This window comes from Ambystoma mexicanum, chromosome 5q (genome assembly GCF_040938575.1).
Source record: "Ambystoma mexicanum isolate Mex_15411 chromosome 5q, UKY_AmexF1_1, whole genome shotgun sequence".
In the NCBI taxonomy this organism is placed as follows: Eukaryota; Metazoa; Chordata; class Amphibia; order Caudata; family Ambystomatidae; genus Ambystoma; species Ambystoma mexicanum.
Window position 1 is genome coordinate 994808402 of NC_090933.1, and position 1153433 is coordinate 995961834.

At 45.9% G+C, this 1153433-nt stretch overlaps 2 protein-coding genes and 1 long non-coding RNA gene across 11 annotated transcripts; 1 reads left to right on the forward strand and 2 right to left on the reverse strand.

Moving 5' to 3' along the window:
• Nucleotides 1-122193: 122193 nt before the first annotated feature.
• On the reverse strand, nucleotides 122194-586802 carry SYBU (syntabulin). Of its 4 annotated transcripts, none has more exons than XM_069621517.1 (7): nucleotides 586536-586802; nucleotides 585290-585491; nucleotides 404263-404460; nucleotides 235083-235188; nucleotides 174615-174818; nucleotides 173836-173985; nucleotides 122194-124151 (listed from the first exon to the last, which is right to left on the reverse strand). In XM_069621517.1, the coding sequence occupies exons 1-7, from the start codon at nucleotides 586557-586559 to the stop codon at nucleotides 123014-123016; spliced, it is 2022 nt and encodes a 673-aa protein (XP_069477618.1). In that variant the 5' UTR covers nucleotides 586560-586802; the 3' UTR covers nucleotides 122194-123013. The 4 variants fall into 4 exon arrangements, with proteins under 4 accessions (XP_069477618.1, XP_069477617.1, XP_069477619.1 ...); XM_069621516.1 differs by having other exon boundaries at nucleotides 235065-235188; nucleotides 586536-586800; XM_069621518.1 differs by lacking the exon at nucleotides 586536-586802 and adding an exon at nucleotides 586450-586533 and having other exon boundaries at nucleotides 235065-235188.
• On the forward strand, nucleotides 495176-667744 carry LOC138497834 (uncharacterized). 2 transcript variants are annotated; one of them, XR_011278652.1, is made up of 4 exons: nucleotides 495176-495461; nucleotides 577626-577742; nucleotides 622642-622697; nucleotides 667227-667744. It is a non-coding gene; the product is annotated as an uncharacterized lncRNA (long non-coding RNA). The 2 variants fall into 2 exon arrangements; XR_011278653.1 differs by lacking the exon at nucleotides 622642-622697.
• Nucleotides 667745-669804: 2060 nt separating this feature from the next.
• LOC138497835 (zinc finger protein 862-like) lies at nucleotides 669805-746192 on the reverse strand. 5 transcript variants are annotated; one of them, XM_069621520.1, is made up of 4 exons: nucleotides 745897-746142; nucleotides 736262-737377; nucleotides 728881-729015; nucleotides 669805-672058 (listed from the first exon to the last, which is right to left on the reverse strand). In XM_069621520.1, exon 4 carries the CDS (start codon nucleotides 671998-672000, stop codon nucleotides 669895-669897), a length of 2106 nt encoding a protein of 701 aa, XP_069477621.1. In that variant the 5' UTR covers nucleotides 672001-672058; nucleotides 728881-729015; nucleotides 736262-737377; nucleotides 745897-746142; the 3' UTR covers nucleotides 669805-669894. The 5 variants fall into 5 exon arrangements, with proteins under 5 accessions (XP_069477621.1, XP_069477623.1, XP_069477622.1 ...); XM_069621522.1 differs by lacking the exon at nucleotides 728881-729015 and adding an exon at nucleotides 689039-689105 and having other exon boundaries at nucleotides 745897-746109; XM_069621521.1 differs by lacking the exon at nucleotides 728881-729015 and having other exon boundaries at nucleotides 745897-746112.
• Between the last annotated feature and the right edge of the window lie 407241 nt (nucleotides 746193-1153433).

A 1153433-nucleotide genomic window follows, 5' to 3' on the forward strand; every position in this document is an offset into this window, starting at 1 on the left:
GCCTTACTGGTTTAGCCAGTGTTTTATGCTTGTTGTAACATTGTGGGAAATGTATGCATGTGGGAGCATGGGTATGCTGTAGATTATGTTGCATTGTTTCTAACTTTACCATATGTTCCCGAACCCATCCACTAACCCTTTCTAATCCTCTATCCGGTTACCCTCAACACCCGTACCCATCCAACCAGTGTTTCCCTAACCTTCTTTCCCTGCTGGGGTTGCGGAGGCCTGTGTAAGCCTAGACGTACAGGCACCAAGACCGCAGTGGGGGCGGGTGGTTGGTTCGTGCCACTCCTGCGCCCGGAGGCTTGAAGCCTGACGGAAGAACAAGCCCATGTATATCAGGCACCTGAGTGGCACAACCTAGCCTAGTCATGGAGGATCTCACTAAGGTCCTACAAGAAGAAGACTTACAGGCTGAGCTCGCTGCCACTAGGCAGGACTACGCCAGCTTGGATACTCAGGTGCACAGCCTAACTGCGCAGACCGCCCCGCTGCCCGGTGGAATGTCTTCCACTCCAGTTCCAGTGCAGGTGACACCAGAATCCCTGGTTCCCCTAGCCCCACCTGAAAGGTACACAGGGGATTCCCAGAAGTATCAGACATTCCTTACCCAATGCCGCTTTCACTTCCTCACCAAATTCACAGCCTTTCGGTCCATTCAAACTAGGACTGCCATCGTAATTTGATATTTGACTGGGGATGCTGCGGTATGGGCCAACCCCCTAGTGCAAAGGGATGACAGAATATTGTATGATTGGGATGATTCTCTGGAGGAATTTGGGAAAATGTTTAATCGCAGCGCTGCAGCTATGTGCAAAGATATGGAACTGCTAACCTTGCGACAGGGTAGCAAGGAATTGATAACATTCGTCACCCAGTTCAACCGTTTGGTGGCCGAGGCTGTTTGGCCCCGGGAGAAGAGAATGTCCCTCTTCTACCAAGGCCTGTGGGACAATTTGAAAGGTCTAATCACGCAGGTAGATCCACAGCCTCGTGACTGTCCCACCATGATCGATCTGGCTCTGCGCCTAGACCACCGGCAGGCTGTGCTACATGGCGATAAGAAGCGTGGAGACTCACGCCCAATCGCTAGACTTGATCAATCTTGGACCATGGGGAAACCTGAGGAGGCAGGCGGGGATGAGCCTGAAAGTTGTAGCAGCCCTATGCTAATTACACACCACACATCACTTTGTCCGGACAATTGGGTTTTATGGGTCAAGAGGTTTAGGTTACTATTCTATTGGATTCCGGAGCCAAGGGAGACTTCATGGACATTGCGTATGCTGTCAATATAGGAGTCCATTTGTGTCCTAAAGAGCCACCGGAAGCCGTGCGGGCAGTAGATGGCACTAAGTTGTGTTCCGGGCCCAAAACTCAATGTACCCAGGTTTTGATACTGCGCTGCCTGGAGGACCACCTTGAGGAGGTTCGGTTTTACCTCATAGCAGCACTGCAGTTCAGCGTTATCTTGGGGCTTCCCTGGTTTCGAAGACGTGACCCTCAGGTGCTCTGGTCCAGGGGCATAGTCACTCTATATTCACCACACCGCCTAAAGCATTGTGATAATCCAAAACATTCTTTACATGCAGTCAAAATGTCTTCACCTGAGCTACAGTCTTGCTGGTGGAAACACCAGACCTTAGTGACTTACCACCGGACTACCAGGAGTTCTGAGACGTGTTTAGCAAGCTATATTTATTTTTATTGTTTTCACATACATAAGTATCAAATATTAAGCAATAACTCGATCCCAACTTCCTCCTCTCCTGCTCTTCCCTCCCACTGGAAGATCTCAGTCCTCGGTTCTTATTCGGATAACTCCCATGCTGTAAATAAGTCCAAAGTTTTTATTTTATGCGGGCACCATTGTTCCATATAGTCAGATTGGAGGTATTCCAACACCGCACCCCATTCCTTCCTGAAGGACCCACTTGTGCCCTGCAGGTTATGAGTTAGTCTTTCCATTGTCACTGACGTCCACACTTTCTACATCCAACCGAGCACCAGTGGTGGGTCCGTTGTTTCCAATTCTGGGCGATTGCTAACCTGGTCGCTATCACTAGGCCCATAAAGGTTCTCCATTTCAGTTTCGAGAATTTCTTTGCGATCGGGTCCTTTAACCTGCATAGCCATACCCTCTCCTCCAGCTGGCCAACATGTGGAAACATCCCCTGCATCTGTTTCTTCACTTCATCCCAGAATCCCTCAACCCCTTGGCATTCCCACCATATATGACTCCAATTGCCCTCCCGCGAGCAGCCTCTCCAGCACAGTTTGGATGTGTGTGGGTACATTGTGTTTAGTCTCTCTGGAGTATAATGCCATTGGGTCACAATTTTTACCCACATTTCCCTCATTTGGACCGACCGTGTCAATTTGGGAATGTTTTTTCAGAGCTCCTCCCACTGTGTCTTACTGATGGTTTCCCCCAGTGTGTTTTCCCATTGCACCATGTAACTCCACCTGAGGTCCTCTTTCTGCACATTGATAAACCTATACAGTGATGAGACTAGTTTCGTGGATCCTGAGTTAGTCAGTGTGAATTTTTCTAATGGAGTAAGCTCCCTTATGGCCGCGTGTTTGATGGTCGGAGTCGCTAGCCAGTGCCTAAGCTGTTCATATTTGTATCTGTCCGCCTCGTTAAGATCCAAGTGTAATTTACAGGCCTCAAACGGGCAGATGTCCTGGTCCTGTATCATCTCCCCTATTTCTGTGCACCCTGCTATCTCCCATTTATTGAACGCCCCCTTCTCCATCCCTGGCGGGAATTCTGGGTTTCTGAACATGGGTGTGAACGGGGCATACTCTTCTGTTAAGATGCCCTTCTGCACTAACTCGTCCCATTCTTCAGGTGGAGCCATTCGAAGATTAGGATATCTGAATTGTTTCTTTTTCCACAAAGTCTCGGCCAGATTTTTTGTTGGTCCTCCCCAATCCATTCCTTTAATACCCAGAGTTGCGCCGCTTCATAGTACTTGTAAAAAAGGGAGAAAGACATTCCCCCCGCTTGTATTGACCTGTTAGCACTGCTCTGGCTACCCTTGGGGGTTTCTTTTTCCATACGAAAGTTGAAATTACTTTTGTCAGTGCTCTGAAGAATGACTTGGGGACCCTAATCGGGATTTCCTGAAAATAGTAGACCAGCCTAGGTAGAATGGTCATCTTTAACGATGTAATGCGGCCCCACCATGATATCGCTAGGGGATTCCAATGCTCTAAATCCCGACTAAATTTCGCCAACAGTTCCGGGTAGTTTTCCCCAAATAGGAGATCCACCCTGTCCGTAAGGGTTATGCCTAAATATTTTATCCCCTTATCTGCTATCTTTAAATTTAGGGAGGACGCTTTATGTTTTATTTCCGCTCTGTCCCCTGCCAAGATTAGAATTTCCGATTTATATCTGTTAATTTACAGACAGGAAATGACCCCGAAGATATCTAATTCTTGTATTGCTTCGGGGAGAGTGCTTGCTGGGTCCGTAAGGGCAACCAGCATATCATCCACGTAAGCTACCACCTTATGCTGCCTTCCCGCCATTTCTATCCCTGTGAGGATGGATGAGTTTCTGAGTCTGATCAGGAGTGGTTCCAGGAAAATAGCATATAGAAGGGGGGACAGTGGGCATCCTTGTTTTGTGCCTCTTGTTATCTCCACCCTGCCCGGGACTTCCCCGTTTATGGCTATTCTAACGGATGGTGTATTATAGTTGGCCCTGATCATCTTTACATACTGATCCCCGAAACCCATAAATGTTATCGTGAGGAATGACAGTGACCATTCCACCCAGTCAAACACCTTTTCGGCGTCTAGTGAGAATAGTATTGCCAGGGTTTGTGTGATGCAGATCTTCTCTACCAAATGTACTATTCGTCTCAAGTTATCATGGGTTTGCCAGCGGGAATAAAGCCTAGGAAGGAGCAGTGAAAGTCTAGCTGCTAGGATTTTCGTATAGAGCTTGGAATCAAGGTTAAATTGGGCAAATGGCCAGTAGGACACTGGCTGCGACGGGTCTTTTCCTGCTTTATGAAAAATCAATACATTGGCTTCATTCATAGATGGAGTCACATTGCCCACCTCTTTGAACGAGTTGAATAGCTTAGTTAAGAATGGGGTTAAAGCGTCTGCGTATTTCTTTAAAACAAGGCCGTAAACCCATCCGGGCCTAGAGCTTTGTTTAACGGGAGTCCGGCTATCGCTTTCTTCACCTCCTCTTCCCTAATTTCCCCATTCAAGGATGCTCTATCTTCTTTCGTAATTTGTGGAATGTTGTCATGGTCATCGGGCCAAGAACACATACAGGGCCCAGATGGACACAGCCCTGGCGCCTTTTGCGCCAGACTCATAAATAACAGACAACAAGAAACCTCAATTGGGGACAAAATGCTTTTATTATAAGCATAGCACCTCATTCCGGGTGCAAGGTGCATTTAACATGGGCACTTTCATCACTTAAAGGAACCCCACGTGTACTCTTGGGTGGGGCTACCATTTACTGGGTTGCCTTGCACGTGCTGACTCACGAGGAGTGGCAGGGTGTGGCAGGCAAGCCATGCCTAGTGGGTGTGCCCACGCTCACAACTATATAAACTGCTCCAATCCACGAGGCAGATGCTTTGCGTTATTCTGCACATCCATGCAGCGTAACGCTCACTGCCGACTGGGATTTGAACTTACCTTGGAAATCCTGCTTCCTGCCTCCATACTTACCATCTGGGGAATCTGCTCTCGCCTGTGCACCTCTTCTTCACATCTTCCGGTGTGCCGAACTCTTCATCCTGGCACCGCAGCTCACCTTCAAATCTTCCAGAGCCCCAAACTCTTCATCCTGGCACCGCAGCTCACCTTCAAATCTTCCGGATCGACGAACTCTTCATCCTGGCACTGCAGCTCACCTTCAAATCTTTCGGAGCGCCGAACTCTGCATCATAACACTGCAGTTCACCTTCAAGACTTCAGGGACGTTGAAATCTTCTTTTTGGCACCGCAGCACTACACGCTTCGTCCGCAACTGCAATACCTGCAAGAAAAAGCAAAAAGCAAGGTTAGACATTAAAAAGACCTTGGGGGTCATTACGAGTTGGGCGGTAAGGGTTAATGGTCACCGGTAATGATGCTGGTGCTTGTAAACCCTTACTGCCCTATTCCGAGGTCCTTTAGCGGGTCCCAGCAGGAACGGCTGGTCTGGCCAGCCGTTCTGTGCGGGTCCCTTTAAGGGACCTTGGAGCTAATAACGGGCCCGCAATTTGCAGGCCGTTTATTAGCGCCTTCCCCATTCCCATTGAGCCCTATGGGGGCTCAAATGGGAATGGGGAATGGTTAACTGAATGGGGACTTATCAGGTCAGCCTAGGTTAGAATGTCCCGGTAAGTCCCCATTCAGCCAGACCGGACCCGGGTTTGGAGGCAGCCATGGCGCTAATAGCGCCATGGCTGCCTCCAAACTCGTAATGACCCCCCTTGAGTTTAAGGTCACGCTCCCAACTCATCTCGTGGTTTTCCTTAAACCAACACTCACCTGTTGTCGGACATTTCGGTTTCATCTATCTTCCTCCCGGCCGCGTTCCGCACCTTCACAGCTGCTGTTGAGCCGCAATTCCATCTATTGGGAAGAAAACCGAAGAGAACACGTCATTAAGGAAATAACAAAATTGAGAGTAATAATACAAGACAGTAGGAGGGAAGGGGAAAACAGAAAGAGGAAAAGACAAGAGACATTGAGAAACACTTACTACCCATCAAGAGAAGAATAGTCGCAGCTGGACTGGACTATTACTCACCAGGGATCAGTGAAGGAACTAGATCCCATCAACAAGCGCCCTGGCCAGAAGTAGCAAGACGGAGAGCTCACCATCAATAATTACCAGGTGAGCCTTATGGGCGGGTACGTGCCCACAGAAATCGCACCTTGGGTAGAAAAATACCATAGTCACTGAGCAGCGCACTCACATTTTCTAATATCCGCGCAAGACCAGAGTCACCAACTGTCGCAGTCCACAGCCTATCCGCAGGGGAGAGATCCAACGGGGGTGATCACATTCCTGGGAGGGCTGCAACCGTGCCCCAACGCCTCTGCAGAGACCAGGTGAGCGTAACAAATGTTTAGGGCTTGTAAGTATGTTTCTTGGCCTGTGCTATTTGGGTTGCCTGTTGTGTTCAGCGATTTTTAGTAGTTTCTGAAGTCCTCCCCCATGTCGCATGTGCGGGTTTGTATCTCTCCCTGTGAATTTCGTAAATTCTTAAGCGATGGCACTAGTTGTTTGGCCCGTAATTGTCTACCTAGATATTTATCGGCCCTGTTGGCCTTCGTATAGTGCCAGTGTCTGAGGTGAATGAGGCTCTTCTCTGCTTTTTTTGTACGGAGCACATCTAATTGTCCCTGCACGTGTCTCAGTGCCTTCTTCAGGCTAGATTTTGGGTTCCGCGTGAGCTCCCCTTGTATGTCTGTTATCTTCTTCTCCAATTCTTTTTCCCATAAATCACTCTGTTTATCTTTAGACGCCTTTAAGGCTCTCATATGGGCCAGCATAACGGCTTTGAAGGCCTCCCAAACTGTTTCCAACGTGACATCGCCTGTGTCGTTATGTGCAAAATAGTCTTCTATCTTTTCCCTAATTGTTTCCTAAGATGGGATAATGGATTATTTCTTGTGGAAGCCTCCATCTCCACAGCCCTCAATCTCTCCCTGGAGTTGTAATTTCCATCCGTAGGGGGACGTGATCTGATAGCGAGGTTGGGCCAATTTCCATCCCTTGGACCTTCCCCATTAGCCCCACTGAGACCCAAAATCCTGGACATTTACCCCCTTTGCTGCCCTTTGAGATTATCTATTTATTTATTTATTAATTTATTTATTTATTTATTTATTTGTATTTTTAAAGTGCACAATCAGCCCGAGGGCATCGTGGCGTTGTTACATAAAAACATTGGTCTGGTTACAGAAGAAGGCAAAAATGGTTGCAAGGCAATTGTTTTTCAAAAGCGTATTTGGTTACATGGCTTTAAGTACATACATCATAGTAGAACAATATAAGTTCATGAGGGAGAGGGCAGAGATAGGCTATGCGAATAGTGTGGTTTTGAGGGATTTGCGAAAGGAGTACAGAGAGGCTTCAGCTCTGAGAGAGTTGGGGAGTTGAGAGTTGCGTCACACAACGCCAGTTGGCCCATCTTTTGGCGGATGTTTTGTGTAGGCACCCCTTGCCCCTGGTGCCCTCCAGTGCTCCTATCTATTAATGCATGCCCGGCCAGATTCAGGGCCCCTCCCAATATAATTTCCCCTTTTGCAAATTCCTCCAATTTCCCCAGGGTCTCCCGCAGAAAGCTGTCCTGCCCCCTATTGGGTGCATAAATGGAGGCTAATGTGAGTTGTCACCCATCTATTATAGCATTGGCAAACACGTATCCTGATCGATACAGGGACGAAGACCTCTTTCATCAAGGAAGGTTAGTTCCTCTGGTCAGGCAAAACAATGGACACACAGGGATTCTCTGGGGACTAGCCTGTCGGTTCCTTACACTGAAGATCTATGTATTAAGGTAGGTAGACAAAATGTATCTGCTCCTTTGTTGTATTGCACAGATACTGCAGTGAACCTCTTGGGCAGAGATCTCCTCAGTCGACTCCACATGTCATTTGCTTTCATGGAGGAAGGAATATTATGCTCGATTCCAGGTTTGTATCCAGTAAGGGAAGTGCCTTGTTTGCATGCATACTGTAGTGACAGCACAATAAGGGGATGGTGTAACTGTACATTCGACTTTGTTTGCTTATGGAGTAATGGGAATCAGAGACCAGATACAGCGCACACTGATTGAGTTTTTGTTTCAGCCTGCTGTGCTGCCAGAGCTCACACCGGGCATAATTGTTCCAATTCTCCTAGAAGCAATAGTCATCAAGAAGAACAGGGTGGATCACTCAGGTACCGACTAAGGGATGTGTCCGACGAGCAATTGTTCCAAGACACTGAAAACACAGGAGAGATTATTTTTGCGATTGGGGATGCCTTGCCAGATAGCAATAGATTAAAGGGAAATACCACAGACCATGCTCATCGTTAGAAATATATCGCCATATTGGAAGGAAGATTTGGAGAAAGTGCGAGACCATTTATGGACCAGTAATCCTCATGGTGTGGGTCTGTTTAAGAGTGTTGGAGCAGTGCAGATAAAATTGAAACCATGAGTTAAGCAGTACCCCATGTCTAGAGTGGCAGACAAAAGGATTTATGAGACTATTATGGTGCTGTTGAAGCAAGGCATACTACAACCTTGTGTGTCCCCTATGTAACACAGCCATCTACGCTGTGAAGAAAAAAGTTGGTGGATGGTCCAGGATTTGTGCCCCCTCAATATTGTTGAGGCAGAATTCCCAGTGGTACAGAGTCCTGCTACCATTCACTGTAATATCCCTGCTGGGTCGACCCACTTCACAGCGATTGATTTAAAGACGGCATTTTTCTCAGTCCCCTCACCCCCTGATTCTCAGTACCTCACTCCATCTACATATTGTCAGAGATTCAAGAACATGAGTTTGCACCAGGGGTACTGTGAATCGTGGTTCAAATGGATTTGCGGAATTACATGTGTCCAGTACAGTAATTCAGTAAGTGGGCGACTTATTTGTTTGTAGCACTTCAAAAGAGATGTGTTGAGGAGATTCAATAACGGTCCTCACCCTGCTTGCAGAGAAGGGGGTACAAAGGGGACAAAGAAAAATTGCAATACTGCCAGAGAGAGGTAGTATATTTGGGGCAAGTAACATTGCACGCAGGAAGGAAGATAATGCCAGAGAGAGTCACTGCAGTTCAGAATACGCCTCAGTCAGTCACAGTGACGCAAATGCAGCTGTATTTTTAGCACTCTGTAATTATTGTAGATCATGGATTTTTGACTACTCTAGGATCTGATAGAATGGGCTGAGGAAATGGTGACTCAAGGCAGCGATCAGCAATACTGTGGTCTTGGCAACCCTGAATTACAAGAAACAATTGTTTCTGTTTTCTCACTCATACAGGCAGGTGATGGCAGTGGTCCCAGCCCAGCAAACATCACTATGCCATAAACCTTTACCATACTATAGTGGACTCTTAGACCCAGTGATGCAGGGACAGTTCCCTTGTGAGCAAGCTTTAGCGGCAGCAGCAGCTTTTGCAATTCAAAAGTCTTCAACCATTATTATGGGTTGCACAGTGACATTGTACGTGGAGCATGCAGTCTTTGTGATCTTGGAAAGATCCAAGATGACTTTGATGACCCAAAGAATTTCAGGGTATAAGTCTATTCTATCGAATGCATCCATACATCTTGTCTGGTATTCACCTAGTCAATCCTGCGACATTTGTGGCCGAACCAGTGAAACCGGATGATATTGTCCACGATTGTGCAATGTATGAGGGAGAAGAGGAGGATGCCTTGGAGGGAGGTAGGTACCTTATGTTGACCGGTCCTAGGCAATCAATCAGGACATTGGTGAGAGGCATACAGACGCAGCTGTTGTGGGCATTGTGGATGGGAAATATCAGGTCATACTGAAGAAATGGTTGCCTTTGCATTACTCTGATGAAGCAGCGGAACTATGGCACTTATAGAGGTGCTAGGGGAAGGCAGTCACTATTTATTTTGACCCTGCGTATGTAACCTCCACTGAGCATTCAGGCTTGTCAAGGTGGCAGAGAAGAGAGTAGAGGAGATCTGAGAGGCCATCTTGTCCAGCATGCTGTGTCATTGTCCAGATTAATCAAAGCACTAACACAATCCACATAGTTAGGGATTGTTAAGTGCACTGTGCATACTAATTGTACTAACTCAATAGCACTTGGAAATGAGGCCACAGACAGGATGGCGAAAAGCCACATATTTGCCGTTCCCAGATCCCCAGAAAATGGAAACCGTGTCCCAGCAGGTACAGTTGCCAGCTCCATACACTGCAGTCCCTTGTCGCCTCAGAAGGAACAGGAGCTTTGGGCAAAGAGGATATGCCCTCTCACCCACAGACAGGAGCTTATGGGGAAGGTAGTAATGTCTGTAGAATTTCTTTTTGTGGCTCTAGAGCAACTACATTACCTGTTGCACACTTCTCAGCCACAAATTGCAGCAGAGCGCCAGTAGGAATGGTTCATACCAAACCTCCAGGAACAGGTAAGTAGATGTGTAGAGAACTGCATAGTTTGTAGGGAATTCAATCCTGGAAACAACATGAGATCAGTAAGGGGAGTTTTGCTGAGGCCCTATGGGCCATTTCGGCAACTCCATATTGATTTTGTCGACATGGTTGTTAAATGTAATAGTTATCGTTACCGCATAGTTGTTGTTTGCCCATTTTCCTGATGGCTTGAGGTTGGTCCCTGCATGCACCCTGATGCGAAGTCTGCAGCAAAGTTTTTGGTGAAGGAGGTATTGCCATGGTGGGCAATTTGTGAGGACCTGAAGTCTGACAATGCAACCCACTTCTTTAATGCCTTGTTGTCAGAAATATCTTCGCTCTTGGGGGATCAAGCAGAGGTTGTGTAAGTGTACCACCCACAGGCCAATGGAGTCGTAGAGCGGCTCAATGGGTTTCTTAAGGTTTGGTTAGCCAAAATGTGTAGTGATTTACTTAAGAACTGGATGTATTGTTTGCCACTTGTTTTATTTGTAAAATCAGCCTTGGAAAGATCACCACCTTAGCGCTCATGAGAATGTGACTGAGCGTACGTTACACAAACTGCTCTCACCTGCACACACAGCATCAGATGCATATAAATCATCAGAGGTCCGGGGTGAGGAGGTTAAGGAGTACCTTAGGCCCTTAACCAAAAGTGTCAGAATTATAGCTTTACAGGTTGTGTCTTCTCACCACAGCCTACAGGAGAAAGTGGCAAAGAATCCGATTATCTGCACCAGCAACAAATATTCCATGGGGACCAAGTTTTCATCCACTCTTTTGTGCAACGCTAGGATGAGTGGTGTTTCCATGAGCCGCACTGCTTGATTTTCACAACTCTGACTGTGAAGGTGGAGGGCAGCAAGAGCTGAGTCCACATCAGCGACGTACAAAGGGATACAGGACCCCTCCACCGGCACAGGAGCAGGCTCAAAGTTTAGTATGCCCTAAGGATTCACAGTTCATTCCAGTGGAAAGGGGAGAGGGCAAATGAAAACCAGTAATTGTTATTTTCCAAAAATAAGAAAAAGCTTTGGATTTACAATGTATATTAGAATGATTTTATGACTGGCATGACGCGCTCTACCCGCTGATTATGCGCAAATCTTAATTGCTAATTAGATGACTTTCAAAGTTCAAATGCAGCTGGTATACACATTTTTTCAATGTCTTTATTGGAAAAGAATGTCAGCCGACACGTGTTTCGACATACATTGTTTTCAAGGCTGGCAAAATCATCCGATTGTAAACAGAATTAACAACGATATCAGTTATGTTCCATAAGAAACAATTAATGAAAGTAAATTGGACAAATAGTTGTTGGTTTTTGCAATAAAATAATTATGAATAATTAAACAAAATGATTAAATACCCCATAGTTAGTTTCAATCGTATATGTAGCATTGGGGGTTGGAGGAAGAATAAAACAAGAAAAACCACATAGCCTAGTAAGCTGCTGTAACTTGATTGTCAGTGATTAGAACACAATTAGATTAGTGTGCAGTGAAGACGCAAAGTGATAGTCCTGTGAGTGTGGCTCATGGCAACCCCATTATTGGATGGGAACCACCAAAGAGTGAAGTGTGATTAGGCAATGAATGTACATATACATTTTACCAAATTGTTCTAATCTGGAAGTTGTGCAGAGGTCAGGGATTTCCTTCCAATTATCTATAACACATGCGTATGAAATAGTGCCACATGGCGGTTACCTGGGTGTATATAACATAAATGTTATTAGCTCACCAATTGTCCAGTTTTCATAGGGATTTATTTGATGATATATGTTCGCCACACTAGATTCACAGGCAGTGATAGCTCCACTTTAATGAAGATTCTGTAAACAAGTAGTAATGCTGATCTTTTATATAGAGTCTAAAACTGTTTATGCCTATGCATGTTAAGGTTCGGTGGATAATCGCCAAACACTCAACATTGTTCTTCATAGGCATCCCTAACTGGTGCAAGGAAGTAAGATTCTTGTAGTAAATCTTGCAGTAATCCAGAAACGTAATTGGATTCATAAAGTGAAAACCTGCTGGCCAAATACATATAGAACCCCAAGTAAGTTTGTGCAAAATGATGTCCACTTGCCCTAAGGTTGTCCCATGTAATAACTCTTACCCGATGGTTTAGAAGCATTATAGGGCTTGATGCCTGTGCGTGCGTGTTTAGGCTCCGAATAAATTTGGAGCACTGTTATGAATCATTGGGGCGGTGCATGTGATGCGCGGCATACTATACTGTGACGTGCGTCACATGCAGCGCGCGCATGTCAGGAGAACACTCGTGTCTCTGCATGTGCTGAAAACCCTGCGATGTTGTTGATCAACATCTAAAAGTGAAAGTAAACTGTGTTTACGGCCATAAGAAACTGTATCCTGCCAACAATTTGTATACTCCAAGGTTGTTTACGTGATTAAGTCCATGCATGACTTGCCCATAATATGTGGGTCATCATGCTGACAAAAATTATGTGTATGATTTGGGCATTCAAAAATATACATTATGTATGAAAGGTACATTTGGACATGTACCTCCTATGTGAATCAAAGCCTGTAACTTGCGCAATTTGAAAATTACATGAGAAAATAAACAATAGAGTTGAGATGGTAATAGTGTGTTCGAATATAGTATGATAAAATATTAGAATGGGTGAGTACATTGTATTTATTCTGCGCCTTTTAACTTGTAGGTGCTTATGGGTGTACCTACGCCCTGACTTTGGTGACGCAGTCTTGACCCAATTTAAAGATACAGTGGACATAGCACACACCCCGTGGTCCCTAACCCATATAACTTTACACAGTCCAGAATGATTGTACCTATGTCTTTATCGTTTCTCTTGCCATCATGTTCAGAGATGGCAAACAGTATGGATGTGTATGGTCTAAACATATCTAGCATTGTACATTTTGATGACATACAATTGAGGTCACAAAGGAATATTGATGGTGATTTCCTGTGCAATGGGGACAATGTAAATGTACACCTGATAGATGCACATGGTTTTGCCACAGATAATGTATGGTATAGCCATATAAGGACAGTGGGGAGAGAGAGATCTGTGCGCGGCCCTTGTCTGCCTCTCTGCTTCCTGATCCCGGACTTATCCCCTCCTCCCTTCCCGCCCCCCTGCCAGGATTGGCCCAGTGGTCCTCTAAACGCACGCTTCCAGGACAGCCCTCTGCGGCTAAGGGCCCCAAGATAAAGGGCAGCTCCTACAGTAGCGGCTCCAGACAGTGTCTGCAGGTGTCAGCAGGGGAGGCGAGGGCCAGCTGTCAACCAGCAGCAACTACCAAGGTTGTCAGGGCATGAGTGCATGTGGTTTGGGTGGGGGGTGGACTCAAGGGGCATATGTAGGGGCCACCAAACTAAAGAAACAAAAGAAGCACACAAAGCAATGAGAAAGGAAAACATTTAAGCCTTATAAAAGGCTTCTCTGCCCTCATTGCAGGAAACAGACACTCCAGACTACATATCCCAGCAGCCTTGGGGCCGGGAATTACATTATACTGGCCACATTGGGAGTGGCACGTTCGCCCGCATGCGCAAAGACAAGAGCATGGGGCTTGTGCTCAGGAATCCGACCTGAGCAATAAATAACACAACAAGATAATGCTGCAAAGCAAGAAACAAAGCACTCAGCACCTTTCCTACTGTGCTGAATTGGTGTAGTGCCTTTCAGTAATTGGGAATTTTTCTTGTATCAAATCCCACCCTTAATTACAACCATATTCATGCATGGTGAAATATATAGAAAAACAAGATGACCACATGTACCACAACATTTCCAGTGTATAATGTATACTGTTTTAATGCTGTAAAAAGTTGCAAACAAAGATTACCATGTGTTGAATAACAGAATTAAAAAAACACAACAATTATACATCGAATCGTAAACATGGAGAGGGGAGATGAAACAATTATTTACATCATTCATCAAACATATGGTTACACATAACCAAGGTTAAAGAATAAACGAAACGGATGCTGATAATTGCAAGTGTGAACAAACGAAAAACCCAGTGCTCAGAATAAGGGGAAAGAACAAGAGAGGAAAAGCTCCTCTGATTTAAAAAAAGGGAAAGGAAAGGATAAATGAAACAGTTTCATAGTGACAGTTTCATGTATTCTAATTTGAGCAACAATCTAAACAAATCAAATAGAGGTTGGAAATCCCTCAAATATATCTAGTATTAGGATACAATTTATTTCCAAATGAGTCTAAAGGTTTTTTTAGAATTTTTTTTCTGAGATCTTCTCATAAGACTCATATAAGGGAAACCCCCACTGGGTAAAGAAACAAAAGAAGCACACAAAGCAATGACAAAGGAAAACATTTAAGCCTTATAAAAGGCTTCTCTGCCCTCATTGCAGGAAACAGACACTCCAGACTACATATCCCAGCAGCCTTGGGGCCGGGAATTACATTATACAGGCCACATTGGGAGTGGCACGTTTGCCCGCATGCGTGAAGACAAGAGCATGGGGCTTGTGCTCAGGAATCCGACCTGAGCAGTCACATCCAGAAGAGCTCAGGTCACAGGGATGATCGCGAGGGGCCACGCCCCAAGGAATCTACATTCCGGCCCCGCGCATACCACAGATAAGTAACCCTGGCACTGAGGGGGAAGAGGAGCATTCGGGGAACATGTGCAGGGGCATAAACCGTGTTGAAAAGTCCCCCCGTCTACAAGAAAGTTAAGTGCAGCATGCAACCTTTTGCTTGTAGCAAATCCCTCCCTGCATGAATCACGCATCGGCAATTCACATTAGACAGTCACCGGACAACTCACACACTGCGCCGCATGCATAATTAGCCACATGCGGCCCAGATGCATTTATAGCCACGTGCGGCTAGCCTTTTAAAAACCGCATGTTTATAGCCACGTGTTGCTAATCTTTTGAAAATTGCACGTTCATAGTCACGTGCGGCTAGCCTTTAATAGGTGCATGTTTACAGCCACCTGCGGCCAGCAAACAAATCTGCATTTTGAAAGTCATGTGCGGCTAACTGTAGAACGCTGTATGTTTACTGTTACAGGCAGCCAGGAAAATGCCTACGCTTGCATGCAAAAAAGGCCACAGGAAACTCCCGCATTGCATTAATGTCCATCCCAGGCAGTTACCCAGTCATAGCTGCATGAACTCATATGAGCCACGCACGGCATTACCGTGCAAAAACTAATGTAAGCTCTCTTTGCAGCATTGAACTGCTCCTGTTTACCGGACCTGAGAGTGCGCAGGCAGGAGGCCAGCGCTCACAACCAGTGCTAAGTGCCTTACTGGTTTAGCCAGTGTTTTATGCTTGTTGTAACATTGTGGGAAATGTATGCATGTGGGAGCATGGGTATGCTGTAGATTATGTTGCATTGTTTCTAACTTTACCATATGTTCCCGAACCCATCCACTAACCCTTTCTAATCCTCTATCCGGTTACCCTCAACACCCGTACCCATCCAACCAGTGTTTCCCTAACCTTCTTTCCCTGCTGGGGTTGCGGAGGCCTGTGTAAGCCTAGACGTACAGGCACCAAGACCGCAGTGGGGGCGGGTGGTTGGTTCGTGCCACTCCTGCGCCCGGAGGCTTGAAGCCTGACGGAAGAACAAGCCCATGTATATCAGGCACCTGAGTGGCACAACCTAGCCTAGTCATGGAGGATCTCACTAAGGTCCTACAAGAAGAAGACTTACAGGCTGAGCTCGCTGCCACTAGGCAGGACTACGCCGGCTTGGATACTCAGGTTCACAGCCTAACTGCGCAGACCGCCCCGCTGCCCGGTGGAATGTCTTCCACTCCAGTTCCAGTGCAGGTGACACCAGAATCCCTGGTTCCCCTAGCCCCACCTGAAAGGTACACAGGGGATTCCCAGATGTATCAGACATTCCTTACCCAATGCCGCTTTCACTTCCTCACCAAATTCACAGCCTTTCGGTCCATTCAAACTAGGACTGCCATCGTAATTTGATATTTGACTGGGGATGCTGCGGTATGGGCCAACCCCCTAGTGCAAAGGGATGACAGAATATTGTATGATTGGGATGATTCTCTGGAGGAATTTGGGAAAATGTTTAATCGCAGCGCTGCAGCTATGTGCAAAGATATGGAACTGCTAACCTTGCGACAGGGTAGCAAGGAATTGATAACATTCGTCACCCAGTTCAACCGTTTGGTGGCCGAGGCTGTTTGGCCCCGGGAGAAGAGAATGTCCCTCTTCTACCAAGGCCTGTGGGACAATTTGAAAGGTCTAATCACGCAGGTAGATCCACAGCCTCGTGACTGTCCCACCATGATCGATCTGGCTCTGCGCCTAGACCACCGGCAGGCTGTGCTACATGGCGATAAGAAGCGTGGAGACTCACGCCCAATCGCTAGACTTGATCAATCTTGGACCATGGGGAAACCTGAGGAGGCAGGCGGGGATGAGCCTGAAAGTTGTAGCAGCCCTATGCTAATTACACACCACACATCACTTTGTCCGGACAATTGGGTTTTATGGGTCAAGAGGTTTAGGTTACTATTCTATTGGATTCCGGAGCCACGGGAGACTTCATGGACATTGCGTATGCTGTCAATATAGGAGTCCATTTGTGTCCTGAAGAGCCACCGGAAGCCGTGCGGGCAGTAGATGGCACTAAGTTGTGTTCCGGGCCCAAAACTCAATGTACCCAGCTTTTGATACTGCGCTGCCTGGAGGACCACCTTAAGGAGGTTCGGTTTTACCTCATAGCAGCACTGCAGTTCAGCGTTATCTTGGGGCTTCCCTGGTTTCGAAGACGTGACCCTCAGGTGCTCTGGTCCAGGGGCATAGTCACTCTATATTCACCACACCGCCTAAAGCATTGTGATAATCCAAAACATTCTTTACATGCAGTCAAAATGTCTTCACCTGAGCTACAGTCTTGCTGGTGGAAACACCAGACCTTAGTGACTTACCACCGGACTACCAGGAGTTCTGAGACGTGTTTAGCAAGCTATATTTATTTTTATTGTTTTCACATACATAAGTATCAAATATTAAGCAATAACTCGATCCCAACTTCCTCCTCTCCTGCTCTTCCCTCCCACTGGAAGATCTCAGTCCTCGGTTCTTATTCGGATAACTCCCATGCTGTAAATAAGTCCAGAGTTTTTATTTTATGCGGGCACCATTGTTCCATATAGTCAGATTGGAGGTATTCCAACACCGCACCCCATTCCTTCCTGAAGGACCCACTTGTGCCCTGCAGGTTATGAGTTAGTCTTTCCATTGTCACTGACGTCCACACTTTCTACATCCAACCGAGCACCAGTGGTGGGTCCGTTGTTTCCAATTCTGGGCGATTGCTAACCTGGTCGCTATCACTAGGCCCATAAAGGTTCTCCATTTCAGTTTCGAGAATTTCTTTGCGATCGGGTCCTTTAACCTGCATAGCCATACCCTCTCCTCCAGCTGGCCAACATGTGGAAACATCCCCTGCATCTGTTTCTTCACTTCATCCCAGAATCCCTCAACCCCTTGGCATTCCCACCATATATGACTCCAATTGCCCTCCCGCGAGCAGCCTCTCCAGCACAGTTTGGATGTGTGTGGGTACATTGTGTTTAGTCTCTCTGGAGTATAATGCCATTGGGTCACAATTTTTACCCACATTTCCCTCATTTGGACCGACCATGTCAATTTGGGAATGTTTTTTCAGAGCTCCTCCCACTGTGTCTTACTGATGGTTTCCCCCAGTGTGTTTTCCCATTGCACCATGTAACTCCACCTGAGGTCCTCTTTCTGCACATTGATAAACCTATACAGTGATGAGACTAGTTTCGTGGATCGTGAGTTAGTCAGTGTGAATTTTTCTAATGGAGTAAGCTCCCTTATGGCCGCGTGTTTGATGGTCGGAGTCGCTAGCCAGTGCCTAAGCTGTTCATATTTGTATCTGTCCGCCTCGTTAAGATCCAAGTGTAATTTACAGGCCTCAAACGGGCAGATGTCCTGGTCCTGTATCATCTCCCCTATTTCTGTGCACCCTGCTATCTCCCATTTATTGAACGCCCCCTTCTCCATCCCTGGCGGGAATTCTGGGTTTCTGAACATGGGTGTGAACGGGGCATACTCTTCTGTTAAGATGCCCTTCTGCACTAACTCGTCCCATTCTTCAGGTGGAGCCATTCGAAGATTAGGATATCTGAATTGTTTCTTTTTCCACAAAGTCTCGGCCAGATTTTTTGTTGGTCCTCCCCAATCCATTCCTTTAATACCCAGAGTTGCGCCGCTTCATAGTACTTGTAAAAAAGGGAGAAAGACATTCCCCCCGCTTGTATTGACCTGTTAGCACTGCTCTGGCTACCCTTGGGGGTTTCTTTTTCCATACGAAAGTTGAAATTACTTTTGTCAGTGCTCTGAAGAATGACTTGGGGACCCTAATCGGGATATCCTGAAAATAGTAGACCAGCCTAGGTAGAATGGTCATCTTTATCGATGTAATGCGGCCCCACCATGATATCGCTAGGGGATTCCAATGCTCTAAATCCCGACTAAATTTCGCCAACAGTTCCGGGTAGTTTTCCCCAAATAGGAGATCCACCCTGTCCGTAAGGGTTATGCCTAAATATTTTATCCCCTTATCTGCTATCTTTAAATTTAGGGAGGACGCTTTATGTTTTATTTCCGCTCTGTCCCCTGCCAAGATTAGAATTTCCGATTTATATCTGTTAATTTACAGACAGGAAATGACCCCGAAGATATCTAATTCTTGTATTGCTTCGGGGAGAGTGCTTGCTGGGTCCGTAAGGGCAACCAGCATATCATCCACGTAAGCTACCACCTTATGCTGCCTTCCCGCCATTTCTATCCCTGTGAGGATGGATGAGTTTCTGAGTCTGATCAGGAGTGGTTCCAGGAAAATAGCATATAGAAGGGGGGACAGTGGGCATCCTTGTTTTGTGCCTCTTGTTATCTCCACCCTGCCCGGGACTTCCCCGTTTATGGCTATTCTAACGGATGGTGTATTATAGTTGGCCCTGATCATCTTTACATACTGATCCCCGAAACCCATAAATGTTATCGTGAGGAATGACAGTGACCATTCCACCCAGTCAAACACCTTTTCGGCGTCTAGTGAGAATAGTATTGCCAGGGTTTGTGTGATGCAGATCTTCTCTACCAAATGTACTATTCGTCTCAAGTTATCATGGGTTTGCCAGCGGGAATAAAGCCTAGGAAGGAGCAGTGAAAGTCTAGCTGCTAGGATTTTCGTATAGAGCTTGGAATCAAGGTTAATTTGGGTAAATGGGCGGTAGGACACTGGCTGCGACGGGTCTTTTCCTGCTTTATGAAAAATCAATACATTGGCTTCATTCATAGATGGAGTCACATTGCCCACCTCTTTCAACGAGTTGAATAGCTTAGTTAAGAATGGGGTTAAAGCGTCTGCGTATTTCTTTAAAACAAGGCCGTAAACCCATCCGGGCCTAGAGCTTTGTTTAACGGGAGTCCGGCTATCGCTTTCTTCACCTCCTCTTCCCTAATTTCCCCATTCAAGGATGCTCTATCTTCTTTCGTAATTTGTGGAATGTTGTCATGGTCATCGGGCCAAGAACACATACAGGGCCCAGATGGACACAGCCCTGGCGCCTTTTGCGCCAGACTCATAAATAACAGACAACAAGAAACCTCGATTGGGGACAAAATGCTTTTATTATAAGCATAGCACCTCATTCCGGGTGCAAGGTGCATTTAACATGGGCACTTTCATCACTTAAAGGAACCCCACGTGTACTCTTGGGTGGGGCTACCATTTACTGGGTTGCCTTGCACGTGCTGACTCACGAGGAGTGGCAGGGTGTGGCAGGCAAGCCATGCCTAGTGGGTGTGCCCACGCTCACAACTATATAAACTGCTCCAATCCACGAGGCAGATGCTTCGCGTTATTCTGCACATCCATGCAGCGTAACGCTCACTGCCGACTGGGATTTGAACTTACCTTGGAAATCCTGCTTCCTGCCTCCATACTTACCATCTGGGGAATCTGCTCTCGCCTGTGCACCTCTTCTTCACATCTTCCGGTGTGCCGAACTCTTCATCCTGGCACCGCAGCTCACCTTCAAATCTTCCAGAGCCCCAAACTCTTCATCCTGGCACCGCAGCTCACCTTCAAATCTTCCGGATCGACAAACTCTTCATCCTGGCACTGCAGCTCACCTTCAAATCTTTCGGAGTGCCGAACTCTGCATCATAACACTGCAGTTCACCTTCAAGACTTCAGGGACGTTGAAATCTTCTTTTTGGCACCGCAGCACTACACGCTTCGTCCGCAACTGCAATACCTGCAAGAAAAAGCAAAAAGCAAGGTTAGACATTAAAAAGATCTTGGGGGTCATTACGAGTTGGGCGGTAAGGGTTAATGGTCACCGGTAATGATGCTGGTGCTTGTAAACCCTTACTGCCCTATTCCGAGGTCCTTTAGCGGGTCCCAGCAGGAACGGCTGGTCTGACCAGCCGTTCTGTGCGGGTCCCTTTAAGGGACCTTGGAGCTAATAACGGGCCCGCAATTTGCGGGCCGTTTATTAGCGCCTTCCCCATTCCCATTGAGCCCTATGGGGGCTCAAATGGGAATGGGGAATGGTTAACTGAATGGGGACTTATCAGGTCAGCATAGGTTAGAATGTCCCGGTAAGTCCCCATTCAGCCAGACCGGACCCGGGTTTGGAGGCAGCCATGGCGCTAATAGCGCCATGGCTGCCTCCAAACTCGTAATGACCCCCCTTGAGTTTAAGGTCACGCTCCCAACTCATCTCGTGGTTTTCCTTAAACCAACACTCACCTGTTGTCGGACATTTCGGTTTCATCTATCTTCCTCCCGGCCGCGTTCCGCACCTTCACAGCTGCTGTTGAGCCGCAATTCCATCTATTGGGAAGAAAACCGAAGAGAACACGTCATTAAGGAAATAACAAAATTGAGAGTAATAATACAAGACAGTAGGAGGGAAGGGGAAAACAGAAAGAGGAAAAGACAAGAGACATTGAGAAACACTTACTACCCATCAAGAGAAGAATAGTCGCAGCTGGACTGGACTATTACTCACCAGGGATCAGTGAAGGAACTAGATCCCATCAACAAGCGCCCTGGCCAGAAGTAGCAGGACGGAGAGCTCACCATCAATAATTACCAGGTGAGCCTTATGGGCCGGTACGTGCCCACAGAAATCGCACCTTGGGTAGAAAAATACCATAGTCACTGAGCAGCGCACTCACATTTTCTAATATCCGCGCAAGACCAGAGTCACCAACTGTCGCAGTCCACAGCCTATCCGCAGGGGAGAGATCCAACGGGGGTGATCACATTCCTGGGAGGGCTGCAACCGTGCCCCAACGCCTCTGCAGAGACCAGGTGAGCGTAACAAATGTTTAGGGCTTGTAAGTATGTTTCTTGGCCTGTGCTATTTGGGTTGCCTGTTGTGTTCAGCGATTTTTAGTAGTTTCTGAAGTCCTCCCCCATGTCGCATGTGCGGGTTTGTATCTCTCCCTGTGAATTTCGTAAATTCTTAAGCGATGGCACTAGTTGTTTGGCCCGTAATTGTCTACCTAGATATTTATCGGCCCTGTTGGCCTTCGTATAGTGCCAGTGTCTGAGGTGAATGAGGCTCTTCTCTGCTTTTTTTGTACGGAGCACATCTAATTGTCCCTGCACGTGTCTCAGTGCCTTCTTCAGGCTAGATTTTGGGTTCCGCGTGAGCTCCCCTTGTATGTCTGTTATCTTCTTCTCCAATTCTTTTTCCCATAAATCACTCTGTTTATCTTTAGACGCCTTTAAGGCTCTCATATGGGCCAGCATAACGGCTTTGAAGGCCTCCCAAACTGTTTCCAACGTGACATCGCCTGTGTCGTTATGTGCAAAATAGTCTTCTATCTTTTCCCTAATTGTTTCCTAAAATGGGATAATGGATTATTTCTTGTGGAAGCCTCCATCTCCACAGCCCTCAATCTCTCCCTGGAGTTGTAATTTCCATCCGTAGGGGGACGTGATCTGATAGCGAGGTTGGGCCAATTTCCATCCCTTGGACCTTCCCCATTAGCCCCACTGAGACCCAAAATCCTGGACATTTACCCCCTTTGCTGCCCTTTGAGATTATCTATTTATTTATTTATTAATTTATTTATTTATTTATTTATTTGTATTTTTAAAGTGCACAATCAGCCCGAGGGCATCGTGGCGTTGTTACATAAAAACATTGGTCTGGTTACAGAAGAAGGCAAAAATGGTTGCAAGGCAATTGTTTTTCAAAAGCGTATTTGGTTACATGGCTTTAAGTACATACATCATAGTAGAACAATATAAGTTCATGAGGGAGAGGGCAGAGATAGGCTATGCGAATAGTGTGGTTTTGAGGGATTTGCGAAAGGAGTACAGAGAGGCTTCAGCTCTGAGAGAGTTGGGGAGTTGAGAGTTGCGTCACACAACGCCAGTTGGCCCATCTTTTGGCGGATGTTTTGTGTAGGCACCCCTTGCCCCTGGTGCCCTCCAGTGCTCCTATCTATTAATGCATGCCTGGCCAGATTCAGGGCCCCTCCCAATATAATTTCCCCTTTTGCAAATTCCTCCAATTTCCCCAGGGTCTCCCGCAGAAAGCTGTCCTGCCCCCTATTGGGTGCATAAATGGAGGCTAATGTGAGTTGTCACCCATCTATTATAGCATTGGCAAACACGTATCCTGATCGATACAGGGACGAAGACCTCTTTCATCAAGGAAGGTTAGTTCCTCTGGTCAGGCAAAACAATGGACACACAGGGATTCTCTGGGGACTAGCCTGTCGGTTCCTTACACTGAAGATCTATGTATTAAGGTAGGTAGACAAAATGTATCTGCTCCTTTGTTGTATTGCACAGATACTGCAGTGAACCTCTTGGGCAGAGATCTCCTCAGTCGACTCCACATGTCATTTGCTTTCATGGAGGAAGGTATATTATGCTTGATTCCAGGTTTGTATCCAGTAAGGGAAGTGCCTTGTTTGCATGCATACTGTAGTGACAGCACGATAAGGGGATGGTGTAACTGTACATTCGACTTTGTTTGCTTATGGAGTAATGGGAATCAGAGACCAGATACAGCGCACACTGATTGAGTTTTTGTTTCAGCCTGCTGTGCTGCCAGAGCTCACACCGGGCATAATTGTTCCAATTCTCCTAGAAGCAATAGTCATCAAGAAGAACAGGGTGGATCACTCAGGTACCGACTAAGGGATGTGTCCGACGAGCAATTGTTCCAAGACACTGAAAACACAGGAGAGATTATTTTTGCGATTGGGGATGCCTTGCCAGATAGCAATAGATTAAAGGGAAATACCACAGACCATGCTCATCGTTAGAAATATATCGCCATATTGGAAGGACGATTTGGAGAAAGTGCAAGACCATTTATGGACCAGTAAACCTCATGATGTGGGTCTGTTTAAGAGTGTTGGAGCAGTGCAGATAAAATTGAAACCATGAGTTAAGCAGTACCCCATGTCTAGAGTGGCAGACAAAAGGATTTATGAGACTATTATGGTGCTGTTGAAGCAAGGCATAATACAACCTTGTGTGTCCCCTATGTAACACAGCCATCTACGCTGTGAAGAAAAAAGTTGGTGGATGGTCCAGGATTTGTGCCCCCTCAATATTGTTGAGGCAGAATTCCCAGTGGTACAGAGTCCTGCTATCATTCACTGTAATATCCCTGCTGGGTCGACCCACTTCACAGCGATTGATTTAAAGACGGCATTTTTCTCAGTCCCCTCACCCCCTGATTCTCAGTACCTCACTCCATCTACATATTGTCAGAGATTCAAGAACATGAGTTTGCACCAGGGGTACTGTGAATCGTGGTTCAAATGGATTTGCGGAATTACATGTGTCCAGTACAGTAATTCAGTAAGTGGGCGACTTATTTGTTTGTAGCACTTCAAAAGAGATGTGTTGAGGAGATTCAATAACGGTCCTCACCCTGCTTGCAGAGAAGGGGGTACAAAGGGGACAAAGAAAAATTGCAATACTGCCAGAGTGAGGTAGTATATTTGGGGCAAGTAACATTGCACGCAGGAAGGAAGATAATGCCAGAGAGAGTCACTGCAGTTCAGAATACGCCTCAGTCAGTCACAGTGACGCAAATGCAGCTGTATTTTTAGCACTCTGTAATTATTGTAGATCATGGATTTTTGACTACTCTAGGATCTGATAGAATGGTCTGAGGAAATGGTGACTCAAGGCAGCGATCAGCAATACTGTGGTCTTGGCAACCCTGAATTACAAGAAACAATTGTTTCTGTTTTCTCACTCATACAGGCAGGTGATGGCAGTGGTCCCAGCCCAGCAAACATCACTATGCCATAAACCTTTACCACACTATAGTGGACTCTTAGACCCAGTGATGCAGGGACAGTTCCCTTGTGAGCAAGCTTTAGCGGCAGCAGCAGATTTTGCAATTCAAAAGTCTTCAACCATTATTATGGGTTGCACAGTGACATTGTACGTGGAGCATGCAGTCTTTGTGATCTTGGAAAGATCCAAGATGACTTTGATGACCCAAAGAATTTCAGGGTATAAGTTTATTCTATCGAATGCATCCATACATCTTGTCTGGTATTCACCTAGTCAATCCTGCGACATTTGTGGCCGAACCAGTGAAACCGGATGATATTGTCCACGATTGTGCAATGTATGAGGGAGAAGAGGAGGATGCCTTGGAGGGAGGTAGGTACCTTATGTTGACCAGTCCTAGGCAATCAATCAGGACATTGGTGAGAGGCATACAGACGCAGCTGTTGTGGGCATTGTGGATGGGAAATATCAGGTCATACTGAAGAAATGGTTGCCTTTGCATTACTCTGATGAAGCAGCGGAACTATGGCACTTATAGAGGTGCTAGGGGAAGGCAGTCACTATTTATTTTGACCCTGCGTATGTAACCTCCACTGTGCATTCAGGCTTGTCAAGGTGGCAGAGAAGAGAGTAGAGGAGATCTGAGAGGCCATCTTGTCCAGCATGCTGTGTCATTGTCCAGATTAATCAAAGCACTCACACTATCCACATAGTTAGGGATTGTTAAGTGCACTGTGCATACTAATTGTACTAACTCAATAGCACTTGGAAATGAGGCCACAGACAGGATGGCGAAAAGCCACATATTTGCCGTTCCCAGATCCCCAGAAAATGGAAACCGTGTCCCAGCAGGTACAGTTGCCAGCTCCATACACTGCAGTCCCTTGTCGCCTCAGAAGGAACAGGAGCTTTGGGCAAAGAGGATATGCCCTCTCACCCACAGACAGGAGCTTATGGGGAAGGTAGTAATGTCTGTAGAATTGCTTTTTGTGGCTCTAGAGCAACTACATTACCTGTTGCACACTTCTCAGCCACAAATTGCAGCAGAGCGCCAGTAGGAATGGTTCATACCAAACCTCCAGGAACAGGTAAGTAGATGTGTAGAGAACTGCATAGTTTGTAGGGAATGCAATCCTGGAAACAACATGAGATCAGTAAGGGGAGTTTTGCTGAGGCCCTATGGGCCATTTCGGCAACTCCATATTGATTTTGTCGACATGGTTGTTAAATGTAATAGTTATCGTTACCGCATAGTTGTTGTTTGCCCATTTTCCTGATGGCTTGAGGTTGGTCCCTGCATGCACCCTGATGCGAAGTCTGCAGCAAAGTTTTTGGTGAAGGAGGTATTGCCATGGTGGGCAATTTGTGAGGACCTGAAGTCTGACAATGCAACCCACTTCTTTAATGCCTTGTTGTCAGAAATATCTTCGCTCTTGGGGGATCAAGCAGAGGTTGTGTAAGTGTACCACCCACAGGCCAATGGAGTCGTAGAGCGGCTTAATGGATTTCTTAAGGTTTGGTTAGCCAAAATGTGTAGTGATTTACTTAAGAACTGGATGTATTGTTTGCCACTTGTTTTATTTGTAAAATCAGCCTTGGAAAGATCACCACCTTAGCGCTCATGAGAATGTGACTGAGCGTACGTTACACAAACTGCTCTCACCTGCACACACAGCATCAGATGCATATGAACCATCAGAGGTCCGGGATGAGGAGGTTAAGGAGTACCTTAGGCCCTTAACCAAAAGTGTCAGAATTATAGCTTTACAGGTTGTGTCTTCTCACCACAGCCTACAGGAGAAAGTGGCAAAGAATCCGATTATCTGCACCAGCAACAAATATTCCATGGGGACCAAGTTTTCATCCACTCTTTTGTGCAACGCTAGGATGAGTGGTGTTTCCATGAGCCGCACTGCTTGATTTTCACAACTCTGACTGTGAAGGTGGAGGGCAGCAAGAGCTGAGTCCACATCAGCGATGTACAAAGGGATACAGGACCCCTCCACCGGCACAGGAGCAGGCTCAAAGTTTAGTATGCCCTAAGGATTCACAGTTCATTCCAGTGGAAAGGGGGGAGGGCAAATGAAAACCAGTAATTGTTATTTTCCAAAAATAAGAAAAAGGTTTGGATTTACAATGTATATTAGAATGATTTTATGACTGGCATGACGCGCTCTACCCGCTGATTATGCGCAAATCTTAATTGCTAATTAGATGACTTTCAAAGTTCAAATGCAGCTGGTATACACATTTTTTCAATGTCTTTATTGGAAAAGAATGTCAGCCGACACGTGTTTCGACATACATTGTTTTCAAGGCTGGCAAAATCATCCGATTGTAAACAGAATTAACAACGATATCAGTTATCTTCCATAAGAAACAATTAATGAAAGTAAATTGGACAAATAGTTGTTGGTTTTTGCAATAAAATAATTATGAATAATTAAACAAAATGATTAAATACCCCATAGTTAGTTTCAATCGTATATGTAGCATTGGGGGTTGGAGGAAAAACAAAACAAGAAAAACCACATAGCCTAGTAAGCTGCTGTAACTTGATTGTCAGTGATTAGAACACAATTAGATTAGTGTGCAGTGAAGACGCAAAGTGATAGTCCTGTGAGTGTGGCTCATGGCAACCCCATTATTGGATGGGAACCACCAAAGAGTGAAGTGTGATTAGGCAATGAATGTACATATACATTTTACCAAATTGTTCTAATCTGGAAGTTGTGCAGAGGTCAGGGATTTCCTTCCAATTATCTATAACACATGCGTATGAAATAGTGCCACATGGCGGTTACCTGGGTGTATATAACATAAATGTTATTAGCTCACCAATTGTCCAGTTTTCATAGGGATTTATTTGATGATATATGTTCGCCACACTAGATTCACAGGCAGTGATAGCTCCACTTTAATGAAGATTCTGTAAACAAGTAGTAATGCTGATCTTTTATATAGAGTCTAAAACTGTTTATGCCTATGCATGTTAAGGTTCGGTGGATAATCGCCAAACACTCAACATTGTTCTTCATAGGCATCCCTAACTGGTGCAAGGAAGTAAGATTCTTGTAGTAAATCTTGCAGTAATCCAGAAACGTAATTGGATTCATAAAGTGAAAACCTGCTGGCCAAATACATATAGAACCCCAAGTAAGTTTGTGCAAAATGATGTCCACTTGCCCTAAGGTTGTCCCATGTAATAACTCTTACCCGATGGTTTAGAAGCATTATAGGGCTTGATGCCTGTGCGTGCGTGTTTAGGCTCCGAATAAATTTGGAGCACTGTTATGAATCATTGGGGCGGTGCATGTGATGCGCGGCATACTATACTGTGACGTGCGTCACATGCAGCGCGCGCATGTCAGGAGAACACTCGTGTCTCTGCATGTGCTGAAAACCCTGCGATGTTGTTGATCAACATCTAAAAGTGAAAGTAAACTGTGTTTACGGCCATAAGAAACTGTATCCTGCCAACAATTTGTATACTCCAAGGTTGTTTACGTGATTAAGTCCATGCATGACTTGCCCATAATATGTGGGTCATCATGCTGACAAAAATTATGTGTATGATTTGGGCATTCAAAAATATACATTATGTATGAAAGGTACATTTGGACATGTACCTCCTATGTGAATCAAAGCCTGTAACTTGCGCAATTTGAAAATTACATGAGAAAATAAACAATAGAGTTGAGATGGTAATAGTGTGTTCGAATATAGTATGATAAAATATTAGAATGGGTGAGTACATTGTATTTATTCTACGCCTTTTAACTTGTAGGTGCTTATGGGTGTACCTACGCCCTGACTTTGGTGACGCAGTCTTGACCCAATTTAAAGATACAGTGGACATAGCACACACCCCGTGGTCCCTAACCCATATAACTTTACACAGTCCAGAATGATTGTACCTATGTCTTTCTCGTTTCTCTTGCCATCATGTTCAGAGATGGCAAACAGTATGGATGTGTATGGTCTAAACATATCTAGCATTGTACATTTTGATGACATACAATTGAGGTCACAAAGGAATATTGATGGTGATTTCCTGTGCAATGGGGACAATGTAAATGTACACCTGATAGATGCACATGGTTTTGCCACAGATAATGTATGGTATAGCCATATAAGGACAGTGGGGAGAGAGAGATCTGTGCGCGGCCCTTGTCTGCCTCTCTGCTTCCTGATCCCGGACTTATCCCCTCCTCCCTTTCCGCCCCCCTGCCAGGATTGGCTCAGTGGTCCTCTAAACGCACGCTTCCAGGACAGCCCTCTGCGGCTAAGGGCCCCAAGATAAAGGGCAGCTCCTACAGTAGCGGCTCCAGACAGTGTCTGCAGGTGTCAGCAGGGGAGGCGAGGGCCAGCTGTCAACCAGCAGCAACTACCAAGGTTGTCAGGGCATGAGTGCATGTGGTTTGGGTGGGGGGTGGACTCAAGGGGCATATGTAGGGGCCACCAAACTAAAGAAACAAAAGAAGCACACAAAGCAATGAGAAAGGAAAACATTTAAGCCTTATAAAAGGCTTCTCTGCCCTCATTGCAGGAAACAGACACTCCAGACTACATATCCCAGCAGCCTTGGGGCCGGGAATTACATTATACTGGCCACATTGGGAGTGGCACGTTCGCCCGCATGCGCAAAGACAAGAGCATGGGGCTTGTGCTCAGGAATCCGACCTGAGCAATAAATAACACAACAAGATAATGCTGCAAAGCAAGAAACAAAGCACTCAGCACCTTTCCTACTGTGCTGAATTGGTGTAGTGCCTTTCAGTAATTGGGAATTTTTCTTGTATCAAATCCCACCCCTAATTACAACCATATTCATGCATGGTGAAATATATAGAAAAACAAGATGACCACATGTACCACAACATTTCCAGTGTATAATGTATACTGTTTTAATGCTGTAAAAAGTTGCAAACAAAGATTACCATGTGTTGAATAACAGAATTAAAAAAACACAACAATTATACATCGAATCGTAAACATGGAGAGGGGAGATGAAACAATTATTTACATCATTCATCAAACATATGGTTACACATAACCAAGGTTAAAGAATAAACGAAACGGATGCTGATAATTGCAAGTGTGAACAAACGAAAAACCCAGTGCTCAGAATAAGGGGAAAGAACAAGAGAGGAAAAGCTCCTCTGATTTAAAAAAAGGGAAAGGAAAGGATAAATGAAACAGTTTCATAGTGACAGTTTCATGTATTCTAATTTGAGCAACAATCTAAACAAATCAAATAGAGGTTGGAAATCCCTCAAATATATCTAGTATTAGGATACAATTTATTTCCAAATGAGTCTAAAGGTTTTTTTAGAATTTTTTTTCTGAGATCTTCTCATAAGACTCATATAAGGGAAACCCCCACTGGGTAAAGAAACAAAAGAAGCACACAAAGCAATGACAAAGGAAAACATTTAAGCCTTATAAAAGGCTTCTCTGCCCTCATTGCAGGAAACAGACACTCCAGACTACATATCCCAGCAGCCTTGGGGCCGAGAATTACATTATACAGACCACATTGGGAGTGGCACGTTTGCCCGCATGCGTGAAGACAAGAGCATGGGGCTTGTGCTCAGGAATCCGACCTGAGCAGTCACATCCAGAAGAGCTCAGGTCACAGGGATGATCGCGAGGGGCCACGCCCCAAGGAATCTACATTCCGGCCCCTCGCATACCACAGATAAGTAACCCTGGCACTGAGCGGGAAGAGGAGCATTCGGGGAACATGTGCAGGGGGCATAAACCGTGTTGAAAAGTCCCCCTGTCTACAAGAAAGCTAAGTGCAGCATGCAACCTTTTGCTTGTAGCAAATCCCTCCCTGCATGAATCACGCATCGGCAATTCACATTAGACAGTCACCGGACAACTCAAACACTGCGCCGCATGCATAATTAGCCACATGCGGCCCAGATGCATTTATAGCCACGTGCGGCTAGCCTTTTAAAAACCGCATGTTTATAGCCACGTGTTGCTAATCTTTTGAAAACTGCACGTTCATAGTTACGTGCGGCTAGCCTTTAATAGGTGCATGTTTACAGCCACCTGCGGCCAGCAAACAAATCTGCATTTTGAAAGTCATGTGCGGCTAACTGTAGAACGCTGTATGTTTACTGTTACAGGCAGCCAGGAAAATGCCTACGCTTGCATGCAAAAAAGGCCACAGGAAACTCCCGCATTGCATTAATGTCCATCCCAGGCAGTTACCCAGTCATAGCTGCATGAACTCATATGAGCCACGCACGGCATTACCGTGCAAAAACTAATGTAAGCTCTCTTTGCAGCATTGAACTGCTCCTGTTTACCGGACCTGAGAGTGCGCAGGCAGGAGGCCAGCGCTCACAACCAGAGCTAAGTGCCTTACTGGTTTAGCCAGTGTTTTATGCTTGTTGTAACATTGTGGGAAATGTATGCATGTGGGAGCATGGGTATGCTGTAGATTATGTTGCATTGTTTCTAACTTTACCATATGTTCCCGAACCCATCCACTAACTCTTTCTAATCCTCTATCCGGTTACCCTCAACACCCGTACCCATCCAACCAGTGTTTCCCTAACCTTCTTTCCCTGCTGGGGTTGCGGAGGCCTGTGTAAGCCTAGACGTACAGGCACCAAGACCGCAGTGGGGGCGGGTGGTTGGTTCGTGCCACTCCTGCGCCCGGAGGCTTGAAGCCTGACGGAAGCACAAGCCCATGTATATCAGGCACCTGAGTGGCACAACCTAGCCTAGTCATGGAGGATCTTACTAAGGTCCTACAAGAAGAAGACTTACAGGCTGAGCTCGCTGCCACTAGGCAGGACTACGCCGGCTTGGATACTCAGGTGCACAGCCTAACTGCGCAGACCGCCCCGCTGCCCGGTGGAATGTCTTCCACTCCAGTTCCAGTGCAGGTGACACCAGAATCCCTGGTTCCCCTAGCCCCACCTGAAAGGTACACAGGGGATTCCCAGAAGTATCAGACATTCCTTACCCAATGCCGCTTTCACTTCCTCACCAAATTCACAGCCTTTCGGTCCATTCAAACTAGGACTGCCATCGTAATTTGATATTTGACTGGGGATGCTGCGGTATGGGCCAACCCCCTAGTGCAAAGGGATGACAGAATATTGTATGATTGGGATGATTCTCTGGAGGAATTTGGGAAAATGTTTAATCGCAGCGCTGCAGCTATGTGCAAAGATATGGAACTGCTAACCTTGCGACAGGGTAGCAAGGAATTGATAACATTCGTCACCCAGTTCAACCGTTTGGTGGCCGAGGCTGATTGGCCCCGGGAGAAGAGAATGTCCCTCTTCTACCAAGGCCTGTGGGACAATTTGAAAGGTCTAATCACGCAGGTAGATCCACAGCCTCGTGACTGTCCCACCATGATCGATCTGGCTCTGCGCCTAGACCACCGGCAGGCTGTGCTACATGGCGATAAGAAGCGTGGAGACTCACGCCCAATCGCTAGACTTGATCAATCTTGGACCATGGGGAAACCTGAGGAGGCAGGCGGGGATGAGCCTGAAAGTTGTAGCAGCCCTATGCTAATTACACACCACACATCACTTTGTCCGGACAATTGGGTTTTATGGGTCAAGAGGTTTAGGTTACTATTCTATTGGATTCCGGAGCCACGGGAGACTTCATGGACATTGCGTATGCTGTCAATATAGGAGTCCATTTGTGTCCTAAAGAGCCACCGGAAGCCGTGCGGGCAGTAGATGGCACTAAATTGTGTTCCGGGCCCAAAACTCAATGTACCCAGGTTTTGATACTGCGCTGCCTGGAGGACCACCTTGAGGAGGTTCGGTTTTACCTCATAGCAGCACTGCAGTTCAGCGTTATCTTGGGGCTTCCCTGGTTTCGAAGACGTGACCCTCAGGTGCTCTGGTCCAGGGGCATAGTCACTCTATATTCACCACACCGCCTAAAGCATTGTGATAATCCAAAACATTCTTTACATGCAGTCAAAATGTCTTCACCTGAGCTACAGTCTTGCTGGTGGAAACACCAGACCTTAGTGACTTACCACCGGACTACCAGGAGTTCTGAGACGTGTTTAGCAAGCTATATTTATTTGTATTGTTTTCACATACATAAGTATCAAATATTAAGCAATAACTCGATCCCAACTTCCTCCTCTCCTGCTCTTCCCTCCCACTGGAAGATCTCAGTCCTCGGTTCTTATTCGGATAACTCTCATGCTGTAAATAAGTCCAAAGTTTTTATTTTATGCGGGCACCATTGTTCCATATAGTCAGATTGGAGGTATTCCAACACCGCACCCCATTCCTTCCTGAAGGACCCACTTGTGCCCTGCAGGTTATGAGTTAGTCTTTCCATTGTCACTGACGTCCACACTTTCTACATCCAACCGAGCACCAGTGGTGGGTCCGTTGTTTCCAATTCTGGGCGATTGCTAACCTGGTCGCTATCACTAGGCCCATAAAGGTTCCCCATTTCAGTTTCGAGAATTTCTTTGCGATCGGGTCCTTTAACCTGCATAGCCATACCCTCTCCTCCAGCTGGCCAACATGTGGAAACATCCCCTGCATCTGTTTCTTCACTTCATCCCAGAATCCCTCAACCCCTTGGCATTCCCACCATATATGACTCCAATTGCCCTCCCGCGAGCAGCCTCTCCAGCACATTTTGGATGTGTGTGGGTACATTGTGTTTAGTCTCTCTGGAGTATAATGCCATTGGGTCACAATTTTTACCCACATTTCCCTCATTTGGACCGACCGTGTCAATTTGGGAATGTTTTTTCAGAGCTCCTCCCACTGTGTCTTACTGATGGTTTCCCCCAGTGTGTTTTCCCATTGCACCATGTAACTCCACCTGAGGTCCTCTTTCTGCACATTGATAAACCTATACAGTGATGAGACTAGTTTCGTGGATCCTGAGTTAGTCAGTGTGAATTTTTCTAATGGAGTAAGCTCCCTTATGGCCGCGTGTTTGATGGTCGGAGTCGCTAGCCAGTGCCTAAGCTGTTCATATTTGTATCTGTCCGCCTCGTTAAGATCCAAGTGTAATTTACAGGCCTCAAACGGGCAGATGTCCTGGTCCTGTATCATCTCCCCTATTTCTGTGCACCCTGCTATCTCCCATTTATTGAACGCCCCCTTCTCCATCCCTGGCGGGAATTCTGGGTTTCTGAACATGGGTGTGAACGGGGCATACTCTTCTGTTAAGATGCCCTTCTGCACTAACTCGTCCCAGGCTTCAGGTGGAGCCATTCGAAGATTATGATATCTGAATTGTTTCTTTTTCCACAACGTCTCGGCCAGATTTGTTGTTGGTCCTCCCTAATCCATTCCTTTAATACCCGGAGTTGCGCCGCTTCATAGTACTTGTAAAAAAGGGAGAAAGACATTCCCCCCGCTTGTATTGACCTGTTAGCACTGCTCTGGCTACCCTTGGGGGTTTCTTTTTCCATACGAAGGTTGAAATTACTTTTGTCAGTGCTCTGAAGAATGACTTGGGGACCCTAATCGGGATATCCTGAAAATAGTAGACCAGCCTAGGTAGAATGGTCATCTTTATCGATGTAATGCGGCCCCACCATGATATCGCTAGGGGATTCCAATGCTCTAAATCCCGATTAAATTTCGCCAACAGTTCCGGGTAGTTTTCCCCAAATAGGAGATCCACCCTGTCCGTAAGGGTTATGCCTAAATATTTTATCCCCTTATCTGCTATCTTTAAATTTAGGGAGGACGCTTTATGTTTTATTTCCGCTCTGTCCCCTGCCAAGATTAGAATTTCCGATTTATATCTGTTAATTTACAGACAGGAAATGACCCCGAAGATATCTAATTCTTGTATTGCTTCGGGGAGAGTGCTTGCTGGGTCCGTAAGGGCAACCAGCATATCATCCACGTAAGCTACCACCTTATGCTGCCTTCCCGCCATTTCTATCCCTGTGAGGATGGATGAGTTTCTGAGTCTGATCAGGAGTGGTTCCAGGAAAATAGCATATAGAAGGGGGGACAGTGGGCATCCTTGTTTTGTGCCTCTTGTTATCTCCACCCTGCCCGAGACTTCCCCGTTTATGGCTATTCTAACGGATGGTGTATTATAGTTGGCCCTGATCATCTTTACATACTGATCCCCGAAACCCATAAATGTTATCGTGAGGAATGACAGTGACCATTCCACCCAGTCAAACACCTTTTCGGCGTCTAGTGAGAATAGTATTGCCAGGGTTTGTGTGATGCAGATCTTCTCTACCAAATGTACTATTCGTCTCAAGTTATCATGGGTTTGCCAGCGGGAATAAAGCCTAGGAAGGAGCAGTGAAAGTCTAGCTGCTAGGATTTTCGTATAGAGCTTGGAATCAAGGTTAATTTGGGTAAATGGGCGGTAGGACACTGGCTGCGACGGGTCTTTTCCTGCTTTATGAAAAATCAATACATTGGCTTCATTCATAGATGGAGTCACATTGCCCACCTCTTTGAACGAGTTGAATAGCTTAGTTAAGAATGGGGTTAAAGCGTCTGCGTATTTCTTTAAAACAAGGCCGTAAACCCATCCGGGCCTAGAGCTTTGTTTAACGGGAGTCCGGCTATCGCTTTCTTCACCTCCTCTTCCCTAATTTCCCCATTCAAGGATGCTCTATCTTCTTTCGTAATTTGTGGAATGTTGTCATGGTCATCGGGCCAAGAACAGATACAGGGCCCAGATGGACACAGCCCTGGCGCCTTTTGCGCCAGACTCATAAATAACAAACAACAAGAAACCTTAATTGGGGACAAAATGCTTTTATTATAAGCATAGCACCTCATTCCGGGTGCAAGGTGCATTTAACATGGGCACTTTCATCACTTAAAGGAACCCCACGTGTACTCTTGGGTGGCGCTACCATTTACTGGGTTGCCTTGCACGTGCTGACTCACGAGGAGTGGCAGGGTGTGGCAGGCAAGCCATGCCTAGTGGGTGTGCCCACGCTCACAACTATATAAACTGCTCCAATCCACGAGGCAGATGCTTCGCGTTATTCTGCACATCCATGCAGCGTAACGCTCACTGCCGACTGGGATTTGAACTTACCTTGGAAATCCTGCTTCCTGCCTCCATACTTACCATCTGGGGAATCTGCTCTCGCCTGTGCACCTCTTCTTCACATCTTCCGGTGTGCCGAACTCTTCATCCTGGCACCGCAGCTCACCTTCAAATCTTCCAGAGCCCCGAACTCTTCATCCTAGCACCGCAGCTCACCTTCAAATCTTCCGGATCGACGAACTCTTCATCCTGGCACTGCAGCTCACCTTCAAATCTTTCGGAGCACCGAACTCTGCATCATAACACTGCAGTTCACCTTCAAGACTTCAGGGACGTTGAAATCTTCTTTTTGGCACCGCAGCACTACACGCTTCGTCCGCAACTGCAATACCTGCAAGAAAAAGCAAAAAGCAAGGTTAGACATTAAAAAGACCTTGGGGGTCATTACGAGTTGGGCGGTAAGGGTTAATGGTCACCGGTAATGATGCTGGTGCTTGTAAACCCTTACTGCCCTATTCCGAGGTCCCTTAGCGGGTCCCAGCACGAACGGCTGGTCTGACCAGCCGTTCTGTGCGGGTCCCTTTAAGGGACCTTGGAGCTAATAACGGGCCCGCAATTTGCGGGCCGTTTATTAGCGCCTTCCCCATTCCCATTGAGCCCTATGGGGGCTCAAATGGGAATGGGGAATGGTTAACTGAATGGGGACTTATCAGGTCAGCATAGGTTAGAATGTCCCGGTAAGTCCCCATTCAGCCAGACCGGACCCGGGTTTGGAGGCAGCCATGGCGCTAATAGCGCCATGGCTGCCTCCAAACTCGTAATGACCCCCCCTTGAGTTTAAGGTCACGCTCCCAACTCATCTCGTGGTTTTCCTTAAACCAACACTCACCTGTTGTCGGACATTTCGGTTTCATCTATCTTCCTCCCGGCCGCGTTCCGCACCTTCACAGCTGCTGTTGAGCCGCAATTCCATCTATTGGGAAGAAAACCGAAGAGAACACGTCATTAAGGAAATAACAAAATTGAGAGTAATAATACAAGACAGTAGGAGGGAAGGGGAAAACAGAAAGAGGAAAAGACAAGAGACATTGAGAAACACTTACTACCCATCAAGAGAAGAATAGTCGCAGCTGGACTGGACTATTACTCACCAGGGATCAGTGAAGGAACTAGATCCCATCAACAAGCGCCCTGGCCAGAAGTAGCAGGACGGAGAGCTCACCATCAATAATTACCAGGTGAGCCTTATGGGCCGGTACGTGCCCACAGAAATCGCACCTTGGGTAGAAAAATACCATAGTCACTGAGCAGCGCACTCACATTTTCTAATATCCGCGCAAGACCAGAGTCACCAACTGTCGCAGTCCACAGCCTATCCGCAGGGGAGAGATCCAACGGGGGTGATCACATTCCTGGGAGGGCTGAAACCGTGCCCCAACGCCTCTGCAGAGACCAGGTGAGCGTAACAAATGTTTAGGGCTTGTAAGTATGTTTCTTGGCCTGTGCTATTTGGGTTGCCTGTTGTGTTCAGCGATTTTTAGTAGTTTCTGAAGTCCTCCCCCATGTCGCATGTGCGGGTTTGTATCTCTCCCTGTGAATTTCGTAAATTCTTAAGCGATGGCACTAGTTGTTTGGCCCGTAATTGTCTACCTAGATATTTATCGGCCCTGTTGGCCTTCGTATAGTGCCAGTGTCTGAGGTGAATGAGGCTCTTCTCTGCTTTTTTTGTACGGAGCACATCTAATTGTCCCTGCACGTGTCTCAGTGCCTTCTTCAGGCTAGATTTTGGGTTCCGCGTGAGCTCCCCTTGTATGTCTGTTATCTTCTTCTCCAATTCTTTTTCCCATAAATCACTCTGTTTATCTTTAGACGCCTTTAAGGCTCTCATATGGGCCAGCATAACGGCTTTGAAGGCCTCCCAAACTGTTTCCAACGTGACATCGCCCGTGTCGTTATGTGCAAAATAGTCTTCTATCTTTTCCCTAATTGTTTCCTAAGATGGGATAATGGATTATTTCTTGTGGAAGCCTCCATCTCCACAGCCCTCAATCTCTCCCTGGAGTTGTAATTTCCATCCGTAGGGGGACGTGATCTGATAGCGAGGTTGGGCCAATTTTCATCCCTTGGACCTTCCCCATTAGCCCCACTGAGACCCAAAATCCTGGACATTTACCCCCTTTGCTGCCCTTTGATATTATCTATTTATTTATTTATTAATTTATTTATTTATTTGTATTTTTAAAGTGCACAATCAGCCCGAGGGCATCGTGGCGTTGTTACATAAAAACATTGGTCTGGTTACAGAAGAAGGCAAAAATGGTTGCAAGGCAATTGTTTTTCAAAAGCGTATTTGGTTACATGGCTTTAAGTACATACATCATAGTAGAACAATATAAGTTCATGAGGGAGAGGGCAGAGATAGGCTATGCGAATAGTGTGGTTTTCAGGGATTTGCGAAAGGAGTACAGAGAGGCTTCAGCTCTGAGAGAGTTGGGGAGTTGAGAGTTGCGTCACACAACGCCAGTTGGCCCATCTTTTGGCGGATGTTTTGTGTAGGCACCCCTTGCCCCATGTGCCCTCCAGTGCTCCTATCTATTAATGCATGCCCGGCCAGATTCAGGGCCCCTCCCAATATAATTTCCCTTTTGCAAATTCCTCCAATTTCCCCAGGGTCTCCCGCAGAAAGCTGTCCTGCCCCCTATTGGGTGCATAAATGGAGGCTAATGTGAGTTGTCACCCATCTATTATAGCATTGGCAAACACATAGCGCCCCAGCTTATCGACTAGTGTGTTTTGTAGCTGTGTGTTGCGGCCATCCTGGAACGCTATCAATACTCCTACTTTTTTGTCCTGGGCATTAGACTGCACTACTAGTCTGTAGCCTCTTAGATGGAGTTTTGTTTTGTCCTGGGATCTGATGTGCATTTCTTGCAGCAGTAAAATGTCCCCTCTTTCCCTTTTTAGTAGGTCCTCTACCTTTTTCCTTTTTACCGGGCGTTTAGGCCTCTCACATTAAACGTGAGAATTTTCAGCTTCCCTATGTCCTCTTAGCCCACGGTGTATGTTGTAGGTCCCCTATATCCTATTCCGTCATTGCTTCCAGATCCCCTCCCCTTCCCACACCCCCCTCCGCCCGAATTATAAACTCCCCCAACAAACCAAAAGCAATCCCGAGGAGGGCCAAGGGACCGAAGGTTGCTAGGGCGCTTAGCCTGTTGCTCCTGACCCTCTGCTTACTCGGGTGAAATCTCACGGGGAGTCCTAAACCCCACATTTACCTCTGCCTTTGCTGGATTCCGGCAATGGGGCCCCTCACTGGGCCGCGATTCCAGAATGCCCATTGGTTTCTCATTTTCTCGCCAATCTTACTCTTTCTTCCACCTCACTGAGTTCTTAGTGGCTTTTTCCTGGGACTGTCTCATTGCAGTCATCGCATCCCACGTCCTAGTTGTTTCTTCTTATGCTACACAATTTTCCATCCCAATGGCTTCCTGTGTCCCTCCTACCTTGTCCGTTGGTTCCCTTCATCTCTATCCTCTTCTTGGATGTTCATCACCTGTAGACCTTCCTCACACGATGTTACCCTCCGCTGCTTACCCTCCCAAGAGAAAAGAAGACCAAACCGGCATGTCCATTAGTACCTTATTTTCCTTGTCACCAGTTTGTTAACCACTGGTGCCATCTCCCTTCTTTTCTGTAGTGTCACCAGAGATAGATCTTGAAAGAGTTGGACATCCACGCCATTCATCCTGATGTGGTCCATCCCTCTAGCCTTCCTTAGTATCTGCTCTTTCTGGGGGTGCGATGATAGGGGGACTAGCACATCTCTGGGGCAGTCCCCTGGCTCAACTGTCCTCCTTGAGCCCAACCAATGCACCCTGTCGATCTTGATATCCTTGATCCCTTCCGCTGCCTAGATGTCCCTGAAGACTTCTTTAACTGCTGTCTTGAAGTCTTTATCTTCTACCGACTCTACTATGTTCTTTATTCTTATGTTGGACCTGCGGGAGCGGTTTTCAAGGTCCTCGCATTGCAGCTCTAAGTTATGTGTTATTCTCACCAGGTGTTCTTGCGTTTCACTGATTTGCTGTGCTTTCTCTTCCATGTTTTGGACGATTCTCTCCAACGTGTCCATTCGCTCTTCTAGTTTAGATATGTCTGGTCGCAGTTCCTGGACCGCTTGCCTCATATCTTCTCTCAATGATGCAAACTGGTCTTGCACTGTGGTCATAAATGTATCCTGGATTTCCCTAAACCATGCTTGCATGTCATCTTTCGAGGCCGGTGAAGATTGATGAGGGGTCGGGTTCTGCGCCGCTGGTGCTTCCTCCTGTGCTTTCCCCTCTTATGTTGGTGGAGCTTTTAGCTGACCACAATTGGATCAGGCTCGAGTCCTGTTTGGAGGGTTGAGTTTGTGCCTGGGGTGGCCCTCCTTTCCCTTTTGCCTTCGACATGACTGCGCCTAAGGAGGTCCTAAGATCTCTATGGATGGGCACCCGTTCTTCTGCAAGTTTCCGATCCTTGTATTGCAGTCTCCCTTCCGTTCTCTCCCGTGGGGGGTGGGGTGTCTGCTTGTGAAGCGTTACACCTTGTGCCTGTCCTCCCATTTCTGCTCTGCTCCGGCTAGGTGCCAGAGGGCTAGTGGGAGTTAGCCAGGCCTGTGTCCTATGTCTTCAATTGGGGGAAGTTCCCTTGCTCCTCTGCTTGGATGTGTCACTGCTTTCCTTTTGATCTCAGTCCGTCTGTCTTGTGCTACTTTGGTGATTGAGGCTCTCTTCTCTTGTGGGGTCTATGCTGCTGTCTCCTCTGCCACCCTTTCTTATCCAATTGCTGCAGCTGGGAAGCTGGTGTGTGGGAAGGGATATTATCCCCGTTCTTCCGCTGCCTTCAAGTGCCTCTGAATCTGCCGGGCACCGTGCTCCACCTATTCGCCCCACTCTCCGCTGATGCCTTGTCTCGTGGAGGGCCTCTTCTATGGCCCAATCCTTTTAGTTCTTCTGTCTCCCCACTGGTGGAGAGGTCAGATAGCCGTTGGGGCCCCTCCAGAATGCCCTCTTAATCTGCCTTTTCTCCTGATGGATTACTGGGTGGGGGCCCCCAGTTGCAACATTGCGGGCCCTTGCCTATGGCTGGCATGTAGTCCCCAATGTTCCAGTAACGGTGGAGGTGGATGGATGAGGGGGTTGATGATACTCCACCTCCCCAACGGGATAAGTGGTTTATGTTCTCCCCAGACCTTCCCCCTCCTCTCACCTTGCTGCGGGCTTCTCTGTGTCCGCCATCGGGAGCTCTCTCTCCCTTCGTGAGGCCCATCTGGGTCATGTCGTGGCACCGCAATTGGTACCCATCTCTGTCAGGCTCCGGCCTCGGGTCCTGGGTGCCTGCCTCTTGGGAGGTACACCGTTAGCTCTGCCACCGTGGTCTTAGAGCAGCGGGGAATCTGTGTCTTCCTCCAAGGTGCTATTAAAGTTCCTCCTTCCGTTGTGCTCGGGACGGTAGCTGGCGTGGGGGGGGCCCTTCTAACCCCTGTGAAGGGACTATTCTCCCTGCAGCGTGGGCACTGTCTTGCCTCCTGATCCCCCTTCGGGCTGCTTTCTTTGCGGCGATCCCACGTAGTGTGCTGCGGGTGTGCCTTCTCCGGGGAGAGCCTGCGATGAGGACCGTGCCCCTACTGGCTGGGGGTGTCCCTCCCGAGTGGAGGGCTTCCGTACTCCCTGCTCCTATGGCGTCTTCTCTCCTCTTCCCTCCCTGGGGGTGGGGGCACGATTGCTCACCTCCCCGCTTGTGGCTCCAGACCTCGCCACCCCAGTGGGTGTCCGAAGTTGTTTCGGCGGGGGCACCAGTTGCTCCCTGGATCTATGGTACCTCCGGTCCCGCTCGATGCCTCCGGCCGCTGGACGCCCCTTGACTGGAATGCACGCCAAGCGTATCCCTGCATTGGTCCAGTGTTGGCGATCCGAAGGGGGGAGTGTGCTTGCCTCTTAACTCCACGTACCCACCAGGACTCGTAGGGGAGTGCGTGCCGTGCCGGTACCAAGAGTAGGGGGGAAAATGGTCTTCAAAATTCCCAATGTTTATTTTCAAGTGCTTTATTTTCGTGGCCCGGCTGGAGAGACTCCTAAGCATGTCTCTTCGCCACGGCCACCATCTTGGAATCTGATGATATTATAATATATTCACGGACCATGCAAAATCATGTGAAACATGCAAAAGCAGTGCTCCAGCAACTCAGGGAACACAATCTATTCACGAAATTGGAGAAATGCAAATTTCACTGTACTACAGTAGAATTCCTAGGGTATTTTTTGACTCTGTCCGGGGTGCAGATGGACCAGAGAAAGGTGCACGGTGTCTTGGCTTAGCCAGAACCCACTTCAGATAAGGATGTGCAATCCTTTTTAGGATTCGCTAACTTTTATCAGCGTTTTATCAAGAATTTCTCTGAATTGGTAACCCTGAACACTGCCTTACTCGGGAAAGGGCGAGCGTTCATATGGGACGATTCTGCTGAGAGTGGATTCCAGCAAGTCAAGTTGGTGTTTATTTCTGCACCAGCACTCAGACCTGGCTCGGCACTTCATGGTTGAAACAGATGCATCCAGCTATGTGCTGGGGGTGGTTCTCTCTCAGTGCAATCCGAAGACCGGCTTATTACACCCCCGTGGCCTATCATTCTCACAAATTGCTTCAAGCAGAAGCTAATTGCACCATAGCTGACCGAGAGCTACTAGCGGTTAAATCCGCATTTGATGAATAGAGACACTATCTCCTACGACCGATTACTCTAACTTACAGTTCATCAAAACAACGAAGACACTTAGCCCCTGACAGTTGCCGTGGACGCTGTTCTTTGCAGATTACAATATCCTTATAACCTATCGCTCCGGGACAGGCAATAGAAAGGCAGACATCTTGTCTCAATACCCAGAACCAGAAGTAAAAGGGGTGAGTGAAGCACGTCTTATCATCCCAGCAGCTCAAATTATAGGAGTAGTGGGAAGGCCCAATGTCTTTGAAGATGTACAACAGGCTATGTCAACTCAAGAATTACAAGACTGGTGTACCAAGGGCTCCCAGCACACTCTGGTGGACGGCCTCCCATATTATGCCAATGCTCTGTATTTGTCCAGGGCTGAATTAAGAAAAGAGGTCATGCAGTGGTGCCTTGATTCTTCACTAGCTGGACATCCAGGTATCGCTAAAACTCAAAAGAATGTAGCTTGACATTTTTGGTGTCCTACCTTACTCCAGGATGTTCGAGTGTAAGTGTCTGATTGTGAAACTTGTGGCAGGCAAAAAGCCAGTCATCAGAAACCTGATGGGCTACTTCGACCACTGCCACTCCGCCGGCTCCATAGCACACAGTCACAATGTAATTGTATATCTACCACCCATCCAGAAGTACACCTCAATTCTAGTTATTGTGGATTCTCTCAACAAAATGAGCAACTTCGTTCCTTGTATGGGAGTCCCCACAGCGGGAGAAGTAGCTGAGTTATTTCTACTTAATGTGGTACGGCTACATGGCCTACCAACCTGTGTAATTATCGATGGAGGCCTGCAATTTACGTCTCGGTGTTGGCGAGCGTTCTGCAGACTGATTAGCATGGAAGTCAGTCTGTCTTCTGGATATCACCCAGAGACGGATGAACAAACCGAAAAGGTAAACCAGGGACTTGAACAGCATCTGTGGTGTTACGCCTGCAACGCAGAGACATCGTGGGTCCAGTACGTTTGGTTGGCAGAGATAGCATACAATAACACTGTGAAGCATACTCCCTTTTTTGGTGTATACGGATTCCATCCACAAGTTTTGCCCATGGCAACAGCCATCCCTCAAACAGACATACCCACATTAGTAGGGCAAAATGCTCACACACAACAAATCTTGGCAGACATTCAGGCCAACTTAAATTTCGCTAAAAAAACATACAAACAACATGCTGATAAAAGACGGCGAAACAGTCCCATATACAAGCCAACCACGTTACCTATGCCCATTTACCATAACTGATGTGATCAACCCAGTAGCAGTGCGATTAGCGCTCCCTAGCCAAATGAAAATTCATACCACATTCCATGTGTCTTTATTGAAACCAGCCCGAGCCTTTATCCGCACTGCCAAACCCCACCTATATTAGTGCAAGGGTGCCCTGAATATGAAGTACAGGCCATCTTGAACTCCCAACAACGCAAAGATGGACAGGTTTATTATCTCATTGACTGGGTTGGATACGGCCGGAAGATCGGACTTGGGAGCAGCGCACAACGTCTATGCCATTTGATAAGTCAAAGCTTTCCATAACAACCATCCCGAAAAGCCCAAACCCTTCTGTGCGAGGGGGGGGGGGCAGTACTGTCAGAACTCAGAGCATGGGTGCATGTGGTCTGGGTGTGGGCTCAACGGGCACATGTAGGGCCCCAGCTTAAGGAAACACACAAGACAAAGACAAAGGAAAACATTTAAGCCTTACAAAAGGCTTCTCTGCCCTCATTGCAGGAAAAAGACACTCCGGACTACATATGCCAGCAGCCTTGGGGCCGGGAGGTACATTTTGCAGGCCACGTTGGGAGTGGCATGTTCGTGCGCATGCGCAAAGACAAGAGCACTGGGCTTGTGATCAGGAATCCGACCTGAGCAGTCGCATCAAGAAGAGCTCCTGTCACTGGGATCATCGCAAGGGGCCACGCCCCCAAGGAATCTCTATTCCGGCCCCTCGCTTACCACAAATAAGCAACACTTGCACTGAGGTGGGAGAGGAGCATCTGGGCAACATGTGCAGGGGGCATAGCCTGAGTAGAAAAGTCCCCCTGTCTCCGAGTAAGCTAAGTGCAGCATGCAACCTGTTGTTTGTAGCAAACCCCTACCTGCATGAATCGTGCATCGGCAATTCGCATTAGACAGTCACCGGACAAATCAAATACTGCGCTGCATGCATTTATAGCCATGTGTGGCCTGGATGCATTGATAGCCACAGGCAGCCAGTAAACCACTCCGTATGTTAAATCCATGTGCGGCTAGCCTTTTAAAAACTGCATGTTTATAGCCACGTGCGGCTAGCCTTTAATAGCTGCATGTTTGCAGCCACATGCGGCCAGCAAACAAATCTGCATGTTGAAAACCACGTGCGGCTAACTTTAGATCGCTGCATGTTTATAGTTACGGGCGGCCAGGAAAACGCCTATGCTTGCATGCAAAAAGGCCACAGGCAACTCCCACATTGCATGAACGCCCATCTCAGGCAGTTAACCAGTCATAGCTACATGAACTCATGTGATCCCTGCACAGCATTACTGTGCAAACACTAATGTAAGCTCTCTTTGCAGCATTGAACTGCTCCTGTTTACCTGAGAGTGCCCAGGCAGGAGGCCAGCACTCACAACCAGAGCTAATTGCCTTACTGGTTTAGCGTTGTGGGGAATGTGTGCATGTGGGAGCATGGATATGCTGTAGATTACGTTGCATTATTTCTAACTTTAACCTATGTTCCCCAAAACCCTCTTCCTAATCCTCTTTCTGGTTACCTTCAACACCCATACCCATCCAACCAGTGCTTCCCTAACCTTCTTTCCCTGCTGGGGTTGCGGAGGCCTGTGTAAGCCTACACTTGCAGGTGCCAAGACCGCAGTGGGGGTGGTTTGTTCGTGCCACTCCTGTGCCTGGAAGCTTGGAGCCTGACAAAGGTAAGTGTGGCATGGGTGGGGAGTAGAGCAATCACTGTACTCCAGAAAGCTCTGCCACTCTCCCTTATCTCAGAACATAGCTGGCCAGGCTTCTAATACTAATCAACTTCACAAAGGGTGAGGATTGTTGAATTATTAACCAAGCTACATCTGGATAGTACTGTGAACATTAGCCTGCGTCACACTCTTGGGGAACTGTTAATTTTACCTTGAGCCACATCTAGATAGTGCCACATTGGGATGGAACTGTGATTATTAAGATAGAACGGTGAAGGTTAACCTGCATCGCTCTCTTAGGGAATTGTCATTATTAGCAACCTCCTACTATACAGTACTCTCAAATCTAGGTGTAGCCTCCATCTTTGTCTATATTTGAAACATATTGTATTGTTAGGCATGGGCCTCTCTCGCACTTTACAGGACTCTCAAATCTAGGTGTAGGGTCCATTTATGATATGGCATTTATAACGTGCCTATACACAAGTGTTTCAAGGCACGACGAGGCAAGGAGGGGGAACAGAGACAACGATCTTACTAGGCCAGGTGAAATTGAGATTGCGCAAGTGCAGGGGAGGGAGACAGGGGGAAAGTGCAGAGGGAAAGGGGGAGGGGCAGTGCAGTACATAGGATAAACAGTAAAAAATAAAACAAAAATAAATAACAATAAATAAAACGGTAAAGAAAAGTGCAGCCAGCTGGAGGCAAGTGCAAGGGTAAGAGCAGAAATCAGGTGTCAAGTGCTGGTAGGGGGCTGTAGGGATACAGAAACAGCCCCCAAGTGCAAGGGGGTTGCCAGAATGGCAGTGTGGCTGTGCAACCGCGGGGGGGACCTGGGCCCGAGATCAGAGGGTAGCCAGGTAACCAGTGCAGTCTCAGTTTCAGCTAGGAGACCATCAGAAGAGAGGAGGAGAGAAAGCAGAAGCAAAGAGGATGGTCTTGAGGTGCTTCCAGAACCGGAGATGGTTCTCCTAAAGTTTCAGAGAGGCAGGGAGGCTGTTCCAGAGGGAGGCCCCAGCCAAAGAAAGAGATCTACAACCAACTTGTTGCTTGGAGAATCGACTGACCCTGAGGGAGTTGGAGGCGGAGGAGCAAAGAGCTCGAGAAGGGAGATATTTGGGAAGAGAGAGTTGATGGTATGGAGGCCCCAAACTCCAGAAGGCCTTGTGGACAATGCAGAGGGTTTTGAACTTAATCCTCACCGCCACTAAGAGCCAGTGCAGAAATTTCAGTTCTGGAGAGAGAAGATCCCTGGGCTTGAGGCCAAGGACAAGTCTCACAGTCCTGTTTTGGATGAGTTGCAAAGGGCGGAGAGTTAAGGCAGGCAAATTTAGAAAGAGGCTGCTGCAGAAATCCAGCCTAGAGAGAACCAGAGCTCTGGAGACAGTGAGTTTCTGGGGGAAGGAGAGGAGAGGAAGAATACCTCTGAGGAGGTGCAGCTGGTAGTGTGACTTCTTAGAGATGTCAGAGATGGGAGGAGAGAAGGAGAGTGTGGAGTCGAAGATGACCCTGAGGTTTTTAGCCTCATAGGTGGGAGCGGGAAGAGGGCCAAGGGAGGCCAGTCAGAGAGTGACAGGAAATGAAGGAGGAGATGTGCCGATGAGGAGGATCTCGGTCTTACTGGCATTAAGGCAGAGATCCTTGGCGACACACCACCCCTGGATAGCAGATAGACAGAGATGAGAGAAGGAGAAGAGGTGGCAGAAGGGAGCCTGAAAATGAGTTGAGTGTCATCCGCTTAGCACTGAAAGTTAGGGCAGAGAGCGGCAATGCGGTGTTCGAGAATATCTATTATATTTGAAATGTATTGGGAAGCCTAGGCCTCTCTCCCACTGTACAAGACTCTCAAATCTAGGCATTGAACCAAATTGAAAATGTTGGCTAGGAGACATATAACCCACTAACCAACAGCTCAAATTTCTGCATCCTTAACGCACACAAAAACCCACTCAACCACCTCTCGCACAGCAAACCGCACGCTCTTCAACACACCGCAACTGTCACATTCACCTGGGTCTCTGCGGGAGCGATGAAGCCATCCGGACCCCTTCCCTACTTGCCCTGGGTTAGTAGAGAGAGAGGTGAGATGCTTAGTCTACCTGGATTTGGACCCCGAACCCTCTTTCTCCCTCCACCACTTGTGTGTACTGTGGTGGTGAAGTGTAGGAGTATGGCTCACCTGTAGGATTGATTAGGTGAACTCTCCATCCTGAACTAGGCAGGAGCGCTGTGTCTCTGGGACCCCCGGATCGGTACTTCGTTAGACCCTGGGTAAGTCTCTGTTCTGCCACTCACTGTGTTCCTTCACCCAGTGATGATATAGCAGATAAGTTTGGATTCCAGTTGCTTCACTGGTGCTGTTTGCAGGTAAGTTCTGATTTCCAGTTGCTTCACTGAATCTGGTACATTTGCAGGTAAGTTCTGATTTCAGTTGCTTCACTGGATCTGGTGCCTTTGCAGGTAAGTTCTGATTCCAGTTGATTCACTGTATCTGGTGCATTGGCAGTTAAGTTCTGGTTATTCTGCGTATTCGCTGCAAATTCTTACAATGTGGCGAGTCCTGCGCGTGGAAGGTAATTGCGGATACTAATTCTAATCCTGTTCTTTCTCTACAGGTTGTTTTCAGAAAAGTCAGATGAAAGAAGACGTGCGTGAGAACTCTGAATGTTTCTTGAGTTTTCTTTTTCTCTTAGACGCTGAGTTCAGGAACGTGCGCGCAGGAAACCAAGGTAGTTGCAGGTCGAGGATTGTGGTGAGCGTGTTGCTCGAAGCCACAGATACTACACGAAGCACGAGTCTGGCTATGGGTGTGGCTTATATAGCCAACCACGCCGAGAGGCTAGAACGTGCTACTGTATTCACAGGAAGTCTGCCAGAGGCCATCTTGGGTGTATAGGAAGTGTGGCTGAACCAATCAGATTCCCCCAAGGGGGCTGGGGCCTACTGTGATCTGTACCTAATTATGAGAGGGCGGAAAAGGAGTGTTGAATGCCTGCAAGGTGTGTTTAGTCTGCTAGGCTCTAACCCATCTTGCCCCTGCCTGCTCTCCAGTATATGTGACAGCACACAATGACTGACATTGATCCGATACTCACACCCAAGCTCAGCGAAGCTGCCAACAGGACACCACTTCTCTCACTATCCTATTCCCTCTTCACCGTACTAAACCACGCGCCTTCTCGTTTGCAGATCTGCCTGAGCGCCTGGGGACCAATTCCTTTGGTGACGGTGCGAGGTAGAGATACCTTTAACATTAACATGATGGCAAAACCGGATCCACGTTTAGGTCACTTAATGGTGGGTGACCTGCCATATGACTAGCAGCTCCACTAACATTTACGCCATAGAATTTGTATCCTGTTCCGGGTCTGTTTGATTGTGAACAAACTCCGTAATTTCGGGAAACACAAGTCCTGATCATTAGAGTAAACTGGAATCAAATGGAGCATATGCCTACTTGTTGACCTTGTCTCTGTGGGTGTGTGTTTCACTAATTTGGGCCTGAGATACCATTATAAACAAGGCTGGTCCGAACAATCAGAATGCTTTGGCCGTGTTGATCCGTAACCTTTCAAACAGTCAGTAACAAATTGTGGTATTGGTGCTCTTTCACTAATCTACTCTGTGGCACTCACGCTGATACTCGATACAATAATCTTCTGGCATGGGCTGTGCACTGACAACACTCATCAGTATCATTTTTGACTATGTCATGCATTTATTATCTAAGAAGTGGGTTACTGGATGATGACTTGAGGGTCCCCGAACTCGATGATTCGGTCCCGATTGGCGATTCCCTGAGGAGTCAGTTTAAACCACTAGTGAAATCCCATAAAGTGCTTCACCCAGTCCAAGTACACTTAGTCAATGAAAGTGGCTTCCTTCAAATTCTGGTCTAAATGGACAGGTCATTTTGGTGCAGGAAAAGGGACTGGAATATACACCTTAACGGCGACCTCCATGAAGAAATCCATCACAGATTTCTTGCCTAGAAGAAAATGTTGTAGCTTGGGAGAGGCAGACTTGCTCGAAATGGGTGATCTAATGTGCACCCTGGCTAATAGTTGCCTAATGAGATACAGACAGCTATGCTATCTCGCCTAAACCAACTTTGGAGGAGATGAATAATTCTATCAGCGTCCAAGCTTCCCCTTTATGGGTCTGCCCCTGAGTCCCATATTAGTACAGATACTGCCCCCCGATGCGGAAGGTCGGGTAGCCTTAAAAGCCCTAGTGCAACTGTACTGGGTGAGGCCCCTCCTGAGGTCCTCAAAGAAGTGACGCCACCCTAACAGCTTAAATTGATTTCTTAAACTCCCTAGTAAATGTGTTTGACAAGGAGACATGCAGTCACACACTGGGTCATTGCTGGGTTTAACTAAAGAAGTCAGTGAGTGTGAAAGCTCTATAGATGGTCTGAGAACAGCTGTGAATTCCTCCTTGAGTGACATCAAGACTGAAGTAAAAATTGACATTAAACAGCAGTCCTTGGTGGGTGTAGTGGATTTGCAGGGTAAATGGATGACTATGCAAGCTTCAGTTGATTCTCTGAGAGATAATGTAAAACCATTTACCAAGGATGTTCAAAAGCTGATCCAAGGGGGAGTAATCAAGGAAAGTGGCGCTCTGGTCAGTGGGTCTCAAGACTTGAATGATACGTCATTATCAGAATCCATGATGGAAGAGTTCATTTGATTAGCCCATTGCATGTGACAACCAAACAGAACAAGTTGAGGGGATTTCCTCACCAGCTAAAATATCGACTAGCGCGAACAGTGAATTGGGGCACAAGCCATGCAAGATCAATGACAGAACTCGAAGTAAAAAAAGAAAAAAACATGGAAGGTGAAGAGAGGGTAGACATTTTATAAACTAGTCAGGAGCAGAAAACAAAGAATCAGAAAGCCCCAAAGAAGAGGAAGGCCACCACTGCCCAGTTTGCACGCGCAATCACAATACCAACGGTTAATGGAAATATGAACTCTCTAAAGCCATCACGGAACACAGAGAACACTAATCACCAAATACATTCCGACAAAGATCTTGTTTCTATACTTTTTTGCCCCAAGATCGGAAATCCAGATTAACACTTAAGAGCCATGTCCTTTGTGACAAGTCCTGCACTCATGCAAACTAGTTTGGGGGTTAAAAAAGAGACTGTCCTAAAAGCGTTAACGGTTGCACCGATATTCCTATGAGGTAAGTCCCCTTTCCAGCACGCTGTAGCTTCCATCCAGGTTGGATCCAGTAATGGATGGAGTGTCCCATGGAACCGCAGCAGGCTCGCGTGATACTGTGTCAGGCCCTATCTTTGAAAAGGCTGGTGAGGATTGCTGTTTAAGTATTTGTATTCCAAATGAGGAACCAATAAATGTAAGACAGGATCACCAGCCAAGAAATCGGATTGAGATCTGTACACAAATGGAAGCAAGGGGAAGACCAGTTATCATAGATGCCAAAAGTCTAAGACTCGTACATTCTCAGAGTAACACAGCAAACAGCACAATGGTGGAAGTTGGGAGTAAAGCTGAAATTGGCCTGGAAGACTCCTCACAGGCAATTCGCCCTTTTGCAATTTCTAAGCTGTGGATGAAAATACAGAAGGAGGGAAATAAAATCTAAGCCATTGAAAAGGACTGGTATCTTAGCAATTTTTCGTGAGCTGGATGATCTTTTACTCTTCTCCTCACAGGACATTGAATATGTGTGGTTTCCCAACCATAGAAATACACACATTGTGGAAATTGGTTTAAATACTAGGCTGGGGGCCAAAGTAATTCTTGCAGCTAAGCAAGCTCAGCAGAAACAAGGCCTTGAGATATCGAGTGAACTTCTGTATGATCAACGCACGATGCCGAGCGGACAACAGGAACTTTATTCGGGATCCAAAGTGTCCTGTAGTGCATTGTGCCCTGCATCCATTAAATGGATTGCGGCGGCAAAACTACAGCCTTTTTGCCTAATACATTTGCGTAAACAGCAATTTTTGCTGCTATTTTAACACATGGAACCCAGTAAATAGAGTCAGTGGGGACTTCCAGATGTGCTCCTAGCAATAATAGTGGAACTTCATGAACATTCCTATTTACAGGTGAGGCTGGACCTTCTGGGAAACTAGTCCGCATCAATCCCCACTGAGAGGAGAGTGAGGCAAGGTTGCATAGTTGCCCCTTGCCACATTAACTTGTATCTAGCTGACCTGGCTGACTGTCTGGATGAGTGTGGTTTGGCAAGCCCAAAGATTGGACCAGAGAGGTTAAACTGGGTAGCCTACACTGATGACATTGTGTTGCTGGACTACACCCCCATAGGACTCCAGCCTCTGCTGGGTGCTTTGGGGGAGTATGCAAGGACCAATTATCTAAAGATAAATCCCCTAAAGTCGAAAATGGTGATATTCAAACTACCATTCAAGAACGTTCCCCCCTGACAGCTGGAGGTTATTAGGCCAGGTAATACCAGTAGACAATGAGGTTTTGTACTTGGGGTTCAACTTGAGGTCCTTTCCATTGCAGGGACACGTGAGGACTATCATGGAAGGCAAAATAACTCAATTGGACTGCCAAATTAAGAAAATAAAGCACGTTTTCGGCAAGTTTTCCGTGATACCCCTGATAAAATTCTACACTGGTAAGGTAATTCCTTCCCTCATTTGTGGCCTAGATATTAATGCAGCAGTAAAAATATTTACAGGGCTAGGAGGGAGGGTAAAATGTGGAAATCCGTCCTTACTCTCCCTCAGAGCCTGCCCATAGCTTGACTAAGTTATGAATTGTGTCTCCAATCTCTTTGCTCGTACGTACAGTGGCGAGTACTCTCCTTGTATAGGTTGATTCTAGTACCTCGGTCATATTAATTTTATGAAGATCTGAAAGACTTGTTACAGGAGATTTCAAACCAGTTTCTGTGTGGGCGCAGATCATACCCTCTTGGAATACTACAGGATTGTGACTGTGTGGAAAATGACTTGATAAGTAACCCAGTGCACGTCAAAACATCTTTGAAAAGAATGGACTGAATACGAACAATTAGCAAGATGCACAGTACTATATTATTTCAATCATTGTCATCACATGATAAACCAAAGAGCTTTCTATTGCGTATTTGAGGTATTTCCCCAGCTCAAAGTGTAGAGCTGATTTCTTAGGTTCGCCTCAACCTTTAACCAACAAGAGAAATCCTTTTCATTAGGCATAAGGATTTATATGCTGACAAATTATGTACACTCTGCGGGAGATCAGGTACCCAGATTCTGAAACATCATGTTGGACTGCCATGGCACTTGGGATCTGAGGGTGATGACATTTTCCAGATTTGTGGTTAAACATTGGTGCCTCGGAACCCAGTCCTTCTGGGAAAGAATGAGTTTGGGTCATAAAACCTTGCTGACATGTGAAGTTGTTAATGTTTTTAGAGTTACATTTGACTTAAAATTTCAGTTTTTTGTCCTTATTTCTCTACTTGTAATAACGTATTATGTATATTAAGTGAATTTTATGTTTCGTATTTTGTGAAAAGTTGGACTGTCGGCTGTACCACAATAATAAAAAAAAAGAAAGATGGGTTCACGTTGCGTGCGCCATATAGGTGAGTCAGCGAGTGGTGAAGTTGGTATGATGTTGCAATTTTATATGTATGTAGCGTAGTTAATGAGAACGGGATATGTGTTACTTTAGTGTTACCTTGTGCTTAACTTGTGCTTAACTTGATACATTTAAATTTGCACACACGCAGCAAGATAAATATCAAAATCGCTGATGAAATATAAATACAATATGGGTATGGTGTGCCACGAAGCACCTAGAAGCTAGGCAATGAGTTGCTTCATAATGCGCATGTGAGAAAGGAGATTTGTCATGAAGGAACCACTTTATAGAGGACGCAGTAGTTTTAAAACATGTATGTACCGACATGCATGCATGGGGGTCTCAAAGGGTAATTGAGAACAGTTTGAGGAATGTACAAATCTGTATGCCATGTGCATTTCATTTTTTTCAGGGTTGGAGGCCGAGGGAAGGCAATGAGTAGCCGCAACATTATCAGATTGTTAGTTACAGCCAGCCTGGGTGTTTATGACTTGGCAGTATTGCGTAAGGAGATGCAATCTTTTTAAGTGCATGGGAGCTTGTTATTTGTTGTCCAAAGGAATCTGGACATCTGTTCGCGGCTGAGAAATAAACCTGGGGTGAAGACGCACCTAGGGACAGAGTTGACTGATATTTTAGTTGTTTCAATTATTTTCTCAGGTTTTATCCAGAGGTCATGCATGTTGAATTTGTAGTCGTTTCGATTATTGTGAAACAAGGATTTGTAGTCGTTTCGATTATTACTGCAAACCATTTACTGTATCGAAGGCCTGGGACAGATCGATGCCAAGTCTGGGTCATTGAGATAGTTATCACCAGTTAACAGGAAACATATTTATTTTCCCCCTCCCCATATTGTTTGAAGTGTCCTTGCAAACCATGTGCAATCACGTCTGGGGCTAGAAGGTCCCAGGCCAGCTAGAACTTGACAATTAGGTTTATGTTTAAATGTGTGATGATGTCACGACCTACCACAGGAAAGGGGTTGTGCTACAAACATTAGCTGATGATGGTAGATAAATGAATGGACCGATGAGAATGTGAGAATTAGAGAAATCTGGATTTCTTTTGTATAGGTTTGACCAATCATATGTGGGGGGATGATTTGTAATAAAATATGTGCGAGTGTTAACCATTGCAAAATGTATATAATGTGGAGTGTTTGTGTGGTTCAAGGAGACTTGGGTTAGTTTGACTCTACAGCTTCATCTAGCTCCTCCCAGCTGATTTTCACAACCATGCACTCGCTTCTTAAGTGGAGGGCCTGCTTTGGGTTAAGGTGTTTAGAGGCCTATCATTACACTAGCTAGGGATGGAAAAGGGCTAGGGCCTATGATGAGTGAATCTGAGAGCGGAAAGGTTTAAGAGGTGCGTCTGATATAAGTTATGGCCCAAGAGGTGGAACCGTCTGATAAAGAGGGAGCATACTTTGGTCTCATCTAGATGCTAAAGTTCTTTTGTTTTTATTAAATAATTGTTTTCTGCCCTGCTTCAAGGCTAGAAAGATATCTCCTTAATGACCAATTATGAATGCAACATGGTTGCAGGTCTGAGTGAAGCTCTACTCAAAGCAAACTGGTTAGCTAGTAGACCGCTTCCCAACTAGCAGTATTGAACCCTAAGTAGGATAAACATTTGGGAACGTTGGGACTGGTGCTGCTCTTAACATAGCCATGGTTCATTGGGATCAACTCTGGTTGGGCCTCTACAACCAGTCTTCTCTAAAATAGGCTTGTTCATCAGCTGTGGGCATGAATGACTGGTGACAGATGTATTTTATTTTAGGAAGTCAATCTGTCTGATATTTCAATCAGCAGCCACTGAGACCCACACAAGGGAAGTCGCCACATCACTATATATATTATCAAAATAATAATTGCTCTTGTTGCCTTTTTCTGTTTATTTGAAGAAAATCCTTTAGATTTTGACAGCAATTCCATGACAATGCATTTCCTCCATAGGAGGGGCTGTTTGCTGCTCTCACCCCTTTACCTGGCTGGAATGCCATGTCCATCTGGTGTTTCACACTGTAAGTGTGTGCTTGCTTCTTGTGGTGGGATTTTCATCAGGAGATGACAAAGTTGATGAGAGCATGCTTTCTGCTGTACTATTTCAGGCACATATTTAGAAGTAGCCCATCTGTTTGTTCAAGCATGACATGTGCCTCCTGCTGAAAGATCGTGAACTCCATTGGCCGTTTTCTTAAGAGACAGTGGAGCTAGTTGAACAGGAAATAACTTAGAGAAGCATGCTTTTAAATGCATGTGTTGTTTCCCTAATGCTTAGTAGATTGTGTTGTGCGCTTTACAGCTGCTTTACTTTGTGCATATATCATTACTTTGTTTTGCTTATTGCTTCCTTTCTTTTATCAAATTACAAACAGCTAAGATTCAAATCCACAAGCAAATTCTGTGGTCTGTATTTCCATTACTCCTGTTCTCTTAGATGTGTAATATTGGACCATTCCCCTCTCTATGTGTGTCGTTGTATCTTTTATCTATTAAACCGCCTTTACATCTACAAAGGAAGCCAGGAAGGAAGTATTGTGGGACTGACCCCCGCCCACCAACTATGCCTCCACGCTGCAGGAGCAGCACTTCTACTAGAAACATCCCGGTAAGCCCTGAAGGGCTTTATCATTGCAATCTGTGCTGAAAACAGAGTCTGTTAACGCGCGCTGCACACCATCTATATTTAAAGGAAAGTGCTTCATTGCTTCATTGTTCCAATCATTGGAAACGCATGTGTAGGGCAATGTTAAATGATGCATTTTCACCAAAGTTGTAGTCAGTGGGCTATCTGACTCCATTCCGAAAAATTGTTCAAAGATGGCGGCCTCCCCTCATGCAGAGAGGTTGTTGCAAGGCCCTGCAAGCTGACTATTTGATTGGGCAGCATCACGCCTAAAGCACCAATCGTGAGCGCAGCCGGCCCCTCTCAGGAAGGCCCCTCTGCAAGGCTCCTGTCTGAGCCTGTCTGGGGTTTGAGGGCTCGGGGGCCCCCTCATTTGTGCACCCATGCAGCACCAAATGGAACAGGCACCAGACATGCAGCCTATTCCCCCACGAACTTGGGCTTCTAGAACTTTGTGCACCCGAAGAATACTTGGGAGTCATGGCTGGACATTGTTATCACTTTTCTTTTTCTTTTGTTTCCCCACTAACCTAAACAACTGTTGAAGCAAGGCATGCATATTCTACCTCAGTGCCTTACTCAATCCTTCCTCTCACTGCAGTCTGAATCTTTGTGTATTTATTTTAACATCTCTGCATCCTTTTTGCATTGCATTCATTGTCTTCTGTGCAAATTCAAATCCTGGTGTGTTTTTTAACATTCCTCCACCCTTTTTGCATTGCATTCTGTGTCTCCTGTGCACATTCAAATCCTAGTGTGTTTTTATAATATCTCTGCACCCACCTGCGGCACTTACATACTCCCAATACACCCGTTTTCTTGCTTCTCTTATCTACTAGGCCGCCTGCTGAGTTTGTGCTCATACTGTCCTGTGCAGCCCCTCCTATTTCTTCCTCCTATCCTCTGCTGTCCCTATGGCACTCACCATCTCCCCTAGCTTTTCTAATTGCTATACTATAACCTATCCTCCTCTCTCACGAGGTCTGGAAGAAAAAAGCTTAAAGAAGACATCCTGACCAGTAACTCTGGCCTACCTATCGCATACACCTATGTCAGCGCAACTGCCAGACAGATCTTCACTGATATCCTCTTTTCTGTCCCCTCTCCAGATCTAAGGACGCCTCATCTCATCTCTACTTTCTCTCCTCTCACATCCTCACCCATTAATGGTGGCACCAGATTGGAAGTACTCTTGGCGGGCTTTGCATCAGCAAGTTGTATCATTAATGTCTATCACACTGGCACTATCTTGGTTCAGGGTCCTCAACCCAATCTCCTCCTCTATGACCAGTACCTGCCGTGCCTCATCAACTTCCTTCCCACACCAGCTACTCCTCCTTCCACTCTCTCTATCCCCCGCATCCTATTGGTGTACCATACCCCTGTACCCCTCCTTTGGAAAACCTTTAAAGGTGGTGACCTCTTGTATCTAGCCACACTTAATGCTTGTTCGACCATCAAACACTCTGCAGACATCTGCCTCCTCCTTGAAGACCTTGATTTCAATATCTTTGCTCTTACTGAGTTGTGGTTCAATGCCAGCTCAGTCACTGCTTTTGACTCCCTACTCCCTGTTGGCTTAAAGATCATCACCAAGCCTCGCCCTAAACGTACTGGCAGTGGGGTTGATCTGATCTTCCCTGAGTGGGTCCCTTCTTCCCTCATACCCACCCAGACTTATTCTTTCTTCGAGAGCCAGGTCTGCAAGCTGGTCATCTCTGCCACCTCTTCTCTGACCATTGCCACTATCTACAGGCCTCCTGGCCCAAACACCCCGTTGCTCCTTGAATTTGCTAATTTCTCCTCCTCTCTCCTCACAACCACCTCTAAACCTCTTCTTCCGGGTGACTTCAACATCCACCTTGTCTCCTCAATCACGGCATCCACTCTCTTCCATGATATTTGCACCTTGCGCTCCCTCTCCATTCTCCCTTCTAGTCCTACCCATTCAGCTGGACACACTCTTGATGCCTTCATGCACACAGATCTTTCGCTCCCCCCCACTTATCACCCCACTCTCCTGGTCAGACCATTCTCTCCTCTTACCTGGGTCCTCTTGTGCCTCTGACCACCCTCCCGCCCTGCCAACCTTGTTCATGAACATCCAACCGATGAAACGAGGGTCAGCTGCTGCCTTCGCATCTACCTTCACCCATCCCTATCTCTCCTTACTACAGACTACCTCTGACTCTGCTGTCAGCAGCCTTGATCTTGCCATCACTAACACCCTTGACATTCTTGCCCCAGTCATGAGGATGTGGCTGAAACATGCCCCCAAGCGTAACACCTGGTACGACTCCAAAGTTGCAGCCCTGAAACGCAAGTGCAGAGCTGTGGAACTGAAGTGGCAGACCTCAGGCTCACCCTCTGGCAAACTGGCCCATCGCCTGCTCCAAAGGCAATACTGAATCTCCATTTGCTCCAAGAAAAGGACCCACATCCCGGCTCAAGCCTCTGGTACATCCAACAGCACGGTTGAACTCTTTAAAATCTGAAAAGAACTAGCCGACCCTTCCGCAGTCTCCTCCTCACCTCTTTCCTCCCAAACCCTCTTCAACCCACTGGCCACACACTTCACTGCAAAAACTCAGAACGTCCAGAGCACCCTTGCGTACCTCTCCTCCTCGAATTTCCCCACCCCCTGCCTCCTATGGCATCCCATCCCCCCTCAGCCTTTCTCTCCTCCTTCTCTCCTATCATACTTGATGAGGTCACCAGAGTTGTCCGCTCCATGAAGGTCTCCTCCAAACAGGTCTCCCCCTGTTCCTCCAGAACCATTAAGGACAATATTGGTTTTCTTGCCCGTGCACTTGCTGATTTCTGAAACCACTCTTGCTACTGGATCTTTCCCCTCCTCCCTCAAACACTCCCTTGTGCGCCCCCTGCTAAAAAAAACCTCTGCAGGCATGCCTTGTCCAGCCAACTACCACCCCATATCTATCACTCCCTTCCTTGGGGAAACTCTTGGAGAAGCTGGTCTTCCCCCCAACTGACCCAGCACACTGAACTTGTTTGTTGCCTACGCGATCATCAATCTGGATTCCGAGCATCCAGAGGCACAGAAACTGCTCTTCTAAACCCCCATGAAGAACTTCTTGCCTCTCTTGACTCCAACACTTCAGCCATTCTCATTCTACTTGATCTCTCCTCTGCAATGGATATGTCAACAACTATATCCTCATAAAATAGCTCCACAATATCCCCAAGTATCTCGGAGCGGACACTTGACTGGCTGACCTCCTTCCTCAATGACCGATTGACCATCCGTCCCAGGTTATTCTGTTCTCTTCCTCTTGCCCCACCTCTATCTCCACCTGCAGCGTCCCCCATGGCTCCAACCTTTTTACCTGGCTCTTTAACGCCTATCTTGCCCCGCTTGCACACCTCATTTCCACCTTCTCCCCCAACTTCCGGTGTTATGCAGATGACATACAACTGTTCTTCAAGCTTCCCTCTAATCCTCTCCTTACTTCCTCCAACATTCCAGAGTGCATATCTGCCATTCAGTCCTGGTGTACATCCAATGATCGCTGCCTCAATTCCAGCAGGACTGAGATCCTGCCTATTTGGACTCCTGCTCCCTCTTTCTTCCCCTCACTCTGGCCATCTTCTATGGGCTCTCCCCCTCAGACTTCATCTGAAGGCAGAAAACCTTAGAGTCATCTTTGACTCCTCTCTTTCCTTCCTCCCTCACATTCAGGACCATGCCAAAAAGGCCCACTTTCTACTCTACCCCCTCAAAGGGATTCTTCCTTTCCTCACTTTACCCCAGAAGCTCAATGCCTCTAGAGCTCTGGTTCTCTCTAGGCTAGACCACTGCAATAGCCTTTTCCTTAATCTACCTTCTTCTTCTCTACGACCCCTCCAGCTAATCCAGAATAGGGCTGCAAGCCCTATTCTTGGCCACAAGCCCAGGGACTGCATCTTTTCAGCCCTAAAATCTCTCCACTGGCTCTCGGTTTCTGCAAGGATCAAATTCAAATCCCTCTGCATCATCCACAAGGCTGTCTGGGGCCAGGGACCATGCTATTCACGCTATCTATAAATGGTTCTCACTAAATACTCTCCATACAGATCTTTACATTCCTCCAGCACCAACTCTCTGTATCAAGTGCTTCACCAAACAGTGAGCTGGTGGGTGATCTCTTTCCTCGGCAGGCTCCCTCCTATGGAGCAGCCTCCCCCTTCCTCTTCATCTTGAGCCAGATCTCCTCAAATTCCTGAAGCTCCTCAAGACCTTCCTTTTCACCTCCTCTTTCCCTTCCTCCCTCCTCTGCTAAACCCCACAGTTGCTGTGATTGTGGCTAGGGCCCTTATGTGTCCTCCTGGGTCCTGGCCTCCCACACCCAATCTACTTCAGCCTCCGCCCACTCCCAGCACTTGCCTTGGCACCCACTGGCCTGTGCCACCACAGGCACTTTATTGGCAGCTGACATTCTTGCCAAGTCACTTAATAGCTGCTTACTCCTCAGAACTTCCCTCTTTGGTAAACCTAGCACTTACCCCCCACTTCCCCATCTCGTCTCTCTCACTGCACTTGAACATTCTGAATGCTCACAAGGTCTAGTAGACTTGCCTCTGTCTTTCATTGTTATATTTGCTTTTCTTTACCATGTTCCCTCCAGTTACCCTGTGGGTGCTTTGAAACACAATTTACTTGATGTATAAGTGCCTTACAAATGCACAATAGATAAAATATTGAGGTGTGCTACATAATCATTAACGCTGATAGATTAAATGGTGGAACGAGCGATTCCCAGCCCCCTCCTGGGATGACGCTTTGTCTCTGAGCAGCGCGGAGCACTGCAGCATGTAGGTTTCTGTTGGCCTGTAATTAGAAATCCTGCTGTACCCTTTCCCTGCTGGACAGAAATAGTTTGAAGCCTGAAGCTTCAAGCAGACAGAAGATTGTCTATGAATAGGTCAGCCTCAACATTTTTCTGTGCATGCTTTGAATGTTATGCATTGCGTGAGTTTAACTGTGGTTTTTGTTCATATTTCCGTGAGTCTGCCTGAGTATTAGAGCGCTGCAGTATTATCTGCCACAAGTTTGATTGGTGGGGCTTGGGGGCACAAGCATCATATTTATAGCAATAATTCTGCCCTATTTGATGGGTGTGCCATCACCAACGTGATTATACAGTTGGTTTGCTGGCTTATATTTCAAATGCAGTTTCATGTGTCACGAAGCAGTGAGGGGGATAGCTTAGTGTTTACGAAAGATGTATTCTAACGAAAGAGAAGAACTTGAGCAAGTGTACATTCACTGTAGAATTGCTAGGGTTTGGGATACAAAGGACATTGGGAATACCTTAAAGGTCCCTGCACTCAATCCCTAGAGGAATAACGTGCGCAAAGGGTTTTTCTGAAGTCTTGTCACAAGGAAGTTCCTTGCGATTATTTTTTTATTTTTTTAAAATTATTTATTTACAAGTATATACAAAAAACAACATCATAGTACAGAGGAATAATAAGAAAAAGAAAAAAACAGATCAAACAACGTCATTGAACATATTCCAAATCTTTTCATATGAAGACAATTTACATTTCAATTTGTAGATCAATTTTTCTGTTCTAGACAGACCATGCATTTCTCGACCCATTCCTCAAATGACGGAGGGATCCGACCTTTCCATCCTCGAAGGATCAACCTTTTCGCAACAATGGTTGCTCTAAAAAGCAATTTCCTGAGGGGAGAGCTGACATCAGCCAGCTCAGAAACATTCCCTAGGATCATTGTCTTAAAGTCCAGGACACACCCTTCACCCAAAATTCTGACCCACACATCACAAATGTCAATCCAGAAATCCCTGACCCGCACGCAGCTCCATAGCATGTGTTCCAATGATCCAACTTCCTGAGTACAACCCCAACAATCAGCATTGTCAGTCATGCCCCTTTTATGTAATGTTTCCGGACACACGGTTCAGGATCTTAATTTGTCTAGACCTTTCGCCCAGATTCAGCGAGCATAAGGAGACATTTCCGCATATATTCTGCCAGGCCTCAAGATCAATATCAGACCCAATTCTCTCACTCCACACTTCCCGTAAATTGCCATTGCTCCGAAAATACGACACAAAAAGTTTGTATAACCTACTGGCTAAACCACCTCCCTGTCCATTAGAATCAATCAGAAAAATAGTTATGTCAAAAGAGTCAGACCAGTCCACCTCACAGACAGACCTCTTGAGTCGTCTATGAGCCCAGTCCGACAAATCCTCAAAACTCCATCTCTCTCTCAGCTCAGCAGCAGTCAGCCACCGAACATCATTCCCCAAATCAGAAACCTTTTTAACATTCATTAGGAACCATTCGGGCCAAAAAACCGTCCTGGAGTTATCTCTAATCCTAGGATTCAGCCGGATAGAGGCATTCATACACTTAAATGCGTCCCTACCCAGCAATGACAAGACCTCAATCCAAGAGTAGCGCAAAAAGGACGTTGTTAATAAACTACCTCCCGGAATCTTTGTGTTAGTGGTCAACAGTGCTTCCGGGCCCAGTGGCCCATATGCATTTGACTCCGCTACAGCCCATCTGTCCAGTTTACCATCCAAAAAAGGAACAAAAGAATGAGCAGAAAATGCTAAATGGTAGGCCTTAAAATTCAGAACTCCTAGACCACCCAAATAAATCGGACGCTGCAATTTCCACAGACTAAGTCTGGGCGGTTTTCTGTCCCATAAAAAATCCTGAACAAGGCGGTCTAGATCTTTCCAATAACTACACTTTATTCTCAGAGGAAGCATGCTAGTTATAAAGTTAATCCTGGGAGCCAAATTCATTTTCAGGGCATTGACTTTACTCCCTAGTGAAAGATTAAGTAAGGACCACCTTTCCAAAACCAATTTGCAATCTCGTACAACCACACTCATGTTTTCATCAACCATTCGGGAGACCGGAAATGTCAACCATACCCCCAAGTAGCGTAAGCGCCTATCACACAAAGTAAACCCCAGCCCCTCAACCAGAGACTTATCACATCTGTTGGACAGAGGCAATACTTCTGACTTCATGCGGTTAACCTTGTATCCTGAACAATCATGAAAATTCGACAAAATCCTCATCAGACATGGCAGGGACATATCCAAATTCTGCAACACCAACAAGAGGTCATCAGCATAAAGACACGCCTTTTGCACCACACGCCAACATTCAATGCCTTGTAAATTCAGTTAATTCTTTATGTAGATAGCAAGGGGTTCAATCGCTAAAATGAATAACAGAGGAGAAAAAGGACAACCCTGTCTCGTGCCCCACTTCAAACAAAAAGGTTCCGACACCACTCCATTAGTCTTAATGTCAGCCGTTGGGCTGGCATATAAAAGAGCAACCCAGGAAATAAAATCCTCCCCCAGATTAATCTTCCTTAGCACCGAGTATAAATAATCCCAACTGACTTTGTCAAAAGCTTTTTCCGCATCTAAGGACAGGACAGTTGCATCACTGACCAATCTGTCTGCCATTTCCATGGTTAACAACAATTTCCTGATATTACTGTACGTACGCTGATTCTTCATGAAACAAGATTGTTCCTCCCCAATCAAAACCGGCATGAACTGTGCTAAGCGTATAGCAAGAACCTTGGCCAAGATCTTATTATCTGTATTGATAAGGCTGATTGGACGATAACTAGCTGGCTGATTGCAATCCTTATCCTTTTTTAAAAAGACCGAAATCGACGCATGGTTAGTACTCTTAGGTAACGACCCCACCAGTTTGCTCGAGACAAACATATCTCTCATGAGTTCCAAAGCCGAGTTCGGGAGGACCCTGTAAAATTCACATGGGAGGCCATCCGGTCCCAGTGATTTACCCACATTCAGCCCTGAAATTGCGCCTTTAATCTCATCAATTGTTATCATGTCACCAAGAAGATCACGCTCAGTATCCTGAATCCTAGGCAAATTCAAATTACCAAAAAAGTTCTCACCCCTACCTGTAATACCAGCCTCGTCGCCATACAGATTCTCATAAAAGTCGCAAAAGATTGAGTTAATTTTAAAGGGATCAAATGTAATTCTACCCTCCTTGTCAAATCACAGAAGCAATTGCCGACTCTGAGAATCTTTTTCGCAACCGGTATGCCAGCCATCCGTCACAACGCTCCCCTTTCTCAAAATATGTACACCCAGAATAGAACAAACTATGCTCGGACCTCAGTGACAAAAAATCTTCCATTTCTTTTTTGAGTTTTTTCAATGCAGCCAGTTTCACTGAGTCTGTTGGATCGAGTATCAGATCCTGAGAAATGTCACCAATACGTAAATCAAGCTCACGCCTCTTACCCTCTTCTCTATTCCGTTTACCACTAGACAGCCCTAAACACACACCACGCATACAGCATTTAAAGGCCACTGATCTCTACTGAGCGATTCTCCCTAACAAAATAATCAGCTTCAGAAACAATCCGGTCCAAAATATCATCATCCAACAGAATAGAGGTATTCATTTTCCATGAGAAGCTTCTTTTACACTGAAATTTAAGTCTCAATTGCATCACAACAGGGGCATGATTACTCAATACAATATTACCAATATCGGTAGAGACCACACTATCTGACACATTCCCACCAGTGAAAAACATATCCAGTCTCAAAAACACCACATGTGCACTGGAATAAAAACTGTATTGCCTTTTGTCTGGATTCTCCAGACGCCATATGTCTTTCAAATTATGTTCCTCCAAGAGTGATCTAAGTGCCTGATGATGATAATCGCAACGTAGCACACGGCAGTTCTGACTTTTATCCATTTTCGGATCAACCACTGTATTAAAGTCACATCCAAGCAGAACATTAGTATTATTCAACTCTAAAAGAGTCTGTGCCACCATTCTGAAAAAGGATCCATCATCCACCGTAGGAGCATACACATTGCAGAGAGTTAACAATTCCCCTTGAATCTCAATCAATAACGCAATCATTCGACCTTCTTTATCTGCAATCTTGCGTAAAACTTTCATAGGCAATTTCTTCCGAAACAAAATGACCACCCCTCCTCGATCTGGATGAAAAGGAAGAGCCAACAGCAACACTAACCCACTCCCTTTCTAACCTAGAAATGTCATCCTCCAATATGTGAGTCTCCTGTAAGAAACAGATGTCTGCATGCATGTCTTGCAACATTTGAAACACTTTCTTTTTCTTGAGCAGGTTATTGATCCCATTCACATTCCAGGAAATAATACGTAGGTCATCAGAAGTCCCACCTGAGCGGGAACTCATCACCACACTCTGAATATCAAAGACATCAAAAGTAAAAAGAACACAAAAAAAACAAAAATAATAAGCAAAAAATAAAAAGAACAAACAAGACAGTGAAGTCTATTCAGCCCAAAAAGAAATTCGAACAACATTGAGAACCATCCCCAGGACCCCTCCCAATGTTACAATAAAAAACCATCTATATATTCATCAGAAAAACCCTTCCAAGAAAAGATAACAATACTAGCAAATAAAAAAGAAAAACCCAAAACCCCTAGTAAACCCCCAAAACCCCCACCATCATGAAATCTTAAAAGATAAATTATAGAATAGATACCCCTAAACATCACCACTTTAAAAATAGTTTAACCCCACCTCCATACTCCACAATTTCCAGAAACAGAAGGTATATAACCAATTCTGCACCCACCCACAACATTGAATGAACAGTGTAAAATACAAGAAGGCATAGAAGGCAACTCCAAATGCATATATATACTATGAAGAAGCACGGTAGTCATAGAATTCACTGGTATCCACACAGTGTCATGGAGCATCAATTAACAGTGACAATATAAGGAACCACGGCCCACCAGGATACCCCGCCACTGTAGTGTAAAACATTGAAACATCTGAGGCGGGCTGAGTTCACGTCAATGGAACCATTTCAATAAATTAACGGCGTATAAGAAAGAAAGATAACCGGCAAGGAAGATTGGACATCCACACATAACACGTGCAGGATAACTCAAAACCTTTCCATTTTTTAAAACCATAATGAACATGTTGAACAACACATTGCATTTTAATCCTTACGCAGTGTGTGACAGGCGCATAAAAACCATAAATGTATCGTATATCTACAGGAGGACACAATGTTTCCATCACTAAAAGATGAACGAGTTCCCCTTTCACCACCTCAAGTAATGAAGAAGTTATTAAGATAGATTGAGACAAGTAAAACAAGCACTGAAAAAACTGAAGCTGCCACGGCCACATTGTTAATTCATACATTACATGAGGAGAGGTTTCAAATAATGCTTTACACCACTACTTCTTATGCAGGCTGTGGACTTGTGTGTGAAACAGTCTTAAGAATCATTAACCTACTAGCTGCTTGAGAAACTTGATTGCAAAACTGGGCAAATACATGTACTGGATCTTGCTAATATTTCCCAATGCATCTAAACGAAGAAGGCAGTGTTTTCTGGTAGTTCAACTTAGCCATAGTTATGATTGCATGTTCGAATTCAGTAGTAATTGGCAAGAAGTATGTTTCATGGCTCTCTTTGTGAACTAGTTTCCTTGGAGGTTGTAAGGCAGGCTGCTACAAGGAAACGTTTGACAGTGCAATCTGTTCAGCGGAAGAGAGACTGCCGGGTTTACACTGGCATCCCTCACATGTTTTCAATTTTTCGACCCATACCATCCTTCATAGTCACACTCGAGGCTAGTGCTCTTGGCTGGATTAGCAGTGAAGGTGTGTCAGCAGCGGCGCAAAAAGGAAGAACCGCATCTTGGACAGTTCCTCCCCGATGCACCGCTGCTGCCTATGATTCCTAAAGTCATTCGGACCCTACCATTTGAGTGGACACAATACTGCTGCAGTCTTAGCCTCGAAGCGTGATATCCCAGCTGTAGTGGCTGTATCCGTGCTTGTCCCCCATTGCTCAAATCAGATAGGGGGAGGGGCGGTGTTGGAGGGGGATTTACTTGGTGTAGGTTGTAGTTCATTCCCTCCCTTCGGTCTCAGCTCCCCCCTCCTCTCCTTGTCCACAACTGACTCCACGCAGCACTCCCGGGCGCCGACTAAACATACCTCAAAGTCCGTCCGGCGGTCCACATAAACTCAGTAGTCCTGCGGATGACAATCTAATACCTGCACACTGAAGTCGCCGCATGTGTTGTTACGAAGCATCTCCACAGTTCGATTCCCGTCTGCATCGCAATCAGCATTTTCCGGATTCGAAGACCGCTGATACTGTGATGACGCATTCACGCACACGTCTCATGCGTCAGATTGCAAGGTCCTTTCCTCACGCCGTACTCGACCGGAGAATATACCGTGAACACGCAATTCCATCGAATAACATGACGGGGGGGGTTCCAAGCAATTTCAAAAAACGCGAACTGCCATAATCCAGCGGTGCCATTTTAAGAAGTGAATATTTAATAATTTAATAATAAAAAAAAACGGTGTAAAAAAACAAAAAAGAAACACAGTCATGGTGGGGCGGGGGGGCACTAATAATGTCACTCATTGCTCATAGGTGGTGCTGGAAGGCCCCCCTTGTATGTTTCTAGCCAATCCAAGGCTAGTGCAGGATCAGATGTGTTTCTGTCCCCATCAGGAAACACAATAGTAAGGACATTATTCCTGCTAAGAAAGGCTTTTAAAGTGAGCTGACTAGCCAGTTCTTTAGCACTCCGGAAAGATCTTCTTCTATGTAGGATCTCTTTAGGATAGTCAGGGTAGATATAGACAGATCTACCTTTAAATAGGGCATTCCCAACCTGTCTGGCAGCTCTCATCAAATGCTCCTTAGATCTTATATGTAAAAAGGTAACCAAAACATGCCGAGCTCTGTTCCCTTGATGTTTACCAATCCGAAAAATATTATCAATGTCCTCAATCCTGATTACAGAGCACGGGACACTATCTTTAAGAACTTGTAAAACCAGGGAAGGCAGGTCCTCCTCATCTCCATCTGACTCCTCCACACCAACCAGTCTGATGTTTCTTGCCCTGATTCTCATCTCCAAATCCAAGCGTTGTTCCCTTTCAGTCTTCAAGTCAGATTGTAGGTTCTTGTAAGCCCGGAAGCTACCAGCAATCTCAGAGCTCATAGTTGAAGAGGATTTTTCCAGTTCTGTGACTCTGCCATCCAGCTGACCGGTTTTCAGATTGAGTTCAGCCATTGTCAGTTTAATATCACTGACATCCTGGGCCACCTGAAGAATGGTTTTGTAGACATCTCCAAGGCTAGGGGTTTCTTACATCTCAGGAACCTGCTTAGATTTCTTTGAGGCTGGGTTTTCTGCTTCCACAATCTTCTTCTTGGAACTCATATAATTTCAATATAAATAGCTTCAGGGAGAGGTCCAGAGCAGTTGAGTTAAGCTGCTACTCCACTGCCAGCCATTCTAGAATCCAGTTCCTTGCGATTAAGTAAAGGAAAACAAATCTGTTTTTTCTGGTAACAGTCTTTTGATCAGGTTCTCTCCTTCTGATGAAATTGATCATGTAATTAAAGTTTCCTGTATGTAAACAACCCGACAAATTGAACATTTCTTTATTCAAACAATGAAAGGGTTTGTTCAAAGTCTCTAATTTTCTTTCTACATTATCACCCCGCGTCTGAGTCTTATGATGGCAAAGTGGCTTGTTGTCAGCTATTTCCTCAGCAAGTGGTCAGGCTTTTAGATTCAAGTTCTGATTATTATGGGGATCCACACTGGAACAGATGCTGGGTTGGAGAGTTTGGGGACTTCTGTGTGGTTCCGGTTTAACTCAATTGTCCAAGGGTCCTATGTAAGTAGGCCTTCTGCTTCTCAGTGAACATTCTCATGGCTGCTCTGACTTAAGGTCATCTTCTCTAACCTAGCTTCAAGGAACAGGATCTTCCCGGCTCCTCAAACTCTTCCTCCGTGTTTTTCCCTGACCTTGTTCTGTCTCCTGACACCTGTAGGTAGGTTTGAGGTACGGGTGTCTCTTTCTGCCGCTCCTCCAAACTCTGTTGCTACCACTTCCTAAACCACTCACTCCCAACTCGTGTACCATTGCTCTTCCTTACACCACCACCTCAGGTATTTCTCCCTCCTGCTCCTTGCCACCTTTGTTTACCACCTCCAGAGTACTCTCCTCCACATGCCTCTCTTTTCTCCAAACATTCTGAAAAACACTTTCTCCAACGGTCCTAAGTGAAAAGACTAAAAGACCGATTTAGAAACACTGCTCTGCGCTCGCACAGTGCGGTCTTTTGAAATCAAACTGTCACACCCCTGCCACACACAAGTGCGCACAGGGGCTGACATGCTCTGCTGGACCCGGAAGCAGAAGGCGAGGAGAACGGGTAAGTGTGTGGGTGCGCGTGTGTGTGTGTGTGTGTTTGTGTTGGGGTGGGGGTTGGTTGGGGGTATTGCTGAAATTTCACAGGAGAGGATGGGGCAGGGAGGAACAATGGGGATTTTGGGGGGTGAAACACCCCGAATATTGTTTTTTTTGTTTATTTAAAAAAACATTTTAAAAGTCTCAAGAGAAAAAGACCTTTACAATGCTGATTTTATGACCAAAAGAAAATCGGCCATTGTAAATCGGTCTTTTTCTCGAGACCTTTAAAAAGAGTTCTTTTCACATAGAACCTCTCCAACACATGTGCACTTTTGAGGCCTTATAGATTTTCTTTTCTTTGGGCCAGGCTCTCTACATCGGTTTACCCCCGAGGGCTATTTGTTTTACTGGTGCAGCATTGTCCTGATTTCAAACATGTTTTATTGCAGGTATCTCTTTTGAAGAGTTTGGGGATCCCCTGAAATGTGACTTCAAAAAGAGGGTCTGCCATGGTGGATTCCTTAAGCATATTTGGGATCACCCAGGCTCCACTCTGGTCCTACGAGCTCAGCGATGCTCTGCAAGGGGCTTCTATGTTGAACAGGTTTTGTGTTTTGGGTACACATCCCTGCTACACAGGGGGAAATTTGTGTAGAACAGATAATATTTCCAACTCTGGGGCCTGTATTGAAGGGCCCTTAGAAAGAGTGTCCTTGCTACCGCTTACCCGCAAACACTGTGTATTACTTAAAGGGCCAGATGTGTTGGTGTGATATTTGTGGCGGGGACCGGCCGTGGGTGTTGGAGTGTCAATGAATCAAAATAGGATCTGCCGAAAATGCGATGGTGTCTTCTGACACCAGAACCACCAGCCATTACTCTGGGCTGGCTGTATCAAAACCTAAGGGGAGGAGGTCTAGAGTAATGACAATGGGCCCATCAACCCAACTCAAGTCAAACTGTCAGAATGTAATGGAGGGACTGCAATGGATGGAAAAATAGTTCCTTGCTTCAAGAGCTGAAAATAGATCCAGAGGAGGAAGGCTAATTTGATATTGAATTTCCCCAAAGCAACACCGAGGGAACCTCCCACAGCATTATCCAGAGGGGACCACCAGCAGAAAACAGAAACACAAAGATCTCCCCATCTCTGTTCAGCAAAGGCAATATAACCATAAGAGGGCATGAACTAATGCTCGTCAAAGGGTAGTACCTGCAGGTGGCCTGAACCTATGGAAAATTAGTCTAGGAGAGTGGGTATTAATAACGTTGGGTTTCAGCAGCAGTATTCTCTCTGTGCATTTGTATTGCTTGAATCAGACAAGTGGTGCCAAAGGTGGGATCTGGAGAATGCCAGGCAACCCCTGACTGAAGCTCTAGCTGATGGTCAACACAATTACAAAATGCTGTACATTTACAGACAGAACAATCCCAAGCTGCCCCTCGGGCCTTCCAATGGGCGTTTACAGCTCCAGGGGACTAGAAAAGCTGTGGCAAAAGAAAAAACTGTAAGCTCTGTAAAAACTCATGGAAGTGGTCTCTTCCACCAAGACCCATCCAAATATTCTGGCATCCTTTCTCTAGAGATACGGCCCAGTAGAAGATCCTAAATCACCAACCCAACACCGTATATCGATAGAAAGAAAGAAATCCTGAAAATACTTCAGTTTGTTGATGGAACTTATTGACAGAAGTTCAGAGAGACATACATAGCCACAGGGGAAACATCCTTCCGACTCCAATATCTGATTACGTATCTCACTTATAGCTACAAACCCCTACCATGGCTGATCAAGCAGTGGTGGCCAAAAATAATCTTGGAAAAATTCCTTTGAATCCTGGGGCGGGTACCAATATAGGCTTTGTTTAAATGAAGTTGTCAACATCATGTTGCCATACCAAAAGGACAGAGTTGTCAGAATCCTACCTGTGGGAGTCTGGTCTAGGATGTCCCTGTGAACTTCAGTTTGGGCACCGATGAATGATCAGTCTGGTTGAAGACTGTGGAAGGACACAGAAGGAGGAGACCTCTCACAACAGAGGAGACAAGAAGGTATCCAAACACTGGACAAAAAGTGGTGGTCTGGTCTGTCCTCTATGGCAACCTCGATGTGTGTAGGAAATGGGGACACAGCATGTTTGTGCTCTTAATAAAGAAGCCCAAACCAATGAAAATCACAGCCTTCAGCGCCTCTTAACGGTGTAACTACTGTGAAGGGAGGATATAGATACACAGGGTAAATCCATTACTCTTCCTTAGGAGATGGTGGGGTCATCCGATATGGGTACAATGTGTACCTGGCAATGTTAAGCAATGCCCCACACTCCAGGTTACCATGCAACTTAAAACTGAAACAATTGTCATCAGAGCAGCCCTAGCTTAACCTCTACTCATTGGCTCTGGTGTGCTTTATTTTGAAGGCCAAGTGCATATGGTTGAGTAAGAGTGGTGTAGGGAATTCTCCTACACCCAAGAAAGGATCAAGGCTCCCTAATGATCTTTCCTTAAATCATGCCGAGAGCACAGCAAAGCAGGAAAATCATGGCTTGTGAACGAATGCTTGGTGGTACAAATTGATTGAAGCCCTAACCCTGGGAGACAGATTCTGAACCAGGAACAAATTAACCCAAGGTTAAGGTATGTCTGAGAGAAGTCCTGGTGCTTTGAAACAATCCTCTTGTATAAGGCTCACAACAAATGCTCAATAAATGTTTTTTTTAAAACTAATTCCTTAGGACCAATGGCCTGTATTAACAAGTTTTCTCAACCACACTTGGACAGGATATCTAGCAGTTTGTGGTGCGTCTACCTGATCGGCAGGTGATACCACCTTGAGGTCTGACAGGAAGTGGCAGAAAAATTCAACAGCCTATATTAGAATGCTTCTTATGGCCGGGGGTCTATGCTGATGTGTCAACTAAAAAACAAAAGCGCAGTTCTTAGGGCACTCTTACAATGTAGATCAGTGATCAAAGAACCTTTTTATCAGATTTGGAATGGATATGTTCGGCCACTGAAACCTTCCAGCCTGTGTATGTTATTTATAACGCACTTAATACCCAGAGGTTTCTAAGCAAGGTTTCTAAGCGCAGACCCGGGGATGAACCTGTGTTGCTCTGTGCCATCTTGCTGCCAAGGAGAGCAAGTTGCCCCCGAGCTATCCTCCCGAGCGATATATACTAGTCATTGTTGATTAGGCAACAAAATGATCTAAAGCTATCCCAATAAGTGTAATGTCTGTTTGCCAGGGATAGTTTACCAAGGGAGATTGTCACAGCTCTAGGGACTAACTCCATGCCTGAAGTAATGGAACAAGTGTTTCAAACCCAATTGATGAAGCAGATATGGCCATTAGTTTACCACCCCCCAGAGAAGGACAAAGTGCTACTTCTGATCCGTATGGCTTTACAAAGTAATCCTTGATCTTCAACAAGTTTCACACCATTCAAACTGCCCTTTGTCAAAAACAAATGGGTCCTCCTGGATATTCTTCAGGGAAGAATGTGAGCAAGAACCTCAAGGTGAAACATCGATGGTATAGGTTTGAAGCATCTGAGTGCATTTTAGCTCAATCCCGGAAAAGCCAAACAAAACCTACAATTAGCCTAGAAGGTGCAAGAACCCTACTTTACATAAGGGCATGAAGGTGAGAACATTTGAGCGAGCCATGGGACAGAACAGCAGCACTTTTGCCTTCCATGAAGAATACGATTCCTGCTAAAAGTTTGGCACAGAGGGAACCTCACTGGATTTATTTATTGGATGCCATAACTCTGTTAGGGATGAATGAGGAGTTCTATCTAGGACCTGAACTATGAAGGCCTTTAGTCACCTTATCTAGGAGAGACATACCCATTGATAGAGTCCCTTGCACTATTGCTGCCCTTGAGGGTGGCGTATCCGCAAGAAGGTGAACTTTTGGAATGATGTATGTATATAGATATTGATGCACTGATGGTCTCACTTGACCCCATTGTCCATGATAATACCATCTTTTTCAGAACATTGTGAACTCTCAGGAGGTAGTACTTTCAGAAACTGCAATCACAATTGAGTTGTGTGCAGCAGTAACTCTGAGAATGATTTACTCGAGCCTACATCAAGACCTGTATAACTATGTTGCATTGTTGTATGTGCTAACTTCATTTGCCTCTATAGGCAGTGTTATTCTTTCTAAACATGGATTAAAATATCCCAACTTTACTTGTCTCTTAACTGGATTCATTATATCTTTTCTCTATTCAATAGTGTGTATAAAACACTAGAGTACATATCTCTATCTTAAAATGCATCATCGCATGCTCATAGTCTATGAGCTTATTAGCCTGGTGGATGACACTGTCCATTTTTGAGTATAATGGTCACTTCCCTTTAGATTGTGAACTCTCTTTAGACAGTTTATGAACCATTGACAGGAAAGTGCATAGCGTTAGTTTCTGCCCATTCAGATGACGCGATAACAGTATAGTACTTAGTGATATACTCCTTAGCAGGCGCCACAGACCGGGTACTCCCTGGAGCTACTTATTGTTAATAGGTTAGTGTTCTTCACGATTCAGAAGTGATTAGCCATGTTAAGCACTATGGCTATCCTTACTTTTCTCTTGGCCATTCAGAACACAGGTGCTTTGACCGTCTTTCGGTCTGATCAGATCTTATATTGTTTATGTTGATTATTTTTAGCATATTTGCCACAATTTCTTTTTTAGCTAACATAGCTCGTTTTTAACGTCATTTAGATATATATTACAGAGCAGGGCCTACTCCGCCCCTCAGGAGCGAGCCTTCTCGCACGCAAGCCTCCTGTTTGTTCACATTATGCCGACATTCGCATCATTACGCGATGACATCATCACGTCAATACAGGACGCCTTTACTTGTAGTGCCCATTTTGTGGCTACTTTGTAGCACTGCTAAACAAGCTGGGAATGATTTTGGAGCTTTTCCTATATCATACGATGCGTGTTATTTGGTAATGCCATGCTGTAAATCAGGGACTGGTTCCCGCCAGTACTTTATAGTCTCCCATGGCATTTCCCCCAATTGGTATCATTCTCCTGCCTAGAAGTGGACGCTTCCTGTTGTAACTAGCAGAGTGCCTCTCCAATCATAACCCCTTTTCCCGAATTGTATAATCAGAAGAGCGCATAGAGGCGAGTGTCCCCATCATAAAGCTAGAGGAAAGCAAATCTTGTTTTTAGGCTTCTCTTTTATGAACATTATGATATGATATGGCATTTGTAACGCGCCTACACACAAGTGTTTCAAGGAGGATCAGATTATCTAGATTCTGCTCCCATCTTATTTATTCTTAGGCACAAAGGGTACCACATCAAAAGCATCCAGCATTTTGGCCTTTTTGGGCATTTCAGATCGTCTCCAAGTGGGGCGAGTTGTTATGCTTACTTAGAATTAACCTTATAGGTCATACATTCTGATCTGGTTTCAAATGTTTTGTTTTTGTGGGACTTCGGTCTCTTAGTTGATGATTTGTTTTGTAGGACAGAATCAAATTTGTGAAATCAGGGAAGAGATTGCATTATTAGTAGTCCCTGAATGACCACCACAGCTTTAGACATATGTCTAATCTGGGACATAGAAGGTATTGCATTTCAACCTTTTACTTTCTGATGTGTATTTAATACTTAGGATATGTTTCACTACTTGGAGAAATGTACACTTTTGTAGATCTGTATTTTTGATTATTTTTTAGAAACTATTGAAAACATTAACCCTGACGAAGAGAAACATTCCAATTTGTGAAATTATTTTGTCATTAAGAATTTCTAGATAAATCTATGAATATAATAGTAAGACGATTTTAAAAATGTGATTAATTAGGATTATGATTAAAATGTTTAGCTGTATTTCATACAATTTGTGATAGTGTGCAGGGGACGTGAGTTCCTCATCTTTTGGGAACTTTTTTCTTTTTTATAATAGTGCCCCAGAGATTATGATCCAGTTAACATTAATTTGGGATTGCTTATAAAATCTAATCCAATTCTTATTTATTGTCGTCTTCTTTTATGTTCCTAATGACTGCCCAATGTTTTCTCTTTACTGCTATGTTGGTGTCAACATTTGTGTTATAAACCTTCGTGACAGGATGTGTTCTTTTCTTTAAACCCCTTGTGTAAGACATTGCCATCTCAATACCATACACAATAGATCCGATTCCCTCCCTCGGATCATCTAGGTACTTTAAGTATCTGGAAAACAGGGAGGGAGATTGTGCACTCCCTTTGGAAGCACTGTCCATGTGTATTGTAGTCCATAATATGAAAAGGTGAATACTGGCAGTCTGGATGGATTGGTATGGAGCAGGCAGAACAGAGGCCCAGAGAAGAGAAATAGGTTGATACAGGCAGTCTGCAGGAATCTGTAGGGTCAGGATTAGGGACTGTTGGGGTGGGGGGCAATACTACAGAATTCACAGCACACAAGTCTTGTATGAATCAATATATTCTTCCCCCGCACTCAAGCTTTTTATAGGCAGAATGGGAATAGGATATGGGCTTACAGTCAGGGCTCTAACCCTGTTGTATCAGCAAGTGAACAACAATTTTTCCTTCTGGGCATAATCAGTATCGAGGTAAGCAGGGGTTAGGGAGGGCTTTTGGGAGAGGTTTGTAAGGATTTACAGTCTCATGGGCTGTATGCAACAGACTTCATTGTCATGTTGGGACCTCAGGCCCTCTAGGACTTGGAAAAGAGGTGATGGCTGGAAGATTTAGAATGTATCTTAAACCTCTGGCAATACTCTGAATAACCCTCCAGACCATTGTTCTTCAGCCTGCCAAGCCATTACAAAAAGTGGAAAGACCATATGCAAATCAGGCTTGGTCCCCTCCCCGAAAGGGGCAGTCACACCCCTTCTGCAAAAAACCACAAGCAAACAAATCTGTAAGACCCTTGCTAATGTTCGCATTCGATGAGACAGAAGAGGAAAATTGTCACACTTGAAGTGTTGCAAATTAGTTTTCACAGGAGACACAGTGGATAGTCTAGCTTGGTTTACATGTCTCCTGTCAATTTAATAGTGTTCGATCCAAGGGCTTAAAAGAAACTAATTTCTCAGGGGGGATTAGACACAGGTAATCAGAAATGGGCATTGTCAAAGGGTACAAAGCTAACCACTTTAACAGAATAAGAGCGAGCAGCAGTGGGTAGGTCTTAAGCCTGGAGGCCAGCTTTGCTTGCCGTCATGTCTACAAGACATGGAATGGTTTGCCCATCTATCAAACAGTGTACAAATGAACCAACTTGATCCACAAGAATTAAATGGAATCATGACTAGTTTACGCTCACCCAGTCTGCCCGACTACAATTCAGAAAATGGTGCGAAGGGCAAAGTGTTCAATGTTGAAAGAAAAACCAAAAGCATTTGGATTGTGGAACTTTGCTGCATTATAGAACGGGCCAAGACAATTTGCTTGGGTTGGTTAGGACATTTAAGTTTCCAGTAGCACTCCTATTAAAAGCAATTGCATGCAGTACTGCTGTTAATTATGAAACCTGAACTGAGATTTATAGTAGCTCCCCCTTGTCACCCCTACCACCCTCAAAGCCTCACCCTGAGCCTCAGCCCTACCCTGGAAGCTCTAACTGTAAATACATAAATCTTCACTTCTGTAACTAAACTACTATTAGCTACTGTTACTAATTCTGCTAGCGGTTTTTGCCTGCCAGTGGACACAGGTAACCTTGAATGATTTCTTCATTTTCGGTTACAACTCTTGCAGCTGCTATCACTTCTTGCAAATTTCTTGTTAGTTTAGTGTCAGGATGCTGCGCAAAAGTCATTGTCAACCCTTCTCGAAAATCAGCAGGTGTTGACCTCTCTTTTCTGTTGGCAATTATCAGTTTTAGCAGTCTGTTCTTTTGGGGGAAACCTCTAATCATTGCGATAATGTTTTCTTGCAGTGTTTAATTGGTTACCTATGCCCACGTCTGGTGCTGGCCAATAACTTCAGTTAAATGTTAACACACCTAGGTTGGCAAGATTAATTTCATAAGCTTGTTTGTTCTTGGCCAGGATGGATTATAACATTACGAGTTTGTATCTCCTCTATGAAGCACTGTGATTACTCGTGATGGAAAATCTCTAGCCACATTTACGAATACTTTTCCAATCTACATCGGGCATCGACAGTTACCAAATTCGTGGAATTGTCATTTTCCGGGTAGTTGCCTTGCAGGACGCAGAGCTTAGAGATGTGGTGGCCTAGGACCTTTCCTTTGTTTTCTACGTCTAGTTGTGGAGGGGGAAGTAGTGTTCCGGTGGCTGCTATGCCTTCCCCCTCCACATGTGGAATATGTCAGAGAATGCAAGGTCGGTATCTGTACTTGTAATTATGGACATCAAAAATGGGGTAACCAATTTTGCAAAATCGAAGCCAATTTTCCTGTTCTCTGCTGTAGAAGCGGATCAGACTGTTGGGGGCAAAGTGGCTTACTGGGCAGTTGAGTGGAGCAAAATAAGTCGAGGTATCTTCAACTATTTTCTCCCCCTTTGTTTCTTTGACTGATTGGGGACAAAGGAAAACAGGCAAAGAAGGGGGGTGGCCAACTGTTCTCTATGCCTTGATGCTTTGCATCAAAGTTTTTAATTTACATTGATAATTGTATAATCATTTGGGATACAGCCTGGCTTTTGGAGACTTCCTCAAAGCGGTCATACTCCCCTTCATCTGGATTAGTCTTTCCTACCTTAGTTTTGTATGCACTTTATAAATGCCCATTTATTTTTTTCCTATATTAAAATTGTGCCTTCAAGCAGGCATTATGTATGATGATATCCCTGTAATTGAATACCATTTAATAAAATAGTTGAAAATGTTATTGTGTGCACATACGAAAAGGCTACTGGCTCTTTTGGTAGAATTGGTACAATTTTGGACTGTTCTGACCCATTTCCACTCACATAGTTGCAAGCCTTGGTTGATCTATTCGGCCAGATGACGGAACAGTGTTTACTTCAAAATTATAACTCTGCCAGTTGCAGCCCGAGGTAGGAAATTCCCTCATCCAACCACTGGGTCAGGATACATTTCGAAAGACTATTGCTGAAATTGTGCATTATATGCACCTTTTTTATGTAAACTATTGGCTCAGTGCAAGCCCAAAACGAAGACACCAACCTTACTGTAAAGCCCCTCTCCAATATCCCTAGTAGAGGGGTCTGGTGCCAGTTTGCCCAATATCACAGACATTATCATCACTAGGACTTTGATAGCAATACAGGCGATGCATAAAACCCATATGTGAGCAACTGAATCCTGTAGAAACTATTTGGAAAACATGGTTTAATGTAAAAACTCATCAATGAGATGAAGGCTAACGAAAGTGAGGGTGGGAACCCAAAGATTTCTCCGGCCAGCAACAATCAAACTGCTCTGGCATTTTAACTAGGAAACACCATAAATCCAGCTACACAACTATGAAAATTCAATCACTGCATTACACTAATGAGCTTCCTTCATAGCAATTAAGGAGATGTACAAAACCTCATACGTCAGCAGCTGGATCCACGAGAATTCTATCAGATGTTCTGCACATTAGCCAAATGGTAAGAATGGTATGTGAACATGTATTTCTGGAGGAGAAGCCTTCAGTGATAGTGTAGCCATATAATTTCTTTCCCGGCATGTCAAACTTACCATGTGACATTAAACTAGCAACATTAGCAGTCAAATAAAGCAATCATTACTTTGAAGTGGTTTGCAATGTGGCATACATTGTTCTATCAAAACATCAATTCTGTGAAACATCTCCAAAGAAGCAATACATATTTCAGATTAATTAATGCAAAATGCAACCATTCTGCTGCCCACCAATAAGGTGTTAAGCCAGAAATCACACAGCTCTTGCTGGAATTCAACTTCTGCTGTCTTCCATACAACCTCACACTTACTAAATCTTAATGAAGGCATGAACAAGCCAATGACCGGTTCTGTTACTTGTGACAATGTAGAGGGGCTCAGGAGGACATGGCCAAAATCTGAGTGTGAATTTATCAGAATGGCATCATCCCCTCAATGGTTTGTGGCTACTCTAGTTTTGAGAAACCATTCGACCAAACCTATACATTGGCCTTTCGAAAGCAGAGTAGGTAAGGTCATCGTTATTAAAAATGCCTGTGTTCCACAGTGTTTTTTTTAATGTATTCTTTATTGAAATCATAAGCAACAACCACATCGACTTTCAAGCAGGTATAGAGGAAATCTAGAAAGGATTCAGAAAATCCACAATCCCAAAAATAGTGATCTACATCCCCAAATTGAACTTCGAGTAGTCAACACAACTTAACATTTCCCATTATATTCCTACCCTCCACCCACTGCATCATCTTCATAGTAACCAGGTCTATGGGGGATATCTGAGGAGGTGTTCCACAGTTTTAATTTTCCCCAAATTCATTGGGCGTTTCCATTTTTTTACCAGCCTCTGATAAACTATACCTAGGTTAAAGACAATGGCCATCTTTTGAAAGAAATGTGAAAAACATCTTCATTTTCAACTGCTTTTTTTTGGTAGAACAGATGTTCTCACATATGGCTACGTAGAAGGCATACGTTGTCATTCCAGCTTGTGAGCTGCAACTATAAATCGAGCCCATCAAGGTTCTTCACGAATGAATCATTGAGAAATTAGCACAAGGTGTAGGTGCCTTGATTATCCAAATTATTTCTAATGTTGCCTATTCTGATTGCCAACCACCATACAATTCCCCTCGGTTAGTCAAATTTTGTTCTGATAAACTTAGCAAATCTTTAAAAATATGAATCATTTTTGCACTTTACTTTGAACTAGACAAGGCAATTGAAAGTGACACATGCATGGCACTGTTGAATACCAGTGCAAGCAGCTAGATATAAAATAAACTGTTTCATTATAGGAGGAAGGACGTTCAGGAGTAAAAAGTAGAAGCGATTGTTGTGCCTTGCGCTTCCTTAGTACTAGTAAGGGTTCCATTGAACATGGTAGCACCCACTGGTGAAAAGAACTGCTTCAATGCCTCTGTTTAGAAGTATTTAATTTGACAAAAATTGCAGCATAACAAATATTGGGGTTCTACGTTGTCCCAGAAAGTGTACAAATTAAAAAATGTGCATTGCTGTTATATCTCAACTTAAGTCCTGCAAGTCCAAAAAACAAGAAAAGGCAAGTCCACATATCAAAGATTAGGAGATGCTATAGTGCAAGTTATGAGCTAGTAATGAATGCTTATACCATAATGCAGGCTGTTCTTGTTGAATATCTTTAAGAGAAATATTTTCAGCACAGAAGGTTTATGAAATGAAGCTTTTCTCCACAACCCACGAAAATAGAATATTTCATTGTATGCCATGCTCAATATATTAAACATGCCAAACAATGATTTAACATATCCAGAGGCATGCCTCTGCTTATTGTGGGGTGAAATATAGCCCCTGAATGCCAGAAATAAAGAGGCCAAAGTCATTTGTAAATGCTGATTGAAGTATAAGGCAAGCACAGAAATGGTGACGTCGGACATGAGGCCTACTGAATCAAAAACAGGCCTAAATCTCAAAGGAAAGAAAGTGGACTTAAATCTCAAAAGTGCAAAGATGCGCACAGTGCACTTCAGCAAGGAAAAGAGACATATGGCTGACAATGCTGTTTTTCTAAATCCATTGAAGCTGCACGTTTACTTAAAGAAACAGATGGCAGAGTGTGCAATATCTTTATGCAACATGAGTGATCCCGAAATCGTAATTGAAACCAAGCTTCATGCATTTACAAGAAATAAAAGAATATCCTTTTTTGTTTTTCCTCATCCAAATGACAGTATGCAGAGAGAGGTGCTCACAAGACTTTCACAGTTTGAACATGGTTCTCTCATTTAACTTCCCTATACATATGGACAACCCAGAAGTGATAGTCATGTATTTTGCAACTGATATTAAAGAAGTAAACTACACCTGGATATAAGGCCCAGGTGCATCATAAGGTTTCATGTAAAATGCATTGCGTTCGAGTTTAAAAGACATTGCTTGCAGAATTTTTACATGCAGCCAGTAATTTCTGCTAAAGATGAAACTTAACCTCCAAGACCTTTCCCTCTGCTATCCTGGGAGAGAGGTCTGGTTGTCAACCATCAATCAAGGCCATTACTTCAAAATATAGAAAGAAATAACTGCTTAGATTTAACCCAGGGTGAATACTGATAAGGCCATGCCTCTTCTTTCAGCAGAAGTGACCCTGAGGTCACAATTCCCATAAAATGTGCATTAGAGTTTCAATTAGGGCCATCACAGGCCTTCAAGGGGAAGCGAAAAACCTGAGCCAGCCTCTGATTGGTCACATGCTTAAAGGTAAATGCAACTTAAGATAAAGGAAAAAAATGGCAGTTTAGTTAATAGAAAAATACATAGCATTGCATAAAAGGGGTAGCATATATGCCACAACGGTCATTCCAGACCTTTTTTAAAGGTGACAATAACCCACTTTGAACCATGATAAAACAATTTTTGTGTGATAAACATAACTAAAGTTATCAATGAAAAATTGATGTCGGCCTTCGTTTGATTCCAAGAGATTTGAAAGTTGGTGTGAGGGTGAAGGAAATAATTTTTCACTGATACCTCTCCTGAGTAAATGAAGAAAAAACATATCTCTGCATAGGAAGGGCATGCCGACATCAGAGTAGCATCATCTGATTCACCCTAAAATGTTGTTGCTAAAAATATATTCATACATGTAAAGATTTGAAAAATTAGGGTACTTGCCAGGTTGATAGGTTTTTAGAGTTTGGAACATGCCAAGCCCACATGTCAGTTTGGGATGACAAAGCTTTCTCCTCACACAGCTGTCCTAACTCACACCCCTTATCTCCTTATCCTTTTAGCACACAGGTGGGAGGTGGGTAAAGAAAACCAACCAATCCCTTCCGAACGAATCATGACAAGTTTGTGATGTCATTTGCCCTATAAGTAGACCAGTTTGCACTAGAACTGAGCTTTTTCACTTATTCCAGGAGGCAACCTTTCAAGTTGTAATGCAATGTACTTCAAACTTCTGTAACTAAGTGTAACTACAAGTTACAGCGCTGTGATGCCTAGGGGCTGTTTTGTGTGCTATACAAATGTAAAATAAATAAATAACCTGCTGCTGAACTCTTGTGTGAAACATCCAAGCAGAGGCCCCAAATCTTGCATTGGAGACAGAAACCAGGAAAAATAGAAGCTGACTGGGACCCCTTCGAGTATTCAGAGTAGACTATCCTTGACTGACACCTTGGTGTCCCAGAGGTGCCCTGCTGTGCCCTGATGCTCATTACAAGGCCTCTCCTGTAATTAAAACTATCCCCAAAGCCATAAGATTGTGTAGGCCCTGCATTTTCAAACAGGGTTTTAGTTAATTCCCCATACCAAAATATCCTGTTGGTGTAGATCCTTAGCATATTTAAAGTAAAAAAATTAATTCCTCTATAGTTTTTTGTTGGCATTCAAAACTAACATGCTCTTCCCAGTGTGTTTTGAGCTGGTATAGACAAAGATCTGCCAACATAATGAATCTCAAAACCCTGTTTCCACGTGATTGTGCAAAACAAAAGTCCCCCATTGATCCCCTTAATTTTTAAATCAGAAGTGCGAAGCCTGGTATTTCCTTTGCATGTGTGGTAAAAAAACAAAATTTCCCCTTTGTTCCCATTGTGCTCCGACCAAAACCACAAAGCCCTGCCTGTTCTTTTTATGTGTGTCAAAACAAATGTTCCCATTGCTTTTCTTTCCCTCATATTGCATCTGTGACCAGAATCCCAAAACAAGTGATCAGAATCCCAAAACAATTTCTCCATTGTATTCCCACTCTCTGCCACCGGCCTTCAATTCAGAGGGGCCAAGCCTGATTTGATGTTTGGAGGGTTGGGGGTTGCTGGGAGAAAAATATATTATAACCAAATCAGCAATCACTGTCTTGAATTGTTGGTGGGTGATTTTAAAATAGAAGCTGCATAAAATTGTGATTGCATATCTCAATGTTATCTGTTTTTTTTAAATATGTCCTTTTTATTATTTTACAAACATAGAAACAACCACAAACAGCTTCCCTGCATTCACTCCCCTAAAATGTTGTCCTATCCAAGGACAGCAGTGAAACAACAGTTTATTCACGTAAATTAAAGTTATAATGCTTCGCACATTCCCATATAGTAGATTTCCCAGGTATTCCGTTTTAGATCAGTTACCCTCCTCCCATCTGCCCCAGATTTTTGAAGCTTTGGCTGGGCAGCCCTGTGCGGCATAGATTCAGTGTGCCAATGCCACGCACGCGTCCATGTCCGCCTCCCACTGGGCCAGGGCTGGACTCTCAGGTAAGCCCCATCTCTGTGCTATGTTGCGTTTTATTAGGGCAGACGCTGTAAATAGAAACAGTCTTTCCCAGCGGGTGGCAGAGTCCTCAGCCGGGATACCCAGTAACATCAACTTGGGGTCCAATGGTACTGTTTTCCAAAGAACCTCAGACAGTCGTTTACAGCATTTCCCGCCAGAAGGACTGAATCTGTGGACATTCCCATAAAATGTGTATAAAGGTGCCCTCTTCTCCCCAAACGCCCCCTCCCCCCTCCCGGCATCGCAAAAGTTCAGGTATGGGGCATGGTTCCATCTGTGCAATGCAATCCTAGGGTAGTACACTCTATGCAAGATCTTTAGCTGTATTAGGCAAAGCCTAGAACTGATCGCTATTTTCTGTGGGTGCATTAGGGCCAGCAGCCAGTCCTCCGGGTCATTACTACCCATGTCCGTTTCCCACTTATGTTTTAGATTAGCTAATTCCCGAGTGGCAAAGGCAATTATTGCAGCATATAGTGTAGTTGTGACTTTGGTGGATATAAGCTCCACCCAGACATTGCGCTCTAGAGGAGTACTCTGGGGCATGTCTGTGAATTAGGGCAAGTACCTGTGCAGTGCATGGTTAATTTGCATATAGTGGTAATGCTCTGTGTCTGGGAGCCTAAATTTGCCCTACAGTGTCTCAAATGGGACAATCTTTCCCTCAATCAGAATATCCCCTACCATTGTAATTTGAGCTTCAGCCCACTTCGGCCATGGCGGCAATTTGCCCATTTCAGGAAGATGCACATTATTCCACAAGGGCTGCATCTGGGTTACCCTCCCCTCCCACCCGATGTATCTATGTACTTCTCTTCCATATCAGAACCATGTGTGCTGGCATCATCTGTTGGAGCTGGGGGGGAGGGAGGGACTGGTGAAGCCACGTCCGTGGTGTCATGTTTTGTTGTCCCAGTATTTCGGCTCTAATGTGCGGTAGTTCCTGGTCCCCCATGAAATAAGTCATTTATCAATGCCATTTGACTAGCCCAGTAGTAAGTCTGAAGCCGTGGGAGCCCTATTCCAACTTGAAAGCGATGCAGGGGTGTCCCCTTCCCCACAGCAGCCTTCTTAAGGAACCATCTATTTGCTGAAATTCTGCATCTGAAAACAGGAGCGGGGCATTTTGCAAAATGTACAAGAATCGTGGGAGCACCAGCACTTTAAAGAGCGCTGCCCTGCCTAGTAGTGTCATGGGAAGAAGGATCCAATGTCAGACATAATTCACGGACAGGTTAACAATCAGATGTAGGCTATTAGGAACATAGTTTTATTTTTTTTTAAACAATTTTTATTGATTTTAACAAACAAACCCAACAACCAAAAAAACCAAACAGTGAATATCAGTCTTCCCATTCAAGTGTCATATACTGTATCATGTTATATCCACCTCTGTCCTGTTACCCTCCCCCCATCTCAAGCTTACTCCCCTTCACCACCTTTGGCCGTCTCATCCTGGGGTTCCTCCCTCCCCTCACCCTCCGAAGAATCCTCATCATAGAGGTTGTTCAGGGTCGCCTCAGACAAAGTAGCTACCAAGTGCCTCCAGGCCTGCAATGTGTCAGCTTCTTCTTCTCCCCCTCTATTGGCTGCTTCACTCCACACCACTGTTTCTGCGTCCACTCATTTCTGATGAAGGTTGTGCCACCACATCCACCCACAGTCTATTAGTTGCTTTCCAGCCCATGGCAATTCTACGCTTGGCCAGTATATAGGCCAAGTCCTTAAGTTTGCTTACATGCGCCAGTTTACGTGGCCTAGAACCCCCCCCCCCCCACCATGCATGCCCACAGAGATTCTACCTCCAGTTTAATCCCTTTCTCAAACAAGAGATGGGCCACCTCTCTGCAGAATTTCATTATTTCAGGGCACGCCCAGAACAAATGTATTAAGCCTGCATCCACCTCCCCACATTTGGGACATTCTTGTATTCTAGCATTCTTGAACCTCTGGGGGGTCAAATACGCCCTATGAGTAATATATAATTGGATTGGTTGCAACCTCGCATTCCTTGACACTTTTTTATGGTATCTCTGGACCCTCCTCCATAACCCGTCACTCATAGATTCTCCAGCTTCCTCTTCCGAGTCCTGTCTCAACTGGAGCAACTCCTTCCCCACGCTTGACATCAGTAGTTCATACATTCGGGAAACTTCATGGCCAACGTCTGATATATCATGGAATGTTTCTATGGCCGTGTCAGGCAGACCCTCCAGCACTATTTCTGACCTTGTATCTTTTATCTTCCGCTCCAGCCTAGTGTAAATGATGTTGTCCTCGGTGTAGAGCAGTATCTGCCATCAGTGTGTCGAACCCCACCGCCTTCCCCCCTTCTTGCCAGATGTCTCCCAATGTAGCTATTCCAATCGGTTCCCAAAGCTTTCGGATTATCTTCCTCAATTGCTAGTCTACTCCTTTCAATGCCACTAACAGCATTTGTGGGGAACATAGGGTCGGGTTCCCCATAACCCGACAAGCTCTTTGCCAAATGTTCCATCCCAAGTATAGCATTATTGTCCCCATATCTTGCTGCAGCTTCGGCACCCATATACATTCTTTTAGAAAGAACGGGATACACTCAGCCTTCAACAATCTGGACTCTGATGTTGAGTCTTCCGATAACCATCTAACTACATATTGTAGCTGGCTGGCCAGATAGTAAATCTTGAAGTTGGGCAATTTAATGCCCTTGTGGTCATATGTGTTTTGCAGCTTCCATAATGCTAACCTGTTTCTAGTATTGTGCCATACGAACCCTTTACATATACATTCAAGCCTGACAAAGAATCGCTTCAGTATCATGTATGGCATGTTCACAAAGAAATGCAACAACCTAGCCAGCACCACCATCTTCAGTAGTGCCACTCTCCCCATCATGGTCAAGGGGAGCGTGGCCCAGAACCTCAAACTGTTTTCAATATTTGCCATTGCCTTCTCAGTGTTCTGTTTGTATTCAGCCTCGTCCGTATTGTATACTTGAATCCCCAGGTACCTAAAGGTCCTTGTCTCCCATTGTATTTGTAGCATTGGCAGTTCCTCCCGTGGTATCCCTCTATATCTGCATATATACAAGAATTCTTGGGATTCACTGTTATGCCTGACAGCACCGCATATCTCCCCATCACTTTATACTGCAGGTTCTCTTCAGGGTATCTGAGATACAGCAGCACATCATCAGCATACATTGATATCAGGTGTTGCACTCCCTTCTTGCTGATCCCCACCTCTACATATAGCTGCCTCACGTATATCGCCAGGGGTTCTAATGCTAAAATAAACATCATCAGGGACCACAGGCATCCTTGTCTGGTACCCCTACCAAGCTGCCATCGATCTGAGATAGTCGCTCATGTCCTAACACGGGCGTACTGTCTAGCAGCTGTGCCCATCTCAAGTACGTGGGCCCAACCCCATACTCCTTTAAGGCTGCCATCAACCGAGTCAAAGGCCTTCACTGCATCCAATGAGATTATAGCAACCTCCTGTGGGTGATCTTCCGTTTATTTGATGACATGATGCAGCCTTCTAAGATTATCCGATATACGCCTGCGCGGTACGTACCCGGTCTGGTCGGGATGTATACGTTTATTGATAACCGGTCTCAGTCTATTCGCCAGCACTGCCGTGAGTACCTTTTTATCTTGATTAAGCATGGATAGCGGTCGGTATGACCCGAAGTCCATGCTTGGTTTGTTAGGCTTAAGAAGGGGGATAATAATCGCTTTCCTAGGGACTCTGGCAGTATCCCCCATCGAGAGCTTCATTTAGCATTGCCAATAGTGGGGGGACCACCTCCACCCTGTATGTTTTGTAGAACTCGCTAGGGAGTCCATCCACCCCTGGAGCCTTACTAGTAGGTAAGAGCTGAAATCACTACTTCTAGTTCCTGCGCTGTAATTGGAACTTCTAGGGCCCCTCTCTCTCACTCCGCAGACCCCAACCTGGGAAGGCCAATATCTGCCAATGTTTCAGCCACCTCCTCCCCTTCACCAACCTCAACATCCCTAAACAGTTGCTGGTAAAATTCTAAAAAGCCTCCGCTGACCTCCTCTTGGGTATCTAGTATTTGTTCATTAATTCCCCATACTGTTCTAATTGTCTGCCTGGGTGTCGCACTTTTGTATAGCCATGCTATTAGCCTTCCCGGCTTGTCTTCCCCCGCGTGTTGTCTTTCCACATATTTTTTATATCTCAAGTTACATAATCTCACCCAATGCTCCCCACAATCCTGTTGCAACTGTCTCATCATTTCAGCCTCCTCAGGGGAATGCTCGCCCTTTCGCATAATTGCCTCTATTTTCTTCTCTGCTTCTTACTGCTCATGTGTTATTCCCCCTTGCAGACCTTCAGACTTGGATATTGCTGCTCCCCTCACCACAACCTTAAATGCCTCCCATACTATGCCAGCCGAGTCTACACTTTCCATCTTATATTTGAAATATTCCACTATTTCCTTTCTTATATCCTCCCTAAATATTGTATCTTTCAAAGCTACAGCCCTAAGTTTCCATGTAGGGATCCGTGCCCTAGGTGGCATGTATTGCCATGTTATAACCAGAGGCGAGTGGTCAAAGAGGACTCTCGCTTTGTATTCTGACCGCACCATTTCCCCCGTCAACTGTGGTGCAGCAAAAATGTAGTCTAGCCTCATTTACAGGTTATGCGGGGTGGAATACTGGAAGTAGTGCCTGTCCTGTGGGTGGTGCATCCTCTACACGTCTACCAGATTGAAATCTCTCAATAGGGTCTTAAGAGCTTTAGCTGCCGGGGTAGACTTGCCCATCTTCTTATCTGATCTATCTACCTTGGGGTCCAGTGTACAATTAAAGTCTCCTCCCCATATACCTGCCCCCCAAGCATGGACTGATTTTATTGTATAAAGTCCTAAAGTAGCCCGTAACATCTTGATTCGGGGTATACGTGTGGATTATGCTCAGCTCCCTATTTTCCACTAATCCTCTTAGCAGTATCTTCCTCCCATCTGGCTCTATGGTAGACTAACAGTTAAAATGCAGTGCAATCCACGTAATAACCCCTCTGGCGTACGTCGAATATGTCGCTCCTATGGTGGTCCCCCTCCACTTCCTCCCCACCAATTCCTGTTTCTCTTTTGTTAGGCGAGTCTTCTGCAGCAAGGCAATGCAATGTCAATTCTCTGTCTCTTCAAGTACATCATGATCGTATTCCTTTTTAAATAACTATTGAGCCCCCGAACATTCCATGTCACTATCTTGAGGTCCCCCATTCTATCCATATCCTGTTCTGCTTTTCACACCTTTCGCCCTCCGCAGTGATGTATAGGTGTAAGCTTGCTCTCTAACTTATAGCACCCCTCCAAACTCCCCAACTCCCATCCCCCCAACACCCTTCCTTACCCCTCCCATCAACTTCTCCTCCTCCCCTCCCTCTCCCCTCCCATTCCCAACTGCCCAGCTCCATCCCTGGATCTCAGGCTATCCTGCATCTAGCCCCCACGGCCTTGTCAGCACCGGGACTCCACAGGGGGATACCCTACGATTGGTAACCCTACTAAACCAAGTACTAAGGGGGGGGGGGGGGGGGTAAGGATGTATTTCCTTATTTCTACTGCATTAAGTTAAATTGCTTAAAAGCCACACTATGCCCACATTGTAGATTACTATATATGTGTGCCCAGATGCCTATTACTAAGGGCGAACTGTCTTCAATGTCTGCATCTATATACAATCATTCTGAGTCCCCTTGGATCCGGCAATCAGTTTATGGTACAATATACACAATACTGCGTCACTTATCCTGCTCTCTCCGAGGTCGACTCTCCATACCATCCTCGCAGCCTTCTCAGGCGTCTCAAAGAAAAGTGACTTATTCTTGTGAAAGACTTAGTTTTGCCAGGTATAGCAACATATACTTAAAGCCAGATTCTCACAGCCGTCTCTTTATCGCCACATACTGTAGACATTGTCTCTGTACCCACATGGTATAGTACGGGTACGCCGTGGCCAACGCTCTAGTCATCGTCCCGCCCTTGCGGAAGTGTTCCAGGATTTTCTCCCTATCTTTATAGTTCAGGATCTTGACGATGATCGCTCTGGGAAGGGCTCCCGGTTGGGCTTTCCTTGCTTGGGCCCTGTGCACCCTTTCCACCGTGAACCCTTGAGAAAGCGCTCCGCGCCTATCTCCTGTATCAGCATGTTTTCTACATAGTTCGCCGGGTTCATACCCTCTTCTCCTTCTGGCAGCCCCACCACCCGTATGTTATTGCGTCGCGCCCTTCCTTCTGCCTCCTCAGCACAGCTTTCCAGGTTGCATACCTGTTGCTGCAATATGTGAACCTCTGTAGCGTTGGTCTTGCAGGTGACAATGTTGGTTTTTACTTGACTCTCCAACCCATTTATGCACTCTGCCAGCGAACGTACGTCCTGACGCAAGAGGTTGACGTCTATACTGACCGCGTCAATTTTGACTTCCAATGAGGTCCTCAATTCCGCCATGGCCACATTGAGCTTTGCTTCCCACGAGGATTTCAGGTCTGCTATGGCTGCCAGGATCTGTTGGTCACCTCGCAGAGGGGTGGCTATTTGGTGTGGGATCCCCTCAGCATTCACAGGTGTGTCCGGTGACTGACGACTTAGCGAAAATATCCATCTTGGGTTGCTTCCCTTTGACTTTGCGGATCTTGGACGCCATCACTGCGCATATCCTGGATGTTTTTCGCACCCCCAACAGCCTCGTATTTGCAGTAATCCCTGGCAATATGCACCTTCTACATAGCTTGCGTTTCCGGTCTGCGTACAGTTTTATCGGTCTCTCAGCTCAGGTCCTAGAACCGGTTTGTTGTCGGCTCTGCTCTTGCCGAACCACCATGTTTGGCCTAAGTCAATCTCACTCAGGGTCAGCGCAGCGTCGCCTCCTCTCACCACAGTTCACTTCTGTGTCATTTGTGTCTGCCACTTCTGCCGTTTCCTGGAACCTTCACTCAACATGTCCTAGATCACTGGGCTCAGTATTGGCAGACAGGTTAGGAATAATACTCTGTGGCCGAGCCTGTACCCTTGCTTGCACCTTCCACCCTGTAACATGTCAATGGTATGAGGGTCTTCTGCCAAGGGTTGTATCACATCAGTAAAGCCTATTCCGGTATAGGAGCTGAGGTTGCAGTGTAATCTTAATTATTTAAGTGTCCCCAATTGCACTCTGCTACGTAGGTCTACTTGTTCTTTATAGACACACCAGGTTGGTTCCTCCACAAGCCAGGCACATTATATAAGGCTGGTAAGTGCCTTGTATTGTCTGGTAGCTTAAGCGTTAACTATAGCTGCATATTGGCACGGGAAGCAGGCTCACTGCCAGGCGTGTTTGAGGTCTGTCAGCAATCAGTTTTACAGTACTTCACACAAGGTCCTGCGTGCAACCCTCTACAGGGTGATGCTGCCACACACCGGCCACCCTTTCAATTTGCCACTGATTCCATGTGGCTCCTCTGCACTGCGGGCTCCCGTCAGCTTCTACTTCATGAAAGGGGTACTGTCCCTACGTTCAGGGCTCAACTGGTATTCGTTTCCGCGTGTGCAGCCATAGCATGCGGCAGCCTTCGTGTGTCAGCAACAAAGTATCTTTTACTCTTGCGGCTTTCCGTCAGCCTGTAGCCGCTTTCAGTATGTTCTACCACTCATGCGTACTGTATTACTTTGTGTCCCAGGTCTTCACCTCGTTATGTGCGATGCTCGCCGGCGCTCGCGCATAGCTTCCACGCCCCGACCTAAGAGGGCACCGGATGTGTATGCGCACACTCCCGGGCTCAGCGATCAGTTGCAGGGTCCTCCGGTCTGCCTCCCAGCGTGCGCTTTTCATTTCCTGCAGTGGCTGCTCCTTGTCCGCCCCACACCAAGCTCCAGCTGCGCTGCGGCCCAAGTAGTTCTTTCATCACCATTCCTGTCGTAGTCACAAGATATTATTGTCTCAGTCTCACTCACGGCGTGACCTTGGGCAGTAGTTTTTGCTCATCGGCGTCCTCAGCATGCAATCCCTTTGACTGGATCTGACATTTTGGGTTAATACTTCTTGATCTGCCGCAACCTTAAGAGCTTCATTCTGTGCAAACCGTTATCACAGATCATTCTCCATGCACATCCTCTAAGCAGACCATCTTCATACGTAGTTCCTCCTTTTTTTTCTGCCGATGTCCAGGTCGTCACCTCTCCCCGGAGCACCATTTTGTAGGATCACAGTGGGGTTATCGACTGTGGGGGAGCTGATTTCAAAGTATTCGGTGGTCTTCTCATGGATATGCTCAACAAATTTGGGAAATCCCAGATAGTAGAAGTTAAGTCTCCATGATCTGGGGGGGATTGGCCTGTTTGTATTTAACTGTATCAAAAAAGGTGCGTGGTCCGAGATACCTCCGGGTAGCAATGTCGCACTGGACACCCTATGTGCCTCCAGAGCCGGAAGAAAAAAAATAATCTAATCTAGATAACGAGGCGTGGGCCCCCCAGAGTGGAACGAGTAACACTAGTCATGTGGGTGAAGCTGCTACCATATGTCACAGAGACCCATGGCTGGCACAAACCTTGCCAGCCTAGTGGGGGTATTGGGGTTTCGTCCTCAGACGTTGGTACGATTGGTTGCAGTGTCCATTACATCATTAAAGTCCCCCCCAAGGATCCATAATTATGGCTTATTTTTGCATGTATTGTCATTATATCTTCTATGAGTTGCAGGAGAATCAGAACCCCCTGGGAGCCCATAGTGAATCCAGCATGTAGCGCCGTCCGGTAATTTGTTTTATGAAACAGAGTACAGTTTGTGCCTGCTAAGTGCGTGTCCGTAAGGAGGGTAATGTCCGTGGAATATCTATTTAGGAACTGAGAGACCAGGCGCTGCTTGATCCCAGACCCTTGTCATTCCACGTCAGAAGCTTGAGGGCTTTAATATCCGTCCTAGCCTCCAGGAGGCTATACATGGATGCCATGAGTGTTAATGGATTTCCAGCTCAGTGTGGGAAGTGCATTCTCTATATCTGGTCTTGGCTGGGTAAGTGAATGCTTGGGATTCTATGATCAAACCCACAACTAACAACATTAAATGCGAACAACCCTGCCCCCCACCCCATACTCCGGCCCAACCCAAAGCATCTTTCGCCCGAGCAATGCTTGCCAATTAATCTGTTGTATGGCAGCAGTGTCCAAGAACACAGTGTGCCACCACGCCCACACACAATGGTCTTGGGCGATGTCCGGCAGTCGGTTCTAATACTGTTACCAGCCAGGCAATTCTGAAAGAAGAAGACTGGGAGAGAAGAAGAGAAAGAAAGAAGTGGGGGGGGGGGGGAGAACCGCCAACTACCGCGGCTCCAGCCACCACTATGGCGATTCCGTGGCAAGTTCAAATTTGAGGTTCAAAGAGCATCACAAGGTGTCTTGATGTGTGCCTTCTTGGTTCTCCACGATTCTACTATGTCGTCTTCATCCCGGCCACTGCTCTCCAGGGTCCTCTTCTCTCTGTTCAGGGTCAATTTGCTCCAACCTTCCAGGGTGCCTCTCAGGAGGGGCACGGTCAGGCCGAGATTGGGGCTTCCCTCTCTGACCTCTTGGCACTATTGTCCAGTCACCCTCAATGTGGCCTTTCCACCCAGCACGAGGCCTCCTGTGGGTCAGTGAAGTGCACTGTGGCACCCTTGTGGAAGTTTTTAAGTTAGCCCGGGAATAGCAGACCATATTTCAAATTCATGGAGGATCGTTGCCTTTTCTACTGTTCAAATAACTGTCTGGCACGTTGCATCTCACGTGTATAGTCAGGAAAGAAAGCGATCCGGGAGCCATTATAGGTGATTGTTCCCTTTGTGCGGGCCATCTGGAGAAGCACATCCCTGTCCCAGTAGTTCAGTAATTATGCTGTTCTTAGGCCTAGGTAGTGGAGGGGGCCCAGAGGGGGAAGCACCTGGCTGGCCAAGCAGGGCCTCAGTATCCTACAGAGTAGGGTCTGGATTTGGGGATGCCTGTATGGGTATGGAACATATGCTGCCATGTTTCTCTGAGGAACTCAACGACTCTGCCAATGAAGTTATAGCGAGTGCCTCCGGGCCCTGATCACAAGGGCTGGGCCAGTATTCAAGCAGCTGTGTTGTCTCTGGTGTAGTGATGTGGGACTAATTCCTGGTTACGCCTGCTTATGTTTGAGCAGGTTGCCTTTGACCTGGAGGCCCACCTGCCCATGGAATCAATCCGGTGTGTGTGGCGCAGTATGTAAAGACTGGAGGGGGTATCTGTACTACTGATAGCTATATGGCAGAGTCAAGGCACAGAGCAACTCAGCCAAGATTCTTTATTGTTGGTAGCAATGGATAAGCAATCAGGGCTTAGCTCTCAGGAGGTGATGCGGGCTGGTTCTTGAGCACCCACAAAGGAATGTCCACACACTTGGTTAGTGAAAACACAGTCTTTATATAAAGAAGGTTCAAGGCTATATACACTCAATCACAATAACATACTTTGTACTCTGACAGTACTATAATGGCATACAGGTCTATGTGGTACCACTATCGATTCCTCTGAAATCCGACCCCAGCTAACAGCCCCAAATAGCATAAGAATCAGATTGTAAAATGAATCCATGATAGACACAGAAAGAAAGCATGTAAAATCAAGCAATGGCAGAACAGTCTCCAGTCTACCTAGAGACAGTTCTGTTCGAGGATCCCCCCAAATGGGCAACCTGCAAATAAGGCGTATTGACAGACCCAGTTCAATAATGCTTAATATAGTCTGAATTCCTTCTAAAGGTTCTATGACCCCAAAGTACCTGGTTTCGTAGAGTTCTTCCGTGAGTCGTCGACTGGCCCTTCTTGAGTGCACTCCCTTTAAGCAGGAGCCACGGGTCGATAGTCGGTGAAGAAAAAGGGCAAATACTGTTGTTGCGGCAGCAGCTTTGGTTCTTGAGGTGCTTGTTACCCATCGGTCGAAAACATTTTGCAAGCTGAGGCATGCGGTTCACCTCAACGACGAGTGTTCATTGCCGCAGAGAGGTAATGAAGAACTTTGGCCCAGCAAGGGCATCGGGTCGTCAGCGTCTGTGGTCTTCAGATGGCGGCAAACTCACCGGCGAATTCTCCTCAGTCGTAAGCAGCCTTGACTTTCTCCGGCAGGACAAAAGCAGTCGACTGATGAGCAAGGCAGTCCTTGGATCAAATGTCTTAGACAAAGGAGCACTGCGGCTCCAGTAGACAACAGTGGTCGTCGACAGTGATTGACTTCAATGTCCGCTCCCTTCGCTACGTGATTCCGCAGCAGTCCCAGTCTCCGGTCGGCAGCCTTTGAGGGTCTCACATCCAGGGAGTCTTGGCAAAGATCAGCTGGTGCACGATGGTCTCTCGTAGCTCGGGAAGAGGTCTCCTAGACAAGTCCTCTCTTGGATCAGTTCCTTGAAGGCACAGCAGCTTTCAGATTGGTGAAGGACAGCAGCATCAATTCTTCAAGGTTAAGCATCAAGCATCAAATTCAGCTTCTGAACGATTTCCATCAGTGAGAGGCCCCCAGTTATACTGTTGATCTCCTATTCACTCTGCTCGGTCACACTCAGGCAACCAATTATTCAGAAGGGCATTCAGGCCATTCTTCTCCATCCAGACACTCGCAACACAGAATGTGGATTCGGGCAAGCATTCAGCACTCCACACTGCATTCATACCAGTTTCAGGCAGGGCTGTCTCAGTCATTGTGTCAAACACCAGACACTAGACACCCATGACATGTAATGCGTATTCGTCACACAGTCCATTCACCCAGGTCCCACCCCACGGGCGTACCCACAACATACAGTCATTGGGAAGGCTCCAGCCGGTCTGGCCTGGACTTCCCCACACTACCTTATATGGAACTTCCACCCACCAGCCAGTCCGGGGGAAGGGAAAGAGTCAGGGCTTCCCCGGACTTCAGGAATACAAGGTAACAGGCAATAGAAAGCAAGAGGCCATAGAGGCCATCTTGTTTCCTATCAGGAATCAACTGATTCCAATGGCAGGGCCTGGGAATCCCAAAATGGAGGACACTCGGAGCACCTGTCAAATTCAGCATGGAGCTGCCACCAGCCCATACCCTGCTCTGTGGGCCACAAACATGTACCCAAAAACATGCACTAGGAGTACAGGGTTGTACTCCCACCCATGGGTGCCATAAGGGTATCCCAATGGTCTGTTCAACAAACCAAAAAGAGGAAGAGCCGCACTGCCAGGAGTCCCCACATGAACTCCTGCGCGGAAAACATGACAGAACATACATGATGAAGCAATAAAGGACAAGGATACGGAGGCTCTGTCCCTCTGATGCATTTCCAGCATCACACAGTAGTATCCTGGAATCTGGTTTGCCAAATTGGTACTACCACCAGTAGTGCTGGCGTAGTATTGTTGGCACCCTTGTGTATCAGTAGTAGGTTTCTGGGTAAGTGTTCCTCCCGGGACCAGGACTTCATGTGATCTCTCAGTTCTGCAGGGTTATCACCGGTTATTGTCCCCTAGATCCCAATGAAGGTACTGTTATGATGCGGGAACAGTAAGGGTGTATCTCAGTGTTACTCAGTGGTGCGCAATGGTCCCAAACGTGGGCTATCCACCCAATTTTCCACCGTACCTATTGTTTTTGGTGGGGCGATTTAACACCGACCCAGTCCGTATTATGTAAGTATTCAGCTGCAAGGCAGCATCATGGGGCCCAACCACTATTGCCATGTTCAAACGATAAGGCCACTTCTATTATTGCAGAACTTTGTCTCTCTGCTCACCTGTGGTCTGCAGCTGGGGTCAAGGTGGGACGATCCCATTGGCAGGATCAGGGCCACAGAGGGAGAGCCTCTGGCACGTTCGCAGTGGAAGAGCTCCTCAAAGTTCCCTTCACTTCACTGCAGCTTCATACCATCCAGCAGTACCGCAGATTCATGGTTTACATGCCGACTCCAATCTGCACCTCCTTTCGCCCTCCAGCCATGACTCTCCACAGAGCCCCCACTCAGGGCCCCAGAGTCAGTGGGGGACGCCAAGGGAAGTCACCACCCACAATGCAGTGAGTGCGTCCACTTCCCGGTATCGTCCTCCACCTGGTGCCTGATCCCTCCAGGAGTGCTGCTGTCCTCCTTCACTGCTCTGTTCAGATCGCCACCCTCTTCAGCGGTCACCTGGCTTCACCCGCAGGCACACAGGTACCCAGACATTGCATGACCAGAGTGGGTCCAATCCCCACAGCCAGAAACACTGAGGAAGCCATGTGCAGGTCTCCACCAACCGCAATCGGCCTGCAGTCCGACAAGATCCAACCACAGTCTCCGCATTGGTCAGCGTTCCACCCAACTCCTCCGAAGCCCAGGCATACAATGGCACCCATCTTAAGGAGAGCTCCACACCAAGGCGGCACTCTTCGTTTTCTCTGCAGCTAGTAGGAGAACACAGCTTTCATTTCACCCAGTCGTTTTGCAAACATTCCCCTTCCGATTGCTGTGCGTTTTACACATTTTTTTAACCACCGGATCAGGATATTAAACAGGATAATTTTGCCAGTTACTGAAGCTCAATAGACTCACATCCTTGCAGTTCGCATGCTAGCCACGCCCCCTGTTATCTCTGTGTTGGTGCCTTTACGGAAGTCATTTTTGTACTTGTGTTGCCACAGCACTGGTTGCTGAGGTTAGTCTGTCAAATATGGTTTAAATAAATTAATAAATCTATATTCTTACTACACACCAGCCTGGTTCCTAGTCCATTGTGGCACCGGGTATTGGTTGGGTGCAAGACAGGTTGGAGGCCTTACCAAACAGGACCCGAATCAAAATCAGTGACTGCATTCTTTCAGGGGGAGGTGGGGGGGTGGGAATACTCCCTGAGTTGTGTGTGGCCGCGTAATCAACCCCAACATTATGGATTGTTTTTATATTACATTGGTGATCGGCAAAACTAAAAAGCTAATTTAGCAAGCTGGAACCAGAACAAAAGGCTACCCCCACGGGACGGATTATCTAACATTTGCACCAGTTTTCATATCCCAACAAATGCTAGATAATACTGATCAATCAAAATTTGTTAGTGTCACCCTAGATCCTTTGCACCAAGGAAAAAGTGAAACATACGTTTATGTAAGTTTGCTATGTAACATAAAAAGACCTATTAGATGGCAAACAGGCCTGCTTAATTTTTGCCCCAAGAAAAACCAGTTTAGATACTCCAGATTAAGGTAAACAATTTGCTCCAATCCCATTACAAAATCCGGCTTTTTTCATTAGTCCATTGGTAATGGCCACCATTATCCTTTGCTGGTTGAAGTATAGCAGTCATTGTGCAAAAAAAGATACAAAAGGAGGGCCCCGAGATTGCTCAAAGGAAAACCATGTGCTAGGTGTGGCCTCATTAGTTTGGGCTATTGCATGCTCCACCCATAAGCCAAAACTACTGCATAAGAGTACAGAGCAATTCCTGCCCTTCCCAAAATACCTCCTAATGGCACCGCTCATGGTTTACTCAAGCCTTACCATAATACTTTGCACCCAAAGTGCCAGCCAATGTTTTTTTCAAAGATGAGTTAATTACCAAATCAGAGCTGTGAGCCTGCTACTGGTGTAATAAAAAAGTCTTAACCAGGTCTGCCTTCAGCCACTATTTATAAGCACTATGCGTATCCTTTACTTGGGTCTTGTTAAAAACAGTTTTGGCCTGTGCATACGTATTAGGCATTTGTGAGGCACTACTATTAGATGCCAAGGTTCTCACACTATTTTGCACCTGCAACCATCGATGGCCATGCTACACAAAAGCCCAAACTGTATTGCCAATGCTGGCTTCTTTATATTGCTGAGAAAAACGGTCCAATTCTATGACATTAATAAAGGTCACAATTGCTTGCAAAGTAAGAAGAGCTAAGGAACCAGTGAAACTGAGGTCAGCATTTACAGTTGGGCGCATGGTGGTAAAGTGGCGCTCCATTTAGCACCTTATTTTGGAATATGCTGCACCATGGAAACCTGTCTGAGAGTCCTAGCAACGTGCACTTGTACTAGTTATGCAGCCGATTTTGACAGGCAATTGCTGTAGAATTGTGGGGAGATTTGACACATGGTGGACCGCCAATAAAGTGTCGCACTGCTAAACTGGCAGTCTGTTTGCGGGGGCTGCAATGGCGTTGTGGAGTAGGATTATGGGTGGACTAGGCATGGGATCCCCCCCCCCTTCCTTTGAACGGATGGGAGAAATATGCAATGTCAATGTACAGTTGTACATTTAGAGAACATTCCTGTAATGTGAACATAAAGACACTGCTAAATGTGCGTTTCATGTTTAACGATTAAAATAATGAAAACCATTTATTCTAGGTCCGTATATGTTCACTTTAAAGAAACCCCCCCCCCCGCCCCGCAAATGAAATTCAACTACAGTTCACTGAAACTAGCTCCGCAGTGCCCAAAATGAGAAAGACTTGCCCCTTTTCTGATGGAACAGGGAGGTTCTGTCCATGCAAGTGATAATGCATCTCCGTGAACAATCATTTCCGGGGAATCCTTCGCAGACATTTTGTGAATCCGTGCCAAAGATATTATGGAGCATGACGTACAGCCGTATGGTTATGGGGAATTTGAAATTTAGATGTTGGGTACATTTCAGGCTTCCATAGAATACAAGGGCAGGACGTGTGCCAATGTATTTGTGGTGAAGAAGAACTAGTTACTCTTACCTTGTAACGTTCTTTCGATGGGATGTTCCTCCGACGTATTCCTTATCTTAGATAGAAATCCTTCAGCTTTGCTGGCCTCGGAAAATTTTTTCGCCAGAGGGCGCTGCGCGTCGATGATCGCCGAGTCGATGACCCTCGACGGCCTCCGTGCCGACGTCGACGTCATCCTGCCTATAAAGGCCGCGCGCAGCGTCCGTTGCTCAGTTCCGTTTTGTAGTCCCCAGTAATGTTTTTGGATTAGACTAATCACCTTGAAGGAGCATAGGCTGCAAACCCACAGGAAGTCATACTGCGGGGATGGATGGGAGGGTCGATAAGGAATACGTCGGAGGAACATCCCATCGAAAGAACGTTACAAGGTAAGAGTAACTAGTTCTTCGAAGGGATTGTGTCCTCCGACGTATTCCTTATCTTAGATAGACTCCCATAGCAGTGGTATTGTGACTGGAGGCGGGAGTAATAAAAGTTATGTTACCCTTCCAGAATGGACAGAGTGTAACACAGCCTTGCCGAATCTAGTTTCTTGACTAGAGGAGGAATCCAGGCTATAGAATTTGGTAAATGTATGTGCGGACGACCATGTGGCAGCCGCACATATATCTCGAATTGGCACCCCTCTTTGAAGGGCTGAGGATGTTGCGATACCCCTGGTAGAATGAGCCCTTAGATTTTGAGGAGGCTCCTTTCCTGCCAATTTGTAGCACTCCAGAATGGCTAAAATAATCCATCTGGAGATGGTTTGTTTTGTTATTGGAAGGCCCAACTTATGTCCTGCATAACCTACAAAGAGTTGGTCTGCTTGTCTGATCTTAGCCAATCTGCTGATATAGAAGCTCAAGGCTCGCTTAGGGTCCAGCCTGTGCAGTCTCTCTTCCTCCTTCCCCGGATGAGGAGGAGGGTAGAAAGAAGGTAATATAATCTTCTGAGTGATGTGAAACTCCGAGACTACCTTCGGGAGGAAGTTAGGCTTCACCTGAAGAACAACTTTGTCCTTGTAAAAGATTGTATGTGGAGGTTTACACGATAAGGCTTGCAACTCGCTAACCCTTCTAGCAGATGTCAATGCTATTAGCAAAACAGTTTTGAGGGTGAGAAGCTTCAATGAACAAGAGTGTAGTGGTTCAAAAGGGGCACCCTTTAGGAAGTTTAAAATTAGGTTTAAATCCCATAAGGGAACTTGAAAAGGTTTCGGGGGATAAACATTAGTTAATCCTTTTAGGTATTGTATTACCAATGGAATTTTGAAGTATGAAGGCTCCTCTGCAGTGCGCTTAAAGATTGATAGTGCTGCGAGATAGCCCTTAATTGTGCCAACCTGTAGGCCTGAATTAGCCAGGTAAAGTAAGAATGACAACACCATAGGTGTACCACAAGAAAAGGGTTCAATATTCTTTTCTCTGCACCAGCTGCAAAATTTGTTCCAACGGCAGCGGTATAGAGTTTTAGTTGCCGGCCTTCTGGCCGAAAGCAACACCTCCATAACATCATCCGGAAGGTCCCAATCCTTGTACCTCAACCTTTCAGACACCAAGCGTGAAGGTTGAGGGTCTTGATGGCTGGATGGAGAACCTGACCTTCCTTCTGCGAGAGAAGATCCTCTCTGTATGGCAGTCGAATTGGAGGGCAGATGGACATGTCTAGAAGGTCCGGGTACCACGTTCTCCTGGCCCAATCCGGGGCAATTAGGATCATGGTCTTCCGAAACCTTCTCAACCTCCTGATCATTTGAGGAATGACAGGGACCGGAGGGAACGCGTACAGAAGTGGGAACTCCCAGTCCACTACGAACGCATCTCCTAGAGCTCCTCTCGGGGGAAATTCCCTTGAGCAAAATCTGTCGCACTTCCTGTTGATACTGGTGGCGAACAGATCCACTTGAGGGGTTCCCCAAAGGGCGAAGATCTCTTGAAGGACTTCCTGAGCTATCTCCCACTCGTGAGAGACTGTGCTCTGCCTGCTCAGAGCGTCCGCTGTCAAGTTCTTCTCTCCGGCTAGGTGAATTGCCGATAGAGAGATTCCTTCCTGAATTGCCCAAAACCAGAGCTGCATCGCCTCTCTGCACAGTGGTAGTGAGCCTACGCCTCCTCTTTTGTTGAGGTAGTGCATGGCCACTGTATTGTCCGTCATTATTAAGACGTTTCTTCCCCGTACAGACGGCAGAAAAGCCTTCAGCGCTAGTCTGATGGCTCTCAGCTCCAACAGGTTGATATGTAGTCTGGACTCCGATGGAGACCAACGACCGCTGATGGTCAAGTCGTTGGCGTGAGCTCCCCACCCCGTGAGTGAGGCATCCGTGACTACTGTTATCTCCGGCCATGGTTGCCAAAACATTTCTCCTTTCAGGATGTTCTCCCGACAGGCCCACCACTGAAGGTCTCGGGCTACTTTGACCGGGATCCGAAGGAGATCTGTCATCCTTCCTGAGAACTGTGACCACTGAGTTCTCAGTGCCCACTGGAGGGATCTCATTCTCAGGCGAGCCTCCGGCACGAGGAATATGCAGGATGCCATGAGGCCTAGCAACCTCAGAAAGTCGTAGGCTGGGAGATATTGGGCATTCTGAAATCTGATGACCATCTGCAGAATATCTCGAGCCCTCACCTCTGGTGGCAAGGCTTTTCCCAGGGAAGTGTCCAGGACTGCTCCAATGAATTGGAGTCTCTGTGATGGTATCATCTGTGACTTCTTTAAATTGAGGGAGAAGCCCAGCTTGTGAAGGAAGTGGCAAACATAATCTAGTTGTCTCTGAGCCTGTTCCGAAGATACAGCTCTGATCAACCAATCGTCTAGGTAAGGGTAGACATGAATCCCTTCCCTCCTTAGACTTGCAGCCACAACCGACATTAGCTTGGTAAAGACCCTCGGGGCGGAGGTTAGCCCAAATGGCAGAACTCGAAATTGATAATGAGAGCTGCCAATTGCGAACCTCAGGTATCTCCTGTGCCTGGGATGGATCGGCACATGGAAATAAGCGTCCTGGAGGTCTAGAGATACCAACCAGTCCTGAAGCTGGAGGGCCTGAAGGATCTGAGAGAGAGTCACCATCTTGAACTTGTCCTTTCGGAGGAATTTGTTCAATTCCCGTAAGTCTAAGATGGGTCTCAGTCCTCCGTCCTTCTTCGGTATTATGAAGTAGGGGGAGTACCAACCCTTGTTCCTTTCCGCTACAGGTACCAGTTCTATGGCACCTTTCTCTAGCAGGTCTAAAACCTCCTGCAAGAGGAGCGGATCTGGAAGCTTCAAAGGGTTGTTCCCCGGTGGATGACTCTGAGGGATATGTAGGAAGGGCAGGCAGTAACCTTGGGCCACTGTCTCCAGAGCCCAAGCATCTGACGTAATAGCCTGCCATTCCGTCAGATGGTGAGTTAACCTGCCCCCTACTGGTGTTCTGTGAGGGGAGACCTCAGAGTGGTTTTGAAGCGGCTGATGCAGTTGCCGAAGGTAAAGTGGCTCCTGCTCCTGCGGGTGCGGCTTTCTTTCCCCTACCCCGTCCACCACGGGTAAATCTTCCTTGGCCTCTTTGAGCCGGTCGTCCCCTGCCCCTTCCATATGAGGAATAGTAACGAAAGGACCGTCCTCTCCACGATGATCCCGAAGGACGAAAGGTATTCTGACGGATAGCAGCTCCCAATGACTTGGCTGCTGCCTTGGACGTTTGCAGTTTCTCCAAACTGTCATCCGCCTTCTTTCCAAAGAGGGTAGAACCGTCAAAGGGCATATTCAAAAGCCTGGTCTGCACGTCAGAGGCAAAACCAGACTTCCTCAACCACGCATGCCTGCGGATTGTGGTACTTGCCGCCATGGCCCTGCTGATACTGTCAGCAGAATCTAGGCCAGTTTGTAGGGTCTCGCACATCGCATCTTTACCATCCCTGATGATGTTTAAAAATGCGTCCCTTTCCTCTCCTTCTTGGAGGCAGTCAGCCGCTGATGAAGCGCACTCCCAAAGGGTGTGGCTGAACCTAGCGAGCGTACAGGTCGCGTTAATAGACTTTAACGCCATGCTACAGGCAGAAAAAACCTTCTTAGCCATGGCATCATACTTTTTGTCATCCCTATCCTGCGGAGCAGTGGGGTATGCAGATGTGCTGCCTGATGAGGTTGCAGCCTGTACAACCAAGCTCTCAGGAGTAGGGTGTTTTGACAAATATTCAGGGTCAGAACTAGCCACCCTGTATTTTGTTGACAGTTTTTTATTTACTGCCGGGATAATTTCTGGCGTTTCCCAGTTTGTCAAAATCCTTCTCTGTAGAGCAGAGTGAAATGGAACCACAGGATCCTCCTGTGGGCCCTTGTCCAGTATGTCAGTGAGGTCATCCTGCTGAAAGGCAGGAGAAGGTGCAGACCAACCCATAAATTCTATGATTCTAGACATCAGAGCTCTATATGGAGTCTCCGCATGTTCTCCTGGGTCTGGTTTGATAAATTCTGCTTCAGGAGAAGTGTCCAAGCCACTAGCTTCCTGAAGTGCATCCTGAAGATTTTTTAATCTTCCTTCCTCAGAGGCGAAAGTCTCTGGCTCTGGTGATGTGGTCCTCTGTAAATCAATATCTTGGTCTGAATCCTCCCTTTCCTCAAAAATCGAGGTTAAAGGGGGATACATTGGTTTTTGGAATGGTATAAACCCCATTTCCAATGCAGAAGGAGCCATCATCACAGGCCTTGAAAACGTCGATGTCGTCGACACCGACGTGAAAGTACTCGAAGGCGCCGTGAAAAGCGTCGAGAAATGTGTACTAGGCCTCGAAGAACTCGAAAGGATCGGAGTCTTGCTCGAGAACGACGTCGACGTTCTCGGCGTCGAGTCGGAGGTCTTTTGTCTAACCGTTGGCTGTGGAGTAGCCGTGGTTCTTTCCTTCACCGGCGTCGATATCGGCGTCGACGTCGGCGTCGACTCGATCGACTGATGCGCCGATGAATCCTTCGACAACGGCGTCGATGGCGCCGACCTCTGTTTCGAAGGAGTTTTCGACGATGGCGTCGATGATGCTTTATCTCCCGATGGCTCGAGGCGCTTTCGGGTTGACTTTTCCGCCGGGTACTGCGACTCGCGGCGTTTAGATTTTTTGGGTTTTTTACCCGGGGTATCACCCTCAGCTGTCTTCGAGGGGGACGAGGCCGCTTTCTCGAAGACGCTTAGCATCTTTTTCCTGAATTCCTCCCACTCAGCTTGCGAGCTGCGTTTTGTGGGGCAATGAACTCTCTCAGGAGAACTCGACGAAGATGACGAAGGGGATCTCCTACGTCTCTTCTTCGAGTGTCTCGATGTCGACGAGTGGTGGGAGCCACTTCGTGATCTAGATCGAGAGTGTTTTTTATGGTGAGGAGACGAACGTCTCGACTCTACCGAAGAAGTTTTCGAGGAAGTTAAAGTTGACCTACCTCTCTCGAGCTTCCCCCTACGCTCCTTCAAGGCTTTCGCCGTCATGGAAAGGCATTCCTCACACTCCGAACTCTGGTGCGTGATTCCCAGACACCACAAACAGACCCTGTGAGGGTCCGTCAACGACATTTTCTTCCCGCAGTCTCGGCACTTTTTGAAACCGGACCGAGGGGTCGTCGGGTCGGAGGAGGATGCCATCGATATCGAGGTAAATAGTAGTTATTATATACGTTATCTTGACGAGAACTGAGCAACGGTGTTCCGAGGCACAACGAAGCGCGGAAAAACGGAACTGAGCAACGGACGCTGCGCGCGGCCTTTATAGGCAGGATGACGTCGACGTCGGCACGGAGGCCGTCGAGGGTCATCGACTCGGCGATCATCGACGCGCAGCGCCCTCTGGCGAAAAAATTTTCCGAGGCCAGCAAAGCTGAAGGATTTCTATCTAAGATAAGGAATACGTCGGAGGACACAATCCCTTCGAAATGGTTGTATTTGCTGCTGGAAAACTGACTCTGTGCCTTGCTGCTTGGAGTACTGTGACTTTAAACAAATCTATATTAGGCAGCAAGTGGCACGGATTGCCGGCGCCGAAAGTCTGGTCACACGCCAATCAACCGACTGTCGCAGAGTGGATGACTTAAGATGGAGCTTGACCTGCCTTTCAAAACGAGGCGGGACACTGAAAGTCTACATGGCACCTTGGAACAAACCCAGACCCTCTGGAGTGCGTCCACACTTCAGATTCGCCACCACTCCGAGGTAGGTGCATAGTGTGATTAGGGGGCAGTGGTCCAAATGATTCCTCCTGTGTACCTGACCATTTGCCGATGCTGTCACAGATATCTTCCCCGAATGACAGCACTTTGCAGACGAGGGAGGGACGGGCCTCTTCCGAGGCGCTGCTTGGCTTGTCATCACTCTCGGTCACTCTCGGTGCCGGGTCGGCACCATCGCGGGACTGTATCGGCCAAGGGGGGAGGAAGGCCGGGGGGGGGTTCCAGCAAGTGAGTACAAGTAGATGTCACCAGCGTTCACTGCCCCACTGAATTTCCCGGCCCCAAACTCTGCCTCAACCTCTTAGGCCACAAGCCAGTCGCCACCCTCAAGCCAACACGCTACCTCATCTGAAAGTGGGAAGGTGCTGGCATCTTTAGACACACTGGGTTACTATATAGAGTTGACGCCAGAAAGCGGGCAGGCATGCCCCCGCCATGGGGTGGAGCAGGCGGGGCAGTCGACCACCTGAATGAGCCGCCCTGCCGGTAAAATGAAATTGCGACCACCTGTTGGGGGTTACTGGCATCCCCCCAGCGCTGTCCGCAAGCCCCGGATCCCCAAGGACACAGCCTTACACGTCCTTGCGGTTCAGGCTTCCCGGTCGTTGTGCACGGCCGGGAAACGGCCAGTTTATTTATGCTGCATGCGGCATCGTGCAACGTCGCTCGCCGCATGCGCGCCCAGTCATCGGGCAGCGCCACACTCCTCCTTTTTCGGGAGGACAAACAACAAACATTGAAAAACTATACACTGCAAACCAAAACACTATATGTCTATAACAATTCACATGTCCCGTTCTGAAAACCCCTTTAACATCCACCCTGGTCCCCTTACTTAACCGTTCCCATTGACAGGATTATCAGACACCTGTCCCAGAACGTAGTCGCTGAGGTGAGCAGGTTTCCCTCGTCCAGTCCTCTGGTGGTACCTCCTACTCACCTCCGGCCCGGGTGTTCGGTCCATAGGCATTCCCCTGGCCGGGGACTCGGGCAGACATGGTGATTCTCCTTCATGCTCAGGGACGATCTCCAAGTCCAGATCAGGGGGTGGATCAGTCCTGGGATCCCGCAACTTCTTAAAGAAGCTCACGTTGCGAGTTACCTCAGACCGGCCATCCGATGCAGTCACCATGGAGCCCTTGACCGCAACAACGTCCAGCGGCTCCGGCTCGTACGGTAGGGAGAGCTTCCCATGGGGATGTCTATTTCGAATGAGGACCTCATCACCCGGCTCCAGCCTCCGAAGGTTCTCCTGTTCAATCCTTATTCGCCGGTCCGCCTCGACCTGTTGATTGTCAATCACCCCCGGTTCTTTCTCTCCAACCTCAGGTAACAGCCCCCGAGGAAACCGCTTGAACAACGCGTCTGCCAGGGCCACTCCAGTGGATGCATGCGGCGTGGTACGGTACACCCTCAAAAACTGATAGAGGGCTCTTTGGAGGGACTGTCCTTGGCCCTGGGCGATCCAAAATGTCTTATTTAAGGTTCTCATCATCCGTTCTGCTTCACCATTTGCCCTCGGCCAGAGAGGCGAGATCTTCCTGTGCACCACCCCATAACTCTCCATCAGTTCCGAGAACCGTTCACTCTGGAATGGCGCCCCGTTGTCTGAGCACACCGTATGTGGGAAACCATGGGCCGCAAACACCTTTTCCAAGGCCACCACGACATGCTCAAACACCACTGACTCTACGAACTCCACCTCGGGGTATCTCGAGTATTCGTCAACCAGCACAAGAAAGTGGGTGCCCATTGTGGTGGAGCCAAAGTCTGCATGAACGACTTCCCACGGATGTGTCCCTCGAGGCATCGCCTCTATGACAGGTTCACGCTGCAGGGGTGACGCGGCCTGACACCAAACACAGGCTGCCACGAAATCGTCCACCTTCCGCTCCAGTTCCGGGAACCACACTTCAGCCTTAAGCGTGCTTTGGTCTTGGCAGCGCCCTGGTGACCACAGTGTGCAAGGGCAATCACGTCCCCCACCTTTGACTGGGGCACCACAATTCGATCTCCCCGGAGTAGAAGGCCGGATGTTGAGAACGATAGCTCCTCCCGGAACTTCCATAGCTGCTCCAGTCTAGTTCTGGCCTTCTGGGTGCGCCCCGCTAGGGCCTCCAGCACCGACTTCCAGAATCCCTGCTGCATGGATTCCCTTAGTATCCTGAAACACTCGTCATCTGCTGCAGCTGTCTCAAGTTCCTTTAAGGGCATGACATTCGGGGTGGGCGCCTCCACCACCACCCGGACATGCTCTTCGGCCTCCTACACACAGGTGTCATAGTCTTCCACCCCAGGTGCCCCCGGGTGTCTAGAGAGATAGTCTGCCGCATTGTTCGCCCCCGGCCGATACACCAGGGTAACTCCATATTCCAAGAGGGCAAGCATCCATCTCTCAATTCATGCTGGGGGCTTGGAGGATGAACCCGCCAGGATGGGAATCAAGGGTTTGTGGTCCGTCACCGGGTGTCCAAGAATGTATTGCCGGAAGTGCCTGCAGCCCCAGAGTACGGCCAGCGCCTCGCACTCAATCTGCGAGTATCATTGCTCTGCCTCCGATAGCACCTTGCTGGCGTAGGCCACCGGGCAGACACCCCCCATCATGGTCGATCTGCGTCAGCACAGCGCCCAATCCCAACGGACTGGCGTCAACAATGATCTCCGATGGTAACACAGGATCAAAGATGGCCATGGTGTCCTCTGCTGCCAGGGCGCCCCTGATGGCGTCAAAGGCGCTTGTTCAAGCGGGCCCTAGTTCCAGATGGTGTCTTTTCTTGTCAGCACCCTGAGCGGTTCCGACCTGGAGGCAAGATTCTGGATGAATCGTCCACAGTAAGTAACCATGCCCAGAAAACTCTGCACATCCGATACGGATTCTGGAGGCTGCGCCTTTCTGATGTCCTGGACCATCTTAGGATCAGGTGACACACCCACCTCCTTAAACACAAAGCCAAAGAATTCTATTGATGGTCGCAGAAATTCACATTTCTCCTTGTGGAGGGTGAGGCCCAGGAACTGCAGTCTCTCAAACGTCTTTGCCAGGCATCTCAGGTGGTCTACCTCCGTTCTGGCAAACACCAGGATGTCATTGCTGATATTCAGGACGGCCTCCAGGTCTGCTGGGGCACCCCTGATGATGTTTTGAAACACCTCTGCTACCGAGGACACCCTGAAACTCAGTCTCTTTTAACAGTACAGACCTCGGTGGGTGGTAAAGGTAGTAATATACCTCGACTCAGGGTGGAGGACGACCTGGTGATAACCTGCTCGGAGGTCCAGCTTCGAGAAGAAGCGAACGCCTTGTACCTCGGCAATGATGTAGTCTATCGTCGGGGTGAGGTGTCTTTCTCTTTTGATTGCTTTGTTCGGCAACCTCATGTCCACACCGATCCGGACGGCATCAGATTGTTTGGGTTTTCGTGCCACCACAATTGGGGCTACCCAGGGAGTCGGACCTTCCACCTTCTCTATGATGTCGAGATCGACCAAGTTGTCCAGCTCCTTGTCGACATGTTCGCGAAGGTGAAACGGTACCCTGCGATGTTTCAGGGCAATGGGCTGCACGGATTCGTCAATGTGCAACCTCACCGGATCACCAGCCATCTGTCCAACCCCTTTGAATAGCGCAGCATATTTCTCCAGCAAATCATTCATGTCTTCTAGATAGACGGAGTACACAAAGCTGACAATGCCAAGGGCCTCCGCCGCTGCACAGCTCAGCAAGGTATTGTTGCTCACTGGTGTCACATAGAACCGTGCAGTGATTTGGGATCCATCATGCTCCACCTTCGCCACGAAGACGCCGTCTAATGGGATAGGGTCTATGCCACCAAATGCGAAGACCGGGCCTTGGGTGCGACCAATTTGGGAGGCCGGTTCATAGCGTCATAGTGTCCACGGGCCATCACATTGACAGACGCCCACGTGTCTACCAGGACCGGGACTGGAGAATGGTTTACCTCCACCACACATCTTGGATGTCTCCTATTCTTTCCTTTCAGGACCTCCACACTTGAGACAAAGAAAATGTTTTCTTCCTCTTCTTCATCAGCCCCCTCTGCCTGGAGATCCTCTTCGCCTTAGTCCACTTGAGCGACGTTGGGCGGTCGACCCTGGTGAATGAAGATGGGCCGGGCGGGGCCTCACGGCACCAGCACAGGCACGCCGCCTTGCACACTCTTGAGAAATGGTCTGGTAGCCCACACCACCCACAAGTCTTTCCGGCCGCAGGGCATTCTGTTGGGTGGGGCAGGTCGTAGCCACACTTCTGGCAAGACTCACCTGCCCTCCCATCTCTGTCTCGGGGGCCACCGCCAGGTCTTCTGGTGCCCCTGCCACCGCGCCACATCACACACACCTCCTCGGTTTTGATGGAGCGCGACCCAGTCTCAATTCTCGCTGCCCTCACCTCGGACACCTCATGGCACCTCCCTAGTTCAAGGATGCGTGGGAGTGTGATTCCGGGCTCCCTTAGCACTTGTCGCCTGAGCTTTCCTGAAGAGCACGCCTGTACGAGCATGGTCCTGATCATATCTTCTGCATCACCCCATGCGCAAGCCAACGACAGGAGCCTCAGGCGTCCATAGAAAGTGTCCAGAGTCTCGTCCTCATTCTGTTTGGCAGACAGCATCACGAAGCGCTCATAGTCCGCGTTGGCTAGAGGCAGAAAGTGAGCTTGAAGGGTGGCCTTCGCCTGACTGTAGGACCCATCCCCCGGCAGAAGAGATTCAAACATTTCCTCTACTGAGGGCCCTGCTGAATATAACATGGTTGCCAGTCTGGAGTCATCAGCCACTTGAGCGGCTCGAAAGTACATGTCCAGGCGGTCGACCCACCTCTTCCATTTGGGCCCCAAGCTGGAAGGTGGGCACGAAACATCAAACTCCGGGATTGGCTGCAGGGCCACCTGTGCACAAGGCTGAGCCATAGCTGGAGGAATCTGTTGCACAACGGGTACCACCGCCGGCTGCACAGGAGATAGCCGACCTGGAGGGCCTGCCTGCCCAACTAGAGGCTGCTGCACCTGCTGTACTGCTACTGCCGCTGGTGCACCATCTTGATCCTTAGTTTCACTCATGAGCTCGAGCGCACAGGCACCCCCAGTGTGGAAGATGGGGGCCGCAACTCAGACTCAAAACAGCTCCAGGGAGGAAAACAGTCACTGCAACACACCTCTGTGATGATGAAGAAGATGAAAAACAGTATGGCCACTAGCAGTCACACTGAAAAAGTCACTGTAACACCTCTGTGATGATGAAGAGGATGAAGATGGTTCCAGCCTGATGAAGAAATATTAAAGTCACTGCAGCACACCTCTGTGAGGATGAAGAAGGCTCCAGCCCTCAACTGTTCCAAAAATTGATACAAGAAAGAATAATGGGCTATGCAGGCCCAGCCATGTTAGGCCTCCTCCTTGCTTGCACTCGACGTAGGAGACCCAAGAACATTTTTAAAAATCACAAATTGGGCACCTGCGTATGCAGGTATAGCTCCCTGCTGACAGAAGTTCCAAAAATTAGGTCTGGATTCACTTCAGAGCTCAAACCGGTTCCACGGCCTGATAGACAAAATGGCCACCAGCGCGTGGGTGACGCACTACCCGCGGCTTGAAACAGTCTTAATCCGACCTTGTTTCGGTGAAAAAAAAAATGTATCTCAATAATCACCGCCGGGCCCAGGCATCGTCTCCCCCACTCGTCGCCACTGTTGGGGGTAACCAGCACCCCCCCCCAGCGCTGTCCGCAAGCCCCAGATCCCCAAGGACACAGCCTCACACGCCCTTGCGGTTCGGGCTTCCCGCTCGCTCAGCGCGGCCGGGAAATGCCCCGTTTATTTATGCTGCACGCGACAGCGTGCAACGTCACGCTGCCGCATGTGCGCCCCGTCATTGGGCAGGGCCACACCACCCACAAGAGTCTGACTTCTGCATTCCCCAAGCCGCTGTGATCTTAGAGACACACTTGGGGGCCCCCATGGATAGCTGACCAGAGGCTAGTTTTCCAGGGACATAGATCACTATCGACGACACCTCTGATACTGTGTTGCCCTCAGGAGATCAGTTTGTTTGCAGATCCGCTGGTACTACAAATGGGGGACAAAGTCTTGAAACGTCCTGCCAACAACATGAAGACACTCTCAGCCTAAACAGAGCCGGAAAGGCACCCACCCTCCAAGGCTTGGTCTCGATAAATGGGTTACCATAGGCTCCAAACCTTCACCAGCGGATCCAGGCCTCCTTTCAAGGCTACCAGTATCTATAGGAGAGGACTCTAAGGAATTAACTGATGGTGAACTGTTGGAAGGAGTCATGGTATTCGAGGCACGGGTGGGATGCGGGGTACTGAAAACACAACCATGCCCCTATGGCCTCCAAATGCCTGTCAAAGCCCCAGAACAGAAGGGACCTCGCACTGAATCAGCCAACTTGACATCGGAGGCACCCTCAGCAAAAGCGCCCCAGGACTCTACCAGCCCCGGCAATGAAGGGATCTTTAGAGATTAGTTAAAACATCCTTGCCACCAATATCTTCAATTGACCGTAAGTGAATCTGGTGACCTGCGCCAGGCCATTGACTTGCTGACCAAATAAGTTTGACATTCTTACTGTGGCTTCCAATTGGTATAACCACGTCGAACCTGGCGGGAGGGCCTTAAGTTCCAGCCAAGTAACCCTCTACTGGAAGCTTCCATGGCAAACAGATCTCAACTGCCAATCCAAGATGTAGAGCACCAAAATAGGAACTGACAGGACTCTCAACGGATTCAACCTACAACCACAGATACCCCGCATGGTGCCCAACAATATGGTTCACAGAGACCTGGTCTAAAGGACAAGCTGGCGCACCAACACTCGAGGAAGGACCTGTTCAGCGAGATATCAGCAATAACAATAGCACTTGCACCCTTCACGAAGTTGTACGAGGCCCTCAAGGACACTCTAAAGGATCAGACTACCGTACTGGCGATGCTCTACACCAAAGAATTCTATGTCGAGGCTTTTATTGTGGCCTCTGGTAAAACGAGAATTCTACCAGAACTTGCTGCTATGCCCCCCTCAACTCCGACTGAGGGACTCGAAAGGGAGATTATAGTTTCACTCACTGCGCTTGCTTGTACTCAAGCACCCAGGCCAGTATACTTCCACTGCCACATGTCGACGGCTGCCAACATGGTGTGGCAGGGAGTGCCACGTCCAACAAGCCTGACCAGGCGCTTTGCCTCCAACCGAGTCTCCTGGCGCAAGAGCAAGGGTGTCCATCAGACGAGGTATTACTGGGGAATGACCGGCCGGCTCCCCATTTTGGGAGCCATCCCACGACCAAACAGATGTCCAAAAGGCAGTGGTCAAGGGAAAATACCCATTAAAAGCCTTTGCTGTATTCGGGAAACTTAAATCTGCACCAGGACGACAGCCAGGAACTTGAAAACATCTAAGATGGTCCACGCCAAAGACTCCAAAAACTCCAGAGGTTTTCTGAAGAAAGTCACCCTTCCTTCCCCTTTAGTGAATCACGTCTACCTACAAATCTGCAGGCTGACCCAAGTAACCCCTGTGCAGACCCTCCACTGGAGAGGGATAGAGACAGCCATTTTACTTGACCTTAATACACACTCCATTGTGGACGAAACCTTGAACTCTGAGAACTGGAAGCCCTAGCGCTTGATTGATTATTTGTATATTGCCTATACACAATGTGTTTCAAAGCACTTCAAGGCAAGGGAGAGAGCAGGGGAAAATGCAATGACATTCTTACAAGGCCTTGAGACATTAAGTATGTGAAATTACTATTGTACTAGGTCAGAAGACATTTTGGATAGAGTAAGAGCTATGACAAAGAAAAGAGGGGGCGGTAGGAGATGAGACAAACAAGTAACGTACTAGGCCGGACTACATTTCTGGTAGAGCCGGAGAATTGAAAAGAGGTGCGGGCGGGGGGAGGAGGAGAGGAACAAAATAAGAGACTATCGTACTAGGCCTAACAACATTTCAGGTAGTGCTGGAGGGGGATGAACAAACAAGGAGGGAGGGGGAAGAAAACAAACAAGCTACTGTCGTACTAGGCCAGATGACATTTCTTAAGACCGGCCAGTTTCTTTCAACAACTACCCCTAAAAACTCATCAGGGTTTGGTCACCTGTGCACTTACAACCGGCCTCCAACCAATATATCAGCCAACAGCCCTTCTCAGCCCTTAGCTCGACTATATCACTATAAACCAGCCAAAGGAGCCCCATGTCTCAGATTGGAGAGGGTGATTGACCAAGGAGACAAATGTATATTAAACCGATATAATGTCCTAAACGTCTGCCACACTATTCCCTCTCTTCATCAAATCCTATCCGACGATTTTACAATAGTGGAGTTCCCTCAAGAAGACAAGATGGACTTGGGGTCTCTCCATATGTGCTCAAGCTTGGTTAAAAATCTGCTGATGGCCTCTGCAACCTCTTTGAATTCTGTAAGGTTGTATCCTAGTGATAGAGTCCAACCTCCAAACTGACTGGAGTTCAGCTAGATGAGGCAGAGGACGCAACCACTCGCCGTGAATAAGTCAGTTGAACATGGAAACAGAGAGGAGCATTCTTCTTATTCCAAGATCAACCTGCCAAGACTTGAGCACAAAGGCCTGCAGTTGCGGACAAGTAAACCGAACTTGACTTTCACTATAATCAGGCAGTGGAATTCAATCCCTGCCAAAACGACCAAATGAATAACCCCCAAACCCTCAGTTACTGGAAGAGAGTTCATGGTCCTGGATGTCCGATTCCCCGGGCTTAGCCAGTTGCATAGCCAAAAAAAAGACACCGCCGGACAGGCCCCCTTCTCTCGCTTATCACTTGGAACACATATAGCTTCTCACATCTAATGAAGCTCGGGGAGACTCCATGGACAGAGGCAGATTCCATATGCCTACAAGAAATGTGGCCGACTACTAAACCACCCTTGGACGGCTTCGAGAGCTTCTTAAATCTGGCAACTGCAACTGGTTTAGGCCCCCCCCACTTCCCGACTGCGAGCCTGCTGACATCGATTGGTGCGGGTTCAGATTTTGAAGCAACCAAATCTATCAACCATGTCCCCTACGTCCAGTATACTATTCTAAAAAAAATAACTTCAGCAAAGGCTCGGCAAGGAGGGTACAACCACCTTTATCTAATAAATGTCTACCAGAATCTGACAAAGACCAGGACAAAGCAGATGCTTGATACCATCAGTACAATCATAGATGAAGCAGATCTACTGGAAAACGCCTCAATTATTGTGTGTGGGGACTTAAATTCCCTGTGTGGGACTGACCAAAGCACATCTTGTAACAGTCATAGTACAGGGGCTCCGAAATCCATCCAGAGAGGCAGAGAATGGTCACTGAATGAAATCTTGAGATCTTCACATCTTAAATAGCAGCTTTGAAAGAAAAAAAAAACTGTGCCACCCAACGTGGAAGAGAGGCACGCAATGTTCAGTAATAGACTGTTTTTGTATCACAAAACCTCATTGAGCCCTTACCAGCTTTTGAAGTGATACTATCTGTGGTGAGTGACCACATTTTGCTGAACATGTGCTGGCGGAATGAGAAGGGGGAGACCTACCTACTGCATGCAAATGCAAGTTAAACCAACAAACAGATTGAGGCTGAACATGTCAAAACTGGACGTGGAAAAACTGAACCAGTCTCAGAAGAAAAACAGTGGGTTTAAAGTCTCCTCGGAAGGTGATCCAACAGTGGACTATGTGCCACTACTGGTTGCTTACCAGGTCCCGAAGGACAACATTTTGGGGCGGAAACTTGATCACCATGACAGGGAGGTGGCTGAAAAAAAGGAAAAAAAAAGTAAAGCAGTGACCATAGCAAAACGAGTACAAGCAACCGCAGCGAGTGAAACTATCATCTCCCTAAAGAAATCCTATAAAAACTGGATAAGAGGTCGAAGGAAGGAGATGCTTCCGAGAGATGCTCAGATTACCTGGTTAGCCTTAAAGGGAAGGAAAAAAAAAAAAGTAGACGCCACCTAGTCTATAATAAACTCAACAGGACCAAGTACGAATTCCAGCATGATAAACGGAGTTGCAGAAGGCTCCTGGGTCACCTTCGCGTCACTTTTTCAGAAACCCATAGATGGCAAGAGGCCAGCTACACCTGGCCAGCTTGGCCCCTGGACTATGAGGTCGTCGACTTGATTGACCTAATAACTCAAAATCCTCTCGAGCGCAGGGGCCCCAATGGTCTTTCAGATGTAATGCTTAAAACTAACTTAGAACAATGGGCGCAGATTCTGCATCAAATCTACAAAGGGGTACTACTCTCACAAACTATACTGAACTTTTGGCGGGAGGCAACCATAGTTCCATACTACAAGAGTGGTGATCAAGGCAACCCTAATAACTACCACCCAATTGCATTACTTGACATGCTGGGGGGAAACTTTATGCTACGCTTCTTCTCTGCAGGCTGTCTAATGGTCAATGGAGAACGTCAGACAAGATCCTTTTCCAAGCTGGGTTTCCTAAAGGCTTAGGGATGTCAACCCCAATTTTTCTTCTATCCTTACTAACGTGTAGAGCTCAAGAAAGAAGTCCTACATCAGTTTTGTCGATCTATTGCGAGTTCAACGGAATTAACAGGGGCAGACTATGGAATAAACTTCTGTCATGGAGCTGTCCAGTGGACTTAGTGTGTAGAGATTTGATCTGATTAACCAACTCGTCGTGCAGAATTCGGCTGAATGCCATTGTGAGAAGATTTCAACCGACTGAGGAGTAAAACAGGGGGTGCTCCTTGGCACCAGCGTTATTCAACTTGTATATCTCAGACCTGGGTCTTTCCATGGCTAATATCAGGTGCTTTCCACCAAAAATTGGAGGAGCAGAGAATGCAGACGACTTGGCTTTGATGGATTCAATGCCAATTGGCCTACAGAGACATTAAACAACCTGATTGAATACACTAAGCTGAATGGCCTACAAATAATGTAGGGAAAACCAAAATCCTTGTGATGAAAAAAAAATGTGGGAAAGTCCAACACATTTGGCACCTAGTGAGTCAGAAAATTGAAATCATAGACACCATTAAATACCTAGGAATCCCAACCTGTAAAAACCTGATGACTGCTAAAACATTTCATATTTTGAAACAAAAAATGTGTGACCTGGCAAACCAAGCTAAAATCCTGATGCAGAGATTCTGTGGCTTTTCCTGAATGCCTCCGTTTGAATTCTATAAAGCTAAAGTAGTGCCTACGGTGACCTACAGGGCGGACACTCTGTTAACCATTCCAGTGACTGTGTGGCCTTTACTAGAAGGGTGCTTCTGGAAAAAAGTGCTGGGTCTGCCAAAGTCAATCCCAATACAGACCGTCAGAAGAGTGATGGGCCCGATCTCACTGAAGGGATGCGTAGAGTGGAAAATGTTGAATCAGTTTGGAAAGTTCTCTGCCCCCAACTCCTGCAGATCTTTAGGCTAATAAAAACCAAAATAATGTAGAAAAACGGCAAAGTGGGCACTCTGTGGGACGAATCCCAAAGATTTCTACTAGAAGATCTGGGTTCCTCAGTGGAAGAACTTTTAGCCAACCCAGCAAAAGTTAAGAAAAAAAAACTATCGGGAAGAGACTGGATTATGACCTGCGAAACAGCCAACAAACTTACTTTTTAGCCAGCTAGCTCAGGAAGTTACCACCATACTGCCACACTCCGGAATGTATCAAAATCTTCCCTGATCGTTACTTCAGAGCTCAGCTGAGAGGATCAGATTCAACTTGTATCAGAATAGGGAAATCATTTCGGCAAGACCGGATCATAGCTCGGAATCCTCTCAGTGTAGGTTCTGTAATGAACCAGATGTCCCGGAAACACTTCAACAACTCTGCACTCTATGTCCTTGTCTAACAGACCTTCATTTTGCAAAGGAATCTGATCCCTCCCGATCAGCTGAAGAGTGGTGGGGCCGGCTCCTGAGCGGGGATACAATTAACTTGTCAATTGCCATGGTCAAATATCTAAAACTATCCTGGCTCGAATCCTGAGTAGCCCAGACAAAAAGTGAATGTGTGACATTATGGGGGAGCGGGATTCAGGAATTGATATAATGACATTTGCATTAAAAACAGTTTTAAGCAACAATATAAAAGAAATGGTTGGCCCTCCTTATGTGAAATGAGCAGGCCAGTCTGGGTATCCGTATTCAGGCTAACCTAAAGGAGCCAGTGATGATTGTGAAAATGCAGGACAAGTGGGCTATGGAATTTCCAGAGGTTTTGGGAAGGCTAAGGGACTTTGAACACTTCAAAGTTGAGCATGATGCCACCCCTGTGGTTCACAAGGTGTGACCAGTGCCTCATCATTTGCGGTATCATTGAAAGAGTGGAAGTAACCAAGCAGTTATCCCCTGTGGTTTTGGTTGCAAAGAGCAATGGGAATTTGAGGTTATGTATGGACCTCAGATGTAAATAGCAACATCCGTGGTGAATCGTCGGGTGTTGGCAATGCTGGGAAGCGCCAAACTTTGTGATAGATCTCTGAGCGGCCTATCACCAAGTGCCTTTGGCACGGGCTGTCATGAAATTAGCCTTTATCATCCCCAAAAGGGTCTTTCAAGTATTGCAGGATGCAATTTGGTTTAGCTTCAGCGGCTGTGGTATTCCAACGGGTCACAGAAGTTTCTTGGGAACATGAAAAACAAGGTCTTTTTTCCAGGACGATGTGTTGATTCATGCGTGTTCTAGTGAGGTGCATGATTGGATTTTGAGGGACTTGCTGAGTAGGCTGAGAGGCTGTCCTCGCAGTCAATGCAGCAAGTGCAGAATTGATGTGGAGAGTAATACCTAGGTCATTGTATTTAGTCTGCGGGGGTTGTCCCAAAGCAGTTTAGTAGAGGCCATCAGTCTTGCTCTAGAACCCAAGAATGAGGACCAGTAACAGGCCTGCCTAGGGTTGGACGAGTACTACCACAGATTTGTATGGAAATTTGCTGTGATTTCAACACCCCTCAGGTCTTTACTAAAGAAGGGAGTGAAATATATGTGGTCTGAAGAGTGCAAGTTAGCTTTTGCGAGTATCAATGAGTGCATTGTGAATGCTCCTCTAGGTAACACTTGTGTTAAGAGCAAGACCTGCCTGATGGTGGATGCAAGCATTTTTGGTTTGGCGGCATCACTGAAACAGAGTGATGGGGCAAGTAGGAATGGGTGGTGGCATTCGCATCCAGACCCCATAGGGGCATGGAAAGGAATTATTCGGTAGCAGAGAGGCCTCTGCTGTATTCTGGGTGGTTCTGCATTTAGTTGTTTCTTCGGGGTCAACGTCTTGTGGTCAGGGCACCGGGATCATTTGGGGGTGAATGGTACCAAAAGGAGATTGCATCAGAGTTACTAGTGGCCTATGATAGACAGTTGTGCTGATAGCAAGGTAAGCGATTGTTTCGAGTGACTAGTGCAAAGTGGTCCAAGAAATGCCCCTTATTCAGGCTCATCCCTGGCAAAATGTGGCAGTAGATGCAATGGGCACAATTCAAGGTTTGGGGGATAATTTCAAGTATTTGTTTGTGATGGTTGAGTATCATTCAAAGTGGAGTGCATGGCTGTGAGGGAAGCTACTCCTGATGATTAAGTTCCGTGAGCGTGTTTTTTCGTGAAGGATTTCCAATGTTGCTGGTGACTTACAATGGGGTTCAGTTTTGTTCCGAAGTGATGAATAGATTTTTGGTGGAGTATTCCACCACATGTGTGCACGGCTTTGTATCAGCCTAGGACCCACAGCCTGGTGGAACGAGTGAAAATATTTTTGAAAGGGGGCATTCAGTTGGCGTTGAGGTCTGGGTTGCCGTGGCAGAACGTGATGAGGCAAATGGTGTGGGGTTGTTGCACCACTCCCCAGTCAGTCTCCTTTTGTGTCTTTGAAGGGTCCTGAACCTGGCATAAAGTTGTGTCTCGGATGGATGGGCTCATCGGTTTTGGTGTTGGTCGGCATGATGAAAATGTAAAGGTGGTGGGGCAAGGTCAGGAGCAATAGAGGGTTTGACGATTGCCATAGGGTTAACAATTGTGGTTGGTGCTTTGGTATTAAGGCAGCATCGTAGATTGGGTATGTTCGAATGAATTTCTAAACTCTGCTCTGGTCAATAGAAGTTTAGGAGGCCACCCTTGTTAGTGAAACAGGGAATACTTCTAATTCACTGTAGCTTGGAGAGAAGTCAAGGCTAAGTCACTAGAGGAGTGGGGTGTGTCATGATGCCTACCCCCGGGCATACGGATCAAGCCCATCAGCCCTTGGAGCAGGCATCCAGACATTTACAAAAACCCCAGCAGCCCCAGCTAGCGGCTGTCTGGGTTCAGTCCTGGCGCCATAGGCGCCAGGCTCATAGACATTACTTACCTCGTGCAGACCATGCTGCAAATAAATCCAAGCCAAAGTGAGGCCAGGATGGGGCTATTTTACTACAGGGACTATTTTTTACTCGGGTGTGGTCCTGGGGATCTTCTTTCCTGGGACTACTTTGGAGGCTATTTAAACCACGCCTGAACAGCAGCACATGCTTCGTGTTATTCTGCATCCAGCAGCGTGACTCTCACCGTGCCTGCAGCCAGCATCCAGTCTTCTGCCACGCCCGCGTGCCTGCAGCCAGCATCCCGCCACGCCCGCCTCGAATCCGGAGCTCCTAGAATAAAGAGGAAGAAAAGGACAAGGTTAGAAAACAAACTTATTTCAAATTCCTCACCTGATTCCAGATCCATTTCATCTCCCGACCTGGAAAGTACATTAGTCCTGCACACGTCGCTTCGCCAGCTCCAGCACGGCGCCATACTCACCAGTTCTCACAGCATCTTTCGATCCGGCACTGTCTCCATCATTTCTTCGCCGTACTCCGGCACCTAAGGTCACAAGAATAACAAGGGGAGCCAAGGAAATCAACAAATACCTCTTACCACCATAGACTAACCCGATTTACCACCGGCGGTATTATTCTCCATATGCCGCATCTTTAAAGAGGAAGCAAAACAACACGTTAATGCATGCAATAGTTATCGGACAGTGTTGGGTAACGCAGACTCTTACCTGAACGCCAGCAGCAGCTACGAGACCTTCTTCTCACGAACTCAGTTGCAACTTAAGGAAGGAAGGGGACAAGAGTGAACATCGGCACATTGAACTCTTTGAACTTGATACTTACCAATCCCGTCTGGGACTTCAGAGTCAATACTTACCGGAACTCTCCCAACGCCTTCAAACCAGTGAAGTAACTGGTATCTACGCGCCCCTGCAAGACACGAAGGATGGAGAGCTCATCTTTTACAAACATAAGGTGAGATTACTAAGGGGAAATCGGATACGATTAGTGGGGGAGAGCGAGAACAGTTGGGAGGCCATCACTAAAACCCACAGGTGGCTAATCCCCGTCTCCTCTTGCAGGAAAATACTTCTTCGGGTCCAGCTGACAAGACTAGGCGGGCCAGTCCAGACAGTCATCTCTGCACTATGCGTCACGTTGACGGAGACCGCAGCTGTCCGGGTCCGATCGACACCCCTGTGGGGTCCAGGTGAGCGTAACAGGGCGATCTGAGGTCCAAGGGTGCCAACCTTCTTCTGCGTTTTTCCGGATAGTCCTTGTGTCTGCTCAACACTTCTGAATACTTGGCTCAGTCGGAGGTTGATTTGGACCGGTTGCTGATCTGCGGGTCTGCATTCAGGACCCCTACGCTTATCCACAAGTCTGGCGAGTGCACGCACCCAACCAGCCAATGAGATCTGCCCCACTCATGCATGCCAACAGTGGTCCAATCAGGACCACCTCGGCTCTCATGCGCTCGTACACACCAGCCATCCTGGCACCAGTATTGTGAATTGGGTATCCACACACGTGACCTGTAGTAGCCCACGAAAGAAGTAGCTTTCGCAGGCAAGTGCATGGCCAAATAAGACATTCTTGGGTCACAATGACTAGGGGGGGAAGGACAACAGATAAAATGGCCAAAGGAGTAGACAAAAGACCTTGTGGCACGACCATGGCAGACACTAGCCACAGTCATGAGCCAAACGTGGTAAGCAGACATGGCTCAGTAAAAAGTTATAAAATTACATGAAAAAGCTTCTGCTGCCACCAGTCTACTCCTAGGCACATTGTCCAGTCACCAAAAAATCCTTCGAGGACTAGGTCCAGAAAACACAAGGAACCCATTGCACGGTACAGCAATGTATCTGCGCAATAATAAGTGGCAATAAGGTCGAAAAATTTAGAGAAACAAGGATGTGTCAGTTTTCCCGTAATGAGCGAAAACCCAGTGGAGTGCAGCTGAAGGCTGCGCTCCACTGGAAAAAAAATCAGATCAGGATTCTGCAACAAAAGCGAAGTTTTGTGGGGGTCCTTAAAATAGTCTTAATAGAAATGTTCCCCAACAGGGTCTTAGTGTGGAAAGTATATTTCTCGGTCCTAAAAGGATCACAGCGGTGAGAAATGGAGTAGTGTTAGTGGAATGTGGCAAATAGTGGTCAATAGGTAGATTAGCACCCTATATGGATGGTGGTGTTGTGGGTGGCGATAATTTGTCAGTGGACAGGAGGGATGCTGGTGTGAGTAGCGCTGGTTTGGAGATGGAAGGTGCTTGTAGCGTCCAAGTGAGAGAGTTAAGAGGGTGCCTGCTCGTTTCAAGGACTTTGTGCGAGGACTTCCTGGTGGGTTCTGGCCAAGGGTATTAATAGTGTCTCTGTTTTTCATTTTGTTTGTTTCTTGTTTTTATTTTGTTCTTGTCATAAGGGGGACTATGTTGGGTAACATGTTCTCCTAGTGTTCTTATTCTAGAAACATTTACTTTGAGTAAGTTAGTTAGTGTGCTGGTGTTGCTCGCAGCAGTTTTCTGCACTCCGCAGGACCAATAAACCTTTTTACTTGCCTTACCTGTTGGGTCATCTTTTGACACCCCACTGCGCCAAACTCTGAGAGTCCAAGTCGCTAAAGCAGCTTAACCTTTATTTACACAACCCTGAATTCTCTGCTGTCTACATTTACGAATAGAATGCCATACCAAAGTATTTCTCAGACCACTGGTGTACAATTCTACCATTAACATTAGAGTTGGACAGATTCACACCTGAAAAATATCGCAGGAGCATGCAATCATTCTCCTTTATGCCTGCCATTCAACTACTATTCAGTACAGAAGTTTCATTTGCAAAACCAGCATGTTCATATCCAACAGATATGATCACTAGGCTGGGAATAATGAACTAGTAGAGTACCACAGTTCAGTGTGCCAACAGGCACCACGTATTCATTGCTGAAAAGTATTGGTGTCAGGATTTTAAAGTTTTTTTAAGAAAGAAAAAAAAAAAAGGCCAACTCAAGTTACATTTTTTTTTATTATTCTCATTTAATAAAGCTTTATAATCCACTTAGGGCAAAAATTTGTAGCCAAGATAAATCAAATTATCCACATGCTTTAACAAAGTTTATACACTTCAATAAAACTATTTAATAAGGAAATAAATAAAATATAGAATACTCTTACAAAATACAATGTGACACTATTGATGGAATGGACAACTCACTGTTAATTGACCTCCCCCCAACGTCCCTCATCAAATAAATTACTGTTCATCAAAAACATTGACTCCTTAAAACGTTACTGTATGCACACATTTATTACAGTCCACATTTAAAACATTTCAGAGCTAAACCTAATCAAAAATATTACACGGATACACACAACGCAATGTTGGTTATGATCGCCTCACCTTGAGAAAGTGAAGACAAATAATTGCACATTGAAAGACACAGAAGCAAGCAATCTTATGTTGTATGTTCAGTGCATATTGCAATCCGCTCTCAAGAGATTTGGACATTGAAAAATAAGTCCAATAGTGTACTTCAATATGCACATTCAGACTACCATGCTTTCAAACATATTTTGTTGTAGTGTCATTTTACTTTTTTAAATCATGATTATTGATCATATAATATAACAATATTTGTTCATATAGTAATATTTTATCATAGATTTAGAGTGCAGTGTGCTGGTTGTCGGCAAAATATCCTGTAGTGCAAATTAAATATTTTGGTGCAAACAATACAAAATTAGCTTACATTAGCTTTAAGTGCTTTTAGTCTGCATCAGGAAAAAAAATGAAATTTGGGGAAGAAAGAAAAAACCAGAGCGTCTTCTAATGGAGATTAGGGCTAATATTACCAAGATTGAAAGGTGTGCGGCGGAGGGAATGCAAGCCCATTAGGCAGCAACCACGTAACAAAGTGCCCATATTATAGAGCGGATCAATTGCCCCCCTCTGCGTACTGAAAGCCCACATTATCGTAGGTATAATGGGCACAGCTATCGCCAAAATATCCACCAAAAGGCTATCGCTCCAGTATTTTTGCACTATGACTCCCTCTGGCAAACTTGTGTAACTCTCGGATTGTTGTTCGGGAGAGACTTCAAAGTCAAGTTCCTTCATAGCACGATTGCCATTTGCCTTTGAAAATATCTTACCACACGGGGAATCGGCAGGAGATAAAAGGATTGCAGAATTTGGATCATTTGGCGTTAAATCTAGCATTAAGGTAGGAGCAGATTCAGCGACACATTCCACATGAAGGCCGCCGGCCACCCACAGAGCAGATGGTGAAATGACAGGATTGCTGTAATGAGATTTGAAGATTGTAAGAACAAGCTTTTCCACATCAAGGCTGTATGGTACCACATCAGTTTGAATAGCTTGTTCCATCAACAGGGTGCTCTCTACCAATGCACAGGTTTTCTGATCAGTGGGAATCTTTGCAAATGAATTGTGCACTGGTCTGGTGTGCACAGCACTGGAATGAAGTAAAGCAGAGCTATCCTGCTCACTTGTGGCAGCCATCAAAACGTCATCAAGTAATGTTTTGTTCGCCATGTCGTCGTTGAGCAGAAGTCCGCTATCAGCCATTTCTTCTATTGCCTGGTCCTCTTCTTCAACCATTTTCCCGTACATTGTGCTTTCCGTGACTGACTTTCCTGGTGATTCACACAAAAATTCTAGACTTTGTTCATCGCCCGCTGAACCATTCTGGGCCATCTCCATGTTGTGCAACAGGGACTCCAACTTCTTGTTCTGAATGTTAATGTCTATGAAATACTTTTGAATGCCCTTATCTTTCTCTTCCAAGCTGTTCTTCATGGTTTCAATGAATTGCTTGAGTTGTTTGATCTCCTTCCTTGCCTCCTTCAAGGCAAGCTGTGCTTCGACACGATGACATTCTTCCTCTATCCAGTCTTCCCTCATGCGAGCCAATTGGGACTTCAGATCTTCAATTTCATTTTCCCTGTGTCAAAACAATGGAAACACTGTAAATACGTAGTTTACCCAAGTGCTGTTACAAATCAAAGAACACGAGATCTGAATCATTAACATTTACCATTGTACATTGTTGCTGTAATGATTTTTATAACATGTTAATACCCAGTTTTAAAAATAAATGCAATACACTTTATACAACAAACAGGTTTGAGGAATATTAAGACTGCGTGGGAATTGTATCAATCATATCATAACAGTAATTTGCGTCATTCTGTATTCTCCAATAATATTAAGCCATTATGTAATATAATATTAAGTCATAATGTTAAGATATCATTTTGTCTGTAGAGCCCAAGTCTAAATTAAATTTGTCTAGATCAAATGTCTGTTGGTGCATGGATGCCCAGTAAGTTACAAAAAAACAGGGCTATTCATAGTCTAGTGCCTGTTCCACTAGTCTCTATGACCAATCCTATAGTCGACGTTGCTAATGTTTAGCAAGTGAAAAATAGGGGCCAGATGTCTGTAGTGCCGGTCCTAGCTTGAGAAGTTTCGGCAGGGAACATCAATTTCTACTGCCTTCTTCTGGACCGGATGCCCCTACGATAGAAGAGGTGCACTCTGAATTATTTATGGTGCATTTGTTCAACATGTGTGCTTGTGCACTGCCAAGTTAATTAGAAAGAAACAGAGGGAAAGTAAGAAAAAATGCATTGAAAAACAGGCTCCATACTGGCCTGTTGTCCACTGACCTCCAATCAACACCCTGATGATGGGTGTTGGACTAGTCTTTACGCTTGCTCCCAAGAGGATGACGCTGGCTGAGGGATCAGAGTGAAAATCGTGCTGATCGGTAGCACAGACGTCCAGACACTTGCACATGGTAAGCGGCAAGGCCCCTTTTTCTCTAGCAGGGCCACATGATATGATTCCCGCCCTAACCCTTAAACGCTTCCCGGCTAACATTCACCTCTTCATTCTGCCACAGCTACAAGCAATGACGCGCCCTTTTTGAATTTCTACAGCATACAAACCAACTCGCACAGAGCGGCCAGACCCGTTTGAAGCCCCACAAGCTTATCACCACCTCCAAGTTAGGTACTGACCTCCTTAACTTGCCATGCAGATCCCCAATATTTAACCGGAGGGTGGACACCTCATTCACTGGCCCCCTTCACTTTTGTCCCCCTTTTCCCAGGACGCGACCCTGGGATCCCTTAAACACGATTGTCACGCTGATCTCCCAGCCAGCATCGCCATCTCGGGAGCAAGCGTAAAGACACAGGGTGTTCATTAGAGGTCAGTGGAATACAGGCCAGTATGGACCCTGGTTTTAAATTATTGTATTCTTACTTTCCTTCAGGTATTTCTAATTATTTTGTCAGTGCACAAGCACACATGTTGAACAAATTCACCATAAATAATTCAGAGTGCACCTCTTCTATCGTAGGGGCACACAATCAAGTCCAGAAGGCAGTAGAAATGGATGTTCCCAGCCGAAATGATTCAAGCTAGGAACAGCACTCCAGACATCTGGCCTCGCTTTTTCACTTGCTGCTAAACATTAGTGACGTTGACTATAGGATTGGTCAGAGACTAATGGAAGAGACTACAAATAGCCCTGTTTTTTTTAATTTATTTTTTTAAACTTACTGGGCACAGCACCCCTGTACTAACACACTGACATTTGGTCTAGATATTAAATTTAGACTCTGGCTTTACAGACACACAGTTGATTCTGGCATCTACATCGGCTTCCTAATGCTTTTTGATTATATGTATGCTAATGATTGTTTTGATTGACCTTTGTACTTGTTATTGCACACTATTTACTACATCCTGTTTCATGTATATGATTTGTACTATGTTCAAAGAAAGGAATTGGGAAACATTTTTTAACAGATTTGAGGAGTGACTAATGGAGCTCCGCAACTTTTTATGAAGATTCTTATTGTAGCCCACATTTCATGAAAATGACCCTTTGGGTTTATTCTAGATTCTAATGGTAACAAGTCCTTTAGTTTATCCAAACTTATTTTTGTTGTTCCTTTTATTGACCTCCCGACACAATGAAGAAAGGAGATTGGATAATCACATGGAATAATGTCCTGGTCGACTTTCCGATAAGATAATATTGCAGTATTATTTCATCTGCTGCAGATTTAGTCTACCCTCCATTCCGGTTTCATATCGTGACAAATTTAAATTAACGGACAGTTCTCTGGGCTCTTTCCTTAGCAATATTTACTACCCAATTATGAACAATGAGGCCTCTCTTGAGCATGTAATATATATTTATATGACTCATGTGCACAAAACTATGTATCCAATTGTACCACTAAATTACTGCCAATAAATGATATACCCCTAAACTCAATATCCTAAAAGAATGGTAATTGATAAAGAATGCCAATCAATCTCATTTCACAGAGCTTAAACATGTTAGGCGCATAAAGCTACAATCCTGGTGGCGAAGAAGTTTTTATGCTCAGCACATTGAAGTATCCCCTCTTCTGCAAAGGAACATTTTAGAATTTGAACTAGCATAAAAACTGCTTGCACAATTCCCACCAAGTCCTAGCCTCCTACATGGTGCAATACAGTCATTTTCCTTTGACAGGAATAAACAGGATCAGAGGCACGTGTCCATTCATCTCTAGTCACTCTGCCCTTAACTGTTAATGAGCCCATGATTATGCAAAGAACTCCCTCTGCTCACTTCAATAGGGTGACAGGATTAGAGTTGTTAGAATTAAACTGCTCTGTAATTGACACAGATCACATTCTTGGCTATTCAGCATGCTCTAGTGATCCTTGTCTCTAAAGCCAACAAGGTCTATGCTGAACTCGAAAGTGAATTGAAAGTAGCTTTTTAGAAATGGTCTAGTACAGGCGGCCCTTAAAGGAATAGTGCGCACAAAAATGTTATTGATCCGAGCTTTCGGGCATGTGGTTTTATCCAAACTGATCGATCGTAAAAACATTTCCTATGCACCTTACCTTAGTTTTCCTCACTTTTACACATGCGAAATCAACGAGCAGGGCGCGTCTATCTGGTGCTGATCTTGTCCGTTGCTGCATCACCCTAAATTTGACTGCCCTCGCGGCACTAAATCATATCACCCACCCCTGAAGCTTACATCACTAGATGCGTACAACATATTTCACAACGCGAACGCACGTCTTGTGTCAATCTTCTCTGTGCCTCAGCTAATGACATGTCTCCATGGAAATGGCAGAACGTTTCTTTCTTCAATAAGTATAAACAGACTGATTCTCATCAGACAGTTGCTTTTTCAATCGTTTCAGTTTTTTTTTTTTGTATAGCCTGCGACTCATTTCTGCTCTTTCAGCTATCTTCGTTGCTCGGAGCCCATGCGAACAGATACTTGTACTAGCATTACTATCGATTTTAATATTGTCGTATAATGGCAACAATACAGCCGTACCAGTACGAGCCAGAGTATTCCGAGGCAGAATTAGTTGATAGAGATAGATGTGGAAACGATGGGGCATCGGACAACATTTGGGAAGACTAATCACTGGATCCTGAGCCAGAGCCTAGTTGCATATAAGACATTTACACCTGGTGTCCCTGCAATCGGTGCAAGGTCATGCCAACCGAGGAGAACTGTTGCTGCAGAGAAAACTCTGGATGCTTATCAGAAGACGAGACACCGCTGCTATGCATTACCGAGCTGCATGACCTCATGGCAGCCTGCCTCACAATGTCCGTGTTGAGGATTATGATGGTGTTTATGCACGAACTTCGCGCAACAGTTTGCCCTTGCAATCCAAGTAACGAGTAAGTGTACTCTAGATTTGATGTCACTTTGACCACCGAGACCACCAACGTTTCTTGTTTGTCTCATATATTTTCGTAATTTGACTCTGTCCCTGCCAAATTAATGTAGTCTGGCAATTCAAAACATCTCACGCTTTGGGGAAATCATAGTGGTCTTTCAATTTCAACTAAGAGCCAATATTTCTCTGTGCCCCAAACGTTATGGATTGCATGGGTGTTCACTTTTGTAATGGGTCTACACTTTAAAGCCCAAGTTGATTGATCCATGAAGTAACATTTGTATGGGCAACTATGCCAGAGGATAAAGGATGCATATTCAACTAAGGTTTGTACACTTATCAGGTTCATTTAAGTATGTAGGTTTCTCTTCCACAGGTGGTACAGGCTGGTGGCCTATTTGTTTATTTGATGGCTTCATTGGAGGCTTGGATACTGCGTTCGACAAGTAATACCCGCTTGTGTCGTTGGAGCCATTCGTGCAAAATTCCCCAATGATAGTGGACCGAACAGGGGATTTTCACACACAGTGCTGCAGCCCAAAGTATTCAATGTGTACTACATTTGTGCCATCAACATCAGCAACAAAATAAAAAAGACAAATTATCTTTTATGAATAGTGGTTTCATTTTTTCAGTGAATCAAGGACACGCTCACTTATCTATGAGGGACATGCAACAATGGTTTGTGCACTTTCACGCTCACCTCCACTGCAACAATCCATCCCCCTCCATTATAAACTGGCAAGGTGCCAAACCCAGTGTGCGTCTCCCTTCAGCAGTGTTCCGGGCATCGTCTGTATGTCTCTTCCCCATCCATCCCCCCCACCATCAACAGCAGTTCGCACCTGTGGATGGGGGCTGGCAGGGATGGGAACGGCCAAGGTGTCAAACACCATGTACACTTCAAAGGTTTCTTCCGCACAGGGGCAATTGTTCACATGGCCTACCCAGACCCACTGTCTCCAGGCTTCCCTGAAGCAGACTGAGCCAGAAACATGTCACATTCACAACCACTTTTTCAATCCTTTATAAACCCCTTGATATTTATCCGGCGAACATCTCAGAGCACTGGAAGTCAACTCTTGATTGTGCTACCTGTTCTCCTACTACTAACTCCCCGTTTGCTGAATTTAATTGTTCGTTAGTCAAGGTAAAGGCAGGTCACCTATTAACTTCACTACATTCATCTCTTTCCGATCTCAAAATGTCTATATTTCACCCGAATGTACCCAGTAGTGCAATAGTCGTTCATCTCAATGACTTTACCAATGTCCAATGTTTCAAGTGTTCTGATCTCAATATATAGAAAATGTCAACATTCTCAATTGTAATAGAATCGCATCTTTCTCGGACCAGGTCTATAAGCAGGTTTCCTTTTGATGCATGAAAGTACATTACGATGTGCGTCATATCAATCAATTCTGTATGTATGTCAATTCTGTATGTAGTATTAGACTCCGCTACACAGGTTTTGCTACTTTGACCAAAACAAACATTGCATAGAAAAATGTGATCTAATTCCATCCACCTCATGCTTTCAGTAAAAAAATAAAATAATTTTTATTGTATATACTTTAATACAGATATTACCAATTTTTCAAGAATGCCTGCTTGTATGGTTTTGGGTTTCCGTTCTAGGAGCCATGTCAAGTCAGGTTACAATGCTGCATACATTCACGAAGGATATAGATTTAATAAGAAAATGGGTTTGACATTGTGGTTTAAATGGGTTTGACATTGTGGTTTTGCGGTGGGCGAGATTGAAAGTAGAGCCCAGGCTGTCTGAGAGACTTGAGGGACAATCTATTCCACATCGGCAGCCTGCACTTTACCCAGGATATGTACGACCAATCGAACACAAAAAAGGGTCAAACCAGAATGTTTAGTAAATTGCTTCCAAATGCAACTCCAACTCTATTGATGCATACTGCCACTGGCGCATCCCAGATGATTAATTTGCTGTAGGCGGTGGAGTACTGAACAGGTAACTCCATGAACGGATTGGTGCTTTCGGTGTACGTGTGCTACTAAAGTTTGCATATTCATCAGATTGTGTTACATTTTACTACACATCTGTCCCTGGTTTATGCACACTCAAATGATGTAATTATGACCGTGGGAAATAATGCCATAGTGCCCTTCACAAGAAGCAGAAGGTTTTTGCAATCGGTTGCTTGACATGTCCATTTCTTTAGGAAAGCATACGGAAGCACAGACCCTCGCAAGTGACGAAACCACCGATACGTCCAGTATACCAATGGTGAGGCCTACAGACTCGCAGAAGTTTATATTCGACAGCTGTATTTTCCAACATATCTAATGCAAATCAAATGTTCCCTTTTAATACTTCATGACAATGCGCTGAAAATGAAGGAGCAAGATTGTGCATCCATTTCTTTTCACGAGTCAACAACTTCAAGTGCCTATCAGGTAATTTTATTTCACTTTTCAATTAGGAGAATGTATTATGCTTGGAATTTCAAATATGAAATAGTTTATGTATCCAGTCCGTTGTTTACGCTAGGTGTCATTTTCGGGTTTCTCTTTATATGTACCGTTGTCTGCAGGCCATAGTCTCGTTTCAGTTTTGCTGTTTTCATCAGTACTAAAACAGGAATTGTGTTACAGGGGGATGCTGGTACTTCGACTGCAATTACATCGTCCTTTGCAGCTGGTCCAGAGTATGAGGTATGCGTACTTGCAGTTCCCTTGAATGAAATAAAGTAAATCCTACATAGGATACTATTAGACAGTGACATTCATATAAACGTGCAGTGTTTCAAACTTTTCTGATTTCAGTTGTAACGTTACACTTCCTCCCTAATGCAGAATCATATACATTGCAAAATGTTTGAGGGCACCATTACAATCAGTATGTTTTGCACAGTGATCTCTGATCAAGTACACTTCCCATTAATCAGGTGAAATTCGAAATGTATATATATATATTTTTTTAATAGTTTAGTTTTACAACAAGTGTGACAGTGTCACATGTTTAAATTCACAGTAGCGGTCACAAAAATATGGGTATATAGACAAAGTATAGCAATAGGAAGACCTTACCATTACTTACTAGTAAGACCTTCACTTGTTTTTCTCCCTTCCCGCTATGTGCAACCTCCGCCCACCCCCCCCACCCCCAATCACTGTTCCCTCCCCCACTCATCCAAAATGGCATAAGAATGACGTTCGAATTTTAGGAAGACTTTTACAGTACAACAATAGTGTTGCATTCTGCATGACCAGAATTGTTTGCGGTAATGATATGATATTTTATTTCTATCGCGCTCGTACACAAGTGTTTCAGAGCGTGACAAGGCAAGGGAGGGTAACAGGGGAGAACAAAACCGCGATCTTACTAGGCCCAGAGACATTGAGAACGTGCAAGTGCATGGGAGAGGGGGAGGGGAAAAGTGCATGTAAGGGGGAGAAGTGGAAAGTGCAAAGCAGAGGAGAAACTGAGAAATAACAATAAATAAAGGCAACAAACAGTTTCAGTGCAGCCAGCAATATGAAAGTGCTAGGTTTAAGGCAGCAGACAGGGTAGTGCAGGAAGAAAAAAGGGGGGGGGCTGTATGGGTACAGATGCAGACCCCAGTACAAGGGGCGGCCCAGAGGCAGTGCAGCAGGGTGAGCAGGTACTTGGCCCCGTAGGACAGAGGGTGACCAGGTGCACGGTGTAAAGAGAACAGATCAGCAGGGTCGAAGGGGAGCAAAGGCAGAAGAAAAGAGGAAGGTCTTGAGGTGCTTCCGGAACCAGAGATGGTTCTCCTCAAGTTTTAGAGTGGCAGGGAGGCTGTTCCAGAGGGAGGCCCCAGACGAAGACAGATCTACCCCCAGCTCGTTTCTTTGAAAAACGACTGACCCTGAGGGAGTTAGAGGAGCAGAGAGCTCGAGAGGGGAGGTATTTGCGGAGGGATAGCTGAAGGTACTTTGGACCCAGGCCCCAGAAAGCCTTGTGTACAATGCAGAGGATTATGAATTTAATCCTTGCATCCACTGGAAGCCAATGGAGAGATTTCAAGGCTGAAGATATACGATCCCACGGCTTGAAGCCAAGGACAAGTCTCGCAGTCCTGTTCTGGATTATGTGCAGAGGGCGGAGAGTAGAGGCAGGTAGATTTAGAAAGAGGCTGTTACAATAGTCCAAGCTTGGGAGAACCAGAGCTTGGGATACCATGAGCTTCTGGGGGAAGGAGGGAAAAAGCAGAGTACCTCTGAGGAGGTGCAGTCGGAAATTTGACTTTTTAGAGACCTCCGTGATGTGGGCAGAGAAGGAAAGGGTGGAGACAAAGATGACCGAGGTTCTTAGCCTCGCAGGTGGGGGTAGGAGGAGAGCCAAGGGAGGACGGCCAGAGAGTGAGGTGAAAGGATGGTCAAGGTGTGCCGATGAGGAGGATCTCCGTCTTGCTGGCGTTCAGACAAAGATCATTGGCGGCACACCAATCTTGAATGGCAGTTAGGCAATCAGAGATGAGAGAGGGAGAGGAGGTGGCAGAGGGCAGCCTGAAAATGAGTTGAGTGTCGTCAGCGTAGCACTAGAAATCTGAGCAGAAAGTGGCAATGCAGTGGACGAGAGTTGCCAGGTATTGGTTGAAACGCCAGGTCGAGAGGTTAGACCCCTGGGTGTGCTTGGTTTTACAGAAAGTTAAGACATTAGGCTGTAAAGAGTAGCATTAGTCAGTTAGTCTGAGGGAGTCCCAATATTTGGAGTAAAATTCCTTAAAGGGTAGCCAAACTAAATCTATGTGTGTGCGAGATTCCAGTAACGCTGCCGTTAGGCTTTACATTCATAAATTGAGTGAGCTTTAGCTAGCCATTCTCTTTTCGAGGGAAGGGCAGTACTTTTCCATTTAATTGTTAGGCACACACTCGCAGCAAGAAGCAAGTTTCGGGGCATGTGCGTGAGCATTGTGTATGCATCCTCTCCATCCGAGTGAATCTCGAACAGCACCAGCAACGGAGTGAGTGCTCTAGTAATCCCCCCATCTATGGCATGGATCCACCCCATGACTTCCTGCCAGTATGCTTGGACCTTTTCCTGCATTCCCACCACTGGTGCCAGTAATCGCATATCTCCCTGCAATCTCTCCAGCAGTGGGTGGAGGACCCTGGGAACATTTTAGATAGTCTTGGGTGGGGGGGGGGGGTGGGTGGGTATAATGCCATCTCGTCAGCAAGCGTGTGTTGTGCATTTTATATTGCACAGATATCGATGAGCTCCATACACCCCTATGTATGGCTCTCCACACATCTGGTTGGTCAACAAGCTCCAAATCTGTGTCCCATTTAGTTTCAGATGTGGGGCATGTAAGGCGACCCCTGGTGATCAGCACTTTGTATAGGAGGCTTTTGGGCCTTTAGTGGTTCAGGGTATACTGAGGATCTGCTCGAATGGTGAGAGGGCGTTGGGAGTGGCCCCAGCGTGCGTCTCTGAGGACGCTTCGCAGTTGGAGGTATATCGAGGGGGAAATCTCGACACCTTGCATAGCCTCTTCTAATTGGCCCTTGGAAATGTAGGATGCCATTTTCCACATTTGCCCAACTCTCACTAGTCCTGCTTCGTACCACGCTTAAAGCGAAGGACCTCGATCAACTGATTGCGTATGAGAGGAGACCAGATACAACTGAGTGGGGACGGCCACGTTGTGACCCCTTTCATGGTGCGGGAGGGACCTCTGTGAGGAAGGGATCAGGGACAATTAGTGGGATAGATTGGAAAAGAAATAGAAATCTGGCCAGGATGTTTTTTTATGGAGGTGAATCCCGTTCACCAGGAAAGAGGCAGTTTTGACCATCTGTTGAGATGGTCTTTAATATTGTTCCACAGAAGGATGTAATTTGCATCAAAGAGGTGTGTAAGGGGGACTGTGATTTCCACTCCCAAGTATTTTATGGCGTGGGTTTGCAATCGGAAGCCCCATCTTGCTTCCAAATTTGGTTCGGGGGGCGGGATTTCAGTGTCTGGTTTCAAGGGAACCGCCATTGTCTTTTGTAGATTGATCTGAAATCCTGATAGTGCTTTGTACTTTTTCAATTCTTCGAAGAGGGCAGGGACGGATTCTAGCGGTTGAGATGTATACCAGGATTTCATCTGCAAACATAGCTAGCTTGTATTCCTCGTTTCCCCCGTGTCATCCCATGACTCAAGGGGTTAGATTGGATAGCCGGGGCAATGGATTCGATCACTGGGGTGTATAATAAGGGGGAAGAGTGGACAGTCCTGCCTCGTCCCTCGAGTCAGAGCGAAGGAACTCGAGGCGGTGCCGTTAATTGAAACCTTAGCAATGGCACTGTGGTACAATTCTTTGGCTCCCTGGGTACACTGTTCTCCCTAGCCTGACCACTTCAGCACTGCTTGCAAGAAAGGCCATTTGACGCAGTCAAAGCTTTCTCAGTGTTGGGTGATGGCAAAATGGGACAGTCTTCGGCCTCCTTAGGGATGGCTATGAGGTCCAGGGTCTTTCGGATATTATCAGCTCCCTGCCTACCTTTCACATATCCGACTTGATCAGTGTGAACTTGTTGGAGAAGGACTTGGGCTAGGTGCGCAGCAAGGATACTGGAGTAGATCTTTGCATCCACATTGAGGAGTGAGATCGGGCGGTATGATGAACATTCTAAGGCGTCCTTGCCATCTTTGGTTATCACCATTATCATCGATTCAGTAAATGATTGAGGGGCCTGTCCTGTTAGAATTGAAAAGTTTAGTAAGGAAAGGGGTGAGGGTGTTACCATTTGATTTATAAAAGTCTGGCGTGTAGCCATCTTGCCCCGGTGCCGAGCCTGCTTTCAGGTTGGAAATGGCTCTCTAGACCTCCATGATGGTAATTGGGCTATTTGACATATCGAAATGTTCTTGTGTTATAGGAGGGCGTGGGCGAATTGCTAGGTAGTCTTCAATTTCAGGGGGCGTGCTTTCTTCTGCAGCTGAGTACAACGTAGTGTAAAATCTTGAGAAGTGGTTTGCAATTTCATGGGGGTCGGTGAGCGCTACGCCATGTCGATCATTGATTTTGTATACTGCCCTGTCCGCTCTCCGTTTGCGTAGACGGCTGGCGAGCAGTGTGTGGGATTTTTCGCCTTTTTCAAAGAATTGTTTTGGTTGATATCAAGTGCTTTGCATTCCAAATGTCCTTTAACTCTTCCCTGAGCCCTTTGATCCGATCCATGATGGTGTCTGTTTTGCGCAGGTCCCGTTCCCGTCGGGAGATATCGCACTTAAGTTCTCTTCTCCCTCCCTTCTCAGCCCAATTCTCTTTTTAAAAGCCCCTTTGGCTATTAAATAAAAACCCTTATCATGGCTTTCCCTGCCTCCCAAACCGTGTTTAGAGAAATCCCACCCACGTCATTTGCCTCGAAGTAGTCTTTAATGGAGTCTTAGAGAGTTTCTTTGAACAATGGGTCCCTACAGAGGAAATAGTTGCAGATCCATCTTCATTCTACTGCATGGGGGAGGCTCCTAGATCTAGTGTGCATAGCTCATGGTCAGACCAGGAAACAATTTCTATAGAAGCACCGAGCACAGCATTTTCGCATTCAGCTCCCACTAATAGGTAGTCTATACGAGAATGTGTGTTGGGGGGGGGGCGGGGGGGGAGAAAGTGAAAGCCTTCTCCCCTGGGTGATGTTCTCTTAATTGATTGAGGAATCGGTCCCCCTGCAGGCTACTGGGCGGGAGGGCATTTTGTCGTACCGAGTTCCAATCCCAGTTGGGTTCTGCCACGATGTTAAAATCTCCCTCGCAGACGTGTACCCTCTCGCCATCCTCCCAAAAGTCCAATAGTGACGCAAAATAGCAGGATTGGTCTTGGTTAGGGGCATAGGCAGAGCAAAGCATGACCTTAGTTTTCCCTTCAGAGCGACACATCTACCTTGGGTGTCCATTTCTACCAGCTCTATTTGGAGGCCTAAAGATTTCCTACATAGAATTCCATCACCCCCTCTTTTTTGGGACCCAGAAGCCCACACTGTCACAGATTTCTCTGCTGATGATCCTGCGTTTCCCCTCCGTGGGTATATTTAGTTTCCTGTACAACCCGTACGTCTAATTTGGAGATCTTAAAATGACGGGCTATCATTGATCGTTTTGTGGCGAATTGAGACCCTTTATGCTGAGGGACCCGAAGACTATACTGTTATGCTGGTGTGTGTGCAGTGTGGAACCATAGTGCCTTGTGTCATTTGTGGGTGACTCATGGGTATTTGTGTAGCGAGTTGTTTTATGAGTAATATGAATACTTTTTGTCGCAATGGTGTGAGGTTGTAGGTATGGATCTCCCATATTCCCGGATGAGTGATTCCCTTTCCCTCCCTCCCAGTGGGAACTTCCGGGGGTTGGCATTTCTGGAAGAACGAGACGCCCTAAAAAATAAAATACAAAAAAGAAAAAACAGGCCTCTCTGGTGGGGCCCCTCTCCAGTCATAAAATCATAAATTTAAACACGTTTAACAGAACTGTACGGCGAGAACAGCTTGCAGTGATAGTCAAGTCTAACATTTCTTATTTTTCCTGTTTCATGTCCCATCGTCCTTGACAGAGCATTATAGTGGGCTATCCCTGGGATTTTTTTTATGCCCCTGAGCAGGGCGGGAACTTGTGTGCTGGAAGAATTATGTAGCTCCTTTCGATACGTCTCAGTGAATGTACAGGCAGCTGAAAGGAAGCCAAGAGATAATCAAGAAAAAGTTTTAAAAAAGGTACCACCCGTTTCAGGGTCTGTTGAGGTGCTTGTATTTCCATTTTGCTGGCGCCTGGCCTCTTAGGGACTTGGGCGTAGTTTCTTTTAAGGGGCCTGTGGGCATTTGCCTCAAGGCCTATTGTTGATGCTTGAAGATGAACTAAGGCTCTTTTGGCTTCTTCTATTGAGGCGAGTCTGTAGTCCTTGCCTCCATACTCTAGGACAAGGAAAAAGGGTGGCCTCATCGTTATTGGGTTCCTCGTTCTTGGAGCCAGGCGGTAAGGGGGGGTGGGGGGGGGAAGAGGGGGTGACACCCTCCTCTTTTGGTTAGAGTCCCCACAGAGAGATCCTGGTAAAACTTACACTGGAGCCTTCAAATTCTATTGGTTCCGTTTCCCTTGCCTTTTGCAAGATTTCCTGTCGCTGCGTGCAATAGTGGAATTTTATGCCTCCAGCTCTGTGAACCCTATCAAATTCCAGCTTTTGGGGGGGGAGGGGGAGCTTGTGTTGTCAAATAAGAATAATATCAGGGCTTTGACTTTACTTTCTAGGTCAGATTGAGTTTCCCCCTGCTTCTTGGTGAGGCCTATGATGTGAGTGTTCGTCCTCCGCTCCTGGTTTTCTAGGTCATCCAGCTTGGTCCTGGAACCGTGCCTCATACTGCATTGCGGTTATGTCCCCCGACTGCTGGTTGCTTTCTACTGCTTTCATCCGATCTTCTACTTCAGCCATTCTTGTCTGCAGATCCGAGACTGTCTCCGCGAGGCTGGATTTGATTGACTGGATCTCGCCGAGCAAGTCTCGTAGGTCTGATTTGGTGGCGCTGTCGAGGTCGGTGCCAGGGATCTCTGGAGGAGCTTTGAACCTTGTCCAGATCCATGTTGGTGTGAGCACGACTGAATGATCTCAGTTTAGCTTTTCCAGAGGATGCAGAGAACTTACTACAACTGAGGGGGTGAATTCTTTGTTGTAGGAGGCCACGTCTCAGAGGGAGGTGAGTGTTTCTCAGGGCTACATTTTATGAGGTGGATTCATGCAGCTCTGTCGAAGCTGCCAGCACTCCAAAGGGGTGTTACCCAGTGTCGCTGCTACTTCGAGAGCGTATGGGGTTAATTCTCTTTATTTATGTTACCCCACGGTTGATTTTGTCTGGAGCGCCTCTCCTTGGAGCCTTGGGTAGCGTGTGTGCTCTTGTGTGCTGCAGAATTTGCAGAGGAGAATACGACTGGCAAGGTGCACTTGAAACCGCCTTATCAGTACGTGTGGGGTATGTTCTTGTTCCCCAATGTAAAGCTGTCCAGGTAGTGATGCCTAGTGGGTTGTTGCCCACGTTTTTCTTTCCTCTACTTTGTGCTGGGAGTTGCCCACCAATCCCTCCCCCCTCTCCTCCCCTTCTAATTTGTTGTTTTGTTAGGTCCTTGGGGTTCTTCTAATCTCAATCCATTACTCCTCGCAGTGAAAAGGGGGTCAGGTGGAGGCTGTCCCTGCGGATGCATTTATGTCCATTCAGATATGCTCTGCTAGGCATCAGTGTGGGGACCGGGGGCCTGTAGCAAAGACTGCATTGGGATGTGCACTCCCCAGTAGGAGGTGGCAAATTCTCCTGAGGCGGTGTAAAGGGGCACAATCTCGACCCCCCAAGTCCTACCTCCAAGTTTGAGAATGAAAAAGCAGAAGTCAGTGATCTCTAGGGTTGCTGCCTCATTAGTTTCAGGTGCCAGGTTAGAGATAGTTTGTTTCGCTTTGGGCCGTGCTTGAGGTGACAGAGCACGTTTCCTTGCAGTTGCTAGGTTGCCTACAGTCCAGGTGGCCTCCTATCAGCTCAAATATATATCTTTAGGGAGCGCCTGTGGAACGGAGCAGGGATTAGTTTCTGAGTGCACTCCGGGATGTATGGTAGACAGATTCCAGAGCGCTTGGGCACTGTAGGGGCAGATTCGCCTTAGTTGCGGTGTGGAGAGCATGCTCACCACGAATGCCGGGCTGCAATGCCGAAGCACCTGGTGTTGGCTGTCAATTGCAGTCCACAGATTGCGGAGCAGCCGCCAAGTGATTGTTTAAAGATGACATCAGGCACCAGCCGCGGCTCTACACAATCGTATGAGCGAGGCCTTGTATTATACAACGAATGCCCCGGAGGACCGGGGCGTCTGCCTCGCGGGCCCAACAGCCCTAGTGGAGATCTGGTTGGGTAGGTGGAGGGGGGGAAATGGGGGGGGGGGGGAGGGGATCTGCGCACACCGCTTCTATGTATATGTCCCTCCCACTTCTTACCGGTTGCGCTTCTGCTCCCTCATTGTGGGGGTGCTCTATGAAAGGGCGGACCGGGGTGCCCGCTTTCTTAGAGTATCCTGCTGGCGCGGGCGGACTACATCCTCGCCAGCAGTGGGTTCACGCGCTGTCTGCCATCTTGGCGCCCCAGACGTTAGGAGCGGGCGCTTAAATTCTTTGGAATCGTTCTCCTGGAGACGGTCTGTGGTTTTTAGTGAGTCTTCTCCACCGGATGCCCGATAGGTTTATGGACAGGAACTTCTGTTTAATATGTTATGAATTTTCGTTTTTCAAGGTTATCTCACCATGTTTTCATGCCTGGAGAGGAAGATGCCGGATTAGGCTTCCATCGCGTCTGCGCCCCCTGGTGGCCTCATACAAAATGTATATTTTGACTAAATGACGTACATTGTTTGCGAGGGTATGTGTGTAAGCAATGTGTGCAATGAAAGATTTTAATTTCCAATACAATTTACTTTTTTAAAATTAATATTCTGTTCAAGGAATGTGCACAAGATGTGGAATTAGAAGAGGATGCACATGGATCAGAGGTGGTGGATCAGCTTGCTGGGGAGTTCATTACAGAGAAGCCCACGGTTTCACAGAAAATCAAAACAAGGGTAACTACATAATTTTGTTTTATAGAAGTGTTTTGGGCTGGTGTTTTCTCCATTACATGTTTTTGTATTTAAAGTACTATCTACTGTATGTATGCCATAAATTGAACATTTTTACAACCCATCTCCTAGAGGCCCAGAAGAAAAAGAAGTATAAAGACAGACAACAAATTAAACCAAAGATGTTGCTTGCCAAACAGATTTCACCATGGATCAACTACTATTTGATGTGCAGCGTGGTCCAGTCAATAAGAAGAACGTTGATGATTATGCCCAATGGCCTGAAACTGAATGCAATGTGACCGGGGAAGCCAGCAAAGTGTTCTCACATTGTAACAATGGTCCAAGAAGTCAACAAGATGAAACCGAATATAATAAAGACGCTTTGGAATTCCTCGCTGACCACTTGACACAATCTACACCCGCAAAAAAGGTCCACTCAATAAACATTCAAGGTTGATTGTTTCTCCAATTTGTGTGCAAATAACACAAGCTGAACTAACAGACTGAAGCTTCAACGCTATTGACCAAGGAACTTGCCAACGATCGCCTATGTTTGTCTAGTTTGCCCGATTTGTCCACCACAGTTGTGTCACAAACCACAATCATGCAGTATGATTGGCTAATAAAGGAGCCTAAATACATTGCATTTGACAGCTGCCTGGTAGAGATTATACTGATGCTGAAATCTGTCCATCCAGTGAGGCGGAAAATATGCAGGGAGCCATTGGTGAATGTGACTTGTGTATTACAAGGCGCTAACCTGAAAATCCAAGCCACCTGTGTCCACCTCCAGGATTCCTTTCCATGGTCTGCTCAACCAATGCTGGGCAAAGTGCCAGGTGGAAATCTACTGTTGTTTTCAGCAGCATTACTTTTCAGTGGCTCGACTTTTAGTAAATTGTCCAGTGGGATTTCAGTTCCTTGCTAAACGCAGTACTACAAATATCAAAGAGAATTTTTATTCCCCGCTATTAGTCAAGCCTGGAAAATTGAACAAATGGCAATTGTGAAAGCACATTCTCTGGCAAACAGTTCAGGCTAGCTGGCGACGGACAGTGCGACAGCCCCGGATTTTCAGCAAAGTACTGCACATACCACTTAAGACATGGAAACTAAAAAAATAGTGAGTTCGGAAATCGTGCAGGTGTCCCAATGAAATTCCTATGTGGCCATGGAGAAACATGGTTCCATAAAATCCATCGAACATCTTCAATAGAGAGGAATGCAAATAGACCTCATAGCCACTGACAGACAGGTCTAAATAGCAATGCCATGCGAGAGCAGTTTCCAAACATTTGTCATCAATTTGATGTATGACACGTTGCCAAAGCAGTCAAAAAAATACAGCTGCTGGTAAAAAGAAGGGTTCGGAAAATATTTTACAGTGGTCTCAGGCTTTCAGCAACCATCTTTGGTGGAGCTCCAAAACTTGTGATGGGTCTGCGGAAATTCTACTTGAAAAATGGCGCTCATTGATGCACCACTGTTCCAACGTTCACTCACAGACAGAAAACCAACATTTTCACCAATGTGCACATGGACCTTTATCGGAGGAGAAGGAACGCAAGAATAAGTGGTTGGTTCCATCTTCACCTCCACACAAAGCTCTTGAGAAGATCGACTTTGATAAAACTCTTTCAAGAGACCTAAAGGCACTCACGGAATTTGGAGGTGTTCCACAATATGTGCCTAAAGTACAGACCCAAAAGGTTGCATTGGCATAGATGGTATGCAAGCTAGGACATTAGCAGCCGTATTCATGCATAACAAGAAACTTCAGAGAGAACAAATCAAGAACTGCAGGAAACTTTGGGGTGCTTCGTTACACAATGGCCTTTGCAAAACAAAGCAATGAATGGGCGGTCAAGCCAATATACCAGGAAATGGAATTCAATTTTGTGAAAGATCTCACTTTGACATTCAAAAATTGTTGTGAAATGGAAATCTGCGGGTGTTCTCGGAGCGCTGTTTGTGAAATAAAACAACATTATAAATTGCAGAGTATTGATGTTTCCTTTAAAAATAGTGTTTTTTATTCTGATTTGGGATGCACTGTGCTGTGAGAGGATACGATTGTTGAATTTCCGGCTTCTAAGCCAACTGTCGTTAAGACTTAGGTGAGGAGTGGGCGCGTTTGGCTATGCTGCCCACTAACGTCATGAAAGTAGGGGGAGAATATTGATAGGAATAGTGATGTCAGCTTCAGGGGCGGCTGAATGATTTAGTGCCTCAGGGGCACTCTAACTTAAGTCTATCGATCAACGGATAAGATCACCACATCGTGCCAGACTCCTTGATTTTGCATGTGTAAAAGTGCAGAAAAAGGTTTGATGCATAGGAATTCTTTTTACAATCGATCAATGTATACTTATGACTTGCCCGAACGATCGGGACAATAACATTTTTGAGCGCACTATTCCTTTAAACAAGCTTGGGCGACACCCCTACTCAGGACTGAGCAGGCCATCATCCCATCAATACTACACATTTTCTCTAAGATTTTGGATCGAGTGGCTACTGTTCAAATAAAATCCCATCTTCAAAGGCACCATCTTTTAGGGCACAGTCAGTTTGGCTTTTGACCTGGTAGAGGGACTGAACTGGTGTTCGATATAAAAAGGTACTCTTCTTAAGCATCAATTAAGCCTAAAAGTGATTTGAGCCCGGAGGTATCTGATACCATTAACTATTCCCAGTTACTCATTTGCATTAGACATTAGCCACAGTGTCAGAGCATGCTGCCTCCTGGCCTGCATCACTTCCTAGCCATAGAACATTGCAGATCAAATGCAAGAATGTCTTGCAAATGAAAGTTGTATGTGGGTTATTCAAGACTCCTGTTTATGCACACATTTTGAACATCGGCATGAATCTGTTAACCACCTATTCGAGCTTTGACAATTCCCGGATCATCTTTCATTTTGATCACTACAAGGCTAATATTACGTATATTCAAACCATCTTAAGCGCATGGAACAACGGATGACTGACAACTAGTTAGGTATGAATAAAGAGTACTGGAAATCTGACATTGCTTCCATTCATTTGATTGGTAAAGTCAGGGATGTCTGCCATCACTCCTAGAAACCCTCAAGTGAACCAGGTCCACAGTGCTAATAATTACCAACTGATGCTGCTTATGTGATGCCATAAATCTAGGTCAAAACCAGAGGCAAGCATTATTGTTAAACACTTTAATGCAGACTCTTGAGCAGCTTTCAATTATTAAAATGCCCCCCCTCCTTTCTTCAAAACACAAAAGTGAAAGCAACAAAACCTTCAACGTAAGGGACTACAAATTCCCATAAGTCCACCGTGTTAAAGTAGTTTTGTCCTTCAAGAAAACGAAACAATCTTTCCCAGAAATGTACTTATTTTCTTTATTTATTATGTCATGTCCTGCCTGGATCTCTTTCTTTGCTGCTCTTCAAGCAGATAAGTGAAATTTCATCATGCTCTAATGTTTTGTACATTGTTCATGCCGGAGAGTCAGGCACGGCCTCATACTGTGTCCTGATATACAAGTTCCGGCACCCGCATTGCAGCGTTTGTTATAAGTGAGATTGGTAGGAGTATATAGATTTACACGCGTTTGCGTTGAAGATGGCGATCTGATTTACAACATTCGCAAGTGCGTGGTCACGGAGCAGAGTACAGCGAACATCATGGAGCGCCAACCCACCCCATTAGTGAACACGCTTGCATTTGGTGACTGATGTGTGCCCCTGGTTTCACTTTTGAATATCTCACGCTGAGACGGAGGACGTGAGCATGTCAAGCGCATTGTTAGAATAAAGAAATAACTTGCCGGCTCCAAAGCACAGACTGCAGTTGCACGGGGCACAGTAGAGCACAAGCCAGCCATCGGTTGGAAAGCTCTTACATCCTAGCAGCCTGCTGTGTTCAGGCCCTGGCACCATAAAGAGATTACCGTTAAGAGATTGTAAGGCACTTTCCATGCAGCAAGAAAGCACTTCCCCAGAGTGGAGTGATGAAGTTACCTCAGATGGATAGAGATTCATCATTAAGTTTCAAAAAGGTACTAGAGGATTCCCTAGCTATTGCTGTGACCAAAGGGCCTTTTACAGGTGCTAGACATGCCGATTAAAGCTAAAAGCACAGGGGTTCCAAAGATGATAGCATGCAGGCTTGGAAAAGGGACCTTGGCTAAACACCCCAAAGTGATAAGACCCAGAAGAACCCCGCCGCTCTTCTAGTTCCCATTGGCGATATGAGGGGGGGGGGGGCAATAAGAAGCCCAGTGAGGCTGCTGATCGCTTAAGAGCGCTTGTTTGGGGGAAAATCTGCAGTGGCAGACCTCCTACTCTGCCTACTCCAAGGGAGAAAAACAAAAAGGGATACAAAAGAGTGTACAACAACTGAGGAGGATGTGGATGATCATGAGGATAATGCTGTCGGCTAGAATTATAATGAATTATAATGATGTAGAATATAATGAATTATAATGATGTAGACTGCTAGAGCAACGATCTTGCAGAGCATGGGCAGTTGCCGAGGACAGCCGAAGATAAACTGGATGAGAACAATGGCATTGCAGGTTATATTCGACACCCCAAGTGTACGGACTGGTTGCGATTGCCTAAAGTAGCACAATGCATGGCTCAGCATGTTAGAAAGCCGCGGAAGGAAAAGAGCTTTAGGATGAGAGCAGAATGTCCATGACCAGAGCTCTCTGAGCAATGAGCAGTTGTCAGTCCACACCTAACTTGCTAGATTCGGTCCACCCCACCTGTACAGATGTGCCCCTCTGTAGCCTAACCCCTCCCCACCCCCACTGTAGAGATTTTCTGTTACCTCTGAAAAGTGCTCTGTTTTATACCTCAGTAAAGCGCTCCGTTGCTTCTCGAAGCTAGGCCCTTGCTCAAATACCATAATAATTATAAGGTTATGGCTACACCAGAGTTGGATTCTAAAATGGTTACTTTTGTGACCAAAAGACATCAGGAAAGGCAGTGATCCAGCTGGGAAAGGATGCCAAGACAAGTTACTTGACCTGGCAGGTCCATTAGCGCAAATCATGAGCGGGCGGTCCAAAGGCAACAGGGAGCCCGTGGACCGCCTAACTTCAGCTAGTTGGGCACAGAGGGCAGTGTGCCTTCTCTGTAACGCAAACTGTACTTGCCTCAGAAAAAGGGGCAGCTTTTTGCTCAAAATTGATAACAAGTGGGGCGATCTCGCCACTTATGAAGCGGGAGAGACAGCACAGGGCATGCTAAACCTTTGCTAAAGAGATGACAAAGTTTGTGGTGACACTGCTTTAGAAAGGGCACAATTGTCGATACGGAAGGTCTTCCCGGGAGAGTTTTTGCAAGGACCAATAGAGGTCGCTTGGCCAGTTGATTCATTTCTACCAGAAGGCCTCAAGGACCCAGAGCGCAGTACTGTGAGTCTAGACAACAGGATGCTTTCTTCCCCAGTAGAGGAAGAAGCCAGAGGACAGGTGCCAGAGCAGTTACAGACAGCAGAGTGCAGCAGGAGGAGAGTGTACTGCACAAACAATACCCCAGGGTAAGGGGGAGGATGGGGCCAATTATGGACAAAGGGCGGAAGTTATCAGGCGACTCTTGGGTCTTGCAAACAGTGTCAGGCTGGAGGATGGAGTTCAACAACCGTCCCAGACAGGTCTTGGTCCCCACGCCACTCTACATGGCAAGAAAGGAGAAAGTGCTTTTGTAGTCGGCATTATGGAGTCTAGTGGACAAGGGAACAATAGAGAGGAGTTCTCAGGATCTTACTGAATTATACAGCAATATAGTCCTGGTAAATTGAAAAGTCGGGCCGGTAATCTAAAATAGCTCAATAGCCAGTTAGTTTACAGGTATTTCAAGATGGATGGAATGCATACCCTCAGGGATAGTCAGGAAAGCAGACTCGTTGGTGAGATTAGATTTAAAAAGGAAGCTGATTTGACTATCTCGGTGGCGCTGGAATCCCAGTGGTTCCTAAGATTCAGTTGGGAAGTGCAGAGCTGGCAGTTCAAGTGCTTCCCCTTCAGTCTAGCCTCTGCACCTTAAGTCATGAAGCCAGTAGCAGCAGTGATATGCTAGAGGAATCAGGGTAATAGTATACTTGGACGACATTCTGATATTAGCTCAGGACAGGATTGCGCTGCTGGAGCAAGTGCCTTACTGATGTCCCTAAGTTGCCTGATTAAATTGAGAGAAGACAGTCCGGGTTCCGAGTGAATGGATGAATTTCTGGGGTTGGTGATAGACACCAAGGCGGCTACATTGGAACTACCAGCCCAGAAGATGAGCGATCAAGAAATAATTGAGGGGGATTCTCCAGAGGATGCATACCTCACTTCAGAGTCTAGCCAGAGTAGTGAGACTACTAGTTTAGTCAATCCAAGCCATCATACTGTGCCCATTGCACTACAGAGCGTTGCAGAGATGAAAGATCAGGCACCTGCAGGGCGGAGTGCATTATCACCAGTTATTGCCATTGGAGGAGGATGGAAAGACAGAATTGAGCTGATGGTTACAGAATATGGAAGCGTGGAACGGCAGAGCCATCTTCAGAGAGGTTCCAGAGCTGGTCATGTAAATTGGACGCTGGCAGATTCGGTTGGGGTGCAAGGTGTGGACAGCTAGAAACAGGAGGCAAGTGGTCCAAAGACAAACTAAAAGTGCTCAAGATGGATAACACCTCAGCAGTTCGGAACACATTCGAAAAAAGTTAGTGGAGCTATCGAAGGACTTCTGGGATTAATGTCTGGAGAGGAAAAGCCGCAGAGTACCTCCCCGGAAACCAGGACGCAGTGGTGAACTAACTCCGGTTACCTGGAAGGCACCAGTGATTGGAAGTTAGACAGCACAATGTTTACACAATTGCAGGGAGTCTGGGGGCCTCTGGACATGGATCTTTTCACCTCCAGGTTGAATGCTTAGATGTCCAGATACTTCAGTTGGAGGCTGGATCTGGGTGTGCTGAGCACAGACGCATTGCTGCGCAGCTGGACAGGAGCAGTTCATTACGCCTTCCTTTCATTCATTAAGTTAGCCCAGACATTCGCAAAAGTCTGCAGGTAGAAACCAGAGATAACAACAGTGGTGCCGCTGTGGCAGTCTAAGGCTTAGCTTCCAGGTCTGATGGAATCATCTAACAACACTTTAGGGACTATAAGTATCAAGGAGGGAGGAGTAAACCAGATATTAAGATATCTAACGTAAGAAAAACAAACCCCCTGCCTCTTAAGGTCAGGTAGAGTACAGTAAAGCAGATCACTAGACTTATAGGGGATGGGTCACATGTGTACACACTTAACATCAGTTATTTGTGTGTATGGAGAATTCAACGAAGACACACTAAAGTTAATCAAAAACTATAGCAATTTTAATATTAATAAAAAACAGTTATAATAAAACATCATAAAAAGCATTAAACATCTCATAAAGTGACAATGTGCAAATACAACCTTACAATGGTAGAAAGCCGCCAAGGGGTCTACCTATACGAGGTGTAAAGTGTAAAAAATGTAGAGAGCAAAGGTAAATAGAAACACACCTATTTAACAACACACTCGAGGTACAAATACTTGGATGCAACAATGGTGTCAAATTAGAGCAAAGGTCTAATAACCAGATTAAAAAACCACCTGATGGAATCATCTTCAGATTTTCCGAGGATGATTGCATTCCAGCAAGACCAGTTGCTGAACCCGGGAGGTCAGGAACATCCCTAGTACTAGCTGCCAGTCTGCAACTGTTGGAGTGTAGAGTTTCGGGCAAAGATGTAATTTGCAGGGGCTTTCGGGAGTCGCTGCCAAGTGTATCAGGGACACCTCGGCTCCCTCCATGCTTAGGAGTCAATTTCTGCACATTTAGTGCAGGTCCTGAACTTCTTGGCAATTTGTCTTAGGATGGCTGGGGGTTCTGGACCATAGGCGTGTATAGATCAGCCATTTCGGCGGGCCATGAGAAAGTGGACATATTTTAGCGATCAGAGATCATCCGGCCGTAGTCAAGGTGCTGCGTGGAGTAAAGTTACAGAGCATCCTTCAACAGCATATTTGGTCCTTTGGTCCTTTGGCACACTGAAGAAGCCTTTCCTTTATTTAAGCAATGGGCGAGCAATAAGCGGTTGTCGGTCCACCGGTTATCTAGTAAATTAGCGATGCTGTTTTGCCCAGGGTCATGTAGGAGAGTGTCCGATGTCAAAACCTTCAAGATTAAGAGGAATGTGTTATACCCCGGGTGGCGTTTAACATTGCAAAAAGAACTAAGGGCAGGTTGTTGGTTATTTCATACCTGTATTTTCCCAGCAAACCTAAATCATGTGAGGCGCAGTGCATCAAGGATTAGGAGAAAGCCACAGAGCATAAGGGTGCATCAGTTATTGATTGTTCAAAAGGAATCCATTCCACGTGGTATCATATGCCACCATAGCTAGGTGGGTTAGAGAAATTATGCAACTAGCAGGCATTGATGGGGTCATCCGGTGAGGGGTGCCAGGACTTCCAAAGCGTTTGATAGGGACTTCTTGGCAAGATGTTTTGAAGTCAGCAGCTGTTTCTTCAGGGGCCACTTTTAAAGACTTTTATTTTGAGTCTGTTTCTTCCATAGCTATGGTAGTGTTGAGTAGCTTTGAACAAGCATAATGCTCACCTCTGGTCTGGACATAGAATGTAGATTACCCATGCAGGGAGTCTTGCTTCTATTAAAGACACAGAGACAAGCATTATCCCACCCAAGAACGCATGGGGTAGCAAAAATATTTTGGCAATGTACTTCTGTTGCAGTTGTGGTAATATGATGCTTCATATCCTGTCCCTTACTGTTTGTAGGTTTCTTGTTCACAGGAGACTAGCACAAGAATAATTAAAAGGTAGACAGAGCTGGTGTGTGTTTCTCAAAGTCAGCAGAGTTGAAGTTGCTGTTCTGCGGTTTGCACGAAGGGTTGAGCCATCGTTCGTAGCAAGGACTTCGTGGGACCATGAGTTGTGTGTTGGATTGCCCTAGTTTTTAGGTCACCAATGAAAGAGGATGAGACCCAGGTAGGACAGGACATAAGTGAAATGCTGGGCCAGGATTTATATTTCTTGAAGGACAAAACTACTTGAACACAGTCGATTGATAGGGATTCATAGACCCTTATGTTAAAGGTTGGGTTACTTTCACATTTGTGTTTTGAAAAAATATATATACACAAAGAGCTGCTGAAGAGTAAGCATTTTAAGTTTAAGCATAATGCTTGCGTCCGGGTCTTTAATAGAATCAAGACCAACTGTTCTGTAGGCCTGGGTAATCTTGAGTCTTGGAGAGTTAATGCCCCAACATAGCAAGGGTTATTATTGCTTCAAAAATATAATATTGTAACCCTTTGTACCCTGGTGTGTCAGATTTCATTCTTCATTAGCTTCAGATAACACAAAACATGGCAGCCAGGATCGTTATGAAAACTTCTAGACTAGCCCACATTTCTCAAGTATTGGTTCCATTAGGCACAAGTGAAGGGCGGGATCACATTTAAGTTGCTCACCAGGGATCAAAGGCTCCAAGCATCCTTAGTTTCAAATGGCACAAGATCAGCCAATCACTAACCAAGCTCAGTCGGTTTAGACTACCAAGGCCATTTAGAAGATGTAGTGGGGTTATGGCTGCTAAAATTTGGAACAGCCTTCCTGATGAATTAGTTTACATATATATTTCAGTGTTAAAAAAAAAAACAGCAAAAAAAAAAAGCACAAACCGTTACGACATTTTGATTTCCGCCCGTTCTCCATTTGATGGTTTGTTGCTAGAGTGCTTAGATACCCTTTAGGTTGGATGCCTCTCTGTCACACATCAAACCTATGTGGCAGCAACTGGTTTCTGAATTTACAGTGGTGACACTTCCACGTCACGCGTTTAATTCTTCCTTAAGAATTCCAGTGTCATCGTGATAGCACATCATGATGCAATTTCACAAATGACAGTTGTTTAACTGAAGTAAAATATGCATATATTGTTGCTAGAGTGGGTAAAGTTTCAAGGTGCATGGGTCAGATTATGTCCTAATCAGCAATACATTTTCTGTTAATTTTACATCCAGGTCTAGCCAGTGCCCAACTCGAATACAAAATAACATTTAAAATTATGCAAAACATGTAATCGTAGGTTTCTCTTAATTGACGAGCATACAAAAGTAGCCCTCACTCCGTAAAAATATGGTAACGCACTAAATGGCAGGGACTGAACAGGCCATGCAATGGCGGCAAATAGTGCTAGCCTCGATACAGTCAGTTTCGTTACAGGCGGCAAAGGAGTCGGAGGCCGAAGGGACATACGGGCCAGCGTCAGACATGGGCTAGACAGTCTAATAAGACGCAAATTGGCGCCAAACCTACCAGTACAGATTAAGTGAATGTTACAGGTCGGTTCGGCCTATGAAAGCCTAGAAACTCGCACCACACTTCCAATCAAGTCTGAAGGGGCCCCAGAAAAAAGAAAAAAAGAATCACCTTGTGTCCGACAGATCAACATAGGTCTTTGCCGAACACACCACAGTGGAAGCCCATGGCAACGAAACATATGCATTAGGAACGTGCTTGAAAGACAGCACCGGTTCATGACACAAAAAGGACGGACAAAAATCCCATGCTAAAAAGTGAAATCTACATATCACCTACACATTTGGATTTGGGCTCCAATACTTACATGGGCATCAGTTCAACACACAAATGCTATACAAAAACTTGAGGAAACTTTCAGAAAAGTGAATGCTCAAATGAGAGAAGTCAGCTAAAAACAAGAGAAGGGCTGAGGAAAAAAAGATCCTCTGTACCCTCTAAGATCCAGCACCATTTGTTAGTCCAGTAACTAAACTAGATGACTAGGACAATTAGTTCACCAAGTTAGAGTAACATTAGCAAGGCTAAGCAGAAGGCAGGTGGGATAATTATATTATGGACACAGACCATAAAGAGATTCCAATTTGTTAATCTCCAAAAAACAACCAAACCAAGTGCATGGTCAATTGAAGAGCTGCAACAAGGTTTAACAGACAGAATAAAAGAAAGATTTGGACTGAACACTCAATGTGACTAATTCGATTTTACATGGAACAAAAGCATGCCATGCAACACAGGACCACCTTTTGATTGAAGGCCACACAATGGTGGACTATAAGATTACAACTTTGCCTGAAGATTATGTGCCACTGCATTCCGCATTAGAGGCTCCTTTTCATAAATCACATTCAGGCCATGGATCAAAAGATGGCTGCCACTGCAGCATATTTCATATTCATCACAAACACCACAGTAGTCTTATAATGTTTAAAACTGTGCAAAAGGGGTCAAGACAACCATTTGTTGCCAGAGGAATCAAGGGGACATGCCAGTCCATTGTATGCAGATCAATGCCATCCAATACCACCATTAAAAGTAGTTTGGTCAACCAGTCAGTGACTTAGGCTAATAATTATCCCCCTAGTTGGGAAAACATGTTCAGCAAATGACACTCTATAGGAGTCCAAAAGAGGAAATTCGCTTGCAAGGTCTGTGGGAGGCATTGCCATAATATTATCCAAAAATCTGATCAAGAACTGACTAAACGCTCCCCATTCCTCAGTGTCCTGTTCTGACTCACAAGAAGATTAACACTGGCAAATATGCATCCACACTTCAAGTGAAAACAAGAGCACATGTCTAACACAATCGGACATTACCTTCAGTATACCAAATAAGTACTAGAAACTGCTTTAATAGGAAAATGCTAATTACCCAGGAATTTGGTTATTGACCGCTCACAACCAGCATTCCACATTGATCCTCCTGCAACTAACTTTACCAGCAACTAAACTACCTGAAACCCCATTCCCCTTAACACTAGCCACCTCCACTCATGCCCTCCTATTGGTCCCAGTGTTGATGTTCATTGGATTGATTTCTGCTTCACCCATCCTCTTCCCCTTGCCATTTTCTACCGTCCCACAGATCATGAACCGGTCATCTCCTACCTACCGCTCCCCTCCCCAATGGAGGCACAATGTGGCATTTACTAGGCAAGCCTTGGCACTGTACGCCAACTACAAAATGTGATCATGCTTTTGGGCATTGGGTTTCAGATACCTCAAGCATTATAATCAACAAAGCAACCAGTGTTCATCCTTGGCTGGAGGTTTACACAAAAACTCAGGCCTGTAGGTGCTAGTGAAGAATTGCTTTCGTCCATTAGTCCCAAACTCTAGCATAACCTATGTTTGTACATTATATGAGGGGAAATAGCTATCTTAAATTCCACAACGTTTTAAACACTGCCCTGTTCCTGCAAGCATTCTGAAACCAGATTCTTCAAGCTTCATGACATGACACAGCTTTGAGAGAAACAAACCAAGAATTGGAGAACTGCAAAACAGTTTGCTCTGAATGCAATTCTTAAACCTGCCCTCCCACCCCACAATGCTCTTTTCATCACTTCACGTCTCTGTCCAGATCATCCATCAGTGGAGACATAAAGCACTCTAGGAAACATTTCGCTTCCCGCCCCTCAACTTTTGTATGTTGTCGACCTGTCTCCCTGAAACTCATCTAAAGCTCAGAGTAGAGATTATCATACTTAAGGTGGTACAAAAATCAAATTGAATATATATTATATACCTGAACTTTAACGTGCATTTTTGATATTTCATGAAGTTCTACATCACCTCACAATCCTATAGAGCTGTATATGTTAAGGTGGAAAAATTGCTATATCCGTGCCCATACAAAAAAATATTAAATGTTCAAAACTTCAGTCAATAGAAAGTCAGCAATCGTTCAGAACGATCGTAATTAGTCAAAATCTCAACAAGTTATCATACCAATGAGTTGCATATAAATATATTAAAAAGGAATTAATAGTAACACCAGGACACATTTGCTGAACAAAATTAAATTCAACTTTAGCAAGGGGGCCGTCTAATAACGTATGCCACAATTTCGGTAGAGTTTAATGTAAATCATTTAGGAAAGCTCCTAGACAATTCCTCATTTAATTATTCTGGCAACTGTTCAACGTGTACCGTAACTTGCACCAAAAGCAAAGTCTGACCTCAGTGTGCCGATCACATACATTAACATTCCCTCTACTAAACTATACCAATAGCTATGGTTGAAAAATCAGAAAGTGGGTTTTGGATTGCACAATGTCACTTATCCTCAAGCTTGCCAGCCTTGCACTTGAATGACCAGCTCAGTAACTGATCATTTCAATACTAGAAAGTAAAAGAGCACACATCTAACCAGTCAATACATCACATGAATGGTGGAGCAGAATGTCAGAAAATTAGGGGCTGCACTGATACAATTAAATCACTTTCTATTCTGATGGGTAAAAAGTGACTCATTATGCACGTAGGAGGCCTAAGATTCATCATGAGTAAGGACACATGCAGATGTTAACTCCTCCAGAAGGAAAAAACCGAAGACAGATCTTTTCTGTCTACACCCCAAGACTCTGGTACTTCCTTCCAGTCAACATCAGACCTGCACAATACATTCTACAGTTCAGGAAGGGGCTCAAGACCTTCCTCTGCAAGTGACCTCATCTCCCACAGTTTCCTCCACTGGTAGCTTGTAGCACCCTTGCTGGCAAGTTGCCCACCTTTACTCTCCACTGAGGTTAGCTCCCCACTTCCCAATTTCTCTGCTCCCCTGACGTTCTCCCCCCTATGATTGCAAAGCGATCCGTTGCAACTCAAAGCTAGGTCCACGCTCAATAAATAACCTAATATTATTAATAATAATGGGCTCCTAATGGAATATCCCTCTAAACTCCCCACAAAACGGAACAAAATGGATAGGCAGAAAATGGATTTCAAAATCAGATTAAACTCCCCGTTAGGGTTACTGTAAGGCTGTCAATAAAGGATGTGTGTGGCTTCCAATACCAAGATTTTATTCCAGTCCTGAATTGCTGGCACCTTTTGAGAGCTAGCTCTTAGAGGACCTTCAGAAAAATAGGTATTTCTGCACATTTACAGAGTTTGTGGAGAAGTAACCCTCCTAATAGAAGTTAAATGTGTGTCTAGAGAATAGAGAAGAGTAACATTCAAACAAAGTTTACACCTAAATATGTAGTTGGACAAAGGTTCCACGGAGAGAGAACAGCTTACATTTTGGATGTTGCTCCTGCATTGGACATGACCAGATATGTAAATGCCTTGCCTGGTCTACATGTGGAAAATTAACTGAACAGGTTCATTCCAAGGAGCTCAGATGACAGCTGGAAAGAACTGGACTACAAGTTCATATAGTCTGCAATTTCCAGAATTTCCTGATCAGTCTCCAGGTGCATGCTGAAGAGTGATCAGGGACTCGCCACGTTGTAATGAAAGACTGGAACACAGTAGTCACTCGGGTTCCTGTGCCATTCACTAAACGCATGCAGTGAACATGGTACAACCTCTGCTGTGTAGCTTCGGGGAAAACTATGTAAATCCTTCACAGGTAGTTTGAAAGTGGGTGCCCATATTAACTTGACATTGTTAGAGAGTGTGTAGATAAAAAGGAAGTCTGGCTTTTCCTCTCTGGATGTGAAAAAGTAGAATCATAGAGACTTGACCTTCCTGATCAAAAATATGCGACAAACCAGACAGTCATAGTCTCAGGTGAAGCAGAGTTTCATAATGGATCCCCTCTTATCTTTGGCTCAATGGAAATTAAAACTATTAAAACTTAAGCCTCCCCACCCCAGTTTTCATCTCCTATACACCGACAATGCCTTTACGACATGGAGCCCAATTTTACTACCCACATTTATTGTATGAGAAAAATGAATCTGTTGTAAATTTAAGGTGGTACCCATTTTTCAAGAAATGTGGGAGAAATGGTAAAAACTTGGAAGCGCATCTACAGTATTAGACATCTTGGGGCTGAAGATATTGGGAGAAGACCAAAGGGAAATCCAACTGTTACCTTATGCTCAAGTGGGCAGAGCTGTGGCTCACTAAAGGATATGGGGATACAGAGTTGATTGTTGGCAATCCAATCCGAAATTCATCGCAAAATGAAGACCACATTTGCCATGGAGAGTCAGGGTTTCCCCTTCAATGCAGGAAAGAAGATTGCTATGGGTTGTAGCGCTCCGTTTAATGTCTGCCCACGGAATTAGAAAATAATCACAACCGATAACCTAAGATAGGAAATCTGAATTTTAGTGTGACCTCCAGATGTGGAGGTAAGATAAACCACTGCTCTTCAAGCATTTGGAAATGGGTACATGGAATTCAGATCATCATGAGGGGCCAAACATTCACATTTCATGTCCATTGGTAAGCACACAGGTTGACAGACATGCATGGTTCAAGGCAAAAATGTTAGTTAGAATTAGTAATGTCTGCATCTTTGACGGTATTTTAGTCCATAATTCTAGTGGTCCATAGAGTAAATCCGAGGCAACAAAAACCTGCTATATGTTTTACAATTAGTTTTTAATTTAGATCGTGGGCCACTCCAGGAGTGCTGGTACAGATTAAAGAAAATCAATGCACTCATGACTGCCCCTGCCTTACAGCGTACAGAAGTACCACAAGCACATACAATACGCATTGAGATTGCTGATAACAGATTTTGGTGTACGCATGTTGGTCCAGGAATTACAATTGTTCTACATTCATGCAAGGGGTAAACATTGTTTTCTATTAAGCACTTACAAATAAGTTGGCCCTTTAATGCAAGTTTAAGAACCCATTGGACCGTCCAAATGTAAATACTAAAAGGCACTCCCAGGAAACACCTCCATTAATAAAGAATTATAGAATAGAACGAAATGAACAATTCTAGAAGTAATGATCTTGTTCATAATATATGCTCAAGACCAGAGTACGACCTGGTGTAGAAAGTGAAGGCTAGACTACTATTTTAACCAAAATTAACAATGACGTTTTCTTGCATCGTTTGCAGATGGGAAGGACAAGCTAACTCGAGTGAACATAATGTGTTCTTTTTTTTAATTTGCTCATTTGTAAATCAACACACAGGAGAAATTATGCAAATTTATTACATAAAGCTTCTCAAATCGTGCAAACCCAGAGTCCCCTTTTCCCATTCCATGCGTTCCCTGGCGAGCATAGTTCTCGGGCCTCAGTCGGACTGGTCTGGTGGCGGTAGTTGTCGTCCATGGCGTGAAGGGCTCTTGCAATCAGGCGCGGTTTGTGGGTCAGGGCCAGGAAGTTCAGGTCATAGTCCAGTACTGGCGCCCAGATGTCTCGAAATCGGTGAAGCAGTCCCGCTTTGGCCGCCGTGACCCTCTCGGCTATCAAAATATCCCAGAGTTTAACCAGGCAAAGGGCCATCAAGGGTCCGTCAGCAGACTTCCAGGTGCTGGCCACCGAAATCTTTGCCGCCAACAAGAACTGGGACACCAGGGCAGCTCTTCTCCCCGACCGCGGGTATGAACCTGGCAGTGGAATCCCTAGGAGGACCTGTTCGGGCGTGAGCGGAATGGTCACCTGGGTGACATCCTTTATGGTAGCTAAGCAAAGGGTCCAGAACTCCTTCACTTGGGGGCAGGTCCACCACATATGGAAGTAGGATCCTGGAAGTCTGCAAAGTCGCCAACAGTGGGGTCCAGTGCCGGTTGGAAGTGGTGAAGGCGTAGAGGGGGATAGTACCAGCACAGGAGTAGCTTATGGGCACACTCCCGGTTGGTAATGCAGCGGGATGTCGTCCGCGTTCTTGTCCATATGTCCACCCACGTGTGGTCCTCAATGGTGTGTCTGAGGTCCGTTTCCCATTGAGACATGTAGGAAGGCCTAAACTGGAGGGGGTCCTCCTGCAGCAATCTATTACCAGGTTACTCACCGTAGTGACCACCTAACTCCTAGTCCATAGTCCCCTTTCCTCCATACTTTTGGACATGTTTCCATCCTGTGGGACGGGACCGGAGCACTTTGTAAAAAGCATCCAATTTTTTTCCAAAAATGTTTCTCTTTGCTCTTTCCTGTGCGGGGCCCCGCACGCGGCCGTAACGCCGCACACCTTGGCACCGCCCCGTGCATCGCCCATCAGTCCTTTTCTATCGCAGGGTCAAAGACCCATTAGCAATAACAGAGGAACCTTATTAGAGGGGACGGCACGCGGGCGTATGGAGGAAAGGGGACTATGGACTAGGAGTAAGGTGGTCACTACGGTGAGTAACCTGGTAATACTCCTACGTCCCGTCCCCTTTCCTTCATACTTATGGCAGATTCCCAGGAACTATGGGTGGATGGAAATACCCCTTACTCAAACAGGTTCTTCAGCACTGCCTGGCCGAACTGAGCATCAGCTCTAGAGCTCATAACGAGGCAGTAATGCTTACAGAAAGCAGATGGGGAGGCCCAAGTTACCGCTTTAGCGATGGACTCCCAGAGAACATACTTCTGAAAAGCAACCGCGGCTGCCTTGCCTCGCACCTGGTGTGCATGGCTACCTTTAGGAGGTTTCAGCTTTTGGACGGTGAAAGATTCCGTGATACAGGCGGTAATTCATCTGGAAATAGATGCCTTAGATGCCGGCCTGCCCTGAGGCTTACCGAAGCTCACAAACAGTTGGGAAGAGCTCTGAAGCTCAGAAGTCCTGTCCAGGTAGAACCTAAGAGCTCTTCGGGCATCCAGGCAGTATAGAACCCTTTCCGCCTCCGAGGCAGGGTTCGGAAAAATACCGGAAGGGAAATCAACTGATATAATTCGGTCACTACCTGGTAGGAAAGCTGGGTTTGTCCGAAGGACTACCTTGTCCAAGACCAAGAAAGGGTGCTCCACCGACAATGCCTGGAGCTCAGTCACTCTCCTCGCTGACGTAACGGCTACCAGAAAGGACACTTTCCAGGACACGTACTTGAGGTCAACCGTAGCCATTGGCTCAAAGGGTTTATGGCACAGCGCCGTCAGGGCTACATTTAGGTCCCAAGGCGGGTGCGGACTACGAACCGGAGGGTAGAGGAGTGTCAAGCCTGCAAAATGCTTCTTAACCACTGGGTTACTCAGAGAATAAGAGCATTGGTCTATAGCAAGATGAGCAGAAAACGCTGAAAGGTAAGTTCTGCATGACAGAATGTAAACACCCGACTCTGCTAGGGAGGACACGAGGGACAGCACCTTGTCAATCGTAGCCACCCTTGGATCCAACTGCTTTTCCAAACACCAACGACAGAACCTGAGCCATTTACTCCTGTATTGGAATCTGGTCGAGGGTTCCCTAGCTGCCTGGATAATACACATGTTATCTGTAGACAAGTTAAAACGCTCCAAGACTTGAACTCGGGCACCATGCCGCCAAGCTGAGCGATTGTGAGTCGGGGTGCCACATCTGCTGTTCCCCTTGATGAAGAAGATCCGGGGTTACTGGTAACCTGATCAGCAGAAACACCGACAGGTGTTGAAGTTCTGAGAATCAAAAACTGGACGGCCACCACGGGGCCATGAGCATAAGGGGACAGTTCACAGAGTTCTTCAGCTTCCCAATTGCTCGATGAAACTAGAGGCAGAGGCAGGAAGGCGTAAGCTCTCATGTTGTGCCATGGAATCTCGAGAGCATCCCCCCGAGAGGAGGCTCTCAGCCCCCCCTCTGGAGGCATACCGAGGAAGCTTCTTGTTTACCACCGTAGTGAAGAGGTCCACCTCCGGTGTACCCCAATGCAAGAAAATCCATGAGAGGATCTCCGCCTTCAACTCCCACTCGTAGCTGACCACTGTCCGCCGGCTGAGGGCATCCGCTGTGACATTCAGCTGGCCCGGGATGTGCACCGCAAGCAGCCAGACCCCATGAAGCATGGCCCACTCCTATATCTGGATGGACAAATCAACCAAAAGTGCCCACCCCGCAGGCAACAGAAAATTGTGCGGAAGGGTTATCCAAGCATTCCGGTCATAAACTGACCGATAAGGATGCGCACAAGGCCGAGAAACCAGCCCTACACCTGAGGCCGATGGCGCAGCTGTAGGGGTAGCGTTCAAAATGGCCGCCACGGTCATGGCGGGAAAGGGCGCCATTTTGTCATCACCTGAGGGGAACTGCGGCCCGTGAGGAAGTGAGGCAGGGGTCCCCGTCGATGGATCAGGGTTCTTAACTTTAGCCTTAACATAAGGAACCTCGGCAGAGCCAGTACTATGAGGCCTGGAATGTTTCTGTGACATACCAACCGCCAAATTAGCCTTCTCAGGAAGGACCTCGGTGCTGCCGGTAAAAGAATTTCTTCCCTTCTTTGCCCCCTCAACAGATCTGGTGTCGCCGCAAGAGCAGAACGGTGAGAAACAACCTTCACCGATAAGGCCTTGCAAGACCCTCAGAAATGTTGGTAGCTTTAGCCTCTGTACGAGGGACCTCGGACCCAGGTCCGGTAACAGCCTTACTCACGCGGGCCTCGAACATCCATTCGGTAGCACCAAGCCCCACCAAGGCCTTGGGGCACACCCCGGCATAAGAGCCAGTCGTCCAAATACAGATACTCATGGATACCCTGGAGACGAAGTTAGGCCGCAATCACCAACATCCTCTTCGTGAAGACACGCGGCGCTGAGCTGTCTCCTTTGTGGGTTCCAAATCAGGATATGCATGTACGCGTCCTGAAGATCCACAACGCTGAGCCAATCGCCCATCTGCAAGGAGGAGCGCATCTGGCTGGACGTGATCTTGAATTTCTCTTGGGGTAGGAAAAGATTGAACTGGGAAAGGTATTGGATGGTGCGCAGGCCAGCCCGGTTGGGTTTGGGCACTGTAAACAGCCGGGAGTAGAAGTCCTCCCCTCGCTCCCCAAGGGGAACGGTTCCACAGCTCTGAGATGCAGAAGTTTCTGAACCTCGGCCTTGAGGGAGGGTGAGCCCGACAGCAGAAAAGGCGGGTTCAGGGGTGGGGTAGGGGGTAAAGGTAAGCGGAAACCCGCTCGAGCGACTGACGAGACCAATCTGTCTTCTGTGATGGCCTGCCACGCCTCCCAATGAGACGCAATGCGTCCTCCCACCGGGGTCTCGTGCGAGCGCGGAAAACCCTCATTTGGCAGGCTTATCGGTGGCGCTGCCACCTGAACCTAATGAGGAGGCTGAGGAGCGGGAGAAAACCCGCATACGCTGTTGTCTACGGCGGTTATACCCCGCAGGAGTATCCACTCTGCAGGATTTGCGGTCGAGGAAGCCCCTAAAACCAGAGGAAGGTCGACCTTGCGACAACAGCCTTTGAGACTTGAAGGGAGCTTTAACCAGAACAGACAATGATTTAGCCGTCTGAGTGCCATCTTTGGTTTTGGTGAGCTCTACATCAGTAGAAGAGTGAAACAGCTCCTTACCATCAAATGGAAGGTCCAGAACCTTGTCTTGCACCTCCTTCGAAAACTTAGTGGCATGCAGCCACGCTTGCCACAAAGTATCAACCCCAAGCATTAGACCCCGAGCCGAGGTGTCTACGTGATGAGCCGCAGCCTCCAGGAGATCCTGGGCCAAGACCCTGGCATTGGAAAGGCCTCCTCTGAAATCCTCCAACTTCTCGACCGGAATGTGCTCCTCAAACTCCGACAGCCCTCTCCAAATCTGCATGTTAGCTCCCGCCAAAATCAATTCTGCATTGGCCTGCCTGAGCTGCAAGGCCGAATTGGCAAAGATTTTCCTCCCTAGGGAGTCCAGGAGCTTGTCCTCCTTTCCCAAGACCTGAGTAGCCGTCGCAGAGGAGGATGCTGCAGGCCTGGATTGCAACGTAGCCGCAGCCACCACTCTGGAGGAGGGAGGCGGACAAGACGACAAGGCCACTTCTTCCGAAGAATGCAGCCTGTACCTCGCGTCAATCTTTTTATTGACAAAAAGTCCTGAGTGTGGCTTTTCCCAAACTCTTCAGACCACGGCCAGAACCACCTTCTAATGGAAAAGGCTGGTACGCTACAAAAGGAGACAGGGTGAACGCCCCAGAAAGCACACCCTCCTGTGGAGCAGGTGCCTTGGGAACCGGAACATCTAAGAAATTCATCATGTCCAGTACCCGGTCATGAAAAGCTCTAACAGAGCGGGGAAGGTCCTCGTTGTCCTGGGGACAACGGTGGCAAAGGCGGAAGAGCAGGGGCAGGCACCACGGGCAAAGGAGGCACCAGCGGAATCACCAGAGGAACGGGTGGACCCAGGGGCACTGGTGGACAAATTTCCTTAAAAAGCCCTTTGAAATACTCCCTCATGGGGTCGGTGCGCATAAGCACTTGAAATTTACCGAAAAAAGCGTCCTCAGGAGATTGCTTCGGAACCTGAGGAGGCCTCTCATGAGGTGGACAAACCCAGGGACGTAACGGAGAGGGTGCCACGCCGGGCCCTCCGCCGACGTATCCACATAAATCAAAGGGGCAGCCCCTGCAGGCAATGAAACATTGTGCAGAAGAGGCACCCGGGCGTTCCAATCATACACGGGCCGGTAAAGATACGCACAAGTGACATTCGGTTCACCCGAAGGACTGAAGCCTACACCAGGGTCCGATGGTGCAGTTGTAGCGGTAGTAACTAAAATGGCCGCCGTGGTCGTGGCGGGAACGGCCGCCATTTTGTCTTCATCTGAGGGGAACTGCGGCACGTGAGGAGGTGAGGCAGGGGTCCCCGTCGATGGATCAGGGGTCTTAATTTTAGCCTTAACATAAGGAACCTCGGCAGAGCCGGTACTGTGAGGCCTGGAATGTTTCTGCGACATACCAACCGCCAACTGAGCCTTCGAAGGAAGGACCTCGGCACTGCCGGTAAAAGAACCACCTTGCTTCTTTGCCCCCTCAACAGATCTGGTATCACCACAAGAGCGGGAACGGTGAGAAACCGCTTTCACCGACAGGGCCCTGCCCGGACCCTCAGAACTGTTGGTAGCCTTAGCCTCTGTACGAGGGACCTCGGGCCTAGGCCCGGTAATAGCCTTATCGGCACGGGCCTCGAACATCCGTTCGGTAAACACAAGCCCAGCCAAGGCCTCGGGGCGCACCCCGGTCTTGTTTTTGAGGGAAGCCGAAAGAGGCCTCAGAGCAAGCTCCGGTACCCTGTGACTCAGCAGAACTGGGTCTACACACAGCCCCCACAGGAGGGGCCTCGGAAGTTACGCCGGTGTACACAGGCCCCTTACGGAGACCCTTGGAGAAAACTCTGGTAGAATTATTAGGCCCGACAGGCACCTCAGGGCAAACCCCGGTGACAGTGATCAACGCCCCTCCCGGCTCAAGAGGAACCCGGAAAGGTATCCCCCGGCCGGGGTGCTCTGAAAAGTAAAGAACTTACCGGGCGTTTCTTCTTCTCGTTGATGAAAGCCTGAAAAGGAGATGGGAGAGTGCGTTGGAACACCTCCTCCCACCGTTCCAACCGACGTTTAAGAGCCCGGACCGAAAGGGAGTCACAGTAAAAACAGGAGTCCCAACGGTGTTCCGGACCCAAACACAAGAGGATGGGGATCCGCCCTTGTGAAGCGACGACACGAAGAACAGTCTGGAAAGTCTAATTTAAAAGACAGACAGACTAGAAGACGAACGCTAGCGAGAGCCAGAGAGGAAAACAGGGAAGAAAATCTTCGAGGATGAAAGTGCGTCCGGCCCCGATCGAGCGGAGAAAAGGACTCATGGGCGATGCGCAGGCCGGAGCCAAGGTGGGCAGGGTTACGGCCGCGTGCAAGCCCCCATGCTTGGAGGTGGGCTAGTTGCACCGCCATTTGGTATTTACGGAGGTCGGGTACCCCTAGGCCTCCCCGTCTCATGCTGGCCATCATTGTTCTCCGTGGGATGCGCGCTTTCTTTCCCCTCCAGATGAAGTCCACCATCTTTCTTTGGAGCCACTGTAGGGGGGGGGGAGCGGAATGCTGATCGGGAGGGCGGCACAGGCAGAGGAAGCGAGGAAGTAATTTCATTTTGCATGCCGTAAAGCAGCCTAGGAGGGAGATCTTTGTGATTGCAAGCGGGTCAGATCCTTTTTTAGTTCCTCGAAGAGTGACGGGAAGTTATGATAGACTTTCGTTGGATGTGCAGGGATCTGAACCCCTAGGTAGGGGATCGATTTGATGCTCCACTAGAAAGGACCTCTCTCCTCCAAGGACTCTCGTTCAGCTGAGGTCAAACCCACTCCCAGAGCCGCTGACTTTTGGAAGTTAATCACGAATCCCGAGACCACCCCAAAGTTATGGATTTCAGTTAAGGCCTCCCTCATGGAACCCTCAATGTTTGTAATGGTGAGCAGAACATCATCCGCATAGAGGGCCACTTTATGTTGCGCAGAGCCAGTACTCAGGCCACTGATTCAGGGATTTCTCCGGACTCGTTGAGCCAACAGCTCCATGGCCAAAGCAAAGAGCATGGGGGACAGAGGACATCCCTGTCTCGTTCCGCACATGAGGGAGATAGAATCCGATAAGCGGCCGTGGATTCTCAGCCTAGTCCTAGGGGCCTGGTAGTTCGCAAAGATCCTTTCCAGGAAGGTCGGGCCAAAGCTAAAGGCCTCTAGAGTGAGGCGCAGATAAAACCAGTCTACCTTGTCGAACGCTTTGGTTTCGTCCAGCGCTAGTAAAGCTAGTTGTTGGGAGTCCCGAGTGGCGATCTCAATTAGGTTCAGAGCTCTGCGGATGTTGTCTTTCGTCGACCTGTGGTGAATGAAGCCCGTTTGATCTGGGTCTATGATGTTCGGGCGGATGGGTGCTAGACGATTGGCCAGGATCTTGGAGTATATATCGGCATCCAGATTCAGCAAGGCAATGGGTCTATACGAGCTGATGTTGTGGGGATCCTTCCCAGGCTTGGGGATAAGGACTGAGATAGATTCCTGCATTGTTGGGGTGACCGTTCCAGTGGCCACTAATGAGTTGTAGAGGCGGGGCAGGGGGGCCACTGATTGGGGCCGAAAGATTTTGTAGAAGCGGGAGGAGAACCCATTCGGGCCCGGGGCTCTAGATTTTAGGCTCTTAATGGCTGCCTCTACCTCCTTGGTCGTAATCAGTGCTTCAAGGTCTTCCCTGGCTGCCGAGGACAGGTGCGGGAGGGACGCCTCTCGAATGTATGAACGTTGCTTGGTCGGATCCTTCGGGGCCGCCGTCATTTCCAGGTGGTGGGCGGTTGCCAAGCGTACTTTCTCGTGGTCCGCGTAATGGATCACCCCCTGCGGATCACGGAGGCCCAGGATGGCATTCCTACTCTTCACCTTTGCCAGTTTGTTCACCAAGAGTTTGTTGGCCTTGTTGTTGTGGGCGTAGTATCATTGCTTGGTTCTGGTTAGCAGATTCGCCGTAGCCTCATCGTAGTGAGCTTCCAGCTTTTTCCTAGCCATTTGTAGGATCCTGTAAGATTTGGGGGCCCAGCCCTTCCTTTTGTGAGTAGCCTCAGCTTCACGGACCTCAGCCTCCAGGACTGCTCGAGTCACCTGCTTTCTTTTATGGAATGCGGCACCTTGGGCGATCAACTCTGCTCTAAGGACCGCTTTCATAGCATCCCAGGTGTTGGCCGGGGAAGTGTCCTTGTCCCGGTTTTCAGCGAAAAAATTCTTGATGGAGTTGGCGATTGAGTCTCTCACAGCCATGTCCCCCAGAATAGGGTCATATAAGCACCACCGGTGGCGTGGAGGGGGATCCGGGTCATGGGCCTGCAAGGTCAATGTAACTGGGGCATGATCCGAGAGGATCCGGGGGCCAATTACCACATCATCAGTGAAAGTCGGGATCTGTGGGGAGGTCAAGATCAGGTAAATTCTGGAGAAAGTATGGTGCACGTATGAGTAGAAGGTGAAGTCCCCTTCATCCAGGGACAGTACCCTCCAAGAGTCTACAATGTTCAGCGTGCGATATAGATGGAGCAGGCCAGTGGCCAACTTCAGGTCTCTGGGGGCTGGGACCTGTCCTTGAGGGGGTCCGGGGCCCCGTTAAAGTCTCCTCCCATGACGACATGCCCCTCAATGAAAGGAAGGAGGGTGTCCTCTAGGTCCTGGTAGAAGCCCTCCTGGTATTGAGGCCCCCAACATTCAAGGTGGTGAAGTTTCAGATGCGAAGATTGGTCCGGAAGATCCACTTGCTGGGGGTGGGGTGGGAGGTGTTGTGGGGGGCTAGGTCAGCCTAGACGTGAGAGCGTAGTCGTTTCGGGGTCTCCTGTGGTTGAGGGTTTTTTAACTGGTCTAACTGGCCTCCAACGGGAGGAATTCACATTCACAAATAAAAAATTGCGGTCGGGGGGGGGGGGGTCGATTTAGAACTATCGACATGGCCCCTGAGTGCCAAGGCTGTCATCTGACAGCGCCAACATGGTTGAAGGTGTCTCCAAGGGTAGAGAGATGGCATCCGCCTTGGAGGGGGTTATGGATCGCATGGGGGCCGCAGCTAGATGTAAAGGCTTCAGGCGTTTCCAGTACCATGTGTCTGGTGCAGGCATTATAGTGCTTCATTTAGGTTTGCGGTTCCTCTGGACCATGGGGTTCATTTCGGCTTTGGGGAGGTTGTGTCTAAAGCCGGGCTTGTCCGACTCAGAGCGGAGGGGAGGGGTCTGAAGACACAGGGGAGTCCGGACGAAGAAGTGCCGCTGCATCGTCCAGGTGGCTGATGGTGCATGGGGTGCCCTTATACGAGAATTGTAGAGCCTTGGGGGGAAAAGCCATCGATAACGGATCTGCTGATCCCGGAGAAAAAGCGATAACGGCCGGAGCATCCTGCGCTTCTGAAGAGTCAGCAGGGAGAGGTCTTGGAAAATCTGTATCGGGATTCCCTGGAATGAGAGTTCGTCCTTTGAGCGGCTAATAGCTGCTTTGGCCTCCTTCGTGGTGTAGAAGTCGACCCTAGTGATCATATCAGGTGGGGGGGATCCGTGTCGATACCCCGGCGAGGGCACAGTCTGTGGGTCCGATCCAGCAGGAGTAGGGTCTCCTCCAAGTCTGGCATGAGAGACTGAAAGAAGGTGCTGACATATTCTGTGAGCTCTCGATCGGAGATTGAAGCGGGCACCCCGCGGAGGCGCAGGTTGTTGCGGCGAGAGCGGTTTTCCAAGTCCTCCTGCTTATGTTCAAGGATTTCGGTTCTCGCCACCAGCGACTGGACGGCGCGTTGCATTTCTGTTAGCGAGGTGGAGTGGTCCGTAGTTAAGTCCTCGACCTCCCCGACCCTCTGTTCTATGCCGGCAACTCTTTGTTCCATCTGTTCCAGTTTGGCGGCGAGTTCCGTCATGCAGGCTCTAAATTCCGATTTAATATTGCTCATGAAGGCTTGGAGGTCCTCTTTGGTCGCAAGTGTCCCCCCGCCGTCGGCCGGCTTCTGGGGAGTAAGTTTGGGGGGGAGGGGTCGGCTTTCTTACCCTTCTCCGAGGCTTGCAGCATGGTAGAGATGTCAGTCTATTTTGAGAGCTTTAGTGCTTTGGTCATGGCTCCAAGGCGAGGGGACGTCACCCAAGGGCGAGTCTCGTGTCTACGTTCCACGGAAAGCAAAAGGCGGCGGCCAAATAGATTTATGGGATGGGTAGGGCCCGGGAGTCCCAGGCAGTTGAGTGGACAGGTTGAGCTTTCAGAGTCTCACGAAGTGGCACAGTTCCTTGTGGTTGGGCTGTCCAGTAAGATGGGCGGCCGCCCAGGAAGATGGCAAAGAGACGTGGGCAGGGGCACCCCAGGAAGTCAAAGGGGGTGGCACGCTCCGTATGGGGTCAGGGCTAGTGGGCTCGAGGGTCCTCTGACCCGGTGGGGTCTGGGAGGAATAGTAGGCTCCCAGGGAGGGGGGTGTTGCAGTGGGCCCCAGAGCGACCCCGAGAGAGGTTGGGAGCAGGTATGCTGAGGTGCCGCCAATCTCACCTGGGCGATGTGCGTGGCCCCCACACAAGCCGGGGTCACGCTGTAGCTGGAGGGCCTCCGATGGTAGCCGAGGGAGGCAGGGTGTCACCCCCGGGAGCAGCAGGCAGAAGGCGGGCAGGGGCACCCCAGGAATCAGGGCACCGATGTAGGGTGGGGGAGAAGCCCCCGCAAGGGTCCCGCAGAATTAACAGGGGCACCAGCGGGGCCGCCGCTGGAGGCGGGCGGTGGGTAAGCCTCCAGCTCCGAGATCAGCCAAGGCCCACGGGCCCGCAGCCGCTGGTGGTGTAGCAACTGGCAGGAATTCGCCAGAGCTCCAGCAGCTCTAGGATCAGGCCCGGGGGGGGGGGGGCGTCCCGCTACAGGATGTTGGGTGGTGCAGGCCTCATACGTGGGCCCCCGCCATCAGATGCGGCTCAGGGCTGAGGAGTCGCGGCTGCCATTTTAGGCCATAGTACGGGTGTGGGCGTCCAAGCTCCCCGTTGCGTTGGCGAGAGCGTTATGCACTCAAAATGCTGTCATCTGTAGCCCAGGACCTCAGCAGCTGAGGGCTCGCCATCTTGTAACACGAACCCAGGCAAAATTAGGGCTTAGCCGCGAATCCATGCGGAGGCCATCAAAGGAGCTGCCTCATCGCTGGCGCTCCAGCCCACGCCACCTTGTTCTTTTTAAAGGATGAGGCATTTGTGTAGGTCTGGTGTCCAACAACTACATCCACACCCTCCGGCTCCCCATCCTACTGAGATTCAGTGATCTGCTCCTTACCGTTTCCCCCCCTGGTTGCTTGCAGATCCCTTATCAATTTCTCGTCTTCCCCGGGCGTTCGCGCACCGCTGCCTTTTTTTTTGCTTCGCTATGTCTTTACCCCTACAATTGTAAAGTGCTCCGTTGCTTCTGAAAGCTATGCCTGCCCTTAAATACAATGTTTTGCCTCACCTATGTTAAATGAGAGGAGGAAAACCTGCTTCCTAATCTTCTAGGTCGAGGAAATGTGGTGAATGGCGTGGCAAAATGATTTTGACTCTGCAGGAATACAGAGACAGGTAGTGGTTTCTAAACTCCTACTCAGCCCCACACAAAACTAAACTGTCATCACAATCAAAGTTGGGCCACGCACACCATTCAAGAGACAAATGAGGTATATCATTAAGGTAGCATGGGCATACAGCAAACAATACTTATTAAGAAGGGTGTGAATGGACAGAGGGACCAAATAAATAAATAATTTTTTTTAAAAAAAAACACAGTACTTTGGTATCACAATAAAAGCAATGTTTAATCAAGGTTGGACTTCAACAAAAAGAAAAGGCATAAAAAAATCTATGAACCCACCCTAATATTGAAAGCAATCAATCATGCAGACGTTTGGTTGAAAGGGCAACTCTGGGCATGAAGACAGGTATGCATGCAACAGTCTTCATAGCAACGTAAAAGTATAGGTCTTCTAAAAAGGTATGGAGTGGGGTCCTATTTGTCCGCAGGTCCAGTAGAACAAGGTCAGGGGGGGGGGTAGAAACACTGTAAATACATTAATAGCTTTCTGTGATGAACATCGCTGAGCCAGGCTTCTGAGAGCTTATCAGTTTGTCAAAATATGGTCGAGCAAGTGCAACTGAATACATACAGCAATGCAGTACAATTAAGTGGCAAGGGAACTTGGCTCCATAGTTGGGACAAGCAGGTGATGTTCGGGTTGGCCAAGCTCACACGTGCTTGAAGCAGTTTGAAATTGTTGGGAGCGCCACAGACACCTTCCTTTGCTCTTGGGAGTCCGGTAGGATCCTAAGCAGGGTCTCCGAGGATATGGCAAGTCTCTTTAGCCTTTACCAGACAGGAAGGTTATCGGAGCACTTGCAGGACTGTCACTTCCAGGGTACAAAGTATTGGGTGCCGGAGTGATCAGTGGGCAGGCCTTTTCCAGCAGCACCTCCTTGGTGCACTCAGACCCTATCCAAGGCCCTCAGAGGAGGAGGAAAGTCCTTATACCTTTCTCAGCCAGGAAGGTCCCCAGAGAGCACTTTCAGGGCCGCCACTTTCCAGTAGGCAGGGCCCTGCGTACCAGCATCTTGCCAGAAGGCTCGACTTGTCCAGAATCAAGTTACTTCAGGTTTTGCTCTGAGTTGAGAGGAGGGTCCTTCTCTCACCTTGGAAAGATTAAATCACCCCTCACCCCAATGGCTGAAGAGGTTAGAAGGCCAAACACCAATGAATAAAGTTAGCAAAGTGCCTCTTCTTCCGAAGTTGGGAGCGGGCACATTAAGTGTGGCCTTAACATTTTCAAGATTGTGGAACCCGTCTGCTGGTAACAGAACATCTTCTAAGCTGCACTATACTCTTCTCTCACCACCTAATCAAAAAGGACTTCATAATTATCTTCTGGATGAGCATTTTCCATCGTGCCAGCATGGCCTCCTTGCCCTTTGGGGTCATAGCTCTCGGGAAAGTGTCAAGCCTTCCGTGTAGAAAACATTCCCTTCTAGGTTTCGATCCCAACAGTGTGTTGTGTGTAACACCTACCCCCAAACAATGATGCACAAAAACTGACAGTTGTTGGAGTAACTACTAACAAGTTGAACAATGAAATTACATCAGATGAGGCTTTAGCAATTCTAACCATCTCTTCAGAACCTACTATAACAAACTAGATCAAGTTTTAGATTTTAGCAATGAATCTGCCACCAGCCCTTGGGATGTACAGTTAGACATGAATTCACTTACCCTCAAAATGGTATTTGGTTTTTAGTCCAAAAAAGCCCAAAGTGAAATGGCTCGAGACAACAGGACTTAAATCACTTGGCGACTTTACATGTTAAATGGCAACTGTCAGGGAAACCACATGGACAGAGTAAGCATTCAAATAAACTGTATATCCTTTGAGCACAAACACCCTGTTGGTGTAGAGCAAATTGCATAGTTCATAGACCAGGAGCAGATTATTTAAGTTCATAGATCTGGGCGGTGTGCAGCAGTGCATTTGGTGGATACGTTGGAGCCAGGAACTCTTCCATTCTGTTCCACTTTACTCATGACAGCTCTGACTGGCAGTGCCAGCAAAAGAGGGTAAAAGGGCAGTTGCTGCGCAAAGCGCAGTAAGTGTGTTTGGTGTTCAGTCGGTTTGGAGGTGTAGTTCCTGGAGCCTTCACATTCTCAAAAGGTAGATGACTGGCAGGGTGAGCAATTCAGCCTCACTCACTGTACACCAATACAATATATACAGTCTCCACATCCCTTATCTATATAGCATGGCTGGATAGCAATGCCATTCTCCTTGCGTTCCCAAATGGCTTGCCATAGAATGCACCTCAAGAGGCAGGTACATTGACAAAAATGGAAGTAATGGTAAAACAACTTGAGTAATGGGTCTAATGAAGGTGAATTTGAATAAAACTGAATTGGAACATGGGATAGTAAGGATAATAAGCGACTTCTCCCATTCTTTGCGGAAATTGTGGCAGGAAAAGTGAATGAGGAAGGAATACCACCGTCACCATCCTTTCTAAGAAGCTTGCTCAATACCATTGCTAACATGCGTTTAGACCAACCAGAGGTGTCTGCTCAGCACTTCTCAGAGGCATCATGCCAATGGATCACATTGATTTGGAGGATTTTATTAACTAACCCCATAAAGACCTGTTGGGTCCCATTGTTTCCCCATGAACTAGCCAAGCAGGTCCGGCTGTCTTTGGGTTCGGAGAGAAGCGAGTCCCCGGTTTAGGACAAAGGAAAGAATGTCTGTTCAGAACTCTGGTGGATCTAGGGGAATCTTCCCCTAACCCATAAAAAATAAAGTACAATCAGAATGTCTAGGCTCTTTGCAGCTTGGTCCCCAGTTGGACATGCCACCATTAACACAGGCGAGACAGTGGGCCCAAGGCACAGATCAGTGCCTTCAAAGTATACCAGTTGCTTTATCTCTCGTTTACGGTCTTCAATGGACAGAGGCCATTAATTGGTACAGTTTGAAATTAGAGAGGTTAGACCTACCCTAAAAGAATTGGTGACAAAAATGTCTATTTTGTAAGGTTTTATTTTGGCAGCTAATTTACTACCTTTGCCACTTACTTGTGCTCATTTGGCAGAGTGTCTGCATAAAGATTTTGGGAAGTGGCCACCCTCAAACACAATTGGATGTGGGGGGCAGTTAGAGTTATTCCTTTGAGTGGTGGAACGACCTCACCCAAGGGAACCCAAACAGAAGAATCGCCCACAAAAATCTTTGAAAGCTACCTTCATGGCCACTCAGGTGGCTGAAAGGGATTTTGATCAAAAACATAGTGAGGCCCCCTAATAAGCCTCTAGTTTATCTAGAGGATAAGGGGTTGAAGGGTGAAAAGACTGCTCTGGCCCAGCAGACTAGTAGTGTACCATTAGGCATTAGAGTTACCTAGGAAAAAAGCCACAGTAATGCAGAAAAAAACAAAAGAATCAGACAAATCCAATAAAATTCCACTAAGGGTTCACATTGTTTTTTGTGGAAACTCAGATCGCAGTTGTCTGTTAAAAAAAAAAAGAAAAAAAAAAAACTAAGAAAAGAAAATGCATTTCGTGGAGGAAGGGAGCGTTGAAGGAAGTGACGCTACTGTATCTGCTGCTCCACTTGTTGAGGTTAAAAATTGAGGAAATAATATTGAGTAATGCTATGAAGTCAAAAGGGGCCCAAAGGCCAAAACAAACAGAGGATATGTGATAAGAGAGCTCAATAAATGTGTAATCCCAGAGAGGCACCCTTGCCAAATGTACAAGAAATCGTGTCCACGATTGGTCCAGCTAAATTCTCCTCCACGTTAGACCTAACCTCGGCCTATCACCATCAAATTAAATCGTGAATCAAGAACCCCAACTGCGTTCATTACCCCCGAGGGGTTATTTCCATACAGGAGGATGCCATTTGGCCTCGTTTCTGCAGCCTCTGTTTTTCAAAAGATTATGCATAGACTGTTTGATGGAGAAGATGGCATCATATGTTTTCAGGATGATATACTTGTACACTCGGACAACTTAAAAACTTAATGATGAAAGCCTAGAACATGTCTTCAGAAAACTAAATGCTGCAGGGATGACTGAGCAGAGAAAATAATAAAATCAATAGGCCGGAAATAGAATACCTGGGGCACATTTCAGCTGAGGGAATATGCCACAGAAAACAAATTAGCTGATGCCATACAGAAGATGCCCAGGCCGATATCCTGAGATAAAGTTTGCACTTTTATAGGCATGGCCGAATACAATTCAAAATGTATTTAAAATGTTGCCAAACAGTGTTCCTGCGTGAACTCATCAAGTGGAGAAGTACTTTCAAATGGACCAAAGAGTGTGAAGATGAATTTAATCATGTCAGCCTTGGCAAAGGCTCCGGCTTTAAAGAAATTCAGAAGTGATTGCAAGACATCACAAACACCAGCAACATGGGTTTGGGCGCTGTTATCACACAGGAAGATAATGGCAAAGAGCTTCTTATAGCATTTGCTATCAGGTTGTTAAAGAGTTCAGAGAAATCATTCGCCACCATTGAAAAAGAGGCATTGGCCATAAAGGGGACGGCTGACAGATTTAGGAACTTGATTTGGGGCACAGACTTTGAATTCCGAACTGATCACAAACCTTTAGTTGAGATATTCATGTCCAAGTGCTTGGACAAGGCGTCGGGTCGCATCAGGAGATGGGTAACTCAATTGCAGGAATTCAACTATTTAGTTAAGTACGTACCTGGTGCAAAGAACATAACTGCAGACTGTCTATCCAGACTTACAAATTTGGTGGAAACAGATGAAGGGGAAAATAATGCAGATTTAGTTTTCAACATAAATGCTGCACCTTTTCCACAAGAAGACTGGGAAGAAGCAATGAGAAGACGATTCCCTCAACAAACGTCATCAAGCATTACAAGACAGTCTTCGTAGAAAAGTTACTTTCAAGAATTAGATCTTCTGCCTTATTAGAACGTTGACGATTTGAGCATCCATGGTGAATTGTTTATGCGTGGAGACTAGATTATTCCACCTTTGAACATATGGCAGAGGATCATAGATTTACGTCACAAGGGCCATCAAGGGATTGTCAAAACAAAGAATAAGAAGGGACTATTGGTGGCCTGGATGTGATCTCCAAATTGAAAGAATGGTTAGGGATTGTATCCTTTGTTGTAATGGTGATAAAGTATGTGTTGGTTCAAAGTATCCTATAGTCATGACAGATGTTCCTGAGAAACCATGTGACAAACTGGGTTTGGATGTGTTGGGCCCAGTATGGAGTGACGGTAAACAATCTTTTTGTTTGGTTGTGATTGATTTGTTGACCAGGTGGGTAGAAGTGTAAACCATGTATTACTGCAAAGTCGGTCATTGATTTTTTTTTTAGATAAGGTCAGTGACCGTGAAGGTTTTCCTAGAGTTATTGTTACAGATAATGGAATTCAATTTCGCTCAGCAGAGATGAGGGATTACTACAAAAGAAATTCCATTGAGCATAAATATAGTGCCATTTATCACCCCAAACTAATGGCGTCCTCAACGTTTCAACAAGATCCTCATGGAAGCCATTTGTTGGCAGTGGTCCAATAACTGGAAAAAGCTGTGAACGATGCAATTGTAGCCCATCGTTTTACCCCACACGGCACAACAGGTATTTCCCCCTTTGAATTCAGCCAAGAGCAGAAATGCAACACAAAATTAGTACTATCCTGGTTGGGGGAGAAATACTGATATAGGAAAGAAACTAGAAGGTGTTGTGGAACGCATTAAAAGTAACCAGTTTAATAACAACGTGGCACATGACAAGTCTGGTGTGAGGAGATCTGGGAACATTTTGCCTGCTGTAGGTGACACCGTGAGAACCAAGTTACCACCTGCTCTCAGGAATGGACTATGCAGCTGGTCCAGGCCAATTGTGTCTGAAGTATTCAAGCATGCTGTGAGAGTGGATGACGGCCGTGTGTGGAATATGGCGAGAGTGAAAGTGGGTGTGGTGAAAAGTGATGGAGATGTAAAGGCCAGCTCAGATGCAAGTGGTTGGGTTGTTGATATCAAAGAGAAGGGGAGACGAATGAGGTTTGGTGCTGGTGAGGAAATGAAACAGAAGTACGGTATTTCCTTGCCTAGTAACAAAGCAGACTATCCTCACCAGTCAAGATGTGGGAGAACCAACTGTAGACCTCGACGATTGGCTAAATGTGTGGTAGTAAGGAAAACAGTTGTAGAGCTTCCTATTGTTCGTGAAGAAGGGAGGATGTGTAGCATTGGTCTTGCCTGGCCACGTGCAATGCTAAACGGTGTGACGAGCCGGGTCCGGAATACTGTGACGGGAGGAGGACGGTTGGTGGAGAAGCGAGGGAGAGCTGCCGTTGCCAGCAGGGCTAAAACCATGAACTGGATATATCCCTTTATAAGTATCGGTATTAGTGTTTCAGCACATCTTCCATTGTTTCATCCAGTCATTGTAGATTACAAAACTAAAAGGGAAAAGGGATGTTGTCAACGAGCTCTTTACCTTAGGTATATGAATGGTTTACCTCAATTTTAGCAAGCCCAATAGGATAGGTTTGAAGGGTCCAAAGGTTAATTAGAAATGAGTCCTAGAAATATCATGGAAAGAAAAAACCTGTCTAGACATAACCAGCCATAGAACAGTGACTCACCTTTCATGAAGCCTGCTCTCAGATTCTTTTAGTTTGGTCTTCAGATGCCTTATGGTCACCTCCTTCTGCTGGAGTGGTGTCAAATACTGCTCTGGGTTTGGTGGTTTAATACCATGGTTATCGCCACAAGAGTTGTACCTGGTGGTACGCCTGCAATCACAAAACAGTATTAGCCGGTCTATAGAAAAAAAAAATAATAATTAAAAAAAAAAACATATCGATATAGATCTTGAACTTAACAAAAAATATGCAGACCATGATTAGTTACGGTGAATACACACCAGCGATTTGAAAAACAAATTCACAGTAATGTCACAACCACAAAATACGGAAAATAATTTACAAGCTTGATGAATTGGGGTTTGTGTTCATGGAATACTAAAAAAGAAAAAGAAAATAAACAAAAGGAAAACCCACATGTAGAACCTAAAAAAATACTTAATGGATAACTATATAGTACCATAATGCCATGTGAAGGCTATTGGCCTATATGGACTATGATTTCTACGACAGAAAGATCTGTTGGGCTGGGAGCTGCAAAGGAGAGCATAATTATACAACAGAACAAGAGCTTGGGAGGTAGACCCCCCCCCACCCCAGTTGGGGTATGTCACATGCAACAGTTCTATCCTAGCATGTGCGCATGTGTAGGCACATGACAAAGGCCTGAGCGTGCCAAGTTAGACTACAGATCAAGGCATGGCTTAAATCATTTGTTCCTGCGACTGCACAAGTAATGGGAAGGTGGTAAACTATTTGTGAAGCCAAAATGTAGTCACCTTAAAGTTGGACTGGTCTCGCTCCCTTTGTAGGACCCAGAGTTGCTGCTGCTGGCAGAAGAAGCTCCATAGCTTTCACTATTGTTAACAGGGCTGATTGGGTTCCTGCCTAACATCATCAGATCCTTCTCACGTGAAGCAGGTGGACTGGTCCCAGTCTTGAGCGATGAACAGCAGGCTGTGCCCCTTCCATGAGAGCTGCGGCTAGAAAGGAAATCAACAAAATCAGGTTTACGATATACTAGTCTGCAGAGGCAGCTCAACAAACCCATGAAGCACCATGGTTAGGGTCACTGTATGAGTGCATATACCCCACAACCTAGCATCTTGGGTAGGAGGGGCTAACTGAATGGTGAACACATACGTAGGGCTTTTTCTGGGTTGGGGAAAGGATTGAAAACAAAAGTCAGTATTCTGGGCACAAGCGATATAAAGATTGGTTCATTTCCATAGTAGGCAGTGGTACCCCAACAGGTTTATGTTTTCTATTGTATGTGCCAAGATGCACAAGTCTGCACTACAAAAAAGGAGCATTTGTTAAATATTTAAACAGCACAGAGAAGGCACAAGCAACCGTAGTAAATACTATTAAGTTCCTTAAACCTGAGCATTTACAGAGAGTGGGCACAGACAGACAGACAGACAGACAGACACACACACACACAGGCATGGTCAATAGGACTGCCTACGAACATGATGTGCAAGTAATTGTGCCCTAAGGCGGAGGAGAGGCTTTCCAAAAAACAACATTTTACCATTCTTGACCCCAAGCCAGATATACTGGCTTTGGGGTTTCAACATTCAATTGTATCCATATGTGAAAAAGAGGTAAATTCCTATCACCCAAATCCTTCCCAGCGCAACAGAATTGCCAATAGTTTGGGACCTCTGTCAAAGCCCAGCCCCCTATAGAGCTGTATTACTACCTCTCCAAATCAAAAGAACTACACAAAAATGCACACCACCCAAACCACAACACTAGAGTGCCAGGAGCATACAAAACCAGTGTCTGCCAAATTCATTAAACATCTAAGAAGTAGGCCAGACCATGACGAATACTATAGGCTCCACTACTGTGGACACATTCTTAAAACAGTAGTTGAAGGTCACATTTGGGTTTTTGGGCATTTTGGCCTTTCAGAAGGAGGGCAGAGACCATCCATGGTCAATGGGCAAATGAAACCGTGTCCCAGAGCATTGGCACCAAAAGGTATGCCAGTTATACCTCAGCGTGGCAGAGAAATCGAGACCTTTCTAGCTAGAGAAACATGGTGAATTTCTTCACCAGAGGCTTAGTGAGTAGACAACAGGAACACTTTTCTAAACAATCCTAATTGAAAGACTACAGGTATTTCACAGAGCGATTAGAATGGTGGAGACTGTTGAACTGAGAATAATGGAGGGGTGGGGGAAGAGAAGCTTTTAGGGGGTAGTACATTCCAGCAATGCATAGCCAAGCATGTGCCGCTACTTGCAAGCTCACCCCCGCCCCCCCAGACATTCTGTAATGACTAAAGAGTTCTCCCACAAGACAATTCTGTAAAGTGCATTGTCTACCCCCTTTTCTGAAGATATCGGATGAAAGTGTCATTGCATTTATAAGCAGTTTGATAGGGTAATCTGCAAACGACTGCAATAGTTCAGGGTTTGCAACTAGACTTGGGGACATTATTTTTACACAGCATTTAAGTCCTAAAGTATGATGAAACAGTACAAAGCCAAACAAACCATTATTTGTGACACAGGAGAATCAGTGTTCAAGATATACAATGCGCCCCATCTACAAAGACAAAAGTCCATCGTTCAGTTTATGGGATGATGAACTATACATACTTTGCCATGAGATCTACTGCCCATCATAGTTTGTGCCAGTTAATAGCTCATTACGTCCATGTCCCTCTTACTCTTACCTGTGATAAAAGGGGGGGGGGGAGGCTTTTTACATATCTCCCCATCCCTACCATCTCAACTCCCTGGGAGAGCTGCCTTTCACCTAGAATGCAAAAGTTTAGAAATGTTCAGCCTTAAGGCAGCGACTCGGGTAGGGAGTGTGCTGCTTCACCCTACAACACCCTCTCTCTGTTGGGGTTAGAAGGCCAATACAGTAATTGTCCAATGTCTCGCTGGCAGTCAAGGTATGGTGGGAGGTGAGCTCCAAGGGCTCCTGCTGGGTAAGGAGCTATGATGAGCATGTGGAAGAAATTGACAATTGGCCCGGTGTGCCAGCCCAAATGGCTTAAAGCATCACCAGTTCCAGATTCTAGCATGCACGAGGCTCCTGCTGGGCATGAAGCATCAGTGGCAGAGGAATAGTTAACAGGCTGGTAGAGTATGCATGGCAATCTGGCGAATTTGGTGAGGCCCAGGGCGGGGAGCTGCCTTGCCTGGGCATAGCAGTATTGAGTAAGGGGCAAGCTGACCAATTCATAGTCCTGTAGACATGTAGGTGGAGCCCAAAGGGGCAGCCACCTTGGATCTGCATTAGGAGTCATAGGACATCAATGCGCAGTGTCGGGAGGAATACAAGTTGAGCCGAGAATGCAGGAACAAAGTTTCCTTGCTGGCGTCAAGTGATGGTAAGCTAAAGTGGAAGGGGGTGGGGTGAGTGGGAAAAAAGCAGGCAAAGAGGAGGCATATTGAAGTAGACACCACCTCCCAAGCTCCACTTCTCCAGGGATGGGGAAGGCAGCACAAGAAGAGAAAAGCGGCTAAAGATATATTTTAAAAAAGAATGATGCCGATCTTCTGGAAAGCTCTGCGAGAGGAAGAGATCTAAAAAGGGACAGGTACTCTTCAATGCCTTCTTACTCATAATCTTTCAAAGGACACAGATCCAGGAAAGGAGGATCCATAAAGGAAAATTTGGACAAAGAGGCTGTGGCCAGAGTACGCCTACATGTTTCTGAATACATGGGGTTTCAGAATCAAGAACCAGAGATCGCTGGCGATGGGGGAGGTAATATGGGGGTGGGGGGAGGAGGGGCGCAGAGGCAGGAAAATCATCCTCCATCGCAATTCAAACACACCCTAAAGATGGGGCTTCCTTTTCAAGATGTCTGAGAGGGGGTTTTGAGGCAATATCCACAAAGGGTAACCCAGATTTAAGTAATTGTACTTGTTGGGGGCGCAAGGGCAGGGTCTTCCCCAGTCATTTAACATGCTCTTCTACCAAGACAGGTTGGGATGCATTGAATGGCTCCAGAGGTGGCAGTACTGAATCATGTGGACTGTATGCAGACTCGTATTTGGCACTTCAAGCAGCTACATATGCCTCTCATACACACAGACAATGCTGTCAAACAATTTACTGAAGGGGTTTCCTTGAAGACAGCCATAGCTGATCCATTACCACCGATGCTAGCAGGCTAGGGAAAACTGGTAGAATATCTTATACATGGCGAGCGGAGGCAATCAGGAGGTAGCACACACTTTGAAGGGAGATGGCAGGGCACTATGGTACCAGGTATCTGGGGAAGGCACTAGTGATCCAGACAGACAATATACCTCTGCCATAGGGAAGAAATTGATGGCAGAAAAAGTCAATCCACAGCGCTTGTATCTAGACAATTGAACAGAAGGCACCAAGGTTGCAGGTGTCTGGGGAGTGTGGATATACTGCCAGTATAGTTCCACTGAAGTAAATGCTGATTAAACACGAACAGGTCTCAGTCACACTGCGCCAAGAGAAAATGCGAATAAGGGCTTGAAGTCCAAAGGATTTATTTGAAAAGTACAGCCTGACACGTGTTTCGAGCTAAATCCAGCTCTTCATCTGAGGCTTGCTAGGAGGATGGGCCAGGTAATTAAATTATGTAGGCAGTGCCAGGAAAACGCATAAAGTGGCAATGAATTAAATCCTTTCATTGCTACTTTACACGTACGGCCGTCTAGCTTTTCCGCATTAGCGAAGCATTGAGAGGTTATCCTGGCACTGCCTACATAATTAGCAGTGTCCCAAGCAATCAGTGAGAGTAGCACACAGTTACATGGGAGAGGACAGTTTTGCAAAAGGTCCAACAAAAGGAGGATCAGCTACCACCCCCCTAGGGTAGCAAGGAGGACCTACAGAAGTATCGATCTGTATACTACCATCCTGGGGGAGGAATGTGGAGTGGCGCAAACCAGCCCCCCGGCGCCCCCTTCAACTTGCAGTAAACACAAAAAAGAAAAGAAAAAAAAAGCCTTGGTGGGCTTCTTGCAATTCCCCCCCCCCGTCCCCCTCTTCACCAGTTGTGACAGGCCATAAAACAGAAGAAGCCCTTCATCCCTCTGGCCGGCCTCTTGGCCCTCTTCCTGCTCCTACCTGCAAGGCAAAAAACCTTGGGGTCATCTTCGACTCCACACTCTCCTTCTCTCCTCACATATCCGACGTCTCCAAGAAATCACACTACCAGCTGCACCTCCTCAGAGGTATCCTTCCTTTCCTCTCCTTCCCCCCCCGAAGCTCACTGTCTCCAGAGCCCTGGTTCTCTCGAAGCTGGACTAGTGTAATAGCCTCTATCTAAATCTGCCTGCCTCTACTCTCCGCCCTCTAAATCTCATCCAGAACAGGACTGCGAGACTTGTCCTTGGCCTCAAGCCCAGGGACCTTATCTCTCCAGGACTGAAATCGCTACACTGGCTGCCAGGGGCCGCGAGGATTAAGTTCAAAACCCTCTGCATTGTCCACATGGCCTTCTGGGGCGTGTGGCCAAAATACCTTCAACTCTCGCTTCCTAAATATCTTCCTTTGAGCTCTTCACTCATCCGCCTCCAACTCCCTCAGGGTCAGCCACTTCTCCAAGCAACGAGTTGGGGGTAGATCTCTCTCCGCAGCAGGGACCTCCCTCTAGAACAGCCTTCCTGCCTCCCTGAAACTTGAGGAGAACCATCTCCAGTTCCGGAAGCACCTCAAAACCTTCCTCTTTGCTTCTGCTTTCTCTCCCCCCTCTCCCCTGCTAATTACTGAAACTGCACTGAATCTGCAACTGGGCTACTCACCGTTCTCGGTCCTTGGCCCAGCCACTCTCCCCTGCACTGCCTCTCTGGCAACCCCTGCACTGTGGGACTGTCTCTGTATCCCTACAGCCCCCCTTCCCAGCACTTGTCTGCACTTACCTTCCACTTGCCACTAGTGGGCCCTTATTATCTATCTTGTATTCTACCAACCCTGTACTGCACTTTCCCCTCTCCCTTTCCCCCTTGCACTTTTCCCTTTCCCTCTACCCTTGCACGATCTGAATGACACCTGGCCTAGTAGGATCGTTGTCTGTCTCCCCTTTGTTCCCCCCTCCCTGCCTCGTCGCGCCTTGAAACACTTGTGTATAGGCACGTTACAAATGCCATATCATATCGTAAGGAGAGACCACGTATATCGTCCCCTTATTTGCATTACTGCAGCTAAAACAGCCTGAAAAAACGCATTCAGAACAAAAAGCAGTGACTGTCACCAGCCTCCTCGGAGTATGCCCTTAGCAAAAAAAAGAAAAACGGAGACACAGATCCTCAAGATGCATTGTGCTACAAAGAGGCAAATATAAAAGTCATAAAAGGGACAAAGCAAAAATAAATTAAAATAATAAAGAATGCCAATACCCAAGGCAGCCTGTACCCTTAAATATAGGGAGGTGAGGGCGCGCACACGCACACACGATTGTCCCGCAACGGAAATCACTGCATACAAAAATAAAGTCTGCATGGGAAATGTACGAACTACAAAATTGTTCGTACATTTCCCCATGCGCTGTGTCCCTGCAACAATGGTTCCATTTCACTTCCGTGATCGGGAACCGGCGCTGCAGGGTCCTTTTCTTTTTGTAAATGTTGGTCGGTGAGCTGCGGGGGGACACCCCTGCAGCCTGTTTTCATGTCGGGCAGCTGCGAGGGTGTCCCCCTCAACCGCTGCTCACTGTACTGTGTAGTATGGTGAGCGGGGTGTTGCGGGAGACACCCCATGCAGTCTTTTTTTTACCTACCTAAAATGCATACCAAAAGGTACGAACTTTTGGTGTTCGAACCTTTGGTGGTATGCATTTTCAGACTTTTGTAAGGGTCGGATCTTTCATACAACTCCTTGAATGGATTCATAAAAATAAATCCATGCATACACATTACATAAAACGCCTAAACTTTCCTTACCTGCATGCACCCTCCACACATACCTACACCATCATGGAGAGGACACCATTGCCCTCCACTCTTCTCTGCAACATAAGCATGCAACATAAGCATGACGACAGGAGAACATTCCTCTCAATCAGCATATCTCGGCTGATAGAATAGTGAGGTGGTGGGGCCAGTCTTCCACAGCCGTGCTACTTGCACTTATGTGCTACATTTATTGAAAAGCCAAAAGGGCTCAGCAAAAATAAATAAAAGCAGTAGATGGACCCTAGCTCAGAGGGAGGCTGTACAGTCCCCTGTGCAAATAAAAGCACAATGGGGGGCATAGGCATACCTTCAACCCACTCAGGGATGTGGGGGGGCAGCCTGCCACTCAGGTGATGGGGCGGCAGCGCCCCGCCCATAGTGGAGGGCCCCCACTGCCATTTACTCTGGTTATACATTCATACGAGAGGAAAAACCTTGAACAATAGTAACACTAAATACTTCGCATCAAAATCTAGATTCTAGGATATTGTGATTTAGACCGAATGTATACATGCAATAAATAACATTCTTGGAAATATTGTTTTCATCTTTGCTGGGTCTAAGTATTTCTTTTAGGCAATTGAAAGACAAGTTAAAACTAGCATTTTGTTTTTACTGCAATGATTGCAGTGCAGGGTCCCCAGTATAGGGGTATATTCTAGCATTTTGTGCCCTGTGTGCTAGGTTGTCTAGAACCTGCCCTGTAGACTACCTCCCAGAGGCCTGCACTTCTTTCATTGGATTTTGACACTACACCTAAACATATAGCTGGTTACAGGATTCTATAGAACATTTTCAGGAAGTTCTTGAATTTACCATAACGCAGAAGCCTGGGTAAATTTATAATCTGCAGGTTTCCTGGGAATATCCCTACCTTTAAATCCCAACTTTAGGGACACTCTGGTTGGTTATTTTTGGGTGGGTTGGGAGGGGGAACTCGGCAAGGTGGGGTAGTTTAATTGCTTTATTTATACCACGCGCCGAGCCCTGAGGTAACTGGGCGCCGGAGACTTAGAGCAGGTTACAACAGAATATGGACATACAAGATAATAACAGTAACTGCAGTTGACCGGGTTACATGGTGGTCGAGAGGCAGACATAGGATAAGAGTACAGCGATTAATGTGTCAGACAATGGTAGTCAAGAGTGTTAGGCAGAATTGCATGCAGTACCCTCTGGGACCAGCACATACAATTAGGACTACAGGTGTAAGCAAAATCAACCTTTGGTACAAGTCTGTATTATACAGTTTTTGGTAGCAAGCTGAGCAGCCAGGCTTATCTCAAGAAGGAATGTGAGCAGTAAATGAGGTTATACAGCTGTCTTACAGTCACAGTGGTTCAAGTACACACTTTCAAGTTTTCTTGGTAAAACACTAATTTATTACACAGTCATTTAGAAAACATTCACTAGAAGGACCTTTCCAAAAAGAAACTGCGAAAAAAGAAGACCAGGACCTGTTTTAACAAAGGGGCTTAAGGCGCCATCTTGAACAACATGGCTCCCACGGTTTTTAGCTACCAGTGTTCGTGGTGGGGAAAAATAATGGTAGTTTGTTGTAAAACCCATGCCACCAGTCATTTCGATAGGAAAGTAAATGGTAGCATTTGACTGCTACATGAGTTTCTAGAGACAGGGGATACTAGGTAACCCCTCCAGCACTCTGTAGGAAGATAGTATGTGCTAGGTCTAGGAATTTAAAAAGACTAGTAAAGTCAATTTAACTTTACATTCTCTGGGAAACAATAGTTTATCCCAGAAAAGGTATTTAAACCTTTTGGAAGTCTAAAAAGACATCCCTGTGTCACTGCACGGAGGGTGCTGTGTAACACATGAAGAGGATGCCTGTGGAGTTATCTAAAACTCCATAATCAAAGAACAAAAGAGTAAAACACATCAAAATACATGAAAGAGTGGGGGGGGGGGGGAGAAGGCGCACTCTTTCCAGGTAAAAAAACCGAGTCTTCAAAATCCAGCAAAGTTGCTGGGGTCTAAGGTGAAGGGAATTAGCACATTTATCAGAATTCTCCCTAACACCCCCCCCAGACTAAGGGACAGGAGGACTAAATCCACCCCTGGATGAATCTCCTTACTCCAGTCGGTCAAACATTCTGGAGAGACCATCAGCATTTTGGTGACCTGTGTTCAATGGTAAAAATCAAACCCTGTAGGCTGATTGACCATCTTAACAATTTAGGATGTTCCCCCTTCATCTGCATTAACCATCTTAAGGGTTGGAGGTCAGTCTGAATCACAAAAGTAGATCCATACAAGTCAGGACTCCAGGACTATTCATCTGGGTGGGCCAGGTTTGTGATAAGGGGCGCCCAAATTCTATTGGGTCTGGGAGCACCCAAAGTGGTTGCGTTGATCCTTGTTCTGTGTAACATGTGCCTATGGATCTAAATCTCCACAATCAAAAAACACAAGAGTAAAACACACATCAAAATACATGAACGAGTGGGAAAAAAGGCACACTCTTTCTAGATAAAAAAATCAAGTCCTGAAAATCCAGCAAAGTTGCTGGGGGTCTCTAAGGTGAAGGGAGTTAGCACATTTATGAGAATTCTCCCTAACAAAAAGGATTAAAAAATTAGGGCTCCTGGTTGGGAGCCTATTCTACCCAGGAGGGTTAGTAGGGAACAATAGTTAAAATTGAATAGGTTCAAGAAAAATAGGTGCTGTCGGAATAGTTTTTTTTTCACCCTCTGCATAAAGAAACAATAAATATTTTCAAACTCTGTCATAGCTCTCAACTCTCACGCTTTTGGCGGGTGTCACCCGCCTTGTAAACAGCTGACTCACCCGCCAAGCCTCCAGCACGCCCATTCATTTCAATGGGCGTCTCACCCGCCAAAACTAAAATCGGGTGTGTTCACCCGCCTTCGCGACCCAAATGGTTGAGAGCTATGCTCTGTTGTAGAATCAATCTTATTCTTTATCTAAATTTGTACAGTTCAATATAAAATGGACGCTCCAGAGTTGACATCAAAAAGAGGGGGAGGTCATTGACCTGAAGTACAGAAAATATTTACATCACACGGAGCCAAACGTTTTTCGGTAAAACAACCATTTTGTGTGTGCAAGACAAATTCAAATTTCATTTGTCATGAAGTTCACATGAAAATAGCAAACATATGGACAGTTGGACATTTACAACATCACTTAAGCATTTCAACAAAACCAAGTCATTTTCTTTGTGTTTTATATTGAACTTTACAACTTTAGATAAAGAATAAGATTGATTCTACAACAGAGTTTGAAAATATGTATTCTTTCTTTATGCAGAGGGTGACAAAAAAAACAGGAGTATTCTGACAGTACCTATTTTTCTTGAACCTATTCAATTGTAATTATTGTTCCCTCCCTAACAAAGAGGACATTAAGCTCTGTGCATCTTTGAACGTTATCCCAAGTAGTACAGCACATTAAAATCTGTAGTGAGATTGCATTAGCTCAATGTACCTACTTCAAAAATCTTTGTCTAACCTTGCCAGTCCCAGATTTAAAACTGGTTAAGAAGAACACGACCCTTGATGCTTCTGGAGTTGGGAATTGTAAAATTATATGTCAGGCCAGCATAGTGAGTCAGGGCAGGCCTGCCCAAGTATGATTTGCATCATTCAAGAGGTCAACAGCGAGTATTATTGAGGTTTATATTATTACACCATGTGGAATTTATAACCAAAGGGATCTCCGATAAGCTTTTAGGACTGGGGAAGGGTCAGTAATGCTCTAGGGGTGCAAGAAGTTTCATCCTGCAGAGTTAGCTTCCATGAGGACTTCTGACGTTATTTAATAGTGAGAGTCCAAGGCTGCAGGTCATGGACTTCAGAAAAGCTGGTAGGGCTGAGGTGAATCGGTCAAATATGAAGGATTCAGGATGTAGACGCGGCCCCCTTAAAGCAATACTACTACCAGTGAGGTAGGATTGCAAGGTTATGAGCTCTGGGCCTGGGAAAATGGAAATACATGATCAGATGCGCCAATGCATCTCATCAATTGATCCCCTAAAATAAGGGCCATATTCACTCATATCTTGGCATGTGCGCAGAGATGTGCAAATTCAGATTTCCTTTTATATACCCCTTGAACACGGGGGGGGGGGTCCTGCACATTTTAATGTACACTAAAACGTTCAGAAAAGAAATAGATTACCCATGGCCCTACGGAACAGGCTTACATGCTATTTTTCCTCACTCTACCCTGCAGGGCAGAAAAACCAGATGTGTGCCTCATGTTCACGCATAGACCATTAGTTTTGTTTTGGCTTTAGGGGCTTAGACCGAGTTACAGGCCACCTGAAAGGGTAAGGAAAGCATTTCTGGTGTGTTATTAGAAATATTATATGAAGACGTGTTTAACATGTTTCTAGTGTAGGTAGCAAACCTATCATTGCTTGAGGCAACCGCGCTTAGAGGTGCCTTGATGCACTCCAGAAGCTGGAATAAGCTGGTGTAATTTAGACATCTGGTGGTAAGCAGCATCTATAGAATGAGGATGCTTTCTGATGATAGGACACAACAGAGGCCACAACGGAGATGTTTCTTAGCTAGCATGCATCCAATCATTTAAAACAAATAACTCGCAGAGGGGAGTTGCTTTGCAGACTCAGCATGCAACATACATAAAGTTCTGTTTAGTGTGCAACAAGATATATTACAGTACACCCTATATTAATCTTGAGAATGGCTTTGTGTAGTGTGCCAGTGCAATGGGCCTGATTCAATCTTTGTAGCAGCTGAATTACACCATGTATGGAGATCTTTTGCCCTAGGGCTGGGTAGGACTTGATAACCACCTAGATACCATACACAGTTTGTTTGGGCATCCACTTGAGGATTGTTTTGGCATACGCTTAGAGGATGTTTTCACAGCGACCTACAGAGGATTGTTGAGATCTTCTCAGAGCTTGCTTTTGGATATACTTGGGAATAAGGAGGGTCGAGGGGCCCTTATCAGAAGAAACCCCATAGGGATTAGGGAAGAAGGGGGTGGGGGGTTTACAGTGGAGACTGAGGGGTCAGACATGGGAAACGGGACACATAAGTGAAGTCTCACAAGTCATATCTCACCAAGGCTAAAGGAAAGTGACCCAATGTCCAAAAAGATCTGTCCCTCACAACAATACATATAACCAAATCATATAGGAACTATATAACCGTACATTCATAATCTAAAGAAAACAGGAATCATTGTGACCAGGGTTGCATCCCCTTCCCCTTTGGATCAATTCAGGAGGTTTCAAAATCAAAGTTTAATTGCAGGAAAGTTCTTTTCACTAGCTAAGTTCCAATCCAAGTAGAATACACAGTTTTTCCCATCTAGTATGTCCTTCACTTGGCAAAGTGAGTATTTCAGTTTCAGAAAGGTTTCTGTTAAGACAATTTGTTAAGTTCTGCTTGACGAACCAAAAAAAATGCTCTGGTTATTTATCAAGTTGAAAAGTCAATGTAATATTTTCTGAAAAGATCAATTACTTTCGATCACATTGCATTTCTTCTTCATGAGCAACACCTTAATCAGGATGGTTCATTCTGAAAGTTATACTTTAGTCAGGCAGTTATACAACAGTTAACGAAAACAGCAGAGGAATTGGAACTTTTTCCACCACAACCTTCTACCTAATAGTACTTCAAATTCTGCCAGGACTAACCACTATTTGTATCTTTCGTGGTGTACTCGCTTGCCAGGATAAAGCTCCTATTACTCATACTCGGTGGTGAGGTTTGTTCCCAAACAGCTTCTGGGATAAGTCTTTTGAATTGTAACACAATTGGCTTACAACTTCTTTCATAAACGTGCTGTACAAGATGACAAGGATTTTTGATTTTTACATTGATTTGTTTGCCATAGACCAATTAGGTTACAGTTCTCTCACCCTTGATCCTTTCTACAAGGGGAGGGGGGCTTTCCTCCTGCCGTATTGGATTTCTTTCTATGCAACCCATTGGTTGCTGTGAATGTAGTTTACAACTCTTTCACACGGTATCTGGGACGGTTACATTCAAAATGCCTTGATGTCACTTTCATCTTTCTTTGGCAATGCATGTTATACTGTCCTCTTTCGGGATGTCCCTCTTTTGGAAAATGGTATTCCTTTGTTTATTGTCCCCTTTTGGCTTTGGCAATGAGAGTTACAATATCCTCCTGTGGGTCAACTCCAATAGGCCAACTCACCAGTATGTCCTGGCATCTCCTTTGGACTCTCTGCTTCTTCACACATCAGTGTCTCGCCGATGTTTGAAAGCACAAGTAGCTTTCCTCTGCTCGTGCTGGGCGTCTGTGGCGCACCCGCTGCTCCTCATGCGCTCCAGTGAAAGCTTCATACTGGCCAGTGATGCAGGACACAAGCGAGGAGCTCTCCTTTGGGACTGCCAGCCTACAAACCACCTCCCACTGCGCGTTCTCTGCATCTGCCTGGATGTCCGACCGCCGTCATTCTTCCTGTACCACGTCCCACTAATGACAATGCGGCGGCTCCAGCCTCTTGCTTCCTTCTCATGGCCCGCACCTGAAGGGCCTTTAATATGTAAAGGTCATGCTCAGGTGTGGGTCATTACTGCCACCAGACCGCACGCTACAGTCTGTTAACTCTGGACCACTCTTCCATGTCTCAGGACTAAGCCACAATGTTCTTAGTTTTAAAAGAAAAAAGAAAAAAAATCTTTACAATATGCCATCAGGACTGTAGGATAATTAGGGAAATTATTCAGAGGCCTCTCCCATTCCTCCGGAACACAGTTCTCTGGCATATGATCCTCCCACATGATACCACATTCAGGGTCAGGTAGCGGCTGCCTTTCCCTGGCCACATGGGAGGGAGTCTACGTCAGGGTTTCTCAGATCACCTCAGATTCACCACAAGACCCTTGTAAATATACCTTAGACCAGGGCTGATGCAGAGATATGGATTGCAAGGTTTGATTAACAAGTGCTTATACTGAAATGGTTTATGCACAGAAGATGTTAAAAGCATTTGATTTGTGCTATTAATTCATCGTGGCTCGTTGAATGCGCTTTGGGTTTCTGCACCATATGTGCATGTGCTTGGATGCTTTGAACTGTCTTAGAAGCAACCATAAGTTCCACGATTCGCAGTCAGTATATGTCGGTTAAAGAACAAAGTGTTGTAGAGGAGGTCCCAAATAAAGCCTGCACTCCACTCACCCATTTTGAAGTACCAGGAATGTTCATACCGAGATATGCGACGTATGAGGAACAAATAAACCAGTAGAGAGCAGCAGTAGGGCTCTGCCCAGTACCTATCAGAAGAGTAACACCTACTGAAGTCCCAATACCCAGAAAACCAAGGACAGTAAGGTATCCATTAAGAAACCCCTACCAGAAAATTAGACGAAATGAAGATTGCCTCAGTACTGTCCTGGAAGAACCCAAAAAGGCCTAAATGGAAGACGAATGGTGACGTCACAAGGACCCGGATAGACTTACAGATAGAAGAAATGACGACCCGAGAATGAGACAGAGATGAAACGCCATGAGTAAGGATATCGTGAACCTAAGATAAAAGATGATGTCAAAATGTAAGAGAATGAAGCTGTAAACAGAATGAAGATATTCAACCAGCTAACACCTGTAAATATGCTTGGAACCGCAAGAAAGCTAAGAAAACAGTGCGGCTTGCTATACCAAGTAGAAGAATAGTGTGGCAAGCGCCATTATACACAATCTACCTCCAAATGAAGCACAGTATTATAAGTGCGATTCCACTTTGCACGAAAAGCAGAATCAACTCAGGTTACTAGAGGCCAAACAAGACAAGATTGATATTCTAGCAAAACGAGAAGAGACGGCTGAATCTAAACTTGGCAGATGCAACTCGTGCCAGGAGAGCCAAGGTCATACCAAAGAAGGAACAAAGAGTAGCTACACATAATTGGAATTTAAGAACAGAATATCCTGTCTCTGAAAGGCCAAGAAAAGGAGGCGCAGGCAGGTGGCAAGCTAAATAAGAATCAAATACACAAATTGAGAGAAACCAGACAAATTCACGGTGTGGGGAGCACGTGACCAGCCGAGCGAGAAGCAGCATGGGTTCACACCTATGCTTGGCAGCCTCCCAAGCAGAGATATCAGAACTTTTCCAGACAGAAGATGCAGTTTCGAGGCCAACCACAGTGAGATAATTGACATAGTTGCTGAAGTGATGATTGATTGTAACCTTAATTGGAGGAAGGCCGGGTAACTGAGGGGCACCCCGCACCTGGCTGACCATTCTGCGTGCTGCTAAGCAAAGTGGAAAATTATGCATGGGGTAGGTGCCAACCCAATCACGATGGACCAAATAATCTAGGGTCCTATAGCTAATAGAACCAATAGGATGATGTACTTAATGGACGTCTGCAGTAGTCATTTTGAAGGAAGGTCTTAGATGCCCACCTGACTGTTTTACCCAATCCCCTCACTCCGTTATCATATACAGATATAGCACCTATATTAAAGTTACCTTTTCCTAACCAATAGAATTGCATGTTACTTTTGAGTGTTACATGTCAATTATGATGAGTTTTGAGTATAAATGTTGCAACTTGTATGAAGTTTGTTGGAGTTGAAGTGAGAAGGACGATCGCATCACTGACGATTTCCATGACTCCCTGTTTTTTGTACTTGTCTTTAAACGGACTCCCTTTGCCAAACCATTGAGTTGTCCTTATCGATTGGTGTTGGAGTAATAAATCTGCACCCCCATCCATCAAGGTGCAGCTATCTCGTTTTAAAGTACTTCGGGGCAAACCTCGGCTCTATGGGCTGGCCGGGGGTCTCTGGAGTACACTTGGTAGCAGAGATGAACAAGTTACTTTCTTACCTGGTAACGTTCTTTCGATGGGATGGTCCGACGACGTATTCCATATCTATGATATGTAATCACCACAGCTGTGCTGCTTAAGAAACTTTTTTCTGCGTCCTGCGTCGATGACGTTGATGCGCCATCGTCGAGGACCTCGTCCGACGTCATCCGATGTGATAAGTAAGACGCACGACGCCCGTAGCCTCAGTTGTAGTTTTTTCCCCCAGAACGTGTCAACTGCCAGTCAGACACAAAGCCTTGTGGAACGTAAGCTGCAATCGCAAAAGAAATTCTGCAGCTTGGAAGGCAGGGAGGGAGCGATATGGAATACGTCGTCAGACCATCCCATCGAAAGAATGTTACCAGGTAAGAAAGTAACTTGTTCTTCAAGGGGATTGGGTCCTCCGACATATTCCATATCTATGACAGACTCCCAAAGCAGTACCAGAGCAAGGAGGAGGGAAAGAATTTATAATCAAAATTTAGAATTGCCAATCAAATAGCAGAGCAAAGGACCGCCTTGCCAAAGGCCAGATCCTGTCCTCGGATGGAATCGAGGGAATAGTGACGTACAAATGTATGTACTGAAGCCCAGGTGGCTGCATCACAGATGTTGCGAATAGGAACACCCCTCTGCAGGGCAGTAGATGCAGCCATACCCCTGGTGGAATGGGCCCGCAAGCCAGCCGGTGGGTCCTTACCCGCCAAGCGGTAGCACTCCGATATGGCCAAAATAATCCAGCGAGACAACGTCTGTTTCGTCACAGCTTGTCCCAAACGCTTTCCAGCGTAACCAATAAAGAGTTGATTGTCCACTCTGACCCGGTACATGCGTGAAACATAAAAGCTTAAAGCTCTCCTAGGATCAAGCCTATGGAGCCTCTCCTCTTCCTTACCAGGATGTGGAGGAGGATAGAATGCCGGAAGAACAACCTTCTGGCCCAAATGGAATTCCGAAACCACCTTCGGAAGAAAAGAAGGACGAACTCTAAGGACAACCCTGTCCTTGTGAAATACAGTGAAGGGTGGCTTAACTGAAAGTGCCTGTAACTCGCTCACTCTGCGAGCGGAAGTAACTGCAACTAAAACACAGTTTTCAGAGTTAACAGCCTCAAAGGGCAAGAATGTAAAGGCTCAAACGGAGCACCCATAAGAAACTTAAGAACAAGGTTTAAATCCCAACCGGGCACCAGGAAAGGTGACGGAGGAACACATTAGTGAGCCCTTTCAGAAACTGTGAAATTAAAAGGGATTTTAAAGTAGGAACACTCTTCAGACGAGCGCTTAAAGATGGACAGCGCTGCCAGGTAACCTTTAATGGTACACACTTGCAAGCCCCTGTGGGCCAAAGAAAGTAAAAAGGACAGAACCATGGGGATGTCACATGCAAAAGGATCCACATTGCGAACTCTGCACCAGTCGCAGAACTTACGCCAACGGTACAGAGACTTTGTTGCAGGCCGTCGGGCCGAGAGCAACACCTCCATCACGTCTTCAGGAAGGCCCCAATCCTTATACCTCAACCTTTCAGAAGCCAAGAGTGAAGGTTGAGGGATCTGACCTCTGGATGGAGAACCCGACCCCCCTCCCGTGAGAGCAGATCGTCTCGGTTAGGGAAGACGACGTGGAGGGCAGACGGACAAGTCGAGAATGTCCGGGTACCACGTCCTCCGAGCCCACGCCGGAGCAATGAGGATCATCCGGGAACCGAACTTCCGTAACTTCCGCAGCACTTGCGGGATGATGGGGACTGGAGGAAATGCGTACAGCAGTGGGAATGATCACTCCACCACGAACGCTCCTAAGACTCCTTTCGGAGGAAATTCCCACAAGCAGAACCTCTCGCACTTCCGGTTGACACTGGAGGCGAAGAGACCCACTTGAGGGGTCCCCCAAAGGGCGAAGATCTCCAGGAGAATCTACTGAGCCAACTCCCACTCGTGAGAGATCGTGCTCTGCCTGCACGAGCGTCCGCCGTCACGTTTTCGTCTCCGGCCAGATGAACTGCCGAGATCGAAACTTCCTGCTGGATGGCCCAGAACTCGAGCTGCATCGCCTCCCTGCACAGAGGAAGTGACCCTGCCCCCCCCCCCCTTTTTTTGTTGAGGTAGTGCATGGCCACTGTGTTGTCCGTCAGGATCAGGACATTCTTTCCTCGCACAGTCGGCAGAAAAGCCTTCAGGGCTAGCCTGACGGCCCTCAGCTCCAACAGATTGATATGGAGTCTGGACTCCGACGGAGACCAACGACCGCGGACTGTCAGCTCGTTGGCATGAGCTCCCCATCCCGTGAGGGATGCATCCGTCACGATCGTCGCCTCCGGCCAGGGAAGCCAAAACGGAGCCCCCTTCATGAAGTTGCCTTCGATGGCCCACCACAGGAGGTCCTGGGCGACCGAGGGCGGCACCTGAACCGGGTCCGACATCCTGCCGGAGGACTGCGACCATTGCATCTTGAGTGCCCACTGCAAAGATCTCATCCACAGGCGAGCCTCTGGCACCAGAAGAACGCAGGATGCCATGAGGCCGAGCAACCTCAAGAACTCGAACGCTGGGAGCGTCTGGGCATGCTGAAACTTGTGCACCATCTGCTGAATGTGAAGAGCCCTCACCTGGGGAGGAAAACACTGCCCCGGGGAAGTGTCGAGCACTGCTCCGATGTACTGGAGCCGCTGTGTTGGCGTCAAATGGGACATCTTTAAATTGAGGGAGAAGCCCAGTCTGTGAAGGGAGTGGCAGGTGACGGACAGATGATCCAGGACTTGCTGATCAACCAATCGTCCAGGTAGGGGTAGACGTGGATCCTCCCTTGCCTGAGATGCGCTGCCACCACCACCATGAGCTTGGTGAAAACCCTCGGGCGGAGGTCAATCCGAACTGCAGGACCCGAAACTGAAAGTGCGAGTTGCCAACTGCAAACCTCAGGTACTTCTTGTGCTTGGGATGGATCGGCATATGGAAGTAAGCATCCTTGAGGTCGAGAGACACCAACCAGTCCTGAAGCTGAAGGGCCTGGAGGACTTGAGAGAGTAACCATCTTGAACTTGTCCTTCCTGAGGAGTTTGTTCAAACCGCGCAAGTCCATGATGGGTCTCAATCCCCCGTCTTTCTTTGAAATCAAAAAATAAGGGGAATACCATCCCTTCTTCCTCTCCGCTACAGGCACCAGTTCTATGGCGCCTTTCTCCAGCAGGGCTTGAATTTCCTGCGCAAGGCGCGGATCCGGACTCTTCAAAGAGAGGTTCCCTGGTGGATTGTCGTGAGGCCTCTGCCGAAAGGGAAGACAGTAGCCGTGGGTTATTATCTCCAGAACCCACACATCTGAAGTAATGGCACGCCACTCTACAAGATGCTGCGCCAGCCTTCCCCCAACCAGCGAACCATGGGACATGGCCTCATGACTGAGTGGTAGCGGCTGCGGCGTTACCTGAGGGCAAAGAGGTAACTGCCTGAGCGGCCTTGGCACCACGGGTACCCTGTCGTCCACCTCTGGTACCCCTGCGTTGGCCTCTTTGACTGCCAGCCCCTCTCGCTTTACTGAAGGACGAGTAATAGCGAAAGGAACCACCCCTCCATTGCTGTCCCCTAGGACGAAAAAGCGGAGGTTGGCGAACTGCAGCGCCCAACGACTTTGCTGCAGCTTTGGAGGTCTGCAACCTCTCAAGGCTCTCGTCAGCCTTGCTGCCAAAAAGGTGTTCACCGTCAAAGGGCATGTTGAGGAGCCGGGACTGCACATCAGGAGCAAACCCAGACTTCCGCAACCACGCAAACCTGCGTATCACGGTGCTCGCCGCCATGGACCTGCTGACGCATTCAGCCATGTCCAAACCCGACTGAACGGACTCACATGGCATCCTTACTATCCTGGACCATAGCAAGGAAACCATCCCGTTCGTCCCCTTCGGGAATATGTTCAGTCGCTAATGCAACAGTTCCACAGAGTGTGTGTGAAACGAGACAAGGCACCTGAAGCGCCATACCACCTGAAGAAAACACTTTCTTCGCCCAGCCATCAAAACGTTTGTCGTCCCTATCAGGAGGGATGATAGGGTACGACGCCTGCTTTGCCGGGGCCGTGGCCACCTGCACCACCAAACTCTCCGGAGTGGGGTGCCTGGTCAAGTAGCAGGGGTCGCTACTGGCTGGACGGTATTTTCGCGACAAGGACCTGCCCACCGCCGGGAGACTCTCCGGAGCAGTCCAAGCCGCCGCCACCCTTCTCTGTAGAGCCATATGAAACGGCAGTACCGGGTCAGTTGGGGGACCAACATCAAGGATGTCCGTGAGATCATCCTGCACAAACTCCCCTGGGGGAGCAGACCATCCCAAGTACTCGGAAACCCTAGCCATAAGGCGCCGGTACGAGGAATCGGCATGAGAGCCAGGCTCAGGCCTACAAAACTACCTCCGGAGAGGTGTCCACCTCCAAAATATATTCCAGGTGCTGAAAAGAAGGCACCCGAGCGTGCTTGCTCTTAACCAGAGCCTTCCTAGAGGGTTCCCCCGTGCCACGGTGTACCTCCGACACCCCGGCCTCGAAAGGCGTCGAGTGAATCGGCGCCGAGAGAACAGGCATCGGCGCCTAGAGGATCAGCGTCGAGTAAATCAGCGTCGTCAGATGCAGCGCCGCCAGCATCAACGGTGCTGACAGTCCTCGAAGCCGGAGCTCCGAGCGTGTCCTTCGACGACCTGAGCATCGACGACTTCCTCGGAGCCGGAGCCTCGAGAAAGCCTGTCGACGCCCTCGACGCCTCAGGCGTCAATGTCTTCCTCGAAGACATCACAGGTGCACACGGTCTCGAACGCGTGGAGGACCGGGACCTGGAACGGGTACGTCGAGAACGAGTCCCCTTGTCCGAACGGGACCTCTCCCGTGACTCGTGCCGACCACTCTTGCGAGCGGTGTCTCTCGACCTCTCACGGCCGACCCCACTCGGGGGCGCGGACGGCTTAGTACCCTGCGACTCGAGAATCGCCAGCATTTTCTTCCCGAAGGAAGCCCATTCCTCCGGCGTCGCACGGCTGGTGGGGTAAGCGACATGCCGGGCAGAGTCCTCAGAAGAGGACCTGGAAGACGACCGCTGTCGGCGCTTCCGAGAATACCTCGAAGAAGTGAGACACCTACCGCGCCACCGCCCCATCCGAAACGAAAGTTGAAGAAAGAAAGACTAGGGATTATACCCCTCAGAGAACTTAAAGCAGCCACGGGTATAGCAACCCTCAACACGAGTCACCTACGCAAAGTAGGGACGAAAATCAAGGGAAGGATAATATTACCTCCACAGTCCCACAGCACAAGGGGAGACACAATGACGAAAGAAGGGATCAAGCACAGTCAAGTGCATCTCTCGGCAATGAGAGAAGGAAAAAGATGGAAAGGAAGTAAAGACAGAACTGATGAAATAGCATTCGCAAAAAAACAAATGGATGGGAGGGTACATTTTACTGAAACTTGATGGCAAAGGCATTGATGACGCGAAACAAAAGGAGAAGTTAGATGATGCACAGAGAAAAGGGAAAGAGAAGGAGTTAAGAGACGAAAGAATAAGAAAGAAAGAAAGACAAAGGCAAGAACAGCTATATCGCGAAGAGCAAGAAAGACGGCTCGATCGCAAACCAAGAGTAGCCAATGATCAAGACAGACAGGAGCAGCAAAGGCCAGAGGAAGACCAAAGGATACGTGAGAAAAGAACATGATGAAGAGATGAGGAAATTCGAAGGGCAGATGAATGTAGAAATGAAAAGAAATAGGAAGAGTCATAGAAGAGGCCAGGAAACGCAAAGAATTCGATGAAGATGTAGAACGTAAGCAGAGACAGAGCATGTGATCTTGCATATCTGGGGAGAGAGGTTAAAAAACTTGATCCAGTAGTAGATTGGGAAGACATCGAAGAATTCTTTCCTTGCGTACGATTCAGTACCAGGCACGTCTAGGGCAAATATGGAAGATGACTTCGATACCAGAAGCATCAGAGAAACGATCGATAGAATATATGATGAAATGGGGCTAGAACAAACACCCCAAGGGGAGGGGGAAGAAAAGCACCTGGAGAGCACTCAGCTGTACGACACTGAGGATGTCTCCCAAAGTAGTGGGAAATAGAGACCTATGCTTGGATAGACTAGAAATAAGCAGGAGTAAAGAAGACGCGAGAAGTTGCATGAGTTGGGCACAGACAATGTCTGACTCAGAAAGGGAGGAGCGTGAGGAAAACAAGAAAGAGAGACAGAGCAAAAGACTCCCGCCCCCCCCTTCCAAAAGAAAAAGGAATAAGATGGTCAGACCCTAGCGAGTCTGCACCGAGGGCATCAGAGTCAGCCACGCAGTCTGGCCGACATGAAGTATCTCACGGTCAGAGGGGGGGGGGGGGGGTGTCTTCACCGCCCTATGTAGACAGGCTCAGGCCATTGCCAGGCAGACTGCGATGTGGGAATATTACCCCTGCAATAGATAGGAGAACAATGAAAGAAGAGAGAGAGGGCTATGCATCCCAATTTCCGTTACTCGAGAAGGGGGGCGGGGGAGAGTAAGACCACAATATATTCCATGGCCACACATGGATCGAGGAAACTTGAAAAATAAACTTCCAATGCGAACATCGGGAGCCAGAAAGTGAGTTCGACAAAATGACAGGAGGAAATACATTAGCTATAGGGGACATTAAGGGTCTCCTAATTGGTATACTTGGTGAGAGAGCAGACGATGTGTGGACACAAGCAGGCTACCCTGGTGTAACTACAATTAATACTGCACATGACGGAGCCTCGTTTAACTGTAGAGCCGCAGTATGGAAAGCGCTACAAGTGCTGTATCCAGACACTTCTGATATGGGAGCTATAATGACACGAAAAATGAAGGAGTCTGAGGATCCGATAATTTATATTACAGAATTTTCAAGATGCATGGGTACTCGAGACTCATGAATCTTGGACAAAATCTATACCTGTGTTCTACTATATATTGTGCCAAGGGCTGCCAGAGCCGGTACAGAAACAGCTCAATAAATTAGTAGGAATTGCGGCTAAACCTTGGACAGAAATACAGCTGACCATCGCACACTATTGCAGACTACTGCAAGAAAAGAATCGCAAAAAGGACCCTGCTCCAAAGGGTGAGGAAGCGAAATTGGTGCAGAGGAAAAGAAATACTCTCTTGAGGGAGCCATGATAACTAGCGCAGCTGAATCTAGCATGCAGCAGGCGACTAATCCACAACAGAATAATCAGGGCAATACAGGGTTTTACCCACGGGGAAGAGGATTTATGGGAAGAGGATGGCAGAGTAATCAGGGAGGCTTTCAGAATAACCAAGGAGGTTTCCAGAATATGCAAAATGGCAATCAAGATATGTCAAATGGGCAACTGATCTGACCACCACCAGTCTATTGGTTGTGTGGAATGATAGGGCACTTAGCATGCATATGCTAAAACCAAGGCATGATGCAGAATGGCCAAGGGACAGGAGCAGGCATAGCAAATCCACCTGCAGTTTTACAGCAGGGTGCTGCACAAAATCACACAGTGCAACAAGCGCCAGGAGCACAACAAAGTGTACAGCCTCAGAATATGGGGAATTTTCCACAAGGACAATCCCAACAGGCAACGATGCAACTGTCACAGACAATGAGCACAGGGCAGACCACGAATCCTGGAATGGGAAGTAACAATGGGAATGGGGGAAATCGACCAGCACACAGTGGGCCAAAATTTTATATGGATTAGGACAGCTCACTGGGAAACCTGATGTGTTCTGTGTTCTATCCTATCAGTGACACCAGACCCTCACAGGGAACCTAGGGTGGATGTCGTTATAGGGGATAAAGAATATTCCTTGCCAGTTGACACGGGGGCAACACGCTCGTGCATACGTGAAGGCAAGTTTTCCTTGTCCTGCGAGGCCATAGATACTCAGTTTTACAGGAGCTACAAGTCGTGTTCCCTTCACAAATGCACTTCCAGTCTCTATAGGAGAATGTGAAATTAATTGTGAAATTAATGTTCCTTTACTATATTCACGTCAGACACCAGTAAACATTTTGGGTACAGATTTAATGATGAAGTTAAACATGACAATCTCGTTCACGGAGGAGGGCATAGTATGTTCAACTCCAGGAATGCACTATTCAAATGTATGCGAGATAATCAGAGCATACGGGGGGGGGGACACAGCCATGAGGGCTATACCATTAGAGCCAGAAATATTTGCATATGGTATGCATGTGTTCATGGCAGGACTGCCAGGCCTTGCAGACAAAATCAAGAGAACCCCCGATGAGTTCCTATTTGGACCAAGAATACCAATGCACAATGAGAAGGGACAAGTATTTCCCTTGATGATACACACAGCTGCAGTACGAGAGAGAGTGGCCTTGGTTGACGGTTATGACAACGAAGGCCGACAGTGGTGCGCAGTAATCGCCATTGAAGAAGGATATCGATTGACTGACGTCACCGATGACTATCTGTTTGAAGAGCAAACAGATATGGGGGAGACAATGGTGGAAGTGAGTCTCGCCTTTTAGGTGAGAATGATCAAAAGGGAAGTGCCTTAAAGGATGATGTTGGCACAAAACCGTCCTGAATATTTTGATGGCGACATGGTATGGACCACATGCCCCTATGACGTAGGCCTCTTGAAGGGGGTGGGAGAAGTAAAAATTAAACTGAAACCAGGAGCAATTCTCCCAAGGGCACAACAATATCCCCATGTCCAGAGAGGCAGATGAAGGGATTTTTAAGACAATTTCGGCTATGATGGAACAGGGCATCTTAGTGACATCAGAGTCGTCATGCAATACTTCGGTTTATCCGATCAAGAAATCAAAAGGGGGGGGATCTTTGAGGCTAATCCAGGATTTACGCCCAATAAATGATATTGCTGAGGCAGAGTTCCATTTTTCCCTTTAGTCCCTAAACCGGCTACAATTCTATGTAATATACCTGTTGAGGCAAAATATTTCACGGTGGTTGACTTGAAAAATGCATTTTTCTCAATCCCGTTGCACCGGGACTCACAAGATCTGACATCATTCACGTTCACGTTCACACAAATGCGTCGGAAAAGCACGAGGCTGCCCCAGGGGTACTGCGAGTCTCCTATTTTCAACAGAGTCCTGCAGATGGACCTAAGCAATGTTGCATTAGAAAGTGTTGTCTTACAGTATGTGGAGGACATCTTAATTTGTAGTACAACCGAAGAGCAATGCAGGCACGATTCTGTTCAGCTATGGACCATACTGGCTGTGAAACGATACAAGGTTGACAAGGAGAACTAATAATATTGTCAACAGGAAGTGCTGTACATAGGCCAGCTGATCTCACATGAGGGAAAAAAACCAGAAAGGGCTGAAGCCATACTGAACACGGTTAAGCCACACACGATAAAACAGATGCAGAGTTTTTTAGGCCTACGCAACTATGTCCGGGAATGGGTCTTGGACTATAGCTCTTACACCAAGCCTTTACTTCAGGCCCTAAAGAAGGCCCAAGTAATGAAATAAAAGATTGAATGGTCTGAGACCATGGAGAAAGGATTTGCTGAACTCAAAAAAGCCATTTGCACAGCACCAGTTCTAGGGATTCCTAATTATGCTGAGGAATTTTACCTGTTTCCACACACGAATGGCAGCGTCATGACGGCAGTGCTCACTCTGAGAACCACATTGGGGTACAAGCCCCTGGCATACTATAGCGGATATTTTGACCTAGTAATGAGGCGCCATTTCCTGTGCGAACAAAGTTTAGCTGCCGTAGCGTTCACCATAGAGAAGGCTACAACCATTGTGATGGGATGCTCCATGACGTACGTCGAGCACTCACTATTTGCCATTCTAGAGAAACCAAAGGGCACATTGACATCTCAGAGAGCTTCTGCTTATGAAGTGATCATATTAAATCCATCGATTAAGGTAGTCCAATGCAAGATAGTAAATCCAGCTACATTTATAGCAGAGCCAGTCACTGAAGGAGAGCCAATACATGTCTGTGCAAACTATGAAGAATTCTATGAGGAAATTCCCAGAGTAAAGGAAAATGCCTTGGCAGAAGGAGAAATCGTCTTTATTGACGGGTCTTCTAGAATGGATCAAAGTGACGGACAAAAATATACAGGCATTGCTGTGATGAAGCACACAGCAAATGGAGAATTTAGAGTACTCAGTGTGCGAATACCATCGCGTTATTCAGCACAAGCTGCAGAATTATTGGCGCTGATGATCGCCATTGAGAATCACGCAGACCTGGAAGTCACGTGTACAGTGACTCGGCCTATGTGACGTCAACAGTGCACGCAGGCCTAGCACGCTGGAAAAGGAGGGGGGCTACCTCCGAGCAGACGGCACGCCAGTGCAGCACGCAGCCTTACTGGACAGACTTAAGGCACTACAGCTCCCAGTGGGCATAGCGGTCATGAAATGCGCCGCCCACACGAAAGGGACAGATTTGATCTCACACGGAAACCAAGCAGCAGACACAGAAGCCAGGCGTATGGCATCCCAAAGTGAGACGATCATGGAAGTGGAAGTTATCCACACCAATGAGCCAATGATGGTTGCACGGATTGCACCTGAAAGTTACAGTAATTTGGGACAAACACAGCTAATGGAACTCCAAGGGGAGGCACCACAGGAGGAAAGGAATCTGTGGAAACGTCGAGGGTGTTCTTTAAACCCCTCTGAGACAGTTTGTGGGGACAAGACAGCACTGGTAAACCATTAATGCCTGTAGCCCTATTGAAAATAGCGCTGGAGCAGTTACATTATCCGGCACATATGACAAAAGAGAATCTAGCAGCAACACTTGCAGAAGACTGGTTCATACCGAATTTGACCGAGCACGTTGCATTTTTTTATAGTAAACTGCAAGTTTGCTAACAATTCACAGCTGGGCACACATTTAAAGTAATGAGAGGAGTCATCCCCAGGCCAAATGGGCCTTTTCAGCACTTGCATATCGATTACATCGACATGATTCAAGTAAGTAACGGGTACAGATACATAATTGTAGTGGTGTCCATTCTCTAGATGGATTGAGGCAGGTCCCTGTACACACCCAGACTCTTCCTGTGAAACCACATTTTTAGTGAGAGAAGTGTTCCCCAGGTGGGGGTGTGCGAAGTCATGAGATCAGATAATGTGTCATGATCTCTGCTTCCAAAAGGTCAGGGTTTTCCCAACTCCCTTGGAAGCAGATCCATAACCCAGGTTCCGAGTGCCAACCAGTCCCAATTAGGACCTTTTGGACCCAGTCCTGGCGCCAGTGGCACCAGGCTCATAAATATGCCCAGTCCCAGCGCTGGAAGCGCCGGGCTCATAATGCTTGGGTGGACTTACCTTCAGCAGACCATGCTGCTTACTTGCCTGCCAGTTGAGCCTCTGATCCTCTTCTGTTTGGAACTACTTTTCCTGTTGGGTGGGGCTGGAGCCACTCCCTAGATTCAGAACACTGGAACTCTTCTGGAAGGCAGGAACTCTTTTCTTACTTAGGCGTGGCTGTGGAAGGAGACACCCAAGCACTACAGGAGGCTATTTAAACCACACCCGGTGGATGAATCTTGCTTTGCGTTATTCTGCAAACTCTGCAGCAGAACGCTCATCGTGTCTTCTGCATCCGGTCCTGGGCCTAAGGAAAAAGGCTTACCATCCTGAATCCAGTCTTCAGCAACACCTATAAAGACAAGAAAGAACAGGTTAGCATTCCGGCATCTGAAAGGCAAAGGCTTACCTACTCTTCGTACGCTCCGGAGGCCTTCGCGCTGCATCCCGCATCTGAAAGACAAAACAAGATGCGTTTAAAGACATTGGGGAACTTTAATACTCACGTGCCCTTACTCCTTTCCACATCTAATCCAGTGGGTATTCCGGCACCCTGCAGCCGCTCCGAACTCGTACCTGCAAAATAAAAAGACAGTTAGAGCGCATAGTGAAGCAGGCAACAAGCGCTTACTTATGTGCTTCCAGGCGCTTCTATTCATCACACGGGCTCCATCTTCAACTCACTTCAGCCCGTCATCCGCCATCGCCGGAACCCTGCAAAACAAGAGACATCATTAATAAAGACTTTAAAGACATTTGAATGACTCGAAACTTACCGTTCGTGCAGTAAACGACGGACAGCAGTCCTCTGAAGTCAAGAGGCCTGCGCTACCTATCCAGTGAAGAAACTGGTTACAGCACCCTGCCCCGAGGCAGATGGAGAGCTCGGCATTCACTTACCTAAGGTGAGAGCGTTAACCTTTGGGGGTCTACAGGAGAGGAGAAGAGGAAAGAGATAGGGACACCCCTATAACCCCAGTTCATTAGCCCCATATTTTCTATCTGCAGACATCTTACTCTACACGTCAGGCATACAGTGCACAGAGGTCCAGCCCAAAGAGCCAACCGGGTGCTACACATCACCTTTGAAGATACGGTAGTCGCCCAGTCAAGACCGGCGCCTCTGCGAGAATCAGGTGAGCGTTACAGAACGCAAAGCCTACCGCAAAACTCTCGCCCAGGCGCTATGGAAACCTCGGATACTGACCCCCTAGCCCGGTTACTTGGGGAACTAAGGGCAGAAGTGCATGCAGCTCGTCAGGAAACGAATGCTCTAAGAAGGGAACTAATTATTTCCAAGGAGAGAACAGACAATCTTGCTAGACAAGTGCTACAGTCACAAGCCGGACAGACCCCGTTACCCGCATCAGGGGCAAATCTTCCTTCAACATCCTCTATGAATCCAGTGCAGATCAACCTACCTGGGAATGTACCTCTGGCTCCGCCCGAACGATTTTCTGGTGACCCAAAGAGGTTTGCAGTATTTATCAATCAGTGCCGGTTGCACTTCTTATGCCGGCCAGCAGCCTTTCCAACTGATCAAGCAAAAGTAGCTTTTGTACTTTCGTACCTTAGTGGCAATGCGGCAGACTGGTCGATCCCTCTAGTTAATCAAGATGATCCGGTTCTCCATGATTTTCAAGCCTTTCAGCTTAGTATGGAAAAACTGTTCGCAAGACATTCACAGGGGCAGGCCTTGGACAATGAGCTTCTTTCGTTGCGACAGGGTAATCAAGACCTTTTGGCTTATATTGCATCTTTCAATAGACTAATAGTGGAAACTCAATGGCCTGAGGACAAAAGGATTACGCTGTTTTATAGAGGTCTACGTGGAGAGCTCAAAGACGTTTTAGCCCAAGTAGTGAATCCCCCACAAGACTGTTCGGATTATATAGACTTGGTCGTTCAAATAGATCACAGGCTGCAGAACAGGAAGGCCGATCGTTCCAAGTTTGATGCTCGAGTATTTTCCAAACCGCCAACTCCTTCCAAAGGAGTAGACTCCGGGGAACCCATGCAAATAGGGGGTCTGAAAGGTCCTCTAACACAAAGGGAGCGGGAAAGGAGGAAACAGTTGCAATTATGCCTATATTGCGGAAACTCAGGGCACTTTCTTCGAGACTGTCCGGTGAAACCTGCCAAGAAGGCAGTAGGAGCTGCAGTTACCAAAGTTACAAACTCTGAGCAGGGAAACGACCTCGCCCGACAAGAATAGAGGTCCTCTTGCCGAGCGTGAAAACCAGTTCCGTGACCTCGCATTTCGTGATACCCATGGTCCTCATTAGCCCTGATAATCCGGATCGATTACATGCAATTGAAGCTTACGTCGACAGCGGTGCCATCGGCAATTATGTGGATCATGAAATGGTTTTGAGGATGAATCTAACTCTTTGTCCCAAGGCTGTAAAGGACGTCATTACTACGGTGGATGGTACGGAGATAGCCTCCGGGCCAGTAACGCATACCACTCAAGAGGTGACGCTAGTAAGTCAAGATGGACACCATGAGAAGATTGTGTTCGATGTGATGAAGGCCCCTCAGTTTCAGATTATTCTAGGAATACCTTGGTTAGAGAAACACAATCCTCTGATCGATTGGCGAGCAAGAACGGTCCAGTTTCCAGAATGTGTCTCTACTTGTCACCCTCCACCTGGTGTTGCACTGGCCGCAATTTCTTCAGAGACTCCCCAGTTACCTCCCGAATACCTAGAATACCAAGATGTTTTCCGGAAGGATCAGGCTAACTCTCTACCTCCTCATAGGTCTTATGACTGCCAGATAGACCCGATACCTGGATCTACTCCTCCTTGTAGTAGAATTTATGCCCTCACCGAGCCTGAGAACCTTCACCTTCGACAATACCTGGATCAATACCTGGCAAATGGGTTTATTCGTCCTTCCAAGTCCCCTGCTTCTTCAGCTTTGTTCTTCGTTCCAAAAAAGGAAGGAGACCTTAGAACTTGTATCGATTATCGCTCCCTGAACCAGATCACCGTTAAGAATAGATATCCGTTACCTTTGATCCCTGAACTCCTGGACCAAGTCAGAAAAGCATGCATATATACAAAGCTGGATCTTAGAGGAGCTTACCACTTGGTACGAGTAAAAGAGGGCGATGAATGGAAGACGGCCTTCCGCACCAAGTATGGGCTATTTGAATATCAGGTCATGCCCTTCGGACTTTGCAATGCCCCGGCCGCCTTTCAATATTTTATGAACGATGTCCTCAGAGAGCTCATAGATGTATGTGTTGTTGTTTACATTGACGACATCCTCGTTTATTCTTCATCGGAATCTGAACATCGGAAACACGTGAAAATGGTCCTCGAAAGATTGCGTCAACACAAACTTTTCGCTAAGTTGGAAAAATGTGTTTTCAACGTAACTGAAGTTGAATTCTTGGGATTCATATTATCACCTGGCGGAGTGCGTATGGATTCAAAGAAGGTCGATGCAGTTCTCAAATGGCCATCACCATCCTCCGTAAAAGGTGTGCAAAGCATGTTAGGCTTCGCTAACTTTTACCGCAGGTTTATCCCCGAATTCTCTCGAATAGTCCAGCCCATCACTGCCTTGTTAAAGAAAAACAAACGTTTTGAATGGTCTACCGAGGCGGAACAAGCTTTCCAGGATTTGAAGACTAAATTTATCTCTGCACCAATCTTAAAACACCCTCGCCCCGAACTCCCCTACATCGTGGAAACTGATGCTTCAAGCCTTGCCATGGGGGCAGTTCTATCACAAAAGGACTCGGTAACCAATCAGTTGCATCCCGTGGCATTTTGGTCCCGCAAATTCTCGCCTCCTGAAATCAATTACACGATTACGGACAAGGAACTTCTGGCTATCAAGTCTGCCTTTAAGGCTTGGCGGCATTATCTGCTGGGGGCCCGACACACCGTTACTGTGATTACGGATCACCGAAACCTGCAATATTTGAAGACCGCAAAAGCCCAATCCTCTAGACAACTCCGTTGGGCATTATTCTTTGCCGAGTTTGACTTCATAATTACCTATCGACCTGGTACAAAGAACGGTAAAGCCGATGCCCTTTCTCGGATGGGAGTGGAACAACACTTGGTCAACCCTAAACCTGTACCAATCATTCCCGAACAAAGAATTCTGGGTGTAATCGCCACAGAATCCATAGAGGAAGTTAAGGATAAAGCCAGGCAACTTGTAACTCCAGCAGACATACAGAATTGGCATCTGCAGGGAAAGGACTTTGCAGTAAAGGACAACTTATTGTATTTCCAAGAACGATTATACCTACCCAGCACAGATTTACAGAAAAAAGTCATCTCTTGTTATCACGACTCTTTAATGGAAGGTCATCCCGGTATAGCCAAGACCTCAGAAAAGATCAAGCGCTACTTCTGGTGGCCGTCTTGGAAAAAAGATATCAGAGACTTTATAATGTCCTGTGGAGTATGCGCCCAAAACAAGAGTCAAAAGGAAAGACCAGCAGGCCTCTTACGCCCTATTGACATCCCACCTCGCCCTTGGCATACGCTTTCTATGGACTTCATCACCGATCTACCTCCATGCTCCGGATACAATACGATTCTAGTAATCGTGGACTTATTCTCCAAGATGGCGCATTTCATTCCGCTCAAAGGCTTGCCAACAGCAGCAACTCTGGCCCGAGAATTTCTCGAAAACATCGTCCGACTGCACGGTTTTCCTTCGGTTCTAATTTCGGATCGAGGTAGTCAATTTATTTCTCATTTTTGGCGAAGTTGCTGTCGGTCGGCTCAAATTGATGTGAGACTATCGACCAGTCACCACCCGCAGACCGACGGACAAACCGAGAGGACCAATCAAACTCTGGAACAGTATTTACGCTGCATGCTGCAACAAACTGAAAAAACTTGGAAAGATATCCTTTGGATAGCCGAGTATGCCTACAATAACTCTGTCCATTCGGGAACTGGGAAAACCCCGTTTTTTCTTTTGTACGGCAGTCACCCTCGAACCTCGGAGTTGGATCCCCTCCAAGATCTTGAAACACCAGCAGTAGACTACCTGCATTCTACAATCACCCAAGCCTTTAAGGAAGCTGTTTCTCACCTTCAAAGGGCTAAAGAACAATACAAGAAAGGAGCAGATCAACATCGGAAGGAAGCCCCTCACTATCAAGTAGGGGATCAAGTCTGGTTATCCACCAAATATCTATCTCTAAAAGGGCCACGCACATTCAACCCAAGATACCTTGGTCCCTATTCCATCACTACCATAGTAAACCCAGTAGCGGTCAAGTTGGACTTGCCCCCGCACATGAAGATACATCCGGTCTTCCAAGTCTCTCTATTAAAACCCGTGCAACCTCAAACCCGACTAACCAAATCTCCAAAACCTATCCTAGTGGATGGAGAACTCGAGTTTGAAGTCAAAAGCATTCTGGACTCCAAGATCTCCAAATCTAAACTATTCTACCTAATTGACTGGAAAGGCTACGGCCCCCAAGAGAGATCCTGGGAACCTGCTGAATATGTCCACGCTCCTCGCCTAATCAAAAGATTTCACCGAACATTTCCTGACAAGCCAAAACCCCCGGAGAAGCCCGGTTTGGGAGGGGCCTTGAGGGGGGGTACTGTCATGATCTCTGCTTCCAAAAGGTCAGGGTTTTCCCAACTCCCTTGGAAGCAGATCCATAACCCAGGTTCCGAGTGCCAACCAGTCCCAATTAGGACCTTTTGGACCCAGTCCTGGCGCCAGTGGCACCAGGCTCATAAATATGCCCAGTCCCAGCGCTGGAAGCGCCGGGCTCATAATGCTTGGGTGGACTTACCTTCAGCAGACCATGCTGCTTACTTGCCTGCCAGTTGAGCCTCTGATCCTCTTCTGTTTGGAACTACTTTTCCTGTTGGGTGGGGCTGGAGCCACTCCCTAGATTCAGAACACTGGAACTCTTCTGGAAGGCAGGAACTCTTTTCTTACTTAGGCGTGGCTGTGGAAGGAGACACCTAAGCACTACAGGAGGCTATTTAAACCACACCCGGTGGATGAATCTTGCTTTGCGTTATTCTGCAACCTCTGCAGCAGAACGCTCATCGTGTCTTCTGCATCCGGTCCTGGGCCTAAGGAAAAAGGCTTACCATCCTGAATCCAGTCTTCAGCAACACCTATAAAGACAAGAAAGAACAGGTTAGCATTCCGGCATCTGAAAGGCAAAGGCTTACCATCCTGAATCCAGTCTTCAGCAACACCTATAAAGACAAGAAAGAACAGGTTAGCATTCCGGCATCTGAAAGGCAAAGGCTTACCTACTCTTCGTACGCTCCGGAGGCCTTCGGCGCTGCATCCCGCATCTGAAAGACAAAACAAGGTGCGTTTAAAGACATTGGGGAACTTTAATACTCACGTGCCCTTACTCCTTTCCACATCTAATCCAGTGGGTATTCCGGCACCCTGCAGCCGCTCCGAACTCGTACCTGCAAAATAAAAAGACAGTTAGAGCGCATAGTGAAGCAGGCAACAAGCGCTTACTTACGTGCTTTCAGGCGCTTCTATTCATCACACGGACTCCATCTTCAACTCACTTCAGCCCGTCATCCGCCATCGCCGGAACCCTGCAAAACAAGAGACATCATTACTAAAGACTTTAAAGACATTAGAATTACTCGAAACTTACCGTTCGTGCAGTAAACGACGGACAGCAGTCCTCTGAAGTCAAGAGGCCTGCGCTACCTATCCAGTGAAGAAACTGGTTACAGCACCCTGCCCCGAGGCAGATGGAGAGCTCGGCATTCACTTACCTAAGGTGAGAGCGTTAACCTTTGGGGGTCTACAGGAGAGGAGAAGAGGAAAGAGATAGGGACACCCCTATAACCCCAGTTCATTAACCTCATATTTTCTATCTGCAGACATCTTACTCTACACGTCAGGCATACAGTGCACAGAGGTCCAGCCCAAAGAGCCAACCGGGTGCTACACATCACCTTTGAAGATACGGTAGTCGCCCAGTCAAGACCGGCGCCTCTGCGAGAATCAGGTGAGCGTTACATAATGGCCCTCACTTTGTTAATGCAATATTCGAACAGATTAGCTTGCTGCTTGGTATAAAGCACAAGTTCTCGTCGGCGTATCATCCGCAAGGTAACGAAATCTGTGAGAAGCTCAACGGCTTATTAAATGGAAAGGATAGCAAAGTTGAAGCTTACTCTAAAGAAGGGATGGTTGCACTGCCTTCCTTTGGCACTGTATGCACTTGGAACCAACCTGGTTCTGACCATCTTACGCCACACGAGATAGCCACAGGAAGAAGAATGCGCACTCCCCTGACATCCCGAGATCGAGCTAGATGTGATGCCCAGTCAACAGGAGAAATTTTAGGGTCTGAAAAGCAAAACTACCTGAACTGCATGACATCTTGCCTTACTGTAATTTCATACCAGCTGCAGCAACGACGAAGGGGGGGCAGGGCAGCACGGAACACAGAAGGAGATACTACAGGCACAGCTCAAGTACTTCGTGTACCATCCGTTTTCCCTGGAGATACCATCCTTGTAAGGAATCATACAAGGAAAAAGTGGATGAGCCAAGATTTAACAGTCCCTTCACAGTGGAGGACTGCACTCCATCCGCAGTGAAACTACAAGGCAGGAGAGCTTGGATTTTTCTGGGCAATATCAAACCATACATCGGAGAAGGCCCCCTGCCTGCACCCCAATGAGAGGAGTCAACGAATGACAGGGAAGAACCGCAGCACGTGCAGACGAGATCCATGACAAGGAAGCAGGACCAGCCAAACAAAGAAAGAATTTTTGCAAGGTGTAGCTTAAATTGGACCCTTCCACTAAGCAGAAAAGGGGATAAGGACATAAAAACTGACACTCTGTGCATCCTAGTTGCAGGGTGAAGAAAATTGCACGTATAAGCCACAACATAGTCTGTTGACTTTGAACTAAGGCACACTTAATCCTGGATGAGAAAATATGCCAAATTTTGACCGAGGAAACTTACATTGGAAACAAATACAGTACCCAGACTCATTCCACACCGAGACACTATTCGGAATCACTTATGGTGTCCCACAGTAGTGACATCACAAATGACGTAATAACTTATTTTAATCTAGTGCTAAGATCATACCCCTCATTGGTGGGAAGTATCACCAATGCCACTGACTTTCTCCAAGATCCTGAAAACGAAAAGACAATAAAGAGATTGCTTACTGTTATTGCCGAACAATATCTCTTACTTCTTGAGTACAGTGAGAAAGAACCAAATGTCTCAAACACAGACGGAAATAAATGAGCTTATCAACACATTGTTCTTTCGTATAATCGAAGACTGTTCAACTCTTGTCGGAAGAACAACAGACACTCGTTTCTTTAAGATCCAGCAAATACTGAACACCTAAGCCATCTCCTAAATAAAATTGTAATTCTAGTTGCACTCCATGCGAACGGACAGTGCAGACATCGTTTACATTGAAGAGAGTATACAACCCTGAACTTCAGCATGACAGGACGGATGTCCATGTCACTAGAAGACAGCAGGTTGGCTCACAATGTCCTTTTTCGTCTAGTCACTGACTTTACAGAGATAGTGGGAAGACTGATCGATGTTGACGTCCTCACATTCATCAGAGATCCAGCTAATGTCACACAGATGGGCATGATCTTGCATGGAATAGTCACAAATAGAGCTCTCACACCATCAACGGAACTGAGGAGATTCTAAAAAGCTTTGAGCCGAGGGACAGATTGAGGAAGCAGCATCAATTGCATTTGATAGTATTCTGTCCTTACCCTTCATATTGACCAGCATACAATATGTCCTCAGGACTGAAGCAAATCCGAGGAGTGGACTCGGAGCTCATTTACTTTGAACATGCACAGTAAAAAGACTTGCTGGAAGTGTTAGCGGATTTGATTTTTCCCATAGTCTGGCAAAGGAACTATATCCTGAGATAAGAGACAACTCATCACCCACAAGAGGGGGAGGGGACACTTGTGGAGCACCTGACACTCTTAAACACAGAACACGAAAGACGATATTGGTTAAGGGAATACAATAAAATTGACATTTGGGGGTCCAGAGCATCAATCTGGTCCTCCCACAGGAGGTGAGACGACCAAGTTTCTCTGGAAGTAAATGCGGACGCCTGACATACAGGGGCATAATGTATCAGTGTATCATATTCATCATTGTTTTACTGTCATTAACGATCAGAACTGCATTTTTTTTATTGGTGCACAAAGCATTCCGATTCCAGTGCACCCACCCAATGATGTACGTATGACACCCACAAAAGCACCCAGACCTTACATAGTCACTCCAGTCCCTAGAAGATCTGATGGTCGAGTGAATGAACTTCAAATGGATGTGATTAGCAATGATACACACACTTGTGTTAACAAACAAAGAAAAGCTGGAGACAGGGTCGGCAAGGAGTGAATGAAGATAGATTTTTGACAACCACATGCAGGCAAACACTGAATGCACATGCAACAGGCCTAGTGTCAATGAATGCAGAACCATAATCCACCACATTAAAGAAGAAAAGACTGTACACTATAAGAAACTCCACAACAAACATTGTGGAAAGACAAGAAGAATTGGAGAAGAAACCAACAGAAATGATAATGATACACTCCTGAGACAACAATGATGGAGACAAAGACACTCAAAGAAGATCTCACAAGCACAAATAGTAGACGCAGTATGGCATTCAGTAGCCAGAGAAAGGAAAGGAATAGAGGAGCTGAAGAATAAACACCCAAAGACAGCAGTAACAAACATATATGTTTCAACACAAGGGACAAGTACAAGTTCTACAACACAACCATACACCGGACCAGCGTCAGGGTGGTTGGAATGGGCATTTGTAACCAGCAGGAGAAGGATGTATGAAGAGAGAAAGAGCTGCCAAACGTTTGTCCACTCAAATGGCGCAGATGTGGAGGCCTGCGCCATGGACCGGGATACCCGAGAATCCTCCAGCAAGAAAGAGCAATACAGATGCATTCAGAGATGTAGTGATAAACTTCACGAAAACATTCAGAATCAAGAGTCGCACGCACGGAGATAACAAATTAAACGACTACCTAGATAGCACAGCACATCTGGGAAACAACATTTGGTACCAGCACATGAAGAAAGTTGGAAGACTAAGGTCAGAAGGGGAATGCTTTGTTTGTGCAATCCTACCATACAGCATGGGGAAATCCAAGATCTTTGTAGCTGTAGAAATGGATATCCAGACAGTACACTGTCTGTCACACGTAGCCATGTGTAAAACTAGAGGCCACTTCATGGGAAGTGACGCTTCCCTAATATGGGCAACTGAAACAGCCTATCCCGATGAAGATGATTATGTTCAAGACATTAAGACAAAAAACAGAGCTCATACTAGGAATCATGTGATCAGGTGCGAGAAACCTGGAGTTAAAGGAGCAGAAATAAGATGGGAAGTGAATCCGAAATTAAACGTCCAAGGGAAAATTCCAGAAGAGGCTCAAAGTTGGAAAAACAGGCCACATGCAGATTTGGGGAACAGCGCTTTCGCCAGACGGATGGGAGAAAGGAGTAGTAATCTGTAGAGCCTGGATGGTCCTTGGAGCCTGCAAAGAAGCAATTGAAAATTCACAAAGGCTGTGCAAGCCATTGTGGCCAAGACTTGCAAAACTACTGACATGGGTCGAAGACAGGAGGACCCTTGCAGATAGTACCACTGGAGAGCTCAAAATTGTGCTTCATGAATAACGGCACAAGTAAGATGGGAGAGAATCAGGACTGTGGAGGAATCTTTGATGCCCCAGGAATGGTGCACGGAACTGCAGCAATTATGGACCATTATTGGGCATGTGGAGCCAAAGCATACAGACTGCCAAAGAACTGGGGAGGTATTTGTACCATAGTGAATGTCCACGTCCCAGCATTGGTGATCCTGAAAAGTGACCTGAATATTGATAGTTTCCCGAAAGCAGATGCTCACCTGAGGATGAAAAGATCTGTGGAACTGATAACCCGAATGAAGAGAGAGAATTACTTCTCTGCTAAATCAGAAGCAGCATTTCATGCAATCCCATATGAACACAGGCTGTTTAGCCTCACCTCAGTGTTCACAACGATTTTCGCGCTGAGAATCCAAGTTGGAATAAATACTAAATAGTTGCATATAACCAGATGGGAGTTACTGCAGACCATCAACACGACCATAAAAGGATTCAATGCTAAAGGAAGAGTAACGAGCCATCCGACTGATGACTCTCCAGAACAGATATGTCCTTGACATGATCACAGCTATGGATGGAGGAGTTTGTGCAAAAATAGGAGAATCATGTTGCACATTTATACCTTCTCACGATGAGGAGAATGGAACTTTAACTGAAGCCATAGGTATGCTAACCAACCTGCAGAACCAGATGATCCATGAAACGGACGAAGTTGATGACAGCTGGTTTGGATCACTGTTTTCATGTGTCCCGCAGTGGATGGCAGTGCATTTAAGTTCTTGGGAGCCCTGTTGGTGGTGATATTTCTAGGATTTTGTGTTATCAAGATAATAATCTCTCAGTGCCAGAAGACTGCAAAGAAAGCCATAGGGATGAAGATCATGATTGATGTCAAGCCAGGATGGAAGCCCAAAGACCTCACTGATGAAGAAATAAGAGACTTTGTAAAGGCCAGCATTCACGCACCAGAAGGAACTATGTTTATTTATCCCAGAAAGCACAGAAATTATGTGGGAAGATGGGTTCACTGCAGCCCAAATGGACAATGTCAACTAATGACATGGAATAAAGACGAACATGTAAGAACAGCAGGAAGCTTGAAAGGAGTAATACAAATATTGACCCCAAAAAGACTTCAAACCATCATGTATAGATGCAGAAGAGGAAGAAGGAATGAACCCAGGCGATGGAGTGAAGATAAATACAGAAGAATCAATTAAGAAATCAAAAGACGGAGGTGAAATTGGTCGATGAATCGCCCAAATTGGGGGAGTGGGGGACGGTAGAGGAGGTCCCAAATAAAGCCTTCACTCCAGTTGCCCATTCTGAAGTACCAGGAACATTCACACCGAGATAGGACTTGTAAGGAGCAAATAAACCAGCAGAGAGCTGCATTAGGGCTCTGCCCAGCACCAATCAGAAGAGCAACCTATTGAAGTCCAATACCCAGAAAACCATGGACAGTAAGGTATTCATTAAGAAAACCCTACCAGGGGGTGTGGCCTGGAGCGCCAGCAATGTGGCAGCTCCATTGATGGCCTCTGCACGGGTCCGCGGCCATTAACATAATTTCTCCGGTTCCTGCCAAGCCACTCACCCGCACGACCTGAGATGTGCTGCGGAAGCCACCCCTGCATCGCCGTCTGCACTCTGGGACCTTAACGGGCCCGGGCTAGCCGAAATGCGGCGAGGGCGGCTCTCCGGCGCCGGCATGATGATCCCCCAAGATGGCGACCGCTCCTGTGTTCCCCTCCCCCCACGGCTCATTGGCTGCATTTAGCCCGCCAGGGCCTGGCTTCAGAGACCGGACCCCCTCCAGCTTCAACCGGAGGTACGCCGATGCGGGCGCTGCCTAGCTGAGTGGCCCCTCCTTTCAACTCTGGCTGGCCCAGGACTTTTGGCCCGGGGGTCCTCCGCGCGTACGAGCCTGCCTGCGGGGTCTGTGCCGCCGGCTCCATCTTCCGGCCCTCACCCGCTGCCTCCCTCCAGCGGTGCGGCTTGGCGTTTGCTTCTCGGTGGCCCAGAGGAGCTGCACCCCTTCTTCTGCAGCCTAAGCTACGCCACCGACTCCCTGCGGCGCCCCTGCCCACCTGCCCACCCCCGTTTCTACAGCCGAAGGGAGCGGTCCTACAAGCCCTGCAGCTCGGCCTAATGCACGGACAGAGACCTGCGGACCTGCAACCACCCGGCCTCTGGGAGCGGCGCCACCAAGGTATTTGACCACTATTGAGGGGATTTGACCATTGACTATTTGCACAGCCTCCTGGGGCGCCCCGGCCCACTCCACCTCACTAGCCCTTGCTATCCCCGGACCCTCTGACCGGCGCCTGGAGTCCCGGTGCGCAGTTGCCGAGACCCCTGAAGCGGTCCTTCACCTTGGAGCCATGACTAAAGCTTTAAAAACCACTAAATCTGGTGACATCTCCACCATGCTGCTGGCCCCGGAGAGGGGGAAGAAGATCGACCCCCCCAAACTCACCCCCCAGAAATCCACCAAAGATAAAGGGTCGCTCACAACTAAAGAAGACCTCCAGGCTTTCATGACCGACATTAAGTCGGAATTCAGGTCCTGCATGGCCGAACTAATGACCGAACTGGAGCAAACAGAACAAGTCAGCAACATCGAACATAGGTTGGGGGAGTCCGAGGAGCTGGCTACGGATCACTGTAATGCATTGACGGAGGTCCAGCGTTCCATCCAGGCACTAATGAACAGAATAGTTTAAACAGGAGGATTTGGAGAATCGCTCCCGGCGCAATAACCTCCGCATTTGCGGGGTCCCCTCCGCAATCACCGATAAGGAGCTTCCCGGATACATAAGCCTCTTTTTTCAATCCCTGCTGCCGGACCTAGATGAGACTCAGCTCCTGCATGACCGCACTGCTTCGGCCGAGGATCGGATATGGATCCCCCTCCGGACGTCATTACAAGAGTACACTTCTACACTACCACGGAGGCCACCTCAGCAATAGGCCGCTCAAAGGATGAACTCTCCTTCCAGGGCTCCCCATTACAGATTTTCCAGGATCTCTCCCCCCCCCTTAACTCTTCAGAAGCGCAGGCTGCTGCGCCCTCTCTCGCTCTTCCTGTGAGACCAACAGATCCGCTATCGCTGGTTGTTCCCCACGGCACTACAGTTTTCGTATAAGGGCACTCCCCGCACCATAAGTCACCTGGACGACGCAGCATCCATCCTCTGCCCGGACTCCCCTGGGACTACAGAACCACACTCTTCGAACCAGACAAGTTCTGGACAGGTTGCTGCCTCGCCCAAGCCAAGGCAGACCCCGTGGTCAAGGGTACAGAGAAACCGTAAACCTAGATAACAGGCTGGTAGCTCCGAAGCACACATATCGCAGGAACCACCAGGATTCCCGCAAGCTCGCCGCGGACCCAATGCGGTCCATACCCTCCTCCAGGGTGGATGTCATCTTTTTTACCCCTGGAGAGACTCAACTATGTTGGAGATGTCACTTGGTGACATCCGCAGTGGCCGGGGGGGAGCCACAGATTGATCAAAATCGACCCCCCCGGTCACAGTTTGGCCCTCCCGTTGGAGGCCGCCGTTGGAAGTTCTTATCTCCCGTTGGAGACCATTTCTAAAAAACCCTCAGCCACAGAAGACCCCAATGCAGCATATTCCTCACAGCTATGGCCAACCTAATCCTTTCCCATTCCCCCCCCCACAAAAATTGGACTTGGAGCACCAGCCCCCACACCTAAAATTAAAGTTCACCAGCTTAAACGTCAGAGGCTTGAATTCCCCCCCGAAGAGGAAATCCATCCTCCAAAGACTGCACAATGAGGGGACCTCAATTGCTTTTTTACAAGAAACGCACCTTCTCCCAGCAGACTTCTTTCGCTTAGGAAGTAGACTCTATCCTCTCCAATTCCTAGCCTCCAACGGAACCAAGAAGGGAGGCACCGCTATTCTTTTAGCTAAGGACTTACGGCCCCAGATCCTGGACTTGCTGAGTTGCCCCGAGGGCCGCTTTATGGCGGTTAAGTGCCCTGTCCTCGGCCAACTTTACACCCTAGTCTCGGCCTACACCCCGAATGAGCACCAGGTGGGATTCTATCAGGACTTGGAGGACTCCCTTCTTCCATTTATTGAAGTGCAAGTGGTGGTTGGCGGTGACATCAATGGGGTCCCGGACCCCCTCAGGGATAGATCTCACCACCCAACGGCCAGGGACCTGAACTTGGCAACAGCCCTGCTCTGCTCATTCCGCGCCCTGAACATCGTTGACTCCTGGAGAGTGCTAACTCCGGAGGAGAACGACTACCTTCTATTCATGCGTCCACCGTACCTTCTCCAGAATAGACTTATTACTGGTCTCCCCTCAGATCCTGACCTTTACGGACAATGTCACAATTGGCTCCCAGATCCTCTCAGACCACGCTCCGGTCTCGCTGACCCTGCGGGCACACAACCCGGATCCCCCTCCCCGCCGCCAATGGGCCTTGTACGACCTTATCTTGGGGAACATGGCGACGAGAGACACGATCGCCAGACCATCAGAAACTTCTTTGCGGAAAACCCCGACGAGGACACCTCCCCGGCTAATACCTGGGACGCCATGAAGGCGGTGCTTAGAGGAGAGCTGATCGCCCAAGGAGCCGCGTACCACAAACAGATGAGGGCAACTCGTGCCACTTTGGAAGCTGAGGTTCATAAGGCCGAAGCCACCCATAAACGTAAGGGCTGGACCCCGAAGTCCTATAGGGTCCTACAAATGGCAAGGAAAAGACTCGAGGCGCACTACGCCGATGCTACAGCTAACCTGCTGACCAGAACCAAACAGTGGTACTACGCTCATAACAAAGCTAATACACTACTGGTCAGCAAGCTGGCCAAGGAAAAGAGCAGAAACTTCATCCTGGGTCTCCGCGATGCACAAGGGAAGATCCATCACACGGAGGGCGAAAAACTACAGCTGGAGGTCGCCCACCAATCAGAAATAATGACGGCTGTCCCGCGGGACCCAGATGAGCAGCACTCTACATTCAGGAGTCGTCGCTACTGCTTTTGAAACCAGAGGCAAGAGAGGAACTAGAGACACCCATTACCAATGAGGAAGTGGAGGAGGCCATTAAGAGTCTAAAGCCGAGCGCCCCTGGCCCGGATGGGTTCTCCACATGCTTTTATAAACTCTTCTGCCCTCAACTGGTGGCTCCTCTGACCCGCCTATTCAACTCGTTTGTGGCCACTGGCACAGTCACCCCATCAATGCAGGAGTCCATCATGATGTTGGTTCTCAAGCCTGGAAAGGACCCCCAAGAAAATAGCTTGTACAGACCCATCTCCCTGTTGAACTTGGACACCAACATCTACTCGAAGGTCCTGGCCAACCGCCTTGCTCCTGTTCTCCCAAGCATAATAGACCCAGATCAGACGGGGTTGATCTTCCACAGATCAACGAAGGACAACATTCGCAGGGCACTAGACTTGATTGAAATCGCCAGTAAGGACTCCCAGCAGCTAGCCTTGATCGCGCTAGACGCCACTAAGGCCTTCGATAAGGTGGACTGGCCCTATCCGTCTCTCGCCCTAGTGGCCTTCGGCTTTGGACCTACCTTTATGAGGATGGCTCTGGCGAACTACCAGGCCCCGAGGACCCGACTAAGTCAATGGCCGCCTGTCGGACCCGATCCCGCTCACATGTGGAACACGACAGGGGTGTCCGCTATCCCCCTGCTTTTCCCTTTGGCCATGGAGCCGCTGGCCCAGCGAGTTCGCCGGGATCCCCCGATCTCTGGCCTGAGGATTGGCACGATCCACCACAAAATTGCTCTCTATGCGGACGATGTACTGCTGACCATCACAAACATCAGAAATTCCATGAGGGTGGCCCTGGCTGAATTCCGGGCCTTTGGGAGAGTCTCAGGTTTCGCTATCAATTTCCACAAATCGATTGCACTCGGAGTGGGTCTGCCCTCAGACAAAAGGGAAACCCTGGAGAGCCACAGCCCGTTCCAATGGTGCACCCAAGTGATCCCATACCTAGGGGTCTGGATTCCCACCGACCCAACAAAGGTCTACCAGGTCAACTTCTCCCCCCCCCACTTTTCGCAGAATTGGAAAAGGACCTAGGCCGCTGGCAAACCCAAGAGATCTCACTGCTGGGGCGCATAACGACGAGCAAAATGAATCTCCTTCCTCGCTTTCTCTATATGTGCGCTGCCCTCCCAACCGCAATTCCCCTCCCCCTTTGCAACGACTTCAAAGGAAAATCAGTGACTTCATCTGGAAGGGCAAGAAACCACGAATCCCTCAGAGAACGTTGATGGCCAGCACGAGATTGGGGGGACTCCGAGTGCCGGACCTTCGAAAATACTATATCGCAGCACAACTGGCCCACTTCCAAGCATGGGACCTCGCCTCCGGATGCCCGAAATGGGTAGAGATTGAACAATCCCGCCTCCCGCTCCGCTTCCTCCCGTTCATTCCTACCGCGCTGCGCCGCACCTGGCCAGATGTGCTGACCGCCACGAAGCAATTGATAAAGGCATGGGAGTGGGCCCGCAAACGGGGAGACATCCCAGGAGGCTTCAGCGCATCCTCCCCGATTTTCCTCAACCCCGCCTTCGCCCCAGGGGCCCGCCCACGGAATTTTAGGAACTGGGTAGCGGGAGGCCTCAAAACTCTGGGGCAACTCTTTGAAGGGGGTGCCCCCCTCACCTTCGAATGCTGTAAATCAACCTTCCAGCTAACGAAGGCAGACAGATTTACCTATGCGCAACTGAGGCACTGGTGCTCCCACCCCCAGACCCAGGCAGCCGCAACAAGGCCCCTGGAGCTCACAATGAAGGACCTGCCAGCCCGGGGAAAGATCTCAGCCCTCTACAAACTATTGCTGGAAGACCCACCTCCGTGTCAGGCCCTCCTATATGGGCCACTGGGAAGCGGACCTGGGCCATGCGATTGAGGACCACACATGGGTGGATGTCTGGACCAGAACACGTACGGCATCCCGCTGCATCACCAACTGGGAATGCGCCCACAAACTCCTGTTGCATTGGTATTACCCTCCCCTACGCCTCCACCACTTTCAGAGCGCCTTGGACCCCCACTGCTGGCGCCTCTGCGGCAACCCAGGCTCCTACTTCCACATGTGGTGGTCTTGCCCTAGAGTGAAGGAATTTTGGACCCAGTGTCTGGCCACCATTCGGGACATCACCCAAGTCGTAATCCCCTTGATGCCCGAGCAAGTCCTCCTGGGAATCCCACTCCTGGGCGTATACCCGAGAACGGGGAGGAGGGCAGCGCTGATATCCCAACTTCTATTGGCCACCAAATTCACGGTGGCCCGCACCTGGAAGTCCGCGGACGGACCACTGATGACCCTATGGTGGCTTAAATTATGGGACATACTGATAGCAGAAAAGGTCACGGCATCCAAAGCGGGTCTGCTCTACCGATTTACCGACAACTTGGGCCCTGGTCCTTGACTATGACCAGAACTACCCGGCTCTGACCTTCAAACCACGCTTGATCGCGAGAGCCCTCCACACGGTAGGGGAGGATTCGCTGCCTGCCCAGGCCGAATGAGACAAGTATCACTGCCTTCCGGGATTTGGGGTGTGGGGGACGGGACACTATGGTCTGATATGCCCTGTGAGATGTAAGCATCGTTAATGCTCTGTTATCCTGTGTGTTGAACTATAAATAAAGAAGTTAAAAAAAAGAAAACCCTACCAGAAAATGAGACGAAATGAAGATTGCCTCAGTATGGTCCTGGACGAAACCAAAAAGGCCCTAATGGAAGACGAATGGTGACGTCACAAGGACCCGGATAGACTCACAGATAGAAGAAAAGACGACCCAAGAAGGACAGAGAGAGAACTGAGAACTAGAGCGGCCAGCGCTGGTTATCTTGTTTTGCGCATCAATTTACCAGTAGATAGTGCTACTTTTGTGGTGCAGCCTACTAATTAGTGCTACCGTGTGTCAGCACAAAGGGAATAGACTGTGTGAAGAAAGACTTAGGCAATTTTGCCTGCGTTGTGGGCCGCACACCCTTATATCCCGTTGGGATTTTTAATAATTCAATGTCTCAATAATCCAATTCAGCGAATGTTTGATTCTTAAATTCTGTGATTTATTCTAAAGATTCAAAAGAACAATGTGTGGTTGCTTTTTTGATAAGCAAACATCATAAACTGGCCAATGCATTTCGGACTTTACAGACCCAAGAAGGACACAGACGAAACACCATGAGTAAGGATATCATGAATCTAAGATAAAAGATTATGTCCAAATGTAAGAATGAAGCTGTAAACAGAATGAAGATATTCAACCAGCTAACACCTGTAAATATGCTTGGAACCGCAAGAAAGCTAAGAAAACATTGCGGCTTGCTATGCCAAGTAGAAGAATAGTGTAGCAAGTGCCATTATACATAATCTACCTCAAAACGAAGCACAGTATTATAAGCGCGATTCCACTTTGCACGAAAAGCAGAATCAACTCAGGTTACTAGAGGCCAAACAAGACCAGATTCATACTCGAGCAAAACAAGAAGAGACGGCTGAATCGGAACTCGGCAGATGCAACTCATGCCAGGAGTGCCAAGGTCATACCCAAGAAGGAACGAACAGTAGATACACATAATTGGAACTTAATAACAGAATATCCTGTCTCTGAAAGGCCAAGATAAGGAGGCGTAGGCAGGTGGCAAGCTAAATAAGAATCAAATGCACAAATTGAGAGAAACCAGACAAATTCATGGTGTGGGAAGCACGTGACCAGCCGAGCGAGAAGTACAGGTTCACACCTACGCTTGGCAGCCTCCCAAGCAGAGATATCAGAACTTTTCCAGACAGAAGATGCATTTTCGAGGCAAACCACAGTGAGATAATTGACACATAGTTGCTGAAGCGATGATGGATTGTAACCTTAATTGGAGGAAGGCCGGGTAACTGAGGGACACCCCGCACCTGGCTGACCATTCTGCGTGCTGCTAAGCAAAGTGGAAAATTATGCACGGGGTTGGTGCCAACCCAATCACGATGGACCAAATAATCTAGGGTCCTATAGCTAATAGAACCAATTGGACGTCATACTTTTAGTGACGTCTGCAGTAGTCATTTTGAAGGAATGGCTTAGATGCCCACCTGACAGTGTTTTACCCAATCCCCCTACTCTGTTACCATATACAGATATAGCACCTATTTTAAAGTTACCTTTTCCTAACCAATAGAATTGCATGTTAACTTTTGAGTGTTACACGTCAATTATGATGAGTTTTGAGCATAAATGTTGCTCATTGTATGAAGTTCGTTTGAGTTGAAGCGAGAAGGACGATCGCATCACTGCTGATTTCCATGACTAGCCGTTTTTTGTACTCGTCATTAAACGGACTCCCTTTGCCAAACCATTGAGTTGTCCTTATCGATTGGTGTTGGAGTAAAATCTGCACCCCCATCCATCTCCAGGGTGCAGCTATCTCGTCTTAAAGTACTTCGGGGCAAACCCTTGGCTCTATAGGCCGGCCGGGGGTCTCCGGAGTACAGTGTAGTTTTGAACAATTCGTAATAAAACTTGGGTATATTGTAATGTACGTTTTCTGCTCCTCCCTTATGCAGAGGTGTAGCCAGGATTGTCTAACAAGCGGGGCCTGAAGCTAATGTAGTTGGACCCACCACAGTGACATTAACATCTATAAATATGCACATAACACTGCTGAGTGGGCATTTACAGATTTCGGGTGGGCCTCGCAAGCTCAGGCACGTGCCCGTCTACGTCTCTGATTCTATGTGCATTAGGAACGCGTGGACCAATAAAACCTCTGCATCGTGAGTGTATGGCATGATCCTAGGGGTTGTAAATTATGAAATGCAATGTTAGAGAGCACCTTGGTGTCCGCCTATTCATTTTTTTTATAGTGAAAGCAGAGCCATCTCAGGATACACATACAATCATGGCTCTGCTCCATTGGCTCAATAGATAAAAACTTATACGAACGCACCATCGAGTATTCTAACCCCTGCTGGGGGCTGACCACTCAGCCACTCCTTGGATGGCAGAATTATCTACTGGCTGGGAGGTTGAAAGTCAAATCACGGCAAGTCGCAGGGAAAATGACAAGGAAATTTCTGATTTCTGGAATCCTCCAGCACATTAAATTTTTTTTTTTTTTTTTTTTTTTAAAGTATGGTCTGTCAGAGGCATCAACCAGTGCAGTACTAGCTCTCCGAGATGGAAATGTGTTTTGATTACAGGTTGCCAGGATACAAAGCCTTGCCAGAATCCACGTGGGTGCATGACGTGCCAAAGAAATATGCAGGGGGATTGCCAGGGCATCATCTGTGTTGCAGCACAGTGGAGTCGAGGGTGCTGCCAATGCGATCAGGGTGCTGAACAAAAGAGGTTTCGTTGTGCCAGATGTATGCACTTAAACAGAGCACACAGGTGGCAGCAGTAGGCCAATCACATGCAATACATGCGGCTGTCACTGGTGGGCCACCAAGGACTATTCAGTACCGAATACATCAACATTGTCGTACTCTGTTAGAAAGATGGGTGCACATCAATTTATTGTAGCTTCCCAAAATACATAAAGACAACCCCATCTAAAAAAAAAAATCCTGAAGTCCAGATATTTCAGAAATGTGCACCGACAAAACACACTGTAAACTGTATAACCTATGTGCATAACTGTATATTCCAACGTCTGATATGCCTGTAACTGTAAATAATGTAATTAATGCTTCCGCATATGTACCCAAGAAATGTGCCCAGTTGCCCAAGGGCTTGGCGCACTATATACATAAAAAGAGAATACACTGCTATATAGCTTTAGTCTAGAGAACTGTATTTGTGATTAGGGGAGAAAAAAAACGTACTTCGAAGCATATCCGTGTGTACATGTCATGTTTGGCCATTGTTATTGCACAAACAACAATGGCTCGAAAAAGCATAATTCATAAAGTCATATCATTATGTAAAGAAATGACTTAATGGGAATTCACAATTCACAGGCATTCAAATATATGCTGGAGCAGGGTAGCTTTGCTTTCCCAGAATGAAGATTCCCTTGAATACGCAAACCCCTATCCAGGCCGTCTTGTCGGATCTGTTGCTACCCTTCGAACCACTGGTTTAGATGGCATAGGGGCTGCTGGGGGGCTAGGGGACAGAAAAGAGGAAACGGCCTTTAAGAAAGTTCACCAGCTATTTGATAAAGCCGTGTGAACACAGAGGCCGGGGAGTGAGCAGCAGGTGCCGTATTACAGTAGAGGGCCAGTCTCCTGAGTCAGCAGTCGCACGTGCATCACATGATGCAGCTCCTCGGACCTGGTCGCCGGGCCCCACAAATAGGCGAAGGCCCTGCCACAGGGGGCCAACCCTTTGCAGGAGTCAGTGCGTGAATGGGCCCACAAAGTCTATGAAGATTAGAGTTGTAGGAATAAGGGCATCCGGACAGTGTAGATGTAAACTGCACCGTGTAAGATACGGTTCATGATGCTTTACAGAGGTCTTGCTACTAGGTCAAACCTTTACTATGTAAAACCTTTTTTGGAGCTCAAAAAGGATGAATTCTGCAAGAATGATTTGCCATGCAGGCTCCTTCACAATATACCTTGCCTAAAATGTGAAGTTGGGTGACTTCTACACAGATTCGCCTGCCATAGGCAGGGATGATCGCTCAGGGGCAACGCGTTTGTCTTGGAAGCAAGACAACTCATAGGTTCCAATCCCGGTCTCGCACTTAGAAACTGGTCTCTGGTTTTAAGCGTTATAAAAAGAACAATTATGTTATTGGGCCTGTAACTGATAAGACATCCATATAGTAGTTGGCACGTGTAAACTTTCTGCTGTGCGTGGTTTAATTTAATGACAAACCAGCTGTTAAGCAAAGTGGCCATCTTTCACAAATAAAAAGCAGCCAGCAAGAGAAATGTGCTCCTGGAAAACTGGATAGCAGCTTCCATGACCTTTCCGTTAAACATGTGTATTGGCATTAGGACATTACTGAAGCAGCTTTGACCCTTATTAGCACACAGCTATGATTATGGGGGATGCATAATATTGATCCAGAGGACTGCAATTCCCAAATCCGTGTCCAAGTACAATGCTGTTTGTTTAAATGAAACTCCTCGTTAAAACTCCATTGGCTTTAATGAGAAGTGGGTGGCTAGTGCTCAAACAAAGCAACACACCCCGAAAGGGTTTCACACGAATAGAATCAAAAGTATATGGTCACATGAGATTTGAAACCAAAGGTTTTTCCAACTTGAATGTTTAATTGGAGTCGATGGGTAAGGGTTCTCAACCCACTCAACCCACACCACAACACCCGCTCATAGACCTTGCCACAAGCCAGTTGAACCCCCTCCCCTCCCCCCCCAGCTTTCAACAGTTGTGCTGAACAGACTAACGAAGCCTGGACAATAGAGGAGGTGGGGTGAATTATTGAAATGTTAGTGTTCAAGTGTTCAAGTGTTCAAAAATAGTTGTCCATACCTTTCGCCATTACCGTTTCCGGCCTCCTGAAGAGCAAAGGCAAAAAACAGGAATTTGGGGAGAGTGGGGGACCACTCTACCATTTTTTTTTAAACTTATTTATTTGGCTTGGCAACACAAGAACAGGTGAGTAGCATACAAGGCAAGTACAATCAGAGCAGTGCAAGTAATATAGACATATAGAGTAAACTCAGGGGGAGCAGTTCAGGAGGCAGAAGGGGAATGGTAGGGGGAACGGGCTGGAGATGCAGTGCCTGAAGCAGTGTCAGTGGGAGACATGTATGACCTAAACTTTGACCAAACATCTCTGGGTCTTGAGTGAGCCGGCTGTTGTACGGCCCAGGATTCTTCAGTATCTGTGGCCCATGTGACCGCCCTGAGCCATTGTGCGTGGGTAAGTGTGGTAGGCCGAAGCCAGCAGAGTAATATAGAGCGTACTGCGAGTAGCATGCATAGGCTCGCTAGTTTTTTGGAGTCTCGGCAGAGTTCAGGAAGTCATGGAAGAGACATCTCATTGGGGACGAAGTGATCGGGTGTTCGAGAATAGCTGACCTGGTGGAACATACTGCACTCCAGAATTGGGTGAGGCGGGGGCAGGACCAGATCATGTGGATATAACCAGCGTTATCGCAGCCGCACCGAGGGCAGCCAGGGGAGAGGTCACTGGAGATATGGTGCAGTCTGTTCAGGGTGTAGTGGTATCTATGAAGCACCTTGAATTGGATCAGCTTAAAGCGGGAGTTGAAAGATACCCCATGAATGCGAGCACACATATGGGCCCACCGTTCGTGGGTCATTTCCAGCCGGAGGTCGTCCTCCCAAGCATGTCTTAATTTGGAGGATGCCGGGGCAGATCTGGACTGTACCAGGGTGTAGAGTCTGGAAACCTTGCCCCTCATGGGAGTGGGAGAGGTTAGCTCCGTAACTAAGCTCGTCTTGTGGTATTGCCGGGAAGCTGGGGTATTTGTGTTTGAGGGTTTTCCGGAGGGATGAGTACTGGAGCCATACGGATGGTCTCCTCCTCAGGGATAATGGGAGGTCCGGCCACTCTATGAAGTTGCCCTGTTCAAAGACATCACTGAGCAGTTCAAAACCAGCCTCAGTCCATCAGCGGACAATAAGGAGAGGTACGTGTGGGACCTCCGGGAGGAAGTTCCAAAGTGGTATGTTGCCATGAAAGGGATGGCCCATTCCTAGTAGTTTCCAGGTGTTTGATAGGGCCAAAAGACGTGCAGGCCACCGGGTCGAGTGACTCCAATACCATCAGTGTGGGTGTGACTATAAGGGAACGAATATCATGATCTCCGACCGACAGCCTTTCGAGTCTGACGTGGGGGTGGGTGGTCCGATGCGTTGAACCAATACGATGTGCATTGGAGTTGCGCCACTAGCCAGTACTTGAGGAAATCAGGAGCGCCGAAGTCGCCAACCTCCATTGGGGTGGCCAAAGAAAAAGGTTAAGAGTACGAGTCAACGCCTGGAAGAACCCGCTGCCCGGTCACTGGGGGATGTTGGTGAACATGTACAGAAGCTGGGGCACTACTACCATCTTCAGCAACCCTATCCTGCCCGCAAGTGAAATCTGGAGTTTGCTCCAGCCCAGTGACTTTGTTGTAAGGCTTGTGAGGTATTTTTGGTAGTTCTCAAAAATCTGTTCAAAGCGACGAGACAGTACTATGCCTAGGTAAGTGAAATTTGACTGGGCCCATGTAAATCCTATGGTGTCAGGGGGGCGTGTGCAGGCAGTGAGCGGGAATAGGGTGGATTTAGAGCAGTTCACTTTGAGACCGGAAATACTTCCAAAAAAGGATATCTTCCAGTATCGGAGCCAAATTGGTGTCGGGTGAACGGATGAAAAGAAGGGCATCATCGGCATATAGGGACACTATATCCGCCACCCTGCATCAAGAGCAACTGTCACCCAGCACTTCAATTAGAAGTGAAGTGCTGCAAAAAAGGGAGCACATTTGGGATAAGACTGGGAATCCACCAGTCCCTCAAGCAATATAAATGCAGTGGATGAGAACCTCTGATGGTTACCTGCAGGAGCTTCACGACTCAAACACTTATTCCTTAGGAGGGAAGTCTTGAGGTGAGAAAGACCCTTCCCTCAATGTCTCCGGGAACAAAGGGGGTTGGGTGACATGTGTTGATAGAACTAGGTGCTGCCGTGCAGCTGATGACCAGGACACTAAATACCCAGGGGGAGACTTCTCTGCCTGGGGTGTCTCAGACAACAGCCTGTTGGAGAAGAAGCATGATAAAAACACCAGTGGTATTGGAAAAGAACACCAATCATCTCAGAAGTGCTACTCATCACAGCAGCTGCACAACCTAAAAAGAACGTCAAGCCAGTCACTGAACCACCAAACTGCATCTCTACACAATGTACCACTGACCACGACATCAAGCCTACTTTGCCATTTGGAGTAGACAGATTAGAGCCAGCAAAGCCAATTCACTTCAAATATTGCCACGGGTGTCCCATTGAGCCACATCATAGAATGAAGCAAGTGAACCAAACTGCATCCTCATACCATGCTGCCTGCTCAAAGACACTGCCATAAACTGGTGCAATTAAGTTCAAGGATGTCAAGTGTTGACCTATAGATGCACCAAAAAGCACAATACGGTCAAGCAAGATGAAGGTAGAGAACTGGTGGACTATGTGCCAGTCCCAGGCATTCTAGGTACCCAAAACGCCCGGTTTTACCTTGCATACTAGGTACTACCGATGAAAACCACTACTTTAACCCAGAGATTCTTAAAACATTTTTGTACATTTTTCTTAAAATAATTGCCTATTTGAGTATATCCATCATGGAGTACAATTCGCAGTTAACCAGTCGAGGTTGATTAGCTACCCAACCTACATTACTCGGTTCCCTTTGCAGGGTTGGGTGGCTAGTGTTTTAGCATCGACACTTATTTTGATATTCCTTTTAATTTCGCATTTACGGTACGCTTCTGAGACCTTTCTGCTGCAGTCCTACCTCAGTCCTTGTAGTCTGCCCACATTACCAAAGGCAAAGCAGAAATACAATCTCATCTGTTCACCTTTGAGATTTAGACCTCCAAGACAACTTGTACCATAAGTTTGGTCATAGTGAACAGAAGCATTTGCTGCCCCTTACAATTCGAGACAGATTATTTTGTCACATGGCGGTATGTGAATATATTTTCAGCTGTATTTGGTATAGGATAGCAGCACCTTGGCATGCAAGGCTGTACTTTACCTATGGGTAGAATATGACAAATGAGAGGGGTGGGCGGACACGACTGCTAAGGTGGCACAGCTTGCACTCCATCTCACTTCAGGTCACAAATGTGAGCATCACCATGCACACCTGAAAGCAGGAGCCCGCAGCATTGGGCAATCTCATTTGTGGAGTCCTTCTCATTTTACAGACCTGGACATGTAAAGTTTCATCACCGACACCGATGTACTAGGCACCAGGTTCATGGATTAGGGTAGATTCCTATTGGCTTCCACTACGGAGCATATGAACGAACCATGAGACACGGAACAAGGGATAAAATAGCAACAAGGGCGCTGCAGAGCTCTATTTATTAATTTTTAAGTAGACTGCCCCACAGATTCTTCTTGTGGCCCGTTGATGGCCGTCGGTAGGGTTTAAAGAGATACAAATATTAACTTCTATGCTTACCTTCTATACTTACCAAGAAATCAGAATTCTACCTCCAATTTCTGAGTGCATGGCAAGTTTTAGCGTGCGATGCATGGGTGCTGCAAGCAGTAGCGGGGCTTCGACTTCAGTTTGTGGGAGATCCCCGACCAGAGCGCAGAACCTCTCCCCATTCAGATGTCATGCGAAGAGGCGGCGCTGTTACACAGCAAACTGCTCAAATTATTAGACAAGAACGCACTAGAGCAGGATGGACAAGAGAGACCATATTTCCTCAGAAACATGTTCCTAGTGCATGGGGTTGGGGGGACAAGATTCGGCCGGAAATAAACTTGAAGAGCATGAACAAGTGGCTCGTATACAATCACTTCAAGATGGAGGGTATCCATCTGCTACGAGACCTCCTAGGTACAGGGGACTGGTTAGCACGCCTAGATCTCAAAGACGCTTACCTTACAATTCTGAAACTCCTTTGCTATTGGAGGCATCTACGCTTTCGGTGGAACAGAGACGTGGCATTTCACATTTGTTCTGTTCGGCCTGGCATTGGCACCTTGGGCATTTACCAAGCTGATGAGACCCGTGGCAGCTGCCATAAGAGAGGGATACGCATTATTTACCTGGACGGCATCCTCGTTCTGGGTCCAGACAGATTGACTCTCAAAGACGTACAGTAGATCTTCGCGCTCTTGTACTCGCTCGGATTCTTGGTGAACTTGGACAAGTCCCAGTTGGTACCTGTCCAATGTCTAGAATTCCTAGAGTTCAAGATAGATACGAACAAAGCAACTCTCGAGCTCCCACAACACAAGGTGAGAGCAATGAAGGAACTCAGACTACTGATAGCGAAGAGAATGATATCAAGCGATATTTCTGAGTCTGCTCCACTATCAAGCTCTACAACTGCTCAAGATCAAACACCTGCAGGGAGGGCTAGGTTATCAGCTAGTGACCCTAGATCACAACGCCCGTACAGAACTACACTGGTGGCTCCAGAATATGAAAGCTTGGAATGGCTGAGCGATTTTCGGAGACTCCCCGACCTCATCATAGAGTCAGGCACGAGCAGGTCCGGCTGGGGAGCCCGGTGCGAACATATAGAGACAGGAGGAAAATGGTCAGAACAGGAACTGCATTTACACAAACTGTCTCGAGCTATTAGCAGGTTCTTTCGCGGTCCGCGCTTTTACAAAAAAGAGTCAAGTGTTGCGTGCTGCTCAAGATGGACAAAATCTCAGCGGTACGTTATATAAACATGCTAGGAGGGACGAGATCCAAAATGCTGGCGGAGTTAGCGAAAGATTTCTGGCATTATTGCCTCCAGAACCAGATCTCAGTCACAGTGGAGTATCTGCCAAGGACTCTCAATGAAGTGGCAGACAGGAACTCACGTCATCTTGTAGATTCCAGTGATTGGAAACTACACCCGCAAGTGTTCAAGAGGTTGCAGGACTTATGGAGCCCCTTAGACAGATTTGTTTGCATCCAGACTAAACACAGAAGTACTTCAGTTGGCAGATCGACCCGGGTGCAGCTGGCACGGATGCCTTCCTGCAAACATGGAGCAGAGTGCTCCACTATGCCTTCCCGCCGTTTATCATGATCACGAGAGCGTTAGCGAAAGTTCGCAGGGAGAGGGCGAACTAGTGATGGTGCTGCCCATATGGCAGTCACAGCCCTGGTTTCCAGTAGCGATGGACCTCTACAGATTTTCCGAGGACAGTTCCCCACCGGCCGGATCTTCTACTCTGGCTGACCAGACAGACACACACACACCCTCTAATAACGAAAGGCACACTGCAATTTATTGCCTGCAGGGTTTCATGAGACGATGGGAATTGCCAGGTATTTCGCAACTCGCTGCAAACTGCATAAGGGATTCCTGGGCGCCTTCCACCATTAAGAGCTATAAAGCTGCATGGAAGGGTTGGGCTCAGTGGTGCTCAAAGCACAGTTTGGATCCCATTTCAGCCCCTGTAGTACACGTTCTCAACTTCCTAGCTGGAAAATGCCAGGAAGGTAACGCCTTTAGGACTATAGTATAGGGGTGTACAGATTAGCGATCTCGGCAGGTCACGACAAAGTAGAAGGTAGCGCGATAGGTGAACACCCCGCTATCCTGCGGTTGCTGAGGGGCATCAAGCTGAAAAGACTACCAGAACCAAAATATGCAGTGTTGTGGGATGTCAAAGAGGTCTTCAGACTTTTCATGAGATGGCCGGCGAAAGAGAGCCTTTCTCGCTCGCAGTTATCAGGCAAGCTAGCTATGTTATGTCTTACAGCTTGCCGAATGGCTATCCAATGTTAAAGCACCGGAAAATCTATCCAGAAGGGGTGGCCTTTACCATTGCTGAAAAGGACAAAGACCGATTCCTGAGTTATTTCGTACCCTTATTTTGAGGAAAATAAGAAGCTATGCTTGGCGCAATGCATCTAAGACTACGAGAACGCTACAGCGCAGTTGAGACCGTGAGGGGTCACCCAGTTGCTAATAGCGTGTAGAAAGCCTCATCATGCAGTAGCAGCAGCGACGATCACTAGATGGGTGCGAGAAGTTATGCAATGGGCAGGGATATACCTGGCCAGTTTTGACGCGCATTCAGCTAGAGGCGCAATGGCTTCTAGAGCCTTCTCAGCAGGGGTATCACTTCAGGATAGAATTAAATCAGCAGATTGGTCCTCTGAGTGGACCTTTAAGACATTGTGTTTCAAACCTGTATCTGACATAACGAATAGAGTGGTGGCGAGCTTTGAACAAGCAAAATGCGAGCCTCCCATCTGGTCATAGAATAAAGATTGCCCACGCTGACAGCTCAGGAAGTCTTAATTCTATTAAAGACAAGGAGGCGAGCATAATATTCCACCCACAGAATGGACACATTTTGAACTGCTGCAAGATGTATTGGATGTTCAATTTTGTCTTCATGCCCACCCTCATGTATTGTTCTCCATTCCTCGTAGGAAACTACCAGAAAGCAGCGTGATCGCAATCGACAGTAAAGATGCGAAGGGACACGTTAAAATCGTACAAACAGTTGAAGCAGCCGCAGTTTCGGCAACACAGTTTACAGTTCCATGTTCGGTTGTTGTTCGCCAGCCAGAAGACGGTTCGAGTTGACAGCGAAAGTTAGAGAAGAAAAAAGAAAGAGGAAAGGACCTGGGACTTGTGGTTCTTATGGGTTAGCCTGTACTCTGATAGGCGCAGGGGGGAGAGGTCATGACTACCGGACCCCTGAGGATCATGGGGGCAGTAGTTTGAAGTTGGACTATACGTTTTAGAATTTTAAAACCTCACAGTTTTGAGCTTTCTCAAGAGATGGGGAGAAAAAGCGCAAAGTTATAGATTTTAAAGTTATAAGTTGAAAAGCTGTATGGCAGTAATAAAAGAAAGTATAGCATAATGCTCACCTCCTTTTCTTTAATAGAATGGAGACTTCCTGAGCGGTCAGCGTGGGCAATCTTTATTGTATACACAATAAGTTTCTTTATTGGGAGAAATGTTGGATGCTCTGTACAGACAATACTGCTTCTATATACCTCAAATAGTTCCAGTATTGATGTAAGGTGTGAAGTATGGGAGCACACGGTGCAATAAGTAAATTTGAAGCCAAAGTACTGCGAATACCCTTTTGCATGACGAAAACACTATCCGTCGAATTTATTAGATCAGAGATGGATCTTAAAGCAATTGACAGTTTATTGAAAAGGTAGTTTTGTGCTGGGAAAGTGTTGCTTCTTGACAATGAAACCATAATGGTCAGTTATGTACAGGCTTTTATTTGTCTGGATGGACTGGACCGTATTGGGAACACTGGGCAGGATTTTGAAATTACACCAGACATGGCTTCAAGGGTATAAAAGAAGCCATGTGAGCGCCTGTAAATCCTTGTTTAAACGCAAATTAATATCATAGCCTAGAGAATGACATAATACACAAACGTAGAAAAATAGTGAATAGTGAAATAGTGAATCCTACATTGAATATCAAATGTCACTGGTATGGACACCAAAATATGTGTTGGCATACCCCCAATAGTGGTATTGTGAGACAGAGCCCCTGATTCATGGAACTATTTGCGTGTACAACGCAGATTTGCGGGCCATTCTTTCAGAAAATCCCCATACATCAAACAGGGATTTTCAGGTAAATTGGCACGCAAATCTGCGTTTTATGCGCAGATAAAACCATGAACCAGGCTGAATATCATTTGTTGAAATTTAACATCAGCCAAGTATTAGCAATAAAGGGTGCGAAAATTGGAATTGCAAGACCAAATCGTATGTGCAGACTATGTGGAAACCATGTTATTGAGTCACTAGAACACATTGTGGTCCACTAACAAAGCATAGACAAGATTAGGAACAAATATGTCAAATCGTATCACAATGCTATGGACAGTGTTGACAAGACTACCTTGTGGCGCATGTACACGGAGGGCAACGATACCAATTGTTTATATCAAATGGTGATTATGTATTGGAAATGCAATGAAATTTTAAGTGAGTTATCACAAGACATATTTTAGGGTTACACATTTACGTTTCATCAGATTTTTACCTAGCTTTTAATCTGGAAAATACTTGATGAAATTGTTGCTTTATGTGATCAAGTTTGTGTTTTTAAGAATGTATATGTACAATTTATGTGATGCAATTGTTACAAAGCCAGTTTGGCTGCGAGTACATTCAATAAAAAAAATTGAAAGAAAATTGTATTGTTCAGCGAAATCATTCACCCGTTTTAATTGCTTGTAATAGTTCTCATTCCTACTTTCTCTCTAAGCAGAATTGCTTCTGTTTGAATTTCATGACAAGCTTGGATTGCCAACAGCGGTGCCCTTCCCTTGTATTGTGAGGAATCCCCTGCGATTTAGAATACATTGAAGTAGAAGGAAACATATATAACTCTTTGTGCATATCTTGCCCAGGAAGGTCTTGTTAAATTGCTCAGATAAAATATTTCGCTACATATGCAGAATAGTTATTCGGTTTGCATTTTAGCAAGATGCACCGTTGTATAGTGCTTGGGATGGATGTAGAAGCCTGGTGATACAAGAGCAAATGCTGGGTGCGACAGAGAGAAAGTTGCTGTTTGAGTGAAACAATGTGTGCAGCTAAGGATCTAGCCCCCAGTCTGGGTGTTGGGAGCCAGTGGTCATCTCTCCAACATCTTAATGTAACGGACTGAAGCTGAATAGATCAACCGTGCTGGAACCTACCTGTGGGCCCGAGGACCCTGCTTTACTTTCAGCACAATTATTTTTATTTTGCATGGAAATCGGATTTATTTAAAAAAAAAAAAGGAGCCCACGATGTAGTGCCTTGGATGCCCCATGCATCAAAGGCACATGGGCTAGAAAATCTCTCGGTTGCCCCCACCCACAATTGCCAGGCTGATGAAATGGAGGGAGAGGCAATGTCAGAAGCAAATCAGTAAAGGTAGTAGGATAGTCTGGTCCCCTGGTCTTGGTGGGTGTAGGAGGAGGGAGGAGGGTGAAGCTTTTCTAGGCCCTTACCTCTACTTGGATCCTTTTTACTCCAGGCTGGTTTCATCCCTCAAGTCCAAGGCTCTCTCCCATTCCAAGTTCATATTTTAGCTTGTACCCTCTGATCTCAGTCACCTCCTGATCTAGTCAGGCATCTGTAGTAGTAGTATAGTTTGTTAAAAATGCTGTGTGTTGACACATACTGCAGACTTGACCAGTCATGCTCGGTTTGAAAGACCAACCAATTGGAAACATTGGGAGATTTTAGCACACCCATTGCACTAAGGTCTCTGGATTTCCCAGATTGGCTTTGGAACAGCAGGTACAGTAGGTGGCAAAAAGTTCTTTCTTGCCTGGTTGTCAAGCACTGGTGCTGCAAATGTGACCCTTACTGGTATTGTGGGCTTCCCCTTGAAATCCTTACCAGACTACGAGTTTTGTTCAGCACTAGCTAATTATTGATCCATGTAGTCATACCTGCACACTGTATCCTCCAATTTTGAAACTGATGTTAAACTGCTGAACTCCGATGTGCACTGCAAAATTCTGTTTGATACTGATGTGTACTGTCCAACTGACTATTCCTGCAACCCAGTCCCCGCAAACCTCCCTCCACGTCCTACTCGATACTGAAGGCTCAACCGCGAGTCACACTGCCCCACTGATTATTTTGTCAAATTCTGAAATCTACTATTAACCAGAACATATACTGCCAATACAACGCTTATGGCTATTGTCTACCACAAGTCTTTCTTTCAGTGTACGAACTGCGCTAGTGAAGAAAGGATTTTCTTAAATAAAATAACTGGACTAAGCTGGCATTACTGGGGCATTTGAGGCTGCATCTGCAATAGTTGAAGAACCTGCACATTAACATGTGGTGATACATGGCAAAGGAGTCTTCATGTGACATAAGCCTCCAGTAATGATACATTGACAGATGCACGTGGCATACGATGGCAGCATCCGGGCAGGCATAACTACACCCGGCATGTGGAGAAATAACTAGCATAGATAGTAGTACTCCCATATTATGGTAGCACCTGTGAATTTGAGCCTGTTTTCAGCATGTGATTATACCTCACGGAGTCGCGCATGAGGCGATTACTGGCTTACGATGGCAGTGACAGTCCATGCAGGTGTGTACCAGCCTAATCAGTGCAGCTGTTCTACATGAATTTCTGCTGGGTGCAGCCTTGGCATATCAACTCACCTGTGGAACATCTGTGCAGCTGCTAACTAAAATAGTCTTCTGTCCTTTTGCCATTTTATTAATGGCATATACTTTCGTTTTTGCTTCTGCGAGGTCACTACCTAGGTGGTCATTGGCACATCTGATCACTTCTGCATTGGCATTTTGGTGAATTGGCTGCTCTCTTCTCACCGTGACACTTCAGTGGCGATTTAGCTAGGTTCTCGGATACATCACGAGTTAGAGACAATAGCAACGAGCATTCTACGGCGACATTTACATGATCTTCCATGACGGCTAAGAGGGCCAATTATAAATATGCAACGAGGAATGATATACAGCCGCGAGCTTGTGTTAGTTGGGTCATGCGAAGGGCAGCCACACGATATGTTAGCCGCAACTAGAGGGATATCAATTATTTATTGCTCACGAAAATAAAAATCATGCGGGTGAATGTCAAAGTAATTCAGACCAGCATGGGTTCCCCAAAACATTCCGAGGTGGCCCTGCAAATTCGCAAGCAGGCTTTTTGCAAAGCATTACTATTTTTTTGCAGCCAGAGCAAAGCAAGGGTTCCATGCATCCAAAAAGGCAATAGACACCTGACACCAACTTGAAGTACATTTTTCCTATGTGAACGCATGCACTTCTCAAATGCAACCATTCGTCCCTCGCACTTTAGAGCAGCAGCACCGCAATCCGTTTCATGCCCATTGCTTACATGCGTGAAAATGAGGACCTTTTGCTTCCAGCGGCAGCGGTGGCAGCAGGAGTGGCAGACATGTGGACTTCTGGGGCGGAGATGCTCCCGGTACTGCTGGAGGAGCTGAAATCTGCGTCACTGCCTGAAAAGGAGGGAAAACAAACAGCTCAGTTTTTGCTTAGCAACGTTTAGAAGGTGTGACAATATTTACACACGCTCGTTAATAGTAAGAAGCAACCACTGAGCGAGACGCCAGTACGGCCCCTTCCACACATCTGCTTACCTCTGGCTCCAGCAAAACAATGAAACAGAGGGAAGCAAATAGTATTGAATCAGATTATACACCTTACAAATAAACAAATTAAGCCTCTCGCTGCCTAGTGCTGCTGCATAGAATACTTTGCGTGGAAACCTGGTCCTTGTAGAGGTCATTAGTCTGGCAGAGAGAACACCATCACTCTGCTAGAGCTCTTGCAGCCACGAGCTCTTGCAGCCACGAGCTCTTGCAGCCACCTCAGCAATGCAGTTGTGAATCGGATGCTCCGCAATGCAAACGTGCATGCGATTAGTCGGCTGCATTTCTGCTCAGCACCCCCATTGCTCTGAAACACATGGACCAAATGCTGCACTCGAAGCCTCAGGAGGATTCGGTGAGGTCCAAAGGAATTCTGTATGCTCCAGCATATACTACCAATGTAGCGTATGGTCTACAGATAAATCTGGAACAGTGGCATTGGCAAGCTAATGTAATCATTTGTAATCGCATTTAGTTTGGCGCGTTGCCTTTTCTTGCAAAGAGATTTATGGTTTAATTATCATGCCCTATCGAACTTTACCTTAAAATCCTCCCCTTTGTGCAACCTTTATTACATGAGTAAATTGAGATTATGCACCCCATGGAAGCCATCCCACTTTGTACCCATTTATGCAAAACTATCGCCCAAAATTCACCAAACTATCTCCCAATTGCGTTTCTTGATGCCTCTAGTAAGATAGTCACACCCCTCGTTTTAAGGGACCTAGATTTTTGTAATCAAGAAAATAAGAGTGTTAATCGATTTCAATCAGCCTTTAGGAAAGGATTAGGTACCTCCTTCAATTGAGGAGGACTGGCTATATATATATATATATATATATATATATATATATATATATATATATACACAAAAATGTAAAAAAACACGCAACCACCTTTTTTCCTTGCATTTATTGACTTAACAAATGGGTTAATAGCAATTTACTTTTAATTAGGCTTTGAAAGATGGGACCGTCCAGCTTCCTTCGTGGATATTTTACGATATATCCACACGGACACAACTATCCAAGTGAGATTAAACAAAGGTCTGCGACAACGTCAATTAAGACATTTAAGTAGCACCGACAATGATCAATCTAGCACCATCCAGGTTTAATCTTTATTTTGGATGCTGGAAAATCCTTCGCTGGAGTTCGATCGTTTCATCCTCGCCTAGGCGAGTCCTTCGTCCGCGATCTATCCTATGCTGATGATTTGATTGACCAGTCTACGATAGGTCTTCAATGCTCTCTAAATGCTCTTCATTCACATGAACAATGAAAAACGTTGAGATGAACTCTGCAAAATCAAATATTTTAATTATGTTCAAGTGTAGGAAAATAAAAAATCATGCTGGCTATTTAAATAAAGTGAAACTCCAGGAGGTCACTTTACTTAACCCCATAATTAAAAAAAAAAAAAAAAAACAAGGTACGTCTATAAACCATGTTTTTACTAATTTATGAGGAAAGGCGATTACCATGGGAGACCAGGCGAAAAATATTGCTCTAGTTTGGCCAGTTCTGTCTGCTGCCAATATTAAGATTTTATAAAGCGAAGGTTGTTCCTCCGATTACTTACAGGGCTGTACTTATTGATCCCCCTCTGAATTTTCTTTGTTATAAATAAGGTCCTTTTTGGGGCACCACCGTAAAATAATGGAATTCCAGCTTCTGTGATGAATTTTGAGCTGCGTTTACCATCGATAGAAGGATCTACGAATTGGAAAATGTATGTCTTATTAATAAGATTCACAATCCTCCAAAATATTCATTTTATGGTAGTTTTACCTGTACTGAAAAAACCTGCCATTATCCTGAGTTTTCTTCTTGGGTTATTATTCACGGGACTGTTAAAAGTCTTAATTCTTCTTTTGACATGAGTGCCAGTCCTATTCAAGTTAAAGTAAACTGCAGCAATGGATCGGTGCAACTCAGAATAAGATTATAAACGTTGTAAATCTATTCGTATAATCGAAAAACCATTACATTTTTCCCCCTTACAAAATTCCCCTGGTCAGAGGGACGACACCAAGTTTTAAAAACCTTTTTTATGGTCATGAGTTTCAACCTCCAAGTAGAGCATACAATATTCAAAAACATTTTAACATTATACAATGCCTCTTTATTCCCAACAAGAAAATCTACTGCATCCCCCCCCCCAAAAGCTGGTCTAGCATCACAATTTGGTTCAGAGAAAGAACATGCTAACGGATATTGTCCCCTTCGTTAGATAAAGACTGAATCATACCATGCAGTTTTCCTCTCATGAGGAAAGGCCATACTACCCTCACCGTCTATGTCTGGTAGCTCCTGCTTTGAGCCTCAGCATGCACCTCAAATTATCTAATAGACCAAAAAGGATGTGCGTCAAGCCTAGGTGGGAACATGGTATTTATAAATTCAGGGTGGAAAAAAAACGTTTCATCACCAGCCCCCATTTGCAGGATAAGCTTTCTGGTCCATCTGCCAAATCAACCGTTGGTTATATCGGGGCCCCAGTATCCCCACTGGACCCCTCCAGCCTAGATAACATTACACTACCATGCCTCTCAGAACAAAGGGTGCAACTAGACTCCGATCTCTCCGAGACGGAGATCGGTGAGCCTATGGCGCAATTGCAATCTGGGAAAATGCCGGGTCCTAATGGTGAAGCCTGGAAAAAAATTGGCCAGGAAAAAAAAAATGGCATTCCCCCCCCCTCCATAAAATGTTTCTCCATGCCCGAGAACAAGGCACCCTTCCACCAGACCCATGTAAGGCTACAATCGTAGTTATTCCCAAATCGGGCAAACCTCCTGACCGATGCACTTCCTATAGGCCCATATTGTTAGTTAATAAATAGTGAGGCCAAGGTCCTTGCCAAACTCCTGGCTAATCGACTACAATCGGTCATTTACACCCTGGTCCACCCGGAACAATGATGCCACATAAGACAACTTGAATGAATCTGCGACACCTCCATCACTCACTAGTACTAGCTCCTATCATAGAAACGCCACTTGCTTTATTGGCAATTGATTTTGAAAAGGCGTTTGATTCGGTCCGGTGGGGCAGCCTTTGGGAAATTATGCGACGCATTGAGTTTGGGGACACTTTTCTGGGCTGGATACAAATAATCTACACAAACACCCAGGCGGAAGTCAAAGTGAATGGGGGGCCCTCTCGGCAGAGGTACCCGGCAGGGATGCCCTCTCTTCCCCCTACTCTTCGCCCTCACGATTGAGCCACTGGCTTTGTGGCTTTGCCAGAGCGCAGCCCGGACGGGATTCAGATGGCCTGAGGGGTACGAGGACAGGATGTCTCTATATGCTGACGATCTCCTGATATATTTGGGAGACCCAGTCCGGACTTGCCCCATTGTGACACAGATGCTCATTTGCTTTGGGGAGTTCAGTGGACTAAGAATTAATTGGGGAAATCCATCCTTTTTCCAGTAAAGGGTAGAGTACAGGCTACCCCCCCCACCCCAAAGATTGCCCGTACAAAATGTGGAACAGCGCGGCTTCAGATACTTGGGGATTTGGATATCCGGGGACCTGACTAGTTATGCAACACAATTTACAGCCTATCATTGATCGATTTGTCAGCGATGTTCACCACTGGAAACTTCTTCCCCTAACACTTATGGGCAGAGCTGCACTCTTTAAGATGATGACCATCCCACGGTTCCTATATGTCTTGCAGAGTGCCCCCCCTCCAGATCCCAGACTCCGGATTTGACCGGGTCGAGGCCCTCCTTAGGGAACTCCTATGGGCTTGGAAATAATCCTGCATCACATTAACTATGCTGCAGAGATCGATTTGGGAGGGTGGAATAGGCGTGCCCCGCCTCCAAACTTACTATTGGGCCTCACAGCTGGCGACGGTCAATGACTTGCTCCACGGTGACCGGGAACTGCCCCACATAAGGGCCGAAATTGCTGCTATTCATAAGACCCGTTTCATCTGCTATACCAGCCTCTTCCGAGACCCCTACTGCCGACAATCGCAGCACATGGAGACAGGCACACACTTTTGTGGGATGGAAAAACAAAATAACCGCTGCACAACCCCTGTGGCACAATAGCAATCTGACCGAGACTGGGAAACTCGAACCTTGGCCTAGATGGATAAGGGCTGGAATAACTAAAGTTGGGAACATCCTCGTGGATGGGAAATTGGCCTCGTTTGATGCTCTGCAAATGAAATTCCGAATCCTGACTACTGAGCGGTACCACTATATGCAACTAGCTTACGCCCCGAGAACTCACGTACCAGCAGATACTACTGTCCCCGACTACACACCTATAGAATGTAACATGCTTCCAGCATACATCCCCATTAGATGCACCTCAATTCTATACAATGCTATGTCCTCCTTTGCCACTACTGACCTGAATAGTCTAAAAGCTAAATGGGAAATAGATGTGGGATTGATAGACCCAGAGGACTGGGTTCAGGTGCCAATGCATCCTCGGGCGATTGCCATCTCTTCTAGGCTCCGTTTGAAACAGTTAAAAATCTTGCATCAAATATAATACCCAAGGACGAGCTTATACGGTTGGAAACGGGATTCAAACCCGAACTGTCTCCGGTGTAGCGAGGAAGAGGGAACTTTCATACATATCCTGTGGGGATGCCACCTGATCCAAAACTTCTCGAATGCATGTTGCAATGTACTTGCTAAGGTTTTGGCCCACACTAAACCTTTGGATCCTAGGGTGCTACTCCTACGCGTACTCACGGCAGCGGGGCTGATGAAATGTAACATTGCACAAAAATGGGGAGCCCCAGACCCCCCCCAACACTGGATTAGTGGGCAACAGATATGGACACATGCCATGGTAGAGCGCAGGGTTTACAATGCAAGGGGCTGCCCTGCTAAAGCTTCTAAAATATGGGGGAAGTGGGAAGGGAGACTTAGTGGCTCCTGGTGTATGATGTGAGACTCTGAACAATATACGGATGTGTTTACGTGAAGAGCTCCTTGTTATTGATGCCAAATCCAATGTTTGATGGACATGTTTGTCCTTATTTTGCTTTTGTTGCTCAAAGCAATAAAAATGTTTTATCAAACAAAATAAAAAAATCAACCGTTGGTTTTTCCAACAACAGTACGGACCACAACTTGGCCCACCACAGTCCTTGTGATCCCTCTATCTTAGCCATCAAAAGAAGCAGCGATATCGCCCCTCACTCTTTTAGTGAACATGGTGTACATCTGCTATATTTGTATGCCCAATTGCACTGGCCCCAAGTCCAAAAAGATTGTGCGCCCCAGCACCTTTGCCAGGTGCATCAAAACTTACTCCCAATGATCTTGGGACAGCTCCACAAGAAATCCAATGCGGCTCCTCCTCCCCCACATTCCCACCAACACTTTCCCTGTACACCTGGGTTCATCTTTCTAATCTGTGTTGGGGTTAAGGTTAAGCCGCCTCTTTCAATTGTACGCCAGAGGATTTTTTTTACCCTCATCCATATGCCTTCTCATTCTTTCCCTATGATCGGTCTGCCAATATCCCTTTACCAAGCCTTGACGTAGGTCCATCATTTGTCCCCTTTGTGGTCAAGTAGGATGAAATATGGTGGAGATCAGTCCTTTAGTGGTGGGGTCACCTATGGCAAATCTTTTGAAGGATGTGAACTGTCTCAATTTCTTTGTTTTGCGCCCAGTGCCTGACCAGATAGTATTGGGATTGGTGGTCTTGCTCCCCCAAATAATATTCATGCTTACACTGCAAAAAGGACTACTCCATTCTTACATAGGTGATGCACCAGCCCGTTATCCCTCCAGCCCCAGTGTGAAATCAGGATTGTTATGCATTGGCATGTGGGGGAATGGAAAGGTAGTACGCCCCCTACTCACCACTAATCGGCCCAATAATAGCATTGTCCCGATTACAGGATTTGGTGTACAACAAGGGCAGCCTCACCTGCTTGCACAACCAGAGGGCTCTCCATAGAGGCATTCCCCCTAACGCCATATCCATAGCCAACACTGCTTTGATGATTCCACTTGGCACCATTCTCTCAACATTCACAGTTGGCCTGTATCATAATAAATTTGAACGTCTGGCTGCTGCAGACGCCACCGCTGTTGGACCCAGCCACCAGAGTTGCTCTAGAGAGCATACTTTTCTTCCCTCTCCATATATATGTTGTGACCCGTCTCTGTAGCCTTTTGATTTGTCTCAGGACACTAATTGGGAGCTCATATTTGTGGCTATAGACTTTTTGGGGTTGGAAAATGCCTTGCTATCCCATAAGAAGTATCTGCCTACCTCAACCAAAACGAAGGGTCTGTCAGATGTCCAAAGCAAAATGTTCTGTGCCCGAAATACTCTTCTGGCCCTCACATTCTGAAATTAACTAGGTTTTAAAGGATAATGATTTTGGCCTCAAAAGTGCACAAATGTTCAAGTTCAAAAGGAAAGACGTAAATCCAACACAAAAAGGACCCTATGGCTAAAGTTCACAATTCCAGGGGACGGCTCACTTGCCCAGGTTTGCTCAAGATACTTTAAACTCTTAAGGGTGCGAGTCTCCCCTGGAATTCTGTTAACAAAAAAAACAACTTGTATATAAAACAACTTGCCAGTTAGTCCGAACTTCGTGGGACACACCCGGCTAGGTTTCTACTCCACTGTTATTGGAACTCTTTACTCAGTCTTGGCTTTTCCTGGTGCATTCTTCTACCAGGGCTCCCTCATGTGCTTTACTTGACAATTGCAAACATATATCCTGTATTAATTCTTTTATTCCCCCTTAAGGTTTCACATTCCCTTGTATCTACGTGATTTTACTGAACCAAAAAGTTCAAAAGTCTGTTTCTTTGCTTTTCAATTTTCCACAAATAAATAGGTATGTGGGGTGAGACCCCCCACAAACCCTCCACCATTTGGAAACAAAGAAGCCAAAAGGGCCATAACCTGGACGAGGAACTTTATACCTTTCTAGGCACCTGAGCAATAAGACTATTTGTATTTGGAGTTGGCAATGAATGCATTATACATACAGTTTAGATTTAATTACTATCACCGTTCTTCTATTTGCATAATTCTCTGTAAATGTTTTAATATAATCTCTAGCAACACTAGTATATTTTACACAGGTGTTTTTTTTAGTAATTTATAATGAAATTGATTGACAATATATAGAGGTTTATATAACGTTGACAGAGGTAAAGTTTTCACATTAGCTTTTAAGAACAGAGAAACTAACAATTCAATATTTTACTGACATAAGAGAAATTGAATGCATTCTAGACTCTCTCCATTTTAGCTGATGGTCAGACCTAATTAAAGCAAGCTCAGAGTTCCCATGAGGAGGTGCTTTGGGAGAGTAGGGGCAGCAAGTGGGTGGGAATGGCCATAGGGATTAGCATGACCACGGGCAGTCAATTGGGGACAAATAACCAGACCCCCCCCTGCCCCCCGCACATACAAGCTTTGTGTCCCTCCTCATACACCATTTCTCCCATTCTGTACTCTAATGCAATAGATGGCAAACCAAACTAAAAACAGTAATGATGATATGGAGGTGCTCAGGTTTCTTTCAGTGAGCCAATCTATCATTTTTCTCGCTGCTTTTCCCGATTGCTGTTGTGGGTGCGAAAGCAAGTGAGCACAACTTGCACGAGCCTCAGAGCCAAGCAGAACGAGGGCCCCACTTTGAAAGGCAGCAGGCTCAGGACTAAGCAGATTCCTGCCTGCCTTGGATTGGACGCTTCTCCTGTGGGGGTGGCACACTGCAGCAACTGACGTGGCTGCTCTGCCCTCTCTGTCCATGGTGTAGCAGGTCACCACAGTTTATCTGCCCCCCCGCCTCACTCTCAGTACTTTTCTGCCTAAAGCCTGCATGCCACAGAAGGAGAGCCCGCCAGGAGTTCGAGGAGCTCTTCAAGTCTCTCCTCCTCTAGGCTTGAGGCAAGGGAGATGAATGGTCGTCAAATTGGGGGAAAGGTATGTACATTCATTATCCATGCAGGGCCATCACAAGTGGTGTGCCGGCCTGCCAGAAGGGCAAAATGCCCCGAACCTTGCAGGTGTGCAAGTTCCTCATGTGTTGCAGGTATTCTTTGCATAGCATTTTTGGCATCTGTGGCCAAGTCCCAGTGACGATTAATTGGTATGTGGAACCTAGTGTCCACATTCAGAGCTTAGCATGCAGACCCTTAGATTTAAATCCTTGGTTCAGTACCTGATCAGCACAGTGTTATTCTGGACCACGTTCTGCATCAACCAGAGTCTAGTGCAATTATGTGGAATGTGATGTGAAGCTGTAGCCACCAATTGCTGTGCTGCCATGTGCCAACATCGTCCCATCACCTCTAGAATTCTCCAATTGGCCTCAACAGCCCCAAGGCCAGATTGTTATACGTGCAGTAGCACATGTTTGAGGGGTCCCTACTGCCAACCATTTCCAATATCAGCTTTTATCAAGTAGGATATGGGAGACAGGCAGTAGTTCACCAGTTCACCTTTGAGCAGGTTATTACAAATCAATGTAATGCAGGATTTTAAATTGAGGAAAGTTCAGAGCCATTTAGCTCCTGATTTAGCCTAGAAGAGCCTGGTAAGCTTGACACCACAGCTCTGAGGAGCTACTTTAGGTAGGGCTCAGCGATATAGCGTTTGAGACAGATTTTCAAAATAGATATAGGATGAGACAATATCATTAACAAAGATATTAAGAGGAACCCTGTATTAGCACTTCTTTTGATCAATGTCTCAAAGGAGTTTGACATCTCACATGTAATTGGAGGTTTACAACTGAGCATTTAACCCACCTCGAGATATACGTAGCGCCATTCAGCCAGAAATATTGAGATATGACTTGGTCCATATCGCCCAGCCTAACTTAAGACTTCCCCTGGCCAACTGATGCTGAACCAACACACCAGTAACGCGTACCTTGGACTCTGCTGGAGGGCTTGGACTCCTCGCATCTTGTTGCCCCAAACCCCTGCAGCGCTAAGTGAACACTTGGGGTGGAAGAAGCGGGAGTGTTGTGCAGGTGCAGGATGCAGCAACCCAAAGATAGCTGGTGTTGTGCAGGACTGGGGCTTCTTCCTAAAAACCATAACACGTGTGTCATGTGCCTGTGTAACGTTACAACTACAGCCCCACCTGTGGAAGGCTGGACTCAACTGTTGATTGTCACAGGGATGCTGGTTCCCAATCTTCACTCGTGCCAGTTGCTTCACGGACTCTGCCCTTGCTTCTCTGACTCTGCCCAGACCGGCTGTGGTTTTGTATGGGTTGGCAATGTCCACTTTCCCATTAGTCTCTTGGTTTCATCTGGTTGTCCCTGCGCCGTTGTAAAGGACCAGAGGGGGGGGGGGGTCTATACTTCTGCTCTCTATAAGGTAGAGGAGAGGCACAGAGGACCCCAGCCAAGATTCTCTATTACGGTAGCAATGGACAAGCAATCAAGGCCTAGCTTCTCAGGAGGTGATGCAGGCTGGTTCTTAAGTGTAGTCCCCAAGCCCCCACAAAGGACTGTCCACACACTATTACTGAAAACAGTCTTTATATAATTAATATTCAAAGGTATGTACACTATCACAATAACTCACTTTGTACTCAGAAATCAACAATGGCAAATATATACAGTTCTAAAGTGGTACCACCAATATTATCAGATCTCATTAAAGTGCATCAACTATACTGTTAAAATGTCACACAGATCAATAAAAAGGAAACCAGCAATAGAGATAGGAAGGAAAGCAAGATGGATGACAATTGGCAGAATACTGGCCCCTACCCCTACGCACAGTTCTGTGTGGAGATTCCCCCCCCCCCCCCCACTTGGGCAACATGTAAAATAAAGATATAGCACAAGCCCAGTCCATATATTGATCAATAGTCTTATTTCCTCCTATAATGTTTTTACCCCCCAATGTACCTGGTGGAGCAGAGTTCTTCCAAGAAGCGTCGATGGATCCTTCTTGAGTCACCCCCTTTCAAGCAGGAGTCACGGATCGTCGAGAGGCGTTGAAGAAGGTGAACTTGGCGTCAATCCAGGCGGTGCTCATCGGCGACGTCCTGCGAGGATGAGGTGTGCGGGGCACCTCGGCGTTTGATCGTTCTGGATCGCAAAGAGTTTCAGAAGAACTGTGGCACAGCAAGGGCGTCAAGTCGACGTCTTTGTGGCCTTCAGGTGGCGGGAAACCCACCGGCGGATTCTCCTCGGCGGCCTTGACTCTCTCTGGCAGGATGAATCTGTCGTTGGTGCGGACAAGGGAGTCCTTTGATTCAAATGTTCTTAGGCAAAGGAGCGGGCGGCTCCGGTCGTCGGTGGCACGGCGTCAAGCAGGCCCCTCTTCTGGGGCAAGCACGGCTTCAACAGGCCTCCAGTGGTTACACAAACCTGCGAACCCTGGTCGACGGCAATGGACTTCGACGAAGTCCGGGTGCTTCACTTCGATCTCCTCGGCGGTCCCGTCTCCGGTCGGCAGCCTTTCGAGGGTCTGACTTCCACGGAGCTTCGGCCAAGGTCGGCGGTGCTCGATGGTCCCTCGGAGCACGGGAAGCAGGCGCCTTACCCGGTTCTCTCTCGGATCAGTCTTAGACGAATTCGGCAGCTTTCAGATCAGGTTGAAGCAAATACAACAGCAAGTCTTCCAGCTGGCCGTCAAGGATCAGCAGTTCCAGTTACTCTTCAAGTGTAGACACAGCTTTTGAACAATTTCCAGTGGTGAGAGGTCCCCAGATATACTATCCTGTCCCTCATCCACACTGCTGGGTCACACTCAGCAGCCAATCATACAGCAGGGCATTCACGCAGTCAGTCAATCAGGCACACAGTGCATTCAGGCCATCCTCCTCCCCCTCAGACATTCACAACAAGGAATGTGGATTGGGACAAGTACCTAGCCATTTAACACTACACACTGCATTCAGGCCAGTTCGGGCAGGGCTGTCTCAGTCTTTGTCTCTCATACCAGAAACCAGACAGTCACAACAAGAAGTGCATATTGGTCACAAACTCCATTCACCCAGGTCACACCCACAGGGTGTACCCACAACATAGTCACTGGGAAGGCCCCAGCCAGTCTGGACTGGACTTCACAACACCACCATATATGGAACTTCACCCAACAGCCAGTCAGGGGTAAGGGACAGAGTCAGGGCTTCCCAGGACTTTGGGAAAACAAGGTAACCGGCAATAGAAAGCAAGAGGCCACAGGGGCCATCTTGTTTTCCATCAGGAATCAACTGATTCCAATGGCAGGGCCTGGGTATCCCAAAATGGAGATACTCAGAGCACCTGTCAAATTCAGCATGGAGCTGCCACCAGCCCATACCCTGCTCTGTGGGCCACCCACAGGTGCCCAAAAACATACACTAGGGGCACAGGGTTGTACCCCCACATATGGGTGCCATACAGGTCTCATGGTCTCATGGGATCCCATGGGTCTGTACACCAAACCAAAAACAGGAAGAGCTGCACTGCCAGGAGTCCCACATGGACTCCTGGGCAGAAAACAATACAGAACACAAGTGAAAAAGGACTATAGGATAAGGACAGTGAGGCCCTGTCCCTCCAATGCATTTCTAGCATCACAGCCGTTCCTTCAGTGCCTTTAACTTGAAGCTGCACCTTTGTGCATGTGCCATCTGCTGCTTCATTGACTCTGCACAGCACTTTCGCTGTGTGCTGCCTTTTTTGCTGTTAGCCTGGGTCCACAGCTACTTTTGCTGTGCGCTGTCTTTTGACCTGTGTCCACAGCTGCTTTTGTGCCTCTAACCTGTGTCCACAGCTGACTTGGTGCGCATGGTTTCCTAGTTTGTATTCACTGTCTTTTCCCGCTCTTGTAGGTGCCGGGCTGGAGCCGAATTTCCAGGAGCTGGAGGGAGTCGGAGCTACTGAGGAGCAGAGGCAGCACCTGAATGGAAAGGACCCGGGTGCTGCAGGGACAGATGCCGTGATGCCTGGAGCTGGAGGGAGCCGCACAACAGCGAGTATTCTGTCTTTGTAGTTATTACTTGCCGAGAGTCTTTGTAGATTTGCTTTGACACTGCGTTCTTCTCTGCGGTCTTCTCGTCCAGGCAGAGTTGCTGCAGCTGCAGGATGATTCCGGGCACCTGAAGGTAAACCTCACGCTGCAAGATGCAGAATAATGCAAAGCGAGGAGAAAAGGCAATCAGTGTGGTTTAAATACTCACCCACTCATGCGCACTAGACTGCAGAGCTGCAAGAAAGTCAATGGCCTTGTAGCCCATCCTGGTGGTGAATCCAGAAGGGCAAACAGGGTGGCCATCTTGGAGGAACTGCCCATACAATGTTCAAGACCAAACCTACGGCCATGATGAGTGCCAGGTGCGCAATAAGGCGGTCCAGCCTTCCCTCTTCCTAGCCCCTGGTGCAGTGTGTGTCAGATGGAGGTGACGTGGTAACCCCCTGGTGATCAGTGGGGAACCCCCCAGTGACCCTAACAAAAACTATATGCATGTAACTGTTTATTTGGCACATGCTATGAACAGACATCTAAAGCTTGAGGGTCATAAATAAGGGACAAAATGATAAGTTTGCGAAACGCTATGCAATAGCTCCTGGTTCTCCAGTGTTAGCTACTGGCCACTGGTTCATGCTGGATATCCAGGAGCTGGTTTTAGCTCCTGCTTATCCAAATTCAATTTTGGTCCCTTTAATATAAAAGAGTACAAAAATATATACACAAAGTTAAGGAAAAGAAAATGGGGCGCAGAGCTCTGTAACCTTTAAGACAGTTTCTGAAGCCCATCAGGGCCGACTCAGCCCTTCATCCTTACAGAGGTGGATAAAACGAGTACCGTAAAGGAGTACCGTTTAGGTGGTAAGCATTGAAGGACAGCAATTGTGAAAGCAACTGAGTATAGTTTTCGCACAGCATGCTGTACGAGCTAAATCATGTAATTGTCTTCCAATTGTTTGTATAGCGCCTTGCACTGCACATCTCAGTCAGATACGTGATCACTTTTAAGCCACGGCACATGTGATAACATTTATTGGCCATGGAAACCTCCCTGCAGCCTGTGTCTTCAAGAGAAAAAGTAGATGACAGGCCACATCTCCAGATGTTATAGTAATGCAAAATAAATGTTGGCGAGTGAAGGGTTTCGCTGAGCATATTTTCTCTGGCAATTCTGTGTATGTTAAACTGTTGTAGGAGGCGCTGTACAAATTAGAATAAAACAGACATAGGTTGCAAGCTCGCCTTAGTTACTGCCGCTCAATGTTTTCAATCATTTTGAAAATAATAAAATACAAAAAAATAAAAAAACGGAGATTCTTACTTCTCTGCAAATGCCAGCCAGATTCTTTGGTGCAGGGCTGGCATCCACACCCTATCCATTCGCACCTTGTAAACCACAATCAGCGCCTAGACAGTCTACTGGTAAGGGGGAACCTGGAACGGAGCTCCCTGGCCAAGATGTGGTCGTACACCCCACCACTGTATCACCCAACAGAACTCCTCGTTGAGAGGAGATCTTGTTTGCAAAGTTCCGACACCTGCATCCACCTTGCATTCAGGAACTCCTGGAGGGGTCTCATGTGAAGTCTGCACAGGCGAACTAGGCTGATGCAGGAGGACATGATGCCCAGAACCGTCGCCATCGACGAAAAGCATTATAACTTACCCTGTATGGCTCTCATGGTCTCCAAAGGCAACGCCAAACCCGTCACTGCGTTGAGCCGGGCACCTACAAACAGCACATCCTGAGATGGAGTCAAGCAAGACTGGATAGTTTATGGAGTAGCCCAACTGTCAGCAGATGTACGGTCTTTGATGTGTTTTCCTGCCACGGTGCCTGAGGGGAGGGAACCCATCAGCCAGTCGTCCAGGTAGGTGTATACGTGGATGCAGATGTGCCGCCACTGGGTACAGATACTTCGTAAACACCCTTGGGGCCGATTTCATGCCGATAGGCAGAATGCGGACCTTGAACTATGAACCGTAGGAACTTGCAGTTTGTAAATGGAGATGTGAAAGTAGGCTATCTCAAGATCAAACGATGTCAGAAAATCCCCTTGCTGGCCGAGCACATGTGGCAACGTGACCATCCAGAGGTTTTGGAACTTCAAGTACTTGTTGAGACAATGACGATCTAGGATCGGCCTCCAGCCCCGGTTTCTTTTGAACCAGATATCTAGGAGTACACTCGAGTCCCAGAGACACTGTTAGTTGAAAATGTATGAAGTAGGCCCAAGGCCGGGCCAGCTCGAAACTTAGATGATCAATTGGTGAAGATCTTCGCCCGTAGCTGATCCCGCTGCCGGCCTCTGTCCGCTGAAGGTATTTAAGCAAAAAGCAGTCAATTTTGGATAAAAATATCAAAAACACGAGAATAGCGCGGAGAGCAACTTGAGGCCTCCCAACATTGAATCGTGCAGTACTTGCAATGGTATTTTGATATTAGATTATCCCATGAACAGATCTGGTGTCCTCTAGAATACAAATTCCAACTGTACTTTCACATTCTTTTTCTTTATAGAATATGGCAGCATGCATGCAGAAGCACCTTCAATGTATTATTTTGTCTTTATTAAAGCCCACAAACCTAGCATGTTTTCCTCTTGGAAGATTGACTGGTTAATGTAGATTTTACATTGTCTGGAACATTAATTACTTGGTATTTCAGAAGTAGAATTACAACCTGATCTCATCTAGCAGCATTGCATTCAATCAATCAATCGTGAAGATTACTTTTCTTTCCTCCCCATGAAATACAGGGCCTCAAAATATACTACTTGACCAGGATCACGAGGTTGTACTGCAGTAAATCGCAGTGCCTCCCCAAGAACAAGAGAGCCTACAATATACTCCTTGCCAAAGGACACATTTTGTTAATCTTACAGTACAGAGTTTTCCTTTCCCCTACATGCAGCACTAGAGCTAAATATGGACACCTTCCCCAGGATCCCAAGGCTGCACTCGCCATGTCTCGAAGTACTGATTGGTTTCCCTTATTCCTCACAAATACATGATCTGTCAACTGTAGCAAGCAGAGTCTTGTGATCATGAACACCTGAACCTCTCTTGCACCATCTGTATGCAATGATTGTTATGTGAAGCTTTTAAATTCAATACCAAAAGACATTCTTTTGTAAAAATCAGAAGTAGAGTTCTCATGTCCAATAACACTAGGACTACAATTTATTGCAGGTTTTACTAATCACATTTCAATGCATCTTAACACCTCATACTGTGTCAAACAGATCAACCTTTAAATTAATTAAAAAATGTGCTTTATTTATACCCTATGTAGGTAAGTGATTGCTGACCACTGAAGCCCAGTAAATTGTACTATTTTTTAATGCAAATATCAGAGCTTTACTTTCAGATTTTGTTCCTCTCCCATGTTTGAAAAACTAAGTGCAGAGAATGAATAATTGTCAAACTGTTTCAATTTCCAACTTTATTTTTGCTCTACAAAGTTTAGAGTTGGAACAACATGAATGAATCGTCAATCTCGAGGGCCTTCAAGGTCCATAATAGAATTCAGGGAATAATTCTCGATTAGAATTCAGGGAATAATTCTCGATAACGTTAACACTGCTCTGTGCCTCCATCTTGCATGAGCACATAAATGAGCTTAACCAAAACAATGAAGGCATAAAGCAATTTGCCTTCCGTTTACACATCTGTTTACTGCTCCACCATTATACAGTGACCCCCAAAGTGTGCATATGACTGGCACAAGTCCCCACCTAGTTTTTCAGAGACACTAAAAAAAGGTTTTTAAAAGTCTGGGGGGAGAGGGGGAGGGAGAAAGAAGGAAAGAAACCCTATTAGGAGTCCAGCATATGGGGATCCGGGGGAGGGGGAAGACTGTAGTATGGAGTGTGGTGGAAGGGTGTTGGGGAGAGTTCATTTCTGTGCCGAGCCAATTTGCTTTAACTTTAGCGATTCACCAGCTCTGTTTCTGGACTCAGGGCTTTTTCATTTTTACTCCCGAGTGAGTGGAACCCTTTTTTCCCCACTCACTCATGCATTTTCCTGACTATGATTTTTTATGTTCCTAACTGTTTTATGCAGTCTGGTAAACTCCATAGGTATCGGCTTTTGCATTGTGAGACACACCAACTTTTGTGCAGTGCCAATGAGAAGTCCCTCGGACGTCTCTTAATCTTTAACTACCTTTTCTTGGGTGAACTACTGTTCCCAAGAATAGTAAGATGACCTTGGTCTTACTTGCCTTAACTGTATGGGTCCAACACACAACACCTTATGTGGAGTGCTGGGAGGGTTACATAGTAATTCCTTTAACCCATTTCTCATGTCAAATTTTGTTACACTAACTCACTTGAATGGCTGGTGGAAGTGGTGTCTTTTTTTTTACTACCTAGTGACATGTATCTGCAGGCTGATATCTCGGTTGCAGTGCTGCACCCAAGAGTGACAATTTTCTCAAAACGGCCCCAGTCTTCTTTATTCACCATTTCTTGTTAGTTAAGTTTTTTCTGGGATTTTTCTATATTTGCATCATGTTGGAGTCCTTTGTGTGTTTTGCCTTTGGCAAGCTTCAGCACTGAAGCCCGCCCAGGCTCCAGTGTGTCTGGAAAGGCAGGAAGTGAGGGAGGGTCCCGAAACGTCCCTGTCCTTTGCCTCTAGGTGCATCTGAGTGAAGGTAATCCACATCCAGAGTCCCCCTCAGAGTCCAGGACTGAGGGATCAAGGAAATCCTAACTGGAGCTATTCGTTCCCTGTTGGCGCTGAGAAAAAGGTGCCAAAACCACAAAGAGCCAATGAATTGATCCATTGCTGCAGAGTCCCTCTCTGAAGTGCTGCCACAGGAGCCCACCAGACGTCCTTTTCGTCACAATGACCCAGGATCAGGAACACTGGTCTACTGCCTTGCATCGTGAAGGCAACCCGCTGGAACAACTTCATTTCAAAAAGGTACTGTGGGGTTTGGGGTGCTTTATCCTTTCTCCGACGCCAGCAGCATGGTGGAGATGTCTGCGGATTTAGAAGGTTTCAGAGCTTTGGCCACGGTTCTAAGGTGGGGGGCGACACCTGGTGAATTTTGCCCAAAGTCAGCGTGTTGGCTGGCAGGTTGGTTCACTGGCAGTCCCGAGATATCCGCCAAGAACTGGCATGTCTAGGAATGGTGGCAGCAGGGGGAGGCGGTAGAGTGGGCCAGGGCACCCCAGGAAATGAGTGGGCAGGGTAGACTTCTTTGCCGCCGTGGGGTAGTGGTAATCCATAGATAGGGGGGCGTGCAGGGCTCCTAAGCGTAAGATGGCTGTTGGCACTCGACAAACAGCTTGCTGCCGGAATCCGGAGTAAATATGAAGGGTTTAGGACTCTCCAAGCTGATGAGGATGGGAGGTGGGCAGGAGCACCCCAGGAAGCCTAGGGAGGCATCAGTGCTGACTCAGGCAGGTAACAGCGGGGGATCCCAGTGTCCCGGGGCTGGTGAGGCTTAGGCAAGAGGGAGTGGTGGGGGGGGGCAGTTCTTGTGGTCTTTGGGGAGACCGTCTCACGCCCACCGAGACAAGGGCCTCCAACGGGATGCAGATGGCGGGCAGGGCTGCAGTCACAGAAGCGTCCCTGTGTTAGATCGCGTGGAGGGAGGTAGGCTTCCGGGAGGCACCTGTATGGGCTCAGCAGGGCTCCGCAGAGCAGATGGTGCTTCGGCTGCAGCTGTCAGAGCATTCCGCTCTCAGTGGATGTTTACAGGTGCCCCTGGCTGTGGATGGTTATGCTCCCGGCCACCATCCATTAGACCCTCCTCTTGGGCGCGGGAGTAGCCCCAAATGCTGCCGCCAGCGGGAGAGGCACAGGGGTCCCTGTCGGCGGGCCGCGCTGGAGTGTAGGCAGCAGAAAGAGAGGCTTGGGTCCTGATCCCGCAAGGGGGGAGGGGCCGGGAGGAAGCTGCTGGTGGTGGTCCCCCTGGTCCGGGGCTCGAGTCAAGAAGGGCCGGAGCGCCCCGGTGCAAATAGCAGGTCATTCTCGGGGAGGGATCCAGGGTATATTGGCTGGCTGGGGGTGCTGATGAGGGGGCTCCACCTCAGGGGGATCTGCTCTTCAAGAGCCCAGTCCGTTCAGGCAGCTCCCACCTCTACTTCCAGTTCCGGTTGGAGAGCAGGTGTTAACAAGCTCCGCCAGCACGCCAATAGGGGTTCCCGCTCTCTGGGGCTGGTCCATTGACGGCGAGAGCTGCCGGCAGGCTGCGGGACCTGGGCCGTGGCCGCCATTTTGGATCAGCGTGCGGGACACCGATGGCGGGTTCCAACGCCGCGTTATCAGGGATCCTGGTCACGTTATTTGTTTAAGTTGCTGCAGTCCATGCTCCACATCTTCCGCTGCCTGGACCCATCTATGACGACCAATCGGACATAACGGGAATTGGCGATATTTCGATGTTGCTGTGGACCCGTGCGGAGGTCATTAAAGGAGCTGCCTCATCGCTGGTGTCCAGGCCACGCTCCGCAGCTGGTCCAGCTAATTACTGCTTTTTAAAGAATGCTTTAGATATCTTTGTGTATAAATCATTTCTTATATAACTTTGTATTCAAGTGTTTAATTATTTACAGATTTCATTGTAAGCCTCTACAGCTCACATTACCCCCTTATGATAAGCCTGGCTGCTCAGTCACACTACAAACTTGTGTAGTATGGGCCTGTATTAAAAGGTGGTTTACCTAATACCAAGAGATAAGTCTTGTGTAGTCCCACACCAGTTGGACTGCGCTAATTCTTACCCAACAAAAAGGGGCCACGAACATGTAAAAAAGTTACTATAGAAATAGAGTTAAGTTACGAAAAGAGATTGATACTACAAATATTGAAATACACCCTTTTAAAATAAAGGTTTCCTAAAAATGTACTATGAAATGTTTTTACACAGTACAGACCATTTTTATTTTTTTTATTTATTGGTTTACATAAACCTTTAAATATTTTTCGTTCACAGCATATCTCAGTTTAGTAACATTTTATAAGAAAGTTCATTTTTCTCATGCGTCAAATTTCTCAAACCGCATTTTGAGAGAGTTCCTTGTCGATTGTCTCTAAGAGAAATGTTTTAACGCATTTTGTTGGATTCATTAAAACATTCGTGCCACCAGTCCTCAGCAGTTAACGATTGTCTGCCTTCCATAACAGGTCCCAAAACTTTGGCTCTGTGTTGTGAAGCCATTGCAAAACAAGATTAGGTGTTTGATGTTCTCCTCATGATTATCACAAAGTCTACATTTAGGGCTCATTTTTGCATACTTTGGCCTTCTCACGATTACTTCTTAAAGTCATTTAAGCTGAACTTCATCAATAGGTTTCTCTTTTGTTTGTTTAGTCAAAGTTTACAGATAATTGTACAAGGTATTATATGCTTTGCCTTCTGGCGGTACATTTTTCATGAGCTAATGACTGAGTCTCTGAGTTTTTGTCGGCCCAGTCCATTACCACAATTTTTTTTTAATTAGCTTCTGGATTACTGATCAGCGTTTCATTATCGGTGCTTAGATCTTTAAGCATCTTTTGACAGCGTACTGTCCAAACAGACCATTTCTGGTTGTTTGCAGAGGAATGCAGCCACGCCGTGAAGATGGCCTGAATGTTGCGAAAAATCAGTTTGTGTTTTGCAAGGTTGTGCAGAGATTCAATTGCAATGCAACCAGTGCTTTAATTAGTATTAGGAAAAAAACTCAGTGGTTGGTCACAAACGATTTGGATGCATGATCTGAGAAGACATACGAACGGGCGAAGCAGAAGCAACTAAAGAACTCTTTAAAAGAGCTGTGGCCGATAACTACAGTAGTGACCCATGATATCTGCAGGTTTTTGCTTCAGTACAAAATGAATATGCCGTTAAAAATAAATAAATGTAGAGAACTGATTAATTCTTCTTAAAGGACACCAGGAGGAGGTTCGGCATTACAGCCTGAGGCCCATAGTTACAGGCCAGAGTGTGGCAAAGGCCTTAACGAACGCCCTGCGGCATTACGATTATTGTTATTCGTACCCCTTCCCTTTGGACCAGGGTAGTTTGTTCTTTGCAAAACACTTGTTCGCAGGAAGAAATTGTCCTCTGTGGAAGGGAAAACAGTCCCTTCTCCGTTTCCATGGTGGCCATTCAAAAATAGGGAAAAGGATAAAACAGAAAATGGCCCCCATGGAAAGGAAGAAGGGACTACTTATAGTCCCTTCTTCCTTTCCATGACAGCCTGTCGCAGATCGGGAGCGGATGCGCTGGGGACAGTAGTGTACCCAGCGCATCCGCTCCCGAAATGGACAGAAAAGGTAAGTCGGGGTGGGGGAGGGAAATCTGGAGGAGGGGTGGAGGGGTTGTGTAGAGGGGACCACTTACCTCTTTCCCCGGCAGGGGAAGATGGCAGCCTCCAGCCAGGAGGCGGCTCTGGGGCGGGGGGGATGGGATTACCGCCTGGTAAGTCACCTGTTCTGAGCTTGCTTACTGGAGGAGAGGCATTCTTGTTGCCAATTTATTTATTTTGTTAGATTTGTAAAGCGCACTAACAGCCCAGGGGCATGAAGGCGCTGTTGCAAGAAAAGTCTTGGTTACAAGGAAGAAGGCTTTGCTCAGGGTTACAAGGAGCATAAAGCCTAACGGTGATGCAAAGCAAGTACATAGGTGGTTGTGTTACAGATATCATACATTAGCAGAGAAGGTTACAAAGCGTGGGGAGAAGTAGCACACAGCACAGGTGGAGCAGCAAGGCCATTCGGGCTCCCGTTTACAGTTTGGTAGCTTTCCGGAAGGCTGTGTGCGAGTCAATGCTTCTGAGGCGTGGTGGTAGGGCATTCCAGTGGGTCGTGGCAGTGACAGTGAAGCTAGATCCTCCTGCGCAAGTTCTCACTGTCTTTGGAATGGTGATTTGTTGATGAATGCGGTTGTGGTGGGTCCGTCTGTGGTAGGTTTGGCAATTCTGGCAGGTACAGGGGGGGAGAGTGTCATGGATACATTTGTGCATGAGGGAGAGAATTTGGAAAATTATGCATTCCTTGTTGGGGAGCCAGTAGACTCGTTTCTTGGTTGCTGATGAGGCCCACCTGCACCCACCACCTTAAATCCCTATTCTGAGCCCCTCATTTTTCCCTGAATCAAAGACAGAGCAGCGCTTATTCCATTCTTACACTTGGACGACTGCACATGTGACTGCTGTGCGGGATAGACATTAGCCTTTTTGTGAACTAACATGTGCGATCAGATGCGCTATGACGGTTTGGCTCTTCGGTGCGATGCTGAAATTGCCTATAGGATCAATGTTAGTTACTAAGCCGTAATGAGGTCTTTAGACAAATAGTCGAAGGTGGTTCTGCTTCATTGCAGGGTCACTCATCACTCCACGACAATGAGGTGTCGAGTAAGGGCCGTGCACTTAATTTTGGTGAAAGGTTTATTTGCAAGTCAGACAATCAGTATGCAGCATGTGACTGCATGGGATGGCTTTCACTGTTGTCGGTTGTTCTTTGCTTTTCCAGCAGGAAGATTCTCAGATGTGATTTTTAAGCTTTGACAGTGAACCAATCCCCACTAAAAATGCAGCATGTATTGAAGGTGCGTCAGTAATAGACTGGCATATATATTCTTCTAAAAAAGGCTGGTGACCCAGGATCTGAAAAGTTAGGTTCTCAGTACAACCTCAGAACATGAAAATCAGTGGCGAGCATGCTTGCAAAAAGCTTTAAGCAGCTCACCAGGGTCTTCATTTACTTTCATTGGCTCATGACACAAAAGCCATTCTAAACAGTTTAACATAAGCCGGCAATAATGCTGGGATTTGTGCAGCTTGTACAAGGCTGAAAGGGGGGGATCCGATTAAACAGCTATGAAGAAGGAAACAAAACACAAGAGCATGAATAAACAATAACTGGTCTGTTTTTAACCTAGTAGTCACTCCAGGACTTTTCCAAATGGCAAAAGTCGCATACACACCCTATACAGCTTCCACCTGCAGCTGGGCATGCACTAACGCAGTCAATCCGGCGCGTGTGTTCTGAAATACTTGCTTTTTGGAGGGCCTATAGATTTGGCTCTGCTTGTCCAATTTTCAGCAAGCTTCCCACAATTGGCTGGGAGCAGACAACATTGTTTTTGGCCATTAAAAAGGGGGAAGGGCCCTCTTTAATAATCTGTAGCCCTTTTGGTTTTTATTAAATTGACCAAATAGGGCTTCCGAGTTTATAGAAGAGACACCCATACTCTGGAGAAAACTTTAAAAAATCACCATGTTCTAGAGTCAATCCAAGAATACGCAGAGGAGATGCACTTTTTAAAGAACCAATGATAATATACAGAAGCATTGTTTCTCACCTAGGTTAAGCTATTGTTCCATCTTCTCCTCGATCTTCGGTTCCTTTGACTCCATCTCATTCTTTGACTTCTCTACCGTTATGTTCTGTATACAATACTGCACTTCTCCTGGCCAGTGGCCATCCTTCGGCGACTACTTGGGATCCTATACAATCTTCTCTTATACCCAATATCTATCCTCCTTTTTCCGTCTCATCTTACTTCTCCATGTCTCTTTCCTCTTCCTAAAACATTCAAACATGCATCCATTCTTCCCATCTACAAAAAGCCTTCACTTGATCCTTCTCTCCCCCACCCCCCTTCTAATTTCAGGCCTATTACTTTACTTCCTCATTTTACTAAGCTCCTTGAGCCATCAGTGTACTTTCAAGTTTGCTTTTTATTTCTGCCAACTCCATTCTTCTTCGTTTTCAATCTGTCTTGTCCTTACCATTCTACGGTGACTGCACTGCTTTCGGTTTGCGACTCTTTACTCATGGCACGATACTCTAAGCACTTCATTAATTATGTTAGACCCGTCTGCCGCTTTTGACATGGTTGATCATTCTTTGCTTTGGTCTTCACTTTCCTCCATTAGGCGTTCTGCTGCGATTGTTCTTTGGTTTCATTCCAATCTTGCAAATTTTTTCATTGGCTGCTGAATATTACATTTTTCCTCTTCAGCAGGCCGTGCCTCAGACTCAGTTCTGGGTCCCTTCCTTTGGTTTTCTTTATACTGCCCCTCTTGCTTCCATCATCTCCTCATATGGGTTGTTCCACCATATTTTATTTCTTGCTTTTACTAATCACCCCCCCTATTCCTGTGGATTCCATTTATTTTCCTCCTTCTCTGCTTTCCATTTCTTCCTCTGCGCGTAATCTGGGTCTTGATTTAGACTATTCTTTTCCCATATCTTTAATGTCACGTTCTTGTCGGGTCCACCTGAACAATATTTTACTTGTAATGCTGCTAAACTACTAATTTCCTTCCCAATCTGTTCTTCCCTTTAGTCTCTGTTTCTTGTCTTGCTCTTCTTAAATCCATCTTCAATTCTTCATTAATCTTCGCTGTTCTTTTTCGTCTCGCAATAAGATTTCTTTAGCATGGTCTTCCTTGGGTTGGCTTTCGTTTCATTCCCGTCTTCAATGTAATTTTTTTTGTTTGATTTTTAAATCTTTGTATGGACTCCCTCCTCTTGTGTGTTATTATTCTTGGTCTCAATCTTTTGCTTTTAACTGTTCCTCACCCACATTATGCTCAATCTCGTTTTTTGTCCATTTTCTCCTTTGCATTGAAACACGCTTCCACTTTCTATTCGCTCCATTTCTTCACTTTTTCGTGCTGCTCTTAAAACTCCTAATTTAATCCTTTGGCAATTGTCATGGTCTTCATCCTTTAACTGATGTGTGGAATTGTACAGCGCTTTGGCATATAGCGCTTAATAAATACAAATACAATACAGCATCTGCTGGATAGACCTATACATGGAGACTTCAGCTTTGGCATTTCCAGATTCCGGACTACATTGAAATCCCAAACTTGAGAACCCTAGGGTTTCTGAAATGGTGCCAACCTGCATCTGCAAATCCCTGCCGGATATTGAAGATGAACATTATAATTAAGTAGAGGGGAGCAGGAAGGGCCATGCACAGTTTGACACAAAGTTATGTTTTGACAGCAATCCATGCAAGAACATTTTAAATAGGTGCACGTTGTGTTGCTTTGAGATTTATACATAATCCAGTCTCAGATTTGTGGACAAATGAGACATAATTAGTCATTTTAGGTCAGAGTTGGTGGATAGCTCGATGCTTGTATGCAAGCCACCAACCTAGAGCAAGTATGAATATTGTAAGTTCAAATGCCAGCAGGCCAGGGTCTCGCCTTCATTCTTCAAATCTTGTACAACGACGTCTGTAAGAACCGGATACCATTTGTTGCCCAAATTGTGACTTGCAGCCAGCAACACTTTCATATCAAGGCATAAATTAGTTTTCAAAAATTGATTAGCAGATTTTGCTCATTACATTTTGATTAGCAAATGAACTAATTTGATAAGCAGTTTTGTAGTAATATTGACTGTCACCAGAATTAGTTGTACCCCAATTAGCAAGAATGCAGAAACACCCAGGCCCAGAATGAGTTGTACCCCAAGATATAATTAGCAAGAATGCAGAAACACCCAGCCCAGCAATCGAGGACAGCGGACAGCGTTGGGGCCTTTTGCCTTTACAAAAGGCAGAGCGTCTGGGGCCAGGGGGTCCAGCAACTGCCCCCATGTGTCCAGTCCGCAAAGCACAGCAAGAAAAGTCAGTTTTCATTCTGGGGCTTTTAATATACGCTTTTCAGAGCTCACATTAAAGCTATGGCCAGTGTAAAGCTTCCTACTGGCTCTGGCTGCCTGCCTCGTGATAAATTCGACAGCTAACCCCCATGCACCGCTGCAGGCAGCTCGGACTGGTCTATATAGGTCAATAGGCCCATGGCTTAACCAAAAACGCAAAATGCTTGTGTGGGCCCATTTATTGGGTCAAAGTGAGCCACCTTTTTGTCCAATGTGTGTCAGTTTGACCAGTTAATGGAGTCCAGTAACTCAAACTGGCCCTAATGGTTAATAGTTTTGACCAGTGTTGCTAAAATGTACAGTTTGCCTCACCTCCCCTTGGGTTATTCAAACAACTTCACAGAAGGAATACATACACGTTGGTGCCCGAGACAATTGTATGCCCTAGTCCGACCCAGCCCCACTGTTTCCACCATCAGCAGTGCTGGGGCTGGGGCTAGGGGGGCGCACACATCTTCACCCGGGACGGATGCTGCTTTACTGTGGGTGCTGGGTGTTAGAGTGGCTGAACGGGCGGGAGAAATATTGCCAGCCACTTTCCCAGCACCGCCGTAATAACGCCGCCTGCTGCTCATAGAAGGCCTCTTCTTAGGCTAAGGTAAACATACCTCAACATTCATATCTTTCCCACTCAATTCCAAACAACTGCACATTTAATTAACAAATGCAGTCGTTGGTGTCACAGGGTAGGGCAGACATGAACAGAACGTTCACATATATGCTTGATAGGATAGGTTATTTCTAATGCACTTAAAGGAGAGTTCCGGGACTTTTTTTTTATTGTCCCTACGGGTCGGCCATGTGTTTGTAAGCATAAATCGGTAGATCGTAGGAAACTTTCCTATGGACCTTACCCGACTTTTCGCCCATTACCGCACTCGAAATCAGCCTCCATTTTGTGATAATCCTATCATTCCGCCGCATCGACCTGGCTCACCTGCCTTTGCGGCACTAAATCAAATCCCCCGCCCCTGAAACAGACTTTATCAAAACATTCATATTCCCCGCCTCTATCCGTGACGTGACTGAGCTGCGTAGGCAAACGCGCCCAGGCGTCTTCTACGCGACTCCACACAGACCCCGGAAATCAACACAGATCAGCTCACAATACAGCGCGCCACAATTCGGAATATGAAACTGTACTTTGAAATCAAACCGCAAGATTGTAAATGTGGTAAAGTACATTTATTTGACATCAAATGTTTAGAGAATATTCAGCGATTTACATTTTTATTTGCTCACGTTCCAAAAAGTTCGTATTGAGGAACGCGATGGTCCTTTGCTGTACACAGGGTCTTAGAGCATCTCACAATACAGCGCCACAATTCGGAATGTGAAACCGTGGTTTAAAAGCAAACGGCAAGATTGTACATTTGGCAAAGTACGTTTATTGGACATCAAATGTTTAGAGAATATTCAGCGATTTGCATTTTTCTTTGCTCTCGATCCAAATTAGTTCGTCTTGAGGGAAGCGATGTTCGTGTGCAGTACACAGGGTGTTGGTTTACGATAAAAATAAGCTCTTCGGTCGCACTGATAATCGCATGGCTGTTCCAACAACGAGGCACTAGGCCACCACAACGGTAGGTATGTTGCATCTAACCGTTAGTACCGCGTAAGGGCATACTTGTACTTGGCGATCGTCCCATAAAATGGTCAGGGTGGTAACGTTGTTCACGCGGAGAAGCAACTGGCGGCTGTAGAAGCCGTCCGCCGGTGTCTGGTACTCGTGACACAGACAGTAGTGAATGATGTACCTAAAAACATAAAAAATGAAATTAGTCTCACCATCAGATCCTTATTAAAATTATTCATTTCATAGCGAGGACAGCGCTACTGGGTGTACACAAGTGTTTAAAGGCGTGGCGAGGCATGGAGGGGGGGGGAGTGGAGTACAAGGTAAGTAGCATAAAATAATAAATAAATAGGGCCAGCTGGTGGCAAGTGCAAGGTAAGTGCAGAACAAGTGCTGGGAAGGGGGGGCTGTAGGATACTGAGACAGTCCCCCAGTGCAGGGGTTGACAGGGAGGCAGTGCAGGTGGAGAGTGGAAGGGCCCAGGACCGAGGTCGTAGACAGTGGACCAGTTGTAGCAGGGGAGAGGGAGAGAGAAAGCAGAAGCAAAGAGGAAGGTTTTGAGGTGCTTCAGTAAAAGCAGATGTTTCTCCTCAAGATAGTGCGCGGTAGAAAACAATATGCCACATAGAACGAACAAGTACAACTGAACCCGTCTTTAAAGCCACTGTATAGTAATGAAATTGCGGTATAAACTCATCAAAAGTTACTTACATTATATTTGCATTTTCCATTGTGTCTCTGTGTAGGGCAGACCCGAAACACCACTCCTTCTTTGCCGACGTTACTTCTTCTAATGAACGTGGCTCATCGTTTCGTTTCTGAACTTTTATTCATTATCTTTTCTTAGTCTTTCAGGATGGTCCCGGCCTGTCAAGGTCAAATCACAATAGAACCTTATATTCGGTCGTGGGCCGTTCCGCCACCCGAGCAAAACATCAAAGCAGCTGACCTTCACTTTGAGCGAGCACACATTTCTAGTTAGCTGCAGTTAGTTTTAGGGACATCTTGTCTGCGTGCCTTTTTTTTTTATTGTCCCTATGGGTCGGCCATGTGTTTGCAATACGGAAACATTCTATAATTTTTGTAAAAATGATTTATATTACTGTTTGGTTTAATTGCAATGGGCCTGCAACATGAGGAGACTCGAGAGAACAGACAATCAAATTACAATCATTTAAACCGTGATGTGTATTTCTCAATGAGCTCTGCTTTAGGTGGACATGGAACAGAGGCAATGTTGGGTGGCAATGCAGTTGTCCCCTGCATAGGTTCGTTCACCACTCCATGTATGTGCCTATCGAGGACATCTACGATAAGTCTCTCAATAAACTCATATTGCATATCCTCAAACACTGGTTTGATCACCCATTGTTTACTTCTTTTAGTGAAGGCCTTATTGTAGCGAAGCGTCCCTAAAGTTCCGGTCGTCCTACTTTGTTGACGGCCAACATTATGGTTATGTGCCAAGACCGCTAGAAGAGTCCGATTTATCATGCCTTCCATGCCAAAATGCAATCTTTTGGGCCTGTACTTTAGGCACATATTGTGGAACACCTCCAAATCTCCTGTGTGGCAGAATTCCGTGAGTCCCCTCAAATCTCTTGTTATAGTTTTATCAAATACAATCTTTTCAATGGCCTTGTGAGTGGGTGATGAAGGAATCAACCACTTCTTCTTCCGTGCCTCCTCTGTGGACAAATGGCCATGTTCACATTTGTGGAAATGCTCATTTGTCGACCATCGATGTACGTTGCTACAGTGCAACATTACTGACCGCCATTTTTCCAGTAGAATTTCCAACGACCCTTCACATGTTTTTGAGCTCCACCAAAGATGGTTGCTGATTGACTTGGACCACTGTGAAATACCTTGCAATTCTTTTTTTTTACCTGCAGCCGACAATTTTTTATTGATTGATTTTGCAAGATGCCAAACGTCAAATTGGTGATTTATATTTTTGTACTGTTCTCTCATTGTCTTGGCAATTGAAACGTGTCTGTCCGTGGCTATCAGGTCGATCACCATTCCCCGCGATTGTAGTTCTTGCAATGATGCTACAAAGCCAACTTTCTCCATGGCCACTGAGGATGTACTTTGTGACACCTGCACGACCACCGAACTCACAATTTTCTTACTTTCCATGTCCTGAAAGTGGTAGGTGCAGTACTTGGCTGAAAATCCTGGGCTGTCGCACTGTCCATCACCGGCTAGCCTGAACCGTTTGCCCGCGAATGTACTATCAATAGACATTTTTTCCATTCTCCAAGCTTCGCTAATGGCTGGAAATAGATAATCGGTTTGGTATTTGTAGAACTGAGTTTTCGCAATGAAATGGATTCCCACAAACTGAAAGAAAGACTCTAATTTTTTAAAACTTGAACCACTAAAAAGTGCAGCCGCTGCACAAAGTAGATTGCCTGCTGGCAGTTGTCCCAGCATAGGTTGTGCAGACCATGTGAAAGGATGATATTTTGTACAGGTGGCATGTATTTTAAGGTTAGTGCCTCGAATTGCACGAGTCACATTAATCAATGGCTCCCCACATACTTCCCCACCTACCAAATGCCCACATTTAATCCGAATAATAATATCAATCAAACAACTATCGAATACAATGAATTTGGCCTCTTTCCTTATACTGTCACTCTGCATCCCAGCTGGTTCGGCCTGTAACGTTGAGGACATGTCACTCGCATGAAAGGTACAATCTCTGATATCGTCTTCCGCTATGCTGCGTGATATTGATGGTGTTTCATTGTCGTCCACGTCATTCTCTTCCATTGCAACATCTGTTCCTTGTCCGGAGATGGGAGAAAAAAACAATGTCTTCAACTTTCGCGCGCTCTTATTTTTTGCGGGTGTGGATTCTGTGAATTGATCTCCGACTGCATCCAAACTACCAGGAGGACATTCACTATCAATGGCTGGTGGTGGTATAGCTCCGTTGTCAATCACTTCATATTCTTCCCATTGGCACGATGCATCTCCAGTCTCAAGTCCCTGCCAAAAGGTTTGACAAGCAACATCTCTCGTTCGCTTCACTGTCTGTGTAGATCTAGTTCTTACACCCACTCGCAACTAGAGGACAGATTAGAAAAGGGATGTTCAGTTTAAACACAACTTACAGTATTGAACTATTGACAGTGAAAGACAACATAATATAGTGAACAGGACACTAACCTTCTTTTGCTTTCTTTTCTTTGAAACTTTCTTGCCTCGAACTTCAACATCTGGACGCTGTTGCTCCGACTCGTGTGTGCATGTCTCCACTTCCTCTCGCGCTGCAACGACTATATTTTCATGATAAGCACATCCATCACTCACTGAGGCTCCATCGACTCCCTGAAACATAGAACTTTCATTAGTATGTATAATAATATTGAAAACACAAAATGTACTTGGGGACCAATACCCATACGTACATCTCAATAGCAAAACACGAATGAACGCATTGTGTAGAACATTCAAACGACAATAGTTCACGCATTGTTGATCTAGTTAGATTGAACTGTCAAGATCCATACCTCGGGCTCCGCATAGACTTCCATTGATGATATTATTGAAGATGACGCTTCAGCAACTCCCTGAAACACAGTAATTGCATTAGTATGCTTTTCTATTTTGTTAAAAAGAACATAAACTTTGAGCAGGCGTCAACGGCTCATCTAAATAGACCTGCACAAATGATCAGTTGTCTAAAATAAATAATGGATATGTAAATATGATTCGATTTGCTCGATCGTTGGAAGTGTCACCACCCAGAGATCTGCATCAACTACTAGGGGTGATGTTCTTGTAGAAGAAGCTCCGTCATCTCCCTGAAACATAGTACTTGCGTTAATAAAGAAGGAAGTATAGCGGATGTAATCACGTCATATGATTTCGCTTGATCGAACTGTCAGTATCCATACCTCGAAATGCATAAGAACATCAAGGGACGATGTAACTGCGGTGCACACTTCTGCAAGCTGTTGCGCCGACCCGTAACTGCATGCTCCCCCTTCTACTTGGACTAATGCTCCATCGACTCCCTGAAACATAGGACTTTCATTAGTAATGAACACAATATTGAAAAAAGAAGACAAATAGGAGGGCGACGACAGAAGGACATATCAATGGCTAAAAACGAAAGAAACATTGTGTGTAACAATCACGCTACAAGAATGCAAGATCTGATGATCTCCATCGATGGAACTGTCCGGAAACGTACCTCGAGCATCTGAGTGACATCTACGGTTGTCGTCAATGCGTTGGACTCCTCAGCATCTCCCTGAAAGACAGTACTTGCATTATTTTGGATAACAATAATTATAACTGAAAACAAAGACTAGAGGACGAGTACAAGGGTGTACCATTAGGTAAAATAATTACACGATCAATTAAAACTATTGATTTACATGCCTAAAACAAGTCAGTGTCAGAATAGCTAAGTAAGATTACCCGATAGGCGCTTGAAGTGGCTGATGACTGCAATAACGACACGGATGGAGAATCTTCCGCCTTCATATTGAGTGGATACATAAATGGGGAAATTATTGTTAGCTAATGCTACACACTACCGCAAGGCCGAGAGATAAATACGTAAACTTGACTCACCAGTGGAGGGATGTGGACGAATAGAGTGGGAATAGCGGTTGAGAGCAATTTTCGCCTCGCTCGCGGTGTTTTCTTCTTTATTAGCAATGATGTGGAGTACATGTCTGGGCTAAAGTGCCTGCTGCAGATGCGGTATCGATCACCCCTCTTGTCCGCAAAGACTTCTAGGACTCTAGTTTCTAGCTCAGAGGCTGGATATCCGCAATATCGGACCCATTCTCTTATCTGATCTATTGTCTTAGGGAAAACATGCATTATAGTACCTTCAGATTTGTTATGGGTCTTCGAAGGGCAACCGCCAATGGAACAGGCAGGCATTATGGAAAGTTCTGAAAAGTAAAGATCAACAATTCTATATGAATACCAATGTGTTAAAAAATTAAATGACACATAAAAGGTTCAATGCAAGGTCCGTTTTGGTTCTTGGAACTATACACGTTATTCACATGCGGATAAGTATTTCAATAACTTTCAAAAAATAGAAAAAGTAATTTGACTAAACTCAGAACATGTGACTAGTTCCTTGCATGTACTGTCGTGAACGAAAAGAAAACATGGATGCAATTTGATGACTACTAGCAAATAGATATAAATTAAAAAATTGGACGCAAAATGATTATGGTACATGGACTTACCTTGACGAACAAACAGTTAGATGCAGGGATCAGAGTAGTTTCTTGTCGTAGAACAGGGAGCAGTTCACAGGTTGCAAACTGACGAGTTTGCTCAAAGTGGTCACGGAAGTTCACAGAGACGAAGAGCAGATAACCAGCACCTTCACGGGTTGACTAGCAAAGCGCAAAGAAGTTCTCATTAGAAATATGAAGTGGGTTATAAAGAATTCGAACCAGGGGTGTGTTTGTGAATGAATGACGTGTATATGTCGTGGCATTATGTGGATTGCAGGGGGCCGTCCAGCGTGAGGGGGATGCTTGGCAGGAGACACGGGGTCTGGAGGTAGACATGGGAACAACAAACCCATGCTCTATAGACCACTTTGAAGTGTACATGGTCTTTGGCACCTCTTGGCCTTTATCGCTCCCTGACAGCTCCACTTGCCAGCAGCGCAAGTACCCCGGTGCGAACTGCCTTTGATAGGGCGGGGGGTGGATCGGGGCGGTGGTCGTGCAGACAAGACACAGGAAGACTCGTGAATGGAGACACACTTATGTGGATTGCAGGGGGCCGTCCAGCGTGAGGGGGATGCTTGGCAGGAGACACGGGGTCTGGAGGTAGACATGGGAACAACAAACCCATGCTCTATAGACCACTTTGAAGTGTACATGGTCTTTGGCACCTCTTGGCCTTTATCGCTCCCTGACAGCTCCACTTGCCAGCAGCGCAAGTACCCCGGTGCGAACTGCCTTTGATAGGGCGGGGGGTGGATCGGGGCGGTGGTCGTGCAGACAAGACACAGGAAGACTCGTGAATGGAGACACACTTATGTGGATTGCAGGGGGCCGTCCAGCGTGAGGGGGATGCTTGGCAGGAGACACGGGGTCTGGAGGTAGACATGGGAACAACAAACCCATGCTCTATAGACCACTTTGAAGTGTACATGGTCTTTGGCACCTCTTGGCCTTTATCGCTCCCTGACAGCTCCACTTGCCAGCAGCGCAAGTACCCCGGTGCGAACTGCCTTTGATAGGGCGGGGGGTGGATCGGGGCGGTGGTCGTGCAGACAAGACCCGTTTGCCGCAGGGCCTCACCAAGGAGAGGCCATCTAACTGAATGTAAGAGGATGGCTGCAGGATCTACTACATGGAAGGCAGGGGGGTGAGTTTATAAATACCTCACCCTCCCAGGAGAATATATGGCGGTCATCTCTGTACCCGGTGCCCAAAAAGAGGATTTATTATGATCAACCATATTTATTATTTACCTATAACCATGTTTTGTATCAATAAAATCCAACAGCTTTTTATTGCCAACGCTTGATGCCAACCCACAAAATAATATATGTATGACTGCTGCATATATGGGTTCAACGGTTATGTGGATTGAAGGTGTGCGGCCAGCGTGAGGGAGGATGCTGGCCGGAGACATGTGGTGTGACAAGACAAGGCACTGGAAGGCTATTCAACGGAGACACACTAGATTCATTTAAAAAATCAAAACAACCATTGTTAAAATATATGTTGGGCTTTATTTTAGATTTTAATTAAACATAAATAATAAACATTACACATTGTAAAGTTGAGGTTGCAGCACATCGAGGGAAAATCCGCGGTATTGTCCACTGTCACTGGGGAAATGTTGTCTAATGGCAAGTACCGCACAGGCAGGTATTACTCTCCGAACGCGGTGTCCGAGCCTCCCGTGAAGCCACCAAGTGAAGCAACGATAGGCCACCAGCCTGTACCACCTGTGAAAAAGAAAGATGCAAACTGTATTAAAATGACAAAACTTTCTTATCAATGTCGATTCAGGTAACACATGTCATTTTCCTTAGAAAAAAATTATATCTAGAAAATGCACTATATGGAACCAATTTACATGCGTTCGAATGATATGTAAATGTAATTTTATATGTGGGAGACGACCATGAAATAGTGGTGGCATCACTGACATCACAAACAGAGTATACTTACTCGTTACTCGGATTACGCGGACGAACAGTGCCACGAAGTTCGTGCATAAGCACCATCATCATCCTCAACACTGTCCGTGAGAGGCAGGCTTCCCTGAACTCTGGCAGCTCGGTGATGCATTGCGGACTTTGCTCGCCTTCCTGCTGACTTTGCTCGCTTTCCGAAATGTAGGCCAAGCACCCGGAATTTTCACGGCAGCAGCAGTTCTCCTCCTCAGTTGGCATTAGCTCGCACCGATTGCACGTGCACCAGGTGGAGACGCCGTCCATGCGACATGGTCCAGGCTCTTCATCCGTTGACTGGTCCTCCCAACTGCCGTCCGAATCCCCATCGTTTTCGCGTGCTTGCCTTTCCAGTAGTTCTTCCTCGGTGTACTCGGGCTCGTACATATACGGCATTATTGTGGCCATTGTGCGGTAAAGATAGTAAAATAATTTATAGCGGTGGTACTGGTATCTGTTCACACGGGCTACAAGCGGCGAAGGTAGCTGACCAGAGCACAGAAACGAGTCACAGAATACTCAAAGTAACACAGAGAGAGGAATGGAATCGAAAATCTGCTGCTGTGTGTTGTGAAACGGTCTGTTTATACTTATTGAGGAGAGAGGCGTCCTGCCATTTCCATGGCAACACGTCAATAGCTGAGGCGCAGCGATTGTTGACACGAGACGTGCTTGAAATGGGCAGTACGCGTCTGCTGATGTCAGGCTCAGGGGCGGGGGATTTGATTTAGTGCCGCAAAGGCAGGTGAGCCAGGTCGATGCGGCGGAATGATAGGATTATCACAAAATGGAGGCTGATTTCGAGTGCGATAATGGGCGAAAAGTCGGGTAAGGTCCATAGGAAAGTTTCCTACGATCTACCGATTTATGCTTACAAACACATGGCCGACCCGTAGGGACAATAAAAAAAAAGTCCCGGAACTCTCCTTTAATACCCAGAGGTTTCTAAGCGCAGACCCAAGGATCGAACCTGTGGTGCTGCGTGTCATCCATCTCTGGCCTAGGGGTGCGTGGCAGTAAATGGCCCGATAGGCAGCAGGAATATTTCCTTAGTGTTAGGGGGCCAGATGGAAGGATAATCCGGGAGGTCCACGTGTAGCAAAAAGTAGCATCACTATTTGGGGTGAAATCCAATACTGGCCAGAATTAGTACAAAGGAGGAGAGCAAAGGTTCATGTGAAAATGTCCAAAAGTGTACCTCAGCTCAGAATCAACATCTTCATCACATGTATATTGGCGGCTGAGGCAGGTTGCACTTTGCACAATTGTAGATCGGCAGTGCAAGCTTCCAAAGAATAGTGCCATGAGGGCCAAAATATAAAAGCACTCTATAAACACAGAATCTATCCACAACACTTAACCCATTGTTTCAGGGGACAAGAACATAGTGGCTGAATATAAACAGACAGAAAGGTAAACTTGGAATTGTACTTCAGAGGTGATAGCAAATAGATTAAGGAATATAAGCAGTGGCAAAGCCAACAGTTTGCTGTAGTATTAACTAGTCATTGATTGTAGCAAAATGGTGCAGGACCAGGAGATCTAATAGCAGCGCCTGGCAAATGCCCATTACTTTCAAGCCCAAATATTGTTGCTTTGGCATTTAACAGGACTTCAGGGAAGATCACATGCATAGTGCTTATAAATCGAGTGGTGGAAGGCAGGCCTAGTTAAAGCCACCAATTGGCTCAGATAATCAAAAGCAGCAGTCAATTACAGCGGGTGCTGGGTGTTAGAGAGTGGCTGCTCTCCAACACCCAGCACCCGCCCTAATAACGCAGCCTGCTGCTCATAGAAGGACTCTTCTACAGGGAGCAGGCTGCGTTTTTACTGCGGGTGTTGGGAGTTAGCAAGTGGCTGAGAAGATTTCTCCCGCCCGAAAGGGCGAGAGAAATATTATCGTCAGACACTACACCCAGCACCCAAACACATTTAAAATCTAAAGGGCCCGGCTCCCCCACCAAAACCTCCTCTAGCACTCGGTGACTCCCTCAGCCTCCTCACCTCCAGTTGAAGGCAGAGTGAGAGAAAAGGGGGCGGGGGGATTTGAGATCCTCCCCTCACGTCGTGATGACGCTGCATCCGGGCTGGGCTCATTACATTGATACAATGATTGAGACCAGCCCGAGTGCTTCTGTCTCGCCTGAAGCGCATGCTGTGCACAGTGTGCACAGAGGCAGAACTTTAAAGACACATTCTTTTTTTTTGCTGTGGAAATCATATTGCAGTTGGTGCGACATTATTGTTAAAATATACAGCAAAAGATTATTATAGCGCAAATTACGATGCGATACCGCTTATTTTATGCCTTGCATATTGCCAATGTCATTTGTAAAGTATAGTTGCATGTGTTGATTAACAATCAATATCACTCATATCTGAATGGAGGGACAGCCATTTCAGAACACTCAGGACTACCACAGGTTTTGGCCAAGGACAGAGTCTCATTGCATACCATGGCAAGTGTGATAAAGTGTTAAGTATCAAGACTATTCCTCATTTGTGCTATTAGATGCTTAAAGCAAAGCACAATTCAAAGTATTCCTTTTATCAGAAAAATTAACTAAATAGTAACTTCTAAAGGACCATGCAGGTTTACAAATGACATTTCTCCACCATCCATACGGACGTCAAACATAATAGGACTACCATCTAAAAGGAAATGGGTCAGGTTGGCAAGTATGCCATTATACTATTCTAGACATGACAAAGGCTGCGCCAGAATACCTCAAAGAAGCTACAAGGAATACAGAATGCAGAATCAAGACCACTCCTTAGACTTACTTGAAGAGAACGCATCACACCAGCGCTAAAACACTGCACTGGCTACCAGTCAAAAAACGAATCTTCAAAACTCTCTGCATAACAGAGCGATTCCCGGCTGAGGAGAGGAATTCATACAAGAGACCATCTACAAACTAACAAACACTAAGATCCAGCAACAACATTCACATTGAACCAAACTAATTAGCAGTGAAATTCTCTCCCGAAGGAAATACGAACAGAAAAACAAAATCACCTAAAAATTCATGGTAAAAAACATGGCTCTTTAATGCATCAACCTGAAGAAAACATTGGAGCAACAAATGTTGCCACCACAATGCAAGAGTACCCCTACGAGATGCCAACACCCAAAGCAAATCTTCCCCAATTTATGCTCTGCTTCGTTCCTTGCATTAGTTGGCAGTGGGAGACAGTCGATTTTAAGATTCTACAAATGCCTAAATAATCAGGCTCCCTCATACTTGGTGGAGTAAGTGATTAGATACCAACCATCTTGGGAACTGCGATCGGTGGACAAACTTCCACTGGCGACCACCATCCTTTTGTGTCTCGAGGAGACAGAAGGTTTGCAGTGTATGACCCCAGGTTGTTGAAAAGCCTTTGCTGGAAACATAGGAAAAAAAAGAAAGCCCTAAAAAATATCTTTTTAAATACACTTAAGATGAAAGTAAGGGGGCAGACCTACTCATTATCAAAGTTTAGCAAATGCATGCTCTTTTGCCATTATCACTCTGTGCCTAGATCTGGTTAAGTTTGTTCAGTTTGCGCTATACAAATAACTCAATCCAATCCAAAATCCACCCTCAACCCAACTGGAATAAGACTAAGCCAAAGGGCTAACCCATCGTAAAAACAATACAGACAACCCTGACTAACCCAACCAAAACTCTTACCACCCAACTAAAAAGTAACAGGTCACAGATCTTTGACAGAAACACTCAAACTATATGCACTCGACCCAGCTCTCCACAACACCCAATATGAACATGAAACACCCACAAAACATCACACAATTGCCAATCAACCAACACCATACTAGCACAGTGTGACCGTTTTTTTCAAACTGAAGCTACCAACAGCACATCTAAGCTCTCTTGCGCTTTCCCCTCTCAATCCTACCAACCCATCATCCTAACCCCCTTCCATTTCATATCCACCAGATTACCTGGAGACCATGAAAAAATGGCAGCAGTCACAATAACACAATATGCTTCCATGGCGCTAGCATCACTCATTGCCCCATTGCAGTCTTTGGTTTCAATGCGAGTCAGGACTTCAAAATCTAGAAAGCACGTTTCAGAAATGAAAAACCAATGATCTAATAACACATCGATATTGGTGCCTTCTGTAGTTGAAGGGTAAGCTATTAATTTTAATAGTGAATCATAGGGGGAAATATGTATTTTTATCCCCTCCTGGATTGATAGTAGTCGGAGAGCTGCCATCAGCAGACCCTAAGAAAACCATAAGGTTAACCTTGCTGAGGCCCCAGTGGATCCAGGTGGGATGAGGGAGGTCAGGCTGCAAAGGTTGGCCATTGGCACTAGATATGGGTGTCAATTTGGCAGCGCTCAGGGAAAAGCAAAATTATTGGTCTCCGCATGTGTTTACAAATGCTGGCCATTGAAAGCCCACATGAATGGTGTGTACTCGGGGGTGAGAATCACTTCTGCTCATGGCGCCCTCACCTTCATTGCTATGGAGCTTACCTTTTGCCCAGTAACGGATGGCTCTTGGACATCGGCTGTATCAAAAAGCTGTATCGGGTGTTAGTGAGAGTACTGGGGGCCAGAGAAGGGAGCAGTATGACAGTGAGAGAGATCACCCCTTCAAGCAAGAGTGGCACTTCCGGGGGAGCCTACTGCATCGAGGAAGGCCCGAACAGCAGAGTGGGACTTAGCAATTAGTGAGGGTTTGGGGGGGAAGGCGACAAGAAAAACCAGACCACGGGTCATGCCGAGGTTACCAGCACCTACGCTCAGCGAGGGGATCCACCCTCCCCTTTGACTGAAAAGCCCAAGAGAATATTGAAGTGAGGGCTAGGCGCATACCCAGAATTTTAAAAGTGCAGTGCCTGAGTTTACCCTTCATTTGCACTGGGCAAGATTCAATCAGCTGGGACCTTTTTTCCAGTAAATCTATGGAACATGATTTGGAGGATCTGAAATAATGTGATACTACAGAAAATACTGGAGAAAACTACATGTCATTGATGACCGTGGCGGCCCGACTCTGCTCAGGTGGTTTGAACATTCATTGCGTGGGTATTTTCCCAAAAAGGATCCCAGACGGTGCAGCCTCCTAGCTAGCGGCAATAGTATACCTCACCCAGTGGTGGAAATGGAAAGAAAATGTGGTGGGGGATCCCACAAGTGCAGGGGTGGGGGAGCAGTTGGGGGGGGCAGAGGGGGCGTGGTCTAGAGGGGGCGGGGTTGGTAGTGGCCATCCGGTCAGATAAATACTTCAAAAAACAAAAAAGCACGCCCACAAAGGCAACATTGCCTTATACCGCCGGCCAGGGCTTTAAGTGTGACAGGGAATTTAAGATTTGAGGCGGGGCCCTGTCGGGCCCTCTAATCTCCTCTGCCAGCCCTGGCCACTACACGAAAAGTATATTTTTTCAGAAGCCTGAAGCTCTCGCTCGAGTGCGAATGCTTCAGGCTCCAGAAAAAATGCCTTTCAACCAGAATGGTGGCGTCGCACCTGCGAGGCATCCCTTTAATCAAGTGATGCAAGTGGGCCGGCGCCACCATCATGGAGAAAACGTGAGGCCGCTGGAAGCAGAGGCATTGCTTTCCAAATACTGAAGCTCCCGCGGATTCGCGGGAGTTTCAGTCTTAAGGAACAGGGCCTCTGCTTCCAGGGGCCTCACCTTTTCAGCCTTAATGGTGCCGCTGCTGCCCCTCCCCAGCCAGCGAGGGGCAGCACCACCATTAAGGCTGAATAGGTGAGGCCCTGTCCCCTGCCAGGCAAGCCTATAGAAAATAAATGCAGAGATCAACACCCTCTCCAAGGCTGCCTGGCAGGAGTGCCAGTGGCCCATTGAGCCGGGGCTCCTCGGGGGAGCGTGGCCTAACGGGCCAGCAGGACCCCATGCAGTTAGGCCAGGCCCCCTTGATGAGCCCTGGCTCATTTTTGTTGTGCCAAAAAAACTAAAAAACCACGCCCACGAGGGCAGCATTGCCTTTTACGCTGCTCTGGCACTGGTGTGTAAAGCTCAATGCTCTACATGTACAACGGACTCCTTTCAGTTGGTACATGTAGTGAGCATTGTGAATTACACATAGTGCCAAAGCCGCGGTAAAGGGCAATGCTGCCGTCGCGGACGCTTTTTTTTTCTTTTTTTCCAGCGTGGTTCATGGGCTTGGGTAGCTGACTCTGGTCGGATCCCGAGATCTGGCAACACATCTGGTGCCGGATCTCGGATTCGCCGAGAGCCGGCCCAATGACCAGCACTGACCTCACCATACCGCAAGGGGGCAATAACCCTACCGAATCATACCAGGTAAAGATTGCAATGAAAGCAGTAGGCTAGCTGAAAGGCCCTTGGGTGGAAAATGGACACCCGATTGACAGAAACTGAAGAGGATGATGGACCCCCTCCCTGAGTTGTGCAGCTCCATACATGCGAGTGGTTTGAACAGGGCAACATGTGCACTGCCCTTTTTCAGTGTTCTCCGGATCGGGAAATTGTTCCACAGAAAGAAATCCGATGGCTCACTCTACACCAAGACATTCCAGTGGGTGACAGCGCACTGGCCCAGATTCCTGCATAGAGGACAACCACATTGCCACTATTGCATGGTTAGGGAATACCTAACCTGTACATTGAATAGTGGTCGGTCTCTGCTGGTTCAGGGCGATGGTACCATCCCAGGTCACTTTCAGTTTTGGGATTTTTTTTTTTTTTTAAACTCGATTTGTTTTCAGCACTACTTTTGCAATAGTAAACATACCAAACAATAACAGAAGGAAAGCCAATGCACCGTTTAAGTAAGCTTGCCCCCTCCGGCACAATCCCCACGGTTATATGTTCCCAATTGCAGATACAGTTTGTCTATTCCCAGTTCAAACCGTAGTTTGTCCAGCATTGGTGGTGCGTGTCGCCCCCCAGCCCCCAGTTTGGTTGCGTCGCCACACCAGTGAGCCACCCAGTCTTTAGCAGTTACAGAGGTTGATCGAGTGTCCAATGTGCAGCATTGAGCCAGAGTAATGAGATAATGCCCATATGGCCCCCAGATATCTCTAGGCCTGGCCTGGGGGGTGGAGGGGGTGTCAACCTGCCATACTCTGTTTCCATTTAATTACAGTATAAAATATCATCCCGCCACTGCTCCACTTTCAGTGCCTGGAGTCCATCCCCCTCCTCCCCCTTGCCCCCCCACACCATAGCTACTCTCCTCTTGGCCATGAGCAGGAGCAGCCCAGCCAATGTCCTCACTGCCCCGGGATCTGCTTGGTATAGCTCAGTAGAGTGGACACTGGCATCTGCTCCACCCTTTCCCCAACAATCTCACTTAGTGTCTCAAAAACCTGTTCCCAGAATCGCAGGATTGATGGGCAACCCCACACTTCAGGCAAGGCAAGAAAATCTGCTGGTGGGAACATCAAATCAGCCCATCTGTGGTATCAGGGATGAATCTGTGTAATATAACTGGGGTGTAGTAAAATTGATGCAAATACCCGAAATGCATCAATGCAGGGCCGGTCTTACAACAGATTACACCCCAGGCGGGAAGCATCGTTGGCGCCCCCCCTCTCCCGACCTGTGATCTCATGCATGTGCCATGAGCTGAGCAGCGGGAGTGGGGACTGCGAGTTAACAAAATTGTCAATGCTGGCATCTGCTGAATTTCATGAACCTCAGAAAATAGCAATAAGAGGGTCAAACCCGAACAGGCCTGGTTATGTTAGTCTGCTTTTGCTCTTCATTTTTAGTAACAATGACCAGTTTGCTGCTGTGACTCAGGTCAGAGAATCGACAATTTCAGCTCTACACTAATGCCATTCGTATGACCTCAAACATTTCGCCACTCTTAAAAGGTGATGAACTGGTCTTGAACAGTGTTACTCAAACCTCCAAGAACAAGCACCAGCAACATGCCCACCGATAGCTGTACAAGCCCGTCTATCTCAGCATCAACTGTAAGATCACAATGAAAAATGATGTCTACCATCCCAACATAAAAACAAAAACAATCAAATTCTTATAGGGTGCAAGGCAACCTTTTCTTGGTACTCGTTAAATTTACTTTTTGCAAATTACTAGTCGCGTGCTGCTTGAATAACAGCGGCCCTTGCACATTGTGCAGTGTATAGACAAATTTTATTTCAAGGGACTTGGAGTACTGTGGGTACCAGGGGAAGCATCTCCAGTGTACACCAAGCATAGTGCGCTTTTTCCCTCCACCCCTGACCCCCAGCCTTGCAGCCCTGCGCTTTTTCACATTCTCCATTTTGATAAAGAACATTGTCCCGAGCTTGGGAGAGAAATGGACTATGCAGAAGGAGCTGCCTCCCCAGGGTGTGTTTAGCTGCTGGTGTATCAAATGCAGAAATGGGTGGCATCAAGAGCCCCACACTCTGAAACATCTTTTGTGCACTGGTTGGTCACACGACAAAGTGTGAGCAGGTGATTCCCCAACACTTGAAACATTCTTTAGAGACCTGGCTCTGATTAATGTGGCGTTAGCTAGTCATGGCCATTTCCCAGCGTTTGTGTTAAAGGAGATCGGAAGCTGTACCGTGCAGGGTATTTTAAAGGCCATGAAGTGATGCTACAGCATGTCAAAGTGAAGCATGCATCCTGCAAGTCTGGGTATTTGCATTACAAGGAAGATGGGCCATCCGTCCATGGAGACGGTTTCTACTGTAGTTGCTGAGTCGCTTTCCCAAGCCAGCTGTTGTGCAGACTTCGCTCAGCTTTTGGTCTAGCGCCTGCATCCATCCTTCACACCATCATTCACAAGGTGCGTTCGTGTAGGTGTTTGTTTATCTCGTTAGACTAGCGTGATTGCTATTCCAAACAAATGAAGCACAACGACAAAGAAGAGTATAAGACAAGTCTGAGCGAACAGTGAAATGTATTAAACTCTTGCACTAAAATAAAGTTAGCAGTGCATGCCCAGGAAAGAGGGAATGACGAACAATATGCTCAGGAGCGGGAACTAGGGGGGCATAGTAACCCCCAAACAGGCCCAAGCGTGGTACCGGCCCCCAGGGCCTCGCCCTCGAAGTGATTTTGGCCCAGCCAACGGACTGACCAATCCAACCCCGCTGGAACGTGCAATTGTCTAAGATCTGCTGACGGTGACACTCTGCCCAGGTCTTCCGAGAACCGGCCTTTTGATCTCCTGAGGAGAGTCCACCACCAGTGCTCGCTTCCTTTTTCATGACTAATTGAACCTTGACAAAAGTGTCTAGCTTTGTGGCCTCCAGAGGCTGTTCTTGGATGGCCCAGTCATCTCTGCAATACCATTTTAAAATCAATAAAATGCCTATGCAGCAATAGGCCTTACCTGCGAGGACGGGGGCAGGAGGAAAGAAGTGTGCTTGCCTCAGCAGGATGGAGTTACTGCCGGGTTTCCTGAAACAAGGCCAATCAGCGAGGGCAGGATGCAGCAACTGTTTGTATTTGCTGATTCTGCTGCTGCTTGGCAGTGTGTGCTTGTGATGGAACAACTTCAGGATTTAGTGACCCACTCGCTCCTCTTTTCTGTACTGGCCGGGCCGACAAGACCAGCCAGCCCCAATCGATCCACACTTCAGTGTCAGTGCACGCCCATAGCCTGGAGGAGGGCACACCCCACGTGCGCACATGGGCCTGGCTGGCGCCAGCAGGGGCTGGGAGAAGGTAATAAAGCACCAAATGTTGCTAATTTATTTGCCAATTGTCCTGCCCTGCCTGAGGGCCGAGGCCAGGCCCGTTTCTTGGCCCGGACGAGGCAGGCAACTGCCCGCGGCGCAAAAGCCCCGTGGGATGCAGTTGCCCCTGTCTCTGGAGCCTCTGGAGGGGATGGAATTCCCCAGTTTGTGGGGTGGCGCATTGACGTGTGGAAAGTTCTGCAGGTCAGGTGCTGGCGCTGCCCCTTCCGACTGTAATGTCACGTAGTACAAAAGTACTGTGCTGGTGCAGCGCCACCTAGAGGCTGACTGATGGCAGGCAGCCGCCTGGGCTGCCTGATGCAAAGACTGGCCCTGAAGCAATGTAAACCTACTATTGAGTGCCACTTTCCACGTCTCACTACAGCAGTAAGCCATGTGTCTTCCGATACTGCACATCCCAGTGCCTGTTCCCATTTCTTCCGGGACCAGTCTCCGCACCCCGCTCTAGCATCCAGAATCGGACTGTACAGGGCAGACACCACTTTGCCAGTATCAACCCGTCTGAGCAATTTGTCCATTATAGGGGCCACTTCCGGTTCTTTGGGAAAGGTGGGGACAATCTTTTTTTAAGAGAGTCTCTCAATCAGGAACAAGTCAAGAGACGTGAGGTCCCCCTTACTCCTCATCTCTACGGACAAAAACTGCCCTTCGGGGAAAAGATGGATATATTTAGGCACTCACAAAGCCTAGTTTATTAGTCTTTTGCAATCCCGGAATGTTATGACCTAAGGTTCGAAAAGTAAATGACCTCTGCCTTAGGCTGAATCTGAGCTCATGATCTACAAGTCGATTCCACCATATGTCCACCTTGGAAATCCTATCTGGGGCTGTTAGCATGACCACCCTCAGAAGGCATAGAGCCACAAGAGCCCTCTCCACTTTCACATGCCTTCGGTCTACCTGGTCTCTGAACCAGTATAGGAGAAACCTTGCTTGGGCGGCCTCATAATAGGACTTCAAAATCAGGTAGTGCTAGACCTCCCCCATCTAGTGGTGCCACCAACTTCTCCCAGGATACATGCACCTGCTTACCTGTCCAGATAAACCTCAAGGTTTCTGGCTTAACTCTCTGAAGTACGATTTTGGTAGCGAGAGGCACATTAAGAAACACAGAAACTAAGGCAGTAGCACCAGTTTAACTAGCGAGATCCTCCCATAGAGGGTAAGGGGTAGCTCCATCCACCTGTCCACTGTCGACCTAGCCTGTTCCAACACCTGCCAATAGTTACGTTTATATGACTCCTTCAAGGATCACACAATCTTTATCCTCAAATACCACTGGAAGCCACACCCATCAAGCTGACTTGTGCCACTTTGTGGTATTAATTCTCAACCCAGAGTAGTCCCCAAAGGCCAGCACGTCCACCATGATTGGGCCCAGGTTTTCTCACGGGTCTGTGACCAAGAACCATATCATCCGCAAAGAGGGAAATTACTACTTCATGCATATATTGTTGCATCCTCCTATGGAGATGCAGCTCAGCTTGGCAAAGGGTTCAATCACTAACGCGAATAACAACGGTGGGGGGGGGGGGGGGAGACACCCCTGCAGTGGGCCTCTTTCCAATGGTAAAGTGGTTGTCAGTTGGTCATTCACTCTAACCTTTGCAAGAGGCAGGGTGCAGAGCAGCGAGACCAAGGAGGCAACCCCCATCTCCATCCTAAGCAGCACTGGGAAAAGAAAAGGCCATTCCACTGAATCAAATGCTTTGGTGGCATTCAACAGCGCCGCCACTATTCATCCTGTCGAACAGCAGACATTAGACCAAACACTCTACGTAGTCCAAAGAAGGTGGAGTGCCCCAGTATGAATCCCGACCGAACCGTCTTCACGCATCTGTGCATCAAGGGTGCCAACCTGGACACCAGTATTTTAGCCAGAATCTTATTGTGCAAATTAATAAGGGAGATAGGGCGGTATGAGGAGCAATCATCTGCGGTCTTACCAGGTTTTAACAATACCACAACTACCACTTCCCTCATTGATTCTGGCATCTGGCCCATCTCTCAAGCTTTAGCGGTATACCGCCTATAGGTGTGGCGCTAGCTTTACCGCAAAGTGTTTGTAGAATTCAGCCGTGTAGCCATCCGGCCCGGGGCTTTTCCTGACCGTAATTAAATTGCCCAAAGAGCTTCCTCAACAGTGATGGGACAAGCCAGCCATTCCCTTTCTTCGTCTGTGCACCAATACAGCGCCACCTGGTCTAGGAACCATGTATCTCATGGTGCAAAACACAGGTGTGTGAGGAGTATAGTTGAGTGTAGAATGTACAGAATTCCCAAACTATATTTTCATCCCCATACTTTATTTCCCCCTGTTCATTCCTCATTGATAGGACTTGGCCCCTTTGAGTATCAGACCTGTCACCGGCCAGCACCGGAGCTTGTGGAGAAGTTCCTCCATTGAGGGTTCCACTACGTTCACACTGAACGTTCAGTCCCGGGCTAGTCTTTCTGCTTGCCAGCTCAAAAGCAAGCCCCCCTCCCCGCGTTGCAACCTTGCTATTTTGTTTCTTTCCAAGGTTCGCACAACCCTAGTATTTGCTCTTCCTTTCCATCCTGCCTGCCTTTCTATCCTGCCTGCCTTTCTCCTTGTATCTCTGCGCCCTCTCTCTTGAGCTATTGGCTACCCAGGCTTTTGTTTTTTCAGCTGGTTCACGACTCCTCCGTGTTTGCTTTTGCCTCTTGCTTCGCCCGCGGCTCTTTGCTGTGTCTGCTTTCCCGCTGCGGCTCCTCTCTCCGTGCTTTTACAGCCAGAGTCTTTCGCTTGCCCTCACGCTGGGATAAGCATTACTCCCAGGCTACTATTGCCCATAGGGGGCTCCACCATGCTATCCACTGCAGAAGCCTTCCTCAGAGGCAGAGCTACAGCTCTCACTCACGGCACAACAGCTTCACTTGTTGCTTTCCCTCCACGCGGCTCGTCCGCGTCCCACGCTGCCTTGCATCCTGAAGCAGTTTGATCAACTATCCTTTTGTCTCTCTGGCACCTGTTCTATACTGCCGCTATCCTTACTCCAGATTTATCTTTATCTACGTATGTCCGAGAAGGTTCCATAAGAATTCATGCCTGATCTCTTTACTTCCCTCCTCTTTAGAAGTCTGGACTCAGACAACACGTCACCGGACCCAAGGACACCATCTTCTATGAAGGGGTTTTTATGCCTCCGGCTTTTTCCGCGATTCTGGAAGGTGGGCCTCTTGTCTGTTCCCCCAGCGGACATAGTGGATTCCCCTCTGGGTCGGGCGTATCTCTTCAAGGAAAGGAAGACTTCAAAGAAAAAGGGATTCAAACTCCTCGGACGAAGAGGTACTATCCACTGAGGAAGATTCAGGTGATGAGGGGGTGGGTGGTACTAGTAGGACCTTGCGGCTTTCGCTAGTAACCAACCAGGTCATTGGCCCTCCTCATACCGCCACTTTCACCAGGAGAAACTTCACCTCTCTCTGTGCTAGATCTTGAAACAGGTCCAGCTGCTCCTTAACCTCTGCCTGCCTAGCTGGCGTTGTCCCGGACAGGTCTACTTGAAATGGTCTAATCCAGATCTCGCTAGTTGCCAATTCTTTTCGGATTTGTTTCAGTATCCCAGATTCCTTTGAGATGCATTCCACTCTGATAACACATTTAAAACTCTCCCACAGCTTTGCATAACATTTCACTGTGCAAGTGTCCACATACTGTTGAAAGAAATTATCGCACTCATTGATCCCTCCCGAAACGCACCATCTGTCAAGCCTCCACTTTTAACCACGCATGGCCGTCTCCCTCCCATTTGTCCAGGCACCACCAAGGCCATCACCACTGGTGCATGATCCGATAATGAGCACGCCAGCATCATGACCTCAGACACCCAGCACACTATTGCACCAGAGACCAAAAACAAATCCAAACGGGAGGCTATGCCATGGACTAAAGAAAGAAACGTATACCCTGCCTCCTCTGGGTGCCTGATTCTCCAAACATCATTTACCTCCCAAGCCCATCACATATCCCGCAGTTTACATGTTAATTTCAGTAATGGTCTACAGACCAACCCAGTTCTGTCGCGATCATGCTCCATTACTGCATTAAAGTCTCTGGCCCAGTGGATTGCCCTCGGTGAGGACCCCTCTAGTTGACATGCTATACACCCGAAAGTCCCCACTGAGTCTTTATTGGGACGATAATCAGGGTAATTGCCCAGCCATGTACAGTCCCATATACCAGCAGGTCCCGCCCTACCTGATCCTTAACCACTGAGTACTACTGAGTACAGTCAAAAACAAACTGTATTTCGCAACAGGATACACACCCCTCTGGAGTAAGAGAAGGAGGAAAATTAACGATGACAACCCAACCTTGTCCGAACTCTGTTTCTCCCGCCGGGGCAAAGTGGGTCTCCTAGAGAACAGCTATGCTATGGCGACGCTGCATATACAATACCTTGCGACACGAAGACGGACAGCTCAAACCCCTGACATTTCATGTCATACTTTTAAGCACCTTCGCAACAGTTTCCCCAACAGAACCAGTGCTCTCCTGCATTATAGTCGACAGTGCAATACCCCATTAACCAACAGTAAACCACCCAGGAATGATTTAGAGCAGCCCCCTGAGACCACTGCAAACTTCCAACTTCTATCCCATTCCCATCCATCTTACCCCCCCTCTAGTAACGCCAACACGTCTCGGGAGGGTAGCACAAGGGCAACGTGCTCGCCTTGGAAGCAATACACGGAGCACTGTAGTTTGATCCCAGGGTCTGCGCTTAGAAACTCTGGGTATTAAGCGTGTAATAGATAACCTATTGTATATCATATCATGCCAGTTACTCCCACCAACATACGCATGAGGGCTCAACAGAACCCAGTCACCCAGTTAAAACATTTATAGCCCCCTCTGCCATTTCCATGAAGGGTCATTTCTGTAATCCTTGACCATAAATAACCCATGCTCCTTTATCTATGGGTCGCACCCCCCTCACTCATCGTTTCCTCTGCGTCGCGGCACTCTGGGTAGTGATTCCAGCAACATACTAGCATCCTCCACCGTTTGAAAGAACAGCGTCCATCCGTCATGTTCCACCCAGAGCCTGGTGGGAAATAACATGGCATATTTCATGCCTCTCTCCCGGAATCTCTTCTTAACATAGATAAAAGTCCTCCTGGATGTTTGCACTTCTTTCAAGAAGTCAGGGAAAAAACAGACAGATGCACCTTGATATGATACATTTTCTCTAGCCTTCCGTTTCTCTGGCCTTCTGCAGGGCTAAATATCCATCACATTAGTTTAACATTCGAGCAATTATCGGCCTGGCAGGCGCCCCCGTTATTGGCTTTTGTCCAATGGGGACCCAGTGCACCCTTGCCACAATGAATACCACTGAGAAGTGTTCACCTCAGGATCTCCCACAAAAGATCCTGCACCATCGCCTCCATATTACGCTGGTCATCTGCCTCTGGCACCATTATAATCCTTGGATTGTGTTGACGGGATCGGGATTCAAGGTCATCCCGTTTGTCCGCCAGTTCTTTAAGCGCTCTCCTGACCAGGACCAGTTCCCTTGTAGCAGAGTTGGATTCATCCTCAATTGTTGAATCTCAGCACTTGACTTCATCTTAGCGTTCTCCGTGCTTATGCTGTGACTGTATGCTTGCCTGCACTTCACCGAGCATATAGTACTCCACTAGGATCCAAAATGGAGGAGTGAGGGGCCAACCGGGGAGTCCCCCACCAACGGTGTTTGTTTGGCCAGAGTCGAGGCTTTGCATTGCAGTTTTGATTGCCGTTTCCCGGCCTTCTGCCCCTTCGACATGGCTTGGCCCCTTGTGTACTCCCTGCTCGCACTGTGCGACATCTGTTCACGCAGGAGGTACCACTTTGAGCGAGGATACCATCCACACAAACTCCTCGGCTGTGTCAATGGTTCCGCACCAGCTGTCCTTTCACAGACTGAGAGGTGCCAGGCATAGCCCTGTAGTTTATTGCTCCGTATGTTTGCTTCCCCGGTCCAGGGCCCTACTACATCATAGGGTTACATCCACCCCTTCGGCTATTGCTTTGTAATCTGTGGGTCTAGACACTCCCACACTCACTCCTTCTGAGATTCCAGCATTCCTCAACCTCTAGGTGTCATTAAAAGTCAATATCCAGATAGGATCATGTTTGCACCCAGATAGGATCGTGTTTGCACCCCACTGTTACAGATCTCAGCATGGCTCCTCCCACCTATCGACTCATCAATGGGGTCTCGCCCCTGGGATGAGCTAGGCATCTGGAAGTTTGCACCCCCAGCATGGGCCTCACCTCCTAACAGAGCTTCTTCTTGCAATGGAGATCTCCCTGTAAGACCGGCCCACCTCGTCACAATGCTTCACAGCACCCAGAGTTCTGCTCCTTGCCTGCCAGTTTTTCTGCATCTCCTGTTGCTCAACAGAGCAGGATTGCAACACCAGTAAAGGCACGGCCCCTGCAGGTCTACTTCTCTTATGCAACTGATCAGAGTCAGGCTCCTGTACAGGCAGCGGGGATCAAGAGCACCTTTTGTGTCCCTCAGATATAGCCACACTACAGATCATCCATGGCCACTGCAGCACAGACGGTCCCACGTTGTAATCTGGGCACCCGGGATCACTTTTCAACCCCCCGCTCCCACCCCCGGTGACAGCTCCTCCGGTAGTCCACAACGATGTCCGGCTGGCCTCAATTCACGGGGCCAGTGGCAGGGGTGACGCGCCGCCCTGTATATCCACCTTTATGCGTACGGCCGGCAATGTCCTGGCGGCAGACAGAGCATCAAATCAGAGGCAGCCCACCCCTCTGCGCACTCAGCCCTTTTCCCGGGCGGCACAGTCTGTACTCGGTGGCTACCCCATCCCTCACTCCAGTAGTGTGCCGCCCCCCCCCCCACCCCACCGCCCAACTCATAATGCCAGGATCAGCTGCACCACTCCTCAACTCTGCACCGTGTTGGTGTATTTGGTACAAAGGGGGTCTGCTCTGACGTCTGGAATTCTGGGGTCTACTTATTGATTGTAGTAGGCCTAGATTTATTCTATCATGTCACATACATGCAAAGACACTCTAGATGTAATAGTACTCCTGAAATTTGAGAAATGCAGACAAAAATAGATGTAGAGGCTACAGCTTTAATTTTGCTGTTAATGCATTTCATAGTCATGCATTTATAATCTTTTTATAATTTTGTGTGTGTAAAAGGTACGGTACATTTAAGGGTAGTTTGTTCATAATATTCACAAATCCTTAATGTAACTGAGTTAGCAACTGAGTTGAATATATACAAATCTAAAACAAAGTAGTGCTTCGAGATCAATGTGTAACCACCACCTATAGTGATAAGTGATAGTACAGGTATTCAATACAGAACAACCAAACTGAAAACAATAAATTGTATAACAATTGGTTGTATGTAGCCAGGCTAAAGGGTGACCTAACACGTGGTCAAATCAGTTGCAGCCCACCCCTCTGCGCACTCAGGCCTCTCCCTGGGCGGCACAGTCTGTACTCCAGTGGCTACCCCATCCCTCACTCCAGTAGTGTGCCCCTCCCCCAACTCATAGTGCCAGGATCAGCTGCACCACTCCTCAACTCTGCACCATGTTGATGTATTGCCACTGCCTCTGTTGGATAGACTGCACTCAGGGACTAAGGTTTCTCAGAACGCCTCTCTTGTGCACATACCCAGAGCACTGGCTGTACTTGCAGCAGCTCTGTTTTAGTCAGGGTTGCTCGTGAGCTCACAGGCCTGCAGCCAATTTTAACTGGGCTCTCTAGCGCCCTCATTTTCAGGCATTCTTAAGGAGAATAGGATGGGCAGCCGGCTTTGATGAAGGGTGGTTTGGAACCAAGGGCGATTTGGAACCATTCCTTTAGAACAGGGGTGTCGATTCTGCTGCTCCGAGACCCCTGCACAACGAGGAAACAAAACTTCTTGAGAAAGACCGATTACTTCAGGTGATATTGATATTTTATTTGTAACGCTCTCATACACGTGTTTCAGAGCGCGACCGGGCAAGGGAGGGGGACATGGGAGAACAACAACAACCTTACTAGGCCCAGTGACATTAAGAACGCACAAGTGCTACGCACAGGAAAGAAAAACAACAAATGGTAGTGCAGCCAGCAAGTGGCAAGTGCTAGGTTTAAGGCACAGACCCGGGATGTCTGCGCGCAGAGAAAGGTGGGGGACTGTAGGGTTGCAGATATAGACCCAAAGTGCAAGGGTTGCCAGGAGGCTGTGCAGGGGCGTGACAGGGTGGAAAGTATCTGGGCCTGAACTTGAGGGTAATCAGGTGCACAATGCCTAAGCAGAACAGATCAACAGGGGAGAGGAGGAGAGAAGGCAGAAGCAAAGAGGAAGGTCTTGGAGATGGTCCTCAAGTTTCATAGTGGCAGGGAGGCTGTTCCATAGGGAGGAACCAGCCGAAGACAGATATATCCCCAGCACGTTTGTTTGAGAAACGACTGACCCTGGGGGAGTTGGAGGCAGAGGAGCAGTGGAGCGAAGAGCTCGAGAGGGAAGTTATTTGCAGAGGGAGAGTTAAAGGTAGTTTGGACCGAGAAAGCCTTGTGGACAATGCAAAGGGTCCTGAATGTAATCCTTGCAGCCACTGTGAGCCAATGAAGGGTTTTCAGGGCTGGAGAGATACGATCCCAGGGCAAGTCTCACAGTCCTGTTCTGGATGAGTTGCAAAGGGCATAAAGTAGAAGCAGGTAGATTTAGAAAGAGGCCTAGAGAGAACCAGGGCTCGAGATACAGTGAGCTTCTGGAGGAAGGAGAGAATACCGCTGAGGAGGTGCAGTTGGAAATTAGACTTTTTAGAGACAGATGTGGGCAGAAAAGGAAAGTGTGGAGTCGAAGATGACCCTGAGGTTCTTAGCCTCGCAAGTGGGGGTAGGAGGAGGGCCAAGGGAGGCAGGCTAGAGTGTGACCGAAAGGAGGGTGAAGGTGTGCCGATGAGGAGGATTTGGTCTTACTAGCATTAAGGCAGAGTTTGTTGACGGCACACCACTCCTGAATAGCAGACAGGCAGTCAGAGATGAGAAAAGAAGAAGAGGTGGCCGAGGGAAGCTTGAAAATGAGTTGAGTGTCATCTGCATAGCACTGAAAATTGGAGCAGAGAGGCAATGCGATGGGCAAGAGTTGCCAGGTATTGGTTGAAAAGCCAGTAAGAGTGGTTAGACCCCTGGCGAACACAGCAAGTAGAGAGGGGGAAAGAGGAAATGAAATACCCAAGTTGTACCGGGAAGGGTCGATCAAAGATGAAGTCAACCAGACCAGAGGCTGATCAGTAATACCCAGGTTGTCAAAGATGGTTGAGCAGGATGGTATGGTTGACCATGTCGAAGGCAGAAGAGAGATCAAGTAGGACGAGGACAGAAAGGAAGAGTCAAGGTTGGAGAGTAGGTCTTCATGGATGTTCAGGAGAGCAGTTTCCGTGCTTCTGGTAGCTCCAAGGCCAGATTGGTGGTCATGGAGACAACCAACAGAATCAGAGCGGAGGCTAGGCTGCGAGATGGCCAGCTTTGCCAAGAGTTTGCCCAGAAAAGGTGTGATGGACATTGGGCAATGGCTTGCCGAGCAAGATGGGTCCGCTGTGGGTTTCTTGAGAAGAGGGTGCACAAGAGTGCTTCAGAGGGGAGGGGAAGGCTCCAGAGGCAAAGGAGAGGTTGCAGAAATCGGCCAGGGCGGGAGCAAGGGTGTCAATGTGGTCCTTAATGGTTTTGAAGGAACAGGGAAGAACCTGTTTCGATGGGACTTTTATAGATCAGACTTGTCGAGAAACCTTGTTGGGGGAGAGGGGAGAAAAGAGAAAAGGAAGAGGAGGGGGTTGGGGAGGTGGCTGCTGGAGGGCCAGAGTTCGCAGATGGAGAAGGGAGAAGACGAGAGGGTGGACAGGATGTCCTGGATTTTAGAGATGAAGTGAGAGGCAAGGGCCGTGCAAAGGGTCCGAGAGGCGACAGGAGTGGTATAGACTGCAGCAGGGTTGGCCACCCATGCCCACCTATTTCCTAACCTGCACACTGCCAACCTCCTCTGACTTAAGTATTTTTTGCAGTGTTCATCTATACCATGATTTTAAATGTCACTTTTTCTTGGAGGAACTACAATGGGAAGAGAATGATTGCTTTGGATCATCGGCTACGTGAGGTGGGCAGGACAGAGTGGAGGTCTGCGAGGAGAGGGAACATGAAACCTGTTTCAACCCCAAGATGGAGGGGCTTTGGGAATTTGGTATGGACTGGGACAGGCAAGAAGGAAAGGCTGCACCCCTGGTTGTCACAGCAAGCCTGGTATAATGGCATTTCATCTAGTTGGGAATTACATCAAGACCATGAGCGGGGGCAGGGGGATCTTTCTGGGATCATTCAGAAGAATTGCTGCTAACCTGGCCAACACAGAGGTGCTATGGTCTGAGCTGGCGCCCAGACTCAAGTGGCCTGGGGCCACATTGCACCGGGCTCTGGAGAAGTCAGAAGAAAAAACAAAATAAAGGCTATGGAAGTTTTGCAAAGAATGAGAAGGGATCAATACAATTATGAGGAAGATGGGGTGCATTTATCTGACATAGAAATTTATTTTAGTTTTGGAACTATTTTTGGAGCTCTGGTACAGATGGTTTGTGGGTCGAGTAGGAATGGCTTTGGCCAGAAGGTGGGAATACACTAGGGGCATAAACCATGTAGTAGCCACACAAGCAAATAGAGGAGGTACTTTTACATACAATAACAAAGTAAGAGGTGAAAGGGGAGGTGAATGCCCCTCCAACCAATTCACTAAACATAACACTCCTATCCACCCACAGACGTGCAGGTCTACTGAAGCAAATGGCAGAGGAGATGTAGCCAGGTCGACTACTTTGAGGATAAGGCAGAGCTGAATATCAGTGATGGAGAAAAGCACCCATTGTATAGCTTTTGGTCTTTCCATTCAAAATCTAATGTTGACATTTAAAGATTTATCTGAGGCCTTAGACCAGTATATTTATACTCTGGCAATCGATGAAACTCGTACACTTTGCAATTCAACCACTTGTCTGCAAGTACACAATTACATAACTGACCTACCTGTTATGGAATCCCTGGGTCAAGACAATACCTCTAGCAAGCTAAGGGAAACGTAGAAAAACGTCTTAAGAGCAAAGCCTCAAATAAAAAGCAAGACTTGGCAGGAGGTTAGAAGGGGGTGAATACCTTCGGACAGGTTTCTTGCTACAGAGCAGTGGTAACCACAGTAAGTAAACATTCATTTATATTGCACATACCATCACCCTGGTGTTCATCAGGGGCTATAGTTTGTCAGAATATATGCCTAGTGGGGCCCATGGCTGTGATGTCCCTAATGGGGTATTAGGTGAATGGCAAGGGTTGGAGTAAGCAGGACGGGGAAAGTGGGAGTAGAGGCAGGTACATTAGGTAAGACTAGGAGAAGGGAGGATGGGTGATAGTTAAGTATGGGCTTGTGTAGCCTCAGGTTTGTGATGAGGAAAGGCAGTGTGATGATACACATCACTAGTATTTTTCTAACATTCTTTGTCAGTCAGTACTTGTAGGGGTGAAGTCTACATTACGGGCTCAAAACGTGTTTGAGCATTCTAAATTAGGGCATTGAGATGGTGACCTGGAGGGAGAGTACCTGGCAAGCTTCTGTGTACAGAAACTGTAGTCATTGAATAACAAAGGGGCTGCTTTTCCATAATGTGTGATGGGGTAGTGACCCGGATAAGAATTGTCAGTGTGCCATGCAAGGCTGGGGCGTTATCCTTCCCCAGGCTTGCATGGCCCACTGACATGCTAGTGGGAGCACTATGCCCTCAAAATGCCTAAGGGGTGATTCTGCACCTCGGTGTGCATTAGGAGGGCCTGGGGGCGGCCAGTCCATGCCGCTCACCTTTGCTCTCCAGAACCAGCAAGCAGAGAGGTAGTTGCCAGTCCTCCCTTGCCTGGGGGGGAAACTACAATTTTCTGGCCAATGGTGCAGTGGCCCAAGCCCACAATGCAGCATTCCCGGCTTCCCGAACAACTATCTTAAAACACCAACCTGCCCCCACCCCACACCCCCGTACTCCTTGAGATTACTTTCCTTTTATGCAACATCTTTCAGTTAGGCACCCAGGGAACCTCCCCCACATACCCAACCTGATTTCACCAGGGTGATATCATTTGGTGAAATGGGGAACCTGGGATTTGAGCCCAGGTTTCTGGTGCCCCAGTTGGCTAGCAGGCAACAGCTCCATTTATAGAACTGAGTCAGGGACTCTGTCTTCAATCTAACAATCAAAAACACGCTGGCACAACGAAGATCTATACCTGGCTTCCTGCATCCCACCACACAACGCAAAAGCTCCGCCACACACCAGGTTTACTGGCCCACCAGAACACACCTCACTTGGCATACTGCCTCCTGATCAGTATGCATTATATATATGGTTATTATTTAGGAAAACAAGGTACCATGATGAAAAGGGATTTGCTTGCGAGTAACATAATGTGTCAATTTTGATAGGCAGAGAATAAAGCCCCAGCTACCTGGTTCCACAGTTTTAAACTTGAACAAAAGAGGAGACTTCATCCTCTCCGGCTCCATCTTAAATAATAAAACCAACAAAAAACACTTTTTGCAAAGTTATTATTCAAAGGGCAAAACTAGCACACTTAAATAAATATGGTTTTCAAAGCACCAAGTCACAAGACAAAGCAACCTGACAAAATATAAGAAGTCTTAAATGAAACAAACGTTTATTAAGCAAGTATGCATCATTGTCAGAAAAAAATAAAAGCCTGCCCCACAATCTGGTACAGTGGCGTGCAGGTTCAGGAACAGGCCTTCAATCTACTGACCTACCTCTCTAGATGTGTACCTCCATCTCACTTATCTCATTTTCCTTGACCATCACCATCTGTGCCCTTCCTTTGCACAGCATCCTTAATGCCCCTTCATCATTTTCCACACAATTTAACTTTCAGACTTAATTTGCCATTTTGCACCATCCCTTAACCCAATCCCCTCCTCTCTCACCCCCTTTACATGGCCACATTGCTCAGTCACCGATTCCTGGTCATGCACCACCTTCCAGTGCCCTGGCACACATGTAGACAATAGACCACCTTGATTTGCTAATTGGCCTCTGCCAGACATCACAAGAACCTGCGATTGGGGTCTTGCTGGTAAACGTGGTTATGGGGTATGCCCATGCAGACCAAATGATGCAGGGGGGATGTGGCTTTTATTGTTCTCCCAAGAAGTCGGCTGCATATATCAGTTCATGAAACCAGAGGGAAGGGCGAGGAGAGTCTTTCCGGGATCTGATGATGGAGAAGGGAATTCGATTGACCAATCATTTGTTTTCAAGAAAGGTGGAGGGTGCTGGTGTGTGGGGGTTTATGCAACTATGGTGGAGTAGGTTTGCAATTGGTTAATATGGGTAAGAATGCATCCGTTAGGTAGAACTATATGCCATACCCTTTGGGAACACCACACACAATTAAGACTACAAGTGACAGTACAAATTCACCTTTGGTGCAAGCCTGTACTACACAGTAAAAGTGGTAGCGATGGCTGAGCAGCCAGACTTCTCTCAAGAGTAAAGTGAGCAGTATCAATAGTTACACAAAGGACAGCAATTACTATGATTCAAACAAACACTGACTCAAGGTTTCTGAGTAAAAGAATATACATTTATTTACACATTAGTTATATAACATTTCACTAAAGTAAAGCAGTTGAAAATCACCCTTAAAACACTACACCACACCCAATAGATTCTGGACAAGTTAGGCTCAAAATGAAGTGTGAGCAAAATGGCACTCCAGTAATTTAAAAGGCAGGGAAAGACAAGTTACACTAAAATTGATAACACCAACAGGTAAATAAGCAGGGCAATCTAGATAGAGGAACTACAGTGATGGAATCAAATCAAAAAGGCTTAGGGCCAAAGTAAATAGGACAAAAGTCTTTTGCTCAAGATCACACGGTTCAGGGTAGTTTGCGGTTAAGTCTTTGCCAAGAGTTCCGGACGAAGTTGGTCAGCAGAAAAGTTAGTTTAGTTTAAAGAGTAGAGAAGGACAAGCCCTCGGATTGGCAAAAGGTTTCACACACCTTCACCGCGGATGGACGAAACGAACAACCAGATTTGCACAGTAACTTTAAATGGAGAAGAAGCAGTAGCTGAGGCGGACGTTCCTGGCAGTTACTGCAGCCTCACGGTTCCTGAAGCGACTGTCAAACTGACATGAAATAGGAAGACTGGAGAGTCCTGCACTGCCCAGGAAGAAACTAGCCGCAGAGCAAAGCAACAAATAAAGGTGTGTTCCTTAAAACCCAAGCAAGGTCCGACCTTCCTGGCAATCCGGTTCACTGTAGCTCTGTAGAGCAAATTTGACCAGAGGAGGGAGTCCTGGCTTTCAGTTTGGGCAAACTGGTTGGTCCCACCAGTTCAGGGGAAGAGGATTCCTGGTAGATCTTCTCTGTCGTTGGAGTTTGAAGATTCAGACCTGCAGCAGGGCTTCACCAGGCGGTTCAGTCATGGTTGGGGTCTTCCGTCAGTCCTCGTCGGTTCTTTCGTTCCAGTGGTGACTCTGCCTTTCCAGAGCCAGAGACCTGCTTTTTATGCAGTGTTCCCCCCCCCCATTCTCACAGCAGGGTAGCGGTCCCGCCGCCACTGCCAATCAGATCAGAGTGCAAAATGGGTCTCAAAGGAGACCCTGTGCAGGGAGTCCTAAACCCTCCCTCACATCCTGTTCCGCCCCCCCTCCCCCCCCAACATACAGGCGCCTAAGGAGGGCTTCTGTAGAAGCCCGCGAAAAGACGGTGAAGAAAGGAACCAAACCTGGTTTGGCACGCTGAGTAAAACACGAGAAAGACATTTTCAAAAATAAATGGCGAATAAACCTAGCCGGAACCATATAAAAACCTATATGGTCTAGCGGGTTTAAGTGCGAGGCTACCAAGATAGCCAAAACATACCTTAGTTATTTAACCTCTTAAGTGCCAAGGATGAGATATCTCATCCTTGAAATTGCATACATAGTGCCAAGGACGAGATAGCTCGTCCTTTGTGGCACCTTGTTTTGTTCACACAAAACTGTAATCCAAACCCTGGGCTATGTGAGGGGGAAGTCCCCCTCACTGCCAGGGGGCTGGATTACCTTCAATTTCACATCAGCATGCGTAATGCACGTCGGCGTGAAAAAGTAATTTTCACCGCAGCAGCCATTTCGGGCTGCTGTGGTGAAAATAGAAGGCGAGTGTTCACCTTTCTCCCCCTCGATCTCCAGCTGTATTTCAAGCCGAAGATGGAGAGAGGTGTCGTTGGAAAGGGGAGATTCTCCCCTTTCCAACGACACCCTGTGTGACAGCATTGCTGGACGCGGAGAGGGTGCAGCACCCAAAGCATGGAGGCACATATGTGCTGAACCCTGGGGGCAGATGGCTGATCATCTGCCCCCAGGGAAGGGGGCAAAATAAAAATAAAAAAATACTAAATCAACTGGGATGGGGGGCCCTAGACTCCAGGGATTTTTTTGTCCCCCCCCTGAAAGGGTGGTGGCCCTCCTCCTCCCACACCAAGTGAAAAGGGGGGCACCCCTTGTAGCCCTCCCTGGGGACATATTTATGCCCCCAGGCAGGTGTACATGAGGTGCCCCCCCCATCCAATTGGAGGGGGGTGGGGAGGGCCACCAGGAATAAGGGGGCAAAATGAAAGGAAAAAAAAAACAAAGGGAGTTTTGGGTGGGAGTGGGGGGGCCACTAGCCACCAGGGATTTATTTTACGGATAGGGGGTAGCCCTCTCCCCCAGGGCAAATGGGGGCACCCCTTGTAACCCTCCCTGGGGGCAGATATCTGCTCCTAGGAAAGGGCATCTGACACCAGGGAGGACTGCATGAGATGCCCCCTGCATTTGGTGTGAGGAGTTAGAGGGTCAACCCCCATTACATTAGAAAATTACCTGGCGGTTTAGGGTGCCCCTCAGCCCGCCCTAAAGTGTAGTGTACCATTTTCCATTTTTTTCTTTGTTTACAAAACTTGGCGCAGAGGGGCACATTGGTGTGCCAATCTGGCCCCAGGGTGCCCAAAACTTACTGCCCCATCCACCGGGCGGCCTGTCCCCCCACCCCTAAACGTTTGTAGGAGATCCAGGGAGACCTGCATGAGGTGCCCCCACCACCCATTTGGGGTGAGGGTGGAGCGGGCCATCAAAAATTGTGGGACAGGCCCCCAGTGGGTGGGGAAAATGGTACACTGCACTTCAGGGCGGGCTGAGGGGTACCCTAAACCGCCAGGTAATTTTCTAATGTAATGGGGGGTGACCCTCTAACCCCTCACACATACTTTTCAATGGGCACGCGAATGTATGCACATGGTTGCTTAATCTGCGAGTGATGAATGCATGAGCGCATGAATGGGGAATGTACGAGTAATGGGTTACTGATCGTTATTCATCATTACTTGGATGAAGCAAGCATGATAAGTGTCATTGCATTGTTGCTGCCAGTTTTGACATGGTTTCGTATTGTGGAATGGCAAAGCCCACAGGAGTATGTTCTAACATGGGGTCAGTGGCATATACTGGCAGAGGCAGCTTTTCCTATTAGTACCATTATAGACCTTATCAGCAAAGAAAACCCGAGTATGTTCTTATATGGTTATATTGGTGCAGCCAGCATGTATGGGAAACCAGCATAATTTCGTTTTTATACTGGCATACGTCATGGGCATAGGCATCATCTAAATGGCAAATGGTCCTGTGCACTGTTGGTGACTTGCACCTATTGATTTTTTGTTTTAATGAGCTACCCTACAAAACCCATTCCAAACGGTCCGAGTTTGTACCCATTTGTTCACAAAGTGTGGCATAACCATTTTAACCCATTATTTAATATGTTGTCTTGCCCTGCCCCCAAACCCCCTTCGATTGGTTCATGCTCCCTCACTGCGCTCGATCGCAGTTGTATATTTGTGACAAATGTAGGCCCCACCAATTTAACAAAAATACATCAATCACCAGCAGCCCCCGCCGAGTCAAAACACCTAACTACATACGCATCGGCTACAAGTTGTCAAACGCCTTTGATCCCCCAAGAATATGTGCTGAATTTGGCTCACTGTCCCCGAACCGGTCTGATGGGACTCCATCACATGTTGGTTTCGGCCCTTCCCATTTTAAGTACCAGTTTAACCTAACAACTCCTTCCACACAGTCTTCTTAAATTAAAGGTAAGGTAAGCAAGTGGGGGCGAGGGGGTGAATGCAAAACAAATCTATTTAACAATATAGAAACCACATAAGGCACCGTGATTCAACAGAGTAAACGAAAAGAAGGAGTACCAATGTCCGAAGAGTTCCCGGGTGGTCTCGCTCCGGTAGGCGGTGCCCCGTCTAGGCCTCAGACGTCCTTTACAACCAAGCACTAGCTGCAACGTTATAAACGCTTGCAATTCTCGCTATGCACTGAAACTGCTGGAATCACTCTTCACCCCTGACCCCACACGGGATTGAGGTGAGTGAATAGCTCCGGCCACCAAAACACCAAGTGTGCAGTCTCGTGCTTCCCTCCACCTGCATTCTGGGAGTTGCAGTCCTGCTGAACGTCAATGGAACGAACTGCACATTAACAAGCAAATGACAACATTCTGCAGAAGGAAATCCCAGGAAGGACAGCATTGGATGATGACGGGACAGTCATCTGGCCAACCCCACTTTAGATCAGGCGCCTGACTGAACCCTCTATAGTTCAAGTCTCTCATTTACTTTATTTCTAATCGCTCCCTCAGATTTGCCAACACATTGAATTGCATTTTACAAAACACAAGGAGAGCAGGAAAGGGCAACAGTGGATTACAAGCATTAAAAGACATTTTCAAAAGATGAAGGCGTGAGCTGCGCGGGGAAGCGCAGAACTCATTATCACATCCGTTTGAAAATAAAAATAGACACGGTTTCCAGGACAATATGGCAGGCGTTTCCAACAGCGCGACTCCTTTCCACAGCGTGTTAGTGTTCCACGTCAAGCAGCGCTGGCAATGAAAATGTCGCCGCGCAGCTGAGAGCGTGCATTAGAATAAACTGTTTACACTTACGTGTTTCGTAGAGAACCACACACAGGGTCAGCACCGAGGCGGGCCCGGTGCCACCGAGGCCAGGGGCAGCAGCTGGCAGCCCGGTGAGGCCTTCTCCGAAGATCCAGACGCTCTGAAGGTAGCCGGATCTACAGCCCCCGGGGGCCGAGGGTACCACGCAGGTTTTTGTAATGACCGGGGCTGGAGCTATCCAGAGGGCGCATTTAATGGAAAAGTTGAAGAGAGCAGCCCGTACTTTTTGGAACACTAACTTTAATTTTAATATGTCCAATATTTCTTTAAATAGTTCTACTACCGATTTCCGCATTGAGCAGCAATTCGCCTTCGCGGCAAAATATCTTAAAATGACCCTCTATTTATTAGCATTGTCAGACACTATATATGCCACGCGACGGAGAGCAGCAGCACCCGACTGCTTGCAGAGGGGGGAGCTGTGCCGGGTGCTGGCCCAAATAAAAGAAAACGACGCTGACGGCGAACAAACATCAGCAGGTTTTAAGAATGAGGCTGCAGGACCCTCCCTCTGCTTAAAGGAATGCCCCGATGCATTCTGGCGAGAGAAGCCTTGATGAATACCCACGAGACAACCTTGAAAATCTACTACTACTTTGTAAGTCATATCTGAACTAACTACAATATCCCTTTTTTGGGCGAGGAGAGTGAATTGCCTCTCAGGTGTTTTCTGTTCGGCTATACATCTCACTGGACCGCCCATGACCACTCGTTATCTTGAATTGCCCTGATTTTTTTTTTCTTTTGTAAGCCTCACTTTGTTGGTCTGGATGCAGAATGGTAAAGCAAAACTACACGTCCCAGAGTCCAAAGTGATGTTTTCTAAAAATCCAGGACTGGGTGACAGTGACACTCTCCCACATCCGTCTTGTTAGGGTACTGATCTGACCCAAAGTGGGGCAGTTTACTTTCTCTGCAGTTGGTAGTTTTGAACAATGTTATTGACCAAAGGTGCATTAAACAATACGCTCGGGCCAACATATGTTTAAAAAAAATGCCTCCTAAGGTAGTACTCACACTGTCACAAAAAGTAACATATTGCCATTTCTGATTGGCGGACACTTTCTTATTGGTGCCTGGGACTATTTTAGGTCCTCTATTCCGACCCTGCACCCACCCTCCTTCCGCCATGAGACCCATCCATTTTGTCACCTGTGCTGGAGGCGGTATGGTGCTGCCCCTTGCTTTTCAAAAGAACGCGATTTTTGATGCTGCGCGTGTTCGATTATTTAACCCAATCGCTATTCGCATAGTTCCCTTGTTCTCAGGAAAAAATTCCGGACAAGGCGCTGAGGTGAGTGTCTCTATATTCAAAGTGGTTTCGTGTCACCGAGATGCTCCCAGTCTGGCCCTAACTTTTTAATCAGGAGTGCTTTGCATTGCAGGACTTGTGGGCCTACCGGAAGAGAAAAAGTAAAAGTCTCCACGTGCAAAATACGGATGGCCCTAAAGTTCCAAAGAGTTGAACAGTGTTTGTTAGGATGTTTTAAAAGATTGAATATAATCAGAGATCTCAAGTTTCCTGTGGCTTTGCGGGAGAAGGCCACCCAGTCTCTTTTTTTCCCCCCTTTGGATTCTGAGAATTTTAGTATTTCTTCCCAATTGACATTGAAGAAAACTACAAGTATTACATTTCTAAGCAAACAATACTGGGTGGCCTTTTCATGCACGACCAATTAAAACACGAGAGCTCTGGATATGCTTGTCAAAAAGAAACATTATCATTTTGTCATATTCTAACAAAGTACAATCTAAAACTGCTTTTTCTTCCTTATAGTTGAACTTAGTTAACTTTATTTCCATGTATTACATCTGAGTGATAAACATGCCGAGCCGAGCGCTGGTTGCTTGTAGCTGCAGAGTCTCTGATAGAGCATGTTAGTCGAGAACCACTAGCGAGAGAAGGCTGCTCTAAACAGGTGGCTTGTATGCTCCCGGGTGATAGTCAAATAGCTTCCTAATTCTGTAGGGAGGCTGACTGAGTGTTCCACAGGAGTGCCCTTTTGACTGCAAAACACCCTTCCCTAAATCACTGGAGACTGGATTTAGGGATCACAAATCTGACTTCCTTAGCTAAGCCTATAGATCTAGAGGGCGAGCATCATTGTACTCTATCCCTGGCACATCTAGAGCCAAGACTGCAAATCAATGTAGACTGGATTTAGGGATCACAAATCTGACTTCCTTAGCTAAACCTATAGATCTAGAGGGCGAGCATCATTGTGCTCTATCCCTGGCACATCTAGAGCCAAGACTGCAAATCACTGAATTTAGGGATCAAAAATCCGACTTCCTTAGCTAAACCTATAGATCTAGAGGGCAAGCATCACTGTACTCTATCCCTGGCACATCTAGAGCCAATACTGCAAATCACTGAATTTAGGGATCACAAATCTCACTTCCTTAGCTAAACCTATAGATCTAGAGGGAGAGCAGCATTATGCTCTATCCCTGGCACATCTAGAGCCAAGACTGCAAATCACTGGTGACTGGATTTAGGGATCACAAATCTGACGTCCTTAGCTAAACATATAGCTCTAGAGGGTGAGCATCACTGTATTCTATCCCTGGTACATCTAGAGCCAAGACTGCAAATCACTGGATTTAGGGATCACAAATCTGACTTCCTTAGCTAAACCTATAGATCTAGCGGGCGAGCATCACTGTATTCTATCCCTGGCACATCTAGAACCAAGACTGCAAATCACAGGAGACTGGATTTAGGGATCACAAATCTGACGTCCTTAGCTAAACATATAGCTCTAGAGGGTGAGCATCACTGTATTCTATCCCTGGTACATCTAGAGCCAAGACTGCAAATCACTGGATTTAGGGATCACAAATCTGACTTCCTTAGCTAAACCTATAGATCTAGCGGGCGAGCATCACTGTATTCTATCCCTGGCACATCTAGAGCCAAGACTGCAAATCACAGGAGACTGGATTTAGGGATCACAAATGTAACTTCCTTAGCTAAACCTAAAGATCTAGAGGGCGAGCATCACTGCGTAAAGCCTTGCTCAACAAACAGAGTAGTTGGATCTCTAGTCTAAATAACAACGGTAGCCAGACGAGTTCCTTTGTTGCTGTTGCAAACACAGAGATGAGTGCTCACAAGGTTTGTGGTGGCATATGATTCCTGCCATCCTATTTTGATTTTGCTGCATTTTGGTTAATCGTTTTGTCAAAGGTTGCAATGACATAGTCGAGGTGAGATAAAATAACTCCAGTGACCAGAGGGGTTTAATGGCGCTATGTTCATAAACAGGTGAATATGGTAAGAGCGTTCTTTAATCCATTGATTCACATGCATTTCTCTAGATGGTTTATCTTCCCTCAGTATTCAGACATTTAACATTCGGGTCTATTAGAGGCCGCTGACGAAGGGAGACGAGCCATGAGCCAGGGGAAGTGAAAAGTGGTTATGGGCGAGTTACTTGAATTCACAAGACGCAAGCAACCTCAATTTTTGAGACATTTCAGGCCAACCAATCTGTTTGCACCCAACAATGGATATTTATTCATGAAGCAGTCATGTACCTCAATTAGATGGACTATCACTAACGCAGTTGGGTGGTGTATTGAATAGGGCTCAAGGTGCTTTGGTATGCATAGTAATGTTAGTCTTTTTTTCTTTTTTTCTTCCTTTAAAAAAAAAGAGTGTTCGTTTATTACCAACTTTTCACTCTTTTTAAAATACATTTCAAAATACTTCACGACACGATATTCCTAAAAATTAATTCCAAATCTTGCTCCTCAGCAATACACTTTTATTTCAAAATCTTTTCAATATACAATGTAGTTACTCCGAAAATTAAAGATATCCCTTGTTCTAAAATACACTTTTGCCAGAACTCATTGTATCTTTCGTTTTAACATCATGCAGAAACTTACTTAAAAATCTCCAACGTATATTAATTAACCTGTTGGTCACAGGAGATCAACGAGTTCAAGCAGCCTCTAATTCCGCTTTCTTTTCACAAATACATAAATATCTTTTGTCTACCGCAGGACCTAGCCTTGCTTCAATTGCATTTAAACAAGGAATTAAGTTTAATTTAATAAACATGGAAATGCTTCTTAATTTCCACTCTGGAAAGATTATTAAATAGGGCTGGGGACATAACCCATTTGATCCGACAAACAGTAGATTTCTAATCTTGAAAGGTGATCAAAACTCTCCCGCCAATCCAAATCCATAGCTACTTTCTTCATATTCTTAATCATGACAGTAATACCTTCATTTTCCATGAACCACCAAGAAATCCTCTTAAAAAAGTAAGTTATTAATTTTGTTGAATTCATTAACCACTCTACATGAACCACTTTTCATAATTAACCCCATAAGGGCTAAAATGGGACTTTCTGATCCATAATAAACTTTCAAGTATAAGGGTCCCTTCTGAAGAGCCAACATTGTTTGTAATGAATGTAGCCCCAGTTCTAGCCTCAGGGTTTGGACAGGAACACATTGAGGGAGTCCCAAAACTGTTCTCCATACCTTTTTTTAAATTTATTTTATTTTTTATTTATTTATAGAGCACCGGAACCTGCAGGCATCAGGGTGCACAAAAACACAAAGGACTAAGAAAGACGCAACTACAAAAAAGCAAGACACCCTATTCCTTTAATCTAAGGCATCTAATAGATCAACCTGGGAGAGGGGGGTATAGTGAAAGAACCATTTATGAAAAAATAAATGTTTTCAAGAGTTTTCGGAAGCACAAATAGTGCTTTTCCAGACGCAGCTCTGTAGGAAGTGTGGTGTTCCAAACCTGTGCTGCAAGAACAGGAAAATAATGCTTGTATCCTCTTGATTTGTTTTAATTTTGTGACATCCACCTGTCCGTTTGCATTAAAACAAAGGCACCTAGGAGGGACATACAGTTGGCTTTTTTCTTTAAGGCAGATTGGGGCCTCCCCATAGATACACCTGTGAGCCAGGGAAGAAGCCTTCAATCTGATTCTGGCTGGCACGGGTAACCAGTGCAGCTTCTTCCGAGCACAAGTGATATGTTCCCTCTTTGGAATGTCACGGATAATTCTAACTGCCTCGTTCTGAAGGACTTGCAGCCTCCCTAGGCAGCTCTTATTGGCTCCAATTAAGAGAGCATTACAATAGTCAATACGTGGCATAACTGCCCTGACCCAGGTCTCTCCAGTCTTAGGTGGCAGGAACGGTTGCACTTGTCTTAATACCCTCAGATGGTATTGGGCATTGCGAACTACCCCATCAACCTGTGCCTCATATCCAACAGAACTCTCTAAGTGAGCCCCACGCTTCTTAACCTTCTCCATGATTTTGATAGGATACCCTTCAATATTCAGACAGTTGTATTCCGGACCAAGCTTAGTTCTGGCCTATGAGGAGCTGAAAATCATCAATTTGGTCTTAGTGCTGTTTAAATGCATTGAATTGCTCGACATCAGTGTTCACCAAGCTGTAGATGTCATCTAACCTTGCTGAGCCCGTGCTATACCTTCTGTTCAACTCCCATTAATAGTTGGGTGTTGTCTGCGTAATTAGAGAAGTGAATTCCCATGTTGGTTAAAAGATCACAAACAGGTTTAATATATAAATTTAACAATGTCGGAGATAAGCAGGCTCCCTGCGGTACACCACATCAAATTGGCTCGGCATCTGAGCTAGTGTCACCCCAGAACACTTGGGCAAGCCTATTGCTCAAGAAGGATCTAATCTGGCCAATAGCCTCTAGTGAACATTTTCCGATGGTACCCAACACATCCAGCAGGCGATTATGATCCAGCAGGTTGAAGGAGGCAGATAAATCCAAATGTATCAGCATCCCTGACCCACTTTTCTCTAAGATGTCTAGCATATGAGACTGGAGGTCCAGCAAGGCGCTCTCCGTCCCATGATTTGTTCTAAAGCCAGATTGTTTAGGATGAAAAAGGCCCAAGCTTTCCAGATGTAGTTGGAGCTGAAAGGACCTTGCCTTCTATCTTATTTAACCAAACATTATGGTCCACCAAGCTGGCTTCAAGGTCATATACAATTGTGGGGACGACACTTTGTTTGTATGCAAGGATAATAGCTTTCAGACTATATCCGGTAGATGTATTGAGAAAGAAAAGGCTTTCGCTGCCACTTTCTCACCCCCTTCCCCCTTCGGCTGACTCACACCCTGACACAGCCCTTTCCATGCACCACTCTGCTATATCTGATACTCTCGATGTTCTTGCCCCTGTCATGAGGATCCGCTTGAAGCCCAAAGCCAAGTGCAATTCCTGGTACGACTCAGACCTCGTCACCCTCAAACTCAAGTGCAGGGTGGCTGACCGGAAATTACGTGCTTCTGGTACAACCTCTGACAAACTGCCTTCTGCTCCAAAGGCAATACTGGCTCTCTGTCCGCACCAAGAAGAGAGCTCACATCCAAGCCTGCATCTCTGCAGTATCTAACAACTCAGCTGAACTCTTTAAAATCTGCAAGGAACTGGCCAATCCAGCTGCAGTCTCTACCTCTCCTGTCCCTTCCCAGGCCCTCTGCATGACTCTGGCTTCTCATTTCATCTCCAAAACTCAGGACATCCTGTCCTCTATCTCTTCCTCTCCCCCTCTCCCTCTACTTCTACTTCCTGCTCTTCCTCTGGCCCTTCCTTGGCCACCTATCCTCCCTCCTTCTCTGCCTTTCCCATGTTCTCCCCAGATGAGGTTTCTAGATAAGTCTGATCTATGAAAGTCTCATTAAAACAGGTTTATCCCTGTTCCTCCAAAACCATCAAGGACCACATTGACTCCCTGGCTCCTGCTCCGGCCGACTTCTGCAACCACTCCTTCGCCACTGGAGTCTGCCCATCCCCCCTGAAGCACTTCCTTGTGCCTCCTCTTCTTAGGAAACCCTCTGCCGACCCGTCTTGCCCGGCTAACTATCGCCCAATCTCCATCACTCCCTTCCTGGGGAAATTCATGGAAAAGCTGGCCATCTCCCAGGTTAATCTTCATACTGAACCTGTTGGTTGTCTTCATGACCATCAGTCTGGCTTCAGAGCTGCCAGAAGCACGGGAAACTGCTCTCCTGAACATCTGTGAAGACCAGCTCTCAACCCTTGATTCCAACATCCCCTGTGTCTTCATCTTACTTGATCTCTCTTCTGCCTTTGACACAGTCAACCATGCCATCCTGCTCAACCGTCTCCTGCTCAACCTGGGTATCACCGGTCAGGCCCTGGTGTGGCTGACTTCTTTTCTCTCTGATCGACCCTCCCAGGTCCAACTTGGGTCCTTCCTCTCCTCTATTTCTATCTCTACCTGTGGTGTCCCCCAGGGGTCTAACCTCTCTCCCTGGCTGTTCAACCAATACCTGGCACTTCTTGCCCACCGCATTGCTGCTCTCTTCCCTAACTTTCAGTGCTATGTGGATGACACTCCGCTCATTTTCAGGCTACCTTCGGCCACCTCTTCTGCGTCTCTCATCTCTGACTGACTGTCTGCTATCCAATGTGCCGCCAATGATCTCTGCCTTAATTCCAGTAAGACTGGGATTCTCCCCATCAGCACACCCGCTCCCTCCTTTCCTGTCACTCTCTGGCGGCCTCTCTTGGCCCTCTTCCTGCTCCCACCTGCGAGGCTAAAAACCTCAGGGTCATCTTCAACTCCACACTCTCCTTCTCTCCTCACATCTCTGACGTCTCTAAGAAGTCACACTACCAGCTGCACCTCCTCAGAGGTATTCTTCCTTTCCTCTCCTTCCCCCAGAAGCTCACAGTCTCTAGAGTTCTGGTTCTCTCTAGGTTGGACTATTGCAACAACCTCTTTCTAAATCTGCCTGCTCCTACTCTCCGCCCTCTGCAACTCATCCAGAACAGGACTGCTAGACTTGTCCTTGGCCTCAAGCCCAGGGATCGTATCTCTCCAGGACTGAAATCTCTGCACTGGCTGCGAGGATTAAGTTCAAAACCCTCTGCATTGTCCACAAGGCCTTCTGAGGCCTGGGGTCTGGGGCCTCAATACCTTCCACTCTCTCTTCCTAAATATCTTCCTTCTCGAGCTCTTCGCTCATCCGCCTCCAACTCCCTCCGGGTCAGTCGCTTCTCCAGGCAACAAGTTTGTGGTAGATCTTTCTTCAGCCGGTTCCTCCCTCTGGAACAGCCCCCTGCCTCCCTGAAACTTGAGGAGAACCATCTCTGGTTCCCGGAAGCACCTCAAAACCTTCCTCTTTGCTTCTGCTTTCTCTCCTCCTCCCCCTTGCTGAATTCCTGGCTGAAACTACTGGTTACCTGGCCACCCTCTGATCTTGAGGCCATGTCCCCTCCCCCAACAGTTCCACACCTGCACTGCCTCCCTGGCAACCCCGCACTTGGGGACTGTTTTCTGTATCTCTACAGTCCCCCACCAGCACTTGACACCTGATGTCTACACTTACCTTGGCACTTGCCACATGCTGGCCCTACTTCTCTTATTGTTTTTTTTTATTCTATTACCTCATGTACTGCACTGTCCCCACCCCTCTCCCACTCTGCACTTTTCCTCTTCCCCCTTCCCCTGCACTTGCGCGATCTGAATGACACTTGGCCTAGTAGGATCGGTGTCTCTGTCTTCCCTCTGTCCCCCCCTCCCTTGCTGCGTCGTACCTTGAAACACTTGTGTATAGGCGTGTTATAAATGCCATATCATATCACTAGAAATCGTTCCATGGCATTGACAGACTTCCTGTGCAGCCAAGTGGACTCCTTGATGTCATCATTCTTTGAGAGGCCCCAGGTATTCCTTCAATGTTATAGTATTAATTTGTACATTACCTATGCCCCATACAGTTTTCTAGTCGTCATTTTAACAAAGCACATTATCTTTATTTTTTGGGTATTTATTTTCAAGTTATTGGAAGTAGCATATTTATGCAGAGCTATCGGATTACGTGCCATTCCATAGCAGTATGCTCAAACATGACGACATCGCCTGTATAAGCCATCCATTGTGTGTTCCTGTCCCAGTATAGGGGGGCAGCTATTAACACCACTTAAATCTCAGGGAAGATCAGAGACGTTTACCTTAAAAGGCATGGGAGCTAAAACACATCCCTGCTTCAATCCCACCATGGTAGGGATCTCTCTAGACAAAGTTCCCTCACTGTCCAGTATAATCTAAATAGATGTCTGCTTACATAATCCCATTATCATATATAACCCTCCCGTGGTAATCTTCTATGTGATCAGTTTTTCCCATGATAACATCTTATGCATAGTATCAAATCCCATCAATGTATAATACTTAAAAAAAAAAAAAAAAAAAAAAAAAGGAAATAAAAAAAGGAAATAAAAGAAAAGTAAAATGCTTTTTATTGGCATTTCAAATAAACAATACCAGACAGGAATCACAATCATTCCATCACCAAAACAATAACAAAACATAAAGAAGCATATACAAGAAATAGCTTGCCTATACCTTTTTATTTCAAAATATCTTTCTAGCAACATCTGTCAAAGCCAACATCTGTCAAAGCCAAAAACCTATAATTGCTACGTTTACACTGGTCACGTTTTCTAAACACATGGTTTAAAATAGATTTCTTCCAGGATTTAGGGAGCTTGCCTGTTCTGCAAATTTTGCTAAACAGACAGTAGAGCTACCTGGCCCACAATTCATTATTTTTAATACAGCGTTGGCTAATCCATCAGGGTCGGGTGCCGAGAATTCTTGATTCAGGATATGTACACTTCCAATATGTCTACCAAAATCTCACATAACCAAATATTGAGACACTACCTAAAACCACATCTTTACCCTTTATTCCATTTAAGGTACAATCAATATTATTGACACAGAGTGTTTCACTTACTGGGTTAATTTGTTTGTCCTTCCCATTGTCTATATATAAAGTGATCTACCCCCCACTCTCTGCCTGGAGATGCGCCTGACCCTCAGAGTCGGCGTTGGATGAGCAGAGGGCTCGAGAAAGAAAATGCTTAGGAAGAGAGCGTTGGATGTCGTGTGATCCCCGGCCCCAGAAAGCCATGTGGACAAAGCAGAGGGTCTTGAACTTGATCCTTGCAGCCACCGGGAGCCAGTGGAGAGATTTCAGGGCTGAAGAAATACAATCCCTGGGCTTGAGGCCAAGGACAAGTCTTGCAGTCCTGTTCTGGATTAGTAGCCAGTGTGATGGGGGCTGTGGGCTTTTGGGCATAAAGGATGGGCTGTGTATTGAGCACAGTGCTGGTGCTTTTCTATATGACAAGGATGGATAGTTTTTTAGGTCTTGTCTGATATCTTCATCCATTAGCAGAAGTGGCCAGGAAATTCCAAAAACAAGTCTTTTTTGGAATTTAAAACTGTCAGAGTTGTGTATGTTTTTTTTAGGTCGCAGGCCATTCCTTCAGCTTCCTCCAGGAGGGCTGTCTTGTATCCTCTATTCTGAAATCGTTGTTTCAACAGTTGGCATTCTTTTCCGAATGCTTCCTCATTCTTGCAGTTCCTTCTGGCCCTTATGTACTCCCAGAGTTCCTGTGACAACTTGAAGCATGGTGTACCGAGTTGACTTCTGTCAGTGTTGTGTAAGTTTCTGTGATAAGGTTTTTGTTGGAGACCTGTATGGTGAGGTCCAAGAATTCAATCTCTGTTGCGCTGGCTTTACTTGTGAGTTCTATGCCAAACTGGTTAGTGCTCCGGAAGCTCACAAATGATTACAGTTGCTCATGGGTTGCTTGCCATATTAGGATAATGTCATCGATGTATTAATGCCAGTGTTCAATATATGTTCTGAATTTAATGCCATTGTTCAATAAATGTTCTGAATTAGCCGTTTACCAGCGCATGTGTTGATTCGTAGTAGTGCATGAAGCTGTTGACCAGGGCCGGGGCATAGATGGCTCCCATGGCTACTTCTTTTGTCTGTGGTAATACTCCCCATCAAATAGGAAAACATTGTACGCTAGTGAGAACTCAAGTAGCTTTTTGGTCATTTCAAGACGGCAGAAATTTGAGGCTGACTTATTCGAAAAGAGGAAATCCATACTGTCTAGGGCTATTTGATGGTCAATAGACATGTAGAGTGCTTTGATGTCTAGAGTTGGGAATAAGTAATCTCATTCCCTAGTAATCTCCTTTATGATTTACAGCATGTGCATCATTTCTCTCAGGTATTAGGGTATGCTTGACACTTCTTTTATTACGCTATTAATGTATTTGGACAGAGGTTCCGTAATCCCACCTATCCCGCTCATGATTGGCCTTCCTTCTGGTTCATCATTGAATGTCTTGCGTACTTTGGGGAAAAAGTACAATGTTGGCATTATTGGGTGGCTCACTCCCAGGTATTGATTTTCATTGTCTGTGAGCAATCCTTACTTGAAAAAATGTGTTTATAGTTGTGTATTCCCTCAGTATGGTCTTGGTTATGTCGGAACTTAGTTATATATAACACCCGGGTATATTCAGGTGATTGCTTGCCATCCTGATGTAGTCAATTTAAGTCATTAACACAATGTCTCAGGAGGATGTCTTAGGGGCAACATGCTCGCCTCGGAAGCAAGACGACACATAGAAACACAGGTTCGATCCCCAGGTCCACGCTTATAAACCTCTAGGTATTAAGCGTGTTATAAATAACCTATCATATCATATATCAATGTTGCCCCCCTTGTCGGCCTCTTTTATGATAGTTCAGGATCCTTCTGAAGGTTGTGTAGAGCTTGGAGTTCTGGCTGCTTAAGGTTATTCCTGGTCATGTGTTCTTTTTTGATCCTGTCATCTAGTCTGTAGAGATCATTGGTTTGGTAGCAAATAATTTGTTTTTAGCTTACATCTACATTTAAATAGATCTATTTGTAGATCCGCACAATTGTTTGAGCTGGTCGGGGCAAAAAAAAGCCCTTTGTTGAGTACGGTGGTTTTCATATTTGTCAGTTCTCTTTTTGAGAGGGTAAGTACTAGATTGAGGGGTTCACCTGTACCTGTTGATTCTGGGAGTGAGATATGGTCATCCTTCTTTCTTCTCTTTATGAGTTGTTGCTGTTGGCCTGCTCTCCTTCTCCTCTTCTCTCTCTCACATAGCCGTTGACTACTTCCACTGCTTCTGCAGCTCCAACTGCATCGCCTGTGAGACAGTACTTCTTCTCTCTTATTCAGATGTTGATTTCCGAAGGTCTAGTGTAGTCTAGAGTGCTGGCTGTAGTTCTTTTGTTCCTTTCCGTCCTCGTTGTGGAGCCTCCTCGTCTGATTTCTCTACGGGCATATATGGTTTCATTTTATAACAATATATTGATCTATGGGGCACAGGAAGAGGTAGAAATGGGATTGTCTTGTCCTGACCAACCCTACATCACTCTCCCCCTCAGAAAACGGGGCGATAATCTTCTGATTCATCACAGCAGGCAGTTTTTCACTCAAGCTGCAGTCCAGAAATGTTTGCTTATATCCTCTTCTCTATTGGGTTGAGCATCTATTCCCGTAACCCGATTGTCATAATTCCCTGCTTTTATTCTGGGTTTTTTGACGCCTTCTTTTTCATATTTGTCTTCAGAGTAGGCCGTGATTCTAAGAGAAAATGTTCATCCGTTCCTACTATTTTGAGAATCTCCACATTAGAGACCCTCAGTGACTTCTGATTTTTGCTTCTTTTTGAATTCCTAGACAGTGGTTTGTTCTTCCAATTCCTCTTTCCCTTCGTTTCTTTATTATTATTTACTACTCTCTTTGATCATGCAGATCTAATTGGATATCGTCACATAATTTTACCAGGGCTTTCACCATTGGGACCAATTGGCAAATGGAACTGAGGATTTTATGGCTACCCAAATTTGAGATGATAGTAGATGAGTGTATGTGTGTTAAGTGTCTGCTATCATCATGTGCGGGCATGATGGGGACGCACTTGAGGAATATCAAGTGTGGCATCCATACGGGATTCAAATCTGTCATTAATATCCCACTGCAAGCACTAGCGGAGTTCCAATAATATCTACAATCTCCTGTGGGGGGGTGGTGGGAGCTGAATCGCTGTAACAGACTTTGATACAGATGTGGAGCATTTAGGGGTGTAATAAACTGTGACTTTGATTTTAATTGACTCTGATATGGATTTACATTTTGGCTATTTAGCCATGTCATTGGGGCGGGGGGCAGATTAGTAAATTGTGTACTTATCTGATCAATCCCCTTATTTTCCATCGCCATTGGGTCCACTTTTATGATAATGAAGTACCTTGACATAAGAAAGATGGAGCAGTTCTGAGGCTGTATTACAGGATTGGCAGGATTGGCTGAAGGGCATAAAGTCCCCACAGATACAACTTACACAAGTATATAGTGGTTGGAGGCTGAGTTATGAAATCGAGCTGCACATGAAAAGGAAATTATTAGGTCTCTGAAGAGACAAGAATTTACAGATCAACTGATCCACTCCTGTTCCTGCTGTCCTAATGTAACTGTGCAGCCCCAAACTCTGCACGCACTCTGCGTGGGTGCTACACTCAATGTAGTTTTATATGAAATGCTGAGCTTCTTTGTGTATAGGCTCTGCCCCCAGCAATGAACATAAACAGCAGACCAAGGTGGTTAATCAAGATTCCTCACCCTCCTCTCGCTGTGAAACTGTGCAGCCCCACACTCAGCAGGCAGGTTAGTCCTTTTGTGAAGTGTGTGCCATTTGATTCAAGTTCCCAGGACAGCTTTCTCTGGAGAGGCTGTCTCGGTGGATAAGGTGTTACCTGACCTCACAAACGATCAGAGAGGCAACCCCCATGGCTACGGCCTTTCAGGCTGCAGCAAAGATAGCCTGGCGGGGGAATACAGATTACCCTTCAAGAGCTGAGCTGGGCTCACATAGCTGACACATTTGGAATATCAACTTGATGTAGTTTGGATAATTATGAGGGATACTAGCCACCATACCTTGAAATCAGGATGGCTTATAGTTACAGTTTAACGTGCCATCAGGATAGCAACTTTAATAATTATGTTGTTTTTCTAACATAGGTTCAGATCTTAAATGCAGCCCTTGTGCTGCAGGTACTTAACTCTCACTGCAGCTGTCAAGAGGGCCCATGTGACCCTCCTGCACCTGCTCTGTGCCACTGGAGAGCAGGGCCACGCCACAGATCAGGGTAGTGAACCAGCAGGGCACATGCTTACACTATAATTTTGATATGGAGGTTATGAAAGGGGGATCTGATTAGAGATGACCCTTTCTGAACTGGAATTACCCACATCATTTTATTAATTAATACAAATCAGAAAGCCAGGGCTTCTACACTCTTGCCAGATGGCAATTCCTCACAGATGATGACTTTTGAGTTGATCCTGAGAACTGATCACATTCTGATAAATAATGATAATAATTTATTTGTTTTTAGTTCAAATAATGAACTTTCATTTATCAACAATTTAGTTACTTTTTGCCTATTTCTGGCCCTAAGGCAAATGGTTGAGGCTCTCCTTGTAATCTATCCCCAAAAAGAGGTGTTTAGATAGATCATTTGTGTCCGGAATGTATTTGATTCAACTCGGCTTTGCGGCAAGTAATAACAGAAATGTGAATTATGTTATAATTACCTACCTCAATGGTAATCACGTATTTGTCATTGAAAGGATGAGAGGCAACTAGGATTTACACCTGTGGCCTTCAGGCTGCACATAGACAGATCTCTGGAGACGACTCATCAATCCACTGAACAATCTTACATGACCAGTGATCTTCAAGCCTTTAGATGTCTCTTTATTGATCTTAAAGCATACCGCTCCTCCCTTAAGCAGTGCCAATTCTTTGATGACGGATGATAATGGCCTAAAGTAATTTAACACCACAAAATATTCTTAATATATAGTACGATGGAAATGTGGTGGATTTTAGCACTTGCTATCCCCTCTGTGTGGCTTGTCTCTGATGTTTAAGGTATGTGGCTCCATGGCCAATGAAAACATCAGGGTGGATAAAGGACACCCACAAAGAGTTCCTCTCTAATGTTAAAATGGCTCAGATAACGATATTGTCCTTTCTGGCGTACAGTCCTTCAAATTGAAAGAAATGCAGTTCAGTTTTGCAATGCCAAATTTAACCGTCAGAGGTACTTGATGAAGGAGGTTCCAATCTATCTGATAAAACACCTTTTGATTACCAAATTAGAGGATCACAAAGGGGGTGCCCTTTCACTATCTCTGTAGCATTCAACACTGTTCTAAAATTGTCCTTCATCTGCTTGTATTGGATACATCCTACTGGGGTTGGGTCAATCAAATGGGGAAGCAAGGAAATTATTCTCCGTCAGTACCTTTGCAAAAATCTCTATGAAACAATGGTCGAAAGGAGGTACACGCCTTCAGAACCTTGCTTGATTTAACTATGAGCGTCAACATGGAAGCCATCGTGGTTTGAGCCCTTCTGTTTGAAAAAGTTGTTGTGCAAGGTATCTAGAGGTTAAATGCACTCAGAAGGAGTGGCATTGTAAAATGTAGGGCCAAAGCCAACGCCCCCATTGCTTGGATAGCAAGAAACAATTGTCTGCATATTTATCTCTTGTGCTGTGATTTTTGCCCTCTTATTTCTCGCTTTGATCAGGAGATAGTCTTGGAAGTTGTACGCATGCTGTAGATGTTCATCAAACGGCTCTTAAGACTATGTGATAAAACTGAATTATCATTGATAATGTAGGAAAATGGGACCAAACCAGTTTTTAGGGCACACGGTAAAGGCCACGGTAGCCAAGAAGGCCTGGGAAAGAGCACCAGGCCCATGAATGTATTATCATAGTCTCTTGAGCAGGTTCAGTAGCATTAGATTTCTTGAAGCTTTTCTCTATAGGCAAAAGGGAAGAGTCTTGATCATCCCAATAAGACTCTGAATGAGGCGTCTTACCCAACGGTCCGTGTTTAGAGTGAAGCAGGAGCATGCTGTCCATGAGGCAGGCACGCGTGTGAGAATGTGGTGTCTTGAAGCTGATTTGTGATATCAGGCTCAAAGGTGTCTCAAATGTAAGTGATGAAATGCTGTGCATCAGCAATGTCAGGGGTAAAGCCCTTTCACTTTAAAAGGTATTGGAGGTCCAGTACGACAGTTACACAAGAGCTGAGGCCCTTTCTTATCAGCCCAGAGCAGCACACAAAACCTACTGAAACACTGTCTCCATAAGGATATTTGGCTGTTGTGGTCAAAGCGTCCTTAAATGAAGTCGCACTTCAAAGTTCTTTCAGCTGGGCTCTCTCTGGTCTTACTGACTATCGCAGGATAGGTTCTTTTTCCATTCTTGCATGACTGGATTCACCTCTATAGAAGGTGACTGAGCTGTCGACATCTCCAACATGAATCATCAAAGGGCTGGGTGACCACTACACTTATAGGGAAATTCTGGTAGGGAATTTACGTCCTCTGTTAGGATCCAAAAGAAACAACTTCTTATGTAAGTGAGCAGCCTCTTCTACTGCAGGACCCAGAAACATCCGTTCCCAGTAACTCATGCGGGTTAAAACAAATATTCAGGAAATTTGACCCAACATGTCAAAAATGATTCTTCCTGTGTCACTGCCCATTTCAAGCATCAGGAAGGACAAAGGGTCAGTCGGCCGGTAAATATCTGCATCGTTCAAGGTCATCTTCCTATAGAGAAGGCTCTTCCACTTGCAGGCCTACCTTCTGCTTACTAGCAGTCTCCAATGAAGATGCTTGTGGCTGACCCCTGCCCTTAGAAATCAGCCCGACATTTGGGTCAGTTGTTATTTTCTAACTTGAGGCTTCAAGAGTTTCCTGGGTCGTACTGAGCTATAAACTATCAGCCTGTGAAGAGGGAAATGCATTCTAGTAGAGTCTCTGATCAGCCAATGGGTGATAGGTAAAATATGGGTAACCTTTGTCACAGATAGGGTGATGATTCACAAGGTGGCCTCACTTCTCCCCAGGGGGGGAGCCCTTTTCCATAAGGCTAGGGAGGTGCAGCTGCTACCCAATTGTTCCCCTAGGTTGTTTAATGCACAGCTCCACCTCAATGATGAGGCCCAACAAGGCTGAAACACGTGTATGGGGTTGCTATTGGTACTCTTGTTCAGAAGGGAATTGCCATAGCGTTTCTGTGCTGGACTGCCCATATGGGCGGGACAAAGACTGATATGCATATGGATATTTCCCATCTGTGAAAGGTACAGTGAGCTTAAGTGTGGCTGCAGACTCTCGAGTGGGTACCTTCCCAAAGAACATGTCAATGGGTCGTGTTCTTTCTCGCAGAGGGGCGCCTATGGACTATTTTTTTTTTTTCTTTTTTCTTTAAGTTTATTAAAATTTTGGAAATAGAAAAAGGAACAGTACAAAAGAGTTCTGAAGATACATCATGATGGCATGCAAATAGTTAGTACATATTCTCTAACAGTTAAAACTTAAAATATTCCCCAAGAAAAAGAAAAAAAGAAGGTCCTCTTACAGTCTTGCATGCATATGTGTTGGAATGGTCTCAATTGGGGTATAATGAGATTCCTTTAGCAGAAACCGTGAGCTTGGTAGCGGTTACATGATTCTCCCAGGGTCGCAGTATAGTTCTTGTGCAATGGGCAGTTTGATGTCCGCCTGCCTAAGAAGCGGGCAAGGTGTCTCGCGTTTCCTTTTTCTCAGTTCAACAATTAGCCCCAGGCAAGTGTTTTCTTACAAAATCCACCCATAATGTATCACATTGCGTAGAATTTACATATAGAGACAAAGTTATTTTCTCCATGACACATATATTAGAGGCTACATTTACCCATTCGCTTTTACTTGGGACATTTTGTGACTCCTACTTCATCACCAAAATGGTGCGCTGCCAACAGGAAATGCGCTGCCAGGTCCTTGATTCTATTCCATTCATCCTCGCATCTTTCAAACCCAAATAGAATGAGATAAGGGTCTGCAGTTCTCTGAATGCCATTGAGGTCTTTGATCCACCTGAGGACCTCATCCCAGTAGACCCTGATCCGGGGACAACTCCACCACATGTACCAGTAATCAGCAACTTCACCACATTTACGCCAACACAGCAGGCTCATTGACTGAAACATATTGGAGAGTTTGTGCGGGTCGTATTGCCAGCTCTGCAATAATTTGATCGCATGGAGTTTATATTGACTGGATGTAGAGACTTGGGAGGCGGCCCTGCACATTCTCCCTCACATGCCCGGGTCAATGTGATCACCAAAATCCTTCTCCCATCTACTCCTCAAAGGCTCAGTGGATCACTTCCCTGCCCCGACCAATTCCCTATACATGGCAGATATCAGACCCTTCATTTCCGTCCTAGAGTTCAAGAGCATTTCAAAGGGGGGGGGGGTGAGATCTCTGTTTATCTTATCCTTCCATTTGGTCCTTGTCAGGATGCCCTTAATCTGCAGGAACTAAAAGACAAGCAGGGGGGCCCAGATCTCGTGCCTCTTCTAATTCTGATATTGTGATGAAAGAGCCATTTTTCCATAATTGGCCCGCCCTTTCCAGCCTTGCTTCAAACCAAGATTGGAATCTCTCCACGTTGGGGAAGTGTTCTCTAATGCCCGGGGACTTTAGGTGACTCGGGGGATGGCCACAAGGTGACTTTCTGCATGTCACTGCTCTCCTTCCATATTTCCCAGATAGTCCCTAATATCGGGTGGTCCCTCAGTCTGTTTAAGAGTTTATTTCTTGGTACCCATAACCATTCGGAGACAGTTTCCGGGGCCAAGTAATAATTGTCAATAGCAATCCATTGGGGTTCCTTATGATTTTGTAGGTGGGGAATCAGGATTCGTAATTGGGCGGCATCATAGTATTTCCTCAAGTCTGGGAGGCCTACTCCACCCTTGTTCTTAGGTAACGTCGGGGTGTCATAGGCAACCCTGGCTTTCTTTCCTTGCCAGAGAAACCGCACAATAGCCTTTTAGATCTCAATAAAAAAGAGTTTCAGCATTTTAATAGGGAGTATTTGAAAGGGATAGAGAAAATGGGGGAGGCAAACCATTTTAATCGCATTGAGCCTTGTCAACCAGGATATTGTCAATTTGTCCCATTTGGTGAGGTCTGCATGGAACCTTAGCAGGAGGGAGGGGAAGTTGGCTCCATATAGATCCTTTATGTAACACGTGACCTGTATACCCAAGTATTTCAATTTAACATGTTCTACTGTAAGACCCAGCAGGGCAAATCTGTCTACATCGGCCTGTGCGGGTTCATGCAGGGAAAACAAGATGGATTTTGCCTTATTTATTTTAAAGCCAGAGAGTTCTCTATATTCGCCAATTAGTTGGACTGCCCTGCATACAGAAGTTGTGGGGTTTGAAATGTGGAGAAGTATGTTGTCAGCATATCGAGCCACCTTATACTCTGTAACTCAAAGTTGTAGTTATTCTACCTGGGAGTCCTCCCTTCATTTCTGGGCCAGGGGTTATAGTGAGAGGGCAAAGAGTATAGCTGAAAGGGGGCATCCCTGTCTTGTACCCCTGCCTAGTTCGAACCAGCAGGAATATTCTCCATTCACAAAGACACAGGCCTTGGGGGATGTGTACACTGCTTGGATCCCTCTCCTAAATTGCGGATCTACCCCGATCTTGTGAAGGACTGCCATTAAGAAGCCCCATTCAACCCTGTCAAAGGCCTTTTCTGCGTCGAACGGGATCGCCGGCCATTTTCTCGGATTCATTGATTAGATGTAGGGTCTTCCTCATTGTATCAGCTCCCTGTGTGCCAATATAAAACCTACTTGATCGGCATGTATTAGGTGAGGCATGAATGTCTCCAACCTGGCGGCTAGGACCCTGGTGTACATTTTTCCATCTACATTCAATAAGAATATGGGGCGATATGAACCACACTGTTTGGGATCCCTTCCGTCTTTGGGAATTACAGAGACGAGGGCTTGAACAAAGGAGTCCGGTGCTCTACCAGTATCGATGATCTCATTAAAGAGTTCAACCATAAAAGGGAGAAGGAAGGCAAGAAAGGATTTATCTGGATTTATCTGGCAGTATAGCCATCCTCTCCTGGGGCATTTTGGATTTCTTGTTCCGTTATCGGGCCCTGTAAGAAGAGTGAATCATCGCAAGAGAGTTTTGGCATATTGACAGAAGACGTGTATCCTTCAGTGCCCGGCTGGTCGGGGTCCACCTCTGATCTGTACAGAGTCTCATAGAAGGTGGCAAAAGCTTCTGGGATTTCAGCCTTTGTTGCGGTTTGGGGGCTCCCCTCCTCCTCCTCCTCTGTTTCTAAAACTTTCTGTTCTGCCCATTGTTTTCTTAGTGTAGCGGCTAACATTGCATCTGCTTTGTCCCCCTTCTTGTAAAACATCTGTCTCAGAAGTCGCAGCTTACGGACTGTCTGCTCATGTTCCAGGAGACAGAGTTCCTCTCTTTTTTTTTTCGCCTCGAAGATCTTGTTTGCACGCCCACTTTCGTCCCTCCTTACTTCCTCATCTAGGAGGCAAATCTCTTTTCTGATTTTATTTTTCGACTAACGTCCTCTCTCTCTTCTTGCTCAAACCCTCTTTTATAAGGATACCTCGCCATGTTGCCTTCCCTGCTTCCCACACTGTCAACTTGGAAACCTCCCTGGTATTATTGATCTTAAAATACTCACTAATTTAAGTTTCCATCTCCAGAGAGCTTCGTTACACCGTCATCGACCCCCCTTTCGTAGGTAAATTATCCCATTGAATGTCAGACCAGGTGACTGGAACGATATCTGAACACATTGCAGTGTTATATATTTCTGCAAATATATATATATAGTCTATTCTGGTAAATGTATTGTGGGGGGCAGAATAGAAGGCGTAGCCCGCTCGTCAGGATGAAAACCCTGCCATGCGTCCTGTAAACCATAAATATTCATCATATCTGCAATATCAGTGCGGCCACCCTCATCTGGTTCTCTCGCATCAGGATTAACTGCCTTCCTGCCCAAACTGGGGTCAGCCCATAAATTAAATTTGCCTCCAAGGAGCACGTGACCCATGGCTTCAAGCATAATTTTGGGGATTGTTTTGGCGAGAAACCGGGATTGAACTGAATTGGGGGAATATACAGTAGCAAATGTAACGTTTACCTTTCCAATAGAACCAGCTATGAGCAGAGAACATCCCTCTACATATGCCCATACCTTAACAGCCATGAAATCTAGTCCTTTCCGAGTATCCCTACTCCCCCCTTTCTCAGTGGTCCAGATCCCCAAAACTCTCTCCCTGTTGGTATCCTCAGGATTCCCCGTTCTTCCCCTTTGGCGTATTTTGTCTCCTGCAAGAGAAGGACGTCTAGTTTTGCCCTGCAGAATTATCGACATACCAAGGATCTTTTGGTTGGAGAGTTGAGACCCTTGACGTTTAGCGTACCTACCTTAAGGGGGTCTCTTACCTGTGGGTCAAAATGTACTGCCATTTATAATTGCATTTGTAGAACGACCCTTCAACTGGAATCAGAAACCCAGCAGACCAGTTGGAAGCAAAGGCTCAGTGTCGGACCACCAGTGGAGATCGTTACCTCAAGGCCCCCTTCGAATAATAATCGCAATGACATTTGAGCCCCCATTGCATGTACCCCATCCCCCCTCCCATATTCAAATCAAAACCGTAACAACTTGGTAGATCGTAAACTCACTTCTCACAAAGTGTCGGAGTCAATCAGATATTGGGTGTAGTGTCAGTCGGATTCAGTTATCTCCCTCAGGCGTGCTTCATGTTCATCCTCTGACAAACTGGCCTCCCGCCTGCTGCAAAGGCAAAACCGGCTCTCTGTTCTAACCAAGAAGAGAGTGAATATCCATGCCTGCATCTCTGCGGCATCTAACAACTCGGCTGAACTCTTTAAAACCTGCAAGGAACTGGCCAAACCTGCCACAGTCTCTACCTCTCCTGTCCCCTCCCAGGCCCTCTGTACGGCATTGGCGTCTCACTTCATCTCTAAAACACAGGACATCCGGTCTTCTCTCTCCTCCTATCCCCTCCCGCCCCCCGCTCCCTGCTCTTCCTCTAGCCATTCTGCAGCCACATCTCCTCCCTCCTTCTCTGCCTTTCCCCTGTTCTCCGCAGACGTGGTTTATAGACAAGTCCGATCTATGAAAGTCTCGTCTAAACAGGTTCACCCCTGTTCCTCAAACTATCAAGGACCACATCGACTCCCTGGCTCCTGCCCTGGCTGATTTCTGCAATCACTCCTTCGCCACTGGAGTCTTCCCATCCCCCCTGAAGCACTCCCTTGTGCACCCTCTTCTTAAGAAACCCTCTGCTGACCCCTCCTGCCCAGCTAACTATCGCCCAATCTCCATCACTCCCTTCCTGGGCAAGCTCCTGGAGAAACTGGCATTCTCCCATCTTAATCTCCACACCGAATCTGTTGGTTGTCTTCATGACCATCACTCTGGCTTCAGAGTTGGCAGAAGCACAGAAACTGCTCTCCTGAACATCTGTGAAGACCTGCTCTCCAACTTTGACTCTTGCGTCCTCATCCTGCTTGATCTCTCTTCTGCCTTTGACACTGTCAACCATGCCATCCTGCTCAACGTCTCTGTGATAACCTGGGTATCACAGGTCAGGCTCTGGCGTGGCTGACTTCTTTCCTCTGTGACCGACCCTCTCGTTTTAGAGTGACGAGGTCTGAGTCGTACCAGGAATTGCACTTGGCTTTGGGATTCATGCAGATTCTCATGATAGGGGCAAGGATATCAAGAGTATCAGATATAGCATAGTGGAGTGTGGAGAGGGCTGTGTCAGGATGAGAGTCAGCCAAAGGGGGAGGGGGGGCGCGAGAACGTGGCGGCGAAGGCCTCAACTGACACGCACTTCATGGGTCGGATGACCGAGAAGGTGGGTGGCAGTGATGGAAGTGGCTTGGCCTGAGGTGTAGGGAGGGTGAGGTGGGAGGAGAGGAGAAAGTGATCACTCCAGGAGAGAGGAGTGGTGAGAGGGACAGAAAGGGGAAAGGCTGAGGAGATCAGAACATCATAACATCAATTGCCCACCTCTTGTGCCACCTATGGGGTAGGGGAGCTGGCTATTCCTTTGCAAGTTACTGGTCCGTCTCTGTGGTCTGGTCCCACTGACCTCCGTGTGGTCAACCTCTATGTTAGGGTGGTGGAAGGTGTACCTGGCCATGGGAGGGTATGACTTCACTGTCTCCTCAAGGGGGGGGGGGTTCTCAACTGGTATATTGTTACTGCTCCTGGGGAGTAGGGGGGGGGGTAAATGAACCCTCCAGCGCCAATAATCTACAATGGGCATGATAGGTCTTTAATGGTTGACTTTGCTAATCCCTAACTCGGATGCTTTCAGTATGATTACAGGAATCTAAGAGAGTCCTCATGGGCACTAACGTGTTGCTATGCCTGCATGGAGTAGATTCCTCTCATCACATTACACCACATCAGTCTGAATTGTTGCCTACTGCATGCCCCCACTTTTCTCCTCCGCTGTCCCACTCTGCTCTTATTTAATGTTGTTCATGTATGGGTTTCACAATGTGGTCTGGAACGTGTTAGATTGTGTGTTGTTTTGCAGCAGATATGGGGAACCGTTGATCGCCTCTCGGATGGTTCGCCTGTACTGGGGCTGGGAATTGCGTTTGCTTCTGGCTCGTGGTCAAAAGCGAGTAGAAAGTTACAGGAAGGCCGTGTGCAGCGGGGCACGGGGTCCGCTAGTGTTGCTTGTCCCTTCGCTCAATTCACCTTGGTCGGCCCATGTTCCCCAATGATCCGGCCGCGTAGTAGAGATGGAGTGCGTGCACTACGCCACCCGCAGTATTAGCCTGTCATGGATTGCAAGTATTTTCATCCGGGTGGGTAAAATGCATTTGCCCCGTCGGTCTCTATAGATGTTTGGAATACTCTTCCCTGGGTTCGATAAGGCACTCCTCAGTCAGAGCAACTCAAGAGTTGCAGCATATTGAACCGCTCAGGGGACGCTCGCAGGCCTACCCAAGGATCGCTGGTGGTCTGGAAAGTCAGATGGGACGTCCCCAGCGCCTCCCTGGGCTGGCGCCTCTCCAATGATATCCTTTTGATGGCGGCACTCATGGTTGGGGGCGATGCCAGAGCTCAGCGGTTCCGCAGTCTCTGGTTGTCCATCTCCAGATTCGGCTTCGTCCGCGGCCGCACCTCATTAGATCAGCTCCATCGCCGACTCATTTGTTGGAGGCCGGATGGAGTCGGGGGAGGGAGGTCCTTCTCTATGGCGTATTTCTCCACGAATCTTCATCAGATTTCAATTAGATTTTCGGTCATCCGGGGGTGCACTTTCCCCCACTGTATAATCGAGTTTTCAGGGGTGGCGGGAGGCCGCAAGAGGGGGCTCAAATCACTTGTGGGGCCTCAGCTTACGGAGCTCACGCAGGAGAGGAGCTCATCCATGCGCCCCCTGGTGGCATTTCGGTGCTGGACTGCCCATTTGGGCGGGACAAAGACTGATATGCAAATGGATATTTCCCATCTGTGAAAGGTACAGTGAGCTAAAGTGTGGCTGCAGACTCTCGAGTGGGTTCCTTCCCAAAGAACAGGTCAATGGGCTGGGTTCATTCTCGCAGAGGGGCGCCTATGGGCTCTTTTTTTACTTTGTGAGTAGGGTTGCTAATCCAGGATTTGTGCATCCAAGGAGAACTCCCTTGTCTCTTTGGTAGCCGCAAGGCCACAGAACCTCATAGTGAAGAGTTGTGCATCCGAGGAGCACTTCCTCGTTTCATTGGTAGCCCCAAGCTTCCTTGTCGCAGTGGTAGGGATACGTCGACTGACAACTAGGGATGGGTCTGGGACTCCAACGCCAGAGAAGCAGACTTCCGAGGAAATCTTCATCATCCACTGAAACCCAGATTTGGGACTTTGCAAATATTGTGAGAGAATTGCAAAATAAAGACCAAGTTAATAGATACAGAAAAGAACTTTCAAACACCGGGAGTAGGGACTATTTCCCCTGGAAAAGAAATTGAAGTCTATGAATACTCAGACACCAGGTGAAGGAAGTCATTTCCCATGGCTTTGTTGCGAACTATACTAGAAGGTACGGATCAACACCAGAAGAAAGGAGTCTTTCCTCTGGTCCTGAGAGTTGAGTTGAACAAAGGTTTCATTTGAAACACCAGCCAGCGGAAGGGAATAATCCCCACTGGCATCGTTTTACAAAAGAACACTTTTGGACATCATCCGAATACCAGGAGAAGGGAGTCATTCCCCTGTAGAAGGAACTTTCTGTTGAGTCATTCTTTAGTTGTAGTTTGAGGGATAGAAGTAGGTTGCACAGAACAGTGGAGTTTGATTTTGACGGACATTCTAACATATCCTTTTGTTTTAGTTTGAGGCAGAGAAACCCTCTTTGAAGATAAGGATAGAGAGGGTTTCTTTTTACTATAAATAAAAGTTTATAGAAAAAATCATGCCACCCTTGCGTCACCTTCCTTCTTCAACACCCTCACAGTATCCTATCACTTGTCAAGTGACACAACTGAAGGAGAGACCATAGTTGTCTGCTATAAGTGTCAGCACTGTATCTACACACATGATTGTACTAAGATTAATGCAGTTTACCAACGGTCTCACACACAATACTAGAGGCTGCTGCAGCCAGCCAGTAACACTCAGTGTCATTTTCTGTTCCAGCGTGCGTGCCAGCTTGCAGATGTCCAACTCTCTATTGGCCCGTGCACCACCTTGTGGTCAAAGTCACTCAATAAAGCATGTGCAGTAGTTGGATCTCCCCCAAGGGCAGTCGCACCACTGTCCATAATGATGTTCCTGACCTAGTCCCACACCCAAGCCGCTGCCACAACCATTGAGGACCCCGGATCTGTTATTGCATTACCTCCATCATGCGCTCCTGGGGCTGACACGCTCACTCTGCGCAAAACATCCCAGGCAGCACTGATGATTTCATCCAGTTTGTGCCACTCTACTCATGAGGCCAGTCTCCACTCCACCTTTTGCCTGGGTCACCAGGGTTGCCGGCGAGGGACTTCACTTCTGCTGGGCTGCCTGAAGTTCTCTTGGAGAGAGAAAGCATCTGATGGCAGGATCTGCCAGCCTAGGGAGCTTTTGTTGGGAGGCTGATGAATACGTCATCCATAGCCTATGCCCCTGCCCGCACCAATACTGCAAAGGTGAGAGATGTTACTCACGGAGACGACCGTTCCACCCTTATCCCCCACTGGTGTAGCAGGGTTTGGAGACAATGTGAGCTGAAGATGGTAAAAGCATTCAAACTAACATTGTAACAGTAAAAGCGCATGCATTAGACACGAAGCAAAAATGCACTCCACATGAAGTACAATAGGTAAAATATGCATTTAGACATTAAGAAAACTAACATAGCATCCACAGATGTGAAGAACACTAATTGGGGAAATGCATAAGATGAATGCAACATGAATGACATCCTAATATCGCTTGGTAAACAGAAGCGAGTGTAATTGTGCAGTCATCTTCTTAAAAATGGAAGCCACTGCATGTATTTGAATGAGCACAGACCTCAAGAGACAGAATCCACAGAAATAGCTATCAGTGCAGAGCTTAGACAGTGGCTGGCAACTAGTGCCAAGGTTAGAGTGAAATAAGGGAGGATCAGAACGAGGGAACAAGATGTTGATTCTCAAGACGCAAGCAGTATACTCTGAGATTAATTCAGGTTTTTTAAGAGCACAAGCAGCCTTTGTTAGTCAGGTGCAGTACAACAGTAAGCCAAAAGACTCCATGAAGACTAAATCAAGACTCTCCCTGGTGGCAACAGAAAACACAACACGCAATTAATATTAGCTAAAACCTCAATAAGTAGGCGGTTAATCTATTCCAAACACTGTCCCATCACACGTGATCTAGACATGGAAAACACTGGCCATTCATTAGATTCGAACACAGCTATGGCACCTGCGATACTCCCTAAAATCACACAAAGACACAAATCGCTGCACAAGGCCAAGTACAAAGGGATTGCCCAGTCTCCTGGGCTGAGAAGGGGGTATGGTAACATTTATTAGGGAGTTGAGCAGTCCATGGACCTCTCTCACCCCACTTGAAGTCTGGCTCATATCTTGACGACCTGATAAGTGTCCAAGTTTGGTTAATAAGTAGGCCATCCTATAAAAATCTTTGGTATAAAATCCACACCGCCCATGAAATAGTATGCCAACCAAATACTTGTTGTATAGATGATGTATTGTAACCCTTATAGGGGTGGTTACAGGTGGAGCCATCAGATACTTGCAACCCGATGAAATGTGTAACCCCCATGGAATCTATATGTAGCTAAACCCACTAACCTACCCACAGTCCCCATACGTTTTGTGAACTGATATCATATTGTGATGTCATTTATGACATGTTTTTAATACTTAAGCAATTGTTTTTGATTAACATGTTGAGATCGACGAGATGTCAATGCTGTCCCGGCTTTGTCTTGATGTGAATAAAGCTGGGTTTTGCCGTGCAGTTTGTCTACTCCATCATTTTAGTCTGGTTTTGACCGATTCCAATTCCTCTAGGTCTATTTGGGATTTTGAGGCCACCTTAACATCCTTATGTGAAAAAGTGAGGAAGGCGAGGCGCGCACTCCAGTTCCCAGTCAAAATATACCTGTTGCAAAAAGAAACTGGGTTAAAACCCAAGAATATCCAAGGATTAACAGGGTTGAACCCCTCAGCCGTTGGGATTCAACCCTGTTAATATATGGACATTCTTGGGATTTAACCCAGTTCTTTTTGTATCAGGTAATATATTGACTGGGAACTGGTGTGTACGCCTCGCTTTCCTTACTTTTTCATAAAACTTTGCGCAGTTCCAGCCTCCAGAGGCAGCAGCCCCCGGGTTAATATGCTCTACTTTGGAGAGCCATAATAATGGTTTTCCCCCCTCCCCCTACTATGGGAAAGATGTGTGTTCCTGGAGGCCTTACTTACTTTTTCATACACCTTAACATCCTGACTGCAAAGCTCCTCAGTAAGGTGAAACCCCTGCCTGCTCTCTCCAACTGACCTTTCACCACGGTCGTACTGGCTCTGTCCATTTTGTCAGACCGAGCACCCACGGGTGGCCTGCTCACTGGCCATAAAGTGAACATTCCAGTCTGGTTTTAATAGATAAGGTACATGGAACAAATGATATAATTATAAAAAATATAATTAGATCTCAGTAATACAAGTCAAATAATACTGCCTTATAAATCCATGACCTGCCCCATTGGCCCTCCTGCCTTCTTAACCAGCCAATCTGCAAGCTGGTAGGCGTCGCTGGCCTCCAGCAACAAGGCCTGCAATAAGGCCTTCTACCTGTCCCAGCCTGCCCACGCCTTCCCAGCCGTCAGCCGGTTACTCTGCTCGCCGGACCAAAACAGAAGGTACTTTCCAACCACTACCTATCAGCGAGTGCGCTGACCAGCACAGGGTGGCGAACTGTCCTGCCCCTTGCAAACATACCTACTCAAAAACATACTGCGTGATGCTCCTTGCCTATCTGTACACATTGCCCTATAATGTTGTGTTCTTAAGTGCCTTTCCCTTAAACGCGCATGGTTCCAAATGTATGTATTAAACACGACATGAAGAGAGATCTGCTTCCCTAGCGCCGCCTACATTAGACTGTAGTTGGACAGTAGCGTTCAATACGACCCGCCCATAGTATAAGTATGCTCCCTGCAATCCAGACTAGATCATAATACCATTCTGATGTTAGCCTACTGAAATTTGAATCTAGATGTCCGCACTCCCAGGTCCAGCATGTTAGAATTTTCTTTCTGCATTTTTATAACACAAAATGTACTGAATGTTAGCATACTGTATTCTCCTGTCACCAGTGTTTTAGGCCCTTTGAGCCAAAATCGAATTTAGATGTCCGCACTCCCAGGTCCAGCATGTTAGAATTTTCTTTCTGCATTTTTATAACACAAAATGTACTGAATGTTAGCACACTGTATTCTACAGTCACTAGTGCTTCAGGCCCCTGCGCCAAAATTGAACCTAGATTCCAGCAATTAGCACCTCCCAGATATAGCATAGAAACTTACCTGCTTTCCAATCTAAAATACCTAGGCGCTAGCACATAGTATGTTCCTGGCTTAGACAGAAATTGTCCCCTGCCTGCCTCACTAAAGTCGTTCAGATTCTTATACTTACTACTGTTATATTTAGTATGATGGCCCTTACTATCAAAACCAGCCCTCCTAAGGATAGAAACCTGAGACTCGGGTCTAGACTGCCTAGCATCTACGAACCTGTAAGAAACCATCCCAACAATGCGAACAGACGCACCAATAACCAGCTAAAGAACTATCCTCGAATAGTCAAGCAGCCCACCCATACCTGCGCTGAAACCCCTACTAAGACTCACTTAACTCAAGATACCTTATCACTAAACTCTTCTAACAGCCAAATTTAACAGTTCTTTAACGCTAACAGGATCCCTCATCAACGCTAGATCAGTGGTAGCCCGTGCTTCAGAAATTGCTGACATCCTAAATAATGATAACTTGGACCTACTGGCCATAACTGAGACTTGGCTCCACGAGGCTGTGGGACCAACTCTAATGCTAGCAGTGCCCGATAGCTACCAAATCCTCAGAGCTGACCGGCCTAATGCCAGAGGCGGTGGACTAGCCATCATCTTCAAATCAACCCACCCCATTAGATTTGCTACGCCAGCTTCCTACTCATCCTGTGAAATACTTGCAGCTAAAATGTCCCTTTCCAATAACCGCACGCTATCAATCCACTTGATATACAGACCCCCTAGGCCATTAGGCACATTTGAAGACGATCTAACTAGCCTCATAGCCAATAACACCAAAGACCATTCCCAAACTCTACTGTTGGGAGATTTTAATTTCGGCTTCAATGATACTGACAACAAACATGCAGAGTCAGTTGCAGCCTTGCTAAACGACCACGGTCTTGATCAGAAAGTCCTCTCCCGTACCCACATCAAAGGAAGGACCCTTGACTGGGTATCTGAACTGAACTGTAACATCAGCATTACCGTTATTGCTCCACAAACATGGACTGATCATTACTTACTAACCTTCTCCGCCACACTAGATCTCCTTAGCCCTAAGACTAACTACATGGTACCCTCTCTCCTGACCAGAAGCAAGAAGGATACAACTGCTGAAAACCTTATCCCTCTTCTCCTTCCAGCTATTTCTGGATCGGAAAGTATCAATCCCGACTCCTTAGTAAATACTTTCAATGATGCTATGATTAAAGCACTAGACGCAATTGCCCCAGCCAAACTGCGCTAAGCTAAACAGGAAGCCCATTTAAATGCCTGGTTTACCCCCCACTTCAAATATCTAAGATTACAAAAAAGAAAGCTCCAATCTACTTGGCGCCACTCACCTTCTGAAAACAGCACAAACAACCTAACTGAATTTGCCAAATTCTACAAAAAAGAAATAATCAAAACCAAGAAGAAAACCTTCAATGACAGGATTGCGAAAGCTAACTCTAATACTAAAGAGCTATTCGCCATCCTCCGTGAATTGGAATCCCCAATTCAACCGATAGACAACGCCCCTAAAAACAAAGTATGGTGCACTAACATACAAAATGCCCTATCAAACAAAATCTCCTCTCTTCAATGCAAAATTGCAAAAAAAAGGCCACACTGTCACCCTCGAACCAACAAACACCTCAACCTCAGGAGAATAGGACAACCACACCCTTTAGATTAAAGACCATCTCCATAATTGACACAGAAAAAATAATACTCTCCCTCAAACCTTCAAATTGCAAGAGTGACTGCTGCCCAGCACAAATAATAAAGGACACAGCTAGGGACCTAGCTCCCTTTATCTCCAAGTTGATAAACTCCTCCTTTAAATCCAATACGGTACCCACCAACCTCAAAGAATCCTGGGTCCTCCCATCACTTAAAAAGCAAACCTTGGACCCCACCATCCCTACCAGCTATAGACCTATCACCACTGTGCCATTTGTACTTAAAATCCTAGACAGAGCTGCCTACATACAAATCCAGGACTACTTGGAAGCCAACCACCTGCTTGGCTCACAGCAATTTGGCTTCCGCCCACTCCATGGCACGGAAACAGCTTTGCTAGACCTTAGGACACAAATTGAGGAACTAAAGGATAATGGAAAAACAGCCTTGCTCCTCCTACTGGGTGGTCGGCAGCTTTCGACTTGGTGGGCCATGTGGTCTTATGCAACCACCTCAGATCTGCCGCCAACTTCACCGGAGATGCTATAGCCTGGGTCCAATCCTTCTTATGGAAACGCACTATGCGAGTCTTCTCCACATCCGACTCTGCTGACCCTATCAAAATAACCTGTGGTGTCCCACAGGGATCTTGTGTCTCCCCCACCATGTACAACATCTTCACCAAGCCTTTGTTTGACAAGTTGGACAGACTGGGTGTCACCTACACGAACTATGCAGATGACACCCAGATCCTCATACCCCTTTCGGGTGACTTTGAGGCAGACTCAGCCTTGGTGAACAAAATCTACACCCTCATTCAGGCATGAATGGCCTCTGCCTGAATGACGATAAAACTGAGATACTAATCTTAGGCTCTGAACCTAACATCCAAAAATTAAGCCCAAACTACACATCCTTCAGCATTGTTAACAATCCTATCAAGGTGATGTCTGTGGTTAAAACCCTTGGATTCTATCTGGACTCCTCCCTCACTCTCAAGAAGCAAGTCAACTCCCTTGCCTCCTCTACCACCTACACCTGCAAACTCATCCGCGCATCTAGACCGTACCTCTCCAGTGCTAGTTGTATCACCCTAGCCAATGCTCTTATCATGTCTAGATTAGACTATTGCAATGCCCTGTATTCAGGGGCCAATAAATACATCACAGACAAAATATTCAAAGACTGCAGAACAATGCCTTGAGAGCAGCATTAGACATCCCTCACAGAGAACACATCACCAAATTCAGAAAAGAGGTTAACTGTCTGAAGATAACGGACAGAATCCTCCTCAAAACAGCTTCCCTCACATCTAAATGTCTGAACAACCTAGCTCCCCCGTATCTAGTGGAAAAAATCACTAGGAAAACATCCACCCACCCCACGAGAACTGCCAACACCTTTTAAATTAGAGATTCCCAGGTTCAAATGCTCGACTGCGGGAGGAACTCGTTTTCCTGTTAAAGCAGCACAATGCTGGAACAAGCTACCACTCGACCTCAGAACTGAACAACCTTACCCTAAATTCAGACATAGGATACTTAAATGGCTGCACGCAAATGACACATAACCTGACTTACACCAAGCCCACCACACTTGGCCCATACGGAAACTTCTGTATCCATGAACTACTCTGTACTCTAGGTAACTGAGCATCATCACCTTCTAGGCTTTATATGTTACATATGATTTATTAGATTGACTTATAAACTTGATTATATATTTGTTGATATAGATAGACATGCTAGAGTATCTTGGACATCCCAAGATATGACCTGTACTTGTACGTATATTTTTTTTGACTTTGTGTTTTATATACTCATGCCAAAAACTGTAATGAAGCTTAAGATTTCTTGTGTATAATGTTGCGCCCGGCTACCTAAGGGTTTGGTGCATATTACCAAATAAATAAACAAACCAACAAACAAACATCAACATCAGTAAATCAAAGGCAACAATCATAGAAATCTGTGCCACAAAACACATATATATCACATTCTTATGTAAGAAACTGCATACAATTGACTCTGTGTATGTATGCTCATTTGCTGGAACAATGCCTGGTAACTCATGCAAGGGGCAACTAGCAGAAGGGTTTAGCAACCATCCCATATACATTTCCATAATGCAACAGGAGTAGAGGGAAGTAACCCCTACCTTTTGATGGCTACATTTGAGCCAGGGGTTAGTAACCCCTACCTTTTGATGGCTACATTTGAGCCAGGGGTTACCAGTGAATTCCGCAATTTAGGAATCAAAAGTGGAAAAAGTGAAAGTGGGGAAAATAGAACAAGGATGACAGTGAGAAGAAAGGAGAAACTGAGAAGCAGAGAGATGAGATCTAACAGGAAGATTGAGAACAATATGATGACTGAGATAACCAGAAGCCAGTACATGAAGACATTTTTTTTTTTTTAAACTATTTTTTATTGATGGTCAAAACAGATTCAATTTATTGCACATTACATAACGCAGTACATATATTACTTATATCATTAAATACATGTTACATCAATTATATTTCAATCACACAGTAGTTTCCTCATCTGAGGCCATGTCGCATAGGTACATCCTGAATGGGGCCCATATGTCCTTTGGGCGGTTGCTTGGTGTCAGTCAGCGTATATTGTTCCTCGCATTCATTTACGTAAGTCAAATCACAGAGAAAGTGTTCAATCCTGAGTGGGAATGGGTTTGTCCAACTTTTCAGTATACATCTTTTGGCTACTGCACAGGAGACATTGAACAATCTCCTGGTCATTTCAGCCTGTTTGCCTATGTCTCTGAATAGGTATTTTTGCAGAGACAGGGTCACTGGGATCTGTGTGATCTCTTCCAATATTTCCACTACATCTTTCCAAAATGTGGTAATTAGGGGGCATTCCCAATACATATGATATGACCCTGCCTGGGCTGCCTTACATTTAGGCCATTCCCCCGAGTGACCCGTTGGGAATTTAGTCATCTTGGCTGGGGTGTAATGGAGCTTATTTAGGATCTTGAACTGAACCAGTTGAAGGCCTGCGTTCAGTGACACCGACTTTGTAAGCATGCAATATTTGGTCAATTTTTCCTCTGGGATGCTTGTATTTAGGTCTTCTTCCCATTTAGTTTTGGTATTATTTATTGTGGGGATATGTGTTTGTACTAATGAATATAGTTTGAGACTCCCAGTCCCGTACCTGACGTGGCTGCCTGCATGCATGGATGTGAGGGGGGTTCATCTGGAAAAAGTGGCCAACGCGCTTTAAATGCTGATTTCATCCTGTGATACTCAAGTGTTTTAAGTGGTCCCCATCCTATCGCCCCACCAAATTCCTCCTTGGTCACAAATTTCCCTTTTGGGAACATATCACGCATTCCAACTTCCCTGTTCGGGTCCCAGTGTCTTTGTATTGTTTTATCCAGCCTGGGCGGTATTCCGGGGTATTGCCACAGTGGGACATCTGGGTCATATTGGGTTCTATTTTCAGTTTTTTTTACAATGTTATCCATGCACGTACCGTTGTCCCCACTGGGTCATAGGGACAGGAATCTTTGTATTGAAGATTAAACATAATGGAACAGAGGTCTATAGGAGATGTGGCAAACATCTCAAGCCATATATGGGGTGAGCGGTCTTCTAGGTCATACCAGTGTTTTAAAAATTGCGCTTGAGCCACCAAATAGTATAATTCGAAATCTGGTGCTGCAAGTCCTCCCATACTATAAGGTTCGGTGAGCTTTTCCCATTTCATTCTAGGGGTCTTCCCGTCCCACACAAATGTCACTGCCATTGCTATTATTTTTTTCAAAGAAGGTTCTCCCCAGCCATATTGGTATGTTTACAAACAAGTAGAGCAATTTGGGGAGAACCACCATTTTAAGGATAGCGACTCGGCCATTCAAGGATATAGCCAATTTAGCTCATGTCTGAAACTTTACATTGAGTGTTTGTATAATTTGTTCATAGTTATCCATATACAGTGTCTGCCTGTCTCGGGATATCATTATACCTAGTACCGTATGTGTCCGGCTGCCCATTTTAGGTTCTCTGTTATCATCGGACTTATTTTTGTGTGGCATCAGTGGGAATATTTCCGATTTTTCACTATTTATTTTGTATCCTGAGTAGTCGGCAAATATATATATATATATATATATAATATATATATATAATCTTGCCATTAGTGGTGCTAGGTTGGTGTCAGGATCCCGGACATACAATAGAGTATCATCCGCATATAGTGAGATCGACTGAGGCGGGCCTGACATTCGGATTCCCTTATCTGCATGTTTTAGTCTGACCATTATGGCCATAGGTTCGATGGTTAGTGCAAATAATATTGGTGAGAATGGGCAGCCCTGTCTGGTATCCCTACCCAGCGTGAATAGATCAGAGATCGTATTGTTCGTGACAACTCTAGCCCCCGTTTTTGTATACAGTAATTTAACATATTTGATTAAATTGGGGCCCATTCCAAATCTTCCGAGCACCTCGAGGAGATATACCCAGGACACCGAGTCGAATGCCTTCTCGGCGTCAAGGGATATCGCCACAGCCTGCGCTTCTAGATTTATCTGCGCCATTATTGCGAACAGCCTACATAGGTTCAAAGCTCTGGATCTTGTGGGGATGAATCCATTCTGATCGGGATGAATCAGGGTCAGCATATGAGTGACAGTGGCCTATACGATGACATGTCCTGCGGAGGGCGGCATGGTTTTGGCAATACTGTTATTATCGCTTCGCGCATCGACTCCGGGAGTACACCAAATTCTAGTGCCTCTTCCCACATTTTCAACATAATTGGGACCAGTTCTTTTCCAAATTCTTTATATAATTCCACCCCCGATCCAGTGGACCCCGGGGCCTTTTATAGCTTCTGTGTTTTCTTCCTCAATATTCGGGCTTTCTAGGGCCATTTTAGTTTCTAAATGGGAGTGTCGGGAATTCCAGGTCATCTAAGTATGTTTATATATCTGGTATTGTTTTCTTGTCGTTGTTTGAATATCGTTTTGATAGAACTTCAAGAACTCATGGTTTATGGATTGACCCCCCGTTACAACCACAACCTCCCTGTCTTGAATGCTTGTGATTGGAGTATGTTGGCGAACAGCTCTTATGAGGTTGGCCAGGACCCTTCCTGCCTTGCTCCCTTCCCCATATCTGCACGCTCTGGTTGGAGCTGCCATGTATTGTACTTCCCTCGTGGCCAGCCTGTCAAAATCTTTGAGGAGTTGTTTTATCTCTCCTAGGGTCGGTCCTGTACAGCAGGTTTCACTATAGGCATTTTCCAAATTTCGGAGTTGTGTGTCTGTTTCGGCTAGCTCACGTCTTACTGACCTCAGTAGTCACGTAGTTTTGGAAATCAGTGCCCCCCTCACCCAGGCCTTGAACGTTTCCCAGATTGTTGAGTATCTATCCACTGTTCCTATGTTATTATTAAAGAATTCTTCCATTTCTATATGTAGTGATTCGGTCACATTAGGATCTCTAAGTATGTTTGCGGGCATTCTCCATTTCTTTTGTGGTTTTGGGGCATTCCTAAATATTAGCTTAAGGGATATCGGGGAGTGATCCGACAGCGTCCGAGGATGTATCTCGCAGTCCTCGAGTCCACTCAGAACATCCTCAGACAGCAGCCAATAATCGATCCGCGATTCCGAGTCTTGTACACTCGAGTAATATGTATATTCTCTTGTGCATGTCAATTGTTGTATGATCTGTTCTAGCGCAATGGATGCCTTGGTTCGTGCCCTTCTGACTTTAGAGGATCTGTCTAAGTCTAGGACCAGGTTGAAGTCCCCACCCCATATTATGCTAGAGGTGTCCAGTGTTGCCAGTAGTTCCAATATGCTGAGCTAAAAGTCTGGGTCATCTACGTTTGGACCGTAAGTGTTAACTAGTACAACTGAACTTTCTGCCATCTGCCCCATACCACTACATATCTACCCTGGGGGTCAATTTTCTGTCCTTTGGTCTGGAATCCCAGCGATGGATGTAGGAGTGTTATGACTCCTCAGGCTTGAGCAGAGTATTCTGTGTGGTATCTCTGCGTACCCCAGGAGGCAAGTATGTTTGTTTTGTTAGGCCACTGTGTATGTGTTTCTTGTAGCAGAACTACCTGTGGGGAGTGTCTGTTCACATACGCTCCAAGCTTTCTGGTCTTTGAGGGATTGTTCAGGCCTCTAACATTCCATGACAGGAGTTTAATCTTCAACCCGTTACCCCTGTTCGCATTGTTCATCATTATATCTATTCACCGTTGTGCTCTGATAAAAGTACTGGTTGGTATGCATAGCGCAATTGTCTGTTAAACCATAATTGAAAAAACTTTAGCAACTTTTTAACTGTTCGACAAACAGTCCTCCCTTTCCCCATCATTCCCGCCCGCCACCCTCATCATCTGCCCTAACTTGATGATTGCACCTTACAAACCTTTGGAGATCTCCTGGGGTTGCCATGTTAACGCCACATGGCCGTCAGCCCAGGCTCAGATCCCGGCTTCCATGTTCACATGCGGTGCACCCAGCGTATGTCTGTTTTATTCAATTCCATCGTTGTGGAGAGTATTTGCGCCGTTCCTTCAGATATCTGGATCGTGTCAGTCTTCCACAGGGGGGGGGCCTGCCATTTTGATCCGGACCATGGCCTTCCGGGGCTAGGGGTATATGAGTTTCCACATGCTGAATTCTCATTTTAGCTGGGAATATCAATGCATATTGAATCTGCCGCGCACTTAGCAGCCTCTTCAGTGGTTCGTAGGATCGTCGGTTGGCATGGACTCCTGCTGCAAAGTCCGGGTATATATATGTATGCGGTTCTTCTCGTAATACAGCGTACCTGGTTCCCGAGCCTACCTGAGTATCGCATCTCTGTCTCTGTAATTGAGGAGGCGTGCTATGATCGTCCGGGGTGGTGCTCCGGGTTTCGGCATTGGGGCAAGTGTGCAGTGTGCTCTTTCCACGAGAAAATGTTCGGAGAAAGCCTTGGGTCCGAAAAGCATCTTCAGGAGGGATTCAACTAGTTGTTCCATTGCTCCTTTACCAAATTTTTCAGAAACCCCGACAATCCTTAGGTTGTTTCTCCTAGAACGCGATTCGAGGTCCTCACATTTAGTTTGTATCTTGATGAAATCGTTTTTCAGTTGTATTATATCCCGGTTGTGGTTAGCAATAGTATCATCGTTGCTGCTAATTCTGCCTTCCGCTTCTATGATTCTGGAGCTTTCTTTGTCTACTCTTGACTTTAGTGATCCGATGGTTGATAGTATATCATCTAATTTCACGTTTATCGCAAGGAATCTGTTTTGGACTATGGTGGTTAGTTTGTCAACTCGGTCATTGCTGTCCGCCTCATTCCGGCTGTTAGAAGTGTTCGGCGTACCTGGTGCCGGGTCTGCAGTTTGGCTGTTAGTAAATGAGTCCATTGGACCTTTCTTTCATGCTAATGCCCCTTTCGACATTTTCTTGGGTGTTCGTGATCTTTTTGTGTGATCCCTTTCAATTTACGGATCTGGAATCTTCAGTGGATTTGGCCTGTTTTCACACCAGTCTTGTTTGTAAAGTTTGGTAGCTTATCCGGAGTTTCTAGTCTTTAAATCCTCCTCTCATGGCTGATTTGGGATTTTTCAGAGAGCCGCCTTTAGTTGTATATGGGTTTCGTGCTACAGACGGGATCGAAGCGTGCAACTTTGAGTGCGTTTTGTGTCCGCAGCGGGGCTGCTTCTTCGTGGCCAGCGATTGTGGTATTCCCTATTGCTGTCTCAGCTTATCCCTTTTGTTTCCTCCACTTATGTAGGGTCAAACTCTAAGGTTTGCACGTGTGGGTTTGGCAGTCTTCTGTGTTGTTGTGTTAAACAGATATTCTCTGTATTTCAGTGTGTTGCTATGAGGTGTTTGGGTTCTTCCTCCTCCTGCCGTGACACTTTCTTTACTGTATTTTTGTCAATATGTTACACTTTCCAAGTTGGTGCGAGCTTCTTATGTTTGTGGGTTTTTGTGTTTCGTTTTCCCACTTAGTGTGGCGTTTGTTTGCGCTGTTTTCGGATTCACGTGTTCCGCCACCAGTGGGGCTGCGTTCTCCTACGTATTGTGCTGTGTGATTGCACCGATCCTAGTATACATCAAAATTCAAGTAACAATACCTTAGCTTATTTTGATGTTTATTTGTGCTGCGTTTGGGCTACTCTTGCCCCGTGCAGTCGTCATGATGCCTGCCCCCGGATATCAGGATCAAGTCCATCTGCCCAGGAAACAGGCATCCAAGCACCCACTGGGATTCCCACCATCCCAGTTAGGAGCTATATGGGTGCGGTCCTGGCGGCGTAGGCGCCAGGCTCATATTGTCCAACTTACCTCATGCAGACCATGCTGCAAGGAACTTAAGCATAGGCCATCGTGAGGCCTGGAAGGGATTACTTTTCTTTAGGGACTATTTTTTGCTTGGGTGTGGTTTTGGGCCTTCTTACCTGGGACTACTTTGAAGGCTATTTAAACCACGCCCAATGAACAGCACACGCTTTGCATTATTCTGCCTTCTGCAGCGTAACGCTCACCGTGCCTGCAAGCCGAGCATCCTGTCTTCAGTCACTCCCGCCTCGACTCCGGACCAGATCCTAGAAAGAAGGGAAAGAAGAAGGAAAAGTTAGAACAAGGACATTACCTTTTGATCATCAGCAGTTCTCAGAGCTGCCGCACCATCGAATAGAGAAAGAGACTTTAAATTCAAACGCGTCGCTTCGCCAGCTGCAGCGCTGCGCCAGTCTTCACAGCATCTCCGCGACCTGGCGCAGCCTCCATCGCCTCGTCGCCGAAATCCTGGCATCTGAAAAGACAAAACAAATAACAAGGTGAGCCAATAGCCAACAAGGACAATCTTCTTTCACCGCAAGATACTTACTTAAGTTCATCGTCCGAGGCATTCTTCTTCTGCACACCATTTCTTCTTACGCCGCACCTGTAGGGAGACAGAAGGTAGTCAGTTAAATACTTTTGGACCATTATTTTTCGCCGGACAGTTTGGGAAATACAGACTCATACCTAAGCGCTTCTGCTTCCAATGAGGTGATCATCCCTCGGCTCAAGCTGCAAGAAAAAAGGGAGAAAAAAGGGGCAAGAGTGAATAACAGACACTTTGAACTCTAAAGAACTATATGCTACTTACCTAAGAGTTATCAGTTGTCTGGAACTCGCCCAACTCCTTCAGACCAGTGAAGTAACTGGTTTTCTACACGCCCCTGCCCCCCACACAGGATGGAGAGCTCTTCTTTTCAAACAATAAGGTCAGACCAGTGAAAGGGAATACAGGAGGTGTTCAGTGGGAAAACAATTGAGTGCGTGCATCCTCTTGCCCACGGGTGGCGAATTCCCTTTTTCCTACCTTTAGGAGATTATTCTTACGGGTCAAGCAGACGAAACTAGGAGGGCCAGTCCAGTCATCCATCACTGCACTACGAGTCACGCTGGTGGAGTCTGTGGCAGTCCAGTTCCGTTCGACGCCCCTGTGGGGTCCAGGTGAGCGTAACAGTCGTGTAGGTTCCCCAGAGGCAGGACCTTTGTTTTTCAACTGTCTTTTCCCTTCGCCTTCATTGCTTTGCCCAGGGGATATAGGACTGGAGTCAGCACCAGCTTCTGCTATTTATTTATGGATGGGTTGTGCTCTCACGCGTAATACAGTAATTGTACATTCAGCTTCTAATGTTCACTTGCTCGGGTATTTGGAACCTCTCTGAAGAATCTAGGCTTCAGGCGCTGCCGCCGTTCGTTGCCTATTGCACGGTGGATCCCCTCCGGGTCGTTAGTGGGCTTCAGCCCCAAGCTCCCAATCCATTATTTCTCCCACCCTCACTGGTGTGCGGGCCTTCATTCGGTCGCTGTGTTTGTCCGGCTTTAGGATTGCCGCCCGCACCCACCGCGGATGACCCGGCAAGGGGGCGCTCAGGAGTCCCTGTGTTCTCCGCTGCTCCACCAGGCTTCAGGTGGAGACGGGCAGCCAGCCCAATGTCATGAGCGGGCCCAGAGCTCCTACCTCGCTGCGACTTCTTCCCGGTTCCTGCTACAGGTCGCCACACGTCAGGATCAGGTAACGCTGTCTCCGGCCCTGCTTCAGCCACCTCTGTGGTGGGCTCAGCATGGGCAGCGCAGGTGCTGTCCGACTATGTATCGGGCGTTTTCATTACTGTGCCTCTCTCCTCGATAGCTTCAGCCTTCCACTTTGCCCGCCGTAGGTGAAATGCGGTGTGCGATCACACCGAACTAGTCTTCTTTGCCTCCAAGGAGTTGTGACTGGGCCTCAGCGACTTGTCACGCTAGGCCTCCAGCTCTCTATGATCAGCCGGCTAGAATGTCAGCGGCTCACTCCTGGTCTCACCCGGTACTGGGATGTGGCTCACGCCTCCTCCCCCTACCGCTTGAAGTTCTCCTCGCCGTAGTTTCTTTCCGCCTTAGCATTTTCGCCCAGGATTTCTTCTGCTTATTGTAAGGGTTGCGCTTTCTGCTCCTTTTAATTCCGCGGGGTGCTCCGAATCAGGATATTTTAACCACGGATGCTAGTCGGGATGGAGCTCTGTACTTAGGCGGCCATTTTCATTGCGCGCAACAGCGCCCCCCCTGTACATGAAGACATTTAAAAGTAATCCAGAAAAAGGGAACCACACCTGCTATGAACAGAAAGCCAGTGAATCTGAGCAAAATAAGGAGACACTGAAGATGAAAGGTTTAAACAAAAAAAGGATACGAACAGCAGCATACACAACATAATGAACAGGAAGTAAAGCATAACGCAGTAGACCAATATAGAGCGAGCAACAATAATTGGGTCTAGAGAGAACCAAAGTTTGCAATAATAATGGAGTCACAGAAAAAGTAAAACATTGCGAATCTTGGGAATATGCATTTGAATGCAACAACGACAAGCCCAAATAAGTATTGAGGTATCGTCTTTGCAGGAAAACTTGTAGAGAAAAAAAAAAACTCCTATATTACGAGCAGTAACAGTGGAAAAGAAATAATTTCAGGAGGAAACACTGAAGAAGAATATAGAAAGAAAAGCATTTCTTTTTCAGATGCTTCATCCCCTCCCAGGTGTAACAGAAGATTGGAATCGGAAGGCCACTGTAGGGATGCTAACAAAAAATGTACTTTACGCTAGAAAGACGATGAAAACCAGGACCCCTAACGAGAATAAGAACCCCCCCCTCCCCCTCACCAACCCCACTTCACAGTATAATCCCTTCCTATCCACGGTTTTATCAGCCACAGCAGATTGGACACCCTCTTTTGTTTGCGGATGCATTCGTTTATTCTAGTAGACTTTCGCCCAATCCCAACTATAGGTTTGTCAGTAAAGGTGTTTGACTATATTTCTGTGCCTCGCGTAATCCGTTGATCTATTACTCAAACAGAGAAGAAAAAACACTTGTAATGTGCATTGTATAAATTAAGATATCCGGGTTTCAGTAAGTACCTGCTTTTTTTTGTTTGTTGGAGGCCACTGTGTCCATCACAGTGTAATAGCTACTTTTCGGTGACCGAGGAGGGCATCTTGAAGTGATAACTTTATCTTTCAGTTCCATTCCCAGTTGCAAGTAATCGGGGTGGGGGGGGTGGGTGGGGGGGGGTGTGTGGTGTGTGTGTGTGTGTGTCACCCCCCCACCCCCCACGATTTACAGAAAAACCAGCGGGAGAGGGTGGGGGTCGGACGGGGATGACCTTCCGAGAGAAGGGGACAGGGGATAGTTTCTGATATTGCTGCATTTTAAAGGCCACATCAAATGGGCAAATGAAATCATTCTTTTTGTGTTTTTCACTTTAAAATGTGGAAATATCACATAGAACCGACAAACCATAGTTAGAAAACATGTCATAATCAGACTTACCGTAAACTGGGACCTTTACCACATGGAATTCACCCCTATGATCTGGCAATCTGTGTCAAATGAGCTTTGTGGTTATTGGGGGGCACAATACAAAATATAAAAATGTTCTCCTCTCTGGCATCCCATGGACACCCACCACTTTTTCTATCTTTGAAAGAGCTGGTGTGTAGACACTGTACCCGCTTACTGATTGTAATGGCTACCTCACCGGTTGTTGTCTTTGCATAGAGAATATCTATCTGAAAGGGGAACTATTTCGAAGGGACTCTCGAAGCATCTTGCCAATGGGAGATGCACCTCCTGGAGCATGGCCTCATCATCACCTTCATGCCATTAACTGCCCGGCACAGACTTTTCATTCAATTGGTGCACCTGTGCCCAGAAAATCTGCTTCTTTAGGTGAAAATCCGCATTCTTAGCTGGGTCTTCTTGCAGCTTCCTGAAACTATGGCTCAGACCACAAGCAAGGGGCAGTACAACACTATATATCCTTGCTTGTGTGATTGCAAATCTTCTGTGTATGAACCACAGAGCCTTGTTGTAACCTCTACACCATTCCATCAGGGGTTCATGATAGGTGCCCTGCAATTCTGAGCATCAGGCCAACATTGTTCCGGCCATCATCTTTTTTTGCCACCTTGATGAGTGCAGACCCTGTGAGCAAAGCTCCTGTTCAGGCTCCCTGCATGGCCATACCTGTCCTGCAATAATGATCTTCATTTGTGGCTGTTCGCTTTGTTTGATCTGTGTAACACATTTCTAAATTCAGGAATATCTTGATGCCAATTCTAATACTTATTTGAATATATTTGATACCAGGGGGCATTAGTAATTCATTAAGGCAGGATAAGGATGACATGAAGCTTTCTACATTTAATATATAAAAACAAGGTGCAAGCGGAAAAGCACAACAACCAGCAAAGCACCTTCTTTAACTTCAGTAAATGAAAGCTAGACTGAGTTACAGTCTTATCTGAGGCAATATAGTATACGAGTTTACTTTAATTACCAGGTTTCTGGCTACTACCGAGGTTTGAGAACAGGGGTCAATAAATGTCGTCAATAAACCCCAAACCACTGGATGAGAGGACTCTGAAGGCTGCAAGAACCGCAAGTACGGCACGTCAAGAGGTAGCCCGAACACACTCGTGCATGGAAGAGGAGGCATGCCCATAGAAAAATAAATGGGCATTGTATGGATTTCAGTCGACATCTTCAGGACAGGAAAACTCCAAGAAGAAGCAAAAGGCTTGAAGGTCCTATCTTGCAGGCAGACTCTACCCCAGAAATTAAATGGTAGACCCCTGCAAGTTGACTTCGTTCTGGGCTGTGCACAAACTGAAACGCATGCTCTAGCTGCAATGGTGGCCCTGCACGCCTAATAAGAATTCCACTCCACGAAGAAATTAGAAGCCAGCTCAAGGCCTGGGAAAAGGGAGGAAGACTTAGCAGGGTACATCACCAGCATTGCATCCTGTACGGGGCCAACATGGTCTGACACCCGCGCCAAACTTCCCAACCTCGGCCAAGCAGTGGCCACAATCTCAAAGCCTCCTGGGTGGGGGTTTGATTACTGCATGCTGGCAGCCTTTTGGGCATCTATTTCTTCCCACAAGAAGAAGAAGCTCATGGTGTCTGACTCGTGTAAAGCTTTTAACAGCCCCCCCCCCCGCAAAGCAGGGGTCTACAGATGTCTCCCCTATCAGGCCTCGGATCCCACCCAAGTAACCAAGAAACCCTACTACCATACAGACCCGCTCCTGCAGACAAGTTATCGGAGTAGGAAAAAGGAAGAGTGAAGTGAACTGGCCGGGCACTGTGTACAGCCAGACACAGGCCATCAAGCCGAACGGAGAGCATGTACAGTGCAGAACAGACACCCCAACCCCCACATGTAATTGCGTGCAAATACATGCTGCATTATATTTATCTGCAATGCTCTTCCTTACATTCATCTTGGTAAGTTGGGCCCCAATGAGTAATGCCTGCTATACATGACATGTCAGGACATGTTTGTCTAGATATGACTGAGTAACAGGAAACTGCAGCTATAAATGCGTGTCTGAAATGCTGGATTTGCAAAAGGTCGTTTAGGGAGACTATTTTCTAAAGCTTTATCTTCCCACAAGGATGCTACTGGAAGTGCAGTCTGCCCACGGAGTGCCATTTCATACTGGAGTATCCATGGAGACAGAGACTTTAATAACTTCTCGTATTCTCAGGTCAAGTAAGCACATTAGACAGCGCCATGGCAACAGATGCGCAAGCAAGATGGAGCCTATCAGGAGACTGTGCAGCAGCTGCCCCCGAGGGCTGGCAGCCTGCTCTAGGAAAACGCTGATTGGCCTCATGAATAGGCATTCTCCAAGCGAACACTAAATAAAAAAAAAAAAAAGCAAAAGCACAGAGTGTGCCAGGTACATCTCATGCTCTGAAAATCAAGCGACCTGTAAACATTTTCTTTTTCTTTTTTCATCAATAGATGTGCGTAACATGCCAAGGGTGGTCATCGCCCAAGGATGCAGCCATTTCATGGTGCCCATGGGCCGCATTTGAAAGTTTTGCAGGACCCTCATGATTTATGTAATCTGCACGAAACAATCGTGAGAAATCCCATCCACGCTAAAGTGCAGTACAAATATAATATATTCCCGCGCTCAATGACGATCTCGATGGCGGCCCTTTATCGCAGGGTTTCATCTCTAGGAATTAATTCAAGGACCGCAACTAAATCGTCAGAGAGCCTTCTCAAAGTCTTGCCTTCAGTAATTCCAAACAAAGCCTTAGAAGAAGAAATCAGCGGGCTCTCAAATCTGTTGTCGAATCACTGACCCGTTTTGCCACATTTAGGGCTTATTGTTGTGATGTACTTTGAGGGAATAAAAACTGGAAAAATATCTACCACCTGACGGTCCATCCCGTTCTCTAATGGGAGAGAGAACAAAAACAGTGTCTGTAATAAGGCAGGAGAGTGGGTCCATAGTCCCCTTCTATACTCTGTCACAGAATGTTCACAGCTGTCCCCTGTGCCATGGTTGTCTGAGAGTTTCCTGTCTGCCCGAATCACAATAATGTTGTAGTATGACCGGTCCATCACGTGTACTCTAAGCCTTTAGGAAACTAACCTGCAAGGGGGTGAATTGGAGGGATGTAGACAACACAGCCCATACTATGTTGTCTGATGATGGTGGCCTGGGGCCCTGCCTCTCGGCGATCCGTCCATTTGAAGTTGAATAACTTTTTTTATTGTTTGGTCCTGAGAAGGTCTCAGAACAAATTAATTCATAGCTACATTCACTTGCGTTTGACCGCATCTGTTAAGTCACTTGGCTTCTTGCTGGACAGCAAGTTGTACCTTGAGTTGTAGCAAGAAGCCCAAGTGTCACAATATCAGTTGTCTGTGTTCCGTAGGATAACATCTTTTTTTCCCCACAACTAACTTACAGATAATAGTTCAGTATTTGGTCCTTTCTCAGATAGGTGGAGGCAAGTCTTTGTTAGTAGGCGTAACTAAGACCTCATTGGATCTCCGAAAGGGGCCTTCACTCAGCTGCCACATTGAGCACAGGTGCTAGAAAAGGTGAGCGTGTGTATCTTGCACTGTCTTCCCCTTGAAGCTTGTGTTTTGGTTAAATTAGGTTACATGGCCTATAGAGCTATTTGTTTAGGTCATCATCATTAATTGTCATAAAAATGTGTCTTCTTTGGGGTAATACACATTCTCGAAGTAAAACAAACTTTTGCTCTTGAGATTCCTAGGCTCTACAGACAAAAAGACTCTAAAAAAGTCTTCCTGTGATTAACTCCTTTTCTGTTGACCTTTATATAAGTTTTCTCTACCCCAAATAGTTGGTGATCTTATAATACTAGGAAAAGGGATTGTTGTGTTTTTATGTGATGGAGTAAGGATATTTCCGAGTATTGACCGTTCATGTTTCTTTGAGAACTGGTGCATTGTGCCATCTCTGTCTTTTTCTGATTTTTTGATGTTTACGTTTTGAAGATATTTAAACCTTTCCAGAAATCCAGATGACCAGGCACATCAGAAGAGACCATTTCCTTTAGAACCTCTGAATGACTTCACCAGTTCAAAATGAGGGCATCCTGGATCCTAGCATTTCAGGTGTCTTCAACAGAATAAAGGTAAAAACTCCAAGATTCCTGAACTACCAGAGATCCTTGCAGGCGACTTGGCAAATGTGAAAGCTACATTGGAGAGGTGACCGTGTGTTATGCTAAATATAGCCAGAAACTGCATGCAATTTCAGGCTTGTATTCAAAAGCTAAAGAACAATTAAAAAGATAGCAAGATTTAAAAATAATTTCTCCTAGCTCCAATGCTCTTAGGGGACCTGTAAGAAAAGCTAGTTCAAACTGATAAAAAGTAACATAACCCTTCCAAGGGATTAGGGTTTTAAGTCAGTGAATGAGAATGTTACCAAAAGACTTAACATATTTCAAAGTCCTCCATGTAAGACATTTTCTCTAGATTAATGTGCGACAGGCGAGGACAGCAGAACAATGAGACCTGGACATTTGATGGGCTGAAATATTGGTTTGCGGCCTTGCAACTCAAAAGGACCAAAAGCACCATTTGGTTTTTACTTTTCTCTCAAAAGAGCTAAAAACTTAAAGAATGGATTGTTAAAGATGTGGGCACAACAATCAAACACAAAGCTGATCTCCATGTAGTATCCTGTTTAAAACGGTTGCAGCTGTCCCATGTATTTGATGATGCCTTAGAGAGGCTCAGCTTCACCTCACTGATGAGGCCCGACTAGGCCGAAACACATGTCTGGGGATGCTGATGATGATGATGATGATGACTCTTGTTCAGAACAGAATTGCCTAGCATTTCAGTGCTTGTCTGCCCTTGTGGGTGGGACCAGACTGATTATTTCTCCTCTGTGAAGGGTGTAGTGAGCTAAAACGTGGTTCCAGACCCTCCCGAGTGGAACAAATTCCATAGAACAGGTTATTTAACACATGTCGTTCTCAGTAGAGGGGCTCCCACTCTCTTGCTTAAACTGCACACACATACCTCTACTACAGCACCAACACTCCAAAAATAACACCATTCCAATAACGTCTGAAAGCAAGCCGAACGGACAGTGACTGATTTTCCAAGCTAAAACTACCAACAGCACGGTAAAAGTTCTTGCGCTCACCCTCTCCACCCACCTCAACAATCCCTCCCAACCCTGCTTCCTTTTCAGATCTGCCTAAACACCGGAAGATCATGGAAATAGCAGCGGCAAGTGATATAAATCTAACATCTGGGGCAGGTGGAACAACCAATCAGATGACTTGGATAATTGGCTGAATCCCACGATACAAGCCTGCGTTCCAAGCAACACAACGGCTGCTTATCCCACCGCGCCATCTTCCTCCCACTCTCCCTTCCCTTCATGTTAAATTTCCCATCCCTCCCACCGAAACCTACCCTTTTTCTTCAGCGGCGACACCTGCCACTGCCGCTCCTGCTCAGTCTCCCTCCTGGCCACCATGGAAATGAAAGGGGGGCTTTGTATGGAGCCCCGCCTTCCTGAACAACGGCGGCCATCTTAAGAATGTATTTTCTTTCAATGAACGGGATGGTGCGAGGCGTCCCGTTCATTGAAAGAAAATGCATTGGATTTAGCAACCCAGGTTACAGAATTGGCTACCCTAGGTGCCAATAGCAATAATCACCCATTCCACAGGCTGTAATGGGTGGTAACGGCACTGGGGATCCTCGCTGAAGGCCCGGGCCGGTACCACCCATTCTAGCGCTTGGATGATTATTGCTAAAAAGAACATAACCTGGGCAGTTACTATGCAACAGTGGTAGGCCCTCACTCCTTTCATTAACGAAATCTAACCCTCGCACCTTTCAGGGTTCTTGGACAGACCAAAGTGTGTAAGCAGTATGTTCCACCGTATGACAGATTTTTTACCGTTCATCAGCATCCACGCTATTTGTTTTTACTTCTAGAGCTACTCTCCATTTAATCATGTTGCACAAAATCATTTTAACCACTCTAATCAAAGCTGTAACAAGGTTGATTATTGTTCTTGAGCAGGCAAGTTCTATTAGTTATCTCTTGGTAGGCGTACACTCCCCATTTACCCCTACAATGCTGACATGTCTAGTAGCAACCAATTGCTTTTAGATCAGAATACCTGCTGGCTCATGAAAAGAATGATGTAATACCCTCATTTTCGCTATACATCCTGTAGCATGTCTTTTAATCTTATTTCTGCTCCATTTACTGGTATCTACATCAAAAGTAAGAGCACAAAAGGTGCCATGCAAACTAGTTCTAAAAAAGGTCAAATAAACTCCTGCAGTGTATATGCCTTCTAGACAAGACCACAGTCATTCTCTATGGGTAAGGTTATTTGTAAGTTTCAGATCGAGGAGCTGACCAGGACTCCCTGTAGGACTAACCCAACCCTCACCACCTAAAATGGGGTATTTGGGAAAAGTCTCAGAAGCCATTGCCTGAAAGTATCTTCTGCTCTGTCCAGTATCGCTCATCATTCCATATAGTATCAAACATGCAGTACTGCACACAACAGGGCTGCTAGGTGTATAGAGCCCAAGCCTCTTGTTTATTTAAGAATGTTTGGTATTGACCATCATTGTGCCAGTTCTCTCAATGTTTACTTCAGCATACATCCCAAGAAAAAAAGAAAATGCCCACATATGTATTCTTCTATTAGCATGGTGTCATTATAGGCCACTGTGCTTTTCACAATCACCATGATGTTGCATCATGCATTACATGATGTCTATGTGGCATGTCTGATGTAAGCCACATGTGGGATGGCACATGGAATGTGAGCCTGAGTGTGGATTGGAAGGTTCCGAGGGTGGCTGTGGCAGCTGTGGCTGTAAGGTGGATGATGGCTCCTGCCTCTATCTGACTGTGATAAGGTGAACCATGAATACATCAAACTGATATGGACATCTTGATGACTGCTGTGAAAACTATTAGGATATCCATTCATCAATTGTGACACTGGTGATGAGGAAATACATGCACCTGCTGAGACAGCTGCTGCCCCTTTCGAAAGGAACATCTCTACCATTTGAGTAGCTCAGCCTGGTACGTATATCAGAGATCTGACTGAATAAACTACGCATGTTTAACCCACCCTTTCATTAAGCCAGATCAAATGTATATGGTTTAATGTTTGGGTTTGGTGCATAGGCTGGAAATTGCACCACCTGTGGCCAAGCATGATAACAGAAAATAGAGAAGGGACAGGATATGTGTTTTGCATAGCAGCTGGCAATGCTCATAGAATGCATTGGCTGAAGTACAATTTGTTAATTTCAAAGTTTTCTTCTAAATCAACCAATGTGGGGTTCGAATACTAGATGTGCGCCAGCCAAGAGATAGGAATAAAGAAGGGCCCCCATCTTCAGCATGCTGACTCGGCCTCCACAGATGTTCACTACTGCATCATGCCAACAATATGGCACCAGCATTTACAGCCTCCTGGCCAGGATCCTCACAGGTGTTTAATCAAACGTGAGGAGAGCTATTCATGGATATTTACTCAAACCTGAGGACCGCGAAACAACCCCTCCCCGACCGGCTACTCCCTGATGGCTGGGCAAAACAATGTCTTGTCCTTGGGCAAGCAGCCTCTGTCTGACTTTCTGTTTGACCACTCACAACGATGTCTAGGGTGACAGGGTAGTCAGTCGGATATACAGGCTCCTGCATTGTCTGCAACTTAATCAGTAAGAAATCTCCAACCTGTTCTGCTGCCCCACCTACATTAGCCATGGTGGAGCCCATCAGCAACATATACAAAACAGATGATCAAGGCCTTCATGTCATACATACTGCACGTCTTACTGTATCCTGTAACTACTAGTTATTTATTCAAAAAATATATTTTTTATTCATGTAAAATAAGTGATATATACACATATTCACAGACAACATTTAGACAATTCCACATATTTTATGTGACAACATTCTGTAAATTATTCCACTTTTCAGACACAAAAACTTTTTGTTAGCACCCTAAAACCCAAAAAGGTTCAGCATATGTATCCACAATATGAGCAACCCTCTGACCTATTCAGGGACCAATCCAATATATTAGGCTTCCTTTTTGTTTTGTCATGCCCTTTGTTTGCAGTGTCGTGGTTACTTCTTAGAAAAATGGACAGTGTTCCGGCCATATCTGGTCTTAAGTCTAAATTGTTACTCCTATCAATTGTAGCCAATTTTTAAATATCAGCAAATATATTTCTGTGTCTATCGGATAGTAACCAGCCCACTTCAGAGTTTCCTAAGTAGCCAACTCCTTCACTATAGCGTTTTCCCAATTTTGCCTATTTCTGTGCATTACAGACAATCTACTCTGGGCGGCAGCCTCTGTATTCACCAAAAATGTTCAGAACAGAGCCAGGATGCTCTTGTATGGGGTGGACTGATTCCTTCCACATCTGTTAGATCCCGACGGGACCAAAGCACATGTCCTTCAGAGCTTCCCATACAACTGTCCATCATCATACCATATACATTAAAATTCATTTAAATGGATGGGCAGGCTGGTTCCTTCACTGTTTCATGCTCCTAAAAAACAAAATGACCTCCTGTGCTGCCCTTCCTTAACCTAACCAAGGAAATCTTTGCTTGCTCCCCCTAAAAAAGCATTAATTCTGCACCTGAACAAGACCTCCCGCCAACCCTCCTTTGCGCCCACATTCCAATGCTTCTGCCAACCCAGCATCCTTTGATTTGTAGGAAGGATGCTAGGAAAGGAGTTCCGTAGAAAGGTTGAGGGATCACAAGCTCAACAAGCATTCTAGTGTTTCCTGGCACACACCTGGGAAATGTAAGCATCCCATACTGAGACATTGACAGCTGCTGTGGCGATTGGCGAGCAAGAGCTGAACCTTGAGCAGGAAACCAAAGAGCCGGAGATGGCGTGGAGATGCAGAGTGGCTAAGAGGCAGAGAAAGAAGCCGCAGAACCACCGCAGGAATGCCAGGAAATGGTGAGGGGACTCCTGGACCTTCACAGATGGAAAAAAAGCAGCGCACTGCCTACCGAAGCCGGGATGAAGACAGATGTGTCCAGCAGAAACCAGAGAGAAACGGCGAACGAAGAGAAGGCGGGCATGGTGAGAAAGCAGGCTGGAGTCCTTTGTTTGCAGACCATGAGAGAGTGGCTCAATGCCAGCAAAGACCGGTGAGTCCACCAAGAAGCAGAGGGGACCCTGGGGCATATCGGCAAGCACGCTGTGTGCAAATATATGAAAAGCAATTTGCAGAAAGACAGTTTGGACATATTGACAAGGGGGAATTTAAAGTGCAACTAAACCTTCTCCTAACGTGTAGATGTGTGAAGTGCAAACATTTGAAGAACAGTGAAAGGATAACCTATCACAGGGATATGCTATCCAAACCTACATAAGGACTTGTGGGGGCGGGCAACTGCTCCAAGTGTGTGTATCAGAAGTCCTGGCAGGATAGTATACCAGGCAATTGGAAAGGATTGTGTTAAACAAGAACAAAGAAACCAATATTGTAAAACCGAACATTGCTGTCCGCAGTGTAGTAGTTGGCCTAGTGAGGCCCAAAGACCTATTGTGGAAACATTTTCAAGCAGCAAGGCAGAATCCAGGGGAAGGGGGACTACCCTCTGGTACAAAGAACCTTTTTATTGGAATCATTTATTCTTCATGAACACTTTTCCAACCTTTCAAGGTTAAATACATTTCCCTTTTCACGTTTCAGTATAGTTTATAATGTGAGGATCAGAAAAGAATGTTTTGTAATTTGCTCTAGCCACAATTATAGCGGTTTTAGACAAAAGATGCTTTATAACAAAGTGAGAAGATCAGATTTAGCTTTGGTAGATTCGCCATTAAACAATCCTTTGCTTGGGCATTCCCTTTGGTTTTAACCAACCTCTGAAACTTTTCTGACATACCGAAATCGTATTTTGATGTGTCGATATTCTTCTGAATAGCAACAAGACCCACCATACCCCATCGTAGGGTTATTTTAGCGGTTGGTTGACAAGCCAGTGACAGGAAAGGGTGATCAATATTATTCTCATTAATACCCCAAGTAAAATATAAAACAAAGGGATGATGATCACTAAGAAAAGATTCATCAAGCATGAGAGAAGCATAGGCAACATGGAATCAAAAGATATCTGCCAACCTCCTCCACTTCCTTCATGTATCCCCGACTCGCATCACCTGTCTCAACTTCACAAAATACGTTGCTTCTGTCGTCATCCCCCACCTCCTCCTAATTTTCATCCCTGCTCCTCTTGGCATCACTATGCTCCTTCACTGTTCTACAGGGGTGGTCGTCTCATTGTAAAATGCCCATGGCTCGTGTTGTTGGGCTGGAGGGCTACACAAAGAAGTTCAGGCAACTGCTGAGCGAGATGCTGCTTTCTGACAGCACATGAGCAATGTGTCATTTACAATAACAGGACAGCTGTTCCCTCTCTGTTGTGGAGCATTGCCACACTTGGCAGCTGGCCTGGTGGTGTCACAACCTCATAGGCCTGCTGTTGAACAGAGCACAGGCAATGAGGAGGGACATGTAGCCTTTTCTTTGACTCCCGGGATCTGAAGATAACTGTGGTAGTCGGAGTAAATGCTACATGTGCCTGCTGTGACATCACTTCAGTGGAATGTGACTTTTGCATTCTACTGATCATTGTAGAGATATTGCATTTAGAAACAAACATGTTTGCTAGAAGAAACCTATTTACAAAATGGCTTCCTCTGAAAGATATAAACATCGGTAGTTTTCAGTGCTTGTCTCACTTGAGAAAGATGTCTGTCATCTAAATCATTGAGTATGGGGGTTGAATGCTCATTACTGACTAAATCAGTATTTTGGGAATGCGTATTCCTGTGCATCTAACCATGCCTATCTGAAATATTGGATACTTATCTAGATAAAAAGCATAAATGAAATTGCTACATCAGGTACGCATCACTGCATTAAGGAAGCCCATCAACAACTTCCTTGTTTGTTTCACTATTATTAGTGTTTCTCAGTCAGCCCGCCACTGTCATTGCTGCCTTTTCCTATTGCACCAAATTCATAGGACAAATGGTAAGGGCAAGCCATCCCATAGTCTGGTTCAGTGCTTGGAGTGGGGGAGACTCAATGCAGTGGGAGGATGGTAGCAGGCAGTCCAGGTCAGTCTGTAGTGTTCTTATCATTCTGCAGCATCCAGGGTATTCTGACCAATGAATCATTGTGATCTTTACAGATGGCAGTGAGATAGCTTGGAAAATAATGTATGATAACTGTCCATTTCCTGAAAAAATTAGGTTATCTTAACTCCCACGTCTCCTTTACTACAACTAGACAATGCAGTGCAAAGGCTACATAAGGCGACCTCTATGGAAAGGTGCAATTTAGGGCAGAGGTCTACAACCTTTTGGCCCTCCGGTCGTTTTGGGCTACAATTCCATCAGACCGAGCCAGCAAAGTCAATGGTGAGGGATTATAGGAGTTGACTCCAAAACATTTGGTGAGCCGCAGTTTGCAAACCCCTGATTTAAGGCCTACAATGGATCCAATCCTGAACCTACCATTAGTTTTACATAAGTATATTCAAGGATATAATAACTCAATCTACTTAAAATGTATGGATCTGCCCACAGTGTTTGATTGCGTAAACCACAACAAACTCTGGATTACATTACAGGGTCTTGCCAAGCCCAACACGTTACTCCAAATACTGATTGAAATGCACCAGAAATTAACAGCGAGAGGTGTTTTGATTAACGTGCAGTGTAAGATAAAGCTGTGTTTTAGGCAAAATGACGAGCGTTGTCCCAAAGATGAGAGGCCAGAAAATCTGCGTTCTTGCATACACAGACAACAGTCTTGAATCAATAAGGATTATTCAGACTATAAGAGTATGAGGGACCAAAAGGAAAATATAAATAAATCAAAAGTCCTGTGTATTAGTAATTCAAGAGCACCCGCTAAGGTGAATATCAGTTGTTGGAAGAATAATTGACTGGGTTGGTTCCTTTTTAAAAAAAATCTTGGCATTGCTTTATCGCAAGATCTCAAATGGCACCAGCACACTGAAAAACAAGCCGTCGAAGTGGCTCAGCTCAATGGCTCTTAAGCTAAGATATGGAGAAAAATAGGAGTTCTTCCTTAAGAGCATATGCCCACATATACGAGCTAAATCCTTACCATTGGTTTTGTATGTTGCAGGCGTCTGGGGCCATTATAGCCCAGAAGTAATCCAACTCCAGAAGAACCAATTCCTTTGGGTGATAATGGGAGTAAAACATGGCTTCCTGGGATACCTCTTACATGAGGAATGTGGCCTAAGACTGCAGGAGGATCACTCAAGAATTCCTTTTATCAGCGAGCGAGCGATGAAGACGTGACTCATCGGCGCTCCCGCGGCCGCCTGAAAAATCCTGTAATATCCTGCGTTACGTAAAGGTGAAATCGCTAAAAAACAGTAAATCCGGGCAGCGGAACATTATAGCAGTACCTAGCCGTGAAAAGGGCCGAATCCACGCCGGAAAATGCAAGATATCGGCGTTGGAAACTGTAAGAACGCATTGTGCGGCCCCAACCAAGATGGCCGCCTCCGAGTCGCAATGAACTAAAACAAAGGCAAGCGTGGGCAGCTGCGAATCCCAACCGTCGGAGCAGATGCGGTACTAAATACCCTCGGAGAAGCCGGGCGACATACAAACCACAGACCCCGCACATCGGTGGACTATATCCTATTGCTGTTGCCGTGTGCCGTGGGTGTGAGGGCGGGCGGACTGTGCGATTCTGCCCCCCCCCTGCACACGCGATGGCTGAATCGACCCGCATAACAACGCTACTCCAGGGCAGCGGCACCTCAGAGCAACATTCGGCTCTAGGGCGAGCGGAGCCCGAGCGGAGAGACACGAGATATCTGCTCCGGGACACCGCGGAAAGCACGGCCCGGCCTAGTCAAGAGGACCAAACCAGAACGGCGGGAACAGGCGTGAGGGGCCTGTGACCCCCCTCGATCACCGGAGCACCAGCGGCCCCGACATCCCACGCCGCCTGGCAACCCAGTGAGGCAATCTACCACACTCCTGCTGCATCAAGCTACTAAGGAGGCAAAGATAAACCTCACCAAAAACGAGGTAATACCCCGAACAACTCATTGGTGAACAGAACCATACTGTACCTCAGGGAGACCACTACCGCTTAAGACTCTTGAGACTACAACACTGTAAACGAGCTACAAGGTCACGGTAGAGGCCAGAGATAAGGCGCGAAAAAACGGCTCCTTCAGACAGGCAATAAACGACCACGCAAAACGACACCATGGGCAAGGATAGGAACAAGAAAACCTCGACCCAATGCACCATGGACCAATACGCCACAAGCACAACTACGGCACTAAGCACTGAGGACTCGAGAGTAACCCCCTCCCCGCCAAAGGAACCAGAGGAACCACTCTCACTAAAGGATGTGATGGCCGCCATCGCAAACTTGCGCGCCTCGGTGGAGCAGAAGATGGACACCATCTCCACCGAAGTCTCCTTCCTCCGCCACGACCTCCAGAAACTCTCATCCCGGACCGGGGAAACGGAACAACGAATCCCCGGAGTGGAGGATGACCTGAGCGGAGTGCACCAACAACTCGCGCAAACGTTGAACCGACTGAAAACCCTGGAGGCCCGAGTCGATGAGGGAGAGGGAAAGTCCCGCCGCAACAACATTCGCCTCCTGGGACTGCCGGAACGTGCCGAGGGACCCAGCGTGGAACTATTCTTGGAGGAATTGCTTGCGGATCTCTTTGCACCAAAGACCTTCTCAAAATTTTTCTCAGTGGAGCGTACACACCGCATGCCCACGGGACGCCCGACCCCCGGGGTTCCCCTTCGAGAACAATCATCGCGAAGTTGCTTAATTACCGCGACAGAGACGCCATCCTACAAATGGCCCGTACCAAAGGGTCAATGACATATAACGGAGCCAGAATTGCCTTTTTTTCCATATTACACCCATGAGGTCCAACGGGCCAGGCAATCCTTTGAACACCTAAAAAGGAAACTACGCTCCATGAATGTGAAATATGGACTGCTGTTCCCAGCCCAACTGGAAATCCTGCATGAGGGCAAAACTGTCCACTTTACTGACCCGCAGGAGGCCTGGAGATGGGCAGAAACTCACATTGGAGTTGACTGGACTGAATCAAAATCGCAGAAGTAGATCAAGACCCCGACCACGGGGAGAACGACCTGCACAACAACCCAGACCGGAGGTCCCAATCGAACCAGACGGAGACCCCAATAACTAACGAGCACTTAAGAGAAAATGGGTGCAGCGGCTGGACATGGGAACGGGCTGATTCACTGCGTACTTAATGCCCGGCCACTTCTTCCGGCAACAACCTGCAAGGAACACTCCTCCGGCGGGCTACCCTCGTCCCCCTGCAACGGATCACACGAATCGCAAGCAGTCACCAGTAACACACCATGCCACCGGCGGCCGCCACGCCCCCGACTTGGGACTTGAGACACCAGACCCACACAGAGATAGTAAGTCGGAGGGGTAGTGTGAACAACTCATGTTAAGTTAACCTGGCGACATAGTTTTCAAGCGCCAGTAGAGTTCGGGCGACAGATACTTCATGCTGGGGAGGGGGGGGAAGGGAAGTTGTATTATGTTTATCGTTTTCCGGAAAATCACACCATGCAAACGTCCATAGCGAATTCACCAAACACACAGTGCTCACCACCCACGCTCCCACCAAATGCGAACTCAATGTTCCTCCGATCATACATACCACGCACCCGCAGGGCACAACACTATAAACCCCTAGACAGCAATGGCCACACAACACCATAGCGACCCCGATAGCCAAAATACACAAGCCTCATCGATGCCTAGTGAACGCCACAGGTCTCTTAAGCTCCTCACTTGGAATGTGAATGGTATGGGCACAAGTATAAAATGCAGACTGAGACGCTCCCCTGATGTAGCTCTTCTAACTGAGACCCACTTAGCGGGCTCAAACTGCCAGTTCTTCCGCAGATTCAACTATCGAGTGGCGTACCACGCAAGGTATACAATGGGCTCCTGGGGGGTCCTGATCCTCCTACATAAGCGACTCCCTTTTGAACTATCTGCTGTGGTGCAGGACCCCAGTGGACGTTTTGTGATGATTCGAGGTACACTCTGGGGGGAGACAATGGCTATTCTAGCGATATATTCCCCACCTGGGTTGGGGGAGGCTCTCCTGAGGGAGGTGACGGCCCTGAATGGCGCAACAACAGGCGGAGGTGTGGATCCTGGGAGGGGATTTTAATGATGTTATGTGTAACACACTCGACTGGACCCATATCCGCAACCGAAACCCGTGCCGGCCCACGGGTCTAGCGACCTTTGCATCGGCGCTTGGTCTGAGCGATGTGTGGAGAGAACTACACCCCACGGACCAGGGATTCTCCTTCCACTCGGGAGCACACGCATCTCTATCCAGGTTAGACTACTTTTTCCTCCCAACCCCCGAAGCATATAGGGTAAAGGTGGCAGAGCTTCTCCCCCGTGGCATATCAGATCACTCTCCCTTGGAGGTGACGCTCCGTACGGAACGTCCCCTACCGCCCAAAACATGGAGACTAAACAGCTACTACCTGGGCCTCCCTGAATTCGTGGAACATATCACTGTAAAGTCAGACGAATTCTTCAAAATTAACACGGTTCGGTGGAGGACCCAGTGACACTTTGGGAAGCACACAAGGCGGTGCTTAGAGGGCAAAAGGCTTCTTTTGTTGCCTGGATAGGCAACAAAAGAAGAGAACATCATAGAAAAGTAACTGAGGCGGAGACTGAGGGAGAAAAATGGGAAACCAGTTACATCGCCGACGCTACCCCAGAAACACACCGCTCCCTGTTAAAGGCCAGAGCCACCCTGCATAACACAGCGCTGGATAACGCTAGACAGGCACACAGGGAGCCAAAAAACAGAATTTATGAACAGGGAGATCAAGCGGGTAAATTATTGGTGTGGCTAGAGCGACAGGAGGAAGGGCACAGACATGTTGGATTAATCACGGACAGCCCAAATGGACCTGCCCAAACAGATCCAGAAATAGCGGAGGCATTTGCCAACTTTTATGCCTCGCTCTACACCGCCCCAACGCCCCCACAGACTCATCTCTTCTGGAGATCATGCTCCCACAGTTGTCGGAACCCCAAAGAGCACACCTAGATAGGGAAATAGACGAAGCTGAGATCGCAGAGGCCATGACCCAGCTACAATCGGGGAATACACCAGGCCCAAATGGCTTCCCGGCCGAGACCTGGAAGAAGTTAGGCACCAACAAGATAGCGGCCCCCCTCCGCGATCTGTTCCTAGCCACCAAGACGCAGGGCGCCCTTCCTCCGGACTTACGAACCACCAATATCGTGGTCATTCCCAAACAAGGAAAACCTCCCGACCAGTGTAAGTCGTATAGACCGATATCGCTCATTAACAGCAAAACTAGAATCCTGGCCAAGGTATTGGCCAACAGGCTCCAAACGGTCATATCGGCACTGGTCCATCAAGATCAATGCTGCTTCATGCCGCAAAGATCGACCAGAATGAACCTACGTCGTTTACTACTGGAAAGGGCCCCCTACCCTTAATACACCACTTGCACTACTTGCAATTGATTTTGAGAAAGCGTTCGACTCGGTGGTATGGGCAAGTCCATGGACAATAATGCGGCGTATGGGCATAGGCGAAACTTTTCTCAGCTGGGTTCAACTTCTATACAAGGCCCCCTTGGCCGCAGTCCGGGTAAACGGTTGGACCTCTAGAACCTTCCCATTGGGCCGGGGCACTCGGCAGGGATGCCCACTGTCCCCCCTTCTCTTCGCCCTAGCAATCGAACCACTAGCCCGATGGCTCCGACAGGTAACTACATGGTCCGGATTCCAATGGCCAAACGGACGGGAGGATAAACTCTCCCTTTATGCAGACGACCTATTTTTGTACTTGAGTAACCCGGACCATGCATGCCCCATCATAGCCCAAATGCTGATGACCTACGGGGATTTCAGTGGCCTCAGGGTAAACTGGTGGAAATCAGTCCTCTTCCCAGTTAAAGGCGACGATCTAGCAATTCCCCGGGACACCCCATGTCGAGTGGAGAGGGAAGGTTTTCGCAACCTGGGCATATGGGTCACTGGGACACTATCAAACTATGTGCTACATAACCTACATCCGCTGGTCGACCGCTTCGCTGGTGATGTACAGCACTGGATGCTCCTGCCACTAACACTCATGGGGAGAGCAGCACTCTTTAAGATGGCACTTCCACGTTTCCTCTACGTCCTGCAGAACGCCCCGTTGGCCATACCGAACTCTGAGTTCACCCGGGTAGAGGGCCTCTTAAGGAAACTGATATGGAAGGGGGGGGCAGCCTCGAATAGCGCTAGCCACACTGCAGCGCTCTATTTGGGAGGCCCACATCTCAGATCCTACTACTGGGCCAGTCAATTAAATGTAGTCAATGACCTCCTCCATGGGGATCCAGAACTCCCACACATCAGAGCGGAATTACCTATTACCCAAGACACCCCACCAATCCGAATAATATACCAAAGCCTATCCAGACCCCCCGCACAAACAACTTCTTCCCATATCACGATTGTCTGGAGGCAGGCCCATAGGCACATAGGCTGGGGGAACAGGATCACCATGGCACAACCACTATGGGGTAATCATATGCTGGCAGAGTTTAAAAAGCTGACCACATGGACCCGGTGGGTGAGGGCCGGGATAACAGTGGGAGATGTTATCGCGGATGGCGCCATCCTCCCGTTTGAAACGCTCCAACAGAAATTTGGAATCCCGGCAGCGGAACAATATCATTATACACAACTAACACATGCTCTCAGGGGCTACAGGGAAGAACTTGCCGACGCACCAGATTATACACCCTTGGAACGTAACCTGCTAACACAACATATCCCCACCAAGGTAACGACTATACTGTATAAAGCCATCAATGCATTTGCTACTCCGGAGCTGATCAGCCTCAAAACTAGATGGGAGCGGGATGTTGGGGATATTGACCCTGAGGACTGGATTCAGGTCCTCATGCCCCCTCGCGAAATCGCAATAGACTCCAGAATAAGACTGGTACAGCTCAAGATACTACACAGGGTATACTACCCCCGTGTGGCCCTTTTCGGTTGGGGAAGGGCAGCAGAACCCAACTGCCTTAGATGCCGGGGGAGGAGGGCACTTTTTTTCATCTCCTCTGGGAATGCCCTAAAATCAGGGACTTCTGGACACAATGCTCACAATTACTTACAAGAATTCTGGGCTGTACAATAACACTACAACCCGCAATAATGCTACTGGGCGCTCCGGATGAAAGCACCTCGAACAAATGGGAGGGTATTTTTCTCTCCATGGCAATGGGCCTGATAAAGCGGGACATAGGACAGAAATGGGGGACCCGGAATGCCCAACAGTCGACCAATGGGTCAATGAAATGGACATCTGTGCGACGAAAGAACACATATACACGGCACAGGGGTGCCCCGCAAAAGCTACAAAAATCTGGGGAAAGTGGGAAGAACGTGAAACCTGAGAACTATTGGTGGGCAGTGGCGGGAGCACTGGGGTCCTATTTGGAACATTACAGGCGATACACTACTGGAAGTGATGCATGGAGTGACAAACAGGAACAGACCAAGGATGGGGGGGAGGGGGGAGGGGGGAAACTGTTGATATGTTGTATGAATGTGTTTAAATCACCAATAAAATATGTTTATTAAAAAAAAAAGAATTCCTTTTATCGAGATTGTTTTTTAGATTCCTTTTGTTCTCCATGTTTCAGAGTTTGCATACATAAAGTCCACTCTGGCTTAACAAGCTATTTGACATGGTTCGAGAGCCCAAGGAAAAGAGCTATTCTGATGCATCTCAGGTCAAATTTGTTATTCAGAAAAGGCAGCTGTTCCTTCTCTGCGAATAGGTAAATGCCTCCCTACAAGGTCAGAGCCTTGGGAAACCCTACATTTTCTACTGTCTTGTCCCATCTACTATAACCTCAGAAATACCTTTTACCTATGCTGAAAAGATGGGGCGTTAGACAGGCGTACATAGTCTTTCTCCAAGTTGTAGCTGTGCTGGATTTGTTCTCTGCACTTTGTATCTACTGCTGCATTGAAAATAGTTTAACACTCAGAAACCATTTGTTACGACTGAGCTCGTCTTAACATTAATTTCTTTTCTTTTAAACATGTTGTATTTGAACGTTCGGTCATAGATTCTGATTTTGGTTGGATCTCCCAGGCATTTTAATGTACGAGATGGACGATTTGATCTGTGCTATTGCATTGAATCCGTTTCTTTCATGAAATTGGGTTATTTTCGAAATAAAGATGTAGTCATTCATTCAAGGTCTACAATGCTTTTTTGTTGCACAGAAAGCTGCGCCATCTGCAAATTCTATATACGGTCACATTCTACAACTTTCACAATCCCGGACATCCCAGACCACCTATTGTATTAAAGACAACGGAGCCCTCATGTGATAGTGTGCGCATTCTATTGCTGGGATTGTGTTGATTCATCCGAGCCTGTGGCTGCAGACTAAGCCCGGCAAACACTGGGGCATTGTAATGGGGATGCTTGCATTGCATTGATAGCAAGAACCTAATGTTTGAAGACATTATTTAATGTCCTATTCTATAGTCGGAGGGCATGGAACACACACATTTGTTTTCAATTAGTCATTGTGTAGTCATGTGACATGTGCTTTAGGGTATGACTTGTATGTTATCATCATAAGATTGACCAATCAAGCCGCCGCTGGCACAGGTTGTGATTAATCCAATCAGCACTGGGTGACCCAGCAATGTCAGCTAATATTACCGAATGAGAAGGAGAGCCATTTGGTCATGACAACCAGCAGACAGAAATGGGGAGTTAGCCTTTGAAAGGTATCATCTCTGCAAGAACCAGGGGGGATTTCTTACATTTTTGTTAAAATAATCCTAACAGCCTGCACTGTCCACTTGGCTAGCCTGCTTCCCCAGCTGCTTTATATCGGTAATGAAGTTTGCAATAGCATCAGGCTTTGGTGCCTCAATGGTTACTAATTTACAAGGTTGGGGGAAGATTGGGACTGTAGTGTACATCTGTGCCATTTTGGGAGGAATGGCATCTTCTGGAGTGTTAAGAAGGACAAATATTCATGTAGTTTTAATGTGCATCAAAATTCAGGAATAAAGTCCTAAAAGAGGATCCTGTCCTGGGGGTAAAATGCACAGTGTACCAATGTGCTGGCAACTGAGAAACCGGTGGACTTACATTGTTCAATGCCTCTGCTCCTTCAGACAAACTAATTGCAAAGATTTCTTTAAAACTAGTTAACTTCCTGAGCCTGCCCAGCACCAGTTCGAACAACCAAGTCATTTTCAAGGCTGTTTTCCTCCAAGGCATACATTGCCTGGAGGAGACCTTAGCATTTAGGTGCAAACAGGTCCCCTGCGCAGAATGTTCATCATTTGCAATGTTCATTGCAAACAGGACCTGTACAATTATGTCGGCAGCACCTTTAAGCCTCCCTCTTGCAAACTGAGTAGAGTAAAGGCAACTTAACATTTTTGCATGGCAGGCAGTGTTTACAAAGGATTTCTTTGGAATCCTTTGTGCTGGTGTAAAAAGAGGATGGATCCATTGGTTTTAGGCCAACCTGCAAATGTCATGCTTGAGTAAACCAAGATGTTTTTGGATGGGAAGGGTAAAAGGAGCTGTTCAGACTGGCATAACACCTTTACGCCGGTCTTTATCAAATTTATTTATCCTCCGGGGACTTGGAAAATGGCCCCTTTGTGTGTTTGTTTCAATACATCAAGCAACAGAGCATCAATCGCAGAGTTAACCTATGCTTTACAAAATGTACATATTCTTAATTTACACACACACACACACACACTCTCACTCTCACACTCACTCTCTCACACTCTCTCTCACTCTCATAAATTGTGAAATCGAGGTTGACAAACACATAGGGCCTCGTTACAAGTTTGGCGGCGCAGGAAAAAAAGTGGCGGTAATTATATTACCGCCACTTTTCCTGCACCCAATAAGCACTGCTCACTGCTGTGCCGTTGACGATAACTCGTGCCAAAAGCATTATTCAAATTGTCCACCCCGTGGACAGCATTTATATTAGAAGCTCTTTAATCCGTGAACTCTGGCTGGGCGAGAGGCTCAAAACATGCATGTGACTTTCAAGTGGGCAGCATCAGCCTTTATAACGTTTGTCAAGAAAGAGATCTGGCGAATTGTAGAAGGTGCTATCGGGTGTCATAATGTATTTATACATGTTACAATGAGCTGTTTTAAGCCAATCTACAACACAGTGTGACTGTACGTTATTGATGTAACAGACGTAGGAATGTTTTATAGAGCTTACACTCAAGTAAGTTTTCCTCGCATTGAGCTGCATCACTTGAGGTGACATGCCCACCATGTCACTAGCCTGGAACGCAAAGGGGCGCATTACGAGTTTGGCGGGGGCGGTAAAACAATTATGGCAATTCTATCAGTGCCACTTTTGTTTAGCAGTCACCGCCAAATTCCGATTTTGATATTGAAGTAGAGGATTTACTTCCAGGTAAATCCTCCAGTTTAAGTCAAACAATCAACAGATATACTGAACAGAATCACAGCTTGTGCCAAAGCTGCCAAAAAAAAAACATGGTGTCCTGTGGACTCCAATGGGGATTTACACTGTGACACCACCACTCGTAATCCTTTGTTAAGCCCACAGGGCCGTGCATTGGTAACCGTAATTGATTTTGGTGGTAAATCAGATTTACTGTCGATTTACTGCAAAACTCGAATGGCTATTTATATCACACATAATGCTGGATTCCTCCAGCTTGCAATCAGCAGGCCGAGGCCCGAACCTTTGTTGCACAGCATCAGCGTGTTCACAAGACCAGCATATTGCCCCTGAGCTATCCTCTGGGTCTCATTTAACCCATATCATGTATTCATTTTTGTTAATGCAATTGACTTAACTCACCTCAGAGTTTTTTTTTTGAAGTAATAGCCCCTACATGAATTATTCTTTGTCTAGTCAACACAACGTTATCAAGAACAATAAAACAATGCTATCCTAATTTACAATACAATTATTTGGACAGAGGCATTGTTAAATATATCTAGAGAAATAGCAGGCAGCTTAATTGACGCTTAGACATATTTAAAAAAAAGGTAGCAGGCGTCCCTCTCTTGAAAGAACACGGCATGATAACCACTGAACAGGTTATCATGCCGTGTTCTTTCGAGAGAGGGGCACCTGCTAATTTTTTTGTATTTTTGTAAGGAACTTTGGGTTGGTCACCCTACTTTACCTGCGGGCAACCAGACGTGGACTCACTGCTCACTGTGCTCAGAGAGGCACAGCTCCACCTCACTGATGAGGCTCAACAACGCTGAAACACATGTATGGGGTTGCTGTTGGTACTCTTGTTCAGAAGGGAATTGCCATAGCATTTCGGTGCTGGACTGCTCATATGGGCGGGACAAAGACTGATATGTATGGATATTTCCCATCTGTGAAAGGTACAGTGAGCAAAAAGCAGATGGCTGCCAACTCTCAAAGTGGTTAAGAACCACTGAACAGGTTATCGTGCCGTGTTCTTTCGTGAGAGGAGAGCCTGCTACCTTTTTTTTGTATTGGACATGTATAATGTGGCGAGACAGTTCTTTAAAACCAGATATTGAATTTTGTTAGATCGTATGTGATCTGATTGGACTTTACAACTAAGCATTGCCTCAGACATGCCCATATTGTGACAGTTCACAATTAGTTTCTTTGTAATTACAAGCTCTAACTAGTTTGCAAAGGTAGCGGGCGCCCCTCTCTCGACAGAACAAGGCCTGATAACCTGTTCAATGGTTATTAACCACTTGAGAGTTTGCAGCCACTGCTTTTACTCACTGTGCCTTTCACAGATGGGACATATCCATTTGCATATCAGTCTTTGTCCTGCCCTGGGGCAGTCCAGCACTGAAATGCAATGGCAATTCCAACCTGAACGAGAGTACCACCAGCAACCCCATACACGTGTTTCACCCTTGTTGGGGATCATCAGTGAGGTGAAGCTGATGCCTCTCTAAGCACAGTGAGAGGGAGACCACGCCTGGTTGCCCCCAGGAGACATAGGGTTACCAATCCCAGGTTCCTTGAAATTTAGTTTGCAAAGGTAGCGGGCGCCCCTCTCTCGACAGAACAAGGCCTGATAACCTGTTCAGTGGTTATTAACCACTTGAGAGTTCGCAGCCACTGCTTTTACTCACTGTGCCTTTCACAGATGGGAAATATCCATTTGCATATCAGTCTTTGTCCTGCCCTGGGGCAATCCAGCACCGAAATGCAATGGCAATTCCAACCTGAACGAGAGTACCACCAGCAACCCCATACACGTGTTTCACTCTTGTTGGGGATCATCAGTGAGGTGAAGCTGATGCCTCTCTAAGCACAGTGAGAGGGAGACCACGCCTGGTTGCCCCCAGGAGACATAGGGTTACCAATCCCAGGTTCCTTGAAATTTAGTTTGCAAAGGTAGCGGGCGCCCCTCTCTCGACAGAACAAGGCCTGATAACCTGTTCAGTGGTTATTAACCACTTGAGAGTTCGCAGCCACTGCTTTTACTCACTGTGCCTTTCACAGATGGGAAATATCCATTTGCATATCAGTCTTTGTCCTGCCCTGGGGCAGTCCAGCACCGAAATGCAATGGCAATTCCAACCTGAACGAGAGTACCACCAGAAACCCCGTACACGTGTTTCACCCTTGTTGGGGATCATCAGTGAGGTGAAGCTGATGCCTCTCTAAGCACAGTGAGAGGGAGACCACGTCTGGTTGCCCCCAGGAGACCTAGGGTTACCAATCCCAGGTTCCTTGAAATTTAGTTTGCAAAGGTAGCGGGCGCCCCTCTCACTGTGCTTAGAGAGGCATCAGCTTCACCTCACTGATGATCCCCAACAAGGGTGAAACACGTGTATGGGGTTGCTGGTGGTACTCTCGTTCAGGTTGGAATTGCCATTGCATTTCGGTGCTGGACTGCCCCTGGGCAGGACAAAGACTGATATGCAAATGGATATTTCCCATCTGTGAAAGGCACAGTGAGTAAAAGCAGTGGCTGCGAACTCTCAAGTGGTTAATAACCACTGAACAGGTTATCGGGCCTTGTTCTGTCGAGAGAGGGGCGCCCGCTACCTTTGCAAAACAAGCTCTAACTAGCTCATACATCCACTGAGCGTGCGTAGGGGGGAACTTAGCCATCCATTTCAAAGCAATACACTTACAGACTAGCAGCAAGCTTGGGACGATCATTTTGCAATTATTCTGCCAGATATTGGGAGGTGTCCGAGAAGCATATTATTGGGTTTTTCAATGACTGCATCTGTGTGACAATAGTTGTCTATGACCAATAGCAACAAATTAGCAATAGGGTGACAAGACCATGCTAAAGGTATGAAATGTGCATCCTGATGTCTGTATTGTGGTATGTTTGGTGTTGAAACCTATTTTGTAGAGCTCTATGTTTGTGGTTCTGTGAGATACCTTTGGTTTGCAAATAGATTTTGGACCACTGTTTGTCATTCTATATTAATCCCCAATGTCAATTCACAATGTTTCTTAGCATTCTCATGGGGCGACCTGTGGGAATTTCATGTGCAGACAGTCTGTGTTTACGCTGGGGATTATTGTGCATGGCAAACGGAGCCTGGGGCAAGGCTTGGGGCCATTTCAAACCCGTTTCTTTAGACAGTCTCAACCTAAGATCCCCATTGCAGCTTCTACATGTGCACTGGACTTGTGGTGTTAATGAAACTGTTAAGCTATTCCTAAAGCTTTGAACACTTCTTTAATTACCTGACCCGTAAAATGGGTACCATGGTTGCTGTCTATGCTGTGGGGCACTCCAAATTGGGATATGAATTCAGCCAACAACCACTGCAACAGCGACTGACCCCCTACATGGGTAGGCCTCTAACAACCCAGAAAATGCATCCACCATAACTAAAAAATAAACACAATTCATGGAGGTGGGGAGCTGTATGAAGTCTATGTGCAAGTTCAAGAAGGCGTGAGCAGCCTGCCTTGTGGATACAGTTCTCCCAACATTGTGTACCAAACACCTAAAACAGTTCTCACAATAACCTTGAGCCACAGAGGCTAAACCCAGAGCAATCCAATTTCGATTCAGTAGGGTAATGATAGCATTTTTAGTCGAATGGGCTAAGCCGTGAGCTTCACAGCCTAGGTAGCAGAGGAGGTATCTTGGGTACTACCAGGCGGCCATCTGGGGAATTCCACAGGGAATCCACTCCCAACTTACAGTACGTTGGGTCCAGGTCACCTTTTCAGCTTAAGGGGCTTGGTCTTGGAGGATTGCCAGACTGAATAGGGAGGCGATTGGTCACTGTTGGACTGAAACACAAATAAGAATATCATTAGAAGTCCGGGGCATGTTTAAGGCTTCTGAACGAGCTGCACCATCTGCTAGTGTATTTCCATGGGCTGTGAATGACTGAGAGGGATCATGTCCTTTACGTTTAACAATAGCTACAGCTGGAGGATGCAACAATGTATTCAATAAGGCCGACCCATATTTTCCATTCAATATTGGGGTGCCCGTGGATGCTAAATACCCACGCAGCTTCCAAAGGACACTGAAGTCGTATACAACCCCATGAGCATACCTGCAGTGGGCATAGATCGTGACCATTCTATCTCGGCCAAGGCACACGTGAGGGCCACAAGATCAGTGACCTGGGCAAATTTGGCCATGGGTAATCAATCTGCTTCTAAGACAGCATGGGGGTACATATAGAATAACCAGAGACCAATGCCCCAGTTTCTGGGACATGGATGCACAAGCTATCAGATCAGGGTTCAACAGGGGCGCATCAGATAAGTCAGCACAGGGTGACATATGCGTCTCTTCAACAAACTAACAGTCATATGGTTCCCGGTCCTGCAGGGTTTGCAGCAAAGAGGCATGGTTCAGGACTGAACATCAGTTCAATGTTACATTAGCAGCAGAAATGTGCAACTTTTCATATGGAGTGAGACAGGCACATGCTGTGTCTTCCCTTTAGGCAGTAATGACAATTCGGCACAGCAGAACTGCAATCGTGACAGGATGACCTTGTACCAGTGAGTCTGTCTTTTATATCAACAATGCAGCAGTGGCGACGGCTCGCAGACAAGCTGGGAGTCCCGTGGCTATTTGATCTATGGCTACACTGTGGCAGGATACGGGCCGGTGCTTGTCACTGTGTAACTGAGTCAACACAATTTGAGCAAATCCATAGCAATCGTCACAGTACATCACAAAGGGATTACTACAATCGGGCAGGGCTAAAGCCACACCCCTTACAAATGCTTGGTTAATGGTGACAAAGGTATCTTCTGCTTCCGAAGGCCAAGGCTGGGGCTTGACTCGTGTGTGAGGTTTTGAATGGGCTTAGCTATGGCTACATAACCCAGGACCTACCGTCTGCAGTAACTGACCATCCCCAGGAACCCTCATCTGCTTCCTGGTCTGCGGCTTGGGGATTTTTTGGATCGTTGTAATCCATTCTTGGGATCAAAGGCTTTCCCCAGCTGAAATCTCCTGTCCCAGGTTTTCGCACATTGGGCAGACACAATTGTAAAGTGTCTTTAGATGCCTTGTTACCCTTTTCAGCAAGCCCTGTCAACAGGATGAGATAATCTTCCTCACACTTCCAGGGATGGGGATGCTAGGAGCAGATCGTCTACATACTGCACCAGCGTGAACCTTCCTGGGAACTGAACTGAGTCAAGATCTCTCTCTAAAACTTGGGAGAATAAGCTAGGGCTCTCTATGTATCCCATTGAAAGACAAGTGAACGTATAATGTGTGGATTTATGGGAAAATGCGAACAGATGCTGGCTATTGGGAATTATAGGTATGGAGAAAAATGTAACGGGTAACGAGAAAAGCCAGTAGCATAGCTGCATTAGCTGCACACAGTTCCTGGATGAAACGATAAACCTCTTTACCTGGCTTCTTTGTGGGCAAAATCATAGTATTGCAAGGACTACGAGTTGGTACAATAATACCTTGTTGGAAAGGGGATTATATTACAGGAAGAAAAACATATTTAGCCGGTAGAGAAATGGGATACTGAGGTACACATGGCAGGGTCTTGGCAGGGCTTCGAGCCATTTTAACTAGTTCGGCATTGACCATGTAACTAGCGTAATTTGCATGGGTTGACCATAACTTGGTCGGGACTCAGTCCAACGGTCTCTGTCACGAACAGGGCATGTCGGCCTGGTTTCCAGGGATCGAATGGGTAATTCCCTGTATTAATGCAAGCACCTCATGCTCTCTGTGAGCGTGTATGTCAAGGTGTACACCATCAGGGGGACAGTAAATGGTGCAATTTGGCTTACACAATACACCTAATCAAACAAATTCACAGGAGAACAGGGACTCAGCAAGAATGCATATTGGTCACAAATTGGACCTACCGTGAACGTAAGCAGGGCAGACACAGAATGGGGTATTGGCGTTCCCCCCCCATACCTTCAGACTGGCCAATTTCATCAGAATGAATCTTTCAAGAAAACTCAGAGGCTTTTATTGTGGAGCGTGATTCTCCTGTGTCAACCAAACATGAACACCTTTGACCAGAAATAACACCGTCAACGTACAGGGCAGTAGAATCAATTGGTATGAGTGGTGCAGTTCGGAGAACCCTTGGCAATCCTAACCATTGGTCTGGAGTGGTGCCGGTGGAGGCTGGGCACTAGTCATTCACCTTGCTGCTGTTGGCTGCCCACCTTGACCGGCATGCTGATGCCGATATAGACAATCAGCTTTCCAGGATGCAAACTCTTTACAGTAACTACACCGATCACTGTACATGTTCATGTAATACCTCTCAGCAATTTGCCCTGGTTCATGATTGGGGTGCTCCTCTCTCTCTCTCTTCCCCATCCTCGCCCTCGCCCTCTGGGCATAGGGCGGAACCCGCCCCTTCACTTGAAAGGTTATAACTCTACATCTGCAGTGCCATGAGCTAGGCTTCAGTAGTTTCCTTCTGTCATTCGACCTTCTCCTGGAAGTGCTGTGCAGCCAGTAAAACCTCTGACGAACCCTTTTCTTCCCACACTATTAGCACTGCCTTAATTCCCTCTGATACCTTTTAGGTTGCAAACCCATGACTGAGTCACCACAGCTTGGGGCTCTCTAATGGCTGCATAAACAATCCCAGAGTAGTGTTCAAAACATTGTTTCAAATGCTTGAGATATTCCACAGGAATTTCACCCTTGCCTTGCGTGCAGGCATTAATTTTGGACCAATCAGTCTTTTGGGGGCAAATTTCAAGACTAGTTTGTACCTGCGTATCAGTAAAGGCTTTCAAGTCTCTGCTTGTGGCAGGTTCTTCAGCTGGCCCATTGGAGCACACTTTCAGCAGAGTAAACGTATCTGTGGCCGCACTGCTTGCAACAATTGATAGCTCTTCTTCAAACTTAACAGGATCTTCTTGTATCTTTGGGACTCTCTGAACAATATTGAACAAATCAGTAACGCCCTAGGAGGCTTCTACAGTTGCTAAAGTATTGCCTCCTCCAGGGAGCTGTCTAAGCGGGAATGCACCAGTAATGGTGTTGGGTGTCATTTCTGGGAACCCTACAAAGGTGGCTGAGGAATACAACAAATGTTTGGAGAGCTGGGCTCGTATCTCTGGGGTGAACGGGCTGACAATATTGGGGTGGACTGATGATAGGTTGGCGATTGGGTAAAGTCTGGGCCAGCCCGTAGATGGTCGGGTGCAAAATATAAAATTGCAGGGTATAAAGTGTCCAGAATATTTTCAGGAGTTTCCTTTGGTACAGGCTCCCTGTGGATTACGGGATATAAACATTTGTACCCGGCTTTGTGGGCCGGTACCTGCAGGTTGGAGTGCTCAGTTTTCAAGCATTTAAATTTCTCCTGGAACTTTTCTTGGGTATTTTTCAGTGCCCGGATCTTGGACTCTCTTAGTAGCTTCGGTATACCAGTGTAGATATGTCCAACTGCCATTGGTGTACATGTGCACCTTTCTTTTCTAATGCTTTTTGTAGGTTTGTAATCCTATCTAAGTCAAATGAGCCTTCCTGGGGGAAGGGTTTAGGTTACTCGCTCTATGTATATTTGTGCCATTTACACGGGTACTCGCATGCTTTGGGCAAGTAGTGAGTAGACTTGAAGTATGCTGGACTTCCTTTTGGAGGAAATGGCACTTGTTTAGACTGACCTGAACCCATTCTCATACCGGTAAAACAAGGTATGACTTATTTCGGACCCAGGTCTGTTGTTAACTCTGTCTGCATCGGGACGCTATCGTGCCCTGTGGCTGGCTCATAGATGACCGCTCTGCCACGTCTATCCGGAGGACCAGGTATCACCACCTGACCTCCATTACTCGGCCTCTACAGAAATGTCAGTGACGCCTGCTGGTGTTATTCAGATGACTTCTGGTTCACAACCTATATCCCCTGTAACGCTACCCACAATGCAGAGCAGACGTTCAGCATGTTTCACAGATTTCTGTAGGTGAGGGTCAAAGACAAAACTCAGAATCGGTAGAAACAAAGCCTGTTACAGCTTCCATACTAGATTAGAGGAGTGTATGAAATATAAAGTAGGGTTGTAACTCAGTTGTTCATTCAGGGTTTCAAGTATCAAGGTGCAGGTTTAGACAGGAAAACCACTGGGCTCTCATCCAAAATATTTTCTTGACTCATACAGAACACATCCATCCTGGTCCCTGATCCATACTACACCATTCAGAAGGCCGCAGCAGTCTCATGTCCTCTTAAATCAGTAGGAAGCATGGATGCACTGCTTTTACTTTTTATTCTAAGCTGCAGTGGCCAACCGCTTTTACTTTTTCTTTTTCATATAAACAGATCTGTAGGCAGGGTACCTTCCCTCCTATATCCTTGGATATTCACAAGATTTGAGAAAGCTTTATCCAGAGACAAAGATTTACCCCAACCTGTTTCAAAGCAAAACTATACAAAACATAACAATGCACTTTGGCAATTACCTGTGTTCACCAACCCACGATTTTCAGTCAGCTCTTCTTCCACATCTGCTCTATCCACCTTCCCCGAGTCTCTGGATGCTCCGGTCAGCTCTCCCCTCTGATGAAATAGTCTCTCCCGGGCCCACAGTGATCACCAGGAGCTGCGCCAGGCGACCCTTGGGCTTGGCCACAGGGCTGCGCAAAACCGACGTCACAAGCACCAAACTTGTTGTGGGAAAAATTACCACTGCTGTGGATTGGTGAACAATGTACTAGTAGAAAGCAAGCAACAGGACAACAACAAGCCAACAACCGTATGAGACTGTCACAAGTGAGAACCTCCCTCCCCGCCTCCATGCACCGCTCTCTTATACCCAAAGTAACACATGCATTTTAATGGAAGGGGAGGTCCAGAAAGGGCAAGGAATCCTACTGAAACAATGTTACAAGCAGGAAACCAAGCCAGTTCAACAGTTTGGTTAAATAATCGTAGTCCCCTCTCAGCATGGTAATGTTTATTCCAAATCGTATGGGGCAGAGAGGACAGCCCTGGCATGTGTCCCTAATTAGTAGAATATTTTTAGAGGTGACCCTATTGGTGCATACTGAGCTGGAGGTGCGGTATAGATTAAGGTTACCAACTAAATAAAATATGAGCCTATCCCCATGTGAGAGAGGTTAAGGTTTCACTCCAGGGAGTCCAATTCCTTCTCGCCATCTAAATAGGCAGCTACGGCTTGTATTTTGGGATCAACTAATGATGTAAAAGTTCCTAAAGATTATAGGCTGTGGTATGGTCCAAACCGGATTGATCAATTATAATCATGTCTGGAAGAAGAGGGATGATTCTACAGGACTAAATCTTAGCCAAGATCTTGTTGTCGATGTTCAGCATTGAAAGTGGCCTGTAGGATGGGCAGTCCCTAGAATTCTTGTTGGGCTTAAGTAGAACTATAACACAGACTTCACCAGACGGCAGAGCGCCCTGTTTCAACCTCATACTTTGGGAGCTAATACATCAGCAAATTGTTTATAGAATGTAATGACAGGGCCATCTGGACCAAGAGCTTTGCCCACTTGCAAGCCCATTATAGGCTCTGTAAGCAGTGAGTGGGATAATGAGTGGTGCATGTTGCTCATCACTCAGCCAGACCAATGCTTGATGTAGAGGAGTATGAAGCTCGGCTTCCAATTGATCAGATTTGGATGAGTAAAGAGAAGAGTGGTATTTAAGGAAAATTGCATTCATATCAGAAGGATCAATTTATTTGTAAGTTTGTTTATTGGCATTTAATATCACAGAGGTACAGTCAGGTATTCCTCTAAGTAGCTAGTACCTAGCATGATTTAACCTACTATTCTTGCCACTCACCAATTATTCAACATATACCAGGTTCTATCAACAAAACAACTTGTTCTCCATGCATGCAGATTAGGTAATAGCCAAAGCGATGGTGTGGTCAGTGTTTGGGCATGAGGGACATCCAGGGATCAGTTACATTATCTAGGTCAGGGCCCATATTCACCTTTATCACTGGGAGCTGAGGGCATCCAGTGGCAGAAGAAGAGTCACAAATTCAACAAGATAGTACGGCAAAACAAGCAGCGGGTGAGCGTTCATGGAGGCTTATCGTCCGAGGGGTGAAACATGTCCCAAATTAAAGTCTTCCAGGATTCATATGCTGCCCCTGGATTTGCATCCAGGCTCTGCACTGACCTGAACCACACCCTGGTCTCCAGTTCAGCCCAGGTCTCAAAATCATTGTACCATCAGGAATACTGTGGCCACCCCACCCCCAGCGGATTTCCAAGCCATAGAAACACAGCGTTTAGCCGGGATACATGTCATGTCCATGAACTTGATAACCTGTTTGGGCTTACTGTTCCTTGGGTAAGCCCCCAGCAGGCACACCACAGGACTCCAAGTGTACCTCTTGACCCAAGCCCCTCTGCATGTGTGCTCAATTAGAGCCCAGAAGCCCTCTGTTCTCGTACAGCTCCAAAACATATGAATCAAATCTGCATCCTCCCTGCCACACCAGGAGCATTTCGATTGTTTGCTACTATTAAACTTAGCCACTCTGTTGGGTGTCATGAAGGTGCGGTACAGTACATTCAGTTGTATCAGTTTGAAAAGAGGGTTCCTAGATACTTGTTTGGGGTAACTGAGTACACAGTCCCACTCCCTTTCTCTGATGTCTTCCCCCAGGTCTGCTTCCCATTGCAATTTCAACCTGGGGCCCTGAGTGTTGGGGCCACTAATCAGACCAGCATACAACCTGGACACCAGACGCCAGCCATGCCCCAAAGAGTTCATTAAAGCCAGCAACGGGGTCACTTCCAGTTCTGCCAGCCACCCAGGCTATTTCTGTTTGGCCACCCCTGTTAATCGCAAATACCAAAAGAATTGCCCACTGGGCAACCCAGTTTGATCAAATATGGCATCCAGTTTTTTGTATCTGCACCCTCGAACATGTTACGCCAGGTGGAGAAACCCCAACCCTCCCACCTACGGGCCACCGTTAACTCGTCCATATTTCTACATGCATCCACCACTATTGGGACATCAGGTGAGTAGAGAGAGTCCAACTTCAATAATTTCAAAGTCTGAAGCCACAACGTCCTGCCCAAATTGACCAATAAAGGTGTGGAGTCTAAGCAGCCCTGCGGTAGCCACAACAACTCTCTAAGATATGCCAGGATCACCAGTTTTTGAAGTAGTGGAGACTTGGATGCGATCTCATCCGATAGCCATTTTGCAGTGAAACCGAGTTGTGCCTCTAAGTAGTATTGCTCTAAATCTGGAGGCTGCCCAGCCCCCTTCCTTATATGGTAGGTACAGTGTTGTGAGGGCAATCCGATGACATGCAACACCCCATGAAAATCACCTAATCAGTGATTCCAGCGAGCAAAAGAAGGCGAAATACAAAAATTGAGGTAGAACTATCATTTTCATGACCGCTACCCTGCCCATCAGTGACAGTGGAAGCTTGGACCAGAATGCCATTAACTTATTCAGACCTTTCACCACCCCCAACTGTATTCCTGGTGTGCAGATCCGCCGTCTTGTGCATAATATGTACCCCCAAATACTTGAAGAAGCGCAGACGCCACAAGCGTCCCAGTTCCGGCAGTGCATTGCCCTCAACCCCTCTGAGCCCTGCCAGCGGGGAATACGCAGAACTTCTCCCTACTGAAGAAGATCCCCAAAAATTTTGCAAAATTATCCAACACCTCCATGATTAACGGCGGATTAGCTTCTGGTTCCTCTACATACAGGAGCACGTCATCGGCATACAATGATACCAAATGTACGATGCCCCCAACTTGAATGCCCGCTTCTAGAAATTCTTGCCGCAGATAAACCGCTACAGGCTTCAGTGCCAATACATATGGCATGGGTGACAGTGGGCACCCCTGACATGTTTCCCTTTGTATATCCCATGTAATCGAATTTAGATAGCCTTTCCCACGCTTCCAGGCAGCAATACCTAGTTTCAGCCAACCCCGCTTCGTTCAAGTGCTGTCCCGGATGCCGGGCCTCCTTGTTGCGATTTTCATCCTCTAGCTTTTCCAGTTCCACCCTCACCGTCATGCGTATACCTCCCGCATCAGCTATAACATCACCCCTCACCACCACCTTCAGGGTCTCCCATACCGTGCCCCACTCCTTAACGCTACCCACATTCCACTCCAAGAAATCCAGGATTTATAGGTGAAACACTCGTGTATAGGCGCGTTATAAATGCCATATCATATCTTATCATATCGTATCTTATCACCTATGTCAGCCATCTGTCTCCGTCCGACAAAGACATAGGGCCTCATTACACGGTAGGCGGTAAGGGTTTACCGGTACCGGTATTTTACCGGTACCGGTAAACCCTTACCGCCTTACTACGAGGTCCCTTTGCGGGTTGGAGAATTTTTGCAGGCGTTAAAAACCAACCCGCAAAGGAACCAGGGAGCTAATTACGGTACCGCAATTTGCGGTGCCATAATTAGCACCTTCCCCATTATGCCCTATGGGGCAAAAATGGGAATGGGGAAGGGCAATAGGGGGAAGGGGGAATTACCGCCCCACCAACCTTGGAATAGGGCAGTAATTCCCCTTTCCACCAAGGCAGTGCCGGGATTTTACCGGCATGGACCAAGGTGCTTATAGCACCTTGGTCCATCGCCGTCCGTGTAATGCGGCCCATAGTCAATTCTGGTGGACAGGGCATGTGGTGAAGAGTAAAAAGAATAGCCCCTCTCACTAGGATGCAATTCCCTCCAGGTGTCCATTAAGTCTTAGTTTACTAGGGCCCCATCAAGGGCTGCCGAGACTGGGGATGGACCCCCCGTCGGGGGAGAGGATCTATCCAGTAGCGGGTCCATGGTGAAATTAAAGTCCCCCCCCCCCACACAGGAAAAAGAATCCCTGATGTTGTGTAATGCGTGTGTAGAGTGCGCGAAAGTGAGACGGGATACCATGGTTTGGAAAATAAGAATTAACTATACACACCTCCATGTGGTCTATGTAACCTCACAGGACAAGGTACCTCCCTTATACATCCGCCTCTACCTCCAGTGGCTGGAATGAGACAGAGTCGTCTATCCAAGTGAGCACCCCTCTAGCGTACCTAGAGTATGTCGCTCTGTATCCCCCAGCCCATCCAGGTCCGCAGCTGTCAGGTGGGCCTCCTGCAGCAGGGCGATAGCTATCTTTTTATGTTTTAAAAAGGATTTGACCCTATTCCTTCGTAGATACGTGCATACCCCCCCCGCACATTCCAGGTTAGTACTTTAATTGACTCCATATTGCAGCCATCTACAGTTCAGACAGCCCCCGGGCCGCCATCCCACCTGAGTCCCTAATCCAGACCCCAAGACCTGCACCCTCCTTCGACTCCAGGGCCCCCAGCCCGCACCCGACCAGAAACACCATGCATGCGATGTGTGTGCCAAAATCTGTGGAGAACATAAAACCATTAACCAAACAAACCAAACAGTGTACATTCGTCCAGCAGCTGCTTGATGTGCACCATGCTTGGGCGTACTCTTACCGCTAAGGCCCATCCAGACCGTTGTTTAATGAGCAATGGGTGCCAGCACCAGGCCAACACCAACCAATTTGCAGGCCACTGTAGTGCCCAGCAGTGGGTGCTCAAACATGGCTCCTGTCCCTTGCAGTAACAGCGTGTTCCTGCAGAGTTGGGTCCTGCACACTTCTTCTAGGACCACCAGGGGCAGTCAGTCAGGCACCCCACGTGCACCACTCCGTCACCAAGAGCATCCCCTCTCAGATGGCACTTCCTGTGTCAGGTGTTGGTTTCCTCCCTGTCTGCCAAATTATGTTCCAGCCACATGTTGGCTGCCGCCGGGGTCTCCAGGAAGTGCGCCCTGCCCTTGTGGATAATAGTGAGCCTAGTACATGATCATGTACTTGATGCCTAGTTGTCTGAGTCTCTCTCTAACCGGAACGAAATTAATTCCTGGACCACTGGAGTGTAGTCCGGATAGATGGCTATCTTTGAGTTGTCTCGCTGGATCACACCTCCTTCCCTGGAGAACTTCAGGATCACCTCCCTTTCTTGAATGTTCAGGATTTTTGTAATAATTGGCCTAGGGTGAGAACCTGGCAGGGGCCTTTTTTGCAACGAGCCGTGTGCCCGCTCTACCGCAAATCCCTGAGACAGATTCCCAGGTCCCACTTCATGTTGGATTAAGTTTTTGACATACTGAGTGGGGTTTGAGCCCTCCAGGCCCTCTGAAAGCCCAAGCAGCGTGACATTGTTCCAGAGCACTCTCCCTTCCGCTTCCCCGGCACGCACATCTAGGGCATTGTTTCTTCTTTCCAATGCCCGGACTTGGCTCTCCAGGTCCTCTGTAGAATCCTGCGTTTCCTTTAGTTCCATCTCAGCAGATGTGACTCTCTGAGCTAGATTGCGGATGTCCTGGCGAAGCAGATGGACATCCACCTTAACCTCATCTTGTGTGCACTGGAATTCCTGATTCTTCCTGCAGTTGTGTGGTACTGTTTGCCCGGTCCTGAGTCCTCAACGCATTGTGAATGGAGTCCATTATTGTGGCTTTATTTTTGCCCGTAGTGGGGGACATGTTTCGTGCGACGGTACTACCGGCTGTAGCCTGGGTCCTGACGTCTAGTCCAGTCCCCGGCCCACCAACAGCAGCCAAAGCACCCCACCTGCCTCCAGTGTCGCTGTGAGCCTTCTGCACTCCTGTGTCTCGGCAGCGTTCTTCGTCTCCCACTTACCACCCACAGTCAGTTTGTCGGCAACCAAACAGGTGTCTCCCAGTGCACTTGCCTCTTCTTGCGTTAACTGCGGTTGTATTCTCAATAAACTCCAAGGTGTTTGCCCATCACAAGGTACTGAGTCCCACTCTTCCGCCGCCTCCAAGCCAGCCCAGGAAGCCAGTCGACCCCTCAGGCTGTGTGTAACCAATATCTGCATCAGAACGCACCTCAAACGTAGTGGAGCAACTGCAGATGGGGGAGCCCCCATTGATGTCTGGGTCACGTGCTGGCAGCAGGCATTGATGATCAAAGGCCCTGTGGTCACAGTACTAGCAGCTCAGAATGCAGAGCAACCACCTCCAACATGCAGTGTTCAAGTACCCCAGGAGTCCAATCGGCTCCCAGGATGGACCGCAGTGCCCTTCATTATGCTCCAGCCAAATACTCCTCCAGTCATTGCCAGCTCTGGGTGCCAGTGCCTCAGTCAACAGCCCTCTCAGTGTCCCACTAATATTATGTGTCCATTCGTGCCCTCCACAGCCTCAGGCCATTAACAGGGCCCCTGTCTTAATGGGTCACAGCAGGGGCCATAGGTTAACAATCGCCAGCCCCTGTCTCCAGGGGCCTGCCCAGATGTTGTACTTGCACTCAGGTATCGGGAGCATATCAGGCACCCAGCCGGTGTAGCAGCAGCGCAGTGGAACAATTTACTGCTGGTCCCCGGCTCGCCAATCCCAGGATATTGTAACTCACCAAGTATGAGAGGTGGGCCCGCACCTGTGTCTGCACCGGCCACCTCTCCAACAGTAGGCATGTAATATCACAGCCTCCTTCCCACTCCTGCGCAGTCTGGTCAGTGCTGCAGCAAGGACGCTTGGGTGATCTCTCCGTACTTCGGGAACTGCTGGGTTGTGCCGAGCAGCACGCGGCGCTGGCGTCTGGGCCACTTCTACAATACCTAGGTGCCTGCAGCCACGTCCTCCCTTCTTTCCCGCTGCAAGTTGGCCGCATCAGGCAATGGGCAACCAGATGGGTTCCCCCCCCCCCCAGCTAGCTCCCCGCAGTACCACTCCATTCACCACAAGCACCAGTCCTCCAGCCGGCAGGCTGGTGAGCGCTCCGATGGGGGCTCTGTGTGTGTGTTGGTGTCCAGCACACATTTTCCTGGGCTCAGCAATCGGTATTACAGGCAGCTCCAGCCGCAGACAAGACCCTGTGAAGTTAATAGTGGCACACTCCGAGTGCAACCGCACCTCTTTCCCCCCTCCTCCTAGAGCCCAGCCGCTCTGGCCGCCATGTTCCACTGCGTAGGGTTGGATGCCCTGTTCCTCTTTGTAGGGCAATTCAGGTACCACATGCAGGCTGGAGCACTTGTTGTGCATAAAGCTGTTCAATGACAGTAGAAACAGCAAGATTGTGAAAGGATTATGACAGGAGCTCCATTAACTCGCTGCCTCACCACATGGGCCACCGAAGGATCAAAACTCACTGCCAGGTGATGGTATAGAATCTATCTCCATAGAGCACATTTTCTGTCTAACTGTCCACCCCAACAGTCTGCCAGGTATATCGGATCAGCTTATCGCCTAGCCATTGTTTTTCAGGCACACGTTCTAGCTTATCTGCTGCTAGCTGGTGGATTTTAGCCTGATGTGTCTACAGATGCTCTATTATAGCCGCAAACTCTTAGATGTGCGTTCTATTTCAAGCTGCTTTAGTGTGATCTCCCAATCATTCAATTCCATGTGCATCAATTTTAGAATACCTTATTCTTTAGAGAAACAGATTCCACAGATAAAAAGTTTAAAAGTTTCCCAGATCATTTTGGGATTGGTCATGGAGGGTGTGTTCATCTGAAAAAAAGTAATATTCTCTTCCCTAATCTCAGCTTTAAACACAAAGTCAAGCAGTATGGTTTGAATCTCCAGGTATTGGTCTAGAGGTGACATTGGGAAGGTTTTATGTTGATTGTGACAGGTGAGTGGTCTAATAAGGACCTAGTAAGTATCTCGCACCCAAAGGTTCCTCGATTTATACCTGGGGTGCCAAGCCATATATCTAGCCTGGCGTGAGAGTCATGTATACAGGAGTAGCATGTGAATTTGTGGTTCGAGACATGCAATTGCCACCATAGGTCTGTTAACTTAAATGACATTGCGTCTAGGTTAGAGCAGGCAGTGTGTGATCTATGCCTTTTATGGAGGATCTGTAAAGGTTGTCATGTAGTGTAATGATAAAATCCCCTCCGATAAGAATTTGATGAATATGGAATGGTAGAAGGCTGAGTGATCTAGTTTAGGGGCATAGACATTAACAAAAACTGCTTTGATACTATATATGCTTCCTAACACCATAACAAATCTACCAACCATGTCCAACACAGCACTTACACATTTGAAGAAAATGATTTTATGAAATCGGTGTAAGGAAGCCCATAGCGTATGTAAATTAGCCAGAAAAACATCTATTTTCAGCCCAGGATTTAGCTATATCTTTATGTGCTGAGTGTGTGAGGTTCTAGGACATTGAAATATACATTCAAACTGAGGACATTCCAGGTAATGCAGCTTATAAACCCATGTGCCTTAGTCATACTATTTAGAAGCACATATTGGTCCTGACCTTTACACACCAGAGGTTGAGTGTCCCACCTTAACAAAATTCGATTCACATTGTGGTTGCTGTCCAACATAATGTCTAGTTTTTACTTGCAGCTGTGGCTGGTTATATCATTTCCCCCTCGCGAATCCCCACAATCTCTGGTAACCCAAATTTAGCCATTGAAGGTTCTTTTTAACATGAATTTATTGATCTACAACATGACATTTTCAGTAATTTGGTGATAGCTTTGGAGCCACTCTGAAGTAATTTAGGCCATTCACTGTTCATTTCGAACTAAGAGATAGCAAATTGGATAATCTTGGTGAGTACAGCACTGAGCAGGGTTGTGGATCCTATGGTCGTGCGAATCAACGATGAGGGATGGATGCAAACAAAGGGGGGTCTGGGAATCTCTCTACCAGCACGAACACAGCCCAATGACCTGTTCTTGGGTGAATAACCCCTGGGAGAGACTCTACCAAGTCTTAAGCTCACTGTCCTTTTGCATACATTAACTTTGGGTCTAACCCTAAGTTACCAGGGCAATCCAGACGTGGACCCCTTGCTCACTGTTCTCAGAGAGGCGCAGCTTCACCTCACTGATGATGCCCAACAAGGCTGAAACACGTGTATGGGGTTGCTGTGGTACTCTTGTTCAGAGGAGAATTGCCTAGCATTTCGGTGCTGGACTGCCCCTGGGCAGGACAAAGACTGATATGCGGGGAAATTTATTCTCTGTGAAAAGAACAGTGAGCTAAAGACTTGGTTGAGACTCTCCCAGGGGCCATCCACCCAAGAACAAGTCAATGGGCTGTGTTTGTGCTGGTAGAGAGTTTCCCAGACCCCCCTTCTTTTGCATACATTAACAATGAGGGATGGATGATTGAATATTGGTATTGGATCTGTTGGTCGTGCAGAGGTTTGTGGACATCATTGAAGAGTTGTCTTGAAGCTTGCACCGCTCGACTGTAGTCCGGGATGACTTGGATGACTGATGAATGTTACTGCAGATGACTCTTATCTCTAGCCACTTTGATGATCTCTCTGTGATTGGAAAACCTGGCGATGATGGGACACAGCTCTAGGTCTCGTTCTGGAAGTGGCCAGAGCACTTTATCAGTACACTCCATCTGAAAGTGCGCTGAGAACACCTGATTCCCAAGTATTTCTGACAATACCTTCTCCAATTATAGTTCCAGGGGGACAGTCGGAGTAGGTACCGGGAGGCCAAGTATGTAGACATTGCTGTATCTGGAGCGATTTTCGAGGTTATCATTTTTGGACTGTAGTTTACTGAGTTCAGTCTTGATTGCAGTGACAGATGAATCCAGATGCTGCAGTGTGTCCTCCATTTTTATTATTTTTTATTCAGTTTCATTTACTGTTAAGCACAGCGTTTTGATTATTATTATGGGCTTTAGGGGTTGTGTGGGTGTCTCCTGCACACATTAAATGCTAAGCAGGGGACAAAAGAACAGAATCCGAAAAGCTCAAACTTCAAAATGCGAGCAAGTCAGCTTTGCAATTTTGAAACTCAAGCTTTTTGGAATTCGGTATTTTAACATGGATCAGCCAGTTCGCTTTCCTTTGTTCAGCGCCAAGAGGTCTTTTTTTGGTGAAGCTATCCATTTTGGTTTTCTCTTCGGATGACCCTGTTTTCCTTGTCATCTTGAATGTAGAGGTGAACTACAGTGAACCACCACAAGGAAAAATGGGGGACTGTTGAGACTATGCTTGAGCTAGCCCCCTTTCAAAAAGAGAGAAGGCCACAATCACGTTTACAGCAATGACATTGCTGTTAGTGTGTGGCCAATGCAAGTAAGTGACACAGAATGTAAGTGAGTTGCCTTCGAATATTGCACTGGCTGATGAAAAGCAGAAAGTGGATGTCAAAAGTCTGAAGTTAAATAAGCGCTCCGTAATGGCCCTACTAGGCTTGACAGTGTTTTGGACCTTTAAAGTGCTATGAAAAGAGGCCCAGTGCGGGCTGCAATTCTCAATGCAGCTATGGTAAAGTAGAGGCTCCAATCCAGAGCCGAAGGGAGGTTTACATCAGTATCCGTCCTTCTCTGTCAGCAGCTTGGCATTTGCAGTCGCCGGCCTCCGCGCCCACGACGGGCAGCTAAAGGTGATAATGTGGCAGAGCACAGTGCTAGGAGGGGGCCCCCACTGTGATCAGTCTTTCCCTGCCAGCAGTCTGGCACATACAGCTGGAGACTGTGTGCCGGGGACAATGCGGTTGGTGGCCAGGGTGCAGCAGAGCTCTGGTCACTCCTCAGCCACCATACTGCCCGCTGTGATCTGCTCACTTGGCCCGGTTCACTCTCTAACTTGCATTCTCAGGTGATGCTGCGGCATCAAGAAAGCTGCACTCCTTATCTTTCATGGATTACGCTGTTGGGCTGACTCCCCATTACAGCTTTCAGATGTATGGATACTCCACTGTTCCTACTTGCTATCTTGCAGAGCATGGCTATTGTCTTTGGCTGCACAACAGCTCCCAATATCTTGTTCAAGTTCTTGGTGGTGTCAGTAGGTCATGTCTTATATGTTAGGGGACATCTAAAGAAGGGAAATGGAGCCACAGAAATTGGAGCAGAAATGAACCCCCGATCCATCTGTTCCAGCTATTTCCTCACTTGGTGTGGCATCATCACAAAGTGTCTGGCTTTATGATGCCTATCCCCTAATATTTAGTCTCCTTTAGCCATCATGTGCTTTTACATTCTCACACTTGGCCTTTTGGATATTTACTTCCTGTTCCTTGTCAGAGAGATGCCAGTTGTCTGATGCGTAATGTGATTTGAACCATCTTGTTGCCAATCTAGTTCTCCAAAATGAAAGCCAACTTTTTCCTTACCGATCACTCACCAATTTCATGCCCTGCATATATGAGAATGAGACTAGATGCTTGTGGCAAGCTATCTGCCATGGAGTAATAGGTTACCAGGCCTTTCTACTACCCGCCCACACTTTCAATGTGCCATTTAATTACATAAATGTTTAGTCTTTTTGCTGCCAGAAAAAGCTCACCGTATTCTAGGGAAAGTAATGGCCCAAGTGGCAGCCCCATCACATACTCCACATTTCGTTCAATTTCTCCCTTCTACACAGGCATGTCAGTTTCAAGCAAGGACAGAGAATAATATTCTAGAGCATCATGCGTGTAGCATTTGATGTGGATGCACACATAGGATATTTTCATTGCGCCCTGCTGAATGTCCTCCCAGCATGAAGGAGGTAATCTAGGACACAGGAATTCTGATTCTTTGTTTCAGGGAACTGGTGGGGGATATGAGTTATTACAGAAAGTCATACACAAATGTATTTAAAAAGAAGAAAGTGACATGTGTCCAAAGTGCCCCAGAAAATAAACGTAGAGAATTTAAGTATTTTCAATTTTATATTTAAGTATGACTTATTATGGCCACATACGTACAAGTCATCCTATATAATATCGTATATGATATCATTCTCTAACAATGTCTCTGCATTGGGTCTGGGCATTGTGGCGAACCAGAAGGAGTCAGACTCAAGGAGGACATATCAAGTTTATTTATTATCCTAAAAAGGAACATGCCTAACTATCCCTACTCCTAAAAGGATGTTCCCTGCCTACAAAACTAAGTTAAGGGTGCTTGTCTATTGTCAAAAAAAGGAGTCCTCAGTCCAAAAACCTAACCGCTATCTGGCTCTACCACTTATATCAATATAAACTAAACAAGAGCACTATGCTTCTGGCTCAGGCTTTGTCCATCCTAGTTTTCCGTTAATATCTCTTGGGATATCATTTTCAGTTTCAGATAAAATTTTCCATATCAGTTCACCAAAGAAGACTCTTAAACTCCCCCTAAAATTTCCTTAGGAAAAGTTGCAACTCTTGATATAAATCCAAAGTCTCACACCCTTTTAATGGAGATATGTTTCCTACATCCCTTTTCTACCAGTTGGGTTTTTCCCCTCTTGGCTTGTGTTTTGCTAGTTTGAACCCTCCAGTTTGGCTTCCACTCGTATTATGTACAATGTTACTTGTTTCAATAGGGTTCTCCTGACCACTCTGATTCTCTAGCTAGGGTGATCTCTTTGGCCATGGCCAATGTTCAAGACTCTGATTTCTAGGACTCCCGTAACCAGTTATTGCTTCCTGCTCTCTTCCTTTCACTCGCCTCCTTCTGCCCTGGGCAACCCTGGTACCTCCGTTGCAGTCGGGTCTGCTCCAGCGGGATAGCGTCTCCATGTGATGATTTTTGTTCGGTCTCCTATCCAGCTTCTCCGGTATATCGGCATGTTCATTCTCGACTCTGTGCATCTCGGCAGTCTCCTTCCTCTTATTCAGTGCAGAGGTTTGTTTCTCTATGTAACCCCAGTTCAGCGTCATTCTGTGGGCCCCAGACCCACCATGGTTGCAGCGTGGGCACACCACCAGGAGGGATGGTACTTCATCCCCGTCTGGGTCGTGGCTTGCTCGCCACTATTGGTGCCGGCCTTTCTTGTTCTTGCTCTTCCGCTATGCTACCACTGGCTCTGCAGTGCAGCGCGGTTCTGTCTCTCTGGGGTGTTCTCACGTCAGAGACTCACCTCTGCGTTAGGATTCTGTCTCCTCCATTCAAGGTTCCTTGTCTCTTTATTTCCACCACTGCCTTTCAAGGGAGCGTGTGGTTCCTCTTTGAGGAATCCAGCATTACCTGAAGCCAAAGAGGTTGAAGCAATGTCACTATGTGTTGGATTCAAAATAGAAGTAGGATTAGTCTTTTCTATCCCCATATATGCAGACAGGGTATTCTTGATAGTAGTTCCTTATAGGAAGGGGAGTACTTCTCCCCTAGAGGGGAGAACCTTCCAGTAAAGTCCCACTTCCCCAGACACCGAGGGTGGGCCTTGCTTAGCTGGCTCGCATCCATAGCCTCAAAGGGGTTGCCTACTCCGAGAAAAAGGGACAAATACACCCAGATCCGTCACAGCATGCACACAAACCAAACACACAATCAGCCCCTACTCTAATTAAATTCAGAGAGGCTTCTATGCCCTCAAACACGAATGGCGAGAATAGATGTCCCAGACATATCCTCACATCCTAAACCTGATGCTGTCTGAGGATGCATGGTTCATGTTTAAAAACACTTTAATGCTAGGGTGAGTGTTATGAAAAATGAAAGGGCCATCCAGTGTGCATTATATATTTAGTGTTTCAAGGATGCAACCCTCTGATCACAGATATATTTGCCATATATGGAGATCTTGCATCATTCCTACGTTCCGAAAATGGTCTTTGATTGTATGTAAAGCTGGCCACATGATAGTTGGTTGTGCTTCATTTGTTGCAGTATACACAAACACTAATAATTTAAAAAAAGAAAAGAACAAATGCAATTGTAGACCCTGCAACCTTGACCTCTGCTCCTTTCAGTGGTCTGTGAGAACCTCAGCCCTCTCACAGCACCAATATGCTACTCCTTAAACTTCCCTTGTAGAGAAAATGCAGCATTTCTGTGGCATTAACACTTCTGCAGGATGCACGCAATGACAATGTATGTCTCCAAATACCAGGCCAGTCCACGACATCTAGATACCTGTGCTGTTATGCTACTGTCAGCAAAGGGAGAGAGAGAAAGAGAGAAAGAGAGATAGAGAGCAATGATGACAGTGTACATCTAGTGAGACATTATTCTGCGAAACCTATGATCCAGTAACGGTGAACAGGAAGTCTTAACCACAAGTAATGCTGCTGTATCAGAAGAAGATATTTTCTTTGTATTCCAGTGAAACAAACAACAAACAAGAAACCAGATAACGCCTTTAAAGCAAATCTTGTTTTTCTCTGTCTCACTGTTTTCTTTAGGGAAGGGCATGCTTCATACTAGTGTGTGTGATGGCTGTTTGAATTTGTAGATTGCTTTGCTGATAACATTAAACATGTGTATTTCCTCCTTATGCAAACATTGCCATTGCTGTTTCGTATTTCTTTGTTATTTGTTTGATCTTTGCCTGGGACAGTACTACCGCACTGACGTAGGTTGTATAAGCAGTGGAGCGCTGTACATAAAACAATTTACAAAATGAAAAGTATGTCAGCGGCATAGATAGAGTGTGACCTGAGACGCAAGACCCAACCTTGCTTCCCGCAGAACACGCACACAAACCACTGCCTTAGGCCCTGATCTATACAATGCAGCCCCACCTTGTGCAACAAAATAACTGCTGCTTTGCAGGAAAACGGGGATGAGTGAAGGTTTATAAAATCCTACCCAGGCAGACACCGCTACTAAATCGGCAGTAATCGCAATCATAAAGGTGAAACAGCCACAGCAATAATTATACCTCCTTCAACTCTTAATGTAGCATGGGCCCAGGGAAGGCTTTACTCATCGGAATGGTGTCAGAGAGCATGTAAGCATCCATGCAAAAATAGTACAGTAGAAGTACAGTAAATGCCAACATGAACGACATGCTCAATCACGATCCTAAACAAAGAAGACTTTAAACTAAAAGGTCTCAAATTATTAAAAACACAAGAAACCCACCCCTTTAAGGAAATACACAAATGATGTAGACTTTTGAAGAAAGGGGGCAATCTGAATAGTGACTATTAGAGATCTACAGTTTAATAGTCTTTGTAGCAAGGTGAATTTCTAGACTTCTTTAAAGGCATAAGAGTGGGGCTTTTTAAATGTAACTGGGGCCCATTGAGCATGGCCAGGGGGATAAAACCACAGTAGATATCTAATCGTCTTCTTTGAGGAGCTCGACAGCTGGTTCAAGTCAGTTGAGTTGGATTGATTCAGCAGTCTAGTGGCAACGGCTCAAGGCTTGAGAAATTTAGGACAATCAGCAGTTCTGGTTCCCACACAGCTCGAAGGTTTGATAGTGTAACGCTCACCTGGTATCCACCGGGACGTCACTCAGCCTGTTCTGACCTCTTACGACCTTGAGCCCTTCCCTGGAGTCTACTCGACTGGAGACTGGGCCTGAAACACAGGAATGGTAGAGTTTAACTCCCTATTGTCTCTGTGTGCTTGAACCCCTTCTTCCCCGGGGTCCAACCCTTCCCTTTGATCCACAGCTCACCTTGTTTTCTTGGAAAGTGTGCTCTCCGTCCTGCTTTCAGCGCAGGGGCGCCTTGATTGATGCAGGCTTGTTGCTGCCTGGTTACTTCACTGGCAAGAGTCTGACAGGTAAGTATAATGAGTCTTTTGAACAGTTCTCTTACTTCGTTCCTTTCCTTCCTTAGATGATGGCCGGCATCCGGGGATGGCGACGTGCTGCTGAGATGAGTAGCGCTGAAGGTGAGTGAGAGCGCGATGCGCGATGCCCGATGCGACCCTTTCGTATTTGTATTGAGCTGAGTTCTTTTTCTGTGTCTTTTAGGTGCCGCGACATTTTCAGCGTGGATGCCGGTTATGAAGAAGAAGTGCGGTGAGTAAGCGCGATATGCGGCGCCTTTTAGATGTTTCCATGCTAACCTGGAGTGTCTTTTCCCTCTTGCAGATGGATGAGAAGTTCCGGAGACAGAGTTCCCCCAGAGTGGCTGGGATTCAGGTAAGCGTTTGAAGCTCGTACAGTCTTTAAAAATAAGCAAAGATTTGCTGAATGCTTAATAATGCCTTTTTTCTGTTCTTTTCCCTTTTCCTTAGGAAGCGGCGTGCTGGGATGGGAATGACACCGCCGAAGATGCCCGCAGAACAGAAGAAGCGATGAATGATGGGCAGAAGCGCTGCAAGGTAAGGCTATTCCTAACGGTGTTCTTGTTCCTGCAGGAGCTGAGCGCAGAAGAAAGATGCAGGCCTACTGGAGACCGATCCGAACACGGTGAGTGTCACGCTGCAGGTGCAGAAAACACAAAGTATGTTTCTCAGCCTGGCCGTGTCTTAAATAGTCTCTGGGTATCCCAGGTGTCTCTGGGCTGAACCACACCCAAAAGACTAGACTGCACATGCAGTTCTGGGAACCAAAATATGTGGGGCCATCCATCTTGTCCCCATCAATGCACTACAAGTCCAATCCCCAATGTTATCCTATGGGAGTGAGTGAGTCTGGTGCCACAAGCGCCAAGTCTGACTCCAAGCGGGTCTTTGGAGGGATGGAGAGGCCCTTGAGGGCCATGTAGGTGATCGTGGCCTGGCTCCAGCCTGACATCTTGGAGGGCTGGGGACATGAGGGGCAGGAATCATGACAGATAGGGTCTCGAGGTGTAGTTACTTCAGAGGAAAGCTGGCTCAAGTGATCATGACAGTACTGTGCACTTCGACAAGTGGCAACAAGCAGCATGTACCAGGTGACAATGTGCAGTTGAGTTGGCTTGAAGCAGAGAGTGTCAAAGGGAGCCTCATAAAATTTTTTTTAAAAAAAGTTATAATTGGGTCTTTGTTGGGACTCAAAGGGGTTTGAAGACAGATGAACTGGCTAAAAACTGCTCCAAGTTACAGCTAGAGCCAGTCAAAGTTGTATTGATCTTTGGGGTGCTGTGAGACCCTCCACTGGCAAGCAGCAGTGTCAAATCAGCAGGCAGGCTTTCCAGGAGAAGGGCACTTCAAGTGTTACCCTCAAGTGGGTTGGGAGAGGGTCTGCACCCTCTTTGGAAATCCTTATTTTCACCCCAAAGTCTTAAACCAATCAAGGTTTTGGAGACAAAGCTCTACAAGATGGTTCTTCCAAGATGAGCCCATTAAGGACACGGGGACTCTTTCCCCCCCCCCCATTTATAATTAGTTTGGCACAACGTATTGGTCCATTCCAAGTCTTCTCTAAGGGGCCACTCCTTTCTGCGGTAACCAGGGCTTTTGCTGTCTGGTGTCAGGTCCCAGAGTGCCTTGTCTGCAGAACGTTAGGATAAGGAACTGGGGCCAAGGCATTTTTACGATGGAGCGGCCCTTTTTCCAGTACACATATTGTTGTAAAGCAGACTCTGGCATGACTCAGGTATGTCTTTGTAGTTGCTTTATTAAGTTACTATCTTTCCTATAGCAAGTCCATATGATGTTACATGGATTACCCACCGATCCCCACCACCCAGCTCCAAGCTCTCCAACCGACTCCTTCGCTGGAACCTTGGGATGGTTCAAGGAATGCACATTCTAGTATGACCTCACACTCACTTTGACATCACTCACATCAATATTTAGCAGCTCAAACACACAAGACAGATACAACACAGATCCCTTCCTGTGCTAAAATATAACTCCCCTTGTCCTACTTACCTGAGATCAAAAAGACTATATAAATAAAATATCCCCCTGTTGTGACTTTCCCATTGTGTTCTAGAGGTTCCTTTGAAATACCCAGCTCCCATCCTACCCCCGCGGTGGTATATCCTGTGCTCCTGGGAGGTGTTGAGCCTTCCAAGCAGAGAAAAAGGGGCATCCAGGTCTGGGCGCAACATCTTTTGTGGGTGAAACTCCCAGCCACATACAGCAAAACACACATGCCTCAGACAGCTGGTGGAGTAACAGGAAACCAGTTGATAATAAACTGACATCATATAGGTCTCGACAGTCATAATTGTATTTCCTCATATGCCACAATATTAAACTAGACATAGTTTGATATTTACATTTAACTAAAGTTCTGCCACGGGACCATGGAAAGAGACCAGTTTAATTATATATAATAGTGTGGCTGTTGCCGCACTAGAGTTAAGTTGAGTGGTGAGTTCAATATTGAGTTCCGTAGGATACCTGAAAAATTAATTGAAAACTCGCATGACTGATTTTAGCAAACAAAATTATACTTGTACCCTGTCCTCTCCCTTTCCCCCCACACACAGAAAATAAAAAGGTTATTAAGAAAGTTAAACGCTTTTTCAGCCTAGTCCCCAGTCAGTTTCCCCATAGATAAAAAGTCCAATTTGTGTTCAAGCGCACAGCCAAAACCACTGGACGGAATTGGAAATGGTACGAAACAACTTGGGCACAAAGCGTTGACTTGATTTGCGGGAGGGGAATGGGGTTATTGTGGCAAGTAGTTTTAAAAATATTTGAAGGAGAAGGGAGTGCCCCCTTCTCCCAAAATTGTAGCCATCTCCCATGGTGCATTGCAACAGAGAGGCTGGCAGGATTTTCAGAAGTGAAAAAGCAGCCATTTTTTCCCAAAATTCTATTGCTAATAACCTTTGACTTGCTGGATGGATTTGTATACATTTTCAAAACAAAGTTTGACAAGACCCCTCCGAAACAGCACATTTTGGGAACAATATGTTAGAAAATGAAAAAGTTATGAATAAAACAGAAAAACGCTGTTTACAGCCTACTTGAATTCATTTTTCCTATTGAGAAAAAGTGGCTAGTTTTTAGAATATTCAAGAGAGAACAGGGTTCCCCCCTGCACCTTAAAACCTTTATATCGGTATTGGTGCTTTGCACCAGAGAGGCTAATAACTTTTGACTTACTGGTTGAATTTGGATGACATTTTCTAAAGCGAGGGATTGTCAAGGGCTCCCCAAACTGGAAATATTGGGAACAATTTGTGAAAAAAGGCAAGTTACTAAGAATTTGTATAGTGGTCACAGCCAAACGCTGTGGCTACTTAGTAACTCCAAAAGAAACATATTAGGGGAACATGTCCAGTGGATACAGCCGAAGGCCGTGGCTAGTGGCCCCATACTCTTTTAAAATATTAGTTTATTTTATTTATTTACATTTATAAAGCGGCCAAATTGGCCTCTAGGCATCGTGGCGCTGTTACATTGGGCTTACTTAGTTGCAGGAGGAGTACAGAATAATGACCGTGAAGACAAACACTTGTGGTTAAAAACTAACGAGACAGTTACAAATACATAGTGTGGTTGCCCCCCTGTTCCTTTGTTACAGTGGAACCAGATAGTGATGGCTTATGCAGTGGGTAGGATTTCAATGCAAGGGGAGACAAATGTGAAAAAAGACATTAGATTTACAGTGACAGTAGATATTGTGCATTGCATGGCATAACGTGTCCGTGGTCACAGGGGAACCACGTCAGCTGCACAGGCAGTTCTTTGATGTATGCCAACTACAGTTCATTTGGAGTGGCGGGGGGGTCTAATGCTTGCATTAGTTGAAGAGTTTGGTCTATAGAGCTTTTTACAAGGAGAGGAAACCCGGTATACTACTGTCTAATCACAATTAGCAGTGTATACTTTGTCTATATCCGGGAGGATAGTGATATGCGTATAGGGAGACAAAGTTGTGAAGCAGGTACTAGAAGTGTGTGGTGTAAACACTCTCAGTAAAACATTAGGAGGGACAAAAAAAGGTTAAAAAAGCCAATATCAAATTTTAATAATCAACAGTCCGTCAAGATTAAAACATCAATTAAATAAATAGATCAGAAATATAGACATTGTCAAGTCCCATGTAGAAAGCAGCAATAGGAAATACATAACAGGCTCTGAAGGCCAGATGAAAGTGGTGTTATATCAAAAATACGACCACTAAGGGTACTTTTCAACCTAAATAGCAAGGTACCCATCCAAGTATGGATAAATGTGTCATAAATTATAATCTCTGTTTAAAGTTCAGAGATACGTCTCGACATGTTTCTGTTCCTAGAGAGCAAGGTGTGGAACATTCATCAGGAGGGAGTACATTACAGTATATCCTATTTGACAATTGAGATGAAAAACAATAATGCCACTACATTATCATAGCACCTTATAGTGTGCCTGTGGGTGCTCACTACTAACATTAGTAGGTATAGGGTGGTCAAAATCACGGCCACGAATCATTTGGCGCAGCACGCGCTTGCTGTGAGGTCATCAGGGGTACCTATAGAGAGCTTTACAGCAGACGGTGTATGAGGCTTCATTTCTGAGTGATGTAGGCAGGGCATTCCAATTTTTAGGTGCTAGATGTTGGAAGCTGGAGCCTCATGCTTTAGCTCTTTTGAAGATGGGGACGTGGATCTGGTTGGAGTGGTGAGCTCGAATGGGTCTAGATGTTGTGATCAGTATTATTTTTTCTGATAGGAGGGGGGGTGCGAGCGTGGCACTTGTGTGTGATGGCCATGGTTTTGAATAGAATGCCTTCTCTGACTGGCAGCCAGAACACCTCTCTTCTGGCCTGTGAGAGATGTTCTCTTTTTGGGATGCAAAGCACAGCTCTGAGAGCATTGTTTTGAGTACCTTGTAGCCTGTTGAGGTTTTTTTAGAAGGTTCCCAGGAAGAGGGCATTGCAATAGTCCAGTTTGGTCCCAATGGTCGCCCTTGCTATTGCGAGGCAGTTTGATGTTGACCGGTAGGGTTTGACCGCGTTGATGATTTTAGTAGTGAGTGCTGTAGAGGACTCAATGGCACTGACTTGGCGCGTCATGGACAATGAGTCAATGAAGACCTCTAGCGTTTTAACTGCTGGTGAAACAGTGATAGGAGTATTATCAATGTTAAAATATACAGTGGGCACGACCAAAGACCCTGACTAGTGGGCCCAAAAGACATGTATCGTGGCCAAGGCCAAAGGCTGTGGCCACATAATTGGTGTAAAACATATTGGGGGGAACATATACAGTGGACACAGCCAAAGGGTATGGCTAGTGGCTCATGGAAAAACGATAAGAATACAACACCTTTGAAATTCACTCAAGAAACTTTAGCTAAGTGCAGTTAGGTTGACCAGATTTAACACAACAAACCCCTTGAAATTTAGCAGATGTGGGAAGTCATGACAAGCTTAACTCACTCCGTGACGGCGGTGTCTGTGAACGGTATCTGTGGCCGCAGACATTTTAAAAGTGATTTTGCAGCCAATCTAGGGCGTTTCAAGCAGAAACTTTACCCCTTTACAGCTCCCAGACTCGTTCTACATTGATATGGCAACTTTTTACAACTTTTCAAGGCGTTTTTGCGACTCGATAGTCCAAGGACAGTATGGCTTTCCACGGATGATTCCTCTAAAGGGACCCACCCATTACCTTTCCTCAATCTCAATCTGGCCATCCAGGAGACAACACCTGCTTTGGAAACCTATTAGGGAAATCTGCAATCTTGCTGAAAATGGCATCTGCTATGGTCATCCCTCCTTCGCAGCCACCACCACCACCACCACTACCTCAACAACCTGGAGGACCTGGAGAGGGGAACATGCACAGTGATATATGTAGGATGATCAAGAAGAAGAAGAGGATGAAGTGGAGGAAGTCCCTGTCACCAGTACTCGGAGTGAGTCCTGGGTGTGACCATTTTTCACGACCATTGGAAATGTCCCAAAGGCTTGTGCAAGCAAGGTTCGATGCACTGAGTGTGCAAAGTGTTATTCAGTCGCGGGAAACCTGGCTTGTATTCGTACGGGACTACTTCCATGAGGCGCCACACCAAATCAGCCCACCGGAGTGCTCTGGGGAAGGTGATACCTTTCTCAGATAAGAGCAGGTTGACTTCTTCCACCCCATCATCTTCATCTGCTCCTCTCACCACAATGAATACGTCTTTTGGGGGCAGAGGATCCCAGTGGTGGCTTCACAGACCATACAGAATGCTGTTGACCCTTACCTTTCGAGGGCCACAGTGCTATGCATGTACTGTGAAGCACTGATCTGTACGGGGGATCTGTTTTGGAGTGCTTTTGAGGCTGCGGTCAAGGAGCATGAGAAACACTGCTACCTACCTGATTAAGGCTTGTGCAACATATTCCTCTCTCCACCTGCTCCTTTGTCCCTGTGGTTGGTGACCATTCCATTCCCTCACCTATCTTGCCTCTCCTGAGAAAAAATGGCAAGGAAAATACAAAATTAAACAAATACAAAAAAAGGTTCCTTTTATGAGCCACCTTTAGAAGTGCGAAAAAAAAAGTTGCTGGCCCCTGTGTACCCTGCAAAGGCCGCGGACAGCTTGGTAGTCTGCGGACAACCAAAGATTTTGGGTGTGAGACAACTGGAATCATTGTAATTGTTTTGCGTTCAAAAAGGGTGGTAATTGTTTTGTGTTCAAAAGGGTGGCTCTTAAAAGAAGTGTTTTTGTTTTTTTCTATATTTTTTTGGTTTTACAAACGACTAAGAAAACATTTCACTGAATTTAATAATTTCTTCTCACTTTCACAAAAACTGCTTCAAAGAATTTTGAATGTTTTCCACAAAAATGTGATTACCCACATCAGTTAGATGGACTCCATCTTGCCGAAAAATGGTGCTCCTATCAAATATGTTCTCATTGTGAAATGATGTCATGCCAACATCGTGAACAAAAAAACACACAGCTTTATTGACGTTGCACCTCGCTTTTTCCTTTTCCATTTGCGGACCCAAATAGCTGCAAAAGGCATCCACATCTGTCCCTGCACAATGAGTGAACAAATTATTTTGGAATTGGGGAACATTTCCTTCAATTTTCCCAGTGTCTCCTTCATTGCAAACTGCAAACAAATTCCACCCACCACAATGAATGATAATAATGTCTGGATGCTTCAATTGAACCATATTTGCACTACATGGGAGCAAATACACCCACTTCATGCCAGGCACTCCATACCAGAACACTTCCAATTCAGGGAATCCAAGAGTTTTGGCTATTCCACAATGCTCAGCATGCACCTTCACCGAGTGGACCAAAGAATCCCCCAAAATCCAAACACTCTGCCTGCTGAAAGACATTGCCATGGCCATTTTCAATCCTCTCAACTCCTACTAACAAAACACTTGCTACCTTCTCTCCCTGTACACGACACCCAGGAAATCTGATTGGCTGATTCCTCCCGATGTGCGCAGCCTCCGAGTCCTCTTTCCATGCCAGGCAACCTCAAAAGACCCAGATGTGGCACGTGCCATCCGCAGACTACTGCGGTGTCTGTGGACACATAGTCCATTTGAAGGGGGTGGGGCGGTTCACACTTAATTTAAGCAATTTTTATTGTACACTGGTGGCTCTGAAAAGAGCCTTTATTTGTTTTTTTTTCAGTTTTGCTTTTTGCTTTTCTGATTTTTATTTCCTAAATCTAGTTACCAATGTTTCATATGCACTGTCCATCTTTTTCGCATAAACATTCTCAGTGCAGATTCCCATAATCAGTAAAATTCACTACATCACACAGAAAATTATTTGCACACCATTCAAAATAGCATATACACCTTTATTTCCAAGATGCCCATTCACAGCGCTGAATGCGCACTACTGTATTGTCCGCAAACAGCTACGGCACTTGCCTGGCCTTTTTTGACCTACAAAAACAGCCTCCTATCATCTTTTTTCCCCTCCCCTCACCCTTTCCAAGCCCCTCTTTCTACCACCAAATGGCCCAAATGTGTTTTCCAGACTTTTTCTCCACTACACTGTCCGTGGTCACCTGCGCCCATCCAATGTGGCAGGCGATTCCAAAAATATGACACACTTCATGCTTTTCACCATCCAATCAGCATCCGATGCGGACCGAACCCCGATATCACAAATTCGTTTTTACCTACTTTTTCGTCATTTAAAAAAAACTACTGGATGGATTTACACCAAATTTACAAAATCATGCTTTCGGGATCAAGCCGCCGCCCCTGCCGCTAAACTGGTGAAAATCCGTCCAAAGGTTTCCATTGCATATATGGCAAAAAACCACACATTTTGGGGTTGCCCCCCCTATAACTTGCCCCCCTTAACAAAACCTCACCAAACTTTGCAGAATCAATCTGACGGGGCATATACATTGTATGCAAAGTTTCATGAGGATTCATCCAGGGGGCGCAAAGTTATAAGTCGCCCAAAAAGATATATATATATATATCTATATATAAGTTTGAATCCTGGGTTTGCACTGTTAAAGGTAGCCCATGGCTTTTGGAATTAATGGGATTCAAGCAGACAGTCTTAGAAATGCACATGTTACTTGTAATTACTATGTGGCCAAATCACATTGCAGCTGCTGGTGTGTCGGTAGACCGCCTCCAGCAAAAGTACACGTGTGTGCACTGTACTTTTTTGGCATGAAATATTTGAAAGGGAGGCCTGTTGAGCATAGCTCTGAAGAGAGGGTCCCAGGAATGCCCCTCCTCTCCACCATGAACCTGAAAGGCCGAAGAGCCAGGAACGCTCGAAGTCACCCATCATATTTCTGATGAACACCAAGTGCACCCCAGCCTGACGTATGCAGGAAGGTATCCACTCAGACAGCCATTCCAATCCTATCCAGAGAACCTGATGGAGGTTGCTGACCCGACCACAATAATGGACTGCCTCGATTAAGTACTGAGAAGCCACTGTGCTGACGTCACTAGTGAGATCACGACATAGCAGCGTTAATCATGAAGAATACTCACAGCCCTGCACAGCTTTACACAAACACACACTCACATACATGAAGAACATGCTTACACAGTCGTTTAGATAGAGGACGGAAATACATACTATCAAAGCTTTTATTATTTTTCTCATTAGCCAAATGCAGTAACACAGAAACGCAAGGCAACAAGAGATTCTGAGCAAGCTTGCAGATGCTTAAAGCAATTAACCATATCAATTGCAGAAGTTCATATGGAGCCTGGTAGGACCACGTATGACTAATCTATAGGAAATGTAGCACAGCACGAGCATGTAGAAATCATATTACAAGTCTAAGGCAAATTACAGAAAGCCTCAAGCCACAGAATGCCAGACAGAAGGATCAGGCTCAGGCTGCACGACACGCAGATCGAGCTCACAGCCAAGGTCAGAGATAAACAGTCACATTACAAAATCCAGATGGAAAAAAGGACCAGCTTCATGAAAATTGAATAAATCCTCATAAACGCAGACCCAAGAGCTCAGTTTTGTGGTCCGCAACCATGTGATGCAGCCGAACTAGACAATGGGCATTCACCTGTTGTGGGAAGACCAGCCGTTCTCAGCAACCCACTCGAGCGGTGAAACAAGTGTTGCAATGTGGAAACGCACTCTCATAGGCAAAGGTGGTCTATTACCAGATACAAGTCAGACCCATAGTAATTTCACATCACCTGAAAGAGGTGCACAGAGGGCTGAGAACCAAACTGGGTCCCAGGCCTGGGGAGACCTGCTCCAGCCAATCAAGAGATAGAAATTCAGCGGTGGATGGCAAGGGGCAAGAGCCAACTGTAAGCCTGCTACTCTGCAGCAATGTAATAGATAGTTTCTTGGGGACAGGGCAGGTCTACCACCTGACATGCGAGGGCCAGTAGAAAAAAACTCTATAGGGGAGAGCTATATGGGTTGCCACTCAACACCCAATCAGTAGTGGGGATAGGTTTTTGGGGAAGGGCCCAGGTGATGACATACAGCATCAAAACTGGGGAGCATGCCTTGTGAAGTTGAGATGTAGTGGAGAATCCTGATTGTCTTGTATGATCCCTATTGTTTATTTTATAATAAACCACAGTTCTAACTTGCCTTTGGCTGAGTCCTCTGTTTATTCTGGGGAAAGGGTTGTTGGGGCCCTTGGGAGTCGGATGGACCACCAGACGACCTCTGGCGTACCTGGTAACCATCCCAACAGCTCACATTCTCAGAGATAAAAACAGCAACATTTGACATAGAAAAAATAAAAAAGCACAGCATTGCAGACCATTGCAGGTGGCAATCTTTCACAATTTGTTGTGATTTCCTGGCTAGCTCATTGGCGGTTTGAGAGATGATGAGAAAAGGTAGGGAGGAGGAAGAAATGTCATCAGTGGGAGGGGTACAATCACCAGACGAGGATGGAAGTGCAAAAGTCTCTGGAGTGAAATTTCCTGCAGATGAGCAACTAGGAGAGATGAGCATTAATCCAACTATAGAGTGTTTTGAGCTTTTCTCCACTTCACTTCCAATGAAGCTGACTGCATCACTCGACCTAGGGAAGTGTGTTCCTCACCTACATTTTCATACAGGGACATTGCTACAATAATGCAATTACAAACAGCTCCCTCCCATTCCCTCATAAAGCGGTGGCCTTCATAACATAGAATCTGGCCGCAATGTACATAAGATGAGGCACCAAAATGGTGTTTTGATCGAGTGCGCGTCAATCCTTGTGCTGGCATTGTTTTCAAACAATCCCTCAATCGTCACACCTGTACCGACATTGCCACAGCAAATGATGCTGTTATTTATTGCCACAGCTCCATGTACAGCGCTCTTGATGCCACTGCTCTAGATGGTCCTTGAAGAGGTGAGATTTCCTGAACTGAAGGATGGATGGACCAAGAGCGAGTTGGAGGGGGAAGTTGTTCCACAGCAAGAAGGCATACTCTGAGAATACATGCCTTCATATCTTTTCTTTCTCTTTCAATGTGTATGTTCCACTCTGGCAAAGAGTTGGTTCCTAGTTTTCTAGGTTCCTTGTGAATTTATTTCTCAGTGGCAAACGGTGCTAGAAACAGGATGTGATCTGATCGATGGAAAGGAGGGTAACCGATACAAGTAAATGGGGGGGAAAGGAACAGCCTGATTTAATTGTTTAGAAAGAACAAATGTGAGGGGAAAACCTAAAAATGTACAAATACATCAAATATAAACAAAAAACATACCTATGAAAAGACCTGAAATGTGCATGGCCATGATTAGAACTATGTCTCAATGCTTTTTTTAATATGCTAAAACAATTTACCAAGAAATGGGCGACTTAGTACAGGAAGTCTGACAAAATCCTGTATTTCATATCGGACACAGCGTGTAATCCCCCTTTATACTAAAAAGAACCTATCGAACTGGGTTGGGCCTCATTATGAGTTTGCTGGTAATTGTGTGGTAAATCTGAATTGCCACCAGAATGGGTTACTGTTACTGCCACTCAGAATCGTATGGGAAAGCCACAGGACTGAGTGGTGGGATGGCAGTTTTAGTCCCCGTTTTTGGAGTCTATGGGAATTTTGGCAGATTTACCACAAGCGGTAATTCCGCTGTGGTAAATCCACAGATTTATTTTGGGAGTTAGGAGGCATTAGAATGGGGGATTTACCCACCACTTCAAGGTTAACTCGTAGTGCCACTTTATGTGACAGCCCAGGCCTGTCTAGCCCTGAACAAAACACAATGGAGTGGCTGGAAGTTCCCCAGGGGAAAAGCGGGGTAGGCCCTTTGGGAGATACAATTTACTGGGGTAGAGCCCTTTCAAATGGACTGCAACTAGGGGAGAACCTCAGTTTGTGGGAGGGCACCCCCACATTTACACAAGAACTAAGAGGATCAGGAGAAGAAGTTTGTGGTTACTTTTTTTTTTTTAAAACGCAAACTAAAAATGATAATATCAAACGTTTCTGTTGCAGAGTTACAGAGCGATCTTTGCTGGATATTAAAGGACTCTGTGACTGAAGGCACCAGAGATGTATCCCCCAGTAATGGAGGTTGGGGGGGACGTACAACCGGCCCTCTCGCCATGATAACATTTGGACCCCTACTAACTGCTGAGTGACTGGTTCTGTCCTCCTTGGCAGCGAAGGGCAGCAACAAGTAGTGCCGGAGGAGGAGCATGACCCAGAATGACTTTGCTTTGCAGATAATTAGGGGCCAGTAAGTAATGTCTGAGATTGGAATGGTTCGTCCTGAAGTAATTTATTATCTAACATCGGCCTGTTTAACAAAGGAATTAGGCAGCGCTGGGATTACATGTAAAATAATTCATTGAATTAAAAAAAAAAAACATATGCCCTTTATTTACTCAATAACTGGTTTGGTCTAAAATATTTGGTATGTATGAGTCACCTGTACACAGTGAATCAGGTATGGGATAGCCCAGCAAAGTACCAGGGCTAAAACAATTCTATGACATCATGAGAGTGACCTCACATCTGCCATCTATGTCTCTCTGAGATCATGTTCTCAAGAACAGCAAGGAACATCGAGAGGCAGTGCTGCGCAGCCCGTCTGTGTCCTGAAGACCCTGGCAGTCTCTGACTCTCCGTAAACAGGGTTAGGCCAACCACGCAATAATTCGATGACCGCATTCTAAATGGCAGCCTGCCAAAGGCAGCATGGAGAAGACTGAGGGATACACCCAGGGCTGGTATCTGGTGGTTTCAGTAGGCAAGGCTTACCCAAGCGTGCCATTATCCTGCACAGGACCGAAAAGCAGCAGCTCAAACACGTTTTTAAGAACGTGCCAGCAGTGAGCTCAAAATACAACTGACACACTCTGCATCTTTTCTCAGACACTGCTTTGTGCCCGGGGACAAAAGAACAATTTTAATGATTCCAGCAGCTCCTAACAAGTGGCTACTTCCAAGTATTGTAGATGCAGATGCAGTCCCAGGAGGCATGGACAGTATTGTCAATTACACTGTACAAAAATAGACGAGTTCTATGAAAAAAAAAAAAAAAGAGGTGCTTTTAATTTGTTTGGAGACGCTTTGGATCGTTCAGCCTTATGATATTTACTTCTACTAGCGGCTGGTGATTTTTTTTTATTGAAAGGGAGTAGATCTATTCCAGAAATATGCCAGAGCAACCGAGCCTAGCGTAGGAGCTCAAACTAATCAAGCGGGTGATCGGGGTGGTCCTACTCTGCTAAACTGTTTTGAATAATGGTTTAAAAATGGTGCATTTTGCAGCATACATGAAGTAAAAAATTGGGTAAACACAGGAGCATTTCCCAAAACATTTTCATGATGCCTTTGCCCACATTATATGCAAGGATAAAAGCATTTTCATACTGGCTGTGTGTTACGTGGGTACACACCAGGCAGGCCACAGGGGAACTGTACAGGTCCCGTTTATTAAGAGAGATGAAAGCATACGAAACCAGGCCACGGAAGCAGCCACCAACTACCTCTGGTGGAATCTCTGCAGTTGTAATTATCCATTCCACATCTGAACCTTATGATGCAAACACCTGACAACAGTAACCATAATAACAAAGCTGGCAACAATGAACAGCATAACAATAATAAACATCATGGTAATTGATAACCTTATAATGGTACACAGTGATCAAAAGTATACAAGCATCCACCCTAACACTGTGTCCATACGTTTACAGGCTGGGTGCACCAATATATGCAAGTAGTCCTATATAAGAACATACTCGTGCTTGCTTTTGCGCATAATTCCAGTAATGGTACTATAGGAACACCTGTCCATGCTGGTCGTGCTAATATTTGGCAGTATCCCCATGCAATAAGATACTCCATTTGGCTTTGCCATTAAAAATGGCATACCACAATATCTCAATTTGTTAAATTGGAAACTTAATTTTCTTCCGTCCCTCGCACTTCACTGAATATATCTACTTCAGGAACTACATTTCCCGTCTTCACGGCCCGTTCGCAGCTCGTGCCATTGCAGCCAGAACTTATCATCTGTCAGTGTTGCAGGCCTCAAAAGGGTCAAATCAGTGCTGCAAAGCCTTTTCGGGCCTGTTCATGGCAGTTCAACGGTCAACGAGAACCTCTGATTGTCGCATACACCCTAGTTACCTTGTGAGTCTTTTATACACCAATGGGATCTCATTCTCTATGTCTCTTGCTACTTATTTGTAATGACATATCTATGACTATGTATAGGAAAACAGAGCTATTACCCTTAAATAACGGGCATGGTTTCTATAATCTTCTCGCACTGAACAAAATCAGGCCACATGGAATTGAAAAATCCAATGACACCCCCATGTCCTCTACTGTTAGGATATTAGAAAACCAGTCCACTTTTCTCCGGTTGTATACGAATTGTCGAATTACAATTGACCGAATTGTGAAGGTCAATTGTAACATATATGCGGGGGGAAACCCCCCGCTACTACCCACCCAACCAAAACCCCCCCAAAACCCTATATATATATATATATATATATATATATATATATATGGTCAATTGTGAAAAGGTCAATTGTGACTCATTAAAATCGGTCAATTGTTCGTTCGATCAATTGTAAACGAGCAATTTGGTGTATACCTTTTCTTCAATCTGCCTTGGTCAATGCCAGATTAGCCATAAAAGCTTTGGCCGATTTCATCAAACTGCACAACCCTGATCTGATTTTCGTCATGAAAACTTGGTTTTCACCTTCTTGTTCCCCCTGATTTACAGATCAAATGGATTAATTAGGAGTCTTAAAGAGGGGTGAAGTTGCAATTATTTTTAAATCCTTGTTGACTCTAACCAATTTTCAATCCTTAACCTGGGATGAGGCTTCTCAGATATATGCTTGCAATTTACATTCATCACTCTCCTGTCCTTTTCATTTAGTCCTCTGCTTTCGACCCATAGGGCCTGCTAGTCTGTTTTTAGAGAATCTGGACCTATTTCCTTCCTCAAATCTATTTTCATTTATTTTTTATTTATTGGACAGTTATAAGGCACCATATATACAACATAAGGGTGTTTCCAGGCACTGCATGAAAAAAAGGGGGTGAGAGGGCACAGGGGAGATAAACAACAATAACAATCCTACTAGGCCTTATGACATTCGGGTCATACAAGTGCAGTAACGGGAAGTGCAGAGGTCGAAGGGAGTGATGGAGGGGGGCGGAACATAGGTGATGGTCAGGGGAGGGGCATAAAAATGCAGCGGCGAGAGGATGAAGGAAGAAAGGGCCAAGGGGCTAGGCAAGTACTGAGGGAGCCCAAGGGGGTAAGTGCCAGGGTATACTGGGGGTAGACCACTGTCTAAGTGCGCAGACAGGGGTGGACCAGACTCAGAAGGGATGCCCAACCAATCAGGCTAGTCAGGGAAGGGGGCCCGGAAGAGCAGTGCTGCTTTGGGGGATACTGGTATAGACTGGTCAAGGAGGGCCTGGTGCCCTGTAAGACTCATAAGGGACCGGCAGATGGGGCATTAGCAAGGGAGGGCGAGAGGGACAGAAGTAGAGAAGAGCAGTGTCTTGAGAAGCTTCCGGAACGTAAGGAGGTCCGGCTCAAGTCTGAGAGGGGCAGGGAGGCCATTCCAGAGGGAGCACCTGCCAATGAATAAGATTTACCCCCAATCTCTGTTTGGAAAAATATCTGATCTGCATAGAGTTGGAGCTAGAGGACAGGAGGGCTCTAGCAGGGAGGTTTTTAGGGAGAGATAGTTGGATGTAGCAGAGTCCCAGGCCTTGCATGTAAATACCTTACTGATTGTAATCCTTGGAGATTTTAAAAACTGGTATGATATTTATGATAATCTAGGTACAATTAAACCTAACGAAATACTGATGTCAAATTATTTATCTTCCCTCTCCCATAGTCAGGCCATTGGCTTGACTTAAAACCATACCTGCTGCATGGTCTGATCATTATGCTAGGATTTCTAGGATTTCCAGTATCTAGAAAGATCCCTTTGAATCTCAAAAAGCCACTCACTCTGTTGGTATTTTCTCACGCAGTCAAAAGAATCTTAACAAAATCCCAGGTATGGAACTATCTTCAGCACTGCTACCTTGTGGCTCAAATGTGACATGCAAAGATTATTTCCAATCTAATATGACCAATCTATGCAACGTCTGCAATACCATTGCCATCATCAAATTTAGAAATCCACAAAATCAATAAATGGTACTCCGCCTCCTTTGGGGTTCTAAAGCAAGACTACTGTAAGAAAGAGAAAATATGGTGTAAAACCAAGAACCCATCCCACCACCTGCATTTAGAAAAAGCCATCCTTTCTGTCAAATCTCGTTTCTTAAACACAGCACTCAACAGACCCAATGGGCTTTTAGATGTCATAAAATGTCTATCAAATTCCTCATGTATATCATCTACCCTTTCCCCATCTCTTAAATTATCAAATGAATTCAATGAGTGCTTCCTGAACAAAGTTACTATGTTTTGATCAAATATTGACACACAAATGTCCACCTATTCCACCTGGTACTGATCCCAAAATATTTTATCATATGCACACATTTTATTTTTACTCCAGTCACCTCTGAGGAAATATTTACTCTACTTATTGACAAATCATAATTATGACTACATTCCTGCATGTTTGGCAAAACACCATGCTTCCGATTTAAGAAAATTAATCTCTTGCTTCATAAATTCCTCTTTTGCCCAAGGTAGGGTCCCAAAGGATCTAAAAAGATAGTGTTTGACCCCTCTGTTAAAGAAATCTTTACTGGATCATAACACCTTTCAGAATTAACGCCCGATTGCAGCCCATGCAAGGCCTGCAGAAATTCTCCAAAATGTCACTACCTCCCATCTATAAAGGTTTCTAGAAGATCATCATCTTCTTGACCGGTTGCAATAAGGTTTCAAGCCCAGTCATGGAACTGAGACAGCACTTCTTGCTGTCTAGGATGACATCCTAAAATCAGCTGATGAGGGCGACCTCAGTATACTGGGTATGCTTGATATCTGTAGCATTTGACACAGCCAATTTCAACAGCCTCAAATCTAGATTGACTGAAGTCGCCCTAGTATTGGATGATTCTCTAAACGGGTACTCATCTTTCCTGTCTAAAGGGACTCAACGGGTTAAAATGGGAGTATACTACGCCAGCTCTCTCCGTCTGTTGTGGTATTTCACAAGGTTCTTCCCTATCGCTACATTCAACCACTTCTGATCATCTCCAAATTTGGCATATTTATCACTTTTATGCCGACAACAGACAGATTTACATTAGAGTTAACATCTTCTCAGGCTCAATCAAACAGCTATGTGACTGTGCACAAGAAATAAAATGTTGGATGTTGTCAAATAGCTTGCAACTAAACCCCACCAAAACAGGTTATTCTATTTGGCCCTGAACATCTCCTGTCTGACCCATGTCGCCTCCCACCCTGTCCTGCTCTAGTTGATCTCCCGCCCTCTTACACTGAAAAAAATCTTGTCTATATTTGACAGGCTAATCTTAACTGCAATCAGCAGGTCAGTGAGACAGTAATGTCTGTCTACTACTGGCTCAGACTTCTTTGACCCATTCTTCCTCTCATATAAGAAAAGGACCAACCAGTAGTTACTGGATCACTAGTAAATGCTAAACTTGATTACTGTGATGCTATTCTCACAGGAATCCCAGCAAACCAAATATATCACCTGAAAGTTGCCCAAAATGCGTCCATCAGACTTCATTTTCATCTGCCACAATCCGCACCGGTCTCATATTACCGTAGATCACTTCACTGGTGGCCAGTGCAGCAGAGGATTCTTTTCAAGATACATTGTCTACTTTTCAAGTGCCTCAATGGGCTGGCACCCATTTATATTGTTACCAAGCTCACCCCTTATCATCTAGCATGATTCCTACGTTATTCAGCTAAAAGTCTACTAGAAATACGTACATCGCACTTTGTACACATAGGTGATAGGTGCTTTTGCTGTGCTTGGTCCTCATCCCAGGAACACACCCTAGTCATGTAATAACTCACCATGCTGGCTTTCTCATAGATGCCCATTAAAAATGCCATGTCACAGTAAGAAATAGCTAAATCGCTGCACCAACATGCCAGTCTAGCCATGTGATAACATAAATTATGCTTGCTTTATCATAGATGCCCATTAAAAATGCCATATCACAGTAAGAAATAGCTAGAATGGCTGCACTGAAATGCACCAAAGTAATAACAATGGTCATGAATGCTTTTGTAAAAGATGGCCAGTAAAAAATGTATTGCCATAGTAAGAAATGGCTAGACTATCTGCCCCAAAATGGCAGTCTAGCCATGTAATAACACTTATGCTTGCTTTATCAAAGATTCCCAGGAAGAAAATGTAAAGTCACAGTAAGAAATAGCTAGACTGGCTGCTCTAAAAAGCCAGTCTAGCCACGTATAATACCTATCAATCTTACTGTATCGAAGATGCCCAGTAAAAAAATGATGCTGTGACATAATTTCTTATTTGGAATATGTCATTTTGCTGTTGTAGCACCACCCCAAATCCCCCCCAAAATCAGTGGCCCGATAGACACAAACACACAAGTACACACCACACACATCCATGAAACGTTCGCTCACTCATTCACACAGCATTTCCTCACGCATCCACACCCCATGCACTAGCATACACTTCATACATAAAACAGATTCTTCTTACCTGCAGCCTTGGTCTGGACTCCGCTCCTCACTGTGTGCCAGCATACCTGGAAACACAGCAGCCCTCCAGCCCCCGTACCAGACAAACAAGAACCAGCAATCAAGAGCGCCTCCTGGATCATGTACATGCGCACAGGAACCCCAATCGCTTACAAGTCACCACCCCAGACTGTCTGAATTTGCAGGGGAAGTGAAGGAGCACCTCCTATGCACTTTCAGAGGTGCATTTCCCCAGCTTGCATTCCCAATAGGCCATGCAAGTCTGCGGAAGCAAAATGCCCCTGGCCTTGAATTGCCCATTGGACATGCACGCTGGGGAACACAAACTGTCAAAGGTAAAGGTTTGAGCCAGTTCCTCCATAATGGGTGAGGGTACTGGTGGGTTGCTGCCCCCAAACGAGCCATCACTGTATATTCAGGCATAAAGCAAAAACCGAGGAAATAATGAACACTTTGGGAAAATCGACATTGAAATGTGAAAAGCCAGGAAGATGGTTTGTGGTAGTTCCTTTTCTATAATCAAAGCGCATGGTCAATAACTCTAACTGGCTGGGTTAGTCCCATACTGTTGTTTGTGTTTGGCCAAAACGAAGTATCCAGATTACTTGCACCACTTCCATACTTTACAATATCAAGAACATGTCAACATTGTGGGTACCTGGCTTTGCAAGGCATGCCTTCTGCTCCTTCTTGTGTCGTACAGACTGTGCGTTTCCATCACCAGAAGCTGCGGGGCACAACTTTGTCCTGGCGTATTCTTCTTCACTCACCGTGTGAAACCCAAGTGGACTGTTCCCGGCATCAGAAGGTGTCTTAACTGGGGACACCGACTGACTACTGGGGCAGCCGGTGTCATCTGAAACAAGACGGTGGCCCAGATGGTTATTCTGCTGAGTGTAAACAATTGACAAGTTTATTATATATTACCAAGGAGTAACATCAGATGGGACACGTCATGCACAGTCTACCCCAGCAGCTAAATGCACATTGAGTGAAAGGGGCATGCCTACCCAGTCACCCATACACAAGAATAAAAGAATACAACACAATCAAGATGGCAGGCACACAAATGGAGCTTTCCTGAGGAATAGATCCTGTAATGAGGTTTAGGCATAGGTCAGTGACAGCGTTGAGTGCAAGGAGTAGTTGACACAAGTGAGAAGGTACGCTATTGCATGACAACTATTTAACAGATGAGAACGCAAAAGGGTGCTCTGTGTTAATCTGGAAAATGTAGTTTGGGTAAGAACTAAAAATGTAATTATTCACCATGATCGCAGCTTACCCTCCTTTTTCAAATGCAAACAGAGCCAGTGTTACCAGCTAAACGAATGGGAGGTGCGAGGGAAAAGAATCTCCTATGAATGCATTGTCCATATTTTGAATGGCCTGCTGCCTGGATATGATACACATATGCCTCAGTTAGGCAAGAAGTACCACAATCTACTTACAAGGAGAACATGCAATCAGGCAGTCCTAAAATCATTGGGTGCAAGTATGTGTTTAAGTTTTGGAAGCACAATGTCTGCCATTCTGGCATCCCCCTGGTGCATGGTTCTTCAAGAGAAGTAGGTCGGAGAGGATGTAGAACAAAGGGCACGTATATACTTTACAGTGGTCAATGTATATTTCTGCAGAGTCATGTAATCGTCTAAAGCTCACAGAGAATTTTACTGACATGGATTTGGTGATCTCTAGCCTGAGGAATGGAGAACATTGAGTTTGTGAAACGTTGGAACTCTTCTGTTGTAAACATCTGCAGATTTGGATCAAGTAGATTTCACTTTATCCACTAATTAATGTATTTGTTGCAGCTGGAAGGGTATGAAATAGCAACTGCTTGTTCATTCAAATTTCCACTTAAAGCTGGATGTTGTTGGGCCCAATTCCTGTTGCTGTAACAAGTGCCCTTTGCCTTATGACTTTACACTCAGAGGACCTTAGCAGGAAACGAAGGGGGCAGGAAAATGAAGTGACCCTCAACAGAAATCTTGATAGTGGGACTCTTCTCTAAACCTACCTTCCTTCTCAGACTACTCTTCCTCCAGACCCTTTACATGCATACTAGCATCAAATGAACCTCAGTAATCAGCAACCTGGTTTGAGGCACGGCTCCCATTAGACCTGCTGGGGCAAGTTCCAGTGTCCTGAAAGGAGGGTGTTGCCCTTCCCGCTTGAGTATCAAATGGGGAGCATTCTGGATAATGATCCACATGGCTGCAGTAGAGACAGTCGGGCCAGACACCAATTCACATCAGAGCATTCTGGATAATGATCCACATGGCTGCAGTATAGACAGTCGGGCCAGACACCAATTCACATCAGAGCATTCTGGATAGTGATCCACATGGCTGCAGTAGAGACAGTCGGGCCAGACACCAATTCACATCAGAGCATTCTGGATAGTGATCCACATGGCTGCAGTAGAGACAGTCGGGCCATCAGTCTTGTCACAGTGAACACTGCTCACAGATCTGGCACTAATGTGATATCAAATTGCTGTGGCTCAATAAATGTGCGATTCTAGCAGTCACTGTGCCAAGCAGGCATGGCTTATATTTACAGATTTACCGGTCGCAAATCTCTCCGGATTACACAACCATCCGAATTTGGATCAGAGGAGCAGAAAGTAGAAATATCACTTCTGTAGACCAGAGACTTTTGTGCCCCAGAGATGTCGGATATGTGCAGATGACATTTAAACTTGCTCTGTGCCATAGCAGAGCTGGAACTTCAGATGCCAGGAGACTGGTTACTGCAAGGCACATGTGCACACTATAACTTGGCACAGAGCATTACAAAAAGGTGGTTTGATTTGAAGACATCCCTTTAAGATGGCAGGCAGAATTATCTGCATTAATTAATTATAGTAAAAATCCAAAAAGCTTGGCCTATTCTACCCTCAACAGATGTCATTCTGTCACAGATCCGTATACGTTCTCTGCTGGTCTGTCCTTCTGTCTAGCTAACTTGATCTCCATCTGTCACTAACACACGTGTTAGTACTGTAACCCAGCGTGCTGCCCAGTGGTGTAATATGGCCCTTTTGTATGCAGGGGATGAGTAGTACCGTTGGCTGTTCATGGGATTATGCTGCTAAAATGCATGCATTCTACTCCTGCATGCCTGCTGCTAGCACTTGGTGGGGAAGTGGGTTTGTAATTTGGCATTGTCACTGTACAGTTAACTATTTGTATGGGGTATGCGTGGAGGTGGTGGTGCACGAGCCACACTCTTGTGGCAACAGAGTGCTTCACAGAAAGTCTGAAAACTAAGATTCTTGAGCCAACATACTTAAAATTACAATAAAAGCAGCAAGCCCAAATGAAATTCAGAAGCGTAAGGAGGTAAGCTATCGTTATTAGGTATATCATCCAGATAGTACAACGGATTTTGGGCCACACTTATCATGGCAAAGAGGAACATATATTCCCATAAATCTACCTTGGATGGTATTAACCTTGAAGAGCATATCCCTGATTTTATAGGTTTAGCTCATAGGGGATTGCTGGGTACATTTCAATATACTGCCATAATGCTATGGAAATGTCTATTTAATATATAGCATATAGCAATCCAAATATGTCACCATACTTGAATAATTAGCTTAAAAAATATTTCTGGCTATAGGAAAGGGCACTATTATGTGCTGAGGTCAGCAGCAAGGCAGGTGCAGAGAAAGCAACTCTCCCATCAGGCCGAGGCATATTTGGGGAAAAAAGCAGTTTAGAAGGTTGAAAGTATAGCTATTGCATGGCCTTACTGCAAGAATTGTGGAGGCAACCTCGATATCGAATCCCAAAAGGCTTTGAATAAGCACAGGGGAGTGATGGTTGATTGTGAGTAAAGATAGAGCTGGAGAGTAAGCAGGCTTTATGTACCAAAAGGAGAATACCAGACTCTTACCTCCCATACAGTAAGTGGATACATATGTTTGTATGGTATTCAAAAGCACAGTATTGAAACTGGGTCACAATACACAATCTTGATTATTGAGTGGGAACAAATATTGAACTAAAATGTAAAACACAAAGTAAAAAGGAACAAACAAAAGAGAATAACAAATCAAGATTACCATGTAGGTAAAATTATTTACAGATGAGGAAGAATACTCAATGGATGTAAAAATAAAACATTATGATTGAGAGAAGGTAAGTTTTACTTAACCAAGCTGAGCTTTACCAGGAGCAAATTGCTCACCGTGATACGAGGACCATTTGAGGTTTTGCATTGCAGGTCAGCAGGGTTGTCACACAGGAAATATACTTGGCCTGTGCAAAGTGAGAACATTCTAGGATTGTGCATGTTGGCATTTGCCTGGGTTTACAAAACTGAGTATTTTGGGATTGTGCAGGTTAGAAATATGCTGCCATTTTGCGAACCGGGAATACACTGGCAATGTGTAGCAGTGAAACAGGAGTACTGTGTACTAAAATTGTGTAATTATAAACTGGGAGTATAACAGAATGGGAAAATGCATAGATTGCACATGTTGGAATATATTGCCTTAGTGCATACTGGGAAAATACTGGGTCTACCAAACTGGGAGTATTCTGGGATTTACAAAGTGTGCAAATTCCTGCACTGTCAAACTGGTTGTATACTGGTACGTACAAAGTAGACACTAGGTTTTGGACTCCAGTTGCCCTTCACTCTGTTTATTTTATACTCTTATTTAAGAATTGGTTGCTAGCAGCATGGTCACAGGTGAGTAGAGGTGCTGCCCACACCTCTTTGGGGAGAGAAGTTGTCTAAACTCGGTTACCTTGCGCTATTACATAAATTGATATCTCTCCACATTTCTTTGACTTTGGTGTGGTTTTAATTTTTTTAAATTTTTTTATCAAGGCTAATACGTGGTATTATCAATCCAAACTTAGCCTTGATAAGGACCCTGAGGGGTTGAAACACATGTCAGCTGACTACTTGTAAACACTAATTAAAACAACACCAAAGTCAAAACTTGTTGTGGAGATATCGATCAATGTATGTAACAGCGCAAGATAACTTCTGCTTGTATACTGGGTTGGTCCTGTGTTGAGTTTATCAATATTTATAAAAATCAATATTTGTTTCTGGGTTTGTGGCTTGGCAAAGCGTTGGCATATGGGAGGCGAATGGACCTTAGAGGCAAAGATGAAGGCAGGTAGAAGTTTCCATATTGTTGCGACATCAGGTGAAATTACTTTTTCAGAGGATTGTTGCGAGATGCTGCCATTGGTTACAGAACTGATAGAGAAAGTAAATCCAAACATATTGGCTAATTACAAAAATCTGAGTGGTTGTGTGAACGAGCCATCATTGCTGCTAAAAATGATTCCATCAATGATATTAATAATCAGATTCAGGATATGCTTGCGGGCACAGTTACTGAGTACAACTCAACCAAAACAGGGGTGAATGCCGACAAAGCCGTAAACTATCCAACAGAATTCCTCCACTCACTCGAATGCCACCACATAACCTTCTACTGAAAATTGGATCACCCATCATGCTGCTTCAACCCACCTGGGCTGTGTAATGGCACAATGCTATGCGATAAAAAATTGCCGCCCAATTTGATTGAAGCGACAGTGTTCACCAGGAATGGAAACAAAAAAAAATGTTGTTTATAAACAAGCCTTACAATGAACATGTACTTTAGTGATATTGAATTTTAGGTCCATAGTTCTTGGCACCGTCGGCATCATGTCACCCATCATGCTGCTCGGGAATTTCCATGTTGTTCTCACGTACAGTTATACGTTTCAGAATGAGTTTTTAAGAAGAGCAATACATTATGTTGTGTAGTCTTTATAAGAAAACATTTTTAAAATAATAAATGTTTAAAAAATGTAGTGAATTTTTCTTTTCACCTCTCTTATGGAGCGTTTCCAAATAGCGTAAAGTTACCTTAAGGTATTTCTAACAAATAATACCTATGAGAAAATAAAATCCCGGGCAACGGAGGGTATATCGGCCAGTTTAATATAAATGTAAAACACGTTCACTAAAAAAGGTGCATCATACATGGGTTTTCATCCTTAGAATGTTCAGCTCACAAAACGAAATTTCTCAACCAAATGTTCAATGCAACCCATATTCCTTTGTGCAGCCATGTTACACAAATGATCCTTAAAGTGAAATAATTCCCAGATACTGCATACTATATAGTATGCTGATTGAATTAAATTTGTTGGTAAGTCCTATATTATCAACTTCTGATTAAGTAAAATTACACAATAGCCTTGCTTTCTATTTGCATATCATGTGGAAATGGTGAAATGAAGCTGGTATCTGCCCTGTGTTTTTCAAATCTGTTGCCCAAGACAAGCAGCGTAGAGGTCAGCTTTCTGGTATCAAAAGAGCCATCATTAATCCATAAACAATACATTTGCTGAGATAACCAGTTACAGCTGTGGGCATTCATATCATATGGTACATCTCATGAATACAAGAAATGGGGGCCCATATTGTTAAAAAAAGCACCCATTTTGTGCAAGCTTCACTGTTTCAGGGATGCCGGATCAAAAAGCATGAGTTTGCTTCATAGTGAAACAATGCTTGAAAAGGACAATATTTTCCTGCTGCTCTCACCATTTGGACATAAGGCAGAGAAAAACCTCATTCATTTGTGTGTGTCTGCTTCATGGACTGGGATCTCAGAGGCCTTAGCTCAGCATTTAAGTAATGATTAACTTGGATAGAGATTCACAGGTTTGGAAAATACAAAGTTAATTATTAATTTAAAGGGCACCAAAATGAAATCATATCATAAGGTTCCATGATTTAAAAATTGATAACAGATTTGAATTCAAGCCTTTGCATCACAAACTTATAATGATAATATATTAATATGTGCAAATTATTGATTTATTGATAAATGTACATATTTCAATAACAATATTACCAGTTATTGCAACATGAAGGATGTCCATGGAGTTTGATTTATCTAGAGATTTCGAATATATATATATATATATATATATATATATATATATTTCAATAATGGTACAGGTCCATAACAGAAATTATGAGAGACAATACATTTCAGTCCAATTTGATCATAACTATAGATGGGAGGAGAGACACGCCACCTCTTGTCACATAAAAAAAACGAATTGGACCAAGCAAAATAAAGGGGAAGATAATTGGGAATGTCAGTATCTGAGGACCCTTAGGCCCATTCCTGTGATAAAATGCTGCATCAAATGATGAATCACGGGTGGAGTTTATCAAGTATGTATGGGCAAACACACAGGAAATAGAGGAGGTTCTTGCAAAATCTGCAGATGAAGCAAGCTTGCAAAACAGGAGAAGTGCATAATGGGGTTTCACCTTGATGTAGCTGATGGAAATTCAACTTAGGAATGCCTTTTCCACAGGGAGCCTGATGCAGAAGACCATGCCAAGACAAAACCAGATTGCCTGAGATGGAATTTGAAAGCAGGGGTGTGATGAGCCAGAGGAAGCTGAGGTACCTCAGAGTCAATTGAATAGTGAAATAGCATCAAATCCATGTTTCGAGGAAGAGTGAGCTGCAGGACTGATGTCATAAAGGGTCTTGGAGGGAGGGCCTTCCTTATTGACAGACAAGCAAATGCTCCAATGAGAGTAAGGGTGAGGGGGGGGAGAAAAGGTGCTTTGCTTTAATGCTGGATTTTGCTTTTGATGTTGTGTTTTGATTTGATAGGGAATGGAGAAGGCGGAGGAAGAACGGGCCCCTGCGGAAGAAGAGCCAGTTTATGAATGGGCCTATTAAAACAATCCTGTTTAGAGTTAAGACGAGGTACGCTCCGGTTGAGCGCCTTGTGAAGAGTATTGTATATAGTTTAAGAGGTGCAGAGAAGTGAGGCCGTGAAAGTCAGCGCGGAGAAACCAGGAAGTTGTCAAGTACCCAATGACAGTTAAGTTGAACAGCTGGTAACATGATCGAAGGCAGGGGCAGCACAACGACCGGAGGCCAGAAGCAGCTCTGGCCTAAGCTTTGATACAGAGACTGCCATCGCTGACGGAGTTGACAGGACTGCTGTGAGGAAGTGAGACACGGCAGCCATTTCGCCTCTGCCCTTCTGGGGAAGAGCCTACCATCGTGGAGACGAACAAAGTGCTCAGATCAGCTGGAGGGAGCGGCTGTGGAGCGCCACGCTGATCTGAGCCCCCACCTTTGTGGGGGTGGAGCTTACCTAGGAACGAGGAGCCGAGCCTCCGAGAGGATCACTGGAGCCGCGGCGAGCTCCATATGCAAGGGGCAGAAAGCCTGAGAGGACGCAGAGGTCCGGAGAGGAATGCCGCTTAGCTGAGAGCCAGTCAAGGAACCCGATAGCGATCCAAGGAGATGAGAGGCTTCCGTACTGCGTGCTAGAGGGGATGGACTCAAAGAGTCAAAGCTTCCAATAGAAAAGCAGAAAGTGGGACTTATAGGGCTCAGCAAAAGGAACACTGAGTATGAAATCCTTATAAACTGCATTGGTGCAAGGAGAGGCAAATAAATGAACTGTCATGTGAATTAGGATGTGAAGTCCTCGAATGAATCGTTGATTGTCAAACCTCGTTCAGGCAACAGGATAGACTATAAGAAAACAAATCATCTGTTCTGAGCGAAGCACGAAAAGGGCCAAGGATTTGTCCCTCCAAGACATAGAGACTCTCCCCTATGAACTACATACCGGGTGGTCAAAATATCAAGTCAAAGGAAACCTGTTAGGTGAACTTACGGCCCAGAAGTTGCCAAAACGAATACTGCTGTTATGAAAGTAAAAGGAGTTAATTCATAAACAGAGTTCAAATAAAACGTATAGTGTCTAGCCTATCTCTATCTGCTCTATTACAAGGGGTAGACTGGGAGCAGAGATAACTTGGTGGAACTGCCTGGAACTATTGATGTTACTAATTGTCCTATGCCTTTAAAAGGCAAACCAATAGGGAGTATAACAACCCGCTTTATTTAGGTATGTGCTTCAAGAATGAGTTAAAATCCCTGATAGCAATTTAAAGTCTTTTAGAGGAATCCTTTACAAATTAAGCCACTGAATGTGGACTGTGCTTAAGGGAAGCATTGTGGCCATGTATTTAAAAAAGAATACCCTAGAATTATCAAGACAAGTATTGCAAATGAGAAAAGCTATTGAGGTCGATGACATTGATTATGATAAATACATTCTATCTTGCTCCCCTGTATGAATGTGAGGCAGTGAATGCATTAGCTATTAGCTGTTCATTTAAAAGGTGGACAATGGCCAGCTTATATCTGGCTCCTGCAGGTTTGAGTTAGCAGAATAGTACCCTTTGAACATTTGGGTATATTTTCCAATGGACTTGTGTGTGCGACTTTAACTAAACACATGTGCTACTTTCAATCTATACATGTGTGCAATTGTCAATCTATATATACATGACCAGTTGTCATTGTGCCTGTGTGTAGTTTTTAGTCTCCATGTATCTCTTCTCTGGAAATGTAACCTTCTCCGGTCATAATTTATGGTTTTACAGCTTCCTTTAGCTGTCACATTACCCCTAAGTTTGGATGTGCATTTTAAGACAAAGGGACTGCAAGGTTTTAACACGTTGCATAATTCTCTATGAATACATTTAAATATCTGGGTTAATTTAGGTTTTCACCAATACATTAATATGACTAGATTCACTCCGGTTGCATAAATTGTGGATGGCATTACATTAGACGATAGCGGGTCGACTACGCTATAGCTTATGTGCGTTTGTGTTGGGGTGAGTTGATGATTCTATTTAACAGTACATCATTTTACAAAAATGCATTCTGAATTCAAATTCAGAAAATGCTATCCATTTTAAACTCCACCTCTCAATACAAAAAATGCCTTGGGTTTAAGGAAATACCATCTCACTTTGTGTTCAATGTAAATGGGAAAAGACAGAGCATTATATTTAACACCAGACCTCTGTTCGTGCTATTGAATTGTATTCGCCTAGATTTACAGCCCATCTATTATTTTTTTATATGGACAATTTGGAGTTCTATTTAGTGGTTTGTCTTACTTTATAAAAGTGAAACCTTCTTTTTGGAGAATCATCAGGAACTCCCTTAGTATAGAATGAATGCCTCAGCAAGGGCAGCTGGTTGTCCGGAACCCAATTTCTAATATGTGCAATGACATCTCTCGCCAGCCTGCCTTTCTGCAAACCAGTCTCCAAGGTACTTGTCTTTCTTCAGCTATCTAGTTGTTTCGAAGATCCTTCCACCTTAATTTCCCCATATTCCATAATCTACCTGGGCAAATATATATTGTTCAACATCCCCAGAACTTCTACAAGTCATATGACTCTGAAAGGAGGGGTGACCCACTCTAAATGGAAAATGTCAATTTCATTTTTGGGGGTCTTACCTTGGATGTGAAGATGCAAGATTAATAAAACTAATATTAACAAAGTCTGTAGGTTGGTGAGCACGATCACAAATGCCCCTATGTGAATTTGTGTACATGGCTTGGTAGATATAATGTCTAGCTACAAAATGCAATTTGTTTCATGTCGATCTGAGGTTGCAGCACAGAATTGTAATTTTTTAAAGATTAAATTCATGATTTACGAATTGCACACATGTTGTTTCTGTTTGTTTTTCAAGGGTGGAGTAGCTGACTTTGGCCACGAGAGGTTACACTTGACACATCCAATGCATGCTCGTATTCCATGATATCAATGTGGCCAGGCAGAATTTCCTTGCTGTGCACAAAATCAATAACCTCTCTCATGACCTGGGCTTAATGGTTATTTATATAGGGGGCCTGGAGTTTGATGGATTATGACCAGTTCCTTTGACGTTCAAGACTCGAACCCTATCTGGCAGTGCCTTTATGGGGCTGACTCCTTCAAAACCATCTTGAGCATAATAGATCAACGTTTCTGTGTGGGCTCATTAGCATGAATATTACATTCCTGAACTGGATTTTCTAGTAGGAGGTGAATTTTCCAACAATTTCAAATTGCCCTTAACACTAATCGGAATATGCCCAAGTCTGTTTCCCCTTAAGTTTTAAATGCCCAATGTGATTCAAAGTGAAAAACGTGATTCAAAGTGAACAGTATGTAAGGCAGAATAAAATCGAATTTTAAATGATGGCTCCTGTATGACTTTACATCTCACATTATTTTGGGCAAAATGAAACCTCTGTAAATACAGTCATTGAAAATAAATACAGTTCAATTACACAAATGAAATTTCTAGTCTCCATTCCTGGTACGTGGGACCTTAGCATCATTACACATGGTTTCCCTCCAAAGTTCTCAGCCTTGTCTTTCCTTGCGCAAAGGTTCCATTTTGGCTCTCGACATGTCCTTCTAAACTGTCAAACAGTAGCCAAATGAACATTTGTAATTGAGTGTTTTAACTTTAGTGTCGAAATCAGGCCTTTGTATTGTCACCTGAAAGTTTCTCTTTAGATAATCACATTTTCCAGCACAACAATGACAATAGGACCCTACAAATGGTAACATTATGTAGCATTGTTGAACAAAATGTTCATAGGCTTGCGCATATTATTTTCAATGTACCCACACAAGCACCATTTTCTTCATGGCAGCGAGTTAAATGAACATAGTTGACCAATATTGTCCAGGAGAGAAGGCCTACTAACAACAACATACTTGTACAATGCTGCTGTTGCTCTTTTGGAGAGACTTCTTGTCTTCAATTTCTTTTAGGCCATTATCCTTTGTTCCAAAATTCTTCACACATTTGAAAAGAATACAAACTCTTGGTAAATGTGCATATTTGTTTCCTCTGTGAGGGTATGCTACGCCAGTAGAAAATGGGTTAATACGTTTGTATCATTAGCAGAAAAACTGCTTCTAGAAAACCACAAACCAGCAATAATGTATTTGTGTGTGTGGCTTAAGGAGCCTTTCACTAACACTTTGAACTGGCTTCTTTTCTACCACATGATCTTTTGGCAAAGTATCTTTATGGGGCTAATTTCGTAAAAAATAGTAATTGCACGTAGGAGACAAAAATAGGCAAAATAGCTTACACCGTTTCATTTTATGCTCCTGTTTGTAACAAATGTAAATGCCACCTGCAAATTATTCTTTGCTCATGGCATTTACAAATGTATTCCTATGGAATATGCCAGCTTTTAAGAAACTCTTGTGCAAGTGTTAAAGCATATGCTCTTTGAAGTCAGAGAAATAAAGCACAGCCGAAATGCTAATTCCATCTTCTACTCCTTCTTCACTTCCAAATGGTACTGAGATGCAGAGGTTAAAATTAGGGAACATGTGGCAAAAACCTTAACTTTAAGGGTCTAGCTAGACGAGCCTTTAGACTCTTTGGATGGAGAAGGGTACATACATTTTCTATCATTATCCACCGGCTCTGGGAGGCACTTGGATCCCTCTGTCACCCTCTTAGTGATTTTAAAAATTTGGCTGGGGACTTTATCACACTTGTGTACAGGCGCATTATAAATGACTTACCAGATCATATATCATATTACAGTACATTCATGGAGTGTTGATGAGAAAATGAGGCAGAGTTAAGTACCCTTCCATTGTTGAATCATGCTTCCAGGAGAGTGGCACCCACTAAAGACATTTACCTCTTTCCCCAGTGTCATTGAGAAAGGACAGCCAGGATTCTTCCTGGCGAGGTACAACAAACTGATAACCAATTATGACATCTGAAATTATGTAGCAGTATAATGAGATTTTTACATACTGGATTGTTAAATCCCAAATTTATTCCAGTTGTGGAACCTGGAGTTAAAACTGGGAGGTGACTGAAATAATGGGATGTGTGATGAATCGAGGGAATTTGTCTCTTCTCCCCCAGTGAGGCTAAGGAGATGAGCCCACTCCTCAAAACCCTCCTTAGCGGTCGAGGCAAGTGGGACCTCACCGGGAAAAAGTCCCGTTTCTAAGAGGAACTCCCTAAAGCTGTGCGCACTCTGGCCTACATGGATGCTCTAAAATACCAGAGACTTTTAAACAACAAGACTGGATGAAGAAAACTTCCATTAGGATGAGAACGTTCAATAGCGAGTGCTCAACAAGGAACAAGGAGAGAGAGGAACGCATATGCAGGCAAGGGACAGCCCCAAGCTGCGTAACACCTGGAGGAGGCGGGAAAAAGGTGTGCGCTGTGAAGCGAGTTTCAAGCTTGCATTGTACTGAAGAGGAGGACACCAGAGTTATGGCGAAGTCAAACGGACAAGAGTCCTGAAGGAGGTGACGGGAGCCGGCCTAAGAACTATCGCTGATAAAAACGTAAGCACAAAGCAACAAGGAGTTTGGTCACTCAGCAGAATACTGAGATGCCGCAAGTAGAAGAGAAAACCCAAGGAAGGAAATGCTGGCAAAAACAAGCCGACGGAAATACGGAGCACAAGGGAAGCTCCGGGAGAAACCAGAATCCCAAAGACATTCTCCTTCACAGTTGGAGGTAATGGGGTGAACTGGAAAAACGGGAGGTCCAGAGGGAATCATTATACCGTGCAAGAAACTCATCCCAGTACAAGGCACGAGGAAGAGTTGAACGTGAAACTGAAGAACTTAAAGTGTTGTGACACAAGAGAAAGAAGTATTGAAAATCTGGAGAGTGAAAGAAGAGAACAGTGCATAACAATGCCCTGGAATAAAGGGGAAGTACCCCGGTATTCTATACAAGAAGAGAATAATATAAGAGAAAGAGAATATGAGCCAGAGCCCAGAGGATCTGTCCTAGTGAACATTATACAAATTCAAATGGAGCAGAACATGGTTGACCAATATTGTCCAGGTGAGAAGGCCTACCGGAGAAATAATATTCTTCAAGAATGCTTTGAATCTAGTAACGAGGAATACAGATTTTATAAAAGATCCACTAAGGCTATATACAAGGAGGAGAGAAAAGCAAATAGCCCAGTTGAAGAGTTACAGAGATTGATGCTAGAAATTCCAAGAGACTATTTGGAGATTATATTTTAAGGAAAACTGGTCCGAGAAGTACCCTCAGGAGAAAGGAGCCATTCTCCTGACCTAAATTAGTTATCGAAGTGGTAGGGTCAGCGAGGTTAGTTTGGACAGCGGACCTATTCCTTTGGACATTCGGGAATGACTGATGAGCACCTTAGTAACATAGTTGGGGACCACCCATAGTGATAGGGACAGTTAGGCCTTATGATTTTACCTTTAATAAAACCATGTGAAATTTGTCTTGAGATTGTCAGCGTCCATCTTCTGATTCTCCACTGATTGTATAACTCCAATTACATTAGGGTTTGCAAACTCGGCATGTATGCAGATTGGAAACCTGGACATTTGCTGGGAATGTCAAACTGAACGAAGACTAGGGTTGTAAAAATGTGGGTAATACTCAGACTGGCAACAAAGAATATGCTTGGCTTGTGCAATCTGTGAGTACGCTGTTAATGTGCATTCTGGTAGTACATTCTATGACAAGACAGGAGGCTCACATTATGCTTTACTTTCTTTATTTGCTGCCATACCAGCACTTTAAAACTTAACTTTAATACTGTACATTTATGTTCTTACAAAACCAGTTATGGAAAACGAAATGGACCAGTTTAAACGTTTGTTTCACATCTGCATGTGATCACTGTAATCACCCTGGAACTACTAGTCCCATGATACTCATAGTTTCTGGTAGTCCAATCCTCCCATCTCTGCACCTATCAGAGGGCAGCCTCCTGTATAAGAACCCTTGTGCCCAGGTCCTTTCCTCTTTCTTTGTGTCTGGCCCTCTTTGTTTTTGCTGCCATAAAATAAGTGACATTTTTCTCTATCTTTGCTTATAGAAGGATTGTTAGTCACGTATATATTTCTATAATTTATGTAATATGTGTATATCAGTATGGCATTACATCGTAGCGTGCATGGAATTAGTTTTATTTTCCTCAAAAGAAATTACCTGAACGTGTAGCGCGAGCGTTGCGCAGCGTATTACATTCAGTAAGTGCGCGTTATACTTCTTTCAAGTTCGAGTGTTGTGAAGAGCGAGCGAGGGCCGGAGCCACGAGCATTTCCGCTCGCTTCAGGCTGCCGAGCCCCGCGCTCTGTAATAATCGGCGCCGGCGAACTCGGCGGCCGTTAGGACCTGTGAGAGCGGGAACCCCCTCAGGTTTTTCCCAGCTTCCCCAGGGATTCTAGCTTCCGCTCACATTGCGCTTGCAGTCGCGTACGAGGGAAGTAGTCAACCAGAGCTCCAGATTTATTTCGGAAAAATATATATATATATATCTTTTGATTACGTTATAAAACACAAGAAGCGGTTTACAGGCACACACTACATTACTCCTCAGAAACGTGTGTAGAGCCTGAAGAGCCTTCATCTGCTGTCTTCCACGCAGTTGGCCCTGCCAACACCTCGATTATGGCTCAGTTTGTCACCCCCACCAACACCCCTTACACTTCTCCGGAGTGGAGTCAAGAAGAGTGGGAAGAGGATCATTCCCAGCAAGAATCAGACTTGACACAGAGTTTTAAGAAGGTACTCGGAGACTCCTTGCAGCAGGCGGTCTCTCAAGGGGTGCAGCCCATTACGAAGAGATTGGAGACTCTGGAAATGATAATGGCTGAACAACAGAAACAGATCACAGCCAGGAAAAGACGGGCTAGTAGCCTTGATGAAGGAATGTCAGCAGGACACCCCCAAAAAGGGGTTGAGAAGAAGGGGTGTAAAGTAGTCCGGAAGAGCAAGCACTCTTTGCCCCCCCCGGCATCACTGAAAGGGTTTACACTGTTCCCCAATTGACAGGCGACCCTGTCGCCAGGCTTAAAGAAGCCTTCCTGGCAAAGAACAGAGACGGCCAGGATAGACCCCCTACCCCAGGGGTGTACAATTTAGGGGATGATGATGAGGGCTATTCGCCCGATGATGAAGGGGGTGAGGAAGAAGAAGATATCAGTAAAGGTGTGGAAGACCCCCAAATCATAGAAGATACGGCAGACATGTTCGACCCCCGAAGCCATCCGACACCCTAAGTCCTCAGAATGGTTACCTTCCCCTAGAGTGGCACTTTACATGGCTCAGCATATCAGAAAACCTCTGGAAAGAGAGGTAATCGAGAATGAGATCTGAGTTTCCTAGACCAGAGCTTCCGAATAAACTAACAGAAACCCCTGACTAAGACCCTAAGACGTCTCTAGCTGTGACCAAAATAGCTAGAGACGTCAGGAAAGGCGTGGACCGAGCCTGGAAAGGATGTCAGGATAAGCTCCTGGACATTTCGGGTCCATTAGCAAAAATGATGGACCTCGCTGAGAAGTCAAAAGATACAGGCACGCCAATAGACACAACCGTCCTGGGAAACTGGACGCAAAAAGCAGTATGCCTATTGGGCAACGCCAATTGTGCCTTATCTTTGGAAAGAAGAAGAGGAATCTTATTGAAGATTGACAACAATTTGAGCGACCTGGCCACGTATGAAGCGGGTGAAGGCACCAAAGATCTGTTTTTCGGCGAGACGTTCGCCAAAGAAATGGCGCAGTTCGTAGGAACTTATTGAGCTTTAGAGAAGGCCCAGACTTCAAGCAGAAAAATCTTTCCAGGGTGGATTTTTGCCGGGACCGGACGACATAGGGGTCGCTCGTCCGGTCGCTATAACTCCCATCGAAGGCCCTACAATCAGCGCGCCCAGTACTGGGACTCCAGACAACAAGACTCCTTCTTCCCTGCTAGATCGAGGTTCCCTAGAGGCCGCAGGGGAAGAGGATCTTACAGACAACCAGGGGTAGCAGCCAGTGAGTACAGCATGTCGGAGTGTAGGAGGAAGAACCCTCCACTATCTGCGCGAATGGCAAGCATTATCAAGCGATGCATGGGTGCTACAGGCAGTAACAGGCCTACAGATAGAGTTTATAGGTGCGCCAGTGCAGAGAACAGAACCCCGCCCCATAGTTATGGCGCAAGAGGAAGCAGCGCGCCTGCACAGCGAGCTCAGAAAACCAGAAAGCAAAAATGCGATAGAGCGCGAACTCCACAGAGATCCCGGTTTCCTCAGCAACATGTTCCTAGTTCACAGAGGGGACAAAATAAGACCAGTAATCAATCTGAAAGATTTGAATGAATGGGTGTTATACAACCATTTCAAGATGGAGGGGATTCATCTTCTCCGAGACCTTCTGCGCTCTGGAGACTGGCTAGCTCGTCTAGATCTCAAAGACGCATACCTAACGATTCTGATAGCAACTTCTTATCGGAAATATTTGCGCTTTCTATGGAAGGGAGAAGTATGGCGATTCACGTGTCTCCCGTTCGGTCTGTCCTCTGCTCCTTGGGCCTTCACCAAGCTCATGAAACCGGTGGCAGCAGCCATCAGAGAGAGAGGCATACGTATTATCATCTATCTAGATGACATTCTCGTCGCTCGTCATTCTGATCAGAGAAAGCTACTCTAGCAAAGAACGTTCAATGGGTACTCTCTCTCCTCACCTCGCTAGGATTACTAGTGAACCTAGACAAATCCCAACTACGTCCGGTCCAGTGGATAGACTTTCTAGGCTTCACAATAGACTCAGTGAAAGCCTCCCTCGAGCTCCCGGGGCACAAAGTGAGAGCGATCAAGAAAGAACTCAGAGCAGTTCTAGCGAAAGGGACTATTTCCCTTCGCAAACTAGCCAGAGTAGTAGGTCTTCTAGCAGCCTCCATTCAGGCGATATTTCCGGGTCCTCTTCATTATCGAGCCCTGCAAAGGCTCAAAATAAAACATCTCCAAGGAGGTCTGCGATATCATCAATTAGTGACTTTGGACCGCGAAGCCCTCACAGAGCTCAACTGTTGGCTAGAAAATATGGAGGCCTGGAACGGGCGCGCCATTTTTGGCGACGCCCCAGAACTACTAATAGAATTAGATGCAAGCAGGTCAGGCTGAGGAGCCAGATGCGAACATGTGCAGACAGGAGGGAAGTGGTCAAAGGAAGAGTTACAACTCCATATAAATTGTCTCGAGTTATTAGCGGGCTCTTTTGCAGTGCGCGCTTTTACGAAAGACAAGGTGAAATGTTGCATACTGCTCAAGATGGACAACATCGCTGCAGTGCGATACATAAACAAATTGGGAGGCACAAAATCCAAAATGCTAGCCGAGCTAGCGAAGAACTTCTGGCATTACTGTCTTCAAAACAGAATCTCCGTATCAGCGGAATACTTACCAGGCAAGCAGAACGAAGTAGCAGACTGGAATTCACGTTATCTTGTGGACTCCAGCGATTGGAAACTACACCCCAAGTCTTCCAGCAATTGCAGAATCTATGGGGGCCCATACACATAGATCTTGCGTCCAGACTGAACGCCCAGACATCAAGGTACTTCAGCTGGAGGATAGACCCGGATGCAGCGGGCACAGATGCCTTCCTGCAACCCTGGACAGGGGCAGTACATTATGCCTTCCCGCCATTCATTATGATCACGAGAGCTCTAGTGAAAGTTCGCAGAGACCAAGCAGAAATTGTGATGGTGCTCCCCCTATGGAAGGCACAACCTTGGTTTCCAGTAGCGATGGAACTTTCTACGGATTTTCCGAGGATAGTGCCTCAGCTGCTGGACCTTCTTATCGACCCATCCGGCCATCCTCACCCGCTAGTGATCATGGGCTCGCTACATTTGATAGCATGCAGGGTTTCAGGAAAAGATGGGACCTGCCAGGAATTTCACAACTCGCTGCAGATTGTATCAGAGACTCCTGGGCGCCTTCCACCCTTCGGAGCTATAGTGTGGCATGGAATGGGTGGTCCAGGTGGTGTTCAGAGTACGAGTTGGATCCCATTTCAGCCCCTTTAGTAGAAGTCCTCAACTTCCTAGCTTTCAAATTTCAAGAAGGCGGCGCCTTCAGAACGGTGGGAGTGTATAGGTCAGCCATTTCAGCAGGCCACGATGAGATTGACGGTACCGCGGTAGGTGAGCACCCAGCAGTTGTACGTCTACTCAGGGGGATGAAGCTCAAAAGACCACCTATGCCCAAGTACAAAGTGTTGTGGGATGTTAGAGACGTTTTTCGCCTCTTTCTTACATGGCCCGATAACGAGAACTTGTCCCGATCTCAGTTATCGGGAAAGCTAGCCATGATGCTTTGTCTTACAGACTGTAGGCGAGTTTCTGATGCTGGAAATCGATAGGAAAATATTCTATCCGGGCAGCATATCTTTTACCATTAGTAAAAGGACTAAGACAGATTCGAGAGTGATTGACTACCCGTACTTCACTAGTAATAAAAAGCTTTGCGTAGCGCAATGTATCAAAGATTATGAGAAAGCAACAGCGCATATTAGGCCACAGGGAGTGACCCAGCTACTCATTGCGCGCAGGAAGCCCTATCATGCAGTAGCATCAGCGACCATTGCTAGATGGGTGAGCGAGATAATGCATTGGGCAGGGATTGACTTGTCTCTTTTTGGCGCGCATTCAGCCAGGGGGGCGATGGCTTGAAAAGCTTTTACTACAGGGGTGTCGCTGCAAGAAATTATGAAATCAGCAGATTGGTCCTCTGAGTCGACCTTCAAGACATTCTATTTTAAGCCTGTATCGGAAATGCCTAATAGGGTGGTGAACAGTGTCGAACAAGCATAATGCGAGCCTCCTGTCTTGTCATAGAATAAAGATTGCCCACGCTATCAGCTCAGGAAGTCTTCATTCTATTAAAGACAAGGAGGCGAGCATTATATCCCACCCAGAATAGTAACATATCAGTTGCATTGGCATGTGGTTAACTTTGTATCACCGTCGCTCATTCCCACCCTCATAATGACTCTCCATTCCTTTTAGGAGATGACCAGAAAACTACAGGATGAATAAACACGCGAAATTGAGTAAAGTTTCTTTCAAGTTGGTCGCGTTTGACCTTAAAGCCTTCAGTTCCGAGGATTGTTAACAGTTCATCCCGAGAGGATCGCTCCGTTGGTGAAGAGACTATTGAGTTTGAGGGCTAGACACAAAGAAAGAGGAAAGGACCTGGGCACAAGGGTTCTTATACAGGAGGCTGCCCTCTAATAGGTGCAGAGCTGGGAGGATTGGACTACCAGAGACTATGAGTATCATGGGACTAGTAGTTCCCGGGTGATTACAGTGATCACATGCAGATGTGAAACAAACGTTTAAACTGGTCCATTTCGTTTTCCATAACTGTGGTTTTGTAAGAACATAAATGTACAGTATTAAAGTTAAGTTTTAAAGTGCTGGTGTGGCAGCAAATAAAGAAAGTAAAGCATAATGCTTGCCTCCTTGTCTTTAATAGAATGGAGACTTCCTGAGCTGATAGTGTGGGCAATCTTTATTATACAAGGTTTGTCAACATAGGAATAAAACCTGTGATTATATTGGGACTGGTATATACTGGGGTTGTTAAAACTGGGAGTGGACCAAGATTTCAAGAATGGTGATATACTTGATGTGACAAATTGGAAGAGTTCTCTGATTGTTTAAAATGGGTCCCATTTAAGAACTTGGTTGAAGGACAATAGAATTGCAAATGTTTATGGTGGTCTTTCTCCTTGTAGGACATTGTCTTCAAAAGATCGCATATTTGCTTTGCGTTGTATCTCTTATGCGCCTGACATAGAAGAACTAGATACTTTAAAAAAAACACCCAATATTTGTTAGTGTTTCATTCTCTTGATTCTTTATGCTTTTGTTTGAATAGTCATTTTACTGTATTTTATAAACATTGTTGTACTTTAGTTTGTATGCTCTGATAGTTTTTGTCGATATAAAGCTAATAAATGAATATTTACAATGGAAATATACTAGGATGTGAAATCGAGAGCAGCGCCAAGATGGCCACTCTGATGTGAGCTCCTGCTTGGCCCGCCATAAAACGGGCAAAAACCCTGTCCTACCATTGACTACGCATCCCAGAATCTGTGTGGAGTGTGGCTGATGTTTGTGGCGATTGATTCATTGTGTGACTCTGGCATAGCCCGATGGGCTGATCTCGCTACACCCTGCTGGAGTGCCCTGGTGAGCCAGGGCTCGGCTGTTATCCTTGGCCGGCATGGTGAGCGCCATGTAGCCCCTGGGCTGATGGGGAGAGGTACGGTGCATCCTGAGGTCCACAGGCGACTGACTCAAAGCAGGAGAATATCGGGACGGGAGGAGAGTTAGGGGCTGGCTGGAGCTCTGGCGGGCACCCCAGCTGGGTGGGACTTGTGTAGCAGTCTCTGGGGTTCCTGCCGGTGATGCTGTGGACCCCCCCAGCCGGTTGCACACCACTGTTCCTGTGTGGCCGCCTGCCAGGTTTGTGCGGGCTGGTGGGAGACGTGCGAGGCATCCTCGAGTCTTGCTGATGAGCCGATGGGGTTGCACTGGCCCGTCTTGATCTCCTTTTTCGGCAGAGTGCAGCACCCTGCTTCGGGATCTGGATTACTGGCCCCTGAGCATCGGAGGAGCTGCCCGGCGGCAGCGGGCTGCATCTCCGCTAAGTGGTGCTGAGGGGCCCTTGGAGTTGTCAACACAGCAAGGATTTGATGCGGAGTGCTTTATTTTCAACCTGGGCACCAAAGCACAGTTTGGACTCTACAATATAGGACCCAGCTGCAGTCGGGGGGCGGGGAGGCTTTCTAGTGTACAGATTTGTGCCTGGTGGTTGGGTGGCATCTGATCATCATTGGGTGCCGGGCGCAGCAGTGCCTCCTGTTGTTGGGGGAACCAAGCCCTAGTGAGAAATAATACCCTCTTGAGGGGGGGGGGCAACGTGAGAAAGCAGGACGCTGTTGGAGCAGTGTCCCTCAGCAATAAATCATATATCCTCAACATCAGTTGACCTGGATCTGGTGAGATTAGTGTGGTGGTGAAACGATTGAACCTGTGATAAGGCTCCAGTCCCCTGAAACCCCTGTGGGCAGCGACCCGTAGGATGTCACGTTGGGGGAAACATGATAAAACCCAGTCAAAGCACTTTTTTGCAAGCAAAGAATGTGACGTGGAATGCCACAGTGGAGACCAAGGCGATTGAGGCAGGGGCTGGTCTCTTTACGGATACGTTGATGGAGGTTAAATGTATCCTGACCCAACTGCAGATTGGCATCTGCTCACTGGATGATAAAATGGGCACGCTGACCTGTAAGGTCGATCACATGCAGATCCGCCTCAATAGGCACGGAGACCGGCTGGATGAAGCCGAACAGCGCATCTCCGCGGTAGAACATGTATCCACCTCTACATCGAGAGGTTGTCCAGCTTAGGAGGGTGGTCAAGGAGTTGCAAGAGAAGCAGGACCTCTTGAAGTCCAGGTCCTGTTGTAATAATTGAAGGCTGGTCGGTGTTCTGGAGTCGGCTGACGGTGGACCCATGGAGCAGATGGTGGAGGGCCCATTATGGGCGGTTCTTGGAGAGCTTGGTTTTTCTGCCGACTTTTGTAATCGAGAGGGCCCCCCGGGGAGGGGCACTCTCAAATGCCAGGAGTGCCACTCATACCCATAATCAACATGACTATAAGGACAGGGACCACACCTTGCAGAGATCATCAGAGCTGGGCTCCGTCAAGTATCGTGCAGTTCAGGTCCGTCTTTTTCCTGACTTCTCCAACAAAGTGCAGGCTTCTAGAAAGAGTTTTATTGATGTGAAAAAGCAGCTCAAATCCAAGGGCTTCAAATATGCAATGTTGTTCCAGGTGCGCCTATGTGTCGAATACGATGGGAAAGCCCTGTTTTTCCACTCCCCTGAGGAGGCTAGTGACTTTCTGGATACTGCAGACAATGGAGCCGGGCTGTCAAGAAACAGAAATGGCCAAAACAGGAAATCGCCGAAGGGCCCAGACTGAAACGACGGCATTACAACAGCACTCCTTAAATTGTACTTTTTCCCATAGAATAATGTGGGGGGTGTGGGCCATCAATTTATTTCCCTTGTTGGAAATGGCGGGTGGGGGTGGCTAAGCCTCAAGAGGCTCCCATGCTTTGGCCGCTGTTTTTTTTCTTTTTGGATGGGGGGTGGGGTTCAACTGGCAGGTTGGGATTGTCGGTGGGGGTGGGGCAGGTGGGTGGTGTCAAATTGGCTTTGTCGGTGGAGGTTGAGGGGTTTGGGGTGTTCTTGTTTGCACGGTGGGTGGGGTGTTGGCCCGGTGGTTGGTTGTTTCAGTGTTGGTACGTATGGCGGTGGGTGTGTTGTGGAACCACAGACAATACACGTTCCTCAGTCTGTTCTTCATCTCAAAGTGGCCAAGAGGAGAGGGGTTTACAAGGGGAATTATATTGGGCTCCAAAGGTGGTGGATAACGTTGAGATTTCACTATATTGAGCTTGGGTGTTATAAAACAACTAGGGTAATGGCGGATAAGGGGGATTCCCAATTCATGAGTGTTAGTTGCTGGATTACATCCTTTGTATCCTTTGCATCCTTAATGAAAGATTATAAGTCTTGAACTAATGGCTGTAGATAGGAGTCTATATATTCCAATATTGGTGCAACATTGGCACCTGCTAAACATGGATCCAGATCTCAAACCCTTTCTGGAGGATCATCCCAAAATCACCTATCGAAAGGTGAAAACTTGAAACTAATTCTAAGCCCTTCTCGTTTTGTACACCACAATGTATCAAAAGGACTAACGCAATTATGGAACACTACCAGACTGCCAATATTCTGAAAATGGCTTAACAACAATAAAAATGCCCAATGGCAAAGACTACAAACTAAAAAACGTCATCAACTATAAATCAAAATAAGTAGTCTGTGTTGAAATGTCAATGTTCGAAACTATATGTCGGAAGTGCCATACAGACTCTCAAAACAAGAATGGCAGAACATATCAGAACCATTAAAAATAAAGACTTAAGATATCCTGTAGGACAACATTTCTTAACAGAACACACAGAAACATATTTGGACAAAATCAAATTCTATGGAGTGGAAAAAATAAAGACACCTCCTAGAGGAGGTAACACCGAAAAGATACTGAGACAGAGAGAAGCGTATTGGATTTGTTCGCTAGATTGCTGCCATTACGGGACTCAAGTCTGATACAGAACTGGGACATTTCCTATAAAAAATCAAAGGCCAAAAGATATCACTTAATAACCATCAGATGCGGGACATGGCTGGATCTAATCAGGTGGTATAGTAAATTGCACTTCGATTCACTTCAACACAGGGACATCCAAGATTGACTTTCTTATGTTGTCACAGATTAGTTCTTATATACTGGAAAATGAATTATCTGTATACATTTTTGGCATTTGTGCTATGTATTCCATTAAAAAAAAATGTTTTGCATGGGAACATTCAGATCATCTTAATAGATTGATATAATTTTATTTTTCTCCAACATTTAACGATCCAATACATTGCTATTTTATAAGCGGTTTCAATACAAATATTGATTAGTACTGACATATAGAAGGATGCCTTGGGCAGACAGTACATTACAACACATTAAACCAATCCAAAATGGTGACTCACGTATAGTCACGTCACACACACGCAAAAACGTGCTGACGTCATGCCACTTTATTTTAATGCTGCCATTTTGAAAAGTTATAGTTATCCACACAGGATAAACATCGCCGCCGAAAGGAACAGTAACATCTAATTCAGGTAAGCATTTAGACCTTAGTGATCAGTTTGAATATTTAAATAGAGCTAAACTAAAACACAGTATCGGAGCTAAAGTGTCAATGTACAATCCAGCTAATGGGTGCAATGTATTTAAACTCTAGAATTGAATTGTGGACCGAGAGGGGGAACCCTATGAGATAACACAGTGACAACATCACATGTTCTACACGAACACAATACAATCTCATGCAAAAAAGTAAGTGGATGAATAGCACAAATTTATTTGCATTAGCATATTGGTCAAATCGACACAGATTGAAAGTGTGTTTGACAAATGTATTTTGGCCATTAAGAACTCTACAAAAAAGTCAATGTACAAAGTAGATGGATCTAAGGATCAATGAATCGTGTATTGGTGTAGTAACATTCTTGGTAATGTCCGTAATCGCTGCAATTGGCATTGGTAAATTTTGAGATATGATTTAGAATGTGAAAATTAAGACCAGTAGAAGAGATATCTACGAATCAAGAGAGAGACTGCCTCTTACTTTCTCTCTTTTTTTTCTTTTTCTCTTTTCCTTTTTTATTTCCTATTTCATTACAAAGTACTATATACTTGCAAAAAGTGTTATTGAAAAATTCAACCCTCCTGAGGAATCGCATAAATTGTGGGGAAACATGTGTCGAGGCAATGATATTGCAAAGCAATTATGAAAACATTATTTTGAAAAAAATGTTCATCAAAGAAATTAAAGTTTACAACCATTTAGGAGCGCTAGAATTTAGTGACTGGACCTCTTTCTTATGCTACAATTATTTTATGCATTCAGCATTCCAAATGCAACCGGCCACTCCTATTGCAGCCCCAATACATCATTTACCGAAATTTGAAACAAAAATACCTCTCACTAATAGCCATTTCCCATCCGTTGTTTAAGACTGCATATATTATTTATTTAGTCTCCAGGCGGGCATGGTTTATTGGGCGAGAGATTTTAATGCTGTTGTGAGAGATTCACTAGATAGGTCGGAGCTGGCAGCAGGGGGTGACTAGGTCCACCCAGACATTACACCACATCTGTGCAAATTTGGTCTGGTAGATCTATGGAGGGAGTGTCACGGCCTGGAGCGGGGGGTACACATTCACGTCCTCTGTGCATGGGACGTGTCCAGGCTGGATTTCGTATTCATATCTGCGGGCAACTCTGGCTGGGTTCAGGGATGTAGAATTCTAGCACATACCTTGTTGGATCATGCCCCGGTTGTAGTGGACCTTTTAATCCCAGGGAAGTGGCAGGGGGGCAGGAGTTGGCATTTTAAGAACAAGAGTTTCAGAGACCCAGTATTAAGGGAAGAAATACGAGAAGGGATACGCCGTTACTTTCAGGATTATGAGGGCTCTGTAACGTCCGATACCAGCTTTGAAATGTGTCATCAGGGGGCTATGTATTGCTAAGGAGGCGGGCATTCTCAAGACCATTAGAGCAGAGCTGGAGGCCCATGAGGCGAGGCTGCGAGAGCTGGAATTAGGGGAGGGGTTCCTTTTGGACACTGGAATGCAGGTTAGTTTCTGTGAAGTATTGGGCCTGTTTAGGAAAGCAGCGGATCGGGATGTTAGGTTCCTGCATACGGGAGGAGATTGAGGAATACCTGTAATGTGTGGGCCTGTACTGGGTGGCTCAGCAAGAAAGAGAGTGGCTGGGCAGGCAATTAATGGAGCGAGAGGTGAAGGCAGCTATCAGGGTGCTTCCTGCTGGGAAGGCTGCTGGCCCTGATGGGCTCTTCCATGATTTCTATAAAGCTTACACAGATCTCTTGGTTCCCCACTTGCTGCGCATGTATCAGCAGGCTATACAGGATGGCATTGCCCGGGTCACTGAGGGTTACCTTACTTCTAAAACCAGATAAGAACACCGAAAGTTGCTCCTCATCCTGCCCAATTTCCTTGATGAACTTGGACAATAAGATTTTTTTGCCAGGGTGTTGGCTAATAGGCTCTCCCCTATTATGCCAAAATGCATACTGCCTGATCACACTGGATTAATTCCGAGTAGGTCCATGTCATATGGGCTTTGCAGAATCCTCAGTCTTTTGTCGAACCTTGATCAGCATACTCCGGTGGTGCAGCCTTACTTGATGCCGAGAAGGCATTTGACTCCATTGAATGGTCATTTCTTTTCACTGTTTAAGGCACATGGAGATGGGAGCGGATTTTGTGGGAGTGGTTGCCTTCTTATATGAGCGCCCTGCAGTGAAGCTTTCGGGTAAATGGTAGACATTCTGGCCCTGTTGTAATGGAGAGGTGCATGCAGCAGGGACGTCCGTTGTCTCCTCTGCTGTTTGCAATCGCGATCGAGTCCTTGGCCAAAATCAAAATGGTCTGCTCTAAGCATATAGAAGGGGGGTGCATCTATTCACTCAAAAATTGGTCATCTCATTATATACTGATGATTTGATTGTTTTTATTATGGACCCCAAGGTAAATCTGGCACCAGTCATGAGGGACGTTCTGGCTTTTGGTCGTTTCTCTGGGCTGCAGGTCAATTCTTTGAAATATGTGCTGTTTCTATTGATCAGTGGGACGTAGCGGTTCCAGGAAGAATTAGATTTCCAGTGGCATGTGTAAACCACTCGATATCTGGGGGTGAAGGTGGCCAGATCACTGGAAATACTCTTTCAAATAAACGATGGGGAGAAACTGGAGCACACAGAGGCATTAGTTAAGAGGTGGATGAACCTGCTGCTGTCTCTATTGTAAGGAACTCATGGTGTCAACAGTAAAGACAGACACAAGTGCTCACAGTTCAAGGGTGTGTATTGAACTTTATAATGGGTGCAATAAATGCCTAATCTAAACCTAAATCTAAGATGGGAGCAAGCTACAACCATCAAATAATAAGGCAGCCTAGTGGCGTCTTGTCAAATAAAAAAGGGCCTATATTAAAAACAAATCTATTGTCAATCCTTACCACTAAGTTACAAAAAGAGTGTGGAATAATATTCACCAGAAAAGAAAGAAGTGTTCACAAAATGATGGTTTGACTGGGTCTCCTTTCCCCACGTTTGAAGTACGGTACATTGCGGGACTCTCGAGCACAGCACACTCCTGGGCCCCGACGGCACAAGGTTCACAGTTCAGTTCAATGATATCAAAACCCCTTCAGAGGCTAAGGGCCTCATCATAAGTCCGGCGGTAACCGAGCCGGAAAAACTGGCTGGTTACCGCCGGACTCGTATTACCATTCCTCCTCTGTGATTCCCGGGCATTACGACCCCGGTGACCCGGGTATTCCGGTGGCGGAATTCTGTAAGTCCCCATTCCCATGGAGTCACATAGGACTCCATGGGAATGGGCAAGTGGAAACACCAGCACCATGTTGTAATGGTGCCAGTGTTTTCATGTCCACCCGCAGGCGGGTGGTGTTAAACCCGCCAGGTCAGAACTGGCGGCAGTGACACCTCCCGCCTGCAGAACCCGAGATCAGCCGGTCCGGAAAGAACGCTGGTGGCAGATTTACCACCAGTGTTCTTTCCGGACCGGCTGACTTGTAATGAGGCCCTAAATCTCTTTCTGGCAAAAGTCTCTTGCCTTAGAAGGTTCACTGATTCAAAATAACAAACAACCAAAAGCTCTCTCAGTGATCTTGCACCTTGAGTGAATGCTCTTCGCCTCTAGGATCTCACTCCGCCGGACTCAGATCCTCTTTGCCAATTGGACCTCCCTCCGCCAGGTTCACTACGGCCTCTCAGATATTGCTCGTAATCTTTAGGAGCTTTAATTTCTGTTTAGACAAACAACAAGGTGGGCAATCCTCTACTGGGTTCACTCGTGTTGACACACTGTTCTCGGGTGTATTATGCTTAACCCCTTTTCGTAAAACGGCAAACAAACAAACAAAAGTTCTTTGGCCGATTGCTCTATGCCACTGGAAACTCCCTCTGCCGGGCTAGGACTCTCCTTGCAGAAAACAGGCCTCCCTACCTCAGGTTAACTGCGGCCTTTCTTCAACACAGTTCATGTATTCCTAATACAGTTCATGTATTGCTCAGTTTCATCAGAAAGCAGAGTTTCTTTCTCCTAGCTTTCTTGCGGCATCCCTCTCTCGGGTTCACATTTGCCAATTATCACAGTGCAAATTATCACAGTTCACAATTGTAGTGGAAAGCGGGGTTCCCTTCCCCTAGCTTTCCTCTGTCTGGCAACAGGGATTTGACGTGACCCTTGTAGGACCACTCCGCCTCATGCCACCCTTTCTCAGGGCCTTCTGGTTCTTGTAGTTTCAAAAACAGGTCCCGGTCAGAGTGCCCACGTAGCAGCAGACTCCTCTGTGCACCTGGACCTCAACTGGGTTTTCTTTAAAGTTCAAACATACACACAAGTTCTTCTTCTTGTAAATTCCTTCCGTTAAAAAATGTTGCTACTCGCAACCTTGGGCTCAACACAGTTCAGTTTCTATCAGTTTCCTCCGTATAACCGGCTGTGCTGGACCCATTGGCTTCTTTGATCTCTGGAGTCAAGGATAGTACCACGGTAGCCAGCTTGCCTCTCCACCTGCGTTATCAATGCAGGAGGCCCCCGTGTACCATGGATATTTTATACTCTGCACGCCAGCTGTAACTCCCGGTCTTATGATTCCCCTTTTTGGGGGCTCCGTGGGTCTGAGTTGAAAAGGGCAAGGGCAATTCCCCCTTCATCATCCTTCCAGGTCTCACTGCTTTTCATCTCCCTTTGTACTGCCGGTTTGGTGTAGCTGTCTCCTCGTGCGTTCGGCCTTGCTCGAAGTGTGCTTTCGTGCTCCGCCCTTTATCCTTGTGGGGAAGATAAAGGGCCGTCAGGTGTGCGTGGTTATTTTTAATTGCCTGACTCTGCCTGACCCGAGGATTGGTACATGTCAGGTAAACAGCTTTGGTGTAGTCTGTTGTCTTTTACTGTGTAAGAAAGTGTTTGTGTGGGAAAAGGGGGCATGGAGTAAAGCTTCTAAATACCCTACAGGGTAGGATAGGGAAAAAGTGTTACAGGGAAGGGGATACCATGTCTCAACCCTTAGTAACCCCTCGCCCAGTTGATCCTCCCCCATTGGTCCACCCTCAGGAACTGGATCCAATAGCGATGGCTGTGTCCTGGCCACCTAAATGACAGATCTCCGTGCACCAGCGGGTGAGACAACTTCGGGTTTCTCACACTATATGGGTGCATATCGATAATCAAAATGGTGATGCTACCCACATTTCTCTATGTATTCCTCTCGATTCCTGCTAAATTCTTTAAAACTCTGAAATCCGTGATAACAAACTTAATTTTGCAGTGGAAGCAGGCACGTGTGCATTGGGGGATGCTGGTGGACCCTTTAGAGAGGGATTGTTTGGACCTTCCCGACTTTGAAGCTTATTGGATGGCGGCGCAGGTGTCATTTCTGCATACTGGTATGACTTTGCCATTAATTAACTTTATTCGGAAACTAAATCTCCCTCAAAGTGCAATTTTGTACATTACAAAACATTAAAACATGATTTACATTAATATCTGCACTGTTCTCGGTATCTTAAAATCATTGTGTTTAAAATATGCATACAAAAATAAAACCAATATCAGCTTATATAAAACCCGACCTTGGTACACGCATCTCCCCCAACCTACTGCTCTACCAATATAGTGCTCATTCTGGACCCTACCATTCTCTTCTTGAATGCAGATCTTATGAATTTTGAGACTGTTAGCACTTGTTCAGGATGTGTGCAACATTTCAGGGCTGGGATAGCTGATGGGGTTGGGATTTGGACTAAGTGGCACGAAACCGGAGCAAGCCAATGACCCCTTGCCCGGGAATGGGCCTTGTGAAAAAAGAAAAGATGCGCCTCATCCTCACACCCCTTACCACAAAGAGGGCATGCGGACGAAGGACAAGACCCACTCTTCCACTTAACAGACTCATGGGCCAATCGGAGTGTGCCTAATCGGAATTTAGCAAACCAGGTTTTTCATTTTGTTACCCTCGGGAGGTCCAGATATGCCTCCGACCCCCAGACGTCCTTAAGCCTTAGGCAATTATCAACCATCATACTCCATGCCCATTCTCTAAAATTATTCTTGACCACCACCTTACAGGCACTACCCAACCTTGTGGGGTCACTCCATAGATCCCCCAATCCAATGTTGTAAAGCATGGTGCTTACATGCCTGAACCAAGAAAGTTTCCTACCACCTATCGAGAGAACCTCCTCCAAACCTTCCCTAAACAAAACCAAGGCTTTATTGTTCCAAATACGCAGCCAATAAAACACTGGCTGCATCATAGTAGCATATTGAATCTCTATAAGGCCAAATTCGCATGCCACTGGTGTGCACGGCGCATTGGGGGTAAACCCAGCAATGATTTTGAAAATATATTTTCAGCTATCTAAATGACAGTGCAATCATTTGCGCCCCATAAATCGGCACCATAAGTTATCCCTGTGATTGTCTGAACCTGGTAAATTTTAAGAGGTACCCAAAGAGCCTCACCTTCCAATCTTGTCAACAGGTACCTAATGAGGCCACACTGACGCAAATGCGAAAGTGAGCACCTTGCTATCTGGTCCTGCCATTTCAGTTTATTCGAAAAGATCAACCCCAAATATGTGTACGAGTCCACTGACTCCAAAACCTGGCCATTTAGGTTGAAATGTGCCCATACGCGGGCCTTTTTTCCAGAGCCAGCGCACTACATGGTTTTAGTTTTGAAAAAAATAATTCTAAGGCCCTTTGCAGAGCAGAACTTATTGAAAACATCCAACTGGTTTTGCAGGCCAACTGGAGTCTTTGATAACAAAACTGCGTCATCCACAAACAGCAGTAGACTCCATTTTCTGTTACCCATTATTGGGGCATCCCTTGCAGCTTCTAAGAATCCAGGGACTAGACTGTTGAAGTATAATTTAAAAAAAGCAGAGGCGCTGCAACGCATCCCTGCCTAAACCCTACATCAATAGATACTGGATCAGTTAACTCGCCAGACACCCAACGTATCAGTGCCGTATTCCTAGAGTGTAATGACTTAATAGCATTACCCAGGGATGAAGGGATGCGTAGTCCCTCTAGAACAGACCGCAGAGAATCCCTCGGAACTGTGTCAAAAGCCGACTGTAGAGCCACAAATGCCAGATACAAACATTGTGAATTAAGAAGCATGTATTTCTGTCATAAGAGGTCCAGCCTCAAAGCCTGGTCAACCGTGGAAATACCTGCTCTAAATCCTGCGTGCACATTGGAATGGATTCCTTCTCTAGCAATCCAGTCCCCCAGGCGGTGTAAATGTACCCTGGATTAAAGTTTTGCCAGTGAGTCAGTCAAAGAGTTTGGCCTGTAATTGCTCGGGGAGTCCCGGTCGCCTTTCTTGTATAGCGGTATAATAATTGCCTTCCTCCAACTGCCCGGTGGATGATTACTGGAAAAAATGTCATTAAAAAATGTTGTTAAGAAGGGTACCCAAAGCATAGGTTTGCTTTTAAAAAGATCAATAGGAATACAATCTGGGCCGGGGGCCTTTCCCTTTTTCGCTTCAGGCAGAGCCTGTGTGACTTCAAGGGATGTAAACACATCAACCCTGCCTTCATTGGGGGGGAAATGAGGCTACCAGTGCATGCCCAGTCATCTCCCTTCTGACCTGCTCAGACCCCCCACAGCATATAGGTCAGTAAAATGATCATGCCAAGCCTCCAGGGTGATGTTGCTTATCACACCTAGCTGGTTAGGTTTAAGATTTTGTCATCACCAAGTGCCAAAACTCTTTAAGAGTCATTTGACCCGGAAGCTCTACCAAGGGCCAACCAGGTATGTTTACCCTGTTCCCTCTTCTTTTCAATAAGCATGCATTTATAATCATGCCTAAGTTTTTGGATCGTTTCTGGGGGAATAACTACCCCAGACTTCAGTGTGTTGAGCAAGACAGTCTTGGCCTCTCGACAATCACGGTCATACCAACCCACGGATTTACAGTTAGCCAGGGATTGAGGACGTCTTTCCTTGGTGACAAATGGGGTAAGTCTTTCTGTCAATCTATAGAAATCAGCCGTTGATAGAGGAGAATATGTCTCCACATAAGCCTCCAACACTGGTAGCAAGGCCTTGTAGATTCTACCCTGGAATGCAACTGTTGGTACTTGGGGCCATCGACGATACATTTGGGCCTGCCAAGTAGTGCTGGTTTGTGTATTGACAGGCCACTTTGGCCACCAGAGTTGGAAGGGACCAAAAAGGACATTACCAGAGGATCGTGGTTGCTCTCAACTCTCTCCAGGACCATAAAAGAAGCCAGTCCATCCCACAGGCAAGAGCAAAAATATAATCAATACGACTCCCCTTGTTCTGCGTGCGAAAGGTTATGTGTGCCGGAGAGTCTTCCAGGAACCTCCCATTACAAGCCCTCTAACCATGTGCATATAACATTGACCGAACCCTGGCCGCCATGGGGCAACAACACGTGTTCAAAGGGATCGACGGCCACAGACCACCCCATAATTCATCTTCCGTGGCAAGGTTCCACGTAGGCTGGCTCGGTTCCTCCAACTGGCAGTTAAAGTCACCTAGCACATACGACTGGCAGTTGGGGGAAGCAGCAGTGGATAAGGAGAGTTTGTTCAAAGCTAACTCCATGTGATTAATGGCACTCCGATTCTGCCTCAGATATACATTTAGGAAAACAATAGACAAGCCATTCCTAAATTGCACACCACACAAAGTAAATCTGATGAGCCCACATCTAGGGCTTTACATGTTGCCTTGATGCTTGCATTGATCCAAATCAATAAGCCTCCCTTAGGGTGCCCCCTCAAGGATCTAACTGCTGGTAAAAAAGCCCAGTAGTTGGGCATATGCACCTTTTGAAAGTGACCATGTCTCCTGAAAGCATATCACCATGTAATCATTAATCAGGGCTAGCCAGTCGGGATCTAGTACTTTTCCGGCAAGCCCATTGATGTTCCATGATATGACTGTGATTTCATCAGCTCCTCTCTGGACCCTTAAGGTGTCCACAGAGGGTCTTTGCGGGGCCTGCACCTCCTCTGGTACTGGGCCCGCAGTAAGACTTCCAAGTAATGCCCGTCCAGGCTCAAAACCAGTTACTAAGCCCCCCATAGGATCCCACAAATAAGCAGTGCCAACATCAAACCCCAAGTGGAGGGATCACCTCCATGCATCGATATACGGTATCCAGAGCGCTCCCCGGGAAATGGCTACAGTGGAGGCATTTAAAGCAAACCAGTGTTTCACGCGAACAGTCCAAAAGGAGCCCACTGGCCATCAGGTTCTGCACCTGTGCCCCAGCAGCTTGGACTTCAGGGGCCGATAGATCTGGCCGAACCCCCCCCCTGCCCTAGGACGACTCAAGCCAGGCATCATGCAAATGACAATTTTTGAAGATGGCATCAACGCAAACCATAATCCCTTTCGCAGCCAATGCTGCTTTACAATTCCAAAGACTGGTCCTCACATATGGGTTAATAAAGCCAAATCTGACACTGCAGCCACCACAGACCATGCAATCTGACAGGATACGACAGGTCGTAAAAATGCTACTTGTCATATCTTTAACCCTCAGTGAAATTTCTGACAGTGCTTTAACAAGGGTACATTTATAGCCATTTTTGCTCCCATGTGTTCTCCCTCTAAAAGTACATATTAAGTTCATAGACCGCCACCTCACCAAAGGATCATCGGTACCAACACTGGCTAAGGAAGGGCCATCCGCCACGCCTGCAGTGGCGTTGGTCACTGCAGGAGGTGCCACAAGAACCCCCACATGCGTTTGCGTCCCTTGCTGGTCTTTGCGCCCTGCCAAGCGTGCTTCCGCAGGGGGATGAGTTGTGGGCATAGTGTAGCCAGAGGCCGGCGCTACGAGGACACATTCCAAGGGCACCATATGAGACGGGTTAGTGGGTGGGACAATGGGGGCACATTAGGTCGAGGGGGACATGCTGCCACCGGTGCTATAAAATGGTTTGGGCCCCATTCTACGGATGTTTGTGTAGCACCATCCACCCTGCGACCCAGACACCACTCCAGCTGACTTCATAGGCCCTGCCGCGGGGGTTGTCAAGTGGGTATTAAGCAATTTGACTAGACACTCCAAACATTTGTCCATGCATCCAGCCTCAGCCCTCATTGGTTCACTCAACCCTCAGACGGCTACTGCCAAGTCCAAAAGTCTCTTATCCAGACACGCCAATACGGATGAAGAGGGGGAGAATGTCATGAATGAGTCTGGTGTGACTTGATACTTGACATAGCGCATGTACAAATAGAGAGGGCGCTTGTCGTCCCCTCGCTCCTGAGGGCACCCTTACCTCTCTGCAGCCGGTCTCTAAGCCACACAAGACGATTGAGCGTACATGTCACGCCTGTGAACAAGATAGGAGTCGATAGCAATGGGCTGCTTTATTCACCTCTTCCCCCAATTAGGCATGTCCCGGATATTCCGCTCACAGGGTGACGGTCTTTATCCAGTTTATGGATAGGCTGGGCCTTACTTGCTGGTGGGACATTTTCCCTAATGGGCAGTTTCTCATGCTGGAGGACTTCAAGGCCAAGGGGATAGTGCCAGTACTGGATATTTTTGTGTATTTTAGAATGCGGGTTGGACTAAAGGCCAGGTTCATAGACTTTCCCCGGGAACTGAAAGTAGCACCGATCCTGCATGGGGTAATTGGCTCAGAGTCTAGGTCCAGGATTGCCTCTAGGCTGTATGCTGCTATAACTAAAGTGGGCACGGACTGGGAGGGGGATTCTCTGGCTAAGTGGGAGGATGCTTTTGGTGCCCTTTTGTCGGATGACACTAGGAAATACTGCTGCCTGCAAACCCGCAAGGTAGCAATCCACAGCAATTTTAAGTTGATCCAGCTAAAGTTTTTGCATCAGTTTCATTTGACCACAAAGGCATCCATAGATTTTTCCGAGAGGCTTCAGGATCTTGTCAAAGGTGCAGTGCACCTTCGACTGCTTTTCTACACCCGGCTTGCGGCTGCCCGCGGATCCAGGCTTTCTGGGAGCAAGTGTTCGATCTGCTTGAGGGCGTTGCCGGGGAGTGGGTGGAGCAAACTCTGATGGTGGTGCTGTTGGGATTCACGCTCAATACACTTGAACATGTCAGGAAATTGTTAGGTCTTTTACTGTTGCTGGCTAAAAGGAGAGTGGCCACAGTGTGGGGTGGGTGCTGCTCTCCCCCAATTGAACAGTGAAAATCTGACATTTTATACTGCTACGAAACTGAAAAAGGTTATCGATCTTATGTACACCCGAAATCCGGGCCAAAGGATATTTGGAGCCAGTATGTGGCTTACCTACTGTCGCTTAGTAGTGTTATGTCTGAAGTAGCGGCTAGTCACTCCTCCTGCTGAGTCCGAAACTGTAAACCTTACTTTATTTCTATTCATATTCTTTCTTCCTTTCCTGTTGCTCTTTCTCCTAGGCTGTAATGATTATGGTAGGGTTTGGGGGCTGTGTTATCGTCTGGGTTTGAAATTCTATTGTTTGATTGTTTTTGCTTTAAATATTAATAAAGTTTTTAAAAAAATGTGAATGCACTTGGATTGATTAATTTACGTAACATACTATTGTTGAACTACACTAGTACTGGCACCCCTCAGAATTTCGTGGGATGGTGCAAACTGCAGTTGTATTGAAAATGTCAAATTGGCATTTTACTGGGATTGCTCAAACTGAGAATACATTGTTGACAAACCATGAGTTTACTGTGTTTGACAAACTAGGAGGTTAGGGGTTTATCAAACGGAAATATTACTGGAATTGTAAAACTATGCGTATTTTGGCGTTGCCTAAACTGGGAATACACTGGGATAATCAAGCTTGCAATACACTGATATTGTGCAACGAGGAGAGAGTGGTTTAGGATTTTGCAAACTGGAAATACATTGGGTTTGTGACAGGAATGTACCGATGAGTGGAGCATAAAGTATTTGTTTAAGTGGAAGTACACTTTGAATAGACTGGCAGGGTAATTCATAGAATTTCGCTGAAAAGTGTCGCAAGCGGCTGGCGCAGAGTGTCCGCGTGCGATTGACTGCGCCAGGCACGTGCGCTAAAACCGATTTCCGCGCACAGCGTATTCATGGATTTCATGCTCCCAAACCAGCCGTGGCGCAGAGTATCGCAGCGACCCTGCAGCAGCGCCAGTAACGCCCCCAAGAACGCCCTCGCGCAAGGAAAAGCCATCAAAATCGCTAAATCATCGCAAAGGGCTGCGCTAACCCTGGACCAGTTTACAGGGCTGCCAAACAAGGAACGCAAAGCGGGTAACGTGCATATCAGGGGTACGCGTGAAGTCATACACGCGATTAGCCAGGGTACGTGTATTACAGGGGTAAGCGGGAAGTTCAACACGCGATTGGCCAGGGTACGTGTATTACAGGGGTACGCGGGAAGTTTAACACGCGATTGGCCAGGGTACGTGTATTACAGGGGTACGCGGGAAGTTATACACGCGATTAGCCAGGGTACGTGTATTACAGGGGTACGCGGGAAGTTTAACACGCGATTGGCCAGGGTACGTGTATTACAGGGGTACGCGGGAAGTTTAACACGCGATTGGCCAGGGTACGTGTATTACAGGGGTACGCGGGAAGTTTAACACGCGATTAGCCAGGGTAAGTGTATTACAGGGGTACGCGGGAAGTTCAACACGCGATTGGCCAGGGTACGTGTATTACAGGGGTACGCGTGAAGTTATACACGCGATTAGCCAGGGTACGTGTATTACAGGGGTACGCGGGAAGTTCAACACGCGATTGGCCAGGGTACGTGTATTACAGGGGTGCGTGGGAATCATCACACGCGATTAGGCTGGGTGGGTCCTCACAGGTGTTCCCTGTACACCCTCCACGGCCCCTGCAGGCAGCCTACAAAACAGGGGACTACCCTGCACACCTGCTCATGTCCCCCTGCACCCCCACCCCCCAGCAGTGCAGGGGCAGCCTCCACCAGGCCCCCACTCATGTCTCCCACCACCCCCACCCTCCCGCCACCAGGGGCAGCCTCCACCAGGCCCCCACCCATGTCTCCCACCACCCCCACCCCCCCGCCACCAGGGGCACTCTCCACCAAGCCCCCACCCATGTCTCCCACCACCCCCACCAGTGCAGGGGCACCCTCCACCAGGCCCCCACCCATGTCTCCCAACACCCCCACCCACCAGCACTGTGGGGCACGTGGCCAGCAGGCAGTCAGGCAGCAGCAGATGGCAGGTGGGAGCGTGCTCAGGGCTCTGGGGGGCAGTAATTTGGCCTCCTGGCCAGGAGCGTGGTCTCTCGTGTGTGAACGCGTGGACAGCCTGATAGGGAGTGAAATCCCACACGTCAGCAAAGGCCCTTAGCGCGTAAACCCGTCAACAGCATATGCGCGCCTATAGTCACCTGCACGTGCAGGAAATTGTTGCGTGACACGTCCCAGTGTCAAAGCGTGTGATTGGTGAAAATGGATGTACACGTAGAAGTGACAAAGCGTGTGATTGGTGAAAATGGATCTACACGCAGAAGTGACAAAGCGTGTGAATGGTGAAAATGGATCTACACGCAGAAGTGACAAAGCGTGTGATTGGTGAAAATGGATCTACACGCAGGAGTGACAAAGCGTGTGATTGGTGAATGTACACGCCGCGTAAGTGACGCTGTACGTGTGGGCCTGTATATAAGGTACATGTAGAACACCATTTCCTTGTACGTGCTTTTCGTGGAGAGCGAGTGGGTGAATTCTGTACTTCTTGTCGTTTCACACGCGATTTACTTCACGGCGTTTCCAGTTCGTATTCCCTGTTACCTCTGACAGCTTTTTCTCTTTTTTCTCTTTTACTGGTTTACCTGGGCCTGTTCCCTCAAACAGTGTCCCCTTCTACTGTTGTCCTGTCTTCTCAGACAGCGTACACATCTTCTTTTGGCGGGGGTTTAGCCAGCCAAACGCGCTCATTCTTCACGCTCTTTTACCTGGCAGACGGTGAGTCACGCACGTATCCAACTTCTGTGCTTGCCCCGTGTGTAGCCTACCCCTTCAGAGGTCATTCTAGGCTGCGTGTGACACGCATACGTTCATTCTTGTGTTACTGGGTGCCACAGCGTAGTGCAGGTTTTTCTTTCTGCACACGTGGTCTAGGAGGGGTTGCGTGCACGTCATCTCCCTTTTTTGGGCCTCCTGTGCGTTGCGTGACCCGTCATCTTTCCCCAGGGGTTACAATCAGCCGTGCTAGAGCACTAGGGTACAATTACCATCTGGTACCCAACCCCTTTGACCCCCAATTGCCCAGGACAATTGTCTACAGCCACTCCCATACGCACATTAATATCAGTGCCATGGCTGGGAGGCGAGGATTCCGTAAGGGTGGCAAAGGTGGAAGAGCCACAAGTGGTGGCCGTGGTGGATCCGGTAGGGGACGTGGTCGAAACTTGCAGGGTGAGCCTGTCCCCCCATGTGTGGAGGACCAGTCAAGGGCACCCATCATCCCCCCCCCTCCCCCCCTCCCGTTGAGGCTGAAGTGGCTGACACCATCCATGCTCAGCCCTTGTTGGACCAGCCCATTGTGGCACCAGACCTGGCTGACTCCATGGCTGACTTCCAGGTCAGCAGGGCTACGACACGTGCGCTGGTGCACGTTGATGCCATCATGCCACGTGGATCTGGGGCAGCAAGGTCATCTGCTGCACCAAGGAGGCAGGGCGGAGTGGCTGCAGGGGCAGCTGCGGCTCCATCCACCCCAGCCCTCACACACCCAGCCAGGACAGTGTCGGTCCTAGTCCATGCTGCTGACATTCCCCCTGACACCATCACACTAGAGCCAATGCCTGCACCAACTCCCATGCTGAGTGTGCAATCCCACACTCCTGATACAGAGTCCACCAGGGCTCCTGCCCCTAGTGTCCAGAGCGGCGCAGGACACTCAGGATCACCACCACCTTCCAAGCGGAAGAGGAAGAGTGCTCGTCCGGCACAGGCTGATGCCCCAGACACGGCTACACAGTCCGGCCCGTCCAGGAAGCCCAGCTTCACGGATGACGAACTGAATGCACTTGTCGAGTATGTGTCCGGACATGACAACGAGATGGTCATTGTTGCAGGATCCAAGACCACACCTGCACAACGCCAGGCACACTGGCAGACCGTTGCGGACATCGTAAGTGCCCTTGGAATTGTGAGGCGCACAGCCAATGATTGCTATAAGCGCTGGAATGACCTAAAGCGCAGGGCAAAGAGTAAGCTGGCCTCAAGTCATGCCGCAACTCTAGTGACTGGAGGTGGGTCTCCAGTAGTAGACATGGAACTCACTCCACATGAGTCAGTCGCTGGGACCTACGTCACGGATGAACAGATCCAAGGCGTGGGAGATCTGGCTGATTACGAGGCATTGTCCGGTGAGTGCACATGCATGTGTGTGTCATCCATGTGCATGGTGTGTGTGTGAGGGCTTCTGTTTGGGTGCCAGGTGAGAGTGTGTGCGCCTCAGTCGTATGGGTTAGCCATGTGCTTCATGCAATACTTCCTGCGCAGCTGCATTTGGCCATAGCAGTATCCCTTCTGCCAACAGTAGACATCTAGCACAACTGCACGCCAGTTGCCCTTGAAGTGTCACCTTGACACAACATATTTGCTTATTTTTCACTGTTCATTCAGTCAGTTTGTTTGCATTCCACCACTTTCACTAGGCATGTCGCTGTCCACTAGTCACATGTCTGACATGGGTATGGTAAAGTGGAGTGACTTTGTTACCTGGATATCATTTGTACACACATGTCCCTGTGCAATTTGACCATTTCAGACTGGCAGCTCCAGGTGAAAAATCTGACCTGTTAGAATCAGAAAAGCCATTACATGCGGGAACTGGACTGAATGAATAGGTGCTGCCCTCCTCTCCATCTTCACTCAATAGCAATGGTACATGCCATCTGTGTGATGGCATGTGTGTTTCACCTGCCAATCACAGGCCAATGTGTGATGCCACTGCCAGGCAGCATGCAGAAAATGTGTTCATCTTCCATCTTGGTGTCATCAGTGTGTGCCATTTGCCTGCACTTCATACGCAGTGAGGGTGCATGCATGGGAGGGTTTTAGTCATGTGGGACATGTGTCAATCAAGTACTGGTTCTCTTGCTTCTCAGCCCTCAATGTGTGCCATGGTGCTAATGCCTGTTTCCATTACTTTGTTTTCATGTCTTTGCAGGGGAAGACGCACCTGATACTGCTGGGGTTGTGGAGATGGTGCAGACCCAGGAGGTGTCCCAGGGCCGACCAACCACCAGTGAGGGACGTGGTGTGGTGGTGGGGGAGAACCCACAAGTGCTGCAGGTCGTGCTCTCAAGGGGTGTCTCTGGCTGCACCTCCCCCGAGCTGTACTCAGGTGTTGATTCGGATGAGACCTACGTGCCGTCGCTGGTGAGTGTTCCAGGGAGGGATTCTGTTCTGTCTCACCCACCTGCACCAGGGTCAGTACCCTCCATGGGGATGTCAGTGTTGGCAGCTACGCCTTCGGTGGTTACGGATGCAGGGTCACACTCCGCGACATCTGATCCTGTTCCTGGGCCAGCAGATCAGAGGGGGAATGCAGTCCTGCAGCCTCAGGCAGTGCCGGCACAGCAAGGCGCAGTTCGCCTTGCCCCAGACAGGTGTGGTGCCCGCCGACGTGGTGGCCGTACGCCACCCGGCAATACCGCATGGGAGCAATCCATTTACGGTATGGCTACCCAACAGGCTGCATCATCCGAGATGATGGCTCAGGCCATGGATAGGGTGGCCACTTCCATTGTCCCCCCAGAAAGGCTGATGGAGCGACTAGAGCAGGCAACCGACTCCATCTGCCAGTCACACAGGGAGGACATGTTGGGGTCCAACAGGGACAGGCGGGCGGCACTGGCGACTCTGCAGGAGGCCATCTCCATTGAGTCCCAGGGCCACAGGGAAGCCCTGAGGCAGGAGCTCCTACACCTCAGGACGACTCTTGTTGAGCTTGAGGCTTCAACACACCAAAGGACAGAACAGCAGCTGGAGCGTCTCACCCGTACGCTCTCAGCTGAGATGCAGGCAACGAGGGCGGAGGTCCGGGCATCCCGTGAGTTGTTGCATGGGGACCTCCGCACACTCATCCTCCAGAACCAGACCTACCACACCCGCATGCTTGCAGCCATGGAGGAGCAGACTAGGGCCTTGCGTGGGCTGCCTCCCATAGTGCAACCACCTCCGGATGCAGCTGCACAGGGTGATAATAGCGACAGCAGTGATACTCCCACAATAGGGTAGCCGTGTGGGCCATGAGCCCATGGAGGTGTTTTATCTTCCCAGGATCCACGCAGGTGGGTTCTGGTGTGCATCCTGTCCTCGGACCTCCTGGGTGGCCTCCCCAACCCCCCCGGGCCCATCAATGGCCATTTTTGATTGTTTCTTTTTTATATTTTTATTTTGATTTCTTTTATTCCCAATTTTTTTGGGACGATCTGTTGGCTCCGATCTGTTGGCTCCGATCTGTTGGCTCCGATCTGTTGGCTCTGATCTGTTGGCTCCGATCTGTTGGCTCCGATGTGTTGGCTTCCGTGGTTCCTGTGGGCATACGCTGCATTGTGGCTGGGCACATGCAGGCTTGTAATGTATTTGGTTCAGATGCTTGGGTTTGAGTCACACACACCCCTCCTGCTTCCCGTTTCCATGGGCTTGCAAAGGGTGTGCCCAAGTGACAGTGAATTACACAGTGACGTTGGACTCCCATGAGCTGTGTGGCCAGTCTGTAGTCAATACTGTGTATACATTCATAGTGCATATTGCTGTTGTGTTGTACACTGCATGTTGCATTGATGTGTAACTCTTCTTCTGTGTCTACCTCCCAATTTGCAGGTCCCTTCCTCAAGTCCACACAAGGACCTCTAGTCTGGCGATGGGGACCATGTTGGCAGCAGTGCACCTACAACTCTACATGGCGCCAACACTGCACAGTTGGTAGTGGTGGGAGTGCAGGCATTTCCAGGTGGTGAGACTACTAATATGTAACATTTTTGATGTCATGTTAATGGTACTACGTGCTCAAGTATGTTGTTGGTCCGGCATTGCTGTGAGCATTTCAGGTGTTGCAGGTTTCTAATAGTGCCACTGTACATAGTGAGAGTGATGTCATGTTGTGGGGATTACTTTGTTTACCTGCAATTAGCATGACATGGCACGGTGTGTCGTGTGGCAGTGCTGGGGTTGGGTTGGCTGACATGGCACTGTCCTCTTGTTGCATTTTGCAAGTGGGTATTCATTTTAGCTGCTTCAATGTGTAACTTCACAAAACTGCATTGGTGGTGTCTGTGTGGGTAGGGATGCACACATTGTGACACTTCCAGGTGAACAATCTCAGGCTGATATGGTATTCACGGTTCATTCTCCAGACATTCAGGATCAGTGTCAGGTTGAGTCATCATTGATTGTCAGATGGAATGTGCCAGGGCAGTGTGCACTCCACAGGGGTGTGATTTCTATGTGAAGTAATTAGCCACTAGCTGTGTACGGGCTGCCTCCCCCCATGCCCTTTCCCCTCCCATGCGCAGCGGCTGTGCATGTGGTTGGGGATGTGGGGCCACCACCATGTCCACGGCCAGGCCCCGGCGTGTTGCAACGTTGTGCAGGACACATGCTGCCACTATGATCCTGCACACTACTGGGGGAGCGTATAACAGCTGCCCGCCAGAACGGTCAAGGGAGCGAAAGCGTGACTTCAGCACTCCGAATGTGCGCTCCACTATGCCCCTGGTTGTAATGTGGGCTGTGTTAAATCTTACCTGGGGTGGCGTGGTGGGGTTCCGAATTGGCGTCATCATGTGGGGGCTGAGAGGGTAGGCACTGTCCCCTGTGGAGGTGGGGATTGGTATCATTGGTGAGGTTGTGACCTTGCTCAGTATCCAACATGCATGCATGTGCAGTGGCATACATACTCACCAAGCAGCCATGTATCGCCATGCCGCCCAGCTTCTAGGTCCCGGCTTAGGGTGGACATTCGGTAAATGAAGCTGTCGTGGGTGGAGCCGGGATAGTTTGCATATACTGAGGTGATGATTCCCTTGGCATTACATGCTACCTGCACGTTGATGGAATGCCAGTGCTTGCGGTTCCTATAGATGTGCTCAGATGCCCTGGGGGGACGTAGAGCCACATGGGTGCAGTCGATGGCACCTAGCACTTTGGGGAATCGTGCCACTGCGTAAAAATCCAGGGCGGCAGCATGCCTTTCTGCAGGTGTTCTGGGCAGGTATATGTGCCTGCGGACTGATGGGCGTGCAGTCATGATGTTCAAGACCTGGTGTAGGCAGCGTGACTGGGTGGCCTGTGACACCCCACCCACTATGGCACTTGTCCGCTGAAATGATCCAGTGGCTAAGAAGTGCAGTACATTGAGGACCTTCTCCAGGGGGCTGAGTGCTTGGGAGCACAGGGTGGGTGATGTGAGGTCATCCTCCCACTCACTCACCAGGTCCAGTATGATGTGTGGTGGAAACCTGTACCTCCCATACACCTGGTCATCAGGCATCCCGAAAAGGCTGGTTCTGGGTGTGAATATTCTGGCCCTGACTATCCTCCTCCTCCTCCTTTGGTAGCCCACTGCCACTGCTGCTAGGAACGGTATGTTCATCCTGGCGTCTGAGCTTGTTATTGTTAAAGTCCGCAATTTATGCTTAGCGCGTGTTCTAGGCGAGCGTGTGACCCGCGCACCCCTGGAATCCAGTTCCCAGTCCAATAGCGTGTGGAAATTCACACGCACCACGGGATACAGCGTGTGACCCGCGCACCCCTGGAATCCAGTTCCCAGTCCAATAGCGTGTGGAAATTCACACGCACCACGGGATACAGCGTGTGACCCGCGCACCCCTGGAATCCAGTTCCCAGTCCAATAGCGTGTGGAAATTCACACGCACCACGGGATACAGCGTGTGACCCGCGCACCCCTGGAATCCAGTTCCCAGTCCAATAGCGTGCGAAAATTCACACGCACCACGTGATACAGGTTCGCTGACGTACTTGCGTGTGTAAGTGGCCGCGCACCCATTAAATACACGTACATAGGCCAATCGCGTGTACGCGCACTTTTGTCCAATTACACGCGATGACACTCTGACGTGCAGTATCTCCACGTGTGCCCCGTCATCACGTGCTGAGTGGGGAACACCCGTGCGGGTCACGTCACAGACGCGCCTACGCGCTGAGGGACTCTGGTCCAATAGAATCGCGTATGCGTGCTGACGCGCTTACGCGCTAAGGGCCTTTCCTCGGATTTCACGCTGACGTGCAGGATTTTCACGTGCCAAATCACTCCGTATCAAGCTGGCCACGCGAAAACACACGGAAGCCCACGCTCCTGCCCAGAAGGCCGAGTTACTGCCCCCCAGTGCCCCGAGCAGCCTCCCACGTGCCATCTGCTGCTGCCTGCCTGCCTGCTGCCACCGTGCCCTGCCATTTGGTGCCTGCACATCAGCCATCTGCAGGGGTCCAGTTGCTGTGTCCACCCCTGCTGGAACTGAAGACTCCCGACTGGTATTACATCGCTCCACAGCCCAGCCCCAGGACCCAGTTGCCCACCCACACCTGCCTCTGGGGTTGCCATGTCGGGCACTTCCACATCTGGCACCAGTGGCAACCCCAGGCCAGAGGGGCAGAGGGGCACCAGCTTCACTGTCACCGAAGTTGGTGTCCTGGTGGAGCATGTCCTGGGGCAGTATGATGCCCTCTTTGGATCGTCCCGCGCCAGCAAGGAAGGACGGCAGAGGATCTGGGCCGACTGTGTGGTTGCCATCAACGCGGAGGGGGTGGCAACCCGCGACGTCCTGAAGATCAAGAAGCGCTGGGAGGACTTGAGGTCCAGGACCCTTGTGAAGGCCCGGCGCCTCGTGGAGGGGGGCCGGGGCCGCATGAGTTCCATCCAGATGAGGGTCCTGGAACGCGTACGCCCAGCGCTCCACGCCCAGATCCTTGAGAGGGAGGCCCGTCTGGAGTTGAGCGGTAAGTGTCCATGCATTACTGTGTGAGACAGGGCATGTTGCGGTGTGCTGGTTCTATGATACTTGCCTGTATGTGTGCCATAGGCCATGTATGCATGTATGTGTGCAGGGACAACATGGTAATGCATGTGCGACCAGTGATGTGTGATGCACATGGTTGTTGCATGTGTTGAAATGCCGCATGGGGAGCCCTATTCAGATTTTGAACATGAGAGCATGCCAGTCTCTGTACCTGGACATGGGTGGGGGTGAGGGATGGGTGCTGATGCCAGGTACATATATGGTAGCCATGTCTGTGTGCCTGACCTGCGTGTCTGTGACTTGTGCATGCCATGGATGCATGACACATGTGTGTGACAATGCACAGATTCAGTAAAGCAGCCAAATTACCCTTGTAACCGCTGTGTTTGGTGTGTTTGGGGCCAGATGGATGTGACTGAGGTGAAGTGTGTGCATGTGATGGGCATGAGGCATGATGCATGTGAGTTACATATCATTGAATGTTTCAAGAGTCCATTGGACATGCATGGAAATGTCCATGGCATGCACCATGCCTGTTACTGTGTGTGTTTTGCCTGGACTGACCCATGTGTTGTGGAGGGACATGCTGGAAGTGTACTTTGACAGTGGTGCTCATCTGCTATTGCTTCCTGTCTAGGGGACCATTGTACAGTGCCCTGATGCTTGTGTTCTTTGTCTCCCTCTACGCAGCGGCTAGTGAAGAAGAGGGCGGAGACGGCGCTGTGGAGCAAGGCGGCGGGGATGCCCCCACGGCTGCAGCGGAAGGGGTGGGTGAGCCCCCACAGGGGCCTGCTACGGTGGGAGACGGTGAGGAGCCATCCAGGTTGGTGGTTTGCACAGAGGAGGAGGAGGCCGCCACTGGGGCACACATGGGGCCTGGTGGGGGCATCCCTGCTGGTGCAAGTGGTGCAGTCCAGGGCCAGGGGCAGGAGGCAGCACAGGTCACCGTGGAGGGGCCTGTGCATGTCGCTGTCCCTGACCCTGTGAGTGCACCACCATGCACCAGCAGGGATGCCCCGTCCTAGGCCTGTCCGCAGGTAGAGGGGATGTCCATGTCACCTGACTCCCCTCCACCTGCGGACGTGGGAACCCCTGGCCGTGCGGAGAAGGTCCTGATTGGGGTCGCGATGCGCACGGCTGTGATTCGTGATGCCGTGCGTGCTTCCCGGGAGGAGCACGCACGTCATCACGAAGTGCACCGTGCCGACATGGCCCAATTGGGATCGGCAATGTTCGGGGGTTTCCTGCATGTGTTGGCCAATGTGGCGGCCCTCTCCTCCTCTGTGCAGGCTATCCACCAGTCGTTCTCCTTGCCGTCTTCCAGCCCAGATGCCACCAGGGCCCCCTGTGGACCTGCCCCGACCAATGCAGCCAGCTCGGTGGGGATCCCATCCCTGCCACAGTCGGGAGTCAGAGATCCAGCAGGGGTGGACACCAGACCAACTGGACCCCAGCAGATGGAGGATGTGACGGCATCATCGGGCAGGGCACGTGCACGACGGCGTCGGTGGTTTCCATCAGCCTGGATGCCGTCGTGCTGGCACAGGCAGTTGCGTCGGAGGCAGCAGCAGGCTCAACGTGGGAGGCATCATGGCTCGGGGCCATCAACATCAGGGGTGCAGGCATCGGCCGGAGGGCAGGAGAACCCTGGAATGGGAGTGGCTTCTGTGTGGGAGAGGTTGTGCCAGCGGATAGGTGCGGAGCGGCAGCGGGCAGAGGAGGAACGGCTCACGATGGTCAGGGCGGAGGACTCCATGCGGAGGGCGCTGAGGCGGGCTGAGTGCCTCGAGGGTCTTCGCAGGGAGTTTGAGCTGGACACTGCGTTATCCCTGCGGGACCTCGGGGCCAGGGAACATGCCCGCCTCCAAGCCATTGACCAGGAGTTCGATGATGCCCTGGCCCATGACAACAACCAGTGAGCCGTCCGAATAGCCCGCTGCCTTTGTATATAGTTGTATAGTTAGGGTTAGGTTTCCTTTGTTTTTTTGATTTTTTTTTGGTTGCGATTGGACAATGCACCACTTTTTTGTATATAGTTCACTTTTTAGTTAGTAGTCAGTTAGGTTTAATTTGGTAGGGCTCATGGACCCAGGATGATCTTCTTAATTGGCTTATTTTAATTTTTCAGAATTTTTTCTTGGACATTCATCTTGTTTTGTTTGATTTGCTTTGTGTTTTTTCTTATTTGCTGTTCAATACATATTATTTTTTTAATCTTCAATGTGTCGTATCATCTCATTGCTTTCAGGCATGTCATGTTGGGTGTTTTGTCATTCACTTGCAGCCATTGTGTGTGACAGACATGTGTTAAATTGCATTATTTACATTGGGGGTGTAACATGTAATTGCCTTTGATATGTGGGTGGGTGTGATAGTTGGTTGGGCCTTTTGGCAGGGGAGGATGGGCATTACGGACATGATTGGGGAATGTTGGGACCCAGGTGCAGGGGGGCATGGATTGGACATGGGTGGGGGCCTGCTGGCAGGTCCCACACAGTGCTGGGGGGTGGGGGTGGTGGGAGACATGAGTGGGGGCCTGGTGGAGGGTGCCCCTGGTGGCTGGGGGGTGGGGGTGGTGGTAGACATGAGTGGGGGCCTGGTGGAGGGTGCCCCTGGTGGCTGGGGGGTGGGGGTGGTGGTAGACATGAGTGGGGGCCTGGTGGAGGGTGACCCTGCACTGCTGGGGGGTGGGGGTGGTGGGTGACATGAGTGGGGGCCTGGTGGAGGGTGACCCTGCACTGCTGGGGTGTGGGGGTGGTGGGTGACATGAGTGGGGGCCTGGTGGAGGGTGACCCTGCACTGCTGGGGTGTGGGGGTGGTGGGTGACATGAGTGGGGGCCTGGTGGAGGGTGACCCTGCACTGCTGGGGTGTGGGGGTGGTGGGTGACATGAGTGGGGGCCTGGTGGAGGGTGACCCTGGTGGCTGTGGGGTGGGGGTGGTGGGAGACATGAGTGGGGGCCTGGTGGAGGGTGACCCTGGTGGAGGGTGACCCTGGTGGCTGGGGGGTGGGGGTGGTGGGAGACATGAGTTGGACATGGGTGGGGGCCTGCTGGCAGGTGCCCCACAGTGCTGGGGGGTGGGGGTGGTGGGGGACATGAGTTGGACATGGGTGGGGGCCTGCTGGCAGGTGCCCCACAGTGCTGGGGGGTGGGGGTGGTGGGGGACATGAGTTGGACATGGGTGGGGGCCTGCTGGCAGGTGCCCCACAGTGCTGGGGGGTGGGGGTGGTGGGGGACATGAGTTGGACATGGGTGGGGGCCTGCTGGCAGGTGCCCCACAGTGCTGGGGGGTGGGGGGGGTGGGGGACATGAGTTGGACATGGGTGGGGGCCTGCTGGCAGGTGCCCCACAGTGCTGGGGGGTGGGGGGAGTGGGGGACATGAGTTGGACATGGGTGGGGGCCTGCTGGCAGGTGCCCCACAGTGCTGGGGTGTGGGGGTGGTGGGTGACATGAGTGGGGGCCTGGTGGAGGGTGACCCTGGTGGCTGGGGGGTGGGGGTGGTGGGAGACATGAGTTGGACATGGGTGGGGGCCTGCTGGCAGGTGCCCCACAGTGCTGGGGGGTGGGGGGGGTGGGGGACATGAGTTGGACATGGGTGGGGGCCTGCTGGCAGGTGCCCCACAGTGCTGGGGGGTGGGGGTGCAAGGGGACATGAGTTGGTGTTCATTAGTTCAAGGAGACATGTGCCTTTGCTGGGGGGCATGCCCATGGTGGGTGGGCTGCCTGCGGGACATGACCAGGGATGCAGGGTAGTCCCCTGTGGTGTGGGCTGCCTGCAGGGGCCGTGGAGGGTGTACAGGGTACACCTGGGAGGACCCACACTGTCAAATCACATGTGGAACTTCCCGCGCACCCCTGAAATACACGCGCCCAGGCTGTTCGCGTGTGGAACTTCCCGCGCACCCCTGAAATACACGCGCCCAGGCTGTTCGCGTGTGGAACTTCCCGCGCACCCCTGAAATACACGCGCCCAGGCTATTCGCGTGTGGAACTTCCCGCGCACCCCTGAAATACACGCGCCCAGGCTATTCGCGTGTGGAACTTCCCGCGCACCCCTGAAATACACGCGCCCAGGCTATTCGCGTGTGGAACTTCCCGCGCACCCCTGAAATACACGCGCCCAGGCTATTCGCGTGTGGAACTTCCCGCGCACCCCTGAAATACACGCGCCCAGGCTATTCGCGTGTGGAACTTCCCGCGCACCCCTGAAATACACGCGCCCAGGCTATTCGCGTGTGGAACTTCCCGCGCACCCCTGAAATACACGCGCCCAGGCTATTCGCGTGTGGAACTTCCCGCGCACCCCTGAAATACACGCGCCCAGGCTATTCGCGTGTGGAACTTCCCGCGCACCCCTGGAATACACGCGCCCAGGCTATTCGCGTGTGGAACTTCCCGCGCACCCCTGAAATACACGCGCCCAGGCTATTCGCGTGTGGAACTTCCCGCGCACCCCTGGAATACACGCGCCCAGGCTATTCGCGTGTGGAACTTCCCGCGCACCCCTGGAATACACGCGCCCAGGCTATTCGCGTGTGGAACTTCCCGCGCACCCCTGAAATACACGTAGCCCGCTCCCCCAGACCCGATCGCGTGTGAGACTTCACGCGAACCCCTGTGATGCACGTACCCTGCTGAAATCGCGTGTTAGACTTCCCGCGCACCCCGGTATACACGCACACGTATTTTTTGTCAGCGGGTGTCCGTGTTTGTGGGTACCCCTTTGCACGTCTTTTTTCCTGGAGGGCCACAGTATGGGACATTCATCATGGCAGTATATAGGTGCGATTTGTTGGCGCACCTTTTGGCGCACATTTCTTACAGCCGCAGAGACGCTACCGCCTGCTTTCTTGTGGCGGTCGTGTTTGTGCCTGTGCGCTGGTTTGAGCGTGCGCTTTTTTCCCCTATTCTATTCCATGAATACGTGTTGTAGGCGAGCGTGTGGGCGTTCCGCGCACTTGTGCCCTGTACTTCCCCCGTGACGCCCACGTTTTGGCAAGTTGTTCCCCATTCCGAGTGTTACGCCCGTGTTCCGCCTACTTTTGTTGCGTGCGCCGCGCTATGTGCGATTTTCGCTGTGGCCGGTGCGATTTTCGCAGTGACCTGGCGCACGCTGTTAGATGGCCTGTGCGCCAACGTGCGCCGCGCACTTTTTATCGCACATCCGCTGGTTTTCTCGCGCACGGCCTTCCATGAATCGACGTGCGCTGCTTTTCGTGCGATTTTCGCAATTGCACTACGATTTTCGCTATTCCACTGCGAATCGCACGTTTTTGCCCACTTGCGCCGCGCTAATTATTCCATGAATCGGCCTCTGGGTGTGTGCATAGTGGTAATACTGTTGAGGTTTAACTTGATTACACTAAGGCTGGAAAAGTAAGAGTATACTACATTTGTCAAACTAAGAATATGCTTCGGTTGGACAAACTAGAAAGACATACTCAAAATTGGCATAGCAAGAAAATATTGGAATTATGCAAAACGTGAATATTAAACTAGAAAGTATGAAACGGAGTATATTGGGATTTTCAAAATTATTGGACAGTGTTATTGTGCAAACTCAAAATGTATTGGGATTATACTATGGAAAATGGGATTATTTTGTGCGTGTCAAACTGGAAGTATACTGGGCTAGTCAAACTGGGAGCATATTGTGATTGAGAAATTGGGAGTACACTGCGTTAGCCATACTGGGATAGTAGTAGTAAAATGTGTTTATTTGAGACACTGTCCATAAAACAAGCCTAATACAACACAGCAGAATGCATAATCGTACATATACAATACATCAATATAAAACGTAGTAAACAAAGCCATTAATACAGTGAAGCGAAAAGGAATATGGCAAATACTATCGGCTCATTTTACATGACAATTGCACAATGACGAGGTGAGATCATTGCCCTAGTCCTACAAGTAACGCATACGTTCCAAAAATAATTTTACATTGGAAAACATACATCTGCCCCATTCATTGGGTGCAAAGAATATGGTGCCTGATAGTGGCAATTTGATTATGTTTGCCGTTGACATAGAGCCTGTCATTGGTTCTCAGATATCGAACCTATGATGACTTCCTCTGCCTGAGCCTGCTGGTGAATGGTGGGATTGGCCTGGGGGGGGGCATGGGGGGCAGATGTTGGAAGAATCTTGGTGTTGCTGGGCCCATGGAGAGCATGATGAGAATCCACCTAGCTACTATACTGCCACAAATGAGCAGATTATCATATTGTCAATTTAGAATCTACGGTCTGTTTGAGGGAATGAAGAGGGGTGGTCTGGCGGAGCCGACAACACCTGGATACTTGGCTCCCCTCATATGGGTGTAGAAATAAAATTTAAAAGTACAAGGGGAAAGAATGGGACCTGAACAAGGATGTGAAACTAGAGTAGTCAACAAGTCACCTCACATGGCCTACACACTCATGCACAGAAGACCGATTAGGCTAGGAAAGATCAACCTGAGTGTAGGACGAGTGTGTAGCAAGCTCAGAGAGCACCACTCATGGGGAGAGACTTACCAACTGCAAGTTCTACATCAGAACTTTATTATCAGGGGAGGAGACCATCAGGCATTCCCCATCAAAGCAGCATAGGAAAACACACTGGGGTTACCTTAGACCAGGGAGATGTTAGAAGGTGAAGTCCCTATAAAAAAAGGTCCTGCAGCAGAAGTCTGTGGGAGTCAGGCGAAGAAGCTCCGCTGGGAGAAGGCAGTGGATAGTGCAAAAGGCAATGGAGCAGGACACAGCTGGAGATACCCAGAATGTTGGAATAAGGAGGGGATGGTAGCCTGAGGAGAGTAAGAAAGGATTGGTGGAGAAGTATACCCAGAAGGCTGCTGAAAGGTAGAACAGGGATGCTGAGGAGAGGAAGTCCCAGGATAATAGGAAAGTAGAAGACCCAGCAGGCTGGAGAGAGGAAATCTCAGGAGGCTATGTGAAGGTGGACCTATAAGGCTGAGGTAAAGAGGAGATAGGAGGGTGGAGGGTAAACCCACGAGTCTGGGGAGGGGAAGGCTAAGGAGGCTGGGTAGCAAATGACCCAGGGGGCTATGGAGAGGAAGACACAGGTGGATGGGGAGAGAAAGATCCAAGAGGCTGGGGAGAAAAAGACCCATGGAACTGGGTGGAGGGAAACCAAAGTGGTAGGGGAGACGTGAATCCACAAAGCTGGAGAGAGAGACTCAGGAGGTGGAGTAGTGAAAGTGGGACCTAATGTAGAGGTGCCTTAGGCAGAGGAAGGGGTAAGAGCAATGTTAGGCAGTATCACCTGCAGTACCCTTTGGGAACACTACAGGCAATTAAGACTATGGGCCTCATTACACGTTGTGCGCTAAGGGATTAACGTTACCGGTAAGGGAATACCGGTATCGTTAAATACCCATGCCAATTACGACCCGGATAACTGCTATTAGCGGCACCGCTAAGTACGGTGCTACTAATAGCAGCTAGTCCACGGGTGCGCGTCCCTTCATCCCGTAAATAGCGGCATAGCGCTAATAGCACACCATCACAAGCCATGCGGACATGTTAATAGCGGCATGGTAAAGCCCCAAAAACCCCTTACCGGCAAGGCGCTAATACCGGCATCGCAAACCACCCGTTAAGAGAACTGAGCAGTGTTCCCACCTGCCACAGGTAGACACAATCGGCACAGGTGGAGGCAATGGAGACTGTGGCAGCAAAAAAGGAGCACACCACACCCCTTCACACACCCCTTCCCACACCAAGATGGTTCCAATACTAGCAACATTACATGGGCTGGAGGGCATGATTGCAGTTAAGCACCAACAACAGGCAGCACAGAGGAGACGCAGGAGGAGGAGGAGGAGGGCGAGACAGCCGCAGCAAGCACCACCAGGGCACCTAGTAATACCACAGAGGCAGCCACCAATCCCCAGGATCGGAGCCAGTCCATTTAACCTAACCCCTGAGCAGATACACACCCTGTACCGTCTGGACCGGGATACCATCACCAGCATCGTGGACATGATACATGACGACATTGTGAGTCTCAGAGACATCGGAACGGCCATCCCCCCTCTACTGAAGGTGGTGACTGCTCCACTTCCTGGTCACAGGCACCTACCAGCATACAGTAGGGCAGATGCATGGCATCTCACAACCAGTATTCTCACGCACGCTGAACCAGGTTCTCGATGCCCTCCTGAAGCACGCATGTGAACACATATCCCTACCATGGACTGCCCAGGAGATCTCAAACACCAAAGTTGGCTTCTATTCACTGGCAGGCATCCCAAGTTGCATCAGGGCCCTCGACTGTACCCATGTGGAATTGGTGGTCCCACATCACAATAAAGTAGTCTACCGAAACAGAAAGCAATTCAATGTCCAAATGGTATGTGACGCAAACAAGATAATTACACATTGTTGCGCCCGATATCCTGGATCAACCCATGATTCAGTGGTCCTGCGGAACTCAACCATACCACGCTACATGGAGCGACAAGCCGGACAACGTTCGTGGCTACTTGGTGAGTAGCAGGGCAAGCACATGGCAGTGTGATTGTGGGGGGGAGAGATACATCAAACTCCAACTGGGTGTGATTGGGGGGGGGAGAGATACATACTCCAACTGGGTGTGATTGGGGGGGGAGAGATACATACTCCAACTAGGTGTGATTGGGGGGGAGAGATACATCAAACTCCAACTGGGTGTGATTGGGGGGGGGGGGAGATACATACTCCAACTGGGTGTGATTGTGGGGGGGGATACATACTCCAACTGGTTGTGATTGGGGAGAGATACATACGCCAACTGGTTGTGATTGGGGGGGGGGGAGATACATACTCCAACTGGGTGTGATTGGGGGGGAGAGATACATACTCCAACTGGGTCTTGACTCTCGTCCGTAGGAGAAATGGAGAAACAGATGTACGCCAATGTCCATCAGGGAAGGCCACAATGTACTTTAGAAAAACCCACATGTACTTTGAAGCTGCACAACATTGAGAACAATCCAGGTTGCCAAATATGACACATACATCCACATCGCACATCATGCCAGATCACATATTACACAAATCAGCAACATGGTGTCAAGATAGTAATACAGAATTAGCGCAGCACAACATCAATACAGCAATGAGGCCTTGAATGCATGCAAAGGGATCACCCCTAGCCACAGCACTGAACCACACACTTATAGCACCACTGAAGTGATGCTTCACAGCATGGCAACATCGGTGTCAGAATGGCAGTGTGGTACCAAATTTGCCTGGCCCAGGGACACCTAAGACCTGGCCTCACCCAGGACATGTCAATGACTGTCGGAGGCAAGCATGGGGCATGCCCACTTGCAGGGACAAGCTCACCTTTGCACATTGCAGTCACACCGATCGTCTGCATGCATGATGGGAATCGTAGATGTCAATCACAATGCAAAGTCGATTAGTGTGATATGTACAGGCCGCACTTGAGGTCAACAGTAACCGGTCCCCATTCTTCCACCCATACAGGTGATGCTGGCTATCCCCTGAAGAGGTGGCTCCTTACCCGTGTACAGAACCCACAGAACAGGCACGAAGAGGACTACAATCGTGCACATACCCGTACCCGCGTCGTGATTGAGCAGGCCTTTTGAAGACACGGTTCCGGTGCATAAGCAGGTCAGGTGGGGCTCTCCTGTACGGCCATGAGAAGGTGGCCAAGATCACCATGGCATGTGTCATGTTGCACAATATGTGTATCAGACGGAATGTGCCACTGCCCCCTGACGTTGAAATGCAACCACCTGATGAGGATGATGATGGTGATGAGGACGGAAGGGACGGGGATGCTGGACATGCAAGAAGCGATGCCCAGGAGGGACGCGATGTGCGACAGCATCTGATCAACCAAATATTCTGAGACACATGGTTTAACTCTGTAGGATGGATATGGGTATTAGTGCACTGGTGTCTGTGGTGAAGCGCACAATGGACCCTGTCCCCAATAAAATACACATACACAATGACGAAGTCCAAGCCTGTGTTTTAACTAGTCACCAGTGTATTGAGGTATAATGAGATGAAAAAGTGCCCAACTATCCCACCCCCCTTTTCCCCACCCCACCCCCCACAACACTCCCAAAACACCCTTTTCCCCCTCCCCCACAACACTCCCAAACACCCTTTTCCCCCTCCCCCCTCCCCACACAACACTCCCAATACACCCTTTTCCCCCTCCCCCCACACAACACTCCCAAAACACCCTTCCTCCCCTCCCCACACAACACTCCCAATATACCCTTTCCCCCCACCCCCACACAACAGTCCCAAAATGCCATTTTCCCCCTCCCCCCACAACAACCCCATGTGTGGCTTGCACAATGTTGGTGTCCTGCTGCACACGTGCCAGCTAGACCCTGCTGTCCCTAATTCCCATTGCCACCACCACCATTAGGAGGTTGGGAGGGTGTGCGCCTCGTGGTGCGCATGGAGCGGCGGCGGGGGCTTATCTGCCTTGAACTTGCAGATGATGAGGTGACTGATTGTCCCTGTGGCGGTGGTGGGAACTGGCGGTCCATCGCGTCCGCTATGCGCGTGAGGACCTGCCTCAGTTGGCCAATCTCCTCGCACAGCCTGTTGGTACAGGCTTCCATCGCCAGCCTCGAGTGCCTAGCAGTCTCTGTGACCTCCCCCCTGAGATGGGCAGCCTCTTCGACATGCTGCCCAACCAGCACTGTAATGTCCTCCTGGCGCTGCCTGATGGTGGCCAGGTCATGGCCATTGTGGCCAGCTCGTGGTGTGGCTGCTGCACCTTCCTCTATGTCCCGGCCATCAGGTAAGGCCACCGGTGGGCTCCAGCACCCTCCCATGTTCTCCTTGGCAGACTGGCCATGGATACTGGATCCTGGTGTTGGCCGTGGAGTAGCTTCTGGGCTTCCTGGGGGCTGGGGGTGTGCATTTGCATGGTGAACTCACTGGGGTCCTCCACATCTGACAGCGGCGCTGTGGCTGCTGCCTCACCAGTTGAACTTGTGGCAGCGGAGGGTGGGCCCTCCGTGTGTGTAACCTGTGTTGGGGGGGTTCACATCAGTGGGTGTGGCAATTAATGCTGGCGTAGATTGCGGTATTGGTGCAGTGGCGCTCTTGCGATGTTTGCCCCTCTGCAGGTGCTCACTCTTCCCTGTGCCCCTTGATGTGGTGGGGGTGTGCCTTGTCTCCTCGGCCATGGGTTTTTTCTTGGCAGGGGGAACCTGAGTCGCCGTGGCAGGTTCTTCGCTGTCGATATGTGAGCCTGTGGGGGACAAAGAGGGGGATGGCATTGGTGATGGTTCAATGTGCATCAACCAGATTAATTTCATCATGCTGTTCTGTGCATTGGGACTTCATTAGTGGGCATTCAGGTCATGGGGCTGTTGAGTGTGTCATCCATGCATGGGTCTGTGTGGCACTTGTTTGTGGTGATGCGTGCATGTGTGTGTGTTGGGGTGTGACACTCACATGGACTGAGTTGTGTGCATGTATGTTTGTGGCCGCATCCATGAGGTGAATCTGGGTTCACATTTGGGGGGTGCCTCACCATTCACAGTGCATTGTTTCATGTGTACACTCACCTCCATCTGATGTTGTGGCTACAACATGCTCCCAACTCCCTCGATGGATTTAACGCCAATCGTGCTGGCGCAGGTCTCCTCCCACTCCTTGAGTTTAATTGGTGAATCAGCGCCACATCCTGTGGCCATGGCCAGCTTGCGGTTCACAGACAGTATGCTGCGGACCCGGAGGCGGAGATCGTCCCACCGCTTCCTGCATTCCCTAACGGTGCGGGTGGTGGTGCCCACCGCACTGACTTTCAGGGCGACCTCTGCCCAGATGGCCTTTTTCTGGATCAGGGTCTCCCGGTGCATGTCATTGGCAAATACGACATCAGAGTTTGCTGCAAGGGTCTCTGTCAGCATTATCAATTCCTCATTCGTAAATGTCTCTTTACGCTGCCGGTCTGTGTTTTTTTTTATGGCTTTTGGCATGGTGAGGGTTCCTTGAGGCTTCGGGATGGCACTGGTGTGGAAACGGGTCCTGGGGGCAGAGGATGGCAATGGATTGTGTTTTTAAAAATGGCCCCCGTGCTCTTTCCCGTTCCTGTGTGATGACGCTATTTCCGGTTCCGCTATTTAACGGTGACTGCTAATAGCGGTGACCGCTATTTGCGTGGTGCAGGAGGTCGGAAGTGCTATCAGCGCTTTCGTCGGTGCCGCTAAGGTTTTTTTTGGGGTCTTTAGCGACATGACGGTCGGGTCATTACCGGCATGGCGCTATGCTCGTGTCCGCATACTCGCAATGGTACGCAATTAGCGGCCTCTTGCCAAGGCGGACACGTTAATAGCGCCATGCCGGTAAATGCCATTTTTTACCGCGTACCGTGTAATGAGGCCCTATGTGTAAGCACAATTTCACCTTTGGTACAAGCCCGTACTACACAGTAAAGTGGTAGTGATGGCTGAGCAGCCAGACTTATCTCAAGAGTTTAAGTGAGCAGTAGAACAAGTTACACAAAGGACCAACTAATACAGTGATTCAAACAAACACTTACTCAAGGTTTCTTGCTAAAAGAATATACATTTATTTACTCAGTCAGTTTGAAAACATTACACTAGCAAGAGTAGCTCAATATCACACACTAATAAACCACAAATACACAACCGGCAAGTAAATGAACAAGTTTAGCTCTCCTGAAGTGGGAGCAAAATGGCACTTCATATACTTTTAAAAGGGGTAAAAAGATAAGGTTATGAGAATCAACAGCACAAATGCATTCATAGGCAAGACAAAGGGTTTCAGTAACTACAACCAACAATTCATCTCATAGGCCTGAGCCAAAGTCAATGGTTCAGAGTCTTTGTATTGGATAGCACAGTTCTAGTGGTAACGGTAAAGTTTTTTCCACAGAGTTTAGAAGAATTTGGATAGGCGAAAAGTTTCATGAATGTTTAGGGAAGGACAAGCCTTCGAAGTTGAGGAAAGCTTCATGCGTTTTCTGGATGGCCGAAAAGATTTCCGGACCGCTTGTGCATAGTACCTTGTTAATGAAGAAAGCTGTAGCTAAGGCAGTTGTTCCTGGCAGTTGGAGCAGATCTCGCTGTCCCTGAGCTTCAGTCGTGGGGACAAGAAGAAGGAGGATGTCGGGAGGTTCATGCACTGCCCAGGTATCAGGCCAAAATCTTAGCAAGATGTCGGTTTAAGGTGTGACTGCCATAAAGTCCACAAGCTGGTTTCCTTCCGTCTGGCTATCCGGTTTTCAACAGCACTCTGATGAAAATTCGACCAGATGGGGACGGTGTCCAGGTGGCTTACGAGTTGGTGGTTCCCACCAAACTCAAGGGAAGAAGTTAACCTTGAAGGGCTTCTCTGTCGATTGGAGTTTCAGGCAATTTGGACCTGCAGCAGGGCTTCATCGGTTGTCCAGGAGTTGCAGCAGTCCTCTTCCTTCAGCTCGTCTTTCGTTCCAGTTGTCGACTCTGCTTTCCAAGTCCCAGAGACCTGCTTTTAAACAGTTTTCCCCCATTCATTCCAGCCTGGCTATCACTCACACAGCAAGGTGGCTGTCCTTGCCGGACAGTCAGCCGGCCAATCACACGAGAGTGCATTTAGGTCTCCTAGGAGACTAAGCACAGGGAGTTTCGGGCACCTCCCTCACATCCTATCCACCCCAGACACTCAGGAGCCAGAGGAGGGCTTAAGCACTGAAGCTTGCCAAAGGCCAACAAACAAAGGGACCAAACCTGGTTTGGCGTACCGAGACAAACACAAGAAGGACTTTTCCTAAAAGAAATGGCGAACAAAGATGACTGGAGTCTGTTTTTACAGATAGGTCTTAGGCGCCATATTGAAAAACATGGCTGACCCGATTTTTAGCTACTGTTGTTAGCGGACTGGAAAAATCACAGTAGTTGATCTAAATCACTGCCACCAGCCATTTCAAGTAGAAAAAGGTAACATTTGACTGTTACATGAGTGTTTTGACTCAGGGGAAGCTAGGCAACCCCTCCAGCACTCTATAGGAAGATAGTGTGTGCTGGTTCAGTAACTTAAAAAAGACTAGTAAAGCCAATTTAACTTTACATGATCTGGGAGACAGTAGTCAGTCCCAGAGAAGCCATTTAAACCTTGGGGAGTCAGAAAGACACCCCTGTGCCACTGCACTGAAGGTGCTGTGTGACACACAGAAAAAGATGATGCCTATGGAGTTTTTTAAAACTCCATAACCAAAGAACACAAAAGTAAAGCATACACAAAATACATGGAAGAGTGGCAAAAAAGCTCACACTCTTCCCAGGTAAAAAAAATCAAATCCTAGAAATCCTGCAAAGTTGCTGGGGGTCCCAAAAGGTAAGGGAAATTAGCACATTTCTGAGAATTCTCCCTAACAAGGAATTAAGCAGGAGGTGGTGAGAGGAGTGAATGCAGTGGCGAGAGAGACTATGGAGAAGGGGATGACCGGAGTACAGGAGAAGGTCTGAGAGAAGACAGATTATATAACGGCTAAGGAGGCAGTGATAAGAGTGTAGGACTAGGAAGCAGAAAAGCATGAACTGAGATACGTAAGAGAGGCAGATTTGAGTAAGAGGCATTAAAGAAGGAAGGGGAGCAGAGGAGGTTAAGAGGGCTAGGGGAAATAAACATCTGCCGAGATGAAGAGTAAGGGAATCACATACTCCATGTTTATTGTGTGCATAAAAATGTCAGATAGAGGAATGAACACATGGCTGAACTGTGAGGATATATGACCGAGAACGGCTTAAGAGAAGGTGAGCGACATTAGGGAAGTGCCGCTAAGTAGAAGCTTGATACAAGCCTGTGAGAAGCAGTTACAGTTGGTGTTGGTGAGTCAGAGCAACGACCCTGAGGGAGGGAGGCTGTGAGAGCCCCAGAAGGAACCCTATAGACTGTCTAGGATATCCTCCTGTCTTCTTATGGTTCCAGGAATATGTTTAATGCCAGCTCCAGCGTTACGCCCGCCACAGAACAACCATCATGCAGATGTATGACTTGCAAGGAGGTGGCTTCCTCACCGTCTTTTAGCTGCACAATAAGATCATTGTGGAAGCTTTGAATCTTATTTTATTCATTTTTATTTGTATTTGGTTACATAACCTTTTATAAAATCAACGTATCAAACAAGACAAGCAAATAAAACAATAAACAATCAATCACGCTTTGAAGCCTAGAGACTAGGGGCCCCATCAGGGGTTGGGAGGAGCAGTAAAAATGTGGCACTAACGCTATTACTGCTGCATTACCTCTCCGCTCAATCCCGAGTTTGGGCGGAAAGTAGACGATTTACCGCCAGCTTTGAGCTGGAGGTAAATCTTGCCACTTTCCGCCCATTTGCAGTGTTATTACTGCAGAGCTATTTGTGCCAGCGGTAATAGCGTGGATACTGCCCCATAGAGTCCTATGGACTCTCTAAGAAAATGGGGAGTAACAGCATTGCTACAACTCTGGATATGGGGCTAATAGCGTCAGACCCAGTTGCGGTAACGCTATTTGCATTGGCGGTATCCCGGCGGAGTTACTGCCGGGATACCGCCAAACTTCTGATGAGGCCCCAGGACTTAACTTTAACATTGACCCTGATGGGGAGGCACCCTGAAAAGCTGTGAAAGTAAGTGTGAGCGACATTTTGAAGTTCTTCTTGTTTTGCTTGGATTCTTCTGCACCTTTTCACTGCACCTGTTTTGTTGCGATACACTGCTAGGAGAGACCAAGACCCAGGCTTTAAAATTACTGAAGAAATGTTCCTTACAAAACTTTTAATCCTCTCCAAGAGACACTAACTTTGAGTTCACCCCAAGATCTGACCACAGACTGGTGAACATCTATCTTGACGCAGATTACATTATTTAATGCACATTCCCATCCTCTGGGAATTGTTTTGGTTTGCCCTTGTAAAAACATCAATAAAGAGATGTTGGGAATAACATTTTCTGTGTGGCCATAGTTTGATCTGACTTGGCTTTGTGATATACCCTAACATGTGTAATACAGGGAAGTGATTGGTATTTGCTCAAGCCATTGCCCCAGGGCATATTTAATGAATGTTATAATACACCCATATGAGGTACAGGGTTTGGCTGCAAAGACATTGCATGGTGACACAAGCAGCATCTATGTTAGGCAACAAAAGTAGACCTTTACTTTAATTTTAGAAATGCAATATTCGTGTTACTTCACAAACCTGAGCATAGGTATATGCCTACAGCCTTATTAGGCTCAGCAATCAATGTAAAATGCAACGGAGACCTCCTTTTTATGGTACCATGAAAGGTCAAATAGAAAGGATGCTGAATGGAGTGATACATAGTAACCTCCACCTCAAAGCAACCTGATAATATTCACATCGGCAAACATAAAATTGCATTCTGTGCCCCCAACTTAGTTCCTTAACCACAATAAAAAATAACTCATGAGGGACCATAATGCCACCTTGTGTGTGGGGATCCAGACAATGGGCCTCATTACAAGGTTTGCCATAATGTTGCCGCCAACCCTGTAACACCGTTTCCGTCCTCTGACATCCTGGTGCTACCGTGATATCATAGGTGGCGGCAGAATGGTTATTTCCCATTCCCATGGTGTCCCAAATTACTCCATGGGAATGGGAAACCTGAAGCACCGGCACCGTGAGAAACAGTGCCGTTGCTTCAGGGAAAAGCTTGCTAGTAGGGGCCTGAACTCGGGCAGGTGAGGTATGATGGGAGTTCTGTGACCCCACTGGCAAACTTACAATTTGGCGGTCCAGAAAGGGTGCCGGTATGTTGCTACTGGCACTGTCATTTCCAGACCACCAAACTTGTAATGAGGCCCAATGTTTTATTGCTATTCAATGGAGTGAAGAGAATGGTGATAGCTCTTTGTATCAGTGGTGTAAGCAGTGACACATTGTTGTCCCCAATAGCTAGATGACTGGGAGATATATTGCTGAGGGTGTGAGGAGAGAGAGGTAGAGATCACTAAAGGCAGTGGACAGTGCTGAGTAGAAGTAAATGAAGAGGATTTCAATGATGTGATCAAGTGGAGGAAAGAAAGCTTGGAGTGAGATTTTGTCTTTCTTAGATGAAGTAGAGGACAAGGAGTTTGTCTTGAATTTCAGTTTTGGTGATGAATGACAGATAGGAGAATAAGTGGGGCGAGATGGTGATGTGAATGACAGATTGGTTGGGGGGAAGTCCATAGTGATAGGAAAGGAAACCAAAACTAGGGTCGAAAATCAGCTTGTGAGTTGCCTCAGGTGTGCGTTAGAAGACTATGTAGATTGACTAGTGACTTGTCAGATCGAGTGGAGTCAAGTTGGATCTGAAAGTTCTTAGTCATATTGGAGAGGTTAATGTCCCCCCATCATGATGACAGGGCATCAGAAGGGAGTGTAGAAAGTAAGACGCCATGGTCAGTGAAGCAGAGGTTGAGGGTGTCTGGTTGGTGTTAAAGGATAATAGTACTAAGGGTGAGAGTGAAGATTTTGACAGAGATATGCTCAAAAGAGGATGGAGTGAAATCAAAAGGAGAAAATCGGGCCATAAGGTGTCCTTGCTAATCATGAGACTGCCATCACCACCCTTTTTGGAGAGATGAAGGGGTCAAGTGTATGCTGAGTAAGATGCCCCTGCCATCGTTTATATGGGAGAAATAAATCACAGGGAACTAGGGTGGAACAGCCACTGCCTGGTATGATCCTCGATCGGTGGAAGGAGCAGAATTCCCTAGGCTCTACTCTTACCCGTAGATGCAGTAGCCACTTACTGATGGCATAAAAGTTGAGGCAGAAAGAGAACTACAAGACCTAACTACAACTAGGGTCTTGCAGCATTGTGGGTCAGAAGCCAGCACTGCTCAACCTGAAACCAGTATGAGAGCTGCAGATTAAGCAGCCAAGCAATAGTGGCTATTTTACCTTCAGAGCAGTGGCAAATCAAATTCGCCCACATATGTGCTTCTCATGAAGGCGGAGCCAGCGAACAGCATTTGAAGAAAACCAAGATGGCGCCCAAGGCTAAAAGCCTTTATAAAGCCTCACCCAGACATAGTAAAATAATACCTGCAGGCTACAGTGCCCCTTACCCAATAAGCCAATTGGAACCAGGATAGGAGGCTGGGGAAAGAACCAATCAGAAGTCCTCACAAAGGAAATCCCACATCCTCCGGGTGTAAAAGTAGCTGCAGGTAGTCATTTGAGTCGCTGGTAAGATAGCTCAAATTGCGATCTGTGCATGATCTGCAGGTCGCAAGTTTGAATCTTGGCAAGGCCAACTCAGCCTTTCATCCTTCCAAGGTCAATAAATGTGTATCAACTTTGGTTGGGTGATAATTGTATGTAAATATGTTTTATGTACAGCGCTTTGGTGAAAGCACTTTATAAATAACAAATCATTGTCATTTGGGTTCTTGGACCTGGAGTAGGTAGACATACCTACCGCTGCTCCATGCCTTGAAGGGAGACTGCTGGTTGACTCAAGGAAGCCTTGGAGGACTGTTTACTAGGAAAAGATTGACAATCCTGGAACTGCAAATCTGGGAGAGGAGGAACACTACACCTGGGAGAAGGTAGTAATGCTGTTGAATTTTGTGACGACACCGGCATCTAAGGGCTAGGAGAGAAAGCCCTAGAGGATGTGCCTGCTCAGATTCTGAGTGAGAACTGGAAGCAAACAGAACCACAGTGGCCTGGAGAGAGAGACACCAGGGAGGTCCTGTTGGAGGAATCTGTGGCAGCAATAACTGGTGGTTTGGAGACCAGGTGAAAACCTACAACTTAGGATAGAGAGACCTGGTGAGAGAGAGTGAGGAGAAAGCTAGAACAGAACCAAACACCTTAGGAAGAGCCTGTGAGTAGTACCAGGGGAGGAAGGCTGAAGGCTTGTTCTGTTTTGAGTTTATTTTAGAACAGGGCTGGATAATATAGTGAAAGTTGTGGCTCTTTCTGTTGGTTGGAACTTTGCACTTTATGTTGTGTAGTCTAGGGGGTGCCTCAGAGTTAGCAGGACTGCTTAGCATTAGTTTTTGGAACATTATGGATGCCATCTCATGGGAACCTTTGCTTTGGATAGCTTAGGAGGGCCCAGGTGGGACAAGGACCGATTAAGAGAGGCTTGGAATTTGTTTGAGTTAAACACCACATTCAAGGTTGGGAACTCCCGACTCCCTCACTTTGTGTTATCCCATCCCTGACACATTTTCTATAGCCATGTCATTTCCCCTAGGGGTCATAAGTATTTGACCAAATCTGTCCTGAGACTAACTTCAAATAAAAGCTTGGTTGCATACTATCTTTGCTTTCTCTCACTTGTATCATTGCTCTGCTTCCCTATGTAAGGAACTCATGGTGGCAACAGTAAAGACAGACACAAGTGATCACAGTTCAAGGGTGTTTATTAAACTGTACTTGGCGTCTTGTCAAATAAAAGGGCTTATACTAAAACAAAACTATTGCCAATCCTTACCGCTAAGTTACAAAAACAGTGTGGGGTAGTGTTCATAAGAAAATAGAAGTGTTCACAAATGATAAGTCAGGATGTTTTGGCCAGGGTCTCCCTTCCCCACGGTTTTAGCACAGGGCAAGGCGGGACTCTTGAGCACAGCACACTCCTGGGCTTTTCCAGCACGAGGCTACAGTTCCTTTCAGCGATATCAGGACCTTTGGTGGTCAAGTATCTTTTCTACAAAGTCTCTTGCCTCTGAGGGCCTTATGTATCAAAATAAAACATCAAAAGTTCCTTCTGGTATTCTTTTACGTAGAGTGATTGCTCTTCATCCTTGGGTCCCCCTCTTCCGGGCTCAGACAACTCTCGAATGTTAGCCTCCCTCCATCGGGTTCACTACGGCCTTTCACTCACAATATTTTAACAAGTCTCAATGTCTTTTTAAACAAGCTTCCACTGCGGACATCCCTCAGCCGGGTTTACTCTTGTCACCACAATGTTCAAGAGGTTATCGTGCTTCACCCCTCTTTGCATGCATCCCTCAGCTGAGTTCATATTTGCGAGTTACACAGTTCACTTTGCTTTATCCTAATGCAGGATTCACTTTCCTTAGCTTTCCTCTCGGTTACGGCTCGAAGACTTTTGATCGCTCGACCCTTGTACGACCACTTTGACCTCTTTAGTCTGCTTTCCTAGGGCCTCCTGGTATCTGTAGTTTTAACAAAAAAAAAGGGGACCAAACCAGAGTCTTTCAAATGAGTGCCCACATGACGCCGGACCGCTCTGCAGCTGGTCTCTCCCTTCTTTTTTTTTTTTTTTCATAACAGCATTTTATTTGATTTTACATATAGGCAGCACATAGATCATAAAGCAATCACAGAACAGCAATCATTAAATATGACTTATCAAAAGTGCCTCTCGGGAGGGCCGGAGTGCAGGGAGCACAGATGTTAGAATGGCCACTGTTGACCATGGTCTGTCCTGTCCTTTTTTGCCAAGTGGACTGTGGGGCGATGGATAGCTATAGTGTGAGGCAGTGGTTCAATAAAGCGGGCTGCTTTGGAGCCATCTTGTTAACGGAGGCCTCCTGGTGAGGGCTGGGAATTTGGCGGCGTAGTCCATAAATGGGTCCCATATGTTTAGGGCTCTATTCAAAGAGCCTGTCTGGATCACAGTGATTCTTTCGGCCACTACTGTATCCCAGCATTTCGCCCACCAAAGTGCCACTGAGGGGCCCTCTTTATTTTTCCACACCCGGGCCATTGCTATTTTAGCTGCTAGGAGTAGATGCGTACATAGCCTGGGGATTTGGCCTGATATTGGGAATGCTCTGTCGCCTGTGCTGCCTAAGAGGATGATTCCAGGGTCCCATGGGATGGTGAGGCCCGAAATTTCCTTGATGTGTTGGAGTATCTCTTTCCAATATCCTTCCGCTTTCGGGCATGACCACACCATGTATTGCAGTGAGCTGGTAGTCGGGGTCCCTCGCCAACATGTTCCGGGACTGGTTGGATTGGCCTTGTTGATTTGGGCAGGGGTTATATAGTACCTGTAGCAGAGTTTATAGCCCCCTTCTCTGTTTGTAATGCATTGTGAGCTTTTGTGTAGCTTGGCCCATATTTTCCCTCATTCTTCGACTTCAATTTCTCTTCCCATGTCCTTTTCCCATTCGATCATGTATCTTTCCTTTTTCGAGGGGTCTGCCCTGTCTAGGAGTCGATAAAGGGTCGAGATCCTTTCTTTGTTTGTAGGGGGTTGTTAATGATAGTTCCAAGGCTGTTCATTCTCTGGAGCATTTCTCCCTGGTTACTCTATGGGACATCCAGTGTCGGATTTGGGCGTAGTGGAATCTCTCCCCTTCATCCACTCCGAATTTTGCTTTGCATCTTTCAAATGAGATAGGTGCTCCTGCTTCCAGGAAATCACTGGTCTTATGTAAGCCACCTGCCATCCAGGGTCGGAAGCCTTGTGCTGATAGACCTGGGGAGAAATCAAGGTTATTCCAGATGAGAGTTAGGGGGCCTAACGAGCCGTGGATGTGTCATTTCCAAGCTGCTTCCTTCCAGAAGTGGACTGTCGATATTGTTGGCAGCAGCGGTCCGCTGTTTGCTTGTGGTTTTACGGGTGGAAGGTGTGGGAGGGATTATGGTGCCACCGGACACCAAGATTCTTCGAGATGTGTCCACTTCGGTTTGTCTGTCTCTTGGGCCCATGTGAAGGCATGAGAAAGTTGTGCAGCTAGGGTGTATCTAGCTAGATCCGGTATTCCCAGACCTCCTTGTGGAATTCCTCTCGTCATTATTCGTTTGGTTATACAAGGTTCCCCCCCCCCCTCTATACGAATGCTTGGATTTGCTTTTGCAGGGCTGCCAGGGCTGGACCCGGGATGTTGATTGGGAGTGCAGTGCAATGGTATAGCCATCTGGGGATCAGGTTCATTTTGATGGCTGTGACTCTGCTAAACCATGATATTTCCTGTGGCTTCCACCTTTTGAGATCTTTTTGAAGATCTTTGATCAGTTGCGGGAAGTTGTAGGAATATAGGCGCAATGGGTCATTGGGCATGTAAACCCCGAGATAGTCGATTGGGACAGTTGACCATGGGATTGGCATTAGGGGGCTGAGAGTGTCTTTTTCCTGTCTAGAGAGATTCACTGGTAGTGCTACGGATTTGAATAGGTTTTCCCTAAACCCTGATAGAGTCCCGAATTCTGAAATTTCCTCCCATATAGCACCCAGGGACGATGTCAGGTTTGTTGCCGTTATTAGAACATCGTCAGCGTATAGCACAATTTTATATTCATGGCCTCCACGGACAACCCACTTATGTTAGTATTTTTCCTGATTCTGGCTGCAAAGGGCTCCATAGAGAGAGCAAAGATTAGGGGAGAGAGTGGGCAACCCTGTCTAGTACCCCTGGATATGTGGATTTTGCTGGACCTTGTGCCGTTGACCCGCAGCTGTGTGGTGGGGGAGTGATAGTTGGCCATTACCCATGTGATAAAGTTAGGCCCAAAGCCCATGTGCGTCAAGACTGCCCGGACGTACCCCCAGTCCACCAGGTCAAAGGCCTTATGTGCGCCTAAGGATATGGCGGCCATTCCTACTTTTAATTTGTGGGCACTTTCGATATTGTCGATCGTCCTTCTAATATTGTCATGGGTACTTCGCCCAGGGATGAATCCCGTTTGGTCTTGATCAATTAGGGTTGGTAGGGCTGGTGCCAGTCTTTTGGTCAGTACTTTGGCAAAAATCTTTCCGTCGATATTTGGGAGTGAGATAGGCCGGTAAGAGGCAGCTAGTTCGGGGTCTTTTCCAGGTTTGTGTAGCAGGATTGTGATGGATTCAGCCATTGAGTCGGTGTTGACTTTGAGGTCAGGAAAGAGTTAAATAGGGCCGACATCTGAGGTGCTAGGATTCTGGCGTATTTTTTGTAGAAATTTGCGGATATGCCGTCAGGGCCCAGAGTGGCTGATTTGAGAGATTTGATGGCATCTATGATTTCTTCAGTAGAGATGGGTAGTTCTAGGGAGCCCAACATGGTTGTATCCCGGGAGGGTATGGGGCTTAGATATTCTGCTAGATTGTCTAGTGCCGTGGGTTCTCCGGACATGATTGATTTGTGGTGCTTCAATAGTTCTTCAATTTTTTTTTTTGTATCAGAGTAGAGCATTTGTCCATCTTCCCTTCTTAGTTCCAGAATGTTATTTTGGGTGCAGAGTTTTTTCAGTTTTTGCACTAGGACCTTGTTTGCTTTGTTCCCTTTGCTGCAATAGAATTGCTTTGTAAATGCTAAGGCTTTCGCTGTGCGGTCGGCGCAATGCATTTCCAGCGCTTGTGTTCGCTTTCCTCAGGGCTCTCTCTGTTTTTCTGGAGTTGTGTGATTTCAGTTCGTTCTCTAATTGCCTTACTTTGTCCTCCAGCTTAGCAGCCATGATGTTCGAGACTCTTCTCTGTTCTGCCCCGGCAATAATCAGTGTGCCCCTGACGACAGCTTTCAAGGCATCCCAGATGATGTTGATGGGAGAATGCTCCGTCGTGTTTTCTTTGAAATAATTGGAGATAGTTTCTTCAGTTTCCGTACGGATGCATTCATCTAATAGCTCCCTTCTTTTAAAAGTTCTGTAACACACGATGTCTTTGTTCTTCAATTCACATCATGTTGCCATTTGCAATCTTCACTCAACACAGTTCGGTTTATTATCGGTTCTCCCTCCGACTCACTGCCTGTGATGAACCGCTTGCCATTTTTTGTCTCTGGAGTCAAGGACGGTACCACGGCAGCAAGCGTATCTACCTACCTTGGTTTTCGGTGTAGGAGGGCTCCATGCACCATTGACATCTGTTACGCCACACGCTAGCTGTTGTTCCCAGCCTTATGATTCCTTTCACAGAGGCTTTGCGGGTCTGGGTCGAAAAGGCCAAGGGCAATTCCTTCCTTGTCATCCTTTCGGTTCTCACCGCCTTTCTCCTCCTTTTGAACTGCCGTCCTGGAATAGCCGTCTCTTCATGCGGTTTGCCTTGTTCAAAATGTGCTCTTGTGCTCCACCTTTTATCCCTGTGGGGAAGGTAAAGGGCCATAAGGTGTGTGTGTAGTTATTGTCAATTGCCTGACCCTTGTGTTGGGACATGTCAGGTAAGTGGTCCGTTATCTTTTATGGTGTAAGAAAGTGTTTATGTCAGAAAAGGGTGGGGGCAGTGTTTTGGAATATCCTATGTGATAAGATGGGGAAAAGGTGTTGAAAGAAGGGGGATACCGCGTCTCGCCCATCGGTGTCCCACTCCCCGAGGACCCCCCATCCAGGTGATCCTCTCTCACTGGTCCACACCCAGGAACTGGATCCAATAGCGATGGCCGTGTCCTGGCCACCTGGATGACAGATCCCCGGGGACTAGCGGGTGAGACACCTTCAGGTTTCCCACACCTATAAGAGTCAGAAATCAAGTGATTGAGAAAGTTGCTGGGGTGGCTGCATCATGGAGGGATGTGATGACAGGGAGGAGGGGCAATGGAGTGAAGAGAGGGGTGGAGACCACCTGAGCGAGAGAGCGAAAGAACGTTAACAGTAGCAGTAAGATTAGTAGCAACATGGTAGACAGGGGGCGATGCAGAGGGTGGTTAGGGATGGATGCAATGTAGGGAAGTATGCAATGCAGTACAGAGCCATAGATGACAGAAAATGCAGTTTGAAATTTACAGGACCATCAGCGACCAAAAGGTAGTTTAATATTCTGGGGACATATGCAAACAAAAAGGCAGTTTATAATTCACAGGATCAGAGGCAACTAAAAATGCACATTACAGGGCGCAGTGAGAAAAGCATTGGTCGTATTGAAAAACAGCAAATGCACAAGTGCAGGATGTAAGACTCATGTGGTGCAGTGAGGAAAATGGAGGGGGATAAGGGGCGGTCCAAGCCCATGCCAGACACTTTCTGGACCTAACAAACCTGGCCCTTGGCCTGGAAGTCCTTTGTCTGGAATGCCAGCTTGAGAGACGCCTCTGAGTGGGGCTTTAATGGGACACATGTGACAGACTGGGCCAATTGTGAGCTTGCCTGTAGTTGAGATAGTCACCTGCAGGGGACAAAGCCAGGAGAAGCCTTGCAGTGGGCCTGAAAGATGGAGCATGCAGAAAATATGGTTCTAGGTCTACGTTGAATCAAATGAGGGCTGCTGGAGTGGCCTGCTGGCATCTGGAGCAGAATGAGAAAGCTCTCAGGTGAGGCTCAGAAACTTTCTTGAATCCTAGCTCAGGAGGGGTAAAGTAACATGACCACCGTACCAATTGTGAGCTTGTGTATGGTTAAGATGGTCGCACATAGAGGACAAAGCCAGGAGAATCTGTGCAGTGGACCTGCAAGATGGTTTAACCAGAAGGGGTGGTTTTGGGCCTAATAAGTAGCAAGGGCCTCTGGCGAGGACTGCTGCCATCCTGGGCAGAGTGATTGCATCTTCTCCTCATGAGTGCAATTTATTAATCTTCCTCATTCTCTTCATCTCTCCTCTTCCGCTCATAGTCTAGGAGTTATTTTTGATTTCTCACTCTTTCATTTCTCTCATCCCTCGTATATGTTCCTATTGCTTTAAACTCTAGAACATCCACAATGTTTATCTTTTTTCCCTCTTTTTCTGCCATTGAGATTCTTGCTCTTCAGCTGGTCTTTTCTTGTCTTCAATATTGCACGTATCTTTTGCTCTTCCAGCCTATTTGCTCTCTTCACTGCATAATATTTTTGACTTTGCCATTCATTCCTGTATCTCTTCTTCTCTAGTTAATCTCAATTTGCTATCCATAGGTATCTCCCATTTAGCTCTCTGTGCATTCTCAATAAATGTTTTCATAGCCTTGCCCCTACTCATCTCTCTTGTCTTTTTCTGTGTACTCTCTCCATATCATTTTCAGTCATCATCTCTCTTTTCATTGGCTGCCCCACAAACTCCTATTACCCAAACCTGTTAACACTCATACTCCCTTCTTAGCTTCAAACTATGTAATGTACTCCTTATCTTTTTACACACTGCCTATACAGTTTCTGAACTTCTCATAAACCCCATCTTCTCCTTATTTTAGTTATGGTAAAGTGCTTCTGGGTAAGTGCTATTTAAATAAAAAAACAGCCTCTGTGGTATCACACATCCTTACCTACTTTCCACTCCTACCCGTGCAACCCTCCAATTTCCCAGTCTATTTCCCCTTAGCTTCCGACATTCTCGCTAGTGCTCCTACTCTTCCCTTCTGTGATGGACTAATAGTGTTGCACACTCACTACATTCCTCACTGGCAATGCCACTCTCCCATGCTCACTTTCTCTCCTTCAAGGTCCTAGGAAAAGCACACTTTCCATACCCAAGCCTAACCTCCCTGAAGGTCTTTCACCTTGCAATCAGTTGTTGTGGTTTTCTGCCTCTCACCTACGATTATCTTTACTTTGTCTCTTACGCTGGTATCCTGTCAATGGTGATCTTGAACTTAATCCTCCCTGCGCTTCCAGGTAGTTCTGATGCCTCCTCCTGAGAGAGCATGTCTCTAGGTGTGCTACTTTACTAATTAATGCTGTTTCATAATCTGGGGACCCTGGTAGAGGTTTTCCTCCCGTTGAGCTCTTCTGTCACTTTAAATAGTGCTGGGTCCCCTGCAAAACCCTCACCCAGCCTTTTCCCACTTTAGTGTAAAACCTGCCATGCACCGCTTCTCAAAATAGCGCTAATCCATGGATAATTGTCTAACAAAGAATTTTTTGGCACGTACAATTCGCAGAAACGTGGTAAAATAGGTTCCATGTGATAATATCCCTGCAAAAATGTCGCCATACAAGAATGGCGCCTTTTTTTTGCAGCGTTATTACCCTATGGAACCTGCGGGGGACACCACTGCAACCTCCATATTTTTTAAAAGGGAGCAGGGGACACCCCCACAACCCCTGCTCCCATTTACCCCATATATTATCCCCATAAATAATGTTGCCTATGCCATTTCCCGGCGACCATATGTATGGGACATTATTTATAGTGATAATATTACCTGATACCGTAAAATCATTTTGGTTGCATTCCCACAATCCTGATTCTGTGATACAGGAGCCTCTCTGTGTAGGTGGAAAACGTTGAATATGCACAAACACTCATTTAACTACTAGAAGGCTACATCTACTAACGAATACTAGATCAGGCACAAGTAGGCTTCAGACCCATGAGAGGAATAGAAACTGCATTAATGTCTATGTGGTATGATCTAAAGGCCAACACAGACTCCATTGTCAATTCAGCACTAATACTACTCGATCTGTCAACAGCCTTCGACACAGTTAACCACGAAAGACTCAACAAAAGACTGGAAGGTACTTGAATCAGCGAAACGGCTCTCCTCTGGCTAAAATCCTTCTTGACAGAAAGACTGGAAACAACCTGGATAGCACCATTCAAGTCAGCACCTCGCAAAACAACATGATTTGTGGAGTCTGTGGCGACAAGGAATGAAGGAGATGGACAAAGTGGTGCAAAGGTGATCATTATGACTTTAATTAAAGAAAAAGTAAACCTATCTTTCCTACCTCTAAGGAGGGGTTCCCTACCTAAACTAAAGAAACTCGGGTGTTTCTCAGGAAGTCAGTCTGAGTCAAAACTAAAATGCTCCGTCCCAGTCACAAAGATCCTATACTATCCCTGTCACTACAACTAAATACCATAAAGTCCAACTACTGTTCGTAGTTCAGGAGACTCCCTTCTCCTGGATGCAAAGCGTCCAAACGCCTTTCAGGTTCTTCAAAACAAATGTTCCACAAACAATCCATGATCCCACAGAAAAATAAATGCTCACACAAAGTTCTCGTGGGGCTAGGAGAAGGACTCCCTTCTCCTAGCTGGTTCCCCAAATGTTTTCACCTTTCTTAATAAGGCTTGTAACTCCCTTAGCGAGGTTCCAACCACATTAAGTTAAGCTGCACTTGAAGTCCTTCTCGACTTTCCAGCACCACCCTATTGGGGAACAGGCCTAGGACTTATACCACAAAATGGTTTACTTGTTTCTCTACTTCTTTACCACTTATACTAAGGCTTTCTTGTTGTGTCTTGAAGAAGGCAAGGTTCAAGCATAAGCTGTACAGACGGGGCTCTTGGCAGGACCCAGTGTTGATGAATTATCACTGTGTATTAGACTGATGACAGAAGATGATTGGGGTTTGGCTCACTGGTCCCACCTTAGACTATTCTGGGGTCTGTACAGTGATTCTTTCCTTTGGCTGGGGCTTCCCCAGCTATTCAGTATTTGGAAAGAAAAGGAGCGCATAAACTATCCCCCAGCCTCCAACCTTTTTAGGCCCCTCTTTTGTACTTTGCGTGTTAATAAGATAACCCCTGTTTATGGCGTTTCAGGGAGTTGGAGGTCTCGGGTTCCTGCACAACGTATCTTCTCAATCGCTGAGGTAGGTGCTCTCTGTTTATACAGTGCACTGTTCTCCCTTGTCTTACTTTTCATGTAATGTCTAAAGAGTTTCTTAAATAGTTCATCCGGTCCTGCCTGGACTTTTGTTAACTCCTGTTACCTATATTGGGGTTGGGATACTTCACCGGGTCAGTAGGATTTTGGATCATGCTGCCAGCCTTCTCTGTGTGGGGCACCAATTATTGGGGCCTCACGGTGCTCGTTTCTCTGATATCGATAGTGGCTTCGCCCGTCCTTCTCATATAGGCTTGGGAGCCACCAGTATTCCACAGTTTCCACCAGCTCAATTTCACTTCTCTGTAGCACACCTGCAGTATCAGTCTTGATATGATATGATAGGTTTTTCATAATGCGCTTAATACCCAGAGGTTTCTAAGCGCAGACCCGGGGATCGAACCTGTCGTGCTCTGTGACGTCTTGCTTCCAAGGCGAGCACATTGCCCCTGAGCTATCCTCCCGAGACAGGTGTAGGTGTCGGACCCAATGGTCCACTCACTACAGGTCATGCCACCGCCGTGCACTCTATCTTTCGGTTAGGCCTTCCACTGGCCCACTGTGGAGGTGCTTTCCGCTCATCAGGGGAATTCGTCTTGCCGGGGAAAAAGACCAGTCATTCTGACAGGATCCTCCCACTTGCCACCCAGCACCGCTACCTGCGCGCATTCAGACACTCTATTTATGGCATACTTGCAGAGTTAAAACCTACAAACTGCTTCTGCATTCATTTACTTGTTTTACGGCTGCAGTTTTGCACCAATATAATTTCATGTTCGAGTCTGGGTTTTGGGTTAAACCAGCAGATGCATTCTGGTACATGTATGCTGCCCAAAAGGCAGATGGCTGGAGGAGGCATGCTAAGTACATTTGTTTGCAGCAAACTACTAAAAGAGCTGGAGAGGCCCTGATTGCATTCACTTGTTCCAAGCCACTGCAGGCTAGGCTGCTGAGAGCTAAATAAACTTTAATTACAATTCACTGCTGCAGGCTATTGAAGAAGGGGGTGTGATTAATTGAACACAGCTGCCTGAGACTGCAATCCGCTCCATATTGTTGGGCTTTAGGCTGGAAGGGCCTTTATATGCTCACTTTGAACAGAAACAGTTGTTCAGTCAGTTGCTTCCACTGGGAGTTTGTGCTTTTGAACCTTTTCTGAATATCCTGATTTGGCTTTTGAATCCTGCTTCTTGTTCCTGCTTTGTTGCACCTTTTGAGACAGCTTTTGCAGTGTGCCTGTTTTTTTTTTTTTAAAAAAAAACCTTTTTTGTCATGTTTATTTTTGAAACAGTTGCACAGTGAAAACAGCCAAGAAAAACAAAACATACATCATCACATGACATGACTTACTCTAGTGATCAAATAATTTAAACAGCAACATTCCCAGTACCCCCAAATGTTCCCCCACCATCCACGCTTCACAGGCCAAGTGTCCCCTCGGCCGTTCTAGATAGGGTTCTGGGGTTCTAGCTCCATGGCCTCGTGCAGGGCCAAGCAGGCAATCCGGGGCTTGTAAGTTTGTGCTTGGAAATGTCTGTCATACTCCATAAGGGGGGGTGGGTCCAAATATCAATGAACCGATGTTGGAAGCCCGCTCTGGTCGTGGTGACCTTTTCGGCCGCCAGGATGTTCCATAGTTTGACCCACTCAGGATCATGGAGGGGCCCTCAGTGGACTTCCACGTCCAAGCCGTTGTAATTCTTGCCGCTAGTAGCATTTGCGTAAGAAGTTTGGCAATCTTCCTGACCTAGGATAGGACCTTGGCGCCGGTACCCCCACTAAGATGACTTCAGGTTCATTGGGGAGGGTCACTCTGGTGATTTCCTTAATGGTGGCAACACATTGGTTCCAGAAAGTTTGCCTTGTGGGGCAGGTCCAGCACATATGGAAGATTGACCCAGGTTGTCCACACTAATGCCAACACAGGGGGCTGATGGCTCGGTTGAATTGATGAAGGCGTATCGGAGAGTAATACCATCGAAGGAGCAATTTGTAAGTGCATTCACGGTTGGTTATACAAAAGGAAGATGAATGGGTTCTAGTCCATATGTCCACCCAGATCTGGTCGTCCAATGAGCGACCCAGGTTGGTTTCCCACTGTAGCATGTATGGGAGTCTGGAGGAAAGAGGGTCATCATGTAAGAGTTTGTAAAGCTTGGAGATCCCACCTTTCGTTGGTAGCTCCTGCAGGGTAAGTTCAAGTGGGCTGGGGTTTTGTGTGGCTTCTTGTTGGATCGAGGCGTGAGAGCACTAGTGTCGAAGCTGTGCATAGGTGAAAGAAAGTTTACATTCCTCAAAGGTGCGATGGCAGTCTGCCTGATTTTGAACCATTTCCTTGATTTCCAGCTGTTGTCTTGTGAACCCTTGTCCCGTTTTGATGTTAAAAACATTCAGTCCTTTGACTCTATCTTTTCTGCCTTTCTGACTTTCTGTAAACACCCTGTTTTCTGTAAGCATTTCTGCTTTACAGACCTGCCCTGTTTGTGCCTAACCTTTCTCTCTTTCTCTCTGCAATCCCAGTGTCTTGAAGTTTTTATGTTTGTTCTTTGCCTGCAATATCACCAGACTTTGTTCCATAGTTTTAGTGCCTGGTCTTAAGTACTCTGAGTTTCCTGAACCCCTCATACTCGCTGTGGTGGCAGTGACCTATCTTGTCTGAAACCTTTGTCTTGTGTATTCTGATATTCCAGTCTCTGCTTTGTACTTTGTTTCACTATCCTGTCCTGTAACTGGTTACTTCTTTCAGCACTGCTTTTTGCCTGTATTACATCTTGGTCCACTGTTGCGCCTCTGCTCTGCATCCATTTACAGTGTGACCCCTGGGTTGGTCTCCATTCAGGTCCTATAAGGGAAAGACTTCCTTTGCGTAGTCTGGTGGTCTCCAGTTTTACCCTTAGACTGAGTTCAACAGTTTCTTTGGCACGCCGAACTCATGATGCTGCTACTGTATGACCGTTGTTAAGATTAATCTGCTGGTACTGATCCCAAGGGCTTTCCCTAATCCATGGAGACCCCTCATCATATTCCAGTAACCCTTTATTCTGATCAATTCCTGTTGCCCAATATATTTGCTTGTCTTTGCATTCTCTGTCTCTTTACTTGCAGCCAGCTCCCGCTCCTACCCTTGCGGTTACTGTGAATGCCTGTCTCAACTCAGATCAGCTTGGTATCTACCCTGTTTATGTTATATGCTAGCATTTCCTCAGGAATCTACCCTTTGATAACTGATCATTTATAACGCGCTTAATACAGAGTGGTTTCTAAGTGTGGGATTGTGATTCGGGGTACTCTCGGGATTAGGGATACCCTAATCTACAGTGCATACTGTGAGATATAGCTTTTGCTGTGTGCTCTCCGGCCAGACTCCTGACACATTCTTAGTTGAGGTCGGCCACCAAGTATAGTTCTTATAATGTTTTAGAGTTCAGCTTTCGTACAGAGCTCCTGCTCCAGTATCTACTTCTACTTCTCCTCTCAACACTGGAGCAGCCTACTGGGCGTCCTCATGCATTCTCCTGAACCACACCCTCCACGCCCCTCTTTCTTGAGCTGTTCTGTACTTCCTTCTGCAATATGTTGGGCCTCTGTCGCTAAGCCCTTCTTGCTCTTTCTCACTCTCTCGACCTCCATTCTGATCTACAAATCGGTCTCTCAATTTTCCATTCCCTCTAGTACTCTCATCGGTACCCGTCCTGGTACTATAGCTGGTACTCACATGCCTTGGTTTGCTTCTGACACCATGATATTGGGGGTCATCACGGGTTGGGCGGAGTGACAGAAATGCGTCGGTAACACTATTACCGCTGCATTACCGCTGTGCCCAATCTCGAGTTTCGCTTATAGCGCCAGACCGAATTGCAGTAACACTATCCCAGTGGATTTACCGCCAGGATACCACCATGGTCCTGCTAGAGCCCATACTAGGTGTCTGCCGTGACATACTATCCATTTAATTGAATATAGCTTTGCTGGTATTTTTCCTGGTCGTTTGTAGCATCCTCGAGAGTTTCTTCATCTCATTACATAAACCGTCAGGGTGGTTCGAGGTTTCACAGTAATACACTGTTTTAGTCATAAGGTTAGACCCATAAGGGTTTGATCCTATCGTCCGACTACCGGGTTGGGGCTTAAAGGGGTTGTGCCTCCCAATAGTGAACTTATCCCCAGGAGAGGAGTCTCTATCTAGAAGGTCCTCCCGCATGTTACCACCCCTACGGTGACTATTTGTAAGCAGCTTCACCTCCATAGCCTCATGGAGAGGGCTTCTCCCCTGGGGAGAAGTAATGCCATCTGGAGGATCATCACAAGTCCCACAAGGCTCATCGCTATCACCACTACTTTTCAACATCGACATGACTCCCCTGATCAATCTCATCAAAAAACATGGCCTCGCCTCCTACAACTACGCAGATGACACTTAAATCATCTACAAAATCAACTCCAGTAAAGAACAAAACCCAACACTCACCAACTGCTTCATCGAATTAAACCACCAGTGGATGAGCACCAACAGCCTTAAACTCAACCCGGACAAAACAGAAATCATTATTGCACCCAAATGCCTGTTGAGTAACCACCACATCCCATGGCCCACCGAGCTAAGAAACCCACTAGAATCATCCAAAGTGGTCACGGCAAAAGCATCTAGCTCGGAATGCCATAATACCAAACCAGAAAACTACAACGAATACGGAATGCAGCAGCAAGACTACTCCACAGACTAACTAAGAGAGAACACATTACACTAGCGCTGAGAACTGTAAGGATATTTGGCATGTTACAGCACAGAGTACAGCACTACTGCACAAGTAGCACATTTTTTTTTTTTAGCATCACCACAAGGGTGCGGTGCATTGCTATATGGGTTACCAGATTAACAAGGAAAGACAGGCTATTCAGTCAAAAACGATTTTAACATATAAGATGCAAATCTATTTTTACAGTTAAAAGCACACGTGCTCATTTAAAAATGCACACTATTTTTCACCTGAAATGCCTATGGTGCGAGAGACACATTTGAAAATTAACAGCTAACCTATTAACCATTAACCTGACTAATAAAACCTTATTTAACATAACCCACTAATGAAATGTGTTCTCCACTGCAGAATTAGGCATACTCTGAAAACCATTTAAATGTGTGTGCAGATTTTTTTTCTTCTCTTCTTTGTCTGCTTCTCCGTGTTTTTGTGCACAGTAACTGCAGGAAGAAGGAAGTCAGATTTGCAACAATTGCAAATGTATAAGCGAAGCTATTGTTGAGAGTAGGAGGATGAGAGATGATGGATTTCATTGGGACACGTCATACAGAGGGCTGAGATGAAAGTTTTAGTGGGCAGTATCGGGGAAAAAGACAGGCAGACATTTTTCTGCACTACTGGGGAGAAGACCTGGCTGTGGGACTCCTGACTGAATGCAGATCCCTGCGTCCTGCTACAGTCAAGATTTGGCAGTCGAGATTGGGGAGAGCTGAAAGAAGGACCTTTCCACTGGCTGAGGCATTCCTATCTGCAAAAGCTGAGAATTCCAGGCAATGACCCCGGTTTGAGAAGGCAAGCGTTCCTTTTTGCTGGAGTCAATCCAAGGGAGCCACATTCACAAAGAGAACAGCCAAAGAGAACAACTAAAAAGATAAGGTAATGAGAAGTGTGGGAGCTGAGTGTGTACGGTAATATGCAGTCAGTGTAGGATTCCTGTGCATGCCTTAATCAAATGCTAATGTTGCAATTTGAGTTCTGTTCTCCGCCACTCTCTTTGCAGTGTGTCATAGACAATGCTTTTACTGTACCATTTTATTTATTTCTGTAAAGAATGAGATCGTGTTTAAATGCAACTTTTATAATACAGAAAAATATTTGAAAACAGACGGGTGGTGTATTTAATATTTACCATTACAATGCCGATGATGTGGGGAGATTTTTAAACAGTGCAATGGTCATTTTAAGACAGATGTGTGCATGTCAGAATCAGTATGAACAGTTGTGAGTGACCGTAGCATAGCTTGTTGGAGGTACATGAGCCAACGGGAAGAGAGACTCTCTGAACATAGCTCCCTACCGTATATAAGGTAGTGGAAATTACCACAAGACTACCATATATAGCTCTCTGTCGTAAATAAGTCAGTGAGTTCGCCCATGGTGGCACACCATCACTATTACTGAAAAATGTGGTCTTCCTAAAATGTAGGTCTGAGGTCTCTCTAGTGATCACACGAAAAATCTAAGCAAAGATAAGGGATTTTGGACATTGGGGCCACAAATAAAACAAGGGAATTATGCTCACCAAAATACCACCAACCGCGCCTACCAACCACGTATACCAAATATGCAGGTCTGGGTGCTGAAATAATGCATGTCCATTGTATTATTGTTGCACATGGCCAAATCTGAATACAAAGAGTGATTATTGCTAAGTTATTTTTCGGCGGTAATAAAATACCGTCAGGCCCCAAATCTCCACAAAATACCCTACATATTTATGGTGCGTTGCAGGCCGGGAAAGTGATCATAGAGTACCTACTGGGCGTGGCAAGTGTGTCTCACACTGCCATTTGCACATTAAAGGGAACCCATTTTATAATAGCAGTGTGCCACTAAAAACGAATTTCAGAATGTCACAAAGGGAAACCACATTCTCAGATCTAGTGCAATATTTAGAGGCAAAGTTATTTGCACATGGGAATTGGTCTTCGAATAGCACGTTAGAATGGAGTAACCGCATTCAGGGTGAGGTGCAGAAAGAAAAACTAGACAATATTTTTGCAGAATGCAGCATAATTCAGGTCTGCCTTACAAGATTATTGAATGCAGCCGATAAAAGTGCAGAGAAAGACTGTTTAATACGGCTATGCGGCAAAATATGGTTTATTTTAAACAAATCCCTGCGAATGCAAGCGAATGATACTCAGCTAATTAACAGGTTAAAGACTGAATTAGAGGGGCAAGTAAACATCAGGAAATGTTGAGAGCAGAATTGGATGTATGCCAAAAAGACATGCAATTAAAATACAGAGACTTTGATACTCAGTTATCCAAAAGCAAGAAACAATTTGAAGATAGTGAGCAAGAATTGGCACACTTAAAAGCCTTAGTGGATCACATTAGGCAGGATAAAGATGAGGTTGTTTCAGAAATGCAGATTTTACAAAAAGAACATTGCGAAAAAGAAGGTGATCTCCAGAGTGCAGAACAAGAAATGATTAAAATGATTCAAGAAAGAGACAAGAGAAATAAAGAGTTCAATGAATGCCAAATGCAAATGTGCGATATGCAGGAGGTGATTAATAAAATGAGTGATGAAAATAATTATTTGCAAGATGAAGCCAACAGACTCCTTAAAAAGTGTAAGGACTTAGAACAGCAAATGTGCATTCCCAGGTCCCAGGAGAGGCGGCAGGGTACCACATTCAATGGAGTGGAGGTGAATTCTAGCTATGCCCAAAGAGCTAGTGCCCCAGTGACTGGGCCGGTGACTGAACTTGGTTGCAGCGCCCTTGGGGGATTTGATACTCCCATTGGGGGCAGCCACCAATCTCATACACCTGAAAACAGGATTGAGTCACACAATAGTGCAATTCCATGCATTGCAACAAGTAGCCCCATAAAAATAATGAAATCCATTAAAGCCCTGATCAAACCATTTAAAAAGGGAGGTGAATGCTGCATTGAGGATCACTTAGAAGCGGTACATGACATTTTTAAAGCACTTCAGATACCTAGGGAACAGTACAGACAATATTTTCATTTAACTTTAGATGCCCCGACGGCCAGCATCATAAGGGGATTAAATGAACAGCAGAATATGACATGGCTGGAGTTTGAAAAAGAAATTAGGCGTCATTTTTCTCCTTTTCAGTCATTGCAGGAGGCAAAGAAAGTCGCGTACACAATTACTGCTGGACCTAATACATCCCCTCGCCAATTTTTACAAGACTTAAAAAGAGCATTCTCTCGCTTTGATGTATCTTTTGACTCAAATTCCAATGAGTTTAAAACCGCATACTTCTATGGGCTACAGAAGACATCATATCCCAATTGGTCCGTGAATTTGACCGTGACAAGTCCCTTGAATGGATTGTACATCAAAGCACAAAGCTATATGAGGTACTCTATTGTCAGGGTAGAGAAAGTGATAAAATGAAAGATACCAGGCCTAAATCTAAAGAACCCTCAGCCACAGTAATGGAAATCAGGTCAGCCAAAATGTCCCTTGAGTCTGCTCAAAGCCAAGGTAAAAATAATGTGACACCTGAACAAAGGGGTAATCAACAAAGATCGCCATTTCCTGTACCAATGTTCCAAACACATGATCCTAGTAATAGAGAGAGCTACATCAGCCCTAGATATTTAGGGGATAGACCCCGGGTAGGATATCGGCCTGATATGGCAGGTATGAACAATAACCAGAGACAAAATCAAGATCAAAGAAATGATGGTCCCTACCAGTCATTGGGGACACAGAGCAGATTTGATCCCAGCACCATGATATATGGTAATCAGGATAGGCCCCGATATGTGGATCGATTTACTGATAATGGAAATCAACATAGGGGCCAGTACCCACAATCTGAGAGACAGGACATGAGGCAAAACGTGAACTACAATCCACGCCAGTACAATGATTCCCCACCAGGGGACTATAATCAAAGGATGGGTGCAACCCGCTCCCCTCCACAAATGAATCAAGAGTTCAGAAACCATCCCAACCGACGTCAATCACCTGAGAGGTATCAGAATAGATCCAATCAGGGGGAAAACAACCAATATCGACCTAGGCCACAGAAAGAGGATCCTAGAGAGATGGAAAGGTTCCAGTGCCTTGAGGCCCAAGTGAAAATGTTAGCTGAGCAAATAGGAAAGCTCTATACAGCGCAAAAACAACCTTCCAAAGAGGGGGCTGATGGCCATAGCAATGACCGGGGGGCTTCCGAAAAGTGACTAAGTACTCATGATAACTGCAGTGCCAAAATGACAGATTGCTCTGATATAATTTTGCATAACAACTCTGAGATGACTAATGGATTAAAAATGAAAGTACCAGTAAATGAAATTGTGATAGAAAGTGCAAATACTTCTAAAAAAGAGGTACGGTTTAACTTAGAGCTAAATAAAACAGTAAAGATTTGCACAAATGAAAAAGAAACATTAGGAATTCCAAAAGAACAAAGGAACAGATTTAAGAAAAATGACTTATGCATGGGGAATACCAGTGAACAGGGAGTAAGTGGGGATGCCATAGCTCCTTCCCTGGGCAAGCAAAACAATGACCAAACACAGACAGAAAAAGGAAATACTCACAAGGAGGGTACAAGTCAATCACCTGAAGAATTCTTTGAGCCACATATTTTTGAAGAGGCTGAAAGGGCTGGTATTACACTAAATGATCACAAATGCACAGAATTAAAAAATGACAAATTGCTGAATGATGTTGTTACACATGTTCAGTTGGAAGGTTGTAATGTGGTCTCTGATGTTACCCAGATGGATGGGCGAACAGTGGCCACACTCCAAAAAACCTCTGAACATGGAGAAATGAATAAAATATCTCGCACAGAAATGGGTAAAAAGGAGGGAAAAATGTCTTTTCATTTACCAATGTGCTTAGCCAAAAGTGAAAAAGATCTGAGAAAGGTGAGCCCTGAAATCAGTAAGAATTCACATTTCTTATGTGTATTAGAGGAAGTTGAGGACAGATATTATGCACCCATCACTGTAGAAGAAAAATGCCACACCTTCGCTATGATTGACACTGGCGCACAGGCCACAATTATGTCCAAGGAGCTGGTAAAGAGTATCAATGAAGGGAGGCCTCCACAGAGTCAGATCACAGTGAAGGCAAATCAAGGCCCAGTGCATAACTTTAATGGGGAGGAGGTGCCCATCATAGGTGTAACTGAGGTTGACATAAAAATAGGAAAGCACAGAATGAAACAAGAGGTATTGATCACATCTATTTGTGAAATTCCATTTCTGATGGGGACAGATTGCCTGAAAAGATTGTCTCCTCTCATAGATGGGGTGAATGGAGTGCTGTGGTCCTTAACCAAAAAACCATTGAGGCCTAAGAAACTAAAATCACAAAACAGCAATATAAATGAATGTCACACCGTTGCCAAAACAAATGATGCTGTGGAGGTATATCTCCAGAATAGCTGCATACCTAGTGTCACTGTTATATTAATGTGTCAAGACAAAATGCAGAGCGACAATGAAAAACTACCTGTACAAATATACTTGGACCCAAGGAAAGATTGGCAGACTGCCATAGATGAGCACACATTACGTTTCTATTTAAAAGAGAAAACATGCAAACAGAATATTGCTCCTAAAACAGATTCAGAAAAACACATTACCACTCTGGCAGAAATACACATGGAAGATGAGCAACCATGGGTTCATGTTGGTATAAATGATTATCTTAAAACAATAAAAGCCACTTTAGCACTTGAACATGAAAGGAGTTTCATTAATGAGAAATTGTTGCAAAAAATTATGGAGAGGGAAGAAATCCCGAAATTTAGGATTAAAAACCAATATGTTTCTGGGTTGGACAGTCCAGACTTTGAAAACCGAATTGCAGGCAGATGCATGCTTAAAATTAGCATTGGGCAGAAAACAATTTACCATAATGTATGGATAGTGAGTGGAGCACAAAATGAATTTTACATGGGCAATGACATCATGCACAGAATGTGTATGGTTTTAGATTTACTTAATCAAAAAATATGGTCACGCCTAGGTGGTCCGGCACCTGAATTTGAAGACAAAAGAAGGGCTTATCATTGTGCACAACTGGTTCCTTATGCAGTCGAATTACAAATGAGGAAAAATACTATTATTCCTGCATTTACAAAACAGTTTGCAATAACACTGAAATGCAAAAATGGACAGCAGATGAAAGGCTCTGATGCATTTGTATGCCTGAATGAATCCATAAAACAGCAAGGCCTGGATTATGAATACATTCCATTGGTAGACATTGGTGAGGGATCTGTAAAAATCATGGTAAATAATAAAGGTTGTCAGGATATTCATTTAGAGGAAAACTCCCCATTAGGAATGGCCATACAAAAATCACATTATACGGCAGATTTAAATAACATGGTGATTGGGAATATTCCTGAAAAATATGTAGATGCCAAGGGCGAGTTGCCAGAACACCTGGACTCTCAGCCCAAAGGAATATTTAAAATTCATTCTGTGTATCCTTATGATTCAAATGAGACAGTGTGCTGCCATCAAGAGGATTGCATAATATTTAATTTAAATGAAAATGAAACAGGAAATCAGCCCATTGAAGTGGAAGCTGATATGCCAAAATATTTAAAAGTGGCAGCTCTACAAAAAGACACAGCCACACAGTTAGAGGAAAGCGCTGAGATTCCTTTACCAGAAGAGTTTCCAGAATTTTCCAAAATGGTAGAAGAGCAGATCTCCTTAGCGGATGCATGTGACAGCGATAAGGATAGAGACGACCTGAGGGAAATATTTATGGAGTTTAAGGATGTATTTGCAAAAGATGCTTATGATTGTGGTTTAACTGATTTACATGTGGCCACACTACCAGAAGGTTGTAGCAGAAATCCAGTGTTTGTACGCCAGTATAGACTACCGCTGGCATGTTTAGAATCATTGGCAGAGATTATTAAAAATTTGGAATCACGGGGAATAATCAGGCCCATTCATAGCACATCCAATACGCCTATTTTAGGTGTGTTAAAGCCAAATGGTCAATGGCGGCTGTGTGCAGACTTAAGAGAGTTAAATAAAAGAGTACCAGTATCTAGATGGCCACTACCATTCATTGATCAGGGCCTAGCTCAGATACATGGTTCAAATGTATTTACCACGTTAGATCTCACATCTGGATATTGGTGTGTGCCATTGGCAGAGGAGATACAACACTTATTTTCCTTTACATTTGACAGGACTCAATATGCCTGGCTTAGAGCTCCGTTCGGGTACATCAATAGTGGGAGTGAATTTGGCATATTTTTGAGAAAGGCCATGCCGGATGCAGCGGAAAGAGGAACAATAGTTTATGTGGATGATGTCCTGATAAAAAATGAAAGCCTGAAAAGCCATTTTGATGAAATAAGACATGTGCTTGGCCAATTGCAGAAAGCAGGCGCCAAAGTATCTTTGCAAAAAGCACAATGGTGCAAGAAAAAAGTGAACTTTCTAGGGCATGAAGTGACTGAACGTAGGCTAAATCCACAAAGGAAGAAAATAGAGGCCATACAAAGATTAAAAGATCCTAAAGATGTGAAAGGAGTAAAAAGTTTATTAGGGATGACAGGCTATAACAGAAAGTTCATTGAGAATTATGCAGAAATCACTCAACCATTGACTAAACTGCTTAAACTAAATACTCCCTGGAGATGGGAAAGAGAGCAGTCTGATGCAGTGGCTAGATTGAAGGAATGTCTTGTAAAGGCACCATGTTTAGCATACCCCATAAAGGACAGGGATTTCTTTATAGAAATAGGTTTTTCTGAACATTGTATGTCAGCAGTATTATCACAAAAACACGATTTGAATCACAAAACCATTGCATATGCAAGTAAGGCATTTTCCCAAGTTGAAATGAGATTTAATGAATGTGAAAAGGCCCTATTAACCACTGTGTGGGCGCTACAACATTTCCACCCCATTGTTCAGGGAGAAAAGGTGATTATTGAAACAAACCATCAACCTTTGCAATTTTTAGAGAGTAAAAGAATTAGATCAGGCAATCTAGCGCAATCCAGAATCACTTCATGGACGCTGGCATTACAAGGTTTTCCCGTAGAAGTGAGATGTGGACAAAATAAAAAGAGCCCAATTGCTCAAGGGTTAGCTGACTTACATGATTGTGCAGCTGAACAAATACCAAATGAAATGGAAGTGGAAACTAGTTTGCAGGAATTTGAACAATCATCACACAAAGCTTTTGATGAAAAAACATGCAAGGATTTACCAACTGTATATGTGGATGGTTGTGCTTTTCACATTGAAAATGACAGTAATAAACAGTTAGTGGCAGGAATAGGAAATGTCTGGTTGAAATGTGAAGGCGTTCCCAGTATAGGGATGAGGATTGGAGATAGGAGCAGTCAGGTGGCAGAATTGGCAGCCATCTATAAAGCAATTGCTACTGCAGTTGATAAAAAGTTCAGTGAAATTGTCCTGGTGACTGATTCTGACTATGCACGGAATAGCTTTGTGGAGTATTTGCCTGGTTGGAAAGCAAGAGGCATGGTTACATACAACAAAAAGCCACTTAAACATGGAAAAATGATACAAGCCATAGACAAATTGGTGTCAGAAAATAATTTAACAATATACTGGAGAAAAATTCGTGGGCATTTAAAAACACCAGGAGAGGATAAGGAGGGAAATGATAAGGCAGACCATCTGGCTAAGATTGGGGCTGTGATGGGAGAATTGCTACCTATTGATTATTTAATGGGTGAAATACAAATTGATGCAGTCACACGTTCTAAAGCACCAAAGGAGGTAGATCAACCGGTGGTGCAGTGGAGCCATGACACGCCAGACCAAGATTTGATTGAGGCACAAAAGAATGATCACATTTTGGGAATCTATTATAATCATTTGATAGATCCTGAACAAAATCCTTTAACAGAAAATGATTGTATGGGAAAAGAAGAGTTGAGGGTGTTATTAAAGAACAAAACACGAATCAGATTACAGGATGGACTCATGATTAGAGAGTCCATAACAGGACAAATACAGTGGGTAGTACCCCTTTCATTCAGAGGACTGATGCTACACCATGCACATGATGCCATAACTGCGGGCCATAGAGGTTCACAAAAAACATTAGAAATATTAAAAGATTATGCTTACTGCCCACATATGTCCCAAGATGTGGAATTATATACTAGAGGATGTCTAGTATGCGCCCAATTTAAACCTGCTTCACCAATGCATAGAGCACCATTGATGAAAAGAGGCCTAACTCTCCCATGGTCAGATTTGCAAATAGACTATGTAGGTCCTTTAAAAAGGTCGAGCAGGGGACACCGTTATATTTTGAGTGTGGTATGTTTGATGTCGAAGTGGATTGAGTGCATTCCTGCACCAGATTGTAGTGCGCAAACAGCAGCCACATTGCTGGTGAACCATGTGTTCTCAAGGTTTGGGTTGCCACAAAGAATTGAGTCAGACAGAGGAAGTCATTTCACAAGTGCTCTAATGAGTAAGGTATGGCAAATACTAGGTGTGAAAAGGAAACTACATATCGCATATCGGGCGGCGTCTTCAGGTACAGTTGAAAGAAGCAATAGGTCTGATGTGGATATTTTAAAGAAATTTGTGGCAGAAGCAGGTTCCAGCTGGGATTTGCGTTTACCATTGGTTTTGATGGCAATCAGGTCGACTCCTGCCAAAGCAACAGGTGTTAGCCCCCATGAGGTCTTAACAGGTAGGAAAATGGTGTTACCACAACACCTACTATACAGAACACATGAGCAAACCCTTGTGAGTGCATCCACAGTTCATGAATATATTGATGAACTGAGGAGACATTTGCAACATGCATTTGCTTTTGTGCAGAGAAATCTGGAAAGAGCTGCTGACAGTGCAAAGTCATATTATGATAAAAAGACATCAGTAAAGGAATACAGTGTAGGGGATCAGGTGTACAAGTTTCATTTTGGAAAAAGTAAACAGAAACATTCTAAATTTCTAGCAGCCTGGCAGGGGCCATTTCGAATTATAGATAAGGTCTCTCCTGTAGTGTATAAAATTTTGAAAAATGAAGGTGAAACAGCAATAAAGCAGTTTGTCCATGTAAATCAAATCAAACCATGCCATCCCAGACATGAGATCAGGCAGCTTGAGCATGTAGAGACAGATAAAGTCCCTTAAAAAAAAAAGGAGAAAATAAGTGGATGTAGTCAGGAGGCAGTGACAAAGAAGTTAAAAAAAAAAAAAGTTGATTGTTATGATGGCACATAAACACTGTAATATATGTAAAAATATATGATATAAATAAATAAATAAATAAATAAATAAATAAATAAATAAATAAATAAATAAATGCACATATAATGGAAGCTCATGGTTGGTGTGCAGAGAGAAAGTGTGTTAAATATTGAATATCTGTTTGTTTTCTTTTAACTTGTGTTTAATTTCAGAAAAAAAAAATGAAATATTTTTACCAAGCATGTTTTATTTTTGGCAAAAGGATGAAGTTAGTATTACGCTATGTACTTAATTTGTTTATTTTCTATTTTGATTTAGACAATTAACATTATTTGGTCGGAGGTTCCGGGATCAGAGCCCACAGGAGAGACGATGGAGTCCTGGAACCCACGAGGACGGATTCCGGGAAAGCCCCAAAGAGGGGTGAAGACCAATGCTGCAAAGCGATCAGCATTGAAGATGATACCGATGATCTGGTTGATGATGATGATATTTGGAGGGATCTTCAAGAATTCAGAAGCACAGGTTGTCATTGAACCTGGACCAGCATCTGGTATCGCGGTGGAAGAGGCACCAGGATTCATCATGAGTGATAGAAGGATGATTTTCCAAAATATATACAAACCGTTAAATCCTGAGATTTTGATTGAAAAACACTTGAACAATACCGGAATAAAGATTGAACAGACTAAAGAGTGGCTGGAAATAAGAAAAGAGGACGCTAAGCAGTCAATAAGAGATATATTAATGCAATTGGAAAAAACATTTGTGAATTCAGCAGACATTAAGAAGAAGAGAGGAAAGAGAGGTGCGGTGATGCTCGCGATATCAATGGTAATGTCTATAATTGGAGCAATAATAGGTACCACAATATCAACAGCCAATTCTATTTCGGTAGGAACACTGAGTACTAAAGCACAACAACTGAGTATTGACCTAGAAATAATACAAAAAACATTAGATGGAATTAGAGGGGGACTGGATGAACAAGTGAGATTCATAAATGAAACTGCAATCATTCTAAATGAACAAGCGGATGTGATGCAACGGGCGACTAAAATAATACTTAAGCATGACAGAACTTTAAATGAAATATTGAACATATTGAGTCCTGTTGATAGACTATTAACGAATTATATGAGAGAAGTTCAAACTGCAGTTTCACAATTGATTCAAGGACATATTCCCTTGTATTTTGTTTCGCAGGATATCATTCGTCAAATGATAGAAAGATTGACCAGGAGGGAAATTGACCTTATACAGGTAAAAATTGCATTCGAAATGGGGAATGCAATGCTGTTATATGTGGACTTGGAAAGACTAGAGATCGGATTTTTGCTATGCATCCCATTTGTAGCCCCTGAACTTATTTATCAAACGAAGTGGGTACACAACGTGGGATTTTGGCAAGAGGACAAATTCATTAAGATTAAGACTCCAGAAGTGGTGGCATTTCAGTCATGGGAACCTGAAGTTTATTTAATACCAAACCTGGAAACATGTGTAACATTTAAAGAACAAAATTATATGTGTCCAGGTAAACCGTTTGTTCCTGATGCCACAGATGCTATTTGTGGGTTGAAATCTGACCCAAGTATATCAGAGGGATGTGAAGTGATTATTAGTAATATGGGGAGTGAAGAAATGGCACAGGCTAAAATGGTCAGAGGTAAATGGTTGGTCAGCACCTGTTTAAAGAACATGACGGTAGTACATTTAAACCATGGAACATACGTGGTTAAACAGGTAAAATATAATGTTTTTTATTTACAGGTTCCAAAGGATGCAATTGTGTCAATTGGGGGATTAACATTGTTTCATGTAACAAATGATGTTTGGGAAAGCCAAGTGGAAAATATAGATTTTTTTCAAAGGGATACTTTTCCAATAGATCCAGATGTGGAATATTTATTGAATCACAAAGAAAGACATGTTATGAAAATGAATTTGCGAAAAAACAATATTACAATTAGTAATCTGGGCATAATAGAAGTGGAAAGATTTAATTGGGGAACCGGGGGGGAACGCTCAATAGTGGGTTTGGCTATCCTGGTGCTAATCATGGGTGGATGGTTGATTGTGCTATCAGTAAAAATGAAAATGTTACTGATTTTACTGACTACGTCAGGAAGAGAAAGATATCCCAATACACATGCATTTTAAAAGAAAAAGAAAGAACAAGTTGTTTTTAGGAATTGGCATGGATTATAGCCAAGTTTTAAAAACAAAAGGAGGGTATATGTAAGGATATTTGGCATGTTACAGCACAGAGTACAGCACTACTGCACAAGTAGCACATTTTTTTTTTTAGCATCACCACAAGGGTGCGGTGCATTGCTATATGGGTTACCAGATTAACAAGGAAAGACAGGCTATTCAGTCAAAAACGATTTTAACATATAAGATGCAAATCTATTTTTACAGTTAAAAGCACACGTGCTCATTTAAAAATGCACACTATTTTTCACCTGAAATGCCTATGGTGCGAGAGACACATTTGAAAATTAACAGCTAACCTATTAACCATTAACCTGACTAATAAAACCTTATTTAACATAACCCACTAATGAAATGTGTTCTCCTCTGCAGAATTAGGCATACTCTGAAAACCATTTAAATGTGTGTGCAGATTTTTTTTCTTCTCTTCTTTGTCTGCTTCTCCGTGTTTTTGTGCACAGTAACTGCAGGAAGAAGGAAGTCAGATTTGCAACAATTGCAAATGTATAAGCGAAGCTATTGTTGAGAGTAGGAGGATGAGAGATGATGGATTTCATTGGGACACGTCATACAGAGGGCTGAGATGAAAGTTTTAGTGGGCAGTATCGGGGAAAAAGACAGGCAGACATTTTTCTGCACTACTGGGGAGAAGACCTGGCTGTGGGACTCCTGACTGAATGCAGATCCCTGCGTCCTGCTACAGTCAAGATTTGGCAGTCGAGATTGGGGAGAGCTGAAAGAAGGACCTTTCCACTGGCTGAGGCATTCCTATCTGCAAAAGCTGAGAATTCCAGGCAATGACCCCGGTTTGAGAAGGCAAGCGTTCCTTTTTGCTGGAGTCAATCCAAGGGAGCCACATTCACAAAGAGAACAGCCAAAGAGAACAACTAAAAAGATAAGGTAATGAGAAGTGTGGGAGCTGAGTGTGTACGGTAATATGCAGTCAGTGTAGGATTCCTGTGCATGCCTTAATCAAATGCTAATGTTGCAATTTGAGTTCTGTTCTCCGCCACTCTCTTTGCAGTCATAGACAATGCTTTTACTGTACCATTTTATTTATTTCTGTAAAGAATGAGATCGTGTTTAAATGCAACTTTTATAATACAGAAAAATATTTGAAAACAGACGGGTGGTGTATTTAATATTTACCATTACAATGCCGATGATGTGGGGAGATTTTTAAACAGTGCAATGGTCATTTTAAGACAGATGTGTGCATGTCAAAATCAGTATGAACAGTTGTGAGTGACCGTAGCATAGCTTGTTGGAGGTACATGAGCCAACGGGAAGAGAGACTCTCTGAACATAGCTCCCTACCGTATATAAGGTAGTGGAAATTACCACAAGACTACCATATATAGCTCTCTGTCGTAAATAAGTCAGTGAGTTCGCCCATGGTGGCACACCATCACTATTACTGAAAAATGTGGTCTTCCTAAAATATAGGTCTGAGGTCTCTCTAGTGATCACACGAAAAATCTAAGCAAAGATAAGGGATTTTGGACATTGGAGCCACAAATAAAACAAGGGAATTATGCTCACCAAAATACCACCAACCGCGCCTACCAACCACGTATACCAAATATGCAGGTCTGGGTGCTGAAATAATGCATGTCCATTGTATTATTGTTGCACATAGCCAAATCTGAATACAAAGAGTGATTATTGCTAAGTTATTTTTCGGCGGTAATAAAATACCGTCAGGCCCCAAATCTCCACAAAATACCCTACAGAACACTACATTGGTTACCAGTCAAAAAATGTATCCGCTTCAAAACACTCTGCATAAAACATAGAGCAATCCACGGTCAAGGAGTGGAATTCAAACTGAAAATCTCCATTTACAAACCAACACAAACACTAAGGTCCAGCAACTACATGTGCCTCGAACCAAAAACAATCTGCAAAACGCACATTCGGGGATCATCATTCTCCTGCATAGCGGCAAGACTTTGGAACTCGCTCCAAAAGGAAATACGAACAACAGATAATACGTAAAATTCAGGAAACTGTTAAAAACACGGCTCCTTTACTTCCCAAGCTAAAGAGGGAACTCCTGTGAAAGAAAAAACACCAACACAACGCAATATGAAACTGCGAAACCGGATCACCCAAAGAAACAAAAACTCGACCCCAAACTCTGTAGAATAAGATCAACTCAATGGATCAACCCAAAGCACAGAAAAAGACCCAGATGACCCCCGACTAACCCTAATTACAACTCTCTAATACTCTGCATATGCACCACCCAACATTGAAGAAACAAGACACATGAAAAACGAAAACACTGCAAACTCCAAACACCCTACCAACTCTCCACAACACCCAAGACGCACATAAAACACCTGAATACAACCACCCACCAAATACCACACAAATGTCGGTGAACTAAAAACATAACAGCACACAGTGACTGGTTTTTCCAAACTGAAGGCACCAACAGCACATCAACGCTCTCTTGTGCTTTTCCCTTTCAATCCCACTTACTAACCCATCTCGGCTCCCTTCCTTTCCAGATTCGCCTGGGAGCCTGAAGACCATGAAAATGGCAGCAGTGCACATTATAAATCAAAATAACATAACATACCATTATGTAAACTAGGGCATACATGTTAAACGCCAATCAGGTTCAACAATAGAGTGGCAATCAATGCATTTTGGTAAAGCAGATTAATGGGAAGCCAGATGCATTGTCCCGAGGAATAGCTAGAACAAACATTCAGTACTAAGGGTTGAGACTGCATGTTTACATATTTTGGGTGTAGGTCTAACTAATGCCTAGCTGAATGAGAGGTTTCTCTGCACAATGTTTTGTATAGAATTCCTGTTGATCTGAGACTCCAACTGGTCAGTCATTGTGAAACGAGCATTGGCAAAGCCAACGGCTTGGGTTTTTATGTAGACACAGGCACCCCTTCTGCTATACAAACACATGCATGCAAAACAGGAAGTACTACAAGCCACAATACCTTCTGCCCTCAGATTAAGTATATACACATGAATTACACTAGCTGCCTAACCACGAAATATATACAGCAAAACAATGTTAATTGCAGTGTTTTTATTAAATTAACTTCCACGCAGCCTGCGCTTTGCGTTAACACACTGCATGAGCAACTATCAAGAAGAGGTTTGGGCGTGGAGAGGCAGGAGTGGATGGGAATGGCCATAGGGATTAGCATGGCCATGGGCAGGCAATGGGTGGGCTCATAACCAAACAATACCTATAGACTGTGTATCCCTCCTCATATGTCATTCCACTATATCCCTTGTCATATGCCTGTCCTCCCCATGTGTACTCGAATCTGTACTTGAATGCACTAGTTTGGGCTTTATAGGTGTCAGAGCGACACCTAGTAGCCCAAACTCAAAAATGACAAGCACAAGTTTGCCACTTTTTCATAATTTGATCAAACAAAAAAGTGACACAGGGAAGTGATAATTGTAAGGACCTGTATTAATTCTGTATTTATTAATTCCTAATTCCTGTATTCATTCTTTAAAATGATTAGCCTTATTTTTGCCAATTTAAACCATTGAATCATCAGTTCTGACCCAGTTGTTGTCAATTCTTGCCAACAATGTTTTGTGCCTATCATTTAAATTCATCCTGACATGACGTTACTTCACAAAAAACATATTACAAATGACATCAATGTACCTGAAAATTAGTTATTTCTTTTGTTCACAGGGTGATGCTTCTGCACACTTGCTAATATTTAACAAACCACAGTAAAGTATTTACTAAACGCTAACCATGGCAGATATGCTTAGAGCTGATATGCTTCCTACAGTGGTCTTTAAAGAGTATGGACTGTATTGTTTAGATGGATTGATTGGCAGTTAATGGAGATACATCATTTAACTTAAATGTCATATAAGAGCCCCATTTTACAGATTTTTAAATTATACAATTATTTTTTGTCAAATTCTCTGGAATTGCTTGTTCATTCAAAAATATGAAAATCAAAGAATTCACTTTTGAAGGTGCTACCATAAGTGGACATTAGGAAAGCAAACATGATCCCTTTTTCATCCAGTAATCCTAGTATGTTTTGGGGACCGTGATAGTGTTCTCTCTATTCAGAGCCTCACATAGACTTTTTGTTATTCTTTTAAGATTCTTTATTTTGATAGATCTACTAACATGTGAAAAGTTCAATTCGTGTAGACTCGAAACGGTAGACAACACAAACAAGTATTTTCTCTCTATAGAGTAAGTGCATATATGCAATTTACAGAGAATACACTATTAAGTCCCTAATATAAATGACATATCAAAAAGTAAAAAGGGAAATGTGTTTTGAATAACTGAGCCACTCATACAGTTTTTCTATTCCAATTTAAAGATTGAGATGATAATCTAGAAAGGTGATTGTAATTCTCAAAGAAACTGATATTTTCTACAAGAATTGGTATTTAAAATTATGAGTTACAACAGAACAGACTGCACAGGTGTGATGGATTGCCATCTGGCAAGGGTGTAGATACCCACGCTTTTTTGTTTTTTTATTAACCTTAAAAGAAAGGTTGGGTCATTATCTCCATGCAAAAAAGCATAATGTACATATGTACCCGCAGCACCAGTCTCCTGACAGAGTTGCAGCACCTACTCTCCAGTGGTACAGATCAGGTTTAAAGGTCATTTGTGAACTTTTGACAGTTGCTGGAGTGCAAGTTCCTGGAGACACAGGCTGCATTAACTTCAGCACCTCTGATTCAGAATATCATAAGAATTATAATAAATTAAAATATCACCTGTTGGCAGGGTAATCTTGAAATATAAGCCATCCCTAGGGGATGGTATGGTGGCTGGTAGTTGACATAAGTATTAAAGCCACATCAAATTGTGATCATACCAGTGTCAGCCCTGTGAGTACAGACCAGCTATGTGGATTCCGGTCAGCCTTACTGTCTGCATTCCAGTGAATGAGACAAATAGCAGATTTACTGCCTCTGTTGATTATCTGAGAAGATACGTAACTCCTCCCTGACAGGCTCATAGCGCTGACCAGTAGATCTTCTGAGAGCCTGGCAATTCCATATCAAAGGTCTGCCTCACACTGGAAAGTGGCACACCAGAGAGATTTTGAAGCTGCAGGCTGAGAGAGGGGCAGAGTTAGGGCAGGCAGAGAGCACAAGAGGACTTTAGGAAGGGTTGCTCCATCTGGCTTTTCTGTGGGCTTGCTTTCCTTCCTACCCCCTCTTCTTCCTGGGGCACAATGCACTCTGGTTATGACATCAGGAGGCAAGGGTCACTTGGCCTAAAAACAAGTTGAACCCCCTTAAAACGGGCTAGTTTTCATCCAATCCCATGTGACCTTTTTACCTTTTGACAGAGGGGTAGCCCACTCCTACTTTGATTCACTTTTGAACCTTCAAGGACATCAAGAAGAATTTATCTGGACCCTGTTGGGAGAGGCAGTACTTTCCAAAGCTTTTGCAAGAGGTGAAGATAGGAGTTCCAAAGATGAGGAAAACTCTGCTCCCTACTCTTCCCTAGATCGCGTTGGGAATGATTTTGCTGAGGACCAAGGCCTGACACTCTGCTAACAAATCTCCATAGAATGGGCTAATAGAGACTGAACATGGCTCTCCTTGTCCTGGAGTCCCCTCAAAAGGGTCTTGCCACAACCAGAGAAGCCAAAGCAGCCAGGTCTCCTGCTTTCATCATTTGAAATACTTAGAATCGTATTTTAATCGTGTTCGATATTTTCTAACCACCTGGACCCACGGTGCTTCCTTTGGCATTCACCTTTGAATTTCAAAGCGCTGCTTGCCTCTTTCAAAGCCGTTCGGTGGTGTATCACCCAAGCAGAGCTCGTCACCTTTTAGGCTCGAGCACCAGCACACAGTGAAGATCGCTTCGAACCACCATGTATTCCAATCAAATGGCGAACCATCAAGAAATCCCATTGAACCTTGACTCGAATTGCTGTAGCATTGCGTCATCATTGACAAGAACCAGCGTTGCTCATCATTTCGAATGACACTTGAATCTTGAACTGCTCGTAGTAATCTATCGATTTGCATCACTCGTCGCCGTCTACAAACCTCATGGAGTCTCACTTAAACCCGACCTGATGCTGATTTTCCCTGAGATCAACTTGACTCGCAGCTCTCTAAGACAAGTCGACCCTCAAGCATCACATCTCAAAACCTAATTGAACTGCCTAAAGACTGGAATAAGGTACCTTTAAACAGTCTTGTCCCATAGTGACCGGTGAATGCCCTTATTGCACCTTTTTCTTCAAGAAAATATTCTTTGGTGACATTTTTGTAATTCTTGCCTTTTTCCTTTCCCTGCTAAGTTATCTAGAGAACTTACACATCCCTGTTCTGCATTTTTCTGTCTTCTTATACAGTGGTGGGCTTGTAAAGTGTTCTTAATAGGTAGTTGTATGATTGACTGATTGTCGTAAGAGCTTGGTTGGACATGCTTTTATTTTGGAATGGTTGTACTATTGTTGTTTGGGTTGCTACTGTCTCACAAATAACCAACCCCCTTCCAATAGTATAGTCCTGCCATTGCCCATGTTACCAGAAAAGTCAAGGGAGGTATATCTCTTGGCTGTGCCTGTTTTACCTTTATGCTTGGCATCACCTTTGGTTTGTAGAAGTGTCAAGAATGATTAGGCGGTTTAGCCACTACTCAAGGTGTGTTCTTGCAGGGCAGTAGTCAATTTGTCACAAAAGGCTTGACTAACAGTACTCCGTTCCTAATATTGAATTTGGTCATCATGAAACAGAGTTAGGCTAAAAAGATTGAAAGGAATATTTAGTTTGGTATTGTTTGTATGAAACCTAGGCGTATTCTCACATAATCCTCTATTCAAGTGGCTAGGGGAGGGATCCCAACCCTAGGGGTGGATAAGTGGGGGAGGATCACTTAGGTAGGGGAATCCAGGGTTGTGATCATGGGAATACCCCAGGTGAGACGCAGTATCCCAACAGGACAATGGGCGAGGAGGAAGAAGTCCCTGAAGCCTTCATGGGATATGCAGGTCCCATTGTCCCTGATCCAAGAGAGGTGGGAATACTGTATCAGAAGAAAAGAAGACTGGGAGATGGGTAAGAGGAAACAACAATATGACTTTAAACCCAACACCTATTTATCTCCTTAAATTTCAGACCCAAGGCGGCGGGCATCAGGATCAGTGCCTTTATGACAGGATGTCAGGGGTAGGTAGTGATCTACCCAAGAGGGGAGTAACCCCATTGTATAAAAACAGGTCTAGGGCATCCCCTTCTTTTCCCTGTCAATCACTTAATAATATTTCAATATTTGGAAATGATTTTCAATTCCAAACCATTTCCTGCTCCCCATTTTCAACTGGTAAGAAGAAAAGGCAATCGAGAGTAGTGAGGATTGCCTTGAGAAATAGAGAGAAGGCTGCCACCTGCTACCATTAGGCTGTCCCTTTAATAGAGTCAGACAGGGTCAGGCATTTAACACTGACCGCCCACACCTCACTCCACTTGACCCTCTTTTCAGGACTGAAGGCAAATCCTGTTAATTGGAGTATTGGAGGTCAGGCAAACTCAGCCCTGACCACACACCTACAGCCCATGGATACAACACACAGGTGTATAAAAGGAGACTGCTGAGAGAGAAGGTAGAGCAGCAGTTGGGAGAGCAGAAGCAGCAGTTGGGAGAGCAGAAGGGAGGCTGTGTCACTGAGTCCAGCAGGGGGTCCCATCTCAGTGCCATGCCTGGTTTTAACAGAAAAGCAGAGCGAGCCGTGTATGCTGTCCGGACCCGAGAAGTCAAGGAGCAGAGTGTAGCAGGAGCTTAAGCCTGGAGGAGAGTGGCGGCCGAGATGCTGGCCCGGTGTTGGAGAGGGGCTGCAGCGTGGGTACAGAGCCATGCTTCCAAGGAGCCGGAGTGAGGCAGCCTGCATCCTGCTGGTTCGGTGAAGTGCTTGTTTCCTTGTGCCGGTCCCAAGGATGTCTGAGGGGCAGGTGGTGAGACCCCACATTTCCAGAGGGAGACCGGCCATCAACGCGACACTGCCCCGCGAGTTTCATGAAAGACCGAGAGAGAAACTCAAGAGCATGCGTTTGACTGGAGTGGAGCGGGATAAATGCACATTTTCCAAATCGACACGGAACGGAAAGCGAGAAAGAAAGCATAAGAAGTACAGAAAGTGTAACAGTACTAAGGAAAGAGAAAGAAATGCGCTCGTGGCACGGAAGGAAAGAAACGCAGAAGAAAAGTATTTGAAGTGTGCAAGAGGCATGGAAAGGACAGGTGCAAGGGTGCACAAAAGTAAAGTAGTGAATCTGCTAAAGGCACAGTGAAGCGAAAGTGAACCCAAAGGAAGGTGCGAGGGGCACGGTAAGGCAAGGGAAGAAAAAGACAAACGGTGCAAGTGTGCACAGCAAAGCAGAAGATAACAGAGGGGTGCAGGAAGCACCTAAAAGAGGAAAGGATGGAAGACAAGCAAGGAAAGAAAATACAGCTAGGGGCCACAGATCAGAGTGGTTTCACTTAGGGGGGGCAAATAACCTAGCGTTTTCGAAAGTCTCTGATGTTACCACATGCAAAGGTAGCGTGTGAAAGGAACTGTAAATATGAAAAAGGCACATCTTGACAAGTTGAATTTTGTGTTTGAAACTGAACTTGTGTTTGAAACTAAGGCCTAAGCTTGGGGAAGGGAACCCTGAGAGGCATAAGAGGAGCTGTGTTGTTAAACTGTACTTGTGCCTGGAACTGAAGGGGCCTGAGCTTGGGAAAGGGAACCCCAAGAGTCCTAACAAAGGTGGACCCTTATTTGGTGAAGCAAGGAGGCATATGCTTGGGGAAGGGAACCCTGAGAAGCCTGAGAGAAACCGTGTTATATTTTTGTTTTGTCTGAAACTTGGAAGGATTGAAACTTGGGAAGGCAATCCCCAGGAACTACAGATATTGGGAGCTGTTTGAACAGAGTGCAGGAACTTTGTGGAGAAGAGCTAACGAACAACCTCTTTTTGATTGTGCTGAACTTCGATGATACTGATCAAGCCACACCCGGTGAGAAGACCACCTGAAACCAGACTTGGTATATATTTCTTTCTGAATCACTAATTTTCTTTAAAGAGACTTCCTATCACATTTAATCGGAGAAGGAGGGCAAGCATAGGTTTAGACACAGACGGATTTTCAGTTTGGACTTTCAGACATCGACGGCTCTTTAGAAACATCAGTTGAGGGAACCATCCCTTTAGAATTAGGGCCAGTTAGGTAGTACAACAACTGCAGCATTTTAGTAAATAAAGGTTTGGAAACTTTAATACTTGAGTCTGTGTTTCTTGATACTATGCATGTCTCACATTTATGAATTTAATTATGTTTTTTTCCCAAATGATCTCCCTCCTTTTTATGGTTAGATAATGCAAAGAGTAGGAAAACATTTTAAAATATCTTGCTTCTTGATTAACCTATTAGGTCCTGAAAACACACCCATAGGCACAAAACATGTGTTGGCAAAAATGGACAACTGGGTCCGAATTGATAAGACTCAATGGCTAAAACGGTCAAGATTATGTCTATAAACTGTTAAGAATTGATAAAGGGCTTTACAATTACTATTTTAACAGGCCACTTGTTTGATAATATTTTGGATGTAGTTTTGATCTAATCCTTCCCCTTATCTTTGTGTTTGCACTTCGGGAGAATATTGTTTAGACACAGCACAGCCATGTCACATGCACTCGCAATCTATTTTTTACGTTAATCAACCAAAATGTATGCGTCAATTGAAATGTATTGATGAACATGGGATATGATATGATTGGTGTTTAATGTGAATCATTTATATACAGTGACAAAAGATTAGAGTTTTTGCATATTAGGGTGACGGACAATCAGACTGCTGCAAACAATCGGATAGTCCCTCGTCGGGTCCTTACCGGCCCGACAAAGCACTGTTTGCAGCCGTGTCCCTCTGGGTTTCTTTCGTGACTGACTGCCATGGAAAGAGAGAAGGGACTATGTCTAGTCCCTTCTCCCCATTCCCTGGCAGCATCTTTTCTTTTTTTACTCACAATTCAATGGCATCTATGGGAAGGTGAGAAGGTACTATGTGTAGTCCCTTCTTGCTTTTGCATGGCTGCCATGGAAATGGGACTATGTATAGTCCCTTCGCCCTGTTCCACGGAAGCCATCTTTTTTTTCAGTTGTGAAACGCAGATGTTTCGCAACTAAAATAAAGACACTATTAGTACCCCGGACTTCGCTCGGACCTGTAACTATGGGACCCGGGGAATTACCTGACACAGTAATGCCCCACACACCCCCAGCTCAGGGATTATTGCTTAATTCAATTACGTCTGCATACACCTTCTAAGATTGCACATATAACAGTCAGGTGCGTGGAAATAAGAAAGATCATTTTCACACCTTACTGCTCATTGCACACCACAGAGTCTTTGTTTATGTCTTACAGTAGATGCTGTGAGGAGTCAAGAATGATATACGGCCACAGAGGACTCATGTTTTGGTTATAAACGTTTATTTAAAATAATAAAGGGGTTGGAAAATGTCTCACTTTCCCTAATCTAGGAGATGTTTCCCTACCTCAACCAAAACTAATGGGTCTGTTCTTTGCTAAGATGTCCAAAGCTAAAATATGTCCTGTGTCCTAAATCCTATTCTGACCCTCACACTTCAAAACTAACTCTAAGGTGCAAAGGATATTGTCTTTGATTCTCGGAAAGCGCACAAATATTTGAATCCAACACAAAGGGATAAAACCAACCAAAAAGTTCCAAGTGGGCAATGTTCACCGCTCCATGGAATGGCTCCCTTGCCCAGATTCCTTTTATAAAAATGAAAAGTTCCAATAAAGAATAACCAAGTTCCTTGTAACCCTTCACTTGGTGTGTTCACAGATCCCAGGGAAATGGCTCCCTTCCACAGATTTGTCCTCACATTCAAGACGGTTCAAAATCCTAAAGGCATGTTTCTTGGGATTCTCCTTCCATCTCTTTCACTGACAATGTGGGTGGAGGTCCCAGACTCCCAGATCACCTGGTATACTTCACTGCCAGGCTCTTTTCCACATTTACAAACATCCACAATCTCTAGTGCATGGATCTTCCTTGAGATTCTAGTTTCACACACACTTGACTTTGCCTTCTATACTCTCCTGCCAGGTCTTGGATTTAATCTCTTTACCTTTTTAGCACACACTTGGCTTTGCCTGGTTTTTCTCTCCTACCAGGACTTCTATGCAGTCTTTCAAGTACTTGTCTTGTCATTCTTTACATACATTAGGTTTTGCCTGGTATACTCTGCCACCAGGACTTCTATGCAGTCTTTCAAATACTTGGATTGTACTTTCTTTGCATACACATGGTTTTGCCTGGTGTAATCTCCTGCCAGGACTTTCATGCAGCTTATTTTTACACACTTGACTTGCGGTTTCATTCACAAGCTTTTAAACCGCAGTTTTCTTATGGTTCACTTTCAAATTACAGTTCACGTTCTAAAGGGGTATGGGTCTTCCCTTAAGTCATCTTATTCTTATGGTTCACTTTTAAATTGCCATCACATTCTCTTATGGTTCACTTTTAAATTGCAATTCATGTTCTCAAGGGGCATGGGTCTTCCCTTAAGACACTTCATTCACATATTACAATTGGGTGTGGCTGCTAGATGCTCTTCCGGTTCCCACTTCACATAGGTATGAATGCCAGACTTACCCAGCAGACTCACACTGACTTGGTACACTCTTCTATTCGGGTTTTCTCCCACACTCTCCCAGGTCTCTTGTACCCTTCCCTCTGGCCACTTACCTTGCATTTTGGTCTGCGTCTCTTGGGCAGTGGTGCTTCTCGAGGATTTCCTGGTTGTTTGCTGGACTCAGCTTTTGTTGGCAGTGTTGCGCCGCTTTCACTGCATTTGCCTGGATTACTCAGGGGACGGCCCCTCTCCGTGTCCGCACTCTCGTCTTCGGTTGAGAGATCACTCTCCTGAGACAACCCACACCAGGGATTGCCTGAGATTCGGGTTGGCAGCGGATTCCTGCAGTCCTTCTGCTTCGACCATCGTCTTGCTGCCTTGCACCTTCATGTAGGGTGTCCCTCACCACGGCTCTCCACCTGACTGCTTCATGTCTCCATCCCCTCCTGACTGAAATCCGTTATGACAGATGTCAGCACAGGCTGTGGTACAACTCAGCCTCTGCAGCTCTCTCTCTCTCGTCTGCCAGCTGTAGCAGATCTAAACTTGCCAGGATGATTGAACTTCCAAAGACTAGACCGCTGTTTTGGTTTACCGGCTTTGGTCATCTGCATTGCTCTGTTCCTCTTTCTCGTTTGTTATTGTCACGCTGTACATTGTATGATGTTGAGGAAGCTGACGTTGGACCCCACTGTGAGTAATCATTACTGCTCCTTGCCTCTTCCTCGTCTCAGTTGTTGGCATACCATTCCTTGTGTGATGTTGGGGAATACTTGAAGTAGGTTTGGCCAGTGGTTGAGGGGGAGTGTTACAAAATGCCATCAGGGCATGTGGAATGGAGGGAACATCTTTAAAAGAGAATGGGGGTGGCGTGTGTGACTTCCTGCAACAATGTCATGTTATTTCCTTAAGTATCGCCTCACCCATGTGGTTGTTCCTCATATAGCCGCTGCAAGGATCAGGATCAGGTAACGGCTGCTGTCTCCTGGCCACATTTATTTATTTTTTGGATATTTCTAATGTGCCTATACAGCCAAATGGTGTTTCAAGGAACATCAAGACAAGGGAAGGTGACGTACAGGGAGAAAAAAAACAACAATAACGTTCCTACTATGTCTTGAAGCATTCGGAGTGTGCCATAACAAAAATGCAGGGGAAGGGAGGGCAGGAGGGGAGATGAACGAAGGGGGGGGGAACAGGGAAGAAGACAAACAATAGCGTTCCTACTAGGTCGTGAGACAATTTTGAGCGTGCAAGTGCAGTAACAGAAAGGAGGGGAGCGGGAGGAGGGGAAGAGTAGGATGGGATAAAAAGGGAAGCCACGCTCTGATGGCATCATCAGATTCATCACAATGCCCACAAGTCTGGGGTAATTGTGTCATACAGCCCATTTTGTCTTTGGAATATTCTATACCACAGTAAAAGATATTCCATAGAATAACTCAATAGGTTTTTTTGTCAAGTGTTCTCCTATTTTCTAGTAAAATAAGCAAACACTGTGGCCCACTGATAACATATTATATGGAATAATAATGGTCACACGTTTTTACACAATGGCCAGAATGTGTGATATGTACAGTGATGACCTTTTTCTGGCACAGTGGCTGGGCATACAACATTGCAGTTTAAGATATTCCGACATTTATACATTGTTACAAGTGTCACTGGATAACAATAGCGCAGATCCCAGAAACGAAAATGTTGTGACAAGCCTGCAGAATGCTTTACTATTGCAATAGGCCAAATGTAGAGACCCCAAATATGTATTACTAAGGGAGGAAAAAACACACAAACAGATTCTGCGGTGCCAACAAATATATAGTTGTTAATGTCAGTACTAAATATGTGTTAACCAAATGCACACCTACAACAGGTGTTCTTCGGCACTCAGACTGACCATGGAGGGAATAGGGTGTATAAGCTTTACGAATGCATGTCCATTTCTACTCATTTTAAGGACAAACAGATAAACAACTCATCTGAAAGGTTCAGCATTCGACTTATTTTAATGTGGCAATCCGGAATTGCAGCTGCGTTCCTTATGCAATCATATTTGCAATGTTCCCGTGAGAACAGCCTAGCCTTTTCTCTGCTAGTGATTATTTTCTTTACAGGAACCTCAGGAATCATGATGGAATAATGACTTCAATAGCCAACTGAGTTGGGAAACTTGCATTCCGAGAAGCGTGATTGTTCGTGTGCTGCCAGAAGTGGAGTGCCTCATGTAATATTTAGCCTTTATTGATCTATAAAAAGTACCCTTGACAATGGCGACCTGCATATTTTATAAAGCAGTACATTAGTGGTGGGCCAATGGTAAAATGTGATTTTACATACATCGCTGGGTCATTAGAATCTTTTTCTATGGGTGGTAAGTAAACGAATCTTGCCAAAGATACAAAGCAGTCTATTGAGAGTTAACAGCTCAGTGACATAAAATTCACCATCTGCCGAGAACTGTAAGCAAATAACAGCTGACAGCTTAAAATCCTCCCTGAGTCGGCTCAGCCTTTCACGCTGCTGGTGCTGATAGTTTTTATCGTGTGACTTGAGCCAACATTTATTATTTAGGCAGTCCTGAACTGCAAGCTTCTGCTATAAGAAGAATGTTATTGTTGTTATTACCATTATCATTAATAAAACAATTTCAACAAGAGGGCCTGCGAGGATAGCTCAGGGGCAATGCGCTCGCCTTGGACGCAAGACGACGCAGAGCAACACAGGTGAGGATAGCTCTGGGGCAACGCACTAGCCTTGGAAGCAAGACGACGCAGAGCAACACAGGCGTGGATAGCCCAGGGGCAACATGCTCACCTTGGAAGCAAGACAACCCTGAACAACACAGGCGAGGATAGCCCAGGGTCAACGCGCTCGCCTTGGAAGCAAGACGGCGCAGAGCAACACAGGCGAGGATAGCTCAGGGGCAACGCGCTCTCCTTGGAAGCAAGACGACCCAGAACAACACAGGCGAGGACGCAACACAGGGGCAACGCGCTCGCCTTGGAAGCAAGATGACGCAGAGCAACACATGTTCGATCCCCACTTAGAAACCCCTGGGTATTAGGTGCATTATAAATAACCAATTATAAAGGGTTAGGTGGAATTTTATGGGGTTATTATTTGCTAGTGGTGAAAACGTACCCATATGGTAAGAGTTTGTTTTAATCACACAGAGGTGAAGAGAACCGGAGGCGTTATTGGGGCTTACCTAGAGGGGAAAACAACCCTACAGGCCACTAACCATTACTAGTTGGACACATCACATTTTCAATAATATCACATTTGTGTATAGCACAACATGTTGGATTCCTTCTGCTTCTAAGAACTGCAATTCAGGTTTTATCTTTACATTTTATTTCAGATTACATTTTTTACTTCACAAATGCAGAAAAAAACAGAAAGCACAATGCTCAAAACAACATAAGGTGAGCCAATTAATAGAAATTGAAGGTACATAATGTTTAAAACATCTAGAACATATCCCCAATAGTTGAGGCTGTCGATCAAGCTTCAGAAAGCCATACTTTCAGGATAACAGAATAAAATTCATGTGTATCATTTACTATATTGATACTCTAGGAAACCACAGCATATGCAGAGGTTCGTGTATCAAGCAGAATACATTGCATGCTGTAAATGTCTGTTCCCTTGTTAAGCATACATGTCCAGGTTGGACCCCAGATCTCTTCAATCTTGTCCAATTCACCCCTAATCCTATAGATGACCTTTTCAATGGTCGACAGTGTTAACAGTTCGCCAATACAAAAGCACCTTGATGATTTCCAGGTTCCCAGGGCCATTTTCTTCGCCAGCATGCATCCACGGAATAGCCAGACTCTGTTTGAATAGTTCAAATCTTCTATTGGATGGCCATTCCAGAGAACAAACAGGGAAACCTTCATGGGTATAGTAAGTTGCAGTACCAGACTCTGTCTCTCCAACATACCCTTCCAGAACGCCTTAGTTTTGCAGCAGAACCAAATTAAATGGCTCAGGGTTCCTTTCTTATGCTTCACTTCCAACACTTTTCACCATTCATCTGTTACGTGTCTTGAATACATTTGTTCCGGTGTCCAGTATGCCCTGTAGAGTAGCTTAATCTGTGAAGCACTTGGGCCCCAATCCATGGATGACAAGCAAATGGTATTGCAACTTCTCTTCTAACAACTGGGCTCCAGGTTTTCCTCCAGCTCGCTGCCCCATATAGGCAGAAGTTCTGTTTCACCTTCACCTGCAAAGGCTAATATCCTATACAACGACGTAGCTGGATGGGCTGCACTTGCGCATTCTTCCAGTTGTGTCCAGGCTGTATACTGAAGAAATATTGAGTATGTGTGATTGACCTCAGCAATGACCCCTCTCAATTGTCTATATCCGTATAGGTGCAGTCCTGCAAGCCATACCTCATGCACAGTTGGGCAGAAGGGATCCATCTGCCCTCTTCAAACAAATCTTTTACATAGCTGATACCTCCTAAGTACCAGGACGGCCAGAATACAGTTTTCCCATGCATCGCAAAGACGGGATTCAGCCTTATTGATGCATTTGGAGATACAAATAGGTCATAGTCTAATAATCGTGAAATCCAATGCCAACAGTCACACAAAAATTCTGTAAGAGCCTTCTTCATTTGTAAAATATTGGAGGTCGTGGTTTATAATGCCTTGGGCTCCAGCTGTGGCATTGGCTCGTTGCAATATTCACCCACATGTCAGTCTCAGGCTTTGTCATCCTGCATAGATTTCTCACAGAGAAAGCCAGATGGTAATTTGAAAAGTTTGGCAAGTTCATGCCACACAATAATTTTTACATCAGAGCTTTTATTTCTTTGAAAATAAAGAGGGCTGGGAGCGTATCTCAGGGGCAAGGTGTTTGTCTTGGCAGCAAGGCAAAGTAGAGCAACACCGGTTTGAATCCAGGTCCCATGTTTAGAGACTGGTCTCTGGTAATAAGTGCATTATAAAAGATTAATTAAAAGGTTTTTTGGGGGGAGCATAGAAAGGTGATAGTTGATCTTGGGTGCCACATTCATCTTGAGGTAATTAACTTCCCCCCCAATGAGAGTTTCAAAAAGGATCACCTATCCATGTATGATTTGATTTTGGGTAATAATACAGAGAAGTATAGCTGCACTAATTCACTTGCCTCCGGGCTGATCCAGATTTCCAAATACTTCATTTTGGTAGGGCACCATGTGATGTACAAATGATCAAACATGGGCTTCATACAGGAAGCAGAGACAGGTAGGATCTCTGACTTGCTCCAGTTAACCTTATATCCTGAGATCTTTGAGAAGGCGTTGATTACCTCCATCAGGGAGCCAATGCTTGTTTCAGGATCTTCCACGACCACCAGAAGATCATCTGCATTAGCCAGATCTTGTCCAGTTGTCCTCTGAGTCCGACTCCATGAATGCCTTCATTCACCCTCAGTGAAATGGTGAGTAGTTCCATAGCGATCATAAATAACACGGCAGAGACTGGACATCCGTGTCTGTTCTCACGCTGTAGTTGGATCTGGTCCAACTTTAGACCGTTTCTGACACTAGCAGTAGGATCTGCATATAGCAGCTTAACTCAATGTATGAAATTGGATCCAAACCCCCCCCCCACCCCCATCATCCTCAGGGTTTCAAAGAGATATCTCCACTCAATTCTATCAAACGCTTTTTCGGCATCAAGGAAGAGAGCAGCCAATGGATTTGTAGGTATAGTACCTCGTCCAGTTTTCTCATATTGTCTACAACAAATCGTCCTGGGACAAAGCCAACTTGATTTTCATGGATCAGCAAAGTTATCTCTTTTTCCAGTCTCTTTGCCAATATTTTGCCATTATCTTGCAATCTGTATTAATCAGACTTATAAGTCTGTAATCACACAACGTGAAGGAGTGTTGTCTTTTTTTCAGTAAAACCGTGATTAATGCATGCCTCATAGTGCTGGGCAAGGTCCCATTGTCAGAATATTCAGTATTCACATCCTGAAGAAATGCAATGGGGCTATCAGGGAAGATGTAGTAGAATTCAGAGGGCAGCCCATCTATGCCTGGTGTTTTTTTTCTTCAGAGTGGAGATGGCCAAGAGGATATCTGCCGAGTTGTCTTTAATCGCCATAATGATCAGTTCACTCTCTGCCATCTTCAAACTATGGGCCAGAAGTCGTCCTGCTCTTTCTTCTTGTTCAAAATAATGTATCCTACACCTGAACATTGCATACTCCACTTTGTCAGTTATTCAACTCATATTTTTCCTTCCTAAATTGTGCTTGAATCACCAGATCCTGTGTGTTTGCATGACACCGCTCGAGATGTTTTGCTTCTTTTGATAATATTTTCATTTATTTTTATTTGTCTCTTCTGTAGTGGGCAGTCTTGCACATTAGTACCCCCTCATATAGCACTTTAGTGTTTACCAGGCAGTGGAAATCAAGATGTCATCAGTACTGTGTTCAATAAAATCTTACATTTCTCTCACAATCTCTTCTTTCGTACCATCATTTTGCAGAATGGATACATTCATTCTCCACACGAAGGATTTGAACAATGGGTGTCGTAATGACAGACAGATTCTGATTGGCGCATGATCTGTTGTAGTACCTATCTCTGAAACAAAGCAGCTTGATGTCAAGAAAACAACTATCCTCGAGCAAACATTGTGACATGCTGAGTGAAAGCTGTAATAATAATGATATATTTCTTATATAGCACTACACACCCATATGTCTCAGAGAGCTCATATAACAGAAGACATTATTATCCCACAGAGTGGTACTCTTCCTGAAGGATGATCTAAATGCCATATATCCGCCAAGTTATTATCCCACAGAACTGTGAATACTAGCATGTCCACACTTAGATAGAACTGGGAACATTAGCCTGTGTCGCATCTAGATGGAATTGTGAATGTTAGCATGTCCACACTTAGATAGAACTGTGAATACTAGCATGTCCACACTTAGATAGAATTGTGAACATTAGCCTGCGTCGTATCTAGATGGAATTGTGAATGTTAGCATGTCATTGGCAGATGCACTGGCCACTAGAGTCTAAATGGAGGATAAGGGGAGCTATCAGAGAGCATGTTAGAGGCGGGGACTAGAGGAGAATGGAACCTGTATGCCAGTCAGACCCAGATCAGGACACAGCCGCAACAGGGGAGACTGCGCAAGCCGAGCGCTTCAATTCAGGATAGAGACGCAAACTAACCAACCCTACTAACAATTTCCCTTTCTGCATACAACTCTCAAACTCCAAACCAAACACAACCAAAACCTACAGCACAACAAACCGCACAAACTTCACTACATTGCAACAAAAAAACAAAAACACACATAGCCTTGCACAACAGTACACGACATCTACCGGCCGCAAACACCCCAGGCCCAGCCAACGGACCCACCGGGCTGAGGCCGCCAACAGCACATCACTGCTCTCTTGCACTTTTCCTGCTTCCTCCCACTAACTCAACCTCCCCTCCTCTTTCAGAGCCGCCAAAGCGCCAAGGGACCACTACGGTGGTGATAGTGTGCGGTACAAATGTCCTTTAACATTAACATTAACAGTGGTACTCTTCCTGAGGGATGGTCTAAACGCCATATATCCGCCAAGTGGAATTCCTCAGACTGTCTAATGACTTTTCGATGCATTCGAGATTTGTGCTAGAGCAATCCAACATAGGGACATTACCCAAGTTAAAGTCCCTACCCTGGATGATGGAATCCACATTGCAGTTTTGTATATGCTGTGCAAGTTCGTGAAAGAATAGGGGATCATCAGAGTTGGGGGCATATGCACAGCACAGAAGCACTTCAGTATCCTGAACCTTGATCCTGAAAGATCGCATGCTGCTGCGTAAATCTTTGGAAGTAGAGATAACCTTAAAAGGTAGATTGTTCTAGAACTCTATAGATACACCTCTTGCTCATGTACTAAAAGTGGAAAAGTATGCTCGGCCCACGCAACTTCGTTTGAGTTTACTGGTTTGCTCATCAGAGAGGTGAAGTAGAGAAATATCACATGGATTCGATCTCAAACAGGACAGCATTTTCAGACACTTGATAGGTTTCTTACCATTTACATTCAAGGATACTAACTTGAGGTACTTAACAGATGTGCGAGAAATAGGAAGCGCCAAACACGCATGGTACATCCACCCCCATTTAAAAGTCAGCTTCTTAAGTGTCTAAACATAGATGCATGGCAATTCTTCATCCACATCTGACTATCTAACATCTGTCTGAAAACGTCTACATGACTAGCCTCCTAAATGCCATCCATGCGTCTCGCTCAGAAGCACTTGGCCAGGAAACTGGACGACCCTTCCCATCATATTTCCACATTGCCATTATAGCAGTAGAATGTGTCTCAAACATAGGGGTAGGCTACTACCCATCTTCAGTAAGTGAAGCACAACAATGCATTTATTAGCAAGCTATTGGAAAAAAAAACAGGCATTGTGTTATAAAACATTTAGCAGAAAGAGAACCAAAAAACAGCAATTAAGACAAAAGAGGTCACTCTTACTGCATATACTTTGTGGCAGCTGTAAGATTCAACCGAAGCACCTGTTCTCAAACAATGGCAATTCTGTAGACAGCTGGCAGATAAGATGATAACAATTGAATCAGTGGCCTCGGTCAGCACTTGCATTCGCATTTATATATGAAGTGAGTACAGTTCCCATGTCAGCCATCTCAGAAGACCGAATACAAGCAGGAAGAACAAGGATAGAACATGATTCCTACAGTAATCATCATGGGTCACTCACACCCAAACAACTCTAAGTACATACCAAAGACAAAGATGATGCCTCTGAACTTCAGACGCTCCACACAACTAAACGAGTAATAAAAAGGTAGCAGGATGTAGTTACGATTCAACCGGCTTCAAAGGACATGCTAAAAAATCACAAAGAAAAGAAAAGGACAAACTGGAGGCAACACCAAAAAAGTCAAATCGCGAGACAGAAATAAGGTTCATAATGCCACGGAGCTTGTGATGTAAGTGAAAACATGGCACACCCACTGTCAAACCGAAAGGTTAGTCATAAGGCATAAATACATAACAACCATAATTCATATCAACCCACTTTAGCTCAGATTCTGCCCCACAACTACCACCGGTGCTGATGCTAGTTGGCAGGTGAAACGTGCAGTAGTGATAGAGGAACGCTTTAACGACGGCAGCAAAGTTACCAGACCTCAGATGGACCCCAACAATATGGCCAGACGGAACGGAACGGAAACCTCATAAGGCACATGTCCGTTAAGTACAAAAAGCCATATCCACAAACATACGCTGTAGTCAGGACATGGCTTCAGGCAATCCGGTTCCCATGTCATGGCTATCATCAAAATCTTCGGGTGTGCAAGGATGATCCCCATGGCACGTACGTGATGATGCAAGAACTGCTGCGTAGGACCCTGAGCCACAATGAATGACAGTGTATGCGGGGGTGGGGGACATGAACAATCATGTGGAACGGAGGACCGTTGTACAAAAATGGTTGAACCTCTGACATTGTATGCGCTGTAAGTGCAGAAAATAAAATTACCACATGGGAAAAAAGGAAAGTACACCAGAGAAATTAAAAAGTTATTAAGTTATTAAATAAGAATAGTAAACAAACAAATAAGGTTAACCTCCCCATCACTGCATGGTCACAAGCGTGCTTTCATTGAGCCAAACACATGCCTGCTGGTGATCCTGAGTCATCTTCATGACATCAAGCAGAAACAATTTCAGAGTTGCAGGTTTCAGAAGGGACACTTTAACTCCACGCTCCCTTGCGTTTGGCTTTCCCAAAAGCTTTTCTCTTGGCAGCCACATCCTTAGCAAGGCCCGGATAAAACTGAATAGGGTCACCTCGCCAAGACAAAGACCCTAAGCATCTAGCCCTTTGAAAAATTGTTTCTTCTACAGAAATTTGACACATAAGACAATAATTTGCCTAGGCTTCCCAGTATCCATCCTGCCCACCCTAAAGGCTGTGTTGATATAACCTTCAAATAAGGTGCAGCGCTCCAAGCAACTTAACAAAACTTGAAATGTCAAATCATTCAGGTTAATCTGGAGGTCCTTAGCCTCAGGAACTCCAAGGAGGTGGAGGTTGTTTTTTTCTGCATTTTATCTCTAAGTGGGCACTCTTCATCTGTAATGTGCTAATTTCATACCACTGATTATTATAAGCCCTGTTGCTTCCAGATACTTCACCTTCCAGGCTAACTGATCTTAACTCCAATTCAGTCACTTGCTTTTACAGTGACGAGTACTTCCATGATAGATCAGAAAGTGTAGTCTTCATTTCCCCTACATCACTTGCGACCTGTTACAAAAGGGCATCGATGTCTACTGAACTCTGAGCCTCTTTACCTGCTTCCAAAGGGTCAGGAACTTTCTTGGGCTTCTTATAGGAAGGGCTGTCTGCCATGTCCGGCCCCTGTTTTGCAGGATCTCCATCCTCGCCAATTTCCCTTGCCTACTGCACAACACCTGCTCCGCCCGCCCACATCCTATAAATCTTTTACTTGACCTTTGGAATGCAGAATACCTTTGCAAATGGGTCTACCTACATCAATGACCACTCTGATTCTTATCTTGCCTACCTTTCACTTCTTGCTATTGCAGCTCTCCACTGTGACTATTTTCTCGCTGACCATTTGAGAAGGGCTCTGAAGTAGTGAGCCTTATCAACAAGCCCCTCACCACTGCTCTCAGCCCTCAATGTCCTCTGGAATTCAGACCCTTAAAACAAACTTTGCACAGTGACCAATACAAAATGTCTTTGGGCTCCTCTCTTCTACACTGTTCTCTGTTAAATCATCCTACTTCACACAACTACGCTCCCCCATAAGCAGTCACCCTACAAACTTTCATCTACCATTCAAGCTTTGCTCACACACCCAAGTCAATATCCAATGCCCCCTCCCTCTCTGCTAATGACCTTTCTCACTAGATTTCCTCTAAAAGCTGTATAATTCATGACACTCTCCCATCCCTCCTCTGTCTCATTACCCCACCTCTTTCTGGCCACCACATCTCACATAACTAAGACTACTCTTGACTACTTCGCCCCTACCTCTCATACTGATCACCCATCCTTCACAACACCAACCCATTGTATGCTCCAATCGACCTATATGCTTCTCAAACTTCCCAGTCACCTGCCATCATCTCTCTGAAATCTTTGCCCGTGCTCTCACCCCTGACACCTTCAAATCTCCAATTGGCCTACACCTTTTGAATAAACATAGAAACCCTCTGCTGATCCAAAATCCAAGTAAACTATCACCTGGTGTCCCTCCAGCCTCATTATTCAAGGTCCTTGAGCAGGTGGTCTTCAACCGGATCACTATGAGGCCTTGAAGATCCACTGCAACCTGGCTTATGTAGTAAATACTCCACCGAGACTGCTCATGCTCCAGATATGCTCCAACTTTCTGTCTGATGTTCACCATTTCAAACTCTTCCTTACTCCACTTTTTGGACCCCTCTGTTGCTTTTGACACTGTTAACCACTGTTACTCCTCCTTCCTCCTCAAACTCCATGCCCTTGGGTTTTGCAAATCTGCTCTAGCATAGATTACCTTCTAAATGGAAGGTCAATCCTTTAACATCAGCTGGAACTTGAAAACCTCTGTCCCGGGCCCTCTCCCTGTCAGTGTCCCCCCAGGATCAGTCCTTGGACATTTGCTGTTCATCCTCTATACCTGTAGCTTATAAAGTCTTATGCCATCCTTTGGCTTTCACTACCACCTCTTTATGCTGACAACACTCAAATAATGTTCTCCTTTCCATCCTTCACCCCGCTATCTTGAAATAGATTTTCAGGTGTCTTACTGAATTCTGACATTGAATGGCTTTCTGCTGCCTCATATCCTCTTCCAAGGCCAGTCCTCCATTTCCCTCTCCTATCTCTTTCCTACCTGTCCGTCTTGCTCTCTCGCCTAATACTTGCAACCTTCGCATCCTCTTTGATGGCGACCTCCAATTGCAACAATTCACACTGCCACCACCTGTGAAGCTTTATTAGCCTTCTCAACATTCAAAAAAATTGTAAATTTCTTACCCATGACTCTCTGAAAACTGTAATTATCATCAAATGGTCCTTGCTGTGTTTGGTTCTTCAAAATTCTAGAAAATAGTTAGCCTCGTAGTGGTTGCGTGTATCCACAAGGATATCACGCTGGGTAACACCATAAACAGGAAAATCCTACACATCGGGTTATTTCAAATTGAGCCAAGGATGTTTTGTTGATATTCAATTTGCTAACATAAAAGTGCTCAATAAAGAAAATATAAAAAGAAAGGGAGAAGCCTTTAACTGCTAAACTCTATTAACAGGTAGTTTATTCCTTCATTAATGAAGGGTTAGAACACAAACAAGTATTGTGGGATAAAAGTAATACAATTCAAACAAAAAGAGTCACAAGGAAATGAACAATAAAACTTAAAGAAAGTCAATAAATTATGACTTGTAATAATGCATACATATCAATGTAAATAAACATACAAATATTATAAATAGGTGACAAAAATATTTTTTGTAAAAAATGTGTACAAATTCGGCATGGGAGAGGTAAGCCCAAAAGATTCTTCAGAAATGTATTTTCTATAACTGACAGATGTGAGCTTTTAATCCAACCACACAGTTTAGCATCGTAGAGGGTTGCCTGTCACGCATGGGCATTCTAAGCCTCTACGGGCATGCTCATGGCCCCAGCCCCAAGTTCTCTAGCAAATGTGGCTATGGCACCACTGTACCTTGCAAGGGTCAGCCCAGCTTTCTCCGACTGTTTCTTCCAGGTGCAGTCCTGCTTTATTCATAGGCCCAGGTAGTCATATGTTTGAACCTGTTTGATTGGTACTTCCCCCAAGTCAAGGCTAATTCTATGATGATTTTTAACCCTGTTACCTCTAAGGACCATAGCCCTGGTCTTCTGGGTGTTGTCAGGACATTTTCCCGACAATAGTTTGAAAAAATGTCCAACTGCTGCCACTGTCCCACAGGGGTCAATGACCCTAGGACTGTGTCGGTCACAAACATCCGGACCGGGATTCTGGCTGACCCAACGATGGGGCATCCGTGAAGGCTTTAAGTAGGTCAATTATTACTCCATTTATGAACAAGCAGATGAGTAGGGGCTAGGACGCAGCCCTGATACAACCCCATCTCAATGTTTACCCTTTTGGACATTGTTCCATCAATACCACAACAGATCCTGGCACCATTACCTCCATGTAGCAAGCCAATGGCATTCAGTAGCTCTTTCAGTATACCTAGTTCCATCGAAATCATCCATAGCCTCACCCTCAGTACTGTATCAAATGCTGTCTTTAAATCTTTAAAGAGTTCTTATATTGCCTCTTCGGGGCAGGGGCCACTAATTCGCCTATTCCCCATACTCTATCTTCGTCATCTGTCATATCAGCCATAACCTCTATTGGCTCATACTGTAAATAGAAATTTCCCACTGCTAACATTTCTGAGGATTCACCATATTTGGACAACTACTTATCTATGCAAAGTTCCAAGCATGCAAAAAGGTTGGTCCCTCCCGATAGTGCCTCGCAGTTATAATGGTTCATTAGTAAAATATTTGTGCCATCAAGGCCTCTTAGATGGAGCTCCAGGAAGTCCTGTGGGCCAGTTTCAATGATCTGAATATCCTTATAAATAGATGTTCTTTTCCAAAGGGGGAGTCCCCCAATTGACCTGCCCCCCTCCCCTGTGTTACAGAGATCGAAAAGGATGTATAGCGCTGGATGCCGGGGGATACCAATGCCCAGGATTCTTGGAATCCAATGATATCAAGCTTATGAACAAAGGACACCGAGGATTCATCTTCCAGATGGCGATTGAGGCCTGCTACGTTCCAGGATAATACCCGCAACTCCATTCTCGGTGTCATCACCCCCTCCTGTATATACAAAGGTGCTATTTTCCATGTTTGAAGGGGGTGCTGCAACCAAGGTGGGGTGCACGTCCCATCAATCGATCTCACCCAAGCGTTCTCACCCAAGATTGAACTATCCGTACCTTCAGTAACACTATTCTTCAGGGCCTGGGTTCCTTCCATTACAGCAGTAGGTACAGGAGAATGGCTCTGCTGTTATAGTGGGGCAGGCAGGGCCGTAAGGGAGCCGAAAGGCGATGCTTGTTTGGCCTAATAAACTGTTCCACCTGAAATACGAAAGTAAATGGATAACCTAATGGGCATTATTAGTTTGGTGGTATCCCATCGGTAAATCCGGTGAGATACCACCAAAAGGACCTATCGTTGCCGGCTCCTGACCGCCCAGAATTACTGGCAGATTATAGGTGCCGGCAACAGTAGGTTAGGTGATTACCGGCACTGCTACCGGTGCCGGTAATACTGGCTGTTTTTTGCCCATGGAGTGCCTAATTTACCTCCAGCTCTTGGCAGGAAGTAAATCAGGCCACCCCACCAGCAAACTTGTACTCTGCGGATCCAGAAACGTGCCAGTAAATGGAATTACCGGTATACTAATTCCAGACCGCCAGGGTCATAATGAGGTCCTTAGCCTTCTTAAATAAATATTTTTTCAGTGAAAAAATCTTTAGCTATGAGTTAAGGTGAAATCATGTCTCACAACAAAACCCATCCATAAAATTCGGCGGGTGTTGGAAGTGACGACAGGTGCAGGGTGGTGCACTATTCAGGACCTGGCGATTCGTGACCCTGTCATGCATTTTTATTTTTAATGGAGGCAGCAGTATGAACCACTGTTCTCCTGCTTGCTTTTCTAGCCCTTGCTAGATTTTGAAGAACCCTTGAAGAGTTTGTCACAGTGAAGTCCGCTCCCAGCACTCATCGGTGATAGAAGGGGACAGGCCGGCCCATCATTTCTGCTGCTGTCCAGCCCCCTAAAATGTGCCTGTCACCTTTGAGGATGAGTGACCTGCGCATTTCCAGAAGCAGCGTTCATTTAAATACGCTCTGTGCTTTTTTTTATTTGCGCTGGTTTTTGCAAATCTGCCCCTTTTATATTTTAAGCTTTGTTGCAGGCCAACAATTATACAACATCTGTGAACACGTTTGTAAAAACCACAGCAGGGAGTGATTGCCAGTTCTATTCCTCCAGTTTTCATTCAAATCACCATCCAGAGTGAGTACATTTAATTTGGTTCTGTGTTTTTAGACTTTTGGCCCAAAAAACGACAGTCGCATTTTACAAAAAAAGGTAAGAGTACATTTGTGCGAAACATTTCTATTCGTCCAATTGAAAAAAAAATGTGTATGCAACTTTTGAAAAATCTGCCCATGATTTACGCATTGGCAGATAGGATTTCCAAAGGATTATAATGGAATCCCTCTGATTTAAGCAGGTACTAAATACAGGCAGCGGTTTGGAAACACCAAAACTGTACACGCCTCACTTGCTTAATGACCGGTGGATCGCCAGCAGTCACACTGACTTCCATGGATGACAGAAAGGCAACAGGAGCCTCCACCAGAGACGGGTAAGGATCTCTATGAATGCTCACACGGGAAAAGGGGCTGGGCTAACAGAGGTTCTTAAGGAATTTGGACATTGGGACCACAATCCCGGGGAAAAGAAAGTAACAGAATGCCCGAGAGGTAAGGTGGGGTCAAGGACCAATGGAGGGAGGGAGAAGTGGCCACGAAGGAATGCTGGGTACAAAGGACTTGCATGGTCAGAGGAAGATGAAGGCTGTTAGAGTGAGGTTGGATGGAAAGGTGGCAGAGTGAGAGACAAGGCGGAGAATAGAAGTAGGAGTGATGTGCTAAGGACGTGTTGGAGATTGTGGAATACAGTGCAGTTGAGGTATTGTGTGGGAAAGAGAGTGGTACCAAGCGTGACAGTGTGAAGTGACTGTGGTGAGTGTTAAACTGGGAGAGAGAGAGCAAAAGAAGGGGAAGGTAAGAGAGTCAGCATAGAGTTGGAGTAGAAAGAGAGACTGGTCCAAGGAGAGAGATTGAAAGAAAGTTAGTGGAAATGAGGGTGTAAGAGAGAGAAGGGTGCAGAGGATGGAAAGGTTTTTGTATTTAAGTGTTATATGGTTACAATCAAATTATATACAAAATTATTAACATTTCATCATAAAACATAACATGAACAGTAATACAAATTCAATAATACATTCCATAGTGTTCTGTATCGACAGTAATAAAAAATGCCTTCCCCTTTGTACTCTCTGTTCTCTCCTCCTCTCCCTTTTCCTATCTCCACATTGGGCCTCAATATAAGTTTGGTGGTAGCCTTGCCGCCGAACGTGCACATTTTACCGGCACCCGGGAATGGACAATTACCGGGTCATTACAGCCCTGCCGGACCCGGTATTTGCCCATTCCTGGGCGCCGGTAAAAAAATGCTCCCCATTCCCATTGAGCCCTATAGGACTCAATGGGAATGGGGAGGCCGGATGCACCGGCACCATTCAGAATGGTGCCGGTGCATCCAACATGCTCTGTTTGCGGGTGCCGGTCGCAGGCGAAAAGGCACCTGTGAGCAGAACTCATAGTTTGCCAGTCCGATAACTACGGTACCAGCAAGCTTACTGGTACCGTAGTTACCGGATCGGCAAACTTGTAATGAGGCCCATTGTGTATAGGAACTATATAAATAAATAAAGCTTAAACACATTTGTTCCATTCAAGCAGTAGGACCAAAATAATTCCAAGTTTAAAGTATGAGGATTATGCACAAATGTTTAGAAATCTCGAAACCTGTCTTCAGTTAAAGAATTCAATAGGTGGGGGTAGTACATGGGCATCGCCTTAGTTTTACCCCCAAGCAATCCAGAAGTAACCAATGCCAGCGAATTGATAATAAAAATAATAAAATCCTGGAAAAGATTTAAAAGATTTGTGAAGGTCTTGAGGCCATATGTGACATACTTCACCAAGCAACTCATTTCAAATGTTTCCCAGCTTGCTTGTATCCATACCCATATTGTCATCATCGCTTGTCCTTGTTGCAATAGGGCTGGAATATTTATTCAAAGAACTAGTTAGGGCATTATTGTTTTTTGAATCTTTTGTGTTAGTAAATTGGCATGCTCTGGTACACTGATGACACACACACCTGCTCATCACCACAATAGGGAACAATAAGAGTCCATAGAAACCTAAGGTTTTGACAATTAGTGGCACAACTGATTTACTTTTCTAAAGCAACCAGCTCAAAAACAGAGTCCAGAATGCTTGGTGCAGCCAACCTACCCAATAGACAATGCAGCCATTCATCCTTGTGCAGTGTGACAAATCCCAGGGTATTGTCACTGCTCCCATTGGGGAAACCCTTACCATGAGACCAGAGAGGTGAGGCCGCTACCCGATAGTCTCCCTCGGGGTGGTACTCAGCGTGTGGATCTCCTGGGGAGAGAGCCCTCTATGGGACCAGTGACAACTATCTTGGGAAAACATGGTATGCACCCCCCTTCATCGCTGTTCCCCTAATTCCTCTCACCCTATTCCATCCTCTACAGTTCTCAACAAGTCTATATATTTCTTTAACGTAGGAGACAACATCTACACAGAACATACTGGAATGAGGAAGAGTGAAAACTACCCAGATGGAGTGCCTTTATCTATTGACACGAAGAAGATCGGGCAAGGATGATAAAAGCCCACTGCGGAGACAACATACGTGGTGGAATCAATGAGAGTCAAACTTAAAGATATAAAGGGATGAAGGAGTGTGTCCAGAGGCAGATCCTGGAGGCTCGAATCGGAGAACGAGAGAGACAGAGAGAGAGAGAGAGAGAGAGAGAGAGAGAGAAAGAGAACGAGAGGCGCTACAGTCATGCCTGGCAGGATAGTAAACCAGACCTCATACTACACTTGTGAACTTTGCTTTTTGGTGATTGTTTTCTGAAATAACACTTAACTCTTCTGGTGAAAGGAAGAAGATCCACAGTCCAGTCTGGCAGGATAGTGAACCAGATTTGATATGTGGGGTTTTTATGAAATTATAACTTGTCTGAAACAAGAAATCAAATCAAGTCTGGCAGGATAGAGTGATGAATCCTACAGCCTCCTCACTAAAACCCTGCCCAAAGTCTCCTCCTAGGTGGCCCGGGAAAAGCAGATGCTTCCTGATCCTGACCATGGCGGCAGTGTTGTGTAGGAGGATCACCTGGGAGGGTCACCTGGGAGGATAAAGGGCCCAGGGGAATGAGGGGACTCCATAGGGTGAGACACTGTTTTTATCTTCCTCTATGGAGGATATATCCTCAATGCCAAAGTGTGTAATGGCTTGTTGTAATAACCATCCTTTTGTTCCACAAACTAAACATATACATATGGGGGAGAACAATCACAAACCCCTAGGCATCGGGAGAAATAGAATTTCCTCCAAAATCCTGAAGATTTATAAAGCTATAAACCTCCCTAACTCTCAAAGGTACAGTGAAAGGCAATCTGTGAATAATAACTGTTTAACTTCTAAAGAACTGCGTTCCTCTTTTCAAAGAAGTCTGTTAACTGATCTTTATAATGTTACTTTAAAGTTTATTATGTAGTACAGAAATGAGTTTAAAAGCGAAAATCATACCACAATACTAACATTGCCTCTAGGGACTTCAAGTCCCATAATTACCTAGGCACTGGGACAAAGAAGAGTGCTAAGAAGGTACAATGCTGCAGGAGTGGTCAGATTGTTAATTCAGATGACCCACACCTGAGGGAGATTGAGAGTCTTAAAAGGCCCCCTCAGGTGCAGGTAATGAGCAAGAGGTAGAGTAGCAGCAAGAAGCAGTGTGAGCAGGAAGTTGTTGGTTAGTGTAGGCAGCCGAGGCAGAAGTTGGAGTGGGTTAGGCAGAAGACAGCTACCTGTCCTGAGAGGGTCTGTGTCTCCAGTAGCTTACAGTGCAGAGATTGCACAGGGGGAAGTGTATACGAGGCAAGCTTGCCCTTTTGGGACCTGTTCTGAAGAGGCTGTCCAGCTGGAAGTGAGGTCATTGGAAGCTTTCCTTCCCAGGTGGCTGTCTGTGGTGGCTGGCATACACCGGAGGGCCTTGGGAGCAGGAGAAGCTCCACCTGCAGCTGGTGTGGGCAACGGTGGACCAGGAGAAGCAGTTTGCACCTGCAGGCCGTGAGGAGCCACAGAAGCAGACGTCCTGCAAACACTGGGGGGATCGGAAGCGCACAACTTACCCAGTGATTTCACAAGCTGGTGGTGACCCCGGAGCGATCCACACCCGCTCGTGTTTTCATGGCAGGTGTTCACCTGTTGGTTGTATTAACCCACTTATGCTCTGCCCTGCGGCATCACTGTGTGCTGATGGTGCCAGAATTAACAAAATGGCTGCAAAACCCCTATGTGCGCCAAAACCTATGGAAATTGCGCCTTACAACATGAAAAGATGGCTGCCAAATCTACCATGCATGTTGTCAGTGGTGGAACGGAGACCACACTGCTGAAACATGTCACTGGGCTTCACAACATGAAAAGCAGTGTTTTGCTGAAAGGAATCCGGAATCTTGTTTTCAAATCTTTTTCTTGGTTGCTGAAAATAAAGAATGCCGGTTCAAAACACCATAAAACATCCAATATTCTTGCTGGGTGTTAATAGTCACTTCATTCAAGAAATAATTATGAACATACAATGTGATGAAAAGCGGAATTTGTCATCAAAACATTCACAGCAAATGTGCCTGCCTGTGAAATCTGTCAAAATCTGGGTGCAGTACCAGTGGCCGCCTGTATGACAGCTGTCAGTAGATTGCATCATAAGGATTTAAACTTGTACCATTGAAATCTAATGTCTGAAAACTAAGTGACCTGTTATTGAGAGTAACCTAGGTTGTATCTATTTAAATCCCATGGTTTAGAAGCTGGAATAAGTGTTCTAGCTGCTTGTTTGAAAATTGCAAGCTTGTTTTAAACCAACAAAAAAAATTTAACAAAATGATATTGAATTTAAGCTGCCTCAAAGCCACCCAACCAGTATGATGGCTTCCCCCATGAAGGCCAGGAAATCACACCTCTGTGAGGATTAGATCAGGGGAGGAGATCTTGGTCTGCAGGGGAAGAGGACAATGGACTTCCTCTGGCTGAAAGGATATGCAGAGTGTGAAGGGTCATAAACGGCCTCTCCCAGAAGGAAGGGGGCAGAGATTGCTTCTATGCTGCCAGAAGGAGGCGGGGACAAACCACCATTTGCTCTTTAACAAAGGCAAAAGTACATATTTAAAAAGACTGATATATTACTGTGTAAAATTGTGAAAAATATGTCAACAACAGATTTGTTAATGTGATTTCTGGATGTACGGGTTAAGAGATGACAGAACTCTGTGAGATGTTCTGGGAAGTAATAGCGGAATATATCGTTTTACACCAAATGTATTTATGTCAAAAGCATGAAACTTCATACTCTTATGCCCATATGCAATGCGCACAATTGTACACATTTTTGGATAAACTAGATATTGTGTTCCGGCCCAAAAGGGCAGAATTCTGTCAAAAGCAGACACAAGATCCGACAGCGACGAGGTTTGGAAGAGTATCTGCCACACAAAATATGTGATTTATAGATGTTATTGTTATAAAGAATGCACACATGTAAATATGTATTATACCAAAAGTAGATTTTATGTTCAAAGGGACAAGGAGAGGATTATCTGGCTCATAAACCCACATCATCATGGCGACACCCTGGTTTCTCCTCCAATCAAGGGAGAGAAGAGATTCCAGCCAATTGCCTGCTATGGGGCGCTCTTAGGATAAACCAGCACACACCCCCTTTATCACATGCATAAAAAGAGACAGCTTAGGACTTCGAAAGATACACAGATTCACCCACTATCCTGAGCCTGGCGAAGCACCCAGAAGCAGAACCATCCATATTCCCAGACACCAGAAACTTGGCAAGCAGAAAGGCCATTCCATTAGTTTAACCATTTTCAACTAGGCCTTGAATTTCAAGAACCAGAAAGAATTCCCCAAAACTAACGGGGAACAAAAGAAACAGCCGGGCTGTGCTGTAACTGCTTTCCTGCTAAAAGAATCCTTACCAGAACCAAATGATCCCATCCTGATGTGCTGTGACCAGAGAACAATTACAGACCCGATCCAGTCCTGTGCCGAGGTGTGACTAGATCCATTGCAGATCCTGTCCAATCCGGTGTGCCCAGCAGTCTGTCCCAGGACCAGAATCACTGACCAGAATCCCTGACCAGAATCCCTGAGGTTCCGTTTGAAACCCAGATAATGAGTATCTATAGAAAGGACTGTGTCACTAGCATATGTACTGTCCATGGTAATCCCTGTCTTAAACCCATCCTCTTTTATATTCAGAACCGGTAGTGTTAGGAGTATTGTTGAATTGTCAGAGCTTTTCTTGCGCTTAGTTTCTCTCAATTGTTTTCTAAAATCATAAATCATTGGTGTTGTGAATAACTAAATTGAATCCCAGAAAGAAATTGATTATCCACCACATGAAGGGTCCTTGGTCAGGATTGATGGAGATTCATGTGGGCATTCTCTTTTTCTATAGTTATAATCTAGTATAAAGAAATTAATTTGTCTTTTAAAAGCGTTTCCCTGTTTTCCCTTTCTTGCACCTGTTTCAGAAAAACGACCTCCACTAAAACGTCCATAACTTTCTCATGCTAGAAACGAAATTTCAACTTCTGCTTGTAGCTCACATCCACAGCTTTCCATAGAACCAAAAACCGCATCTCAAATCAATAGTTTTCCCGCAATCGCTATTACCACTCACAGAAAAGTTTGCTGCAAATTTTGTTTTAGGAAATTTCTATAACGTGTAAAACAGCTTTTGATTGCACCCTCAGTTTTAAGTATTCATATTGCTTATTAGTGTCAAATCATTGCTAGTGTTTTTCTGTAACTATCTAAATCGGCTCCCATTAGAATTTAAACAATTTTAGCAATTTAATCTATATTTAGTGTTTTTTCCATTCGCAGATAACTTTAAAAACCATTTTGACAGTTTGCCAATCAATTCTGTTTCTCTCTTGTGTTTGCTGGGTGGGGGGGAATTGGGATTGACATTTTGGTTGAATTCTGCATTACTGAATACCTGCTCTCTCTCCTCCTATCCCTTTACATTGCTTGTTGGGGGTTGAGGAGTGTGCAGGGGGAAATAGTAACCGTACTGCTATTTGATCTGAACACACACAAAAGTATTCTTTCTGTGCTGAATTGTTTTGCTTACTCCTTGTGATTAAAGAGATTGCTTAGTGTTACATCACCCCAATGGTGATTATTGTATACCCATTAAAACATAGTGCGATTATGTTGTGAATACATAAATAAATATTTTAACTTTGCAAACCAGCCTCATTCCTAGTTCAGTGTGACCGGAGGGGTTCCAAGAGAGGGGCGTGATATAAGTGGTACATCGTTCAGAATAAAATAACTTTTAGACACAAAATAAATAAGGGTTTCAGTTGTGCATTACACGCTAGGCATTGACTTAGGTGAAGTGCCGGATTGAAATCACTTACACACCGAATAAACAGCACTCGCGTATGAGTGAAAGTGATTTTAGAAATCATTCGGTATGTCGAAATATTAAAAAGCAGCACTCGTTTGTGGGTGAAAGTGGTCCTAGAAGTAATTTTGAATGCTGAACTATTACAAAACAGAGAACGCCGCATTTTACAAAACCAAATGTCTAACTTTGAGCGTGTTGGTTTGTGGAGTATCATGCAACCCAATGGGCAATATCAATAAGAACTAATGCACACAACCATTGCCCAAGCCAAGAGAGACAAAATTAAAGCAGTTCAAATCCAACATATATTGTCGAAGGTAAAAGGGGGCTACTGAAAGGTCCATAAGTTGTGAAACTTGTTGGCCATACTTGGCACAGCATGTAGCAAATGTTTATATAAATTCACATTGCCAAAGCTAAGGGAGAAGCCAAATAAGACCCTATCCTTGTCAGTATTTGGTTACTGGTGCAGTGGGGAAACGAGAGTGGCAACAAGGCTGCCCTTCTGGAAAAGGTTATTCAGAAGGAGAGGAGCATTATTTGTAGAGGAGTATTAAAGAACATCAGTGTTAATCTTGTTTTCCCTGAAGAGTTGTTAAAAGGTTGAAGTTGCAAAATGATTAATACTGTAAAGCTGTTGCGAACCTCTTGTGAAGTTGATCTTAACCACAGAAGCACCTGTTGTTGTGAAAAGCTGTTCGGGCGGGTGAGTATACCCGGATGGCACACCTTTGGAGGAGTATGCCTGGCATGGGAGTAAACCAGGTATGAACTGTGGTAGTAGGCTATGCATGGGAGTAAAGGAGGTAGAAGTTGTCAAAGTGCTATAATGTGGTGCTGACAGAGGAACTCTATGGTGTTTATTGTGCTGAATAAAGAACTTTGTTAAAGCTGATGTAAAGGAGCTGTAATTCTTCATACCTCCTCAATCGTGGCAAATCATCCTGACCAAGGCAATCACTATTGTTATTTGCCAACTGAGAAAAGGTTCTTTATTTTGAAGAGGATCATTTTTACTCTTGTCCAAGGGGGAGAAAAGAACTATCTACTTTTCTTTGTTGAATCATTGAAGTGTTAAGACTTTCTGTTGACAAGTTGAAATTGCAAAGAACTGTGCTGGAACCTTGTGTTGACAAGCTGAAGTTACAAAGAACTATGCTAAAACTTTGTTGCAAACCAGGATTTCCTTATTTCTTTTTGGAACCGTGGAGCCTAATTCTGCATTAACATGGGGAAGGGGCATTCGCCCAGGTTATAAGGATAGACTGTTATGTTACAAACTCAATTGTCATACTACTTTTGCTCTATTTGAACTGCCATGCATTGGCTTATTTATTGTATGTATAAGTGTGAGGAACGGGTATCATTTGTTAGAGTGTTTCCTTTCATTTATTGTAGGCAGGGAAATCCTTGTCAGGGTATGGATAGAGAGTCGTTTATCCAACCTTCTAATTTAATAAAATGAGATTTGTTAAAAAACCTTCATGAAGTTGTCCGCCTCACATGTCTGACCCCTCATAATAGTGAACCAGCCTTAATCAGACATTTGTGAAGTAAGGAAGAACAGGGGAAGGGACCCCTCCCTTTTATTCTCCGATACTTGGAAACTGTATTTTCACACGAAGAATTGAACATTTGAGTTGCAGTCCAGAACAAGTGAAGCTTCCGTCTGGATGAAAAAGACCTCTATTTTCCTTAGTTAATATAGAGTGTAAGGGACGGAAATAGATTTTGACACAGGACGGTGGACATTTTGTTATCAGACATCCTGACAAAGTCCTTAGTCTCTTTGTTGAGGCAGGGGAAGCCTTCTTAACAAAAGGGCCAGATAGGTTTTCCTTTTCTTTTACTTTTAATAAAAGTCTTTGCCAACAAATGTGTCAGACTCGTACTTTTTCCCTCCCTTATAGCAGTTAATCATTCCATGAGCCCAAGTGAAAATACTAGCAGTCAGTGGTCGAAGTGTACGAAAAGAAGTAGTGGAACTATATTCCCTGCTGGCCTGCACCCACTCCCCACATACCCCATCACCACGCCCCCTCTCACACACAATACAAACCACCAAACACTTGCACCTGCTGTTTAAGGGAGCGTCCAGTGCAGTGTACTGAAAGTGCAAGTTTCAACTTCTTCCTACACTTTTATTTTAAAACGAAACCATTCCGGAACGGTTTCTTTTTAAAATAAAAGTATAGGAGCTATAAAACGTGATTTTAAAAAAGTAGAGGAACACCGCTCCCGCTCACTTCGACCACTGCTAGCAGTCACCTTTGACCATAAAATAATGCTTGGTGTCCTGAATAGTTCATTAATATGTGCCTACCACCGCTATGACAATGATATGATATGGCATTTGTAACGTGCTTATACACAAGTGTTTCAAGGTGCGACGAGGCAGGGAGGGGGAACAAAGGGAAGACAGACAACGATCCTACTAGGTCGGGTGTCATTCAGATCGCGCAAGTGCATGGGTAGATGGGAAGGGAAAAGTGAAGGGGAAAGGGAGAGGGGAAAGTGCAGTACAGGGGTAGTAGAATAACACAAAAAATAATAAGGGCCAGCTAGTGGCAAGTGCAAGGTAAGTGCAGACAAGTGCTGGGAAGGGGGTCTGTGGGGATACAGAGACAGTCCTGCAGTGCGGGGGTTGCCAGGGAGGCAGTGCAAGGGGAGAGTGGCTGGGCCAAGGACCGAGATTGGTGAGAGTGGCCCAGTTGCTGATTCAGTGCAATTTCAGTCTGGAATTTAGCAGGGGAGAGGGGGAGAGAAAGCAGAAGCAAAGAGGAAGATTTTGAGGTGCTTCTGGAACCAGAGATGGTTCTCCTCAAGTTTCAGGGAGGCAGAAAGGCTGTTCCAGAGGGAGGCCCCTGCCGCGGAGAGAGATCTACCCCCAACTCGTTGCTTGGAGAAGCGGCTGACCCTGAGGAAGTTGGAGGCGGATGAGCGAAGAGCTCGAGAAGGAAGATATTTAGGAAGAGAGAGTTGAAGGTATTTTGGCCCCAGGCCCCAGAAGGCCTTGTGTACAATGCAGAGGGGACTCCTCAAGTTTCAGGGAGGCAATCAGGTTGATGTGCCCTGGTCTTCCTCCCTCAGATGATTACCTGGTGCAAGTAGGAACAATCATCTCCACAATGCCAACGCCATCTATGGTGGCATAACCAACCATCAAAACGTCTGCCTCTAAATGATTCAAAATGCTGAAATTAGATTGGTAACGGGAAGAATGCTAAGGATCGCCACCTCCTCATCTTCAGGACACTTCACTCATGCTGATGTCCAGTCAGTGCTGCAGTGACCTTGGAATTCATCTTGTCTCACTCTGACCCACAGATCTATGCTTTGAGAGGTCCTCCAGTGTCTATGCAAGTACTACAATTCCTCATGTAATGCATTTAAATCCAAATCCACAACCCTGGTGTGATGCAGTTCAGCCAGGCCCAGCGTCAGGCCATTTCAACCCTGGGTTCCTATGGTCTGCCTTAATTTGTGATATGTGTTCTGCGTTATGTGGAGGGCCAGAAGGAAAAAGACTTGTTACTTCAATTTGTGACTATGGTTATTTAAATAAAAGGTAAACATGTCTAACTTTCTCTAAACAATGGGTTTCCCTACCTAACAAAACGAACTAGGGTGCTTGTCAGTCATCTGTGAGTCAAAAATAAGTCTGTCTACCATCCAGAAACTAAGCTAATTTGGCCTTACCACTGAACAAAACCAACTAAAGCACAGGAGAATGACTCCAGTCTCTGATGTGCTGTTCTTTCAGCAACTTTCTTCAATGCAGTATTCATAAATAGTTCTTGTTAATGTCTCAGATCAGGTTTTACAATTCATTCAATGGGACCTTCCCTTTTTTCCTTCTCTTGCTTGTCTTGACCTCGTGATATGTTTTAGATTTGATCTCTTTCTGTTACTTGTGGTTTCTCTGTTCTCGGTTTCTCACATAACATATAAACTATTTTGTCTTTCAATGTCCAAGCTTTTTCTTGATTGGTATCAAATATATTTTTCTCCTTAGAATGTCCATTCTCTTTAGACTGTGTCAGCACTTTTTGTAACTTGCACTCTTCTTCCACTCTTGTTCATTACTGGGATGAGTAAGGACTCCCAATAAGGGTTTGTGTTCTTTTTATCACTTTGTATCTAACTGGGATGAGTATGAGTTTGCCAGTGATAATGGTCTCTCTTCGTGTCCCTCTGCTAGAGAGGCTCACCTCTCTAGCCTCACAGGGAAGGGCTCCTGTGGGGAGCAGTGACTGAATCCTGCAGTTCATCACAATTCATATACCCACTGCATTGATTTATCAAAGAATAACTCCCCAGATTCCACGCTCATCCGAGGCTTTTGTGCACATATTCAGAAAGAATCCACACTTTCTGCAGTTTGGTGATCTATTAGGCCTATAATCCAGTACGGAAAATGTAAATAAATGTTGTGAAATATGAGGTGCAAAACAGATAATTTTAAAACAACTCTTCTCCTTCCTTGTAACATATGGACTGTCTGATCTGATAAGTGCACAGTTTATACAAAACTGTGCCAATTGAAACTGTTGGTGCTCCAGAAAATGTGTATAATATTTTATTATTAGTGTGATTTAAGGTAAACTTTTCACACAATTTTTAAAGTAAATATGCACAATACATATATTGAATGCAATGCAATAATAGTTAACATTCATACAAACATATCAATATAAAATATTACTTGATAAGTTTTTTAAAAACAAAAATGAATTTTCATACTTTTTCTCAATTTCCAACCATAATTTCATCACTGCTACCAAAACGGACAATTGATACTATCAAGGCAAGGCATCCAAAAAGTGACAGATTTCATAGAATCCAAAGTATGTACAAAAGAATAAAAATATTTGCAATGTAAATCCACCAGTCTGTCACAAGAAAATAAGAGATGTCTAGCTGATTCAAATAATTCCCTGTTCCTGCAGAGGCGGCAAGAACGTTGGTCTTCAGGGATATTGTATCTAGGATCTAATACCGCAACACAGGGCAACAACTTGAAAAACAGTAGGAGATCTTTTTTACTTTTCACCATCAATTCTTTCTTTAGAACTTCAAAACATACAGTATTCCCTAGTCCAGTACTTTTATATAGCAGTGTTCTTTCTTTTAGACCTGACAAAGATTGGATATGAGGGCATTCAATAGAATTCTTGATGTCTGTTACAAATTTACTCAGCGTAAACTCACTCTGCAGGATAATTTTTAGGTTAAATAGTATACTTAAAAATATGACCATTGCCCCAATGAAGATTATGCCCAATTCTAACCTAAAAGAAAGGGTAATCACACTATTGGCAAGGTCCACAATTTACATCCAGAAAGTGCCCTTCAATCAGTCAAAGTCTTGCAATTTACTCCGAGAATGCACTTCAATACCATATAATAATCCAGGTAGCAGACTTTGCTTGTAAATTAGGAGAAGCCCTCCATAACTAAAGCCTCCATGTTTATATACATATGCCTTAATTTTACCTGATTTTTCCAAAAACGAGGTACTTCTAAACTCTATGTGCTGTCAAACCTGGACCTCATTACAAGTTTGGCGGTGCAGGAAAAAAGTGGTGATAATTCTGGAATCGTCACTTTTCCCACGCCACCAAACTACAAGTTTGCCAGTGGGTGTTGACTGATTACCTCCAGCCAAGAGCTGGAAGCAAAGCACGCCCCCACCAACAAAAAACAGCTGGTATTACTGGTGCCGGTAATACTGCCAATCCCCATGGAAGGGGGAATTTACCAACCATTGCCAGCACCTGTAATATCCCGGAATATCAGGCACCGGTAACAGTAGGTCCGTTTGGTGGTATCCCAACAAATTTACCGGCAGGGTACCACCAAACCTGTAATGACCCTGCATATATTGAATGTGCCATTTCACTGTCCTATAGTGATTAAGTTAGTTAAACATCATGATTTTATTTTGGTTTTCATTTATTTGAATGTACTTTTCCCTTGAATTGTTCATGAGTGCATTCATAACCTGCTTCATGCAGACTGATGTGTGGTCCAACAGGACAACATCGTCGGCATACCCCCATCCAGGGGACATGTCGATTGGTGACTTTGGGTGGGAAAGCACATGCCTGGCCAAGAGAATCTGGTATATTTGAAATGTAAAAGTTAAAAGGCAGGGGTGCAAGAACACACTCCTGCTTTAGACCAACATTAGTAGAAACAGATTTAGAGAGTCTACCAAGGCTGTCCATATGAATGTGTCCAAAGTCTACCTCTGTCAGCTCTGTCAAATGCCATACTAAAGTCGATATATGTAACATTCAGAGGGGCACTATTACCTGTTCATCATTTTTTTAAGTATAGAGATGTTATGAACTGTAGAACAGTTCTTACGAAATCCCATTAGCAACATATGAAAGCAGATTTTGATTCGATGCCCAGTTGGACTAGTCCTCGTGTATCATTGATGCTAGTAACTTGCCTGGACCATCTAACATTGCTGGTAGCCTATAATTTAGCAGTTCCAGTCTATTCCCCTATATAAACATACGTTTGCCAGGATACAGGGACCCTGCCTTTATTCAATACTTTGCTGAATATGCTGTGCTAAATGGACAGCCATACCTCAATGTTTGCTTTTAAATTGGTATTTCAGAGACTATCTGGTCCAGGGGCACAGGAACCTTTCAAATTCTTGATGCGCCTGGCAATTGAAATCTCATCAATGTCTAATGCGAGTTGCTTAACATTCCAAAAATTCAGTGAAGAGTAATGCACAAGAAGTATTCAAAGTATGAATGCCGGTCAGGTAGCACAGTGAGTATAGCACTTGCTTTGACATCTTTGCAGAGCCTGCTGAAGCAGGTTCGAATCCCAGCAGGGCCAAAATCAGCCTTTCATCCTTCCAAGGTCGATAAATGAGCACTACACAAGGTGGGTAATAATAAGCAGCGCTCAGATACCTGAGGGTTTTTTGCGCTATATAAATGCTTATTATTATTAAATGGGCCCGGCACATCTTCAGCGGGCCTTGGGACCCAGACTATAGAGCACGCAATTCCAATTGAGATCTGCAAGGGGACAAAACACTTCCGGTCCTTCAGCTATAAGAAAAAAACAACCTCTTGGCCTCTACTTTTTACTCCATTATCGGGCGGGCATCTTGAGGCGACTCAGTTAACCCAACTGCCAATGTGAGCACCTGCATTAGATTAATTTAATCACATTATGATTATCCAGAATAGCTTTTGCAGGGATTTTACAAGCTACCCAATCTTTTAAGGAAGCTATGCAGGTGACAGTAAATATATGCGCCCAGCAGTGACAGTAAAAGAAAGTTTACTGATGGCTCAGGGAGTTAAGCACATCCTTCTTAAAACTTTGTGTACTCTGAGTGTTTCTTCCTTCCAAGGTCAAAGAATCGCACCGCATTATATTGGGTGATTGGGACCCTTGATATTTATAGTGCGGGGTCTATACAGGGCACACAATTGCTCAGGCACCAGTCAAAAAGTGTCCCATAGTCGCAAATGGCAAATCATTCCTTTTGTGAAAGACTGTTGCAGTAGTACCCAAAGGAGAGATTTCTCGCAAAACGTGTTGCAGATTATGCATGGTAAAGAACATGTGTTCAACACCACTGGTCAGATCTACTAACTGCACAGTGAAGTAAGTGATCTGACTGGCGCCCAAAAACTGGCCCAGATGAGCATGTTTTTCAGGCATTATGCTGGCCAGTCCGAGTGTCGAGACTGAGGAAACAAGGGCACATAAAAAGTAGTTATCATTAGTGATATTGTCTGGCGCAAAGATTGTAAGTGGTTGTGCCGTTGCATTAAATGAATCTAGTACTCGCCGGATGTTTGACCATGGCAGGTAATTATTTTCATGTGTCCTTGTTACATTTCTACGGCATGGCTATTTCTTTTATTTGTATTATATAAGGGTCATGAACGCTAGCGCCTGACAGTGGATACCCCTGTGCGAATGAGGGCTGCTCGCCCTGGAGTTTATTTCTAGTAACACTACCTGTTTTAGAAGCCCTCCCTCCCCAGGCTGACGATTTCGTAAGCACGACTTTTAAAGGCACGCCTTTCTTTTAATGTTTACCTGGGCAGATGTTCAACGTCTTGACTTGCTCTTTAAATGTGGTCCTTGTGCGTTAATAAGCAGGTCCTGTTCTTCCTGGGCTGCGTGCGAGGCAGCCCGCAGCTACTGGAAAAACAGGGCTGTACCATGTCATCTCTGAAAGGGAGGCGGCGGTGAAATTCTGTAACATCATTCCAAGGCACGTCAATCACGAATAGGAATGAATCATGACACACTGAAACTCTTCCCCCCCCCCCCACCCCCCCTCCGGCCTGGGAGCTACAGACAAAAGCCTCTTTAGTAAACAAGCTTAGAAAAACATCGAATACAAAGTAGCTTGATCCATTTGAACTCGGCAACTGCGGGGTTATTAAACTGCTTGGAAATTACTGCAGCAGTCATCTCCCCGGGGATGTCAACCACTGAGAATGCAAGTGTCACTGCACATAATACAATCTGCGTATATTGCCAACAGCTGAGTACATTTAGTTCTGCAGAATTCCGTTTTGGACGCTGTGTGCTGACGGAATGTGAAAGAGAAACCTTCCGTTAACTCTGCTGATGCTCATAATGGGTCCAGAGCTGAAATGGAGGTCTGGCGCTGTGACAAATGGCTGCCCTCAAAACACAACGCAGATAAGCAATGGGGGGCATTAATATGCAAGCCACAAAGCAACCAATCTATATGATAATCTAGCCAATATCACCGACTAGTAAAAAGAACCTGGGAGAGATTCGGTTTGCAGTACATGCTGTACAACTAGTTTGTGTGTGAACTTCCATGTAGTTGTATGTGTGCCTTTCATATATCGTGGATAGGGCAGTGGCACTATTTGCCAAACAGTGCAAAACGGTTAAAAAGTACACAAGCAAATATAGCCCCAAATTATTACTTGGGCCTCAACGACACACACATGTATCATGTTACACATTAAAGCATTTCTTTAAAATTGGAAAAGTACCCACAAATTATGTAATCAGTGATGTCACTCTCTCAAAAAAAAGAAAAAGGCTTATGTATGGCATGAGTGCCTGCTCTCCCAGGGCCCAGGGTGCAAGGGCAAAAAGCAAACATTTGGCTGAGGCTCAAAGAAATCACTGGAGAGGTTCTTTTTACAGCCCGGCATAAAACCCAGTAAACAACAATGAAGTGATTAAAATAAAAAATAGAAATTCTAATGATAAAGTAAGTATTCAAAATAAAAGAATAAAATGAATACATAAATATGGATATATTCAGAGAGACCACTTTACTTATTATGTGGTCTCTCTACGTATAAATATATAGCAATATTCAATATTGTTTTTTTAACTGAAAGCTCAACAAACCGCAAATAAGCGAGACTGTTATAATCCACAGATAACTTGGGAACACTTCTAAGGCTGAATGGGCTTTCAATCAAAAAAACAATACTGGCAACAACTTGAATTAACTTGCTTTAAAATGGTTTGGGGGACCATAACAAACTTCATGGAAATATAAAGCAAATGACTTCCTAATTTTAATGCACCTATTGAGGCTCGTACTTTGAAGTAATGAGTGTGACTGGTAGCCCCAGAAGTTGCGCAAGAACCATCAGAAAAGCAATAAAGTCTTGAAATTGAATGTACATTGTCTTTATTGGAAGTATGCTCCTTTGTGACAGATGTTTCGAACTGTCTTGGCTCTTTATCGAACATGGGCATAAAGTGAACTGCTATCCCAAGCAAAATGTAACACACATATTGGTATCACAAGACATTTCATCATTATAAAAAAATAAAAAATTACCACAAGGTGCATTACGTTACCATGAAGAACAACAAAGGGGAAAAAGAGAGAGAATAGGGAGGGACAAAAAGAAAAACAACAACAAATCACAAAATTAATAAACCGCTGAACACTTGCGAAAGCATGTCCATTCAGAGTGCCCGCTACGTGCTTGCCAGTGGTTGTGTGTTGTTGTGTGAGTGGTGAAGACTCACAACCATTTTATATTCTGAAGACTAGTGGTCTTAGTTAATTATTTAAAATAAAATCAATGTGCATTTACTTTTCCCAAAATTCTATTACTAATAACTTTTAACTCCCTGGAAAGATTTGACTGACAATTTCCCCCAAAAATTTCAGTCTCCGGCCCCTCCAGAGTGGAAAATATGGGGGAAAATGTTAAACGGTTCAAACGTTATCCAGGGAACAAGAACTATCTGTTTTTTTACCTACTGCTGTTCAGTTCAGTTTGTATTAGAAGAAACAGTTTCAGTTTATTGACATTATATCAACAATGTCTTCAGGGAAACAAAAAACAAATACAATTTAAATAAAATATAACTACAATTCATACAATTACATACAACTAATATAATTAAACCAGTAGATAGTCAAATTCATTAAAATGTATCAAATTCATCATGCTGAGGTGTAAAAACAAAATGTTGCTGGCACATATGAAACTCATGTTAAGTCAATTACATTGATACGTAAATTGATTTACGCTAGCACAAAATTCCTATTGGTGGTTTACAAAAAGAACATCTGTCTGAGTTATTCTTGTTCGATATAGTCACCTGTTCTGCGAGTGGTAGAATCCCCATTCTAAGCTTAATTTGTAGAGCTCACAGATACTTTGGCTTCACTTAGTCTAAATACTATTCATAACCTGGTAAATGTTTCCTTTCCCGATACATACTGAGTATCATAGAGTTATTAATTCTGGTCAACCGAATGTCATCTTTAGCATCATATTTCATTTTGATATTATTTTTAGTCAAATTATCCATAATTTTAGGTCTTTTCCAAAATTCTCTATACCCAATCCTATTTTGGAACACCCCATTATTGAAGATCCACCTTCATGCGCCAACAAATCTTTTAAGGCGCCTATATATTTCTCTATATTGGTTGCAGGCCACACTCTAACCTAATATCCGAGAGGTTTGAATTTAATTAAACAGTCAATCCTCTTCATAATGACGTACATACACAGGGGAATATTCTGTGAGCTGCTGGGCAGACCTAGAACATTCTTTAAAACCTGTTTTCTATGGTGGGCAGAACTTTGCAATTCATGCAACCCCAAAACTGTGCTCTGTAGAGTGCTGTATGGCGGACTTGGAGCCTGTGGGTGCTCCATGGAGACCTACATTGCCCTTTTCCCATTTGTTTTGGAACCATTGATTGTCAGACCATTGTTTAGACATAACTCATTACATAGGTTGAACCGGGTCTCCAAACCGACAGGTGTCATTGAAATAAGAACTGCATCATCTGCAAACATTAAAATCGGATATTTCTTTCTTCTCATGTATGGTGCATTGGAAAGCCAAAATCAATGACACTATTGATAAAAATACAGAAGGGTTTTGACATGAGCACGCACCATTTTCGGACTCTCTTTTGTATCTTGAATAAACAAGACATCTCGCCATTTATGAAATAATAATGTATTTGGGGTATTCCCGTATAGTTGGTGCACTTTGGTGTTTATATGTAAATATGCGCACTGAATAGTTTCCAAACATTTGGATAGCTGCACACCCTTGAAAGAAGAGATTAACCCCTAAGTCTCTGCAAGTTATTTGATAATAAATGTACTTTCTAGGGTATGAGCTTCTCCTTAAATTAATCCTCCAAAGAAATGTGCATTCTTAATGCTAACAAAGAGTTTTTATTGTGTTGTCTTTGACTGCTCTCTGCCGACATGCGTTTCGACCACTGGTCGTTTTCAAGACTATTTAATATAGCAGTCAATTTGCAAAGTATAAACATACAAAACCAATATCGTCATAATTTTCCATAAAAATAAGGAGGAAAGAAAAGAAACATATAATCAGCCATCAGTATTATTAGCATTTTAGATCCAAAAATTGGTGATTAGGAAATAGACATGAGAGAATAAGAGAAGAAAGAGAGTAAAAATAATACAAAATATAATAAAATAGAGAACATATATAAAACTTGCATTAGTGCAATTCTGAACGGCAAATGGATTTAACCTCATATAGGAATGGAAATCACCTTTTACTAACTGTGGCGTAAGGGGAACCTTGGTACATTAAGGGATAACCTGTAAGTTTACAGTCTAGCATGATCAATGCATAATCTCTTTTTACATCAATAGATGCTGATAGATATATACTGACAATTTGTGAACAGAATACATTAACCTATACCTAATCAGGCTGGATAACCTATAAACAGCATAAGGGGTCCGAATGTTATGTTACAATCTTATATTTGATGTTACGACACAAAATGAACTTTCTAAAAAGTGACAATCAAACTAGCTATACCAACCCCATATCACAGATTTTGAAAGAATCCTACGGTGAGTAGAAAATTATACTGACCATTGGATATTAATACACCACTGGCAGGTCACATTTAAGGTGGGGTGTACAACAATATTCAAGGTGAGTGATTAACCATTGATTAACCATTGATTATTAAATAGAATCAACTGCATAAGGGAGACACGTACACTAATTGGTTCACCACATAACACAGCCAGCATAACCTAGTCCAAATCGATTTGCACTAAAAGAGAATCACACGGATGTGGGTGAGCAACTATTCTTCAAAACAAAACACAAAATGTGTTGGATCACATAATTATGAGATAAATTATGTAATGTTCAAAGGAACGGCATGCAAACAAATCAAATAAGTTAATGGAGTTAGACACCAATTGCATTAATATGCTTCTATTGAATCACATTTGCCACTCAGAATAGAACTAATGCAAGTTTTACATATTTTCTCTCTTTTATTATATTTTTTAATGATTTTTACTCTCTTCCTTCTCTATTTATCTAATGTCCATTTCCTAATCACTAATGTTCGGAGCTCAAATGCTAATAATACTGATGGCTGATCATATGTTTCTTTTCTTTCCTCCTTATTTCTATGGAAAATTATGATGATATTGGTTTTGTATGTTTATACTTTGTAATTTGACTGCATATTGAATCGCCTTGAAAAAACGACCAGTGGTCGAAACACGTGCCGGCAGAGAGCAGTCAAAGAAAAAAAAAACTTCTTATTAGCATTAAGAATGCAAATTTGTTTGAAGGATTAATTTAAGCGGAAGCGCATAGCCCAGAAAGTACATTTATCATCTCTCCATTTAGCTTCCATCTCACTGCAGCTTTATAATCTGTGTACAATAGCTGCAATGCGGAAAGTAAAACCTGGAGGTAGTTAACAAGTCCTTTTCTCCTCTGTCCATTTTTCTATGTGGCCTTAAACTGCCCTTGCCAAAGCTCTTGCCACCAGTGTCTAATAAAGAAATCGGATGGTAGTTACAAGCATCTTCTCTGTCTTCGTTCCTGTACAATGGGATTATTTCCACCCTTGTCCATGATTTTGGAGAGGAGTTAATGGCCAGAATTGCATTATGCAGTCGAGTAAAGTTTGGAGCCCAGATGTACGGTACTGACTTGATCAGAACAGGCCGGGGAGCTTTAGTTATTTTGTGCCCATTGATTGCTACACTAATCCCTTTAGCAGTAAATACCAAGGGAATAAAGGGAAGCGTTCTCCATATTGTGGGGAATAATTGCCTGTTCACTAAATTATCTTGATTTAGAGTAAAGATCTTTAAAATACTCACACCATTTTGCTTCTGGTATGTTCCGTTGTAGGACTGTTGTATCCTCTGTTAAGCCCTTACTTATCAATTGCCAAAAGTGTCGCTTAACGCAGGGCTATGCTACCTAGAGTAGATACATTTTTAGCACAATGTATCAGCTGTTGCTTTGCTTCTCTACAGTGATAATCAAACCATGCTGTCTTTTTGAGTGTCCTGATCGGAATAATTTTACACGGTGTTTGAATAGAGGCTTAGTTCTATTTACCATGTCAACATATGAATGAATTATAGCCTCGTTAGAAGCATCTAATGTATCTAGATGTATCTAAATTCTCATATGCTTCGTCCATCAATGGAAGTACTTCTAAATGCACAATGGGCAGGTTCTTTGTCACCAGTGTCTCCATTAATCGAGCTTTGCCTTATAAGAAGTTTGGCATTTGCTCCTCATGATCCCTCGTTGGTATATCCTGATTCACACCATTACATATTATTAATGTTAGGGGACAATGGTCTCTCTGACATCTTTGTATTACCTCAAATCTCCCACTTAATTCCCTCATCTGTAGACTAATTCTAGTCTGTAACTTGAACAAGTACTACTAACAAAGGCTATCTTAGGAGGTGGATCTCCAGTTACCCTGCTGTTACAGGCTCTAAGATTAAGCGAGCCAAATAAACTCGCTATTTCAAGAGCATTCTTATTCTGCCTCTTGGGACAAACTGCTATTGAACCAAGTATGTCCCATACCCCATCTTCATCAAACATCCTCATCATTGTATCTAAGGGCTCATATTGTAAATTTAAATCACCTGCGATGATTGCATTATGATCTTTGGGATTTTTACTCTTCCATGCCTCAACACGAGCCTTTATAAGAGTAAAGTTATTCATCCCATTCCCTGGCTGTTGTCTATTATAGAGGGTTATTAAAAGTAATTCCTGTCCACTGATAAACTTGACCTGCCGCTCCTGTACATCCTTATTATCTATTGATATCATTGTGGCGTTAAGACATGACTCAATCCAAACTAGGAGACCCCCAATGGGCTGACCACCTTGTCCTTTATCAGCCAGGGTTTTCTTATGGTGTCGCCCAGGTTTTCCTGCAAACATAATATTTGGTCAGATCTTATAAATGTAATCCAACCTTCATCCTGCAGATGTTTAGCAAGGCCTGTTATTTTCCAAGATAATATCTTCACCTCCAGTGCAGAAGGAATGTCATCCCTTTGGATATAACCCTTATCATCCCGGCACCTAAGGTGCTCGCCATGTCAAACTTCTGCCACAGTATCAGCTCCCTTGGGCTGGATTTCTTAGGGCACAGGGCAATCCTCCTTAGTAGCACTGTGGGGGAGAGGGGGGTTGTTGTGTCCATGAAAGTCTCTACACTTGCCTTTTCCCCCTTCTCTGTTGCTGCAACCACCTGCTCTTTCAAGGTTTAGTGGTTGTGGTCTAATGACAATATCTATACCTTGAGGTTGGTAGCATCTACATTACATTGACAGTAGACCTTCGACCAAACTTTCCTTTTTCAACTCCATGTGAATGTCATCTTTCACATTATTATTCGGTACAGGGAAGCGCAAACAGGTTACTATGTCTTCCTGAATCAGTGAACAGCACCCCATCCTAGTCAATTGTTGTATTGACCAGAGTGTCACTCGACTCTCTACTTTTTTTATATAGCTTTGCGTGCGACCTCCACAAGGTATACATAGTGCCTCTTGCTCTTATAGCCTGTAGTACTAGGGAGCCTTGTTATGTGTTACAATTGTCAGCCCTGCCCCTTCTATCAGTGCCTATGGGGCAAATAGTCTGGCTGGATTTTCCTGCTTGTGTAGCACTCTCCCCCCCTATGCTACTGCCATTGTAGCTCTTACTCCGTCCATGGGGATTCTTTGCTACAAAGGCATCTATTGCCTTGCTCATATTAGTTGCCATCAAGCGATCCTTATTATTCTGCTGATCCCTGGTGTCTTTATGTAGAGGGCTATATTGCCATAAGAGGTTACGCTTGTGCTCTGCAGTGATGCTGTGTGCCGATTTATGAATATGAATCTCGTGAAGATGGTTGATATCTTGACATAGTGCAATAATAACAAATTTTAAGCCTTCTACCGTGTGTCCTATTTTGTCACAGGAAGCACAAAATTCTTTAGCGATAGCTCCAACACTACCCTCCCTGTTAGTAATATCAGGACTCCCAATCAATGGTGCTTTACCACCTTCATTATCCTCCTCCCTTGATCTTGACAAAACAACTTCATTTTGGCCCATGATTGTAGGTCAGCTAAAGTGATCCTCCATAACGACAGTAGCCGCCACTTTCGACTAGTCCACTAGTCCAATTCCCCACCCCAGCACAGCTTTGCAACTCAGCACTCCAAGAACTGGGTGATATGGAGACTACTATTGTAACTGTCACCCAAATGCAGCCTCTGGGGAAAGTTAAATCATTTGGCCAGTGTTCCGCTATCCAGGAAAATTCAGGATCCATTGTCAGCCCCGATGCGTCATATCTTCTTTTGGCACGGTTGTGGGCCACGGCTTCATACCGATTATACAGTTAATCGAAGAGTTGCGGATTTATGGGCCATGTCAAGAATGTAACTCTCTTTGACCTCAGCCTTACACACTATATACTCGAGGACTTACCTTGCTTTGCTTGTAGAACTTATTTTCTGGACTGTCCAATTTATCAGTGCCTTTGATGCCAGCGGGTTGTAGTCTTGCAGGCTTCTGGGATCGTGGTAAGACCCAGAGTCTCGTCTGCTCAAAAACCTGAACAGTGCAGAATAGCAGCGCCCTTTGTTAAGGCGGGGTTCGCTGTGGGGGTGGCCCACTGCTGCTTTTATCCTCCTCTTCCTCAACACAGTGGGGGCGGAGCGTCCAAGCCCAGCTCCAGTGTCAGGGCAGTAGGTGGTGGCGGCTGCAAAGCGGTGCAGAACAGCACATCCTTTGTTACTGCAGGCTTTGCCATTCATTTTCCCTTAGAGAAAAAGGTTCTTCAACTGAACTCCTTTTAGTACAAAAAACGCTGGATGGATTTGCACCTAATAAATTGAGCACAAAGCAGGGCAAAAATTCCTTTTTTGGTTTGGTGTAAATTTGTCTAGTTTTTTTTGTTTTTTAAATGACGGAGAAAGAGGAGCTACCATTTCAAAAAGAAGTTTATATATCTCCCATGGTGTGTTTCAGAACTGAGAATTTCGAAAAATAAAAAGCTACAATTTTTTTATATTAGATTCGAACGTTGCATGTGGGAAGCCTAAAATGAAAAGTGCTCCAAACGAGATGTGGATGGGGGAAACGGCCCGTTGTCTTGCTGCAGCAATCCCATATAATTCCTGTGAGATTCCCATGGTGTCGTTGTAAGGTTGTGCTCGTATAAATGCATCATGCAAAACGACGGGTGAAAGGAGACGATGGGAGAAGGCCAGGGAGGATTTTCATTGGAGGGACGTTATTGGGGCACTTAGAAATGCCGAGGGGTGGACATATGGAGAGTGGCAGTGGGGATAGGGAAGACTTTATATTCTCAGGCATTTTCCCCTTACAGCGGCAGTTGGCAAACATTGCATTAGAACAAGGAATGATTGCTGTGATAATCCAATGTGGCATCAAGGGACTGTTGCATGTTTCCATTGGAATCTATTGGGGGAACAAACTATAGTAGAAATTGGGGGGGGGCATAGACATGACCTGTAATCCATGCTTTTTAATTGTATTGTTGGGGCAATGGCCCGTGGGATCTGTTTATTTATTAGTGAGGGGAATATGGGCCAGTGGGTCACAGTCTTTTTGCCCAATTGTTGCAATGCGGACAGTGGATATTGAAGGCCGAAGGCGTTGGCCACTGGTCATGGGCCCTGGAGAAGATCTAGCATAACAGTGGAAACGTTTTAGTTGAGACAGAGTTAAGATGATCACATTCATTCCATCAGAACTCTGGAAACCCCCACCCCTATTGCTCAACCCATGAGTGCATACATGAGAACACAGCAGGGATCAAAATTGAAATCAATAATGACATCTTGGGGGTCTTCGATGGGGGGACTCCAAGTTAATATCGTCAGCACTTCCCACAGCCACCCCATTTCCTTGGTTTTCTTACAATGAACTGGATAATCTTCACTAAAGTTTTTCACTGAAAAAAATATATATATATTTTCAGAGAAAAATCATTACTCCTTTATGTCCTATGGGTAGTGTAAATCTATGCCTTACATCTACAAATTACCTCAACCACAAATTATTTCAGGTGGTCCTTTGCTATGTTTTCCTAGTTGCACACCTATTTCGGATGTCGTGAGTTTTGAGAGCTGTTGGCAGATTGTGTATCCAGGTCGCCATGGAGCCAGATGTGACTGGGTTCCCGTTTTCCACCGCCTGACATCTAAGCTCTGTGGCTGCCATCCAATATGAATGACGAAGGGTGGAAAGATGGAGCGACCCACTGCCAAGCAGCACACCACGCCGCCTATGAAGCAATGCGCCTTTTACGCCCCCTGACAGAAGCGCAGAAATGTTAGTAAACTGCCAGTGTCTCCTGTCATTTATAACATCTGCTGTACTCTGTGATGAAAGCCGAGCTCACGTCACCCTGGAGCTGTAATCCACATACCGCGCATCGAGAAACCCGGATAGGCCTAACTGACTAAGGAAAACATCCTGCCTGTTCTCAGGCATGCCATGGCACAGTGCGAGTTAGCACTGAATCTACGCACGCAAAATGGCGTCAGATTTCCCCTTCCTCGCGCCAAAATAAAGCTCACAAAGCAGAGATTCAAACCAGTGCTCTCTGACCACGTCGTTTTTAGGTGCCGTTATTTGTCAGCCCTCTAAACCCTGTTTTTTTTAAAAATGAATCATAATTCTGTTAAGGTTCTTAAATTAAAACGGCACAGGTCAATGCTGCATTATGGACGTTATGCATCAGAGCGAATGGCTGTATTCTGTTCTCCTGTACTGCAAGTTCCTACTTCTGCTCTTTTCATAATAATGCAGCATGTTTCTTTTATTGTCCCTGGTCCTGGGCATCTGCTACCATACCCAGCACAAGGGTGAGGTCGAGAGGTAGCAAACTGTTGAGAGAATACCAAGTTACTATCATTGTTACATGACGTATAACATAGTTTAAATAGAGCATGCATAACATATTAACTTCATTTTCGCTGGTAGCTGCACAGGGAAGGCTCTTCCCCTGACCCTGAGATCTCTTTTTTTGACCCTATGAAACGAACAGCAGTTTTCACATGTTCTAAAACAGACCCCATATCTCCATTTGCTTTCTCCCATCGTGTGCCATGTGCTTAACTTGAACATATAATACATGCATCTGCTCACAGTCTCACACTTTTTGCAGGCAGTTATTGAATGCATGTCAATGGCCCACCGGACCCTGGCCAAAGAAATCTGAGCAGCTGAGAAGGGGATGCCCTCTTGTCAAATGCTCCATCTCCAGAAAGGTGATTGTCACCATATTCACAAGGGTGGCTTGCATGTTTCTTGTGGGCGATTCACTAGTGCCAATCACGTGGTAGACATCCCCCTTCCTTGAACTTTTGCGAAAAAATAATGTAGTATATAGGGATCGAAAATAGGATGAAATAAGATGGAACTAAACGTAGCCCCGGGGTATAAAGCATTAACCTGTGCCCAGGAAGTACTGCTGGGGAACAAGGAGCTAGTACATACCACTCAGCAAAAGATACAAAACTATAATTTGCCTATTATTTATGACCCCTCATGCTTTTAATGTCGTACAGGTGTGTCCAAATGTTTATTAATAGATTGTCCCAAATGCAAATTTCGCATAGGTGTGTTTGTTTGGCATTAGTTGGCCTTGGCAGCAAAAGGTTGCTCCTGGTAGATGTTGGTATCAAGCTAACCAGGCAACAAGCAGGAGCTAAATAACTCCCTACTCCCCTCAACCCTGAACATATGCTCCAAACTTCCATGTGGATGCTTTGAGGGCCTGTCATCGGGAAATAGAAATGCAAGGCCATCAGCAGCAGTTCATACAGCTACTGTCCTGGTTTAAAAATGAAAATCATAGACTTGCCAGAAATGACCCTTCTTTGCACTGAGCATCCCGGGCTCCTATTGCCAACAGGAACCGGGGATGCGTGGCTTTTCCTTGCCCTGAAAAGCGAATCTCTTTTGTGAATCGAGCTGTGGCTTTTCTGCATGGAAAAGCCCCCTACCACGGGAGGCTTTGTGAAAAAGGAGATCAGAATATGCTCTTTTCAATCCCCTTTGTGAACCGCACGCTAGGGTCAGCGCATCCCTTCACCTGCATTTAAAAAAGCTCTGTGACTAGGGACTTGCTCATGATGACATTTCTGTCATGCAAATGATAGAGAAGACATAGAAACGCTATCTCACCCTGCGGCAGGGATCATCCAGTAAAGGGTTGTTCCGCTAGCTATCGCCTGCCGTGAACAGCATCCGTGTATACTCAACAGGTTTCCAAGCTGACACGCATCAGCATTGCTGCTAATCCCTGGGAGCATTCATATGTTTACATAGACAGGGTCACCTATTGACAAGGAGGATTGAAGCATCACGATATCCGTCCATGCCACATCCCTTTACGCATATATAGTGATATGAAGACTGCCCTGAAGAAAGTGGGTAAATTCATATAAAAAACCACTGAAACCGGTAGACCAAGAACGGACAGAAATGACAGGTTCCTGCTCTCCACACTGCTTGAGCACCTTTTCCTCTGGGTTGCCTTGATTTTGAGAAAGCGTTTCTATGTCTTCTCTATCATTTGCATGACAGAAATCTCATCATGAGCAAGTTGAATGTTCAAAATGGGTTATCGCAAACCTTTTTGTATGAATGAACTGATAACTTAGATTATCTTTTAGATACATCAGTACACATTAGATTGAGTCTAAAGGTCATTAAAAATCGATTTGTTGCCACTAATAGACTAGCCTATTGTGTGTGTTTTTATATTGTTTGTGACGTAACACATTGCACTTCTTATGCAGTGTGTCTGATGTCTTTTCCAGCAGGAGGTTAACCAAGCTCCTTAAACCTATCACCAGATGCATATTAGGATTGTGGTTATTTTCCATTTCTTTTTCTGTCTGCTTTTAGATAAGTGGCACACCAGCGCAACTTAGCTTTAGAGAGTAATCAGGCACTGGTAGTTAGAACTTCACTCTATTCTTCTGTCCCCCCTTTAACTATGCAAGTTGGGGCACCCCCCTACTGTGTTCCATATTGGTTCCCTCACGAGGGCCCCCATTGGAACAGTGTGAATTTTATTGCAATTGTTAATGAAAATTCGGGGCTTTGTTCCTTGATTGTGTGACAATACTATTGCTGGGACGAACCCTGTGCAAAATGTAATCTAGAGGCACCCTATAGTGTTTTTCTTGCTGGAGGGAAGAGCCAAGTGTTGAAGGCCTTCCTGAAGGAGAAGTGGTCCTCTTAGCGGTGGATGCTGAGTGGAAAGGAGTTCCAGAGGGTGGGAGCTTGAGCAGAGAAAGTGGATCCTCCAATTCTGCTGCAATTTAAAGGGGGATCACAAGGAGGAGTGCAGAGCCAGATCTAAAGATTTTGGAATTAAGAAGGAGGAGGTTGGCTGTCATCCAATGGTCAAATTCGGAGGGGCAGGAGGCAAGGTAAGGATGTGAGGAGGCCAGCATTTTGGGAATCTTGAAAATTAGTGTCATCAGCGTAGTTGAAGTATGCTAGGTTATGTGAGTGGTTGAGTGCAGGGAGGGGGCTTAGCTAGAGGTTGAAGAGAGGGGATTGGGAGGCCCTCTGTGGCACTCCTTGGGAGACAGGGCATTGGGGGAGAAGGGTAGGAGAAGCATGATTTGTGAGCGGTTGGCGAGAAAGAGCAAGTTACTTACCAACTGGTACCGTTCTTTCAACTGGATGTTCTTCGAACAAATTCCTCATTTTTGACATGTAATGTCCAGCTTCGGCTGCTTTGGAAATATTTTGGCAGAGGGTGCCATGTGTCGTTGGCGTTAAGTAGATGTCCCTCGAAGGCCTCCCTCAAGGGTGACATCATCAGATGGTATAAGTAGCCCGCACAGTGCCAGTTGGCCTCAGTTCTGTTTTTCCCTCTTCCTCATGTCAAGTGATAGTACAGGCAGGCAGTAGTCAGCCCTGTAAGAACGAAAGCTGTAATAGCATGGGAAATTCTACAGAGCGGTAGAATGGGAGGGCGATGAGGATTAAGTTGGAGGAACATTCAGTCGAAACAATGTTACCAGTTGGTAAGTAACTTGTTCTTCGAATGGATTGTGTCCTCCAAGGTATTCCTCATCTTTGACCGACTCCCAAAACAGTATACCAGACTGCAGGAGGGTGGAGAATTTAGAATTGCCAATTTTCATAGGGCAGAATAAAGTACAGCGCAGAATAAAGTACCGCCTTACCAAAAGCTACATCCTGAGCATGGAGAGTATCCAAGCAATAATGCTTGGTGAACGTGTGCAACGATGACCATGTTGCAGCATCACAAATGTTTTTAATGGGTACTCCCCTTTCCAGGGCTGCGGAAGAGGCCATGCCCCTGGTGGAATGTACCCACAGACCCTCTGGTGGGTCCTTGCCCAACAATCTGTAACATTCTGAAATCTCAAGGATAAACCACCTTGACAAAGTCTGTTTAGAAACAACTTGTCCACATTTTCATCCAGTATATCCTATCAAGAGCTGGTCATCCACTCTCAACTTGGACATCCGAGAAATATAAAAGCTTAACGCTCTTCTAGGGTCCAGTCTGTGGAGCCATTCTTCCTCTTTACTGGGATGCAGCAGAGGATAAAACGCTGGCAGAAAAATATTTTGTTTTAAATGGAAATCCGATACAACTTTAGGCAGGAAGGAGGGTTTAACCCTCAAAGCAAGCCTGTCCTTGTGGAATACGGTAAAGGGTGGCTTGGAAGAGAGTGCCTGCAACTCGCTTACTCTACAGGCAGATGTTAGAGCAACCAACAGTATGGTTTTAAGGGTTAACAATCTCAATGGACATGTGTGCAAGGGTTCAAATGGTGCACACATTAGGAATTTTAGAACCAGGTTAAGGTCCCAAACTGGAACCTGAAAGTAGAAGGTGGGAACACATTTGTGAGCCCTTTCAGAAATTGAATTATCAAAGGTATTTTGAAGTATGAACATTCTTCCGAAGAGTGCTTGAATATGGAGAGCGCTGCCAAATAACCCTTAATGGTCCAAACTTGAAGACCTTTGTGTGCTAATGAAAGCAGAAAGTATAGCACATCCAGAGTAGAACATAGAAAAGGATCAACATTCTTTTCCCTGCACCAGTCTCAAAACGTATTCCAACTGCAACGGTACAGAGATTTTTTTGCTGGCCTTCTTGCCAAAAGCAACACCTCCATTACGTCATCCGGGAGGTCCCAATCCTTGTATCTCAGCCTTAAAGAAACCACGTGTGAAGGTTGAGAGTGTTGACCTTTGGATGGAGAGCCTGACCCTCCCCTTGCTAGAGAAGATCCTCTCTTTGTAGAAGACGTATTGGAGGTCAGATGGCCATGTCCAGAAAGTCTGGGTACCATGTCCTCCTGGCCCAATCCGGGGCACTTTGGATCATTTGGCCTCTGAACCGTCTCAACCTGATTACTTTGAGGAATAACGGGGATCAGGGGAAACGCGTATAGCAGCTGAAAATCCCAATCCACCACAAACGCATCTCCTAGAGCTCCTCCCAGAGGGAATTCCCTTTAACAGTACATTTCGCACTTCCGGTTGATCCCAGTCTCAAACAGATCTACTTGAGGGGTTCCTCAAAGGGTGAAGATCTCCTGAAGGACTTCCTGAGCCAGTTCCCACCCGTCCCACCCGTGGGAGACTGTGCTATGCCTGCTCAGAGCGTCCGCCGCCGTGTTCTCCTCCCCGGCCAAGTGAACTGCCACTAGGGAGATTCCTTCTTGAATTGCCCAGTACCAGAGCTGCATTACCTCTCTGCACAGTGGTAGTGACCCTACACCTCCTCCCTTGTTCAAGTAATGCATGGCCACTGTGTTGTCTGTCATTATCAGGACATTCTTTCCCCATACAGAGGGCAGGAAGGCCTTCAGTGCTAGTCTGATTGCCCTCAGCTCCAAAAGGTTGATGTGTATTTTGGACTCCGATGGAGACCAACAACCTTCTGACTGTCAGATCATTGGCATGGGCCCCCACCCCGTGAGTGAGGCGTCCGTCACTACTGTAATCTCTAGCCATGGTTGCCAAAAAGGTTCTCCCTTCAGAATATTGTCCTCGCAGGCCCACCACAGAAGATCCTGTGAGACCCTGGTTGGAGTCTCAAGTCGGTCCAACATCTTGCCTGAGAACTGGGACCATTGTGCTCTTAGAGCACATTTAAGGGCTCTCAATATCAGGCGAGCTTCTGGCACCAGGAAAATGCAGGATGCCATGAAGCTGAGCAATCTCAAGAAATCGAAGGCCAGAAGATTCTGGTCACTCTGAAATTTGGTAACCATATGAAGAATGTTTTGAGCCCTCACCTTGGGAGGCAAGCACTTTCCCAGGGATATGTCTAATACAGCCTCGATGTACTGGAGCTGCTGGGATGATGTCATCTGTGACTTCTTAACATTGAGGGAGAAGCCAGTCTGTGAAGGGAGTGGCAGGTGACTTTGAGATGATTGAAGGCTTGTTCGGGAGAATGCGCCCTGATCAGCCAATCATCAATGTAGGGGTAGACATGAATCCCCCCTCTCTTGAGATGCGCTGTCACTACCACCATCAGTTTGGTGAAAGCCCTTGGGGCAGAGGCCAGCACGAATGGCAGGACTCAAAAACCAAAAGTGCAAGCCGCCAACGATGAACCTAAGGTATTTCCTGTGCTTGAGATGTATAGGCACATGAAAATAAGCATCCTGAAGGTCCAATGACGCCAACCAATCCTGAGGTGGAGGGCCTGAAGCATCTGAGAAAGAGTGACCATCTTGACTTTGCCCTTTCTGGGGGACTTGTTCAAGTATCTCAAATCCAAGATGGGTCTCATTCCTCTGTCTTTCTTGGGGATCAAAAAATAAGGTGAATACCAACCCTTGTTCCTCTCCGCTACAGGCACTGGTTCTATAGCACCTTTCTCTAGCAGCGTTAATATTTCCTGCACAAGGAGCAGGTCTGAAATCCTCAGAGTATTTCCCTGGTGGATTGGTATGAGGCTGCGTTATGAATGGTAGAACGGAACAGTGGGCTATTGTCTGCAGAGCCCACACATCTGAAGTAATGGCTCACCATTCTTCAAGATGCTGAGACAGACTGCCCCCCACCAGCGACACGTGACGCAAGCTATCAAAGTGGTTTTGAAGCGGTTGCTGTAGCTCCTGATGGCAAGGTAGCTGTAGCTGGAGATGGCTTGGCACCTCTACCTCATCCACCACAAAGGAACTTTCGTTGGCCTCTTCTTTGACTGGCCATTACCCTCGCCTTTCCAAATTAGGAGTAGTAGCCAAAATATCGCCCCCTCCATGGCTGTCCGGCCGGACGAAAAGGCTGAGGTTGCCTAACCGCGGCTCCTAAAGATTTGGCAGCCGCCTTTGAGGTCTGCAACCTCTCAAGGCTCTCGTCATCCTTGCTGCCATAAAGGTAAGACCCGTCAAATGGTATGTTGAGATGACAAGCCTGCACATCCGGTGCAAAACCTGACTTCCAAAGCCACATAAATCTGCGCATTACGGTGCTTGTAGCCATGGACCTGCTGATACTGTCTACAGTGTCCATTCCAGACTCAAAGGACTCGCACATGGCTTCCTTGCCACCCTTAACGATAGCCAGGAAACCGTTCCGTTCATCGCCTTCTGGCATGTGCCCTGCCACCAGGGATATGCACTTCCACAGAGTGTATGTAAACTTTACTAAGGCACATGTAGAGTTGGCTGACTTCAGGGCCAACCTCCAAGATGAAAATACTGTTCGTGCCCATCCATCCACACGCTTGTCATCCCTATCAGGAGAGATGGTAGGGTACGCTGCATTGTTCGATGTATCCTTGGCTGCCTGAAACACCAGACTCTCTGGAATGGGTTGTTTGAACAGGTAGCCGGAGTTGCTACTGGAAGGGCAGTATTTTCTTGTAAGTGATTTGTCCACCGCAGGATTGGTGTCCAGGGTCTCCCAATTTTTAGCCACCCTATTTTGTAGAGCCACGTGGAATGGTAATATCGGTTCTATAGGTGAACCATGGTCCAGAATATCTGTTAGGTCATCCTGAACAAATTGTACCGGAGGCCTAGCCCAGCCTAGGTATTCCACTACCCTGGACATTAGCTGCCGGTATGAAGAGTCAGTGTGCTCTCCAGATTCTGGCCTGCCAAACTCCAACTCATGGGAGGTATCGATGCTACTTGCATTAGGTAGGGTATCGTAAAGATCCTCCATCTTGCTCTCCTCTAATATGAGGCACTCCGGCACATTGGGGGTTCCATATTGAAGCCCAAAAGGGGCATGTTCCCCATCCAACCTTTCCTCCTCCTCAAAGATGGAAGAAAGGGATTTGAAAAAATCATTCTTTGTCAAAGGGGTGACGGTTTTTTCAGGAGCACTCACAGGTATTGAAAGCTTTGATGTAGATTTTGATTTAGCCTTTTTATGAGTTTCCTCATGACCTGGTGGCTGAACTGACACAACAGGTGTCGATGGTTTTGGTGCTGATGTCGACAATAGCGTCAATGGCATTGATGTAGATGGCGCTGAAGGCCTAGACAACGTTGACGAATCAATGGGCCCCTTCAAAGGTTTTGGCTTCAAGGGTTCTGCAGGTTTCAACTGCGTCAATGATCTCGATCGCTCGCCATGTGTCGAGCAACTTTTACTCACTCGAGGCCTCGAGGGCTCTCCATGAGAATCCCTTCGAACACCCGGGCTTGAGGGCGCGCGAGTATCGGCTCGAGACCGCTCTCTGCCGGCTTCAATAGAAGGCGTGGACGGGGGCTTACCCTGCTTCTCAAATATGTTGAGCATTTCTAAGCAGAATGCTTCCCACTCCGCGGGCGTCGATAGTTTGGTGGGGCACTTTATTCTCTCACAGGTTTCACCTGCTGTGGAGGAAGAGGAGAGTGGAGCCTTGAATTCTGCAATGATCCTGTGGAGTTCTCTGCTAGCGTTATGGGAGTTGGCTATTCGGTTTCCATAGAAAGATCTTTTGTTTTTCCTAATTATGGTCATGTAGGCCCTGATCTGTCTGCCATAGGTGGCTCTGTTCTGGGGGCGTTTGGTTGAGCCGCCATGTGCACTCGAGGCAGTTCTTAAGGGTTTTGAGGGATTTGAGGAAGGGTGTGAACCACTTGGGAGTGGGGCCTAGTCTGTGATAAGCAGGTTTGGTCGGGTTGAGGGTGATGAGGACATTAGAGAGCCATCAGTCAAAAGGGTCGTTAGAGGGTGGTCTTCCTTTGGGAGTGAGGTTTGGGAGTGAGGAAAGAAGTGCATTGACCAGGTTGGGGTTTATTAGGACCTTATTCCAAAGAGGTACATGAGAGGATGGGAAGGGGCTGGTGAGATGGGGTGGTATGGGAGTGGTGGTCATGAGAGAGAAGAAGATGGTAGAGTGATGAATCAAAATTAGTGGATGCGGACGCAGAGTGGACATCAAGTTGGTAGAGCTGAATTGAGCATGAAGGCTGTGTCCTGCTAGTGGGGTTTGATATCAGTTGGCACATGTGGAAGGCTTCCATGTTGTCAATGAGTGGATGGGTCATGGGGTTAGAAGGGACATCAAACCAGAGGTCGAAATCTACTAGCATGGTGAGGGAGTGGTGTGCTTTCTGGATGGCTGCTAAATAGTCACTAAGGGAACCTGCAAAGTTTCTATTGTAGCCTGGAGGTCTGTAAAAGAGTAGGAAGCTGTGGGTGCGGAAGGAGTGAATTGGAATGCCACTAACAATAATTCACAGTCAGCATTGCAGGGTTGTCTCTCAGAGTGTAGGACTGTGAGGTGTCATTTATGGAGGATGGCTAACCCCCCAGCTCTGCTGGATCTGTTGTGCACGATCAGGGAGTAGTCGGAGGGGAAAGCCTTGTGTTCTAAGTCATCAGAGAACCAGGTTTCAGTGATGGAAGATATCTGGGCTTTCAGAGGAGATAAAGTCAAAAATGATGTGTTTGTTCTTTGATGAAAGATCTGGCATTGATGAGGATGCAAGAGATCAGATAGGGAGTGAGAGGGTGGGTTGGTTAAGTGGGGAGGACTGGGATTAGCAGGGAGAGAGTAAGTGATGGGGATGCAGACTTGTAGGTGGAATCCCAGAGGCGGGATTGGGTTGGGAAAGGGTAAGTATGGTGGATGAGGAAAGGGTGTCCATGGTAGGAGATGGGGATGCTGAGGGTGGTGTAAGGCTGAGGAAGAAGACTGTTCATGAAGGATACATTCTTAGGGGGGTACGGTAGGGGTGGGGGAACGGAGGTCCATTTGAGGGGTGGAGGAGGGATGGGCTAGGGTAGGTTGTGGATGGAGTGGGAGTTGAGCTGCTGAAGATGAAAGAGAGGGGAGGCGGGGAAGCTGGGAAAGGGGGGAGAGTAGAAGTTCAGCAGGGGTAGGGTGGGGTGAGGTGGGGCAGGATTGGGGTGAGTTTGCAGGGGGAAGGGTGAGTGGACTGGTTTGGGAGTTGGAAGGGAGGAGAAGATGGTATATGAGAGAGGAGCGGGGGGATCTAGGTGGAGAAGAGGTGGGGATTGATGAGATGTTATACTGAGGTGGAGGTGGCTTCTATATTTAGAAAGCTGTGTGGGTGCCAATGTTGTGTGTTTTAGTGTAGGTGGGGCTGTCGATGGCAGTGTGTATGCCAAGGTGGCCTGAGCTGCGCTTAGGGAAGGGAATTTTGAGTGTGGGTGGGGGGGAGTAGGGTGTAAGTGGGAGAGTGGGGGAGAGCTGGGAATGTTAGTGGAGATGGATGTGAGAGATGTGCATGTTGGGGGGCCTGGGTAGTTTGAAGGGGAGAAGCGAGGGGATGCGAGTGAGGGGAGATGGTATGGGGGCAGGGAGGGGCAGTGTCCTGGTTTCTGGAATGCCATAGAGCCCCTCTGACCTTGGTGCTGCTAGACATGGTGGAAAGAAGCTGCCTGTGTTTCTGAAAAAGGATGAGGACACGCCTAGGGGGCTGGAGGTCTCGTCTGTCTACTGAGCATTGGGCGGGGGGCAGGAGAAAAGCAGGTGCAAAAGTTTGGACAGTGGAAACATGGATGGCTTCTGTGATGGGTGTGAGGAGGTGGTGTACATAGATGTGGCTCTGTAGTTGCAGGAGTGTCACTGTGATTCAAGTGCAGTTGTAATACACAGATACCAGCTAGCTTTAAGACAAAATTACCTTTATCGAACAATTATATTTAATTGCTGTACCTAGTACAGAGGGGTCAGTGCATTTTGGTTTGATCTAATATGCAGCTAGATTCAAAAACATGTGTAGCACCTAAAATGCACCAGGATTCAAACATTAGTAGTACCTAAAATGCAGCTCGATTCAAAACATTTGTTGTACCTAAAATGCAGCTAGATTCAAACCCTTATTAGTACCCAAAATGCTCCAAGATTCAAAACATTTGTTGCACCTAGAATGTACCAGCAATCAAAATATTTGTTTTAGCTAAAAGAAAAGTACAGTGGTTATACTAGGGTTGATAGTATAGTTGAGTGCAGTGGGGGCTGAATTCTGGATTGATAGTAATATTCAGCGATAGGATTTGCTGCTTGGTCAAATTTGGTTAGCAGGAGTGCTCGGGGGAAGGAGTCAGAGAAGAAAGGGCTCACAATGAGGGCAGTATAACTAAAGGTATGAATTAGGACAGTTTAGAACAGTCAAAACGTAACTATTACCAAAAAATGTGTAACAATGGCGGTCGTCTCTTACTTTCACGTTGCTGTGGCTTTTTGGGCTGGGCTGGGGCTCTAACAGGGCTAACGGGGGGTGTTAGCTGACCCAGGGAGCTGCCCTTTGCCTTTGGCCCTTAGCCGGCTACCTGGCAAGGCTGCCCTGGGTGAGCCTGTGAAAAGTACCCTTCCGCTCATGTGGCTTACTCACACGGACTAATCTGTGTTCTTTGGGCAGCCAGGGGAGGCGGCACTGGGAAGGAACTGGGCTTGGGAGAGAGAGATTACATTAGCTATGATATGGTGCCTTGAAACAATTGTGTATAGGTGCATTATAAATGCCATATCATATCATATCTGACTAGAATACATGTAACCCTTCCAGAGTTGGGCTTGGCTCAGTGCTGACACATGCTAGTCTAGAAACATGCACTGATCACACTGCCCTACCTGCAATACCCACAGAGAGGCCCTTGATGGGCTCTGCACGTGTATGGACCAGATGATTTTGAGTGGACCATATTACAAAAAGTGTGTCCAAGCTTTAGAGAACCAAAAGTAGAAAAGAATATGTTCTCAAGGTACAACAGTGAGTTTACTGTCTACCTACAGACACATCAAGCTTTAAAGGAAATCTAGAATAGAAATTGCTAGTGGTAGTCACTTTGGAATGAAACTTGATTACTGGAGAGACCATTGTGAAAATGCGCAGCATATCTCTTGCTGAATATCAACACATGGGGTACAAATGGGAAGCAGGCTTGTCCTAAGTCAATTGGTATGCTGGCGATGGATCTGCGTGATTTCTGCGAGATGGAACGTGATTACAGTGTGATGGAAAACCTTGGGGCTGAAAACATCGAACCGCAGAAAAGCGGCAGTATAAAAGAAACGAAGGTCACCCCATATGCTGATTGAAGTTATACTTAAAACAGGCGCAACAGCAATAAAAACAAGGATAATAAACGCTTTTTTTTACCTTGTTTATGAGGGCAGTACTGTACGGCTGAATCAGAAGTGATTCTTTTAACCAGAGAACACGTAGGAAATCCTGTGAGAAAAAGGGGACCAGGAAGTACACATTTTGACAGTTCTTCTCAGAAACCATCTTAAACAGTGTGACTTTGTTGTAAAATGTGCCCGTTCAGGAGTTTACATTTTTTTTAAACAGAATGCGGGGGACATCCTTTGAAACTCCCAAACCCCTTCCCACCTACACCCCTCCAACTCTATTTTTTTGGTTGACCCTCAGCCTTTATATAAGGGTATACTGTTAGTTGCCACCATAGAAACAAAGGTACAGCCTGAAAACAAAAGGAAAACAATTCATAGCAGACCCCCAGACCATTGAGTGAATGCCAGATTAATTCCAATTATTAACCAACAGCTACAGGTAAGAAGAGCAGAACGCGGAGGTAAGCTTGTCCACATGAAACAAACTATTTGTTGTTTAATGTATAACAATGTTTTAGAAGTGCCCAAATACTCAGTAAAAGTACGTTCAAGAAAAAAGATTTAATGTTTTGTACCAATAGCCTGGAGATGAAATACAAGTCAGACATCTTCCCAGGTTACTGTAAATAACCAAGAGGGTGTGCATAGAAGAGAACTGAGCATGGGGCCAGTTATAGAGGGTAGACCTATTGGAGGCCCTCATAAACAACTGAGCGGTGAGAATAACAGCAACTATCGGGTGCTGATGTTCACTATGACAAATGAGCCTAATGCTGTCTCTTTACTCTATGTAGGCAATGGGATACAGATATGCTGGATGGACTCCAAGTGTGTCTTTATGGGTCCCTGTCGCGCGGCAGCTTGACAATTTTTCGATTTGAAGTGTATGTATAAAGAGCATGAAGATGGTGTCTAATAATGCATGTTCATGCTGGGCATGTGGCAATATCGGCTTTGCAGTAACAGGGTGAATTAAGTACTTGGGGAAACCATGTTAGGGTGGCTCAACTACTGCACACCACAGGATTGCTAGAACAGGCCACAAACAAGTAAGTTCTTATACTTGCCAAAGCTCTGCACTGCACATGTAAGAGAGACCTACAAAAGAGGAGTAGGAGGAGGGTTGAGTGCATAGCTTTTCCTATGAGGGTAGGGATTGGTTTACCTTCTCTTCTATTTTCTGTGCAAACCTCCTCACAGCAAAAGTGTCTTCCTCTCTCTGGGGAAAGGACTGGATAAGGAAGAGGGATAACAATGTAATGCCTTAAGTGATTTTAGCAGCTTTGCTAAAGTACATAATGATTTAATAGATTGATTGCCTTTGTGTCTTGGATGCCGCGCTGTACTAGTCGATATATGTAAATCTCAACAGTTTCTTTTAACCTTGTAAATGTGCAGTTAGGGGATCTAGTTGTGAATTAAACCAAGCGTTGTTAATTGCTTGCTTCACAAAATATAAACAAGACACAGTATATATGTCAAAGGAAATGTATAATTATTGTAGTTGGACACAGACACATTTTGTGAATTTTGCCAACATGTTTCACTCTATGCAAGCTTTTTAAGGTAAAGTTTAGCGCATAACAATATTTTATAATTTGTACATAGTGTACATAACATGAAATGTATTTTCTAGTGTATAGAGATATGGCTAGTTGATAATCTGTATTATTTGATGAGTTTGTCCATTCTGACCATAAGCCTCTAAACCTGATTTATTGAAGGACATTTGAGGACTTCCTCAAAAACAACCTTTTGCTGGACCTCTTATTTTCACCTAAGTTTTCATCCTATACCTTGACATCTACTCTTAGCTTGCAGTACCTGGACGAAAAGTAAAGATAATACATTGTTACAAAACAGTGTTACATTTGTTTATTTTTTAAAACATGAAGTAAAACCAATTTTGTGATTTTTGTTGTTTCTTTTTAACTTTTTTTATGTGACGTGGACATTAATGCTAAATTCCATATTTAGCCGCTTTAGTTTGACTCCTTAGTAGAAGTGAGGTCTATTTTTTAACCAGTTTGTATGATATAATACCATAATATCCTCATCACTTTTCAATTTGGCTGTTGTTCAGTTAATAATATAGGGAACGTGTTATCTGGCACTAATTAACATTTTCTGATCTCAGGTAAGGAGTGGGAAGGGAAGTCCTGGTCCTATGACCTTATAGGTGGCCTTTGACACCATTAGTCATGGCAAACTATTTTGCTCTCCAAAGACAGTGCGATAATGGGGATCTAGAATGTGGTGTCCCAGAAGCTTCCCTCTTCTCCTCTGTGCTATGTCATATCTATGTCTGACCAATGTGCAATCTATTGAAAGCACACGGGAGAAGTGTAGCAGATAAATGAACTAATGTACCACTCCTTCACATTTCATTTGTGCCCGCATCCATGAGGCATGATCACTCTGTTTTTTTTAACACTGGTTACTCACAGTGCTTACTCAGTTCTTAAAAAAGCTACTGCGTGTATCCTTTTTGAAATTATGTGTAATATATATAATGTGTGGTAACGTCCTAACTGACTATAGTCTGAAGTAATTTCCTCCTATGTCTTCATGGGCAATGGTGGGTTTGTGTGTGGGCGAATAAGGGGTTGTCAGCTATGTAGTGAGAACTCCCTTGCATCTCCTCCTGCAACTCATCTTTAGCCCTGCCAGATCTCTTGTGTCCTACATTTGGTTACATGGGATTATTGTGACAATTGTGGTGTGGCAGAGATTCATGTACTGTAGACCTAGTCCACATTGTCAAAAGCCACCTCCTCCTTCCCCTACCTATAACCCTTTGCCCAGCTTCAGGATAATTTATTCCAGTTGGGCAGTATCATTTAGCTGCCTACTTCCTCTGTCCAAGATGGGCCTACATGGGTTTTTTGTGGAATGTCTGACAGGGAGTATGGTTATGTGGCCTTGTCTGGATTACTTGGGCAGAAGCCCTATCCTTCTTCCACTCCCCAACTTACTTTGTGCAGGTAAAGAGAATCTGTGAAGAATGTTGTGACAAACCACACTTTTTCTTGAGAGAACAAACACAGAATTATCTTAAAATGGACATTGCATCAACTTACCCCATGCCCCATGCTAACATATCTATGTGGTGGCTTCACCAAACACAAAGTAAAGTAACGAACTAAATCCAAGATGGCCTGGGCTGGTTTATATGCCTGTCGTTTTGAAAGTAGCCAGGGAGCAGAAAAGGATGGGAAAAGGACCTGTGCCCGAAACCCCAAAGACAATAGAATTTGAAAGAAAGGTGAGAGGAGCCCCCTACCAATCAGGCGTCAAGAAGGGGAGTAAAAGAGGAAGGACAGTGAGTCATTATTTGGAACAGGAGGTGGAAGCATTGAGCTTGGTATTAAGCAGTATGGTCTATTATTTTTAAATGATCAGTATCAAAAATATATGAACCTGCTTCTTCCACCTCTTCTCTTGATCATTTTTGACAAGCATTGCCTGTCATTACTTTACATTTGTGCTCTAAAAGCACACATTTAGGGGCACCCTTTCTGCAGGACATGTACCCATCTTTTAGGGAAAGGTGGGTATATAAACCCACAAGCACCTCTCTTTCCAAATGATATGCTTTAACAGGAAACTAATGTTCGCAATTACTAATAGAACCTTTCACTTAGGAGATCATGTCCCCAATGCTTTCCCTTACGAAGGTCCCACACCCACATCTGACTTACTACACGCTGTACTTTAACTGCAGTGTACCAAGCACAAGACTAAAAACATGTTTCAGACCCTTTTACATTTTTTCCACTTTGTACTGTCTCATTGCGTCATGTAAACAAGTACATATACAGGTAAATGTTGTCATGATTCACCAGATCTCGTCACTTCTCCCCAGATGGGAGCCCTTCCCTGTGTTGCTAAGGAGATGAGCCCACTATGCAACATTCCCCTCAGAGGTAGCGTATAGTAATACCTCGCAGGGAGAGAGTCCCCTCTTGGGGATAGGGACTCCTGTTTCATCCAGGAACTCCCTATAACATTTTCCGAGGAGATAACCAGAACAACAACAACAAAAAATCTTTCCTTCAAACCAGTCACTGTTTGTTACTGCAATATTATCAATAACCAACCTTCATCTACCACTCATACTGTGAAGAAGAAGATTAGGGGAACCATGAAGAGTAATCAGTGGTTGGCAGCCAGCCACACTGAGACGAAGGAGATAGAATGAGACATAACAAATACACATTGGAAAGAAACAAAGGACTGTGTGCCTATGCTAGGGAGGGCCCAACGCTTCCTCATTAAAACCAAGAAAGGACCAATGAAAGACGGGGCAGAGAAAGCAGTAAAAGGACACAGAGCAGTCTGTTGTCGGACAGACACTTGGGACCTGGAAAGGAAAGAAGAACCAAGGAGACAGGAGCTCAACTTGGGTGTCAGAAGAAGACCTGTAGGCAGTGGCGTGACCCAGAGAGGGTGGACCGTGTGGTCCTCTAGTGACACCAAGTTGAAGGAGGAAGGAACGGAAGCCCATGCAGCTTGTGTAAGTCAGACAAAAATGACCCTGTAAGAAGAACTGGTGATGCCAGCTCAGTACAAGAGTGGTAACAGGAGCAGTGGGAGATCTGGGTGGAAAAAGGGGCGAGAAGCTAATGAAGAGTACCAAGGGACTCTTATTTTGATCGGGTAACCCCAAATCCTCCAAGTGTGGTGACAATGCCTACTTTTAGGCTAATCAATATACTATAAACAACAAAGGCAATAATTCAACATGTAGAACCTACTAAAACATCCACAAACAAAAAGTACATAAAATAATTTTATTGTGTTACAAAATATATATATATATCCATATATATAACACAATATAATGAAACATCATATACAACAATATAAATATATACCATTAGAAGTGTCCAAACTTCTATCAACACATTAAATTAAAAAAGACAATTCCACTAATAACCTATATCCTGTCTTGACACCAAATCAGAATCAGGGATAAACCTAAACACTGAGTTTTGATTTTCACCCACGTGATAAGATTCACGCCTGCACCCAACATGTTTCTGTCACACTGCACAAGTGATCGACATTCTTCAGTTGCGATAACATGAAACTTGTATCTCCTCCACTCGTTGGTGATGCAAACAGCATGTAACCAGCAGCAACGTGTACATTCAACCCTGTGAATGGAGGCTGGGAAAATCCTCACAGCGGGATGTCTTATTATTTTTTTTAATAGCACGCTTAATACTTGAATTCGGTTTCTAAGCGCAGATCCGGGGTTCGAACCTCCGGGATTCGAACCTCTGTTGCTCTGCGTGGTCTTGCTTCCAAGACCAGCACTGCACATGCTGATGATATTCAGGTGTTGGGGGCACTCTGAGACCATCTCACAAAGGCATTGTTGCTTAAACCATGTGACGGATACAACCAGCCACTGGAGGAACAATAGCAATCTGTGATTGAATATTCCTAAACAGAATTCCTGCCTCTTGGATCTACAATTGAATTAAAGTTTCCATTCAAGGTCCCAGAATGTGAAGCTTTGTTTTGAAAGTGTGTGTCCTTGTTGACAATCACTGCAATGCTTCTTTCCCAAATTAATGTAATGATGTTGTGCGGTAAAAGACAATAATCCCTTTATCTCTAAAGAGGATCTGTGTACATCCATGGAGCTCTGCCTCTCTACTAAATGCGATTACGTTAATGCCATTTCCGAGACAATTCGAGTTTACCAGATCCTCTGTCCACACATGTTTCCAAACACAGATGCCTGCTTGCTGCGGGCCCAGAAAAGATGTAACCACACAACCCAGGCATCACATAAATTGAGTACACAGAGGGACCTTTGACAGTGTTTAATGTTAGGGTTCAAGTGCCTTTCAGGTTTGTGCCTAAGCTATCCAAGAAATCAAGTGGCGAGGAACCGTGGGATGCAAGTCGTGACAGGCCTGACCTGAGAGTACAGCGAGCAATAGGAGCTGCGCACGTTCGCATCTTCTACCTGGCCTGACATGTATTTTGTTTATCACTGCAAGTCCTGAAAGAGAGAATTTGATCCCCCAGCAGCTAAGCGAAATACAAAAGATTTGCTTAGTTAGCAGGGAGTCTGCTGCTGCCTGGCTGTTCCCCCACTTTAGCTGCCTGCTTGAAAGGTCTTGCACGTTGAGGCTAGCTACTGAAACCGGAAGTGTTACAACTATTCATGATGACCTTTTTAAAATCTCGTTTTGGGGTGTTCTGGTGGCACATGTACGGGTATCTTTTATCACACATGGAATATTTGTAATGACTGATTTTAAACCACTTAAAAAAACACCTTTTTGTCGAATTGGCTTCTAATTTTCTGACTGGTCGTTAATGAATATGTTTGTCTTTTTTTAATCTCATTTAAAGAGGTCTAAAAGACTTAACTGTTTTGATATTTGGGCTTGCAATATAACCATCCTCTACAGAGACATCAATTCCCCAAAGTACCAGAGGTTGAGGAAGTGACCTCACACAGCAAATATCACCACAGGAAGACACGTCAAAAATCTAAGAACGCCAACAATAAGTGTAAGATTAAGAAAATAAATAGTTCTCAAGCAGACAAAAGACTGTTTCAGCTGGCAAAGATTTATGGAGTGCTTCCTCAATATCCCACGAGAGTACCAACATGATATAAGAAGGGCATAACTGGCAGAGCCATCTAAAACCAAACGAATGGCCTTCATATGCCATTCCAGTCTCATATGCAAAGTGGAGTCATGAGATGGTAAATAGCACTTTACCTGGCCAGGAGGCAGAATAACATGCAATGTGCGGCGTCAAATGCCCAAGTAGTGCCATCTATTGCCGTTTAAGTTTCAGATGGCAGGTTTAGCCATTATGTGCAAAGTACAGCATCACTCAGCCATTTTATGTCTGGCAAAGCATAATAGTCATCCTATGTTAAGTACAGCCCCAAATCCCAAGGTGCTGCCATCAGATGCCATGGGTAGCCACATGTGCCCAAGCACTGCTGTGTGCCACTGTGCATGCTATCCCCCACCATGAGCGACAGTTTTAATAACAATGTCCCATAGACAGAAATCTGAAACAGTGCCCAGGGTGAACATTGTATGGCAGAGGGGCAACTGGTAGATGTGGGGTTTGGGCTGTGGGAATTTTGGGTGGCTTTGTGTGTGACAATGGTGCATTTAGGGGTAAATGATTCAGCTTATTTTTTCTTATATTGCCAACTGACCTGAATAATTCCTTGGTGGTCTAATGTTTTCAATTGATGGAAATATGGCACGTTGACTTCAATTGATTTGCCAAGGGTGATAATTGGTAAAGTCTAGTGGTTGCTGTCTAAACTCTAGTGTCCTGGCTTCACTGTCTCCAACCAGGACCCTATTTCCTCCAATCCTGCCTGGTCTGTCAAGAGGAGAATCAGGTATCAATTTAAAAAAGTTAATATGCAAGGAACTAAACCACCTGCTAATTAAACCCAACAACCCAATATCTTGGGCGGAACAAGCATTGCTCTCTTGTTTTGTCCTTAGCATTTATTACCATTTACTAGTGCTGTAAATATTAGATATAAAAGAATAGTCCTAGGCGCCCCTGTGCGTGAACGAACACGGCTAAATGACCTGTTCTTTGGGAAGGTACCCATTAGAGAGTCTGCAGCCACACTTTAGCTCACTGTACCTTTAACACAGAAGGGAAATATCCATTTGCATATCAGTCTTTGTCCCACCAACATGGGCGGAGCACTGAAATGCTATTGCAATTCGCTTGTGTACAAGAGGACCAACAGAAACCCAAGACAGGTGTTTCAGCCTTGTTTGACCTCATCAGTGAGGTGGAGCTTTGCCTCTCTGAGCACAGTGAGCAAAGGGTCCACGTCTGGATGACCCTTGGAAACTTAGGATGACTAAACCGAAGTCCCTTAAACAATCAAAAAATAGTCATAGGTGCCCCTCTGCGAGAACGAACACGGCTAAATGACCTGTTCTTTGGGAAGGTACCCACTCGAGAGTCCGCAGCCACACTTTACTTTACTCATTAGGACGTGTTGATTCTCACAGAGGGGCGCCCGTACCTCCTTTTTCTATGTTTAAGGAACTTAGTGTTGGTCACCCTAAGTTACCCAGGGTTATCCAGACGTGGACCCCTTGCTCACTGTGCTCAGAGAGGCACAGCTCCACCTCACTGATGCGGCCTGATTTGGTCGAACACGTGTCTGGGGTTGCTGTTGGTACTCTTGTTCAAAGGAGGATTGTCTATCATTTCGATGATAGACTACTCAAGTGGCTGGGACAAAGACTGATATGCAAATGGATAGTCCTCCTTTGTGAAAGGTACAGTGAGCTAAAATGTGGCTGCAGACTCTCGAATGGTCACCTTCCTATAGAACAAGTCATTAAGCTGTGTTCGTTCTCGCAGAGGGGCGCCCGTTCCTCTTTTTCCATATTAGATTTTAGTATTATTCTACTTAATGGTATTGAAAAACATTGGATATTGGAAGTCAGAGCTGGCCCTGCTGGGATTTGAACCGCAGGAAGAATAGTTTGTCATCAATAACTCACCATTCCTTTCTAGACGCTGCACTTAAAAGAGAGCAATTTCTACAAATTACTTCAGAACATTGAGATAAGTGCTTTTCACAGATTGCAAAACATTGTCACACATAAGACACGAAAAAAGACAATAAACTGACATATGCAAAAGTCATACACACACATACATACACACACAAGTTCACACATACAAATTGTATGCATACTTAGACAGTTCCATTCACAATAATAATTCGTAAGACTCAATGCCGGGTGTTATTGTGGAAACGTTTTGTTTGTTGTGCAAAACAGTTATTTTGAAAAAGAGTAAGGGGCATCTGATTATTGTTTCTTGTTTCTCTGTTTTGGTTCTTGCTATGATTTAATTGATGTTTAACAATACATTTGCATGTTTGGAAAATTCAAATAAAACGATTCGTTGAAAAAACAAAATTAAAGAGTAAGGGACAGGAGTGTCAAAACCAAAGTTATTTCTTTAAGGTAAATAATTTCACAGAGCAAAGCAGACGTTTGGCTGAAATAAATCAAATTGTAACACTCTGTGCTTGGGACAGTGGCCACAGGCACTGCCTCTGTGACAGGGGATTGCAGAGACTGCGCAAGGGGAAGCAAGTTCTTCTCCTGGAGATGCCTAATTGGCATCCATGATCCGCTAGCACCTCGAGAGTTAGCTATTTAAGCTCACACTCTACTCTTTGGGTGAGACAAAGGGAGGCTTCTGACTTGCTGCTGCCTGTGAACGTCTAGATAAAGCATTGCATGAGATTGGTTACATTTTTTTGAGCTATTAGTCCCATCCCAGCTCTTGCCATTCTTGCAGAAAGCTTCTCAGCTAGTTCCCGTTGGTCGTCCATTTTCCATGAGTGGGGATCTATTGCCACCTCAGCTAAGCTTCGCTCCTCCCTTGGTCATGTTCAGAAGGCTGTTAAATACCCAGATGCTAAAACAAATCTTACACCTTGTCGTGTTTAATTTGGTCCTTGGAAACAGTATATGCTGAAGGCATTGAATATTCAATTTATACAATCTTTTGTACCACTACCTTGCATCTTTTTCCACAGGGATAGTGCCATAGACCTGTATTTCAAATCAAGCAACTGTTTTGTGACACTACCTTGCATCTATTTTTACAGGGATAGTACCATAGGCATGCTTTTACCTCCACTCGAGTTAGGTGCTGTTTCTCTCAACTCAAATCCCTGCCCTTCTCCTCCTTCTCCTCCCTCCTCCTCTCTACGCCCGCCTACATTGTATTCCATATAAGAGATTCACCTGCACGGACATCATACTCAATTGCGGCTGCTCATGGCTCCTTTGCCTCACTCACACACCTACCTTCCTTAGGGTTGAGGCTGCAGGTCCTCTCCCATGCCGAGCAGCTCCAAGTTAGAAGGGCACTCTGGTGCACCAGAAGCCTGCTCAAAGTTAGAAGGGTACTCTGGTGCACCAAAGCCTTTCCACACCATCATCCAGACCCCACACTTACTTACCACCTCTCTCCCTCCTTGACCTGCACCCCCAGGGGAACACACACCCCTCCCGTTGGCCTTTGCAGATGAATCCCCTGCCCCTGCGACCGAGAACTCCCACCAGACCCTCCCTCATGGGTGAACTATCACTCCCAGACGAGTAGGTGGGGTCATCGATTAGTCACATAAGAAGTCAACAAGGCAGGACAGCGCATGCACAGAAAGGATTCCAGTCGATCTGTATGATATGATCGGTGCTTCCTCATCGCAACTACATATCAGCCATGACTCACTGGTACGTATCGCACTCCATTGTACGGAACATAGCAATAACACTCCAGGGCACGGCCACCCACTCACATTTATCTGCAGAAATCAACTACTCAAACTCATATCGCCTATCACCTCTGCCACTAGAATGCAGCTAAATCCCACAAAGAAATGTAGTCTAGCTGGGCACATAATCAGTCTTCCTTGACTCGCATACTCTTCCGACAGCCCATCACAGCACCCATCCACTAGCCAGATCTCCATGGGTCGCTAGATGGTACTTAGTTGCCAAGAGGTAAACCCCTTTTCATAGTGAAAATGGTCTTCGCAAGAGTTAAAGAGTCATCCAACTACACTGTGAAGTTGTTAACTATCAAGTGCTATAAGAAACAAGTACAACATTGTCACCTGAAGCTGAAAGAGTGGCACATATGCTTCTGGGTAATTACTTGGGCTGATAACTGACAAAAAGGTGGGAACAAGCTGGGGAAGGGGAACCTAATGCTTGTGAAGAATACTCTGAAGTAGAATACAACCTGTGGTGGGAAAGTCTGCTGACGCTAGAGAACAGAAAGTCTTGTGAGCAGAAGCAGGTTGTTCTCATGGTAGTTAGACAGACCGAAGAGGCAAAGAGGCTGCTCCTTTTTAGAAAGTCACTAAAAGGAAGAGTTCCTTGCCTACCTGAAGAGGTTGAAGTGTCCTATCTAAGCCTGACTATCTATTTCAAGTACTGGGCAGTAGTAGTAATACTTGAACTGTCATGGTATATTAAGCTGTCAGTGGATGTCACATTAAAGTGGTTGAAGCAGTATCATACTGTGGGACAAAGGTGACTATTCTCATAGTCCAAACAGCAGAAGTGTGGTTGTTAAAAATAGAAGCCATAGCACAAAGAAAGCATCCTAACACATTTACCAAATGTAAATTTGTAACTGAAGAAGTCTTAAAGAATTATGTATTATTACCATATGGAGAATATTACACCTTCTTTTGAACTGTGGCTAATTATCTTGAAGAAGACACATTTATCATGGTTTATGGTCATTGCATCGAAAACTTGGCATCGAAAATGTTACCATCAAATGCATATTTTTGTTTGGTTTTTGGGGGTCCCTTGGGGGTCCCTCCCTCCCTCCCCACAACACCGTTTTTTTACCTAAAGACACCACAACGAAAATTAACCCTTTACCACCCCCATATATGCATTCGGCGATCAAATTTTTGATGCATTTTTTTCAATGGAAAGTGTTTCGTTGAAAATGTTTTCGATGCAATTACCAGATACCATTTATCATCATAACCAGGATTACCATTGGTGTGATTTCTTTTCTGGAATTTGCAAAGGGATCTTTTCATCCTGGAATAAGAGTTGTTACCAGTGGATTTTTGTTTGTTGAATGTTTGCTTTGACTCTGAACTTTCAAGAACTGGTTCAAAATCTTTCTTTTCTATTGTTGAACATTTTTGGAGTTGACTTTGAATCCTGGGGAAGCGATCTTACCCAGGACAGAAGAAGGCCATTCAGATATGTGTTGATATTGTTTTTTATATTGTGTTGCTAAATAATTTCTTTTGTATGCTTGTTTAGTGTGAGGGCCAGTTCACCCATGCTAGAGAATATTCCCTTAGCCTCTAGACTACGTGGGGAATTCCTCTGTAGAGTAGGGCAAGCAAGGTATTTTCTTTATATAATTTCTTTAATAAAATAGCATTTTTGGAGAAAACTACAAGCAGTTGTCCGCTTCGCATTAATGACCCCTCACAGAAGGTTAGCCCTTATTCTTTAATAAACACATGTTGGAAATGTCCCCAGAGTGTTCACATCTTTATTCTGACTCGACACTCTAAAATACTCTTTTCAATTCTCATACCTCGGACTGCGGTCCTATAAGGGTGTTAATCCACAATGCTTTGAGGCCATATCAATGGCATTAGGTGCTATACAAATGCCATATAACATAACATAACTTGTCGAAGACCGGTTCACGGGCTTCCCCCTCTTTTCTGGTTCCTGGTGAACTGGGTTTCTCCATCCAGAATGTCCAGGAACACCTCTCAAGCCATCTTCCTGCTTCGAGATTCCACAGTTCAACTCTGATACATTTCTCCTATGATGCTTCTGTAACAGGAGTATTAATTCCTTCTCTCCAAGGGGGAAGCCACCCCCTTTGTACATAGGGAGGTGGGCCTGCTCCACAAGACCCTGCCTAGTAGTCTGGATAAGTGAGACCTCACTGGGAGTGACTCCCACTTAGGGGACAAGGACTCCCATTCCGAAAGGGTAGTCCCTATGCGGGACACTTTATCTACATACATGGGACTGCCTTGCATCCAAAACACTGTCTTCCTTATGTTTGGTTGTAGGTGATGTGGAAACTAACACGTTATCTGAAAATAAAGCAGATATCACTTTAAGAAGAATAGAGTATGAAAACAGGACAAGGAGGCCCAAATGGAGGAGAGAGAACGGTAAGCAAGGGAAGCCCCCAGGACATCAGAATGCGAAGGTGAGGCGGAGCTGAGCTCAGCCGCGGAGGCTGCAGCACTCTGAGATACAGGGAAGGCAATTCGGAGATGCTGGAGGACAGGCTGATCGCATGGCAGAAGAATTGTTGTCAGGACAGAAGCAGAGGAACAGTCCGAAGAGGTGGCGTGACCAGCGAGGTGCTGTGGTCAACCAAAGGCCCTCCTAACTACACCGAAACCTGGATGATGGGAAGCGAGGAAAGCTTCCACCAGCCCATGTTTGAGAAACACAGTGAGTTGCAGGAAACCCGAGACCTGAGCAACTGAGAGACAAAAGGTGTAGAGAGTAAATTCACCTACCAAAGCATGAGCCGAGTCCTGCAAAGTCACCCGTAGCTAATACAGGTACAGACGTATGCTGGAGGAGCAGATGGCTGCTGGGAGAGCATATAAATAGGGAAAGAGACTGTAATTGTGATACATGTAGGAGCAGAATAACAAGTAAGCAGAAACTGGTGTCTGGGGGGATATTCAAAAGCCTAAAGCAAGGAAAACGTTGTGAATCTATAAGTGGAAACAAATAGAAACAACTATTGGGGAGCGGGGGTGAGAGAGAAAACCCCAAGAATTGATTTCAAGAGAGACAATTGTTAAAGAGTGGGGAGACGCCTTTAAGAAAAATTGTGAAGCGTATTGGGTGTTAGGAGTACACAGTGAAGTACACCAAGAAAGAAGAAACATGATAAAACCCTCTCAGAGAGGGGGAACTTTAACCTAGAGCAAAAGGAAGGTGTTTAATAGCTTACACTGAGAAAAACAATGTTAAGGGTCACTTGAGATGGAAAACAAAGCCAACAGTTGGAAAGAGCTACATTAAGAGAGGAGATCCTCCTAAGGAGTGATTTTGCAATACAAGAGAAATCTACATATAACAGACTTGTGTAAAACCAGAAAACCCTGGAGGAAGCCTCTAGACAAACAGGCAAAGGGGAGGCCACTGGAAGAGAAAGATTCTTTTGGGCCCAGTTCAGTTAGTATTAATAGTGGTAGGTTCAGACTGAGGACATTTTTGATTTCTGGGTTCCTGATGACAGGCAAGCACCTTCGTTTAATTTAGTCAGGTAGGGAAGTCCTTAAGGCGGTAGGGCAAGCTAAGCCTTTTCTCTTATTGAAAATAAAGCACAATATCCGTGTTGTATCCAACTTCTTCTTCCAACCCACCACATATGCTTTTAGAGGGGATGTAGACCAGTTGATAGAAGTTGGGGACCGGACTATCCACTAAATGAAATCCCAACAGCTAAAAATCCTACTATGGCCACCGAACAGTCTATAGGTTTTAATTTACAAAGTGTAGAAGACATACTAGTCCCACCGAATGAGAGGCAATTAATACTCACAGGCTTAGTCTTGTACCACTCCCAGGTACCTACATTAGACATGCCTCAAAATCAGAACTCACATGGAAACATGGCCTGGTCATCATGGCGGGGGTGATAGATCCTGACTTCAGAGGCGAAGTCAGGGTCTTATTACACAACCATTGGAGTAGTCCATATACTGTTAAGGAGGGGAGAAGATGGCACAAAGAACAGACATTGTTCCCTCTTCCCCATGAGGCTTACATGGAAACCGTGTGACGTAGTTGATTGTGTGGTTCCACATCCTTGAGATTATTTTCACCCTTTTCTGTCTTATTAAAGTTGATTTGGATATTAGTTATGTGCAGCGTGTGCACTGCACATGCACACTAGTCTTGCCCCTGAATATGTTGCTTTCACCTTCCTTTGGCAGCAATCTACATGTGTTCCACACATGTCCATATCTGCAGCATAGCCTTTACCTGTTTTCTGCCAACAGCAGGCTTTGTCTATTGTAAGTACAAATTTTGCAAATGCATACTTGCCTTGCAAATAGGGATGCACTAGCAGGATCACGTACAGTAGGAGATGTGACAGAGCTATATTTTTTGGATGTTGAGATATATGTTGGTAACACCTATCTAGAGACCAGGATCTACACGAAAAAGACTGACAGGAACAGCCTGCTGCTTGCTACAAGTTTCCACCCTAAGAGAACTGTTGACAGCGTGTCGTTAAGCCAATTCCTGCATTACAGAAGGAATATCTCTGAGAACACCAAGTATGAACGCCAATCGTCATTACTTGAGACTAAATTTAAGTCAAGAGGTTACAATCAGTCGAAGATCACTGAAGTGGTGAAGAAAGTCAGGGGCACGGACCGAGAGACGCTACTGATTCCTAAACCACCTAAATCGGGAGAGCCGTTAGTTTATGTTACCACTTATTCAATGCAGAGCACGAAGATAAAGAGGGCAATCCAAAAGAATTGGGCAATGCTAGGAATGGACCCACAATTACAACATCTATTTCAAGAACTGCCTACCTTCACATACAGAAATAGTAGGTCTTGCGCAAGAGTTTGGTCAAAGCAGAAGTACCATCTGCTCATACGCAGAATCTGTTCAAGGGAACCATCCCTTGCTACAACTGCCAGCACTGTGGTAATATCATCAAAGGCAACAGTATATCACACCCTCATTCTGGCAAACTGATCTTACTCAGACACTCCTGCACTTGTGATGCCCAAAATGTGATTTATGCGTTAAAATGCCCCTGTGGCCTTTATTATGTGGGCATGACCACCAGGAAAGTGAAAACGAGAAGGTCTGAACATAAATCTAATATCCGCACCAAGACTAAAAGGTCCCCTGTATCTTCACATTTTGAAGAAGCACGACACACCATTGCACAACTAAAATGTGTTATTTTAGAGCAGGTCACAATGGGGAGCAGGGGCGGGGATGTGCAGCGGAAATTGTTACAACGAGAAATCCTATGGATTTAACTTTTGGACTCACTTAGCCCTCGAGGCATGAACACTGAGTTTGACCTTATGTGCTTCGTATAACCCTGACATGTCAGGCTCCCAGCTTAAGAAACTTGATTTTTACTTGAATGTACATGTATTTCATGGATATGTGTTGTATGTGACCATTTAAAATTATTCACTGTGGCAGACTGACTTGTGTCACACAGCCTGTATGGAGTTTCTCTGCCTGTACTTTGGTGTTTATATGCCTGTGGAATTTAACTTGAACATGTCACACAGCTCTTTTGAGTTTCTGCACTTCTACTCTGTTTACCATATGCCTGTGGAATCTACTTTCATTTTTTGCACAAATGTGCCAGAGAATGTGGTTATACCATCTACTCATCTAGATGGAGTTGACACTTTATCCCGTGAGGATACGTATGAGCCCGCCTATTCCCCAATCTAGTTGGAGTATCTGACCCCTTTATTATATCTCAGGTAGTCAGTTTACCCCTTGACACGCTATGGGGGCACCCCGTGGATTCTTTGAACCACGGGCATGCCCCCAAGCATGTCCTCTAATGCAGACTCCCGACTGCATAAGTGTTACCGGAGGAACCTCACTTTTGGAACACTCTATTGGCTCCTCGCTGATACCTTCGGTCCGCGGGTCGTCCCCATGTACGCCCGTGACTGCCTTTTTTCCTTCCACATTACTTACCTGAATTGGCTACCTTTTGGCTGACCGAATTTACCCCCCCTGCACCATGGGGGCACCCCGCGGTTTCTTTTGGGCTGCGGTTGTACCCCCATGCGCGCTTGAGATCACCTTACATCTCCTTGAGCATTAGTCCCCTATGACTTTCAGGGTATTCTGATCCTTATGTTGGACACTTGTAAGCTGGGGCTTCTTACGACGCTTGTGCCTGCGCGGGGTTGTCAGGACGACGCATAATGCTGCAGATCAGTCGGGCCGTACGTTCTGCTGCGGCTTGACTGAACTGAAGTCCTCGCGTCTCGAGGTAAGTTCGATGCGGGTTTGTGTGCGCACCTGCCTGAGGGACAACAACCTCTTTGCTGTTTAGAGATCACAGTGTGAAGGACCTTGTATTTTAAATCGATTTAAATCGATGTTTCAATTCTCTCCGCCGGTGTATACACGGAGCAGCCTATGGGCTTCCTCCTTCTTCATTTAAATGCTGTTCGAGCTTCCTGCTTGATGTTCATGACTTTCATGATAGTACGGATCATGGCATAAGAGCCTTCCAGTCTATGGAAGTACTTAGCTTTATTTATTTATTCCCCTACATTTTACAGATATAGCCGGTATCTCCTGCTAGATTGTCTTCACTATGCATTCTGAAGGCTGCCAATTACATACGGGTCATTTTTGTTTGCTTTAGAACCTCTATTGACCACACTCTACCTTTGCCCAGTCCTTTGGGACTTTTGCCAGAAGACTGGGTAAGTGGATGGGTGTATTACATCTATGTTTGAAATTAATTTAATTGCTCTTGGGACTGTTGTAATTTCTTAGTCCTGAGTCCTGACATTCCCCTTCTTCTCCTCTGTACGACTTTTAGGTTACTCACTGGACCCTCCCTTTGTTTCAGCGAGGTTAGTGTATCTTACTTACCTTACATTTCTAATGGATTTGAATATAGAAACTGAGAGTTTTCACTGAATAGATTTCTATCCCTATTACCCTGTCGGGTCCGTTATATGAACACTATTATGAATAGGAACAGTGAAGTCCATACCCTGAAGATGGTTCTATGAACCGAAACGCGTCGGTTATCTTTTGATACCCAAAAGGGACTTTTCCTGGAAATTTATTTTGATTGGATCTATTGATTTATGAAGTGACAAATTTGTTGAGACCTGTAAATGATTTGCACAATGCCTGTTGTTGTAAGGCATTTCCTTTGTTTAAAATGTTCCATGTTCTGTATGTAATATTGACATAACATGCTCTATGTGTGAATAGAGGACACTTTGCAAATCTGATTTCCTCACTTCAAATAACTTTTGGACTTGAATGATTAAAATCCAAGAGTTAGTTCTATGATCTAGGTTCTGGTTTATCTATACATTTGATATTGATGTGTGACGTTTAATCTTGAATGTTGTATCGCCAACAGCCTTTTTGAGTCAAGTAAAGAAGAGATTAAGATACGCTTGAATTTAAATACCCGCCAATTCGGCAAAAATATTTATGAAAAACGTTTATTTGTGATTAGGGACTGTAGTCCCCTTGGAGTGCATTTGGGCTTGCTGCGTAGCAATACACAGCTCTGGTTCTGTTCGATTTGTCTATTTTAAGTACATATTTTGCAAATGCATACTTGCCTTGCAAATAGGGCCGCACTAACAGGATCACGTAAAGTAGGAGATGTGACAGAGCTATATTTGTGGATTGATACAAACCGGTTCGAAGGGCCATGAATCCCATGATGAGTAACGCGCCAAGTAGAGGCTCCAAAAGTGCACAGCATACAAAAGGCTGAAGGGGTTGTATTTGAGACATCTGTAATCTCACAATGCTATTTCTTTTTTTTGGCAAACATATTTCAGCTGCATTTTCAACTGTGTTGCCCCCTTGTTTTGCCATTTATGGGAGATTTCATGTGGCTGATTTTCATTTTTGTCTGCACAAATGGTAGGCTATGTGGATATGTGCTCTTTCTAACAGAGTAGTATAATTTGTATATGCAGTTCTAGCCAGCTTTGGAACGCGTCCAACGTGCATCCTTAGTACAGCTTGTTATGGGCAGTCAGTCGACTCCAACTGAGGTGTAAGCTGTTCATTTAGTAATGGGTTCTGTAGCTCATATTCGAAACGCATTTTGCTACTTGTAGTCTTAAATTCTGGGCTGGGTTAGGTTAACATTTCAAGTTGCAAGCTAATAGTTAGATAGAAACATACCACAGCAGTAGATTTGCATGCAAATTATTGCCATTTCTTTTTTAATCAGATTATGAAAACGGTTTATCTTCAGAAGATCCAAGTCTTCTTCATCAAAGGAATGGAGTGCTGCTACAGCACCATCTAAGAAGACATATTGTGCTGCTTTCAAAGAGGATTGGTTAAGGTAAATTATCAAAGATGAGAGATTTTTTAGTACAGTGCTGATGTGGGTCTGATTTGCAGAGTATGTGCAGAAGCAAATGTTACTGGCAAACTTTATCCAGGAAAGAAATGGGCCGATGGGTGGAAATTGGGCTACATGAAATGCCATTGACTTGGAAAACACCATGTCCCTGCTGTACAGGCTCTCGGGCACAAAGATTCTACAGGGAAAATGGGGTTTGGATTGCATAGTACGTGAGAGTTAATAGATTGGCTTGGTTGAGAGACAACGGTCCAAGCCTGAATGAAGTGGTCAAAGTTCTACTGCACAACGTATTGCTAGCAATAGAATTAAACACTTCTATGCTATCCATGCAAGAAATCCACAATCACATAGCACACTACACCAAAATAGCAGATAGCTGGAGAAGTACAAATTATTTGTTTGAATTCCTGGAGTCCATGAGCAGCGTAATCAGATCTGAAATCATGCCAGAAGTTTGCAATGCTCCATTTCATACACATTATTTATGAAATTATTTATGAAAACACAGATATTTCAGTCAGTAAAATGTCAGTTATTTACTTTAAGAATAGATCTCTTGTATCAACACCACATGCAATGTACAGAAATGTGTTTGGTGGAAATGTCATGTTAACGTCTTGTAATGCAGAGTTTATCACTTCAGCTATTACTCTGCCAATGGTCTATATCTGCTGAAAATGGTGATGTTCACATCAGATGGTGCATCCGTTATGCTTGGTAAAAGAAACAGTGTTGCTACAAGGTGTAAACAATCTATTCCACATTTAATTGAGCAACTCTGTGAAGGGGTGGCATCGGAGATGCTTGGAAAAAGGTGCCAATAATCAGGGAATTAGAAACCTTGTTAAGAAAAGTTTATTATGTGTTTTGCAGATCTCGTTTCAGAAAATTGAAATTTGTAGAATTCCCATCAATCATTATCAAATACTTTTATTTGGCATCCCCATAATAAGTGCAACACAACAACAATCACAATGAATACATAAATACATTGAATGTGATGCTTCGTCATTTCAACTCCTCAATGAAGTGAGGTGGTTATCAAGACATTTTGCAATGAATTCATTAATGTGCATTTATGAGGTGCTGCTAAAATAATTTGATCAGGAAATGAAGGAGGAAAATTATCTTATGGCAAAATACTGTTTCAAGAAACTGTCTGACCCCACTTATCACATTTCTTCGGCAGTGTTAAATGATATTCCTTGTGATCTCGCAGACTTGTCCAAGTTACTCCGAAAAGCAGTCATACCACAATTGAAGCCATGCAGTTTGTATGAGGCAAGATCAACCAGATATGTGGACAGTACATTGGCTAGGAAGTCTTCTGGTGTGGCACAGTTAGAGATCTGATCTCAGCATACTCTCATAACGAGAAGGACTTCAGTACCGGATCTTGTTTTAGTGGTTTGGTATGTGAGCATATGGAGAAAAGGTTTAAAGAAAATGAACTGAAGGACTGGGCCAGTTTTGATATTGATTCACAAGCCACTCAACAATGCAGCTTTGAGTTTGGAATAGAAAATGTTAAGTGTCTTGTTGAAAAGTACAAAGAAATATTAGATCAGACCTTTGCAAGATTGTGGATTCCATTGTTATGAAATACAATACCTTGAAGTATGTGGTTCTTTAAAATGTTTCCAAGATATGATGAATTCCACACTTCAAAAATGCTATGGAGTACAATGTAGTACTCATGGTCCTATGTGCCACATTTCAAGCCTCAAGGATAGGGTGTGAGTGAGGGTTCAGTCTCAAGAACAGCATTAAGACAAAATTAAGGAATCGACTGGAGGAACGACACCTTGACATGCTCATGCGAAGAAAGGTGTATATGTTAAATAACAAAGTGAATCTTCATGATGTGTATTAACCCTGGAAGAGCGGCAAAAACAGGAAAGGGAAGCATGTGAATCAGGGGGAGTCAGAGGAGAGCTCCAAAGACTCAAGTGTTATTAGTGCTACGGGCACTGCGAGTGGCAGCACCACTGAACTGTATTAACCACTGCTGCCTCTTCATCAATTCTGACACTTTGTTAGGCCTAACTTCGTAGATACTGACCTTTACAGCTTATTGATGCTTTGCTCATCAGAGAGAACTTTGTCTTTAAAAAAGAAATGCTTATTAGAAACAAGCTTTCAATGTAAACGTGACGATGCTGCTGAAATATTACTGATAGTTGGACTTTAGCAAATGGCAGTTGGCATTTATGGAATTCACAACCTTTCATTTAAATGAAAATGTGCAGATTTGTCTTTTGTCTTGGTAGGTATTAACATTAGCTTCAAGAGACAACATATGGCAAAACTGGTGGTGCTCCAGTTGCTTTCCTATCTGATGACAAATATGTTTGTTTACTGTATTATTTACATAATCGTTTTATTTTCTTAATTGACTGTAAAATTATATATTTTGTGATGTGCTCCCAGTCCCACTTCCAAGTGCCAACATTTTTATACTTATTGTTCATGTTGAATAAAAAGTAAACATAATACACTAAAACCTTCCTTGTTAGAGGTTTGTGCTTGATGGACATCTGATTTGGTTGTACAGGTGACTAAGTGACCACTTTAGGAATCAAATGATGCAGGTTTCACCCTATTCTTGGCAGACTTTCTAAGACTGTCGTTTTGACTTCCACCAGGTACAATCTGACCTTACATGATTTAGTGGCATTTAACCATACCTCTCACGTTAAACATCTTAATCAATATTCATGTTATATCGTTCAACCAATAAAAAACATTTCCTTTCTATTCCATATGTTTAGTTAACTGCGAGAATGCAGGAGCTACGGATATTAATTTGTGAGGCAGAATCTGTGTGCCACCAGAAGAACCAGACTCCCTTGCTGTAACTATCATCATAAAACTTAAGATCTTGCCAAAACAAGTTAGAGGGAAAATTGTGTTGCGACATTATTTCCTATTACAAGCGACACGTGACTTTAATTTCTTATTACATATGAGTTCTGACATCAAAACTCACTAGCATCAAGAAAATGATAAACCGGCATTTATACAACTAAAACACTCTTTTAAATCTCTGAGGATTAATGTGCCATAGAAAGATCAAGGCAACCGGTTGAGTGTTTTGTACATCCACAACACCCTTAGGCGGCTTTGAATATCGTTATAATGTACTTTTTTTTAATTGGGTTATAATCATCTTTTAAATACCAAAACAAAGAATGCACACAAATTACAAACTTTCTCTTGTAACTATTTTAACTAGCAATGTAGTGTGAATGGGTTTCATTGGAAAGTTGCAGGTGACCCTGCATGTTACATAATTGCATGGAGATGAACTTCATGAACCTCGTGCCTAGAAACACTTGTGTACAGGTCGTTATAAATTACTTCTTTTTTTATTTTATTTATAGTGTATTTGGTTAATTAAAACCTTAAACACTTTACACAATATACACAGTATATAATACAATACAATATTAATTTAACATTCCATATATAAAATACATTTTAAAAAAATAAAGGAAAAGGTTATACATTTATATATAATATATATACCATTAATAATGCGAATACATTCTACCAGGATTCCATAATAGTAACATTCCAAATATTAAAATTCCATTCATCATACTGTGCAATTTGAAATCTTTAAAATATTACAATTAGAATTCATTCCAATATTAAAACTCATCTACGGCTCTTTCCACACCTGTTTTATTAAATATCCCTTCAGCCGCTATTGGTGAAGTTGAAATACTTTCATCAGTCAATTATAAGATTGGTATTTTCCACTTCCATTCCTATACCAATAGTTGCAGGTGATGATTTTTCCCACTCTAGCATAACCCTTTTCCAAATGTAGAATGCAGCTCCAATATACACAATGGGTGTTGCAATGTAGATGGTGGACCAAAATGGATCTTTCTCAATCATACTGTTATCCAAGACTAAATCATTATAACCTGCATCATACCACCCCGTCAATTTATTACATGCAGTAAGCAAATGTCTTGATGTCTCTACTTCTAAATTGCATAATCTGCATAATCTTTTTTCTCTAGGGATTCCCTTCCATGATCCAACATACTCTAGACAAGGTAGCATGTTGAACCTAAGAAGTAAGATAAATCTGTTAAACTCCCTATTACTGACCTTCAAGAAGTAACTGCCTGGAGTTTTAAGAGACATGCCTTGAAGACAATAGGAAGCAAACCTACTTTTTCCCCCAAACTCCAAATTATTTATTAGATCCCATTGAACAGCTTTCTTTTTGAATTTATTATACAAGGGTTTTAAGTTGTCACTTACTTTGGGTAATTGCAGGTGAATCTCTTTGAAGAAGGTTGCTGCAGTATTGGTTAAGTCCTTTAAAGCATTGTTATTATGATCACAATTAATAACTTTTTCCCCATGATTTTCATCAAACTACCATCATTATTTGCATCGAGTGTCATTTTAATGTACAGCTTGCAGCACTTTATTTTCCATAATGTTAACCAGGACATAAGCCCAAGTTCACAATGAATGGCTTCTATTGGAGTGGAATTAGCCAATCTTAATGCAGGTCTCTAAAGCTTGCCTGCTATTTTACCTAGATTCCTCATATATTTAGCTGCTACCGTCTCCAAAGCATACATGGCACAGGGTATGATAAATGATTTATAGATTTCCAGCAACCCTTCTGTGGAATATCCTCCCTTCTCGGATATAAAAGATCTCATAATATTAATTTTTTTTATAAATCTTTTTACCGATTATATCCACATAATGATCTATATGGGGGAGGTTTCTGACTGTCATACCTAAATATGGGTATGATTCCACAACTTCAATATATAGGTTTTCAATTTGCCATTTATATTTAGAAATGATCTTCGTACAACCCTTTTTTCAAAATATTAAAATCTTGGTTTTGCCCACATTGATACTTACATTGTTTTCTTTAGCATAATCATTGACTTCATTTAATAATCTCTGTAACCCATTCGGAGTCGTGTCTATTAAAATCGTATCATCTGCATAAGACAGCCAACAGATGGGTAAATCACCAATCTTAGGGGGGAATGTATTAATGACTTTTCATATCATAACATGAAGCAGCAGGATGAGCCTTGGGATAAGGTTAGCCTTCAGGGCTGGGATGGGCCCCAGAGCCGGGTTGGAACTCAGGGTGGGGATGAACCTTGGAATGGGTCCCAGAGCAGGAATCTGTCTTGAGGAGAGGATCAGCCTTGGAGCAGGGATGGGCTCGGTTGAATGTATGGGCAATCTACTAGCATTATAGCCAACGGGGGCAGGATGGGACTTCGGGCAGGAAGAGGCATCAAGACAGGGATAGCCTGTAGAGTGGGTACTGGGCCTTGGGAGAGGGAGGTCCTGGGATGAGGTGTGGTCCAGGCTAAGAAGAATGGTAATTTACAAATATCTAGGAGTCTCACTACTGGGAATAAAGATGGCTCAAACAATCTGTTTTATGTAATGTTTCCCACTCAGGAGGGCCGACAGTCACATTTTAGCTCACTGTACCTTTCACAGAGAGGAGGCATCCATTTGTATATCAGTCTGGTCCCACAAGCAGCGGCAGTCCAGCACTGAAATGGTAGGAAATTCTCCTCTGAACAAGAGTGCAATCAGCACCCCCAAAGCTATGGTTCTCCCTAGTTGGGCATCATGAGTAGGTTGAAACTGAGCCTCAAAGGCGCAGTGAGCAAGAGAACCACGTCTGAATTACCCATAGTAACTTGGGATTAAACTCCAAATTTTTCTAAATGTGCAAAAACGTGGGAACCACTCAGAGAACGAACAAAGGCAAATAATGTGTTCTATGGGTGCTTCCCAATCAGGAGGGTCTCCAATCAGGTACCTTTAGCATCGAAGAAATATCCATTTGCATATCAGTCTGGTTTGACCCAAAAAGTCAATCAAGTGACAAAATGCCAAACCATTCTCTGCTGAACAAGTTGACAGTACTGACTACAGACACATATTTCAGCCTTCGGCGTCATTAGTGAGCTGAATCTGAGTCTCTTTTAGCACAGTCCACAAGAGTCAACATCTTGGACTACACTTAGTAACTTCAGGCTACATGGGATGTTTCCCACTCAGGAGAATATTCAATTATGTTTTAGCTCATTGTATCTTTAACAGAGGAGAAAAATACATTTGAATTTCAGTGTGGCCCCCACCCACCAGAGCAGACCACCTCAGACATGTGTTTCAGACTTGTTAAGCATCATCAGTGAGGTGAAGCTGGGCCGCTCTATACAAGGTTGACTCTCTAAGCAAGCCTTGCCTTCCCATTCCATGGCGGCCATCTTTCAACAGTCTTTTTGTTCTGTGAATGGGACGCCGCAAGACGACCCGTTCACGGAATGAAAATACTTTAAATGAGACATGCCCAAGCTCATGGGATGGGTGCTAATAGCGTTAACCACCTGTTCCAAGGATTGGAACAGGTGGTAACGTCCTGGGCCCTCGTTAAATGCCCTCGCTTCGCTCGGGCCTTTAACTCGGGCCCTGGCCCGTTACCACCCGTTTCAGCACTTGGAACGTGTAGTTAACATCTTATTGTTTTATGGTTAACTGGAATTCTGCGAGAGCTGCTTTACACCCAGCGTGCTGGTCCTGGGTGTCGAAGAACGCACTATGACATCATGAAGTAACTGTAAAGTAATGAGGGTAAGAATGTTGTTTTCTTACTATGTTACATTATTATGTTACAGTTGACCTGTACAAACAATGTTACGCACATGCTTTTGTATTAATATTGAGGCTTCCATGTTTTGCACGATTATTCTAAACTCTAAAATAGTTTGGGGGTGTTTGATGTGAAACCATGCAGTACTGTGGGAAAAGGCCAGACCTGTACCATCTGGCAACCACCTTATCCAGCGCCAAGGTAACAGGGATTCCACAACCAAGCCTTCAAATTACCTAACCCTTGGGACAGCGGGATCACTGTCCCAATGCAACCCCAACTACAGGCTGCAGGACTTATAGTGTTCGAGGACAACGTCAAAAGATCAGCCCGGTGGTCCACAGTTCCCCAAGCTCCCAAACTTCCGAACTGCCAGACCTGTACCCATTTCCAAATGTAACATAAGCGGTGTATACCCTAAGGTGTGGAGCGATGAAGAAACGCGTTTTGCATGGCATTATGTATCTGAACAGAAGCTGTTTTCCTACTTGACATTAGGTTGGAGTATTAGGTTGGAGAGGTCTGCCAGCCTGCCTCTGATCAGAAGCTGTTTCTGCTGTGTTTTCGCAGGGTGGTTACTTGTATTGTCCCGACAGATGTGGTGGTGTAAGCAGAGAGGCGCGCTCAGCTGGCAGTGCTGTCCTAGCTATAGCATTATGCTGGAGCGGGCACTCCCAGAACTGAGGCTGTTTTCTGTGATGTCATACCGCGATACCTCCGCGTGTGTCCGCTTGGGAGTGGTGTGGGGTATAACCAGAAGCAGAAGCCCTTTACTAGAGAAAGCCTTGCGTTACTGTACCCGGTTCTCGGGTGACCTTGTGTGGTCGTGTACCTGGCAGAGGTCTGCACGTACCTGAGCAGAAGCTGTTGCTGCTGGGGGTCGTGGCCGAGCCCCCGTGGTCCGGCTGGAAGTCCTTGCTCTCCTCCTCGGAGAAGGGGGATTCAGAAGAGGGGGATGCTTTCTGGCGAGGAAGGTAGGGGCGCAGCACCAGGCGCGGGATGCGGCTGCGGGCGGACACCTCCTTGTCGGGGGCCTTGTGTTGCTCGCCGCTGGCCTGCATGGTGTGAGAAGACCGCTGTTAAAGGGCGGGGGTCCACATCCCGTAGCTCACGCACCGCGGGAGGCACGGTAGCAGCGCAGGGAGAGAGGCGCGGGAGGGTCTTTCCCTCAGCAGGCACCGCTGCCACATGCGCCCGAGCCATGAGGAGGAGAGCTGCGACCGCAGGCAGCATGCCTCCAACACCCACTGCGCAGGCAGGCAGCATCCCTCCCACACCCACTGCGCAGGCAGGCAGCATCCCGGGCTCAGCGGTCGCAACATTCCGGGAAACCCTTAGATGTGTCCCTCCAACGAGTATAAACTAAACCACAGCCTGCCACTTTACGCAGCACCCGCGCTTCATATAAACCTCTGCATATAGCGAACCTTAACCACTGCCAGTGTACCTACACAATCCTACGGGCACGGTACACACACACACACACCCCATATTTTCATGTACTATGGCATAAACACCTTACCCCTCCGCCTGGCACACAAGAGACATTCGGAACAAAACCCCCCATTTATCTCGGGAGTCACCTGGTCACGGCACAGACACCCTTACATCGTGACATACACCGCTTCCCCCGCGCAATACCCCTAACCACAGCCTGATACTGACCATATCCCCACCACATCACTCTGGCATGACACAAACCCTCGAGACTCCCGACACCAGACGCTGGCCCCACATACAAGAGACACCCTGGACCCTTAAACCACAACCTGACACCGGCCATATACCTACAGCAGTGCCCAGGTGTGACGCAGATACCCAATTTACCAACAGACCCTGGCCCCCACCGCCTCGGAATACACTAAACCCCAGTTTACCGCCGCCAGATGCACTGCACCATGCTACAAAACACCCCCATATCCAGGCAATACCCTCACAGCACCCTCTAATTCAGGGGAACGTGGCGTGCACCCTTCCTCGCCACTGCCCACATACAGAAGCTGCGCATCTCACCATTACCCCCTGTTCCGTCCGCCCTCGAGGTCCCCTGTCCGTGCCAGCGACGCACAGGCCCCCGGAGACGGCTGCGCGCCCCTTACCCTGCTGCCCTGAAGGCGCCCCATCCTTCCTGGGTCCTTCTCAGCGACTCCTGCTGCGACCCGTCATGGAGGAGAGACGATGCTATGGTGAACGGTCGCAGGCAACAGGCTCAGCCTAGCCAGTGACAAGCAACAGCACTGCGCGGGGGGCGGGGGCCGCGGCGAGAGAGATGCAGCGGCACTGCCCGCTGGATGCAGAGGCACGGCTCTTAAAGATGCATGCATCGGGGCTAGGGCACACTGAGCGGAGTACCACAGCAACAGAGGAGCGAGACCCCACCACCGCACAAGAGAGGCTGCAGTCTCGGGTGTGAGTGCAGGACTATGGCCCGAGAGCGGCACCATAAACTAATATTAGTGCAATACCACGGAAAGAGAGCGGCAGCAGCCTGGGGTGTTACCGAACCGCTCTACCACCAGAAAGACGTGTAGGTTAACCAAATAACCACTCAGTCATTGCCATAGGGCGAGACGGAAATCATAACCAAATGTACGCATGCCAACATTATCCATTCTATTTGGGAGATGCTACTCTAGTCCTGGTTCTAACTTTGCATGCTGGGACTTGAAGTCCACCCCCCCCCCGCCCCATTATAAATCTCAGACTACAGGCCCTAGAGTGCTAAATTAAAACCAGGAATCACCCTGCGTCCCCAAATGAACTGGTTAATGTTGGCATGTATGCAAATGTCAGTGCAGTACAACAAATACCAGCCAGTTCACAGAACTACAATAAGCCATGGCTAAAACACTATACCTCATGTTCTTAGAAACAATTGTTCCATGACCAGGTCTTCAACCTTTTTCGAAATTAAAGTCGATCTTGAATCTGGGATATCTCCACAGAAATGGAATTCCAACCCTTCAGTGCACAACCAGAAACGGAACTTTGAACATGTTAAAAGTTGAACACTGGCGAAAACTAGGGACTTCCAAACGTAAGATCTCCCGAGTAAGTAGATTTCGGGCACCCCATATACCACCAACTTGGAATCTAAATAGCTTGCAAAGTGAGGATGTATGGGCCACTATGAACGGGATTCCAGCTCCGAATGGGAACCAATGCAGTTGAGCTAGAAGCGTTCCTTTTGGAGATCAAACACTGCCTGGTGTATTGAAGTGAAGTGTCACACAACCATGAGGTTATAACAGAAACGAAAGAGAAATCAGAAAAGTATTTGTAATTGGCATTAGGATTCAACCCAAGGCAGAGTCCTTCTACTTCTTCATATTATTACTTGGAAAAATTACATTGGTTATATAAATTGACATTATTGTTTTGGGAATTAATGTCCTTTCGTATTTCGTTTTAAGGATTTTTTATGGAAACTTTATTTTTCACAGGTTAAGAAGTTGATCAATGCCTGAAATCTTTGAGGTACGATGTAAACCTTGCATGTAAACTCAGATATAATAAGCTCTTGTGAAAACGAAGGGACTAACGGAGACCAATATGCCCTGTGCATTTATAGATTCCCAGATAATCTTTTGTAAATATATTTCCACAAAATGTAATTGACAGGCCCTGTCCCCAATTTAATGACAAAGCTTGTAAACAGGGTTAACCAAATATACGATTTAATTAATTGTTGGGACATTCTTAGTTTGAGCTATTAGGTGGCGCTTTAGCACCACCTATACGCCAAAACAATTGCATTAGAGTACAGATAGAGAGAAATGACATATGAGGAAGGGCACAAAACTTGTAGGTGTTATTTGCCCACCAATTGACTACCCATGGCCATGCTAATCCCTACGGCCATTCCCACCCAGTTCCTGCCCAAAACACCCTCTCATGGGAACTCTTTGAGCGCACTTTAATCAAGCCTTACTGTCAAACTTTGCACTCAAAGTGCCTGCCAGTGTTTTCTCAAAGGAGTCTCTGAGAGTTAATTACTTAATAGTTGTAAACATGCTACTGGTGTAATAAAAATACCTTGACCAGTCTGCCTTTAGCCACTCGATGTATAAGTACTATGCGTGTCCTTCACTGAAGTCCTGTTAAAAACCAAAATTGGCAAAGCCAACAGTTGTCGCTTGCGTATAAGGGTTCAGCATTTGCCAGGCACTGCAATTAGATGGCCAAGTACTCACACCATTTTGCACCGGCTATCATCAATAGCCAGTTAACACCACTATGATAGTGCCTGGCAAGTGCCTTTTCATTGCCTACACAAACGCCAAACCGTTGGCATTGCCAATGCTTTATTTTTTTTAAAATGTTTTATTATATTTTAAAACAATCAAACAATACAAACCAAACTAGCAGCGTTATTTGCAACAAACACATGAACATCAATTAATGAACACCACTGCTCCCCCAATCCCTCCCCCCTCAAGAGCTTGTTTATCTTTCTCATTCCGTATCTGCTGCGTGTGGCAGGGTATCGCTTTCTTCTGAGACTGCAGAATCCGTTATTGTGCCAAACAGTCCTGTTATTAACACTCTCCATGCTAGCAAGGTACTCACTTCTTCTTCCCCACACTTGCTATATGCCTCCTGCCATACTACCGTTTCAGCCTCCGCCCATTTTTGCAAATCCGGCCACCATACCTCGACCAGTGGCTTATGGCACTGCTTCCAGCCCATGGCAATCCTTCGTTTTGCAAGCACATATGCCAGGTCCCTCAGTTTCCCAACATGTTTAGTATTCCGTGGTCTGGGAAACCCTCCCAACAGGCAGGCCCAGGCAGTACCTATATTGAGCGTGACCCCTTTGTCCGCTAGTTTTTGTGCCACTTCCCCCTAAAAACTCTCAATCACTGGGCAAGACCAAAACATGTGTGTCATATCAGCGTCTTCCTTATCGCATTTTGGGCACGCTTGTCGTCCTGCATTTACAAACTTAGATATTCTCATCGGGGTCATATAGGCTCTGTGCGTTATGTACAACTGTATTTGTTGCAATCTGGCATTTCTGGACACCTTCTTGTGGTATCCCACAGCACGCTCCCACATCCCATTGGTCATCTGTGCTCCCACCTCCGTTTCCCAATCCAGCCTCAAATGCGTCAAATCCTTCCCTACCCGGGTAATCACCATCTCATACAGTCTAGCGATCTCGTGCCCCCCCTCTGACATGTCATATATTGTCCCCATGGTGGCGTCTGGCTCCTCCGCCAATACAGTCTCAGGCCAGGTTTTACAAATAATCTGCACTGGCCTCAGATACGTGACATATTGGCTTCTGTGCAAGCCTGCCTCTTTCCCCAATTCTTCAAAATCCTTAATGACCCCCTCTTGCCAGACATCTCCCAATGTAACCAGCCAGACCGACTCCCAGTAGGTCCTGATTATCATTCTTAGTTGATTGTCTTCCCCTGCCAAGGCCACCAGCGGCACTTGCGGGGAACACGGGTACGGGTTCTCCATCAGTCGGCATACTCTAAGCCACATCTTCCACCTAAGCAACATCATACCCGGCCACTCCTTCATTTCAAGTCTAGGCAACCAAATAATTTCCTTTAGGTAAAACGGAGTACAGTCCTTTCCAAACAGCCTAAATTCAGGAGTTACCTCATCAGAAAGCCATTTGGCTACATATTGCAACTGACCAGCTACATAATAGGCCTCAAAATTTGGCAGCTTAATACCCCCTCTTTCATAGAAGTTCTGCAGCTTCTATAGCGCCACTCTATTCCGAGTGCCATCCCATAGGAAGTATCTGCACATACTATTCAGCTTGGCAAAAAACTTTTTAGGTATCATGTACGGAATATTACTGAAAAAATGTAAGAGCCTGGGCAGGACCACCATTTTGAGCATCGCCCCCCGTCCCATCATCGCCAGCGGCAACTTCTCCCAAAACTTCATACTTATACGGATTTTTCGCACAGCCACCTCGGTATTATGCAAATGTTCCTCCTTTACCGTGCGATACACATCTATTCCGTGGTAGCGGAAGGAGCCAACCGCCCATGGTACCGACAACACTGGCAACCGCTCCAGAGGGGTTCCTCTGTAGCTACCCAATGGGAACATGCTCGATTTTTGGGGGTTCACCGCTATGCCGGACAGTTCTGCATACCTTTCCATTACCTCTAGAATATATTGAACATTTTCCTCCGGATATTTCAGATATAGTAGCAAATCGTCAGCGTATAAGGATATTAGGTGTTTCTCTCCCCCCACCTCAATGCCTATCATGTCATATTGGTGTCTAAGGTACACTGCTAGGGGCTCCAGGGCCAGAATATATAACATCGGGGACCAGGGGCACCCTTGTCTGGTGCCTCTGCTAAGCTGCCATCTCTCGGATATCACCGATCCTGTGCGCACCCTAGCCAGCGGTTCACTGTATAGCAATTTCGCCCACCTAACATAGCCTGGCCCCATCCCGTATTCCCTCAGGGCCTCCAGCAACCATGGCCACCTCACTGAATCGAAAGCTTTGACTGCATCTAGGGACACAACCGCCATTTCACCCTCGCTCCTGTTCCCTTCTTCAATCACCCGGTGGAGTCGCCTATGGTTGTGGGTTATATTTCTGTTGGGGACATAACCTATCTGGTCCGGGTGTATCAGTTTGCTAATAACTCTACGCAGTAGATATCTTGCCGTCCTGGTTCAACATTGACAAAGGCCTATAGGAGCCGCAGCTATGCCCTGGCTTGTTGGGCTTAGGAAGCAGTATAATTATCGCTTCTCTAAGCGATTCCGGAAGCCGGCCCATTGCAAAAGACTCATTGAGCATTTCTAGCATAGGGGGGAGTACCTCCTCTCTATATGCTTTATAAAACTCGCTAGGGCGTCCGTCCACACCCGGGGTCTTACAGGTGGGCAACTGTTTCACCACCTCCTCCAATTCCTCTAGAGTAATCAGTGCATCCAGCTCCTCCCTTTCTTCAGCACTAATCCTAGGTAAGTCCATGTCTTTTAAAGTTTCTCTTATCTCCTCTCGATTGCCCCCCCTTTTGTCCTCATATAATGCCCTGTAATAGTCTGAGAATGCCTCATTGACTCCCTCTTGGGTGTCCACTACCTCCCCATCCTCTCTGGTTATCGTCCTAATCGGGGGCCTAGGGGTTTCGCTCTTAGATATCCACGCCAACAGACGGCCGATTTTATCCCCACCTGCATGTTGCCTCTCTACATACTTCTTATAGTTAAGGTTCAGAGCCTTTCCCAAAGCTCTGCACACCGCTGCTGCAGTTTGAGTACAAGTTCCGCATCCCCTCCTGCCCTATTTATTTCCCGTTCCAGTTCACCTTCCGCTTCCCCTAACTCCATTAGGACCCCACCCTGTAGGCCCTTTGATTTAGCAATAGCAGCACCCCGCAATACCACCTTAAAGGCTTCCCAGAGCGTGCCCGCTGAATCCACACTGCCTGTGTTTTCCTCGAAATAATGTGTGATCTCATCCCTGATATCTTCTCTGAAGACCGGGTCCCTGAGCGCCTCAGCCCGGAGGCGCCACGTCGGTATCCGCGCTCTGGGGCGGCAGTACTGCCAGCCCAGAACCAGAGGCGAGTGGTCCGACAGGACCCTCGCTTTGTAGTCTATTTGGGTGGTCTCTATCACCATATCTGGCGTGGCACAAAAATAATCAAGTCTCGTATGCAGTTGTTGCGGGGCTGAGTAATGCGAGTACTGTGTTCCATTAGGATGTTTCAGCCTCCAAACGTCTGCCAGCCAGAAGTCGACGAGCAGTGTCTGCAATGCCTTGGCCGCTGGGGTGGGCCTATCAATCTTTTCATCGGATCTGTCTGCCTTGGGGTTGAGCACGCAGTTAAAATCTCCTCCCCAAATAACCGCTCCTCCCATACATGCACCCAAGTTGGTACACAGAGTCCTAAAATATGCCGCCGTATTTTGATTGGGGGCATACGTATTTATAATGCACACCTCCCTATTCTCCACCAGTTCCTTCAATATGACCAACCTCCCCTCCGTATCCACCACCTCTTGTGTAAATTGGAGCGGAACTTGCGGTGCCACCCAGACCAACACTCCCCTAGCGTAGGCAGAATACGGAGAGCCTACTACAGTACCTCTCCACTTCTTCCCCACCAGTTCCAATTTTTGCCGGGTCATATGCGTCTCCTGCAACAGCGCAATCCTGCAACAGTGCAATATCAATCTTCTGTCTTTTCAAATACATCATGACTTTGTTCCTCTTTAAGTAACTATTGAGTCCCCTGACATTCCACGTTACGATCTTAAGGTCCCCCATAGCTCATGAGTGTCCTCCTCCCTTCCGTGTAGCGAATCCCACTTGCCCACGTGATACAGATACAGCCCTCTACCTTTACTTGTAGCTTCTTGTACAAACTCAAACTCCCCATAACTATACACACCACGAATTCCCCGCTTTCCTCCCCACCCTCTACCCATCCCTTCCCCAACACCACACACCCCAACTGCTGCCCAGCTCCATCCTCGGAACTCAGGCACCCCCACATCTAGCCCTGCAAGCACCAAACAATGCCCAGAGCTCAGTAGGGTGAAGTCGCCCTAATGGCCACTTAACTAAAATTACTAAGTGGGGTAAAGAGATCCGTTCTGCAAGTCTCCCCTAAATACAATAATAGTTACAGTGCTCATAATATCTTGTGCAACAGTCTGACCTTCTCTCCCGAAGGCCGCGCAAATGACTATAATCAAGTCCCATGGATCTGTGCCGCGCCATCTTGTGGCACCCTCCTCGTGCACTACTTATCTCCTCCACCTCCTCTTCCCGTCCGAACGTCAGGCTCCTGGGGCCATCCCTGCGCATCGAGCCATCCCATGGCGTCCTCCGGAGTCTAAAAAAACAAAGTTTTGTGTTTATGAAAAACTTTCAATTTTGCCGGATACAGCAACATGTATTTGTGGCCCGCCTCTCTCAATCTCCGCTTTACCGTCCCAAAGTTCATGCTGCTACGCTGCACAGTCAGGGTATAGTCCGGGTAGGCCATGATGTTTGCCGCTCCTCGTGTAATCGTTCCTCCCTTGCGGAAGTGTTCCAATATCCTCTCCTGGTAATTAAGGATTTTGGCTATTACTGGCCTAGGCAGGTTTCCTGGTGGCGGCCTCCTTGTTAGAGCTCTATGCGGTCGTTCCACCGCAAATCCTTGAGATAAGGCTCCTCCGGGTATCTCCTGCAGCAGCATAGACTCAATGAACTCTGTAGGATCGTGGCCCTCCGATCCCTCCGGCAGGCCTACGATGCAAATGTTGTTTCGTCGGGCGCGTCCTTCCGCCTTCTCCGCTCTGCTCTCCAAGTTGCCCACTCTCTGTACCAGGGCATGCAATTCGGCCTTATGGGAGGCACAATCCGCGGTATTCGGGCTCACCTCTTTCTCGAGGGTCTCCGTGCGCTCCGCCAAGGCCCTGACGTCCTGCCGGAGTAGATTCACTTCCTCCTGCACCTCTCCGACCTTAAGGTCCAATGCCGTTTCCAACTCAGTGACGGCCAGTTCAAGTTTAGCTTCCCAGGCCGCCTTTAAGTCTGCAATCGTAGCTAGGACCTCTTGGTTAGTACCTGGCGCAGTCATACCGCCTGTAGGCGACTTGTCCTTACTCTTGGAATTTTCCGTACCAGGGGACGTCTTAGCGAAGTCGTCCAAGGTGGGCTGCTTCGCCTTCGGCCTCACTGTTCTACTAGACATGACCCAGAGGACCTGTGTTCTGCACAAGTTACAAATGTGCACACAGTACGCCTCTATCGCTCAATCATCATGCGGCCTGCTCTTTCCTTTGTTCCGGTCGTTGGTCGGCCATTTTCGCACAAAACTCTGCCGCCGTTCTTCCCACACCTTCCAAAAGTTCACCAAGCGCGGTCAGACCATTCACACACCGACATGTGTGTTTACAGCAGTCGTAGGCACGTCGTTGCGCATTATTCCGCCAGGATCATTTCAGGATCTCGGGAGCTCCTCCAGATCACGTCCTCCTACATGGCCCTCGTAGCCACGCCCCCGGCATTGCCAATGCTTGTTGTAATTGATTGTATGATTATTAAACTCACTTCTGGTTTGTCTCTCAAAGGCCTAGGACAGCTAACAGTATCAACTGACTCCCTGCACAACAATCTGAAAGACTCTTCCTTTTAATCTGTCCACCTGCTCCCAAAATCCTTCTGAGGCAATCTGGTTCCATTTTGGGAATGGATTCTGTATTCAGCCCCAACTGAAAAAAAATGTGGTTTTCCATCAGCCACAGCCAGGTGGAACTCCATTCCCCTTTCAGCCTGTCAAAGAGGCTATCCCCAAGTTTTGCTTTCCAAAACTCTGCTTTTATCTAATGGTTTAACGTTTTTATTACATTTCCAATACCAATCAAATGCTACCCGTGCAACACAATTTGACACAGCAATTTTGGTTTGGACAAAGCCTGTGATAGGCTCCCTTCACTTACTCTCTCCCATGAGTGTCCTCCTCTTCGGTTCGATTGGACCATTGAACTTTTTGTAATAAGGGGATGTATTAGCCAGGAGGTAGTCCTTCCCATAGAAATCTAAAATCAAAGCTGGACAGAAATATGTATTTGCCCTATAATTAGAGGTATGAATATGTGAGGTTAATAAGAATTATATATTCATAAGAATATTCCAAATCCAGAGACATCCTTTATATTCTAGTGACTCTGCACACAAGAATGCAGTTAAAATATGAAATGCGTTAATAATTCATAAATTATAGCATGTCCTATTTATATGCAGGTTATTTTCCCTATTCTACTGAATTCAGATCGGTAATTTTTAAATTGGACAAACTGTTCAAATGCTAGAGCCAGTAATGTATTTCCTGTGGTTCAATTCAAATGCATTTTTTCAGTTCACATTTGACTGTTTTGCTGGAATTACATGTGTTGCTAGGGTCCTGGCATCGACACACACCGCTACTGTCAAAATACCATTTTAATAGGTTACTTTAGTAGAGCAGACACTTTCTGCATGAGGCCTTATTGCTCTGCCAGTGTTACGCTCACCTGACTCCCACGGAGGCGCTGGCCAGGATCGTGCTGCTGTGACCTCTTCTAAGGTGTTGCGGCGGGCTCAGAAGATGGACTGGACCGGACTCCCAACTCCTGCTTGTCCGGCTTGCAAAAGTATCCTTCTTAGGGTCTTGAAGGGCGAGCTCTCCTTTCTGCTTCTGATGCAGGGGCGCGTTGGTATCCAGTTACTTCACTGGATTCTTGGTTTTATGAGAACCAAACTTGCTTGGCTTCCAGGTAAGTTCCTTGAAAGGTTCCCCTTTTGTCCTTGCATCAATATGCTAATGTCAATGTCTTTTTCCCCATAGGGGCCGGGGTACGGAATGCCGGGGAAAAGGCACCGACCCGAGATGCGAGGTGCAATCCCTGTAGAAATCAGGTAAGTCTTGATGAGCGTTTTTGGGTAATGTCTTTTCATTCGCTCATTGACGCTAATGTCTTTTTCCCCATAGGGGCCGGGGTCCGGAAACGCCTGGATGCGGCGCGGACCCGAAATGAAAAGGGAATGACCCAACAGGTAAGTCTTAACATGGAGGTTTAGGTCTCCTCATTCCCTTCTCTCTCTCACCTTTGCTCTTATCTTTTTCTCCCTAGGCGTGGAAGCGTGGCTGCGAATCCGGGTGATCGCTGCTGAACATGGAGGCGCCCTGTGAAGGTGAGTGTAATGCGGCGCTGCGGCGGTCGATGCGATGTGCTTTTAAATTAAGTGTCTTCCTTTGCAGGATCGTCGGCGAGCTGACTCCGGAATGCGGATCTTGCAGGTAAAGTCTTTTCCTTCTCCTATTCTCTCTTTCTCTTCCTTTGTAGGTGATCAGGATGCTGGCAGGCGTGGCAGAAGTCCGAATGCAGGAGCAAACACGGTGAGCATCCAGCTGCTAGATGCAGAACAACGCGAAGCATGTGCTGCTCTTCGGGTGTGGTTTAAATAGCCTGTAAAGTAGTTCCAGGTATGTATCCTTCCACTCAGATATGTATTCTTCCTCAGACCACACCCGAGTGATAAAGTAGTCCAAAAGATAAAGTAGTCCCATTCAGTCCTCAAGAGGGCCTGGATGTAGCAGCACGGTCTGCTTCAGGTAAGTGCACATTAAAACACTTACACACATGTCTTGCTTTATGAGCCTGGCGCCTAAGGCGCCAGGACTGGGGTCCAGAATGAGCCTGGCGCCAAAGGCGCCAGGACTGTGTCCAAAAGGCCCCAACTTGGGCCTGCTGAGACGTCCTTGGGGAAAATGATGTCTGCCTCTGGGGTTGCTGGGCTAGGCCTGGCTCCTTGGAGGTAGGCATCATGACAGTACCCCCCCACAAGGCCCCTCCCAAGGTTGTTTCCTCCGGGGGTTTTGGCTTGTTCGGGAATCTACGGTGGAACCTTCGTATTAATCGACGTGCGTGAATATGGTTACTAGGCTCCCACGATCTCTCATGAGGTCCATAACCCTTCCAGTCAACAAGATAGAAGAGTTTTGACTTTAACATTTTGAAGTCTAAAATGTCTTTCACTTCGAATTCTAATTCCCCATCAATTTGAATAGGATCTGGAGGCGTGGACAGTCGGGTTCCTGGTTGTACCGGTTTCAAAAGTGATGCGTGAAAAACGGGATGAATACGCATGTTGGAAGGCAAATCCAGTTTAAAGGCCACTGGGTTGATTATGGCTTTGATGGGGTAAGGCCCAATGAATCTGGGATTGAAAGTCCGTGGGCCCTTGAGAGATAAATGTCTAGTTGCTAGCCAAACCTGGTCTCCTACTTGGTAAGGAGGTGTTTTACTTCGGTGCAAATCAGCGTTTTCTTTGTACTTTTTCTTGGCTTGCTGTAAATGAGTTGTAGCTTCTTTGAAGGCTCGGGTTATTGTGGAATGCAGATGATTTACTGCGGGCATTTCCAGGGTCAGAGGTGGATCTAGGTCAGAGGTTCGAGGATGGTGACCATACAAAGTATAAAAAGGAGTTTGACCGGTTCCGGAATGCATAGAATTGTTGTATGCATATCCTGCGATCCAAAGAATGTCTTTCCAATTGTACTCGGATTGGTGCAACATGCACCGAAGATATTGCTCGAGAGTCTGATTTGTCCTCTCGGTTTGTCCGTCGGTCTGGGGGTGGTGGCTGGTGGATAATCGCACATCTATTTGTGCTAGTTGGCAACACTTCCTCCAAAAATGGGAAATTAATTGACTTCCACGATCTGAGACTAGTACGGAAGGGAAACCATGTATTCGAACTATATTCTCCAGGAATTCCTTGGCCAGGATGGAAGCTGAAGGCAATCCTTTTAGAGGGATAAAGTGGGCCATTTTGGAGAACAGATCCACGATTACCAGGATAGTGTTGTAACCACCACACGGAGACAGGTCCGTAATGAAGTCCATAGACAAGGTGTGCCAAGGTGCCGGTGGAATCTCCAAGGGTTGAAGTAGGCCGGCTGGCCTGTTCCTTTGACCTTTATTTTGGGCGCAAATTCCGCAAGACATCACAAAAGACTTAATGTCTTTTCTCCAAGAAGGCCACCAGAATTGGCGTTTGATCTTTTCTTCCGTTTTAGCGATACCAGGGTGTCCTTCCATTAACGATTCATGATAATGAGCAATAACTAGTTCTTGCAATTCCTTACTTGGCAGAAATAACCATTCTTGGAAATACGGTAAGTTATCCTTAACGGTGAAGTGGGGACCCTTTTGAGTCCATTCCAGTAAGGCTGAAGGGTCAAAAAGTAGTTTGACTCGAGTTTCAACGTCCTCGATGGTTTGCAATGAAGTCAAACCTAAGATTCTTTGTTCAGGTATTATCGGCACAGGTTCTAAACACGAATTGGGTTCTTCCATGCCAATCCGGGATAAGGCGTCCGCTTTGCCATTCTTGCAGCCAGGGCGATAGGTAATTATAAAATCAAATTCTGCAAAGAATAAAGCCCATCGGAGTTGTCGTGAAGATTGGGCTTTGGCCGTCTTTAAATACTGCAAATTTCTGTGATCCGTAATTACAGTGATGGTGTGTCTTGCACTGAGGAGGTAATGACGCCAAGCCTTAAAAGCAGATTTAATGGCCAGTAACTCTTTGTCGGTAATTGCGTAATTAATTTCAGGAGCTGAGAATTTCCTGGACCAAAAGGCTACAGGGTGTAGCTGGTTAGTTTTCGGATCCCTTTGCGACAGGACAGCTCCCATGGCTAAACTGGATGCGTCAGTTTCGACAATATACGGGAGATCAGGACGCGGGTGCTTCAACACAGGTGCGGAAGTGAATTTGGTCTTTAGGTCTTGAAAGGCTTGTTCGGCCTCTGGAGTCCATTCAAAATGTTTATTCTTACGTAAAAGAGCAGTAATGGGTTGGACTATTCGTGAAAACTCTGGGATGAATCTTCGATAGAAGTTGGCAAAGCCAAGCATACTCTGAACCCCTTTCACTGAACCGGGAGATGGCCATTTGAGGATGGCGTCCACCTTTCGTGAATCCATTCGAATTCCTTTAGGAGTCAGAACAAATCCGAGGAATTCAACCTCAGTGGTATCAAAGACACACTTTTCCAGCTTGGCAAATAGTTTGTGCTGGCGCAATTTCTCTAGAACTGCTCGAACATGTTTTCGATGATCTGACTCAGAAGATGAGTACACCAGGATGTCGTCGATGTATACAATGGAACAAACATCGATAAGTTCTCGCAGAACATCGTTCATGAAGAATTGAAAAGCTGCAGGCGCGTTGCACAAACCGAAGGGCATAACCTGATATTCGAAGAGCCCGTATTTGGTGCGGAAAGCTGTCTTCCACTCGTCACCTTCTTTTATTCGCACTAGGTGATAAGCTCCCCGGGGATCTAACTTGGTGTATATACGAGCATCTTTTACTTGATCAAGAAGTTCAGGGATCAGAGGCAGGGGATAACGATTCTTTATCGTTACCTGATTTAAAGCGCGGTAGTCAATACAAGTTCTAAGGTCTCCTTCTTTTTTAGGCACGAAGAACAAAGCGGAAGAGACCGGGGACTTTGATGGGCGAATAAAGCCATTGGCAAGGTACTGATCCAAATACTGACGCAAATGCTGGTTTTCAGGTTCAGTGAGAGCATAAATCCTACTACACGGCGGTTGAGCATTGGGAACTAGATCGATCTGGCAATCGTAAGAACGATGAGGGGGTAGCGTGTTAGCCTGTTCTTTCTGAAAAACGTCCTGGTATTCAAGGTATTCTGCCGGTAGTTGAACAGTGGCGGGGGTTACTGTGGCTAAACCAATAGCTGGATTTCTAGGATAACAAGTGGGACCACAATCTGGAAAAGTTATTCTCTTTGCTCGCCAGTCTATTCGAGGATTGTGTGTTTCTAACCAAGGAATTCCGAGGATTACTTGAAATTGTGGAGCCTTGATTATATCAAACACTATTGCTTCCCGATGTCCATCCTGACTCACAAGTGTCACTTCTGTGGTGGAATGCGTTACCGGCCCAGAGGCTATTTCGGTACCATCAACCGTAGTAATGACATCCTGGTTTATTTTTGGATGCAGAGGAAGGTTCATCCTGGAGGCCAATTCGCGGTCCACGTAGTTTCCGATAGCTCCGCTGTCGACGTATGCTTTGATGGCATGCAACCGTTGGGGCTTTTTTGGATCCACGAGCACCATTGGCAAGACAAAATGCGAGGTCAGAGAGTTCGTTTTCAAGCTCGGCAAGCGGACCTCTACGCTTGTCGAGCCAGGTCGTTTCCCAAAACAGGTTCCATTAAGTTGTTGTCAGAGGCACCAACCACCTTCCTAGGTGGTTTTACCGGACAATCACAAAGAAAGTGACCGGAAGCCCCGCAATAGAGGCATAGTTGCTTTTGTCGCCTTCTCTCGCGTTCCTTCTGAGTTAACGGCCCCTTAACTCCCCCTATTTGCATAGGTTCCGAAGCTTCGGTATTCCTGGGGTTTACGAGGGTTCTGATCGGTACTCGGGTTTCAAACTTGGACCGATCTGCTTTCCTATTCTGAAGTCTGTGATCCAGTTGTACCACAAAGTCAATATATTCTGCGCAGCCCTGGGGTGGATTCACTACTTGGGCCAGAATGTCTTTTAGCTCTCCGCGCAGACCCCGGTGAAATAAAGTGATCCTTTTATTTTCAGGCCATCCGGTTTCCACCACCAGTCTGTTAAAGGAGGCTATATAAGACAAAAGATCTTGACTACCTTGTCGTAGAGATAGCAGTTCGTTGTCAAGGGCCTGTCCCTGCGAGTGTCGAGCGAACAACCTTTCCATGCTGGCCTGAAAGCCCTGAAAATCCTGGAGAATTGGATCGTTCTGGTTCACCAAGGGAACAGACCAATCGGCAGCACAGCCACTTAGGTACGATAACACGAAGGCCACTTTGGTCCTATCATCAGGGAAGGCTCCTGGTCTGCATATAAAATGTAAGCGACATTGGTTCATAAAAATGGCATATTTCTTTGGGTCCCCCGCAAAACGTTCAGGCGGTGCTAAAGGCATGGATCCCGGCAGATTGATCTGAACAGGGTTACTCGAACCCAACGAAGTGGAAATTCCCCCGGGACTAGGTAAAGGAATTTGTCCAGCCTGACTCTGTAGCAATCGTTTGGCCAGGTCATCAGTTTGTTCCTTGGAGAGAATGAGTTCTCTTTTGAGGGCATTGGTCTCTTGGCGAGCTGAGTGTACCTCTGCCATTAATTCCCTGAACAGCTGGGCCAGCTGGTCTGTCTCAGAAGGCTCCATAGCGCCCGGGTGGGAAATTGTGGGTAGGCTTCGCGTTCTGTTACGCTCACCTGACTCCCACGGAGGCGCTGGCCAGGATCGTGCTGCTGTGACCTCTTCTAAGGTGTTGCGTGGGGCTCAGAAGATGGACTGGACCGGACTCCCAACTCCTGCTTGTCCGGCTTGCAAAAGTATCCTTCTTAGGGTCTTGAAGGGCGAGCTCTCCTTCCTGCTTCTGATGCAGGGGCGCGTTGGTATCCAGTTACTTCACTGGATCCTTGGTTTTATGAGAACCAAACTTGCTTGGCTTCCAGGTAAGTTCCTTGAAAGGTTCCCCTTTTGTCCTTGCATCAATATGCTAATGTCAATGTCTTTTTCCCCATAGGGGCCGGGGTACGGAATGCCGGGGAAAAGGCACCGACCCGAGATGCGAGGTGCAATCCCTATAGAAATCAGGTAAGTCTTGATGAACGTTTTTGGGTAATGTCTTTTCATTCGCTCATTGACGCTAATGTCTTTTTCCCCATAGGGGCCGGGGTCCGGAAACGCCTGGATGCGGCGCGGACCCGAAATGAAAAGGGAATGACCCAACAGGTAAGTCTTAACATGGAGGTTTAGGTTTCCTCATTCCCTTCTCTCTCTCACCTTTGCTCTTGTCTTTTTCTCCCTAGGCGTGGAAGCGTGGCTGCGAATCCGGGTGATCGCTGCTGAACATGGAGGCGCCCTGTGAAGGTGAGTGGAATGCGGCGCTGCAGCGGTCGATGCGATGTGCTTTTAAATTAAGTGTCTTCCTTTGCAGGATCGTCGGCGAGCTGACTCCGGAATGCGGATCTTGCAGGTAAAGTCTTTTCCTTCTCCTATTCTCTCTTTCTCTTCCTTTGTAGGTGATCAGGATGCTGGCAGGCGTGGCAGAAGTCCGAATGCAGGAGCAAACACGGTGAGCGTCCAGCTGCTAGATGCAGAACAACGTGAAGCATGTGCTGCTCTTCGGGTGTGGTTTAAATAGCCTGTAAAGTAGTTCCAGGTATGTATCCTTCCACTCAGATATGTATTCTTCCTCAGACCACACCCGAGTGATAAAGTAGTCCAAAAGATAAAGTAGTCCCATTCAGTCCTCAAGAGGGCCTGGATGTAGCAGCACGGTCTGCTTCAGGTAAGTGCACATTAAAACACTTACACACATGTCTTGCTTTATGAGCCTGGCGCCTAAGGCGCCAGGACTGGGGTCCAGAATGAGCCTGGCGCCAAAGGCGCCAGGACTGCGTCCAAAAGGCCCCAACTTGGGCCTGCTGAGACGTCCTTGGGGAAAATGATGTCTGCCTCTGGGGTTGCTGGGCTGGGCCTGGCTCCTTGGAGGTAGGCATCATGACAGCCAGTTCGGAATTCAGGGTTATGTAGACATCTGCTTGCCTGGAGTCACAATTACTGACTGCTCATGCATTTATAAATCTCTCACCAGCATGGCCATCTAAACTTATGAGTACCATGAAAATCCAGAGTTTGATTGCATTTGGACGTACTTTTTGTGTGTTTTACACAAGGCCTTTGTCCTTGGTTGTTAGGGAGCATTCTCAGAAATGTGCTAATCCCCTCCACCTTAGAGACCCCCAGCAACTTTGCTGGATTTTGAGGACTTTATTTGTTTAACCTGGAGAGAGTGAGACCCTTTTTCCAACTCTCTCATGTATTTTTATGTGATTTCTGGGCTTTGTGTTTCTTTTGGTTTATGGAGCCTGACAAACTCCATAGGCATCATCTTTTACATTGTGTCACACAGCGCCTTCAGTGCGGTGGTACAGGGAAGTCTTTCGGATTTCCCGAAGGTTTAAATACCTTCTTTGGGATAAACTACTGTTTCCCAGAGCAGTAAAGTGAAATTGACTTTACTTACATTTGTAACTTTCGAGACCCAGCACACACTATCTTACAATAGGGTGCTGGAGGGATTACCTAGTATCCCCTTTGTGTAGCTTCTCATGTAACAATTTTATGTTACCCCTTTCTCACTGAATGGCTGGTGGCAGTGGTTTCGTTTCAACTACCGTGGTGTGCATTTACCACGGGCTGCGTTCGCAGCTGCAGTAAAGCACTCAAGGGTGCCATTTTTGTCAAAATGGCCCTGGTCTTCTTTTTTCACCATTTCTTTGTGGAAAGGTCCTTCTTGAGATTTACCCTGCGTGCCAAACCAGGTTTGGTCCCATCATTCGCTTTGCCTTTGGAGGGATTCACAAGTGAAGCCCGCCTCTGACTGCAGGGTGTCCAGGGTAGGCAGGAAGTGAGGGAGATACCGAAACTCCCTGTGCTTAGTCTCCTAGGAGACACAAATGCCCTCTGTAGTGGTTGGCTGGCTGACTGTCCGGCAAGTACAGCCACCCTGTTGGGTGACTGCCAGCTAGGCTGGAATGAATAGGAGAGAAATGAATAAAAGTCAAGGCTTTTGGCTTCGAAGGCAGAGTCGACCACTGGATGAAGGAACCGAAGAAGAACTTGAAGAGGACGCCTGCTGCAACTCCTGGACCGTTGGTTTGCCCGGTGAAGCCCTGCTGCTGTGCGGAAACTCCAAATTCGTATCGACAGAGAAGCCCCTGCACAGACAACTTCTCCCCTTGAGTTGGTGGGACCAATCAACTCTAAAGTAAGCCACCTGGACATCCTTCTCAGAGCTGGTCGAATTTCCACAGAGTTGCTGCTGGAAACCGTATAGCCAGGGAGAGGAACACCAGATTGTGTGCTTTGCTTCTAAGCTGGCCTAGAGCTCCAGGAAGATCCTTCGGTCTCCCAGGAAGCAGGACTGACTGAGCATGAGCCCCCTCAACAGAGCGCGGGAGCCCAGAAGCAACAAAAGCCCATCTCGACAGCCAGGTACCGCAGTGTTGCTATTTGCGGTAGATGCGAGGAGCTCAAAAACTGAACAGCCACTGATTTGAAGATTGCCGGTTGCGAGCAGTGACCGTCCCATTGCAGTGCAGGAGTCCCTTGAAGTCCTCCCTCTTGTCTCCACAACTGAGGCCCAGGAACAGTGAGATCTGCAGAGCTGCACAGGAACAGAAGTCATCTGCTGCATCTTTTCTTCCATTCAAAGTTACTGTACAAAGTCTGAGAGAGAGAACTTACCTCTTGCTATAGAGTTGCTTGCATCTTCTACTACTCACAAGTCTAACAGCTTGTGGCCCTACATTTGATTCTTCTTTTCTTCAAAAACTTCTAAAACATTGTGCAAAGACTTTTCTACTTACCTACCAGAAGTGCTTCATCCTATCCAGAAGTTCTTCATCCTATATAAGACTTGTGCCCATTGACTTTGGCCCAGCCTGTTATACTGAATGACTCTGCTTTTGGGATCCAGAAGTATTTGCCTGCTTAAGAATATGTGTGGTCTTTTGTTGTTCTAATAACCTGTTCCTTTTGAAAACTAATAACAGTATTCTAAATGCAAACAGTAAGATATTATTGTCCCCAGCACCCTAGCTATTGAAGTCGCCCGAGGGTATAGGTTGTGTCTGTGGGCCATCCCAAAAGGGTCTTTACTGATTTAGAAACAAAGAGTGTACAGTATTGAAATGTATTTGTGTGTTAGCATTATATTGCTCTCTTCTGAAGAAGGTTTATTCTAACTGACTGATAAATACATTAATAATTGTTTATTCAAGAAACCTTGAGTATAAGTGTTTATTTGAATACTTGTCACTGTGAATCTCTGTGTAACTCCCCTACAGCTCACATTGACCCCTATTGAGATAAGCCTGGCTGCTCAACATGCTACCAAAACTGTGAAGTACAAGTTATACCAAAGGTTGGGTTTCCTATACCTGTACCTGTAGACTCCTATACCTGTAGTCAGAGTTGTTTGTAGTGTTCCCAGGGGGTACTGCATACAAGATTTGCCTAACATGGGTACATGAAGCTGTGCTATTGGCCCTTTTAATGCCTTGCTCATAGTGATAAAAATGGTGCCTGTTTTCAAGAAAGTTGAACTTTGCATAGCATACAGTTTAGGTGAATGAAAGTTCACAGTTTAGCTGCACAGTATTTAAAACCTATATGAGATATTGGGCCTCATTACGACCCTGGCGGTAAGGGGTTAGCGCCAGCGTTAGCTGCGCCGACCCCTTACCGCCAATTACGAGTTCCCTTTCCGCCATGGCGGTTTTTACACCTGCTTTTAGCGGGTGTAAAAAACCATGGCGGTAAGGGAACTTGGTGTTAATTACGCCACCGTAATTTACGGTGGCGTAATTAACGCCTTCCCCACTCCCATTATGCCCTATGGGGCAAAAATGGGAATGGGGAAGGGTAAATGGGGATTGGGGATTTACCGCCCCGCCAAGGTCGGAATGGGGCGGTAAATCCCCTTACCGCCATGGCGTTAACGTAGTTAGCACCATGGCGGTAAAGTCACGGCCCTGGCGGTAACTTACCGCCAGGGTCGTAATGAGGCCCATTGTGTCCCAGGTAACAGAAATAATTAATACTTCTTTCTGTTTATAAATATACCTAACCTCTTATGCGATTTGTCATATCAATTCTTTCTAGCATTTCCTTGCAGAATACTAAAATAAAAATTAGTTTAATATATTCACTTTTTACATGGCAGCATACATATAGCAGATCCTTTGAATCGGCTACATTTCTGTTAATTTCATGTTTGAAGAAAACATTTGGTCTTGTTATGTTTAACATTACATGATATTTCAGTCTAAATCCATTGTGAATTTACACTATTTAATGTAAAGCATTATATTCAATAACATCTTCTCTTACAGCACAGACACGTTCTGTGGGCAGCCTATGAAAACCCTAGAAAATGTTGTAAGAACCTTTACTACTGTCACTGCAAGAAGGGAAGAATGGGGAAAAAAAGTCAGATATAATATAGTGAGGGAAGAATAGTAATCGCACCAGGGATAACTTTGACAATAGACTTTGTACACCAAATAAGTGTAAGTCGTGTTCTAAGAGATATATAATAATTGCTCATTGATGGATACCTTCCACCCATCACTTTTGTGGTCACAGTTTGTCCCACCATGTGAGAGGGGGTACTCCCAGATGTGGGTTCCTTGCTCGTTGCGCCACAGGGAACCAAGTTGCACCTCACTGAGGAGGTCCAACAAGGCCAAAACATGTCTGGGGTTGCTTGTGTTTCTGTGCAGAGGGGACCTGGCCTAGCAGTTCGGGCTGGGCTGCTACCATTGGTGGCGGCAGCTGACTGGTTTGCATATGGCTGGACCCCTTTTGCAATGACGCAGACGGGCTAAAAAAACGGTGGCGTGGAAGGTTGCCCAGAGCAATGCCAGTGGTTCAGATTCATTCGAAACCTTCCACCCATCACTTTTGTGGTCACAGTTTGTCTCACCATGTGAGAGAGGGTATGCCCAGACATGGGTCCCTTGCTCGCTGCGCCATATGGAACCAAGCTGCACCTCATTGAGGAGGTCCAACAAGGCTGAAACATGTCTGGGGTTGCTTGTGTTTCTGTGCAGAGGGGACCTGGCCTAGCAGTTCGGGCTGGGCTGCTACCGTTGGTGGCAGCAGCTGACTGATTTGCATATGGCTGGACCCCTTTTGCAATGGCGCACATGGGCTAAAAAACAGTGGTGTGGAAGGTTGCCCAGAGCAATGCCAGTGGTTCAGATTAATTCAAAACCTTCCACCCATCACTTTTGTAGTCACATTGATGGACAAGCACAAGCTGTTTGACAGAAGGTTGTGGGAGGATTTCGATGTTGCCCTGACATCTAATATTGAGTAGCCCAAAGGAAAACAGAACAGTTGCGAATGCGAAACTACTTATCTTGTTACCTTTATTATTCGATTGTGAGACAAAATCCAGGCCTCAAAGTAATAAATGAATACGGCCAAACCAGGAATCTGTGATCCAGGAATCTGTGCAGCCAATTCTGAAAGAGAACATCATGGTGAACAACACAGGCATGGCAGATTACGTGGACTCCAAGTACGGCAGAGACAAAACAACATGGACCACCAAAGGACTAACCAAAACTCTGGTGGCACTGAAGGAGCTTTAATTGCCGAGAAGTAATTTCTAATGATTGGGAAGAAAACATGTTAAACTTTGAACAATATCATTTCAGGAAAGCAAGGTAAACAGTGGATGTAGGAATTGTACCGACAGCCCATGAAGAATTGTCAGGGTAATCAGAAGATAAACTGCCAGACCCGAACGTGGCTAACCCTGGTAAACAAAAAAAAAAACGGAGGAACATTATTCAAGAGAGCCTTAACTATAATCTTACCCAAGAAGGAGAATGGAGGAGAAACAATGCATCGACGGAAGTCTGAAAGGTCCGGGCCTGGTCGTGGAGATATCAAGTTGAACATGAAAAGAGCAAGGCCAGACAGTGCAGAGCATCCCAAGTATATCTGAAACACTTGTGTACGAGCGCAATACAAATAAAATATCAATATCAATATCATGTGGGACTCGATCACACAAATGAGCTCCTTCCATGCTAAAGCGCTGCAAGAAGCAACGTGGACCCACCATGGACTCGGACCATCTGAGCTGGACTTGCATGATTACAGACCAGCAAAGAAAGATGACAGGATAACAGTTTGAACCACCATTGCAGAACCTTGACACACTCAGAAGGGAATCCTGAAAACGATTGAAGGGAGACATTAGGGATGGGCGATCAGATTGCAATCTGACAGCGATAGATATAAGGAAACAATATCTCGAAGAGTCAAAACCTGATACGTTCCAGAGAACCCTATACAGGCTTCCACCGCAGTAAGGGACAGAAACCTTGCCTAATATATTCGATGGTAGAAACCCTGGTAGGTATTTAACAAACTAGGATCTCAAGGCCCCATATGCTCAGGAAATATACAAGGTATAGGAAAGTAAGGGAACAAATTGTAATGGATATGTGTGGCAGATTTCCATCTGCTAGGGAAAATCTTCCAGATTTTCTGAAATTGTATGTGCTCTGGTAAATGGATTCTGCCATGAAAGTCAAATCTGCTAAACTGTCTGTTAACGGTGTATCCACAATGACTGGTGGCAGTTGTATTAAAAATAAACATAAGCTATATCTAGTTTGATATTGTTGCCCATGAGGAAATACAATTATACTTCGCCAAAACCATTTCCTATCATGTTATTATCAAACTGACTCATACCATTGCAGGGGTTTTTGTGTATCCGGGGATAAAGGCTTCTCACTCAGGAGCCTAGCTGCTTCTTTGTCCTCTCCCTGGGAAGACTAGAGATTCCCAAGTCGACAGAATATACCCACAGTATGTAAGCAGGAGACCAGTGCTTCAAAGGAAACAACCCTGCCAGCACAATGGGGGATGCTACACTTGGGAGAGTTTGAGTATCTTTGATGTGAGGTAGATAGGAGGGTTGGGGAAGAAGGGCAGCCCAGGAGAGAAGATTCAAGCAGGAGATGGGTTCCACCATATTTAAAATTCTTAGGCCACCCATACTTCATGTGACCCCTCCCAACTTCCTGCAAAGCGCTCGGTTATTGGCATCATCAGGCAACGTCTCTTGGCACAGCAGCTTGGATTTGCTCTTTACAGAAGGCTTGAAATGAACTGATCCCATGTGAATATATTCCCTGTGAGTAGGTAATGCAGTGAATCTCCCTAGCCCTTAGTGGAATCATCTTTGGACTTCAGAAGACACATTCCTCTGGAGCATTATTGGTGTACCGACACCAGAGGTGAAGATAAAGAATTCCCACAAAGGATCAAGACCTTCCCCCTACCAACTTCAGTGGGACATTTGGAGAGACCTGCAGCGTAGTTACCTAGAACTATGTCTACTGGAAGTGGCACCTGTACGTTTTCTCTGTCAACATTCTTGGCTGGGAAGTGCAGAAGACAAACTAAACGTTCCTCATGCAGGATCTCGTAGCACACCAAAGACTTGCTGCTTGGAAAGCCTGCATGCCGCTGGAACACTGGTAACCAGGACTCGTTCTACTGGAAGTGGCATTCCTGCAGGTGCTCTCTAGTAACCATCCTGGCTGGGAAGGGCTGAGGAAAGCCCCACCGTTCCTCAGAGACCCTGGACATGTCCTTACAGAATCCCAGGAAGAAAATAAGCTGGGTCTTGCTCTCTGCACCTTTGAACTGCTTCAGGTACTTGCAAGCTACACTGTTCCTAATATCGCTTGCCAGTCCCAAGCTTCTTCATGCCAAGTGATGTTGCCTCTTGTTGAACCGCACCACATGTTGGAACCATCTCAGCAACTCCTTACCAAATCGATGTCTCAGAAAGGACCCAGACTCCCAGATCAATGCTGTCAAGCTTGAAGAACAAGCAAGACTGAAAGATATCTGTAGTGGTTCTCACCCCCTGACCTGGCTATAAGGACCCTAGTGACATTTAAGAACACAATCTTAACTTTTTAAAATGCCACCCCAATGAGCCAAAGGAGGTGCACCATTCATGTTGTGCCTGTTTCACCTTTATGATTGAGATCACTGTTTAGTAGAAGTGTGGGGCTGAGCAGTAGACCAGAAACCACCAATCATTTCTGTACTGCTCAGGATAAGTAGCAATTTTGTCACACGCGTAATCATGAATTTATTAATAAAGGATAAACCTGGCTGGGCTTGCTGGGAATCAACAATAAAGTTTGAAGATGGACCAAACAAAAACACACACCTCTACATTGTGAGTATCGCAGTCACAGTGTGTTGGCCCCTACTGTTGCATGCAGTAGACTGAACAGCAAATCTTTTTGCAGCACAGAAAAACACAATAAGAAAAAAAAAGCACCATGGGCTAGAAAATGAAAATCCATGGGAACCTTAAACCTGATTAGTAACATACTCCTCCATCCTGTTGCTCCACTTCAGGAGATTCATGAGTAGTGGACGCATTGATTAAGGATTGGTCTTTGATTTTATACAATACATGCTGTGGTAACTCCACATTTTACTTCTGGTAACCAATTCATTCACACTTGTAGCTTTGGAAGGCATTTCTCTAATTCCCACGGGGACAAGTGAAAGTTGCAAATCCCAAATAGGTAAGAGAAATGAGAGTCCAAGGCGGAGCGACAGAAACTAATCCCCAAGGCAGAGCAACGGAAACCATGCCCTAAGCTGGGGTAAGAACAACCAAATGTCAAGATGGGGTGAAAGAACCCAGGCCATGAGTTGGGCTGTGAGATACCCAATTCCAAGATGGGGTATGCGCCCTGAGGTCCAGGAAGGGTTAACCCAAAAGAGAAGTACCATTCAATTTCTTGGTGGGGAAACCAAGAAGAATACCTGGTGTGGACTTAGGAACCAGACAGTTCCCAGCAGTAGAAGAAAACCAGAGACTGAGACAAATTGCCTGACCAAACCAAGAAGAGAACTACTAATCCAAGACTGACGGGCAATCCCAAGAAGGGAAAACTTGAAGAGACACTTGTTCTACTGTTTTGAACTGTGCTACGGGGGAAGGAGCACCTTTTATTTTGATCTAAGACTGGTATGCAACCCCAAAGAGGGGAAGCTTGAAGATACATTTACTCTTCCGATTCAAACTGTGCCACAGGTGTCCCTTTGTTTTGATGTGGAAAGATCAGACTGGGGTCCGGAACCAGCCAGCATTCTTTCTTTTTGTTAAAGTTAGGCTTTTTGTGTTCACAGTGGTGGGGCTAGTAATCAGGTTAGAATAGATTTTCTGGACGGTGGACTGTATTTGCTTTGTAGGACATCTTACGAGCATTCCTTTAAATTCCTTTCTTTAGAAATAGGTCCAAGAAACATTGCGACAGCATAGCTTCTGGGTGTACTAATAAAGAACCGTTTGATTTAAAATGCCTCCTTGTATGTCTCTTGATTGATTCTGACTTACCAAAAATCCCAGGTCTGAGAATGAATGGCTCATAAATCAAATGCTTTCTATTTAAAAATGACCTGTTCCTAACGGCACCCACCGAGGAAGCACTCCAATACAGTTTTATCCTCCTCGAAGAAGAGCTGGGCCCTAGAGGTGAACCTACAAATCATGGTATTTTACAAGACAGCCAAGCAAAAAGCCCTCTGTGTATTCTAAACATCAAGAAGCAACTATTATACTTGAATTCACCGCTAAAGTTAATTTCAACGCTTTTTCAAATAATTATTAAGCATATCCTGTTTTATGGGAGTGAGATGTGGGGTCGATAACTAAAAAAACCAAAAAGTATAGCGAATTGGACAAATCTCACTATCAAATCCTCCAGTTCTGCAAAACAGTACTTTAAAGAAACTGCCCAAACAATGGGTGAAGAACAGAACTAGGGAGAATATCCATGCTGCTCAATATCCAAAAGTGTATTTTTGAATTCTGATACCATATCAAGTGCTATAACCCACACTCTGCACACTATCAGGCACTACAGGGCTAAAGTGCAACGTCTCAAAGCAATCCCTTTGTTACCATATCGGAAACCAACGACAGTTGGAGAAAGTGGACATGGGCTGAAAACAGGCCCTAATTAAGCAATACACAATGTACTAGACAGCCGAACTAGGACAGCACAACAAACTAGAACGGCGAACGCACAGGCAAAGGCGCATTTAATGCAGACTGAGTGACCACAATCTGGAAAGAGAGACTAGACCACACAGCGCAAACAAGAAGCTCAGGAAGGATAGATAATCTGTCAGCAATGTGAATTACGAGAAGTAGAACATTAGACACGTTCTCTTCCACTGTTCTGCATACAAAGACATTGCCAACACTTATTATCGCCACATTGTGAGAATAGGGAGGTCTTTGAAAGTAAAACTGGAAAATAACCGCTCTGCTCCATCCCTGTACAAATGACAGCATTCGCAGAGGGAACAGCAAAATAAACGGGTGGCTTCCACCAGAGAAGACAAAGTCCATAAATCAATATGAACTTTACAATCGGTTTCTAATATGGCGCTTCATGCCAGACTCCAGCCTCTAAGCGCATTACTGGGGACTGGGGACTGGGTACCGAAACCATGCTGCTGAATGTAGTCTTGTTTACAAGACTAGAGCATTGCCCCCAAACTATCCTTCCCGGTTGCTGAAAGCCAAAATGATCCCAACTGAAGAAAATCTAACATTTTTGCACCCATTGTATTTACTTTGGCAATATTTGTCTAACATGTCATGGAAATTAATTATCTTGTATTGAATTGAATAGTATTGCCACTGAGACAGCCGAACCTGTTGATTTTTCCACTGGTTCCAGCCATCTCTCCTTTGAAATATATCGACCCCTAGAGTCTGCTGACAATTGGTTTTCATCATCACCCTCGTCTGTTTGATTCTGCAGATTCTGATATTTACCTAACTCGCTTACCTTCAGTGAGAGCAGAAAGTACATTATTTTGAATCAGAAGATCCAATTCTTTTCTTCATCTCGACAGGGAAAACAACTTGAAACTACAAGATCCATGATGATATCTGGACTGTTCTATGCACCAATGAAATCGGTGTGCATTTTAGCAGAGGAGAAGCAGAAGAAGAGAAACTCCTGTGCATCTTCTTTTCTCGCTTCGATTTGCTGGTGCCTTTCTTGCACTCCTTGGCTGAGTAGAACACACAACAATTGTAAAATGGGTGGCAGGGATCAATAACCAGGCCCAGATGGAATTGCACTGACATACTAATGATATTATTTTGGGGAACGCGTACAGCATGCCCAAAATGATGACAAACAGATACCATAATCATAAACCAAATGAAACTGAATGAGTCTTCTCATGTCCCAGTTTGGGCATAGAAGGATTCTATTACCACTCATTGCCCTTTGACACTGGCTGTACGCCTCTCAGGATCAAACTCCGGCTTAAAGGGTTTCCAATGCCCTTCTAGGAGTGCCTTCTCCTAGGTTCTTAGACCCAGGTTGAAGTGTGCCTGCATCCTTCTTCTCTAGTCAGCTGGAGCTTTTTTTTACCTCAGTATTTAGTTCCAGATTAAACTGGTTTCCCTTACTCGTCTCCTTAGAACCAAGGAGAAGCAACCCCAAGAAGATCAAAGTGCTAGGTTAAATGAGTTCCTGTACCCATTGTCGTGATCCGCCCAAGCTCCTCTCCTGGCTTGGTTCTCAATCTTGGGTGTAAGGGCTTCCTGCATCATTTCTCGCTCCAGATATGGGTATGAGGAGACTCTCGCCATCTTACTTGCATAGGTTCCTGACTTTTGCATTTGCAAATACCTCATTTGTCCCACTCCAGTAAGGCTCCTTCTTGCCTTGTACATCCTGCCACCATGGGCTTGACCCATCAAATCAGAGTCTTGTCACTGCTCCCTGCCTTTGGCACATCCTGTCCTCTTTGCGACTTTCTCCTTCTTCTGGCTAAAACCTGGCGTGCCTCCAGGACCTCGTCCTGATAGTTTATCTCCACCTGCTCTCAACTCCACCTCCTCCTGATGATTTATTCTCAGCTCTGCCTCTGCTCTCAGTTCACTCTACTCCTGAAGACCCCTCTCCACCATAACTCTCAATACACCCTTCTTCCAATGGCTCATCCACCTCCTCTTCAGCTCTCATCTCCTCCTCCTTCATGTTCAATCTTACCCTCCTGATACATTATCTTCATTGCCTCAACTGTAAATCCATCCTCCTCCTGATGACCTCCCCTCTTGACTCCAACTGCCTTGTCTCTCAACTTCTTTGCCAGCCTTCTTCTCCAACATCCTTCACTAACTCCTACTTCAAATACCCACACTGGCTGACTGATCCTCTGTGAGTTCAAATGCCCGTGTCCACTCTCCTGGAGTTGGGCTCTATGTCAAGGACTGTACCTGAGAAGGTGAATCAGTCAAGAGCTGTGATAGGTTTGTCTTACTGAGATTTGGATGTTAAGAATATGTTGGTTGGCAGGCTGAGATCTGTTTTAAACTTCACTGTAACTTGCTCTGGTGCTCTGCATATTTTGTCTGCTGGGACCATGGATGTACTTCAAAGCAGAGTTTCTATGCTTTTCTTTTGGCCAATGTTAAGATGGATTTCTGAACTCTGACCTGGTGGGCAGAGGTTCAGGAGGCGAGCCTAGTTTATTGGAACAGAGTAACCTTCTGGAGAAGCCAGACCAATCAAGGTAGCTTGGCGGCGGTCAAGACTAGGTCTCAGGAGGGGTGAGGGTGACTGAAAGACCTCAGTGAGCAAACAGAGTAAAGGACACTTACAAATCACTCCCAGTGAGGTGTAGATATATTAAAAATACATATACATTTATTTTAAGGGCTTGAGTTACAACACACAAATCAAATCACAGTAATACTATAAAGCCAAAACAATCCTACCTAAATACATATATACAAGACCATAGAAGTCTAAAGGGTTAATGCACGAAATGGGTCCACAACCTAAAAGGGGAAGGAAACAGGCAGTGCAAATATTCTTTAGTCCCTTCTGCAGCCAACAAATTCCTAACTAAGAGGCAATCCAATCCCTAAGAAGAGTGGAGCCTTATGCTCAAATGTACATACAATGCCAGCGCACGTGGTAGTTCAAATGGGCAAAACGGGGTCTCTTCAAGGGTCTGCAGCAACTCAGGAAGGTGGGTGAGGCGATGAAGAATAGGTGCCCACTATTCGAGGAGGGTCTCCACTTGAGGGGAGAGTCGATTCCAAGAGTTGGGAATAGTTTGCTATTTCGCACTAGCAGTGGAAAGGAGAGGGGCCCGCAGGGGCCACTTGTGTGTAAAAATGGATGGAGGCACTAGGAGCCACCGGTTAGGGTTGCGATTACTCACCGACCCCCGGCACACTCCGGACCAAACTTTGGCAGTCGAGTCCACTTTGGTTGCAGGTTCAAGTGCAGCAATTTGGCTGTTCTGCGGCTTTCAGCGACAAAGATACAGCGATGATTCCCAAACGGGACAGTGGTGATTTCTCCGCTCCTGGTGGATGGATCAGCCAGTTTCACTGAAGCAGGCTTCAGGGGCAAGAGGGGCACAAATGCAGCGCACCTGCAAAGTTCGTTACCACGGCTGGGTGACACGGTAACCACATATACTCCGGTTCTGGCGCACTAGTCTCACTTCAGACCTGGGAATGCCAGGTGTACGAAATTCGGTGTGAAGGTGCCGTGAACACAGAGCTAGCGATATACCAAGTTTCGAGGTCCTCCTCGAAGCGGCGGCGGTATCAGAGCAAAGGGTCTGCGTAAGCTTGTCAGCCCACTGGTTGGCCCAGGGACACTTCCGAGAAGGCTTACTTGCAGGGTTTGATGAAGGTGCCGAGAATAGTTGGTACCACTATTGCAATGGGTCAAAGCGTCTTCGCAGACCTTCTAGGACGACCAGATGCAGAGGGGTCCCACGGGACGACAGCGTGCTCAGGGTGCCAAAGCGGGTCACCAGTGGTTCTTCGACTTGGCTTAGTTTCAGGATACTTGGATCCAAACTTCCTTTCCGTGAGAATTCCAGAGATCGACATGGTATGGGTGTTTGGGGCCTTCTCTTATCCAGAATCTCCTTTGCGCCAAAACAAAGAGGACCCAATGGGAGATCTGCTCACATACAGACATATCATACGTGGACCAATCACGGACCATGGTGGTCCCAGGCATTCACAGCACTCCAGGCTCTCTGGCACCCAGGATGTGTATTGGAACCAGACGTTCCAGCCCACATCCTGGAGGCACACACACAAGGCAGGCAGAAGCCCGCGAAAGCTTGGCGTTTCGTGGGAGAATGCATGCCCAAATAAGGACTGACCCGGGTCGGCTCGACCTGGGGAAGGTGAACGGGCAAGATGGCCAAAGGACAGGACAAAGAACCTCGTGGCATGGCCATTTTGGAGCCAGGCCACCTATTAGTGCCAAACGCGGTAATCGCGGTTTACCTGGCAGGAAAGGGTTAAAAATATACAGAATGATAAGCTGCCACCAGCCCTGTCCAAGGCACATCTGCACTTCTCCTAAAAAATCCTTCGAGAGTATCTAGGGCCTTTGGAAATGACTAAGACCCAGGAGTACTGTACTGGAAGGTACTTTGTACAATTGTTACATGTTGCAGAAAAGTTACAACATTACAAAGAAGTAAGGGAAACAAAATCTACCAGTACTGACTGTCTTAAGGGCATGTCAGTTTCCCCATTAAAAGTGAGCGAAAAGCCCAGAGGGCTGGGCTCCTCTGGTAAAATCAGACTATGGTGATAAACAGCAGCAAAAAGTTGGGGGGTACACAACTGGAGGGAAAATTACACATAAATGGGAATCTTTCCTTACACTCAACATCAGCACAATCTTTGCAGGGCTTCTTTATTGATAAAATGTCAGCACTGTACAAATTATACTTTATAAATAAACACTAGAGGCACTAACCCTTCTATGCAGGGTTTACCTACCTTTAAGTTGGCCAGTGCTAGCACGGTACTGGCAGTTTTCAGGCATGATTCTTGGTTTTGTATGGGACAGTGTAGGGCAGCCATAGATTATGACAAGCATCAACATGTTTTCTTTTTTGACAGCTATACATGTAATCAGTCAGTGCCTGCACTATTTAACATTGTTGCCGTGTTGCAAGGACACACCAAATTACCAACTTGCTCTTAGTTAGATTTAACTGAGCATTCTATCGGGCATAGTTTGCCCCGTTGTTCGGGGTTTAGGTCTTTTGCATGTGGTTGGTGGTAATGCCATCCTCAAGGGAGTTTCCAAAGGTGCACTTCGACCGCTTAGATCAGCTCTTCATTTGGTTGTCCAAATCCGTGGACAACCTATACAGCCATAACACTCTTCTTTCTCTCTAGAAATTACTCTCCTATCTCCTGGTGAAGCTCCCTACACGGTGGAACACCATTTGGGGAAATACAGTTTTGTAGCACTGTGGAAAAATAAACGATATGGGATGACATATACAATTAAGAAAGGAATAAGGAATTGTTATCCATATTTTGTAAATGTTTAACTTGTGGTGAAAATTGTTATAATTCTGGAAAACTTTGAAAGTGTAGAAAATTACTATCTACTGTTAAGGATTTCAATCAGGCAATACACCCTGGTCTCAGCCTAGTATGCAGTGCAAAAATGAAATACTTATTTTATGATGTCTATAGGTTTAGGTTCAATATTCTGAGTGATATACCACTCATATCACACGCCTTCTCAAAATACCCCCAGGTCACAATGGACCAGGAATCAGGCTGGTTGGTAAAGGTAATCTTTATTTATTTATTTATAATTAAAATCAAACATATGTTTTAATATATGGAGCAGCAATCACCCATGTGGTGACAATACAAATAAGAAAGTAGGTAATGCAGTTGTATTCACTTTTAGCAACACAAAATATTAAACACAGAGAAAAGAACAGTTTGGGCTCGTTGGAAAGATAGCACTTGAGTTAAGATTTCCCCCTGCAACATTCCCTATCCACAAATAAGCAATTCTAAACAGATGTGAGTAAGCAGCAGATAGTCAGGAATAAAGAACAGTCAACAGAATTTAGATACAGCCAACCCTCCCCAAATAAGAGAGAAAAACGGTTTGGAAATCTTACACTTTTAAAATGACATTTGGGAATGGCTGAGCAAAACAATGAAAAGTGGGCAAAAATCCTTAAACCAATATCAATTCCTATCGGAGCAACACTGAAAAGATGCAAACAATCATAAGCTATGGTATGAGCAAAATTACACAATTTGAATCTTAATGGAAGTTTGGAAATACTTGAAATTGAAAATCACATGTGTAAAACTTTGCAGAAATGCGAATTCCCGCCTAAATTTCACTAAACGGTTTTTAACAAAAACGGGTACAACACACTGTTTTGTTTTATGTTGGGATGTAGCTACAGGTCTTATGTATAAGTCAGAGTTAACATTAAGTCTCTAGCTATTAAATTGAGGAAGTTATGCAAAGTTGAATAAGAGGTGCTTTTAGAAAAATAGAGCAAAGAAAACAGAAGATTGGTTTTAAAATGACAGGTTACTTTTACTTAAACGAGATTTAATGGTTAAGAAAAAGAGAATGCCACCCGTGAACCTCCACGGCTACACGGCCGCTTGTGACCCTTCACGTGGCGGATACCCAGTTTTGTTTATGGGAATTACTTTATTTAATCAAAATCACTAATGGCTTATGGTCTAGTAAAACAAAAATGAAGAGAACATCGGCACTAACACTAGGAATCACAAACAGGGTTGCAAGGATGGTTCTGACAATATTATAGGTTCTTAAGGTAAAGACAGGATGGTTTAGAGATGGGGATAGGACAAGGCAAGATATGCTATGGTTTACTATGATTCCTATTTATACTTGCAGTCCACTGTAATTTAAGATTTTGGACCGTCAAGGGTTCTGGTCATTACACCGATCAGTCTAAGCACTGTTAGCAGGGCACATCTGGCGGGATAGGTCGGCTGGGCGGTTCTGGGCAACTGGGACTGGACTGGCCCTTCTGGTTACTGGACACTGTAGATCAGTGGGATGGCGAGTTTGGAGTAGGCAAGCATTTATGGTAGCAAGCCAAACTGGATCAAAATGCTTCCCTTAAGTTTTGGGATTGCTTTAGAATTTGGGCCTAGCTGAAAAGGAGTTCAGCAATGCAGAGGCCTTGGCTTTGCAAAGAAATCTGGAATCAGGAACAAAGATGGAGAATTCAGGAACAGGGCGCCACGCAGAATATCAGGATGGAGTCAGGAATTAGAGTTTGTGTGCTCTGAGGTTCCCTTATTTATCATGCCAAATGACATCACTAAGGTTTATGGAAGGGGCAGACTTACAATCCACACCCACAATGCTGTGATTGGTCAAAGGCACAGTTTCCGTCTTGCTTTTCTCTGATTGGATGACAGAAAGGGATGTCATGGTTTATGAGATAATCTGGAAACCTCCCATAACTATTGGGACCAAAATCTAACTTTTCCACAAATACATATTTATGTAATTAGGCCCTCTAAGAAAACCAGATACATAAATTATATATTTCGTGGTTTACATTCCAATCCAACTCCCAAGTCGGTGGGACCTGGTTCAGTCTTTCTGTTGAATTTTGGCAATTTTAACTATTAAAGGTTTGGCCTAACATTTCCCAATTCTGTACATATATATCCAATTACCCCTAGAATATAAGTACACAAAGTTAGGTTTACAACTTTACTAGTTTCTGCGCCATTGGTCATTCTTTGTAACTTCTGTTCCTTACGCAGTAAGAAATTCTACCAAGTTTTCAAATGACTAGTATAATTTCAGATTTATATGTATGCACTTTTCATACCTTTTCTCATTCTTGCTGCCAAGTTAAATGTCTTGAAGTTCAGTGGCAAAATAAGCATTTTAAACCCAAAAGTCACATGTCAGTTTTTTTTCTTTCTCCCCAAGTGTAAGAAAATGTCAAATCCTTTGAAGTTGAATGAGCAGCCTCTCCCTGGAGAGTGGAGCTTCCTGCCCCTCCCCTGGAAGGGTGAGTGTCCAAGCCTGCTATTGTCTTCACTTGGGGCAAAGACAAATGTCTAATGAAGTCCCTTTGTCATGAGTATGCAAGGTCTCACAGCAGCAATTAGCTTTTCCTGTGCTAGTAGTGGAGGTGTCAACCTTTCTCAGGCTAAGAACTGTCAGAGCAGGTTTTTTGTATATAGTTGATTAACTCAGACTGGATTTAGCTTTAAGTTTCACATTTTTAAATCTTTACTTAACCCTATGGAATTAAACAGTTTATAAGTGAATGTTTACCAATAGCAAATCCTTGTACATTCTTAAATAATCAAGCCTTTACACAATAATATACTTTTAAAATAGGCGATTTTGCTTCCCATTCATGAAAAAGCACATTTAACATATTTCTTTAAAGTCAGTTTTCCCCTGCAGCAAATACACATTTTAGTCAGCACTAGTTCTTCACTTGAGTGCTGGGATTGTTTGCAGCATGGCTAAATGTATCCAGCCTTTGTTTATAGTTTTTCTCTGGACAGCTGTTTCCTGATACTTGTTGCAAGGAAATAATCATGTTTGCCGTGAAAATGAAAAACTGTCCCTGGTTGATTTCTCAAGGATACATTTGTCAGTAGCTGTCATTCAAATGAGGCCTTTCTCCTCTGAGCCACACTGGATGATCCTGGGCATTGCAGGGCCCTTTAATCTCAATCTCAGTAGAAATGTATGGATCTTGTGCCAAAACAGCACTTTTTAAGGTTGAAAAGCTAATATTTTAAAAGGCGTTTTGGGTTTACAGCAAAGTACTGCTGCTTCTTTCCTTTGCTCCATGTTGAATGTTGCAGAGCACACTGGCACATTCCTGCAGTGATTCCTCTTGTTTTACCCCACCTGAAATGGGGTTGGTAGGGCGGTGCAGCCATTTTCTGGTTATTACAAATGCAGTTTTGAAGATTTTGGCACGCACAGGAGTGAGCGCGGTCATTCTGGGCTGTTTCCTTCACCATTGCAGTAAAGGGATGTAGTGGGGCACATTGGAATGGGTCAAAATATCCCATGCTACTTTTTTTATTTCTGAAGAAAGATAAAGACATCCCATGTCAACCAGTGTAGTACTAAGCACACTACTTCTTTAACTAGCCGGTATTTATTTATTTATTATTTATTAAAAATAATTATAAACACATGCCCGAAGGCCACAGAGTGTGCCCAGTCAGAGCGCGCCTCAGAGCGTACGTCTTGGTGTTGACATATGGTAACAATACGATAGACCTCATTACGAGTCCGGTGGTAACTCTGCTGGTTCTACCGGAGGGATGCCGCCGGACTCGTAACATTTTACCAGTGCCTGACTTCCCAATGCCACTGGGCGATTCCAAGTGCAGGGACCCGGGAAGTCAGGCGCCGGTAAAATGCAAGTCCCCATTCCCATAGAGTCCCATCTGTTGCTAACAGTGCAAGCGCTTCTGTGACTGGTCTGCCTACTGTGGCTGCTGCGCCCGGCAGGGTCAGATCTGTCAGCACAGTGGCTGCGGCAGGTAGACTCCTAATTTGCCAGTCCCGAAACAAGGGTGCCAGTGAGCTTACTCTCACCCTTGTTTCCGGACCAGCAAACATGTAATGAGGCCCAATGTCTCTACTGCCTCTTTGCTGCAACACTATGCACTATACAGTCACGCACAGTCAATGAGAGCTAGATTCCCACCACCCCTGCACCAAAGTTCCTTCCTGCATCTGTTAATTGCTTACTACCGAGCACGCTGTAATGGCTGAATGATAGCCCAATCCATCCTTGAACTCTCTCAGCAACATTTATTTTTAAGAAAGCAATTTGAAGAGTAAATACAATCTATGAGAATTAACATTAATTATGTGGCAGGTTTGGTTACCTTTTTAACATTATGAGAAGTTCAAATATTTTACAGTTGTCACTGTGTTTTGTTGATCTATGTGTCTTAAACTTCTGGATGCCAACACTGTGTTGTCTAGGTCCTCCTCTCCATTTCCTATTCACAGATCGGGCACTTCCTGCCAAACCAGTTTTGCTGATTCAACACTAGAAATCATTAGACCCATCTTTAGTCAATCCCTTCAGTTTCCTTGTTAATGGGGGCCCCATTCGCATACTCCTTTCCCCGCCGCGGCTTTCTGCACATAATCTTTGAAATGGGCATTTTCACCCAACCTCAGACCCCTCCCTTCATCTACCCAATGTTCCCTATACACGCCTCTACCCAAACACAGAGGCCCTATATTAGGGCTGGGCCTTAGCAGCGGCAGCACCCCAGGCAGCAAAACAAAAATGTGCCCCCCACAAAAATGTTTCAATAGCCGCTGATGTGAAAGCATCAGTGCCCTATTGTTATTAAATGCACCATCGCTCCTGAGAGCGGGGCGCATTTTATTTCAATAGGGTGCCTGCCGCACCTTCTCCCACCACGCCAGCTCGGGGGAGACCTTGAAAGACCCCCCCGAGCAAGTGTGGCAGGGGCTAATGGAAACCAGGACAGTCGCCCGGCCTGCCCTGCCCTAAGGCAGTCCCTGCCCTATATGCAACATCACATACAGTCCCGTGTGCTGTTCTCATCTCCACCAACACCTCCTTTATTCAAAAGCAAAACTTAGCACAGACACAATACCATTTGGGCTACACAGTTTTTGGGGTGTAACTATCGATTCCCGGTGTTTCAGCGATTTGGAAGATCAGGTAAGGGATGATGTAAATCCTGCTTAGTACAACGTTCCTGCACTTTGGCTGTTTCACACAATGAATCTCTTATTAACCGTAGAAATAAATGCACACATTTTGCAAATTATAGCAACATAGAACATAGTAGCAAGGTGTAGATGCTATACTTAATGACCATTTAAAGAAGTGTCATTTAAAAGTCGACAGTCACTTACCTCGCACATTTCTGAATCTCACAATTTTTTGCTAAACCTAGCATAGCATAAATGAACCCCCATACTCTGTGCTAAAAAAGTTACATATGTTATTGTCTGCATAAACGCATACATTGGTAGCATTCTGTACAGTTTTTCATATGACCGCTATTTTGCAATTTTCCCAATTTCAGACCAACATCATTTTACAAACATCAATAAATATTTAAAACATGTTATTGCTAATGTGATGTAGAAGAAAAATGTTAAAACATTTGAAACCCGTTTCTTTTCTCCCACAGGTTAGGTTGTGTGACCAGTGCAGTTTTATGGCTGACTTCACATGGTTTCACTACAGGTAGCATGTTATTACAGTTTAAATTATTGATTGTGTTTGGATGATCATTTTTCATAATGTGGTCTATATATGTTTTTAAAATATGTTTTAACACAAAGCATTCATTGCAGCACCCTGTTCATATTAGTCCTTTTTATTTTTTTCACTATAGGCTCCATTTTGTGATCGGCATACAGATGGAATTAGTGTTTCCAACTGTTGTTGAATTTCATTATGTAGTCACAAATTACATATATATTTCTCATTGAGCTCTATATTCTTTTGTATAACAGTAGTTTAATAATGTGATACAGTTTAAGTATAAACTTTATACATATTTCATGTATACATAAAAGAGAAAAAAAAAGAAGAAAGGAAAAAGAAAACGATAAAATTAGAAAAGAAGCTTTTATATCCTTATATATTCTTTTGTGCACTCATTAAACTACTTTGCTTTTCAGGTACAGTTTCGCCAGCAGCAGACCTGTGCCCGCCTTTATTTCTCGCTCTTTGAATTAATATTTTTAGAGGGTTTTTTTTCACTGCTACAAATATTGGCCTAGCATGAAAAAGGGTTTATTGCCGGGATTTAAAAAAAAAAATTGGGAAAAGGGATAAAAAAATAAAATAAAACTTGAGACTTATTTCTGGGGTCTCCCCCCGTTTTGCATGTGCTTTGTTTTTGGTGAGGTATCCATTCTATAAGTAATGCAATATTTCTACTCAATTAGAGACTACAGAAAAGAGAATGTAATGGCTGGATTGCGCTGTTTTCTTACTTTTTCACCTTTAGGTTTTTGTTTTTAGTGGGTCTCATAATCTTTCCATACATTTAGCATTTTAAAGCATAATGGATCCCGTTGATTTTCGTGTTGCCACTATTTCCGGCCTTCAGCAACAAACCGTGTACATTTCATTTTACAGTGATAAATTAAAAGCAATCATGTTGCAGTACTTAAAACCCTTTCTTGGTATATAGCTTGCGCCTTTTAAGCATTCCGGTTTCTCTTTGATATGTTTATTTGCTTTCTTTGCACTGTTCCACCCAATAGTGCCTGTGTACATTGCAATTCTCTATGGTGGTGTTACTAAGCCCTATTGTTTTTCTATGTAATTTTACCAACCTTCCACTATATCATTTGACTTTGCCTCAACACGCAGAATGTGAACACACTTCCAAAATTGTGGACCGTTGCATTGATGTTCATTAATCAGGTCATATTCTAGTTGAGTCTACGTTTAACTTCCGATCTAAAATAGATGTCTGTTTTTAGTTTTTAAAGTCTTTCAACGTTTATTGTGAAAGGATTCCTTTTTTACTTACCCCAAGTCTTCCTCTTGTGTCCTCTCATCCTGCCTCCTGAGAGCACTCTGACAGAATGATGCTAACTTACATTCCATTGGGACTTACGACCCGTTGACCTTTTCCACATGATAATGTACACAAACATACTCTTGTTTTGTATTAACCCTTATAGACGGAGAGGAGTCATTATCGTAGTTAATGAGTGATTGCCAGAGCGAAGCTTATAACGCTATTAGCACATGCAGAGGTTATGTTAGGCATTAAATATTGTACTATGCCGGATCAGCACTGTAGTAGTTTTCAAGTGCTGTTCCTTCTCCATGGTGTATTGCGCCCCCACCTGGTGAAATGAAACCTTAGTCTTTTGGGATAGACAGCAAGAGTGAAGAGAAAAGAAAAGTGGGGAAGGAAGTTGCAGACACAGGGAGTCAGGTAGGGCGAAATGCTTTACATAAGTGTGGATGCCTGTTAATTCACTATATATGGATTACATTCTAGAGCGACACAGACAAGTATGTGTTAGGTTAATATACGCATTGGGATTCAAAGACAATTTAAAGATGTATTGGTTAGAGATCAAGTAGTGCTGGTGTGTGAGGGGCTGTTGAGCATGCTGTGGCAATCCTGCCAGGTATGCAGGCTTAACATATCTGCAGTGTCCTTTTATGGCAGGGATCCATTTAGCTCCTAGGTAGGGCCTCAAAGAGCCTGTTTAGTTTGTCCCTGACTGCTACCCCAGGAGCTATTTTGGGCTTCCTAAGCCAACTGGTACCATACAAATACACATATCTGAAATCAACTATGCAATAGTAAACCTCTTGAAGACATGTAAAGCATCAATGGTCATATGTACTGAACACAAAGTTGTAGTGGCGTCTCATTTGGAAATTAGACTTGTAACATACTACCTCATTCTGAAGGAGCAGTAGAGAGAAAGAATGAGCAAGGTTGCATCAGAAAGAAAAAGCGGTGGCAGCACAGATAAACACAACGAGGAAGGAACAGAGATCCATGCAGTAACAGATGTAGTGGCATAGCTATGAAGTGTGGGGTGAAAATATACACCGGGAGGCCACAAATACAGAGGCCAGCACAGTAAGGAGGTCCAACATAAGGCCTCTGGAACCTAAATTATAAAGGAAAGAAAGTGGGCCTAAATCTGAAAATGCTAAAATGTGGCCAATGCCTTTCAGGAAGGAAAGAAAGACATGTGGCATTGATGCTTTGATTCAACCCATGGAAAGCTGCACTTACGCATCAGGAAACTGCAATACACAGTATCTTCAATGGGATACCAGAATTATGCTCCAAGCAGCTAAAGTGAAACAGAGCATTTCATGTGTATTAAATAAAAGAATGTCATTTTTGTTTTTCCCTCCAATGAGACAGTATGCTAAGCGAAATGCCCACTGGACTTTCAAGATTGGGCATGGTGTTCTTATATACATGTACAATCCAGAAGTAATCTGCATGTATCATGAAATTGTGTGCCTTATAAAATGCAATTTAAAAGCAATTGCTTGTGACCTCCCTCTGCTGCCCTGGAGATTTAGGCCTGATTGTCCTCCTCAATCAGACCCTTTCCTAAAAAATACAAGAAAGAATATATTTCTTAGATTGAAAATGTGGGGAAGACCAGATAGGCCCATCTCTGTTCTTGCAGCAGGATTGACCTTGAGGTCATGAAGCCCATAAAGCGTCCATTAGGAGCTATTATCAGGACATCACATGCCTTGAAGGGGTAAGCTAACATAAACACAGGCCCAGCTCTGCAAGACCAGGCCTACTAAGAGAAATTAAACTTAAAAAAGGTGGGGGCAAGAGGGAGAGAGACCTGTGAAATTGCTGTTTGCTTAAATGGGAGAAATACATTTTATTGCATAACATGGGCAGCGTACAAGTTACAACGTTCATTGCGGGCTTTTATTAAAGTTGACCGTCACCCCCTTCTGACCATGCTAAAACAATTTTGGTGGGATAAACACAACTAACGTTATTAATGAAAATGTGATTTGGGCCTTTCTTTAATTCCAAGAGATGCGAAAGTTGGTAAAAGCATGCCAGTAATAATTAATATGACGACTGTAAAATGGCATATTCTTCACTGATTTGGTTCCTGAGTAAATGACAAAAAACTGTATGTCTGCACAGGGAGGGCGGGCAGAGTTCAGACTAGTCTTATCTGATTCACCTTGTAAGGTGAAAAGTTGGCTTTGGACTAACAAAAATTAACCTGCTGAACTCAATCCTATCACGGCGTTCCTTGATTCTGTTCTGACACCAGATTATTTGATTATCTGTTTGATCTGAGTATCTGACACCTGACCAATGAGCGAGATTCACATGCTGTATCTCATGTATACTTGTATATTTGTATTGTATATATGTTAATGTATCCTCTGTATGTATGTAACCTAAGCCTAAGTATTCTTGCAACTGCTGCGCCCGGCTACCCCTGGGTTTGGAGCGCATTATCAAATAATAAACTTAAACTTAAACTTAAAATATAGTTCTCAAAAATATATTCATACCTGTAAAGATTTAAATATTCAGGGTACTTGCCATGTTGAGATATTTTGAGTTCACAAACATGACCAAGCCCATCTGTCAAAGTTGGATGATGAAGCTTTCTCCTCCCATAGCTGTTCCAAATCACTCCCCCATCCTCTTGTCCTATCAGCACACAGGTGGGTAGTGATCATTAACCAATCCCTTTCGCAGGAATCATGACAAGTTAGTGATGTAATTTTCCCTATAAATAAGCCAGTTTGCATCAGAGCTGGACTTCTTCCAATAATTCCGAGAGGTGAACTGCTGCTGAAAACTGGAGAATAACATCCGAGCAGAGAGGCCTAATTTTGCATTGGAGACAGGAACCAGGAGACATAGAAGCTGATTGGGACCCCTTGCAAGACTCAGAGGAGATTCTTGACTGACCCCCTCGCTGTCCCAGTGGTACTCTGATGTTCCCTGATGCCAGGTCCAGACCTTGCCTGTAAGGAGAACTACCCAAAGCCAGAGATTGTGTAGGCCCTATATTCTTCCAGCATTGTTTTAGTTATTTCCCTATTGAAAATATCCTGTTTGTTTGTGTAGATCCCTAGCGTATTATCAAAATAAATCAATTAATTCCCCTATAGAAATCACGGGGGCGGGGGCGTTTGTTAGCATTAAAAACTAACAAACTCTTCTGTGTGTTGTGAGCCGGTATAGTCATAAATATTTGCCAGAAGAATTAACCCCAAAGTCCTGCTCCACATGTGTGCGCAGGGTGTCAAAACGAAATTCCGCCTTGATCACCTTCATTTTAAATCAGAAGCGGGAAGCCTAGTAGTGCCTGTGCATATGCAAGGTGCAAAACGAAATTGCCCCGTGTACCCATTTTGCTCTGCAAAACGAATTTCCCCTTGCTGTTCATTCTTTATCACATTGCATCTGTTATTCCAAACCAAACCCGATTTTCCTATTCCGTCTGATTAAAAACCCAAAGCCCTCGGTGTTATTGTTAGGTGTAGCAAAACACATTTTTCCCCATTGCATTTCTGTCTTCCATGACATATCCCAAAAAATGATTTTTCCATTGTGTGCTGACTAAAACCCCAAAGCCCTGCCTGTTCTTTTTAGGTGTGGCAAAACGAATCTCCATTGCTTTTCTTTCTTTCACATTGTTTCTGTGAGTAAGATCCCAAATACGATTTTCCTATTGTGTTCCCGCTCCCTGCCACTGGCCTTACATTCAGATGAGCCAGGTCAAATTGATGTTTCGAGGGTGAGGGTTGCTGGGAGAAAAGCACAACCCTGTTTGAAATCACAGTGTTGAATTGTTCTTTTCTTGTATTTGTGGGTGATTTCAAAGGAATTCATTGTGACAGCATAGCTCTATGTTGGTGCCTTTATGGAAGTCATTTTGTTCTTTTGTTGCCACAACCTTGGTGGTTGATGTTATCTATTTGTGATATTTGGCTAAATACATTAATAAATATATTCTTAATACACACAGGCCTGGTTCCTAGTCCATTGTGGCATCGGGTGTTTGTTGGGATTGTGTGGGATACCGGTTGGAGACCTTACCAAAAATAATCTGAAATAAATCAAAGCGCTTTATTGTGTGCCACATTCATTGTGGGGGAAGGAGCTCCCTGACTTGGGTGTGACCGTGTAATAAACCGCGACAGAAGTAGCAGCTAAAATGGGTAAAGACTAAGAGGTAGCAGCAAGAATAACAAATTCTCAGAAAAGGCATGTAAAAGAAACAAAAGGGTAAGCAATTTTGAGGGATCATAAAAACAGAAGTAAAGTAATGAAACTTGGCAAGAGACCGAGGATGGAACAGGCATAAACAGAAACAGAGTACAAGACAGAGCAACACTGCAATAGAAGAACAAGTTACTTACCAACTGGTAACGTTCTTTCGACTGGATATTCCTCATCTTTGATATTCGTATCTTCAGATTTAGTGCTTCGGAAAAATGTTTCCACACCAGAGGGCGCTGTGCTCGATGTCATGGTGCGATGTCCTTCGAGGGCCGCAGTAGAGCGTCGACGTAATCACCAATACAAATAGCTCGAGCCGCGCCTGTTGGCTTCAGTTCTGTTTTTCGTTCCCACCAATCGAGGGTTTGATCAGGCGTACCCCAAGACTGCAAGCTCTCAGAAAGCGCGGAGTGTAAATCACATAAATTGTACGGCAGGGTAGGCTGGGAGGGGCGATGAGGATTACGTGGGAGGAACATCCAGTCGAAAGAACGTTACCAGTTGGTAAGTAACTTGTTCTTTGAATGGATTGTGTCCTCCCACGTATTCATAATCTTTGATAGACTTCCAAAGCAGTGACAATTCCAAGGAGGGAGTACTATTTAGATTTATGAATGGAATGAAGGACTGCCTTAGCAAAAAGACCTTTTTTAGAAGAAGAGGAGTCTAAGCAATAATGCTTAACAAATGCATGAATTGACGCCCAATCGACGCCCAAGTTGCTGCTGAGCAGAAGTGAATTATAGGGAAACGCCTTTGAAGAGCAGTGAAAGTTGCTATGCCCTTCGTGGAATGAGCTCGAAGCCCTTCCGGCGGGTCCTTTCCAGCAAGCCTATAGCACTCTCCAATAGCCAGTGTAATCCACCGGGATATGGTTTGTTTAGTTACTGCTAGTCCCAATTTAGGACCGGTATATCCCACAAAAAGCTGATCATCATGGTGAAGTTTTGCCATTCTTGCAATATAAAAACTCAGAGTCCTTCCTGGGTCCAGCCTATGCAGCCTCTCTTCCCCTTTGCTCAAATGAGGAGGAGGGTAGAAAGTTGGGAGTGCTATCTTTTATGACAGATGAAAGTCAGAGACTACCTTCGGCAGAAATTATGGTTTAATCGTTATTGCTAGGCCCTGAAGACCCTTCGCATATGGAAACAAGGCACAATCACCATACACTAGTGATACGACAGACACAAGGTTCAATTTCCAAGTACTAGGGTTTATTGCAAAGCAAATATATTCTCAGTCAGACGACTGGGTCTAACGTCTCGCAACGTGTGTCACCCAGACCTCGTGAGATTCAAGAGAGCGCATACTCTACAACAGTAACATATATATAAACATGCAATTATACAATCTTTTTGTGACACATCAAAACTGCCCATAATGTATCTTCCTCGAGCTAGGGTTCGGTAATTGACAAATATGACACATTATGACACGTTTCTTACTTAATCTATTATACTCGTTTAGCAACAGTTGCAATTTGCAGCTTGCAGACATAGTTCTTTGTTATGAAGAACATAAGGCACTTGTTCGGCAAGGATACTGTGTTTGTGGGAGAGACACATTCCAAAGCGTGTTATCTACTGGTTTCTATTTGTGAACTAGGGGTCAGTCTGCTCTAAGAAGAGCCCCAAAGGGAGGCTGCTATAAAAGTATAATTCATGTTAAAGGCTTGTTTATTCAGTTTTAGCGAGACCAGCCGGCACCTGGGCCGCTGATTAAATGCCTCTCTGCTCGCCTTCAAGGATTTATGAGGGAGGAAAACAATGTATTTCTGTACTGTTTGGCATTTCTGTCTGGGCAGATCTCTCAACATGCAGACTGTGGCCTCGCTCCGTGCATGAGTTTTCAGAATGAAATACATTTTGCAAAGCGTTTAACAGAAAGAAAGAGAAAGCAAATGGCGGATGTTACACAAAATGGACGCCCTCTTTTTATATTGACGAATCCTTGTTGGCGATGTAGGGCATATGATGCGATTGGTTTTCGGCCAACATAATATACCTTCTATACTTGGTTAGGGTTGTTTCTAGACTTACGTTATGAAACGTTGTATGAGGAGGCTTGCATGAAAGAGCCTGCAACTCACCTACCCTGCAGACTGATGTAAATGCCACAAGAAGAGCAGTTTTCACAGCTAAGAGCCTTAACGGCAGGAATGTAAAGGCTCAAAGGGTATACAAGTTAGAAACTTTAACACAAGGTTTAAATCCCAAGCAGGGACATGAAATGGGAATGGAGGGTACACATTAGTGAGTCCCTTCAGAAATGGAACAATTAAAGGTATTTTGAAATATGAGACCTCTTCAGAGGAGGGCTTAAAAATGGAAAGCGCCGCCAGGTATCATTTTATGGTTCCAATCTGGAGACACAGATTAGCCAGATTCAACAGAAAAGAAAGCACCATATGAGTGCCACATTGAAAAGGATCCACATTCTTATACTTGTACCAATTACTGAATTTATTCCAACACCACTGGTTGTCATGATGCCTACCCCCAGGCATCCGGACCAAGCCCATCAGCCCCGGGAGCAGGCATCTAGACATTTAGTAAAACCTCAGCAGCCCCGGCTAGGGGCTATCTGGGTTCAGTCCTGGCGCCTTAGGCGCCAGGCTCATAGTCATTACTTACCTCAGGAAGACCATGCTGCAAATGATTCTAATCCAACATGAAGCCTGAAAGGGACTATTTTTCTACAGGGACTATTTTTTACTCGGGTGTGGTTCTAGGGACTTCTTACCTGGGACTACTTTTGAGGCTATTTAAACCATGCCCGACCAGCAACACACGCTTCGCGTTATTCTGCATCCAGCAGCGTAACACTCACCGTGCCTGCAGCCTGCATCCAGTCTTCTGCCACGCCCGCCTCGAATCCAGGGCTCCTAAAACAAAGAGGAAAGAAAGGGACACGGTTAGAAAACGAACTTATTTCTATTCCACACATGATTCTGGATCCATCTTGTCTCCGGACCTGTAAAGAACATCATTTCTGAACGCGCCGCACCTCCAGCTGCAGCGCCGCGCCATACTCACCAGTCTTCACAGCATCCTTCGGGTCGGCGCTGCCTCCATCATTTCTTCACCGAACTTCGGCACCTAGGAGACAAAAGAAAACCACAAGGTGAGCCGAGGGAACCAACAAATATAATTCTTACCACCATAGACTTACCTGATTTACCACCTGAGGCATCCTTTTGTGACTCTCCATATTTTCACGTGCCGCATCTGTAAAGAGAGACAAAACAACACGTTTTCCTCGTGCAACATTTACCGGACAGCGCCGGGTAATACAGACTCTTACCTGAGCGCCACCAGCTGCCACAAGAGCATATTTTCACGAGCCAGCTGCAAGACAAGAAAGGAAGGGGGGAAATAAGAGTGAATATCGGACATATTGAACTCTATGAACTTAATACTTACTGGTCCTCACCAGAAAGCTCAGAGTCATTACTCTCCGGGAACTCTCCCGAGCCTTCAAACCAGTGAAGTAACTGGAATCGACGCGCCCCTGTAAATCCACGCAGGATGGAGAGCTCATCATTCAAGAATATAAGGTGAGATTGCTGTGTGGGCATTTCGGAGGTGATTAGTTGGGGAGGACTGTGGGGGTGCCATCAGTTGAATCCACAAGTGGCTAAATCCATCTCTCCACTTGCAGGAGAATATTTCTACGGGTTAAGCAGACAAGATTAGGAGGGCAGATCCAGTCAGTCATCGCTGCACTATGCATCACGTGGGTGGAGACCGCAGCGTTCTGGGTCCGACCGACGCCCCTGTGGGAGCCAGGTGAGCGTAACAGAACGTGAAGCCTATCTACAAATCCCCACCTGGGCGTTATGGAAACCTCAGAAACCGACCAACTAGCCCTATTGTTAGAGGAACTTAGGGCAGAAGTGCACTCCGCCCGCCAAGAGATTAATGCCCTCAGGAGAGAACTGATTGTGTCAAAGGAGTGCACTGATGATCTTGCTAGACAATTACTGCAAAAACAAGCTGGGCAAACACCATTACCTGGACTCGGGGGGAATCCAACTCCTGTTTCATCGAGCAATCCTGTGCAAGTGGTTCTACCAGGGAGCATTCCTTTAGCTCCACTCGAACGTTTTGCTGGGAACCCAAAAAAGTTCGCTGTGTTTATGAACCAATGCTGCTTGCACTTTTTATGCAGACCTGGAGCTTTTCCGAACGACCAAACCAAAGTAGCCTTTGTACTATCATATCTTAGTGGCAGCGCAGCGGATTGGTCAATTCCATTAGTTAACCAGGATGACCCTCTTCTTCGGGATTTTCAAGGTTTTCAATTGAGCATGGAAAGACTATTTGCCAGACATTCACAGGGACAGGCCCTGGATAATGAACTTTTATCATTACGACAAGGTAACCAGGATCTACTAACCTATATCGCCACTTTCAATAGGTTAGTGGTGGAAACCGGATGGCCAGAGGTAAAACGAATTACATTATTTCATCGTGGACTTCGGGGTGAACTCAAAGACGTTTTGGCCCAAGTTGTGAACCCACCTCAGGATTGTGCAGAATATATAGACTTAGTGGTCCAGTTAGACCACCGACTTCAGAATAGAAAGGCTGATCGAGCTAAGTTCGAGAATCGGGTATTGGTTAAACCCAATGTTACCCTCAAAGGAACAGATGTATCAGAACCGATGCAGATCGGGGGGGTCAAGGGACCCTTAACTCAAAAGGAAAGAGAAAGAAGACAGCAGATGCAATTGTGTCTGTACTGTGGGGCCTCAGGACATTTTCTACGGGATTGCCCTATAAAAACCATCTAAAAAAGTAGTCGGAGTTGCTGATAAAAAGATCCAAGGCAGCCATCACGTATGCACGCAGTGAGGGCATACATTGATAGCGGGGCCATAGGAAACTATGTGGACCACGAGTTGGCTTCTAGGATGAATCTATCTCTCTGCAAAAAGACCACTTCGGATGTCATCACCACAGTCGATGGAACTGAAATTGCCTCTGGGCCTGTAACTCATTCCACCGTAGAGATGACTCTATTGGGTCAGGATGGGCATTGAGTGTTACAAACACAGATTTTAGAACGCTAGCAGAACACCAAAAAGGATACTCAGGTGTACAAAAAAGGATACAAGTTGAGTGCCCGGAGGGCTTCTCACAATTGCCTATTCTGGGTGACTTCTAAGGAGATGAGTTTGATGATTGAAAACCTTCCAACCAATGCCACTCTCAGACTATTGATTAAAAAAACAGCCTGAGAGAGTAATTAGTGGAAAGGGCCAGATATGGGACGGATACCACCAGTCTGCTGGAAAAAGGATAAGGAGTTTTAGTCACTAGTCACATGATCTAATTACTAAGTATGGGTTAGATTAAGGATACACTAACCTGCAGTTTGTGTGGACTGAAGACTGAGTTCCAGGAATACAAATCCGAAAATAAAAACCAACGAAGGGAAAAAGGGAAGTTAGTAAGGTAACTAACCCGAACGGAACGAGGGCCACACTAGTGACGGGTTGGTGCACACCGGATAGCGTCCATAAAGTTCAGTGCACTATCCTTGTAGAAATGTAGATTGAATTGGATGGAGGTCCGGATGGAAAAGATAATCCTAGAACAGGAAGGTCCAGGATAGGTTGGGACTGGCAGAGCCCTTTAAGGGAGATTTGAGATGGGAAGGAACAGGACTCAGTTCTCACCTATAATCACCCCCCTGTGGGTACAGCATAACTGGATACGGAAAAGGAGGAATTGGAGTATCTGAAATCCAGACGTGGAGAATAGAATAACCAGCTGAAGATAGCGGTATGAACCGCAGGGTGTTGCTGCGAGGAGCCAGAGGACCGCGGCGTCAGTATAGCTGGAGTTCTTGCCGAGACTAGCAACGCGGGTCCGGCTGATAGCAAAGGAAAAGCAGTCTGGAAACTGCTGTGTATAGCAGCGTGGGTCCGGCTGGCAGTAAAGGAAAGAGTAGTTCAGGAAACTGCCGTAAATAGCAGCGCGGGTCCGGCTGGTAGCAAAGGAAAGAGCAGTTTGGAAACTGCTTAGAAGCAAGGTAGAATACCGAGCTCCGGAACGAAGATCAAAGATCAACGATCAGAAGCGCCGATTCGCGGGAGGCTTCCGTTTAAATACGAGTCAGCTGATGAGAATGCGTGAGTAGCGCGAGTCAGCTGCTGAGGGCGTGTGAGTAGCGCGATGACATCCAGTCATGTGATACTCGCGCATACCTGTGGAATGCAATTGGTATTGGTAAATGGTATGCGCGGTATGCGTGATATGGAATGTCCGTCCGTTCGCAAAAGGCAGAAGGTAAGGAAGTCTGGCAAGGAATTAGCGGGAATGAAGGCGTTTGCCAGGAAGCTTCCCCCAGAGTCGCCACCGAGTATAAAATGGTCTAGCTGATCTCTGGGCTGTACGTGTAGGGTGCTGAGCACGAGCATGGGAGGACCTGGCAGGCATGACATCGAGAGACTATTGTGTTTGATTTAATCAAAGCCCCGCAGTTCCAAATAATACTGGGGATACCTTGGTTGGAAACACATAATCCTTGTATTGATTGGCGAGAGAAGAGAATAACCTTCCCGGATTGTGCACATACTTGTTACCCAAAAAAAAACCTTGAACCAAGGCCTGGCCACAGTCGCTACTCCAGTCGTGCAGTTACATCAGGAATATCAAGAGTTCCAGGATGTTTTCCAAAAGGAACAGGCAGACACCCTACCACCTCACACATCATACGATTGTCAAATCGATCTCATACCCGGTGCACAACCTCCATGTAGTAGGATCTACGCCCGTACGGAACCCGAAAACCTTCACCTACGACAATACTTGGACCAATACCTTGCTACTGGCTTCATTCGTCCATTCAAGACCCCTGCATCTTCAGCTTTGTTCTTCGTGTCTAAAAAGGAAGGTGACCTCAGAACATGCTTAGACTACCGTGCATTAAATCAGATCACGGTTAAGAACCGATACCCATTGCCTCTGATCCCCGAATTACTAGACCAAGTAAAGGACGCTTGCATCTACACTAAATTAGATCTCCGAGGGGCATATCATCTGGTACGTGTAAAGAAAGGCGACGAATGGAAGACTGCTTTTCGCACTAAGTACGGGTTATTCGAATACCAGGTGATGCCCTTCGGGTTGTGCAATGCACCAGCAGCCTTCCAGTATTTTATGAACGATGTCCTTTGTGAACTCATTGACGTTCTGTGTTGTTGTATACATAGACGATATTCTAGTGTACTCCTCTTCAGAATCAGACCATGTGAAGCACGTTTGTGCAGTCCTTGAGAAACTACGCCAGCATAAGTTATATGCAAAATTGGAAAAATGCGTTTTTCATGCTACGGAAGTTGAATTCCTTGGATTTATCCTGACTCCAAAAGGAGTCCGAATGGACTCTCGAAAGGTGGACGCAATCCTCAAGTGGCCATCACCCAGTTCAGTTAAAGGGGTACAAAGCATGCTCGGAATTGCTAATTTCTAACGCAGATTCATTCCGGATTTCTCACATGTTGCACACCCTATCACAGCACTTTTGCGAAAAAACAAACTCTTCTTGTGGACCGAAGAAGCTGAAAAGGCCTTCCAAGAGCTGAAAGCGAAATTCACGTCTGCACCTGTCTTAAAGCATCCACGCCCCGAACTTCCATACATAGTTGAAACTGATGCATCCAGTTTATCCATGGGAGCTGTCCTGTCCCAGAAGGATCCTGAAACCGGTCAACTTCACCCAGTAGCATTTTGGTCCAGAAAGTTCTTGGCACCCGAGTTAAACTATGCGGTTACCGATAAAGAATTATTAGCTATCAAATCCGCCTTCAAGGCTTGGTGGCATTATCTTCTCTGTGCCAGGCATACCATTACGGTAATCACCGATCACCGGAACTTGCAGTATTTAAAAACAGCCAAGGCCCAATCGTCGCGTCAACTTCGATGGGCATTGTTCTTTGCCGAGTTCGATTTCGTGATCACTTATCGACCAGGTTGTAAAAATGGCAAGGCAGATGCTTTATCCCTAATAGGGATGGGAGAAGCATATGCGAACCCGGAGCCGGTGCCAATCATTTCAGAACAAAGAATTCTTGGCATAACCACTCTACAGACACTAGAGGATATTCAAGTAAAGATCCAACAACTCTTTGATCCAACAGCCCTGCAGGTCTGGGTGAAGAAAGGCCCGGACTACTCAGTCATCAATGACCTACCTTATTATCAAGGGCGACTATTTCTACCACACAAGGAACTACAAGAACTAGTCATCTCCAATTATCATGACACCCTGATGGAAGGACACCCAGGTATCGCAAAAACTGAAGCTAAAATTAAGAGACAATTCTGGTGGCCCACCTGGCAAAAAGACGTAAAGTCATTTGTAATGTCTTGTGGCATTTGCGCCCAAAACAAATTCAGAAGAAAAAACCAGCTAGCCTCTTACAACCTTTGGATATTCCACCTACACATTGGCACACCTTATCGTTAGATTTTATTACAGATCTACCTCCATGTCATGGATTTAACACCATTCTAGTTATTGTGGATCTTTTTCCAAGATGGCCCACTTTATTCCTCTAAAGGGTTTACCTTCTGCTTCAATTCTGGCCAAGGAGTTCCTCGAAAACATTGTTCGAATACACAGATTTCCTTCCGTATTGGTCTCTGACCGAGGTAGTCAATTCATTTCACATTTTTGGAAGAAATGTTGTCAACTGGCGCAAATTGACGTGAGGTTATCAACCAGTCACCATCCCCAGACCGATGGTCAGATGGAGAGGACCAACCAGACCCTTGAACGGTACCTTATTTGCATGCTACACCAGACCAAAAGTAATTGGAAAGATATTTTATGGATTTCCGAGTATGCATACAATAACTCTGTACATTCAGGAACCGGACAAAGCCCCTTTTACACCATATATGGACATCACCCTCGAACCTCAGAACTAGGTTCGCCTCAGCATTTAGAAATGCCAGCAGTTAGTCATTTGCATTCTACTATTACACAAGCCTTTAAAGAGGCAACAGAAAATTTGAAACAAGCAAAAGAGAAATATAAGAAAAATGCTGATCAACATAGAAGTGAAACTCCACAATACCAGATTGGGGATCAAGTTTGGCTGGCTACAAAACACATACCTCTGAAGGGAACTCAGACTTTTAACCCTAGATATTTGGGACCTTACACTATTAAGGCCATTATCAACCCGGTAGCCGTCAAATTGGAATTACCCTCTAATATACGCATTCATCCTGTCTTTCATGTTTCACTTTTAAAACCAGGAACAAGATTAACCAAAACACCCGACCCCATCTTGATAGATGAAGAACCTGAATTCGAGGTAAAAAATATCCTGGACTCCAAGATGGTTAAATCAAAACTTTTTTATTTAATCGATTGGAAGGGCTACGGACCACAAGAAAGGTCATGGGAACCTAGTGACCACGTCCATGCACCTCGGTTGGTGAAAAGATTCCATCGGAACTTCCCAGACAAACCAGGGCCCAGGGGAAGAACAACTTTAGGAGGGGTCTTGGGGGGGAGTGCTGTCATGATGCCTACCCCCAGGCATCCGGACCAAGCCCATCAGCCTCGGGAGCAGGTATCTAGACATTTAGTAAAACTTCAGCAGCCCCGGCTAGGGGCTATCTGGGTTCAGTCCTGGCGCCTTAGGCGCCAGGCTCATAGTAGGAATCAGTCCTGGCGCCTAAGGCGCCAGGCTCATAGTCATTACTTACCTCAGGCAGACCATGCTGCAAATGACTCCAATCCAACATGAAGCCTGAAAGGGACTATTTTTCTACAGGGACTATTTTTTACTCGGGTGTGGTTCTAGGGACTTCTTACCTGGGACTACTTTTGAGGCTATATAAACCACGCCCAACCAGCAACACACGCTTCACGTTATTCTGCATCCAGCAGCGTAACACTCACCGTGCCTGCAGCCTGCATCCAGTCTTCTGCCAGCCCGCCTCGAATCCGGAGCTCCTAAAACAAAGAGGAAAGAAAGGGACAAGGTTAGAAAACAAACGTATTTCTATTCCACACCTGATTCTGGATCCATCTTGTCTCCGGACCTGTAAAGAACATCATTTCTGCACATGCCGCACCTCCAGCTGCAGCGCCGCGCCATACTCACCAGTCTTCACAGCATCCTTCGGGTCGGCGCTGCCTCCATCATTTCTTCGCCGAACTTCGGCACCTAGGAGACAAAAGAAAACCACAAGGTGAGCCGAAGGAACCAACAAATATAATTCTTACCACCATAGACTTACCTGATTTACCACCTGAGGCATGCTTTTGTGACTCTCCATATTTTCACGTGCCGCATCTGTAAAGAGAGACAAAACAACATGTTTTCCTCGTGCAACATTTACCGGACAGCGCCGGGTAATACAGACTCTTACCTGAGTGCCACCAGCTGCCACAAGAGCATCTTTTCACGAGCCAGCTGCAAGACAAGAAAGGAAGGGGGGAAACAAGAGTGAACATCGGACATATTGAACTCTATGAACTTAATACTTACTGGTCCTCACCAGGAACCTCAGAGTCAATACTCTCCGGAACTCTCCCTAGCCTTCAAACCAGTGAAGTAACTGGAATCGACGCGCCCCTGCAAATCCACGCAGGATGGAGAGCTCATCTTTCAAGAATATAAGGTGAGATTGCTGTGAGGGCATTTCGGAGGTGATTAGTTGGGGAGGACTGTGGGGGTGCCATCACTTGAATCCAGAAGTGGCTAAATCCATCTCTCCACTTGCAGGAGAATATTTCTGCGGGTTAAGCAGACAAGATTAGGAGGGCAGATCCAGTCAGTCATCGCTGCACTACGCATCACGTGGGTGGAGACCGCAGCTGTCTGGGTCCGACCGACGCCCATGTGGGAGCCAGGTGAGCGTAACACTGGTACAAGGATTTGGTTGCTGGCCTTCTGGCCGAAAGCAAAATATCCATTACGTCTTCCAGGAGGTCCCAATCCTTATATCTCAGCCTCTCAGAAACCATGCGTGAGTGTCTTGACCTCTGGATGGAGAACCCAACCTTCATCTTGCGAGAGAAGATCCTCTCTTTGTGGAAGACGTATTGGAGGGAAGATGGACATGTCCTCCTGGCCCAATCCGGAGCAATTAGGATCATGGTTTTCATGAACTTTCTCAACCTCCTGATTACGTGAGAAATCACAGGGACTGGAGGAAATGCGTACAGGAGTGGAAATTCCCAGTCCACTACGAACGCGTCTCCTAGAGCTCCTCTTGGGGGAAATTCCCTTGAGCAGTACTGATCGCATTTCCGGTTGACACCGGTCGCGAACAGATCCACTTGAGGGGTTCCCCAAAGGGTGAAGATCACTTGAAGGACTTCCTGAGCTTGTTCCCACTCGTGGGATACTGTGCTCTGCCTGCTCAAGAGTGTCCGCTGCCGTGTTCTGCTCTCCGGCTAGGTGAAATGCCGACAGAGAGATTATTTCTTGTATTGCCCAGACCCAGAGCTGCATTGCATCTCTGCACAGTGGTAGTGACCCTACACCTCCTCTCCTGTTGAGGTAGTACATGGCCACCGTGTTGTCCGTCATTATCAGGACATTCTTTCCCCATACAGAGGGCAGAAAGGCCTTCAGCACTAGTCTGATTGCCCTCAGCTCCAAAAGGTTGATGTGTAGTTTGGACTCCGATGGAGACCAACGACTGCTGATTGTCAGATCGTTGGTGTGAGCTCCCCACCCCCTGAGTGAGGCGTCGCGTCACTTCCGTTATCTCCAGCCATGGTTGCCAAAAACATTCTCCCTTGAGAATGTTGTCCTTGCAAGCCCACCAAAATGGTCTTGGGCAACGTTGCTCGGTACTTGCAGGTGATCCGACATATTCCCTGAAAATTGGGACCACTGAGTCCTGAGAGCCCATTGAAGGGATCTCATTCTCAATTGGGCCTCTGGCACCAGGAAAATGCAGGATGCCACGAGACCGAGCAACCTCAAAATATCAAAGGCCGGAAGATGTTGGCCATTCTGGAATTTTGTTACCATCTGCTGAATGTGTTGAGCTCTCACCTCGGGAGGTGAGGCTTTGCCCAAGGAAGTATCCAAGACTGCTCCGATGAACTGCAGTCTTTGGAATTGTGTCATATGGGACTTCTTGTAATTGAGGGAGAAGCCCAGTCTGTGTAGGGAGTGGCAAGTGATACTGAGATGTTCCTGGGCTTGCTCTGGTGAAAGAGCCCTGATCAACGAGTCGTCCAGGTAGGGGTAGACGTGAATCCCACCTCTCCTGAGACTTGCTGCCACTACCGCCATCAGCTTGGTGAAAACCTTTGCAGTGGAGGTCAGCCCGAATGGCAGAACTCGAAACGGATAGTGGGAACTGTCACCCGCGAACCTCAAGTATTTTCTGTGCTTGAGATGGATTGGCACATTAAAATAGGCATCCTGAAGGTCCAATGATACCAACTAGTCTTGGAGTTGGAGAGACTGAAGGTTCTGATAAAGGGTTACCATATTGAACTTGTCCGCCCTGAGGAATTTATTCAAATTTCTAAAGTCCAAGATGGGTCTCAATCCTCTGTCCTTCTTGGGAATGAGAAAGTAGGGGGAATACCAACCCTTGTTCCTCTCCGCTACAGTTTGCACCTTTCTCTAGTAGGGTTACAATTTCCTGCAACAGGAGCGGGTCCGGAATTTTGACAGAGTTGTATCCCGCTTGATGATCCTGAGGTCTTTTCTGAAAAAGAAGGCAATAACCCTGGACTACTTTTTCCAGTGCCCAAGCATCTGAAGTAATGCCCCGCCATTCGTTCAGATACTGAGAGATTCTTCCTCCCACCAGGGTCTTGTGGGTCAAGGCCTCAGGAGTGGCTAAGAGGCGGCTGCAGCAGCGGCTGAGGGTACAGTTGCCGCTGCTGGGGCTGATCTAGTACCTCTTCCTCGTCCACCACGAGGGAATCTTTTTTGTTCCCTTTGTCCAGTCAGTCCTCTTCCCTTTCCAAATTAGGAATAGAAATGAAAAGGATGACCTCTCCTGGAAGATGAGCCTGAATAGGTTTGTTGCCGAGGTTGGCGTATGGAGTTGCCAAGTGATTTAGCCGCCTCTTTAGAGGTCTGCAGCTTCTCCAGACTCTCATCCGCCTTGCTGCTGAACAACCACAAGCCGTCAAAGGGCATATTGAGAAGTCTACCCTGGACCGTGCTGCCTGCTGCTGGAGAAGCACCTGCCTAGCAGGGGAGAGCACAGATTGGGACACACGCTCCATGCTCTCAGCAATGTTCTCCATTGCTGCCCCCTGCCGTTCAGAATGGGCAGTCATGTCTTGCTCCCACTCGTGACCCCTGCGGGACCCAAGGACTGTGTATCCTCATTGTGTTGGCACCGCCCGCGGCTGCACGACTACATGCCCCCGTCGACGTGATGTCCCAGGCACATTAGTGACTGGTGTGGAGGGTGACCCTGCGTCCCGATCCACCACGGGCGGAGGTACCAAGACTGTCTGACCCCTCAGAGCAGGTGTCGCGGACAGAGGAGTGTCCACATCAGAATCACTCACCCCTGACATATGGACCTGATGCTCATCCATCTCGACATGGTCGTCAGAGTGTTCTTCAGAGCTGGACTCATAGGCAGCCAGAGACAAGATGGACTCTAGCACTTGGGGGTTTTCGTGGCCTACCACCCCACGTCCCCCACTTGTGCCGGGTTGTTGTAGTGAGAACAACCCTGTGCCTGGCATGTCAACGCCATCCTCTGGCTCCATTGCGTCATCATCTGAAAAATAGAGAGAAAAAAGGTCACTACACATGTTAGAAGCACACAACACACACACAAACCGACAACAAACACATCAGGCAGACATGTGACACACAAAATAGAACCTGGCATGCATGCTGGGTCAACTTGTATTTGCTTCTGTGATTAGACCTGTTGAAAGGTGGCAGTTTGCACTGAAGTGGGTCTATGCAGTGCAGTGAATATGTGTGTTACTCACTACCTACATGTACAAGGACTCCATGGTGTGTGTCAGAAAATGTGAAGGCAGTGCAAGGTGAACTTCAGGCATCATGTGCAATGTGCATTCAATGGGTAGCATATCTACAAGCAAAGCACCCCTCCACCCAAGTGCAAAAGCAGGGATGCCTAGCATGGTCTCAAAAGGCTGAGCATAGACCTGTGTATTGACAGACAGTGTTGACTAGCATCAACAGCTTCATGTGAGTCAAGTGACAACACTGCAAATGATGATGGGAGAGTAAGCAGGACACATGATGAAAACTCTGGAGTCCACCCACGTGTGAAGAAGACACTACACCAGTTGGACAGAGTCATTGGCCTTTAAACAGGCTGAGGCCTTTGACCCTCGCAGATTGTCAGACCCTAAACATGTGTCCAACGCAGTACTGAGCCACAGTTGACATGGGAAGGCAGATGAAATGCCATGCAATTTAGGTCATCCTGGACTTGTATTACGGTCATCATCCAGTCATGGACACATATGGGCATGCGTGGAATGCACATGGAGCATGAATGGGCACTCATGTCCCTGTGGGGCATCTGACCTCTGCACAGTCCAAGTGAGACACCCTGCATCAAGTACTAAGGATGTACCACAATGGCTATGTCTGGCAGATTGGCCGCTGGATGTTAGCATGTACACAGGAGGCATGAGCAGGGAAGTACCCAACGGCAATATTGTAGCAGACCAGTGCTAAGGTGGAATTGGGGTGCAGAGCAGGGGGTTGAGGGGCAAGGGAGCATGCCTACATTGGGTACCCCCTTGCAGGCAGAGTACACATGCACGTCAGTCATGCTATGCATAGTTCCTGGGCTGAGAGGAAGCTCACCCCACGCTACATGCAGAAGTGCCAGTGAGCTGGAACATGGACCGGAGGGGCAAACTGGTAACCAGCTTGTGAGTAGGGTGCAAAAGTGGTGATGTGGACAGTCCCCGTCTGCTCCACATGTCCACCATCCAGCAAAGTAGACATGCATCAGGGAAGCATTGCATTACCCACACATCATAACCATGTACACGTGACATGTAGTGGCAGTCATGCACATCACATCACACAAGTAAAACTCACATGTCCTCGACAAACACGCATCAACACTCACTGGACTGTGCATCAAAGTCCGGCATCTGTCCCACTCCTTCGACCGATTCTGATGGTATGAACTCCGCAACGAGTGACTCATGCGGAGTGAGGTCTTCCTCCTCCGGTGCAGGCACACCGCCAGTCACCAGAGTCAAGTTGTAATTTGAGGCACGCTTAGCCTTAGCGCTGCGTTTGAGGTCATTCCAATGCTTCTTGCACTCTTGCGCCGTGCGCACCTCATAGCCGAATGCACTCACATGTTCTGCAACTTGCTTCCAGTGGGTCTCATGGTGGGCAGCCGTAGTCTGACAAGTAGCACCCACTAGCATGTCACGGCTGTGGTCCCGCACGTAGTCCACAAGATAGTCCAGTTCCTGGTTGCAGAAAGGCTTCTTCCTCGACGTGCAGGAGGTCGTGGCTGTGTGTGGGGTCCCAGCCTGTGCTGCAGGTGCAACCTTACTCCTCTTGGATTGTGGCGCAGACCCTGGCTAGCTGATGCCACCCTGATCAGCATGGCCAGTGGGACCGGTGGATTGAGCCAAGGGAGTGGCAAGTGGCGGGACGACCAAAGGGCTGACTTGTGTCAGTGGCAGCTGGGTGCCCTCTAATGGACCCTGTGCAGCAACATCCGCAGTGGCAGGGTCATTGACCGCGACATGCCTGGTTGGCAGACTCACAACCGCGGTGTTGTTGGGTGCATCTGCCCCTGCACTTGCCAACACCCGGCTGTTCGGGGCAGCAGATGACATTACTGCCCCAGGGACACGTGTCTTGGTCAGGGCAGCCCTGCGTGCCCCTACAGTTTCCCTCTGGGCCTGTTGGAAATCTTCCAAGGGCTCTTCAATTGCCAACGCAGCCTGCGCTGGCAGACCCTGAGCATGGGTGGTGGTGTCCACAGCTGCACCTGCAGCTACCACTACCCTTGGGCCGTGGCAGTCGATGAAACGGACTGCCGGGTCACACATGCGCCAGTGCCAGATGCAGAAGCTGCATCTCCCAGAACCACAGGGGGTGGTGGCATGACTGCACCGACACATGGCACAACATCGTGCTCAAGTGGTGCACCCCTGCCTCTTCCCCCTCTGCGGCCACCCTGGACACCCTGGAGCCCCCCTACTCCCTGGTCACCCCGGCCACGTCCCTGACCACGCCCGCCACGAGGAGTATGCCCAGCTGAGGTGCCCCTCACCTTTGGTGGCCTCCCAACTATGGCACAGATGGAGTAGTGCCGGCACAGATGGAGTAGTGCCAATGGGAGGTGGGCAATTGGGGTGAAGGGGGTGGGATGCAAGATGTTAACAGCCCCCCTGTACCTGCAAGGCTGTATGTGACCCCGGTGATGTAGTGATGGGTCACGTTACGCTCAAGCACCCCAAAACTGCAGTAAAACCGTGCACGCAACCCTGCAGCCTACGTACGTGGAATCAACCTCCCGCAGTACGCGGTGGAACCCAGTAACACAAAAAACGCCTACGCGTGGGACACGCAGGCTACTATGACCTTGAAAACGGTGCGATACACAGGGGCACCGGCAGTGGGAAAAATAGCGTGCGCGACTCACCGTCGGACTAGCGCGATGCAGAAAAACACGCGTAGCCAATACCCCCCCCAAAAGAAGCGATACGTCCTCGATCGCTGTGAAAATGTAATGGCACGCGAAACAACACGAAGCAGCTACACACGTCAGTCTCCACGAAAGGCACGTACAGTGAACTGCTGGCCCCGCTCACCTTTAACCCATGCTGAGGGAAACGCCCACGCGCATCACGTCACTTACGCGCATAGGCCCTTTCCTCAGATTACACGCATTCACACGCGAACGTGCAGTTTTTACACACGCGCTGAACCACTATGCCCACGTCACGAGGGAAACACGTGCGCGCGTATGCGCTTACGCGCCAAGGGCCTTTGGTCCAATGAAAACGCGTACGTGTGCTGACGTGCTTACACGCTAAAGGCCTTTCCTCCAATTACACGCTGACATGCAATTTTTTCACGTGCCAAATCACTCCGTATCAAGCTGGCCACGCGAAAACACACGGAAGACCACGCTCCTGCCCAGAAGGCCAAATTACTGCCCCCCAGAACCCTGAGCACGCTCCCACCTGCAATCTGCTGCTGCCTGACTGCCTGCTGCCCACGTGCCCAGCCATTTGCTGCCTGCACATCAGCCAGGGGTGCAGTTGCTGTGACCACCCCTGCTGGAACTGAAGACTCCCGATTGGGATTCCATCGCTCCACAGCCCAGCCCCAGGACCCAGTTGCCCACCCACTCCTGCCTCTGGGGTTGCCATGTCCAGCAGAACACCATCGGGCACCACTGGCAACCCCCAGTCAGAGAGGCAGAGGGCCACCAGCTCCAGTGCCAGGGAAGTTGGTGTCCTGGTGGAGCAAGTCCTGGGGCAGTATGATACCCTCTTTGGAAGTTTGCGCGCCGACAATGAAGGACGGACCAGGATCTGGATGGACATCGTGACTGCCATCAACGCGGAGGGGGTGGCAGTCCGCGACTTACATCATGTCAAGAAGCGCTGGGAGGACTTCAGGTCCAGGACCCTGAACAAGGCCCGGCGCCTCGCAAAGGCAGCGGATGCCGAGGGGCGCCGGGGCCAGCTGTCAGACCACCAAATGAGGGTTCTGGAACGTATATGCCCAGTGCTGTACATCCAGATCCTTGAGAGGCAGACCCGTCTGGAGTCGAGCGGTAAGTGTACATGCAGAGTGATTGGACGCTGTGCGTGTCGTGGTGTGCCAGTAGTGTGCAGGATGCACATGTGTTTTTGTAGGGCCATTTAGGGATGTGTATGAACATGGGCGTCCTCTCATGTGTGAGACACATTGATGGTGTATGTGTCGGTAAGCATGCTGGACAAATGCAGGTGTGGGAGCACACATGTTTGAATTTCTGTGTATGTACATTGGCATGGTTGTGGCATGGATGGTGGTTCCCAATGCATGTATCTGCACTGTGTACATGTGCATGTGTGTGTACTTGACAAGTGTGCAACTGTGATGCAACATGGATGCATGTGACACTGATATGTAGAAGGCTGAATGGCAGATCTGACATGTATGGCGATCTCATCACTGCAACAGTTGGAGGAGATGTAGACATGCATGTAAGTGTTGTGGCGTGTGTGCATGTCTACTGCACTCCCTGTGTTTCATGTGATGTCTGGCTCACCTTTGGATGCTCATGCTGTTGTATGTGTATGGATGGTGCTGGCTGTTGTGATATGGCTGTGGAATTGCTCATGTGTGTGAGTTGAAATGACATGTGTGTTGGGGATTGTGATGCCATGTCTGAAGTTCGACACTGCCACTCATGTGCAACTGTCATGTGTGTATCAGTCCATTGTACAGTGCCCTGATGCCTGTGTCCTATCTCTCCCTGTCTGCAGCGTCAACTTATGAAGAGGGCGGAGAGGGTGCTGTGGAGCACAGCGGCAGGGATGGCACCGCCAGCCGGAGACGCAAGGCCCGGCTCCCCTCCCAGGTTGTCATCTCCTCAGGTAGTGAGGAGTCCGGTGCCACGTCCCAGGCCGCAGCTGCCGAGGGTAGGTCCAAGAGGCAGAGGTCGGAGTTGGACTCCTCGGCAGCAGAAGGGGCAGCTGAGACCCCACAGGGTCCGACGGAGGAAGATGGCACGCAGACATCCAGGTTGGTGGGGGGTTTGGTGGAGGAGGAGGCCGTGCAAGGGACAGACACGGGGTCTGGAGGTGGGGATTCCACTGGTGCTAGTGGTGCAGTGCAGGGGCAGGGACAGGAGGCAGCACAGGCCACCGCGGAGGTGCCTGTGTGTAATCCTGCCCCCGATCCTGTGACTGCATCATCCTGCACCAGCAGAGATGCCTACGTCCAGACCCGTTTTCAGGGAGGGGATCCGCTTACAGCAACTAATAATAATAATAATTTGGCATTTATATAGCGCTACGAACCCTCAGGTATCTGAGCGCTGCTTATTATTACCCACGGTGTGGTGCTCATTTATCGAGCTCGGAAGGATGAAAGGCTGAGTTTGGCCCCGCCGGGATTTGAACCTGCGTTAGCAGGCTCTGCACGGATGTCAAAGCGAGCGCTCTACTCGCTGTGCCACTTGACCGGCCTTCCTCTCCCTGCGGACGTGGCTATCCGGGACCGGGTTGAGCCTGTCCTGAGTGGGATGACGTTGCGTCAACGGGGCATGCGAGGTGACCTGCAGTGTTTTCGTGAGGACACTGCACGTCATCTCGAATGCCTCGTTGACCGCGTTGACCTACTGGGACAGCTCACCAGTGCCTGATTCCTCCGTTTGCTGGACCTTGTTCCGACACCCTCCTCACCTGAACCCCATATGCGCCCTCCTCACCTGAACCCCATGCCATCTTCCCACCCATGTATCACCTGGGTACCCTGTGGAGCTGCCTCTGACCCTGTGGCCAGGCTGGTGGAGGACACATCCTTGCCACAGTCGGGTGTCGGACGTCCAGCAGGGGTGGCCACCTCAACAACTGCACCCCAGCCGGAGGAGGATGTGCAGGCAGCAAGAGCCAGGGTATAGGCAGAGGCACAGCAGCAGCAGAAACAAGGTGGGAGCCATGATGGCTCGGGGCCTTCAACATCGGAGGGGCAAGCATCGGCCAGAGGGCAGAAGGACCCAGGACTGGAAGTGTCTTCCGTGTGGCAGCGGTTAGGCCATGCTATAGATGCGGAGCGGCGGCGGGTGGAAGAGGCGCGGCTCACCATGGTCAGGGCGGAGTTCTCCATGCGTCGGGCGTTGAGGCGGGCAGAGTGCCTCGAGGAGACTCGCAGGGAGTTGGAACAGGCCATGAGTGCCTCCCTGCGAGACCTCGGGGCCAGGGCAGAGTCCCACCTCCGGGACATCGACATGGAGTTCGATGATGCCCTGGCCCGGGACACCACAGAGTTAGCCGCAGGACTTTCCTGCCGCCATTGTATATAGTTAGATAGTGTAAGGTTTCCTTTCCTTTTCTTTTTTATTTTGGTTGCGCTTGGACAATGCACCACGTTTTTGTATATAGTTTTTTATTAGGTAGTATTTTTGGTAGGCTTCATTTCTTCAGTTGGGCTCATGGACCCTGGATTGTTCATTTGTACATAGTTCACCATTGGATTATTCTTTTTTTTTTATTTTCACCATGGAGCAATGGATTTCACTTTCTTTTTTCCCTTGGATTTGCTTTGTTGGACTGTGACTTTGGACACCATTTCTTTTGGATTTCTTTGGATTATGATTTCTTGTTTTTTATTCTTTAACGGACATGCAGCATTTCTTTGATTATTCCCATTGTTGTGTGTTTTTTTTAAATTACATTCATATTGTGTTTAATAAATTATTTTCTTCATACTTCGATGTGTGGTATTATCTCATTGGTTTCATGCATGTCATGATATGGGTTTTCACATTCACTTGCACCCATTGTGTGTGTGTGACAGACATGTGTTCATTTACATACTTGCCTTTGGGGTTGTATCATGTAATTGCCTTTTCTATGTGAGTGGATGCAATACTTGGTTGGGTCTTTGGGCTGGGGAGGCTGGCCATAAGGGCCATGATTGAGGATCGTCATGATGTGGGGGCAGGGGGACATGAGTGGGACATGAGTGGGGGCCTGCTGGCAGGTGCCCCGCACTGCTGGGGGGTGGGGGCGCAGGGGGACATGAGTGGGGGCCTGCTGGCAGGTGCCCCGCACTGCTGGGTGGTGGGGGTGCAGGGGGACATGAGTGGGGGCCTGCTGGCAGGTGCCCCGCACTGCTGGGGGGTGGGGGTACAGGGGGACATGAGTGGGGGCCTGCTGGCAGGTGCCCCGCACTGCTGGGGGGTGGGGGTGCAGGGGGACATGAGTGGGGGCCTGCTGGCAGGTTCCCCTGACTGCTGGGGGGTGGGGGTGCAGAGGGACATGAGTGGGGGCCTGCTGGCAGGTGCCCTGCACTGCTGGGGGGTGGGGGTGCAGGGGGACATGAGTGGGGGCCTGCTGGCAGGAGCCCCGCACTGCTGGGGGGTGGGGGTGCAGGGGGACATGAGTGGGGGCCTGCTGGCAGGTGCCCCGCACTGCTGGGGGGTGGAGGTGCAGGGGGACATGAGTGGGGGCCTGCTGACATGTGCCCCGCACTGCTGGGGGGTGGGGGTGCAGGGGGACATGTGTGGGACATGAGTGGGGGCCTGTTGGCAGGTGCCCTGCACTGCTGGGGGGTAGGGGTGCAGGGGGACATGAATGGGGGCCTGCTGGCAGGTTCCCCTGACTGCTGGACGGTGGGGCTGCAGGGGGACATGTGTGGGTCATGAGTGGGGGCCTGCTGGCAGGTGGCCTGCACTGCTGTGGGGTGGGGGCACAGGGGGACATGAGTGGGGGCCTGCTGGCAGGTGCCCCACACTGCTGGGGGGTGGGGGTGCAGGGGGACATGAGTGGGGGCCTGCTGGCAGGTACCCTGCACTGCTGGGGGTTGGGGGTGCGGGTGCAGGGGGACATGAGTGGGGGCCTGCTGGCAGGTGCCCCGCACTGCTGGGGGGTGGGGGTGCAGGGGGACATGAGTGGGGGCCTGCTGGCAGGTGCCCTGCACTGCTGGGGGGTGGGGTGCAGGGGGATATGAGTGGGGGCCTGCTGGCAGGTGCCCCGCACTGCTGGGGGGTGTGGGTGCAGGGGGACATGAGTTGGTGATCAGTAGTGCAAGCTGACATGTGGCTTGGCTGGGGGGCATGCCCATGGTGGATGGGCTGCCTGCGGGACATGACCAGGGGTGCAGGGTAGTCCCCTGTGGTGTGGGCTGCCTGCAGGGGCCGTGGAGGGTATAGAGGTAACACCTGGGAGGACCCACACTGCCAATTCACGTGTAGGACTCCCCGCGCACCCCCAAAACACACGTACCCTGCTCATATCGCGTGTGAAACTTCCCGCGAACCACAGTAATACACATACCCCACTCGCACAGGCCCTTTGGCGTGTGAAACTTTCCATGCACCCCTGAAATACACGTACCCCACTTGCACAGGGCCATTCGCGTGTGAAACTTCCTGCGAACCCCAGTAATACACGTACCCCACTCGCACAGGGCCAATCGCGTGCGAAACTCCCCACGAACCCCAGTAATACACATACCCCACTCGCAAAGGGCCAATCGCTTGTGAAACTTTCCATGCACCCCTGAAATACACGTACCCCACTTGCACAGGGCCATTCGCGTGTGAAACTTCCCGCGCCCCCCAGTAATACACGTACCCCACTCGCACAGGGCCAATTGCGTGTGAAACTTCCTGCGAACCCCAGTAATACACGTACCCCACTCGCACAGGGCCAATCGCGTGCGAAACTTCCCACAAACCCCAGTAATACACGTACCCCACTCGCAAAGGGCCAATCGCGTGTGATACTTTGCGCGAACCCCAGTAATACACGTACCACACTCTCACATGGTCAAGCGCGTGTGAAACTTCCCGCGAACCCCAGTAATACATGTACCCCACTCGCACAGGCCCTTTCGCGTGTGAAACTTCCCGCGAACCCCAGTAATACACGTACCCCACTCGCACAGGGCCAATCACGTGTGAAACTTCCTGCACACCCCCGAAATACACGTACCCCACTCGCACAGGGCCAATCGCATGTGAAACTTCCCGCGAACCCCAGTAATACACGTACCCCACTCGCACAGGGCCAGTCGCGTGTGAAACTTCCCGTGAACCCCAGTAATACATGTACCCCACTCGCACAGGGCCAATCGCGTGTGAAACTTCCCGCGCACCCCCAAAATACACGTACCCCACTCGCACAGGGCCAATCGCGTGTGAAACTTCCCGCGAACCCCAGTAATACACGTTCCCCACTCGCACAGGGCCAATCGCGTGTGAAACTTCCTGAGAAACCCAGTAATACACGTACCCCACTCGCACAGGGCCAATCACGTGCAAAACTTCCCACGAACCCCAGTAATACGCGTACCCCACTCGCAAAGGGCCAATCGCGTGTGAAACTTCCTGCGAACCCCAGTAATACACGTACCCCACTCGCACAGGGCTAATCGCGTGTGAAACTTCCCACGAACCCCAGTAATACACGTACCTCACTCGCACAGGGCCAATCGCATGTGAAACTTCACGCGAACCCCAGTAATACACGTACCCCACTCGCACTGGGCCAAGCGCATGTGAAACTTCCCGCGAACCCCAGTAATAACGTACCCCACTCGCACAGGCCCTTTCGCGTGTGAAACTTCCCGCGAACCCCAGTAATACACGTACCCCACTCGCACAGGGCCAATCGCGTGTGAAACTTCCCGCGAACCCCAGTAATACACGTACCCCACTCGCACAGGGCCAATCACGTGTGAAACTTCCTGCGCACCCCCGAAATACACGTACCCCACTCGCACAGGGACAATCGCGTGTGAAACTTCCCGCGAACCCCAGTAATACACGTACCCCACTCGCACAGGGCCAATCGCGTGTGAAACTTCCCGTGAACCCCAGTAATACACGTACCCCACTCGCACAGGGCCAATCGCGTGTGAAACTTCCCGCAAACCCCAGTAATACACGTACCCCACTCGCACAGGCCCTTTCGCGTGTGAAACTTCCTGCGAACCCCAGTAATACACGTAACCCACTCGCACAGGGCCAATCGCGTGTGAAACTTCCCGCAAACCCCAGTAATACACGTACCCCACTCGCACAGGGCCAATCGCGTGTGAAACTTCCCATGCACCCCGAAATACACGTACCCCACTCGCACAGGGCCAATCGCATGTGAAACGTCCCGCGAACCCCAGTAATACACGTACCCCACTCGCACAGGGCCAATCGCATGTGAAACTTCCCGCAAACCCCAGTAATACACGTACCCCACTCACACAGGGCCAATCGCGTGTGAAACTTCCCACGAACCCCAGTAATACACATACCCCACTCGCACAGGGCCAATCGCATGTGAAACTTCCCGCGAACCCCAGTAATACACGTACCCCACTCACACAGGGCCAATCACGTGTGAAACTTCCCGCGAACCCCAGTAATACACGTACCCCACTCACACAGGGCCAATCGCGTGGGAAACTTCCCGCGCACCCCCGAAATACACATACCCCACTCGCACAGGGCCAATCGCGTGTGAAACTTCCCGCGAACCCCAGTAATACACGTACCCCACTCGCACAGGGCCAATCGCGTGTGAAAAACTTCCTGCGAACCCCAGTAATACACGTTCCCCGCTTGCCGTGCTGGTACAGGGTTAGTGCAGCCCTTTGCGCTGGATTGGGGATTTTGATGGCTTTTCCTTGCGCGAGGGGCATTCTTGGGGGCGTTTACTGGCGCTGCTGCAGGGTCGCTGTGCCACTGTGCGTCACGGCTGGTTTTGGTAGCTAAAATCCATGAATACGCTGTGCGCTGAAATGGATTTTAGCACACGCGGCTGGCGCAGAGATTCGCACGCGCACACTGTGCGCCAGCCGCGTTTGCCACTTGCGCACTCAATTCTATGAATGACCCCCTAAATGTTTATTCAAATGAGTGGTGCAAGCCCCTTCTTTAAAGGTAAAAGACCACAGGCTTGTGGACTAAAGCTAGCCTGCCCTAGTGGTCCAATCATTGTACTGAAAAGGAGCGGACTTTGCACTTATAACATCATACCCAAAGTTCTTTGTGCTAGAAAAAGTGGGGACAGGAAGGAGAGACATGGGTAGAGAAAAGAATTATGGCGGAAACCTCCCTGTACAGAGCTCTCCCCATCTAGACTAACTCTGCCCCTTCCCAATAGCAGCACCCTAGTGTGAGGCCAAGCCCTTGTGAACGGGCGTGCCCTTTGGTTCCTCTTCCCAGCCCATATTCCTGTGGAGTGGCTGTCCCTGGGAAAGGGTGTTACCTCTCCTTACAACGAAACAAAGGGAAGCATTCACCACAGGCTACATTCCTGCCAGTAGGGAATGGTCCAGCTTGTCTGGGGATAAAACACATAACCCTTCCACAACTCCACTGGGCCATAGGGCTGCCACATGTGTGATATCAATTTGATGTGGCTGAAATGATTATGAGCATGCTATCTCAGGCATTACTTATTTTAGAGTTTACTCTTCCACCAGCATGGGTTACGTATGATCATCATAGTTTTATAGTTTTGGTACAGGGTTGAATATCTTAAATGCAGTTGGCTGTCACTGCAGCTGTCAAATGGGCACCTGTGATCTCTGAACCTACTCTCCGGCACTGGTATAGAAGGCACTACAGATCAGGATAGTAATGCAGAAAGGCACCAGTACACAATATGCTTTTGGCAAGGAGCTTACAAAAGGTGTATCTGATCAGCAGAACACCCTTTCAGAGATAGAATTACCTGCATCATTTTATTAATTAAAGGAATGGTTCGGTCAAAAATATGTATTACCCCTACGGGTCGGCCATGTGTTTTTAAGCCTAAGTCGCTTGATTTTAGAAAAATTTCCTATGGACCTTACCCGAGTTTTCGTCCATTAAACACGCGAAAACAGGCATCAGGGAGCTGCCATTTTATGATAATCCTATAATTTCCCCCATCACCCTAGCTGACCTGCTTTTGCGGCACTAAATCATATCCCCCGCCCCTGAGCCTGACATTATCAAAACATTCATATTCCCCGCCTCTCTCCGTGACGTTTCTGTGCTGCATAGGCAAACGCGCCCAGTCGTCTTCTACGCGACTTCACCCAGAACCTGGAAACCAACATAGATCAACTCACAACACAGCGCGCCACAATTCGGAATATGAAACTGTACTTTAAAATCAAACAGCAATACGGCACATTTGGTAAAGTACATTTATTTGACATTAAATGTTTATAGAATATTCAGCAATTGCCATATGAACTCCGAAAGCCATTTATTTTCTTTTATCTCTATCCGCAAATCCGTAAAAGTTTATCGTGAGTCACGTGCTGTTCCTTTATGGTACACAGGGTGTTGGTTTTCGTTAAAAGAAGCACTGTTGTCGCATGTTGAACCGCAAGGCTGTTCCATCAAGTAGGCACTAGGCCAGCGTAAAGGTTGATATGTTGCTTCTAGCCGCTAGTACCGCGTAAGGGCATATGGGCCCTTGGCGATCGTCCCATAAAATCATCAGAATTGTGCAGTTGTTTACATTAAGCTGCAGCTGGTGGTTAAAAAAACCATCTGCTGGTTTCTGAAACTGGTGGCAGTAGCAAAAGGGAAGGATATACCTGTTTTGAAAACATAAAATGTATAATTAGTCTCGCCAGCCGATCTTTATTAATATTATTCATTTTATTTATTACGGCCGAGCCGAAACTATTTGCTTTCAAGGATAGTGCAATGGAGTATGTTCGACTCTAAAATCAATGCGAAAAGTAACAAAATAAATCGAGGTTAGCACACAATGAGAAACGACTGTTTGTCTACATGCGTGTGGAATGTGGACCTGCATGCCCATGTGCCCGCTACAAGGACGATCACACAAACGTTTTCCAAGCTCTTCATTCATTCATTTATTCATGCATCCATTCATTAATTCTTCATTCCGGTATAAAAGCATCTAAAGAGTTACTTACATTATATTTGCAATTTCCATTGTGTCTCTGCGTAATGCAGTCCGTAATTCCCACTGTGCTCTTGACAACGATTTTTCGTATACTGAACTAACATGAAACTCGGTCTAGTTTCAGAATTTTCTGCCTTATCATCTCTTACGTTATTGCACCCCCACCCCCTTCAAATGAAGTTCTTTTGGCATGGTCCCTGTCTCTCAAGGTCAAAAAACAATAGAACCTTATACTGCCAGTGCGAGTTGTGGGCCTCTTTAGGGCGCGAGCTGAAAATCAAAGCCGCTGACCTTCACTAGAAATGAGCATACATTCTTTCTTTGCAACATCCTGTAGTAAAGCCATCTGTGAGAATTTGAAGTTTCGTATCCATCTATGTACTGCACCTCAATGTGCAAATGCAAACTGGCTTCTCTCCCATCTGCAACGGCTCGCTTGGCGCGTTCTAAGGCCCCCAACTTTGTCCTCCTTCTCTGCGAGCTTTGAAGCCCCAAAGAACCATAACTATTGAGACTTAATTTTTTGGGGAAGGTCAGGGAATGTATAAAGTACCCGAGGAGTTGAGTTGAAAGTGAGATTTATTGTTTGTTTTATTATTTGCAATACGCAAGCCTCCCCTCGGTTAACAGTGCGCAGCATTTACAAGAGATTGAGAAAATGAGTTACATCAACAAAAATATATACATACACATATAGACAAGGTCAGCAATATGAGGTGAATAGAGAGAGAATTCAAAGATGACACCCAGGTTGTTCTGAACCCAGGATGGTGAAGGTAGGGGTTAGGGTTAGCGTACTTTGTATGCACACTGTACAATAACATTTACTTACAAAAAGACAATCGTATTACAATTATTTAAACCGGGATTTGTACTTCACAACCAGCTTTCCTTTGGGTGGACATGGCACAGTGGCAATGTTGGGTGGCAATGGATCAGTGCTCTGCACAGAAACGTTCAAAATTCCATATCTGTGCTTCTCTAATACAGCAACAATAAGGCTTTTGACAAAGTCGAACTCCATTTCCTCATAGACTGGTTTGATCACCCATTGCTTACTTCTTTTTGAAAAGGCCTTAGTGTAGCGAGGCATCCTTACATTACCCTTAGTCCTAGATTGTTCACAGCCGAGATTCTCGTTATGGGGCAAGACCGCTAGTGGAGTCCTATGTCCCATGCCCTGTATGCGGAAATGCAAGCGCTTTGGCCTGTAGTTTAGGCACATATTGTGGAACACCTCCAAACCTCCTGTGTGACAGAATTCTGTCAGTCCCCTCAAATCTCTTGATAGAGTTTTATCGAAAACAATCTTTTCAATGGCTTTGTGTGTCGGTGAAGATGGATTCAACCACTTCTTCTTCCGTGCCTCCAGTGGGGACAAAGGGCCATGTTCACATTGGTGGAAATGTAGGTTTTCTGACCAGCGGTGCACGTTGGTACAGTGGTGCATCAGTGACCGCCATTTTTCAAGTAGTATTTCCACTGACCCTTCACAAGTTTTGGAGCTCCGCCAAAGATGGTTGCTGATAGACTGGGACCACTCTGAAATACTTTCCAAACCATTTTTTTTTCCCTGTAGCCGATATTTTCTTATTGATTGATTTAGCAAGATGCCATACGTCAAATTGATGTATAATATGTGGGAACTGCTCTCTCATTGTCTTGGCAATTGAAACATGTCTGTCCGTGGCTATGAGGTCGATGTGCATTCCCCTCGATTGCAGATATTCCACTGATTTTATAAATCATAGTTTCTCCATGGCCACTGAGGATGTACATTGTGTTACATGCACGACCACCAAACTCACAATTTTCTTACTATCCATGTCCTGAAAGTGGTAGGTGCAGTACTTGGCAGAAAATCCAGGGCTGTCGCACTGTCCATCGCCCGCTAGCCTGAATCGTTTGCCTTCGAATGTACTTGCTAGAGACAATTGTTCAATTTTCCAAGCATCACTAATGGCCGGAAACAGATAATCACGTTGGTATTTGTAGTACTGCGTTTTTTAAATGAAATGGAGTCCCACAAACTGAAAGAAAGACTCTAACTTTCTAAAACTGGAGCCACTAAAAAGCAATGCAGCTTCACACAGTAGATTGCCTGCTGGCAGTTTCCCCAGCATCGGTTGTGCAGACCATGAAAACGTATGATGTAATGTACAGGCGGCATGTATTGTGACGTTACTGCCTTGTTTTTGACGAGTCACATGAATCAATGGCTTCCCACATACTTTCCCTCTGACGGAATGCCCACATTTCAGCATACTTATAATATCCATCAAACAACTGTCGAATACTATGTATTTGCCCTCTTTCATTAGACTGTCATCCTGCGCCAAAGTTGTTTCGGCCTGTGACGTTGAGGACATATCACCACATTTGAAAGAAATATCGCTGCTATCAAGTTCTCATGCGTCGGTGAATGCTGCTGCTGGTTCATTCTCTGTCATTTCAACATCTGCTACTTCAACATTGATGGGAGAACACAACAATGTCGACAGCTTTTTTGGTGGCAATTTTTTGGCGGGTGTAGATTGTGTGAATTGATCTGCGACTACTTCAGAGCTATCTTCAATACATCCAGTATCATGTTGTTGCGGTGGTGCGGTCGTACTGTAGCAATGGTCCAATACAACTTTGCTGGATTCTCCGGACACATTCATTTCATTTTCTGTACATTGGACATGAGCATTCCGAGTCTCAACACGCCGCGTCTGAATTAATAGTTCCTCCATAGCCTCCATAGTGTAAATGGTCTGGCAAGCAACATCTCTCATTCGCTTCACTGTTTGAGTATGTATAGTTCGTAGACCCACGGGTAACTAGAGGACAGGAAAAGGGATGTTCAGTTTAAACACAAGATAAAGTATAGTACAATTGACTGGGAAAAAAAACATAAAATAGTCCCCAGCACAAAAACATTTCTAAAGTTATGAACTGTTTGTAACTAATCTTATTTTTGTTTCTTTTCTTTGCAACTTTTTTGACTCGACCTTCAACATCTGCACGCTGTTGCTCCGATACGTATCCGCATGTCTCCCCTTCCTCTTGCGCTGCAACGACTATATTTTCTGTATCCGCATAGACAGCACGGAATGAGGCTCCATCGACTCCCTCAAACATTGTATTTTCATTACTGTGTATCAAAATATTGTTAGCATAAAATACACGTGAGGACGAACACACATGTACATCTCAATAGCCAAACACGATTTAAACATTGTGTGGAACAATCAAACGACAAGTATTCGAGCTCTGATGACCTAGTTCGATGGAGCTGTCAGTATCCATACCTCTGGCTCTGCATGGACTGCCACGAATGATTGTATTGAAGAGGAGGCATCAGCAACTCCCTGAAACACAGTACTTGCGTTAGTATGGTTTTCAATATTGTAAACATAACACACACTTGGGGACGACGCCACAGGTACATCTAAAGAGATAACCACAAATGTTGCATTGCCTAAAAGAATCAAGGAATATTTAAATATGATCAGATTTAATTGACTTATTTCTCCGATTTCTTTACATCTGCATCATCTAAATATGATCTTGTGATTGTAGTGGAAGCTCCATCGTCTCCCTGAAACACAGTACTTGCGTTAATAGGGAAGAAAGTATAGCAAATGGAATCACGTTATATGATCACGCTCGATGGAGCTGTCAGTATCCATACCTCTTGCTGCTGAAGAATATCTAGGGCTGTGGTCAATGTGGTGCGCGCTTCCGAAAGATGTTGCACCGATTCGTATCCGCATGGTCCCGCTTCCCCTGGAATTACTTGAATGTCAGGCTGCGCATCAAGTGCGTGGGTTGACGCTTCAACAACTGCCTGAAACATAGTATTTGCATTAGTAAGGATTACAATATTGAAAACACAACACACACTTGGGGTCGACCGCACAGGTACATATCAATGGCTAACCACGAATGAAACATGGTGTAGAACAATCAAACGTCAAGTGTTCCAGTCCTGATGATCACGGTCGATGGAGCTGTCAGTATCCATACCTCGTGCTGCTGAAGAACATCTAGGGCTGTTGTCAATGTGGTGGACGCTTCAGCATCTCCCTGAAAGACAGTACTTGCATTAGTATGGATAACACTAATTATAACTGAAAACAAACACCAGGGGACGACAACTAAGGTGTATATCAATTGGAAAGCACTAACCGAACGATTGGTAAAATAATCACACGATACATAAAAACTATTACTTGACATGCATAAAACAAGTCTGTAGCGGAATAGCCAAGTATGATTACCTGATACGCGCTAGAAGTGGTTGATAACTGCGAGCAAGTCACGGAAGTAGAATGTTCTTGCTTCAGATTCAAGGGATAGCTAAGAAGTTGTAAAGGTAAATTATTGTTTGATAATGAAATGCCAATATTTAAAATTGCCATGTAAGGAGACAGAATACTTGAGTAACGCGCAATATAGCACAGTTCCCTGTGCCCATATTTAGATTTTGTTTGTGGGTTATGAAATCTAAAAATAATATATTGATAAATGTCATTATTCAAAAAGCTATACACTCATATCAATGTCGAAAGTATAACAACGCCTAAAATATCAATTAATCCATTTGGCTACCTACACACTACCGCAAGGCCTAAAGGTAAAAACGGACACTTGACTCACCAGTGGCGGAATGTGAACGAATAGAGTGGGAATAGCGTTTGCGAGCAATTTTCGTGTCGATCGCCGTTAATTCTTCTTTGTTACCTAAGATGTGGTGTATATGTTCGAAGGAAAGTGCCGGCTGCAGATTCGGTATCAATCACCCCTCTTGTCCTCAAAGACTTGTTGGACTCTACTTTCCAGCTCATCCAGTGGATATCCGCAATGTCTGACCCATTCTCTTATTCGATCAACAGTTTTCGGGAATACATGCATTGTAGTGCCTTCAGATTTAGCATGGGTCTTCGAAGGACAACCGCTAATCGAACAGGCAGGCATTGTTGAAAATTCTGAAAAGTAAATATCAAGATTATTATAAAACCTTGATGAATAAAAATGTCATAATAAAGTAATGAACCATACCATGCTCAATGCAAGGTTTGTTTTGGTCGCCGGAACTATACCAGTTCATCATGTGCGGCTTAGTATTTGCATAAGTTACAGAAATGTTTTAAATTATGTGACTAAACTCTGAACATGTGACTCGTCCATTGACTGTTCTGTCTTGCACGAAAAGGAAACATGCTTACATTATGGACTGGACCCCCGAAGGATGCAATTCGATGACAATTGACACAGATGAAAATAAATAGATCTATTGATGGCATAACAATTGAAACTGAAGTCAATAGCAATGAGACCAATGACCATAGCTCTATTGGGTACTGTAATCGCAAATAGAAATGTAAAAATGACCGAAATATGACTAGGATACATGGCCTTACCTTGACCAACAAACAGTTGGATTCAGCAGGCCGAGCAGTATGTTGCAGGAGAACAGGTAGATGGCCACAGGTAGCACACTGACGAGTTTGCTCGAAGCAGTCACAGATAGCACGACGACGAGCAGATTAGCATAGATCCCAGTGCTTCTCAGGTAGAAGATTCAGGAGTTGACATCAAGTGGTTTATAAAGTATTAGAAACAGGGGTGTGTTTGTGAATGAAGTGTGTATGTCGTGGTATTATGTGGTTTCCAGGGGGGCGGCCTGCCTCAGGGGAGGCCTGCCTGGAGACACGGGGTCTGAGGAGGCCATGTGAGCGATGGCCCCCGGGCGTGGGATACCTTTTGAAGTGTACATGCTGTTTGGCACCTTGGCCGTTTGCGCCCGTGACAGCCCCCCATGCCAGCGCTCATCCCCGGGTGCGAGCCGCCTTTGATAGAGGGGGGTGGGATGGATGGGCCTGGGGCGTGCAGATAAGGCACAGGAAGACTGCTGAATGGAGACACCCTTATGTGGATTGCAGGGGGGCGGCCTGCCTCAGCGGAGGCCTGCCTGGAGATACAGGGTCTGAGGAGGCCATGTGAGGGATGGATGGGCCTGGGGCGTGCAGGCAAGTGTGTGGCAGCGAGGGGCCATCAGGCCCCTCTCATCCTTTACCTCTCAGTAGAAACTCGTACCAAGTGCCTCCAGTAGTGGGTTCGCCCCTTGCCCTTATGTGATGTTAACTTTGGATGACATTCGCGTAGATGGGACCACTGAGCAGGACACGGGGCATCCATTTTTGTACCCCCTTTCCACTCCATCTTGGTGACCAGGCCTCACTGCGCAGAGCACATGGCCCCCACCCTCGTTCCCACTCTGACTGGAAAACTCCAGAGGTATTTGCAATAGCTAATAAATGTAACACATCACTCTTCCTCTGAGATCACGGTCCTGCATGTGAACCAGCCTGAACTAAGCACATAGCTCGTTCATCTCCACAAACGTGTCCTTGCCCACACACCCTCGCCAGTGGAAACTTACTGCCATTCTGACCCTGTGTCCCTGCAAGGTATTCTCTTCATGTGCCAGACCACTGACCACGCAATGATGCCCACCTAGCAGATCCCCAACTAACATTAGACCCCTACTGCAGTATATCGTTGCCTATCAATAACAAATGCCACATACCGGAGATTCTTGTGAGCACAGACCCACACTTCAAACAGTGTATTATAGTGGTCAAGACCCTTAACCTAAGGCCTGTATAATCCAATGTTAATTGATAGTATAGATATATGTGTGACTTTTATAGAGACATAACCGACTGAAAGACTTTGAACAAGTGTTATTTAGTGCATGCATTATTGAGAATATATTATGTTAGCTTAGATAGTGACCACCGTGCTTCACAGCGACCTGACCTTCACCCATTCCGAGCACAGATGTCTGACGTCCATCCTTGAATGGAGACACACTTGATTCATTAAAAAAATTGAAACAACCGTTGTTAAAATATATGTGGTGTTTTATTTTGTATCTTATTTTGATGACACAAAAATACAAGACTTTAAACATTGTACAGGTCAGGTTATTTATTTATTTATATTTGGAAAGCGCGCTTGCAGCCCATAAGGCATTGAGGCACTGTTACAGAAAATGAAGGACATATGATTTACAGACAGGTGACCGAAGGTCTCATAGTTGCACAGGAACAAGCACAGATGCAGGAACTGACATTTGCATATTCATTTGCATATTCATAGTGGAGCGAGAGGCAATTTAAACAAAGAGCCTGGTTTTGATGGCTTTGCGAAAAGCTTGGTGTGACTCGATCAATCTTAAATGGGGTGGGAACGCGTTCCAGTGCATGGCTGCCTGGGTGGGGAAGCTGGAGCCACCAGCGCGCACCTTACGCGTCGTGTGCGAGTGTGCTTGGTGATTCTGTGTGTCAGGTATGGAGGGGCAAGTTCGTGAAGGCATTTGTGGGTGAGGGCGAGAGTTTTGAAGACAATTCTCTCTTTGACAGGGAGCCAGTGTGCCTGTCTTCTGATTTCGGAGATATGGTCTCTTCTTGCGGTACCTATGGCTGCCCTCAGTGCGTTGCTTTGGACTAGCTGCAATTTAGCAATGTTTTTGTTGGAGGTCCCAACGAGAAGGGCATTTCAGTAGTCTAGCCTTGACCCGATAATTGCCCTAGCAATGGTGAGGCAGTTAAGGTGGGACAGGAAGGGCCTGGCAGCATTAAGGACTTTGGAGTAGTAGGCTGAGGATGCGGCGATGGCATTGACCTGTCTGTCCATGGACAAACCAGAGTCCAGGTAGACTCCGAGTGTCTTAACGTGGTTGGAGACCTTGATGGGAATGTTGTCGATGGTGAAGGAGGCGTACTGATCTCCGAGGCTGCCCAGTGTGAAGGGTGACCCGATGAGTAGTAGTTCAGTTTTCTCACTGTTCAGGCAGAGCCAATTCTCTGCCATCCATGACTGGATGGTAGAGTAGATGGTGGTGAGGGTTATGGTATCTGTTAGGTAATCGCCCGTGAGAGGGATAAGTACCTGCGTGTCATCCGCATAATTAGTATATGAGATGCCTAGGGTGTCGAGGATGCTGAACAGGGGCCTCGTAAAGAGGTTGTATAGCGTGGGCGCAATACAGGATCCCTGAGGAACGCCACAGGTGATGAGGCTGGTAGTGGCGGAGGCTGAGTCGGAAAAGACTTTCATGGCCCTTTCTTGGAGAAAGGAGGTGATCCATTGACAGGCTTTGGTGGAGAAGTTAGCTCGGGAGGCTAGGTGGTGGCACATAGTGTTGTGGTCCACCAGGTCAAAGGCAGCGGAAAGATCCAGGACCAATAGGAGAGCAGGTTTGCCTGCGTCTCTAAGATCGTCCATTTGGTTCTTTAAGTCGTTTGCAGCACAGCGAGAGAAAATCCCCTGTACTGTCCGCTGTCACTCGGGAACGTTTCTCTTATGGCACGAACGGCACAGGCGGGTATCACTCTTCGAACGCGGTGTCCAAGCCTCTCGTGGAGCCACCATGTAAAGGAACGATAGGCCACCAGCCGGTACCACCTGTGAAAAGGAATGAAACAAACTGTTTTTAAATGACCAAGATAAGTTTAATAAACGTTTGTTGTCAATGACAATTCTTGTAATTAATGGCATTCTGCTCGGACAAATGCTATCTAGACACTGCACACTAATGAACGACTTTCATGCGTTACAATGATATGTATATGTCATTTTGGATATAGTAGAAGACCATGAAATAGGAGTGGCATGACAAGCAGAGTATACTTACTCGTTACTTGGATTACGAGGACGAACAGTTGCGCGAAGTCCGTGCATAAGCACCATCATTATCCTCAACACGGACCGTGTGAGGCAGGCTGCCCTGAAGTCTGGCAGCTCGGTGATGCATTGCGGTCGTGGCTCGCCTTCCGAAATGTAGGCCACGCATCCCGAGTTTTCACAGCAGCAGCAGTTCTCGTCCTCGGTTGGCATTAGCTCACACCGATTGCATGTGCACCAGGTAGAAACACCGTCCATGCAACTAGGTCCAGGATCTTCAGCTGTTGAATCGTCCTCCCAACTGCTGTCCGAAGACCCATCGTTTTCGCGTGTTTCCCTTTCCAGTAGTTCCTCCTCGCTATACTCGGGCTCGTACATGTAGGGCATTATTATAGCCATTGTGTGTTAAACAAACTAAAATAATTTATAGCGGTGGTACTGGTATCTGTTCACATGGGCTACAAGCAACCAAGGTAGCTGACCAGAGCACAGAAACGAGTCACAGAATACTCAAAGTAACACAGAGAGAGGAATGGAATCGAACGTCTGCTGCTGTGTGTTGTGAAACGGTCTGTTTATACTTATTGAGGAAAGAGGCGTCCTGCGATTTCCATGGCGACACGTCATTAGCTGAAGCGCAGCGAATGTTGACACGAGACGTGCTTTGGCGTTGTTAAATGGGTGGTACGCGTCTGCTGATGACAGGCTCAGGGGCGGGGGATATGATTTAGTGCCGCAAAAGCAGGTCAGTCAGGGCGATGGGGGAAATGATAGGATTATCACAAAATGGCAGCTCCCTGATGCCTGTTTTCGCGTGCATTTAATGGACGAAAACTCGGGTAAGGTCCATAGGAAATTTTTCTAAAATCGAGTGCACCATTCCTTTAATAAAATTCAAGACAAACTAGTACGTAAATTAGAGAGTAGTAAAATTTGTGAAAGTGTGGTTGCATGATGCGCCAATAAGCCTGGAATGTGGAAGAATTTTGCCAAATGTTTGAGTCACTGCAAAGGTGACTGAAGAGAAAGGAGACTTTACTCGAGGGAAGGTTTAGTACAAAACATAACTTGTAGGGTATGGTTGTGTGATGGGTTCAACATGTGGTCAAACAACCCCTCTGGGTATTTAGGCTTTCATTGCCCAGACAGTATGATTTTTACCACATACACGTGTGGGACTACCTACCAGCTTCATTTAAAGGGCTACTTTCGAGTTATAGCCATTCATGAACTGAGTGCCACTCATGTGCACTATTTATTTATTATGTATTTATTATTGTGCTTTTTGTAGTGCTACCTGCCACTTCCTGACTGTTTCAAACACGTCTCCTCCTTGTACAGAACAAGACAAAAATGTAAAACATAACAGGACATGGCACAATATAACATAATGAACTTGTATAAGGTAACAAACAAATAAATAGAAAATGAAAAGGAGAAACACTCTTAAAACCAAAGCTGCAATTCGGTTACAAGATTGCAATTGGGAAATGAGAACGAAGAAAGGAAAACGCAAGTCTGTAGCAGGGTTCAGTATACATGAGGTGAGGGAGGAAGTGGAAGTCCAAACTGTGGTTGAGGGGGCTGGTGTTACAGAATCAACGTGTTTCAATACCAGTTCGGGAGGGTTCACCAAATGTGCTCCTTTCTTTTGCTTATTGATTCTCTTGTTATTCCCCACTGAAGTGAACAGACCCGTCATATTGTCAGTTCACCTGCGCCAAACATCTTATCCTAAACAGCTACGTTGGCAGCTGCCTAGTGACTCCGTCAGGGCAGCATCAGAAAAATATTAGCTTTGTGCACATGGACCAGCAAAACCATTTACCTCTACAGTCTTTCTTCTATCTAGACCTTCCCCTTCCCAGTCCAAGACCACACAAGTTAAAGCAACACCATCTGTATCACACTCCGCACCAAGGCTGCTGCAGTGGACTCCATTGAATCCTTCCCTTTTTTTCTTCCAAGACCAGGTGGCTCAGTGGTCACAGGCAGCACTCCTCCACCCCCAAATCCTCAACCTGCTCGACTTTCGGTCCTCTGTAGAATCAGCTCTTTTCCTCCACCCCTACTGCCCCTTTCAACACATCTTCTGGTTCACCACTGCTTCGTATAGAGCCACTTCCCATCACTAAATCAGAGTTTGACAGGCCGATAGCATCCATTAGGTATCACCTATGGCTACATCATTGCAATTGATACATTTGTCACCAGCTGCTGCGTTAAACCTGCATCCAGCGTCACCTAGTGTCAACTGCCCTCTAGGTGGCACAAATATAAGTGAACCTCAGCAGACATAGTAGCCTCATTTGAGAGTACATAAAGCTTGCTGACAAATCCTAGGCTGATAAGAAAAGAGAAAAAGGTCCTCTATCCTAAAGACATCCATACAGACTTAAGACGATCTACTGTTCACCACACGTGGCACTACTTTTTTGTGTCATGACAGGAAGATCATGGTAGCCTTTCAGAGTGATCCAGTATCAAAAGTGTAGTATTGAGATGCCCTTCTGTTGGAAAATTCAGGTTGAAAGCCACAAGGATTGACAACTACTAACGTAGTGTTCCCAAACAGTCAGTTTATAATTGTCAGAAGCCTAAAGGTCAAGCCAAAAATAAAGCAAATATCTATTGGGATTAAGAGATCTCTAAAGTGGCTGGTCATAGGGGAGACCCATTTGCTTATTCCAAGTCTGGTCTTTCTTTATTAAATGAGTTTCTGATAAGAGAGGCTATTGCCTTCGTTTGATTGATTTTACAATCCAGGTCTGTGTGTTCCACACCTTACTAACCAGCATGCCCTACCCACTGTTCACAAATTATGGAAATGATTGAGCAAACCTTGCTTTCAAAAATAGTTCACAAATCACTCAAGGCGTTTTTTTTCATTATATGCTGAACTAGCTAATGAAACAGTGTTACTTCTCCCAAAACCCCCCACATCTATCGGGATTCAAATTGACAAATGGACTCCCCCCCAAGTATTTTCCACAGCTACTTATGATCTACAAATGGGTAAGTGTGTAACTTACTCTCTATACAAAAGCGGTCCTGCTTTTGAAGAATTGGTACTTCTCAAGCCTGCCCAGCCACTTTCACCTTTGTAAACCATAACCTATTTTGTGATACTGATTAACAAACATTTAAGAAAGGAACCCTCAACACATAGCAAATAACTTCTCAACGCTAATCTACCCACCGTTTTGAGTGCCCTCATCCAACTGCAATAGGAAGAGACTACAATTGGAAGTAATGACCTATCTGTGTCCCTTAAATATATCTGTTTCTTTACATTTTCCCCACTATTTACTCCATAGCAGTGCATGTGGTATCAATAGCAACCATATCAAAAGTCCATCCAGTCTCATATGACGCTCACCCCTTACCCCGCCAACACGCTACTCTTATCCTATTATGTGTAATAGGGGCTGGGTCCAGCCTTACCTTTTTTGTATTAGCCCACAAGCCAAGCTGGACAGGCATCACACTAGTCCATGGGTCCATACACACATCCGATCACAAATTAACTCTAAGGTTATGTTTAACCAGTGTGCTTATTTGCAACCAATGGCAGTTCTAGTTTTAAAGCGTTTACTACACTTTGAAAATTGAAAAAAGGCAGTGATGCAGCAAAGCAGAATGTTGCTTTACATTAAAATGAAACCAATGATTCAGAAAAAACTTAACTGTTGGATTTAACATCTCCGTTTTTTTTCCACCCACAGTACAAAGTACTTGAGAGGATGGAAGGACTGAGAGAAGATTAGGAACAAGAGTGGTAAAATAAGGGGTGAAAAAGAAAGAAGACGAGATGAAGAAAAGCAAGTAGACAGATGAGACGAAGACAACAAGGACAAACGAGGAAAGAAGGGTGAGGAAACAAGGATGGAAGTAAAGAAAGGAGTCAACCCTGATTGGAGGAGACAAAGGTGTGCATACTACCTTTCAAGGCTGCAAATACTCAGCTCAACAGAGGAACATGGTTTGCAGAAAGAGTTTAAAAAAAAGAGATTTCTTAGGAATACACATAGTATTGTGTCAAGGTAGTTATCACTTGGTAATTCTCCTTAAAAGGTCTTGCCCATGACACCTTGCAGCAGTTGTAAAGAAACTTTAGAAACAGTAATGTGTTGATTGAACATATACTTGTCATCCTATATTATTCTGAGTACAAGAAGTTGCCTCCATAATTTAAAAGAATATTTATGAAGCACAAAAGCCCAAAACAGAATTAAACCCAATTTTCAACCAAATAATTTGTCTGGTTATTATGGGTTTTTTTGATTACGCCCACGGCTCAATGGGGCTTAAACAAACTATAAAGACCATAAGGTTTCAAAGACAAACTGGGTTACCCCAACAGTGGTTACTCTCTCCCAAATGTATTTTACTGTTCAAATGTTGCTTTTCTTGCGAGCTTCTGATAGTTTTGCTGACGTGACATGAAATAGACAGAAAACAAAATCGAAAAATCAGAGTTGTATATAAAACACAACAAGAGGCCTGTAGAAACTCAGAATGTTATTAATGTGATTCTAGGTTTGCCCTGCTTGTCCATTAAATATGGATGGATGGATTCCGTTGTTCTTTGGAACAACAGAATGGACATTTTAATCCTGGCATCCCCACTAGTGCACAATTGTCTGATGTTAAGGAATTCACTTCACTGCCACGTTACTCAGTGTTGCCCAGTTCAGGGGATCGTAAAAATGGCCCAACCATAATATGTGTTACAATAAGTACTTTGAGAAAGTTTGGAAAATTTGCTAGCACAGCGTTTTCTATTTTTTTTTTTATGTACAAGTTTCCAAACGTTACGGTTCTTTAAATGCAAATGGTTTGAAATGCCCTTTTCAAGTCAACATGCTTTTTGACAGGACGGTACAAAATGCAAGCTAGTCTAATGATATCCTCTGAAAAGACTTCAAGCCTGTTTTTCCGAAACCAATTCCAACTTGTACTGCGCAGAGTTTCTTAAGTCTGCATGAAAACGATGCATTAAAACCTCTTCAGTTTGTCATTTCCCTCATTGATCATTGCCAGAGCAGATAAGCAGTTATTAAAGAATGTATCTGGGACTTCAGCTTTAACCAGACTTGAACTAGACTTGCAGACAACTAAATGGAATTTCACATTAGCCCAAGGTGCTTTGTACTGTGTCCTGAATAGTACCCCTTTGGCAAGATCGGATGGTGGGCTAAGACTTTTCACTCTGCTAATCAGATTTATATTACAGACCATTACAAATTCATGATCAGACCCTTTTTCACCCTGTTCTATCTCGGCATCAGGCATCTTGTAGCTTTCTCCTTATAGCAATAATTGACTGAGCAGACACGTCATGCAACTACCTCATGCTTAAGATTGCTGTAGTGTGATGATGGAGGGGAATGGTCCTCCTTTTATTGTATTGGGGCAGTAACCTGTAGCAAACCCTCACTAAAACTGAGATGGTCCTTTCCAGCCCACAGCTCACATGCTAGGTGTCCATCCCCATCCCTGCCCTTCCATGCCTGGTGTCAAGTAGCCGGTCAAGTGGCACAGCGAGTAGAGCCCTTGCTTTGACATCCGTGCAGAGCCTGCTAACGCAGGTTCGAATCCCGGCGGGGCCAAACTCAGCCTTTCATCCATCCAAGGTCGATAAATGTTTAATAATAAGCAGCGCTCAGATACCTGAGGGTTCGTAGCGCTATATAAGTGCCAAATTATTATTATTACTAGCTAGGTCAGCCTACTGTCAAAGGGTGTGACCTTGGCCTATTGCTCTGTAGGCCTACATTAATCCTGGTCTTCCATTCCACACACTATCCATCTGAAACTACAGCAGTTCTCCTTCCAGGTCTCTCCGCACAGGCGCATCGTCACTGTGAGAGGACAGTTCCGATACAGGTAACATACAGCGTCATGCCACACTGCCTGTCAAGCACAGAATGATATCAAGGAGGTTGCTGGTTCCTTCTTTCTCCATAGATCAGGAACTTAACCAATCATAGCGTGACCCCTCTTCATGGCCAAAAACATACAGTGCAAGGTCCCCCTCATCACCTTCTGGCTTGATGAAACCTAGTGATGCAAGCTTCAGCAGACAGCGGGCTGTCGCTCAGTGGTACCATTTGGTCTTACTTAGAGCTGTGCAGGACTAACGTGCATCGTCTGCGAAATGCCACTTTAAAAAGATGCTATCAGAAACACAGTTTCACCCTTTCTTTTATAAGATATACACTTAAAGCAAGCCTCTGCACTAACATCTGCTAGGAAAGAAAGAATTTACACTGACTCACAAACGCTTGAAGACACATGCAATTCAGATTTGGGAAAACATTTTATAACATAATAAATCAATGAAGTGTTGGTAAAATCCACTTAGTCCAGAAACAGTGATTAAACAAAATGCTACAGCACATACTTTTTCTCAGGAGGCTCGTAGAACTCTTCCTCAAACAGCACAGATTCGGATATTCGATTTCCATAGGAGAATAAGCTTGAACTACAAGGCTGGGAGAAAAAAAGACTGACTGCCGGTCTTGGGTCATATACTTCGGGCTCCACTCCCTCAATAATAATTCTCACGAGGTATTCAAGTGACTTTTCTCCAAATGTGTTCCTGCAATCAGACCTCATTCTCTCCAATGACAGGTAACCCCTCTCCAATATGGAAGAGGATAATGGAAACGAGAGGAGTATGCAAATCATATGATAGAGATTGGGAAATTTCTCTCTATAGTTGGTCAACACACACTGCCACAGTTCTTGCTTTGAGAGCTGAGTGAGACTTTTCAGTCTAAACCCTTTCACTAAATCCCATTCTCTAGCCAACTGGGACAGGTCAACATTGTTCATTTTCAACAACCTCTCAAAGTGGCCAATAAACAAATAAAGCTCCTTCACACCATATTCCGCTAAGCTTTCTCTATTAGCAGGCCATATGTTGACATCTAACATCTTCAAACATTGGAAAATGTCTTCCTTATGAAACTCATCAAGTCTGTTTTTCACACAATTGGCTATGTCCTCAGTGTAGGAAGGAACACTTTTCCGGAATCCCTCAAGGTCCTGGCTGCCGCTGGTTAGCCTAATTCCATTGAAAAATACTGACTTTGGGTCTTTCTCTGCATCACTGAGCAAGTTACTAAGTGCACAATACAAGGTTCCATTGGCGATCCTTTCTATCGTGCTATAGAACTGCTCCAGCAATGCTGTAGCATAGAGAAAATCAACACTTTCTTTTTGAATTGATAGAGAGAGTTTTGAAATTGGATCCAGCACTTCTATGAACAGTAGGAGGTGCAGCACAAACTTCAAGCTCTTCAGGGTTCCCAGACAGGCTTGGTGTCTTGACTTTTCAAATGTGTTTTCTGATTTCTCATCAGCCATGCCCTCAAGGTGGGACACTATTAAGGGAAATAACTGCAGCAGAGCTTTGCAAGCTCGGTTCCGATGCTGCACCCAGCGGGTCCCATTTACTTTCTCTGACTTTGTAAAAGTTTCTTCCATTATTTCTGCTAATGGTTTCAATTCAGAAAGGCGGTTTGGATTGCTTTGATAAAAGCTATGAAGTGACTGGAGCATATCCATTATACTCTCGAATTCTGTATCTTTAAACATATCCCTCACCGCCATTTCTAAATGGTGACTCAGGCAATGGACTGAAATTAAAAATGGTGAATTTTGTTTCATGAAGTCCGATACTTCCTTCTTCATCGACAAGTTGTGACCTGTACCATCGCGCATGAAACCAACCAGTTTATTGCCAACATCTATGCCAAGTTCTAAGAAAGCAGTCAGAATAGTATTCTTTAGATCTGCAGAATTTACATTCTTCACATCTTTTAGACCCAAGAACCTGACACTTGGTAGACCTACACCATCCACAAACAGCACATACATCATCTCTAGGCTGTCTCCTTTTGTGGTTGGGGTGCTGTCAATCAGCAGTGAGAAATACGTAGCCTGCTGGAGAGCAATTACAAACTCCTGCTCCATGACCCTACCAATGCTATCTGTGAACTCCTTACACTTAATTTCCGTGATATACACCTGACCCAAATCAACACCATGGCGTGCTTCTAGTCTGGCAATATGAGGAAAGTTGGCAAATGGAATTTCCATCTTTGCTATGGAATAGGCAATGTCTATCAGTTTAGCAACACGTTGCCTTTCCAGGGCCTCGGCATCTGCAAAACGTCTGCTGATGGGTTCCGAGTTGTAGTTATCCAAGAGGACAGCAGGCGGTAATTTCTCAAAACTCATGGCTCTCTGGTGCATTTCACTAAAAAAGTGCTTATTCACATTGTCCTTTTTCAACGATGAACCGGCAATCCCTTTGATGAAAGCCGCGCTATAATTTCTCATAGCTCTAATTTGAGTTTCGTGAGTGGCGCATAAGGAACAGAAGATTCGATCCACGATGATGCTGTCATTTGATTCAAACTGCAACCAATCGTATTTGCTATTCACTTCTCTTTGCCATTTTTTCAATGTTTCAACTCGAAGAGCCATTCTGTTGGTGCCCCTTCAAACTCTGGTTTCTTATCTTATTTCCTTCCCACGGGGTCTTCTAAAACAAAACCAGAAAAAGATGTTAAGTGATCAATTAATTTAACAATTCTACCTCACACGAGAAGCAGCACTTCATTCGGTGTACGCTTTAATTTAGTGCGTTGAGTAACGCATAGTTAATATACGCTATATAATAATGGCGCAAACTGTCAAACAATAACATAAATAGCCAAACTGGAAAACAAAGACAAAACCACTGCAAGTTCAGGGCAAAAAATAACGCGCAAGCAAGAAGCGTGATCATACAATGCACCACTCAAAACCTCAGCAGTGCCCAGTAGAGAGGGCATGTGATTGTGTTTGTTTTGTTTATTTAATTTCTAGAGCACCTTCGCCACAGCGCTTTAACAAAAAAAGAGTTTGTACATACAATGAAATTATAGCAATTGGAACATGACAAGAAAAAGAAGGCACAGAGAAAATAAGGCATAAGAAACCATCAAGAAAGAAATGGCAATGATAGTCCGTAGTACAGTAGGTGAAGGGTCAGCAATGTAATTAACAAAAAAGTTTCTGGACAAAAACAAGCCTCCCCTCGACATAGTTATAGTGGCGGGGAGTACAACTTTAAAACACTACGTGGACCGCAAACGCAACATTGTATTAGTTCTGCATGAGCACAGAAACAGCCATCCCATGTGATTTGCATGGTTTGTTGCTGCCCAAACCAAATGCATGCCAATCATTGGAGGTTAAAAATGAAGCTAGCACAAGTGTTCTTCCATTCACCACACGTAATGTAAATGTTAAAACAATGACGGCAGTACATCCGTCAAGAAAATAGAAACGAACTCAGCAATCAAGTGACAGTGCAATGCAAACCTTGTGAACAGAAACTAGGCAAAACGTACAGCGAAGCACGAAAATAAAACAAGCACATGCCAAAGGTGTGTCAGGGTGTCTGTTGAGATGTGAATATGGACACGGAGACACAGCTGGTGGTAAGTAAGTGTTCTTTATTGATGCAGGTGCGATACTCTGTGAGGGCAGTTAGTAATATGTAAATGACCCAGTAGATATCATGGGTAACCGGCACCACCACCCAGGTAGGTTCTCACTCAATTCTTTCCACAGAGATCTAACTGTCCCTAACATAATGCTTATGCTCAACCTGCTACAACCTTCTACAATGTCCTACCTATGACTATGACATCACCCCATCTGACAATAAGAGCCCACAAAACAATGTAAAACCAGGAAGGTTATTAAACATGCTTAGGGTGTCACGAGCAGAAAGAAGATATTGATATTACGATTAACCATCAGAAGCTAAATAACTAAAACACTAATACAATAACATAGCAAGCATATTTACAGCTTTAGTTTTAGATTTTTTGACTATCATCCATATCTGGTATAAGGCCATGAGACTCAGATTCTTTGAATGTATGCACTGTTTGTATCAGGTTGATAGACAAATCTGCCAAGATGGACTATATAAACCCCCCCTAAACAGGGACATTCAGTCAAGACGTGCAGTGCCATCTCAGGCTGGTCTTTATTGTGGAAAATTCAGCAGCAGCGTTCGTGTTCCTCAACTGCATGCGCTGCACCAACAACATCCAATACCAGTAAATGGTTAATCTGTAGAGACGGACATAGATTTAAATATGGCTGGGGTTTCTTAAATGTATATAATACGTCGGAAATAAATGAGTATCTTTTCAGCCGCCCCAGCCAAAGGAACATTTCGTGCCAGTCCCAGAGATCAATATATTTTCCTAATGAGATATTCATGCTGGTATAATCTTCCCCCCAGTTAGGGATCCAACCCATTGCGTCAAATAATGCAGACATGTTTTACTCATGGGGGCTTTCTTTTGCTGTCTATGTTCGTCGATGGCCATACTTATTAGGAGAGGATTTGTGGGAGCATTCATCATCTTGATGTAAAGTTGTGCTCTTTTTTCCAACACTACGGATCTGAGTGACATAATTCCTAGTTCCAATATGATGATTGCCATGGGTATACAGTTAGGTAAACCCAACAATTTCCTCCAGAATCTCCCCTCCACCATCTGGAGCCATTTCAGCTCCATCTCAGTGAGGGTTTCAAGTCCATATATCACTGTGGGTAGCAGACACTGAATATAAAGCTGTCTGACCCCCCCAAAGTGAATACCCTCCTTTTTATCTGGAGAATTGGTATACCAAAGTAGTTAACTGTGCCGCCCTCCTAATTCGACTTTCCATACAAATACTGTAACCTTTGCCAGTATCAAATTCGAGACCAAGTTATTTGTAGTGCAGCGTGAACGCTATCTCTATCGCCGGAAATTCTAGCAATCTTTTTGCCAGTAAACAGCATCCATTGGCCCTCATTACAACACCGGCGCTAAACCATGGCGCTATTAGCACCATGGTTGGTGCCGGTGTTGTAACGAGTCCGCCATGGTGAAATAGGGAAATACCGCCCCATTCCAAGGTTGGCGGGGCGGTATTTCCCCATGGCCCTTCCCAATTCCCATTTTTGCCCCCTAGGGATCAATGGGAATGGGGAAGGCGGCAATTACGGTACCGCAAATTGCAGTACCGTCAATGCCTGCGAGGTCCCTTTGCGGGTCCCCACTTTAACGGCTGGTCTAAACCAGCCGTTCAGGTCGGGTCCCGCAAAGGGACCTCGTAGTAAGGCGCTAAGTGGTTAAAGACGCCGCAGCCTTTTACGGTGCCGTTAACCACTTAGCGACTGGGTCGTAATGAGGCCCATTGTGTTTTGTCTCTATTGACAATTAGGCCATTAGTATCTGTATACTCCCACAATGCTTGTGCCGATCGATGAATGCCAGAAAAAGGTATGATCCAGTATTACTAAATCATCGTCGTAAGCCAAAACTGTGCAGTGCGTGGTGCCAATCTTAGCGGGACAATTCTGAATGCATGCCAGGAACGCAGGGAGATCTGATACAAAAAAATGATATACTAACAGAGTTGTAACAAAGCCATATTTTACTCCACATTCCTGATTAATCGATCCAGTCACAGTTTCCCTAGCATTGAGTCTTAAACAGACTGATGTAGTATTATGCAATAACTTCAAATAATACAAAATAGCATTCGGACAACCCATAAGTTCTAATTTATGCCACAAAAGTTTTGTACGTACCAGATCGAACGCGGCACTAAAATCTATTAATAACGCATAAAGTGTTGGCTGTTAGGACTGCGTGCACTAGTAACCAATGAATCAAAAAGAAGTAGATTGTATACAGATCTATAAATCGTAGCAAAGACCCGAAGGTGTCAAGGCGATGGGGGCAGCGAACCACCAGAGAGGGAAAAGCAAGTGACCAGGATCAGAACAGACAGGTTTTTAGCTGCCTACAGAAAGTGGATAGTGCCTGAAAGCTCCTAACATGCAAAGGGAGAGCATTCCACAACGTCAACAGCGAAAAGGATCTGCCTACCCGATAGCTATGGAAATGGGGGAACAGTCATCAGAAGCTTGTCCGTCGAACGAAGGACTCTCTTCGATTGATAGAGACAACTTCGACTAATGGAAAGTAGCGTTGTGAAGTGGATGGCACGATGGACCATACAGAGGACCTTGAACTTCACCTGAGACCTAACAGGGAGCCAATGAAGACGCCAAATTAGGTCCTGAGAATGGGCTAATCTAGGGGCACAGAGAGCCAACCTGACTGCTGCATTCTGGAGGATCTGAAGTTGATAGAACAGAACCTCTGGCTGGCCCAGATAGATGCCATTGCAGTAATCAATGGCAACCATAATGGCGGTGGTAACAATTTTGCTCCTTACCTTGTTGGGAAGAAATGGGAGCAACTTCTTCAGTACCGTAAGTTTTACAAAGCCGCTTCAGCAGATCGCAGAGATCTGCGCCTCTCTAGAGCCTGATGTCATGATCTTGATTCCAAGACTTTTAACTACAGTGGTAGGTTTTGGACAAGGTGGGCAAATAGTCAGGATTCCAAATTATGGGTGACTGGCTAAAGTTGAATGGTGAAAAGTCAGAGATACTAGTGATTGGCCAATCAGATTAGAAATAGATTATGAGCAGTGGAATAATCTGACCTAAATCCGCTTTGGAAACGGTCAAGACTACCCTCATTAGAAGTAAAGCAAACAGTTTCCCTGAGCAGTCCAACATAGAGAGAAGCCGGTCATTGCCAGGCTCAGTCTTGTTGCCCCTCTTATAGACGGGAATTAGAGTTGCCGTTTGCCACGACAAAGGTATCTCCCCAATACCTTCTCAAAGAGGATCTTAAGCAAACAAGACAAGAAGCTGGGATTGCTTTTAAGGACTACATTGGCTAATCCATTAGGCCCAGGGCCATAGAAGATTATTTCAAATTCTTAATTTTTATCTCTAAATCTTCAGCATCTACTAAAACGGAGGACAAACAGGCTTCCAATCCCTAGATATGGTAAAATTGGAAGGCTCACATATATTCTGTTTAACAAAAATGACTCTCATAAGTGTGCACTGATAGGATTAATAAGTGACAGCTCCCTACTACCCAATAATGACCAAATACTATGTGTATTACCACTGCACAATGCTACTACCATCTGCTGCCACAAAACATCCCTGACAGAACGTCTCCACTGCTTGAGCCATCTACAATATTGATTCTTCAATTTCCTAGCCAGTACGTGATACGAACCAAGGGTGCCAGTAGCCTACTTTGCTTACCGCAAGTCGCCACAGAGTTTATATTTGGCAACCCTATTACATTTTTCGTAGACATGCCCTACCTCATTTTCTTTTAATGCCAATCTAACCACTGATGTAGTGTGGGATCCAGAGAAAGAAATTATCCACCTTTCAATATCGTTGGCGGACATTTCTTCAGAGGAGGCAACATTTAAGATAATCTGACGGTTAATGTCTCAGCATTTGAAACTTTCCCCTCTGACCAAATTATCCGGTTTGCTGTGTGGTTACAAGCTAGGTCTCCCAGTAATTTGGTATCCGGCTCAACAGTGCAAGTGCCCAAACTAAGAATTAATGCTTCATGGTCACTACAAACATTCTGACTGATCGATAGATCTTTCACCCCCAGAGCTATTTCATTACCCACAAAAATATAATCTAAGGTTGATTGCGAAGTACCCCTTCTCCACGTATAATTCCCCAGAGTATCACTTTTGGTACGTCCATTCAATAGCTCTAGTTCCCAGCCATAGAAATAATGTAACCAATTGTTACCCTCCTGGTCCATGTTTGTCTGTTTCATAATACTCTTGGGTAATAAGGCTGGGTAGGTGGTTACACTCCCCCCACCCGAGATATGACAATTGAAATCCCCACAGATAATACATTTTTGGTTAATAGAAACATCTGCCCAATTAGCAAATAGCTCCTGTAGCTCCTCTTGTATCTGTTCTCTCAGAGAGGTTCCTGGGGGATTGTAAATATTAACCAAAAGTAATTTCTCCCACTGATCCTTGACAGGAAAGATGACTTCTACAGCCAGCAGATTTTCTCCCAGGCAAGTCATTAGCCTACGGGACTTTAATGTATGTATTACCCTGATAATAAGCCCCACATAAGGTCTACCCAAAATACCATTCTTGCCAATCCACTTGGTGGATCGTATACCCATCTACAATAATGGGCGTGGTTAACCATGTTTCTTGAAGAAGAAAAAACGTATGATTAGTAATAGACGGTAAACATCCAAAGGGTAACAAAAGGTGGGAAAAACCCTTAGTGTTCCATGATATCAATGTCCAAACTCATTGTTTATGTAAAACTGCAGGTAAAGACTCGGCCAGACTTAAGCATAGACTGTATATCAGCCATCTGAACTTTTACTTTTGAGGGTAAAGAAGGTTTTACTGAGAGGTTCGTAACTAAGCCATTACGTTTAAGCGGTGGCAATAATGGATCCAACTGATCAGGGTCCATGTCAATTTCTATGTCAACTGATGAAAGCAGATCTCGACGCCTACATAGAAGCTGAGTTGTAGCAAAATATCTGCAGTGGATTGCTGAGATAGTAGGGTTAGTTCCCTTCAGCGGCTCGAAAAACTCGAAATCCTCCGTTAGTAAGACCCATAACTGAGGTATTAAATGGAGCCCAGCAAGGAAACCGGATCTGGCCAACTATTTGTTACGAGATTTTTGATTAAGATTTTATATTATGCAGATCTTATTTTCCATGTTGCTGTTGGAAGGAGCAACGGCTCTCAAGGGCGTATCTAGATGGCCCGGTGGATATAATGTTATTATTCTTTGTTGCCTATTAGGGGTAGAATAGATAGTCATTGGTTGTTCTGAATTTTTTGATATATTCTGTTCGTGCAGATAACATTTGTTGCGCCCCCCACTTGGTCCGGAATTATCCAACTAGTTAAACTACCCTTCCCTTTACTCATTTGTTTTTTAGCACATACTGCCCTTTTACGCTCTTTTTTAGTTTTATTCCTGGGAGGGTTAATATTCGGAAGCGTTAGGGCCATGTCACATTGTAGATTCCGTGTCTCAGCCCAGCTTGCAAGACGGCGCTGCTTTCTAGAGAAGTACGTAGCTGATGCATCGGGGTCAGATTCATTTACTATTCTCTCAAAGGGATCAGCCACTACATTTCCAATAGGTTCTTGAACTTTAGTGGATGCAGGATTAACTCCATGCATAGACAAATGGATGTTCTCATTGATCGGTCCAAATCATTTAAGAAGGATCTTCTTACCAAACTGCATTGAAGAGATTGAAGACTGCAATTCAGCAAGTATCGGAGAGTCATTACAGGAGTCTTCCATAGGAGTTATATCTTCAATTTGCACAGCGCCATCTGAGTCCCTTACTAAATTAGGGGATGCTGATAGACGTCCAGAAGGTGAAGGAAGACAACAAATCTTAAGTATGAATTACTTGTACACAGACGATTTCCTGCTCTCCTTTGCTCACTTGGTGGTTCTCCACCAAAGGTAACCTAGATTTCTGGACAACACTCTTACACATGACCATCACAGCCCATACGCACTGAAAGTTGGATCATTATGCTATGAAAATATTCCTATTTTATAAGTGGGAATATGGATACAAAGATACCAAGAATTGCCAAAATACCACACTCCCTGCCAATATACCACACTCACTCCCTCCAAAAACACAAAAACAGCAGGAAAACAAAAACAAAAACAGTACATGGATGCCAGCAACACAAGCCAACCAGACACCCAAGGAACAACATGCACAATATTACCAATCGGCTTCCACATAGGGAAAAAAAGCACAAAGCCCCTGCAACCCAAGAATAACTGAAATACCACGCTAGTTACCAAACCACACGGCCACATGCACATGATGTGAGGTAAGGATGTGCAATTACACACACACCCCAGCAGGTGCTATAAAAAGGCACCGAAGGCACCAGCCCATCAAAAATACCAAATGGAACCCAAAGGTCACCATTACCACCCGAGAAGGAACCCCAAGGTCACCATCATGACGGAGCCCGCAGGTCACCATCAACATACCTTGGCAAACAGCTGAACTAAGAAACACCCTAAACAAACTTCCAAAGCATGGAGAAAATACACACTCAAATGCCGCCACCAACGGCACACAGCCAACCTCTGCCTTGTGACAAAACACAGCCCCCTTGGCTACAAGCGTAATGTCACACTAATGATTACATAGTCAAACAACAGACACCTCCTCTATCACACAAAGGGTTAAATTCCCCAAGATCATACACACAGTTCTCCAAACTTCAACCGAAGTGAAATTCCCTCAGGAACATACTGGTAGGGTTTAGTTCCCTGCAGAAAACAACAAGGTTTTTTGGTTGACCCAAAAACATACACACAGTTTCCTAAACTTCAACCAGGGTGAAATTACTTTCGGAACATACTGATAGGGTTTTGTGCCCCACAGAACACAATGAGGTTTTTTGTTGCCCCAACAACATACACACAGTTCCCTAAACTTCAGCCTGGGTGCAGTTCCTACAGGAACATAACACACATAATTTAAACCCCAAAACTCAAAATCAGGTTTAGTTCCCCTAATAAACCGGAACAGAAGTCTAGCTCTCGCCAAACCTCTAAATAAATAGATGGTATAAAGTAATGCACACAATAACATCACGGCACCTTCCACCGCAATATGGTGCATACTTGCAAAAGATAACAAAAATGATGCGAAATCAAAATGATGCAGATTCTATGGTGATCTCTTTTAAAAATGCTAACAGTTCTGCATCCAGTTCTTGCAGAACCTAGATATGCTCCCTCCCCCTAAGAGAAGTCTTTCGTCAAAAATTAAACAAGCCCCCAGAACATTCGCCACTTTCCCTTCCTCCTTTGAGCAAAGGAAGCTCTGGGAGGAGAGCTTACACATTCCCTCTACACTCAGTCTGAATTCCTCTTCACTGGAATTGTACCTTTCAGGCTACAGTCCCATCTGCAGAGCGTCCTGCCCATTAAAACAAACTATCTGAAAGCAGTTTCACTTTCTCACATTCCAATGCTGCACCTTCAGCACCGGTGCTTGTTTGGAATGCATTTTCCTTTTCACTGCAGTTCTCCACAGCTCGAAACGACCTCTTCAGGTTCACGTGACCCTGAGTCACGTTGTTCTGAAGAGGTTGTTTCGAACTTTCAGCTGATATAACAACAAGAGCACACAGCAGAATCCAGTCATTTTACTGATCAATGCTTACAGACTTTTTTTACTCCACGTTTTCCTTTTTTTGCCGTGCGTGCATCCATCACCATGATGTCATGTAATCAAATAAAGGTTTAAAAAAACAAAAGTACATTGTAGGTTTGGGTCAAGCAATATTGAATAGGAGGAGGATGGGGGGGATGGGAAGGTTGCGGTCCTGTGGGTCGCCCCCCGCCTCTTGCATAAGTAAAACATTTGCAACAAAAAATTGGTCGTTAAAAATACGGTCCGTAAAAACACATGGAACTTTTGCCATTAGCAAAAAATGTTATGCCTGCTAGTAGTTTACAGCTTTACATACACACACAAACACTTTATCACCAGTATTGCGACACCACACACACCAAAGCCACTGCATGATCACCAAAACGCAAGACACCGAATGGGACATTTAAAAAACAATTACACTGGAGAGAGTGGTACCTGGCACAAGTAGTGCTCGCGACTGGTCTTAAATGTACACGTGTGAATTTGCAAAACATTTCTTTTGCATTAAGTGAACTGGTTAGTTTATTTTTGTCTTGAAATTCTTACGAAGCGCCAACGTAACACAAAGTATTCAAGTGCTGTAAAACAGTAAATCACAGTCAAAACGAAAGGCACAATCAAATCCAACGCGTAGAAATTAAGAATATAAACTCATCCTAAAAAAAGCTACTGGAAAAGGGCAATTACCGGTTCCGCCAAGGTCAGCATGACCCGGTTATTGCCCTTTTCTGGGCTTGGGATAAAAAATCATTACCGGCGGCAGCCGTGTCCTTAATAAGGGCACGGCTACCGCTGGGGTCGTAATGAGGCCCAATGTCTCCAGGCTCTGAACGCTGCCTTAATTGCTAGCAGTTATTTATCAGTGATTGCATAATTCAATTCAGGGGCTGAGAACTTGCGAGACCAGAATGCCACGGGATGGAACTGACCTGTTTCGGGGTCTCGTCGTGATAGGACTGCTCCCGTTGCTATGTTGGAAGTATCAGTTTCGACCACGTATGGTAGTTCTGGTCGAGGATCCGTAGAATTGGTGCTGTGGTAAATGCTTGTTTTAGCTCCTGTAAGACTTTCTCTGCCTCTGCAGAACAATTCAATTGTTTATTTTTCCATAATAAAGAGGTGATTGGGTGGACGATCTGGGAGAACCCAGGAATGAACCGGCGATAAAAGTTGGCAAACCTGAGTATACTCTGTACTCCCTTTATGGATGTCAGTGAGGGCCAGTTAAGCATAGCGTCTACCTTGCGTGTGTCCATGCATACGCCCCATGGTGTGAGAATAAAGCCGAGGAATTCTACCTCTGTCACATGAAAGAAGCATTTCTCCAATTTGGCATATAGCTGGTGTTGCCGCAGTTTCTCCAAAACTGGCCAGACATGGTTGACCTGGTCCTTCTAGGTGGTCATATAGATAAGAATGTCATAAATATAGACAAGAGTGCAGATGTCCAACAGTTCGCAGAGCACGTCATTCATGATAAATTGGAACGCCGCCGGGGCATTACATAGTCCAAAGGGCATAACCTGATATTCATAAATGCCACATTTCGTGCGAAAGGCCGTCTTCCACTCGTCTCCTTTTTTGACTCTTACTAGATGGTAGGCCCCTCGTAAATCTAGTTTTGTATAGATCTGAGCGTTTTTGACTTGATCCAAGATCTCGGGGATAAGTGGTAACGGGTAGTGTTTTTTTACCGTCATTTGGTTAAGTGCTCTGTAGTCAATGCAAGTTCTCAGGCCTCCCTCCTTTTTAGGCACAAAAAAAGAGGGGCGAGGATGCAGGGGACTTGGACGGACGAATGAAGCCATTTGCCAGATACTAATCGAGGTAGGTTTTTAGATGCTGGTTTTCCTGTTCTGTTAGGGCGTAAATCCGTCTGCAGGGAATTTGAGCTGCAGGTACCAGATCAATTTGGTAGTCATATGCTCTGTGCGGAGGTAGGGTGTTTTCTTGCTCTTTTTGAAAGACATCTTGGTAATCCAGGTATTCAGGTGGTAGTGAACTGGTGAGGCCAATTATGGTTTCTTTCTTCGACAAACCTGGCTTGGTAAGTCCTTTTAATGAGAATCCCTTGCTATAACAGGTGTCGGAACAGTCTTGGGGAAAGGTCAGAACTTGTTTATGCCAGTCAATCCTGGGATTCTGGGTCTCCAGCCAGGGCATTCCCAATATCATCTGACACTGAGGAGCGCCGATGAGATCGAAGGTGATGTCCTCTTGGTGACCGTCCTGACACAGAAGTGTGACCTTCTCAGTGTAATGCGTCACTGGGACGGATGATAGCTGAGATCCATCAACTGCTATGACGTTTTCCAAAACCTGCTTCTGTCGGAGAGGAAGGCCTATCCGTGTAGCCAGATCTTGGTCCATGTAATTTCCCACTTGCTTATGGTTTACCAGGAGCACAGGGATGTCTAAATGTGAGGACTGTATAGGTGCCTTTTCACCGCTCGACAAGTAGACCCCTACGCTTGCCGGGCGTTGGAGTTTCCCCGAGTCCTGTTCTTCTTCTTCACCCTTGTCAGTTGCTCCAACTGCTTTCCTGGGTGGTTTCACCGGGCATTCTCGGAGATAGTGACCTGCCTTACCACAGTACAAACAAAGCTGCTGCTGTCTCCTTTTCTCCCTTTCTGCCTTGGTGAGTGGGCTCCGCAAGCCTCAGATTTGCATCGGCTTGGACCGATCGTGTAATTTGGTTTGATCCTCACTGAGGTCGCACGTAGACCGACCGCCCCTCAGCCTTGGCCCGATCCCTCTTCCGATCCTGCAATCTGTGATTGAACTGCACTGTCAGGTCGATGTATTCAGCACATCTTTAGATTTACTTCTTGGGCTAATACGTCCTTAAGTTCTCCTCGCAAGCCTTAGTAAAAGAGCTTAGTTCTTTTCTCCTATGGCCAGTTTGTGCTATCAGACGATTGAAGGAAGTGATATATGTTAGTAAGTCTTGATTACCCTGCCGTAGTGATAACAGTTCATTGTCCAGAGCCCGCCGTTGAGTATGCCGTGCAAATAGTTTCTCCATTTCACGCTGGAAACCTCCCAATTCTCGAAGCAATCCTGGTTTACTAAGGGTATTGACCAGTCAGCTGCACTACCTCCCAAATATGAGAGTACAAAAGCCACTCCCGCTTGATCGCTGGGGAATGCCCCAGGTCTGCACAAGAAATGTAGGCGACATTGATTGATAAAGATGCCGTACTTGTTTGGATCGCCTGTGAAGCGTTCTGGTGGGGCCAGGGGAACCCCCCCCTGGAAGAACCACCTGTACTGGCATGGGCTGTGGAGGTGCGGCAGGAGGGGCATACCCCGGCAGTGGGACCTGGCCTGCCTGTGCCTGGAGCATTTGCCTTGCTAGTTCAATTGTCCGCTCCCGGTTCACAATTAAATCCCTCCTTAGGGCATTGGTTTCCTATCTTGAGGCATGAACTTCAGCCAGTAACTATCTCAGTAATTGGGCCAACTGGCCCATTTCAGAAGTTTCCATAATGCCGAGGCAGAGATTCGAAGAGGCTTTGTGTTCTGTTATGCTCACCTGTTCTCTGCAGAGGCGTTGGGGCACGGTTGCAGCCCTCCCGGGGTTGAGGTCGCTCGGGTACGACTTTGCCCTCTGCTCTTATGTGGTGACTGGTGGTAATAGGTGATGCTGCTCAGGACTGCTCCTGCGTGGAGGATAGGGGGGTAAGTATGCCAGATTGTGCGCCTGAACCCCATCCAGACCCCTTCTCCCAAACCGTGGTAGCCGTGGGATGTGCTGTCCCTGGAAAGCTCACCTGTTGATTAGTTCTGGCAAGCACTCCATCCTGCTGCTTCTGATAGGGGTGCTTGTATGATCTGGACCGAGTTCCTTCACTGGTCCCTTGCACGTGGTAGTCCAGTCCTGCTGTGACTAAGCCACTATACTTCAGGTAAGTGTTCCTGTTTGCCTTTGTCTTTCCTAGTCTGTTTTTGTTGTATTGTAAAGTTTGTTGTCTTGTACTGCTGTCCGTTCCACTTTTGATGTTTGCTCTTTTGCTTTCTTCCCTTGCAGGTGATGTTGCAGGCCCAGCAGAAGCTGCGGAGCTCGAGGCAGCACCCTGAGGGAATGAGGAACGAAGCCGCAGGGGTACAGTAGCTGGTAAATTGTTAACTAGGGGGCGTGTGCGGGGTTCAAATGCGGCACGGCCCTAGCACGGATGTTCCAACCTTGTCTTTCTTCTTCTTCACAGGGTCCGAGTTCGTGGATGCGGAGTGCAGTGCTGCGGCGTCGGGATCAAGATCACTAGATGTCAGGAGATGAGTCTGCAGATGACGCGATGAAGCACTGGTTTCCTGGAACTTTGTATGCAGGAGAACGCCTGGTTTCAAAGTTAAGTAAACTGCTCCAAGCAGCGGTGAGCGTCACGTTGCACGCTAGTGCACAGTAACGTGAAGCACCGGCCTTAAGGATGGAGCAGCTTATATAGCTGAGCTTCTGAATCCACGCCTACCAGGTTCAGCCTGCCTGCCACACCCGATGAGTCAGCTCATGAGCATGTTCTCTGGAATAAAGGCTTTCAGCTCCTGGAAAGTTCTTGTAAAATAAAAGCACTCCTGCACTGAAATAAAGTAAAAGCACTCCTGCACTGAAATAAAGTGTTCCTTCTCACATCTCTGTTATGAGCCTGGCGCCAGAGGCGCCAGGACTGAGTCCAGGCAGTGCCCCTGTGTTTATGGGTCCCAAAGGGACATAATTGAGTCAAGTGACCCATTGCCCCCATCACTAGATAGTGTAGTTTTGTGTTCTGGGGCCTGTGGTCATGATAGCACTCCCCCTCAAGGCCCCTCTCATGGGTGGTTTCCCCCGTGGCCCTGGTTTAGTGGGGTTATTGCGGTGGAACTGCCTGATTAATTGTGGAGTCTGGACATGCTCACTGGGTTCCCAGGTCCGATCTTGGGGTCCATAACCTTTCCAGTCTATAAGGTAGTATAACCTGGACCGGACCATCTTAGAGCCTAGGATCCTTTTAACTTCGTATTCTGGTTCTCCAACTATTTCGGGATCCGGTGGAGTATCGATCCGCGTACCTGGTCTCAATGGTTTTAGGAGGGAGACATGAAACAACGGGTGGATCCGCATGTGGGCCGGTAAGTCTAATTTCATGGCTGCAGGATTGATCACAGCCTTGATAGTGTAGTGTCCCAGATATCAGGGACGGAACGCCCGTGGTCCTTTCAGGGGGATGTTTTTGGATGCTAACCAAACCTTGTTTCCAACTTGGTAGTTGGGAGCTTCCCTTCGGTGTCGATCCGCAAACTGCTTCTGTTTCTAGATCTGGATTTAAAGGCGTGCATTAGTGATTCATATATCCTAGAATCTGTGATGAATAGGCCGTAATTCTGAGATGGAAAAACAAGATTTCTATAAAAGTATCGGAGTGTAAAATTTATAAATCTTTAACTCACGTGCCGATATGAGGCTCACATGATTGGATTCACCTGAGTGAGAGCAATCTGATTAATCAATTAGTAACATGCTCACATGTGAGTGTAAAGACTGGAGGGGGGTGTCTGTACTCCTGCTCTCTATATGGCAGAGGAGAGGCACAGAGGACCCCAGCCAAGATTCTCAATAGGGTAGCGCTGGTCAAGCAATCAAGGCCTAGCTTCTCAGGAGGTAATGCAGGCTGGTTCTTAAGTACAGTGTAGTCCCCAAGCCCCCACAAAGGAATGTCCACACACTGTATTAGTTAATACACAGTCTTTATATAATTAATATTCAAGGTTATGTACACTATCACAATAACTCACTTTGTGCTCAGAAAATCCACAATGGCAAATATATACAGTTCTAAAGTGGTACCACAATTATTATCAGATCTCATTAAAATGCATCAAATATACCCTGGTCAAATGTCACACAGATCAAGGAATAAAAGTAACCAACAATAGCTATAGGAGCAAAGCAGTTGGTTAGAACAATGGGCAGAATATTGACCTCTACCAACTGGGCACAATTCTGTGTGGAGATCCCCCCACCTGGGCAACCTGTAAATTAAAGATATATCACAAGCCCAGTCCATATATTGTTCTATAAGTCTTATTTCCTTCAATAATGTTTCTACCCCCCCCCCAATGTACCTGGCAGAGCAGAGTTCTTTGATGAGGCGTTGATGGATCCTTCTTAAGCTACTCCCTTTAAAGCAGGAGCCACGGATCGCCAAGAGGCATCGAAGAAGGTGAACTTGGCATCGACGGCCTCAATAAAAAGTTCGATGGTGCCGAGACCACGCATCGATCCAGGCGGTGCTCGTCAGCGATGTCCTGCGAGGATGAGGGGCGCGGGGCACCTCAGTGTTTGATAATTCAGGACCGTAAAGAGTTTCTGAAGAACTGTGACCCGACAAGGGCATCGAGTCAAAGTCTTTGTGGTCTTCGGGTGGCGGGAACACCACAGGCGGATGCTCCTCGGCGCGTCGACGGCCTGGCCTTCTCTGGCTGGATAAGGCGGGCGGCGTTGCAACGAGCACATCCGTGAATCAAAAGTCTTAGGCAAAGGAGCGAGCGGCTCCGGTCGTCTGCGGCATGGAGTCAAGCGGTCCCCTCTTCTGAGCAACCCGGCTTCGACACCAATCATACAGAAGGGCATTCATGCAGTCAGCCAATCAGGCATACAGTGCATTCAGGCCATACTCCTCCCTCTCAGACACTCACAACAAGGAATGTGTATTGGGACAAGTACCCAGCCATTCAACACTACACACTGCATTCATACCAGTTTATGGCAGAGCTGTCTCAGTCATTGTGTCATACATCAGAAACCAGACATCCACAACAAGAAGTGTATATTGGTCACACACTCCATTCACCCAGGTCCCACCCACAGGGTGTACCCACAACATACAGTCACTGGGAAGCCTCCAGCCAGTCTGGCCTGGACTTCACAACAACACCATATATGGAACTTCCACCCAACAGCCAGTCAGGGGGAAGGGATAGAGTCAGGGCTTCCCAGGACTTTGGGAAAACAAGGTAACATGCAATACAAAGCAAGAGGCCACAGGGGCCATCTTGTTTCCTATCAGGAATCAACTGATTCCAATGGCAGGGCCTGGTTATCCCAAAATGGAGGATACTCAGAGCACCTGTCAAATTCAGCATGGAGCTGCCACCAGCCATACCCTGCTCTGTGGGCCACACACAGGTGCCCAAAAACATGCACTAGGTGCACAGGGTCGCATCCCCGACCATGGGTGCCATAAGGGTATCCCATGGGACGATGAGAACCACTAGGAAAGAAGCTGCCACTTCACCGTCGTAGTTCACCCTGTTCTCCTTCAGATGTTCGACAACCTGTGACTTCTGCCTTAAAGGGAGGGCACCCAAGAAGGGCCGTCGATTCCCCGACGAGGAACGCTACAACGCCAGGTACTTTGGGGTTGCAGAACTATTGGAAAGTCTCTTGTGAACAATATATGGAATGGGCTTGTGATATATCTTTATTCTACAGGTTTCCCAGGTGGGGGGGGATCTCCACACAGAACTGTGTCTAGGTATTGGGCCAGTATTCTGCCACTTGTTCTAACCAACTGCTTTCCTCTCTTTGATTTGTGTGGCATTTAACCGTACAGTTGATGCACTTTAAAGAGATCTAATAGTAATTGTGGTACCACGTAGAACTGTATATTTGCCATTATAGATAACCAAGTACAAAGTGAGTTATCGTGATATTGTACACAATCTTGAATATTAATTATATAACGACTGTGTTTTAAATAATACAGTGTGCGGACATTCCTTTGTGGGTGCTTGAGGACTACACTGTACTTAAGAACCAACCTGCATCACCTCCTGAGAAGCTAGGCCTTGATTGCTCGTCAATTGCTACCACAATAGAGAATCTTGGCTGGGGTCCTTTGTGCCTCTCCTGTACCATATAGAGAGCAGAAGTACAGACACCCCCCTCCGGTCTTTACAGGCATAATACAGAAAGAGTGAATCCAGGCTGTGGAGGGAAGCTTACTCCCTCTTGCTGACTGATGCCCACCTGTTCCTAGAGGGAAAAGAGGGGACCAGCCCGTAAGAAGGGGCTTGACTGTTTGTGAGACAGCCGAAAGGAAAATCCTATGTAAGAATAATATGAATTGGAGTGATATTATAAAGGGGAATAGATTAAATTCCAGCCTTTTTTATTTGTGAGCATCGAGGGGGTACACATATTCACTGTACATTCGGGAAAAATAGTAAATATTTCAGAAGTGTATGTACTTCTGGAATTATGGATTTGATAGAATAAATCTGATGGTAGTATACAGGGAGATTCCCAGACTTCTCTGTGTAGCGCAAGCACAGCTGAAGTATTTTGGGAGCCAAAAGTATATCTCACTGTGCACATACCTTGAAAAATAATGTAGTAGAAGTCACTCCCTGGTTACTTCAACAGAGTTCTGTTACTGGTACTGATCTGCTCAAGAAGAAAGTGTTAAATGATTATTAACTTCCACCCATTTTCCCACCTTTAAGTTGTTTACTTAAAATAACAAATGTACACTTTTACACATTAATGCAACAGAAACACCACTGAAGGGAATCCAGCAAACATACATGGTAAACATAAATGTAAGCAATTTACATGTGGGAGTGTTAAGTAGCCTGTCTTTTAAACTGAGTTTCTGGAACACTGTTTGAGATGCTGTCATTTCTATTGGGTAGAGGGGAGGTGTTTATGTTTATTCCAAATAAGAGGAGAGGTCTAGAAAGGCAGGGGCGTGTCTTAAACCCTCTTGTTTCATCTCTTTATTAATGATTGCGGTAAATATCTAAAATCTAGCAGCCAATGCACATTTTTGTCAATGGCAGTGCAAAAGGAATATTCTTATTTGCTGATGATGCGGTTTTGTATCAAAAATACCATCAGAGTTGAAAAGACGAGCGTTGTCGTTTGCAGATTGTGCACAGCAAAAGGCCTTGAAGTCATTAATGTGAAGATGAAAACAATGGTCTGTTGCAGAAAAAGAACAAATTTCAATACTTTAAATGCATCAATTAATGAATTTTATGGTGATACTGATACCGGCAACCAAATAGCTGGAATTACCAGCACGGGAATTAATGTCACTGCCGGAACAAGAAGCTCGCTGGTGGCCATCTTTAAAAGTCAATCCGCTTTGAATCTCCTGTTTCCTACTGCCATCCACTGTGACTGAAGCTTGGAATCATGTCTGGGAGAAAAAAGGCGCTGTCTGCGGAAACAGAAGTACTCAGAGGCTCAGTTGACCGCACTGGTCAGCACTGTCGTGCAGCATGCTGAGACACTCTTTTGGGCTGGCCACAGAAGGACCAACCAGAAAATGAAGACAGCCATCTGGAAGGAAGTGACAGAAAGGGTCACGGCCATAGGGATAGTCCCCCGCACACAGAGGGACTGCCATAAGCAGTTGGATGACCTGCACCTGAGGGTCCACAACCTCATCTCGACACACAGGAGGAGGGACGGTGGCAGCCCTCAACCTCATGCCCTGGGAGGAGAGGTGCAGCTCCATTCTGTGCATGGAGGGAAGAAAGGGAGTTGGGACAGCAGTGGCAGGAGCTGGGACTCAAGGTGATGGTGGTAAGTACAACACACCCCATGTAAATGCAAATGTTGAGTCCAAACACAGGCAGATAAACACCTAATGGGCAAGTCCAACACGTGTCAGTCACAACAAATGGCCAGATCACACACATGCAAGGGAATGCGAGCAGATGTAGCCATGAACAAGCACTGTTGCCAAAATGTACAGCCCCACACATGGACACATGATGAGCACCCATGTGTGTGAAGGGAGAACAAGACAGAAATCATAGACCCACCGCACAAACAATAAGATACCACCTTGGCCTACCTATAGTCATTGTGCACTCCCACCACTCACATGTAGAAGCACACATCAGAGCCAACAGACCAAAGAAGCCGCATGACAAGAGCAGCACACACACACACAAGGTAGCAGGAGTGTGATGAAAGCCTGCAGACATGACTCCCAAAAGACTAACCGCATGCTCATCTCTCCCCAACAGGCACACAGTCCTCCGACAGTGGCGTGCCTGGACCGTCACCCTCAGGCCCATCACCTGTAGGCAGACCTACAAAGGCCACACCATTCGCCAGCAGGCCAATGCAGCAGGGTTGGGTTACGGGTCCGCTGCAGCCACCGTCAGCCCCACCACCTCCAGCTGCGTCAGCCCCATTACCACCATCCCGAACACCCCCACCACCATCATCGTTGTCACCATCGCCATCGCCATGTACCGCTGGAAATGAAACATCAGCAACAGTGCATGTGGCTGACGCCATCAGCAGACCTGTGGTCAGTGGCCCCACTGTCCCTTCTGTGCCCTCCACACCACCATGGGCACAGCAGCCACCAGGCCATCATGGCAGGGTCACCACGGAGGCGGAGGAGGTCGACGACACATCCTACCTGTCGACGTGTTACAGCACCACACCACAAAGCCCTGCTCCACTGCACAACATCTGTTCCCTTGACGCACGCCTGTGTGGAATTGAGTATCGCCACAGTGAACTCTCCGTAACTGTACACCAACAGTTAGAATTGATGACACTCATGTGGCAATGCATGCAGGCTTTCAGCATCATGAGTGCCAGGTCTCGAGCCCATGCCATTGCCACCCTCAACACCCTTCCCCAAAGAGTGCATGAGGGCAATGAGATTGCGCCTGCCACGGCAGAGGCCATAAACCATTCAATCCAATTGACCCAGGAACACATGCAGTGCAAGCGGGCTGACCCACCAACATTGGTTACCACCACTGAGAGTTCCCATCATTTCAGTGACTGAGGTGCCCAATGGATTCTGCTAAGAACCCCATGCCAAAGAGGGTCTGCAAGTTACACTGAACACTGACTGGGTGTGCTTGAGGACGGGGAAAGGGGCGTGCTTGGGAAGGGAGGGAGGGGTGTGGTGGGAAGGGGAGTGTAGGGGTTGTGTGCATTCACTTCAGTAATTAATACGTTTTCACCTGAAGCACTGACAGGCCATTTCTTTTTTCCAAACAAGTGTTTACTGTGATGGTGCATGATAACTACAAAGGTGCAAGTGGTGTGCAGAGTGGAGGGGAAACTGCAAAAACGTTTGAGCATGGCGGGCCATGCACCCATCCCTGGTCTCCATGCATATGCGCATGTGCATGGGCCTAGCTAGTGCTTCATCATCCTCATCCTCCGGTGGATGAATGTCCCGGTCTGGGGGCAGGGATATGTTGCGCCTGATGAAGATGTTGTGCAACATTGCACAGGGCAGGACTATCTGCACTAGCTTCTCTGGCCTGTACAAGAGCGCACCCCCAGACCGGTGTAGGCATCTGAACAGTGCCTTCAGCCCGAAGGCCTGCTCGATGGTCACCTTGGTCCTCACATGATTCCTCAGGGGAGTCATCTGCCATGGCAGCAGCAGGTATCCAGAGCCACCTAGAAGGGGTAAGGACACGTGTGAGTAATGATGCTCGGCAGAGGTGTTGCCTGTGACAGTGGGATCTCAGTGGTCGGTCTGTACATGCTTGTACCATGTATTAATGTGCCACACTGTTTCACATTCTAGTCCTTGCATGCGCATTACACTGCTCAGCGGTGTGTGCAGTCTGACAAGGTACCACCTGCACATGGCTCACGGCCAACACTCACTGAAATTTGTTATCTGACTGTGAGGACGGCATGCCATGGGGGTGGTCTGGTTCCGTGCATTGCCACCATGCGTGGTACCTGACAGGGGTCTGGGTTGAATGTGCAGATGGTCTGTGTGGCATCCATGATGGTGTGTGTCATTAATTGTGGACGGAGTGCATGCCAGGTCTGATGTCAGGGTAGTGTCCCTCAGTAGTTGTTTGGCAGTCTCTCATCCTGTGTATGGGTGTGTATTTGTGTGTCTCATCTAACAGCAACACCACGGGCAACATTGTTGTTTGTGGGCCCTGCACCTTGCCTTAGCTCGACCCCCAGGGCTTACACCAAGTGTTTGTGGGAACGGGCCGCCTGTTCCGGATGTGTCATTGGATAGGCACCGCTACTGGACTGTTGTTTGTTGTGATTGGTCCACTGCCTTGGTCTTCGTTGTTGCTGCATGTCATCTGCAGGCTTGCACCCGGGCTCTTGGGGTGCCCCAGGACATTCATTTGATGACCCTAGGTTGCCATGTCTACCAATTCAATGTCATCGCATGGGGGTGGGGTGGGTGCATTCTGGTACCTGTAGTGCATTGTGTGTGGATGTCCTGTTGGGTTTGAAATGGCCTGGTCAGTGACTGCTACATCTCCAGTCATGTGCTACTCCTGTGTGTTGTGGCCTACCAATTGATGGGGTTGCTGGTGGGTCCTGCATGTGCAGGGTGCTTTCCGGACATGCATTTGAGACATTGGGCCTCATTACATGGACGGCGGTAAGGGAATAACGGTACCGGTAAGCGATTACCGGTACCGCTAAAAAAAATTGCTATTAGCGCAACCGGTAAGCACAGTGCCACTAATAGCGGCAAGTCCGTGGGCCCGCGACCCCCAGGTCGGAAATAGCGGCATGGCGCTAATAGCATCCCATCACAAGCTAGGCAGACATGGCAATAGCGGCATGGGAAAGACCCAAAAACCCCTTACCGGCATGGCGCAAATACCGGCATCGCGAACCACCCGTTAAGGGACCTGAGCAGTGTTTCCACCTGCCACAGGTGGACACATCCAGCACAGGTGGAGGCGATGGAGACTGTGGCAGCACAAAAGAGCACACCACACCCCTTCCCACACCCCTTCCCACACAAAAATGCTTCCAATACTGCCAGCATTACATGGGCTGGAGGACATGACTGCAGTGCGGCAGCACCAACAACAGGCAGCACAGAGGAGACGCAGGAGGTGGAGGAGGAGGAGTAGGGCAAGACAGACGCAGCAAGCACCACCAGGGCACCCAGAAATACCACAGAGCCAGCCACCAATCTCCAGGATCCAAGCCAGTCCATTGAACCAGACACCAGAGCACATACAAACCCTGTACCGTCTGCACTGGGATACCATCACCATCATCGTGGATAAGATACATGACGACAGCGTGAGACTCATAGACATCAGAACTGCAATCCCCCCTCTAGTGCAGGTGTTGACTGCGCTCCACTCCCTGGCCACAGGCTCGCAGAAGCATAATGTGTGGCAGATGCATGGCATCTCACAACCAGTATTCCCATGCTCGCCGAACCAGGTACACAATGCTCTCCTGAAGCTTGGACATGAACACATATTCCTGCCACGGTCTGCCCAGGAGATTGCAAACACAAAATTATGCATCTATTCACTTGCAAACATCCAAAGTAGCATCGGGGCCAGCAACTGTACCCATGTGGAATTGGTGGTCCCACATCACAATGAAGTAGTTCACAGAAACAGAAAATATTTCCACCCAATCATTTTCCAAATGGCATGTGATGCAAACAAGACAATTACACATTGATGCGCCAGACATCCCGGATCAACGCATGATTCAATGGTCCTGCAGAACTCAACCATACCAAGCAGCATGGAGCGACAAGCTGGCCAACGACCGTGGCAACTTGGTGAGTAGCAGGCCATGCACAGGGCGGTGTGATTGGGGGGGAGAGAACGATACACCAACTGTGAATTGTCTGGCGTGCATGGGACAAATGGTCATACAGATGTACTTCAATGGCCATTGGGGGACTTCACAATGTACTTGATAAGACCCCACATGAAATGCGAAGCTGCACAACATTGCATACATTCCAACATTTCAAAGATGACACATCCATCCACAACCACATTTCACATCATGCCACACCACATAATACACAAATCATCATCTTGCTCTCAGGACAGTCATACAGAATTTGGGCAGCACTACATCATTACCGCAATGTGCCGTAGAATGCATGCAAAGGAATCACCCCTAGCCAAGGCACATGACCACAAACCCATAGCACCACTGAAGTGATGCCCCGCAGCACAGCAACATGGATGTAGGGATGGCTGCACACTGGCATAGCGGTACAAAATTTGCCTGGCCCCAAGGACACCTGAGGCCTGGCCTCAGCCAGGACATTTCCATTACTTGCGGAGGCATGTTTCGGGCATGTCGACTTGCATGATTGAGCCCAGCTTTGTACATTGCAGTCACGCAGATTGTCTGCATTCATGCTGTCAGTTGTGACTGCCAATCACAATGCAAAGAAGACATGTGTGACATGTACAGTCCACGGCAGGGTGGCCGGTAACAGGTACCCATTCTTCACCCCATACAGGTAAAGACAGCTATCCCCTGAAGAGGTAGCACCTCACCCCTGTATGGAACCCACAGAACCAGCAGGAAGAGGACAACAATATTGCACATACCCGTACCTGCGTCGTGATGGAGCAGGCATTCGGCCTCTCCAACACACAGCTCTGGTGCATAAGCCTGCCAGGTGAGGCTCTCCTGTACGGCCATGACAAAGTGCCAAAGATAACCATGGCATGTGTGATGCCGGACTAAATTTTCATCAGACGGAATGTGCCTATGCCACTTGACATGCAAGCGCCAGATGAGGATGATGTGGATGGTGATGAGGATGGGTCAAAAGGCCCGCAGGGACATGCAAGTGGCAATGTCCAGGAGGGACACTATGTGCGTCAGCATCTGATATATCAGATTCCATGACATCCAAGGTATGACTATTATGGATGCAGATGGGTATTACTGCCCTGATGCATGTGGTCAGTCCTACAAAGAACCATCTCCCCAATACAGTACACACACACAATGATGAATACCAAGCCTGTGTTTCAACTTTTCAACAGTGTATTGTGAACAAAAGACAATAATTAAGTGCATGGCCCCAACTGTGCAAACGACTTTACCCCCCTCCCCCCACAACACTCCCAAGAACACCCTTACCCCCCTCCCCCCACAACGCTCCCAAGAACACCCTTACCCCCCACAACGCTCCCAAGAACACCCTTACCCCCCTCCCCCACAACCCCCCCATGTGAGCCTCATGGTGTGAACGTGTCCTTCTCCACATGTGCCACCTAGTCCTTGCTGGCCCTAATTGTCAGTGCCTCCTCCGCCATTTGGTGGTTGGGATGTGGTGCGCCTCAGGTTGCGCAGAGACCGGCGTAGGGGGCTAGTTTGCCGGGAACTCCCAGAGGAGGTGGTGCCCGGTTCATCCTGTGTTGTGAGTGGGCATCGGCGCTCAATCGCGCCTGCTATACGGATCATGGCTTTCCTGAGTTGGGCCATTTCATTGCAGATCCTGTTGGTGCATGCCTCCATGCCCTCCCTTGTCTGCCGTGCATACATACTGAGGTCCTCCCTCAGACGGCCTGCCTCAGCCACATGCTGCCCTACTAGCCCAGTGATCTCTGCCTGCCTCTGGATGATGGATAAGAGGTCATGTTGCATGCTAGGTGCTGGTGGGATGACTACTGTACCTTGATCCATGGCACTGGCATCAGGTGAGAATACCTGGGGGCTCCATGACCCTTCCAGGGTGGGGGTGGGTGATCCTCCATGGCTACCCGGACCTGATGACAACCTTGGGCTTGCCAGTATGGAGCGTGTTGGTCTGGGGGTCTGGCTTTGATCCACAATGCCATGTGCTTCCTCCTCGTCCGAAAGTGGGGCAGTGGCTGCTGCCTCACCAGTTGAACTGGTGGCAGCAGAGTGTGTGCCCTCCATGCTGGTTCGACTTGCAGGGAGACACACTACCGTGGGTGCTACGATGGCAGCAGGCATGGCCTCAGGCTGCGTGGAACTGGTGCTCCTGCTGCCTTTGTCCCTCTGGTCATGGTCACTCCTCCCGGTTCCCCTTGAGGCTGTGGCGGTGTCCCCTGTGGCATCTCTCCTGGGTTTTTTGGTGGATGGGGGGGCAGGTGTCGCAGTGCGTGGCTCCTCAGTTTCTGTGTGTGATCCTGTAGGGGTGAGAAATGGGGATATTCATCATTTATGGTTCGACCTGCCTTATGTTGAATGATTACGTCATGCCGCTCTATGCATTTGGGCCTCTTTATTGTGGATTCAGGTAATGGGGATGTTGGGTGGGTCATGCATGAATGGGTCTGTGTTGCACGTGCATGCGGTGATGCATGCATGTATGTTTGTGGCTGGATCCACGGCATTAATATGGACACATAATGGGGGGGCCCCTCACACTTCACTGTGCATTTTTTGATGCATACACTCACCTCCATCGGACGAAGTGGCCACGCCATGCTCCATTTCTCCGACTCCCTCTATGGATTCCACTCAAATTGTGGATGCACAGGTCTCCTCCCACTCACGGAGTTTAATAGGCGATTCGCTGCCTCCTCCTGTGCCCATAGCCAGGTTGCGGTTCGCTGCCAGTATGTTCCTGACACAGAGCCGGAGGTCGTCCCACCTCTTACGACAGTCTTTAACTGTGCGGGTGGTGGTGCCCACCGCGCTGACCTTGTTGGCAACCTCTGCCCAGATGGACTTCTTCTTGAGGATGGTCTCCCGCCGCATGTCGTTGCTGAAGACCACATGTGCATTTGCCGCTAGTGTCTCGGTCAGCATTATGAGCTCCTCATTGCAGAATTTTTCCTTACGTTGCGGCTCTGTAGATTTTTTTACGGCCTTGGGCATCTTTAGGCTGTCCTGGAAGGATTTTTGTCCGAGTTTCCTGGAAAGATGTCCTGGATACGGAGGATGGCAATGGATTGTGTTTTTAAAGATGGCCGCTGCGCTGTTTCCCGTTCCTGTGCGATGACGCTATTTCCGCTTCTGCGTTTTTACGGTGACCGCTATTAGCGGTGACCGTTAATAGCGGTGACCGCAATTTGCATGCAGTAAGAAGGCGGAGGTGCTATTAGCACTTTGGTCGAATCCGTTAATGGAATTTTTGGGGGCTTTTACGACATGGCGGTAGGAGGATTACCGGCATGGCGCTATGCTCCTGTCCGCGTACTCGTAATAGTCCGCAATTTGCAGGCTCTTGCGAGGGCGGAGACGCAAATAACGCCATGCCGGTAAATGCCTTTTTTTACCGCACAACGTGTAATGAGGCCCATTGTTTGCCCCCCCGCTTTGTACTCACCCAACATCTAGGTCCTTTGTCATCTGTGTTGCTCCATTTCGGCTGGCAGTGTGCTGTTCCGCAGGACCATTGCGTCGTGGGTTGATCCTGGGAATCGGACACATCAGTGCATGATGGTAAGGTCGGCGCCACAGGCGACCTGGAAATTAAGGGAATGGAACTGCTTCTGGTTCCTGTAGACCTCCTCTGAGATGTGGGGTGGCACCAGCTCATCATGCGTGCAGTCCAATGCTGCCACAACATTGGGCATGCCCGCAATTGCATAGAAGCAGGTCTTGGTGGCGTTAAACTGTGCCCGGGCAGTGGGGAGGGCGATGTGCTGGCCTAGCACCTGCACCAGCACTCTGGAGAAGGCAGGCTGCAAAATGCTGTGCAGCTGGCTCAGAGTGCTGGAATGTGCCGCTGTCCAGGAAGTGCAGGACCAAAACCAGCTTTACTACCGGTGGTATAGCTGACCTGATGTCGATCCTGCTCCCAATGTCCTCCGGGATGTGGGTGAGGAGGTCACGTGTGGTCGCCCTGTTTAGGTGGTAGAGGGTTAGTATCTGCCTGTCGGTGAGGGCCCAGGGTGTGGCCCTTGTGCAAGGGGGTCACTGCACGTCTCTGCCTCGCCACATGCATCCCCATCATCCCCCTCCTTCTCTCCCTGTCTCTGGTTGCTTTTGCGGTACTCCAGCCGCTGCAGCTGTATATTGGCAAGCAGTACCTGCAGCTCCATATTTGCAGCAATGAATGGCAGCATGGATGTGTTGGGAAGTGTTTTTGGGGACGGTATGGCCCTTTTGCAATCTTCCTGTGTGCATAGGGTGCACCTAGGTGGATTGGGTGCACCTGTGGCCTTATTTCCTTCTCTTGTGTCCATTTACCGGCTGCTCTGAGGTGTTGTTATCTCTGCCTTTGTTTTGCAGGTTGTACCGGCAAATATCAGCTGGTATTACCAGCAAATTCAATCTCATAATATGCCGGTGATGCCATTGTGGTGGTATTACTGGTGAAGGTTTCTGGCCCATCTGGTATTTTCATTGCCGAAATGACCGGCACTGGTAATTCTGGATGAGGTGTTGCCGGCGTCGGTAATTCCGGCAACTGTGTTCTGGCAAACTCCTACTTGGCCGGACCTGTAAAAGTGCAGGTAAACGGTATAAGCAGCACTTGTACCATGCACCGGCAAACTTATAATGAGCCTGACTGGCTTAATGGCAATAACTGGCCACAAATGACAGCAGCTGCAAAATAGGGCACACAATAGCAGTGCTTGGCAAATGCCTATTTAATACGTACAGGCAAGACAAAATAGTTGCCTTTGCCAGGGCTTGTTTTTTACAGCACTTCAGTGAAGGACACGCATTCTGCTTATAAATCAAGTGGCTGAACGCACACTTGGTTAAGCCATTTTTGTTACACCAGTTAAGCAGTCACAGCCACACTTAAGCCATGAACTCTGAGAAGACTGCTTTGAAATAATATTGGCAAGCACTTTAATCACACAGTTTGATGTTTCTGCTTGATGAAGCTAGCTCATATCCCAGGAGGATTGGCTTTTGGCGGGGAGAGGCAGAAAATGGGTGGGAATGGTATATCAATTAGCATGGCTATGGGAAGTCAATGGGTGGGTAAAATCCCAAAAAACACCTACAAGCTATGTGTCCCTCCTCATATCCCAACTCGCTCCTAGCTCTACTCCAATGCAATAGTTTCAGCTTATAGGTAGTGCGTTAGCGGCACTGGAAGGAATTGCCATCTGGCAAGTGTTTAGAAGCCATGGCTTTTTGATTTTAGTTACTTATAAAACTATCCAGGTAATTACAACCAGGTAACCTTTCATAAGTGCCATGCCAAAAGCATAGTGGACACCTGCACCCTGCTGATTCAGTAGCCTCATATGTAGCATCTGCTCCCCAGTGGCAGAGAGCAGGTTCATGGTACAGCTGCCCTGTTGACAGCTGCAGTGACAGCCAAGTCCGTGCAACAAAGAAGATGCATTTAAGACATGCACCTCTGTTCCAAAAACTACATAAATATGAGAGTTGCTATCCTGGTGGCACGTTAAACTGTAAACATAAACCATACCTGGGGTTGAGGTATGGTAGCTACCATCTCTTATAATTATCGAAGCCACATGAAATTGATATCACACGTGTCAGCCCTGTGAGCCCAGCCCGGCTGCAGGAGCGTTATGTGTATTCCTCCCAGGCCAGAAGCTCTATGCACCTTGAGACCTGTGGGTGATCTGGAGTGTTATAAGAAGTATAGTTCGGTATGATGCTCCCAGCAAGACTGTAGCCCTGGAGGTTGCCTCTCTCTGATCCAACACCCTCCCCAGTGAGACAGCCACTCCACAGGAATCTGTCTGGGGAACAGGAATCAAAGGGCATACCCTTCACAAAAAGACTAGCCTCACACCAGGGTTCTCCATACCAAAAAGACCATTGGTGCTATGGACAAGGGAAGGGGGAGGGTTTGTGTAGGCAGAGGGAGCTCAGATCAGCTGGGGAAAGGTTCCACCATCTTGCTTTCTCACAAAGCACTTTGCGTGGGATGTCAGAAAGCAAAGGCCACTTGTTCCAATAACAGGGATTGGATCCTCCAGTTAGGCTTGCTTTGGTCCAATCACCTGTACACTTTTGCCTTTAAAAGAAGGGGTCTCACACTCTTTCTTTGAATCTTTTCTGAACTTCAACCATTGAAGAAGATTTAGTTTGGACCTTTTTGGGAGAGCACTCCTTTCCAGAGTCCTCCAGTTCTGCGATGAAGACAGGCAGTGGCAAGCTCTGTCCCCTAATCATCCCCAGGGCACATTCGGGGTGACCTGCTGCTGGAGCAAGTACTGCCTCTCTGCTTCTCACCGTGCTGAAGGGCCTTGTGAGAAACCTGAAGGTGTCTCTCTTAATAGCCCGTGGGGATCTTTCCTCCAGGTGGCCAGGACACGGCCATCGCTATTAGATTCAGTTCCTGGGGGTGGACCAGTGCAGGAGGATCACCTGGATGAGAAGTCCTCAGGGAGAGGAAGTGGGACACCGAAGGTTGAGATGCGGTACCCCCTTCCTTATAACACCTTTTCCCCATCCTACCCCGTAGGATATTTAGAAGCTCCACCCCCCCCACCCTTTTTGACACAAACACTTTCTTACACCGTGAAAGACAACAGACTAACAGGCTGTTTACCCGACGTGTCCCAACACAAGGATCAGGCAGAGTTAGGCAATTGACAATAACTACACACACCTGACGGTCCTTTCCCTTACCTACAAGGACAAAAGGCAGAGCACGAGAGCACACGTTGAGCAAGCCAAATGCACGAGGAAGCAGCTATTCCAGGACGGCAATTCAAACAGAGAAGAAAGGCAGCAAGACCGGAAAGGACAACAAGGAGGGACGTGTCCTAGCCCTTTTCGACCCAAACCCGCAAAGCCTCCGTGAAAGGAATCATAAGACCGGGAACTACAGCTGACGTGTGGTGTAACAGATGTCTATGTTGCACAGGACTCTCCCACACTAATAACAGAGGTGGGGAGGCATGCTTGCTACCGTGGTACCGTCCTTGACTCCAGAGACTAGAAACAACCAGGAGGTCAGCACAGCCAGGGAGTCGGAGGGATAACTGATAGTTAACCGAACAGTGTTGAGCAAAGGTTGCAAGCGGCAACTTATTTTCAACAAAGAACTTGGGTGCTAAGTGACCTTTGAAAGCTAAAGGAAATACCAGATGCAGAGTGGGCCGGCGCCACAGGGGCGTCCATTCGAAAGACTCTGGCTGGTCCCCTTTTGTTGTGAACATTCTAGTAACAAGAGGCTGTAGGAAAGGCTGGCATAACGTTAAGGTGGTCATACAAGGGTCGAGCCAAAAACCCTTGTACAATCGAAAGTCTTTAACCCCTCACTAAAGTTTTGACATTGTGAAACAGGCATGTGAGTCGGGCTGAGGGAAACGCTGTACGGACAATAAATGTGGAAAGCCTGACTTGGGCTTAAGGGAAAGCCTGACTGGGGCTAGAAAAAGCTAAGGTAAGTGAATCCTGCAAGGTATTACAAATAGGGGAACTGTGCTAGAAAGGCTATGTGAACCCGATGGAGGGATGCCAAGAGGAAGACTAAGGGAAATGAATCCTGCATCGTGATAAAGCAAGGTGAACTGTGTGAAACTGACAAATGTGAAACTGGCTGAGGGATGTCCACAGTGAATGGCACAAGCTGCTGATAATTTGAATAAAGGGCAGTAGTGAACCCGACTGAGGGAGGCCCACGGTACAAGAAGGACCGGAGCCCAGTTGAGGGGGATCCAAGGGAGAAGGGAATTCACCCGACATGAAGATTACAGAATGGAACTTTTGTTTTTGATGGTTATAATACATCAGGCCCTTCTGAGGCAGAGACTTGTGTAAAAGAAACTTGGCCACAGAAGGCCCTGATAATTTGGAAAAGAACTGTACGCTTGTGTTGGAGAACCCCAGGAGTGTGCTGTGCTTAAGTTCCACCTTGTCCCGTGCTAGAAAATGTGCGGAAGGGAGACCCCAGCTAAACCGTCCTGACTTATTTGTGAACACTTCTTTCTTTTCTGGTGAACATTATCCCCCACTATTTTGTAACTTAGCAGTAAGGTTTGGCAATGATTCTTTTAGTATAGCCCCTTTTTATTTGACAAGACACCACTAGGACTGCCTTATTATTATTTGATGGTCGTAGCTTGCTCCCATTTTAGATTTAGGTTAGGCTTTTTTCTCACCCATTTATACAGTTCAATAAACAACCTTGAACTTTGATCACCTGTCTGTCTTTACTGTTGCTCCCATGAGTTCCTTATATATGGTGTGGGGAGTGGGATATGATTCAACTGATAAAAAATGATACCCATGCTGATAATTGTCAAACCATCAGAAGAGGAAAATAGAATAGTTGGACTCTTGGACTCTGACCGCGTATCCAAACTAAAAGAGGCATTGTTCTCCCAACATCAGATCCCGACTGGTCAATAGGATCTGTTCTTTAAGACTCGGGTATTATTAGACCCCCTTCCCTTTTCCCATTATAATATACAACAGTGGGATTGCATGATACTGAAAGTTCGACCCATCTTTACCTTCATTAGACCCAGTGCTCTGAACCCTCCCGCCCCCCTTTCGAACCTTTATTTTTTGGCACATAATTGCCATCCATTGCGGGGCCTTCAGGAGCAGAGATTCACTCACCAGAACCCCTTACTTTAGCAGACTCCGAGGAACCAGAAGATTTTGCGACCTTATCCAAGGGAGTGGAGAATTGTTTCTTTTCCGATTCAGAACCGTCCACTGAGGGAACACTTACACTCCGGACCGGAAGAAATGGCTGACCTAGCAAATGTCGTCACCCAGTTAGCGGCCCATCAGATAGAGGCCGAGGCTAGACTCCAAGAAAGTCTCACTAAATTGATTGAATTACAAGCAAGACCCCTACTACCACACAGGGTACTTCAACCACACCTTGAAGATGAAGATTTGGAATCTTTTCTTGAACTTCGATTGCCTGGCTGACCAACTAGAATGGCAAGAGAACCTCAAGAGGTGCTATTTGGGTCCTTTGTTGAAATGGGAACTTCAAACCTATCAACTACTTAAACTTGCACATGGTGCCACCTTTTTATCCCTCAAAGAGGTGCTGTTAAAAAGGGTGGGACAAACCCGGAATTTTTCTGGGCAGAAGTTGAGAGCCCTTAGATTAAACCCAGGAGAAACTCCCTTAGAAATGGGCAAACGTGTCAAAAACACGGTGGCCCTGTGGATCAATAACAAATCCTTAGAATAACTGATGGAGATGTTAACCCCAGAAAAATTCACTAATTCCTTACCCTCATTTTGCAGAAAACTGTTATGCAGTAAAATCGACCTACCTTATACACGGCCATTAAGACTGAACAAAACCACTCAGATGCAACTTAACAATTCCACTCAGCCCATCGGTGGGAGGATCGGAAAGATCACAAACCTATCCACCAACTTCAAACTCAAGGAATAGATAACAATGGGGGTCGTATAGAACTAAAGAAGGGATGCCACGAGATAAAGTAGAAATCAGAAGAACAGATCCTAAAACCAAAGATGAAGGCAAAAAGGAAGAAATAAAAGGAAGTAGACCACCTCCTCCTCTGTTTTACACGTAGAGAAACTGGACATGTAGCTAGGCACTGTCCAAAGCATCTAAAGGACAAACCTATGGAAATAGGATGTTTAAACAGTGAAGAATGGGATGAACCCGAAGAAGAGCTAGAGACATTTAGTATCTTTTTATGTCAATCTTCGAATGACTTTACACACTAAAAAGCCTGTGTAAATGGGAGACAAGTAAGAGCCTTGATTAATTCAGGTAGTAAGCAAACTGCTATATGGGCCGATTTAGTTACAACCGAAGACTTAGAAAATGCAGCCCTTTTGAAGGTTACATCTGTAAACGGGGACATTGAAGTATACCCCCAAAATATCTGTAACATACCAACTTTGCAGACGGCAGAGACTTGGTCATTCATGGACAGAGAAGCAGAGAGAGTCACACCGAGATTCTTCAACTTCTTCACTGGAACAGGAAGAGGACCCAAGAAGGAGGGCCAAAAAGAAGACACCCAGACTGAAGGATCAGGGGGAGCGCCCACCACCATCACTTCTGTCTTTTGTAAGATCTTAAGGGGCACCCCATTGGGGGCCTATTAGTGACCATTAAAATTCAGAAATGTTGGGGTGTCAAGGAGCTTAAATCTAGTAAGGAGGGACTGTTGGTAATCAGATTAACTGATACTAGGGAAGGCCAGTACACATGTGGTCTTTTGATTAATATCTGTTTTAACCCCCTTGCTGGCCCTGTGGACAGCACGATAAATGAGGTTAATAATGTTTTGCTTGACTGGCCCCACGAAAATACTGGGAGCCTAAATATAGTTGGGGAAGATTTCAACTGCAAATGTGATGTGACTTTGGGAGAGTGGGAGGATGGGGACATGCATGAGCTCAGGGGAGAAAGGACATACTTCTTTAAAAATCCCAGCAATGGGAGCAAGTGGTCTCAATTCCCATCTAGATAGGGGTCTTACTCAAACCAATAGGATGAGTGAACCAAGTTAGAAATTGAACCTACCTGGTTGAACGCAGTCTCATCCTCCACAATCGACATTTTTGTAAATACTGTTGATTCGGTACAGGAAAAGACTCTGGAGATGGTGAAAACTAATCTTAGTGATCACGCAATGCTGGTCCTATCCCTGGTATGGGAAGAATCTGTAATGCATAAGGAGTCTTTGGAGAGAATAAATCTTGTTATAGTAAGTTCAAAGAATAGGCTGGTTCGGTGCAGCCGCAACACTCCGGAACTTAACATAAATGGCCGCGTGGTGGAATAGCCTCTCACTCCTAGAGAAGAGGCGTCACACATCCCCAGAATGCTTCCCTATACTGTTATGAAGAGTGGGGCAGGAGGCAGGGAAGGAGCAACTTACTCAAGGAACAGTAGAACTGGAAAACAGGAGTGACAAGGGGCTTTAACATAGGCAGGCAAGCATAAGGGGAAAAGGGCATTAACTCAGAAGTACAGATTTTGGTGCAGGCATCATAGACTTAGGCAGTACACACAGGTCAATCAAGATCTACTAAGGAACATTGTCAAGAAAGACATATGGTGCATTTAATGGACCTTAAATAACAGTGGTTCGAAGCAAGTCCCAATTCAATGTATCTGAAGAGGCTTGGGTGAATTTTGTCCAGACCAAATTCAAGGGGGCAAGCGAACCTAGTCCCAGGCCTCAAGATAAGCTGCATACCAGGCCTTTTTATGCATGAACATCTTGTAAATAAGACAGCTTTATTATTTTCCTGTGTACATTTACACACAGGTTTAGAGCAGAGGGCTGTGCAAAGGTCAGGTTACTTGACAGAAACCAGAAGGCTTCTTTTGATTTTTATCTACATGGATGTAATTGCAAGCCACTTCTGAAACATAATGTATTTCTCTGAAGCCTTTCAAAAAAAGAAATTGCACACTGTGATAAAGGAATGGTTTCTTTCCATTCAGCTTCTGCTGTGTTGATGGTCATGGAGCAAAAAGAAGCACTGTGCATATTTATTTTCCTAGAATTTTAGGATTGTATAATTAATAAGATGGAAAACTAAGTTACAATTGAGAATTCATATTTTGTAACAAATTATGCTTTTTTTTGCAGTGAAAGCAAACCAGTATTGCACAATTGTATATTTCAGAGTGCTGTGTGCATAATCATGCAGAGGCACATCATTTTTACACTTATAATTTAATTTAGACTCTAATTAGGAAAACACTGTGTAAAATGATGACTATGCACAGTCTAGTTTACATCCATTCAACCTTGCAGTCAAGGGGCAGCAGAGCCTTTGCTCAAGGGTGAGTGATTGTCATTACACCAACCAAGGGTGTTCAAGCCTCTCAAATCTTCAAGACTACAATTAAAACACCCATAACCTGACTCTCCAGGAAGTGCATGTGCTGTTCAAAGACAAACAAATGTAATTGAAATAGAAACTCAGCAAACCCTGTCCCTGTGATAATCCAGATAGGTATTTAACTTTATGTAGCACTTCATGAATGTTTCATCCAACATCTAGGTACTGTGATTATTATACATCAGTCGAAACTCAGTTAACCGACCTCTGCAGGATGCTGGCCAATAAGAAAGCGCAGCCGGTTGAGCACTCGTTGCTGCAATTTATGCATGATCTGTAGGTTGCAGGTTAGAATCCCGGCAAGGCCAACTCAGCCTTTCATCCTTTCGAGGTTGATAAAGGAGTACTGACTTAGGTTTGGTGACAATTGTGAAAAATATGTTCCATGTACAGCGCTATATAAATAATCATTTCACTATGAGATTAGGTACAGAATTTAGCACGGAGTCCTTGCCTCTCTGCACTGTTGTATCATAACATTGGCATACCATTATGTAGTAATAGCTCCAGGAAATGAGGACTTTCATTAAACATAAAAGACAATTCTATTATCAAACTTAAAAACACACAATACAATCCAGGTTTGCTTTACTATGTAATTGGCTAGGGTTTTGTGATTTCAACATTTAAATATATACAGGAGAGATGAAATGGCCAGACCTTAGACAAATAATGAGGTGTATTCTGTCATAATGCAGAAAGCTGCCACGTAGTAATGATTTCCATACAGTATTTGCACACGTCGGCTGAATGTCACATACATTTTACTCTCTTGCAAAGGAGAAAAGTAATTTTTACGCTCTTAAAATCACATTTACTCTCAAGGTTTAGAAATAGGCAGCAAAATGCTCCCACCTCAAAATCTTATCTGGAGCACTGCCTAGTCCCAAGATGGGAGCTATCCTAGGGATATCCCGGGCATGGGCGCGTCACTTCGAAAAAGAAGACATTAAAGAAGTGAGAAGAAGTGATCATGAATTTAAATAATTCACGGGATAGTGGCCCGGATGGGGTGACAAATTGGATTCTGAAAAACAACTCCCCTCTTTGGGCAGACATACTGAGTCACTTGTTTAAACATATATCGGAAACAGGCAAATGTCCGCTTTGTCTAAATCCATTTTAGTTCCCATTTATAAAAAGGGAGATAGGGAGCTATCGCCCCATCACCCTTTAGGAAACCTCTTTTAAAGTATTTGCTATCTTGCTTTTGAAAGAAGTAAGAAGCTGGGGAGGCATCACAGCAGCTCCAACCTTTACAGACCGGTTTCCACAGGGGGATTGGCACTGTACAGAGCAGCCTGGTGCTGAATGCATGTGCGTCAGTGGTGGGGGAGTGGAAGGGGCAGTCTGGAAAAAACTCTGTATGTGGCGGCATTAGAGCTTTTGGCAGCATTCTACAATGTGGACATTGGCCTATTATGGAACAAGCGGGCGAGTTGGGGGATGGACTCTGGCCTACTGAACTTGATTCAGATGGTATATACAGGCAACTCCACGAAGGTTACGCTAAATATCAGTGGCAAACTCTCTATGGACATTGAGGTAGGTAAAGGGGTCCTCCAAGGGTGGGGGTTTAGCCCCCACCCTTTTTAATCTGTATTTGGCAGACCTGTGGGACAAACTGAGGTTTTAGGTAGGGTATGCCCCCCGGTAGTCTGATCTTACGGTAGGATGCATCACCTATGCCGATGATCTGATCCTCGTGGACTAAACTTCAGCAGGTCTCCAACGGATGCTGACAGGTGTCAGACTACCTCAAGCACAACAAGCTCACAACAAATCCTGCCAAATCGTATGTATGTTATGATTTGTAGTAAGGTGAAAAAACAGGTGGTGTGGGATATATTGACCCACTCAACAACATTGCCCCACATTACTAAGCTACATTTGAACAGAAACAACCACAAAAGGGTTGCGCAGGCTCCTGTGAGCGCCATGGTTCAAAACTGCGTTGCAACAACAACAAAAATGGCGGCACCGTCCTGCCAAGCACACATCGGGCAGGATGGAACCAGGGGGCACATTGAAGGAGACTGCCAGTGTGTTCCATTATAAATAAAAGGAAGAAAGTGGAAAAAGCTGTGTTGCTTTGCTGCAAAAGCCAAAATATCCATTGAAAATAAACCCTTTGTCACCTTTAAATAAAATGCAGCCTTGACGCTAATTCCCTTTGTTCCTTAAAGCCATTGTGATTAATAAGCCCTGCCATGCCCAGGCATACCCCCACTGTCCCTCAGCAAAACCAAGCCCTATTCCAGAATGACAGGCTGTGCCAGACAAAACCTGAAAACCAACAAAAGCTGTACTGCATCAAACACGGAAAAGCACTGAACTTTGGCTAAAAAGCATCAAAATCACTATTTGAAAAGGAATCAGAGCTGTATGTACACATGACAATTTTATGGAGACCTTTGCCTTGTCCACACTGTTGTGTAAACCATATTGGAAAGACAGACGCCAAACCGAATTTAAAGGAAGAAATGGCAGCAGTTTTCAACACATGTAAAAATGGGATTTGCTTCCTGAAGAAAAAAAAATGGCCTATTTAAAAAGTAAACTGTTGAAGGAAAGCCTGCCATTACCTAGCAATGTGAAGGGGTTTGTGGCTGGTGACAATACACACATAGGCAACTTTTATTCCACAGGTTTGTTTTAATTCAAGACTCAAAATAAGAAAATAAAGATGAAGACACATGGGCTGCAAGCTAAAAAAAAAAAAAAACAGTTATTCAAGTGCCAGCCCTGAAACTTCCCCCTAGGGAGGGAGGCACACCATAAACTTCCAGGACACGTAAGTGATAATTGCCAGCTTCAAAAACTTTGAATGGGACAGGACAAAGAAAGTTCACACACTCGCTTCCCGATTTCCTGCGCTGCGTCCTGTTCCTGTTTCCTTCATCTTGCACTGATCCAGATTCCAGATCCAACTACCAGGCCAAGCATTGCTGACCCTTCCAGCAAGGTCTCTATTCTAAAATCCCAATACCCAAAGGGAGAGGCGGTGGTATTTTTGAGGGAAGCCTCCTGACACCAGCCTGGCTTGCGGCCCATCAACTGCTGCCCAATAACTACATCCAGAACTATCTGGTGGTATCCAGTCCCTGCCCAGCTGATCCTGTGCAGCTGATTTTGTCCGGCTGTCCTTGGTTAGACCAGATCCATGAGGTGACCAGAACGCTGACTGTCCCAAAAGCCTAACTAAAGTGGACTGTGAGTATCAATAGGAACCATAGAAAACCATAGTATACCTTATCTTGTCTTTGTCCTCATCCCACCCTCTAAGCCATCCTATTCTGACTCCAATATCCTGTTAAAATTGTCTGCATCATTTGTGAAACCCTGCCTTTGATTTCTAGGGCTAGCGCCATCTCTTTAGTAATTTTGCCTTGTGTAAATCCTAAGGCCTTAGTCCTATTTCGGATGATCGGACTGGTTCCGCCCGGGTGGGCGCTGAGGTACTAGGGTTGAACTCGCGAATTAACCCTGCAGCTTACTGTGTCCCTCTTTGGTAGCCTAGCCTGAATGCTTGTCAAAACTGATTTCCTTTCCTTTTTCACTGCTCCATTTTACTCAAAACGCACCTTTCTAGATCTTGCATAACTCATTCAATTTACCAGCTAGAGGCTTCATTTCACTTCTATATTGTACCTGTGATCTGTAGCTATTCCCCAACATAAAAACTGCACTTCAAATCAGTGTTATTAAAAACCGTTTGGGGTAATTTCAGGCAGGAATGGCAAAGTTTGCAAAGTTTTCAACGGGTCATTTGCTGCAACATGAACCCTGCCACTCATTTTCGAACTGTATGCTCTTGGTTATCCATTCTTAGGGATTGTTAGTATATTTGCATTGTTGCTTTAGTGAAGAATTGTATTGTTGCTTTAGTGAACAATTGTATCTGTTTCAAGGTTTTTACACACATTCATAATTGTATTCATCCATTTCCGAGTGTCATTTTTAGCATTGCAAAGGGGTTTGAAATCCGTTTTTCTCTCTTATTTGGGGAGGGAAGGTCAGATTTCAATTCGGTTTCCCATTTGTCATTCCTGATTACCTGCTGCTTCTGTTTATCCACACAGAATTTGTGGGTTGAGGGAACATTGTAGGGGGAAATTCTAACTTGAGTGCTATCTTTCCTAAAATCAAGAAGTGCTCCTATTTCCTGGTGTTTTGTAGATGTGTCAATAGAAGGGTAAACTAAGTGCATTGCTTACATTCCATTGGTAATCGCTTTCCTGTATTAAACATTGCATGATTTCTTTTAATTTTCAAATAAATAAATAAATATTACATTTTATCAACCAGTCTGGTTCATGGTCCATTGTGACCCGGGGTATTTGAAAAGTGGGTGTGATATGAGTGGTGTACCATCTCAAAATTGAATCTAATATAAAAAAATAAGCATTTCAGTTGTGGGCTGCATATTAGGCTGAGACCAAGGTGTGTGACGCCCGATTGAAATCCTTAACAAATTTGGGGGCTCGTGCCAGGGATTGATTAGGTTACCACCCGTGACAGTCTAACACAGTAGACTAACCTGCAGGGTAGTAATACTTTGTGTGATGTGAATACTGGGTTACACTGTACAAGCGCCCCCCAAAACAAATACTCTAAGCACCAGACCTGTCTATAAAAGTAAAATGAAATCAACCCCGAAATAATTAATAAAGAACATTTCCAAAAGGACTGTTCCAGTAGAGATTAATATGGCTAGGGAGCATCTTCTGCACAAGCTATTTGTCAGAGGTGTGTGGTCATAACAGGATGAAAAGGTCTGGCTACAAGAAATAACCCAACAGGTCACCATCATGGACCTGGATTCATGGCAGGACGGTGGCCTATTACATCAACCACTGAGCGAGCTATATATGACCCCAAAAATTAAAGAGGAGCAAAGCAAAATTGCCAGAATCACGGCCTACCTGTATCTCCACACGGGAGTGATGCGGGAAAGGCAGGAAGAAAATGAAATTTTAGCGCAGAATCTATCTGAACTGTTAAATAAAATCCAGATTGATTTAAGTTTAGCGGAACAAACATTACAAAAGAGCCAAGAGTTGGAGGTAGAATCTGCAAACTACATCATAAAATTAAAAGAGGATTTGGTTCGCCAACAGCAAAATAATGCAGATCAAGAGGCCCAACTAGAAGCAGCAAAAACAGAGAGTCAGGAAAAGGTCGACTCTCTAGAAGAGAGTCAACAGAAGCTGGCTCAACAATAATCATATCACAGAGTCTGCGCAGAGCAGATAGTTACTCTACAAAATCAGATAGATAAATTGAAAGAGGAAAATAATAAGTTAATTATGAGAGACCTCCACTCTCAAACAGAATTTGATGAAGAGCGCCAGAAATTCAATATCATCAGGCAAAAAAGGGATGACCTGGCTGAACAGAGAGGCACCCTAAGTCAGGAGAGAGACGCCCTAGTCCAGGAAGTAAGCCAATTAAAAAAAGAGTTACAGGGGAGTGAGTCAGCCCTCCAGAAACTCAATGAACTGAAAACAGAGTATGGGGATCGACTGGAGCAAGCCAGATGGGTGGAAGGTGTTCTGGAAGAGAACACCCAGACCAAAGATGCTAAAACTCAGGAGGTGAGTCTCCTGCAGCAGAAATTGTCTCAGTATTCCCAGACGATACAGGAAGTGCAGAGAGACAATGAGGCTCTCTGTGAAAAGAATGATGGGCTCAACATAGCTGAACAAAAAGCTCAGATCTTTGCTTCTTACCTAGAAGCAGGGGCTGAAAAGGAGAAACTAGCAAGGTTGGAGAAAGAGGGTGCTAGATTTAATCTTAACTGGAGGAACCCCGAACAGGTAGAGAGGGACAGGGTTACCACGGATCATAGTATAAGGACCTCTATGCTAAGGGACTCCAACCCATTTCATACTGTGAACACTGCCAGCTTCATGTCTACAGGTTCACATGAGCCAGAAACCACGAGGCGAGCAGAATTCAATAGACCAAGTATGATAGAAATAACAGATCAGCGCCCCCCAGAAATTGATGGACGGGCGTCTCTGTATAGATACCCACACATTAAGGCGGATATCTCTGATAAGGAAGGCTCCTATGAGAGGAGGGTCAGGGCATTAGATCCACCGAAATATTACTTTCCATGGGACCAGTTGGTCCAATTAAATGAAAAACCTGATGAAAGGAGGCCCAAAAAGAGCATCCTAAAGGCCCCTACCCAATTAGGGCAGTGGGGGGAATACTCTGCCAACCCTGGGAGTAGGGAGGAGTCAGAAGACTACTCTCCTGTAGCCCAACGGGAGTAGAGAAACTAGCTCCCACCATCCTGTGAGCTCCTCCTAAGCTCACAGAATACGGGAGAGACTAGATGATCATGAGGGGACCTCAGCAAGTAGCGTCTCCGAGTCTGAGAGCGAGTGGACTTGGGTGACTAATCCAAAGAAGGCAAACAAACTCAAGCGAGTTATGACCAAAGACCCCATTAGGCAGATTAAGGCCCTTAGTAGTGTCATAACCCCCTACCATAGAAATGCAAAATATTCTGTTTGGGAACACCTGGAGCTCTATGAGCAGATGATGGGCACTTTTCATATGAAAGACAAACAAAACTGTATAGAGTATGTAAAATGGACATTCTCCCCTGAGTACTCCAGTTCCTTTGCTGGACTGGAGGACCAGAGCCATTGAAGATGGTCCACCTGCAGGGGGGCCATCTTAAAACCCCCAGGAGGCTCGCAAAGCGGCCTACAATCATGCCTTTGCCCAGCCCACTAGGAAGGTGCGCACGGATAGCAGGGAGTTTGTAACCACCTTCTTTCATGCACTCCCCAAGTATATTAAGACCCAGCTGGTGAGGGACTTCCATGAGAAAAGGACTTTGGACTGGGTCATAGAGCAGGTGACCCGCATTTATGAGGTCCAAAAACCTGCAGAAAATACAAATCTGAACAAAAACCCCAAACCAGCCAACACCCTTGCTGCTGCTAAGGTGGCAGAGGTGAAGGTGTCCCCATTTTAGACCTACAGATGGGGGAGTGTAAAAATACACCTGCACAAAGTCAACAGAATCAAAGGCCCAGAAGGCCTTCAGGCCAGTCACAAACAGGTGGCAGTCAGGGAGGTAATCCCACAAATGGGACCCCTAACTCCCCTGATTATATCAGTCCCCGATACAAGGGCCACCGACCAATCCTGGGGTATGTATGGACTCCCCCGGCCCAAGGGGGGGGATCCAACCAGGTAAGTGCTGCCCTGGGAAACTTCCCTCAGGAGGGCAGGAGTTCCCCAAATGCTGGGTTAAGCTTCTTTCCTAGATACCCACAAAACCCCAACCTGCAGGACAACCCTCCTTTAATTCCCCGCTTTCAGGAACCCGACAACCCAATCCGGGAGAGGGGAGGCCAAGGGTGGAGGGTTACCAAAATGCGCCATATCCAGGGTACGATGGGAGAAGGGATAGTTAGTTTTCCCGTGATCCACCTAGGGTTGACCAGAGACCCCCATACCAGCCGGAATGGGTGTCTTTTACGCTTACCTGGTCTCTGCGGTGGCGTTGAGGCCCGGTTGCAGCCGTCCCTGAACTTGAATCACCCCCTTCAGGCCTCTCCCTCAATAGAAAAGCTGTGAGCGGTGGTACGTGGTAATACTGCTCCTGTGTGGAGATAAGAGTGTGTGAGTGCGCCAATATGTGATTGTTGTACCTCTCGAACCCTTCACCCCAAAGTACGGTTTCTGTGAGAATACGCCAGCCCATAAAGCTCACCTGTGAATTACGGAAGATAAGCTCTCCGTCCTGCTACTTCTGGCAGGGGTGCGTCGAATGGGATCTAGTTCCTTCAGTGATCCCTGGTAAGGATTAGTCCAGCTGCGACTATGCTTCTCCTTATGATTGGTAAGTCTTTCTTGAGCTCTTGTGATGCTGTTCGTTCTGTTTCATGTCTTTATTTGTTGCTCCTATTTATGCCTGCAATAATGTCTCTCTTCTGTTTCCTTCCCTTAGATGGAAATGCGGCCTCAATGCAGCTGTGAGATGCAAGACGTGGCCGGATGTAAGATGGATGCTACCACAATGTTTGACAGCAGGTAAGTGACGGTTTAAGGAAAGTGCGAAGTATGGTGAAGCGCAACCTTAAACTGACAGTTTTTTCGATGTATAACCTTGTCTTCTATTTTTCCTTGCAGGCGCTGCTGTCGACGATTGAGCGTGTCGTGCTGCGGTGCCAAGATGAAGATTTTGGCGTTCCAGAAAGTCTAAAGATGAATACTTGGTTCGCCGAAGAGATGTACAGATAAGAACAGCTTCCCCCAGTTGGTAAGTATGCTGGCAGGAAGCAGGATGTCCAGGAAGCAGGATCTTCAAAGGTAAGTCAGACCTCAGGCGACGGTGAGCGTTATGCTGCTTGCAAGTGCAGAATAACACGAAGCGTCTGTCTTGAGGATAGGGGCAGCTTATATAGCTGAGATCGTGGGCACGTCCATTAGGGCCGGCTTACCAGCCACACCCTGCCACTCCTAGAGAGCGAGCATGTGCAAAGGCAATCCATTAGCAGCCACACCCAAGAATACACTTGGGGCTGCTTAATGGATGGAATGTTCAAGGTTAATGCATCCTGCTTAATGGATGGAATGTTCAAGGTTAATGCATCTGAAGTGCTATGTCCATAATAAAAGCTTTTTGGTGTTAAATGGATGTTCTTGTTTACTTTTGTTCATGAGCCTGGTGCCAAAGGCGCCAGGATAGTGTCCACCCAGGTCTCTTGTGCATGTGACCCCTGCATGCCTGTGCCCATGACTTCATGACCATGACAGCACTCCTCCTCAAGGCCCCTCTCAAGGTTGATTCTCCTCTCGGTCCTGGTTTGGTGGGATTATTGCGATGGAACTGTCTGATTAAACGTGGAGCATGGACGTGCTCACTGGGTTCCCAAGTTCGGTCTTGAGGTCCGTAACCTTTCCAGTCAATTAGGTAATACAATTTTGACCGAACCACCTTGGAGTCCAGGATGGATTTGACTTCATATTCTGGTTCTCCATCTATCACTTTGGGCTTTGGCCGCGAACTAAGCCGTGTATTGGACTTCATTGGTTTTAGCAGAGAGACATGAAATACGGAGTGAATTTTCATGTGATATGGTAATTTCAATTTCATGGCGACAGGATTGATTATGGACTTTATAGTATAGGGGCCCAGTTATCTTGGGCGGAATGCTCTTGGCCCCTTCAGGGGAATATATTTGGATGCTAACCACATCTTTTCTCCAATCTGGTAGGCGAGAGCTTCCTTCCGATGTCCATCAGCAAACAGTTTTTGTCTTTCCTTAGCCTTGGTCAGATGCTCTGTCGCCTCCTTAAGAACCTGAGTGATGGTTTTATGCAAGTTTTTTATGGCTGGCATTTCCAGGGTATCGGGTGGATCAAATACTGATGTCCTCGGATGTCTCTCGTGCACAGTGTAGAATGGAGTTTGCCCTGTGCTTGTGTGAACTGAGTTGTTGTATGCATAATCAGCTATCCAGAGTATATTTTTCCAAGAATCATCTCACTGTTGCAACATACAACTGAGATATTGCTCTAAAGTTTGGTTGGTTCGTTCAGTTTGCCCATCAGTTTGAGGGTGATGGCTTGTGGACAACTGGAGATCAATTTTGGCAATTGTATAACACTTTCTCCAAAAGGCAGAAACAAATTGCTTTCCGCGATCAGATACTAATATTGATGGAAATCCATGCAATTGAACAATTTGCTCTAGGAACACAGAGCGAGAGTTGATGCAGTTGGGAGTCCCTTCAGAGGGATGAAATGGGTCATTTTGGAGAATAAATCCACAACGACTAATATGGTATTGTATCCATTGCAGGGTGGAAGATATGTGATGAAGTCCATCGACAGGGTATGGCAAGGTGCTGGCGGTACTCTTAGGGGATGTAGTAAGACAGCAGGGTTCCGTTTCTGAGACTTGTGTTGTGCACAGACACCGCAGGTTTCATTAAATTGGGCGATGTCTTTTCGCCAGGTTGGCCACCAGTAGTTTTATTTTACCTTAGCCTGAGTTTTGGCTATACCTGGTTGTCCTTCCACTAATGAATCATGGTAATTTGTGATGATTTGCTTTTGCATTTCTTGGTCTTGGACATATAATCGTCCTTGAAAATACGGTAGATTGTCTTCGATTGGTGTACTGGTCACCTTTTAACAGCCATACCTGTTGTGTTGATTGATCCATCAGGGATTGCAAACTGGTTCTTTGGTCATCCACACACATGGTGGCAGCTATTCTGGTTTGAATCCTTTCCTCAGGAATTAATGCCACAGGGCCAGATGCTGCAAAAGCCTCTTTTTCTTCACGGATGCGTGATAGAGCGTCTGCTTTCCCATTGCATACTCCAGGTCTATAATTGATAATAAAATCGTATTCTGCGAAAAAGAGAGCCCAACGAACGTGACACAAGGATTGTGCTTTCGCGGTTTTCAAGTATTGCAAGTTACGGTGGTCCGTGATGACAGTTACCGTATGTCTCGTCCCAAGAAGGTAATGTCTCTAGGCCTTGAATGCTGCTTTAATTGCCAGTAATTCATTATCTGTGATTGCGTAGTTCAACTTGGGGGCTGAAAATTTGCGGGACCAGAATGCAACAGGGTGTAGTTGTCCTGTTTCAGGGTCTCGTTGTGACAATACTGCTCCCATGGCTATTTTTGAAGCATCCGTCTCAACTATGTAAGGTCGGTTTGGTCGTGGGTGTCGAAGGAGTGGTGCTGTAGTGAATGCTAGTTTCAACTTCGGGAAGGTTTCTTCAGCTTCTGTCGACCAATGGAACTTTTGATTTTTCTTTAACAAGGAGGTTATTGGATGTACAATTCATGAAAACCCAGGTATAAACCGACAGTAAAAGTTGGCGAATATGAGCACGCTTTGCACTCCTTTCTTGGATGTTGGTGAGGGCCACTGGAGGATTGCATCCACCTTTCGTGTATCCATATGTATGCCTTGTGATGTGAGCATGAAACCGAGAAACTCGACCTCGGTTACATGGAAAAAACACTTTTCCAACTTGGCATACAATTGGTGTTGTCGAAGCTTCTCTAAGACTGCCCGGACATGGCCTACATGTTCTTCCCTGGAATTTGAGTAGATAAGAATGTCGTCAATGTAAACGAGAGCGCAAACGTCCAGTAGTTCACGGAGTACATCTTTCATAAAGAATTGGAATGCCACGGGGGCACTGCATAGCCCGAAAGGCATGACCTGGTATTCAAAGAGGCCGTACTTCGTGCGGAAGGCCGTTTTCCACTCGTCTCCCTCTTTTACTCTTACAAGATGGTATGCTCCTCTTAAATCCAGTTTTGTGTAGATTTGAGCATGTTTCACTTGGTCTATGAGCTCTGGTATAAGTGGTAAAGATTATCGATTTTTTACTGTGATCTGATTATAGTCGATGCAAGTTCTTAAGTCCCCTCCTTTTTAGGCACGAAGAATAAGGGCGAGGAAGCAGGTGACTTGAATGGGCAAACGAAACCGTTCACCAGGTACTGATCCAGGTAAGTTCTAAGATGCTGATTTTCCTGTTCTGTCAGGGCATAAATTCGGCTCTAAGGGATCTGGGCTCCAGGCACAAGATCTATTTGACAATCGTAGGGTCTGCGCGGGGGCAGAACATTGGCTTGCTCTTTTTTGAAGACATCCTGGTAATCTTGGTATTCAAGCAGTAAAGACCTGATGAGGCTCAACACGATTCCTTTCTTCGGTTTCAGATTGGTGTCATCTTTTTTGTAACATGTGTCGGCACAATTATGAGGAAATGTCAGAACTCATTTTACCAGTCGATCCTAGGATTGTGGGTCTCCAGCCAAGGCATTCCCAATATCATCTGGAACTGAGGAGCACCGATGAGACAGTAATGTCCTCTAGATGCCCGTCCTGACACAGAAGCTTGACTTTCTTGGTGTATTCTGTCACCGGGCCGGATGATAGCTGAGAACCATCAACAGCAGTGACGTTTTCCGATTTCTGCTTCTGTCAGAGAGGAAGGCCTATTCGGAGAGCCAAATTTTGGTCAATGTAGTTACCCATATCTCCACAATCAATATATGCCTCCAAGGCATGTATTTTTGATGGTTGCCTGTGTTTCACCAAAAGCACTGGAAGGACTAGAGTGAGGTCTGTACGGATTCCTTTTTCATGCTCGACAAGCGGACCCCTACAGTTGCCGGGCATTGGCGTTTCCCGAGTTCTGTTCTTCTTCATCAGTTTTGTCTATTGCCCCAACCGTTTTCTTGGGTGGTTTTACCGGGCGGTCACGGAGGAAGTGACCTGCTTGTCCACAATATAAGCAAAGCTGTTGTTGTCTTCTTTTTCTCTTTCTGCTTTGGTAAGGGGACTTTGTAATCCACTAATTTGCATTGGCTCAGACTGTTCATGTGGTTTAGTCTGATTCTCGCGAGGTCGTACGTAAACTGACCATGCCTCTGATCTAGCTCGATCCATTTTCCGATTCTGCAACCTATGATGGAGTTGTACCGTCAGGTCTATGTAGTCCGCAGACCTCTCAGGGGGATTCACCACTTGCGCCAACACATCCTTAAGTTCTCCACGTAACCCTCGGTAAAAGAGTGTAGTCCTCTTCTCTTCTGGCCAGTTGGTCTGGGCTATGAGACGATTGAAGGTTGCAATATAGGCAATAGATCTTGACTCCCTTGTCTGAGTGACAACAACTCAATGTCCAGAGCTTGTCCTTGAGTATGATGGGCAAACAATTTCTCCATCTCATGTTGGAAATTCCCAAAGTTCTGGAGTAAAGGGTCATCTTGATTTACCAAAGGTATAGATCAGTCTGCTGCACTACCTCCTAAATACGAGAGTACAAATGCCACTTTGGCTTGGTCATTAGGAAAGGCTCCTGGTCTGCACAAGAAATGAATGGCGACATTGGTTCATAAATACAGCAAACTTGTTTGGGTTGCCGATGAAGCGTCTGGGAAGGGCTAGAGGCACTGCTCCTGGAAGAACCACCTGAACCGATGTTGATTGTTGTGGTGTGGAAGAATGAGAAGAGTGGGTCACTCCAGGCAGTGGAACCTGTCCTGCTTGTGCTTGTAGCATTTGTCTTGCCAATTTGTCAGTTCTTTCTCGAGTTACAATAAGATCCCTCCGTAATGCATTGGTTTCCTGTCTTGAAGCATGTACTTCAGCCTGTAATTCCCCTAGTGAGAGGGCTAACTGATCTGTTTCTGAAGTTTCCATAATGCCCAGGCAGATAGTATTAGAGGCTTCGTGTTCTGTTACGCTCACCTGGTCTCTGCGGAGGCGTTGAAGCACGGTTGCAGCCCTCCTTGAACTTGAATCACCCCCTTCAGGCCTCTCCCTCAGTAGAAAAGCTGTGAGCGGTGGTACGTGGTGATACTGCTCCTGCGTGGAGATAAGAGTGTGTGAGTGCGCCAATCTGTGATTGTTGTACCTCTCGAACCCTTCACCCCAAAGAGCATACGCCGGCCCATAAAGTTCACCTGTGAATTATGGAAGATAAGCTTTCTGTCCTGATACTTCAGGCAGGGGCGCGTCGAATCGGGTCTAGTTCCTTCACTGATCCCTGATAAGGATTAGTCCAGTTGCGACTATGTTTCTCCTTATGATTGGTAAGTCTTTGTTGAGCTCTTGTGATGCTGTACGTTCTGTTTAATGTCTTTATATGTTGCTCCTATTTATGCCCGCAATAATGTCTCTCTTCTGTTTTCTTCCCTTAGATGGAAACGCGGCCTCAATGCAGCTGTGAGACGCGAGACGCGGCCGTATGGAAGATGGATGCTACCGCAATGTTCGACAGCAGGTAAATGATGGTTTAAGGAAAGTGCAAAGTATGGCGAAGCGCAACCTTAAATTGACTGTTTTTTCGATGTCTAACCTTGTCTTCTGTTTTTGCTTGCAGGCGCTGCTGTCGACGATGGAGCGTGTCGTGCTGCGGTGCCAAGATGAAGATTTCGGCATTCCGGAAAGTGTAAAGATGAATACTTGGTTTGCCGAAGAGATGTAGAGGTAAGAACAGCTTCCCCCAGTTGGTAAGTATGCTGACAGGAAGCAGGATGTCCAGGAAGCAGGATCTTCAAAGGTAAGTCTGACCTCAGGCGATGGTGAGCATTACGCTGCTTGCAAGTGCAGAATAACGCGAAGCGTCTGTCTTGAGGATCGGGGCAGCTTATATAGCTGAGATCGTGGGCACAGCCATTAGGGCCGGATTACCAGCCACACTCTGCCACTCCTAAGAGAGTGAGCATGTGCGAAAGCAATCCATTAGCAGCCACACCCAAGAATACACTTGGGGCTGCTTAATGGATGGAATGTTCAAGTTTAATGCATCCTGCTTAATAGATGAAATGTTCAAGGTTAATTCATCTGAAGTGCTATGTCCATAATAAAAGATTTTTGGTGTTAAATGGATATTCTTGTTTACTTTTGTTCATGAGCCTGGTGCCAAAGGCGCCAGGACAGTGTCCACCCAGGTCTCCTGTGCATGCGACCCCTGCATGCCTGTGCCCCTGACTTCATGACCATGACAGTGTCCCAACTGGAGCGCCAGGTCCAGAACCTAACCCAGGATCTGGGTCACATGTTGAGGGCTCAACAGAACCCTCAGACAAACATGGCGGCTCAGAACCCCACAAACCAAGGATCTGGCACCCCAGAACAATGACGGGGCGAGAGCCCTGACAACTCACCGGTTCCAGAGTAGGAGGCACGGGGGTAAAGGGGGTGTAAAGCCCTAGAGGAAGCTTCCTTCCTTACTCGTGAAAAGCCCCTGGACACACAGGAACCGGAACAAAAATCTCCTGCCCCTGAAAACCTGCTACCCAAGGAACAGAGGGTGGGTAGGAGAAGTAAAGGAATCAAAAAGACCCATTTTGTGGAGGAGGTTAGTGTCCACCAATTTGAAGTAGAGGAATCCTCAGAGGATTCTGGGGAAAAGATCTTCTCTTTCAGGGACGGAGGGACTCCTCCCAAAGAAAAATGGGTCCCAAGAGATCTAGATGAAGACTGGGTGGGAGTGGAGACGGATTCTGAATCGCCCATCGTAGAACCCCAGAAGGGGCATCAAGAAGACATAATATTAAAAGAGGATTCCCAAACTTCCCAAGGCAATTCTGGTGACTGTCTCCAAAAAGGGGGGGAAGGGCAGCCCAGAATCAGAAAAGGTGGAGCCCGAGACTCCTCGACACTCTGAGTGCAAATCATTTTTTTCAGATTCCCAAACTCCTACACAGAATTATGCTCAAACTACCCCTGTGACAGAGTCCAAAATAAAGAAATTGACCATCCAGCTTGCCCAGAATGCCCATTACCTTTGCCCATTTGAGGAGAAAGAAGGTAGATTCTTACGCCTCCGCCCAAGTGCAAGGGCAATGTGCAATTCCAGCACTGGTGGACACTGGATCCCAAGCCACTCTTCTGTCAAAAAGGGCCTTTGAACAGCTAAATTCAGGAAGGGGGGAGAGATACCCTCTTCCTGGACAACTCCAGAACTTCGATGGGAATTAAATTCCTGTCGAGGGGACGGCCGATTTGGAAAAAAAAATAGGGCGACACAAGATGAAGCACCCAGTCATAGTCGTGGCTCAAGAGGCAACCCCCTGTCTATTAGGGAATTACATCCTTCGTAGGTTGTCTCCCCTGATAGACTGTGTAAACAAGGTACTCTGGACCCAGACTCACAGGCCAATCAAGTTGAAACAGAGTGTCAACCATGTTAGTCTAAATGGCACATGCCACGTGGTTGAACAAGAAACAGATCAAATTAAGTTTCATCTCCAAAATCATGAAATACCCGACGTGACCATCATTGCTGTGGGACAACAAACTGGTGATGGGAACTCCTCTCCATTCCTGAAAATCAACCTGCCTTCCAGTATCAAGGGGCATTCGACACTGCAAAGAAATACTTTGAAATTCTATACAATTCACAATCTGAAAATCCCAATTCTATAGCCAAAATCGATACAAAACCAGCACAAAGTGTAGCTGGCATTCAGAAGAAGTCTGAAGGGGGGGGGGGAATATATTGACCCACTCAACGACATTGCCCCACAAGACTAAGCTGCATTTGCACAGAAACAACCACAAAAGGGTTGCGCTGGCTCCTGTGAGCGCCATGGGTCAAAACTGCGCTGCAACAACAAAAATGGCGGCACCATCCTACCAAGCCCACATCGGGCAGGATGGAAACAGGGGGCATATTGAAGGAGACTGCCAGTGTGTTCCGACATAAAAAAAAGGAAGAAAGTGGAAAAAGCAGCGTTGCTTTGCTGGAAAAGCCAAAATATCCATTGAAAAGAAACCCTTTTTTACCTAATTCCCTCTGTTCCTTAAAGCCACTGTGATTAATAAGCCCGGCCATGCCCATGCATACCGCCACTGTCCCTCAGCAAAACCAAGCCTTATTCCAGAATGACAGGCTGTGCCAGCCAAAACCTGAAAACCAACAAAAGCTGTACTGCATCAAACACAGAAAAACGCTGAATTTAAAAAATGTCAAAATCACTTTTTGAAAAGGAATCAGAGCTGTATGTACACATGTCAATTTTATGGAGACCTTTGACTTGTCCACACTGTTGTGTAAACCATATTGGAAAGACAGATGCCAAACCGAATTTAAAGGAAGAAATGCTAGCAGTTTTTAACACGTGTAAAAATGGGCTTTGCTGACTGAAGAAATAAAAATGGCCTATTTAAAAAGTAAACTGTTGAAGGAAAGCCTGCCATTACCTAGCTATGTGAAGGGGTTCGTGGCTGGTGATAATACACACATAGGCGATTTTTATTCCACATGTTTGTTTTACTTCAAGACTCGAAATAAGAAAATAAAGATTAAGACACATGGGCTGCAAGCTCCAAAAAAAAAACAGTTATTCAAGTGTCAACCCTGAAACTTCCCCCTAGGGAGGGAGGCACACCATAAACTTCCAGGCCACGTAAGTGATACTCTCTTCCTGATTTCCTGTGCTGGGTCCTGTTCCTGTTCCCTTCATCTTGCACTGATCCAGATTCCAGATCCAACTACCAGGCCAAGCATTGCTGACCCTTCTAGCAAGGCCTCAATTCTAAAATCCCAATACCCAAAGGGAGAAGCGGTGGTATTTTTTGTGGGGAGCCTCCTGACACCAGCCTGGCTTGCGGTGCACCAATTGCTGTACAATAACTGCAGCCATAACTATCCAGTGGTATCTAGTCCCTGCCCAGCTGATCCTATGCCACTGATTTTGTCCGGCTGTTCATGGTTAGACCAGATCCGTGTGGTGACCAGAACACTGACTGTCCAAAAAACCTAACTAAAATGGGCTGTGAGTATGAATAGGAACCATAGAAAACCATAGTATACCTTATCTTGTTTTTGTCCTCAACCCACCCTCTAAGCCATCCTATTCTAACCCTGATATCCTGTTAAAATTGTCAGCATCATTTGTGAAACCCTGCCTTTGATTTCTAGTGCTAGCGCCACCACTTTAGTAATCTTGCCTTGTGTAAATCCTAAACCCTTAGTCCTATTTCGAGTGATCGGACTGGTTCTGCCAGGGTGGGTGCTGAGGTAGTAGGGTGGAACTCGCTAATCAACCCTGGAGCTTACTGTGTTCCTCTTTGGTAGCCTAGCCTGAATGCTCTAGTGTAGAGTAAAACTGTTCTTGTCAAAACGGATTTCCTTTCCTTTTTCACTGCTCTATTTTACACAAAAGCACCTTTCTAGATCTTGCATAACTCATTCAATTTACCAGCTAGAGACTTAATTTCACTTCCATATTGTACCTGTGATCTGTAGCTATTCCGCAACATAAAAACTGCACTTCAAATCAGTGTTATTAAAAACCGTTTGGGGTAATTTCAGGCGGGAATTGCAAAGTTTGCAAAGTTTTCAACGTGTCATCTGCTGCAACATGAACCCTGCCACTCATTTTCAAACTTTATGCTCTTGGTTATCCATTCTTAGGGATTGTTAGCATATTTGCATTGTTGGTTTAGTGAAGAATTGTATCTGTTTCAAGGTTTTTACACACATTCATAATTGTATTCATCCATTTCCGAGTGACATTTTTAGCATTGCAAAGGGGTTTGAAATCCGTTTTTCTCTCTTATTTGGGGAGGGAAGGCCAGATTTCAATTCTGTTTCCCATTTGTCATTCCTGTTTATCCACTCAGAATTGATTATTTGTGGGTTGAGGGAACACTGCAGGGGGAAATTCTAACTTGAGTGCTATCTTTCCTAAAAATCAAAAAGTTCTCCTATTTCCTGGTGTTTTGTAGGTGTGTCAATAGGAGGTTAAACTAAGTGCATTGCTTACATTCCTATTGTTATTATCACCGCATTGGTGATCACTGCCCCATATTAAACATTGCATGATTACTTTTAATTTTCAAAAAAATATTACATTTTATCAACCAGTCTGGTTCATGGTCCATTATGACCCGGGGTATTTGAAAAGTGGGTGTGATATGAGTGGTGTACCATCTCAATATTGAATGTAATATAAAGGAAATAAGCATTTCAGTTGTGTGCTGCTTACTAGGCCGAGACCAAAGTGTGTGTCGCCCGATTAAAATCCTTAACAGTGGACAATTAATAACATAGCTGTGGAGAAGGTAGACAAACTGGAGGGGCAGCCTATGAAGGCGGAACCTAAGGCTGAGGTAAACAATACTTTAATCTTAGTATGCGTTTTAATTGAGTTTAAATAGGTGGTGTTAACAAAAATTCACCAGTGGTTTATACTTGTGATGAAGTCTATAGCTCTCCTGTCTGGACACAGCACCACCAGACAAATTGACAGCTGCTATTCCATCCATCCCCCCACCCTTCCTCCCCCGGACCCTATCTCAAGGTTGGCTTGTTTTTATGTTGTTTTTAATGAGTGTTTCTCTCTCTTAGTTATACAGGACACCCACTGTATGCATCATACTGATACCACCTGTGGGTACAGGATACCCTGTGAGTCTCTAATTTCTCCCCCTCCTCCGTTCTGTTTATGTTCACCAACTTTAGGGAGATACAATCCTCTTTTAGGTCCAGAAGAAGGCACCCATACTGGAAGCCGAAACGTCCTAGGGTCCAGTACCTATAACTGTGGACCCACCATACACCATGGGGAATTTCATGTTCCTGACGTCGACCGAGGATTGGTCACCGATAGATCTGAAATCAGTGTACAACTATATGGCATCTGAAGCACAATTGCCTTTGACCTATATATAAATGTACACTTCCTACTAACATCCACCAGTCTGTCTTGCTTTGCTCTTGCCACAGCACTCTTGAAATGGGGCACCTTTTTTGAAACTAAAGAAAAAGTTTGTTTATTTACTGATGCCCCTGTTTAGCTCTGCAAGGAACCTTTTACTCAAGAAATGATGTTAAGCAGCCACTTGCTATAAACCTAGCACTACTATTTTATTGTGTTTTCCTTTCTTTTTTGTTTCATTTGCATTTTCTTTTCTTTGGATTGTAGAACAGACTTGAGATTTATGCTCTATTAATGTCTACAGCTCCTCTGTCCTTTGCCCTTCCTATGTATCAGGACACCGCACTTTTTTTTTTTTGCTGGTTTGATATAGGAAGCTGTGAGTAATTAAAACTGTATTTCTAATGAATAAAAACTGTTGCTCTTAAGCACACAGAGCTTACCAATACAATTTAATCTATTGATCTTGTTTACCCCTTAGGAGACTTTAGACTTCATCACAAGTATAAACCACTGGTGAATTTTTGTTAACACCACCTATTTAAACTCAATTAAAACGCATACTAAGATTAAAGTATGGTCTAACTTTGTCAGGCGGTTACCCCTTGTGTGACACGTGGAGAAGGTAGACAGCATTTGCTATTTGGGTTTTTTAATCTCGAATAGGCAAAAACCAGAAAGACAGGAGAGGGAATTGGAAGAGAAGCCTGGAGTATGCTTGTTCCTGTTAAAAGAAATTAAAAGGAGACTGTGCACACTCACTTATACCTTTGATAGAGTTCTACAAGTTAAACATCACTTCAACCATTGTGCATGGTTGTGAACTAATGACCTTGAGGAATATACACTTCCTGGACCAATTACAAGGTAAGATCCTGAAGCAAACATTGGGTTACCAACCTCTGTCCCAGTCAGTGAAATCAGACTAGAGATGGGGCTGGTTTCCTGGTAGGCACAGTATATATATGAAGTGCAGCCTGACCCTATCTCACAAAATGGCAAAAGCTGAGAAACCACTTAATAATTTATATCTGAATGTGCAAATGGAGAAGGGATTAAATCCCTTCTTACAGAAGTTTAAAAGAAACGTTGAGCATTGTACGAGTCTCCTAGAAATCGAGGGGGAGGTATCTGAAACAGTCCTCAAAGTGAAAATTAAAAGATGGGACAGAATAACCGATATTCAGGATTTGGGACAGTTTAAACTGTACGGAGGGAAGGAAATGGCACATCTTCCATCAAGGGAGTGAAGAGGAAGTGCCAGACATCACCCGCACTCCAACCACCCCTTCAAAGTGCCAGGAACGTTCACGCCAAAATATGTGATGTATGGAGAACAAATAAACCAGCAGAGAGCCGCAGTCAGGCTCTGCCCAGTGCCTATCGGAGTAACTGCACCTATTGAAGTACCGACATCTAAGCAAATCTGGACAGTAAGGTACCCACTGAGAAATCCATATCTACAGACACAACAAAAGGACGTTTGTCCAAATGGAATACCCGAAGAAGCCAAGAAGATACTAAAAGAAGATGACTGGTGACGTCATGAGCGATCGGACTGACACACATATAGAGTATATAATGGCCCTGGAGGCTGATAAGGAGACAAAATGCCATGAATAAGTGACATCTTGGGCTTAAGATGAAATAGGTGATTTCACGATGAAGAAAATTAGCCAGTTTAAACATGTACATACGCAGGAAACCACAAGAAGCGAAGAAATCATGAAGCTTGCTTATGCTTAGTTGTAAAATACATTGCAGCAAGCGCCAACTATACATATCTACCTCAAAAGCACTTTAGATGAGTGAAAATCCACTACGCACATGAGCAGAATCAAATCGAGCTTACTAAAGGTCTCAAGGAGAGGGCCTCAAGAAACAATTCGAGAATTAAAGACGGAGAGAACCCTGCTGAAGGTAACCATGCAAAGAAGCCAAGGTTTTTTCAGGCTGGAATAGGCTAGCAATACCTACAGTGAAAGAGAAGAATAACAAGAGTCTCCTGTTCAGCAAGGTCGAGATAAGCCCCAGATGGTAAACGACTGACAGAAGTTAATCAAATACACGAAATTGCATGAAGAGGCCTATTTCACGGTGTCCTACTCACGTGGCAAGGCAGGCTGAAATGGATAAGACTTTCACACCTATGCATGGAGCCTTGCAGTACCCATACTCCTTAACTTTCTCAGACCAAGAAGCAGACTCAAGGCCAAACTACAAGGCAGTAATTGACACACAGCCACCAAGGTGATGAATGGTTGCAACATAAATTGGAGGGTAGCTGGGGTGCAGACTTACTCCCTGCACCTGGCCAATTATTCTGCATGCTGCTACCGCAAGTGGAAAAGTATGCGTGGGCTCAATGCCAACCCAATCATATTGGACCATGTAATCTAGGGTCCTATGGAGAGTAGAGCCAATGGGACGTCATACTTTTTGTGACGTTTACAGTGGCCAGTTTGAAGGAAGGGCTTAGTTGCCCCACCTGATTTTATTATCCAATCCCCTCTCCCCGTTACCATATACAGATATAGTACATATGTTAAAGTTACCTTCCTATAACCAATCAAGTTGCATGTTAGGTTTTTAAGATTACACGTCAATGATGACAAGTTTTTGGTATAAATGCTGTTGTTTTTCGGAAATTAATTGAAGTTTAAGCGTGAAGGAAGATCGAGCGGTTGCTGATGTTCATTGAACTCCACATTTTCTGTACTTGTCATTAAACGGACTCCCTTTGCCAAACTATTGAGTTGTCATTATTATTTGATGTAGGAGTATGAATCTGCATCCCGATCTATCTCGAGGGCGCTGCTACTCATCCCCAGTCTTATGGGCCAGCTGGGGTCGATCCAGTTTAGGAGCTTAGGCCATACTTGGGGAAATTCCCCTCACAAAATCTCAGAGAATGGTGCCTCAAATTTAGGCTAAGGTGTCTGCAGACTGTGTGGGAATGAAAGGGAGTCCATTGAACATTTGGTTCTGGCATGCACGTGTATGGCTAATAAAAGGATTCTACGTTTTGAACCCTACATTAATTCAACCTCGTTGGTGCTGGCAGATGAGTTATGGCAGAGATTTATGATGACAGCCCACCTGGGGCTTACGCTTACACTAACAACATCTTTTAGGGAAATAAGGCCGATTTAGAGCTACTAACTTGAATGTGTGTTTCCTTTTTCTCACTTTTCTTTCTTGCTTTTTTTTTTTCTTCTTTTTTCTTGCTCTGTATCATTCTGTGTATTGGTTTGTTGCATTTAATGCGATGTCAAAAGGAGTGGGATATATTGCATTGTTGGTAGTATTGGACTTTATGAAGGGGCAAGCTGCTTCTGGTTGTGTTGAATTGTATTCTCATCGCTTCTATTTTCTCACCAACACCATTTTCACATTTTCTCACAAAAATGAGGACCCTGCTGCAGAAAAGTGAGTTCATCTATATATCGAGCAGTGCTAACTTGTGTAAGCATGCTTTTGATCCCCATGTAAAAATGAAATAGCTGGATTTGAATAGAAAGTAACCGTATACCTAAACGGTGGCTTAACAGGATAACCAGAACTCAGAACAGCGAACGATTCCCTGATTCTTCACAGGATGCTTTTGGCACCTTTTTCGCCCTCACCTACCAGACCTCTCAGGAGCCTGCTGGTTTGGCCTGCGCACCTGGAGTGAGAAAACAAACACAAACCAGACTGTTAAATTTTCCAAGGAGTAATTGCAATACTTCTTGCACCGCGATCCCCTGGCTGCGCTACTAGCGCTTTATGCTGCCACGCTATGCCTCCCTTGCCTCGAAGCGCACACTCTACTAGCTATACGTTGATTGCGCGGGTGGGAAAATACTTTGCCTGTTTCTTTAATAGAATCCTGACTTTCCTGTACGTTAGTATGGAAAATTTGAATTCTATGTCAGGACCGGAGGCTCGTATTATGCTTGTTCAACGCTCACTTACCAGCAAAAAGGCTATCTGGTCCATCAGCTTCAAGTACAAAGTCTTAAACGTAGACTCATTTGACCAATCTGCGGCTTTCAGAATGTCCTACAGGCGAGCTCTGCTGGTGAAAGCCTAAGAAGCCATTGCGCTACATGCGGAATGCGCTCCAAAGTAGGTTATATCTATGCCCACCTGTTGTATGGCCCACTTGACCCACCTGGCTAAGGTGGCTCTAGACCCCGCTCGAAAAGGCTTGCGAAGTGCAATAAATACCCGGCTCCCTTGCATGGGTCTGAGATGCACGGTCTTCGCTTCATATGTTTTTAGACTCCTGGCAGGGCAAAGCTTGGACTGGCCCAGGAAGGGGGAGAAGGTCACTGTTTTAATCGTTATTTTGGTCCTTCTCCTGATATGAAAGGTCACTCCTACCGGAGTAGGTGCTCTGGAGACAGACTTTGTTTATCTCCAGAGCACCTTCGTCCGACAACCGCTTGCACACCAGTAAACATGATAGCGTTGCTTATTTAGCCAAAAGTACCTTTCTAGTCAACTAGTCATTGTCTGACCAGCTTAGAAAGAGACGCAGGACTTCATTCATGTCCCATTAACATGAATACTTTGGTGTTGGTGGATGGATGGCTCTCATACCCTTGAGCAACCTATAAATCAAGACATGCTCGCCAATTGGCATGCCCAGAACCAGTTCAGGACCTGCTGAAATAGCTGATCTGAACGCATTTACTGTCCTGTATACTTTGACTTGCGTGGCGTGGGCTGTCGGGAACTTCATCACGTGAATTACATCTGCCGAGTGGGATGCACGTCCCTAGCCAGGCACTGGCGATGCCAGTTGCTCCAGGCTGCTCTGTAAGACTCAGTTGTCTTAGGGGCCCAGGACTCCACGATAAAGCGTTCAACCACCAGTCACTGTAGTCCCCGAGATATCTAGAGTTCCAGTCTGCCACTGGGTTGGCCAGCCAGAGCAGATACTGTGCAGTGGCGTTCAGTTCTTTGTCCCAGCAGAAAAGCCAGAAATCCTTGTCTAGTTTTGCTAACATTCTGGACCTTGTTCACACAGCTGGTTGATGTACTGCACGGCTGATATGTTGTCCAACTTCAGTAGTATGCCCCATTGCACTCTGTTGATGTGGAACTTTGACTTCTTTGAGGACCAGTGCCCCACAGTCGAAATCTCCCCACAGCCAGCTCCACAACCCCTGTGCCTGGCATCCGACTCAATCACCACATCTGGGGAAGATGGCTTTCCCGTTCCAGGATTCCATGTGGTGGAACAACCAGGACAACCCCATCCTCGCCTTTAGCGACATTGGAACCCTCTGTTCATACAATAAACCATCCCTCAGGTGCTAAATTTGTAGACGCTGCAGGGCTCGATAGTGTAGAGGCCCAGCGAACATTTCTTTGACAGAGGATGCTAAACGTCCCACTATCCTCATGAGCTCCCTTGGATATCAGGTCCTTGGATAGGAACGATTTGATCTGTTTTTTGATATTGTTGACCTTCTGCAGCGGAAGACTCATAGGGCCTCATCACAAGTTGGGCGGTAACGCTGGCGCTATTAGCGCCGGTGCTATTAGCCCTACCGCCAAACCCCCGGCACTATTAGCGCCGGATCACGGGTTTGGCGGAAGTGTTATTGCCCATTCCCCATTGGGCCCATTCGGGAATTCCTCATCCCCCATTGAGCCCAATGGGGAAAATTTGCGCTATTACCGCCGGCGGATTTCCTGCCGGCGGTAATCGCGCTGAAAATCGGCAATTTTGCCGTAGATTTCCCCCCAGCTCAGAGCTGGGGGGATATCCACCAAAGCCATGATCTGGCGGACCCTAAAATGTGGCTACCGCCGCATTTAAGGGTTACTGCCAAACTCGTGATGAGGCCCATGGTCTCTTGAACTGAGTCTATTACAAATCCCAGGAACTCTATCTTCTGCAAAGGCCTGATCTAATTTTTCTCCTAATTCACGAGAAGAAATCCTAGTTCCTCCAAGAGAAATAGTCACGACACGTGCGTCTGAGGAAGGTGTGCGTCGTCGCCATCAACCACAAATCGTTCAGATAGACAATTAATCCTACTCCCTGCTCGTACAGTTTTGTTACTACTGGTTTGAGCAGCTTGGTGAAACACCAAGGAGCCGAGGACAAACCAAACGGGAGACGGGTGAACTCCCAACGGCAACCTCGCCAGAGGAATCGGAGGAACTGCTGGTGAGGCTTGTACTTGGGCACTGCGTGGTAGGTGTCCTGCAGGTCTATATAGGCCAGCTAATCTTCCTTCTGTAGAATATCTCCAGGAGGTGGATTCCCTCCATCTTGAAATGATGATAAATGAGGAAAGAATTGAGCACCCTGAGATTGATGACTTTTCACTTCCTCTTCACTAAGAAAAGGTTGCTTACGAAGCTTATCGCTCCATGGTCGACCTGTCTGAACACTTGTTTCCTTAGAAGTTCTGGAACCTCTCTGTCCATTAATCCCTGATCCTCATCTGACAGGAAGAACGGCTTTGGCTGCCTCTCCCGAATGGGTTCCTGAAACAATTCTAGCTGAATGCCCTAAACTGCTTCCAGGACCCAGGCACTGCAGTAATCTCTCACCACTTTCCCATATGCACTGCTAACTAGCTGCCTATCATGGGTATGGGCGCGCTCGCTCTTGCGCAGTGTTTGCTCGCACCTGTGTTGATGGCTTGTGGTCTGCTGGTGCTTCTCCAGACTCTGCCTCTGCACCTCCCTCACAAAGGGGAAGAAGGGGTTAGGCTTCCTGTCTTCCAGAGTTCACAAAGTGTTCCTGTTGTAGGGCTTCTGTCCCCCACCTCGGCTGGCTGAGCGGCCCATGCTTCTGCCAGCCTGACCAAAAACTCTGGGGGTAAAGACTCTCTTTAAGGACTCCTGTGCCTTGTCCAAGGCGGCAAAGGTGCTCATGAACTTTGCCATATCTTTCACAAAGGTGTCTCCAAAGAGTAAGCCCTTCGCTGCAACTGCAGCTTCCGAAAAAAGCTAGCTCATCGTGCTTGAGGTCAATCTTAAGGAGGATGGGACCTCCTGCACTCTGCCGCAATTGCACAATTTGTGTTTCCAATGAGACAAACGGCCCTCTAGGCCCACCCAGCTAGCACTAGCGAGTAAACAGCAGTGATATTTTTCTTAGCCTCTTCTGCCATCTGCAGAATCTTCCCTAAGGGACCCACTTTGTCCAGGAGCTTATCCTGACACGCCCTCCAGGACTGTTATATACCTTTTTTGAGGTTTCTGCTGTATTTGGCCATGAACGTAAACATTTTAGGGTCGACATCCAGCGTCTCTGCTACTTTGTCTGGTAGCAAAGGCCTGGGGCACTCTGCCATGAGCTTGCTTCTGGCTTCTTTATTCAAACGCTTATGCAGACGCTTATTCAGGTAATTTGTGACTTTGATGGGGGCTCCGACTCCGAAGACCTTGGGTAGACTAACAGATCCAGACTGAATGTGTCATACGGAGTCTTCCTTCCGCCTGACGCTCTTCTTCGCTTCTTGTGGGGGTTCCTCCTCGCTGCGGGCCACACTCGAGTTCAAGGAGATGTGAGAGTCTTTGTTGGACCTATAATCCAACGATCTACGGGACTCTGTGCCCTGTAGTTCTTCCTGCGGGCTGGAGGGTATGTCTCTATGCCATCTCTGACTTCAGGACGGTGGCAGTAGCTCCTTTGAACGTACTCGCTTGCCTTTAGCGTGTTCTGCCTGTGATGAACCTGGGTGGTTGAAGGCTCTCTCAGCCTTACAGGGTTTGTGCTTTCTGGCGAATTCTTCCCCCTGCCACCATCTCCTCTCCTTGCAGGACCTGGGCCTGATCACCGTAGGGCCTTGGAAAAAGGTGATCCAGTTCTGGAGGAAGTCCAGCTTTTGGGGCAGGGGCCCTGCCCATACCACTTTTTGCATAAATCTGCCAACCAACGGGTCTCATAAGGAGTCAGAAGGCCCGTCCCTGGGCGACTCGCTGCTGGAGGAATCCTCTCTTGAAAATTCCATTGTGCCTCTTACAGGGCTTCTTTAATGATAATATTGTTAATACTGATGGTGGCAACAAAGCTGTTATCAATAGAATCACAGGCTGTCCTCCTGAGACCTGTACCCCTAGTAAGGTATTTGAGCCGTCTAATGCAAATGCGGGATCAGCTCATCTCTCCTTAGAATCGGGAGCTAAAGGGCCACCTTCCACCCATAGGTGACATGCCGGCCTCAGGCTACTTTAATGCTGAAAGTGTTACTGCAGCTGCCGACCACAATGATGGTATCCATGAAATCACAGGTTGTATTGTGACCTGGACACGTACTGCAGGATATGAGATGGCTAATGCTGCGGTGTGGCCAGCCACCATCAGGTGGCGTGCCCGAGGTGATTCTAGGGCCTGGCACGCAGTTGAAAGTCATGTGGTCATGATGCGCCGGATTTGTTTACCGGAGATCAAAATACGGTTCACACTGGACGACACTGAGCTGCGACTTACCACTCGGTCATATACGTGCAGGAAGTGAGGCATGGGCGCACAGAACTGTGTTGTGCAGGTCCGATGCATGGTGCTGCCACACTTCCCAACACTCAACCGACAATGCAGCAATGTATTGCCACAAGAAAACTTTCGGCTCATCAAGCCGGTGCCCCTTAGGGACTCTGTCGCTTTGCTGCGCCCTTATGTGCATGCTGCTACTTCCCTGCGCCTCAAGCCTTAATGAATGTGCCGCTTAGCGCTGTATTACCATAAAAGGTACTTATCTGCTGCTCAAGCAGCAAAGAAAGAGGAAGGATTAGAAAGGATTGTGAGGTTATGGAGGTGGTATTGTCACGATTGGTGGAGCACAGTCACGTGATATCGATTTAGACTAGTATTCAAGTTTCAGACTTCAAGAGGCTACATGTTGGAGAACATTGTAGTTCTTTATTGAGTTTGTTGGTTGAAACTTTATTTGCTTGCGTTTGTTGCTCGAGTTTGTGAAGTAAAGAGTAAGCATAATATGAGCCTCCTGTCTTGATACAGGATAACAATAGTATTAACAAGGTGTACTTTCTATTAAATAAGATTCCTGAATTGTTATGGGTTCATCGCTTTGCAGAACTTTATGCGGTACCAACAACAAATATGTGCCCCCCCCCGAAGGGTAGATTGCCTACCACACTGTAATTGTGAGTTTGATGTTCGTAATATTAAACATTCCATTCTTAAAGCAAGAACTCCAGGGTAGCTGTGCCAGACTGTCTGCCCAAATATTGTCTTAAAAGGGAATCCTAATGCCTGGGAAACAATTTTGACAGGCCTGTTTAGACAGATAATAGCTACTTCTGTAATTTCTCATATGTAGAACACTTCATATGTTGTACCTATTTACAAGAAAGCTGCCAAGCTAAATCAGAACAACTACTGCCCTATAGCTCTACTACATGTAAGCAGCAAATGGTTTGCTTCACTTGTCTTTGAGATTCTGCAGACGTGGGCTGTAGAGTCGGGAGTCTGCCCAAATTTCAAGCTGAATTCCATCAGCACTTGGGAATAAGCTTGAATGATTTTATTCTTATTTTATTTGTAAATGTTGACTTGTTTTAAGGCATTGCTTTATTGGCAATGCTTGATAACATAAATAGGGCTGTTCTGTGGAGGAAACTGCCATCATGGGGGAAAATGTTATTCCCTCCGCAGGTGGAACACTTGAAGATCAAAAAGCCTGGCATATGCAGATGACATAATAATGCTCGATTGTATGCCGACCAGGTATACCAGACCAGACCACGAGCAGTGTCCTAAACTTCAGTGATTAATGAGGGAAAAGTCCATTAACATCGAGTCAAAAATATAAAAATGTCACGTTTCAGTGGAAGGATCAGTTAACAACAAACTGAATAAAACATGCCTTATTTTTAAGATTGAGATCGAAAATGTTTCCATATGTAGCCCAGATAAGAAAGATTATGAGTAAATACAGTCATTTCGTCAACATACTACTCATAGCTTTTTGTAAAATTAAAGTTATTCCCGGATGCATCTTGAAGGAATTCTTTGGATATGTGTGTTAGAAGATTGTGTGCCAACGACCGTTACTAGGTATGACTTGGTGCTACTTTCGATAACAGAGTGGATGTAATGCTGGAAATGATTTGGAGGGACAGGGAGTCCTTGTGCCACTACTTGCCAGTATGTATTTTTCTGTGTATTTTTCTGCCACAAGAGTTCAGTCTGGACCTCTGGCAGAACAGCTCTTCATTATTATTGGTGAACAAGACCCTTGAGATACCCTTATGGAACCCATTGGTAGCGGTATACCTTGGTACCCCTAGTGTGTGTTTTTGGGCACCTGTGTGTTACCCACAGAGCAGGGTATGTGCTGGCGGCAGCTACATGCTGCTTTTGCAGTGGCTCTCAGGCCCTGCCATAGGAATCAATGGATTCCTGAACAAAGGCAAGATGGCCACTGAAAGCCTCATGGCTTCCTGCCTTTTTGTTCCTTTTCTCAAAGTCCGAGAAGCCCTGGCTCTGTCTCCCTTCCCATGATTAGATGTTGGGTGGAAGGACCAAATGTGGCTTGGGGGCTTCCCCTATCTAGACTGGTAGGAGCCTTCCAAGGGACGTCTTGTTTTGGGTACATCTTAGGGGTGGGACCCGAATGAATGGTAAGGGGAGTCAATTTGAATTATGTGTTGTGGGCCTCTCCTTTTGGTTGGTTGTGTGTCACAATGCCTGTGGTCTGCCTGAGCCAGCCCTTTCTGAAACTGGAGTAAAATAAGTGTGTGCTCTGAAAGGCTTGGGGATGCCCACAATACACATCCACTGTTTTGAGTGTGTCCTTTTGGGTGAATGACCTGAATTCCTGTGAGGCTGATTGGGTGCTGCATGATGAATGTGATAGTGTGTGATTGCCTGACTGAATCTAGCTCAGCATGAGTGAATGGGGGAATGTGTGACTATAAGAAGACCCTTAAATTACCTCTGTCAGAATCTGCAAGTTGAAACCAGAAATCGGAGGCTTGTATCCTGAATCCAGCTGGAAAGAGAAGTCTGCGGCTGCAACTCTTCAAGAAATCCAAAGGGTGCTGTGCTGATTGAAGGACTGATCAAGAAAGAACCTGGACAGGCAACCTCTTTCTGTAGCTACGAGGGGTCATCGTGCAACTGCTGTTCTTCACCCAAAGTGTCCTGGAAGCCAGTCCCGAGTGTCTGCCATGCTGGAGAGGTTTCTTTGTGGGTGCAGATGTAGACTGACCAGACTAAGCGCAAGACGTCCACCAGCATTGTCCTGTGTCTGGGGGCTGTCCGTGATCAGAAGAAAACCAGATTGCTGTGCATTGCCCAGAGGAGGGGGTACACTGGCGTATTGCTGTTCGACGTCCGGAGCTTGCCAAGTTCCAACCAACCAAAGACATCTTCAAGTGGCATTGCAGACATGACATCTGTCCCCTTTTCCACAGCTGAGCAAGTCCACTGCTGCCGCATGCAGAGAAGGGCCTGCCGTTGGTTTTCATGCCATTCCTAACTGAAGAACGAGTCCCAAGGGTGCAAACTTGGTGGTGGCCCCTCAGAGAAGTCCAGTGCTCGAGTCCAAGTCACTAGAAGCCATCTTGTCGCCTGTGCTGAGGCTGCAGCACCAAAGACCTGAACGACGGTCAACCGCAAAATATCAAAACCCAAAACCTACTTCTGGCAATGAACCCATCGCCACTGAAGATCACTGAAGAAAACCTCACTTCCCAAGCCTTGTCGAGGTGCACAGTGAGATTCAGCTTTGTTGGAAATCCACAGTTGGTGTAATAACCCGACCAAGGAGACCACTGCGACAGATTTGCCCTGCTGCCTTTCTGACACTGCTTGGTTTACCAGGTCCTGCTCGACAGCAACAATTCCATGACTTCTTCTTCCAGGGGGGTCCATCCTCGTGGGGCATCGTCGAGTCGAGCTGAGAAACTCCACCACTTTGCCTTCCAAATCCCCCAAGATACTGTGACGAAGAAGAGGGGCTTCCTCCCTCAGGGTCCATCCAAGGATCCCAGATTTGTCTTGGGACTGGGTTTCCTGTTGCTTCCCAGGTACTTTGGGGTGGTGGAATCTGTAGAAACAAAAGCAGACAATTAATGAACACATACGTATTGGGCATTAACACAAAAAGCAAAGCAGGGTTAGGAATTGAGGGGAGCTAGGAGCTATTTAGCTCCTGCTTGTAGCCTAAAAGAGCCTGGTTAGCTTGGCACCAACAGCTAACAGGAGCTACTTTTGGCTCCCTAGGGCAACTGATGCCAAAGACAAACACCCATGTGAATTTAGCTCTGTGCATTTGGGAAAATCTATAAATGAGTATTAGGACACATCTATGGGACATTTGAAGTATAAGGGTTCATAAGAAATAAACAAAATGTTAAGTTTGTGTTTTATGTGGAAGCTAGATTTGTGGGACGCTATATACTAACTCCTAGTTCCCCAGTGGTAGATCCTGTCAATCGTTAAACTGGATACCCAGAAGCTGCTTTTAGCTTCTGCTAATCTAATCTTAATTTTGAGCCCTGCAAATGATAATTTACCCTTTCTTACAGGTTGCCCGGGTTGGGAGTTGGGGGGTAAGGGGGATCTCCACACAGAATTGCATTTTACTCTGAAAAGAACTCCAGTGTTCTAAAGCATTGCCTATATTTCTATATTTATATATGTGGGGTTAAAGAGTGTTTAGTCATTTTATTGTTTCAATATCTGTTACCAGTGGGTGCATCATTGCTGAACTATTTATAACTGCTATATACATACATAGAACTGTCTTCTATGTGGTGTTAACTATTTGAGTAGAATTTCATAGTACAAAGTGAGCATTATTTATGTGTATATATCCACATATCGTTTATTTTAGTGAATAAAAGAACTAGGGTAGCATCTAACATAATGTATGGACATTCCTTTGTGGGGGCTTGGGGATTCACTGTTCCTAAGAACCAGCCTGCATCACCTCCCTTCTGTACCAGCCTTGGTTGATCGCCCCCATTTACCATTTAAGAGCTTTGGCTGGGGTGCCTCTGTGCCTCTACCCCAATCATATAGTGCGTAGTGGCACTGATACCCTCCTCCAGTCTTTACAGTGGGGATTATCAACAATGTACGAGAAATTCTTAGATCTGCCTACAGATTCTTCATATATGGACAACCACTGCATTGCTAATAATAGATCATCAAGTGACCCTTGTAAATTGTGTAGCTCAATATGAGAGCTTTCTGTTTCCATTGGGGTTAGTAGGAGTATTCTTGCGGTTAACCCTAAAGTTGTAAAAACAAGGCTATGCAACAACAAATAGTCCTGCACAAAAGAGCAAATCTCACACAACCAACTCTGAGAATTAGCAAACTGTGAAAATAATGTGGGTTCTTTAAAGTGTGTGAGCAAATTTCCATGTATAAAAGGAAGGCGCTTGTTTGTGAGGTTTAGTTTAACCCTTCTTCTCACCTTAGAAGCTATGTGCGAGACACAAAGGTGAACTCACAGAACGTACCTGTCAGCTTGGTTAAGTCTATAAAGTTACATATTAGGTAAAGTTCACATGAAGCAACTACATCAAACTACCCCCAGACTCTTCTTTTTACCTATTCACTCTACTTCTCCTGCAGTGAGATGCCTCTTCCATATTCTGCAATCCCTGCTTTTACCAGAGAGTTACAGTTCACTTGCCGTTGCCTCGTCTTCTAGGTCTGGAAGATCTATGTACTACTTAATGAGGTAGCATCTGGCATAGTGACAGATTCTCTAAGGAGTGGGGCAGTAGACTGCTTCCGGCGCTCAGCGGATAGGGCTTGTGGATCCTTTACATTGGTGGGGAATCAAGTAGCTTCCTCTTTACTAAGCAAGAGGTAAATCAGCTCCCCTAGTTGGCAAGGCCAGTTACACAGGGGGTCTACGTCTGCAAAATCAAGCATGAAAGAAAAGTCCAATTTAATTCAATGAAACTGCCTCCAAGCTAGATAGAAGTTTTACTAGATTCAAAAGATTTAAATGTTCTGTCCCTGAGAACAGAGGTAGAGACTGATGGAAAAACCAGTCTATGGCATTGATCCAAAATGAGGTAACGGCATCTGAAGTGGCGAATCAAAGGTCCAGATGGGATAGGACAGAGTAGGACTGGCTAGGTGGAAATCATTCAGTTCTTGTATGTTTCTGGGATTCACTGCACGGTTTCTAGGCTCGGCACAGATCTGAAAAAGAGGGAGGTGGGGAAGGGAGAGAAAAGAAATGCAAGATAACTTTGCTGTTGTGTTTATGTGTGCAGACTGGATGTACCCTGAGGTGTGTGTGCAAGTCTGTTTCTAGGTGTTCTGGGTTGCAAGCATAGAGGCATTTGTGTTTATAAGAAGGGGAGTGTTGTGTGTCCTTTGTGCTATCATGCATTGGCCAGGACTCTAATCTGTAAACTGCAGTGTTTTTAATTTAGTTTGATGTCTGTTGCGAGGAATATGCAAGGGGTTAGTTGGTATGCATATAGTGTGTTCGTGCGTAGCGTTTGAGAATGTTAGTGCAAGGAGGTTACTGGAAGGCCCATTGGGCAACTTGGACCATTCATTCGGTATTGCCATGGAAACATCTCGGTAGGGGTGACCCTTGTGTAAGGTATTTAGGAGATGTCCTGAAGCACCCTGGTGTGAGCTGGTATCTCTGGCAGTGGACAATGTGCAACGACTGCTCCGGATGAGAGTTGTGGAATGCAAAGTGGAGGGGAAGACATAGGCATGTAGCAGTGGGTGTCAAGGAGAGCTCAGAGTAGGGATTTCAAAGAGGGAAGGGTCCTAGTAGGGTCCCTCGGGACAACTTGGCATGTTATGAGGTCAAGGTACAATATCTAAGAGACAATAACATGAATTACATTGGGCTTCAGGGAGTAAAATCATGATAGGACACAAACTGCATTGGGTACCAGAGAGAAAGCTTCACTACAGTGAAATTAGAGTAGGGCACCCAGGAGCAAATCCAAAGAAGGGAAAATGTGGGACATGGGCGCAAAGCCCACCAGGCAAAATCACAGTGGGACACCTGGTGTGGAATATATTGTATGTACGTACAAAGTAGAAGTGAGGGGGCAAACATTCAAGCTGCATCTAGCATGGAATAACATGGACTAACAAGATATAAGGCTGCCACCAGGCATTAATGGCATTAAAAAGCATTACAAATCATAGCAATGCCTGAAATGGCCTAACAAGCCACAACTACTTTAGCAATAAAAGCATGCAGAGCACGTTTCAGCTATTTGTTTGCCTCTGAAAACCACTGCCCGGGGCCAGCCCTTTCTCTAGACTCACACGGACGTGTTCCCAGTGCATAAAAGTTGCACTTTCTAACAAATAAATGCTAGAGATCTACAACTGTCTCAAAGAAATTGTAACGCAAGACTGTAGAGTAAATGACTTGCAAATCGATTAGCAGAGCTTACTTATTAAAATTCTTGATTACCAATCCAATGGATTTAAGTAATTGTGTACAACTGTTTTGAACGTTACAGAAAGTTATACAGAAAGACATCAAATGAGTAAGACACAGCTGTCTGCATTCTTCTGAAATAAGAGTGTGTGTAAAGGTTATCTGCAATGATAACAAACGCCCAAAAATAAATAGGATACACTCTGAAGTCAGGTGCAGTACAGGGCAGCGTGCCCATATTCAATCATCATGCCTGTCCCGTGTAAGGAGGACAAGTTTGGAAACGTGACACTGCAGGAAGATCACAATGCTAGAGCTGTAAGGAGTGTGGTGTTGCAGCAAAGAGGCTAAATTACCCATATATATGTATGAAATATAATCATAAACTAAGAGCAAAGAGAAATCTGGAAATTCAGTATAGTTTATGGTGATGCCGTGGTACTGTAGTTGGACAGACTGGGGTGGTTGATCCTTACTCTGCATACACATCTAGTTAGCTACGTGCAAGAAATATACTCGTTAAGTAAAAGAAAAGACAACGAAAATGGATGGCACTGTTGCAGGCAAGGAATTTGACAGCCCACCTTGAAAATGTACCTCTAATCTCATTTTTCAGGGTACATGGTTGAAATGCCTCAATATTTTCAATTCCTATTTGACATTGGCGAGTAGCAGTTGATTCTTGGCGAATAAGAAATGATGTGCTGCATGGATGCAGAGAATTGAGGAGGCAAGCACCTTTTTATGCATGGCAATTTTGCCTTCAACTTGATATTTTTAACTCTGGCTAAAGCAACAGATCTACCGATGACAATGCATGTCAAAAATTACAAAACTAGCCTAACTTGCAATGCACTGAAAAACGTGGTCATAATGCATCATTTTCTAGTAGACATCAGGGCTCGAGTCGATGGACCACACAGGTGGACGGTGGCCGTCCTCTTCATCCCTTCCCAGTATTTTCTACACTTTTATTTTTAAAAAGCACTTTGCTTCACCCACTTGTGGCCAGTGCCCCAGCCATGAATCAAACCCAGTCCATAATGGCCGAGGGGGCGCCGCCCCCCAAAATACTCACCCACTGTGGCGCTGAAGATTAAACTGTCAAAGGGAAACAGTTTATGTTCCCCAGCATACGTGTCCAATGGACTTTGCTTTCCCAGCCTTGCATGGACCAATGGGAATGAAGGCTGAGGAACTGCATGTTTGAATGTGTGAGCGGTGCTCCTGCGCCTCCCTGCAAATCCAGATTGAACTGGCGCTAGAAAAGTGGTGCTCCTGCGCATATATGCAGGAAGCGCCTCTTGTCACAGGAGGTGGCGTAAGGGAAGAGCAGGATCAGTAGAGGGGCAGAGCCTAGGTAAGAGTAAAATGTATTTAATGTAATGTTTTATGTATGTATGTATGTGTGTGTGCATGTGCGTGTGTGTATGAGCGAGTATATGACTATGGGTGGTTGGGTGGGTGCATGTGTGAATGAGCGAGTGAATGCTGTGTGTACAGAAAGTGTGCTGCATAATGTAACCTCTTGTTCAAAAAAGATTCTCTGGGGGAGAACCCCCCAATCTTCACATTGCTTGATTTGTGCCAAATAGTTACGACACTTTTTAGGACTCGAGTCCTAGTAGATGGAAGATATACTTCAAGTATGGGCAATGTAATAACTGTCCTTGTTAGGAAATGGAATTTCAGGAAGGATATTAAAATAAAAAAAGATCACAGATGAATGTTTCCTTTTAAATCAAACTTTAGCATAATAAAAGGCGATCATCTGCTTAGTGACTTTTTGCAATGATTGAAACAAGAAACTGAACTCATTGTGGCCAGTAAAAGAGAGGCGAGGAGGGTGGTTTGGAGCTGGCCTTGCAGGGCATTATCTGTAAATGCATAGATCGGAAGTGGGAGAGAGGGTGGGGCGGGTGTAGTGTAGGGGGGAGCAGAGGGGACATCTAAAAGTCTTCCAGCCATAATGAAGAGAGGTACATATTGGGGGAAACTCAGACCTTCTATGACTGCTGTAAATGAGCCAAGAATCCAGGCAGGCCTGTGAAAGATTCGAACATCCAGGGTATGTTTGATACGCTTCTAGTTCCGTGTTGGAGAGTTACAATACCCGATTGGCTGATGTGGGAATATTGCTCACGAAAGTACCCACTAAGCATACCATTCTCTGTTCTTAGGTGGGATGCAGCATGTAAAGGGTCACTTAAGGTCAGTAGCGACTGATCATGGGAAAATAAAGATTGGGTGAAAAGGGCAAGGTCTCTGTCGCACTATTATTAGCAGCATCACTAAGTGGATTTATCATTGAAAAGTCTGCATTTTGGGGTTAAAGTGAGGAATGTTCTTAAATAAGGTGATGTCAGGGCACAGGTTATCTTGAAATTGGTTGTTATACATTTCAATGTTCCAACAATGGTCATAATTAATTTTTGTGATTGATTATGTGAGCGTACGATATTATATTTTTAGCGAATGTGTCTATGAGCTTTGCATATATATTTATTCATGCTATTTTCCTAAACCGAAAATCGATAATAAAAATAACCTCCAATGATACGAACACTGGTCACGGACCAAACAAGAGATCGTTTACTACCAATTTTCAACTCACTTAAATGTGTCACTCAACATTTCCTACAGCTACACTGGCGACCCCCCTCTGAAGTGCACTATAAATATTAGATTGTTGTGAGTTAAAATGACCCATTTAGCGAACCTTTAAGCAAGAAAAAGTCACCCCCTTTTTTGTTTTAAAAAATTGACAGCAAGGTAATGGTAATATAGTGTTTTGTTTTTAAGTAATTATTTTAACCGTAGCTGCCCCCATTTAAAGTTATTTTTATAATACTGAATGTTTGCACCTTTTTTCGAACAGTTTATTTGAAAGCCCACTCTGACGCCCCTTGGGGTGGCAGGGATGCTGCACAAAATGTGATGTTTTTTGTCCTGTGCCGATTGTGTGTAGAGCACATGTGAATATCTAGTAATGGCCCAGGTTCGTAGACCTTTTATGACAATGCCTGAGAAACGTGGAAGCCTTGGGTGCCTTTTAATGGTTATAGTGTGTGCTTTAGTGCAGGCACATGACTGCATTACCTGGACCACTATATTGTATCTGGCCTGATAATTCTAACAGATGGAACACAGACAAATCTTTACTATGTAATAGGCAATACGGCAAGAGGCCTACAAGTTAATAGGCAATACATTTGTATTTAGCTGTAAATATAGCGCACTTTGTACAGGGTAGTAAAAAACAAAGCCACATGCAAGTACAATGTCAAGTGTTTCACCGAAGCAGTGGGTGCCAGATCTCAGCAGGCGGGAAAGAGTCTACTAAGTCTGCACACATTGTGAGGGAACACACTGAGTCAGATCGGGGAAATTCCCTACTCCAACAAGATCAATGCGAGATGTGTGTCAAAGAGCACAAGTGCAGGACCGCCCTGCAGTATACCAGGAGATTGGCCATCCTAGTATATTCATGTACCCACGTACATGGCTGTAATGCGCATCTACAGAATTGGCAGTGACTTGCATTCATGATGGTAAGCAGGGGCACATGTAGAGAGGCACGCGCCATGGTCACATTTAACAAAGACTACACCTTCCGTTCCGTTTTTTCAAGGTTGCTCAGAGTGCAGGTGGTAACATTGCAACTTTGCAGCATCTGATCCCCACCCACTGCTTAGGGTGCCTAGGATTGGGTCACTGGTGGGATATCTGCACATAGAAAAACGCACTTTCTATCAGGGCATTAACCACCCATCTTCGACACTGGGAGGACCATATCCAGTCTTCCCCACAATGGACGCAAAGAGTTTTGTTTCAGTAAGGAAGGTAAGTACCACATTCATTTTCTTTGGGCATATTGCCCTGGGCGAAATGGGAGATCTTATACTAGGGGAGTCAGTGAGGAGGTCTATATGGCAGGTGGCGATTATTTGGTCACTGCATCTATTGCTGCAGACTTTGATAGTTTATAGATTTTGGGGAATATGTCGTATATTATTTTTACAGAGAATAGTGGAGCAATTATTATGGTAAATTCTGTTAACGGAACATTGAGGTCTGTGTTCGGATAATGGTGGTATGGTAGTGTGACCAGGGCCTCCCGTTCTCCTCCCATACTTCATTTTATTCCTCTCATACTTCTTTTTCCTTATATTCATTCCTGTCTTGTGTTTTCCAAAACTTCCTCACAAGAGTTTGCTTTATTGTATTTAACAAATGGACAAATGCCGAAATAAGCTTGAACGCGCATTACACAAAACATAATATAAGAAAAACACAGCCACGCAATCAGGAATTCAGGACATTTTACTTTTTCTTACAATTGTATTTGTTCCCCTTTGACGTAGCTTTCCCCCCATTTAGAGTTTCCTCTCTATTCCAATTGCACTCCTACCTTCCTCCCTGCAATTCATTTTTTTCGCTTCTATTCCTTCCGGTGATATCGGACATTTTAGACATATTCTACCATCTGCTCCCAGATGTGTTCCATTGCTTCTTTGACTTTCTCTTCTTTCAGCCATCCTTTCTTTTCTTCGCTTAATGTTTCCTTAATTGTGCCCATTTCCACCACATCTGAACAGTCTACTCGACATTCTTTTTGTATCGTTTCCTTGTGACAGCCATTCGTTTTTGACTCCATACCTTCCGCCGAGGATTACCAGCACACACATGCATTTATCTATTTGGAAGTTTTATATTGCATGTGCATCGGTACATTGATGGAACTCTATTTGGCGACACTGGCTGAATGATTTACGTCAGTAGATTGTTAAGAGGTGATCAAAATACTATTAACAGTTTCAGTTAGACATTGTTGACCTTCGTTGCCAGCTGTTTTATAATCGGGTAGTGCATCGGTTTCCACTATGCTCAATAAACACATCTCGGCCAATTCTGATAATGCCCTGTTAGTACATATTTTGAACATCATTTTTAGAATGAAAAATAATTACTACTTCCAAAAAACGAATAGTGTTGCTTCTGTAATACTACAAACATATCAACCCACTTCAATGTCTATGCAAAGTTCTGAATGGGTCAAATATGATCGCAGAAGGTAATTAACTACAACTTCAAGAGTTATATTCCGAACATCAATTTCCGACAAGTAAAACGTTCTAAGCCCGCATGGTACAATTTATAACATATTGTGAACAGCTCACCTGTAGGACGTATTTTTTAGTCCAGCTCTGTATTGTTGGGTGCCGACCGCTGTAAGCCCGTTGAGCCCTCCCTCTGTCAAGCGGTCAAGCTGGTGTCTCGGTGCATTGCTGCTTGTTTGTGGCCGATCCGCGACTCTTCGATAATGCGGCTCTGGAACCCCATCAGTGAGGACAGTCTTCGGAATCCTTGAAACTGGGATGGGTGCGTTCACTAATGGTGGTCATGGTCCCCCGGCAGTCTTGAGTGAGCATGCGCAGAATCTCGAGACACTGCATGCGTGAAACGGCAATGCTGTGAGAATTGGGGAATTGCCATCCGATTGTATACGGCGGAGTTTGACAGTCCTAACATCAGTGTTTAAAAAGCTGCACAGCGGCGGCCATATTGGATTGGTGTCGGCATTTTAAAACAGACAGAATATACTTAATCTGTTGACTCACTTGTCCGCACTTAACCTGACACTGTAACTAAGCTTTGCTGACCACCCCGGTGGTGGCACTCTAAGTTTAAAGTTGCACCCATGTGCGTCTTCATTTCCTTGTTTTCAACATTAATTTTAAACACCCCTTAAAACAATTACACCACCCCTGTGCTTGAAATGTCTTACCTTCCAAAAGACAACCAGATCTATATGTATACTGCTCTATTGTCTTCAAATCATTCATGCCAACCATGCCTGTTTAAGTGGGAGATAACGGATCAAAAATCAAAGTTGCAATTTTTTGCTTCCTTCTTCCTATAATAATTCCAACCACAATGCAAACCAATGGGAAACATTAATTCTACCGCTTTTAAGAAAATCTCTCCCCCCAGCTGCTGTAAAATGTTGCCATCTATGTAGCACTAATACAGAAGCTGCTGTTTCACCCAATCATCTTGTGAATAAAATATGCAAGAATGCAATGCATTAACACACTCTTTTCCAGTCAACAAATTAGACACATCACAGACTAGTAAAAATTGGTAAATTGAAAAAAATGTGGTGGAGGTATTTATTTTGGAATATGCACAGGGTGAGGGGCTTTGGAATGCTAATGACATCTGCCTGTTATGGATGAGGAGAGGTCTGGCTTTAATAATGTACATGCACAAAGGATTGTTCGTTGTTCTATGTGTTCAAATAGAGGGAAAAATGGCCGTTTGCACAAAAACCAACAGCAAAAGGCTGTAGCTTTGCCGCCGCAATGCATGTAATGGATACCCCCGCAACCCCAGACCCATTATACCATTTAAGGAGAGCGGGGGACACTGCAACCCCCACTCCCCTTAAATGGTATATATAATGGGTCCACCTTTACCAGGTCAAACTACAGCATTTTTGCCGCAATTTCTTTTAAAAACAACTTTTTTGCCGCAATTGTATTACTGCATACCGTTGTTCATATACTGGCCATGCCTCGGAATAAGCATGGTCCCTTTATTATCTCGTGTTACATTATGTCCGCCTTAAGTTACACATGGAATGGTCGGACGTCACAACACCCCTCACCCACCTTAAACAAAACCTACTTTAAAAACACAAATAACTCTTCTGTTGGCAAAGCCATTCTGGCCTAATTGCTTAAACAAAACCTACTTTAAAAACACAAATAACTCTTCTGTTGGCAAAGCCATTCTGGCCTAATTGCTATAGCACCCCTTGTAGCCATCAAGACCCTTAGCCTGCTCTTATTTGCGGACCTCCTTCCTCCCTTGGCCCTGTCCACCTGGCGTCCCCTGGCACTTCCCTCTCTTGGGCCTTTCACCCAGCTCCTGCACTTCCCCACCTTCCCTTTGCACTTCTCTTTACTGTACTTGCACAATCTGAATGTTGCATGCCCTAGTAGGATCACTAGTTTCTCCTACCTGTTCCCCACTCATCCCCCACCCCCCACCTTGCTCTGCCTCGAAACACTTGTGTATAGGCGCATTCCAAATGATCAATAAATAAAATAAATAGCCACTATGATTTTCTTTTCACTGTCAACACCATTTAAGCGAGAAGGCAACCTCCTATTCTCTTTCTTGGGATATCTGTCTTCACTGCAAAGGTTCCACAAGTTTACCGGGACCTGAGCACCTCTTCCTCTATCACGTTCTTTGGTCTCCTCCTCAGGTATCTGCACATCATCTATCTCCCAGTCCTGGGACAACAACTCGTCCTCCCTTCTTTGATACTTGTTCTGGGGTTAATGCAGCCAATCAGCAATGAGCCGAACACAGCCGAAGACCAGGGGATACCGGATCAGTATGTGATACCAAATATTACATAACACCAGTACATTCTGAGACGACAAATGTTTAAACCAGCTGCAATTGTGGTTCGTTATTTCACCCTGTCATCGGCCTGTGATCACAGGCATCTTTCTGCCAGTTATGGTCCACGGGGCCGCCTCATTAGGAAGATCCGATTTTTGAGTAATTTTTCTGATTCTTAACAGGGTCTCGTCTCCCACTTGTATCTGGATGGTATTAGATGCATGCGCCTTCACTCACTTTCATTGCACGCCGGCTCTCTGGTGTGTACTTCTGTCATATCTATATCTGCTGACACTAGCAAGGAATTTTCTGCCATAGTTTATCGGACTTTGCTTTGTGCTGGTGCTTCCCCTGGCGATACCCCTGTGGATGTGTGTGGCGTCATAAGTTAGGCCATCCTGAACGTTGTTAACACCTTTTTCATGGGAGATCTCTCTTCCAGCGCAATCCTGAACATTTTGTTGAGTGTGCGCATAAACCGTTCCTCGTCCCCATTTTCTCTGGCCCAAAATGGGGTGACCTATGTAAGAACATACTCCTTTTGGATTGGCCGTTAAAAGTGCCATGCCACAATAAGAAAAGATTTCCAAACTGCTTCCAATGTATGCCAGTCTAGACGCGTACAAACACTTATCATGCTTGCTTTATCATAGATGCTCAGTAAAAAAAAGTCATGCCACAGTAAGAAATACCGAGGTTGTCTGCACCAAAATGCCAGTCTAGCAATAGAATACCACTTATCATGCTTGCTTAATCACAGATTCCCTGAAAACAATTTAATTGCACAGTAAGCAATGGCTAGGCTTGTTGTACCAAAAGGCCAGTGTAGCCATGTAATAACATATATGAAGTTAGCTTTGCCCGAAAATGCTAGTTAAACATGCCATGTCACTGAAGGAAATGTCAAAAATGCTCCAGTGATACCCAGCCTCCCAGAACCTTACACACACAGACACAGACACACAATTGTATTCATTCCCTTTCCCCCCACCAGTCACTCATCTATACCTTTTCTCTCACATTCACTCACACTGCATTCCCCACACAGACACCCACCCACCCAGAACATTCACACTCACAAAACCCACGCAAACCCATTCATACCCATTCACCCACCAGTCACTCATCCATATACCTTCTCTCACATAAACTCACACAGCCCAACAATTGAGTTCTAAGATGTGCCTTATAATATTGCACATAAAGACCGTAGGCATTTCTTTTGACTTCAAACTTGACATGTCAATTCCTCTGTGAGCTCAACGAGTTACTAAAACCGACTTTAAATGGCTTTTTCCATTCCCTGATGAGTCACATCTAGGCACAATGGTCAGAACAATTGTAGGAGCTATTTCTAAGTTCCAGGTCAATTTCCCATCACACTATGCCCTCACCAGCCCCTCACAAACCCACATTTTCAATTCCATTGTAAAGGCACCATACCTAGGTATTGCCTCTGTCTTCTGTATTGGTTTCTTTGTATGTTATTTCTGTTCAACACACAATAAATAGCAACACAACTTGAACTTCAATAATGCCCATTATAAGGAAGCAACCAAATCCCTGATTCAGAAAATGAAGATACTGGCTCCCTATTCAAACAGAGGGCTGCCTCACAGACACATGGGTGCATCCACGATGAATCACCTGAATACCCGGAAGTTATAGTTAAATGCTTTGTTAACAGCAGATGCTTCCTACATCTGAGCTTATCCTGATCGACATTTCCTGATTCAACTAATCTACAGCTGATGGAAAAAGATCCTCAGTCCAGTGTGCCCCCATTTAGAATGCTCTCCCCAAGAAACTAATATCTGAATCCGGTTACTTTAGCCTTATAAAAACAGTTGTTATTCAGTCAATACTGGGGAGTAAGGTTTCTGGTCTTCTAGATCTCTGTTTCTCTGTCATTGTGTTGTTATTCTCAGTGTTTTCTCTGTGCTCATATACTCATAGGTCATTTGCGTTTTTAAGAGTAAAAATAGATAACATAACAGCTTTCTACCTTTAAGTCTCCCCTTGCTCTTTGTGTGGGGTTTTCTGTAGAGAGTTGCTGTGCTGTTTAAGCTACACCTGGGTATGTTGTCCATGTAGCAAACACCTGTTTTCTGGTGGCTGGTGGCTTGTGTTTTACTAGAATCGCATGGCTTTTATAAGCGGAATGGCATCAGGTTCCTGCTAAGGAATGTAGCTGTGCCCGTTTTTTCCTTTGATTTTTCACAGACACCTGACTGTTGATTATTATACTTCTCAATGCTTTTATTGTTTGCTGTTAACAAACATTTGAGCCAATTTTTGAATGTAATAAATACCCCTATTCTCCCTGGTTCAGCACAAGCAGCCTGTAGCTGGATTACCGTAAGATTTGATAGACTCTTATTCAAGAAGCCTACATCATGGAACACATGTTTTCATGTAATTTGATTCCATGCCCTGACTTTAGAAATGTTAATCAGCCTTCAGCTCTTATTCTTTAACACACAAGAGCATCAGCCTTCACTTGGGGAATCATGAATACTTGGCTTTATAGCCCTTTTAATAGATCAGCAACTCAGGAGATGCTTCTAACTTCCGAAGAATTATTAAACATGAAAGTCGGATTGCTAAACCCACAATGTTACCACACTCATCCTGCCATCTACTACCTACCACGTCTTTCACAACTTTGCCCCAAGACACTGCTTCAAGAATCAAACAAATTCACTTAGCAGGCTTCATCCCCACTCCAGGCACATGTTCAATGGGACGCACTGTTAATAGTATAACCAGAGTCAGAGTCAACACCACCCGTCCTGCCACCCGCCCTGCATTGCACCCGCCCAGAGCATTCAAACACACACTGTCTGACTTATACCCATTCACACAATAGTCACTAACCCGTACACTTTCTTCACATCCATTCACTGTATTCTCCACACAGGCATCGCCCACCCACCCAGAACATTCAAACACACACTATCACATTCATACCCATTCACCCACTAGTCACTGACCTATACTACATGCATACATCTAAAAGCACCTCAAACACGCAAAATGCACATATATTTTCTTTTTAAAGCCTTACCTGTTTCCCGTTTAAGCTTCAGCCTGCTGTGTTTTCACTCCAGGGCTCGTGATCCTTTGCGCTGCTCAGACAGGAAGCTGGGAGTGCTTCCTGGTTCCTAAATATGATGCAGCAAGAGGAAGCAGAGGAGGAGGGGTAGGAGCTGAATGTGGCATCTGACACATGCCACATGTCACATTCGGTTCCATCCCTACTCCGAGAAGGGGTAGGAGCTGAATGTGGCACTACATGTCGCATTCAGCTCCATCCCTACTGAGCTGGAGGTGGAGGGCCTCATTCTCGCGCTGCGAGCAATGGCCCATTCCTCACCTTAGTGGGTGAGGACGAGGCTGGGGCTCCCCCAAGCCCTGGTGTGGCGTGGCCTCCTGCACTGCGGGTGCTGTGGGGGTCCACACTACACCAGTGGGTGTGCTGTGATCTATGACCGCAAACAGAGTTTTCCATTAACCACCTTTAAGTTGATCAACTACCGGTTGCATTCCTCTGTTCTGGCCTGTCGCCTTTGCTATATGCGCAAGCGACTTGGAATTGGGTATTGCCTCTCTGGAGATATTTACCAGTTCTTCGATTTCTCTGTCAAATTCTGTAGATCTTCGTCAGGATTTCACTGGGTGGCGTGCCAAATAGTCAGCTGGGTTAGTTGCTGCTGCCTCAAAGTGAAGAATGACCCCATAGTCCTGCAGCTGCAGCATCCATCTTTCCAACCTGAGTTCAGGGGTCGCAGTGCTGAAGATTTCGGTGGTGCAAGCAGTTTGATAGCTTCCATTTTTTGTGGGTCCGCTGAAATGCCTGTATCCTGTAATACAAAGCCGAAAAACAGAACTTTCCTTTACATTTTTAAAACAACCGCCATTTACTGTCATGGATCGTGAAACCCTTCTGTCGTAATCGGACTAATACTGCTTTTAACCTCATAGTTACGTAGTAATAATATGTACACGCATGCGTGAACCTCGTTCTGGATCACGCATGCGCAATTATAAATAAACGCGGTCTGGATGGCAGTTGCTGCCGGGACCCCATTGTCAGCAGACGTGTCCCTGAGTCGTTCCTTGTGTGTGCGTACGTGCTGTGTGGGGCAGCCTGGGACACATTAAAGGCCATAACATTGGCGATGAGGAGGAAGTGCTGTGTGAGTTTGTGGGAGCCATAACACATGCTACATGTTGGATGTGGCATCCTCTCACACTATGCAGCTCCCGATCCGACGCGGCAAAGAGCGGCCATTTTGGAATTTTACGCGCGACAGTTGCGGCCCGTGAGGGTGCTCGTGCGCTGTCCGTGTGATTCGTTAGAATCAGTTTTTGGAATCTTCATGGTTTCCCACGTCGGGGAGCCGTGAGCTTGTGTAAATGAAGACGTCTGCTCCTCTTCCAGTACAGATTAGTCCAAGGTGATCTACACAAAAGACCTTTGGCAGCAGTTGAATCCAATCTACAAGGTCAGTGATCATTGTGGGCAGCATTGGTGCCACAGGGTCAAAACTATCAAAACATAAAAAGAAAAGTGGCCACATACCCCAGGTTTGCGGCCTCACACAATAGGTTGAGGTGCCTGTGCGACCAGTAGAGATGAGTGATCAGGATGGAGCAGCCGTCGCCCCAGCACAGTTACAACGCCGACAGCAAGGCACACTGGCGCCAATGCCAGAATTTGACACATCAGGACCTCCATCCAAACTTGGGCCTAAATGGTTATTGTGGGTCAAGAAACTTGAAATGTTTTTCAGAGCTACTGGTGAGAATGATGATGATGCAAAAGTAGCGACCCGGCTGTATTCTGCTGGGACAGAAGTGCACCGGATTTTCCAGTCATTAAACCTCCAACTTGTCACCCATGCAGCAGTTAAAGCAGCTCTGCAAAACCACTTCCTCCCCATGGCGAACATGGTCTATGACAGATTCATAATGTGCAGAGAAAAACAGCATGATGATGAATCCCTAGATCAATTCTGTGCAAGGTTGCGCCAACTGGCAAGCACATGTAGATGGGAAATTGAAGAGGGCATGATGCGAAACCAAATCATTCAGGGGTGCAGTTCTGGCAAATTGAGGAGGGAGGTTCTTCGAGAACCAGGAATTAAATTGACACAAATTCTGGACACTGATCGGGCCTATGAACTTGCAGAAAGTAGGGGAGCAAAGATGGATGCGGCTGTTCGCCCAGGTAAAAGTGAAGATGCTTTCGCTCTGGGAAGAACCATCCTCCAAAGTCACAGTGGAGCCAAAAACGAACTGATGCACCCCCTGTCCACGGCACTCCGCTGTCATGCCAATACTGCGGATATGATCTGCCACATGTAGGAGAATGCCCAGCGAAAACAAGAGTGTGCGGCAGGTGCAGCACACCAGGACACTACGCCAGGGTGTGTAGAGCAGCGACGCCAGTAACAACCTTCAGAGGTCCAGCGAGAGTAAGCGGAGGAAACTTCAGGAGACCCAGAAGTATAGCAGCCGTGGAACAAGGCATACAAGAGCTTGATATAGCGGAGGAGGAGAAAGATGATGAGGAGGTATTCTTTATCTCCAACATAGCCAGGGGAGCCAGAAAGAGGAGACAACCTACATGTATAGTAGACATTGGTGGCACACCTACGCCAGCCTTAATCGATACTGGGGCATCAGTATGTGTCCTAGCAGCAGAACATTACCAAGCCCTCCCTGGCCCGCCTACACTCGAAACATCCAGAGCGAGGATCTACACGTTTGGAGGCAGCACACCGTTACCCATACAAGGGGTCTTTATTGCACCGATCAGCCATGGACATAATGCAATCAAGGTCCGATTATTTGTGACTGACCTAAGTCCCCACTCCCTGCTGAGTTGCACAGCCTCGGAGGCCCTGAACATTGTACATTTCACCATGTCTGTGTACCAGTCAGATGTTGAATGGCTCCTGGAAAGATACGAGAGTCTCTTCCACGGTGTGGGGAAGCTGAAAGCAGAACCAATACGTCTTCACATTGATGAGACAGTGAGACCCACTGCTCTTAAGCATAGGAGAACACCGTTCCATCTAAGAGCCCAAGTGGAAAAAGAACTTCAGACATTGATAGACATGGACATCATTGAGAGGGTAGAGGGACCTACCCCGTGTGTTTCCCTGATCGTGGTGGCACCACAACCGAAGCAGCCTGGTGCTGTATGCATTTGCGTCAACATGCGACTACCCAATGCTACCATAAAAAGGGAACGTCACCTCACGCCGGCGTTAGATGATATCATTAGCGAATTACAAGGTGCCAAGGTGTTCTCGAAGTTGGATTTGCGTTCAGGATACCACCAACTTGATCTGCATCCAGAATCACGCTACATCACAACCTTCACCACACATGAAGGCTTGTACCAGTTTAAGAGGCTAAGCTTCGGTGTATCGTCAGCGGAAGTGTTCTAAAATGCCATCAGGGGAGCACTTGCCGGGCTAAAAGGAGTCATCAACATGAGCAACGACATCCTTGTCTTCGTAGCATCTAAGGCGGAACACATGAAGCGGTTGGAGCAGGCACTTGAAAGGCTAAGCAACCTAGGCCTCACACTTCACAAAACCAAGTGTTAATTCTTTAAGGACTGCATCGAATTCTTTGGTTTTGTTTTCCACGCGGGTGGTATTGCTCCCGATCCTGAAAACGTTTGTGACATTCGTGAAGCAGCTGCCCCGGAGTCACCAGCGGAAATTCGAAGTTTCCTGGGCATGGTAAATTACTGCGGCAGATTCATTAAAGGACTGGCATCGTTGTCGGAACCGTTAAGGGCATTAACAAAAAACGATGTGGCATGGACATGAACTGAGAGGGAGCAAAAGGCATTTCAAGACATCGAATCAGCACTGTCAGACCAGGAGACCAAGGCATACTTCAATCCAGCGAGGGAAATCCGAAATTCTGGTAGATGCAAGCCCAGTTGGCTTGGGTGCGGTACTATTGCAAGCCAATGCACAGGGAAATATGCGCCCCATTGCCTACGCCAGCAAAGCCCTCTCTGAAACTGAAAGGAGGTCATCTCAAATGGAGAGGGAAGCCCTGGCTATATTGTGGGGTTGTCAAAACCTCCGATTGTACATTCTAGGGGAAACCAGTGGTGGTCATCACTGACCACAAGCCCTTCATTCCAATCATGGCGCCTCATCGAAACCACCCCCGCACATAGAACGATGGATGCTGTCGCTGATCGAGTACGGGGTGAAGCTGCAGTACAGGCCGGGCACCAACAACCCTGCAGACTATCTGTCACGCCACCCTAGCACGAGTCATGCGCTCAACCAAGTAGAGGTTGTGGAGAGTCTGGAAATGGTACGCTACATCGTGGAAGCTGCCATGCCGGTAGCATTGGCTCGTAAGGACATCGTTGAAGCGTCAGACAACGATGAAGTGTTCGGGTCATAAGAGCTGCCATCGGAAGTGGGGAATGGAAGGAAGTGTTCGGCAACAATGCAAGGCGGGAGACAGGAGCTCAATGAGACATGCAAGCACTATGGAAAGTGAGAAACGAGCTGTCAGTGTCTGAGGACGGCCTCATCCTACGGGGCCGACAAATAGTAATCCCAAGATCGCTGGTGGCTAAGGTGCTGGAGCTAGCACACACGGGTCACCAAGGGACTGCTAAAACAAAAGCTTGCCTAAGGCCCAAAGTGTGGTTTCCCGACATGGAGGACAGAGTGGACGGATTTGCTCGTGGGTGTGTCCCATGTCAGGCAGCGAGTCTGGCCGAGAGGGCGCCCCTGATCAAATCAATGGAGAGGAGTGAGCAACCTTGGGGGACTGTTCATGCCAATTTTGGGTCTACGGGTAGAGGCATGTACTTCTTAGCGGTCGTAGACCAGTGGTCGAGATATCTAGAGCTAGAACTGGTAGAATCGACAGCCTGCGACCACACCATCTTGGCACTAGAAAAGATTTTTGTCACCCATGGGTTCACACTGGTCCTATGTTCAGACAATGGCCCGCCATTTCAAGGCAGCCAATTCGCAAAATACATGGAAGACAGAGGAATCAGACACCGGAAGGTGACACCGCTCTGGTCCAGGGCCAACGGAAAAGCAGAGAGGTTCATGCGAACCTTGAATAAGACCTTTCGCATCTCCATGAATGGGGGAGGGGAGTTACGACGGAACTTATTCGAGTTCCTGCGGGAATACCGGGTGACTCCACACCAGTCCACAGGTGTCCCACCAGCAGAAGCCCTGTTCAAGCGGTATCTGAGAGGATTAATTCTGGAAGTAGAAGGAAGAACACTGGGAGTGATTGATGATGAATGCGTCTGACAGGAGAGACAAGCCAGAAACGGAGAGAGAGCGAGGGGAGAAACTTCCAAGAGAAAGACATTGCAGTGGGTGACACTGTGCTAGTCAGGAACTGACATCCTGAAGGGAAGTTGTCCCTCACTTATGAGCCACAACCCCTCGGGGTAACAGACGTGAGATGGTCGATGGGGACAGCTGCCAATGGGCGAGGGACGGTGACCAGAAACAGGTCATTCTTCAAGAAGATTGAAGCGAACCCAGCGGCTGACCCGCCGGAAGTGACGGAGCAGCCAGGTCCAGAGGAAACCCGACTGGCGGGAAACCCACCCAGGGAAGAAGGCCCGCCAATGGAGGTACCACTGCCGACCTCAGGGAGTAGCAGCAGGTATCAGAGTGGACACAGACAGCAACCCCCTGTTCGATTTAGAGACTATGTCATGGACCCCGACAGGTAAAGTATAGATGAACAATGTTGACTGACTCACGTTGAGTTGTTGTTATGTTATATGATGTTATGTTTTCTTATTTAAAGAAAAGAAGAGATGTTACATAGTAATAATATGTACACGCAAGAGCGAGCCTCGTTCGGGCTCACGCATGCGTGATAGTAAATAATCAAGGTCTGGACGGCAGTTGCCACCGGGACCCCATTGCCAGCAGACGTGTCCATGAGTCGTTCCTTGTGTGTGCGTATGTGCTGTGTGGGGCGGCCTGGGGCACCTTAAAGGCTGTAACACTCACCAGATGTTCTTTTTCGGTCATTGCCTATATGACCATGTCATCACTGATATTTATCACCCCCTCCAGAAAAGTCTAGACTCCTCTCACCATGTGATGAGATACTTCCGCCGATGTCGATGCACCCAAATGCATTGTCTTGTATCGAAAATAAACTGACATGCGATGAGAAGATTTATTAAAGTTGAGTCCTGGTGTAGCAGAAGTTGGTGGCTGCCAGACTATAAGTCGATGGTGGAGTGTTCTGATTGGAATTTCCAGTGAGGCAGGAGGTGTACCAATTGTGTTCAGCCCGCTCGAGCCTAGGGCGCTCACGCAGGAAAGGAATAAACGCAGCTGGAGTGTACAGTGCATAAACCCGGACTGAAGCTTATTGCGCAGTTCCGGTGATTCCTTTATTTTACCGGTCCCACCCCCAGCACGTGACCTTTGTCTCCCGCGATACACGTGAACAGGCGCAGATAATTGAGAGATGTGGACCTATCTGGGATGAAACCAGCTTGGTCACTATGAATTATATGAGGCATTAATGGGAGCAGGCAAATCGCTTAGGGACCGTCGCATATATTCTTGTATCTACATTAATCAGTGAGAGGGGACGGTAAGAGCCACACTCATTGATACGTTTATTAGGTTTTAGCAAAATGGTTATTGTGGCTTCCTGTAGTGATTCTGGCAGCAGGGAATTACAAAGTGACTCCTCCTAGACCACGAGGACATGGGGGGCCAATACTGATGATGGAATTCTGCTGTTAGTCCACCGGGGCCAGGAGCCTTACCCCTAGGGAGATCTCTAATTACTATTAAGAGTTCCTCTACTGAAAGGGGGGCATTTAAACTGTCTCTGGCTGGGCGGCTCAATCGTGAGAGAGGTACCCCCTCCAGCAAAGAATGCATAGCTTGTTCCCCACATGTAGGGTCCGCAGTGTATAATGATTCGTAAAAATCTCGAAATAACTCAAGTACATCCTGATCTGCTCACTTGGGATTCCCCTGTGCATCAAGGATAAAATCAATTTGAGTTTGCCCACATTCAGTGTTTACTAGATTAGCCAATGTCCTCGCCGGCCTCTCCCCCTCACCATATATCCTAGCTGCCAGTGGACGTGTTTCCCGTTTAAGCTTCAGCCTGCTGTGTTTTCACTCCAGGGCTCGTGATCCTTTGCGCTGCTCAGACAGGAAGCTGGGAGTGCTTCCTGGTTCCTAAATATGATGCAGCAAGAGGAAGCAGAGGAGGAGGGGTAGGAGCTGAATGTGGCATCTGACACATGCCACATGTCACATTCGGTTCCATCCCTACTCCGAGAAGGGGTAGGAGCTGAATGTGGCACTACATGTCACATTCAGCTCCATCCCTACTGAGCTGGAGGTGGAGGGCCTCATTCTCGCGCTGCGAGCAACGGCCCATTCCTCACCTTAGTGGGTGAGGATGAGGCTGGGGCTCCCCCAAGACCTGGTGTGGCGTGGCCTCCTGCACTGCGGGTGCTGTGGGGGTCCACACTACACCAGTGGGTGTGCTCTGACCTACGACCGCAAACAGGGTTTTCCATTAACCACCTTTGAGTTGATCAACTACCGGTTGCATTCCTCTGTTCTGGCCTGTCGCCTTTGCTATATGCGCGAGCGACTTGGAATTGGGTATTGCCTCTCTGGAGATATTTACCAGTTCTTCGATTTCTCTGTCAAATTCTGTAGATCTTCGTCAGGATTTCACTGGGTGGCGTACCAAATAGTCAGCTGGGTTAGTTGCTGCTGCCTCAAAGTGAAGAATGACCCCATAGTCCTGCAGCTGCAGCATCCATCTTTCCAACCTGAGTGCAGGGGTCGCAGTGCTGAAGATTTCGGTGGTGCAAGCAGTTTGATAGCTTCCATTTTTTGTGGGTCTGATTTTTAAAACAACCGCCATTTACTGTCATGGATCGTGAAACCCTTCTGTCGTAATCGGACTAATACTGCTTTTAACCTCATTGTTACGTAGTAATAATATGTACACGCATGCGTGAACCTCGTTCTGGATCACGCATGCGCGATTATAAATAAACGAGGTCTGGATGGCAGTTGCTGCCGGGACCCCATTGTCAGCAGACGTGTCCCTGAGTCGTTCCTTGTCTGTGCGTACGTGCTGTATGGGGCAGCCTGGGACACCTTAAAGGCCATAACATTGGCGATGAGGAGGAAGTGCTGTGTGAGTTTGTGGGAGCCATAACACATGCTACATGTTGGATGTGGCATCCTCTCACACTATGCAGCTCCCGATCCGACGCGGCAAAGAGCGGCCATTTTGGAATTTTACGTGCAACAGTTGCGGCCCATGAGGGTGCTCGTGCGCTGTCCGTGTGATTCGTTAGAACCAGTTTTTGGAACCTTCATGGTTTCCTACGTCAGGGAGCCGTGAGCTTGTGTAAATGAAGACGTCTGCTCCTCTTCCAGTACAGATTAGTCCAAGGTGATCTACACAAAAGACCTTTGGCAGCAGTTGAATCCAATCTACAAGGTCAGTGATCATTGTGGGCAGCATTGGTGCCACAGGGTCAAAACTATCAAAACATAAAAAGAAAAGTGGCCACATACCCCAGGTTTGCGGCCTTACACTATAGGTTGAGGTGCCTGTGCGACCAGTAGAGATGAGTGATCAGGATGGAGCAGCCGTCGCCCCAGCACAGTTACAACGCCGACAGCAAGGCACACTGGCGCCAATGCCAGAATTTGACACATCAGGACCTCCATCCAAACTTGGGCCTAAATGGTTATTGTGGGTCAAGAAACTTGAAATGTTTTTCAGAGCTATTGGTGAGAATGATGATGATGCAAAAGTAGCGACCCGGCTGTATTCTGCTGGGACAGAAGTGCACCGGATTTTCCAGTCATTAAACCTCCAACTTGTCACCTATGCAGCAGTTAAAGCAGCTCTGCAAAACCACTTCCTCCCCATGGCGAACATGGACTATGACAGATTCATAATGTGCAGAGAAAAACAGCATGATGATGAATCCCTAGATCAATTCTGCGCAAGGTTGCGCCAACTGGCAAGCACATGTAGATGGGAAATTGAAGAGGGCATGATGCGAAACCAAATCATTCAGGGGTGCAGTTCTGGCAAATTGAGGAGGCAGGTTCTTCGAGAACCAGGAATTAAATTGACACAAATTCTGGACACTGATCGGGCCTATGAACTTGCAGAAAGTAGGGGAGCAAAGATGGATGCGGCTGTTCGCCCAGGTAAAAGTGAAGATGCTTTCGCTCTGGGAAGAACCATCCTCCAAAGTCACGGTGGAGCCAAAAACGAACTGATGCACCCCCTGTCCACGGCACTCCGCCGTCATGCCAATACTGCGGATATGATCTGCCACATGTAGGAGAATGCCCAGCGAAAACAAGAGTGTGCGGCAGGTGCAGCACACCAGGACACGACGCCAGGGTGTGTAGAGCAGCGATGCCAGTAACAACCTTCAGAGGTCCAGCGAGAGTAAGCGGAGGAAACTTCAGGAGACCCAGAAGTATAGCAGCCGTGGAACAAGGCATACAAGAGCTTGATATAGCGGAGGAGGAGAAAGATGATGAGGAGGTATTCTTTATCTCCAACATAGCCAGGGGAGCCAGAAAGAGGAGACAACCTACATGTATAGTAGACATTGGTGGCACACCTACGCCAGCCTTAATCGATACTGGGGCATCAGTATGTGTCCTAGCAACAGAACATTACCAAGCCCTCCCTGGCCCGCCTACACTCGAAACATCCAGAGCGAGGATCTAGACGTTTGGAGGCAGCACACCGTTACCCATACAAGGGGTCTTTATTGCACCGGTCAGCCATGGACATAATGCAATCAAGGTCCGATTATTTGTGACTGACCTAAGTCCCCACTCCCTGCTGAGTTGCACAGCCTCGGAGGTCCTGAACATTGTACATTTCACCATGTCTGTGTACCAGTCAGATGTTGAATGGCTCCTGGAAAGATACGAGAGTCTCTTCCACGGTGTGGGGAAGCTGAAAGCAGAACCAATACGTCTTCACATTGATGAGACAGTGAGACCCACTGCTCTTAAGCATAGGAGAACACCGTTCCATCTAAGAGCCCAAGTGGAAAAAGAACTTCAGACATTGATAGATATGGACATCATTGAGAGGGTAGAGGGCCCTACCCCGTGTGTTTCCCCGATCGTGGTGGCACCACAACCGAAGCAGCCATGTGCTGTATGCATTTGCGTCAACATGCGACTACCCAATGCCACCATAAAAAGGGAACGTCACCTCACGCCGACGTTAGATGATATCATTAGCGAATTACAAGGTGCCAAGGTGTTCTCAAAGTTGGATTTGCGTTCAGGATACCACCAACTTGATCTGCATCCAGAATCACGCTACATCACAACCTTCACCACACATGAAGGCTTGTGCCAGTTTAAGAGGCTAAGCTTCGGTGTATCGTCAGCGGAAGTGTTCTAAAATGCCATCAGGGGAGCACTTGCCGGGCTAAAAGGAGTCATCAACATGAGCAACGACATCCTTGTCTTCGTAGCATCTAAGGCGGAACACATGAAGCGGTTGGAGCAGGCACTTGACAGGCTAAGCAACCTAGGCCTCACACTTCACAAAACCAAGTGTTAATTCTTTAAGGACTGCATCGAATTCTTTGGTTTTGTTTTCCACGCGGGTGGTATTGCTCCCGATCCTGAAAACGTTTGTGACATTCGTGAAGCAGCTGCCCCGGAGTCACCAGCGGAAATTCGAAGTTTCCTGGGCATGGTAAATTACTGCGGCAGATTCATTAAAGGACTGGCATCGTTGTCGGAACCATTAAGGGCATTAACAAAAAACGATGTGGCATGGACATGAACTGAGAGGGAGCAAAAGGCATTTCAAGACATCGAATCAGCACTGTCAGACCAGGAGACCAAGGCATACTTCAATCCAGCGAGGGAAATCCGAAATTCTGGTAGATGCAAGCCCAGTTGGCTTGGGTGCGGTACTATTGCAAGCCAAGCACAGGGAAATATGCGCCCCATTGCCTACGCCAGCAAAGCCCTCTCTGAAACTGAAAGGAGGTAATCTCAAATGGAGAGGGAAGCCCTGGCTATATTGTGGGGTTTTCAAAACCTCCGATTGTACATTCTAGGGGAAACCAGTGGTGGTCATCACTGACCACAAGCCCTTCATTCCAATCACAGCGCCTCATCGAAACCACCCCCGCACATAGAACGATGGATGCTGTCGCTGATCGAGTACGGGGTGAAGCTGCAGTACAGGCCGGGCACCAACAACCCTGCAGACTATCTGTCACGCCACCCTAGCACGAGTCATGCGCTCAACCAAGTAGAGGTTGTGGAGAGTCTGGAAATGGTACGCTACATCGTGGAAGATGCCATGCCGGTAGCATTGGCTCGTAAGGACATCGTTGAAGCGTCAGACAACGATGAAGTGTTCGGGTCATAAGAGCTGCCATCGGAAGTGGGGAATGGAAGGAAGTGTTCGGCAACAATGCAAGGCGGGAGACAGGAGCTCAATGAGACATGCAAGCACTATGGAAAGTGAGAAACGAGCTGTCAGTGTCTGAGGACGGCCTCATCCTACGGGCCGACAAATAGTAATCCCAAGATCGCTGGTGGCTAAGGTGCTGGAGCTAGCACACACGGGTCACCAAGGGACTGCTAAAACAAAAGCTTGCCTAAGGCCCAAAGTGTGGTTTCCCGACATGGAGGACAGAGTGGACGGATTTGCTCGTGGGTGTGTCCCATGTCAGGCAGCGAGTCTGGCCGAGAGGGCGCCCCTGATCAAATCAATGGAGAGGAGTGAGCAACCTTGGGGGACCGTTCATGCCAATTTTGGGTCTACGGGTAGAGGCATGTACTTCTTAGTGGTCGTAGACCAGTGGTCGAGATATCTAGAGCTAGAACTGGTAGAATCGACAGCCTGCGACCACACCATCTTGGCACTAGAAAAGATTTTTGTCACCCATGGGTTCCCACTGGTCCTATGTTCAGACAATGGCCCGCCATTTCAAGGCAGCCAATTCGCGAAATACATGGAAGACAGAGGAATCAGACACCGGAAGGTGTCACCGCTCTGGTCCAGGGCCAACGGAAAAGCAGAGAGGTTCATGCGAACCTTGAATAAGACCTTTCGCATCTCCATGAATGGGGGAGGGGAGTTACGACGGAACTTATTCGAGTTCCTGCGGGAATACCGGGTGACTCCACACCAGTCCACAGGTGTCCCACCAGCAGAAGCCCTGTTCAAGCGGTATCTGAGAGGATTAATTCCGGAAGTAGAAGGAAGAACACTGGGAGTGATTGATGACGAATGCGTCTGACAGGAGAGACAAGCCAGAAACGGAGAGAGAGCGAGGGGAGAAACTTCCAAGAGAAAGACATTGCAGTGGGTGACACTGTGCTAGTCAGGAACTGACATCCTGAAGGGAAGTTGTCCCTCACTTATGAGCCACAACCCCTCGGGGTAACACACGTGAGAGGGTCGATGGGGACAGCTGCCAATGGGCGAGGGACGGTGACCAGAAACAGGTCATTCTTCAAGAAGATTGAAGCAAACCCAGCGGCTGACCCGCCGGAAGTGACGGAGCAGCCAGGTCCAGAGGAAACCCGACTGGCGGGAAACCCACCCAGGGAAGAAGGCCCGCCAATGGAGGTACCACTGCCGACCTCAGGGAGTAGCAGCAGGTATCAGAGTGGACACAGACAGCAACCCCCTGTTCGATTTAGAGACTATGTCATGGACCCCGACAGGTAAAGTATAGATGAACAATGTTGACTGACTCACGTTGAGTTGTTGTTATGTTATATGATGTTATGTTTTCTTATTTAAAGAAAAGAAGAGATGTTACATAGTAATAATATGTACATGCAAGAGCGAGCCTCGTTCGGGCTCACGCATGCGTGATAGTAAATAATCAAGGTCTGGACGGCAGTTGCCACCGGGACCCCATTGCCAGCAGACGTGTCCATGAGTCGTTCCTTGTGTGTGCGTATGTGCTGTGTGGGGCGGCCTGGGGCACCTTAAAGGCTGTAACACTCACCAGATGTTCTTTTTCGGTCATTGCCTATATGACCATGTCATCACTGATATTTATCACCCCCTCCAGAAAAGTCTAGACTCCTCTCACCATGTGATGAGATACTTCCGCCGATGTCGATGCACTGAAGCTTATTGCGCAGTTCCGGTGATTCCTTTATTTTACCGGTCCCACCCCCAGCACGTGACCTTTGTCTCCCGCGATACATGTGAACAGGCGCAGATAATTGAGAGATGTGGACCTATCTGGGATGAAACCAGCTTGGTCACTATGAATTATATGAGGCATTAATGGGAGCAAGCAAATCGCTTAGGGACCTTCGCATATATTTTGGTATCTACATTCATCAGTGAGAGGGGACGGTAAGAGCCACACTCATTGATACGTTTATTAGGTTTTAGCAAAATGGTTATTGTGGCTTCCTGTAGTGATTCTGGCAGCAGGGAATTACAAAGTGACTCCTCCCAGACCACGAGGACATGGGGGGCCAATACTGATGATGGAATTCTGCTGTTAGTCCACCGGGGCCAGAAGCCTTACCCCTAGGGAGATCTCTAATTACTATTAAGAGTTCCTCTACTGAAAGGGGGGCATTTAAACTGTCTCTGGCTGGGCGGCTCAATCGTGAGAGAGGTACCCCCTCCAGCAAAGAATGCATAGCTTGTTCCCCACATGTAGGGTCCGCAGTGTATAATGATTCGTAAAAATCTCGAAATAACTCAAGTACATCCTGATCTGCTCACTTGGGATTCCCCTGTGCATCAAGGATAAAATCAATTTGAGTTTGCCCACATTCAGTGTTTACTAGATTAGCCAATGTCCTCCCCGGCCTCTCCCCCTCACCATATATCCTAGCTGCCAGTGGACGTGTTTCCCGTTTAAGCTTCAGCCTGCTGTGTTTTCACTCCAGGGCTCGTGATCCTTTGCGCTGCTCAGACAGGAAGCTGGGAGTGCTTCCTGGTTCCTAAATATGATGCAGCAAGAGGAAGCAGAGGAGGAGGGGTAGGAGCTGAATGTGGCATCTGACACATGCCACATGTCACATTCGGTTCCATCCCTACTCCGAGAAGGGGTAGGAGCTGAATGTGGCACTACATGTCACATTCAGCTCCATCCCTACTGAGCTGGAGGTGGAGGGCCTCATTCTCGCGCTGCGAGCAACGGCCCATTCCTCACCTTAGTGGGTGAGGATGAGGCTGGGGCTCCCCCAAGCCCTGGTGTGGCGTGGCCTCCTGCACTGCGGGTGCTGTGGGGGTCCACACTACACCAGTGGGTGTGCTGTGACCTACGACCGCAAACAGGGTTTTCCATTAACCACCTTTGAGTTGATCAACTACCGGTTGCATTCCTCTGTTCTGGCCTGTCGCCTTTGCTATATGCGCGAGCGACTTGGAATTGGGTATTGCCTCTCTGGAGATATTTACCAGTTCTTCGATTTCTCTGTCAAATTCTGTAGATCTTCGTCAGGATTTCACTGGGTGGCGCGCCAAATAGTCAGCTGGGTTAGTTGCTGCTGCCTCAAAGTGAAGAATGACCCCATAGTCCTGCAGCTGCAGCATCCATCTTTCCAACCTGAGTGCAGGGGTCGCAGTGCTGAAGATTTCGGTGGTGCAAGCAGTTTGATAGCTTCCATTTTTTGTGGGTCCGCCGAAATGCCTCTATCCTGGAATACAAAGCCGAAAAACAGAACTTTCCTTTACATTTTTAAAACAACCGCCATTTACTGTCATGGATCGTGAAACCGTTCTGTCGTAATCGGACTAATACTGCTTTTAACCTCATTGTTACGTAGTAATAATATGTACACGCATGCGTGAACCTCGTTCTGGATCACGCATGCGCGATTATAAATAAACGAGCTCTGGATGGCAGTTGCTGCCGGGACCCCATTGTCAGCAGACGTGTCCCTGAGTCGTTCCTTGTGTGTGCGTACGTGCTGTATGGGGCAGCCTGGGACACCTTAAAGGCCATAACATTGGCGATGAGGAGGAAGTGCTGTGTGAGTTTGTGGGAGCCATAACACATGCTACATGTTGGATGTGGCATCCTCTCACAATATGCAGCTCCCGATCCGACGCGGCAAATAGCGGCCATTTTGGAATTTTACGTGCAACAGTTGCGGCCCATGAGGGTGCTCGTGCGCTGTCCGTGTGATTCGTTAGAACCAGTTTTTGGAACCTTCTTGGTTTCCCACGTCAGGGAGCCGTGAGCTTGTGTAAATGAAGACGTCTGCTCCTCTTCCAGTACAGATTAGTCCAAGGTGATCTACACAAAAGACCTTTGGCAGCAGTTGAATCCAATCTACAAGGTCAGTGATCATTGTGGGCAGCATTGGTGCCACAGGGTCAAAACTATCAAAACATAAAAAGAAAAGTGGCCACATACCCCAGGTTTGCGGCCTCACACAATAGGTTGAGGTGCCTGTGCGACCAGTAGAGATGAGTGATCAGGATAGAGCAGCCGTCGCCCCAGCACAGTTACAACGCCGACAGCAAGGCACACTGGCGCCAATGCCAGAATTTGACACATCAGGACCTCCATCCAAACTTGGGCCTAAATGGTTATTGTGGGTCAAGAAACTTGAAATGTTTTTCAGAGCTACTGGTGAGAATGATGATGATGCAAAAGTAGCGACCCGGCTGTATTCTGCTGGGACAGAAGTGCACCGGATTTTCCAGTCATTAAACCTCCAACTTGTCACCTATGCAGCAGTTAAAGCAGCTCTGCAAAACCACTTCCTCCCCATGGCGAACATGGACTATGACAGATTCATAATGTGCAGAGAAAAACAGCATGATGATGAATCCCTAGCTCAATTCTGTGCAAGGTTGCGCCAACTGGCAAGCACATGTAGATGGGAAATTGAAGAGGGCATGATGCGAAACCAAATCATTCAGGGGTGCAGTTCTGGCAAATTGAGGAGGCAGGTTCTTCGAGAACCAGGAATTAAATTGACACAAATTCTGGACACTGATCGGGCCTATGAACTTGCAGAAAGTAGGGGAGCAAAGATGGATGCGGCTGTTCGCCCAGGTAAAAGTGAAGATGCTTTCGCTCTGGGAAGAACCATCCTCCAAAGTCACGGTGGAGCCAAAAACGAACTGATGCACTCCCTGTCCACGGCACTCCGCCGTCATGCCAATACTGCGGATATGATCTGCCACATGTAGGAGAATGCCCAGCGAAAACAAGAGTGTGCGCCAGGTGCAGCACACCAGGACACGACGCCAGGGTGTGTAGAGCAGCGATGCCAGTAACAACCTTCAGAGGTCCAGCGAGAGTAAGCGGAGGAAACTTCAGGAGACCCAGAAGTATAGCAGCCGTGGAACAAGGCATACAAGAGCTTGATATAGCGGAGGAGGAGAAAGATGATGAGGAGGTATTCTTTATCTCCAACATAGCCAGGGGAGCCAGAAAGAGGAGACAACCTACATGTATAGTAGACATTGGTGGCACACCTACGCCAGCCTTACTCGATACTGGGGCATCAGTATGTGTCCTAGCAACAGAACATTACCAAGCCCTCCCTGGCCCGCCTACACTCGAAACATCCAGAGCGAGGATCTAGACGTTTGGAGGCAGCACACCGTTACCCATACAAGGGCTCTTTATTGCACCGGTCAGCCATGGACATAATGCAATCAAGGTCCGATTATTTGTGACTGACCTAAGTCCCCACTCCCTGCTGAGTTGCACAGCCTCGGAGGCCCTGAACATTGTACATTTCACCATGTCTGTGTACCAGTCAGATGTTGAATAGCTCCTCGAAAGATACGAGAGTCTCTTCCACGGTGTGGGGAAGCTGAAAGCAGAACCAATACGTCTTCACATTGATGAGACAGTGAGACCCACTGCTCTTAAGCATAGGAGAACACCGTTCCATCTAAGAGCCCAAGTGGAAAAATAACTTCAGACATTGATAGACAAGGACATCATTGAGAGGGTAGAGGGCCCTACCCCGTGTGTTTCCCCGATCGTGGTGGCACCACAACCGAAGCAGCCTGGTGCTGTATGCATTTGCGTCAACATGCGACTACCCAATGCCACCAATAAAAGGGAACGTCACCTCACGCCGACGTTAGATGATATCATTAGCGAATTACAAGGTGCCAAGGTGTTCTCGAAGTTGGATTTGCGTTCAGGATACCACCAACTTGATCTGCATTCAGAATCACGCTACATCACAACCTTCACCACACATGAAGGCTTGTACCAGTTTAAGAGGCTAAGCTTCGGTGTATCGTCAGCGGAAGTGTTCTAAAATGCCATCAGGGGAGCACTTGCCGGGCTAAAAGGAGTCATCAACATGAGCAACGACATCCTTGTCTTCGTAGCATCTAAGGCGGAACACATGAAGCGGTTGGAGCAGGCACTTGACAGGCTAAGCAACCTAGGCCTCACACTTCACAAAACCAAGTGTTAATTCTTTAAGGACTGCATCGAATTCTTTGGTTTTGTTTTCCACGCGGGTGGTATTGCTCCCGATCCTGAAAACGTTTGTGACATTCGTGAAGCAGCTGCCCCGGAGTCACCAGCGGAAATTCGAAGTTTCCTGGGCATGGTAAATTACTGCGGCAGATTCATTAAAGGACTGGCATCGTTGTCGGAACCGTTAAGGGCATTAACAAAAAACGATGTGGCATGGACATGAACTGAGAGGGAGCAAAAGGCATTTCAAGACATCGAATCAGCACTGTCAGACCAGGAGACCAAGGCATACTTCAATCCAGCGAGGGAAATCCGAAATTCTGGTAGATGCAAGCCCAGTTGGCTTGGGTGCGGTACTATTGCAAGCCAATGCACAGGGAAATATGCGCCCCATTGCCTACGCCAGCAAAGCCCTCTCTGAAACTGAAAGGAGGTAATCTCAAATGGAGAGGGAAGCCCTGGCTATATTGTGAGGTTGTCAAAACCTCCGATTGTACATTCTAGGGGAAACCAGTGTTGGTCATCACTGACCACAAGCCCTTCATTCCAATCACGGCGCCTCATCGAAACCACCCCCGCACATAGAACGATGGATGCTGTCGCTGATCGAGTACGGGGTGAAGCTGCAGTACAGGCCGGGCACCAACAACCCTGCAGACTATCTGTCACGCCACCCTAGCACGAGTCATGCGCTCAACCAAGTAGAGGTTGTGGAGAGTCTGGAAATGGTACGCTACATCGTGGAAGCTGCCATGCCGGTAGCATTGGCTCGTAAGGACATCGTTGAAGCGTCAGACAACGATGAAGTGTTCGGGTCATAAGAGCTGCCATCGGAAGTGGGGAATGGAAGGAAGTGTTCGGCAACAATGCAAGGCGGGAGACAGGAGCTCAATGAGACATGCAAGCACTATGGAAAGTGAGAAACGAGCTGTCAGTGTCTGAGGACGGCCTCATCCTACGGGCCGACAAATAGTAATCCCAAGATCGCTGGTGGCTAAGGTGCTGGAACTAGCACACACGGGTCACCAAGGGACTGCTAAAACAAAAGCTTGCCTAAGGCCCAAAGTGTGGTTTCCCGACATGGAGGACAGAGTGGACGGATTTGCTCGTGGGTGTGTCCCATGTCAGGCAGCGAGTCTGGCCGAGAGGGCACCCCTGATCAAATCAATGGAGAGGAGTGAGCAACCTTGGGGGACCGTTCATGCCAATTTTGGGTCTACGGGTAGAGGCATGTACTTCTTAGCGGTCGTAGACCAGTGGTCGAGATATCTAGAGCTAGAACTGGTAGAATCGACAGCCTGCGACCACACCATCTTGGCACTAGAAAAGATTTTTGTCACCCATGGGTTCCCACTGGTCCTATGTTCAGACAATGGCCCGCCATTTCAAGGCAGCCAATTCGCGAAATACATGGAAGACAGAGGAATCAGACACCGGAAGTTGACACCGCTCTGGTCCAGGGCCAACGGAAAAGCAGAGAGGTTCATGCGAACCTTGAATAAGACCTTTCGCATCTCCATGAATGGGGGAGGGGAGTTACGACGGAACTTATTCGAGTTCCTGCGGGAATACCGGGTGACTCCACACCAGTCCACAGGTGTCCCACCAGCAGAAGCCCTGTTCAAGCGGTATCTGAGAGGATTAATTCCGGAAGTAGAAGGAAGAACACTGGGAGTGATTGATGACGAATGCGTCTGACAGGAGAGACAAGCCAGAAATGGAGAGAGAGCGAGGGGAGAAACTTCCAAGAGAAAGACATTGCAGTGGGTGACACTGTGCTAGTCAGGAACTGACATCCTGAAGGGAAGTTGTCCCTCACTTATGAGCCACAACCCCTCGGGGTAACACACGTGAGAGGGTCGATGGGGACAGCTGCCAATGGGCGAGGGACGGTGACCAGAAACAGGTCATTCTTCAAGAAGATTGAAGCGAACCCAGCGGCTGACCCGCCGGAAGTGACGGAGCAGCCAGGTCCAGAGGAAACCCGACTGGCGGGAAACCCACCCAGGGAAGAAGGCCCGCCAATGGAGGTACCACTGCCGACCTCAGGGAGTAGCAGCAGGTATCAGAGTGGACACAGACAGCAACCCCCTGTTCGATTTAGAGACTATGTCATGGACCCCGACAGGTAAAGTATAGATGAACAATGTTGACTGACTCACGTTGAGTTGTTGTTATGTTATATGATGTTATGTTTTCTTATTTAAAGAAAAGAAGAGATGTTACATAGTAATAATATGTACACGCAAGAGCGAGCCTCGTTCGGGCTCACGCATGCGTGATAGTAAATAATCAAGGTCTGGACGGCAGTTGCCACCGGGACCCCATTGCCAGCAGACGTGTCCATGAGTCGTTCCTTGTGTGTGCGTATGTGCTGTGTGGGGCGGCCTGGGGCACCTTAAAGGCTGTAACACTCACCAGATGTTCTTTTTCGGTCATTGCCTATATGACCATGTCATCACTGATATTTATCACCCCCTCCAGAAAAGTCTAGACTCCTCTCACCATGTGATGAGATACTTCCGCCGATGTCGATGCACCCAAATGCATTGTCTTGTATCGAAAATAAACTGACATGCGATGAGAAGATTTATTAAAGTTGAGTCCTGGTGTAGCAGAAGTTGGTGGCTGCCAGACTATAAGTCGATGGTGGAGTGTTCTGATTGGAATTTCCAGTGAGGCAGGAGGTGTACCAATTGTGTTCAGCCCGCTCGAGCCTAGGGCGCTCACGCAGGAAAGGAATAAACGCAGCTGGTGTGTACAGTGCATAAACCCGGACTGAAGCTTATTGCGCAGTTCCGGTGATTCCTTTATTTTACCGGTCCCACCCCCAGCACGTGACCTTTGTCTCCCGCGATACACGTGAACAGGCGCAGATAATTGAGAGATGTGGACCTATCTGGGATGAAACCAGCTTGGTCACTATGAATTATATGAGGCATTAATGGGAGCAGGCAAATCGCTTAGGGACCGTCGCATATATTTTGGTATCTACATTCATCAGTGAGAGGGGACGGTAAGAGCCACACTCATTGATACGTTTATTAGGTTTTAGCAAAATGGTTATTGTGGCTTCCTGCAGTGATTCTGGCAGCAGGGAATTACAAAGTGACTCCTCCCAGACCACAAGGACATGGGGGGCCAATACTGATGATGGAATTCTGCTGTTAGTCCACCGGGGCCAGGAGCCTTACCCCTAGGGAGATCTCTAATTACTATTAAGAGTTCCTCTACTGAAAGGGGGGCATTTAAACTGTCTCTGGCTGGGCGGCTCAATCGTGAGAGAGGTACCCCCTCCAGCAAAGAATGCATAGCTTGTTCCCCACATGTAGGGTCCGCAGTGTATAATGATTCGTAAAAATCTCGAAATAACTCAAGTACATCCTGAGCTGCTCACTTGGGATTCCCCTGTGCATCAAGGATAAAATCAATTTGAGTTTGCCCACATTCAGTGTTTACTAGATTAGCCAATGTCCTCCCCGGCCTCTCCCCCTCACCATATATCCTAGCTGCCAGTGGACGTGTTTCCCGTTTAAGCTTCAGCCTGCTGTGTTTTCACTCCAGGGCTCGTGATCCTTTGCGCTGCTCAGACAGGAAGCTGGGAGTGCTTCCTGGTTCCTAAATATGATGCAGCAAGAGGAAGCAGAGGAGGAGGGGTAGGAGCTGAATGTGGCATCTGACACATGCCACATGTCACATTCGGTTCCATCCCTACTCCGAGAAGGGGTAGGAGCTGAATGTGGCACTACATGTCACATTCAGCTCCATCCCTACTGAGCTGGAGGTGGAGGGCCTCATTCTCGTGCTGCGAGCAACGGCCCATTCCTCACCTTAGTGGGTGAGGATGAGGCTGGGGCTCCCCCAAGCCCTGGTGTGGCATGGCCTCCTGCACTGCGGGTGCTGTGGGGGTCCACACTACACCAGTGGGTGTGCTGTGACCTACGACCGCAAACAGGGTTTTCCATTAACCACCTTTGAGTTGATCAACTACCGGTTGCATTCCTCTGTTCTGGCCTGTCGCCTTTGCTATATGCGCGAGCGGCTTGGAATTGGGTATTGCCTCTCTGGAGATATTTACCAGTTCTTCGATTTCTCTGTCAAATTCTGTAGATCTTCGTCAGGATTTCACTGGGTGGCGTGCCAAATAGTCAGCTGGGTTAGTTGCTGCTGCCTCAAAGTGAAGAATGACCCCATAGTCCTGCAGCTGCAGCATCCATCTTTCCAACCTGAGTGCAGGGGTCGCAGTGCTGAAGATTTCGGTGGTGCAAGCAGTTTGATAGCTTCCATTTTTTGTGGGTCCGCCGAAATGCCTGTATCCTGGAATACAAAGCCGAAAAACAGAACTTTCCTTTACATTTTTAAAACAACCGCCATTTACTGTCATGGATCGTGAAACCCTTCTGTCGTAATCGGACTAATACTGCTTTTAACCTCATTGTTACGTAGTAATAATATGTACACGTATGCGTGAACCTCGTTCTGGATCACGCATGCGCGATTATAAATAAACGAGGTCTGGATGGCAGTTGCTGCCGGGACCCCATTGTCAGCAGACGTGTCCCTGAGTCGTTCCTTGTGTGTGCGTACGTGCTGTATGGGGCAGCCTGGGACACCTTAAAGGCCATAACATTGGCGATGAGGAGGAAGTGCTGTGTGAGTTTGTGGGAGCCATAACATGCTACATGTTGGATGTGGCATCCTCTCACACTATGCAGCTCCCGATCCGACGCGGCAAAGAGCGGCCATTTTGGAATTTTACGTGCAACAGTTGCGGCCCGTGAGGGTGCTCGTATGTGTCCGTGTGATTCGTTAGAACCAGTTTTTGGAACCTTCATGGTTTCCCACGTCAGGGAGCCGTGAGCTTGTGTAAATGAAGACGTCTGCTCCTCTTCCAGTACAGATTAGTCCAAGGTGATCTACACAAAAGACATTTGGCAGCAGTTGAATCCAATCTACAAGGTCAGTGATCATTGTGGGCAGCATTGGTGCCACAGGGTCAAAACTATCAAAACATAAAAAGAAAAGTGGCCACATACCCCAGGTTTGCGGCCTCACACAATAGGTTGAGGTGCCTGTGCGACCAGTAGAGATGAGTGATCAGGATGGAGCAGCCGTCGCCCCAGCACAGTTACAACGCCGACAGCAAGGCACACTGGCGCCAATGCCAGAATTTGACACATCAGGACCTCCATCCAAACTTGGGCCTAAATGGTTATTGTGGGTCAAGAAACTTGAAATGTTTTTCAGAGCTACTGGTGAGAATGATGATGATGCAAAAGTAGTGACCCAGCTGTATTCTGCTGGGACAGAAGTGCACCGGATTTTCCAGTCATTAAACCTCCAACTTGTCACCTATGCAGCAGTTAAAGCAGCTCTGCAAAACCACTTCCTCCCCATGGCGAACATGGACTATGACAGATTCATAATGTGCAGAGAAAAACAGCATGATGATGAATCCCTAGATCAATTCTGCGCAAGGTTGCGCCAACTGGCAAGCACATGTAGATGGGAAATTGAAGAGGGCATGATGCGAAACCAAATCATTCAGGGGTGCAGTTCTGGCAAATTGAGGAGGCAGGTTCTTCGAGAACCAGGAATTAAATTGACACAAATTCTGGACACTGATCGGGCCTATGAACTTGCAGAAAGTAGGGGAGCAAAGATGGATGCGGCTGTTCGCCCAGGTAAAAGTGAAGATGCTTTCGCTCTGGGAAGAACCATCCTCCAAAGTCACGGTAGAGCCAAAAACGAACTGATGCACCCCCTGTCCACGGCACTCCGCCGTCATGCCAATACTGCGGATATGATCTGCCACATGTAGGAGAATGCCCAGCGAAAACAAGAGTGTGCGGCAGGTGCAGCACACCAGGACACGACGCCAGGGTGTGTAGAGCAGCGATGCCAGTAACAACCTTCAGAGGTCCAGCGAGAGTAAGCGGAGGAAATTCAGGAGACCCAGAAGTATAGCAGCCGTGGAACAAGGCATACAAGAGCTTGATATAGCGGAGGAGGAGAAAGATGATGAGGAGGTATTCTTTATCTCCAACATAGCCAGGGGAGCCAGAAAGAGGAGACAACCTACATGTATAGTAGACATTGGTGGCACACCTATGCCAGCCTTAATCGATACTGGGGCATCAGTATGCGTCCTAGCAACAGAACATTACCAAGCCCTCCCTGGCCCGCCTACACTCGAAACATCCAGAGCGAGGATCTAGACGTTTGGAGGCAGCACACCATTACCCATACAAGGGGTCTTTATTGCACCGGTCAGCCATGGACATAATGCAATCAAGGTCCGATTATTTGTGACTGACCTAAGTCCCCACTCCCTGCTGAGTTGCACAGCCTCGGAGGCCCTGAACATTGTACATTTCACCATGTCTGTGTACCAGTCAGATGTTGAATGGCTCCTGGAAAGATACGAGAGTCTCTTCCACGGTGTGGGGAAGCTGAAAGCAGAACCAATACGTCTTCACATTGATGAGACAGTGAGACCCACTGCCCTTAAGCATAGGAGAACACCGTTCCATCTAAGAGCCCAAGTGGAAAAAGAACTTCAGACATTGATAGACATGGACATCATTGAGAGGGTAGAGGGCCCTACCCCGTGTGTTTCCCCGATCGTGGTGGCACCACAACCGAAGCAGCCTGGTGCTGTATGCATTTGTGTCAACATGCGACTACCCAATGCCACCATAAAAAGGGAACGTCACCTCACGCCGACGTTAGATGATATCATTAGCGAATTACAAGGTGCCAAGGTGTTCTCGAAGTTGGATTTGCGTTCAGGATACCACCAACTTGATCTGCATCCAGAATCACGCTACATCACAACCTTCACCACACATGAAGGCTTGTACCAGTTTAAGAGGCTAAGCTTCGGTGTATCGTCAGCGGAAGTGTTCTAAAATGCCATCAGGGGAGCACTTGCCGGGCTAAAAGGAGTCATCAACATGAGCAACGACATCCTTGTCTTCGTAGCATCTAAGGCGGAACACATGAAGCGGTTGGAGCAGGCACTTGACAGGCTAAGCAACCTAGGCCTCACACTTCACAAAACCAAGTGTTAATTCTTTAAGGACTGCATCGAATTCTTTGGTTTTGTTTTCCACGCGGGTGGTATTGCTCCCGATCCTGAAAACGTTTGTGACATTCGTGAAGCAGCTGCCCCGGAGTCACCAGCGGAAATTCGAAGTTTCCTGGGCATGGTAAATTACTGCGGCAGATTCATTAAAGGACTGGCATCGTTGTCGGAACCGTTAAGGGCATTAACAAAAAACGATGTGGCATGGACATGAACTGAGAGGGAGCAAAAGGCATTTCAAGACATCGAATCAGCACTGTCAGACCAGGAGACCAAGGCATACTTCAATCCAGCGAGGGAAATCCGAAATTCTGGTAGATGCAAGCCCAGTTGGCTTGGGTGCGGTACTATTGCAAGCCAATGCACAGGGAAATATGCGCCCCATTGCCTACGCCAGCAAAGCCCTCTCTGAAACTGAAAGGAGGTAATCTCAAATGGAGAGGGAAGCCCTGGCTATATTGTGGGGTTGTCAAAACCTCCGATTGTACATTCTAGGGGAAACCAGTGGTGGTCATCACTGACCACAAGCCCTTCATTCCAATCATGGCGCCTCATCGAAACCACCCCCGCACATAGAACGATGGATGCTGTCGCTGATCGAGTACGGGGTGAAGCTGCAGTACAGGCCGGGCACCAACAACCCTGCAGACTATCTGTCACGCCACCCTAGCACGAGTCATGCGCTCAACCAAGTAGAGGTTGTGGAGAGTCTGGAAATGGTACGCTACATCGTGGAAGCTGCCATGCCGGTAGCATTGGCTCGTAAGGACATCGTTGAAGCGTCAGACAACGATGAAGTGTTCGGGTCATAAGAGCTGCCATCGGAAGTGGGGAATGGAAGGAAGTGTTCGGCAACAATGCAAGGCGGGAGACAGGAGCTCAATGAGACATGCAAGCACTATGGAAAGTGAGAAACGAGCTGTCAGTGTCTGAGGACGGCCTCATCCTACGGGGCCGACAAATAGTAATCCCAAGATCGCTGGTGGCTAAGGTGCTGGAGCTAGCACACACGGGTCACCAAGGGACTGCTAAAACAAAAGCTTGCCTAAGGCCCAAAGTGTGGTTTCCCGACATGGAGGACAGAGTGGACGGATTTGCTCGTGGGTGTGTCCCATGCAAGGCAGCGAGTCTGGCCGAGAGGGCGCCCCTGATCAAATCAATGGAGAGGAGTGAGCAACCTTGGGGGACCGTTCATGCCAATTTTGGGTCTACGGGTAGAGGCATGTACTTCTTAGCGGTCGTAGACCAGTGGTCGAGATATCTAGAGCTAGAACTGGTAGAATCGACAGCCTGCGACCACACCATCTTGGCACTAGAAAAGATTTTTGTCACCCATGGGTTCCCACTGGTCCTATGTTCAGACAATGGCCCGCCATTTCAAGGCAGCCAATTCGCGAAATACATGGAAGACAGAGGAATCAGACACCGGAAGGTGACACCGCTCTGGTCCAGGGCCAACGGAAAAGCAGAGAGGTTCATGCGAACCTTGAATAAGACCTTTCGCATCTCCATGAATGGGGGAGGGGAGTTACGACGGAACTTATTCGAGTTCCTGCGGGAATACCGGGTGACTCCACACCAGTCCACAGGTGTCCCACCAGCAGAAGCCCTGTTCAAGCGGTATCTGAGAGGATTAATTCCGGAAGTAGAAGGAAGAACACTGGGAGTGATTGATGACGAATGCGTCTGACAGGAGAGACAAGCCAGAAACGGAGAGAGAGCGAGGAGAGAAACTTCCAAGAGAAAGACATTGCAGTGGGTGACACTGTGCTAGTCAGGAACTGACATCCTGAAGGGAAGTTGTCCCTCACTTATGAGCCACAACCCCTCGGGGTAACACACGTGAGAGGGTCGATGGGGACAGCTGCCAATGGGCGAGGGACGGTGACCAGAAACAGGTCATTCTTCAAGAAGATTGAAGCAAACCCAGCGGCTGACCCGCCGGAAGTGACGGAGCAGCCAGGTCCAGAGGAAACCCGACTGGCGGGAAACCCACCCAGGGAAGAAGGCCCGCCAATGGAGGTACCACTGCCGACCTCAGGGAGTAGCAGCAGGTATCAGAGTGGACACAGACAGCAACCCCCTGTTCGATTTAGAGACTATGTCATGGACCCCGACAGGTAAAGTATAGATGAACAATGTTGACTGACTCACGTTGAGTTGTTGTTATGTTATATGATGTTATGTTTTCTTATTTAAAGAAAAGAAGAGATGTTACATAGTAATAATATGTACACGCAAGAGCGAGCCTCGTTCGGGCTCACGCATGCGTGATAGTAAATAATCAAGGTCTGGACGGCAGTTGCCACAGGGACCCCATTGCCAGCAGACGTGTCCATGAGTCGTTCCTTGTGTGTGCGTATGTGCTGTGTGGGGCGGCCTGGGGCACCTTAAAGGCTGTAACACTCACCAGATGTTCTTTTTCGGTCATTGCCTATATGACCATGTCATCACTGATATTTATCACCCCCTCCAGAAAAGTCTATACTCCTCTCACCATGTGATGAGATACTTCCGCCGATGTCGATGCACCCAAATGCATTGTCTTGTATCGAAAATAAACTGACATGCGATGAGAAGATTTATTAAAGTTGAGTCCTGGTGTAGCAGAAGTTGGTGGCTGCCAGACTATAAGTCGATGGTGGAGTGTTCTGATTGGAATTTCCAGTGAGGCAGGAGGTGTACCAATTGTGTTCAGCCCGCTCGAGCCTAGGGCGCTCACGCAGGAAAGGAATAAACGCAGCTGGAGTGTACAGTGCATAAACCCGGACTGAAGCTTATTGCGCAGTTCCGGTGATTCCTTTATTTTACCGGTCCCACCCCCAGCACGTGACCTTTGTCTCCCGCGATACACGTGAACAGGCGCAGTTAATTGAGAGATGTGGACCTATCTGGGATGAAACCAGCTTGGTCACTATGAATTATATGAGGCATTAATGGGAGCAGGCAAATCGCTTAGGGACCGTCGCATATATTTTGGTATCTACATTCATCAGTGAGAGGGGACGGTAAGAGCCACACTCATTGATACGTTTATTAGGTTTTAGCAAAATGGTTATTGTGGCTTCCTGTAGTGATTCTGGCAGCAGGGAATTACAAAGTGACTCCTCCCAGACCACGAGGACATGGGGGGCCAATACTGATGATGGAATTCTGCTGTTAGTCCACCGGGGCCAGGAGCCTTACTCCTAGGGAGATCTCTAATTACTATTAAGAGTTCCTCTACTGAAAGGGGGGCATTTAAACTGTCTCTGTCTGGGCGGCTCAATCGTGAGAGAGGTACCCCCTCCAGCAAAGAATGCATAGCTTGTTCCCCACATGTAGGGTCCGCAGTGTATAATGATTCGTAAAAATCTCGAAATAACTCAAGTACATCCTGATCTGCTCACTTGGGATTCCCCTGTGCATCAAGGATAAAATCAATTTGAGTTTGCCCACATTCAGTGTTTACTAGATTAGCCAATGTCCTCCCCGGCTCCTTCCCTCACCATATATCCTAGCTGCCAGTGGATGTGTAAAGTATCAGACCTCTCTCAAGGCATGGGCCCTAAACTACTCCAACTCCAGACATGTTTGCACAAGCACATTGGGGTCTGGTGAACCTAAATATTCCTTAATTCTAGTTTTGCACCTTTGCTGGTCATTTCTGATGGTTTCCAGAACCCCCGCTTCCCAAGATATCGCCATACCTCTAATATAGACTTTGAAAGCTTGCCATCTTATGCCAAGGGATGTGGCGTCCGCAGTGTTTCAAGAGAAGAAGGTTTCAATATCTGATCGAATCTCTGCCTTAAAGACTATGAAACGCCATGATCTCCCCAAAGCAGAGGATCTGTCAGTTGTAAGCAACAGTACCACAGGGGAATGATCAGACATGCTATGTGGCAATATATAGCTACTCAATCCTGTACCCATAAGCAGGCTAGATATTAGTATCATAACATTACGCAAGAACTTGTCATGCACTGAGGAGTAGTATGTATACCCTCGACCAAGTGAATGTAGGAGGCGCCATGCGTCTTCCAAGGACAAAGAGTCCATATGGTGTAAGAGCTGCCGAGCCGCCTTTGACTGGGATCTGGGTGCTGCGCTTGTTCTATCTATGGCGCAGTCGAGGATTAGATTCATATCACCACCGGGAACCCTGACGTAGCCAGCTATTATGCCCACTGTGGCATCATAGAATTCTGGGGAGTCAAAATTTGGGCCATATGTATTCACCAGTATAAGTTCACTCCCTTCCAGGACACAGTGTACAATGACGTATCTCCCTTCCAAGGCAATGCATAACTTTTCTCTGTAAATTTAAATGATTTTTGTATGAGTGTCAGGACTCTCCTTGACTGGGTCGAGTAGGAGGTAAAGTACCTATTCCCACCCCAAGATTGGCCTATACTCTGGCAAACCCCTTCCTTAGCGTGTGTTTCCTGTAAGAGGAGGGCATTAATTTTGTGTCTATTCACATAGGCCATCAATATCCGTGATTTGGTGAAATTATCCAACCCCCTAACATTCCAGCACATTACATATTCTGCTGTCAATCCACTAAATGTGGCTTCCACCCTGCATATCATGTCTGCACAGCCCAGGTTAATAGTACCTGTGCACCCCATTTCAAAGATATTTTCCTGTTTTTAAACCCTATTCATCCAAACTGCACAACCAGAACTCAGCCATGGCCAGAGGTCTGTTCGTAGCACAAATCCTGAATCCTCCCCTCCCACCCTCACTTCCATCCCTCAACATGCAGTGTAATACTCCCCGCACCCCCATCATCCCCCCGAATACGAACCACCCAAGCAACAAAAAAACCTGTTAGTTCCAACACAAACTAAGCAATCGCAATGGGGCTAACTGCTGCTGCATCAGCAACTTCTATTAAAGGTGATCAAGACACATATAGTTATGGTGGCGGTAAAGTTCAGGGCTGATACAATGTTCTTATATCATAAACTGAACCATCTGACACTGTGAGGAGAGAGAGCAGTCAACCAGGTGGGTTCCCTCCGGGAAGTTCTTCCTCAGGGTTGCCAATCTGGATCTTCGCTTCGATGAACTTTACTGCTTCATTTGTGACTGTAAATAAGTAGAGTTTTAAAAAAAAAACTTTTTTATTCATTTTTTAAGAAACATTCCAAAAACAAACAAAACATATAACATATAACAAAAAAAACAAACAAACATAACCAGCTGTTTGGCACTCTGCGTGGGTATCTCTTCTCATCTTTCATCTCAGAGTGATCCGGCGATTGTGTTGTTGTGGGCTAACTCTGTGGCCGTGGCAGTCTTACAAATTCCCCCATTTATGTCCACCTATTCTTGGGGACTTCTCAAGTGTCTTTTCGTCATTATTCCTGTCCCTCTCCAGGGTTGTCTCCTTCACTTTCCTCTCTGTGTTCAAACAGGTCCTGCATCAGGGAGTTCCATGCTGTTATTTTTTGTCCTGTTTCCCCCTCTCCTTTCTGCACCGCTGGTATCCACACCGTCGTTTCTGCCATTGCCCATTTCCTGAGGTCTGCCCACCATGAGTCTATTGTCGGCCCCTCCTTTATATTTCATGCCATTCCTATCCGTCGTTTAGCTAATATGCATATTAGATCTTTCATGTTTGCTAGATGCGTCCTGTGTCTGCCTCCTCTTAGGAATAGGCCCAGCAGGTACAGCTCAGGATTTTCTGCTTGTATTTGAAGTCTACTTCTGGACACTTTATGTCTGATTCCCAATGGCGCCTCCAGAAATTTTTCATAGGGGTGGCCTGATGAGGCCACAGGAAATCTTGGGGTGGCACACAGGGTGCCAAACAGGGGCGGATCCAGCCTCAACATTTTGGCGGGGCTGGATGGCAGTTTTGAAAACTGTTAGTGAGCCCGGCCATTAAACCTATTGGGCTACTGAACCACCCTCGTCCTAACATCCGCTTTGCAAGCCCAGTAGGCTGAGTAGATATCACGCCTTCCTTTGGCCCATTAGATCCATCTTTCACCCCCAACTCACCAGAGGCGTAGCCGTTATTCTGTAACAAGTGGGGCCTGGAGCTAATGTAGTAGGGCCCACATTAAGAAGAGCCTGCAGAAGGAAGGGCACTTGTTCTGCCCCCAGCCAATACATAGGAGTGACAGAGTATTGAGGGAGGCGAACCAATCAAAGGGGGTTTGTCCCCTTGAGAAAAGGTTTTAAATAATGTGTTAAAATATAGTGCATTTTACAGTACACTTTGTGATAAATTAGGTAAAAACCACCCAGTTTACAATCGATTTTGTAGGGTAAAACATGAAAAGTATGTTAGATTCCAAGCCACCAACAATGCACCGGAGCATTTTCAAACACATTTTCATAATGCCTTTGTCCGCTATATGCCAGTACTCTGCAAGTGTAAAAAAGCATTTTCATATTGATTGTGCTCACACATGTCCTTTCTGGTGCACCTATATTTGCCAATATTTCCATATATGACAATAATCATGTTTGCTTTGTCTATAATGCCAGTAACGATACTATAACAAAGCATGTTTATGCTAGCTCTCCCAATACGCGCCAGAATCCCCATGTAAGAACATACTCCTGTTGGCTTTGCCTTAATGCCAGTGAAAAAAGAGCCATGCCACATTAAGAAAATATATCCTTGCTGGCTACAAAAATCCCCCACTCCACATATAATAACACTCATCATGTTGTATTTGCTCCCTAGCGGCAATAAAAAATGTCATGCCACAGTAAAAAAACATATAGCCTTGCAGGCAGCACGAATGCCCCCACCCCAATGTTAGAATACGTATGTTGCCTTTGGCCTTAACACCAGTAATACACTGCAATGCCACAGAAAGAAAACATGCTCTTGCTGGCAAGCCGGTAAAATAGCTCACCGGGCTGAGCGCATGCTTTTGTAATCCGAGTGTGATTCGCAGGTTCAAATCCAGGCAAGGCCAACTCTGTCTTTCATACTTCAATGTGATCTCTGTGATCTCTACCCTCCTATATGGACCTCGTACTATTATGTTGCTTTTGCAACTTGTTACCTCTCTTACTCTGTACTGTACTGTTTTCCCTGCTCACCAAGTTGTACCACCGCCGTGATACGTATGGGTTTGCGCAATGTCAATAAATGCAATAAATAAATAAAGCTCATTAAATGAGTGCAAACTTCGGCTGGGTGATACATTAGATGTAAATATGTTCTCTGAAAATTGCTTTGGTGAAAGCGCTATATAAATAGCATATCATCACACAAATCCCCCCATATAAGAACATTTATGTTGCACACATCATGTTATATTCCCCCATGTAACAATATGTATGTTGCCTTTGACCTTAAACACCAGTAAAATAATAAAGACCCAAGTCAAGATAAGGAAGCATGTGCTCCCAATGTAAGAACACTCATGTTGCCTTTGACCTTAATGCGAGTACAACATTCCATGCCACAGTAAGACCCTGCCAGGCCAGCCCCACTGTAGTATTCTCCCCCACCCATCCCCACTCCAACCCCACCATCACATACAAACACTCAAGTAGGCTTTCCATTGCCCAAAAATGGCAGTAAAACATGCCATGCACTTAGAGTGTGAGTCTCCCGACTAGACCCTTCTGCAAAAGGTGCACCTGCAGCTTTTGCCATTTATGGCACTATTTATTTAGTGGCTATTACTTCAACTCACTGCTTAGGGAAATTGGGGGGCACTTCTTTCCTCTGAGCCTCATCTGAAATGACTTCTACTCTGGGTTTGTTTGTAAGTAAATGCCCTTTTATATATCACTGAAGCATATTCTCCCTACTTTCAATCTGTAAAACTGCCCTGATGGGCTGCCTCATATGTTGTACCTAGGGAGGGCCATCTATTTACACAGGGTTGCTCCTTTTCGCTCTGTTGGCACACTGTTAGTAGCTTTTGTTCCAGGGAAATGGAGCTGGAAACATGCAACTACTATCAAAGGCAGATGGGCAAAGCAAATGATTGTGTTGGACTAAGGACACCAGAAAGTTCTACTACTTAATGTGATCCAATTTCATTACTCGGGTGGCATTGCAGCTTTATGGGCAGAAAGGAGGTGTATATCAGTGCCCAAAATCTGCAGGACCACAATGTAAGCATGTGTCCCTTAACATTCATTAAGCATTACACATTTCATGTTGTAGACTTTGTTGGACTTCATTTTAGCTCAGAAAGCATTGCTCATTAAGGATCTGGTCTTCAGCAAATGTGTTGCAGCATTTCCATTGTGTGTGTTTAATGGTGCTTGCTATAGCCTCATATATCTACAACTGGGGCAAGGAAGGTGCTCTAGTGTCCACAGGGGATTCGCGTTACTCCAAATCCTACTCTTTCTTGTCACTCTCAATCCTGCTGCTGCCCTGCCAAGTAATGCTGCCAGCCTGTGCACATGCTTAGGAGCTTTCTAGCCAAAGAGAGCATTCTGGGAGTGGGAGGAGTGCTATTTGGAGTCCGCATTTGAATTACACTAAAGTATTATTTGAAAGCTATTTGCTTACATAAGGTGACTCGAGAGGTGAAAGTGCCGCAAGTTGTAAGGACTATGTAAAGGAAGGGAAGGACTTGGTGTATTGAAGCATATTGGCAAGTAATATGGACACTGTCATCCTCTGAAGCATTAGAGAGGGGTGCTCGTTTCTATTTTAATGCAGCATTCTGAAGTGCACACAAGAATGAGGGGAGTCACATCTGTTAGTGGGATAGTTGATAGTTGATATCACTGAAGCATATTCTCCCTACTTTCAGTCTGTAAAACTGCCCTGATGGGCTGCCTCATATGTTGTACCTAGGGAGGGCCATCTATTTACACAGGGTTGCTCCTTTTCGCTCTGTTGGCACACTGTTAGTAGCTTTTGTTCCAGGGAAATGGAGCTGGAAACATGCAACTACTATCAAAGGCAGATGGGCAAAGCAAATGATTGTGTTGGACTAAGGACACCAGAAAGTTCTACTCCTTAATGTGATCCAATTTCATTACTCGGGTGGCATTGCAGCTTTATGGGCAGAAAGGAGGTGTGTATCAGTGCCCAAAATCTGCAGGACCACAATGTAAGCATGTGTCCCTCAACATTCATTAAGCATTACACATTTCATGTTGTAGACTTTGTTGGACATCATTTTAGCTCAGAAAGCATTGCTCATTAAGGATCTGGTCTTCAGCAAATGTGTTGCAGCATTTCCATTGTGTGTGTTTAATGGTGCTTGCTATAGCCTCATATATCTACAACTGGGGCAAGGAAGGTGCTCTAGTGTCCACAGGGGATTCGCGTTACTCCAAATCCTACTCTTTCTTGTCACTCTCAATCCTCCTGCTACCCTGCCAAGTAATGCTGCCAGCCTGTCACATGCTTAGGAGCTTTCTAGCCAAAGAGAGCATTCTGGGAGTGGGAGGAGTGCTATTTGGAGTCCGCATTTGAATTACACTAAAGTATTATTTGAAAGCTATTTGCTTACATAAGGTGACTCGAGAGGTGAAAGTGCCGCAAGTTGTAAGGACTATGTAAAGGAAGGGAAGGACTTGGTGTATTGAAGCATATTGGCAAGTAATATGGACACTGTCATCCTCTGAAGCATTAGAGAGGGGTGCTCGTTTCTATTTTAATGCAGCATTCTGAAGTGCACACAAGAATGAGGGGAGTCACATCTGTTAGTGGGATAGTTGATAGTTGATATCACTGAAGCATATTCTCCCTACTTTCAGTCTGTAAAACTGCCCTGATGGGCTGCCTCATATGTTGTACCTAGGGAGGGCCATCTATTTACACAGGGTTGCTCCTTTTCGCTCTGTTGGCACACTGTTAGTAGCTTTTGTTCCAGGGAAATGGAGCTGGAAACATGCAACTACTATCAAAGGCAGATGGGCAAAGCAAATGATTGTGTTGGACTAAGGACACCAGAAAGTTCTACTACTTAATGTGATCCAATTTCATTACTCGGGTGGCATTGCAGCTTTATGGGCAGAAAGGAGGTGTGTATCAGTGCCCAAAATCTGCAGGACCACAATGTAAGCATGTGTCCCTCAACATTCATTAAGCATTACACATTTCATGTTGTAGACTTTGTTGGACATCATTTTAGCTCAGAAAGCATTGCTCATTAAGGATCTGGTCTTCAGCAAATGTGTTGCAGCATTTCCATTGTGTGTGTTTAATGGTGCTTGCTATAGCCTCATATATCTACAACTGGGGCAAGGAAGGTGCTCTAGTGTCCACAGGGGATTCGCGTTACTCCAAATCCTACTCTTTCTTGTCACTCTCAATCCTCCTGCTACCCTGCCAAGTAATGCTGCCAGCCTGTCACATGCTTAGGAGCTTTCTAGCCAAAGAGAGCATTCTGGGAGTGGGAGGAGTGCTATTTGGAGTCCGCATTTGAATTAAACTAAAGTATTATTTGAAAGCTATTTGCTTACATAAGGTGACTCGAGAGGTGAAAGTGCCGCAAGTTGTAAGGACTATGTCAAGGAAGGGAAGGACTTGGTGTATCGAAGCATATTGGCAAGTAATATGGACACTGTCATCCTCTGAAGCATTAGAGAGGGGTGCTCGTTTCTATTTTAATGCAGCATTCTGAAGTGCACACAAGAATGAGGGGAGTCACATCTGTTAGTGGGAAAGTTGATAGTTATTTAATTTAAATGTTTCTAGAAGTCCTATATAGAGGGACCAAATCTAGCTGTGCACAACAGGCCTAGGAGCTCATTTGTTCTGGGTGGTGACAGAATGGTCGGGAGTGCGTAAGGAGGTGTAAGTATAAAGAAATTGCATGTGTGAGGAGAGCAGAATTGTGTAGGGAGATCAGGGCAGTGCAGTGCTGGCCTCGGTCAAGGGTGGGGTGAAGGTGGGCAGCAATCATGTGTCTTGTGTGGAGAGTAGGGCAGTGAAATGCCTCCCACCTGTCGAATGGGCAGGTAGAAGGGCAAAGGTATTTGGGGGTAGAAAGTAAAGGTCACCGAACATGGGCCTCTAGTCCAGGGGACGGCTGTGACAGGAGGGGCCCTGTTTTTGGATAGGCAGCAATGATGGCAGCACTGCTCTTTGCCGATTGGCAAATGACGACGTGGCAGGGTTCGCATACGACATGGTCTGGCCACGTAGGCCAGATACAATTTAAAGAGCTGCTCTTTCAATTGGCAGGCACCGCAGCAACACGTTTTTGACAAAGGGTGTACTCTTCACGATGGGTACAAGGAGAATGGCCTCACTGAAAGAGACACCGATTATCCTGCTAAGGTGGCCAGCATGCATCTCGCAGCCAGCAGGTACTCTCTTCTTCCAGGGGCGTCTCACCTCCACAATTGTTCTATTTAATAATAATGGGCTTGTTACATTTTAACGCCTCCTCCCTCCCCCACAATCAGTTTTGTGAGGAGAAAATAAAGCGGTGTGGAGAGCGCCGGCTTGAGATCAAGCGAGCAGGCCTGTGCATGGCAAATAGGCAGCTGCAGAAGGGGGGGGACTTTAGCCCTCCCACGCCCATGCCTGGCACCACCCCTGGTGCTACATACCTCAACTCTGAAGTGCTTGCCTAGGACACCCACTTGATCCCTCAGCGCCGCAGCCCAGGTCTCCTTTTCAGTGCCTGGAAGCGAACAAAGCCTGCAAGTGCAAGCCAAAACAGAAATGCGTGCACTCAGGCTGTGTTTATTGTGCGATCAATGGGGGTAGGGCCACCATCATACGTGGCTTGATCCAGTCCATCGCGGGTGGTGAGCTGCGGCAACAAACAAAAAAATGTGTTCACACTGAACTGCACATGTGATTATTGTCCATGCACAGTTCAGAGGGGAAGAAAAAAAAGTGTATTTTTTTGCTTTTTCATGGGGTGGCCGATGGGGGGGCCAGCATTTTTATAAGGGTGGCCATGGCCCCCCCTGGCCACCCCTTGGAGGCGCCCCTGCTGATTCCATCCCAGAAGACCCGTATCACTGGGCAGGTCCAGAACATGTGTATCATGTCTGCTTCTTTGTCGGAGCAGCAAGGGCATGTGCGGGGGTCTCCCAGGTTCATTCTGTTCATCCTTTTGGGCGTGAGGTATGGCCTGTGCGTGGTGTATAGTTGTGCTTGTCTGAACCTCGCGTTCCTCGATACTTTTTTGGGGTATTTCAGTGCTCTGGTCCATTCCTGATCGCTAAGGGGTCTCCCTAGTTCTTCTTCCCAGCGTCCTCTTATATGTAGCTCCTGCGAGTTATGGATCGTAGCAATTGCTTGTATAGCCTGGAGGTTGTATGTCCCCCTTCTGATACATCATACCAGGCATCTAATTCTGCTTCTGTATCTTCCTGTTCTGGCCATTCCGGCCACCTCTTCTTAATTGCTAGTATTAATCTGTTGTGTAGGAGGAATTGACCTTCGTGTATGTCGTATTCTTCCACCAAGTCTCAGAACTCCATCCATTGTTCGTCCACCCTCAGATCACCTATTTGCGCTACTCCTTTGGTTTCCCAATGGGATCTGTATGTTGCGAGTGTACTTGCGTCTGTGCCTAGTAATCCCGCTAACGGGATCTTTGTTGAGCAGGGATCTTTTGCCCTCTGGAGTTTCCACGCCCTCGCCCACAGTTCCATTGCAAGCTTGAGCATGTTTGGCAAGGTCCTGAGCAGGGATTTGTCGACCCATGGTAATTCTCGTAGGTAATATGATTTTAGTGCTGGCTGGAAGAGTGTTTTGTCTATTGACTCGTCCTCGCCCAGCCATTTGACCACAAATTGCAGTTGCCCTGCTAAATAGTATTTTTCGAAATCCGGCAGTCTGATGCCCCCTTCTTCATAGTCCCTCTGTAGGGTTGCCATTGCGATCCTGCACCTCCCTCCTCCCCACAGAAAACCTTGTATTATTGTGTTCAGCTTCTTGAAAAAAGCCCTGGCTATGGCGTTCGGGATATTTGTAAAATAGTATAGCAGTCGTGGAAGTACCACCATCTTCAGAATGGCCGCTTTTCCCATCATCCCCAACGGGAGTGTCCCCCAGAAGTCCATGGCTTTTTGTGTTTTTTCTAGGGCTACCTGTGTGTTGTGTTTGTGCTAATCTGCAATGAAGTGGTGTATCTCTATCCCCAAATATCAGAAGGAGCTTGGTGCCCACGCTAGACCCATATCTGGAAGTTTGTCCCAAGGGACCCCCTTTGAATCAGCCAGAGGAAACAGGACAGACTTTTCTTTATTAATGGCTATTCCTGAGAGCCTGGTGTATGCGTCCGCCGCTTCTAGGAGGCAAGGTATGTTAGCTTGTGGGTTCTCCACCAAGAGGAGGATGACGTCTGCATACAACGAGATCTGGTGTACCACTCCATCAATTTCTATCCCTGTACCCCCATATACTGCCCTGAGAAAGACCGCCCACGGTTCCAGAGCCAATATGTATAACATTGGTGACAGTGGGCAGCCCTGTTTGGTTCCTCTGTATATTCTCCAGGGTTTCGAGATATGTTTTCCCGTTTTCACCCTTGCTCTGGGATCTCTATACAGCAGCTTAATCCATCTAAGGAACCCTTCCCCCATACCAAAGTGGGCTAGGACTCCCAGCAACCACTTCCAGCTGACAGAGTCGAAGGCTTTAACAGCGTCTAGTGACACTACTGCGCATTCGCCCCGTCTCTGATTTGTCTGGTCTATGACACGATGCAATCTGCGGAGGTTCCATGAAGTGTTGCATCCTGGAACATAGCCCGTCTGGTCTGAGTGGATCAGCGTGGATATTACCACCTTCAGACGGTTAGCCAGGACCGCGGTAAGTATCTTGGCATTTTGATTAATGAGAGAGATCGGCCTATAGGTGGCGCACTCTACTGGAGATTTCCCTGGCTTGAGGATCGGCACAATTATCGTTTCCGACATGCTGTTTCGTAGTTGTGTTGTTTGGTATGTCTCCTGATATGTTTCCAGCAATGTTGGGGCTATAGTACTCTTATATGTCTTATAAAACTCTCCTGGAAGTCCATCCGGGCCTGGGGATTTGCCCGAGGGGAGCTCCGAGATCACTGTCTCAATTTCTTCTACAGTAATAAGGGCATCCAACAGTTGGGCCTGTTCAGCTGTTAGTTTCGGTAGTCTTATCTCTGTTAGGGCGTCTACAATGTCCTCCGGCCCCACCTCTGGGTTAGGAGCATAGAGTCATTCATAAAAATCGGCGAATAGATTGTTTGTATCTTCCTGATTGCTGACCTCTGTCCCTGTTTTATCTTTTAGCACGACTAATTATTTTCCTGTTTGGTGAGCCATGCCAACAGTCTGCTGGGTTTATCTCCTTCTGCATGGAGTCTCTGTAAATATTTCCCGTAATTCAGCTTCCCTAGTTTCTCCCAGATTTCTATGCATCTTGTTCTTAACTCCAGCAGTTCCCTGGGTTCCTCTCCCGCCCTCTCTGCCATCCGTTCCTCCAATTTTATCTGCCTCTCTAGTTTGTCCAATTCTTCCATGATTGTTACTTTTAGCTCTCCCGTTTTCCCAATTGCCGCCCCTCTAATCACTACCTTGAATGCGTCCCAGAGCGTAGCATTACTTTCTACGCTACCTTCATTATGTTCAACGTATTCTTCTATCACCTCTTGCAGATGTTCTTCCAGTTCTCTCTCCCCTAGGGCCCCCGCTGAGAGGCACCACGTTGGTATTGGGGCTTTCCTGTGAGTGTGTGCCCAAGTTGCCTGTATCGGAGTGTGCGTGCTTTTATGTCAATTTCTGTGAATTCTGTCAGAGATTCAGACCCCGTAAATAGGTAATCTATTCATGTGAATGTTCCATGAGGTGCGCTATAATGTGTATACCCTCTCCCGGTTCCGTGTACCTGCCTCCAAATGTCCACCAGCTAGAGTCGTGCGAGGGTCCTTTGGAGCTCCTAGGCAGGTGGCGCTGGCTTCCTATGTTTGTCGTCCGACCTGTCGAGAAGCGGGTCCAGGGTGCAACTAAAATCTCCCGCACAGATGAACGTGGCCTCCCTGTACTGTGCCAGCCTGGACGCCAAGCCCCTGAAGAATTCTGACGCATCGTGGTTTGGGGCGTAGATGTTAATCAGACATATTTACCTGTTTTCCAGCATTCCGTGTACCAACACTAGTCTTCCTTCCGGATCGCTTTCCTGCTTTATTAGTTGGAACGGTACTCCGGGCGCTATCCAGATTAGCGCCCCACTTGCGCAGTTCATTTATGTGGTGCTATATACTTGCCCCCCCCATTTCTTGCCCACCTTGGCCTGCTATTCTAATGTGAGATGAGTCTCTTGCAGCATTGCTATCTTGACTTTCAGCTTGTTCAACCAAGCATACACCCTGAATCCTCTGAATCCTTTGACGTAGGCGTTGAGTCCTCGCACATTCCAGGTTGCTATCGTTATCTCATCAGGGTCCATCTATGTATTGTTTACTCAAGCTCTGTTGTCCTTCCTCTTGTTTCTCGCCCAGTTTCCTCTCCTTTTGTCTGGCTCTTGGGGCGTGCCCCTTTCCTCTCGATCTTCTCTGCCTTTTCGTCTGGGGTGATTCCCCTCGGTTAGTTGCCATGTGCCTTCCCGGTCCCCTCTCACTCGAGCTGTTCTGTGAATGCTTGAATTGTACTTCCGACCGTTAGTGCCTTGTGCCAGCCGGCCAAACTTATTGCTAACCAACACATAAACCAAAACTTCCAAACTAACGCCCAGCCACCCTCCCCCTGCTCGGGCCTCGCCGCTTCTCTTGCTATGTCCGCCGAGGTGGAACAGGCCCGCCGCAGCGTGATGCCTCCAAACTGGCATCCAAACTTGCGAAACATTCATTTTGGGGTTGTGGCTTTTCCTAGCCTTCACAGCTGGATTGAAGCAAGTCGCTCCTTCATACTCTGCATCTGGCTTAATGCCTTGCTTTATGTTGACATCTTGTTTCTAAAGTCGACGTTTCCACTCACTGGAGCTGGTTCTCATTGTTATTCCGGTTTCTTTGTCTCTGCTGGGGGATGCCTGCTGGTCCATCCACGTATGAACATCTTCAGTTGAGTCAAAGAACCATGATTTCCCTTGTTGGAGTACCTTAAGTTTGGTGGGGTATAGGAGCATGTATCGGACTGCTGCCTTCCTGAGGCGCTCTTTCGTCAGGCCGAATTTCGCTCTCTGTTTTTGGACCATGATTGTATAATCTGGATAGATAGTAATTCTGGAAGTGTTCCTCTTAATCACTCCCCCTTCTCTTGAGAATGATAATATCTTCTCCCTATCCTTGAAATTCATAAACCTGGTGATCATCGCACTCAGAGGGGCGCCTGGCTGAGGTCTTTTGGTCAGTGCTCTGTGCGCCCTCTCCACCGTGAAGCCTTGGGACAGAGTTCCTGCTACAATCTCTTGGTGCAGCATGTTTGCAATATATTCGGTGGGATCCCTGCCTTCTCCACCCTCCAGAAGCCCAACTATGCGAATATTGTTCCTTCGTACTCTGCCTTCTGCGTCTTCCGCCCTTTGTTCCAGGATCTTGACCTTCTGTATCACCTCCATTTGTGTTTGCGTGACAGCCACATCCGTGGTGTTTTGATGCACTTTGCTGCAAGTTGTCTTTTAATTTCTGCTCTGCCTCCTCATCTACCCTTTTGGCTCCTCGCCCTCCCTGTGCTTCCTCTCGCTTTCGTTCTTCTCTCTTCTTGGTCCACTTGCATGGAATTCTCTTCCCCCGGACATCCGAGAAACAGTCCACAAGGATTTGTTCAAAACCAAACTGAACCAAAGCCTACCTCCTCGCATTCCGAGTTACTGTCTTAACCTAACTCTCATCTGATGCTAGCTAACATTTTTCCCTCTCCTCTAACCTGCCTCTGTCCCTCACTTCCTCTGCCTCCACTCGAGCACTTCTAGCTGCTCCGTTGTTGTTACTCTGTCCGTCAGATTTCTGGCGCCCTGGTGGAAGAGACCCATGTCTACCATGACAGTGTCCAGTTTGTTTTCCAAGGATGCCTTGAGGGCGCCTATCGCTGCGTCCATTTTGTCCTCAAGGGACTCTTTCAAGGCAGCTATTGCTTCCAGGATCGGTCCTTCAGTTGTGTTTCCAGCCTGTTGTTTTGTGCTTGAGGTAGCCATTGCTGTGTCCGGCTGGACAAGTTGTTTGTTTCCGGATGTTTTAGTGAAGGCTTCTATGCTGGTTAGTTTAGATTTTCCCTCTGTTTTCCGATTTGGCATTATCTCTATGGAACTCGCCTTTGTACAGCTAGATGGTCAACATATCCCGGTCCGTCCGTGCCCGGCCCTATCAGTCTTTTAGTATTTCGAATTCCGTTCATGGGCTTCCCCGCTATGGATTTGCAACCGTCCCGTGGGTTGTTGTGCGCCCTCTTTATCTGCCGGGGGATCTTGGTGCGCTCAATGTTGTGCCTTGGCTTGTTTTTCGTATCGACCCTCCTTTAGTGGACCTCAGTGATTCTTGTGCTGCTCTGGCCTCTCAGGCCTGCAAGATGGGCGGCGTGCGGTCTGCTCCGCGTGTGCATTCCGCTCGCCGCCAGTCTCTGGCGCTGCAGGGTCCGCTTCTGCCCCTCTCTTTTGCCTCCGCTTCTCTGATCTTCTGGATTTATTGTCTCCGGAAGGTGATGAGGCCTGTGTGGTCGGGTGCGCTCTCCTCTCTACGCTTCTTCTAACCCCGTATCTTTATGGTATCTTCATCAGCTCCCGGGCTCCCTTTCCTGGACCGCTTCTGTCCGTCTTCGGTCAGCCGTGGGTGTTTGTGGCTGGTTAACTCAACCCACCTTGGCTTGTAGGTCTTTCAGGTGGGGTGGCTCCAGAGGGAAATGAGGCCCACTTGCGCTTGCGCCCGTGTCTGAGTGGGGCTCGGGTGCGTCCTCTAGACTTGGCTTTCCGGCTCCGTGCCTCTTTAGTGCCCGTATCGGCTCCCTGGGCCCCGTTCTTTGGACCGCCAGTGTTCGTCTTCGGTCGCCTCTCTAGGAGGGCTCTTACTGTGCAGGGTGTTGTCTGTCCCCCACCAGCCGCTCCTCGCCCGCGGTTATGAAGCGCTGGCTTTCCCTCCACCGGTTCAGCCGCTCGCACCCACCATTTTGTTTCCCACGAGCGCCGTCTTCTTTCGTCGTTTTCTCCTCAATTCCTGCTCCTATCTCCGTCAGGAGACTCAGCTAATATTCTACGGATGTTCCGATGTCTGTTTCTGTTAGTATTAGGTGCTTTTTAGTGGTTTTGCACCAGTTTTGGCTGGATTTGCTTCAGGATCTCGAAGGAGCTTCTCGATCGTGCCTCCTACTGCATGGCTGCCAAGCCACGCCCCACCAATAATAAGTAGAGTTTTCCTTGGAATTGGAATCGTAGGCGTGCCAGGAACAGCATTGCATATTGAATGTTATGTTCATGCAGCATCTTCTTGACCCCTATAAAATTGCCAGCATTCCTGTTGGACCATTATCGAGAAGGGAGACTAGACGTATCTCTTCTTTTCCCCTGGCTAGGAGCAGCACATGGTCTCTGTCGCGATAGCTTTAGAGTGTTGTAATGATGGTGTAGGGGAAATCCCCGGGTTTTGGTTGGAGGTGAGAGCTTGATGGGCCCACTCCACCGTGAAGAAAGGTGACAGCAGTGGATCACCCAAAAGATCCTTAAGCAAACGCTCCATAGCTTGTTCCATAGCCCCAAACAATGCATCCTCTGGGACACCAACTATACAGATATTGTTCCTTCGTGATTCCAAATCATCACATTTACTTTTAACACGTTTCATGTCCTTCACAAGGGTAGTCACAGTGCTCTGGATCATCTATACGCTGTCCTCCGTCACCCAGATTCTCTCCTCAGCTTCGCTTAAGCATACCACTTCTTTTGCCAGTTGTGAGCGCATGGAGGCGACACTTGCCGTAATATTGTCCAGTTTCTCATACTCTCCCGCAAAACCCTTGGCCAATGCCGCTATCATATGTGTTAGGTCAGTAGGTTGCGCCATGATGGCTGAATCTTGGGAAGGTGGAAATTATTGTGGAGCCCCGGTTTTCTTTCCACCACCGGCTCCTTTTGTCATGCTGTGCGGGTGTGCAAGCTCCACACTGGGGGCGGGGAGGTAGAGCTGGGCAAAAGAATGTTGACAAGTCACCAGTGGCACAGCCCTCCAATGTCTGTACACCTTTTATTGCAGTGTTGGGGTACTCTATACATCCTATATAAGCTTAGCCCAGCCAAGAGGCCATTTCCCATTGATTTTATTTAGTGTACACAGTCTCACATTAGGAAACCGTTGTACAGCTTTTCCAAAACTTTGTGAAGTATCTAGCGGGGTTGGCTTTGCACGCTCAAGGAGGTCAACACCATGTAGACAGTCACCAGTGCAAATGGTAGGGGAGCAAAGCACGGCGTTGATCGTCAATTTTAGAACACTGTCCACTTCAATGTTTGGATGGCTGCTTGAACAGAACGTTTCCTATCTAGTCTCAGGATAGCCATAATGCCTCTTCCTCAATGACTTATATTAAGAGAGCACAATCTTGCGTTATAGGTCCGTTATACCGCTTTACCAACCATGCATATGATATGTGTGGAGGGAATCCTCGTACCCTTGGGAAATCCGATGCTGCACAGGTAATCTGCAGCACAAGCAAAGGGAGGGCAAACAGCCAGTCCAATCCGCCCCTACACCCGGGCGTGTATCAGCACACTTAGCTCCAGTATACCGGGTTTCGCCTTTGTCATATAAGGGGGGAGAGCACTCAACATTTACGGCAGCGCGAGGAGCGCCTTATCGAGCCCTTGGCCAGCCATGCAGGAAGGAGCGTGACCATGGCTCCAGAGGCCTGCTACAGCAATCACGGCAGTCAGGAGTTTCCCAGAAGCGGTGTCCAGTATACCCAGTGTCCAATAGTCCCCCACAACACAGGAGACTGTCAGTCGGAGCGGGGGAGGCCGATGCCCGATCACTGCAGCCGACACATGGCTACAAACCGCCTCCACATGTCCAGGCACCCCACACTGCCAGCAGAAGTCCCAGTCATACACAATCTCGGTGGTGGGCAGGCCGTAGGAGCGCCCGTGAGCACCCAAGCTCAACACCCCGTCACGAAACGACCAGCCTTTGCCTCACAGCCGGGGGTGTACATCCCAATGTTTTCGGGGTGTCGGAGTGCCCGAGACCACCGCCGCCAGCAGGATATTCACGTCGAAGTGCAGAGCAAAGATGCGAGGCGGCCATCTTAGTTGGCTGCTCAGCAGCACCCCATAAGGCCACCATTTTAATAGGCTTACTTCAAACAGCCGTCCTGTACCTGCCCTCTAAGACAGATTGGGTGCCACTATACCCAGCACATCCCCGGACCATTCCTCTTCCTTGGCACAAGAGCAGTGCCCGCTGTTAGCAGGCAAGGCCTTGTAAAGAAAAGACGGACAACAGCGAATGGAGGAACGACTGCTTTATTCTTGTTCCAAACTCAAACTAACTTAACTTCCCTTGCTCCTCCCTCTCACTCTCGTTCCTCCCTGCATCACTTCCTATCATGACGCTTTCTCAGGAGGACTGTCTTAAAGGGACAGTCCCCCGCAACACCCGCCATGACCCACGAGGTCTGACTCTGCGTGGTGCATGTGAAATGACCCAACTCTCAGGAACTCCTGAACCTCCAGGAGCAGCATAGGCCAGCCAAAGGACATTCAGGGAGTGACCCTGTACAAACCACTACAAAGGAAAACCAACAAACCTGCTGGTAGGGCTGAGTTTAGGATGTGGATCCAGAAGAAGACACGCCCACCTTATGTCCCTTGCTGCAACCTACAAAAAGCCAAGAGACCCTGCCTGCTAGGTCCACCCTGGCCAAATAACCAGTGAGTCATAGCCGGTAACTAACAACTATCTAGTAGGTGCTGAAACCTGCAGATTGCTAACAAAATTAAATTGACAATCCAGCACCTACAGCAGCCTGTGCATGTATCCGTCTGGAAAATGCTTAAGGGCAGTTATCTCTGACCCTGCCTAGTCAAGGAGCTACTGCCAGTTATTAGCTGGAGCCCTGAAGTACCTTCCCACTTCCATAGGGACAGTGGACTTGCAGTGATGACATTCCTGCGATTCTTACATGATAAGCAGTACAAAATGCTGTGCATCTAAAATGTCCTCAGTGTGGGAGCATCAGCTAAGTGTGTATGTTTTTTTTAAAGAAGTAGGATGCCCACTTTCACTATTCAGCATTGGGTGGGTACAGAACTCAGATATTTGGGGCTTTTCAGACCAATGCTTTAACTATTCTGCTGCGTAGGTTCTATGGAAAAACAGCAGCCAAATAATGACATACATGGACATTTCCCAACCATTCCAATACAATTTTACAAATGTTTTCTACTTAAAACCAAACATTTGCCCCACAGTAATGCTTTCATCACATTTACTTTTTACTTCATAAATATTCCAAGCCTGAAACCGACCTTATCAGTTGGATGTCAAACAGATTCCTGCAAGAATGAAAAAGTAATACAAAACAAGCCTGAACAGCTTACACATGAAAGTGATTGAAACTGCAGAGCTGCCTGTTATGCAGGTAGATCTACTAATTACTTTCCATATCAGAGAGACCAACCACTAATGGACTAGGTGATTAGGTGACAAGAGAGTGTGTCATCCCTTCTGGTTTTTGGCTTCACTTTCTGTCTGGAACTTCATTGCCTGCGTCCATCTTGAATTTATGACATCACTGTCAGCGGCCATCTTGGATTGGTCACATCGCTTCCTGCAGCCATCTTGGATCAACCCCATGTCCAGCTGAAGGCTACAAGAGGCTCCTCTGGGAACACCAATCAGGAAGAAATGGCCTCGTCCCAGCAATACCAGGGACAATTTCAGAGAGACCAGCCATAGATGGACTAGACGATCATGTGACAAGAGCATGTGTTATCTCTTCTGGGTTTCCTAGGGGCATCCAACCTGGGGCGAAATAGTGAAGGGGGAAGACCAGCTGTTGATGTGAGGAATTCGACCATCTGCACGGGGAGTGTATGCTTACCTGGCCCTTTTTGATTTTTGGGAAATTAAAATGAATGATGGGAGTTCAACCTCTGAAAATGTGTGAGGCTATTCTGCACACATTTTGCCCACTCACTGCATGACAAACGCATAGTCAAATGTACTCCAGGAGGACACAGCATACAGGCACAATCCTCCCCTGTCATGTTCAGCTAGAATGTGACAGCCACAGGTACATCAAAGCATCTCAAGAAGTGAGACGAAGTATGTGATTGAGGGAGACAGAAGTCTGTTGTCACCACAAACTTAAAGGGAGACCTGCGCTTTGATCAAGAACCACAGAGGGCTCAGTTAACCAGAGAGATAGTTTGATCTACAACTGACAGGAAGATGGGTGGGATTTAGGAGTACATTTTGTCACCTCTTACATTTCCTGTTGAAAAGCACTCTGGTCCTGACCTCACGCATAACAGACGATTGTTGGTAGGGACCCAGGATTGGTTCATTAAGGTAGGCTTAGCCTGTACCAAACACTAGGGCCCATTTGGATTCAAAAGGGAGTTTATATCCTCACTTAGCAGATCATCCGATGATTTTGAAAGGAGTAAGAAGATTCATTTGGACTCTGGCTGAAGGCACAGTCTGCCCTACATCTTCTGTCAGTGAAGGAAGGTCAGGATTTCAAAGAGGGAAGCAAGATCCCTCCCCTAAACATCTACCAAGGAACATAGGGAGATACCAGTCTCAGAGGACCCCTTCAGCAGCTCCAGAACCGTTCAAGCCAGCCCACGGCATGCCCTACTAGGTTCTGCCAGCAAGCTTCCTAGGTGGGAACTGCCAGAGAGTCTCTGAACAAAGAACAAGGCCATTGCATGCGAACACTGTCCTCAGCTTTGGGCCATCTGCCTTAAAGGACGACACAAGCCCTGCGAAGAAGCTAGTCGTACTATCACAACCAGCATCAACCAGCGTCCATCTTTTAAGGACCTTTTTGAGGCAGCTGAGTTCTTGAACCGTGACAAGCTGCGCCACTGACTGTTGTCACACTGCAGTCACTAAAGTCGTCCGAGATGCCTGGACCAGCTTTCCAGATATACCAACCAGCACATAGACAATGATTTTTGACCTTGAGCCGCCATGTAGACCAGCCTGCAGCCATCCATCCAGCCTTGCTTGCCGAACTGCCTGCCTCCTGATACCCGCAGCTGTCTCCCATCTTGAACTCTGTCGCAGGAGCTGCAAAGCATCCAGGAACCGACTCAACACTGTTGAGCATCATGATCATCTCAAGCACCAGGTACATTGTGGTTCTGCCGACCTGGTTCTTCTCCGAAGGCCCCTAGTTACATTTACGACCCCTTGCTCCTTTGGTGCTGATACCAAATAACCTTAAACAGTTAAAAATGATTGCTTTACTAACTAACTCCTGTCAGTGTCCAGAGTGCATCCCTTTCCTTCGGGAAACTGGCTGTCCTCTGTGTTCCTTTACAGTGTGGGTTGTATTCTGTAGTGTGCTAGAACTGTCTGTTGTAATAATAAGAAAGTAGATATTTGTATACAACCTTAACTGGACAGTCCCTTTGTCAATGGGCAATAATTGTATTTTCGGTGTTCTGCAACTAACCAATGATCCACGACATTGCAGAGATAAGCCTGCCATTCCGTCAATGTTACCAAAATTGGATAAGGAGGTTTATAATTTACTTGTGTTTCCAATCTGTTCGGATCCCTTCTGGTGTACTAAAGGAGTGGGGCTGATTGATGGTTTAGAAATCGATATTCATCCCTGGACCACTGGTGTCCCGTAAGTTGATTCATCACAGTTGACCAACCACATTGCCTCTTAGCCTATGAGCCTTTGCTGTTGCCTTTCTCCCTGTTGTACCTGTGAGTACCCCAAGCTTCCTAATTACTTCACTGTCTCCCACACTACTATTCACCTATAATGCATTTACTCCTACTCTTCCTACTCACCTCTCACTATGCTTTCTCAAATCACGCTAAAACTTCATCCCTTCTTATCCCTATTATAAAACTCACAACTCGAAACTCACACTACTCATCTCTCTTCCACCTCCTTCCACCAAACAAAGCTGACGAGCAAACCATACCTCCCCTAACACCTATCCACCTTTCCTCTCTTCCTCTGATACTCAACTTCTCTACTCTTCCTTACCTCATCAACTGAACATTGTACTCTGGAATTCTCAGTCTGCATGCAACACAACCTCCTTTATCACTGACTACTTTCACTTCAGATCTCCTCCCCAAGACCTTTTTGCTTTCACTGAAACCTGGATTTCTTTATCTGACACTGCCACTCTGGCGACTCTAGGCAACTCCAAACTATCCTTCACTACTCTCTTCCTGCTTAAGTGCCACATAAATCTCCAATGCCACGTCTTCTCCCACCTCTTTTGAATTTTTATCTTTACTATTCCTCTGCCTCACTCGGTTCACATCATCTGCATCTATCGCATTTCTGGTACACTGGACCATTCTTTGATGATCTTGGCCAACTCCTGGATTCTCTTCTCTTTCCACTAGACATCACCTCATTCTCTTAGGTGAATTTAACCTTCCCTCTCCAACCACTTCTCAGAAATCTGAACTTTAGTCTTTTCTTAGTGACCAGGCTCTCCACTCTATCCATAACCTACCTATCTCCTATCTCCACCTCCAGCCACTAATATTACTGTCACACCATCCATATCTGATCACTCAGTTGCTTCCACCACCATCTCCTTTCCAGCCTCTGACCTTACCTCACCACTTGCTTCACCTTTTACTAAGAGGAAATGTAAACCATCAGCCATTCCCTCCTTATTCTCTGACCTACAGTTCTCCCTCTCCACCTTCACACCTGATGCCTCTTCCATCAACACTGCCTTCTCCAGCTTCCAATGCCTACTATATGACTCATTCTCACTGCTTACTTTCACTGCTAATTCTCATCCTCAACCATGGGTCACCCCATTCATATGCTCTCTGTACAAACATGCGTCGGCTCTTGCAAATGGAGGCGTGCCCACTCACATGAGCACCTGCAACTCTACGTCTCTGCCCTGAACTCTACCAAGTTTACTCTTGATAGAGCGAAAAAAGAGAATTCTACCTAACCATCATTGACTCTCACTCCAATAACCCTCACTTTCTACAGGGCACCCTAAACTCACTCCTTGCTCCTCCTGAGTCTATGACCATCAACTCCATTCTCACAGCTAATTACCAGGCTGAATACTTGATTCTCTCCTGACCTTCGTCACACTCCCCCTTTGCCTACTATACCATCATCCTCTGCCTCTATCTCCCACATTATGTTAGGAAGAATTCTCATAAATGGCTGATTTCCCTTACCTAATGAGTCCCTCAGCAGCTTTGCTGGATTTCTAGGATTTCTTTTTTTCACCTGGTAAGAGTGTGAGCCTTTTTCCCACACTTAAATGTGTTTTTCCATGTGTGTTTTTACCATTTTGTGTGTTCTTGGGCTCTGGAGCCTCACCGACTCCATGAGCACCACTTCTTTTGTGTGTGTTACACAGCACCTTCAGTGCAGTGACACAGGGTTGTCTTTTAGATTTCCAACTGACTCCATTTTTCTGGGGCTGACTACTGTCCCCCAGAAACATGTAAAGTTGCCATTAAATGTATGTAGTCTCTTTAAACCACAGACCCAGTACATCCCATTTTACATGGAGTATTGGAAAAGGTCAACTCTTATCCCTTTTTGTCTGTGCCTCTTGGAGCATTGTTTCGCTCCCTTAACATTAAGACTTGGCTGGTGGCAGTGGTATCTACCCTAACTTTTCTACCGCGATTATCTTATATAAATTTGGTATTGTTTTAGGCTATTATATTAGCCTCGAACATAAACCCGCTTGACCAAATACATTTTATTTTGGCTTCGGTTGGGTTTATTCGCCATTTCTTTTTGTTAAAGTCTTTCTCGTGTTTTTCTCTGCGTGCCAAACCGGGGATGATTCCTTTGTTCGCTGTCTTTTCGCGGGCTTCTGCACAGAAGCCCTCCTTAAGGCGCCTGAAAGTCTAGATAGGCAGGATGTGAGGGAGGAATCTTTGGACCCCTGCCATGGGTTCCCTTGGTAACCCAACTCACACTCTTGTCTGATTGGCTAAGGGGGCTGGCCTTACCAGGCCAGCGACCCTGCTGTGTGATTGACTGCCAGGCTGTGTGAATGGGAGAAAACTGCATAACAAGCAGGTCTCTGGGACTGGAAAGGCAGAGTCGCCACTGGAACGAAAGAACCAACGAGGAACCGGAAGAAGAGGACCCCTACAATGACTGAACCGGCCGGTGAAGCCCTGCTGCAGGTCCGAATCTCCAGAATCCGACGACAGAGAAGATCCTCCAGGGAACTTCTTCCCTTGAGCTGGTGGGACCAACCAGTTTGCCCAAACTGCAAGCCAGGACCCCTCTGTCCTCATTGACCTGTCTGCTGCCTTTCACACTGTCGAACCCTCTGATCTACCTAATACTCTATTTCATCTTGGGATTCGCTATCAAGCCCTTGCCTGGATTGAATCCTATCTTGCATCTCACCAATGCTCTGTCTCCTGTAGCAACAACATCTATCAACTCACTCCTCTAACTGTCGGTGTTCCATAAGGCTCTGTCTTGTGTCCGCTCCTCCTTACACTCTACACCTCTGCTTTTGGGCCACTAATCTCCTCTTTTGGGATCTCGTACCAACTCTTTGCGTACAAGACCCAAATATCAAAATGTTCAACTGTCTCTCTGCCATTAAATATTGTATGGCTTCACACTTTCTGATGTAAAACCCTAACAAAACAGAACTTATTCCCTGCCAAAAGCTCTCTCTCAGCTGTTCCTCTGCCTATCCAGTTCCCACCTGACACTCTCCCCTACTCTTCGTCAGCTAGAAACTTCAGCATCATCTATGACCCTTCTGTACTTTCATCTCCAAAACAGGAACAGTATCTCGCTCAACTTCCTAAATATGAGGAAAATCAGACGCCACCTTCCTTTCAACACCACCAAGCATCTTTTAACCATTCTTGTCTTTTCCAAACAGGGCTACTGTGCAGACATCCTCTTTGGTCTCCTTAACTATGCTTTCTGTCTTTGCAACAAGGACTCTCTTTGAACTCCCTCACCTCACGCCTATTTTAACGTACCGTCACCCGGCTGGATAGCTGATGATGCAAAACAGGGTCAGATAAAAATGTCTTCTCCTGGTTCACAAATCTATCCATGGTAAGGCAACACTGTATCTATCCTCTATCAAACCCTACAAGTTGTCTCGTAATCTCTTCTCTGCCTCCTCATCTACCCTTTTGGCTCCTCGCACTCCCTGTGCTTCCTCTCGCTTCCGTTCATTCTCTCTTCTTGGTCCACTTGCATGGAATTCTCTTCCCCCGGACATCCGAGAAACAGTCCACATGGATTTGTTCAAAACCAAACTGAACCAAAGCCTACCTCCTCGCATTCCGAGTTACTGTCTTAACCTAATCTCATCTGATGCTAGCTAACATTTTTCCCTCTCCTCTAACCTGCCTCTGTCCCTCACTTCCTCTGCCTCCACTCTAGCACTTCACCCATTGTGATCCTGGAAATGCATTGGAGGGACAGGGGTGCCATATCCTTGTCCTTTATTGCTTTATCATGTGTGTTCTGTTTTGTTTTCCGTGCAGGAGTTCATGTGGGACTCCTGGCGGTGCGGGTCTTACTCTTTTTGGTTGTGCTGAACAGACCCTTGGGTTACCCTTATGGCACCCACTCCTAGTGTATGTTTTTGGGCACCTGTGTGTGGCCCACAGAGCAGGGTATGGGCTGGTGGTCTCCATGCTGAATTTCACAGATGTTCTGAGTATCCTCAATTTTTTGGATAACCGGGCCCTGCCATTGGAATCAGTTGATGCCTGATAGGAAAACAAGATGGCCCCTGTGGCCTCTTGCTTTCTTTCGCCTGTTACCTTATTATTCCTGAAGTCCCGAGAAGCCCTGACTCTGTCCCTTCCCCCTGATTGGCTTTTGGGTGAAGTTCCCTATATGATATTGTGGGGAAGTCCAGGCCAGATTGGCTGGAGACTTCCCAATGACTGTATGTTGTGGGTACGCCCGTGGGGAGGGACCTGGGTGAATGGAGTGTGTGACGAATACGCATTTCATGTTATAGGTGTATAGTATCTGGTGGTTGACACAATGACGGAGACAGCCCAGCCCAATACTGGGATGAATGCAGTGTGGAGTGCTGAATGGCTGGGTGCTTGTCCGAATCCACATTCCGTGTTGTGAGTGTCTGGATGGAGAAGAATGGCCTGAATGCACTGTGAGCCTGATTGGCTGCCTGCCAGCCTGAATGCCCTTCTGAATGATTGGTTGCCTGAGTGTGACCCAGCAGAGTGAATGGTAGATCAACAGTATATCTGGGGGCCTCTCACTGTTGGAAATTGTTTAGAAGCGGAGGTTGATACTTGACGCTTAACCTTGAAGCCAGCTGGAAGAAGAAGATTTGCTGCTGCTGCCCTTCGCTAATCTGAAAGCTGTGTGACTGTCAAGGAACTGATCCAAGAGAGGACCTAGCTAGGAGACCTCTTACCGAGCTACGAGGGACCATCGTGCACCAGCTGATATTTGCCAAAGCTCCCTGAACATCAGACCCTCGAAAGACTGCCGACCGGAGATGGGGACTGCTGCGGAATCACGAAGCAAAGCGTCTGGACATTGAAGTTCATCACCGTCGATGACCGTCGTCTTCGACCGGAGCTGCAGTGCTCCTTTGCCTAAGACATCTGATCCAAGAATTCCCTTGCTCATCATCGTCGACCGCTTTCGTCCTGCCGGAGAATGTCCAGGCCACCAACGACCGGGAAGAATCCGTTGGTGGCTTTCCCACCACCCGACGACCTCAGAGACGCTGACGAAGGTACTAAAGCCAGCCGTGGTTACGTTCCGATCGCCGACGCCAGACACTGATGACCCGACGCCCTTGCTGGGCCAAAGTTCTTCATTGACTCTTTGCGGCAACAAACTCTCTTTGTCAAGTTGCACCGCACGCCTCAGCTTGCAGGACGTTTTCGTCCGATCGTCAACGAGCACCACAAGAACTGAAGCTGCTGCCTCAACAACAGTATTCACCTTTTTCTTCACTGAATCTCGACGACCCATGGCTCCTGCCTTAAAGGGGGTGCACTTAAGAAGGGCCCGTCGAGGACTCATCGAAGAACTTTATGAAACCAGGTACTTTGGGATCATGGAACCTTTTAGAATGACTCAAGACTATATTGAGCATAATTGGAGTGGGCTTGTCGAATACGCTTTATTTACATGTTGCCCAGGTTGGGGGAATCCTCGCACAGATCTGTGTCTAGGTAGACAAGGGACTGTTCGGCCATTGCTTGATTTAACTTGCTTTCCTGTGTTTATCATTGATTCATCTTATGGTCTTATTCATATGCCATTTGAACAGTTAGCAGTTGATGCATTTCAATGGAATCGATAGTTAAGAGTGGTACCACGTAGACCTGTATATATATGCCATTGTAGTATTGGCAGAGTACAAAGTGTCTTATTGTGATTGTTATATAACCTTGAACCTTATTATATAAAGAAGACTGTGTTTTCACTAGCATAGTGTATTGACATTCCTTTGTGGGTGCTTGGGGACTACACTGTACTTAAGAACCAGCCCGCATCACCCCCTGAGAGCTTAAGCCTTCTTTGCTAGACCACGATACCAAAATAGAGAACCTTGGCTGGGGTGTTCTGTGCCTCTGCTCTGCCATATAGAGAGCAGGATTACAGATACCCCCCTCCGGTGCTTTGCACCCATCATGGTCACATCCCGAGCACAGCTAACATTCCGCCTACCTGCACTTGAAAATGTACAATGTTGGTTGTCCTTAACCTAGGTTTGTCCACTTATGTATTGTCCCATGTGACTGTTCAGTTTTCTCCCCTCCACAACCAGGTCAGAATGTCCCTCAAACTCACCCCATTGTAAGAAGCTCACTGCTTCCAGTCACATCTGATTTTTTGTCTATTGTAGGCTCTTTTGTGAGGGTTACTCTGCTAACCAGTGGAAAGAAAAGTTCACTCACAAGGAGAAACAAGGAGCCTTCCAGAGAACCTTCACCAGCCTCCTCATGTTATCCAGATCAAGCTGCAACTGGATGTAAAGAACTACAGGTAGAGTGGAGTGAAGGTGGGAGAGAGGAAAGCCATCAGTTCAACCCACCTGCCAAACACGTACCTTGAGGCAACACTGAAAACCCCATGCACAATTTATTTTTGGGGGCTGGAGATTTCCCAGCCACACTGGCAGCCCTTCCACACCTGAGTAAGGTGCCAAAGCCGAAATATTGCTGCACCCCAATGACTGCCTGCCCCTGATGTGACCAGGGTAGCACCCATATATTTATGTACTTGAAGAAAACTTGAATCCAGGAAGAGACTGCAAAATGAAAATGGGGAACCATCAAACCCTGTACACAGAATAGAATCAATATACATGAGATACACAGAATAACACAGTGACAGTCCTATCGACACTGCTCACTGTGACATTTAGGCCCATTTTAGAGGCATCTGCAACCCACTGATTCCCATGCAGCACCCCTTTCTACAATTTGGGGTTGTGGGGTAGCAGAGATAGGAATATCCCAGCAGCACTGGCACCCTGTCTACTGTGATCCTAGGGGATTTCCCAAGATATCGCTCACACCATATGCCATGCTCAAGCTCCCACTGCTGCAATATGGGGAAGTGCTACCAAGAGAAGCACAGTAGAACCTGCAAAAAAGCCTTGTTGGTTGTAAACCTGAGAGTGGGGACCCATCAGACCCCAGACAGAGAATAGTGGCCATGTACATGAGACATGGAAACACAATTTGTCCTTAAGGTTCCTTGAGGGGCATCTGCAGACAACTTATCATCGTGGAGTGCTCCTTGATGACATTCACTTCTCAATCCCAGTGCTGCGCCATTTGTGGGCCAAGGGAGAGTTATGCACAGCTTCCCATAAGCCTGCTCATCACCCTTTGCTCAGCCTAGCAAAGACTTCAGGGGCTACCCTCCCCTCCTTAAATCTAAGCCCAGCAGTGTTTTATTTGTTTACACTTATTTTTAGTAGAAATCATAAAACAGCAATAATGTATCATTTTAATTCCCAGAGTATAGCATATGGGAACCATTGTGTTCATCAGCTACACCTGAAGAATCCTCACCTAATGCCACAAAAACACAAATTATTCACTTTTTCTAATAACCTTACAATGACTACAACGATTCCAAAAACCCATCCTAAATGTTAATGTTAATGGTATTTGTAACGCGCACTGTCACCACGGGAGTGGTCCCCTAAATAAACAACTCCCCAATAAGGAAAACACATATCTTTTTAAAGATCACTTAAGCATGTGACAAAGTCAAATTTAAGCATCATGGGGAAGAGGTAAGAGCGACAGCTGGCCCCTCTTAAAGGCTGAACCTAGAGGTGGTATAAAGGAGACTCCCCCCCCCCTCCCCAAAATGCCTGTCTCTTTCTCAGGCTGTTTCGTGGCCAACATGTTTGCCCCCGAAACTGCGAGTTCTCAAAAACCCTTACCCAAATATATATGAGGGACAATAATAGTCTGCGAGCCTAGACCGCAAGCTAAGGAGAACATTGCAGAGAACATGCACCAGAGAGCTTGGTCCATGGGTGGGACTGTGGAGGTGTTCAAACATTCACCACTGTATACACGTGGCTGAGTGAGGTGAAAGAACTGCTTTGCAAAAAGGGAGTAGACAAAGGCAGCAGAGAAACGGAGAAATCTACAGAAACGCACAGAGTAGCTGTGGTGCAGTCAGGTGGATGCCATTGCAGGTCCTCTTGACACCAGGATGGCAGCCCCCCTCCTTATCACTTTGGCCCATAGAGCTGCTGGGGCACAGCAATCACTGACTCCAATAAAAGATCCACCTAAGCAGGGGGATGGGTGAGCCATTGAAGACTAATCATACTCTTCAATTGCCACTTTTCTGCTGCAAAGCCCATATCATTCCAATCGTTCTCAGGGACTGGGTGTTAAAAGGGGAGGAGACATGACTGGGTTAGGGAGTTTGGCAGGTGACCAGCAGAGCAAAGTGGCGCAGTTCATGTAAGAAAGGACAAAGACGAGCGTGTCAATTTCTAGATGGAGTTAGAGGCAGGAAAGAACCCGAGCAAGGAGGTGGATGGAGGTAGTCCCAGCAAGTGCTTCAGCTGGATGAAGGAAAGATCCATTTGAATTAGTAGGAAGAAAATGGGGCCAGAGAGATTCTGGAGTAAGTGAGGAGGAAGAGCAAGATGAAGCAAGGAGGGTCAAGCAGTAAGGATGAAATTGGAGATGTAGGAAACAAAAAAGGAAGTAAAGAAGAGAACATTTGACCAATGTAATGATGTGAAGAAAGAAAATGAGACCAGTGCTACAATCGGTGCACCCATTGCTGTGTTGGGAAGGAGGATGGTTTGCCCAAAACACGCCGGGGCTGTGATTCCAGATACTTTCTAGCTAGTCTACCAGGTCACAGTTTAAAGAAAAGGGTTACATGGAATGAGCCTTGCTGGGGGGGGGGAGGGAGGGAAGCTGGGTTTCGGTAACTGGACCCAGTAGGGTTGCTAAATAACTTGAAGAACCCATGTGAGAAGAGAAAGGGGAGATAAACAATGAGAGGCCAAGGATCATATTTGCTGCTTGCACTTCCATGTTAAAGTGGAACCCTATCATGTCCTGCTGAGGACCCTAGTCAAGTTTTGGCCTGGGGCCCCTGAGGCTTGAGTGTGTGGTGGTCTCTCCAGATACCAGAGCCTGTGATAAGCTGCAGAGAATGTTGAGCCTATAGTGGGCCTCTGAGAAATTTTGAGTCTGTGACAGGTTCTCGAGAAACCTGAGCCTGTGATGCCCTCCCAAGATGCCAACATCGGTGGTGAGCTTTTGAGCTTCACATACCTTCCTTGGTTTACGTACAAAACAGTAAGGACTGCCTTTGCTCCCCCCTCAGATATTATCTAATAATTCAATTGAATCTGTGAAGTCTGCAAATTCTTTTGGCTCCATTGAGAATTACTTAGCCTCAGTTGACAACTAACTTGCGGAAAAAAAGAGTGGAGTCACTGCTCAGGGTGATCCTGGATTGAGATATGCCAATCGAAACATGCCCTTGGAATGACGCTGGTACCCGTTGGAATGCACTGGAAGAAAACACACATTCCATCGAGGGCAACAAACTAATTAAAACCACCTTCTCGGGAATGCCTCTAAGGCACTGTAATTTACCATCTACTGGTGTAAGTAAAGCTGCTACTTTTGAACCTCCTTGAAATATTCTGACTAAATCCAGGGAGCAGCAATTCTTCTGTTTCACTGACCAATTGTGGACCATGTAGGGGCAAAAATGGATGAACTCCTGGACTCCTTTTCACAGAAACTGGGATCCTCATTGCTGAGATCAAACAATACCACAAGGATCAAAATCTCTGTATCCAACAATGGTGTTATGGTTGATCAGCCAGAAATTTGCCATCAAACTACTGAGCTATCACCAAAATGTAGCCGTAGTACACAGACCATCTTCAGGGATCATTGTGATAGCAAGAGGCTGTCAACAAATAGCAATGATTTCACATGCCCCAAAGGCGTGAATCGGCAGGAGTGCCCACACTGTTTGGCCCATTGGCCTCCTCAGTGAATAAATGTTCTGTAGTCCTCAATACAAGTACTCTCTTTGTGTGCCATAATCATCAAGAGCCAGAGCCATATCTGGATAAGTTTGTGGGCCTCATTCAGAAATGACGGTACCGTTACAGACAATTTGTCCAGCAGAATTACAGCCACATCATAAAGTGGAGGTGTGCGCAAAATAACCATTGGCAGTAACGCTAAGTCTGCCTGGCAGAATGACCTCAATAATCCACTACTGAATGGTAATTCCAATGATATTTGGCGCGGTTATCGTTACAGCCAAAAGTATTTGGAGGAATTACCGTTGGCGGAAATAGCGTCATGAAGGAAACATGAAGCTGCACACCGGCCATCTTGAAAAACTCAATTCATTGAAAATCCCCCATTTCCTGAAACCATCCAAGAGAGGGTGAAAATATGTCTGAGGAACAGGGCAAAAGCCAAGTGCCTGAAATGCGGCTCTGGAAGCCTAAGTTCACAGAGGATGAGCTCACAGTATTGCTGAGAAGATTGTCGGCCATTCAGAAGTTCTGTATGGGGCCCAGAGAAAAAAGACATCCCACCAGAGGAAGGCTGCCATCTGGAATGAAGTGTGGGACAAGGTGGTGGCAGTAGGGACGGTGACCTGACACATAGATGACATTAAAAAAGGTGGAACAACCTCAAAGCAAGGGTACGCTCACTGCTGGCACAACACCACAGGGAAACTGCAGGCGCCGTTGAGCCCCCCAGGATCACCCCATGGGAGGAGACAGTCAGCGCCATGCTTCACATGTTGGGACTCCTGTGGACCATGGCGAGTAAATGTATAGCCAATTGCCAATGACGTAACCCATATAGAATGGGAAGCTATATACTGTTACCACCATTGCACATGTACAATGTTGGCAATCAATCCAGTGGCCGCAGCAATGAAGGCTGAAGGAAGGTCCGACCCATACACTTTGACATGCAGTTTGCAAATGTCAAAAGCCATATTGCACATGGTGCCGATGTGTCAATGGGATCCCCATTACCCATCATACGACTTCTCCATGTGAACCAAAAACCGCATGACCCATGACTAGCACATCTTACATATCATAGTCATATATACAGAATGTCATTGTCAATAAGCAGTTGCCACCAGGGCAATGCAAGATAAAATGCACATCCATCAGGGGGTACAATATGACACGTCCCAAGAAAACTCACTGGGCAAACATTTCCATGACACATGCATTGTGTAGACAAAGACCATGACACTTGCAAAATGTGCACATCCTACCTGTTTATTAAACCCAAACTATAAATTCAGTGTCATAGAATAGCAGCAGCGTAAACGTGCATATAGGGCAGGATTCCACTCACAGACAGCCCATGGGTAACATAACACCCAGTGCTAAAAGGAGTGACATCCAGCCACTAACAATGAGCCTGAATGTATTGACTAGTCATTCCTGTAAGGTACATGTGAAGTAACAGCATCTCACATCCTCCCACCAGGCAATCAAGGCAGCCAAGCAGGAGATGAGGGCCCTGTACACCCACCGCAGCTTATGGATCCTCCACCCCAGCGGCATCCTATGACCACACAGCCAAGGACGCTGGGCGTGGGCATGCTATTTGGCGGAAATCGGATGCCAAGTCTTCCACAGCCGTCCCCTTGCCTGTGCCCACCGCAGTACCTGTAGCTCAGTTAACCAGCACCATCCCCACCACAGAAATGAGCGGTACTGATGGTGACACCACTGCAATGGGCAACACTGCCACTGCCTAGCAATTGGCTGTCACAAATATCACCACTGCGCCCACAGCCACCTCTGTATCTGCACCACCTGCACCTGTTACTGCCACCATTACATTTGCCCCAGTTACAGTCAGCAGGGACAGTCAGGTGCCAGACTCCTCTGCCTTTTCTATCCTGCCCCGTTACCCAACACTCCCTCTCCGTTGTCCAGTGGCTTTTGCACTGTAGTGGCATCATGAAGAGAACTCTGGCACCGGCACCAATGTCGATGGCCCACCAGTGGCATGGTGCACATCCTCCAGGGAGGGAGCAGGTTCCCAACCTATCTTCCCCGATACCCCATATCACCCTGCACACAATATGGTAGAGGCTCAATGTGCTGGAGCAGCAGTAGCAGAAGCGAATGGAGAGGATAGCAGAGTAATGAGGCTATGAGGGATGCTGTACAGGGGGCATCGAGGTGGGTGTCCATTGCCATTTAGAGGCAGAGCAGGTGCATTGCTAATGGCACTGCTGCTATCACTGTGGTTGGGCAGAGGGTACAAGAGCTGACCGAGGCCATGTCAGCCAGAAACGAGACAGTCCTGTGTGCCATCATGTTGATACTACAGCATATCAGGGGGATACAGCCAGATCTATCTCTGCCATTCCCACAGAGTTCTATCCCCAACCCTTGGTTGAGATCACAGAGAATACAGTCTCACTCCCCACAGCCAACACCAGGACATGGCAAGCACAGGCAAAAGTAGACATGGCTATATCACTTTCATAGTTTGTGGGGACAAGGGTGGTGGGACGGTATGGTATTGGTTATGAGGGCATGGGGAGGATATGGTGTTGAGGATGAGTGTGTGGGGAGGGTATGGTGTTTAGAACAAGGGTGGGGAGGGGCTATGGTGTTGTTGATGAGGGTGTGGGCAGAGTATGGTGTTGGGGCTGAGGGTATGGTGGTGGGGATGAGGGTGTATATATATAAAATAAATAACTTCAGCCAATGAATCCAGTGGTCATTTCATTTGAGTGATACATGTGAATTCAGTGAAAGATAACAGTACACTGACAGGTTAAATGTGTGAAATCAAAAATAGTTGTCCATTAGATCCTGGGTGACTATGCATCCTCCTCTCACTTCCTCAACTCTATCCTGAGGTGCCCTGTTGTCACCTGCACCTTTTTCATCATCAAAGCCAGGGGGTGCATTGTCCTCTTGTGGAGGCATTGGAATATTCCTCTGTATGCCCATGTGGTGCAGTATTGCACATATGACGATTGTTCCAACTTTAACTGGGCTGTACATGAGTGCCCCACCTTTCTGTTGGAGCCACCTGAACTGTTGAGGGGCGGTCCTGAGCCCCCACAGCGTGCCCGCAAGCCCCCACCCGAAAGGACACACACGCACACAGCCTTTCGGTTCGGGCTTCCCGGTCGCTCTGTCCGTGGCCGGGAATGCCCCTTTATTTATATTCTCGGCGGTGGCATGCAACGTCGCGCCGCCGCGCAAGCCCGTCATTACGGGCACCGCCACACTCCTCCTTTTTCGGGAGGAACCACAACAACTGCACTTTTAATTATAATACCTTTTAACACACAGCTACACTACAAACCACCACTGCACACCCAACACCCCTTTATTGTCAACCACCCGGATCCCTTCATCACAGTTTACTGGCTAAGTGTCCAAGAACATACTCGCTGAGGTAAGCAGGTTTCCCTCGCCCAGCCCTCTGGGGGTACCTCCTCGCTGCCTCCGGCCCGTGACGTCCCTCAGCCGCGGCTCCCCGGATTGGGGAGTCTGGGACATCCTCCCGGAGATCTCCATCATCGGGGTCCTCTGGTGGGTCAGGTTCAGGTGGAGTTTCAGTCCGTTGATCACCCAGTTTCTTGAAGAAGCTCACATTCCTGGTGACGGCAGATCGTCCATCCGAGGCCGTCACCATGGATCCCTTGACCGCCACAACATCCAAGGGCTCGGGTTCATAGGGGAGTGAGAGTTTCCCATGGTGGTGTTGGTTGCGGATTAGAACTTCGTCTCCCGGCTCAAGCCGTTGAGGCCGGAGACCCCTTCGCAGGTTTTCTTGGTCAATTCTCACTCGCCTTTCCATTTCAACCCGCTGGTTATCAATCACTCCAGGCTCCTTCTCCCCAACCTCGGGTAGCAGGCCCCGCGGGCATCTCTTGAACAGCGCTTCTGCGGGAGCCACTCCAGTTGAGGCATGCGGGGTGGTGCGATACACCCGCAGGAATTGGTACAGGGCCCGTTGTAGGGGCTGACCCTGTCCCTGGGCGATTCGGAATGTCTTGTTAAGAGTCCGCATGAGTCTCTCCGCATCGTCATTGGCTCGGGCCACAACGGTGACACCTTCCTGTGCTGCACCCCGCAGTTCTCCATGAGCTCGGAGAACCGCTCACTTTGGAAAGGAGCCCCATTGTCTGAGCACAGAGTGTGGGGAAACCCGTGGGCTGCAAAGATCTTCTCCACCGCCACCACCACATGCTCAAACGCCACGGATTCGACGAACTCCACCTCTGGATATCTAGAGTACTCATCGACAATTGCCAGGAAGTGGGTGCCTACTGACTTCGATCCAAAGTCCGCGTGGACGACCTCCCAAGGCCGTGTGCCTCGGGGCATCGCTTCTATTGCCGGCTCCCGTTGCAGAGGAGAGGCTGCCTGACACCACACGCATGCCGCTACAAAGTCATCAACCCTCTTCTCTAGTTCAGGAAACCAGACCTTCAACCGGAGCCGCGCCTTGGTCTTGGCTGCGCCTTGATGTCCATGGTGGGCCAAAGTGATGACCTCCTTCACTTTTGAAAGGGGGACGACAATCCGGTCACCCCAGAGCAGCAAGCCCGACTCCGAAAACGACAACTCGTCCTTCACTTTCCACAGCTGTTCAAGTGTTGTTCTGGCCTCTTGTGTCCGCCCGGCCACAGCCTTGAGGACAGACTTCCAGGAGCTGTGTTGCATCGAGTGCCTCAGTATTTGAAAGCATTCGTCTAGGGCCGCCGCGGCCTCCAGCTCCGCCAGTGGCATCGCGTTTGGTGTGGCCGCCTCCACCACCATCCGTACATGGCTGTCAGCCTCTTCTTCGCAGATATCATGCCCCTCTCCCCCGCACACCCCCGGGTGGCGGGAGAGGTAGTCCGCCGCATTGTTGGCCCCGGGCCTGTATACCAAGGTAACGGAGTACTCAAGGAGGGCGAGCATCCATCTCTCAATCCTGGCCGGGGGTTTTGACGATGACCCAACCAGGATTGGAAGCAACGGTTTGTGATCGGTTACCACCGTCACCGGACGACCCAAGACATAGAGTCGAAAATGTCTGCAGCCCCACAGCACCGCAAGGGCCTCCCGCTCGATCTGGGAGTACCTCTGCTCAGTCTCTGAGAGTGTCTTGCTGGCATATGCCATGGGGCGAACTCCCCCGTTGCGATCCTCCTGAGTTAGCACGGGCCCCAGGCCAAAAGGGCTTGCATCAACAACGATCTCTGACTCCAGGGTGGGGTCGAAGAATGCCACGGTGTCTTCCGTCGTGAGGGCAGCTTTAATGTCCTCAAAAGCAGCCTGCTCAAGTGGGCCCCAGTGCCACGTTGACTCCTTCTTCGTCAGGGCCCGGAGTGGTTCCGATCTTGAGGCGAGTTTTTGGATGAAACGCCCACAGTAGGTCACCATCCCCAGAAAACTCCTCACATCAGACACCGATTCGGGAGGTTGTGCCGATTTGATGTCCTGGACCTTTCTTGGATCGGGCGATACCCCTCCCTCCTTGAACACAAAACCGAAGAATTCAATGGAGGTGCGCATGAACTCGCATTTTTCCTTATGAAGGGTAAGGCCCAGTGACTGGAGCCGTTCCAGGGTCTTTCCCAGCCTCCTCATATGGGCCACCTCTGTTTTCGCGAACACCAGAATGTCATCGCTGATGTTGAGGACGCCCTTGAGATCTGCCAGGGCACCCCTAATGATGTTCTGGAACACCTCGGCGGCAGATGACACTCCAAAACTCAACCTCTTATATCGGTACAATCCCCGGTGGGTGGTAAACGTTGTTATGTACCTGGACTCAGGGTGGAGAACGACCTGGTGGTAACCTGCTCGGAAATCCAGTTTCGAAAAGAACCGAGCCCCTTGTACTTCAGCAATTATGTCGTCGATCGTGGGTGTGAGATGCCGCTCCCTCTTTATTGCCTTGTTAGGGAGCCTCATGTCGACACAGATGCGGACAGAATCAGGTTGCTTAGGTTTCCTGGCCACCACGATCGGAGACACCCAGGGGGTCGGGCCTTCCACCTTTTCGATGATGTCCAGGTTTACCAAACTGTCCAGCTCCTTGACCACCTGCTCCCTTAGATGAAACGGTACCCTCCGGTGTTTCAGGGCAGTAGGTTGGACCGACTCATCAATGTGAAGCCGAACCGTTTCACCGGTCATCTTTCCGCTCCCACTGAAGAGTGCTGCGTACTTGTCTAGGAGATCATTGATGTCTTCCATGTAGACTGAATAGGCGAAACTGACAATCCCCAGGGCCTCGGCAGCGGCACAGCTGAGCAGGGTGTTGTCACTCACAGGAGTTACATAGAAGCGAGCCTTGATCTGTGAGCCGTCATGTTCAACACTGGCTATAAAGGCACTATCCAGTGGTATCGGTTCCAGCCCTCCAAACGCAAATATGCGAGCCTTCGGTGTGTCCAGACCTGGCAGGGGTTCAAGCGTGTCATAATGTCCTCTGGCCATTACATTGACGGAGACCCCCGTATCCACGAGCACCGGGACTGGGGAGTGGTTGACCTCCACCACACATCTGGGCTGCCTCCGGCTCTTTCTTTTCAGGATTTCCACGCTCGAGATGAAAAAGATGTTCTCCTCCTCCTCCTCCTCGGCACCCTCTGCCTGGGGATCCACTTCGCCCTGATCTACCTGGACCACATTCGGCGGCGGGTTCTGGCGTGGATTCCACGTCCGTGCCTGGCCTCTCGGCACCATCACCGGCAGGGCTGCACGGCATACCCTTGAAAAGTGATCGGCCAGTCCACATCTGCCACAGGTCTTTCCCACCGCCAGACATTCTGTCGTGTGAGGAAGGTCGTACCCGCATTTCTGGCACGACTCCCCGGCTCTGCCTGCCCTGTCGCGGGGTCCTCCACCAGGACGTCTCATGGCTCTGCCACCTCGCCACACGACGCACACCTCCTCCGACCTCACTGACCGGGATCCTGCCTCCATCTTATTGGCCCGAGCCTCCGCCACCTCATGGCAACTCCATCTTATTGGCCAAGCTCCAGTATGCGGGGCAGAGTGATGCCTGGCTCTCTCAGGACCTGCCTCCTGAGTTTGCCGGAGGAGCATGCCTGGATTAACATTGTGCGCATCATGTCTTCCGCGTCCGTCCACGCACATCCTAGGGAGAGGCGGCGCAAACGACCATAGAAGGTGTCCAGCGTCTCATCATCCTTCTGTTTGCCCGACAGCATAACAAATCTCTCCTAGTCCACATTAGCAAGGGGGAGGAAATGTGCAAGGAGTGCCGCCTTGGCCGCATCATAGGAGGCATTGGCAGGTGTGAGGGATTCAAATATTTCCTGGACCGCAGGCCCTGCGGAGTACAGCATGGTGACCACTCTGCTGTCATCGTCCGTCACCTGAGAGGCCCTGAAATACATATCAAGGCGACTCATCCATCTCCTCCACCGGGGGCCCATGCTCGAAGGTGGCTCCGATGCGTCAAATTCTGGAATGGGCTGCAGAGCAGCGTGGGCCGCAGGTGCTCTTGCCTGAGCCATGATGGGGGGGTCCAGGTTGGGCAGCTGGCAGCACTGCTGGAGGTCCTTGCAGGGGCAACTGTGGAGCCGGTATCGGCTGTTGCATTGGAATTACTGGAGGCTGCCCAGCCTGTTGAGGAATCGGCGCAGCCCCTCCCCCGTCATCCGAATCTTCAGAGTCAAACATAGGTCTGAGCGCACAGGCACCCCCACCAGTTGTCCTGGAGGCCGCAACTCAGCCACCCTTCACCATCCACAGTGTGAGTGTCTATAACAGTCAAATCCGATACCAGATGCACACTACGAGCCTGACAGCTCACCTGAGACGGGCACCAGCTCCAAGGACCAGGAACAAAGCGTGCTGGTGTGAATGTCTCTCAATCACAGCCTTCTCCGATGATGAAGAGGACGAAGAAGATACCACAGCCACTTGATGATGAAGGGGACGAAGAAAAATGCTTTCTCCATCCGCTGGCATCCACCAATGTATAGGTGTTCCAAAAATTAAGCCATAAGCATGGAGTAGGCTAAGCGGGTCCAGCCATGTTAAACCTTCTCCTGGCTTTCACACGACGTAGTAGCACCAAAACTACATGAAAATCCACAATCCAACCATGGGTGTGCAGATCATGCTACCTGCAAGCAGAATTTCCAATAATTTGGCCCGGATTCAATTCCCCCTCCAAACCGGAGCTCGGAGAACATCCGCGGCCTACCAGACAAAATGGCCGCCGGCCGCGTGTACGAGGCGCAGCCACGGCGTAAGACGGAGCATCCAGGCGCTCCGTACATGCAGAAAAATTTGGAAGCCTTCACCGCCGGGCCCGGGCATCTGCACTCGCTCGTCGCCACTGTTGGGGGGCGGTCCTGAGCCCCCACAGCATGCCCGCAAGCCCCCGCCCGAAAGGACACACACCCACACAGCCTTTCGGTTCGGGCTTCCCGGTCGCTCTGTCCGCGGCCGGGCACGCCCCTTTATTTATATTCACGGCGGCGGCGTGCAACGTCACGCCGCCGCGTAAGCCTGTCATTACGGGCAGCGCCGCATGAACCTTCCTTTTAGTTTAGCAATTGTGTGCTTAGTTCATGTTCTGATTCTCTTGTGTGCCCCATTATATGCACTCTCCTGCGGTTTACCAGGGATCATCATGGGTGTCATTAACCACAGTAACTGCAGATAGCCTGCGTCACCTCCAACATATACAAAGGACAGTGTTGAACATGAATGTCGGTTGTCAAATTGATAGTAACTGATCCTATTGTGCAGGTAGCCTTTTTGTGCTCATGTGTTTGTGGATGTCACCCGGTACATCACTGGGGATGGGATGAGGGTATCCATGGTTTTCTATGGGCACAAGCAGAAGAGTGTAGTGTTTTCTGCTTCATTGTTCATGGGTTTTTCTCTGGTTGGGCATCACCATGAAGGAGATACTATGACAATGGGGCTAGTGCATTTACTGGCCTATTGTTACGCTCACCTGGCTCCCACAGAGGCGTCGATCTGAACTGGACAGCTGCAGTCTCCACCAATGTGACGCGTAGGGCCGAGATGACGGACTGGACTGGCCCACCTAGCTTCGTTTGCTTGGCCCGTAGGAATATTCTTCTGCAAATGGAGAAAGGGAATTAACCACCCGTGGAGTTGAGCGTAAATCCCCCCACCCCCGCTGTTCTCCCCACAGATCACCTTTGATGTCCCCTCATAGTCTGACCTGATGGTTTCAAAAGATGAGGTCTCCATCCTGCATTGAGCGCAGGGGCGCGTTGATAACCAGTTGCTTCACTGGCTCGAAGGAATTGGTGCGTTCCAGAACAATATTGACTCCGAAAAGTATGTAGTTCGTAAGAGTTCACATGTCTGACTTTCACTCTTGTCCGATTCCTTGCAGTTTGCAGCTTAACCCCAGCAAAGAGTTGCTCGTGGTAGCTGACGAAGTTCAGGTAAGGATTTGGCTTATCCTACACAGTTCAATAAAATAAGGCCAGAATGTAACCTGTGGCTTGCTCCGTTATTCAGGTGTGGAGAGAAAATATGAAGTTCGGGGAATAATACCTCCGGCGGTAAAATTAGGTAAGTCTATTGTGCTGAGAAGAGTTCCCCTTGTTTGTCCTTTCGTCTCACCTTGTTGTCCTTTTGTTGTCCTTAGGGGCCGGGGTACGGCGAGGATGCAATGGAGACTGCGCCGGGCCGTGAAGAGGAATAGTACCCCCAGCGGTAATCAGGTAAGTCTATGGGGGTAGTTACTATTGCCTCTGTTTATTCCCTTGGCTAACCTTTGCTGTTCTTGTGTTCCCCTTAGGTGCCAGAGTGCGGCGGGAACGTGCAGAAGGATGCGGTGGATCGTGAGGATGCTGCGAAGGCTGGTGAGTTCAGCGCGGCGCTGCAGCAGGCGAGGCGGCGCGCGTAAAATGCTTCTTTCTTCCAGCTCGATGGCGCGGTGGATCTGGAATTCAGGTAAGGATCGAAAGTTTTGCTCTTATTCTAACCTCTTCTCCTTCTGTTCCTCCCTTTTTCTAGGAGCTGCAGACTCGAGGCGGGCGTGGCAGAAGACTGGATGCAGGCTTGCAGACACGGTGAGCATTACGCTGCTGGATGCAGAATAACGCGAAGCTTGTGCTGCTCTTCAGGCATGGTTTATATAGCCTCCAAAGTAGTCCCAGGTAAGTATTCCTCCCCAGCCCCACCCGAGTAAAAAAATAGTCCCTAGGTAAAATAGTCCCTTCCAAGCCTCCTTTGGCTTGGAGCTCTGCAGCATGGTCTGCATCAGGTAAGTTCTACTCTATGAACCTGGCGCCTATGGCACCAGGACTGACTCTCCATATGAGCCTGGCGCCATAGGTGCCAGGACCACACCCAAACAGCCCCTAGCAGGGGTTTTTGGGCTTGCTCAAAATAACTTGATGCCTGCTTCCGGGGTTGCTGGACCTGGTCTGGTTCCCCGGGGGTAGGCATCATGTCACCTATTCAGTAAGGGTTGGCCTCAGATCATTGCATTCTAAAATAGCCTACTTAAAAAGAAGTGAATTCATGTTGTCATTAAACCAAGTTTATTTTCTCCACGGCAGTTGGGAGAGAAGCTAGAAAACTCCTTGGAGATTGAACCAACCTTAGCCTCTCCTCACGCACAGAGCAGATACAGTAAAGAGCCACTGGGCCCATGCTCTTCATTCTAAAATAACCGCCCCCATGTGGTTTCAGCTGTCACCCTGCCAACCGATACCTCCTTTCTGGCCAGTCACTTCGAACAAAAATGTTGCATGTTTATTTTCATGTAGTGTGCTAAAATGTACCGCAATGGATTTCACATTCAAGCCTTTATATGAAACATCTGTGCTTTAAATTTCATTGTGCTAAGTTGCACAATGTGTTCCCATATTATATTCATACAATTTTATGTTGCTACATGTATGCAAATCGAAAATGTATCACACTAGACACAAATATAACACTAACAGCCATGCTCTTATAAATTCCCGGAAGTAGAGCTGATCTACAGCATACGGATTTCCGAGAACACTCGCACGCAATAAACTCGCCGGACCCGGCCAACGGTAAGCCTCCCATCAGACTCCCCCTCATAGACGTCTCTCCCCGGCCTCCTGCCTATTTGCTACAATTTAGCACCTTTACCTCTCCGGCTTGATATCTATCTAACATCGGCCGCTCGTCCATGGGTCCTATCCCTGCTGAGAACCCTATCTATCTACTTTTCAGATCGGCTATCCAACCCCCCTGGCGCCTTTATCTGGGAGGACCAGCCTACAGCATTTTGAAGTCCACCCCTTAACTCAATTGGGTAAGACTCCGCTTCTTCTACATTCCTTCAACAAGGCTGTCATACCAAATTCTCTTGGACTTTGACTCCCTTGGCACATTGTCTCTTACTCTGTAATGTAACTATCAATTGTTATATGTTCTGCCCTGTTATTTCACCCAGTCACCACCACTCACGATCACAGGTTTTGCTAATTACCAATCTGTTGCCACAATGTACTTCCATTCCTCATTACTGAAACTATCTATTAAATACATGCATATTGAATGGAATATATATGTCATAAATAACAATGTTTATCACTATGTCACTTCACGGTGTACATCACAACATCACCAATCACAGCCTTGAAAAAGACTTGGGTTAAAACGCGCGTCGGCTGTGTAGCGAGTTACCATGTCAAAAACTTGTCATTCATTTCTACAATGATGTTTTCTTTGGTGCTAACTAACCAAAAATAACCAAATTAATGACTATGACTTGACTGGACCATATAATTGATCAAATCGCTCAACAGTGACCATTGGACCATCATACCCCACCAGCGCCCAACTGATCCAGAGTTTGTCATCCCCACATTTCTTACAAATAAATGGGAACCCCGGAGTTGGTTCCTCGACAAACCCGGATCCAGGCTGTGGGTCAGATTCAGAAACAAAAGAGGAGGTGCGCAGGAGAAAGGGAGTCCCGCCACGATTAACTCCACCCTTGCTATAAGGATGATAACTTGAGTTAGATTGATGTTTCGTTTTTAATAGTTTTTATAGGTGCTGTGGCTCACCCTACCAAACGAGACAGGCCACAGAGAGATTGCTGTCTCTCCCGTCCTGAAGAAGGTTGCTTCATTAGGGGACTTAAAAAATAGTCCAGACACAACTGAAACACGTGTAGACGATATATATCTGTGTGATTAGAGCTACACAGATTGTGTTACCTTTTAGTGGATATAAGGAACCAGATAGGAATACAATACTAAACTAGGGTGACCAAATGAAACGGTCAGAGAGAAAGTAAATATGAGGTATGAGTGTAAATGTAGAATGAAAGTGAATGAATGGTAGGAAAGTGGAGATGTGAGTTGTGCTTTTTTGTAGCCAGTTTGGTAATGTTTACAGGATATAAAAACTTTCTGTGAAAGATTTAATTTTTTGGAAAAATGATTTGTAAAATTGAATTTGTTTTTGTGAAATGTTTGGTTTTAAATTAAAGTGAACTTATGTCAATTTTGAAAGAATTGGTTTGTCGGTATTTACAAACATACTAGAAGAGGTTATCCCTCTCTTCTGCTGATATGATACCAGCATATCTATATTACATGGCCACAGTAGTGGCCATGTAGTTATGGTTAAGTTGGTGTTTCCATAGGAAGAGAACTTTTTGGGCGGCTTATAACTTCGCTCCCCCTTGACGAATTCTCACCAAACTTTGCAAACAAAGTATATGGCCCACTCTGATTTTTTTTGCAAAGTTTGGTGAGGATTCGTCCTGGGGGGGAAAAGTTATGGGAGGGTCCCAAAACCTTTTTTTTTCCCATAGACTGAATGGGAATAAACTTTGCGCACGGCCACAGCCCGAACCGCTGGACGGATTTACACCAAATTTGCGGCAGGAGTGGCGGCCTGGTCCCGAAAGCGTGCTGTTGCAAATTTGGTGTAAATCCGTCCAGTAGTTTTTTTAAAAATGACCAAAATGTAAGGCAAAAAAATTCGCGGACGGACTTCCCTGTTCGCTCCGCGGACAGCACCCCGATTGGCCCATGGCCTTGCGTCATGTCCGCGGACATGTGACGTATTCGCTGATTGGACGGCGAGGGGCGTGGAGCGCGTCAGATTTTCTGTGGCGCCCGCCATCTTGTATTCGCCGTCGACTGCGTACAGCGCGGTGAAACGTGGATAGAAAATTGTATTTAGTGCCCTGTGTTGGTGTGTAAGAGTGTTTGGGGAGGGTGGGGGAGTATGAGATAGGTTCAATGTTTTGTTTTTTTATGTGCTAGACGTTTTTGTTGCGTTCGATTTGTCCGCGGAGAACATGGCTGTTCTGACATTTTGTAAATAAACTAAATGGTGGGGTGTTTAGAGGACGGAGTATGTGTCATTTTTGTTCGCAAGGAAGGTAAAAATGAGCTATGAAAACTCGCGGTGTACTTAATTGTCCGTAAATACACAAACTGGGGGTGTCCTCAGGACGCTGTCCGTACTGTAATCTGTCTAGTTGAATGTGTTCTAAGAACACTCGCGGTGTACCGAAATGGTTGCAATTACACAAAATGGGGGTGTTCTGAGAACGTTGTTTGTATTGTTCGTTGTCAGGGTGAAAGTGTTTTAAGACCACTCCTTTTGTCCGCTAATAGTACAATTTCTTATGGGCGTCAACCAAGTTTTTGTCCACTAAAGAAACGATAAAGCCGGCTGGTGTGCGCCGACATTATGTGATAATCCTATGACTGGCGCTATTGACCTGGCTGACTTGCTTTTGCAACACTAAATCATATCTCCCGCCCCTAAGCCTGATATTATCAAAGCATTCATATTCCCCGCCTCTCTCTGTGACGTTACAGGGTGCGTCATCAAATGCGCCCAGTCCTCTCCAGTCCTAAGTAACTTTACACAGAACCCGGAAGACAACACATATTATGTCACAACACAGCGCGCCACAATTCGGAATATGAAACAGTGATTCAAAAGCAAACAGCAAGATTGTACATTTTGTAAAGTACATTTATTTGACATCAAATGTTTAGAGAATATTCAGCAATTTGCATTTGTCTTTGTTGTCGATCCGCAAAAGTTAATGTTGAGGCACGCGATGTTCCTTTGCGGTACAGAGGGTGTTAGATCATCTTACAACTCAGTGCGCCACAATTCGGAATATGAAACTGTGGTTTAAAAGTAAACAGCAGGATTGTACATTTGGTAAAGTACATTTATTTCATATGAAATGTTTAGTGAATATTCAGCGATTTGCTATTGTCTCTGCTGTCGATCAGCAAAAGTTTATTTGGAGCCACGCGTTGTTCCTTTGCGGTAGATAGGCTGTTGGTTTATAATAAAAGCAGTAAATGGTCGCTCTGATAATCGGAAGGTTGCTCCAAAAACGAGCCATTAGACCGCCCTATTGGTTGCTATATTGTTTGTAGCCGCTAGTACTGCGTAAGGGCATATTGGTCCTTGGCGATTGTCCCATAAAATGGTGAGGGTCATGAAGCTGCATATTTGGACCTGCACCTGGCAGTTGAAGACCCCATTCGCTGGAGTCTGTAAATCGTGACATAGGCAAAATGGGGCCACATACCTGTTTTAAAAAACATAAATTAGTCTCACCAGCCGATCTTCATTAAAAATCATCATTTTATTTATTAGGGCGTGAAACTATTTGCTATCGAAGATAGTGCAACGGAGTATGTTAATAATAAAATAATAATATTTTCCCGTTCATATAGCGCTAAGAACCGTGAGGTATCTAAGCGGTGCTTATTATTAACCACGGTGTGTGGTGCTCATTTATCGACCACGGAAGGATAAAAGGCTGAGTTTGGCCTTGCCGGGATTCGAACAAGCTGTGCACGGATGTCAAAGCGAGCGTTGTACTCGCTGTGCCATTTGACAGGCTACAGTGAAGTGGCACAGCGAGTAGAGCGCTTGACCGCCTATAGACCGGTTAAATTATTTCTATTAACCCATCCTGTGTCGTCTGCCTTTTTCAGAGCCTTCTAAACAACAGGGGATCAATTCGGCGGTGATAGTGCGCGGTAGAAAACATTATGCCACTTTCAACGAACAAGTTCAACTTGAGCGGTCTTTAATGGTACGCTATTGTAATTATATTTGGTATAAAATAATCTAAAGGGTTACTTACAGTACAATTGCAATTTCCATTGTCTACGAGTGGTGCAGTCCCAAAATACGACTCTGCGTGTGCCAACGATCTTTTGCATAGTGATATAATATATAAAAGTGGTTTTGTTTCATAAATTTCATCCTTATCTTCTCTTACGTTTTAGCAACACTCCTTCAAGAGAAGTCTTTCATCACAATCTCTGTCTGTCAAGGTCAAAACACAATACAACCTTATAGTCCGCTTCGTGAGCCTCTCCGGGGCCCGAGAAAAAATGGAAGCAGCTGACCTTCACTGTGAACGAGCATAAATTCTTACTTTGCAACATTCTGTGTAAAGCCATCTGTGAGAAGTTGGTTTTTGCACGCTATGTTTGCATATTTTTTGCGTGATATTAAAAAAAGTTTGTTTAAAGGACGTTATGGTTTTAAGTACAGCCGAAAGACCCCTGAAAATCGCAAGTTATGGTAAGCTATGAAAAATAACTCGCGCCACCACCGTGCACTGCTAAGACTAACACCCAGGACATCAAAGATGACATCGCAAATGTCATTGATGAAATCACTGATGACATCACATGTGTATGTACTTTTCATGGAATTTGTGTACTAGGGATTTTTATTATAATGTTGCGAAAAAAGTGTCAAGGATATTGCAATAAATATCATACCGTTATTAGTGCTTTGAACGATGCATTGATATAAATAGCATTGTATTATGGGATTCTATCTAGTCTACTGAGCTACTAATGGAGAAACATAGCATTGTGTGCAGAGTACAAGATGAAAGTATAATATTTGTAATGTTAATATGTTGAATAATGAAATGATAATTGTCCTGAAATGTTCGAAAATTCACAAAATGGGGGTGTTCTGAGGACGTTATTCGTATTGTGTGATTGCTTAGCTGTATGCAATGAGGGAATGGCACAGAGAGTAAAGTGGACGCCGTCCGCGGACACCGCGGCTGTTCGTGGACAGGGCGTGCTACATCTGGGTTTTTCCAGGAAATCCAACATGGAAAGAAGACTGTACGGATCAGCCAATCAGATGTCGAGGTTGCAGATTTGTGTTGAAAGAGACGGTGTGTGGTGAAGATGGCAGAAGTGGAGAAAGTCAGGGTGTTGGTGCTCGGAGATATGTTTGTGCATGGTTTACAGCAGTACGCTGAATGCAGGCATGTTGCAAAGAACTTTGATGTGAAAGGAGTGAAGGTGGTGTGGAGCACTGTGCCTGATTGCAATGTACAGGGAATTGTACAAGGTTGTGAGGATATGGCCACGATGAACAGTCCGCATGTGGTAGTTTTGCACTATGGTGCTTTCCATTTGGGCAACGTCAGTGCCCCTACTTTGTTGGCTGATTTGGAACGCTTGGTTCAAGCCGTAATGAAGATCCTTCCAAATGCGAAAGTAATTTTTTCTGGATTACTACCTAGGGCAATATGGGACAATAGTTCAGTTTTTTGTCCTCAGCAAAACATTGCTAGGTGTGTCATCAACCGAGGCATGTGTGCCTTCATGCTTAGAGCTGGTATGTTCTTCTGTAACAATGAGAATATTGATGCCAGCAATGCTATTAATTTTAAAGAAGATGGCATTTCTTTATCTTTTACGGGAAATGCCTTTCTATTTTGGAATGTAAGGGTTGCTTTGGAGGAGGTTATGTAAAGATTTTAGGAGTAAAGTAAGAAAAAAAACAAGAAAAAATACAAAATAACAGGTGTCTGTCAAGCATCTGTAAAAATAAAAAAAAAACGGCTCTTTTCAGAGCCAACTTCAAAGGGGAAATGGGGGACAATATTTAAATTTACATTCGACACGCTCAGATTTTTGATATGTCCGCGGACATGGCGGTAGTCCGCGGACATGAAAATCACTACGAGGGGGTTAGTATGTTCTATGTTACATGTATATGAAGTCAGGGATATTATGGTTAAGTTGTGCTACTAAAAACCTATGAAATTCAGTGAAAAAACTTTGTTAAAGGGACGTTATGGTTAAGTTGTGCTACTAAAAACCTATGAAATTCAGTGAAAAAACTTTGTTAAAGGGACGTTATGGTTAAGTTGTGCTACTAAAAACCTATGAAATTCAGTGAAAAAACTTTGTTAAAGGGACGTTATGGTTAAGTTGCGCTACTAAAAAGCTATGAAATTCAGTAAAAAAAACTTTGCTATGCTCTTATCCAATGCTTCTCCTCTTTCTACTCTCCACATTTTTCCTAAATTGTCTAAATATGTATAATAAAATGATCTTCCAATTTCATTATTTTAGCTAAAATTGAATTAATATCTGGCCTATTGGGGTGCATTACCCGTAGTGCCTTCCACACCTCCACCCTACAATTATAGAAAGGTGATCCATCTTATTCAGTTTCTTCTAATCTAACTTGGGGTACCCTGTTTTCCTCCACAGATCTTCAGATTGTTCCCCAATTAAAGCTAAAAATAAACATTTCATGTCCCCAATAGCTAACATGACTCCAATGGTATGTCTTTCTAAACCATAATTGGTTTCCCTGCTTCCACAGTGAGCGGAGGGCAGCGCCTTCATTAAATTATTCTGGTCCATGTGCGACATGTGAACATAATAGGCGTGTAAAGCTCGGTGCGAGTTAAGGGCGGTCTGTATTCTGAGGACACTGTTTTGCTGTGCTGCGTGCCACGAGTGAACTGACTATCTCCACTTCTAAGAGAATCACGAGGAGCAACACGCAAAAGCTGCTGAGAGGCTGGTGAGAGGCACGGGCTTGTTTAAGCTAGTGGCTGAGTAAAGAGGACTCTAATTCCCATAACCACTTGCATCCCGGCTTCCAGGCACAACTTCTTTAAGGACTTTAGAACTGTGTGGCCCCGCCCACAGGAAGCTTGCTACAAAATCACCAGACCGGCACCCTTGCGGCGTAAAGCCTGGTGCGAGTTAAGGGCAGTCTGTATTCTGAGGACACTGTTTTGCTGTGCCGCGACCAGGATACATACATACTAATCAACCCATTCCCACGGAGCCAGCAGAGGGTTGTCATTGAGTGCAGCCTTACCAGCACCCAAAAAGGGTTGTGACTGTCATTAGGTTTACACCGGCCGCACGGGAACCTAGTTGAGTGGAACGTCATCAACTTCAAGCCAAGGTACACAACAACTTACTACTAACATTTTCGTTTAACTACTGACTCTCATGACAACTCCACAAAGAATGTCAAGGGTTGTGCTATCGCCCTCCATTGAAATATCAAAAGTAACTTTATTCCATGAAAACCAGCTTCAACCACATGGTGACACCATGGACACACAAGTCCGACCAACCCTGTCATCAAACATAAACGATATGACTGATTTAACTGCTATTACCCCGACCAAGCCCTCATCCCCGGGCAACATAGCCGTGGAAGACGAGGCTAAGGAGGATAATTTTTACCATGGGAAAAAGGGTGTGGGGGTTTTGAATCCAACTGTTAGCCCATTACCAGCCTCGTACATCCCCCAAAAAGACACTCAACCATCGGACCATGGTGGCTTGTTGCCTCTGGTTGGTCAGAGCGGCAGTTTAGTTGCTGCCTCGTTCCCAAGGGACTTATTTACCTTTGGAACAGATCCTCACTCTAAACAGAAACCATCATGTTACAACGTAACTGCTAAAAGCTGGAACACGCTGGGTCTCACCTCTAACCTAGGTTCCTACCCAGACATTTTCAGCACTAGACAAAGTTCTACAACGGTACAAGGCAACGTTGGGGTAGACCTAATCCCGGCTTCTTCACCATTTAGTCATCTACAGAAAAGAGTTGGAGCGGGTCGCGAGACACCTAAATGTTGCAGAAAAACCATTATACCAAAGGCCTGTGCCTCATTGGTCTGGGGGGTCCTCTAGTTGGCCTCCACAAGCTGAAGTACGTCAGCAGGCACCATTTCCAAGTAAAAGACAACACTGCCAAGCACTCCTGTCGGATGAAGACCTTTTGCTGGATTTGGTAGCGGCATTGCGGAAAACAACCGCGTTGTTTCTGCCTGAATCTGCTTTCCCATTTGGGGCTCTCGGGCTCCCTGTGTTTTTTCTTTCCGAGTTTCTCAGGCTCCTCCGAGCCGGAGTAGCCTGAGAAACTTGGAAAGAAAAACCGCAGCATTTTCCAACACAATAATGTTGTATTTATGTTTGCGGTTGCTTTAAATACAACGTTTTTAAAGCTGCGGTTTTATTTCTAAGTTTTCCGGGCTCCTCCATCCCGGAAAACTTAGAAAAAAAAACGCAGCTAGTGCTTATTTTTTTTTAAAAATAAATAGCACTTACCGAGATTCAGCTGCAGCTTTCCTGCTCTGGTCTCCGGTCCCCGTCCTCCGCGTACATCACTAATGAAGGGAAAGCCACCCAGCGGTAGCTCTTGTTTACTACAGCTGGCTGGCTTTTCCTTCATTAGTGCCGCAAAAGCAAAAGCCCGCACAGGAGGGCATCCATTTCACAAAATGGATGCGCCCATGTGCTTGCTTTTGCGAATTTTGAGCTTGAATAGCTCAAAATTTTACATAGGAAGTTTTAAAAAAGAGAATGCTGGTATTTTTTTTTATGTTGCCTACCTATTTTTAAAATAAAATTTTTTACTAGACCATGCCTTTAACAAAATACGATCTTATTTGCCTCCAGGAGACCTGGTTAAGGGAGACACCTGTGCTGCATGGCTACGAAGTACATTTAAACCCGGCAACAAAGTGGGTGAAAGGTCGTCCAATGGCAGGCCTTTTAACTGCAATAAAAAGAACGAGCGGCTTAATTGTAATTACCTCTATTAACATGAATTCCGAAATTCAATTCACTTTTGCCCAAACAACTTCACCCCACTAGGAAACCAAGAATCAGAGTTGCTGCTAATTTGCAACATATACTGGAGAAGTAGTTCAGCGAACGAGCAAAGTACCAAAAAAAAAAATCTTGCTAAGGGAAATTGTCGAGGCCAGGTCTACCAGGCCAAACCCGGCGGTACTTCTCTGTGGAGACTTCAATATGGAGTGCTTTGCTAAGAAAGGCACCAAAATAGAAATGTTACCAACTGGAGCGGCAGAAAACATAAGAAGGGGACTGGACTTTGAAAAGGAGCTAATTGAGAGAAACATCCATATGGCTAATGGCAACGTGCAGGGAGATAAACCAGCGGCTGCAACATGGAAGAGGGGGGCCCACTCAAGTACTATCGACTACATCTTCGCTACAGAAGATCTATTAGCAAAACTGATCTCTCTACAAGTGACATATACAGAGCTAAGTGATCACAATCTCCTGGAGCTCGAATGCACCGACTGGGCCTCTGGAAACCCACTAAGGGGGTACCATCAAGAAGACCAGAACCTCGAGGTTTCTTCGGGAGGCAATTGTCTACGGATCAACAAAAGAAACTTGCCGTTGGTAACATCTTCCTTGCTGGCCTTGAACTCAGACTGACTTTGCCCAAGCGGCGGTATACTGCAATACCCAGACTTCTTCCAGGCCTTTAGAGAAAAGCAGGCCACCTCAATGAAGCCAACCTTTGCGCCGAAGCACGTCTTCAGTAAGCAAATTGCAGAAAGAAAGAGAGTCATTAATAGACTGGGGAGACTAGTGAAAAAATACAAAACGACTCAAAACTTAATTTTGCTTAAAAAATCTAAAAACACCTTTAAGAATGGGTTATTCCAACATAAAGAACAAATTATTCAGCAAGATGGTGAAAGAATGTTGCAGCTTGCCACTCGGAAAAACACTGCAGGTGTGTGGAAGCTAATAAGTTACTTGAACACCCCAGAGGAATCAAAAATAACAAATTCAGTATCTGCACAGGTGTGGGAGGCGCACTTTAAATGCTTATACGCATCCAAAGGGCTGGAGCAAATCAAGCCACTCACATACTCAGAAGCCCCATGGGACTTCAAATTTGACATCCAAGAAATAATCAACCTCATAGAGAAGTCAAATGTGTCGAGGGCGGCTGGCCCGGACGGCCTGACCAATGAGATCCTGAAGGAAGATCCAGCCAGTTGGGCAACATTCATGTTGAAACTATTCACCACCGTGGTAAGGGAGAAGAGATTAGCATCATCCTGGACCCGCTCTATAGTGGTCCCCATCTTCAAGAGGGGGGATAGGTCAAACCCCTGCAACTACAGGCCTATTACCCTTCTAGACGTGGTCGGCAAGATATTCGCAGCAATCATCCTGAGGAACCTCAATGAATGGCGCCTGATGTCCCACCACCAGGATCAGTGGCAGTCCGGCTTCCGAAAGGGGATTGGCACCAATCTAAACATCTTTATCATTAACATACTTAAGTGCCTGGTCAACCAGAAAAAGATACGGTCGATCTACATCGTTTCGATCGACCTGGAACAGGCTTTCGATTAAATGGATCGCAGAATCCTGTGGGACAAACTTAAGAAATGGGGTTGTCCTCAAGCCTTGAGAGAACCCATGGAAGCCCTTCACTGTGACACCACTTTAAGAATCAGGTTGGACAGAAGGGGTTTACTGTCCAACTAAATTCTTTCAGAAAACGTGTTAAATCAGGGCTGTCGCTTGTCCCCAGCAGTTTTCTGCCTATTTATATCGACATGGCTGAGGCTTTCACCAAAACGAGATGCTTTCCGCCTAAAATCACCGGCTATTCTGTGGGACGACTTCTATTCGCTGATGACCTGTTACTGCTTGATCAGACGGAAATTGGGCTGCAGAGACAATTGACAGATTTATCTCTTTATATACACATAAATGGCTTTAAAATAAAATGCCAAAAAATCTAAAATCCTCATTCTGGGTGACATTGGCAGGGCCAGGAAGCGGAACAAATGTATTTGGTCATTGAACGGAGAACAAATACCAGTTGTTGCATCAATGGTGTATCTGGGGGTAACCTTAAACAACAGCTTGGGGGACGTTCCTGGCATTGCCCATTTGAGAAGTAAAGTAAATAACTTGGCATCCCAAGCGTTGCTTATTAAAGGGCACTATTGTACATTTTCCATGGTTCTAATTTTGGACTTCTACAAATTGAAAGTTGCACCTATACTCACCTACGCAGCAGAAGCCAACCTCTTTATGGATCCGTTTGGAAGGCCTGTTTTGGAAGAGGGTATTGGCATTTCCGAACTCAATACCTATTGAACGGGTTCGGAGGGAATTGGGTTTGTCTTCCCTATACTCCCTGAAGGAATGGAAATCTTTATCCTTCATGAGGAAATGTCTTCATCCACCAGGTGTCAGTGGGTTTTCTATAATTAAGGAGGCTATGGAAGGGAATCAGGTTGAAGTACTAAAGGTTTGGCATGAGTCTTGCTCCTCTATACTGTTAAATCTTGCCCTTTCGGGCAAAACACTAACTGAAAGCCCAATGAGGGTGAAGCACAAACTACTGGACCAGGACTGGATTCGGACAGAGCAGAAAGTGAAAGTCTACAACTGTATGTGGACGTACCAGCGGAACACTACAGAAGAGGATCAATCTTGTCCTACCTTGACAGATTTCCCTCACCGTCGGAGCGGCAAAACTTTTTAAGATTTCGTTTAGACCTCTATCCAACGCGGCTGGTCACAGAAAGGAGATCAAAGGATCAGAAAGAGAGAGTACTAAATTGTCGGATGTGCAACAAAAGTTCTGAGACCTTGAAGCAACTCGTGCTAGTGTGTGAGCCCTTAAACCCTATAAGAGTCAAATACTTGGGGAGATTCTTTGAGGAATCGACAACGAAATCGCAGGACGAGTGGTGGGCTTGCATTAGATGGGGGGATCGGCTTTCCTTGTCGTTAGCTGTACTCCAGTTTGTGAGGTTAATCTTCACCACTATGGAGGTCACCAAAAAACAATTGTTGGATGAAAATAACTTTTACAGACTGGGCCTTGGAGGAGGAAAAGGGTTTGCTTTTATTTTTTTCCTCTTTCTTTCTTTCCGAAGAAAGGGAAATTGAGTTGCTCTTATTTTTCCCTTTCTTCCACTTTTATCTACAACCGCCATGCGCCAATCACGTCATGTCCTAAGACCCCATGGTGTAGATTCTGTGACTGCTGCTACAGGGAATGCCAGGGCTGCTCCAACCTGAGCTACCTCTCCAGTCACATCTTCCCAATCCTCATCTTCCTCCTCTTCTGCTCCATCCATCTACATGCCTGAACACATGGGTAGCTTCTGTACTGGAGCCCGGCCAGCCCCGGTAAGCCTTTGTTTCGTCCAAATGAACACACACATCAAAATCGACCTCCATGACCTCCAACACTCTGGACATCGATCCTCCAAAGACGTTCACACTAACAGCGCATTAAAACTATAATAATGGTAAAATTGGCGCTATGCAAACAACAAGTACAATACAATACAAACACACTTAGTGCAAATGAAATATAGACCACCTGCCACTCTGTTCAATGAAAACGTACAAGCTGCTTTATAATTACCACCTAATTTGGCAGTAGTCTATGTTCTTACTATCTATGAAGGACAAATGCAAGAAGTCTAGTCCCCCCACCACCTGCCTCTCCCAATAATTTGAAGTTTCTGGGGCATAGATTCCCCCCAAGAAAGAAAGGACTCATCCTTAACCAATGTGCCTCTGAACCCATCTTAAACAGCATTCTACCTGACCTAAGAACACAATGTAACTTTTTTACTTATTGTAAGACCTTATTTATTTGCATCAAACTCCTTAGTGTAAATTGGTCATCAAGAAAGTAGTTTTGGCACAACCTTTTCTTTATCTTCCCAGCTACCTCGCAGAATGAGAATGAATCTAATCCTCCACAAATTATAAACTTACTCCAACTAAGGTAGGATATCTTTATAAGAGGTACACTACAACATATTGATCAGGATTACATGGAAAATATTTTATGAGTACAGAGGTCATTTTCTACCTATTCCTAATACTAGTTTTGCTTTCTTTCCTTAATCTTCCTATTTTGTTGTAAAATGTATATTTCCAAATCACACAGACTAGAAAACACTTGTATTATCATCATTATTATAATTGCGATTATTATTATTATGGGATTTATTAAGCTTGGACCCAGTTACGGGAACAAAAAGAGCACTTTACAAATCATAGGGGGAAGGACATAGTGATGGGAGCAAATACAACGGAGCGGAGAGCTAACAACAGCGGAGGGTGGGCAATTTGGCATCAAGGGGTCTCCAAGCAACCCGGGGAGGAAAGAAGGGGGAGCAGATTAGCCAGTCTTAAGTTAGGAGGGGAGTGGAGGATGTTTGGACCTAGGCGTTAGGGAGGAACTCTTTGAACATCTTTCAAAGAGTTAGAGTATTCTGTCTCCAGTAAGCCTGATATCATTAATAAAGACACTGCCTGGTGTACTTCCATCTAGAAAGCTATGATAGGGAAGCTCAGTCAATTTGAAGACAAGATTGTGAAGAGCCAAGAAACTAATAAATCCATTGGAGATCATCTAGGGGCAACTACTTGTACGCACAAGATGATAAAAGAACAATTCAATTTCATGTCCATCACAGAAAATGAACTGACTGTGCTCATTGATAAACTTAAACCGACAATCTTCAGGGGGGTTTATGTGCAGCTATGGTAATAAAAGCATGCAACCCCATGTTTTGTTCACTTTGAAAGTTTGTAAATGTATCATTTAAAGAAACCTCTGTGCAACCATTCTAAAGAATGCGTGGATCACTCCTCTTTTAAAAAAAACAGGCTTGCGCCACAAAATGCCAGGTAATTACCGGCCCATAACCAATGCATTATTTTTATTAAAAATACTAGACCGTGTTGCGTATACGCAAGTTGCAACCCATTTTGAATTATCAGGGTATCCTCAATAAGTGGCAGCCCGGCTTCAGACAAGTCTATGGGACAGAGACAACCATGAACGATCTCAAGTATAGGCTTCTACGGATTATGGACAGGGGGCAGGCCGCAAGGCTCATGCTTCTGGACTTCTCTGCGGCCTTTGACCTGGTGGACCATGAGCTCATGATGGCCAGGTTTTTCAGAGAACGCCCCCCTATGGATAGGCTCTTTTCAGAGTAATCGTTGGTGCAGAGTATGCAGTAAGGATGAGAAAGCACAAGCCACTTTATTGGCATATGGCGTGCCCCAGGTGGCTTATCACCTGCCCTATACAACATTTTCACTCCACCTTTTTTTGATTTGCTGGAAGAACTTGGGGTGAGCTTTACGAATTATGCAGATGACACTCAATGTGTCATCCCACTATCAGGTGTTCATCAGGATGATGAAAAAACAGTCAATAAGATCTACGACCTCATTCAAAATTGGATGATAAACAATGGCCTAGCCTTGAACAAGGAGAAAACAGAGTTAATGGTGATTGGCAGAATCCGTATTCTGGGAAACGACTATGGTCGGTTCCAAGTGGCAGGTTGTGATATCGAGAGCAAAGATTAGTATAAACATTAGGAGTCTCTCTGGACTAACATCTTACCATGAAGGCGCATGTGAATGGCTTAGTCTCCTCCACCTCCTGTTATATCAAACTGCTGGCTTAGCTCCGCCCGTACATTTCTCAACCAAACTGTGAAGTCATAGCAAGAGCTATTCTAGGGTTAATAATTGGTTACTGTAGCAGCCTATTGGTGGTTCTTTTTTAAACCAGAATGTGCTAATTTACAAACCTTGCAAAATAGTGTGGTCCGAGTTGTCATGGGCCTCAAGAGGAGAGATTAAATTACGGCCTCTACTGATCACGCCAAATCACGTGCCTTACGGGCCAAAGTCCGTCATACTTGAGTGAAGCTTTGATCAACAAATCCAGCACTGGGTGTCTGAGATCCAACAACATGAACACAAACAGCCTGTCAATTGACTGTAGCTAAGAATGGTGATTTTTCATTGGCCGCCCAGAGAGCCTGGAATGCAATTACACCGGATCTTCCATGTATTTGTTGTTGTCTAAACTCTGTATGTTTGTGGGTGCCCGTAAGCCTCAGGGTCAACTGGTGCGCCTTATATATATATTAAGGTAAATTAAAGAGGAGCCATTCCTTGAAGGAAAGTATCTTGAGCTCCTTCCTGAAATGTAGAAGTGAGAGGGGCAGTCTGGTGTTCATGTGGAGGAGGTTCCAGAGTCTGGCAGCTTAGGCAGATGTCTGTCTTCTGGTTCTTTTCTTCCAGCACCTGCATACCAAGTCTGCACTTGCTCTACTACTGGTGGATCGTCAGTCTCTGAAGATGCTGAGTTTCTCAGTGAGGTAGGATGGAGACTTCTTGGTAACAGCCTTGTAGATGATGCAGCAGGAGGGGAAGATGATACGTGTTTGCAGCTAGAGCCAGTGCAGTTAAAATAGGGTAGAGGTATTGTAGCTGAACTTTTGGAATTCTTCGATGAGTGGTGCTGCAGCGTGTAGGACACATCTTGGGGGTACCAGCGTAGTCACCGGGAGTTCTTCCAAAAGGACATTGACATCATCCAGGTGGAAGAGCACCAAAGTTCAGACAGAAGATCTGAAGTTGTTTTCTTAGATGGTGAGCTTGATTTCCCACAGGAGAAAAAGTTGGTACCTAGCCATTCGTGTTTTCATTGCTATGTGCTGTTTGAAGGAGTGGTGCCTTCTGATGTAGATCCCAAGGGGCTTGGCGCAGCTGGTCAGCTGGGGTGTGAAGATCTCAAGGTTCATAACGGAAAGGCAGGTCTCGATGTCAGGGAGTTTGGTGTTGTTGGTCAGCAGTAGGAATTAGGTCTTGGAGGGTTTGAGCTTCAGGTATGCACTGGACATCCAGGACTGGATCAATGTGAGACAGGTCTTCAGCCTGAAGATGTCTTCAATGGTGAATATCTTGAGGTAGAGTTGCGTGTCATCTGTGTATTGGTGGATGTATATGGTGTGTGGAGACAGGAGGGTTCAGAGCAGTTTCATGTAAAGATGAAGATCGCAGGGACAAGATGGATCCTTGCGGGACTCCACAGGTGATGGGTAGAGTTGGTGATCTAGAGCAATTCATTGTGATGCATAGGTGGTGGTCAGCAAGGTAGAATTCTAACCAGATGAGGACACTCTTGCCGATTGTCTGGTGGTCTACTCTGTTGAATGCAGCTTAGAGATCGAATAGAACAAGGAGGCAGGAATTGCCATCATCGAGGATTTTAAGGACATCGTCAATCACCTTTGTTTCCTTGTTGCATCTGGGTCTGAAGCTACATTGTTATGACTGAAGGAGGGTGTTAGCTTCGATATGTTGAAAGAGTTGATTGGCTACTGCTTTCTCAAGGATCTTACCTAGGAAGAGAAGATGGGTGATTGGTTGGTAGTTGCTGAGGTCATCGGGGTCCAGTCTTAGTTTCTTGAGGATTTGTCCGGTATTGAGAGTCTAGGGGAAGGTGCCTAGAGATGGGTAGCTGTTAGTGATTGTGATGTAAGGTAGGAGTGCTTCAGTCATAAAGGTTTTGAGTATGGATTCAGGTTGGATATTGTTCATGCTTGATGAGGCATAGGGTGGCAGCTAAGGTCTCCCATAGTGAGTGTCTTGGTGAAAGTTGTCCAGGTAGTCATCATTTTGTGAGATGAGATGTGTAGTGAGCTCCTTGTATATGTGTTGGCAGATCATGCTTATCTTGTTGACAAAGTTAGAGTTGATGGCAGAGTATTTTCCGATGGCTGGTGTTATGGGTGGGTCATGCAGAGGATTAATACAATCCTTAATGGTTTGAAGAGGGCTCTTTTTTCATTGTTGGCCTTGGGTATGGTGCTTTGGTAGTAGTTGGCCCTGGCAGTGGTGATCACTCCCCTGCGTATAGCACAGGGTTATTTTCTTGTTGTATGATGCTTCTTTTGGTGAAGTTGAGTACTTGAGTGTACCAGAGTGGGAACGGTTTCGGTTTCAGGGTGCATTGTTTCACTGGCTCATGGCGGCTGATGTTGGTTGTGAGGGTGGTGCTGAGTCCTTGGAGAAGTAAGTCACAGTTCCGGTTCATATGAGACAGAGAGGCTCATGTAAAGTGGAGGTTGTTAAGGTATTTTGTGATAGATACCGCTGGCAAGTTCTTGAATGATTTGAAGGCTTGTTTGCTTTTGGTGTGCTGTGTGATGTTCAGAGTGTCAAGAAAGCAGTGGAGATCTTCCTTCATTGACTTGGTTGCTGGGATGTCAGGGATGTTGAAGTCACAGAGGAATATATTGTTGATGTTGTTAATGTTTGTGAGAGACCTAGTTGTAACCAAGTCCATGAAGTCTTTGATGAAGGTGGTGTTGTGCTTAGGTGGTCTGTAGATGAGGTTGAAAGTGACTCTGTCCATTGGGGAGAGTGGGAAGTGGCAGGAAAGGTTTCCAAGATAGCTGATGATAGCAACATTCAGTTAGGTGCATGGCCATGATGCCTTTTGAATGATGGTGAATTCTCTACCTATTTTGTTTGGATGGTCTCATTATAGAATTATGTAGCTGTTGGGTATGAGGACATCTAGGATATGAGTGAAGATGGCAGTGATGAGGTTAGTGATACATGCTGCAACATTGATTCCTGAGCGGATATTGGAGAGAATACGTTTTCATTTAGTGGCATCTAGTGGTGAATGATGGAGTGCTGATGAGTGGCATGGGTGATGATCAATGGTGATTGTGAGAATTACCTATTGGGAGGGAGGGGTGAAAATCCATGTTTAATGGAGCTTACCGGTTGTGCGAGGAGCAATGGTTCTGGTCCTTCAGGTCCGAACAGGAACTACCCTTTTCTTCATCTGCCCTTTATTTTCAGATGCCAGGGTGAGAGATGCTCTTGATCTAACAGTTAAGAAAGGAATGAAGTTGTGGGCCTAACCAGGTGTGTGGTGCATAGGCCATATGCCATGCCATAGGTAATTTTAGTTAACCTTAGCTTAAAAATTGTCGTCCTAGTGTGTATCATTATAATTCTGGTCCTTGTATTTATAATGTTAACTCTATTCAGGAATCTCGGATGTTAGAGGGTGTTACAAACTTCACAGTTTAAGTCACAGTTTGTGTTGATGGATCCAAAGTGTTATGTAATCATGTACTATTATTTAGTTTCACAACCTCAATGGTTTTTATGGAAAATACTTACTAAAATATTTTGAGAGATTGAGTATCTACAAGTTTTAGGTGCTTTCAATTACAGATGATATCAAAACAACCTCCTTATTTTATTTACATCTAAACAATTATTTACATATCTAAAGGGCCAATGCTTGCAAGCATCTGGACACTACATATTCACACAAGGACTTGCAACACGGGACGGGCCATATACCTCAGGGAATTTGACATTGCAAAGTGAGGCACATTTCTTCCCAATATTCCCTAGTCAGATATCAGACAGTCATGCCGGAGAAATTGAAAAGGGAATGATGCAATTGTGGAGATTACCTAAATGAAAGAGGTAAGGAAATGTCCAGCAAGTATGATAGTGGGGGTTCACAGAAATCAAAAGAAAATTCTGATGAGGCAAAAGAGAGAGCAGTTAAGGTACAGAATATGATTAGATATGAAGCCAATGAAAAGAAAGATAAGGTCAAGGAAAAGGAAGGTAGGGGGTTCCGAATAGCCTTGAAATTGGAGATCGAGATGGTGAAGGAGTGAGACCTTGACTGTGACCTTTTCATCTATGGCACAGCAAATGAAGCATGCAGAGTGGTATGAGAGGAATATGATAGCTGGAATCGTCTTGGTCCAGGGCCCTCAGCCCAATCTCATCCTTTTTGATAGGCGTCTCCCGTGTCTTATTAACTTCCTTCCCTCTCCTGCTATTCCTATTAGCACATCTCCATTGGCACACTCGCCCTCCACCTTCTGGTTCCCTTAACAGCTGCCTCTTTCCTGGCTCCCTTGCCACCCTTGCTATCAACCTCTCTGCTCCTCTGCCACTTCAGTTGGGTTCCTCGCCCCCCTGCACCACTACCGGGAAGTCTTTCAAAAATGGCAACCTGCTCCACATTGCTACACTCAGCTCTCGCTCTGCTGTCAAACACTCCTCTGACATCGGCCACCTCCTTGAACTCCTGGATCTAGATGTACTCGCTCTCACTGAGACATGGTTTAAGGCCAGCTCCGTCACAGGTTTTCACACGCTCCTCCCTGAGGGCTACAAGATCCTCTGAGCCCAGGCCCGGAGGCAGAGTGGCCCTGATTTTTCCTGAGTTGATTCCTTCCTTCATCATTCCCACTCTGACCTAATCCTCATTTGAACGCCTGGTCTGCAGGCTCTCTATCTCTCCTGGCTTCTCTCTGACTTTGGTCACCTTCTACAGGCCACCAGACTAGGCCACCCTCCTCCTTTCTGAATGGGGTGACCTCACTGCATCTCTCCTTTCCTCTACCTCCCAGCTTCTCCTCCTTGGGGATCTCAACATCCCCCTGGACTCTCCTGACTCCTGAGGGCTTTTCTGAAACCCCTGAGACTCTTTCTCCCTCTCCATTCTGCCCTCTGGCCCGACTCACTCTGCTCTCATCTCTTCAGACATCCCCCTCTCTAGTCCTCTCACTTTTCCTCTCTCCTGGACTGACTTCTCTCTCCTTACTTCTCACTTGAAGCATTCTGTCCCCTTGGCAAAGGCTCACCCAGCACTGCCACCTTCCTTGGTGCTCATTCGACCTATGAAGCTAGTGTCAGTAGCCGCCTTTGCCTCCACTTTCTCTCTACCTTCCACCTTCTCCACCTTCCACTCCTGAGGCTGACTCTCATCCTGACACAGCCCTTTCCAACCTTCACCTTTCTATCTCTAACTCACCAGACATCCTTGCCCCTTTCATGAGGATCTGCATGAAGTCTGCCAGAAAATGCAACTCTTGGTATGGCTCCGATCTGGCCGCTCTGAAATGCAAGAGCAGAGCAGCTGAACGGAAATGGGGAGCTTCAAGTACACTCTCTGACAAACTGGCCTGCCGCCGACTTCAAAGGCAATGCAGACTCTCCATCCTCTCTACATCTCTGCTGCCTTTAACAACACTGCCAAGCTATTCAAATTCTGCAAGGAGCTGGCCACTCCTACTGAAGTATCTTCCTCTTCTACTCCTAACCAGGCCCTCTACTCAGCCTTGGCCTCTTATTTCACTACCAAAACCCAGGACATCCTCTCCTTGATCTGCTCTTCTCCGCTCCCACACTCTACCTCTCTCAGGCCTTCTTTGGCAGCCCCTCTCATATCCTTCATTTCTCCCTCTCCTGTCACACCTGATGAGGTTTCCAGTCTAGTCTGGTCTATGAAAGTCTCATCCAAACAGGTGACCCCCTGCTCCTCCAGAAACATTAAAGACAACATTGGTTCACTCGTTCCAGCCTTGGCCGATCTCTGAAACTACTCTTTCACCACTGGAGTTTTCCCCTCTCCTCTCAAGCACTCCCTTATGCACCCCCTTCTAAAAAAGCCTTCTGCTGACTCCTCGATTCTGACAAACTATCACTCGATCTCTATCACTCCTTTCCTGGGCAAACTCCTGGAGAAGTTGGCTATCTCCCAGCTTACCCTCCTCACCTAGGCTGTTGGTTGTCTCCATGGCCATCAGTATGGCTTCAGATCAACCAGAGGCACGGAAACCGCTCTCCTGAACACCAGTGAAGATCTGCTCTCTAACCTTGAGTCTGACTCTCCCTCTGTCCTCAGTCTCCTTGACCTTTCTTCTGTTTTTGACATGGAACCACAACATCCTGATCTCTTGTCTCCACGATACCTTGGACATCAGGCTCCTGTGTGGCTGTCCTCTTTCCTCTTGGACCATCCTTCCCAGGTTCAACTTGGGTCTTCCTCTTCTTCACCCTACTCTCCACATGTGGTTTTCCCCAGGGCTCTATCCTCTCCCCCTGGTTTTTCAATGCCTATCTGGCCCCTTTGGTCCTTCTGATCTCTACCTTTTCTTCTCACTTTCAGTGTTATGCAGATGACACGCAGCTCTCTTTTGGACTACCCACAGCCTCCTCCTCGCTCATTCCTGACTGTCTATTCGCTATTCAGGAATGATGTGCCTCCAACGATCCCTGCCTTAATGCCAGTAAGACTGAGATCCTTTTAATTGGGACCCCTGCTCCTGCTTTCCCTCTTTCATTCTGGCCGCCCTCCTTGTGCCCTCTACCTTCACCTTCCTGCAAGGCAGCACACTTGGTGTCACTTTCTACTCCACCCTATCCTTCTCTCCTCACATCACGGACATCTCTAAGAAGTCCCACTACCAGCTGCCCCTCCTCAGAGGTATTATTCCTTTTGTCACTTCCCCCCAGAAGCTCACTGTCTCCAGAGCCCTGGCTCTCTGCAACAGCCTCTTTCTAAATCTGCCTGCCTCTACAATTCGTCCTTTGCAACTAATCCAGAACAGGACTGTGAGACTTGTCTTTTGCCTCAAGACCAGGTATCGTATCCTTCCAGCCCTAAAATCTATCCACTGGCTCCCGTTGGCTGCAAGGATCAAGTTCAAGACCCTCTGTGTTGTCCACAAGGCTTTCTGTGGCTGGGGACCACATTCCATCCACCTCTCGTCCTAAGCACCTTCCTTCCCGAGCCCTCCGCTCATTCACCTCCAACTCTCTGAGGGTCCGACGCTTCTCCAGGCAGAGAGTGAGGGGTAGATCTCTGTCCTCGGCTGGGGGCTTACTCTGGAACTGCCTCCCTGCCTCTCTGAAACTTGAGCAGGACCACCTAAGGTTCTGGAAGCAACTCAAACTTTCCTTTTCGCTTCTGCTTTCTTTCCCCTGCTGAAGTACCTGTCTGCTGTGCTAACTGGTTCCTGGCCAACAGCTGAACCTTAACGGGCCCCCGGCTCCTTCACGACCAGTAGCCTTTTACACTGCCTCAGGGCCTCCCCCTCACTTAGAGACTGTATCTGCAACCCTACAGTCCCCTGCCTCATTACATTTACTTAAGATGTCCACCCTGGCAGCACTTACTTGAGCTTGCCTATTGCACTCTCTCCCTCCTTCCAGCACTCTCCTCTCCCTTCACCCTTCCCCCTCGCACTTGCACGAGCTGAATGACACAAGGTCTAGTAAGATCATTTGTTTTGTCTTCCATTTTTCTTCCCTTCCTTGTCTCGTCGCGCCAACTAACACTTGTGTACAAGCGCGTTATAAATGACATATCTTATCATAAGATCTAAAACATATGTATTCTGTAGCACCATTAACCTCACTGCTTGGAGCTCTTCTTTAATTGCGTTGAACCCCTTATTGTCTGCGTGAGCGCACACCTCATAATCTGGAGCCATTTTACATTTGTGCTGGCCTGCACTGCTGGAATGATGAATGCAAAGAATATTTCTGTTCTGCTAAACAGTCTATTCTCTGGTGGTATTGCATGCAGGGACTCAACCATTTTTGATGATGCGTAGTGTCCCCTCTTCACTCTTGTCAGCTCTACAGACCTATTCTTTCTCTTGCTAGAGTCCATTTTGGGGAATCCATACACTTTGATTTCCTTCTGGGTTACTACCAGAGCTGGTGTGTTCGGATGCACCAGTGAACACGCCCCCTATCCAGCTGTCTGGTTTCACGTATGCTTTTGAACTGCATGCCCAATAGTGGTCCATCAATACTGCTGTTCCAACCTTCATACCTGGAACTTTTACTGTCTGCTTACATTCCTTGTTTTCTCCAACCTTTAAAGCACCCTCATTCTGGAAGCATAATACTGCTCCTTTGATGGGTATTATGGGCATTGGCCCAGCATCATTCTACACCCATGTTAATATCTTCACACTTGCTTCCCATTCTTTTCACTTTTTGATTTCCTCTTCTATTATTCACACTGGAACTGTTAGTTATCTTCATATGGAAAAGTCTTTTTGGACATCCATCTTAAGGTAGCTCTTTCCCCTTGAAATCTTCCCCTTGTGGTGTACAACAATCAATGCATGGGGCATTGTGCCCTTGCTGCTGGGATTTCAGTTGCCACAACGTTCTTGAGGCACTCATGGCATAGGGGATGAGAGAGCAGACATAACAGTTCTCTCCAGTGGTTTGTTTACCTACTTTGGTCATGCGCTTATACCACATGCTATTAGATTCCCAGGCCAAATCAGTTGGATATGAAACAACTTTACTCAAATCTAAGTCTACACTGCATCTGCTTCTCTTTACTGGTCTGGCAGTACTTATTTCCCGACCTGATATGGTGGCCATGCCTGCCTGGACTGGGGTTATGTTAGTAGGGGGTCGCCGTTTGTGCATCTACATAAAATAATCTTTGTATGATGATGAGGGTAAAGAATTAGAAACAACAGAAGGCAGAAAATTGCACAATTGCACTTGTAATAATGGTACCCATAACTTGCACCTCTTTGATCTTGTGTTGCTCCAAATGTGATGAAAACCTGCCTGAAAGTCCTCAAAAATGCATGATTATGTTGTTAATGTATGTTAGATCAAGCTCTATGGGTGCAGTATTGTTCAAGTGCGATGAAGAACCGTTATTCCCACACAATACAGATTCTGGTGTCACTACACTTCTATGACAGGTGGGTTTCCACGATTAAGTTGGGGATACGTTTGGGCCAAATAAAGCAAAAAAGCAAGAAAAAATAGGACAGGAGGCTCCCTGCTCTCTGATTCAGACTGTATAATGTATTGCACAAAGTAATCCTAGAAGGTCCGGGGCCTCTTGAAAATCATGGAACACAGAAATAACAGTCACTACTTTCACGACGAATAGCTATTTGTAAGAAAAAGACAGTGTGCCTAATCTAGGTGTACGGGAAGTCCTTGTCCTAATTCTCTTGCTCGAGGGAGTGTGAGACTTAGCTCTAAGTCTTCTGCTTGTCTTTGGCTTGGTATTTGGTTCTTCCCCTTGCCTTGAATTGCCCTCTTCTTCTTCGTGGCTGGGAGAGGTCTCTGCTTGACAGGGTTTTCATGTCTCCAATGTAGTTCCAGGTTTCCATCGTATTTTTACAGCTCAATTAGTTGCTTCTTCCATGGTATAGGGACCACTCAACCTGGGCTTATACCAGGTCCTAGTGAAATTCCAAAGCAACAGAGTCCCCAGGGTAAAGTAGTGGTGGTGGCAAGCAATTTTTGTTGGCCTCTGGGATGTTGTACTCCTCGCTCTTCTTTGAACTCTCCCACCGTGCCTGCAGTTGGCAAGAAATAAAAGACGCACTAGCCATCAAAGAAGCCATGTATTCATGCATCTCAGTACCAAACACATTGGATACAGAGTTTGCATCCATTAAAGCCCCAGTGGGACGAGCCAGAGCGAGTCGCATGCACCGTCTGGTTACCACTGTGTGTGGCGTCAAATGGTTGTCAGACCCAGGCTGGTTGCGCAATGCAAACAGGGCTAAGGGCAGGCAGTGTAGCCAACTCTTATTTAGATTTACTTTGATTTTAGCAATTTCTTCTTTCAATAGGCCATTTAGGCATTCGCACACTCCATTTGCTTGTGGGTGATAAGCACGGGAAAACATATGCTGTATCCATAGTAAAGGTAGGTGCTGAAATACTCAATTGTCAGACCCCATAACCTCACACACACCCCAGCATTGGAAAACCTTGATAACCAGGAATCTTGCAGCTCTAAGAGCATCGGGTTGTGAAAAGGGACCAGCCTTGATCCATCAGGAAAATGGGCAGACAACCACTATGATATAGCGGTAGCCCTGACATACTTGGACAATGTCTGTTATCTACATGGAGATGTTGAAAAGGACCTAGTGGACAAGGTATGGCTCCTTTCACTACCCTCATAGTATGCCCCATAGTAAATAATTTACATGTTACAGTTTTCTACAAAGGTGGTCACATGCTCTGCTATTTTGGGACAAAACCCACTCTTCCCCAATGTGAGCAGTAATTACATCCTTTTCCATGTAGGTAGGGTGGTGTAGTTGTGTGAGTGAAGTCTGTAATAATGATAGTGGAATCACCAGCTTGCCTGTACTTTCTTGTCACCATAGGGCATCTGACGGAGATATAGAGCATCACTTCTTACCCATAATTATTTTTCTTCCCTTGGTGCACTTCCCTGTAGCTGTAATATTTGTGTCACGCGATGTACCCTTCCTGTAACACCATTGTGCACACACATATAAGTGTGTGGGATGGAGTATCAAAATCTGAAATATCAACAAAATATGCTGTGTGCTTCACTTCTGTGTCAAATTCTTCTTTGCCCCTGAAGACGGTGTCCTCACTCCTCGTGTGGGCCTGGCACTTCATGAGCGCTATGTCTGCTGGGAGTTGAAGCGCCTCTGAGTCTGCCAAATAGGGGCATGTGCTGCACTGGCATGCCATCAGCATGTTGGAAGCCCCTCCTTTGCCATTGTGACAATCCAGAGTGTACTGTAGACTTCACGTAGGCAAAGTCCGAATGGACTGTCACTTCATGGTCCTCGCTCTGCTTTGATGCCAATATGAGAGCCACTAATTCCGATGCCTGCACTGAAAAATGTAACGGCAACTGTGAGCTTGCTCCTACTTCAGCTGTCCCGTCTACCTTATTTTCACTACTGCCGCCCCAGAGTGTCTTTCTCCCGTAGTCTGGTTTATCATTGAAGAACCGTCAATGTAAAGCACTTCTCTCCCCCTCAAGTGGCTTCTCTCCCACTTTTGGAAGGTCGTCCTACTGCTCCATCTATGTGGTGCAATTGTGCATGTAGTCTCCCTCCTATTGGCTTGGCTGCAAATGTCACCGGGTTCACAGTCCTGCATCTTACTACGTTTGTAGCTGGATTCAATGGTATTACATCGTACCCTGAAACTTTCTGTGTAGTCAGAGTACTCTCGGGCCATTCGAGTATTGCAAAGAGAGCATGCTCCACAAAAAGAGTTACTGCATCCTTTTGTGATATTTGTTGAATTCTCTACTGAAAATGTAGCAGCAGACAGTGCTTGCTTGCAAGGGTAATGTTCTCTCAGTACTGGATCTAATTTCCCACTATAGTATGCCAATGGCTTGTGTCCTAAAGTAGTCTTCTGTATGAGTACCACGGTCATCACTATTCCATTGGAGTGTGAGAACAAATAAAGTGTGTCCTGATAATCTGGGATCCCTAACACGGGAGCTGTGCATATTGCTTTCTTCAGCTACTCAAATGTATCTGTCATCTCTTCTGTCCATTGTTGTGTTCCCTCCCCTCTTAGTGCTTCTTTGAGTGCACTTAACAAAGGTCACGTGTATGTGCTGTTGTCAAACGTCCATGCTCTGCACTAATTATAGAGGCCTACAAACTGCTGCATCTGTCTCATTGTTGTAGGTGTTGGTTTCCTACGGATTGCCTCTGCCCTTTCTGGTGTCACTCTCTGCCCTTCCTGCGAAATCAGCTGTCCAATTTACAGCACCTCCTTCTGGCAATACTGTAATTTCGCCTTATATACCTTGCATCCTTTCTCTGCTAATACTGTCAACATGTGAACTGCGTCATTTCTGCACTCTACTTCTGACTTGCTGCAGATCAAAATGTCGTTAAGATACTGTATGACAGCACTTTCCAATTGTATGTTACCTAGGTCCATCTGGTGGACCCTATTGAATATGGAAGGTGACTCACAGTACCCTTGCGGGAGCCTAGTATGTTTCCACTTCCAGTTTCTATATAGGAAGATAGGAAGGAAGTCGAGTTCTGTGACTCTGTGTCAAGTGGTATAGAGAAGAAAGCATTCTTCAAGTCTGTTACCGTGAAGTGGGTAGCTTCTGTGGGAATGCTACACAAAATTGTCACTGGATTTGTGACTAAAGGAAATTCTGCCTCAATCTAGTTCAAAGGGCGCATATCCTGTATAAAACACCACTACCTCCCCTGTTGCCTTTTTCACACTAAATACTGCGCTATTGCACTGTGATTCTGATGGTACCAGAATGCCCTATTTCACTAATGCTACAATTGTCTCATAGATGCCCTCATCTGCCTCTCTTGACAAGGGATACTGTTTTGCCCTTGGTACTATTGCTCCTGGTTTAAGCTTTATCTTTACTGTCCCTATCCCATTCAGTAGCCCTACGTCATAGGGGCTTGTGGCCCTTAAGACAGTGGGCACCCTTCCCAAGTCTTCCTCGAGAAATGATGATGGTGCTTTCTGCAACATAGCCATTCTCTGTGGTACTTCCCTGTAGTGTATTCTCACCCAATATGTAATGCTGATGTCAAACACCATTTTGTGGTCTTATTGATCATCCTGGAACAGTTCTTCATCAGTCAACCTGTATGCTTCCCCCATTGTAATCACTATCCAGGATTGTCCTGTGTCATCTGTCCCATTTAATGCCATCCTGTCTTCCCCCCTATTACCGAGAGGTTGCTGATCCCCTTCTCCTTGGAATACTTGCCTCTGTCCCTATTAAATCTCTATGGGCCGAGGCATATTCCGTTAGATCGAAACCCAAGGCCCTCAGATCATCATTAGCGTTTACCATCAAGGTTGTTACTGCCTTAGTAGTCATACGAAGGCAGATACTATCATTTTCATCTTTGTTTAAGAAGTCCACTATCTTAATATCCTTGGGTTTAATCACTCTCCACTGAGAAACATTATGCAAGAGGGCCAATCAGTTAGAGCAATTCAAAATCAGGCCATCATCAGCTTTCAGAATTCTTCCCAGCAACACTTTGCGATAGGCATTCCACACCTCGGAGTTGATCTTAACTTCCCAAACTGCTGCCGAGGACCAGGTGGAGACCACGTCCTGGAAGTGGATGCCTATCTTGGCTTGATCGCTCGACCAATAGTTCCAACATTTTAGGGTGCCGCTGAAAACTTTAAGAAACTGCAGAGACGCAAACCAGCAACAGGGAGTGATGCTAGAAATGTAATCAGGAATCTTAGAACAGTATTTGAAACACCTCAAAGCGAAGTTATCCCAAGGGATCCTTGGGGTGCGGGGGTCAGGATCAAGGCACAAGAACCTGCTGAGACTAACGTGGGTAATACCAGCAGGGGGACTTTGGGACCAGAGAGAGATGAATCGGATCAGGAGGAGGGACGTGACCCCTTGCTCCAGTTATCAACATATGAGAACTATGAGACAGACCCCTCATAGGGTTCGGAAGTGCTCATCACACCTACAGATAAAGATGAGGAAGAAACAATGTCAGTTCATCATAAAGAAAAAGTGGGCTTTAGCACACTAGAAGACTATAGGGCAAGTGCCACCTCTAAACCAGTCTTTAACCGAGCTGGTTATGAACTGGATCAATGACTTACGATCTGAGCTGGACGATCCAAGAATAATTGTATGTGGGCATTTGAGCAGCAATGGTCTGGGGCCAATGAATGACCAGGTTATGGTTAGAATACAACCAGAAAAATCATAAGAAGCCAGAAATGGGTGGGGGCAACAGAAATCAGGGATTTGCACATAGTGAACGGCCATGTGAAGGGTGATCTGACAGGTGTCAAAACAGGGTATTTCAGGCCGACATAGTGCAACACTTGATAATTTATTTGTTAACAGAGTAACCTTCCAAAGGGTGAGCTCACTGAGGGTCCTCAACACCAAACATAGTTACCATTTTCCCCTAATTCTAACCTGCTCCAGACTCATTGAACCCTTATACCAGGAAGGGTGAACGCTGGGGGTGTAAGGTAATCCTGGAGAAAGGATGCACTAGATTAAAGAGCGATTCTAGTTCATTGCCAGCACGATCCCTGTGCCTGAAAAAATGGCAAGCTTCACCGGAACAAGGCCTGGGGTATGAACCCTGCCTGCTTATGTTAAGATATACTCAGTGGGCAAGAAAAAACATGTCTATGACGCAGGGATAGCTTGCATAAAACGGAAGCTACTGAAGGATCTGAGGCCGATAAAGGCCGTCCCGCTCATCATTAGGATGGAAAAAAAGAAGGAACTGAAACAGCGACATTGGACTTGGGTTAAGTCCTATAGAGCTATCCTTTATCAAAAAGACACAGAAGAAATGACGAGGGCCATGAACGCAAAGAACACAAGATATTTCTGGACTCCTCTGAATGGCAGAGTGTGTGATATTGGTGCCCACCAGTTAAATCCTATTCAGCAATCAAGCTGGGTGCAACACTTCGAAGTACTATGTGGCTAAAAACATATGAGGGAGTAAGCCTTGGGACATCAAGCCCGTAACGAATCCTGGTTTATCAACATTGACAGAGAGGAAATCAAAAGTAGTATTGCCACAGCAAGCTCTTTAAGAGCCCCTGGTCCCGATGGCATGACAAACGCCATCCTTAAAACAGCGCCAGAAGTTTGGACAGACTTCTGCATGGAACTGTTTAGGAGAATACGCCAACTGGGGAGATTACCCGCTTCATGGAAAAAGGTGGTAGTGGTACCAATTTATAAAAAAGGGGATAGAACGACTCCCAGAAACTACTGCCCAATTTCTCTGTTGAATATCTTGGGGAAATCTTTTTGCCGGGATCCTGCTGAAGAGGCTTAGAGTGGATCTCAGAAACAGGAAACTTTGATCCAAGACAATCCAGATTTGTGAATAACGTGGATTGTGGGCTGAATCTCCTATTGATCAGTTTATAAAAAAGGAAGATCTTAAAAGAAAATGATAAATTGTATATGGCCTGTATAGCCATGGAGGCAGCCTTTGACTGTGTTGAAAGAGATAGCCCATGGACAAAACTGGAAGATAAAGGATGCCCTCAGGACCTCTTGGCAGCAATCAAAGACCTTCACACAGGAACCACCCTGCAGATTAGGTTGGATCAACCTAGGAACCTAACTAAGGAAAGAGAAACCTGTAGGGGATTGAAACAAGGGTGCCCTATGGCACTGATTCTGTACTAGATCCGGCAAGATCATGTTCGCCAAGGATCAATGGATTCCCAATGGGTTATCTGTTATATGCAGACGAGCACTCCAGTGGGTTTTCAAAGAAAATTGGATGCCCTACAAGCCTACGTAGATCAAAATGGGCAAAAAATCAACATAGGGAAATCTGAGATAAAAAATGCAAGAGCAAAGACCAAAATAACTTTCTGCTGGACTTTGGAGAACAACAGTTTAAGATCAACAACCTCAACCCAGTATTTAGGAATCATGATCAGCTCGGAGAGTGGTGATAAGCCATGGATGGCAAGTCTCTTTAGGAAAACCAAACAACTAACATCCCTAGGCTTGGTAATTGGGAGAACAGTCGCTAAATTGTCCCTGCAACCTACCATCAACTTCTACAATCAGAAGGTAGTCCTAGCCCTATCATACGCAGGGGAAGCAGATCTGAGCTTCCTGAGGGAATCATGGGAAAAGCTTGAAAGTAGATTTTGGAAACAGATCCTAAGGCTCCCGAACGCTGTCCCCATGGCTGTGATTAGACATGAGCTGACCCTGTACTTAGGGAATCGCCCTAATTGCCCCCCACAATACAAAATTATTAAGATCATGGAGGAGGGCATGACTTTCTGGCCACTAAACCAGTGGAGAGAAAAATCTTGTTAAAACTAAACATACCTGTGGAAACCTTGTGCAGTAACCCAGGGAAGGTAAAGCTGTCCTTATTGCCAGCAGATTGGTCTGAAATGGAGGCTAGGCACTCCGGTTCTAAGCGTCATACATTGACCAAAACTCTCACAGGGTTGCCGAATATTACCCCGGAGTACTTAAAGAAATCACCTTGTCCAAAGCACAGAGATCTGATTTTGAGATTCTGTTTGAATGTCCTGAGAACGAAGGAAGTTTTATTTAAGTATGCCCTGGTAAAGGATGACAAGTACCGGTTCTTTGGACGTAACAAACAAACCCTATGACATCTGTCTCTATTCGGACCCCTCGGCTGAGAGCAGAGAGAACAATTCTTCTCGAAGTTGAAGAAATTACTGAGTTTGAACACTGAAGCGTGGTGGGAAACCCTTCACGGGGGATTCGGTAGTTCTGCCTCTAGAGCTTTGGGGTTGGTTTTGGAGGTGATCTTTGGAAAGAAAGCAGAGGGATTTCCTATAGATTAAATACTTTTTCTTTTAGATGGGGATTGTGGTAAATGATGTGTGCCAAGAGATGATTCTTAACGGGGAATAAGATTCATGGGTTGGGTTAGTTTGAGGAGGAATGATGATAGGCCATTTCGGCGATCGGAGTTGAAGGGGAGTTTTTCTTTCTTGCTTTTTAATAAGGATAGGATTGGATTAACGGATGTGGTATTCATCTCTTGGCAATGTATGGCTATGGAAAGTAAAAGTTAATTTAATGACTGAAAGCTTCATTAAAAATAGAAAAAATTGTATCCCTTACCCGGGAACGGGTTTCCGCCCACAACAGTCACCTCCTTCCCTAACTTCCGAATGGGAGTTGATCCCATGGAGTCTGCGAGTATCCGTGTTCCAGCATCCTGCTGTGCTGCTTGTGGTAGCTGCAGGTGTCTCTGCATCTGTGGTGCATGTGGGTATGGCTGTACGGGTCCCTGCATTTGTGGTGCCTGCATAATAGGCTGATATGCTTGCATGCATGCTTCTTGGGTGTGTGCCTTTCGCTGTGTTTGGTCCTGGGCATAATAGTCAGTCTGTTCTGCTTGGTATGTGGGTTGGTGCGGCATTACCCCATTCTGTTGCATCCCCCCTCTGCTCCTACACAATCGAGAAATGTGTCCTATCTGTCCGCACATCCAACAGCAGTCAACAACAGTAACTTACATCTTAAATTGCCTTTGTACATCTGCTGCCATTGTATATATTGAGGTCGCTCTCCTCCCTCTTCTAATAGTGGACACTGTGTCAGCCCTATCCCTCTGCTTTGTCTCTCGATATCTTTGGTGGCGGTAAACGCCCTTGTCATTTCTCCTTTCTTCCTCCCCGGCAGATCTCTAAGCCTCTGCGTATATGGAGTGATATTGCCTGCGCTGCCAGATATATCTTTAGGATGCTGTAGCTGTCCCTCTCCATCTTCCCTTAGTCCATCCATGGCTTTGTCAACTCCACATATGGGGTCTCTATCTGGGCTTGCCCCTCGGGAGCAGCAAGAGGGTATCTCCTCTTCGTCGTCCTCACACCCCAATAAATCATCATCAGACCCTGTGTCCCAATCGGTACTTTTAATTTCCTCCTGAAAGCTAAGCTTCATCAATACCGCATCCCCCTGCTGCTTTCCTCCTGATTGACCTATACATCCACGTTCCCCCCCCTCAATGCCTGATTGTTAAGCGCATGTGACATGAGACACCTATATTGCGTTTATATTGTATCAGCAGTTTTGACATTTATATTGCTACGCACATACAATTAAAAAATGTATCAACTAAAGCACAAACAACCCTAAAAATAACACATCTCATTCCCATTAGCTACACTGGATTCATGCTAAATTGCCACATCATGTCAACATTGCCGTGACCCCAGCCACCAAAATGGCACACGCAATTAAAACTTCTTTTTACCCCTACGTTCCCCCTTTAGTTAATGCATTAACTAACAAACCAATTTCCAGCTCATCGATCTCACCTTCTCGGGGGAATGAAAACATGGTCATCTCTCATACTAGTCTCCTTGCACCCATGCTCCTCCGCTGGACAATCCCAAATCGTCTTTCCACCAATTCTGCAATCTACCCGTTGTTCTACATGTTCACCCCAACCTGGTGAAGGACACAAGACCACTACTGTATTTATTTCAGGATCAATCTGAGAACCCATGTGAGATGGAATGGCAATGGCCCTAGCGTTAGACAGGGTCACGAACATCATAGCAGCGGCTCTAGGCATTTGGGCAGAGCAGCACCATAGACATAGGTAACTGGAACAAAAGATAATTTAAAAAAAGACAAAAGTAGGTATGAGAATGTTCATAGTTCTGCTCATCCATGAAGGCACCAAAGAAAAAAAGAATCCAAAAAAGAGTCATCAGCAATTCCCAGCTCTCTTTTCATGGACCCCTCAAGTTGTGCGATGCAGCAATCATTCGGGCCAGAGTTCCATTGTCCAAATCATTGGGAGGTATGTATTTGCAACACGTACGATTCTATGGCAAACCCCAACCTCCATAGCGCTTAGGAGGTCGAGGATATAGAAATTAATTCTACAATGCTACAAGCCTCAAGGCTTTATTTGCACTAAATGCTGATTCAGAGGAATTCAGAGGAATTCATAAATAATAATAATTCATAACAAACAATTTGTAACCATTTAGAGTTTGGCAAAGTTTGTACACTAGGGACCAAAAGGGAAGTAAAAAACATTTCTGTCTGGCTAAATAGTCGAAATTGTTTAAGAATGTTCATACGAGCCTCAGTGGATGCTGATGAAATGTAGTTTGAACTTCTCTATCGTTTCAAGGAGTCAGTTTCTACGAAAGTCTGTAAAGTTCCTGAATTGTCCATATCTGATGGCACAATGGATGCAAGGGGCACGGGGGAAAAAAGGGGCACAAATGTAGTCTCTTTAAATTTGCGAATGTCATGTGGCTCTGCAGTCTCACCACCCTGAATGGGCCCATCGTTTTGGTTCCCCAAACGCCTCGCGAGGCTGAAGGTAACTGCTTGTAGGAAAAGGGTTCACAGGACCAGTACAAGTCGAGAAGTGCTGCCATAAGCGTAATGCTGCAGTTTCGATTTGTGCCTCCAGACACTGTACCATCACCCTTAAAACAAAGAGAAAAATGTGTAAGTAACTGGATCTTGACAGGTTTCTCTGGCTCCTTGAGCCATGTTAAAAAGTTCACATACTTTTTCCATACACTTCCACATACTCAGTTTATTTGTGCCACCCCTTCTTCAGGAAGTCCCACCAATCCTCCTGCTCTGCAACTCTTCATCCCTTAATCCCACTTATTGTTAACAATAATTAGTCCATCAACATTCAACTGTACTCTTTGCATGCGAAGAACATCCTTTTGTTTTTCCCCCATCTGATGGTAAACATTCTTCTTCAACTGGAAGGGTAGAGGTTTTTACAAATTGCCCCTGAAACTGCCCTCGGACCTGGCACAAGACTAGGTTCACTAGACACTGTGCCTCACGACCTCTACCTCACAGGGAATACATAATCTAGGCACACCAGAATCATGGGGGATAAATGAGCAAATATAACACGACTCTGTCACTCTCACTCTCTCCCCACCCTCTTCATATAATGATACCACAAATTATTTGATGCAAAGGTGTGTGCGTCATTTACTGTTTCTAAATTTGTATCATCATCATCATTATTTACAAAATGTATTTCATGGTCTTGAGCTCTTAATAATTTTTTTGCCATATCCATAGTGCTTGATAACTCAGATCCATTTACATTCCTACTATTGAGAACATATACCACAGAAATCAAGAGAGAAGTAGATGTACACATTCTCATATTCTCATACACATTTTTAAATGCATTCCTTTGTTTTATGGTCTGAATAACAATTCTCGATCTCTGTGCACCCCTAACCCTTTCACGGACGCGAACTATGACTCCTTAGGGTGCACTTATCTTTTAAGCACTGCTCTTCCCCAGGTGTCAGTGGAGGGACTCTGGTATCCCTTTGTACGTCATGGACGTGGATCAACATTTTGTTTCCCTCCACTTTGACTGCAGTTGGTGTAGCGAAGATCACTGGAACGCGCCCATGGAAATGCTGTTCATCCCAGCAGCGAACAAAGGAACGCACATAGACTGAGTCCCCGGGGAGTAGCAATGGTTGCTGTTGATCTTCTTGTTCCTTGCTGTCTTTTCCTGTTGCTTGCTGATGTGATGCTGTAACCTGTGAAGACACAATCCTAACGCTCTTATTTAAGGCCCAAAGATATTCCCCAAACTCTTCTCCAAGAATCCCTGCTGTCTTATGTGCATCTGAACATGTGCATGCAGGTGAGAATGGTGTATACAATCTAAACCCCGTCACCACCTCATGAGTAAAACCGGGACAATGGAAGACAGTACAACCAACTTTTTAGCAATTCACTACATAATTTAGACAACTGTATTCTAAGCAAACCATTAAGCCTTTCTACTATTCCATTGGCTTGTGAGTGATACACTGAGCGCAACCTGTGCTTGATCCCCAGAAGGGATGTAATATTAGCAAATAATGCATTAGATAAAATGGGCCCATTATCTGATCTCAGGACTTCACATATTCTCCAATGTGAAAATATCTCCCTCACCAAATATTTTGCTGTCGATTTTGCATCAGGGTGCACGCAGGGACCAACCTCAAGCCATCGGGAAAATTGACATACAATTACAATCATATACCTGAAATTATTACACTTCTGTATCGTATCGACACAGTCAATGTGAGTTCTCTGAAAGGAACTGAATTACCCCTCTCACTGCTTTTATGGTATTACCAGGATTGAATTCTTTACAAACTATCAATTCCCCATGAACCTACTTACCTGTTCATGAATGTTTGGTATAAACCACTCCTCCTGGAGTTCTGTTGCTATTTGTTGTTGGGACAAATGTGATGGGTAATGTAGTTGCTCTAGAGCCACAAGAAGCAGTTCTAGGCCATTACTACTTTCCCTGTCAACTCCTGTCTTCACAAAAAGTTTGTAGGTGAGAGCAGACATCCCCTCTTTGCCCAGAACTCCTTGTCCTCTTAAGTTGCCGTTCCCTGCATTTCTACTATTTGAAACAAAGGGACTGCAGTATATGCAACTGACAATTGTACCTGTTAGGACACAATTTCCATTTTCAGAGGTTCAGAAAAGGACAAATATGCTGCTTCCTTTGCTGCTCTGTATGTGGCATCATTACCAAGTGCTATTAAATCAGTTCTATTAGTATGTGCTGTGCACTTCACTATTACTACATGTTAGTGCTTCGATTAGTCGGGATAGCAATGCGGCATGCTGGACTGGGGTCCCGTCATATTTTTTAAACCCTCTTTTCTTCCATCTAGATAACCCAGAATGTACTGTGGAGGTGACATACGCAGAGTCAAAGTAGATAGTGACTGCCTTCCGCTTACTCAAATCTAGCACCCGATGAGTGCCACTAGTTCTGCTGCTTGTGCGTAATACTGGAGAGGCAGTCGTTTCTCCACTCCAATCTGGTGTTCCCCATCCACAAGACCTACAAAAGCCACCCCTGTGTGACTCTCACCAGTGCCCTGATCAATTATTGATGACTTTTCAACAAAGAGTACCTCGCCTTCTTCCAAGGCATACTCCTTAACATCCGTCCTCTCATCTTCTCCTCCCTCATGAGTTGCACAGTCATGGACAACGTCATCAGTTTTATTGGTTCAGCTAAGAATGTTGCCGGATTGACTAGGTGACACCTTGCCGGATGTGTGGAAGCATTTGACAAAATAAATTCATACCCTGATACTCTTTGGGTTGTCAAAGTAGACTTAGACTTTTCCAAGATGGCCAGAACTGCATGCTCCACATACAACATCACCGGGGAGCCAATAGTAATGGTTGAAGAATTTTTATCACAAAAGCTGCTGCACAAGAGCTTGTTCACATGGGAACTGTCCTTGCATAACTGAATTCAAAAGCCTGCTGTAGTAAGCTGAGGACTTGTAACCTAATGATGTTTTTTGAGCAAGGACTGCTGTCATTACCTTTTCATCTGTATGTGAAAATCGAAAAAATTGTTTCTGGTAATTCGGGGTTGCCAAAATTGGAGCATTACTGATCACAGTCTTGAGTTCTCTCATTTCCTCTGACCATCTTATCAGACCCTTCTCCTTCTGGGCTTCTTTAAGCGCTTGAATTAGGGGTCTTGTGTTTCTAGAGTAGTCAAAGATCCAGGAGCTACAATAGTTACAGAGCCCCAGAAACTGTTGCATTTGTTTTACAGTAACTGGCTGTGGTGTATTCTGGACTGCAGTGGCTCCCTCTGGCATCCCCTTTCCCTCTGCAGATATTACCTGTCCCAAATACACTACCTCTGACGGCAATACTGCAATTTATCTTTGTCCACTTTGTACCCCTTCTCCACGGGCAGGGTGAGGAGCTTGATTGAGTATCACCGATACTGCTCCTTGGAAGCACTGCAGACCAATACGTCCTCCATGTGCTAAATTACAGTACTGGGCAGCTGTAAGTTTCCATTTGAATGATTTTGTTAAACACACTCTGGGATGGGATTCACAGTACCCCTGGGGTATCCTTGTGTGCCCAAATCTCTGACCACAATACGCCAATGCTGTTAGGTACTGGGAATCTGGGTGTAAGGGGACAGAGAAAAAGGGATTTTTTAAATCAATTACTGTAAAATGGGATGACCCAGTAGGGATGTTACAGAGAATGGGGGCAGGATTTGGTACCACTGGAAACTCTGCTTTAACAATGTTGTTCAGAGGTCGCAAATCCTGGACCATCTTCCAACTGTACCCCTTTGCTTTCTTCACAGGGTAGATGGCCGTTTAACATAGGGATAAGGATGGTTGTGTCGGGGGGAAATTCTGCCGGGGTCGGCCGGGCCGTCCGCAGACCTCCGGGCAGGGAGGCCCCAACTCCTCCCGTATATCCCAGATGAGATAGAGTATGAGACACACACAAGGAGCAAGGTGACTCTGCTGTTTATTTATACAAAACGGCAGGGATGGGTCAAGGAGCGTACGCGTTCGTCCTGACACACACACAATCGTGGGGCTCGCAGGCGCTTTTTACTGCATTATGACGCGCTACTTGCGTCACTTCAGAAAGTTAACAAAAAACCTATCGCCACTCTTAATTGGTTGCTCGAGTGGTAGGGTTAGTATAGTACACATATAGAGAATGATATTAGTGGACAAGGTGTAGTCAGGTGGTATATCTGGGTTGTCCCTACAATTAGATACATAAGAATTGTTACATGAAGACTCCTGAGGATTGGCTAATATTACTGACGTCTGAGATAAGAGCCCCATGTTCTGATTGGTGCACTCGTGAGCTTCCCAGCCTGGGACCACCGTTGTTCCCAGCTCTCGGTGTACCTGTGATTGCAACAATGTTTCAATATGGGTACGTGCAGATAATGTGAGGATTTATTCATAGGTGGAAGGCTGACCGCTCCCACTGTAGCAGATGTCCATTGATCCTTTCAAGTGTATCGGCCTGTGTCTCGTAGCGAGGGACCCAGACGCCTTTTCTCTCCTGGGTTTTGGCATCTCGTCAAGTTCGGCTTGGTCACGTGGGGAGGGACCGTGAAAGAGGCAGAATTCTGCACAATTAATATTGTTTTTTCTACGGTGCGTCTGGTTTAATTTGCCGGCGTGACTTTATCGTTGGGGCGCGGAGTGCGAGGTTGCAACATCGTGCCTTTGATGATTTGTTCTTGGAATGTGGGTTTGCAACATTGCGACCTTGGCTGGTTGCTCCACCGGGTTCTTTCTGCAGGATCAGCAACCTGACTCTTGCTTTGTTAATGTCCACGGGAGCTCTTGGTTGAGGCCTACTCGGGCCTGGTGCATAAATAGTCTGTTTGGTGCATAGGTGCTTTTAGGTTATAATAGCATATATTTCCATGACCAGTATCGTGTTTCCATTATACCTCTCATGGTGGTAACGGGTTTCAAGAGAAGCGTGAGCAAGCGTTATAGATGAGTTCATGATGCGTCTTGCGTTTCTGCATTCTGAAAGCCTATGTAAAAATAATAAAGATGCACGTCCGTGAATATGCCTGTCGCCTACGTCAGAGCACTGAGTATGTTCTTCGTGTAGATTGGTGTGGAAATGTTCAGTGTGTATATTTGTACAGATGTGCTTCCCGTTGTCTAGGTCGTCATGGCATCTCTAACGACGTGTGGATTTTAGTCTAGCTGATCCGAGCCGCAGGTGTCGGCATGGCCAGTGCGGGCTGCTGGGCAGGCAGATGGACACATCCGTATGTTCCTGTACCAGGGTACCTGGTCGTCTGGTAAATGGACAAACTCTTCTCGCGGCGGGTGTCTGGGCCGTGACCCTCTAGGCCAAGCGCGAGAGGTGAAGGACGGGAGCCTGGTCTTCCATTCTCCCACTTCAGTCCCCCCTCTGGTCGACTTGTCGACCACAAACATATCCTTTTCGTTATCTCCTCTTACCCTCCATATCTTAGTTATCCCTCCGAGATGTCCATAATGGTTTACATGATCTTCAAATGACCAATACATATATTCACATGTTCCTCCAGGAGTACAGTATACCCATCTTCCTATGTAGCTCCTGGGGTTCCTTGGGTTCTCAATCTTCACTGATGGTGGGTCTAGATGGTTGGTGATGATTTGGGTGCGCAACTTCTCCCTCTCTTGTATTATCACCCCTGTATGCTGGCCGTCATCTGCTGGCATTAAGGGGTGCATTCCCACCATTTCCAGCAACTCGTCAGTCGTGCGTGCCTTCCGGGCCTTCCAAAATCTGATTATGATCAGAGTAGCTCCAGCCAAAATAGTACACCCCACTATTATTTTCAGTCCATCTGACAGCCAAGATGGCATCCATGACCATAATAGTGAAAACCAGCTCTTATCCTTGTCTACACCGTTACTTTCATCCATCATTTTGGAGTGCATCTGGGCCAATTGTGAAACTGCTTCTGTCAGTGTACCATTGTCAGCATCGTTGGCAGGTATGAACGTGCAGCAAGATTGCCCTATCTTTGCACAAACTCCTCCTTCCATAGCTGTGAGAAGGTCCAATACATATCTGTTCTGGAGTGCTACCATCCTTACAGCTCGCAGCTCCTCTTTAATTGCGTTGAACCCATTTACTGTTGAATTGATGGTCATCATTAGTTCCCATCTAGTTATTTGGAGCCATTTTGCGTTTGCGTATGCCTGCAGTCCCGGATGTATTATTGAGGAGAAGAACATTGCTGCTCTGCTGAATAGTCTGTGTTCTGGCGGTATTGATGTTAGTTCCGTTTCCGACCTTCCCCACAGGTAATTTCCTGTCAGTGGCTCTCCTTGTCTTTTTCTTCTATTTAGGACAGTATCATTGCTGTTGGTCCTGTTCTCTTGCTCCTTCTGAAGTGGTGCAGATCTCTTTCTTCTCTTATCCCCTTCATCCATTTTATGAAATTTCGCCACATCGACATTCTTCTTAGGTACCACTAGTGATGGTACATTGACGTGTACCATTGTGCACACACCATTCCACAGGGGAGGCAGTGTATGATACGCCTTTTCTCCACAGGCCCAATAATGGTCCATTATTACTGCTGTTTCCGCTCCCCCCTCAGGTAACTCCATCACGCTTGCACAATTGGTGTTATATCCTACGTCCACCTCTCCTTTATGCTGGTAGCATACTTTGGGCGCAGTCAATGGTAGTATTGTTATTGGGTCTTCATCTTCTTCTACCCACGTGAGCATTGGTACATACTTGATCCACGTCGTCCAACATCGATGATTGTGTGTCTCGATGGTTGAGATAGTTTCTTTTGTTACCATGTTGCTGCCAATCACTCCTAACTCCCAGCTGTTGCCCAGATACACCTTTCCTGTTATCGTCAGTAGCGGCCTCTCCCAGCATCCTTGTTTACCCGGAACTTCAGTGGCGTACCAATCACATGGTAGATACTGCAGTGTTACCTTCTTTGTTTCTCCTTTTGCAGGGCCACTTGTTATGTATCTGAATGCTTCAGCATGTAAACTGGTCTTGTGATAACTCAGATAGGTCTTGAGGAAGTTGTTTTCATATGGGTATGAGTCTCGTGTTTTCCATGTCATGTGCACTACTGTTCCTTGAAATCTTCCTTTCGTTTGGAACAGGGCCAAATATATTATGCACTGTGCTGTCTTTTCATCTATTTCTGTGGCGACAAATGTTCGTGAAGCGCTCATGGCGTATGGTATTAATGAGCAAACGTAACAGCTATCCTCAGTTGTCTGCTTACCAATGCGGGTCATGTGCTGGTACCATATGTTGTTTGCGACGTGTGCTGAATCTTGTACATAATTATCAATACCTTTATTGTCTGAGTATGTGCTGCGTTTAACTCTATTTTGCTTGGGTGCAATGTTACTATTACCACCTGACGTAACACCTGTTGCAGCAGGGAACGGGGGTATATTAGGTTTGGGTGCAGCAATAAAATTGATAGCATAGCTGTACTGCCAGACAGAGGCAGCCAAGAACCCGGTGATCATAAAAATCCCTATTATTTTTATTACATATGCTAATCTCACCGGCATTTTGCTCTTACCTTGCTGCAGTCCTGGCAGCGTATTCTTGTGACGTTAAAGTTGCCCGCCTAAAAATTCTCAAAAGTGCTCGTTATTAAATGTTAGTTTTGTTTCCTTTAAGCTCTCCCTATCAAGTAGTCATTCAGTGCCCAGGCGAAGAGCTGCTCCCACGCTACTCTAAGTGATCGGTCTCTTAGGACCGGCAAGTATGGGCGGAGGTGGGGCATGTAATATTCTATGGCCAGGAGGAAGGCTGTGTAGTAGACACGTACCCTTCTCCTTTTTAGGTATGTTGGCCTTTTTATTTCGTATACAAATTGGTGTGACAATTCTTCTGGGTAGTTATCGTCTGGCAGCACCATCTACGCCTGTACACTGAACTTGTTAATTAGCTTTTCTTAACAATACAATATTACGCAGTTCCTGTATGTGCGAGAGAAAAAAGAGAACATTCACGTGTTTACATGTGTATTGGTGCAAACAATGTCCTTCAGTTTTAGTTACAACTGTACTTAGCAGTCAATGGGGGGTGGGGTTTGCGCTCAGATGGCGGAAGTATTTTTACTCTTTGAGCGTGTGACCATGGGGTGGGCAGTATGGGGATCACCCCTTTCTTCGTCAGTTATCGTCTCCGAGGGAACAATTGGGTCATTGTCTGTGGTGGAACTTTCTTCCGCTGTCGGGGATGTTGTTGCTGTTCTTCCAATGGACCTGTCGTTGGCGCTGGGGCGGGTCTGCAGTTTGTAGATCTTTACGTCATGTAGGTGGTTCCAGGCACGCTTATCCTTTAGTTTTACTGCTCTTGTTGATACGTCCTCTACCAGATGGGGGCCTGTGAACCTCTTCTCGTTCCACTTTCTATTGAAATTGCGAAGTAGTACGTGGTCACCTTTGGCAAGTTTGCACAAGTTCTCCTTTCCCAATTCTGTACTTGCGCCTTTTTCTTTATTGCTGGTAGACCCGCCCCGTGTGCGCTCGAGCTGTTGAGACACAAACACGACACTAGTAATCAAAGAAGACACATATTGATACATTTCATCACCTAACACACTCGCTGAACTTTCGTGGTCGGTGAATGCCCTTGACGTTGGGGTTAGGGGAAGGCGCATTTGACGTCCAGTAACCACTTCGTGAGGGGTGAGGTGGTGGTCGGACCCTGGCCTATTTCTAAGTTCAAATAAAGCTAACGGAAGGCAATACAACCAACTTTTCTTTGTTGTTTGTTGTATTTTTGCAATTGCCTCCTTTAGTAAGCCATTCAGGCGTTCACATACACCATTAGCCTGTGGGTGGTATGCACATGCAAATTTGTGTTTAATGTTCAGCAGGGATGTGATATGCTGGAACATTTCGTTTGCGAAATGTGGGCCGTTGTCTGATCTTAACACCTCGCACACTCCCCACCTGGGGAAAACCTCCCTTACTATGAATTTGGCTGCTCTAAACGCATCAGGGTGTGAACAGGGCCCTGCTTCAATCCACCTGGAAAATGGGCATACTACTACAATCATATACCTATTACCTTGACATATGTTGATCATATCAACATAGTCAATGTGAAGGTGCCGAAAAGGTCCTTCTGGCCGGGGTATGGTACCTCTTATCACTTTTAGAGTATGACCGGCCGTAAACTGTTGACATGTGAGGCAATTGCTGATAAAATTTGACACATGAGAGTTTAACTCAGGACAAAACCAATCTTCTCTAATTCGTGCTGCTATTATTTCCTTGCCTGTATGGGCAGGGTGATGTAATTGGCTCAGGGCGGTATTTAACAGTGCTAACGGTATTACAACTTTCCCAGTGCCACCCTGGCGCCATAGTGCATCGGTTGGTGACATTGTACATCCTCTTTTCACCCATACTTCTTTTTCGGCCATTGGTGCAGCCGCTTGTAGCTCCATAATCTGTGTGGCTGGGAGATGGGTGTACCCTTCTCTTATTAACATCTCCCTAGCTATTCCCCTCCCTCTCCCTCTCTGTGAGTCTGTGGGGTTCCATATCTCACCAAAATATGCAGCATATTTCGCATGTGCGTCTGCTGCTGCATTCCCTTTTGAGACGTAGTCTTCACCATTGGTGTGTGCGGTACATTTGACTAGGGCTAGTTCTTGGGGGTCGTTTATTACTTCAATTAGTTCAGCCAACAAGAGGGCATGTTGTACTGGAGTGCCATCAGCTCTCCTAAACCGTCTTCTTCTCCATTTTGATAACCCTGAGTGGACAGTGGATGTAACATATGCACTGTCGGAATATATGGTTACTCTTTTATTAAAACTTTCCTTTAATGCCAATATTAGTGCAACCAGTTCCGCGGCTTGAGCAGAGTAATCCTGTGGTAATTGTACACACTTCATAGCCACACACACCGGCGCCTCCATCATTTTTACTACTGCTGCCCCAGTCCTTCGTATCCCATCTCCTTGATCAATAGTTGATGACCCATCAATAAACAAAAGCTCACCTCCCTCTAGTGCGTTTTCTTCAACTTTTCTAGTACATGAGTACATTTTAGTTATTTGGGTGCAGTCGTGGGCGTAATCTCCCTCTTCAATTACTTCTGCTAGGAACCTTGCAGGGTTAACCGTGCTACATCTAACAATTGCTAGTTCAGCTTTAGACAAAATAATCTCATAACCTGATGCCCTCTGTGTCGTTAGTGTGGACTTAGGTTTATTCAATATCGCAAATAGTGCATGTTCCACAAACAGTGTAGTTGGACACCCCATAGTTATTGCTGATGCTTTTTCTACTGCAAAAGCAGCTGCAGCAAGACCTTGTTCACAAGGGAAGTGGCCTAACATCACAGGGTCTAAGTGACCGCTGTAAAATGCTACTGGTTTATAGCCCATGCTCGTTTTTTGTGCCAATACTGCTTTCATCACTGCTGAGTCGCAATGTGAAAATATAAAAAAGCGTCGCTCATAGTCTGGGGATGCCAGTACTGGAGCAGTTGATATCGCGTCTTTCAATTCGTCAAATGCCTCCCTCATTTCCATAGTCCATCCCAACTTTTTCTCCCCTTTATTTGCTTCCTTCAAACCCTCAAGCAGGGGTCCTATGTATGAGCTGTAATCAAATACCCATGCTCTACAGTAGTTGCACAGCCCCAGAAATTGCTGCAGTTCTCTCACAGTCTGTGGCACGGGAGTGCTTGAGATGGCCTGTGCTCTTTGTGGTGCAATCCTTCTTCCATGTTGGGATATCAGTTGGCCAATGTAAAGTACCTGTTCCTGACAGTATTGTATCTTTTCCATGTCTACCTTGTACCCCTTTTCAGCCAATATTGTCAACATTTTTAAGGAGTCCTCTCTACATTTACTTTCGTTTGTACTGCAAATTATTATGTCATCCACATATTGTAACACTGTGCTTTCCACCTCAACGTTACCCAAATCCATCTGTATTACTCTATTGAAAATTGAGGGTGATTCACAATACCCCTGTGGTAATCTGGTATGTTTCCACTTTGTATTTCGGTAAGTGAAGCTTGTCAAATCTTGTGAGTCTGGGTGTAGTGGTATTGAGAAAAAAGCATTTTTAAGGTCAATCACTGTAAATCGTGATGCTTCTGCTGGAATGCCACACAATATTGTGGCCGGGTTTGCTGTTACTGGATACTCTGCTTCTACTATGTTGTTCAAGGGTCTGAGGTCCTGTATGAAGCGCCAAGACCCCCCTTTAGCCTTGCGCACCAGGTACACAGCTGTGTTACATGGTGATTCTGAGGGGACCAGTATGCCATTGTTTATAAGGGCCGTTATGGTTTCATATATGCCCTCATCTGCCTCTTTTGACAATGGGTACTGTTTCACTCTTGGTAGTATGGCACCTTTTTTCAATTTTATCCTTACACCCCCTATGCTTTTTATGCATCCCACGTCATAAGGGCTAATAGTCCATAATGATTTGGGCACCTTTGACATATCCTCCTTAAAAAATGGGACTGGGGTGCCTGCGGGTGCCTCAAGTGCCATTGCAATTTTCTGTGCTACTTGTTTGTGAGCCACTCTTAGCCATATTTCTACACTCATCATGAACACCATTTCATCTTCCTCCTTTTCTTCTGAGAACAGCTCTTCATCTGACACCTGGGTCAGCCTACATCCTTCTGCTAGTGCTATCACCGCCCTCCATGCTCTCCCTTCTTTATCTTGGGCGTGCACAGCAACATAATCAGCTGTTGCAATAATGCTCTCAATGTCCATTACAAACACCTTCCCTTCCAGTTCATTAACTGGTGTTTCTGGTCGGAACAGATAGGCTGCTGGCCTCCTCCATATTTTCCCTTCTATCCCTGGCATCCATGCAAATGCCATGTCTGTGCCATACTGGAATAGCTCGCCATCTACTGGCTCCGCCCTAATCGCTGTCTGTCCACAGTATGCTTGCAAAATCTGTCGTGCTGCGAGCATGTTAATCCCTGGAGTAGAGCAAATTATGCCATCCTCTGTAAAGGAGATCGTCATATTCAACCTGTTCATTATGTCTCTCCCCAGTATATTTACTGGTGAGGCACTATAATACAAAAGTGGGACTGACAGATCATAATCTCCAATAGATAAGGGTACGTTATCAGTAAATGGAACCAACCCTTTAGCCCCAGAAAATCCTTGGGTGTTCATGGCTTCGCCTGACATCTTAAATTTACCTTCCCTTATGCAAGACCGGGTTGCCCCGGTGTCAACAAGGAATGATAATTTTTTGTCACCTATCGTTACCTCTATGCGTGGTTCCTCCGCACTATTAGGTGTTACTGACAGGATGGGACACACCAAGGCCGTCTGTGGGCTGACCTATTGGGGGTACAATGATTGGCCATTCCCTGTGTAAGGGTTGTGTCCCAACACCGTCACCCTACCCAATTGCGTTTGTTGAGTTTGGGGTGGTGGTTGTATTAACGCTACTTGTTGTTGTGGCGGTGGCAGTTGCTGTGTTATTTGTTGTTGTGGCAATGAATAGGTTTGTGGCTGTTGTGTTGTTTGTTGTTGTGGGTCACTCCCTTGTTGTGACATCTGCTGTTGTTGTATGCCCTGCTGTTCTTGTGAGGTCCTAGGTTGTGCTTGTTCATTCCATGCTGGTGTTCCTGGCCTGACCCTACATGTACGTGACATGTGTCCTAATAGTCCGCAGCTCCAACACACGGGTGGTTCCCTGCTTTGCCATGGGAAGCTCCCTGTGTTGTCCTGGTATACGGGTTGCCCTGTGGGGTAGTAATTTCTAAGTCCCCCAGCCTGTTGTTGGGTATTATATCCGTATCCTCTCCCCCTCATAAACCCTCCTCTCCCTCTGTTATAACTATAATACCCAGTTCCTTGCATTGGGTACCCTCCTCCCATGTTTGGTGCGTGTAATTGCAGAGGCGGCACTTGCTGTATTACACCTTGTGGAGGCGCTATTTGAGCCGGATCTTGTGCAGCCACTACTTGCGTTGGGCTTTGGGCCACTGGTGTGGGCGTAGTTATTAGTGCCCCTTCCATTGTGTATTTAGTAAGTTTTTTCTGTACTAGTTTGGCCTCTTCTGTTTTCCTGTCCTCTTCCTTTTGTTTCATTTTTCCTTGCCATGTCCTGCAGTGATGTACTATAGTCAGTTGTATTTCTGGCCATGGTTTTGCTTCCATCCCCACTACTTTCTTTAGTTGTTTCTGAACTCCTTCTGGGAGCCCTTGTACTAGTATATGATAAAATATGGCTGGTGTTTTGTCCCATTGTTCTCTAGTTTCCATGCGCCACTTCTCTTGAATATCCTGGATATAATCAACAGGATCCTCATTTTCACCCATCTTACGGGAAGTAATGGCTCCTATGTCTGATGTGTCTGGGTACTGCACTCTCAGTGCCTGCCATAGCGCATGTCTGCAGTTTGCAAATGGTGCCCCATCATGCGATGTGTTCGTTATTGTTACCCCATGGAATCCCGCTCTTTTCCAAATGTCATCCGCTCTATCCCCTAATATTGATATTAACAGGCCCTTCACGTCTCCTACTGCTAGTTTCTGTCCTGCGGTGTGCTTTTCCATTTCATATATCCACTTACCCGCACCTCCACTTAGTGATGGGAGCCTACATTTTATATTTTCTTTATCCGTATGTTTCCAAGGTACATACTGTGGTCTAACCCCTCCTCTCTCCAACAGTGGCATTAAATTCTGTCTTGTGTCACCCTTTACGCTCCATAATATTGAGTCTTCACACCCCTCCTCTTCCCCCGTTTCCTTTACTACTTCAAATTCTTCCTTACTACCTCTGCTCCTACCTCCCTCTTCTTCCTTTCCCCTTTTTTCGTCATTTCCTGTGTTCAATATGGGTAGGTTTATTTGTCTGTCTTGCCTGCGACTAGGGAGGTCCCTAAGCCGACATGCATAAGGTGTAAGTTCGTTCATGAAGGGCGCGAGCTTTATTCTGTGCAGTGAGCGTGCGGTGGTTGAACATGTAGGGTGTGACGTGGGAGGGCGTGATGGGGATGTGGGTGGCGTGGTTTCATGGGTTTGTGTTTCCCCTATTCTTTTCACTCCCTCCTTACTTCTCTCCAGCTCCTCCCATCTTCTACTCATCCAGGGCGAATCTATGTTTGTTCTAGTGAGGTATAGTTTATCTAAGCTTTCCCTTTCACTCTTTCTTCCATCCTTCTCCACTCCTTCTTCCTCCTCACTGCAAAAGTCATTCATAAATGGCACCCCCCACTCTGCCTTTTTTCCTTTTATTGTTACTGTTTTTAAGTCTATTAGGTCTCTTTCTCCCCTTTCGTTGTTACCAACTGTTCCCCCTAGTGCTGATGTTGTTGCTACCTCTCTACTTTTATATACATCTCCCCATCTTTCACTCTCCCTACTCCTCCCTTCTCTTCCCCCTTCACTTCTCTCCTCCATTTCCCTACTATTTTCCTCCCTTTTCCTTTTCAATTCCTCCATTACTTCGTTGCTCATCTGTTCCAATATCCTTTCATCCTCTTTCTTCCTTTCCCATTTCACCCTTTCTCTTTCTACTATACTCTCTATTACCTTCCCCTCTTCATATTTCTTAGCTGTCTCTGATAGTACCCTCCTCCTCCATATTTCCATTTCCTTTTCCTTTTCTTCTTCTTCCTTCTTCTTCTCTCTCAGCACTACTCTTGATACCCTATCTGCTGCTGCTTTTACCCTTTCAGCTTCTCTCTTTTGCTCCTCATTTCGTTCCCTTAATTTTTCCAATTCGTTCTTACCTTCTTTCCTTTTCCTCACTCTCTCTCTTTCCTCCCTCTCAAGTTGTTTGATCAATTCATCCTGCTCATCCCTTAGTTTTGCTAATCTTTCCTCCAAAATCTCTTCCTTCTGCCGTAGTAGCTCCTCTCCCCTCATTTCACTCTCTCTGGCACTATCCTCGTTTGTTCTCTTTACCGCCTCCCTTTCTTCTCCAGTTAGTGAGCCTCGTAATTTCAATAATATCTGTGCAGCTACCCACTCATCGTTTCCTATCTCTACAGTCTGCTCTTCTCCAATCCTCCCTTCCCCCATTGGTATCTTCCTATGAGCCACATATGGTGGAGGGCTGTATGCCGGGTTCGAGTATCCTTCAGCCGCCCTGAACTGTCCTTCTATTTCTCCTAATTCTCTTAAAGGGTACAACCCTCCTCCCTCTGTTTTCACTCCCGGTGTTATGGGTATCTCATTGCTCGGTTCCTTTTTTATGTCGTCTGATTTATCAATCTTTTCTCCTCCCTGTCCTTCATTCCCCGTATTCTTTGTCCTTTCACACCCCTTTTCCCCATCCGTTCCTTCTTTCTTAATCTCCTTTTCTTCCGGTGTTTCCCCCATAGTGAACATTCCATTTGGCCCTGGTCGGGACCCCTGGAACATCCTCCATAAGTTAAACACTTCCACATGGTTTGCCAACTTCTTCCCCTTGTACGTATTGTGTAGATGGTTTAGTAGTGAATGTTGGGCATATGGATCGAAACTACCATTAGGCGGCCATGGTGTTAACATTTTGTTGTCCGTCCCCTGGGTCCACTCTATGCTGTACTTAATTAATTTCTCCCTATGTGGTGGCAGTGTGGTGCATATGTGTTGTAGTGGGGTAGTGAGGGTATTCCCCCACCCTCCCGACCCTCTCCCGTATGACATAGTGGCACTCCCCTTGTTATCCTTCCCTTTACTAGCAGTTTACAATATACAACCTTGTATTGCTTACCTTGCCCCGCAAGTGTGGGGACTTACGACAATCCTTTGACAAATTATGCAATAATAATAATAAAAAATAAAAAAAAAATAAAAAATAATAATAATAAAAACAAATATATATGTATATATGTATGATGTTATATTATATTCCTCCCCCTACGGCCCCCTGCGGCCGAAGCGCACGCAGCCCCCCGCGGCTGCGTACCCCTTACGACAATCTTATACAGTCGTCCTGTTTCTCCGTTCTCCTCCCCCTTTTACACTTGCCGTGGCCGGCGTTCTCCGTGCGCAGCCACGCCCCTTTCCCCTTCTCCTCTTCGATCCACTCGTTTATCGTTTATCTCCGTATCCGCTCCTTTATCATGTTTCTCTTCCCCACCACTCTCAAACCCAAAGTTTCTTGTGCTCGCGATATCTTATTAAATCCCTACTGGTGACGTCACCGATTTCTTCGAGCTACTGGTACATTCTTGTTATGTTCTTTAAGTTCAAAATACACTTGCAATCTACCCCGCTAACCCTACAGCTGTCTTCCTGTCTCTCCTGGAACAAGGTAATCTCATCAATAATATAACCGGACTGCGCACGCTGCGTCGCCTCGCGTGTGATACGCCCCTCAACAGGAGGGCTTAACCAGCCAATTATCTTCCGTTTTGGGCAACTATGTAACTAGCTACCGCCCACAGGGAAACGTCATCTACCTATCGAGTTTCTTGCTCGAACAATAGGGAACCTCATCTACTCATTGATCAATAAATGTCAAATCGTAGGAAACCACACACACCCACCCTCACACGTAGTCGCAATTTAGGCCATCAGTGTCTTACGAGCGGCTGCACGTGATGTTTTCGTGCCCCGCCCCCCTCTTTCGCGTAACTTAGCCGACTGCTCTCGCACTCGTTCGCTACCATTCATTCCATTGGCAACACTCAGTTAAACCTTCGCCGCACATCTGTACAATACCTCCCTCCTCCCTTATTTACTTCCTCCCCCTCCCTCACAATTTCGCATTGCTTGTTGTGCGTGTCATGCTCACCAAGTTCTCTCGATGCAGGGCCGCTCGACTGCGTGCACCCCTCCAAGCGGCTCGCCACCTCCCCTCGTCTGGACCACGTCTGGACACTCGCCGACCGCGGGCGGGATACTTCTCAACCGGCTCCCGAGGGCCAATATCCGGATTGCGCTGTCCGGTCTTCTCGCAGCTCCGCGATGGTCCTGTAGTCCTCAGAAGGGGGCAACGGCAGAGGGGGCCGCGCCGCCGGGCCTCCTCGCAACGGGAGTGCCTGGAAAAATTAAAAATAAAAGTCGATCTTAAACAGATCTCAGCAGTGCCTCCAACTTGTCGGGGGGAAATTCTGCCGGGGTCGGCCGGGCCGTCCGCAGACCTCCGGGCAGGGAGGCCCCAACTCCTCCCGTATATCCCAGATGAGATAGAGTATGAGACACACACAAGGAGCAAGGTGACTCTGCTGTTTATTTATACAAAACGGCAGGGATGGGTCAAGGAGCGTACACGTTCGTCCTGACACACACACAATCGTGGGGCTCGCAGGCCCTTTTTACTGCATTATGACGCGCTACTTGCGTCACTTCAGAAAGTTAACAAAAAACCTATCGCCACTCTTAATTGGTTGCTCGAGTGGTAGGGTTAGTATAGTACACATATAGAGAATGATATTAGTGGACAAGGTGTAGTCAGGTGGTATATCTGGGTTGTCCCTACAATTAGATACATAAGAATTGTTACATGAAGACTCCTGAGGATTGGCTAATATTACTGACGTCTGAGATAAGAGCCCCATGTTCTGATTGGTGCACTCGTGAGCTTCCCAGCCTGGGACCACCGTTGTTCCCAGCTCTCGGCGTACCTGTGATTGCAACAATGTTTCAATATGGGTACGTGCAGACAATGTGAGGATTTATTCATAGGTGGAAGGCTGACCGCTCCCACTGTAGCAGATGTCCATTGATCCTTTCAAGTGTATCGGCCTGTGTCTCGTAGCGAGGGACCCAGACGCCTTTTCTCTCCTGGGTTTTGGCATCTCGTCAAGTTCGGCTTGGTCACGTGGGGAGGGACCGTGAAAGAGGCAGAATTCTGCACAATTAATATTGTTTTTTCTACGGTGCGTCTGGTTTAATTTGCCGGCGTGACTTTATCGTTGGGGCGCGGAGTGCGAGGTTGCAACATCGTGCCTTTGATGATTTGTTCTTGGAATGTGGGTTTGCAACATTGCGACCTTGGCTGGTTGCTCCACCGGGTTCTTTCTGCAGGATCAGCAACCTGACTCTTGCTTTGTTAATGTCCACGGGAGCTCTTGGTTGAGGCCTACTCGGGCCTGGTGCATAAATAGTCCGTTTGGTGCATAGGTGCTTTTAGGTTATAATAGCATATATTTCCATGACCAGTATCGTGTTTCCATTATACCTCTCATGGTGGTAACGGGTTTCAAGAGAAGCGTGAGCAAGCGTTATAGATGAGTTCATGATGCGTCTTGCGTTTCTGCATTCTGAAAGCCTATGTAAAAATAATAAAGATGCACGTCCGTGAATATGCCTGTCGCCTACGTCAGAGCACTGAGTGTGTTCTTCGTGTAGATTGGTGTGGAAATGTTCAGTGTGTATATTTGTACAGATGTGCTTCCCGTTGTCTAGGTCGTCATGGCATCTCTAACGACGTGTGGATTTTAGTCTAGCTGATCCGAGCCGCAGGTGTCGGCATGGCCAGTGCGGGCTGCTGGGCAGGCAGATGGACACATCCGTATGTTCCTGTACCAGGGTACCTGGTCGTCTGGTAAATGGACAAACTCTTCTCGCGGCGGGTGTCTGGGCCGTGACCCTCTAGGCCAAGCGCGAGAGGTGAAGGACGGGAGCCTGGTCTTCCATTCTCCCACTTCAGTTGTATGATGCCTTGCTTTAACATTGCCATAATGGTCTAAAAATCCCTTCATCTTCCTACCTAGACATGGGGTATTGCCTAACTTGTGACAATATTGCTCCTGGTTTTAATTTAATCTGTACTGTTCCTTCACTTTTCAACAACCCCACATCATGAGGATTGCTGGTCCACAAGTGGTGTGGCACTTTCTCCAAATCCTTCTTCCAATATGGTGATGATTTCCTACGGACAAGCATAGTCTATGGTACTTCCCTTTGCTCGATCATTACCTGGCAAGACACCCTAATCTCAAAGACTATCTCTCCTTTGTCTTCTGCATCCTCAAACAATTGCTCATTGGACACGTGTCTAAATGATGAGGTTGGATCGATACACAATACTGCGAGTCATTTGCCTCCTTCCTCATCGATGCCTGAAGGAATCACCCTGTCCTTCTTGACAATCATTGCTTCTAACAGAAGGGTAACAATAGTCCCTGGCACTATCCCCTGTGACTCAGCAGACTGAAACAAAGCCTCAATAGGTATATGCCTTTTATTTCTGGGACCCAACTCAACACTATCACCACTGCATACAGAAACAATGCTGGACGCACTGGCACCACCCTGGTCACAATATCACTGTAATACAAGGGGGAAAGTGCTGCTTCTCTCACGGGGTACAATCCTGGAGTGGAGCATACTATGCCGGCTTTCAAAAAAAGCTAATTGACATATTAAGTATGCTCAGGAGGTACCTTCTCAAAAGATTTGCTGGTGTAGTCTTACAGTATAACAAGGGAGCAGATAAAATGTGCTTACCTACATTGATACGCAGATCCTTGGTGTAAGGAACCGACAGGTCAGCCCCAGAAAATCCATGTGTGTCCATCGTTTTGCCTGAAAGCGGAAAATAACCTTCTTTGATGCATGATTTTGTAACCCATGTATCGATCATAAATGAAAATGTCTGCTCACCTACCTTTACTCCTATCCGAGGTTCCTCTTTCAGATCAGTAGTAACTGATAGAACTGGACATATGGGAGATCCCTGTGGGCTGTCCTATTCCTGCTACATATGAGCACCAGGAGGTGAAAAAGTATTTCCTCCAAACACACTTGCTTCGGTGTAGTGGGTGACTGTCCCGTGGGGTAGAAAGTTTTTATCCCAAGCCTGTAGCGGTGCCTGGGCTGACACGGTCATTGAGGGGAGCATAGATCTGTGCCATTCCAGCTCCTGGGTTTTGATCAACCTGGACTTGCTCCAATGGCAAAGAGCTTGGGGCATATGGCAAAGGTGGGGGATTCATTTGTGGGGGACCTGCACTTGAAATATTGTGTCAAGCTTCGACAGTCTTGTGCAATGTGCCCTAGTCTCCTACACGACCAATACTGCACTACATACCCTCTTCCCATCGGTCCGTTAAACCGGTGCCCCATCCCTCCAAACCTGTCAAACGACCCAATACTCCAGCCCTACTCTGTGGAAACCATCTCATTGTTCTTGGTCCAGGTACGTACCCATCCATCTATCCTCGTCCCATTCCGGTTTACATTTGTACCTGCTGTCCTGATTGTCTCTGCTGTCCCTCTGTGGAGCTATTTATCATTGCTCCTTCTAAAGAGATCTTTGCCAGCTTTTGCTGAACCAGCTTAGGCCTCTGCCTTTTGTGCTTGCTCCAGGCTTTCCTTCTTCTACCGCCTTTTACAAAAATGCACAATATGTGCTTGATATTTGCTTGAATCTTCTGCCAACTATGGCCTCTATTCCTACCACTTTATCCAGGTCGTGCTGAACTTCTTTGGGGATTCCCTTTTTTAACAGGTAGTAGAAGATAGCCACATTCTTGTCCCTCCCATGTTTTTCCCGTCTCTGCCCTCCACATTTCTTGAATTATTTGAATATTTGAATATGGGTGGTGGGATCCTCATCTAGGTTCATTGTTTTCACCAAGATAGAGTTTATATTGAGCGCATCGGGTACATCATTGTCAGTGTCCCCCACACTTGTGCCCTATAATTAGTTAATGCCGCTCCATCATGATTCAATTGAACCCCAGGATATCCTGCTTTTTTTCCAGGGTTCATCTGCCCGTTCTCCCATTAAGGCCATGAAAAGGCTGTTCATGTCCTGGATCGGTAACATGATACCAGCGGTTTATTTTTCGAAGCATAAATCTAACCCCCCCCGGCAGTGAGCGAAGGAAGCCTCTTCATTAGATTATTCTGGTCCATTTGAGACCACGGGACATAATATGCCTTCCGCTGACCCTTTTGCAGTAGTGAGAATTGAGTTGCTTCTACCTTTACTGGGGCTTTCCCCATCTGTCCTGGGCCTCTCCCTACAGCTATGTGAGCCCCACGGCACTTCTGAAGGCTCCATGGTGTGCTTTCCCTGATTACTACTGGAGCAGGAGCCACAACTATTACCTCTTGTCCTCCCTGCTCATCATCTGTTTCGCATTCATCCTCTTCCACTGATTTCCATATTACCACATACTTTAATCGTTCTATGGGGATGGAAGCGTATTCAGCACTGCCATAGCATGCCGCTTCTGTCTCGTTGTTCTGATTCCGTACCTGTGATGGCACGTCCTTCCTACAAATCCACATTTACTCCCTTTATAACTGATTTATCTAACCTAACTAGGATCTGACCATGCCTCCATCTCCCTTCCTTGACCTTCTTCACTTGCCTATTACCTTCTTCCTGTTCTTCACTCCTGCTCAGTTGTAACCACATTACTTCATTCTCTTTCTGCTTCTTCCTGTTTCCGTCCTGCCTCTCTACCACCATCCACAATCTATCTTATATTCTAGTGACGGGAAGCACCTCCTCCTTTCTAAACTCTTCATTGCACCTTGCTCTTACAATTGTCTCTTGTTCTTTCAGCTCCAACTTCGGTGCTGGTCTAAATGTCAGATAGACTTTTCTCATTCCACCTTCCATTTGAGACCCATCAATAACTTTTACTAAAGATGTTTACAGAATTGAAGGCAACTCCAACGCGCACATCCTGGGTAATGCAAACTGCAATAATCTAAACGTTCTTTGAAAAGAATTATATATTGACTTCCACATCAGCTTGAATTGTGTAACAGATAAAGGGCCTCATTACACGGTAGGCGGTAAGTAACGTGTCCGGGTAGGAAGCAGTCCGCTAAATGCATGGCATCACGAGTACGCGGGCACGAGTTTAGCGCCATGCCGGTAATGACCATAACGCCATGCCGTTAAAGCCCCCGGAAAAGTCCCTTAGCAGCACCTAGGAAAGCGCTGATTGCACTTCCGTCGTCTTATAATACGGCATTAGCGGTGACCGCTAAAAGCGCTGACCGCTAATAGCGGTAACTGCTAATAGCGGTGACCGTAAATAAGCGGAATCGGAAGCAGCGTCATCGCACAGGAACGGAAAAGAGCACGGCAGCCATATTTAAAAACACAATCCAGTGCCATCCTCTGCCCCCAGGACCTGCAGCCACACCACAGCTTGCCACAATCGTCCATACAACCACTGAGAATGCCCAAGGCCATAAAAAAAGGAGCAGCGCGGCAGCGCAAGGAGCGCTTATCAAATGAAGAACTGATAATGCTATCAGACAAACTTGCTGTCAACACAGAGGTCGTGTTTGCAAATGACATGCGGTGTCCCACACTAATCAAGAAGAAGGATATCTGGGCAGAGGTGGCCCGTAAAGTCAGTGCGGTGGGCTCCACCCCTGCACTGTGAAGGATGTACGCAAGTGGTGGGACGATCTATGCCTCCGTGTACGCAGTATCCTAGCTGCCAACCGGAGCCTGGCCATGGGCACAGGAGGCGGTGGAGGATCCCCAATAAAACTGCAGGAGTGGGAGGAGACCTGTGCAAGCCCAATTGGTGTCGAATCAATTGAGGGAGTAGGCGAAATGGAGCGCAGTGTGCCGTCATCGTCAGAGGGAGTTGAGTGTCCACACAAAACACTGCACTGTGAAACATGAGGTAATCCCCCAAATGTGACCCTGAAATCATCTCATGGATGGGGCCATCAAACATACATGCACACAACCTTGCCCATATGCTGTGCACATCCCCACACAAACACATGCATGCAGCACCCCAGACACGTGTCACCCAGACTCATGCATGAATGACCCACCCATCTGTCTAACGACCTGTATGGCTAAACATGAAGTCCAAATGCATAGAACAGCAGGAACAACAACATCTGCATGAAGCACGTTGACCCATCACTGATGCTATCCCTCTCTTTGTCCCCCAGAGGCTCACAATCTGACAGTGAGGAGCAGGACACTACGACGCAGGCCCCACCTCCCAAGAAACAGGCCAGGGGAATGGAAGCAGGCACCATGGCCAGCAAGTCAAGGGGCACTGGAAAGACTGCACTCCCGCTGAGGGCCAACCCCACAAAGCCACCCACGTCACCAAGACATGAAAGTCCGCCAGAGGTAATTGCAGCACCCACTCCAGCAATTCCCCCCACGCACGATCCACCTGCGGAAGGGACACTGTCCGTCGCTAATAGCACCATCGTCGAGGCAGCTGCCACGGCACCCATGTCTGATGTGGAAGACACCTGTATCACGGCCATTGAACACCATACACCCAGCCCGCAGCAGTCAAACCAACCGAGCCCACGCCCCACGTCACATGGCAGCAGCCATGAGCAGTCTGGGGATGAATTTGTGGCAGGGTGCTGGAGTCCAACGGTGACATCACCTGATGGTGGACATATGCCACAAGGTGCGGCAGGTACCGTACAACGCAGACACAGAGGCCATGACATGGCCATCATCCGACAGCGCCACGAAGACATCACAAGCTTTGTAATGGCCATTCAGGAGGGACCACAATTCTCGGGTGTTGTGGGACTTCAACCTAATCAGCATTGTTTCCGCATCCCACTGTATCTGTTGTGCCTTTGACATAACATATGCAACTAGTTCTTATACTGTTTCCTTTGTTTAATAAGGAGAGTCCGATCTACCTTCCGACTAGACCTTAGTTTCCTCAAGTCGGCCCGATAAATCTTCCTCTTTTCAACAAGTTCGACGTTGTAAGCATGGTCGTTTTTGGAATCGACGTTGGGTCTTTTTACATCTGCGACCTCGTACGGTTCCAATACCCATTCATATTCAGGCTTTTGCAGGCTGATTATTGAAGATGTTAAGTCATTTGCCGTCAACACCGAGACATCTGAGGGAGAAATTCTCAACCTGTTTTTCCCATTTGATAGATTTTAACTCAGACAGTAAGTTAGGTAGCAGCCTTGTTGCATTTCTTTCCAGTTCAGTGCCAGCATACAGTAATCACTCTTGTTGTTTGTGTAACTTTCAGTTTCCACCCGATAGGGTGATTCCCTGACTCTTTGATTGTGAACAATAGTCTCCTGCATTTCGACATTTCTAGTCCAGGTCGGATCCCTGGTATCAAATTTCACGGAAAGATAGTGTACGCTTTTCGCCTCATTCCCGCATCCTTTTATCAATAGTTGATTATTTTTACATCGATTGGATTGATCGCTAGAGTATGACCCTTTTGGTCTTCTGATCTCACAGCCAGTTATACTTGCCTTACTTAATTCCTCCTTTATAGCCTATCCTGAAAGTTCAAACCCCAGCGGTAAAAATGCCTTTTTGCTGTCTAATAGAGCATTCTTAACCCAGGGCGCATAAAATGTAAGACTACCCAGTCCATTCTCACGTTCCTCCACAAATTGAACTATTTTAATGTCCTTAAAATTTTGGAATGAAGTGAAGAAATTTAAGGACGTTGGCCCAATTCAAGATCAAGCCATCTGGTATGCTTAGGATGCGCTCGATGGTCACCGTACAATTAGCCGGTATTTGCCTTGTCAAATAAAAGTTTGGGAGAGCAGTCTCGAGGATACTGCCTACTTGCTGGCCAGATTTCTCCTCTCGCCACGTTGTTTGTTTTTTTGTAACTGTGGCGCGCTTTTGTTCCAAGGTCATAAAAGTGTCTCATCGTGTGGCCACCAATAAATCCCCATTAGATATATTATTTGATGTCACACTAATGTCAGGGGCAGAGACCTCAAGTTCATTGTATGATATTTCCTCAATTGAGATTTCCTTTGTCGACATAGGTACGTTTTCATCAGCTAGGTCCTCCTCAGACATGTAGACTGATAGGTTCATTAAGATGTTCAATTGGTCCGTTTCCGAGTCCAGTTCCGACTCCATGACCTTCTCTGATTCCGGGATGGCTGATGGTGTTCCTTTGCTCAAAATCCCCTGCTGCATGACCATTGTTACTATCTTAGTAGACACATCCTCTCTCACCGGTGGAATTCTTATATTTCAGAGAAAGGCTCTAGAGCCGTTAGACTTTATATTTGGGCCTTTGGGCTTATTTTTTGTTTTGTTTTTGGTCTGGCTGGCCACTAACTGGGCGCTTTTCAAATATATTGAACACTTGTTTTGAAGTGCCCTTTTTTTAGGGTACTTCCACAAGCAAGTTTAGTGGGGTAAGTTCTCGTTAGGGCCTTTTACAGGACTCACCTGGGAGTCTCTGCTTACCTCCACCAAGGTATGAGGCTGACTCTCTGATAGGCACACAGCATCCCCCACTTAGGCTTAGGTTGAAGAGCACTGCCACAGCCATTCAGAGTTGAGGCCTTCAAGGATGTTAATTGATCCTGGTCTTTCTCCACTCTATCAACAATCGAGACTGGATGGATAAGATTTACCTGATTAAGGCTGTTAGCACTTGCTTTGAGAGACATTGGTGGATCAACTTGCAGGCTTCTGTTGAACTGTTTATTTAGTGAGCTTTGATAGGCCACTCTGCTCATCTGCTTAGATGCAGAATGCAAGTTAAGCCACGTTAGCTTCATCAGATCAAGAATAGAAGCCATCAATGATGTTTTATCCGTTTGTTCCCCTCTGGCTAGATCAAACAGCCGGGCCTGCCATTGTGCTGATAACTCTGCCTCATTGGCAAGTCGTGATTGTATTTTGGTTGTGAAGGCTTCCATGTAGATCTGCTTGGAGTGGATCATCGCCAAGAGAGTTGCTTGGTCCTTCACTGTATCACTAAGAGATTCGAATATTTTGAAGAATGGAGATAAGGAAATAGACATGGCGGCCATGACATTGTTTAGGATTTCCATCATGGTTGGTGACTTGGTTAAGGAATCAGCTGATTTGATACCAGACAGTTTGTGCTTCCTAGGGATGTGAGTATTGAAGGTGGTGTTGCTGTTGTGGAGACATGCTTTCCCATATTCATTATATTCAGTATTATGTTTATGCTATGTAATGTTCCTTGTTATGGATTTGATTTTTGTGTGTATTCTCTTATATTCCGGTGTAGCCCTGGTTTCCAGCCCTGATCCTAGCAAGGGTGTCCACTATCCTAACCCCAGAGCAGGGCAATCCCCACCCCGAGCCAGAGAGCGCTCATTCTCTTCCCAGGTCAGGTACAGTTCCCATGGGAACCATCAGCCCCACCCACTAGGCCAGTCACATAGGGAGGGGAGCTACACCTGTAAAATAAAATTGTTGTTAACAGAAGATGGGCTTCGCCCTGAGTTCTTACCTTACTTTAATGGGACACAGACACCTAGGTGGATTTTATAGGGATCCCAAGGCGAACCCTCTTTATTTCTGAAAAACACAAAGCATCAGGCAATCCCTTTCTAAAATTCCCATGGTGTGAATTTCTTCCTTAAGAAGGGATCTGCTCCGTCAGCCCACCCTTCCTTGGAGGGGTCACAGAGAGGCTGATAGAGTGGGATTGATGCAAGATACCCCTTGCTCGATTCTTGATGCCACCCACTGATGCATGAGCCTATAAAATGTCCTTTGTGGATGGTCCAACCCCGTATCCTGCCTCAGGAACCTTCTTCCACTACCTCACTCGAGGGTCCATACCCCCCTTTCTGGCCTTTCCCCCCTTATTCCATTATATATACACTATACATGTAACCTACTTAACAATTCCTACGTAACAGTTCACCCTGCCAACATTTCCCCTTCAAAACATTCCTACATAACACTTACTATACAATTAAATATATATACCTAAATATACACTAAGACAGCAATGACATACAACATATGAAATAGGTCTTTGTATACTGCTGCAGTCAGCCACCCCTTTCACTGTACCTTCTGGTCTGTGCCTTGGTGGATGTGTGAGGAGCTTGCCCATTGATGGTGTTGGGGCCTGGCCCCATAGCTTCATTCTTCTGGTTGGCACTGTACACCACACTGGGCCACCCGAGGTTACCACACAGCCTGCGCTCATAAACTGTCCTTGGGCAGCCTCCTGCCTGAGTGGCGGTTCTCCTATCACCACCTCTGTGGCCACCCAACAGGGCATGTAGGCCACCAAGAAGGCACAGAGTAGACAGAGTACTTTTGGCCGCAGCAGCGATGTTGGGCAAGCCCACCTCAGGCAGGCGGCCACCCAAGAAGAGTTTATGAGCACAGGCTTCACAGTGAGATGGGGTGGCCCTACGTGATGGATGGGGGCACACAGAAGAAAGAAGCTGTGGGCCCAGGCATATTGGACCTACATGTTATAGAGACTATTAAAAAATAGCTCTAGTTGAGATAGTATTTGTATTTGTATTTGTTTTATTTATAACGCGCAGACCATCAGGCCCGGGGGCATCAGGGCGCAATTTGTACAAAGTTACAGAAATGCATATATACAGACATAAAAATGACATTAACAGAAATATTAACAGGGTTTCTATCTACAAATATTACAGCAGTTTCAGTGCCGCTAAGGCTTAGCAGTGGATATACCCTTAGGATGTAGGAAAAAATAGTAACGAAGGTCAGAGGGTCAGTGTAAGTAAGACAAGAGTGCTACATGTCTTCAAGCATATCGAAGAGCCAAGATTTGGTTATGGCCTTGAATGTGTTGAATGAGTCTTCAGCTCTGATTGTAGCGGGGAGGGAGTTCCATAGCTTAGAGGCTAGGACAAGGAAGCTCGATCCCCCCGCTTTTTGCAGTTTAAACCTAGGGATCGATAGACAGTGGGACTGGGCTGTTCTTAGTGGATGGGAGGTCGAGTGGCGCGACAACCGACTGCAGAGATAGATAGGGGCCTTGTTAGCCAAGCATTTGTGCGTGAGGGCGAGTGTTTTTAGTGAAATTCTCTGCTTGACAGGTAGCCACTTTAGGTTGGTTCTGGATTCTGAAATGTGGTGGTTGCGGGGGATGTTTAGAGCAGCACGAATGGCATTGTTCTGGGTTGTTTGGAGTTTATTCAGGTTCTCTCGGCTGGTGCCTAAGTAAAGAGCACTACAATAATCAATTTTAGCCATAATGAGGGTTCTAGCTAGTGTGACACTGTTAGGGGTGGTGAGGAACGGTCTGCAAGCTGCAATAAGTTTGCAGGTGTATGCAGAGGCAGATCTGACTGCATTTATTTGTCGAGATAAAGATAGGGTGGCGTCAAGGTAAAAACCTAACGTTTTAGTATCTTTCGAGACTCGTATGGTGTTACCGTCTATGGTGAATGACTGATAGGACAGCTCTAGTTTACTCAGGCATTGTGCAGTGCCCAGGATCAGGAGCTCCATCTTGTCTTCGTTTAGGCATAACTGGTGTTGGGCCTTCCAAGCTTGGATGACCAGGTAGACGTTGTTAAGGGCCTTGGTGTCAGCTAGATAATCACCTGTGATGGGAATGAGTATCTGGGTGTCGTCCGCATAGCTAGTGTAGGAGACACCCAGATAGTCAAGCACATCAAAGAGAGATTTAGTGAAAATATTATAGAGTGTAGGCGACACGCAAGATCCCTGAGGTACGCCGCAGTTAATTGGGGAAGGGTCCGCGGCTGCGGATGGGGCAAAGACCCTCATGGATCTATTGTTCAAAAAGGATTTGATCCAGGCTGCCGCAGAGGATGAGAAGTTGGCAGCAGAGTAGAGGTGCCTGCATAGGATCTGGTGGTTGACCAAATCAAATGCGGCTGAGAGGTTGAGAAGTAGTAGCATTGCTAGTTTGCCCTGACCCTTCAATACCTCAATTTGGGTTTTTAGGTCTACTAAAGCAGTTTACATATGAGACACTGTTTTTTGGAGCTGGCAGTATATTATTCAATGGGTCAGTACAGCATTGGCTAATAGGCCAACTGCTGACACTGCGTTTCAAACCTAAGCAGCTGGAGATGTTACGTGATTGGGACGATCAGGCGAGGAATAATCATGGGTATGTGTGAGATGATGAGAAAGTATAGGCACAGGTAGAAGGGGACGGGTGGCTGCTGGTGGCGGCCATCAGACTGGATTTTCTGGAAGGTTCTAGATCAGGTGATTGGTGTGATGAGTGCACCCACCTATATCGGCAAGGAATCACCATGTATTTCGAGGAAGGACTGGACTGGGCGAACAAGGCACACGTTAGGCACACGTTAGTCTTTTCTAAGATTTTAATTTGTCATTGGTTTACTGTCTATAACATGATGGTGTAAGCACTGTAAGGCGATAGAAGTTAGGTTGTTGTCTAGTTCTGTTACATTGCAATGCAATAAACTGTCAATGGTTATTGTTATCCTAAATATATCATGCAGGCCTGGTTTCCCCAAAACTGTCAATGGTAGATACAAAAGAGGTAGCTTTTGATGTGAGCTGATATGTGATGCTGCCAATCTTCATTTATGTCAGACAGTTTTGGATTTGGGTTTGTTTTTGTTTTGTGAAGCCTCTTAAGGAGGATGAATGCAGCCTGAGTTAGGTTTAGCTTTACATAGGCACTTGACATTTAGACCTGTAAAGGAGAACAGCATTATTCCCGTCAGGGGACATCATCAAGGCAGTTTACCTATGCTAGAGCTGGCAATTTTCCGATTGGTCTGAAGTTCCTCTGTGAATCCTTGTAGACCTTAAAGAGTCTTGGTGAGAAGATGGAGCTCTCCAGAACTCTGCATATGATGGTGTAAGTGTGGAAATGCTGGAATGCATCTGGATTAAATACTGTATACCCATGAGGTAGTATATATGGTAGGTCATTCCCAATATTTTTTGTTTCCGGGGGGGGCCCATTCAAAGGGAAGCAATCCAATTACGACATTTTTGCTATAATTGAAAACTCTTCGCTTTAAACAAGGTAGGTTATCTCACCTACAAGTTAAAAGGTGGAATGATTCACCAAATCATGAATGTACTTATATCATAATATATCATAATAGACATCCTGCATGTTTATTCAACAGTAAAATATCTGGCTTCATCTTTTGAGACCTGCATAAGAAAATTGTCCCTGTTAAAGTTTACCAAAAAAAGGTTAGTAGACAAGACCCACTCATGACCTATGCCATTTCTTTTTAAAAAGTTGACCAGCCCATTGACTGTTTTTATTGTTTTTACTCTTGTAGAATATGATTTATTGAGGTTTAGAAGACTAATTAGCCATATCAAACCAGTACCTTCATCTGGCCCGAGGAAGGTCTCCAGAACAACACGGAAGAACCTACCTGGAAACTTACATTCCATGTAAATAGGCCGAAACGTGTTGACATATCAGCCTGACGACACATCATTTTGTAAAAATGTATTGTTTGTATTTAGGAAACCTCTGGGAAATAACTCTCCCGTATACAATTGTACAATCCGTGACTAGATGGCACAACAAGAAAGCCAGTCTATATGTAACCCTTCAAAAATGTTTTGTATTGTGATTATGATGGTTTTTGTATGAAAGTCTATAACAAGTAAACAAGTGTTGAAAAAATAAATTAATCAACATGTGTATTTGACATAAGTTTAAGAGCCCTAAATCTGGGTATTTTTGTAATGGTACAAGCCCATTTACATGTCATAAGGTGTGGTTGATATTGTGTTAAAAAAACAGGAGGCAGGGGTAGTCCGTGTTTCATATTTCTTTTCTTCCCATGAGGTAGGAAATGAGCCATAGCAGGACTAACTCATCACATTATATGCAGGTTTAGTTGTTGGAGGGGGAATGTGTCTAATGGGGTGAAGAGCCCCATTTGGCCAGTCAGCAGTCCATAATGGGAGAGGGGCGCCGACCTGCAAGTACCCCCTCCCTTATGGAGGAGTCAAACTAGCCCAGTGTAAACAAAGAGTGCTCCTGGGCTGGCTTAAACTGTCAAAAGGAAATGTGGTTTCCCTTTGACAGTTCAGTAGTACCCCAGGGCGCATGCCCAATGAGTCATGCAAGAATGAATAATGCTGTGTGAAGGTTGATGCATGTGTTCCAGGCCCTGGGAGCAGGCCCCTGATTGGTGGGGGAGGATAGCAGGGTGGAAGGCAATAGGAGGAGTGACGGCAGATCTTACAGTGCCATGGCTTGTTTTACTGTGCACCAAATGGATTCCCAGTAGAAAATGCCATTCAGGGGTAAAGGCAACATAATTAATGTACCTATGTGATACTGGCCCATATTGGTGGGTCCAGTCTGGACATTTCTTTACTGTAATATGGCATTTTTTACTGCACATTAAGTGTGAAGGCAGCATAAAGAGTGTTCCTACGTGGTAGTGGCACACATTGGTTGGATCAGTGTGGACAAATCTTAACTGTAGCCTGGCATTTCGGACTGGACATCAAGGGTGAAGACAGCATGACTGTTCCTACATGGTGTGGCTCACATTGTTGGGACCAGTCTGGACATATTTGTTTATTGTGGTATTTTGTACTGGTAAAGTCAACAGCAATAGATTCACATATGACAATACTGCCATACACTGGTGCAGAGTAGACTACATGCATATATATGGGCACAGCTATCATGAAAATGTTTTTTATATTGGCTTATCTTGTGGTCAAAGGCAGCATAAAAAGGAGGAAACTTTGTTTTGCTCCAGAGAGCGATGGAATTGAGTCTTCTCTTTTGAAAACTTGTGTAAATCTTGCCACGAATGGGAAATCAAAACCATTAGGTCTGAAAGAACTACCAAAAAGAGTTACGATTTCCTGCATAAGGATGTTGTGGGTATGATGATCACCAGGAAAGGCTTTTAGTTGCCCTAAGCGGTTTTTCTCTTGGTTGAGAGAAGCAATAAACAGATGGGCTGTGTTTCCGGGGTATGAGAGGGAATTGTGAAACCATGTTGCACAAAAAAGATAATGACGTGATAATTAAAACTCAAATGTACCATAATCGCAAGAATCAACTACACTATTTGTTGCTAGACAACCTGCACCATCTACAACAACACCACAGGGATGACAGAAACATTAACTTGATCCTAAGAAGAAGCTACTGAGCCTCATTGAATTTGTAAACCTTAACATGGATCCCTGGGAAAGCTGAAAGCAGCTGCAAATGACCCATTGACATTTATCAACAGACCAGACCCACCCTGTACTTGTGGCCATCAGATGCCTCATGATCAACACACCGTTTATCTCTCAATCTATCTATAATGATAGATTTCAACATCTGGCTTGAAAAAGAAGGCAACCCACCACAAAATCTTTATCAGAAAATCGTATCAAATTACACCTCACAAAAATGGTGAACTGTCCCACTCACACTGCTGGTCACACTCTGGATGGCACTTTCTGCAATGAAAATAAAGTGTAACTTTTCTCTCCTGTATACCTTCCCTATGAAGGCTACTTATTCATATCTTTCACAATATGCACAGTAGACCCCCCTTCTCGAGGCTTCCAAAAAGGCCCTCTACCACGGGTAGTATAGGTCAGTGGCAACTCGCTCGTCTTTGAAGTCAGACGATGCAGAGCAACACAGGTTCAAATCCCAAGTCTGCGCTTAGAAACTTCTTCAGTATTTATTTATTTGTATACAGTTTATAAAAACTTTTACAAAAAAGATAAAAAACAATAAGACATTACAGCAAGAATGATCTGATCTACATATAAACAATTTAAACATACTAATGACCTTGAGTTAATAAAATCATCCTTAAAAACTACAACCGTACTACAATTCATACATTTGATTCTCCATATCAGATAGCAACCATAATATAACGGATCCTCTACAGCCACTTATCAAACTACTAGAGCATACAATACTCAATGGATAAAATTCCTTTTTCTTAATGTTATGTTATGTTATGTTATTGCAATTTGTAGAGCGCACGGTCACCCAAAGGCATCATGGCGCTAGAAAAGGAGGCTGCTCAGCCGAGAGAGAACCAATGGAAGACCAGAGCTTAGGACAGGTAGGTTTTCAGAGCTCTTCTAAAACCAAGATGGTCGGCAATGGCTTTCAGTACCGGGGGGAGACTGTTCCACAGCTTGGGCGCGGCAATAGAAAATGCTCTGCCGCCGAGCCTTTTCCGATTAGCTCTAGGAATGATCAACTGGTTAGAGCTCACAGAACGGAGATCGCGAACCGGTATATATCTATTGAATTTAGTCTGTAGAAATTCAGCACCCTGGGCATGAATAGCCCGGTGGACGATGCACAAAGGCTTGAAATGGATTCGCTGCTTCACCGGCAGCCAGTGCAGTTGGCGTAGGACTGGTGTGATGTGAGCCCCATAAGGGGAGCCAGTGGCTAGCCTGGCTGCAAGGTTCTGCATTCGCTGGAGACGATGGATGAGACCAATCGGTTGTGCCAAGTATAATGAATTACAATAGTCCAGCCATGAGAGCATTAACGCAGCCACCACTGGAGGACGAAGGGCTTCAGGGATCAAAGGCATGACCCTCTTAAGGACCCAGATATGATGATGGGTGGACTGACAGACGGCCGCCACCTGGTTAGCCATAGACAAGGAGGCGGAGAGGAAAACCCCCAGGTTCTTCACTTTACCAACTGGGCCAGGCAAGGGGCCCAGAGAGCGAGGCCAGAAAGCAGGGGTCCATAGTAGGGGACTAGGAGGACATCCTACTAACAAAACCTCTGTCTTGTCCCCATTAAGCTTTAACCAGTTCTGATCCTTCCATATCCCGACTACACTAAGACAGTCATGGAGGCAGACTGCAGCCTCGGATTGATCCTGATCCAAGCGAATTAAGATTTGTGTGTCATCCGCATAGGAATAACAGTTAAGCCCATAAGAACGGATGAGACAAATCAGGGCCCAAATATATATATTAAACAAAATCGGGGACAGAGAGGATCCCTGAGGGACCCCACAGGTGAGGGAGCATGGAGTAGATAGAAAAGGAGGCATTGCAAGGGTCTGCGTGCGATCCGAAAGGAAAGAAGTGAACCAGGCAAGAACAGAGCCGGAGATCCCAAACTGTGAGAGGCGAGAGAGGAGGATGGAATGGTCTACCGGGTCGAAAGCGGCGGAGAGGTCTAACAGGATCAGAGCCCCAGCTCCGCCAGCATCGACAAGTCTGGACAAATCATCTTGCACAGAGACAAGGACACTCTCAGTACCTCTACCTGGCCTGAAACCAGCCTGTGCATGATCAAGGACTTTAGAGGACTCCAGAAAAGAGGACATTTAAGGAGTAACCAACGATTCCAAAAGTATAGACAGAAAAGGGAGAAGAGAAATAGGACGGAATTTAGCCGGGACAGTGGAGTCCAAGGAGGGCTTCTTCAGGAGAGGAATAACCTTTGCAGATTTCAACTCCGATGGCACCAGGCCAGTCTGGCAAGAGTTATTTATCGCCCTCGTGATGTCAGATAAAAAGTCAGGGGCAATCGTTTTCATCATAACAGCCGGAATAGCATTCTCAGGGGAGGATGATTTGATCTTCAAGATGGCCACTAAGACTTCTGCCTCGGTGAACAAGGGGAAAGAAGACCAACTCACAGGAGTGTCAGTGGGAAGAGGAGGGACAAAACAGGTGGTGTCGGGAGGCCATAAAGCGAGAGATTTTGTGATGTTGGCTCGAATAACGTCAATTTTAGTAATAAAAAAAGAAGCCAAGTCGTTACACAATTCCTGGGAAGGTTTAACCATAGAGGTAAGAGTCTCAGAGGAGGCTAGCGACTGCACAATGGAGAAGAGAGCCTTAGGCTTGCACAGCGTGTGTTCAATTTTCTGGGCGAAAAAAATGGATTTCGCCAGTTTTACGCTGGTCAGATAGGTGGCCAAATTAAGTTTATATAGCTCTCTAAGCGCGGGACTATAGCATGCACGCCATTTGCGTTCAGCTTGCCTAAGTTGGAGGCGGGATGCTCGGAGCTGGTCTGTGAACCAAGGTTGAGTGGGGAGCCTACGACACTGAGTCAATTTCAAAGGAGCATAAACTTTAACCTGTACCTAGTGCATATTAGTTAAGAGTTTTGGACAGAGAAAACCATACTCGCAAAGTTAAATTATTGTATATATTTCTATCAACAACATATACCTATTTTTACAAAAGTCCACAAATGTTTTCTAAGAATGCGGTTAATCTTATTTCTAAGGTCATTCTGTTCCCATGTAGCATATGATACCACAAAAGATCTCTATTCAAAAATTGGATATTTTCAACAAATTGAGAGAAATAAAGAATCCTTTGTGGCAGAAGAATCGGACACACAAGTAGCAGATGCTGAAGAGTTTCTTCTTCATCATCCATTTTTTAGAATCTACAACAGTTATCCTTACAACTATCTTTGTTTTTATTCTTAAGAATCTTATTAGTGTAAAGCATATTCATTCTGAATCTCATAACTTGATTTCTTATTATTTTACTTAGGTATTTCTTTAAGTATTCTTCCATTCCCGGTTCATACTTCCAGAAGGAAACCATCTGATTATAAATTCTAGAGTTATTAATACTTATTTTATTCTCATTCCAATCAAAACTTTTAACTCTTGTAGAACGTAGCGGGTGAGAGCAGCTCGCCGGCAGTCCAGCTGCTGTTTTTAAGAGCCCAGCCGATCCTCGGGGACCTTGTGTGAGTTACTTTGTTTGGGGTAATATTTTTGTAAACTGTGCTCCGAGCACATTGTTTTTGTCCCCCTAGCCTCTTCCTAGTCCCCACCTCCCTCCTGCCTCCCTGCCTGCCCACCTCCCCCCTTCCCCTCCCCCTTGGGTGCATTTCTTGTCTCAAACTGTCCCTCCTGGGCAGCCTCCTGCCCGGCAGCCCCCACGGCTAAGGGCCCCTTAGGCAAAGGGCAGCTCACACGGCTGTGGCTCCTGTTTGTGTCTGCAGGTGTCCACAGGGGACGCCTGTTGCCTGCCAGTATCCATTGATTTGTCCCACTCACCTCCCTGCCTACCCCTCCCCAGACTCATTAACACGGCTGTGCCATTCCCTTTTGTTTAATACGCACTGTACCAGTATTTAATTTGCGCTGTGTAAACTAGGCCTTTCTCCCTCTTTTTAGGATTCTCATACTTAGGTGGTCTCTCCAATGTTGTTTAATATGCACTGTAGCAGTATTTAATTTGCGCTGTGCAAACTAGGCCTTTCTCCCTCTTTTTAGGATTCTCATACTTAGGTGGTTTCCCCCCTGGTTACTTTTGAGCATTGGAGCTCATTAACCCTGAGAGTGAGTCTTCCTGCGTTAATCGATTGCCACTCGCTATCTTGTCCGCCTGCTCTCATCTGTGTCTTCCCCTCTCGCCCCCCCCTGCCCCTCCTCTCCCTACTCTATGGTGCTCTCTATCTATCCTATCTTCTCTAACTGCTTCTCTATTGACTATCCTGCTCTCTTCACTAAATCTGGTAGGAAAAAGTTTAAAAAGGACTTCCTGGTCTCCAATCCAGGCCTCCCTATCGCTGACACCTACACCTGTGCCTCCTACAAGGAAACTCTCACCGACATCCTCTTTGTCGTGCCTTCACCTGACCTATGGACCCTTCATATGGTCTCTGTGCTCGCTCCTTTCTCCTCTTCTCCCATTAATGGTGGCACCCATTGTGATGTCCTCTTGGCCTCCGTCCACTCCTCCAAGGTCATCATTAATGTTTACTCTAATGGGACCCTCAGGCCAACCTTCACCTCTTTGATAGACGCTTCCCACGCCTCATCAATTTCCTTTCTTCTCCTGCTGTCCCCCCTGCCCCTTTCTTCGGCTACCTTGTCTTCTCCCTCCCACTCTGCTCCCTCTCGGGCTCCTTCTACACCTCCGCAGGGCGTACTCCTGATCTGTACCCCTCCCCAGAGGTCCTTCAAGGATGGCAACCTTCTCCACATTACCACTCTCAACTCTCGTTCTGCTGTCAAACATTCCTCTGATATCTGCCGCCTTCTCGAAGAACTTGACATCAATGTCCTCGGCCTCACTGAGACATGGTTCACAACCAGCTCTGTCACTAGGTTTGACATGCTTCTACCTGACGACTATAAGATCCTCTCTGTTCCTAGGCTCAACCGCTCTGGTGGGGGTGTTGGCCTTATCTTCCCTGAGTGGATTTCTGCCTCTGTCACTCCTACGCAGACCTACTCCTCTTTTGAATGCCTTGTCTGCCAGCTCTCTCTCTCTCCTAGCCATTCCCTTACCGTGGTTACTATCTATCGACCGCCTGGTCAGATTTCCTCCTTCCTCTCCGAGTGGGCAGACCTCTCCTCCTCTCTCTTGGTCTCAACAACTCAACTCCTCCTTCTTGGAGACTTCAATATCCACTTGGATGCCTCCTGTCTGTCCCCCCTCTGGACACTTTCGTTACCTCTGCGACTCTCTTTCACTAACCATTCTCCCCTCCGGCCCGACTCGTTCTGCAGGGCACACTCTCAATGCTCTGATCTCCTCTGACCTTCCCCTCTCTGTTCCCCTCTCCACTCCTCTCTCCTGGAGTGATCACTTTCTCCTATCCTCCCACCTCACCCTCCCTACCCCTCAGGCCAAGCCACCTTCATCACTGCCACCCTCCTTTGCGATCATCCGACCCATGAAGCACTTGTCAGCTGAGGCTTTTGCTGCCACCTTCTCACCACCACCTCCCCCTTTGGCTGACTCCCACCCTGACACAGCCCTCTCCATGCTCCACTCTGCTATATCTGATACTCTTGATATCCTTGCCCCTGTCATGAGAATCCGCCTGAAGCGCAAAGCCAAGTGTAACTCCTGGTATGACTCTGATCTCGTCACCCTTAAACGCGAGTGCAATGTGGCCGAGTGGAAATGGTGTGCTTCATGTTCATCCTCTGACAAACAGGCCTGCGGCCTGCTGCAACGGCAATACCGGCTCTCCGCTCTCACCAAGAAGAGAGCCTATATCCAAGCCGGATCTCTGCGGCATCTAACAACACAGCTGAACTCTTTAAAATCTGCAAGGAACTGGCCAATCCTGCTGCAGTCTCTACCTCTCATGTCCCTTCCCAGGCCCTCTGCACGGCACTGGCTTCTCGCTTCATTTCCAAAACTCAGGACATCCTGTCCTCACTCTCCTCCTATCATCTCCCTCCCTCTATCTCTTCCTCTGGCCTTTCTGCTTCCACCCCCCCTCCCTCCCTCTCTTCCTTTCCCCTTTTTTCTGCAGACAAGGTTTCTCGACAAGTCTGATCTATGAAAGTCTCATCAAAACAGGTTCACCCCTGTTCCTCCAAAACTATCAAGGACCACATTGACTCCCTGGCTCCTGCCCTGGCTCCTGCCCTGGCTGATTTCTGCAATCACTCCTTCGCCACTGGACTCTTCCCATCCCCCCTGAAGCACTCCCTTGTGCATCCTCTTCTTAAGAAACCCTCTGCTGACCCCTCCTGCCCGGCTAACTATTGCCCAATCTCCATCACTCCCTTCCTGGGCAAGCTCCTGGAGAAATTGACCATCTCCCATCTTAATCTCCACACCAAATCTGTTGGTTGTCTTCACGACCATCAGTCTGGCTTAAGGGCTGCCACAAGTACGGAAACTGCTCTCCTGAACATCCGTGAAGACCTTCTCTCCAACCTCGAATCCAACACCCCATGTGTCCTTATCTTGCTTGATCTCTCTTCTGCCTTTGACACTGTCAACCACGCCATCCTGCTCAACCGTCTCCGTGATAACCTGGGTATCACTGGACAGGCTCTGGCGTGGCTGACTTCTTTCATCTCCGACCGACCCTCCCAGGTCCAACTTGGGTCCTTCCTCTCTGATATCTTTTTCTCTACCCGTGGCGTACCCCAGGGTTCTAACCTCTCTCCTTGGCTGTTCAACCAATACCTGGCACTCCTTGCCCACCGCATCGCCACTCTCTGCCCATATTTTCAGTGCTATGCGGATGATACCAAGCTCATTTTCAGGCTACCCTTGGCCTCCTCCTCTCCTTCCCTCATCTCTGACTGTCTGTCTGCTATCCAGGAGTGGTGTGCCGCCAATGACCTCTGCCTTAATGCCAGTAAGACCGAGATTCTACTCATCGGCACTCCTTCTCCCTCCTTCCCTTCAGCTCTCTGGCCGGCCTCTCTTGGCCCTCTTCCTGCTCCCACCTGCAAAAAAAACCTCGGGGTCATCTTCGACTCCACCCTCTCCTTCTCTCCTCACATCTCCGGTGTCTCTAAGAAGTCACACTACCAGCTGCACCTCCTCAGAGGTATTCTTCCTCTCCTCTCCTTTCCCCAGAAGCTCACCGTCTTCAGATCCCTGGTTCTCTCTAAGTTGGACTATTGCAACAGCCTCTATCTAAATCTGTCTGCCTCTACTCTCTGCCCTCTGCAACCTATCCAAAACAGGACTGCAAGACTTGTCCTTGGCCTAAAGCCCAGGGATCGTATCTCTCCAGGACTGAAACTCTGCACTGGCTCCCAGTGGCTGCAAGGATTAAGTTCAAAACCCTCTGCATTAACCACAAGGCTTTCTGGGGCCTGGGGCCGCATTACCTTCAACTCTCTCTTCCTGAATACCTTCCTTCTCGGGCTCTTTGCTCATCTGCCGGGTTAGCCGCTTCTCCATGCAACGAGTTGGTGGTCGATCTGTCTCCTTGGCTGGGGCCTCCCTCTGGAACAGCCGTCCTGCCTCCCTGAAACTTGAGGAGAACCATCTCCGGTTTCGGAAACACCTCAAAACCTTCCTCTTTGCTTCTGCTTTCTCTGCCTCTCTCCCCTGTTGAAATTCCTGCCGATTCTGCACTGGTTACCTGGCCACCCTTTCTGATCTTTGGCCAGGTCCCGCCTTTGCACACCTCCCCTGCCTCCCTGGCAACCCCCTGCACTTAGGGACTGGTTCTGTATCCCTTCAGTCCCGTTCAGCACTTATGTCTGCTCTTACCTTGCACTTGCCACCATCAGGCCGTTTTATTTATCGTATTTATTCTTCTTTCCCATGTACTGCACTTTCCCCTTTCCCTTCCCCCTGGCACCCTTCCCTTTGTCCCTACCCTCGCAATTGCACAATCTGAATGACACCTGGCCTAGTAGGATCGTTGTCTGTCTTCCACTGTTTTCCAATTCCTTGCCTCGTAGCGCCTTGAAACACTTGTGTATAGGCATGTTATGAATGCCATATCATATAATATCATATCATAACTATTTTTTTTACTTTATCCGGGCTAGTTAATAATGTAGATAAAGGTAATGCTAACAAGGATAGCAACACTCCTAATTCTTTAGTTACATTTTTCATAAAGGTTCCAACTTTATCAGCCCCTGCTATTGCGTAAAAATCCTTTTGATTGGAAATTAGACATTTCCTCGATAATGAGGATCTTTTCCATGAAACAAGTGATTTTAACCCCTGCAGTCCCAGTTCGTACCTTATAGTTTCTATCAGGACACATTTAGGCGGAAAAAATAAGATTCCTTTCCAAATAATACTTTCCACACTTTTTAAATAGTTCATCAATTCATGGGTACAGAACTCCAATCCATGCAATACCCTAGGGATAACTTTCAACCTATAGTATTCTATAATCGGAATCATGGAGTATTTGCTATACTTCCTTTCTACAATACGCATTTGTCGCAAAGAAACTTCAGCCTTAGTTCTTACAGAACTCCTGACCATTTCCAATGAGCATGAGGCAAAAAAGGAGTAACCCAAAAAACCCAAAAAACACATACTGGTCTTGAGTTTCACTTGTTCATCTTCACAATGCCATGTAAAGTGGGTTTGTGTTTTGTTCCTTGCACCAAGGCGTAAAATAACCGGCTTCGACGGGTTGATCTTAAGTTTAAGATTTCTGATATATAAACAGAAAGCATCAATCAATCTCTGCAGACCCACCTTGGTAGAGTCCATTATCAAGAAATCGTCTGTGTATGATATCCACCCCACAGGAGTATTACCCAACTTTGGAGAGACAAGGCCTTTTTCTTTAAGCGCTAAGCCCGCACTTGTAGTGTAATGATTAAAAAGGGTCGGAGCCAACATACAACCTTGTCTCAAACCATTAAGTATATCCATTTTTTTGGTTAGGAGCCCCTCAGTGTTTAGACATACTTGCATTTTCATATTCGAATACAATGAAATAATAATGTATAATAGATCCCTTGGCATTCCTAGATCTGCCAATATTCGCTAAAGGGTAAATATATCAACCAAATCGAATGCCATACTCAGATCAATTGATGCTACGAATACTGGAAGTACATCTTTTTCCATAGCGTCCTTTTGTAGGGCACTTAAACCCAGACCACCTGTAATGTCTTTTTTCGGAACTTGTCTTTTTCATCAAACTCAAGTATTAATCACACAAGTTGTTACCCACCTCAAGACTTGCTTGGTAACTGGATCCGAAAATGTTGAAGAGAAGACAATGAGGTTCCTCCTAGGGACCCCTATACCTCCGACTCCAAGAGTCAGGACGCACAGAAACCCCCAGGGAAAACCCCCAATGGGGGAAAAAACCCTGTGTCGGGCTGCTAGGGTTCGTAGAGTCCTGAAACCAGCCGGAATAAACTTCCCCTGTTCAGGCAAGGAGATGATCGTCAAGGGACCCGTAGAAATGAAACAACTGTGTAGAATAATACACAAAAATGAGAGGCTGGTGAGTACAAGGAGTGAAAGTAAGAAAGATAAAAGTAAACAGAAAACATGGGTTACCTGAATCTTATCCGGTCTATCTTAAGGTAAGAACAAGACGAAGCCGGAATTCTGTCCTGATTCTATAGGGCTAAAGAAGGATAAGTTGGTTAACCTTCCAATAGTATGTTACAAACTGTCTTACTAAAAAGTGCCTCCCTTACCGTCTTTGCGATTGCAACAAAGAGAAATCCCTGTCCTGTACTTCCGGGTAGAATATCCTACTGATTCCTTGGCTATGGCTAGGGTCGGAACTGCTATTGTAAAGATAACAAAAAAGGCAAAGAATAACTAATAAAAGTATCCATTGGAGATAATAAGTAAATGGAAAGAAACAGACCACTAAGCGTAGTGTACCTGTGGAAATCACAAAAGGAACAAGGAAGATTCGAACTGAAGAAAGAACCTTTGCCTGCAAGCCCGGTGGGGTTTTCTAGCGTAAAATAAGAAAACACCAATAATTAAGAGAACAGCGTTAAGAGGGTAGTAGTAAGGAGTAGGAAATAGTGGTTAAGGCAGATGGAGATCTACTCGAAACTTACGGAGCGTACAGCTTGTCGTAAAGAGAGAAGCAACGCATCTTGCGACGGGTTGTGTGTCTGGATATACTATGTGGAAGTCAGGGGGCGTGGTCAACCTTCGATTGAGATCTGGAGAGAACGCTAGAGCGTTACAGCCCGTTCCGTTAATACCCGGAAGTGTTAGAGCCGTGTTCGAGAGTCGGCAAAACACTGTGGAGACCAAATTAGGTGTAACAGTATGCCCCTTCTCGATCCAGTCCCCCCTGGTTTTCCCGGGTGTCTCATATGAAAACGTTTTAACAGTTTAGGTGCATGTATTGCAGATTTTGGTTCCCAAGTTCGCTCAGAGGCGGTGTAACCTTTCCAGTTGACCAAATATTGGAGTCTCCCATGGTGCAGCCGGGAGTCACAAATATCTAAAACCTCATATTCTGGTCCTGTAGGCGTAAAAACAGGAGCAGGCCGAGCGGAGACATGGGGGTGAAAGACACTCCGTCGGTCAGGTTTCAATTGAGAAACATGAAACACTGGGTGGATACGTGCCCATGTTTTAGGAAGTTTCAGTTTAAATGCCGCAGTGCCCATGGGAGCCATCACCCGAAAAGGGCCCATAAACTTAGGTGAGAGTTTAGATAGTCTCAGATGTCGCGGGAGAAACCTAGAAGAAAGCCAAACCCAATCCCCAGGTTTCAATCCTGGAGCAGGGGTTCGATGTTGGTCTGCATACCGTTTCACCCTGTCCTGGGTGTTCTTTAGAGCTTCCTTAGCAATTTCTTGGCCATGGTGGATCTGTTTTAGTAAAGAGTCTACATCTGGAATCTTATTATCCTCTGCTCTCTTCACAGGAAACACTGTGGGGTGAAAACCATAAGTACAAAAGAATGGCGATGCTTTGATAGCAGAGTGGTAGGAATTGTTGTAGGCATATTCAGCAATTGGTAACAAGTCCTTCCAATTTTCATGTGCAGCAGAAATCTAGTTCCTCAAGAAACCTTCTAGAGTTTGGTTAAGTGTCTCTGTTTGACCATTAGTTTGTGGGTGATAACCCGAACTTAAGGCCCGAGTAATCCCCAGTCTTTGGCAAATATGTTTCCAGTATCTAGACGTATACTGGGATCCTCGATCCGAAATGATGGTATCAGGTAAACCATGTAAGGAGAATACCCGGGTAACAAAGATTCGTGCCATAACTGCTGCCGATGGTAAAGCTGCCAACGGGAAGAAATGAGCCTGTTTGGTGAAAGAATCAATAACTACCATGATGGTGGAACATCCTCCAGACACGGGAAGATCGACAATAAAATCAGTTGAGATTATTTGCCAGGGTCGAACAGGCAATGGCATCTTTACTAATGCACCAAATGGAGAATGTCTGGGGCTTTTGGATTGTAAACAGCAGGGACAAGATTCCACATAACTTCGAATGTCCTCTTTAAAAGATGGCCAGCAAAAGTCACAGGAAATCAATTCATAAGTGGTAGCATATCCACGATGCCCAGCCGTTTTAGAATCATGACACATGTTTAACACTTCTCTTTGTAAAGATTTAGTAGGTACATAGACTTGCTTGCCCCTGAAATAACACCCTTCCTTTTCTGACAGGTTGTTTTGTTCATTTTTAGTGAGTGATTTAAGAGAGGAAGGGCCAGAATGTTGTTCAAGACGGTGTACAAAACTGGGAATTTTAACCAAACTCATCACTAGGCAAGGAAAAATGCATTCAGGTCTGGTAGCCTGATTGCAGATCCCATCTTTCCGAGACAGAGCATCAGCCTGCAAATTATTTCTCCCAGGGATAAAGGTGAAAATAATTCTAAATGGGGAAAAGAAGTGAGCCCATCTAGCCTGACGGCTATTACAGGTTTGTGCATATTGCAGAATCCGGAGATTTTGATGGTCGGTTCTCACTTCAGTGGGATGTACAGCTCCCAATAGTAAATGCCTCCATTCTTCAAAAGATCTTTTAATCGCCAGAAGTTCCTTTTCGAGCACGGTGTAATTCAATTCTGCTGGTGAAAGAGTTTTGGATAGATAGGCAATAGGTCGTTCTGTATCTTGCTCATCCTTTTGTAGAAGGAAAGCTCCTAAAGCATACTGAGATGCATCAGTTTCGATGATAAATCCCCGGGATTGATCCGGAGTCTTAAGGATGGGTGCTATGGCAAAGCGTCTTTTTAAAGTATCAAACGCCTTTTGTGTAAAATCAGTCCAAAAATATGGAACACCCTTCTTCAACAGATTGGTAAGAGGTTGAGTTAGAGTAGAAGAGTTAGGAATAAACCGACGGTAGAAATTTGAGAATCCAAGAAATCTTTGAATGTCTTTACATGAGTTGGGAATCGGCCAATCCTGAACAGCCGTGACTTTTTCCGGATCCATGGCTATGCCTTGAGCTGACAAAATATAACCCAAATACGTTACTTTGGGTTGGTGAAAAGAACACTTTTCAAAGTTACATTGAAGATGGTTATTTAGTAGTCTTTGCAAGACTTCTTTGACGTGAACCTTGTGTTCCGACCTGTCCTTAGAGAATACCAAGATGTCATCAAGGTAAACTATTACATAATGTAACAGTAAATCTGAAAATAAATGATCCATAAATCGTTGGAAAATCGCTGGAGCATTAGATAGTCCAAAAGGCATAACTTGATACTGAAAATGTCCAAAGGGTGTCCGGAAGGCAGTTTTCCACTCATCCCCCTTTCTTATTCTGATTAGATGATAGGCCCCCTTAAGATCCAATTTAGTATAAATACTTGCCCCTTTGACGGCTTCCAAGATATCTGGGATCAAGGGCATAGGATACCTATCGGGGATGGTGATTTTATTTAATACTCTGAAATCTATACAAGGTCTCAGTTCTGTAGAATTTCTTTTTGGAACAAAGAAGAGGGAAGCTGCGGCCGGAGAGGTGGATTCCATAATCAAGCCGTTCTTCAAGTTGGTATCTAAATAATCTCTCAAAACCTCCTTCTCGGAAGTGGACAAGATGTACATCCTGCCAAAGGGCAAAGGTTGATCTGGAATGAGTTCAATAACGCAGTCATCTCTTCGGTGAGGTGGTAATTGGGTATATTCCACCGGGGAGAAAACCACAGAAAACTCTTGATATTCGGTAGGGAGGCCTGCCACAAAATTGAGAGAAGTTACTGGTCCACAGATACCCTGTCTAGGGGTTTCAACTTAAGAAGAAACTTCCACAGATCTCTCCTCTGAATGACTGATACAATGAGTTAAACAGAACTCAGATCCCAGGAAAAATGACCCAGCCGTCCAATTTATAAAAGGGTTATGCTTTCAAAGCCATGGTAATCCTAATATAATGGGGTAATGGGCTGCACGTATGATGTCCAAAGAAACAGACTCCTGATGGGTCGCAATACACATGGATATAGGGATAGTTTGACTGATAATAGGGCCAGAGATGAGAGGGCTACCATCAACACTCTCTACCGGAACAGCCTCTGTCTTGGTAATTCTGGGTATATGATGTTGTACAGCCCAGCCATCATGGACAAAAAGTCCGGCTGCACCACAATCCAGTAAGGCTGATACTTCCGGTAGGACCTGGTTTCCAAACTTCAAAGTAACACATAATACCAACATGTTTGAGGCTGAGGGAGTAATGCCTTGAAAAGTCTGCAAGAGATTGGAGGAACCTAATTTTGTGTCAGGATCCCGGACCGTGGTTCCTCCTACGGCCGGGCGTTGGCGTTTCCCGACTTCTGTGGAGGGGCCACGGTACATTCTTGTACCATATGGGAGTTAGAGCCGCAATACATACAAAGACCCTGTAAACTTCTACGAGCCCTCTTGTCTGGTGAAAGGGGACCTCTCCCTGTTGCACCCAACTGCATGGGTTCCTCTGAACTAGATCCATTATTAATAGAGACAGGAGCAGAAAAGGTACGAGTAAATCTTCCCTTACGTCTTTCACTACTTCTTTCTTTCAACCTATAATCTATCTGCATCACTAAAGTAATGAATTCAGTAAGGGATGTTGGGCGAGGCACCCTAGAAATCTCGTCCTTCAACTCTTCCGAAAGACCCCTACTAAACAAAGTAACTTGGGTGTCATCTGACCAATTGGATTCACTAGCAATCTGTCGAAATCTAGTGATATATGTCAATAAGTCCTGACTTCCTTGCCTAAGGTCAAGCAGGTGTTCCTGAGCAGCTATTCTTATCTCTTGCCTTCCAAACATTGACTTTACACTGTTGCAAAAAGCAGGATAGGAATCGAGAATGATGTTGTTAGTCGTAACCAACGGAGTTGCCCAGGCAAGAGCTGGGCCCACCATTTGAGAAATCATGTATCCCACTCAATCGCGATCAGTGTGAAAAAAGGCATTCTTAAAAGAAAACTGAATCGAACAGGCATCAAGGACCTCTTTGATCTTGTGAGGATTTCCATCAAATTGTCCCCCAGGCAAGGGCCCCGGAGGGACTTCAGAACAATGAGGGACTCTACTTACAGCTGAGCTGCAATTTGAGCGGCCTGTTGCTGATTCTGTTGTGTTTGCCGTAGATTGGCATTCTCCTGTTTGAGGTTCTGTACCTCTGCAGTCAACGACTGTACTGCTGCTATTAACTGTTGAATCTGTTGATCCATGGTAAATAACAACTTGTAAACTGATACTCAGTTCTAGGCCAATTTGGCGTTGCTTACTGTAATGTCTTTTTTCGGAACTTGTCTTTTTCATCAAACTTAAGTATCAATCACACAAGTTGTTACCCACCTCAAGACTTGCTTGGTAACTGGATCCGAAAATGTTAAAGAGAAGACAGTGAGGTTCCTCCTAGGGACCCCTATACCTCCGACTCCAAGAGTCAGGACAAACAGAAACCCCCAGGGAAAACCCCCAATGGGGGAAAAAACCCTGTGTCGGGCTGCTAGGGTTCGTAGAGTCCTGAAACCAGCCGGAATAAACTTCCTCTGTTCAGGCAAGGAGATGATCGTCAGGAGACCCGTAGAAATGAAACAACTGTGTAGAATAATACACAAAAATGAGAGGCTGGTGAGTACAAGGAGTGAAAGTAAGAAAGATAAAAGTAAACAGAAAACACGGGTTACCTGAATCTTATCCGGTCTATCTTAAGGTAAGAACAAGACGAAGCCGGAATTCTGTCCTGATTCTATAGGGCTAAAGAAGGATAAGTTGGTTAACCTTCCAATAGTATGTTACAAACTGTCTTACTAAAAAGTGCCTCCCTTACCGTCTTTGCAATTGCAACAAAGAGAAATCCCTGTCCTGTACTTCCTGGTAGAATATCCTACTGATTCCGTGGCTATGGCTAGGGTCGGAACTGCTATTGTAAAGACAATAAAAAAGGCAAAGAATAACTAATAAAAGTACCCATCGGAGATAATAAGTAAATGGAAAGAAACAGACCACTAAGCGTAGTGTACCTGTGGAAATCACAAAAGGAACAAGGAAGATTCGAACTGAAGAAAGAACCTTTGCCTGCAAGCCCGGCGGGGTTTTCTAGCGTAAAATAAGAAAACACCAATAATTAAGAGAACAGCTTTAAGAGGGTAGTAGTAAGGAGTAGGAAATAGTGGTTAAGGCAGATGGAGATCTACGCGAAACTTACGGAGCGTACAGCTTGTCGTAAAGAGAGAAGCAACGCATTTTGCGACGGGTTGGGTGTCTGGATATACTATGCGGAAGTCAGGGGCGTGGTCAACCTTCGATTGAGATCTGGAGAGAACGCTAGAGCGTTACAGCCCATTCCGTTAATACCCGGAAGTGTTAGAGCCGTGTTCGAGAGTCGGCAAAACACTGTGGAGACCAAATTAGGTGTAACACCACCACAATCAGCGCCTATCCCTTTTCTAAAACCAATCTGGTTAACATTCAATATGTTGTTGTCAGCGATCCACTTCTGTATATGCAAGAACACAAGCAACGCAAACATTTTAGAATCTGCGTCGCTGATAGCAATTGGTCCATATCTCGTAGGACAACTACGAAGACCTTTTTTATAGATTGGTATAACAATAGATATTGTCCATGAGACAGGAATGGTCTTTGTTTTAATGATGTCTTCAAACAAAATATGCAAGATTCATGTTCAAAGTAAAATATTCATTTTAAACATACAATTAGATAGATTATTAGGGCCTGCACATCTGGAGTTTTTAGAGAGAAATGTTACAATAATGTTCCATCCAGACTTGTTCAGTAATAGGATTAATCATTTTAGCCTGTTGTGAAGATTAAAGATTATTCAAGATCTCCCAAAAGGAGGTGGAATTGTTATACTTAATGCAATACAGTAATCTTTCACTATCCTTTTGGTATAGCGCTCCCCTGTACCATATAAGACAATTTTTGAAGGCTTGTTTAAGCACTTTAATTTCCATTATTCTTTTCATAGGATCTGCCACACTCCTTTTGAGAAGTCTTATTTGTTTTCTCAACGGGACTTTTCGTCATGTCTTTTCTATGCAGATGGTTGTGGGTTGTATTAGAAGGAAATACTCTCCTATCCTTAAATTTCAGCATAGTCAATTCCAGATATCCGGAGAAGTTAATAACCAAGTACTGGATTATTTTAGATTCTAATTTCGTCGATTCAAAATCTTGTGATACTATTACAGTAAAAGTGTACATTTTCTTTTTAGTCCACTTAATCCTATTTCCACTGGTGTTAACTATGAGATTCTCCTTACAAAGATCAAGATCATCTTTATCCCTCTGCATTTGAAAATAGATTTGAAGCATGAGGTGGTCACTATGAGAGGTCTCTTTCAGATTGAATTTAGACATTGGGCCTCATTACGAGGCTCGCGGTAGCCGTACCTGTATTACAGGCACGGCTGCCGCCGGTATTGATTTTTATCCGGCCCCCATAAAAGTGCAATTACCGGGTCATTACGACCTTGCCGGATCCGGTAATTGCCGTATTCTGGGTGCCGGTAAAAAATCTTCCCCATTCCCATTTGAGCCCTATAGGGCTCAATGGGAATGGGTATGGTGGAATCAATGGTACCGTTATTAACGGTACCGTTGCTACCATCCGGTTCTGCTCACGGGTGCCGGTACGGCCACCAGGTAAAACCTGGTGGCTGCAAGGGCACCCGCAAGCAGAATTCGTAGTATGGCGGTACGGTAGCAACGGGGCCGGTAGCGATACCGACGCCGTTGTTGCCTTACCGCCATTCTCGTAATGAGGCCCATTCTCTTACTTAGTTGGCAAGATACAAAGATATAATCAATAGTAGAGTAACTTCTTCTAGCCTTCCACATCGGGAATATGTTATCAATAAGTTTGAGACTCCAAAGATTTATAAAATTCAACCATAGTGCTCCACGCAATTTAGAATTCCTTTTCTTAGCTGTATGTGGGGTATACTCTGACCTCAATTCGTTTATTGCCCCATTCGCAATGTTACAGTCTGCATTTAAATCACCTGCAATAACAATTTGGCCGCCAATATTGGTTTCCAGCCACTGGTCTATAATGTTACCTAGAAAGCTCTTTATTTAGCTGCATATCAGAGTATTCTATTGGATTCCAGTACACAATCACAATTAATAACTCTAATGCATTCTTCTGTTCTTTTATCTGGAATGTACCAATAAGCATGCTTCCTGCTATACTATTTAGACTCTTTCTTAGTATTGAGCGGCCTTGGCGATATGCAATCAAAAGTCCTCCTTTAAGTCTACCCACTAAATCTCTAGTAGCCAAATTACTAATAGAGTCAAATCCATCCCATATAAGATCTTTACTTGCCCATGTCTCTTGTAAGAGAATAAAATCAAACCCTGTTAGTTCTTCAATTAAAGTTGAGCAATTTAATAAACGGGAATGACCTCTAGAATTCCAACTGCACAGCGTGAGATTATCTATCTCGCTAAAGTGGTTTATACATAGCTTTCAACTGCGTAACTGAATCCCGTAAGGAGAGAGCCAGCCATCTCCAATCTCGAGTGTCAGAATAGCTCAAAGATTCAACTGGTTGACCAGCTAAATTGGCACCTTGAGATTTTTTTTATCTCATTAGGCATAATTATTTTGGTATCATTATGGGGTATAGATGGTATTTAATTGGTTATGTCAAAACCTCTTCTCTGCAGGTCATCTACTTCTTTAACTAGCAGAGCCCTAACCAAAGGCGATGGTATAACCAATCTTACGTAATCAAATCTAAGATTGTGTATATAATCCACCAACATTATGTCTGCAGATGTTATGAGGCTTAATTCAGGAATCTCTGCTAACAGCGACAGAATGTATGGGAGATTAAGAGCCTGCGGTCCACCCTCCTCCAATATGTAACTTATAATTAGACTAGGATGTTCCGCAAATACTGGAGCATGAAGGTCAGCATCCCAGTTTGACTTTGATTTCTTTTTAAATTGCTGCAAATTAGACATATTCGATTTTGTGATATTCTCAACCGTACCTACGCTTCTAAGAGTCTTATTAGTACCCTCATTGAGTTCTTGTATTATTTTTTTTTATTTTGTATTATTTTATTTGCATTTTTAAAGCGCACATCTGCCCTCAGGCATCGTGGCGCTGTTACAAGAGAGTTTACTTGTCATGGTAAATATAACGAGAACAGACATGGAGACATGGTTACAGGCATGGCTACAGTTCCAAGGTTACATGGGAACAGTGAGTCTCGTACATTTGTAATTTACAGACATGGTAACGTGCAGTAGTATTATGAGTGAGATTCACTTAAATAGGGTGGTTTTCAGAGCTTTTCTGAAAGCTATGAGGGATGTTTCAGCTCTGAGTTTAGGCGGTAAGGAGTTCCAGGCTTTTGGCGCTAGGACTTCGAAACTCGAGCCGCCAGCTTTAACTCTAGTGAAGTTGGGGATTGCTAGTTGGTTGGCGTACAAGTCCCTTTTGGGTCTGAGTGACTGGACTTGTTGTATCCGTTCCGTGAGGTAGCTAGGGGCAGATTGGGATATGCATCTGTGGGTAATGGTGAGAGTCTTAAACTGAATGCGCTCTTTGACTGGGAGCCAGTGGGCATTTTGTCTAGCTAGGGAGATGTGTTCCCTCTTTGGAATATTGAGGGCTGCTCTCAGAGCGTTGTTCTGTGCGATCTGAAGTCTATTAATGTTTTTGGCAGAGGTGCCTAGCAGCAGGACGTTGCAGTAATCCAGTTTAGCGCCTACGGTGGCCCTAGCGATGTTGAGGTGGTTTGTAGTGGACAGATGGGGCTTTACTGCGTTGATTATTTTGGTTGTTAGGGCTGCTGAGGAGGAGATGTAACTGACATGTCTGTCCATGGACAGGGTAGAATCTAGGTATACTCCCAGTGTTTTTACCGCAGAGGATACGGAGATTACCGAGTTCTCAATTAAGAAGGTACTGTATTTGCTGTCTTGTTTGCTGAGGGTTTCTTTGGGGCCCACCAGTAAGATCTCTGTCTTGTCTCCATTGAGACAGAGGCCATTGGCTGCCATCCATGCCTGGATGATGGCATAAGTGTTTTGTAGGGTTTTTAGGTCTTGCTCTTAATCAGCAGTTAGTGGGAGAAGGATTTGAGTATCGTCAGCATAATTGGTGAACGTTATGCCGAATTCTTCTAGGTCATTGAATAACGGGAGTGTGAATAAATTGTATAGTGTGGGGGAGGTGCAGGACCCTTGTGGTACACCACAGTTGATAGGGGAGGGAGTGGCTGATGCTTGGTCTGAGTAGACCCTCATAGCTCTGCCCTCCAAGAAGGATGAGATCCATGTTGTGGCTTCATCCGAAAAGTGAGCTGTGTTGGTGAGGTGTGTCTTTAAGGTTTTGTGGTCGACTAGGTTGAACGCCGCCGACAGGTCAAGGAGTAAGAGGATGGCACATTTGCCTTTATCCATATTGTTTAGGAGTTGGTTCTTTAGGTCGAGTAACGCTGACTCTGTGCCATGGCGTGGGCGAAAACCGGACTGTCTCTTACCTAGGATGTTGTGAGATTCAAGGTAGGCTTGTATCTGTAGGTAAGCGGCCTTGTCCAGGATTTTCAGCAAGAATGTCACTGTTGTAATGGGTCTGTAGTTGTTGGGTGAGTCAGGGTCTAGAATGGGCTTTTTTAGTAGTGGGCGAACCCAGGCTTCCTTGAGGGAGGAGGGTACTAAGCCAGTGGCGAATGAGGCATTAATAAAGGTAGCAATGAAGTGGGCTAGGGGCTCGGCGCAGTCTTTGATTAAGTTTGCTGGACCGATGCCCCCCTTGCAAAGTGAGGGTTTTATTTGTTTCATGATGCCTAGGACCTCAGGAGCGGTTACCTTTCTAAAGGTAAATGGCGGCGGGGGATTGCTTTTTTGTTGGGTATGGTGTTTAGGGCTGGAGGCAATCCGCGTTTTGTGAGGAGACTTGGGTAGACTGTCAAGGTTGGCTTTGATTTTCTTTTGGAGTAGGTCTATTTTGTCAAGCATAGCCTTCTGGATGTCATTTCACCATTTCTCGTCTTTGACTGTTTGGTTTTTACCAGGCGCCCTTAGCGGGTCCCGCGAATAGACTCGTAATAGGGCGGTAAGGGGTTAACGGCGCCGGCACCCTTACCAGCGCCGTTAACCCCTTACCGCCCAGCGCGTAATGACCCCCAGAGTCTTTTCTTACACCCTTTGAATTCAGTTTTTCTTCACAACTAATGACAAACACGTTTTCATGTCTTCATTAATTTCGTCTGGTAATAGGGCCTATCATTCTAAAAATTCCACGTAACACTTAGTTTGTTTTTGCAATTCTTGAATAATTAGGCCATTATACATACCCAGCAAATATGTTAAATCAGAGGACAGCTTATTAGTGTCCAGGTCCACTTCTTCAGTATCAGTGTGGGTAGATAGACCTAGAAGGGGATCGTCTTCTTGAAAGATTACTGGTGTATCTATAAAAGATGTAGCCACAGGTATATACCAGGCCCGTACCATTAACATTAAAGTCTTCCCCATTTTGTTCTTTATCATTAACCTCAGGATACAAGGATTGGGAATCTTCTTCATTGTCCGACTCTATCACGGTCAGACTACTCTTCTTTTTAAGTTTGTTCAAACATGCTACGGCACAAGCTAACAGATCTTCATCATTACCCATACCCGGTAGCGTGGTGGCCGCAGCTTTGCCCAAACAAGCTCTACGTGCAGTCATGGTTGCCACTCCTAGTGCAGGGTTGTCCTTTATACAATTAAGCCCCAGTTCTTTATCTCCTCACTACCCCTAGATCTATCCCTCGCTCTCAATACCAAGCACTGCGCCAAACATGATGGGAGCACTACTGTTCTGTCAAATTCAGAGAGCAATAGACCATTAATTGGAGCTCAGACGGATTTATCTAAGCCGGTTACAATTACTTCATTTAACATCTACCAAAGTAATATACCGTGACCATTAAACCTTCTGTTAGAGGTCATGGGTGTTAGTCCTTGTAGAGCAAAGAGGTAGCGCAATAAATGGTTGGGTACCTTACCATAACTGGCGGTTTTACCTGTATGCATAACATCCCTGTAACAACGTTTTTCCATTGAATTTGTTAGGTTTTTTTAGTACTGCAACTTAAGCATAACGTCCCTTTAACAACATTTTTTGTTAGTGAATTTCATAGGTATTTAGTAGGGCACTTTAAGCATAACGTTGCTTTAGGGTAGTTTTTTCAGTAAAGGCAAAAGGTTTTTAGTAGTGCAACCTAACCATAACATCTCTTTAACAACGTTTTTTGTTAGTGAATTTCATAGGTCTTTATTAGGGCACTGTAAACATAACGTTGCTTTAGCATACTGTTTTTAGAAATGATGCTATGTTTGTAGTATCGCACCTGTCCCTTAACGTCCCTTTAGGAATGTTTTTTGTGCTTGATTATCAAATAAAGCTCCTTTTAGAGTGTCACAATGTAAGTGGCAATGAAGGGAGTTAGTGCGACGTGCACCCTACACCCTCCACACTATTGTGTGCGGGAGCGCCGATTACGAGCTTCCCATCGCGGGACCCACATCGCACGCCTGGCGTGCTTTCCGGGTCCCGCGAGGGGAAGAGGGAGGCAATAACGGGCCAGATGTAATCTGCCCGTTATTACCTCCCTCCCCATTCCCATTGAGCCCTATGGGGGCTCATATGGGAATGGGTTCCTGCAAGGAGGACTTACCGGGTCCTCCTATGTCGGAGTAACCCGGTAAATCCCCATTGCAGGAACCCAGTAATGGAGCCCGGAATGGAGGCAGCCATGGAGCTAGTAGCTCCATGGCTGCCTCCATTCTCGAAATGAGGCCCAATGTGTGTAGAGCGTGCAGAAATGGGAAATGCAGTAATAGGAAAAAGAACGCTATTTGTGGGGGGAAAATGCTCGTGCTGGCAAAGGATCGATTCCCATTTCAACAGTACGACAATGGCACAAGTTGTAAAAAGACACAAATACACTTCTTCACAATGTACCGCGCTTTCTCCATTTCCGCACCAAATAAAAAATGTCCCTACATGGGTGGATGCATATTGGGATACAAAATTATGCAGGAGATCAGAAACAGAAGCATTACCTGGCCTACAACCTCCCTCAGCACAAACGGCACTAAACAGCTTGTTACATGGTGTGCATTTCTCCGTACACAATCAACAACAATAATGTTGTCGGGATTGAGCGTCACCAAAGTCTCACACAGACAAACCAAAAGCAATGACTTCAGTGTTGGCGCTCCATACACGTACAAACCCACATGGTACACTGCACACATAACTCCCATCGGACTCAGTTTTCCATTCACTGTCAAGTAATGTATGTGCAATTCACCCACAAAGCATACGCTGTGGCTCGTACAACACAGCCATAAGCTCACCCTCTGCATTAAGGTGAACAAATATACCATATAGCTCAGTCTGTGCGTGCACTCCACACCCAGAAAGCTTATTGCGTAATCCTGTGTCCCCCACAGTCCCAAACAGAAGATGTGCATTTGAAAAATGGCCGCATGTTACACTTACAACCCTGCAACTGTTGCAATGTCTGCTCATTTTTGCAGGTGTGCACGTGTGGGAGTAATGGAATAAATGTCAACCAGGGTAGGGAATGTCCTTTGTAGTAGTGGCTTTTAAAACAAGGCGTTTACATTTTTTCTTAAAAACAGCTTCCACAGTAACAACTCTTTTTTCAGGCTTTTATAATGGTTTTTATTTGCTGTTCTGTGCCTCACATTCTTACAATAGCGTCTTCAGTGCAGCCTGTAGATTGGAAAACCAAATGTCATTGCCACTGGGCGACAATGAAATGCCATTTCCATTGAGAAGGTGCAGATATCGTTAACCAATGTTCTCATTCTTACAGGAGTACATCCCAGTAGCACGCAAAAAGTTACACATGCTTCTGTTGATAAGACGCCTTCCCACCTCTGGCTGCCGACATCATTCATTGGAATAGTTGTATACTGGACTTGGTGGTATACATGAGAAAAGCACATTTGCAGTGGTAAAAATGTGCTGCTCTTCTTTCATCATCTTTTTGAGTTGACGGTACACACTTGCACAAGCTATTGAACCCAAAATCTCTTCAGGATCTCTTCAGGATCACTTGTACGGACTTCATTGATCACCCCTGTGCGTTTACTCACTACGCAGCAGGCAACAACCAACTTACTCAGGATCTCCATCTTTTGCATTGAGCCCATCTGCTATCCACCCCGTCCTCACCTCCCTCACCTCACCTTCCCAATCCCCTTTACACCAACTAGCTGGCCTGCTCCCTTGCCCCACCTGCTGCAATTCCCCTGCCAGCACCTTTCCTGCCCCTCCTGTCTGGCCCCATCAAGTTCCCTTCCCTACTCTCCCTCACTCCCCACACTCCCCCCTCCGCTCACTATCCCTTAAACCCCCTCTTACGCACTCCAGTGTCCTTTTGCAAGTTCCACCTCACTTATCTCCTCAGACCAAGCTTCCTCGCTCCCATCCCCTTCTAACTCCTTCTCTTCAACTATGCCTCTACCGGCTACTATTACTCCTTCAGGAATGCGCGACCCCACCTACAGCTCCCCACCACTTTCTTATCCTACGCTCTCTCATCCTTCCCCCCAGTCCACCTCTTGGCCCCTTCTCAAATCCCTCTGCCTCCTCATTATGACCATCTCCACTCTCTACCTCCCCTCCCCTACCCATCCCCGAATGCCCCAACACCCTTCTACCCTAACTCGTTGTCCCAACCTTATCTACCCCACATCGTTGAACCCTCCAGCATCTTCAACATCGCCCTTTGGAATGCAAGATCTCTCTGTAACAAGACTGCTGCCGTTCTGGACCTGTTTTATGGCTAAATCTTCAATTCCTATGTATCACTGAAACCTGGATCCCACCCTTCAACTCTACAGTATCTGCTTCTCTCTCTTCCTCCTCCTTTACACATGTCTCCCATCCTTCTGGCTGTGGAGGCGGCGTTGGTCTTCTCTTCACCCTAAATGCCAGTCCTCCCCCGTCCATCTTCTCTCCCTGTTCCCTGTCTTCACCTCTTTTGAATACTTGTACAAATCCTTCACCTCCCCCATGCTATATCCTTTCAACTAATTTACCACCCACCTGGTCCCCTCTCCTCCTTCTATGAAGACCTTGACCACCTCCTTTCCCTCATCGCACCCACCCCTTCACCCCTAACTGTACTCAGTGACTTTAACCTTCAATTCTCCACCTCCCACCAATCCTCACCTCTTTTTTCTATTCTCGATTCCTACCTTCTTACTCCCCTCCCTAGTTCTCCCACACACTCTTCTGGCTCCACTCTCGACCTTAACTTTATCTCTTCCTTCTCCCCGTCTCCGGTCTCCACCCTCCCCAGCTATCTTTCTTACCATGCCCTACTCTCCTTCTCCCTCACTCCTCCTGTCTATCCTCCCCTTCCCCCTTCCTCCATCTCTTTCTCTCAACAGGACCTCTGCAACTTTAACCCTTCTCACTTCCATGACACCTGCACCTCCTCTCTCCCCCCTCTCCCTCACTTTTCTTCTCTCTCTGCCAATGAAGCTCTATCCACTCTATCCTCCCCCCTCTCCTCTAGTCTTGATCGATTACACCATCTCTCCCTCTTCCGTCCCTCCCGCAAACCCGCCCAACCCTGGCTTTCCCCTCACTAGCAGTCAATGCGCCGCTTTCTCCGATGCCTTGAAAGATGTTGGCTTAAACACTGCTCACCAGCAAACCAAGCCTCCTACTTCTCTTACCACTCCCTGTGTGACTCCTGTCTTAGCTCTGCCAAACGATCCTACTTCTCTAACCTTCTCCACTCTCATTCCTCTCACCCCCTTCGGATCTTCCAAACCCTAATGCGTCTTCTCTCCCCTCCCACTCCTGACCACTCTACTGCCGCTCCTCTCTCACCCTCTGACTTTGCTGACTTCTTCTCTTCTAAGATTCTTACCTTACGCCAAAACATTCTACGCTCCCCCTCTTACTCTCCTCCAGCCCCATCTCACTCAACCCCATCTTCCCTCATGTCTAATTTCACCCCTGTCACTCACTCTGATGTTTCCCCCCTCCTGTCTAAAATTCACAATACCGTTTCCCTCTGCGATCGACTCCCCACCCCTCTGATTCCCAAAATCTACCCTCTCCTCATACCTTACCTCACCTCTTTCTTCAACATCTGTCTCTCCACTGCTACCTATCCATCAACTTTCATACATGCTACCATCATGCCCATCCTGAAAAAACCCTCTGCCTACCCCCTCTTGGCTTCCAACTTCCGCCCCATCTCTCTTTTACCATTCCTCTCTAAGCTCCTAGAACGCCTAGTCTACTCCCAACTCTCGGCATTTGTCTCCAACTTCTCTCTCCTCCCACTTACCCAATCTAGATTTTGTCCCAAACATTCTACTGAAACTGCTCTCACCTCCGTTCTCAACTCCCTCCTCACTGCCCGCTACTCCAAACACTCATCCGTTCTCATTCTCCTTGACCTCTCTGCCGCCTTTGACACCGTCGATCACCCCTTACTCCTCAAAACGTTTTCCTCCTTTGGTCTCAACGGCTCAGTCCTCAACTGGTTCTCGTCCTACCACGGTCGGACTGGGCCATGAAATTGTCTCGGGAACCAATAAAAAAGTGTCTCACAGTTGGAAATGGCAAGTCATTCCTTTTGTTACACTGTTTGAATAGTACCACAGGGGAAGTTTTGTGATAAAAGGTGATGCAAATTGTGCATTTTAAAGAATATATTTTGAGCCACTCTGGTCAAAATTACTAGTCGCATAGTGAAGTAACTCATCAAACCAACCCCTGTTAGCCATAAAAGTGGCCCACTTTGAACCCAAAAAATGGCCCACAACAGCATTTTGTGTTTTTGGTTCGGGCATGGGCCTATTGCCCTATAGGCCAGTCCGACCCTGCCTCCTACATTTCCAACCGCACCTTTGCCGTCTCTTGGGGCGGCCGCTCCTCCCCAACCCACTCAATCGACTTTGGTGTTCCCCAAAGCTCTGTACTTGGCCCCTTCCTTTTCTCACTTTACACCTCCTTTCTAGCCTCAATCATCTCTTCCTTTAGTCTCTCTTACCACTTCTACACTGTTGACACCCAGCTCTTCCTCTCCTTTTATTTCTTCATTCCTGACATCCACCTCAAACTCTCTTCCTGTCTCACTGCTATCAAAAACTGGATGTCCTCCCACTTTCTCACCCTAAACACTGACAAAACTGAAGTCTTATTCCTCCCCACCAACACACTTCTTCCTCCCTCTCCTCCTCCTTATATCCTCTTTCACCCTGCTCATCTCCCCATCTCTGCATCTGCCCGGAATCTAGGCCTCCACTTCGACTCCAACCTCTCCTTCACTCACCATATTTCAGTTACCTCCCGGGCTTGTCGCTACCATCTCTACAATGTTCGCAAAATCCGATCCTCCCTAACCTTCCACGCCACCAAACTCTTAATCTCTTCCCTTATTTTTTCTCATCTCTTCTACTGTTCAGTTCTCCTCTTTGGCCTCCCTGCCTCGCATCTTGCCTCCCTCAAATCCCTCTACCACTCCGCAATCTGCACTCTCTGCTCCCTTGCTCCTCATGACTGCATCTCCTCTTCGCTTTCCTCTGTTGCATGGCTTTTCTTCCACTCCTAACTCAAATTCAACTTCCTCTGTCTTGTTTTTAAATCTCTTCATGATCTTGCTTCTCCCTACCTTTCCTCCCTCCTCTCTTTCTACTCTCCCTCATGCCCCCTCCGTTCTGCTGACCTTTTCCTACTCACTGTCTCACCCTCACCTTGTGCCCCTTCCCGCTTTCGATCCTTTCAGCTCCTTGCCCCTCTACATTGGAACTCTCTACCTCTCCCTATCTGCTCCATCTCCTCATATGCTTCTTTCGCTCCTCCTTAAAATCCCACCTTCTTCATCCTCCCCCCTAACATCTCGTTACTACTTCCCCCTATCCAGGTTTTTATCTATTCTAATGATCTCGGCAAATTGTCCTGCATGCTGTTCTTGATTTTTTAACTCATGACTTGTACTTTTTGCTTCTTATGTATTCATGTTGTTTTATGTAAAACGCTTTGGTTTAAGGCGCTTTATAAAATCTAATAAATACAAATACAAAAGCAATGCTCCATAATGCAGTACCACAACGTCTACAGTACCTAAAGTGGCCACTCATTGACATTCTTCAACCAAATGGTCGAAAGTACAGACAGGGACACCGCACCACAAAACCTCCACTTTGTCCAAATTCAAATTGCCATTAAGGCCTCTTTCCACGGCATACTGGAGCAGATCGAGCACAAAGCGATCACCCACTATGAAAACTTTGTGTTTCGCCATCTTTGCCAGCCTCACTATAAGTGATTTCAATCCGGCACACACCCAAGTCAACGCCTAGCGTGTAATGCACAACTGAAATCCTTATTTATTTTTGTCTAAAAGTTCTTTATTCTGAGTGATACACCACTCATATCATGCCCCTCTCCTGGAACCCCCCCCCGGTCACACTGAACCAGGAATCAGGCTGGTTTACAAAGTTAAAATATTTATTTATGTATTTACAATTTAATCACACTATGTTTTAATGGGTACACAATAATCACCAATGGGGTGATGTAACACTGAATAACCTCTTTAATACACAAGGAGTAATAGTGAGCAAAACAAGAAATAATACTTTTGTGTGTGTGTGTTCAGATCAAATAGCACTGTGGTTAAAGGTTCCCCCTGCACACCCCTCGACCCCCACAATAGGCAATGTAAAGAGATCGGAGGTGAGAGCAGGTATTCAGTAATGGCAGAATCACACAAAATATCAATCCCACTTTCCCCCAGCAAACACAAAAGAAAAACGGAATTGATTGTCAAGCTGTCAGAATGGCTTTCAAAGTTATCTCAGAATGGACTGGGCAAAAACACTAAATATGGAAAAAATTGCTGAAATTGTGTAAATTGTTATGGGAGCCTCTTTGGATGGTTACACATAAACACACACAATGACTTACTACCAAGAAACAATTTGAAATCTTAAAACCCAATTCGGAAGCAATCAAAAGCTGTTTTACATGTGTTCAGAATTTCCCAAAAACGAAATTTGCGGCAAACATTTCACTGCACGATAATTGCGATAACGGGAGAACTGTATGGATTTGGGATGCAGTTTTAGATGCGATTCATGTTAGCTACAAGCAGAAGTTGAAATTGTGTTTCTAGCACAATAACTGAGGAAGTTATGGGCATTTTAGTGGAGGTCGTTTTTTCAAGATATGCGCAAGAATGGAAAGATGCGCTTTTAAAATGACAAATGCATTTCTTACACTAGAACATGACTATGAACAAAACGAATACCCCGCCAGAACACAGCCACTTTATCAGAATGACTGCCTGATAAGGACTCGCCTTCTTCAGATGAGAAAAGATCAGCGCAAAGATAGTTTTAGCAATACTAGTACAGGAGGAAGATAGGAGGGATAGGATAGAGAGTTGAGACAATTAGAAAGTACTCCTAACAATGCGGTTTCTGAATACAAGATGGGATGGGTTTGAGAGGGGATTGGACTAAGCAGGGTACATATGCTAGTGGCACAGTTCTTTCTATAGATACTCACTAGATATGTTTTTAAATGGAACCGTCAGGATTCTGGTCCGTCAAAATTCTGGTCAGGGAATTGGATCTGGTTCTAGGACAGACAGCTGGGCACATCGGATTGGATCTGCAATCAGCAAGGCGCTCTGGTCACAGCACAGCACAGCACGGCAGAGGACTGGACTGGACTGGACTGGATCTGCAATGCACTCTGGTCACAGCACTACACAGCACTGGATTGGATCTGGCCTTCTTGGTTCTGATGATAATTATTTCAGCAGGCAAGCAGTACAGTGCAGCCTGGCTGTATTTTGATGCTTCCCCTTAGGCTTGTGGGGTTCTGGTTCTGGAATTGAGGCCTAGCTGAAAATGGTTCAGCTATGCAATGGGTTTCTGCTTTGCCAAGTTTCTGGAGTCTGGATCAAAGAAGATGGAGAGTTCTGCAGCAGAGTGCTCCACCAGTATCAGGATAGTGGGTGAATCTGTCTGTGTTTCTAAGTGATGAGCTGTCTCTATTTATGCTATGATAAAGGGGTGTGTGTGCAGGTTTATCCTAAGCTTGCCCCTTTGACAGGCGATTGGGTCAGAGTCTCCTATCTGCCTTGATTGGAGGAGAGAAACAGTGTGTCACCTTTATGGTGTGATTTTATGAGGCTGAGAATCCACCCCTCACCCCTTGAACACAAAATCTACTTTTGGCACATACATATTTACACATGTGCAATCTCTATAAGAATCACATATCCAGATTACATATTTTATATAGCAGCTATCCCTCAAAACCCCGTAGCTGTGGGATCTTGGCTCTGCTTCTCACAGACTTTTGCCCTTTTCATCAGGAATACAATGTCGAATGTATGAGCAAATTTCAACAAGTGTGCATGTTTACGCTGGGCATAAGTGTATAAAGTTTCATACTTCTAGCAGAAATACATTTGGTGTAAAAGCACATTTTCAGCCGTTTCTTTCCAGAACATGTCACACGATTTTGCCACCTCTTGAAACGTGCAGGCAAAATTTAGATTCACAAATCTGTTACTTTTATATTTTTCACCATTTTTACTGGCAAATTATAAGTCTTTTAAAAAAATGTCTTTGTTAAGGTTCAGCCACAGATGGTTGTTTGGGTCCACCTCTTTCTGTCTCCCTGCTGTTCAGGAGCAGTCTCCGCCCTGTTTGCTCTTGCCAGAGGCCATTTACGACTGTCCTCACACCTTGCATTTCCTTAGCAGCAACTGTTCACTTTTCCTCATGCCTCTGTAGACCATGTTCTTTGCAAACCCTATAATTATCGGTTTGGCGTGATTTCCTGCTAGAGGAAAAAGGCCTCTGTGAGGAAACCTGTTTTTCCAGTTTGGTTAGCTTTAGCCAGGCTTAAATTTAATGTTAATTCTGATGCATTTTTCCTTAGCTTAAAAAAAACTTGTGATTTCAAAATAGCAGCTAAATACTTATTCAAGATTTTAAACCATGGGCTCAAGCAATTACAACATAGGTTACTCTCAGTAACAGGCCACTTAGATTGCAAACATTTGATTTCAGTTTATACATGTTTAAAGTTTAATCAGGCAGGCTTCCTGACAGCTGTCATCCCTGCAGTCCACTGCTGCACAGAGATTTTGACATCCACAGCCAGGCCACTTTTGCTGTGGAAATCCCTTTATGCTTTCAGCTTTTCGGGACCTTTCAAGTTCACAATGATTTCTTAAACTAAGTGAATTGTAGCACCCTGCAAGAATTTTAGATGTTTGAGGGTGTTTTTTACCGGCCTTTTGCAGTTTCAGCAACCAAGAAAAAGGGATTTAAAGCAAGATTCTGGGCTTTCCTTCTGTACTCCATTTTCACTTGTTGTGGAGCCCAGTGACATAATTCAGGAGTGAGATCTCTGTTCCACCACTGACAACAGGTGTGGCAGATTGGGCAGCCATCTTTTTGTGTTGCAAGGCGTGATTTCCAGAGGTTTTGGCGCGCACAAGGGATTTGCGGCCATTTTGTGATTCCTGGCACCATCATAGCACTGTGATGCCGCATAGCATAGCAAAAGTGGGTTAAAACATCCCACATCACTACACACAATAATGAAACAAAATATGGCTGCCTTTTCCTGTGACGCACACTCTAACCACCTCATTGGACAATTGCAACAATCTCATTTCCATTGGCCACCATGTTCAAAAGCACAGAATATAGCACATGCGCCTTGCAAAGCACTGTGAGAGCTGCACCCCAGCAACAGTCCTTCTTCCCTTTCCACTATCCTCTTCCCACCATGCCCTTATTAGGTATTTGTAAGTACTCAGACACGCATCCACCAATGCCCTCCAAGACTTCAGCATCTTACAATGTCAGTTCTCCACAACACTTCATATGTACCATTACAAAATCAGCCTGCACTTGTGCTGTTATTGGGAAGCACGTCCAGTGGAAACATCAGTAAAATATTGCAGGAGTTATACATGCACATTCATCCACATAAGCACCCATCACCACAAAACAAATGTGTGAACATTTTTTTGGCAGTATGTTCACAACTCTGTTATAAGTACCTGCGCGCACGATATCTGCTTGTAAGCATCCACTACGTCTTTAAAAAGCATACTCATGTTCCTCCCATCTGCCACCATGAAGTGGCAATTCGTTGGTATGTGCTTCCAAAGTTTTCATTTACCCATATCATACATTTTATTAGCAAAACAGGAACTCTGTTCTTTCCTTCCCACAATCGTACCAAATGTGTTCTCCACTAACCCACCTACTACATAAGTCGTAAAAACAAGGCACTAAATGCACCACTGAACGTATCTAAGCAATCTACAAGTACTTTCCAAAAGGTCAGTGTCTGCACGGGTGTGGTGCTTTGTACGCTGCACTGTTGCCACAGGCTTTTTTGTAAATCTGCCCGCTTCCACTTTCTGTCCTCAGCAACTCATCCACAATATGAGTGCGCAACTTGTCCTTCGCCTGCATGGCAGTGATCCTATCTCTGCTGTACTAAACTGTGTGCAGTAGCTCCCAGTGACTGCAAACAATCAAATAAAAGCCCTGTGCATTACGCAGAATGACATCTGATCGCTGGGACCTCAATAACTTCCACTCTCACTTCCTAAATATCTGCTTGCTCCAGCTTTTCCCTCATCAGTCTCCTACTCCATTCGGGTCAGTTGCTTGTACACACAACTAGATGGTGGTACATGTGTTTCTTCTGCTGCAGCCTCCCTGTGCAACATGCTCTCTGTCTCCCTGGAGCTTGAGGAGAAGCATGGTAGGCTCTGAAAGCACCTGAAAACCTTTCCATGTACTTCTTCTTTTTCCCCTCCTCTCCCCTGCTCACTTCCTGGCTAAAAAGTAATCGGCACTGGTTTCTTACCCACCCTATAATCTGTGTCCAATGCCACCTCCCTCCCTATAGTTCCTTCCCTGCACTGGCTTTCTTCCAACCCCCACACTTGGGGACTGCTTTCTAGAACCCTAACAGTGCAGCCACCACTTTATGTCGACACTTATCTTTCCACTTTCCAGCACCGGCGTAGTTGCATGTATTTCTATTTCTTATTGTTCCCATGTACTGCACTTTGCCCTCACCCTTCCCAATCACTTGCGCACTGTCAATGTCAGCTGGCCTAGAGGAATCAATGTTTCTGTGTGGCCTTGGTTCTGCGTCCCTTTCCTCGGCGCTCCTTCACACACTTGTATGTAGGTGCGGTACAAACTGCAGAAAGTACCATAGCACATCATATGATCTGATGCACACACTGCATACATGACAACATCATGCCTGCCACATACCTTGTACACTTCCCATTGTAATGCATGTACTACAAATGTTGGAAAAGTGATCCCACAGCAGGGAATGTATAGTAGCAATTTAAAGCAAGTACGTGCAGTGCATGCATATGCCACTTACCTTGCACACGTTCACCATAGCATCCTATGTGTAGAAACAAACCTTCTCTTCCAGTCTTTGTGTACACACCAAAACCAGTAAGCACATTGCCCAATGGCTTAGCCTCCACAGTGACAATGCTATAGCTGCCACCCTAAAAAAACCCGGATGTGCCACGTTTAATCCTCAAAGTACCGCGAATTGCACAGAATTACCGTGCTAGACACTGGAGGGGGAGGGGGTTGTGAGGGTGTTGGAGGGGCGTTAATGAAAGAAAGGGGTGGGGATTGTGTCTTTAGGATGGTGTCTAAAAACACTTATACTTTTTTTTTCCTTTTTGTTGTGTTTTTTTATATACGTACATTCATACATACATTTTTGTCTTGTTTTTTTCTCTTTTGCTCACTGTCTGTTTGAGTCTCCTCCTGACATTTTTCTCCACTCAACATAAAGTCGCACATGTTTCTGTGTATCCAACGTCTCGCAACCTCTAGCTGTGAACAACTCACCCCGACATGCTCCCATTGTCTTCTTGGTGTCATCGATGAGAAAATCACCTTTGCAGTAGGAAAAATCTGCATCATAGCTCTCATCAACTTCTTTAAATAAGCGAGCAAACATAAAGACGACATGTGCCCCAATTGTAATCCTCCAAAATGCATGACCACCACATGTACAGTACCAACAGAGGCCACATATTTGTAAAGGAGATCCATGCAGCCGAAACCCCACTCATAAACTGTGGCCCAAAAAGCCTGCACTCTTTCTAACTGAAAGTCAGTATCGAAGCCTCTTTCCACGGAATACCTGTGCAGATTGTGCACAAAGCTATCACCGACTATAACCACTTTCAGTTTCTCCATGTCTGCCAACCTCAGTACATCTACCTTTCGGTAAATATGTCACCACCCCTTCAGGTAAACCACGCCCTCCAATCCTCATTGGAGAATCCCCACAATTCCATTTGGGAAGGGTCCGTGCTCAGAAAGCCATGATGTGGCACGTGCGCTTTCCCAGCTACAGCTAGGGCCAGGCTCCAGTAAAGCACACACAATACTTATTCCCTTTGCACTTGAATTTTCCAAAAAAGTCATGATGTGGCACGTGCGCTTTCCCAGCTACAGTTAGGGCCATGCCGCAGTAAAGCAGACACAATACTTCTTCCCTTTGAACTCGATTTCTCCAACAGTCCCTTAGTGGCACCTATTGGCAACTATAAACTTTTCAAAAACACCTGCACCAATCAAATACTGAAACTCTGCATTGCACACCATCATTTCTGTACACACCCCCATATTTACCCTTTAACACTCTGAGAACACGTTCCCTTTCCTTCCAAAGCCCCTCCACCAGAAACCTTTCCTACAGGATGCCCTATTTCAGCATTCTCAATGATCTAGCGGCGCACCCAGCACACCTTTCGCCATGCACACAACACTCCACCCTTACCCACACCCACAAACAACACTGTGAATGCATGCATGCGAACATGCAGGCAGCTAACATTGCACACAAATGTAACCTACGTAGCAGCACTTCAACTCAACTCCCTCACACTATAAAGCACCCATTGACGAAAAACAGGTCGCAGTTACTACCATCCATAAAGATACCATAGCCTCCATCACCCCTACCCACTGCCATTCACAAACTATTGTTTCACTACCAACCTAACCACAACATTGTCACAATATTGGCCATACCTCAACAAATCTGCACACATCATAGTAAAGAACCCATAGAAGCTGCACTTCAACCGTACCCTGTGCCATACTGCCAGTATGCACACACTGCACCCAGTGGGCACACTGCATGACTTTTCATTGCACCATCTCCAATCACACATCCACCAGCCACCTCACCTGCGGAACGAATCATACACACCTGCCAGCTCATTTCTACTGCTCCATGGCCTCTGCAACGTACTGCACAACCATTCTTTACAGGTCATCACCGTCTACCAGATGCACAGTCAACATTGCATTAGTGGCGTGGGCTTCCTCAAGTCCTAGGTTCTTCAATCCATGGCCTACAGCCAACCACCTTCAGCCATACACCCAATAGGCTACACCTTCAACACAGGCACCGCAACTCCATAGTGACAGTATGCAAACCCAGCACCCAGTGCCCACACTGCATTAGTTTTCACAGCACCATCTCCAACTACACATCAAAAACTTTACCATGTTGTAACAGTGTCCTCACCAGCAAACCCAAACATGCAGGCATGGCAGCTCACTTGTCCTGCTCTACTGCGTCTGAAATGTGCTCCACAGCCATTCTTTACAGGTCACTTCCCTCTACCTGCTGCAGAATCTAAAATGCATTACTATCGTGTGTGTCCTATAGTCCTAGCCTCTTGAGTGCATGGCCTACGGCCTTATGCCATGCCCCCAACAGTCCAGGCCTTCAAGACTGTCACTGCTACATAATGGCACCATCCATTTCATCATGTCACCAACTTCAGCTATCCCCATACACAGCACTACCACCAGCACTTCTACCCAACCTACGTACCGCCATGGAACTATACAGTAACAAATTGCACCACTTACCATAATGTAGAAACAAAACACTCTCTCCTGCACCCCTGTGCACATTCATTCACATACTATGGCCATCCCGAATTCTATTCCCAAACTATAGTGCCACTGTCAAACTAGCCACATTCGGTTTTCAACACTAGCCTACTGCAATCAATGTGCACACACTGCACTATGCAAGCACCACCCTGCACCGGATGTACACCCACACTTGCTTTACTGCGGTGGGTATGGTAAAGGCCTATGCTTTTCACTGCATGCCCTACAGTCTACGGCCTTCGTCCCTGCAGCCAATATTGAATTCCTTCCACAAACCCAACGCAGCTTCCTTAACCCATGCATGCCACCATGTGCCCAAGTACCACATTCCATCCGCATAGCACAGCCACCTGCGTTCCCACCCAACCTATGTCATGTGCAATTCATTCCCCTTCTAAAATGTACCTGCCACCACTTACCACGGAAAGAGGTGGCCGCAAACAGGTGACCTGCACACGCATCCAGCAATCACATACTGAACCTCTGCATTGCACGAATTCACTAAAACAGGTCGCTATGACTAGAATCCAAAAACATACCACAGCCTCCACCACCCCTACCCACACCCATTCACAAAGTATTGTGTCACTACCAACCTAACGACAACTGTTTCACAACATTGACCCTAGTGCAACAATTCAGCACACAGCATAGTTACCAAGCACAATTAAGGTGCACTTCTACCATATCCTCTTCCATAGTAACAGTATGCAAACCCAGCACTCAGTGCCCACACTGCATCACTTTTCACAGCACCATCTCCAACTACACATAACAAACTTTACCATGTTGTAACAGTGTCCTCACCAGCAAAACCAAACATGCAGGCATGGCAGCTTACTTGTCCTGCTCCATTGCGTCTGAAATGTGCTCCACACCCATTCTTTACAGGTCACCACCCTCTACCTGCTGCAGAATCCAAAATGCATTACTACAGTGTCTGTCCTAAAGTCCTAGCCTCTAGGCCTTCAACAGTCTCACTTCTACATAATGGCACCATCCATTCACCACCCTGTAACTGCTGCATATTCCGAAATGCATTAGTGCTGTGTGTGTCCTACAGTCCTAGCCTCTTGAGTGCATGGCCTACGGCCTTCGGCCATGCACTCAACAATGTAGACTTTCAAGACTGTCACTGCTACATAATCGCACCATCCATTTGACCATGTGACCAACTTCGCCTATCACATACACAGCATTACCACCAGCACTACCATCCAACCTGCGCACCGCCATGGAACTATAAATCAACAAATTGCACCCCTTACCATAATGTAGAAACAAAACACTCTCTCCTGCACCCCTGTGTGCTTTCATTCACATACTACGGCCGCCCCCATTTCCATTCCCAAACTATAGTGCCGATGCCAAAGTAGCCACATTTGGTTCGCAACACTAGCCTACTGCAATCAATGTGCGCACACCGCACTATGCAAGCACCACCCTGCAGCGGATGTACACCCACACTTGCGTCACTGCGGTGGGTATAGTAAAGGCCTACGCTCTTCACTGCATGCCCTACGGTCTACGGTCTTCATCCATGCATCCAATATTGTAATCGTTCCACAAACCAAATGCAGCTTCCTTAACCCATGCATGTCACAAAACCAAACATGCAGGCATGGCAGCTCACTTGTCCTGCTCCATTGTGCCTGAAATGTGCTCCACACCCATTATTCACAGGTGACCACCCTCTACCTACTGCAGAATCCAAAATGGATTACTACTGTGTCTGTCCTAAAGTCCTAGCCTCTTGAGTGTATGGCCTATGGCCTTCGGCCATGCACCCAACAGTCTAGGCCTTCAACAGTCTCACTTCTACATAATGGCACCATCCATTCACCACCCTGTAACTGCTGCAGATTCCGAAATGCATTAGTGCTGTGTGTTTCCTACAGTCCTAGCCTCTTGAGTGCATGGCCTATGGCCTACGGCCTTCAGCCATGCACCCAACAGTGTAGACCTTCAAGACTGTCACTGCTACATAATCGCACCATCCTTTTGACCATGTGACCAACTTTGCCTATCCACATACACAGCACTAATACCCAACCTGCGCACCGTCATGGAACTATGCATCAACAAATTGCACCACTTATCATAATGTAGAAACAAAACACTCTCTCCTGCACCACTGTGTACTTTCATTCACATACTATGGCCGTCCCCACTTCCATTCCTAAACTATAGTGCCACTGCCAAAGTACCCATGTTCGGTTCGCAACACTAGCCTACTGCAATCAATGTGCACACAACGCACTATGCAAGCACCACCCTGCACCGGATGTACACCCACACTTGCGTTACTGTGGTGGGAATGGTAAAGCCCTACTCTCTTCACTGCATGCCCAACAGTCTACAGCCTTCGTCCATGCAACAAATATATTAATACTTCCACAGACCCAACGCTGCTTCCTTAACCCATGCATGCCACCATGGGCCCAACTACTGCATTCCATCTGCATAGCACAGCCACCTGCGCTCCCACCCAACCTATGTCATGTGCAAATTCTTCCCCTTCTAAAATGTACCTGACACCACTCACCACGGAAAGAGGTGGCAGCAAACAGATGGCACCACAATCTATGGGGCCGTTGCGGCACCTGCCTCCAATCACCACACAAAGCACTCGCCTGTGTAGCTACCCGCGACTACACGATGTACGCGCGAACACTAGAGGCACTCCTCCGTCTTCTTCCACCTACACACAAATGTTACATGAACCACTTCTCACTCCCCCACCCGTTCTGTCACTTCTTGCTGCCAACACATGTGATACGGTACATTTTCCACACCCTTTCGCCGCCGCACTGGCGTTTGCAAAAAACTTTGACGCACTGCACGCTTCCCTCCAGCCAACCACAGACCGCACGTTGTACCGCAGGCCAATGACACTTCAATCTGCGGAGCCAACAGGGAAATGGGCCAGCGGAGCGGACCCAGATATCACACATTTTTTGGGATGTACATTTCAGTAATTTGCAAAATAAAGTACTGGTCGGATTTCCACCAAACACACAAAAGCACGCCTTCTGACACAAGCGCCCGCTTCTGCTGCAAATTTGGCAAAAATCCGTCCAGCTGTTCAGCCTGTAGCCGTGCGCAAAGTTTTCCCCCATTCAGTCTAAGGGGAAAAAAAATTGGGACGCCCCTATAACTTTGCCCCCCCACTAAACCTCAGGAAACTTGGCGAAAATGCAAAGCCGCCCATATACTTATTTTGCAAAGTTTGGTGAGGATTCGTCCAGGGGGAGCAAAGTTATAAGCCGACGGAAAAAGTGCTCTTCCTATGAATTTAGCAACTTAACCATAACTTCACGGCCACTACCGCGGACCATGTAATATATATATATATATATAAATATATATATATACTCCGCACAGCCCTGTCTCTTCTCTACTCTTCAATTTCTGATACTCTTGATGCTCTAGCCCCTGTCATGAGGATCCGTTTGAAGTCCAAAGCCAAGTGCAATTCCTGGTATGACTCTGACCTAGTTACACTTAAATGTAAGTGTAGGGCGGCTGAGAGGAAATGGAGGACTTCCTGTTCATCCTCTGACAAACTGGCCTGTCGCGTGCTACAAAGGCAATACCGACTCTCTGTCCTCACCAAGAAGAGAGTCCACATTCAAGCTTGTGTCTCTGTGGCATCTAACAACTCGGCCAAACTCTTTAAAATCTGCAAGGAGCTGGCCAAGCCTGCTGCAGTCTCTACCCTTCCTGTTGCCTCCCAGGCTCTTTGCAATGCCGTTGCCTCTCACTTCATTTAAAAAACCCAGGACATCCTGTCCACACTCCCACCCCTCCTCTCCCCTCTCCATCTGTGCTTGCTGACCCTCCTTTAACCACCCCCCCACCATCCTTCTCGTCCTTTCCTCTTTTCTCCCCTGACACGGTCGCTAGACAAGTCCGTTCTATGAAAGCCTCGTCAAAACAGGTTCATCCCTGTTCCTCTAAAACCATCAAGGACCACATTGACACCCACGCTCCGGCCCTTGCTGGTTTTTCAACCACTCCTTTGCCTCAGGATCCTTCCCCTCCCCTCTGAAGCACTCCCTTGTGCATCCTCTTCTCAAGAAACCCACAGCTGATCCTTCTTGTCCAGCTAACTATTGCCCAATTTCCATTACTCCCTTCCTAGGCAAACTCCTGGAAAAGTTGGCCATCTCTCAGCTTAACCTTCATTCCAATTCTGTTGGCTGTCTCCATGACCACCAGTCTGGCTTCAGAGCTGCGAGCAGCACAGAAACTGCTCTCCTGAACATCCGTGAAGATCTGCTCTCTAACCTTGACTCTAACATTCCCTCTGTCCTCATCCTCCTCGATCTCTCTTCTGCCTTCGACACAGTCAACCATACCATCCTGCTCAACCGTCACCGTGAAAACCTGGGTATCCCTGATCAGGCTCTGTCCTGGCTGACCTCTTTCCTCTCAGATCGACCCTCCCAGGTCCAACTTGGGTCCTTCTTTTCATCTATCTTCCTCTCTACCTGTGGTGTTCCCACGGGTCTAACCTCTCGCCCTGGCTTTTCAACCAATACCTGGCAACTCTCGCCCACTGCATTGCCACTTTCTGCTCAAATTTCCAGTGCTACGCTGACAACACTATACTCATTTTCAGGCTGCCCTCTGCCACCTCCTCTCCCTCTCTCATCTCTGATTGCCTAACTGCCATTCAAGATTGGTGTGCCACCAATGATCTTTGTCTGAATGCCAGCAAGACTGAGATCCTCCTCCTCGGCACATCTTCACCATCCTGTCCCCTCACTCTCTGGCCGGCCTCCCTTGACCCTCCTCCTTCCCCTACCAGCGAAGCTAAGAACCTCAGGGTCATCTTTGACTCCACCCTTTCCTTCTCCGCCCACATCTCTGAGGTCTCTAAAATGTCAAATTTCCTACTGCACCTCCTCAGAGGTACTCTGGTCTTTCCTGGTCTGGACTATTGTAACAGCCTCTTTCTAAATCTACCTACCTCTACTCGCCTCCCTCTGCAACTAATCCAGAACAGGACTGCAAGACTTGTCCTTGGCCTCAAGCACTGGGATCTTGTCTCTCCAGCTATGAAATCTCTCCATTGGCTCCCAGTGGATGCAAGGATTAAATTCAAAACCCTCTGCATTGTCCACAAGGCTTTCTGGGGCCTGGGTCCAAAATACCTTCAGCTATCCCTCCGCAAATACCTCCCCTCTCAAGCTCTTCGCTCCTCCACCTCTAACTCCCTCAAGGTCAGTCGTTTTTCAAAGAAACGAGCTGGGGGTAGATCTCTGTCTTCGGCTGGGGCCTCCCTCTGGAACAGCCTCCCTGCCACTCTAAAACGTGAGGAGAACCATCTCCGGTTCCGGAAGCACCTCAAGACCTTTCTCTTTTCTTCTGCTTTTGCTCCCCCTCTCCCCTGCTGATCTGTTCTCTCTTGGCACCGTGCTCCTGGCCACCCTCTGTCCTCTGGGCCCAGATACCTGCTCACCCCGCCACCCTCCTGCACTGTCTCCGGGCCACCCCTTGCACTGGGGTCTGTATCTGTACCGATACAGCCCCCCTTTTTCTTCCTGCACTTATCAGACCTACCCTGTCTGCTGCCTTTAACCTAGCACTTGCAAATTGCTGGCTGCACTACCACTGTTTGTTGCCTTTATTCTGTATTTATTGTTATTTGTCTGTTTCTCCTCTACTTCGCACTTTCCACTTCTCCCCCCTTCCATGCACTTTTCCCCTCCCCCTCTGCCATGCACTTGCGCGTTCTCAATGTCAATGGGCCTAGTAAGATCGCTGTTTTGTTCTCCCCTGTTCCCCTCCCTTGCCTCGTCGCGCTCTGAAACACTTGTGTATGAGCGCGATAGAAATAAAATATCAATATCGATATATATATATATGTATATATATTCAGAGCATTCCTTGCCTGGGTCGGTAATCACGGTGTACGCTGACTGTTAGTTGGCAGTGTCGCAGGGGCATTGTGTGAATTAATTAAGCTCATCCTTTTTGTAGGGACCTGTCCCGATCCCTGATGGTCGCTGCCCTAAACCTAAGAGAAGGGAGGCACATGTTAATTTATATAGGACATGTAAGCGCTCGGGTGTAATGAAATAGCCTGTAGGCGTTTTTAATCATCCTGTACTCCTCAGCATACCAGCACAATTAGATTGTGGGTTCCTGCAGAGGTTGTGATCTCATTCCAAGCATTCATTTTGGATAGTAATGCTTTATGGTTTTGGTCTCACACAGCCTCCATGGCCCCTCAGGCCTCATAAATGTGTAATATAGCTTACCAGGGGGTTGACCCTGTTTCTTTTGTCCAGTTAGTCATTAGCGCTATGGGGTTGTATTCTAAACAAATCCTAGTCGGTGACCAACGAATGATGAGCACCTATTCTATTCTGTGGCAAGTTCACTGGGGTTGGGCTGCATGTAATAAGTGGCTCTCACTAAGGAATAGGCGGAGTTTGGTTTGGGGGTTCTGGTTTGACCTCTCTCAGTTTGATGCTCTCCTATGCATGTGGTTGTAGTGTTGGACATTTTACCTAGGATCTTAAAGTTAAGTCGCGTAAGAGGTGGTAGAGTGTATTTCCTCTGGGTGAAACTGTAAGTTAGAGATGAAGAGGCTCTTGCTCTTGAGTGGTCTGTAGATAACTTCAATGACAACAGGACAACAGGGGTCAATGAGTTGAGGAGGCTTAGGCAGTGATGTGTCTGAAGAAGTCAAAGTATTTGAAGACATTGGCCTCATTACAAGTCCGGCGGTAACCCGCCAGTGGTACCGGTGAGTTGACGCCGGACCCGGAACACCGTTTCCGCCGCCTGATATCCCGGTGCCACCGGGACATTACAAGTCTCGGTGGCCTGGGATATCAGACGGCGAAAAGTGAAAGTCCCTATTCCCTTAGAGTACCATAGGACTCCATGCGAATGCGGACACAGAAGCACTAGCACTGTTGCTAACGCTGCCAGTGCTTCTGTGAAAACTCTGCGGGCGGGTGCTGCTACTCCCAGCAGGTCAGACCTGTCGGGCGCAACAGCCCCCTCCCGCAGAGTTTTAATGTGGTGGCCCAGAAAGGGTGCCGGTATGATGCAACTGGCACCCTTATTTCCAGACCGCCACACTTGTAATGAGGCCATTGGTCTGAAGCTGGAGTTAGGAGGTGGAGATGATGGAGAATCCACCTGCTTTTCTTCCTGGACTATTGCAATGGAGGCAGGAAGTGTGGTGGGAGCGGGGAGGGGAGTGGGGAGGGGAGTCATCTAAAAGGCAAATGTTATAATCAGAGATCCGGGTCTTGTGGGATCTCTTAACCCACTAATCCAAGCCCTGCAACATCACTGTGCATTACTGGCAGCAGAAACATCATAATGGCCTCCGGAAAGCATGCTGCTTGCCAGAAATCACCAGAAAGTGCGCAGTGAAAATCTGAAAAATAGGCCACCATCTACTTATGCCTATTTCAGTGAGCACAGGAGATCACTGCCAAAACCCACCATTGGGATACCACAAAGTAGCCTGAAATCACTTGAAAAAGCAATGCTGATTGCCAAAAAGAAACACAGAGCTGTGTGGAAATTCGTTTTCTTGATTGTCAAAAATGTGAAAAAATCATGGCTCACAAACCACCCAAAAAGATCCTTGTGGGGTGGTCAACATCATTCTGCTGCAAGAATCTACATAAATATAAGGTCCACAGAAGTATGTGTTATCTGAACAAAGTCCACTTTTGAGGATTGCTTGCTGGAAGAAATCTGTCAAAAATGGGTGTAATACTATTACTCACCTCTACCAGAAGCCGGTGTTTTCAAACCATTTTGTGTAAAGTTGAACATGGAACCCAAACTATGCCAAAGAAAGACTTGCTAAGAGGTGGATACAATTTAAAACTATATTCTGAAAAGGCTTGAAGCAAGAAATTGTTTAATGTATGGGAAAAAATGTGGGTTATATTATAAGAAAAGACAATTTTTAGACATTGGGTTAAGAGTTAAAAGTTTCCCACACTATGTTCAAAGGAATTCCACATCTTCTCACTGGACAATGGGGACTTCCCCCTGCCCTTGGCTAAGAGATTGACAGGCTGGTGTCAAAGGGAACTGGGAGTGGCACCCGGGCCTGTTGCTCTCAGTGCAGACAAAGGAATCCTTGGGCTGAATAGAAAATGCTAATTCGGGTGTGACTGACCACAAACTGCTGCCAGGAAGGAGAGACATGTAACCTCTAAGTCAGCACAGCTCTGGGGCGGACCAGACTGAAATGTGGATTTAACATGGGGTTAAATATATGTTTTGGAAACATTCTTATAACAAATTGTAATAAACTGACATAAATGTGAAACTTTGAGATTGTTAAAATGAAAAATGCACTCACAGTTTAAGACTAAGCTGGACTCTGTGCGATGTTCTGAGACCAAACCCCGGAATTATTCGTATTGTAGCTACCATGTTTATGCCAGGAACCTTAAAAACTACAGAATTGTGCTCAGAAGGGGTGTGCATGCATATCTAAAAATTGGTGCGGAAATAATATTGACAATCCCACCAAAAGTGCAAAAAGTGGTCATTTCTGAACCCAAGCTCTTAGGAAAATGAGAGTTGAACAGAAATGTACCTTAGTTAATCTGTCATGTGATTTATGTGGTATTAACAAGTTGAGTAGCTCTCGAACCAAACTCTAGAACCTTGAAGCGGAGAGGCCTAAACCACAAGCTGAACCTTCTCAGCAGGCCTTCAGAATCTTTTGCAACCTGATTCTAACCCCTAAACTTCCACGGGGCCTAACCAAACCATTCAACAGCCTGGCTGAGCTGTTTGCTGTTCTAGCTAAGAACCCTGTGCTAGAACCAAGATCCAGACTCAGAAAGCAGAGCTGTATCTGGAACCCGTCAGATCCAGTCCCAGTGCAGTGCTGAGAGCAGAACTGAGACCTGTCCGGTGGAGAGAGAGAAGCCCAGCTAAACCCTTGACCTGATCTTTGACGTGGCCTATTCCATTCCATTCCAAAGCCATAGGAGTGAGTATCTAGTCTAGAACTGTTCATAACCAATCTCTTAAGTTTAAAGTAATACTATTCCATCCATTTCAATCTGCCCCGAACTGCATTACAGAACCTCTGTTGTCTATCCTTAATTCTTCTCTCCTCCACATAATTCTTGATAATTGTAGCAATAATCATCTTTGCGCTGATATTTTCTGAAGAGGGACAAGTGTTTTGACGGACAGAGATCAGAACGGAGGCACCACTGTTCTGGTGGCTGCCCGTTGAGTGTCTTGCTTCTTCATAGCTCCTTAGTATTAGCCTATCCTTGTTGGTAAATCTTTAAAGCGCATCTGTCATTTTTGAAATCTTGACTCTGTTTCTGAAAAATCTACCTTCATAAAAACCTCTGTAACTTTTCAACCGTACTTTCCAGAGACTAAATCTAACTGTCATTTTGAAGCTAAGATCCTAAGCTTTCTAACAAGCCTAATACAACATTCCTTATAGTTTAGTTGTAATCGCGTTTCAAGCATGCAGAAAAATTGCCATGAATTGCAATTTAGCTCAACTTCACCACATGTCAAAATAGCTGTTTCTTGTTTTCCACTGCTGAAATTCGTTTTCAATCTGATAATCATTCATGAAACATTGCTAGTGTTGACCTGAACCAATTCAAAGTAACTCTCACCTAACCTGAATCTCCTTTAGTGAATTAAAGTCATTTTCAGCATTTTTCCCATTCATTGCAAACCACATTTAAAAGTGATTGACCTGTTTTAAAATCATACCTGTTTTCTCTAAGCTTGCTGGGGGAACGGGGATTGAACTGCATTATTGATTGTATTCCCGAAACATGTGTGCCCTCATTTCCATCTCTTCATATTGCATAGTGGGGGGAGTGAGTAATAACAGGGGAAAAAGTGATCATATTATCTTTTGATTTAAACCATATCAAGTTCATTTCTGTGTTGCATTCTTTCTGATCATTGCATTTCCTTGAATCATACAAAGTATTCTCTGCTACCTTATCATTTCTATTCCTACTGCTAGCTGATTAAAGAGATTGTTGATATTGTAATATTACCCATTGCTGATCATTGTTCATATTCATAAGTGTGCTATTCAGATATTATTCTATTCATAAAAGTGTGATATATATATTGTTCAATTCTTCGAATAAACCTTTTAATTTGCAAAACAAACCTACTTCTTGGCTCAGTGAGGTCAGGGGGATTCAAAGAGAGGGGCGTTATATAAGGGTTCATCATCCAGATTTAAAGAACTTTGACATAAAAATATATAAATAAGGGCTTCCATTGGGCATCCCATCCTAAGCATTGACTTAGTTGGAGTGCTGGATTGAAGTCACTTACAGTCTCTAGAATAGCAGTGATGGCAAGGTGGTTGTTGGCGATAAAGTCGGTTATGAGGACAGTTTTGTTGGCAATGGGACTAGCATTTAGTAGGCTAACTCCAAAGCAGCTGGATTTATCAGGGGTGGTAGTTGATGTGGAAGAGATTTAAAGCAGGAAGAAGAGATGCAGGAGAGGGCAGGAGGTTCAGTAAAAATATTGAGGGCTTGTGGCATACTCTTATTTTGGGAGCTGTGGTTTACTGGAAGCTTTTGAGGTCGATTGGTTTGTCAGGGTCTGGGTGCATCTTTTCATAGGTCAAAAAGCTCCAACCCAGTGCAGGCTGCTGCACCACACAACGGACACAAATATGGGGAACAACTGGAATGGGTGCGGGCCCAGGTGACCAAGATTGCATATGGGACAGGATCTATGGGATACAGGGAAGATCCTCAGGAGCAAAAAACGTAGGGGGAACTCAGTATATGTCTCCTTTACCAAAAGGCAAATGAAAACCTACCCACTGTAGTAGCCAAGTAAGAACTTGAAAGGACCCATCACACCTTTATTTGGCAGTTGCACTGCTTGTTGCCTTTCCTCACTAAAGTTAATGTGCAATCCATTTGTACACAGGGAACAATTCTATTCTTGCCCATGGGTGGACTGGCCTAGAGGGAACTCTGGAGATTTCCCGGCGGACCTCTGCACCCTGGGCCTCCTTTTGTGTAGTATTTCCAAATGTTCTCATAGGAAAAACATTGGGCTTGCTGAAAATGTGTCATATGGGGCCACTTTGAAAATTATTTCCAGGGCCTCTTTTAGTTCCCAGTCCACCCCTGTTCTTGCCATGCCTGTCTAATCACAAAATATTCTTTCCACAGAATCGCAACAAAAGAATGAGCGAAGAATGGTTTGACACCAAATCCAAGTTTTGGAACTTATCATTGGACTCACTCGAAGTAGTATGCTACGATGGTAAACTGCAGCTAAGCTCTTGAATTCCCACAGAGTTCTTTATCAGGTTGTAGCCACAGTGCAAAATGAGTAGCAAAAAGCAAGCTATTTCCCCTCAAATGTTGCCCCCAGAACCTCTTGTGAATTGCACCATCTGCTTTTAGATTGCATGGCTAACATATACAATTAGGTTTGGGAAGAACCCAAGTGCTGTACTTTATTGCCAGTTAAAATCACATAGACTTCCGTTCAGACCTATATTTTGCACGAACTGTGTGCACAATCTTCTGTAGCATGTTTTCAACTCACCACTCTTTCATAAAATGCACATCAGTGAGTACTTCATGTTTGCAAAATACAGGCAAATAAAACAGGAAAATGCACGGTTTCATTATTTCGAGAACGATTGTCTTTATAAACATTGAGAGAGGATAAACAAGTAGAAAGACGTCTGTGACGTTTGCGGATTTGGGACTCGGATTTCAGCCGCTGCAATGACTGCCACTACAGAGAGCAATATGATGGTGCCCCAGTATTTAGGGTTTACTACGGGTGGGGCGGCATATTATGCCAAATACTCCATGTGTTATTTCAGAAAATCCGAAAAACAGAAAACAACTAATGTTCTTTAAGTATAGTAATTGCATCCCTGCTTGTGTGTTACGCACCATCTGAAATAATGCACAGAAGTTAGTCATTAGGTGCCACGTCTGACCCTGCGTTCGAGGCAGGGATACAGGGCTCAAGTCGAGGGTACACACGGGGTGGAGGGGAAGGGGGGCGGAGTCCACCCAATTTATTCAGAGGGTGGACTCAGTCCCCCCCTGCTAAAATGAGAAACCGTGAATGACCACTTTTAATTTATGAATTAAAGGTGACCTCTGGGATCAAACCGCAGTCGTCAGGTCACTTCACCACTGCACTACATAACCTGATGAAAAACAAACTAAAGGTGAAATGTCGCATTTCAGTACTGGAAGTCCCAAGGAAAATAATTGTATTGGTCCGTAAAGCTTAAAACATGCACACCTTTTAAAGTTTTCAAAACCACTAATAGAGGAAAATATCCTCTCTTGGTTTTGTGTTTGTGTTGATTTTATGAAAGGCAAATTCCATTCGTTCTGTGCAATTTGGGTGGTTATGCAAAGCCAATTTAATGAAATGTCCATATTTCACCTTGATATGCTAATTTCTGGCGACGTCGCATCCCATTGCGTTTGTTGATGAGTCCCCCCACTTTAATTTTTAGGACTTGACCCCTACAGGGACACCTTATGAAAGTCAGCTGCTTGTATTTGTGCAGCAGAATGTTGTGATGTCCCAGGAGCGGTGGAAAACACAATTTGACCTTGACGCTCATTTATGGACTAGAGCGGAATTCGTTGATGATGCGAGCAATCTGTGTCGTGCTCGAGTCTACGCTGATTGCCACTTGAAGCATCTGAAATCCCCAGGATTTTAAAGCACCCCCCCCCCCATCGGAGAAATGAAAAGCTATCTAAACCTGCCATCTGGCGGTAATAAACAAGTACTACTATAACACAACAACAGCACGGACCTGAGCGTGTTTTTTCATGGCTAGACGTGATAGCTATTCATATATTTTACAAAAGTCTGTTATAAAATGTATGATCAATCCAAACTAATAATGACCTATTAAGGTATATGGAGCAATAGTTCTAGCAATTAGCTTTTTCGAGGAAGTTTGACTTACTCCTGGAAAAAAGAGAGATGAACTCTTCAGATGTAGCTGGAGTGTTTCTGATGTTGTTATTGATGAACTAATGGCCAGCTGTTGTCAGTTTACGTCATACCCCGCTAGAACGTACTTGCAATTGGGGAAACAAACATAGCACTATTTTGTAAATAATGAAAACCACCAACCTACATGCATTTCTTTCTGTTTAATTGTTAGAGCATCCCCTAGTTGGTGCAAACACAGGACTGAGATAGTTTGTATTAGAATTCCCACAGTAAACACAAAGCGAGAAAGTTAAGCAGTGCTGGCAGGATTGTAGCCCTCTGAAATGTAGGCAGATGGCCTGCTCTGGCCACCCTAGCTGTGTCTCACCCCAATAAACAGGCGGAGTGGCTACTGCATTCCGTACTAAACATACAGCTCATACAATAATACATCTACATAGAAATAGTCATACAGACTTAGAAAAGTGCAGGTTCAGTTGAAGAAAGAGGCACATTTTACCTTAGCTAATTTCCCCTGAGCGTCTGCTCCAGCTGTCCCCAGTCATTCAGCAATGCACTTCTCTGTAGGTGTTGAAAACAGCCAACACCGCTGAAGTATTGTGTGCAGGCATTCCACAGGCCAGTGTTCTTGCATAGCAGCAACCATGTCCCCATCGGAAGAAATGAAAAAAACAAGGTCAGAGCAGGTAACACATCCCTGCACCCAATGACACTGTACCCTGGGTCCCCCTGAGTGACATGCAACAAATGCAAGCAATGGCTCCACAGCCTCCCGTCTCCAAGTATCCCTCCACACCCATGCATCTGGGCCTGCTCACTTCAGGACAAGGCACTGAAAAACACCCCACATAGTGACAGCATCCCCACCCACAACACCACCACTCTGTGCCCCCCACCCCATGTGCCATGCAACAACTGCAAGCAATTACTCACCAGCCTCCCATCTTCATGTCTCCCTCCTCACTCAATGCAGATGGACCTTCTCACCTCAGGCCAACACACTGAAAAACGCCTCCACACAGTGACAGCAGCACCACCTATATAACACCACCAACGTGTGCCCCCTGAGTGTCATGCAACAACTGCCCTTTTCAGCATTCAACAATTGGGAGTCCAACAAGAACATTGTGTAACACAACAAACGTGTACCCAGTGCACTGCCCTTAAGGCTTCTTGCTGGTCTCTTTGGCAGCATGACATCCATTGAAATGGTGATGGTGGCCAGAGCTGGGACAGGCATAGGTGTGCCTTGTGCAAGACCACAAGCCCCATCACAAGATACAACTAGGGCCAATTACAAGTGCAGCAACCGAAACATATGCATATGTACCTGGACTCACCATGGCTGCTGCCACCAGACTCAACCCCCAATGATTTCCCATTAAAAAGGATGTAAACTGAACACATTCCAATTTGCAGGGAATTTAAAGAATCATGTGGCATTGATTAAAGTCTCTACCTCCACAAATTGTAATTGCCAATTAGCATGCCTGCTGATTTCCTTATTTGTGGTGGCTGTTTGTCAGGATCACTCACTTGAACTGAAACATGATTCACTCTTATCTGTGAGCACCATGGTAGGCACAGGAAGTTGACTTTCCAGATATCACTATGTATGTTTCCCGTCACAGTAAGGTGCATACCAACCAAGTGTAGCTACGGTCACTGAAGCAACCATGATATGCAGGTTTGTTCTAGGTTTGATCAATGCATGCATCCCAGGAGGTCAGCATCTGCTGGGATGTATCTGCTGTATATCCACTAAGGAAATAAACGTAACTGAGCCAGCTATCAAAGGGGACATCAAAAATGCAATGAGACATTTTCACTGTCACTGTACTACCCATGTTTACAAACCCGTGCATGGCTCACTCATTGAGACAATAAATGCCACTGGCTGTATTCTCACAGTAGCTGCACCTGCCTGAGCGGAGTTAATCTGCACACCCTCAAGGACTTCTGTGGGACAGAAGCACGAGAACATGCAAAGCACCAACACTTGGGTGGTGGACTGGCCAACTACACGTGCACCAGCAGGCCAGCCTGCACCGTGGGTGGTGGTTAAAGGGGAGAGACTGGCCTCAGGCACAAATGAAAGTGGGAGGGGTCACCCTCAATGTGAACACCGGTGTGGTGGCAGGGTGGGTTGGCACCCCACAGAACAGTTGTTCGAACTGCTGCACATACATGCTCAGTGACGATGGCTGAACAGCATGGCCGAGAGTGCCCGAACTAGGGCAAACAATACCTAACCCAGTCCATTATGAACTGGCCAGCAGTGAGCTCCCAGGATGCTCAGCCTCTGCCCTGCATGTAGGGGAGGACACCCATTTAACGGGGCCCACCCGATGGGGCATACCCTTGACACAGTTCCAAGGTGGGTGGAATCAATTTCCTAAAACTGCGTCCATGAATGTGTGAGGCACATCATAATGGGGAAGGCTGTGTGGGTGCCCCGAGGCCAACAATAGTTCTGGACCAGGGATCAACCAACAGGATGAGGGTGCGTGTAATGCACACATAGACTGGGTACCCCCTTATGGCAACAACCGGAAGGTCACATCTAGGAGTGTGAGCACCAATCAATACAGCAACATTTGAACTCAGGCACAGAGTAATCACTGGCAGTGAAGTAAACACATTGTCACCAGAGTACGCTATGCACTCTGGATACAGGGGTTAGTCTGTCCTGGGATGCAGACATAAGGCAGGCATACAAGTCAGTGACATGCACTGTCAAGTTGCCCGGGGACCTGTGGCGGTACCCTTGAATGCAGGGGAGGGAGAGGGACACCAAGGGAGGAGTGGAAGGGCTGGGGAATGAAAGTAAATGTGGGGCAGATAATGGTAAGGATGAAAGAGGGTAAGAGTGACTGGGGAGATAAGGTGAAGCATGCACAGCTGTGGAGCAGAGAGAGAGTGGAAGTGGGGAGCAAGGGGGAGTTCTGCTGGTGCGGAGATGAATGGAGAGAAGGGGGCTGTTAGAATGTGTGAGGGCTAATAGAAGAGGGGAAGAGAAGAAGACAGAGACAGAAAGAGAGGTAAAGAAGGAAGCTGTGGTAGAGAGGCTGGGAGGCACACCGATGCAAATGTAGCACAGGTTGGGGTGAAGGAGGACAATAGGGCGAGAGGGTGAAGAGCAGACTGGGAAAGAAAAGCCACCTGCTAAAGGGGACTCCTCAGTTTCACATCCCCCAACCCACATGGTCAACACACCACGGCATGCAACACAGAAAGAGAGCTAGGTCCTCAATCAGTACACATATAATGCTGTGGCACTCCCACTCCAGACTTGGCCACACCCACCAACCTCCACTGTTGGCCACAATAGTTCATGGACAGCTCATTACTCCCCAGAGGTTGCTTCTCCCTCTATCAGAACCCACACCCAGGCGGAGACGTTCCAAGGAAGAGGGCGAGGATCATAGGGTGCAGTGCAAAATCTTTCAGTGAAAACAGATGAACATAAGCTGTGGGGATGGGATGATTCTTCACATGCATGTGCCCACAACATACAGTCACATATAGTGCAGCCACTCATAGTGCAAGATTTGAACAACAATTTTGAAAAGAAAAGCCATGCAATACATTGAAGATGAGAGAGCATACATTAAACCAACAGTAAGCAACAAGTGACTTTTATGTATGAGGAACACAGGTAAAGGCGTTTAATGGTCCACATGTGCCAAGCAGTATTTATTTATTTATTTATTAACATTTATAAAGCGCACAACAGCCCAGAGGCATTGTGGCGCTGTTACAGACAATAATAAAAACATTGCTGGTTACAGACAAAAGTTTAGTTACATGAGAGAGAGGCAGATAATGGTCCAAGTATGCTCAATTGGTCCTGTTGAGTTCAGAGAGACATATGGGCAGGCTGCCCTGCCATCTGCGTGCAAGTGAGCTGAAGTACACCTTTTGGCTAGGCACCCTGCTGGCCAAAACAAGCTGGCTTCCTGAAAAACAACACTGCCATGTCATGAAGTACAACACTGCCATGGCCCGCCAGGGTGCTCCCAGCAGGCCACTCTGTGCTGGGACATTGCATGGGGTGTGACCTTTGTCTGTCTTGAGGAAGAAAATAGCCTGGTTTTGAATGCCTTATGGAAGGAAAGGTGGTTCACCACTTTGTGGATGCTGAGTGTGACAGTGTTTCTGAGTGTGGAAGCCTTGACGGAGAAAGAGGTACCTCAAATTCTAGATCAATCATAGTAAGGGATCACAAGGAGTAGTGCAGACCCTGATGTGAGGTTTCTGTGATGTCGTTAGCCTGTGAGCAAGTGTTGAAGGTAGACAAGGCACATCTTGTGGAGGGCACAGTTGTTGATGCAAATGGCCGTGATGGTGGTGCGTCAGACAATATTTGGATTGCAGGAGTCCTGTGTTCCCTCTGGGTTAGTGCACGGATGAAACAGGATGCATTGTTCTGGATCTGTTGTAGCTTTCTGAGCTGATAGGCAGAGGTGCACACAGAAATGGAATAAGAGCAGTGCAATTGGGAGAGGATGATTGCCAACATTGACATGACTCTGTGAGGGTACGACAGGCAAGCGAAGGTAGGATGGATGGGCAAAATCACCTCCTCCTCCCCCACCAATGAAGTATATGATGCGGAAGAGGAACCGAAGATATTATGACCGTCCATATTATTTTGCACCAATCCCCAGTGCTCCAATCATTGACAAGTACGTTGAGAGGTACCCACTCATCCAACCTTACAGACCCGGGGCGGTATAGACCCTACCCAGAATGGATGAAGACCCTCAGGAGGCAACTAAGGAGACTTCAATTGACAGTATTGACTAAAGCACCAAGAAACCAAAGCCAATGACGTTGTTAGAGACACCGCGACTTAGCAGCGTTAGAAAAGAAGAACATGTGTCATCAGCATATTGAAACACACACACACTCGATTACACAAAGAACACGGATGCGCAGCTCTATAGTCAGAGGACAGATACACGTACATACTGTCATTTATTTATTATTTTGTCACTAGCTTAAACGCAGCACCACTGCAATGCAGAAACCGCAAGAAGCAAGAGATCCCGAATCAATTCTTGCAGATGCTTATATGCAACTACCTCATGGAACTGCAGGTGCACCAATGGAACCTGACAGTCCAGTGTTACTAACATATGGAGAATATAGAATAACACAACATAAAGAAGCCATGAAATGGCTTGGAAAATCACAGCAGTCCACAGACCCTCAGCAAAGAGCTGAGCTGAATTCAGGCTGCACAGAGAAGCAAACCTGGGCGACAAGGCCACAGATATGAGGGACATTCCATTCCCTGAATGACACTAACACCAACTGCAGTGAAAATGAATAATTCTCTAATATTCAGAGTAATTCGGGCTCTGAAGGAGCTCAAAATCTTCGTAGAGGAGAAAAAAGGCGGCTCTCTACTCCTGGCTCTGCTGGCTTGTCTGCTTTTTTACATGATAGAACTGTATATCATACTGCTATAAAAACAGTCAAGGCCGATTTCCATGCTAATTGCATTCTAACTGCCTCTTGCGCCTCACGAGAGCTGTTTTGAGTGACTGGGGAATTGTCTACTCCTGCTAAAGCTCCCCCAGCGACTCTCTGCACCCAGGCTCACTGTGATCACATTGCCTTCTTTTTCTGTGATAAGATCCTTAAAATTTGACAACTGATTAGCGTAGTTAAACCTACACTGCCTGATCCTCCCATGACTCACAATGCTTTGGAGGAAACTCTGCCTAATGCCTTCCACTTTACTGCAGTAACAGACAACCTGGTTGTGTCTACACTGAACAAACTCCGTTCAGCTTCTCCTTTGGACCCCATTCCGCTTGCTGTGTTTCAAGAGGCTGCTCTCAATGTTATTTCTCTTTTTACTGCAGCACTTGATTACCCCTTCACCACTGGGCATATTCCTGCCCCTCTTAAACATGCAAAAATCTCCCATTTGCTCAAAAAAACGTATCTTGACCCGGCAGCTGCGGTACACTATCAACCTATTTCCCTTCTCCCAGTACTAATGAAATTAATGAAAACAAGTGTGACGCCTCTATCTGCCTTCTTAGAGGCCAACACCCTTCTTCACCCTTTTCAATCCGGATTCCGCCCCGGGATGGGAGCTGAATCTGTTATAGTGGCACTTATGGATGATATTTCCCTGCTTCAGGACCGTGGAGAGGTGGGAGCTTTGATTCTCCTGGACCCCTCTGCGGCCTTTGATACAGTTGACCACCAGAAATTGCTTTCCTGCCTTACGAGGAATATTGGGCATCCCGCTTAAATGGTTCTCCTCTTTTCTATCAGGCAGGGTCCAATCAGTCTCCTTTCCACCATTTACATCTCCCCCCAGTGGATTGCATTGTGGAGTCTCCCAGGGCTACGCATTATCTCAGATGCTTTTTAATGGCGGCAAAAAAGAGGTTCTCCTGCTTGGTTCGAATGTGGAGAGTCAGTCTTGGACCTCTGATTATTGTCCGACATCTTTTGGCCCTTGCCCTGATCCCTCCCCTGTGGTTAAGAGTCTTGGGATCAAACTTATGACCACTGGTTCGCGGGAAGCACAGGTATCAGGAGTTTGTCTGACGGGCTTTCTTAAACTTAAGGTCCTAAAAAAGTTAGTTTCCTGATTCCATCTGCTCTTAGGTAAAAAATTGTCACAGTGTCTATCATGAGCTCTCTTGATTATTGCAACGCAATCTATCTGGGGCAACTGGAGAGGTTACTGCAATGCCACCAAACCCTCAAGAATGCTGCAGCGCGTCTTGCCCGTGGAGTGCCCAGACTTGCTCACTCTCGCGAACATTTACCCCAACTTCACTGGCTCCCCATTAGAAGTCGAATTAAGCTCAAGGTTCTCTGTATGGTTCATTTGGCAATCCATAATGTAGGGCCTGAATTTTTGCGGTCTCAGATTCTGCCTTACATTCCAAACCGTTCACTGCGCTCAGCTAATAAACTCCTGCTACATGTCCCCAGATAGCTTGATGCCTGAGCTGGAGGAAGATCCTCCTCGGTTCTTGCCCCTACACTTTGGAGCACTCTGCCTTTAGACCTTTGCAAGCTCCATGAGTACCTCCCATTCCATAAGGCTTTAAAAAACCTTCGGTTTTAGTCCTTCTGACCTGCCCCCTCTCATCCTCTAGCGCCTCGATACCTCACGGTCTTTGTGCGCTCTATAAATACCATATAAATGAATAAATAAAACACGGTCTTGGATGATGAATCGAAACCGGCTCTGGGAAAGAGGAGCATCTCACACCGCCAGACAGAAGCTTGCAACAAAGTTGTTACAACAAGAAGACAAGAGTTGCATGATGTGAACGGGCACCCTCATAGACCATAGTGGTACACACACGTTACAATGCAGACACATAGTTACTCTTATTAAATTGGAAAGGTACATCTTGAGCTGAGAACCATTTTGAATCCCGGGCTCGGGGACGTCTGCTCTAGCCAACCACAGTTCAATGTGCTAGGGGTGGGTAGCCACGGGCAAGAACCAATGGTAAAATCTTCACACTGCACCATTGTGCAGAGTTTGATAACTGGGGATTGGCCAGGGCAGCCACCTGACAAATGCGAGAGTGAGTGAACTAACATGTATAGCGTCCACTATAGGTGGACTACCACTCAATGGCCAATCCCAGGAGACAATAGGTTACTGGAGTACAGCCAAGGTTGGGACGTCACTATGACGTAATTTTAGATAAAAAATGTCCTGCGAGCCAGAGAGCGCTGAGATGTCCCAGGATTTTCCTCGATCCTTGTACTGATCCCTGTTTGTTTTGGCTGTAATAAACCGCAGTTTGAACTTGCTGTCTGGCTGGACCTGCGTTCCTTTTGGGAGGAAGGTGTTAGGCCTTCCATGAGTTCTTGAGTCCGCAAACTCCTAGTAGCCCCCAAACCTACGTAAGTATTGGTCCAGACAGACAGAAATTGTGGGTGTGAGGGCGGGCATTGAGTATTGTGGGGTATTGTCTAGTATTGTCAAGCATTGACAGAGCATGGTCTAGTGGTGTCAAAGTATTTTCTAGTACTATTGTAGTGAATAGGGACTGGAGCAGAGGTAGAAGCCAGTTTTCTCTGTTTAGGGCATATTCGATCTTCAAGATAAAAGGTTCTGATGAGCAGTATGGACTAAGTAGCTGGGAGGATTAGGATGACAAGAGTTTTGTAACAAAGTATTCCTTTGGGTTGGGATTTTAGCTCGGCTCATAGATGATGGTATCCCTGTGATGATTAGCTGGAGCTATCCTAGATTGCGGAAGGTGAGTCAACTGGTTAAGTCTCCTGCAGAGAGGCGTTTCACACGTTAGGTAACGCAACGGATGCAGTTCGATCACAAGAGAATATTGGTATACTCTACCTGGAGAGCAGGAAGACAACTGTGAGGGTTAGTGTGGGGGTTGTGTGGGTTTGGGAGTAATGGGTTACTCTTGGGTGTGCACGATTGTCCATCTATCTGTATTGTGAACTTAGCTTGGTGAAGTCACCCTTTAATTAGGTTGGTGCATAGGATGGAGAGTTTTGAAGGTGAGGAGCTAGTATAGTGAAGTTGGGATTGGCAGACGAGGTGAACCAGTGGCAGCCCGCGTAAGGTGCATGCGCAGGATTGTGGTTTAGTGCCTGAGGAGGTAGCGATTGTGAACAGGGGGCGGTGCACGGAGCATGCCCAATAAGGTGCAGACCCAGAAAGGCTCATAGAAATTGAAAGTATTATTAGTGTCTTGTAACCCTTTTATTTTTTGAACAGCGGATCATCGAAACTCTCAACTCGAGGTCAGGTAAACAGTATTAAAATGTATGAGGGCACTAGCGGGGGAGTTACCACCCTTCAGCACTTCTGTAAAACTTTACCAACTTATAAAGAAAATCTCTGAAACTACAGTATAGAATGGTCCAAAGGTACCGAAGGTAAATCAACATAGCCATGGCCACCTTGTGGCAACTTCTCCAAAGACATGCAGCAATCACTATTGGCACACATACAGGGCGCTTACAAGGGGAAGAAATTGACCAAACACATGGCTATATTTGAGTTGTGGCGCATGTTTCAAGAGTGAGGGGGGACACTGTGAGGCATGAGTGGATGCTAAGCCAGCAGGAGGTGAAGGACCCAGAAGCCCATCCCTCTGCATCTCCCCTGCCCCTTCAAGTGTAGTATCTGATGACACAGACGATGATCAGGGAATGTATCCGATGAGAGAACTATGGGCAGCCGAGGGGTATTCAAATCCGACATATAACCCACAACCATACACTAAAGAAGACAAGCAGAAGTGTTCAGGACATCCACGAAGCAATGAAGCGGTAAGCAGCGAGGCAGAGTAGCTCACGAATGAGGAGTTCGGGAATTTAAACTTGAGTGAATGGATAGCAGCGCAAGTGCTTCTAAAGCTTAAGGGGAAGGAAGATGGGGAGGCAGAAGGGGCAACGGAGCGCATTCAGAAACTGGAGAAGGACAGCAGGGTTACCGACTGGGCAGAACTAATGGAAGAAGAATAAAGAAGGGAGAAGGAAACAGAGGTGACACTAGAGTGAGAGGACAGGGAGCAAAGGAGAGAGGAGAAGCTGGAGCGCGAAGAGAGGGAACGGAGAAGGGAAGAGGATTGAGAGCATTTGGAATGGTAACGAGAAGAAAGGTTAGAAAGGGACTTTAAGGAATGGAAGGGAGCAGAAAGAGAGATGAGAGAGAAGAGGGAGAGAGAACTGGAGAAGGCAGAGAGGCGAAGGGGGATAGCAGAGCAAGAGAAACGCAAGTTAGCAGAGAGGGAGCAGAGGAAGTTACAATTGGACAGATTGGCATGAGAGAGAGCATGCAGGGAGGAAGACGAGAAAGCAAGACAGGCGATACAGACGCAGGCAGCGCTGGGTAGGGACAAGGATAGAGGCGAGGAGAGCAGACATCATGAGCCAGACAGAACGTGTTCACAAGGCAGAAGCGCGACAGAGGGAAGTGGAACGAGCCTAGGGGGCTGAACAGGAGGCAGCAGGTATAACTTAGTGGATATAAGTTTTGCTGATGACATTTATAGCAACATGGACACAGAAACTCACAATGACGACAAACACAGTGGGGACAATGGAGGACCATGGGGAGTCACAGCCCACGAGGACAGACAAATGGGCGTCATGGGAAGCTCGGGCTGAAAGACAGAGAGAAGGAGAGGTCAAATCAGGGGAGCGAGCACAGCAGGGGGATGACATGTGCACCATGCACACCACTAACAGACTATGAGACTATGGGATCTCACAGGACATAGGAAGGGGAGGCTGCACTAGCATGTTCACAGGGAAGACTGTCTAGGGCTTAAGACGAAAACAAAAGGGTACCCACGTTAGAACCAGTAGATGTATGCACAGACATTGAGGACGAGAGAGGACCTTGACAAATCAGACTCTGCCGAAGGACACCAGAGGAGAGGGCACCTTACTCGCAAATGCCCTTACTAGAAAGAGGGGGTTCAAGACCTCAATATGTGCCATGGAAGCACACAGACAAGAAAAATGTAAAGTGTTAGTTGCCATCATTGAGTGCAGGAACGGGTAAATGGATTTATGAGACGAAGAAGATGACAGCAGGCCACCGACTGGCAGTAGGTGACGTAAAGGGGCTCTTAGTATCCGTACTAGGAGACGCAGCCGATGATGTATGGAAGAGGGCGGGGTTCCCAGGGGTGACGGCGCAGAATAAAGAACATGACGGGGCACTATTTGCTGCATGTAGGGTGGCAGTATGGCAAGCATTATGAACACAATACATACATAGACAAAATACATGTCAGACATTGGGGTGATTACATCACACAAAATGAGGGATACATCATACTAAAATGTGGTAAAATATTGCCATAGTTTTGTCCAAAGTGTCTCGAGTTTCGAGTCCTGTGAAGGACATTCAAGAGCTTTGGTGCCTCGAAACTCGAGACCATTTAGACAAAACTGTAGCAATATTTTACCACATTTTAGTACAAGGATTACCAGAGCCGGTACAGAAGGGTTTGAAAAAACTAGTGGGTATGGAACCGAAGGGGTGGCCAGAAATACAACTCCCAATAGTGCACCATTGTAGATTGTGGCAGGAGAAGGTTAAACAAAAGGCAGAAGATAGGAAGTCAGATTAGGCTAAATTGGTACAGAAGAAGCTATCAAAGTACGCGATGGAAGGGGCAGTTATAACCAGCCCCACCCCACCAACACAGCAGCTGTATCAACAGCCACAACAGTTTGCACCACCCATAGGAGGAGGTTACATGGGGTGGGGCAAACCACAGCAGGGATTTCAGGGAAGGGGAGGTTTACCTAAGGGGTGTGGCTTCAGGCACAAATGCACCACAATCAAGGGGGGTTCACGGGACAATTTTGGGGCTATGGACAACAGATGCAGCAAAACCCAGGGGATATGTCAGGGGGCTTTCCAGGACAAGCGAGGGAACCACCACAGTGCTGGACATGCGGACAGCTAGGACATATTTCACAAGCATGCCAATTCAGAGGGGCACAACAGAATTGGGGAGGGCAAGACCAACAGCATTTCCAAGGGGGACCAGATGACTTTTATGCACCGAACCAACAACCACAGGGCCAAATGCAGGGTACATATTAGCAGATGCCACAAGCACACACACAGACACAGGCACCACCACCACCACAGTCACAGGTACAGGCACAAGTCCCACAAATGGCAGCACCACTACCACAGTATTTACGGTCACCACAGATCAGGGGAAACACCCAGCAGCTATCACAACTACAGGATGACGATACACAATAGCCCATGGACACAATGGTGATAGTACTGGTACAACAAGTGGGAAGGGTACCACGGTGGGGAACAACCCCTTTACGGGAAACGGACTATCAATGTACCCCCAATAGGACAGCTTGACCCAGTGATGAGAGGGCATTATCCGTACGAACAATCATTGGCTGCAGCAGCCTACGCAGTGGAAAGGTCATCAGCAGTGACAATGGGGTGTATCACCACTTTTTATGTGGAGAATCCCCTTTTTGCAATCCTGCATAAGCCAAAGAGCACACTGACCACACAAAGAGAATCAGGGTACGAGGTGATACTATCAAAGGTAGGACTGAAGATAGTAAGATGCAGGACAGTTAACCCAGCACTATTCTTGGCATTTGTCCACCAACCAGAAGACTATGCACATGACTGTACACAGAACATAGAGATGTTCAGTGAGACACGTAAGTTGGAGGAAGATGCACTTGAAGGGGGAGACATACTGTACATTGATGGTTCATCGACGATTGAACAGACTGATGGGATCAGAAGGACTGGGACTGCAGTGGTATGACTGAAGGAGGACGGGACAAGTGAGGTGGTTGTGGGTGCACGGCTACCATCCCATTATTCAGCCCAAGCAGCAGAACTAGTGGCTCTCATATTAGCACTAGAACACAGCATTGGAAAAACAGGGACAACACATTCTGACAGCGCTTATGTCACATCAACAGTGCATTCAGGACTGGCGCAGTGGCTCAAGAGAGGGTTCAGGAGGACAGATGGGACCCCAGTACAGCACGCGCTCTTGTTAAGCAAATTGATTGACGTCATTGCATATCCACAGGAAGTGGCACTAGTGAAATGCCAGGCCCACACAAGAGGGGATGACCCTATTTCAAGGGGGAACGAAGCAGCAGACTATGAGGCAAAATGCTCAGCATACTTTGGACAATTATGGAAACTAGAAGAGAGGCCACAAGCCCAGGGGGGGTGAGGAACTTGGTGATGAGGGAGGGGTACAAAGCACTACCACAGACACAGATTATGGAATTGCAGGGAGCTGCACCACAGGAGGAAAAGGAGCTATGGGTGAAGAGAGGATGCTCAATGTATCCAACAGATGCCTTATGGCGGCTGAGCAACACAGGGAACCTGGCTATGCCACTAGCATTGTTGAAAACAGCACTAGCACAATTGCATTACCCAGCACACACAGGAAAGGAAGTAATTGATGCTCGTTTTGGAGAAATATGGGTTTGCCTGACTATGAATGAACATGTAGCTGATTTCATTAGTGGCTGTTTAACCTGTCAGCAGTTCACAGCAGGTCATATCTTGAGTTGTGAGAGACCTGTAGGGCAATTTCTACACATCCACATAGACTACATGGACATGATCCAAGTCTGTCAGGGGTACCGCTACCCTACCTTTCCTTTTTGAGCGCTCTCTGCATCTTTGTCAGAATTAAGGTAAGCCCCCCTGGGCTTATTCGCACTGCACACACTGGTGCTTATTTCTTGATCTAATTTCGTGCCTTGGTGGCACACAGCATTTTCCTGCATACAAGGTGCTTATCAGATTGCCGGCAGGCTTGGCCGGGCCTCTCACCAAAGGCCCACTCCTGGCCCCTGCCTCCCTCAAAATGTTCATCCCTTCTGCACTTCTACCTTTCCTGCAGTGTGTGCCCAGCAGAAGTGCCCCTCCTCTCTACACCAGGAGCCTTTTTGAGCACCGTCCGCATCTTTGGCAGAATTAAGGTAAGCCTCCCTAGGCTTATTTGCAGTGCACACGCTGGCGCTTATTTCTTCATCTAATTTCCTGCGTTGGTGGCATGCAGCATTTTCCTGCATACTAGGTGCTTATTTCAAGCTTGCATTGGGGGAATACTTGTGTTGTGGCAAAGCAGGTTATTTCTCCACTTAATTCAATGCGAGCCGGCCATTCCAAGATGGTGGCCGGCATTTCGACCCTGCAGCATTTTGTGCCTCATCTGCTGGATTGTGCTTTGATTGGGTTGAGGCCTCTACAGAATGGCCTATCGGATTGCCGGCAGGCTTGGCCGGCCCCCCCCAAAGGCCCACTCCTGGCCCCTGGCAGCTCCCTGTCTGCTACAGGTACGCAAAGGATGCGAGGGCCTGCTGCTGAATGCCCCCCCTATGGTTGCTTGTGTGCTGAATGCCCCCCCTATGGTCGCCTGTCTGCTGAATGCCATCCCTACGGTCGCCTCTGTTCTGAATGCCCCCCTATGGTCGCCTGTGTGCTGAATGCCCCCTATGGTCGCCTGTGTGCTGAATGCCCTCCCTATGGTCGCCTGTGTGCTGAAGGCCCCCCCTATGGTCGCCTGTTTGCTGAATGCCCCCCTATGGTGGACTGTGTGCTGAATGCCCTCCTATGGTCACCTGTGTGCTGAATGCCCCCCCACGCCCACTTTTGATCGGGGGTTCTACATCAGGTCTGTGCCACCTATATTGACATTTTTGCACTGTATGCTGCTACCACCCTTCAAGATGGGATGTGCATCATGTCTGTGCCACCTATATTGACATTTCTGCATTGTACGCTGATGCCGCCCTTCAAGATGGGGCTATGCATCATGTCTGTGCCACCTATATTGACATTTCTGCATTGTATGCTGCTGCCGCCCTTCAAGATGGGGCTGTGCATCATGTCTGTGCCACCTATATTGACATTTCTGCATTGTATGCTGCTGCCACCCTTCAAGATGGGGCTGTGCATCATGTCTGTGCCACCTATATTGACAGTTCTGCAATGTATACTGCTGCCGCCCTTCAAGATGGGGTATGCATCATGTCTGCGCCACTTATATTGACATTTCTGCACTTTATGCTGCTGCTGCCCTTCAAGAGGGGGTATGTATCATGTTGGTGCCACCCATATTGACATTTCTGCACTGTATGCTGCTGTCGCCCTTCAAGATGGGGTTGTGCATCATGTCTGTGCCACCTATATATACCATCATGCATTTTATTCTGCTTCCGCCCCTTAATATGTCCTTCCATGATATCAGAGGTCACCAAAGTCCATTCACCTGTGCCATGAACGTTCAGGCATTCTGTATGTCTTTGCTTGCACTTTTGTAACCATGATTTCTCCCAAGCACTTATGTAACCAAGTAAGCCTTCTTAACAGCGCCGTGATGCCCGAGGGCAGTTGGCGCTTTACAAATGCAAATAAATAAATAGATAAATAAATAAATAAATAAATAAATAAATAAAAAATAAATAGTAGTGGTTTGCCTGTTTCCTAGGTGGATAGAGGCGGGCCATGTTCCCACGCTGATGCACTCAGAGCAGCAAAGTTTGTGGTCCGGGAGGTTTTCCCAAGATGGGGCGTATGTGAGGTCCTGCGGTCTGACAATGAACCTTGCTTCACCAATGAACTGTTCCAACACATCACAGCTTTGCTAGGCATCAAGCACAAATTCACCTGTGTGTAACACCCACAAGCAAACGGGCGTGTAAATGCCTGCATGGACTCCTGAAAGAGTGCATTGCCAAAATTCAGCAGAGCACCAAGAAAAACTGGCTTCACTGTTTGCCTCTGGCACTATTTGAGTTGCGCAACAAGCCAGAGTATGATCACCATTTAACGCCCCATGAGGTGGTGACGGGATGGCACATGCTTCTTCCCCTAGCTCCTCCCACAAGGGCATTAGAAGATTGTGAGAACAGTGCAGATGTGTTAGGTCAAGAAGATGGGATGCTGGGGTCCAGGCCCATCACAGTGGGACCCTTGTCCTTTGCTGCAAATCTGCAACCCTTCCTTGGACATCAGCCCCTGCTGCTGATTCCAAAACAGGCAAAGGCGATCTTGCAGCCAAACCACCGTAGATGCAGGGTTTCCCACTGACCGGAACCGTGACTTCTGGCTCATCTCCTCGGACTCAACAACATCTCCATTAAAACTGCCTATTCGGGCACCCTCCCTGTCCCTCAGTGTGTCCTCCACGTCTGATTCAAAAGCTTCATGTGAAGAATAAGAAGAGTCAGAAGAGTCGACACCCCTACTGAGGAGTGCTTGCAGCACCTGGTGAATCTCATGGGACACGACACCCCTGCCTCCACGGGTGGTCTGTCATGTGACTTCCTCCTCCACCTCTTCATCTGCTGCATCATCACCTGCACAAAGACAGATGCCAACAACATTCCATGGCATGAGTACCTGGCAGAACATGATATGTGTATTAAAATGCATACAGACACAAAATGGCCAGACACACATGCATCAGACATTGTGACTGAGCACACTGTGACCTGAATGGCACGGGTGAATAGTCTTTGGTGACCTCTGATATCATGGATGGACATATCAGGCTGTGCAACATGGCATGCTTTGTGGGACCAAGAGTATAAACATACACACTGACATGATTGGTACAGTTTCATATCATTGGAAGGATGGAGATCTGTGCATCATCAGTGAGCCCATACTCTATTCCAACCTTTTCTTGTTTCAACATGTGGAAGTGTGATATGTACATCTGCTGACCCAAATGTTAATGCAGGTATATGTGTTGCCATGATCTCCCCAAACACCATTGCAACATTGTCCCGCGCAAGATACGTGGTTGGACACAATCACATGCCTCGCAACCATATGTGAGGAGACTGCAACATGGAACTGACCAACGCACGCTTGCCGGGCCACTGCTCCATTGACACTCTAAATGTGGAATGTACTACTCTGAAACAACTATTGGCCATCCACATCTCGACCCGTCAAGAAGGCGGCCTCATGCGTCTATGCACAAACATTATTTCCCATCCATGTCCACCGATAGCCATATACAGGGAATGGATGACTGTGACATCATGCACACATTGCTGTGAGTCTACATGAGTCATGATTATCTTTCCCAGTTGCATGCTAGTGCCACACATACATGTACTGGCACAACAGTCAAAGCCAGCAGACAGTGATTTGTACTGAGGCACCAACATGTAGCACAGAAACCACACGGCCTCCTCTCTGAATGCAGATAGAATTGTATACCCCTCACCAGATGTGTCAACATAGGCGTCCATGCCTCTCACGCCTTTCACCTGCTCACTGTTGATCAGTACACTTGCGACCTCTTTGAATGGAGTCAGCTCCTCCTCCTTAGGTTGACATTGAACTTATCCTTAGTCCTTCAAAGGAGGTCATCAATCCACTTGTGAATCTCTTTGGCAGTGTACCTCTCCACACCACAGGCATTTATGAGGTCATTGACCAACTGCCTGTTAGGGAGAATTCTCTGTAAGGCTAATCTCCCAAACCTAGTGAGTCCCCCAGCAGCTTTGCTGGATTTTTGGGGTTTATTTTTTTCTCTCCTGCTAAGAGTGAGATTCTTTTGCTCCCACTCTTAAACATGATTTGAGGTGTTCCTTTAACTTTCCATGTGTTTTATGGGCTATGGGGTCTTTTACTGCATAGGGTCTCATGTGTTTTTTTGATGTGGGTTACACAGCACCTTCTGCCGTACCGTAACCCAGGGGTGTCGTAGCAACCCCCCAACATACACTCCATACCCTGGGACTGACTACTGTCTCCCCGGGGCATGTAAAGTCACCATTGGCTTTGCTAGTCCCAAATTATGAACAGAAAAAAGTACAAACCATCATATTGTGGACATACTGGTCGTGGTAATTCGATTGCCCCGGGGTCTGTTGTTCAAGGGGGGGCATGTCTCAGTCCCCCCTGATCGAGTTTTGGCTGTTGACAGTGCATACTACTTTTTATATTCGACCGCAAATATATCTCTATGGGATTTTCCCATTGTTCGAGGCTACCAACTTTAATTATTTAATTCTTATAGCCACGAAAATACTGCCGGTTTATTTATTTAATATTAATTCGCCGGTTGGTATTTTTTGCTAGAACTCGATTCTAAAATGGCATTGTGTTCTCTTCTGTGACTCCAACCCAAGTCGAGCCCTTTGTTCCACTTTTTGGCGGGCTTCTCCACAGAAGCCTCCAAAAGTGGTGCCACTCTATCTGGGTACCACAGGGGATGTGGGAGGGGGTTTAGGCACCCTGGACTGAGTTACCTTGGTAACTCAAGTCGCACTCTTGTGTGATTGGCCCAAGTGGTGAGCCGGCCGGCTCACCACTTAGCATGTTTGATTGACAGCTAGACTGAGTGAATGGGTGTGTGCTGCATAAAAGCAGGGCTTTGGGGACTGGAACTTCAGAAGTCGCCACAGGACCTAAGAATCTGAGGAGGGAGAAGCTGAGCCGGCCTGCAACGACGACACCACAGGTGGAGTCCTGCTGAACGGTCTCACCACTTTTCCCAACGACAGCGGAGATCTCCAGCCCGGAGAGTCTTCTTCCTTCGACTGGTGGGGATAACCAGTCTACCTTCTTTTCACCTTCCTGGAGCATCTCGTGGCCATCTTGCCTGTGCCAAGCACCCCGGCAACCGGGATACCACGTTTTCACCACTACAGCGAATCGAAAGGGTAGTACCTTTGTACCAGAGAACTCAGCGGCTGGTTTCTTCCCTGGCAGGGCAACGACCTTCATCTTTCCTCCACAACAGATCTTCTCTTCCTCTGGACGACGCTGCGACTTGCACCCGCTGCCAGGAATAACTGCCCCCGCTGGAGGATCCTCCCCATTTAAGGTACTGTGTTCCGCCTGGCTTCTCTTGCAACCGATTGAACGGGGTGTATTAAATCCTCGTCTCTCGAACCTGGGTTAGCCTGGGACACCTTAGCTAACTTTTTCTGAACTGAACTAAACCTTTTTCGAACTACCTCCACAAACTTCGAAGGCTCTGTGTAACTGTCTGATCTTGGGCATCTTCCGTCTGGCTCCTTTGAAAGTGGGCCTAGCACCTAAACTTCCTTGCTCACCAGTAGACTGTGCCTTCCTAACTTGCTGTGGTTCTTTAAAAAGTGTTTAGTGTGTATGCTTCCATAATTCTGCTTTTCCCTCCCTTTTTATTTAAATTGTTGGAGTGCCATCGAACGTTAAGCGCTCACCTCTGTCTGGAAATAAGTGGTGTTAACTAAGACTTGTCCAACAAGTAATCAGTTATGTACATATGATAATAGGGATTGTGTTTTGAACTTATCTTACCAATATAGTGCCAGTGTGTTGTATAAGTGTGTGTGAAATAAATAATTATATACTTTTACACCCAAGCTCTGGTCAGTGTTTGCTTGTGCTACTGTATTTCTGTACCTATTTTGTATGCTCTGTATACTGCCTAACTCTTCTTGAGGGAAGTTTGACTGCTCAGCCACAGCTACCAAGTGAATCTGTGTGGTACAGACTGCTACCAAGTGGGTTTACTGCCAAACACCTGTAGTCTTAAATCTTTTACAGTGGTCCCTAAGGGAAGTGAACAGGTTTCTGCCTAACACTGCCACATCCTTATTCCCTGTGCGGGAGTACAGGTGCTGCCATTCACTGAGTGGTACATTTCCCCATGGTGTTCCAGCGCATATGCCGTGAGGATTTCAAGCTCTTCATCAGTGAAGTGCTTCTTCCTCAGTGGCCCTTTCACCTTCACCTGTGACTGATCATGTGGTGGTGCCTCTTCCTGCTCTGCAGGGTGTCCTCTCCTGGCCCTAGTGGCCCTTGGTGGTGCTGGGCCACCTTTAGGCCTCTGATCCTGTACTCGTCCAGGTCCCAGGTCACATGTGGGCTGAGGCTCACCACGTCTTCGGAGCCTTCCCACTCATGGTGCAGACAACGCGAAAAGTACCACAAAAATAGATCACACCAAAATCAAATACAGGCTATGTGATAGACTACATAGATGAGCTGTCCAGCAAGGCTCCAAGGCAGCCCAAAACCAAAAAAGCAGACTGCATGGGCTCCCAAAAAACCAAAAGAAGTGGTACGCGATACGTAGAAGGCATCCCAAAACCCCAGAATGCATATGCGATATTGTATGGGGACCCCAAAACCCCAAAAAGCAGTACACGATATGTAGAAGCCCTCCCATATTCCAAAAATGCATATGTGATACTATATGGGCACCCCAAACCAAGGAAATGCAGTACGCAATGCGTAGAAGCACCTCAAAGAAAAGAAATGCGTACATGATAGGCACCCTCAAACGGAAAAATGCAGTATGCGTAACGTGAAGGCAACAGCTTGCGAAATACCCCAAATATGTGCCAATGATAACAATTCCTCTGTCTCACCTTGTCACGCACAACTGGTAATGCACGTTGCACCTGTTAAATATCCTCGTCACGCCCGTGTGCCATGTAAGCATGCTGCTTGCAGTGCGTATCATGTAACGTACACGCTAAGACCCCTTACTCTATCTGCTGCTTCCAATGCAACACACGACACAAACCTTCCTCCTGCCTCGGTGCCATAATATTTGCCTCCTCCTACCCTGTACTGCCTCCTACTTCGTCATCTGCTGCTGCCTGGTCAAGTGTAAGTGCTTGATGCCCACCAGCACTGCCTTGGAGTGCCTGCTGTCTCCCCATTACCTGGTCTCCTGTGGCTGGCCTGCAAGGCCTTGTGACCAGCTCATTTGCTGGCTTGTGACTCCCAATTCTCAATTCCATCACCACAGCCCATTTCCAGGACTTAGTTAGCCCACCCACGCCTGCCTCAGAGGTTGCCCTATCTGCTCCATCCTCCTCACAACTGAGATGTGTCCTCATGGCAGTGAGGCAGAGGGCTGCCAACTTCGCCATCACCGAAGTTGGCATCCTGCAGGATTTGAGTCCTGGATAATTATGATGCCCTCTTCAACTCAGCAACACAGCTGGGACCCAAAGGCAATCACTAGATCTGGGTGCACATCATGGCTGCCATCAACGTGGAGGGGTGGCCGTTCATTCCGAGAAGACCGTACGGAAGCACTGTGAGGACCTCAAGACCCAGAACCATACCAAGGTGGTAGCAGCCCTTGACGCAGGGGCCACCATGGAGGTGCACCATGCGGGTTGCAACAGTATGTCATCTGTCCAGCTGTGGGTCCTTGGGAGGTTTTGCCTGACCCTATATACACAGATATGTGAGTGACAAAGACACCTGGGAGCTGCTGTTGGGTACCCATGTGGTGCACTGTTCTACAGTGTATGTGTGTGGTGTAGTGGCATGCATGATTACAGGTACTCCCTTCTGTATGCAGCATGTGTGCTGCAGTGATCCCCAGCGGGGTGCAGCCTCCTGCCCATGCTGTACATGGCAGACATCTGTTGATTGGTCATGCATTGGTATGTGCACTGTTGGTTCTTGGTGACTTGAGGCGCTTGTGCATATGCAATGTGAGTTGATGGGACTCTAGTGCTCGGACAGTACAGATGCCAGATTATGATGTGGTCATGTGAGGGACATGCATGCAGGACACCTCTATGGGTTGCACATTTGCAAGTGAAGCCATCACACTCATCATTTGAGAGTGACACATGTGTATGGATGTCGGAAAATGTCATGTTGTTGCATTGGCCTCTCATGAACAGTGATGTGATCTGTCGTCCAAGTGAAGCCACATTTGACATGTGATCATGCCATATGTTTGTGCTGGGGGAACAGTATACATGCTTGTACTTCTGTAATGTGTACCTGTATGTGTTGCATTGCCTGGCTTCAGGTTAAATTTGGGTCACTTTGTCATTGGTATTGTGCTATGCCATGTTTCTTGCAATGTGTTTGACGTGTGCATGTGTCATGACTGTGACTCATCATTGTCCCTACATTCGTGAGTCAGTATTCATGGAAATTGCATAACTGAGTGTGTGTGGTTGTTGCTGGTTGACCTGTGCGGACTTAATGTTGGTACGGGTAGTATAGCTCAGTGGAAACACGCTTGTCTTGGAAGCAGACGAAGGAGAGCAACATAGATTCGAATCCCGGGCCCGTGCTTTGAAACCTCTTCGGAATTAAGCGTGTTATAAAAAAAACAATTATAATTATACTGTTTATGTTGTGTATGCCACCCATGCTTTGACACTGTTGACTGATGTCAATGGTTTTTGTCCACTTTCCCACAGTTGCTGCAGCTGGCAAACAGGGCTGAAGCTGTGCTGTGGAGCGGATGCAGGGACTGTGCCTCCAGACCAAGGCACAGACCCTTACTACACACCAGTAACACCTCCTCTTCTGAGAACAATGTGGCTGTGGGAGCACATGTACCTTTGGGTGAGATTTCTGAGGGTAAGTCCCAGGAGGTGACTGTGTGGGGGCACCTCAGCAGATGTAGGACAGCGTGTGGAGACACAGGGGTAATCGAGGGCAGAAGAATCTCTGGAGTCATCAGGGTTGATGGAGGGGGAGGGGTAGGCCATTGCAGGCCACCCCATGGGGTCAGGTGGGGCTGTCAAGGAGGGTGTTCAGGCTGCACCCCCGGCCCAGGGACATGAGGATGTGTCGTCCACTGTGGAGGGTTCTTCACAACCTCTTGTCCCTGGGCCATCTGCTGCAGCAGTGACCACCTTCCTGCATGCCTCTACCCAGACCGATGCAATGCTTGCAGCCGATGTGTCCATCCGGGATTGAGTGCTGCCCCTGCTGGCTGGGGTCACAAGGTACACTGCATTGATTTGGGATGCTGTTGTATAGATGTGGCCAGGGCTCTCTAGCAGTCACTTCAATTAGCAGCAGAGAACACTTGGGCCCATCAAAGACTCCCTGCCACAAGAACGGAAGACTCAGCCATGGGGCAAAGTTACTGTCTTTTATTATCAAACTAAAATGACAGGGATCACACCAGAAAAACAAGTATCCTCCAAAGTTCTCATCTTCTAAGCATGTGTCACCCGGTTTTATCCTGGTGTGACGTCACAAATTCAGGTTCCATCCCAAAAACCTATCAGACATTTACATTGGTCAGTTTGGGTCAGCTACATATAGGAGCTATACGGCTTAGGTTTCCCATTGGATAGCCACATCTAGTGGCTCCTCCTAGGACCACCTCTACTAGTGTCAATCTACAATGTTGTAGGGTCGCAGACAGACCATTGACCCTTGCAACAAATTATATCCCCACATGAAAGGTGAATCTCGATTGCACAGAATGTGTGCTCCCAATTTTGGGACCCTGGACGGTTACCAGATTGAGTGTACCTTTTCAAGGCAATGGGAATGAACATGGAGTTGCAAAACATTTTCTAATGTTGCCATCTCTGATCACCTAAACCTATGAGAGTGCATTCAGTTTGCAGTTCGTGGGCAACACTTGTAACTTTTCTCCTATAGTTCGAGGAAAACAACCTTCTCCGTCTACCTTGGTTGAATGGGCATTGTCATATTCAACTGGGTCACTTGTGTTGAGACCACGAACTGAAGCTGTCCTGCTTGTAATTATTAGGATTTTAGCCTGATTTTCTGCAGGTGCTCATTGTCTTGGAACTGAAATCTTCCCATCTCCACTTGTCCTTGGCTGGGTGCCTTGTTTCTGCTTGCCTCTGGCTGCAGCAATCATGCCAGCCTTTCCATTTACCGAAAGCCTGTCTCTCCTTTCTCATTCACGCCAAAGGCTTATAACTTCCATATCATTCCTAATGGCTTCTCCATGTTAGTAACAGTCAAGCATGTGCAAGCTAGATATATAAATACTTTGCATCTTGCGGTTTCAGCTTTGGCAAAAGATGTGAATATATAGATATGTGTGTGTGTCCCTCCTCTACCTATATGGGTCATAAGCATGTGCTGCCTGCCTATATGCAATAAACTAGTACATGTTTGTGTAACTTAATGAATAGATGAATATGTACTTCATGTATAAGTGCAGCTACGTCGTGATGTCAGCAATGACATCATTGATTTCTGGCTTTGCAGTCAGTCAACTTGCTTGATAGATGTAATTTCCATATCGTCCAAAACATCGACTGGGTATGGTCTGAATGGCTGTCTGAGAGAGTAGTGCTTCTCACACCTGTAATACGTTGATGACTGCAGTGATGAGCCTATGAGTGAGGCACATCTGTTGTTTCTCTGCCTTTCGTGTTGAGAGTCATGTGGGGGCCATGACGGTCATATTTGTCCCCCCACCTACACTGTACAAGCTGCTCACCAGATGTTTCTACAGCATCGCAATGAGATGTGCTGATTCCTGGCCCAGCTGGAAACGGCACTGTTCTCGTGTGGGCTCTCCGGGCTGTCCAGTGCAATGGCCCCTGTTAGGAAGAATTTCATTTTTATGCTAAAATCCTCCCACCTTAGAGACCCCCAGCTCTTTTGCTGGACTTAGGACTTTTTAATTTTAACTCCTGAGTGAGTGGGACCTTGTTCTCACTCTCTCATGTGTTTTTTCCTGATTTGGATTTTGTGTTTTCACTGTTTTTGGAGGCTGACTAACTCCATAGGCATACATCTTTTGTATGGTGACACACAGCACTTTCAGTGCAGTGTCACTGAGAAATCCTTTACATTTCTCTTAAGGTTTAAATACCTTTTCTTGGGTGAACTACAGTTCCCAAGAATAGTAAAGTGAAATTGACTTTACTTACCTTTTCTCTTTGTAAGTCCATCACACACCATTTTATGTGGAGTGCTGGGGGATTACCTAGTAGCTCCTTATCCTGCTTTCCCATGTAACATTTGTTTTGTTACCCTCACTACTTTAAATGGCTGGTGGCAGTAGTTTAATTTGTCCTACCATTGTGCTTTTCTACCGCAGGCAGAACCGTCAGCTGCAGTACAGCACCCATGGGTGACCATTTTGTCAAAATGGCCCCTGTCTTCTTTTTTTGCCATTTTCTGTTTGTGAAGTCCTTCTTGGCTTTTCGTCTATGTGTTGAGACAGATTTGAGCCTTTTGTTTGTCTTGCCTTTGGCAGGCTTCCCCTGGCTCCAGTGTGTCTGGAAGGACAGGATGGGAGGGAGGCTCCCGAAACTCCCCTGTCCTCTGTCTCTAGGAATGCCTGAATGCAACAAGTCCTGATTGACTGGCAGGCTGTCCTTATACGACAGCCACCATGCTGCTATGAGTGACAGCCTAGGCTGGGCATGAAGGGGGAAACCTGCTTAAACGGCAAGGGTTTTGGGACTACAGGCAGAGTCGATCACAGGTATAAGCATCCGATGAAGAAACCATGAACAAAGCTTTCTGCAACCTCCTGGACCTTTGAATTGCCCGGTGAAGCCCTGCTGCTGTGCTGACCTCCTTTTTCACCTCAACAGAGAAGTTCTGGATGGAGCGACTTCTCCCCTTGGGTTAGTGGAACCAGCTAACTCCGAGAGGAACTCCACTGGACCACCATCCCCGACTGGCTGTGCTTCTTCGTTGCTGGCAGAACCCAATGCCAGGGGTTCAGTGTCTGTAGCCAAGTGCAATGTCTGCCGCAGAATTAATCCAGATAGAAGTTCCAGGAGATGCCTAAGGACCATCCAGAAGCAGGACCCCCAGATCCAGAGTCCCCTCACCAGAGTACAGGACCGAGGGAGCGAAGAAAGTCCAACCAGTGTCCGAGATCTGCATCAGTGATGTTTGCTAAGCATTGAAACCGTGAAGTACTGCTGAATCGAAAAGAGCCCATAGCTGCCAATGACCTCCCAAGTACCGCTGCATGAGCCTTCCAGACATCCTCCCTCTTGTCCCCACGACTGAGGCTCAGGAACCATGGTTGGCACAGCTGTAGCTAGAAAGAATCCAGCTGGATCACTCTTCTTCTTACCTTTTTGCCTTTAGCCACGCTCTTCTTATTTGGGAATGCATTGTCTTACCTTTCTTGAGTTGATTTCAACTCCCTTCTCACAAGTTTAACAGCTTGTGGCCCTACAAGTGATTTTACTGAACTCTCTAACTTTGTGCAAGGCTTTGAGCCAAGACGTGCATCAGATCCATAGCTTGTGTTCCACATGACTTTGGCTGTCCTGGCTCCCTAAAGGCACTCTTCTAATTCCATTGAGTTTGATATTGTTTGTCCCTCATAGGTGATAGCTTGTTGTCTACTGGTACTGCTGGGAAAGGCTGTTCTAGACTTAATTGGAGGATTTAGTTGTACTCACATTTACTGAGAAACTGTTCTAACCTTTTTACTTCCCTAACCCTTTCCTTTCTGCAACCTCAGAATCTGCAAAAGTATATTAGTGTGATATATAGTGATATAAAAATGCCATTAATGTCCTTGTGACTGAAGTCACCTCAGGGTGTAGGACATGTGTATCCAAATATTATCCACTAACTTGTTTTGATTCTGAAAAGTAATTTAAAGTGTATTTGAATTGTTACAACAAATTGCCTTTTTAAAGAATGCTTATTTAAGGAATAAAGGAGGAGAAGAATAAAAAATATGAGGGGGAAGAAGAGAGGGGAGCATTGAACTTAATGCATGAAAAGATTGAGTAACAGAAGTGTGAACCAATTAGATTATGCTTTATTAGAGCATACACGTGACTAATAGAAATGCGTATGTTTTACCAGTTAGATTATGCTATGTTATTGCACGGACCTGCACCTAGTAATGCCTAGACTTCCAGGCACCGAGTTAAGGACAGGTATTGCTGAAGGCTAACCATTGTTTTAGCGCAATTCTTGCATGCAACCTTTTATTTATTTATTTAAATTGTTCTAAGCGCAGATTCGGGTTTCGGACCTCTGTTGCTCTGCGTGGTTTTGTTTTGAAGACCAGCATGTTGCCCCTGTGCTATCTTCCATTCACAAAGTACCTTCAAGTTGCTACAGAGCACCCTAACGCCCCTTCCCAATCCCAGTTTTATTTTAATCCATGTTAATTAATGGAATTGAACAATGCCTAAATGTTGATGATTCCATGTTTCAGCTCCTTCTGGGAGAGATTGCAAAAGGGCAGAACAAGCATTTGGTTTCGGTTTATGTTTGGGGATGCTCTAGACAGTATTTATTTAGGGTCACCTAAACTATAGTCATGGGATTCATTTCACGGAATAGTTTAGTGTGGTAAGGTCGACATTTCGGCGGCAAATATGGAGATTTGAAAGTCTGTTATTGTGCAGATAAAAAAAGTAAAGGTGGCTCATTGCTGCGTTCATTCAAATCGATGAAGTTGACTATACAACGAAACACGAACTAAGGAAAAGGGAAGCATCTACGCTAGAAGCAAGTGCCTTAGGTAGTGAAAGAAATGTGGGCAGTGGTGACCAGCTTTCTGCCACTACCGTCAATTGCTTCAGAGGAGAAATTAGACGAGTTGGTTTAGCGCGTGTGGTAGGGTTCCTACATGGAAAGTCTTTGGGCATGGGGAATGTTTGGGTGGCAGCTTGTAAAGGACAGGTCCTTTAATATAGCACTCACACTTTGACCTGTTGCCCAATGTGGGATTTGTGGCATTTTTTGGAATTGGGAGACACACATTTTATATCCGGTGTCAAGAGTTACAACATGGGTGCAGCTGTAAATCACTCGCATAACATGATTCGGTCCGTCCGCTTGAACATGGACACCATTTAACTCATGGCCCTCTTTTCAGGCTGACTTTGCCCATGCAAAATGAAGGGTTCACTCAGGAATAGAAGATTTGACTGAAACTTGGACTCAAAACTCAGCAATAACAATGTAACTAACTGAGCAGTTTGAAGCTTTGCAAGAAGAACCAGGAACATATACAGCCTCAGTGCTTGTGGTGCTGAGGTGGGTTATCAGTACACAGCCACTCACCAGAGCCCGAGCTCTCCAGTGAAATCCCCCACCCTTCACACTATGTTGTCTTTACTGGCTGCTCGGTAGATGCAGTGGTATGGTAATGTTAATTTGTAAAGCGCCTATCCACAAGGCAAGTGTTTCAAAGCGCTCAAGGAGGGAGGGAACAAGGGGGAAAACAACAGAAATTCAGAGTCCTTGAATTTCTGAGCGATACAAGTCTGCACAGGCTGAGTACATTCATATAATACAATTAACAGTGTAGATAACAGCAAATAAGTCTGACGACGATTCTGCAGTTTTTCCAAGTGCATTGAGGCACCACCATGCAGGGAGGGAACACAGGGGAGATAGGCAATGTTTAAGGCATGGTCAGTTCAGATCATGCAGTGCACAGATGGTACAAGAGAAGGGTGGGTGGAGGGAGGACACGTGCAAGGGGGGAAACCAGGTGCATCCAGTTAGACAGAAACTGGGTAATTGCCGAGAGGTGCCACTCTCATGGGTCAATAGACCAAGTGCAGTAGCAATGCGGCTAGTGCAGGCCCGGAGGTAAGTGCAAGAGAACTGGCGAGGATGCCAGGGACCTGTGAGACTCTGAGGTACCCCCAGCGGCCAGTCAGCATGCTCTGTGGAAAAGGAGGGAGAGAGAGATAGAGCAGATAGAGAGGTTAGCAGCGTAGTGGGAGAGAGAAGAAAAAGGAGAAGAGGAATGCCTTAAGGAGTTTCCAGAACTTAAGGAGATCAGGCACAAGACAGAGGGCAGCAGGGAGGCTATTCCAGAGGGAGGCCCCTGCTGAGTGCCGGGAGAGTGCTGGTCCTGGGGGCCTTTACTATCCCCTTTTCTTGATATTAAGTTCTCTCTCAGCATTAGGCCACTATATATCAGTGGCACAGGTTTGCTGCAGTACAGGACACTGCCTTTGGCAGTGGGGGAGAGGTGCTGCCCTGCACCATAAGTCATTGTTTTCTGGTAATTACATGGAGCTGCCAGACAGACTGCAAAGAATGTAAAGCTGTGATATTAGGGGCTTTTTTTAATTGGATGAGCACGCTCAGCAGCAGTGTGGGCAACAATGACGTGCCCACAAGAATGCTGTGCACCATAGAGATGACCCCTCTCTATCTATCTTGCCCTCCAAAGTATCCCCAGCAGCCAGACGCTGCTGCCAGGCACCAGATCCCATCCTGCCTGGGCCCATCCCAGGAGGTGCACGTTACCATATCGGTTTAGATGAAACTGTGACATACACAGGCCATATTCCACAGAGACCTGAACAGGTGAAACAAAATTAAGCAAGATAATTTTGTTCCATTTTCTATTTCTACTAGTTGAGTAGGAATTAACCAAATAGGTCTCCTGAAAAATAAAAATAAATAGTAAAAAACAAACATTCTTACCTCTCTCTTCCAATGCAGAAATAAAATGGCTACCTTGCCACATACTGCTGAACCAATCACATCCTAATGACATCACTAACATACAGCATATCCAATCAGGTACTAATTACAGCAGAAAACACTACACAAACACCCACAAGAAAGCACATGGACATTTTCAGAGATATTTTGGAACAAAACATATCTATAACAGTCAGCTGTTTATTTGTGATACAAATTAAATAAAAATATATCACATAACCTAAAATCCCATGTATATATTTTTTAAAGTAAAAATAAGTAAAATAACATTTTAGAAGCATTAGCATATTGTAGCTGCCATTTTGAAAGTAAAAATGGCTGCCAAATTCAGCACACAATACAAATGCAGGCAAAAAGTGCAAATGGGTGTGGTTTTGGGTGGAGATGGGTGGCAATAGGTGGAAAATCACATAGATTTAACATAGAAATGGGTGCTCAATGGGTGGACACATAGCCAAACAACATATATCCATCCTCAAATGTCATCTCCATTGAAAAGCATAACAGACCTTCATTCAAAGCCCCTATTTAAAGCTCTTGTGTTAACACTCTTATTTTAACGACAATAGTTTTGGCTTAAAGGTAGCGCTTTCAGTGTCACCTAATAGCTAAAACTAACAAGAGATTGATGGGGAATTTTCTCTTCTACTAAGCCTGCATTAGACCTTTTGACTTACCCTCATTGCTTCAATATATTAACCCTAGATCTGCACAACACGAAGAGCCTGGAACAGAGCTTGCTTTGTAAGATGCCTTCTAACACTAACCCCGAACTGAAGTGTGATTTAACATTTGGTTCATAGAATCAGAAGTGTACTAACACAATGCCACTTTAACATTTTGGCTCAAAGAACCTTAGCTGCAAACAAAGGCTAACGAAGGCAGCAATGTCTGCAGTGAATGGCCAACAAACTCCCTTGTGTGGCAAAACACTACTCAAGATTGAGTCAAAACAATTTAGCATACACACCCTCACTCAGGTTTGGCCGAAACTAAAGTCTGCAGCATGAAAATTGCTTTTAATGTAAACCTAAGACATTACAAATCCAGTGGGGGGGACTTCTCTGTGTGGGGTTTGACAACTATTATTGGACATGTATTCAGACATACTGCGATTTCTCTGTTGTTTAAGAAGGAAAATATTTACTGGAGAGAAAACTGAAAAAAATGGCTGAATTCTTTTCAGCATCATACTCCTGAAGACTCATCGAAGACACATCTTTTAGTAACTACTTTAATCTTTCCAAATAATGTTAATTTGGGATCAATTAGGACGTCAAGATTGACGAGCTTAGAAACTGCTTCAGTTTTTGTAAATTGTTTTGTTGTCCACACACAGAGTACATATTCCTGCTCTGAACGCTTTGCATTTAGCATGCGCCTATGTTTCCTGGTGCAAGAACACAGCACAAGGTTGAATTACCAGGTGCTAATAACTTCATGCAACTTAATGCTATGGCCTGTTAACTTGGGTTGCAGGCATTTAATGTCATAACACCAAATGAAATAAAGCCTGAGAAATAGACAAACCTTGGTAGCTCTGAAGATGAGGACTTGCAATCAATGTTGATAAGTTCAACACCTTATGCAAGGCCTGTCCACCTACCTTTCTGGGTGCTTTCATCAACTAGATTGTCATTAAATGTACAGGGATGCCTGGAAATGTCACCTGACCCCAGGATCATTGAACATTCTCATTCTCTTTTTACATGTAAAAGCTGTCTCCGTCACAAACGAGGAAATTATGCAAACCAGTGACTAATGATTTCTTAATTACATGCCCTGTCACAATCCAGGCTAATGAATTCCGACAACCAACCGTGTTCCCATTAAAAGAGATTTTAGAAAATGTGTTGCATTTTCCTTCGGGAAGCACTTTACCAGTTGCATATGATGAAGATCATGACTTTCCACTCCATCGTCAATCCTTTGTATGAAATAATTAGCAGGCGCTTTGAAAATTCACTTTTTCTATTCCTTATTTTTTATCACTTCAAGGTTGTTTCGAGTGTTCAGATTGCAGCAGAGCACATGTTTTTGTCCTACGGATAAAAAAGAACAATTCAAAGGATAAAACACATTATGAATGATGCTGGGGCAAAAATAGGCACATGATAAAAGGTATTCACGGAGATTGCAGGCCCAGCATCGTGATGTTCCCAGATTGCTCTGACCTACTTCAGTAGTTGCTAGACCTTGGAACGTTGAAAATAGCTTTCCTTTCGCTGCACATTTTTGTGTACGAGCGCTCGCCATGAAACCTCTGGAGCTTTGGAAGGGATGCCAGCTCATTTCACTGTGGCCATAGTTAATAAGGCTTTGCAGAAACCCGCATCAGGAGGCCACGGCTAAACTGAGACCTTTCGGTTCTGCGCCCTCAATCATAGCGTCTGTCGCTTTCTGTAAGGCGCAAGCAGTGCTTCTGTGCTATGACATGCACAGACACACGCCCCCCTGCCCCCTCCCTCTCGCTCTCTCTTAAGCACACCCACTTTATGGTTCGATAAGGCTATTTTTCGGTTGGCTCTTGGGCCTATTGGAGAATACCAAAAGTAACAATTATGTTTTAATTAAGCGCTTGCTGCAAGCTTAGCTTTGCTTGAATGATTATTTTTGTGCATTTAAGAAGCTCTATTTTTCCTGGTAATTCATTGAGTGCCAAACATGTAAATAACTCATTTCAGAGTGCCACAAGGCAATAAGAGAGAGAGAGCAAGGATGGCGGGGGAATCGGATAGCTTAAGCAGATTTTAAGAAAATGGCAACAAGGAGGGGCTAAGGCAGGCTGGGTGGGTAGGTTTAGAAAACAGAATTCACCGGTAGAAACAATTCTAAAAATGTGTGCTGTTCTTGGTGTTCAAGTGGTTGTGAAGGTGAATCGTCATTAATCCCATGATGGTGTTTCCAAGCGCAGCAGGGTGGTCGAAAGGTCATTAGGCTGTTACTCCATTTGATTAGTTTGGGCTAATAGAAACTATTACATTGGGGTAAAGGTAAGGGAGAGATGACATGTGAGGAAGGACACACAGTCTGTAGGTGTTGTTTGTTTATTTACCCACCGATTACCAGCCCATGGCCATGGTAATCCCTATGGCCGTTCCCACCCACTACCCGCCCCCTCGCTGCTGTAAACCCATTCCCCTGGCATCTCTTTGAGCTCCCTGTATCAAGCATTGTTGAACTTTATCCTGACAGTGTTTATTCTAAGTAGTCCACTGAAAGGTAATGGCTTAATTGTAGCTGTAAAGTGCTACTGGTGTAATAAAAATGGCTTAACCAAGCGTGCCTTCAGCCACTTGATTTTTATTCCTGCATGCACTGAAATCCTGTTAAAAAGAAACAGTGACAGAGCGAACAGTTTTGTCTTGAGGTATTAGAGAAGCATTTGTCAGTTACTGACATCACATGCCCAGGTAATTGCTCCATTTTCCCCATTTTATATTTCAGTGCCTAGCAATTGCTTAGCCCATGCCTACTCAAAACCCAAACTGTTAACTTTGCCAATGCTTGTTAAATGTTTGTTGTTTCATTGTTGCCCGTTTCTGAAATTTGGTCTATTTTGAGGTACATTTCAGGTCTGCTGGTTATATGTTTCTCAGGCTGGTTCCCTGTGTCGATACTAGCTTCGACTTTTCGTTAATTTTTTAGGATCTTGTAATGTTCAGCAGCATAGCCGACAGAGATCTGAGTGTTCTTGTTGATAGTGTTTGCACTTGTCAGTATGTTCAGTAGTGTACACATACTCAAAGGGGTTAATTCACAAAAAAATCCATTTGAACATTCTAGTGGCAGTCACATGCAAATTTCTGATGCAGGTTGTTTCACAAAGAATTCCCTATGTGTCATTAGCAATTTGTGACTGCCATACTTTGCACATGCAAGTTGACTTGACCTGATTTTTACATTTTTACCTGAAAGTAGCCTGAAAGTAGTATCAAACTGTAGGAGAAGTGAACCACTTACGAGGACAATCTTTAGAAAAGTGACATTTGTTAATGCTGATTTCCACTTGTCCCAAAACTGACTTACGTGATATTTGTGTGTGAATTATTATACTGTACTTATATTTGTAGGTGTGAGGCTCATTTTCATTGCCCAGTCATTGCCACTACTCCAATAATACCTATTTATCTTGTGCAAAGTGAATGCTAATGAAGGTAACCACCACTCCCATTAAGTTGCGATAAGCGTTTGCAAAAGTGCCACACAATTTTCACACAGGCATATTTCTATGAGCCAGGTCGCTAGTGGCATATTTTACTGTTTGAGACTTAGGCAACAATTATCTAGCCTCAATTTTGTTCAGACACAAATTCACTTCCAACTGATAGAAACTTGCTTGAATCATTTCCTAGGTATCCCAGAGGTGTCTATGCAATAGGATAATTATGTAATTATAATTGTTCTTATAAAACACGCTTAATACCGGAGACCAGTTTCTAAGCGCAAGCCCATGATTGGAACCTGTGTTGCTATGCTTTGTCTTGCTTCGGAGACAAACGCGTTGCCTGCCCCTGAGCTATCCTCCCGGTAATAAGCAGGTACACTTTCAAAATGTGTTCATAGCAGTATATGAGGGTATAATCAGGCATATTGGCAATGTAGGGTTTAGGGTAAACGTGAACAGTCAATATGTCTTGCTATTCTCACTGAAACACCATTATTATAACACCCACTATTATCCTGAGAACATCGTAATATCCTCACTTATTCATTCACACTACCACTCTCTTAAACACTAACCCAAGCCCTTCACACATCTACACACACAGCTACTCTTACAACGTTCCCAACCACAACTATCAACCCATTACACAATCAGACAGCCCTCTATTTATGAATGCCATCATATTCACACACTCATTCACAATAGACGTATATGTATTCCACAACTTTTAAACCTAGCCTTTCCTTTTCTTTCCTACTGACAGAAAAGAATGCCTACTAAAAAGCAATTCTGTAGAAAACAAAGAAAGAATAGAGCAGATAAAAATAAAAGCATGCCAAATACTGATCCACCTCTAGCAGAATTTATAGCAAATAATAAAAAAAAACTGCAAATACAATCAGTCAACAAAACTAAACCAGCAACCACTAAAAAAATGAGGGCCCCTCTTCGAAAAAAATGAAAACAAAAAAATGAAGAATTAAACTTTTAATGACCCTTCCACTATATCTAACAATGTTAACATAGCCACAGTGAAGGATTTCCAAAAATGTATTTTACAATAAATGTTCCACAGCAGAGTACTTCACAATCTTATGAAAATAGCTGAGAAGTCACACTCTACCCTTAAAAATGAAATCCAAAAAGTACTTATAAACATGCGCAATGTCAACATAGATACCTTTTCAAATGTCTGTGAAGGTGAATGGATTCACACAAGCAGCACAGAACCATATTTCAATGAAGAAGCATAAAAACAAGAACAGAAAAACCCAATTGCCATACATAGTAATGGCCAAGGGTATGAAATGGTAGAAAACCCCATTATGGCACAAGAAACCCTTATCGAAAACATATCCCCAACAAACATTCAATGAACTGTTCCTGTTACCCAACCAATCCGTCCAGTCTACAAATGGCCATGCTGCTCAATGTGTAACATATGCCAAAAATCCTTCCAATCTTTACGACAATTCCTCAATCACTATGTGAAAGTGAAAGTCAAAATTAGAATACAAACTTTACAAATCATGAACTCCTGTCCATTGTGCAAATACACTGGACTACAAGGACATTCATTAGCCTGCATTTTGGGAACTGCTTGCAAAAGCACCTTCCACCACATCAAAAAGTTAGCAACACACCATTCCACTATACAGAATCTTCTGCAGAGACTGTAGTATGCAACAACTCCTGCTTTACAACTGCAACAGTTTACTAACATTCTCCTACATGGAGCAGCCAAAGAACCCATTCAACAAATAGGGCACATCCAAAGTAAATATTTTGGAAGTGAAGATGACTTCGAAAATTCATTAACTTTAGAAAACATTAGCGAAAACCTTACAAACACCAATCTTGTAACAAACACATACAAAAAAGAACTAGCAAAGTTTAAAAGCACATCTGCTGAAGTACCAAACCAAGTATGTGTGTGTTGTCGCTGAACTTTTTATAAAAAGAGCACACAAATTGTAGACATGACTTACAAAATAGAGGACAATGAGGAATCCCAATGGTTCTAATTAGCGTTATATCTTATAACAGAAAATAAATACAAAGTATGTGACCCCTTAATACTTTACAAATACTGCAATACAAACTTGATATTAACCAAATGCCAACACATGCGGTCACTAATAATTTGGAAATATTCCCACTTCCAAAAGCTTTCTAACAGCTTAATTTGAATGAGAAAATTATAATCCAAACAGTACACCCATTTCAAGCTATAATAAACCTTCAACCCAAAACAGCCAAATCATCTCCTTCTGAATTATTAAAAGGCATTCTTGGCAAAGTAGTATATTTGCCATTAGATCTTAATGAACATGTAGAAAATGTATGAGTGCAACGGCCAGTAGATCAATCTTTGATTATCCTAGTTAATGGTGACCAACAAAAGACACATACATTTGGCAACAACTAATAGACTTAAACAAAGTGAGAAAAGCCCTACAATATGTAAAAGAAAACAATGAGTACTACAAAGATGTAAACATTGAAGAGAACTTCAGAGAAACCACCCACATAATTCAGGATTCATCACCAACTGGCCAATTTGAATGTGTAGATCAAATTACTGCAGCCAATATTTTGGATCAATATACAATTCACCCACTGCACTCCAAAGACACCATAGATGATACGTTAGAAACATCAAATGCAACAAGCCAAAGGATCTCCAATCAGCATATGGGGGAAAAGTGTAGAAACACGTTCCTTTCTCTACTCTTTCCTACAGGAAAAGGAGGAAGATATGATGAAAGATGCACACAAATAACAGCATCAGAATAGCCCTCTTTATGAATGTATTCTGAAGACCCCATATTCAGACAAAATGTAGAATATATGTGCTCACCATGCCACCCATAATGTTGACTATCAAAATTGCTGACTCCTATTATGGTGCAGTGCAGTGATCACATAGATAACTGTGCCATGCATCCCCATACCCACCTCCCCCCTATCCGTCTCCCTTCCGACACTGCAGCGTAAATTCCTCCCACTTCTTATCCCCCGCTTAACATTACGGTAAGTGGGGTACACCCCCACGATCCCCAACTCCCGTTACTGCTCTCAAGTGGAGGGGAGACACCCCTGCAGCCCCTGCTCTGCTTGGGCTCAGTAATTGGAGTCAGTATTTTGTGCACTGCTAAAGGTGCAGCAACGTAGTGTTCGTAGTTATGGGGTCAACATTTTCGTATTATCCTGTCTCCATAGCAGATCTGCTTGCAGCCTCTCCGTAACCACAACTCTTCCTCTCCTTCCTTGTAACTCGATAATCTGGGAGATGGGCAATGTTGTACAAGCTGCTGGATGTTTGCTTGCTGGTGGTGTAGTCACAACATACTCAGCATTTTGTTTGGCAGATACGCTGCCATTTTGGCTGCCATGCCAGCAGCTGCAGTCCTGCTTGATATTTCATCTGTCACATTGGTGTGGATGGCGCACTTGACGACTACCACACCAGATGGCTAGGAAAATGATTCTATTAGTATTTCTAGCAGCACTGCATGCTCCACTGGAGATCCATCTGCCCTCCGAAACCCCCTCATCCTGCAGGATAGACCGGTGTGCACAATTGTTGTGACGTACGCTGAGTCTGAATATATTGTGGCATGGCACCATATAGATACTCTCAATGAGTCGATGAGCGCTCTGAGTTCTTCCGCCTGTGTAGAATAGTACATGGGCAATCTTTTCAAGACCACTGTCTCATACTCCATTTCTCAAGTTGTACCACCACTGCCCCTGTATGTCTTTGCCCATCCTCCTGATCAATTATGGATGACCCGTCAATGAAGAGTACTTCACCCTCCATCAATGGGTAATCCTTTGCTTTGGAGATATCATCCTCCTTTCCTGCCAATGTGGCGCAGTCGTGCATTGTCAGATCTATGGCAGTGGGCATAACTGTTAAAAAGGTAGCCAGATTCACTGTTTTACATCTAACCATATGAATGTGGGGATTTGAAATAATAATCTCAGATGCAGAAGATCTCTGTGTAGTCAAGGTAGACTTTGATCTTTCTAGGATGGCAAATAGAGAATGTTCCACATACAATGCAACTGAGCACCCCATTACAATTGTAGAACTTTTCTCTATTGCAAAAGCAGCAGCTGCTAAAGCTTGTTTGCACATGAACAGCCCCATCATCACTGAAACCAGCTTGCCACTGTAATAGGCCAATGGCTTATGGCCCATAGTGCTTTTCTGTGTCAATACTGTGGTCATGAGCTGGCCATCTGAATGTGAGAACAAGTAAACTTCCTGCGTATTGTCTGGGGTGGCTTGTGCAGGTGTCGAACCAATGACTTCTTTTAAATCGTCAAACTGTTTCATCATGTCTGCCATCCACGATAGCTTATGGTCCTTTGTTTTTTGTGCTTCCCTAAGGGCTTGCAAAAGTGGCTTGTGTTTGCCTCGTAATCTAAGATCTATGCCCTACAGAAGTTGCACAGGCCCAGAATCATCTGCATTTCTTTAACTGAGGCAGTTCTGGGGGTGGCACATACTGACACTGCCCTATCTTGTAGTATCCTTTTACCATTTGCTGATAAGAACTGTCCCCGATAGAGAACCTCCTGTTGGCAGTATTGCAACTTTGCCTTGTCAACCTTATACCCCTTATAGGCCAGGAATTGAAAAGAGTGCAAAAGAATCCCTTCAGCAGTGCTGTTCACTGTCACTGCACACTTACAAATAATCGTGCCGGGCACCTGAATATTCCCTAAATCAGCGTGCAGTATTCTGCTAAATATGCTCGGGCTCTCACAGTGCCCCTGAGGTAATCTAGTATGTTCGAACGACATCTGGCCCTATGTAAATGCTGTGAGGATGTAGTGGAATCGAGAAGAACACATTTTTCAGGTACACTACAGTGAATTATGTGGTTTCTTTGGGGATGCAGCATAAAATTGTCACAGGATTCGGGATGACTGGAAATTCTTTCTGTACCACATCATTGAGGCAGCCTAAGTCCTTGATCATTCTCCAATTTCCCCCTGTTGATTTCTGGACAGCGTATATCGCTGTGTTACACAGAGACCTTAATGGCACAATGAGCCCCTGGTCCAGTAGGGCCTGTATTGTCCTTCTAATACCCTCCTTCGCCTCTTTTGATAATAGATATTGTTTTACCCTGGGCAGCACTGCACCTGGCTTCACTGTTATATGCACAGGTGGCACAAGTTTCAGTAGTCCTACATTGTGTGGATTTGTAGTTCACAACTGTGAAGGCATTTGTTGTAAGTCTTCGTCAAGAAATAGAGTTGAGGTTAGTACTGTCATAAGGGGGTACTGCACCCTTTGGTACTTTATCATTCTGTCACAGGGGATACAAATATCTGATATTATCTCCCCATCTTTATCATTGTTCTCAAACAACTCGTCATCCGTCACTTCCTTTAGCTGTACTGTTGGATTTATACAGTGCAATTTGTCCCACTGACACCCGTCCCTGTCAATTCCTAACATGACAACCCTCTTCTCAGAGACCAACAATCCCTGTAAATCCAGGGAAAATATCATTTCCACCACCACCTCAGGTGACACAGCTGGACGAAAGATGAAATCTGTGGGCACTCGCCAACACTGTTTAGCAATCTGAGACACCACCTCCACAAGCACAATAATACCATGAATGAACATGGCAGGGTCCACAGGAGTCCCGCGGTGCACCTCCCTTGTCATTGTGTGTATTATCAACATCGCTCTTATAGCGCAGATCCCAGGCGTGGAGAAAACTATACCGCGATCTGTAAATTATATTGTCATGTTTAAATTGCTGAGCAGGTCCATGCCCAGTAAATTAACAAGTGAACTTTTTAAATATAGTAAGGGTACCCATACTACTTTCTCTCCCACCTTTACGTCCAGCTCCTCAGTGTATGGAACCTTGGAAATAGCCCCAGAGAATAACTGCATGGAAATATATTTTCCTGATAAGGGAACATTTCCCTCTATGAGTTCACTATAAATATGAACTGTGTGTTCCCTGTCTCCACCCCCACCAAAGGTTCCTCTTCAGGGTGGATGGCCGTCGACAAGACCGGACACTCAAGTGCTCTGTGTGTTACGCTCACCTGGTCTCTGTGGGCACGTTGGGGCACGGTTGCAGCCCTCCCTGGAAATAGGTCACCCTGGTCAGGCTTCTTCTCCTGCACATATGCTGTGGGCTGCAGCGATTGGTGACACTGCTCCTGCGTGGAGATGAGAGATTGTGAGAATGCTGCTATGCGACTGTTCTCCCCCTCAAACCCTTCTTCCCAAAGTGTTGTGAGCATGCGCCAACCCATATAAACTCACCTGTTGATTAATGATGATGAGCTCTCCGTCCTGCTTTCACTGCAGCGGCGCTCTTGATGGGCCGAGTTCCTTCACTGGCCCATTGTAGGTGGCAGCCCAGTCCAGTTGTGGGTAAGCCACTCCTGATGGTAAGTGTTTTAAGGTTTTAAAATATTGTGATGTTGATTCCTGTTTATTGTCCGTGTTTTTTAAAAGATGCCTTTCTTCCACTTTCTCCCCACAGGTGAAGTTGCGGCCTTGCGGTAGTTGCGGTGCGTGAAGTGAGGCCAAAATGGAAGAAAATGGAGCCCACGATGCTCCGACAGCAGGTGAGTGTTGGTTTAAGGTTGAGTGCGAAGATTTGTTAAAAGCGCGACCTTAAACGCAATGTCTTTGTGAGATCTAACCTTGTCTTTATCTTTTCTCTCGCAGGATTGCTCGCCGTGCCGCGATGTTGGGGTTTGAGTGCTGCCTTCCGGAGGTCTGGAGATGACTGATGAGTGCCAGAGTCCCCGATGATGCGTGCCGAAGAAAGCAGGTTCCAAGGTAAGTGTTGAGGCTGGAAACGAAGGTAAGATGCTGATGCTGGTTGCTGGAAACAAAGGTAAGATGGTGACGCTGGTAACTGGAACACTAAGGTAAGATGCACTCAGGCGGTGGTGATCGTTACACTGCCATCAGCAGAATAACACAAAGAACTTGCATGAAGGCTGGGTGGGTTTACATAGTCTAGCTCTGGCCACGCCCATTAGTCTTGGCTCACCGGCCCCACCCTGCCACTCCTAAGGATGCTGCACGTGAAATCCAGCTTTCCCCAGCAGCCGCGCCCAAGCCAATGCACGTGGAGATTCCTGCATGTAAAATAAAGCAGTTTGCACCAAACCAAGTGTGTCAGTTTATATTTGCTCATGAGCCGGGCGCCAAAGGCGCCAGGACTGAGTCCAACTGGGTCCCTTATGCTGTACTGTGCCAAAGGGACAATCAAAAGTTATGTTACCCCTTGCCCCTGTCCCCTGATGGTGCGGGGGCTGTGTTTCTCCCCCTCAAGACCCCTCTCACGGGTGTTCTTTCTCCTGGTCCTGGCTTGGTGGGATTGTTGCCAAGTATTTGTCTGATCAGTCGTGGAACATGGATGAATTCACTGGGTTCCCAGGTACGGTTTTGAGGCCCATAGCCCTTCCATCTATAAGGTAGTACAAATTTGATCGCACTATCTTGGAATCCAGAATAGCCTTGACCTCGTATTCTGGTTCTCCTTCTATGAGGTCGGGTTTGGGTGTCGCTTCAATCCATGTACCGGGTTTCATTGGTTTCATGAGTGAAACATGGAATACTGGATGGATTTGCATATTAGGTGGTAACTCTAATTTCATGGCAGCAGGGTTTATCATGGCTTTGATGGGATAAGGTCCAGGTATCTGGAACGGAAGGCTTGTGGTCCTTTCAGGGGAATGCTTTTGGATGCTAACCAAACTTTATCTCTGACCTGATAATATGGGGCCTCTCTTCGGTGTCGGTCTGCACACTTTTTCTGTTTCTCTTTAGCTCTTGTCAAATGTTCAGCTGCTTCTTTAAGAATCCGGATGCTGTTTTTTTGTAAGGTTGTTACTGCTGGCATTTCCAATTAGTCAAGTGAATCCAAAACGGATGTTTGAGGATGTTGGCCATGCACCGTGTAGAAGGGAGTCTGTCTGGTGCTAGTGTGGATGGAATTGTTGTAGGCATATTCTGTCAACCAAAGTATGTCCTTCCAGGATTCCTAAGTTTGTTGCAACATACACCTTAGATATTGCTCCAACGTCTCGTTGGTCCATTCTGTTTGGCTGTCGGTTTGAAGATGATGACTAGTGGATAACCGGAGGTCGATTTTGGCTATTTTGCAGCATCTCCTCCAGAGTGCTGAGACAAATTGAGTTCCTGTCACGACCCTCGCCCAAAACCCCCTCTGGCAAACCCATTGGCCAGGTGGAGTGAGGACTCAGGCCCCGAGCCTGGCATCCTCTTCAAAAGCCCTCATGGGGCAGGTCCTGGCACCTATGGTGCCAGGCTCATACACCATGAACAACCATGTGCTTGGGAACTACTTATTGTATTGTCAGCCAACATAGAGGCATCCACATAGCTTGGTTCCTAAGAACCAAGCTATGCGGTCTAGTGTTTTGGATGTGGCAGGCCTGGAACTACCCTGACTGCAGAACATGCTTCGTGTTACTTTGCAGCTTGCAACGTGATGCTCACCGTGTCTAGCCATTCTCTCGAACCTCAGAGAAGCAGATACTGCAAGGAGACAAAAGGAACAACATTAGCAGCAGCATCTTACCTGCAGTCTTCATCTTTAAACACTCGCAGCTACTGAGAACAGCTTCCTCGAATCTGCACGTCTCCCGGACAGAACGACCTGAAAGAGGAAGATACAGGCAACATTAAAGAAAGCTGTAGAGACATTTACAAATTACGAACTGCTCAAAAAGCTTACCTGGCTGGTCGCCTCTCGGCTGCCACCACTCCGGACATTCCACTCGCGCTGAAGAACACCGCGACCTACAAGTAAGGAAAACACAGGTTAGCAAAGGCAAGACTTCGCAGCGCTGCGCGTAGCGCTTACTTACAGCATGTATTGCTCTCCCAGAGTGCACGGACAGTCATAAATCACCAGTGCAATTATGGAGCCAATACTTTGAATGCAGGAAGATGCAATAACTTGCAACCACACATTTTTAGAAAATAATGAGCACTTATACGGCTATTTATTCAAAGCTTAGAAGCAACCAGTGATAACATAGAAATAAATCACAGAAGAAACAGAGAATTCAAAAGAAAATACATCACCGTGAGCATAACTGGATTCCTCATCTCACCAGAAGCGGCTGGAAGACCCCGATAACAGCCAGGCCGAGAGCACAACAGCCCACAGGTATGGCGGACAGAAGCGTCCCCCCCTCCGGCTGAAGTCTCACCTGACTGCTCAGGGGTTCCGCATATATGCACATTTCAAAAAGGGGAGGCAATTTCTCAAACCTTCTGGCAACGCACTTGTGCATTGATGAGCAGCCGTTGGTTGCCAGCTGGGTCAACCGACAGTAACCTCAAGGAGCAAAGTGCCTCCCTCCTCTAAAACACTGAAAACAGTCCCATAGCTCATAAAAAGACATAACACAGTTAGTTTTCCCAGCAGAAATGTCCTTGACTGCATACAAGGTTTGGAAAGCATGTTTTCTTCAGCATCGTGAATCTAGCTCTCAGAAAAATGAGTGCAGCTTTTCACTGCGGCATGAAGTAAATATCCATCATGGCTCCGAGTGCACCCAGAATGCACTGCGCACCAGCGCCATGTTTTAGCTCAAGCATAACGATTCCACCCTTGGATATTTATCTTCCATAGCCCAGTGACAGAGGAGCCGGTCTCTGAAACGGACGAAATATTAAAACTAAGTTGGGAGTACATTGAATACAACAACACCAAGCTATTATAATAGCTAATATAATGCAAATGCAAGCAAAAGCGCAACGTAGTGTACCCCCAACATCACGAATCCATGAAAATAACCAATCCCACCAATTCCCAGTATGATCTTGGGACACTTGAGAAATGAGATCCCTCAAACCTCGAATATGACTGTCAATGGATCATGAATGGTCACTTAGATTGAAACAACACATACCTTCAACTGCATTACAACCTAAATTATGCTTTAGCAATAGATAATCACCAGCAGCTCTGTTTTGCAAAGTTGCTTTTCTAATAATTTTACTATGAAGGAGTAACTCTCCTAATGCCTGAGAAGTATGATTAAGTCATTTGACTACTAAACATGCTAATTTGATCAAAGATTTGTAACCCCCAGCAGCTAAACCCCCAAACTCCCACTAATGAAAGGGTTAATGCTAGAACCTCAGCTTCTGATAGCAAATGCACATGTGAGTCACAATCGGGGTATAGACCCACAGACTTGAAAGTTGACCTTTTGCCTCGAGGTATCGCTGGGTGTAAAGGAAACATCATTAGTCGTAATCGAGTTAAGGAACATGGACCTCCGGAAATGTTAGCTGGAATATAAGTGTATGTGATGTTGCCACATGAAAAGAGCCATCCTGTTGGAAGTTTCACATGATTCAAATGACTGGCAGCTATAACTGTATGATTACAAGACATAGGGCCTCATTACACAGTAGGCGGTAACCATGGTGCTATTAGCACCATGGTTGCCGCTGGTATTTTACAGTGTCCGCCTTGGTAGAAGGCGGAATTACCGCCCTACTCCAAGGTGAGCGGGGGCGGTAATTCCCCATTCACCAAGGCACTTCCATATTCCCATTTTTGCCCCCATAGGGCCTAATGGGAATGGGGAAGGCGCTAATTATGGTACCGCAAATTGCGGCTGGTAAAACCAGGCGTTAAGGTCGGGTCACGCAAAGGGAACTCGTAGTAAGGCGGTAAGGGTTTACCGGTACCAGTGCCCTTACCGGTACCGGTAAACCCTTACCACCTACCGTGTAATGAGGCCCATAGTGTTATTCATGCTGATACATGTGAGTGGCACTCGCGAACATAATCGTTGCTCAAACACTGTGTGATTTTGCTGTTTGGTTAAATCGAGCTGTTGGCATTTGCCAATTTCTTTTGCTTTGCATGTCATAAGGTAGCACACATCGCCTTGGGTTATATTATAGGTTATAACACGTGTCAAATTTCTCCATTTGTGATCTGTTTCCTGGCAAAATCTGCAGTACTCATAGATGGAAAAAGATTGCCTAATATCGGAAGTTTGAACCAAAGAATCATTGTGTGTGATGCCGAAAATATGCTTTAAAACCGAAACTGGCGTCGGCACTGCTACTAAGAACGTAGTCAATAAGGCTTCAGCATTGGGCACATCAGTAAGGCAAAAGTGCGTAATGTTGAGCACCTGTTGTGCCAGATATATCCACATATTCTCCGTTTGGGTAATCATGGGAGAATGTTTTCGCCGTCCTGAAGATGCCTCTTGCATGACTCGCATCAAAGTTGTTTTCACTTGCGCCTGACGTGTTTGCCGCATTTCACGAATCCATGTCTTCGGTCTGGCTGGCTTTTCGGCATCAGCATAAGGCTGCTTTTGGACATCATTACTCATAATGAACAGTTTCCCCTTGATTGCTGGCACAGATGTGACATTTTTCTTTGGTAGCAGCATGTCGTTTAAATCTCCCAAATGGAGTCCATTTAGTCCCACAATTACACCAGCCAGACACAGGATCTACAAGGCAAACCCAGAAACGAGATATCAGTGTTGTACATCACTCTCTCAGGTAACATTTGTCTGCGGGCACATATTGCCATTTCTTTCTACCAGGCTCCATTACTAAAATTACTTGGTCTTTGCCTGATGCAATGACATCTGCGGGCACTGGTGGGCCACTTGGCCTTTCCACCCACACCTTCGCACCTGGTACCATACTGTCTGAAGAGCCAAAACCACGATCCCCACGGGGTAGTTAACACTGTAGGAGGCTCCCCCTTCTTAATCATGGACAATTTAACAGGAATGATAATCAATTGGGCCACCGATCACCCTTGTGGATCAGTAACAATTGGTCCCCACTATTCATCAGGATGACTTTGATCTCGCCTTGGTAATCGGCATAAATTACTCCTCCCAACACTTGAACTCCCTTCAATGCTAGGCCAGATCTAGGGGCAATCCATCCCATATGCTCTGGGGGAATTTGTACTCCAATCTCTGTTTCAATTACAACAATCCCTCTTGGGTCTAATCTGATTTCTTCAAGGGAATGCAAGTCTACCCCTGCTGACTCTGGAGTCACCCGATAGGGAGCTAAAGGACCCGGGGTAATTTCCCAGTACAATAGGGTTTCTCTGACTGAATTGGGTTGAATCTGTAAAGTAGGAGTCATTAGCCGCATCAAAGGAGTTTCATGCTCATTCACAGGCCTATTGTTTAGTACTTGCACCGCATCAAAAACACGATCACGCCAGCCTGCCAAATTGCCATCTCCCGATTTGCGCAGCTGTTCTTTCAACAACCCATTCATTTGTTCAATCAGCCCTGAAGCGGCACGGTAATAAGGCACATGGTAAAGCCACTCAATGCTCTTTTCCTGACAATACTCCTGTATTAGTTTGCCTTTGAAACGTGACCCATTGTCACTTTGAATCTGCAAAGGAACTCCGTAATGTAATATGATCTGATCTAACAACCTGATGGTGTTCAGTTGTGTTGCACGCTTGCACGGCAAAACCATCATATATCCCGAGTATGTATCCACAATGTGCATGCATACTGACAACCTTTACTGATTGGCAGGGGACCGATATAATAAATCTGCCAAATTTGACCTGGTAGTTTTCCTCTTCACAATGTACCCCGAACAATCTGAGGGATAGGTCTATGCTGTTGGTGTTGGCACACTGGACATTGCAAAATGATCGTTTTCACTACCTGTAAAGGAATACTGATTCCTCAAGCTTGTGCCCACTTGATAGTAGCCTTTTCTCCAAGGTGCCCACATTTCTGATGAGCCCACTTGGCTAAACCCTCCAAATCGTCTTCCTGAGCCTCTGCATCCACAGATGAAATCTTGGTGTGTTCGTCTGCAACAGAATTAAACCAACTTTCTAATGAGTCTGTGGAACAATGCGCGTCCACATGATACACAGTGACTTCACTTTGTGGTAACATTTCTGCAATATCTTGCCACAGTTCTTTTCCCCACAACTCTTTTGAATGAATCTTCCATCCATTCTTTTGCCAGGTTGGCAACCACACCGCCAATCCTATGCTGTTGGTGTTGGCACACTGGACATTGCAAAATGATCGTTTTCACTACCTGTAAAGGAATACTGATTCCTCAAGCTTGTGCCCACTTGATAGTAGCCTTTTCTCCAAGGTGCCCACATTTCTGATGAGCCCACTTGGCTAAACCCTCCAAATCGTCTTCCTGAGCCTCTGCATCCACAGATGAAATCTTGGTGTGTTCGTCTGCAACAGAATTAAACCAACGTTCTAATGAGTCTGTGGAACAATGCGCGTCCACATGATACACAGTGACTTCACTTTGTGATAACATTTCTGCAATATCTTGCCACAGTTCTTTTCCCCACAACTCTTTTGAATGAATCTTCCACCCATTCTTTTGCCAGGTTGGCAACCACACCGCCAATCCATTCGGCACTGACCATGAATCCGTGTACACATGACATCGACCAGGGGTCTCTTGTTTCAATGCCTGGTAAACTGCGTAAAGCTCTGCAAACTGACTGCTCTTCCCTTTCCCTGACGTTGTCAAAATATTTTTTGTCTTGGGATTGTATGACACTGCTTTCCAGTATCGCTCAGTTCCCACATATCGGGCTGAGCCATCCGTGAACCAGGCATGCTTTGTCTGCTTTGTCTGCTCCACGGTCAAATCGCTGTAAGGTAGACTCGCATTCTTCAGGCACTTCCGGTGGTATATAATCTGAGGGCGGTATGTTGGCTACTTGCTCATGTAATTTCCCAACTCCACCCTTCCCTGATTTGGCTCTGTCTTGAATGTACCATTTCCATTTAATTATGCTGGCTTCTTGAGAATGTCCTATTCTATGTGTTTTAGGAGAGCTCAGTACCCATTGCATGATTGGTATTTCTGGCCTCATCAATACATCATGGCCCACCGTCATTTGCTCGATATCAACAAGGACCCAATAACATGCAAGCAACTGCTTCTCAAACGGAGTGTATGAGTTACCAGCATCGGGCAACTTACGACTCCAAAACCCAAATGGCACACGTTTCCTGTCCTGTTTCTGCCACACACTCCAGTTAGCATAATTGTCTTGTACAGACACATTCAATTCCACTTCGCCTTCCTTCAATGGCCATAAATCAAGCACCTGCTGCACGGTGTCTTTCGCCAAATCAAATGCTTTCTGCTATTCTTCCCCCCACTGAAACTCATATTTCTTGCGTGTCACTTTGTAGAGGGGGGCCAATATCTGCCCTAAATGGGGAATGTGCTGTCTCCAATACCCAAACAGCCCTATAAACTGCTGAGCTTGCTTTTTGTCAATTGGAGTGGTGAATTCAAGTATTTTCTGTCGGGCTTTTGGCACCATTTCTCGATGCCCATGATGCCACTGAATCCCTAGGAATATCACTATTTCAACTGGGCCTTGAATTTTATTTGAGTTAATCTCCCACCCTTCCTTCTTCAATCCTTCCATTATGACATTAAATTGGCTTTGCACACTGTGCTCATCCTTGCCCTGAATCAAAATATCATCAATGTAATGAGAGATTTGTATGTCAGGTTTACACGGTATCTTGTCAAAGTGCTAAGCCACCAACCAGTGACAGATAGTCGGGCTATGTATGTACCCCATAGGTAACCTTGTAAAGGTGTACTGACGCCCGCTCCAAGAAAATGCAAACTGCTCTTGACACTCTTCAGCAATTGGCACAGAGAAAAATGCATTGGCTAAATCTACCACTGCATAACAAGTCCCCTCAAACATTTGGTAATTCTCAATCAAGGTAATGGCATCTGGGACCGTGGGCACTAAGGGAGGAGTGTGTTTATTCAACTCACGTTAATCCACCGCCATCCTCCATGACCCATCCCCCTTTTTAATAGGCCAGAGAGGATTGTTCCATGCAGTGGTGATAGGGCGAAACACACCCGCCTCCACATACTCTTTGATGGTGTCTGAAATTTCCTTGTGCCCCCCAGGAATGCGGTATTGCTTCATTACTACCCACTTGATTACCACAGGCACTTGCACTGGGGGCATCTTCAATTTGCCTATGGTAATGGGTGTACAGATCAATGCACTCACCCCAAACTGGTACGTTTTACCTCCAAGTCCCAAAGTCAACCCTTCCAGAATGTCAAAACCAATTATATATTCAGGTATTGGGACAATCAACACTTGGTATTTCTGCCTATTCAAATTGCCTATTTTCATCTCCACTTTCGTTTGTACTGCAGGGATCTCCTTTCCCCCGAGACCTGTAATAGTAAATTGTTTGCCTTTAAATCGTGCTGGATTGCCATGAATCAGAGAGGCCTCCGCCCAGGTGTCTATCAATGCTCGCACCCCTTGCGTATTTCCTGGTCCCCAAAAAATCTTAACATCAACATGGGGTCGCCTATCAACTTTTATGCGAGCAGACGCTGCCGGAGCTTGGCCGTAGCTCTAGTCAAATTTCGAATGAGTGTGACTTGACTCCGCCTATAGCATTCCACTCACCACCTTCCTCAAATCAGCGTATGTTGGCTTGTACGGGGAAGTTGTCCCCATAGACCCTTCTTCTTGTTCTTCCTCAGGAGGAGCGGAAGGTGAGGTGTCTCTCTGTGGCTTGGTTACTACCTGTTTCTTAACCTGTTTATAGCGCTCTTTGGCTGCAAGTCCTCTTTTTTTGTATAATTCATACATTACTCTGGTTTCAATGCCATCAATTTCTTCTCGTGGCACACCATCTTTTAACAAAGCCAGAAACATGTCCTTTCGGGATACTCGGTAGTCTCTACTATCTTGCCTCCTGCCTTCGGTTCTTCTCTCACTACGCCCCTCTGTCTCCCGTGGCTTGTCATCACTCTTGGACCACCCCCTAAATCTGCCAGTTGCCGAATGGCACCCTCTACCTCATCAGTGGGTTTGCCCGTCATACCTACGAGCAAAGTCATAGTGACACTTTTGTATGCGGGTGGCGCAGTTCTAATCACCATGTTTCGAGTTGAAACTGAGAGCGGCACGGCCCCCATGTGTCCTGGAGCATCTATGTGAATTGCCTCTTTCATAGCATGCTCTCTGACTTTTTGAATTGCGTCTTTCAAAGTATACCACTTTGTTTCCTCACTAGGCCAATCTGTGGTAATGGGGTATTTACGGTTACATGCTTGGGCTGCTAAATGCAACAAAGACACCTGTGCATCATGACCATTGTCATCAGGGGGCGGCCCTGCCCTTAAGACCTCCTGTACATTGGTGTCAGTTGACAAGGGTAGAAAACACGGTGAGTCCGTGGAATCTACCAACAACCCTGCAGCGCTCCCATCAAGCAACCTCACCATCCATGTCAATAAAGGTTCCCCTGATTTTTGCCTCAAACGGGTAATGATTTCCCCAACCTCCTACTGGGTGTAATCCTCCAGCGTGGTTAAATCCACCACTCCGCCCGCAGGATTCTGCGGGTGGGGTCCGGCTCGCCGTCTTCTAACGGGCTTAGCCACCACTGTTTTCTGCTTAATTTCCATTTTGGGGTCGGACTCATTTGCGGAACTACCCTCTGGACTGGTTGAGTCAAAAATATCACCATCCCACTTATCCGGGTCCCAGTCCACACCGGCAGTAGCGATTGCAGCCGCCACCTTTCTTTTGTTGACCCCTCCCTGTCTTTTCCTATACATATACCGGGCTACTTTGACTGCTGCCCTCTCGGCCACAGCCTGATATGTGTCAGCCTTATCTTTAAAAAGTTTCATTTGAATCTGCTGCATTAACGCAGTCTGCCTTTCTGCAGCCAGCTCTCTTTCTAATCGCAAAACCTCATTTTTCATTTCCAAATTCCTTTGATGTATTTTCCTATAAGCATGCAAAATAACCCAACCTCGCCTACTTAATGCAGCGCATTCTCTGCCACGTTCCACTGGAACTTGTTGCAAGCACGCCATTACATCAGACGGATCAGCATATCCCAATCCCTGATCCCATGTTTCACTTAGCCCTGCGCCGCATGCCCACGCCTGGGCCATTTTATCATATGGACTCTTGGTCCAGCCTGGAATGATATCATCAGAACATTCACCGCCAGCGGGAACGCTCCTTTTCCTGAACAAACTACTCATTATTGCAAACAAAACAAAACCTCTTTATATCTATATTTTTCTTTCCACACTGCAATCACTCCCACAAGCACGCACACACCGGCAAAAGGAAAAAAAAAACAGCTTAACACAGTTCAACACTCACTGCCAAATTACTTTCGCTTTCAAAGTAACCGAAGCCTATCTACGTTCAAACAGATTCATGAATATTTGGAACAATTCATCACAAATATCCTGTTCGTGACACCAAAATGTATTGCTCTCCCAGAGTGCACGGACAGTCATAAATCACCAGTGCAATTACAGAGCCAATACTTTGAACGCAGAAAGACGCAATAACTTGCAACCACACACTCTTAGAAAATAATGAGCACTTATACGGCTATTTATTCAAAGCTTAGAAGCAACCAGTGATAACACAGAAATAAATCACAGAAGAAACAGAGAATTCAAAAGAAAATACATCACAGTGAGCGTAACTGGATTCCTCATCTCGCCAGAAGCGGCTGGAAGACCCCGATAACAGCCAGGCCGAGAGCACAACAGCCCACAGGTATGGCGGACGGAAGCGTCCCCCCTCCAGCTGAAGTCTCACCTGAAAGCTCAGGGGTTCCGCATATATGCACACTTCAAAAAGGGGTGGCAATTTCTCGAACCTTCTGGCAACGCACTTGCACATTGATGAGCAGCCGTTGGTTGCCAGCTGGGTCAACCGACAGTAACCTCAAGGAGCAAAGTGCCTCCCTCCTCTAAAAACAAGCACCACAGAAAACAGTCCCATAGCTCTTAACAAGACATAACAAAGTTAGCTTTCCCAGCAGAAATGTCCTTGACTGCATACAAGGTTTGGAAACCATGTTTTATTCAGCATCGTGAATCTAGCTCTCAGCAAAATGAGTGCAGCTTTTCACTGCGGCATGAAGTAAGTATCCATCATGGCTCCGAGCGCTCCCAGAATGCACTGCGCACCAGCGCCATGTTTTAGCTCAAGGATAACACCGCATCATAGCGCTCTTAATGCGCCATCATTTACAAGCGGGGCTCAACCAAGCCAGTTTGACGCACTGAATCTCTGCATACCTAAGGGAGAAAAAAAAGACATTTTAAACAAAGAAAGGCATGCAGGATAGTAACAAAACTAAAGAACAGCAATAAGACCTACCTGAACAATATCAAACGGGCCGGCGTCAGTGAAGTAACTGGACCGCACTCGCCCGTGAAAGACAACACGCCCCTGCAAATAAGGTAGGACGGAGAGCACGCCTAATTCTACCACAAGGCAGAGCCTTCCCCGCAGACCACATCAGGGCAAAGCTGAGAAGCATACAAGCGAGTAACCCAGCTGGGTGGCGTCTCTGTGGATACCAGGTGAGCGTAACAGAACACGAAGCCTACCATAACAAATCCACCTGGGCGCCATGGAAACATCAGAAATTGACCAATTGGCCCAATTACTAGGAGAGCTTTGTGCTGAGGTTCATTCTGCCCGACAAGAGACTAATGCCCTCCTGAGAGACCTAATAGTGACCAAAGAACGCACTGAAGAGATTAGCAGGCAATACTTGCAATCACAGGCAGGACTGACAGCTCTACCTGGAAGCAATCCAATGATGCAAAACCCCGCCATACCACCCACTCCGGTACAGATCACGTTACCTGGAACAGTGCCCCTGGCACCACCAGAAAGGTTCTCAGGCAGCCCACGGAAGTATGCGGCATTCATCAATCAGTGCCAGCTTCATTTTCTTTGTAGGCCTGGAGCATTTCCAAACGACCAAGTTCGGGTAGTTTTTGTCTTATCATACCTGATTGGTAGTGCAGCAGATTGGTCGGTGCCATTGGTAACCCATGATGATCCTCTATTACATGACTTTGGGGGTGCCAGAGAGAAATGGAAAAACTTTTTGCTTGCCATACCCAGGAACAAGCAGTAGACAATGAACTCTTGTCCCTCTGACAGGGGAATCAGGACTTGGTAACATACATTGCTACCTTCAACAGACTGGTTGCCGAAGCTAGGTGGCCAGAAAACAAAAGAACCACGTTATTCCATCGAGGCTTACGAGGCGAATTAAAGGACGTCTTAGCCCAGGTGGTTGATCCACCCAGAGACTGTGCAGAATTCATGAATCTGGTCATGCAGCTAGACCACCGGTTGCAGGACTGAAAGGCAGACCGGTCTAAGATGGACCCTCAGACCGTGTATGTTCGACCAAGGGAAAACACACCCCATGTACCTGAAAATGCTGTAGAACCCATGTAGATTGGAGGGATATGGCCTCCTTTAACAAAACAAGAGCGGGACAAAAGAAGACAACAACAGCTTTGTTTGTATTGTGGGAAACGAGGACATTTTCTGAAGGACTGTCCAGTAAAACCCCCAAAAAGAACAGTCGGGGAAACAGAGGAGGATGAAGCTAAGGAATTGGGAAACTACCAAGCTCGACAAACGTAGAGGTCAGTTTGTCGAGTGAGAAGAAAGAGTTGCTGACCTCGCACTTTGCAATACCAGTGATCTTAATTAACCACCAACAGTCATCAAGAATGCATGGCATTGAAGCATACATCGAGAGCGGAGCAGTTGGAAATTATATTGATCAAGAACTGGCAGCAGAGATGGGGCTTCCTTTGTTTTCTAAGCCAACTATGGACAAGGTAACCACAGTGGATGTGACAGAAATCACTTCCGGACCAGTAACCCAGTGCACAGCGAGGGTAACCTTGCTGTGTCAGGACGGACATCGGGAGTCTATTTCAGTCGATCTCATCAAGGCACCTCAGTTCAGGCTAATACTAGGGATGCCATGGTTGGTTGCTCACAACCCTTTGACAGACTGTCGGGCATGAAAATTAACCTTCCCCGGGGGCTGCTCCCCTTCCTGCTATTACCAAGAGGAGAAACCCGACGTCTGTATCCCCATGACTCCCGGAGCGACAGTATCAACCCTGGGAGCAACTAATACCTTGCCAAGTGAATATCATGATCTCCAGGATGTTTTCCGAAAGGACCAAGCCAATACATTGCCGCTGCACAGGCCCTATGATTGTCAGATCGACCTTGTTCCTGGTGCACAAATCCCTTGCGGCAGGATCTACGCTCTCAGAGAACCAGAAAACCTTCATTTGCAATCCTTTTTGGACCAGTACCTTGCAAACGGATTTATCCGTCCTTCGAAGTCCCCCGCAGCCAGTACTTTGTTCTTCGTACCGAAAAAGGAAGGAGACTTGAGAACCTGTATTGAGTACCGAGCATTGAACCAGATCACAGTGAAGAACCGCTACCCCTTGCCACTTATCCATGAGATGCTAGACCAAGTTAAAAATGCCCAGATTTATACCAAATTGGACCTTCGAGGAGCGTACCACCTGGTCTGAGACAGAAAAAGAGATGAATGGAAAACCGCCTTCCGTACTAAGTACGGCTTGTTTGAATATCAAGTCATGCCCTTCGGGTTATGCAACACTCCAGCGGCATTCCAATATTTCATGAATGACGTCTTAAGGGAATTAATTGATTTGTGCGCCTTCGTGTACATAGACGACATCTTAGTATACTCAGCCTCTGAACAAGATCATGTCAGGCAAGTTCGTTCAGTCCTCACCAAGCTCCGTCAACATCGCTTGTTTGCAAAGCTTGAAAAATGCTTTTTTCATGTCACCGAAGTAGAATTTCTTGGTTTTATCCTTACTCCAGGTGGCATCAGAATGGACGTGCACAAGGTAGATGCCATTCTGAAAGGGCCTTCACCGACGTTTCTGAAAGGCGTACAAAGCATGCAGGGCTTTGCGAACTTCTACCACCGGTTCATCCCAGACTTCTCCCAGGTTGTGCACCCAATCACAGTACTATTACGAAAAAACAATAAAAAGTTTGCTTGGAGCGAAAAAGTAGAAGAAGCCTTTCAGGACCTTAAACAAATGTTTACCTCCGCTCCAATCCTGCGACATCCTCGTCCAGACCTCCCTTATGTCGTTGGAACTGATGCGTCCAGTCTCACAATGGGGGCTGTCTTTTCACAGAGAGACCCGGAAACCGGCCAGCTACATCCTGTGGCCTTCTGGTCGAAAAAGTTCTCACCTCCAGAGATTAATTATGCCATCACAGACAAGGAACTCCTGGCTATCAAATCCACCTTTAAAGCCTGGAGGCACTACCTTCTAGGGGCCAGACACACCATCACAGTCATCACAGACCACCAAAACCTGCAATATCTCAAAGCAGCCAAGGCCCAGTCCGCACGCCTATTACGGTGGGCCCTTTTCTTCGCCGAATATGATTATGTAATCACATTTCGACCAGGAGTCAGAAACGGAAAGGCGGATGCCTTATCTCGCATGGGCATAGATGAAATAGTATATACAACTCCAGACCCAGTACCTATTATACCTGAAGACAAACTCTTGGGTATCACGACAGCCTTAACACAATCAGAACTACGAAAAGAAATCCAACGGACAATGAATCCTGATGCCTACCTCGCATGGCAAACTCAAGGAGAACAATATACCATCAAGGACCACCTACCCTTTTTTAGGGATCGCCTATATGTACCCAAGAAGGAATTACAACAGCATATTATTTCAAACTATCACGATTCACTGATCGAAGGGCATCCTGGGATCACCAAAACCCTAGCTAAGGTGAAAGGGAACTTTTGGTGGCCTACCTGGCGTAAGGACATCATTCAGTATATTCAGTCCTGCGGTGTCTGCGCACAAAATAAATCACAGCAACAAAAACCATCTGGTCTCCTAAAACCATTGGACATTCCTCCAGTTCCATGGAACACTCTTTCCCTTGACTTCATCACTGATCTACCTCCAAGCCAAGGGTTCAACACCATCCTCATAGTTGAGGACTTATTCTCGAAGATGGCCCATTTTATTCCTCTCAAAGGCCTCCCAGACGCAGCCACTTTAGCAAAAGTGTTCCTAGAGGGCGTGGTTAAGCTACATGGCTTCCCTTCGGTTCTGGTCTCTGATCAAGGCAGCCAGTTTGTTTCAAACTTCTGGAAAAAATGCTGTGCAATGGCGCAGATCGACTTTCGGCTATCTACCAGTCACCATCCCCAAACGGATGGCCAAACCGAGAGAACCAATCAGACACTCGAGCAATATTTATGGTGTATGCTGCACCACGAACAAAGGAATTGGAAAGACCCACTATGGATAGCCGAATATGCATATCACAATTCTTTGCATTCAAGCACGGGACAAACACCCTTCTATAGCCTTCATGGCAAACATCCACGTACCTCTGAACTAGACCTTCCAGCCAGCTTGGAAATGCCAGCGGTAAAGACTCTACACACAACCATTACTCAGGCTTTCAAAAGGGCAAAGGAACACCTTTTTCATGCAAAAGAAAAACAAAAGAGATTCGCCGACCAACACCGGAAAAAGGCCCCTGATTATCAAGTAGGAGACAAAGTTTGGTTAGCTGCTAAATTCGTGCCCATCAAGGGAACCCGGACCTTTCATCCAAGATTCTTAGGACCCTATACCATTAAGGCAATTATCAACCCAGCAGCCGTGAAACTGGATTTACCACCTAATCTACACATCCACCCAGTATTCCATGTGTCCCTCCTGAAACCAATGCAAACCGGCACACAGATTGGGACACCACCTAAACCCATACTTGTTGATGGAGAACCAGAATTCGAAGTCAAAGATATCTTGGTCTCTAAATACTCTAGGACCAAGCTATATTATCTCGTCGATTGGAAAGGATTTGGACCACAAGATAGATCCTGGGAGCCCAGTGAGAATATCCACGCACCACGTCTAATCAGGAAATTCCATCGGAACTTCCCAACCATACTTGGGCCAAACAGAAGGAACACCATGGGAGGGGCCTTAGGGGGGAGTGCTGTCACAACCCTCGCCCAAAACCCCCTCTGGCAAACCCATTGGCCAGGTGAAATCAGGACTCAGACCTCTAGAGCCTGGCATCCTCTTCAAAAGCCCTCATGGGGCCAGTCCTGGCACCTATGGCGCCAGGCTCATATACCATGAACAGCAATGTGCTTGGGAACTACCTTATTGTATTGTCAGCCAACATGGAGGCATCCACATAGCTTGGTTTCTAAGAACCAAGCTATGCGGTCTAGTGTTTTGGGTGTGGCAGGCCTGGAACTACTTTCCCTGGTACTACTTTACCTGGGCTATATAAACCACACTCTGACTGCAGAACATGCTTCGTGTTACTTTGCAGCTTGCAACGTGACGCTCACCATGTCCAGCTATTCCCTCGAACCTCGGAGGAGCAGAACCTGCAAGGAGACAAAAGGAATATCATTAGCAGCAGCATCTTACCTGCAGTCTTCATCTTTAAACACTCGCAGCTACTGAGAACAGCTTCCTCTAATCTGCACGCATCCCGGACAGAACGACCTGAAAGAGGAAGATAGAGGCAACATTAAAAAAAGCTGTAGAGACATTTACAAATTACGAACTGCTCAAAAGGCTTACCTGGCTGGTCGCCTCTCGGCTGGCAAAACTCTGGACTTTCCACTCGCGCTGAAGAACACCGCGACCTACAAGGAAGGAAAACACAGGTTAGCAAAGGCAAGACTTCGCAGCGCTGTGCATAGCGCTTACCTACCGCATCATAGCGCTCTTAATGCACCATCATTTACCAGCAGGGCTCAACCAAGCCAGTTTGCCGCGCTGAAGCTCTGCATACCTAAGGGAGAAAAAAGAGAAATTTTAAACAAAGAAAGGCATGCAGGATAGCAACAAAACTAAAGAACAGCAATAACACCTACCTGAACAATATCAAACGGGCCGGAGTCAGTGAAGTAACTGGACCGCACTCGCCCATGAAAGACAACGTGCCCCTGCAAAGAAGGCAGGATGGAGAGCACACCTAATTCTACCACAAGGCAGAACCTTCCACGCAGACCACATCAGGGCAAAGCTGAGGAGCATACCAGCAGGTTACCCAGCTGGGTGGCATCCCTGTGGATACCAGGTGAGCGTAACAGTTGCATGATCTGATATCAGTACTGATGGGAACCCGTGTAGTCTGACAATTTGTTCCAAAAACATGGTGGCGAGGGCTGAAGCAGTGGGGAGACCTTTTAATGGGATAAAATGGGCCATTTTGGAGAATAGATCCACGATAACTAAGATGGTGTTATACCCATTGCAGGGAGGAAGATCTGTGATAAAGTCCATTGACAATGTATGCCAGGGTGCTGGCGGTACCGTCAATGGATGCAGTAAACCGGCCGGGTTTAGTTTTGGAGATTTGTGTTATGCGCAGACACCATAGGTCGCGATAAAGTGAGCAATGTGTTTTCTCCAAGTTGGCCACCAATAGGTTTTTTTGTATTTTAGCTTGAATCTTGGCAATCCCTGGAAGTCCTTCCACTAGTGAATCATGATAGTTTGCTATTATTTGATCTTTTAGTTTTTTTGTCCTGAATGTACAGTCTCCCTTGGAAGTACAGTAGATCATTTTCAATGGTATATTTGTCTCCTCTAGATAGCCATTCCTGTTGTGTTGCTTGATTCATCTGAGATCGAAATTCAAGTCGTCCAAACAGGTGGTTGCAGCGATCTTGTTCTGGATTCGTTCTGCAGGAATGATGGCCATGGGTTCAGATGTGGTAAAAGCTTCTTTGTCTTCACTCATGCGTGAAAGAGCATCTGCTTTCCCATTGTGTGCTCCGGGTCTGTAGGTGATTGTAAAATCATATTCCGCAAAGAAGAGAGCCCAACGAAGTTGGGGTGAGGATTGGGACTTGGCAGTCTTCAAGTATTGCAGATTGCAGTGATACATAATGACAGTGACTGTATGTCTTGCTCCAAGAAGGTAGTGTCTCCATGCTTTGAAGGCTGCTTTAATCGCTAGCAGTTCTTTGTCTGTTATCGCATAGTTCAACTCTGCTGCAGAAAACTTACGGTACCAGAATGCTATAGGATGAAATTGTCCTGTTCAGGGTCCCTCTGCGACAATACTGCCCCCATGGCTACGCTGGGGGCATCTGTTTTGATCACGTATGGCAGGTCCGGTCGAGGGTGTCGAAGAACTGGTGCTGTGATGAAGGCAAGTTTCAGCTCCTGGGAGGCTTCCTCTGCTTCTTGAGACCAAAGGAATTTCTTGTTTTTTCTCCGCAGGGAGGTAATTGGATGTACTATCTGCGAAAACCTTGGACTAAACCGTTGATAAAAATTGGCGAAACCGTGCACACTTTGTACTCCTTTTGTGGATGTTGGTGATGGCCATTGGAGGATAGCATCCACTTTGCATGTGTCCATTTGTACTCCTCGTGGTGTGAGCATAAAGCCCAAAAATTCAACCTCTGTTACATGGAAGAAACATGTTTCTAACTTGGCAAACAGCTGATGTTGTTGAAACTTTTCCAATACTTCTCGTACATGGACGACATGGTCCTCCTTGGAAGCCGAGTAAATGAGAATGTCATCAATGTAGACAAGTGCGCAAACTTCCAATAATTCACGAAGCATGTTGTTCATAAAAAATTGGAACGCTGCCGGGGTGTTACATAACCCAAAGGGCATAACCTGGTATTCGAAGAGACCATACTTTCTGTGGAAAGCCATCTCCCACTCATCCCCCTTTTTAACTCTTACAAGATGATAGGCTCCTCATAGATCTAGTTTTGTGTAAATTTGAGCATTCGTCACCTGATCCAAGAGCTCCAGCATAAGTGGCATTGGATATCTGTTTTTTACCATGATCAGGTTAATGGCTCTATAGTAAATGCAAGTTCTTAAGTCGTCCTCCTTTCTAGGCACAAAAAAGAGAGCCAAGGAGGTAGGGACTTGGACGGGCGGATAAAGCTGTTAGCTAGATACTGATCCAGGTAAGATTTTAGGTGCTGGTTTTCCAGCTGTAAATCCGACTGCAGGGGATTTGGGCTTCAGGCACCAGACCAATTTGGCAATGGTAAGGCCTGTGTGGAGGCAGGATGTTCACTTGCTCTTTCTGAAAAACGTCCTGGTAATCCAGATATTCAGGTGGTAAGGAACCAGTCCCAGAATGGTTCTTGTCTTTGGTTTCAGGTTGCCAACATTTTTATTGTAACAGGTGTTAGCACACTCTTGAGGAAAGGTCAGAACTCGTTTTCGACAGTCGATCCTAGGGTTGTGGGTTTCCAGCCAAGGCATTCCTAATATCATCTGAAACTGAGCAGCACCAATGAGATCGAAGGTAATGTCTTCCTGATGACCGTCTTGACACATAAGCATGACTTATTCTATCTACTGTGTCACTGGCCCGGACGATAGCTGAGAACCATCCACTGCTGTGACGTTTTCCGATTTCAGCTTTTGTCGGAGAGGAAGGCCTAATCGTGCAGCCAGATCTTGGTCAATATAATTTCCCACGTCTCCGCTATCAATGTATGCCTCCAAGGCATGTATCTTTGATGGTTGTTTGTGGTTAATCAAAAGTACCGGGATGACTTGATGTGAGGTCTGTACGGATTCCTTCTCTTCGCTCGGCAAGTGGACCCCTACGCTTGCCCGGCATTGGAGTTTCCCGGATCTTGTTCCTTTTCCTCGTCGTCCGTTGCTCCGACTAATTTCTTGGGTGGTTTCACCGGGCATTCTCGGAGGAAGTGCCCTGCTTTCCCGTAGTACAAGCAGAGCTGTTGTTGCCTCCTTTTCTCCCTTTCAGCTTTGGTTATTGGGCTCCGTAATCCACCATTCTGCATTGTTTCACTGTTTGTGGGATTTGGCTTGATGGTCATGGGGTCGCACATAGACCGACCTCCCTTCAGCTCTTGTTTGTTCCATTTTTCGATTCTGCAATCTGTGATCGAGCTGCGCAGTAAAGTTGATGTATCCGCACATTGCTTGGCGGGATTTATCACTTGAGCTAGAACATCCTTAAGTTCCCCACGCAAACCTCGATAAAAGAGCGTAGTCCTCTTTTCTTCTGGCCAGTTTGTATGTTCTACGAGATGATTGAAGGTTGCAATGTAGGTCAATAGGTCTTGGTTCCCCCATCTGAGTGACAATAATTAATTGTCCAAAGCTTGTCCTTGAGTATGGCTTGCATACAATTTCTCCATCTCCCGCTGAAATTCCCCAAAGTCTCGAAGCAGAGGATCATCATGGTTTACTAGCGGTATTGACCAGTCCGCTGCGCTGCCTCCTAAATATGAGAGTACAAATGCGACTCTGGCTTGATAGTTAGGAAAAGATCGTTAGGAAAAGCCCCAGGCCAGCACAAAAAATGAAGGCGACATTGGTTCATGAATATAGCATACTTATTAGGATCGCCAGAAAAGCGTTCGGGCGGAGCCAGTGGCACTACACCTGGAAGAACCACTCAAACTGGTGTTGAAGGCTGCGGCGTGGGAGGCTGGACAAATCCAGGTAGTGGACCCTGACCGGCGTGGGCCTGAAGCATTTTTCTTGCCAAGTCGTCAGTTCGTACTTGGGCTACAATAAGATCCCTCCTTAAAGCATTGGTTTCCTGTCTGGAGGTATGGACTTCAGCCCGTAATTTCCCCAATAGTTGGGCCAGCTGGTCTGTTTCTGAAGTTTCCATAGCGCCCAGGCAGAGATTTGTAGAGGCTTCACGTTCTGTTATGCTCACCTGATCTCTGCGGGGATGTTGGGGCATGGTTGCAGCCTTTCCTGGAAATGGGTCACTCTGGTCAGGCTTCTTCCCCTGCACATATGCTGTGGGCTGCAGCGATTTGTGACATTGCTCCTGCGTGGAGATGAGAGATTGTGAGAATGCTGCTATGCGACTGTTCTCCCTCTCGAACCCTTCTTCCCAAAGTGTGGTGAGCATGCGCCGTTCCACATAAGCTCACCTGTTGATTAATGATGATGAGCTCTCCATCCTTCTTATCACTGCAGGGGTGCTCTTGAGGGACCGAGTTCCTTCACTGACCCATTGTAGGTGGCAGCCCAGTCCAGCTGTTTCTAATCCACTCCTTTTGGTAAGTCTCTTAAGGCTTTAAAATATTGCCATGTTGATTCCTGATTATTGTCTGTGTCTTTTAATGATGTCTTTCTTCTGCTTTCTCCCCACAGGTGAAGTTCCGGCCTTGCGGTAGTTGCAGTGCGTGAAGCGAGGCCAAAATGGAAGAGAATGAAGCCCACGATGCTCTGACAGCAGGTGAGTGTTGGTTTAAGGTTGAGCGTTAAGATTTGTTAAAAGCGCAACCTTAAACGCAATGTGTTTGTGAGATCTAACCTTGTCTTGATCTTTTCTCTCGGAGGATTGCTCACCGTGCCGCGATGTCGGGGTTTGAGTGCTGCCTTCTGGAGGTCTGGAGATGACTGATGAATGCCAGAGTCCCCGATGATGCGTGCCAAAGAAAGCAGGTTCCAAGGTAAGTGTTGAGGCTGGAAACGAAGGTAAGATGCTGATGCTGGTTGCTGGGAACAAAGGTAAGATGCTGATGCTGGTAACTGGAACACTAAGGTAAAATGCGCTCAGGCGGCGGTGAGCGTTATGCTGCCATCAGCAAAATAACGCGAAGAGCTTGCATGAAGGCTGGGCGGGTTTATATAGTCTAGCTCTGGCTACGCCCATTAGTCTTGGCTCACCGGCCCCACCCTGCCACTCCTAAGGATGCTGCATGTGCAATCCAGCTTTCCCCAGAAGCCACGCCCGAACCAATGCACGTGGAGATTCCTGCATGTAAAATAAAGCAGTTTGCACCAAACCAAGTGTGTCAGTTTATATTTGTTCATGAGCCTAGAGCTAAAGGCGCCAGGACTGAGTCCAACTGGGTACCTTATGCTGTATTGTCCCAAAGGGACAATCAAAAGTTATGTTACCCCTTGCCCTTGTCTCCTGATGGTGCGGGGGTTGTGTTTCTGGGCCAGTGGCCATGACAATGTGTTAGTTCCTGGGAACGAGAAGGGGTTACCCCATCACTGCTGCTCCTCCAAAGGGAGAGGTGCCCCACTCGGTACCCTGCTAACCAGGGCAGCACCACCTTGCTGCTGCTGTGGTGGATGCCACACTTGCATGTCAACTGCTCAAGGCTGCTGATTATATGTTTTGTGTTGCCCCTGCGGATACCCTTGGTTCTGATATCCTTGAGATTGTTGCAGATACCGTATTCCTTGGGGCCATTTGGTGCTATTGCCCTGCTGCGCTGACACATTATTACACCCCAATGCAGACCTGCTCCTGCATTCCCTTGCAAAATGCCCCCACCTTAAACAATTCCAACATTATGATGGTCTAAACCCACCCTCTCTCTGTCCAACTCCCCCTTCTTGCTCCTTGGAAGCCCCTCTCTTCCTCGCTGCGGTCCTCATTGTTGCCACAGCGGGCCAGGATACAGTTGCCCCCCACCCCACCGTCCTTGTCCTCCTTCAGCCCAGAATGTAGCAAGAGTGGCGCTTACGACTTGTTGGGTGCTCTCTGTCGCCTCCACCTGTACCGGCGTAAACACAGGCACCTGAAAAACAGTCTTTGCCAATATCTTTTCTACTAATTTCACTTTCTCCACCTGACGCCTTTGGGCTGTTTCCCTTTCCCGCTCCTTGATCCCTTTACAATGGTGCACTATTATACTCTGTATCTCTGGACACCCCTTAGCTTCAATACCCACAATATTTTCTAGCGCCTTCTGAACTTCCTTTGACAAGCCCTGTTTTCCAATAAAATAGAAAACGGTATTGAATGATCCCACGGTCCTCCAGTTTCAGCTCTCCATTTCTCCTGCAATTTAAGAATACATTTAGCTGGGTCCTCATCGTCGCCCATAGTACACAGCATCAGGGACTGTAAATCAGGGGTATCTGGTAAAGCTCTTCATAGTGCGTACCACACCTGTGCTCTAATTCTGTTAAACAATGCTCTATCATGTGCATCGTCCCCCAGGGTTATCCCAGGATATACAGCCATAACCCACACGTCCCCAGCCTGGTCACCAATTATAGCAAGCATCAAACTGTTGATGTCCCCTTTTGCCAGGGGCACCCCTGATATTTGTTTTTCAAACTCATATATCCACTTGCTTGCCCCTGCTGTGAGATGTCGGAGAGCCTTAATCAAATTGTTTCTATCCATACTGTGTCCTCCCCCACCTCTCACACCCTTCTTCTTACTCCTCTCCTCTTTACCAATGCCATCCAGATGGCCCTATTCCTCAACCTGCTCCCCCATGAACCTTCTACTTGGTGGGTACTCTCAACTGCCTCTTCACCCCTTTCTTCTCCTTCACCCTGACCCTCATCAAACATATCATTGTCCTCCTTCCTCACATTGTTTCCCAACGCTGTATTCTCCTGTCCAAGAATCGGACACTCACCCTTGTTTCCCTCCTTCGCAACACATACATGTCTTATTCCTTTAGTATCCATCCTAAGGACTAATCCCCTGACCTCCATTCACCCAACCCTTTTCCCGACACCCCTACATCCCTCACTGGATGTCTGTATCCTGTTCAATTCTGTTAATAATCCTGTCAACTTATCTTCGAACTCCTTGACCAGAAACCTGCCGATGCGGACACTGGGGTGTATGTATGGAGGTTGGGGAGTGGTAGCCTGTGGTGTTACTGGTGCTGAAGGGGTCCCAACTTCAGTGGGTACATAGATTGGATTTGTGTACCCTTCTGCGGGACATGCTGCCAAGGGACATAATACCCTACGTTCCGCTGGTGACCCACCCTCTCCTTCTCCCCTCCGGCATCTTCTATCATCCTGTATCTGTAATCCCGCTCCGTCCCCTTGGTCTTCTGTGTCTTCAAACATGCACCAAAGGTTTAAGATTTATTTTCTCTTCTGTAACTGCTTCCCCTTATACTTAGCTACTAAAAATGTGGACATGTGTTTCAAGCCACAGGCAGGGAATCCCCCTTCTCCTGTCTCCGTGATGCACTGCTTACAGTATTTCTCCACCCTGTCATGATAAAGTGGAAGGGCCTTGTACATATACTCTATTGGCGATCCGCCCCCATGCTAGTGATGCCTATCTCTTTCTGACCCAGCAAAGTCCCGCTAACGTGCCACACACGCTGCTGCTTGCTTGTGACAAAAAAAGAAAATCAACCCCCACCCTTTTCTGTCCTCCTTCCTTGCACAGACACACCACTCCACAAAACCATCCAATGCAACACCATGACACACACAATTACCGCCCCTCCTAGGGCCTGTTCTTTATCCAATAGAACACAAATTCAATGCACTAAAATAACAAGCTAATAAACAACCACTACTTGTTCCAGGTCTACTCCTTATATGGGACCATTACTTTAATTTCCGTATTCCTGCCTTAAATAATATATTTTATTGTGGTACCACCTTCCCTCCCTTCCCGAGAAGGGGCTCCCTGCCTTACCTTTGCCTTACCTTTGTCTTACTTTTGCCTTACCTTACAATATCTTACCAGCTCAAACACCAATATGAAATAATCCAAACCACACCCATGTCACTTCAACAACCTCACTCTCAACATGCTCACACCTCTCACACTTCCCCATGTCCCCAACTTGTTATCATTTACAAAAGTCTACTCACATGTGCATGCTCATCCGAACTCCTCTGTCACAGAGTTCCAACACCAGCCCTCCCCCTCCTCGGAGCTGCATCCCACTTCAAAGAGCAGAGAGGACTTCTCTTAAAATGGCTTCTGCTAAACCACTCGGCACATGTGTTTTGTTGGGACCGGTCACTGTAGGGGGGCACAGCTCCTTCTGGAGAAGAAACCTTGAATCCTCCACAAATACAGGGTGGAGCGATGGGATCACATCGGGGGTCACAAATTGGAAGTCCCTGAACGCTCACACTAGAGAGAAAAAAATATGCTAGGGAAGAAAGGCTCAAGTCGATCGTGTAAGGATAACAAGTTTAATCTCACACGCAGATGAGAGCAACAGCAAATAACTCTGCTGCTATGAAAGTTATGTCGACAAGTAGGACAAGCAGAATCTTATAAAGGAAAACATCATCATAGATGATGCAATACATACAGTAAAAACCTGTGCGGCTTGTTGGTGTGTGCCTATACTTGATCCGCCTGCTCCATAAGAGATGCCAGGTAATTGGTTCCAGCCCAGTGCACCTGTCTTCCATCGCGTGGGTGCTGCAGTGATCATCTTCTTCTCACGTTGAATGTCAAAGAACCAATTAACTACACTCTTAGTATAATGCTACTTTATCACTATAGTGTGCATCTGTCAGGCCTTAAGATGAGCACAAAAGAGGTTCTCGGGCACTCTAACCTTCACACACACATTTCACTTACTCCCTTCCACGCCATCGGGCTGCATGGTCTCCACCCTCATTTTGAACTATAATGTATCCCTCCCCGCACCTCACAATACACATCAGACAATTGTCACTCAACGATGTGCCCTGTCCATCCTCTTTGAACATTTCAGGGTTTGTAACTTGGGGTTGGTGGTCAAAGGGCACCTGTGCCATGGAATTCAGGGATGTTAAGGTTTAGTCAGTTATATGGGCTATAACTCGTGGTCGCCTGGGGATGGGCTGGGTCATGCTTCAGCCAGTGTGAGATAGCATGCACACCACGTGCTGGTCTGTGATCATGGCCTTGTAGGGCACATTCCTCTTGAGTAAAAAACACATTTTAGCAATACTGTTAGAACAATGAATAAGCGGTGTGTCGGTTGCGGCTGTGGGATATCCTCATGATAGCTCGGGCATGGCTGGAGAGTTCCCTCGTCTCGCCATTTAGGCCTAGTGCATGCAATGCCACATTCGCTGCACAGGCTTTACCTTCCTTCTACCTATGATTACTAATACCTACGCAAAATAACAATGTTGTTCGCGGGCTGCGTTACACTCTGTGGGTTGTTTATGTTTGATTATATTAAAGTGGGGTCCTTTGTATTAGTTGGTGGTCCTTTCACCAGCCCTGCTCCCCTCTGGCCCATCATAGTGCTTTGAATGCATCTCACCTCACTCTAAAGCACTTAGGGGGGTGGGAAGGGGCTTCACCCTTCCCAGAATTCCCCGCTTTCATTATTTCTACAGTAACAAACTCTTTAATACCCCTCCACTCCCACACTCTCCTATCTGCTTCCACGCATGGCTGTGTTCCCTTTATCAGTACCCAGGCTCTGCAACTGACCGCACACTCTTTCCTCTATGCGCATATTCCTCAGATGAGCAAGTCATATAGATGTCATATAGATGCACCCCTCCATCCCCTGCCCCCATCCCAACATTTACTTCACAAGTTGAGACTGAATATTTGCCAGTTATCTCACCTGGTGTGGCATTGATTTTGTAGGAGTAGTTTTGGGCTATGTTGTAAAGGCACATGTTTTCCAAAGCAGTACTTCTGTTTGGGTAGTATGCGTAAAGTAAATAGTTTGGTAAAATGTCTGTTGGGATCATTTGTGACTATTGTTTCTATCTCTTGGTAGGATTTTAGAACTTTTTTTCGGGATGAAGTTGGTCCAAGGTTTAGCCAGACAATGTGTTCAGTTTTGCCATATACCGTTGTACCTGTTAAACGGTCTGCAGCTTCGTAGCGGCCACATTCTCTTGGAGAGTATTTGTATACCATACACCAAAGCTGTACACTTTTTTGTGATAGTGTTTTGCTAGATGGTATGTCATCCCAGAGGTCTTTTAACTCTGTTTTCTCAGCTTTGTGGCTGTGTCATGTCTTGCAACTGCAGTGGAATTGTCTGCAATTTATTGTCTGTCTATGTTTGCATTCCACAAGAGGGCAATGATTGCATTGTAATCATGGATGTACTTGGATGTTTCATCCCTTTTAATGTTGTATGAGTTTTTTGGGGATTTGCCTTTTACACTGTGTCTTACAGAAGAAATTAAGCTATTTACTTGTCCTTTTTTGCAAACTGGTATAGAGAAGCCAAATCGACATTTGGTATAGTATTTACCTTTGTTTCTATATCTACGTCAACAGTATTTGCCACACTTATGTTTTTGGAAGCATAAGATTTGTTAGCGTAGGTCACTATTTGTGTTTTCTGAAGGGATATTGCAGGTAATGTATTTTTCAATACACTGTAAAACAGTGGCATCACTGTCATGGCCACATTTGGGAGCATCTTTTATCCACAAATGCATGTGGATGCATGGTGGTCCTCTGGATTGATATTCTTTTATCCAAATGAAGTGCTGCACTTCTACGAGTGTAGCAGTAGTTTTGTTGCTGATGAAGTGCAGCATGGCAATGAAGCAATGCTGAAAGTACCTTGATACATTGACAGGGTTAAGAGAACCAACTTTTCCTGGTGTTTTTATATCTATTCCATGTTTATTTTGGTTTGCAGTGCATAAGAAGTTGTGCAAGTCATCTCATGCATATTCTGCACAGCTTAAAGTAACAAACCATGTGGGTGGGCCAAGGTTCCTTAGCATAGAACATATATGAGTGTGATGTTGGAACCAGTATTCTTTTGGACCACACATCTTTGCCAAGAGATTTCTGATACTTGACTGCAAAACTTCATCTTTGTCTTTTATCTTTTGAAGCAGTTGGGTATCGGACATGTTTAAAAAATTAGAGCCTGTTTTGAATGTGTGTGCAACTCGATAATATGGAGTTGCTAGTTTACTTTCGAACATGAGATGGAAAATGTATTCTACATTTTGTCTGAATCTGGGGTTTTCAGAATACATTCTTAAAGAGTGATATTCTGATGCACAATTAGTGTGGATCTTTCATCATATATTCCTCTTTTTCAGGAAAGAGTAGAGGAAACAAACGTGCTTCTACACATTTTTCCCAATGCTCATTGGTGATCCTTTGGCTTGACGCATTTAATATGTTTTAATGCATATTCAAGGGTGTCTTTGGAGTGTAGTGGGTGAATTGTATTTTGGTCTAAAATGTTGGCTGCAGTAAGAGCATCTGCATATTCAAATTGGCCAATTGCTGCTGAATCCTCAATTAATTGGGTGGTTTCTCTTAGGTTTTCCTCTACGTTTATATTTTTGTAGTATTCATGTTTTCTTTCAGGTATTGTAGGGCTTGTCTAACTTGGTTTATGTTGACTAGTTGTTGCCAAATAGTTTTGTCTTTTGTTGGTACACCATTAACTAGTGCAATCACAGATCGATCTATTGGCCATTGTACTCCTTTTCTGCATTTTCTTGGAGATCTAATGGCAAATAAACTACTTTGCCACAAATGCCTTTAGTAACTCAAATGGAGGTAATTTGGCTGTTTTCGGTTGAAGGCGTATTATAGCTTGAAATGGGTGTATTGTTTGGATTACAATGCTCTCATACAAGTTAAGTTGTTGGAGAGTCTTTGAAAGTGGGAATATGTCTAATTTATTAGTGATAGCATGTGATGGCATTTGGTTATTGTCAAGCTTTGTATTGCAGTACGTGCAAACTATTGAGGGGTCAGTTATTTATGTTCTGCTGTTAGATATACTGGGAATCCTCACTGTCCTCTATGTTGTAGTCATCTACTATTTTTGTGCTCTTTTTATTAAAAAGTTCTGCAAGAACAGACACATACTTGGTCTGGTATTTCAGCAGATATGTTTTGAAACCTAGCAATTTCTTTTTTATATGTGTTTGTTAGGAGTTTGGCGCTTGTGAGGTTTTCGCTAATGTTTTCTGAAGTTACTGAATTTTGTAAGTCAACTTCAGTTCCAAAGTATTTACTTTGGATGTGCTCTATTTCTCGAAGGAGTTCTTTGGCTGTTCCATATAGGAGCATGTTATTTAAATGTTGTAGTTCTAGAGCAGGATGTTTTTCATAGCATAATCTATTCACAAGATTCTGTTTAGCGGAATGGTGTGCTGCTAACATTTTGATGTGGTGGAAGGTGCATTTGCACGCAGTTCCTCAAATGCAGGCCAATGAATGTCCTCAAAGCCCAATGTGGCTGCGCACTGGACAAGTGTCCATGGTTTGTAAAGTTTTCATTCTACTTTTGTCTTTTAGTTTCACATAGTGATTGAGGAATTGTCGCTAAGATTTAAAGGATTATTGGTGTACATTACGCATTGAGCTGCATGTCCATTTATACACTGGAGGGTTTGTTTGTGCTAAAGGAATATTTGATTGAAAGTTTGTTGGGACGTTTTTTCTATAAGGGTTTCTTTTGCCATAATTGTGTCTCCTACCATTACATACCCTTGCCCATTCCTATCTGTGGCAATTGGGTTGTTTTGTTCTTGTTTACAAGCCTCTTCTATATTGACATTGCACATGTTTAGAAGTACTTTTTGTAATGTATTGATTCATTTAGTTAGTGGTTTCATTCTGTTTAAAACCAATATAAATAACTTTCTCTTTAGTAGAAATGGGCTGTCAATTGATCGTGGCATTTTTAGCTGTCTTTATAAGATTGTGAAGAACTCTATGGTGGAACTTTTTTTGTGAAATAAATGTTTTGGAATGCTTTACTGTAGTTACTTTAACATTGGTAGATACAGTGTTAGGTACAGTCGCAGGTCTGCCTTTATTTGTACATCTTTTTTAACTTTTAGTTTTTGGTAGAGGGGCCGTACTTTCTTTAGTGGTTGGGTAGTTTTATTGCAGATGAAGTGGTTTAGTTTTGTTGAGTGAGGTTACTAGCTGTTTCGTTTTAATGTTTTCTGTAAATTGTTTTAGAGGTGGAGTACTAGAAGGCCTGCTTTTATTCTTATCTGCTCTATTCTTTCTTTGTTTTCTACAGAGTTGGTTTTTAGTAGGCATTCTGTTCTGTCTGTTGGGAAAAAAGAAAGTTTGAGTTTGAACGTTGTTGAATGTATGTACATGTATTGTGGATGGGTGTGTGGGTGTGATTGTAGAGAAGAAGAGCGTGCTCTGTGATTGTGTAGTTGGGTGATAGGTGTACTTGGGAAGGTTGTAAGAGCGATAGTCTGTAGAGGTATGGCTTGGGTTAGTGAGTAATTGAGTGGTGGTGTGATTGAATAAGTAGGGACTTTATGATGTTTTGAGGAAAACAGTGGTTGTTATAATGGTGGTGTTTAGGTGGGAATAGAAAGAGTGTGAATGTTGCAATATAATGAGTAAGAGTGAAATAAATGTTGATTCGAAAAGAATACTCTAGGCTAATATATAGTGAAAGTTCATTGTTACAATTTTTAAAATATACATGCTATATTGATGTACTTACTTTGTAGGATGTGAAGAGTGTTCTTTTTTCAGTAGCTGTCTTTGGCAATCTTCTTCCTTCCTGTAATTGTAAAAGAAAGTTAGTGGGCACATGTGGTAATGGTGAAGTACTTTTAGTAAGCAAGGTTGTTATTTATTAAGGTAGGAAGGGTTGTTAGGAACAACAGTTAATAATGTTGTTAAAGCAATTGGAGTATGAGTAGTGCTGTTTGGCACATTAGAAAGAACAGGGCAAAAATGGGTGTGAGAAAAAGGTGTCTTATAGTAGATATTTGGAAAGAACAGTTCTTTACATGTAAGGTATTGGTGACATTTATATGGAATGAAAAATTGAAAATGTTGTCCGTTTAAAAATGTTTCTTTTTAGGAGCATTTTCATGAAAGTAAAACAATGCAGATGTGCATTTATAGCAGCACTGTGTGTAACCTTTTTTGTAAAAGAAAAGAAAAGCAGATGTAAAAGATTTTAGCACATTTTGAAGTGGCAGTTGATGTGTGGAAGTTTAATATGTTGGCAGTGCATGCATACTTACCAACATGTTCCATTGCAATATGTAGGTGCTTATGAAGTCTTGTTTTTTTTCTTTGCATTGTGAGAGTTGTAGTTGCACTTTTTACATTATAAAACGTGTACTAGATGTCCCAGAATGCACTGAAGAAAGTAGGACTGGATAAAAACCTACAGATTGGAATCATTCATGTTAGCAAGGCTGCATGTACTGTCAAGATATTGAAATTCCACACAGTAAGTGGCACTTAAAAATGTTGCACACATATTTTGTATCTGATTTTTCTTTATTTTACAAGGAAGTTACACGCAGTGCTGCTGTAAATGTATATATGCATTTCTTATCTTTCGTGAAAATGCTCCTAAAAAGAAATAATTTTAAATGGGCAACATTTTCAATATTTCATTTAATGACACTTTTCAATCTTACAGTCCAGCACTGTTGATTTTTTTTTTGCAATTTGGGATTTGAACTCTGAGTTGTGTAATGGGAGAAGTCGTATTACAAGTCACAGAATGCAAAGAAAGAAACCAAGACTTGATAAGCAGCTATAGTTTGGAATGGGTCAGGTTGGCAAGTATGCATGTACTGCCAACATATCAAACTGGTACACAACAAGTGGCACTCAAAAATGGTCAACAAATCTTTTCCATCTGCTTTTCTTTTCTTTTATAAAATAAAGTTACACACAGTGCTGCTATAAATGCACATACATATTTTTAAATGAAATGCTGCTAAAAAGAAACATTTTTAAATGCACAGCATTGTAAGTAACTGTCATCTGATGTGAGCAGGAGCTGACTGCTACAATACATGGCATTTGCTGGAGTGGTTACAAAAGAGAATATGCTTATTGAGAAGCTTATCACAGGGTAAGCGGCAGAAACCCTGTATACATACATTTGTAAAAGAGATGAAAAAATACCTAACAAAATATAGGCATACCTGTACTATGTCTTGTTAGATGCAGATGTTGTTGAATCTGCAAATAGACATCTTGGAGAGTTTCACAGTAGTCTTAGATGCAGGTGGCTGTGAGTAACAGAAGACATGTACTCTGAGAGTTCAAGATTACATCTGAAGTGTTGAACTGAGATGACAGGGTTACATGTAAACTTTTAGGATGTGATTGGTGGATGGATGTGTGACTGTGTGAAAGAATCCAATGAGGGAGTGTTAGAAACATGAAAATAGAAAGGGTAAAAGAGATGTCCTGTACTACCATCCAGGTCTTTTAAGGATACCTGGCATGGAAATGGGATTGCGGAGACAGCAGACAGTCGTGGATGTCCGCGAACATCGGGGGATCAGCCAATCAAGTTTCCTGGGTGTGGTGTATAGGAAGAGAGACTACCAGGAGTTTTGTTTGGTGAGTGCACTGAAGATGGCTATGGCTATGTCTTTGAGGAAGCTGAGTGTATCGATTCTGGCAGACTCTTGGATCCATTGGCTGAAGGTGTATTCTGAGCACTGGGGGGAATCTTGGATTCAAGGAATTTCATGTTTCACGGAATGGAATTCAAGGAATGGACTAGGAGGAATTCCTCCCATTTTATGAGAATATGGTTCACTTGAAGCATCCGGACATCATTGTAGTTCTTTGTGGAGGTAAAAATTTGGGATATGTTACCGGAATATCATTACAGTTTACAATGAAGGATACATTACTTGGATAGCTCAGACACAAATGTGGATGCGTTCGAAATTATTTTGTCAAAAAATTGAGAAAGCAAGGCGCAATGTGAATAAAGTTGTATGTGACTTTTAACGGGATGTTGGCATGACATATTTCCACAATGAAAGTAGTAAATGTGATATTGTCAACATTTTTTAAAGAGATGGAGTGCATCTAACTGATGTGGGCAATCAGATTTTTCTTTAATATTTTCAAAATGCATTGAAGCAGTTTCTGTGAACACATAAAATATGGTTCAAGTATTCTTTAGAATTTGAATTAAACCAAAAGGAAAATGAGAAAAAAAACCAAAAGCAGTTTTTGTGAAAGTTACAAAAAGTACTTAAGTTCTGTATAATATTTGTTGGTTTAGTACATAAAACGAAATAATCCAAAAAGTATATAAAAGTCAAAAAGAGAAAAAAGGTCCACCATTTTTGAATGAAAAACGTTTAAAATGATTTTCATTCCCCCACCAGAAACCTGTAATTTTCCAGATGTACACTGACTACAGCGCTATCTGCGGACAATCTATGCTGCAAAGGGGCCTGATGTTTTTTTTTATCAGTTTTATTTTCTAACTGTGAAAGGTGGCTCCTAAATTAACAGTTTTTTTGTGTTTTGTGATTTAGTCATTTTTGGACTTTTTTTCAGGAGAGGCAAGGTAAGGTGGGGTGGGAAGGGAGGGAAGGGGCGCCAACTACAGAGATGGAGGGGCAGGCGGACAGCCGAAGATGTTGGGCGGTCCATAAATTTAAGGCAGGTGGTAGTGCTTCTCATGCTCATTGACAGCGGCCTTTTAAGCACTTTGAAATTGTTCCCCACTGCAGATCGGTGCTAAGCAGTACAAATGTAGCATTACAAAAAAGGTAGCAGGTGCTCCTCTCCAGAAAGAACATGGCATGATAACCTGCTCACTGTACCTAGTATTATGACCCTCAAAAGTTAAAGGTTCTGAATGGCGTGTGAGAATGCTGCCAGGATCCTCTGCCCCAGAGGAGTATTTTGTGTGGTGGCGGGAGTGGTCGAGGAAGATGGGGTAGAGGCTGTCAACCTGCTTCTCCCTGTGAAAGAACAGCCTTTTTCAGAGCACCTGAGTGGTTGGATCTGTGTGAGGAGGCACATGGAGTTGGTCCCATAGGAGTACAGCCCAGGTTTAACATGACTGAGTACTTCCCTGTACTGTATCTGCATCTGACTTTGACTGCCTGAGCCTTTGGGACACCCCGAACAGCGGTAGAAAAACAACACACCCAGCATTCATCAGGGGCTTGAGGTAGGCATCTACCTCATTTTCATCTTCCTCTTCATCCTCTTCTGCATCCTCACACGTGTTCCTCTTGCCAGGCCTTCCAGATTATGATGTTGGTGGTGGTGGTAGTGGTGGTGGCTGGGGAGGAAGGATGGCCATAACAGATGCCATTGCTGCAAATATAGCTGTTCTGCAAAGCAGGTGCTGTCAGCTGCTCTCTCCTGGAAAGCCAAATTGAGAATGACTGGAAGTAATGTGTGGGTCAATTCAGAGGAACCGTCCAAAGACAGCGTGACTGCCCACGGACTACCAAGTCCAAAATAGGCTCTGGAAAGTTGTATAAAGTTGCCAGATCAACTAAGATTGGGTCTAGGAGCAATGGAAGGGTAAACTTTCAACTTGAAACACCCCAGATTACCAGAAAATGCAGTTTTAAACTGTCCACTGAGCACAGACACCGTTCACGGGCATGCCGTCATGCTGCACAGTTACGGTCACATGATGATGTCCGGGGATGTTCGCAGTGCTGACAGCTGTCTGCGGACGCCATCGGGTGGGAGACGGCCAGGTGCATGCGTGGACTAATAAAAGTGCATCATGCAAGAAAGGACAACCTATTTCGTAATTCGGGCACCCCTAAACAGTCGTACAGTCCTGGAACTATTAATTGAGGTTTTAAAAAACAAATTATGACAGAATAATATACAAGATATTTATAGTATAAAAAATGAATTTATTAATGAAAGGGACAGTTTAGCAGAATGGGAAACATAAATAGGAGAACTTGGAATTTCTATAAGAAAAATGATCAGGGGAGGGAGGGAGTGAAGTTTCATCAAAGGGTCTTTAATTTATATTATGGGAATTTGATGGGGGTGATATCTGGGGGCAAGAGTGTCAGGTACAAGGACAGTGATAATCAACATTTCTAATAATATAATTTTTGACATAATTTAAAAAGTTCTTTAAAGTAATTAGTAAGTTCATCCAATTTTGCAGACAAGATCATGATTTCATTATGTACAGTTGGGGATAGGAATAGTCTTTGTGATTCTTGGGATTCATAATTAAATTGGGTGTTGTTTCTTCATGTAAAGTATGTATTATAAGAAAAGAAGAAATTATTATTCGACTGATGCTGTAGAAATTACATTATTTTTTTATATTAAAAGATGTATTGTTAACCATTACAGATGTTATCATCACTCATTTCTCCTTTTAGAAAGTTTTCTTCCAACCACTCAAGTGTGTTTGTCATTTCTGTTCAAATAAAAAAAATAGTGAGATTTGCTTACAAGAAATGTTTACATAATGAATGGTAATAATAGAAAAATAAATACAGTGTACTTACTATTTGGGTAGAGATTGTTTTGGAATGAGCACCTGGTATATGTGAGTCTGTTGAAGAGTTGTATTCAAGTGATAATTTGAGGTGTACAGTTATGGTTTGTGCTTGGTGCATTGCTCGGGAGGGTAGCTCAGGGGCAACGTGCTCGCCTTGGAAGCAAGACGACATGGAGCAACACAGGTTTGATCCCCGGGGCCGTGCTTAGAAACCTCTGTGTATTAAGCATGTTATAAATAACCAATCACCTCATATAATTCCATCATATTTTATGATAAATTAAAAAATAATGTGTATATTTTGAAATGCTGGGTGATGGGTAGAAGATGTAATGTTCTCCCCTGTGGTTTTGGGCTTTGGGAATGCTACCTTTGGTCCGCAGACTGTAGCACTGTCCACAGACTTTACAGCTGCTACATTGGGGGTGAGAATAATATAAGGAACTTGTAGCAAATTAAGGGTGCACTGGTAAAAAAAATAGCAAATCAGTGAAAAACTTTGTTAAAGGGACATTATGGTTAAGTTGCACTAATAAAAAGGAACGTACCTTAACAACATAGGGAAAGGTTAACATCTAGATATAAAGCATCTTTTTAATTGTAAAATTCTTACTGTCAGTGAAGAAAACCAGCCTAGAAGACACAGGGGAGAACAAAAAATGTTGTACCCATCAACCAACAAACAGATATACAAAAGGCACCATTACTTATATTTACTACACACAAATATATCTTCAAAAGGTACATATTATTTTTTCATTCCAAAGACAGTTTAAAAGTGCATTTTCAGCCAATCTAGGGTGTTTCAAGCTGAAACGTTACCCTTGCGCAGCTCCCTGACCCATGCTTGGTTGATCTGGCAACTTTTTACAACTTTTCAAGTCTTATTTGCGACTCGATAGTCCGAGGACGGCTCTCCGCAGACGGTTCCTCTAAAGGAACCCACCCATTAGTTTTCCTCATTCTCAATCTGGCTATCTAGGAGAGAGCACCTGCTTTGCAGATCTGTTTAGCAGAAATGATTGCACACCACCATGGCATGCGTTATGGCCATCGCTTCTTCCCAGCCTCCACCACCACCTGAACAACCTGGAAGGGCCTGTATAGGGGAACAGACACAGTGATTCAGATGAGGCTCAGGAGGAAGATGAAGATGAGGTGGAGGAAGTCCCTATCTTCAGTATCTGGAGTGAGTCCTGGTTGTGGAGATTTTTCACCATCGTTGGAAATGTGCCAAAGGTTCGGGCAGCTAAGTTCCGATGCAAAGTTGTACTCAGTCGTGGAAAACTGGGGCTGTATTCCTATGGCACTACCTCCATGCAGCACCCCACCAAGTCCAACCACCCGGGTGCCCTGAGGGAGGTGGTACCTTTCTCAGGGAAAAGTGGATTGACACCCTCTTCTTCAACTGCTCCTGTTTATACTGTTCTGTCTTTTTATCTTTTTAAAAACCCCAATTATGATTTCACGGACACTAGGACTGTCCAGAGTGTCTGCAAACAAAATGGAGATGCCCATATGCATGCGTACTGTGATTCCTGCCCGATAGGTGTCTGGTGATGGCTGATATGCCCACGGACAGCCACAGACGTCATCATGTGACCACACCAATGCAGTGTGACGGCCTGTCCATGAACAGTGTCCGCAGCCGCAGACAGTTTAAAAGTGCTTTTTCAGCCAATTTAGTGAGTTTCAAGAAGAAACCTTACCTTTTCACAGCTCCCAGACCCATTCTTCATTGATCTGGCAACTTTTTACAACTTTTCAAGGCCTTCCTTTGCCTCAGTAGTCTGCACACAGTCGCGCTGTCCATGGACAGCTCCTCTGAAGGGAACCACGCATTCTTTTTTTTCTCTTTCTCAATCTGGCTGTCTAGGAAAGAACATTAGGGAAATACCGGCTCTGCAGATTTGTATGGCCATCTCTGCTTCCCAACCACCACCACTTCAACAACTGGAAGGCCTGGTCATGGGAACAGGTGCAGAGACACAGAAGATGAGGTTCAAGAAGATGAGGAAGTCCCTATCTCCAGTACTCAGTGTGAGCCCTGGGTGTGGCAATTTTTTATGACAGTTGGAAATGTCCCAAAGGCTTGTGCAAGCAAGGTGAAATGCACTGAGTGCAAAGTTGTACTCAGTCGTGGGAAACATGGCTTGTATTCCTATGGGACAAGTTCCATGAGGTGCCACACCAAATCTAACCACCCAAATGCTCTGAGGAAGGCGATACCTTTCTCAGGTGAGAGTAGGTTGACATCTTCCACCCCATCATCTTCAACTGCTCCTGTTACCACAAAGGATAATACTTTGGGACAGAGGATACCAACTGCAGCTTCACAGGCCATACAAAATGCTGTTGACCCTTACCTTTCGAGGGTCATAGTCCTATGTTTGTATTTTGAAGCATTGATCTGTAGGGGCGAGCATTTTCAGAGTGCTTTCGAGGCTGCGTTTAAGGAGTATGAGAAATACTGCCACCTACTTTGATTAAGGCCCACCCCTGTCCTACTTTGATTAAGGCCCTTCCTCTGTCCATCTGCCCCTTCTTCTCTGTGGTTGCACCAAGAGGTAAGGTAAGGTGGGAGAGGGAGGGAAGGGAAGAGGTATCCCCTTCCCTTCCCTCCCTCCCCCACCTTACCTTACCTCTACTGGAAAAAAAGCCCCAAAAAAATACAAAAACCAAAAAATCACAAAAGAAACAGTTCCTTTAGGAGCCTCTTTTCACAGTTAAAAAATAGAAGCGAGAAAAATATCACAGGCCCCTGTGCAGCCTTCATAGTCCACAGACACGCAGTAATCTGTGGATATCAGAAAAAAATCCAGGCCTGGGGTGGGAGAATAAAAATAATTTTAATTGTTTTGTTTTAAAAAAGGGTGGCTCTTGAAAGAAATGTTTTGGTGTTTTTGGCTTTTATATATTTATTTATTTTTTTTGGTTTTATAAACTTTCTGAATGTATCCTTCATTGTAAATCACAATGAAATCCCGGTAACATACCTCAAACGGTTCCCTTCACAATGAACAACAATAATGTCTGGATGTGAATACCTGGAGGGGTTGAGTGGGCACAGCTGTATTTAAATATACTATTATTATTATTATTATTATTATTATTATTATTATTATTATTATTATTATTATTATTCAAGTGTCTCTTATTTGGTCCTGTCACCAGATGACACTCCATTTGCACAATGGAGTGATGAGTTAAGTTGATTGAGTGCCCTGCCAAAACTTATATCAAGAAAAAGAATGACAGCAGAGCAGGAACCCTTGGGCAATACAGCCAAGAAACCATTAAGACATATCCAAGTGTCCCAGAATAGAGAAAGAAATGATAAGGTAATTGCCAAGCTAAGAAACAGAAGCCTGAAATTGTCCCTGAAGATGATCATAAAGAACACAATGCATTGGACACAATTTCTTCACCTTTTCTGGAATAAAGCACCTTAAAGACTTTTGAATCAATTCAAATGCAGTATAATTTTTTCAAAGAAAATAATACAACAGACCTAAATAATAAACAAAGAGCTTAGAGTGGAAATCCACACAGGTCCTTCCAGCTGTCTGTATTAACATACCCAGATAAATACTCAGTGGATGTTTTAAGTGAACCACATTCTTACAAAACAGGAGTGAGTCAGGCCACTTTATTTCTCGCAGTCCAAACCCTGACACTTCAAATTCATGAAATCCAAGATTTTCAGCCGCTCCTCAGTGCTCAGCATACACCTTCAGCCAATGTATCCAAGAATCCTCCAAAATCCATGCACTCTGCCTCCTGAAAGACATAGCCATAGCCATCTTCAGTGCTCTCGCAAACCAAACTCCCGCCACCCTCTCTTCCTGTAACCCACACCCAGGAACCCTGATTGGCTGAAACCCCGACGTCCACGGACCTCCACGACTGTCCGTGGTCTCTGTAGTCCGCTTTCCATGCCAGGCACCCTCAAAAGACCCGGATGTGGCACGTGCCATCTGTGGACTAACGCGTTATCCACGGACGTCGCAGCTATTCAAAGGGGTGGGGGACCGAAATTAAACACAATTTCAGATATTTATTCTTTAGTGGTGGCTCTGAAAAAATAAATATTTTAATGTTTTTTGGGGATTTGTTAACAAACACCTTTCCCCCTTTTTTGTTTTTATTTACAGTAGTACTGTACATCTTCCCTTACAATTTTCTTATAGGATTATTTTTGATGCATTCCTAACACTGTAAAAAATAATTGCATTTCCGACATCTGTAAAATGAACTCCATCTTCACGAAAACAATTCACACCATCAGAACTTACATTGTCATTCTCAAAAGATGACATTCCTGCAGCTTATAAAAAACAGATTCAGCTTTATTGACAAGCTGCCTCAATTCTTCCATTTGTGGATTGAACAGGTTTGGACATCTCCATGTTTGGCTCTGATTGTAATTGTAATTGCAATGGGTTATTTATAACACGCTTAATACACAGAGATTTCTAAGCGCGGACCCGGGGATCGAACCTCTAATGCTCTCCGCCATCTTGCTTCCAAGACGAGCACATTGCCCCGAGCGATCGTCCCAAAAAAATAATCTTTACAACAGGAAACAGTTCTATTAGGTTTTTCAAGAAATCCTTCAGGGCAACCTGCAAATACATGGAGTCACATACCCAAAACTGTTACCTCCATAATGCACAATTACAATGTCTGGACATTTAAAGTGAGCCATACGCTGACAGAATGAGAACAAGCTTGCCCAATTTAAGCCACAAACTGCATGCCAAAAAACATCAATTTCTGCCAATCCAATACTTCCAAAGATGCCATGATACACCTTCAATGACTGAATTGAAGCATCTTCCAAAATCCACACACTCTGCTTCCTCAAAGCCATAGTCATCTTCACTACACACAACAATCAGAACACCTTCTACCCTCTTTACCTGTAAACCACAACCAGAACACCTCATTGGCTAATTGCCATAGTCCCTTTTCCATGCGGGGCATCCTTGAAAGACCTGGATGTGGCATGTGCTATCCATGGACTACCGCAGTGTCCACAGACCCCGTAACATAGGGGAAGCTCTTCTACCTTTTCCACTTTCATGTTCTCAACACTCCCTCATTGGCTGCTTTCAAAGAGTTACACATCCATCCACCAACAAAATACAAAACCTCTACACCTAACCCTGCCATCTCAGTTCAACACTTCAGATGTACACTTGAACTCTCAGTTCATATCTCCTGGTAATCACAGCTATCTGCATCAAAAACTACTGTGAAACTCTGCAACATTTCTATTTCCAGATTCAACATCTGCATCTACCAATAGTATTTTCTATCTTCTGCAACTCTTTTACAAATATATATGTAGAGGGTTCCTGTTACTTACCCTGTAATAAGATTTTCAATAAGCATATTCTCTTTTATAACCACTCCAACAAAATCCGTGAATTGCAGCATTCAGCACCTGCTCACATTAAGCATCAATACTACCAATGCTGTCATTTAAACATGTATCTTTTTAGGAGCATTTACATGAAATGCAAATGCGCATTTATAGCAGCACTGTGAGCACTGTGTGTAACTGTGTTCTAAAGAAAAGGAAAAACACATTGAAAAGATGTGTTCAACATGTTTAAATGGCAATTGGTGTGTGCAAGCTCAATATGTTGGCAGTACATGCATACTTGCACACATGACCCATTCCAATCTATAAGTGCTTATAAAGTCTTCTTTTTTTCTTTTCATTCTGTCACTTGTAATACCACTGCTCCCATCATACAACTCAGGCTACAGCTCCCAGAATGAAAAGGTCAAAACCAGGACTGCATGGAAGCTTTCAAATTATGACATGTACATTGAATGAAAAATTGAAAATCCTGTGCATTTAAAATTATTTCATTGTAGCAGCATGTTCATTAAAGCTAACACATGCATGTATACATTTACAACAGAACTGTGTGTATCATTTTTCAACAAAAAAAGAAAGCAAATGCAAACAATGTGTACAATATTTTTAAGTGCCACTCGGTGTGTGCAAGTGTAATACTTGCGAGCACATGCATACTTGCTAACATAACCTGTTTCAATCTGTAGGTGCTTGTCCAGTTCTATGTTTTTCTCTGCATTCTGGGAATTGTAGTCCAACCTTTCTAATAGAAAAAGTGCAACTACAACTCCCACAATCCAAAACAAAAAACAACAGTTAACTAGCACCTACATATTGGAATGCTTCATATTGGCAAGTATATATGTACTGCCAACATAAGTTTCCACACAAGTGCCACTTAAAGATGTCATATACATCTTTTCAATCTGCTTTTCTTTTCTTTTACAAAAATGTTACTTAGAGTGCTGCTATAAATCCACATATATATTTTATTAGCTTTCATTAAAATGCATCTTAAAGAGACCTTTTTAAACACTGCATTTTCCATTTTTCATTCCTTATGAATTTCACACTTTTCAACCTCATGCATTACATCCATTACACTGCCACCATTCTCCACCTGCTCACACATAATTGTATACCACCAAAGTATCTATATCCAACACTTCCCCTCACATTTAAAGTACTTTTCTTTACAAACCTCTACTGTAAGGCTCCACACAATGCTGCAACAACAATCCTCCATTGCATTATTACTAGGTCACAGTTTCCCTTTTGTTTAAAAACAGTGCAATACATAACAAATACATTGCACCAGAAACACAGCACTACTTTCATTACAATCAGCAGCACTAAAGTAACTTACAAATGCGCCTTTTTCTTTAACATATGTTTTCCCTGTTCCTTCTAATATCCCAAACAGCACTACTCATAATACAATTGTTCTAACAGCATAGTTAACATACTTTAGTATACTATCCATACCGCAACTTTATTAACTCTTTTCCCCAACAACTCTTCCTACATTCATAAATAACAACCTCTTTTACTAAAAGTACTTCACCATTACCATATATACCCACTAATGTTCCTTTACAATTAGAGGAAAGAAGAAAATTCCTGAAGTCATCAACCAGAAGAAGACTACTCTTCACATTCTACAAAGTAAGTACATTACTGTAGTATTAATCTGTCTTTTATTGTAACAGTATAGTTTCACTGTATATTAGCCTACATAATTTCTTTCAAATCAACATTTATTTCACTCTTACTCATGATATTTCAACATGTACACTCGTTCTATTCTCATCTAAACACCATCATAACAACACCCACTGTTCTCCTCGCTATATAAACAAATAAATACAAATACAAATAATGTCCCTACCTATTCATTCACACCACCAGACTCAAACTCACTAACCCAAACCCTACATACCTCTACACACTTTTACTCTTACAACCTTCCCACTTATTACCAATCATCCCACTATACAATCACACAGCACTCAATTCATCTCTTCCATCACATTCACACACCCATTCAAAATACATCCATATACGTTCCACAACTTTCACACACATACTTTATTTTTTTCAACAGGCACAACAGAATGGCTACTAAAAACCCCATAGAAAAAATAGAGCAGACATGAATAAAAACAAGCCACATAGTCATCCACCTCTAAAACATTAAAACAAAACTGCTAGTAAAATCACTCAACAAAACGAAACCAGCAGGCACTAAAGAAAGAAAGGCCCTTCTTCCAAAAACTAAAACTAAAAACAAGTGTATAAACAAAAGCAAACCTACTAATCAACCTAACACTTTATCTACTAATGTTAACGTAGCTACAGTGAACCATTCCAAAGAATTCATTTTACAAAAAAATGGCCACCGTCGAGTGCTTCACAATCTTATGAAGACAGTTAAAAAGTCACGATCTACCCTTAAAAACTACTGCAGAAGACCTTCGTAACTCTAGTTGATAACACATTTCTACTGAAAAGAACGTTGTTTATATTAATTTTAAACAGAATGGAACCACTAACTAAATTAATCAGTAAATTACAAAAATGACATCTAAACATCCACAATGTCAATATAGATACCTTTACAAACTCCTGTGAAGATGAATGGATTCAAGCAAGCAGCACAGAACCATATTTCAATGAAGAGGCTTATAAACAAGAACAAAAAAAAAACAATTGCCGCAGAGAGTAATGGTCGAGGGTATGAACTAGTAGGAGACACCATTATGGCACAAGAAACCCTTATAGAAAAAACATCCCCAACAAACATTCAACCATTATGTGTACAAATAGACATGGAGCTCAATGTGTAATCTACACCAAAAATCCTTCAAATCTTTACATCAATTCCTTAATCCCTATGTGAAACTTAAAGACAAAAGTAGAATGAAAACTTTGCAAACTTTACAAAGCCACACTGCACTGCAAGGACATTTATTAGCCTGCATTTCGGGAATTTCTTGCAGAGCATGTTCCACCACATCAAAAAGTTAACAACACACCATTCCACTATACAGAATCTTGTGTATAGATTGTACTATGCAGAAAGTCCTGCTCTGCAACTGCAAAATGTAAATAACATTCTGCTACATGGAACAGCCAAACCATCCTTCAAAAAATAGAGCACATTCAAAGTAAATATTGTAATGTAGTACCTTCAGAAAACATTAGTGAAAACCTAACAAACACCACCTTCCCCAACAAACACATACAAAAAAGAGATAGCAAAGTTTTAAAACACATCTGCTGAAATACCAGACCTAGGGGGTCATTACAAGTTTGGAGGTAGCCATGCCGCTATTAGTGGCATGGCTACCCCCTTACTGGGTACCAGGACGGGTTCCTCGAATGAGGAATTACCGGACCATTCCGACCCTCCTTTCCTGTCACTCTCTGGCCGGCCTCCCTTGGTCCTCTTCCTGCTCCCACCTGTGAGGTTAAGAATGTCGGGGTCATCTTCGACTCCACGCTCTGCTTTTCTCCTCACATCTCTGACATCTCTAAGAAGTCAAACTATCAACTGCACCTCCTCAGAGGTGAACTGGTGGACTGCAGCCCTTTAAGATGAGGTAACAATACCCTTGAAATGGATGGGGATGCAGAAGTTACTCAAACATTAATAATCGAAATGACTCAGGTAGTTGGCAAAAAGCGAACCCTAGTGTATTTAAAATACTGTTTTCTATTAGACCTTTGATGTTTTCCTTGTTTTTGTCTATCTCTTCTGAACAAGAGTTACGTTCTTTCACATGATTTGAATCCAATTTCTGCTCACCCCAACCTGATAAAACCTTGGCTTCTTGGGGCCGTACAGCCTTGCCTTTCTAAGATCTGCTTCTGTAATTCAATTGCTTTTTTAGCTGTGACATACTGGAAAAGAGGCCTTCCTTCTCTAGTCCAGCTCTGCTATAATATGTAGTGGAAACACCCATTCTTTACTCACTTCAATATATATATGTATATGTTGGCGCATGCCACAATCTATTCACTATAAAGCTAGCCTCAAGAATACTTTGTCTGCTTGCGTTTCTTTGCATTTGTACACTTGTAAAATAACTTGATATCTTCATCGTTTTCGGCAGCATAAGTTTCTTCATCTTGATCCCAAGATGTTGATTATCTTGAATACATTCTTGATGCCTTATAGAATATCTACATTCTCTTGTCTCTGCATCTCTTCCATGTGCGTCAGCTTTCTTCATGTGACTTCACCATTCTTCCCTTCCTTTTATTGGTCCGGCTTCTTCCGGGATTTCATTCAATTGACAATCATACTGTCTCGTATGCAGGTATGGCTTTCTCAATTGGAACCTTTCCTCCAGGATTCTCTTCAATATTTTCACTGGTACTGCACGTTTCTCACACTTTGGTTCCCAACATATAGGCAATATGGGCAAAGTGCTTGAGGTGGGGGTACTTGGCTCCTTCTCTAAACTCCCCCCTGTGGGTGATTCATCAAACACTCTCCCATCATCCTTCATATCTAGACATCCTTGTCTGAAGAAATGCTTCTTTGGGATCTATATCTGTATGACTCCCTTCAGGCATCCAGCTGATTTCACATGCTCATACTTGTTCCAAGTCCTAGGCATGAACTGTCCACTTGGACAGCAATAGATCCACGTTCCCACATACTTCTTATGGTTCTTTGGATACAGGAACTTCGATCCCTCAGGTGCATGGATACTGGCCTTCACAAAGTCTCAGATTTCTTTGTCAAGTCTCTGGCCTTCCTTCCTGATTCAACATCAATCATGATTTTCATCCCTATGGCTTTCTTTACTGTCTTCTTGCATTGTGTGATTATTTTCTTGATCACACAAATCCAAGCAATACCAACACGATCATGTCTCCAAGGAACTTGAACAGGTCTGCCATCCATTGTGGGACACAAGAAAAATGCGATCCAAACCAGCTGTCATCAGCAATGTCTTCTACTTCATCTATCATCTGGAGGTGCAGCTTCCTCAGCATCTCTATGGACTCTGTCAAGGTGCCATTCTCGTCGTCATGAGAAGGTATGAACATGCAACATGATTCTCTGATTTTTGCACAAACACCTCCATCCATAGCTGTAATCATGTCCAGGACGTATCTTTTCTGAAGAGTCATCAGTCGTATGGTTCTCATCTCTTTTCTGATAGCATTGAATCCCTTTATGGTAGTGTTGATTGTCTGTAGCAATTCCCATCTGGTAATCTGCAGCCATTTGGTATTTGCTCCAACCTGGATTCTCGGCATGAAATCAGTGTGAATACCGACGAAGTCTGACTGACAAGTCTGTGCTCATATGGAATGGAGTCAAAAGCTTCTATTGACTTGGCAGACAATTAGTTCTCCCTCTTCATTCGATTAATCAGCTCCACAGATCTCCTCTTCCTCAGGTGAGCATCTGCTTTTGGGAAACTGTCAAGACTTAAGTCACTTTTAGGAATCACCAATGCTTGAACATGAACCTTCACTAGTGTACATCGTCCTCCCCAATCTTTGGGTAGTCTCATATATGCTCTGGATCCACAAGCCCAATAGTGATCCATGATCACAGCTGTTCCAAGTTTCATTCCTCGTACATCAAAGATTCGATCACAGTTCTGATTCTCTCCAACTTTTCTTGTGACATAATTTCTAAAGCACAGCTTTGCACTATCCAAAGGAACTATCTGCAAGAGTCCCCCACTATCTTCGACCTAGGTCAGTAGCTTAGCAAGTCTTGGCCATGGAGGCCCCAAGTGTGCTGTACTATCCAGGTAATCATTCAGCTCAGGATCATCCTCTCTAGAATTTCTCTTAGATCTCGTTCTTTTCCTACGAGTTTCTCTAATCATCTCATTCAATATGTCAGCATAGTTTCTCCGTACTGGACCAACCATACAAACATTTGTCAGTGGACTCAGTGTTTTTACATGTACAATCTGTGTAGGATAAAGATCTTAAAGTCTTTTCCTATCCTGAAACCTCATTTTAGCAGCAGTTAAGGCCGGCCATATGGAGTCTGCTGTAATCTCCACATGTGAACTCCCTCCAAAAGGTAACCCAGGCTTATCCATCAGAGGACCAGGTGCCCTTGTGTGTATCTCTAGAGTAGAGTAGAAACAATCACATAAGGTCTCGACTACCTTGTAGTTGCCACATCAGTACCCTCCTTCTGTACAGGAAGATGCATGGGAGTCTTTTCTCGACTTACATCTATAAAGTAAGCAATATGTACCGTAAGTGAGAGCAGTATCACTATGAACAGAATACAAGAGTAAATTACGTATAGATAAGTCCATTTACAACAATAGCTTCTTGCACATCGTGGGCGTCTCTCAGGATCTGCCATAATAATATTACTATTAATTCTGGCCATTTTTAGACTTTTTTAAGGAAGGAAGAAATAAACTTTAATCAGACAACATTATGCAATACACTGGAATCTGCTACGTCTGCTCCATAGGTTCCCTCGATCAGCTTTGGCTGGATGACTATGCGATGATGAACACAAGTTCACAGTGAATACCACAAATTGGCCTTTTACCAGAAGACATGAAGATTCTCCTTCAGCATGAAACAAAGTACTTTGACGAGTAGACTCTTGGATCTCTCCCCTCAAAAGTCTCATTCAGTTCTCAATGTTCTCTCACAGTAAAATTTCACCTGTGTGATGATGTCTCTTAGTATCTCATTAAGTGCAGCATTATTCCTCGGATCCCTCAGGAACTTTCGGGCATCAGTTTGTCTCCCAAAGAGATGTGGGTATTCCTCAATCAAATAATAGAATACCAAACTAACCAGTCTCTGTGCATTATCCGCTGATAGGGGCATTTGCGTTTTCCACACTGTACTGAGGAATATGAAGGATTTGCTCAATGATAGCTGTAAGCAATCTCCTCACAATTGGGTCATTCTTAGGATCTTGCAGGAACAAATTCATGCTACTAGTTACCACAACCGCAGGGTATGCACGCAAAATAAACAGGAAAACTGCAAGAACGATCCTTGAAACGTTGCCATGGGGCCCTACCATGGGCACCTCCAAAAAGAAATTCAGTGAGAAAGGAATCAGGGAACTGTTTTTCTTCCAGTCCTTAAAAAAGAACTCCAAATCTGGCATGCTCTCCTTTATGATCAAGACTTAAACATGTCTCAGTCCAATGTAAACAAATTCCTGTGGCTCAAGAACAAGTAGCTTCCCTTTACTCCTTTTTTTGTGACTGAAAAAAGTGTCCCGACATAAGCCACAGTCCAATGTACTCTTTATATTTATTCAACAGCTTCTGCATCCTTCTTTCTCATTATGGACCTAGTCTGCACGTGCTGTCGTTCTTCCCTGATGCTTGCTTCCGACAGGGGTGAGGGTGAAGGGGGTTCTCCAGCATCGATTTTCACATCTCTGAGAAATATCCAAGCGTGTCTGCCCTGCACTTTGACTGCAGACGGTGTCACGTCTTCCACCACGAAGAGACAGTTGAAACATGGCTCGTCCCACCTCCCTGTAAAAGTTCAGATTAGGACTGAATCACTGGGGAAACATTTGGGAAGACATAATTGTTCAACTCCAGTTGTTGTAGCATCTCCTTCTGTGTTATGAGCTGCCCCACACCCAATCCGCTTGAGCTGATTTGGAATGACAGAGATACTTGAGGTCATGCATGTTAAGTAATCATGTGTCTCCTTTCCTAACAATTCTGCTGTTGTATGGGCATCACTTCTAGTTCTAGAAGGAGGTGTGAGAGGTGTCCTCATTTGCCTCCCTATCACTATTTCATGAGGGGTAAAATGGTGGTCTGAACCTGGTTGATTTCTCAACACATACAATGCCAGTGGTAGACAAAGCAACCATCCTTTCTTCAAAGGTAAGCTTCAATTTGGCTATTCTCTCTTTAAGCAAGCCGTCAACTATATCACAGACCCCATTCGCTTGTGGGTGATGCGCCGATGAAAACCTGTGTTTTATGCTAAGCAACAATCTCATTTGTTGCTTACTTCATTAACAAAATGAGGGCCTTTATCGGATCTTAATACTTCACATATCCCCCATCTAGGAAATACTTCTCATACTAGAAATGTTGCTGCACAGGTGGAGAATGGGTGTGTACAGGGTTCAGCTTCAATCTACCTCAAGAAAGGACTTACCACTACAATGATATATCTGTATCCATTACATACTTGCAGCGTGTCGACATAGTCGATATGCAAATGCTGAAAGGGTCCATTAGGTCTTGGAATAACTCCTATAATTGTGCGCAATGTGTGCCCAGCAGTAAACCTTTGACATACAAGACAATTTACTACATAAAATGCAACGTGTTCTACTATACAAACAAATCCTCTGCAATAGTTGCAGCGAGGTTCTCTCTAGTAAAGTGCGCAGGGTAGTGTAGCTCTTTCAAGCAACCCTTAATAAGACTACGGGCATCACCGGTTTACAGGTGCTGTCTTATAGCCACAATGCTCCAGAGGTGTTTAAAGAACACCCTCTCTGCATCCACAAGTCTTTCTCATCTTGAGGTGACCCCCCTTGAATCTCTGCTAATTACATCCTAGACAAGTTATTATAGCATTCAGACACACTCATCATCACCACCATGCTTTCATTCACATCGGACGTATCAAACAACATAATAATATCTGTACATGCAACTCGCTTTGCTTCCTCATCTGCTTTTTGATTTTCACGTGAGATCAAGTCTGCTCTCTTAGTATGTGCTGCACATTTAACTACTGAAATGGCTACTGGGAGTTGTAGTGCTCTAATAAGCCTGTACAATAAGGCTGTGTGTTGCACTGGCGTGCGGTCCACTCAGAGGTAGCCCATCCATTTCCAACATGCCAATCCTGCATACACTGTTGACGTCACGCAGTCGGAGTCATTGTACACTGTGACTTCCTGGTCTGCGTGTCTCTCGAGAGCGATAATCAGCGCCACTAATTTTGCAGCATGTGCCAAAAAGTGAGACATAGTTGTGCACTTATCAATACTTCAAATTCGCCATTTGCCATGTGCTTCACCACAGCGGTACCTGTATATCTTTGTCCATCATTCTGATTGATTCTAGAAGAACCGTCACTAAAGAGAATCTCCCCAGATGCTAACGCATTTTCCTTCACCATCGGGAGTTCATCATAGAATTCCTCATAATTCGAGCAATCATGTGCATGCTCGTCCTCTGCTAGGGGTTCTGCTACAAAAATGGCAGGATTCACTATTTTGCATCAGTCAACATGCCTTTAGGTTTTTCCAAAATGGCAAACAATGCATGTTCAACAAACAACGTCATGGAACACCCCATTACTATGCTAGCTGCCTTCTCAATGGCGAACACGGCGGCAGTCAAAGGCTGTTGGCATGGAAAGTGACCCCTCATTACTGGGTCTAGAATCCCACTGTAATATGCAAGGGGCTTGTACCCCAACATGGTTCTCTGCGTAAGTAGAACTGCCCTAACAGTGCCATGTGTCATGATGCCCGCTCCCGGGGAGCCGGTTCAAGCCCTGCGTCCCCGAAAGCGGACATCCAGTCCCCAAGGAAGGACCCAGCAACCTCATATAGGGGCCCTTTGGACAGTGTCCTGGCGCCTATGGCGCCAGGCTCCTAAAAGACATCAGTCCTGCCACCATAGGCACCAGGCTCATTATGGGAGTGCTTGGGTGCACTTACCTGATGCAGACCATGCTGCAGGATCCCGGCCTCCTTGAGGCCTGAAAGGAACTACTTTACCTGTGGGACTAATGTACCATCCGGGCGTGGTCGGAGAAGGATACATACTTGATTGGAGGAAGGATACATACCTGGAACTTCTTCCAAGGCTATTTAAACCCCACCCGAACAGCCACACGTGCTTCGGGTTCTTCTGCATCTAGCAGCTGGACGCTCACCGTGTCTGCTCCTGCATCCTGACTTCTGCCACGCCTGCCAGCATCCTGGATCACCTGCAAAGGAAGAGAAGAAGAGAACAGAAGAAGGAAAAGTCCTTACCTGCTAAATCCGCATCCCGGAGACATCCCGCCGACAATCCTGAAAAGGAAGACTTTAATTTAAAAGCTCATTGCGTCGATCGCTGCAGCGCCGCATTCCACTCACCTTTACAGGGCGCTTCCATGTTCAGCAGCGATCATCCGGATTCGCAGTCACGCCCCAGCGCCTAAGGAGAAAAAGACCAGAACAAAAGGTGAGAGAGAGAAGGGAATATGGACAGCTAAATCTCCATGTTAAGACTTACCTGTTGATTCATTCCCTCTTCATTTTGGGTCCGCGACTCATGCTGGCATTTCCGGACCCTGGCCCCTAAGGGGAAAAGAAAACATCAGCATTAATGAGCGAATGAAAAGACATTACCAAAAAACCTGATTTCTACAAGGATTTCACCTCTCATCTCCGGTCGGTGCCTGTTCCCCGGCATTCCGTACCCCGGCCTATATGGGGAAAAAGACACTAGCATTAGTACATTAATGCATGAACACAAGGGGAACCTCTTATCAAAAAACTTGCCTGGAAGCCAAGCAAGTTTGGTTCACCAATCCAAAAATTCAGTGAAGTAACTGGATACCAACGCGCCCCTGCATCAGAAGCAGAATGGAGAGCTCGTCCTTCCAGACCCTAAGGTGAGACGCTACGAGAAATCACAGAAGGGTTTCGAGGAGGGTGAGAGGGGAAAGTGGGAGGACGATTGCATTACCCCGCAGACAGTTAATCCCCTATTTTCGCCTACAGAAGGATACTTCTGCGAGCCAGGCAAGCCAGATTTGGGGGCCCGGTCCAGTCCATCTTCCGAACCCTGCGCATCACCTTAGAAAAGGTCACAGCAGCGCGAACCAGGCCAGCGCCTCCGTGGGAGTCAGGTGAGTGTAGCAGAACGTGAAGCCTTCCTACAAATTCCCACCCAGGCGCTAGGGAAAGTTCTGAGACTGATCAGTTAACCCAATTACTGGGGGAATTACGGGCCGAAGTACATGCCGCTCATCAAGAGACTAATGCCCTCAGGAGGGAATTAATAATATCAAAGAAAGAACTGATGACCTGGCCAGACAGCTTTTGCAAGGTCAAGCTGGGCAAACTCCTCCACCCGGTTCCGGAGGGAACCCCGCTCCTGTGGTTTCCAGTATCCCTGTGCAGATTAATCTACCTGGAAACATGCCACCGGCCCCACCCGAACGCTTTGCTGGGGACCCCAAACGATTCACCGTATTCATGAATCAGTGTCGTTTGCACTTCCTATGCAGACCTGGGGCCTTCCCTAATGATCAGACCAAGGTAGCCTTTGTATTGTCATATCTCAGCGGCTGTGCTGCCGATTGGTCAGTTCCACTGGCTACAGAAGATGACCCGATTCTCCGTGATTTTCAAAGGTTTCAAGCAAGCATGGAAAGGTTATTTGCTTGACACTCTCAGGGGCAGGCTCTGTATGACGAACTTCTATCCCTGCGACAGGGCAATCAGGACCTCCTATCCTATATTGCAACCTTTAATAGACTAATTGTGGAAACGGGGTGGCCAGAGGATAAAAGAGTCACGTTGTTTTATCGAGGCTGTCGCGGAGAACTTAAAGATGTCTTGGCCCAAGTTGTAAATCCGCCCCAAGAATGCACAGAGTATATAGACTTAGTGGTCCAATTGGATCACAGACTTCAAAACAGAAAAGCAGATCGGTCCAGATTTGAGACCCGGGTGTTGGTCAAGACCCATGCTAATCCCAAGGGAGTTGATGTCTCTGAGCCTATGCAAATTGGAGGGGTTAAAGGACCCTTAACTCAAAAGGAACGTGAAAGGGGGTGGCAGTTAAAATGATGTCTTTATTGTGGGAATTCTGGACACTTTCTACGAGATTGCCCGGCAAAACCGCCCCGAAAGGCGGTAGGAGCTGCTGATAAAAACCATGAAGACTCTGTTTCGGGAAACGACTCCGCCCGACAAGTGTAGGGGTCCGCTTGCCGAGCTTGAAAACTAACTCTCAGACCTCGCATTTCATTGTGCCAATGGTTCTCGTAGATCCAGAACAGCCTAAGCGGTTGCATGCAATAAAGGCATACATCGATAGTTGGGCTATTGGAAACTATGTGGATCGTGAATTGGTCTCTAGGATTAACCTCCTTCTCCGTTCTAAAACCAGCAAAGATGTCATCACCACAGTCGATGGAACTGAAATTGCCTCTGGACCGGTAACACATTCCACTACTGCGGTGACTCTTATTGGTCCCGACGGCCATCGGGAGGGTGTTGTGTTTGATGTAATCAAGGCTCCACAGTTTCAGGTTATTCTTGGAATCCCTTGGTTAGAGACACATAATCCTCGAATTGATTGGCGAGCTAAGAGAATAACCTTCCCGGATTGTACACAAACCTGCTACCCAGAAAACCTGAAGATTAATCTAGCATCTGTAACCTCTGCCTCCATGCAACTACCTCCGGAATACCAAGACTTTCAGGACGTCTTCCAAAAGGAACAGGCCAACACGTTACCTCCTCACAGATCGTACGATTGCCAAATCGATCTGGTGCCCGGTGTACAACCCCCTTGTAGCAGGATTTATGCCCTTACCGAACCTGAGAATCTGCATTTGAGACAATATTTGGATCAATACCTAGCTAATGGTTTTATTCGCCCGTCAAAGTCCCCGGCATCCTCGGCTTTGTTCTTCGTGCCCAAAAAAGAAGGCGACCTTAGAACTTGTATCGATTACCGCACATTGAACCAGATAACGGTTAAAAACCATTATCCTCTGCCTCTGATCCCTGAACTCCTTGACCAGGTGAAGGATGCTTGCATATACACCAAGTTAGATCTCCGGGGGGCTTATCATCTGGTACGAGTTAAAGAAGGCAACGAATGGAAAACTGCCTTCCGTACTAAATACGGATTATTCGAGTACCAGGTGATGCCTTTCGGATTGTGTAACGCGCCGGCTGCCTTCCAATACTTCATGAATGATGTCCTTCTGGAACTCATCGATGTTTGTGTTGTCGTATATATCGATGACATTCTGGTGTACTCCTCTTCGGAATCTGATCACAGAAAACACGTCAGGGCAGTACTTGAAAAACTCTGCCAACACAAACTATTTGCTAAATTGGAGAAATGTGTTTTCCATACCACAGAAGTCGAGTTTCTAGGTTTCATCCTGACACCCAAAGGAGTCCGAATGGACTCAAGAAAAGTGGATGCCATCCTCAAATGGCCATCACCTAGCTCTGTAAAAGGGGTTCAAAGCATGCTCGGCTTTGCCAATTTCTATCGCAGGTTTATCCCGGAATTTTCACGCGTGGTACAACCCATTACTGCACTCTTGAGGAAAAATTGAATGGTCTGAAGAAGCCGAGCAGGCCTTTCAGGATTTAAAAGCTAAGTTTACCTCTGCACCTATATTGAAACACCCGCGTCCAGATCTCCCTTATGTCGTCGAGACTGACGCATCCATCCTAGCCATGGGAGCTGTTCTGTCCCAAAGAGATCCCGAAACCAACCAATTGCATCCCGTAGCATTTTGGTCCAGAAAATTATCGGCACCCGAGGTTAATTATGCAATCACGGACAAAGAACTGTTAGCCATTAAGTCCGCTTTTAAAGCCTGGCGGCATTATCTGCTTGGCGCTCGACATACCATCACAGTGATCACTGATCACCGGAATTTAAGTATTTGAAAACCGCCAAGGCTCAGTCATCACGGCAGCTCTGATGGGCTTTGTTTTTTGCTGAATTTGATTTCGTGATTACCTATCGACCTGGCTGCAAGAATGGCAAAGCAGACGCCTTATCCCGAATTGGAATGGGAGAATCTGATACAAACTCAGAACCAGTACCAATAATTCCCGAACAGAGGATTCTAGGCATGACTTCGTTACAGACCCTCAAAAGTATGCCTTCCCCAGAATAGGCTCACACAAAATTGGGTGGATCTGCTATGCAGATGATATTATTATTTTTGATAATACCTATAGTGGTATCTGTAATAGCGCTAGTGCCATTTGTCGCTATGCTAAGAATAATGGGCTAACAATCAATCTTAATAAAACTCAATTTATGCCGGTGGGCCGAAATTGTTGTAAAAAGTTAACAGGCCGATTCATGGAATAATTAGCGCGGCGCAAGTGGGCAAAAACGTGCGAATCGCAGTGGAATAGTGAAATTCGCAGTGCAAGTGCGAAAATAGCACGAAAAGCAGCGCACGTCGATTCATGGAAGGCCGTGCGCGAGAAAACCAGCGGATGTGCGATAAAAAAGTGTGCGGCGCACGTTGGCGCACAGGCCATCTAACAGCGTGCGCCAGGTCACAGCGAAAATCGCACAGGCCACAGCGAAATTCGCACATAGCGCGGCGCACGCAACAAAAGTAGACGGAACACGGGCGTAACACTCGGAATGGGGAACAACTTGCCAAAACGTGGGCGTCACAGGGGAAGTACAGGTCACAAGTGCGCGGAACGCCCACACGCTCGCCTACAACACGTATTCATGGAATAGAATAGGGCAAAAAAGCGCACGCTCAAACCAGCGCACAGGCACAAACACGACCGCCACAAGAAAGCAGGCGGTAGCGTCTCTGCGGCTGTAAGAAATGTGCGCCAAAAGGTGCGCCAACAAATAGCACCTATATACTGCCATGATGAATGTCCCATACTGTGGCCCTCCAGGAAAAATGACGTGCAAAGGGGTACCTACAAACACGGACACCCGCTGACAAAAAATACGTGTGCGTGTATACCGGGGTGCACGGGAAGTCTCACACGCGATTTGCAGGGTACGTGCATCACAGGGGTTTGCGTGAAGTTATTCACGCGATCGGGCCTGGGGGAGCGGGCTACGTGTATTTCAGGGGTTCGCGTGAAGTTTCTCACGCGATCGGGCCTGGGGGAGCGTGCTACGTGTATTTCAGGGGTTCGCGTGAAGTTTCACACGCGATCGGGCCTGGGGGAGCGGGCTACGTGTATTACAGGGGTTCGCGTGAAATTCCTCACGCAATCGGGCCTGGGGGAGCGTGCTACGTGTATTTCAGGGGTTCGCGTGAAGTTTCACACGCGATCGGGCCTGGGGGAGCGGGCTACGTGTATTACAGGGGTTCGTGTGAAGTTCCTCACGCGATCGGGCCTGGGGGAGCGGGCTACGTGTATTCCAGGGGTGCGCGGGAAGTTCCACACGCGAATAGCCTGGGCGCGTGTATTTAAGGGGTGCGCGGGAAGTTCCACACGCGAATAGCCTGGGCGCGTGTATTTGAGGGGTGCGCGGGAAGTTCCACACACGAATAGCCTGGGCGCGTGTATTTCAGGGGTGCGCGGGGAGTTCCACACGCGAATAGCCTGGGCGCGTGTATTTCAGGGGTGCGCGGGGAGTTCCACACGCGAATAGCCTGGGCGCGTGTATTTCAGGGGTGCGCGGGAAGTTCCACACGCGAATAGCCTGGGCGCGTGTATTTGAGGGGTGCGCGGGAAGTTCCACACGCGAATAGCCTGTGCGCGTGTATTTCAGGGGTGCGCGGGAAGTTCCACACGCGAATAGCCTGGGGGCGCGTGTATTTCAGGGGTGCGCGGGGAGTTCCACACGCGAATAGCCTGGGTGCGTGTATTTCAGGGGTGCGCGGGAAGTTCCACACGCGAATAGCCTGGACGCGTGTATTTCAGGGGTGCGCGGGGAGTTCCACACGCGAATAGCCTGGGCGCGTGTATTTCAGGGGTGCACGGGAAGTTCCACACGCGAATAGCCTGGGCGCGTGTATTTCAGGGGTGCGCGGGGAAGTTCCACACGCGAATAGCCTGGGCGCGTGTATTTCAGGGGTGCGGGGGAAGTTCCACACGCGAATAGCCTGGGCGCGTGTATTATTTCAGGGGTGCGCGGGAAGTTCCACACGCGAATAGCCTGGGCGCGTGTATTTCAGGGGTGCGCGGGAAGTTTTACACGCGATTTCTGCACGGTACGTGTATTTCAGGGGTGCCGGGGAGTCCCACATGTGATTTGACAGTGTGGGTCCTCCCAGGTGTACCCTGTACACCCTCCACGGCCCCTGCAGGCAGCCCACACCACAGGGGACTACCCTGCATCCCTGGTCATGTCCCGCAGGCAGCCCACACAACATGGGCATGCCCCCCAGCAAAGGCACATGTCTCCTTGAACTAATGAACACCAACTCATGTCCCCTTGCACCCCCACCCTCCAGCACTGTGGGGCACCTGCCAGCAGGCCCCCACCCATGTCCAACTCATGTCCCCCACCACCCCCACCCCCCAGCACTGTGGGGCACCTGCCAGCAGGCCCCCACCCATGTCCAACTCATGTCTCCCACCACCCCCACCCCCCAGCCACCAGGGTCACCCTCCACCAGGCCCCCACTCATGTCACCCACCACCCCCACCCCCCAGCCACCAGGGTCACCCTCCACCAGGCCCCCACCCATGTCTCCCACCACCCCCACCCCCCAGCCACCAGGGTCACCCTCCACCAGGCCCCCACTCATGTCTCCCACCACCCCCACACCCCAGCAGTGCAGGGGCACCCTCCACCAGGCCCCCACTCATGTCTCCCACCACCCCCACACCCTAGCAGTGCAGGGGCACCCTCCACCAGGCCCCCACTCATGTCTCCCACCACCCCCACACCCCAGCAGTGCAGGGGCACCCTCCACCAGGCCCCCACTCATGTCTACCACCACCCCCACCCCCCCAGCCACCAGGGGCAGCCTCCACCAGGCCCCCACCCATGTCTCCGACCACCCCCACACCCCAGCCACCAGGGGCACCCTCCACCAGGCCCCCACTCATGTCTCCCACCACCCCCACACCCCAGTCACCAGGGGCAGCCTCCACCAGGCCCCCACCCATGTCCCCCTGCCCCCAGGTCCTGACGATACACAATCATGGCAGTAATGGGCAGCATACCCAGCACAAACACCCAGGCAAGGATTGCATCCACCCACATAGTGAATGCAATTACATGACACAACCCCAATGGCAAGTATGTAAATGAACACATGTCCGTCACACACACATACACAATGGCTGCAAGTGAATGTCAAAACCCATATCATGACATGTATGAAACCAAAGACAAAATAACACAAGTGGAAGTAAAAATAAAAAATGTATTAAAGATTACAAATAAGTAAACAAATCAAACATACAACTATGTGGATAACAAAATAAATGGTCCATGTCGGAGAACAAAAGTAAAAATCAAAAAACGAAAAAGGAATACAAAAACAAATGTTGACCAAAGCAATATCAAGTAGAAGCAAAAGAATGAAAAACCATTTCCACATGGTGAACACAATAATGAAAAAAAGAAAATGTTCCTTCAAAAAACAAACTAAATACAGGAATGTACCAGGGTCCATGAGCCCAACACCATAAAGGAAACCTACTACTACCTAATGAAAAAAATATATACAAAAAAGTGGCCATTGTCCGAGCGGTCCAAAATAATAAAAACAAATAAAGGAAACCTAACACTAACTAACTATATAACTATATACAAAGGCAGCGGGCAAGTCCTGCGGCTCACTTGTTGATGTTGCTGGCCAGGGCATCATCGAACTCCATGTCGATGTCCTGGAGGCGGGACTCTGTCCTGGCCCCGAGGTCTCGCAGGGATAACCCCATGTTCAGCTCAAACTCCCTGCGAGCCTCCTCGAGGCACTCAGCCCGCCTCAACGCCCGACGCATGGAGAACTCTGCCCTGACCATGGCGAGCCACTCCTCTTCCGCCCGCTGCCGCTCCGCACCTATCCGCTGGACCAACTGCTCCCACACGGAAGACACCACCATCCCAGGGTTGCCCTGCCCTCCGGCCGATGCCTGCCCCTCTGATCTTGATGGCCCCGAGCCATGATGCCTCCCACGTCGAGCCCGCTGCTGCCTCGGACGCCACTGCCTCTGCCAGCACGACGGCATCCAGGCTGATGGAAACCACCGACGCCGTCGTGCACGTGCCCTGCCTGATGATGCTGTCACATCTTCCACCTGCTGGGGTCCAGTTGCTGTGTTGTCCACCCCTGCTGGACCTCCGACTCCCAACTGTGGCAGGGATGGGATCCCCACCGAGCTGGCTGCATTGGTCGGGGCAGGTCCACAGGGGGCCCTGGTGGCATCTGGGCTGGAAGACGGCAAGGAGAACGACTGGTGGATAGCCTGCACAGAGGAGGAGAGGGCCGCCACATTGGCCAACACATGCAGGAAACCCCCGAACATGGCCGATCCCAATTGGGCCACATCGGCACGGTGCACTTCGTGATGACGTGCGTGCTCCTCCCGGGAAGCACGCACGGCATCACGAATCACAGCCGTGCGCATCGCGACCCCAATCAGGACCTTCTCCGCACGGCCAGGGGTTCCCACGTCCGCAGGTGGAGGGGAGTCAGGTGACATGGACATCCCCTCTACCTGCGGACGGGCCTGGGACGGGGCATCCCTGCTGGTGCATGGTGGTGCACTCACAGGGTCAGGGACAGCGACATGCACAGGCCCCTCCACGGTGACCTGTGCTGCCTCCTGCCCCTGGCCCTGGACTGCACCACTTGCACCAGCAGGGATGCCCCCACCAGGCCCCATGTGTGCTCCAGTGGCAGCCTCCTCTTCCTCTGTGCAAACCACCAACCTGGATGGCTCCTCACCGTTTCCCACCGTAGCAGGCCCCTGTGGGGGCTCACCCACCCCTTCCGCTGCAGCCGTGGGGGCATCCCTGCCGCCTTGCTCCACAGCGCCGTCTCCGCCCTCTTCTTCACTAGCCGCTGCGTAGAGGGAGACAAAGAACACAAGCATCAGGGCACTGTACAATGGTCCCCTAGACAGGAAGCAATAGCAGATGAGCACCACTGTCAAAGTACACTTCCATCATGTCCCTCCACAACACATGGGTCAGTCCAGGCAAAACACACACAGTAACAGGCATGGTGCATGCCATGGACATTTCCATGCATGTCCAATGGACTCTTGAAACATTCAATGATATGTAACTCACATGCATCATGGCTCATGCCTATCACATGCACACACTTCACCTCAGTCACATCCATCTGGCCCCAAACACACCAAACACAGCGAATACAAGGGTAATTTGGCTGCTTCACTGAATCTGTGCATTGTCACACACATGTGTCATGCATCCATGGCATGCACAAGTCACAGACACGCAGGTCAGGCACACAGACATGGCTACCATATATGTACCTGGCATCAGCACCCATCCCTCACCCCCACCCATGTCCAGGTACAGAGACTTGCATGCTCTCATGTTCAAAATCTGCATAGGGCTCCCCATGCGGCATTTGAACACATGCAACAACCATGTGGGTCACACATCACTGGTCGCACATGCATTACCATGATGTCCCTGCACACATACATGCATACATGGCCTATGGCACACATACAGGCAAGTATCATAGAACCAGCACACCGCAACATGCCCTGTCTCACACAGTAATGCTTGGACACTTACCGCTCAACTCCAGACGGGCCTCCCTCTCAAGGATCTGGGCGTGGAGCGCTGGGCGTACGCGTTCCAGGACCCTCATCTGGATGGAACTCATGCGGCCCCGGCCCCCCTCCACGAGGCGCCGGGCCTTCACAAGGGTCCTGGACCTCAAGTCCTCCCAGCGCTTCTTGATCTTCAGGACGTCGCGGGTTGCCACCCCCTCCGCGTTGATGGCAACCACACAGTCGGCCCAGATCCTCTGCCGTCCTTCCTTGCTGGCGCGGGACGATCCAAAGAGGGCATCATACTGCCCCAGGACATGCTCCACCAGGACACCAACTTCGGTGGCAGTGAAGCTGGTGCCCCTCTGCCCCTCTGGCCTGGGGTTGCCACTGGTGCCAGATGTGGAAGTGCCCGACATGGCAACCCCAGAGGCAGGTGTGGGTGGGCAACTGGGTCCTGGGGCTGGGCTGTGGAGCGATGTAATCCCAGTCGGGAGTCTTCAGTTCCAGCAGGGGTGGACACAGCAACTGGACCCCTGCAGATGGCTGATGTGCAGGCACCAAATGGCAGGGCACGGTGGCAGCAGGCAGGCAGGCAGGCAGCAGCAGATGGCACGTGGGAGGCTGCTCGGGGCACTGGGGGGCAGTAACTCGGCCTTATGGGCAGGAGCGTGGTCTTCTGTGTGTTTTCGCGTGGCCAGCATGATACGGAGTGATTTGGCACGTGAAAATCCTGCACGTCAGCGTGAAATCCGAGGAAAGGCCCTTAGCGCGTAAGCGCGTCAGCACGCATACGCGATTCTATTGGACCAGAGTCCCTCAGCGCGTAAGCGCGTCTGTGACGTGACCCGCACGGGTGTTCCCCACTCAGCACGTGATGACGGGGCACACGTGGAAATACTGCACGTCAGAGTGTCATCGCGTGTAATTGGACAAAAGTGCGCGTACACGCGATTGGCCTATGTACGTGTATTTAATGGGTGCGCGGGCACTTACACACGCAAGTACGTCAGCGAACCTGTATCCCGTGGTGCGTGTGAATTTCCACACGCTATTGGACTGGGAACTGGATTCCAGGGGTGCGCGGGTCACACGCTGTATCCCGTGGTGCGTGTGAATTTCCACACGCTATTGGACTGGGAACTGGATTCCAGGGGTGCGCGGGTCACACGCTGTAGCCCGTGGTGCGTGTGAATTTCCACACGCTATTGGACTGGGAACTGGATTCCAGGGGTGCGCGGGTCACGCGCTTGCCTAGAACACGCGCAAAGCAAAAATTTGCGCACTTTAACAATAACAAGCTGTTGAACATACCGTTCAACAGGAACATACCGTTCCTAGCAGCAGTGGCAGTGGGCTACCAAAGGAGGAGGAGGAGGATAGTCAGGGCCAGAATATTCACACCCAGAACCAGCCTTTTCAGGATGCCTGATGACCAGGTGTATGGAAGGTACAGGTTTCCACCACACATAATACTGGACCTGGTGAGTGAGTGGGAGGATGACCTCACATCACCCACCCTGTGCTCCCAAGCACTCAGCCCCCTGGAGAAGGTCCTCAATGTACTGCACTTCTTAGCCACTGGATCATTTCAGCGGACAAGTGCCATAGTGGGTGGGGTGTCACAGGCCACCCAGTCACGCTGCCTACACCAGGTCTTGAACATCATCACTGCACGCCCATCAGTCCGCAGGCACATATACCTGCCCAGAACACCTGCAGAAAGGCATGCTGCAGCCCTGGATTTTTACGGTGTGGCACGATTCCCCAAAGTGCTAGGTGCCATCGACTGCACCCATGTGGCTCTACGTCCCCCCAGGGCATCTGAGCACATCTATAGGAACCGCAAGCACTGGCATTCCATCAACGTGCAGGTAGTATGTAATGCCAAGGGAATCATCACCTCAGTATATGCAAACTATCCCGGCTCCACCCACGACAGCTTCATTTACCGAATGTCCACCCTATGCCGGGACCTAGATGCTGGGCGGCATGGCGATATATGGCTGCTTGGTGAGTATGTATGCCACTGCACATGCATGCATGTTGGATACTGAGCAAGGTCACAACCCCACCAATGATACCAATCACCACCTCCACAGGGGACAGTGCCTACCCTCTCAGCCCCCACATGATGACACCAATTTGGAACCCCACCACGCCACCCGAGGTAAGATATAACACAGCCCACATTACAACCCGGGGCATAGTGGAGCGCACATTCGGAGTGCTAAAGTCACGCTTTCGCTCCCTTGACCGTTCTGGCGGGCAGCTGTTATATGCTCCCCCAGTAGTGTGCAGGATCATAGTGGCAGCATGTGTCCTGCACAACGTTGCAACACGCCGGGGCCTGGCCGTGGACATGGTGGTGGCCCCACATCCCCAACCACATGCACAGCCGCTGCGCATGGGAGGGGAAAGGGCACGGGGGAGGCAGCCCGTACACAGCTAGTGGCTAATTACTTCACATAGTAATCACACCCCTGTGGACTGCACACTGGCCTGGCACATTCCATCTGACAGTCAATGATGACTCAACCTGACACTGATCCTGAATGTCTGGAGATTCAACCGTGAAAAGCATATCAGCCTGCGATTGTTCACCTGGAAGTGTTACAATGTGTGCATCCCTACCCACACACACCACCAATGCAGTGTTGTGAAGAAACACATTCAAGCAGCTAAAATGAATACCCACTTGCTAAATGCAACAAGAGGACAGTGCCATGTCACCCAACCCATCCCCAGCACCGCCACACAACACACCGTGCCATGTCATGCTATGTGCAGGTAAACAAAGTAATCCCCACAACATGACAAGTGTTGCGATGTACAGTGTCCCCAATTGAAACTTGCTACACCTGAAATACTCACTGTAATGCAGGACCAACAACAAACTTGAGCAGGAACTACCATTGACATGACTTCACTAATGTGATAAATCAGTAGTCTCACCACCTGGAAATGCCTGCACTCCCACCACTTCCAACTGAACAGTGTTGGCGCCATGTAGAGTTGTAGGTGCGCTGCTGCCAACAAGGACCCCATCTCCAGACTAGAGGGCCTTGTGTAGACATGAGGTAGGGACCTGCAAATTGGGAGGCAGACACAGATGATGAGTTACACATCAATGCAACATGCAGTGTACAACACAACAGCAATATGCACTAGGAATGTATACACAGTATTGACTAGACTACCCACACATGTAGTGGGAGTCCAATGTCACCATGTACTTCAATGTCACTTGGGCACACCCTTTGCAAGCCCATGGAAACGGGAAGCAGGAGGGGTGTGTGTGACTCAAACCCAGGCATCTGAACCTAATACATGACAAGCCTGCATGTGCCCAGCCACAATGCAGCGTATGCCCACAGGAACCACGGAGCCGACAAATTGTCCCAAAAAAATTGGGAAAAATATAAAATAAAAAATAAAAATAAAAATAAAAATTAAAAAAAATCAAAAATGGCCATTAAAGGGCCCGGGGGGGTTGGGGAGGCCACCCAGGAGGTCCGAGGTCAGGGTGCACACCAAAACCCACCTGTGTGGATCCTGGGAAAAAAAAAACACCTCCATGGGCTCATGGCCCACACGGCTACCCTATTGTGGGAGTATCACTGCTGTCGCTATTATCACCCTGTGCAGCTGCATCCGGAGGTGGTTGCACTATGGGAGGCAGCCCACGCAAGGCCCTACTCTGTTCCTCCATGGCTGCAAGCATGCGGGTGTGGTAGGTCTCGTTCTCGAGGATAAGGGTGCGGAGGTCCCCATGCAACAACTCACGGGATGCCCGGACCTCCGCCCTCATTGCTTGCATCTCAGCTGAGAGCGTACGGGTGAGACGCTCCAGCTGCTGTTCTGTCCTTTGGTGTGTTGAAGCCTCAAGCTCAACAAGAGTCGTCTTGAGTTGATGTAGCTCCTGCCTCAGGGCTTCCCTGTGGCCCTGGGACTCTATGGAGATGGACTCCTGCAGAGTCGCCAGTGCCGCCCGCCTGTCCCTGTTGGACGCCAACATGTCCTCCCTGTGTGACTGGCAGATGGAGTTGGTTGCCTGCTCTAGTCGCTCCATCAGCCTTTCAGGGGGGACAATGGAAGTGGCCACCCTATCCATGGCCTGAGCCATCATCTCGGATGATGCTGCCTGTTGGGTAGCCATACCGTAAATGGATTGCTCCCATGCGGTATTGCCAGGTGGCGTACGGCCACCACGTCGGCGGGCACCACACCTGTCTGGGGCAAGGCGGACTGCGCCTTGCTGTGCCGGCACTGCCTGAGGCTGCAGGACTGCATTCCCCCTCTGATCTGCTGGCCCAGGAACAGGATCAGATGTCGCGGAGTGTGACCCTGCATCCGTAACCACTAAAGGCCTAGCTGCCAACACTGACATCCCCATTGAGGGTTCTGACCCTGGTGCAGGTGGGTGGGACAGAACAGAATCCCTCCCTGGAACACTCACCTGCGACGGCACGTAGGTCTCATCATCCGAGTCAACAGCTGAGTACAGCTCGGGGGAGGTGCAGCCAGAGACACCCCTTGAGAGCACGACCTGCAGCACTTGTGGGTTCTCACCCACCAGCACACCACGTCCCTCACTGGTGGTTGGTCGGCCCTCGGACCCCTCCTGGCTCTGCACCATCTCCACAACCCCAGCAGTATCAAGTGCGTCTTCCCCTGCAATGACATAATGACAAAGAAATGGAAACACGCATTAGCACCATGGCACACAATGAGGGCTGAGAAGCAAGAGAACCAGTACTTGATTGACACATGTCCCACATGACTAAGACCCTCCCATGCATGCACCCTCACTGCGTATGAAGGGCAGGCAAATGGCACACACTCATGACACAAAGATGGAAGATGAACACATTTTCTGCATGCTGCCTGGCAGTGGCATCACACATTGGCCTGTGATTGCCAGGTGACACACACATGCCATCACACAGCTGCCATGTACCATTGCTATTGAGTGTAGATGGAGAGGAGGGCAGCACTTATTCATTCAGTCCAGTTCCCGCATGCAATAGCTTTTCTAATTCAAACAGGTCTGATTTTTCACCTGTAGCTGCCAGTCCAATATGGTCCAATTGCACAGGGACATGTGTGAACATATGATATCCAGGTAACAAAGTCACTCCACTTTACCATAGCCATGCCAGACATGTGACCAGAGGACTGAGGAATGCCTAGTATAAGTGGTGGAATGCAAACAATCTGTCTGATTGAACATAGAAAAATAAGCAACAATGTTGTGGCAAGGTGACACTACAAGGGCAACTGGGGTGCTGTTGGGCTAGATGTCTACTGTTGGCAGAAGGGATACTGCAATGGGCAAATGCAGCTGCGCAGGATGTATTGCATGAAGCACATGGCTGACCCATACGACTCAGGCGCACACACTCTCACCTGGCACACAAACAGATGCCCTCACACACACACCATGCACATGGATGACACACACATGCATGTGCACTCACCGGACAATGCCTCGTAATCAGCCAGTTCTCCCACGCCTTGGATCTGTTCCTCCGTGACGTAGGTCCCAGCGACTGACTCATGTGGAGTGAGTTCCATGTCTAATACTGGAGACCCACCTCCAGTCACTAGAGTTGCGGCATGACTTGAGGCCAGCTTCTTCTTTGCCCTGCGCTTTAGGTCATTCCAGCGCTTATAGCAATCATTGGCTGTGCGCCTCACGATTCCAAGGGCACTTACGATGTCCGCAACGGTCTGCCAGTGTGCCTGGCGTTGTGCAGGTGTGGTCTTGGATCCTGCAACAATGACCATCTCGTTATCATGTCCGGACACATACTGGACAAGTGCATTCAGTTCGTCATCCGTGAAGCTGGGCTTCCTGGACGGGCCGGACTGTGTAGCCGTGTCTGGGGCATCAGCCTGTGCCGGACGAGCACTCTTCCTCTTCCGCTTGGAAGGTGGTGGTGATCCTGAGTGTCCTGCGCCGCTCTGGACACTAGGGGCAGGAGCCCTGGTGGGCTCTGTATCAGGTGTGTGGGATTGCACACTCAGCATGGGAGTTGGTGCAGGCATTGGCTCTAGTGTAATGGTGTCAGGGGGAATGTCAGCAGGATGGACTAGGACCGACACTGTCCTGGCTGGGTGTGTGAGAGCTGGGGTGGATGGAGCCGCAGCTGCCCCTGCAGCCTCTCCGCCCTGCCTACTTGGGGCAGCAGATGACCTTGCTGCCCCAGATCCAAGTGGCATGATGGCATCAACGTGCACCAGCGCACGTGTCGTAGCCCTGCTGACCTGGAAGTCAGCCATGGAGTCAGCCAGGTCTGGTGCCACAATGGGCTGGTCCAACAAGGGCTGAGCATGGATGGTGTCAGCCACATCAGCCTCAACGGGAGGGGGGGAGGGGGATTATGGGTGCCCTTGACTGGTCCTCCACACATGGGGGGACAGGCTCACCCTGCAAGTTACGACCACGTCCCCTACCGGATCCACCACGGCCACCACTTGTGGCTTTTCCACCTTTGCCACCCTTACGGAATCCTCGCCTCCCAGCCATGGCACTGATATTAATGTGCGTATGGGAGTGGATGTAGACTATTGTCCTGGGCAATTTGGGGTCAAAGGGGTTGGGTACCAGATGGTAATTGTACCCTAGTGCTCTAGCAAGGCTGAATGTAACCCCTGGGGAAAGATGACGGGTCACGCAACGCACAGGAGGCCCAAAAAAGGGAGATGACGTGCACGCAACCCCTCCTAGACCACGTGTGCAGAAAGAAAAACCTGCACTACGCTGTGGCACCCAGTAACACAAGAATGAACGTATGCGTGTCACACGCAGCCTAGAATGACCTCTGAAGGGGTAGGCTACACACGGGGCAAGCACAGAAGTTAGATACGTGCGTGACTCACCGTCTGCCAGGTAAAAGAGCGTGAAAAATGAGCGCGTTTGGTTGGAAACACCCCCGCCAAAAGAAGATTTGTACGCTGTCTGAGGAGACATGACAACAGTAGAAGGGGACACTGTTTGAGGGAACAGGCCCAGGTAAACCAGTACAAGAGAAAAAAGAGAAAAAGCTGTCAGAGGTAACAGGGAGTACGAACTGGAAACGCCGTGAAGTAAATTGCGTGTGAAACGACAAGAAGTACAGAATTCACCCACTCGCTCTCCACGAAAAGCACGTACAAGAAAATGGTGTTCTACACGTACCTTATATACAGGCCCACACGTACAGCGTCACTTACGCGGCGTGTACGTGCTAGGGCCATTGCCACCAATCACACGCTTTGTCACTTCTGCGTGTAGGTCCTTTTTCACCAATCACACGCTTTGTCACTTCTGCGTGTAGGTCCATTTTCAACTATTACACGCTTTGACACTGGGACGTGTCACGCAACATTTTCCTACGCGTGCACGTCGATTTACATGCAGACGTGTTTGATTTTCGCGTGCAAAATCACTCGTATCAAGCTGGCCACGCGTTCACACACGGAAGACCACGCTCCTGCCCAGGGGGCCAAATTACTGCCCCCCAGAGCCCTGAGCACGCTCCCACCTGCCATCTGCTGCTGCCTGACTGCCTGCTGGCCACGTGCCCTGCCATTTGCTGCCTGCACATCAGCCAGGGGTGCTGTTGCTGTGACCACCCCTGCTGGAACCAAAGGCTCCCGACTGCTTTTCCGTCGCCCCACAGCCCTGCCCCAGGACCCACTTGCCCACCCACTCCTGCCTCTGGGGTTGCCATGTCGGCCACTACAACAGGTGGCACCAGTGCCAACCCCCGGCCAAGGAGGCAGAGGGGCACCAGCTTCAGTGCCAGGGAAGTTGGTGTCGTGGTGGAGGCTGCCCCTGCACTGCTGGGGTGTGGGGGTGGTGGGAGACATGAGTGGGGGCCTGGTGGAGGGTGCCCCTGCACTGCTGGGGGGTGGGGGTGGTGGGAGACATGAGTGGGGGCCTGGTGGAGGGTGCCCCTGGTGGCGGGGGGGTGGGGGTGATAGGGGACATAGTGGGGGCCTGGTGGAGGGTGCCCCTGCACTGCTGGGGGGTGGGGGTGGTGGGAGACATGAGTGGGGGCCTGGTGGGGGCTGCCCATGGTGGCACGGGGGTGGGGGTGGTGGGAGGCATGAGTGGGGGCCTGGTGGAGGCTGCCCCTGCACTGCTGGGGGGTGGGGGTGGTGGGAGACATGAGTGGGGGCCTGGTGGGGGCTGGCCATGGTGGCAGGGGGGTGGGGGTGGTGGGAGACATGAGTGGGGGCCTGGTGGAGGCTGCCCCTGCACTGCTGGGGGGTGGGGGTGGTGGGAGACATGGATGGGGGCCTGGTGGAGGGTGCCCCTGGTGGCGGGGGGGTGGGGGTGATAGGGGACATGAGTGGGGGCCTGGTGGAGGCTGCCCCTGCACTGCTGGGGGGTGGGGGTGGTGGGAGACATGGATGGGGGCCTGGTGGAGGGTGCCCCTGGTGGCGGGGGGGTGGGGGTGATAGGGGACATGAGTGGGGGCCTGGTGGAGGGTGCCCCTGCACTGCTGGGGGGTGGGGGTGGTGGGAGACATGGATGGGGGCCTGGTGGAGGGTGCCCCTGGTGGCGGGGGGGTGGGGGTGATAGGGGACATGAGTGGGGGCCTGGTGGAGGGTGCCCCTGCACTGCTGGGGGGTGGGGGTGGTGGGAGACATGAGTGGGGGCCTGGTGGGGGCTGCCCATGGTGGCAGGGGGGTGGGGGTGGTGGGAGACATGGGTGGGTGCCTGGTGGAGGCTGCCCCTGCACTGCTGGGGTGTGGGGGTGGTGGGAGACATGAGTGGGGGCCTGGTGGAGGGTGCCCCTGCACTGCTGGGGGGTGGGGGTGGTGGGAGACATGGATGGGGGCCTGGTGGAGGGTGCCCCTGGTGGCGGGGGGGTGGGGGTGATAGGGGACATGAGTGGGGGCCTAGTGGAGGGTGCCCCTGCACTGCTGGGGGGTGGGGGTGGTGGGAGACATGAGTGGGGGCCTGGTGGGGGCTGCCCATGGTGGCAGGGGGGTGGGGGCGGTGGGAGACATGGGTGGGTGCCTGGTGGAGGCTGCCCCTGCACTGCTGGGGTGTGGGGGTGGTGGGAGACATGAGTGGGGGCCTGGTGGAGGGTGCCCCTGCACTGCTGGGGGGTGGGGGTGGTGGGAGACATGAGTGGGGGCCTGGTGGAGGGTGACCCTGGTGGCTGGGGGGTGGGGGTGGTGGGAGACATGAGTGGGGGCCTGGTGGAGGCTGCCCCTGCACTGCTGGGGGGTGGGGGTGATGGGAGACATGGATGGGGGCCTGGTGGAGGGTGCCCCTGGTGGCGGGGGGATGGGGGTGATAGGGGACATGAGTGGGGGCCTGGTGGAGGGTGCCCCTGCACTGCTGGGGGGTGGGGGTGGTGGGAGACATGAGTGGGGGCCTGGTGGGGGCTGCCCATGGCGGCAGGGGGGTGGGGGTGGTGGGAGACATGAGTGGGGGCCTGGTGGAGGCTGCCCCTGCACTGCTGGGGGGTGGGGGTGGTGGGAGACATGGGTGGGTGCCTGGTGGAGGCTGCCCCTGCACTGCTGGGGGGTGGGGGTGGTGGGAGACATGGGTGGGGGCCTGGTGGAGGGTGCCCCTGCACTGCTGGGGGGTGGGGGTGGTGGGAGACATGGGTGGGTGCCTGGTGGAGGCTGCCCCTGCACTGCTGGGGGGTGGGGGTGGTGGGAGACATGGGTGGGTGCCTGGTGGAGGCTGCCCCTGCACTGCTGGGGGGTGGGGGTGGTGGGTGACATGAGTGGGGGCCTGGTGGAGGGTGCCCCTGCACTGCTGGGGGGTGGGGGTGGTGGGAGATATGAGTGGGGGCCTGGTGGGGGCTGCCCATGGTGGCAGGGGGGTGGGGGTGGTGGGAGACATGAGTGGGGGCCTGGTGGAGGCTGCCCCTGCACTGCTGGGGTGTGGGGGTGGTGGGAGACATGAGTGGGGGCCTGGTGGAGGCTGCCCCTGCACTGCTGGGGTGTGGGGGTGGTGGGAGACATGAGTGGGTGCCTGGTGGAGGGTGCCCCTGCACTGCTGGGGTGTGGGGGTGGTGGGAGACATGAGTGGGGGCCTGGTGGAGGCTGCCCCTGCACTGCTGGGGGGTGGGGGTGGTGGGAGACATGAGTGGGGGCCTGGTGGAGGGTGCCCCTGCACTGCTGGGGGGTGGGAGTGGTGGGAGACATGAGTGGGGGCCTGGTGGAGGGTGCCCCTGGTGGCGGGGGGGGTGGGGGTGATAGGGGACATGAGTGGGGGCCTGGTGGAGGCTGCCCCTGCACTGCTGGGGGGTGGGGGTGGTGGGAGACATGGGTGGGGGCCTGGTGGAGGGTGCCCCTGCACTGCTGGGGTGGTGGGGGTGGTGGGAGACATGGGTGGGTGCCTGGTGGAGGCTGCCCCTGCACTGCTGGGGGGTGGGGGTGGTGGGAGACATGAGTGGGGGCCTGGTGGAGGCTGCCCCTGGTGACTGGGGGGGTGGGGGTGGTGGGAGACATGAGTGGGGGCCTGGTGGAGGGTGCCCCTGGATGGTGGGGGGTGGTGGGTGACATGAGCAGGTGTGCAGGGTAGTCCCCTGTTTTGTGGGCTGCCTGCAGGGGCCGTGGAGGGTGTACAGGGAACACCTGTGAGGACCCACCCAGCCTAATCGCGTGTGTAACTTCCCACGCACCCCTGTAATACACGTACCAAGCCAAATCGCGTGTGAGAATTCCAGCGCACCCCTGAAATACACGTACCCTGCTGAAGTCGCGTGTAAAACTTCCCGCGCACCCCTGAAATGCATGCGCCCAGGCTATTCGCGAGTGGAACTTCCCGCGCACCCCTGAAATACACGTAGCACGCTGGGAGACATGAGTGGGGGCCTGGTGGAGGGTGCCCCTGGTGGCGGGGGGGGTGGGGGTGATAGGGGACATGAGTGTGGGCCTGGTGGAGGATGCCCCTGCACTGCTGGGGGGTGGGGGTGGTGGGTGACATGGGTTGGGGCCTGCTGGCAGGTGCCCCACAGTGCTGGGGGGTGGGGGTGGTGGGAGACATGAGTCGGGCATGAGTGTGGGCCTGGTGGAGGCTGCCCCTGCACTGCTGGGGGGTGGGGGTGGTAGGAGACATGGGTGGGGGCCTGGTGGTGGGTGCCCCTGGTGGCTGGGGGGTGGGGGTGTAGGGGGACATGAGCAGGTGTGCAGGGTAGTCCCCTGTTTTGTGGGCTGCCTGCAGGGGCCGTGGAGGGTGTACAGGGAACACCTGTGAGGACCCACCCAGCCTAATCACGTGTGATAATTCCCACGCACCCCTGTAATACACGTACCCAGCAAAATGGCGTGTGATAATTCCCACGCACCCCTGTAATTCACGTACCCTGCCAAATCGCGTGTGATAATTCCCGCGTACCCCTGTATTACACGTGCCCTGGCTAATCGCATGTAAGACTTCCCGCGTACCCCTGTAATACACGTTCCCTGGACAATCGTGTGTTGAACTTCCCGCGTACCCCTGTAATACACGTTCCCTGGACAATCGCGTGTTGAACTTCCCGCGTACCCCTGTAATTCACGTTCCCTGGACTATCGCGTGTTGAACTTCCCGCGTACCCCTGTAATACACGTTCCCTGGACTATCGCGTGTTGAACTTCCCGCGCACCCCTGAAATACACGTACCCTGGCACCCTGGCTAATCGCGTGTATAAGTTCACGCGTACCCCTGATATGCACGTTACCCGCTTTGCGTTCCTTGTTTGGCAGCCCTGTAAACTGGTCCAGGGTTAGCGCAGCCCTTTGCGATGATTTAGCGATTTTGATGGCTTTTCCTTGCGCGAGGGCGTTGTTGGGGCCGTTACTGGCGCTGCTGCAGGGTCGCTGCGATACTCTGCGCCACGGCTGGTTTGGGAGCCTAAAATCCATGAATACGCTGTGCGCGGAAATCGGTTTTAGCGCACGTGCCTGGCGCAGACAATCGCACGCGGACACTCTGCGCCAGCCGCTTGCGACACTTTTCTGCGAAATTCTATGAATTACCCTGTAAATATCCTCTGCCCGTTAGGCTTGATAAAAAAAGTAAACTGCTATAAGTATTTGGGCCATGATGTATATCGTGCGAGAGGGAAAATGAATCCAATGGTGCAACAGAGTAAAAGATCTAAAGTTATGGCAACTCTAACAGGAGTCATGTCCTTCTCCAAAAAGACGGCAGGCTTCAGCCTGTTAGGAATAACTAATATATATAAGCAGAAGCTGGTGTCTATGTTCCTATATGCTTTGGGGACATCGTTTTCCGACTGGTCTGACTGGGCAGATTAGATGGAAGGTATAATATGGCGTAGATTTCTTGGCCTTACTAATTACACTCCGGTCCAGGCGATAAGTCTCGAAATGGGGCTTATCTCTTTGTCAACCCAAATTGATCATAACAGAGCTAAGTTATATGTGAAAATCAAATTTGCCCGCCCAGCTACTCTGTTGTACATCCTTCAGGAAGGTCTGGAGGGAGGTATAATGGAGGGCTTGAATACATTTAAGGAGAAAAATTACCCTCTTTTTGATAAAATTGGTTGTTCACCTAAATGGGATCATGGTGAAGGGGCAGTATTAAAATCATTGAAGGATTCTCTGTTGGATGTTTAACCCACTTCTGCTCTGCTGCGCTGCAGCAATGTGTTATGATGGTGCCAGAAATAGCAAAATGGCCGCAAAACCCTTGTGCGCACCAAAACCTCTGAAAATTGCGCTTGGCAACACACAAAAAAATGGTTGCCCAATCTGCCACACATGTTGTCAGTGGTGGAACATAGATCTCACTTTTGAAATATGTCACTGGGCTCCACAACAAGTGAAAATGGAGTACAGAAGGAAAAAGCAGTGTGTTGCTAAATGAAACCCCAAAATCTTGCTTTAAATCCTTTTTTCTTTGTTGCTGAAACTGCTGAATGCCGGTACAGAACACCCTCAAACATCCAAAATTCTTGCTGGGTGCTACAATTCACTTAGTCTAAGAAATCATTGTGAATTTGCAAGGTCCTGAAAAGCTGAAAGCCTAAAGGGATTTCCACAGCAAAAGTGGCCTGTCTGTGGATGTCAAAAATCTCTTTGCAGCAGAGGACTGCAGGGATGACAGCTGTCAAGAGCCTGCCTGATTAAACTTTAAACATGTATAAACTGAAATCAAATGTTTGCAATCTAAGAGGCCTGGTACTGAGAGTAACCATCTTGTAATTGTTTTGATCCCATGGTTTAAAATCTTGAATCAGAATTCTAGATGCTATTTTGAAATCACAAGTTTGTTTTAAGCTAAGGGAAAATGCAACAGAATTAACAATTAAATTAAGCCTCGCTAAAAGCTACCAAACTGGAATAGCAGGTTTCTCCACAGAAGAATGGCCTTTCCCCCAACCACGAAATCCCACCAAAGCAATAATTATAGGGTTTGGAAAGAACCTTGTCTACAGAGGCAAAAGGGAACAATGAACAGATGCTGCTAAGGAAGTGCGAGGTATGAGGACAGTCGTAAATGGCCTCTGCAAGGAGCAAACATGGGGGATGGCTCCTGGGCTTCCAGGGAGAGACCAAGGGATAGAGCTAAAACAACCATTTGTTGCTTAACAAAGACAAGGAACACATTTTAAAAAGACGGATAAGTTACTGTTTAAAATTGTGAAAAATATGAAAAGAACAGATTTGTGAATCTAAATTTTGGCTGCACATTTCAAGAGGCAGCAAAATCGTGTGACATGTTCTGGAAATACATGGAAGGAAATGTGATTTTACACAAAATGTATTTCTGCTAGAAGTATGAAACTTTATACACTTATGCCCATGTTAAATGCGCACACTTGTAGATATTTGCTTAAGAATTGGACATTGGGCCTCATTACGACCCAGGTGGTCCGGAAATAACGGTGGCGGTAAACCCGCCGCCACCGTTGTTTCCGGACCGCCTGAGTCCGACCCCTGCAGGCGGGAGGTGATGTTCCCGCCAGGTCTGACCTGGCGGGTTTAACACCTCCCGCATGCAGGCGGACGAGGAAACACCGGCAGCATTACGAGATACTGCCGGTGTTTCCATGATCCCCATTTCCATCGAGTCCCATAGGACTCAATGGGAATGGGGATTTACACCATTCCGCCTCCGTGATTCCCGGAAAACCGGGGTTGTAATGCCCCGGTAATTCTGGGAATCACGGAGGCGGAATGGTAATACGAGTCCGGCGTTAACCAGGCGGTTTTACCGCCTCGGTTAACGCCGGACTCGTAATGAGGCCCATTGTGTTCCTGATGAAAAGGGCAAAATTCTGTGCAAAGCCGAGACAAGATCCCACAGCTACAGGGTTTTGAGGGATAGCTGCTATATAAAATATGTAATCTGGATATGTGATTCTTATAGAGGTTGCACATGTGTAAATATGTATGATGCCAAAAGTAGATTTTGTGTTCAAGGGGCTAGGGGTGGATTCTCAGCCTCATAAAATCACACCATAAAGGTGACACACTGTTCCTCTCCTCCTATCAAGGAAGAGAGGAGACTCTGACCCAATCACCTGTCAAAGGGGCGATCTTAGGATAAACCAGCCCACACACCCTTTTATCATAGCACAAATAGAGACAGCTCACCACTCAAAAAGAGAGACAGATTCACTCACTATCCGGATACTGGCAGAGCACACTGCTGCTAAACTCTACATCTTCCTTGCTCCAGACTCCAGAAACTTGGCAAAGCAGAAACCCATTGCATAGCTGAACCATTTTCAGCTAGGCCTCAAATTCCAGAACCAGAACCCCACAAACCTAAGGGGAACCATCACAATATAGCTGGGCTGCGGGCTGCGCTGTACTGCTTGTCTGCTGAAATAATTATCATCAGAACCAAGAAGGGCAGATCCAATCCAGTCCTGTGCCGTGCTGTGACCAGAGCACCTTGCTGATTGTAGATCTAAACCGATGTGCCCAGCCGTCTGTTCTAGAACCAGATCCATTTCTCTGACCAGAATCTTGACGTACCAGAATCCTGATGGTTCCGTTTAAAAACGTATCTAGTGAGTATCTATAGATAGAACTGTGTCACTAGTATATGTACCTTGCTTAGTTAATCCCTATCTTAAACCCATCCTATCTTGTATTCAGAACCTGTGTTGTTAGGAGTATTTTTGAATTGTCTGAACTCACTATCCAAACCCTCCTATCTTCCTCCTGTACTAGTATTGCTAAAACTATCTTTGCGCTGATCTTTTCTCATCTGAAAAAGGCGAGTGTCCTCTGCAGGCAGTCATTCTGATCAAGTGGCTGTGTTCCTGTGTGGTATTCATTTTGTTCATAGTCATCCTCTAGTGTAAGAAATCCATTTGTCATTTTAAAAGCGCACTCCTGTTTCCATTCTTGTGCCTATCTCGAAAAAACAACCGCAACTAAAACATCCATAACTCCCTCAATTTCAACTTCTGTTTATAGCTAACATCCGTAGCTTTAAATCGCATCTAAAACCGCATTCCAAATCCATACAGTTCTCCCGTTATCGTGATTATCGCGCAGTGAAAAGTTTGCTGCAAATTTCGTTTTTGGGAAATTCTGACACGTGTAAAACAGCTTTTGATTGCTTCCGACTTGAGCTTTAAGATTTCAAATGGTTTCTTGGTATTAAATCATTGCTTGTGTGTGTGTGCAACTATTCAAAATGGCTCCCATAAGAATTTATAGTAATTTCAGCAATTTTTTCCCTATTTAGTGTTTTTGCCCAGTCCTTTTCTAAGATAACTTTAAAAGCCATTCTGACAGCTTGATCGTCAATTCCGTTTTTCTCTTGTGTTTGCTGGGGGAAAGTGGGATTGATATTCTGCGTGAATTCTGCCATTCCTGAAAACCTGTTCTCTCCTCCTATCTCTGTACATTGCCTATTGGGGGTTGAGGGGTGTGCAGGGGGAACCTTTAACCACAGTGCTATTTGATCTGAACACACACGCAAAAGTATTATTTCTGTGCTGAATTGTTGTGCTCACTATTACTCCTTGTGTATTAAAGAGATTATTCAGTGTTACATCACCCCATTGGTGATTATTGTGTACCCATTAAGACAGAGTGTGATTAAATTGTAAATGCATAAATAAATATTTTAACTTTGCAAACCAGCCTGATTACTGATTCAGTGTGACCATGTGGGTTCCAGGAGAGGGGCGTGATATGAGTGGTATATTGTTCAGAATAAAGAACTTTTAGGCAAAAATAAATAAGGATTTCAGTTGTGCATTACATGCTAGGCGTTGACTTGGGTGTGTGCCGGATTGAAATCACTTACAGCAATAGAGAAGTGGGATTGGACAAATATCCATGATAAAATCTCCACTATGAGCTCTCTAAGCACATTTGCTAGGACGCCTTTCATATTCAAAGAGCACCAAAGCTATCTGAACCTTATGCCCTTTCAGGCCAATCATAGAATATTTTTCAATATTTCGGGGAGCCTGGACTAATGTACCTGCTGAGAGTCAGATCTGAAGAATATGTGCTCATGATTCTAGAGTGGAAACAGTCAGACATGTTCTCACCTGCTGTCAGGGGATGAGATCGATCTATGACAAATACTTTGCCAGACTTGATCATGATCAGATGTATATTGAAAGTGACATTTTCTGGCTGAGGTGCTTATCAGGGAGGCGTAATAGGTTGGTTATTGCTATCACCCAGATTTGGAAGGTGACAAATGAACACTTACAAAAATTTGAAGAGGATTTAAAAATGATGTTGGACCTGGAGAGTGGACCTGAATTGCTTTCTGATACATATGACTATTGAATAAGTTTGTGATGTAATTCGTTTTGTATACTTACGTGGCATAATCATTTCTATTGGGACATATATTTCTATTGTGTTTTTTAATTATGATAATGATCCTTTGGTATGTTGTTGTTCTACTTAAGTTTGTATTCTCGTATTCTTCCTTTCTCCTTTTCATGTTTTATTTGAATTTGATGTAATTTTGAGGTAATGCGGTTATATAATTCTGTATGATATACCTCTTTTGTATATAAAATTTCTGAAAAGTTCTATGAACTGTAACACAATAAAAAAAAAAAAAATAATCATCTTTCTTTCCATTCTTCTCTTGCAAAAGCCTGCAATAATGCGCGATGGTCAGCTGAATCTCTGCCCATGGCTTTTCTTCCATGCCCACTAATTTCTTGAGCTGCTTTTGTACTGCTTCTGGCAGTCCTTGGCATAATATATTATAAAATACAGGTATGGATTTCCCCCAAGCCTCGAGTGTCTCCCAATGCTTTTGGAATTTCTGAATGTAAACAAGAGGATCCCCCCCTTCCTGCATCTTTTTTGCCATTATAGCTCCCATGTCAGACGTGTCCGGATACAGCGCTTTCCAGAACACCGCCCTATAGTTATTGAACGGTGCTCCACCATGAGCAGTGTTTACCGTGGTAACACTAGAATAACCTGCTCTTGACCATAAGTCATCAGCCCTTTCCCCAAGGATGGCAATCAGGAGACATTTAATGTCCCCTATAGCTAACGTGTTTCCTCCTGTCATTTTCTCTAACTCATGTATCCATTTCCCAGCACCAGAGGTTAAACTCAGGAGTTTGCACCTAAAATTATCCTTATCCATTTGTGGCCAAGCTATATACTCTGGCCTAGCTCCTCCTTTTTCTAAAAAAGGAAACGGTGAGATCCCAAACTCACATTCATCTCCCATCGTCTGTCTATCCATAGCAGGGACAATGGTTCCACTCCGCCTTCAACCTGGCAGCGTCCTTATCCTGCTCTCATATGAGGCGGCGAGCCTCCCCTCTCACCATGGGTTCGCCCTTTAGGTGGATCTAGCCGCGTCAATGATTCTGATGCCTGAAATTTGTGTAGGTCTAGATCCGACCATATCACTTCCTCAGCCATTGAAAAGCACCCTTCAGGGCCACATGCATTACCTTCCTCCTCCCCATGGAAGGTTTCCTTGTCTTCGTCTGACATATCTTGTCTGCAACTCATGTGACTACTTTCCTCTTCACCTCTATTCAGAGTCAGTCTATCTAAAGACAGCTCCTTTGGCTCAAAAGTGCATGAGGCTCCTTCTTTGTCATGCAACTGCGTACTCTTGAGTCGATCATTTTTACCTTTCCCCTGCAGTACTTTTTTAGTCCTCAGATTATGATAACTTTGTCGATAGTGTTCCCAATACTTCTAGAGTCAAACTCATCCTCTAGATTTGCTCTAGACAGACCTGCTGTTTGCTCATGTGCTGGGAAGAACTATTCTATGACTTCCCATGTCACTATTGGATTAGGATCAATTAATTCCTCTTCTATACGTTTAAGATCACGTGCTCTCCGCATCCTCTTCCTTTCTAGTTTGTCATCAAACTCTCTTTGTTTCTTTGCTTCTTTTCTTCTTCTCTTATTCTTGTCTCCTCTTTTCTTTTCATATCTCTCCTTTCATTTGCCCTTTGTATCTTGTCTTTTCGGCTTTGTATTCTTTTATCACTACATTTCTGTTCTTCCTCTTCCTCTCTCGTTTTTCTGTCTTTTGCTCTTCGATTGCCCTATGTCCATTGCCATACTTTCTCTGTTCCTCTGCTCTTTCCTGCTTTCTCAGTTTCTCCTCTTGATACAACTGTTCCCGTCTTTGCCTATCCTTCCTTTTTTCTCTGCCTTCTTTCAATCTGCTCTCTCTTTGTCTATCCTTTTTAATCCTGTTTGTCTTGATCTTCCCTTTGCCTTAAATCCTCAATGCTCTTATCATCGAGTTTGAGCAAAATCTGACCGCCCATCCATTCGTCCCGAATAAGTGCTAACTCATCAGTCTTATCTTTTTCTCCTTTTCATCTCTTTATTTCCCTTCCTATCTCTACGGATGTACTTGGTCGATCACGTCTCTCCTTATTGTGTCTCTGCTTGTCTTTTGGGACCTTAGAGATTGCATCTCTCTCGGATATTTTCTCTGGGCCCTCGTCGCAGCTTTGTGCAAGTGACTCATATGCTGGATTACTGTACCCTGTTGCTGCCTTTAACTCTCTTGATGGGTATAACCTATCATCTTTCTTACTATAACCGTCTGCTTCAGCCGAGGTGGGTAGAGCAGAAGGCTCCACACCCCTCTCTTTGCATATATTCAATATCCAGTCTTCAGGAGGTGGCTCTTCTATCTCCTCCTGGTACATTTTCCAGAGTGCTAAGCTCGCTAGCCGTTTATCTAACTTTTTTCCTGAATATGCTGCATGCAAATATGTCATTATATGCTGCAAAACTGCCTTCGATAAGCATCCCCTTTTGGCCATGACATGAACATTTTGTCTGCCGTCCCTTCAACCCATTACGCACTGTACTGTCTAAGCTTAGGTGCGTGTTTCGGCAACTGTTTGCAGAGGTGCATAAGTGAAGTAATATCCTCCATTCACACTAGTCACACTTGACTGCCAATACTCACCTTTACACTTTGCAGATTTCAAAAATACGTTTCAGAAAAACAAAACAATATGAATGTGCACCAATAGTCATAGGCTCCAAACCCTCTATATCACTTTTTTACTTTAATCTACTTTTTCACAAAACAGCATCAATTCAATTTCCACTAAATAAATAATGAATTCTCATATCTCAAGTTTTCTTTTCACATCTATCAATTCCTCTATTGTATGTTTTTCAGCATATTCAATCATATAAAACAAATAGACAAATGGACATACTTGACCGACCACATGTATTTCGGTCCTCTCTAAAGACCAACCTTTACCTACCCTAAAAATATCCTGATTGGGATGTAAATCATGCTCTTTAAACTCATCCTTAACTGAGTTCATAGTCTATGTCACCCGTCAATAGGGCTCTAAGAACAATTCCTTCTGTTACGTTCTTTAAAACGCAGGAAACTGGGCGTATCCTTTACCGTGGCACCTTCCCTCACGATACCTTTTAATTGCTTGGCCTCTCCTCAGGTCAATTACCTAATGTTTCAATGATCAACATTCTCAGGTTACTTTACCCCAACATCCCTCTGTTACTCGTTTTCCCTTATCACTTTCTTCACCCACTGCCCATTGACAATTTTGCCACCTCACTCACTTTTCCTCACCATTAGTTTTTCAACGTTTGACTCTTGTATCATGCTCCTCTTTAACAGCCGTTTTAGCTTTCCGTTAGTTCAGCTCCCTGTAGATGCTGAGAGGTGTTTCTGCCTGAAAACAAGAGACTCGTCTAACCTAGCTTGCTTTAAATTAATATCATATCCGCTATCTACAGGGAGCTTCACGTCCTTTCAGCCGAATGGCAGAGGTTGTGCGATATATTTACGGGACACCAAACCCTAGTAGGTCAATGGATTTCAAACCATCCTCTCCGCTACCATGTGAACTGGTGGACTCCAGCCCTTTAAGACGAGGTAGCAATACCCATGAGATGGATGGGGATGCAGAAGTTGCTCAAACATCAATAATTGAAATTGAATAGTTGACAAAAAGGTAACTGATTTAATATCAATGATCTAAAACAGTGAGTACAACGCATATCCACGGACGTCTCAGCGTAAAATCTCTCAATGCATCTTAAAAAAAGCATTCTTCTATAGCAAAAAATCATCATTGATGACGTTAACCTATGTATTACTAACCTCATCCTATGTGGCAAACTAAAAAAAACCTAGTGGCAATTGTGATAGGTTCTTAAGGAACCTCTAAGTATAAGATCCATACTAAGAGAGTGAAGAAAAGTGATAGGTTTCTTAACATTAGGTGGGGCAATTAAGCCCTCCCCTTAAACAGGTCACTACGAATGTCACTAAATACACAACATCCCATTGGTTACACAAACTATAGGACCCTTAATCACGCAGCCCCCTACAATTGGTTGTCACCCTATCGTTGTCAGTATTTTTTCACCTACTTTAGCAGCACGTAGGCTGGTCTTCCAGGTGCTTTTGAGCTAGTCTTAAGCATAGCTTCCCCCCAATTAGCATATTCATCTATCATCACCTCAGTGGTCTGCTGTCATTTAAGGCTTTGAACTTGTCCTTGGGAGTGTTCTTTTGCTCTGGATAATTCAGGGGAGTGAGGCACACTCTGCCCTCATGCGTAGGTGTGACCATTGTATTTGTCCAACTTCATCCTTCCACGTTACTGAAGACCACAAAGTCAAGCCTTACTTTATTTAAAATACTATTTTCTAACAGACCTCTGACATCTTCTTTATTTTTGTCCATGTCTTCTGAACAAGAGTTTCGTTCTTTCACATGATTTGGATCCAATGTCTGCTCACCCCAACCTGATAACACCTTGGCTTCTTGGGGCTCGTCCAGCCTTGCCTTTCTGAGATCTGCTTCTGTAATTCAATTGCTTTTTTAACTGTGACACACTGGAAAAGAGGCCTTCCTTCTCTGGTCCAGCTCTGCTATAATACGTAGTGGAAACATCCATTCATTACTCACTTCAATATATATATGTAAATGTTGGTGCATGCCACAATCTATTTACTATAAAGCTAGCCTCAAGAATACTTTGTCTGCTTGCGGTTCTTTGCATCTGTACACGTGTAAAATAATTTGATATCTTCATCATTTCTGCAGCATACGTTTCTTCATCCTGATCCCAAGATGACACTTATGTTTAATACCTTCTTGATGCCTTATAGAATATCTGCATTCTCTTGTCTCTGCATCTCTTCCATGTACGTCAGCTTTCTTCATGTGATGTCACCATTCTTCCCTTCCATTTATTTGTCCTGCTTCTTCTAGGATTTCATTCAAATGGCCATCACACTGTCTCCTATGCAGGTATGGCTTTCTCAATGGGACCCTTTCCTCCAGGATTCTCTTCGATATTTTCACTGGTACCGCACGTTTCTCACACTTTGGTTCCCAACATATAGGCAATATGGGCAAAGTGGTTGAGGTGCAGGTATGGCTATATGATATGATATGATAGGCTATTTAACATGCTTAATATCCAGAGGTTTCTAAGCGCGGACCCGGAGATCGAACCTGTGTGGCTCCATGTCGTCTTTCTTCCAAGGTGAGCACATTGCTGCTGAGCTACCCTCCCGAGACTTTCTCAATGGGAACCTTGCCTACAGGATTCTCTTTGATATCAGTATTTTCACTGGTACTGCATGTTTCTCACACTCTGGTTCCCAACATACAGGTAATATGGGTGAAGTGGTTGAGGTGGGGGTACTTGGCTCACTCACTACAGAGGTATTCTTCCTTTCCTCTCCTTCCCCCAGAAGCTCAACCTCTCCAGAGCTCTGGTTCTCTCTAGGCTGGACTACTGCAACAGCCTCTTGCTAAATCTTCCTGCTTCTACTCTCCACCCTCTGCAACTCATCCAGAACAGGACTGCGAGACTTGTCCTTGGCCTCAAACCAAGGGATCGTATCTCTCCAGCGCTGACATTTCTGCATTGGCTCCCAGTGTTTGTTTGTTTGTTTGTTTGTTTATTTATTTTGTATAGCGCTCCTGACCCAGAGGTATATGGGCGCTTAAGCATAGGGTTACAGGCATAGGTAAGAACATTTGTACATTTGTGCAGTATATGTATAGTTACAAAAGCAGTTATGAAAGCAGTTATAGTGGAATTAGTAACATCGTAGCGGATACATACATACATACAGTGCTAGTTATTTGTTGAGTACCCAGGTGATGATCTTAGTTCTGAAAGGTTGAAATGTAGGGGCAGATTTGATGTCCAATGGAATAGTGTTCCATAATTGTGAGGCTAGAACTGGGAAGCTGGATCCACCGGCTCTTTTTAGGGAGTATTTGGGCACTGTCAGTTGTAGTGTATTAGAGGATCTGGTGGTTCTAATATTCTGTCTTAAGGTGAATGTATCGGTTAAATAAGGTGGGGCCAGGTGGTTAAGAGCTTTGTAGGTGAGGCAGATAGTTTTTAGGTCTATTTTTTGTTGGATGGAGAGCCATTTGCATGTGATTCTTGTGGCTGAGATATGTTCTCTTCTGGGAATATTAAGGGCGGCACGGAGTGCATTGTTTTGTAGAACTTTCAGTTTATTGACAACCGTTTTATTGGCACCTACTTACAGGCTGTTGCAATAATCCAGTTTGGATTGTATAAGTGCTCTGGCTAGAGTAAGGCAATTGTTGGGGGATATCAAAGGTCTGCAGGCTCTGATTAGTTTCCCAGTGTAAGCAGTGGCTGAGGCGGTCATATTAATTTGTTTGGCGAAGTTGGTGTTAGTGTCCAGAGTTTTTACACTTTTGGCAGTGGGAATGGTGTGGTGTGGCTGCGAGGATCAAGTTGAAGACCCTCTGCATTTTCTGCATTGTCCACAAGGCCTTCTGGGTTGTGGGGCCTCAATACCTCCAACTTTCTCTTCATAAATACCTTCCTACTCGAGCTCTTCACTCTCCTTTCCCCATGCACTTTCCCCCACACCTCTCGCCTGCACTTGCGCGATCGCAATATTACTTTGCCTAGTAAGATCGTTGTCTCTGTCCTCCCTTTGCCCCCTCTCTTGCCTCATCGCACCTTGAAACACTTTTGTATAGGCGCATTAGAAATGCCATATCATATAATCAGAAAGCAGGGTTCCCTTCCCCTAGCTTTCTCTTGGCATCCCACTGTCGGGTTCACATATGCCATAGTTCACATTTCAACAAAAAGTCATTCTAGATGCCTTAGGTTCCTCCCGTTAACCTAAGTTTGGGTCTCAGGCCCAGTCAGACTTTCTCTAAAGCCCCCAGTCAGGCTTTCCCTTATGCCCCAAGTCAGGCTCTCTCTAAAACCCCCCGTCAGACTTTGCACAGTTCATTTATCACAATGTCCTAAGGTGTGTTAGGGTTCACACCAATTCGCAGGTATCCCTCAGTCAGGTTCATGTCTGCCTCCAGAACGTGTCAAAGATGTTTGACTGTGCAAGGGTTTTGGTTTGACCCTCAGATGACCACCTTGACACCTCACATGGGCTTCCCCTAAGGCCTCTTGCTACTTGTTGTTTCTACTGGATTGGAAGATGGGGCACCAGCCAGTGACCTTAGAATGAGCGCTCACGTGGCGCCGGACCACTCTATCTCTGGTGCCAGTTTCTCTCACAAAACTATACAAGGCCTCCCTCTACCGGGCTCAGACTCCTCCCACAAAGTTCACAGGGGTCTCCCTCTGCCGGGCTCAGGCCCTTCTCACAAAGTTCTCAGGGCCTCCCTCTGCCAGGGACCAACCCTTCTCACAAAGTTCACAAGGGTCTCCCTCTGTCAGACTCGGACCCCTCTCACAAAGTTCAGATTCTTCAAAAGTATGTTTTTAGACTCATAATCTTGCTCCCACTTCAAAGCTCCCCATAACGGCATTCCATGTTTTGGAAGCTGTAGGAGCCACAAGGGGGATGTTTCTATGAAGTAAGGGTCTTACCTCCTGCCCCTCATGTACCTGGGTTCACCTGTCTGGCCCCACGGGAAAGGTTCTGCTGTTGGTACTGCCAGGCAATCCCCAGCTGCCCCTGGTCTTGCCTTCTGGAAGTACAGTTCCCTCCTCCACACTGCAGTCTCCTCTCCAACAGCAGGGCCAGTGTGTGGGTGGTTTCTATGTCTTCCAGGGCTTTTGAAGCTCACTAGGGCTTTCTCCTTCTCTCTGGCACCTTCCAGCATCCCGACTTGCTCAAAGTGTGCTTTCCTGCTCTACCTTTTATGCTGCCTGGGAGAGACAAGTGGAGTCAGGTGCGAGTAATTAAAGAGGGAGGCATGACTAAACCTGGCCTCACTAAATTGGACAGTCTGCTGTAGAAAGGGAAGAATCTGTTTTTTGTGTCTGTGTTTCCCTGTTGGTAATCTTCATCCTCCCAATCTCTCTCCTCCTCGTCTCAGTGACTTTAGAAAAGAACAGAGGGGAGGAATCTTGGGGATTGTAGTTTTCATTAGTAAGTGTAGTTAAATCTGGAAAAATACTGTCGAGAAAGGGGGTAATCCTGTTGTCGCTCACAGTGAGTTGTCGGTGAGAAAGTGTCCATGTGGAGAAGAGGGATGAGTTCCTAAATATCTTACCTGGTGGGAATAGGAAAAGATGTTATAGGGAAGGGGTCACCACGTCTCACCCTTCGGTGTCCCACTTGCACTCCCTGAGGACCCCTCATCCAGGTGATCTTCCCACACTGGTCCACCCCCAGGAACTGGATCCAATAGCGATGGCTGCGTCCTGGACACAGGTGATTAATGGGTGAGACACCTTCAGGTTTCTCATAGTTCTTTTCCTCTACTCCTTCCTACAGGAAAAGGAGGAGGATATGATGAAAGATCCACACACATAACTGCATCAGAATATTGCTCTTTACAAATGTATTCTGAAGACCCCACATTCAGACAAAATGTAGAATACATTTTCCACCTCCTGTTCGAAAGTGTACTAACAACTCAATGTTATGGAGTTGCACACACACTAAAAACCATCTCTAATTTTGTCCGCTACACAACTGCTTCAAAAGATAAAAGGCAAAGTTGAAGTTTTGCAGTCAAGTATCACAAATCTCTTGCAGACATGTGTGGTTCAAAAGAATACTGGTTCCGATGTCACGCTGATGTACATTGTTTGCTAAGGAACCTAGGCCCACCTAAATGGTTTGTTAATTTAAGTTGTGCAGAATATGCATGGGATGACTTGCACAACCTCTTACAAATAGCAAATCCAAATAAAGAAGGAATAGACATATAAACACCAAGAGAACTCTGTTCTCTTGAATGTCTCAAGGTACTTTCACCATTTCTGTATTGCCATGCTGCACTTCATCTGCAATAAAACTACCCCTCCACTCAGAGAAGTGGAGCACTTCTTTTGGAGAAAATAATATCAATCCAGAGCAGCACCACACATCCACATGCTTTTGTGGATAAAAGATGCTCCCAAATATGGCTCCCAAATTTACAGTTTATATAAAAAGTACATTACCTGCGACATTTATTCAGAAACCACACATAGTGACCTACGTACACACATTTTATGCTTCCAAAAACATTAAGTGTGGTGAATACTGCTGACGTACATATGTAAACAAAGGTAAATACTATACCAAATTTCGTTTTGGCTTCCCTAGACCAGTTTTGGCAAAAGGATAAGTATATAGCTTGGTGTCTTCTGTTAGACTCAATGTAAAAGGCAAATCGCCTAAAAACACATACAACATTAAAAGGGACAAAGCATCAAAGAACATCAATGATTACAATGCAATAGTTGCCCTCTTGTGGAATGCAAATATAGACACAGAATATATTGCAGACAATTACACTGCCATTGCACAGTTTATCTCCCAAAGCTGAGAACGGGATGACATATAACATTTAAAATTGTAAAGCTTTGTTATAAAAATGCCCTCCCATATAGAATGTGGGTGCTACAAAACTGCAGATCATTTCACAGGTATAGCGTTATATGGCAACTCTGATCACATTATATGGCTAAACCTTGGTCCATCTTCATGATGAAAAAGAGTACTGAAATCCTACCAAGAGATAGAAACAATAGCCACAAATCACTGCAACAGCCAGGACATATTAAAAAACAATTTAATAGACACATACTACCCAAACAGAAGTCCTGCTTTGGAAAACATGTGCCTCTACCACATAGCTCAAAACTACTACTACAAAAATAATGTCAGACCAGATAAGACAACTGGCAAATATGTGAAGGAAGCCTAGTCAAACTTACAAAATGTAGTCTAATTATTTGTATAAAATGATCATTTAAATATCCTCAACATAGGACATTTTATTACATGGCTCCACTGCAACTTTTTAAACCATGGAGAAAAGAAAAATAATTATTAGGTAACCATGACTCATTTGAAGCTGCATTCAATGCAAATGAAAGCAGTATAACAAATGTCAATTTCAAACAATGAAACAAAATGTTGGTCAATGAACACCAACAAGAGGAAGAAGTTGAAGCTCAACTAGATAAAGACACTCCTGAGGGCAGGCAACCTTCCCTTACAGGAAGCCAAGAACCACTTGGAGAACCACTCATTCTAAATGAAGCAGAACTAGCCATGACTGAAGTAGAAAACACCATTTATCAATACAAACAATGAGAAGAAAACGTGTCAGTGCTGAAGTCACAGCTATATGATGAACTACTCACCATTTATCTAAGAGTCACTGAAGAATTTGAACATGGTTTTAAACATGAAACTAAAAGTTGTAGCTGTAAAAATGATAAACCTCTGTTCCTGTATGTAAGTGGTGAAGCTGGTCCCGTAAAACCATTCTTAATTAAAATAATCAGAAAATGTCTTCAATTTTCTTTGGTGTTCTACTGGAAGGAGCACCAACTACTGCTCCTTCCAGTAGAACACCAAAGCAAATTATAATACTAAAAATTATCAGCAGAAGCTGCAATTCACCTCAGAATACAAGACGTCCTAAAAACCAACTATGAAGAACTGTTTAGAGGAAAACACTTTATTGTTTTCGGAGACCACCGAAAGTAAAAGGTCCACCTATTTTCAAAGAATTAGGACACAATAATCCCGCAAAACACTCAGAAGCATAGGAAAGGCAAATCTCTGGATACATTTTCATTAGAGATCTAACCCAAAACATGTGTCAGTCTGCAGATCTCACCTATGCTAACATTTCAAAAAGCATTAGAATTAGCAAAGATGCAAAATCCATCTTAAATAGTGGACTAATCCATGAGCTATATGGGCGAAACAGATCTGCTCCTGATATAATGGAACAGTTAACTCAACAAAATATAAAACGCATGTCCTTAATCACAAGCTTAGCAAACGGTTATAGGTCAAGTATCGAATCCAAAGGATCGAATGACAAAAGGCTTGAGTCAAAAGGACCGAAAACAAAAGGTTTGAATTTTATTTTTTTTACATTTTTTTTTGGGGGGTGGCTCCCCCAACCCCTGTTTTTGTGGTAAAAAACACTTTTTTTACCTAAACGGAACCCAAAAAAATATATAATCAAAAAAAAAAAATCAAACCTTTTGTTTTCGATCCTACCTTTTGCGTTCAAACTTTTTGTATTCGATCCTTTGACTGGACACCTAGCAAACTGCAGTCAATTCTATGAGACAATGTTAAAAAAAGAAATGCAAAACATACTGGATATCGGCTTCAAAGACAAACTAGAAGTACATGGCATGACACTCCCTATGTGTCAGCAAGCAACAGCACACCTAAATAGCTTACAAACATTCTATCTCCAACACAGCTGGATTGGAGAAAATGTTAACATTGTGCCTAAACTGCAGAGTAATTATAAAACATAACCTTGACGTAGAACAAGGTTTAGTCAATGGAGCAATTGGTACAGTTGTTGACTTCCAAACATATCGTGACGTGACACCAACATTCAATTTGTCAACATCCACTTTGACACACTTGCAGAAGTTAAAAAAATAGGCTGCACAATAGAACAATTCCTTCTTTTCAAAGACATTTACGTATGCAGAGAACAATTCTCTCTGTATCTTGCATATGCTGTCACCATTGACAAATCGCAAGGTCTAACCCTAGATCACACATTGATTGACATTGGAAGCACAGTCTTTAAGGAAGATATGAGTTACGCAGCGCTTTCACATCTATGTACACTTGAAGGTTTATTCCTAATAAACTTTGAAGTAAATAAAGATATCACTGAAATTCCTTGCATAAAACAGGCTACATGGACGGTACACCCCCTTTCTAGATATGTACCCTGTACCTCAAAAAAGACAAAACCTTTAAAAAGAAAAGAAATACACACAGAACCTGGTAGAAATACCAAGTAGGGCCTTAGCAACAGCTTGAGCTGTAACAGTCCTCATAGGTATTGCTTCAGGGTACCTTGTAGCATGGTCTACTACAACCAGGATAAACCTGTTGCCTGATGAAGTTGGAGGCTCTAAGGGACCAATAATGTTGATTCTTACCCTCTCAAAAGGGACTCCCACCCCTGGAAGAGGCACCAAGGGTGCCACATTTTAGCCTCCACTCTTGCCAGATGTCTGACAAGTGTGACAGTTCCTACAGAATTTATCTACATCAGACCCCAATTTAGGCTAGTAGAAATATAGAGATAGCCTTTCCTTAGTCTTCTTGAAATTCAAGTGACCAGCCATAGGAATCTCATGGGCTAACTGTAGGAACTGTTGTCTGCTTTCCAGAGGCAATACACGTCTTCTGTAGTTCCCTGGAATATCTGTAGAAGAGGCCATCTTCCCAGTATAACCTATGCTTCCCTGTCTCTTGCCCTTCCTGCTGGGAAGCTGCCTATTGGCGAAGACCTTCAAGAGTAGGGTACTCTCTTTGACCTCTGCTGAAGTCTGCCCTGCCGGGTCCACCTTCTGCAAGTAAAGACTACAGTTCAGGATGGTCTGCAGGATACAGATCTCCAACAGGAGCAAGGTCCTCCTCCAGCTCTGATTCCTCAGCAGATGATTCAACCACACTACGTTGTTCCTCACACTCAGCCTCTGCTGGTGGAGGAATCACAGGGGTGACTTTGGACAGTCTTCTTGGAGATGTCCTTGTTTATAGTACATGAATGCTAGCTGACTTCTTCTCTGAGGCTTTAGGTTTCCTTTTTCCTCTTTCTTCTTAGAAATTGCAGTCAGTAAATGCTGTGGACTGGGGGTATAGTATCCTCTATAAGTTCCCTTGGAGAGCCTCTCAAGGTATTCTCTCTGGCCTTTCTTGTCTGCTCCTATTTCCTTTTGCTGTGAGGCCTGGGGGTGCTTGATACAACTCCAAGAGTTTTTAAGTCATTCCCCAACAGGACTCTCCCAGGTACTTCACTCTGCACACTAACAGGTATCTTGACAGTCATGTCATTGCACTGGATGAGAGCTAGTAACTGTGGTAGCATTTGGACAGGGCCTCCAGCAAACGTAGCGAGGTATTTGTGTGCCTTAGCAACATCCTCTACCTTGAAAAAAGATTCATCCACTACAGTAATGCTGGCCCCAGTGTCTCTGATGTCAGGGGTCTCCTGACCATGCATAAGAACAATGTCTTTGTAATACTCTTTAGTATTGTCTGGAATGGCATTGTAGACATCTAAGTTCTGTTGTTCCCACAGACCCAGGGACACTAATGAAACACTGGCTGAGACTTTCATGGGTTCCTCAGCCAGTAGGTGAAAGTTTCCTCTTGCCATTTGAACTTCCTCCTCTGGGGAGAAGTCTAAGGAGACAGTGTGGACCCCTGAAGGTGTACTCTTACATCTGGGATCCCCTTTCACATTGTCAGTTGCCCCACAAGCATAACATTTTCCAAATATCTTTATGAATGGGGGTGTGGTCTGACCCACCTCAGGTTGTTTAGCACCAGGGGTTACACTAGCCTAATTTGGTTTCCCTTGTTGCTTATCCTTGTTATGTTTGTGGCCCTCTTTTCGATTGGAGGTATTGGAATTCTCTTTGTTATCTTTCCTCTGCTGCTTTCCCTCATCCTTCTTTTGAGTTGTCCCAGAATCCTTGTGATTAGCCCTGTTGGCAACCCACAAGTCAGCAGCCTTTGCCAACTTCTTTGGAGTTAGCCAAGTGCTGTCTCAGCTCAGGAGAGCAGGCATCATAGATAGACTCCAACATAAACAGATTTCTCATACCTTCATACGTGTTAACTCTGTAACCCTTAACCCAACCATCTAAGTTGTTCAAACATTCACACACCCAGGTAGCCCAAGGGGTACCATCATGCTTTTTGAGGGTTCTAAACCTCTTAAGATACTGGGAAGGAGTTTTCCCATACCTAGCTGTCAAAGCTAGTTTCAGACTTTCATACTCCATTCTGTCTACTTTGGGCATGCAAGGCCTCTTAGGACTGGAAGACCTAGAAGACGTTGGGAGAGAACCATTCTCAAGAGACCATTTCTTCATTTCAAGAGCATGTTGTAATTCCATTTCCCTTAGTTTAAGTTCTTGATGTTTGATTTCAGTTTGGGCATGGATTCTTTTAAATTCGAACTCAAGTCTCATCTTCTCAAGAGAGACAAACTCTGGACTCATGATTGGACCTGGCAGGGCCCCTGTGGCAAAAGATTGAGGCCTAAGAGCAGGTAGAGGTAAAGTGAGGCCTACATCTTGAGACTCCTCTGCCTCACCTAACTCATCATAAACTAAAAGACTTTTAACATTGCATCAGGTTTAAATAAGCAGCATTACGTAAGGTACATAAAGTGGGGTCAGTTCCACAGCAGTTAAAAAGAAAACTAATGGAATATTTGGAAACTTTACTTCAAAAAGGCATAATTGAACGCATAGAAAGTGCTGAGGGATTGTCTCCGGTTGTGATAGTGGCAAAACCCAATGGCAGCATCAGACGTTGTGTAGATTTAAGAGATCTAAACCAGAACATTTGGGTAGACCATCACCCTTTGCCTGTTCTCTCTGAAGCATTGTCAAGCTTAAGCAATTCCAGAATATTCTCAGTGATAGACTAGTCTTCTGCATATCATCAAGTACCTCTCGCTAGCAAGTGTCAACATCTGACTGCTTTTGTCACTGCTTTGGCAGTGGCACTATTCCAGAGAGTGATGGAAAAAGTGTTAGAGGAAGTGCCTTACATAATTGTATTTCAGGACGATATTTTGATTCATGCTTCAGAATCACTGGAGAAAGATGAGGAACTATTAAGGATGGTGTTGAACAGGCAAAAGGCAGCAGGGTTGACAGTACAAAGGAAAAAATGTAAAATAGCAGTGGAGAGTGTTGACTATCTGGGGCACAAGATTTCAGGGAATGGAACTGGTCCTAAATTTAGTCTTGTGGAAGCCATTGACAAAGCTCCTAACCTAATTGACAAGGACCAACTAAGATCATTTTTAGGGTTGGTGGAGTACTATCATAAGTTTGTAAAAACATTTTGCAGTCATATCCACGACACTGAGATCTTTGCTCAAGAAGCAGGTCAGATTTAATTGGTCAAAGGAATGTGAGGAGGCAATCAAAGAATAAAAGAAGACATTGTGAAGGCGCTGTCGATAGGGACATTTTGTCCAAGAGGCAAGCGTGTCTGACAGTAGACGCAAGTGTGTTGGGATTAGGAGCAACCCTCACTGAAAGCGTTTGCATCGAGGACATTTAAAGAAGCTGAAAAGAACTACTTGGTCATTGAAAGAGAAGCTTTGGCAATGTTTTGGGCAATTTTACATTTCAAATATATTTTATGGAGCAGGGAGTTCATAGTGAGATCAGATCACAAGCCATTGGCACAAATGTTTGAATGTGGGAATTGGGTGTGCAGGGTCACCAAGAATTAGTAAGTGGTGCTTAGCATTGCAACGCTATGGCTTCAAGTTTTTTATATTCCTGAAAACCGTAATGTGGTTGCTGATTGTCTATCCCGTATGCCTGCGGCGCTGGATGAGGGAATGGATGATGAATGGAAGAGGTAATTGTTGCCAATGTGCAAGTAGGAAGTATAGAGCAATTGGAATGGGAGAATTATGAAAATCTGGATGTGGACATGAAGATTATTAAAGAATGGACTGTTGTAGGCTGGCCAAATAAAGACATTTTAGAAAAGAGATTTGAAGTTTGGTGGGAAGTAAAATAATTATTTAGTGTCATTGATGTGAGGCTCAGTAGAGGATTGTGTGTTGTCCCTCCAGAGAAACTCAGAACCCAATTAGTAGAAACAGCTCAACAAGAGCCATTTAGGGGTGAGTTGCACAAAAAGAAGGCCCAGACAGAGAGTTTGGTAGCCTGGGATGGACGCTTTGGTGGAAAGGTATATTAGGAATGGTGTGCCTTGTTGCTTACGTGATAAGACCAAAGTTGTACTATTTTGTTCCTGGGAAGCCCTGGAGTAAGGTAGCGGTTGACATAATGGGTCCGGTTCATGGATTAGGGGAGGGATTGAAGTTTTTGTTTGTGTTAGTTGATTTTCATACCAAATGGGCCGAGTGGAGTGTTGTCAGAGAAGTGACGGCAAAGGAATTGATGGCATTCCTGGAGAGAGTATTTTTGGGGGAAGGTTTTCCCACGGAAATTGTCACTGACAATGGTGTACAATTATGTTCTGAGTTCATGAAAAAGCTTTTATACAGTTATGCTATTAAGCATAGCCGCACAGCATTGTACCACCCAAGGGCAAATGGATTGGTAGAGAGAGCCAATAGATTCATTAAAGGAGTGATTCAGTTAACATTAAGATCAAGGTTGCCATGGAAAGAAGTATTAAATCACATGATGTGGGGTTACCTCACCACACCACATTCGGTAACAAAAACTTCGCCGTTTGTGTCATTAAAAGGGAGGGAGCCAGGCACAAAATTGTGCCCGGGTTGATAGGTTTGGCTACTTCAGTAGAGATTAATAGGGAAGCTATATTGGATTGCATTAGCGTGTCAAAGGGATATCAAGGACATTTTAGATGTGAAAAAGGGAGTGAAAAAGCAGAACTGGAAGACTCAGGAGATCTATGAGGGTTGGTTGCTGTCTGGTGGAGTTTGTTGTGTGTTCCTGCAAGCCCATTAAATAAAGGACCAGAAACTACTCAATGTGTCCTTGTGGTTTCCTCAGTATCTCTTGGTAAGAAAACCTTCCCAGCAGTAGGCATAATCTACCACACTGGTGCCACATTCACTGAAGGCAACTATACTGCATTTGTTAAAAAAAGAAGTGGTTGGTTTGAATGTAATGACACTTCTGTTACTCTAAAACATAGGTTACCAGTAAATATAACAAATGCCTACTTAATATTCCTTAAACCCAAATTTAGTCACTGAACTGTGGCACTATCAACATTTAGAATACGCCAACTGGTATCTAACTAAATCCATAATACTACAATACTACTTTTAAAAGTCAAAATAGTTAGAATAAACCAACAGCTATCGAACTATTTTAAGAATTCCCTTCATTGCACTACAATTCAAATACGCCATCACAATTCTTCTTACTACAACACTTCTTCTAACATCAAATATGCTTAGAATACGCCAACAGGTATCTAAGCACTTCAGTCATTCCCTTAAGTACAACACACCTCAAACAAACATACTGTCCAACTTATACTCACATATATGTAGTAGTGTTTTTTTATCCTGTATGGATTTAGTTTTTCCAATGACCCAATGATTATTTAATGTCAGTACTACAACAGTGTAGCACACACTAATGTACCAGACATAGTACATAGAAGTATTGTTTATGAGGGTGTAAAAAGTGCATGAATATGTGAAATTGTATGCAATTATACATTTTAAACTTTCCTGCTTAACATATTATACTGTTTCTTTTCACAGAGAAAGAACCAGAGATTTCTTCCTCATCACATCTGCAACTAAGTAACCCTACCAAATGTAATGCTATTTGTTATGTTTACAAAGAAACAAATGCAAATTCGATAACCACTACCCTCAATTGTACTGCACTTCAATTATATTATGCCACCATAAGACAAATAATGAATACTCCCCATACAGTACCTATAATTACTATATACACATTACTATATTGCCTAAAAAACACATACAACATTAAAAGGGACGAAGGATCAAAGTACATCAAGTACATTCACGCCGCTATCGGCGGGCTATCACTGTGTCCGTGTATACAACAAGGCGGGCGTTTCAGAAAATGTGACACACCTCATGCTTTTCACCATCCAATCAGCGGGCGTGTCCAATGTCTGCGGACATCACCCCGCCGTCTGGACCAATTGGAGGCCCGCAGAGTGAATAGGGATGTGAGCCAGCGAACCGACCCAACATATCCCAAATTTCTATTACCTAATTTTTGACAGTTTTAAAAAGAACTATTGAACGAATTTAAACCCAATTTACAAAAACACACTTTCAGGAATAAGGGCCAGCTGCTGGTGTGAATTTGGTGAAAATACGTCCAGCGGTTTGGGCTGTAGGCATGAGTGAATGACCCCTTTTGCCATGATGCAGACGGGCTGAAAAAACAGTGATGTGGAAGGTTGCCCAGAGCAGTGCCAATGGTCCAGAGTAATTCCAAATCTTCCACCCATCACTTTCTTGGTTTTGGTTATGAGATCAGTTCCATTTCTCTGTTGTATTAGAACCAATTACAAAAGCAAATATTTATTCTATAGATAAACCTCATTACACAACATCTGCGTTTTTACATCGTAAAAAAGGCCCTTCATTTCAATCAATGTCCTGATGACCTGGATGCCCTCCTCTTCCTTTGATAGGAAAATTATAATTTTGAGATGTACAGAGGGAAAACCAAATCAAAAAGAAGAAGAAACAAAATTGATCATTACTATCATCCATGGATATAAAAAAACCATTCTCTACACCAATGTACACACATTATGGTTCCACGGTAAGTATTTAATGGCTTCAAATTCACTCTACAATGAATATCTAAACATTTCAGTGAAACAACACATTTTCTAACTTTTCTTCAAATAATTACTGCTTTTACTTCACATATTTTAACTATTTCCACTTTTCTTTAAAAATACTCCAGAGAAAACTATCTATTGGAGACAACATCATGATTTCCTCATTGACCAGTATTACCCTTGTCCAACCAGCAGAACACTCTCAGGTAATAATCTGGCTCCCTGTTGAATAAATAGATTAATAATCTTAACAGTACTTGAACATTGCGGAGTGGTTCCATAAGTAACACATGAGTATGTTAATATATTAACTTTAAAAGATTCTGAAGTACTGAAGTATTAAGGGGTTCTCACAATTAATTAAGGGGTCTTGACATAATTCTTGGGTGAAGAAATTTGGTTATATCTTATTAATGGACATATTAATTGCCTATTGCATCTTATTTCATGTCCACATATTTGTTATCACGTTTGTGGAGGAACTAGATTAGAATATTGTAACACCCTACTGTTGGTACCACCGCTGCCAACATACAATCTTTGCAGGTGGCTCAGAATAATGCTGTGCGTACCATCTTTAACCAATCGCGCCGCACTCACATTTCCACCTACAGAAAGAAACTACACTGGCTTCCGGTAAAACACAGAATAACACATAAAGTGTTAACAATGACACACAAGTGTGTGTCCTTAAGCAGTCACGTATATTTGCCAGAACGCATCAAAGTCAAGACAACCAGCAGGAACCTTCGTTCCTCTACCTACTGCTACAGTACTTGCTTCCCCCAGATTCAAAATCTCTAAATTTGGAGGTACCACTCTCGATTTCCAGGGCCCTCTCCTATGGAATGTACGCCAGGTTCAAAACTTCCTTCTTTTATAAAGACTGACCTATTTAACATAGACTAATCTTATGACTTCTCCACACTTCCTCTGCCTCAGTCTTTTAATGTTTTGTTTGTCTTGTTTTCGTTTTCTGTGCGCCCTGAGGCCCACGGGCATGTGGCGTGTAACAAGAATTAAAATAAAAAAGAAATAAATAAACTATTGCTAAAAAACAAACAATTATTTTAAGGTGTACACTAGTATATAGTTCCCAAATTGATTTGTTTTCATAGAATAAAATAAAAATCTTCAATTGCTCACCTGATCGCTTTTCTTGTTTTTCAGTAGAGTGGATTATCCTTGGGCATTTCATCCAACACCACCATTGTTTGCATCTTGGGCATTTGCTAACACAGTCAAAACAGAAGAGTTTTGAACAAATTATAACCTCTGGCATTTCTAGGGGAAACCATAGAGACATTATTTTTTTAGCCGACCATGCCATTAGAGAAGAAGAACGACCATACGCAAATCTAGCTTGATACAGTGTCAGGCAGTAATAAATTCAAGCAAATTCAAGCAAATAAAATGTTAAATTGGGAGACATGCTCATAAATTTGATTCAGCCCTAATAGAAAGGAAAAAGGATCTAAAATATGCTATACATAAAATGCAGAAATGACTGCCAAACTTGCAGGAATAAAAGCTGTAAGATGTAATTATAATGGATGGTTGATCAGTCATAGAGCCATAATGTTGCAAAACAATTGGCGAAACAATGATAAAATTATTAAATCAGAGGAATTCATCTGTATTTTGGCAGGTTGTAAATGGAAGGGAGAATAATCAAGGTCTTATCCAGTTGAATCAAATTGCACAGATGAAATGGATAGAGCATTTTGAGGCCATTTATAAAAAGGAAACATCGGCTCAGGCCTACCCAGTATATGGGGATAACACTTTATTAAAAGGGAGGGACTTTATATCCTTTATTTGGTTTCCGAAACAAAATCAAGGTAAGTCTCTCTAGAGCGACCGGGCCAAGAGGGCTGAGTAATTTCATGTTTAAAGCTTCTCCGGAATTATGAACCAATATTTTCCCCATACATTTTGTGCAGTTGTTTGATGCCAGAGTAATCCCTGTTACTTGGCATATGTCATATGTATTGCCAATTTCCAAAAAGGAGGATCGTAACATTCCTTTGAATTATAGACCAATTAGGATTATGGATGCTGATAAAAAAATGTTTGCATCCATAATCCGTCAGCATCGAGAGGCCTGGTCAAAGAAGATTGGTCATTTAAAAAAAAAAAGAGCAGGTGGATTGTGGTAAACATCAAGGATCCTCCGTTAATGGTATTATGAGCAGGCTTTTACAAGACTTGGCATGGAGAAAAAATATATTCATATTTTATAGCTTCTTTGGATCTCTCAGCAGCTTTTGCTTCTGTCAATAGAAGTTTGTTGTGGAAAGAATTGGTGTTCGGCGACCCCGGGGAACTTGTTCAAATTTATTATTTTACATTTGGATACTGAGATACAGATGACAGTGAATAATGGGGGACTCCTGTCGAAGAAAATCGAGATGGGCACAGGCCAGAGGCAGTACATGTACGATTTGGAGGAAGAGCTCTCATCGTTAGTGTTTGCCCCACTAGAATCCCGACTCTTAGGTTTTTTTCAGATGCCATAGGAAGGATTATTTGACTATTATCCCAGGCAAAACAAAGATCATGGATTTTATTCATTTTAAGAAATCTGCAAATCATTTGTGGTTTTTTAAATAAGCAAACATTTCACGTTTTGGACAGCTTTATTTATCTAGGCTCCTCTGTTTTTAATAAACCTTCCAAGGTGCGGATACTGGACTATTTGAAAAAGAAGGCAGAGTCCCTTGGCTACAGATGCGATGGATGAATAGGAAATATGGGAAGTTCTCAGCTAATTCCTTTCTAAAGATTTTCTACATAAGCAAAGTGGTCCTTAAGCTACTATACCGTTTGGACGTATTGCAAGAATGGGTGTATGAGAAACTGGACCACCTGGAAACTATAGTTTGGAGGAAAACAGGGAATATTCCAAACAGTGTACCGGATCATTGTTTTAGATATGAATGGGGTTTAATTTCCAAACGAGTAAGGTTAGATTAACGGGCCCATTGTCATTAACGGGCCCATTGTTAGCATCCTCCCTATTCCCTTTGAGCCCTATGGGGGCTCAAATGGGAATGGGGTTGTACCGGTCTGGGTCCTGCGAAAGGAAATTACTGGGCTCTCCAAGGTTGGAATGGCCCGGTAAGTCCCCTTTTGTGGGACCCGGACCCAGACCCGAGTTTGGAGGTAGCTATGCCGCCAAATAGGCATGGCTGCCTCCAAACTCGTAATGAGGCCCATTGTATCAAGAATATTATGGATGATGGTTTTACTCTGAGGTTAATTCTTTTATCTGTGTTTAGTGATTGATTGTTTTTTCTCATGGTAAACGTGTTCCTTCTCTGTATTTTTTTAAATATAATATTGGAAAGTTATGCAATGTACCATAAACAATTAAATACTAAAAAATAAATCAGGCTTGATCTCACCCCTAAAGTCTAAGCCCATCCTAAAATGATTGGTAATATCCCATCTGCATAATATCACAATCCACCCGAGATGTGTTTCAGTCTCATTGGGACTGAGCACTGAGGTTCAGCTATGGTCTCTAGGCATGGGAACCTTGGGACCCATGTCTGAGTAGCCCTGTTCCACTCGGGGTGACTTTAATGTGACAGGAAGGTTTTGAATGAATAATAACTTCTGACATTGCACTTGATAACCCCCCGCATACTATTGTTTTTCAGTCTGCCATGCCATTACAGAAGGGGAAAGACCATCGCAAATCAGGCTTGGTCCCACTACAAAAGGGCAGTCTAGTCTGAACTGCTAGGTAAAATATCTTCTACTAAAGCACCTCATTTACTGAATTCTAACTGTGCACAATTGTACAGTGGCTAATGTCATTTTCTGGACTGTCCGCAGATCATGGGAATTGTAGTTTTCTGATAATTGTCTGCCCATTTTCTCTATCTGCCTTGCGCCATTCTACAATCTTCTTGTGACTTGTAGTTCACATGAATTTACTTAGACTGCTCAGATCCCTGCCATAAACTATTCTAGGTTACCTACTTGTATAATGTGAATAAACACAAAGCCAATTATCGAGGCACTTTTGAGAGTGGCTGTAGTGGTTAGTCCTGGGTAGTTTCTTGGAAAGAGTCCGTTCAGCATGTAGAGACCATTTAGGTTAAGTAATTCAGCTCATTTTTTACCTTTACATTTGGTTCTTAAGTGGGTCACTGCGGAAGCTGGAATATCTAGACCCACAAAATTATTTTCACCACTGTACGTTTTGGTGGGGATTTTAGCGGTGAACTCTCCAACCACCACCAAAGGGATGTCCTAATATTTACTCTACAATAATTACTTTTATGACTTCAATAGTGTTCCTTATTGTTAGGAGGGCCATAAAGAGGTATAATCAGGAGAGTTGATGCTTATTCATTTAGAGGTCTCACGTAATTAAACCTTGCAGAACATATTCCAGAGATTGATTCAAAATTTCAATGCAGGGAGGATTTTTAATGCTAATAATTAGGCCTCCCTTGGGTCTACCTTTAGGGCCTTGATAAGCTACAGCTTGTATTGTGCATCTGTTGTCAAAGGAGATCTGATCAGTAAGCCAGGTTTTGTGAAGTGCTATGATATTGTATTTTAATAAAGCTCAGCTAAGACCATCATCATCATTAATGTGTCTAAACCACCAAGTATTCCAAGAGAGCAAAGAAAAGTCACTGTTAGGTTCTTGTTAGGTTGTACGGCTGTACATTCCAGGAAGCCAGTCCCAGTCCAGCTTGTCTATGTTAGTGATACCAATCTCTAACGGACTAAGGGTCAAATGTCTATTCACATTTTTGGCAACCAAGACTTTTATGTTCTCGTTGCCCATTTGATGAACAAGGTTTTGTCTGAGAGGGAAGATGAGGGACTCTTGATACCTATCCACAGTACCAAATGATGATGTTAATGATCTATAATTAGACATCTTATATGGAGCAATGTGATTGGCAGTTTCAGGTAGGAAAGGAATCTCATTCACTGAGCAATTGTAACCCAAACATAATAATTCACCTTCATAAGATCGAACACAGGTAAGTATAGAATAGGTAACAAAGTTTATTAAAGAAGAAGCACATTGAGAACCTTCTAGAAGTTTAACTATCGAGATGTCTTTTAATGTGATTGCCCGCAGGAAAGGGATTTCATGGAAAATTTGCAGTATGACTCCCTGATTAAGATATGTATCTTTACTCTAACAAAAGAGTGCCTGTACTTTCAGAGCCTTATCTATACATATTGAGAGAGATGGTGGATGACACAATAGATTGTTTCCTAAAAGACTCTAGGTAAGTTTGTTTTCTCGATTCTCCTTGCACATATAGCTAGGTGCTGTGTCATCAAGAGATAGTGCAAGTCTTGTGGTGTTACTAGCAATGATGTCATAGTCTGCCTCCTCAAATAATGGGGGGAGATCTAGCAACATTTCCACAACTGAGTTATTCAATTCAGTACGGTTGTTGAGATGGGATCATTGTTAAGTTCTGGTTTCACCTGACATTCTGACATAGGGGTTGTGGAAGGCAGGAAAGTCTGTGTGTCTCTGGTAACAAGGGTAATGTTGTTGATGCGCGTTTGCCTAGATTAAGTTCTAAATTCTAGGCTTAAAGCATGTAAATCTTGCGTGGAGGAAAAAATCACTGTTTTAGTAGAGGTTTAATTTGCACACATTTTCCACACTTCTTTTTGTTTTAACTGCTTTTAAGCTTTCTAGGTCAAATTTACATTTGGCATTAGTTATTAGTAACACTGAAGTTGCACTAGAGTCAATTCGACTATTCTTATAGCCCAGTCTGTTTTTGTGATGTGCTTGAGTTTATCCTTTATTTTAGTCCGTGATCAGTGATTAGTGGCGATCGGACATCCATCTGTGGACACCATTGGAATGCATGAACTTACCAAGAAGTAATCTCCACCCCTCTCATGCTACTTCCTACCGGAACTGCAACAATATTACATCTCATTTATTCATGGACAGTGACAACGGACACAAGGGTTCATGAATTTCTGTATTGTTCTTGGGTAGCTGGAATGAACATGCCGGAAGGCCTGAATAGAGGTTTTCTCAAACCTTGTGAGATCAGGTGACTATGATGCCAAAGAGATACCTTCAAGGCTGGTTAGGCTAGTTAGGTGGGGTCATTGTGGACCTGCTATGGTGCGCTCCTTGACGTGCTCGCCAATGGATGAATCATATTTGATTGACATATAACCAAATTACAGTGTGAGTCTGATTTCTTCTACAAAGTGGTACCACAGCTTGGACCTGTCCCACAACATGAATACACCATTGAGCTTATGGACGGCCTCCTCTTGAATACTCACGTACACAACAAAAAAGAGGTAGGGAGTCCTAGTTAAAAACTCCAAGGGGTGGTCGGGAGGAAGCAAAGACATAAGTATTTGGGCTACCCTGGACTGCACAGGATAGCTGAAACGTTACATGATGGTTAAAGCAAGTCGTTGATTTGTTTCAAGGGTAATTAAACAGGGTTTCTAAATTCTGGGTGGGGTATTTGATTTTGCTGTTTGTCTTCGTCTGGCTTATTGTTGTGATTCTATCAGTTAAATATTTGTTGTGCACTGACATAAAACTGGCAAGATTCTTGCAGTTCTAGAATAGTTAGGCTGGTCTAGATAGATCTACTGTGTCTAGTTATCGGGTCTATTAAAGACTTGTGGATCCCAAACTGTTTCTGCTATTCTGTTTAAGCAACTAATTAGTGACAAGGAAATTGTAAAAAAGGCATACAATTTGGGACTGCACATTCTGGGCGACACAATAAGGGCAAACTACATAGGAAGAGCTGGAGTGAGAACAAGGTGAGTGCCCCATAGACCCTTTTCTGGATCACTCAGCAGAGTCTCTGTAAATCCCCCTCCTTCTCAGGACCGCACACAAGTGGAGTCCTTGTTTGAGTTGTACAGGGACAACTGTTATATGGTGAGTAGAAATAAAAGGAGGGATAGAAAATGGGCAAGGAAGACAGTAAGCAGGTGAAAGCCCCACATTTCATGTATGCCAACTACAGTAGAATCATGTGTGAGTTCCTCGAGGCTCAGCACCTGGTAACTTAAGGTAACTGGCATACACAGTTTCCAGTAGAGGATACCTTTAATTTTTATATAATGGTAGCTTTAAGAAGCGCAGAAGGAGAAAGCAAGTTTGAGATAAATGGGGGTGTATGCAATGTGGTTTGAGGAAGTCACGGCGAGGACAAAGATAAAAGAACTCAAAGATTACAATGAACAGTTGAGAGGACAGATTTGGTTTCTGAGGGCACATCCATCCTATAGTGCCCCCACATCATATACAACAAAGTAGATGATAAACAGCTGAATAATCCACACTGCACAATATTTACTTTTTTTAGTGTCCATAGTGGGACAACAAAGGAGTGTGGGTAGGCGGCAGGTTCAAATTGCCCAATGCCAGATGTTGAACAGGTGCTTATTGCAGAGCTACCACCACAAATGACAACATCTGTTGAACTAGTGCAGCCAGGCCCAAGCAACTAAAGTGCCCCTGAAATTGAATTTATGCCAACTGCAACTCTCCGTTATTATCCATCTGTAAGAAGGGGAGGTACGGTTTTATTCTTTTTTTAAAAGCACCATTGAGGCAAGTGTCGAGACCACCAGAAGCATAAGCGGGACCCTTAGTTACTTACTGTCCATGTTTCATAGACACCGGGAGATTAGCGTAATCTAGCCAAGGAGTTGTCCAACATTTCACAGGGTCCACAGCGTTTCATTGAAGAGATTCTTTCCATTATCCAAGGCTATAACCTGACAAGCTGGAATGAGCATGTCGGAAGGCCTGAATAGAGGTTTTCTCAAACCTTGTGAGATCGGGTGGCTGTGAGGTTAAAGAGATACCTTGAAGGTGGGTTAGGCTAGTTTATATGGGTATTAATGCCTCCGGAGGTGAGACAGAGACTTACATAACATGCTAATTGGTCAGATGCAGACTGAGGCACAGGGGAGGCCTTTGAACAAGCTTAAATGCGGTTGATAGCAGCCCTAACTTCAATATTCCAGGGGAAAATGGATTGGGTTAAGAGAACTGCAAGAAGAATAATGGGGAGTCACCAGAAGATTACTTAGATTTGTTGGTTAAAGGCGGTGTTCACGTAGTACTCAGGTATTACTAAGCCTGATGATCCAGGAAAGGAGATAATAGCTCATTCTTTTGTTTCTATTTGCAGCCCAAGATAAAAGCATGGCTCAAAAATATTTGCATTGGGTAGAAGAATAAGCCACAGTTGGAGCTTGTTGCATTTGTGAATAACTTTGTGGAATTCCAGGAACAAAATAAAGAGAATATTGAAAATAAAGTGATGACAATGAAATTACAGTTTGTTAAGTGACTTCAATTCAGCAATCCCACTAAGTCAGTGGCTCGTCTGGGACGCCCAAGGGAAGCACTTATTTATATATTTTATGACAAGTTATAATCTGGATGATAAACCCTTATATAACGCCCCTCTCTTTGAATCCCCCTGACCTCACTGAGCCAAGAAGTAGGTTTGTTTTGCAATTTAAAAGGTTTATTGAGAAAGTAAACAATATATATATATCACACATTTACGAATAAATTAATATTTGATAGCACACTTAGGCATATAACAGTGATCAACAATGGATGATGTTACACTAGTCCACTGATTTCATTACTTAGGAGTTAGTATAGGGAGGATAAGGTAGCTGAGAATACTTTTATGATTTCAAGGAAATGCAATGATGAATAAAAATGCAGTACAGAAATAAACTGATAGGGTTTCACAAGAGATCGTATGTTCACTTTTCCTCTTGTGGCAATATAAAAAGATGGACAGAAGAGCACACAGTTCTCAGGAATACAATCAAATTCAATACCAATTCCAGTTCACCCCTAGCAAGCTTGGAGCAACAGGGATAATTTTACAACACTGGCAAAAATACTTTTAATGTAATATGCAAAGAGTGGAAAAATATGCAACAATTATTTTAATTCCCGATAGGATATTCAGGGTAGGTGAGAGCTACTTTGAATTAGTTCAGGTCGCCCTAACAATGATTAATGAGGGATTATCAGGTTGAAAACGAATTTCAGCAATGCAAGCAAAAGCAGCTATTTTGACAGAAAATGAAATTGAGCGAAATGACAATTTGCTGCAATTTTTCCGAATGCGTCGAGCGCGATTACAGAAAAACTATAAGAAGTAGAAAGTCTTTAGGGCTTGCTGGAAAGCTTACATTCTTAGCTTTAAAATGAAAGTTAAGACTTGTTCCCAGCACACATGGTTCCAAAGATACAGACGATTTTGTGAAGGTAGTTTTTCAGAAATGAAATTAAAGTTTCAGAATGACAGATGCGCTGTGGAAGGTTTTGGATCAACAGGATGGACACACAATTCTATGATGCAGTTCTAGATAGGTGGAAATGGTTTGAATTAGATTATTTTAAACTAAGTGATTGGTTTGCACAATTCTGGCTGAGTACTCACACTATAAATTTGAAATAGGCCGTCAAGGTCTGGTCAGGTTTGGACTGGACTCCTGGCGGGTGGTTCTGAAATCACAGCTCTCTGGGTCAGCTCTGCTCTGCTGCTCTGTTCTGGCACTCGGCACTGCACGGCGGTCTGGATCTCTGGTTCGGCTGGTCTGGATCAAGTGGATTCTGGATACAGCACTGCTTTCTGGGTACTGGCACAGGGTTCTAGCCAGAATCAAACACCTCAGCCCGGCTGTTTGAATAATTTGCAAAAGATTTTGAGGCCTGCTGAAAAAGGATTCAGCTGGTGGTTCAGGCCTCAATGAAGTCTGGATTCTAAGTTCTGGAGATGGTCCTTCTGGATATTGTCTGGTCCGGCAAAATGCTTTGCAAGAAAATGGAAAGTGAGTCCTTGCCTGTCCAAAGCAGTCTCTTTTTATGTGTTTTGAAAATGGGTGTGTGCGTGGTCATAACTAAGCCTGCCCCTCACAAGTTATCAATGGCCAAGTCATCCTCTCTCCCTTGATTGGGGAACTGAGCTGTGTGTCATTTTTATGGCATACAGAAAGAACTTCCCCTTTGGTTTCACTTAGAAAATCAATTTTTCATAACCACACATGCTTCCCAGATACACCCGTTGTTGAAATTACATGTACACATCACAGATGAATTAAGGTACATTATTGTCCAACTCTGATGTTTCTAAGAGCTTGGGTTAAGAATTGACAACATATTTTCGTTTTTGGTAGCTTTTGCAACATTGGTTTTTCATCAAATCTTTACACAGACCTGTCCCCTCTCCCTGAGCATATTAATATAAGTTATCATGTCTCTAGCATAAATACAGTGTCTGCAGCATTAATAAATAGTAGGGTACCGTCCCAGAACACCGTACAAAGTGGAGTTTAGACTCAAATCGTAGGTACATTTCTCATATTAAGGATCTCCAAATTGTACATTCTTGTCAGCATGAGAGAATATTTTATGAGCGATTTAATCAAACATACATTTGGTGCAATGTCAATCCACAATTCAGTCTGGGTCTGCCCCCAGGAACTTGGTGAGTCAGAGATCACATGTCTCTCCTTCCCCCAGAGCAGTGTTGACAGTAGACCAGCGGGCCACTCTGCATTTGGTTAACAGAAACCTGTGATTTCCTGCTTTCTTGTGTGGAGTTCTGAGGTGTGAAGGCTTCCCAGCCTCTTGGACTGTTAATTGAATCAGACTGTCTTCTGGGAACAGCAGGTGTTAAGAATTTTCATTAACCAGCAAGGCTTTGAAGTCCAGGCTGGCTCAGGCTCCTTTGTCAGCTACTGAAATACAGTTCTACTGTCAGAGTTTAGACCGTTAGCGCCGGTTAGTGTCCAATGCCGGTACTGCACCTATTTTTGGAAGCTGTCTTGAATTAATACATTTCAAAAAGAAAGGATTTTACTTGATAGTATATGATCCTTGCTTGACATGGCATTGATGTAGATCTGCAGTAGAGTAAAGTAGGACACTGAACCAGAGTTGGATTTTTGTTTGGTGCTTTCCTGCCCATGATCTTGGCAATTTTTGACATGAATAAAAACAGATTTTGAACAGAACCTATTAGCGCCATGGTTCATGCCGGTAAAACACCTGCACCGCCTTGGTGGAAAGGGGAATTACTGCCCTATTCCAAGATTGGCGGGGCAGTAATTCCCCCTTCCACCATTGCCCTTCCCCATTCCCATTTTTGCCCCATAGGGCTCTATGGGAATGGGGAAGGCGCTAATTACGGTACCGCAAATTGCGGTACCGTAATTAGCTCCCTGGTCCCCTTGCAGGTTGGTTTTTAACACCTGCAAAAAGCAGGCGTTAAATTCCCCAAACCGCAAAGGGACCTCGTAGTAAGGCGGTAAGGATTTACCGGTAGCGGTAAACCCTTACCGCCATCCATGTAATGAGGCCCTTTGTCATCAGTGAAAGGTCCGAGCCCGACTGAGGGAGAATGGAAGTGTGATAAGTTAGGGGAAGGGAACCCCTAACGAATGAGAATAAAGCTAGGGGAAAGCAACCCCTGCAAGTGCTGTGATTGCCAGGTCCAAACCACGGCTGGGGGAGATCTACGTTGAATCAGATACTTTTTGGTTGAAAGGTCCAAGGCCGACCAAGGGATATATTCATAAACGTCTTGGTTTTGAGAGGACCAAGCCTGACCGAGGAAGACCTGCGTGAACATTTGTTAAACTGTGAACAAACTTTTGAATCAGGAAAAAGTGACTTTATTGTGGAAGGCCAAGCGGGCCATGATCCACGTTTTGAACTGCCTTTGTTTTGAGAACCTGAGCCAGAGTGTGTCATCATTTTAACAGGAGCCACCTTACTCCGTTCTGTGCAACGTGGAAAGGAGATTCGACTCAGCCACATTGATTTATTATGTTATAACACTGATTTTCCTTTGCATACATATTCCCCTTAGAGGCTACTCCCATTTTAGCTATAGGGCAGAGTAGGAGTTTCTTCAAACCCCAAAAATATAATAACAGTTTTGAAACTTGTAACTCTTGCATCATTGTCATACTTGTGATACCATGGCTCCCTTACATAGGAAACAGGTTCTTCAGAAAGAAGGAGAGCTGTGAGGTTGGGTTTAAATAGTAGTAGAGTGTGAGTAGTACCAAGAGGGAGAGGAAGAGCATTCCAGAGTAGTGGAGCGAGGAGAGGGAGAGAGAGCGGCAACAAGAGAGAGCACAGGGGACTCAAGCAGTGGCAAGTAGGTGCGCTGAGGATGATCATATTGAGCGAAGATAGAGTAGGGATAGAGATGAGCAGATAGGAAGGCTGGAGCTAGTCATGGACAGATTTGAAGATGTTTATACTTAGCCCTTGGTTTCATAGATAGCCAGCCAATCTGGTGACGCATATAGGAGGTGGAGGTAAAGCAAGAAATGTTGAAAAGTGTGCTGACCACAGCGTTGTGGAATTTGGCCACAGGTGAAAAAGCCTAGTTAGGAAGGCCATTGAGTAGACTGGCACAGTAGTCAGATCTAGAAAGAACTAAACAACTGTTTAGCAGTATCGAAAGGAAGAAGATGACAGATTTTTCTGATTTTCAGGAGGGTTAGTCTGGCTGTAGTGGAAGATATGGAGATGCAGAGCGAGAAGATGTGTGATGGGTCAAAGATGACAACAAGGTAATGAGCGGAAGGAGAGTGAGGAAGGTAGTCAGGAGAGAAGAGAAGAAGAGGAGGAGAGGATACGATAGCCTGTGTGGATGGGAACTTCACTCTTAGTGGAGCTGAGCATGAACGAGTGAGATGCCATCCAATATTTCATGGCAGAGAGACAGTTTGAAGTTTTACAACAGCTTATTGAATAAGGAGGGAAAGAAGAAGAAGATATTAAGAGGGGATGAGGGAGCCGAGAGATTAACTATTGAAAGGGAAGAGAAGTGGGCCAAGGACAGAACCTTGGGGAACTCAAACAGTAAGAGGGTCGCAGGAGAGGTATGGTTGTTCCAGGATTCCTGAAAATGTCTCGGGGCAAGGTATGAAGCAAGCCAATCAAGGCCCTTATCTCGGATGCCAAGAAGAGAGAATGTAGAAAGAAGGTCGGAATCGTCAACAGTATCGAAGGCAGCAGAGAGGATGAGAAGAATATGAATAGATGAAAGGTTAGCATGCCGAGCGGAAGAGAGGAAGTTGCTGACATTGAGGAGATCTGTCTCAATAGAATGCAGAGGTCGAAAGCCAGATTGAAAAGGGTCTGGGAGGTTGTGAGTATCAAGGAACTCTATGATTCGATTGAATACTACTCACTCTAGGAGTTTCGAATAGTGTGGTAGCAGAGAGACAGGGCCAATGTTGGCAGGACAGTTAGGATCTAGAGTAGGTTTCTTAAGGATAGGGATGACAGTACCAGTCTTGTAGGATAAAGGAAAAGTGGCATTGTCAAGAGTGGAGTTGAAGACGGAAGTAAGATGTGGAGCCACAATGGGAGCTATGTGCTTCACAATGTGTGGAGACCGGGGGCAAAGGAAGGGTTAGGCTTGATGAGTATGGCAATAATATCATCAGGGTTTTGTTGGCATGCAGGTTCAATGCCCCAAATGTGGAAGGAGGTTCAAGCTGCGTAAATTCTATTAGCACAAACAGTGGGTCATTTTAGTGTCAGTATTTCTATTAGGTTTTTCTGCATGTGTGGCCATGTGTGAATGGCACTTAGATTTGACACACTCTAGAAAGCATTGAATGGTGAAAAGAGGGGTAAAAAAGATGCAGTCCATTACACTTAGCATTGAGACATCTGACACTCTAGAGGTTTCCGAGCTGGCATCTATGAATTAGATTATGGGTCTCATTACGAGTTTGGAGGCAGCTTTGCCCTTAATAAGGGCATGGCTGCCTCCAAACTCGGGTCTGGGTTCCCTGAATGGGGAAATACTGGGCCATTCCGACCTTGGAGGGCCCGGTATTTCCCCATTCAGGGAACACAGACCCGGACCATCCCCATTCCCATTGAGCCCCATAGGGCTCAATGGGAATGGGGAGCATGCTAACAACGGGCCTGTTAATGACAGGCCCTTTGCTAGCATGCTGGCCCCCTTGCGGGACCCGCTAAGGACATCTGGTAAAACCAGACATCCAGAGCGGGTCCCGCAAGGGGACCTCGTAATAGGGCGGTATGGGGTTAACGGCTCTGGTGCTTTTACCGGTGCCGTAAACCCCTTTCTGCCCACCTCGTAATGAGGCCCCATGTCTTTGTTGCAGTAGAGAGAATTCGATTGTGACACTGTTGTATTAGGACAAGCTTTTGGTAGTGATGAGCATGTGGTTGAAGTTCCAGGTAACGCAAGCATTGATGAGGGTAGACACAAAGCATTATTAGCTTAAGAGCCACCAGCCACCTTAGCCAGAGCCATGTCATATTTAACTAGGCCCAGGTAAGAGTTGGTAGATTTGTGTCGTTCAGGGAACCAGGGCGCATTTCTGAGATTCGGTTTTGCACATTTAATTAGATTTTTCAGGTGATCAAGACCTTGGGGGAAGGTTGAAGTGCAACAAAAAGATTGGTTATTGTTGCAAGACTTCGTTATCTGTAGATGTTTCACACAGGAGATAGGTAAGGCTATGTTCCCAACATTAGATACATGTAATGGCAGTGAAGGACATTTTTTGGTGTGAACAAGGCCTAGAGGGAAGGTCTAGCTAGGGCGTTATGATATGATACGATAAGTAGATAAGTAATTTATAACGCACCTGTACACAAGTGTTTCTAGGTGTGACAAGACAAGGAGGGGGACACAGAAGGAGGACAAACAATGATCTTACTAGGCCTTGTGTCATTCAGGTGCGGGAAAGAGGAGATGGGAGAAGTGCCAAGAGGGACTATGGGGTGAGGAGAAGTGCAGGTGACTCAATAAGTGCTGCCAGAGGGTGGCTCCAAAGTGCAGAGAAAAGGGACTGTAGGATTACAGATACAGACCCTTAAGTGCTGAGGGAGCTGGGAGGCAATGTGAGTGCACCTGGAAACGCAGGAACCTGGGCCCGAATTCAGGGGTGGCCAGGTGACCAGTGTACTGAGCTATCAGGGACATTAGCAGTGGAGAGGAAGAGAGAAAGCAGAAGCAGAAAGGAAGATCTTGAGTTGCTTCCGGGACCGGAGGTGGTTCTGCTGAAGTTTGAGAGCAGCAGGGAGGCTGTTCCAGAGGGATGCCCCAGCCAGGAAAGAGATGTGCTCCCCATTCTCTGCTTGCAAAAGCATGTGACCCTCAGAGAACTGGAGGTGGAGGTGGATGAGCGGAGAGCTCAAGAAGGAAGATGTTTAGGAAGAGAATGTTGGAGGTAGGAGATTTTAGAGCTGGAGAGATACGATATCTGGGCTTGAGGCAAAGCACATGTCTCACAGCCCTGTTCTGGATGAGTCCTGAAGGTCAAAGAGTAGAGACAAGAAGATTTAGAAAGAGGTTGTTGTAATAGTCCAGCCTGGAGAGGACCAGGGCTCTAGGGACAGTGAGCGTTGGTAGAAAGTGAGAAAAAACTGAATACCTCTGAGGATGTCCAGCTGAAAGTGTGACTTCTTAAAGACATCAGAGATGTGTGGAGAGAAGGCGAGGGAGGAGTCAAAGATGACACCTAGGTTCTAAGCCTCACAGGAAGGAGCAGGTAGTGGGCCCAATGTGGGCGGCCAGAGAGAGAGGGGAAAGGGGGGAACAAGTGTCCAGATGCGGAGGATCTTGGTTTTACTGGCATAAAGGCACAGATCATTGGCAGCACACCCTTCCTGAATTGCGGTCAGACAATCTGGTATGAGAGGAGCAGAGGTGGCTGAGGGGAGCCTGAAGGAGAGCTGGCCGTCCGCCGCATAACACTGAAAGTTAGAACCGAATGCAGCAATGCGGTGGGCTAGAGGTGCCAGGCAGTGGTTGAATAGCCAGAGACAAAGGTTACACTCCTGAGGAACACCACAAGTAGAGAGCGAGATTGAAGAGAGAAAATTGGGGATTGGGGTTATAATGCCCCCATTGCAAAGTAGTAGTACCATTGGAAATGCAGCTGACAGGATGGAGAAAATAAATCTGAGAAATTAGTCTCCAAGAGCAGTACCTCGGCTGCATTTCTTATGAACCCACCTGGTTCCCGAGAGAGATATGGAAGGATATGTACTAGGAAACATCACGTTTGAAAATGGGAGTAGCATGAGGTGTTGCAAAGGAGAATAGCTGAGAGGTGCCAAGTTGTCTGGTCTCATGAGAAGGTAGTATTGTGTTCATTTTCTTGCCACAGGATACTGACTTCACTGTTCACACTCGCTTTAGGATTGGATCGTCTTGGGGTGCATGCACATCATGATGTTGTCTTGGCCAACAGGAAAAAGCAAGGACAGTAATATCGATAATGTTGTACAATGAAAACTTAATATTTTCTGCTGAATACACATTTAGGTCATTCGTAGGGGGCAGATAATTAAATGATCATGGGGAGGTTATTTATTTATTTTATATATTTAACATTTGTAAGGCGCTTATTCAATAAAAAGTGTTTCCAGGCTCCACAAAACAAAAGAGGAAAGGTAGACAGAGGGGAAAACAACAATAACGGTCCTACTAGGCCTTGTGACATTCAGATCCTTCAATTGCAATAACAAGAAGTGCCGTAGAAGGTGCAGGAGGTCAGGACTGAGGGAAGGCCTAAGGAAAAGGGACAGGTGAGAAGTGCAGGAGGGACTGGGCCTGAGGGCTTGGCAAGAGCTAGGGGGAGCCTAAGAAGGCAAGTGCCAGGGGAACAGGGGTAGCGGAAATAGTCAGAGGAAATGGATGGACCAAGCTCAGTGGGCTAGCCAGGGAAGGGAGCCTGAGGGCAAGTGCTGCTAGACGGGTGCAGGGGGAGACTAGTCGAAGGACGGTCTGGCCCTGGTAAAACTCATAAGGGACACAGACAAACCGTCCCAGCAGCAGGGGGAGGCTAGCAAGGGAGGGGGAGAGGGAGGGATGACGAGAAAAGGAAGGCCTTGAGAAGCTTCCATAACTTAAGGAGATTGCCTCAAGTCGTAAAGAGGCAGGCAGGCTATTCCAGAGGGAGGCTCCAGCCGAAGAAAGAGATCTACCCCCCCTCTCTGCTTTGAGAAACCAGTGGGTTTGGGTTGCATAGGTTGTATTTAGATGTTTATATAGGGGCTAGCCAATGGGGAGTTCAGGATTAACATGGACTTGATATTTGTAACAAATGTTGTTTTGTGGGTTTTGTCGATAAAAACTGTAAACTGAGTGTCGAGAGTGTTTACAGTTTTTCAGTTACACAGAGCTGACTGACCCTCCCGGCTGTATTTGCATGTAATGAATCTTGTTTTTCTTGCAAATCATAGAATACTTATTGATTTCTTGGATTGTTTATTATCAATCATTTTGTGGGCCTACCGTACATTTTGTGACCCCAATGTGATTTCCAGGATCCTTCAGAGGCTGGGGTCTCCCCCGCCACACACCCTGGTTTGTAGCACCTACCTGCAGTGACCAATTCCTGTGCACACCAAGAGGAGGTTTTGCAGGTGCCATGTTTCACTGAAGGCCTGCCTGATCCCTGAGCAGGGTGCTGCACCCATCTGTTCAGGCAATTGAGGGGGACACAGCATCGGAGGACCTCGGAGAACACCTAGAATGCAAGTGCACTCTTGCAGGAAAAGACAGGAAGGGAGGGAAAATGTTCAGTTTTATATAGTGCATGGGTGAATAAGGAGAGACTGGGAAGCCTCTTGAAGAGGAGGGAAGACAGCATTGTCAAATAGTGTATGAGGTTTGATCACTAGTGAGGTAAAACTGCCCTGCTTTGGGCAAATATGATGCCATAAAAAGAAATGAGTGAAACATTGATGTGGGATAGCTCCTCTAAAAATGTGGAAAGACAGCACTGTATTTGAGGTGATGGCCCTATGTGGATTAGGCCTGGTCTTCCTCCATCCTATTGGGAAAGGGACATGAGTTGGGTTGGGTTCCCTCATCTCGAGAGGAGACAGAGGAAGAGTCTGCACCATTGTATAAATAGGTGTGCTTTTATTATTGATTTTGTTAGTAGTTGTGTGTATAGAAGGGTGTTGGGGTGGGGCATTGGCGGCCATTGTGTGGATAGGGTCCTTTTATGGTGGTCATATTAGTAGAAATGTTTAAGGGGGATCGCTTTGATCTTTTGTTGTATAAAGGTGAGCCAGTTTTGTTAGTGTATTGTGGTTTTGAGGTAAGACACAGCTGGGTCGATGTCTGTGAAATTTTCATTTCAAATACGGTTGGATTTAAGAAAGAGTATGGGTATTCCATTGGAGCACATGTGTAAAATGCTCCCACTGTACAATAAGATCTTGAAGTACCACAGTGAGTGGGTTCAGGGAATTCAGGGTAAAATGTTACAATCTTGGCTAGAGGAGGGCATGCATGATAAAGCCATATTGGATCATATTTATACAAATTTGTCGCCAGCGTATAAAGGAAAAAAGTTGAAAAGAAGAGTATACTTGAATTATGGAAAATGTTTGAAGATGTAGAGAAGACCCCTGATGACAGAACAGAGGGGGCCAATCAGACACAAGCCACTGCTCCACCCTGTTATGGGTGCTTTCCTTTACAGCCCACCACAGGGTACGGCAAACCCCAGTTTTTGCACCCCACTGAGCCAAAAAGGAAACACCTGCAGAGCCGAAAGATAAAAAAAACTAGACTTATTGACTATGTCTACCAGGCTTGCAGAGAACTAGAAGCAGCGCTAAAGAAAGCAGAGGAGGAGCTAGCTTGAGCAGCAGAGGGGCAAGAGGAGGGGCAGTGTTTATGTTTATTGAGTTTATATAGCGCTTTACACCAAAGTACAGCACAGCGATAGGCACAGACGAGTGGAGTGCGGGACAAATTCTTATCAAAATGAATACTAAGGTTATCAAGGATATCAAGGTAGACTCAAGCGAAGGATCTCTCAATTCAGGGGGTGCTCCAGCGGTTCCACAGCATAGTGACGGATGCTGCAATAGCGTAGATTATGACACAATATATAACGAGTGAGAAGTCACGAGCGAAGAGGAGGATTGAGAGACAGATGAAGAACATGGCGAAGTTACACTATGGGGCACTAGGCTTAGACAGTGACCCAGACGAATGGCCCTAGTAAAGGGCAAGAAGGGAAGAAAGATATTTCAGGAAAGGAAGAGAGGAACATATTTCCCCTTCCTGAAAAAGGGGGCAGGAAGAGCACAGTATGTGCCATGGCCCCAAATGGATCGAAACAACCCAATGAAGATGCAGCCCTTCCTTACAGCAGGAGCAGGCCAATGTATCTAAACCCTGGAAAAACAGACAGCAGGGATCACGTTAGCTTATAGGGGACATAAATAGTTTGATGGCTGCACTGCTAGGGGCAGGCACTGTTTGGTAAAGGTAGAACACCCAATTGGTCCACCAGAAACACTCTCTTAGCCTCCCCCTGACCCAGAGAACTATTTTGAGCATTGGTTTGACTGTACGAGAGATGGAGGTTGTTGTTTTCTAACATGTACTGTGAGGATCACCAGGTCTCAGCACTTGTAGCCAGGGGAGCCCTTTCCTATGAGGCTAGGGAGGTGAGGCTGCTACCCCGTAGTCCCCCTAGAGGTGGTAATATGTGGGAGGACCTCATAGGGAGTTGTTCCCCTCCTGGGGATAAGGACGTCCACCTGGGGAAAAGCCTCCATACCACCACCACAACATATACACTCCTACCCCCATGGTCACCCTTTTCATCCACCATTGATAGTAGGAACATTTGCTACTGTAAACCCATGACTGTGACAAGTGTAAGACCTACTGAGATGAAGAAGAACATGAGAGGCTTATAGAATGACCATATGGAGAGTCAGCCAAGTACTGTAACAAGTCGGCTCACTGGAGGCATGAAGAGGGCCAAGAAGACTTTCACAAATGGTGTTGACATTACGTGAGGGCATCATCAACAGTATAAACAGGGAAGTGAAAATAGACAAAGGAGATCTCATCGCGGAAGCTAGGAGTACATGAACAAATCCCAGGTAGTTCAAAGTCGGAATGTATCAGCCGGAGCAATTGCGCCTCTCCAGGAACGAGAGATGAAAGGCAGGACATTCCTGGAGCGTCTCCAGAGCCGACATAGAGCCGACTCACTTGATGGTGGCATGACCACTGGAAGGTGGACCGTCAGGCCCAGAAATGAGGCTGAGACCACAAGCCTGCCTCAGAGCAATGCAGGAAACAAGAAGGAAGAGCAAAGGCTCCTGAGGCCCCAGGAAGAACCAGAGCTGTGTCCGCAAGGCACAACATGTAACAGGAATGACAGGAAGGCCGGGTGGGGTCCCGGATGAGGACCAGCTTACTCCAAGTGCATCAGGAGACATCTCCTTCATCGCAGTGACCAAATCATACCACTGCCCAAACAGAGTTCCTCAGGAGTCATCTCCCTCGTTGCAGTGGCCAAGCCAATACCATTGCTCCAGCAGAGTGAAAGGGAGTCATCTCCCACGTTGCAATGCCCCGACCCATAACACTGTTGAAGCAAAGTGCATTGCGAGTTATCTCCCTCGTCCCAGTGGCCAAACGAATACCATGCTCCAGCAGAGTGCAATGGGTGTCATCTCCTCTGTCGCATTAGCCAAGCCAACACCACTGCTCCTGCAGAAGGCAGCCAATGAAATTTCTCCAGCAGAAGGCATCGGGAGTCATCTCCCTAGTCGCAGTGGTCTAACCATTAGCACTGCTCAAGTAGACTTGCAAAAAGTTTAAAAAAAACTAGACTTATTGACTATGTCTACCAGGCTTGCAGAGAACTAGAAGCAGCGCTAAAGAAAGCAGAGGAGGAGCTAGCTTGAGCAGCAGAGGGGCAAGAGGAGGGGCAGTGTTAATGTTTATGTTTATTGAGTTTATATAGCGTTTTACACCAAAGTACAGCACAGCGATAGACACAGATGAGTGGAGTGCGGGACATATTCTTTTCAAAATGAATACTAAGGTTATCAAGGATATCAAGGTAGACTCAAGCGAAGGATCTCTCAATTCAGGGGGTGCTCCAGAGGTTCCACAGCATAGTGACGGACGCTGCAATAGCGTAGGTTATGACACAATATATAATGAGTGAGAAGTCACGAGCGAAGAGGAGGTTTGAGAGACAGATTAAGAACATGGCGAAGTTACACTATGGGGCACTAGGCTTAGACAGTGACCCAGACGAATGGCCCTAGTAAAGGGCAAGAAGGGAAGAAAGATATTTCAGAAAAGGAAGAGAGGAACATAGTTCCCCTTCCTGAAAAAGGGGGCAGGAAGAGCACAGCATGCGCCATGGCCCGAAATGGATCGAAACAACCCAATGAAGATGCAGCCCTTCCTTACAGCTGGAGCAGGCCAATGTATCTAAACCCTGGAAAAACAGACAGCAGGGATCACGTTAGCTTATAGGGGACATAAAGAGTTTGATGGCTGCACTGCTAGGGGCAGGCACTGTTTGGTAAAGGTAGAACACCCAATTGGTCCACCAGAAACACTCTCTTAGCCTCCACCTGACCCAGAGAACTATTTTGAGCATTGGGTTGACTGTGCGAGAGATGGAGGTTGTTGTTTTCTAACATGTACTGTGAGGATCACCAGGTCTCAGCACTTGTAGCCAGGGGAGCCCTTTCCTATGAGGCTAGGGAGGGGAGGCTGCTACCCAGTAGTCCCCCTAGAGGTGTAATATGTGGGAGGACCCCATAGGGAGTTGTTCCCCTCCTCCAAAAAGTTTTACAAGAAGGACACAGAGGAGCGTGGAAAAGATACTTATCATCCAGACATTAAAGAGAGGCAAGATAAAGGTGTGAGCTTTTCTACTGCCTGGTAAGTGTTGAAGGGACTGATACAAGCTTGCTGAAAAAGTGCTGAAGGATCGCTGTGGAGAACTTTGATAAAGGAACCATGGGAAGGGAGTCATTCTCCTGGCCCTGTTTTGAGGGGACACTCAAAGAATTTCTACTACGAGAAGACTGAAGCAAGTCACCAGGAGAAGGGAGTCATTCTCCTGATGAAGGGACTTTACTTTTGTTATAGACCTTTGGCTTAAGTGTTAGGGTTAGATTGCTAGGTTTCAGACAGAGGAAAGAGAGCCTATTATTTTTGGAGAGACATTCTGACAGGTCATTAAAGTGTCCTATGTTGGGGCACTGTAAGCACCTTCGAGGTAGGGAGAGATAGGTTTCTCTTTCATAATTAAAGTTTGTGGGCCCATACACGACCCCTCCTTGTCAGTCTCCTTCTTCTACACGCTCACAGTATCCCACAGGAATATGTCCAGAGTGAAGAGAGTTTGCATTATGTGTGTAAACTATGGGTATCCAAGACAGATTTTGATAAGCAAGAGGAAGCAAGGAGATTAGTTAATGAATTACCTAAAGGGGGAGTGTTGGCATGCAGATGCAGTGGCCCAAACGTGGAAGAAGGTTCAGGCTGCGCACATTCTATTAGCATGACCAATGGGTCATTTTAGTGTCAATATTTCTATTAGCTGTTTTAGCATTTGTGTCCACGTGTGAATTGCACTTAGATTTGACACGCACTAGAAAACATTGCATGGTGAAATGAGGGTCAGCAAAATATGAGGTTTACTAGCTGACATCAATGAATTTGATTATGTCTTTGTTGCAGTAGAGAATTATACCGTGAAACTGTTGTCTTAGGACAAGCTTTTGGAAGTGTAGTATATGGTTGAAGTGCCAGGTAGTGCAAGCACTGAGTAGGGTAGATACAAATCATTATTAGTACAAGGGCCACCCGCCACCTTAGCCAAAGCCCTGCTATATTACACTAGGCCCAGATAAGATTTGGTAGCTACTAGAGGCAGAGAGTTGAGTGGAGATGAGAATGAGGTCAAGGGAGTTTCCATTTGAATGAGTGGGCAAATAGTGGACAGAAGAGAGTGTGTGGTTAAGTAGAAGACAGTTAAAGTCAGTGGATAGAACAGCAGGCAGAGAGGAAAGGTTGAAGTTACCAATGACAATGAGGTGGTGATCGGGTGGGAGAGAGTCTATTAGTTGGCAGAGATGGTCGAAGAACTGACCTCCCGAACCATGTGGCCAGTAGAGAGAGATACTATGTATGCCATAGGGGGCAGTGATTATGGAGATAGTGTATTCAAATGAGGGGGAATTAGCAAGAGATAATGGAGTAGGAGACATAGGAAGTCTGGAGGATGAAAACACCATCCCTGCCAGTGGGGCAGGGTGAGTGAGAGAAGGTGTAGGCAGGGTCATAATGGGAAGCAAGGGCTGCAGAGTCAGAGGGAGGGATCCAGGTTTCAATAAGGGTAATGAGGTCAAGAAAAGGAGAAGAAGAATGTCAGAGATAAAGGAGGGTTGATTGCCAACAGACTGTGCATTCCAAAGAGCAATAGAAAGAGAGATGTAGAAGCATAGTTACATTGAGTCTGGGAAATCGAGAAGTGCTGTGGGTAGATGCAAAAAGAGGATGTGTAATGGAAGTTAGGGTTGGAGTAGGTTTTGTGAATAGAAAGAGTAGTGGAGCGAGAAGAGAGGTGGCATCGAGGAGCAGAGATGCTATCATCTGGGGGGAGTTTTGAGATTGTTCGGAGCAGAGGAGACTGAAGAGAGAAGTAGAAGGGAAAGGAAGAGATAGCATGATAAGTGCATGGCAAGGTGCAGCTGATTAAGGGTAAGCAATTAAGGGTACTTACAGACAAGTATCATGACACAGCAGAGCAAAGGCTCATTGGTGGACAGGCAAAGAGACTGGTCAACAGCTGGACTTCACCATTCACTGTTCCACCCTTATCTGAGGCAACCCATCTGGATGCCCTTAGGGAGTTTGGATGGGATGACACATGCTGTTGTCACCTGATTGCCTAATCCATCAGTGCTTTGTCTCTCGGTTGTTGTCCCTGATGTTGCTGGGATGAGGCAATTTCTTCCTGATTGGTGTTCTCAGTGGAGCCTCTTGTGGCCCTCAGATGGAGATAGGGCTGATCCAAGATGGACACAGGAAATGATGTCACCAATCCAAGATGGCCACTGTTAGTGATGTCACCAATCCAAGATAGCTGCTGAAAGTGAAGTTCCAGACAGAAAGTGAAGCAAAAAAAACCTGAAAGGATTTCTCACACTGTTGCCACCTGATCGCCTAATCCATCAGAGGTTGGTGTAAGGAAGGCATGGTATCAAATCAAGACAGACACAAGTGATCACAGTTCAAGGGTGTTTATTAAACTGTAGAAATGTGTGAAACAACACCTAATCTAAACCTACATCTAAGATGAGAGCAAGCTACGACCAACAAATAATAATAATACGGTCCTAGTGGAGTCTAGTCAAATAAAAAGGGCCTATACTAAGAAAAACCTATTGCCAATCCTTACTGCGATGCTACAAAATAGTGTGGGATAATGTCACCAGAAAAGAAAGAAATGTTCACAAAATGACGAGTCAGGATGTTATGGTTGGGGTATCCCTTCTCCACGTTTGAAACATGGGACAAGGCGCGACTCTCAAGCACAGCACACTTCTGAGCTTCCCTGGCCCGAGTTTACAGTTCCTTTTTTCAATATCACAGCCTTCTGTGCCCAAGTCCCTTTTATGCAAACAAAAAGAAAAGTTCCTTCTATTAATCTTCACGTTGGGCGATTACTCCTCACCCCTCAGCCTGGCTCCGATCCCCTTTATATCATCAGCCTACCTCTATCGGGCTCAGACCAACAACTGCTACCGGGGGGTTGCCACCAGACTTGAAATATTTACCAGTGCCTGGCTTGCCGGAATCACCGGGGGATTATGACCCCAGCGTACCGGGGAGTCAGGCACTGGTAAATGTTAATCCCCATTCACATATGAGTCCCATAGGACTCAATGGGAATGGGGACCATGGAAAAATCTGCGGGCGGATGCCATTCCGCCTGCCAGGTCTGACCCGGCGGCCTAGGATGTCAGCTGCTGGAAAGTGTACATCCCCATTGGACTCAGAAGCACCAGCACTGTTGCTCACAGTGCCAGTGCTTCTGTGAAAAGTCTTCCTGCAGGGGTCATTGCGTCAGGCAGGTCTGACGCGCCGGGCGAAATGGCCCCTGCAGGCAGACTCGTAGTGTGGCGGTCTGGAAACAAGCGTGCCGATGAGCTTACCGGCACCCCTGTTTCTGGACTGCCACAGTCGTAATGAGGCTCATACTCTTCCTTGCTAAGCCCACCCATGGCCTTTCCCTATTGTTTTTTATTTACCTTAATTCTCTGCAGCCCCACAGTGGGCTGGATGGTATAGTTCAACAAAGTAAGAAAACACACAACACATAGACACAAAAAATTATATTTGTACCCCACCCTGTTGTCCATGTCTTTGCTTCTTTATTTATTCTAGAATTCTCAATGTGTTCATCATGGATTGCACCTCAAAATGGATGCTGATGATTATTGAGTACGCACGCTTATTGTGTTCCTAAATATATTTCTTGAAGAAGAATCTTGCAATAGGATTCAGGCTTACTTGTGTGGCATGACGCACTGTAGAAATACCTTGATATTTACAAGGGCCCTAACATTCAATGGCCCTCATTACAACACCGGTGCTAAACCATGGCGCTATTAGCACCATGGTTGGTGCCGGTGTTGTAACGGGTCTGCCATGGTTCAATGGGGAATTACCACCCCATTCCAAGGTTGGCTGGGCGGTAATTCCCCATTGAACCATGGCCCTTCCCCATTCCCATTTTTGCCCCATAGGGCTCTATGTGAATGGGGAAGGCGCTAAGTACGGTACCGCAAGTTGCAGTACCGTATTTAGCACCAAGGTCCCTTTGTGGATCCCTACTTTAACAGCTGGTCTAGACCAGCCGTTCAGGTCGGGTCCCGCAAAGGGACCTCGTAGTAAGGCGCTAAGTGTTTAATGGCGCCGCAGCCTTTTACGGCACCATTAAACACTTAACGCCAGGGTCGTAATGAGGCCCATTTGTCAGTTGTTAACTATATGCAGCGTTTGAAAACATGCTCTTGTAGTTCCTGTTCCTTTTAGAGGTTTGTTTTTTATACACGCAATGCAGTGAAGCAGATACTGGGAATGAATGACTTCTTCTGTGAATGTATTCGATTTAATTTTATTTGCTTCACGGGGACACACACACACACACACACACACACACACACCAGATGGGGAACACAGGCCATTCTCTCATTTTTACCATTGAATAAAAGAATAAATTCCTTTTATTATGTTTGTTTGTGAATTCAGATTTATTAAAATATTATTCAATGATACCAATTTTAGTAAACATTCTCAGTGTTATATAAATTCAATTCAAAATAACCTTTATTCGGCAAAATCCATATCGGTTAACATCACAGCAAAATATATAAATGATGATTCCTCACTGGGCCTGTGGTTTTATGAGCATATGTGTGAGTGTAGATCGATGGCACTGCGATTGCAGTTCTACAGGATGTCTCTGATTGAAGGATTTGCCTTTTCACAGACTGCAGTGATCCCACTACACTATCACATGACAAGCGCACACTAAACATTCTGAAGCGAGCATGCTGCTTTCAGTCTCACTGGGGCCAAATCAGCACAATAAAGGCCAAGCATTTTATTATTGCTTGAAAAATGCAGCATAATGTATAACTTCATGCAGGAGTGTTTTGCATTTTCCTAGTTGTAATATCATGACAATTGGGGCAGCTTCGGACTTAAATAGGAAATATAAGGGAAAGAGCACCTGTTATATTCACAGCGCAGAGTGATCAAAGGTCAAGTTCTAGATTCTAGGAATTCATCACTTCAGAAAAGGAGGACAGGTGCGTTCCCGGGGAGAATCAAATTCACCCTATTTCCACACATCGCTTAAATGCTGCTGCTTCCGCTCAGTGCTAGCCTGCGAAAAGCTTGAGATATCGAAATTAGCCACACCAATTTAGAATATAGATACCACACAATAAGGTCAATGTGTTTGTTTGTTTGTTTGTTCGTTTGTTTGTTTTATTCACTTTTTATGCGCGCCAGAACCAGGGCGCAGTGGCAAGAAAATGCAAAGCTTACAGGTTACATCAAAGCATAGCGTACAATATAAAATACAGTGATTACAAAGTATACAAAATTCGAGAAAGGTCAATCCAGTTACAGGTTACATCCTGGCAGAATGTACAGTAGAAAATACTGTGAGGTCATGGGGCACAGATACTTACAAAATATACATGGGACACAGATAATACAAAATATACAAGGTTAGAGTGCGGGCAATCGGGTTGAAGGTGACAACGGTCAAGTGAGATCACCTGAGGTTAGTCGAGATGAGGAGTTGGATGACATTTTTTCTAAAGCGAGGGTAGGGTAAGTCCACTCTCAAGTCTTGTGGTAGTGAGTTCCAGGTCTTTGCAGCCTTTACCTGAAAGCTATTACCACCGATCGTCTTAAGTCTAAAGTTCGGTATTGTCAGGCAATTGGAATTGACAGCTCTAGTCGGTCTGAAGGATGTTCTCCTGTGGAATTTGTCAATCATGTATTTGGGGGCGGAGTTATTGAGAGCTTTATGGGTCAGGGATAACATCTTAAGTGTTATTTTGTTCTCAGTGGTCAGTCAGTTGTGATGGCGTCTGGCGGCAGAGATGTGGGATCTTTTGTTTATGCCTAGTGCTGCTCTCAGGGCATTATTTTGTAATATTTGTAGTCTTTGCGTTATAGTTTTATTCGCTCAGGAGTAGAGAGCGTTGCAGTAGTCAATCCTAGAGAGTATTAAGGCTCTAACCAGGATTAAACAACTCTTGTTGGAAAGGACCGGTTTACCGGCTCTTATCAATTTGCACGTGTAAGCCGTGCAGGAGGCAAGGGATTTTAGCTGTTTGTCAAGAGATAGGGTGGAATCAAGATGGAATCCCAGGGTTTTTACATCCTTGGACACTTGGATGATATTCCCATCTATGTTAAATGAGGAGAATTCCTGGCCTAATTTTTTTATATTAGTTTGAGTGCCCAGGATAATCAACTCTGTCTTATCATCGTTCAGACAGAGGCCATGAGTGGCCATCCAGGCCTGGATGATAAGATATACCTTGTTCACCAATTCCGTGTCTTTCGCATGATCCCCAGAAAGCGGGAGGAGGATCTGTGTATGCTCTACATAATTAGTGTAGGTGATACCGAGATGGTCCAAATCATGAAACAAGGGCTTGGTGAAGATGTTATATAGAGTTGGGGAGACGCAGGAGCCCTGGGGGACACCGCATAAGATAGGGGTGGGATCTGCTGCTGCCGAGGGGGAGAAGACTCTGATCGTTCTTTCGCTCAGAAATGACTCAATCCATCTGATGGCTTATGCGGAGAAATGGGCAGCGGAATCCAGGTGACTATAGAGGACTTTGTGATCCACCAAATCAAAGGCGGCTGAGAGGTCAAGGAGTAGCAGAAGTACTGTTCTCCCTTTGTCTCGTAGCTCGTCAATTTGGGATTTCAAGTCAATAATGGCAGTTTCAGTTCCATGTAAGGGACGGAAGCCCGATTGTCTCTCTCCTATGAGGTTGTGTAGTTCTAGATGCTTTTGAATTTGGTTATAAGCGGCTTTGTCCAGAATCTTGAGAAGAAACGGTACTGTGGTAATAGGGCGGTAATTAGTAGGGATGAGGGGGTCTAATGTCTGCTTTTTAAGTAGGGGAAGTACCAAGGACTGTTTAAGGTTGGCAGGGATGGTGGCTGAGGCAAAGGAAGCGTTAATCAGTTTGGTGATAAAGGGCGATAATTCTCTGGCAGCGTCTTTTATTAACTGTGCTGGGCAGAGGTCACCTTTACAGTTAGATGGTTTAAGCGACAGGATAATTTTTTATACTTCCAAGGTGGTCAATTTAGAGAAGTGGAAGGAATCACTGTGCGCCGGTAGATTATTGGTGTTGGGCATTTTAGGCGAATCCTGAATTTTAAGTACTTCTTTTTTTTTGCTGGATTTAATTTTGGAGAGTAATAATTTTATGTGTTAGGGCTTGCTGTCTGTGCACCAAGGTTTGTCCTTGGTACAGGCGTCCGGTGTGGCGATCGGCGACTCAAGTTCCTTTAGAATAGAAAAGAGCTCTTTCATGCTGGAATTAGAGTTGGCTATACGGTCATCATACGAGTTACGTTTTGCCGGGCAAACTTCTTTTTTGTAAAGTGAGGAGAGAGAGGTTAGTTTGGCTTTGTTGTCGACTGAAGGACAGAGCCTCCAGGTGGTTTCACGTTTTCTTTTCAAGATGCGCAAGTCTCTTAATTGTTGAGTAAACCATTTGTTTAGGTGGGCTTTTGGTTTGCTTGGTCTGAGTTTGAGAGGTGCCAGTTTATCTAGGGTGACGAGCATGATATTATTGAATTCTTGTACTAGGGTGCAGGGGCTTAGATTAGCTGATAATGCATTGAGGGTCGGTAATATAGCTGGGATCACTTTCTGTACCGTAATGCATTTTTTATTTCTGGCTAAGCAAGGCGGTGCTATTGGAAGGATTGTGGGGTTAGGTCTAGACGTGGCTAGGTTAAAGGACACTAAAGAATGGTCTGTCCAAGGTAGGGGTCTTATGGATAGCATAGTGGCTGAGCAGTTACAGTCGGCTATCCAATCTAGCGGTCTTCCCTTCAGATGCATAGGCTTGTCAACTCTTTGAGATAGGCCTAGCGCGTGAATAGTGTTGGCTACCACTGTAGCATTAGTATCCGTGGTGTCATGGAAACCTAAGTTAAAGTCCCCAAGGAGGATTATTTGAGAACAGGGTTTGAGGTTATTAGTGAGAAGGTTGTGGAGATCCTCATCAAAGGTGCCTAAGGGGCCTGGTGGTCTATATAAAAGGTGGATGGTGAGAGTTTGATTATTATTTATCTGGAGTTTAGCAGATAAAGTCTCGCAGGATTGGATCGATTGGGTAGGTAGTAGTCTGAGTGAGAGGCTTGTTTTGGAGATTATGGCGATGCCGCCGCCTCTTGAACCTTCTCGGTCATTTCTGATCATCGTGTAGCCATCTGGGATGGCTAGCATGAGCGAAGGTCCTGCTGCATTGTGTAGCCAAGTCTCTGTAATAGCGAGAAAGTCAAGGTTGCCTTCTGAGATTAGGTCGGCAATGTCTAGGGCATGGGCGACAAGCGATCTCACGTTCAGGAGTGCTCCAACGATAGTTGGGGTCTTGGAGATCTCTGTGGCTTGGGGGGATGGAGTAGTAGGTGTATTAGATGTAGTGAGCTTATTGTTCTGAGTAGGGCATGTATTGGAATTGGGTAAAGGCGGTAGTCTAAAATAGCGAGTATTGCAGATCTGCTGGAAGTTAGTTTTGATGTTGGTAGGGGGAAGAGACCTAAGGGGAGGTTCATGCAGTTTGGTTAGCCTGGCGCGGAGTCTAAGGTTTCTACCTAGTTTATCACATGGACGTGATGCAGAGGTGGATGTCTCAAGGGATCCATGGCTAGGATATAGGTATTGGCCTGGAGAGTTACAGGTCAGATGTATTACCTGTTTACTGCCATGAATTGCATTAAATGCTCTAGCATTGGTGTGCTTTCTGTGGATTATTCAATCCATCGCTGTGTGTGATGCTGAAGTGGGAATTGCATTTTATGGGACGCACGTGCGTAGATCATGGCACAAGAACATAAAAACACAACACAGCCCCACTCCCCCACTGCTACTGACACCGGATCTTAACTGTTGCAAGGGTATGCACAAACGATGAAGCAACTGGATCACGGTGGAGCTACAAGCACCCCTTTGATGGGCAGGGGAGTGTCACCCCCAAACGTGAAAATCTTCTCTCTCGAATGGTCCAATGCAGGGGGGCCTGGGAGGGCCTCGTAGTGTTCGGTAGCCAACACGCATACTGAGGCACCAGTGTCAATTAGTACCTGTGTGGGGACTCCTTGAATGTCGACTACACACATCGGTTGTCTTCGTTTTCTCGTCCCGGTCGACAAACTTGAAATGAAAAAGACTTCTTCATCCTCTTCCTCCTCCTCTGCAATGTTGAGTCATTGGACATCCTGTTCCACTGCAGCGACACTTCGTTGTTTCCTATATCCACCGCTTACCCTCGCAGGTCCCCGCTGTGTGGCAACTGGGGCAGCCGCTCTGCACATCCGGGCATAGTGCCCTGGCGTGTTGCATCTGCCGCAGGTCCTTGATTTGGCTGGACAGTCTTCCGAATGCGGCAAATCGTATCCGCAATACTGACAGATAACCGCATTGCCTTGGGGAGATGTCGGCTCCTGCCTCTTTTGGCTCCACCTCGACTTTGTTTGAGATTGTCTCCCAACCGCAAAAGCTTCCTCGAGCTTGCCTGGGCGTGCAGCAGCGTCCATTTTGGCCCCTCTACTCTCGGCAAGTTCGTAGATCCTTCCACTGTCCAAAATCTGTGTCAGCGACATGCCTGGCTCTCTTAAAACTTGCCTCCGCAGTTTCCCTGAGCTGCATCCTTGGATCAGTTGGTGTCGGATCATTACCTCGGCATCCGCCCATCTGCACGTAGTGGCCAGCTGTCTTAACCGTGCACAGAATTAATCCAATGTCTCTTCATCATGTTGTTTCTCTCCACACATGACAAACCGGTCAAAGTCTACGTGAGATAAGGGAATAAAATGATCCCTTAGTGTGGTTTTGATCGCCTCGTAGTTTACCACTGGTATGGTGAGAGACTCATATATGCGCAGTACCTCTGTGCCCGCTGAGTAGAACAGCATCGCCACTTTGGCATCCTCATCTGTTTCTCCGGTGGCGGCAAAAAACATGTCAAGTTTTTTTATCCAGAGGAGCCATATCAGGCCTAGTTTCGAGGGGGGGCCTGAGGTGTCAAACTCTTGCATTGGTTGCAATGAACCATGTTGTCTTCTCACCTCCCACGCTGATCCAGAGGCCTCTCCTTCGTTGTCCGTCATGTTCACAGGTCGCAATGGCACCTCAGACCGTGTTAGAGGCCGCAAACCTGGCTATATTTGTGTCCAACGTGGGGAGATTGCTGAACCTCCAAAACTTCAAAGATCGATTACTGCAGTGTTTAGACAGCGCACGAGCACCCTCGTGGGCCGCAACTGCCTTAAACACCATAAACAAAATGGCCCCCGTCACTCGTGTGAAGATCGTGGCGCACGTGAGATGAAATACCCGTAACGACACGATTGTCTGTGTCGGGCGTTTTTCTCCTCGTGTCCCGCCTCATCACCAGTGTGATGGGGCTTCCCTTGCCTCGGGCCGCCCTGTACTAGAACCAAAGCATGCGCATGTAATAAGACTCAGACACGCACGTCTGATCGTTCCAAGGTCCTGGCGGCAACTGCCTCACGGGCCGTCTTTATTTCTCACGCGTAAGCGCCACCAGAACGAGGCTAGCGCATGCGCACCTGTAATACGGACATAACAACCATAACGTCCCTTTAACAAAGTTTTTTCATTGAATTATATATATATATATATATATTTTTTTAACAGAAATCCATAAACACGGCTACCATACCAGCCAACAATATGGCGGCGTTTGAGGTGCAGTTAATCTCAGCAATGACTGGGGATCGTACCCGCGGCAACGAGATTACCAATTGTCGCGCAGCACACCTACTTGTGGCTATAAACAGGCCACAATGGGAAGGAAAGACAATCAAGGCAAGGTTCTTCATCATGGACGTCAGCCCGCGGTCCCTATTGAGTTGTGCAGCCTCGGAAGCATTAGATCTGGTCCATTTTGCGTGTGCAATTTATCAAGGTGATATAGACTCACTTCTGGAGAAATTCGAGAGTACGTTTCAAGGGATTGGCAGACTAAAAGCGGAACCAGTGCGGTTCCACATAGATGAAACGATTCGACCAACAGCATTAAAACACAGATGAATTCCATTCCATCTTCGGTCCCAGGTTGAAGAAGAACTCAAAGCACTGATCGACATGGATATCATCGAAAGGGTGGAAGGGCCGACTCCGTGGGTTTCGCCGATCGTGGTGGCACCTAAGCCCAAACAACCGGGCAAGGTTCGCATCTGCATGGACATGCGGTTGCCTAATGCGGCCATCAAGAGAGAACGCCACTTGACCCCCACGATAGATGATATCATCAGTGAGCTGCAGGGGGCCAAGATATTCTCGAAACGTGATTTAAGAGCAGGATATCACCAGCTGGAGTTACATGCAGACTCAAGGTACATTACAACGTTCACAACGCATGAGGGTCTGTACCAATTTAAGTGCCTCAGCTTTGGGATTTCCTCCGCAGCTGAGGGGTTTCAGAATGCCATCAGGGGTGCACTGGCGGGTCTAAGGGGAGTGATAAATATGAGTGACAATATCTTGGTCTTTGCCACCACACATGCCAAACACCTTAAGCGTCTAGAAGCAACTCTGCAGAGGCTGAAAGATCTTGGACTTACGCTACATCGGGAAAACATTTTCAGAGATCGCATTGGTTTTTTTGGTTTTGTGTTTCATGGCAATGGTGTATACCCCGACCCGGACAAAGTCAGAGACATCAGCGAGCCCGCACCCCCTCAATCGCTGACAGAGGTCCGCAGTTTTCTGGGGATGGTGAATTACTGCGGCCGCTTCATCAAGGGTTTGGCATCCCTCTCTGAACCCCTCCGGGCCCTCACGAAAAATGACGCTGTTTGGGTCTGGGGTACTATGGAACAAGATGCGTTCGATGTCATAAAGAAGGCATTGTCAGATCAAGACACTGTGGCGTATTTTGATCCTGCGGTCGAGTCCGAAGTGGTTGTAGACGCCAGTCCGGTGGGCCTACGAGCTGTGCTGATGCAGAAAGACGTGAGAGGCGAGATGCTACCCATCGCATATGCGAGTAAAGCCCTCACGGAGACTGAACGTCGCTACTCTCAGATAGTGAGAGAGGCCCTGGCCATCTTATGGGGCTGCAGACATTTCAGGTTGTACATTCTTTGGAAACCAGTAACTGTCATCACAGATCACAAACTGCTTCTTCCAATCCTAGCAGGTATGTCCTCGAAACCTCCCCCCAGGATAGAAAGGTGGATGCTGGCCCTCATTGAATACAGGTCAAGTTGGTGTACCGTCTGGGGAGGAACAATCCTGCAGACTACTTATCCCCTCATCCTAACAGGGAGAGGGAAGGGGAGCAACGGGATGTGGCAGAGTGCAAAGAATTCATACAGAATGTCGTAGCAGTCGCCATGCCGGTGGCGTTGGACAGAAATCTGATGGCACAGGAGTCGGCGGACGACGAGGTGTTCAAAATCATCAGAGCTGCAAGTCAGAGCGGCGACTGGAGAAGCGTTCTACAGAATAATACAAGGAGGGAGGACAGGGCCCAGAGAGATCTTCAGGCACTGTGGAAAATCTGTGATGAAGTCTCCACTTCGGAGGATGGGTTGCTACTAAGTGGCCGGCAAATTCTGGTACCCTGGTCGCTATGAGCCCGAGTCATAGAACTGGCGCATACCGGACACCAGGGAGTGGCGAAGACGAAAGTGAGGCTGCGCACTAAGGTTTGGTTCCCAGATCTGGAAGCCCTCGTTGAGCGGCACATAAAATGGTGCTTGCCGTGCCAGGAAGCCAGCCCCATAGAAAGAGCACCCCCGATAAATTCCATGGAACGAAGTGAGAAGCCGTGGGGCACAATCCACGTTTACTTTGGGTCAACCGGGAGGGGCATGTACTTTTTAGTGGCCGTAAACCAATGGTTGAGGTATCCGGAGGTGGAGCTGGTTGACTCACACGCCACAGATCACACGATCCTTGCGTTAGATAAGATGTTTGCCACGCATGGTCTCACCGAAATCCTCTGTTCGGACAATGGGCCACCATTCACTGGGAACCAATTTGCACAGTATCTGAGAGAACGGGGCATTCAACATCGGAAGGTGTTGCCGCTGTGGCCCAGGACGATTGGGGAGGCCGAAAGGCACATGAGGACCCTCAATAAGGTATTTCGCATAGAGGCCAACAGTGGGGAGGAACTGAAGAGAACCCTATTTGAGTTTCTTCGAGAATATAGGTCGACACCGCATCAGTCCACCGGCGTGGCTCCGGCTGAGGATCTGTTCGGGAGATGTCTGAGGGGCCTCCTCCCGGAGGTAGAAGGTCGGGGGCCAGGGATCATAGACAATGACCGGGTGAGAAGGGAACGAGAGGCCCACAATGCCAAGGAGAATGTACGGAGAGGACTGCGAGAAAATGACATAGCGGTGGGAGACTCGGTACTGTTACGCAACCGCTAGCCACAGGGGAAACTATCGCTGCCATATGAACCCCAACCATGGGTAGTCACCCACATCAAAGGATCTATGATCACTGCAGCAAATGCACGAGGAACCATCACCCGCAACCAGTCCTTCTTCAAAAGATTTGACAGGCAGCGTCCGAAAGTGGATCCTATGAGACCAACGCTGCAGGTGGAAGACGCAGAGGTACCGCCGGATGACCCATCCTTGGATCCACCACCGACAGTCGGGACCCCACCGCTCAGTTCGCCGGCGGAAAGGAGGTACCCTGTGCGACAAGGCCGCATCATACCTGTTCGGCTCAAAGACTACATTCTAGATTCAGGCGACTGAACAGGTGACTGTCCGTGGCCCAAGAGACGCTATCCAGAAAGTTAAAGTTCATAATGTTCACGGTGTACCTGCGAATGTGCTGCAGTTGTAAGTTGTTGTTTTGTTTAAAGAAAAAAGGGGATGTTATGTCCGTATTACAGGTGCGCATGTGCTAGCCTCGTTCTGGTGGCGCATGCGCGTGAGAAATAAAGACGGCCCGTGAGGCAGTTGCCGCCAGGACCTTGGAACGATGAGACGTGCGTGTCCGAGTCTTATTACATGCGCATGCTTTGGTTCTAGTACAGGGCGGCCTGAGGCACGGGAAGCCCCATCACAATGGTTACATGTAAAACCAAAAAACCTCAGAAATTCGCCAGTTATGGTAAGCTAAGCAACAATAACTCGCACCACCACTGTGCACTTCTAAAACTAACACCCAGGACATCCAAGATGACATCACAAATGTCATTGAGGACATCACTGATTCTAAACAATGTTGAGACCCCCCTCTAATTTAGCCCCTCTTAACAACATCCCACCAAACTTTAGAAAAAACATTTATATCTCGATCTAAAATAGTTTTGCTAACATTTGTGCAGATTCATCAAATGGCACAACATTTATAAGCATTTACAATAATTTGGGACCCTCCTCTAATTTTGCCCCCTCTTGACATAATCCCACTAAACCATTCAGAATTAGATCTAGAATAAAATTCCAAAATGACATGCAGTTTCTTTGAGTGATGCCAAAGTTATAAGCCATCCAAAAATTGCTTTTTACCAACCCTGTAATGCAGAAATAGACACAGATATCCCTGAACATCTGAAGTGTTCGCGAACATCACAGGACTGTACCCGGACATCCAGACAGTTTGCGGACTTCTTACGGCCATTTCCCAACCCATCCTCATCACCCCTCACATCCCCATAGATTGTTTCATAGGTTTGACAAGTGCAATGTAGTGTTTTTTAATAAGTTTTTACTGCGATGATCGGGGCAGGGGTGGCTGTCCGTGAATCCAACATGGCAAGCTTTTCCAAAAATCTGACACACCTCACCCTTTTCACCATCATATCACTGGGTGTGTCCGATGTCTGCGGATTCACATCGCCCTCTAGGCCAATCGGCGGCCTGTCCGCGGACCGAACAGGGAAGTGAGCCCACGGACCGAACCCAGATATCTCTAATATGTTTTACCTACTTTTGGCCCATTTAAAAAAAAAAAACCTACTGGACAAATTTACACCAAATTAATAAAAGCATGCTTTCTGGACCAAGCCGCCGCTCCTGCCGCAAATTTGGTGAAAATCCGTCCAGCGGTTTGGGCTGTAGGCGCGAGCAACAAGTATTTCCGATTATGTCAAAGGAAAAAAAAAATTATTTAGACCCCCCTATAACTTTGCCCCCCCTTGAAGAAACCTCACCACACTTACCAAAAGAATTCAGACAGGGCCATATACTTTTTTTTCAAAGTTTGGTAAGGATTTGTCTAGGCGAAGCAAAGTTATGAGCCGCCAAAAAAGTGCTCTTCCTATTATTGAGCAACTTAACCATAACTACACATGTCATATGTATGTATTCATTACTCCTTGTAAGTTAAATGCTAAAATATTAAGGGTGTAAGAGATGATGGGTGTATGGTGCAGAAGCATGAATAGATTCTGTAGCAAAAGGGTGAGTAGATAGGGGTAGAAAGGATGTAAGTACAGTTTATGGAGTGTGGGTAGACTGTAAACAGGGTGAGTGGATGGGAGAAGTCAGAGTTAGGTAAAATGAGTGGATTTCATATTAGTTATGGCCACTTAATACCTATGACGAGAAAGGTATAATTTGCACTCTTCTCTCTGTAAAAAAAGAAAACATAATTAGTTAGAGGACATAGTTTATGAAATACAAGTAGTTACAGTTGTACACATATTGAATTTCTTTGACCCTCATAATTTGTGCATAGTACCCTGTTATTGTCTTTACATATAGTAATCATTGTGCCATTTGGGTCATTTGGTCAAAATCTAAGGTGGATTAAAAAAAGACCTACATTAACAAATCAATAAGGTAAATGTGTGAGAGTATAGTGGGTGGGGATACACTGAATGGGTATGGGTACACAAGGTGCAGTAGGGCGGGTGGGGGAAATGAAACTAGAATAGAGTGGGTGAGGTTTGAAAAGAGAGGGTAGGATGGATTGGATATAAACAGTGAGGGTATGTTGCACAGCGGTATAGTTGGTGAGGGTACAATGCATGGGTAAAGAGAGAGGGAATGGGAGATGAACAAAGCATCCATCCCTCCCACAAAACATTGTGCGAAATGAAGAACATGGCAGATAATTGGAGATATTTCATGGTAGAAGAGAACCATTCTGTTAAAGAAAGTGAAAATCTGCAGTGCAAGATCTGTAAAAAGAAACTACACTGGGGGCCATCAAATGTCCCATCTCAGAGTTTGGGAACATCTGCCCTGATTCAACACCCAGTGAGAGTAAACTGGGATGATGTAAACTGGTATGATGTAGATGAGAACTACAGAAAGCCAGTGAAAAATACAAAATTAAGGCACCTCTTCTTGTCTTCACTTATTAGACCCAATGGAAAAAAAACAAAGTGGATTGAAAACAACTACAATTTGTCAGAGAACTCAGGATACTGAGATCATGAGATTGATTTTAACGTATTGCCCAGATTCACGCCACATTTGGGACATTATCTTCTGACACTGGCATGTCCTCCAAATTGACAGGGATCTGTCTAAATTGTTGCCAACATGCCCAAATATTTAATACAGGAGATCCCCTTCTTTAAAAGATAAACGTGTGTCAGGTTATCTGTCCCCAGTAGTGGTGCCGAAACAAAACTGTTTATCAAGAAATCATGTGGGGTTTTTACATCCTGTATTATGGACTAGCAATACTATTCTTTTTAATATTACATGTGAAACAGAATTCATAGCATATGTTTTGTGTCAAAAGTGGTATGTGGGCAGAACCAACTGTACGTAAAGAATCACGATTTTGTAGCATATGCAGGCGATCAAGCTTGCATTCTTTTCTTACCCCATATCCAAGCATTTTCATGAGCACCATGATGGCATGTTAGATGGTTTTTCCTTTTTGGAGTGATTCATGTGTCCAAAAATCCTGGAGGTGGGGAAAGGACTTCAAAATTGCGTCAACAAGAAACTAAATTAATTATCAACTTTGAAACCAAAGCCCCACGAGGACACCATATTGATGAAGAACTGTTTACTTTTATTTGGTGTTAATTGTGCTAATACTGGATATTACATTGTGACTGTGATATTTTAGATTAGTGACTGTCTTTTTGAGTGTCTATGGGGGCACGTCGTTGGTTTTTATTTAATTACTTGAAATCATATATATTAGTAAGAATTTGGTTGACCTATCCATGCACAATTGTATTTTTATACTATGTAACATAATTTTTAATCTATTTTTATAAATTGTACCGTGGGAGGACATTGAATCATTGGCTGTCGGACATTAGCAGATTTGCACTGATATAGGCAATTTCGTAATATATAGACATTATACATTTTAATGTATGCATTGCTGCACATTTGCAGATGTGCACTGATATAGGCACTTGCACTTTATTTGCAATTTTTTACAATTGTTAATTTGAACAGACCTCAATGTCAAAAATCAATGTTGCCGCTGTACAGCATACTAATAACTGATAGGCGTTGCTGTGATAGAAACAAGAACATATATGGTTTATTATATAACTATATATTGCTAGCGCAATTATGTTAGTGGTATTGAATCATGGACTTTGCACTTCAATTCATATCTATTTGTATTTATGTTGAGTATCATTTATTGGCGGATATTTGCACTAACTGGCTTGAATACCTCAATATGGGCATACGAACATATTTATTGCATATGCTGAGCAATCAAAGTTATCCCCCTTTTCTTGTTGAAGATACACACATTTGATAATATGAGAGAAAGATTCCTTTTTAGAGTGCATCATTTTGAAGCCTTATACTGCTTTCAATTATGAAACAGGAGGCTACTTCAATGGTAACGTATGACTATGGGCCTCATCACACGGTAGGCGGTAAGGGTTTACCGGTACCGGTATTTTATCGGTACCGGTAAACCCTTACCGCCTTACTACGAGGTCCCTTTGCGGGTCGGTACATTAAAAAACGAACCCGCAAAGGGACCGGGGTGCTAATTACGGTACTGCAATTTGCGGTACCGTAATTAGCGCCTTCCCCATTCCCATTATGCCCTATGGGGCAAAAATGGGAATGGGGAAGGGCAATGGAGGAAGGAGGAATTACCGCCTTCCCAACCTTGGAATAGGGCGGTAATTCCCCTTTCCTCCAAGGCGGTACCGGTACATTACCGGCATGAACCATGTACACCTACCGTGTAATGAGGCCCAATGAATACTAGATGAAAATGAGTCTTGGCTAGGCCATTTAAATGTACTTTTGGGCATGACACGTTACTTGTGTTTGTGTCTCCTGTCTTGTTGCCAGGGCTTTTACAACTAATAATAGACTTTCAAGATTGTTCTAAATTTGAAATATTTTGAAATATTTGAATATCAAGCATTTTTTGGTGAATGGCTAAAATGAGTGCGACCTGCCCACGTTTGTGTGCATTTTTTCTGCTTCCAATATATATAAAAAGCAATTTTTAGTGTGACACGTGTTACTCAGACAAACTTTGTCCCATTGTACCCTGCATGTTATGCATTTTTAACAATAAAATGTCTGTGTCATTATTTCAGAGACTTTTGTAATTTTTGTAATTTGTTAATCTCTCCTGCCCTGCGGACCGCCTGTGTTTTAGTGGCATTTTCGTCCCGTTTATATATATATATATATATATATATATATTCAGTAAAAAAACTTTGTTAAAGGGACGTTATGGTTAAGTTGCACTACTAAAAACCTATGAAATTCAGTAAAAAAAACTTTGTTAAAGGGACGTTATGGTTAAGTTGCACTACTAAAAACCTATGAAATTCAGTAAAAAAAACTTTGTTAAAGGGACGTTCTGATTCAAAGTAAAACCGAAAAAATCCCTGAAATTCGCTAGATATGGTAAGCTAAGCACCCATAACTCGCACCACCACCGTGCATTGCTAAGACTAACACCCAGGACATCAAAGATGACATCACAAACCCCCCATTTCATTTCAGCCCCTAAAATGGAGGATGAACGCCATTACCAGCCTAGGTTTACAAAGCGATAACCTGTGCTACTAAGACATAGGATTTCTCCTCCTATATTGGGACGCAGCGTCCCGGTTTAGGAATAAAATCCTTTTCCAAGGGGGCCACCACGGAAAGGGAAAGTGCCAGTTCCATACAGGGCCCATCTTCCCTTTCCATGGCAACCTTCAAAAGGCAAAAACAATTCCTCTAACCATATTAACATAAGCACATTTTTCTTCCCTTTCAAATCTATCCTAATTGCGAAAAACTTTACGACAAAGCCAGTTCCAGGTGGACATGAACACTTTAATACTATGTTTTGTCCCTTCTGTTCATGGCCAGTAGCCACATTGTCCGGATCTTAACCTTATACCATGACTCCGACATTCGGGCCACTGCCCATAACTACAGCCTACCCCTCAGGCACTAAAAAAACCATGCTTCTCGATCCTTGCCAATGAGCCTTACGCAAATTTGCTGTAAATCCACCCACGTTTTATTTTTTCAAAACTGTCAAAATAATACACAAAGCAATCGTCATATAAGCTGTATACAAAATTCCAACAAACTTTGTAAACTCATTTGAAATTACGTCTGAAATATTCCAACCATCATCATCACCCCTCACCTCCCCAAACATTATTGCATAAGTTTCACAAGTGCAATGCTCACAAAATATTATTGTCCCGAGGGTTTGACCATGTATTTTTGTACATATGTTCATTTATCACAAACATTTAGGCATCAGCTTACCGCATTCGTCCTCTTGGAGAAACATACAAAATCTGATAACAGGGCGCGTCCATCTTGTCCTATTGTTAAACATTGCTGCATCGGCCTAAGGTAAACTGGCCGGACGTCACTATATAAAATGCCCCACCCCTGACCATCACATAACCAACCCTAGTGATAATGAACACCTTTCTCAATGATGTTCCTCTTCAGCGTAGCCAAATGCGCCCATAACCACCTACGTGACGCAGAACCCAAAAATCTACACACAGCGACTAACAACATACCACGTCACAATTCAAATTATTAAACCACTCTTTAGAAGAAAACAATAACAGTATACAAATTGTAAAGTACTTTTATTTCACAATAAACTCTCTGAGAACATCCGACTGTTCCCATATTCAATCAAACTGCAAATTTGTTTCTTCGCTTGTGATCGAAAATGTTAATTGTGAGGCACACGTTATTCTTTTTCCATACACAAAGTGTTTGTTTTTGATAAAGGAACCGCTTGGGTCCCACAGTGAATTCCAGGGCATCTGCATCAACTTACACCTAGACCACCATAAAGGGTGTCATGTTACTCCTAATCGCTAGTGCAGCATACGGACACATGGGCCCTGGCCGATCGTCCCACAAAACAGTCACAGTAATCCACCCGTTCACGAGTACGTGCACCTGACGCATGAAGAACCCATCAGTTGGCATCTGGAATCCATGGCAATCGCAGTAAGGCAGCATGTACCTATTTGGAAAACATACTTTGCAACAACACGGCTCAACGCACCCATGAGAACTTGTATTGTCATACAGGTGCACAGCTGCTGTTTCCATCAAACACTGCAGGTGGCTGCCTCAGATGGCAAACTCTAGGGGACACCAATGTGACTCCAATATTATTTTACATACATTGTAACACAGACACATTACTCCCTCACCAGTAGTTTACACACATTATATTGAGGAATACCTCCAAATAGGGTGGCCAACTTTGTCACATCCCTTTGCGGGACAAAAGGTGGTGTTGATGTCATAGCGTCGTTTAGCTGGCAGAATGAATGCATTGCACCCGAAGCTACTGATATGACCGGCCTTCAAGCTTGTCACGTCAGTAGCTGCGGTTGCAATGCAATACAATAGTACTCTTATTTACAGATTAGCTGCCACTTGCCAGCCAATGTTATTCCCATTCGCGGGATAGGTATGTATATGACCCTCTCCCCGCTTGGCCCCAAAATCCCAGCATGACTAATTGTGACTCCTAACTTACTCTGTTAGATCATAAATTGTGCTCAATCAGAGCAAGTCGGGACAACCCATGTCCCGCAGAGCCACTCGGCAAACTGCCCAACACAGGCGTCAATTGTGGGACCATATCTCAAATTACGTGACAGTTGCTCACTTTACCTCAAAATGTGCCGTATGACTTTTGTGACAAAAAACACCACTTTTTTGCTTCTTGCTGGCACATCCCGTCCCATCCTCATCAACCCTCTCCTCCCCAGACAGTATTTGATAAGTTTAACAAGTGCAATGTTGTGGTTTTTTGTATGTTTTTGCAGCGATGTCCGCAGACACTAAAGCACAGATCAAAGATGGTGGGCGTATCGGAACAATCTGACGCACTTGACGTCCATCACCATCCAATGAGCAAACGCGTCACATGTCCGCGGACATGATGTGCCTGATTACCCAATCAGTGCCCTGCCCGCGGAGCGAACAGGGAAGTGTGTCCGCAGAGCGGACATAGATATCACTAATTTTTTTAGACCTTTTGATAGTTTAAAAAAACTACTGGATGGATTTTTACCAAATTCACAAAAGCCCTCTTTCGGGACCAAACCACTGCTCCTGCCACAAATTTGGTGAAAATCTGTCCAGCGGTTTGATCTGTATCCGTGTGCAAAATGTTTCTCCCTTTCAGTCTATGGGAAAAAATAAGTTTTCGGACCCCCCCTAAAACTTTACCCCCCCTGGACCAAACCTCACCAAACTTTGCATAAGAATTCAGAGTGGACCATATACTTTTTTTTACAAAGTTTGGTGAGGATTCATCCAGGGGGAGCGGGGTTATAAGCCACCCAAAAAGTGCTCTTCCTATGGAAACCATAACTACGTGGCCGTGTAATTCAGTAAAAAAACTTTGTTAAAGATTATGGTTAAGTTGTGCTGCTAAAAACCTATGAAATTCTGTAAAAAAACTTTGTTAAAGGGACGTTATGGTTCCAAGTAAAACCGAAAACCCCCTGAAATTCGCCAGTTATGGTAAGGTAAGCAATCATAACTTGCGCCACCACCGCGCACTGCTAAGACTAACACACAGGACATCAAAGACAACATCACAAAACATCACCATTCACGATGCTGTTGACCCTTACCTTTCGAGGGTCACAATATTGTGTATGTACTACGACGCAGTACTCTGCAGGGGGGAGAGTCTTCGAAGTGCTTTCGAGACTACGGTCAAGGACCACCAGAAGACCTGCTACCTACCTAAGTAAGGCCCACCCTACATCTTCCTCTCTCCAGCTGCCCTTTCTTATCCCAGTGTTTGATGTCTTTCCTTACCCTCCTTTCCTCTCCTAGTGTGTCGTCTGTAAAAAACCCCAAAAAAATACAAAACAACAAAAATCCAAAAAAAGGCTCTTTTCAGAACCGCCTTTCACTGTTTAAAAATAGAAGTAGCTAATAAACAGTGCAGGGCCCTGTGCATTTTTGGAAGTCCGCGGACAGTCCTAGGACATATAAAATGTTAGGGTGCTGCAACAATGCACTTTTCTCTGGGAGCTAGTGGGGGCTCTGAAAAGAGCCTTTTGGTGGTGTTTTTGTGTGTTGGAAAAACTTGAAATCGTCAACATCTACTGCAAAATAGGTGACTCTAATTCCAAAAAAGGTTGCAATGCATTTTGTACATTTCTCTGAAAAATCTGATTGCCAGCATAAGTAAGATGGACTCCATCTCTGCGAAAAATGTACGCACTATGAAACATATTATTTTCATTGTGAAAAGAGGACATGCCAACATCTCTTAGAAAGGCACAAACAGCCTTATTGACATTGTGCCTCGCTTTCTCCATTTGTGGACCAAATAAAGAAGAACGCCGACACATTTGTCTTTGCACAATTACTTGGGAATTTGGAAACATGTCCATGATATGATATGATATGATATGATCGTTTATTTATATAGTGCCTATACACAATGTGTTTCAAAGCGCTTCAAGGCAAGGGAGGGAACAAGGGAAAATACAACCACATTCTAACAGGCCATGAACAGTAAGGATGTGAAATTAACTATCGTACTCGGCCTGACGACATTTCAGATAGTGCAAGAGCTAAGACAGAGATAAGGAAGGGAGGGGGAGAGTGGGAAGGAAATGGAAACAGACAGGCGACTACCGTACTAGGCCTGACGACATTTCTGGTAGAGCCGGAGAAAAACAAAAGGTGAGGGAGAGGGGTGCAGAAAGGGAGGGGAGGAACAAAACAAGCGACTATCATACTGGGCCTGACGACATTTCAGATAGTGCTGGAGGCGTGGTGGGGAGGAAAAAAACAGTAATGGGAGGGTGGAGGAAACAGACGAGGTTGCTACCATATTAGGTCCAGGGACAATTCTGATAGAGTAAGTGCATAGAAGAAAGTAAGGGGAGGAGATAGGAAAAGGGAGAAGGGAAAGGAGGAGAGAAAAGAGAGTAAGCAGTCAAAAAGAGTGGAGAAGCAAGAGTGGAGAGCGAATACAATTGCAGAAGTCATTAGTAACACATAATGTTGCAAGCCAGGATACAAGATGAAGATGGGAACAACACGTGCACCTGCTCCCCATCTGCAAAGGAAAAGAAGCTGGAGGGCTCCTTAAGTAGGGAAACAGAGTGGCAAGCAGGAAGGCACCAGGTGGGCGTGGCTTGCTAAGTGGTGAAAAAGAGCGGGAAGTAGGAAGGCACCAAGTGGGCGGGGCTTGCTAAGTGGTGAAAAAGAGGGCCAAGCAGGAAGGCACCAGTTGGGCGGGGCTTGCTAAGTGGTGAAAAGAACGGCAGGCAGGAAGGCACCAGGTGGGCGGGGCTTAGGCCAGGTGACCTAGATCTACCTGCTTCCCATCTGCCATGACCTTCTCAAGTCCTTCTTTCATTGCAAATTGCAAAGAAATTCCAGACACATGTCCTAAACTGTTCCTTACACAATGAATTATATTTATGTCTGGATGATGCTCTGTCTCTAAAGTAGCACAGAGAGGTACCAAGTCCAGCCACTTCATTCCACGCACTCCATGCCAGTGCACTTCCACATGAGGGAATCCAAGATCTGCAGCTACTCCACAACGTTCTGCATGCACCTCCAACCAATGTATCCATTGGTCAGATAATCTGTTTTCGGAAACACACAGCCATAGCTATCTGTTCTTCTCTCAGGAAAAAGACATTCTGACAAAATCTCTCCTTACACAACACACCCAGTAAACTTTACTGACCAATCCCTAGCCCCGCTCATTCTCATTTGCATGTCTCTCCACCCCAGAATCCCCGTATGTAATACACGCTGTCCGCAGACTACCACCATGTCTGCGGACATATCAAAAATCTGAGCGTGGTGAATGTATATTTAAATAGTGTGCCCCTTTTTCCCCTGGTTTTTTTTTTTTGCAGATGCCTGACACACACCTGTTATTTTGTATTTTTTTGTTTTTTTTCTTCTTACTTTACAACTAAAATCGTCACATAACCTTCTCCAAAGCAACCCTTACATTCCAAAGAAGCATGGCATTTCCCAAAAAAGATAAAGAAATGCCATCTACTTCAAAATAAACAGCATTACTCGAATCAATATTCTAATTATTACAAAAAAACATACCAGCTCTAAGCATGAAAGCACACATGCCTCGCTTGATTGCACACCTAGCAATGTTTTGCTCAGGACAAAAAACAGAACTATTGTCCCATATTGTCCCAGGTAGTAATCCAGAAAAAAATTACTTCGCATTTGGAAGGATGTTCATTACTGCTTGAACCAACTGTTCCAAATCTGCCAACAAAGTAGGGGCACTGACATAGCCCAAATGGAAAGCACTATAGTGCACAACTACCAGATGGGGACTGTTCATCCTACGCATATCTTCACAAACTTGTAGAACTCCCTCTACATTGCAATCAGGCACAGCGCTCCACACCACCTCCACTCCTTTAACATCGAAATTGTTTGCCACATGCCTGCATTGAGCATACTGCTGTAAACCATGGACAAACATATCTCCGAGCACCAACACCCTGACTTTCTCCACCTGTGCCATCTTCGCTACACACACTCTCTTTCTACACAAATCCACAATGTCAACATCTGATTGGCTGATTCCTACAGTCCACTTTCCATAATGGATTTGCTGGAAAACCGTGGATGTGGCACGCCCTATCCGCGGACAGCCACGGTGCCCGTGCGGCACGTGACTCTTAACTAGCCCTTCTACCCGTTCCCCATCACTCTTGGTGCCATTCCCTCATTGGATACAGCTAAGCAGTCACACAAGCATCCACCAATCATATCCAAGACCTCTGCATCTAACTCCATCATCAGAGTTCTGTACTGTTGATCACTCAGAGTACAAGTCTCATATCATTGGAAAGCACCTACTACAAAAACTACTGTACACATCTCCAAGATTTCTACTTACAGCTCCATGCATATCCACATGCATGAATACAAACTCCAGGTATGCATATTTTATTCAGAGTACATGTACAACTCTTATGAATGCATATTAACAGAGTAATGCCACTAAACCTGTATAGCCTATACATACATGCCAACCCTCCCTATTTAAGTGCAAGACTCCTGATTTTTCATTGAAACATCGCACTATTTTTTCCTGTCTCCTGCATAACCTATACATACATGCCAACCCTCCCGATTTAGGCGTGAGACTCCCGATTTTTCATTGAAAAATCACACTATTTTTTACTGTCTCCCACCGAAATTAATGCTAATCCCAATGCAATCCTATCGGAAAAATAAATGTTCCTGATTGATGTGGTGAAATCTCACTCTCAGGGGCTCCTGATTGTTGGCATGTCTACCTATAAAATGAACTTATTGACATTTTTCCCATCTACTATAATCAACTGTCACTTCCAAACCTGTCTGCTTTCTACAACACACCTTTAAAAAACCAAGCAAATTTCATGCACTTAAAATTCTACTCATTTCCAAAGCATGTTGAACTAACATATTGTAAATAAAATATAAAGGCTGCACATAGTCAAATGAAATGCATGCATACACTATGTTCAGATATCAAACAAGAATACTACCACAAAAATCAAAGTCTACATTAACATCAGTGCTATAAACACACACAATTACTAACTTCTTTCTTTTACAATTGCAGTGAAGACCACTCTCCTGAAAATCAGCAGCATCTGAACTACAAACAACATATCCAAAGAAACCTGTTCATTCCACAAAAAAAAGAGTAAGTACAATACTGCCTTAATATTCTTAATGTTCCTCAGACACACTGTGTGGTTCATTCATGTAATTTGCGCACCAAAAAAACAGCAATTTCTGAACCATTCTGCCCACAAATCCCCATTTATTAAACAGAGATTAGCAGGCAGAATGGCACACAAATCGCCGTCTATTTGGAACACAAATAACATACTCAACCCTTAGAATGTTAGTACTACAAAACAAAGAACTGTTTTAATTGTATACCATTACATTTACTATTAATGCTTCTCCTCACCACAAGCTCACTTTCTACTCTCATCTGAACTGCAGTTTAGTAACACACAAATAGAAGAATAGCCTTCCCAACTAATTGTAACTGCCCAATGCACAATCACACACCACCACATCCATCTTTCCCATCATACTCAGACACTCATGCACACAGCACACATACATTGCAGAACGGCCCAACCCATACCTTCTTTTTTTTTCAACAGACCCCAAAGACTGCCTACCAAAAAGCAAGTCTGTAGAAAGCAACGCAAAAATAGAGCAAATGAAAATAAAAGTGTCCAAAATAAGCCTCCATCTCTACCAGAGTTTGTAAAAAACGTTCAAACAAAACAGCTAATACAGTCATTTAGCAAAACAAAACAAGCTTCTACTACAGAAACCTTGCCTCCTCTATCAAAATGTAAAATGAAACAAAATGCTACCACTACTGCTAAAACTGCTCCTATAAATCTTGATATACTAGCAAGTAACCATACCAAAAAAAATATTTTAGCAAAAATGTTCCGCCACAGAGTCTTTCAGAATCTTATAAAAACAGGAGACAAATCATGCACAATCCTTCAAACCTACCGTAGAAAATTAATCTTAGAAGCTTTAATAGACAGTGCAATCCTTCTCAAAAGAAAGTTATTCATTTTAGTGTTAAACAGAATGAAAGCATTAACAAAACTAACTACTAAATTACAAAAAAAAACTTCTCAATAAACGGAATGTCAACAAAAATAACTTCTTAAATATCTGTGGAGGTGAATAGAGTCACACCACGAGCACAGAACCATATTTTAATGAAGAAGCATACAAACAAAACCAAACAAACACAATTGCCATCCATAGCAGAGGACGAGGTTATGAAAAAATTAATAATACCATAATGGAACAAGAAATACTGCTTACACAAATATCCCCAGAAAACTCAGAATTACCTCTCCATTCGACTGAACCAGAACGTCCAGTATACAAATGACCATGCACGTCACTGTGTAACATTCCCAAAAAATCTTTCAAATCTTTACGCCAGTTCCTCAATCAATATGTGAAAGGCAAAGACAAAATCAAATTGAAAGTGCTGCAAAATATGGATACCTGTCCAGTGCGCAAATACACAGGACTACAAGGACATTCATTAGCCTGCATTTCAGGACCTATTTGCAAAAGCACCTTCCATCATATCAACATGATATCAACACATCATTCAACTATAAGAAATCTAGTCTATAAACTGTACTATGCCAAAAGTCCTGCTTTAGCAGTAGCCAATTTCAATAACACTCTTCTACATGGTACACCCAAAGACCTACTTGAAGAAATCGACCATATTCAGAGAAAATATTTTGGAAGTGAAAGACCCTTACAAAATGCAATAGCTTTACAACAGACTAGCAACAATTCTGCACATGGCAAACTTCTGCTACACACATACAAAAAAGAAATACTAACATTTAAAAGTACATCCGCTGAAGTACCAAACCATATGTGTGTGTGTTGCCGCAAAACTTTTTATAAAAGTAACACAAAAACTATAGACATAACATACAAAATAGAAGACAATGAAGATTCCAAATGGTTTGAATTAGCTCTCTACCTTATAGCAGAAAACAAATACGAGATAACTGACCCCTTAATACTTTGCAGTTACTGCACTACAAAACTTGACAACAACCAAACTCCTTCACGTTCTATCACAAATAACTTGGAATTATTCCCACTACCAAAACCCCTGAAACAACTCCATTTATATGAGAGCATCATAATTCAAACAGTGCACCAATTTCAAGCAATAAAACACATTCAACCAAAAACAGCAAAATGTCCTCCCTCCGAATCGGTGAAAAGCATATGTGGCAAAGTAGTTTATTTACCATTAGATCTGAAAGAAAATATGCACACTCTGGGAGTGCAACGTCAAATACAGCAATCTTCAATTGTCTTAGTAAATGGTGTACCAACAAAAGACAAAAAAATTTGGCAACAACTCTTGGACTTACATAAAGTTAGACAAGCCTTGCAATATCTAAAAGACAATAATGAATACTACAAAGAAATAAATATAGAAGAAAACTTAAGGGAAACAACTGAAATAATTCAAGAGTCGCCAGAAACTGGTCAATTTGAACTTCTCGATCCTGCTACAGTATCCAATATTTTAGACCATTATACAATCTCGATCCTGCTACAGTATCCAATATTTTAGACCATTATACAATTCATCCATTACACTCTAATGACACCATAGATGATGCACTAGAAACGTACCAAATGTGACAAACCAAAGGATCACCAATCAGCATATGGAAAAAAAGTATAGAAGTACATGCTTTTTCCTCTACTCTTTCCTACTGGCAAAGGAGGAAGGTACGATGATAGACCCACTCAGATAACAGCATCAGAATACCGCTCATTACAAATGTATTCTGAAGATCCCAGATTTAGACAAAATATGGAATACATATTACACCTACTCTTTGAAAGTGAACTAGCAACTCAATGTAACGGAGTTACACACATATTGAAATCAGGAACCCACTTTCAAAATATGTCAGCTACACAATTAATACAAAAAGTGCTACACAATTAATACAAAAAGTGCAAGAAAAAGATGTGGTTTTACAAACAAGCATTACAAATCTGTTAGCAAACATGCGTGGTACGAAATAGTAGTTGTTCCGACGTCACAGAGATGTACGTTGTATGATAAGAAACCTCGGCCCACCCACTTGGTTTGTTACATTAAGTTGTGCAGAATATGCATGGGAAGATTTACATGATTACATACACATATCAAACAAAAACAAAATAAATATAGATATACTAACACCTGGAGAACTTTGCTCTCTAGATCCTTTTAATGTTGAAAGATATTTCCATCATCGTTTCATTGTTATGCTACACTTTATTTGTAATAAAACTGTTCCTCCCCTCTGAGAATTGCAACACTTCTTTTAGAGAAAGGAATACCCAGCCAGAGGAGCACCACATATCCACATGCTTTTATGGATTAAAGATGCTCCTAAATTTGGTCAAGACAGTGATTCCACTGTTTTACAGTTTATTGAAAAATATGTCACTTGTGAAATTCCATCGACAGCAACAAATAGTGATCTTCATGTACAATTTCAAAGACACAAATGTGGCAAATATTGTCATCGCAAATACAAAAACAAAGGGAAATACTACACCAAATGCTGCTTTGGTTTCCCAAGACCAGTTACAGAAACAGGTGAAGTGAACAACGTCATGTCTTCAGTTTAACATAGTGTTAAAGGTAAATCAGCTAAGAACAAGTATTACATAAAAAGAACAGAAGAATCAAAATATATCAATAATTACAATACAATGATTGCCCTCTTATGGAATGCAAACATAGATGTGCAGTACCTTGCAGACAATTCCACTGCAGTTGCACGATATGTTACAGCCTACTTAACAAAAGCAGAAAAAACAGAGCTTCAAGACCTCTGTAATGACCTATCATCAGACAAAACACTATCTCAGAAATTGTACAGCTTAGGCATAAACATGCTCTCTCATAGAGAATGTGGCACCTATGAAGCTGCAGAGCGTTTAACCGGTACTGCTTTGTATAGAAAATCTGAAAATATAGTATGGCTAAGTCTTGGGCTTGCTAAATCTAGAAAAAGAGTTCTCAAATCATATGAGCACATAGAAACAATAGCCAAAAATGATCCCAACAGCCAAGACATTATAAAAAACAATTTACTAGAAACATACTACCCGAACAGGAGTACCACTTTGGAAACCATGTGTCTGTACCACACAGCCCAAAACTTCACATAAAAAAATAATATAAAACCTGATGAAAAAAAAGGTAGATATAGAGTGACAGATTGTGAAGGCAGCTTAGTGAAACTTACCAAATGAAGCTTAATTAATCATATCAAATCATCATTAAAACCTCCGCAACAGAAATAACCATATTACATGTCCCTGCTACAACTTTTTAAACCATGGAGAGAAGAAGAAGAGATACTAGAAAACTATGACTCCTATGAAGACACTTTCAAAGAAAATGAAAGCACTATCACTGAAATAAACTTTACGCAGTACAAAACAATGTTGCACAATGAACAGCAACACGAAGAAGAACTCCAGGCCCAAATAGATAAGGACACTCCTGATAGTAGTCAACCTTCTGTAACTGGAAGTCAAGAACCACTGGGACAGCCACTAATAGCAAATGAGGCAGAATTAGCTATGACAGAAGTAGAGAACACCATGTGTCACTATGAAGAAGATACAGAAGAATTAACTGTACTACAATCAAAACTGAACAAAGAGCAGCACACCATTTTTCAAGAAGTAACAAAAAAATTACACATGGTGTACAACATGCAAATAAAGAATGTACCTGCCAAAATTACAAACCTATACTACTATACGTCAGTGGTGAAGCTGGTTTACGCAAAACATTCTTAATCAAAATCATCAGCAAGTTCCTTCTACAATTGACAAACAACAAACTGTCAGCTGTTGTAACTGCCCCCAAAGGTTTGGCTGCCTACAACATAGGCGGTGTCACTTTACACCGATTACTACTCCTTCTAGTAGAACACCAAAACAAATTAGACTATTACAAACTTTCTATAGATGCTGCAATGGAACTACGCAGAGTGTTAAAACGAATGAAAATGCTACTAATAGATAAAGTGAGCATGGTCTCCAACCTAATGTTGGCTTTGATTCACCTCAGATTGCAAAAAGTACTTAAAACAAACTACGAAGACCTCTTTGGAGGAAAACACATTATTGTTTTCAGAGATCTTCTTCAATTGACACCAGTGAAAGGTGAACCAATTTTTAAAACCTTAGGACACAAACTCTGCCGTAAAACTGTTGGCAGCATAGGAAATCTCAACCTTTGGCAACATTTCCAATACAGAGAATTAACAGAAAACATGCCCCAATCTGCAGACCTCACTTATGCTAACATTTTTAAAAGTATTAGAGTTGGTGTACTATCTCAAGAAGCACAAGCAATATTAAAAACCCGGCACATCCATGCACTTTACGGCCATAACCCATGTGCTACTGATGTTGTGGAACAATTAGCGCACAAAAATGTCAATTGTATGTCCTTAATGCCAACTCTTGCAAGCTGTTCCAAATTCAATGAAACAATGTTGAAAAAAGAAATGCAACCAATAATTGAAATTTGCTCCACAGACAAACTCGACGTACATGTTATGACACTACCCATGTGTCAACAAGCCACAACAAGACTAAATACCTTATAAAATTCCTTGGCCACGCACCCAAGACTCTAGGCCCTGCCCACAACCACTGCAGCATATCACACCCATTGTGGCTTATAACTCCAGTACTTATAACTTCGGTCATAAGACTCTAGGCCCTGGCCACAACCACCGCAGCATATCACACCCATAGAATCAAACATTTTAACTGCGGCATGTGGTCAATTTTAATGTCCGCTGACACCGTGCTTGTCCTTATAACAGTTTCAACTTGCCTGCGTACAGCAGGGACGGGAATACTATCCTTAGGACACCCCTCATTTTCACTAATTACGAACATCCCAGACATCGCGGGCATGGCGAATATATCAGTAGCACCTGCCACCTAAACAAATACCATATTTCACCCATCTCTTACTCCCCAAACCTCCCCAAGCACTCTTGCACACCAAAACACTCCCCAAAACTACATTTCGCCTCTGTTCACCGCCGCGTTGTCGGCGGATCCAAGATGGCAGGCACATCGAAACAATCTGATGCACATCACACCTCACTCCAGCCAATCAACGGACATGTTACGTGTCCGCTGACATGACGCGAGCCAATTAGCCAATCGGTGTCCTGCCCGCGGAGCGAACAGGGAAGTGTGTCTGGGGAGCGCACATAGATATCACACATTTTTTTAGACCTACTTTTTGCTGGTTTTTAAAGAAACTACTGGACAGATTTTCACCAAATGTACAAAAGCACGCTTTCGGGACCACACCGCTGCTCCTGCTGCAAATTGGTGAAAATCCATCCAGCGGTTTGGGCTATAGGGGTGCGCAAAGTTTTTTCCCCATTCACTCGAAAAAAATACATTTTGGGACCCCCCCTATAACTTTGCCTCCCCTGGACCAAGCCTCACCAAACTTTGCAATTCGGAGTGGACATTTTTTGCAAAGTTTGGTGAGGATTCGTCCAGGGGGAGTGAAGTTATAAGCCACCCAAAAAGTGCTCTTCCTATGAGATTAGCAACTTAACCATAACTACACAGCCACTACCGTGGCTGTATATATATATATATATATATTCAGTAAAGGGATGTTATACTATAAGAACCTACTTGTAGGATACGTCTACAAATAAAATACACTTTTTAGTTTCTGACTGTTACTGAAGAAAACCATGTGGCCTAGATATGTCAGCAAAAGAAAAAAGAGTGAGCCAGATATGTGATGTCATCCGTGATGTCATCAATGACATTTGTGATGTCATCTTTGATGTCATCGGTGTTAGTTTTAGCAGTGCACGGTGGTCGCGCGAGTTATAGTTGCTTAGCTTACCATAACTGGCAAATTTCAAGGGTTTTTTGGTTTTACTTGGAACCATAACGTCCCTTTTACAAAGTTTTTTCACTGAATTTCATAGGTTTTTAGTAGTGCAACTTAACCATAACGTCCCTTTAACAAAGTTTTTTTACTGAATTTCATAGGTTTTTAGTAGCGCAACTTAACCATAACGTCCCTTTAACAAAGTTTTTTTACTGAATTTCATAGGTTTTAAGTAGCGCAACTTAACCATAACGTCCCTTTAACAAAGTTTTTTTACTGAATTTGATAGGTTTTTAGTAGCGCAACTTATTCATAATGTTCGTTTAACAAAGTTTTTTTACTGAATTTCATAGGTTTTTATTAGTGCAACGTAACCATAACATCCTTTTCAAAGAAGGAAGGCCACTAGCATCCTAGGTTCTCAAAGTGGGAAACCGGGCTGGTAAAAAACAGATTTTTCTTCCCAAACCGAGGAAGGAAAATCTTTTACCAAGATGGACACCAGGGAAAGGGAAGGCAGGGTGTATAAAGAGAACACAACAGAGCATCGGCGGGGGGTCGGGAAGACCAGGAGAGAGACACGGGGCAAGAAGGTAGACATGGGGCATAAGCGGGGGTTGGTGGGAAGAAGAGAGACACGGGGCATGAGTGGGGGGTGGGGGTGAACAGGGGAGACACGGGCCATGAGTGGGGGAAAAGGAGGGAGGCAGACACAGAGCATGAGCGGGGATGGGGGTGAACAGGAGAGACACGGGGGGGGGCTCCACCCCCGCTCATGCCCCGTGTCTGCCCTGTTCCAACAGTGCAGACACGGGGCATGAGCGGGGATGGGGGGAAGAAGGGAGACACGGGCATGAGCGGGGAGTGGGGGGGAAAGGAAGACACGGGGCATGATTGGGGGTGGGGGGAAAAGAGGAAGACACGGGGCATGAGCAGGTGGTGGGAGGGAACAGGAGGAAGACACAGGACATCAGCGAGGAGTGGGGGGGACAAGAGGAGGACACGGGGCATGAGTGGTGGTGGGGGGCAACAGGAGAGAGACACGGGGCATGAGCGGGGGTTAAGGGGGTACAGGAGACAGACACGGGGCATGAGCGGGGGGTGGGGGGCGACAGGAGAGAGACACGGGGCATGAGCGGGGGCTGGGAGGAACAGGAGACAGACACGGGGCATGAGCAGGGGGTGGGGGGAACAGGAGACAGACACGGGGCGTGGGCTGGAGGTGGGGGAACAACAGAGAGAGACGGGGCATGAGCGGGGGGTGGGGGGCAACAGGAGACCGACACGGGGCATGAGCGGGTTGTGGGCCAACAGGAGAGAGACACGGGGCATGAGCGGGGGGTGGGGAGAACAGGAGACAGACACGAGGCATGAGCGGGGGGGTGGGGAGAACAGTAACAGAAACGGGGCATGAGCGGGGGTGGGGGGAACAGGAGACAGATACGGGGCATGAGCGGTGGGTGGGGAGAATAGGAGACAGACACGGGGCATCAGCAGGGGGTGGGGGCCAACAGGAGACAGACACGGGGCATGAGCGGGGGTGGGGGGCAACAGGAGAGAGACACGTGGCATGAGCGGGGGGTAGGGGGGTACAGGAGACAGACACGGGGCATGGGTGGGTGGCAACAGGAGACAGACACGGGGCATGAGCGGGGGTGGGGGGAACAGGAGACAGGCACGGGCATGAGCGGGGGTGGGGGGAACAGAAGACAGACACGGGGCATGAGCAGGGGGGTGGGGGCAACAGGAGAGAGACACGGGGCATGAGCGGGGGGTGGGGAGGGCACAGGAGACAGACATGGGTATGAGCAGGGGGTGGGGGGCAACAGGAGAGACACGGGGCATGAGCGTGTGGGGGGAACAGGAGACAGACACAGGGCATGAGCGGGGGGTGGTGGGGTACAGGAGACAGACACGGGGCATGAGCGGGGGGCAACAGGAGAGAGACACGGGGCATGAGCGGGTTGGGGGAACAGGAGACAGACACAGGGCATGAGCGGGGGGTGGTGGGGTACAGGAGACAGACACGGGGCATGAGCGGGGGGAGGGGGGAAACAGGAGAGAGACAAGGGGCATGAGCGGGGTGTGGGGGGGACAGGAGACAGACACGGGGCATGAGCGGGGGGTGGGGGGAACAACAGAGACAGACACGGGGCATGAGCGGGGGGTGGGGGGCAACAGGAGACAGACACGGGGCATGAGAGGGGATGGAGGGCAACAGGAGACAGACACAGGGCATGAGTGAGGGTGGGGGCAACAGGAGACAGACATGGGGCATGAGCGGGGGGTGGGGGGAACAGGAGACAGACACGGGGCATGAGCGGGGGGTGGGGAGAACAGGAGACAGACATGGGGCATGAGCAGGGGGCGGGGGGCAACAGGAGAGACACAGGCATGAGCAGGGGTGGGGGGAACAGGAGACAGACACGGGGCATGAGCGGGGGGGTGGGGGGAACAACAGACACGGGGCATGAGCGGGGGGTGGAGAGAACAGGAGACAGACACGGGGCATGAGCGGGGGGTGGGGGGTAACAGGAGACAGACATGAGGCATGAGCAGGGGGTGGGAGGAACAGGAGACAGACACGTGGCATGAGCGGGGGGTGGGGAGAACAGGAGACAGACACGGGGCATGAGCGGGGGAGTGGGTGGCAACAAGAGAGAGACACGGGGCATGAGCGGGTGGGGGAACAGGAGACAGACATGGGGCATGAGTGGGTGGGGGCAACAGGAGACAGACACGGGGCATGAGCAGGAGTGTGGGGGGAAGAGGAGACAGACACGGGCATGAGCGGGGGGAACAGAAGACAGACACGGGGCATGAGCTGGGGGTGGGGGGAGACAGACACGGGGCATGAATGGGGGGTGGGGGGCAACAGGAGACAGACACGGGGCATGAGCGGGGGGCAACAGGAGAGACACGGGGCATGAGCGGAGGGTGGGGGGAACAGGAGACAGACACGTGGCATGAGCGGGGGCTGGGGGAACAGGAGACAGACACGGGGCATGAGCGGGGGGTGGGGGAACAACAGAGACAGACACGGGGCATGAGCGGGGGGTGGGGGGCAACAGGACACAGACACGGGGCATGAGCGGGGGGTGGGGGGCAACAGGAGACAGACACGGGGCATGAGCGGGGGGTGGGGGGGAGGGGGAGAAACACACAGGGCTCGAGCGGGGGGTGGGGGGAGGGAGAGAGACACACAGGGCAGGAGCGGGGGGTGGGGGGGAGGGGGAGAGACACACAGGGTTTAACCGGGGTGGTGGGCAGGGAGAGAGACACGGGGCATGAGCGGGGGGTGGGGGGAGGGGAGAGACACACGTGGCATGAGCAGGGGGTGGGGGGAGGGAGAGAGACACAGGGGGCATGATCAGGGGGTGGGGGGAGGGAAGAGACACACAGGGCATGAGCGGGGGGGGGTGGGGGGAGGGAAGAGACACACGGGGCATGAGCGGGGGGTGGTGGGTACAGGAGACAGACACTGGGCATGAGCAGGGGGTGGGGGGCAACAGGAGAGAGACACAGGGCATGAGTGGGAAGTGGGGGGTACAGGAGACAGACACTGGGCATGAGCAGGGGGTGGGGGGCAACAGGAGAGAGACACGGGGCATGAGCAGGGGGTGGGGGGCAACAGGAGAGAGACACAGGGCATGAGTGGGGAGTGGGGGGTACAGGAGACAGACATGGGGTACGAGCAGGGGGTGGGTGGCAACAGGAGAGAAACACGGGACATGAGCGGGTGGGGGAACAGGAGACAGACACGGGGCATGAGCGGGGGGTGAGCGTACAGGAGACAGCACGGGGCATGAGCGGGGGGTGTAGGGCAACAGGAGAGAGACACTGGGCATGAGCGGGGTGGGGGAACAGGAGACAGACACGGGGCGGGGGTGGGGGGAACAACAGAGACAGACACGGGGCATGAGCGGGGGGTGGGGGGAAACAGGAGAGAGACACGGGGCATGAGCGGGTGGTGGGGGGTACAGGAGACAGACACAGGGCATGAGCGGGGAGGCAACAGGTGACAGACACGGGGCATGAGCGTGGGGTGGGGGTACAGGAGACAGACACGGGCCATGAGCAGGGGGTGGGGGGCAACAGGAGAGAGACACGGGGCATGAGCGGGGGATGGGGGGACCAGGGACAGACACAGGGCATGAGCGGGGGGTGGGGGGAACAACAGAGGCAGACATGGGCCATGAGCGTGGGGTGGGGGCAACAGGAGACAGACACGGAGCATGAACGGGGGATAGGGGGCAACAGGAGACAGACACGGTGCATGAGCGGGGGGTGGGGGGCAACAGGAGACAGACACAGGGCATGAGCGGGGGTGGGGGGCAACAGGAGACAGGCACGGGGCAAGAGCGGGGGTGGGGAGAACAGGAGACAGACACGGGGCATGAGCAGGGGGCAGGGGGCAACAGGAGACAGACATGGGGTGAGCAGGGGTTGGGGGGCAACAGGAGAGACACAGGCATGAGCGGGGGGTGGGGGGAACAGGAGACAGACACAGGGCATGAGCGGGGGCTGGGGGGAACAACAGACACGGGGCATGAGCTGGGGGTGGAGAGAACAGGAGACAGACATGGGGCATGAGCAGGGGGGTGGGATGCCACAGGAGACAGACACGGGGCATGAGCGGGGGCAACAGGAGAGACACGGGGCATGAGCGGGGGGTGGGGGGAACAGGAGACAGACATGGCGCATGTGCAGGGGCTGGGGGGAACAACAGAGACAGACACGGGGCATGAGCAGGGAGTGGGGTGGCAACAGGAGACAGACACGGGGCATGAGCGGGGGGTGGGGGGCAACAGGAGACAGACACGGGGAATGAGCGGGGGGTGGAGGGGAGGGGGAGAGACACATGGGGCATGAGCGGGGGGTGGCATGGAGGGGGAGAGACACACGGGGCATGAGCGGGGGTGGGGGGGAGATCGACACGAGGCATGAGCGGGGGTGGGGGGAGGGAGAGAGACACACGGGGCATGAGCGGGGGTGGGGGGAGGGGAGAGACACACAGGGCATGAGCGGGGGGCGGGGGGGAGGGGAGAGACACATGGGGCATGAGCGGGGGGTGGGGGGAGGGAGAGAGACACACGGGGCATGAGCGGGGTGTGTGGGGATGTTAGAGACACTATGGGCATGAGCGGGGGTGTGGGGGAGGGACGAGTCACATGGACATGAGCGGGGGGTGGGGGGGAGGGAGAGAGACACACGGGGCATGAGCGGGGGGTGGGGGGAACAACAGACACGGGGCATGAGCGGGGGGTGGAGAGAACAGGAGACAGACACAGGGCATGAGCGGGGGAGGGTGGGGGGCAACAGGAGACCGACACGGGGCATGAGCGGGGGGTGGGGAGAACAGGAGACAGACACGGGCCATGAGTGGGAGTGTGGGTGCTAACAAGAGAGAGACACGGGGCATGAGCGGGTGTGGGGAGCAGGAGACAGACAAGGGGCATGTGCGGGTGGGGGCAACAGGAGACAGACACGGGGCATGAGCGGGGGGTGGGCGGACCAGGAGAAAGACACGGGGCATGAGCGGGGGGTGGGGGAACAACATAGACAGACACGGGGCATGAGCGGGGGTAGGGGCAACAGGAGACAGACACGGGGCATGAGCGGGGGGAACAGAAGACAAACACGGGGCATGAGCGGGGGATGGGGGCAACAGGAGACAGACACGGGGCATGAGCGGGGGGTGGGGAGAACAGGAGACAGACACGGGCCATGAGCCGGGGGGGTGGGTGGCAGCAAGAGAGAGACACGGGGCATGAGCGGGTGGGGGGAACAGGAGACAGACATGGGGCATGAGCGGGTGGGGGCAACAGGAGACAGACACGGGGCATGAGCAGGGAGGCGGGGGGGCAACAGGAGCGAGACACGGGGCATGAGCGGGGGTGGGGGAACAGGAGACAGATACGGAGCATGAGCGGGGGTGGGGAGAGTAGGAGACAGACACGGGGCATGAGCGGGGGGAACAGAAGACAGACGCGGGGCATGAGTGGGGGGCAACAGGAGACAGACACAGGGCATGAGCGGGGGGTGGGGGGAGAGACACACGGGGCATGAGCGGGGGGTGGGGGAGGGGGAGAGACACACAGGGCATGAGCAGGGGTGGGGGGAGGTTGAGAGACACGGGGCATGAGCGGGGGGTGGGGGGAGGGAGAGAGACACATGGGGCATGAGCAGGGGGTGGGGGGGAGGTTCGAGAGACACACGGGGCATGAGCGGGGGTTGGGGGGAGGGAGAGAGACACACAGGGCATGAGCGGGGGGTAGGGGGGAGTTATAGAGACACACGGGCATGAGCGGGGGTTGGGGGGGAGGGAGAGAGACACCCGGGGCATGTGCAGGGGGTGGGGGTGTTTGTATGTCTGGAGACAAACAAAAACATGGACATGAGTTAGTGCGGCAGATCCTGCTCCTTGGCCCTCCGCTGGCCACCGTTTGCGATGGCGTGAGCGGGGGGCTGGAGGAGCAGGGGAGACACAGAGCATGAGCGGGAGTGGGGGGGACAGGAAGGACACACAGGGCATGAGCGGGGGTGGGGGCGCAGAAAGGACACACGGGGCATGAGCGGGGGTGGGGCAGACACCAAGCATGAGCGGGGGGTGGGAGGAACAGGAGACAGACACGCTCCTGCTGACCTGACAAAGCCTCTCATGTGGGAAAGAAAGATGGAGGGCGTCTCTGAAGCCAGACGCACTGCACGCTTTCACCGCATCCAATTTGAGAGCACGTTAGATGTCCGCGGATATCACGCAAGCTGCTTGCCCAATCACCGTCCTGTCCGAGGAGCGAACAGGGAAGTGTGTCCGCGAAGCGAACACAGATATCACTAATTTGTTTTTACCTACTTTTTGGTCATTTAAAAAGAAACTACTGGACGGATTTTCACCAAATTTGCAAAAGCACGCTTTCGGGACCAAGCCGCTGCGCCTGGTCTAAATTAAGTGAAAATCCATCCAGCGGTTTGGGCTGTAGGCGCGAGCAAAAACATTTTCCCATTCAGTCTATGGAAAAAAACTGAAATTTTGGGACCCCCCCTATAACTTTTCCCCCGCTGGACGAATCCTCACCAAACTTTGCAAAGTAATCCAGAGAGTGCCACATACCTTTTCTGCAAAGTTTGGTGAGGATTTGTCGATAGGGGGTGAAGTTATAAGCCGCCCAAAAAGATCTCTTCCTATGGAAACACCAATTTAACCATAACTACACTGCAACTATCGTGGCAGTGTAATATATATATATGTATATTCAGTGAAAAAACTTTGTTAAAGGGACGTTATGGTTATATTGCGCTACTAAAAACCTATGAAATTCAGTGAAAAAACGTTGTTAAAGGGACGTTCTGGTTCCAAGTAAAACCGAAAAACCCTTGAAATTCGCCAGTTATGGTAAGCGAAGCAACCATAACTCGCGCCACCACCGTGCACTGCTAAGACTAACACCCAGGACACCAAAGATGACATCACATGTCTGGCTCACTCTTTTTTCTTTTGCTGACATATCTAGGCCACATGGTTTTCTTCAGTAACAGTCAGAAACTAAAAATTTTATTTTATTTGTAGACATATCCTTCAAGTAGGTTCTTACAGTAATTCCCTTAGAGTCCAGTCACGTCATATGAAACATATACATAGAGGAAGACACAAACTTGAAAGACAGCAATCCTTTTGTGCATAAAGATAATCAATAGACTTATCAGCACTTTCTGATAGTTCTGTTGTTTTTTTATGGCTGTACTTTCCCTGTATACGGTCATATTTGTTTACATTGTACTCACACTACTTTCCTTAGGGTCCAATCACATCAAGTGATACATATACGTAGGGTAAATAGCAGCTTTGAAACAGCAATCAATTATTTGCATACAAATAATCAGTTAGGTTATGAATTGTTTCAGCTACTACTTGTGCTTTTTTGCTAAGTTCACTTTCCCTGTATATACCCATATTGGTATGTGTTCTTGTCTCTTTGTGTTTTGTCTATAGTAAAGCAATTATGTAATACATGGGTTTTATTAGCTACTTATTACATATTTCACAGTACAAAAAAATCTATTAAGAAAACAATTATCATTTCATTATTCAACATATTAACATTACGAATATTATACCTTCATCTTGTACGCTGCACACAATGCTATGTTTCTGCATGAGTAGCTTAGTATACTAGCTAGAACCCCATAATAGAATGCTATTTATATCAATGCATCGTTCAATGCACTAATTAGGGTATGATATTTATTGCAATGATCCTTGACACCTTTTTCGCAACATTATAATAAGAATCCCTTGTACACATATTCATGAAAAGTACATGCACATGTAATGTTATCAGTGATGTCTTCAATGACATTTGTGATGTCATCTTTGATGTCCTGGGTGTTAGTCTTAGCAGTGCATGGTGGTGGCGCGAGTTATGGTTGCTTAGCTTACCATAACTTGCGAATTTCAAGGGTTTTTCGGTTTTACTTGGAACCATAACGTCCCTTTAACAAAGTTTTTTCACTGAATTTCATAGGTTTTTAGTAGCGCAACTTAACCATAACGTCCCTTTAACAAAGTTTTTTCACCGAATTTCATAGGTTTTTAGTAGTGCAACTTAACCATAACGTCCCTTTAACAAAGTTTTTTCATTGAATTTCGTAGGTTTTTAATAGTGCAACTTAACAATAATGACTTTCACTTTATATACATATCATATGGAACTGACTGAATCTCTTCTACTGTACTTGATGTCCGTGAACTCATTTCATGTTCGCGGACATGTTCGAAGAACAGTACCACTACCTAAAAATCTCTGGGGGGGTATGTTTGATTGTTATATCATAACATAGGAACATTTAACAAATTCAAAAAAAAGCACACAAACACATTATATGTACTAATACATAAGAAATGTAACCCATATGTACAATACACTAACCATTCATTTAAATGCACTATGTTCTAAAATGGAATATACCACAAGAAAATAAATTGGCTTCCAACATAATTACCTCACTAACACAACAGAACTGAGAACAAGAGCAGACCCACTGAATACATAGGACATATCTTACCTGAAATAGTAAGTGTACTTAATTTTATTCATATATTTATAAACTTTCTGTATTAGATAAAAAAATATATTATCTTTTTTTTTCTCTCACAGAAATGTCTAGTACTCTGGAATGGCTAGAGGAACATTTCCCACATGAAGAAATGTCACAAGATAGTGAAACTAATGGTAAACACTTTATAATATAAACCATTTAATTATTATTATTTTGTATACATTTAACATATATATATATTTTTTTGTACAGAGCATACCAAAATAGAAAATACTTCAGAAAAACATGTTATGGATAACACTTTTCACAGTATAGAAGAAAAAATTGATTTATTGTTGACTAATTTTAATAATTTGAAAACATTTGTGTGAAGATCATTTTAAACCAAAAACCTCGTACCATTGCCCCACATGTACTTGCCCCTCCTCACCATATCCCAGTCAATTATCCCCAAACCCTCTCCATAACCCAAAACATTTTGATGAGACTTTCATCCCTTATTCACCTAATAACAATCATGATGAAACCCCTAATTCTCCTGTTTTTGTTTCTGTTTCTGCCTCACCTTCTCTGTCATAAATTATTAATATATGTTAAATAAAGTTTAATTGTTATATTGTGTTGTAAATAGTTTCATTTTTTTTAAAAAAAACAATGTAGGTGTCTGCGGACAGTGCAGGTGTTCTGAAATGTTTGTAAATAAACGAAAATGGAGGTGCCCTGAAGAACACTATACCTGTTCGTACAGTTCGCTAGCAAGATGAACTATTCTAAGAACACACACGGTGTCCTGAAATGTTCGTAAAAAAAAAAAAATTAAAGTGTCATAAAGAACCCTATATCTGTCCGTAGTGTTCGCTAGCAAGTTCAAACTGTTCTAAGAGCACACGCGGTGTCCTGAATTGTTCGTAATTAAACGAAAATGGAGGTGTCTTAAAAAACACTATACCTGTCCGTACTGTTCGCTAGCAAGTTGAAAATGTTCTAAGAACACAATTGGTGTCCTGAAATGTTCGTACATAAACGAAATTGAAGGTGTCCTGAAGAACACTATATCTGTCCTTACTGTTCGCTAGCAAATTTGAAATGTTCGCTTCACGTGTGACGCAATTTTAATTAGTTCAGGACCCGAACAGTGTCCGTAGAACATCAACGCGCATGCGCTAGCCAATCTCCGTGCATTTGGTGTCCTACGGACATGCGCTTCCTTCGCGGACTTGTTCGCGAATGGATCATATGACCGCGCTCACGCTGATCGCGTGTTCTGAATGCAGACACGGTTCGGGTCCCCGAACAAATTAAAAGTACATTTGCAATTAATCCATAATATTTTTCCATAAAATCTCACCATGGCACAGGTCCCACATAGTAATCCTGAGTTTCTACATACCTTTTGAAACTTTTCAAACTTTTTTTGTGTTCGATCTGTCCACGGAGAGTGCACATGTCCACGAACCACGCACAAGCACCCCTATAAAAGACCACGCCTTAGAGCTTATTCTCATTGTGTTTCTGGCTATTCTTCAGAGCACAGCTATTTCTCCAGCAACTTGCTGATTACACCATCGAGATGGCATCCCTGGCTGCAGAACTGCCACCTGGTGCTGCACCTGCTTCAGCACCACCCCCACCCCCGCCACCACTCCACCACCACCACCTCCCCAAGGGCCTGAAGAGGGGAACAGGAGTGAAGATGCGGAGGAGGAAGAAGAGGATGATGAGAATGAGGTAGAGGAAAGCCCTACTACCCGCACTACGCGTGAGTCTTGGGTGTGGCGGTTATTTACCATTCATGGTAATGTTCCTAAGGCTCGTGTGAACCGTGTTACCTGCAATGAGTGCAAAATGATACTCATTCGCGGGAAGCATGGTAAGTACAGCTTTGGGACCACTACTATGAAGTGACACCTGAGGTCATTTCACTCTGGGGCTATTCGCAGGGTTGTACCTTGTGAAGAACGTAGCAGGTTGATTTCCTCTACTTCATCCTCTGTTTCTGATCCTGTCACCACAAGGACCACCTCTGTGGGACAGCGTCTTCCTCAAGCTGCCTCACAGGCCATACAGAATGCTGATGACCCTTATCTGTCGAGGGTCACAGTTGTATGTATGTACTGTGACACAGTACTCTGCAGGGGGGAGCGACTTCGTAGTGCTTTTGAGACTATCGTCTCAGAACACGAGAAGATCTGCTCACTACCCAAATAAAACCCACTCTACATCTTCCTTCTCTCAGCTAGCCCTTTCTTATCCCTGTGGTTGGTGTCCCCCCCTTTACCTTCCTTTCCCCTCCTCTCCTAGTGTGTCATGTATAAAAAACCAAAAAAAATACAAAATATCACAAATCAAAAAAAAAATAAGGCTCTTTTCAGAGCCGCCTTTCACAGTTTAAAAAATAGAAGTGAAAATAAATGAAGCAGGGCCCTTTGTATTTTTTAGAAGTCAGCGGACAGTTCGCGAACATTTAAAAAATTGGGTTGCTACACCATCACAAACATTGCAATTTTCTCTGGGAAGAAGTGGTGGCTCTGAAAAGAGCCTTTGGGTGGTGTTTGTAAGTCAAAAATTATAAATGCTTAACACCTACTTCAAAATGGTTTTTGTTATTCCAAAAAAGGTCGCAATGCATTTTGTACATTTCTCAGAAAAATCTGATTGCCAGCATAAGTCAAATGGACTCCATCTCTGCGTAAAATGTATGTACTACGAAACATAATATTTTCATTGTGAAAAGAGGACATGGCAAAATCTCTTAGAAAGGCACAAACAGCCTTATTAACATTGAGCCTTGCTTTTTCCATTTGTGGACCAAATGAAGAAGAACGAAGCCACATTTGTCTCCGCGCAATCCGTGAAAATATCACTTGAGAATTAGGAAACATGTCCATAACCTTCCCAAGACCTTCTTTCATAGCAAATTGCAAAACAATTCCAGTCACATGTCCTAAACTGTCCCCTCCACAATGAATTACAATTAGGTCTGGATGTTGCTCTGTCTCCAAAGTAGCACAGAGAGGTAGCAAGTCCAACCACTTCATTCCACGTACTCCATGCCAGTGTACTTCCACATGTGGGAATCCAAGATCTACAGCTACTCCACAGCTTTCTGCATGCACCTTCAACCAATGTATCCACGAATCTCCCAAAATCCAAACAATCTGTTTTCTGAAACACACAGCCATAGCTATCTTTTGTTCTCTCAGCAAAAAGAGTATCTGAGAAGCTCTCTCCTGGCACAACACACCCACTAAACTTTCCTGACCAATCCCTTTCAGTGCTTATTCTCATTTGCATGACTTCTGAACCCAAAAGTCCCCGGATGTAACTCCTGATGTCCGCGAACTACCGCCATGTCCGCGGACATATCGTAACATAAACAGTACTTCTACCATTTCCACTTCACTCTCTCTGCCATTCCCTCATTGGATGTAGCTAAGAAATCATATGACCATGCACCAATCACATTCAAGACCTCTACATCTAACTGAATCATCATAGATCAGCAATGCAAATGTACTGTGAATCTCTCTGAGTACAAGTGTCATATCATTGGCAAGCACCATCTACCAGAAATACTGTAAAAGTCTCCAAGATTTCTACTTGCAGCTCCATGCATATCCATATGCATGAACACAAACTTCAGGTATGCATATTTTCTGTACAGTAGATGAACACATTTTCAAACAGACTTGTAGCTTGTGTAATCTCTAAAATGAATTTACTGTATTTTTTTCAATTTCCTAAAATCAACTATCACTTATAAACCTTTATACTATTTATTTTCTTTATACACACACACTCAAATCATGTTAAACTAACATTTTTTAAATGAAATATATAGACTACATATATTCAAACAAAATTGCATGCAAGCACAATCTATGTTTAAATCTTTAAAAAAATACTTATACAATTTCATATTTTTTTGTTTTTATTTATTTATTTACTTAATTACTTTAATTTAGACATGACATTTAGGCGCTATTACCTAGAACAGCGCACTTACAGAAATAGTGGTATTCACTGGTATATTATAAATTTCACAAGACATAGTAAAGATATTTTTTTTTTGCTACAGTTAGTCATTCAATACAATTTGTTCATTAAGAACATATCATATGTACTGAACTGATGCAATGTATCTTATGTAAATAAATTAGTTTAATGGTTTTAAAGAAGGCATTGAGGATTTCAATTAAAAAAATCAATATCTAAATTAAAAACAGCGCTATATACAAACAAAGTTAGTAATTTGAAGCTTTTACAATTGCAGTGAAGAGCAGTCTCCTGAAAAGAAGCAGCCGAATTCGAAGAACAAAGAAGAACTAAGAGGTTACCTGTTAATTTAAGAAAAAAAGTAAGTAGAATATCACCATAATATTTGTATTATTAATCAAACCTATTATAACGTTAATACAAGCTATTTTGGTGCCTAAAAATAGCGATTGTGTACCATTTTGTCCAAAAATCTCCATGTCTTAAACAGCGATTTACAGCCAGAATGGCCCACAAATTCCTATTTTTGGACACACAAATTACCCAACTGAACCGCTACAATTTTCATATTATAGAACAAACAACTCTTTTAATTGTATACATTAGATTTACTATTTGTACTTTTCCACACCACTAGCTTACTTTTTTTTTGTCATCTGAACCCCAGTTTAGTAACACATAAATTCAAGAATACCTATCCCTACTAGTTGTAGTTCCCAATGCACAATCACACACCATTACATACATCTTTATCATCTTACTAAAACACTCATGCACACAGCACACATACATTCCAGAACACCCCAACCCATATCTTCTTTATTTTTTTCAACAGACCCTAAAGAATGCCAACCAAAAGTCAAGTCCGTAGAAAGCAACACAAAAGTAGAGCAAATGAAAATAAAGGTGTCCAACATAAGCATCCATCTCTAGCAGAATTTGTAAAAAAAGTTGAAACAAAACAGCTAATACAGTTATTTAGTGAAACACAAGAAGTTTCAAGTACAAAAACTTTGCCTCCTCTATCAAAATGTAAAACAAACCAAAAAACAATTAACAGAAAATCAGCTATCACTACAGATAAAACTACTTCTTCAAATTTTTATATAGTGCAAAGTAAGCATACCAAGAAAAGTATTTTAGCCAAAATGTACCGTCACAAAGTCCTTCAAAATCTTATAAAAACAGGGGAGAAATCAGGTTCAATGTTTAAAACCTATCGTAGGAAATTAATCTTAGAAGCGTTGATGGACAGTGCAATTCTTCTGAAAAGAAAGTTATTTATTTTACTGTTAAACAAAATGAAACCACTAACAAAACTAATAACTAAATTACAAAAAAGACTTCTCAATAAGCGAAATGTCAACAGAAAGAACTTCTTAAGTATCTGTGGAGGTGAATGGAATCACACTACGAGCACAGAACCATATTTTAATGAAGAAGCGTACAAACAAAAGGAAACAAATACAATTGCCATACATAGCAGTGGTCGAGGTTATGAAAAAGTGAATAATACCATGATGGAACAAGAACTACTCCTTACAAAAATATGCCCTGAAAACTTAGAATTACCCCTCCATTCAACTGAATCAGAATGTCTAGTTTACAAATGGCCATGCACGTCATTGTGTAACATTCCCAAACAATGTTTCAAATCTTTACGCCAATTCCTCAATAAATATGTAAAAAGCAAAGACAAAATCAAAATTAAATTACCGCAAAATATGGATACCTGTCCAGTGCGTAAGTACACAGGACTACAAGGACATTCATTGGCCTGCATTACAGGACCTATTTGTAAAACCACTTTCCATGATATCAAAAGTATAGCAACACATCATTCAACTATAAGAAATCTAGTCTATAAACTGTACTATGCTAAAAGTCCTGCTTTAGCACTAGCAAAGTTAAATAACATCCTTCTACATGGTACAGCAAAAGACCTACTTGAAGAAATTCACTATATCCAGAAAAAATATTTTGGAAGTGAAAGCCATTTACAGAATGAAATAGCTTTAAACCAATTAAGCAACATTTCTACATATGGCAACCTTTTGCTAAACACATAAAAAAAAGAAATACTAAAATTTAAAAGTACATCAGCTGAAGTACCAAACCATGTATGTGTATGTTGCCGTAGAACTTTGTATAAAAGTAACACAAAAACTGTAGACCTATCATACAAAATAGAAGACAATGAAGATTCTAAATGGTTTGAATTAGCTCTCTACCTTGTAGCAGAAAACAAATACGAAATAACTGAGCCCTTCATACTTTGCAGTTACTGCACTACAAAACTTGACAACAACCAAACTCCTTCACGTTCTATCACAAATAATTTGGAATTATACCCAGTACCAAAACCCCTACAACAACTTAATTTATATGAGAGCATCATAACTCAAACAGTACACCCATTTCAAGCAATAATACGCCTTCAACCAAAAACAGCAAAATTACCTCCCTCTGAATTGGTAAAAGGCATTCGTGGAAAAGTAGTTTATTTACCATTAGATCTAAAAGAAAATGTGCATACTCTAGGAGTGCAACGTCCAATGCAGCAATCTTTAATTATCTTAGTAAATGGAGTATCTACAAAAGACAAAAAAATATGGCAACAGCTGGTAGATTTATATAAAGTTAGACAAGCCTTCCAATATCTTAAAGAGAATAATGAATATTACAAAGAAATTAATATTGAAGAAAACTTGAAAGATACAACTGAAATAATTCAAGAAACACAAGAAGCTGGTCGATTTGAGCTACTAGATCCTGCTACAATATTAAATACTTTAGATCATTATACAATTCATCCTTTGCACTGTAATGACACCGTAGAAGATGTACTGGAAACTTACCAAATGCGTCAAACAAAAGGATCGCCAATCAGCATATGGGAAAAAAGTATAGAAGCACCTGCTTTTCCTCTACTCTTTCCTACTGGCAAAGGAGGAAGGTATGATGATAGACCTATTCAAATATCAGCTTCAGTATACCGCTCATTACGGATGTATTCTGAAGATCCCAGATTTAGACAAAATGTGGAATACCTATTCCACCTACTCTTTGAAAGTGAACTAGCAACTTTATGTTACGGTACGGAGTTGCACACATATTAAAATCAGGATCACACTTTCAAAATATGACAGCTACACAATTATTAGAAAAAGTGCAACAAAATGATGAGGTTTTACAATCAAATATTACAAATCTATTAGCAAATATGCATGGTACTAAAGAGTTCTGGTTTCGACGTCATGGAGATGTACGTTGAATGATCAGAAACCTTGGCCCACCGACTTGGTTTGTTACATTAAGTTGTGCAGAATATGCATGGGAAGATTTACATGATTTCCTACGCATATCAAATAAAAACAAAACCAACATAGATATACTAACACCTGGAGAACTTCTTTGGATCCTGTTAATGTTTCAAGATATTTTCACCATCGCTTCATTGCTATGCTACATTTTATTTGTAATAAAACTGTTCCTCCCCTTGGAGAAGTGCAACACTTCTTTTGGAGAAAAGAATACCAAGCCATAGGAGCCCCACATATCCACATGCTTTTATGGATTGAAGATGCTCCTAAATTTGGTCAAGACAGTGATGCCACTGTTTTACAGTTTATTGAAAAATATGTCACTTTTGAAATTCCATCAGAAGCCACAAATAGTGATCTTCATGCACAAATTTTACAATTTCAAAGACACAAATGTGGAAAATATTGTTGTCGCAAATACAAAAACAAAGGGAAATACTACACCAAATGCTGATTTGGTTTCCCTAGACCAGTTACAAATACAGGTCATCAGGTACTATGTCTTCAGTTAGACATAGTGTTAACGGTAAGTCACCTAAAAATACATATTACATAAAAAGAAAAGAAGAAGAAAATATATCAATGATTATAATGCAATCATTGCCCATTTATGGAATGCAAACATAGATGGGCAGTACATTGCAGACAATTCTACTGCAGTTGCACGATATGTCATACCATACTTAACTAAAGCAGAAAAGACAGAGCTCCAAGACCTCTGGAATGACCTGTCATCAGATAAAACAGTATCTCAGAAATTATACAGCTTGGGCATAAAAATGCTCACCCATAGAGAATGTGGATCATATGAAGCAGCTGATCGTTTAACTGGTACTGCATTGTATGGTAAATCTGAAAATATAGTATGGCTAAGTCTTGGTCCAGCTAAATCTAGAAAAAGAGTTCTAAAATCATATGAAGATATAGAAACAATAGCCAAACATGATCCAAACAGCCAAGACATTTTAAAAAAGTATTTATTGGACACATACTACCCAAACAGAAGTAATACTTTGGAAAAAATGTGTCTATACCACATAGCCCAAAACTACACATACAAAAATAATATGAAACCTGATGAAAAAAAAGGTAAATATAGAGTGACAAACTGTGAAGGCAGCTTAGTTAAACTCACTGAACCAAATTAAATTAATCATATCAAATTGTCATTAAAGACTCCTCAACATAAAGAAATATATTACATGTCCCTGCTACAACTCTTCAAACCATGGAGAAAAGAAGAACAATTACTTGATAACTATGACTCATATGAGGATGCTTTCAAAGCAAATGAAAGCACTATAACTGATGTAAACTTTACACAGTACAAAATAATGTTGCACAATGAACAGCAACACGAAGAAGAACTCCAAGCCCAACTAGATAAGGACACTCCTGACAGTAGTCAACCTTCTGTAACAGGAAGCCAAGAACCACTGGGAGAACCACTAATAATAAATGAAGCAGAATTAGCCATGTTAGAAGTAGAAAACACCATGTGTCAGTATGAAGATAAGGAAGAATTAACTATACTACAATCAAAACTAAACAATGAGCAAAGTAGCATTTTTCAAGAAGTAACAAAACAAATTGCACATGGTGTAAAACATGAAAATAAAGAATGTTCCTGCCATAATTATAAACCTATACTACTGTACGTCAGTGGTGAAGCTGGTTCTGGCAAAACATTCCTAATCAAAATCATTAGTAGGTTCCTTCAACAATTGACAAACAACAAACTTTCATCTGTTGTCACTGCCCCCACAGGTTTAGCTGCCTACAACATAGGTGGTGTTACATTACAACGATTACTACTATTACCAGTAGAACACCAGAACAAATTAGACTATTACAAACTTCCTGCAACAACTGTACCCAGTGCTCCATTAACTAGTCCTTGGTCCACGTCAAGGTTACGTTTAAGCATTACTCTGCAATTTAAGGATAATTTTAATATCTTTTCTAAGCCTGCTGTGTTTGAGAATGATTTTTCTAAACTGTTTAGTCTTGTTGTGGCTTGGTCACACATGGGTAGTGTCATACCATGTACATCTAGTTTGTCTGTGGCACCAATTTCCATGATTGGTTGCATTTCTTTACTTAGCATGATTTCATTGAATTTGAAACAGCTTGCAAGAGTTGGCAATAAGGCCATGCAATTGACATTTTTGTGGGCTAATTGTTCCATAACATCTGTAGCACATGCATTATCGCCATAAAGTGCATTAATGTGCCGTGTTTTCAATATTGCTTCTGCTTCTTTAGAAAGTATACCAACTCTGATACTTTTTAAAATGTTAGCATAAGTGAGATCTGCAGATTGCCGCATGTTTTCTGTTAATTCTCTGTATTGGAAATGTTGCCAAAGGTTGACATTTCCAATGCTGCCAACAGTTTTACAGCAGAGTTTGTGTACTAATTTTATAAAAATAGGCTCACCTTTTACTGGTGTTAATTGAAGCAGATCTCCAAAAACAATAATGTGTTTTCCTGCAAAGAGCTCTTCATAGTCTGTTTTGAGTACTTTTTGTAATCTGAGGTGAATCAAAGCTAACATCAGGTTGGAGACCATGCTCACTTCATCTATTAGTAGCATTTTCATTTGTTTCAATACTCTCTGTAATTCCATTGCAGCTTCTGCAGAAAATTTGTAATAGTCTAATTTGTTCTGGTGTTCTACTGGTAATAGTAGTAATCGGTGTAATGTAACACCACCTATGTTGTAGGCAGCTAAACCTGTGGGGGCAGTGACAACAGCTGACAGTTTGTTGTTTGTCAATTGTTGAAGGAACTTACTAATGATTTTGATTAGGAATGTTTTGCTAGAACCAGCTTCACCACTGACGTACAGTAGTATAGGTTTATAATTATGGCAGGAACATTCTTTATTTTCATGTTTTACACCATGTGCAATTTGTTTTGTTACTTCTTGAAAAATGCTACTTTGCTCATTGTTTAGTTTTGATTGTAGTATAGTTAAGTCTTCCTTATCTTCATACTGACACATGGTGTTTTATACTTCTATCATAGCTAATTCTGCCTAATTTATTATTAGTGGTTCTCCCAGTGGTTCTTGGCTTCCTGTTACAGAAGGTTGACTACTGTCAGAGTGTCCTTATCTAGTTGGGCTTGGAGTTCTTCTTCGTGTTGCTGTTCATTGTGCAACATTATTTTGCACTGTGTAAAGTTTACATCAGTTATAGTGCTTTCATTTGCTTTGAAAGCATCCTCATATGAGTCATAGTTATCTAGTAATTGTTCTTCTTTTCTCCATGGTTTGAAGAGTTGTAGCAAGGACATGTAATATACTTCTTTATGTTGAGGAGTCTTTAATGACAATTTGATATGATTAATTAAATTTGGTTTAGTGAGTTTAACTAAGCTGCCTTCACAGTTTGTCACTCTATATTTACCTTTTTTTTCATCAGGTTTCATATTATTTTTGTATGTGTAGTTTTGGGCTATGTGGTATAGACACATATTTTCCAAAGTATTACTTCTGTTTGGGTAGTATGTGTCCAATAAATTGTTTTTTAAAATGTCTTGGCTGTTGGGATCATGTTTGGCTATTGTTTCTATATCTTCATATGATTTTAGAACTCTTTTTCTAGATTTAGCTGGACCAAGACTTAGCCATACTATATTTTCAGATTTCCCATACAATGCAGTACCAGTTAAACGATCAGCTGCTTCATATGATCCACATTCTCTATGGGTGAGCATTTTTATGCCCAAGCTGTATAATTTCTGAGATACTGTTTTATCTGATGACAGGTCATTCCAGAGGTCTTGGAGCTCTGTCTTTTCTGCTTTAGTTAAGTATGCTGTGACATATCGTGCAACTGCAGTAGAATTGTCTGCAATGTACTGCACATCTATGTTTGCATTTCATAAGTGGGCAATGATTGCATTATAATCATTGATATATTTTTCTTCTTCTTTTCTTTTCATGTAATATGTATTTTTAGGTGACTTACCTTTAACACTATGTCTAACTGAAAACATGAGGTTGTTCACTTGACCTGTATTTGTAACTGGTCTAGGGAAACCAAATCGGCATTTGGTGTAGTATTTCCCTTTGTTTTTGTATTTGCGACAACAATATTTTCCACATTTGTGTCTTTGAAATTGTAAAATTTGTGCATGAAGATCACTATTTGTGGCTTCTGATGGAATTTCACAAGTGACATATTTTTCAATAAACTGTAAAACAGTGGCATCACTGTCTTGACCAAATTTAGGAGCATCTTTAATCCATAAAAGCATGTGGATATGTGGTGCTCCTCTGGTTTGGTATTCTTTTCTCCAAAAGAAGTGTTGCACTTCTCCAAGGGGAGGAACAGTTTTATTACAAATAAAATGTAGCATAGCAATGAAGCGATGGTGAAAATATCTTGAAACATTAACAGGATCCAAAGAACAAAGTTCTCCAGGTGTTAGTATATCTATGTTTGTTTTGTTTTTATTTGATATGCATAGGAAATCATGTAAATCTTCCCATGCATATTCTGCACAACTTAATGTAACAAACCAAGTGGGTGGGCTAAGGTTTCTGATCATACAACCTACATCTCCATGACATCGGAACCAGTACTCTTTAGTACCACGCATATTTGCTAATAGATTTGTAATATTTGATTGTAAAACCTCATCCTTTTGTTGCACTTTTTCTAATAATTGTGTAGCTGTCATATTTTGAAAGTGTGATCCTGATTTTAATATGTGTGCAACTCCGTAACATAAAGTTGCTAGTTCACTTTCAAAGAGTAGGTGGAATATGTATTCCCAGATTTAGACAAAATGTGGATCTTCAGAATATATCCATAATGAGCAGTATTCTGAAGCTGCTATTTGAATAGGTCTATCATCATACCTTCCTCCTTTGCCAGTAGGAAAGAGTAGAGGAAAAGCACGTGCTTCTATACTTTTTTCCCATATGCTGATTGGCGATCCTTTTGTTTGACGCATTTGGTAAGTTTCCAGTACATCTTCTATGGTGTCATTACAGTGCAACGGATGAATTGTATAATGGTCTAAAGTATTTGATATTGTAGCAGGATCTAGTAGCTCAAATTGACCCGCTTCTTGTGTTTCTTGAATTATTTCAGTTGTATCTTTCAAGTTTTCTTCAATATTAATTTCTTTGTAATATTCATTATTCTCTTTAAGATATTGGAAGGCTTGTCTAACTTTATATACATCTACCAGCTGTTGCCATATTTTTTTGTCTTTTGTAGGTACTCCATTTACTAAGATAATTAAAGATTGCTGCATTGGACGTTGCACTCCTAGAGTATGCACATTTTCTTTTAGATATAATGGTATATAAACTACTTTTCCACAAATGCCTTTTACCAATTCAGAGGGAGGTAATTTTGCTGTTTTTGGTTGAAGGCGTATTATTGCTTGAAATGGGTCTACTGTTTGAATTATGATGCTCTCATATAAATTAATTTGTTGTAGGGGTTTTGGTACTGGGTATAATTCCAAATTATTTGTGATAGCACGTGAAGGAGTTTGGTTGTTGTCAAGTTTTGTAGTGCAATAACTGCAAAGTATTAAGGGCTCAGTTATTTCATATTTGTTTTCTGCTACAAGGTAGAGAGCTAATTCAAACCATTTAGAATCTTCATTGTCTTCTATTTTGTATGATAGGTCCACAGTTTTTGTGTTACTTTTATAAAAAATTCTACGGCAACATACACATACATGGTTTGGTACTTCAGCTGATGTACTTTCAAATTTTAATATTTCTTTTTTGTATGTGTTTAGCAAAAGGTTGTCATGTGTAGAATTGTTGCTTCATTGGTTTAAAGCTATTTCATTCTGTAAATGGCTTTCACTTCCAAAATATTTGTTCTGGATATAGTGAATTTCTTCAAGTAGGTCTTTTGCTGTACCATGTAGAAGGATGTTATTTAACTTTGCTAGTGCTAAAGCAGGACTTTTAGCATAGTACAGTTTATAGACTAGATTACTTATAGTTGAATGATGTGTTGCTATTCTTTTCATATCATGGAAAGTGGTTTTACAAATAGGTCCTGTAATGCAGGCCAATGAATGTCCTTGTAGTCCTGTGTACTTACGCACTGGACAGGTATCCATATTTTGCAGTAATTTAATTTTGATTTTGTCTTTGCTTTTTACATATTTATTGAGGAATTGGCATAAAGATTTGAAACATTGTTTAGGAATGTTACACATTGACGTGCATGGCCATTTGTACACTAGACGTTCTGATTTAGTTGAATGGAGGGGTAATTCTAAGTTTTCAGGACATATTTTTGTAAGGAGTACTTCTTGTTCCATTATGGTATTATTCACTTTTTCATAACCTCAACCACTGCTATGTATGGCATTTGTATGTGTTTGCTTTTGTTTGTACGCTTCTTCATTAAAATATGGTTCTGTGCTCGTAGTGTGATTGCATTCACCTCCGCAGATACTTAAGAAGTTCTTTCTGTTGACATTTCGCTTATTGAGAAGTCTTTTTTGTAATTTAGTTATTAGTTTTGTTAGTGGTTTCATTTTGTTTAACAGTAAAATAAATAAGTTTCTTTTGAGAAGAATTGCACTGTCCATCAACGCTTCTAAGATTAATTTCCTACGATAGATTTTTAGCATTGAACCTGATTTCTCCCCTGTTTTTATTAGATTTTGAAGGACTTTGTGACGGTACATTTTGGCTAAAATACTTTTCTTGGTATGCTTACTTTGCACTATATTAAAATTTGAAGAAGTAGTTTTATCTGTAGTGATAGCTGATTTTCTGTTAATTGTTTTTTGGTTTGTTTTACATTTTCATAGAGGAGGCAAAGTTTTTGTACTTGAAACTTCTTGTGTTTTACTAAATGACTGTATTAGCTGTTTTGTTTCAACTTTTTTTTTACAAATTCTGCTAGAGATGGATGCTTATGTTGGACACTTTTATTTTAATTTGCTCTACTTTTGCGTTGCTTTCTACGGACTTGACTTTTGGTAGGCATTCTTTAGGGTCTGTTGAAAAAAATAAAGAAGATATGGGTTGGGGTGTTCTGGAATGTATGTGTGCTGTGTGCATGAGTGTTTTAGTAAGATGATAAAGATGTATGTACTGGTGTGTGATTGTGCATTGGGAACTACAACTAGTAGGGATAGGTATTCTTGAATTTATGTGTTACTAAACTGGGGTTCAGATGACAAAAAATAAGTAAGCTAGTGGTGTGGAAAAGTATAAATAGTAAATCTAATGTATACAATTAAAAGAGTTGTTTATTCTCTAATATGAAAATTGTAGCGGTTCAGTTGGGTAATTTGTGTGTCCAAAAATAGGAATTTGTTCGCCATTGTGGCTGTAAATCGCTGTTTAAGACATGGAGATTTTTGGACAAAATGGTACACAATCTCTATTTTTAGGCACCAAAATAGCTTGTATTAACGTTATAGTATGTTTGATTAATAATACAAATATTATGGTGATATTCTACTTACTTTTTTTCTTAAATTAAGAAAAATTAACTTCTTAGTTCTTCTTTGTTCTTTGAATTCGGCTGCTTCTTTTCAGGAGACTGGTCTTCACTGCAATTGTAAAAGCTTCAAATTAGTAACTTTGTTTGTATATAGCGCTGTTTTTAATTTAGATATTGATTTTTTTAATTGAAATCCTCAGTGCCTTCTTTAAAACCATTAAACGAATTTATTTACATAAGATACATTGCATCAGTTCAGTACATATGATATGTTCTTAATGAACAAATTGTACTGAATGACTAACTGTAGCAAAAACAAATATCTTTACTATGTCTTGTGAAATGTATAATATACCAGTGAATACCACTATTTCTGTAAGTAAGCTGTTCTAGGTAATAGCGCCTCAATGTCATGATTAAATTAAAGTAATTAAGTAAATAAATAAATAAAAACAAAAAAATATGAAATTGTATAAGTATTTTTTTAAAGATTTAAACATAGATTGTGCTTGCATGCAATTTTGTTTGAATATATGTAGCCTATATATATCATTTAAAAAATGTTAGTTTAACATGATTTGAGTGTGTGTGTATAAAGAAAGTAAATAGTATAAAGGTTTATAAGTGATAGTTGATTTTAGGAAATTGAAAGAAATAAAGTAAATTCATTTTACAGATTACACAAGCTAAAGGTCTGTTTGAAAATGTGTTCATCTACTGTACAGAAAATATGCATACCTGAAGTTTGTGTTCATGCATATGCATATGCATGGAGCTGCAAGTAGAAATCTTGGAGACTTTTACAGTATTTCTGGTAGATGGTGCTTGCCAATGATATGACACTTGTACTCAGAGAGATTCACAGTACATTTGCAGTGCTGATCTATGATGATGCAGTTAGATGTAGAGGTCTTGAATGTGATTGGTGCATGGTCATGTGATTTCTTAGCTACATCCAATGAGGGAATGGCAGAGAGAGTGAAGTGGAAATGGTAGAAGGACTGTTCATGTTACAATATGTCCGCGGACATGGCGCTAGTTCGCGGACATCGGGAGTTACATCCGGGGATTTTTGGGTTTAGAAGTCATGCAAATGAGAATAAGCACTGAAAGGGATTGGTCAGGAAAGTTTAGTGGGTGTGTTGTGCCAGGAGAGAGTTTCTCAGATACTCTTTTTGCTGAGAGAACAAAAGATAGCTATGGCTGTGTGTTTCAGAAAACAGATTGTTTGGATTTTGGGAGATTCGTGGATACATTGGTTGAAGGTGCATGCAGAAAGCTGTGGAGTAGCTGTAGATCTTGGATTCCCACATGTGGAAGTAGACTGGCATGGAGTACGTGGAATGAAGTGGTTGGACTTGCTACCTCTCTGTGCTACTTTGGAGACAGAGCAACATCCAGACCTAATTGTAATTCATTGTGGAGGGAACAGTTTAGGACATGTGACTGGAATTTTTTTGCAATTTGCTATGAAAGAAGTACTTGGGAAGGTTATGGACATGTTTCCTAATTCTCAAGTGATATTTTCACGGATTGCACAGAGAAAAATGTGGCTTCCTTCTTCTTAATTTGGTCCACAAATGGAAAAAGCAAGGCGCAATGTTAATAAGGCTGTGCCTTTCTAAGAGATTTTGGCATGTCCTCTTTTCACAATGAAAATATTATGTTTCGTAGTACATATATTTTTCGCAGAGATGGAGTCGATCTTACTTATGCTGGCAATCAGATTTTTCTGAGAAATGTACAAAATGCATTGCGACCTTTTTTGGAATTACAACAACCATTTTGAAGTAGGTGTTAAGCATTTATAATTTTTGACTTACAAACACCTCTCAAAGGCTCTTTTCAGAGCCACCACTTCCTCCCAGAGAAAATTGCAATGTTTGTGATGGGGTAGCAACCCAATTTTTTAAATGTTCGCAAACTGTCCGCGGACTTCTAAAAAATACAAAGGGCCCTGCTTCATTTATTTTCACTTCTATTTTTTAACTGTGAAAGGCAGCTCTGAAAAGAGCCTTATTTTTTTTGATTTTTGATATTTTGTATTTTTTTTGGTTTTTTATACACGACACACTAGGAGAGGAGGGGAAAGGAAGGTAAAGGGGGGCACACCAACCACAGGGATATGAAAGGGCGAGTTGAGAGTGGAAGATGTAGAGTGGGTTTTATTTGGGTAGTGAGCAGATCTTCTCGTCCTCTGAGACAATAGTCTCAAAAGCACTACGAAGTCGCTCCCCCCTGCAGAGTACTGTGTCACAGTACATACATACAACTGTGACCCTCGAAAGGTAAGGGTTATCAGCATTCTGTATGGCCTGTGAAGCAGCTTGAGGAAGACGCTGTCCCACAGAGGTGGTCCTTGTGGTGACAGGATCAGAAACAGAGGATGAAGTAGAGGAAATCAACCTGCTACGTTCTTCGCAAGGTACAACCCTACGAATAGCCCCAGAGTGAAATGACCTCAGGTGTCGCTTCATAGTAGTGGTCCCAAAGCTGCACTTACCGTGTTTCCTGCGACTGAGTATCATTTTGCACTCATTGCAGGTAACATGGTTTGCACAAGCCTTAGGAACATTCCCATGAATGGTAAATAACCGCCACACCGAAGACTCACGCCTAGTCCAGGTAGTAGGGTTTTCCTCTACCTCATTCTCATCATCCTCTTCTTCCTCTTCCGCATCCTCACTCCTCTTCCCCTCTTCAGGCCCTTGGGGAGGTGGTGGTGGTGGAGGGGGTGGGCGTGGTGCTGAAGCAGGTGCAGCACAAGGTGGCAGTCAAGCAGCCAGGGATGCCATCTCGATGATGGTGTAATCTGCAGGTGGCAGCAAAAATCGCTGTGTTTCGAAGAATAGCCAGAATCACAATGAGAATAAGCTCTAGGGCGTGGTCTTTTATAGGGGTGCTTGTGCGCGGTCCGTGGACATGGGCGCTGTCCGCGGACAGATCTAACACAAAAAAAAGATTACTATGTGGGACTTGTGCCATGGTGAGATTGTATTGAAAAATATTACGGATTAATTGAAAATGTACTTTTAATTTGTTCGAGTACCTGAACAGTGTCCGCATTCAGAACACGCGATCAGCGTGGGCGCGGTCATATGATCCGTTCGCGAACAAGTCCGCGAAGGAAGCGCATGTCCACAGGACACCAAATGCACGGAGATTGGCTAGCGCATGCACGTTGATGTTCTACGGACACTGTTCGGGTCCTGAACTAATTAAAATTGCGTCACACGTGAAACGAACATTTCAGGACACTGCGTGTGTTCTTAGAACAGTTTAAATTTGCTAGCGAACACTAAGGACAGATATAGTGTTCTTCAGGACACGTTCAATTTCGTTTATGTACGAACATTTCAGGACACCAATTGTGTTCTTAGAACATTTTCAACTTGCTAGCGAACAGTACGGACAGGTATAGTGTTTTTTAAGACACCTCCATTTTCATTTAATTACGAACAATTCAGGACACCGCATATGTTCTTAGAACAGTTTGAACTTGCAAGCGAACACTACGGACAGATATAGTGTTCTTTAGGACACTTTAATTTTTTTTTTTTTTACGAACATTTCACGACACCGCGTGTGTTCTTAGAATAGTTTCATCTTGCTAGCGAACAGTACGAACAGGTATAGTGTTCTTCAGGACACCTCCATTTTTGTTTATTTACGAACATTTCAGAACACCTGCTCTGACCGCGGACACCTACACTGTTTTTAAAAAAGAAAAAAACGAAACTATTTACAACACAATATAAAAATTAAACTTTATTTAACATATATTAATAATTTATGACAGAAAAGGTGAGGCAGAAACAGAAACAAAAACAGGAGAATTAGGGGTTTCATCATGATTGTTATTAGGTGAAGACGGGATGGAAGTCTCATCAAAACGTTTTGGGTTATTGAGAGGGTTTGGGGATAATTGACTGGGATATGGTGAAGAGGGACAAGTACATGTGGGACAATAGTACGAGGTTTTTGGTTTAAAATGATCTTCCACAAAAGTTTTCAAATTATTAAAATGAGTCAACAATAAATCAATTTTTTCTTCTATACTGTGAAAAGTGTTATCCATAACATGTTTTTCTGAAGTATTTTCTATTTTGGTATGCTCTGTACAAAAAAAATATATATATATGTTAAATGTATACAAAATAATAATAATTAAATGGTTTATATTATAAAGTGTTTACCATTAGTTTCACTATCTTGTGACATTTCTTCATGTGGGAAATGTTCCTCTAGCCATTCCAGAGTACTAGACATTTCTGTGAGAGAAAAAAAAAAGATAATATATTTTTTATCTAATACAGACAGTTTATAAATATATGAATAAAATTAAGTACACTTACTATTTCAGCCAAGATATGTCCTATGTACTCAGTGGGTCTGCTCTTGTTCTCAGTTCTGTCGTGTTTGTGAGGTAATTATGTTGGAAGCCAATTTATTTTCTTGTGGTATATTCCATTTTAGAACATTTAAATGAATGGTTAGTGTGTTGTATATATGGGTTACATTTTTTATGTATTAGTACATATAATGTGTTTGTGTGCTTTTTTTTGAATTTGTTAAATGTTCCTATGTAATGATATAACAATCAAACATACCCCCCCAGAGTTTTTAGGTAGTGGTATTGTTCTTCGAACATGTCCGCGAACATTAAATGAGTTGGCGGACATCAAGTACAGTAGAAGAGATTCAGTCAGTTCCATATGATATGTATATAAAGTGAAAGTCATTATTTTTAAGTTGCACTACTAAAAACCTACGAACTTCAATGAAAAAACTTTGTTAAAGGGACGTTATGGTTAAGTTGTGCTACTAAAAACCTATGAAATTCAGTGAAAAAACTTTGTCAAAGGGACGTTATGGTTCCAAGTAAAACCGAAAAACCCTTGAAATTCGCCAGTTATCGTAAGCTAAGCAACCATAACTCCCGCCACCACCGTGCACTGCTAAGACTAACACCCAGGACATCAAAGAGGACATCACAAATGTCATTAATGACATCACTGATGACATCACATGTGTATGTACTTTTCATGAAATATGTGTACAAGGGATTCTTATTATAATGTTGCGAAACAAGTGTCAAGGATCATTGCGATAAATATCATACCCTGATTAGTGCATTGAACGATGCATTGATATAAATAGCATTCTATTATGGGGACGTCCACGGACAGCGCGGTGAAACTTTGATCAAAATTTGTATTTAGTAGAGTGTGTTGGTGTGTAGGAGTGTTTGGGGAGGGTGGGAGTGTATGAGATAGGATGAAAGTTGTGTTTTTTATGTGTTAGACGTTCTTTTTGTGTTCGATTTGCGGACATCACAGGTGTTCTGAAACGTTCTAAATAAACTGAATGTGGGTGTTCTGAGGACTCAATATGTGTCCATTTTGTTCGGAAGCAAGCTGAAACTGTTCTAAGAACACTCGTGGTGTCCTGAAATGTTCGCAAATAAACAAAATGGGGATGTTCTGAAGACGTTGTCGAACACTCACTGTGTCCTGAAATGTTCGTGAATATGAATGGGGGGTTGTGGCTGGCAAGTTGAATGTGTTCTAAGAACACTCGCGGTGTCCTGAAATGTTCACAAATAAACAAAATGGGGGTGTCCTAAGGACGCTGTCTGTATTGTTCTCTGTCAAGTTGAATGTGTTCTAAAAACACTTGCAGTGTCCTGAAATGTTCGCAAATAAACAAGATGGTGGTATTCTGAAGACACTTCTAAGAACACTCGCGGTGTCCGGGGAATGTTCGTAGGGTTGTCCTGAGGACGCTGTCTGTATTGTTCTCTGTCAAGTTGAATGTGTTTTAAGAACACTCGCGGTGTCCTGAAATGTTTGCAAATATGTGTGGGGGTTGTGGCTGGCAAGTTGAATGTGTTCTAAGAACACTTGCGGTGTTCTGAAATGTTTGCAAATAAACAAAATGGGGGTGTTCTGAAGAAGTTTCTAAGAACACTCGCGGTGTCCGGGGAATGTTCGTAGGGGGTGTCCTGAGGACGCTGTCCGTATTGTTCTCTGTCAAGTTGAATGTGTTCTAAGAACACTCGCGGTGTCCTGAAATGTTCTCAAATACACAAAATGGGGGTGTTCTGAAGACGTTGTCGAACACTCGCTGTGTCCTGAAATGTTCGCAAATATGAATGGGTGGTTGTGGCTGGCAAGTTGAATGTGTTCTAAGAACTCTTGCGGTGTCCTGAAATGTTCGCAAATAAACAAAATGGGGGTGTCCTGAGGACGCTGTCCGTATTGTTCTCTGTCAAGTTGAATGTGTTCTAAGAACACTCGCGGTGT

Bases quoted from the DNA above. Each gene is read 5' to 3' on its own strand.
- SYBU (XM_069621516.1), bottom strand. From the start codon at position 586,559: ATGGGGCGCCTTCAGGGCAGCAGG. The intron at 235,189-404,262 runs GTACCCACAATG...CCTCCTTTTCAG, and splicing joins GGCATGCCTTGCAAAGCCAG to GCAGTGACGCAGATTTCAGC. The intron at 124,152-173,835 runs GTGAGTCACTGT...GTTTTGACACAG, and splicing joins GAGAGCAGGCTTCATGAAAG to GGAAAATGAAATTGAAGATC.
- LOC138497835 (XM_069621523.1), bottom strand. From the start codon at position 672,000: ATGGCTCTTCGAGTTGAAACATTGAAAAAATGGCAAAGAGAAGTGAAT.